A 1,153,433-nucleotide genomic window follows, 5' to 3' on the forward strand; every position below is an offset into this window, starting at 1 on the left:
ACAGAACAGGCAGACTGACTGAAATACACTGCTGAGGGGCGCAGTAGGCGAGTCAGGAGAGCTCTGCTGCCCCATGTGGGTTGCTCTCTGGCTGACCAAGGATCGAACTCATGCTGCAGAAGCTGAGGACAGTTTCATAGGTTGCATCTTAACCAGGGAGGCCCCCACCTTTTAATTTTCTAAACCTTGCCTGCTACCTCCTGCCATAGGCACACTTTTAAACACTCCTTCATAGGAAAAGAGCCAGCTAATCTTGCCTTATCTACTTACTATCCTGGAAGTCAAAATTAAACTTGTAAGCACGGTTTCTATGGTTATGTTTCCTAAAGCTAATTACAATTTTTTAGCTAGAGTTATCAACTTTGAATTTTAATTTGAAGTTTTTATTTTTACAAGTGTCAAGTGTTTGGAGGAAATGTATCTACATTTACTCTGACTACAATGTAATTTCCTAAAGACACTCTCTAATGGACAACTAAATTTTCAAGTTAAAAATAAGCTGGTAGACTTTTCATAATTTTTTAAACAAAATGAAGAAAAAATCCAGTGGTTTTTTTTTCCTTCAACCTAAACAAAATGTTTAGGGGCCACCAAATGTTTGAGAACTATTTCTCTAGTGCAAAAATACATAAAACAAATGTGGGTGCTGGTCTGTGCTATGTATGGGAAGAGAGCTACCCTGTGTTGCTCATAACTCTGCCCCACATTAGGGGACCCCCTCCCTGTTCTTAAAACAAGTTCCCCTGTGGGTGGAGGAGACAAACATTTTGAAGTCTATCAAAATAATACCAAGAAGAAGCCACAACGGAAAAAACAATTGATAGATTCAAATACACAAATATTTAAAACTTCAATACCAACTTAAATACTGTTTAAAAATAAAAATTAGATATTTGCAACATATTATCTTAACAGAAGAGATGCTTCACTACACACACGGAGGAAATGATGACCAGTGAGCTTATAGAACAAAAGCAGGTTAACCTCTCCAATGACATTTTTCATTCAGCATATGAGTAAAGATTTAAAATCACTAACAGCATTAGGAAGGGTATAAGGCATGATTCCGCTGGCAATACATACTGGTGTCATATATTGGGAAAGTAATTTGACTACATATATCAACCCTAAATGTGGATTGCCCTAATCTAGTAGTTCTTTTTTTTTTTTTTAAATAATAAATTTTATTTTTATATTCCCCCATACAACTGCACATGCCCCATTCTGACCCCAATCCCTCCCCTCCCAGCCCCCACCCCCCAAAAAGTGTCTCTGGTTCATAGTTTTTTTGTTGATTTTGATTTTCACTTTCTTATATAAACTAGTAGTTCTAATTCAAGGTGTATGTCCTCATCCAATCATTAGGTAAGTGTCCACAGGATTTTTATTGAAGGGGTTCAGTATGCACACAGAATGCACTCCAAATTTTAACTGTGAATCACTACAAAAGTAAACCCGAGGGCCTCCCTGGTGGTGCAGGGGGTTGAGCACAGAGCTGTGAAGCTGTCCGCAGCCTCTGCAGCAGGGGTTTGATCCTGGCCGGTCTGTGAGATACCCACATGGCGCAGCAGACCTTTCCTGTTTCGCCCACTGCTCCCCTCAGCAGTGTGTTTCAGGTAGTCTGCCTGTTCTGATCCCGGCTATGTCTTTGGTGAATCCTCTTACCCTCCTGCGCATCTGGCCTGTACCTTGGTTCTTGTATAAATACATAAATCTTTTTTAAAAAAACCTAAAAAATCACTAGTATTTCCTTTTAAACACTCATTGATATGTCTAAAGTTACTGTTATATATTACTTTTCTAACGATTTGTCTCATTTTTCTTCAGAAAAAACATTTTAAAAGCATAGAAATGGCAATTGCAGCTTTGGGTTCCTATCCAGACTTACCCAAAATCAATTTTTTTCCCAGGTGATAACAGGGAAGATTAAATATGGGAAGCTTAATGGCAGGCTCCTTTACACAATAGCTCTTGCTTCTTTTCTAGTTACTTCTGCCTGCATAGAGAACTGTTTAAGGGAGATGTCTACAACCCCACACATACTTTAGATAAATATGGCCATTAAGTGATAACTTTCTGTGCTTCCATGATCCTTTTTCATGAAGCCAGATATCTGAACAAAAATCTTTGGGAATGCAGGACACAGCAGCAGGCAGTGAAAGGGAAATTGATTCTCACTTTCCTGAGAGCTCCCCAAGTAAGAAAGCACCCCTTTCCACTACGTCGACTCCGAGTTACAAGGCAGAAAACAGTGGCAAGTGAGAAATGTTTTGCCCGGACACAAAACTCAGAAGATGGCTGTGGACTCTGAGGTGGCCAGGCTGGCAGCTGTAGGGCTGAAATGGCTTCATGCCACAGCAGTAAAAAGCCTGCGACAGTCACACATTTGCAGTCAGTTTGGCAGTGTTCCCTACTCAGACTGAGGGACTTTGGTTTCCCCATATGAGGCAATGACAAGGATTTCAAATGGACCAAACATTTTTATATTAGTGTAAACAGCACTGAGACAGCTTCAGCTGGCAGAAGAGCAGAAAACCAAGAGTATATGCATTATTTACTCCAGAGTAACTAGCTGAGCACCATCTGTTCTCAGCCGCCACCCCTATCCAATGTAGCCCTTTCTATACTCTACCCTCACCCTGCTTCTGTGACTCTCCCCGCCCCTTGTGCAAGGAGCTGAAGTCCTATTGGTTCCCAGAATACAGAAACTTGGAAAATTAATTTCAACCGAGCAATTGGTTAACACAGAAGCTCTCTTAATGCTTCAAAATATTACTAGTTTTCTAACTGAAAAATGTGTTCATTCTTCCAGTCTTCATCCTGAGACTGAAAGCAATGTTTCATCTATAGAATAAGGAGGGGATTGGTGCATGCCTTGTGGAAAACCACTATTTTTCCACTCTTACATTCCTTAAACTGGTTCTAGGTCATAAAAGTAGTATAGAAAAGCCTGCCAAATTAACAACAGGAAATAGGTTGCATAAAGCAGAGACAAGTTTCCAAAACACCTACGAACCACATGTGGTATCTACATTTGTGTCTAGTTGATTTTTATAGAAACAATGGCCTTTTAGGAAATTAACTGTCCTACTCTCAAACCCAGAGGAACAATATTAGTCAGTCAAAACCATAGCCAGATCCAACAGTGATTACAGTACTATATGTGATCTACTGACTGTAAAGGAGACTGTAAAAATGAAACTCCTGAGAGAGAAAAACACAACTTTTTATTAAGTACAAAAACAAACCATCTATGCAGAAGTAGTTAAAAATTTATAAGTGTGTTTGTAAGAGTATAATAGATTTATTGTTTTCTGTTGCTCACATTTGTATACCAAAATAAGAAAGTAGGAGTTAAAACTCTAAAACCATGCCCCAGCTCCCCCAACCTGATTTGAAAATTAGGTAAGATTTAGCTGTCTAGAGAGAAGAGCAGGCAGCACCCACACCTCTCACTAACCTAAATGCATCAAATGATTCCCTCCTTTTCTATCTTACTAATGTCGCTGTAATTATACTTCCAATAAGAGGCAAAAGCAATTAGAAAAATAAGATGTCACTGGCAGTAGAGATTAAATGAGTTCCGAAATCAGCTCCTGCAAACATGCAGAAATAATGACAGGGAGAAGCCAGTCACTCCCAGCTGCTTGGCCTGGTGGGTGTGCAGTTGAAGTCAAGGTAAAAACTGGGACTGAAAAAAGCGACACTTAGGAAAAACATCTCCTGAGGGTGGTCAAGGTCAGTTGACGAAGGTCAGATGCATGCAAATGTTTCTTAAAAATCCTGAAAGAAAAAAAGAAATTATTTGAAGCAGCAAAAGAAAATTCAAAGCCTTGGTAGTCCCAAACGAACTAACTTCAAAGAACACTCTTACTATGTCAGCCTAAAATGACTATTTTTTAGTGATATAAAGTCCCAGGAAAATGACACGATTTTAAAGTCTCGTTGCATTTAATTCACAATATAGTCTGTCAACAATGTAATGGCCTGTTGAGTGACGGCTCGTCAACTGTATTCTTAAACCTATGCTAACATGGGTCACACATAGTAGTGTTCACAAATATTGTCCCCGACCTCTCTGGCTACAGAAAGGACAGTAGGAACACCATGTGAGCAGAGCAATTTAAATGTAAATTTATGGAATGGAGTTGCATTGTATGCACTGGGAAGGTGACTTCTAAGGGGACCTTGAGGAAGAGAGAGACTAAATGAGTCCCTTTCCCTCTGACCACATACAAAGGGCCAAGTCATCTCCATCAAGCTTCCCAGAAAGCTAGCCCAAACTCTATTTGAGATTCAGACTATTGCTGTCCTAACACTTTGGGGAAGTAAAATCTCAGGTTCTTCACAGGTCATGCAAAGCTTAACTGTCCTTGAAGATACAGGGCTTAGATTTCCACAGCTTCTGATAACACCTAGTGTTATCAGAGAAAAGATAATTTGGAGTGATTCTTTAAATGTCCCACCCTAGATGCATCATGAAAACTAAGAGTGGTAGAAAAACAAAACATATTTTTTAAATATAAAGGCAAATTTAAATATCAGAGAATACACATTAATATGAGAATGTGATTAAAAGTTTAAAAGGTTTAAAAGTAAAGATCAAATGTGTCTAGCCAGCACACAATTAACAGAAGTCTGCTTCAGCATCTATATGACATTTTAAGAAACACTTTTTTCTTTCCTTGACTTTTGTCATGGCTTAATCATGTTTTCTAGACTTCTTCTTTGCCTTCTGTCTTTGACATTTTACTGGTTCTGTTAGGGGGGAAAAGGATGTCCTAAAGCTAATTTCATACAAGCGTGCGGGTGAGGACCCACAGGCACGCAACCCATTTTTATATCGGGGTTGCTCTGTAACAATTCCAATATTTCCTATGAGTCGCAGCTTTGAGTTGGAGCATAACACTCTTCTCTTATTCCTTGGGGACTTCAGTTATCACCTGTTTATTTCTAAAGAACTGACACCTTCTTAATAGTGTAAATACTACCCTTTTATCCCTTGATTTATAAAATGTGTCCAGGAAAAAGTTTGGTTTTTGGTTTCTCTCCTTACTTTGCAGTGTGTTCTTTGATGAACAGATGCTTTGTTTTAGCATATATTTATCATTTCTTTTTCGTTTTGGATGTTAAAAATCTTTTCTAGCTCAATTTTATAAGTGATCTATTCTAAAATTAAAATATACTTCCTATTTATAAACTTTAATTAATTGACCTGATTGTTTATAAATAGTGTTAGGAATGAACCTAATTAATTTCATGTGACTACTTAGTTGAAGTGTCCATCTTACTCATCTATCTTCTGTCATACATCAAACTCCACAAGTAGCTGGGTCAGCCTGTCCACACCATATGCAAGTTTAATCATGAGTTCACATACATATCTCTTTATCAAGTGTTAATTAGCTGTGCTTGATTCTTTGCTTTGATTAGAATTTAATTAATTCTATATATGATTGGAGAACTTATTCCTGTTCATTAACAAGGTATAACTATTTAATTATTCCTTAATATATTTCTGCAAAAATTTATATTTTTAGAAAAGGTTACACACACACACAGACACACACACACACACACACCCTCCCTTTGGTTTGATCTCTTTATTTTAAAGAACTCCCAATGTGAAGTTAGTTATTCCCAAATGAAGTTAGTTTTTATATGCTGATCCTATACTTAGCAATACTGCTGGGCCCTTAATTTAGCCTAACAATTTGAATGTACATTCTTTTGGATTTTCTATATAAATAATTGCATTAGCTCTGATTTATAACTATTTTTCTTTTTCAAATCTTGTGTCTGCTTTAAAGGAAAAGCTGACATATTTTATTAAAGATTTTGAGTCCTTTGCTAATTTCCTTTCAATCTCTAATATGCTAGAATTTGCCACGAATGAGAACTGAAATTTATAAGATGCTCTCTCAGTAAATATTGACATGGTCATAGGGAATTTCCCTTAGAGTTTGAGGTAAATTACCTGTTTTATTTTGGTTGCTCATTTGTGATAAACCACCCTTGCATTTCTGAGATAAATCTAATCACTAGGGATATATTATAGTTTTATAAAATAGATGTTATTCAATTTTGTTTGCATGAGACTGAACTATAATTTTCTTTTTCTGTATAGTCGTTATCTGATTTTGATTCCAAGTTACATTCACCTGCTAAATCCTTTTGGGGAATATTTCTTCCTTTCCATTTATCTGAATAACCTTCTAGATTATTCTAGAATAATCTGTTCCTTGAACATTTAATAGAACTTTACTGTAATATGTCTAGACCTGGTTTTTATCTTACAGGAAGACAGTAATACATTAATCTAGATAGTGCTTGCATCATCTTCAATTCCCACCAACAATGTAGGAAAGAATCTGCTTCACAGCCTTGCCAACACAGTATTTCATCAATCTTCTGGGGTTTTTTTTTGCACCTAATAGGTGACCAGTGGTATTTCTGCTTAGTTCTTAATATGTATCCCTGTTAAGATGAATTCACTGAATGCTTTCAATTTTAAAGTTTTGTTTAATTTCTAGAAGTTCTGTTTTGTTCTTTTTCAAATCTTCTTGCTTTTCCTCGATTCTTGCTTTTGCTCATTGTCTCAAATCCAATAATTACTTCATTGAATGCTTTATACAAATCTATTTTAAATTCAGTGTCTAATCATGTTAGTATATCAAAACATTTGGTTGTAAATCTGCGTTGTTTTGGTGACCCTAAATCACAGCCACCTGCTTCCTTATGCATGCAGTAAGTCCCAGTCACTGTTTTATGATTGGGATTTATCAATAAACAAAAAAGGAACTTTGGCCTGATGGGATATGGAACATGAAATAAATGGTGTTAGAAAATTATGCTTAAAGTTGTAAAGTATTATGGAACCCAGAATGGAGATGGCAAGAGACAAGGGCCAGAGCATAGGCCCCAACATTTAGTAGATGGCCACTTATAAAATCCTACTATTGTATATGCTAAAAACTTAATAAGCTCCTTCTATCCACTCCCATCTCTATCCAACTCTTTTGGCTAAGGACTATCATCATTGGTCATTTGGCTTATGCATTCACCTCTAATGGGTTACTCTACCTCTACCTCTGGTTTACTCTACCCCTTAAACCTACCTTCTATGGGACCATGCATAATTTATTTAAAACAAAAAATTCATCAGGTCCATTCCCTGCTCATAACCCTTCAAAAGGTTAAAACATTCACTAAGGTGGAATTCAAGAAAATTCTTAAAGGACAAATCATATAGATATTTTAGAGGTGAGTAGAGAGGTAGCAACTGATGCAAAGAATGCAAAGTAAGAGCAGCCAGTTCCTCAAGTTTGATTTTCTCTTTCCCACTTTGTCCCTGCTTTGGATAAGATGGCAATACACATAAGCATAATTATAGATAAGCAGATGTCCAGTGTGCATCCTCTGCATATTTAACTACATTCAATTATCTTAAACATAAACACATTTGTGAAGTTTTATCAATTTACACTACTAGTTGCCTTGCAAGGGAATAAGCATACAAGATTTCTAACAGATTGCTTTCTTAAAAATGATCTTTTGTCTACCAATTACCTATTGAAGGGTGATTATCTCCAGGGTTTCCAGATCAGCAAGCACCTGATTATTTTGTTGTCCTGTATCAGTTTAAAGATTTCTGTCTGCTCCATTTTTTTAAGCAAGTTACATATGCACTTGGGCTTCAATTAAATTTTAAAACCTAGTGTGGTTCATTTTGATTCTGTACACATTGCAAACTCCACGATCATACACATTCCAAGGCTTTGTGCTGGTTTAGTAACATACTGAGCATGCAAAACACATTAAACACATTACAACACTGCTGCAAGATCTTCACGGAAATCTTTAAAGACTGTTCATTTTCAAATAGTACCTTTTGTTGGAGAGTTTTGAAAAAATCACTTTGTAGTAAAATACTAAATACTGGTTTATTTAATGTGTAGTTTCACTGAAAGAATATATTACTGCAGAAAGCTTACTGTTTTTATAACCATATTTCACTTAAAATCTTCCTGAAAAAAAGTTCATTTGTTTTTGTTGTAGGTCTGGGCAAAGGATGATAAAAAGCCTTACAGTCCAGGCAATCACACTGAGAACAAAGGGCAGGTGTCATTTTTTATTGTGATTGGCTGGAGCTGAAATCAGGACTTTCTCCCTCTCTCTGAGGCTATTGTGGAATTTACAGTAATCACCCTGGCTGACTGCCCATCATATAGCTGAACAGCACACCAAAAAAAATAATATCTAGGGAGAAGGCCACAACATATTTTTAAAATTCTCATTGTTTTTACTCTACAACTTTGAAAGATTTTTTTTTTTTTTTTTTTGAGAAGAAAAAACTCACCCAGCTGTTACCACTATTCATATTCCAATAGCCTCAAAACTGCTCCAGGCCACCTGGTTGACTTTTGCCTTGGAGTCGGTCCAAAAAAGCATTATTTACCCTTTAAAACAATGAAAAATGTGTGTGAGTGGAAAGCTGGCTGCAGGGCTGAGAGACTTTTGAGAATCTAATGTGCTTTATGAACTGACTGTGGGGATTGCTTCCCCCCTTCAGCTTAGAAGAAATCTACAGAAAGTGCTTTTCACATTAACCATATGACATGCTGTTAACAGCCCTTTGCTGGAGCTCGTGCCAATCTTGGCATAGGCTGGAGGAGGCACAGCTCCCATTTCAGAGTTTCACGGCCCCACTTTTACTACAAGATGTGCCTTGGTCACCCAAACCACTATACCCCAAAGGCTCATGCCAGATGTGAACCCCAGAGATGGACAAAGATGGATTCTTCAGCAAGAAATAAAACATGAAGAGAAATCAAAAACAGTTGTTGCAAGACTGATATTGCTCCCATATACTCTGTACCCCATTGCCAGGTCTTGCTAAATTATATCCCATAAGAGAAAAGTAGAAGGAAAATGAGAAGAGAGAAAGGGAAAAGAAAAATAACAGAAGAAGGAAGTCCCAACTTTTAAAAAAAGAAATGGGTACATTTTTTCCCAGATGTTCAGTGAGAGGTAGAAAATACATTTGACACATAGAAGGTAAAACTATAAAGAAAGGCAAGAACATGATCATCATAAAGGTTATAGGGTTATCTGGAGGGTGATGGTTACATTCTACTTCTGGAGCTGGCTACTTGGGTGTTTACTTTATAGTTAGCCATTTAAGTATTTGTTTTGTGGATATTTCTGCATGTTATATATTATAATTTTTTGATTAAAAAATAAATTAAAAGCAACACCATGCTCTGACTTGCTCATGTATGACTGAGTAGACTTAAGAGCCCGAGGCTGGAGAGGCAGCACAAAAACAAGAACCCTTGATGGCAACAGATTATGGACGAAGAGCATCACTAATCAAATCTTGGCAGGAACACGCTGCTTGGCACATCGCTGCCACTCAACACAGTAATTTAAGGGAGGAAGGAAAGGCAGGGCCCAGCTATACTAGCCTCCTCTACAACCCTGAAGATCAGTGTGGTGTGGTCATAGAGGGTGGCTATAAGTCAATGATTGGGAGAGTTGAAACTCTGGAAAAAGATAATGCTGGGTGGCAAAGCCAGAGGCAGGGTATTGTTTGATTGTTTGTGCTTGCCTAGGGTCAGCTAAAATGTCAACTGCATGATCCCCTAGTTTGACCTCTGGGTTACTGGATTGTATCTTCTCATCAACTTCAAATCTCATCACACAGTGGTTACATCTTAGTTATTAGAAAGTTTTTTTTTCTCTTATCCTAAAATTTCTCCATGTGCCACATTCTGCTCAGTCTGATGCACTGTAGAGTTCCAGGTTTAATTGTCTTTTCTAGACTTCTCAACATATAGGTTGAAGAGTGTCTTACTGAGATGGGGACTTGACTATGAAGGAAGAGAAGAGGACCCGATCCCCGGTTAACTGCACAACCAATAGTACATGGGGCTGGGCATCCACCAGTGCTGTCCCCATCCAGTCTTTTCTTGCTGGTGACAAAGATGGGCTTTCTCTCAACCTTCCCCATTCCACTCCACATCCAAACCAACAGAAGCCTTGTTGGTTCTACCCAAAAATACATTCCAAAATCATGCATTTCTTTCCATGCCATCATTCTAATCTAAATCACTATCCTCCCCCAATTTGTTTCTGTTTCCACTCCTGTCCTCTCTAATCTATTGTCCATACAACCACCTTATTAAATTATAAAAGGAATCATGCCTTTCTCTTGCTTATAACCTCCTAGTAATTTTGAAATAAAATCACTGCCTTAAAAAATCTTATTTTCTGGCATCTACCTACACTCTACTTACCTTCTATAAATTGAATTATTTGGGACTTTAAAAGTCTAAGGGAAACAGTGAGGGAGGGGGGTGGATCAATCCAGTAAACAGGGTCAATTATATGATGAAGGCAGACTTGGTCTTTCGGTGGTCAATTTAATATAGTTTATAGAGACGTGGATGTAGAATGGTGTACACCTGAAACCTATTACATTACATAATAACATTATACATCAATAAAAATTTTTTTGAAGTTCAAGCTCATTCCAACTTTGGAGACTTTGCGTTTGCACTTTTGCCTGAGAATAGGGGACATCGAGCATATTTCAAAACTTGGTCTCATGTAACTGGCTCTTGTCCTATGTTACCTCTTTGATGAGGACCTGCTGCCTCCTGTAACTCCCTTAACTTCACCCTATAATGTGGTTCTCATGGTACATATCATTGCCTGAAAAAATCTTGCTGTTAAATTATTGACTTCTATCTATTTCCTCCAGATTGCCATTACCATATTGTCAGTAAACTTCTCTACCTTAGTTCTATAGTCCCAGTGCTCAGAATAAAGGTTTTGCCGAGTGTTCTCTGATGTGTAACTGGCTAATGAATCATCAAGGCATGTGTTCCCTACCCCTGCCTGCTTCTGTGATGGCAGCCACATCATGAAACCCCCTATGATGGTGAAGGCAGCCTGCAGAACAGCTCACTGTCAACTGCCCTCCATTTATTCAAAATCTTTGAAGACTGACAGCTTGCCATAATATACAAGATGACATGATTCACTTTTGAACATCTGTTACTAAGAGGAACCAGCAGAGGAGCTGAGCTTTCTTGGAAACTTTGGGAGTTCTCCCAGTTGGCCTAAGTCCACTACAATATGGGTCAACCAGGATCATGGGTGGCAAAGAAATTGTTTTTCTCAATTCCTATTGAGATATCAAATAGTAAAAATAAAATACCAATCTATATTTTTGTTTTCTAATTTTGGAAAGTACGTATATTTTATTGCTGTCAAACTAGCTCTGGATTTTCTTCTATGGGTTAATTTGGATAATATTATCATTCATTAATTCATATGATAATTACTGAATTATCCTTCAATAATTCAAATTTCAATTAATCAATTCAATTCATTCCAGGTTTCAGCTTGTGGCCCATCTCCTTTCAAGTCTTTGACCCTCATGCTCTGTCTTCTCTCTGGAGTTTCCACTTTCTTCTCTTACAAAAATGTCACACTGTGTTGGGTACAGGTCTACTCAAGCTCAATCAGTACAGGATTCATTGGAAAGTTTGTAAAGACCCCTACAAGTTTTCTATTATAAAACTCAGGGTTGAATTCTGCCATGTGAATTTCTAAACAATAGAAAACAGCCTGTCTTTTAATACCAATAAAATTATGTCCCTGGAGAAAACCTAACTTATATTCTCTACATACATAATTCATCACTTGTGTTGTAGCCCTTGGCAGAAACAGACATAGCGATATTATTCATTAGAGGCTACTGAGTGAGTATTTTCATAAGAAAACATGGGAGAGTTGCACTGTAAACTCTAATACAAACATAAACGCTCTTCAAAAACTGATGAGAATGTAAAATGTATGTGCAAAGTCTTGATCAGTTATTTCAAAATTGATTACTGAGTTTATTATTCAGAGATATTTCTTCATGGACTAAATATAGATTATATTTAACTGGAATTAATAGGAAGAGTAAATAAGATGTAGGGAAAAAAATTCCACCAATATTTAGGTGTTCAGCAGGGGATAGAAATAAAGAATGAGGGCCAGGATTTGTATAACCAAAAAAATAATCTTTTCCAACTCTAAATATATTTTTTTCATTGGGTGACTATTGTAGATAGTCATTTTTATGAGATATCACTGAGGCCTATTAATATGACACATAACTATCTTCAAGATGATTTAAGCCTGATCCAATTAACACTCAGAAATCCAGAAAAATAACTGGCTACCATTAAAAACCAGTGTTAAATAAATACAACATCAGGTTCTTTTAAATAGAATTTTTTGAGAGAATGAAAAAAAGACCATAAAAAGAATGAAACTAAAATATGCCCTACTTAGTAAAAGCAGTAATGGTCTCCCCTGAGCCAACAAAATAGCCTCACCAGTGTATCAGAGTTGATGTTCCCTTATAATCAGAAGAGAACACATAAATTCACATTTGGTATTTTAAACTATTTTGACTGGTATGTGAGAGCAGAATAATACTGTCCAAAGAATATGAGCATCCATCTATAGTTATGGCTTCAATAGAACTTGAAACTTCCATTAACATTTTTAAAAGTCTCTCATTTATAAAATGATAGTACCAGAATCTTAAAATACACTCCAATGATACAAGGAGGGTTAAACACATAAGAAAAGTCAATCAATTTCAAAAGAAAAATTGTTCCTTTAAATCACAAATCTTTACATTAAATACTTCTCCTGAAACACTGCAAATAATTCAAGCGCCCCCTCAGAAATATCCTAATATACTAACAGCATGTTTACTGTTCAAATGTTAACATGGTGTTTTACTGGGTACTCTTAAGATCTGATATCAGTAATAAGATAGAGTATGCTTACCCTATTAAAAATTACTAATTAACATATTAGTCAGTATAAAACAACTCTAATGTTAGTTTTGCCTGATCTTTTATATTCAAATATGAATATCTTACCATCTTGTATTAATTCAATTATCCTAAAGTAGTATACAAATGATAAAGGACTGAAACCTTTATCCCAGGGAAAATAAATGAAATATAATGTAAATAAAGACATAGCTTGAAAGCATGAGTCAGTTTTTTAGTGTGAATTTGGATAGTGTATGTTTGTGTGTGTGTGTGTATGTGTGTGTAGCAGTTGACATCCTCACACACAACAAACTCCATAATATAAAAATTAACAAGGAAATATAGATTCTAAAACTGTATTCAATGTTACTATATTATTTTCATAAGACATTACAAAAACTTTATAGGTAATTGATTTAACCAATGATGCTGATTTTATTGGCCATATATACCTCCTATGTTCTGACTGGTGAGTTCTGATTCTCTTTTCCTCTTCTTGTTGTCGCTTAAATTCCAGTAATTCACCCTAGGAAGAATAAAAGTTTTAAAATATGGTTTTTAATTAACATGACTATACAAAAGACAAGCGAATCAATTACATATTTAACTAGCTGGTGCAATAATTCATTTTTTGAACCTTTTACTTAAATACCATTTCCACGTGAAATTATCTTTTTACTTAACTATGTGTGACAAAAGTAATTCTGCCTTAGTCAACCAATAGTATTGTGAGTGTAAAATTGTGAAATTAAAAGGGCAATGGGCATGACTAAGATATTAGAATAGGTACAACATACACAGAAAAAAATCAGAATGTAAGTCAAACTTACCTGAATCTCACAAAGAAAACAAATCAATTTGTTTGTTAAGGGATGTCACACAATGCCATTTCTTGGTATTTCTCTAGCTTTCCTTTCCCGACAAATTCATAGCCACTTCCAAGTAAATACTGGACTGAATTCTGTTGTTCAATTCTATTAGTAAAACATTCTCCATCCTGGATAGTAAATGTTCACTATTATTGATTAATGACTTCTAATATTTACCCATCTCAAACTTTAGAAAGTTTCTCTCCTTTTTAAATTTTTTTTTAAACACGTTTTGTGAAGTCAACATAACCCTGATTCTGAAACCAGAATTGGGATACCAGAATAAAACTACAGGCCAGTATCTCTGATGCACATAGATAAAAAAATCCTCAACAAAATACCAGGGACCCAAAATCAACAGTACATTAAAATAATCACACCCCATGATCAAGAGGGATTTATTCCAGGGATGCAAGTGTGTTTCAACAAATACGAATTAATAAAGATGACTGACCACATCAATAAAGGGGAAAACAAAAGGTCATAATCATCTCAATAGATACATAAAAACATTTGAAAATATTTAACACCATTTAATGATTTTTTAAAAAGGATATAGAAAAAACACTTATCTACACAATAAAGCACATATACAATGGATCCATAGTCAACATCATACTCAATGGGAAAAAACTAAAAGCTGTTTCTTTAAGATTAGAAACAAGACAAGAAGGTTCACTTTCACCAGTACTATTCAGTATAGTGCTGAAAGTCCTAGCTAAAGCAATTGGATAAGAAAAAGATATAAAAGTTATCCAAGTTGGAAGGGGAGAAATACAACTGTAACTTCTTGCAGGTAACATTATAAAATACATAGACAATCCCAAAGGCTCCAGAAAAAAAGGCTATTATATTCAATAAATAATTAGTGAACAGTGAAGTGGCAGGCTACAAAGTTAATATACAAAAATTGGTTGCATTTCTATTCCCAAATAATTAACTAGCTTAAAATTGGGAAAATAATCCTATTTACTATCAAAGCAAAATGAATTAAATTATCTTAGTATACATTTGACCAAAGTGAAAGAGTTGCACACTGAAAACTGTAAGACATTGTTGAAAGAAATGGAATAAAGCATAGAGAAGTGAAAGGGTATTCTGTGCTCATGGATTGAAGGAATTAGCATCATTAAAATGACTATATTACTTAAAGCAATATGCAGATTCAGTGCAATACTGATCTTAGAACAAAAATTCATGAAATTTATTTGGAACTACAAAAGGCCCCAAATGCTCTTGTAGGGAAAAAAAACCAACCACAAATGTGGGTATCACACTCCCTCACTTCAAACTATACCACAAAGTGATAGTAATCCAAACAGAAAGTTATTGGAATAAAAACAGACACATGGGTCAGTAGAACAGAATTGAATGCACAGAAATTAAACCACACACAACTAATTCACAACATAAGAATTAAGAGCTTACAGTGGAGCAAGGAAAATCTTTTCAATAAATGGTACAAAATTAATTCAAAATGGATTAAGATTTACATGTAAGATCGGAAACCATAAAACTACACAGAAGAAAAAGGATATATACTTCTTGATATCCATCTTAGAAATGTGTGTGTGTGTGTTCTTGATTTCAATGGCAAGGAAAGGAAAAGCAAACAAATGGGATTACAGCAAACTAAAAAGTTTTTGCATGGTGAAAAAAACTTGCATTAAAATAAAAAGACATCCTAATGAACGGGAGACGATATTTGCACATCACATGTCCAAGAAGGGGTTAATATACAAAATATAGATAAAATTCAATAACAAAAAAAAAATCTGATGAAAAAATGAGCAGAAGATCTGAGTAGACACTTATCCAAAAAAGACAGCTGGCCAAAAGACAAATGAAAAAATGCTCATTATATTTATCATTAGAGAACTGTGTATCAAAACCACAATGAGACATTACCTCATACCTGTGAGAATAACTATTATACAAAAGACAAGAAACAAGATGTGTTTGGAGAGGGTGTAAAAAGACTATCATACAGCCACATGAAAAGGATGAAATCCTGCCATGCAACAACATGGACAGACCTAGAGGGAAGTATGCATAGTAAAGTAAGCCAGACAGAGGAAGACACTGTTTGAATCACTCATATGTGGTACACAGAGAAAACAAACAGATAAACTAAAGCAAAAATAAACTTTTAGACTATGGGTTCACTCAGTGGTTAACACCAAGGAAGGAGGAGGGGCAGGTAGATCAGGACAAGAGGGATAATACGGAAAATGACAGACTTGGATGTTTCACTGTGAACTCAGTGTAGAATATATATCTATGTTGATTCTCAATGATGCACACCTGAAACTCATATATTGTTACTATGCAATCTTACTTCAATTAAAAAGAAGTATTGCTTCAACTTGCTTCTTACTACTTCTTGGAAATAAGTGCTGGCTTTCCCTGCTCTACATTTTAGCTTCCAAGATGTTGCTGATACCTTTTTCTTTTTTTGCTGGAGTTCCTGGCCTGTTTTTTGGTTCTTATGGGTTGATGCCTTAAAAAAAAAAATCCTTTATTGTGAGCTTTGGGAAAAGAGGGATTAGGGATAAGCAAATAAATTATTTTGAAAGTCCAATGTTTAACCAGAAGACTTTAATATTTTCAACGAAAAATTTTACCAGAATTCTACTAGTTGCTTCTTGCAATAATTCTCAGAGGTAGGCAGGTAAATAAATATTATTTGATGACTGAATGAGCATCAGTATGCTTGTCTTACAGATGAAGAAAGAGGATCAGAGATTCCGTTGAAGTAATTTGTCAAGAGTTAAATGCTCACTGGCGGCAAAATAAAGACTGGAGCTGAGATTTTTTTCTAAGCTTCTGCAAGATGCATCCAAAATAGCCAGTAAAGATTAAGGTTAATTCATCAGCAACTCATCATACTTAAGCATAAACAACCACGTCCAGAAATATACGACCCATTTACACTCAAAAGTTCTAGCAGACCATATCCAACCTGAGTTCAAACATAAATAATTTTTATTAAAGGACACCTGTCCTTTTCAAATACATTAACCCATTTTTCCAAGAAGCAGCTTTTGGTATTCAGTTCATTCTAGATTTAATCACCTGAAGTCTGGAAAATTAAATTCTGATCACTTTGGATATGAGATAAAGATTAAAAAAACTATAAGACATGTATATTATGTATCAACATGGATATTATAACTGATTTCTTTAAAATCACTTCAAGGTAATCTTTCAGCCTTGACAAAATAATCCTGAAATTTATCTGGAAATGTTCTCATAGCCATGAAAACATTCTAAAGAAAGATGAGAACCAGCTTCATCAAATAGTAAAAGATGATGAAATTACAGTAATTAAAACAATTTGAGCCCAAGAAAGACCTAATCCATTGAAATGTACATAAACCCACATGGGGGAGATAATTTAATGAATGATGATGGACATGCCAACTATAGTGAGAAAGATTAAAACTAGACCCTTTATTTTTTAAAAAAGATTTATTTATTTATGCATATAAGAACTGGGGGCCAGAGTTGTGGGTTGGGGAGAGGTGTGAGAGGATTCACCTGAGACAGAGAGGGGAACAGAACAGGCAGACTGAGTGAAATACACTGCTGAGGGGAGCAGCAGGTGAGACAGGAGAGGTCTGCTGTGCCATTTGGGCCACCTCCCTGGCCGGGGATCAAACTTGTGCTGCAGTGGCTGCAGATAGCTACACAGTGCTGCGACTTAACCCCTTGTGCCCCCAGGGAGTCCCCTAGACCCTTTATTTTTAATGGCAAAGTAAATTTTATAGAGGTATAAGATTTGAACCTAAAAGATAGAACCACCAAGTTTTCAAAGTTGGTTAGGGTAAATTTACTTATAAAGTTGGAGTGAGGAAGTTCCAGATATCAAACAGGAAAATGTACACATCCTTTGCAGAATGTTCAAAGATACTGTATAAGGATAGGATAGCCACATTTGTGGTACTAAAACAGTAAAAGTCTAAGAAAAAAATATTAATGTCCTTCAATAAGGAACTGGCACATTAAGGTAGTTCATCCACACAATGGAGTGCTATGCAGCAGTGAAAAAGAATAAGGTAGAGGGGGGAGAGTCTATGCTGAAATCTCTAAAATGCATTAAATGTTAAAAGATAGGTTCAGAGTTCTCTTCCTGGGGCTATTCCACCTAAATAGAAATGAAAAAGAAAAATGTATACAAGCATTTGAACTTGTATAGGTTTTATATATCCCTTTTAAAACAGGTCTATGGAAAAGCATACATTAAACTGCTTTAATGTAATTATCATTAGGAAGAGTAACATCGAGGATGAATGGGCAGGAGAAGGAAACTTGACAATCACACATAGCTCTAATTTTAGCTTTTGAACCATGTATATATATATTTTTTATGTCATTGACAGGTGGATCTGTGTGGGATAACATTTATTTCCTTCATTTAAAAATCCCAAAGAATATATAGTTTTTAATGCACAAAGGAGTAAAAATGCAAGATATTATGAAGTCAAGAACAGTTAGGGAGGAGGAAAAGATTGGAAGAGAGTAGCACACATCATCCTATCACAGAAGCAAGAGCAGGAGACAGGCGAGAAAGCAAAGCAGAAGGGAAATGGTGTTGGGGAGCTGATGAGGCATCACCATGTGAGAGTATTGCTCCAGATGGTGGAAGGGGCAGTCTGGCATCGCTGTGGTCAGGATTATTGTTCTATGACCAGCAAAGCATATTTACAAGGGAGAGGCTGCTTTTCCTTTGGTGCCACGAAGGATAATTTCACCTAATTAATTTGTTCTGCTGAACTGACAGTCACTGCGGATGCATCTGCATGCCTTATAAGCATATTCTTGGTTCATTTACTGGGCTCTCACACTGGAAGATGTGCAATACCTAGCTGAACAAATACAAAATAAGTTGTTCTTGTTCCAAGAACTGAGCTTTGGACATTAAGAAAATCAAAATGCTCTAAGCAGGAGAGACATGATGTGCAGCATCCGAGACTGTCAGATCCTTTCCCATTTAACACACAGTTATTAAGCATCAACCATTTTCCAGACACCTGGATTCATGCTGAATGTACAGATGCAAAGAACTCACAGTATAATGTGAGAGAAAAACCCAGACATACAGAAACAAAGCAGAAAGAAGTGCATTGCTGAACACAACTTCCAGCAAAATAAAACGGGAATAGGAAGGAAGGAACATAAACAAGGAGCTAATGTTCCTGGGTTATCTGACATTTTAAGTGCATCCATGAAGGCTCCCAGAGGAGACAGTGTGTCTTCTCATGATTCTAATACCATTTCCTGCATTCAGAAGAGCTGGGCACAGAGAGATCCTTAAGTAATATGATAAACAAAATACTGTCTTGGAGATGCCAAAAACAGAACTTCTTCTAAACACCAGCCAAGGACAATACTGTAGATGGTGTCACGGCCTGTGTCTGCACAGCCAGGGGCAGGGCTTTTTGGCAGGGAGCTGCCTGTGGGTACCAGGTATCATTGCTGGGGGCCCAAGTTAATGGTGAGAAATAAAAGGGTCACCATATCCTGCTGCAGGTTGTAGAAATCACTTTTCTGTGTGCCAGTTTACAAAAGGGTGCAGTCTACCACAGAGAGGTGTGTGCAAGGCCAGGCACTTGAGAAACCCAATGAGGTTTGAGTGAAAGACACATTCCACAGCAAGGCAATAGTGCAGTAATTGAAGACTAGGATAGGGTCATTTAAAAATCATGTCTGATTCCAGTGAGGCATGTTCTGACATGGTTTAGCTTAACTGATTTATGTAAACATTCAAGTGCCAATGCCCTGGGAGCTTCTCCCAGGAGAAGATGCCCTCTCAACTCCACAAGAGAAGGAGGCTAGCAGGAGCAGAAGAGTGGATGCAGTGGAAGTTAAAAAACACCTTCCTCTGAATGATTTTCATTACTGGAGAAGAGCTTTTGGGGGACTGGAAACAGATCAATGAAGCCCTGGTCCTGTGGCTCCCCCACAGTAACGTCATTGCCCAAAAGAACAAAGATGGTCTTGGCTAAGAGGAAACATGGAAACTACTTCAAAAAATTAAGAGAAGACCAACCAAAGAAAAACGGACTCGAAAATAATCTACAATAACTATGCTAATTGTTGAATCGCACAGTTCAATATCTCCCACTAGGAATACTTTTTGTCAACTTTCTTGTAACTTAATTTTTTTCTCATAAAGATTATTTATTGTGGGGTCTCCCTGGTGGTGCAAGGGGTTAAGCACTGCACTATGAAGCAATCCGCAGCCTCTGCATCATGAGTTCGATCCTCGGTTGGCCAGGGAGCAACCCACATGGCGCAGCAGACCTCTCCTGACTCGCCCTCTGCTCCCCTTGGCAGTGTATTTCACTCAATCTGCCTGTTCTGTTGCCCACTTTGTCTCTGGTGAATCCACTCACCCCCCCAAATCTCCTGCCTGTACCCCAGCCCTTGTATGCATAAATAAATAAATCTTTAAAAAAAAGATTATTCATTGTGAAAAATGTAGAAAGCCCAGGAAAAAATGTACGGAAAAGTATAATAACCACATATAAAATTCTCCATCCATAGGTAAGCTCCTTAAACATACCAGAATATTGTCTTCATTTCTTGATTTATACACATAAATTATAGCTTCCTTTTACCACATTCCAGGCAATAAGATAAGCCCTCCATGTACTTTCTATCATGTAATCCTAGGAACAGTGTCATGATGTAAATAATGTCACTATTGGACACATAACAACAGATGAGACGTAGAGAGATGACGTAATTGGCACAAAGTGCAGGAAATAGTTTTCAAAACTCACCCTGATTCAATTTTATAATCTTTATTTTTTCACCTTCATATAGCTGAGCCTATACATGTCACCAAAGTATGACCATAATTGCTATACAGTATTCCAAAGTTCAAAGTCTTTGAATCCTCTATTGCTGAGAAAATTGTCTCCAACTTTCTATTAGGATTTTTGAAATAAACAATTTTGTACATATATTGTGTGTGTTTTCTCAGAAAATATGTATACCTTTTAGACATAAACCATAGTTTGTGGCAATTTTTAATAGCTAACAGCATCAAGTTCTCCATATCACAGCAAACAAATGATATATTTATTAAGTTTTTGGTTTAGTTTTGTAATTTTTCTCAGTTGAAACATGGAGTCATTTTTCAAACTACCTCAAATTCCACTGAAACTTTTATTGTAATTGCATTAAACTTACAATTAACTTGGATAAAACTGTATTTATTATAATACTGAATTTTCTACTCAGGAAAATTCAGCATCATTCATCATCATTATTCAGAATGACATTTAAGAATCATAGGAAAGTGCTGGAGCTTTGGGGGTGGCTTTTAGTGTTTTTAGAGACTTAATGATTTTTATGTGGTGTTTTCTGCTGTCTTTTTACTCTGTTAAATTTTCTAATTTAGATTTGCTAATATTTGAGAAAGCTGATTCTTACATGCATGTTTTATCAGATAACTAAGTCTCATTTAATTCAACTTTTTCTACACATTTTTCAGTTGATTCTTTTGATTTCTACAGCAAATTGATCTCATCCATAAATAACTTATTTCCAATAATCAGAAAAGCTATTTTCTTTTGTCTTAGCAAGTTGACTAAAATAATTCCAAGTCTTATTCCATCCTATAGCATTTTCTGTTTTTAAACTAAAATTTGAATAACTTTGATACGCATTAAGTTAGAATTTCCAGAACAGTACTGGTTGCAGATAACCTTATGTCATTCACTGTTCCTGTATTTCACCACTGATGATGCTAGTTATTAATAGGCTTGAACACTATGTATGTTAAAGGGAAAGACATATTTATATTTCATTTTTTTAATTGAGAGTAGAAGTTAAAAGCTATCAGTGTCTGCTTTGCACTGAAGAGGTCAAATGCTTTCTCTCTCAAGATATATCCTATTGTCATAAGATTTTTTAAAAGTTATAATATATAGCTAGTCATCTTTGTATTCCTAAAATAAACCTTTCTTGGCCTTGGCAAACTATTTACAATATTCTATTAACTAGAATTTTTCCTTCAGATCTATAAGTTTATGTGTATGTGTATGTGTGAGTGTGTATGTGTGTGCACACGTTTCCTTTATCAGGTTGTACCATCAGGAGGATGATAAAAATAACATAAATTCTAAATTTCATTTTTTTCCCTACTCTCAAACAATTTGAAAAGTGTAGGGGAAAAAAAATCTGTTCCTTATATTCCAGTGTACTTGCCTGTAGAATGGTCCACTTTTAGCTTGTTAGAGGGAAGGAATTCTCACAAAAGTTTAGAAATCACTTTTATTTCCATTTGTCTGTTTGTAATTTACCTCTTTGAGTTATTTTAGAGATCTATTGATATATTTTCCTATAAAATCATACACTTAATCCACATATTCAATTTATTAGCATAGATTTATCTATAGTAATATAAACTATCTATAATTCAGACCCTCATTTTTAATGTTGTATAATTGTATTTTTATTAATCTCATCTTGGTTAGACTTGGCAGAGATTGCTTCATTTTGTTGACCTTATCAAAGAACAAGCTGTTGGATTTTTATAAGTTATTTCTTGAAGTTTCATTATTAAATTCTGTTATTATCTTAATTACTTCCTTCAGTATCATTTATTGTTCTTGTTCTAAATTCGTGGATTAATTCATTTCTTTTTTTAGTACTGTTTGGACTTAAAAATTATGTTCTTTTTTCTGCTGAGCACAATGTCTCAGACTATAATTTTGCATGCAGTGTGCCTTCACCATGATTTTTTAATGTATTCTAGAATAATTTTCTGACACCCAATAATTTAAGTATTTTTTTTATTGTTTCGTTTGTACTTTCTAAATGACTATATAAAATCAATAACCATGCAAAAATCACTATGTGCTCCTAGCCTATCAGAAAAATATTTTAAATTTCAGAAACAGAAAGGAGACAGGATACAGTATCCACAATGGTCAGGAGCTGAGTCAGGTCTGCTTCTGAAGAAGCTCCAGAAGGGGATACTGAGGCAGTCATGGAGATGACCATTTGGAAAACTGCATTGAGGCAGCTTGGAAACAGGCTTTTTCCCCTTTCTAACCCACCCCTTCACTACACAGCAGACAGCACTGTGATAGCTCACTGGGTAAACACTGACTGGAAGAGGGGTGTGTAGCTCAGAGAAACAGGACAATGTCCCAGGTGCTTACCAATTGTGGGAGAACAACCCAGAAGGTAAGCTCCTGCATGATACTCTTTGCAGCATGCCCAAAGAAACATGAAGAGGTAACCAAAATCATCAAATATTTGAGGAAAAAAAAAAAAACCATGGGAGATAAAACAAAGTGGAAAAGAAAAAAAGTAAAATTAAAGTAGTAAAAAGAAAATTTCAGTGTTTGTATAATTACCATTTATGAAGAGATCAGAAAGACTATTACACTTACTAAGCACAACACGGCCATGAGAAAGTAAGTCAGTAATCTTAGTAAGGAAACAAATTCCACACATGTACCAAGCAAGCAGAATGGAAACTTAATGAAATAATTTAGTGAACAGATGATATAGATGCAGGTTTCTCCCAGAATGCAATGAAAATGATCTGTGAGATAATAACTCTAAAAACAATTAAGAGGCATAGAGAACAGATCTAGAATTTCTAATGCGGTTTGACGAATATTCCAGAAATGGAGAACAAAGGTAATATAGGGGTAAAAAGGTAAAAGGAAAATAGGAACTTCCCAAACTGAAGAGCGACATATTTTGAGATTAAATGGCCCACCAAAGACTATAAGATTAAAAACAAAAACACTAGAACTTCTTATGATGTGAGGATGAAAAATAAATTATACAAAGAATATTTGAAGAGTGAAGAAAATAACAGAAAACATAAGACAATTAAAAAGTAAATTGTGTGGTAAGAATATGTGCAAAGTCTCTACCATGATAAATGAGAATATATTAAATTTACTTCATAAAAGAAACTAAGAAACTGGATAAAAGAAAAATCAGCCATTTCTTCATTAGAAATCTATTTTAAACCAAGTGACACAAAGAAGTTAAAATTAAGTGATTTTAAAAAAAGAAACTGGCATATAAATTCTAACCCCAAAAAAGCTGGCAGAGAAAAATACTAGAATTAGACAAAATAAAAAAAAAAAAGAAAGTAAGCTGAAAATCAAGTGGGAAAATTAATATATTGACTAAAATCCACTCAGAAATTCAGGATTCCCATAAGTCTCCTGGTTGGAACTATTCCTATACCTGTGTCTGCATCAATCACAGTTGGGAAAACACAACTCCTATGAACAGTGAGACCCTGTGGGATTGGACCCCCAAAGATCTTGGGTGCTATCTTCTCTGAAACATAGTTCATGCATGCTAAGTAGTACAAATAACTGAAATAAAAATCAGGGCTTTAGGAGAAAGATGGGCAATCAATATTTGCTATGTCATCCTGAAATTATCAAAACACAGTTTGTTTTCCTTGCAGCACTAATTACTGTGATTAACCACTATAAATAAAATAAAAAGTACAGTGTGTCTTTGTTTCTTTTTAATCATCTGTCTCCTCCATCAAAAAGTAAGCTTCAGGGGGCAGAAACCATGTCTTTTCTATTCTTAATTGAAGCTCTTGCATCTTAACACAAGACTCAGCTTGAGCTCAATATGTGGTTGTTGATGGGATGGATAGATAGATGATAGATAGGTAGATAGATAGACTGACTGACAGAAAGATACTGGGGTAGATTTTACTGAGATAGATCAACCAGAATAATAACAATTTTTTAAAAAAGAAAGGCCCCAAAACAAAGTTTTAAAGTGATGTCAAATAGAAATTATAGAAATGCCAATGAATTGAATATTCAGCAGGTATTTTATTTTTAGAAAGCAGTTTTAGTAATAATATTTGTCTATATAAACCAGAACACAATGAATCAGGGATGAAGTGAGTAATAAAAATGTGATTACTATAAGATAACTTTTGTCTTTATTTTTTTTAAATTTGGTAGACACAGAAAATATGTGATTTCTCTGTGGATAGCAGAATCAGTTAGTTGGTTTGTTTATTTTACAATGGCAAGAGTGAGCACATAAGTTGACAAAAGCACTCAATGAGAAGAATACATACTGAAGGTAGAGGAGAAGAAAAGGGAATTATAATAGTATTTCTACAAGAGGGAAGTGAATCAACTGTAAAATGTTGAGAAGTTAACCTTAGGAAGAACTTACTGTCCCCAAGTAACCAGAATAATGGAAGAATGTAGAAGTCAGAAGTATAACAGAGCAAAATAAAAGTGCTGTTCATTTCAACTGAACCCAGATCACTTCCTTATGAATTTCTCCATAGGAGGTAGTCAGTAAACATTTTTTGAATGAATGGAATGAACAAACACATGGGTGGATGTAATGATATGTTACATGTGCTTTTTCTGTATCGTCGTCATTAAACAATACCCTCTTTTTTTTTTTTTTTTTCTTAAACAAAATCACTGAAGTGATATGGAATGACAAACTCCACCAATCAGGGAATAACTTCAGTAGACATTTTCCAACAACAGATTGCACAAAAAGGGAGAGAAACAATGATAAGTAGAATAGATGGGTAAATATTAAGTATTCTACTGAATGAAATCCCTAAGGATAGAAGTATCTATATGTCAAATTATTCATTTTACTAAACACGACAGTAGGGAAAGGGAAATAGTTAATGCAAAAGACTATATAGTCAAACATGACCAATCAATAACCAGAAAATATGTATGGATCAATATTTATCTAACACCAGGAGAAAAAAAATGATTAAGAAATAAAAAGCTTAATTTTCACTATCTAAAATAACTACTCAACCTGAAAATTAAATCCCAGATCTGATTTTCTAATCTGTTGAACATTCTCTTTGTGAAATGTTCTACTTTTAATGGCTTTCACTTTCCAAATATGTACACCAAGCTTTTTAAAACACTATTTAACAATTCACTAGAAATTATTTTAAGAGAAATATTTGCACTAACTTTATAATATTCTTCTCAGTATTGAAGTAACTTAGAACTTGATATTAAAAGTTCACAGAAATGGATTAACACTTTCATGTCATTTGGCAGGCATAAGTGAAAATACATGAGCATATATCAGATTTAGCTTCCACTTGCTATTACTAGAATCTTATATTAGCATTGCTTATTTAATAATGTATTTCAATATGAGAAATTTGTCAATGGGACATATCTTTAAAAGAAAAACACTAAGGGTGAAAAATGTTTTGTGCTTTCTTCATTGCTTATAGTAGCACAATAACTAAATTTACAACTCACATGATTTCTTTCAACAATTTAATTATTACCTACTATGCACACAACAGCTTAGTGACCCAGGTATCTGCTCTGCATGCTGGATAAAGCCATGATGGACCAAAAAGCTGCTGGGAGGAGGGGAGCACTTTAATGATAGCAACAACTAGTGTGTACAGTCCAGTTCATGACATGATTTTTACACACAAGTGCTATAACAAATTATCTTGTGTGAAAAACCTACCCCCCAAAACCCCACAAATAAAACCAAATCACAGAAACCAAAATGGCAGGTAGATTTTAAGTTAAGTGTGCAATTTAAGGAATAGATTCGATATTCTGGAAGAACCATCAGGTTTTATCAATCAGGAAGACAAGTAGAAAAGTTGGAAAATAAACATAATGGATAAGATAATGGCCTCTTAGAGCAGAATGATTTATTTTGCTTCTTTAAAAGATGTGGAATGACGTGGCACCTTGGGATGACTCACTGATTAGGTCCTCATTCCACAAGGAAGAGCTTCAGGACCTAACTGAGGCTATGGATCAAACACAGGCATGACCATCAACTCACAGCACTGAATATTTTCAGTTACCAAATCAGCTAATTCATATTCTAATGAAGATCACCCATAAGCATTTTTCTTCAGAGGCTCTGTATTTATCTCATTGATTTCTATCTCTCAAAAATTGTTTGGAATACTTCACTGGCCATACACATACAGAATATCTTTGTTTTAATTTATGTGTATCTTCTGGTGCATATATAAGCCAGTTTCATAACATTGTGTTTCTACCTTTGCTTGTTGCAGTATTCTCTAAACACTATTCATAATTTCATTTATATTTGCTTTGAAAAAGAAGTGGCAGTGACATTGGTTATGTTTTGTAGAGCAGAGGGTCACAAGTGTCTATTCCCTCCAAGAACCATTGCTGCCTGCTGCAGCAGACACGCTAGCCCTCCCATGAGGTCAAGTGCCATGAGAATTTTGAAAGGAGTCACCACACCACCATATTCACAAAACATACTCACATCTCATCATTTGTTTTTAATGCCTGAGTTACTTTTTTTTTTTTTCGAGATTTTCATGTATGTAATTTTCATGTATGTAAATATTTCTGTTCAGAAACCCTTCAAAAGTATCTAGTACCACAAGCAAATAATTAGCAATGACTAATAGGATTTTGTGAATACCTTCTGACGTTGTTCCTCCTTCATCTTTTTTAATTTTCGATTTTCTTCCTCCTTTACAGACTCCTTATAAGCTCGGCTTCTGGACTGTAAAGTGGGGGGAAATCACAGGAAAGAGCATCACCACAATATACTAGTCTGTCCCCATTGGAACTCATTCTAATAACTCAAACTCCATACTGAAGATACTGTACGTACTCCATACACACTTGCTTACTGAGTGATTTATGATTATGTCTGAGGATTTCCCTTGGGATATATTTTAAAAAGGCTGATATAAGCACAGTTATCCAGCACATTTTAAAGGATGATCTAAACGTTTGTTTAATTAAGCTTAAAAAAATCCCCTCAGAGATAATCAACATAGCTTATTCTTTAGTGAGAAGAATCTGAAATAGAGGAAAGTTAAATATATTTTCCAAGAATATTCCAAGTAGTCAATATCAGAGACAAGCAATGGTGACAATGACTTTAGAAGCACTGATGTGTCCACTGCTCATTAATGGCTTCCTATTAAATTACTTGTCAGCTGCTGACTGATAGCATATAATTCCAGAAATGCTTTTCTTTCTAAGTCTTTGCATCCCTAATCTGTACTTGAAGCTTGTTTCTAAGAGGGAAAATAAAGCCAGTTCAGGAAATAGGGATGAACATTTCAAAATGAATTTGGACCTCCAAGGAAAGCCTCAGGAGAGTCAGCACACACAGCAGGGTGCCCTTCAGCCCTCTGCACAAATTGCATAGTGATCACACATTTCAGAATTCGTGAGACTGCTAGTATTCTGTCTATTTATTTGTCATACGCTTTCTCTTCCTCACATTGATTTGTAGTTCAGTCTGCGCGAGACAGAGAAGTTGGGGTGATGAGCTAATGCGTAGGAAATTCCATTGTTCTCATAAAACCACAGCAGCAGCATGCCAAGCCAGCAGGCTACAAATTTCAGGCCTAGTTCTTTGGACTAATAATCCATAAAGCTTCTGTAGAATAGTTGCCCATTCCTTTACTATAATTTTTCTCAAGCACTTCTTAACTCATTCCCCCATTTCTGTCACCATAAAAACCCATATTCCAGCAAATAAGAAGTTCTTGTCAGAAAGAAAGGCTTTCAGAATTGTATCAGCAGCAACACTATCAATTAGAACAGTGGAGCTTCAGATGTGTTCAGAAAGCCTGGCACATATCCCAATCTGCCACACTGAACAGGTAAACTCAACCTATGACTTTTTCTTATCTATATCCTCGAGTGGTTTTCCAATGACCCCTTCCCTTCTGTGTTCAAAAAAGCTAGTCTTTAGCACAAATATTCCTTAAAAAAAACTGAAAAGGGGGGCAACAAGCAAGGTTCACATCTTCCTTTCAAGAAAGTAAAAGGAGTAAAAAATTTAAAGCAGATATGATAACTTGAGTCAGGACCTAAATTCTGTCAGTATACCTCCCTTTTAAACTCAACTACTTTGTTCTTCTTCACTAAAATACAGTTTCTAGCTTTTCCTCACAAAAAAAGGTTATTATATCCATAAAGTGTCATTCAAAAGGCCATAGAAACTGAGAAGTCACATGGCACCTTAACTAGGAAGAGTTCAAAGTCACAAACCTAATGGTCACTTACCCAGCTGTGATCATGAGGCAGAGCAGGAAGTTTCTGTTCAAAAACAATAGAACAGGAAAAAATATCTGACTATTTTTTTGCTCTAAATCCCAGAAATTTCTAAGTCATTATTATATTCACATAATTTTTCTATCATTAAACATGTACTATATTAAGACTAAATTTTTCTTACTCGGCTCAAGTACACTTTTTACTTATCCACCAGAAACTCTGCTGGTTCTATATTCATTCAATAAACAGTAGTTCAAGCCTCTGTGGTAAGGCAGGATCCAGACCAAGTGCTTGTAGTTTAGCGTGGATGTCAGACAAGAAGATGAAAGATTACAGCACAGCGTGATAGGTATTATGATAAAGGAAACTAAAGAGAAGGACATTTAATTAAACCAGATCAATGATATGTCAAACTTGGTGACATTATGTTGTGTTTTGAAGGGTGAGTAGGAACAGATTTAACAGGGATAGGGCATGAGGAACAAATTAAAATAGTCTTGTACTGGTTTGCTAGGACTGCCTTGACAAAGTTCCACAGGACGGGTAACCTAAAAAATGGAAACTTATTGTCTCATAGTGTGGGAGGCTAGGAGCCCAAAATCAAAGTCTCTGCAAGTTTGGTTCCTCCTGAGGGCTTTGAGGGAAGGCACTAGGATTTGCTACTTGGCTTGTAGATGCCTGTCTTCTCCCTGTGTCTGTTCATATCATCTTCCCTTTATAAAGGTCTGTCTCTTTCTAAATTTCTTCTTTTTATAAGGACATGTTTTATATTGGATTAGAATTTACTCTAATAATCTCTTTTAATTACCTCTATAAAGACCCAATCCCCAAATGGGACTATATTCTGAGAGAAAAGAAGTTAGAACCTTGCATATGAATAGGGCCTAGGAGGCACTTCAACTATGATAAGCATTATCACCATTATCAAGATGGTGGAGTAAAAATGTTTGGTTCCATTCTTCTCTCATAAGTTGTCCTAAACAGAGGAGAATATGAAACAAACACACAGTCTATCTTCAAAAATCCAAAGAAATCTATATTCCCAGATGGAATCTATAAAAACAATATAGATGAAGAAATACTAAAACACTTGCTTTCAGGGGATAGAGAACATCCACAAGAAACCAATGTTTTCCACAAAGCAGCATGACGCCCGAGAAATGGAGGCCTCAGCTATCGGGGAGACGAGGGATGGTAGAGAGGTATCTATACTGCTCCCACTTGAAAATTCAAGTGCTAATTCTCACAACCCTGACAGGAAATCAAAAGCTAGTCTCTGGGTAAGCTAACCAGGCACACCTCGCACAGAAGGCAGCAGGGGTCAAATCCCAGAGAGAGACTGAAAGACTTGTATAAAATCCTGCACACCGAGAAGTGAGACTTTGATGTTTTTTTCTTCTGCTCCCTGCACGGTTTCCTCTGAGAGGTAGAAGGTGATATTTTATCTATGAAACAAAAATAGATTGCTCTTTTTTGAAAAACAGAGAAAAGAAGAACTCTCGGAAAATAAAAATATCTTCTTTCCTCCCTCCCCCCAAAAGACAAACCAGCAAATAATTTAGAAGATAAAGTCATATGTGACGAGATGTGTCAGATAATTGCAAAACATGTATGCTAGTCTCTGCCATCTAGGTTCCTGGCACAGAGTTCCTAAAGCCCTTGTCATTTCCTAAGTGATAGGAGCAAAAGCAGCAGCTCTTGTCCAAATATATTGTCTCTGAGCCCCCAACACAGAGCTCCTAAAACCCTTGTAAATTCCTGAGAGATTCAAACACTAAGAGCATCTTTTGTTTTATTAAGGTGATTCTGGGTGGGCTCCTGGATGGGGACTGGCCTCCAGAAAAAGTGAGTTGTGAATAGGAAATTGGAAATTTCAAAACCACACTTATCGTGTGAGAAGGGAAGAAGCTAGAAAGAGAGTTAATCATTGATCAAGCCTATGTGAGGAAGCCTCCCCTAAAATCCCAGCAGTATGTGCCTCAGGGAGCTTCCAGGTTGGAGAACACACCCATATACCAGGCAGGTGAGTCACCCCAACCCATTGGGGTCAGAAGCTCCTATGCTGAGGATCTTTCCAGCATTCTCCCCATTTATCTTCATCTGGCTGTTCATTTGAATCCTTCATCATATCCTTTAATAAACTGGTATGCATATATGTATGTATTTCCCTAAGTTCTATAGTCACATTTGCAAATTAATCATTAACTCAAGGAGAGACTCATGGGAACCTCCAATTTGTATCTAAGTCAGACTAAAGATGTAGGTAACCTGGCAATCTATTTATTTCGATTGTCATTTAAAGTGAGGGATATGGGGGCAGTCTTCTGGAACTGAGTCCTTAACCACATCTTATCACACATAACTATCTAGGTAGATAGTGTCAGAATTGATTTAAAAGATGGGCTACCCATCTGGTGTCACAGAACTGCATGATATGGGATCAAACCCTGGCGCCAGAATTACTGAGAGTGGTTGCTGTGTGAGTCAAAGAGACACTCAGGACAGTAAAGACCAGAGATTTTCTAACTCAGTATTTCAGAAAGTAGAAGAAAACAATACCAAGATAAATTAGAGGAGTATTTTTTACAAGAAAGTTAGAAGATAAATCCAGGAGGACTGTATTTAAAAAATAAGAATTCCATTAAGAAAGAATGAAGAGAAATAAATCAAAGAAATAACACCAGAAAGGACCTCCCTGGTTGAGCGCCACACTGTGAAGCTGTTCGCAGCCTCTGCAGCATGGGTTCCAGCCGGCCAACTGCGGAGATACCCACATGGTGCAGCAGACCTCTCCTGTCTCGCCCACTGCTCCCCTCAGCAGTGTGTTTCATCAGTCTTCCTGTTCTGCTCCCCAATCTATCTCTGGTGAATCCTCTCACCCTCCCATGCATCTGGCCTGTGCCTGAGCCCTTGTATAAATAAAATAAGTTTTTTTTTTTAAAAAAAAAGAAATAACACAAGAAAATTATCTAAAAATTCACCTGTTATCTAAAAAATAGCTGAATCTATTTTTATTATCTAAAAAGAGATTCCAGATTGAAATGAATTAAAATGATCCTCAAACTAAAGTACATCATTATGAAGTTATAGAGCCAGAAAAAAAAAATAAAGAGAAGATGTTAAAATATTTCCAGGGGCAGCAAGGAAAAGGACTGAAAATTGAACAGTCTTAGATTTCTCAGGAACCAACAAAATCCTGAATGGAAATTACTTCCAATTTGGAATACTTAACAGAAAATGGCAAGCAAAATATGTGGGCTGAATAAAGATAGTTTTAGACACATAAGGGTTCAAACATGCATTTTCTCTAGGGAAGCAACTAAATAATACACTTCATCAAAACAAAGAAATCAGCACAAAAACAGAAGATATGAAACCCAGAAATAAGGGGACTCAACATGGGGAAGTAATCAAAGCAGTTCCCCAGACGACTTTAAAGCAGGATTCTCATGCTTGGCTGAACCTCACCTGAGGAGCTCGGATGGCCCCGAGGCTCAGGCCACAGTATAGCAGGATCTCTGGGGGGTGCAACCCAGACATTGGTGAATTTTAAAGCCCCCCAAGTTATTCTAAGGTGCATAGGAGGTTAAGAAACATTCTGTGAAAGGGAAGTCAGAGAACAACAGCGATGTAGGAGGCTGAGAGAACAAGCAGCCCAGGTTATCAAGAGGTCAGAGGGACACACAGGAGGGACAGCTCCAGGAGAGAAAGAAACTCAGAGCTGACAAGTTATCCATCAGGCACAAAGTGGAAAATTCCACGGAAATTTGCATTCAGGGGCACTTTGTACAGCAGTCACAGAGGCCAAATGTTCAAAGGAAACCAAGAAAATGCAAAAATAACATGAAAGTTTTTAAAAGTTGGAAGAAAAAGAAAATGTGTAGCATACTAGCTGGCTCATCACTGAGAAAACTATTTTATTTATGTAGTCATAGAGGGAAAGTTTGGAAATTGGGGAGAAGAAATTAGGAGAGTGGGGCGAAAAAATTAATGAGATCTTAAATTGATTAATCCAGAGATAGTAACATACAAGTTAACAGATATGCAGAGCCAAATAGCAAAAGAAATAGTGAGGGGGGAGTATAGTAGGATGACTAGCCCCCCAAAAGTATCCTTGGAATCCTTATCTCTGGAAGCTGTGAATGTCACCTTACATGGTAAGAGGGACCTTGCAGCAATTAAGGGTCTTGAGTTGGAATAATCCTGGATGAACCAGGTGGACCTATCCTTTAAGAGGAAAGAAACAAGATCAAGGAAGAGGAAAAAGGTGAAAGCAGAGAATGGGGATGCAGTCACGTACGAGGGAGACAAAGAATGCCACAGCCAAGAGATTCTGGATTAAACATAGAACAGATTCTCTGGTAGAACCTCCAGAAGGAACCAACCTGGTTGACACCCTGATTTTAGCCCCATCAAACTCATTTCTATGAGTTCTGACCTATAAGAACTGCAGGGGAATAGTTTTGTGTTGTATTAAGGCCCTGAATTTGCAGTGATTTATTACAGCAACAACAGGAAATTAATATAAGAAGTTTAAAGTATTGGCATGGAAATGGGTTTGAAGAGGGGCAAGGCACATGTGCCTTAAAGTGTTGACTTCTGATGAACATGTGACACATGGATAAAAATTAAAATAAACTCTACTAGTGTTCTGAGTAGTGGAAACGAGAGGATATGTATGGCCAGAAAGGCATGAGTTACAGAGTAAAGCTCCTCAAACATTACTGTGCATACGAATCACCCATGGACAGTGGGTGACACAGGCTCTGATTTAGGTGCTAAGTGGGGCACTGGAACGCCCAGTTGGTAAAGTTATCCAACTCCTGATCTCCCCACGCCCAGCCCACAATCACAGGGTACCTGGACATGTGTCAAGCATTGTCATCTACATGATTCAACTCTACTACCTATAGCTTCTCAACTCTTTCCTCCAGAGCTCTGCAATGAAAGGACAGAAATTACATCTTTGCTATGACTTGTGGAGCTCACACTGGTAAATTTAGGCTGTGGAACACCACCTTAGAAGCTGGAAAAAAATAAGGAACACTTAAGAGTTTGTCGGCAAAGTATAATAACCTACTCCCAAGGAATATTATAATGTCTTCCTGACATTTAAAAACATGGACACTATGAGAAAGGGTGGGAAAGGGGATGAATATCATCTGTAGTCACTTTTCATTTACCTGCTCAACCCCTAGAAGAACTAAGACTGAAACCCTCTCCTGGAGTCATGCTTAAGTACACTTACTTTCTTGTCCCCAATTAGCCAGTCAATAACCAAGTCCTGTTATCTCACCTTCCCAGCAGCCTGCTCACCTGCACTCCTCTCTCTCCACCTTCTCCCCTACCATGCTGGATCAAGTCTAGGTAAGGTCATTCCTCAACTAGATGAATGCAGAAACCATTGAGAGGCCTGGATTCTGCCTCTCTATTATTTTATATAGATCCATCCTTCACATGGTTACCCACATGATCCCGCTAAAAAAACATATCTGACCTTGAACCTTCCCTATTTAAACGTTTTCAGTGCCTAATACTCGCAGAAGAAAACCCAAGTTCTCCTCGGTGAAGTACAAATGCCATGGTGTCCACCAGGAGCACCACCAGATTCCTGGGGGCGGGAGGGGTGGCAGCATTTCCGGATATGCCAATGTCTGGGCGATAGTGTTGACATCTCCCTCCCAGAGGTCAGGAAAGCTGAAGCTCTCGCAGCACCCATGACAGTGCCTGCACCGAACTCTCCCTCTCAATTGCCATTACCAACAACCCCTCCTCCTGGTTCCTCCTACTTCTGCAGCCTTCTGGTTCACTCTAACCCAGCAGCTACACAAAGCACTTCTTTCCTAACACATCCTTTTTTTCTTTCCATATTGCTTAAATGCTTACTTTCTCTGTGTTGATTAATTTCTAATAGCTGAAATAATTTTACTGAGTCATCTTTTCAGTTTCAGCATTTTAAATGCTTTTTCTCTATATTAATTGGTTGCTTCACAACTATGGTTTTCTCCTACCCTCGGCTGAGGTCCTTCTGGGCAGAAATTGTATGCAGGCAGTATCCTAAGGTAGACATCATAATTTAAGGGAGGGGTGGGTAAATGGATGACCGGGTGAACTCAAGGACTTTTCAGAAGCTGGTGTTGAGTCCAGATACACATAATCTAGGCAACAAGTATAAGATGAGGCAATGAATGAGGTCAAAATTTCATGTTAGGTCATTTGCCTTTAGCTGCAATATTCTATAATGTTAGGTCACAGTATGCCCTAATCTTCATTCTTTTAAAAGTGCCAGACAGAGTGCTGTATAGGATTCCACTTACCCAAGGAGAAGGCTGCCAGTCAGGAACAGCAATTTGACAGGTATTCCTGTTTGTTAACCCAGAGTCCAGTGTGCTCAAGAACTCAGCATTTTTGCTAGCAGGAACACAAACAGGTGTTAATGCCTTCATGAAAATACAAACATTATTTATTATGCCTTAGAAAACTAGCCTAGACATATATTGGGTGTTGACTAAAATTGTCCTAGATAGAACAAAAAGGCTAGTTTAGAACAAGGCATAGCAAAAAAATCAAAATAAAATGTTAAGGAAGAACACATTCTTGAAGAACATTAGTCTGAAAAATATGAAATGTTTAAGTCATGAAATTTAGGATTTCATTTTCTTCTACTTCATGTACTTTGACTAGAGATAATATGTGCTCAGTTTGCACACATTGGGGCCCTAATTTCCTACCTGAACATCTAAAACTTAGCACCCAGATTTCGCTACACAAGTGTGGGACATTCCACATCTCATTCCACACTAGTTTTACAATCAGCCCCTTCTCTCAGCTTCTCCTCAACTTTCTCCTAGTCCTCTCATTTTCTTCATGGCTTTCCCTGCTCTGAGGACACACAGGCTCTGTAATCCAGTAACTATTAACTATTTACATACCATGTGCCCCTTTGGGATGTTGAAACTGATTGGACTCTCTCTCCAGACACACATACACACACACACACACACACACACACACACACACACCCCTTTGCATTTGATTCATGCCTTCCATGGAAGGTAAGAAGTGCTGGTAGCTCTCGTTTGCATTTGTGACATCTTTCTATCTCTGAAAGATTATGAAAGCTTGACCTAGAAAAGTCCTCAATTTTAATACAAAGTTTCTTTTCCTTCACAAATCCAAACCTTCACCCCAGTTTCTTTTCTCACCTTTGAAATTGTTTGATTCCATACTTCAAAGACTGCCCATGCTGTCTCCTAGTAATTCATTTCTAATACTTTGTCCTTTTCCCAATTAAGGGAATTTTTTTTTCTGTTCCACACTCAAAACCAAATACCTCATTGCAGCCTGATTTATGTCACACCAGATGTTTGCAGCCTGCTCCCCAGCCCCCCACCCCTTTCTTTTCCTCTGCCTAATACTTTAGGCCTAACACTAAAATCCAATTCATCAAGCACTTAAGATGTGGGGGTCAAGGGAAACACAAATGGTCTGGTGTAAACAAATGGCATTCAGTGGGGGGAAGGGGTGCAGGGAGAATCTAAACAAAGCAGAAATTAAACCGAGATGCTGACATCACTTCAAAACACTGCTCAGGTAGAACATGGCATTTGAACAAGGTCAGAGGCTCGAGCCACAAAAGAAAGAGGTAAAAGTTAAGAGATGAACATAACCCTGAGAAACAGAGGCCTCGGCGGCCGACACCAGCAGCGTCCATTTGTCTGGGATGGCTTATCTCCCCCAGCATAGACAGGAGACTAATGAAGTCACAGAGTCTGGAAGCTGCCCCACTGTCTGTGGCTTTATGAAGTCATCAGTCAAAAGTATAAAACAAAGAGAATTGCCAGAGTTTGGGGGATATTTCTGAATTTCCTAGACTGAGCGCAGACCTTAGGAGGAAGGAATGAGACAGACCATGATAAGTGAGGAAGGAACTTTAGAGCAAGATCACTGGCAGCCCTGCATTGTGCTCTTCCTGGTGCTTCTAACCTGCCAGTGCCAAGCTCAGCTTTGTGGGGGGAGCAGAAGGTGGGAAAGGGGAAGAGCCTATTCATCCTTACACTGTCTTCTTGTTGGATCTAAGAGCTACTAAACCCTTGTTACAAAAACAAGTAGTCATTGGGCCTCCCCGGTGGCGCAGTGGCTGAGCGCTGGGTTGTGAAGCTCCCCGCGGCCTCTGTGGCACCAGTTCGATCCCCGGCTGCTCCCCGGCCCCAGAGGAGGGTCCCACATGGCGCGCAGACCTTTCCTGCCACCCGCTGCTCCCCTCAGCAGTGTACTTCGGTCCTTCTGCCTGCTCTGCTCCCTGATCTGGCTCTGGTGAATTCTCTCACCCTCCCGCGCCTCTGACTGTACTCACTGCTTGTATAAATAAATAAATAAATCTTAAAAAAAAAAAAAACTCTAAAAAAAAAAAAAGTAGTCATTTATCCCAATATCACTAAGATCTTATCTAGTTTGAGGACAGGTAGGGGTTTAGAAGGAAAAACTGTGTTGTGAAAATGGAATGTGATGTGGGTTAATTATATTGTAATATGATGGACTATTCAAAATCTGTTAATGGAATTTGATCAATAAAAAGACAAAACTGGGCCTCCCTGGTGGCGCAAGAGGTTAAGACGCAACCTATGAAGCTGGCCAGAACGAGTTTGATCCCCAGCCAGCCAGGGAGCAACCCACATGGCGCAGCAGACCTCTCCTGACTCACCCGCTGCTCCCCTCAGCAGCACATTTCATTCAATCTGCCTGTTCTGTTCCCTGCTCTGTCTCTGGTGAAATCTCCTCACCTCCCACACCTTTGGCCTGTACCCCAGCTCTTGTATGCAAAAATAAATGTCTTAAAAAATTTAAAAATAAAAAATAAAAAGACAAAACTGACATTTTTAAAAACACATAATTTATAAGAAAGGCCACAAGAGAATGAAATGGTATCTGTTAGCTCATTTGAATAGCCCAGATTGCAACAATTACTATAAGGTGTATTTTTTAATGTTAGAAATGAAGACTAGGGCTTTAGCGCTCAAGAAAGTGCACTTAGGCCCGTAGGAGTTTCTGAGCCAACACCTGCCACTCATCACACCCCACGGCTACAAGGTTCTGAAAACACCTGTCTACCTGGTGGCCCATGTCTGCCAATGCAAAACCAGGACAGGACACAAAAGAACATTCTAATGAGGATGTTTACAGTACTGATTTTAAAGTTCAACTGTCATAATTAAGAAGGCACCCTCCCCAGAAAAAATACCAGTTACAAACCACTGCCCAATACTTTTTGCCTTGCTGGGAGTGGGGTAGCTTTACCTTCTCGCACCAACTGTGAGCTAAAATAAGGGCTGTGGGGTCCCTACAGGTCATATAAATGAGAGATGTGAGCCCAGAGTGAGGGCAAGAGGAACTCACACCCAGTGACAAATGACAACTGCCACTTCAACTGAAGAGCCCGGAGAGAGAGAGTGGAGGATTTCGACACACTAGAGAGTGATCCACATAAAGGGATCGACTGCTGCTCAGCTCCAGGCCATCACTGCTCCGTGGGGACACAGGCCAGATGGCCTAGTTTCTGTAGCACAACCAAAATGCTGCACATTTTTGATGTGAAACAACTTGGCAATGGATGCAGAAAATTTTGACCACTGTGGGCCAGCACTGAACTGGTCAAAAAACAAATGACCAAATAAATCAAAAAATAAAAAAAATAAATAAACCTTTGCAGGTAAATGTAGCCCCAAAGGGCACCTGATTATAACCAGGTAACTTTGTTTTTCCTGTTCAAGTCTGTGTACTTCTTAATTACATAGCCTTTGCATTCATAAAAAAAAAAAGAAGAAAAATCAGGTTGAATTCTAGTATTGAACAGGGAATTCAGAAACAGCTGCTATACTGATCTTTGAACATCAGCTAACAGTATGAAAGAGAAGATATGCCATATTCCATAATGATGCCAAACACTAAAGTGTACTATTTCTCTTATAGTTTATAAGTATATATGTGTTAATAAAAAAGCAATGGTGAGACTATTAAAAAATGAAGATAACCCACAGAAAAAATTTATAACCAAAGAGAAAAATTATAAAAGATTTAGTGTGAAAAAATAGAATTTTAATAAATCTTTTAGGGAAAAAAAAAAAGAAAAATGGGCCAAAAGCAGGAACAGGTACTTGACACACAAGGAAATCCAGCTAGCAACAATAACACAAGAACAACAATGAGCTTAGCACTCAGAGTGCTTATTCGTGTGTGAAACACTGCTGCACTCATATTACATAAATCAGCTTCATGACAAAGCTGTGAGGGATTATAATCTCCAATTTATAAAAGTGACTTGCCCAATATTACACAGCTAGTAAATGCCCAAACCAGGATGAGATTCTGCCCACCTGCTCCAGGGAACATGCATTTAGTCACTCGACTGTTTCTCAAGACCAATATCCATGTGAAAAAATGGTCAATTGGTATATTGTGATTAAAACAAGATACCATTTCACACCTATCAAACCATCAAAAAAATAAAATTAAGTATGGTAACCTTCTCATATGTCAGGGAGGGGCTAGGGTGTCTTAAGAAACCTGAACAGGGACATCAAATTCAGCACCATTTGTAAGATCCCAGAGAGAGGAAAAGAAGACAGAGGAAGAGAATGAGCAGGAAGGAGAGAAAAGGGAGGTAGGGAGAATGAAAGGGGGAAAGGAATGTGGAGACTGCCAGCTGTTTGTTCTAATTTTATTTTTTATATTTTTACATCCTTTTTCATTTTTGCACAATGTCTGCATTTTCATCTTGGTTATAATCCCCATATAATTCCCCCCCTTATTTTGACCATAATCCCCCCCATAGTGAGTCTCTGGTTTATAGTTGCCTGTTGATTTTGATTTTTACTTTATTACAATTAGTACGATGGTATCTCATGGTAGTTTTGATTTGCATTTCCCTGATTACAAGTGATGTTGAACATTTTTTTATATGCCTGTTGGCCATTTGCATTTCCTCTTCAGAGAAGTTTGTTTTTAGCTCTTCTGCCCATTTTTTGACTGGATTGTTTTCTTTGTTGTTGTTGAGTCTCATCAGCTCTTTGCAGATTTTTGTGATCAGTCCTTTATCATTAGTGTTGGGTGCAAAAATGTTCTCCCAGTTGGTGGGGTTTCTCTTTGTTTTTGTTACTGTCTCTTTTGCTGTGCAGAAGCTCTTTAATTTGATGTAGTCCCAGCTGTTTATCTTTGCCTTCACTATCACTGAAAAGCAAGACTATTTCTTGAGGACAGTACTTCCCCAAGTTCCCTAAAGGAAGCTACTTTATTTCTCACATGACTCCAGGATGCCTGCGTGGAGCAGAAGCCTCCTTGTTCTCAAGCTGCTTCCAGACTATCTCCTGCCCCACTTGACTTGCAAAAAAGATCTCTTCTTGTAGTGCTCACAACATCGATATGTGCCATCCATCTTTATCCATTTAAGGCCAGCCTTCCCCTGTGTCTTAAATACTGGTATCAGAAGCCGAAGTTGATTAATTTCATGTGATGCCAATCTACTCCCACAATGCTGCTCCTCTACTAGCCCTCACATTGTTTGCTCAACTTTTGATTTTTTTCCTTCCCAAACCACGTCCTCTCCTAACAGCTCCTCCAGCCTCTGGTGCCACTACGGGTCCACCCCCACTTCCCACCTGGACTACTGCATGTTTGTACTAGATTCCACATTTCCATTTTTGCTTCCTCAAATCCATTCTCCACACAGTAAACAAGTGATCATTTCTTAACAAGAAAGAGAAGGTTCTCCCCTGTGATTTGAATAAAATCCAGATCCTGTGCCAAAACCTGTGATTTGTCTGGCTCCTGCCTATGTTACCAACTTCCAGCTCTCTCCTCTTCTATTCACTTCAAGTCAAATACACCCACTTTCTTTCAAGTTATCAAACAAATTGCATGCTGTTCCTCCAACCCAGCACTCTCTCCCTGGGTCTCAGCATGGCTCTCCCTTCTTGTATTTCTGCCTTCAGTTCAAGTGCCATTTTCTTAGAGACTTATGCTAAGGAGATTCTTCCATCCCAGTGCCTTTGTCTAGATCCAATCTCTACCAGAACCAATCTCTACCACTTTATTCCCTCACAGGAATTATATAGTCTGTTATCCCACATATTTTTAAGATTTATTTATTTATACAAGAACTGGGGTGCAGGCCAGATGTGTGGGAGGGTGAGAGGATTCACCAGAGACAGAGTGGGGAACAGAACAGGCAGACTGATGAAATACACTGCTGAGGGGAGCAGCGGGCGGCAGGAGAGGTCTGTCGCACCATGTGGGACCCTCGCCCAGTGGCCAGGGATCGAACTGGCACTGCAGAAGCTGCAGGCATCTTCACAGCCCAGCGCTCAACCACTGCACCACCAAGGGAGGCCCCCACATATTTTTTATCAGCTTGTCATCACCTGAATCTCCACATTGGGTCAAGGTTCCATATACCCCCTATCACAGTATACACCTGACACATACCAGTATCAGGCACTAAACTAGGTGCTCATTGTTGAATTTATAAAGGATAGTAAATGGTAGATATTATCAATACATTTATTTTTTTTTACCAATGTCATAAGTTAATTTTTTATTTGTGTTCCACTGAGGTTGAATATTTTTGATTTATACTTTCTCTCTTTCAATTGCTGTTTCAAGTCTTTGGCCAAAGTTTCTAGAGTTGTCTTTTTACTATTAGTTTGTAAGAGTTCTTTGGTCAGCTTTAATTTTCTAAAGCGCAGCTTTGGTCATCTCACTCCCCCCCTCTAAATGCCTCAGTTACAAAAATGAGTTAATGTACACTAGGACATCTGCAGGAAGAATTGATAGTGGGTGGAAATTTTAATAGGGTATTAACCATCACAATGATTTCACATTCAGTAGGTAGATATTCTTTCAGATAGCTACAAATTTTTCACTCTTATTCTGAACAAAAGAGGGGATTTTTGTATGTATAAATTCAACTCCATTAGCATAAGATGAAAAGTTATGAATTGGATGACTTTCGATTCACCTTAGTAGGATTATAAAATGTGAGGTTGGATTTAAGTCTACCATATGGATAAGGGATCAATTTAGCTCTTAAGTGTCTCTTGGAAGCTCCCAGGAAGGGCATTAGAAGTTTTGTGAGCATATTATAATGAAAGCTAACTTGGGGACTAAGTGTGCACATTCAGCAGACCTGCCTGGATCCTCAGCCCTAGGAAGCTAAAATAGATGAAGATGTGCCTCATAGGAACTAATCACACTATTATTCACTTAGAAATAAAAGGGAGACATGCTCCAATGGCAGAAATGAAAACTCAACATTTCAGTAGGTAGGCTGGGCTCAATGGAGGCTTAGAAGTTGAGGGATAAAAAGGTTCAGTCTTTTTTTAAAATTTTTTAAATTTTATTTTATATATTTTTACATCATTTTTCATTTTTTGCCCAATGTATACATCTTCATCTTGGCTATAATCCCCATACACTTACCACCCCCCTGGTTTTGATTCTACTCCCTCTTCCCCCACTCATCCCCGTAGTGTGTCCCTGGTTTATTGTTGGCTGTTGATTTTGATTTTTACTTTATTATAATTAGTCTTTTTCCTGGTCCCTTACTTAGGTTTTCTGGATTCCTGCTATGAGTGAGACCATCCTCTATTTTTCTTTTTCTTTCTGGCTTATTTCGCTGAGCATGATCCCTTCCAGCACCATCTATGTTGCTGCAAGTTGCATGAGTTTATCTCTTTTGAATGCTGAGTAATATTTCATGGTGTATATGTACCACATCTTCTTGATCCAGACATCTATTTTTGGTCATTTGGATTGTTTCCAAAGCTTAGCTATTGTAAACAGTGCTGCTATAAACATAGGGGTGCAGGTGCCCTTTGGAATTGATGTTTCTGTGTCCTTTGGGTAAATACCTAGGAGTGGAATTGCTGGATCATATGGAAGCTCTATGTTTAGTAGATCAAGAAATCTCCACACAGCTCTCCATAGTGGCTGGACCACTTTGCACTCCCACCAACAGTGCAGGAGAGTTCCTTTTTCTCCACATCCTTGTCAACATTTGTTGTTGCTAGTTTTTTTAATATGTGCCATTCTCACTGGTGTAAGATGGTATCTCATGGTAGTTTTGATTTGCATTTCCCTGAGTACAAGTGATATTGAACATTCTTTCATATGCCTGTTGGCCATTTGCATTTTCTCTTTGGAGAAATTTAAGAAAATGTCCAGTCTTGAAATGAGCTTGGTTCTAAGAGCTTTCCCAACTGGGGCTTTATAAGCTGAGCCTTTCTCCCCTAGAGATTTTAGAAACTACACAGGAGTAGAGTATAGCCAGGAGAGGCCACAAAAGTCCATCTACTCTACAGTAAGTTTAATTATGGTACTAGCCCAGTGTTGAACCTTAAGATGATGTCATTCACATATGGTGAAAACCAGAGAAAGCAGATACCTACTTCCTCAGTTTTTCTTTTGTTCTCCTTTAGGTAAAATATAGGTCTTGGTAGGAAGATGGAAATCAACTTGGCCAAGTCATTCTTTCTGAATCGACCTAACCTACTCTCCAGTCTTCTCCATAGTATCACCTGTCATACAGCACTCATCATCCCCATCCTAGCCAGACATTCCTGATCTTCAAAGTTTACCATGCCTCTGAATTGCCTATTTTCCCTATTCCCCCCAATCCCTGTATCTCAAGACCAAGATTTGACTGCATCATTTATTGGCTCTGTGACTTTGCACAATTTAAATTACTCAAACCTTCCATCTGTAAAATGAGGATGATGTACTAATTGCAAAAAGGTACATAATGTGCCTAATACTCCTGACACCCCCACAGATCTCAATGATACGGCAGCTTATTATTACTTTGCTTATTTAAAAGAGCCAAGCGATTTGTATTTTTAAAAACTACACACATTAATATCTATAAAAATATACATATTGCATGAAATGGTTATTAGGTATTAACATTTTAAATGTTTTAAGTGTTTAAAAGATACCCAATTCTTATCTCACCAGCAAATCCTTAAGAGAACATTGTTTTTCCTAGTACACACAAAATACACTCAAATGTCTCCACACATCTTACCTTAGCCCTCACCCCTGGTTAAACAAGCTCAAAATTCTGTTTGAATTTTCTACAGAAAATTTTCTACCTGTTTCTACTTCCATCCAAAAAACTATTAGAAAGGTGATGGTAACTTCAAAATAAATTCTTATTTAACATTTTTAATGCTGTGAATTATTTTACTCAGTGTTTTAAATAACGTGGACCAACAGCCTCTCTTTGCTATAAAAACAAAAGCAGTTTTACTAACTTACTGCAAATCACCAAATCTACCAGCAATATTGGTGGATATACTGGCTCTTCCTGAAAAGTATTACATTTGACATTTTGTAAGTGGTAAATAACTAGAGAGTAAAAATAGAAGCTACACCTACCTTAGATGCCCATTTTGACCCTTTATGTTCATGCTCAAGAATAATAGAAATAACTCTAAATTGTGAAATTTGGGTATGTCCCCAGTCAGAGTAGCAGACTTGATGCACCATTAATCTGGTTTGCTCCCAGCCACCAATTGAAATAGTCACAGTCATTCAATTTCTAGGGAAAAGACAGTACTGCAGAAGTACATTCCAGAGGTCTTTTCATAAAAACCATCCTGTGTGCTCCATCTGCACGTGCAATCTGCTTGTGGATTTTCAGCCAGCTTGCATGGGCAGATTAATGCGTACAATTAGAAAGCAACCTCACAGGCATTCGATAAACTGCCTTCATTATTACACTCAGGAGAGTCCCTTTAGATGTCAATAAAAGCCTAGTTTTCTGCCTGTTAGCTAAATAATTGACAACACTAAAAATAATCAAACGCAAATGAACAAAGTCGGTAACAAGGTGTTAAGAAGACCACATTAAGATTCTCATGGTGGTGCCCCAAGATGCTATCATGAGCTTTCTTCTCCAACAACATGTATTTACTGTGTATTCAAGCCCATGGTTGTCCTTTTCTATAGAAAAAAAAAAAAAAAAAAGGGGGAAAAAAAAAACACCCACCATTCTTGGTCTATTTGAACCATGTTTCACAGCCTGCTGAAACTAGCAAGGGCATGAGGTATTGACTAGTTCGGAAGAATTTATTTGTGTTTCTATTCTGTTCCTAAGTTTGACAGCTGCAAGAGAATCTAATATGGGAGGAGGAGATGGGGAACAGCCTGGTTGGTCTGGAGAAATCTTTGAGTCATTAAAATTCTAACAACTCTCCTAGACAATTTTTTCACCATAAACTGATTCCAGGAAAGTGTGATAAAGGCTTCTTATACAGAGGATCCATCTTTTCTAAGAAGTCCCTTTCATATTTCTAGCTATATAATGGTCATTCATTTCATGAACTATTGCTCGTTTAATTTCAACAGTGGTCTAAAACAAAATACTCTTTAAAAAACTCACACATATACTTCTTCTTGTGTTTCTCAATAGGCTTTAAAAATCAATTTGAGATACTTCTCATTTTTAGCCAGCTTCTCTTTTTCCTAGTTAACTGGGACTTTCGCGATAAGCAGAGGAGAGAGTGAGAGTGAAATGTGCGTGTAATTGAATTCAGCTCCACTGATAGTGTGTGAGGTGGCTGAGGGTAAAACTCTTTTTTTCCCTTTACAGAAAAAGGGTGATTGATCTCTAGCATTTAGTAAAACACAAATTCAAGAAGCTGGGAGACTAGGAAAGAAGGGAGGTTGGTTACAACCTCCTACATCCTTTAAAACTACAAGAGACTCTCCTCCTTTACTGGATAATTTTTGGTTTTGTTTTGCTATTCACTAAATTTTTTTTTGTTTATTTTTTATTGAAGTAACATTATAACATTACCTGTGGTTCAGGTGTCTATCATGAGAATCAACATGTATATAAACTAAAATGTTTAAATTTAAAACTCTACAGAGAATGGACTTGTTCAACTTCCTAGCCTGTACCTAACATTACTGATTGGTTCCATTTTCTAGGGTAAAACTAGGATGCCACAGAGTAAATCCAGTTGCTCTTCTGGTGATTCTAGTCCACTAATGCCTTCATTGTTGCCTTCCCTTATCTGAACTCCTAGAAATAAACTCTCTTGCTTTCACTGCCCATAAAGTTAAGGCAATAATCCATTGACCCTGTTAATCATTTTTTTCTCTCTTACCAACTCTCTTCACTTTCTCTCATGAAGACAGCCAATATATCCTGGTATTTAGCTTCCCATCTAGTCTGTCACACTCACATGCCTGCCTTAGAAGAAGAGTAGGGTCTTGGATTCTAGGATATAAAGGAGGATAATTCCTTACAAAGGAAAACACCCCTCATTAACACTTCCACTCAACTTCATCCCATCTACCATGCATTTTGTGGCCTAACAGAGGTCAAGTACTTAACTTACCAAGGGCAAAATGAAGTACTGAAAAACTTGACATTTTCCACTAACACCTCTGAGTCTTAAAGCAAGGAAATGCTTATGACAGAGGCAGGATAATTTCAGTGCAATGAGAAAATCAAAGGACATTGTGCTCAGAAGCAGTATACTTTAGGAAGTCACATGTGTGCAACCCAACATCAAAATAACTTTAAATTCACCAGTGAGGTACAATAATAGGAAGAGGGATGAGGAAGCAGTCAGAGAACTATCCATATAAAACCAGGAGGTCAATTGCCAGTTTCGGTGAGAACAGAAATTATTATGCAGTGTATATAAAATGAAAGTTGTATGATCTTATTCGACAAGAGCCTCTGTAAAATTTCATTTCAAGTCCCAATAAAATTCAGGTACTTTTGTGACATTTATATAAGATACTTTATTTAATGCTTACAAATGGTATATAAAGAGAGATTATCATCTCTATTAAAGAAAATCAACTGATGTTTAGATGTTTGTCCAAGGTCACATCTAAAGAATGGAACTAAGATTTTTAACACATATCTGCTTAATTTTAATTGTATCACATTTGGAATTAAACTAGAACCAGAAATATGGTTCATTGGTTTTGTCTACTTTTTTAAGCAGTTTGCCAGCAATCTAGTTAGAATTAGGATATAATCTTATATTTAAAGTCTACTTCACAGACTAGATTAACTACATTGTAAACCTAAGAGTTGCCCTATACATATTGGACAATAGAAAAAATACCATGGTATATGATCAGAAATTGGGAGCTTTGCCAATAACTTAAATGATTTCTCAGTTCTTGGCTATAGATATATAAGTATGTAATAATCATCAGCCCATTAGTTAATAAGTGCCTAGTCCCTTCTTTTCAAATACTCTCCTCCTTATGTCAGTGTTTGGTAGTCAACATAACTAGAAGAACCCAGGGTCATCAAAGGATCAAACCCTCCATTATTTAGAATGGGGAATCCCTCAAATTCATTAGTATTATTTCTAATTAACTGACCAGTAAAGAATATGTTGCTGAGTATAGATGACCCCAACCTTAAAAACTCATTTATATAATGACAGAGTAATTATATAATTTAACAGCCAATAATGCATCACTAGAATTTAAGAGCAGAATGAACAACATAGGTAGAAAATTCTGAAAACACAAACTTACTATTGATGATGCACTGTAAATATTTCTTTTCTTAGGTTTTCTTGAAGTCTTTTCTCCTCTAGTTTATTGCTCTGAAATGGCAAATATCAAAACGTAATCTGTGAGGGAAGCTTCAAGTAGAACCATGATGGTAAATTTACCCAAGGTCCAAAATCCTCAGGCTAAAGTAGACTTCATAGTCCAATAGTAGTCTACCAGGGCTCCCAAGGGAACATTCCTCTTCCAACCAATGAGCACTACACTGAGAGCCAGGAGCCCAGAGTTCTTTCCATGACTTCCCCTTTCCAACTGGTTAGTATAATCACAGTCAGTATTTCACATTATTATTCTTCAGTTCAAATAATAATTTCATGTATATTTTAAGCAGTTTTTCAAAATGTTCTAAAGGAAACATGAAATTTCTGCACCAAGTATGTTAAGATAAAATAATGAATGGTTAAACAGTTCATGCAATATTTATATATACACTCACATTCCACTAAAGCATTCAGGAAAAGATTTTCAATAAGCCAACTCAACTCCCTTATGAGTGAGAAGCAGACACTTAAAAAGCTGTTGAGAGACTGAACAGCAAATGTCATTTTTAAAAAATCCGCTTGAAAAGAATGCTCTCTCTCTTTTTTTAATTAGTTTTTTACAGAGTCTAGAGACAAAGGACTTCATATTTGATATTACTGTCTCCATGATTCTGTGTATTTTAATCCAATTTCAATAGCCAAGGAACACTTGCTTTTTGTTCATTATGACACAACTGTCTTTTTTTTTTTTAAACTTGCCCATGAAAAGCAAGTAAAATTCCTAGACAACAAATTTAATGGAGAATTGAAATAATTTCCACAACATAGAGGAAACTTGAAGTTTAAAGTGAATCCAAAGGAGACACAAGCAGCTGGGTTTGCTTTAATAAAACGAATTGGATTTGCCCAGCAGGAAGACCTGTGAAAAGGGAATAATAGAAATCATCACTTCCAAATCCTGACATACATTTGGTTCTAGTTTTCCAATAAGAGGCAAACATTGTTCTTATTGTTTATTTACATGAAAGTCTTCATTCACACAGAAATTCTTACTAGTTTCATTTTGAAAGACAAAATGGATGATTTCAGTTTCAGGAAGAAAAAAAGGACATTTATTATAATCTATGGGAATCAATTATAATACAAAGTAACTAGATTATTAATGAAACACAGAACTCTGGGAAGCAAACTAATGGAAAATTGTAAAACAGAGTAAGCATGATCTGAATCTGGAAGAAAAATCCTTACACATGTAATGAGATTCACATGCCTCTGAAAAAAAATTAAAAGGGTAAATAAAAGACAGAAAGCAAACAGTAGGTATTGATTAAACCAATACTAGATATGCCACTTGAAGGAATGCTAGAGAGAAAAATCACATAAGTGCCAGGGCTGGGTTCCTTAGCAAGATCCAAAATGTGAAAAACAGGTTTAATCTCTTCATTAATAGGTTATTATTGAATTCAATTCATAAAAACAAATATATAGCCACTAAATTTTATCCAAAGATCTGTTTATCCCTCAAAAGTTGATAGAGGAGTATTCTGGCAAAATGCTAGAGTATGTGAGGAATTTTATTTATTACTACCAATGTAGTTACCTATTTTAGTGTACTATTCCAGATACTTGGATTTAGTACCTAGTATTTGTTTGTTCTTTTCCATTTAACAGTGAGTTAATGAGTCACCCAAATATGTATACATACACACACACACACATACACATATACACAAAATGTAAAATATCTAAGAACATGAAATCCTGAAGAAATTGTGGAATCAATTCTAGGTCTACTATCACTTACTGAGTGACTGTAAACAAATCCTTTAATATTACTAAGTCTCCACTGAACAACAAACATTGATCAAATGCCTATTTCATATCTAGTATTATGTTAGATGTCAAGAATAATAATATGCATAGATCAGTGCCCAGAAATTTTCAAAAGTTTACTAGGAATATAGACTCAAGAACAATGGAAGCAGTATGTAAAAAAGGTTAGGGATAGACGCTTGCAAGTAGTATAAGATAAACAGGAAAAAAGCACAGAAGTAGGCATTTGGAAAATGCTCTCAACAGTTTCACAAACATTCACAAAGTGCCTCTAAGTGCAGACTCATCAAAGACATGGTTGACAGGGAGCTGAGTAACACTCAAAACTGTTGTTTCTAACCTGGATTCACAGGTGAACTGTACATTAGGACTATGTTTTTATGGAGACTTGGGCTCATAACTTTCTTAGATTCCCCAAAAGGCAGATAACTAAATGAAGAATTTGTGTGGGACTAAGGAAAGGGAGAATTTCTACATAGAGATCAACCTTAAACAAGTAAGAATTGTTCATGGGGGAAAAGGAGATAATGGGAAGAGGGCTACCGTACTCCAGGGAGTGAGGTGCTTGCTGCCCAAGAGGTTTGAACAGAGGGCACTGAAAAGATTTTCATTTCTCAAGTTTTGGGGCATCATGAACATCTGGAAAAACAAATTTATTGCCTAATTTATTGATGTGATTAGGAAGGAAAATTAAGGTGGAGATTTACCACCACAGCACTAAATTTGGATGAATGACTTACTGTGAGGATAGAAACCTCGTCTACTTATGCAGCAAGGTCCGCAGGCAAAGCACTTTCATCTAGTATACTGCCTTTATTTTTTAGCAACTTTCTTTTTCTGTGATGCTCTAATATTTTAGAGGTATTTTCTCTGCAATATATAATTTCCAGAAAAAGAAATAAAAACATCATTATAAAACATAAGGGTTATATCTGTTTCTTATTGCGGCTGTAACAAATAACCAAATCATTAATGATAATCATACAAATTTATTAATGATTTTACAGTTCTGAAGGCTAGAAGTCCAAAATGAGTCTCAATGGGATAAAATCAAGGTGTCAGCAGGACTGTGTTCCTTCTGGAAGCGCCAAAGGAAAATTAGATTCCTTGCCATTTCAGCCTCTAGAGGTTTCACACATTCCTTGGGCTAATGACCACTGATTCCATCTTCAAAACTAGAAATACATTAAGCATTATTTAAGACCCCACTGAGGTCTCTGCCCCTCTTCTAACTTAAGGACACTTCTGGTTACATTGATCCCACCTGTATAATGCAGGCTACACCCTGTTGGAAGGCAAATTGACTAGGAATATTAATTGTACCTCCAAACCCACCTCCAAACTTAATTCCTTTTGGCCACATAACATATCCCTTGGTTCTATGGATTAGAATGAGGGGGAGGAGCGGGTGTCAGAATACTGACTACCACATGGCTTATAATCTTTTTTTAAATCTGTAAGCATCAGACACATAATACAACAAATACTTCATAGTCTTTGCCCTTCTTAGGTTTGGCTTTGGAATGCTGGTGCCAGGGGAGGGTGAGGGAGGACCCCTTTAATTCCAGGCTAAGCAGTGGTGGCCTGACAGATGTTAACAACCAGTTCTAACAGGAGGAGAGGATGTTGGTTGTCGCATTTACTTATTTCCATGGCGAAAATACTCCTTCCTTGGCCATTTCAAGCTACCAATAAAGAAGTCAATTAGTTCACAATAATTCTGAAAATGTAACAATTCACTCTGATGAGTCAGTACAAAGATGCTCCAGTAGACCCCTGGAAAAAATATATAGCATCAGCATACTCTCGTAAAGGGAATGCATGTTTGATTGAAGCATCCCAATGTCCTCTCTGAACTTACCCTTCCCCATGGGATTAACTCTTCCTGGACCCCACTGACATGATCAGATGCTACAGAGTTGGGTACCTTTTGTACATGTGTGCTTATTAAGGATCAAAGAATACCCACAAATGCTGGCAGGGAATATAGGTGATAAACAATTAGGATGAGTGTTCCCTGCTGACCCCTTTTGGGAGAGGGAAAACTGAAGGGCCAGGGAGATTAAGACCAGAGGCCAATTACAGGCTCTTGGATGCAATAGGCTTGGATTCTACTTGGCTCAGAGTCCCTGGGCAGCAGCCATTTGCCTGGGGAGGAGGGTGGTATTCTGCAGGCTGTTATCCACGTGTGTTTGCTGTGCATTTTAAAGAGTAAGTGCTCCCTAAACATGGCCATTATCACATCCCTTGGCCATTTTTACACTGGCAATGTGAAATATGCCATTTCTGGATGGTTAGTATCTGTTTTTCTTTTCTCTTACATGAAGTACTAAACAAGCTTACATTTAGTATGGAAAGTCACAGATTTATGCACAACAGAAGTGCCAGGTCGTGGTGGCAGTGTAGGCCAATTAGGCAGAAAAAATCAGGTTTGTGGAAGCACCAAGGCTGGCTGTTCTTTCTCTTCTATGGCAGTTTAGACTCGTGCTCCCAAACATTTACATGCACAAAAGTTACCTGGGGAGCTTAATAAGATGAAGATGCTGATTCAAAAGGTGTGGGGTGGGGCTCAAGATTCTGTATTACTAACAACTGATGCTGCTGGTTTGAAAACCACACTTTGATTGGGAAGGATCTACATATCAATGCTTTCCCCATCTCTCACTTTTGAGCAGATTTATAACAATGATCATTACAGTTGTCACATTAGAAAAGTCAAGCCAATTGAAATGTCTATAATTAATTTCTAATGTGAAAAGGGGAAAATTCTGCTTTAATTCAACCAGTAACATTTCTGAACAGTATGCATTATATGGTCTATCAAGAAATGAGCTATAAGTGACCCACAAACCAAACAATTATGATCATTAAATAACAATATATAAATGACTTAGGATAAGAGGTTGTAATTCAATAATTCTTCAAGATCTACAAGCCTTTTACTTCAGTTCCAGGTTGTAATTTGATGATTTTCTTAGTTCTACCTGAAATATAGACATACTATGCTCTGTAAAGGAGAAACGTCTTCTACCATCAAAGGATCAAAGTGTGAACCTACCTTTAAAGGAAGAAATGAGGGGAGGGGTAGAAAAATTTGGATGAATAAGAATGCAGAATAGAGAAGTAGAAAGCAAGGAAGACTGGTTTTAAAATATTGATGTAAAAATATTTTCAAAGAAAATGTAATAGCTGACTGATCAACTGGGAATAGATTGCTGAATTAAACTTTATGAACACTATTCATGTATTCTTTTTTATACCTCCAGCATTTCATTAGAGTTTTCACCCCCAAAGACTATTTCTCTACAGATGCATCTCTACAGATAGCCTTGGGAGAAGAGGAGGTGGAACTTACAGACTCATTTTTTTTTAATTAATTAATTTATTTATACAAGCACTGGGTACAGTCGGAAGCGCGGGAAGGTGAGATAATTCACCAGAGCCAGAGCAGGGAACAGAACAAGCAGAAGGACCGAAGTACACTGCTGAGGGGAGCAGCGGGCGGCAGAAGGGGTCTGTGCGCCATGTGGGACCCTCGTCCAGTGGCCGGGGAGCAGCCGGGGATCGAACCGGCGCTGCAGAGGCTGCGGGCAGCTTCGCAACCCAGCGCTCAACCGCTGCGCCACCGGGGAGGCCCAGCTTACAGACTCATTTTACAGGAATAGTTCAGAGAGGGCTGAGGGATTGTCCAAAATCACATAGCACAACAGAATGCTTTCTTTAGGGGAAGAAAAGTCATGCATACTCTAGTGCAGTCCATGAGCTATCTGCTTTTGACATTATTAACTCTAAGTACTAAAAATATCTTGGTAGTCAGGTGTACATTTTTAACCAACATTTAATCTTTAAAAGAAGATCTGGGGCCTCCCCGGTGGCGCCCGCAGCCTCTGCAGCACAGGTTCGATCCCCGGCCACCGGAGGAGGGTCCCACATGGCGCACAGACCTCTCCTGCCGCCCGCTGCTCCCCTCAGCAGTGTACTTCAGTCTGCCTGCTCTGCTCCCCACTCTGGCTCTGGTGAATTCTCTCACCCTCCAGCGCTTCTGACTGTACCCAGTGCTTGTATAAATAAATAAAAATAAATCTCAAAAAAAAATTTAAAAAAAAAAAGATATGAAAGAAAGGGAAGGAGGAATGGAGAGAAAGTGATGCAGACAGACAACAGACACAGGGCTTGTGTCTCCATGGCTTAAATCTGCAGTAGCTGTCAACTTGGCAGTCAGCACCAGGAGTCACCTTTCCTCCAAACCTCACGATCTAAAATCTACTGCCTAGGACATCATAGGGACCGGGAGTAGGAGCAAGGGGACTCCAGCAGATGAGCAGTTCTGAAAATATTTCTGTTCTAAGGCCCCAAATAAGGATCAAAGCCCAAAACATTGAGGTTGAGAACAGATTGCCTCACTAATACTGAAATGCAAATTCACACTTTTTCTTTTATCAGTAAGGGAGATATGTTTCTTTCATACCATGGAAATTTCAATATTTGTATGCAAATATGGAGGTATATCACTGATTGCCATTGTTATTAATTGCCTTGCCATCTAGCCAAATAGCCAGCTGCTACTTTGATCACTAGCCTGGAAGGCGAAACCATGTGGTGATAAGAACTCTAGCCCTGAAGCCAGTGCACCTGTACTTGAACCCTACTTCTGTATACTGACTCTGAACCTGGGGCCAGTAATCTACCCTTTGTGTCAGCTTCCTCATTTGCAAACTTGAGTACTAAGAATAATATATATTTCATAGGGTTATTGTGAGGATTAAATGAGTTAAAATATAGACAGCATCTAGAAGAGAATCAGGCACATAGTAAGTCCCCATTAAATGTTAGCTGATCATCCTTTTCCCTGCTTTACCTTCTCTCTTTGAATTGTCTTCATTTTATTGATTTCAGCTTCTTCAGCTTCCTTCTTGATTCTTATAGATTCCTCTCTTTTTAGCTAAATCATATTGAGATTACAGAGAACAGAATAAAGTTACTGTTTTTTACTTTGAACCTCTGGAACACAATATTATAATGAACAGCAAATTATGGTATTGTTTGTGCTCTCTCTAGCCTTGATTGTAGGTTTGTCATCAGGCTACTTTGATCATAGAGAATGGTCAGGCTACATCCCCTGCCCATGAAATTTCTTTCTTTGTATTTCTTGGTTTCTGTCTCTCTCCCCTTTCCTACCACCCTGAGGTGGGAATAAGGAAGGACAAATCATTTTTCCATATTGTAAAAGTCAGAGTCCATTTGGAAATCACTGCACATTTTAAATCTTTCTTTTTTCACTACTTTCACAAGGCAAACAATCCATGTTCTTGGAACCAAAAATTCAAAACATAGTAAAGTTAAACTCAAAAAAATTTTCTTAGACAAGGATCCTGCTAACTGATAAATCTCTTGGATAAGAATTCTGGATATTTACCTATTTATTTATCACATTCTGATTTGTTTGATGTTGAGAGTTTTCTTTTGCAATTGGTTGAAATGTTTTATGCTTTTGGTAAAGTTACTGTGTTATTTCATGGTTACATGAAAGTGCTGTTACTCAAATTCCTTGCCAAAATTAAACTAAAAGAGATGGATTCTGACCTTTTGCTGGTATTTAGATTGCGTCAGCTGTATTTGTTGTTTCTGCCTGACTTCAGCCTCTGATTGGCTTCCACCTAAGGAAAAAAAGAGTCAAAAAGGTGAAACATGAATATTAAGTTGAAATGTCAGCCATCGAGGACTAATTAACACATGATATGTCTACACTATGAATTTCTTTAGCATTTTCACACTCCTAAAAATCAGGACAAAACCAGCTTTCTTCATAAAATATTTAAAAATGGTAACTGTTTAAAAGAGAAAACAGTGGGATCGGCATGATGTGGTAACATATATCTAAAGTGTGTGATCTTATACCTCTGAATCCCACACAGGATTGTAAACCAGTACAACCTTTAAAAAATAAAAGTAAAAGAGAAAACAGCTATACAAGACCATATTCCTGAAACAAGAGGACAATCCTAAGGATTTTCAACCACGTAGGGTTTCAAGTTTTCATATAGATTGAAATCATACCTGAACATTTATGCTAAATAAGAAATAAAGCCTGTCTTGAAAATTCTAGTATTTCCTCCAGCTTGAATATGACAATTCAGTGACTCTTGCATTACTTTTCTTCTCTGACTCTTTTGCCCTATAATCAAGTAGTAAAATTCAGATGACCTTAGGGGGTTTGCTATTAGACAAATATATAATCCTTACAACCAAGTTCTTAACAGTACAATGAGAATATTCTAGTTAGTAATTGTCAATTCATACTATTCACTGTTTTCTCTTTAGGTATCCAAAGGAAAAATATGAGTGCTAGATTATATATGTACACACTAATCTGGGGCCAGAAATCCTTACAGGTTGGCAGTCATTTAACACTTGCTGTTTAGTAGGGATTTTTCAATGTTTATGTAAGGTTGGTGTTTGTATCACAAAGATTCCTTTGAAATCATTCTCTGGTGCTTTGGTCACAAAACCTGTCTGTTCTCTGAAAGATTCATGTCATAGAAGATGCATTAGAACAATTTGCTTTCACCATAGTTTTGGTAATTGAACTGATAAAGACCCCACAGAGACTTTTCTTCTGAATCTCAAAAGGTAAATAATGCCTGTTTGGCTTGGTTAACTTTGTTGCAGGTGATGGAGTTGGGGGGTGGGATAGTAAAGACTCTTGAAGCTTTTATCTAATACTACAGTTACTATCAGTATCTCCTAGAACAATTCTGATATTTTAAGGGATAGAAAGCTCAGGGAAGAGTTGAGAAAGACAAAAATGGAGAAAGATACCCAAGTATCTGCAGGTTTTGTTCAAACCTCATCTCAAAGTTTAATAGGTTCTGGGCCTCCCTAGTGGCACAAGAGGTTAAGCACAGCACTATGAAGTAATCTGCAGCCTCTGAGTTCGATCCCTGCAGCATGAGTTCGATCCCTGGCCGGCCAGGGAGCAACCCACATGGCACAGCAGACCTCTTCTGTCTTGCACACTGCTCCCCTCAGCAGTGTATTTCATCAGTCTGCCTGTTCTGTTCCCCACTCTGTCTCTGGTGAATCCTCTCACCCCCTGCACATCTGGCCTGTACCCCAGCTCTTGTATGCACAAATAAATAAATCTTTAAAAAAAAGTTTAATACATTCAACATTTTTCTTTTCAAATGTTGAGCCTCTTCCTACACACATATCAAGGATCATCCTATTACAGAAAGCTACAATGAGATTTCTGCTCACTTTTAGCTAACCTTCCAAGACAGTAGGTGCCAACTGCTCCGAATGCCAAAGTAAAGAAATGGGACTCCTAAGTAGGTTCTGCAATGGGGTAACTGAAAACTAGTTTGGGGAACTTTAAGTAGGAACTTCTTTGCCCTACAAAAGTGGCTGACTAGGTTAAACGGAGATGGGATCCTGAGGAAATATGTCTTTGTGAATTCCATTTCTATGGTCATGTTTGGGGAAGAAGGAATGTTTTTGTCAAGATGAGCAAGAAAGGTTTAATATAAATTCTTGGATAGCTCAGCCTGTATCTCTAACACTAAGGACCCTAGTGACGCCATCGCCAGGAAAGGCAAAGTCCAAAGGCCCAAGGCTGCCTTCAGATGGCAACTCAGACATTTCACCAAGAAGGTGGTTGAGTGCTAAGTAGCCTGGCTTCTGTACTCCCATTCTGGGTTGTCATGAGAGAGAATGACAATCTAAGGGATTTGCCCATGAAGCCACCCAGAGGAACAATGGAGCCCTGCAAAGACAGCCCACGAGACCCAACTGGAAAGCCTTGTGCTGCCAGGAGGAAAGTGTATCATCTCCATCAGGAAAATCCAGGAGAGAGATGGATGGCAAGCAAGGTGGGACCTGCAGAACACACAGATCCCCAGGGTGGAATGTGCAGGAAGCACACACCAAAACTTGAAGAATCTATAATCAGTGCATTAGGAAGCCCTAACTCTCTGTTTCCCTTCTCCCTTTGACCTGGGAGGGGTTAGAGTCTCAATTCTTTGTGTTTGTTTTTTTTTTTTAACCCAAAACAGTCCTGGTCAAAGCAGGGAAGAAACTTTTATCTCTATTAGTAACCAAAGGTTGACTAGTACCTAAGAATGAATATTAACTATGGAAATGGTTTATGCCTAGAATTAGCTGTATAACTATATTTGAGAAAAAACAAAATCTAATTTCAGACAAAGAATATTAGGAAAACTAGTCTAAAATAACTGGTTTGAGGGGTCAATTTGGAAGGACAGAGCTGTTTCCTGGTCATACCCCTCAAATCTGATTTTTTCAGCATAAAGATGAGATTGACACCTTTCATAAGAAAAAAGAGGGATGTGGTTGATAATGTTAATTTTTTTCATTACATGATTTTCAAGTTAGTTTATTTTCACCTGGAAAGAAGTGTTTCTCTAAAACTGTGGGACAGTGACTCCTGATTTTGTAGTAACTAAATCTGTGGAAACTATGTATCCAGTCCTTTAATTTCTCAGCTGCTGATGGAACAGAAAAGGGAAGAAAGGACATGAATGATACCAATTAGGTGGCATCCCCACTGAATGATCCAAGCACCAGGCAAAGGCTGCCCAAATGATTCACCACACAGGCAGCAGACGCGCAGAGGTCTCTACCTGTAGACTGAATACACAGGTAACGTTTCTTTTTATTCCTAACACTGAGTCCCTAGTTCACTCTCATCTGGGCTTTGGGATTGACTCTCCGTTACATTTTTCACATTATCATTTAACTGCCATGATCAATGTGCTGTGATTGCTTTTGTCCACCCCCCAACCCCCCACTCTCCCCGCCCCCCTGGCTATGACAAGGTGTATGCAGCCACCAGGTAAGTTTCTTCAGAGCTGATTTTCATCCAAGAGGTTCTGAATTATCTAGCAATTAAGCCATCGCTTGTGTGCCAGATCACCGTGGCATCACACGTCTGCTTCTTGCAAAAAATCAAACAATATAGCTGCAGATTCAATGAGTTTCAACTTTAAATTCATTCCAGGGGCCTCTCTGGTGGTGCAAGGGTTGAGACGCAACCTATGAGGCTGTCAGCAGCCTCTGCAGCATGGGTTCAATTCCTGGCCAGCCAGGAAGCAACCCACATGGGCAGCAGACCTTTCCTGGCTCGCCCGCTGTTCCCCTCAGTAGTGTTCTTTGGTCAGTCCGTTCTGTTTCCCACTCTGTCTCTGGTGAATCCTCTCACCACCACCCCCCCCACGCCTCTGGCCTGTACCCCAGCTCTTTTATGTATAAATAAATAAATCTTAAAAAAAAATTCATTCCATTTCAAGCAACAGCACCCAACAACCTATACCATCCATTCAAAGACTTCAAAGACGTGTAGGCAAGATGCTAAGAGGATCCTTGGGTGGCCCTGTGCGCACCCTTTCAGACAACAGGTCAGGCTTACCTAGCTGACTTGGAGCCAGAGAAATTGTCTTCGCTCTGTGTTGTTCCTTCCACTTCTCCAGGTCCTCCAGCTCTTTCTCAGCAACTAAGCCAGGTGAGAAATACCAAATCGTTCATTATTAGTGTGAAAAACAAACCGGTCCCTTGAAACCATAACAAACAACCATCAGAGGACAGTTAACTACACCATTTAGTCCTAACCCCTCAGGGTCCCATGCACCTCTCTAAGGATCTTGAACAAAAGGTGCAAATCTGAAGAACAGCCTGAGCTACTAAGTTAGCTTTTTCTCCTTTTCTGGCATTCTTAAAATCCTACACAAATTCATGTTCAATGAGCGTTTCCTATAGAGAACATGTGCTAAACTACTGTACTTTTATGTCAATAAGAACTTTTCACACACAGACAAACACATATACCCAGAAAATTCTGAGGGCCATACTCATTTTATTTTAAATGTTCCCCAAGATAATTATAACTACAAGGGGTGAGGGCTCTGCATTGCAGGGTTGGGGGAGGGCAGCCTCCGCTCTTGTTCCTGGAATGGAACCACTAGGCAGAGTGAGCCTTAAAGAACAGTGCTCAGTCCCTACATGTACATGTGAGTGACAACAGGGGGCGCCAGAGAGACACTAATTCTGTTCAGGTTCTGATCCTCATCCTTGCCATGAGACCTGACGGTTCCAAATGTCCACTTATGATGTTTTTTAGTTATTAGAGAAAAATACTTTATAAAATATTCAGGTATTTTGGAAGTTTTCAAGAACACAGAGCATGCTAAGTCTTACATTTCTGTTAGGTATTTAAGTCAAAATCTTGTGAGATGTCAGAACCTGTTGCAAGCAATGCCCATTGTCAGTCTCCATAACTGATCATAAGTTCTGCACTGACCTGCTTATACTACCAGGGAGCTACCTGCCTGGTGGAGACCCTTTAGAGAGTTGCCTTCCAGTTGTGCCAAGATCTGTCAACAGACAAATTTGTTCGTGGTCCATTTCACATATAATATGCTTATTTCAAAAGTAGTCATAGGCCTATAAAACTATCTGTAGCCAGCCCAACTTTACAGGAACTTTTGGCAATAGGTGTGAAATTGGGTCTTTTGGCAATAGGTGTGAAGTTGTTTAAAGCCAACAGAAATCTGTACTCTACAATCATGCTATGAGTTCTGCTATTAACACAGAGAAACAAATTTAGAAGCATTTACGATAGGGAAATTTTTTAAAGTATAATTAGCATTGCTAAAGATAAAATAAAAAAAAATCTTGATGAGATCTGGAGAGTCTATATGAGTCAGAAAATAAAAATACGTCAGATCAAAGCAAATCAATTGTACTCTATAAGAAAATGAGAGGCAATCTAAATGTTAAATGAACAGATGTACATACTTCTTTGTATCTGTTTTCTTCGATTTTCATTTGGTATTATCAAGGTGTATGCTCCTGGGCTAGAATGAGAAGAAAAGATCTGCTTATTATCATGAGAAACTACTAATGCATATAAATCACCACATATTTTTCCTGCTGATATGCTGTATTTAGACAGGTATTTTGGAAGAGGACCATCTTCCAAGACCCTGGTCTGTTGTTCAGGAGCTTACAGTCTACTTGTCAAAGTAAAACAAATACAAGCAATTGATGGAGAGTGACATGTGACAACTTCACAGTTGGCTCCTGGAGACTGAATTTATAGGAATCCAATGTTCCTGTAGGTGGCACTCATGGGCAAGTTCCTCTGAGATGCCTCTGGATAGACATTCTCTTCCCTGTGACCCACTCTGGGAGTATAGGAAACACTCAAGCATCCCCCCACAAACTTCCCCCAACTGGGGTTGTATGCTCCTTGCAAGGCAGACATCTCCCGATGACCTATCTAAAAGCCAAATGGGAGTTTCGTGCTTTGGACTTTGGCTCTTCTGGCCCTAGGTCCACTGGACTCTGTTTTCCTGGGACAAAAGTTAGGCATATCCAGGAGCTCAAAGAAGCATAGGATCACTTCAAATGGGGGGAATCAGAGAAAACTTCATTTAAGGAAAAATATTCAACACTGAGCCTCCCAGGTGGCACAAGGGGCTAAGACGCAACCTATGAAACTGTCCACAGCCACTGCAGCACGAGTTCAATCCCCAGCCCTCCAGAGAGCAACCCACATGGCGCAGCAGACCTCTCCTGACTCACCCACTGCTCCCTTCAGCAGTGTATTTCAGTCATTCTGCCTGTTCTGTTCCCCACTCTGTCTCTGGTGAATCCTCTCACCCTCCACACCTCTGGCCTATACCCCAGTTCTTGGATGCATAAATAAATAAATCTTTAAAAAATGTATCCAACACTGAGATACCAGAGAGCTACTAAGATATGGTGAGTTTTTTGAGGGCATAAATTGCCCTTAATTGATCTGTATACATCCAGCCCTGCACAGTACCGGACATAAGTAGCTACTTGATGAATGCAGACTGGATTGACATGCAATGATGCCACAGACACCATCTATGAGTCTGTCCCAGGGGTAACTCTTCTTTGAGATGATGTACATGGTCCCAAAAAAGTATGAATGTGTCATAAAGCAAAATTATAGCACAACAACAGACTGCAGCATACATGTGGATACAGTTTTAGGGGCAATACTATGGATAAACACAATCAGCTTATAAACGTAGGTTTTTAAAAATCCCAGACTCTTAGAAAGCTCTCTTTACAACACACAATGTATAATTTCAAAGGACAAATTAACAAAGATTGAATGGCAGAGGCCACAAGAGCAGATTAACAGAAGTCATTTCTTCCTTATCTCATTTTCTTAGCAGCAAACCTTCAGCCAGCTTCAAACTGGGCTTTAATTTTAGACTTATAAATGGGAGAAATGCAACCACCTTTGCATGCAAATGGGACTGCTGGATGCCCAATTATCTAATGTATATCAGCAGACACTGCATGTGTAGCATAGCATGCATGCAACGTTATGAATACAAAATTAGGAGAGTGCAGCTGGAAATTAATCCCTAGTCCATTGCATATTCTTGGTTCACCTTAAGAAAGATTTTTCATTCTTCAATTGCCAGCACTTTATAGGAACTTGAGAAGTGTAATTTTTTGGGTATCTGTAAACTTGAACATAATGCAATAGTGAACCATTCTGTTGAATCTTAAAGGTGAAACACAAGATACAGGATTTCAATACCAATCAAGAAACAACTACACAATCCTCAATGTCCAGTGACAATGTGATACAGCTTCTGTAGGATCTGACTATACTCCAGACCCACTAGTTCTCAAACTTTAGCTGCATCAGAATCACCTGGAGAATTTGTTAGTGTGCAGAGCTGATTCAGTTGGCCTCAGGTGGGGTCTAGTAACATGCAGTTGTAATGAGTTCCCAGGTCATGTTGATGTTTTTGATAAGGGGAATTTGGGACTAAGAGGGAATTTAAGGATTAATAAATCATTGATACAAATACAGAGGTAAAATCATATGCCGAAGATCACAAGATTGATGAAACAACAGTACTGAGACTCAAACCCATCACTTTTGACTTAGACAAGCTGGGTATCTGTATCTGACTTTTTCAGCTAAATATAGAAAGCATAAAATATGACTGTCTTTCAAGCTGAAAAACTAACCCTTGAAAGCTGACTACAGAACTGAAATACAAAGAATAGAAGGGAGTGTGGAGGGATAAGAACAAAGAGGGAAGAAAGCACACAATGCTGTCTGGTGGTGGAACATGAGTGAATGGGTGATGGGTATACACTATTGTGGAAATACCTGAGAGGGGTATTCCAATTCAACTACAAATAAACTATGTTAAAAATAATTAAAGACAGTTATATATTTTATTTAACATCAGCTTTTTGATTGACTTCCAAAGTAATTTGCTTAACTGAACACCTACAATGGACTTGTTGCACTAGGGGATTATGAGGATTGAGAGGATATTTTTAAGAACAGATACAGATACCAACTACTTTAACATCACTTATACTTAGGAACAATTCATGACACCAGTGGAGCACACTGCAAGGATATTCAAAAAAGTGGCAAAGTGGAATGATGTAAGAAGTGAGAAGAGCATTATAGGAACTCTAGAGGGGTAGAAAACTTCAGAGAAGATGAATAGCAAGTTAAGGCTTAAAGGACAGGATCTGAAATGGCAAAAAGTGATTTATTGCCAGGCTTTTGCTAAAAGTAGCTTCACAGAGAATTTTCCAGGTTCCACAGGTCTCTCTTACGAAAATGGTAGAAAGGTATGGAAAGAAAAAAAATCAATCTATTTGTCAAAGATTTTATTCTACAATATCTAATCTAACTTTAAGTCTGACAACATCATGCTAGAATCTTTGGTTTCAGGAACACAACAGTGATCAATCTCTCATGAATGTGAGTAACCCTATGAGTACTAGACATAGCACAGAGTCAGAAAAAGAAGGAAAGAATTATCCAGGCTTGAAATCAGAGGCTTTTAATTGAAAGCATTTAAACATAACCCCAGGCTCAAGGACAGTGTGACCAGTAATAAATGTTTTATGTTAGGGATTCCTTAGCAACCTTTTCAACAATATTTTATTGGCTAAAAAATGCCAACTCTGAATCATAATATTCAGAAGAAAGCATTGCCAAGTAATTGAGCAACATTCCTCTAACTTGCTATAGGAAAAGTGATATAAGTCTAAGGACCTGCTTTAGTTATTATTTAATAACATGTGACAGAGTGTAATGTCTTGGTAGATAGATGTATCCGTTCCTCCTCTCTCGGCTTCTCCTTGACATGAATAACAAGTATAACTTATTCATGTTTTCAGCCAATTAGCTTCCACCCACAGCAAGGACTTCTGCTGTTTTAACCTCCACGCCATCCCTTTCAACAGTTTGTCTCTCAAAGCCTCTGATCCCAACCAGCCCAATCTACCTATACTTGGTATTCTGATCATTTCCTGATTAAGCAACATTCAAGCTACTGAAATAAATGTGTATCTTGGAAAATGAGCTTCCTTAATTACCTCATTGAAATTTAATGAAATATCTCAGTTTGTAAGATTATTTTCACTTTCCAACAGCTCATCTCAATGAGCTATACAGAAACATGAAAGAATAGCATGGGTCAAAAAGAAAAAAACATGGTTTTCTGCACCATAAAAATAATATGTAAGAAAAATTCATTTAAGAAATGTTTTCCTATGAGGTCTCTTCTGAGTTACACAACTGCTTCTCTTGTGTACATTCTTGCACAATTTTTATAACGCTTCATCAATAAAAACTTAATGAAAAAATGTTATGTTGAAGTTGTGAAAAATATCTTGGCTGGCTAGGAGTATTATATAAATATATGCCCTGGTGTGTACAAACTGCAGAAGATGTAATTTAAATTTCTAATTAGGAACAACATTGGTTTTACTAGGGAAAAAAGGTAGTCAGGGACAAAATTCAGAAATATGTAGAAGATAAAGTTACAAATAGATCATTTCAAGCAGAATAGCAGACATGTAAAGTTTACCATTCAACCAAAAAATTCGTTTGAGGTTTTCATAGTCAATAAAACCTTATCCTTGGTGAAACTGAAAAAAAAAAAAAGGAAGGTAATCAAAGGCACAGGATAGAGATTTATTTTCTAGCTATGACTTTCCATATTGGATTCTGCTATATATATTCAGTGCAGGAATATGAAACTTACTGGTTTTGGCCAATATTAGTGAAAATTTCTGAAACATTCAGGTTTCCAAAAGCCTATAAAAGATCCCCGTGCAAAAGAAAAAACAAGATCAAATTGACTAATCATCCTTGACCCTTAAGTCTATTACATCAGCCCCCATCCAGCACTCCACATCTTCAATGTGGAAGCGTTTGTGAATGCTCTTTGACCTCAGAACTGCAGAGCCCAAGACACTGTCTGCATACCCATGAGTCTGATGTGAAGCTGGTTAGTTCTACAATTCACAGTTTTTGTTAGAGGACTGAACACATATGCAGAGAAGAAATATGAACAAGAGATCATCAGGTCATTAGTGTCTTTGTTCACAGAATGCCTTTATGGAAAGTAGAAAGAGGTACACACACACACACACACACACACGCACACACACACACATATCCATCCATCCCAGGATTCCCATGCAGACCCCATGACTTAGTGAAATATGGGAAATTTATGCAAATTAAAGAACAAGTATCTTTCAGGTGGAAAGGACACATGTATTTCAGCTTTATAAATACATTAGCCGGACAACTTTGTGCAATTACCAACCTGAACAAACATAGAGTAGACCTGAAAAATTCATATTTCTTCACTAAAAGAACATACACATATTATATATGATAACAACTATGAAAAGAGAATGTAATAAGGATTCATTCTAAAGATACAAAGAATATATATAAAGCACATTATTATACAGACTGTATTTAAGAAATGAACAATTAACGAGCAGAGATGAAGACCAACTGCTTCCTCAATAAAAATAACTGCAAGGAATTTAAAATATCAGAATATATAGATGTCCATTCTGGAATTTGATTTGACCCTACCTGTAAGCTAATTCACCTTTCAGCCCGTTACAGTATTTTGGATGCTGGCAGAAGACATGAGACTACTGGATCAGAGACAAAGGAATTTATTTTTCATGACACAGCACCAGCATGAGCACCAGCATGTTTACATTTGTTTTCTCTGGGCTCCAGTGTTTTGGGGGGGGGCGGTATGTGGAGGCTGTACATGCTGTGTCTGCATCCAGCTGAAGAACACTGAGTTGGGGGATCCTCAATTTTCACAGCAGGTCATACCAAGCCACATCTTTGCCCTAAAGAGAGTGTACTTCATCTCTCAAGGTTCCCAGCTACATAACAATCTGAGGAATGTTCCAGGTTAATAGGTAGTATACCTGGTAGTATACCTGGTGAGGGAGCCCAAGGAAGTCTGTCTTTACCAACATGACAATATTTAGGATTAGTAATCTTTAAAGAACGGCTGAGTAATAAAGAAATTGGCATCTGAATAGATTATCAAATGGGCTAGTCATGCTATAATCATTACTATTATTAACAGACAAATTTTTGATTAAGTCTACATCTTAAACATTGTTCCCAAAGGTTTTCTAAAACTTAAGGGGAAAAACAGAAATATAAAACATAAGGGATTTATAACCAGTTCTCCACGAAGAACACTGAAAGAAATTTTATTTCTCATTTTGAAAGTAACATATGCTCATAGAAAAAAATACAGAAAATCATTTTTAGATCAGTTAAAAATCACTTATAATCCCACCCCTTAGAGATCACTAATTACAATTTTATTTGGGTACATTTCAGTCTAATTTCTACCCTATGCATACTATTGCACTGCTGCAATCATATCATAAGTCCAATTTTAAAACACTTTCACTCATAAGTAGTTTTCCCAATTATGCATATAACAAAATTAATATTAAATGACTACATAAAATTTCAACATGGATGCCTCATAATGTAACTGCTCATTTAACCATTTAAATTGTTTGAATTGTTCACTGTTACAAACAATCCTAAACTACATATAAAACATAAAGCTTCACAGAGATTATCCAGAAGAAAACTCAACCCTGTAAAGTCAGTATGCTGAATAGGAATGTGGACTACATTTAAATTTTTCTTCCTTACATAGCCCATTTGCATTTCTAAAATCCCAGAGACAATTTGACCACATGATTCCTTCTTGTGCTTATCCTTGACTGACCCTAATTCTTTTTTTTTTTTAAGATTTATTTATTTCTACAATAAATGCGCAGGATGGGGAGAGGTTTCCCCAGAGACAGAGCGGGGAACAGAACAGGCAGACTGATGAAGTATACTGCTGAGGGGAGCAGCGGGCAAGAAAGGAGAGGTCTGCCACGACATGTGGGATTCTCGCTGGCCGGCTGGGATCAAACCTGCGCTGCAGAGGCTACGGACTACTTCACAGCACTGCACTCAACCGCCTGCGCCACCAGCAAGGCCCATGACCTTAATTCTTAAACTAGGAAAGATGCTGTTTCTACCTAACCATTCATTTTCACCTCCATATTAATAGTACTCCTATATTATTCAGATTGATGATATGGCCAAATAAAATACTATAGTCCCCAATTTTCTTTATGGCTAGGTATAACCATGTGATTAAGTTTGAAAAAATTGAATTATCAAGTTAGAGCCATTGAGAAGAATTTCTAGAAAAGCTCCTTCAAATAAAGTTTAGTAGGAAGAGCTTTTTTGCTGTCACCCCCCTTCCTGGAAGGCTGACAAGGCAGCTGGTACTCTGGTACCTATGCTCAATAAGGTAACCTGAAGATGAAGACATGCATCAGAAATAGCAAGGTGGAAAAAAAAAAAAAGAAAGAAATAGCAAAGTGGAAAGGCAGACATAATCTGCTCTCTGTGACTATAAAACCACCACACTAATGGTAATCCATTGCCAAAATTGATAGGCCTTAAACCCTAATTCTGTTACTTGCTAACTATTCTATGCATATTACTTAGTTTTTCTATTTTTCTACCTATAAAATGGGCATAACAATGGTCTACCTTTCAGAGTATAGATATAAAGTACTTAGAACAATTACTAGGAATTACAGTTGCTAGGAAATAAATGCTTTATTACAGATGCCTGTTATTTGTATTTGATCAGTCCTGGACTACCTACCTTCAGACTTTATTTTATAGCCTTCTATGCTTAAGACATTTATTCTGGGATATCTATTTTTATTATATGTAATTATATTTACACATGTTTTGTGTAATAGATGTCCTATTTTATTACATTGAATAAAACCAAGCTTTTTTTATGCTGTGACTGAATCCCTTTGCTGACTCTTCTTCTACAACAAATGTACTAGTTTTTCTGACTTTCTGTTTACATTTCTGGTTCTGGCTCTTCTTCTAACATCTATATCCCATATTACTGATTCTCTGTTCATTCTGTGTCCCAGGAGTAAAAAGAACCACTGCAGAAACAAAGTATATTGATAAACAGCATCTCATTAAAAGGTATCAGCTAGTTTTCCCCTACAAAAGATAATAGGGTTCTGCATCTAGATTTTTCCCTTAAATTATTTATTGAAATCTAATATACCTAGGGTAGGCTGAAGAAATCTTAAGTATAAGCTTTGCAACAAACTTCCTATTAACTTCTCCAGATTCCAAAAGAATAGACTCAAAATTAACTTTAGAATACTATCTAAAATTATGGATGGTTTCCCCAAACTTATATGCTAAATTTTAAGCCTACAAAGCAAAATGAAAATCTTAGTAAAATGAAAACCCATATACTATTTACCTATTTACCAACAGTTAATGTTTTGCCACATTCACTTTTTTTCTCTCTTCCCCTTTATTGTTTTTTCTGAAGCAAATGAAAACAAGCTGCAAAGTCAGAACACATCACTGCAAAATACTTCAGCAGGGATCTCCAAGGAGCAAAGGCATTCTCCTCCCTAAACATAACTATTAATATTACACTCAAGGAAACAAATATTAAAAACACCATTGGCTAATAGCCATATTCCAACTTCCAAATTGTTCCAATTTTTTTCATTTTTTAAAATTTTATATATATTTTTACATTATTTTTATTTTTTGCACAATGTATGCATTTTCATCTTGGTTATAGTCCCCATACAATTCCCACCCCCCTTATTTTCACCCTAATCCTTACTCCCCTCCCCCGCTCAGTGTGTCTCTGGTTCATAGTTGCTTGTTGACTTTGATTTTTACTTTATTATAATTAGTCTTTTTCCTGGTCCCTTATTTAGGTTTTCTAATTCCTACTATGAGTGAGACAATCCGGTATTTTTCTTTTTCTTTCTGGCTTATTTCGCTGAGCGTGATCCCTTCCAGCTTCATCCATGTTGCTGCAAATTGCATGAGTTTATCTTTTTTGATTGCTGAGTAATATTCCATTGTGTATATGTACCACATCTTCTTGATCCAGTCATCTACTTTTGGGCATTAAGGTTGTTTCCATAGCTTAGCTTGTTCCAATGTTTTAAATATTCTCCCTCCCCTTCCCTCACTCTGGATCCAGTGATACATTACACACATAGAGACTTTTAGACTCCTATAGCCTAGAACTATTCCCAAACATGTTTCTTCTTCTCATGACTGACATTTTGCAGAGCCCAGGAATGACAGTTCATGCTATGTGTCAACTTTAGGGGCCATGAGATACCCAGCTACCCAGTAAAACATTTCTGGGGTATGTTTGCATATTTCTGGAAGATACTAGCATTTGAATCAATGGGCTGAGTAAAGGAAACCTCCCTCCTGAAGTGGGTGAGCATTATTCAATTTTTTGACGGTCTGAATAGTACAAAGAGGCAGAGGAAGGTTGGAGCCATTCTCTTCCAGATGGTGAACTGAACCATTTTCTCCTGCCTTCTATGGGCCTGCACTAAGGCCCTCAGGTTTGAGTGGAATCTGCACCATCAGCTCCCTTGTTTTCGGGCCTCATGAAATACATCACCAGCTTTTCTGGGTCTCCAGTAGGCAGAGAGCAGGTCAGGGGTTTTCTCAGCCTCCACAAGCTTGTGAACCAATTCTTCACAATAGAAGTGGTGTTAGCTGGTGTTATGTAAATCACTGGTCTGTTTCTCTTCAGAACCCTGGCTAATACACGAGGTAAATTGTCTTATAGCATTTATAGAATGCCTCACAATTTGAATTTAAGGAAGTGATATTCTCATGATTATATATTCATATTAAACATTTTTGGAAAGAACATTACATGGAGATATTGTCCAAGAATCCATTATAAGAACAAAGGTTCTTTGCTTGTGCAAGTGAAATGTGAAAAACATTTTCTGCCTACAGTGTTGCTGACTCTGAAGGGTCTTTGTCTGGCTTTCACCAACTAATCCCACACAAGCTTTGAAAGAACCAATAAATAAGCAAGGGTCATTTCTTGTGGATCACACAACAGGGCAGGAGCCACATTGCTGAGTTCAGACTGGTGGGTGCCTGGATTTGATGGGACTCATCACCAGGGCAGGGTGGTGGGAAGAGGAGCACCAGCTGATTAGGGTTTTGTAAGCCTGGTATTAGCTGGACTGGGAGGTTTTCTAGCTTGGGTTTCAGGACCTTTAAGCACATGTAGGTACTTGGTCTCACATTTAATTCCCTGACTCCCAAGCACCACTATAAAGGAAAGGAGATCCCAATTGACTAGGTTTTCAACAACAGGAAGGTAACAAACAAGGACCAAGTTAAAATCCAACAACACAAGCAAAGGACCATCTTCCAGGGGTGTTGTAATACCAGCAGTGACACATTGAAATAAAGACTGAAGGAGACCTTATCTGCTTCTTCTGTCACCTTCTATTGACAGAATAGATCAAGACAGAGATCAAGGGGAAAAGTGACTCTTAAGACTTCTATTTTTGGCATAAACAATCATAGAGCAGAACCTACCCTGCTTGACATGTTTATTTCTAAGGCTTGAAATTGCAAGGGGTTTTTTCCATATTATTTTTATGTTTGAGTTTTCATAACAAATATGACTTTAATTTTATAATCAGGTGAAAAAATGTCAAATATTTTTAAATGAAGAATTTTTTTTTTAAAGAAAGCTTAAAGCAGGGGCTCCGAGTTTTACCCCCCACCCCCGCCAAGATTAGATAGCATGGGATTCTGCTCTCACTAGTCCCACAGCAAAGCAATCACCGGGCAATACTAGTCCATCAGTTTTAATGATGGTAAATGTACTCAATTTTTCTATAGGATTTTAATGGATTGCCTTTTAAGTGTTCCTCTTAGAGGGGGCTGTATTACAAACTTTACAGAACAAAGGAACCAACATCAAGTGATTCTCTGATAGAGAACAGACCCTTCAAGAGCTGTCTTCACCTTTTGATGATTTTTTTCCTGTTAAGCTTTTGTTTCAAATTCAAATACATTCGGAATAGATGCAATTAACCTTAACAATATGTATAACCTTACAGCACTCTACTGACTTTGAAGTAAGTAACCTTACTGTGTAATTGAACTAAGTTTCTTTTTTCCCCCTCATTTCTGCTATGCTTCTGCTGATTATTATAGGTATTATGAGTTTTCAAGCTTTCATCATCCTGTTGATTTATTGTTTCACTGTTTCAGCTGTCAAAGACTTTTTGAGAAATACTCATTCATTTTTGATGATATTGTATTTGAACAAAAATGATTCCTCCCCAAGACTTGGCAGGTTGCAAATGTATACCATACTGACGAGTGGAATCTCATGTAGAAAAGTTGAAAATCATTCTAAACAGAACAATAATTTCTATCCTACTGCATATACAGGAAGGTAAATTTGATCTAATCAAACCAAAATGTCTTTTCTTTCCATTCACTCCAACAACCTCTTCTGCCATGCATAGAACTATGCTTTTCATGCTGCAGGTATGGGTCATGATAATGAGTCATGAAATCAATTTAATGGATTTATTTTTAATGAATAAAAATAGAAAATGTCAGAGTACATCCCATATAATAAGGGTGAGGATTGTTGTGAAGTTTTATTCAGTTACATACAGTTTCATATGCACACACACATGTACTAGGACTAATTATTCCAGGTTATGGTCAGAAGTCTGGAAGACAGTGTGCTGTTTAGTTTGCACAAAAATGGTGACAGTGACAGAACTGCACTAATGCAAGCCCACCAAGTTGTCATTTAAGAAAAGCAGCAAAGAAAATCCAGGCTTTGGTAGACAGGATTGGGAGATCTACTGGGAGATAGGGAGCATGCCTGGGAAGGATTAAAGGGTACTCTCTGGGAAGAGCAGAGTAAGTGTACTTTAAGAGCATAGGGTGACTGGGGCTGTCAGTTAACTATGAGCCACATAGTACATTCTTTTGAAGGAGAGGTGAATAGCAAGCTTCCTGGTTGCCACAGGGGCTACTTAAATTCCTATGCTATAATACAACATAAATAGTCTTTGTTCCTGGTTATTGGCATATTGATCCTAAAATTGTAGAATTCCAAGAGATAACAATGTCATATGCTAATTTTCATTATCTCTCTAGTGTTGGGGGGGCCCCTAGATAGCTATAGGGTGAGAACTGTTTGTAGAAAAACTAAACATGAGATTAGAGGACATGTGATTAGAGGATTAGAACTTGCAGACCCACAACCCTACACTCAAACCCTATTCTGACCCCTCCACCTCTCACCTCTGGGGAGAGCATTAGAAATTATATCATTAGCCATTGGTCTCAATAAACTATGCTTCTATAATGAAGCTTGAATAAAAATTCTCAAATAAAAAGGTTCAAAAAACTTCTATATTGGTGAACACATGAAGGTGCTGGGAAAGTGGGCCACCAGAAATGGGTGGAAGCTCTGTGTAACACCCCATGCCCAAACCCCTTACTTGCTTTTATGCATCTCTTCCCTTTGGCTGTTCCAGAGCGATATCTTTTATAGTACAACAGGAATAGTACTATAAAAGATAAAATCATGGTTTTCATGAGGTCTATGAACCATTCTGATGAATTCTCAAACATGGGGTTGGGAGGAGGGATATGATCCAGGGAGGGGAGGTCATGGAAATGCCTAAATTTGCTGTCAGTCAGGCAGAAGAGTAGGTAGTCAGGGGATCCCATTTGTGGTTGGGATCAGAAACAGGGCAGACTTATGGCGCTGAGCCCTTTACTTGTAGGGCCTGTGCTCACTCTGGGTAGTGTCAGAACTGAATTGAATTGAATTGCAGTTGGTTGGTATTGGAATGATATTTGATGTCAGAAAAAACCATACAACTTTTAATTACCTGGTGACTGACGCTCAAATATCACCTCTTAGGAAAGCTTTACCTGTTCCCAAGATTAGCTTAGGGTCTGGCTTTCCTCTATATTGCACACAAAGATGTATTTGTGCAATTATTTGATAACTGTCTATCCCATCAATTAGACTGTAAGCTTTGTAAGGGCTTCTCTTTTGTTGAGCAGTTATTCATTCTTACACTTTAAGTTAAAGTCAGAGTAGAAATCTTCTCTATTATATGATTGTTTTGTGACCTTAAAGAGTTAATATATGTAATGCACTTTCTCCTACAAGGCATTTCCTAGTGTTTGCTATTGTCATTGCTCATCAGGAAGTCTATATAGTCTTCAGTACTAAGTGGGCTGCAAATATGTTAAGGTAAACCCACTTTGTGTATGAATTATGGTAAAGTTAACTGTATAGTAAAATTTCACATTATGGGTTCATTTTCAGAATGTATTTTTATTTTCTTCAAGCAGCATTAGTTAAAGGACTACTTCCAGTTATGATTATAGACAAGTGTTTGAAGTGAACCCTATGTGGCTATCACAGGCAAAAGCCTATTGACCAGAACTGGATAAAGTCTGTTCTGGGCTGAAACCATCAGAAAAATCCATACTTTAGTCGAATGTTTATTTAGATGTGATGTGAGTGAAAGTAAGATGATGACAATCAAATATTGAAAAGAGGGTCCAGACAAGATTACTTTGGACTAGATGTTTGTTTGAGCTTTTTTCTCTTTAAATCTGTATATATAGTTGATGTTATTTAGGGACAAGAGCAAATAACTAAATAAAAATTATTGGGAAAGAAAATATGAGTTAATAAATACCTGTAATTACTTAAATCTAAACATAGTCAAGAATTCAGCTTTGTTTTAGAGTTTGTTAGAGTAATCATTTAAGGAGAATTTATTAAAATCAATTTATTTACATTTACACGTGAGTAGGTGTTTTAAATTGGTGAGTTTTCACAAGACAGAAACACTTTATCTTAAGTGCATAGTACTTACCAATAAACATTTGTGAAATGAATTCGAGGTGATCAGTATCCAACATTTACTGCATATTTGCTCTTGGCCAGTCAAAAAGTTATGCTTCATGCATACATGTATACACACATGTGCACGCGCACACTAACAAAAAGACCTTGAGAGGTTGGTACCTCTTTTCAGTAATGAGGAAACTCAAGCACCAAGTAACTGAACATCTTATTGTAGTTTAGAGAGCAAGCAATGGCAGAATCAGAACTCGAACCCAGGTCTGCCTGGCCTCAACACCCATGTTTGTGTGCCCATACTGGGGCTTTCCTAAACAATTAGTGGAAGGTTGCACACACATAAACTTAGGTTTCAACCCTTAATCACAAAAATAAGCTCATAAGAGTGAGTCACTGATGGTTTATTATTAAGCACTTTTCCTCCCTTTTTCTTAATTTTCCATCAGAAAATGCTTCTAATTTCTCATACCTACCCAAATGAATAAATCTTAATAGACTATTTTTGTTGATTTTAGTTAGATGTTATTTACCATTCAACCATTTCCCTTGGTTTCCCACTTCTATTAAAGGAGATAAAGAGTAGATATAAGTGACTAATAGAGACATAAGAACTCAGAATGAACCAAACAGGATTTTAAATGCTAAACACTGTAAAAGGGAATGTATCTTATAATGCTCTGCTAATTGCAACTGGCTCATAGGGGGGAGGGGGAGAATGGAGTTCTATGAGAGATAACTGAACTTTTCCAGGTACTCTTTAATGGTGTACTTACAAACCATATGTGGGAAGGTCTGCAGGTTTTGAGAAATGAATAATTAATCAGAAAATTGCTCCTTTCTGAGCAATTTGGTCCAACAAGATTCTAGGGTAATTTACACTCAAATAAGTGAACAGATGCATCTACTAATGCTTATGAGATGATATGAACTTGCAAATAAACAATTATATCTATGTAGATGCCTTTTAATAGGAAAAAAAAAAGAAGGCACTTAAAGGATGTTTATCATCAACATGAGACCATACACCCACAACCTCTGTTACATTAAGTGCTACAGCTTAGACAGAGATGCAGGTTACTGGAAGTTAGTGACCGCCTATTGAGGCAAGACACCTCTTATTCTGAGGAGAGGAATGTAGCAATCTCTAACTGGAATCATCCAGATCATCCTCCCCATTTAAGAGTGATCCTAACCTGAATAACAGGAAAAGTCTGGTAGTTATGAATTCTTTCAAAAGTTAAGAAATGAAAGAAAATGTACTGCTTATCGGTCAAGCTTCCTTAGCAACCAGGGCTTCTTTCATGTGCTAGAAGTCGAGGAGCAAGGGTGAGTGAAAGTGAAGTGGGGTGGGGGGGAGATTAATTTTACTAGAAGGGGGAAATTGTTTTCATACTAATTATAACAGCTGTTTAGGACATAATTGAAATATTACTATGAAGTCCAGCAGTTTCTACGCGCCGATAGTTTTCCATGCTGTAACCAGCCACAAGCTCTGGCAAGCAATATTCTTGAAATGAATGGGAGTTGGTAGAGTTAGTAAAGGACTGCAGATTGGCGCGCTCAATATGGACAGTAAGTCAGGGTGATTTTGTTGAGACAAATGAGCTTTTGTTTCAAGCCCTGATATTGGGCTCCAAGAATTAAGAAAAGCTGTGAGTACGTTTGGGTTCTGGACGCCCACCCCCTACCTCTCAGGGCAGGTTTTTCAAGACTTACCATCGCAGCACCAGTCTACTCTGGGAAGGGCTCTTGGCGCGGAGCCTAGAGCCTACCACTTTGCTGTGGGAGGACATGGCTCAGGGCCCGCGGTCCCGGGTCGCTGCAGCTGCTGGAGGAAGGAGGCTGGAAGGCTTAGTGAGTCTGGAGAGGCGATCCCTCCCACAGGGACAGCGGTTTTAACAGCTGAGTTTCGATTCCTGGTTACCGGTTGCAGACTGCTCCCAACAAATTTCCATTTCAGCCTCCAAGGAGACGCCCTCTGACCTTATCACAACAAATAGCTGCAGCCCTGGCCTGGTGCTTGCCCCAGACTTTGACAAATCTATGTGAAACCCTAAGTGAGCGAGGAGCAGCAGGGAGAGTAGAACCTGAAAGATACATAAGGAATGTTAACGGGTAACTCCAATTTGAGTTACTGCTGGATATTTGAGGCTGTGAACAAGATATTTCCTTTCAAATGCCAGCGATTAGCTCAATAGTTAAAATTATCTAAACAGAAATTCCCCTTTTAGCAGCAGTGGTTGCTGCTTTGTTGCTGTGCAGATGCACTCAAGTTAAAGGAAATGAAAAGTAAAATCAAAAGCAAAGTACTGGAGAAGGAAGGTGAAGGGTAGGTAGAGGTGATTCTTTAGCAAGATTTGTTGAGTAATAAATCAGACATTTGAGAAATACTGATTAAACACCTGCTCTGTGCAAGCCAATGTGCAATGATTCAGCTAGTTGTGGAGATGATTTTTAAGATAGACATTTGCAAGATTCGATGCCTGTAGGTCTACAGGAAAGTCCCAGCACCTACATATTTTAAAAGCTCTCTGATGATCCTGTGTGAGGATCAGCGTTGCCATAGCACTGGCTAACCAAAGGTGAGAGAAGACTCTTCCCTCACCTGGCCTGTATGTATACTAGGAGACCCATGCTAATGTCACATGGGGTGAGTGAAATAACAAGGGGATGTATATGGCTACTTGTTGCTCTGGGTAACTAGCGATGAACCCTCTGACTATTTCAAGGTAAAGGGACATTTGAGAATGAGCCACAAATGACACAGAAGCTCACCAGGAAAAAGATGCAGTGGCAGAAATTTGTGGTTTAAAATGACAAGGTGTGTACCTAACTCCCTGGGGAGGGTGGTGGTAGTCCCCCAGCCCCAGATCAGGAGCTGGATTGTCTTGCTTATTTTATTAGGTGTAGAACAGAAAGACAAATGCACGATTGATAGCTAATGAAATTGAATGGCAGCAACTATGTGGGGTAAGGCAGGAGGAGGAAAGACAGGGATTTGGGAGAAAAACAAGTTAGGGCTTTTGTGCCACCCACGGGTGTTAGAGCTCTATCAAGTAAGTAGGGCAGCAGTTCCTAAACTTCAGCCAAACAGTTGATGTATTGAAGCAGACTTCTGGGCTCTAACCATCTCAAGTTTCTGATTTAGTAGATCTACAGTGGGCACCGGGTACGTACATTTTCAGGAGATAACAATGCTGCTGGGACTACCTTTGGAGACCGATGCTATAGGACAGATGGAGGTACAGAAGGGTTCTCAAAAGGGCAATTATGTAATAATATTTTTTAAAGATTTATTTATTTATGCATATAAGAACTGGGGTACAGACCAGAGGGGGCAGGGAGAGGATTCACCAGAGACAGAGTGGGGAACAGAACAGGTAGATTGAACGAAATACACTGCTGAGGGGAGTAGTGGGAGAGTTAGAAGAGGTCTGCTGCCCCACATGGGTTTCTCCCTGGCCAGGGATCGAACTCATGCTGCAGTGGTTGCAGACAGCTTCATGGGTTGTGTCTTTATCCCTTGCGCCACCAGGGAGGTCCAGTTATGTAATAATATTGATAGAGAAAGCCAGCTCCTGAGAGCCTAGTTATTAGAACCTATGTACAAAATAGAGGTTTGAGCTAAGGCAAGGCCATGGGAAATAGAATACAGGAAGCAAAATCAAGACATTTCAAAGAACAAAGTGGTTAAAAAAGCTAGATGCACAGGAGAAGTAAGCATCAGGAGGGCAGTTGTTACAGTACAAATTTCCCCCAATATCCAAAAACAGAATCTTCTCATGAAACTTTTTAGGAAATCAATGATGCAATTAGCATTCATTAATATGGAAATTCTTTGAGTGTTTAACCTACAAAATCCTGCCAAATAACGCATGAAATCTAAAATAACATTAGCAACATAAAATTAACCTAACACAACATTAACATGTAGTAAAAGCAATAATGATATAAAGCTTACACAGCCTGTACCAAGTATTGATAGTTTCCCGGGAAAAAGCTTTCGGGCCACTCTCTCTCTGGGGGATGAGCTCCCCTACATAATGGCTGCTGCAAAATAGACACTAGAAGACATTTTGCTCTTGGCTTTATTGCAAACATGTAAATTCTCTTCAGTTTTCCTTCAGCTAGCAAAAATAGGTATTCAGGACAGTCTTTCATAAAAGCAAAGTGACTTGATAAGAGCTTTTGAAAAAACTGAGGACACATGTCTTTTGAAATCCAGTTCTTCCACATATCAGTCACATGACCAAGTACAAAACTCAAAATTCCTCAGAGGCCCAGTTTTGCCATCTGCATAGTGTGGAATAAAAATACAATGCCTACCTTGTGGGGATCTGTGAGGAATAAAGAAGTAATCCTTATCAGTGTTCTCAAATGAAGTTGACTCCAACAGACTGTGGGGAACATCTGGAGACATTTTTACAATAAGCCTCTTTGGAGGTGAGGATTGGGAGAGAGGATTGGAACTACTGCTATCTAGGGGGTAGAGGCCAGGGATGCTGCTAAGCTCCCTGCAATGCACAAGAGAGCCTCCCACAACAAAGTCTCACCTATGTCAACAGTCCTGAGGTTGAAAATCCTGATGTACTTTATATGCCTAGTTTAGAGTCCCAGTAATTTAATGGCTGCTGTTTTTATGGTTTTTGAATTAGTTTTGAATTAGCATAAGTTTAATCAAGAGGAGGGGTAAGTTTTGGCGGAAGGTGAACGAGTTTGATTTGGGAACCAATGGTCTGGAAGCATCTGTAAGGTAAGAAATGCAAGTCTGGAGCTCAGTAAAAAAGTAGATCTGGATGGTCTTTCCAAAGTCATGTTGTTCAAAATCTTTTCTACTGGGAAAATACCACTGGAACTTTTATTTCAGAGGAGAAAGCAATTGTTTGTTGGTTGGATTAAGTTCAAAGTTTGAGAAAGGGAAAATCCAAATTAGGGGAAAACCAGTTCTCCTAAAGGAGCTATAATATTAGTTAACATTGACATTAGGAATATACTTACTTGACCATATTTACTTTACAACACAATCACATAAAGTTTCAAACATGAACAAGAAATAAAAGATAATAGATAAAATCAAATTGCTATTTTTGTTCACTTTACATTTTGCTATTTTCTCAAAGTGTTAAAAATAAAAGGGGAATGTGATTTATTATTGCAAATGGACACCCACAGGTCACATTAGGATACTTGAGAGTGGGTTATCTATTTGCATGTCGTCCACTCTTTTCACTTTATATGTGTATATTTATGTGAGAATATGTGGGGGGTTTCTTTGTTTGTTTGTTTTTTACTGTGTTGTTCTGGGGCATATACCTCTGCAGTGATGGGTGGTGGAGAAAAATAGTGAATGAGGAAGTTTCTGGATCTCCATATTTGCTTCAACCAAAATGCTTTAGCCCTTCTCTCTTCTCAGCATTGGACTGCTGCTTGGTTTTGTTTGAAGCAAGCATTCCATAACTTTAAAGGTTGGAACAACTACTGTACTAGACAATTACCTATATGTTTTAAGGGACGTGGAGAACACCTGAAATCTAATGAGATTGTTAAATTGCCTGAAATTTGACCAATTAGGAATTCATTTAGAAAATGGTTTTCTTTTCAAATATAACTGCCCCTGGGAAATAATCACTTATTCATTCCTTTAGGTAAATGAGTTTAATCTGAGCAAAAGACATTTTGGTTGCAAAAGAGGGAAGCTGGGTGGAAAGAAAAGGAGGATTCAAAAAGATGTGCAAATGAGTATTATAAAATGAGACATTGATGGGAAATGGTAATTCAGGTCCACAATGAATAATTTTAGCAACCCAATAAACTCAGATTAAAGATAAGTTTAAATCAAAAAGAAATTTCACCAATCTGGCCTAATGCTAACATGCCCAAGCATGTCTTTATCTTCCAAGGGAAAAAATGGAAGTATGTAGTTGATTTTTAAATTTCTTGCCTTAGAGTACTCCTTCATTAGCATGAAGATAGAGAGCTCCTCAACTTCCTTTTATCTTCAAGTATCTCAATTAAATCTTAGTTTCTGAAAATTCTAATAAGTCATGTTTCCTTAAATCTGACTCTTCATTCAGAAGTTAGATTGATCCAATAGCTTGAGTCCAATTATTATTTTTAAGCTTTTATTTTATCTCCTAATGAAGGAGCTACGTAAAATTCAATACTTGGTATCTTCTCATTGGATGTGTGTGTATATGAGTGTGTAGGAGTGGGTATGTGCATATTTGTATTGTGACAATTATATATTCTTTAGAAATTCTTCAAGTCTTATACCATAGACTCATAAAATGCTACAATTATATCACTCTAAGTTCATATAAGAAATATTTACTGAATGAGAAGCACATACATACTCTCTCTGAGTCCAGAGCTACAGTGGACCTTATTATTCTAACTCCATGTTAAAGATCATTTAGCCAGCTAATTTTATTGATTGATTTATTTGTTTATTTATTTAATTTTATATCATTCTTCATTTTTATACAATGTATGTTTTATCATCTCGGGTATAGTTCCCATGGAATTCCCACCACCCATTCACCCATGCACTATCACCATGGACCCTTGTGCTCTTCCCACCCCTGTTTTGATCCAACTCCATCTACTTCCCCTGCAGAATGTCTCTTAGCCAGCTAATTTTAGACACAAGGGAATTGAAACTTAAGTAAGTCAGATGACTTACCAGAATTCTATAACAAATTTGTGACAAAACCAGAACTTAAATTTAGGTCTTCTGAGTAACTTTTTACATTATGTAAGATGTTCATGACAAAATATCTATTGCCAAAATTCAAAATGCTTTTCATTTATTAAGATTTTCACAATGAGTAGCTGTGTATTATATTCCAAAACCAAAACAGTTATGTCAAAATTTCAAACCTATCAGAATCAGCATTAATAAAAACTTTAACACTCCAAATACTCATCCCTACAATTACATGATCAAATGTTCTATACAATGACAGTGCTTTATACAACTTGTTAAATTTTCATGAATAGCAAACATGCTAGATTTGGATCAGAATTCCTTTTCTTTAACAATATTAATGTAGTGAGCTTTGTTGTATAGCTCAAAAAATTATACCTGAGAGTGGAAAGATGTGTGCTTGTTCTGGTGACAATATATATCACTTGGGGAAATTTGGAATATAGAAATGTGCTTTCAATGATATTTCCTATCCCTGGGAAGGTAGCTGAATTTCTTTATAACTTCAGATCTGAGAAATAGCTGGTGGCTTCCATCTCCGGTTCTATCACTGGGTAGCTGTCACAGATCTTTGCGGGCTGCAGGGATAAAAGGTATTTCCCTTAACTTTGGGGAAACTTCTGAAGACTCTGCCAGTGGTATGGTAGAGAGTTCCCCCGAATGGTTTCTCTAGTTGTGATATATTAATCAAACAGAAACTCTCTACTGTGCTGCCCATTTTTTACCCAACCACTGTGACTTTTCCAAAAATGTCCCCCTTAGGTAATTCTCCAATTGTTCTGATGATTTAACTCTAGGCCAATTCATTTGTGAGCATTAATAGCCCTCTGTAAGTATCTTCAGGTACGTAAGAGAATGTGTGGTACAGGGAAAAGGTCAGGAGACTTGACCTTGAGACCTGCCAGAGTCAACGTAAAGAGTTTTGTGACCTCAGGCAACCTCTGAAACTCTCTGAGCTTTGGTTGCTTCATTTATAAGATGGAAATATTAATCATAATAACACCACCCGTCCAATCTACTTTTAGGAGTTTGTGAGAGCCAAAGGAGTTAATATATGTGAAAGTGGTTCATAAACTGCACCTTGATATCAAATAAATAGAAGTTAATTTTTTTCAGTTGTCAATGTAAGAGCTTTATATATGCTTTGTAATAGTACTTAAGTTTGTCCTTAAAGAGCTCTTTTTATTTTTTATTTATATATATTTTACATCATTGTTCATTTTTAAACAATGTTTGCATCCACCCCCCCAGGTGTAGTCCCCATAGAATTTCCTTCACCAATATACCAGTGCACCATCACTACAGTCCCCTGTGCTCCTCCCTCCCTCCCTCTGATTCCTCTCCTTCCTCATCCCCTGCAAGATGTCTCTAGTTTATATCTGTCCATTTATTTTTGTTTTGTTTTGTTGTATTTTGTATTGCTATTATTTTTTCCCCTGATGTCTTATTTGGTTCCCCTATATTTCTCCTATTAAATGAACCATCCGATATTTTTCTTTTTCCTTCTGATTTATTTGACTGAGGAAAATTCCTTCTAGCTCCATCCATGTTGCTGTGAATGCCATTAATTTATCTTTTTTGATTGCTGAATAATATTCCATTGTGTATATATGCCACATCTTCTTGATCCGGTCATCTATTTTCGGGCATTTGGGTTGTTTACAGGTTTTACCTATTATCAATAGTGCTGCAATAAATATAGGGGTACAGGTATTCTTTTGAATCAATGTTTTTGTATCCTTTGAGTAGATCCCTAGGAGTGGAATTGCTGGGTCATATGGTAGCTCCATTTTTAGTAAACTGAGGAATCTCCACACAGTTTCCTATAGTAGTTGGACCAATTTGCACACCCACCACAGTGCAGGAGAGTTCCTTTTTCACCACACACATCCTCACCAACATTTGTTGTTGATAGTTTTTTTAATATGTACCATTCTTACTGGTGTAAGGTGGTATCTCATTGTGGTTTTGATTTGCATTTCCATGATTATAAGGTAGCTGAACATTTTTTCATATGCCTCTTGTCCATTTGCATTTCCTCTTTGGAGAAATGTCTTTTAAATTCTTCTGCCCATTTGTTGACTGGATTGTTTACTTTGTTCTTATTGAGTCATGTGAGTTCTTTGAATATCTTTGTGATCAGTCCCTTATCAGTTGTATGGAGTGCCAAGATATTTTTTCCCGATCAGTCGGAGTGTCTCTTTGGTTAATGTATCTTTTGCTGTACAGAAGCTTTCCAGTTTGATGCAATCACAGGTGTTCATCTTTTTCTTAGCTTTCTTTGCTTTGGGTCATGAGTCTTTAAAGATGTTACTGAGGTGTATGTCTTAAAGTGTTTTACCTACATTTTCTTCTATATATATTTTATGGTGTCAGGTCTTATGTCCAAATCTTTTATCCATTTTGAGTTGATCTTAAAGAGTTCTTAACTTCAGTTCCAGTAGTTCTTGGCTCACTATTGCTAAAGCACTACAGAGGTATACCTTCAGTGTGTTTTATCTTGAAATCCCTTTCAGTTTAACAACAAAGCAGTGTATATAGTTTGACCTACCAACTTCTAAATGCCTGGCTCAGGAGTACACTCCTGGGGAAGCTGGAATACTGACACATTGAACACTCCATAGATATTTTGTGACATTGTTCCATCCCTACTACATTTGGGAAGCTGACAAGAGATCCACTTGTTTTGGATAAACCAAGAGTTCTTTTGATTGACTGAACTTGGAGAAGGAGTCATGTTAGAAATTTCCATGGCCTATAAGTGCTTCTAGAAGTGTGATTTGAGGTTGGGATTCCCCACCAATAGCATGACTCCTCCTCTTGAGGTACTAGTCAGAAACCCCTGAAAATGATTATGATAAAGGTTACATACAGTCCAAAAGAAGCGAATGATTCCTGCTATTTCTGAAGTGTTTGCCATTTAAACTTTACGATGCCAAGTAGTCCTGTGTCTAAATCTCAGCCCCAATTCTTACAACTGAGAAGCTTTGGGTGAAGCACTGAACATCTCAGGGCCTCAGATTCCTCAACTGTAAGATGGGAATGAGTCATAAGAACTACTGAAAAATAGTGTCGGGCCTCCCTGGTGGCGCAGTGGTTGAGCGCTGGGCTGGGAAGCTGCCCGCAGCCTCCCCAGCGCCTGCTCAATCCCCACATGGCACGCAGACCTCTCCTGCCGCCCGCAGCTCCCCTCAGCAGTGTACTTCGTCAGCCTGCCTGTTCTTCTCCCGACTCTGGCTCTGGTGAATTCTCTCACCCTCCCGCACTTCTGACTGTACCCAGTGCTTTTATAAATAAATAAATAAAATCTTTTAAAAAAAATGAAAAATAGTGTCGCTGTATGTATTATACAAGTACAAAGTGTGTAGCACCTCATTTCCAACATAATACACTCAGTAAATGTGATCATCATCATCATTATTACTATTATTATTAATTGTTATTATTTAAATTCAAAAGCATAAAGCAAGCTGGGCAAAATACTTGAGCAAGCACTTTAGGCAAAAATATATCCAAATAACTAATAAATGAAAAGGAGCTCTACTTCATTTGCATGTTGAAAATGCAAATTAAAATTATGAGATACCTCTATACATTCAACAAAAATTAAAATGAAAGAGAAAAACCTATTGTAAGCAAAGATATAAAACAACTAAAATGTGTTATGCTTTGCTGGTGGACTTTGTAAATTAGTATAACCTTTTTGAAAAACTGACTGACTATAAGAGTGACATTTTCATATCCAATAATTCTACTATACATGTGCTTACCATGTGCTATATAAAAATGTGCAAATGAATATTATCCATGGATTGTCAAACTGGAAACTACACATATGCCTATCAAAAAAAATGAATTAGGGCCCTCCCTGGTGGCACAAGGGGTTAAGTCTCAGCACTATGAATCTATTGGTAGCGACTGCAGCATGAGTTAAATCCCCCAGCCAGGGAGCTAACCCACATGGTGCAGCAGACCTCTCCTTTCTCACCCACTACTCCCCTCAGCAGTGTATCTCAGTAGACCTGCCAGTTCTGCTCCCCACTCTGTCTCCGGTGAATCCTATTACCACCACCCCACACGCACACTTCTGGCCTATACCCCAGCTCTTGTGTGCATGAATAAATAAAATAAATCTTTGAAAAAAATGAATTAAAAAAAGAAGAGAAAATAAAAGGTGTGAAAGGAAAAGCAGTATTCTCTCCCTGTTCACTCCAGGTACAAACTGGTCAGTTAGTAAGAAGGCAAGAGAGCCTCAGTGTAGAGCCAAGCCAGTGGTTCCAGTGGTGTGGGGCCAACCCCAAAAGTGTCAGAATAGGCACATCTGAACCTCCAAATCTCAAGTCCAGTTAGGGACTTGGGCACAGACAGGCAGAAATACTGCTGGCTAGCAGCTGGTAAACTGGCTGTTTATATGCTAGTTCAGTCATTCTCAATGTTGCTTATATTCTGGAATCACCTGAGCAGTTGTAGAGTCACTGAGACTTGAGTCCATTGCAGAATTCTGATTGGAATTATCTGGGGGCACAGCTTGGACACTGGAATTTTTAAAGTCTACCAGGTACTCCACTGTACAATCAGATTGAGAATCAGCACTGTAGATGAGGAACATTATCACTAATGTCATCATTACATCAACTCTTAGGAGCAGCTCTTATTTGCTTTTTGCACCAAAAGATATTACAAGTTACTAAACTGCAACAGAATGACAGTTTAGAAGGCTGAATAACAGACAAGTTAGAAGGAGAAGTCTTGAGTGTGTATTACAGATTGCTTCTAGTAGGTCATTATGTCTCAGAACATTAGGCTAAGACCATACTGCTGCAAGGAGAACAATAATTTGGTCATTTTTGTAGTACGTGACTGAGTCGGTATGGAGGTGTTGGGTAGTATAGCAGAAGCATCAGCTGGTCTCTGAGGGTAGGATAATGAAATATGCACATAGCCTGTACTAAAACATAACTATGGCAGTACATTTAATACATGACACTTTTCAGGAGAATGTGGAAAGAGGAAGGATGTAAAAATTTTTTATTGATGTAAGAAATTTCAAACCATTTAGATAGTGTTTCAGAACTCCTTCCAACCACATTCTTGGCATGTTTGCCAGGTGCATTTGGACCCTGACAGGTGACAATGTTTTGGTGGCTGGAATGCAGAGCTGTCACATCCATGACACTGACTTTGTGGCATAGTGTATGAAAAATGAAAGTATTTTAAAGAACAAACCCGCATCATCTTAAATCCCTTTTGTTCTCAATAAATTATCTTCATTATAATATAGGAAGAACAAGCAAAATGCTGGAAAATCAAGCTGTATCAATGTTAGAGGTTTTGTGCCTCAATTTAGATTAAAATAATCCAGCAGACTTTCTCTCAAAACTACTCATTCACATAGAATCTGGCCATACAAAAATAGTTGAAACCAAAAAAAAAAATACCATGTTTTCTATTTTCTAGTTGTGTTTGTCAGTAAAGGTGTTTTTTTTTTTTTGTTTTGTTTGTTTGTTTGTTTGTTTCCTTGTTTTTTAGGCAAAAGACCTTGGGTTATTCCTGTTTAGGCTGTACTTAATCCAAGTAAAACATGTTTCTGGGTTATGGAATGCAAAGGTTGAGTTTTAAAAGAAGCAATCAAATGTACCTTGTTATAAATACTAATAGGTGGATTAGTTCACAGTACCATCAATGACATTCTGTGCTTCAAGCCAGATATTTAATTCTGGCCAAATGCTCGGCTGTGTTCTAAAACAATAACTGACACCAGAATTTCAGGAATTAATACTCATATTGTCTCTTCTTCTTAAAAGCAAGATGATCTTTAGTGAATTACTCAGCCCCTGGGAACCTTGGTTTCCTCCTTTATAAATCCTGTCCTTCCCATTTGCTTTCACATTTCAGGGCCAAATGTGATCATTGCACACTGGAGATTATAAAGTGTTTTTTATAGTTATTATTTAACAAATTAACAATGGCCTAGAGATATTTTGGCTCTGCAAATGGTATTGGAGCATATATTAGTGAGATGTTAACATTTTTATTGATAATATAAATGTTCTCTACAGGAAGGTATAGATGTGAAAAAGAAATTTTATATATATTTTTTATGTATCTTAGCATTACCTGTGAAGAACATTAATTTCTCAATTTTAAAAGATAAAGCAAGTAGTTCAGAATTATTTCATAATAATCAACACACATTTACTACACATGCACGGCCTGCTATTGGGTGTCAGTGTTAGGCATTTTTCCCAGAGTTGTGTTAGTTCCAAAAGCAGGCTTTGAATCTGATTCAGCTTCCTCTTTATTGCTCTCTTCACTAACTCTATTTTATCATATTGTGCATTTTAAAGGAGATACTATCCTGCAAGGAAATGAGGGTTAAAAGTTATTTTCTTAGTCCATTTAAGCTGCTGTGGCAAAATGCCACAGACTGGATGACTCACGAACAGCCAGAAATGTATGCTCACAGTTCCAGAGGCTGGGAGTTCCAAGTCAGTATGCAGAATCATTGGTTGAGGGCCCTCTTCTGGGTCCTCGCATAGCATTGAAAAAACGAGGGAGATCTGTGAAATCCCCTAAAAATAAAAAACTAATCCCTGGGCCTCCCTGATGGTGCAGGGGTTAAAGTCTCAGTGCTATCAATCTACCATGAGCCACTGCAAAATGAATTCCATCCCCAGTCAGGGAGCTAACCCATATAGCACAGCAGACCTCTCCTGTCTTGCCTGCTGCTCCCCTCAGCAGTGTGTTTCAGTCAGTCTGTCTGTTCTGCTCCCCACTCTGTCTCTGGCGAATCCTCTCACCCCCACCTCCACTCCCCCGCACCTCTGGCCTATACCCCAATTCTTGTATGCATAAATAAATAAAAATAAATCTTAAAAAAAAACACACTAATCCCATTCATGAGCTCCCCCTCCTCCCTCATGACTTAGTCACTTCCCAAAGCCTCACCTACCAATACCATCACCTCTGGAGGTGAGGATTTCAATGGATGAATTTGGGACAGACACAAAAATTAAGCTCATAGCGAATACAGTTACATCATATGCAAGGATCCCACAGGTATATGAATGAAAGAAATGTACACAAAAAATGGAAACATTTTTCTTACATGCACATAACAATACATTCCTATATAGCCCTTTCCATCACACTTTTTAGAATATTTACACCCAAAAAAAGTCATATGCATAAGATGCTGATGTTAGTAGCAAACAAAGGGTTTACATTAGTTTCCTAGAGCTATCAGAACAAAGTGCCACAACCTGGGTGACTTAAAACAACAGAGATTTTTTCTCTCATATCTCTAGAGGCTAGAAATGAGAAGGCGAGGTGTCAGCAGAGTTCGTTATTTCTGGGGGCTCTGAGGGAGACAGTCTCATATTCATCTTCTTTCTTCTGGTGTTTTTGGAGATCCTTGGCATTTCTGGGTTTCTAGCTCATCACCCCACTCTCTGCCTCTGCCATCACGTGGTCCTTTTCCTCATGTCCATGCATCTCCAAATCACTACAGTAAGGATATTGGCCACTGTACTTGAGCCCACAAGAATGCGGTATGACCTCATGTCAACTACATGTGCCAAGGCTGAATTTCCACTAATCACAGATATGGGGTTGGGTCTTCCACATTTTTGTGGAAACATTTCAGGTTAAGTTGCAAACACACAGATCCATTATTGTTAAATACTTCAGTTCACATTTACTGAAAATAGAGACACTCTTTTACTTATGCAAATCAAGAATGAACATCAATATATACTAGCATCTAAGCCATAAATGCCACTCAAAAGCTGCTAGTTATCATGGACCTCCCTGGTGCATAGGAGAGGTCTGCTGTGCTATGCATAAGGGGTTGAGTGCAGCGCTCTGAAGCTGTCTGTAGTCTCTTCAGCACAGGTTCAATCCCTGGCCAGCCAAGGAAATACCCACATGGCACAGCAGACCTCTCTTGCTTTGCCCGCTGCTCCCCTCAGCAGTGTATTTCAGTCAGTCTGCCTGTTCTGCTCTCCACTCTGTCTCTGGTGAATCCTCTCACCCCCCGAGCCTCTGGCCTGTACCCCAGTTCTTGTATGCATAAATAAATAAATCTTTAAAAAAAATGTTGCCAGTTATCTCAAAAATTTTTCATAACAAAATAAACAAAAAAGCAAATTTCTTCCTTTTCCCCCTATTTCTTCATGATCCAGGATCCAACTGAGGGCCATTTAATTGCCCTGACTCTGATTGCTCTCACACAGGAACCGTTTCCAATTTTCCCTCATCCCACAGGATCTTGATATTTTTTGAGGCATACAAGCCAAAAACATTGCAGTGTTCTTCGCAAACATTGCCATATTTTTCCTCAAGATTTAGATAAAGTTGTGCATTGTTACAGAAATGCTGTTTTCCTCAACACATCATATCTGAAACTGTATGATGGCAGTTTGTCCCATTATCTGTAATGGTGACATCATCCCTTGGTTGTGATGGTACATAATGCTGGGTTTCCCCACTGTATAGTGAATGAGAATAATTAATAAGCAATTGACAAGTAATCTGTGGGGAGGTACTTTGAGAATATGTAAATATCCTAATCCTCATCAAACTTTTGTACACTGGATTTAACATCCATTGATGTTTTTTGCCTGAATCATTTACTAACACAAAATAATTTCTAGTTCCATCACTTCTTCAACATTGATTATAAAATATTCTGCTTGAAGGAAGAGATTTCTCTTTCATCTTATGTATTCATTTATACAAATAAGGACTTGTGGATATTTATTTTATTCAACAGATTCTACTTTATTACTATTGTTATTTGTTTTGATTGTCACCTTTGGCCAGTTAGAGCCCCTTTGTGGGAACTCCTATTGCCTTTTGAAATGTCCCAGCACTCTTTAAGCTTCTTTTTACTTTGGTACAACAAGATGCTCCAGGCTGTGGAAATAAATAAAGGGAAACTTTATTTGAAATGGAGCCTGGAGGACCAGAGGGAGAGCTCACTCACTGTTATTTAAGACTCCATCAGAAGTACCTTTTTTACATATCTCATCTTGCCTAGCTGCAGTCCAGCCAATAGGAAGCTGTCACAATCTTGAACTCTCACTTTCCTCCAATGAACTTGCATTTGAACATCCCTCTCCAGTTTTCTGCTAAGGGCCATAAAGCCAATCTTCTCTTTGTCGCTTTGGATTTGCCTATATTTCACAATAGCTTGCATCTCCTGGATTGCAATGTTTCTGCTATTCTGCAGTAGACTCACGTTGCTGGTAAACTTCTTTAAGGTTGACCAGGCTTATCTTGTACTTTCCCTGTTTCAGACATAGAATTATCATCCATTTCTCCAAGGACCTTTGTTTCCTTTTAGTGGGAAATGGTATTTGCAATCAACCTTTGAGTGGAAGTTGTATTCATTTTTACTAAGGTAAAAATGCTTCTGGGCTCTTTCAGAAGACATACATAAGAGAACTACAAAACAAACAAACAAATAAATAAAAGAAGACATACCTAGGATACCTCTTAATTGCATATGATGTTGTAAACCAATGTAACATCAATAAAAATAAATAAAATTTCTTATAAACAGTAAAAAAAATTCTTTTTGTAAAGTTTCTTACAGTCCTTTGCTCAAGCTTGATGGGATGCTGCTTCTTCATGACTTGTATAATAAAGCCAATCAGATCTTTAAAATTAACTCACTGAATTTTGGTCATTTAACAGTACCACTTCCTACTCTAACGCATTAATGCCGTCATCACCATGAATTAGCATTTTACTGAGCTCCACTGTACTCACTGCTGTGTCGGGTGTCCTGAAGCAACTCTAGATGAGAAATATGATGCCTGCCCTCAGATTACCATACAATGAGTATGGAAGCATTGCAACCCTAAATGGATAGCTGAATTGTTACTTTGCCTAATATTCATCTTCAAAATGTGATAGACTCTTATTCAGTTGTGAGATTTTTTTTTTTTTAACAAACAGTCCATGTGTTTATCAGTTTAAAGGAAGGAAAAAAAATACTCCTCTGTGTTTCTCCTTTACCACTTATGATTAACTCCTCATTTTGACACTTCCGGTCACCAAATGTGTAGTGAGTGGGATTTACCCACATTTGACAATTCTGCAACACCACCTAGATGCCCTGCAATCTAAATCAATATCCAGAAATAGTAATGAAACTCTGGTCAGAAACTGTTATGCAAAGTCCAAGCATGTGTCACCTGACAAGGTCGAAGCATTCTCACTGCTCTCTTCTTCGTGCTCATCTCCCCCTCCTCTTTCACAAACTTCTGTCAGCTTGTTTTTGCAAGATGAGCAGAACACGACCAGTAGAAACTGATCAAAGTAGATTCCACTCGGTTATCGGGCAGCTCTGTTTTAGGAGGCACACTTGGACCCCAGACGTGACCAGGAGTAACCTGATGACATCTAACCCCTCAAATCCCTCTCGGAGCACATTCTAAGCCCCCCTGGAAAGTGAACATGGGATCTTGAGAAGAGGTCTGTACAATGGAACAGCCTCCCTTTTCCCTGGCCAGTCCTGTCCTATCCCCACCTCCCAATCACCCTTTAAGTCCCCAAGGCTCTGACTGGTCAGGGAGGCAGATCTGAGCCAGCTCCTGCCTTCATACCTGACTGGTTATGTATTAAAATTTCTCTCCCTATCTTAAAAACTTTTGTTCCCCTCTGTTCACCTCAGGCAGTACTTTGACCATCTGGTTGCAGCAAAGTTAAGGGCTCAGTCCCACAAGCATGTAGCCCCTACCCTTTCAAAGCCCACTCTCAATTCAGGTTGTTTCCTACATATTGGGAATTCTCACCGCCCCTACCTCTATTTAGATTAATTTGCTAGAGCAACTCAAAGAACATTTGCTTATGTTTACCAGTTTATTGGAAAGAATAGTAGAAAGAATTTAGAAGAACAGCCAGTTAAAGAAGGCCGTAGTGTGAGATCTTGAAGAGTCCTTAGCACCGGAACTTCTGTCTCTGGGCACCAGGGTACAGCAACCTTCTGGCATGTGGATGTGATAGATCTGGAGATTCACCAAATCTCCTTGTTCCAGAATTTTTGTGACTTAAGCTGCACCCTACCCCTCTTCCCAGAAGTTGGCAAGTGGGGCTGAACAGCCCCATGAAGGCTGTCAAAGTGACCTACTCTGTCACCTCATTAGCAAAAACTCAGGTATGTTCTAGTAGGGCTCCTGATGGATACTTTTAAGTCTTATCCCTGGGGAAATTCTAAGGGTTTTAGGAACTTGTGTCAGGAACTGGAGTCAAAGATCAAATATATTTCTAATGATAACACAATTTTGAACATATCTTTCATAACTATCTCCTCTTTCAGGACAGGGAGAAAAGGGGAAGGCTAGATTTGGGAAAATGTAAAACATAAAACATTTTAATTATAATAGGTAGATAATACCCAGAACTTATTTTACTATTTAGTTAAAACAACAACAAAAAGACCTCTTCTTTCAACCATAAATCTGGCTGCGAGACACGGACAAAATAATTATATATTCACCTCAGTCTTTCAATAAAGGCAGAAAAGAGCTTTCCATTTCAAATTTGTTTTGTTTTGTACCACATGTGGGTTAATTAGATAAAACCATGTCATGTGCCAGATTCAATCAGCCTGAAAATAATCAGAAAACTGGGTTTGGCATTGTTTATGCTGTTTTGGCTCAGACAGACAAAAGCACAAAATGTAAATTGGCTCCAAAAAATAACATATGTGCACTGGTGCCAGCTTTTCTTTCACAGGATTATCTCTAGCTGGCACCTGAGCAGCAGATGCTGCACTGGGTGACCATTAGACAAATCCATGTGTTGTAGGTGCCCGTTTTTCGCAATTACACAGTGGACACTCCCACGGATGGCACTTATTTTACTGCCTTTGCCATAGGCCAAAAGCAGCATGCCAAGTTATTGGCAGTCAGTCAACTGAAAATGCATCTTGAAGTTAAAAATAAAAACATGTTTGTGTGTGCACCCCCTAGTGACTTACTTTATGCTCATTTCTTTGTTTTAAAAACCTCTTCTAAGAGATGAAGTCTTAAAACCATACCTCAGCTGTATTTCCCATTGTGGGTAGTTAAGTAAATATCATTAAGGGAAGAAGGTAGAGGTTTTCACTGACTTCCTACTCTAAGTTCCAAAGGATAAACATTTCAGCAAATATTCAAGCACCTAGCGAGAAAGTCATTTTAAAAACATCTGATTGATGATAAATACAAATTAGCTATTATTCCCTTCTCTTCATGTTATGTAAAGAAGTCTGATACCTATATAACTAGGAAAGAGAATTACCAGTGGTTCTCCTTATATTAGAATGTGGTATGGTAACCATCTCTCTGCTATGAAAAAAACCCCCCTGGCCCAAGTCACCAAAGACCATGTAGTTAGCAAATTAAACAGGTACCTTTTATCCTCGTCTTAATTGATTTATCTGTAGGTACCTGGTATTCTTCATGTTGACCTCAAAAATAAATAAATGAATAAATAGCCAATTATTTCACCAGCAAAATGGGTTTATTTGAAAACAACAACAAAATGTAATATGGAAGGTGTGATCTCACTCTCTCATTTACCCCAAAACAAAAGGAAGAAACAGTAGAAAAAAGGAATTAAGGATTGTCAACTATGGGGACTACAAGATGAACAATGCTGTAAGAAAATTTTAAAAATTAAAAATGAAAAAAGGAGGGTCAACTGGAGGAAATAGGGGGTTGGAAGCAGAGTGCTTGTCATTTGCAGGGTGGTGGTGTCCTCTCATTGGCTGAGCTGAATGATTCTGATGAACTGTCTCCACGGAGGACCCCACTATGGGAGGGATGGTTTACTAGAGTGCTTGGGCCCATTTTTAAAGAGCCCTAATTTACACAGAATGTCTCAAACTGTAAATCAAGTTTGCTATTTATGTGCCAAGAAAAAGTGAAAGTCTGACTCTCATGAAGGTACTGGGATTCAATATTGGGGCATGTGCCCTTTTGAAGACTGGCAAGTGGGTTTTATCCAAATGCCCAACCACTGGCAATTGTAAATATCTTTTGGCCTTTGTGGATAACTTCATGGAACGAGCATTCCCCACAAGACAGAAGCAGCTTTGCAGATTGCCAAATTATTACTGAAGGAATTACTTCCTTGCTGTGGCTCACCCGACTCCATTCAGAGTGACAATGGATCTGGAGCCTCCTCTCTTTTTTGGGGTCCTGTTTGCACCCTGGTCTCTACTCAGTTTATGCTGTTTTCCAGCAGGGCAGATATAAATCTGCCTTTGCGTCTTGCCCTGTATTCTATTTTTTTTTAAACATTTATTTATTTATACATACAAGAACTGGGGTATAGGCCAGAGTTGGGGGTGGGGAGTGAGAGGATTCACCAGAGACAGAATGGGGAAAAGATCAGGAGGATTGATGGAAATACACTGCTGAGGGGAGCAGCAGGTGAGTCAGGAGAGGTCTGCTGGGCCATATGTGTCAGCTCCCTGGCTGGCCAGGGATCTAACTAGTGCTATGCTACAGTGGCTGAGGATAGCTTCAATTGTCTTACCATGAATCTCTGACTCCATCTAATCAATTGACTGATGATACATACTATGCAACAAATGACTTGAGTTTGGTAACTGTTGGGTACGGTAAAAGTATCAGGATTTTCTGCCCTCCCCCCATTAGGATAGATGATGGAACCCTGTGGTCCTGAATGTATGCCTGATGGCCGGCACCTGGAGTAGAGTGTGGGCATATGTAGATAGGATTCACCTAGACTGAGACTGGGCTTTTAAGGGCGGCGTCATAGGGATGCCAGCAGAAGCAGAGAGAAACAAAGAAGCAGAAAAGCAGAAGCAGAAACCACCAGAGAACTGGAGAGCCCAGAGTGAAGCTTGCTGGGGGGCTGGGAGGCCTGCCAGCCTCCCGGCCCCCCAGCACCCTTTCCTGCCGTGTGCCTGGTAAATCCTAATAAAAGCCTACAGGAGGGCTCCAGGATTCCTTTACCTTGTCTGCTGGATCAGAAAACCTGCACTGTGGCCCTTCATGTCCCTACAGTAACAAAATCTGTTCCTTCTTATTAATTCAGCAAATCTGTATTCATCCTTCCATAATCATTTCTGACTCCTTCTTTAGTCTTTTCTCCTTTGTGCCCTCTGAATTTTGTTATATAGTGGAGCCCTCTCTTTTGACCAGAGAAGGACAGTGGTTGGTGGGTTAATTTAAAAACAAAACAAGTAAACTTAGGGTTCTTAAAATGATGTCATTATAAAATGACATCATTACATTATAAAATGTAACTTTTTTTTTAAAAACATAAGTTAACATTTACTGTTTCTCAGCCTCTTTTGCCCCCTAAAAGAACTCTTTTAGGCCTTAATTTTTCCTATTAACATATGTGAACACATTGTGAAGCTTTCTGGACTACCACCCCCCTAGTTTGGTAAGCAAAAGAGCAAAATGGCTCACTTTTTGTACCTGTATAAACTAAATTCAAACTTTTGTTTGCTAGAATAGTTCTGAAAGAGGAAAATCTATTGAATTGCTTCCTAGGTTTGAATCCTCACATTTGTTTAATAAGCTCAGTCATGCTAACCCCAATTTATATAAGTCAACACAGCTGTTAAACATAGACACAACAAACCAAAATGTAATCAATTCATGCTGATCCCACCAAAACCTAATACTCAAAAAGCTGCCAATTTCAACCTCATCCAAAAGTGTCATTTTTAACCAATCTGGAGTTTCCTGGTCAGTATTAATAAAGAAATATACACCAGACATTCCTGCCTTCTCCTAAGGGAAGATTGTATTCAAAATTACCTTTCTTTTTCTTTTTTTTTTTTTTTTTTTTGTTTTGTTAATGACCTTGTTTCACCCTCTTTCTGACTTTAAAAATATTTAACTCCTTGCAGAGCCTTTCTACTGCAATACAGGATACTTGATTCATGAATCATTTAACAAAATTAGATCTTTAAATTCATTCAGATGAATTTTTTAAACACACCCTTACCCTTCTTTCCCCAATGAAATACCACAAAGGCACACATAGTATCTTTTCATGAACTGAGTATATTTGCAAGGCAAGGCCATTTATTTGGCTCAGGTCCTCTGATTCAGAACTGCTTCAGATTTCTTCCACATTGATAATCTGTATCCTCTGTGATTCTTATTTGGAGTTTGTTTTATATGAAGTGGAAACAAGGCACTTTAAAAGTAAACTGAGTGTAAAAGTAAACAGTGTAAGAGCAAACTCAGTTTTTATGATTCTCTTCCCATGCCCACCATTTGACAGCTGTTTTGGTAACTTGCTTTTATCAAATCTATACAAAGCATTTAATTTCATTTTCATGAAAACAGCTCTCTACCCCCCACATACACTTACAGTTCATCAATATGTAATATCTAATTCAATTTTATCAAAGAGAAAACAACCATTTGGGGATCAAATACAACTGGGTGGTGGCAGTGTCAGGGAGAAAAAAATACAAGGAAACAAATAGGAGAAAGAGGTAATATAAAGAAAATAGTAACTAATGCTTTTGCATAACTTACTTCATATTGTAGGAGTATAGGGGAAAGTCTCATAGTTTTCTGGGTTTATCCAGTCTTGCAAATAATCAGCATCAGACAGATTGACAAAAGATAAAAACAAAACAAGTTTAGTAATGACATGTATACCTCCTGTATACATGGGAGAAACCCAGTAAGACTGAATAACTCACCCATGTGGGTCAGTTACCACCGTAAATATCTTCAGGTTGAGATGAAGGACATTGCAGGTGTGAGGTCAGCCATAAGGCATAGCAAGCTAGGGCTTGGCATTTATGCATATTTAAGTTCAGTCTTCTCTATTAGTAAGAGTTAAAGTGATTAGGTTTCCTATAAGTAAGGGAGATGCCCTTGCAAAGGGAGATTTTTTTTTTTTAATATAGGTAAATGTCTCACAAAACAGTAACCTCTACCTAGCCTTCACAGTCCTTCCGATGAAATAATTCTTACAGCAAAGAGAAATATCTATTGGAAATGGCAGATTTTGTTTCCCAACAATATCAAGCACTGCTCTAAGACATTTGCAGAAGTCAACTCATTTCATTCTCAAAAGGGAGGTGCTATTATTATCCCCCACTTTACTGGTAAGAAAATTGGGGCATACGTAGGTTGTTTTTGGCAAGAATCTTTTTAAACAACAAATATTTAAAATACAATTTTTTACTGAGACGTTTCTAAGCTGTATTACCAGTGTCTGCTTTTCTTTTACAAAGTCTATTGAACATAATGTAATCTGTCTTATGAGGTGTCATAACTGATAAAAATAGGCTGATGAAAATTTAATGTGGCTTTCCCTTTGGGTTTCACAAAAAATACTCTTTCTTTGTTCTCAGGGAAGCCAGAGAAGTATGTTTAGTGAAGTCAGGGAGAGGACTAAATTGCTCATTTCCATCCTTTCTTTGCTGCTGTGCGGACTTCAGCAAAGAACACAATGCTAAAAAATGAGTAGTTTTTATAGAAGATTTTTAAACTGGCTATTGAAGAAGGAGTAGATGCCTGAGGCAATAGTGGACCTGGGGGTTAAGTCTGCAGGCAATCAGGGAACTACTCTTAATAGATTGGGGTTTGAACTGAGGTCCAAAGCTGCTGAGCCCATCTTCCCCCCACCTTGCTATACGCTCCCCTTGGCCCTGTGGGTTCTTCTTTCTCCCCCTTTCCTGACCTCAGATGCCCTAAGCTGCTTCCATAGTCTTTCTTTTTTTAAAATCCTTACAACTTCCCTGAAAACTGATTGTTACTTCCCTTCCACAAATAAGCAAGACTTGGATAGATTTATGGAAATACTACAGGACATGTCTTAGAAAAAAAAAAAAAGAACATAAGTACTCAGATTTTTCTCCATTTTCCTTGTCCAGTTGTCTTTATATGGCTGATCAAGGCATGTGCTCATGTTCTGGCATGTATTATCATTCTGCCTCAGCGATATCTTCCCTACTAAATTGTGACTTCCTTTCGGAACTTAACTGCTTATTACACCTGTTAATAATGTCAACTTAATAAAAGTTAACAGCCCCTCAAAAATTTAATACAGCAAAGGAAAAAGAAGCTTTCTCTTCTTGTATGCTGCTTTTCCAATGGGTATAAAGGGGAAAAGAGCTGCCAAGTTGGCTTCATTTGTTGGTTTTGTTCCCAAAAGGGCAAGGTTTAAAAATTGTTAAAATGGGTCTTTCTATATCCATGTCAACAGAACACCCTTTATGGGGAGTAAGATTTATTTACTAACTTTGAAGCTTCTTTGTAATTTCATGTTAAACATGCAGAGCCATTTGTTTGAGAGAGAGGGAAGTAAGCAAATTCGCTCTTCTATGGCTGGAAGAATTGTGGCATTAAAAACAAACATGAATAGTAGTAGTGTTAGGGGGAAAGGGCATCCTGAGCTAATTCCACACAGGCTTTGTGGACTCCACCCCCACTCCAGACCAAAGCCATCAGGACACTGGAAATGGCAAATCCCATTACCAATGGGAGGGCTGCTGGGACCTGAGGGCAGAGTTAAACAGCCAGGTTTGGTGGAAAACCAGGCACGTGGGCTTTGGGTGGCTCTCTTGGCCTCACAGCTCTTGGCTCTTGCCAGCTCTCAGCATGCCATTGGGAATTCTAGGTTGGCAGAATGGGTAGGACACATCTAAGACCTTATCTCCCACTTTTCTCTCTGAGTTGTACAGTTCCTCATTCCCCTTCCCTTGTAAATAAACCTTTTTATTAACATTTTGTGTGCACCTGCAGTTGAGTATTAAATAAGTCCCTTTTAAGCATACAGGTGAGGACCCACAGTCAGGCAACCCGTTTTATAGCAGGGTTGCCCTGTAACAATTGTGAAGCTGCTGTGCACTGTTAATTTAGCCTTTGAAGCACCACAGGTTCTTGTCCCACAATCCAATGACCCAGGAAACACACTGTGGGTGTTGGGCCTTGGGCCTGCTAATCTGGAATAAACAAAAACCCCTCTGCTTCCCTGGGGACTTTGCCTGAATTCTGAGCCACCCTTGGCTTTAAACCAACAGTAGATCCCAGCCCCAATAAGATGTGGTACATATACACAATGGAATATTACTCAGCAATCAAAAAGATAAACTCCTGCAATTTGCAGCAACATGGATGTGTAACAGGGTGGTCCCCAGGAAAGGGGGAGGTTCCAGGTTCCCTGCCCCACCCAAGGGAGGGTGGAGGTGAGCAGGAAGAGAAGAAGCTGCAAAGGAGACTGAGGAAGGAAGGAAGCAGGATGCAGAGCCAGAAGGAGACCTGGAGGAGGCACATGGAATGGAGAGATATGTGAAGAAACTGAGCTTGCCTTTTGGTCATGGACTGGGTGACACAGATGTGGGTGAGACCCGTGGGGAGATGACAATGGCAGCTTTTATCTTGATTTTGCTCTTTTCCTTCCGGGCTTGTCTGGTTGTTTCTGACCCTTTTCTGTGGGTCTCCACTGGAACATGCTTTAGACTTGTGGCAGACTTTGGGGCCTTGCTCTGGGCTGATCCCATGTGGATGGATTTTTACCCACAAGGGGACGGGTAACTTTGGGTGCTTCATTTAGAAACTAGAGTCTTTGCCTTTCCTGTATTGCTTCCTAGTTTTATTAAAGCTTCTTCCCATTAAAGTCTCATGTTTTGTGTTGATGCGGCGGATGGAAGAACCCATTTAGAATAGGCAGGTTGCGGGGTTTGGGCTGTCCCTCTCCCTGCCCTGTAACAGATGGAGCTGGAAGGGATCATGCTCAGCAAAACAAGCCAGGAACGAAAAAGAAAAATACCAGATGGTCTCACTCATAGGAGGAATTTAGAAAACCTAAATAAGGGACCAGAAAAAAGACTAATTATAATAAAGTAAAAATCAAAATCAACAAGCAACTATAAACCAGAGACACACTATGGGGTTTGGTGTGGGGGAGGGATTAGGGCCAGGATGGGGGGGGTGAGGGTTGTGTGGGGACTATAACCAGGATGGGAAGGCATACATTGCGCAAAAATGAAAAATGATGTAAAAAATATACAAAATAAAAATAAATAAATTTAAAAAAAAGAAAAAAAAGCAAACCAACCAACCAATCAAAAAACGAATGAGACCACCGGGGCCCTGCCTTTTTACATCACCAGGCATGGAAGCCTTGGCCTAAGTCCGCGAACGAGCCCGCCCTAACTAGTTTGTCCCAGCGGCCGACCCGTAGGCGGCGCCGGGCGCACCGCGTCTCCCTTCGGCCGCATTGCCATGGCGGCCCGTGGTGGCGTCGCTCCCGCCGCTGACGGGCTGCGCTACGCCGAGTACTCGCCGCCCTCGACCAAACGACCTGACGCAGACATTGACCACGGTCAGGTGAGTCCCTCCAGCGGCTTCCGCACCTCGCCGGCTCTTAGCTGCCTCGACCCTGGCAATCCCTTGCTACTTCCCGCCTCAGCCCTCTGTGCCCGGGTGCTCTGGGCGTTCCTGCACCGTCTTTCTTCCCGGTTCGTGCGTTCGGCGGAACGTCGCTCCTGGCCACGCGTTTATGACTAGGCGTGTTCGGAGAGTCTGTTCCTCAGGGAGCTTCCAGTCTGGTCGAAGAGAGACCAGGAAAAACAGGCAGTTGCAGATACTGTGTGATAAGGCTGCGTTTATTCTATCTGCTTCAGGGGAGGAGCCCCCAGTCGGGTCTTGGGGGAGTTGGGGGGTGAGCTCAGGGAAGCTTTATAGAGAAAGCGATAGTTAAAAACTTGGGTCTGAAAAATGAGTAGCAGCTCATGAAAAGGGGAGGGCAAAATGTTTCAGGCAAACTGGGTGAGGAAAACCGGGCCCTTTTGGAAACAGCAAGGGTTTCATTCAGACGGACATGTAGAACCAGGGAAGAAAGTATCCCAACAGAAACCTAATGCGAGCCACGTGTATTTTTTAAGGTTTTGGTAGTTCTATTAAAAAAGGAGAGAAGAAATTAAGTGGGCTTAATTTTGACTGCATGTATTTAACACAATATGCCCACAATTAGACGTCAGCATTTCGTTGATGTAAAAGTTAGTGAGTAAAAGTTATTTTACATCTTTTTTTTTGGTACTAAGTCTTTAGAACACGGTATTTTATATTAACAGCACACTTCAGTTTGGACTGGTCACATATCAAGTGCTCAGCAGAGGTATGTTGTCAGTGACTGTCTTAATGGTCAGTGCAGTCCCCAGTGATGAAGGGGGAGTAGGAAAAAACCAAGCCTGTGGTAATCCAGGTGAAAGAGTTGGGGTATTCTGAAGGAGTTGGGTGGTACCAACTCTTTGGTGAGTTTTAAGTAGAGAAGTGACGGCTTGGGCCATTGTATGATTTTTTTCTCTGGCTATATATAGGAAAAATGGATTAGATGGATAAAGTCTGGAAAGGTGAGATTGAGCCTTTTATCACTCCAAATTCCATGCTTCTTCAGCCCACAGTCATATATCATGCTTTTAGATAACACTTTTATTGCCCATGTCATTTTTTTACTAGTCGTATACTGTCTAGTGGTATTTTATGTTGACCTGTCATTCTCCAGTGTTTTTCTTAGTCTCTTGAGAGCAGTGATTAGGTATTTACTTCCAGTGAGCAGGCAATTTGTGACTCAGTCTGATACACTTGTGGAGCAAACAGTTTGATGGGCTAGCCTCGATAGGTTTCAAAAAGCAAATATTTTCATACTACAGACATTTCTTGAGAACTGCTATGTGTCAGGTGCCATCGAAGGACCTTGGGATGCCTAAGTAACACGGCCTGTAGTGAACTTCGATTCATACAAACTTTGATTTTCTGAGGAAGGACTTTAATTTTCAGTTAAGAAATGGAGAAACTCAGAAAGTGATAAGTAACTTGTCCAGGCATATTCTCCAAATAAGTGGCAGATTAGGATTCTAGTTTCCACTGTCTTTATGGCTACTTGGAAAGGTTTTCTGAATGGAGTGTATAATCTGTGATGTGGGCCTGATAAGATATTAGGTTGGGAAGAAGGAATCTATTTATGGAAAGTCACAGAAATCTCAGTACTGAAATGACTGCCAAGCATTTGGGAGCTCTGTTGTGTTTTGAAGATGTAAATAAAAATGACCAATATTATTTCTATCTATAGATACTTTTGCTTGGAAGAGTAAGTGTATAGAATCCAAGTTAGCAGTTAGGAGACTTCTTTATTAGTTTAGGTATATGATGTTTAAAGTGTAAGCCAGTCCCACACTCTTTAGTCCACTGTTTCCCTCTAACAAATACTTTGTCAAGTCTATAATATCTTGAAATGAGAGTTAGAGGCAGTAAAATCTACTCATTAACTAATTTTTAAAAATCCCAATGTAATGCTGTTATTGAAATAGAGAAGTAGAATAAGTATTTTATTAGAAAATAGCATACTATTTAAATATATTAATGCTTAGACTCTTGCCTACATTAGAAGACTTTATGAAGTAAGCAATTGCCGACTTATTGCACTAATGCCAACAATCTCAGTGAATGTGACAATTATAATAACAGACAGATTTCAGATGTATTATACTGGCAATTCAAATACCATGAGGGCCAAGTCACCAACCAAACTGATTTTTCTCAAATTGTGAGTAATTTTGGTAAAAATCTGAACAAAGTAGAATCTAATTTACAGCATAGTTACATTTCTAGAAAATTCATTCTATACTAAAACATGAAATACTTTTATATATATAATAAAGTTCTAGATTAAGATGAACTGGCTTTTTACCTTAATGACCAGTGGAGTCTTCTAAAATCTTGAGGGAGGCAGTCAGTTCCTTATTGTGCATGGTTGTCTCCTTGGTTTTATTTATTTATTTATTTTGTGGGACCCTTACCAGCGGCCAGGGAACGAACCTGCGCTGCAGAGGCTGCAGGCAGCCCCACAGTCCAGCGCTCAACCCCTGCACCACCGGGGAAGGCCCTCCTTGGTTTTAATATTGACATCTAGGATCAATAGTCCCCTCCCACCAAATATTTTCTCTCCTAAATTCTGATAACCAAAAAAGTTATACATTTCAAAGTGTCCTTTAAGTCCTATTTTCCTTCAGTTGGGAATCATTGATCCAGGCCATGACTAGTGAAGAGGTAACAGAAAAGAGTTGATAATTTGGGGAACTGAAAGTGATGGGAAACTGACTGAGGGTTTTAGGAAAAGAATAAATGAGCTAAATGTGGGACATACTCGACAATCTCATTGAAAATAGGAGAAAATAAAATGTTTGCCAACAAGGTAAAACATTTTCATGCCATTTTTTTAATGCAACTTATTTTAAAGTTTTTAAAATATCTATCTACTGCTGTAAATTAAATAACTCTTCTCAGGTAAGCCCTTTGGGGATCAAGAATTGATGTTCATTAGCCTATTTAGGTTAAAAAAGTAAAAATATAGGCAAAAATATCAGTGTGGTGCCTTGAATAAAGTGTCATTTATTTTTTATGTACTTATTTGTACTTATGCACAAATGATTGTTTAATACTCAGAGATCATGGCAAAGCTTTGTGTTAGAAAAGCTGGTTTTCATAGAAAAGTACAAAATAAACTAAATGTTTCTTTTAAAGTTAAAACAGGTTATTACCAATTTTTAAAGTTTGAAAGAAACTTAGTTATATGAAGTAGTAGCCTTTTAGTTTTCAGGACTTTCCTGAAAAGTGTAACTCCTAATGTTAGTAGGATAGTGTAACATGTAAGAAAATTAGCTACACATCCAATATAGTAAAACTGATTCATAAAAGCTAAAACCTATCAACTATGTATCAGTGTTTTATAAAAATAGATCACAATCACTATTTTTCAATTATTTTTTTATTTAAAACATGTTTTAACATATCTGAAACTCTTCTTTGAAATTTCACATGGATTATATATATATCCACATATTTAAGTTTGATTCTCTCCTTACTATACTTTTTTTTAAAGATTTATTTATGCATATTAGAACTGGGGTACAAGCCAGAGGTGCAGGGCATGAGAGAATACACTAGAGACAGAGACAGAGTGGGGAACAGAACAGGTGGATCTACTGAAATACACTGCTGAGGGGAGCAGCGGGCGAGACACCAGAGGTCTGCTGTGCCCTGTGGGCCCGCTCCTTGGCTGGCCAGGGATCGAACTCGTGCTGTAGAGGCCGCAGATAGCTTCATAGTGCTGAGACTTAAAGCCCTGCGCCACCAGGGAGGCCCTTCTTATTCTTCTTTATATCATAAGAGGAAGCTAAAATTTAAGCTCCACGGATAGGAAATTGTAAAAATAAATGAAATTCCTAAATATATTGAGTTGGTGATATGCAAGCAAACAGTTAAGGAGGCTGTGAACTAATATTTAGTGAATGTCTGCTATGTACCAGACTCTGTGATTATGTTTTCTCAATTCTCATAATAACCCTGTGAAATTATTACATTATTTTTCACCATTTTACATATAAGAAAACTGAGGATCAAAAAAGTTAATTAACTGTTCTCTCTCATATAAATTATAAGTGGCTGGCCTAGGATATAAAACCAGTTTTCACTCAAAAATTTTTGACTTCTTTACTGTGCTTTATTGTTGCTTCATCATTTGAAATCAGAAATTAATGAAAAGCAACTTCAAGAAATGATATACAATCTTGGGTTTTGTGGTAATTTTCAGTCTGCAGATGCTTCAAGATATGTTTAAAAGTTCTTAAACAGTGAAGCAGAGTTCATTTCATTTCACCTTAACTCAAAAAGGAAGAAAAGAATATTGTGTTATGAAATTTAAGCTATAAGCATTACCACTCTCAGAAATTGCTGCCTTAAAATAAAATAGACTATTGTAAGGGAGTAAAAGTAGTTTTCAGAAATTGGAGTGATTGCTCAAGAAGAATGATAAACAAATCTATAAAATACTGCAAGTAAGACGTACATCAGATGTAAGCCAAAAGAGATTTTAGGTCAACTTGCCAGGGACTCCAAAGTCATTATATAAAAGCTTCTGAGTACATAATAGGGAGGAGGCTGGCTAGAGAAGTAGAGAGATGAGTTTTATGATCAGAGGGCAAAATTAAGTGCAAGGATAAAAGGGGAATACCAAAGATTAGGTGTATTTATTTTTATTAAAGAATGGAAATCAAAGCCAGTGGTGGTCATTGTATAAAAGTACAAAATCTCCAAAATATTGCGCGACTTCTGCTTGCATCCTTCAGAACAGTTAGAGATGGAAATTTTTAGAGATACCAAATACATGAATTGAGTGTGTGATTGATTGTGTAGGGGGAAAAGAGGTAGGAAGGGTCATTTGAAGATCGACTAAAATAATTTAGAACTTAATTCAAGGACAGTTTAGAACTCTTAATTCAGAAAGTCATTAGACAATAAGGAAGTCAGTACAATAATGAGTTTTGTTAAAGGGGGTAGTCTCTGGGTGAAGTCTCCTTGCAAATTTTAGAAAACAACTAAGGGTACTCCTTAAACTTGAAAGAGGTAAATTTAGGACCTGTGAATCAAATAGCAGTGATCAACAAGTTATAGAAACTAACTCCTAGATCTAACTAATATTGGAATGCTACAAGACAGCTTTGAGAACAGATACTTTTGAAGCTTCAGACCAAAGAACAAGTCTCAGAGTTTTACTTTTACACTTGACATGTCCAGCATCAAGAACTAAAACAAGGATGCAGTGTCTTCTGTACTTCTTAGATTCTAACAAATATTTTTTAAACTTTGAGTTCATTTTTCTGGCTTAATTTTCTAAGTAGAATATGACTTTGATAAGAATCTTGTCACCTTTTTTTTTGAAAGATTTATTTATTTATGCATACAATTACTGGGGTACAGGCCCGAGGAGTGGTGGGTGAGAGGATTCACCAGAGACAGAGTGGAGAGCAGAACAGGTGGATCTACTGCAATACACTGCTGAGGGGAGCTGCGGGTGAGATTGAATTCATGCCGCAGTGACTATGGATAGCTTCACAGTGCTGCGTCTCAACCCCTTGCGCCACCAGGGAGGCCCAGAATCTTGCCATTTTTTTGACCTTTCTGCTTTCCTTGTTATCTTGAGATAATTATATGTTGTTAAATAGTTGGTAGTTGGCCTTATATTTTACAAATTGTCTCATCTAATTTGTAGTTAAAATATTGTTCAGATAACTGGTATGTTAACATCCTACATAGATGACATTTTAGGGATGATTCCTTTCCCTTTTCCCCAACGTGTCTATACTGTTGCACTGAGTTAAGGGCAGAACTTGAATCATATTTCAGGTTTCCCAGTTTCTAACCTTTGTTCTCTCCCTGTACTTTACCTTTAACCTCCTTGGTCTAGCCTGGACCCTTTCCTTCAGTTTTTTCTGAACTCTTCGCAGAGTTTTTTTTATGACCCAGAGCAAAGTACTGAGCCAGCTGGCCATGTATCAGCTATCCACACATCAGGCTATCCCATCAATTATAATAATTTTTATTTAGCCCATAGTAAGTTCTGGGAATACAAAGGTAAATAAAGCCAACTTCTGGCTGTCTAAAGGCTCTTGGTTTAGTAAGGAACACAAACTGTGAAGGTGTGGTCTGGGCTTACTACGAAGAAATTACTGGGAGGTGGACAGGTGGGGGATATTGAATATGGAAAAGGGCAGCACTGGCTTTGATTTCTTTCATATTTGGAAGTTGACTTGATCCTATTGCCCTTTAGAATAAGTTCCAGTTTTCTTGTCTATTTAATAGCTGAAAAAACATATATACCAGATACCCTTCTATGTGAGAGAGAAAAATCAGTCATCTTTAAGGGCTATGTGAGAGTCATCTGAGAATAGCGACGGATGTGACTCAGGTACCAAGTTTCCATCACTGAGAGCCAGAAATAGAGAAGGGAGAGCTTATTTTGAGAAAAAAAATATGGTGGTCTAGACAAAGGTAGGGACCAGTTCACAGGGAAAATTTGTAAGGTACAAATTTCTTGGTGGTCTCTGATATTTGCTGAGATCCTCTTTCAGCCTCTCACTTCCATTACTACCTACTAGCACTGATTTTACTAAATCTTTAAGAAAATATAAAAATGGAACCTTCTTTGTTCAGGTTAAACCTAATATTAAAGTGAAAGTGTTATGCATTTTTAAAAATTTAAGTTCCACAATTATAATTTTGTGCATTTAGAAGAATATATTAGTGTAGACTTGCTTCCAATTGACTGAATGGATGTGCTAACATTAGCAAAATCTGTACACTAATTATTCTCAGCACATTGAGAATTATTTGAGTGTAATTATATAAAGCAGTGCATCTTAATGCCCCTACACGGTGATGTAGTAACATAAGAAAGGAATTAGATTGATATTGGTTGGAACTTTTGACCAGACACTAATGTGAGCAAAGAAAGATGCCTACTTTAAGTTTTTAAAAATATTTTATTTATTTATACATACCAAGAACTGGGGTACAGGCCAAAGTTGTGGGGGGTGAGAGGGTTCACCAGAGACAGAGCGAACAGAGCAGGCAGATCGACTGAAATACACTGAGGGGAGCAGCGGATGAGTTAGGAGAGGTCTGCTGCGCCATGTGGGTTGCTCCCTGGCCGGGAATCGAACTCCTGCTGCAATGGCTGTGGCGAGCTTCATAGGTTGCGTCTTAACCCCTTGCATCACCACGGATGCCCGGAAAGATGCCTACTTTTTTAGGAGAAAGTAGAGAGAAGGTTCGCATAAGCGGGTCACCAAATAACTGCAAAATCATACTTAGAAAATATTATTTTTAAGAAATCATTATAGTTAAAGTTTGGGGCATTTTTTTGTAAATTATGTTAGAGTGTAGAGAAGTACTCATTTGGTGTCAGCCTAAGATTTTTGTGTCTTTTAATGTTTGACGTTTGATTTCTTTTATTGTTGTGCTTTGATTTTATTTGCCCTTTTACTTAATTCTAGTCTTGCTATAAAAATTAATGCTTGCCTGTGCTTTAAAATTAAGTGACTTTGAAATGGAGCAAATGCAGATATAGTTAGTTTTGCCTCTTCTTTTTAATTTGAAGTTTTTACTTGAATTGGTATTTTGAGACAAGTACAGTATTTGTTTTTGGCAGTGAAACAGTAGTGGTGAGGACCAGGTAAGTTAATGTGGATTGTTCCAATTTAGATACAAACATTTGTGAAATTCATGTCAGCTTGGAGATTACAGGGAAGGATGATTGCGTAAAAATTTTCTTCATGAAGTCATCACATCCGACACTTTTTCTAGAATACAAATTCTCCTCCTGTTTTTTAATCTGTGGGTGAAGTACCTGTCCCACATCTGCTGATTTGCCAGTCTTTCTTGTTTCCTCTCTTTTCTTCTCCCTTCCACTTTATGTGGTTTACATTCAGAGAACTCTCTTTGTAGAAATTGAGCCAAATAATAAGGCAGCAAAAAATACCAAGGTCAGCAGAAAGTGACTTGCTTGAGATTAACCCCTGAGAAATAAGCAAAAAAAAAAAAAAAAAAAAGAAGAAGAACTTTTTGAGACAACTTGCTCATTTTTTTTTTCTATTAGTAGGTGAGACTCTTTTACCACTCATTGTTATGAATTCACATACTGTTTTTTGAGTTCTATCATCCTCAGCATGGCATGTTTTTAGAAAAAGTATAAAAGAGAGCTTATGACAAGCCCTTACTCTCTTCCCGCTCCTCCTGTAGTCTTTCTCAGCAAAAGTCAGTTCTACTCTTCCCATTGTAAAAGGCAATAGTAATAATATTCTTTTTATTCTTTCTAGCTTTATTGAGGTTTTAATTGACAAAATTGTGTATATTTAAGGTGTGCAATATTCGAGTACGTTGTGAAATGACTGCCACAGTGTGTGGCTAGGGAGGAAAAGATCACTTAAGAGCTATGCTGTAAGCAAACTTCAGGTATAAATTTTTCATCTCATAACTGAAAGTTGGGCTAACATCACCTGTTTCTCTTACCTCCCGCTCCTGGCAACTATAATTCTATTCTCCACGTCTGTGAGTTTGACTTTTAGATTCCAGTGTAAGAATATACAGTATTTGTCTTTCTCTGTTTTATTTAACTTTACATTATGACCTTCAGGTTCATCCATGATGTTGTAAATAAAGAATTTTTAGGGGTGTGTGTACACCACATTTTCTTTATCCATTTATTCATTGGTGGACACTGATTCTTCTCTTCCTCTCATACATTACATTCAGTCTCTCAACAGATCTTGTTGGCTTAATCTTCAGAATATATTCCACTTTTCCCCATCTGCATCACTAATCACTTTGGTCCAAGCTAACATTACCTTTCCCTAGATTATTTTAATAGGCTTCATACTCATCTCCATTCCTCTGGTTTTGACATGTCTATTCTCAACATGACAACTAGGGATCATTTTAGAATTCTAAGTAAGATAATATTAGGTCTCTGCTCAAAACAATCATGTCTCATATCACTCAGAAAAGCTAAAGTCCTTATTTTGATCCCTAAACCCTGACCTGATCTGCTGCTCAATGATCCTGCTTCCTGGTCCCGTGCTCTTTCTCCCCGTTTCACTTTCTGCTTTATGCATACTGAACTCCTGAGTATTCAGGCACACCAGGCACACCCTTACAGTTTCTTGTTTCATCTGCCCACAGCGCTTTCTTTAGATATTGGCATGACTTCCCTTTTTTTGTTTTTTTCCTTTGCAAAAGTCACCTTTTCAGTGAAGCTGTCCCTGCTTCTATGTAAATTTGCTATTCACCATACAAACACACACGTACTTCTTTACTTGCTCTGTTTTCATCCATAGTACACACTCTTTTGTATATTTTTCTTACTTTCAATGTTTATTGTGTTTCTCATGCTAAATGTAGCTTTGTGAGGATCAGGATTTTGTCTAATACATTCCCCAGGAATTAGAATTATGACTGGCACATAGTAGGCACTATTTGTTGAAGTCAGTCAACCAATTAAAGATGGGAGATATCCTCCAAATGGGATTAGTCCACATGACTGCTTGATAAGTTGGTAGTTTACTTTTCTTTATGTTTGTTTAACAAATCAGTTGTTCCTTCATGTTTTCCTATGTGAATCTGTGGATTATCTTTGTTTCATTTTCGTAATAAAATTTGTCTGACTGAAGTCCTTCTCATCGTTTTCTTTGTCTTCCGTGAAAATTTTGGATTTATTTTTCTGATCCAAAATATTTCAAGGCATGATTATGTGTTTCTTAATTAAGTTTGGCTGTCACTGTCCATTATATTTTCCTACTTCAAAACATAATCCCTGCCAGTAGCAGACACCAATACAGTATATAAGTAATAGAAGTTACAAGAAGCATCTCAGTAGTGGAGGAGATCCTGAAGATCATATTCTTCCCATTATATAAACTTTTTGAAAATACACTGTTTACCAGGTACTTTGCTAGATTTTAGAGAAATAAAGAGATAAAAAGTCCCTACTTCCAGAAGCTTGTTTTAGGAGGGACTTGAAATAGGTCATTATTAACTAATGTGCCATGTATTATAGATCTGCTAAGTACTGTGTGGGATTGGAGAATTTTACTTGAGTGAGACGGTGGGTTTGGGAAAACTTTACTGACACAGCTATTTGTTGAGGAATTACTAGGAATTTCACAGGAAAACTGAGCAGACACTAGTAAGAGTAGAGATGAAGGAGTAAAAATAAAGATGTGTGAGTGAAGAAAGAGCCTCCATAGAGTAACTGCCATGTTTCCATGCAGTGCTGGTTTATTTTTCATAATCTTATCTCTTAAATCATGAGCATCATATGATGAATGTATCCACATTACCCTTTTATAGATGAGGAAATGAGTCCAGAGCGATCAGCTTAGAATCACAACTGGTAGATAATGAGTTAGAATTGGAGCTCAGGCCTGATTAACTTTGAAACCCATAGACGTTCCATAGTATCCACCTCATGCACGCAGGGATGAAAGGGTGGCTTTTGAAGGAGTTCATGCTTGCTGCATGGATGGCAAACATTACAACTTAGGGAGAAAAGTAGAGGTTTAGAATAGTAAAGGCAAAGAGGAAGTGAGGTAGAAAAGCAATTATGGATGAGGAAGATGATGACTCTGAGCACAGTTGAAGACCTGGTAGACAGATTAGAAACCATAATTTTGTAATGATGCTATTTAGTGTGGACATAAGAATTTTTACTTCACATTACAGTCTAGGAAAAGGATTCTCTATGATAACTCTCACCATCTTGATACCAGTAAGTGATTTCACTGAGAGTTTATCATTTGTTAATTTTTATAGTGCTATTATGCATATTCCTGGAAAATTTTATATAAAAAATATTCATGCAATTTTTTAGGGTCACAGGGAATTTAGCAAAAACAATGCTTTTTGGTATTTTTGACAAATAAAGTGTAAAGTCATAAATTTTTTAAAGATAATTATCATTGGTCAATATCACATAAATTTGTTATGTTCATGCATATCATCTGACTATGTTGAGATTGTTAAAAATGGAATTTTCATATTTTGTGTAAATAGAACGTTTTCTCTTTTCCTTTGATAGACCATTCCCCCCAACACCAATCCAGACCAGTTGTAAAAGTATTTTTAAGTGACTTGTAACAGATTTGCTGCTCAGGCATATATATGTGCAGATTTATGGAAAGATGATCTTTTTCTTACTAATTTTTATATTGTATATATACACACATATTAATATATATGTGTAAATATATAGATTTATATATGTATATATAAATATGTATTTATCTCTAAGAATTTATTTAGATCTTTTACAGATCATTCACTGTCCTATGTGTGTGACACCCATGGCAGCTTTAGCTTAGGCTAGGTTCCAAGTGGTATATACATACATACCTTTCTTTTAAAAATCACTGCCTGATTTATTTTCAACACACATTCTAATTTTGCTAAGTCAGAAAAATCATGACATTTCTCTAGTTCTGTAAGATCACAGATATACCATAATGTCAATTTAGTCATTTAAAGGATTTTAAACATTTAGCCTGGTTACTACCTAGTTGGTAGAAAATGACTGTACTTAATGGTACTAATACTATGCCTGATTCATCGTTTTGCGTTTTAAATTGTCTTTTCAATGTCATTTTGTTATTCTATTACTGGCAATTTAGTTTTAAAGGATAATAATTTAAAAAAAAACTTACAAAAAATAAAAAATTGAAGTACATCTTTGTGTTGCCTAGCATCAAATATGGTGTTGCAATCATAAAAGAAATAAAATAGATCCTCTTAGCCTGAGGATACAATATTAAAGTTTAAGTAAATGTGAATAACATAGTGATACAGCATATGTGAAATTATTTCCGATCACAGTAAAATAGAAAAGACATTGATGGAATTCTCTGATATTTACAGTTATGTCAAATGCATCATGTCAAATGCATCATGGATGATTTTAAAGCCCCAGTTATTTCACTTCAAATTAAGGTCAAATGGTCAAATAAAGGTATGGTCTGAAGTTCTTACTCAGTTTTCAGATAGACTCTCTTTGCATTTCTATTTTCTATATTTGCAATTAGATAGTTTCTTTTCCCCACTTGGGTCATTCTCATATGCGGATGGTTGGGGAAGTTATTGTCTTAACCCCCCAGATCTATAAATTTGTGCCTGGAAAGAAACACCGGTGAATTTTTCAGTGAATGAATAAAAGTTAGGTAGAGGCAGATAAATATTTCTTCTCTAGAAAAAAATTGCATTCTGGAACTGTTTAAGTATTATGGTATGTACTTATATCTAAGAGTCTTAGTATTTCTATAGAAAACCTTATGAGGATCTTTATTTTTATTTCAGAATGGAAAATTTGTTTTATAGGATATTTGTATTGTAGCCATGCTTAAAAAGTAGAAGTTACTTTAACATCATATTATTTTAAAAAACATTTAAAAAGGTAAATCAAAGTTAACCCCCTTCCAACAAGGAATTTTAATTCTAGTAATGGTGTTTGATTAGCTATAGTATACTTCATCCTCTCAGTGTGGATAAGATTTGGTTGCACAAATTTTGGTCATTTATTGAACATCCTTATGTGCTCTAGTGATTACTTAATTTGGGTTTGTTTTTAAAGATTGGAAAGCCTTTCGTGTTTATTTTTAAGTTAGTCTTTAGAAATATGTTAATTCTGGCATTCTTTTTCTTACTGTGTTGAATGAAAATTGATGTGTATCTGGCAAATCTGAGGTGTTCTAGGAGCTCAGAGGTGAATGAGGCACCCTCTTTGACTTCAGTGGACTTGCTTGCTTATGTAGTTGTTTGTTTAATTTATATCAGGATTTCTTAGGTTGGATCCATAGATTTTGTCGGATTTTTAAAAGACTCTCAGTATCTCGGAAAGTTAAATGAAACAGAACACTAAACTATAATTTAGTGTAATATTGTAATAAGAATGAAAATAAAGATCTGTGGGAGATTCGCATAATTATTGGAGGCCCCAGATCCTACATAGGACTGAGGATGTAAGCCTGAGTCCAGGCTCGTTCCAGGCAACATCTCTAGTACAAAAATAGTGGCTGGTGTATAGTAATGTTTCTTTCAGTGAGGGTCCTGGTAGTGACAAATGATGATTATTTGCAAAGCTGTAGTCATGGTTTCAAGTATCCAAAAAGGGATAGTGAAGCACCTAGGGCCCAGCAACAGTTGGAAACTCTTATCCATGCAGGCAAGAGGGCAAGAGGTTGAAAATTACGTTTCGGAATCCAGTGAAAGTTATAGGCATGGAAAAGGAGTCACTCAATAGGAGCTTGGGCCAAAAAGGAAATATAGCAGGGAATAAATTGTACTGTAATTTCTGCCTTCTTCCACGCTGCTTTTCTGCTGATGTTCCCCGTTGGGAAAGGCAGTATCCTGTGCTCGGTCTTTTAACTCTGCTGTCACAGAATGGACCTTGGCTTTGGAACACTTGCTTACTGGGAGATGAGTAAGCCCGCCCTCACAGCTCCTGCTCTCCTTACCTTCTCTGTGGGACCATCTTCGCCTGTTTCTATGCTCACTGAGTACTCCTTTATTCTGCTCAACCACATGGAATGACTCTCAGACCTGCCCCCTACTTTCAGTGTTGCAAACTTAGAGGCTGGTTATAGAGGGGAAGGGTTTTGTCTGCAGCAGCACAAAATGTGTGCTCTGAACCAATTCCCCTTTGTTCACTGACTACTGAGGACACCCTGATACACACAGTTGGAGCTGATCTTACTCTTCTCTGTGTGAGTAAAATATGTTCTACTCCATGCTTGACTCTGAGGAGTTTGGGCAATTTTGATACCCACATGCAGTAGGTAGACGTGTTTAGGGAATGGTCCCCGGAGTTGACAACCTGAGCATGGTGTTCTATACTATACTTCCTCTCACTGGCAAAACCTAACCAGAAACTGGCCAGAAGTGAGGGGATAGAACATGACACAGAAGGGTAGAAAATGGATCAAGAGGAACAGCCAGACAATAATTAGCAGAATGCTCAATACTTATTTTTTTAATTACATTGAATTTTTGTTGTTAAACACAAGTTAGCCTTACATGTTATTATTGTGAAAAATTGGTTTAACGTTTCTGGTATGAATGCCTTGAAATGAAAATCTCTTTGGAATTGTAGCGGCAACTATTGGTGTCTTACATTTTGAATAATTAAAATAGTGAAAATCTTATAATTTATAAAAATGTGAAATTATAATAATTCCACTTGTTAAAACTTTTTATTTTTTAAATATGCATTACTCAAAATGTGGAATTTAGATTACTTAATATGGGGAAGACCAGTTTATTTTCTATGGCCTGTCTGAAAAATCACTACTGTGAATCTTTTATTTACAGATTTAAGGATTGTAGAACCTTATTCATACTTCTATTATACCATTATTTTTAACCACATCTAGCTATTTTTATTGATTTTTTTTAAAGATTTATTTATTTTTATACAAGAAACGGGGTACAGGCCAGATGTGCGGGAGGATAAGAGGATTCATGCCAGGGACCAGCCTCCGGCAAAATGTCGTGTCAGGGATTCCTGAAAGGATGAGACGGCCTCGGCGACCTGTAAGGGGCTGAAACTTAAGGGCTAAGGGGAAGAGGATGAGGTAGATTGAGGAGACACTGACACTTGGTGAGGTGCAAGTATCTTCTGCCGAGAGACTCAGCAGGTCTTTATTTATTTATTTTTAGTAAGCAGAAAAAAAAAAATACATTGTCATGTGTAAAGCAGAAACAATTAGTTTATTTTATTCCCATGGACTACTGGCTCCTACCGGTCCCAGCTAGACGGTAGCCTTCAAGGTTAATAGATAAAAAACCAGACCTAACACTAAAACTTATTTTTTCAGGTAGACCATTATCTAAGACAGTGGATAGTCGCCAGTGCTTCCCTATCAGCTAAAGCCTAAGCATCAAAAGACTATTTTATTCACATGGCCTTCAGTCAGAGACCAGCTGCTACTCAGCTATCAGAACTTTTTCTACCTACAAACTTTTTAACACAGTTAACTTCATTTAAAAACTTTCCTAAGAAACTTCTAAATAGAAAGGAAACTTCTAAAAAACAAAAGAAGGATTTACTATAATTGTTATGCTGGATTGTTTATCAGATATGTACAATAAATTATCTCCCATTGTTAATTGGGCCGAATTGTGTAGTAACTAATTTCTAAACAGGTAATTTTCTGTGCCAATTGCTTGCAGTCTGCTGATACATATAATTTATAGCCTAATGTACTTTTTGGGAAATTTTGTCTCTCTTTATGACCAAGAACAAAAAATGAAGGAATGTTAGATCTTCAGCCCCACGGTGTGAGGCACAAGGAATCTTCAGCCCCACGGTGTGAGGCTCTTTAGCTTCGGCCCCACGGTGTGAGGCCCTTTACCTTCGCTGTTTGCCAGTGTCTTATCTGGCTGGGGCATCAAGGCCTCCTGCAGCAGATTCACCAGAGACAGCTGGGAACAGAACAGGCAGACTGACCGAAATACACTGCTGAGGGGAGCAGCGGGCAAGACAGGAGAGGTCTGCCCCGCCATGTGGGTATCTCTGCAGCTGGCGGGGATTGATTCGGCACTGCAGAGGCTGCGGACAGCTTCACAGCACTGTGCTCAACTGCCTGCACCACCGGGGAGGCCCTTTATTGATAATATTGTGTTAGATACTTTACATAACTTACTGCAGTTTGTTCTCACAGTAACTCCAGGAGTTAATAGATACTATTGGTTAGTACTTGGCATGGTAGTCAACAGAATGAATTTCAGAATGACCAGAAAGCTTTATGTTCTGATATTAATATTTCTACACCATTATGACTTTGTTGTTGTTATAATTGGTATCCCATAGTTACTCTTCTCATATTTGTTAGCCATTTAGATTTTTTCTTATGAAGTCCCTGACCCAGTCTTTTGCCTGGTTTTTGTTATTATTTTCTTCTTTTGGGTTGTTTGTCTTACTATTAGTTTGGAGGAAATCTATAGGTATTTTTGGATCTTTGTTAATTGTTAGGTTTTACAGATTGCTTTTCCCATTCCTGTGGCAGATTCAAGTTGCAATTTCAAGAGTAGATCAGATCTCGATAGACAAAGATAATATTGCTAGTCAGTAGAGAGAATAAGCAAGATTATAAGGCACAAAAACCAACTCACATGAAATCGTTGACTTGCTTGGTTGGACGGAAGGTCCTTAAAGTGAACTAATAAAAGATAAACTTAAAATTCGTAGCACCAGGGAGGCTCTAGAAAATGTCAGAAACAGGGCCTCCCCGGTGGTGCAGTGGTTGAGCACTGGGCTACGAAGCTGCCAGCAGCCTCTGCAGCACCAGTTTGATCCCCAGCCACGAGGCGAGGGTCCCACATGGCGCGCAGACCTCTCCTGCCGCCTGCTGCTCCCCTCAGCAGTGTACTTCGTCAGTCCGGGCTCTGGTGAATTCTCTCACCCTCCCACGCTTCTGACTGTACCCCGGTGCTTGTATAAATAAATAAATAAATCTTAAAAAAAAAAAAGGAAATGTCAGAAACGTACCTCAATAATTGAGACTAGACAAACTGAAGGAAACCTTGAAGACTGTTTTACCTTTGTGGCTAGCTAGGTGTAGGCTTTTTGCCTTTTCTGCCAGGGAATGAATCTTCCTTTACTTAAATTGTCTGCCCTTGTGTCACTCCTGCTGAGAAGGTGAATTTTGGAGTTGGAAGTGAGGAGGAGCCTATATGGACTTGCTTCATCTTATCTGTGAAGAACTCTAGAATTCTAAGACAGACTTACTGGATAGTAAGCCATAAAATACCTTCATATAACTACCTTACTGACTTGATGTTTCTTTTTCTTTTCTTTTTTTAAACTTAGATGTTCTTTATTAGCAAACTTATGCAGGGTTAATCCTAAACCAGTTAACAGCAAATGGTATCTCTAATAGGTTCTAGATGGAGCAGCAGAACTAATAAAAAATGGCCTCTTAAAAAAGGGATTGATATATGTATGCATATACACACATACACATACATACATATCATATGTATAAGCATTTTTTTATAAAAGTAAAATTCTCCAGTTTTGAGGAAAACGTATATACTAAAGTGATTTCAGTTTATTAAAAAACACCATTTGGCAGTCTATGCTGCCTTTATTAAAAAACCCAACTCAGGATAAACCCAGGAGAAAACCATCTTCTCTTTTAAAAAAAAATTCTTCCTGGGCCTCCCTGGTTGCACAAGGAGTTAAGATGCAACCTACTAAGCTATCCGCAGCCACTACAGCACAGGTTCGATCCCTGGCCAGGGAACAACCCACATAGCACAGCAGGGCTCTCCTGACTTGCCCACTGCTCCCCTCAGCAGTGTATTTCAGTCAATCCACCTGTTCTGTTACCCGCTCTATCTCTGGTGAATCCTCTCACCTCACACACCTCTGGCCTGTATCCCAGCTCTTGTTTGCTTAAATAAATAAATCTTTAAAGAAAAAAAATTCCTCTTTCTTCTCCTTCTTGTTCAACTTCCACTACTTATTCCTAGAAACACCCATGGAATAACAGTGTAACAACAGCCAGCAGTCCCCTTTCAGTCTCTTCCCATCCATCCTTGAATACTCATGCCAAGAATTGATTATTATTTAGGAATGTTCACCTCTTCTACTATCAGGAAATTGATTGTAATTTCAGGGCTAGATATCTGGGAACTTGTAAAAAACCATCCTTACTCTTTCTTTCTTCAGTGAGGCTCCTGCAAGCTCTGTGAAAGACCAAGGTGGGCAGTGAAAATAACCCAACCAGAAGACTAGGGGCCCTTTCTAAATAAAGACACCCAACATCTTATAACCTAAGTCTAACCTACTAGGTAAAAATGAGTAGCTGCAGGCACCAAACTATTGACATACCAGAAGGTGCTCCTTTCTCCCCACTTTTGCTATTATGCAGGTAACAGAGGGGAGGAAGAGAGAATGAATTCAAATATATGGAAATTAAATTATTATCTTCATTGAAAATTATCTATTGTATAGTGTTCAGCAGATAAAATCTCAGACTTTGCAGGTTTTTTCAAGTTCTGTTCACAGCAAAGCTTGAAGAAAATGTAGTATTTAACATAACTGTTCTCATTATTAGAAATGATATACTTTTAAAACCTAGTGTGTAACACTAAGTGATAATCATTTTTTCCTCCATAGGCAAGAAGTTTGATAGCTGTAGGACTGGGTGTTGCAGCGCTTGCATTTGCAGGTAAGATAAATAAAGGATAAACATTAATAAATTTTACAAGAGCAATATTACCAAATAGCTCCTATAGTGATTTGTAAGCAGACTCTTAGTATCCTAAGGTGTTTGGCTTTAGGACATTATATAGTCTCATTCTTTCCACCATTTATAGTCACTGAACATTTGTCAGCAAAATCTAGATAAACTTTGTAGTAGTGAAAAAAAATTAATAATATAAAAGCTAGGAAAACTAGCCCCATAATAGTCAATCTGCCTGCAATCTGCCTGTTTGGGTTTTTTTTTTTTTTTTTTTTTTTTTTTTTTTGTAGTATGAGCAATAGTGTACTATAAAAAAAAATCTTTAATATGAAGCAATGTAGGTGATATGGGGTTCCTTCATTCTCCCATATTTATTTTTCTTGCAGGTAAGGTCACATATTTCCTGCTATGTCAGTTCTTTCTGATCAGCACAGTTGTTCCCTGTGGTGTACTTGTTGCTTCATTTTTTTCTTTTTTTCTTTTACAGCCAGAATCACCTTTTTTTTTTTTAAATCTTGGGGTACAGGCCAGAGATTCAGGGAGTGAGAGGATTCACCGGAGACAGAGTGGGGAACATAATAGGCAGACTGATAGAAATACATTGCTGAGGGGAGCAGCAGGCAGGTGAGACAGGAGAGGTCTGTTTTGCCATGTGGGTTGCTCCCTGGCAGGCCAGGGATCGAACTCTTGCTGTAGAGTCTGCGGATTGCTTCATAGTGGGGTACTTAACCCATTGCGCCACCAGGGAGGCCCCAAAATCACCTTTTAAGGAAGAATAGTTATAAAGACTTAAAGCACAATTGTTCCCTTCTAGTCATTTATTTACAGTTTTAACTGGCATAGCTGTTCTTTAATTAAATTATCTAAGAGCATTTCCTTATTGATAAATATTTATAGTTTTTGTCTTAGTATTTGTGTCTCTAAATAGATAGCTTCTTCTAAAATATCTATGTACTTGAACTTTTTGTAGAAATCTTGATTCACAAGATAAAGTTATGATGGGATATTGAATTCACTTTAATTCATATAATTCATATAAGTCCGTGTCATATAATGGTTTCGGACTTTTGGGACAAGGGACTAGTATTAGTTGACACACATTCGGATTAGGGTTCATAAGGTGAATTAGCTAGATAATTTATTCTTGTTCTGTGCTCTCAAAACAATTTCAGACCTGTTTTATATCAATTTGTAGATTATTAGGATGCCTAAGAAAGGAAAGTCTAAATAAAATAAGTTCAGAAAAGTAGTCATCCTCAGTGAGAAATTGGTAATAAAATTACTTGGTAAATATTTCTACATAATTGTTTTTTTATTTTAGAATTAACTTTATAAAAATCATGCCTCTGTTGTATAGATTTTATTTTTTTTTTAAAGATTTTTTTATGCATACAAGAGCTGGGGTATAGGCCAGAGGTGTGGGGAATAAGAGGATTCACCAGAGATAGAGCGGGGAACAGAACAGGCCTATTGACTGAAATACACTGCTGAGGGGAGCAGCGGGCAAGTCAGGAGAGGTCTGCTGCGCCATGTGGGTAGCTCCCTGGCCCTGGCCGGCCAGGGGATCGAACTCGTGCTTCAGTGGCTGCAGACAGCTTCAGAGGTTGCGTCTTAACCTCTTGAGCCACCAGGGAGGCCCTGTTGTATAGATTTTAAGTAGTGTTTGTTTTCTGTTGTTTCAAAGTGATCATCATTGAAAAGTAATACAAATAATCATTTTAGATACATGAATATCTTTATACATAAGGGATGTTATTAACAGTTTCTTGTGGAAAGAGTACTAGAATATTATTTTTTGTGACCAGTAATGTTGTATAAATTAAGGTACTATAAACATGAACACTGACATTTTGGAATTTTATAATCATGTTCTAGAACTTGATAAATTTAATAGCCATGGTAATGATGTTAAAATGAAATTCTTGTCCATTTGATAAATTAGAAGTTTGAAAAAATACAACTTTCTGGTAAATTTTGAAGTGGTTATTAAAACAATGTGTATATATGTGATATGTGTAAAGAAAATATCTAAATTATCATAAATACCAAGGTAAGCACCTATGGGTATTGACTTTGGTTATAGAAAATATATTTGCTTTCATTCCTGTTACTTTTTAGGTCGCTATGCATTTCAGATTTGGAAACCTCTACAACAAGTAATCACAGAAACTGCAAAGAAGATTTCAACTCCTGTAAGTTAAAGATGCCTTTAGTAAAAAAGTTCAATTTGATTGTTTTATGCCATATTTGATAGTAATTTATAAAATGTCTCAGATTGTCCAGTGTTTGTAGAAATTTACTTCCTTCATTATATTATCTTGGAGTTATTCTAATTTACTGATTTTATGTCTTCAAAGTTTCTTGGTCATTTTTTTTAATGCCATCTAATTCCTGTTTTTAACATATAATTGTTATATTTCTTTTAACAGTATTACATCAAGTCTGATGTAGTTTATTTTCCTTGCGTAATTAATAGTCATTTATTCATCTAGTGATAGTCCCTGTATAAGGAACTGATACAGGTCCCTGACTTGATGAGCTACATAAGCATTTATTTCATCTTACAATTTGAAAGTAGGTCCCTTGTACCATAATATCTGTGCATTCCAAATATAGAATAATAAGATTCCAAACCTGAAATCCTGGAGGGCTTGCATATTCACCTACTATACATTATAGGGACTCTGCTGAGCTAAAAGAAGAATGAATGATAGCAGCTACCTAGAAAACCTCAGTGTGGTGAACTGGTTTGTGACTACTTTAGACATTGCAAAGAAACTCACTGAAGCAGTGCAGCAGAAATATTGACTTCTGGGAAATAGAAGCAGATCAGGAATAGATCAAGTTGACTTGTAGCAATTTGAGAATGAATGACTTGTTTTAGCAAAGGCATTACAGACTTGAGAGGCTTAGTTAGCTGTGAACAATGACTACACTTTCAAAGGATGACAAACTGACAAATAATTAAACTGAGGTTCAAAAGAATAGCAAGTGATTTTGCAGACCTCAAGGTGCATGTCTGTGAATAGAGGAATCTTCTGTTTATTTTCTGTTTCTCTATTTTATTTGGCTAACGTATGGATAGCTGTTTAGCATTCATTCAGTAGATATTCCTTATGCACATGCTGCATGTCAGACAACAATGTGGGAGTGGGAATGTAGTGTCATGGATGATTATATATGTGTACATACATTTTAGTGGAGGCAACTGAAAAATGACTAAGTAAGATAAATACTATTTAGAAAATAGGGCAAGCGAAAACAGAGTGTAATCTGTTAGATTGATCAAGGAGACCTCTCAGAAAAAATGAGGGAGCAGGCTCTGTGAATATCTGAAAGAGTTTTATGGGCACTTGGAACTCCACAAAGATCCAGAGGTAATAATGAGTTTAGCAGCAAGAATAACTCCAATGGAGAATTTGAGGGAGTCCTGGTAGGTTGCTCCTAGATCATAAAAGACTTATGATAAAAATTGCAAATACTACAGTAAGTATGATGGAGCTTCTTTGAGACATTTTGAGCATGAGGGCAATATGATTTGCATTTTAGATATCACACTGCCTGCTACATAGAGTTTAAAGTAGGATGAGCCACAGTAGAAACAAACCAGCTAAGAGGGTATTGAGACAGTCTAGATAATAGATAACAGTTGTTTGAAATTGAATAATAGGAATGGAAATACTGACATAGTTTTTTAAGTGATGCTATGTATGTCTTTCCATATGTTTATAAATAATAAGTAGAGAGAGAATTTCAGAAATCATTTCTCTTCTGGTAGGGTATGTTATATAGATATATTTATATCATATGTAGATATAGTTATGCCATAAATTGAAGAACTATATTATTTAACATTGTAAATGAAGAGAGAGCAAGAAAAGGAGAAAATTTTCACTGTTCTGTGGAAGCTTGCAATAAGGCTGAGTAGTTAGTGAGATTGCTGTGTAGACTGAACCTGGGGCCTTCATTTTTCTTTCTTTTTTTGTAATAGCTTCATGAAAACTTATTTTTTTATTACTTTATTTTTTTATTTTTTATCATTGTTCATTTTTAAACAATATTTGCTTCCCCCGACCCCCTCAGGTGTAGTTCCCATAGTTTCCTTCACCTGTGTGGTTTTATTATTATTATTATTTATTTATACAAGCGCTGGGTACAGTCAGAAGCGCGGGAGGGTAAGAGAATTCACCAGAGCCAGAGCGGGAAACAGAACAGGCAGACTGACGAAATACATTGCTGAGGGGAACAGTGGGTGGCAGGAAAAGTCTGTCACGCCATGTGGGACCCTCGCCGGTGGCCAGGGATCGAACTGGCGCTGCAGAGGCTGCAGGCAGCTTCGAAGCCCAGCGCTCAACCGCTGCGCCACCAGGGGAGGCCTACCTTGTGTTTCTTAAGGAGAGGGAAATGATGTATGCCAGTTCCCTCTCCTTTGTGGGCTTCAAGTTAAAAAATAAACAAAGGCTTTTGTTAAGTCTGGTCCCCTTTTAAAGTACTACTACTCTTGCAGCTTGCAGTGACACATCTTAGGATATCTTTATTGCCATCATCATTGTACCTCAGTTGAGCTATGAGTTTGTTTACTTTTTAACAATTCTTTAAGTCTTAATTATTCTGGGGAAACTGAGAAGTGGAATCTGCATACATTCTCTTGGTTCTACAGACTCCAAAGAAGTAAAGCTTCATAAATAGCATACAGTGTTTTCATTTTGTCAGCATGATTTGTTATTGAATCAAAAGTTACTGAAAAATAGGAAGTGTAATCATGTGTTACTGTTTCTGGTACTCAAAGGAGAACTTCGAGGCTCAAGTTCCTTTGGGTTCTTTTCATTTTTCCTTAAACATTTGCTTCCTCTATTCTTTAATATCATCTCATTCTTAAATCTCATCTTTCTCTTCACCACACTTTTTTTTTTTTCATTTTGTTGGAATCTTCTCCCCCCCCCCATATGAATATGTGGGTAGTAAATAAGTTCTTTTTTCTTAAACAATTTGCTTCTAATGCTTTCACTGTTAATTAGCAACTGCTAACTCCTAAAAATGTGGTGGAGCCAGTATCAGAAGACTGCAGAAATCTCTGTGCCCTACCTAATCTCTTTACACTACATAATCTCAGCCAAATTTTCTGTTATTCCTTGGTTTGCAGTTGATTTTGATTTTCTTTTGTTGTTTGGATTTTGGTTTTTGATGATTTTTCTTTGTTGCTTAACTCTGGAAATTTGGAAGATTATCTCTTTATTACTGATGCCCTCAAATGTCAAAGGAATCCTAGTAAGCCTTATCTAACGCGAAAAGTGTCTATCTTTTGTTCTGTAATTGTCTAGTGTATTTTAAAATATTTTGTTTTTCTTTTTGTTGTTGCGCTATATCTGGAATTCTTAGTGGACAGATGCTGGATCTATGAGCCTGTTCTTCATGCCTCAACATTTAGTCTCTTTATTTTTTTCCATCTCCTTATCTTTTTGTTGTATATTCCACAGCATTTCCACAGGTTATTTCCCAGATCATCAGGGTGGCCTTTAATAGTGTTTATTCTGTTATTCAGTGCATCCATTAAATATTTTGCATTAGTAAATTTTTAATAATCCAAGAATTTTTCTTTTTTCATAGCATCTTATTCTTTGTAGAGGTATGTTATCCTTTTGAAATCTCTAAAGATACTAGAGAAAATTTTGTCAAATATTCTTCTGCTTCCTGATATATCTCCTCCCTCTAAAGTCAATTATTTTTTTATCTTGGTTCTCTTCATCCCTAAATATTGGATTTGTTCAAATATCCGATGATCTTTTGTTATTAGTTTATGTTTTTGAGGACTAAGTTGATTTCTATAAGTGACCTTCCTCAGCAGTTGTTAGGCTTGCTCTAACTATTTAATTGAATGAGAGGGTTGATGTGGACTGAAAATACATATATGGGTAATGTCAACACTCTTGTCTTCAAAATTGAGGATTCCAGAAGATACTTGGGACCTACAGTGTCCTAGAGCAACTGAGTATTGTGTATATTTTACTCCTTGATATGATTAGTTTATGTTTTTGAGGACTAAGTTGATTTCTATAAGTGACCTTCCTCAGCAGTTGTTAGGCTTGCTCTAACTATTTAATTGAATGAGAGGGTTGATGTGGACTGAAAATACATATATGGGTAATGTCAACACTCTTGTCTTCAAAATTGAGGATTCCAGAAGATACTTGGGACCTACAGTGTCCTAGAGCAACTGAGTATTGTGTATATTTTACTCCTTGATATGACTGTCCTCCCCAGCCTTCTGGATTCTGAAATGTGATATTTCCCTTTGCCTCTTATCATTCATAGTAAGATGCCTTCCAGGTTTAATGGTTCTCTTTTTTTTACCCCCAGGTCCTAAAGTGACAGGCCCTTATGGCAAGGCCCTTAAGCTGGCAAGGCCCTTATGCTGTGTATTGATAGAGAATGTGTATCTCTATTATTATGGTTTAATTATTACCCTGATGTTATTGTTTGCACTTATTGACTCTAATTTATTGTTTTCTTCTTCCTGAGTGGAGGATCTTCTTTCCTCTGGTGATAGGGGCTGTTGTGATTTTTCTGTATGTAAAATGATGTTTCTTTAACCTTTCTTATTTGTCTCTGCTACCCTTGTGGGGAACTCTGAAGCTCAGATTATGCTTGTCCCAATTTGGTCCATGAGCCATGAGACTAAAATGACATCCTCTGGGAAGAGAATATATCAATAGATAAGAAGTCCAAGGGTTGAGCCCTTGGACTCAACTCAGGCATTTATACCTGCCTGTCAACCAGTCATTAGACAGAGACTGCCCTGGGTAGGGGGATATGAACTTGGCTTTCTTCAGCTAAGGCAATTCTGTATAATAGCAGAGTGCCAGCAGCAGCCCTGGAGTTAAGGGGGAAGTCCTTCTCTCTGAAGGGGGATCTATATAGCCTTTAATAATACTACATCATCCTTAATTTTTCTTTTTCTCCTAGCCTCTATTCATTCCACTAAGCAAATGTTAGTTCTGTTTTTAAAGTATCCCCAAAATCAATTTTTACTGCCTCCTATTACCACATTGGTTCATTATACCATCATCTCTTGCTACCTTTGTTATGTCCTCTTAACTGGGTCTCCTGCTTCCTTTTTTGCACCTCTCTTTCTAGTCTCCACATAGCAACTAGAATAATCCTTTCAAAACAACATCAGATTGTTACTGCAGTGCTCCGTATGCTCCCACTGAAAATACTATCCTAAATGATTTCCTTTACCTTCTAGGCCCTCCACAATATCATCTGAATTCCCTCTCTTTAAGTCTACTCTTTTTGCTCACACTCTCCAGCCACATCGACCTTTCAATTCAGTTTTCCACTCTTTTGGCCTACCTGTCTGCTATCCTAATGTCCTCCTCACTTTTGTCAATTCCGTCTTTTCTCTATCAGCCTGTCTACCGACGAAGTTACATAGGTGTCTGTCATATAAATCTACTTTAAATTACTTGGTCTCACCAGCTTATCCAATGAGATTATTGCAGAATTTAAGAAAAGTTCCAGCCTTTGCTTCTACCAATATCTATTGTTCCTCAAGTTATATCTTAGTATAGAAAAATGAATGTATTTGAAATTGAAGAAAGTTGTTAATGTCTTCTAAGTGTTCTTCATGGTCATAATTTCTTGCAAAAAGACTCATTGTTTAGTTTGCCCACCCCCACTTCCCAATTTCAAGTTGACTCTTACTAACAGGCATTACTCTTATTGCAGCTGGGGATTGAGGTCATAACATCCCTTACATGGAACTAATTATTTCTTGCTCTTTCTTTCCTGTACAGAGCCTTTCATCCTACTATAAAGGAGGATTTGAACAGAAAATGAGTAGGCGAGAAGCTAGTCTTATTCTGGGTATAAGGTAGGTGTTTTGCATTTGTACTGTTTTGTTATGTGGCCAAGTTGTCTTATAAAATGAAAAAAAAAAAAACATTACTGTAAAGTTATCTTTATATTTTAAATTATAAATAAGAAGCAGAGGAGAAAATGACAAATTTTTACATTTCAATGATCAAATTTAAGGGACTTCCCCACTCTCTCTGAGAAAATCCGGCAAAGTTGTGATCTGCCTTTATTCAGTAACAAGGAGTTACATTTGAATACTAAAGTTCCAAAGCAATTATTGTGACATTGAATTCTTCCTGGAATCAGTTTTATAATTTGATAACTGGCATTTTTTCAGTAATTCTTTTTTAGTTCCACAATTTGACCTCTAGCATACAGTATTGTTTCACCTTCCTGCCCATTTATCTAACTTTTTTTTTTTTAAGATTTATTTTATTTTATTTTATTTTAAAGATTTATTATTTATGCATACAAGAGCTGGGGTACAGGCCAGAGGTGTGAGGGGTGAGAGGATTCACCAGAGACAGAGTGGGGAACAAAACAGACAGATTGACTGAAGTACACTGCTGAGGAGAGCAGCGGGTGAGTCAGGAGAGGTCTGCTGTACCATGTGGGTTGCTCTCTGGCTGGCCAGGAATTGAACTTGTGCTGCAGTGGCTGCAGATTGCTTCATAGGTTGCGTCTTAACCCTTGCGCCACCAGGGAGGCCCAAGATTTATTTTATTTATTTATGCATGGAAGAGCTGGGGTCCGGGGGATATTGAGAAGATTCACCAGAGACAGAGTGGGGAGCAGAACAGGAGGATTTACTGAAATACCCTGCTGAGGGGAGCAGTGGGTGAAACAGGAGAGGTCTGCTGTGCCATGTGGGTTAGCTCTCTGGCCATGAATCAAACTCCTGCTGCAGTGGCTGCAGATTGCTTCATAATGCTGAGATTTAACCCTTTGTACCACCAGGGAGGCTCCATTTGTCCAACTTTAGACAGGAGAAAGTTAATGATAGTGTGTGATTGCTATATGGTATCATTTAACACTTGACGTTTAAGAATATCCCTTACCATAGATTTACCAGGGGCTGTATTTATTTGATTACTTTGTGGTCTTCTACAGAACTGCTAAATTTTTTAGTGGGGTTTTAGTTACAGTGTGTTACTCATGATAAAAATCTTCTGGTGATTTATAAAAAAGCAAGAAATGAGAACTCTCATTTAGAGAAGAAAAAGGGAATATTTTTTAAGCAGGAAACTAAATTGGAAGATAACTATATTACTAACTATTCCTTGCTTTAATATTATTCAAAAATGGCATTGCTATTTTTCTTGAACTATTAGTGGGCCCCCATAGCATCCCTTTATAGTCTTAGAATGTGATATGAAACACGTTATAACACTAATTACAAAGGTTTTTGAAAATTTCATTTAATATCCAAGGCAGTCCGGTTGTTTGGATACTTAGGTATTGACTTAAGATACATAGAAAGTTTTGTCACAATGAACTGGACTGTACACAATTTCACAAGGGAAATTCAGTGGTTAAGAGCACAGGCTTTGAATCTGGTTACAAATACCAGTTTTTCCATCTATGACTACTCCAGTTTAATCATTGGTAAAATGGAGCTAATGCTGCTTTCTACAGCATACGGTTGTTGTGAAGATTTATATATACAAAATTCTTTGCACAAAAATGGCACTTAGTAGCTTCTCAGTAAATAACAACCAAGCAGAACGTTCTTATGAATCTGTTGCTGGGGCACTGTACTACATAATCTTGATAAAGTTATTTTTAGCCATTCTGTACTTCAATTTCTTCAGCTTTGAAAAGGAATTATTAATATTTAGCCTTGTTGTAATTCGTAAAATGATATGATGACACACCTTTTTATAAAAGTCCCCACCAAATAACAGTTGTGGAATAAATGTTGGCTCTGCTTTCTTCCCATCTCTATCATGAATGTAGAAGCTAAAGATTTTACCCTTACGACATTAAACAGAAGGTTGAAACTCCTTTGCTTTTCTCTAAACCTTTATTTCAGTTAGGCAACACTGACTTGGACAAAATTAGTCAAGATGTGAATGTATTCTTATGCTTCCAATTTCCATGATCAATGAATCTAAACTATTTTGACTATATGACAAGTAGATAGAGCCACAAATGTAGCTGACTATTGATAACCTATTTAAAAAATACTCCTTAATTCTGTATATTTATACATATTTCAAATAGCCTGAAATGGGCCTTCCAGGTGGCACAGGGGTTAAAGTCTCAGCTCTAACAAGCTATTGCCAACCACTGCAGCACAAGTTCAATTCCCAGACAGGGAGCTAACCCCACATGGCAGCAGACCTCTCCTGTCTTTCTCTCTGCTCCCCTCAACAGTGTATTTCAGTAGATCAGCCTGTTCTGCTCCCTACTCTGTTTCTAGTGAATCCTCTAATACCCCGTACCTCTGGTCTGCACCCTAGTTCTTATATGCATAAATAAATAAAAATAAATCTTTTGTTTTTAAAAAAAAATGATGTGGCATTCTAGTGGCTCTGGTGTCCAAATACCTCTATATTGCCTTCCCTCAAAATAACTTGAAGCATCAATCATTCAGTTTACAGTATGGTACTCAGACAGAGATTCATCTACCCATATATCGTGTTCTATTTTTTTTTAATTGATTAAGGACTGGTATTACAATGGTTTGAAGAAAAATACAAGCAACATTGAATTAGTGATTTTTTTGACGGTTGATGGGATTAAGTGACAAGCTGTAATTTCATAATTTATCCACAAGATGGTGAAATCCTCACTAGTTTTAATTTATTGAAACCTATATAAAGCATTAGTTTATAATCAGCATTTGACACTTTATTATACGCACTTTAATATTTTTTACAGCCCATCTGCTGGCAAGGCTAAGATTAGAACAGCTCACAAGAGAATCATGATTCTGAATCACCCAGATAAAGGTAGGTAAAATTCATGTTTTTCATGATATATACTTCTGAATATACTCTGCATTCCTTTCAATTTACTTAAACTTACTTCAAATGATACGTAGTTGAAGTGGAAGTTTATATGACGCATGTTTTGTGATTTTTTTCTTATAAATAAATGAGCCTTCAGATTACAGTTTAGTGATCCACAGAATTAGTAGCTTTATATTATCAATGTTCAAAGGGCTTAGTTACTGAATTTTGCATGTAAGTAACCTCTGTTAGTGGTTATCCTAGCATTTTGATTTAGAAGAAAACATGAATTGTGGACTCTTTGTATAAATTGATCTGGACATCATGAATTACATTCGTTTAACCTTAAACACATAAGTACAAGATTTTGAATGTAATATGTCTTAAAGAGTATGAATTTCTTATTTTTATTCTAGAAGGCTCTGAGGCTGAGCCATTTGTTTTTAACTGGCCAGGTTTTTAATGTAAATTTATCTTACAGAAAGACAATTATTATAACTTTAACTACACTACAGCTGCTTGAGAGAGAAAGCCCATATGCTCATTACTGTTTCTTCTCTAAAATAACAGATGGTAGAAAGTTGCACTGTATTTTAGAAGTCGGGGGGTGGGGGAAGGAGGATGAAGGTTTTTTTAATTCTTATTTTTAGACTTTCAATTTTCTGATTATTTTGAAATAAAATCAAATTTTGGATTCCTGCCCATCCTAACTCACACCAAAATAAGGCATTCCTTTTCATCTTTCTCACTTAATTACTTACTATAAAAATTCTTTTCCCTAAACATCATCTCTTTTGGTTTTTGAACTTGCTATTCTTTAGTATGAATAAACAAGAGAATAAATTAAAAAAAAAAGATGTTGCTTAAAATTTCTAAACAGCTTCAGTGGTTACTGAAAGCACCACTCAACTAATTTTCTCTGCATTGTGGGCTTTCAGAGTAATTGACTCAGAAAAAAATGTGTTTAAGTGCCCCCTTGAAGCCCTCCCTCTCCTAAACACCCTCTGTCCCTTCCAGGTCAAGTGTATGCCCTTCTCTCATTGATTGCAGTAAGCTCAAGCACTCATAGTTTTCAGATGATTGACAAATCGTTGATTGTGTCTATGGGCAAGGATTCAAGTTCTGAAATGTATGAAAGATAATATGTATGTTAGATGCCATTAGTACAAACAGGGAATATTTGGTATCTTAGAAATGAAGAGTTTGACAAAATACTTGATTTATTCTGAGATTGTGTATTTATCAGAGGCAGGTTGGCTGAATGCCTGTAGTGTGCGCACTGTTCTCCCCATGCCTGGTTAGGGTGGGTAGCAATGTCTGAGGGAGTAGAACTGGAAGCAGGAGGCCAGCATTTCTCTTTGGCTTCTGCCTTCTAGCTTCCAATGTGGTCTTTGACACAACCTCAGCGTCTCCAAATGTCAGCTTTGTCATCTTTAGAATGAAAGGAATGATTTTTAAAGCCCCCTTTTTTGTCATGTAATGTAGTAACTTTATGTGCCTACTCAATGAAGAACCTATACTCTGTATTTCTATTTATTTTGTATGTTTAATATAAGAGAAATGCTTTTAATTTTAGAATTAGGGTACCTTCTAAAAATGTATTAGTTGTGGATGTTTGTCCATGTCATTACTCATGAACCCCCATATTTAAAACATTTGGAGCTTCAAAGGGTTCATGTACATTCATAATTAAGAACTCTTTTGCTCTAGGAAAAGTATGGCAAATTAAGGAATATTGGAACTACTGGGTGGAAAACATTTGTATATGATGGAGTTGGGAGATGATGGCTCATAAATCTAGAAATTGTCTATTGGAAAGGATAATTCTTTTGGTTTTAGTGCGAAGAAGATAATAGGTTTTAAACAAAAAGTTCTCATTGTTGGATAGAGAAAGCCAGGAATAATAGGGGAAGTATGAGAATGGACTGCTCTTACATTTTGCTTCCTCTTGAATAATTTATTGTAAGTAAGATGCAGAATAAGAATTGAACATTAGATTTAGCAGTGTAGAAATCTTTGTTTATCTTGATAGGAGTGGGTTTGGAGGAATGGTGACACAAAGACTATTGTCTCCTCTTTTTATAATTCTTTACCATATTTACTTTGACCAGGTCACCACTGAGTGTTGTTATCTATAGGTGGTTGCAAAAACTTAAATCTTCTACCCATTGCTTGTGATATTCATGATGTTGCCTCACGTCGCCCTGCCTCCCAGTTACATTTCTGTTGATTTTGCTACCTTGATAAAATAAAGTTAGAACTCCAGAACTTCACATGTGTGATCAGCTATAATTTGTTACACATTTCATTATCAGCTTGTGCAAAGAAAGTGACACCAGAAAATTAGGTGTGAGAAATGACTAAAAGTAAAATTTTTGTAACCAGTTTTAAATGAGCATTCAAAGATGTTTTGGTAAAAATAGAATTTTGCAGTTTCAATTTAGTGAGATAAAAGGTTAATACAATAAAAAATCTGAGGTCTTTCATCTAATGCTTTTAGACTAATATCTTTTAAATTATGCTTTTGTAAATTGGAGAGAGAGGTTAGTTGTTATGAAATGAGTGGCTTGTTTTTAAGATCCAGTGAATATAGAAAAGAGAACAGCCCAGATAAATTAGGAAAACTGTAGAACCACTGCGATCTCTTACAGGCTATCTGATTCAGTCTACTCGAAGTATAGTTCACCTGTTCATGCCAGGTTACGGTTTTGTTTAAAAAAGAAGTTTAAAAAGAAATCAAAAGTAAGCATTTAGGAAACCTTATAGCAGTTTGACATTGTGTTGACATCCAAATGTGTTGCTTTTGTATTTTAAGTGTGAAAGTTTCAATCTACCACAAATTGGAAATTTTTTTTAAAGTTGTATTTTTCTAGTTTGGGAGACACTGGTTTCATCAGTGCAGCTCCTAAATCAAGATTGTTTCTGTTCCATTCCAGGAAAAAGGGCCTACTAACTTCCTTAAAGATTTTTAGTGATGGAAACCTAGTTCTGTTTTGCCAGGCAGAGTTGGTGGACTGTTCTGATTCCTGAATGTTCTTCCTTGTATTTAGTCAAAATCTGCCATCCTGCAACAGGGGGATTCTCAGAATTTTTCCATTTATGCCCCAGTAAACATACAATATCCTCTCCTTTATTATTATTTCATTCAAAATTTAGTGAAACGTTGGGATTAAAAACAAATCAAAGTAATTATACTGTTGAATGAATTTTCCCTAATAATGCTTATTGTAGAAGACGTTAAATTGACATGAAACCCCCATATTTTAAAAGATGTACTGCAAACATTTTGCAAAAGAAAGACACAATCGCAAAGAGTAATCACAGGTTCACGATGAAAAAGTGATCCCTAAGTTGCTCAATTTCCTTTTCTTTGATAGATGTACTAGACTTATTTTTTGCCAAGGGTTAATCTTTCCTCATTTCAATATTTTATTTCAATTTAAGACTTTGTATTTTTTTTTTGTTTTGTCACACATTGATTTTCTTTGATACATGGTTAGATCTTTATGACTTATTCATCTTTATAAATCATTATGACTGACACTAAAAAAATATATTTCCCCATGAGTGAATGAATAAGCAAATGAATACAGTCATATGTATAAAGTTTATAAGATAGAATTGAAAATTGTAACTAATACATAATGATCATGTTAAAATTTTGAAAGACTCCTTATATTATTAGTATGAAATGACCTGAAACTATTCTTTCATTCAGAAATTATTTATTCAACTTCTACAATGTGCTTGAGATTATGCTAAATCTTGGAACCTTAAATGTCAAACAAGAAAGGTAGATCTTTGTTCTCATAGAACATACATTCTAATGGAGGGATGTGTCTTGAGCCTTATCTGTGTACTTGAGAGTTGATAGGAATCTACTCAAGAGGAAAGAAGACCTGGGATAGGAAACAGAAAAGTTTTACAACAACCATATGTTTAATAAGAAAAAAGTCTCTTAAACAAAAGGAGAAACATAGTGATTTGGTGAATAAGAAGAGTACAGGCTCAGGAAGCAGATTTTCTGAGATCCTGATTCCACCTCACATTAATTCTGTGGCTGGTGTTGGACAAGTTACTAAACTTATTTTTGTGATTCAGTCTCTTTATGTAATGAAAATATGAATTAAGTAATTACAGGGGATGGTTGGAAGAACCATATGAAATAATATATTAGAACAGTGCCTAGTGACTATTTTTGTCATCATGGACCTGATCATAACCTTGCCACCAGTTTATGCACATATGAATTTGAAGTATAATCAAACTTCAGGGAGGCCAACATATCTCCAGTATTATTATTTTTTTTAAAGATTTATTTATTTATACAAGCACTGGGTACAGTCAGAAGCTTGGGAGGGTGAGAGGATTCACCAGAGCCAGAGTGGTGAACAGACAGGCACACTGATGAAATACACTGCTGAGGGGAGCAGCGGGCAGCAAGAGAGGTCTGTGCACCATGTGGGACCCTCGCCGGCAGCCTGGGATCGAACTGGCCCTGAGTTTCGCAGCCCAGTGCTCAACTGCTGCGCCACCGGGGAGGCCTTCCAGGATTATTTTTTAAATAAACTTTTTAAAATTGAAATATGTACTCATAAAAGTACACAGATCATAAACATGCAACCCAATGAATTGTCACTTACGTAGCCAGTTCAATGTTAAGTACTGAAACCTTATATAGAGTCTCCTCAGTAATTTTCCAGTTATCTCTATTCAAAGGTAAGCACTATTCTGGTTTTTTAGTAAGATTATCTTTGCCAGTTTTTGAACTTTATGTGTTACTGTTTGCATTTGTCTTCTCTCATTATCTTTGAGATTTATTTATGTAGCAGTGAATGCTATAGTAGTGATTCATTCATATCTATTGTTATACAATATTCCATGATATGAATAGCCTACTATTTATTTATCCTTTTTTTTTTTTTCTATTGGACTGCCTCTTTTCCTATTGACTTTTGGGCAAACGATGCATTTTAGTATCCTGGATACAGATTCTTTGTTTTGTAAATGTCTTCTTTTCATAGCTTGCCTATGCATACTCTTAATGGTACGTGTTTATTTTAATCTTATCAGTGTTAATTTTAATAGAGTCCAATTTTTAAGTTTTTTCATTTATAGTGCTTTTCTTTGTTTTAGTTTAGGAAATATTTGCCTATCTCAAGGTCTTGAAGATAATTTCTGGAACCTTTATAATCTTTCATAGTTTTATCTGTTGTAAACTGAAATCCATATTTGTGTATGATATAGGATTTTTATATGTTGAGTGTCATAGATATCCCAGTGGTTCAGCATTACTTATTAAAAAGAGTATTCTTTCCTCAGTGATACGTACTGTTACCTTTTTATAAAACAAGTAACCAGGTATTTACAGAAATGTTTCTGTATTTTCTCTCTCCTCTGTTAATGAATTGCTTTATGCTTGTGACAATAGCACACTTAATAATAATTTGTGTAACTTCATAACAGGTCTTGATTTCTGGTAGTGTAAATCCTTTAAATTCTTTAAGATTTCTTAGCTTTTTAACATAAATTAGGAATTTTCCTTTCACATGTGCACATTATAATCTCATATATCCACATTCACACCCAAATCTTTTGGGTTTATGATTAAGATTATTATGAATCTGTAGGTATTTGGGAGAACTGATGTCTTTATAATGCTGAATTTTCTCATGTATGAACAAGACCTACCCTGGTTTTTATTTAGGTACTCTGTAATTTATTTTAATGAGATTTTTTAGTTTTCTGGATTGTAGTCATATGCCTAATTTGTTAAATTTATTTCTAGGTACTGTTATTTTAAGTGCTATCTTTTTTTTTTTTTAAAGATTTATTTATTTATGCATACAGGAGCTGGGGTGTGGTGTAGGCCAGAGGTATGGGAGGGTGAGAGGATTCACCAGAGACAGAGTGGGGAGCAAAACAAGTGGATCTACTGAAATACACTGCTGAGGGGAGCAGAGGGCGAGGTCAAGAGAGGTCTGCTGTGCCATGGGGGTCAGCTCGCTGGCCAGGGTTTGCACTCATGATGCAGTGGTTGCCTGTAGCTTCATAGTACAGAGATATAACCCCTTGTGCCACCAGGGAGGCTAGCTATCTTTTTTTTTTTTTTTCTTAATTCAACAGACTAATTGAGATACAATTTGCAGAACATAAAATTTATCCATTAAACAAGTAAATCTAATAACTTTAGTAAATTTATCATTATATAGCTATCCACAGTGCTATTTTAAGTTGTATTGTTTTAAAGGTTATATTGTATAGTTGTTTTTCTAGGACATACAGATTGGCTTTTGTATATATTGCTGTTATATCCAATAACTTGTTAAATTCATCTCTTAATCCTTTTGGATCTTCTGCATGCTCAGTCATGTCATTCATGAAGAATGTCAGTTTCTTTCCAGTTCCCATTTCTTTTTTAATTGGGGATGGAAAGTTTCATTAATTAGTATCCTTTTCGTGTGACTGAGGTTTCAGTATTTTGCTACTACATTTTATGTTTGCTATATTTTTTCATAACTTCTATCACATAAGAGAAGTTTTCGCCTATTCTTAGTTTACTAAAAGTTTTTATTATCCGTGTGTATTGAGTTGTCTGAATCTGTTGAGGTGATCATATGACATTTATTCCTTATTCTGTTAATGGAATTTTTTTCACTTCCTTGTTTATAACAACTTTATTTTGAATATTAATTATAAACAACTCAAGTGTCTATTAATTGGAAAGTATGTAATAAATGTATTGTGGTGTATTTGTACAGTGGAATATTACTTAGCAATGAAAACAATTAGCTATATTTCTAAAGCTGTAACCAGATGTATCCATAAACATAGTTACATGACTGAATCTCAAAAACTTTGTTGCAAAAAGGAAGGAAGTTATAAAAGAGAACATACCATATAATTTATGTGAAATTTGAGAAAGTAAAATCTAATCTGTGGCCAAAATTCCAGAAAAGTATATGACTATAATAGTGTATGTTTGATTAGAAGAAAGCAAACTTCCCTGTTTTATGAAAATGTCCTGTATTTTCATAAGGCTGATAGTTAGATGGGATATAAATTTATCAAAACTTTTTGTGTTGTATACTTAGCTGTATATAAAGTTTATCTCATGCCAAAAAGATAATATTAACAAGTATTGAACTCTAGTCGATAAATTTACTTTTGTCATAGTATGTACTAGCAGTTGTGAAAACACTTTCTGTGTATTTTATGTGCGAGCAGTTGAGTAAATATATTGAGGATGATAGGAGTTAAGTTCCTCACAATTGGAGAAGGTTGTTACAGATGCAGATGGAGAAATTACAGTGTCAATTTAGAACTTGAGGTATCATTGTTTGTGATACTTTTCTATACCCTTATCTGTATATATATGTCAGTACATACACACACCTGTATGTCTATGTCCACATATTTAAAATAGATACAGCTATCAACATGTGTATACATGTATCTACACATACCCTTAATTAGGATTAATTATATTGCCTAATTTTCTAATGTGGAAGTCAACCTTGTATTCTTAATATAAACCTAAGTTGGCATTGATACTTGGCCTGACTTGATAAGCTAATATTTGTGGGTTTTTGCATCTTTGTTCATCCTATGATATCTTCATCAGAGTTTGTTGCCAGAGATATGCTAACCTCATTGAAAGAGTTGGAATTTTTTTATTCTTCTGGGTTGTTTTTGTTTGTTTGTTTGTTTTTTAAATACACAGATAAAACTATCTTTACCAACCTTTTTATTTGTGGGAAAGTTTTTAATTATTGGTTTAACTTTAAAAATATATATGATTCTTTTGATTTTCCATTTCTTCCTGTATCAGTTTTGATATATTGTGTTTTTCCTAGAATGTATTAAATTTTAATGCTTTGGTATGAAATTCATTCATATTTTCAGAGAACCTTTGACATTGTTAATTTTCTTGAATGTTAATTTCTATTGCGGTATTTTGTCTGATGCATGGATTATTTAAAAGCATATTGACTTATTTCCAAACACTGGGATCCCCTAGACACTATTGATTTCTACCTTAATTCTACTGTCATCAGTTAACATGTTTTATATCATTACTGCACAAACTACCTGTGATAGAGCACTTCTTTTTTCCCCCCAATATTAGGTAGACTGATAACTTTCATAAAATATAATAAAAATGAATTTATTAGAAAATTGGAATAAGAAAAGATATAGAAGACCTAGATCCTAAATTCTAGTTTTTTATTAGATTCTTCAGATGTACACTACTATAGTAAATGGCTATAATATCTTCTAAACATTCTTCATTTCTAAACCTGAACACATCCTTCATTTCTAAATCTGTCTAGTTGAAGTCTATTAACACTTGTAAGCCAGAGTTAGTCCATGGGATACACTTAAGGTAACTCTATTCATTGTGATCTTAGTCTTTAAAGTTCATTGAGACTTGATATATAGTCTAGCCCATGTTCTGTGTTGCATGTGTAATTTAAAAGAGGATATATTCCACTTGTTGGGTGGAATATTTTATATATATATATCATTTAGACAAAGTATTGATTTATCCAACTTATTATTGTCTAATTGTTCTATGGATTACTGAGAGCTATGTTAGATCTCCAGCTGAATGTGTATTTGTATGCTTGATTCTTTTCATTTTTTCCTTTTGTTTTTGAGATTATATCATTAGGTATATTCAAATTTACAATTGTTTTGTCTTACCAGTAGATTGACCCTTTTAACACTATGAAATTCCCTACTTTATCTCTAGTATTGAATTTTGCCTTAAAGTGTACACACCTGGTAACTGGTGTGGCATTACCAATTTTATTTGTGTGTGTGTGTTTTTCTCTTCTTTAAAAACTAAGTAGTCTCTTGTAACCAATATACAGTTTATGGCTTATTTATCAACTATATTGAGATATAGCTTATATACAAAAAAAAATCTATGTAAATGTTTGGTGTGATGTGTTTTGACAATTTTGTATATCCACCCATGTGACCACTGACATGATGAAGTCAAACACTCAAAATTCAAAAGTTTCCTTGGCACCCTTCCCTTTGGCAGTCCCTAACCCAACTTGGATACTCACTGTTCTGCTTTCTGCTACTGTGGAATAGATAAGTCTTTTTTGGCATTTCATGTAAGTGGACTTGCATGAGTATATGTCATTTAGTGTCTGGTTCCTTTCAGGGACAGGAAAAAGCAGTACTGGGCTTTGGACTCAACACTGTGTATTTTCCTTCCTGCCAGGACCTTGGCCTTTAAGACCTTACTGAGTTGGTAGACCTCCAGCTTTCATAGTGACGTGTATGCTTGTATTTTTATTCAGTTTCCACTGATGGTGTCAATGGGAGCTTTGGTTTAAAACATGACAGTTAATGATTGCTAAAAGCAGAAGAGTTCCAGCAGTATTTAGTGTTTGAAATACAAAGGTACTAGATCAAAGGTGAGAGTGAGAGTTCTAATTCACTGGAATCCAGATGATTCCCCCAAGAAATCTGAGCAGGATTGATAGATTTAAGAGCACATTATTTCCACTAAACACAGAGTATTGTTTTTTCAATCAGAATTCATTGCCAAAACCTAGATGATTTAAACAGCAGATCATTTAGTACAGAGAATGAATGTTACAAATTGTTGGAAGACCTGAAGTAATGAATTCTAGACTTGGCCTACAAAGAATGACTCCCCAAACAATTATGTAGAGTTGCTCTGTTAAGGAGGCTACCACTTCATGGAATGCCATTAGAACTGTAGAAAAGCACAGTTTACTATCACCTCTACCCCGTCATCTCCCTTACTGCAGTAATAAAGTGATCCAGCAAGAAAACCTTTTCCTCACTGTAGCCTTCCAAATCTCATGAGATTGGTCCTCACTGATAGATCTTAATTTGAATCAAACAAACTTGACAGGGATGTAGGAATTTCAGTTTTTGCCTTAGGAGCTTTTCTGGTTTTTTTGTTTTTAATAGAGGCATGTTTTATTTATTTATTTGTTTGTTTGTTTGTTTGTTTATACATGCACTGGGTACAGTCAGAAGCGCGGGAGGGTGAGAGAATTCACCAGAGCCAGAGAGGGGAGCAGAGCAGGCAGAAGGACCGAAGTACACTGTTGAGGGGAGCAGCGGGCGGCAGGAGAGGTCTGTGCGCCATGTGGGACCCTCCTCCAGTGGCCGGGGAGCAGCTGGGGATCGAACCGGCGCCACAGAGGCCGCGGGCAGCTTCGCAACCCAGCGCTCAACTGCTGCGCCACCGGGGAGGCCCTAGGAGCTTTTCTGCTTTAAGAAGTTAGAATAACGGTAGTATGACAGCCAATCCAAACATTTGTCCTAATCCAAGACCATTGTTCCTGTAACTTGTAGAAATAAGTGGCAATTCAGTAATCTGATAAATTGGTTTTTTTCTTCTCACATTGTCATCAGTAGAGTGTTAATAAGACTTTTGATCTCCTATCTTTGATTTTTTTTTCCTGCCTATGAAATGAGCATATTACCAATGATACAAATATCCAGAATGTATATTAATTGAAGGTTCTGTAGAAATTCAATTACTATTTTTTGAGGACATACACAATGCTGGGTATTAACTTGGTAACTCTAAAATTTAAGCACCTTATCAAGATTGTCATTATTTAATTCCTAGATCAATTTCAAAGGCAGTCATAAAATCCATCAATAACTAAGTACATATGGAAACATTCATGACCTTCCTTTGAAATTCTTATTGTACATTTGAAGACATGCTGTTTATAACATCAGATCTTGATATGAAAATGTCATTGATGTCTTCAAGGGCAAACAACTACGGCTTCCTCTGACTTGCCCTTGTAGTACCATGTTAGTTGATCTGTTTTCCTTGCTTTCTCTTTCCTTTGTAAGGTGGGTAATAGGATATCAATAAAAGGCCTGAATAAAATCAGAACAATTTACACCAATACTGTGTATGTGTCTTTTGGTCTGCTATAAACTACTGAGGCTTTAGGATGCTTTCAACAGCTATAGATGGTTTGTAATCAAGGGGAAAATAAAAATAAAAACAAACAAAACAAGACTGGTGGACTGTATTATGATTGTTAGCTTGAGTGTTAAGCAAGGAGAGTGTTCAAGACTTGAAATTAGAAGGCATATGATGTTTAAGTAGATTTAACGTTGACAGTTTGGGGCTAGTATTTTTGTATGTCAAATAGATTCTGTGATTTATAATGATTCTAAATTTGAAATTCACTACAGTTTTCTTTTTGCTATTAACATTAGAAAGAATTTTTTTTCAAAGAACTTTAAACTGACAGTTTTTTTTCAGGGCACAGTAAATCTACTATGCCCTAACTATTAAAATGGGATCTTTTAGACACAGGAAACATTTCCTTTAACATTATTATTATCACTCATTCATCTGTATTAGTGAACATGATTTTTAGAACTGTCTGGTACATAGTTGCCCTTCCTAACATGTATTTTTGTGGAAATGGGAAACTTGATAAGACTGAAAGATCCCTTGGATTTCTTTACCTCCTGCAGATATATATCCCCCTTCGTAGATGGATATTCTTTCCTTTAAAAAAAGTCTAGAAGAAAGACAATTATTTATTACCAGAAAATTCTCCGGCTAACTATTTGAATTATGATATCTAACCAGCGAAAAAGTTTGAGTGTTTTTTCAAATTATTCTTGATCATAACTTGCATTGTTTTTTCCAGAGATTATTTATCATTGTTGGGTGTCTGCAGTGCTCCATTAAACTAATTTATGCTCTTTTGATTTCTACTCAGCTTATAAAATAATTTGTCAGAGGGTGAATATATGGAAAATATCTGAGAATTGTAATTGAATGGTCTTCTGTATTTGACTTTAGAAAATGTCAATAATGAAGTGTGTTATCCATTTACCATTTATTTTTTCTTTGTCTTCTCAGGTGGCTCTCCTTACTTAGCAACCAAAATAAATGAAGCAAAAGACTTGCTAGAAGCAACCACCAAACATTGATTGATGCTTAAGAGCTACTTTGAAGGGAAAAAAGGGTAACTTGAAAAAGAAACGTCTGCGAATGAATCTAAACCACGTTCTTCTTAATTTTCATGTGTACTGACCACAATCATTTATTCCATGATTAAGCTATATAATAATAAAAGATTAATAATCTTAGTATTAGCATTTAAATGAACTCCTTAAAATTTTATGACTGCTCTTTTTCCCTTGTTTCCTTTTCTTTGTAATTTTCATACATCTCAAGATTTTCATGGTTAGTCCTAAATTCTTTCCCTACTCCCCAACTTTTCTTTGCTCCACAAACTGATGCAAAAATAAGATAATCAATAATGTAATTGGGATGTGTGACCAGTGAGTAGAAATTTTTTTCCTGCTTATTATATTTATACTTGCATCACCCCTTGTTTCGTCAGAGGAATTTAGTACTCTGCCTATAGAAGGTGCCTTAAGTGTTTTGAGACCAAATACTGACAGCCACCCCTTGGGAAAATGGTGTTTTTTTGAAGTCATAGTTAGGAGTTATTGAAGAACTCTGCTCTCTCTGAGACCCTGTAGCTGAAGCATTGGAGAGCTACTAAAATGATTATAAAGATTCACAAAATGAGCCCTATGAGGAAAGGCTGAAAAGAACTGGGAGAAATCTGAAGACTTTATATTTAATTAGTCTTCTGGTACTGTATGTTTATATAATATGTATTATATAATTTATATAATAGAAAAACATGTTTATGTATCATGTACTGTATGTTTATGTTATGTATATATATTATGTAAGTTATATAATATATATTATATTAATAAACATATATCCTACAGTTATTTACTGACTACCTATACTGTATCAGGCACTGTAGTGTGTGTCCTCTGAGAGTTTCAGGTGTGACCCAGTCATGGATCCTGATCTAAAGGCACTTACACTTAGAAGAGAGATAAATCACATGAGTACTTTAAAACTAATATCTTGGGGGGTGCTGCAGGAGACTGCATAGAATAAGTGGCCTTGCACTGGGCTTCAAACAATAAGATACCATATAACTAGTGAGTTGTTTCTCCTGAACCCATCAGAATTAGCAAAAATAGGACATAATAATTAATATGATTAAAGTGCTGGGTTTCTCAAAAGCTGAAAATGAACACATGGTCTTGAAGGGCTAGCTCTGTGATTTACACACACTGATTTTTTCAAATCAGCCCTTCGTTCGCATCACTTTATTGTTCTAAAGGTGAAAAAACAGATTGAGGTACCAAGTACTAGCATTATTTTCCAATACTCCTTTACAAGCCCTGCATTCATCCCTTAGTACATTTATGAACTAATACATTTCATATCTTAAAATACTTTTTCAATATTCTAGGTGTGTCTTTCAATCTATGGCATCTTCTAGGAATACTCAACATTGGCCGTTTTTACATATTGAGCTGAATAAGTCCTTTTTTTTTTTTTGCAGAACTCTCCTGTGTATTCTAGGATGACTAACAGCATCCCTGCCTGTACCTGAAGGTACAGCATCCCTGCCTGTACCTGAAGACCACTAGCACCCCCTCAGTTGTAACAACCCAAATGTTTACTGACATTGCCAGTTGTCCCTTGGAGGGCAAAATCACCCCTAGTTGAGAGAACCTCTGCTGTATATATTTAGTATTTTGGTTTTTTTTTTTACATAAAATAATGACCTGACTTAAAATTGATTGAATTTGAGTCAGTAAAATATGGTTCTTATTTAAGTCCCCTTGCATGCCCTATTTTTCTGCTTATTGTCCTTCTACCTCGAATGCCCTCCTAAACACCAAATCTCTCAAGTGTCCAGAGCCTAGGGATAGATCAAGACCAAGCTAGAGGGCCTCCCTAGTGGCGCAGCGGGTTGAGCTGTAAAGCTGTCTGCAGCCACTGCAGCGCGGGTTCCATTCCTGCATGGCCAGGGAGATTCCCACATGATGTGGCAGCTATCTCCTGACTCTCCCACTGCTCCCCTCAGCAGTGTCTTTCTTCCATCTTCCTGTTCTGCTTTCCGCTCTCACTGGTGAATTCTCTCTCACCTTCCCGTGCCTGTACCCCAGCTCTTGTATAAAAATAAATAAATTTTTAGGGAAAAAAAAGGGCCTCCCCTGGTGGTGCAGCGGTTGAGCGCTGGGCTGCGAAGCTGCCCACAGCCTCTGCATCGCCGGTTCCATCCCCAGCCACTGGCGAGGGACCCACATAGCACACAGACCTCTCCTGCCGCGCCCGCTGCTCCCCTCAGCAGTGTATTTCGTTAGTCTGCCTGTTCTGTTCCCTGCTCTGGCTCTGATGAATCCTCTCACCCTCCCGCGCTTCTGACTGTACCCAGTGCTTGTATAAATAAATAAATAAATCTTAAAAAAAAAAATAAAAAGACCAAGCTAAAATTTAGCCTTCCTTTGCTGGTGCTTTCAGCGAAAGTGATATGAATTGGCAGCAGGGACCAGATCTGCCTAGGTCATTGCTACATTAGCACCCAACAATTATTTCCCGAATTAATGAATGAATTCTCATTGCACTTTGTCACTTACAACATGCCTTATTTCTCCTATTAAAGTATGGGAACCTCCAGATCAACAATCTTACCATTTTTAGTTATCTCTCTTTAGTTTGAACACTTGCACTTAGTAGAAATCATGAAGTAAGTACTAAGAAAATGTTTTCTGAATACTATGCTTTAAAATATGTTATCGCTAAATTTGAAAGTTATGCTAATCAATATTGGGATACCCTCAGACACAATTTTAATTAATATCATTTTCTTATTCACACAGTGTGAGAGTTGGAGTCTCGAGCATTAGCTTGGTATTCCTTTATTCCCATTTTCCTGCTAGGCATGCGGAATGGAATCAACAGATCTGTTTTTGAATATTGCCCTCCTATTACATGATCTTAATGATTGTCCTTCTATTACATGATCTATATTTTTCTATAGTATAGAAAAATAATAATTTTTGTCTAATGAGGTTGTAGCTGTATAAAGCCTTTAGTCATAACAAATACTCAATATAATTATTGCTCTAATTATCCCATTTAATTAATTTAAAATCTATTAGAATACCTTGAATTAAGATTTGTGGTATGTTCCAGTAATCATTTATTTTACTCTTAAATCTGCAGCTGGGGTGGCACATGGTGGGAATAGCTCATCTCCATTCTGTGCAGAGTCAGTTGGGCTGGAAGAGCCACCTCCATGTGGCTGGCAGGTTAGTACTGACTTGTCTAGGAGATAACCAGGGCTGTCAGCTGAGAGCCTTGGTTTCTCTCTACATAGGCTTTTGTACAGGGTTAAGAGTGTCACCACACTGTGGTAACTGTGTTGCAAGAGATGGAGGTCTAGGAGACATGAAGGGAAGGTACAAAGTCAGATTGTCTCTGTCAGTAGGTCTCATAATTATAGAACCTGCTGGATTCCAAGGGGGAAGACAGTGGGAGGCTCTGAAATTACTGACTGTCTTTCAATATGTATCAGGGCACGGTGATTGGTGATTTGGTTTTGTTTTGTTTTAACCCCTTATTCATATCAAGTGAACTATTGCTTTAAAAAAAAATTTTAGGAATGTAGAATTTAAATACAACTAGTTGAAATAGTTCCGAAAGCATAAACTGCTGTTTTAGGTAGATATTAATTTGGAAGTCATTCTCTGAATGGCATTGTACTTATAGAACTGAATTTTAAATGGTACTGACCCTCAGCTCTTTGTTATCTGTAAAAAGCTTGTTTGAACGGTTACCTGTCTTCAGTAAAGACTGCTTTTACATATTTGCTGTCATTGCATAACTGCTTAATTAAGTTCTTTGTTGATATTGCAGTTTTTGTTTATTCTTACATCTTAGATGCAATCTGAAGAAACAAGAAAGACCTTGAAAGTAATAAAAGTTACAAAATAACAAAAGTTACTTCCAAGACTCCAGAGAAAGTGTAAGTCAAATGGACAGTTAATTAAAGAGTTCAAGTTTAGTGAACTTAGGGAATGTCATCTAGACTGTAGTTGATGGTGTCTATCTCCAGCATAAAAGTAGGGAAGTTTAATAAGGAAAAAAGTATATTGATTATGGAAAAGATTGTTTTACTTTGTTTTCAAACTGTTTCCTATATTTGGCTTGAAATGCATTTTAGACATTTAGAAAATATTGAAAACTTATCACCAGATAGTAAAGATACATAAAATAAGTTCATTCTTAAATTATGAAATAAGTTCAAACTGAATACAAAAAAAAACCCGAATTCTTAAATATAGGGAATTTTTTTTTTTTTTTTTTTTGCCTCATTCTTTCGAACAAACAAGAATTATTAAGACTTTTATTTCTGGGCATGCTTATGATTGCAAAGCAAGATCTTTAGAAATAATACATTTTATCCAAGTACAGAAACCCTTTGGTTTTCATAGAAAGACTTGAATACAGAAAAGAACTTTTATTTTTTTCAAGATTTATTTTTATTTATCCATAAAAGAACTGGGATATGCGGGGAGTGAGAGGATTCAGCAGAGACAGAGTGGGGAGCAGAACTGGCGATTCTACTGAAATATACTGCTAAGAGGAATAGCGGGTGAGACAGGAGAGGTCTGCTACACCATATGGGTTAGCTCCCTGGCCAGGGATTGAACTCAGACCACAGTGGTGATAGCATGATAGCACTGAGACTTAACCCCTAAGCCACCAGGGAGGCCCCAGCTGAAAGCTTTGAGCACAACACATTTGGCAATTGGCTTATGGTAATTTAATGACATTTGTGAAAGCAGATGAATCGCCAGGCCCTTAAATGTCAAAAATAGGAAGTTTGTCTGATCTAACTCACTTAGGATGAGCTAGAGAGACAGCAATGAGAAGTTAAATATCCAAATGGGCCAGTTCACTGTACCCAGAGGAAACCAGGCCATGCATTGGCACTCTGCCTGGTCCCTGCAGTCACCTCCTGGATAAAAAGGCCTCTGGCTATAAAGGGGATTTGATGATAGTGAGCAAATGTGTCAACATTGTCCCTCTCTCCCAATGGAGCAGCAACCTGAAGAGCACATCCTATTAACACTAGATCAGTATCATCTACTTGTCAAAAACATTCCATGAATTATGAGCAGATTTTTATTTATAGTAGAATTATGTTCAGAAATTAGAATTTTTTAGTATAATTTATTAGCTGAAAAAGTTGAGAAGGTTCTCTGGACTCATATTTTAGGTGGAATCTAAGTGATCTGGATCATTGCCCACCAGTGAAATTGCTGGGCATGGTAGACAAAGGAAATGTTCCTTCTAATGATTTTTATGAGCTGAGTAGCTATTGTTCCCAGCCAGTGCTCTTTTCCTTTCTCCTTTGTTGCTGAGCAAAAGAATTTAGAAAAAGCTTTTTTTTTTTTTTTTTTTATTAAAAACTCTGCTCAATTGTAATGCAAGTTCATTAAGCACTGTTCATTTCTCTTCCTGCCATAATAACCCTTTCCCCCTCTACTCTATTCAGCAGTGCCTCGCTGCACTGGTTAACATTTTAGGCCTGAACAGACTCTTATATAAAGACCTGCAACATCAAGGGGGACTATAATTTCACATGACCAGGATATGTTCACGTAGGCTAGATGTTGGCCATAAATTTAAAACTTAAAGGGGGGAAAATGCCCCTGTAAAATTAAACCAACAGTAGGAACCTTGATTTGATTTTGGCAAGATAAAAGTCTCATTGAAATAGAGGTCCCATATTGATATCTAAGTTAAAGACCAAGAAATTAGAATCAGCTCACTTTCATAAATTCAAAGTATTTTAATAATAACAGCTAATACCTGTTGAGTACCTTTGACCCTTGTACGTATATTATCTCTCTCACTTCTCATAGCACCCTTAGGAGGTATGTACTATTTTTACCATTTTACAGATTTAGAAAAGTGGCTCAAAGGAGTCTGGGGACATTCCCAAGATTACATAGCTAGTAAGTGGTGGGACGGGGATCCAAATCCAGCTTGACTTTACTCTTAAGTAGACATTCTTTACCTTTCCATTCTGTTGTGCTGATTCTCACTACATTGGTATCATGATAAAATGAAAGGGCTTGTATGACTCTTGGGTCTTTTTCTCATGATTGTGATCATGGGCTATAGATTAGGAAAATAGGTTTACATAAGGATACAGTGTTATTTGGCATTATATGAAAGCAGTACCTAATGTATTTAATTCTGCTCTAAAAGCTTGTGCTGCCCATCTAACTTCATATAGCAAAGCTTCAGTAGTAAATTCTACAGATAGGGGTTCTCTGACTTTGAGTCACCATAGAGGAAACTGGTGAAATTTTATTTGAATCGTTCATGGACAAGAGCTTTCTTGGAGAACATTTGGAGCAATTGAGGAGACAGTTGATGAAACTGGAAGGGTAGACCAAGGGGGAGGACTGAAGAAATCACTCAGTACAGTAAGATGAGAATAAGAAGGCTGAATTTATTGAGAGGAGCAGAGAGACAATGAAAAAAAATTAAGGTTACAAAGTGAGACCACTGAAACACAAGATGACTTACAACATTAGAAAGGGAATTGCAGTGCTGTTGTAGAATTTTTGAAAATTACTTTCCAATATTCCAGTTATGGACTAGGTTACTCATTCATTCCATGCTTTTATGCCAAACTCCAAAATTATATTTTGCCCCTTTATAAGGTTATCTAACAGAACTTTAGTCACTAAAGAATGCGTCTTTGAGATTATCACCTCTACTTTCAGCTGCTCTAATTAAATGGTGAAAAGAGTTTTAACTCCTTGGGACTATAATATTCATAGCAGACCTGTGAGTTTTTTGAATGTTAAATATACCTGTATTCAAAGAGAAATGCACAGTGTTCTTTCCATTTATTAACTCATGGATTATCTATGCTTTTGCTCTTTCTATGAATGTGAATAATCAATCATTGACTTTAGAAGTATTTACATTTTGGCTGCTGTATCTCTGGAGTAGGATAAAATTACCTAGTAATGTTTGTCCTCTGGTGGCGAGTTGCATAGTCTGCATCTCAGGCTATGTTGGAATGTTGTGTAGTGCAATGTTGTACAAAACAGTTGCATGTACACACAGAAATGCAACCTTCCCTAATTAACCCCACTCAGATCTGAATAATGCTTTGTCCCTCAACTTCTGGGTACTTAGGCATTCAGTGTGCATTCTATTCTATTGTTTTCTATTCCATTTTGTACCCCTTCATATGCCCAATACTTGTTTGGCTCTTTCCTTCCTGGTAAACAGCATCTGTTTTCTTTTAAATCTAATATGTGGAAATGTGGAAATAAATGAATACATATATACATATACACTGTTGTATTTGTTTTGCTTTAAAATTGTAAAGGGTATACTGTAAGATGCTTTATCTACTTTCTCCATGCAGTTAAAATTAAATCTGACTTGCCAAAATTGAATTTACACTCAATTGTTCTGTCATACAACTCTTGTTAAAGAAAAAGACACTAACCTTATGTGCTATATAATTTCATCTACATGGTGATCTCTCATACAGCCTCTGCTTCAATTTCTTTTACATCTTCCTCCACTTCATGAGATACTTGACCCAGTTGTCCCTCAGGATATAGTATTGATTGGTTCAAAACCATAGACGTGAATTTTCTAAGAGCCATTGGTGAAACAGATTTTTATCTCATACTAAAATAAGCAAGTGAAAAATGGAAATCATCCAGCAATACTTTAGAATTGATTGTTGTATTTATCTTACAATGTAGACATCTAAGAAAAATGCCTGATTTCTTGGTTTATTTCCTTATTTCTTGCTTTGGCACTTGTAGACATTGGTATGGAAGTGCTGACACAACCAAACTGTCATCCCAGAATATATTATTGAATATGTCTGCACACTTGCCTAGATCCCATATAGTGTAGGCGAGGAATAGGGCCAGTATTCAGTTTCTGGCAGAACGGTTAGATGTGCCTTCTGTTTCTCACATCTTACCCTGTCTTTGCCCTCTTGGAAGGTTACGCACATAGGCACACACACACTTCTGGCCCATGGAGCAGCCACATCTCAGTATCTTTAGCAAAGCCAGTTAGACCATCAGTGCATGTTCCAGTCACTGAAGTGACCTGGGAGGGTCTCATATCTCTCTCATGTCAGGGTATGATCTGTTCTCAAATCAGTAGAAGACTGACATTGTAGGGTTAACATAACAAAGAGACCATCTACCATAAAATACAAGCTTGAATTTTGTTTTGTCAGGGGAGGAATATATTTTTCACAGCGATCTGGTGAATTAAGAATAATACATAGACTCACACGATAAACATTATATTTGACTGTTGACGGGACTTATGTATAGAACATCAGTTTTCTATACAGACATAATTGAGTACCTATTACCACGATATGAAAACTCCCAGAATACGTATGCTGTGTGGGATGTTAAATTTAAGAAATGTAGTGAAGGGGAAAACCTGAAAGTATGCAATGGATGAAATTACTAATTTGAATTTTTTGTTCAAAATATATCTATGAAAGCCACTCTTCTCTACATATACTGCATATATAAATACAAATAGATAGTTTTAATGTGTTACCAACTTCCTTTTTGAAGGTTAAATTTCTTAATATAACAAGAATGCCTGAAGAGCGGTTCTTAGGGTCTTGGAGATGGCTCAGGTGTGCTTTTAGTTTGTTACAGCTTCTTCTCTCAGAGTCTAAGTCAAGTGTCTAGTGTCAGGAGATCTGAGGCTCTCTTATACTTTCAGTATCAAAGGAATAGGGGTTTACCCCAAAGCTTGGCTGGTAGTTACTTCTGAGGAAAGAAGAACTCTCTGGCTGACAGATTTGTCTCCAGTCTGGAGCCATGAACACCTAGTTAGAGGAGGTCAGATGGTAATTGGCAGCACCTCATTCACTGGCAGCAGTGGGATTAACTTATTGCTGTATAAATTGACTTCCAGAGACAACTTGATCAAGCAAAAGAGGCTTTAAGATTATAGTGTTCTGGTAACAAGGCTTCCAACTTTCTGGATTCAATGATGAAATGCATGACAGTTGACCGCTGAATTTTTGGTTTTTGCTGTCTAGGAATTACAAATCCACAATGATGGTGAAAGTTTTTCTTTTTCCTAAATATCTCTCCTATCTTGTTCTTTTAAAAACTTTTGCACCCACTTAGTTACACATACATCAGCCTGTAGCACTGGGGTGTGATTCCTGCTGGGCCCTCAGTGAGCTCTGGGTCCCCAGCTCAGCTCCCCAGCCTGCCTTGCCTTGTATTTTCCTTCTGGAATACCACCCATCTACCTACCCACTGAGTGAGATGGTGAGACTAATGAGAAAGGAATGAAAAATAACAAGAGATGCATTGAATGTTCTGGACTCCTTGAAGGGAAGAGTTTGCTCAAGGCATTATTAATATTTTTGCAAGGAATAGCAGCATTGATTTTTCATGTAAGAACCATTCTGCATTTGAACAGTCACTAGAGTGCTGAGCCTTTCTCTTGTAAATGGGGGAAGTGCATAGCCTCATAGCAAAGACTTTGAAATTGGTATTTTTATTTCTAGCTCCAGGCATGTATCTTTGCTCCATTTTGCAGGTGGCTGGGAGATCTTCTGTTTGTTTAAATCTATCTTGGGCAATACTGTATTATTTCAAGTTTTCTATCTGGGTCTGTTTTATGTGTTTGCCAACATCAAGCATATACTTCATTGTGAATAGCATGCTCTATAGGCTTCGAGCTGCAGACTTACCACAACAATGGATTTAAAATTTTCCTTTGCAACCCAGCCAATCAGATGTCTGACTGTACTAGTTTGATTATTGAAAGCAATTAGTATTTTTCACAGAGTCAGGTGTAAAACTGCCAGGCAACATCTGCAAGAGATTTGCATTGCTCTAATGGTATCTGCAAATGATCAGCTTTTTATGAAGCTGTTTCTCACTTGACAAAGAGTCATCTTTGGTGGTTGTCTCCACCACCATCATATGTTTGTTACCTACACAGATGCACCTACACACGTTACCAATTTGGCGTACTTTCAGAGTCAGTGGTGTCTTGCACTTCTCTTCGCTGATAGTATTTATGTAGATGCCTCTTTGGGAATGGGAGGGGCAACAAAACTTTGTGTAATCATCAGACATTTTCTGATAATGTTACATGTCTAAATTATCCGGTAAAAATTTGAGGATTTTGTGTTTTCTAAACATTTTAAAGATGGAGGTTTTCTCAAAAAGAATGCGTCTGAGTTCCTTTCATTCTGAGGTCTGAAAACTTGGGTTTTTGTCCCCAAGGTCTGCAGCTAATGAGTTTCATGATTCCGGGCAGGGCCTCACCTTTTCAAAACCACTTGAATTAGCCACTCACCAAAGGGCATATAGTTGTCACACATTTCGCAGTGACACAGACCTAAGTTGAAATCCTCTATCCACTTTCTTTAGCAAAGTGATCTTGTGGAAGTTGTGTAGCCTTTCTTTTGACTTCTTAGCCCATAAATGGATAGATTATGTGCCTTAGAGGGTTATTTGGGAAATTTCGTGATTTCATACATAGGGATATACCTTTTTAATGCCTGTACGTAGTAGGTTTTCTAAAAATACTCATTTTTACTGCTTATCTCTTTGACTCTACTGGCCTATTATTTCAAGTATGGTACAAATTAGGCTATACAACAAATGTGTCTTTAAAAGAATGACTAATAAATTACCAATAAGTCCGATATCCATTTCTTATTTCTGGGACCCCTTCCAGGACATCTCATAAAATCTTAAGAAACTGTCTTTATAGGAAAATACCCATGAACAAACACAGATCTTTAGATTAGAAATCAAACTATAGTATTTTATAATAACATTGTAATGAAGTTAAAATAATTTTATTAAAGTAAATAACCAAGTAGCCATATGTGTGACTAAAGTACAATACTTATATAATAGCTAAAAATTTGATCTGAGAGAATTTAGGGGAAGTAAAAAGTCCTTTGGCCAGATTTATGGCAAACCAAGGCATGAGAATAGTAATAGCGATCTGTTATGGAGGGCTGATGTTTGTGTCAAACATTATCTACATTATCTGTTTAATTCTTACAACAATCCAGTTAACAGATTACTTTTGTCCCCATTTTTTTAACCCAAGAAGAGTGGCTTCCAGAGCGTAAGCACCTTCCCCTGTCACAAATCAAGAGCGGGTAGAGTTGGATGTGGTCTTACCTGGAAGGCCTTCCCTTCAGAGTCATAGTGTGAGTTCCTAAACACTTCATTCCTAGTGTAGAGTGGAAGCTGAGAAATGTAGCAAGCCTTCTTGGGGCTGTCATTCCAATATGATCACAGTCCAGAGACATCCATACCTGTCAGGACATTTGTCCCTTGTCATGTTGCATTTTGAATGCCCAGAGAGATCCAGTAAAATGTACAGAAGGCACTTTTGTGTCAAATAGACTTAAGAATTTGGGGATGGAACTGGAAATGTCCTTGTAGATCTTTAGGCCTCTCCTAGGTTCAGCCTGATGGATTTCTAGATCTATGGCATTAAGTGCTAATCATAGCAAAGAGGTTAAACTCTGAATTAAAGGGGCATCCGATCTGGGGGCAAAAACAATTACTACTTTCATGTCATCTCTGTTGGGAAATGGCAGCATTAAGAACTCAGGCTTTGGAGGCAGATTAATATGGATTTAAATTCAGGCTCATATACTTGCATACTATGTGGCTTTGGACAAATTAATCTCTATAAGCCCTCAGTTTCCTTATCTGTAAAATGGGGATCATATTACCAGGATGAAATAGTGATAGGTGTAAAACATCAAACAGAGTTCAAGGTGTAGAGCTGGTACTCCGTAACAGTGACCATAATTGATTTCCTTTCACTAAGCCAGTGATTCACTACTATAATCACCCTTGTAGCTTTTACAAATTCCAATACTCAGACAGCATTCCAGACCATCAGATTTCCTGGGGTGAGAGTCAGGCAAGTTGTTTTTTTTTGTTTTTTTATTTTTTTAAATCCCCCTGGTATTTCTGCATCTAGTCAAACGAGGACTGTGGTCTAAATGTGGGCATCATGGAGCTCAGCAGGCAGCAGGGATTGGGGTCCTGTGCAAGGTGGGAGGGAGACTCAGCTCCTTCCAGGCCTGTGTGAGGTTAATCACCCTGGGTCTTCGGTTCCCCTGCAGCATTTTATTTAAGTGAAACCAACTTGAAATGGAATTTGAAGACAGCCTGGAGAAGAATCAAGTCCAAAGTGGGCATATTAAGAAAAAATTTAACCAAAGCAGAAGAAAATACAGCAAAAAATGGTGAGAACAAGCCTATACCGTAAGTCCTGACTACAAAGGCACTGACTTTCATACAAGACTTTTAGCATAAGATAATGCCAGGGTTATCATGCTTTCTCCCTCAGGAGTCAAGCACTGATAAACTCATTACTTTCAATAGGGTTTCCCCAAATCTTACTGGGAAGTACAGTGTGGTTGTCTAGGACTAGTAGCATTAGCATCATAGGGAAGTAATGAGAAACTCATCTCAGACCCCACTGCAAATCTGAAACACAAAATCCAGGGGCAGGCCTAGGACTATGCTTTTTACAAGGTTCCGTAGTGATTAGCATGCTCATCAAAGATTGCAAAGCCCTGCTATTATGAAACAAACAAGCTTGCTAACTTCTGAGTGTGAACCTTGACTCTTTTACTTACTGTGTGATCTCTAAAATGTTACTTAACTTCGCTGAACCCATGTTTCCTCATCTGTAGACTGAAGATAAAAACATTTATCTTAATGCACTTCCAAGGAAATAGTGGATGGAATCAGGGTCTTTGGACTTGGATAAGGGGGGAAATCATTTTTATTTTCCATTATGAATGTAGGCAACAAATCACAGTAATGTTAGCAACCCACAACTTTGTCAGCAAGAGAAATAATTTTTCATATCGCATTTCAGTTATTACAGTTATCTACATATCATTTGTATTCATCTTTCACCTTCAAAATTATAGTTTTTAGACTTGCTTCTAGATCCAGATATTTAATGTACTAATAATGAGACACATATATTATGATATCATACTTTCAGGGTTTTTTTTAGTTTAATGAGAACTATATTTTAAACTAATTGGTTTCCTGGTAAAGTATTTTTTTATTCTATGCATTTAAAAACTTTATTCTGAAATGTGGCCCAGAGGCTGAGCTCATCCATAAAAAGTTTAAGAAACCACTCTTTTGCCTTGCAAGTTGTTGTGATGATTAAACATAGAATCAAAAGTATCTTAATATTTAGCAGAGACAAAAATTACAGTGCCTTGAGTGTTCTCTTCAACATTTGGCATGGTTTTGTGGTAAACCTGGACCAGTGGATTCTTTAGCTCTTTGGGGGATGAATCGCATTACACTGTCACTCAACTTTCCCTGCAGGGACTTATCTAATTCTGGTGTTATTGAGTGAAGGTTTTTGTTTATTGCTCTGTGCCACAGAGATGAACAAAGTTATGTAGAATCATATACCTCGTGAGCGAGAAAGCTGGCACTCACCCTGCACACAGCCACATATTCGCCTACATCCAGAGAGAGGATTACAGACTAAGAGCTCCTGCATCCTCTTGGTTCGAGAATGCAACAGAGGGGATATCAGCTGGTTCCCTAACCTATATCCTCTTAGTTTTTGTACATTTAGCCAACATTTATTGAGCACTTACTATTAAATGGAACATATAAAAAGGATACAATCTGACTAACCACATCACAGACACCAAAAGGAGGCCCACCACAGCTGCTTGGATACCTACCTGTGCCCTCCCCCTCAGCTGGCCCATGGGCACCTCCAGTGGTCCTAGCACCTCATCCATGCACATCCCCACCCTGTGACTTACTCCCCTGACACATGGCTGGAGAGCAGGAACTGAAATCTGGCCTGAATCTATAGGCTTAGAAGAGACCACAAACAGGATTTTTAAGTTACCCAAGATCAACTGAAGTCTGAAAACATTAGACACAATAAGATATGTTGATAAGAGTCCACATTCATATAAATTACAGCATATTGTTATAATTGTTCCATTTTATTAGTTATTGTTAATCTCTTACTGTGTCTCACTTATAAGTTAAACTATATAAAAGGTATGTATGTATAGGAAAAAGCAATAAAGGGTTTCAGGCACCCACTGGAGATCTTAAATTGCATCTAGCCAATGATACAGGGGAACTACTGTGTAATGGACTATCATTCAGCCTGAAGAAAGAAGAAAATCTTGCCATTTGTAGCAATGTGGGTGGGCTTGAGGGCATTATGCTAAGTGAGATAAGTTAGACAGGAAAAATTAATGGTTACACTTACATGTGGAACCTAAAATCGCCAAACCCATAGAACAGAGTAGAGTGAGTAGTGGTTGCCAGAGGCAGGGGTGTGGAAGAAACAGGGAGATGTTGGTCAAAGACTACAAACTTGCAGTTACAAGATAAAGAAGCTTGGGGATCCAACAGTGACTAGTTAACAATACAGTATTATCTACTCAAACCTTGCTACGAGAGTAGAGAGTAGATCTTTAATGTTCTTATCACAAAAGTAAAAAATGATAATTATATGAGGTGATAGAAAGGTTAACCCTATTTTGGTAAACATTTCACAATGATTATATATAAGGGTATTAAATGATCACATGGTATACCTTATACAGTGTTGTATGTTAAGTATATATCAATAAAATAGAACAAAAATAAAGCTTAAAAATAAAAGACCAAAGTCCAACTGGCTATACCTATTTGCGATTACGTTGCTGGGCCTGGTCCTCTGGCCCTGAGAGATGTTTGTTTCATTAGAGATATGATGGCATATCTCGGCTAATGTCAGTAGTGCTGGGTCAATGGGCACAGGCCATTTGGGAAGCCTTGGGACCATGAGGGAAAGGAAATAACACTTATTGAGTGCCAGGCACCGTGCATTTTGCCTTTATTTTGACCTCTAGATCTTTGTTCGCACAAGGTGAATAGAATTATGCCCATTTTACAATAGGAAACTGAAGTCTGGAGAGGCGGAGTGACTGGCCTGAGATCACCCAGCTACTACGAACGATCAGAGTTATCATCCAAGCCTGAGTCTGCCTGCCCGCCTGACACTTGAGACGACCAAAGCTAAGACACAAGGTGTTGCTTCCCATAGAAGGCTCTGCACCCAGAGAAGAGGAACCCTCGCTTTGCAGAACCATGACTTCCCCAGAAAGAATTGCCCACCAACCCCTCACAGCAGAGATTTTTCTATTCCCTGCTTAAAGTCCACAAGGAAGATCACCAGATTGGCAAATAAGGAGCCCTTCTATCTTTGAAATATCCCACCTTGAGCTTGGCCCCAGAGCTTGGGCTTCCCCCCCAGATTCTGGGCCTCAGGTTTGTTGGCCGTCAAGTGCCACTTCACCTACCTCTGCGCTTCACTCCACCGTGACCCTGCCATTTTGCTCAGTCAATGAGGCTCTCCCGCCGGGCAGAGTCAAAAGCTCTCCCACAGCCCCAGGAGATTACATCTTTTGCTTGTTTCCTTATCTGTGTGCTCTTTCATTCTCTCAGACAAGGAAATTAAATTGGTCGGGCACCATTTGCTCTCCAGAAAGCTACTTAGGCTGCTAAGTCTACCAAAGTGGGTGGATTTATTTGGGTGTTTCTTTTCAAAGGGAGTGAGCAGGCTTTTTCAGAGTTGCCCACAATTAGCGGAAAGGCCTGAACTGCCTGCCAGGCCCACCTGTCATGGGGATGGCGGCCAAGTGGGGCAGATGGGATCCAAGCAGGGTCAGCAGATAGCCTCTTAATTTAGCCTCAGAGTTCTCTCCCACTCTGCTGCGGGCCCCTTAGTTAATAGGAAAAACATGGAAGGCAAGAACATGAGCCAGACAAAACCATCCAGGAGCCTGTGCAATAAAACATCACCTCCAGACTGTAGTGTTTAAACACAAAAACAAAGCTGAAAACCAAAATTAAATAATGGTTTTGCTCATGCTGCCTGGAAGGCTCTCCCTTGCCTTGTCCCTTTTAGAAATAAATGTCTACTCCATTCTTCAAAGGTTGCTCCCTCAGCAGCTTTCCCTGGCAGTTCCTTCCCTGCCCACCTCCTAGGCAGAGTCTGTTGTCTCTTCTTTCTGCGAACTTACTATTTTAAAATGAACTCGGTGTAATTGTGGACTCATAATTATATATTTTTGTTTTGATGTACTCCAAAAGGGAGGTAAAGTGATTGCATAAACAATTAAAATGTAAAATAAACCACTTACCTTAAGTAGGCAACAAAATCAGGGCAAAGGGGAGTAAGGATGAGAAAGGGAAGGAAAAAAAAACAAAAGGGCTTATGCATAATATACATACTCTGGTGTCTTCTACTCAGGCTTCAAGTAGGCCATGATTTTTGACCTTAAGGCAATTATCCAAACACAATGTGAATCACTAGCTTTCTTCACACATTGCTTCCCAGGCATGGTGGCCTCTGAAAAATTTTTCTCATAAAAACAACTCTGTAAAAGTTCATGAACAATAAACTCATCGATGTTCCCAGAACTCACACAATGCATTCACGGGGCTGTGATTTAGCATCCTGAGCTATCACACTAAGCGCCTTTCAGAGACAGCAGTTCTACAGGGCTGCCAAATATGGTAGAATTTGGCTGTGCAGTCTTCTGTTGACCTGACTAGAGTCAGATAATCTTTTCTATCAATCTCACTGGTTAAGTGTGGTGTGGTGTGGTCACATTGAATATTTATTCTTTTTACCACCAAGTGTCTGCATTCCCCTCCTAGCTTTGTGGAATTCCCTGAGCTAAGGTACAGCCTGTCTTCCACTGTAGTAACTGTATATGGCAGCTACTTGTTTCATCAGCCTCTTAATCTGCTAACGGGTGAGCTGAGGACCCAGATATCACTAACCCTCCCAGAGTCATGATGTCGATGAGGGTGCTAGCAGTTGCTGCAGAAGGATGGCCTTTCAAGGGCAATACTGGCAACCACCTGACCAGTGGCATCCAGTGTCTGATGTCAGCAGCAGCAGTGATGTAGACTGTGACTTTCCCTTGGTCCCAACCACTGTCCTGGCTGTGGGATGCTGTATCTGGTTCTTGTGTCTGTGTCTCATTTTCCTTATAATGTGTTCACTTCTGCTTAATCAGCCTGAGTTGTTGCCAATTATAAATCGAGCCTGCCTGATGCATATAATCCTTCTCTCTGCCTCCTGCCACCTACACACAAAGCCTAGGAGTCAAACTGCTGTGAAAATTAGGGCTGCAGAAGGAAAGGTAGGCCTGTCCACAGGAACCCCTGGATGCATGGATAAAAACTTGTAGGCCTGCAACATAGCCAGGGAGACAGCCCTGGTGCTGGTTCACCTAGAATTACACTGCCTACTATGATAGCTAGCAGCCACATGTGGCTGTTTAAATATGAATTTAACTTACCGAAATTCAATTAAAACTTATCTTCTCAGGTGCACTAGCCACATATCGCAAGTGTTCCCATCAAGTGCTCAGTAGCCCCATGCCCCCACCGGCTACCATTTTGTATAGTGAAGATGTCAAACATTTCCACTATTGCAGGAAGTTCCGCTGGAATGCACTGACCTAGATGCTGGACATTGCTAGTTTTGTGGCAGGATTACTGCTTTGTTTGGTTCTATCCATTGTTTCTGGTGGCTAAAGAGCTCGGGGTGCAAAGGCAGCATTTCTATACTCCCCGTCTAGGTGGAACTCGAATCCACACCAGCTGGCAGGACCAGAGAATACCGCATGTGCCCCAAGAGAAGCAGCATAGGCATGAGGAGCCCCAGGAACACTCCAGTACCCTCACACTGCTTGTTGTGGCTGCCTTAGGAAGAAATGAAGACAGGCAATGTTGAACCTGTCCTCCTCCTCGTTCTCACCACGCTGGACCTGGGCCAGGATCTGTAGTCTGGGCTGGTGCAGAGGCTGCCTCAGGGGTGCCGGGACAGGTGTTATCGGTGGGGGCTGTGAGCTTAACCAGGAAGTAGCACAGTGCTTGGCCTATCAGAGGAGCTCAGCAAATATTTTCTGGGTTTGCATATACCTAATGTAAATCCTCAAGGACCTGGCATAGATGGTTTTCATGCCCAATTTCTTTTATTTAAATCAAAGGATGATGGAGATAGCATAATGCTGATGATCATGAGATGATGGTGCATATGTGGAAAACTGGGTATACAGAGTTTTAAGTTCATTATCACTGGAATTTGACAAAATGTAGGTTACGTGTGTGCAGATGTGTAGAGTTGTAGAGTTTTTTCCTTTAAATTACTTAAAAATATTGTGTGCATGGGTGTGTAGAGTTTTTTCCTTTAAATTAAAAATATTGTGTGCATGGGTGTGTGTATGAGGCAAGTTAAGAATACATTCAGACAGATGTGATCGCCTTCTGTGAAATGGAAGCAGTAGCAGTACCTCCTTATTGGGAATAAATGAGATAATGTGTGAAAAACATTTAAGATGGCCCTTGGCACATAATTAACGCTGGGTACAAGGTGGCAATTATTGTTATTTTTGTACTAGAAATCTGGATAATTAAATATTGAGGAAACTTGGCATCCTGGTCATACAGTGGCATTAGTGGCCTTTCCTCCAGGGTGGAAAAGGGGCAGCTCTGGGCCTGGGGCAGGTTTCTGGATCCCAACAGCCCCAGTCCTCTGCCCACAGGGCAGCTGTGCCAAGTGCCAGTGTGTGCTCCCTGCATGAAAATGCAGCCAACCTTCTCATATCTTTTTATGCTTCTTAGTTTAAGCCGTAGGGGATTGGAGAGATTTAAAAAAAAAGAAAAATTGTCCAAGTCTGTCATCTTTGGAAATGAATTTGCCCTTTGCAGCAATTCCACCGGAAACAAAGATAGCCACTAGATTCTGTTCTGTTGCCTTCTTTCCTCCCTTCTGTTCAATGCTGCAGTTACTAATGAGCCCTTTGGTCAGCTCCCTGGAGCATCAGAAGGCGCTGGCTTGCTCAGGCGGCCCACACTCTCTCTCCCTCTCCCCCGCCACACACACGCTTTCTTCATCTTCCTCTGCACCTGTTTCTGTCCTTCCCTCTTCCCTGGTCTGTCACTCTTTGCCTCTTGTGTCCCTGGAAACTTCTACACCACTCCAAGGCTGTGGAATGCAGGTACTGCTAAGGATCATGCCCCTCAGCCTGCACCACATCCTCAGCAGGTGACTGTTGGTGGAGCTACCCATCTGAAAATGATTCCTTCTTCCCCAGACCACAGACAAAAATGCATCTTTCATCTCCCACAGCTTTTTCCCAAAGATAAAATACTGTGTGTGGAGCCCTGCCTGGAAGACCTTGGGGTTGAGGAAGTCAGGTGGCTATGCCTACAAAAGAATCTTTCAAATACCAAATGTCTGGCACCAAATAAAATCTTTGTAGTTATTGGATTTAGACACGCAAAATAACTGAGAATGTTATTTGTTAAAGCTTTGTTCTTGATCTTAACCCTTTCCAAATTTATTTTTTGAGATCTTACTTCTCTTTTTAATTCTCAGGATCACCTTTTTGTAGCAAGGACAGGTACTTTTTTTGTGCTCTCCAATTTTAAAGTTGCAGCCGGTGCTCAGAGAGGTACAGTGATTTGAGATTGCTGCAGTTCCTGTCATTGCCCCAGAGCTCCAGAAACTCATCTGCTGGGGGCCTTGAGGCCCCCTTTGTTCCCTCTGTCCCACCAGTAACAGCAAGAAAAACTGCAAACAACTCAGACCAAACTTTCCCAAAGAATCAATGTGGCTTTGATGCTCCTGGTGTCCTCTATGAATCCTGGTTCAGGGAGCACACACTCTCCGGGGCTCTGGCTGCATGCTGCTCAGAGATCTAGTCATGTTCTTGGTCATAGTCCACCGCAGTGAATCCTACAGTGAAGCAGCAAGTGCTAATAAAGCTTATGAAACCCTGGTGACAGAAGGAACTCTCTGAGGTTTGGTGGAATAAATGATTTGAACACTTGGTTTTCTATAAAAGCAATGAAACTTCATTCCTAGTATGATACTCGGATAAACAAAATGTAATCTACAGCATTGTCCTAGCTCATGTAAATCTTCTTTTTTTCGTGCAAGCCATTTAAAAACATTTGCAGAGACCTTCTGGAGCACCATCTTATTTGGATCCCATTTTAACCAGAATGCCTGATTTTTAATACTAAAGGCAAGTGTATAGTTGGTGTAAATGCAGGCAAGCTTCAAGGTGAAGTAGTTCCCCTGCACAATCACAAATGCAAATGTTTAAAGCTACTCTACAATTTTCCCCTTGCAGCTGCCCATTTTATCTCTTGCAAAACTAGTAATGATACAAGCAGTTGATTATGGTTTACAATAGCAATAAACCTCTCACAATTGGTTGTTTCCAAAATAAATAGCCATTCTGTTAAATGTTAAATAACAAGTCATAAACTGCTGAAAACAACCAATTTCTTGTGGATTATTGCCTGAATAAATTTCAGTAGGAAGGGCCGATCATTGAGCTGTGAACGCCATGGATCAAAACCATTGAAAAAAAATTTTAATCGATCAACTCATCTATCAAGAAGAACTCCCATTTTACAAACCAAATCACACCACACATTGTATTTTTGGATCTTTTCCATTGTGGGTCATGTTCAGCTCTATTCTTGCTCAAATCCTTTCATCCTTGCCTAGAGATTAAAGTGCGCATAGCCTGGCGGTTAAATTGGCCCATTCCAAGAGCTTGCAGTTTCATTCTGCTGTGTGCTATAGGCACTGCATTTTAACTCTACGATATTCCATCCAATGAAGCACAGGCCTGTCCACATTGGAGTCAAAGCTTGGTGGCAAATATATTCAGACTGCTCTAATAGAAGCTGTTCTCACAAGAGGAACCAACTTCATCGGAGTGATTGACAGAAATTTCCTTGCCATAGCAACCGGGGTTATCTCTCTGGAATGACAACATTAACCTCTTTCATAGTCCGTTTTTCATCCTTACGTCTCAAAGGCAGTTGTATGCATCTCGTATGATCTTTATTTTTGAATGGACGGTTGACAGTTAGATTAAAATAGGACAAGATGCAGGGAAGCCAAATTAATTTTGAAGTTCTCCTGAAAAAAAATTACAATGAGTTCTATAGGCAGAACACTTAAAGGCCAGGAAGTGTTCTAGTCTCTTCTGAGCACAGGGTGATGGCAGAGAGATTTCTATTCATTTGCTGCCTCAGATGCATTGATTTGCTTCGTGCTATCCTGGTGCTAGAGGGAAGAATTTTTTCAAATTCTTATTCCTGCCTTATTCTTTGACCTCATCACCCCTAACAGATGCACGTAAACACGCACATACACGCGCACGCACACCCCTTGCCTGTGCTCAGGTGCAAAGTAATGAATGGTCTGTGGAAAATGGTGAAAAATGCATAAATGCATACTCTTATCTGGAAAAAATGTTTATTATGTCACCTTTATAAAGAAATTGCTAAGTGGATCTCAGACCGCCTCCACTGTTTTACACCTAGTGTTCTGTGGAAGCAGAGCATCAGTGTTTGAAATGTCACTGAAGCATCTTACCAGCACCTGACAGAGACGCTGCACTCATTAGTGCTCTAGACCCAACTTCTAGTGCCAGTCCTGGAAGCAAGAAGTGTGGCACTCCAGGCCTAAGGAACACAGTCAGTGAGCAGGAAAAGACAGGTTGCAAACCTGGATGGGCCACTGCCCTGCCCAGTTGTGTTCTTTGTTCTTTTTTTTTTTAATTTATTTTCATTTATTTATGCATAGAAGAACTTGGGTGTAGGCCAGAGGTGCAGGGGTGAGAGGATTCAGCATAGACAGAGCAGGGAGCAGAAGAGGCAGATCTACTGAAATACACTGCTGAGGGGAGCAGCGGGTGAGACAGGAGAGGTCTGCTGTGCCAATTGGGTTAGCTCCTTGGCTAGGGATTGAACTCATGCCCCAGTGGCTGGCATATAGACTTAACCCCTGCACCATCGGGGAGGCCTAATTCTTTGTTCTCCCATTCCATCCCATATCCATTTCCCCTGGGGCCCATGTTATTGCAACTGCTACCTTAAGAGGTTGAGCAATGTTTCTCCAGCTTTGCGTATCATTTGAAATCACAATCTTGAAAACTAAGACCTCAGTTGTAACCTCTGGGACGTCAGTGCTTAGCAGAAGAAAAGCAGGTAGTGGGAAGGAACAAAATGCCACTTGGACTGAAGCAAGAGGAACCTGAGAAAATGGTATTTAAGAAGAGTGAAGCATAATGGGGCCTGAGAGAGCGAAGGTGAGTCTGATAGGATTTAGACTTAGGCCAACAAACTGGCCAAAGGGCATGACAAGTGAGTTTTACAAGATAGTCTGTGAAACAGCTTTGTGCAAGTTTGGAAGCAGAAAGCGGTCTTTGAGATCCCCCTAGTACTGGACACAAATGTTAAGGGCCTCCTGACCTCATTTCAGAAGAATCACCTCACCAACAACAGTGGTGTTGCCTTTGCCAAGCTCTGGAACTGCCTGGACTTCAAGTTGAGGCCTGAGCCTTTCAGACCAGGATCCTCACTTTTAGTTGGCCTCAGCTGCAGGATTTGGATACCACACACACAACCATAGGCTAGGCACCTGGTTTCCGGGCAGTTCCAGAGGGACCACCCTAAGGGAATGCTGTTTTCTCTGGGAGCAAGTCTGGATTCAGGTGGCTGGAAGCTGAGAATCCATTCTGTGTCACTTTAAGGTAAGGCTTCTCCTGGCAAATCTGCAAAAGGCCTTTGGTTGGAGGTCTTCAGAGCAACACCATTGCTCACCACTTTTGCTACTGTCTTGCTTGCCTTTCATCTCCTTTCCTTCCTCACCTTCTCTTCCTCAAGGTTTCAATTCCCAAATACAATAGCTGCATTTTAATCCTTACGTTGGGCCCTTTACTGGGAACAGGACTGAGAAAATCACCTAGGTGAGTCACATTGAGGGCTGTGGCGATGTTCTCTTTCTAGGCAAAGGAGTGGTGAAAAGCATGTCCTTTCTCTTTGAATGCCTCCAAAAATTGTCCCTTTCATTTGCTACATAATCCCTGACTTTATAACCACCTCTGGAAGCTTTGAGTTTCCTGAAGGGTAAGGTTTGAGGAAGAGTTTTTTCATCTCTAAGAAATAATACAAAGGTCTTTTTTCATTCCGCCACAAAGGGTTGAACTAGAAGAAAACCAATCCTCCTTGCACCCCGAGGTGTTTGCAATTAGTTTCTCTTATAACAAAAAAGAAATTTCTTTTAATAGTTATAAAAAGCAATAGCAACAACAGCAGCCAAACCGTGAGTCACACATGGCCTTGCTGGTGTTATCGGACTAAGGAGACCTAACGCCTACCATAAAAACACACAGGTGGCACTGCCTTTCCTGGCCAAGTGGAGAGAAAGTGGCAGGTTTTTCTTTTCCTCTTAATGCCCTCCTCTGGAAGACTTGCTAAACCCTGTGCTTCATGTATACATTTCATTATTTACGGGTGTGTTGGTTTATTCATACCCAGCCTGTGATCTTTCTATGGAGTTAACATTTGACTGGTTGGTTACACCTGGTGCTAATGAGGCCAAAGTCTGGGTTTAGCTGCCACTGGGGCCAGTTAACTTCACCCCACTCGAGGGCCAGGAGCAGGGGTTTGTGTCCCGTATATTTAATAAGGTTAAAAACTAAGCCCCCATCCAGGCCCAGCAGGAAGGTTTCAGAAGCCTGAATAGATAAAGGGAATTGAGAAGGTTGCGGGAACTAGGCCTTACGATGATCACTTTGTCCCTGAATGTGGAAGCAGGGCCAGGACACATTCTGAGTCAAAGGTCAATGCCCAAGACCGGACATTTCAGCAAATAACTGACCCAAATGACTCCCCAGTCATGAAAAACCTGCAAAAACAGATTTAAAAGGAACCCCAAATCCTTCTCACGCAGACCGCTCCTGTCTCGCCTGTTGTTTCTCTCATAGTGTATTTCAGTAAATCTGCCTTTCCTTTTCTCCACTGTCTCTGGTGAATTCTCTCACCACTAGCCTCTGGCCTCACGCTGTTATTTCTCCCCATTACTGTGTGGGTTGGGGGTAGGAGGCAAGCAACCCCTATCTTTACTGGAAAAATGGCTTCTCCCTTAGCATATTCACCTTCTACAAAGGTCATCATTTGTTCTCTCTAAGGTTCCATATTTGATTCTAGAAGATGTTTGTGCATGTGTTTTTAGAATGTTCCTTTTTCATTCAATCAGCAAGTATTTTTCTCTAGCACCTGTTATGCCTTAAAGACTGTCACGTGTCTTTGCCTGATTCCCTAGTATATTTATCCCTTTTTTAAAAAAAGATTTATTTTATTTATCTATACATACAAGAACTGGGGTATAGGCTAGAGGTATGGGGTGGGAGGTAGAGGCTTTAGCAAAGACAGAGTGAGGAGCACAACAGGCAGATCTACTGAAATACACTGCTGAGGGGAGCAGTGGGCGAGACAGGAGAGGTCTGCTGTGCCATGTGGGTAGCTCCCTGGCCAGGGATCAAACTCCTGCCGCAGTGGCTGGTTGTAAGGGGCAGGACAGGGCACAAGGCAGGTTTTCTGATCCCATGCAGATCGGGTAAAGGAGGAGTCAGAGTCCTCAGTAGTTTTGCAGGTTTTTTATTTGGGGTTCACCAGGCATATGGCAGGCAGGGGTGCTGGCTGGGGGGCTGGGAGGCTGGCAGGCCTCCCAGCCCCCAGCAAGTCCTCACTCTATCTGGGCTCTCTAGCGTTCGTTCTGCTGCTTCTCGGCTTCGGCTGCGGCTGCTGCTGGTGCTGGTGCTGCTGGCGTCCCCCCGTGACGCCGCCCTTAAAAGCACAGTCTTAGCTCAGCTGAATCCCATCTACCTATGCCCACACCCTATTCCAGGTGCCCACCATCAGGCATGCATTCAGGACAAGGATCCATCATCTATCCTGATGGCGGAAGGGCAGAAAAGCCTGATATTTTCTTTACCCTACAGTCCACCCCCTCAGGGTTTTCTGCCATACAGTCTATACATATATACACAATTTTCTAAGCAAACAAACAATGCAGCCATGGCCCACAAAAGCAAATACATCAAATAACAAAATACAACATAACAAAATACAACAGAACACAAATAAGTCCAGGCAGGGCACCAACCAAGTGCAAAAGACAATTATTGGTACCAGCAGATGAGCCACCAAATCTGCTGCCGAAGGCACTGCTCATACGAGGGAGGGGAAATCACACACGGCATCTGCTATAACACACCAGGAGCCGTCAGGCTTCCTGGCCTTCTCTGGCTGTAGTCTCAGCTACAAGGCACACACAGCATCCACCCCCAGGATGCACTAGCTCTGGGATTGGCAATTTTATTCTGTTGGGGGTAATCGCCAACCCTCAGGGTTTCTGTCTGCAGTCGCTCCAACACTCGGCCTTCATGGCCACCCATGCGACTCACAGACCCCTGCACTCAGGCCAACCCACTGCACAAGCACATGGGTTGGGGATCCAAACTTTGCATTTGGCTTGGGCTCCACCCCAAGCCACATTCCCCACCCGTCCCCCAAGGACGGGCTCCTCAGCTCCTCACCCTCACTCAAGAATGAGCAGGGCATCACCCATAGGTGATTTTACGAGACTCACAGGGCTTCAGCATACCCAGGCTGCTTAACAGCCGCTTTAGGGCTTCTCAACTTAGCATCAGTACCAGCTTTTGCCACCTTAGTTGGCTTTTCTCCTCCACCTGGCCACTGGGCATACACAGGCTGCTTTTGGCCATCTAGGCCCACTGGCCACCCCCAGATTCTCAAAAAATAAACATAACCTGCTAAGGTCCTCCGCCTTCTGGCGGGATTGTCAGTCCAAAATCATCAGTTCATCAGTCTATCAGTCCATTGGCCTCTCCCTGCTTCAGCAATGGCCTGCTGCCTCAGGGGTCATTGGCTGGTCCTTTCCGGTGTCGTTGGCTGGTCCTATCCGGTGTCGTTGGCTGGTCCTTTCGGGCGTCTCCTTCACGCCAGGTCTCATCCTGTAGTTCGTGGACGTATCCATCTTCTACCGCCATGGCGCCTCCAGCGTCGTCACAGGCAGTCTTTTACTCCTTAGTCCCTCCAGGTCTTTGGAGGGCTCCAATACCCGTCTGCATGGATCTTGCCGACATACGCCAATTGTAAGGGCAGGACTGGGCACAAGGCAGATTTTCTGATCCCATGCAGATCGGGTAAAGGAGGAGTCAGAGTCCTCAGTAGTTTTGCAGGTTTTTTATTTGGGGTTCACCAGGCATATGGCAGGCAGGGGTGCTGGCTGGGGGGCTGGGAGGCTGGCAGGCCTCCCAGCCCCCAGCAAGTCCTCACTCTATCTGGGCTCTCTAGCGTTCGTTCTGCTGCTTCTCGGCTTCGGCTGCGGCTGCTGCTGGTGCTGGTGCTGCTGGCGTCCCCCCGTGACGCCGCCCTTAAAAGCACAGTCTTAGCTCAGCTGAATCCCATCTACCTATGCCCACACCCTATTCCAGGTGCCCACCATCAGGCATGCATTCAGGACAAGGATCCATCATCTATCCTGATGGCGGAAGGGCAGAAAAGCCTGATATTTTCTTTACCCTACACTGGTGATAGCTTAATAGTGCTGAGACTTTAACCCCTGTACCACCAAGGGAGGTCCTAGTACATTTATTCTTAATTCAGCTCTGCAGTCTCCTGTGTGTGTATATGGGGGGCATATCTGTAGATATTAGAAAATAAGGTAGAGGGAGTAACAGGTTTTTGAAAAATGTTTTATAAAAATATACAAGAAAAAAAATCTCATATACTTATTCACTCAACAAATATTTATTGATTTTTATGTCTTGGGCATTAGGGCCACAACAGTAAAACAAACAGATTTTTTAATTCTTGCTGCCATGGAGTCTTTATAGTCCGGTGAGGCAGCAATCAAGTCAGGGACTAGGGGAAGACAGACAATAAATACGAAGAGTTAGAAAACAAATCTATGACACCTGATGATAAATGCCAAGGAGAAAAGTCAAATGGGGAAAGGTTGCTGGGGAGGATACTGTAGCTAAATAGGGTGCGTAGACCTTGCTGAAAAGTGACATCTTTGCTATAATGCAAGAAAGAAGGGGAGACAGTGAACCAGGTGGATAATGGTGGAGAAAATGCCAATGCTACAGCACAGGCAGCAACTAAGAGGAGGGAGTTGCAGGAGCACTTTGAGGAGCAGCAGGGAAGCCATTGTGGCTGGTGCAAAGTGAGCAAAGGGGAAGCCGTGGGTGTGCACTCAAGAGGGGAGGGGTGCCCGTAGGGTTACAGACGTGTTCAGACATTGACTTCTTTCTCCAGGAATCAGAAAAGGCTTCCTCAAAAGCATCACTTTGTTTTGGAGCTGAAGCTTATAAGACTGAGCAGCACAAATATATTCATCTGTACTCCCACAGACGCAGGTGTTGCCAAACCTACCTTGTGATTGGGGAGATGACATATGGGGTGCCCGGGTGTGTTTTCAGACTAGCAGACTGAATGGAATAAGCACCTGTTCCCTGTCTCCTCACCCTGCCCTGTCCCTAAACATACACGCCAAGGGTCTGCTGCAGTACCCCCCACCCCCAATCTGCCCCAGTGCACAGAATAGAGCTACTTGTGCCAGCAGGGCAGTTAGTTCCTTGCTGAGAATCAGTAGGTCACCCTAAGGTACGGGAACATAGCCGCCACCTGAAACAGTGTTGAGTGGGCACGTGGGCTGTGAGCACACTAAATGGGTTCCTGAAATGGGGTGTTGTGGGCAGCCTTTCCTTTGATAGGATGACTCTTCAAATATCCCTCAAAGTGTGGTAGGCTCAAAGGGGAGAACCAGCAAGCTCTTTCCTTTCACTAACACAATGACAAGGGGAGCAGCATTATTTCCCTTTTTAAATGCAAATTTAAGAGGGAAAAACCTTACAACTGTCTTCTTTCCTTTGGTAAGCTATTAAATGTGGTCCATCTCTCCACTTAAGAGCTAATGCACAAAATATACAAAGTCATAGAAGTTGCACTGAAAGCCTGGAATGTGCTGGGCACCAGAGTATTTTGCCCATGGTGTAGCATTTTATCTTTAAAATGATTTTGTGAGGTAGATATTAGTGTCCCCATTTTATAGATTCATAAAAAAACTCAACAAGGCAAAGTGATTTGCTCAGGGCCACATACACTGCTAGTAGGTCAGAGACCTGGTTCAAATCCAGGTCAGTTTGGCTTTTAACACTTCTGCAAGCTCTCGGGGCCCAATGTGCCATAGACGCTAATGGTTCATCAGGTTCTCGGCTCCTTCAATGTTCTCCTTTAAAATTTCTAAGTGATTAATATCCTCTGAGAAACTGTTCCTAGTTGTTCTGGAAAAATGAGGTGCCTCTCTTTAAGTTGTTTTTCCTCCCACCTATGTCAATCCCCACATCGTGCTGTAAAAACATTCACTTCTCTGCAAGCCCTTTTAAGCACAGTCCTCAAAGTCAGTATCAAAGTCTATTTCTATCAAGTGTGTCCCTCTCTACCTGCAGAGCCCAGACCATTGTTTAGCCCTCAGTGGACTATCAATAAACACCTGCTATTGGGTGCTAGTCTTTCTAATGCTCTTTCCCATTTGTTAAGGGGGTTCCAAGGATGCTGTCACATTGGAGAGTCTCACTGTTGCTACTGGTCTTCTGCATTCTTACAAGTTTGCCTGTCTTCACTGAGGGTCCATACCAATACTGATAGAAGGTTCTTGGCTGGCTGAATGAATGGACAGGCATGGTTGACCCGACAGCTCTATTTGCAGAAAAACGGTTCATCTTGTGATTTGATGGGAAGGGTTTGGGGAAAAGAAAATGCAACAGGAGGTTTAACTTCCTGGACTTAGGGTCTTAAGTTCAGTGTGTTTACAGGCACAGTATTAGAGGGATGGAGAATAGAGAGAAGGAAAGAGAAGTAGCCAAGGAAAAAACTATAGCAGATGGCTCTGATCGTGCCTCCTCACAAAGGTTTCTCAGAAAAGTCATCCTGTTTTTGAAAAGCACACGTGTGCCTACTAAACCTTCCAGGATAGGCAAATTTCCCCGTAATTCTGCTTTCAGAAGGAGATGTGGGTATAGATGGAAATGTGTAGTAGTACATGTGCCCTGGCCCTTTGGGGTATGAACAGGCTGTGGAGCCGAGAGTGGACACTTGGGGACAAGCAGTGACTGAGGGCACCAAAGGCCTGCATTCCCAGCCTGGCCATCCAGAGCTTAAGCACAAAGTCTATGTGTGGAGATTAAAGCACTTAAACATTTTTGATCTTTGTGTTCTTGCGCAGGCCTGAGGTCCTTCAACGGGGTTCTGTGATTAACTGTGATTGGCCTGTCACATTAATTCATCTTCCATAGACTGTTTTTCTTACAGGTCCTGTCTGGGGCAAAGAGGACAGTGTCAGAAATACGGTCTTGATTTTGCTGACAGAGTTAAATTTGGTCTGTGTTTCTTCTGCACAAGAAAAAAGCCTGAACTGCACTGAACAACTGTCTTGAGGGCACATCCAGAGCTGAGTTTGTCTCTCTCATCTTCATCCTTTTATTGGTTTTGTTACTATACATATTTCAGTGATGGCAGGATTTTTTAAGACTCCACCTTGGGGGAAGCTCAAGAAATGGTGTGCGTTAGCATTGGTGAGGCTAAGACAGTTTTATGCATATAAGCCTGGCTGTTTATTGATCCCTTGGAATGAGAAACCATTTGGAATATCCTGGCTCTGAGAAATATAACCCTTGACCAGCCAATGTCATTTGTCTGCCTTCCCTGTCGAGAGAGAAAAACACATTTAAAATTCCTCACCTGGGAGGAACTTCTTGGAAAGAATATTTCATGCAAACGAATCCTTGGACTTGAATTGCAATTTGTATTGGAAAAAATGAGCTTGTTATGCCTGGGCATACATTTTGTTAGAAGCCATTTTGAGAATGACATTGTGGATTATTCAAGGGGCTCTTGATTAGTGTATGATCTATATTTTGGTGTGGATTTTGAATGTAGTTTGTGTTACATATCACATGAGGGGTTTGAAGCTTGGGTTGCTGAGACTGTTGATTTAATGATATTTGTTGCTAAGGAGGAGGCCCCAACAAAGTTCAGAAATTTAAAATAAAATGCTAAAATATGCTGGAAGGAAATGGAGAACAGTTCTCAATTCCTATCTTTGAGGACTTTATAGAGTGTTACTGGGGTGGGGTGGAGGAAGACACTCCAAAAATTAAAGTCAGAGATTTATATTTTGCACACATTTTGAATTTTGGAGAATGTTACATTTTCCTCCAGGGATTTTGTTTGGTTTTTAAACTAGCCAGATTCTATTCTCTAAGGAATGCTGAAGAAAATTTCAATCAAGATTTTCAATTTCTACTGCTTTGGGGGCACTGATTTTCTATGCCCCAAATTTTCTCACAATCTGCCAATTCTGAAGGCCTGAGCTTGGAACACAGCTGACCAAGTGGTGTTTGTGTATCTAGCTAGAGGAGGACTTGGTTACACATCTGTTGCCAACATGCACTTTGCAAATATAGGAGAGAGAGAGAGAGAGAGAGAGAATGTGTGTGTGTGTCTCTGTGTGTGTGTGTGTGTGTGTGTGTGTGTGTGTGTGTGTAAGTCAAGGTTTAGGAGACTGGGGCTGGAGGGGCATTTGGGTCTGACCCTTCCCTGTCGGCTCCCTGTGAGGGAAGGGCTGCTTGTCTGGGTGAAGACTGTTGGCCATTGCCAAAACCTGGAGGAGGCTTCAGAGAACCACCCACAGGCATGGAGCCCAAAGCTTTGCAGATTGGCTTAATTCAGCTCTGGTGTTCATACTGCTTTCAGCTATGTATTATCAGAGCCATATGTTAATTTTATTTTGGGTTTGCCTTCTCAGTACAGCAGTTTTTTATCTATCCTTGCATCAGTCTGTTTATCAGTGTCTCATAAACAACTGGTTGCTTTCTTTTTAAATTACTACCTCCATTTTAGTTACACCCATGTCTTGATCAGTCAGGATCATTAATATCAATACACAAAGCACTATCCTACTCTCCCCATCTCTACCTATGGTCAGACAAGTGTTCAGAAGCCTGCAGGGAAGAAAGATATAAACAACTCCATCCCCTCTCCACCCACTGGGTTGCTTTGGGTTCAGGCTGGAGTGAGCATAGGGAGAGGGGCAGTAGAGGTGGGGAAAGATCCTTTCCACCTAAGCTGTTAGAATCTGTCAAGGGACCTTCTGCATGACCAGCTGCCCAACAGGAGCACTTAGTATGGATGATGACATTGTTTTAAATGATATGGGGAAATGAAGATCTCCAAATTAACCCCTATTTAGTGATTCACAGCTTGCAAAGAGCTTTTCTCTTTCTTGATCATATCAACTGTTTTCACTCAAGGAAAGCACTACAGTTGTGAGCCTAAAAGTAGGCTTCACCTAGAAGAATGGCACACAGGCCTGAGGGCACCATGGCAGCTTTACAATGGAGAAGTTCACAATGGAGACTTATTTGTCGTGTGGTTATCTGTCTGAGAAGTCTGCTCACGATAGGCTTCTCCATACAATTTTGCTCAAAAATTACAATTTGTTTTTCAAAATATACAACTGACAGCTACTAGAATTGAAAAATTTTAAGGCCCCCATGGTAAGAATTGGTTGATTAATGTCTAAAAAGTATATTCTATAGATCAGAATAAGATGCCATAGAGGAAAATAAAAGAAAGGAGAAAGCTGAGAGGCCCACGCTCCCCCGTTAGAGCTCATGGGCCCCAGATGCTTCTGGCTGGGCTGGTGTGAAGCTAAGAGGACAGATATGGGAAGCAGTGGGAAATGCTGACCCCTTCAAATGAGCTAGATTATGTTGATGCCTTGAGTCCTGCATACACACAGAGTTTAATTTTACAGTTTTGCTCTCATTCACAAGAGGACTGATTAAAGATTCCTCTGTTATGGGTTGAATTACATCCAACCCAAAAAATATGCTGACCTCCTAACTGCCATGCCTCAAGTGATTTGCAAACAGGACCATTGCAGATGGAATCAGTTAAAATGAACTGCTATTGGACTCAGGTGAGAGCACCTACTCTTAACTTGCCTGCAGCCCTTATAAGAAGACAGACTCATGGGAGGAGTTTGCGTCCTAAGGGAGGCCGAGGTGAGCGTGATGCACCCACATGCCAAGGCGCGCCAAGGATTGCTGACAACAAGCTGGAGGATCTTCCGCTAGTCTTCGGAGACAGCGTGGCCCTGCCGACAGCTTTACTTTGAACGTGTAGCCTTCAGAACTGTAAGAGAACAAATTTCTGTTGTTTTAAGCACTGGCTTCTGGTACTTTGGCACGCAGTCTAGTAAACTAAGTCTCTGCTATGGCATTTGCAACTGTGTGTGCATATCTGCTCTCGCTTAGGAGACGGTTCCAAAATTTCCTTAGGGCCAACTGCCTAACAGACCACAGTGCATGCTAGGAAATATTGGTTAAATGAACAAATTCTAGGAGTTTAGCTCTTAATGGTATAGTATATATAAACAAATATAACAGTCACCAAGGGAGAAGGGCCTGCCTAGATTGGTGTTTGTGTTTTATTCCTAACAATATATTCTCATTTATGATTTATGTAAATGAACTGTTGTGGCATAATTTGAAATCCAAATCCGTGGCTTCTTGCGACTACATGAATGAAACAGAACGAAAGATTTTATCTCTTTTCTGTATGTTAAAGGTGATTGTTGTTAGTTAAATGGCAGTCCCTGGTCTTTACCACCCCTTAACTCCTTAGTGTCTTTTCTGGCTTTTCACTGGAGCCGGAATGGCTGCTGAGGGACTCTTTCTGCCTGTGAGATTTACAGTATTGGAGATTTAAAGCAAACGCTATTTCAAAACTAGCCGTAACTTCAATAATTGACTGAAGTTAATGCCCCAAGGTGGAATCTCAGATCATCAATTTAACTCTCTTGGTTCTTAATCACTGGGAAATAGCTGGTATCTGGATGCCTGCTGTATACTTAAGAGGCAAAGACAGCAGGCACCCCATGTTGTGGAAGAGATTTGTGATGTTAATCTCATTGGGTTTGTATTTCTTCATGGACTCATTTCTGAAGAGTAACTAGACAGATATTCAATTGAGAGGAACAGGCAACTGCACCTTTGCATGTGAGTCGCTTCATGCATGAACCAGAGCCACCGGAGGTAGAGCACTAGGGAGGACCTGCTCTGCAGTCACTTATGGTTGATATATAAGAAAATATATGGGAGACAAGAGAGAAAAACCTAACCAGTTAGAGAGGTTGTAATCTCTTTAATAGTTTTGTCTCTCTTTACAAGTCTTTATTCACTTTCTGTAAGTTTTTAATAATTTTTAAATTTTTTAAAAAAAACAATTTAAAAAAAATTGTTGCGGTGACACACCATGCTGATGAATGGGAGTTGTGGAGCAAGCTGTAGGATGCAGGATGCTGCCGAAGAGCAAGATCCTGGACTTTTTATTGATAGAATAATTATACAGCATCAGTTGTGAGGGGAACAGGACAAAAAGGGAGGGGTGAAGTTAGAAAATGTGCTCTATACTATGGGGTTGTGAGTTTGCCGTCCAGGCACTTCTTAGTTGCTTGATGACTTGGTATTGTAATTGAGAGCAAGCTCTAGTTCCCCATCCATGGTTTCAATCTTAACAAGGTTTTCCACTGATGAGCTTCTGGGGTCCGTTGTCATACATCAGTCCTCAGCTCCCCAGGTGTTCCCCATCATACCTCGTGATGTATAGCCTTTCCACAGTGGTCAAGCTTTAAACTCTTGGTTGATTTGAAAGGTACCTTGTAAGGTTTGGCTCCTATGACTCATTGACTGGGCAGTTCTGATCTTGTGTAGGAATGCAGGCCGCAGGTAACAAAAAAGGTTGGCTAATCTGGTCGCTTAGGATTAGCAGACCCACAAAAATTTGCATTTTTTTATTGAAGCAACTTTCATTTACACTCTGTAAATTTAGGGGTACAGGTTCACACCTCTTCAGGAATATGTTACCTCACCATAGGCTCTCCCAAAGCACCAATCTTCCATCCATCATCCATCGTTTGGTCCCCACCCCCACCCACCCCCTCTCACAGACTCAGTCAGATTTTTACGGTTTGTTTTGCTTTGGTTTTTGCCACTTCCTTTATTTCTCTGTACTCTGCATATTAGTGAAATCATCTGGTATTTGTTTTCTCCTTCTGGCTGATTTCACTTAGCATAATCTCATCTATTGCCATTGATGTTGCAAATGGCAAGTTTTTGTTTTTCAATAGATGAGAAGTATTCCTGTGTGTATATACCACAACTATCATTGGGTACTTCGGTTGTTTCCGTAGATTTACTGTTGTAAAAAAATGTTGCAATAAATATTGGCATGCATAGATGCCTTCAAATGAATGCCTTACATTCTTTGGGTAGATACCTAGGCATGGAATTGCTGGAACATATGTTAGATCTATTTTAATTAATTAAGAAACCTCCATACTTCTTTCCATAGGGGCTGGACCAGTCTGCGTTCTCACCAATAATTCCTTTTTCTCCATACCCTCACCAAGAGGGCATGTCTCTTTGTGATATGGGCCTTTCTTAGAGATATGAGGTGGTATCTCCTTGTGGTATTGATTTGCATTTCCCTGATATGTGAGCTTTTTTTTTTTTCCAATGTGCCTGTTGACCATCTGTTTTTTAACTCTTCACCCCTTTTTCCATTGGGTTATTTGTTTTTTGTTGATTTGTAAATGTTCTTGGTAAATCTTGGATATCGTTCCTTTGTCAGATGTATGGTGTACAAATATTTTCTGCTATTCAGTAGTGTTTCTTTTAACCATAGTTTCTTTCTCTGCGCAGAAGCACTTTAGTTTGAGGTAATCCTATTTGTTTTTACTTTTGTTTTTCAAAAGTAGTTAGTCATCTGTAAAATCAATATGGAGTGTTTTACCTATGTTTCTTGGTATTTTATGGTTTCAGGTCTTACGTCCAAGTCTTTAATGCATTTTGAGTTAATTGTGTGTGTGTCTGTGTGTATGTGCATGTGCATAGTATTAGATAGTCTAGTTTTGCTCTTTTGCATGTGACTGTCCAGTTTTCCCAGCACCACATTGCTAAAGAGGCTTTCCTTTCTATACTTGATACTCTTGGCTCCTTTGTTGCAAATATAACTATATAGATGTGGGTTTATTTCTGGGCTGTCAATTCTATTCCATTGGCCTATGTGTCTTATTTCATTACCATTGCTCTTGGTTACCATTGTTCTGTAGTATTGTCTAGGAGTCTGGAAGTATACTTCAGTTCCTTTTAGGCAGGTTTGCTTTGGCTATGTGGAGGGTTTTGTGGTTCCACGTAAGATTCATTAATGTTTGCTCTTTCTTTGAAGAAGCCTCCCCCGGGGGGAGCTCATTAGGAGGTAGTTGATTCTGCTAGAGGATGAGGCTGGGGTCCTGGCCATCCAGCTGGTGCTGCAGCTGTGGGAACTAGCACCATCTCCCCTTCTATCCCTGTGCTACTGATAACCCAGGGCTGGGCCCTGCAGCTCCCAATGTGTCATGAACCAGGCTTCCTGAATAAGGGGGGCTGCTGGGGATTAGGGACAGAGCTGAGTAGCCATTTGGCTTTAAAATCCTAGATGTGTGGGCTAACTTCTTTTCATGCTTTGGTTCTTTGGCAAGTTGGGCAATCTGGCTCTGTTAGGACACTCTAGCAGTCTCATTCTGGACACTCTGCACTTGGCTTATGCGGTACATTCTGAACTTTGCTTTTCTTTTCTCCCAGCCCTCTCGGCCCTTCCCAACCTCCTGCTTCTGTCTCTGCCAGAAAGTCCTTATATTTGTTCTCATGGCTCTGCTTTGGGGCCTTGATTGCTTTTCTTTGGGCTCTGCCTGTTTGACACCATCTTGGTTCACAAGGGGCTGGGTGATTTGGAGTTTGATTGGGAATCTATATTTTGACATCCTTCTCTCTCCTGCTTTTAATTCCCTTGAATCTCTTGTTGATTAAAAATCTTTAAGCACACTAGAGTTAGATTGCTTTGCTTTTATACATGAGGGTAGCCCAAACCCTAGAATGGGCAACATGGGCTTTTTCCTATTAACAAGGTGGGGACCCTGTGATCTCTTTGGTTTTGCCCAATGTATTTTGGTGCATTGACTGGGGAACCCTCGGCTTCTCCTGGCATCACGCCTGTTGCAGAGGGTGATGTGGTATAGGCTGGTGCACTGCTTTGGAATAAATTGTTTGGATCCAGGTACTCTGGTAAAGGCCAGCAGGAAGGAGGGTCTCTAGTTTATCACAGTACAGACACATGAACTTAGGGGGAGAAGGTAAGGTTCCCATGAGGAGGGATGAGGAACATTGAAAGGTTCTAAAGACAGAAGCGCAGGGACCAGAGGATACATCCTGGAAGCAGCTGTGGGGAATGCAAGTGCAGGCAAAGGAGGTAAAAAAGGGAATCTATCACATTTGTGGAAAGTGAGGGCCACCATTGGGCTGTGCTGCCAGAAATAAGTAGGGAGGCAGGAAGACTAGAAAAGTACAGGGGCTGAAGGTCGGGTTGTGGAGCTCACACTTGATTTAGGAGCTGCATCCTGTGGCTTACAGTGATCAAAGGTGTTGGCTTTGAGTGATTTAATCAAAGCAGCATTTAGATGGGTGATCTCGCCATGGTGTGTAGGAAGGATTGAGAAACAAAGAAGGGGAACTGATTGGGATGATAATGAGCAGGAGGATGGTGGTGATGAAGATCATGGCAGGTGAGATTATAAGGACTTCACTGCTTGAAGCATTTTGCCCTCTTGCATAATCCCTACAACCCTACTGTGAGGGGAGTCTGCTGTTTTCACTCTTCAGATGATGAAACCAAGGACCAGAGAAGTTACGTAACTTGTCCAAGGTTAACAGCTAAAAAGCAAAAATCCTAGGGCGCAAAGGACTCTAGTCATCCAGCAAAACACTGAGGGCCTGAGCAAAATTGGGGAGTAGCCCTTTGTCCTCATCTTTTGTGCTTCAATCTTCCTGGCCATTCTTTCCCCCTTCCCTGTGGTGATCTCTCCTCCACCCACCACCTACCATTTTGTCTTTCTCTGTCCCCCTTCCCTCTTAATCAGAAACCTCACTTGGCTAGTTGATAGTTGCTTTGCTTTCTCAGTGCATCTGCTCAATTCTTTATTTTACTCATTTATGGGAAATTATGCAATATTTATCTTTGTTTTTCTGACATACTTTTCTACACATAATTCCCTCAAAGTCCTATTTTGCTGTAAATGGTAACATTTCATCTTCCCACGTAGCTGAATAATAATACTGTGTGGATTTATCACGTCTGCATCCAGTCCTCTATCAATGGGCACTGAAGTGGTTTCACAGTTCTAGTTACTGCAAATACTGCTGCAATCAACATTGTGGAGCATGTCCTTTTTTGAGATGATTTCCTATTCTTGGGAATGGACACCCAGAAATGGGGGTGTTGGCTTTCCAGTGCTTCTCACACCCATGGAATCCTGCCTACCCGTTCTACCTGTCTCTGTGTCAGCTGCTTTTGCTCCAGCCTCGATTGCTAAAATGCTCACTTGCAGAGAAGCCTTCCTGGTCTGCATCCTCTGAAGTGATCCCTCCAGTTAACAATTCATCGCGTCTCCCAGGTCTGATGGAATCAAGTTTCCATGCAGCACATTAGCTGACTTCTCTGACAGTAATTCAGGGCAGACATCTGAAATCAGCATCACTGGGCCAAAATGAGTGACCCTATGGGGTTGGCAGGGCCACACTCTGTCCATAGCTTTAGAGAAGAATCTGTCTTGCCTCTTGTCACTTTGGGAGCTGCGATGCAAGCATTCGTTGGCTATCTCGTCAGTCTTTTTTTTTTTTTTTAATAAAGATTTACTTATGCATACAAGATCTAGGGTGTAGACCAGAGATGTGGAGGTTGAGAGGATTCACCAGAGACAGAGTGGGCAGCAGAACAGGCAGATCTACTGAAATACACTGTTGAGGGGTGCAGCGGGCGGGATAGGAGAAGTCTGCTGTGCCATGTGAGTTGCTCCCTGGCAGGGGATCAAACTCATGCTGCAGTGGCTGGTGATAGTTGATAATGCTGAGACTTAGAGCCTCCCTGGTGGCACAGGGTTTATCTCTTCATTCTTCAAAGCAGACACGTTCCCTGTGTTCTGTTGCCTTCTCTCGTGTGTCCAAATGTCTTCACTCTTATATGAAGATGTATGATTGCATTTAGGGGTCACTCTGATAATCTAGAAATATCTCCCCATGGCAAGACCCTTAAATGAACCAGAGAATCTTCCCATGTAAGGTAACACTTGAGGCATTAGAACCTGCTTTCTCCTAGGGGCCATTTCTCTATCTCTCCACTCACTAAATAGAGAAAATCTGCTCTACCCTCCTACCTAGCACCTTGCTTGGAACATGGCAGATGTGCAGTTATTTATTAAATGAGAAAAAGGTGTGTTTTATTCTAAAAAGTGTTTGTTTTCATAATAACAATGCACCATGTTGTTCTAACTTCTATAACAAAAAATAGCTTTGATGTGACAGTCATCTTACATAAATGAAGACATGATTGAATGAAATGGCATTTTATGAGCTTTAGGCAAAGCAAACATTTGAATTATCTTGTTAAAATTAAACAGCTCTTTTGTGTTCAGGAGCAAGCACCACTCTGTGTCTATCTTGCTCATACAGCAGCATCATTATATTCTAAATTACACAATTTAATTACATGTAACTTGAAACTTAAACTGAAATATTGTTGAGGTACAAGCATGACCTTTGCAGCCACTCACTGATGTTCTTTTGAAAGGCTGTGACCCTCAGAAAAAATTCACAAAATCTCATTTTTAATGGACTAGGTAATCCTTAAGAGACAGACAATTCTGGTTGAACCCCTGCTGTGTCACTTCTCTGCATAACCCTGGACAAGATATTTTGAGCTCTGTAATATCTTAAGATTCACAGGCCCTTCTCTGTAACACCCATCTTTGAGAAGAGTGAGATGTGTTAAGATGAGGGCCTGAAATATGGCTCTCAGCTGTCACTGTAATGTGCAGGGAGGATGGTGAAACCTATTTGTGATCTGAAAAGTCCCTCCTTAAGCCCAGATACACAACACACACAGTGACCTCAACTTATACTCAGCATAGCCTGGAGCCTGACCCCACCACAGTGAGTTGTACCTGCTCTTACCACGGCACCATGCCCAGGCTGCATTCTGGGATTTGATGCTTATGCCAATGGGATGGGGTGGAGGAATAAGATGGAGTAAAGTTGAGCCCTTGCTCCCCTTTGGCATCTGGTGGTAACAGAAGCTTCACACCACCATTCAAGCCATGTGCACTGGCAGAGGAAAGGGAGGGATACACAGGAACCCAGAGAGATGGGGCTGACACATGGGGATGTCCAGGTTCTATTCTAAGGAGAAACGGGCTACAGATGAGGTGAGGTTTGTGGATCATGGAATATGGGTCAGTTGACCAAGTTGAGCCTGAGCAGGCAGTGGAGGCCAGAGTCACAGTAAATGCCAGAGCAGTGTGCAGTGTTTCCTGCATTCCCGCCTGTGGAGAGGCTACAGGCTTGCTGTATATGTCATAGAATTTGAGGTTCAGAGGAGCCGTTGGAGATAATTTGGCTCCACCTCCTTCCCCATGCAGACATTTCCTTTATGCCATTCACAACAGATGGCCGTTCCTTGTGGTATTTTTGTTATAATCTATTTTCTTTAGTAGGATTTTTATAGAATACCATCAAGTTAAGGCCTTTATTTTCCAAGACGCCATTGAAATGGCTCACTCTGTCCTGTCAGTGTGTATCAGATTAGACCCCTAGTATATGTGTCCCCTGGTGGTTTCAACTATTAGCAGCAGCAGAAAAGGGAAAGGACTTGTCTCCCGGGCAGGACTCCCGTGCCAGGAAATGAAAGAGGGATAGGAGTAATTAAAGAGAAATGTTTGGAGAAAGGTCTTTCTGACCTTTAGGGTGGTTTTGTCAAAGCCAATCAGTTTCCTCCTCATACAAGTAATCAAATTTCAAAGACAAATTTTAGAAATACAAGAAAAGCACACAAAAACAAGCATTTGAAGGTCCTGTGATTATACTCGTTCTTTAGCTTTGTATTATGCTTTCTTCATTATATTGTAGACATTCTCTATGTAGTTGTATGTTCTTCTGCAATGTAATTCCTAATACATTGCATGCTATTGTGTAGTGGTGCAATTATTAAACCAGCCCCTTCTGGCTCCTCCCACTTCTTGCCTCCTCGTGCTGGTCGGGGAAGCTGCTTCTGGCATAAGCATTTCTTAATCTGCCTTGATTTTCATCCAGAAACATAAATGCTTGTCCCAGTGCATTTGGACGGGATGATACAATTACAGTGTGTTTCCTGGGAGTAATCACGGTGGTGCTATGGAGTCCGTCTTCTGGCTTTGTGTAGCTGATGTGTTAATTACACTCTGTCAAGCCACAAACTTGTATTCCCTAAGCCTCTCTCGGTAAGCACAATCATTTGTATTTCATGCCACAAGTGAGAATAAGCCTGGATGGCCTCTTTAAATCAGTCTTGGCTGCTAACTTTGGCTCTACTGACTAGCTACAGTCAGGCTCCACCAGGGCAGGCCCAGTGGTCTCGGCCTGTATTGGTGCAAACTGGCGTGCAGTAGAACTATTTGCTTCCCATTCTGTGACAACTGGTCCAGGTCAAGAGTGGTACCAGGACTCCCACTCCAGGAGCAAACAGCACTGCTCACACCCCTCCAGTTCACCCCATCTGGCTCCTTGCTGGCTCTCATCCCAACGGCATTGTGCTGCATTATTGTTGCTGGTGCAAAGTGGCCACTGGGCCTACAAGCAGAAGCAAGCCCTTGTAAGGGGCCTTCAGGAGAATATGCATGGTTGGATTCTTTGAGAAGGACATAAAGAGCCAGTAATTCTATAAAGACTCTTGACTCTATCTAGAGCCACTGGCTTATTCACTTGGGTTATTCAGCCACCACTCCCATCCCCATATGCACACACCCATTAAAAGAAATCCTGGGCCAATAAACCTCTACCTGCTGGTTTGATCTTGAAGTTCCCAACTCTTGATGTCACCTGGTGCTAACTTAACATGTCTGTAAGGACAGCTGTGGTAGATGCTGTTTGATCTTCTTGCTTCTGATAACGTTTACCTCCTCTCATGTAGATCCACACCTCGGACATTGCATCCATCTTTCTTCCTCTCACATCCTTCAATGAAGCTGCTGAATTCATTGGAGGTCCTGGGGTATCAGATGATGAATTTTCACATAAAAAGACACCCTTCTTAGTGATGTGCTTTACAACTTGGGCTTCAGCAGTGCTGCTTATGCTGTGGGTCTTGGGGTGCATTTGCCAGTGGTGAGGTTAAACTGAATGGCTATGGAAGCTGTAGATACAGACGCACCAGACAGGATGTGTGGTGGCTGTGGAGGCTGTTGATTTTTAGCTGCCATTCTCTTTCCTTTAGTAACAGACTCTCTGCAGCTGCAGAAGTGGGCTTGTGACCCAGCCCTAGCTAACTGTCTTCGCTAGACAGTGTCAGCCCTGACATGGGCATGAGAACCACAGAGAGATCACCAGATTCTGTTCCTGGGATTGGCTCATGACACTGTTCTGTGCCATATGGGTGAGGAGAGAGAGCGAAGTTAGTATATAAAGAAGAGCAAAAACAAGTACAAATGAGATGGGAAGAAAGAGACATGGAGGATGAGTGCTGGTTCCGGTTCTTGGGGTCCTGGCTCCCCTTCTCCCCTGCCTCTTCAATTAAATGAGAATCCTTAGCCCCCTTCCTCACAGCAGGAGTCGATTATTCTCTTGTCTCATGCAGGCTCTGATGGGCTCTGACACACATGGCCAGAATGTGTCAAGGACTAATGCACTAATGCACTGATGCTAGCAGGTGCCAGTTGGGTTTGTGAATGCAGATGAGACATCTGTCTAGGGACTTCCAGAAATAACATAAGGACCTTTTGAAGAAGACCCGCTTCCTATAAGCAATCAAGATGAGGTCTCCTGCCATAATAATTGGAAGTATAAAAGGGAAGTATGGCTTTGTTTTATTATCATAGACTGGTGAAGCCAGGAATTTGTGTGTAGGTTATATCCTCAGGAATTCAAGCAAATCTCCTACCCAAACCAGCTCCCCACTGGAGCTCCCCCACCACTCCTGTATCCAGGTGCATCAGACAAGTTCAGTTACATATCTGAAAACTAGCTATGGAGAGCACTCTGGATCCAGCTGGACATGAACTCTATGGCACACCCAACACTGCAGAGAGCAGTTCCCAAGGGAGAATTGAGATTGTATTGTAATGGTCAATAAATGAAGGAAGAAGAGAAGGAAGGATAATCAAGGGTAATGCTAAGTTTGTGGAGGCAGAGGTTTCGCAATGTCAGTAACTTAGATTAAAAAATTGTTGAAGGGAAAGCAGGTATGTGGAAGAGACAAATTCAGCCTTGGCTATATTACACAGACAACGGGTGTACCGCTGTTTGAGCAGGTATCTGAAAATAAAGATCTAGAACTTGGGAGAATGCTCCAGGTTAGCAGTTGAGAACTAGAAGCAACTGAAACCAAGAAGATTGACTAAACTTACTCCAGAAGATGGTTGTATCAGCTTCCTAGGTCTATCATAGAGCTCCTGCAAACAGGGTGACATGAGCTGTGGAAAGTTACACTCTCATGGCTCAGGAGCCTGTGAGTTGTCAGGTTGTCACCAGGGCCCCAGTCTCCCTGCAGGCTCTTCCAGCTTCAGGTAGTGCTGGCTCTTGTTGGTGTCCCTTGGCTTGCAACTGCAGCCTTCCAGGGGCCACCTCTGTTGTCACGTGGTCTTCTCCCTTCTTTATCCTCAATTTTTCTTAGAAGGACACAAGTCATGTTGGGAGTTATATGACCTCATCATAACGTATTACTGCTGACAAGACCCTAAGTCCAAATAAGGTCTAACATTCTGAGGTTGGGGGTGTGGCTGGGGTAAAACACCATTCAGCCCAGCATAAAGATAAAGAGGAAAAGGGAAGGAAAGAAAACTAAGGGTGGAATCATGAGAAACACTAACCTTCTGGAGGTTACAGGGAAGTGTAGGCTGATGAATGAGAAGAGAGAGGATGGGGAAACAAAGGAAGGGGAAAGGAAGACAAGGGCATGGGGAGTATTCTCGAAGCGCAGGTTGATCAAGTGTGAGGTCTGCACGAGCATCCCTGCATGTGTCCAGGGGGACAACTGCTAGCTCTGTTTGTTTGCCCTTGGACACAGGCTTAGCGCTAAAACTGGGATAGTACCAGGTCCATCTGCACAATGAGCTCCCTGTCAAAGTATCAGCAGTTATATTAGAACTGAGGACACAGTGAGGCAGGGAGAAAGCTTAGCGGGTTGGGGAATGATTAGAAGTTGAGAAATGTACTTGCCTGGGGCATGATTGTGGCTTTGATTGTGGTTGTGTTATGTTTTTCTGACAACTCTGCTACTTCAGAATTTTCTTGATTAAGATCTAGGATTGGGTTTTTAGTCCAAAGTAAAGACTTAAGGTAAGGTTAGCTCAGTCCCTAGCTGCCAGGCATCATGGGACAGCTAAAATATTGGAGATTAAAGTGTCCCTCAAATGCTCTGAAAGCCATTGTGACCCTTGTCTGGCAGAAGTCTTTGGGGCACACTATTGGAATGAACCCAATTTTGAAAGTTCACCTGTCTCTACTGAATAGGGCAACTATCTTGCTCTGCCTTCAGCACTTATCTTCAAAGCATTCAGAACTAGGCAGATACCTTGATTTTTCCTTAAAAAGAAATGATCGGATGTCTCACTCAGGCCAGACCTTTGCGTATGTGATTTCATTATTCATGACCGGTGCTCCTTGTTTGGTTTTTGATCTGTAGTTTACAGAATATGTGCATAAGGAGACTCTTTCCCATAAACTGATCTCTTTACCCTCTCAGCCCAGAATAACTTTCCATTTATTCCTCTGATAGTGTTAATGCCGTGAGCCAGCATACATTAAATCTATCATAATACAAACACAGCACTACACTTTTATTCAGTCCATATCAGCGACCAGATCACTTTCTGTGCTACTCAAGTATCTGTTGATAATGAAAAGCAAAAAGGACTGGAGGAAATTTTCATAATCAGCAAGTATAGAGAAGGAATCTCACCTGAGAGCAGTTTGCAAAGTGTATCACCAGTCTTCCAATTCTATAATCAGCTTGCCAAGGCAGTTAAATAAATAACCCTCAGTCATCACACATTAATAAGCATTGAAAAATACACATAAAAACACCATTTAATTAAAATTCTTCTATGGCCTTCTACTTCTCTCCCATGAAAACTGATGCTATCTATCCACATGGCTTCTAAGCACCCTGTCTGCCTCTGCAGCTTCACCTTTCCCCAGACTCCCTTCCCTCTGTTGCCTGTCTTTTAATTCTGTATGTGTGATAATTCTCCTTCTGCTTCCTCAGAGTTGCATGTTTGACTTTCCCTTCACTTGGTTATCTCCTATTCATCCTTCTCTTGCCACTTCAATTATTAGTTTCCTGGGGAAGATCTTCCTAACCCACCCTGTGCCCCACCCACTTACTCATCCCCAATCCCTTGGCCAGATTAGTCTTACTTGCTTTCACAGAACCTCTACTAAGTCAAGAGAGGCTGGTTATGTGAGTAGAGCAAGCACCATCAAAATCTCAGGGATAGACAAATAAGGGTACATGGAGTTTGAGATACTTAGCCTTTAAGGCACAACACCACGTCCCTGAGCCTGCCCTTCCTTGGGACTTCCCTCTCTCCCCAACAGATGTTCTCTTTGTCTCAGAAAATATTTATTGTTAAATATTGTATATTAGCACATACAAAGGAAAAAAACTTGGGCATGTCTTGGATGGGTTGCCAGCGTGTTGATCAGAATCTATCCCCTTGACATCATTCTTTCTTTACAGTCACCGTAGGCAGAATGTTCTCACCTTTGTCTTGGGGAGAACAGATGCTCAGGATCATCCAATTCCTGTAGCTAGCACCAAGCCTGGGGTCTGGGGTGACTGGTGATCTCCATCATGGCTCATTGTGGATTGCTACAGTGCAGCAGCCTATAACTAAAAGACAATGTACCGTTTCAAAGACAGTGATGCAGAAGGAAGAAGATACCTTTAATTAAAGCCTGTGTCTGGAAAAGGAGGTAATAGGAAACACAGTAGTCACTGTGCTATAAACCAGAGCCGATTTTGTTGACCTGGAGTAATGAGAATGACAGAGGATTCAGCTCCTTAGTTAGCCTCTGGCAGGCTTTGATACTATTCTATGGATAATATTCCCTGTTCATTTCCCCGATGGCCCATTTGATATGCTCTGCTTAGAAGTTGAAACCAACAACAACAACAAAAAAAAACACCAAGAGAAGGAAATCGCATAGATTTCTAGCTCATTTCATTTTGGATCAAATATTTGGGATCCTGACATTTTTTAGGAGTTCAAAAGTTTTTTTTTTTGTTTGTTTGTTTTTTTTTTGTTTTTGTTTTTGCTTTTCTTAGGGTTCTTCTGGCAGTAAGTTACCTTTAAAATCTTAGGGGCTTTCTGATATTGATGATTCAAGTCAATTTCTACAATTCACGTATCAGTTGGGTCCCTCGGGAGGCAGAAGACTGGGGTGGAATTAGGAGTGCAAGAGATCATTTTCAGGGGTAATACTTGAAAAGGTAAAAAGTAGTAAGACAAGCCTTCCAACAACGATACAGATGTAATGTCTGTGAAAGCAAACAGTGGGGAAGTGAGATTGGGCAGGCAAAGCCTCAGACTGATGCAGATCTGACAAAGTCTTTGGTAATTGATAGGGGTTCAGAACAAAGATCTCATTAGAACAGCCCCACATTGGGCAGAAGAAGTCAGGCCTCTCTTCTCCTTCTCACAGCCCCTGTCCTCAGCCATTGACTGGAGACTTTTCAGAAAGGGCGGCTTTGGCTCTAAAGCTGAGCAGCAGCCTCAAATGGCTGTCAGCTGCAGGCTGTCAGCTAAACAGTCATTGCAAGTCCCTTCTTGAAGGGAGATTGGAGAAGGACACTTCCCATGGCTGCCACCACAGAGGGTCAGGTCTACCAGCTGTCTTTATTCATTTAATGGTGGCTGCTAGGAGGCAATTCAAAATGAGGGGTATGAGAGGAGGCCCCATTGTGATGAGAACTTTGCCAGCAGGTTGGTCTGCTTGCCTGGCAAATAATGCTGCATGAGAGGAGGTTGGGGGCCTAGGCTGTCATTTTGCCAGTCTGAGCTCCTGCTATGTCTACACTCTGCTCATGACTCCAGCAAGTTTCCAAATTATGGAATAAGTTTCCAACTTAGATTGCAGGTTACCAGCAGAGAGTAGCTCACAAGAGTTCTTTTTCTTCTCTTCCTATTGATAGATGTTCTCTAACCTATATTTATCTTTTTCTTATAGGAGCTTGCCAAAGGCTACAATAAATAGCCAACATGACCCAATCTCCTAAATGCTTCCCACTATTTCCCTTAACACTGTAGCCTCAGTAGACGGGACTTGACAAGAGAGTCTGAAACAGCTTGCAGTGCCTGGTATTACCAATATCCCTGTATTAAATGGAGGTTCATCTGCCCTGACACCTTACTTGGCCATTCTGTATTTTCAGATACATTATTTTTGCTGCTTAATTTCCTGCAACTTAATTTAAAAATGTAGAAGTGAAAGCAAACCTGAATAGCAGGGACCTAAGTGATAGATTTTATTTACTCATTAAGAAATCTGGAGATGGGTGATTCCAGTGTAAGTTTAGCATTTCTATGTCAGGACACCAGGTTATCATCTCATCCAGTTTCTAGTGTTGTCCTTATGGTTACAACAAGACTGTCACTGTACCAGGCATTAGCTCCTCACCTAGCCACATTCAAAAGGCAGAAAGGAGGGCTACATAAGTCTTATTCGTTGTGCCTTCCTCTTTAATGGAGGAGGAAAAATTCTTCCCATAGACCTCCCAGGATAGTGCTGTCTGCACTCCCTTCAGATGCAGAGGAAGTTTGGAGTAAGAATCTCTAGCATTTTCACTCTTCATTGTGGGAGGAGGGCAAAGAGGAAGTTGGATTTGGAGAATATCCAGACAGCAGTGTTTGCCATGGGATCATGCCTATTGATCTTAGTCCTTCAGCCTCCAACTTGGAAATTGAGAAACCATCTGTTTTCTCTTCCTGGGGAGTAGTGAGTTATGAATAAATTATGCTGCTAAAGTCCAGAGAGTCCTTAAGACAAAATACTGTCAATCCAAGGCTCTTACTTCATTAAACCCATATTAGTTTCTATTGCTCACTTGACGGCATCTGATAGTTCCCTACGATGGGAAATGCTGACAATATAGGAGAAAGGGAGAAAATTACCTTCAATCTACTCTATGACCCCCTTCTCCCCAGTGCTGAAAATCATGAGACCCACAGGTAATCCGGCTATTTCTTTGTAACCAGTGAGCTGAAGCTACAGATACAGGGTAGGAGGACTGATAGGTTTTAGAAACCTCTGTGCTAGAGTCTGGGAGGTCATTTGAGAAAGGATGCATTATTGTATTCTGAACATTGGACTGTGTACAGTAATGTGTGTCCAGCACCATTGGTCTAGTAGATTTAGCCACTGGTGAGGAGACTGTAGAGCACTGTGTCTTCATGGGACCCTGAAGCCACATATTTGAAAAGCTGCTGATCCACTACTCTGTCTAGAGCACTACCCTCATCTCCCTGTCCTTTCATCTCCCCAGTATGCGCAATCTCGGTATGCTCATTTCATTGGAAGCAGACCTGGCTGCTGTCTGGCTATGGAGCTATAGGTCTAAGCCAGGGGGCTGAGTGAGGCAGGGAGACTTGAAGAATCAAGGCTGCCACGTGATAATTGTCACTTCCAGGCTAAGTCCTTTAGGTGAATCCAGTCTTCCTCTGCTGAATGATGGGTTCTGGACACATGAACAGCAGCTGGGCCCTCTGCCTTCCCTACCCTGTTTCTCTCTTCTTTCTTTGGATCCTCATTACTTTGCCAGCTTCATTGTATCTCTGATGTCATTTGTTTCTCACTGCCTGGAGCTCGAGACACATGTCGATCCCCTGACCACCGCAGGACCTATGCCACTCGGGTTGGATTCCTGGAATTTGCTTTTCCAAGACAAAGGGGACCCTAGTTGTGAGCACTTCCTGGATCTTGGAGATGACTCTAAAGTTTATCTGGCTCCCCTGGGAGCTGTCTGGATTTGGCTTATGCCTTTCCTGGGCCAGGGTCAATTCCTCTGCTCCTCCCTCATAGTCTGGCCAGTGATGCATGCCCCTCATGCCCAGGCCTTCACAATAGGCTTTCACCTCTGCACTGTTTGGACTTAATCTTGCAAACCAGATGTCAAATCAGGATTCACAAGTGCCCCAGGAGTCACAGCCATCAATACTTGGCCCAGCCCTCAATCCATTAGTTTGTTTTAATCACATGAAATTTGCAACACAATTTTCAACTGGGATTCTTTTGATTTCTGAGATTCAAATTGACTTCAAAGCACAGTGAATAAAATTAGGGACCTCGGCGTCCATTTGCCCACATCTGTGTGATCTTGTACAAGTGACTTAACCCCTGTTTCTTTGTAAAATAGGCATAATATCTATAGAAATTTGGGGGAGATGAACTGGTACACTAAGAGCATGATGAATGGCACCAGACAGGCAGTGTTACCATTAGCTCTGTCCCATCAGGAGGAAAGACCTGTGGGTAAGTTTGTATTTCTTCTAGTAATCCTGCATCTGAACTTGTATAGCTAACAGTCAGTTCCAGGGATCATCTTGTCAACTCATGCTCCCTGGTTGTTTTGTATACTGCTACCCCATATTTTATGCTACCCTGATTCCTTCACTCCCTCAAATACCTCTAACCTATAAGGTTGTGTAGGTGTACAGAGAACTTCCTAAAGTTTTAGGGCAAAAAGGGGGAGTTATAAACTTAGGTTTAAACATAAATCCATTTTTTAATTTTTTACTTTTTTCAAGGTAACATTGTTTACAACACTGTATATGGTTGAGAGGTGTAGGATCACACCTCCTCAGAGGTCTGTTACACACCATACCCACTACCAAAGCACCCACAGTTCTTTACCATAAACCACTGGGCCTCCTCCTCCCGTGCTCCCTCCTTCCCTCACAATAGTCTCAGATTCTAGGGTTTGTTTTGGTTTAGTCTTATCAGTTCCTTTGTTTTGTTTCTCAATATTACACATGAATGAAATCATCCAGAATTCTTTCTCCCTTCTGGCTTACTTTGCTCACCATAATCTCTCCAGCTTCATCCATGTTGTTGCAAATGGCAAGATTTTGTCTTTTTTTGAAGCTGAGTAATAGTCCACTATGTATATATGCCACATTTTCTTATCTACTACTCTGTTGTTGGGGACTTATGTTGTTTCTGTAATTGGGCTATTGTAAATAGTGCCTAAACGAACATAGGGATGCATTTGTCCCTTTGAATTAGTGTTTGTACATTCTTCAGGCAGATACCTAGGATTGTGATTGCTGGGTCACTTGGTAGATCTATTTTTAATACTTTAAGAATCTCCAGTACAGTTTTTCATAGGGGCTGGACCATTCTACGTATGGTGGTCCTTTACTTACATTTGCTGTTTCTGGTTTTTTTTTTTTTTTTTGGATGGGCCTTTCTTCCAGAGGTGAGGAGCATCTCATTGTGGTTTTGACTTGGACTTCCTTGATAAAACATCCAGTTCTGAAAAATTCTTTGAATTCCTGCAATCCCTAGGCTCCATACCTCGTCCATCTTTCCTTTCTAATTGTTTTTTCTTTAGCTTTGTTTGTTTTGTCAACACAAATCTTTGACCCTCTGCACCAAAAATTCCAGTAAGGTGTTCTCTTGAGCGAGGGTCTCAGTTGTCTTGTCCTAAGAAGACTCTAGTTGGAATTTTTTAAATAACAAAAATTCCATTCTTTGATGTTGATGACAACTAATTATGACAAGCCAAGATTTTAAATGGGCTCTAATAATAAAAAAGGAAATAACAACTATCATTAGCAAGTGTTTTACAGTTTCCAAAGTACTTTCAAGTTCTTTATTGTCACATTTGGATGAATTCCCTTTTGTTTATGCCTGGAGGGTTTACAAATAAGGGCATTAAACCAGAGGAGGGATGCATGCAAATACACATTCTCGCATGCATTTAAGACATAGCTACCTGCTTTATGTGGGCTCTGTGATGCTCCATGAGGGCCAAGATGCCAAATCAATCCATAGACAAAGTCACTGATGCAGTTTCTATTGATTCCAAGTCCTGGCCTGGAAATCCTTGACACTGAGGGCCACTCTGAGGAGCTATGACAACCTTGCTTTCTTAGTGGATATACATATTGAGTTTCTGAAAAATTCAGAGAATGGATGGATTCATCTTCCTCTGGGATTATTGGGTCGTTATTCAGCATGACTGAAGTCTGAAAACAGTGAGGTCCTGATGAATCACACTCAGCATTCACAGCTCAAGCAAGAGAAATCTTGAATTTTTTTTTAAAGGAATTTGCTTACTTATACAAGTGCTGGGGTACAGGCCAAAGGTGTGGAAGGGTGAGAGGATTCACCAGAGACAGAGCATGGAACAGAACTGGCAGAAGGACCAAAGCACACTGCTGATGGGGGCAGTGGGGAGACAGGAGAGGTCTACTGCACCATGTGGGAATTTCTCTGGACAGCCAGGAATCGAACCAGCACTGCAGAGGCTGTGGACAGCTTCACAGCACTAAGCTCAACCCACTGAGCCACTGGGGAGGCCCCGAGAAACCTGAATTTTGAACAAAGCACACAGCCCTTATACTTACAAATTCACAATTTCTGTTTTATACATCCTTTTATTTATTTATTTTTTTTTGTGGGACCCTCGCCGGCAGCCGGGGAATGAACTGGCGCTGCAGAGGCTTCAGGCAGCCTCGCAGCCCAGCGCTCAATAGCTGCGCCACCAGGGGAGGCCCCTGTTTTATACATCTTTTAGAGGGCTATGTTGCCATTCATGGACCTTAATTTCTTATCAAATGGGGGGTGAAGTAACACTTATAAGTGTTCATTCAGTGCAAGAGTATGGCTTGATAGATATTTCGTTGGGAGAGGCTGTAAATAATTTTAGGGCAAATGTCTGTACATTTTCATGATGGTACATTTTAGAGACGATAACAACTGTCATTAGGCAGCAGAGGCTAACGTGTCCACTGGCCTAGTGGGGAAGACAAAGATCTTGTCCAATCGTAAAGTGGATTGTGCTTGGTACCAGCTCCCTGCTTGTTTCTAGGCTCCACAGGTGAAGGATTTGAATTTAACCTCTGGCTGTAATTTAGGGTGTCACCACATCAGCTAAGTACCATCTTCTTTCCACTGTCAAGGTGCTTAACTTGACTGAAGGAAAGTTGCTGCAAGCCAACAACTTGGACAGTCATTGCCCAGATCTTTCCTAAGTGTACCTGAATAACTGACAATGGAGCACATTGACAGGTCAAGCGTGTCTCCAAGGTTTTTAACACACTGCCTTGTTAAATTCTCAGGCACCATCATTAAATCAAAACTCCATGAAGACACTTTATGTGTCCTGTTTCTCTCCATATATCCAGCATCTTACACAAGTGTGGAGTAATTAATGGGGTGTTGATTAACTGAATGGTGCAATTTCTTTTTCTGAACTGAATGGTTTTCCTCTGAAAAATTTCATGTCCTCCAGTTTCCTTCAGACAACCTGGAACCTTGCATTGTATGTAGGTGATGAATTTTCAGAACATTTCATTACTCTTGCTTTGAACAGACATGAGAATCAATAATTCTATCACGTAAAAAAAAATGTGAAAGGGAGATAGAATTATTTGAGAGCATGGGGGGGCTAAGCTTGTCTTCAGCCAGGCTTGATGGGGGCACATGAACACCTTTAGCTGTGTCCTCCCAAGCACATAGCTCCTTCATCCTTAAAGATTAATTCAGTGTGTATTTCATATAGTTTATCTTCCCATTTATTGAAATATTCTTTAATGTCCCTCAATGCTTTATAGTTTTTTATGTAGAATTGTTGCATATTTTCTGTTCGATGTTTTAATAGCTATTTTATGTTTTTGGATATTATCCCCAAATGGAATTTATTTTAAAATTCTATTTGCTCTTTTTCTTGTTTCTTGGTGTAAAGAAAGATGACTGATTGGTGTATTAGAGTTATCCAGAGAAACAGAAAATAGAATATATGTATATATGGAGAGAGAACAAGATAGAAGTCTAGGCGTGTAAGAGGAGATGTACTTTAGGAATGGGCTCACTTTGTTATGGAGGCCAAGAAATTCCTTGGTCTGTTTGTAAGCTGGAGAACAGGGAAAGGTGGTGGGTATAATTCTGAGTTTGAAGATCTGAGACTAGAAATCAGAGGATAATGTCATAAGTTCCTCGTGAGTTCAAAAAAGCTAAGAACAGGGTCTACCAATGTCTGAGGACAGAAGGTAAATATTTTGAGTGAAACAGTGAATTTGAGTTCCCCTGCCTTTTTCTATTTAGAACCTCAAATGATTGAATTGGATGATGCTGCCTGTATTTGTAAAGGAGATCTGTGTGTGTGTGTGTGTGTGTGTGTGTGTGTGTGTCTTTTCTCAATATAAGATTACTCCTTTTAGGTGTGGTCACCATAATTTTTGCACCACCAAAGCACCCACCATCTTCCACCATGGTCCATTGTACTCTCTTCCCCACCGCTGTTTCCTTCATGTACACATCCCTCCTGAGTGTTTCAGATCTATGTATAGATCCCTTATCAGATGTCAGGTATGAAAATACTTTTTCCCATTCAGTTGGGTGTCTCCTTTTTTTTGGTCACTGACTGTGCTGTACAAAAGCTTATTAGTTTAATACAGTCCCGATGTTTATTTTCTCCTTTGTTTTTCTTGCTGCTGGAGATGGTAAAGGAGCTCATTATGCATTCTGATTTAGAATTCTAATCTCTTGGGAATACCTACACATACACACCCAGAAATGTTTTACCAGCTAGCTCAGTATCTCTTAGCCTATCAAGTTGACACATAAAATCAATCATCACAATTTGCATATTTATCATGAAATCTGTAACCTTATCAAAAATGTAATTATAAAATTAATAGCTTGTATTTGGACTTTTTACATACAATCTTGCCTTCTGCAAAAATAACCTTTCTAATCTTTATTTCTTATTCTGACTTTCATTGTAATGACTAGGACCTTTATTAAAATATGAATGTAAGTGGTGATAGCAAGCATATTTGATTCACTTTAAATCTCAGAGCAAAATCTTTCAACAATTTACCTTTAACTGTGATGATTGCTGTAGGTTTGGATAGTCTTTAGTAGATAAAAGATATTCCCTTCTATTCTTTGTTAACAATGAAGGTTTTTCTCATGAAAGGATGTTAAATTTCTGCATCTGTTGAGATGATCATATTTTGTCAAAATAGATTGATTTTTTTTTTTCTCCCCTCCAGGGCTAAGTCATTCATTTTCTTGGGAGAATTCCTTTAGAGAAGCAGTAATATGAGGCCTATTATATTTTTATAAGAGAAAAGCATATATTTGAAGCATACCTGTTCAAAGAATCAGTTACTATATTTTAATACTTCACAATTTAAAAATGATGGTCATCCTCATTTTGAAATGACAGTTTTTATAATAAACATTACCAGAGGTTGTAAACAGGCCAATAGGAGGGTGAATGTGGCTTAGAGTGACTTTTTTTTGGCCCACAGTGGATTTACTTTTCTTTCCCTTCTAGAGAGACAAAAGTTTTACATTTATATCTGATTTCTGGCTTCTCTTTAAAGAAAAATCTGACAATGGCTCAGCATGCAGCAATCACCTGGAGAAAACAGATTTCCTTTGACAAGGGAGGCATTTGTTATTTAATATGCCACTGATGTATATTAATACACCATATTACTAGTTCTAGATTTGTTGTACATTTTATGACAGACTCCCTACCATTTCATGAAAGGGTTGTTTAGTAATTAAACACAAAACACCTAACTATTACACTGCTATAAAACATGGAATAAAATAGATAAATCAAAGAGAAAAAGTAAATAAGAGGAAGGTTGAAACCTGGACTTAAATATTCTAAAGCAAGGTGTACAGTTTAGAATGTACTCCCTGTGTACAATGTAGGCCAGACCTTAAAGTTGACTTGAAGAATATTAGCTATTTGTAAAGAAAGCTGACAGTCTAAACAGGTGGGTTTCTTTATCTTGTTAAACTATAAAGATTTCACATTGATTTAAATTTAAAATGTATAATGGAATGACTGCTTCCCAGATACTTGAAACAATTTCCATGTGAAAATAGTTATTTCAAATAGAAATTAGACCTATCTTTTCCTTAATAGACCGCCCTTAAGTATATTATCACTGATCAATGTAAGACTGTGTTAATTACTCCTCAATTCCAGGCACATAATTAACACTTTACAGGGTTTTTTTTTTAATTGGGGTACATGGAATAAAAGCAGGATCAGTATGTGATCTGTAGTTAACCTTTTAATGTTTTTAAATTTTTTTAAATGAAGTAACATTGTTTTACATCATTGTCAATATTTTGACATTATAGGATTTCTCACAGAAAAATCCATTATAGCATTTCTCCCATCACGTGTGCTCATCTCAGCTCTCCCTCCACTAAAGTACCCACGGTTCTCCCACAGTGATCTTCTGCACCTCTAGATTCTGCACAAGAATTGTCCCTCTGAGCACCCCACCATCCATGCAGTTGGCTGCTATCTGTACTGGAGAAGTTAGAGGAAGATGCAGGGACAGCAAGATCCCCCATCACAGCAACAGGCTTGATTTGGCCCTTGAAGCAGGGTTAGCCAGCACCTATGTGTCATTAAGCAAGAGCTAAGTAAGCATGGCCTCTGGGCATTTGGCCCCCAGTTAACAGGGGCCCACCAGCTCTTGAACTGTGGCTGGCATAAGCACCTGAGTATAGGGCACATCCTGCGGACTCAGGTGAGGTGATGGCAAAAAAGAACTTGCAGTGCAGCTCAGGATGCACCTGGTTGCTCCTCTGGGCCAGGTACATAGCCATTGCCAGGCACCATGGGCTAGTGGGCACAGGTTAACAAGCATGCCTGGGGCCCAGGCGCACAGCTCTGAGCACCCCCACAGCAGGAGTAAGCTGGAGGAGCTGGTGGAACAGAGTCTCAATTGAGAGGCCTTCTGGGGACACTGCAGTTCTAAAACCAGATGTTCCCCTCCAGTTCTGGCTCTGCCAAAAAAGCCGCCACCAGCTTCTCCTGCAGGGAATTGGGCTCCACATGCTGGCCAATTTCAGCCAGCCAGGCAAGAGCCTTTTCCCTGAGAGCTCATCAAGCCTAAAGAACACTCTTCAATATTTCCTTTAATGTGAATCTGCAGTGATGAATTCTCTCAATTTTGTTTGATTGAGAAGGTCTTTATTTTAGCTTTTTTTTTTTTAACAAGGAGAATTTCTCTTCCTGCTTTTATAATTTCTTCCTTGATTGTAATTTCAGAAGTTTAAGTGTGTTGCTAGGTGAGATTTCCTTCTGGGTCTCTTTATTGTGGCTAATGGAAATTCTTGAATCTGTAGATAATGTCCTTTGTCTGTTATAGAACATTTACAGTCATTTCTTCAGATTGTTACTTTGGCTTTATTTTCGCCCTCTGAAACTCCAGTTACAGGGTATGTCAGCTTTTTATCATATCCCATGTAATTATTAGTTTTTTCTGCATTGTCCATGTTTGTTTCCTTTTGTATTCAGCCAACTCACTTTATTTTGACCTGTATTGAAATATACTTAACATCTTTTGGACTATAGCTAATTGGATTTTAAACTTAGACACTGAATTTTTAAAAACAATTTTATTGAGACATAATTCACATACCAAATAAGTCATCAGTTTTAAGTGTGCAGTTCAGTGGATTGTAGTATTCACAGCTGTACATTCATAGCCACAGTCATTTTTAGAACATCTTTATTACCTCCAAAAGGAAACCCTTACTCTGTAGCCATCGCCTCTCAGCTTCCCAGAGACTTACCTGAGGCTAGGCGGCCATTCTGGGTCTCTAGTCTTACCTGTTACAGACATTTCATATGACCGGAATCACACAATACATGGTCTTGTGTTCCTGTGTTATTTCACTTAGCATAGTGTTTTCAAGGTTACGTGTAGTAACACATATCAGTATTTCCTTATGTCTGAATAACATCACACCGTATAAATGGGCCATGTTTGTTTATTCCCGTATCTGATGAGCTGTTTGGGTTGCTTCCCTCTACTGACTTTAGTACTGAAAGAATAAAATTGGAGATCATTAATTTGATTCCTTTTTATATTTTCTAATTTTTTATCTTATTAATTTCTTGAACATATCTATATTTATATCCCCAATTTATATTTTGTTTTTACTTTGTTTTTTTTTCTTTGTAGTCTTGTACACTTATTAAGTATAAATATGTATAAGTCAGACATTTCGTATGGAAAAACAGAGCTAGGTCGTGGCTCTGAGTTAGGATCTTTTTTCAGAGCGAATTTACTTTGCTCTGGAAAGCATTTAGATTACTGAGTCAGTGACCTTAACCTAATCAAGCTGGATGTAAGTATTTGTGAGGTGAGATTTATTTTGGCTTATCTTGTGTCTTGGGCCTTCTAGGATTCCAATCAGGAAAACATAGTGTTTATCAGAGTCCCTACTTGAAAATCTCCAAGATTTTACCCTTTAGACTGATGCTGCTAAAAGCTCTGCTGTTTCTCACACTGTAGCTGCCTCTCACTTTCAACATCAGTAATAGTTAAAATTATGTAAGTGGCCTAATGCTGGTTTGCATTTTTGGTTTCTCTCCTCTTACTCCCATATCTTTGCCTTATACTTTTCATTTTTTTTTTTTTCTGGTAGGTCTCCATCTCTTTAAAAATATTTCTGTTAATATTTATCCAGTTCTGGCTTTTCTCAGCTGGAAGGTTTTTCTGAATGTAGTTAGCCAATGCTAGAGACGCAATCTGTCAAGGACCTGGTAAAGCAAATATTTTTACACATGGCTGGTCAGAGTGTAAGTAAATCTCTAAAAAGTAGCATGTCAATTACTTCATGACCTTAAAGAATACATTTTGGCACAGCAATTTAAGTTTTGTGAAAAATCAAATTATTAGAGATGCAGAAAATACATTTATATATAAGGATATCAAACACTTATTAGAGAAAAATCACAAAGTCATTATAAACTAGTGAAAAGGACAATAACTATCATAGGGACTCAATAGTATGTGATGATTCAAAGTCCTGTTTTTAAAAGTACTGATATGGGGAAAATAAAGGTACAAATAAATAAAAGATAATATTACATAAAAGATAATATTACATTTACTTATCATGTAGCATGATTCCATTAAAACTTTTTTATTGAAGTAACAATGTTTATATTGGTTTATAATATATAGGTTTTAGGAGTACATCATTATAAATATCCATCTATATGACATCAATATTCACCACTGAAAGCCTAATTCTACCCACTCTTCACCATATAATTAGCTCCTTTTACCTGGTTTACTGCCACTTACCTCCAATCCTTTTTTCCTTATGGTAACCACAAATTTGGCCTTACAGTCTAAATGTTTTATTTTAGTTCATTCATTTGTTTGGTTTTTTTAGGAACCACATATGGGAAATCAGTGTTAGTCTTTTTTCCATCTAACTTATTTCACATAGCACGCTCTCCACTCCTCCATGAGAGCCAAATGGCATCTTTTTTATATACCTGAAAAGAATTCCATCTTTATTCAGTGAATTGTTGATAAGCATTTAAATTGTTTCTAACTCTTAACTATTTTAAATAATGTTATGATGAACGTGTGAGTGCATATTTCTCATGAAATTAGTGTTTTCATATTCTGAGTAAATACCTGAAGTGGGATAACTAGAGCATATAGAATTTCTACTTGCATGTTTAATATTTTGCATAATGGCTCTACCAATTGAGATTCTCACCAACAGTGTGCATATGTTGTTTACTCTCCACACTCTCTAGCACTTTGTTTCTTTTTGATGATAGCCATTTTTTTGGGGTTTAGGGTGATATCTACTTATTGTTTTGATTTGCATTGTCTTAATAAGAGGCGATGAACAACTTTTCATGCGTCTGTCAGCCATTTGTATGTCTTCTCAGGAGAAGTGTCTGTTCAGATGTTTTTTTTTTTTAAGATTTATTTATAAAAGTACTGGGTACAGTCAGAAGCACGGGAGAGTGAGAATTCACCAGAGCGGGGAACAGAACAGGCAGACTGACAAAATACAGTGTTGAGGGGAGCAGGGGGCGGCAGGAGAGGTCCATTGCACCATGTGGGACCCTTGCTGGCAGCTGGGGATCAAACCGGCGCTGTAGAGGCTGCGGGCAGCTTCACAGCCCAGCATTCAACCGCTGTGCCACTGGGGAGGCCCCTGTTCAGATTTTCTATCCATTTGTTAATTTTTTTAAATTGTGACTTCTTTATATATTTTGGATATTAACTCCTCACCAGGCATATGATGTGTAAATATTCTCTTCCATTCAGCAGGATACCTTTTCATTTTGATAGTTTCTTTCATTGTTTGGGAGTTTTGACTTTCATGTGGTCCCTCTTTATTTTTGCTTTTGTTTTCATTGCCATTGGAGTGGAATCCCAAAACCTCTCTAAACCAATGTCCAGGAATGTATTACCTATATTTTCTTTGTATTTCATGGTTTCAGGTCGTATTGTCAAGTCTTTACTCCCTTTTGAATTAACATGAGTGTACGGTGTCTCTATGACTGGAGTATCCGGTGTCACTTTTGCATGTGGCTGTCCTGTTTCCCAACACCATTTATTGAAGAGACATTTTTTGCTTCATTATATGTTCTTTGCTCTTTTGTCATAAATAGTTGACTAGGTATGTGTAGTTTTGTATGTGTGTGGGCTCTCAATTCTGTTGCGTTGATCTGTGTGATTTTCATTCTAATACCGTGCTGCTTTGATTACTGTAGAGCAGTTTGAATTTGGGTAGTATGATGGTTCAATTTTTGTTTTTCTCAATGTTTTTGCTATTTGGGGTCTTTTTTAGTTTTAAATAAATTTCCTGACTTTGAAGAATACCATTGGGGTTTTGATAGGAATTGCTTTGAATGTATGTATAACTTTAATCAATATGACCGTTTTAATGATAATTTTTTTCCTTTTTTAAATATGAACCTGGGATTTTCTTTGGCATTGTGTGTATTGTCATCTGCAAATAGTGATGATTTTACTTCCTTTTAATTTGGCTACGTTTATTTCCTTTTCTTGCCCAATTGTGCTGACTGGACTTTCGATATTCCCAACTGAATACTAGTGCTGAGAGTGAACATCCTTGTGTTTATTGATGTCAAAGGAATGCCTTTCAGTTTTTCATCATTTTGTATAATATTTACTGGCAGTTGGCCCTATACAGCCTTTATTATGTTTAGAGACATTCCTTATATACACATTTTAAGGGTTTTTATTATAAATTAATGCTGGATCTTGTCAAATGCTTTTTATCTCTATTGAGATGACCATATGATTTTTGTCTTTGTTGATATGGTAATTATATTAATTTGTATATCTTGAATCATCTCTGCATCCATGGAATAAGTCCCATTTTATCATGGTGAATGAAGTTTGGCAGTATTTGTTGAAGATTTTTACACATTTTCTATGTTCATTGGAGAGACTAGTCTATAGTTTTTTTTGATTTTTAGAATCTAAGCAATGTTTCAGGAAAAAAATGTTTGGAATTACTCTCCTTTATATTTTTTTGAAAAATTTAGAGAAAGATAGGTATTCTTTCAAATGTTTGGAATTCACTAGTGAGCCATATGGTCCACAGCTTTTTTTTTTTTAATTGGGGGGTGTTCTTTCTATTGATAAGTTTCCTTACTTGTGAATGGTCTGTAGGCTTTTCCATTTCTTCCTGATTCAGCTACAAAATGTAGCTTTATTTCTTCTAGATTTTCCATTTTATTGTCATAGATGTTAATACTCTTATGCTCTTTTGTATTTCTGTGGTATATGTTGTATCTTCTATTTATTATCTTAAGCCATAACTATATGGCTTCTATAACTTTAATTTTGGTATCCGGAGAGTTATTCTGTCCTTGTGATGGCATAATATCTTAAACTCTCATGTTGCTTGTTGGAATATTCCTGTATGGACTTTTGACTTTTCTACTACCTTTTAAATTTTTTGTTGCTTTTGGTTGTTTGAAATCTAGATCAGTAACTTAGCATTTTGATGCTTACCTTTTTTTCCCTAGAAGGGAGTGCTATGGCTTTAATTTTTTATTACTGCCGTCTTCTACAGGTACCATAGGAAGTACAGCATCACCAAGATACTGCTATGTCAGTCAGGAGGGGGATGTAGGCAGATGGGGCCAGGCATTCTTCCAGATTTGCTGGGGAGACCTGGTTTGTGTTCATAGCCACTGTTATACCACCTCTTTGGGGTCCCAGACTAAAGAGTCAGTTGCCTATTAACTGTCAATATACTTCAAGCACCAGGACAGATCGAGTGGGGGGAGAGTAAGTTTCATTTTAGAATGCTTGCTGTTACCTTCCTTGCTGGGGTTCTGGTCAGTGTGGAGCACCTCAGTTCCTCTGCTGTGTGCTTCATCTCATCTAGAGGTGTGGAACTCTAAACTGTCTCTACTCCCGCCTCCCCAGAGCCCTTGGTTAGGCAGGGAGCTCTACCATCTCCTCCCCCATACCCTCAGAGCACAATGTGCATGCACCCTCCTCACTCACATCCTATAACACAAGTGTGTGGATCTCTCTGTATAGATGTCTGTGTTGGTCTTTGAGGTATAGGGGTGCTTCATCCTCAGCCCTCATGTTAAGGTGTTCTCCCAGTGGTATCTTGTTCTTGAATAGTTGTTAGGTATATCTTCAGAGATAAAATGCTAGAAAGATATAAAAGAATTTTTAATGTGTTTGACTCTGAATGGTGAAATTGTTTTTAATGAATTTGAGTGTTTCTTTAAGTTTTGGATATTCTCTAAAGTTCATATTGAATATGTGCCAATTTTATAATCAAGAACAAAGTCACAAATGAAGTGCTCTTAGTTTACCTTTAATTCATTAGAGCATATAAAGTGTTACTTGACTGCAATTTTTTATCAAGCTAGATTCTTTACATTTAAAGACATGTAATTCTTGGATTTCAAGCTAAGAAATTAAGACACACATGGAGGAAGCCATGGGGGAAGTTACTAGTGAGGTGACACTGAGCACCCTGTGATGCTTCAGAGCTATGTAGCTGTCTTTTCAGTAGGTGATAAAGATGTCAGTCCTTGTAGTCTTGGTGGTCTTCAGTTTTATTGATTGAATCAATAATTTCTTAAGAAAGGAGTACAGGTTTTTTAAGTCTATATCCAATCAAATTTTAGTAACTAGAAATTTTGTTTTAGAAGCATCTGAATGGTATTAGGGGAATCCTCTTCTTGACTTTTTCAATTAACTTTCATAAGTACCAATTTCCCCCCTTGTTCTTTATAAATCATAGTTTATGGTGGGATCCTGAGAAGGGACAACTTGGTGACGTGATTTTTTACACCCATAAGGCATGTTTGATTTCAAATTATTGAATTAATCTTTAACTGGTATCTCATATCTGATAATCCACTTCAACTGCTATAAAAAAAAATACCATAGACTGGGATTTAAACAACATTCATTGCTAAGACTAAGATGAAGCTATATTTTTCTGAGGGTTACTTACTGGTGCATAGTGTTCTCCCTGTGTCCTTATATGGGGTCAGGGACAGCAAACTGTCTGGAGGGCACTATTTACATTCATGAGGGCTCAACTTTATACCTTACTCATCTCCAAAGGCCCCACCTTCCAACATCACATTGGTGGTTAGATATTCAACATGAATTTTGAGGAGACATAACATCCAGAACATGACATGTGAGTTACTCTTTCACTTGTTGATAAAGTAATTTACTGTTCACCTCAATGACATTCTTTCTTAGCTTCTTTCCAGAAAATTGACAAACTTACTTTGTTCATTGCCTAAGGTGTGGATAGTTGGAGAACTTTCCAAAGTTTTTCATTGCTCATCTTGGCTAATAACTATCCTGATTTCTCCAGAATCTAGGGTCTGTTTCCATATTTAAACTTTTGCCTTCTTGATAAAACTTACGGGGTTCACTACCTTGAATTGTTGCTCAAGAACATATTTCAATTTCATTTTGAAAGCTTTTTTTGTGTATTCCCCTAAAGCACCTTAGCTGAAAATCAAATTTTAGTTTAAAGCTTTATGTAGACCAATGTCTCTTTCTTGCTTCCTGTATACCAATAAAAATTGTGTATTTCATTTTAACTTCCATCTGCCTGTGTTTAAAATATAAAACTAAGTGTTTTTATTGCTAGTAACTCTACCTGGACATCTCAAATGCTTGATAATACCTTTCAGAGAGACTGTTTCATTGACCTTGCAGCTCAACCCTACCATATATGCCAATTTACCCTATTAATCCTTAGCTGCAAAAATATTAATCATTTGAGTTAAATTTTTTTGACTTTTTAATTTTCTGAGACTTTTTGTGTTAAGTCAGCTTGGTTATTGGGGGTGTCTTTTCTCTCTCTCCTTCCCCACCCCCACCCTTGTCTGGATGGGGAAGAGTCTTAGACGGTGAGGATAAAATGGCTTTGAGACTGGCCAGCTACCATATAGCCCATCCTCTCCTGCTGGCCCCTTGGCCTACGTGGCTATCTCTTGGGAGAGAATGAGGCCACGTGGGAATGGAAGTGCCTACCTTGACTGTCTCTGTCATGGTTCCTCTTGATGGGCTTGTTGTTCTATCGTCTCTCTATAGGAGACAGCTGAATTTGTTTTGGGAGGCAAAGGTGAAACAAAATCTTCCAAGAACTAAAAGACCCCTTCCTTACACTGAAGTCAGCCTGCCTTACTGTCTTCCTATCTCATCTAGGGGGAAATCTCATGAGTGGCCTCCTGTTGCTCTAGTGAAGATGAGGAGTTGTGTCTGAATGACATTCCTTTTGGGGTGGGGAGGTGCAGGTGCAAGTTGTCACACCACTGTGTTATTCCTCAGGTGTTAAGGTCCCAAATCATTTTCTCTTCTTACTGTCCCCTTAAGAATTTTCTGTCCTTTGGTATCTCTTGTGCCATTTCCCATCTTATAGTTATGCTTAGTGTGGAGGAACCAGGAGAAGGAGTCTTATATCATCTTGTCTGGACTGTTTTTAGCTGTATAGAAGACTTCTTCTATTCACACTTCTTATCACACTGCATTCAGTGGTCATGTGTGATTTTCATGCCAGAATTCCTGGACTTTTCATATGTAGAATGCACTGATTGGGAGAAGTATTTTTATTTTTAAATTGATATGTATTTTACATTATTCCTTTTTGTATGTTTGCTTTCTCTTTTCAAGTGTAGTCCCTGTAAAATTCCCAGCACCAATTCACTAGTGCACCATTACCATAGTCCCTTGTGCTCTTCCCTCCCATTTTTAATAATTTACCTTCCCTTCCCCTGTGGAATGTCTGATTTATAGTTGCCTGTAATTTTTTTCCTGATCCCTTACTTGGTTCCCCTATATTCTTCCTATAAGTGAAACCACCTGATATTTTTTCTTTCTGGCTTATTTCACTGAGCATAATCCTTCCAGCTGCATCCAAGTTACTGTGAATGGCACAAATTTGTTTGATTGCTGAGTAGTATTCTATTGTGTATATGTACCACATATTCTTGATCCAGTCATCTGTTTTTGGTTATGGGGGTTGTTTCCATATCTTACCTGTTGTAAATTGTGCTGCAATAAACATAGGGGTGCAGGTATTATTTACTTTGTTTTTGTTGTTGTATGAGCTCTTTTGAATGAATGTTTTTGTGTCCTTGGGTAGATTCCTAGGAGTGGAATTGTTGGGTCATATGGTAGCTCCATCTTTAAGTAGTTTGAGGAAACTCCACACACAGATTTCCATAGTGGTTGGGCCAGTTGGGATTCCCAACAGCAGTGTAGGAGCTTTCCTTTTTCTCCACATCCTTGCCAACACTTGTTCTTGATTTGTTTTTTTTTTTTTAATATGTGCCATTCTCACTGGTGTGAGGTGGTATCTCATTGTGGTTTAGATTTGCATTTCCTTGATTATAAGTGATGTTGACATTTTTCATGTACCAGATGGCAATGTGCATTTCCTTCTTGAAGTGTGTTTTGAGCTCTTCTGCCCATTATTTGACTGGATTGTTGACTTTGTTTTTGTTGAGTTGTGAGCTCTGTATAGATTTTTGTGATAAATTCCTTCTTAGTTATTGGGAGAAGTATTACAGAACCTATGAAGTCTTACTTGGACCAGCTCTTGAACTGGGGCTCAACCTTTTAGGACTGGGTTCCATACTTCAGACTGAGACATCATACTCAAAAAAAAGTAGGCAAAATTGATAGTATGTTGAAGTTTGGAGCCAGCGAACCAAGGCCAGGGCATTTTCTGCCCTTTCATCTTAAATACTGAGGTAGGCTGACTGCTGTGTCAGGCAGGGATCTCTTATTTCTTGGAATATTTGGCCTCACCTTTGCTTCCCAAAAGAAAGTTAACTGTCTGTGGAATTTGATTTACTGAAACAGGGATCACATGTTAAACCTAGACAGCATAATAACTAGGCCTTAAGGCTTTCTAGCAGAGAACTGATCAAATAGAAGTCTAAAATTCTCCTTGGGAAAGAGCTTAAGGCATATTCACTCCTGAGTTCAGAGTCAGATGTTGTGTTCCTCATGACTCTATGCTTTCCTGCACATTGCGTATCTAACCATTCACAAATCTTGCCAGCACCACCTTATTCTACACCACCAGCCTCCCATCATCTGCATATCTACTTTCCTAGCAAATCACAATTGACTCACAGTGCCCTGGCCCACTAACTGCTCTTTTCTCCTGTAGTTCCTACACCATACAGTGTGGGTCTGCTACTCTTAAGTGGCCTGTTCAGCCACCATTTTGTTACCTACAGTTCTAAATCCTAAGCAAGGTCAAAATGACCCATTTAGTTGGGTATAGGAGCCCAACCCTGCAAGGTTTCTTTCAAATCAAACAAGAGCAGAAAACTGGATGACACTAGGAAGGCTATGCTTCACTAGGTATGACCAGGAATGCCCTGGGGGGTGAGGACCGATGTATAACAAGGGACCTCAGAAGCTGATCAGTGGAATGCCTTGTTAAGATTGAAACCATGGCTGGGGACTAGAGCTTGATCTCAATTATAATACCAAGTCATCAAGCAGATGAGAAGTGCCTGGAGGACAGACTCACAACCCCTCATACTATAGATGACAGAGCACCTTTTCTAGTTTCACCCCTCCCTTTTCTCTTTGTCCTCTTTCCTCTCAAGTGATGCTGTATAAGTCTTGCATCAATAAAAAGACCAGGATCTTGCTCTTCAGCAGCATCCTGCATTATGTAGCCTGCTCCACAACTCCCGTTTCTTTATCAATGTGGTTTTGCCCAATGCAACAACACAGATTAAGTATGGTCATGAAGCACCTCTGTTTAAATTCCTCCAATGTTTGTCATCTTATTTTGAATACAGTTCAAACTTCTTCAGTGAATGATGGGGCCCTGAAGGATGTCACCTCTGGCTTTACTGTTTCCATTTCCATCTTCTCTCCTTGCTTATTCCTCTTCAGTAATATCAGTCCCCAAATGTGCCAATCTCTCTCCTGACTCAGCACACTTACTTAGAATGCCCTCTGCCTGCAATGCTGCTCCCCCATACACCTGCATGCCTCACCTTAAACTGCTCAAATTCCCACCCTGTCAGACAGGTCATTGCCTGTGTCTAGGAGATACTTTCTCTACTGATGGGTTGCTCTTCAGTGCCCTTATTTTACTCTAGTTTTCCTCATAGCACTTGGTAGCCTTTGACAAAGAGATGTATCTGTTTGTCTCTACTCCTTATGAAAATGTCAGCAGGGTGAGAGAGAGGAGTTTGTAGGTTCTGGGGAAACAGAAGTAATACAACAATGCTTGGTGTGTGATAGGCATTTATTTAATAAGTGAAAGAATGAATGAATAGATGATCTTTTCCATCTCAAAGTGGAATTAGAGGTTTCCTAAAAGAACTAGTCATGAAGAAATAAGGTCTTTAAAAGTTTTAACCAAGAACTGAGGGATGTCATTCTAAATACTGAGATATGACTGTCTTTAGGTTCAATGCCCTTTAGACACATGTCTGCTCTTTGGAAGACAGTAAGATTGTAAATCAGAAGGATTCAGTTTTCTGAACTGTAAAATACGGGTCTGAAACAATACTGCTGTAGGTTGTTGAATTGAGAGAATTGTTCCTTTTCACTGTGTATTAGTTTCCTGCCTTGGTGTAAGATACTGCTAGAACATGCCAACTTGAAACAGCACCTGTTCACTCATTCCTAGTCCAGGCAGGGTGTCTGGGTTCTCTTAGGGGCTCCCAAGGCTGAAGTCAAGGTGTCTGTCAGCCTTGGCTCTTGCCTGGGTCTCTGGGGAAGAAGCATTTAAGCTCCTTGTGGTTGACAGAATTAAGTTCCTGCGATTGAAGGACAGAAATCTGTTCTCCTCCTCTCAGCTAAAGGGCACTTTTAGCTTCTAGCATTTCTCCCCATGGTGCCTCACTATCTTCAATCCAGCAATGATACTTCAAATTGTTGTGTTGCCTCTCTCTGCCATCAACTGTGAACAAATCAGTTATTAAAGGGTCTAATTAGGTTAGAGTTAGGCCCACCTGGATACTTTTCTTAGCAATATAAGGTAACATAATTACAGAAGTGGTAGCATTTTATTCACCTATGCCTCTCATTCTCAAAAAAGGAAGGGACACAAAGGGTCATGTGGATCATTTCTGGAATCCTACCTAACACTCAATTCACCGCACAGTCCAGCACAGTTTGATACTGAGATGGTTCTTGGCCTCAGAGGTGGTGCCTGATGAACCATCAGCACCCACTGCACCTAAAAGAAAAATAGTGGGACTGGAGACGATTGTTCATCCCTGGAGAATTCTGGAAGGAAACGGGATACTTCTGAGGGGGACAATACTCTGAGCCTGGTAGACCAGTGGTGCTATTAGAGATGGACTTGCTTCTATGCCCCCGAGACCTTTTAGTGGAGACCTGTAGAAAGACTTGAAACCTGAAAAGGGTGGGTGACCCTGCAGCAGCACCCGGGACCTCAGACTAATCCCATGAGTTCTTTTTCTTCAGGTGCCTCTCTGTGTGCTTTGTGGGTGAGGACTGGCACCAGTTCCGTTTGGTCAGAGATGGTAGTAACGTAATCTAAGAAGGTCTTAAAGATCTGATGTGTTCTTAGACCTTCTCCTTATTTCAAGATCATAACACCACTAATAACTAAGCCAGAATTTAACTGTGGCTTGTCAAGCTCAAAAGCCTATGAGATCTCCATCATTCCACCAAGGATGAACACGTGTGACTCACACTCACAGGCTAACCACACAGCCTTCCCTTGGAGAACTGTAACCTCAGAATCCTCAACTTAGCTCTCTGCTGCCACTGCCAGTTACACAGAGTTGAAATTCAGGGCAGCACTCACCTCTTTTCCCTGGACTGCACTATGCCTCAAATTCTAGCAATGCCAGGAGCAGAAAGATTTCTGCCTATTTCTTACTCTAGCTACAAAAGTGCATAATGTAAATGTTAGAGGAACACCTTGATTCCCTCTATTATGTCCCATTAGCTGAACCTGACAAGAGAAAGGAAAGTGAAGGGACTTAAAATCTTTTATATATTTTTAGGACTATTACTCAAACTTACATGAATTGTGGAATTCTTTCTTGGCATTTTCGTTTTCGATTAAAATGATGAAATGGCAGAAATATAGGCCAGGGAAGGAGATAGTGAAGTAATTTGTGCTGTTTCACTTTCCTAGAGGAAACCGGCATGTTACTATTAAGAGGTTGTGCTCCGTTCCCACAGAGCGGCAGGGCAGTCTTAAGAGAGCCGTGGGGAAGTTCACCCTAATGGAAGTTAGGGACAGCTCTGTTCTGTCACCAAGAGAGGTAGAGGGGCTGAAACATCTTGGGTGGTGTGGCAGCTTTGTTTGCAGATAGAGAAGAGGATCTGGGGAAGATAGAGAAGGGACTTTGGGGCCTTGTGCCACCTCCTGGTTTGAAACAACCAAGGTTAAGTACACACTGCAGTCAGCTCACATGCCAGAGATCAAGTACTGCTTTCTAGGTAGTTAAAGAAGTAGACGACAGAGACAAAGAGAAACTACAACTAAGTCTACAATGACAGTCAACTGAGGTTATGTTTACATTGCCCTTCCAGAGACAGCCTAATCCCTGCCTATGCCCTTTGCTCCTCATGGTCTGGGTGGACCCACACTGGCTACGCTTCGTTGTGGCTGTTCTCTCCTGCTCTTTTCTTCCCTGTGTGGCCAGCTCCTGTTCAGTTCTCTGATACCAATTCATGCCCTGTCCTGCAGACCTGGAACAGACACCGCAGTTACTTACTAGCCTGTACTTGGGCTCAGTTACAGGCTTGCGTTATATATGCTTGTGTTAGCCTTGTGTGACTGCTTACTAATGCTTACTACTGCTTTTAATGAAATGTGCATTTCTTTAAATGAAATTGCAGGTTCCTCGAGGGCAGGGTTTAACTCTTCCTCATTGTGTTTGCAAAGCCTGGCTCAGTATTTAATACATAGGCAGGGGCTCAGTAAACATGTGGGGGATGGTTGAAAGAACAAAAAACCTAAAATAAAAGTAGGACATGACCTTTGGAGCTCTATGATCAAAGCATGCAGCAGGTGAGGTTTATTTTTAGTGTCCCTATTCCTCTTATAGCCACTCTTTTCCCGTTAGCAGCCACAAAACACAGGGTCTTGTGCACAGGGTTTAGTGCTCAGTTGACACTTGCATATTTCCATAAACAAGAACTGAGCTGATAACAACCAGGGCTATTTGAAGCTATTTTTAGGAAATCATAACAAGATATTTCTAAATTCTGGCTTCTTGCAAGATTCTAAATTGGTAACCAGGGTATTGATCTAGGAAATATCATTTGCTCTAAGGAGGTTCTCCTCAGCCTACTAAAAGAATCTCAAAAATCAGGTCACTTGCCAGCTGGGGATAGGTGGGAGAGAAATTGTTTCTGTGGGACAGTGCATCACAAGTCCATCCTCAGAACAGGTGCGTTGGTTTTAACCATCTGAATATATTAGTTAGCAAGCCTCTCCATCACAACCGAGCACTCACTGGTCATGCAGAGACAAGTCTAATGCATCCAACTGCCTTTCCTTTTTTGCAGGTTTCATTTTTTCTTCCCTCTTTTTGTGCTTTTTATTGTCTTCCCTATTTTCCTCCTCTCCTCTCTGCCTCTTAGTTTCTCTGATTTTTTTAAAAAAGATTTTATTCTGTTTTACTGAAATATAATTGATAATCAGTTTATGATTTTACATTTGTATAAATTGCAGAATGGTCACCACATAAGTCTGTTTACCATTTTTCCCAGTAACTTCACAATGCCATATGATTGATCACATATCATTGGTGTACATTATAGTATTGATTGATTGCATATTATTGCTGCACATTATCTTAGTTTATTTTGCAACTGAAAGTTTGTTGCTCTTGAACCCTGTCACCCATTTCTCCACAGCCTTCAATCCCTTTGGCAACCACCAATCTACTTTCTGCCTGAAATAGTTGTTGTTTTTTTTTGTTTTGTTTTTTTTTTTTTAGATTTCACATAGAAGTGAAATCATATGCCATTAATCTGTCTGACTTAATTCACTTGGCATAATACCCTCAGGGTATATCCATGTTGTCACAAGTGACAAGATTTCATTCTTTTTCATGACTAAGTAGTAGTCCATTATTTTTTTTTCATCTTCATCCATTCATCCATGGTCCCCATTGTTGACAGTGTAGCGAGACTTGTCATTGTTCCACAGGAAGGGGTCTCTTTCAACACCCAGTTTCATGTTTAGAGATCATATCTCAGATAGTAGCTTTTAAACCACTATATATGGTTCTGTGTGACTATAGTCATAAAAGCTGCTGATCTTCAGACTCAGTGATGTGGAGGAGTCCCCTTGGGGACCCAGCGTAGAAACTGGGTTTCTAGACAAATGAACAATCTTTCTGGGAGTTATCAGCAAACGGTAGTTAGGCCAAGCTTAGATGCAAAGTTAGCATCCTGCAACCTAAATTCCCTGAGCACTCCTCTGGCTTCAGTGGTGGCACCATGCTCCTTGGTGGGTAGAGGCTGGTACAGTGAGTCTGTTGGCTCCATTGAGATGGGGGGAGTGCTAAAATACTCCCCTCCAGCTCTGTCTCTATCAAGGTAGAAGTTAGCACAGAAATGGCAGCCACTAGAGACTCTGTTCCCAGAGAGATCCTCTTGCTCCCCTGGTGGATGCTTTAAGATTATCTAATGAGTCTCAATTAGGTGTCATTTCGGTGCTTCTCAAGTGCTTGTTTTTGTACTAGGTCCCAGGCGAGTGACAATGCTTACCTTTTAAGAGTTCACTGTTTCTCACCTCCTCTTGACTCTCCTAGCTACAAACCTGGTTTGTTTTCAAATGTGCATATGTGGGGGACCTCCCTCTGGTGCAGATCCTGTCTTGGGCTCCCTGATGTGGGACATGAACTCGTGACTCCTCTGGGAAAAACTCCTTATTTATAACACACTTCATGATTGTGGGTCACCATGGCAGGGGTGGAATTTTTTGGTGGGACAGTGTGTTTTTCTTTGTCTTGAACCCATTTTGGTGAGGTCCTTTTGTCTCTTATTGTGAAGTTGTTCAACTCATCCACAGATCTTTTGCAGGGAGAAATGTTCACCATAGAGCTATATATTTGGATGGTTGGTGGGAGGAGGTGAGCCCAGAAACTTTCTATGCCACCATCTTGAACTACGTATTTCTTTGTCTGTTTCTCTTTTCTCCCTTGCTCTGTGCCAGGTAAGAGTTTGCAACTTGACAGTGCACAAAGACCTTGCCAAGAGGAGAAATGAGGGTAGATGATCTGCCTAACTCTCTGCTTGCTGTTGTATTAGCACTGGCGTGGGGTTCTGTCACCTAGGGGATGCATCTTTTTCTAATTTACCAAAGAGTGTTTGGGGGATAACAGCACATGTTTCCTTCACTAAAATAGTCCCTAGTTGAGGCAGACATTTGTACGTATTACTTGATCCAGACTTCATCTGAATCCCAATAGGGGCTGCCATCATCTTCCTCCACCTGCTGACCAAACCTGGACAGGTTGGAATATCAGGAACATAACACTGTAAGTGTCTTTGCAATTACTCTAATGCTTCATCTTTTGAGTAGAAGAGTCAACCTTTCAGTCATTTGTCTTAGATGTTTAACTGTAATTTTCTCTTCTCAAATGTCTGTATAACTAAACCCTCTTGAACGCTTATTGATCCGTTGGCAGTGGTGGTATTTTAACAGTGGCATTTGTTTTATAATCTCTGGCCAGAAATGTTGAACACTGCACAATCAGAACACTGTGGACTTGGAAGTTCAAGTTCTGGGAATGAACTTGAGTTTGAGGTTCATTTCCAGTTTTCATTTGTATATGTGGTATCATGTACATTGCTGAGTATTTTGTAAACATTCGTCAAGACTGAATACCTCAATGAAGAGCTGCATAAGCAAATCACCTGTAACCAGACTGCCTAGGAAACTGATCCTGGTGCTGAAAGTAGCTAGTCATTATAAATCCATGCCAAGGTGGGTGCATTGACCTCACATTCAGCTTACCCATGCAACAGTGGGATGATATGTCTGTTAGGTTTTTGTGAAATGGAAGAGACAGGGATATGTTGAGGTTAGGTTGGCAAAACAAACAAAGTACTTAGGAAAAGCCAGAGAGACTGTCAATCCTCCCAATAGTCAGATCATGGCTTCATGCTAACTCACTCAACTTGAGGTAACAGGAAAGTCTGTTCTCTATCCTCCCAATCCACCATTTTGGTGACAATGATTGTGGTTTGCTTCTATTGTTCCCACTGATTGTCTTCTTGCTCGCCCTCTACAGCAGTTACTTCTTGGTGTCTGGACTTGGAGGATCTGTCAACCTCTTGCAGTATTCTTTTTTTGGTGGCTTTCTCTGTAGGTCAGTCATCCAGCTTTTCAAGAGGGGCCCTGACTAGGTTTACTAGTCACATCTAAGAGGGTCCCACTGCAGTGTGCATATTGCTTATGCCAGGCTGCGTCAGGGACATGCCCTGTGCGTGGTGAGCCCCTCAGATGGGGACTGTGGACAAGGTATGCAGGGTTATTTGGGGCTTCCCTGCAGTGGTCATAGTGCATGTTCCATACCACTTCTAAGGATTGCTGCTCTTTCTTGAATGTCATACCAGAGTGTAATTTAAGGTTCTAGTCATATTCCATTCAGCACTGAAGCATCCTGCAGCTTGTCCCAGGAATACGTCCATGCTACATAAACAAATCCAGTCTGGTATTGAAAGACACAACGAACAAAAGGATAATGAGATAGATAAACCAGGAGAGAGAGAACCATTGACACTCTCAGCTGATAGCACTCAGTTTGTAGGGAGACCTAGCTTGCTTTGCCTCAGTCAGTTTTACTGGACTATGATTTCTCTTTATGTCATTGACACAAAATGACTGACAGTGGGTGTTAGCGGTGCCTAAAAATTACCACACTGGAGTGCTGATCTCCTTTAAGAAAATGGTTTGACTCTCCTTTAAGAGAGTCAAATGATTGACTCTCCTTTAAGTTTGACTCTCATTTAAGAAAATGTTTCAAAAACAGAACTAGGCCATTAGGATTGGCAGACATCCTTTAATATCATGAAAGAGAAACATTTGGATATTTACTGGAGCTTGGGAGGACTGACTAAAGAGTGTGTGAAATTATAAGAAATGATGGTTGGAGCTGTTAAATTTTAGGGAGAGTTGATGAGCATTGTATCATATCTTTAAGGATCATGCTAAATGATTCAGTTGGCATTCTCCTGAGGACTACATTTTCTTCATGCACCCTCTCTCCTTCCCAAGAAGTGAGCACAAGAAAATAACCCAGAGAAGTGTGAGGGTGGGAGAAAGATCAGGACTCAACTGGCACTCACTGGCATTCTCTCTACCAGTGTGGAGTAAACAGGCCTGACGATTCGCTTGTTCCACAGCAGATATCTCCATGAGTCTGGATACTGTTTCCCTTTTGGGAACTTGGCAGTTAATCCAGCTAGCACCCCAGGGCTGAGGTGGGGTAAATTGAGGAGAGGCTGCCCAGGCCATTGTCCTTGTCTGCCTTGATCTTTCTCTAAGCACAGGCTTAGTCACTGGCACCATCAACCTAGCACATTTCATAAACACTGAATTCATTTTAAAAACATGCTGCTGAGCAGCCATTTGTCTCCACTTTTGTCAATCTGCTATTACAACAATGCTACTGTGCTGTGAGGTCATCTTTCACTAAAGACTCCTCGATCTGAAGGTGAACTTGTTAAACATGGACACAAGAGCTATGAGCCAACTGACAGAATTTCCACCCACTAGCCTTTCATCACCAGAGCCTAGAATTTAAATCTTGTTTTTGACCTAAGGTGATGATATTGATGGTTCTATATTTTGCTATGCTTGATTTATCTGCTTTCAGATTAGTGTTCCAACATCCTGATTTATTACTTATTTGTATTCATCCTTCTTACCTAATATTAATACCATTTGAGTATGGCTGGTAGATAAACTGAGGCAGGAGTATCAATAGTTAAGTGCCCAAGGTCAGAGTTGAAGAGGAGATAAAGGAATGTACCTGGGGGCTGTGTTTGCATTACTGAACAAGTGAGTCATCTCCCTTTATCAGTCTTTCTTGGAAATATTTAAGCATTTCACAAAACCACTACCCATGGACATTTTTGCTCTCCAGAGGCCTCTGAACATAGCAAAAAGAATTGGAACCAGCTCTGAGATGAGTTGTAGGAAGAAGCTGACACCAGATCCCAAGCTAGTTTTTAATAACATCCTGCAATGCATTCCCCAGCAGCAGTCAGGTCCTCTATCCACTAATCATTTTTATTGGGGGAAAACATATTAAACAAAACCAAAGAACCTCAACATAAAATCTGTGAAACCAATCCAAGGATTCAGACAGCTCCAGAAGGAATGGTGGGCAGTGGAAACACCCTCTTGCACAGGAAACTTGTTAACTTATACTCAGTCTCCATATGTTTGTCTCTAGAAGAGCTCAGTTTATTTTTCTGCACTTACTGTCAATGAATACCCTTACGAACGTTGGATGATTGAAGAAGAGTTTAGGTGGGAAGCACATTTTTAGAGCTCTTGAAAATCCCATTATTTCCATGAGTGTGACACACCTTATCTGTTAACAGGGAGACTTATCTAAAACAAGTCAGATCCAGTCTTTAAGCCTGGATTTCAAGGAAGGAAGCCATCCTGTTGTGTCCATTTCTGCGGCATCCTGGATTGCCATGACAGGCATGGCTGCCTAAGCTTTTTTCAAGCAAAGTGCTGGACTTTGACACATGTTCTTGTTTTTTGTATTATAATTACATAATATATTTAGCAGCTTCCTTCCTGCTAAAATGGAAAGTACCAACCTCCCTTGGAGCAATTAGTGGGTGAAGAATAACACTTTTGGCCTTATTCTTGTTCTTCAAATGATTGTTAATTTTAACTAGCAACTTCGATAGACTGTGTCTAGTTGTTAGGGCTAACAGTATTGTAGATATTGTTGTGAAGGAAGTTAATAGATGTGATTATAATTTAAATATGAGACTGTTAATAAAGCAGATTACTCTTCATAATGTGGGTGGGCCTCATCTAATTTGTTGAAGGCCTCCAGGGCAAAAACAAGTTTCCCAAAGAAGATGCAATTTGTGTCAAGATGTAGGAACCCAGCCTGCTGACCTGGTTTGCAGGTTTCAGACTCAATGTTGTAATAGCAACTTGAATTAATAGCCTGTCAATCTGCTTGCAAATTCGGAATTTGCTAGACTCCACAATTTCATGAGTCACACCTTAACATATGCCCCCTCGACTCTCTCTTCCTCTTCCCTTCTCCATGCTTGCTTTATAGACAGATACAAATATGTAAGCCATTTAGTGTTTGTTGTTACCCCAGAAAACACCGATATATTGGTTAATACCACACTCTTACTGCATTATTTCCAAAGCACTAATAGGAAATTTAAAATACTCTGAAATTTATCTCTTACTAGTTGTGCATTTTTTGGTCAAGTTATAAATGTGTTTGTACCCTTTTTTAGTCAACCTTTAGGAATAAAGAGCTTTTCCGTACTATCTAGAGAGGTGCATGTGGCTTTGTTTTGGGTTCCAATTATGACCTAAAAGGAAACTTGAACAATATCTGTAGTTATTGGTGTCATGCAAATGGAGAATGTTCTCAAATTCTTTATAAGAGGAACCCACTTAGCTGCCACCAATCTTGACTTCGAGATGGGATGGTGCCTCTCCAAGAGGCCAAGTGGTGGCATCTGCATCAAAAATGTAAAGAGAACCTGTGAGGAGCTTCTGCTGGGAGCTCACAGTAAAAACCCTGTGAAATCAAACAAGTACTGCAGTTTATTCATTGGGAGCTGTAGCCACATAAATATTCCCATAGAGGTAGTGTGTGAGGAGGACAGAAAAGTGGGGAATGCTCTTTATGCTGTTCCCAAAGCATTCTACATAGGTTTTCTAAAGGAATGCAGTTGTGGTGTGGTGGTGAAAGAAAAGACATTAATGTTTGGAGATTGATAAACTCACCCTCACATCCTCGCTCTCCCATCTACTAGCTTTGCAATTTGAAGCAAGTGATTTATTTTGTTTGTTTTGTTTTAAAGATTGATTTATTTATGCATATAAGAACTGGGGTACAGGCCAGAGGTGTGGGGGTGTGATAGGATTCACCAGAGACAAAGTGGGAAGCAAAACAGGCAGATTGGCTGAAATACACTGCTGAGGGGAGCAGTGGGCAAGGTTGAGTCATTAGAGGTCTGCTGTGCCATGTGGGTCACCTCCCTGGCTAGGGATAGAACTTGTGCTGCAGTGGCTGTGGGTAGCTTCATAGTACTGCACCTTAACCCCTTGTGCCACCAGGGAAGCCCTTGAAGCAAAGTGATATTATGTCTTTGTGCTCAAGTCTTCAAGACTGTTTGACCCCAGCCTAATAGAGGTGGAAGTCTTGGGAAGTGTGCTTGAATGAGTGAACAGAGAGAGAATCCACCTTGAGGGGAGGACGAAGGACAGATTCCCTGGCGTTTCTGCCTTGCTGATCACCACTGGGAAGCATCACGTTTGAAGGTGACACCACTGGACTCTCCCCCAATTATGCCACTAGATTTGTCCCAAATACCACATAATGGCTATAAACATAGAGAAGAGTCTCGCCACTCAAGGCTTGATAAAGAATGTCAGTCTGGTGAATAGAGCAGCAAAAGGCATCGGGTATGGAGGACAAGTGGGAAAGAAACAGCTGCTGCTGACTGAGTGTCTTTGATGTGAACAGATGTGCGAAGTCCTGTCTGGTTATCAGGATGGGGGACTTGGAGGAAAGCTTGGCACCTCTGAGATGTTACTTGGGGTTGATAGTGGTGGTAGTATCCATTTTTAACAACAAAAAATGGGTTTTTTTCCTCATTTCTCATAGCTTATAGAAATTTTGCCCTTCTACCCTCCCTGCCGGAAGTATATTTAGCCACATTTGTAGTTTACTGACAGGCCTGCAGTGGGGAACAGTCATAATCCAGTGGGTATCTAGAGCTGCTAAATATCCCACAATACATAGAAAGTGCCGTACAGTAAATGGTGCTCAGAATGTTAGTGCTGAGGTGGAGTGCTAATCTGGAGCCTCTTCTTGCCCTCAAAAGATGGGAAACAATCTTCTGTGAAGTCATAGGAGTTTCTTTGCTTGTTTTAGGAGAATAAGAGTCAAATCTGTTTTGGGCGATTGCTCCAAGGCATAAGATCTCATTGAACATCTAGTGTGGTGCTCACAAATTTGGAAATGATTTTGAAGTCGATCATCTCACGGCCTCAGAATGATAGTTGGTAAAGCCAACTTGGATTCCATGACAGTGAAATAGATTGTGTGACAAAGTGGTCTTTTCTCCCATGTTTAGTTGGTGCTGTGTGGTCGGTCTCTTGCTGCTCTAATTTTAATCTCTCCAAAGAGAGGGCAAGTCCAGAGAGGCCAAGGGCTGTGAATTCTCTTTTTCTGGCCTTCTACCATTCCTCACAAGGACAAGGCCTTGAGAGAAATGTTTAATAAAGGAAAGTCACCACCTAACTTAATGTAGTCCAACAGGCTGACAGCCTGAAAAAAAAAAAAAAAATTAGGGCAGGAGGAAGAAAACCATCTCAGTGATGAATGTTCTAAAATTAGAGTCTGCAGTACAGGTTTTATATTTCCTCAGCATATTAATATGCCCTCCCTGGAATACATCATCGTGATTTTGCTGGAAAATTAGAAAGGCCAAGGGAAGAATTTTAGGCTAGAAGGATATTTGGAATATCTTAAGCGATTAAAATAAGCAAATTAAACAATGAACTTGTTATGTTCGGGGCCAGATAAATGGCAAGGTGCTAAGTTTTATCTCATTTTTATGGTGGCAGATGGGGGAACCTCAGAGGATGCTTACGTCCCAAAGACCTAATCAGCAAAATATTTTCCAGATTCTTTAAGTTGGAAGTGAACAAAGATGGTGTTTCAATGTACTTTAAGAGGTTATGATGTACTCAAGATCACTTAATAGCAAAGCCAGGACTAAAACCAATTTCTCAACTACAGGCTGTCACCCTGTGCTGCTTGCTGACCCTTGAATGGTGTTTGACATTCCATGGCTCTCCACAGGTGGGGAGATAAAAAGACAACAGGTGCTTGGCTCCACTGGCATGCATCTTGGCTTGGTGGCTCCTTTTCTGTGGGGCTTGTCAACTGTACTGACTCTTGGTTTTTACTTATGGGAGTTGGGAAGATAATTACCATGAGCAATTTATTTAAAAGCGCCTATTTCTCATGAAGCTCTTTATCTATAGTAATGCAATCATTATAATGAAGTTTTATAACTTAGATCAGTGTTTCTCGGACTGCGATGGGTAACACTTTGTCTATAAGATGTGTTCCATAGTTTTCTGTGATAAAGGCTTTTCATAGCTAAATAACTGTGGGAGACACCAGTTAAATGAAGGTAAACAGCCATAGGACCTTTTAGTAGATTAAGGGTACTTTCTAAGAGAATAGAGTGGCTAGCATCTCAAAAATCTGGCTGCCATAGAACCCTTTTTTAGTGAGTCAGCTCATGTCTCTAGGGACACTAGATCCCATGGAAGACAGTCGGGAATTATGCTAGATTGATTGCATTGATGGTTGCTTCCCTTGTTTCTATACTCAGCCGTGTGATGTTACAAGTGTGAGTCAAGCAGAATTTTAGAAAGTTGTTGTGTGATGAGGCTTGCCTCCTTATCCGGATCTCCGTCTTCCTCTTCTCCTAGCAGTCAGCCAACTTAGACAACATGTAAGTGAGTTGAGCCAAGAGCAGAAAAAATTCTAAGTGAAACCACAGATCTGTAGACCTGTGAATTAAATGATGATTATTATAAGCCATTCAGTGTCTGATACTGTTACGCAGCCCTATATGTGGTAATACAAAATGGACAACTGAAATGGAAACTGAAACAAATGTCCACAGTCTGGTTACAATTACTTATTTATTCCCACATGAAAAAATAACCTCCACTCTCCTCCCAGGATCCCTGAAGATTTCCTATATCACAGCTTCAGACTTGAGGGCTGGACTCTCAAGATATGTAACAGGCCTGATGTGGCTCCTTTCCGATGAAGTGTATGAATGAAAAAGACAAATTATTTGGCCCCAACCTAAAATGCTGGGGTAAAAAGGAAGAGGATAATTGGAGTAGACATTCCTATTTAATATTACTCAGCAATCAAAAAAGATAATCTCATGCCATTCACAGCAACATGGAAGGGAATATGCTCAGTGAAAGAAGCCAGAAAGAAATAGAAAAATATTGGATGGCTTCACTCATAGGAGGAATATAGAGGAACCAAATATGTGATCAGGAAAAGAAAGTAATTATAGTAAATAAAAAATCAAAATCAACAGGCAACTATTAATCAGACATTCTGCAGGGCAGGGGGAGAAAGAGGTTTTCTTCTTTCAACAGTCTGTTTCTTTTAACCTAAATTGGTGAAAATTTTTTAAAGACTTTTTTATGCATACAAAAATGGGGGTGTAAGCCAGAGGTGCAGAGGGTAAGAGGATTCACCAGAGTGGAGAGCAGAACAGGCAGATGTACTGAAACACACTGCTGAGGGGAGCAGCCGACATGTCAGGAGAGGTCTGCTGTGCCATGTGGGTTGCTCCCAGGGATCGAACATGTGTTGCAGTGGCTGGCAGTAGCTTGATAATGCTGTGTTTAACCCCTGAGCCACTAGGGAGTCCCAAATTGGTGAAAATTTTGTAAATGCAGTAGTCTGAATTTGTTTTCTGTGCATTATACATGTGATAAATCAGAACGCCTAAATTTTTTTAGTCAGATCTCTCTCTCTGTTTAGTTCTTGCTATTTGGGCACATCAGGCTGCTATGGGACAATGGTCTTGAGATTCCTAGCAGTCCTTTGTCTAGCTTAGTGGGTCTGGTAGGTTCTCCTTTCTTTCAGAGGTCATAAATGTCTTTCAAAAACATTTGATTAGATCCATACCACAGGCCTTATTTTACTTTTAGAATTTTTTTTGGTGATTGGAGAGATGAGGAATAAGAAAAAACCTTTATTTTCCATGCAAGGAGTTTGGTTCTTCTATCTTTCATCTAAATTCACATACATGCCAGGCAGGTATTTCTCTAACCTTATTTATTTTCAAAGAATCTTGTTAAATATTCAGGTAGTAAGAGCCAGTAATACTTTCAACATTCTATCTGGAAATGTAATGGCTCAAATCCCAAATTTAAAAAGGTATAGTTTCCTATCTTCTGAAATACCATTTTCCTACTTCTGTTATATAACTCATGTTTCCATTTTCCCATATTCCACATGTTTCCATCTTCAATTTTCTTATTTTCCACTGGTTGGTTTGAAAGTAAAAGCTTTTTTTTTTTTTTTTTTACAATGTTTTGTGGTATTTTTTTTTTTAAAAGATTTTTAAAATTTATGCATACAAGAGCCAGGGTACAGGCCAGAGGTGTGGGGGGTGAAAGGATTCACCAGAAACAGAGTGGGGAATAGAACAGGCAGATCGACCAAAGTATACTGCTGAGGGGAGCAGTGGGTAAGTCAGGAGAGGTCTGCTGTGCCATGTGGGTTGCTCCCTGGATGGCCAGGGGATCGAACTCATGCTGCAGGAGGCTGCAGACAGCTTCATAGGTTGCATCTTAACCCCTTCTGCCACCAGGGAGACCACTGTTTTGTGGTATTTCAATTAATCATTTGATATCCCATCCGATAAGATGAAGCACATGAGCTACCATGTTCCTTCTTACTTTTTTTCTTCCTCTCTCCTTTCCTCCTTCCCAAAAGTAGAAAATCTTCTGTAACCTCTTCTTGGAAGTAGGATATACTATAGTCTCCAGGTCTTATTACTTCTAGAGAGTTAATAATATTTAGTGAAATTTATTTGAATCTATTTTCCCTTATTTTTTAATTAATTTATATATAATTTTATACATTTTTTACATTTTTCACTTTTGCAATGTATGCATTTTCATCTTGGTTATACTTCCCAAATAATTCCTACTCCCCTCCTCCCCTCTCTCCTGCAGTGTTTTGCCTACATTTCCTTCTATGTTTTATGGATTCAGGTCTTATGTCTAGTTCTTTAATCCATTTTGAGTTGATTTTTGTGCATGGTGTGAGGTAGTAGTCAAGCTTCATTCTTTTGCATGTAGCGACCCAGTTTTCCCAGCACCATTTATTGAACAAACTTTCTTTGCTCCATTGCACATTCTTTGCTCCTTTGTCAAAGATTAGTTCACTGTAAATCTTTGGGTTTATTTCTGGATTTTCTATTTGGTTTCATTGGTCTGTGTGTCCTTGTTCCAATGCCAAGCAGTTTTGATTGTTATAAAAGCCATTTTTTTGTTTTGTTTCATAACAGGTTCTAAGTAACAACTTCTATGTCAGTTATGTATAGCCACAACTGATACTGCATAACAAGTTAATTCAAATTCAGTTACTTAAAAACATTAATTTGACCCTTGCAAGATCAAGTGACTCTCAGTTGATCTAGGTTAACCTACTTGGGTCACTTAACTCGCCTAAATAGATTGTTCACACTCCTGTGGGGTGACCCAGTGTGTTCTTAGAGCTGTGTCCCAGTTCAAGAGTATGCAAACCCAGTCATGCGAGAGGGCACACAGGTACTACTTAGACTTCCACTAGCATCTCTTTGACGAAAGCAGGGCAAATGACCAAGTCCGGAGTAGGGTCTGGGGGAAGATTATAGTTATATAAAATGGACAGAGTTAGAGGGAAAGATATGTAGATGTGGACTGACCATTAACTGGGGCTGTTAGTAATTTTATCTAATGCAGGAATTGTGTCCATGGAAATACAAGAATTTCTGAGTTATACCTTTGCTATAATGCCTCTTTGAATCTGGGCTCATCATTAGCTATCTACATTGGTTTGCCTTTCATAATCTTTCATAAATTTTGAATCATTTTCAAATCAACCTACATTTCCCATCCCTTTGAGTCTTTTCAAAATTCCGTATGTGATCTATAGAATTGAGTGGCATATTCTCTTCGTACTAATTATCCTACTCAGAAAGTAAATAATTGATAAAAACAGGAGGGTAGGGAAATACCTGACAAACATGATTGTTGAAAACCTTGATGTTTGAGCCACTGAAGTTGTGACTGTAATTGTGGTTACAGGTGTGCACATTTTCATTGTGTGGTATATGTATATGCATGCATTTTTATTAGTGTGCATAGGTGTGAACATACACATTTGCATTTCTGCATGCATGTGTATGTACTGTGTTCTACCTGAAGGTATTTAACTTCCCCTCCCATACCTCACATTCTTGGTTTATTAACAATTGTCACTGCACTTGAGCTGATGAATCAATGAATTGGAAAGATGAGTACTGACAGGACAAAGCCCTATGGGAGAAGGAAATACTAACCTCAACATGTTTATAAAGCACAGCAGGAGGAGTTGGGGGCTCCTGCACCCCAATCTACACTACTAGGTTTGACAAATTCCAAACCACAGTAATGAGTATGTCCTCATCCCCTCTTCCCTGACATCCTTACTTAAACCTGGATGCTGGGAAGAGTGGGGTAAATGATCCATGTTGCTTCTCCAGAAAGTAATATATTCTAAAGAATCTCAAGATAGGCGCGCAGACCTCTCCTGCCGCCCGCTGCTCCTCTCAGCAGTGTGCTTCGGTCCTTCTGCCTGCTCTGCTCCCCGCTCTGGTTCTAGTGAATTCTCTCACCCTCCTGTGCTTCTGACTGTACCCAGTGCTTATATAAGTAAATAAAAAATAAATCTTTAAAAAAAAATCTTGATACATACTTATTCTTTGGATTCACCACCAAAATATCCCATCCTAATTGGAGATAGAGGGTCAGGAGAAAATACTTAGTCTTTTCATTTTTCCAAGAGTATAATGCTGTCCTGTTTCCTCTGAGATATTTTATGTTTGAGAAAATACACCAGGTTTGTCTTTGCCAAGACTTTCCTTCCAAGAGGTCTGGTTTGGGTTAGAAACTTTGCTTGTTCATTGATTTCATGAGTCCCTAATCCTCCCAGTGAGGCCTTGGGAATCTAGAGTTCTTTGGAAGCCCTAGAAGTAGTCACACACAATTCACCACTCTCATTATGTCACAGTAAAGGTATTTCAGGGAGGATCAGGAAGCTGACTCCATTTGATACTCCTGATGACCTCTGAAGAAAGATACTTTTCAATAGGAAGAGGACTGTGAGGCTATGAGATGGAAACTTGCTGGAGGAGTAGTACAGTCTGAGATGAGTGAGTAAGATCAGGTAGTGGCTAAATTACTGGAAAATTGTAGGAAATAGGTGTTACTATTATCATTTCAATGATTAATCACAGGAGTATAATGACTCAACTGGGTTAATTACAGAAAAATGCTCTAGGCTACCTCACCATTCTGCCTTGGTGCCCAGGCATTCTAATCCCTCTAGAACCAGAAAGGCTGGAAGATTAATTTCCAAGTCCTTGGCAGTAAGCAGGAACACAAAATACTGGACAACAGGTTAGCTCATTGTAGATTTTTCTGTCCATCCTCTGCTACCTGCAGTTTGGCACACCTGTCACAATACCACACCACCTTCCTGGGGCATGCATTGGAACAAAGTAAACTTGATCTGGTCAGGAAATAGACAGAGAGCTGCAAAATCCTACCCAGTTGCTGAAGGGACAATTATCCTAAGAATTCATAGTGTTTTGTTTTTTGCAACTTGATTTAATGTGATTGTAAGGCATAAAAATGATGCCTGATATATTGACTAGATGTGAAGATCAATGTCTGTTCAATAAATGAACCAAAATATTTTTTTTTTTTTTCTTCTATAGAGGCATGTTTTATTTATTTATTTGTTTGTTCGTTTGTTTTTTTTGTTTGTACATGCACTGGGTACAGTCAGAAGTGCGGGAGGGTGAGAGAATTCACCAGAGCCAGAGCGGGGAGCAGAGCAGGCAGAAGGACTGAAGTACACTGCTGAGGGGAGCAGCGGGCGGCAGGAGAGGTCTGCGCGCCATGTGGGACCCTCCTCCGGTGGCCGGGGAGCAGCCGGGGATTGAACCGGCGCCGCAGAGGCAGCGGGCAGCCTCGCAACCCAGCGCTCAACCGCTGCGCCACCGGGGAGGCCCGAACCAAAATATTTTTAATACATTATCTCCTCCTGGAGACAGTGCCTGAGTTCTCAGCCCATGCTTCACATTTTATCAAAAAAAAAAACAAAAAAAAACAAAAAAAACTAAGGAAATGCATCCTCACTTAAGCACAAACATGTTCAAAGATGAAAAATTAATTTATTGATTAAATCTGAAATTGACCAATTTTGAGCTTTTTCTTCTGAAAACAAGAATGCTTTCCAAAAATTTTTACCAGATGTAGTGGATTACAAAGCACTTCTTCAGATATGAGAAGCAGATGAAATAGAATATTCTGGTGTCTGATTCATTCCTATTCTTATCTACGCATAACTCTTGCTAAGTGAACCTGACAGTGTTGTGGGCTGATATTAAGACAGACTACTTTAGCAAACAAGAAAAAGGGTGTCACTCCCCACAATAGTAGATGAGTTTTATAATAGAAATTTCTTTGTGCAGGGGAAGATATTACAATTTTCAACACACAATAAATATATTTGGTAGACAAAAAATGCATTTCATTATATACCGTGTTCTTTCTGTTGTACATTAACCACTTTTTGCTTTGTATAGAAAAGTAAGATTTTCTTTGTAAACTGTCTGCAATTTATTTTTATGAGTCTGTTTTTGCCATGAAGTAAGAACATTCCATTACACAGCCCTCTACTGAAAAATGTACGTAAGAGATGGAATGTGCAGTGCAAATGTTTGAACTATATTCCTTGGGCATCTGTTCAATTTGGAGCATAGGCAAACAGAGTTAAAATTTTGGAGAACAGCTAATTTTATTAACACAACCAGTCTGTAATTACTAGATTTACTGGAGTTCTTTACTTTGATACTCTCAGCAACTATAATAGATATGTATGTTCTCTAAAATAATACTGTTGTATTATTGCAGCTACAACTATAATTTTTCCTGACAATGTCTCAGCTGGGTTTAAAGCAACTAATTAATACTTTACTTAAATCTTGCATATTGTATACATAGTTGACCATCATTCAAAATGACAGTTACCCAGAGTCATAGAGTTCCTTCACAGTTGAATGTATTTGACCCTAATTACAGCTCGTTGGAAATTTTCCCCTTACGTGAAAAGGGATCTACAGCAAAGCATTCCCAGCAACTCTACATTTTCTCTGTGCTGAGGGTCCATGTGACAGAGACTGCCCATTTGTCTGTGTAGGAGCAATGAAGGCCTTTGCAGGTTTTAGAATTACAATTACTTTGCTCATGTCCATCTTGCACCTCAACATAATTATTTGTGGGGCTGATGTTTTTTTTTTTATACCTATTTTAGAAATATAATGTCCTTTATCTCAAGGACAGGTATTGGATGATACTAGGGGAGGGGCTTACCTACTTTGCTTGAGATGATTAGGTAGCCACTACCTGATCTTACCCACTCATCTCACTATTTTTGAAGAAACCAGTGTTTTCAGTCTGCTTTGGTCTGTTGGCTTCTCTATGCCTGCTGGTGGATTTTTTTTTTTTCCCTTGAAGGTAAGAAAAGAAATTTGCCGAGATCTTGTAACTGAGGGTTAGAAAGCTCTAGCCTGTATTATTAAATCTAGTAACTCAATGTTCTGATGGAAAAAATTCAGAAAGTTCCTGGTACAGTCTAATTTCATTCATTTAGTTCATTCATTGACAGTGGTGAATCTTTAAAAGTCATGGTATGTCACGTTACACAGTGAGGGACTGGAAGGATGATCTGCCCAGAGAACTAGGAGAGAGACAGCCACATACACAAATGATAAAAATACAGTGTTAGGTCTACAGTAAAAGGGAATGACCAATAGTGGGTACATGGGAGGAAGTAGTTGAGGGAGCTGAGCTTGCTAGAAGAGCAGATAATTGACATGGGCTTAAAGTTAGAACTGGATGACTCTTGGCATTTCAGTAATACACAGTACATTATCACCACATTTTCTTCCCTGGAATCTTGGATCAATGATATTTTCAGAAATATCTCTGTTCACTTTCTGTCCTATGTTGTAAGAAATTACCAGCAAAACCGCTTTGGGACATAACTCAAAGTATGAAAGACATGCTTTGATCCCTCAAAGAGCTTGTCATCTAAGAGGGAAATGAAGAGGCAAAGTCTGCTGGGAAGCAAGTACCATGGGGCCTGGCCACACAGAGGCAGAAGTAAATTCTGTCTTCATTCTGAGGGATGGAGCAAAGCTTCCTGGGTGAGGAGGTTGTGGGGGCATTTCATTGTTGTCTCTTAAGGCGGTGAAGTAGTGACACATCTGGTGACAACTGAATGAGAGAGGTCATTGTATTTGGATGGAATATGAGCAAAAGCAGAAAAAGGAAAATGTTGTTATTCGGGTAAATAATGAAAAAAGCAAGTCAGAAAACCTTGTCGGGGCCCGGTTATGAGTGTCTCCAAACCTTTAGTATTTTGCTGATTCTCGGAACCCAAGATTTGTTACTGGGTAGCTAGATGTTAGGATGTAAAACTTAAGTAATTGCAGTTAGATAGAATCAATACATTTGTCGACAATATGATTAGTTTCAAGTATAAATTAAAATATTACTAGCAAAATACATTTTCCTGTGTGGCTTTGCATAGGAGTCTAACATAGAAATTTAGCTCAGATGACACATGTAATCCAAAATTTTGGAAGCTGCATTAATCATTTCAGACCTGAGTTGCTATTTAGAACTCTAGAACAGTTTTAGAATATAGTGTCTTGTCATCTGATTGAATGTGAGATCCCTCCATCCCCTTTTCCTCATCAGAGCTCGATGCTAGTTTACTCCGTGCAGTGCAGCTGCGGTGCCTACTGGCAACATTTGAATGTACAAATGCACATTTAAAAATACTGCTCATGCTTTCAATTAATAAAGAATCATTGTTCATTTTAAAACAATATTTGCTCCCCCCAGGGTTAGTTCCCATAGAATTTCCTTCACCGATGCACCCGTGCACCATCACCACAGTCCCCTGTGCTCCTCCCTCTCTCTGATCCTTCTCCCTCATCTTCCCCTGCAAATATTGTTGAGAAATGAACATGATGTAAAAAATAAAAAGAATCTAGGTATGGTGCCTTTTGTGTCCTGCTAGACTGTTTTTTTTAACTAGGTATCTCACAGAATTTTGCTCTCATTGTTTTTTAAGTGAATCTCTTAATGTTATTTTCCAATGACAATATCAGTAAATGAGGTCATCTCTCCAATTACATGTGTCCATAGGGTCTCCTGATCTAAACATGTCAGGACGATGGTAGTCGTGGGCACTGACAGATGGTAATGAAATGCTACTGATATTTAGTTGAATCCCCAACACCCCTTGTCATATCATCCCTGTCAACTCATGTGGAGAAGGTTTGGGAAAATGTTTTTCCCCACTGAAGTCTGAGTTTATTAAAGAGGGTATTACTCATCTCCACATTAGCAGCATTCACACTGCGCCTGACATAAGTGGGTATTTATGGGAATTATGAATAAATACCTTAATGTATCAGGGCTCAGTGAAAAGATAGAACAGTGATGTCCAGTGGGAAATTGGGAACATCTTGTCAGAACTTCAAAGAACACTCACTGCTGAGCTATCTTTTGAAAAACTGTTTCATTTAAAAGTAACAATTTGAATAGCTATGTTTATGTGATTCTTCTTTGAGGAAGCTGGAGATACAATCTCAAGCTGTATCCTATTTCTAAGTGGAAGGAAAAAGGGCATCCCAGAAAGGAATACCAAAATCTGCCTAAATTGTTAATTTGACTGCTAATTCTTAAATTCCTGTTCTAGCTTGTATGTTACCCAAGAAATAGTAAGAACTAAACGGCTATTTGGCACCTAACCATCAAGTCTCAAAACAAAGGTAAAATTTATGTTTGTTATATTTGGATGCTGTATCTTGGTATGTTTAGCCATAGTCTACTCTAATGCTCTATAATCTTTTTCTTAGTACTATCCACTTTACAGTTATTTATGTTTGTGTTCTCTTAATGTCACTCATACACTTCGTCTTTTTAGAAATGATGGGCACTAAATAAAACTGAACTCAAATATCTCAAAGAATTTGAAAAACCAATATGGTAGAAGTCATATTTATTGAAAAAAATTAATATCTTTGCTATAAAATTTGTAACAGGAATATTTACTGTTTATTTTGATGCATAAACCTGAATATTACATACCAAGTACAAGACAGTAGCACTAATTTTTCCTTTATTTACATTTTATGAAAATTGTTATGCAGTCCATGTTAAAAGAACTTATGATGGAGAATTGTTACATTAGAAAAATAATATTCTCGATAAAGCATTCTCAAGGAGTCCAATCACATTTTCTGCCTCTTCAATAAGGCAAAGTCCCTGGAACAGCATATAACTTAATTTACAAAATACAATAAATGTTCTGACACATATTCAAGTTTTCTTTTGGTATGATTTTTTTTCCTCACTGTAAAATTACTTTTTTTTTTATTAAAACAGAAAGACTGAGGAAAATGTCATTGAATGATTTCAGCTATACATTACATACACAACTCTGTAGCCTAGCAACAAGCATTGCTACACCATCATTAACTTTAAATATTTTGCTTGGTGAGCTGTTCTCCAATGTGGCATATTTTAAGATTTTTGCCATCGTTATGAATCACTGTGGAATCACTGCTTGGTTTTCATAGGAAACAGATCTGTCACAGTATGAGCTGGGTTTTAAGGAACTGGCACACAATGACATTTCCACTCACAAGAGAATGCCACGGATGGAACGAATGTCAGGCTCTGAGGGCTCCACAAAACCCCGCACGGGGCCCCCCCAGACTTCCCGCTCTCACGCTGCACAGCCCTGGTCGGGTTCAGACGGCTTCATTCCCACAGACTTTTTGCTCTTACAGTTAGGTAGTTTTAATCCCTTCAAAGGCACACAGCTTCCACCTTTTCTCCAGCGTTGCTCCCACACCTGTGAACTCCTGTTTAAACATGCGTGGCAGCCTCATCAAAAGCATTTCAATTTCGTTTGCAGATATCTGTTAGAAAGGAAGAGAAGTCACTTTTGGAGAGAAAGAAGTCACCTTCAAGAGCCAGGGAGTTGGGTATAGATGAACTTTCCCAGTGAGAAAGAAAACATGTCGTTTTCTGCGTGGCTGTAAGTAACATCCTGATGAAGACCAGCATGCGTTCCATGCTGAGTTGACCCTCTTCCTCCTCCTCCTGCAAGCGTCTAAAGGGTGGGTCGGGAGAGTGTAATGGTTCCAGGTCAACTCTTCATAGCTTGGCTACCTCAGCAGCCACAGCAAGCCTGGACTCTCCCTCGCTACAGGAGGAGGTAGGGATGGATGTGGGGGCGCTCCAAAGCCATCACCGGCTGGAAGACACCTTGCCCTCCGCTCAGGGGGCAGGGCTTGATCTACGGCACTGAAGCCAAAGGCAGGGCCTGTGGTTGGATTTCTTGTCGCAATGACTTCTCTTCCGCTAACTTTTGCAGGGACTGAAAAGGTGTAGAAAGAGAAACAAAACCCTACATTTACAACCCTATACACACTACCCTCCACGAAATCCGCACTGAGTTGTTTGCGCAACGATTTTCTTACAGATTTTTTTTTACATAAAAATTTGAGCAATGGTTCATTGTTCATTAACAATTCAACTACAACCCTGCAGTGTAAACCCTGACTTTTTTTTTTTTTTTTTCTTTGTGTTTGCATCCTCATGCATGTCTGTACGGGCAGACCTCGTGTAACAAGGCAGAGAAGACACTGGCATTGGGCTCTGCTATATCTGGTGGAATCCTGTATTAAATGCTAAATGATCCCTATCTAGATGGTCTGTCCTAGCTAAGGGGAAACATTTAAGATGAACGTTGTGAAGATTATTGGCTTAGCGCAGAGGTGGGTACATAAATATGTTCACTGAATCAAACCTATTTTTCCTTGGTAGGATCACTATATAAGTATGGTTTTGGAACCTATGCTTTTGATTTGATAAGATTCATTGGATGGTGAGACCAAAAAGACCAGTAAGTAAAATCAACTGTTCATGGAGATTTCACACCATGTATTTGCTATTCTTGGGCCTATAATTAAAACTTAGTGCATTCCTTGGGCCTATAATAATTGAAAACTTAGTGAATTCCTTTAAAATGTGCTGAAGATTCCAGGTTAACCAACTAGTCTTTTAAAGAGAGCCTTCAGAGTCATCGTGGCTGATTGTGACAGCTACCTTCAGGTAGAACTGACTTAGATTACATATATTTAAGTTTTCAAAGTATAGAGTTGGAAAGTTTTTCACCTAAATAGGTGTAGCACAAGTTTCCATTCACGTGAGAGAGCACGATGCTGATTGCTCTGGGATGGGGGGCTGAAATGTTAACAGGGTGTCCCACTCTTTGCAAAACACAAGATTGGACCATGGTGGAAATGGGCGTGCAACACTCACTTTCTAAAGCCCAAATACCAGTGTTCAGGTAGACGCACCTTCTGTCAATAAAAAGGCCAATCTTGCTGTTCAGTGGCTTCCCATTCCCCAAGTCCCTGTCTTAGGACCTTGGTGTTGCAGCACACGACTACCAGCCATCGGGACGGAGGGACGGAGGGACGGAGGGACGGAGGGACGGAGGGACGGAGGGACGGAGGGACGGAGGGACGGAGGGACGGAGGGACGGAGGGACGGAGGGACGGAGGGACGGAGGGACGGAGGGACGGAGGGACGGAGGGACGGAGGGACGGAGGGACGGAGGGACGGAGGGACGGAGGGACGGAGGGACGGAGGGACGGAGGGACGGAGGGACGGAGGGACGGAGGAGGGACGGAGGGACGGAGGGACGGAGGGACGGAGGAGGACGGAGGGACGGAGGGACGGAGGGACGGAGGGACGAGGGACGGAGGGACGGAGGGACGGAGGGACGGAGGGACGGAGGGACGGAGGGACGGAGGGACGGAGGGACGGAGGGACGGAGGGACGGAGGGACGGAGGGACGGAGGGACGGAGGGACGGAGGGACGGAGGGACGGAGGGACGGAGGAGGACGGAGGGACGGAGGGACGGAGGGACGGAGGGACGGAGGGACGGAGGGACGGAGGGACGGAGGGACGGAGGGACGGAGGGACGGAGGGACGGAGGGACGGAGGGACGGAGGGACGGAGGGACGGAGGACGGAGGGACGGAGGGACGGAGGGACGGAGGGACGGAGGGACGGAGGGACGGAGGGACGGAGGGACGGGGACGGAGGGACGGAGGGACGGAGGACGAGGGACGGAACGGAGGGACGGAGGGACGGAGGGACGGAGGGACGGAGGGACGGAGGGACGGAGGGACGGAGGGACGGAGGGACGGAGGGACGGAGGGACGGAGGGACGGAGGGACGGAGGGACGGAGGGACGGAGGGACGGAGGGACGGAGGGACGGAGGGACGGAGGGACGGAGGGACGGAGGGACGGAGGGACGGAGGGACGGAGGGACGGAGGGACGGAGGGACGGAGGGACGGAGGGACGGAGGGACGGAGGGACGGAGGGACGGAGGGACGGAGGGACGGAGGGACGGAGGGACGGAGGGACGGAGGACGGAGGGACGGAGGGACGGAGGGACGGAGGGACGGAGGGACGGAGGGACGGAGGGACGGAGGGACGGAGGGACGGAGGGACGGAGGGACGGAGGGACGGAGGGACGGAGGGACGGAGGGACGGAGGGACGGAGGGACGGAGGGACGGAGGGACGGAGGGACGGAGGGACGGAGGGACGGAGGGACGGAGGGACGGAGGGACGGAGGGACGGAGGGACGGAGGGACGGAGGGACGGAGGGACGGAGGGACGGAGGGACGGAGGGACGGAGGGACGGAGGGACGGAGGGACGGAGGGACGGAGGGACGGAGGGACGGAGGGACGGGGACGGAGGGACGGAGGGACGGAGGGACGGAGGGACGGAGGACGGAGGGACGGAGGGACGGAGGGACGGAGGGACGGAGGGACGGAGGGACGGAGGGACGGAGGGACGGAGGGACGGAGGACGGAGGGACGGAGGGACGGAGGGACGGAGGGACGGAGGGACGGAGGGACGGAGGGACGGAGGGACGGAGGGACGGAGGGACGGAGGGACGGAGGGACGGAGGGACGGAGGGACGGAGGGACGGAGGACGGAGGGACGGAGGGACGGAGGGACGGAGGGACGGAGGACGGAGGGACGGAGGGACGGAGGGACGGAGGACGGAGGGACGGAGGGACGGAGGGACGGAGGGACGGAGGGACGGAGGGACGGAGGGACGGAGGGACGGAGGGACGGAGGGAGGGAGGGACGGAGGGACGGAGGGACGGAGGGACGGAGGGACGGAGGGACGGAGGGACGGAGGGACGGAGGGACGGAGGGACGGAGGGACGGAGGGACGGAGGGACGGAGGGACGGAGGGACGGAGGGACGGAGGGACGGAGGGACGGAGGGACGGAGGGACGGAGGGACGGAGGGACGGAGGGACGGAGGGACGGAGGGACGGAGGGACGGAGGGACGGAGGGACGGAGGACGGAGGGACGGAGGGACGGAGGGACGGAGGGACGGAGGGACGGAGGGACGGAGGGACGGAGGGACGGAGGGACGGAGGGACGGAGGGACGGAGGGACGGAGGGACGGAGGGACGGAGGGACGCGTTTTTTAAAGATTTATTTATGCATGCAAGAAGTGGGTACAGTCCTGAGGTGGGGGGGTATTTGTACCAGAGGGAGGGAGCAGAACAGGTAGACGGACAAATACACAGCTGAGTGGAGCAGGAGAGGTCTGCTGCACCATTTGGGTAGCTCCCTGGCCAGCTGCGGATTGAACTTGTGCTGCAGAGGCTGTGGATAGCTTCAGAGTGCTGTGCTTAATCCCGAGCCTCTAAAGCTCTTGCACTCATCTGGTTAGAGGGTAGCTAGATGCTAAACGCTACTTTACATTGTGTTATTGATGATGCTGGCCAAATCAACGTGACTTGTGTTCTAAATGCAAGTTTTACAGAGTCATCCTACTATAGTCAGTACCGCCCCCCACCCCTGGCCCAAGTTGGGGAGCCCACATAGAATATTTGGCCTCCATACTAAAAACTCTGTGGGGCCTTATGTCACTCAGTTCCTTCTAAATGACTGGAGGCAGTGTGTGGGCCCCTGCACCAGACAACTCAGGATCAGCCAGTGGCCATGCCTGGATTATGAACCTTTTGGCAGCTGAGGCAGGGATAAGGCTGTGGTGGCTATTTACAGGACAAACCAGTCATTACTTTGTTTTCTACTTAAAGCCCTGAGGATACAGAATTCTAGTGCATTGCTGTAAGTTGCTGTGTAGCTTATAAAGTCAAAATGTCCTCTGAACCTCTCTGGAGTAGAAGAGTATGTAGTCCAATCCGGCACCCTGGAGTTTTTAGTCAGAACATGTTTTTGATATTTTACCTTAGGCATGAGGAAAACAGCTGACACTCTACTGACCATTTCATTCAGATGAGAAGAGCACTGGGAGAGGGCCTGTCTATTTCTTCTGTGAGGGAAATACTTTCTTCATTAACTTCTAAAATAAGGGTGCCAGTTGGAGATTAAATGGAATTTTCTTTCTGAATCCCTTCTAGACAAGTCCATCACATAAAACAAGTCCATCCCTAGGGGCCAGGGATGAATTCTCTCTTCTTGGAGACTGTTCTGAAGGGAAACCAGTCTCACCTGAACTAATGGCTGACTCACTCTGTTGAGGGTAGGAGAAGTGAGCTTCCAATCATTCATCACTGATGATCCCGGGGGTCTCGTTTACACACACTCTCTCTCTCTCCACTGATATGGAGAGGAAACAAGAGTCCTGACATTCTAAGCCCACTTCTGCCTTTTTTTTTTTTTTTTTTGGAACAACTGCTTTTCAACAAAGACTTCTCAGAAAGGTTGGTACTGTCAAGAATGCCAGGGAAGGTAAAAGGAACCAAAGCAAGACCTTCCCAAGGGCTTATTCTATGCCAAGCACATTGGCTGAAGCATTTCATTCAATCCTCCCGGCAAAGGTTGTGATGAAATAAACAAACAATGACCTAATTGAAAGGAGAAAAAAATCATAAAGTTTTATGTTTCTTCTCATTTTACCTCAGTTAATAGAATTTTCTGTTATGCCCCTCTCCATGTCAGTGGAGGCTACAGAGAAGACATGATTCTGAACTTTAAGAATCTTCTCATCTCTTTCCTGTTTTGGGTCCATCCTATCACCAACTGGGAGAGGATAAAACGACATGAATCTGGGATTGGGAAAAATGCTTTCTGTGCCAGATGCTTTCTCTCAAAGGGGAAGTGCAAGACCCATAGAAAGGTCGAGCAGTTATGGAATGATGAATTGGTAAGGTAATGTGAATCAAAGAACACAGTACACTAATCAACACTGGCCACTGACAGTTTCAAATTCTACAAGTGCATTCAGGCCCCTCGAGCTGCAGCAGAGGGCCTGGTCCTACCATTCCATGACTTTGCTGTGTCCTGTGGAAGAGCTGCTCATTTCCATTCTCCTCCACAGCAGAACACTTAACAGATGCCTTACTGACAGACCTAGCTTCTTTGTCCTGTGCCCAATCCCTTCCAGAGTTTCCCCAGGCAGTACTAGTTAATGTATCTCATTATTTGGACAGAGGTCTGGCTCATTGTTCTCATATTGATACGTAAATTGAGCTCTTTCTGTCCCTTCCTTTTAACACACAAACCTGCCTCATGCTGGGAAAACAGCTGATTGGCAGATGGAGAACTGAGCCTCTGAAAAATGATGTCCTGATGTTGGTATGACCCTGGAGGATCCCAGCTGAGATTAACTTAGCAGTCATTTTTTTCCATTTAGAGAATAATGATGGAAAACACCCATTAATGTAGTTTTCTTAACAGTCACATCAGATCTTTGTTATTTGAGGTGATTTTCTCTATTGTGTGGAGGCCTTCACATCGCATCCTGTGAGAGTATGGTCTGAGGATAATGTCACATTAGCCAGCCACCCTGACCTGATTTCTCCCTTGTTTGGGGAATTTTCAGGCCAATCTGCCATTTTAAATCCCTCATATGTCTTTTAAAGCAATTTGGCATAGCCGAAAGGCTGATTTTAAATAAGTTCTTTTCTTTCTACATAGACAAAAGCAAGTAAATACAACTGCCTGCCCCACACTGAGGTCCTTGTCCAGGAGCAGCCCGTAAACATCACACACTATTGTCTCCCTTGTGTAGCTCAGGGAGGGCACGGAGGGTGAGGGGGGCACACCCACAGCCAGAAGCCATCACGGGAAATTTCAGCATCACGAGATCAGAAACTTACCTTGGAATCCAGCTGCTGCATGTATGACCAAAGGTATTCTATGTTCGCTCCAAAGGGATGGACGTGAAGAAACGTTGATATGATGCCTGGATTAAAAGGACAAACACTGTATGTTACGGAGAAACAGTAAGACTCTTCCACAACATCATTTCACCCCAATGATGGCTTCGTCAGGCTCGGTCATTACTTTCTACCAGCACGCCATCGAGGAGAGCACATTCTAGAGAGTCACAGCAACATGGCAGACAGGACACACCACCCTCCTTGAATCGTAGCTAGAAAAGCTACACTCTGAAATAATATATAGATGAATAAAGGCATTTCTAAACAAAGGCTTCTAGTAGCATTTCAACTACCAATTTTATGCTTGATTTACCCATATAAAATTGGAATTATTGGGAGAATAAAATGATTTCTTTCCTCAGGGGACTCTGCGGTAGGAAAAGGGCACATGCACCCGTCAGAAATCACGCTCCCCCCAAATTTCCTGATCGTTTCAGTTGCTAGTTATGAGATGTGTTTCGTCCATATTTCCCATCAGTGCCACTGCAGGAAGCACGAGTTCTTCCCAAACAATCCCTATTTCCCTATGATTGCTGCTTTTGTGGAAAGGAGCTGGTTCACTCTCTCCTACTCGCTACTGTACTTTAAAAGATCATTGAGGGTCTCACTGGTGGCACAAGGGGTTGAGACACAGCCTATGAAGCTGTCCTCAGCCACTGCAGCTTGAGTTCAATCCCCAGCCAGGGAGCTACCCACATGGCACAGCAGACCTCTCCTGACTCGCTCACTGCTCCCCTCAGCAGTGTGTTTAGATCAGTCTGCCTGTTCTGCTCCCCACTCTGTCTCTGGTGAATCCTCTCACCCCTTATTCCTCTGGCCTGTACCCCAGTTCTTGCATGCATAAATAAATAAATCTTTAAAAAAAAGATTATTGAAAAACTCCAAGAGTGAATAGTTAGTCTGGAATCTGATTATAAATCAAGAAGACTTCCATCAAGAAATTCAAATGTCAAAACTGTACTGACAATCTGAGAACCCGGATGTCGGTGTCGGGACTGACATCACAGCAGCACCTTCCAACCCTTGCTGCTCCTACATCCAACATCAAAAGAATGAAATGAGGTGACAGGCTCCATAGGCTATATGTTGCTATTTGTTAAGAAACTGTGTCCAGACTGCATCTTTGGTTCTCTTTTAAACAGGCTTCGAAAAGCAATCCAAGGCTATGCTCTCACTCACTACTGTGAAGTTGGATGCTTGAGCACCACAGGTCCAAGGGAAACCCCACGCTCACGTGAAATGCAGCTGAAGTGCGCACTGGAGGAGCACCTCTCTGCACCAGGTCGGTCCACGGAGTGCAGGGTGTCCGTGGGGAGATGTGGGATAGGGTCTGGGAACCCCTGACTCCTGTGTGAAGCCTGGGACACTCTGGGAAGAGTGGTCACTTTATAAAGAGTATGTCCCAGTTTACCCTTACATTGAGCACAGAGAACCCGAGGGTTTCATCAACACTTGGGGAGGGTTTCTTCCTTTAAAAGCATTTCTCTGTCCCTCCTTTCCTTCTGGGTGCTGCTTTTTTTCCCTTTGTAGTGGCTGCTCTACTCATGCAAATTTCAGGCCTACTTCTGTGTGCACCCATATCTGTTGTCAATTTGCTGTCATGTAGGTGGAGGTGAGCACATCAGCATGTATATTTTGAGTCGCACTAGCAATGGAATTATTTAAAGTGCCCAGAAGGAAAGGAGGGACAGAGAAATGCTTCTAAAGGAAGAAACCCGACCCTGTGCATTGCGAGGTACAATGGAGAAAAGATCTCTAAGGTGCAGAACTTCTCCTGAGTAGGCACCACAACCCTTTATTTCAGCACAGCGGAGATGAGCTCCCGAGCCCCTGCCTTAACAGTCAGAGGGAAGCCAAAGTAAACTAAGCAGCAGCATTTAAAGGGCCCGTGTGTCGATGCACCTGTGTACAGTCAATGTAGTAATGCTGATCAACCGTGCGTTGGCATGGCTGATGGCCAAGGCTAAACCAACACACCACAGTGCGTCCAGGCCAACAGCCCTACCCACTCTGCTGTCCTGACCCATCAGACAGGCTGTGCAGCTCACAAAGGGGACAATAATTTGGGAAGACAGGAGTGACTGGACTCCAGGAGATATCACCAGCATCAGGCCAAACCCTCAGGACTAGGACATGGAGAAGAGAAGATTTGCTAACAACACAGAAGCAAACAGAGAATTGGAAGATAGAAGAACATATCCCAAATGAAACAAGACAAAACTCCACACAAAGAATAAGGAACTGCAGATATGCAAACTACATCATGAAGAGTTCAAGATAATGATTATAAATATGCTCACCCACCTTTAGAAAAGAACGTATGAATAAGAAATATTCTTAGAGGGTGGGGCAGGCAGAGGGTATTGATTGGTTGGTGGACATGGGGTGGCTTATGTAGTTGTCCAGGTGTGAAACTGTATACCGGAAACTTAAAATATTGTTAATAAGTATTACCTTAATTTTAAAAAGCCTGAAAAGTTTTAAAAAATAGGTTCTAATGAATGCTTTATTAATAAAGTAAAAATGTTTTAAAAATAATACCTATTTGCCTTTCCTAAGTAGGAAAGAGAGGCAGAATTCTTTTGGGGAATCGCCTCCATTCTGGGTGGAGAGTGGGACTTTCCCTGATGCCCCAGGCTGATGACAAATGGTCCTATGCCCACTTCTTTCTGCAGAGGACCTCCGAGAAATGGTAGAGAGCTATCCCCCCACACCCCTTATGGAGGAAGCTGAGGGCTTCCCAGGGAGAGGAGCTACGCTCTAAGAGAGTGACTCACACAGACTTGGGGGGTTGTGAAAGGGGAAGGCAGCGTTCCTTTTCTTCATTGGACCTACAGATTTCAGCGAAAGACATACTAGACACTTAGGGTGGAGAACGCAGCCATTGCCGAACTGGTGGGCTTCCAATGGGATGGACTCAACAATTCATTTTGGCCATTTCCATGGAGAAACAAAGGTCTCTGCAGTTAAGAATGGATTTCCCAGCAGTGCAAAATACAACTTTAAGTAGATAACTTATGAAAATAAAAAGAGTAGGGGGCCTGTGAGTATTCTTGACCTTTTTGCACATCTCACAGACCTGAAAAATCTAGAGATAAAGGTACAGACCAGCTCTGTATAACTTGTGACGACACGGCCAGTTCCACCTTAGGACAGCACACAGAGGCGGCGCACAAAGGCATACTGAGCCTTTCCCATCAACATCCTAATGTATTCTCAGTTGTGGATCTGAGGCCCAAAGGACCGCTTTTAAATTAGCCCAATAGTGCTAGCTTTTCACTGCTTCCTTCGCTCTTTACATCTTTCCTTAGAAGCAATCAGGGCTGAGGTTCTAGGGATGCAGCACCACATCAGACAAGTGAGGTCCCTGTTCTTGGTAAACAATGTAAGTGATGAATACACTCATGAACAATAAAGGACATGCTTTTAAATAGTGAAGCACAGTGAGGAAAACAAACCAGGTCACAGGGTGGCTCCTTCCATTTCTGATTTTCAGTAAAGGCCATGCTCCCTTATAATTAACTGCCTTCTTTCTTACTAATGTAAGAACTTCATGAGAAAAGCAGCTCATCTTATCACCACCATTGGTAACACAGGATTTCACATATGGCAGAGAGGTGGTTCTGAAAACATGGTCCCAGAAATACCTACCTCAGGATCACCTTGGATGTTACTTTCATAATAATCACACTGTGTGTGTCAGACCAAAGGGTCTGTGTTTTATATTTTTAAAAGATTTATCCATCCATGCATACAAAAGCTGGGGCACAGGCCAGAGGTGTGGGGGTTGAGAGAATTCACCAGAGACAGAGTGGGGAACAGAACAGGCAGACTGAAATGCACTGCTGAGGGGAGCAGCGGGTGAGTCAGGAGAGGTCTGCTGCGCCATGTGGGTTGCTCCCTGGCTGGCCAGGGATGGAACCCGTGCTGCAGAGGCTATAGATTGCTTCATAGTGCAGTGCTTAACCCCTTGACCCGGGAGGCCCCGGGTCTGGGTTTTCAATAGGCTACCCAGATGATGGTTCTTCCACAAGGGAGGCTAGCAACTTTTACGTTGGATAGTAGGCTCTTCATAAAATTTTGGTAATTTATCGGTATGGGCATTTGTGCTTTGGGAACAAGACTTAGGTCAATGACTCATTCTTTACGGTCACTTGCTTGTAGAGAACAACATCCACTCCAGGTCATTTGTGTCAGGCACAGTACAGATGGCCTCATCTCTACTCACTAAAAACACACCTAACACACAGCACTCAACCTTCAGGTTTTCCTGTCCATTCCATTCATCTGCTTCCTAATGTCTATGTATTAGGGGAAACATTCTAATTCAGAGATAGATTGGACATGTGCTTGTGTGTGAGACACTGACAGTGATGGAAATGGAGGGAATTGTCAGGTGGGAGGGAGAGTTAGGCAGAAGCAGCATCTTGGTTGTCGATAATTTACATTTCCTAATCTGTAAGGGGCAGGAACAATATGTAACGAAACTGATCATTAAGAATTTGGGAATGGTTGTCAGGGGTCCGGAGAAGTTTTAAAGAAAAAGGGACCTCAGAGGTCCAGGGAAGTTTTAAAGAAAAAGGTACTTTAGACTTGTCAACAGTTTTGACTACATCCGTATGGGATTTACAATAATGACTAACACTAACAGGGTGCCAATCAGGACTGCTGGGAAGGGAAACCTACTGTGTTAGAAATGATTAGAAAGTGAGAGAAGATGGGGTGATACAGACCCAGAGTTATATTGTCGACAACTCCTTAAAACTATTAGCCCATCAATACAACCTTTTTGATTCACTCTCCATAACAGCCAGTGATTTTCAGTCAAACACAACACCAAAGCTGTGGTCCTAAATCAAAAGTATTGATTCATTTTGTCCCACACAAATTCAAAGTACGCCAAATCCAACATCTAGGCCACATGTGAAATGACTGGGGGTTGCAGCACAAACACCTGGCGATGCCAAGTTGACCTCCTGTGCAGTTACTACAGAGTTGTGAGATGTGAAATGCTGCCCTGAAATACACCATCAAAATCTTAGTTCTTTTAGGTTCAGTAATATGTCCGCCTCTCTTCAGGATTGATTGCAAAATAAATAAGCCTTAATCACACTAATAAAGTACTTTCTACGGATCTCCCTTTAGTTTAGTTTGGAACAAAGCATTCGATCCCCACTAATTGTCAAGCAGAAAGTTTGTCAGGGTTGTTGAATTCCCAAGGGACTCTAGATCAAATTCTGCACATTTCCAAATAAGGTTATCAATGAAACCCCACTGATCTTCTGTGGTACTTACTTAGCTAATATGCCTTAAAGATTCCAATTTCATTTAACTGAGCATGAGAATGTCTGGAAAGCATACGCACTTTAATCCAGAAAAATAAGTGTCATAAATAATCACAAATACCTAGGATTCCTCATTGGTTTGGAAGTTCTAATCATCACTTTATGTTTTCTATAGATGGAATTGATTTGAATAGCTTATTCCTTGATGATCCTTTTCTTCCAGGCAAATCAAGATTTTTATCACTGTGCATTTTTATGTGACATTTAAACACAGGTACATTTTTTATGAGGTTGAGTTTTCCGAATACATAGGCATACTGCATATACTGTAGACGCTCAGATATGATGAAGACTTTGTTAATAAATACTTCCATGAGAAGGGAGATATTTTTGCTGTGTTCCTGGCCTTCCAGACTGACTTAGACTAGGCCCACTGTATCCTTTATATAGGCTTAACCATTCCAAATGTTACAGGATAATTGTAAAGAGTATTCCTGACTCTTCCTGATATATCAGAGGACTGGAGGACTCCTGGAATCATTCTACTTATGAGAGTTCTTAAGAAAAGAATAGCCACAGCCTCCCCAGTCTCCAAACTCTCTTCTCTCTTTTGCCTGGTCCAGAGCAATTTTGGACCTATATTCTGCCCCCATCACAGTCCTTATAGAGATTCCAGAAGCTGTGGGAGAGATCTTATTGGTCCTAACATTCAGGTGGTATCTATGAAGTATAAATGAACATTTAATGGCAGGACATACCTGCATCCTTTGGCAGGATATTGCTAATCTTGGAAATATTTATCTACCTTACCATTCTCAGGGATATTTACTCTCCTTTTGACTGACAAAGGATTGATGGCAAAGATATAAAGAACTCATAAACTCTACGAAAACACCACCACCCAATCAAAAAACAGGCAGAAGACCTACATAGACACTCTTTAAAGGAGATATTGATACTGCAAATGGGCCCAGGTAAAAATGTTCACAGTCACTTATTATTAGAGAAATGTAAATCAAGACCACAGTGAGATCTCATCTCACACTGATGACAATGGCCTATATCACAAAGAGCAGGAACAGTGCTGGCCCAGGTGTGGAGAAAAGGGAACCCTCCTACACTTCTGGTAGGAATACTAATTTGTCCACTCCATATGTAAAGTAGTATGGAAGTGTCTCAAAACATTAAAATTTGATCTGCCACACAACCTACTAATTCCACTCATAGGCATCTACCCCCAAAATTCATAACCAGTGAATGAAAGGAAAACGGCACTCCCATGTTCACTGCAGTGCTACTTACTGTAGCTGAACTATGGAAACAACCTAAGTACCCCAGATCAATGGATCAAGATGATGAAGTATATACACACAATGGAATACTAGTCAGTGATCAAAAAAGATAACCTCATGCCATCTGTGGCTACATGGACAGAGCTGGAAGGGAAAATGTTAACTGAGATAAGTCAGAAGGAGAAAGATAAATACCACCTGGTGTCACTAATATATACAGTATAAAGTATCTAAACTAAGAGTCAGAAGTTTAAAAACTAACCCTTGAAAGCTGACTACAGAAGTGAAGCACCAAAAAGGAGGGGTAAGAACAAATTGGGAAGGAAGCCCAATAGTCTGTGGCAGTGGACTACGGGTGATTTGGTGGTAGGTGTACTATGGTGGCAATACCATATTTATATGGCAATACCATTTTTATATTTATATACAAATATAAAAATTACATAACAGATATAAAAAAATTGTAGGTTACAGGCATTGGGGGGAGAGTTTGAGCAAGAAATTATATCTGTCATTAAACTTTGAGTATGAGAAAATATTTAGGCAGACAGTTATTAGAGAAATGAGGGAAAATTAAATTTGTCCATTTATATCAAACACCTAAATCTCTAGCTTGCCCTCTATTTCAACATTCTCATGTGTTAATTCAAAACACTATTTCTCTTTTGATCAATGCCAAACTCCGAAAGCTAACAAACACAGACCAGTTCAAAAGGCCAAATTAAAAGGAAATGTCCTGGAAAATGCAGAGTTGGTTGTGCCAACATACCTACTTTTTAATGGATATCCTGACCCAAAGTATGCCAAGCGAGCATATTGTTCTTATATATTTTGAGATAGCTTACAAGAAAGTTTGTGTTTCACTTAGAAAACATTGTAAATGGACTGTGTTCTCTAATTAGAACACAAAAGGAGAAACAACCTGTCGTGAGTAGGAAATAAAGAAGATGGAGACACATTTCCATTTTTTTCAACCTTCAAGTGGTCTGTATTATTTCAACTTAAACAAAGAGGGAAAGTTTACAGCTGATCATTATGTGCTTTGCTCATACCCTGAAAGCATCATAGGGTTATTCACAACTTTGTCACACTGAGCAAAAGAGAAACAGTTGTCAGAGTTTGACACGTTTTCCAATAGAAGAAAAATCCACTTGCCAGCTACATATGGGTTCATTTTGGGTTCCCGAAACTGATAGCACATCAGCATGTCTTATGAAACTGGCGCACGGCATGTTATTATAGCTGTATATCATCGGGAGAGGAAAAGTAATTGGTTTTCCTTGGAGTATCTCTAAGTTGATGTCATATTCAATAACCCTGTAGTTGAAAAATCTATATTTGATGGATGAAGTTTGGACTATCTTTTGAGTGTAATTCCTCCTGTGCCAGCTTCCACAGGCCCTGGTGTACCTGTCATTCTGAGGTGAATGCATACGGTATTTAGAAAATGCAACCCAGTGCTACTTCTGCCAGATAACAAACTACAGAAGAAAAATTTGTCTCCCATGCACAACAGCCTCATTCCTCACTCTTAACTATGCCATGGAGGAGTCAGTCTAAACTTGGAACCTCACACTGGGGTCAGTGCCAAGGAGCAGCTTGAATCAATGCCGTGCATCAGAAAGTGAGGATGGTGGCTTCCCTGTCCAATTTGAGGGTTCTGGAGACAGGCTCAAATCTACAGGTTCCTAAGGTGGGGTCTTAGTTAGAGTACCAACACATCCTCATCAAAACTCTTTCTTGTGAGAGTAAGTACTACTGCCGGATCTGAGGATGAAAACTAGCAAAAGAGAACATGTGGAGCTTTGTCTAGACAAAGAAAAAGCCAACCTAGGTGTATTTTGTGACTAGCTTGTTTTATTTATTTTGGGACTCCTGGATCAGATGATCATGCATTAGCTTGGCACTGATAATCTGGATGCCCCCATCTTGACAGAAGTACATGTCTGACCTTGGGGCAGACCTCAGGATGTCCTCTCTAAAGCCTAGGGACTCGAATTGGTTTGGAACATTTGGACTGGACCGATCTGGCCTCTTGTTGGAAGAGATTGGGCCAAATGTTGAAATTTGGACTTGTAACATGTGGGATGCAAATTGATTTGTCTCCTTGAACTCAGTTTCATGTGTGACAACCAACTAACACACATGCTACAGAAGAGCTTCCCCCGCAACCCCACACACCAGTTTGTATGCCACTAATTTGAAATATATGTAATATAAACTTCACAGAGTGAATCTTACCTTTGACCAGAAGGCAAAGCTGCTTAAACCGTTACCCAGTTGATGGTAAATTAAATATTATTTACATGAATTACCTAAGAATTATATAAGAGAACAGATGAAGAAAATAAAACTTTCCTTACCAATTAGTAGAGCTTCTTTCTCTGATTTTAAGCCTTGGCTTCTTTTCTCAATATTGTTCTCTCGGTCTTGGTTGACCAATGCAACTGTTAACACATTGATTTCCTATAAAGTAGAAAGACAAAAACTACATAGGTATTTATGTAGATTGTGTGCATTTTAATAAAAGCCACCAGGTCTCTCAGACTCGATAAAAGAGGTCATCACTTCCATTTATAACAGAAGATGAACTTTTACAAGTAATTGATCTATCTGCTGAAGACTAGAAAGTCACACTAAAAAGTAGGCTCCTAGAAACCAAGTACCTTACTACAACAGTGGCAAGTTTGGTGCATATCAGCTTAGGTTTTTGTCCATGTTTTGATTAAACTCTTTAACAAAAAATATATTCAACTATGTTTTCTTTCAACTACGACAGGTTTTCTGGAAAAGTTGACACACTGGTTTATAACACTACGTTGGCAATTTGTGAGCGTGTGGGGGGACACGGGGCCGATTGGGAAGGTGAGATAGAATTGTTGAGATTGCCGAAGTTGGGTAAATATATATCCTGACAAAGGCAGCTAAAGCAAAGGTTGGGTAATTCTTTTCTTTGGAAATTGAAAATGAAGAATGATACAAAAGCCCAATAACACATGGATCATCAGGCTGGATTATTTTTAGTTCTTTTGATAGTTGTTTTAACTTAAAATCAGAATTAGATTTAACTTACACCCTCTTAATCCTGATATTAGGAGTCAAAATAAAGGATGCTTTAATATAAAGTTCAGTTTAATGATTAGAAGTCTGCCTATATGGTACAGTAGAATCATTAGGTTAGCTGAGTCTTGTTAGAAGGAAATTTATCACTGAGATAGTTCTTAAAGAAGGGCTAGTATGTTGAGCAGAGTGTCAAGGGCACTTTTCATCAGATGGTGGAGAATCTGCCAGGGCAAAGGGTAAGTAGAGAGGGACAGAGAACTCAGTGGTAGATATACACAATGGAATGCCGCCTCACTATAAAAAAAAAAAATCTAAAAACAGATAAAATCCTGACATTTGCAACAACATGGATGGACATAGAGGGTATTACGCTTCATGAAACAAGTCAGAGAAAGACGAACACCATATGATTTCACGCCTATGTGGTACAAAAAGAAAAAAAAAATATGAGACAACTAAATAAAATAAAAATACAGTTTTAGATTAAAACTACTGGTTACCAGGAGAGAAGATGGATGGTGGAGGGGGCCAACTGGGTAAAGGGGGTCAATTATATGGTGAAAGATGGAATTATACTTTTAGTGGTGAACTGAATAGAGTATATACAGATGCGGCTTTATAATGCGCCACACCTGAAACTCATAATGCAATAATGACTCAATTTTTTTAAAGAACACAAACCCCATCTGAAGGCATTCAAACTTTATAAAAGAAGAATCACTCCTCTGTGCATGCCAATCAAAATAGACCCACAACCTGAATTCAACCTATGAACTACTATTTTGTTAATCAGCATAATCAGAAACTTCCAGGAAAGAAAGCTCTCCTGAGAGATCATCACGGGTAATAGTTGGCATCTCCGCTAAAGGTCAGGCTTACCTGCTGAAGACTGAGTCATCAAGCCAGGGTGAGCCGTGAAGATGACAAGGTAAAGAACTGAGGCAATCACAGCGCTGCGATCACACGTCAGAGGGAAGGCCGGGGCTGACTAGAGGGTACCACCTGAGGTTTGAGGCTGATGGTAGGAGTGGGCCCGAAGACAGGCATCAGAAGGGTGGGGAAACAGTCTAAGGCAAGTCTGAAGCCAGTGGACATAAGCGCTCACTAGAGAAGATGCTACTTCACTTCCCCACAAGAGACCTCGGGGACTACAGAACACAGCCAAAGGTCTACACAGTGCAGATTAGCACACTTTGTAAAGAGTGTTTCAGGGAAGGGAACAAGCATTCCTTCCGTGATGAAATAACATATGGTGTTTTTTGATTAGACAAACTCAATTAGCGCAGAGGAAGTGGTGTGAACACTTCATCTCTGGGTGAATGAGGTCAGGGAGCTTGTCAGTTCTGCTAGCGGTACGCCCGAGGACATATAGTGCCACAGGAGCATGACCTTGGGCTGCCATGCGTGCGAGGGTGAGACTGCCGAGCACAGTACAGGCTGACACACTCTAAAGGTCTCCCAATAGCGAAAAGAGGATGGGAAATTTTTTTTTAAAATTTCATTTGTTACTTAAATCTTTTTGTCTCACATCGTTGTAGTCCCCATAGTTCTGCCACCACATAACCTGTGAGCCATCATATTCCCTGTGTTCATCCCTCTTCTATGTTGCCCCCTCCGGTCCCTTCCTTTGCTGTATGCCTTAGCTCTGGGGTCAGCTGGAGAGTTTTGACTTTTTCTTGACCTTTCATTGGGTTTCTCTATATTTCACATACAAGTGTGACCATCCGGTATTTATCTTTTTCCTTCTGACTAATTTTGGCTAACGTAATCCCTTCTGGCTCCAGAGGATGGAAAAATGTTAGCTAGGATGGAGGGAGAGAAAGAGAGAAAGAAAGAGAGAGAGAGAGAGGTGGGGGGGAGGGAGGGAGGTAGGGACGGAGAATGGGGGGGAGAGAGAGAGAGAGAGAGAGAGAGAGAGAGAGAGAGAGAGAGAATATGAATGAATGTGTGTGTGTATAATCCCAGGGCTGAGAGGAAATAGTATCTTTAAGAAAGGATCATCTGTTTACAGCCTGGATGATAACTGAAGCCAAAATGTCATTACTGAAGAGTTTAGCAAACAAGCCCACATTAGTTGCCAAAACTGAGGGGTGTCCTGGGACCATAAAACAGGTGTGGGGAGGGAAATGGATGGCAGAGAGCAGGGAGCCAGCAGGAAATACAAGGACAAAATGGAATGAACCACTCAAGAGTGCTATCAGGCACCTGTCCCCCCCTTGTCTACATTGGAAGCAAAGAAAGGGGGCTGCTGAGCAGGCCCCAAGAAATGCTATTTAATCAACTGTGTATCAGGAGACAAGGGTGGCTTACCAGTGACTGTTGTTTTAATGTTTTAGGGTTGGCCACATGAGAATAGAAAAGACAAGAAAAAGTCTAGGAATGACCACCTTTCCATGGAAAGTTTCTGTGGGAACGTGACAGCCTGCGCTCCACTGACTACAGGTGTGTGTTCCTGTGTGGTCACCAGTGATTGAGTTGGGCACACCTTTGTGCAAAGGTCCCATGCAGTCCAGTAGGCCTGGGCCCAGCAGAGCCCCAGGGCACATGCCTCTGCCTTTGCTTAATACTGTGTGTTCTGTCTAGAGAGGAGATGGAGGTGCTCTTCGGGCTCTTCCAGGGGTGCTTGGTGGGAAGTGGTACCGAACCTAGGCTCCAGGAGTGCTTCCAAATTGTGTAAGTTACCCTCCAGAATCTCCAAAATGGAAACTATCATTTATAGTACAGTCAAAGGTTTTTTCCCAAGCATATCAGCTAGTGACTTGGGTCTGAAACATTTGGTGAAGTGGATCGTCGTGTGACCACTCAAAATAGTTCTGAATGACTAAGCGCCCTAGAGCCTGCTTTGGGCAGAACATTAGGAGCTCAGATACTTGCTGACAAAGTCTCAAAGTTATTAAGATGGCTGCATGCTGGTGTCATACATTTTTCTAGAGACAAAATTTAAAGTTCATATGGATGTGTTTTAGGAACTGGAAGAAAGGATGATTTTTAGATAGCTCCAAGATGCAGTGTTCTTTTTCCATTATAATAAAAAGGGGGGTGTTTTAATGAGTCATGAGTTTCTTAGAAAAATAAAGTTAATTTGTCTTTTTATAATATGGTTGTTCAATTTAACAAGAAAATTACAGTAATTGGTAGGCTGTGAGTTTGGGGTAGTCTACAAAGTACAAAGTAGATGAAAGTAACATCCATTTCCTCTTCTATATTTGTATTCAGTGGCAGCAAATCTACATATCATCCAAGATTTGTCAAAAGCGCTCCATCATCACAACTGGCTAAGGTTAAGGCTACACACAGCGTGAACGTAGAGCTCACTAGTCCCCCACACCAAGCTTTTATTGTACTTAACCTGTGCCTGTTTTTGCTTTTACTCAATATTTATTCCACATATATCTATTTCATTATATTACATATGCCCCATTACATTACATATCTTACTCTCTGCCAAGGAATGTTAAGTTTTAAGGATACTGAGTCCAGAGTGGCAAGAAGAATGTGCTTAACCCAGGGGCCAGCAAGCAAGTCTTATAAAAGGGTCTATAGGAAAGCTTGTAGGAAATTGTATGGGGACTACATCTGAGTGTGGTGGGTGGGGAGCACACATTGTTTAAAAATGAACAATGATGTAAAATATATATGAATAAAAAAATAAAATAAAAAAAAAGCTTGTAGGAAATGTCAGCAGAGTCAAGTGAGCCTGCGCACATGGATGTCAGGTGGGACAACTGCCATTAATCTGTTCTTTACGTTTTCATGATGAGGGTCAAAATATAAAGCTATGAAGACTCGTTATCTTATCACATTGCTATCCTTTATCTTGATAAATGTGCAGAATTATTTGTCTACTAGCTGTTCTAAAAAAGGTGTTCCAGATGCCTACAGAGGCAAACTGGTTGCGAATAAATGCGGGTGTGTTTGGAGGCTAAGGGGGTTACTAAGGGAAAATTGTTACTGATGTACAAAGTACAAAGTGGGAAGAAAACATCAGGATGGGAATCAAGAGTTTCCTTTCAGTGAGATCAACAGGATTATGAAACAATATTCTGAGGGAAGTGGCAAGAACACTATTCATTTGATGCACTAAAAAGCACCCCAGATCAGAAAATGCACAATAGGAAACAATTCTGCATTTGACAGAATAGAGAAGATTATCTAATAAATCTTTTCTCATTCATTCCAATTTCTGTGATGAAAGGACTCAAAAAGGGCTGGAAGAGAACTTTTCCAAAAGTGGTGAATGCGATGCCAGACTTTCCTTTGGACGTAGAGAGTAGGTTACTAGAAGGAAGAAATTTAGCTTTTATAAGAGTCCTTATCAGTTAGTTTGAGAAAGTATTTTTTTTTTCTATTTAGAAAAACTCTTAATAAATTACTGATCTACAATTGTTCCTTGTTTTCATTTTGCTCTCCTCTACCCACCCAAATCCCTAAAAGCCAACAACATGGTGCCCTTAGCTCATAAAACCCTTTTGTTATTCCTTTCATTTTATTGTTGCTGTGGTCTCCTAAACTTTAGTGTACTTCTTTTTTCCCCTACTATAATGCTTCTTGAATATGTGGTCTACATCTGCTATGTCTGCTGTTTCACCACCTGAAATCTCAGCCTACACATCGATCACCCCAAGAAACTGTCCTCTGAAAGATTTTCAGTGACAGAATGCATTTTCTCTGTCTTGTTATCTTATGATATTTGGTATCACTGATATCAGCCTTTAAAAACAGCTGCCTCACTAGCTTCTTTTACGTAAGAGAGAACCTGGATTTTTTCCTCCTAAGTTTTTGCTAGAGACTAAAGATAGCCTCTAGTCTCTTCCTCTTCTGACCTACCTTATATGGTATTATGAGATCACTTTTGTAAAATGCCACTTTCATCTTGTCAATCTCCAATTTCAAAGCCAGGCTCTACCTGATAATTCATGGGGAAAAGTCAGGTGCTTGGTGGTAACTCAGGGGAAAATGACAGATTGAGCCGGGTGTTTCAGATTCAATCCTACTAATGTAGTCTACCCCCTTTACACACCCACATACATATGACTTTCTTAGAAAGCCCTCTTCTCCCTTGTCTTCACCACTTCCTACTGACATTTTTAAACACAGCACAAGTCCCATCTCTCTCTCAGGCTACACATGCCCTATATCATTTATGTGGTAGTTGATCACTTAGACATCTGGACAGAACTGACTTTCATCTCTGTTTATTTCTTCAAGAAAACCACCAACATCTGTATATACCACATTAAGTTCACCACTAAAAGTTTAATCCTATCCTTCACCCTGCAATTGACCCCTTTTATCTGATTTACCCACCCCCTCCTCCCTTTCCCTTTTGGTAACCATTGATACATAGGTCCTACTGTTAACATCACACTTAACAAAAACTGAGGCTCTGTAGACCATAGTCAAGATGCCAATCAGCAACTTCAACATCCTTCACTCATATTTCTTTCCCAGCATACTAAAAATCAATCCATCAAGGGATATGCCAATCTCCAGTAACCTTCAAGCTACCCCCCACACAATTAGAACCATAGTTGGGGGAGGAAGAAGAATAGAGATTCCTCTCACACTTTTCTTTATGAGTCAGTGGCTATCACACAGTAAGTGCTCATTTGTCGATAAAGGATTTTTGTAATTACTGAAAATTTTTTGTTACTGTATTTCATTAACTTCTATAATTACAAAAATGATTATAATTGTATAATGGTAACTATATCATATAATTACAAATAGAATATGATTATGTGATTGTAATTTAAGTTTTTAATATCTTATAATTTATTATTTTTTTATAATTTTTTATTGTACACCATAAACATTGGCCTGGACTAGCGAAAAAGTAATATATTTGGACACAAAAGATATTCTAGTTGCCTCTGACTTGTTTTATATCCTCTCATTTTTCCTAATTGCAGAAAAAGAAATCTGAAGCAGAGATTGACAGTGTCTTCCTGTCCAGGGCCCCATGCCTCCTTTTCCTGAGTTGGAGCTTTCATCAGAATAAGGCAGAGTCCCATGGGCATAGCGAATTGGCAACTAATATTTGTGAAAGAATAGTAGACTGCCGGCAATATTTGTTGAGTTAAAGCAAATGAATCGAGCACTTCTACATAGAGAAGATAAACTTCCTGGGTGAAACTGACTGGTAATCACAGACTTGGGCAGTACCCTAAGCCTGCAGTAATTTACCGGATGAAGAGTACATATACTTATAAAATGAAAAAAAAAAAAAAAGATTCTACTGCTATTGCTTTGGGCATTTTACATCCTTTTGGTCTCTAAATACATTTGTTGTCATGTCATTTTAAAATAATTATTATCCTAGATGAAAGGTGAAAAGTAATTTTTAGCTTGAATCTACTATTAATACTTTCTTTTTTCTCTTTTAAAGATTTTTTATTTATTTATACAAGAGCTGGGATATAGGCCAGAGGCACAGGAGGGTGAGAGAATTCACCAGAGACAGAGCGGAGAGCAGAACAGGCAGATCTACTGAAATACACTGCTGAGGGGAGCAGCGGGCGAGACAGGAGAGGTCTGCCGTGCCATGTGGGTATCTCCCTGGCTGGCCAGGAATCGAAAACGTGCTGCAAGGCTGCAGACAGCTTGCCAGCACTGCACTCAACCCGCTGCGCCACCAGGGAGGCCCCTATTAATACTTTTAATATGTTTTTAATTTAAATATTAATTTTCTTTGAGACTATAATAGAAGCTTGTAATATTTTTCCCTTCCTTTCCAAAATTTAAGACAATTCTCTACTTTATTTTACTTCTTAATAACCTTCATTTTTTAATACAAATACACACACATATATACACATGTATACACACATATATTTTTCAAGATACAAAACTTAAAAAAGAAAATAAAAACAACTGGGACTATACTACCTAGATATAACACTAGATATAAACATTCTTTGTTTGCCTTTGCTATTTTATATTTAATCTCCTCCCAAACATACACATATGTAATAATCATGTATACACATGCAGGCATGTATATACTATGCTGCTCAGTTCTTATATGAAAAGTAGGATTACCTCACATATACTTTTAATAAAAGAACAGAGACATTGATAGGGAAGAATAATTTCAATCTTGTAATGTTTCCCATTAAAGAGAAAGAGCTTCACTGCTGCCTGGACCCTAATTTAATTATGGCTCTCAAAGTTCACACCATGCTGAAACTGTGATCTCCAGTTGGCTATTAAATGGCTTTCTTTAGGCGTAGTTTTGTGACAGTCACATTAAATAAAAATGATCTAAAGAGTAGAAAAATTTCCTTGGTATTCCAGTACACCCATTCATTATTTAAAGTGTAGGTGGTAGAAGTTTTGGTTTAACTATATGCCATTGTAGATGTTATCAAAAAACACAATTGATCTAGAACACAGCGGTATGTTTCTCTCCCATATGTAAAAAATCTAACTTGTGTGCTGTATCTACACCAGCCATACCCTTCATAGCCTGAAAAAGTAGTGACATGAAAAATCTCCTCAACCAATAAAAACGGAGCAGCAAACAGAAGGAACTAAAGTGAAACACCTTTAAATGTATGTATGTGCATCCAGAATTAGTCGGTTTGATTTATCTTGTATGATACTGACTCTATTGCTGGTAAAGATTAATTGTATTATGGTGCACTTGGCATGTTATTTTCCAAGTCCATTTCTCAGTATGACATTTCTTATTTTTCTTTGCTACAAAACACCCACTATCATTTTCACCTGCTGGGTTTATGTTACTAATGATAATATTAAAATTTAGAGATTTTTGACCTTTCTAATGGTAAATTAGGTCACAAGAATAGATGGGATGCAATCTGATAAATGTGAAAGACAGACATTTAATTATTACAGTAAAAATCAAAATTCACGAGGTTTGCTGGGCACACTATATGATCTTAGTAAACATTAAATAGTCTTCCCCTTCCCAACACAAACAAATCAGTTCTTTCTCCTCACTGCCTTCTTGCATATGCCACATAAGAAATATTCCATGCTTTAAGTGATCTGGATTGCTGATGCATGGCACAGGATGGATATAGAATTTGGGGTCCTCTAAATAAAAAAGGATGAATAATGGCAATGATGATAATATAGTGCTCACTGAGTGCTGGGGAAATGCTAGGTACTGGTACTATTATCCACATTTTACCAATAAAATAAAGTAGCTTCCTAAATTCACATTTCTGCAAAGTAGTGGTGTTAATATAGCTCCAGGCAGTCAGACTCTGGAGCTATTAGTCTGTCCGGCCTTCGGGTGGGTCTCAGCTCAGAGAATTACCACAACTCATTTTGTTCAAGCCTTTGATCCAGTCCCCACACTAAGTCACTTCCCTCCTTCCTCCCAAATCCCTTCCTTCCTTACTGAAGTCAGTCTTCGGTGATTTCTCTTTTCAGTTATCTGCTTGTCCTCAGTGGGCTGTGCGCTCTTCGTGGACAGTGACTGGGCTGTGACTATGTGCGCGGCCAGGACAGAACACGGTGTCTGGAGTGCGGCGCTGCCTGCCAGGGCGTGTGCGCGTGCAGAGTCGGGCGTGGCTCGTTGTGAGTCCACCTACCTTTGGAGTATCCGCCAATGTGATTACTTATGAATGAGAGTCTGGCAATTACCATGTGAATATTTTCTTTTGGGGGTTAAACAGCAGCAAAGTCCAATTTGGACTAAAAATCTCTGGGTACCTCAATTCAATATCGTTTCACTGAAATTTATTGATCCCCCATCACTGCTCTATTCATCAAATATTTATTAAGCGTCTATTATGTGGCAGTCCTTGTGTTAGACAAGAAGATTCAAAGATGAGAAATAGTGATTCCTGGGCCTCCCCTGGTGGCGCAGCATTTGAGCACTGGCCTGTGAAGCTGCCCGCAATCTTGGCAGCGCGGTTCGATCCCCGGCCGCCTGAGAGGGTCCCTCATGTTGCGCAGACCTCTCCTGCCACCCGCTGCTCCCCTCAGCAGTGTACTTCGGTCCTTCTGCCTGCTCTGCTCCCCGCTCTGGCTCTGGTGAATTCTCCCACCCTCCTGTGCTTCTGACTGTACCCAGTGCTTGTATAAATAAATAAATAAATCTTTAAAAAAAGAAAAGAAATAGTGATTCCTACTCTCAAAGAACAAAAGAATCTAGAGGATGACAGGCATGTAGTTCATATTAAAATACAGACTGGAATGAAATATGCAGATAATATACAGATAAAGTGTTTGCATATCTCACTTAACCACGCAAAACAAATTCACAAATCCGTCAGGGGCTGCTGGCCATTCCGCGTCAATTCAACCATCAATTGATAAGTACTTTAAATATATTAACCTATGTCCCCCTCTGCATAAGCTCACCACTGTGTGAGGCTTCAGAAGGCAGACACACATCACATTGCCCGCCCTCAGGACACTTACACATGAGTTGAGGAAACAGGCCTTTCATATGGATTGTTCATAATATTTGGAATGAACACCGGGAATGGGAATAAGAAGAACATGGTAATTCATTTGGGTTGAATTTAGAATGAGGCCCCAAGAAATGGGAACTGAGCTGGGCTTAAAAACTGGAGGAATTTGCAATGCTGGCAAAAAAGGACAACATGATAGATGGAGGAAAGTTGAATTATCAATACAAAATCTAATTTAGAGTTTTTAATGAATGGTGCACCCAGCTTAACTAGACCTGTTGACTAAAGCCATTTATTCAGGATAGCAGGCCAAAAGTTATTTCCAATACCAGGTCAATAGTTACTCTGTTCTTACCAATGGAACTAATTTGGACATTATTATATAAAACAGACCAGAATCATCTTTAAGACCACAGAGGTTGAGCAATATGTTACGCCTCTGTATGTGCATAAATTCATGAGTTATGCAGGGTGAGGGGAGCAGGGAACTATACCCACATAAGACTAGGGGCTTTACATAGATTGACCTTCTAGACCTTTCTCATAGTTTCAAGTCATCTTTCTCAAAGTTGACATGGAAAGAAATTGCCTTTGCAAATGAGATTCTGAAAGTCTCATAAACATAAGTAGCTCATCAGTATACATGGAGCAGACTGGAAATCGTCCAGACAAAGAAGTCACTCTGTAATTGCACAGGGAAGCTGACATGACAATAAAAATGACAGTGATGCTGAGCATCACGGCCACAAATCTCTCCTGCAAGGGTGATTTCAGGGCCGGGATCAGCAGAAATCGGGTGGGGGGGGAACCCCACCCAAACAACAAACCTCTTGCCAGCAACAAACTACCAAGTGTTCCAAGGCTGGAGAGTCTTTTCAGGGGAACCTGGGGAGCTTTCTGAGAACAGCTGCCCCATTTCCAGCAAGGCGCTGCTCGCAGGTCTGCTGGCGACTCGGCACACCTCTAAGCAGACGGAGGACCACAAAGGCACCTGCACAGCTAAGAACACATTTCTTCAGGAAAATCCTGCCAAATTTCTCCAAAGAACATAACAGGTGAGGGTGTTTTCCTTAGGGCAACAGTTAATTTTCATAGCTCAACTTTGGCTCTACGTGCATGACAATAGCATTTTTGTAAAAGTATGATTTGGGAGTTTACATTATTTTTACTTTTTTAAATATATCATTTTTACCTGAGGTAATGTTGGTTTAGGGATCTAGGTTTACACCTCTTCAGATGTATGTTACCATACCATGTCCACCGCCACAGCACCTGCAAGCCGCCACCTTGTCCACTGGGGCCCCTCACCCCTTTCCTCCCATCATACACACCTTAACTTGTAGTGACATCTGCCTTCACCACCTGTCCCTGCCCCGGCCCCCACCCTGGTAGCCTCTATATTCTTCAGTTAGATTTCTAGGGTTTGTTTTGGTTCATTTTGTTCTTTCCATTTTTTACATTTTATATTCTACCTGTATGAGGAACACATGGAGGGATTCATGCTGAGGTGTGGTTGGCTGAAGCTCTGAAATCTTGCGATAGCCTAAGTTCAATTTAAAGCCACAGATGTAGGGGTTGCCGCCTTCTAGAAGGTTTGATTGCAATGCCCAGTTAGTTACAGGAGGCTACAAACAGGATGTCTGGCATCTGGGTGAACATCTGGTCTGGGTGACTCTCAGGAATAGAGGGCAGGCCGGGAAGGAGGGAGACATAGCTGCAGATGGCAGATGGTGAACTCACAGTGGGGGTGAGAATCCCACCTATTAAGCCCTAGAGAGGGAAGGGAGGGAAGCCTTCTCTAAGGGCTTTGCCATCAGAGCTGGGAGGACTTTTAAGGCTGATGGATTAAAACACACATCCAAAATGCTGGAACATATTTCTTTCAAAGTTGAACCTTTGTAGTTTCTTTTAGGAAGCCCACCAATATTTTATCTGCAGGCTAAGATGTATGATTTTTGCTTCAAATTCAAGAATCTTAGTTTTGGGTCAAGTTTTCACTAAGTGAGTATATTTTGCAAACACACACATAACTTTTGGTGAGTGCAGATTTCACCGTTAGTTGGCACGGGTGTGTGAGGGCGAGGGCTCTGGGCTGCTGCCTGCCAGAGTTGATTTAGAAGTGCTGGTGGGTGGGGACGCTTCCTGTCATGGTCTTTCTAGCTCGTTCCCATTTTTTCTTCTTTCCCATTTTTCTATTTCCTTTTCTTCTTTGCCATGTTCCTATACCTTTTTTCAAAGAAATGCCATAGTTGAGTGAGTTAGTTGTGGCAATATAATGCATGAGGGCTGGAGATGAGTGGTGTGTGTGGTAGTAGGGAGTGACTGCCCTTTGTAACATGACCAAAGTCTCTGAGGACAGCTCAGGGGTGTTGAGCTGCAGATCAACCTTTGAGGTAGACCAGTGTCACTCATGTGGAGTTAACCGATGGTGGTCTTGGTCTCCTGTGGTACATTTCACACCTCTCTCCTTCCTGGTCTCCATCTGATGAGCAGAAACTAAGGGTGTGGAAATTCTAAAAATCATCACCATCTAGGAAGCCCAATAGTTCCAGAATAAGTGTAGCATTGGGAAGAGGTACTGTTTTCAGATCACTAGCAATGGTGCTATGTCAGGAGGAACTAAAGTTGGACAGGGGAAGGCATCTCCTGACTCTCCCCTACTGGCCTGGTGACATGCTATAGCAACTTTGGCTTCTGTTTACCTTTTGGGTTCCTGGATTTTTTCACAAAGGTTCCCATGTGTTCTTCCTGTTCACTTCTGATCAGCCTATCAGCCAGTGCTAAGTTGCATGCATGAGAAACAGAAATACTGTAATTAAGCCCTCTAGGTTTATTCAAATTTAAATTGATATTACTTGCACTCAAGTCAATATCACTTATTGACAGGGAAATGCAAATCAAAACCATAATGATGAGAAGGACACACTGATGAGAAGGACCTCACACTGATGAGAAGGACCATATTTCAAAAATTAGAAACAACAAATACTGGTGAGGATGTGGAGATAAAGGACACTTCTTACTTTGCTGGTGGGAATGTAAAGTAGTTCAGCCACTATGGAAACCCATGTAGAGGTTACTCAAAACACTAAAAATGAATCCATGGTATGATCAGCAATGCCACTTCTAGAAATCTACCCTAAGAACACAAACACACTATTTTGAAAGGAAACCTGTACTCCTATGTTTATTGAAGCACTGTTTACAATAGCTAAGATATGGAAACAACCCAAATGTTCTCAAGCAGATGAAAGGATCAAGAATATGTTGTGTTGTGTGTGTATATATATATATACACATATATATATATATACATATACATATATATACACAATGGAATACTACTAAGCAGTCAACAACGATAAATTCATGCCATTTGTGGCAACATGAGCAGAGCTGGGAAGTATTATGCTAAGCAAAATACATCAGAAGGAAAAAAATAAATACTGGATGGTTTCACTTCTCTGTGGAATATAGAGAAACTGAAGAAAGGGTCAGGAAAAAGACAAAACTTGCAAACTGACCTTAGATCTGAGGCAAACAGTAGGGGAGGTAGAGAAAGAGGTGTCAAAACAGGGGAGGGAAAAGCATAAGGGATGATGGTGATGGATCATGGGTACTATGGGGGGGACTATACCTGAGGGGAGACTACAGAAATTAAATACTGTCCCCAAACTAACAATGATGTAAGAATATAAATAAATTTAATATAAAATAATAAAAAAGATATGAACCTATGTACCTAAATTATATCAATGTTCTAAGCCAACATTACATCAATAAAAATAGTTTAAGAGTAACAATATAGGGCCTCCCCGGTGGCGCAGCGGTTGAGCGCTGGGTTGCGAAGCTGCCCGCGGCCTCTGTGGCGCCGGTTCGATCCCCGGCTGCTCCCTGGCCACCGGAGGAGGGTCCCACATGGCGCGCAGACCTCTCCTGCCGCCCGCTGCTCCCCCCAGCAGTGTACTTCGGTCCTTCTGCCTGCTCTGCTCCCCGCTCTGGCTCTGGTGAATTCTCTCACCCTCCCGCGCTTCTGACTGTGCCCAGTGCATGTATAAACAAAACAAACAAACAAACAAATAAATAAATAAACATGCCTCTATTTAAAAAAAAGAAAAATAAGAGTAACAATATAATGCAAATGTAAAACATGGGGTAGTGTTACTGTGTAGAGTTGTTTTTAATGTGTTCAAGTTGACATTGCTATTAATGTAAAACAGACTCATACATACAACATGTTTTATGTAAATCTCCTGGTAAACACAAAGTAAAACTAATAGGAGATAAACAAAAGAGAGAGAGCACTAAAGAAAAATTTCAATTCTATAAGAAAACAAGAGGAATGAAAAATTACAAAACAGCCAAAAAAGCAACACATACAACCGATGGGTCAAAGATATCAAAAGACAATTAAAAAAAAAAATCTTCACACAAACAGCTCACACACAGAGGAACATACCATAAATAATGGAACAAAAAGCCTGGAGAAGAAAAAAGAAAAAAATGTGATTGAAAGGTGGCTCAATTAACAAATATGCTAGGAAAGAATATTCATTGCATAGTGTTTGTGACAGTAAAAACAAAGAGTATTTTGAAGTCCCACTTGGGGAGTGATTAAATAAACAACAGCATATCTGTAGTATGAAGTATCAGGCAGTCATTGAAAGTCATGCTAAAAAAATTTAATAACAGGGAAATGCTTACGATTTGCAATAAAAAATGCAGGCTTATCAAATTACCCATATAACATATTGTAAGTTTGGTAAAAATGTACATACATGTACCCAACGATGAAGGAAATGCCAAATATGAACACCAATTTCTAAGTGGTGAGATTGTTGGGGGGGGCACTTTTTATCTTTATATTTTTTACATTTTCCAAATTTTCCTCAAAAAGACCCTGGCACTTTGAGGAGAAGAGCATTTATGCATAAGCATCGTGGCTACAGAAGAGTTACCAATCTCCTAGTCTATGCATTCTGTGCTGCGGCATCAGGTGGAATTTTTTCACCTTTTCGGGAAAGTACATTCAATTTCCAAAATAAAACAAACAAACAAACAAACCTTTGTTTCAGGTCTTGGAGTTAGTTACGTCTCAGAGCAGTTCATACACAGCTAGCATTTATTTTTCCTGCTCCTGATTTTCTCTCACCTGGTCCGGGAGAAGGAGGTATTTCACTTCTCTAAACACAACAAGTCGGCTTCATTACCCAGCGCTCATATTGTCACCTGCTTCACATGTTGGAATGGCCAAGCAGGTACTACCACATCCTGTCCTGACACAAAGGACGCACGCTAGGCGCCGGCTCCCGCCGTGGGAACACACTGCTGGTGGGCACAGGGGTTTGGTAAGGAGACTGCTCTTGAGTGTTTGCTGGCAACCAAAGCTCTAACCACAAAGCCTGTTTCCCTTACGTTTGGAGGCAGCATTTTCCTCTCTGCTCCTTCCAGGGGGCTCTGCACATGCTGGAAGGTGGGCTACATTATAACGAGGGTCTCTCTGGGCAGGAGTCCCTTCCAAGGCTGCTGGGTTGGGACGTGCATGGGATTTTTCTGAGGGAATTATGGATTTCACGGCCATGGAAGGGCTTGTGGTTCATCCCCAGCAGGAAGGTAGCTTTGAGGAGGACAAGGGTAGAGGATGAGGAAAGAAGCCTCAGCAGGAGAAACACAATGTTACAGGAGCTATGAACTAGAGGAAAAGGCCCAGTTCTGGGCATGAATATGTGATATTTCACCAGAGTCATATATGACTGTGTAAAGAAAATAGTAGTCCGTGAAAAGACTCCACCTACATGAGATCAGATGTCTCCAGAGCACGGGTGACCTCAGTCAACTGCAGACTTGGGTCCAGCTCTCCATGAAGCAAGACAAAGTAGTTACTGATTTTCAGGGGTCATTTTTTATTGTAAGATTTTTTTTTTAAAAGTTCTAAACTTCACATTTATGTGGACAGTTGATCTACGACAACGGGTCAAGAGTATGTAATGGAGAAAGTCTCTTCAACAAATAGTGCTGGGAAAACTGGACAGCCCCACACAGAAAAAGAAATACCACTCTCATACCACGGTCAAAAGTTAACTCAAAATGGACTAGAGACTTGGCTGTAAGACCAGAAACTACAAAATATATAGACGAAAACACAGAACAAGCACTCCATGACACTGACGTTAGTGATGTCTTTGGGGACTTGACTCCAATGGAAACAAAAGCAAAAATAAACAAATGGGGCTATATCCAGCTAAAAAGATTCTGTACAGTGAAACAACTTTGTTAAAACAAAGATACTCTACTGAATGGGGTTGAAAGCCATGATGCAAAATAAATCATACAAGTCAACAGAAAGAAAAACACCCAACAAAAAAATTGTCAGAGCTAAATGGACACTGCCCCAAAGAAGACATGCAGATGGCCAATAGGCACAGGGAAAAAATGTTTGTCACCACATAGCAGGAATGCAAATCAAAACCTGAATGAAGTACCACCTCATTCCCATGGGAAAGGCACATAACAAAACACCAGACACAATAAATGTTGGTGAGGGTGTGAAGAAAAAGGAACCCTCATACACAGCTGGTGGGGATGTAGGCTGGTCCAGCCCCTATGGAAATCAGTATGGAGGCATTTAAAAATATTAAAAATGAGTCTTCCATATGATCTAGAAGTCCTACTCCTAGGCACTGACACAAAGAATGAGAACACATGAACACAAAACACTAACTCCCATTCCTATATTCACTGCAGCCCTATTTAGAGTAGGCCAGTTACAGGAATAACCTAAGTGTCCAGCGACAGAGGAGTGGGATAGTACTTAGTTATTTTAAAAAAAAAAAAGAACTCTTCCCATTTGGACAACATGGATGGAACTGGAGGCAATTATGCTAAGCAAAAGAAGCCAGGAGAATGGAAAATACCAGATGACTTTACTCATATGTGGAAAACAAAGAAACGAAACAAAGAAACTAGCAAAACTAAACCAAACAAAACCTAGAACATGACTGCAGAGTTGAGGCTACTAGAGGGGAGAGATGAAAGGGGTGTGCACCAAGGGGAGAGGGGCCCCAATGGACTGGGGTAAGTGACTGTGGTTGCCCTGGTGGTGGGTGTGGTGTGGTGACATACTGCTGAGAAGGATACCCTAAGGATACCTGAGAAATACCTTAGGCAGTACCCTAAGGATACCTGGACCTATTCCCCTAAATCACACACAGTGTTGTAAACCAGTGTTACCCGAGTAAAAACATTTTAATGGCATTCTCAGCTTTCTGAGGTATAATTAATAAAGTTTTAAGATATTTAAAGTGCACAACATGATGATTTGATGTACATATACATTATGACAAGATTCCCCAATCTAGTTTATTAACACAACAGTTAGCTCATTTATCATTTTTTCTTTTTGATGAGAATATGTAAGTTCTACTCTCTCAGTGATTTTCAAAAAGAATTATCCTTAATTCTGATCACTGTATGGATGTGTGCACGTTACTGTGCAGGGTAAAAGAAAGTTCCCTTTAAATCAGTAGCAAAGTCGCAGGCTGCTGACTGTGCAGCTTTGAAGAAATTCAGGCTGCCATTGTCCTTCACTTGGGCACATGACCCATCCCCATGACCTTGGCATCCATGCTTTCTCAGGTATCCTTGGGGTGCTGTCCCAACCAGATGGTCTGACCTCACTTTCTACAGTTTCCCAGGTCCCTGCTTTACCCAGGAAAATGCAGAAATACATTCCAGGCCAAAAGGCATTCCTGGGCCTCCCTTGTGGCACAGGCAGTTGTCCACAGCCTCTGCAGTGCTGGTTTGATCCCCGCCAGCTGCAGAGATGCCCACATGGCACAGCAGACCTCTCCTGTCTTGCCCGGTGCTCCCCTCAGCGATGTATTTCGGTCAGTCTGCCTGTTCTGTGCCCCACTGTCTCTGGTGAATCCTCTCACCCTCCCACACATCTGGCCTGTACCCCGGTTCTTGTATAAATAAATAAATCTTAAAAAAAAACATTAAAAAAAACAAACAAAAGGCATTCCTATGAAGGGAGAGAACATTTCATGATGGATCCTACCTAGCAAGTTGAGGTTAATATCAAGTAGGTTTCACAAGGCTGTTCATTTAGGCCAAGCCTTGAGCAGGGCCTCCTGGTCATTGTCACTTAGTGGGATGCTTGGAATGTGATACCCACATAGATGCTGCTGCTCATGAGCAGACACACCCAGTCTGGAGTTCTATTCACCCCAGTTCCCACCTGGCCTACCCATGCATCACACCCATTCTCACCAGACTTCTCTCCAAGGAGCCAATCCTCCCTATAAATATCTTCCATTATGTCCACTGAGCGAGTGACCTAAAGAATAACAGTGGGACCAAATGGAGTAAAACAGAGGACAAGCAGGTTTAATAAGGGCAGAGCAGGACAACAGGGGTCAGCTCCATGAGGGCCAGAACCATGTCTGCACTATTCACTGGAGCCTGGCACGGTGCCGGGCATGTGTAGGCTGGAGTGGGAGCGATGCCTGCATCGTACTGCTAAGTAGTGTTCACAAGGACTCTGAGATAGACACAGCTACCTTCAGTTCTACAAGGACAAAAACAGAAAACCATGGCATCGGGGTATAGGTTATCACTGTGCCTCCTGGACAGTAAGGGGCAGAGTGAACACTGACATCAGGCTGTTTGGTGCCCAGATCTGTCCTGAACCCTGCATTCTGCTGCCCCCCTCAATGACTACTTGAATTACTGAGTAAAATCGGATGGCACACTGTGTTGGAGGACAAACTGGGGTACACTGGCAGGGGGCTATGGAAGATAATAAAGCAGATCCCCAGGGGCTGGAAGAACCCCGTTTTTGTTATGCTCCTATTCCCTGGTTGAGTGCTCATGGTCCCCTTGATAGAGTCTGTGGGAGGGGAGCTTATGTTGACATGTTCCCTTCTGTGTCATCCACTACTCTTTTAGTTTCAGATTGGGGGCCCTCAGAGTAGGCAGCAGGTGGTTATGGGAGGAAAGGACAGAGCCTGAAATGTCTTTGCCTGTGAGAACAGGGTTCCATTTTCCTGAGGGGTTTTTCTTTGCCCTTCTCGCCTGCTTGCTACATCAGTGTGTGCTCTTCTCTCTCGTGCTTTCCTGCCTAAAGAAAACGAAAGCACTTTCTGAAAGTGGGCAGAAGATTCCGGCACTTGAGAGTTTCTGCTATATATGTCACGAAAAACATGGTGAACAATAGCTTTCTGGGGCAGCGTGCTACACTTAAAGAATGTTCTTCACACAGTATCTCTTCCATACATTCCTAACATCTTTACTCTGACAGATTTAAAGACAACTCCGAGGATTTATTTTCTTACGGAGGTGAGGTGAAAAATGTAAAAGTCTTTTCTCTTTTGTGTTTCTGTTTTATTGTTGGGTGGGAGAAGTGTTTTACTTGACAGCAGTAACCTTCAGTATCACAAATTAAACCTGTTTACAGATTGCAAATGATTTCTCCAAGTCCAGTGTGTGAGCCTGAAGGTGCCAACAGAGGGTGTCTGCTAGCAGGTTTCCTGCATCAGAAACAGGGATGGGAGGAGGTAAGGTTTGTGGAAAACTTTTAGTCTAAACTGTCCCATACATTGCAGGCCACTTTGATTCCTCCTGACTTTTTCTACGTTACTCACAACCTCTCCAGTCCCCTCCACTTTCTCACTAAACCTTGACATGGAAGGTGGTGATACCTCTGGGAAGAAGGTCATGAAAAAAGATAAAAGGGCCTCCCCTGGTGGCGCAGCGGTTGAGCGCTGTGCCGGTTCGATACCTGGCCACCAGGCGAGGGTCCCACATGGCACGCAGACCTCTCCTTCCATGCCCGCTGCTCTCCTCAGCAGTGTACTTCAACAGTCTGCCTGTTCTGCTCCCTGCGCTGGCTCTGGTGAATTCTCTCACTCTCCCACACTTCTGACTGTACCCAGTGCTTGTATAAATAAATAAATAAATCCATAAAAAAAAAGATAAAAGAGGAGAACAGATTATCTTTTTTCTAAATTTGAAATTTTGGTATCTGCTATACCTAATTACTAGTGATTCAACTAGTTATCCAGTAATTCCAGGGATTAGGAAGAGAGATTAAAAGAGAATTCTTAAGTTTGCTTATCAGGAGACAAAATTGGGTTTGGAATACTTGAAATCACTAGAGGAACTGTGCTAAAGGCTAGTTTTAAACTTGGGTACACTTCAAAGGTGGGACTGCTCTGCTGTCATTAATAGATCCAGTTCCAAATCAAAGAGAAACTTATTTAAAATCAGCATGTGCCACTGGAAAGCAAGGCATTTGCAGTTGATCTCAGTTTCTGGCTCTACTTGTTTTAATTTAGCCATCAGAAAATTTTTGTCAGGGACATGAGCCTGCAAATCTTGTGATATGGGGGCAGGGGTGAGCTTTGTAAAGGGAGCTCAAGTATACCAAACAGGGTGTTGCCCAGTTACTGGTGTTGTTCAATAATATGTATTAACAATAGAAAAGTCATAGTAACAGACCAAATCTTAATGTGCTTGGTATCCCATAAGCCAGATAACACTCGAGAATAAAGCAAGAGTAAATTGCAAGACTAGCCACAGCTTTTATGGATCTGTTCAGGACGACTAATGAAAACTTTAAATGCACATCCGTCACACGAACATTCTGAATGCCAACCAATTCTATAAGTCTGAAGTTCCCTGCCAGACTTCACAACACCACTATTAATATACAGAATCCCCCAGAAACAAATACAAAAGTTGAAGACCAGTATTTATGGGCATGTTAGTTATAGCATTATTTATAATAGTAAAAAATTGGGATGTTAAATTCAAACTTTTTCATTTTACTTTCATTACTAATACATGCACTTACATGATATCTTTTCAGTTGTTTAAATAGTAATACATGCCACATAATTGTCAACTGCCACAAAAACTACTATGTAATTGTTATTGATAGATGATAGCATGTAAAGTTCCTGCCCCCACATGTGACTATATAAAACCAAAAAAAAAACTTGTTTCTCAGTGGATAACCTCTGAGGTACAGGGCTTAAACCTTGTGATCTGCATTAAAATTCACCTTGTCCAAAGTACAGCCTTCTCAGACTAAAAAAATTACCATAAGAAATCTTAGTATTTCTATAAGTTAATAATGAACTATCAAAAGAGAAACAGAACGACAATCCCATTTACATTCACATGAAAAATAAATACCTAGAAATAAATTTAACCAAGGAGGTGGAAGAGCAGTATTACTGCAAATTACCAGACATTGCTGAAAGAAATAAACACACAAAGAAATGGAAAGATATTCCATGCTCATGGGTTGGAAGAATTAACATTATTAAAATGGCAATATTACTTAAAGCAATATACAGATTTGATTGCAATTGCTATCAAAATCCCAACAGCATTCTTCACAGAAATAGAACAAAACAACTTAAAATTTATTTGAAACAACAGAGGATGCTGAATAGCAAAAACGATTCTAAGAATAAAAATGTAAGTATCATTACATTTGTTCCCTGACTACAAACTACTCAATAAGGCTACAGTAAGCAAATCAGAATGGCATTAGAATTAAGAATAGGAATACAGATCATGGGAACATAATTAAGAAACCAGAGATAACCTCCACATATAAGTGTAACTAATTTATGCCCAAAGAGCCAAGAACATACAATGGAGAAAGGAACAACCCAACAAGTGCTCTTAGAAAAACTTGAGTCACATGCAAAAAAAAAAAAAAGAAAAGAAACTGGATCTCCATCTATATCATACAAAAAATTAACTCAGATATGATTAAAGATTTAGATGTAATACCTGAAACCATAATACACAGAGACAAAAACACAGGTAATATGCTCCTTGACACTGGTTTTAGGGATGCCTTTGGGGATTCATCTCCAATGGGAAGGGAAACAAAAGATAAATAGCTGGGACTATATCAAACTTAAAGGCTTCTATACAGCAAAGGAAGTTATCATCAAAATGAAAAGTCATATTGCTGAGTAGGAGAAGGTATTTGCAAATCACATATCCAACAAGGGGGTCATATCCAAAAATATAAAAACCTCATATAACTTAACAACAAAAAGACAAACCATCCAATTAAAAATGGGGTGAGGATCTGAATAGACCCTTCTCCAAAGACATACAGATGGGCAACGGACACACCTGAAAAGATGCTCAACATTTCTTATTAATATGGAAATGTAAATTAAAACAACAATGAAATAGCACCTTACACCTGAGAATGGTATTATCCAAAAGACAAGAAACAAGTGTTGGAGAAGGTGTGGAGAGAAAGGAATTCTAGTACAATATTAGTGGGCATGTAAATAGATGCAATTATGACAGCAAATAGTATTCCTCAAAAAATTAAAAATAGAAATTCCATACAATCCTGTTATTCCATTGTTAGGAATCTACCTGTAAAGTATATGCAAATACTTATTTGAGAAGATATGTGCACCCCTAATGCTCATTGTAGAATGGTTACAATACTTGAGAGCTGGAAAACACCGAAGTGTTCATTCATAAATGACTGAATAAAGATGATGTAGCATAGAGTTACACACAATGGAATACTACTTAGCTATAAAAAAGATGAAATCCTGCCATTTGTAACAACATAGATAAGCCTACATGGTATTATGCTTAGTGAAATAACTCATATGATGAAAGACAAACACTGTATGATTGCACTCACTTGTATATAAAGAAATGAAACAAATGAAATAAATAAGACAAAACTTTTAAACTATAAGGCAATTTAATGTTTACCAGAGGGAAGGGGAAAAGACTGAATTAGACTTTAATGGTAAACTTAATGTAGTATAGATGTTGATTTTTAATGATGCACACATGAAACTTCTATATTACATATAATATTATATGTAATGTCATTTCAATTAAAAAATACAAAAAATAGAGAGGTATATTTGTAAAGCTAAAAATTTCCACCTTGACTCCTTTCACTTTCTCTATGTAATAATAAATGCCTTTAGACATTTCTTGAAAGAGCCTATGGATCAGATATTGTGTTAGGCTTGTCTTAGCCTTGTCACCTGACTTAATTCAGTCAATACATGAGTTTATAATCATAACATCCTACTCAAATACAACCTCACAATTACAAAGTTCTCCCGCACCCATGATCTCATTTGTGTCACACAATGGACTTTAAGGAAGAAAAAGTAGGTAACATCATTCCCATTTTATAGACCAGGAAATTAAGGAGAAATGCCACTTTGTCTGGTTTTGTGAGTTAGATAGCAGCTTCTTGGGAAGGCAAAGGACGACAGATTTCCAAGGGAACACATATGAAATTTTGGTTGGGAATGTGAGAATACTGTGTCTCTGAGAAAGGGGTTTAGGTTAAGGATGTGATGATAAAATATTGGAGTAGGAAGATAAACTCCACATAGGGCATGGTATTGCCTAGAGAGAGTGCTGTGTGAATGATTTCCATCTCCAGCTGTTTAGTTTCAAAGTCAACACAAATCCACACATCCAGGAAGCCGTTCTTAATTACCTCGCACAAAGTGACCACAACAATAGCACGTTGAGGTTTTTGCCTGACTTAGCTCTGTACAACATCGTGATAAGTTTTTAAGGCAGGCTTTGATAACTGTTTTACAAATGAGAAAAATGAAGCTGACGTGGTTAATAAGCAGCCAAGTCAGATTTCAAACCATATCACATCATGCTGCTTCAGATCCCTATGTACACACCATATCTTATGTATCGCCCATAAGCGGACTATGAGTTCTTTGAGGGAAGACAACGAGCATTACATTTCTTAGCAGAGCTCCATGTACACAGAAGGTTCTCAATAAATACCATACGTTAAATATCTCTTTGGTAGGAACAAAATTATTAAGATGAATTTTTTTGGTGCTCTGAATGTCAGGCTCTCTGCTTCATGTAATTAAAGCAAGTGAACACAAGATGTATAATTTCCCCTAGCTCTAGCTTCATCAGGCATTCATTATAACATTTGATTCCATGTTATATGAAAAGAGGTGCTTAGTAAGCATTTTGTGTGATGAGGCCAATCAAATACATCCAGATAGCAGAGACATTTTTTAAAAGGCAAAAATAACCATTGAACATATGGGGAGACAGTGATCTATGTGGTATAACATTCTACCCTTCCAAGGCAAAGGGACTCCTTGCCTAATTTGGGACAGGTGGTTAATCAAGAACACTGAGAAAAGCCAGGTCACTAACCAGGACCTTGTACCAGTATACTGTGTTAAGATACAAGGGCACCAAGCATGCCACTGCTCTGGGTCAGAAATAGAAGAAAGGTCCACTTTCCAGGACTTTCTGGAAGAAGAGCTTTGCTCTGAGACCTTTTGTGCATAGCAGTTATTTCATTACTATTTTCATTGAGAGGCAAGAAATAAATATACGCAGTAAACAACTTATTAGCCTGATGGGTCTCATTCCATTTGCCCTTCCAACATGTATCATTAGTTTATAGTTTTGCAAATATAAAGGACTTAACAAATTCATGGAGATCAGAATTTGTATGGCAGAGATTAACTGAAGTACACTGGGTAACCTGAGCTGATGACAGCAGCTACCACATTTTATTGCCAACCACTCAGTCATCTTATAAGTCATGGAGAGGCAGGACTTATTTCCTTTTTGTTATAAATTCCCACATACCTGAGGGCATTTAACCAACATCAAGCAAGAAAAGCAAATACCAGGTGGGTGGTACTTACATTTGCATCCTCATGGCTGTGACCATTGGTCTCCACCAATTCCTTGGTGCCTTTTAACTGCAAATTTTAAGAAAGAAGAAAATTGAAATAAGAAAGCATATTTGTTCAATGTATATCATCCTGTTAACTCAGATTTATCTGAGATTGCACTTTCTAAAACTTCAATGAAAAACACAGGCAGAGGGCCTCCATGGTGGCGCTGGCAGTTGAGCGCTGCAACTGTGAAGCTGTCCGCGCAACCTCCACAGCGTGGGTTGGATCCTGGCCCACCAGTGAGAATCCCACATGGCATGGCAGACCTCTCCTGCCTTGCCTGCTGCTCCCCTGAGCAGTGTATTTTGTCAGTCTGCCTGTTCTGCTCCCTGCTCTGGTGAATCCTCTCACCCTCTCACACATCTGGCCTGTACCCCAGTTCTTGTATAAAAATAAATAAATCTTTAAAAAAAAGAAAAGAAAAACACAGGCAGAGTACATAATTCTAATGAATCTTATTGAAACCAGTTCGAAGCAATATTTTATGAAACTCGATGTCTGGCAAAAAATAAATGGGCTTCGGTCATTATTTTTTAAAATAATAAGATTAGAAAGCAGTTCCATAGGCATAAAATGCACAGTTGGTTCTTAAGAATAATAAACGACTTCATTTCCTTGTTGTATTGCTATTAATTTCAACCTTGCAATGTTTTCAAGTTGCCACCAGCTAAATGATGTTACACTAACAATATTGGAGAATGATATCTTTTCAGTTGTTTTAATATGCCATGGTACTACTGTACATGGCCGCCTTGAGAACATACTTGAATGACTGACATTGTTTCTCGAGGCCTAAAAAAAGATTATGATTTGCTTCTTTTTCGTAAAGGAAGAATTGGGAAGACATCTCCTTAGCGGCTGAGGCATTAGAAGAAAAGCTATTTCTCAAATGAGATTTTTAACAATGAACATTTGAAAGCTCCACTCCCTCTACTCTCTCTCCAAAGGCTTAGGAGTAAGCAGTTATCAGGAGATTTCTGGAAACCTTTAATTGGCATTTTATCCTAGCCAGGCTCTACGCAGACATTTGGGGGCAGAGAGGAAGGCAAAGGGGGAAGAGGGAGCAGGTCTTGCCATCTATTTGCCCATATTTTTTTATTGCTTATTATGCTCAGGAAGCAGCATCTTCTGTATCATCTTTTTTTTTTTTGGCCTAAAATAAAGTCATCATGGTGGGAAATAAATGCTGAAAGTTCGAGGGAGAGTGCATTTTTGAAAGAGAGTGAGAGAGAGAGAGGCTCAGAGCTATGTCTATTTCATCAGGAGTTAAATATTCGGACCGAATCAGTCTTTTAATAATGGATAGAAGGGCAGAACAGAGATTTCCATACCCTAGAAAGGAGGTCACTGTGAATTTAGTCAATATGTTGCAATTCAATCTAAAATATCCCAAACCATATAGATTCAGCCTCGGTCTGAATAACTGAATCTGTATTAACTATATATAAGGAAAGTAATGTGTCTCTGGTTTATGGTTGCTTAACCAAGATGACAATGCATACATTGTGCAAAAATGAAAAATGATATAAAAATATATAAAATAAAAAAAAATTAAAAAAAGTTACAAAAATATGTAAAATAAAAAAGTAATGATTAATTTTATAAAGCATTTTCCTCCAAAGTTACAAAAGCTTATAAACTATCCAATCTATTCATTTTTCCCTCACAAATCACTTATACTTTTAGGGGAAGCCTAATATCTAGATCCCAGACAATTCAAAAAAATAAATCACTATAAAGTAACAGAGTCACATTGACTAGGGTTAAAAACTCCCAACTTGGTATTTTTTTAAATATCTCAATTTGAAATTGTTTTTACTGTACAAATAACCTACTCATGAAGCTTTGTGAATGAAAAATTCAGAACTACCTAAATTTGATCACTCCCAAAGGGTTGAGGTTATCATGTGCTTTTTTTCCCTCCCAATTACCATTCAAAATGTTGGCAGCAAGTGAGGGTTAGAAGTAGCAAAGCATTTCAAGAGCTCTCCCATTTTTGCCTTTGTAGATACTGGGCTTAGACTTCACCGTGCTGCTAAGCAATCCATCTTACCTGGCTGTAAGACAATACTTTCAAATCCACTTATCAATGTCAGGCCACGCTTTAGTATCAAAGGAAACTGGGATGAAACGATTAGATTTACAAACTTCATATAAAAGGTTTGTTGCTCGCCATGGTGAGATAACTGCCCTCATGCACAGGGAAGGTTATTTTTTCTCAAATTGCTGACTCAGTCCCTCTTGTGCACATGTCTGCAGGCCTACCCCAGGTCATGCCAAATTCATTTTCATCACTGTTTGACTTAAGAGGAAACTAGCTGCTTGCTTGGAATTATATCTGCATTGCTAGCTAGCTTTTTTTTTTTTAATATTTATTTATGCATACAAGAACCGGGGTACAGGCCAGAGGTGTGGGGGGTGAGGGGATTCACCAAAGACAGAGTGGGGAGCAGAACAGGCAGACTGACTGAAATGCACTGCTGAGGGGAGCAGTGGGCGAGAAAGGAGAGGTTTGCTGCGCCATGTGGGTAGCTCCCTGGCTGGGGATCGAACTTGTGCCCCAGTGGCTGCGGATAGCTTCATAGGTTGCATCTTAACCCCTTGTGCCACCAGGGAGGCCCTGCACTGCTAGTGTTTTATAACTTTATTATAATCCATTTGTCTTCTGGAAGAAACTTTTCACACACTGCCGGCAGACCTGTGGGCTAAAGAGGGACAAGAGAACAGTGATGCTGGGAATGAGAGAAATTCCATGCAGCAAAGCTGCTCAGCGGCTCAGCAGGGCAGCTGGCTCAAGGGACTGCAGATGAACTTCAGTCTGTGCACGTACAGCACGAGGGAGGGGCTAGGTATCTGTGCTCATTCACAATTAGGACCCTTTTGCACTTACTTGTTCCTGGAGGACTTTAAGCAATGCTTGTGTGTGTGACTGCTCTTCCTTTGCTTGTTCCAATTCTGACTTTTTGTTGTTTAACTCCTCCTGGATGGTCAGCAGTTGCTGTGAAGTAAAAGAGCATTTAGGCTAAGTATGACTGAATGCTAGGTGACTGTAATCATAAAAATATTAGATGTTTCATCAGCATTATCAAGATTTATAGCAGTAAGATTAAAAAAGTTATTTCAAAGAAAAATTTTAATGCATAGAAAATCCAAACTCCACATAACATGAACATGTTCCTTTTGTGCTTCTGATACTATTGGTTATATTTTTGCATGTTGCATCTGTTTTAATAAAAATTAGCACTGTGAAAATAAGACAAGACTTTTACATCTTACAAGTTGAATCCAGATTTTGTGGACTTGTTTGTGCATCCCACCTCCTCATCCTCTCACACTGTAGCAAGTACTGTGGGTTGTGACACAGCAGGCTGTTTGTGATACCGAAGTACAGAAACTTGTTTTTTCATATTTTGTGAAAGCACCGTTCTGTTTTTGGGGAGTGTTCATAAATGACACATTGATAAGTCAAGAGATTAAAATAAAAAATGATATAATGAGTCAACGTGTGCAGGTGATGTCATTTTCCATATGCTAGGAAGCCAGCTTTAGTATAGCTCTGCATAGCTGCTTCACCAAGTGTCCAGGAACAAAAAAAGATCCTTTTACTTTCTCTGTTATGACGGTGATGTTTTATTAGATCAGCAGGACTGAAGTCCAAACCGCAATCAATACATCAGCTGAGAACTGCTGATACAAACTGTCAAAACACTAAGCTATGGCCTACACTGCTATTTTTAAGCAGGGCCACTGAGGGGATTTTTGTAAGCCTTGAGCTTGTCTTGCCCTATCAACTGTAACTCATGTGGAAGCCCACCTCGTCTGCCAAAGCCAGAGCTGCCCAGCGCTAGTTCTTTGGTACATGGTTATATGTTCGTAAGTATACCGGAGGACACAGTCAAGGGCTTCAAAACACGGCCTGCAAACAGCTATGTCTATTCAAAGCTTCTTGACCACAAAGGATTGGTTTGAAAAGACAGAAGGGTCCTTCTTGGTCGCCATCTATAACAAATGCTTCTCTAATGATATGAAGATGTTAGTGCATTCCTGCCACACGGACAGCCATCTCCAAGTCAATGCTGCTTTGTCAGGGCTTGCCAGCCTGCTGCACAGCTGCCGGGCCAGTTCTTCACTATCAAGGTCCGAATAAACACAGACACTGGATTTCTGATGCTTAAACCTACCAACTGGAAGGATTAAATCTGCACAACCACTAGTGTGGGGGTATTGTTGGGGGGGGGGGTGTAGAAGTATTCAGAAAAACACACTCTGCTTTCCCTTGGGCTTGTTTTTCTGTTCCCTATTCTGGTACTGGGTAGAAATTTAAGAAGCTACTTTGGTCCTTTAGCATCAACAAAGATTTCCTCATAATTTTCTAAAAGCTTGCCACCTATTTCACCACTTGCTCACATCATAATCACATGTGAGGTGATACATCCCACACTGGCTCCCTGAACACTTTATGTGATTTAATTGTGCATTAATTAAAGTACAGGAATCAGGGAGCCCATATTGTATTTTGGCACCATGACAACTACCTAAAATGATTATTTCCAAACAGTAGGGAGTGACTCTGTTCCTTCTTCTCTTTCATGCCTGGCCCCAGAACAGTTCCAAGGGGATCTGGTGCTCTGACTATGATGATGTAAAGTGAATCTTACATCATTAGATGATTTCCTATCCAATCTCTGAGTCTCCTTCAAAAATGAGCCAAATGAAGGGCAGGACATTGTCCTCAAAGGTAGGCAGCTAGGTTTGTTCTCTGTAGCCCTCGTGGTAGCAAAGCTAAGAAACAGTGGCTATTTAGCAGAAGGGGTTGGCCACATTCCTGAGTGCACATCTGTATAATGGCGCACTGTGCAGCCATTCACAATGAATCTGAACCAGTCTCTGTAGCCACAGAAGCAGTTCACAATACCCTGCTCCCCACACATCAAGTTCGGGTTATGAAAAGGTTTCACTGAATCCTACAATGTATTCACAGAAAAGTGCTTGGATACTGTCTTTGAGTGAATAGGTTTATGACTTAGTTTTGCTTATCAGTTTTCTGGTCTGTCTGTAAAGAGCATATACTGCTTTAGTAATGAGAAAAAGAAATTAAGATTGGGGGAGAACAAGGGTTTCCACTTTTACAAAACTTTGAGCTATTATCCCCAGCACTGTGAGTAAAGAGGGAAAGGAAGAACACCCGGGGAGTCTTCCATGTCACCTACAAATTTAGGATGCTGCTTCAATTTTTAAAACACACCCACCCAGCCTTCCCTTGACTTGTGTTTCCATTTAAGTTTCTATCTGTCTCATTCTTTCTTGGGATAACAATTTTAAATAAAACATCACTCGAGTCCCTGGCCCCTGCTTCTTTTCTCACATGTAAGCAATCACTTCAGTGGTTCAGTCTTTTTGTAAAAGTGTTTTTCCAAAATATGTATTGCTGTTGGTTTTTATAAATATGCTTTCCTTTAAGTGGCATTGTCAAATTTCTTACTGCTTATATTTTTTACTAAGTAATCCAGGTTGATATGTGTTTTCTAGTCTGTTACTTCTGTGGGCTACATGATATTCTATGGTGTGTGTCCATTCAGCTACATCTAATTCTGCCACTGAAGGCCACTCAGGTCTCTCCCCAGCTCCCACCCTGTCCATGAGTACAATGGGGCTTGCCATACATGTTCCCTTTTGGGTTGGTGGGAAATTTTCTGAGATGTGTATCCAGTTGGGGAAGTGCTGGTTCACAAAACGTGCCTCAAGAATTAACTTACCAGGGTCTTCCCTGGTGGCACAGCGGTTGAGCACCTCTGCAGCACCGGTTTGATCCCCGGCTACTGGCGAGAGTCCCACATGGCGCGACAGACCTCTCCTGCTGTGCCCACTGCTCCCCTCAGCAGTGTATTTCGTCAGTCTGCCCGTTCTGTTCCCAGCTCTGGCTCTGGTGAATCCTCTCACCCTCCTGCACTTCTGACTATACCCAGTGCTTGTATAAATAATAAATCTTTTAAAAAAATTAACTTACCAAACCTACTCTCCCGAACCAGTGGTCCAGCCCCCAAGGCCTTTAGCAGCACTTGAAACGTGCCATGTCCCTCATCTATACTAATACTTAGCATGTTTCAGCTTTCTAATTTTTGCAAGTCTACTAATGGAAAGATTCTCCATCTTTTAAAAATTGTGTACCTCTCAGACTCCCTGTGATTTGGCACATCTCATCATATGCTTTTTAGCTATTGAGGTTTATTTATGCATCTTAAAAGAATGACCAGAGACAGTGCTTCCTAAGTCTGGGGAACTTTAAAAAATATGATTCCTGGGTCCCAGTGATGACATTTATGTCAGAATATCAAGAAATGGGATGCAGGCAATGGCACCTTTTTTATTTTATTTTTTCAGCAGCTATTCTTTTCTTTTCATTACATTATTTTTTATTTTTTTTAATGACACTGTTATAGCCCCTTAGTTCTCCCTCCACATATCACCTGTGAACCATCACCATATTCCCTTGTGTTCTTCCCTTTTTTGTTTTGACCTCCTTCCATCTCCTCCCTTGCTGAAATGCCTCAGATCTGCAGTTAGCTTTCTAGTTTGGGCTGTATCTTGACCTTTCGTATGTTTCTCTACATTCCACATACAACTGAGACCATCCTATATTTTTCTTTTTCCTTCTGACTTATTTTCACTAGCATAATCCCTTCCAGCTCCATCCATATTGCTGTAAGTGGCTTGAGTTCATCTTTTTTGATAGCAAGTAATACTTCATTGTGTCAAAATATATACCACAACTTTTTGATCCATTTATCTATTTTGGGACATTTGGGTTGTTTCCATATCTTAGCTATTATAAACCTGCACAGGAGTGCAGGTCTCTTTTCAAATTAGTATTTTTGTAGATTCCTAGGAGTGGAATTGCTGGATCATATGGTAGATCATATGGTAGATCCATTTTCAATGTTTTGAGGAACCTCCACACAGCTTTCTATAGTGGCTGGAATGGTACTTTAAAAAAAAAAAAAAGTAGGTACTTAAAGAAAAAAAAGGAGGTATTTAAAAACCTTCACAAAAGTATTTTTAAAAAACCTTAAAAAAAATCACAGATAATTCCATTGAATTAGGATGGGGATGAAAATCACCCTCTCCTTTAATGCTTACTTAATCCTCATTCTATTACACTGTGACTCCCATCCCAAGTACCCTGCTTCGACTGTTCTAAGTCACCAGTGCTTTTTTTAATGTCAACCAGCATGCCAGGTTCTTATCTTCTTACTAGGTGCTCTTTCCACGTGATCCTATTCACATCCATGGCTTCAATGACACATCTTGTATGTTTTTTTTTTTTTTCAAAGTTGATTTATAGCTCTGCCTCTTTCCTACTTCCCAGTAGTCCCTGAAATTAGTTTTCAACAGTACTTATTATCACCCCCTCCACACACACATCTAAATCTATCCCCTCCTTACCAGTGTTAAAACCCTGAAGTCAACCTCAGCCCTTTCACAACCCTGATAACTTTGTGGCCTGCTTATTCCTCTGCCATCTCTCCATCCTCCCCTTCCACCCTATCCTTGCTCTGCAGCTAAGGCGGCCCTCTCCTCTCCATCTTACTCCTTCACCTTATACTCCTGAGAGAATGAGGTGCCTAAGAATGAAAGTTCTCCCATGCTTAAAAATACTGTTGGTTCTCCAAACTCTGCTGGATAAAATCCATATTTCTGGCCCTCATCTTTCTTCAGACATGCCATGTCCTTTCATGATTATATGACAACCTCACTGCCCAGAATTCTGCCTGGCAAACACCTATTCATTCTTTAAGCTTCAACTTGAATGTTGCCTTTGGGCCAACCCCAACTTGAATGATGCCTTTATGAAATAGAAAAGGGCCATGTCCTCCAGGTAGACACAGGCCCTCATGAGGCACATGCCTGGGTGGTGGAGCAGGGACTGAATTTCATCTCTACTCCATCCTTTGCCCTGGTGCCTTTGTCCAGAGCAGAACCTGCATAGTCACATGCAGTGGCCTTCGGTTTCTCCTCAGTAAAGATGTCCTCAAGTCACCCTAGCAAAGTTAGTTGTTTTGGCGTCTATGGTCCCAAAGCACTTTGTACTTAATATAGTATTTTATGTCTCATAGCTGATGCCCTGACTAGGCCACATCTTCCAATGCTAGCACCCATAATTAAGTTGTAGCTAACACATAGTAGGTGCTGAGTGAATGAATGAGAGGAGAGATGAAGCAAAGCTTGCTCTGGTTTCCCCAATCTTATGGGATTAAACGATCATCTGGTAAAAACTAAAATGAAATAAAACACCAGATATACACAGACAAAAACCCAAGTGACCATCTCCACAAAAACCACCTGAGGCTCTATCACTGGATAATTTATCACTTTAAACATATGGATATAAGAAACTTTCAGAGGAAAGTTTCCACTGAAAGACATTTTGAGTCTTACCCCGGCTGTTCCAGATGTCCTTCTTAATCTATAAGGGGAGGAGATATTACTTAAAAGGCTAAGGTAATCCAGTTGATGAATTTATAATAATCTAATGTCTTACCCAAGATCTACCAAAATACCCCCAAAAACCAAAACCCCCACCACTAGAGGAATGAAATCAACACCATAGACCATTTCCTCCATTCTTCAAAATTAATACTTCCTGTTGTTCACAAAGCATAAACTCATGAACCTGATATTTATAATTCAAAACAGTGGTGATTCAAAGCTATATTCTTTATTTGACTAGATGGCCTACACAAACAATGAGATAGTACACACAGAAGTCGAGTGGGACCTTCTGGTCCTTTTCCAGTTGAAATTTACAACACTGTATAATATTCTTTCCAGTTTGAATTTTTAAGTACCAAAGTGCCCCAATTACAAAAGCTCATAGGTACTAGTACTAATCAGAAGAATCTCTCAGTTGGACTGGCTGACTCCAGCATAATTTTAATTTAACATGGGAGAGTATGGCATTAAACAGATGCATTATTATATTTTTGGTAGTTACAACTGAGTGCATTCCAATTAGAGAATTATCCAGATGCCAATCAAGTGCAAACATGCTGGCAGACAATAACAGGTAAATAAATGCTGTATCTGACACATCTTGATATTTCCAGGCCAATGATTTAATAGGATCTTTTGTAATGCTCTTTGGGGATGTAGACTTCAGTGTATAATGGATCTTTCTCTCTGATAAATTCAAAGAGCATTACAAACGTTATTTGGAGCCCCAGAATAAGTGAAGTCACATTTCCATTTTTATAGATGGTGCGTCACAGGCACAGAGGGGTCAAGTCATAAGCAGAGGCCACGCTGTCTGGGAGAGACCTATCACTTGCACAGCTCAATTGTCCTGCTTCACACGGAGGTTTCTACCCTGGCAACCACACTGCATTGTCAATTTGAAATGGAAATCAGCATGTGGCAAACTTAGACTCCTTGTAGCAACGACTTCTGCCGAGGCACTCACCACTTCCACTGAAGTATTAGGCTGTTGGAGACAGGCTTTTGTGAGTACTCTGTTAGTGGTGTGGTGGATTTAACTGTCTTTTAAAAACTGGAACCCTTATTTGTCTTTTTTCTTCTAAAATCTCATAATTTTGTCACCAAGGTGAAGCTTTCCTCTACCTAACAGATTATATAAGGTTAAAGTCCATGAAAGTCACAAACTATAGAGCAAATTCTTTACACAAAATAACCAGCAATATCTCCTTATCTCATTATAAAGCTCAGAATTGTGATCACTCAGGGATCTTTGGCAGGATATGACCGGCAGGGGGATGGAAGTGGAGCTTGGCATAAAACAGAGAGGATCCCCTAACTGGAATAATGGATGTGCATGTTCTGTGGTGGTGGAGGAGGGCTCTTTTGTAAGTTGAGGTTGGTGGTGGGTCAGGTAAACTCATAATCAGGTAGATATGTATTGATGGTGACTGACACCTACATTACTTAAACACACACACACACACAACATATACACCACTATATGCACCCATTTTTTTCCTTATCCCCTCATTTCAGTATTTCCCCAGTGCTTAGCTTTACTTCAGTTCTTTTAAAACAGTTTTCTAATATTCACTCATTCAAATAATCATTCCTTCCTTCCTTCCTTCCTTCCATACTTATCTACTCTGTGCACAGCACTGGGCTAGATAATGTGAAGAATATGGAGGAAACAGATACTATAAATAGCCTGTCTATAAGATGCTGGGTCACAAAAATGATAGCACTGATACATGCACTACAATTGATTTAGGGAGGCACAAAATGCTCCAATGGTGCCTACCACCAGTGTCGTCACGCTAGGAGATTTTGGAGATCAATTTAGGCATTAGGATGGTTTCAGGGGAATCCACTTTGAATCAGTTTGTTTTACTAATTAGAAACAAACCACTGAATATTCATGTATAGGAGTCTAGAAATATTTGAACCCATGAACATTTAATGTGCTTTGCTCTTTTGATTGTTTTAGTAAACATTATTTCATCTTTATAATTTTACTCTAAATCTGCTTTACTAAATCATATGCCCTACTCAGAGGGATGTGCCTTTGAGGCCAGTAGAAGTCCAGGGACTTCTAAAGAGAATTCCCCATGGAAGGCAATGGTGGATGTGACTGTCTGTAAGGACTGATCCCAGCAGTCATTTTAACATCTAGTTTACTTGGCAACACCTATGAGCACCCAATATCACCCTTGTCTCCAAGCTGAATTCTCTGTATCCAGCCTGCAATCTGAAGTCCACCTGTGGCCACCTCTGCTAGATGCTTCTCACCTTGTCCTGCTATAAGGTGAGAAGGTAGATCCATTAATCTCTTCTCCCTGGGTGAAATCCTGCTACCCACAGTCAACTGCTGCTTCTCTCCCCAGTCTTCTCTAAGGCCCTCTGCCCCCTGAATCCTGTTTTGGTTCTGCCTAACTTCAGTACCACTTAAGAATGTCACCTTAGGCCCTGCTGCTGCTGCTGCTGCTGCTGTCTATCTGGGTCTGCTTTACATGTAACTGAATCCTGAGTCAATCTCCAATTTTTAGGGAAAGTGAGAGATGTTTAAAAAAAATCAAGATGCAAAAATAATCAGGGTCACATTATCCAACTTAAGGGCTAAGCTTTGCTTAAAGGCAAACACAGCTAATGGGATTTCTGACAAAGGAGAGAAACCTGGCTCAGGGGAAGGACAAGCACTTCCCACGTGGAGCCCACAACATCCACTTTTCTCCTTAGGTGAGGGGAAATAAAAAAACCAAAAACAAAACTGATGGAACTGAACCAGCTTTAATTTTTGTGTCACACAAGGTGGCAAGACAACTCAACACGGATTCTAGCGTAAAATGGCATCTGCTTCCAGCTGGGGATAAAACTGCATTTCAATTTATGGCAAGGTGTGAAGGTAACCAAGCCTGTGGCCAGTTTATCAATCTTGAGCACCTCCCTTTCTGCCTCTAGCACGGTGACCCCTGGAGGAGGAACATCTCTCAGAGAGAACTCCACCATTCAGATGACTGATAACAGGAACACTGGATCATAGAAATGAAATTGTGCTCGGAGCCTAATATCCTATTACACCAGGCTATACATATTTAATTCCTTGGGTCTTTCCTCATAAATCAATTCCTTCAGGCCCTTAATCTCGTCAATATCTTTTCTGATATTGAATTTTAAATGCCATTCTCATTGCTAGGCAGAAAGGCAATCTCCTCTCATGATGGGATCAGGCTTCATTTACAGCAGAGATGAGAGGTGCCAGGAGGGCGACCCCAGTCCCTGACCCTCCTGTTAACATCCTGATGTCAGTCTCATGTCAGCCTGAGCCCAATATCCTGGGTGCAGCCTCAGTGTCCAAAGAGAAGCACATCAACCTGGGGCATTAATAAGTAATAACATACTTATTAGTCCCCTGGGAGCCTGGGTAGCTCAGGAGACTGGTGAGAAGGAAAAGTGTTGTCAAGTGTCTGGGTCCTCAAGGGGGTACTGGGATATGAGGCATCAGCCACCCACCCAGGGCACCATACCCTGCAAGGATTCCCTTCTCTGGATTTAGGAGCTAAATGCTTGGGCCTGACACAATGACACACTAGGCACACATACATCTGAGCAAGGCTGCCCATGGTGAGGTACAGGAGGGTGTGGGTTGTGAGTACTCTAGGGACAGAGGGAGATGTGAACAACCACAGAGTGTAGGGACTTGTACAGGGCATGTCTCCAGCTGCCCTTAGACTGGCTGATAGCACCTCCTGCAAAGAAAAGGAAAACTTCCACAAATTCCATGAAGTTCATGACATTTCCAAAGGAAAGTAGGAGTGATATCTATAAGACTTCAAAAGTGATTTAGAGGTTAGGAAACAGAACCCCTGAGATGCAGCTTTGAGGGTCTAAGTCTGCAGGCAGTGGTGATACTAAGTGCAGTACCAAGGGTGAGGCCCCAGGAGCTGTCAGCCTCAGTGCAGGAAATAAGCAGGTACAATTATACAAAACAGTAAAACTAAAGCTCCATCCATTTGTTATCACTGTGCACCAGGGCACAACATCAGTGATGAAACACTGCTTCTCGATAAAAGGCTGTTGTTGGTCTTAAGCCAAAACAATTCCTGCCATTATCATTATACTGAATAATAAATATGTAATCTTCAAATTAGCACATTTTCATTACTTACCCTTTAACAAACATATGCTATGCGGAAACTAATTTGGACAATGCACAGGTTCATAGTCTTACAAATCTCCCCATATGTACACAAGAACTCAGCTGCACACCTTTTTTGGAATAGAAATATTTCAGTTTGCTTAGACACAGTGTCTCCAACCCAGCAGCACTACATATATTCCTACATTTCTACAAATTTGAAACTATGACAGTGAAGTGATTGCAAATATTGAATTAGAACTTGAGCTACTTCATTTCACAGGTCCTCTGAAAGTATTTTTATGTTTGTTACAATTCAATCTTACCCAAAGCAGAGCAAATTTAATGCAACACCAATCAAGACTCCAATGGCATTCTTCAAAGACAGAACAGAGATTACTGAAATTTATATGAACTACAAAAGACCCTGAGTAGCCAAGCAATCCTGACCAAACAAACAAACAAAAACAGAGGTGGTATCATATGCCAGATTTCAAAGTATACTACAAAGATATAATAATCAAAACAGAATGGTACTGGAACAAAAACAGACACACAGACCAATGGAACAGAATTGAGAGCACAGAGACAAAGCTGCATATCTAAGAACAGCTAAACTATGACAAAAGTAAATATTGGGACAGTCTTTTCAAAAAATGGTGCTGGGAAACCTGTACAGTCACATGCAAAAGAATGAAACTAGAACACCATCTTGCATCTTACACAAAAAACTCAAAATGTACTAAAGATGTGTGTGAGGCCAGAAACCACAGAATACATTGAAGAAAACATAGGCAGAACACTCCAAAACATTGGCTTCAGTGATATCTTTGTGAATTTGTCTTCAACACTGAGAGAAAAGAGGTTATTAACTAATGGGACTATAGCAAACAAAATACTTCTACACATGAAAGAAATTATCATGAAAAACAAAGATAGCCATTGAATGGGAGAAAATAACTCACATCATGCATCTGACAAGGTGATGATATCCAAATTATATAAAGAATACATATACCTCTACAAAAAGAAAACAGGTATCCCATTCAAACAATGGGCAGAAGAGCTAAGTAGACACTACTCCAAAGAAGATATACACATGGTCAACAGTCACATGATAGCATGTTCATCATCACTTATCAGAGAAATGCAAATCAAAACCATAATGAGATACCATCTCACATCTGTGAGAATCATGTCAAAAAACCTAGAAATGACAAGTGTTGGCAAAGATATGGACCAAAAGGAATTCTTGTCACTATTGCAAAGAATGCAAAAACACTACCTCAAAGGGATATATGCTTGATTATGTTCACTGCATATGGTCCACTCCAAATTATGGAAACAACCTACATGGCCAAGGACAGATAAGTAGATTAGTAAGGTGCAGTATACACAATGGAATATTACTCCGCTAAAAAAAAAGATGAACTCTTGCCATTTGCAACAACATGGATGGAACCGGAGAGGATTATGCTAAGCAACATAAGTCAGGAGGAAAAAGAAATACTACACAGTTTCACTTTTATGTGGAATACAGAGAAACAAAATAAAGGGACAGAAAAACTGAACCAATAAAAAATATTAGCAATTTGACTGCAGAATTGTAGAGAGCAAAGTGTGGAAGTGGCACAAAGGACTATGGTGCAGGACTATGGGTGTCTTGGCGGTGGGTGTGGAGTGTTTACATGCATCTGCGGAAGTATGTTCCTATGCCTCTAATCATATACAGTGTTGTAAGCCATTGTAACCCCAATAAAAATGTGTATTTTATAATTAGAACTTAAAATGCATTCTTTTAAAAGCTGTTAATTGCTTGCTTTAAACTATATATTTTTTTTTTTTATATATTTTTTCTTTTTTTTTTTTTTTTTTTTAAGTGACAGTCTTTTATTTATTTATTTATTTGTTTGTTTTGTTTATACAAGCACTGGGTACAGTCAGAAGCGCGGGAGGGTGAGAAAATCCACCAGAGCCAGAGCAGGGAGCAGAACAGGCAGAAGGACCGAAGTACACTGCTGAGGGGAGCAGCGGGCGGCAGGAGAGGTCTGCGCGCCATGTGGGACCCTCCTCCGGTGGCCTGGAAGCAGCCGGGGATCGAACTGGCGCCGCAGAGGCCGCGGGCAGCTTCGCAACCCAGCGCTCAACCGCTGCGCCACCGGGGAGGCCCGCTTGCTTTAAACTAAAAGACAATTTTAGAAAGTATCACATCAATGGTACATTTAGTAGTTCCTAAATTGTACTTTTTCCATTTGGTTTTATTAAAATTCACTTATTTATTGGATAATTGTTTACATACAATTGTATTATAACTTTAACCAAGGGATCAAATTTTAACTGATAGGTGACTTAAAAAAACTATTGAAGAGTTAGATTTGTTTTATTATACTATTTTAATTTTTATAGGCATAATTAAATGTAGAATTCATATAAGAAACAGTTCACTTTTCTGCATTTCTTTCTTGGCCATTATTATCACTTTTTCCCTTTCATGATTATTCCTGAAAATAATTTTGCCATTTTTGAGAACAATTATTTAAAAAAAAGGTCCTCTGAGTGTCAGATGACACTAGGCATACCACTGGCAGACAGCCCAGAGTCTGAGCAGAAGAGGGCATAGTGACCTCGACTTGTTGGTCTATAGTGAGCACCTGCATGAAGACATAGTTTTAGAGACCATTTCCTTTACTTTAATATCCTGGGGTGGGGAGAAAGAGGTATTCAAGTAAAGAGGGTATATAAAAGATTTGTGTAAAAGACAGACTTTTTTTGCATTTTGATAATCCATCGGGATTACTAGTCATAATAGATACAATAAGGTGATATTATTATAAAAACAAATACAGGCAAGAATTGGTAAAGAGGCAAAAAGCTGGGCCTCCCCAGTAGGGCAGCGGTTGAGTGCTGGGCTGCGAAGCTGCCTGCAGCCTCTGCAGCGCTGGTTCCATCCTTGGTCGCTGGCGAGTGTCCCACATGGCACTACAGACCTCCCCTGCCATGCCCGCTGCTCCCCTCAGCAGTGTATTTCATCAGTCTGCCTGTTCTGCTCTCCTCTCTGGCCCTGGTGAATTCTCACCCTCCTGTGCCTCTGATTGTGCCCAGTGCTTGTATAAATAAATAATAAATCTTTAAAAAAAAAAAAAAAGGCAGAAAGCCACAAAGGCTGGCATGGTTTGGCTCTATGCTAAATTGCTGTGTGACTTTGAACAAGTCCCTTTACTACTCTGGTCTCATGAGGAATGATTTCGCATTTGCAAAACCATACATCAATTAATTTTCTGTACACTGAACACAAGAAAAGCAGATACAAATGTGGTCTGGAAGGGGGCAAAACTTATTTTCTAATTCAACTGATGTTTACTTCTTAAAGTGAGATTTGCAGGGTCATCTCAACTTTTTTATTTTCTTGAAATGTTAAACGAAGCTAACAGTACACACTAGTGGGATTACTGTGAGACTAAGAACATCCATTAAGTATGTAAGGCATCTTGGAGGGCACAGAATAGCAGGTTAAATGAAAGTGTTATCATGAATTCTCTTTGAAAAAATGCAGAGAGTAAGACATGGCAAGGTCTCAAGATTTTCACATGAGTCAGCAGTGTTGGGGATAAACATTCAAAGAGAAAGGTCTGTGGTCCAGGCCCACCCTAACGATGCTGGTGGCTCTGCTTCAGCCAATTTTCAAAACACAGGGCCAGCCAACCTGAATTAACACCATTAATGCAATTCACATGAGGTAGTGTCAAATGGCTTGTGAGGTAGGAATATATCAGTGCTAGTCTCTTCATTGCCTTTGTTGGCAATTCCACTGCAAATGATAATCCAATTTGCTGGGATTTATTTTTATTACTTTTTTTGAAATTATATGAGGTGATCATCACCCCAGCCTCTGGGCACATGTACAGCTGTTAATGTGGAAATTTAAAATATTAACATGCTTTCTAGCCAGGTTGGCCCATTTACTTCAGGCAAGAAACTGATTGAACATCTGGGTCTTGCACTGTGCCCAAAGGGCAGTTGAGATTTGTTCTTCCCTTGGAGGGTTTATAGCCTGATCAGAATTTATAGGTAGAAAACCCTTCATAGGTGACTTGTGACCAAATATGGACCAAAGTCCATGTTTGAAGATGGCATATGCTAAGTGATCTGGGCCTTATTCAGTTTAGTTAACAGGAGATCCAAGCCATGCCGGTGCCAGCACTGTTAAAGATAAAACCATTGCCACCCATGTCCTTGATTGCAGTTTTAGGAAGCTGCTTTTGACTCAGTGGTTATGGAATAAGAACATATGTTTGGTGTCTTGAGATTTTTTTGGTTGAACTCTAAGAGTGAGAAATTGTCATGCTCTATCATGTTCTGCAGTTAAATGAAGACAAATCGGGTTGACAGTTTTATCTCTATATTAGCCATAGAAGTGTAAGGAAGGAGAATTTTTATCTCTATTGAGGGTCTACAAGGTCTTCATCATCTATGTTACCTTAATCCTGATTAACTATAACCTTTAGTGAAGCTTACCTAATGATTATAATATTCCCAGTTTTCCTTTATTAACTCATTTTCATTAGCACTTGCATCTTTAGGTGGTTCTGGAATAAGTTATGCAAATGAGTGAGCACAGTGAGAAGAGGTGTGGGGCAGAGGAAATCTCATTCCCTCCACAAATTTTCAAGTTATTTCAGCACACTTTGGTTGGTCCAAAACCCCACGTTTTAGAAGACCTAGAGTAACTAGAACCTCCTCGACATTTCCAAGTCTCATGGGCTCCCTATTCCAGAAACAGCCAGAGAGATAGGTCAAGGCTGAAATGGGTAAAAACAGTCCTCAGGGGCTTTAACTACCCACAGATGGTCTGGATGGCCGCCCCTAAACCCTAGACTAGCACAGGTTTTCCCAGTTTCTGAATTACTGATGGTCTTCAAGGAAAACAACAGAAGCAGCAAAAACAAAACCTCAGCAAATACTGCCACTGTGAAATGTGCCACATAGCCTTCTATCTGGGGACCAGAACTATCTGTTAAAATAAAAGACAGCATCATCCAACTTGCATAGATCTCAAAATGCAGACAGAAAATTACCATTTTAAGCCAATCTTTTCTGCTTCGGAAACATGAAATATTAGAAGCATTAATGAAGTGCGCTGAATTTCTCAGGCCCTTTACAATAAATGATGTTAGAATGACCATGAATGATTACAGCAAAGAAAGTCTCCCAAAGTGTAAATAAGAAATCAGAACTGTAGATATATGCGTAATCGCAGTATCAACCTACCCTGTGACGAAGCATTCTTTCAGCTTCCAAGTGGCGTCTGGCCTACCCAGGACTCCGTTATGCAAATTGCAATCACAGGTTTTGCTGACGTCACTGAAAGGCCCCCCTCTTAACAATGACGGCAAAGAAAGGATTATCCCCTGTGACATATAGCTAGTCATGTTTGCATTCCAGAAATAGGGGATCCTACTAAGCTTAGTATCAGCGACTTTAAATTTTTCAAAAGGAAAAGGCTTTTAGTATTTAGACAGGAAAAAGATGTCTGAACAAATACTTGAGGCTGTGCCCTACACACTCACCTAACCGTTTCCTGAGGCTGCTCATTCTTTCAGGACTATGCGGGTTGCTCTGGATGCGGCCGAAGACTAGTAAACTTCCCAGAACTTTCCTGCCATGACCTCTAACTACAGAATGACTTGATCATTCCTTATACTTCAACAAAGACTTCTCAGAAGCTCAATGAGATGAGATTATTATTTATTTGGGCATGAGTAGGGAAAGCAGCAGAGATTAAGAATCAGGGGGGTTGGTGTAGAGTTTTCAGTCACCTAGGATAAAATTCGTGTGGTGACTTGATAATTTGTTCTTTTCTTCATTCATTTACTCAGACAGCTGCTGGGTACACAGTAACTAAATAAGCCAGGTTTTGTTAAAGCCCAGTGTCAGAAGAAAAAAAACCTAACACTCAAACGTGTGCCTGGGGCAACCTTAGCTCCTGTGTCTCAATCATCTTTCAGGGTTCAGGAGGCAGAAATGAATGTGAAAGGAAACGATTCTCAGATGCAAGCACATATGAGGAGGCAGAGCAAGGACATGAGGGTTGGGGTTGGGAGGTAACATAGGGACTTAACCCAGCTGATAAAAACTAAGAAATAAGTGGGCTAGATTGGGGGCTTTCCTAGTTTTAATGTTCTGTCCCCTGTTGTAACAATAGTGGTAAAATTGAGCTCATATCCAGTTCAAATTTTATATCTGAAGCAGAATTTGCATTATCATTGCATTCTGTTTTTTTTTTTTTTTTTTCATAAACTGCAAGTGGGCCATGTAACCTGAACAAAGCACAGGCTTCATGTGAAAAATGACCAGCAAATTATGGACTTAAAATCATGTAAGTCAATCACCAGCTGGGCAGAAAAGCAGACTGGAAAGATCTGCCTAATCAACTCAGACCCACAGGCTCAGGAGGGAGAGGTTAGGCCTGGGAGTGTGTCTCAAGTGACTTGGCGATTCTCTGAATCCAGTCTGAGCTCATGTGATCAGATGTGTTGTGTGAAACTACAGCATGAACCCCCTATTCTTCCTTCTCCCCAAAGATAAATAGGATTACTTGGCGGGGGGGGGGGGAATGATATTGTAAAGAGAAACTCAGCATGACAGCTTTTTTTATGGACTTTACATTTAGGTGATTACCAGACCTTCCTGAAATAAATTGTGAGTTGCACTGAAGAAACACAAACCACTAGGGAAGAAATATAAACCCTGGAGAAAAGAAGACAGGGTGCACCGAGAATTAGTGAAGGACAAAATTGCAGAGTGCCACTCTGTTTAAATGACTGAAATATGTAATGCACTGCGGCTCAGAAAATGACTTACTCCGGCTAAAATGTAAATCATGTTGGGGGGGGATCTACATCTCTAATGACGCCTTGAATGAGTCCCCGAGTTTGTCAATGAATGTCTGACTGGAATACCTGAGCAATAGCTGGCTTAAAATAAAGATGGTGGTGGAGGGCATTAAAAAAAATATGTATGTGTAGGGAGACAGCAGAATAAATTAACAGAAAAAGGGAAGAAGAAAAATGATAATAGAGATTTGGAAAGACATTTTGTTTGTCTTTCATTTGTAGACAATACTTGTAAGCCCCTTCCTTGCAAACCTATCACCAGCGTTCAAAGCTTTTATCTTCTCTAGATCTTCCAGAAAATAAAAGCTGTTCTGGCTATTTCCTCAGTGATGTATGTGTGGGGTTTGTGAGTGGGTGAGGGGTGGGGAGGGGTGTACAGAAATGAAAGGAGAGCACAATAACTGGACACAGAACCACCAAATAGAGAAAGTGGCATCGAAGTAAGAACTTCGAGAGGCAGGGACTTCTTTTCAATGATCAACTGAATGAAATGGGTGGTCCATGACGTGAGGACCAGATGGGGTACTACCTTTGGTTAAGTTTCCCTTGACGACTCTTCAGGGTGCTCTGTTAAACAGAGGGGAAAACATAGTCTTTAACTAACCATCTAACTTCTTGGAACTGAATTCCCACTTCCACACTTTGGTTACAATTCCAGAAACTCTCACGGACTAAGTTTGGCTATTGCACTGGTCAAGATTTCAAAATGATTAGCACAGTATGTTTTTGTGCTTGTGGAAGAAAAGACTTCAAAAGGAGACAGAAATGTTAATCGGAGTTTCATCTGGGCAGTCACACCCTGAATGGTTTGCTTCCCTTTATTTACTCCTTTTATTCTTTGCAAGTGTTCTGCGGTGAGCACACTCTTTCATAAAAAGGAAAATAAAACAAAAATTGAAATGGCAAACCAGGATCCAGAAAAGCTGTAATTAATTCCCACCCACATTTCTCTTCCTCTCTGTTTATTCTCTTCATCAGTTAAAGAGGATTTTTTCCCCTCTGACTCATTCTTCTTTGTTTACATGTTTTCTTGTTCCCCACACTTCTCTCTGCTTTTCCGTCACAGCCTTCATTTCTGATGAGAAGGAAATTGGCTGGTCTTCCTAACCCTCATGCTTCCTCCCCACCCTTCCACATGGAGAAGCCCTGGGGCATGATCCACCCCCTCTACCCCCTCTCCCGGAAACTGCTGCCCAGTTGAGTGCTGAATAATTGCATCAGTCTGGCTGGGAGCATGATGCCTGCTATATACAGGTGACAATGTGTGAGTCAGATTTGCGGCTTGGATGTGGATGAAGCTGCTTCCTATGGAGAAATGAAGTCAAGGCCAGATCACATGGATCCTTATAGAGTCTGTGGCTGGAGGAAGAAACAACAGCGGTCAAAGAGCATGAAAGGCTGGTATGTGTCTGAAGCAGAAGTCCATTTTTGATTTACTACATTTAAGAAAAGATCCATTTCACTATAAATCTGGTACTCTGGGTGTGATATGGCCTGCAAGTCAGGAGGTAAATTCCAAACAAGGCGGTGGAGGGCAGGGTCATTCAAAGGTCATCCAAGCACCATGGCTGACAGTGTCAGGAAAAGCACAGCTCCTTTGTCCTGGGAGTGGCTGCAAGTCTACTGGAGATCTGTTTTTCCCACTTCAGACTTCGAGGAAAACAGCAAAATGCAGAAGCAGAACAATTTTAATGGTCTGCAGGGCTATGCCATTATTTCTAACCCTGGCTCCTACGTTGACTCATCTGTTAGCTTCATTATTTTTAGAAGGGATGATTAGTAATGAGGATGCATTTGATGATCAAATTAATTAATGGCAGAGCAAGATAACTAATGATGAGATGAAGCCTCCCATAGTTAAATTATATGAGGGCTCCTCTTTCCCTTCCCAGAAGTGAAGAGATTTATTTTCACAGTTCAAATTTAATAAAGAGAAGCCGCACATTGTCTTTTTGTGAGTTCTTATGCTGCTAATGTCATGAGCAAACTAAGGACTGGGACACAGTCAGAAACCAGACCATGGGTCTTTACCAGTAATTTCTCCTCAATCAAGAAGCTCAGGAGGGTGGGACAGTCTTCTGCTGCCCTTTTGAAGAGCCACTTCCAGAGTCCAAGGTAAAGTTGGGGGGTAACAGAGAGAATGTAAGGGCTGTGGTCAAACAGACCTGGTTGGAGTTGTGACTGCCAGGTGCATGCTGTACCCTGGGCAAATCCCGTGCTTTGGTCCAGGGCTCGATTTCTTACCTAAAACACTGGGATCGGCAAAGGACTCCTGAGCTGTGAGCATGGAGTGAAATAACGTGCAGGTGCTTCTGTGAGTCAATGGTGGAGAGAAACACAGACTGGGCTTGATAGATTTATTCACCAGGTCCTGAGGTTTGCCTTAAACCTCTACAATTTTTAGTATTTATACTTGGAATGTTCAGTCACAGTTTGCATTTGTACAATAAACAGCTTTTCAAACTGTGTTTGCTTACATTTTCTCTTTTTATTACAACAAACCCTGATGGAGGTTGCAGGACCCATTTTCCAGAGAGGAACCTGAGGTTCAGACAGACTGACGCTCGCTAAGTTGTACAGAAACAGCGGAGCTGGAGGTGTCTTTCACCAGTTCAGTGTTTTCATTTTCTTGTGCCTAAGCCTGCCAACCCTTTGGGGCATGGAGGCAGCTTATCACCTTTCTCACCCTACAGTCTGTCCATATAAGCAAGATGCCCAGTGGCCCCTCCTCATTTGAAACTGCAAGAAACATGGGTGGGTTTGCATTATCTTCACTTGTAGTCTTTGTATCTTATCTGGAGTCAAATGGGCTTTAAAATCCCCCACTCCCTTAGCAGAAGTCAGATTTCACCATTTCAAACAGGGCAAGAACTGGGGAAATGGTTGTTTTTATTTCTGGTTCCCAAATGTACCTGACAGTTCAAGAGTCTCACACTGGAAGTGGGGTACACTGTCTTCAGGTATGCCAGGGTATGCAAGCTGCAAATGTTAGGAAGGCACATACCACGGGCAGGGGCCTAGAGAATCGAGCCACCGAATTATGACTGAGGATTTTCATTGGCGGCAAGTGGGTCACTATTATAAAGTGCCACCCCAAAGCACTGAAGAGTGGGTACAAAATGCAATGACACACTCTGAGGGAGCAAAGGGAAAGGAAAGGGCCATGATGGACTCCAAAGTTGGCAGCTGTTGTGAACCCTGATGTTCTGACTTTGAACCTTTTGAAAGTAATGGCAGCTGAATGATGTACATGGTTTATGATTTTCATTCTAGTCCTTTAATATAAATATAGGAAGTGTCTTGTGAGTTTTTGATTCAGAAAGAAACTTCATCTGGGTAGTTTTTGAATCAAATAAAACTGGGGTTTGTCTCTGTAGGCATAGTTTGTATGATTCCAGATTTTTATGTGTGAGTGTGCATTCATGCACACACATATTGATATTTTTAACTTTTTAAGATATGTGCACATCAAACTAAAGTCAAAGCCCCTTTCTCTATACTATTTCTACCCACATGAAGAAAATGTGCTTTCCCTGTTTAATGATACTGCATTAGTTTCTGCACTGATGTATCATGTCTATGTATGTTAAAGATACTATAATGTTGTCATATGCATCTTCCATGATAAGTCAATGACCAGGAGGTCATGTTTGTGCTGCTCTTTACTTACATCTGAACATTTTTGAGGTTCATGATCCCTACCTAGACAGAAGATCCTCACAATATATTACAACTTCAATTCCAAAGTAATCGCTTTTAGTTTTCACATTCTATTTCTGTTTGTTTAACTGTGTCACAAAAGCTCTTAAAATAGAATTTGTCATTATAAAAATGTTAAACTTCTTTTCGAGAAATTTCTTTTCCCTTTCCTTGTTCTCCCCATGTTTCTGTATGACTTCTTCCCTTGTTTTTCAGGAAGCACTGTTCTTCCTACGGAGTCTTCTATGATCTCTGCACGTCCTCCTTCTCCCTGCCGCTGGAGCAGCAGCAACTTGTCTACTCTCGACACATCCATTTGATTCTTAGGTCAAGCCTGTTCCATATGATCAACTTTTCCTCAATTCCCTGACACCTTCTCTTGTCTAGGACAAACCCCAAAGACAGACTGGAAGAAACGTTAACAATTTCTCTATCATTATTACATATTTCAGCCTGTTCATGTCACCTTTTCCTATGTGTCTTCCTTTCCCTCCCCCTAAGGTACTTATAATGTGTGTCTGTTTCTTCATCTTGAAGCAACTCTTTATAATGTGCTGCCTTAGTTCCCATATTCCTTTCTCTTAGGCATTGGTACAACATGCTTGTCGTTCCCCCTTGCTCTGTATGTTCCTGGATGTCCAGAATAATCTGCAGTACTCTTTGCCTAACATTCCCCTTACTTGAATGAGGCAGGAATTCACAAAATGGCTGGATTCAAGTTAAAAGCTCCTGAAACAGGTTCCTATTAAAGATGTCAGACACAGTACACATGTATTTGCTTTTTGTTTTTCCTTTCTCCAGAGACCCAATTAAAATGACCGTCGATGAATAAGCTTAAAAAAGAACAAAGAGATTGGGAAGGGAGTTCTTAGCGTGTGACACATCTGGCATTGGCGGATCCCCAGCACTCCTTGAAATGTAGCCTGCCAGTGAGTGAGCCATTGCCTGGGACAAGGATGGCCTGAGGAAACCTGGTCTCAATGAATAAACCCACACTGCTTCCCAGGAAAGAACACCAAGTCCTTCATCCCCAAATAGAGATTTCCAAGTGCCCCCTCATTTGAGAAGAAACCTGTAGCATGGAAAAATCAAACAGAGCCATAAAACCAAGCAGCTGATCCCAGGAAAATATAAATGTTTCAGGAACAAAGGGAATTTTCAAAATTACAACTGGTATCCTCAAAAATATTTGAGTAGATACTGCAACCACAAAATACGAATAAGATTGCACGAAAGGATCATAATCAAAGAACAAAAATAAGATTTGGAAATAACACGATGATCAAATAGAAACTTCAATGGAAAGAATAAAAGATGAACTTAAAACAGATAATATAATAAAAAGGATAATGGGCATCAACTATTAGCCTAGTAGGTGGGCATGTTGGTAACAAAATAATAACAAAAAATGAAAGAGAGAAATTATCAAAAGAACAGAGAGACTCCTGTAGCAAACTTCTGTTACATTTATCTGTGTTCTCTGCTTGTAGGGCTTCTCCCAAGCTCTTTATAGCACTTTTTTGAAGTCCATGGGGAAGAGCAGAGGGCCTGCTGGGTTTGTGAAGATGTTCACAATTTTTAAGAGGCAAGCTTTTTTTGTCTTTCTTTCAGAAATGGTTGAAAAATCCTCCAATTTTTTTTTTTGGATAGGCTTGTTTTATCTGACTTTCCCTAAAATTTTCTAATGAATGGAAACAGACCATCCCTACTGCAGTCACCTTGAACTATAGCCACCTTTACCACCATCAGCACCTTTCACAACTATAGCCATCAGCACCATCAGCACCTTTCACTACCACGGCCACCTTCATCATGGCAGCCACCAGCATCAACACTTGAGGCCTCGCTCCTGCTGACCCAATGATCACCTTGATTCTGACATGTACACATCAGACAGGCTTCATTAATACGAGTTTGGGAGAGGAATTGAGCACATGTTTTTGGTATCTATTTAAAAAGTTCTTACTATGCAACTACATAAAGATTTCAGAAGACATGCTAAACTTACTAAAATGGTCAGAGGACCTCACAGATGTCCTAATTGCAACACATTTTTCTATTTATTTCTTCATATGTACACCAAAGACCAGTTCTTGACCAACATTTGGGAAAGATGGCTGGGGGTTACTTAATATTTTGGGAAAGACATTGTATTATATTTTTCTGTCCTGTTTGTAAAATTAATTTAAGTAAATGAGGTTCATAGTAAACAAACAGAAAATCACACCCATGTTCTCTTTGAGTATGTAAACTTTCAGAATGAAAAACAGTTGTTACTTAATTTCTAAAATGGTGTTGGTCATAATGGTTCTCCTTTCCCCAATTTTTTCTCCATCCCCCTTTGACGAAATTATTAAAATAGTTGACCAGCCCTGTTGCTAATGTCAAGTTGAAAGTATTGGAGATCTGCCCACCAACACAGGCTGTTGGCCTAAGACTGATGTACTTAAGGCATTTGCTAACACTATTAAAAAGCATCAGCTCGAAGTATTTATGAGTGAGTCTTTTGACATAATCATCATTAGTCACACAAAGATTTATGATCAGCAGCTTATAATGGCATCTTGTTATCTGAATATTTTTCAGTGCTGTCAATATGATTTACACAGGCATCAAAAATAATTCTGATTTTTAAATTGTTACTTAAAAATATGACATATTTTGACCTGTCCTCATGAAAGAAAATGTAAATATTGTTTAAATTTATGTGTGGCTAAAACCGTGATGACACACTTCTATGAACTTATCATGGTGGCTACAAAAGACAAATAGCCAGGCTAAAATAGCCTGACCAGAGTGCCAACTAGAGGACACAGAACAACTGGAATTCTCATGGGGTCCCATGAAAGACACAATGTTACAGACACTTTGGAAGACAGTTTGGCTGTTTCTTAAAAAGTTAAGTGCATTTACCAAATGTCCCAGAAACCTAACCCCTAGGCACTGATGCAAGGTAAATGCAAAATGAAATCCAAACAAAAAGCTTATAAGTGAATGTTCACAGCAGATTTGTTCATAGTTGCCCTAAACAGAAAACTACCCAGACGTCAATTAACTGGTGGCTAGATAAACAAGTCATGGCTTTCCTGACCATGGAATACTATTCAGCATGAAAAGGAATGAGCTGCTCATACATGCAGCAACACAGTTGAATCTCAAATTCATGAAGGTAAGTACAAGAAGTCAGACTCAGAGGTTGCAGACTGCATGATTTCATCTACATGACATTTTGAAAAAGGCAAAGCTATAAGAGTAGAAAACAAATCAGTGGTTGTTGGAGGGGTGGGGGTGACTAATAAGAGACATAGGAAATTTGGGGTACAGGATGATAGAACTATTTCACATATGGATTGCAGTAGGGATAGTTACATGACCATGTGTCAAATTCATGGAACTATACATCTAAAATGAGTATTTTTATTGTATGTAAATTTTACCTCCACAAATCTGAGAAAATCTAATTCAATGTGGTAAATAAGAGAAGATAAATAAGAATTTGAAGTATATAGATTCTGTTCCCGTATACCTAAAGATATAAGGGGAAGCCAACCACCTCACAGTCACCATGGCAAAAACAGGTTAACTTCACTGACAGCTTAAGACCAGGTAAAGGTTATGGTGTTACCATGGTTACAGGATGTTATTACCTTTTGTGTGAAACCTCTAATATTAAACTGTGATGCACATGTGATATAGGGGTAACTCAGAAGCCACCACACAAAGTCACCCAAGGGTTTTTCATTTTTAGGAACCCCGTCCAAAATGTTTTCTTCACAGACACATGGCAAGACAGTGTGGCATTAGTGAACACATCCTTAAGGGATTAAGAGAAAGTTAGAAACTCTTCGATTTAAACTTGAAGGCAATTCTAACCTTTGTATGCTGGTTCAAAGGCTGCAAAAATTATTTTGTTTGTTAGAGGAATCACTTCCCATGGATGGCTGCTGAAACGGTGACATAGGGACCTACGGTTCCTCTCTCTGTTGCCTTTCCAGGGAGATCATCATTTTCTCATGTGCAGAGTGGACAGTGAGCAAACTGAGAGCTGGTTTTAAAGGTTTTAAACATGGAAGAATTCTTTGTCCTGGGACTCAAATGTGCAAGCGGTGGTAATTCATTCAATATGGTTTTAAGGTATAAACTGACTCTTAAAAAGCACACATATTTTAAACTCATACTAAAGACATGTTGCCACAGACTGCCAGCAGCCAATCAACAAGAAGGAGAAATTAAAATCAGAGCAGCTAGTGCTGGCTGAGCGAGTGTTTCCTGTGCTGGGAGGGGCTACCCAGCCAGCTCCCACCCTTCCAGCCTCACCCCTCAGGATCCAAGAATCCCAAACAGCCCCAGGCTAGTTCTTCCCACCATATCGGTATCTCTTTCCATTCACTCCTCCATTCAGCAAGTGCATTGTGACAATCTACTGTGTGTCTTATTGAGTGAATAGTGTTACCTCCAAATTTACATGTTGAAATCTTAGCCCCAGTACCTCAGAATGTGACCTTATTTGGAAACGGAGTCATTGAAGATGTGACTTGTTAAGATGAGGTCTGGAGTGGTGTGGGCTCTTGGTCCTATGTCCATATGGCAAATAGGACTTTGAACACAACACATGGAGATAAAGGCAGAGAGGGGGTGATACCTCTCCAAGTCAAGGAATGGCAGAGGCCATCAGCCAACCACCAAAGCTAGAGACACGTGGAACAGATTCTCCCACACGGCCCACAGAGGAACCAACCCTGCTGGCACCTTGATCTTGTACTGTGGCCTCCACAATTGTGAGGAATCAATTTCTGTTGTGTAAATGAAATCAGACACCACAACTCCCCCACCTCTCAAAACAGTCAGCAAAACTATACTAAAAACACATTTCCTAACAAGGAGAGTCTGCGAATGTGAGAGACAAATACCTACTTCGAGAGGGCTGTGGTGCAGGTGGTGGTTGATGACGCTGCTCCTGGTGGATCAGGGCTGGGCCCCAGGGCCCATATTCCCAATGGAGCTCTCCTTGCTTGATGGACCTTACCCTTGCCTCCCCAGACTTCAGATTTGAATCCTGCACCCCTGTAAAGGCTTTTTTTGCCCTTAAAATAACTAGGTAATCTTTTCTGGAAGAAAAGATGGCCCTTTGCTTGAGGTGTGGCATAGCAGCCTGCAGCCCAGGTCTGGAGGCAAGAAACGACAGACTGGCCTCCATGGGGCATTGGCTCATGCCCAGTGTGGGGCACATGGACAACCCCGGGAGCCTCACAGCAGCTGTTACACCAATTTCCAAGCGCAGGGTCCTGAGCAACGGTTGTAATGACATTTTCCTGGCTGGCTCTGACCTCTGAATCTGCCAGATTTGTCTAACACACACTATGAATCTGCCCCAGTCAGGACTCAGAGCCAAGCTTCAAAAAATTGTCTTAAAATGGCAGGAGATATTTAGACAATTTCTGTGATTGGTCATTAGCTTGTTTATACCCCAGTTCCTGTACCTTTCTTATATCCCTTCCTCCCAATTATTTCTCCCTGCTTGGTTAATGTTACTGCAGCAGTTACCTCTAATCATTAAGACACTTTTGGAGGCGATTTATACTCCTGGACTCACAGAGCAGTCAGTATGGATGGGGAATTTAAAAAAGCACCTCCTACTGACCATATATTGCTTCCCATTTTTTTTTACATTTAACAAAAATTTTGCATCATTTTTACAAACAGTGAAATTTATTCTCACCATCCTACTTGTATTTCCCTTGTTTAAATAACATTTGTATATTAGATTTGTATATTCAGAGGAATAATAAGAAAATACCCATGTGTGATGATAATGTATGCTCTATCATTCTAAGATAACTCAGACGCCCAAGTACCGTAAACACATCATGTATCAATTGCTGTTGTCAGACAGGAATCTGTTTCTGTTCCTCTGCTCCCAGAGCTTGGGTCTCGCCCTCCCCTCAGGGTCTGTGCCCCTTCGCCTTCCTTCAGAGCTGTCTCTTTCTAACCATTTCCTGGAATAGGCATCTCTAGCTACAGTGTGCCAGGCTGAAGTGTGGCATTCTTCCACAAAGGCACAGAAACTGGCCTGTTGTAAAGTTGCTCATCCCCCCAGATGCCGGTGCTTCATCAATCCATCAAGAAATGTTTTTTAAATGTCTAATTTTTCCTAGAACCTGGCTAGATCCTATGTGCAATGGCGAAGAAGTGGCAGCAATTGAGTTTACCTTTACACTGACTTACCAACAGTGTCCTCTTATAACAACAGCTGGCATGTTTTTCATTTAAAAGTTCTAAGACTGCATCATAATCAGCAAGGATTTTCTGACCACTTTTCCAGGAGGCTTAATTTCATAGACAAACCTTTCCATCACCTGGACTCTCTTCCTTTATTTTCTACTGCGAGGCTGTATTTATTTAGAGTGGCTTTTCTCCAGATTATGCCCTTCCACACACTATCGTTACTTAGCACATTCTTTTCCTAGCAACTTAACTTTGGGTTGTCATTTCTTCCCTTTCCTGCTTCTTGACAAGTGGCTGCCATTTCACTTCCATTGAGATGCACATCCCTTCTTTTGAGGAAAAAAACAAAAACCTGGGCCCGGGTACCTGCTGCATGCCTTGCATGGTTTGCTGCAGGAACTGGAGCTGCTGGTCCTTGGTGAGGTTTTCTTCTGTTCGGAAAAGCTGTTCTTTCTCTTGTTTCAGCAGCTCCACCTCATTCCTGTAGGCATCCAGCTGCCAGCGGAGACTGTCGTTCTCCTCCTTGAGAGCGTAGGCCTGAGCCGCCAGGGCTGGAGAACAGACACAATGAGTGCACGTGAGTTAACTGCTGGCTCAGACTGAGGGGGCCTTCTGTGGACACGGGGCTCTCTCACCCAAATTCTCATGCCAGCTTGGAAATAAAACCAAATGCCTCATCCTGGGGCTCTTTATTTTGCACTTGGTGACTATCGCTTCTTTAGGGATTGTTCTCTTTTCTATTTGTCCTGTCTTAGGTATGAATGTTTCTTGTAGGCATAGGATTAATTCCTTCCAATTCTCATCTCTTGACCTCTCCCCCCCCAGTCCTAGTCACCTTCTCAGAAATTGATATGTGTTGCTAGGTGAGGATGGTATTTGGAATTCCAGGCAGCAATCATCTCTACCCCATTACTGTCCTGTCCCTGCCTGCAGAAGAGCTCAGCTCCTTGGAGTGCTGCTTTCGTTCAGATAATCAGCAGCTCCACAGGTTGAGGCATGTGGCAGCATCCCAGAGGAGAGGGGAATTGATATGCACACCATTCCTCCCTGCTCTATTGCTGGGACAAATTGCACAAATTGTTTTCTCTAACTCCTATCAGAATGGTAACCTAGTTCCATCTGTTTCACCAACAGATTAAAACTCTTTTTCCTTCCAAGGCTTAGTGGTTACTCTGCTTCTCCTTCCTAAAACCTAAAAATCTGTGTGTGGAGATGCAGACCTCACGCACACCTTCTACTCTCTGAGAAACCCAAACAGCTAACCCTGGGCCTCACACACCGCAAGGCTTCAGCAACAGCTGAAACGAAGCAAAGGGAAGAGTGAGTGGTACCCACCAAAACTGAGGATCAGGAACCCCTTTCTCTAGTTTCCAGCTTATTGCTCAGTGGTCTCTCCAATAATAATACAATAACAATAGCTTTCTGTGCACTCACCACGTAATAGTCATTAATAGGACCAAGAGCTTCATGGGAACTAACCCACTTCACTGCTTCCCCTGCACCCCTGACCCCCATCAAACTTATGCTGTGGAGCTGCTCTTCGCTCCCTTTTTCCAGATGAGTAAAATGAGACATAGAGAAGTTAGAGAACATGTTTTTACCTCACAAATAAATAACACAGTCCTCCACACCACGCCTCTGTTTCCAGAGTCTTTTTTTGCTCTTAGTCTCTGGGCTAATTCTTCTTTTTACCAGATTGTTCAAAACTAATCTCAAATTCAAAATGAAAGAAAAATTAAAGCTGACTATAGTGCCAGGAAGGCACAGAGTAGGATCTCTATGATCTGGGCAGATGGGTAAAGGAAAGTCCTGGAGCCCTTGGAGGCATTTCAGGCTTTTCTTGCACTTTTACCAGGTACGCAGCAGGCAGGGATGCCGGGGGGCCAGTAGGTTGGCAGACCTCCCAGCCCCTGGTGAGTCTTCACTCTTTCTGGGTTCTCTGGTGTTCTCCCGTGGTGCCTCTTGCTATCTCTGCTGCTTCTACCACTGCTACTTTTTCTCTTCTTCTGGTGTCTCCGTGACACCGCCCTTATAAGCCTGGTCTCAGCCCAGGTGTGCCCCACTATGCAGGCCCACACCCTACTCCAGGTGTCCGCCATCAGGCATGCACTTAAGACTGCAGGGATCCATTATTAACACTAATGGCAGGAGGGTGGAAAAGCCTGATAATTATTCATTTACCCTGCACTGACCATCAGAAACTGCATCAGAGATGCAACTTTAGGTCCATAAGAGCACAAAATGAAACACTTCTTGATCTACACTAATTTCCCAATCCCCTCCCCCTTCCCCCATCAATTCATAGAGCCAGAGCGAGGTCAGCAGCCCAGATGTTCCACCTGTATTACAGGGCAGTGATGATGGATCTTTACTGAGAGGGGTTCTGAGACACTGGTGAATTCTCTCCTCAAATATCGAACCTCAAATGAAGTTACTAATAGCTATACAGTTGAGTGTTTTACGGTATTCTATTTTGCAAAATGATAATCTGTGTATAGTACATGCTGTAATACCTATGAAATAAAATGTGCCATTAGCCTGAAGGGCTCAATTAGCAAATATTGATTGCATATGTTTTCTGTGTTCAGGACTGTATGGGCATTTTGGATCACAAAAGAGGAGACAGAATATATTTCATCTTTCCAGTAGCTTTAAATGCAATAGCAACTGTCAGATGTGAAAGAATAGCCTATGCCTGGACTATAGTAGGTGCTGCAGAAATGTCTGTTGAATGAATAAATAAGCAACTTTGTGTCAAAGTGTTAGACAAGGTGTCAAAGTGTTGGACTAAGTTCAACTGTTCAGAGAAGAGAAAGACAAATGTAGATGGGAATACTGAAAGAACTGAGGAAGCCCATCTCAATTCAGACTAAGCACAAACAAGAGCCCAGAGACGAGAACTGAAGGTAGACTATTTGGGGGACAGGAAGGCGAGAACTTGGCCAAGAAGGCAAATGTCTGTTTGGAAAAGTGAGAAAAGTAAGTGAGAGCAGAGCCATGTCAGGTGAGGGGAGAGGGTGCAGGCGCAGAGGTAGGCTCAATGGAGCGGCCGATGGAGAAGCAGCATGGGCGCTTGGGCAGCAAAGGACATGATGAAGTTGGAGATTTAGGAAGATGAGTTTGGCAATGGTGCGTGGAATGAAACTGGAGGCAGAAGAGAAATAATAAAAGGAAATTTTAGTTCATGTATATGTGTGTGCAACATCCAGGAGCAGCCAATTTTACAGTTTTCAGGGTCTTATTCATAAAATCAAAAATGACCTAGGGCCTACCTAGGAGGCAAGAGAGAGTAAATTTTAACACCGTGCAGTTCCACCTCAGATCATGTCCATATCCCGAGATGGCAACCCTGACAACTCAGTTTTACAGTTTATAGGAAAATGGTTATGAGGCATCATTTGAGAGAGGGATGTTGTAATAGGGCAAAATTATAGAAAATGCAAACGATGAAAAAAGTGTTGGCACTACATAAGCACATTACTACATTTAGTAGCATTCAAAGACACTTAAGTCATTTCCTTAGGAAGCTCTATTTGGCCCTTTTTCAATTCAGAGTGGCATTTTTATTATCATAACTGATAGCAGGTGTTTGTGAAGAAATCGATTAGTATGCAGGGATGGAAATTACATTTTCCAAATGAATTGCATAGTCTGCAAGATATGCAGAAATCTGTGTAGCAAAATGCAAGCAGCTATAAAGCATGTGCCGGCAACATTATTTAAATAAATTATCTGAACATAAATACATATAGGAAAGTGCACCCATCTATTATTTTAGGGCCTCTCAGAAGCCTGTGGGATGACACTACTGACAGTTCTTATTCTTGGCTAAACCAAGAGACGATTGTTCCTGCCAAGTAGGATAGGGTGCACTTTGCATTTCTGCAATAGGAAAGTGGTATCACTGTATATAGAAAAATAGCAGTTGTAACTCCACCCGATCCCCGCCCCCCCACAAAAAAAACCAGAATCAATACCATAGCCAATCCCATGAGCGTTTTTATAACTGAGGCATATAACTGATTTACGTTCCTGATTAAATGATTTCAAGCTTGATATTTGCAAAAAAAATTTTGGTGACTCATGTGGCAGCAAAGTGGTTGTCTTGTAAAGGGTGAGAAATTGTGTATTGACTCCATTTAATTTCAGGCCACCTGTTTATAAACATTATTCACAGCATGCTATGGCCTATATCTACCCCTCAGGTGGGGCTTTCTGGAAGAGGCTAAATTATGTTTCTTGAAACAGAGGTCTGAAAGAAGCAAAATCCTAATAATTTCTAAATTAATATAATCTCTCAGTGTGTCCACAGTTCAGAAACTTGAAAGGTCCCACTCTTTTATTTATTTTTTTCTCTTTAGTTTTTTCTGAGACACTGGATTAAATTGAACAGTTTTGAAAAATGTGTAATCAGGCTTCTGTGATAAAATTTACCCCTGAGAGATCATACCACAAATCCACAATTCAAATAAGCATAAAGATTAAAAATAAACTACAGCATGTGTCTTCTGGTAAGAATCCCTGAGGAGTGCACTGTTTTAATAAATGGAATATGTAGCAGAGGGTCACCTCATGTGGATTACCAATTATCAATTAAAAAAATACAATAAGACACTTTAAATGTGAACTATATCATGAACATAATTAAAGCCTCTTTGGGTGATTTTAAAGGTACTGCTGAACCTAGTGGTGCTCTGGATCATCACAGATTCATTCATCAACCAGCTGCTCATGGAGACTCTCAAAGCAAGGAGCTGAGGCTGACACAGGACAAGGCCAGGGCGGCACCCGCTTGTACTTGGTCAGGACCTTAGAAAAACTCTATTACTGGAATTTTCTGATCAGGTCAAAATAAAATAACAACATTGGAAAAACTTTTCTAAAAAGTTCAATTACATTTCAAAAATTAGCAGACTGCTAAAATCATCAATGACATTTGATCCAAGATTACACTGCATTGCTAAAGAAGAGGTTTAAAGATCCTAGTGATCAGTGCCCCCTTAACTGATTCTACTATTCTTTATAATATTCTATATAATTCTATTATTCTTTATATTAATTATGATCAAAATGACCACCTCCTCAGTCTCCTGAATTCCTTACTATGTTTCCATGGGAACAGATAGTGGCAAGCTTACTTTCTTTAAGTAAATAATCTGGCGAAAGCCTTGAAATCTCTCTCTTACCATCCTGAGCCAGCCTCGGAAAAATAATTAGCACAATATGAAAAATGTAAGTTGTTTTGGGTTATGTCCCAGTAAGCTGACAGTATGTTAATATATTTTTCATGCCCAGGCAAGATGTAACTAAATAATAAAACACTTTAACATACTGTTTCTAACAATATCTGGATTTCTCAAGAACTGTTCATCTTTGTGTCTTTGGGGAACTCTGCATTTAAGATTCTTCTTCACTTTGCCAGATATCCTCCTGGGCATGGGTGGGGACGTGGGGGAGCTTGCTCCATTGTGATTCATTCCCATGTGCAAGGAAAGTCTTTTTTTAAGGATTTCCTCAGCTGCTGCCCAGACAGGCAGGTGCAGAACACAGGTTGATGTGGATGGGTCGAAGACCTGGACCCACATTGTGTTTGCCTCCAGTCTCTCTGGCCCAGTGACATGGGCACTCTCTGGGCACCAGTGGCCCCTGCATTTTGAGTTTCCTTGCAGGGCCTCTGGGGTCCACAGTTGTTCCTCGGTGGCAAGGTTAGTGTGGTACACCCAGCCTTTGGGCTTTTCCTTGTGTAAGACAGTTTTGCTCCTGAGAGGTGACAGCCCAGGGTTGCCAAGGATGGTTATTGTGTGTGTGTTTGTAGGGGGAAGAGGTGATGTGTGTTTTCTCCCACACAATCCCTCATTCTCTTCCTGCTGCTGGGACGGACCTGGATCTCTGCATCACTGCATGGAGGAAAGATGCCTGTCTCTAGGATCATCTGCTCGGGACACTTCTGTGACCAAGCAAGAAAATTTTTTGTGGTTGTTCAGCCAATGAATACTTGCAATTTAGGGCCTCCCTGGTGGCGCAGCGGTTGAGCGCTGGGTTGCGAAGCTGCCTCTGCAGTGCCGGTTCGATCCCCGGCTGCTCCCCCCGGCCTCCAGGGGAGGGTCCCACATGGCACACAGACCTCTCCTGCCACCCTCGGCAGTGTACTTCAGTCCTTCTCCCTGTTCTGCTCCCCGCTCTGGCTCTGGTGAATTCTCTCACCCTCCCGCGCTTCTGACTGTACCCAGTGCTTGTATAAATAAATAAATAAATAAATAAATAAATAAATAAATAAATAAATAAATCTTAAAAAAAAAATGAATACTTGCAATTTGTTTATAAAACTGTTGGTGTTACCCTAATCCAGTGATTCCCAAATACTGGCGCACATCAGAACCCCTGGTGGGCATGGTAAAACACTTACTTGTGGACCCTTTCCCCAGAGTTTCCCCTTTGTATGTGGAAACCACACATTTGGTATGTCTGGGGTGCAGCCCAGATATTAGCATTCCTCAAAAGCTCCCAGGTGGGGCTGAGATGTCACTCGGAGGACTGCAGCTGAGACTGTCCCCTGGTTCTTGAATTGGGGCTGTGGTTGGGTTGCCTGGACAAATAGTTGAGGAGGAACCATGTATTTGGTTCGTCATCCTGGTTTCAGTCCTTGAACTTCAGTTCCATGCTCTGCAGCTATAAAAGCACCTGTCCTGGTTCTATCCCAGCAACCTCCAGCCAAGAGCACCTTCTTGAAGAACAAGCAGGAGATTTTGGTAAAAGACACAGTCACTGCTGTTTTCCTGCCCCTGCTTCCCCCAATAACAGTAGCAGCAGCAGCAGCAGCAGCACTGGGAACAGCAGTAACAATAGTTGACAATTTGCATGTGCCAGGCAATATGTTCTGCATTATTCACACAGTCTCCTTTTCCTCTCACACGTAGTATAGTAAATATGACTCCTATGCCTATTTCCAGAAGGTGATGGAACTGAGTTGGAGAGGCACGGAGCTGGCACAGTGGGGTTTACACTGAGTGAATGTGACTCCAGAACCTGCACGCCTCCAGGTAATGTTGCCAGGGCGGCCCAGGTGCAGGCAAGCACTGTGGCTTGAGAGAAGAAACTGGAACACTGTGTGGGGCTCCTTTGTCCCTAGCAGAGGTGAGGCACCCCACGCCGGGCTCTGCTTAGAAAGTATGCTGTTGGGGAGAGACTGCTTTGAAAACAGAGTTGACCCTATTTTACTTATTTGTTCACATTCTGTTTACTGAGGTAAAGTAGGCTTACACCATAGAATCTGCTCCAGGGGTTATAGGTTCAAACCACTCCAAATGTGTGTTTGCACACCCTACCTGCCGCTGCTGACAGGACAGCTGATGAAGCTCTCTGCCATTAACAAAGGCTCGGAGTCTAAATGAATGGGCAGCAGGGGGAGGCTGGGCAGAGCCATGGAGAGCAGCTCTGCCTTTCACTCTCCCAGCCCAAGCTTTTATTTATGAACAAAGGGACAAGAAAATAACACACAACTGTGTTTTTGCTTATACAGATTAATAAGTTACTGCTGAAAACAAGCTTTTCTGTTTGTAGGGAACATGCGCAGAAGCCAGTACTTCCTCAGAGAACAGGAGTCAACTCTGGGAAGAAGTTCTGTTTGCAGAACTTCTAACGTCCTGGAAGCCCGTATGCAGAGTAAACAGGTATTCTCCAAAAACTCCTGCTCCCTTTAGGGCAGCAGGCTCCCAACACCTGCCCACCCCCAGTGCCCCAATAATCCTGTATCATTTTCCTCCCCCACTCCCACCCAGGATGCCTCTATCTAAAAATAAACACACAGACATCTTGGGCAGGAGAAATCTGGGAATGCTTCCTATGGAAGTTCAACTGCCCCTCTGGCAGTCTTGAGGCCTGACTCATCCACTCAGGGGTCGTCCTCCTGTGTCTGACCTCTGAGATGGCCACGCTGACGGCCACTAACTGCTGAGCCGCTGAGCCCGGGGAGCTAACGGGCTCTGTCAAGAGAGCTGCATCTGACTCGGGCTGACTTCAGGACGCCTGCGGGACTACAGCAGGAGTGTCTGCCCCTATCCACCTGAACTCACCTGTTTTACTTTTCTAAGTGTCTTGTGCCTTCACCTAGAGTCAAGGGGGTGGAGACCCCTATCCCACAGAGCTCAGTCCTCAGTGTCCACCATGAATGGGCTGAGGGAGGCCTCAGGCAAGGACCAGTTCTGCCCTCAGAAAAGCCAATGAAGGCGCTGGGTCTTCCTGCTGCCGGTGCCACCCAGTGCCACCCAGTGTCCAGGCACGGAGCTGGCCAGCAAGGTGGGGCACCTGCAAACAGCCAGTCTCCTGCTGACAGCCTCTGATGGCAGCAACGGACTACAATCGATCTGTTTTTCAGTTACACCTGTATCACCACTGAAGCAGCAATCTTCTGCCAATTGCTCACAGAAATTCCTTCTGCTCCATTTTTTGCTGGATTATTATTATTATTACAAGTTAGCATTGACATAACATTTTATATTTGCAGTGTGTATTATAGTCTGCACATTAGCTATTATTAGGGAGAGCTAAACAGAAGCACAATGCAGTGTCTATTTCCATCTTTGTGTGAGACCACTGGAATAAGGGTAATTTGGGGAGAGCAGGTAACCTAGAGCCTGTTATTAAAAAGGCTTAAGTGTGAGGCTGGAGGCACAACTGGCAGCAGGTGACTCAGGGAAGAAAAGCCTCTGTCTCTCCCTCTGCGGAGCTCCTCCCCAGACAGAGTGTGCTCCAGTGGGGGCCACAGCGAGCTAACAAGGAGCTTCACACTTCAGCGAGACAAGACAGAAGCTGCTGCTCCGTGTGCTTGTTGGTGTCCTCCGACACCTCCCCACCTGGCCCTGCTGTTCTCGGAGGAGAGCTGGGGGAAGGAAGAGGCATGCTCACCTCTTCCAAGAGTAGGATGAGGCTGCCATTTAAGATGTCACTGAGGAACACTATATGGGGGAGGGTCGCTATGTTGGGGAGCCTGCTGTCACGCAGGGAGGGATGCCTTTAGTACTCAGGGAAGTACAGATGAGGTGACTGCTGCAAACGTTAGTCTGGTAGTAACTGTGGGCTAATCCAGGCCCTGCTGGACAAGGACAGAAGCTCCCTGCTCAGCAGCAGAACCACAGGCGTGGACCTGTGGAAGCCTTTTTGACCTGTACCAGGAAGACACTCCCCACAATGTGCTGTGCTGGTGTATGAAGTGAGGGGAGACTCTGGCTTGGAAGGGAGAGCTGAGGAAGGGCACTTCTGTGAAGTTGGTGGGGGAGCTTGGCCTTGAGAACAGGTTCACACTTTGATATGCTGAAAGGAAGCCAGGATGAACCTGCACAGAGGAAATCAGTTTCCCAAAGGGCCCAGAGTTTCCAGTTGGAGAAGGTGCTTGAGGCTGAAGGGGCCAGGTCTATGGGGGAGAGAGGAGGAAGTTGGGTCCTTAGGAGCCCCCAAACCAGGGAACAGGCACATTGAGAGGGGAGTTCCCCTATACCCCCCCGACCCCTGTTTTCTTTTTATTAGATTTCAGTTTTCTTTTCCATTTTCAATCCCCATTTCAATTTCCAAAGAACAAGACTAGTTTCTCTGAAGGCTTTAAAAATTCTGTCTTTAGGGCAGTTAGACTAGTATAAATCACAAACGACATGGGTTTTAAGGAACAGTAGCCCCTCCTGGTCATGGCCACGACCTTCAAAGACAGCACACCTGACCTGGGGAGAAAATGTTTTGTTCTGTGCAACTTCATAACCTAACTTGTCAAAGGAGGGAAGCTTTAACAGCATCCCTTTCCCTGAACCAATTATTTCGTGCATCTTCCTCTGTCTGCAGTGGAAGGCCTCTCACCTCTTTTCCTACCAACTTACAAGACTTCCTTTCCTCTTAACAGATGGTCACTTTTTTCTTCCAGATACTTTCTCCTCGAGAAGTGATATTTTCCAACTCTAATCCCCTACACACACTCACACATGGCCTGGTAGTTTCTATTCATCTCCTGCACATAGCCACACATCCACATCCACGCTCTGACGTGTGAAGTGAAAGTCAGTACAAACCTAAGGTATCTTTTCAGTTCTAGGCATTGCCCTTTGCAAGGAATGGCGACTTCCCCTACAGAGCTTTAATTTACACTGCGACTATAGCACTAAGGTGGAGTGATATGTGTGTGAACATCTGACTTGGCTCTAAAGAATGGACTCCTCCCTCAGTGCTAGTTTCACACACAGCTTCCACTCCCGCCACCCTCGTATCACTTTTTGAGCCCATCCCACCCTCTGAATCTGAGTTTCTAGAATGGGGTCGGGGGAATGTGCATGTCAACCAATCTCTAGAGTGAGTCTAATGCATGCCATAGTTTTGGAACAACTTCCCTGGCCTCTGGGGACCGGCTCCCCATTTCCTTAGGCATTTTTTTTTTATCACTTTCTTCCAGTCTAGTATTTCTTTCATTATTTTTCGACACCTGCTTTCTCTCAGCCTTTTCTCGCAGCTTCTCTGTTATTGAAAGAACCTTCTCCTCTCCAGCTTTTACCATCCAATGTGACCTTCTAGGGGTCTCTGCTGGCCACCTTGCCAGCTCACATTTCATTCATCGATCTACCTGCTCCTCTCTGAATGCCACTTATTGCCTCTCCTGTGATGATATTGTGACGGAATGATTTCATAAATCCTCCAGGCTATGTCTCCAAAACACATTTTTCTGATCTACTAGATGCTGTTGTGTATTACTTGTCTTTGCAGTCATATTGCTGGAGGAAGATACTGCAGCAATAGGTTTGAGGCTTACACCCAGGAGAGGCTCATGCTGTTCCCTCTGTGGGAACACATCTCCCAGGGCCAGGCCCTTGGAGCAACCTCTTTATGGAGGACTAGAGCCTCCTCATCCAGGGTCTGTGCTCTCAGGTCAGCCTTCGCGCCTCAGAGGCTTTTCACTTTGGCAAAGGTCCAGGCACCCTCCTCACCACAGACTGATGAGAAAACAGCCAGAGGTTCTTATCACATTTTCCTGCACCAGGCTACCCTCACTTTTTCTTTTCATCCGATTGGCCTTTTCTCCCTAGTTAACCAAAAGGTACTTCCCATGCATCTCACGTGAGTAGATGAGGGGGATTCTCCAGCTGTGTCTTGCATGCTATATGCAAATTAGTAATTTCTTATTTCTTCAGTCCTTTATTATTGCCTATGTCAGTCAGTTCCTTTCCACTAAAATTTTATCTTTTACTCTACTTTTATTTCCTTATTTTCACATTTTTAAACCTTATCTCAACCTATGCTTTATTCCTCCCTTCCTGACTACTACTGATAGACATTGACCCTCATGTCACACACGAGTGGCTTTCAATTCTTTGGGCATCAGAGTCACCTGAGGGGTATTTTAATGACACAGATGCTGGGGCTGCAACCCCAGGCACTGGATCCATGTGTAAAACTTCTGAGGTCTTTCTCTTGTGCAGTCAGGGTTATGCATGACTTATTTATATCTTCTCTAGTGCTCACTAGTATCAATTCTCCACATGCCACGGTAACTGGTATTTGCAAAATGCCAAGAAGTCCCTTCATTGGTTTTTTCTTACAATCTCAAGGAAACTCTCCCAGGATGAGCCTATGTCACTGCTGGGAAAGCTGAGGCTTGAGGAAGGGACCTCATTTGACAAGCCACGTGGGAAATGAAAGTAAGTTACCTCAAAGAGCTCCTGAGCTCAAATGGTTCAAAGTTATTTCCTCACTGCCTTCAATGTTTCTAAACTCCCTCTTCCTGAGGCACCAAGTCTCACTCCCCTCAGCCACCTTCTCAGAGCCTTCAAAATATGACCACCCAGTAACCCACTCTTCAAAAGAGCAATGAAGTGAGGGGGCAGTCCTCTGTCTAGGCCCAGAAAACAGGAAGGAACATGGAAGAAAATCTCCCCAAAACTTATTTTCAGAGCAGTCAGTCTTCCATCTGTTCAAATGCCTCCAGTTCACATTCCTCAACTGGAAACATCTTCTTGATCCTTCTTTCATGCCCAGAATTTGAGTGCTACAAAATCCTGCTTCAATAGACTCAGCATTCATCTCTGAGTCCTTGGGCAGGGAAAAGTGAACATATTTTAAAACTGTCTGAATGGCTAAATTATAGCAATTTTTCCCTGGGAGAGAGTTGTTCAGATATTAAAACCTTCCATATATTGAGCATGATAATCTTTCACATCCCCACAAAAAAGCAGTTTTTGCTTTGCTCATTAAAATGATTTGTTTTTCATTTCTGATGAGTATAATTTTTCAGGTAGTAATGTTTTATTCTCACTATCAACTCCTGAAAAACCCTCTGAAGCCTCTGAAGCCCTAGTTAAGCACTGTTAATCAAACACTAAATGCTTTTAAATGCGCTACCCCTTTTTCTAATTGAGAAATAGACCTGTTTGGGCAAGTTTATGAGGTGACCTTGATTGAATTAAAGAGGTCAGGGATGGAAAAGACTTCAACCTCATATTCAATGATTTTAAAGAGATGACTTCCCTCCAATTAAGCAGGAATTAGCATGAAATATTTTGTTTCTGAAAGGTTAAAAGAATTCCTCTGAGAAAGCAGCTCTCTTGTTACTAGCATTTTATAGAACACAAGAGAGAAGGCACTCTGGACAGTTTTGCAGAAAGTGCATTGTTAACATATTGCTGATGATCCAGCTTCAATTATAAGATTCCTTAGCAGCTTCACTGTTCCATACATGGGGCAAAATATGCCACTGACATTTTAATTTCTATTTCAAAAGTCCAAGGACCTAACCACTTTAAATTACTTAATAAAAAAATCAAGTAATGCAATAATTTCAATCTAGTTCTAAAGAGAAATGTTCTGAATGTTTCCTTTTTTATTTCTTTGATTTGCTTCCTTTGAGCTCTATGCTTCACGAGGCAGACGTCCCGCATCTTTCAATGACCTGAAAGAACATGAATTCTTCCTGCAATAAAGAGTAACTGATGGGCCTCCCAGGTGGCGCAGCGGGTTGAGCACAGCGCTGTGAAGCTGTCCGCAGCCTGTGCAGTGTGGGTTTGATTCCTGGTCGGCCAGGGAGATGCCCACATGGTGCGGCAGACCTCTGCTGTCTCACCCGCTGCTCCCCTCAGCAGTGTTTTCGGTCCATCTGCCTGTTCTGTTCCCCCACTCTGTCTCTGGTGAATCCTCTCACCTTCACGTGCCTCTGGCCTGTACCCCAGTTCTTGTATAAATAAAATAAATCTTTAAAATAAAAAGACTAATGGACGACAGTCTTTGCTACATGATTATGGAAGCGGGATTCCATGGTAAAGCAGATGGGAGTTGGCACCTATGGAGGCCTGGGGACCAGCCGGTGATTCTGAGGAGCAGTCCTCCTGAGGGGAGCCCCTGCTAAAGTGCTTTGAATCCCACATTCCAACTTCAGAGTCATGTCAGTGTTGATATGGACTATACACAGGAGGGAGGGAGAGGGTTAAGCTCAGGGATGCGGGAGTGGGGAGAGAAAGAGCAAGAGAGGGCTTGGAAGCCACATACCAGCTATGAGACTTGTGGCAAATTATAAAACCTCCATTAGACCTCAAGGTCCTCTTCTGAAAAACATGGTCAGTTCTATGAAGATTAAGTAGATGAGTAGGTAATACTTTTGTTTGTTTGGTTTTTGGTCTAAGCTGAAAAAGAATATTCCTCAACAGATTAGGAATTCAGTCTTCCTACTTTTTATTTCCTATCCATCTGTTTGGTTGGGTATACAAAATCACATTCTTTCCTCATTAATTTAGAACCTGATGGGGTGAGGGAAAGGACATACTACTTCTTAAGAGCCCTTCCACATCACAATTTCCCTGAGTTTGTGCATCTCATCTTCCTGTGGATGCTCTGCCTCAGGCTTTTATTTTTAAGAGTTATTGAGAGGTGCATCTCATAAAGAAATGCCTCGGGAACAGGGAAAAGGGGAGAGGCATTTCCATAAGTCGTGAGATTAGATGGAGTCAATAACTGTTATCCTTCCCAGGCCCAAAAGATGCAGAGGGAACATGGGATGATGTGGGAAGTTGAAGGGCTGATATTATAGCTCAGATCATTCCAGAACAACCGTCAGCCTTGTGTCTGTGTTTTGAGAGATCTCATAATTTTTCTTTTTCCCTTTTTGGAGAGTTAGGGAATGGAGAATATGGATGGTGACTGTATGTGATTTATCAAAGAAAATCATGACCTGGCCTGGCTTTTTCCCAGTGCACTTCCCCTGGGAAAAGCATTTCTTCTTCTTCTTGCATAAAGCCATACACCAGATTGCTTTGCAGGGAAGAAAAAAAAAATCACTCAACTGGAAAGGAAATTGGGCCAATTTCCTGAATATCTTTAAAAGCTGGCTTTTCTGTTGGAATGGGCTTAAAGACAGTTTGCTACATGCACTGCCTATGTTGAAGTCAACTTCTTTCTCTTTTAGAAATTAATGAGAAGACTAAGCAAAATCACTAATCAGCTTTGTCTGGATTTACTTTTGAAGGTAGTAAATGTCTCCAGTCTACCTTTGCCTCTAATGGTATTGTGGGCCATGCACCTGGCAGGCAAAATCCTTGATTGATTATACTTGGTTACTCTTACGATGCTACTTAAGGTGTTGGAGGGGTATCCTGCAGCTTTTCCCCCACAATGTCCCCTGGTTTCAGAGAAAGGCCATTAGGAAAAAGGGAAACTGGTACTGAGTTCTAGACTTTTAACTTGCTATCTTTCGCAAATAACATTAACTTCTGAATATGGCACTGATCATTCCTATTTAGGAACAAAGGGGAGTTTGTACAAGATCATTTCTAAGGGTTTCTTCTGCATCTAAAGAGACACATCACTGCAGGTCTCCCTGTAGGTAAGAACATAACACATCTTCCTGGATTAGAACTGATTTCTTGGATCCTTCATTTAATAGTTACACAAATAGGATTAGTCCTTAGAACAGGAAACTAAGCTGGTGTGGTCTGTGTCATAAGCATATTGTGGTAAAGGAAATGTGGAAATTCCCTAATTTGAAGTAAAAGAAGGCAAAAAACTTCCAGAATCTGATACCAGGTATTACTTGTTACTACTTTTGACTTTCTTGAATGACTGGAAATGGCCAGATGGTATTCCCTAACCAACCAATTCAACGATTCTAAGCATTTTTTCAAGTAGCATTCATTGTAGTTTAATAAGATTATACATGTACATTAAGATTGTACATGTACCTATTGTAGGATTTTTTGACAAACAAAAAAATAAAAATCACCTGTCATCATGCCATCTAGAAATAATCAGTCACTCTGAATATTTTGACCTGTATCAGGATAGGTCTCCCCTAATACGTAAATAGTGAGTACAACACATAGAAATGATCTATATATTGATTTCAAACTACTTTTATCACTCAGCAATATTTTGAGAACCTTCTCTCATGTCTTTATATAGTCTCCTGAAATGTGATTTTCTTCAAGGCTGCCTATGGATAAAGGATACCCTGGTGTTAGATATTTGTGTGTTTCTAAAGTAATTCTGATCACTGCAAATTTAGGTAATTGCTCCAAGGGCAAAAGCCCTCATGGAGAGCAAGAGCCTCTGGGACACAGCAAGTTCTAGCATGTTCTTTAAAGAACCTGCAACACCCTGCTGGAAGCACCACAATTAGTAGACTCCGTCTTGCAAGTTCTGCTCCAGAAATGTGTCTCCCTATGTCTCTGCTAGTGATGGGGAGTCTAAAGTAAAAGTTTCCTCCTCTACCTACTTCCCAGAAGGCTTCATTCATTCATTATGTCTCACAACTGGGAGAGGAGTTGCCGAGCACTTGGCAACTTGCAGGTATCAAAGGTAGCCACCCAAATGAGAGGGAAGCACCTCTAAGCCAGTTACATACAGGAAAGCTTACGACATGAATACTTAAATTTCAATTGACTTGAATTTCAATTTTGGGTCTTCTATATATACCTAGAAGCCAGGGTATGGAATATATAGAATTCCTGGATATGACTAACTGGAATTCTACAAGGTCCCTCTGTATTGCTACAGTGGACCCAGCATCTTCAGGACTGCGGTTAATGAAGCTTATGAACAACAGTGTGAGGAGTCAAGGTATAATACCTTTATGTCACCAACTGTGTTTTGATGAGCAATGTTGTATAAAAGCATAGGAGAATTAGAACACGGATGCTCATAAACAATGCATCACAGTGCTAAGAAGTTGGTAGCAGCATATGTTTTAATAGGTTTGATATTGATTCTTTTGGCCAATGTCCTATTTCAACAGTGTTACAGTCACACTTTAAGATTTTAGATGGAAAGGTATAGAAGAAAATCAATAGATACTATCTTTACACTCTCAGCTGGCTACATAACTATAGTTTCTCTGCCACGCTCACATCTAAGGGTCTTAAATAATGCTGGGGGGTGAGGTGGGCATTGGTCCAGTTGTCTGCATTTAAATAACCTCAAGTATCCACTCTGACTCCTCAAAGTATAGCTTTAACTCCCGAAGGTTCATGGAGAAGAGCCCACGATTCAGAAAGGATATACATTTATTTGCCCATATTTTCTATTTCATTAACACATGTAAAAAAGAAACTTTTAAAAAAGTGTTCAGTAGTTATGCAAGAAGGCCTGTCTGAAAACAAAATCATGTAGACTTATTGTTTCTGACCTTTTTAAAAATACATAGAAAGGTGCTTATATAGTTAAGCAGTACAGAAGGAAACAAGAAAGGGGGAACCAAATAATCTTTTGCAGTATTACTAACTATGGAAGTTTTGTTTTCTTCTTTATTATTCTTAACCCATTAGATTTCTCAAAATAACCAGGTATTATTTTTATATATAACTGGGTATTTATTACTTTACTGTTAACATGTTACATGTGCCTGGGGGACAATGTATTGAGCTATTGAAAGCATTTTCTAGAAGCATCAACTATAATCACAGAGAGGCACCTGGCAAATGACATCAGTGTTGAAAAGAAAAAAACTCTTTCATAATCAGAAATTCTGACATGTTTCTTATAAACTGCAAGGAAAAAGGAGGAACAAATACTATTAATGGACTCTTTCCTGTGTTTAGGAGAAGGAAAAAAAAAAAAACCTCACAAACTTATTCAGATTCTGTCATCTAAACTCCCTCAAAAATATTCTGATTTTTTCCAGAAGTTGTGCAAACCACACTTAAATTCCAACAACACTGTGTTAATTTTGCTCAAATGCAAGCTGAAAACATATTTTAACATCCTGTCAGAACGAGATACTAAGAGTGTCGATAAAATGACACTAAAATAAATGTAAATTTAGATTGCTGTTACAAGTGGCTGCCTGGCTCTGAGAAGATGTTGGGTTGCTATAGTATTTTCCATAGCAACTTTGCATCTTATTACATAAATATTCCCTCAGTGTCCTTAAAGCCTGCTAAGAAAACAGGGTGAAATCTACTTCCCCATGTAATGATCCTGCATCAAACCTTATGAGAATAAAATGTCCAGAAAACATAATACACTGTAATCTAGATCATGGTATCCCTGGCAGTTGAGAAATGTCAGAGCCTAGGGGCTGAGGGCAGGCAGTCAAGCTATGACCTTGGCTGCTCCCTGGCCTTTTGTCTACTCTCTTCCTAGTCCAAGGCATCTGACAGCTTCTCTCTCTGAGTGTGGTTAACCACCTCACTTTTCTCCTCTGCTTGCCAACTGCCCATCGGCTCAAGCCCTCTGCCAGGCTGCAGGACCTCACATCACTAGACAAGAACCCTGGGCTTAACAAAGCCGAAGCCCAGCATGCAAAGGCAGCTGGGAGCAGGTGCTGGGCTGTCACACAGGAAACCCTTCAGAGAACCTGCCCAGGAACAAGCTGGTATCGACCCATCAAGTGTCAACTGTTGGCATGCCTCAACTAGGGCTCCCCTGAGTTTTATGGAAGCGCTGCAGAATTGAGTGGTTAGTGTATTGGGGGAAATCTGTGGTCTTAGACACAATGCAAATTCAGCAGCAGAAATCGTTTTATATCAAACACAGGACGACGGAATATGCATGTATGAAAGAGATGTCAGAACACGGCATTGTCAGAACTGACTTAAAAATAAGATTCTGAGGATTCTAAGCTTAAAGATAGTTCAGGCTCCAAATGTGAATTCACAAAACAGATAAACACAGTCTGGTTGGCCAGAAGGAGTGTTTCCATTACAAAGGAATCCTGGACTACAGCATCTGTCTCCTGCATTTAAAAGGTAAAGCAATTTATAAAAAGAAATGATTTCTACACTTTCCAGACATAACTTTTCAGAAACATATCTATTATGAAAAGGAAACTGTGACTGTACACAAAATTAGAGAACTGAAAAACCTAGCCAAATAAGCATTTGTCTGAATTCCTTTGACCAAAAAAAAAAAAAAGGGGGGGGGTATGTGGGGAAAAACCTTAGCTTCTTATAAATGGAGTTCTGGATCAAGAGTTTAGGAATGAAGCAGGCTACTCAGCCCACCTCAGGGAGATTTATTTTATCATCTTTAAGCCGTATTAGTTTTAATTAATCACATCTCCTTGTTGGGCACTTGGGTTCCCAGAAGATATTTTCTTGAGGTTGAAAATAAAATGCTTGTCTATAATTTGTGGTTGCTGATGAAGGTGCATTGCTGCTCTATTTCTCCTTCAGTTTGTCATGATGCGTGAGAACAGAAGTCTGCACACAGCTGCTTCGTCCAGTCTATGCTTCCTCTCTCCTCTGATGCACCTGGCGGGATCTGCTGGTGTGGGAGCTCAGCCCTCACATGTGGCCTCAGACCAACCCTTCTCATCTTCCATGCCTGAATGCTCCTGTCCCTCTGCTGAGTGCTGAGCAATCCAGAACAAGGTTGCTTACCCCACATGCAAAGTTCCCTAAAAGGAAGTTGCCACCAGCTGTGAGTGCTATGGCCATCTTTGGTTGGCCTCTTCCTGCAGGATCCTCTCGGCACCATGTCATCCCTTTCTCTGTAACCAAGGAATTCAGGGGAAAGAGGGAACCTTGTCTCAGGAATGCCAGGTTGTAACCTCCTTGTTGGATATCCTTTATGACTTTTGAAAGCACTCTATGCAGGCAATAAAACTAAATCAGAAATATGAAGTCATTCCTGGTGTTTAAAAGGACAAGGGGCTTAGCCAGAAAGAACTTTATTATTCATTTTTTTTTAACATAAAGCTTTCAGTGACATATAAAAGTATTCATTAATTCCAATGGAATTAATTATGAATCCTTTATTTGACTTGGTTGGCTAAAAGACTTGGAAAATCCTTGTTTGACTTCTTATTGAAATTTTTAAAATGTACCTATGTTGTGGTAAGTTTCCATGGAAAATTGATAACCCAGAAAACACTAATTAAAAGAGTGTTTGCTCCTAAAAGAACTCAGAGTTTAAATGACGTGTAATTAAAATCCAAGAGCATTTGTGTGTGCATTATGGAATGGTTTAAGGGTTTTCTATTAAGCAAAGGATGTTTTTAGCTTCACTCTTCTAAAATTTGCCCTCAGTGTACAACGTACACTCACCAAATACTGAATGAGGTGCATACACTGGATGTTCATTTTGGTTTATACTCAACTGAAATTAATGGCTTTAGGATAAATGTACTATTAGACATTGCACTTTTATCAACTTAAAATGTTTACTGTTTCCTCTTCAGAAAGCCTCCCACACCCTGGAGGGCAGGGTAGACTGAGTCTAACCCTCTCCATTTCTCTGCGTCTACAGTGCCTCAACCACGAGAAGGTTCTTATCAAATGTTTTTTGTTAGATTAGAATGAGGCCGAATTTGAATTCTGGGCCATAACCTATTCTGTAGCTGGCATTGAATTTTGTATGTCTAAAGTCCTGAACATTGCAGAGAAGATGAATTGTCCATGTTTGAATGTGCTTCCTCACACCTGCCATTTCAATGTAAATAATGTAAATGTTCTTAGGATTACTCTCTTCTCTCTTCCTACGTACTTATGGGACAAGGGCATCAAACTCAAAGACACAGAAGAAGGGTAATCTACAATTGAAGTCCACAAACCTTCACTGAGAACTTGTTTGGTGAAAGCACCAGGGCTGAGTGCTGGAGGAAGTCTAAGATAATGTTAACAAAGAGTCAATATTTACTGATAATTTATGATGTGCTCAAACTGTAAAGGAAAGGCACAAGCGTTTTAGCTACATGAACTCATGTTAATGCTCATGATACTACAACTTATCAGGTTTGTCCATGAGAGAACTCAAAATCTAGCAGAGATGTCCTCTTTTATTTTGCCTTTTCTTCCTTATGCATTCCAGCCCCATCCCCATTGCCAACCTGGTAGGAGGTGTGTGTGTGGGGAAGGTGAGGGAGTAGAAGAGAGAAGAGAGGGGGTAAGAAAAGGAGACAAGGAGAGAGGGGGAGAAGGAGGAATAGATCTGGCTATTAAAAGTCTGGCTTGATTACAGTAGGAGGACGACTATACACAATAAATTTAGATTTTTGTCAAAAATTGTATTCACAGGCTTTGGAGTAGGATGCCAATCTTGAACTAATGCTTAGGTAACTGCCTTAATTATCAAATTTGGTAACAAAACTCATTTTCATTGTTATCAACATCTAGGTTTTGCTCCAACAAACCCCTTTTCTCCTTTAAGATTCAACGGATGAGGAAAATGAACAGTCGCCTGTGGTTGTGTTGTAGTCATGGCAGTCTCGGGGAACTTGAGTGCAAGACCCAATGGTAAATTACTCTATGTGGTGGAGAGCCAAAAGTACAATGAAAAGTCCTTTATGACCAGAAAAAAACAAAGATATGTTGCAAAACTTTGATTAAAAAGAAAAAAAGTAACATAAGGTATCATATGAGTTGTCACGTAGTAAATTGTGTCTTTTTCTAGAAACTAAACAAAGCCAATTCTCTCCATCGTCCCCTCAGAAATAAAATGCAGCTTCTGCTTCTGGGGGAGGTGGAGAGCAGAGACATGGATGGGTCTGAACGGGAGCTGGCTTTGGGAAGTGCCACCTAGACATTGTCCTGGCACAGGCAGGGGTCTCCTCCGGGGCTGGTCTCCCCTGAAATCACCTAGAATTCCTGGTTCAGCTACTGCTCAGGACATGGGAGGCAAAATCCCACTATTCAAGCAGGAACTAAAGGGGCCAGGATTCTTTAAATGACAGAGAATTTCACTTCTACTTCAGGGCTTGACAATTACCCTGTTGGTGAATTGTAGTGCTATATTTTGATAGGCCTGCTCCTCGGTGAGTGACAGATGCAAACTTGTAACTAAAAATGAGTGATGTGTCACCCAACGAGATGCCTGAAGGGCATGTTTCCCTCAGGCTGCGAGGCCTCAATCCCAGCTTTAAGCAGCAGTTTGTTCACAGGGATCCGCCTGAGGCTTGGTCAAAAGACCAGAGGAGAATTCTTGCTGTCAGGCTGTGTCCCCATATAAGCGAGACTGAAGAACAGCTGCCTGCTGTGTGGCTGGGTCTTTAGGGCCCCACAGAATAGAAAGGGTTAAATGCCTTCCCTCCTCCACTAATCAGTCCTATGTTTTCCTCATAAACCACACACCATATTCTCTGGTCCATCTCATCTTGAAAAGCATGAAGCCTTTGAACTCCTCGGGATCTGGCATTTGAACCACAGTTCTTTCATCTTCCCTCAGCATCTGGTAGAGAACACACCCTGGGTTGTCTGTTTATTCATTTTGCTAACCAGGTACAAAGCCTGGAGAAAGTTTCTAAAAGTTCAGGTTTGACCTTTCAGGCTCTTTATCAGATGCCTGGCGGGGGAAAAAACCCAGAGAGGTCAGGAAGAGGGCTCTTCAGTCAGACTTTCGGAGCCGGCCTTGAAGAGCGGTCCTGGGAATTGCTGTGGATTCTCCCGCAGCAAAGATCGGGGCTGAGGCTGCAGGTATATGCTTTCTGGCCTGCTATTAAACCTCTCCTCTGTGAGTCTTTTGTTCTGAGTCTTTATTATTCTCATCCTCTTGCAAGCATGCTATTAGTTACACACATTTCTTACTTGGGAAATTGGCAAGTTGTTGAAAAATGTCACCTCCCACCTCCAATAGAAGCCACAGGTTCAAATCAGCATTTCTGATCAACTCCATTCTTTTCTTCTACACCTACCTTACAAGGATGTCAAGGATCCATGTTTCATGGAAACTTGCCCCTCATCCAGAAGCTTCAAATGATAAAAGCTTTTTTTTAGGAAATAATTTGATTTACCAGACGATCTCATTTACTTTATAAGTGGCCAAACTAAAAATCACTCCTTTGTTTTGATAATAAAGCACTCCTGAGGAATCTGGTATCAGTCTAATAAGAGACATATGTTGACACATCACTGCTAGCTAGATTCATTTATTTTTCAGACAAAGGATGTATGGCTTCAAAATTAATGATAAGGTACCTATTTCTATGCTAAGCTTCTAAAAGACTTAAAAGAATGGAATTTGAGCACAAAGGGGACATTTTCTGAGGCAGTGGTTCTCAATTTTCAGCATGCACTTGAATACCCTGGTGGGATTAAAACACAGATTGCTTGATCTCACATCCTCAACTCCACTTCCCCCCCAGGTAGTTTGATTCAGTAGGTCCTGAGCAGGGCCTGGGAATTTAAAGTTCTAGTAAGTTCCTAGGTGATACTGATGTAGCTGCATTAGGGATCACACTTTCAAGACCCACTGTTTTTTTTTTTTTTTTTTCATTGATTTATTACTTTTATTGACACGGTTTATAGGAACAAATTATGTATTTAAAATCATAGGCCAAGTGAAACCCCAGTCTGTAGATGTCTGGAGGCATGAGCCTTCTTCTGCCCTCATCGGGGATGCCATTGGCATTATCTTCTATAGTCTGAGAAAACTCAGCATTATCACCACCTTGCAAGCTGGAAGATCTTGATTTTGGCTTCTACAAACAAACTAGCGAAGGACTGCTGTTCCTGATCACCAGAGTCTGTTAAAAAGGTGTGTGTTTTATTCCCTGGTACATATGAGGAGAAGATCAGATTAACACTTTTCCTTTAAATTTCATTCTTGGCAAGTATGGTTCTTCCCAGCCCCTCTAGAATGCTTGCCCCTTGGAGGAGTTTGTCTCTCTTGGTGTGTCCTAGGTTTGGGTGTGCATTCCCCTTGCCTACTTTTACAATACTGAGAGATTTACATATAATTCCAGAAAAGACTTTAAAACAGATTAAGCAGAGTAAGGTTCTCTTCAAACTTCTCTCTTTCTCACAACTCATGGAAGAGATGCTCCTTTTCTAGGTACCAAATGGGGCCACCCCTTTGCTTACAAGTTAGGTGGACAAAAGTTTATTGGAAAAATTTCTAAACCTCTAGCACATTGGCTCAGAAGCCAGAAGACTTCGCTACACATGAAACAATTTCTGTGTAAGCACCCTGACTGAAACCAATTTTTTTCTGTATTTCAGCATCAGTCATGGCTGCCATACTCTGGAAACGGATTTTTATGGGAACAGACAAATATCCCTGGGAAAAAAAAAAAGTATAATGGGCCCAGACCTACATATGGAGAAACAACTGGTGCATTTTAAATCACTATGTTCCTAAGAAGGAGTTTAAAGTTCTATTAATAAAAGGCAGAGTCACTCAAAGATGAAAGTTTAAGTATAACTCAAATAAAAATGAGTTATATGGCCATTTCCCAATATGTATGTCCGTCTAGGGCTTAGAAGATGATTATGAGACCTCGTGGGTATGCGGCAGTTATCAGCATTACCTGATTCATCAACTCTCATTTTTTTAGTAGGGCTGTCACAGTTCTCATCGTCTGACATTTCCATTTCTTCTTCGCGCCGGATGCCCATCAGCTGCTCGCTCTGAGCATTCCTGAGCTCCTGAAAGTAGAGGATGCCCCACGTCAGAGTCACGGACACCTGTCAACACACCTCTTTCCAATGGTCTCTGGTGTATTATGACTGGCACGTGGACATCTACAATCTGCAGCTTTTACCTCCCAAACATTGCCTCACCTAATTTAGGATGAAGCTGTGGGGGCGGGGGGTGTAAGAGGGGAAGAGGAGAGAGATTTGGTGTCAGATTTGAGTTAAACCCCTGCTCGCTGCTGACTATTCAAGGGCTCTTCACAAATGATTTCCTTTCTCTTGAGTCTCAATTTCCTCATTTGTTGAAAGAAAAAAAGGGAGGGGGGATGTAAGCATCCACCTAGCAGGGATGCTGTGTGGATTATAAGATTGCCTACCACCATGCCTGGCACATAGAAGGCACTCACTCACCGCATGGGGTTAGAAACATAAAAGGCCTGCTCCACCACTGACCCACTGGTAGCTTTGGTTACACCCACTGTGTGTCTGTCTTAGCTTCCATTCATTCACAGGAGTAGTGTGGTAATAACAGTTTTAAGGATAAAATGAGTTAATACATATTTAGCATCAGGCTAGATGCTTGATGGCTAAGTTGACACCATTGGCCATTACTATTCATGCAAAATAGGGCCCCTGCATGTGTGTATATGCCTGCACACACGCACGTACACACACACACAGAGCATTCAAAGAAATGTTGAAGGACAAAATTAAAACTCTTTTGATGTTTCATGCTATCATTTTGGGTTGTTTTCATTTTGATGGTTGTTTTAGCATCACTTCTGGGTTTCAGGATCATAACTTATTTTTTCCACTCACTGGTGGAATGACTGCAGTCAATCCATTTACTTTCTTTGAGGCTTTGTGTACTCACATATAAAGAGGGAACAGTAGTAAAACAAGGCAGTTTGAATGCAAGAATGTATATGAAAATGCATAAAAAGTGAACAATTACACAATAAATGCTTTACTACTGAGCCTAAAAATCAGAACACTATAATCATTTATGTTAAAAAATATTTATTTTGTAGCAAGCTGTGTATTATATACTTAGGAATCCTTCACCATTCTGTTCTCTTGCATGTATTGTCTTTAAAACAAAAATCTTAAAACAGAGGATGGGCTGCATTATTCTTTTGCTTTCCTCATTTAAACAAAAGTTTCTAAATAAAAGTCAAATAGCTAAGATAATGTCACTTTATAAAAAATAAACCTATGAATAATAATTAAATTACATGACAACACATAATATAGTGGTGTGACTTTAAACACAGGTCCAGAGCCTATTTGATATGATAGGTACATATCTTACTCTGTGTGATGCCTTCGCTCAATTCTCTTCTCTCTTCAGCTCACAGATTTTAACTGAGGCATTATGGAAAGGTCATTATTTATTACCAGCATTATATGTGTGGTCAACTCTGAGGCCTGGGGATCACTAGTACAGACAATAGGAAAACATGGAGGCAGAGAGGCAAGTTCCCTGGGACAAGGACACTATTGGGGGAAGTCCTAAGAGGCCACTGGGCCCAGCACTTGACCAGGCCACTAAGTAGAAAGAGAAGTTGACTTCACCTTAAATAACACTATAGCGTTTGGGAGGCGAAAGTCGTGCATGATGAGTAGGGATGCTTTTTCAGGTTGTGGACAGCTAATTTTTCTACTAACAAAGAATGCTATTCCCACAGAGGTGGACTGAAAGCACTTGAAACAAGGAAAAATCAGGTGGAAAGAATAAATGAAGCTGAAAGGACCTGTTGTTTAGTCCTTTCAATTAATGACAAACTGTCATACAGTAGCTGTTCTTGTGGGGAAGGGTGGCAAAAGGAAAATGGAAGGAAAATAAAAAAAGCTAAGGGTGTTTCCACAGGGTGCCTGCGGTTCAGCAGTAAATCACTAGTATACTCTAATAAATCTGTAAGGTGTTGCAGATAATTAACAGATGCAGTACATGGGGATGCAGAAAAAATTAAGCCAATTATCAAGCTTACAAGCAACTGAGAAATCATCTACAATGTTAAATTACCAACTGGTATTTAATCAATTAAGAACATGTAGGAGAGAAAATCAAAGGTAGCTGAGAATTCTATTTCCTAATGTATATCAAAAGAGCTGGGGGGAGTGGTGGCGGGGAAGCACATAGGACTAAAAGGAGTGCTTTGCAGGACAGCTCCTGTTTCTACCTCCTAGCACAGAGCAGAGCAAACAGACTTCCTTGGAATAAAACTCAAGATCACGCCTTATGGATATGATCCTAACCGAACTCTGGAAGCCTTCCCAGCCTCTCTGGAATGGGGAGGACGTTCCAGCACCAGGAAGCAGGGCGAAGGGAAGGGGATCAAACATGGCAGGAAGTGTGAAGTCAATCAACAAACAATGTTGGTGGACACATATGGTGGCCTTTTTATGCCCAGATTTATTCAGCATCATGCCACTTGCCTGTCTTTCAACATTTTTTTTTATTCATGTTTGGTTTTTTTGGGGAAGGAAAGAAAATAAACAATTCATGATTGATCACCCCCAAATTGGAATAAATGTTTATGGATTCCAATTTGTGTTTTCATAACCTTCCATTTGTATGTTTCATCATAAATGAGGGGAACTCTTTTCCTCCTGAGAGTCAACCTTGATTCAATCTGGATTCAGTGTCTGGGAGAGCATCAGGTAGATAAGTAGACCTTGTTTTAATGGCCCCTGAAAAATTAAAGAAAACCCCCACCTCCTCCTTACTTAGAATCTTGAACAGAGGAACAGAACTGCATCAGTCGCCAACCACCTTTGGAGGCATTTGTGAACAAAATAAAAAATGGCCTTTTTAACAATAAATTGCACTAGCATTTTAAGTGTCCCATTATTGTGAAGTCATTCAGTATTCACCATAATAACAGTGATAATAAAGAATTCATTTGGTATTCATGTGGATGTTACATCTAGTGCCATTGGTATTCAACTATAATTTTGCATTAGTTAATGGGCACTTAAAATGCTACCAAATGATTGATATCATAGTATTTTGTGGTTGCTCAAACTCTACATAAAACACTTATTTTACAAGTGTGAGCCAAAATCATTAAATAAGTAAACCTTACCTTCTATAAGTTTGGGATATTGAAAGAGGGGACTATCATTTAGAGAACTCAATATTAACATGCTAGAGATGGAGAAGCATCCAGATGAAAAACACTTACTTAAAAAGAAAAGAAGAAGCAAAGACAGTATACTTACTTTTAAATTACAGGTTCAAAGCGTACACTACACTGTGGAGTTAAAAATAACAGCTGGATGATCAATGACCAATGACACATTCTGGCCTTTCTAGGCAGCAAGGAAGGTCACATTCTGGACTCTTTCCTTAGAATAGATACTCACACTTCACACATGCATGGATGCAGAAGGGTGGATCTGGTTAGCCTGGGCATTCATTCCCCTTAGGAGTTTGCTCTGGAGAGAGGTATGACATAACCTACTGGCTACTGTAGGGGACTGAGAAGACGTGGGTGGGAAGGCATACTTGCCATTTCTAGCCCAAAGAGCAAACCGTCATCATCACACTGTAGAATGCTGGAAAAAGCCTCTGTATTTAATTAAAAGCTAGGTTTTTTTTTTTTAATTTTATGTCACATATTAGAAAAAATAACTTATTGGGCAAAGTCTCTTAGTTTGTTTCTGGCTCATTACTATGAATGGGAGAGAATCTTTTCTCCCTTGACAGGGGAGAAAAGCACTCTGTCCTCTAAGCATTTTCAGCTGCTTTTCTGGATGAGGAACAAATCTGAGCTGAATTTGGAACCAACAAAGAAACAGGACAATGGCAGGAGGACCGCCCACTCTAACAAAACCATAATGGCTGCAGCCACACTATTCTCTGCCAATCCAGCTGTGTGATGGTGGTTAAAAAGTAATAATAAAATCACCAACCTCAGAATGCTTTCGCCAAATGTCTATGTTCTTGCGCTGAGCTTTCGAGAAATGGTCCCAAGCTTTTTGTCTGGTAGAAGCGTTGAAAACGGCCACAATCTGCTCAACTTTGGTGAACAAGGAAGTCAAACAAGACAAGTAATTTATGTTGTGATCACTATAGGGAAGCAAAGCAAAGACACTAGGAGTCTATGGATGATGTCGCTACAGAAATAACATCATCAATATCCATCCAATTTGTGCCTTTTTATACTTACATGTGAGCAAGGTTGGGGATGTCTCCTTTCAAGTCTGTCTCCATAACTTTAGGTTAAAACAGATTTTAAATATGACTGAGAGAAGTTCATGGGTATCTGCTTTCAAGAATTCATTGGCTCTTGTTTACAGTGTGACTTGGTATATCTATATACCTCGATCTAAGATACACAGGAACTGGTGTTAGCACACAGAAACAGATTCATAAAGTAATGCCTGGGTTGTAGACTTAGAAGGGAAGCTGGAGGAGGGAGAGCCAAACACATTTTTTTCTCTTTTTGTCTCCCTGTCTAGGGTTCTGCAGAAGTTACCCAGTCCAATGAATAGTTGGGACAATGAATAGTTGTATCATATATCTTCTCAATGTCAAGGGCCATTTCTCCACCTTGACTACTTTTTCTACACACATTGCACTCACTGCCATAAGCCCTCCAGCCCTCTGACCAAACAGGACACCGGCTGCTACATCATGACAGACTAAGGCTCACCCAGCCAGCAGCACTGTCATGCAGATCTTATATCCACACTGTGTGGGCCCACCTTGGTTCATCATGAACACATGACATTCTCTTATATTCCATTTTCACTTTCAGAAGGCTCCCCTCCCTCTGGGGAGCCTTGCAAACCAATTGACGTTCTAACTTCATCACTTTGACTTCATTTAGCACTTCCATGGCTTCTAGCATGGAGCTAGTGGAATGATAAATGTGGAGGGGTTGTGGACAAAACTATATGGAGAAAGGATTGGGCTTTTAGTAGTGGATATGAGGGGTGGGGCCAACTGACTGCAGGTTCAATCTTGCTCAAGCAGCTAGGGAGCATGGGATTGAGGGAGCATGGGATTAAGGACATTCTAGAACTGAATTAACCATATGATTAAACTTGAACTTTTTGGTTTGGAAGGCACAGCCAAATTAGCTTCTCATGGATGCTATCACTCTAATACAGATCGAATGTAAATCTTTCTTTAGTGATTCCCAGGGCTCTATTATAAAAAAGGACATCAAATCTCTTCCAAATCATCCAGGTAGTCAGAGAATGTTGAAGAATAATACAATAATCCCCACAGATGAACAACTGGTGCCACAATTTGCAAAATTCACACCCCAAATAAACTAGTGTATGATGGAGCAAAGGAAGAAGAAAGATTCTGTGCACTTACCACAGTGTAAATATCTTATAATGCTCATAAGTGATTACTTCCCATTCTCTGGGTGATTTTCACAGGGGATTTAATATTTACCATTTTCTACTTCAAGAAAATTCCAACATTAAATCTCCTTATTTATCAAACTCTAGCCTTTAATCACATGATGAGTTTGTTGCAGCCAAATTTGCCATCAACTTAGCTCACACTTTCCTTGTATGCGTGTGGCTACGCTCCTGGACCTCCCATGGAGGAGGGAGCACTGTCAGCCCAGTCATAGGGACCTGTTCTAGGCACTGACCTTTACCTCACCATTAGTCCTGGGTGGTGCTGGCAGCAGTGTGTAGCCAGCTGCGGAGAACTGATTCAATGCCACTGCCTGGCCTTCATGCTGTTTTGTCTGTATGCAGACTAGGGTCCTTGGGGACTCTGATTTGCCTTCTGCTCTGGCAATAGAGTGGTCAGTCCAAGATGCAGTAGTGGAATCCACTGTCAGATGAGATTGTCTGAGAGGGTGGAGATCATAGGATTGTTAAAGAGTAATAGGCCCCATTGCTTTCAAGCAGAGCTCTTTGATGGGGATCAGTTTGAAGAGTAAGAACTGTGGTGTTCTGGCACCTGGTCTGAGGGAAAGAGACAATAAGGCCCAAGGCTGAGTATTTGGGTGGTGATAGTCCAATTCTGTCATCCGTCTGGTAAGGCAGTTCACAAAGGGGCAACACTAAAGAGATAGTTATGTGTTCACGTGAGTGTGTGTGTGTGTGTGTGTGTGTGTGTGTGTGTGTGGAGGGGAGGGAGGTAAGAAAGACCAGTAATGTATATGAGAAAGTACAGAAGGGGCATACTTACAAGGAAAATTCAATGGCTTCATACTGCATAGGTTCAAAGGTAAATACAGATCTCTTAATAGCTACTCAAGACATGTCCTATTATAGATAATCCCTCAGCTTGTGATTAAATGCTTCAGTTATTTAGTACATGCTATTACCATGTCCAAGCACATAAGTTCATTGATTCACTCAGAAAAATTCCAAGATCCTGCTAGTTACCAGGCACTTAACTGATTAATAGAAATAAATGACTATGATACAGTCCCTGCCCTTGATGAAATCATTCCTACAAGGGAGAAAGACAAGCAGATGGTTATCCTGTGCAGGAGAAGTAAGGGTGGCAGTTAGGGGGACACAGTAATTAGCCTGATGGGGAGAATCGGGGAACACCCCCCCCCCAAAGAAGGCAACGTTTTTGCCAGGTTTCAAATGGTGAAGAAATGCTGGCTCAGCAGAGAAGGTAGAAGAGCCCATTCAAAAACTGGCATGGATTTGTGAAAGGACTTTGTTTGAAAGTAGCTAGAAGGGATGGGGCTAATGCTGGGGAGAGTGGCTTTAGAAGGATCATGTATGTTAAGCCAGATTGTAAACTTTATACTGTAGGTCAGAAAGAGGCACATATGTGTAGGATTCATTTGAGTAAAATGATAAAGGCTAGAATTAAGGCAATGAAGTATTGTGGAAGGCAGAGCAAGAAGTCATTTGACAGGGAGAGTTGAAGGACAAGGTAACTGACTTGCTATGTGCGAGGAGAGGAGAGAGACCAGGATCACTCAAGCTTGGGAGCCATCACACCCAAGGACATGTGCAGGTGGAGATCTGAGAAAAGCGATAGTAAGGACTTTGCTTTTGGACATGTTGAATTTGAGAAACCTGGAGCTGAAATTAGGTTGGGGAATCAGAAAGAAATCAGAATTCAAAGAGATATATCTTATATTTTCCATTTCATTACCAATATCATATAGTTTTCATGAGGGTAATTAAAAGAATAACTGAATGTGATTTAATTTTGTATTTCTTTTCTTAGTCTCCCCCATATTAAACCATCAAAAATCAATCCAAAGACAGAAACTGCAATTCAGCTCATGCTTAAAAATATACTTCACAGTGTTTTTGAGTCCCACTTAACTTCTCTTATTTCTGCACAGACAGCCCCTGAACCAGCCATTTATCTCACAAATGAAAGTTTCTCAGCAACAAAAGGACTTGGAAAGTGTGCTTGGATCAGCACAAATTCATCATTAGGGAAAAACAACCTCAAAGAGTATGTCCTAATGAATGTGATTCAGAGACAGGATATTTTTAAAGTCATAAATCAGAATGACCCCAGTACTGATGTCACAGGTGAAGCTCATGCATTACTGTCTTCAGCAGGACACACCAGAGAACAAGGCCCCTGCTATTTCTGCAGGCTAGTTCTTACTACTTGTTCTATATGCAATAAAACTACAAGTAGTTACTAGCTCAGTGGGATCTGTAAAACTCTACTTCTTGGATAACAGGTATATAGTAAACAAGCTGGCACTGTCATTTGTTCAAAAATGTAGCTACAGAAGGGCTTCAGGAGAAGAAATTCAGATCAACCCCCTACCAGCACGTTCACCACTTGTAGTGTCCAGATTGCAGTTACCTAAAGGAAGGCCCTCCCCACCCCATGCTAAACCTATCAGTACACTTAAACATGGTGGCAGCATAGCTGACCCCGAACGATGAAGGTTTGTACTGAGTGGGGCCACATATATGTGGATTTTCTTGTAAACAGATGACATAAACAGGTGGTATTGTTAAATATAATGGGGAACTGTAAATGCACTTTGTCTTCCTTATGATTTCTTCACATTTTCTCTTCTCTAGCTTACTTTACTGTAAGAATACAGTATACTGTATATGACATACACATATGTTAGTCAACTATTGATGTTATCAGTAAGGCTTCTGGTTAACAGCAGGCTCTTACTAGCTACTTTCGGGGGGAGACAAAAGATACATGTGGATTTCTGACTGTGTGGGGGTCGGGGCCCTAACCTTCTTGTAGTTCAAGCCTAGCTGCATTATCAGCAGAAAGAGCTCTCAGTCAGAAAATTTTAAGCTACTCTTCACACCTTGCAAATCTTTCCCCCTCCAGCCCTATGTTTTAAGTGTTTTTGCTTAAGTTTGGCTATTGGAGGACCATGAAAAATTTAAAGTGACTGATTTGTCAAAAATGTGCTTGAGTGACCTTCCTAGATGTCATGTCACAGTAGAGTCCCTAGGACTTATCCAGCAGGTATAATGAACAGAAAGGGAGGAGCAAGAGAACTTTGATGAAATTGCTAATTACTTTATAAAACTGTTATTATTAAATATTGCTGCATTCTCTGCAGGCGTCCATGTGGTTCCCTGGAACGGCTGCTTTGCTCTGTCATCTTTATTTACTTATTGATTTTTTTTTCTTCCTTTCCCCCCTACCATCCCTTGTCTCCTTTTGTTCCTTTGCTCCTTCTGCCACCTTTTAACTTCAGAGCCCTCGGGAGGTTCGACAAGCAGTAGTTTTCATGCTGCTGGACTGCCTGTTATATGAGCCAATCACTCTTCTCAGCTGCAAACCCCTTACAAAAAGATAACTGAGGCATATTAAAAATTTTTTTTAAGTTAATTTAAGTATGTTGTCAATTGGAATTGGGCCATGCCAAACTAAATGTAGTTAGGAACACTTCACTAGCAAGAGCTGGGGATTCTCACAGAGAATAGCAAAGGTGAAGCACAGGAATTATTGACGCTTTGTAGCTGGAAGCTCAGCTGGCTGCTTGTGACTGGTTGTTCTGAGGTTTCAAGGTCATAACCTAGAGTCATTCACAGGCTTAGATTTTGGTCTGCTTACACAGGTCACCACAACATTAGAGCCACCTTAGTCTAATGGCCTAGTAATTATTTTATGTGTATATACTTAGGTGTATACGTGCACATACATATTATATACTTATGCATATACTTATGTATATACTTACGTATCATATACTTATGTATTATATACTTATTTACAATAAATATTATGTATAATGTATTATATACTTATGTATAGTAATGTACTATATACTTATGTGTAATAAGTATTATAATACTTATGTATATACTTAAGTATATAAGTATGTATATAAGTATGCATATAAGTATGTATATAAGTATGTATATAAGTATGTATATACTTATGTATGTATACGTGTACATACATATTCAGAATTTCAAAAAAATTCGTAAGACTAACTTAACATTTCTTATCCTTTCCCCAGTCCCAAAATGTCTAGACAAAGTCTATTCCTTATTTAAGAGAGAGCATTTATACCATCTTGAGAAGCATTTGTCTTTGGTTTTCTCAGGGAGGGCAAGTTCAGGGCAGGACATCCATTCACCCAGAAATGGATTGGATTAAAACAAGTTTCCAAGGAAAAGAGCATGGGGGTGACCACAAAAATGCAGCTTTGTGGGCTGCAAAGAGCTACTGAATGTTTAGCTCTGGGCAGAAAAGCTTTGGAAGCAGCAAAGGAGAAAGTGAGGCTCCTCCAAAGAACACATCCATGGCCTCCAGAACACACTCTTCCTCATAGTCCCTGCACCTCCTGCATCTCTGTGCAGCCTAGACAGCTGTGAAAGGGCCTGCAATCCTTTTGGTGACCCAAATATCTGGAGTAACTGATTAAGTCCACATAGGTGGTACGCCTACCAAAATGGAGCACCTCCACAGTTCTGTCAAGCTTAAGTTTTGTTTTTAGGTGCTATCTAGGCTTGTGAGAGAGTCTTAGCTCTGCAGGCTTCAGAGGGATTTTTTTAAGGGATACCATTTCCTTCAAAGTCTCAAAGAACGGCTCATAAGAGATTTTCAAAGGCACATAACCGTGAATAAATGACCTTCCCACCCTCACTTGCTAATGTTGTTTTTAACCACAAAGATACAAAAAGCTAGGGTGGAAGTGATGAGCCTTGGCCATGAATTGAAGAATTATAATGGAGGGAAAGTAGTAAGTGATTGGAGCCCTCGGGATAGCCAGATGAGCAAGACAAAGCCGGAGGGAGGACTAGCTGGCATCTGTTAGTGTGACGCATGGACAGGAAGGCTGCTTGGGAGATTCCCAGAGAGATTCCTGTGCACTGTCTTGGGTTCTGGTCCTGGATATGGAGAGCCTGCTGGTCAGTCTGGCAGGAAGCCCGGAGATAGAAATAATAGGGTCAAACCCATCCATTAAAGCGGCATGGACTGGAATTTCAAGTTGAGGAGGTAATGGGGCATTCTAGGGTTTTGTCTCGAGAAGAGCTTTGGTGGTAGGTGTGGGGTGCTGTCGTGCATCTGAGGAGGTGTCAGCCTATCCCCTTAAATCACATATAGTGTTGTAAAACAACATTACCTTTACCTTTAACAAAATAAAATTCACAAAATGAAAGAGCATTGTGTGACACTCTCACATCCCTGAGGCCAGATCTCCACCAGAAGGCATGGAATTTAACTTCCTGGCTGCTTGAGACCAGAGACTTGGTGCTTTGGGGGAAAGGGATGGAGACAGAAATACAGAAAAACACATTGATCAAATTATAAAAAAAAAAAAAAAAAGAAACAGGATGTGTTTAGCAAATTTCAAGCAAACAGGAAATGAAGATGTGGTTCAAATAAATGGAAAGATATTAGGTAGATGGTGACAATGTAAAATTTTCTATTAAACCTGCTATATTTTAGGAAACTGTAGATCCCATTATTAATGCATATATTCACTATATGCAAAAGACATGAAATATTTTGGAAAGTGACACCATGAGAATCTGTAACTTCAATGGTTTCTTATAATAACAGTATTTATTGGGTTTTTAAAATCCAATAAATCTCCCGGCCTAAATTATCCCTATTAACTAAAGGAAACTAACACTTGTACATGTACATGAAAGGGAAAATCATGAAAAGTTAAAAATCTACTTTCCATCCTGACTGCCCTCCCCACTTTAGTTTCTCACTTTAACCACTGTTAACAGATTCTAACATATCCATCTAGGCAAAAGTTAAGGATATGTGTACAGTGGATATTTTTCTATGTACGACCATTTATTTTTGCTTACACTAAACTGTTAACATTATACAAACTGTGCTGTTTGTATTATAAACTACTAAACATACCTTGGAAATCTACACATTTGATTGTTATTAACAAGACTGCAGCAAATACTCTGACATTCTTATTTAAATACCTTTATAATAAATTCTTAGCTAGAGAAAGGATAGAAAAGAGAGCATTTGAACTTCTAATTTTCGAAAGCTGTTGCCAAATTGCATTCTGATTTTATGCCCACTAAGCGTTTTTTCAGATTGTTTCCCTAACCCCTTGTCAACGACTGGTAATCAAACATTTAATTTTTGCATTCTTGACAGAATACTAATGGCATGAATTACATGATAACCAGTTCTCTGCAACAGAGCTGTCGACATTTGTTGTTGCCATTATGAATCAAAGGAATGAGCCTGCGGACTTATCACACCTTCCCTTTTATTAGCAGTGACTTGTTGCCAGGAGAGATCACCCAGCAGGAAGAAGAGAGACCAGGTTTCTGGGTCTGGGTGTGTGACCCTCACAATGGCCCTGCTTTCTTCTATCCATAATGACATTGTGGTGCTATTAGAATAACATATTAGAATCACACGGCGGTGGTTGGCTCTTTCTTATTATTTACTGTGCTCCATGATCTAAAAGACGGGTTTTCAAAGGTGGTTTCTGGGCCAGAATCATGGGTGTTGCTTGGGAATGTCTTAGGATGAATTGGTTAGCCTCCAGACCTTTTGAGGAGAAACTCTGGGGTGGGTCCAGTGGATTTTTTTTTTAAATACATCCCTTTTCTCTATTTTATTGAGATATAATTTGACATGTAACACTTTTATTTTAAGGTGTAGAACATAATGCTTTGATATATGCATATGTTGTGAAATGATCACCATAGTAAGTTCAGATTTTTTCTTTTTTCTTTCTATTATTTTTTATAAGTATGTTTTTATTTATTTATTTATACAAGCACTGGGTACAGTCAGAAGTGCGGGAGGGTGAGAGGATTCACCAGAGCCAGAGAGGGGAATAGAACAGGCAGACTGACAAAATACACTGCTGAGGGGAGCAGTGGGCGCTACAGGAGAGGTCTGTTGTGCCATGTGGGACCCTTGCCAGTGGCCGGGGATTGAACTGGCACTGCAGAGTCTGTGGGCAGCTTCACAGCTATACCACCAAGGAGGCCTTCTATTATTTTTATTATTGAGGTGACACTGGTTTGCAACACCACATAGGATTCAGAAGAATAGGTTCACACCTCCTCAGATGTACGTCACCACACCATACCCACCACCAGAGCACCCATATCCCTTTACCATATGCCATTGGGTCCTCTCCTCCCTTTTTCCCCACCCCATCCTATTCCTTCAGTAGCCTCAACTCTTCAGTCATATTTCTAGGATTTGTTTGGCTTAGTTTTACCTGTTCCTCTGTTTTGTTTCTTTTTATTGCACATATGAGTAAAATTGTCTTTCTCTGGCTTATTTCAGCAAGAGCTTATATTTTTTGTAGCAAAGTAATATTCCACTGTGTTAATACAACACATCTTCCTAATCTATTCATGTGTCTTTGGGCACTTAGGTTGCTTCCATAATTTGGCTATTGAAGAGAGTGCCTAAACAAATACAGGATTGCATATCTGTCTTCAAATTAGTATTTTTACATTCTTTGGATAAATGCCAAGGAGTAGAATTGTGGGATCATATGGTATATCAATTTTTGAGGAACAGTTACTTTCATAGCAACTTTCAAATAGGAATATGGTATTAATTATAGTCACCATGCTGCATATTACATCCCCACAACACACTGATCTTATAACTGGAAGTGTGAACTTTTAGATTCCTTTCAGCCACTTCTCCCCCATTCTCTTCCTCTGGCAACCATGGAATTAAAAGCTCTCTAGGTGACTCCAAAGCATGCTTAAGAACCTATGACTTTAAAATATTATCTCATTTAAATTTTCCAACAACCCTCCATGGCAGATGCTCTTATGCCCACTTCACTGATGAAAAACTCAGACTCACAGAGAGGTGTAACTTGTGTATAACAGAGGGGTTACATACTTGTGTATATACCACATGGAGGAAGTGGTAAAGTTGGGAATGGAAACTGTATTGGCCCAAGTTAAAATCAGATATGTATACCCATTTGTATAGTTATTTACACTATGGTCCAAAGTCTATATGAGCCCTGTGGAGTGGAACATATCAGACATCACCCTAAAGCTGAGGATGAAAGGATCCAAAGAAGCTACTGGTCCCAGCAGCCCCAGGGGAAGCAGCATCTACAAGACTGAAGCACAGGAGGAGAAGGAGCTTGTAGAAAGTGCCAAATGAGGCAGAAAAGGCTTCAAAGACCCCCCCACCCCCAGGCCAAACTTTAAGTTAGTTTGTAGAATTGTCCTGATACAAAGAAGGCAAACAATTGAGGCTGTTGTGGAGGTAGAAAACTCTATTTACCCCTCTCCAAAAGTATACTGAGCAATCTGAAACACAGTGAAGAAGAATCCAAGTCTCTGGAAAAAAAGGGTCCTACTTCTTATGCGTCTACCAGACTGGTAAGACTCTATCACAGGCCCTCAGCTCATACTTTGCTCTAAAATGGACTCTGTCCTGCTTTTGTTCATCCTTGTTATGAAAGGATAAGCTTCATCAGGTAAATCTTAAGAAGGTGGGACCGAGGGAAGGAAGGCTTAGAGGACTCACACACCATTTGGGGGCCCGATGGGGTGTAGGGAAGGAGAAAGGGGAAGCATGTGTCAGTCACATCTTATCTCCACCACTAAGGAGCACAGGGCCTGAGGAAACCCTTTATCTGCTTGAATCCCAAGGCCAAGGGGAATATGGACAAGACAATCTGAACATCATTTCTAGCGCTGTGATGCCACAGAGCAGGGGTTGGCAAACAGTCTGCAAAGGAACAGAATGGTATTTCTGGCTCTGGATGTCATGCAGCTTCCTTGCCAGAGGGGGTGCCAGCACACGGAGGCAGTTTGTCTCCTTAAATAGAGCCCTGTTGCTTCATCTGTGGCTGGGCTTTCATGATTCTCCCTGGGGAGAGCTTTCTTTTGTTAGTGCATCAAACACTAGATTGTACTCCTGTCTCAGTTGCACAAGGGTCAAGAACAGACCCGGCTCCCCTTCCCCCCCACCCCCACTGAAAGTAACTTTTCTGATGGACACCTCATTTTGCTTCAGATCTAGTTTGAAAGTGTCCTGCCTTTCTAAAAGTTTCTGTGAAGAAGAATTGTGCGTATGGATTCTTTCCAAAGTACCCCAGAGACTATTTCCTCACAGTTCCTTCCAACACCCCAACTTCCTCTCACACCACATGCACCCTCCCCCTCACACTTGGCAGAGGCTTCCTTCCCTACAACTGGTCTCACAGCAAGGCAGCAGGATTTGCATCATTAGTTACCATAAGTTATATCTTGCCTGAATTGCTTTTTGTCACTCAACAGGTACTCTTTGTTGGTGAAATCTAGCCTTTATAATTCTTTATTATTCCAGAGTATAAGACTTAAATTCTCTCATGTTTGCTATTGTTAGTTAGAAAATATTTTATTCTATTATCAGGATGGCATTACTTGGCTCAGTACATATATTTTCAGTGAGATTGAAAGGATACAAAAAAAAAGCTCCATCCTGACTGGAATGCTTTCAGCGCCCTCGACTATCAGTTTTGGTGAGAGAAAATTCTGTGCTCATCCTTGACTTGGAAGTTTTTATAAAACATATTTTCTCTGAACATTTATTCCCTGAGAGCAAAGAGGTATTTTTTAATGAAAATCATGTTTCCAGCACTTCAAAACATTGGCAAATACAGCCATCAGTATGAGTTTAAGGAGAAATAGAAAAATCTGTCGAGTTGCTAAAGCAGTTATGGGGAATTTTTTTCCTGTGGATGAACCAATGACGATCACAGATACAGGCAAACATTTCAACACTTCATAAAATTCTTTCTTGACAGCAGGGACATAGGAGTCAAATTTCCCAGGGTAGAAATAAAAAAAAAAAAATGTTTAGCTGAGGTGTCCTGGAGAAGTAAATGATTTTGGAAGGAGCTTTTCAGGCAGAAGAAATGTGGATGAGGACACCAATGTGCCTGAAAGGGGGTCAGGGAACAGACAGAGAGCAAAACCCCCTCACATTTCATTCCAGCATTCAGCGTACCACCTGGCACTTAATGGGAACCCAGTAAATATTTGTGGATGGATTTCATCATTCATTTGAACACCTGAGCCTTGTACATTTTTAGGCAGGAAGACAGATGAGACATGACAGAGGAGAATGGTTGATGTAAGGCATGGCCTTATATCAGAATCCTCATTCTGATTCTGACCAGTCTGTAGCACCGTGGGGTTGAAGTGTGGCTTCACATTCAGTGCTGCCTGGAGGTGTCACCCCCACAGTGAGGCAGGATGGGACAGTGCATGGAGAATATGTGACACTCTTGTTCTGTGGTCAGCTTGGGCTTCTGCCATCCTGACTGTGTCCTGTAGATTATTGCATTTAGGTGTGCAGAGATGGCAAAGGAAGTCACTGATATAAAGACTATAGAATTTTCAGAGATGGAATTGTCTGGCCAAATACTTTCACTAGAGAAAATCAGGATTCAAGGAGCTTAAAATACTCCCTAAAGTCACCTGGCTTGTTAGTGGTCCAGCTGGGATTGGAACAAGAATCTCGTCTATCTTGCCTAGACAAAGTTTCTCCACTACTTAATGATCTCAAGATCTAAGATGAAGTTAATGCCATGTTCTGCCATAAATGTATAAAGCAAATTAGTGTGACAGTTATAACCTTTCCAATCTCCAAGTTAAAATAATATAAAAATAGCACTGTAATACTACTACTGTAAGACGCTCAACTAAGTCATATTCCATGTATTCTACTTGAAGGAGAACCGTATAGTAGGGCAAGCTGAGATAGTGCTTTACTCGAAAAAGCAACAATCATTAGAATGTTTTACAGTTATTAGGTTCCAGCCCAATGTCCAATCCCAACTTCAATTCCAGCCATGATATTTAATCAACAACAGATATTTGTACTGGCGTTGTTGATATTCTTACAAGGATTATACAGACTCAGGAGTGGTGCAGTGAGGTAAGGGAAAGAGAATAGTAAATGGTCTCTGCCTATTTAGCTTAAAATCTTGCTAGAGGTAAAATCCCCAAAAACAAAAGCTGATGCACTCAAGCTAATTAGAAGATAATTAAATGCTCAACTAGATAGTGTTAACAAGTGCTGCAGAGGGTAGGAGAGAGCTCGATGGTTATGAGTTACAGTAGGTCGACAGTTTCATGGGAAAGTGGGGAGTGGCTTAGTTTTGATTCTGGCCCGGGGTGGAGGAGGAGGAGGCATCAGGTAAGGGACTTGGCCTAGGCACAAGCCTGCAGGTGGGAGAGAAGGCAGGCCCAGAGGCGGACACTCCATTTTCTAGCTAGACAGCAGGCTTTAGATTCAGTGTGATGTCAGGATCCTTCTTCAATTCCTTGTGTAAACTATACATTTATAATAAAATACCCTCCTCTGAGTACCTTCATTTTTTTAATTAAAAAAAAGAGCACACATCTGCTGGTAGAAATCAAAACTGTATAAATTGTTCTAATCTGCCCATAAATTACTATTAACAAATGACCCAGCCCCACCATGTTTGCTCTCTGAACCTGTTTCCTCCTCTGTAAAATGAGAGGGTTTTGGCCAAAGAGTCTCTGAGCGCCCCTGCAGCATCAGTGTTCTATAATCACTACTTTTCATTCTTGTTCATCCTACCTATGACGCATTCTTAAGTTAATATTAACCAACTCTTCCTCACTTGCCTATTCCCCACTTTGCTGTTTTCTCTGCCTCCTCTCTTCCCAGGAAGCATTTGGGGAAAGTACTGAAGTGGGAATATCATGGAGTGTTTATAATTTTCATTAGACGTGTGTGTGTTATGACAAGGCATGCACAATTGATCATCTGGGCGTGCATATTAATAATTAAATGCTGTGGCACATGCTTCTGAACTTGAGACACAGCTCCTCCCTCAGCTTTGGAGTGACAAGCTTTGCTCATAACTGAAAAACTGAAAGTGGACAGGTCTATGGGGATTTCTGATAAAGTGTACATTTTTTAAAAAGCAAAGCTCAAAACCCGAACATCTCCGGGAAAATTCTGCCCAATGGGCAGGTTGAGAAATGACATAAGCATGAGCCAAGGATGACATGAGGATGAGCTAATATAAGAGCGTGCCGGTTTACCTGTGCTGAACATTTCCCCCTTTCTTCTATATCCCACAAATGAGCTCTGCCCAGCTAGCCCCAGAGGGAAGAGAAAGCCTCCAGTGTCACACTGGGGTAGGCTGTGTCCTCACCCAACATTCCCGATGACTGACTGCATGCTGTTGGTCAGCAGTGAAAAATGATCCCAAATGGAAGTGATGGATGCTGTACTCCCCAAACTCTTGATTGGGTTGGGATTGGAGATTGTTGCCTTTTGTCATTTTAAGCCCAGGCTTGAATAGAAACAACGCCTACATGGCTATATTTAATAGTTGGTCCTGGGGTGAAGGCTGGAGATATGGAGCTTACATGATGGCAGAGCTGAGCACAGACAAAGCTAGAAGATAACTGTTGGGTTGTGATGCAGACCTTGAAATCAATCATGACTTGTTCTTTGAGTTATTATTGCAGGTTCTGTTTTTGCCCCTTCTGTGAACAAAGGCTATTTGCTCAAACATGAAAGTAAGGACAAATATGAAAGCAAGGTAAGAAGACAGCTGCATCTAATCCAGCTCACCAGTCTAACCCGTAATGAAATTGCCCTTCTCCTGTATAATTGATCAGCAATTTCCAACTAAATCTACATAAAGGCCCACACTTTGTGCTTGTGGATTTCCTGGAATTTGTTAAATAAGCTCTCCCTTCAGGATACCTGGTCAGCCCCACTTGCTGTAATAAACTCATTCATCAATATACCTGCCTTCGAACTGCCTCAGCACAATTTCCTGACATGTGCACTTTCTAATGGAGGAGCCGCCATGTGAAGCTGTAGAGAAGGGTGTTGCTGGGTAGGAATTTCAAGGCAATTGCTGGAAAACCAGGAGATTCTCAGCCAGTAGGAGAAAGTTGAGGTACCTGAATCTCAGTGCCTACCACTCCCTATCTATTTCTAAATGAGACAGCCAAAATGAGATTCTTAAGGTGTTTGCCAAGCATATTTAGGCAGATAAATGGAGGAATGACTGGCTCGGTTTTTGGAAAATGTACCAAATGTGTCAATTACCATGGACTTCAGCAGTGATTGCTTTAGAAGTAACCCCACGTACGCACCCAAGCCCACATCCACCATGCTGAAATGAGCTGGGAAAGCAGAAAATATGTCTGAGACAAACAAATATAACTCCCTCACACAAGCAATGAAATATACTTAAAATTCAAAGGGAGATGAAATGTGCATATACTGATCAGGTTAGCCAGGATACTGCTCAGAGTTGTCATGACAAATGTTAGGATTTGGTTCCCTTTGGATTCTGGAAGTTGTCATCTTTGTAGAAACACTGTGGCAGAACTGAGGGTTGCTGGGGGATACACCACATTCCTGTTCCACCTCATGGGCCTAATCCCAGCTCAGGCTCACAGTTAAGGTACCTCCCATCCTAAAGTTGTCCTGAAGGGTCTTGGCTCTCAAAGTCTAACACCAAGGCCCCCCAATTCTCCTACTATTCTCTAGCCTGTTACCCAATGTCTGGAAAATAGTGGTGGTATCTAGTAAAATCACAGCTAGTGAGCCCTTTTCCTGCTTTTCTTCATTAGACAAGCAAGCTGTAATCATTATATAATTATAAAATGTTCCCATTATTCATCGATAGTGCTAACAACAAGGCCAAGCTATGCTACGAGTTTCCAGAAAATAAGTGAACTCATTGCAAGTTCCCTTCCAATTTACTCATTCACTCACTCACTCATCCACCAAATATTTGTTAAACAATGTCTATGTTTCTGACACTTGACATATATTGATGTCTAAAAAAGACATGTCTTTTCCTTTGTGATACTTGTTATAATAATCAAAAGCAGATTGATGATTACATCCTTATACAGCTTGAGAAGTGCCCCAAAGGAGGCTCTAAGAAGGGGTAGTGATGTCACATAAATCTACCAGGAGATGGCAGGTTGAAAGGCCTTTCTGAAGGATGAGAAGGATTCCAGTGTGCAACCAGTGGGGCAAAGATACCAGACAGAGGGAACAGACACGCAAAGGCTCAGAGGTAGGAAGTGGCTTTGACAGCTTAGCAGGGATGAGGCCAAGGGCAATGATGTCCAATGACTCAAGGGAAAATGGATGTAGAACTGGCAGACACAGAAAGCTCTGCAGGCTAAGGGGAGACAAAATTTTAAGCCATGGGAAGTTAAGGGATTTAAGTGATCTGAACTGTATCAGACAATGTGTAAAAAGAGAGGTTGAACCAGGGCCTCCCTGGTGGCACAAGGGGTTAAGACACAACCTATGAAGCTGTCCACAGCCTCTGCAGCACGAGTTCGATCCCTGGCCAGGGAGATACCCACACGGCGTAGCAGACCTCTCCTGATTTGCCTGCTGCTCCCCTCAGCAGTGTACTTCGGTTGATCTGCCTGTTCTGTTTCCCACTCTGTCTCTGGTGAATCTTCTAACCCCCTACACCTCTGGCCTTTATTCCAGCTCTTGTATGCATAAATAAATAAATCTTTAAAAAAAAAAAAGAGAGAGAGATTGAACCAGAGAGGGAGGGATTAGGCCTGGTGGAAACTGTGAAACCCTCCCAATAACCATCCGCTCCTTTGCCCTGCTAGGAGCATTCCAATTTTATTCTGGAGAGCAATGGGCCAAATCAAAGGATATATTGCCCCCTTCCCTTGTAGCTTAGAATGGCCACATAAGATAATCCTGCACAGTGAGACATAAGTGGACGCTGATGAGCAGGTTTTGCTTTCTTGCTCTAAAGAAGCAACCCCTTCCTCTTTGTTGCTTCCTCTCCTTTTTACTATATGGTTCCAGCCTATAAAAAATATGTGATGGCAGGACAGTCACCTTTGGCTATTTAGGAAAAGTTAACTGTGTGACAGAAGCTTCAGGCTGACAACCATGAGCCACTAGCCAAGGCCAAACTCACCTAACCCTCAATTTTTCTGTATGTGAAGAGAAAAAACTTCCTTTGTAAAGGTATAATTTGGTGGCATTTTCTGTTTGTTTATGGGAAGATGCATTATTTATTATTGTAGCTCAGGCAGCCCTGACATGACAGTTAAAATAAAGAAAAGTGGGTCATTTTTGAAGGTTGAGACAACGGGACATGTGGATGACCTGCATGTGGGCTTTGCTGGTGGAAGATGGTATCTGTAAAAAATTACTTACAGGATTTTGGTTTCAGGACTATTTAAAATGAGAAGGAAAACAAACCCAGAAGAGGATCAGACTAGAAGGTTAAAAGCAAGGATTCCATGTCTGATACTTTACAGTGGAGGTGCCTAAGTGGGATGGACGAGAGTGATCTCCATGCCTGTGGTTCCCCTGAAGTGGGATCTCCCTCAAACTTCCAACCCCGGGCCTTCACTTTCTCCTTAGAGAGCTAGTGAACCAGTCTGGCAGGGGAAGCCCTCATCTCTGGCTGCTCAGCCTCTTGTGTGCACGCACAGGCAGGCTTCTGTGGAAGGGACAAGTGGTCCTCAGTGCTGCCTGCATCCAGAGGCTCAGCCCTGGGTCCAGCTTTGAGGAGCCCATTACTGCTGCATATCTCATCCTCACCTCCCAGTATAGCTTTTAGCAATAAGAAGACGCTGACATTTGCACCCCCACATGGTAGGCTTCTTGGTCTATTCTCAGTGGTTTCAAATTTAGGTTGGTTTATACCTGCATAATGTTAGGCACATTCCAGTCCTTCAGTCACATCAGTGGAACCTCAATTTAATAGATGCTTCTTTCAGTAGACATTGCCAAAGAAAAGCCAATTCCTCCCCTCTTCTAACGTATGCATGCCTCCTGCCTAAACTCACTGTTAGAACCAAGGTTTGAGCCTTCTCTACCAGGAAGGGACACTAACCCGCATAGACATGAGAATTCAGCTAAAATGGATGGCAAAAGGTAATCGGTAATCATTCTACAGTTCAGCCATTTGGCTTCTTGCTATAATGCGGCAGGAAATGCATTACTAGAATTCTGTTACCTTTCTCCCACTTCCTTCCCTCCACTACCAATCCACTCTTACCTGCCCTCGACCCACTCATCGACTCGTTGCTTTCCACCTTTAAAATACTAGTTTTCTTTATGCTGCCCCTAGTAGCCCCACTTTAGAACTTCTGGACATACACTGGGTCATGGGCAGCCATTCCTCAAGACTGGGGAATCTAGGGAAGACTGTCTGCTTGAGCTGTGGCAATTCTCTTTTTCCTATTGCCTTTTTTTTTTTTTTTTAAGATTTATTTATTTACTTACTTACACAAGCACTGGGTATAGTCAGAAGCGCGGGAGGGTGAGAGAATTCACCAGAGCCAGAGTGGGGAGCAGAGCAGGCAGAAGGACCGAAGTACACTGCTGAGGGGAGCAGCGGGCGGCAGGAGAGGTCTGCGTGCCATGTGGGACCCTCCCCCGGAGGCTGGGGGGAGCAGCCGGGGATCGAACCGGCCAGCTTCACAACCCAGCACTCAACCGCTGCGCCACCGGGGAGGCCCTCCTATTGCTTTTTGATAAAGACAGATGTCCCAGTTTGGTCTCGTACTGGGTAGCCAGTCACTTCTCAGAGTTTATGTTTGGGAGCTTCTTATATGATATTCTGTGCTGCTACAAAAAATGGTCTTTTGACCACAAGTCATAGAAAACACTCTTGCACTTCAGATCCTGCTTTTTCATGCCCCTCTCCTTCCCTCCCAACAGATATATTACCCCTTGGGTTTTGCAAGGATGAAAGAGGTGATAGGCATTCTGGCACATTAGATCATAGAAAATAATACTTCTTCTCAGAATGAGTATGTAAATTGCATGTGTTGCTGCCTGTGTGAGGCCCTGCACCTGGTATGGGATGCAGTGTGGCATTGTCACCGCATCATTCAGTGGCTTTTACCAAGCAGGGGAATGTCAGCAGCTGTGATGCATTTTGCTGCTGTGATGTTAACTACAGACACAGATAGAGTGCTCATTAAAAAAAATATATATACGCCCTTTTTTTGAATAGAGCCCTGGGTAATTACCCTGACTATTGTTCTATGAGAAAGCCCCATTTGCAACCCTTCATCAATTTAAGATCTGGACATGAAAAATCACCAGCATTAAGTAGTTAAGGCAATTTGCTTTCCAAATGAAGAAAGGCCAAAAAATAATAATGCAGAACAAAAAAAAAAAATCTCTATTCTTGTGTTGCCCATGTTGACAACCAAAGCTCACCTCAAATAAAGGCTCCTGAGCAGGAATTTTTCTGACCATACCTTCTTCCTAAATAGAGCCCAAGGGCAATGTGCTCAGGGTCTGCTTCCTACTATCAGCACTAGGAGGACCTGTGGGTCTGCAGGGACAGCCCCCCGGTGAAGGGTGGCTGCCTGGCAGGCACAGATGCTTCTGGCTGCCCTGCCCTGTGGGCTGGGCTTGGCGTTCTGAGGAAAAGCTACAGAAACATTGCTCACCTTGAGAAGTAAGCTCTCAGGGCGGGGTCCGTGTTCCTCCAAGTAGCCACAGAACATGAAATAGGTTATGAGGTGTGCCATTCAGTATGGAGTAAAATGGGAAATCATTGAACTACTTACCCCCAAATGGAAAAATAAAGTGAATACAAAAGAAAAGGCCAAAAAATATCACCACAAAACAGATGGCCCCCAAATTTTTACTTACATTGAGTGAGGATTCCGGTTAAGGCGTTTTTAAAATTCTCCTTGGCTTCCTCCATCTCCTGCTCATGGGTGGCTTTCTCATTCATGAGCCGGCGGACGTGGCTGTTGGCTGACTGCACCATGGAGTAGAACTGGTTGGCGGAACGGCGATTCACTTCCCCGCGCTCAATCCAGGAAAGGAGCACTGTGATGGCCTCTGAAAATTTGCTGTCATCTGGAAATGCAAAAACAAGTGCAGTCATGGCAAGCAGAGAAAACAAGCTTTACTTTGGGTTCCTCTCCGAAGACAGTGTGGACCGGCCAAAGGGAGACATTTTCAGAAGTTGACACAATAGCTTTCTTCAGACTGACTGCTCTATTAGCAGTTCGTTTTTCTTCTCCTTCAGGGCACCATAGAACCACCCAGAAATGGGGGAGAGGGGGTGGAGGTGGGGGGTGGGGTGGGTCACCAGGTCATCCACCAACCTGCTGAGCTCGGTTTTAGAAGATTGGTTCCGGGCATCCTTTGTAATATGGTATAACCTCGTTCTTCCCCAAACCATGATTTCTCCTTTCTAAGACTGGCTTGAAAAACTGCTATTAACCTAGGTGGTCTCCATTTGATTCTTTACCTTTCTATCTAAAATATTATATGGTGATACTAATTTTCTGCCTGAGAGTCAGCTGAGCTAGTGTCAAAATACGGATGACAGATTAAATTACTTTGAAACTACTTGTAAGAGATTATTCCAAATTCAGGTAGCGGAGATAAATCAGTTCTTACTCTATTGCTGTCCAGAACTGATTTCATTATAGGTTGAATACCACATATTTGATTAGGCTAAAAAAGAGACTATTACCTTGTTTTCGGCAAAAGAGAAGCTGTTCCCTGGGGTGGTTTGTGTTTGCTTTGGGAGGCTAGTGGAAACCTATTTGAATCTGCTATGAGTTGTGTGTGTAGGGGGTGAGGTGGGGCAGGAAAGGGCAATGAAGTTCCCCCTGTAAATAAGTGATAAAGTTAATTTCAAAGACAACAAGTACACTTGCTTGTTTGAGAATGGCTGCTGAGCAGACCTATGTTGTATGGCTTGGAGGTGGAGGAAAAGCAAGTTTGCAGGTAATTAAGTTAATTAGAAGTGGAAGCTGTATTTCGATTGTTACAACATTAATCGATGCTACTGCTGAAGGCTCACTGCATATTTCCCAGGTACACTTGAGGGGAGAAGGCTTTCATTTGTATTTTTCTAGCCCTGGAAAATGTGATTTAAGAAAAATAACTCACATGTTTCAAATAAACTAGGTAGAGTATGAATTCTAAAAATTAGAAGTAAAATTAGAGTAGATAATTCTGATTCTTATTCATCTACTTCACAAATAACTGATCGCCTCTTATGTCCCTTCCATTGCAGGAACATCAGAGAAATGGATATGGGTTGTTTCCATCTATTCTCATTCTATTTGTCTCTCTGTCTCTCTCTCTCTCTTTCTCCAGATGAATGGATAAAGGATGATTCATGTTTTACTCACCAGGTATTTCTAAATCAACACTTGCTGTTACTATTTTACAAATTAGATAAAACCTTCATTTGTGAAGCACTCTGTGAATTTTGCAGAGTGCTGTAGAAATATCATTAGTGCGGATAAAAATATGATAACAGAACCAAAATGGAGTAACTTATTCTAAGCCCCACATCACTGAACTGATATTTAATTACAGTTTCAGCTCTTCTGGAAATGGAATCTTAGTCAATCAGGAATCACTCCATCGGCACTAGTTAGGTAATCTGCTTGATAAACCCCCATCATTGTTAAAGCAAAGTAACCTTGTCATACACTAACCAACCCACTTTTTAAAAAATATATAACAGTATAATTTCCCTGTTCCCTTCTGCCTATAAACATCTTTTATTTTATACAGTTGCTCAGAGTTCCTTTCTGTCACGTAGATTAGATACTGCCTGATTCAAACAGATTTTTGCTCAAACAAGCTGAAAAAATTTACATGCTTCAGTTTATTTCTTAACAACTATTCCCCCAGAAGCCCCTCTCCCAGATCAGGATATAACTTCCTTGCTGTAGCTGTTTCTTGGCCAAGGGGTAGGTGCACAGAAGCACAATTACTTGGCCTAACTTGGTACGTGTGGGGTGTGTGGTCTGCCTGCTCCAGGAAGAACAGCAGCTGGTATCTGCCAGCTAGTACCCCTAGTATGGCGGCTCTCTCCACCAGCCTCCATTCCAGGACCTCTCCTGCAGAAGGAGCTGCAGACTGGACTTTAGGATCAAGACCTTTTTCCCTGTGCATCTCCAGACCTTGCTTTTTCACCAGAGGAGATAACCAGCAGGACAGTAACCACAGGGCGCCCTACAAGGGAAAGATTTGACTTTCCCTGAAATCACAGGCACCAAACACTTGTGCTGAGTGTCACAGCAAGCTTATGCAATTTTGTTAACTCCAGAATTTCAGTCTGAGTTCAACCCTCCGTGAACTCCAGCTGTAGTTGCTTCTTATCTCATTTCATGGACCGGAGCGGCTTGTACAAGATAAAATCCATCACACAACTTAACATTACGTTCAGCCCATGGAGAAGCCCATAATTTAGCATTATGTTTGTGAGAGGCCCACTGCGACCGTTACAGTCGGAATAAATTTTGACTCCTTAGCACTCTCTACTTCTCTCCCTGCCAATATATGTTAGGAGAATGGACCTCCAAAAAGACAGCAGAAATAAACCTAACGCCTATAAGAAATCTTATTTTTTCACTCTTAAAACCTAACAGCAAAAGAAGAACAAAGACTTCATGTTTCATTTTCCCCCTTTGCTGTGACTGACATCTCTACAGAGCAGAGAGAGACAACCCTCAATGTTTTGGTTGTTGAGCCAACAAAGAGCGAGCGAGCGAGCTCCACCTTCCCATCTTTCTCTCCATGGCACACCGGTAGTTTTCCCTTCTCTGCTTGTGGTCACTCAGTTCATAAACATCAGGAAGAACACACATAAACTTAAAAAGAAGGCATGCTTGCTCAAATGGTCTAAAAACTAAATTTTACTGTTCTTCATTTCCAGACCTACAGAGCAAGTTCACCATCAGGTGATAGTTACTTGATCGTTTTCTGAAAGAGAAACAGCATTCTCAGGATTAAGCAACTGAAAAACACAATTTAAAAGGTAAGGAGGCAGAAGACTTCCCAGTATTTTAACCAGTAGTGGGCAGAATTCCATGAGCTTAAAAGACATGATGGTTTTGCAAACTCCCAACTTCATCCTTATTTCTGAACTGTCTGGAACCGCCAGGCTTATGTATGATCCATCTACTAATATTCTAATCGAATGTAGAAACACTCATGAAGGTACGATTGGTAAGTCTGGTCACTATCTGCTGCCATGGAGGAAGTGACTTGATATTGATCAAGACAGAGACAGCAAATCTCTCTGAGTGGCTCCTGGAGTGTATAGGGAGTGGTCATCTTCAATAGTCAACTGTAACTTCAATTTTGTATTCAGTGGACAGATCACTGAAAAAACAGAAAACAATATAAACTAATTTAAATGGGGTTTAGATAGCATTATTAAAGCTATTCATGTGGAAAGAAATTAACACTGCTCATAAAAATCACATCAAAGACCCACTTACAAAAATTCTGCGTACCTTCCATGGACAATGTTAGGCATAGCTCTGAACAAGGGTGCAGTTTAGAAGTTCAAATGCACAGTGGTGTTTCTTCCACAGTCAGAATTGGGAAAACTAGTGGCACTGGACCATTCACCCATTAAAAGCTGCCCAGTGTTTTTATTTATTTATTTTATATATATTTTAAATCATTCTTCTGTTTTTACAATGCATGCTTTCTCCTTTCAGATGTAGTCCATGCAAAATTCCCATCACCAATTCACCTGTGCACCATCCATAGTCCCTTGTGTAAGAATACATTCCCTCCCCTGTTTTGATCCCTCCCCCTCCTCTGCTGAGTGTCTTTGATTAATAATTGCCTGTTAATTTTGTTTTTTTAATTTGTTATAATTTTTTCCCTGGTCCCTAACTTGGTTCCCCTGCATTCCTCCTATAAGCGAAACTATCCGATTTTTTTTTTTTTTCCCCTTCTGGCGTATTTCACTGAGCATAATCCCTTCCAGCTCCATCCATGTTGCTGTGAATGGCATAAGTTTATCTTTTTGATTGCTGAATAGTATTCCATTGTGTATATATATCAGGATCTTCCCCAAGTTGCCAGTGTTTGCTTCCAGTACTCCCTGGATTTGCATTTTCCTCTTTATCCCCCACACCCTTTGTCATTTTCCTCTTTGCTCAACATTTCTGCTTTTGCAATCATCCTAGGGCCCCTCACATCCCTGGTCCACCTCACTAGCTGTTACGCTTCCTACCTGATTCAGCCTCAGTCCCTTTCAGAAAGTAAGATTTCCTGTAATCCTGAAATGAAGTGGGTATCGCTTTTCTTTGTTTCCACAATTCCCTTCATGCCTGACCTTTAAAGGGTCAAGGGCTAGGTATAATTACTAGTTTATGGGTCTGTCTCCAGACTTGAGGAACTAACATGAAAATAAAACTTCCAAAACATATTTCAGTCTTCTGGTCATTTTGTGTTTTTCACTTTGTCTTTATATTTCGCGTCGTTCTACTTCAATAGAGTTGGAGTGATTAGTATTCAAAAGCTACAAAGTCAATTCTCCATAGTTGTGAAACATCAGTTGATATTAAGAACTCTAATTTCATATTGAGGAGTACTTTCACATTGTCTAGCAGAGATAAATGTCCCTGTGGCACTTCAGCTCGCTGGTTTTTTTATCCTTGAGGTCGTTATGGGCAAAAAAGTTAAGAGTGATGTCAGATAATCACATAGAGGCAGCCTCCTGCAGTGATTTATCAAATGACTCAAAAAACTTTTTTGAAAGCATTTTTATTCTGGGGAGGTAATAACCATTTTTAGCTTTGTGAGGAATACATTCCATGGTAATGATTATCCTAACTCAATGTCATCACCTTACTTCATGCCCATCTCATCTTGTTTCTGGTTGGTTCAGATATTGTCAACCTCCCTCCCTCTCTCACTTTGTTCCATGTTCATCGAGCACCTGGCACATATCGATAGTATGCATTAAAAGTTGTGTATGGGACAAATCTTTTGCTATTTAAAGATGGCAAGCATGAGCCTCATTTGGGTGCTTACTGAAAAGGCAGACTTGCCCTTCTCAGTTGTCCTTACTGAGAAGCTGTATCCTATTCTAGGTGATTCAACACAGGGTTAAAGTTTAAGAGGCACTGGCAGAAACCATTCAATGAAAGTCAAGGAAGCTGGTTCAAAGGTCATCTAAGAAGTAATGAAAATGTGAAATGGAAAGGAGCAGCTGAGATAGTGGCAACACTGAAAGGATCTCCTGAGATTTGTGAATCTCTGTCTTCAAACCTCCCACACCCAATTAAAGAATAGCTGCTTAAACCTCTGGCATCCCTATAGGGGTGACAGGTGGAATAAGGTGATAATTAAGAACTTGGCATAGAGATTATGGATGATCCTTTCAACGGAATGCTGGGCATGGACTCGGAGACCCCTCTCCATCCTTCTAGGAATATTTGATTCTATAGGGGTGGGAGACTATAAGCTATTTTACAGCTCACACAGAGTAAATAGTGTCTGTATATCAGTGGTTACTGATTTGACGTCAATGATAGTTGGAAATAGTTGCTAATGTACAATTTCATATTGATCCAAGAATGGGGATTCCAGGATGGCCAAAGCATTGCTGCTATCACATTCCCCACATTTCACTGTGTCCCAAACACTGGACATCATTTTATGGCTACTCAATTAATCATCAAAAGGGGTGATATCTTCCTTCCAGAGCGCAGAAAGCCTTTACAGGTGGTTAATGCTCTCTTCTCCCCCACCACGATCTCTCCAACTGTTTAGTAACTATAAAAATGTGAAAATGCCATGGTTTGGGCTCGGGCGAAATGTTTCTAAATGAAATGCCCTATCTTGCCTCTGTCAAGGTCAATTATGTCTAAGGAAGTAATTCTCAAGCAGGTTCCCGAACTTCACATTTCCCTTGCCCTAAGAAGGAAGACTGGCTTTTAGCTAATGGAACTTCCACTTGGCTCATAGCGTTATTGATTTTTACTTTCTCAGAACCATAAATATTGACAACCATCTCAGAGAAATGCTGGCACCACTTCCACCCTCTCTCCCCCTGGCAGGCTGACATTGGGCCATTCTGTATGCAAATAAGAGTCGAGTCCTCTGGAAATTATGAATGCTGATCCAAGGAAGACTGAATTCTTGATAACACATCAGGGAATCCCAAGGACATTGCTCACAAAGCTTTGTCGAAACCTCACCTGATGCAGAGAGAAATTCTTCATTTTATCACATCATGAAAGATTATGTGAAACTTTCCAAAGAGGGGCTAGAACACAAAAAACTTTCAAATGCTCTTGCCAGGAGAAATCGCCAGTGAATTTGGATATAATCTCTCCTTGCTGTCTAATCAATCTCTTCCTTCCACACTCAGTCCAAACACAGGGTTCCTCCTGGTCTGTGTTAGACACACTGAAATTCATTATCTCATCTGCCTGGTGCTACTGTTTCCAATAAAGTGTAATTATGGTGTTATTGAGCTCCTCACTTTCTCAAACCCATGCTATAAACTTTGGGTCTGTGAGAAGTTACTTCCCAGTCAGTCTTCATTAAGCTGAATTGTCTCAGAACAATGTCTATTTAATCAGCAGGGTGCCCACTAATTTTCTTTTTTAGAATTTGTATTAGCATAACAGACATGGGTGTGCCATGCCTTAGACACTGCACTATTACAACTCAATGTTTCCTGATTGAATGGGGTTACCTGATGCCAAAAGATCCTTCCTCTGTCTCTCCATCAGGGCCCAGCTGGGAGGAGGATGCAACTCTCTCCTGAGGAGAGCATCCTACACTTCCATGCAGGGTAGTGGGAAGTACAGTAGGTCCTCAAATATTGTCTTTTCATTCAATGTCATTCTATTATAAAGTTGATGAGAAAGGAAACAATCCTAGTTGTTGAAATGCTATTATTCGAGGACCAGCTTTTGTTAACCATGACTTATAGCTGCAGCTTCCAAGAACCTTATCAGTGTTGTTAAGTGGTGTTGAGGGGGGCTAATGGTATTAAGTGGGGACTTACTGTGCAGGGTGCTTTGCAACTGCCTCTATCATTTAAGAGACCTAAATTCTGTGAGGCAGGGGCTTCTGTGTTGTTTTCCTTCCCTCAGTGGGCCAAGGATATGGTCAACAACTCAACAAATAGTGTGGGATGACTGTAAAAATGACTAAGGTTATATCACTTCCCTATACTTGCGGGCATGTCTGGTAGTATTCCTGGCCAGAAGTGCAATATGGTCATAGATCCAAATAGCTAAGGAAAATTAGTGGGCACCCTGCTGAAAGGAATTAATCTAAGCAGCTACTATGTGCATAGCTTTATACTGTGCAGGATAAGGAAGGTGTTGTGGGTGATAATAAAGATTTGGCTTGTACAGATTTTCTTGGGTAAAGTTGAGTTTCAAAAAGAAAACTATTTGTCTTGCTCCTTCTGCCTTATTTCACTTAGCATAATCCCCTCCAGTTTCATCCATGTTGTCACAAATGGTAAGATACAAGATGATTTCTCTCAGTTGTGGAATATAGGGAAATAAAATAAAGGAGCAGACAACTAAACCAAAATAAACCCTAGATATCTGACTGGAGAATTGAAGCAGCAGAGGAGGAAGGAGAGTAAAGCAGGGAGGGAGCCCAGTGGGCTACAGTAGAGGATTATGGGTGCCTGGGGGTGGCTGTGGTCCAGTAACATACATCTGTAAGAGGCGTGAACCTGTACCTCTGAATCATATACAGAGTTGTAAACCACATTACTTCAGTAAAAAATTAAGAAAGAGGGGCCTCCCCGGTGGCGCAGCAGGTTGAGCGCAGCACTGTGAAGCTGTCCACAGCCTCTGTAGCATGGGTTCGATTCCCAGCCGGCCAAGGAGATACCCTCATGGCGCAGCAGACCTCTTCTGTCTCACCCACTGCTCCCCTCAGCAGTGTTTTTGGTCGTCTGCCTGTTCTGGTCCCCACTCTGCCTCTGGTGAATCCTCTCACCCTCCTGAGCCTCTGGTTATACCCCAGTTCTTTTTTTTTTTCTTTGAAGATTTATTTATTTATTTATACAAGCACTGGGTACAGCCAGAAGCACAGGAGGGTGAGAGAATTCACCAGAGCCAGAGCGGGAGCGGAGCAGGCAGACTGAAGAAGTACACTGCTGAGGGGAGCAGCGGGCGGCAGGAGAGGTCTGTGCGCCTTGTGGGACCCTCACCTGGCGGCCGGGGATCGAACTGGCACTGCAGAGGCTGTGGGCAGCTTCGCAAAGCAGCGCTCAACCGCTGCGCCACCTGGGAGGCCTATACCCCAGTTCTTGTATAAATAAATAAATCTTTAAAATAAACAAATAAAAAGAAAGAATACTGTAAGAACAAAAAAGCACAATGTAAAATGGGGGAAATGTTTGCAATAAATCTAAGATAGCAAGATTTCTCAGGGAAGAAAAAAATATCCAATTAGGTATTTTCAGATTACATTTCCATTTCCTTTCTGACCTGAGCTTCTTTACCTTTGGTCTGGACTACATTTTATATCCCCACATCAGTGAAATCATCTTCAGGAAACAGTTTCGTTGGCTCCTCCTGTCTGGCTTTGTAGTATTATAAGGAGCATGGAGTGGATTTCCTCTCCGAGGCAGCCAATTTCCTAAGCAATTAAATGCTGTTTATATTCCAAACTCTGTGCTTGGGTGGAAATTGTCAAGCTTGATATTACCTGACTGTTGCCTGAGATGTGTCCCCTGCTAGTTTATTCTACTGTAACTGCGATCTATTAAAATTTCCAATCTGTTCTCTCCTCAAGGGATCACACAGTACTTGGCAAAGGTGCTGCTTCTAAAATCTACAAATTATACTCATCTATATAAATATATACTTTTGAAATGGCAAGGCTTGCAAACTCTTCTACCAAATTGACATCCCAGTCTGCTATCCTTTAGCAGGAAAGGCAATGCCATGCTCGTCTATCACACACAGACACCTCTGTACTCATTTCTACCAGCCACATAATGGAGGTGCCAAACTTGTGAAATTCCTCCACGAGGTCATCAAACTAAGGTGCTAGTCCTTGTCACTGCCAGGTGTGGACATAACAGATTGCAATTTAGTCTATGTAGCTTAGAAACAGAAACCATACAATGCTCTGGATATCAAAAAAATTGTAATATCAAAATTAACATTTCTAGTTGAGAATGCTGCTTTTCATTGTGGCCACTCCTTACGGTTTCTAGTCTGAATGGGAAAGTGAGGTGATGGCTGTATTTCCACTTTATGTCTTTTATTTGCATTTTATTAAGCCTTTTATTCAAAGGAGAGAGATGCAGGTGTTAACATCTGTAAGCCCCCTTCTTGGGCAGCATGATGTGCACCCAGCATGTCCTTGCACTAGCAAGCAGCACTTCATGCTCCTATGGGGCATTTCTGGGGCAACTGCAGCTGACTGGGGGTTTCCCAGGCCTGAAATAGGGGAGAAGGGCTAGAAATGGAAGACTGCTTTCTCTTCCTAATGATCCCGCAGGTGTGTCCCTTGCACACCTTCTATGAAGACAGGGATCCTATTCTCCACACCCCTTCTCCAGGGCTCCACACAGTTCTGGGTGTGTTAAAACAGGGTGGTACAGGGCCTCCCTGGTGACACAAGGGGTTAAGCACCACACTATGAAGCAACCTGAAGCCTCTGCAGCATGAGTTCAATCCCCTGGCTGGCCAGGGAGCAACCCACATGGCGAGGCAGACCTCTCTTGTCTCGCCTGCTGCTCCCCTCAGCAGTGTGTTTCAGTCAGTCTGCCTGTTCTGTTCCCCACTCTGTCTCTGGTGAATCCTCTCACCCTCCGGCATCTCTGGCCTGTACCAGAGATTTATGTATGCATAAATAAATAAATCTTAAAAAAAAAAAAAAAAAAACAGGGTGGTACAGGATCAACAGCACTGGAGCAATGCTAGGGCCTGCCTCACAGGTCTGGGACTAGATGGTCCCGGCTCACTAGCCCCTTTTCACCACGGATCAGAAGACAGCACGGTGTTTTGGGTCTGGTGCTAGTGATCCTTCCGTCCCTCTTTCTACCAGTTCTGACCAGTGACAGCACACAGCATTCATGGAGAACACAGGGGAGCGCCCTGCAACAGGCTGGTTCTGTCCCAAGCACCATGATGAAGCCTAGCTGGCCATATGGAGATGTCTGCTCCCAGGTGACCCCCACTCCCTTGAAATCAGCCCTGAAGGGGCAAAGGAAACACACAGGCTTTGGGTAGGGGGACTGCAGCGCTTCTCAGCCGGCATGGCTAACACCGAAGAAGGAGCAGCAGTGCAAGGGGCCTCACCTTTCAGCTTCTCGGCCAGCAGGGTAGCTTCGTGCTCTGAGTAGTGCATGATGGCCGGCGGGGAGGGGGGCCGCAGCCGGTCCTCCTCCAGCTTGCGGCGGTGCCGCTCCTCTCGGGCGCGCATCCTCTGCTTACATTCCCACTCATAGAAGTCATCCCTGGCCTGGGCGAAGTCCACGTGCAGGCGGCCGGAATCCTTTTTGTCTGTGCTAGACCCTAATCGCATCCTGTAACCTGAAACCAATGGAAAGTCTGGTCATATCAGAGGTCACAATGGTAAAGGCAAAGTTGGGTCCAGGCCCTCTGTGTGGCCTAAGCAAGCTCTCACTTATTGCTCTGCTCTTACAAGGGACAACCTTCTCAGAGGAGGTGGGAAGCAGTTTTCTTTCTCCCCAGTAATCTGAGAGCACTGCCCAGCAATCCGCTGTTACTAAGAGGATAACACAAGAATGGGGCTCGCCTCCTACCACCTTCTTCCCTCTGCCTTCCAGGAAGCTCAGAGAGAGATATGGCAAGTAGCAGTTTTGCACTCTACCTTTCCATGGTCCTAATTTTATATTTTTAATTTACCCTAACTATTGTGTAAAAGCTCTTAAATTCTTTTCTAGAAAGAGGTGGAGTGGGGCATAAGCAAAGAGTATCTATGAACTTAGAAAGACCTACAAAGTAAATTCCACGACATCTCCCTCCCAGGCTACAGCTTTATCCCCCTGGAAAAAGCTGCTGCTCGAGTCTCTCTCAGCAGCTGCAAAAGCCACAATTACCAAGGCAATTTTGCAATGCTGTTTTATTTCCACTTATCCTCTGGGGCACATAGAATATTTTACCTTCAATCAAGAGGCCTTGCTGCTGCCTTTCTTAGAGCCCTCCGCACCTCATCTGGCACGCAGTACTGCACAAATTGTCCACACAATCTTTGAAGGCCACAGGAGCCCATGCGAGAGCCCAGAGCTAGACCAAAAAAAAAATTGGGCCTGGAATTCTTTGGGGGGTTTCCTATGAGCTACCCAACTTAAGATTATGATTGGAGACCTGACCTGAGAAATCAACACAAACAGAACTGAAACCTAACTTCAAATGAAGAAGATTGGACATTGAGGTTGCTCTTCAAGTTGGGGTACTCAGATTTTAAAAACATAAGTTCAGGTCCCAGGGGGATCAGAGCTATCAGAGGCTGCCAGAGGAGGGAGCGGAATAAACATGTGGGCTTATTTCTGTAGGGGCTTTGCAAATGAGACACCACTGTGAAATGCTGGGCTGCACCGTGCTGCTATTCAAGATCTCCTGGCAGATTTCAGTGGATTATCTTATCATTTTGGCTTGAAGCTCTGTTAAAAATCCCCGTAGGGGCTGGCTTCTCCCTGGTAGGGCACTTCACAACTTTGAAAAGTTACAAATAGGAAAGAGATTTCACATCTGATTCTCCTCATGTGCTTCTCCTTCCTAGATTTCAACAGTGCTATTGAACAATGGGAAGTCGTCATGTTATCTCAAGACACAAGTACCCAATTACTGATGAGCAGCATTAATGCTCAAGAACAGTCTGTCTTGGTTGTGGGCTGTGGAATCTTAACAAGTAGGCAGGCCAGTGGGGTATATAAATAGAGTTTCTAAGACAGATCAGCTGTCCCAACTGGCCAGGCAACTTTCGTGTCCAGAGCATTACTTTTCAGACATTTCTGGTCCCCCAAAAGCACCCTCTCTTTCAGCAGAACATCCTTAAGGCTTTAAAAGACACCTGATGAGGTTGAGTCTATAATAGCTAGGTCTTCAAATGTGAAAATGGGCCTAAAACTAGACAGGCCTCCCAGCTGGGCTCAGGCTGCTGCAGCTCACATACGGGAGGGGGAGCCTTTCTTGCTTCCTGACCTGCCCAGTAACTAGCCTTTCAGATCTTTCCAGATTGACACTACAGTCTCCCCAGGGCAGTGGATGCAGAGCCTGGAAACTCCTGTGCATGCTTTTGCTGTACAGGCCTTTGCTGTGGGCTCCTGTGGCTCCGAAGGAGCTGAACAAGAGGCCCCACTGGGAAAAGCATGGCATCAAGGTACATATACAGGATTCCTTTCATTTGACTAATTTTTGGTTGTTCATTTTGGCAATATCTTAGGGATTTTCTGATTGGATCTAAACATTGTATCATGACAGTGTTGAAAAGCACTTTTGATCTACTCTAACCCCTTGCTTTTATCAGGTGGGGTAAAATAATAGTTTAATTGGTAGAACTGTGATTAGAACCCATGTTCTCAGGGCAGGGTTCCTAGGAAACAAGAGCCAGTCTTTCTCATTGGCAGCATATTTGTGTTAAAAACAACATTGTGGGCCTCCCTGGGGGCCTAGGGATTAAGTCTTAGCGATATCACCCTTAGGGGTGAGTTTGATCCCTGGACAGGGAGCTGACCCACATAGGACACAGCAGACCTCTCCTGTCTCACCCACTGCTCCCCTCAGCAGTGTATGTCAGTGGATCTGCCTCTTCTGCTCCCCACTATCTCTCTGGTGACCTCTCACCCCCACATCTCTGGCCTACACCCCTGTTCTTCTGTGCATAAATCAATCAATCAATCTAAAAACTCCAAACAAATAGAACTATTCAGTAATGAATTGTTCCTAAGTTGCAGGTGCCCAGCTAAGTAATTAATATCCATTATTTTTATTTTTTTCCTCATAACAATCCTATAAGGTAGTCATGTTTCTATCTTGATTTTGCAGAGGAGGAGAAAGGAGGCTCAGAGAAGGTATCTTGCCCAAGGCATGTGAAGCCCAGGGCCAGGCACTCAACAGAATCCCCATCTATCTGACAGATTACCATGGTGCCTTAGCACAAGGATGCGTGAAAGCAATACATAGCTGTTTGTATGTTGCAAAATATTTGTACTCCATGTCTCGTCTTCTATTTTCATTTTGGAATGCTTTCTGATTTTTTTCTTACTTTGTCAGGTTTTACTGGAATAAGAGTTTTTAAATTCTCCTGATCACCTTCTGATGTACTGGGAGAACAACCCGAAGGTTTCTGGGGTTTGCCTGAGAATTTCATGGCAATAGGGGTTGGTAGCAGGAATTAAGCAAATCTGGCATTAATGTTCAGATTTTCTTCCTGTTCTTTACTTACCTCCTCCCTTTAGCTGGGCATCAGGTATAGAGAGGTGGGGAGAAGCATGACAAACTGAAGTATGCAGATGGAGAGTGTGAGGGGCAGGCAGAGTTGAATCTAAAAATACCTCTTTAAGTCACCTATCAACACCAGACCTCATAATTCTTAGATTTGTACAATAGATTTTGCGCCAACACTCAGAGAGCGGAAGGCAGCATTAGGTTTAATTTCAAACATTGGTAAAAAGTCTCCAGTAATAGGGGTAATGGAACAGCCTTAACTAAGTTAGTGAATTTAGTTAACTAAGTTCCATGCACAGGCGATTGGGCAGTGATGCTGGACCTTCCTCTAGGGCTCACGGACCTTTTTCTGCAAAGAACTGACCTAGATTTGGTACCCTGGAATCCAGAAAGTAAACCACTTTTGAAAAACTGAAATTATGCCTACAGAGTGTCCTTTATTCCCCCAGGGGATTTCATCGAATAGTAACATAGGTCCTCAGTATTTATAATATTGCTTTTCATCTAATAAGCACTTGACAACATTAATTAGGAATGCAGTAGAATTCCTAAAGACAGGATGGTTGGGAACGCTTTCTGGAGGGAGGTACATTCCCAGACTTAATGGCCAGCTTCTGGAGGCCCAGGAAAAAGGCAGACTTCACTCTCTTTCCAACTCAAACTGTAAGGATATCATTGTGGATTAAGGCAAAAGGAAATAAGCTCATATTAACATCACAAAACATATCAAAACACCTAGAAATCCCCTTATATAATGCAAAGTACCAGAAAGGTAAATGGCTTTATCAACCATGAACTCCTCTGCAAAACGAATGTGGCAAAAATTCTTCTTGCTTTTCCGAATTGCTGTGATATCACCACATTGCTCAAAGACTTCTTGAATGATTTCCTCAGTGGCGTTTTCTGGTAATCCTCCGACAAACACAGTTTTACACCCAGGAGGTCTTTCTCTTGTGGAGGGAGGTGGAAGATCTAATAATCACAATAAAACAAAGGATTTTACCTTTTATTTGTGATCTTTTTTCAGGCTCACCTCGCAAAAGTAAAACTTGTAGAGCAACCTTCTCCGTTCTATGTCATGATAAATTTCTCTCCCCACAAACCCTGATCTCAGGCTGCCTTGCTTTTCAGCAATTCGTTCCTTTCCTCAACCTCTCTTTACTTTTGTGTTCATTTTGCACAGTGGCTATGCTTGTCCATGAACAAAGATAAAGCAAAGGTTAGCATAATTTCATTTCTCCTTCATAATACAAAAGGCCAGAAAATGGGGGGGAGGGGCACTTCACAAAGTACAAAGCATGATGAAATAACAACATGATGAAAAGCCACAGCTTGCTATCTGCTTTGTCTTGTTGCTGAATAATGGAAGTGCAAGGCAGAACTCGAGAAGGGAACCTGGAAGCTGCCGGGCTACTTACTTGGCCAGGAAACATCAGGCCTGCAAAAAAACACCTTTTTTATTATTCACCTTTAAATAAGCAAACTATTACATTTGGAGGAGACTGTATAAAAAGATAAAATGTACACTGTCACAACATTTTGCCTAGTTTATATGTAGATTACTAAAGCAATCTCCTGAAAAGTCCACTTTAAAAAGCAACATTGATTAATATGAATTAAAGAAAAAACCAACCCAAGCTATATAAACCCATAAACTTAGTATCTGAGGCTAAATTAAAAAAAAAATTTGGTCCATTTATTTCATCAAACGTATGTTTCCTTCAAGCAAATGCAATTTGGCCCAGAAACTCTGAAATGTAGGCTCCCCCCTACAATTGTTAACTGCCAAATTAATTCATTTTTTCCATCTAGCAAAACACATTTCAGAGTTTTTCTCCCACATTTGTGAAGATGGATGGAAGTGCTCAAGTTTCACACTCTTCTGCAGAAAATGCTAGACTTCACTGCACACACATAGATTCTTAATGCTGGAAATATAGCTGCAAATCACACATGTCACTTTCCTGGTGTTGATTCAGCTCCTGGACAGAAACACAGACACATCCCCATATATTTGTCCTAATCTAGAGACAAAGGCCTCTACTCAACGTTGAAGTAGGGCTCTTCATTCTGTTTATCTCTGTGGGACAATGTTGAGTCACATCTGAAAAGGAAGGCAGCAATATCATGTACAAAAGAAAAAGAAATTTAAAATGATGGGCAAATATTTCTCACAAGTGTTACTTACTTGGATTTTGAGGGAAAAGAGTACAACTTTTGCAATGAATTATTTCTTTAACTACAGCCACTTCTGTTGGTGGTGGAGGTGGGACTAGCCCCAGACCTGGTATCATTGGGTTAATGGGGGTGATCCCAGTCATCATGTTGAGCCCTGGATCGAAGCCTGGTACACAGATTGAATCTGCAAGATATACAAGACGACATTTTGGAGGAGGAGCTTAAAGCCATTTATTGTTTTTGCTATTTTCCTACAAAGATTATTTGACTTTATGTTTTCTGTTTTTTCAGGATTTGCTCCTGGCATAAGATGTAGCATAATAGAAAGTTATTCCAGAAGTGTAAAGAGAAAATAAAAGATGAACTTAAAACTACACGAAAAGGAAATTATATTACTTAAAATATTAACATGGCAGAACAGAACACAGCATATTAAAGTGTAAAACCATACTCTGTGAAGCTATACTATTATGGTGAATGTGATTTTCTGTTTCTTAATATCAATGTGTTGTTTACACTGCCTTATGACCCAGATTGTGGGAAGAATATTACTTAACATTGAAGTGCCCTGTGAATCTAATTGTCAACCTTGCTTCATCAAAAGAACCTTCTTTTCCAAGTGACCTAGATTTAGGAAAGTTCAATTTATATGTGTGTACTCTGTAATCATGCATTCAGGTCCAATCTAACCTATTTCCCCCAGGAAATAAAAAACAAAGTGTGGTTATAATTACCATGGCTGGGTTAGATACATGCAGGCATAAAATTAGCTATATATACATTTGTGACTTTTATTGGATAATCATGCTTTTTTCCTGTAACTTAATCAACCAATAATTGGCTCACACTTCTGAAATTTTTATGCTTTGCATAAAAAAAAAAAGGGCTAAGAAATGGAAGGCGACTAAAGGATGGGTTTTCCAATATAAATACTGAATTTTTTTTGGTATGATAATGAAGCAAGTAATTTCTTTTTCTTTTTTTTTTTTAAAGATTTATTTATTTATTTATACAAGCACTAGGTACAGTCAGAAGCGCAGGAGGGTGAGAGAATTCACCAGAGACAAGGGAACAGATCAGGCAGACTGAAGAGGTACACTGCTGAGTGGAGTAGCGGGTGGCAAGAGAGGTCAGCACGCCAAGTGGGACTCTCGCAGGCGGCCAGGGATGGAACCGGCACTGCAGAGGCTGCGGGCAGCTTTACAACCCAGGGCTCAACCATTGCGCCACCGGGGAGGCCCAGTAATTTCTTATTTATTTATTTATTTTCTTACACCACTGTTCGTTTTTGACAGTGTTTGCTTTCTCCCCTCAGGCATAGTCCCTATAGTTTTCTATAGCACCCGAGATCATCACCACAGTCCCTGGTGGCTCTTCCTGTCCCTGCTTTGACACCTCTCCCTCCTCCCCTGCTGTATGCTTCAGATCTTTGGTCAGCTTAAGCAACTAATTTCAAAGGTGATATATGAAGATTTTATTTTTAAAAAGTGAGACCTATGTTAGAGCAGGGCCTGTTAAAATACTGTACCAAGTTTATACAAGTAGCTATAAGAAGAGTCCATTCCTGAGAGAGTTTTTCTGTTTGCAGAAAAGAAATATAGGTTTCCTCTGCTAGGATTTGGTAAGAAAGATTAGCAGGTTATTTTGGGGGTCTGGGAATATTATTCCCATTAATCTATATGGGAGATTATTTTGAGCATTCTCAATAACCCCCCCCAAATAGTCACTCAAAAAAGGATGTTCTATCTTCAGCTAGTGGGGGGGGGGGACCTGTACTCTCACTTTTCCTGACAGAATAACAGCACAGATGTGACCAGGAATAGTCAGGGGTGACCCTCCACTACTCCTCAGGATGACATTTCTTCTGTTTATTTCCTCTCCCATCTTACTCTTCTTCCTCTTCCTAGATCATGTCCATTCTTCCTTCCTACCCTGTCCTCTGTAAGTCTCACATACAGTCCATGCCTTAGACCCTCACATGGCCTCATTCTTTGCTAATCTGTCCAAAATGTTGGATAAGCCCAGAAGTAGATGAAATAATAACTAAATTTTTGTTCACAAAGATAATCCAGAGGGTAGAGAAGGACCTGTATAAACTTTTCCTTTCTAAATGCAAATGGCCAACAGGCATATGAAAAAATGTTCAACATCCCTTATAATCAGGGAAATGCAAATCAAAACCACACTGAGATACCACCTTACACCAGTAAGAATGGCACGAATCAAAAAAACAAGCAACAACAAATGTTGGCGGGATGCGGTGAAAAAGGAACTCTCCTACATTGCTGGTGGGAGTGCAAACTGGTCCAACCACTGTGGAAAGCTGCCCGGAGGTTCCTCGGTCTACTAAAAATGGAGCTACCATACGATCCGGCAATTCCACTACTAAGGATCTACCCAAAGGACACAAAAACAGTGATTCAAAAGAGCACCTGTACACCTATGTTTACTGCATCACTATTTACAATAGGTAAAACCTGGAAACAACCCAAATACCCAAAAGTAGATGACTGGATCAAGAAGATGTGGTACATATACACAATGGAACATTATTCAGCAATCAAAAAAGATAAACTCATGCCATTTGCAGCAATGTGGATGCAGCTAGAAGGAATTATGCTCAGTGAAATAAGCCAGAAGGAAAAAGAAAAATTTCGGATGGTTTCACTTATATTCACAGGAATATAGGGGAACCAAGTAAGACATCAGTGTAAAAACATATATAATAACAGCACAAAACACAACAAAGCAAAAACAGACAATTACAAATCAGAGACATCCTGCAGGGGAGGAGGAGGGAGAGGGATCAGAGGGAGGGAGGGAGGAGCACAGGAGACTGTGGTGATGGTGCACGGGTACCTCGGAAGGAAATTCTATGGGGACTCAATCTGAGAGGATGGGGGGAAGCAAATATTGTTTTAAAAATGTAAAAAATGATAAATGTTAAAATAAAAAATAAAAATAAAAATAAATAAACTTTTCCTTTCTGGGAAATCAAGATTATTATAACTTTCCCCCAGCTATCTTGAATATTTCCACTCCTCCTTTGGGTTGAACAGAATAAATAGCATGATCCTAATATATAGCCCCAAAAGGTGATGTCCCATTTATTAGGAAATCCCCTTAATCTGAGAGTGTAACAGGGTAACTTAAGTAAAACAAGAGTTTTTCTTTTTTTTAAATACTACATGTAAATGCAAGGTAAGTGTTGTCTTTAAAATTTTGGAAGAATATGAGTGTAGGTATTAGTTCATCTTTGGAAGTTTAGTATAACTCATTAGTGAAGCAATCTGGTCCTGACCAAAACTAACGAATGTTAATAAATACTCTGAGGGCTCTGAGGTTAAGTGGGCAGTGGGGAGGAGAAAGGGACAGGATGTAATGGTTGGTCATGGAGAAAAGTTTTTAAATATATAGAAACATATAAGTCATATATTATGAGAATACACACACACACACACACACCCATATATATATAATAAACATCTTTTTTTGACTATTTCAAAGTTTCCACCTAGAATGTCCAAGGTTGATCATTTACCTAATACAAGTCACCGCTGAACATTACGGTGCCCTTAAACAGCAAGATGTTTCCTCCCAAGTCAGATGCCAACTGTAAAGGAGAATAGTTCTCAGTATCCTCATCACTGGAATAATAAACTGGCTGCCAAGGTAAATATATTAGAACTAGAAATGCTGGCAGCGAGAATATTGGCATGCTTATTTGGTTGCTCTCATTCTGTGCATAAGATATGTCTGTTTCTTTCCTGGCCTGGCCCTCACTATTGTTTGCCAACTTGTGATTTCAGCCTGAAACCGCTCAGGACTGCAAGCCCCAAAATGAGAGGCCTGTGAATTATACTAACCAGCTGTTTCCCACAAACAGGATGAGGAGGCCCGTGCTTGCCTCTCCTTTCAGTTGTAAGAGATGTCTGTTTTCATTTTGAAGACCAAATAAATAAATACACCCTCAGAAGAGGGGGCAAAAGACAATAGTTTTGAGCAATATTTTAATATATAGCAAGAACTCTGATTTTTCTGAGCATCAATATGAAAAGACCATGAGGATTAATGAAAGCTGCATGGTGAGAGCAATAGCTTGAAAAGCGCTCAGAAGGGAATGAACACTAAATTTTGCTGGACCTCAAAAGATCTAAAATTCAGGATTTGAGAGGAGGAAGTAGGGAGGGAATTACTTTTTTTAAAATTTTTATTTATTTAATTTATTTATACAAGCACTGGGGTACAGTCAGAAGCGCGGGAGGGTGACAGAATTCACCAGAGCCAGAGCAGGGAGCAGAGCAGGCAGAAGGACCAAAGTACACTGCTGAGGGGAGCAGCAGGCGGCAGGAGAATTTTGTGCGCCATGCGGAACCCTCCTCCGGTGGCCGGGAAGCAGCCGGGGATCGAACCAGCGCTGCAGAGGCTGCGGGCAGCTTCACAACCCAGTGCTCAACCACTGCACCACCAGGGAGGCCCTAGACTTTTTTTTTTTAATTAGGATCCATTACTTTTTAAAAATATAAGAACAGATGGAAATTGTTTTCTCAAACAGCACAGGAACCTATTATGTACTAACTCATTAAGGCAAATTCACAAAATTTGAAAGTCTGAGAAAGACACATGCTCAAGAAGGCAAAGGTGGGGAAAGAGATAAGCTCTGAGACTCAGATCCTCCTCTTGCTTAGAAAACCTGCCACTACCAACTTCAGAGAAGAGTTAGAAGCTGACGCAGGGAAAAGTGGAAGATGGCTTAAATTGCAGAGAGAAAGACTTCAGTTAAGCATGTGGTAGAATTTTCTTGTAGAAACTGTACTTAAACAAATGTTTCCAGGGACGCAGCTCCCCTCCATGTTGCTGGGTTGCTGGCTACAAGTGCCAGGCAACAAGGTCAAGTCCAACAAATGTTGGCTGGACTATGGCCCAGTGCTTTGTCAATTAGACAGGCATTTCTTAGAGGAGGGCTGGGTTCTGTGTTCACATTAGAGGCATGGCCAATTCTCTCTCTCTCTCCTCTCCTTTCTATGTTTACTGAGCCTCAAAGGGCTAAAAGTGTTGTCCAGAAAGGAACCTGCCAGGGAGAACCCGATAGACCTAGGAATTCCGAATACTATCCAGGGCTGCTGGCCGGTGAGCATGTGACCGTATGGTCACAATAACTGGCCGGTGAGCATGTGACTGTGTGGTCACAATGTACTGCGGACTCAGAGCAGATCAGAAAGGGCCTTGCCATTCAACCAAGCTTTGCCCTTATTCTCAAAGAACAGTGGCCACTGAAGGTTGCGTTGCGCTCTGCCGGGCCTGGTACCTCTGCTTTCCATCACTCCTCCTCTGTGTCTTCAGCCCCTAGCAATTATTTGCCCCTTTTCTGCCCCTTCTAGCATCCGCTTCAGTAAAGAGTCTCACATTCCAGGTGAGAACTTGACCCCATTTGAAAGAAAAGCAATGGAGGACTGTCTCCAGTCGGGGCTGGACATAACAAGACAACCTGTTAAGGGTGGTATGAGTGCTAGGCTGGGCTGAGGTTGAGAGGACAGAGGTGAGCTGTCAGTGCCAGGAACATGTCTAGTCCCAAAGGCAGGACAAAGGATCCCAAGATAATGGTAAAAGGAAGGAAGTGGTGATCAGGACAGATGTGAGCATTACAGGTCCAGGCCTAAGCAGCAGTCGCCCACAGCAGACAAGACTCACATCCAGGCGGCTGTACCAGGGGGCTCCATCTGCAGATCACGGGGCCTGAATCAACCTGTTTCGGTAGACTCAGCCCAGAAGAACCCAGGATTTGGCGACAACACTGTGGAAATGCAGGCAATCAGGTAGATTACCTGAGCTGGGATGCAGGCTGGAGGTTCAGACACAAGAGCAAAGACCTGATTTTCAGGGAAGGAGGCAGGCACCCCAGTTATCAGCCCTGGGGAAAGCTTAGAGCCTGACCAGGTCAAGTGTAGCTGGATGTGGAATCCAAGAAGTAAGCTCCAATTCCTCTTTCCTCCCACCTGAGGGCTAGATGGATTTCAAGTCCCAGGCCATGCCAAGTGCTTGGGGACCAGGACCTGGGACTATAGGGAAGGAGACACAGGCTGGAGGGACTCTGAGGAACACACAGTAGCTCCTGTCTCCAGAAGAACTGCTGGGTCAAAATAGGATCTATCATTACCCAACAAAGTAAACATACCACGAGGGTGCTTTGTTGACCAAGTTGAAGGCAGAGCGAATAATTTCTCAAAATAGTTTTCCATTGCAATCGATAAACCTAGCTCTTCTTTGTCAGTTAAATTCATAAACTATTAAAGTAATGCTTTTTCCATTCCATGTCCTCCTTTTCTCAGATATTGCTAAAAATCATTTTGCGATCAACAAAGAAGGCAATTTCTAAAAAGGTGACATTGAGGTCAAAGGATCTGGGTGGCCAAAGACCAACTGGTTCTTTAACCTCTCTGGGTTGCAGCATATTCATCAGTGAGCTGGAACATAAGTACCAAACACAGCCCTCCACTCAAGGGAGCATCAGAAAGGACAATTGGTGTGAAAGAAACACAACAAAGTGTTAGGAATGCAAGTCTGCACTCACACAGACCTATGATCAGGTCCTCGGTCTCCCATGTGCTGGTAGTGGGATCTCAGGAAATTTAACTAATCTAGGCCTCATTCAAATTATCTATAAAATGGGGATGATCATATTTAATATTGAATATTCCTGTGAAGATTAAATGGAATTAAAAAATGCTTAACATAGTGTCCAGGACATAGTAAGCACACAATAAATGGTAGCAGTTATATACAACATTAATGATTAATATTTGCATGATCTTACAAAAGCATGTCACTAACACTGTCCACATACATCCGAGCATGTTGATGATGATCAAGTGTTTCCATGTCACTAACATTTGAGCGTCTACCAGCTGGAGATGCTTTGCTGGGAACTTCAGATATTCTGAGTCCTTACTTTATGCAAGTGAGTCTACTGGCAGGAACAAAATGACAGTACAGTGTGATAACTTTTATGAGACATTTAATTCAGAAGGGCATTGGAAACAGAGAACGGGGCATCTCAACCAGTTTGGGGCAGGGGGTGTCATGGGATTAAAATCTTAGCTCCCTTGATGAATGTGATCTTACTCAGAAATAGAGCCTTTGCTGATGTAATCAAGTTAAGTGATTAGGGTGAGTCTATGAACACATGACTGGTGTTCTTACAAAAGGAAGAGAGACATATACAGACACACAGAAGAAGCTACATGTAGAAGGCGTCAGCAACTGTAGTTATGCAGCTGTAAACCCCAAGGAGCACTGAGAATTGCCAAGAAAACCTGAAACTAAGAGGAAGTCAGGCAACAGAGGCTTCCCTAACTCCTTAAGGGAGCATGGCCCTGTCAACACCTTGATTTCCAATCTCTGGAACAAAAAGATACCCTACAATTTTAAGATACCAACTGTTGGTGGTAAGATACCCCAGTTGGTGGTGCTTTGTCATGGTAGCCCTAGGAGAAGCTGGGGCTAGAAGGAACCCTGGAGGTGGTGATGGCTGACCAGGGTTTTAAAAAGGATGACTTCTCTATATGCACTGGGCATGTAAAAAAATACCCTCCAAATGTACTCTTTCGGATTATAAATACAAAGGCATTTCTTTTTTTTTTTTATAATAAATTTTATTTTTATATTCCCCATACAATTGCAACCCCCCAATTCTGACCCCAATCCCTCCCCTCTAATTTCTAATTGTCCTCTTATAAGAAATGTTCACATCCAGTGAACATTGGAGGTAGAATTGCTCTTAGATTTTCCATTTGTGAAAAAAACAAACATGTAGATTGCTACATATTTGTTGAGAGCAAATCAAGCACACAGATTATAAATTAACATAGTAGTGTACTTTTTAAGATAAGTGAATGTCCACTAGCAGAATCTTAAGAAAGTAAAATGGAATGTTTTAGCAATCTTTCTAAAGAGATCCAAAGGTGGAGGAAGTATAGTTTCTGTTTCAACTCAAGATGTGTATCCAAAGTGAGCTCCTGGAACCCTGCTGTTCAACCCTTATAAACAAAGACCTCATTCCATCAGTAAAACCCTCTGTCTCCTTTGACTTGGGAGGTAGTACCCACAGAATGAAGGAATGCTGCTGTCCACAGCTATTTTAAGTACCGTTGAGCTAGCGAGGAGATTTGTGTCCATGTTTGAAAAGATGACACAGCACAGAGTGAGGAGAATTTCAAAACTTTTGACCAAAAGTGGTACAGAGAACTAACTGCTAAAAGATGTCTGTTAGATCTTTCTAGCAACCTGTGCATGGAGCATGTTCTTGAAAACAAATATGTTTTAAGCAAACAGAAAGCAAAAGCCCATCAAAGGTTCTGTGAAATTCACACCAGGGGCTGGGCAATTTGAATTTGATGTCAAAGTGTTTCTGCACAAGGCCTAAGCCATCATATTCAGAGCAAGCTGCCCTGTGCTTCCTGGGCCTGCTGACCCACACTCTTCAGACACAGATGAGCCTCAAAGCTGAGGCCTAGAGATGGAGCCAGCACATGCTGGCCAGGGGCGGAGGGGTTCACTTTGACAAGGAAGCAAAGGACGTGGGCCCATACCAAAGATCACGAAATTTCAAAGCTGAAAGTAGTGTAGGAATTTCCCAGTCCTACCTTTTGGATTCAGAGATGACAAAACTGAGGCCATGAGGGGTTAAGTGACCTGCTAAAAGCGATACAACCAGTTAAGAGTGGAGCCAGGGCCTTGCTGCTTCACCAGAGCACATTTGAGTTCTCCAACATCTCCCCTCCCTGCCTTCCTTAGCAGATGTCTAGTGACTACACATTTGATAGCTCCCAAGGTAGCACGTTTCATTTCCTAATGGTTTTCACAATGGAAAATGTATCCCTTTTATGTTGCCTCAGAACCTGACAGGCTACAGCTAAGTCATTGTCCTGAGTCTACACTCTGGGGCTACTGCAACACTTCCAAGTCTCTTTACTTGTCAAATCCATGCAGAAAGTTCTCAGAAATACGAGTCATCTCTTACCCAGCTCAGCACCCGCCTTCCCTTAGTCCCTGTCTAACACCCATCTGTACTGAGGTCTGGGGTTATCCCAAGAAAAAGACCCAAATAAAGCTGACAAATTTGATTTAGAGCACTGTTAACCTCTCTTCTTTATTTTTATAATTGTGTTATTTTTAAAAAGAGGTAACATTGGCTTACAACACTGTATATGACAAGTGGTACAGGTTCATACCTCTTCAGATGTAAGTTAGCACATCACACCTATTACCGAAGCACCCATAGTCTTCCTCCATAGTCCATTACCTTTCCAAATTCTGAACTCCTATTTTTTTTTTTTTTTACTGACTTGGTCCACTATAATTAAAAGCAATGGTCATGTCCGGATGCTGGCTCTGTGCCAGGCCTCGGCTGAAAGCATCATATCAGCTCATCGCACTAGTCTTTCTGGCAGTCCTGTCACAGGATTGACACAAGTCAAATGATCTCATTCAGCTGAAACACTTGAATACCTTGTCTCTACAGGATGTCATTATACAACTTTGCAGATAACATTTTCAAATTAAATAAAAGATTTTGCATTTTCTATCGGGTTTTCCAAAACCTGTCTTCCTAGGTTCTTCTCCGGTCTGGAATTTTCCCTTTCAGAGTCTTGAGAGCTATACCATAGCAAGACAACTCTTTCTTAAAATTCCTGCTCCTTGGAATTCACCAGCAAATTTCTCGTTACAGGTCAGACTCAGTCACAGTTTAGTATTACCTTTCAGATAAATCTACTTAGAAGCTCATGCTAAGTTATATTCTTGCTTTGTGGCCTATTGGCAACCTCTTATTTGCAAGTCTAGTCTGAACTGACTTCATGGCAAACAGTTTACAGTAAGCAGGGCATCCATCCCACTCCATCCCTACTAAACCCCCTTAAGCATTAAGTTACTTTAGGGCTTGCCTATTTGTTCTCATATAGCACTGTTGCTTCCTAGTTTAGGACTTCTGTAGACAACCATATCCAGTCATCAACCTACCTTTGAAAAATAGGTATGTCATCATCTTTTTTCCTTCCCATTGATGTTTAGCCGGTCATCAGCTCTCATCTACAGGATCGCAAAAGCCTCTTTGCATGCTTCGAAGCGTAGCTTCTCTGTCTTCTTTCCTCCTCTGCTGCTCTTCACACCCCTTCCTTCCCCCCTGCCCTTCTCACATGCCTGGACCTCGGATCGTCAGTGAAGCCCACAGGAAACCCACGAGAATAGGCCCTAATTGGGGCCTCTAAATTACTTCTTTCGAACTTCTTTTCACATCCCTATCTCATTAGGTCATGATTAATTTTCTCTCTGTACAATGTTATGTGACTCTGTACAGCAGGACTGTTACATAATGATAGAGAAAAAAAGGACTGAATAGGCTCTTGGTGTTCTCTGCTTTGTCCGAACTGACAGGCTCATAATTTGGGGGCAGAAAGTAGAGGAGAAAAGCTTTTGAATCTTGAGAAATATTTTTGAATACTTGGTCAAGTGCTTTTTAATTTTTACCTATCTATTTGTTCATATAGCTGTCTTTTTAACTTGTGGGCACACCCCAAATATATGTTGAAAGACTGCATCATTTATACCAAGACATTTCTTCCTGACATTCAATGTGTCCCTGCTCTGTAGAACTATTCCCCCTCTTTGAAGTCTGGGCAATAGCCTGGCTTTATATTGATACCAAGGCAGTGTACTCAGTGGTCATGACAGCAGAGGGGGCATTTCACAGCATGTTAATGTCTTCATAGGAATCTTCCTTTTGAAACCTGCATCTTTCCCAGGCAGTAAGCGGGGCTAACCTTTTGATTTCATTTATAAATCTTGGTTTCAGTTTACAAAGGCATCTGGGAGGTAGGCAACATCTCATAAATTTAAACAAGAACAAAAGAAAACTTATTTAATATTTAGCTTCAAAGAAAACATTCACATAATATTATTTTAAACAATTTATGTAGGTTTCAATTGAAACTGACTGTTTGAAGGTGTTGAAGCAATACCAACTTGGTTTCTTTAAATAAGATCAGCATGTAGCTGTGGACTTGCAGAGAAAATAGAGTCTATTTTAAAAGTAAACATGTTATGAGAGCTCCTAAAGGAAACTTCAAAATTTTGTGTTGTTTTTAAGGCAGAGCTGGATCTCATATTAATTTCATTTTCTACTGGACTGTGTGGACAAGGACGCAGGCTGCCTCATCATCACCTTCTGTCCTGAGTCCAACACAGTCCATGGCACACGGCTCCACCCTTCAAGAAACGTTGGTTCAGTGAATGAAAGAAATTATAAAATTCACAGAATTTGTAGAGCTCAGACTACAGGGACAAGATAACATAACATTTGGCTGTTTGAGTCACAATACCACTGTCAAAATTCATATGAGATTTTGAGCAAATGATATCTGGCCTTCTTTATATCGACCTTACTAACTGAACAATGAGAACCTGGGGGATTTTTACTAGTTGTTCCTCTTAATATCATTTGAATATGATGAGAGCTGTTATTTACATGTCATAGATAATGAGACTAATAGGCACAAGGAATGAGCATATGCTCAAGATCACAGAATGCACGACCAGAACCGGTCTTTGAGCACTTGCTAGTACCTTATTTGTACAACAGGCTCTCTGTTGCTCTCCATTCAGCTCTTGGCTGACCTGTGTTCTTAAGGAATGAGATGGAGAGGCAGGAGGCTAAGCACAGTATCATTTAAACCCATGCAAAGTCAATCAACTTGGGAGCACTTAGAAATTTCCGGACAGAAATGGGTAGCTTTTTATTACAAGTTACTCTCATGCCACAGGGGAATGCTATAAGCTAACTGTGGCATAAGTAAAATGCTCCTTAGCCAAAACAAACTTATAAGCTTACAAGAGACATAAAAATAAAATCCTGACTCGTTTACTGTCACAACTTTAAGTAGAAAGTATAAACCATATTCAATAAACACCTCTTCCATTTTATATTATGGTCAGTTAAGAAAATGATAAAGATGGAGGAAATAAAGGGAATGTAGATTACGGGCAAGAATGAAGAAGTAAGGAGTAGAAGTAAAATTGAAGATGGAAAAGAAAACAAGAAATCAAAGGGCAAGCCAGCAAGGACAAATGGACAGAGAATCTGAGTCCTAGGTTCAAGGGCGGCTCGCCCTTCTGCCTAACTGACTAGTCTCTTTACACCTCAGTACTTACTTGGTCTGCAAAAAGAGGACTGAAAACAATATTTACTTTCATAAGGTTGCTGTGAGCACTGAATGATTTAAAAACATAAAGGGTTCATCAAAAGAGGTTCTGGTATGCAGGAAGCACATGATACATGTTAGCTTTGCTTCCTTGATGAATATTATGTATATTTTTATACTGAATCCCTGTGCATGTTTTATACCGAATCCCCATGCAGTATACATGACACAGTACTGCTGTGGTGGCCCTCTTTTTAAAAAATGTGTATCTCAGTTCTTTGTTGCTTTCTAAGTTAAGGTTTTATTATCTATTCTAATTCAAGAAGTCATTCTTAATAGGTGAACATCAGGAGGGTTATAGGAAAATAACTGAGGAGGCAGTGCTGTGGATTTTCCCCACAGGAGAGATTCCCAAACAGTTTAGTATTAGGTAAAAACCTCCTCTCTGCTCCCAAGGACCTGAGCTGTTTTCCTGAGCCTGGAAACGAGAACTACAGAATTCAGAGCTGTTTCCTCTCTATTTTTCTTGCCAGGGAGATTAGGTGTTACACCCAAACACATCATTGGGCTTCTTCTCATTTGACATCACTGTTTCCCCCTTAAACTTGATTTTTCCTTATATAAACCTATTTTATTAATTTAAATGAATATGCCTGTGCTATTAAGCACCTCTCCAGACATTCACTCTAAAATTTGTTTTCATGGTATCTTCCTGCACAGTGTCAATCCCTCAGTATCAAAAACTCAGAGAACTTATTTTCTACATTAAAAAATATGCCTAAGATTTTTTTCTTGGAGAGCTCAAGATTAAAAGTAGAGATTATCACCCAGGTTTTCATTTGAAATTAATTCTTTTTCGGCTGATTGGAAATTCAAAAAATGTATTTGTTCTTTATTCAGGACCTAAATCTCTTTCTCATTTCCAGGAACATCTAGGTTTAAAGAGTTACGAAGCTTTTAAGCAACAGTTTATTTTCAAAATCCTTTATTAATCATTTACTTAATAAGTTAGTCCGCATTACAGCTCTAAGTGTTTTTTTTTCCCCCTTTACAGATGAATGAGGAAATGAGGTTTGGGAGATTAAAGACATTTGCCCACAGCATCCCTGGCATTGGAGATGAAGTTGAAGGTGGTCTACGCTTCTCTGGATATAATGAAAGTCTTATATGTCTCTGGGGACATACACAGCAAAAAGAAACAGTGGGGATGCATGATATTTGGGATTTAGTCACCTGTCTACCTCAGCTTCCTCATCTGAGATGTGAAGAGTGCCCTACCGATTTCATATTGCTATTATGGATGACAAATGATGTGTTGGGTATTTATGTTCCAGCAATTCACAAACAAGCAATCAATACACAAATGTAAATTACAGTTAGGATTCTGTATTTCAAAGTCCTCTGGGGCTTCACAATGGTACTAAGGGCTTATGTTGTGTGGAAAGAGAATTCAGTATATTATTCTGTGCAGTGTTGGACTTTGAAGATTACAAAGAAGCATGATGAGAAATAAAGGGGAAGAGAGGGAGAGGCGGAGGAACAGTAAGAGGAGGAGGTGGAACAGTAAGAGGAGTAAAAGGAGGTGGAACAGTAAGAGGAGGGGGTGGAAAAACGTGTGCGCGTGTATGCCTGTGTGCCTGCGTGGTGTGACTTCATTCTCACTCTAATTATGGTCTCAGCAGAACATCGCCATTCTCCAGATCAAGGTCAGCCACTAGGTTTCATAGCTGGAGATCCTGAGGAGCCGAGTGGCATATTACCCTAGGTCCCTCTGAGATACGTGTTCATCCAAAACGTATTCATCACCTACAAGGTTGCTAGATGTTGGGGACACAGAGAAAAGTCAGATTCCTGGCCTGATGTGCTCAGTAAAGGGACAGACACATAGGCAGAGAGCTGCAGTAGGCAGCAGAGGCAGAATTAGGGCGGCACACACAGAACTCAGGCTGTCGTCCAGCAAAGAGCCTGACAACACTCTGAATTACAAGCGGTGCTCCTCATTGACAGGCCTCATCTAACTGAACCGCCATTTCCCCAAACACAAGCACAGAGTACTTTGTAAATAAAAACTCCAGTCGGAGAGCGGTTGCCCCATGGGGCGGGAGTCACACTTTCAATAGCAGTTATTTTTATTGCATTTACCAAATGACTTTCTGAGGGCAGAGGACTGTCAGGTGTTTTATTTATCTTTCTTTGTCTCTGTTGAAAAATACCTTTCTCTCTTCTTCATACTGTGGATATTATGGACTAGCAGGCTTCCTTCAGGCTGAGTTTACATCAAAAGTGCCCCCAGTATAGAGGACTGTGGTCACAGAACATAGATTTGTCAGAGACTCAAGACCAGGGCGAGCCAATCTATATGTGCTTGTTGCAAGTGAACTAAAAATTTACATTTGCTAGAAAATCCACAAGAGAAATATTAGCACCCATACCCTTAACATCAATTTTTTCTGTAACAAAAACAGATGACTGCTTTGTTTCCCCAAATACTTGGAAAATCAGTCAAAAGTATTTGAAAACTTCACCTCAGGCATTGAACTTAATTCTATCACAGAGTGATGGCACAGTGAAGGGAAGTGAATCCTATCAGTGTAAAATATTTGCCAACCTACATTTGAGCTAAAGTGAAATAGAATAAACTGAGAGGATGTATCAAGTGTGTGTCTTGGGATCTTTTCTACTCAACATCTTTAATTGATGTCTTCAACAAAGAACTCTATAATGTCCTCATTAAATGCTGTCATCTGCCAGCACTTGTGCTTATTGTGCATTTAGGTGCCGGGGATAGCAAAAAGGCTGAGGACCAGTGTTTGGGCTTCAGGCTTCCAGAGGAAGATAGACATTTTGGATTTCTTGGATAATGAAAAGAAATTCATATGGGTGACAGGTAAATTCCAATCCCCAAGGAAAACAGTCATACTAAGTGTCCCTCACATGGCCCGCTTTGCCACCGTTTGTCAAGGGACAGAGCCGAGAAGCCTCTGAACTGTCACCACTTTGAGAAGCAGAGGGTCATGAGTCAGGAGGATGCAGGTGGACAGACACTAGCCAGATACCCTTTTAGACAGGATTCAGGTTTCTCTCCCCTTCTCCTGCCCCTCCATGTCTAGTGACCTGCCTTGGCCTGGCTCCTCCTATGAACATGGGTCCCATGACTTCATACTGGCCTGACTGGAGGTTCTTTTAGCAATGGTGACCACTACCCAACTTTTCCCTTCCCCCCGTTTCACAGTTCTAATTCTTTTTAATCTTTTTCCCTACAGACAGAGCTCCTAGGTATAGCTCCTTCTTTTTCTTGGGTGAATTGCCCTCTGAGTATAAATCAGCTGTTACCAGAACACTGCAAGTGGCCTGGGGGAATCCAAATGGATCATGGAGGAAGGTTTGGGAATGGGAAGGGTTCTTGTTACTAAGCATTCTAGTTGCCAGGCAAGATATTTGGCACCTTCACATACTTTATCCCACTTAATCTTGACTACAACAGTGCAGGGGAAATTAAGGAATGGAAGAAATGTAGGTCAAATGGTCAGCTAGAAGAGTAGAGATGAAGTGAAACCCAGGTTAGTCTTATTGAAAATCTCTTATTGTCTCACAGGACTGTCAGTGACAAAACCATGAACTGGAAAGATTATGGGGCTTGGTCACTAACCAGAACTGACCTTTAGTTGCTAAACACCAGGATGGCCACATCACTGTTTTAGGCCAGCATTTGTTGTTTGTCCAGTGCCCAAGACCTGAATATTTGGGTATTATCGTTGTCCTTATCAAAATGAAACATGTGGCAAATATAACAAATGTTTCACTTCTTCAAAGAAATAGAGCGAATAGTACTGAAATTTATTTGGAACCATACAGGAACCCAAATAGTCAAAGCATAACTGACAAAAATGAAGAATGGAGGTATCACAGTGCCAAACTTCAAACTATGCTACAAAGCAATGGTAATCACAAGAATATGGTATTAGAACAGAAAACAGACACATAGACTAATGTAATAGACTTGAGAGCTGAGAAATTAACCCACTTTTAAATGGATAGTTGATTCTACCACAAACGAGCCAAGAGTATACAATGGAGAAAGGAAAAGTCTCTTAAAAACTGGTATTGGGAAAACTGTATAGCCACATGCAAAATAATGAAACTAGAATACTACCTCATACTATACACACACAAAAAATAACTCAAAATGTATTAAAGAGGTGGATGTGAGACCAGAAACTATAAAATATATAGGAGAAAAAAAAAAAAAACAGAGGGAAAGCACTCCACCATGGTGGTTTCAGGGATGCCTTTGGGAACTTGACTCCAACAGCAAGGGAAATGAAAGTAAAAATAACCAAGCTTATGTACATTGAAAAAAAACCATCATTAAAGCAAAAAGATACCCTATCTCATGGGAGAAATTATGTTCACATCATACATTTGACAAGGGGCTTATATCCAAGAGCGACAAAGAACTCATACAACTCATCAAAGAGAAAACAAAAACCCAATTAAAGCATGTGCAGAAGACCTAAACAGATACTTTTCCAAAGAAGATAAACAAATGGCCAACACTGACATGAAGAAATGCTCATCATCAGAGAAATGCAAATCAAAACCACATTGAGATACCATCTCACACCTGTGAGAATGGCCTATACAAAAAAGACAAGAAAAAACAAGTATTGGCAACGGTGTGGAGAAAAAGGGACACTCATACACTGATGGTACAAATGTAGAACTATGTAAATGTAGAACTACGGAGTCTAGAACTAGGGAAAAACCCATGTGGATGTTTCTTAACATTAAATATAGAACTATCATATGATCTAATAATTCCGCTCTTAGGTATCTACCCAGAGAATGAAAAAGTACTCATTTAAAGGGATATGCACCCCTATGTTCCTTGAAGCACTATTTAAAAAGCTAAGTCATGAAAACAATCTAAGCACCCAATGACAGGTAAGTAAGATGATGTGATATATATACACAATGGAATGCTGATCAGTGATTAAAAAAAAAAGATGTCATTTACAACAACATGGCTGCTAAGGAGGGGATTATATTTAAGTGCAATATGTCATGGGGAGAAAGACAAATACTGGATGGATTTCACTCACAGGTGGAATATAGAAAAACAAAACAAAGAAATAGACAAAAACCAAACCCAAACAAACCCTAGATATCTCACTGAAGAAATGAGGTTATCAGAATGGGAGGGTAGGGTGGTGAGTGGGGTCGTGGGCCTGGTGGACCATGGTACAGGACTGTGGGGTGTTTGGGGTGAGTGTGGTGTGGTGCATGAATATGGGGAGTGTGAACCTATACCTTTGAATCACATGTGGTTCTGTATATCACTGTTAACTCAATGAAAAGCAATATCGCTGGAAAAAAAAAAAGAATTTCTAAAGTTTACACATGTCAACCTTTAAATATGTATCATTTACTGCATGTCATTTATATTCATTAAATCTACAAGACATTCTTTAGGTCATCTGTAAGCACCATTCAGTGAACCAAGTTGAATCTAGCCAAAATCTTGATCTGAATGAAGGAATGCCTTATAGGCTTCTTCCTGATAGCAACATAAAAATGTTAGATGTGTGTAGATAATGCTTTTGAGTCTCCCAACAAGAGATACTTCGTAGTTTCCAATTTAAAATAACACAATCTGCTATTATCCCAAGTCTATAATACTAGATGTCAACAACAAGCATATTGGGGATTATAGATGAACTGAGCCAAATTTGTCATGACACATGGGTCCAGATTGCAAAAGGTTTTGAAAATTGTGGATGATTTGGTGGGGTGGGATTAATTCTCACTTTCAGCTCAATCCAAGAGAGAAAAAGTTTCCCAAGTAACATAAAATCTTCCAAGGTTTTAGATTTCACTGTATATCTGAATTTACTCCACAGAAATTCTTCTCCCAACTTGTTAAATTTGAAGACTTCTCCTTGGAGCTATGAGCAGAATAAGAAAAACACAGATGGTTCAACCTCACTGTAATAATGATTCAAGGCAAGCAAAGCCTAAGCTGTTTGTATTTCAGATTAAAATAGAATCTAGAGAAACATAGTTATCTGGGGTGCTAAAATGAATATTAAGACAAAGCTGGTTTAGATATTGCTAATATTGTAATATTATTATTTTAGGTTTGTGACCCATGGGAAACCCATACATCTTTCTATTGCTTCACTTAGAATTAGTATTTTAAATAAATTCTACATGCTTAACAAATAACATCTATTTATTTACACAAAGGCGACAGACTCTATGGTACTCTCAACAAAGGCTTCCCTAGTGGCCTCCTGCTGCTGCTGTTTATAGGGTTGCAATTACAAAAAAGGGTTCTTGGCAAAACAAGAAATGACACCATTATCATCAACAGGAAATCTCTTGGCACTGTGGAGATTCTTTATTGGAAGAAATACAAGCCAGTTTGTTGTTAGCAGAATGTATGGATTTTATTTGACAGTGGCTTTGCTCCTTCCAGACACCACTTGTGGGTTAATGACACTCATCTCTGAGCACCGTCTTCTCTTTTTCAAGGGGTGTTTTTACCCCTTTCTGAGTTAAATGTCCCAGAATGTGCAGACTGCCACCCCAGGGAGGCAGCACTGCAGTATGCAGGAGACTGAGCGACAAGGGAACCAGATCTCCTTGTTTACATTCCGGCCATGCAACTGACTTGCTCTGTGACTCAAGGCAGATTTCCTAGCCTCTCTGTTCCTTGGTGTGTGTCTTTCTAACTCTAAGGTGATAATAGTGCCTATTTAATTGGATGAGGATTTAATGAGATAATAACTAAGATGCTTTGCAGGGTGCCTGACACAGACACATATAAGCATCAGCTATTACTGACATAGCTTTGCTGCTACAACAGCAGTTGTGGAGAATGGATGACCACAGCACCTCTAAGCACAGCAGGAATCAGAGATAGGAGCATGGGAGCACTTCCTCTGATGATGCTGCAAAATCTTCTGAGGAAGAGAACTGGATAAAACCAGTCTTTCATATAATAGTCATCCTAATACAATACCACCAATGATTGAGTGCTTTCTGCATAAAATGCGGTACATATAGGACATCACATATATTATCTTAGCAATTCCCACAACCATCCCAAGGAGAAGAAAATAGAATTCCCATTTTCCAGATGTGGAAACTGACAGCCAGAGATGGTAAATCATTTGCCACAGCTCACAAGGCTGGTAAGATCATGTCAACACAGCACCATCAGGCTCTTGGCCAAGGCTTTTCCATTACTAGGCCATGTGGCTTTTCAAGGCAAAGAGTGACTGTGTGTTCTGAGCAAAGGCATTTGGGAGGAAAATAAATCTGTCAGGAGGCAGAGTTTCCAACAGTGCACACAGTCTTCTGAAGTCATTAAAAGGACAGTTTTAAATATGGCTGGGTGAGACAGTCTCCTCCTCGTACATGTGAATGTTCAAAGAACAATCATTGCTGGGTGATCTTTGTGAGTCAGGAGAATGTACTTGAAATGAGAATCAATTTCTTCCTTGGTCTCAGCCTGGCACTGTAATTCGAATGAGGCTCTTCAGCGCTCACTTCCTCGGGGAAGGACATTATGCAGAAAGTACAGAAGAAAGAAATGTGTGGCCGATTCATCACAATCTTGACTAAGCTTTCCCAGCTTCCTGAGTGGGGAGGAAGAGTCTGGCTGATGCTTGGATGAGTGCATTTTAATGTATATTTGGAATATCTCATGAGTAAAATTAATTATGTAACTAAAAAATAATTATCGGCAGGAGAAAATAATTATCAGCAGGTATCTTACAGTACCAATAAAGTCCTAACAGTATATTCTCAAGACTAAACTTTTGAAAGAAAATATATAACGATTAATTTTCATATTTACTGACAATTCTATAAAAATAGTGTGATCAAAATTAAATTCAAACTGTAACTACTGAAAGTGTTTACACCACAACATGACAAACCAAGGGGTAAAATTCCTAATATACAAAGAGTCTTAAGTCAAAAAGAAAAAATGGGGAATGCTTCAATAGAAAACCAGAGGAATTCACAAAAGAAGAAAAAGAGGTGGTTAGTTAAGATCTGAAAATGTTCAAATAAAGGCAAGATACTTTTCACCCATCTCACTAGCAAAGATTTAAAATATATCCAAAGCATCCAAAGAATATTTACTGACAGGAGAAAACTTTTTCTCTTGTTGGAAAGAAAAAGTGATACAACTATCTATTTGGAATGACACCAAAGTTTTAGAATTAAACACATTTGTTTATTACATACATTTGTTGAAAAAGCAAGTGGAAGGAAATGCACTGATAGAAGTAATAGTAACTTCTGAGTCCTCAAACTGCATTTTTTTCTGTTTTAACTGTTGCATATTCACTTTTTTTTTTGCAATAAAAGTATGCTGTTAAAACCTGCTGCACATTCTAAATTCCTTTTATTCCTTTAACTCTAACTGTAATGGAAAATGGATGAAATTGGGATTTGAGATTGATGGGAAATTCATGTCATGCATTCTTCCATCATTACTGAGACATGCTGATGATGTAAAAAATTTCTTTGTAGCAAGATGGAGGTTGTTCCCAGAAGGATTATTTAAGATTGGATGGGGAGGCCTATTGGTAATTTTAACTTTACGTAATATAGTTTTCAGAATTAGATGTCTAGTTCAACACAGGCAGACTCTTGATAAAGAAATGAAGAGAATACAAACTGTAATAATTGCATATTAACAAATCATTATTTTTCCCAAGTAAATGATATATTTAGTAGTTGTTTCCCATTAAGTAAATCTATAAGTAGGTAAAAAGTTGTGGAAACTAATGTTTACCAGATAATAATATTAATATATCACTTTTTTTTGTGTGTGTGTCAACTACTGTTGACTTGGATATAAAAGTTAAAAGTTTTTGTTTGGGAAATTAAAAAATAAGAAATAAAATTAATTTTATGTATTATAATTTAAGTAGTTACAAGAACATGGTATCGTGGTTATTCCATTTGGGAAATTAACTTGGACACTTTATTTACTTTACTAAGTAGGAATTCTCCTTAGCTGTTCTCTTTTTTTTTTTTCCTCAAAGATTTATTTATTTATGTATACATGCACTGGGTATAGTCAGAAGCGCGGGAGGGTGAGAGAATTCACCAGAGCCAGAGCGGGGAGCAGAGCAGGCAGAAGGACCGAAGTACACTGCTGAGGGGAGCAGCGGGCAGCAGGAGAGGTCTGTGTGCCATGTGGGACCCTCCTCCGGTGGCCGGGGAGCAGCTGGGAATCCAACCAGTGCTGCAGAGGCTGCTGGCAGCTTCGCAACCCAGCGCTCAACCGCTGCGCCACTGGGGAGGCCCCTTAGCTGTTCTTTTAAAATGTTCAGTACCAATTGTAACACATTTTATTCTTTGCAGTAGCCTATGACCACAAGCTTTCAGATTTCTACCAGGAAAGAAAGTTCAAATATCAAAACTTGACCTGGTAACATTAACTACATAAAAAGCTTGTGAAACACCTTTAAAAAAATGGATTGTTAAAAAATAAACCCCGATGAATTTAGGAGCAGAAGAAAATCACGTGAAAGGTTGAGAGTCCTATAGAGCTAATGTTTTTCACTGATATATTTTTCCCCAATGAATAAGTGGGAAGAACTTCCAGTCAGAAAATAAATAAGTCAAGGAGATGTAATAAACAGCTTTGTGACAATAATAAATGTACTATAGTATTGCAAACTTAAAAGTTGTAAGAAAAAATGGTAAAATGATGTTGATCAATTTGCAATGTCTATAAATGCTGAACAGTTACATTGCACTGCTGAAACTAGAAGTTGCATGTCAATGATACTTCTTTTCTCTGCCAGACACAGTTTTAAGAATTGAGGACAAAGCTTTGGACAAGACAGATTTGTTCCCTACTCTCCTGAAGTTTATCTCCTAGTAAAGATTCATAGAACATAAACACACAATAAACAGGAAAGTACTGTCAAATAATGGTAAGTGCCAGTTGTGGGGATGTAATAGTTGCCTGGGGTGGGAGAGGAGGGAGGAAGCCATTTGGCTAGAATCTAGAAATGTGACTTTTAATTTGTGCTCCTAATAACGAGGAGCCAGACTTTGTGTAGAGAGTGGGAAGATCTGGGCCAGAGATTCTAGGCAGAGGGAATAGATGCAGCATAGGCCTGAGGGCAAGAACAAGCTTAGCAGGTTCCAGAACTAAAAGGAGGTCAGTGTGGATGGAGCCTGGTAGGCAAGGGATACAGTGAGGCAATGTGTGCTCAACAGCAGGGGACAGATCTCGGAATTCGAACAGTGCTCCCAAGAGCCTACTCATCCCCACTATTCAACTGGATAATCACTATCTTTTATGCCTATTGACTTTCTGCTTGAGTGATCATTCAAAAGTGTTTTAAAGTTAAAAGGCAACATTTGAAAGCCTCTGTAATAGTTTTAAATCTATTCTAATTGCCAGAGGATAGATATTTGTATGCATAAGCTATACTTACATATATACGATGTGTACATATCTATAAATGTGATGATAAGCACACATCTGTGTTTATGAACATATATATTATATAAACACATATACCTATATGCAAATGTATAAACATATACACAAATCAGCACACACAGGTGCTTTTTGAGCATCTGACAAGGATTCATAGCAAGGAATCCATGGCCTGGAAATGATGGTGTAAGAGGTAGAATTGAACACTCGTCATTTGGAAGTACTTTCAGCTAGAGAGGAAAAGTCAGCCATAGGCGGGTGGTGGCTTTCCCTCTGCTAGAGAAGCTCAGTGTGTCAATGAAAGCAGGATTACTAATAAAAGTCACATAGATGACATGAACAGGTAAGTTGTGAAAATAGCAGAGTTGGAAAATGCTAATATTCAAGAGTCAAGAACAATGAAAGCTGCCAGGATTAAGTGGTTGGTGTCATGGAAGAAATAGGACCTACAGTGAGGAGAAAGCCAACCCACTGTGTGAGTACTGAAGATATTTTGTTTGAGGAGAAGGCAATTTTGCTTACTGAAATAAGCCAGAAAAACTTAACCAGGAATGACCATTCAGAGAAGGTTCCTAAAACACAAATCAGAATGATATGAAAAGAGTAAGGTCTGAAAGTGAAGTCAAATAATAACTTTGGTTGGCTTGCTCAGAGGTCTAGAAATCACCTGTGAGGGAAAGGTACAGTGTTTCTTATACTCTATTACCCTTTAGAGTAAAATCTGTTTGACAAGGGACTCAGTTCAAGATGACCAATAGTATTAATTAAGCACCAATGCACAGAGTGGCTGACACTGTGCTAGGAAATCTGTTCATACAAGTAACAGCTAATATTAAAGAGGGAAGACATGACCTGACATGGGGACAGCATCCATTTTACAAAATCCTATCAGCAGAGCAAATAATGGGAACAAATTGACTGCCGCTGCATGTCAAACCATAGGGCAGGAGCACTAGTTGCCTCAGGGTAACTGGAGTTGGCCAGGAGTTGACCAGGAGCTACCTGGGAAGGCTATTTGAAAGAAATGGAATTTGAGGTGCTCTCAGAGGTGCTGGTAGAATTCGAAGAGGTGGAGAGGTAGGGAAGCTATTTCTGAATCATTAACAGCTCAGCGAGAACAGTTCAATCTGATCCAACTGTGAATCAGGAAATATTACCTACTTATTAACTAGCAGGTGAAAGAACAGAAAACAAACCTCTGGCGTCACTGTCAGGCTTCCATCTGGCTGGGGACCACTAGGAGGCCCTTAAAATTGCAGTTTCTGACATAAAAAGAAGGCTGCATCTTTTGCTTACTAAATTAGCTAAAATAATTTCAATAACATCAGAATTAGCAAGGATGCTAAAAAATAGAATATTCAGGCATTTCTGATGAGAGTATGAATTGTAAAAATCTCTGCAAAGTAATTTTGCAATGGCTTAAGAGTAAAAGAAATGACCATATCATCTGTTGACGTGGAAACTGATCTTAAACTAATATACTAGCAGTGGGGAAAAAAATAAAGATACACACTGCACTCATTTATACTACTTGAAAATTGGGAATAGCTCAAAATCTACGCCAAGATAGTCAAAGTATTGGAACTAGATGGGAGAGATCATTTTTCACCCATGAAGATAGTAAATATTAAAATGACTTCATATGTCCACTATTGGGGTGAGTGCAAAATAGGTTTAACTGTTACAGAGGGCAATTTGACAATATCAAAATCTAATATAAATTCCTCTGAGTCAGTTCTAGAAATTTAGAGTAGGGAAATTATCAGAGTTAAAATACTTACAGTATATGAAGGACTTTTCTGATCCCAAGGCGTCTCCTAATTTCCTTATTTAGATTACATCATACACAATATATTTAATTCTTGAAAGAGAGATAGCAAGATACTGATAGGCCTTTCCCTTAACGAGGAAGCTGAAGGTCGCAGATATTTATCTTCATGAGCCCTAAGAAAATATGCCTAGCAAGTAAAAGTCGAATCTTTTACTAGTGTCTCATGATGCAAATGTTGGGAATTTCATAAGGCTGAACACAGTTATCTTGTTTATGTGAAAAAAAAAAAATCTTTGTTTACACAGAGAATTCCATTTCATGGAGTCAAACCACTAAGGTATGGGGTACTAGTGACTGGTTTATTTCCTGGGGAAAACAGGTAACACTGCTCCCAATATATTTGTGGAGGCGGGAGATGAAGGAACGGATTGGGGGCAGAGGCACAGGTAGAGAGAGGGAGAGAGAAGTGATTTGTTTGTTCTCTGACCTAGCATGTGTGAAATAACAAATAAAAATAACTTACATGCAAATACAAGATGCAGTGTGAATACTTAAAAGGAGGTGAGGATTGTGGGAGATCTATTATTCACAAGTATAGCATATACTTGGAGAACAGGTTCAAGCAGGGAGGGGAGAAATTACTATTTTACAGCAGGGGTAGTTATAATTCTCATCATTTCTAAAATACTTCAATGGGTCTCACTAATCAATTAACCAAGGTAAACATTTAGAATGAGTTACAACACAAAGATTTGGAATCGAGAGTTTAGACGTAGACATTCTCTTCATAAGGAGAGGTTATTCAAAGGGGAGAAGCGGCAGTGCACCTTTGGTCGTGTTCAATAATAGCTGCAGTGAACACATATAAGGATTGTTCTCTTATTTATCAAGAAAATGTCTGCAAAAATCCAATAATCATATAAAAACTTTGGCAAGTACAAGACTGTATCAGTCAATAACGTATGTCACTTTCAATTTTAAAACCCTACCTTGTAGTGGCTCATTATTTGATTCATCTCACTTGATCCTTGTGCGACTGTTCAATCTTTAACCCTTCAGTCTGGCTTCTACTCTGACAACTCCACCAAAATAGCTTTTGTTAACATTACCAATAACCTCCCCTTTGCAGTTTTGTCACTTGATGTCTCAGCAGAAATCAATCTGTGGGCCATGACATGGCTGAGATGTGTGGCTTGGACCCTGTAATGTCACACATTTCTATTTTCCTTCTAATTTTCAGACTGCTCACTTCTTCTCAACCCCTTTACTGGCTTATTTCCTTCATCCCAAGTTTTCTTCTATTAATGTTGGCAATTTTCAAAATCGACCCTTCACCCTGTCTCCTATTCTTCTTGTGCCATTTTCCTCATATCCATGGTGTCAATTATGTTCTACATGGTAGCAAACACAGATCTTTCTGCATGTGTACAAGCCTGGCCAATGATTCTGTCACTCTAGACTCACATACTGATTTTCCTATTTCACATAACCACTAGCATTTCTGACAATTCAAATTTGAGAGGTACAAATCCAATGTGATTCTTCCCTATATTTGTCCCTCATGTGTTTCTCATTTCATGAAATGCCACCACCACTGACCCAGTTGCTCAAGCTAGACCCTTGAGATCATCTCTCCAACTTAGCTACCATGCCCCTTGTTGAAGCCTCACTCATCTCTTACCTTGTCTTGCAAGGACCTCTTATTTCCTTGCTTCCATCCCCACTGCACCCACTAAGTCCATTCTCTCTTAACTTTCAAACTCAATCATAGAATCCCTCTGTTGAGCGGATGGATGAATGAAAAAAAATGAATAAGTAACCTTGACAAATAAATATCCTAGACATAATTTTATAATTAAGTCAATTCTTTCTCAGGATCTACAGGGTCTCTACCTTTTTTTTTTTTTTTTTATCTATTTATATTCTTCTCATAACAGTCTCTACCTCATCCACTGAACTGGTTCTCGGGTAAGTCTTCCAGTAAGTCAAACTTCTTCTGCCATTAATGTCTTTTCATACATGCTTTCTTCCACTCTTTCCAGAATTGGCTCCTTCTCATCCTTTAGAATCTCAGTTTAAATTTTGTCTCTACAGAAGATTTTTTCTGATTAGATGAAGATTTATGTTAGATTAATCTCGGTATGCTCTGTTACTGTAGGATACTATTATTTCTCTCACAGTAATTAATAGTTTGTAAAATTATACTTTTAATTTGTTTATTTGTTTATGATCAGAGTATGCACTCCAGGAGAAAAGAAATAACTTTTGTTATTCATGGTGAAAGAATGTTAACAAATATGGAAAGAAAGAAGAGAAAGGTAAGAAGGAAGGGAGGAAGGAGATTGTCGAGCTATGAAATTAGAAATAGCATAAAAATTGAAGGAGAGGGATATTAATTTAAAAATTCACTTTTTTTCTTGAGAATAAAATTTTAGTTTTAATATTTTCTGCATATTTAGCTTTATTTCCATACACATTAAAATCATAGTTTTTCCTTAAAAACCATTAATTTCTTAACAATTTTTCTTCATCCAAGGCATGAAGTAAATTGCTTTTTTGAGATATACTTTAAAGAAATCCTTCCCCGGGTTCTTTTCTCCATTCTTAGCCCTCTCCCCCCAAAAAAGAACTGGTGAGAGTCTGCTGGAGTAGGATGGATCCCCTATCTTGACCATTATAAGTTGGAAGCAAGGGGTTAGAGGGAAAAACAGGCACAGCTCTGCAGGTATTTCTAAGATTTTGCATTATTCATTATAAATAATTCATATAAAGGAGGTGAACCACAAATAATAAGAGAAAATAATATAAAGTATTGTATGTTTTTGAACTGCTCCTGGAAAGAAATTCATTTTCAGCCAACGCACAATGGTACTTCACCCCTTTGACAGGCAGTTGGCTGGAAGTATAAGTAACTGGCAACAGAAACTTATGTATTCATAGAGCTACCTGCTGTGGGTACTCAGGCCTAAAACCTAATAAAAGATAATCATAAGCCTTTAAGGAAGGAACTTTTTAATTTCTTCTTTTCAAGTTAGAGAAAAGGGGGGTGAATGGTTTGTACCAATCTAATAAAGAGAGTGGGTAAAAGGAAATCACAGGCAAAAGTTTCCTTTAACACACATTTCTAATACCAATACATGACAAATACTATGATGGGAGAAATAGGAGGCATAGAGATGAATAAAGCAGAGCTCTTTCCTGTGAGGGCCTTATCGTTTAAGCAGAATATATGGACTGGATGAAAGGGGAGAAAAGTGCAGGTGGGTGAATGGATAGATGGATGGATGGATGGATACATGAACCAGATGGATATAGCATGAGGAAAGGATGAATGAGTGAGCATGGTCTCCCATGGACAAAGCAAATAACATGAATGAAACAAGGAAGAGCTAAGGAGACTCTGATTGTAAGTGTGAAGAAATGAACATGCTCCATAAATTTTATGCATCTCTCAGTTGTCTTCTGAAATATCAATAGGGTTTTCTTTTATCTTAATGTACACAAAATTCTTATAGTGAATGAATGAAAAACATAGTCTTCTCTTGATTAAGTCTTGTGTTTAGAGTTAGAGTTTTCTTGTTCCTTTGTGACCAGTTTCAGTCCATGAAAAATGCAATGGCACCCCCAAACCATCGTAGCAAGTTTGTCCTCAGTCATGGAAGGGAATGGTCAAGAACACCTAGGTAGGGTGTGACTCAGAAGTCTATCAAAAATGGAGAAACCAGTCAAGATACATCAATTCCTAGAATTTAACTAGAACCTCTGCATATTTCTTCTCCTCATCCATAAAATGAAATGGCTGAACCAGATCAGTGTTGGCAGGAAGAATTCTTCACATTTTTACTGGTGGTGGCTACCTGGTGTGTTGAGATATTAGATAATCAGGATACAGGCTACTTCAGTAGGAAGAGGGTCCTGTTAGGTCAACCGCATCTGCTTTGAGCATGGAAATAATGTAAGATTGCCATTGTGGTGCAGATCACTAGGTTTAAATGAAATAGTCTTTCTTAAATATCTCTAAAAACTTAAAGACTAGTTAGTGGTATCAGATACTATGATCTAAAGTGCTTTCTAACTCCCAAGTTGTATTTCTGTTGAGTGAATGTCATCACCTTCCAATACAATGGAAACCATATTATGGTAAATTCTTCACTATCCATATTTCAGTTGATTTTGTGCCATAGGTGTAGTTTTTAGGATCTCATTAGCATGATTGGAATAAGCATGGCCTTGTTTACTTTGCTTTCCCAAGCATTCCTCCCAACAGGAGGCCATTTTTAACAGAACATTCAGTTTACTCATTCAAAGAGGGAGCCCCTCTCACATAGGCTGTGCAAAGGCACTGTGCAAATTCTGCAACAGCTCTTTTCCCTTGGTTTGAGCATGGGCTCAGGAGCAGCAAAAGCCTCACCAAGGGAGGCAGGGAGAAAATGAACACTGCTGACTCCCTCCCAAACTTAATTTTACAAAGCTCCTAATTTAAGCAACTGTAAATTTATAAATCAGATATAGCTACCATGAAAAGTAATTACAAATGCAAACAAATAAGGCCACTAATGTATGATTTTAGATGGTCTGTACCTTAGTTCCCTTACACACATCACACAGTGAGCTACAAATCACCCTACTCACAATCTTCTCAAGATTGCTTGGATTGAGCAGCTGCATGACTGCTCACCTTCATGTCTACCCTAGGTTATTGGTTACTCAGCAGATGCCACTGCTATGTCAAAGGTCTTGACATTGACAGGAATTATGTTCTTCTGTCTTGCAACATGTTTCTTCAAATCCTAGAAAGATGGAAGTTCCTTGCCACAATTCTCCTACCTCACTCATAAGACTGTAATGTGTGATTAACTCCTCAGGTGCCCTCTGGATCCATTAAGGAGCAAATACGCTAACAAGTAAACAAAAACCCCATCACTACCAAAAAGATTACCTTAATTATAGAGAGAGTCTTCCTGTGTTTCTTTTAAGGTTACCATCTTGCTTTAGTTCCCAGATGCTAGTCACTGCAGCATTGTGCCTAGTGATGCCTTATGCTTTTGCTTTTAAGGGTTTTTCTAGATCATAAAATTGCAGAGCTTTAAGGGAGCCTGGACACCCTTCCTTGATAGGTGGGCAGAGCAAGTTCCTCGAAATCTGTGCAACTGGTCACTTAGTCACCATATGAGAGAGCGGAAGAATTCCATGTCTCCGGGGCAAGGGCCCCAGATTTGGGCATTCTGTTTCTCCATGATGTTGACCGGCTTTTCTGTGCCTTCCAGCCCCTCCCTGTCTTCTCTGGTCAGTCACAGCCTGCTTCACACTGGATTCCTTCCCTTGACTAAGAGCCTCTGGCTTGCTCCTCTTCTGGCCCATTCCCAACAAGGATGACATAGAAATCCAGACAAGGATGACATCATTGTCTTCCTCTATTATTTTCCTAAATTGCTTTTTCCCTAACCATGACTAAGCAGTATTTTCTCACAGCTGGGGATGAACAAATTCAAAAAGATGTTCTCAAATAACATAGTTTCCAAGAGAGAGGTCACTACGTTTTGAAAATATGAAATGAGCATGTAAGTGATTGCATAGCTCATAAAAATGTCTCTGGTTAGAACCCCATCAGTGATGATTCATTCTGTTTGAGGGTCCCCTGCAGAGATTTTAGTCACCTCACATTAGGGTGTTGAGGCCTATTTTTCCTGCTGAGATGGAATAAATGGCTAGGAGCATTAACTGATAGAGGTCACAAGAGTTCCAACCACTGAAGTGAGGAAAATTTCTTTCAAGATGCCCTTGTGGCTGGAAAGACTTAGAGAACTTGAAGACAACAGTATTTCTCCTTCCTCTAAGGGATGAAGTGTCTCTTTGCCCCATGGACATTGACTTTCAGAAGTGAAGCTTCAATGTCAACACTGTGTCTTCTATAATGACTAGTGAATGTCTCAGATAATGAAGCAAATAGAGCTTATTATAGTTCAAGGCTGTGTGTCCTGATGCCCAAGACATCCTCTTTTAAAGATTTTAAAAAAAAATTAATTGAGATATTATACTCAATACATTACTTTTGAAGCCAGAATGAAACTGGGGAAGGAAACCTACTGGAAAGCAAACCTACTGGAATGAGTTATTGGAAGTTCAGTTTCCTTAGAATGGAATAAGCTGCCAAAGGCGGCCGGAAGGGACAACAACATTGCGGGTAGTGTGGAGGAAGTCAGAGGTTCATTAGAGAGGAGAGAACAGCTCCCACAGGGGAAGAGGTCTCCAGCGAGGTACCTGAGGAATGCTTTTTCATGATGCTTTGTATATCTTGTTCTTCGTGGGCTTCTACTTTTGACTGCATCAGACCCTGCTGGGGTCTGTTTTCAGGCATCGGTTGGTGTCACCTGCTGGTGGAAATCTATGATCCTTATCTTACTCTCTGTCACACTTTTAAGTCATATACTGCATCTGTACCCATATATTAGGTAGTTTTTGGTTCAGATACTTTTCCCAAAAAAATTTAGTTGTAAAAGCATATTGTAGTTAAGACCACAAAAATGTTGGGGCAGAGAAGCTCCCCTACTCATTTCCAGGCCAAATGGATACTTTTTTTTTTTTTTTTTTGCTTGCCCACCAGCCCAGTTCAAAATATGCTTCCAGGAATCATTTTCTCAAGTTTACAGTTGCAGTTACCTGGGCCTCATGATTCAGAAAGTGTGAAATACGCCCTGGAATTTACTTCCCTGGGAATGCTGACAAAGGTGAATCATGGAAAATAAAGCACAGAATGACACTGCCACAGCTACAGTCATGGGTGTGCTGGGCATGCAGGTGCCTCCATGTGGCCTGCACAGGAGAATGGCTTTCATTGCTCCTAGTGTAGAACAGGAGAAAAGGCAGAACAAGAGAATCATTTTTCATAGAGGCCAATTCTTCTTCTTCTTCTTTTTTTTTTGTCCCTTAAAATAGGAAGTTATCCAAGGTCATTCCCCCCTCCTTGCTCCTGCCTACACTGCTCTCCCGCAAAGGCCAGGAAACTATTATGCTTAGATCCCTCAATACATACCAGTCCTCACAGCACCAACTCTGGAAACTGCAATCATTCTCTGATGCTGGTATTAATCTCTCTGTTATTAGACAACTAAGTTAAATAACTTGCCTGAGGTAACAGCTCAGGGAAAGAGCCTGATTCAAATCCAAGACCTTATGCTCTAAAGCCACCATCAGCCTCTTGCAGAGCTAGTTCCTCAATTTCTAAGGATGTAATAAACCTCTAAATCACATGCAAAGTTGTAAACTAATATTACTGCAAAAAAAAAAAAAAATCATTACTTTTTTTTTCCTTGGGCCTCCCTGGTGGCCTAGGGTTAAGTCTCAGCATTAGGCTCAGACTAAGGCCTGAGTTCCATGCCCTGCCAGGGAGCTAACCCACATATGGCACAGCAGACCTCTCCTGTCTCACCTGCTGCTCCCCTTGGCAGTGTGTTTCAGTAAATCCATCTGTTCTGCAACTCACTCTGTCTCTGGTGACCCCCATTACCCCTGCATCTCTGACCTATACCCTAGTCCTCCTATACGCACACAAAAAAATAAGTTAAAAAAATTTTTCTTTTTTTTTTTGGCAAATGCCATGAAAAGCCTTCTATTTATTGCTGTTCATCATCTGATGCCCCTTTCTATTTCATAGCTTCCAAAAGACCCTTCCAAACACCTGCTTACCCTCATCAGCTCCTTCAGCCAGGGGCACCTTCACTTTCCCTTACCATCAGTCCTCACCCTTGTTCACTTCTCTACCCCCAATCTTGTAGGATTGTGTGGTCCAGTGCTGTAATTATTCTTCTTTAAATGCACCTGACCTCACATGCCAGTCACCTGGTGAACCGCAGCTTAGAGAAGGCTCACACTCCTTCTCTGTGCCTGCCTGCTGGGAAAACACTGCGCTGCTGGAGGAAATCTGGGGGATTCTTGGGTTCATTACAACACTGAACTTCCAAGGTTGGCACTTCTTGCCCCCAGGGACTGCCCATAGGGTTCGCCCTTCTCCTTGACCTTTCCATTCCTCATCAGCCCACGTAACCTCAGCAGATGTCTTTGCTGTCACATACTTCTGAGAAAAGAGAATCCTTCAGCCAGAAACTCCCTTTACCTGGGTTACCAAAGTCACAAGCCCACCTGCTCTGGACCCAGTCCTTCCCAGAGAGTGAATATTTAAGCTGATCCACGTCCACCTAATTTGGGTTAATCACTAAAAAAATCAGTTTCTTTTTTCTTGGGAGAGTTTTTGTTTTAATTATTTGTAGACTGACATGTACATACTCCCCCACCCCACGTTTATTATCGTTTTTAGCTATAAACCAGAGGCCACGGCCACCCTGGTCTTATTCATAGAAGTCTGCTTTACAGCACTAAGTTATTCCTAGTTAAACTTTACTACACATTCTAGATCACTAGACTGCAAGACCCAATTCTTGAAAGGCCTAATGAAAATCTCCAGATTAAAGAATAATAAAAAAGATAAGAATACACATTAAACAATTAAAATCTTTTAATTTCAATGTATGTAAAAAATTTCTATGATTGCCAGGCCACTTTCAATGATTGCCACCCCAAATGCATTTCCACCGAAGGTGTTTTTTTTTTTTTTTTATGAAAGTGGTAATATTGGGCATGCCTGATAAAGGTTTTTGCTTTAGTCAATTTCTCTCAAATCCTGATAGAGTGGAAACACATTCAGCAGCAAATCTGGATTTCAGTTCCAGCACCGCCTCCTTCTACCTGTGTAACTTGGGGTTAATGTCAGTCAAGCTCGACCTCAATTTCCTAATTTCCTCATTAGTGTAATGGGGATAATAATAAATATGTAGCTAGCAAAACATTAAATAAAGCAAAATCTTTATAGAGTATTTGGTACATATTAGGTGCTCAATAATTGACAGAGTTCTATTCTTTTTAATATTCCTAGTAGTCTTTCACATCAGAGCCTCAGATTCATACTGGTATGTCCCCAGGAGACACACACACACAAACACACACACACAAACACACACACACACACATCTTTTAAGATTTTATCTGAAATCTTCTGCTTCCAGTCATGGGCAAGTAACAGGGATCAAATTTACCCTCGTCTCTAACAATTTAAAAATCAGGGAAAGACCTCCCCTGGTGGCGTAACGGTTGAGCGCTGGGCTGCGAAGCTGCCCGCGGCCTTTGCAGCACCAGTTCGATCTCCGGCCACCGGTGAGGGTCCCACATGGTGCGACAGACCTCTCCTGCTGCACCCGCTGCTCCCCTCAGCAGTGTATTTCATCAGTCTGCCTGTTCTGTTCCCGGCTCTGCCTCTGGTGAATTCTCTCACCCTCCTGGCCTTCTGACTGTACTCAGTGCTTATATAAATAAATAAATAATCTTTTTAAAAAATCAGGGAAAATAGTTATATATGTGTGTGTATACATATATATGTATATATGTGTGTGTGTATATATATATATATACACATACTTTTTATTTTTATTTCCCACTGGACAGAGTGCAGAATGGTGATCACTGAGAGAAGGGAGAGAGATGAAGTGAAATTTGATTGTCCCAGTCTACTGCCTAGAAAGCATCCAGGATTTAACTCAAGAAAGAAAAACCCAACCAGAGCCTGAGGTCTAACTGAGTTCAATGTTCAGATAGGACAAGGCAGCTGGAGCTGCAGGGCAGAGCACTGGAGGGGAAGGAGCTGATCAGAGAGACAGCTCTGGAGATCTTCAGAGGGTTCCTCTCAAGTCTTTGGCTGAATACTGCTCAGGATGGGCATGTGAGGGAAGCACCAAGGCTGAAGCACACGTCATAGGAAAGGAACAGATGGAACCATCTCTAGTGTTCACAAGGACCTGGTCAGAGATCACACTCCCAGCAGCCAGAGAAGGAAACGCCTGCAGGGGCCTCCCCTGTGGCGCAGCGGTTGAGCGCTGGGTTGCAAAGCTGCCCGCAGCCTCTGCAGCGTTGGTTCGATCCCCGGCTGCTCCCCGGCCACCTGAGGAGGGTCCCACATGGCGCGCAGACCTCTCCTGCCCCCCGCTGCTCCCCTCAGCAGTGTACCTCGGTCCTTCTGCCTGCTCTGCTCCCCGCTCTGGCTCTGGTGAATTCTCTCACCCTCCCGCGCTTCTGACTGTACCCAGTGCTTGTATAAATAAATAAATATATTTTAAAAAAAAGAAGAAGGAAAAGCCTGCAATGCCCTGGGCTAGAGGTCTGAGCAGTGGCTTGTCTCAAAGCAGGGATAAAATGATCTCTTGTGTAGGGCCTCCCCTGGTGGCTCAGCGGTTGAGCTCTGGGCTGCAAGGCTGCCGGTTTGATCCCCGGCCACCAGCGAGGGTCCCACATGGCACACGGACCTCTCCTGTTGCGACCCGCTGCTCCCCTTAGCGGTCTATTTCGTCGGTCTGCCTGTTCTGTTCCCCGTTCTGGCTCTGGTGGGTTCTCTCCTCCCGCGCTTCTGACTGTGTCCAGGGCTTGTATAAATAAATAAATCTTTAAAAAAATAAAGTCATTAAAAATGATCTCTTGTCTAAAGGCAGTTCTGAACTCACTTTCCAAGTTGAAGATTATGACCTGACACAATTATACTGTTTCCAAAGAACTTATATTCATTTTACAACAAATCCCCAAAAATATTTTAAGGAATGAAATAAAATCTGGCACCTAACAATGTAAAATCCACAGTGTCAGGCATCCTACAAAAATATACTAGGCAAGCAAGGAAGAAGAAGAATATGATCCATTATGAGGAGAAAAATCAATCAATCGAAAGAGACTTAGAAACATCACAGCAAATAGAATTAATAGATAAGCACACTAAAACAGCTATTATAAATATATTCCTTATGTGAAAAAAGTAGATGAAAGCATATGCATGATAAGGACAGACAGGGAAGACTATTTTTTAAAAAAGAAATAATCTGGAAAGATTATGCTCAATTATGAGGAAAATAAATCACAGATGTCAAGTAAGGGGATGTTTGTGGTTAGCCTTCATATCTAACTATGATTAAATACAAAAAAGCTCTACTTTCTAATACTCTAAGGACCAGGTATAAAAGTGACTTTTCCAAAAAATTGCACCACTTTATTTAATTATTTACATTAGTGATTCAAATCACAATTCATTGAACTATGTAGTTATTGGGCATCCAACTCTGTGTTTGATGATAATGGAAATACAAAGGTGAATTAGATATGGTTCATGTTCATATAAATGTATGGTCCCCCACAGTCTACTGGATAATTGATGGTCTCATTATATAAGTGTACAACATGATGCATCTATAACTGAAAAACAATGTGACACTTGGTAAATGCCAAGGCTGCAGAATAAAAAAGGAAATAAAAAGAAACAAGATATAGAAGAGGAAGCAGTCACAATGCAATTATTCCATATAAGCAAATAAAAGGCTTTGACATTAACTCAAAATAAACACCCAACATACAATCACATGTGGGCTTGGTTCTGTATACAAACGTATGCACATTTATACAAAGATAGGAACACACAAGCTAATTTTAATATAGAAATTTAAATGTTCGGGGCTTCCCCGGTGGCGCAGCGGTTGAGTGCTGGGTTGCGAAGCTGCCAGCAGCCTCTGCAGCCGGTTCGATTCCCGGCTGCTTCCCGGCCTCCGGAGGAGGGTCCCACACGGCGCAGACCCCTCCTGCCGCCCGCTGCTCCCCTCAGCAGTGTACTTTGATCCTTCTGCCTACTCTGCTCCCCGCTCTGGCTCTGGTGAATTCTCTCACCCTCCTGCACTTCTGACTGTACCCAGTGCTTGTATAAATAAAACATTAATTAATTAATTAATTAAAAAAAAGAAATTTAAATGTTCGGTTTTCTTCCTGTTCATAGCTGTATCAGACTGTCTATTAAGGAGCCAGCACACTGTTTTCCATTTTAAGATGCAAACATTTCCCGTCAGCCCATGGGACTGTGAAGGATGCCAAAGCTTCTTTATCCCAGGGGAAGAAAAGAAAACCAAGAAAATTAGAGTTATTGTGTTTGTGATGGAGATGCACACAGACATGTTGTATATTTGTATACATTATGCATACACTTAATATATTATAGCTATATATATGTAACTACACATTCAACTACTATAAAATATTTTCTCTAGTTTTAGTCTATGGGTAAGAATGTATCCAGCATTATTCCAAAGGCTAGCTGAGTAGTTCACCTTTCAGAATATGAACAAACAAATAAAAACTGAGCTAATCAAGAGATGGAAACTAGTATAAAATGAAAAAAAAAAGTAGTGGCATACACAGGAAAAAAAAAAGTGTTGATAAATCAGAAGTCAGCCTACAAAGCAAGTGAATGTACAAATCAGGAAAATTTATGTTCTTCATTCCATGGAAGAGAAAAATGACAATATTTCAAATGACTACATTATGTAATGCAAGCATTTGAAAAGGAGTTTCATTTTGCAATGTCTCTAGCCAACATGGGTATAGGCTTTTGTCACTGGTGGAGAATTATCTGAGGACAAGTCTTGGTTTGTTTTAAGCGACGTCAACAACCTCATACAGTATACAGTACTGGCAGAAGCAAGTATTTTTTGGCAACAATTTTCTACAAACTCTCTTAACTCTAGAAATCCTGTTGACACACACATCAGAGACACAGCACTGGGGTGAAGCTGCAGAATGCGGGTGTGTCCTCAGCACTGCCTGCGAAGTTAGTGCGTAGCAGGTGCTCAATATTCCAGGCCTGCATGGATCAGGCTATGCATCTATCTCATCCATCTCTTGGGCACCCCACAGTCCTTCAGCGGTACACCAGCGTCCTCTCTTGTCACTCTTCAATCCAGCCTCCACGAAACAACTTGGGTGATTCTATTTTTTAAAAAAACATGAGCCAGAGGTCCCTTCCCTGCTTAAAATCCTTTGATAGCTTGTATCACAAATGGAATCTTGACTCCCTACTTTGGCAGGCATATCTGGCCCAAGCCAGGCTTTCCAGAGGTGTGCAAATACCAACCTGTCAACCCCACCTCATCCTACCTCTTGCTTTTAGAATTTTTTTTAAAGATTTATTTATTTATACAAGCACTGGGGTACAGGCCAGAGGTGCCGGAGCATGAGAGAATCCATGAGAGACAGATCAGGGAGCAGAACAGGCAGAAGGACCGAAATACACTGCTGAGGGGAGCAGCGGGCGAGACAGGTGAGGTCTGCCGTGCCATGTGGGCATCTCCCTAGCTGGCTGGGAATCGAACCAGTGCCTCGGAGGCTGTTGACTGCCTCACAGTGCCACGCTTAACCCACTGCACCACCGGAGGCCCTAGAATTTTTTTCATCTCCCCAAATACCCTGTTTCTTCCTGTTTTTCCCATCTGCTCCCTGAATAACTCTAACTTATCCTGGGATAAGTTAGTCCAAGCCTAAATATTACTGCTTTGGAGGTATGTTTTCTGGGTTTCCCTCCTCTGCCTCCAGGAGAAGTTAGACTCCCCATCCCTCTTTAATAGCATCTCACAATTAGAATTAAATAATCATTTGCACAGTTACGAGGATACCATCTGCTTCTTTAGAAATATGTATACTCCACAATACCATCCTCTCTCTGTAGTGCAGATTGATGATTCTCTAGTGTCCTGTAAAAGATGCTGTATATTTTTGAACCTTCAGTAATATTGAGGTGAATGAATGAATGTACTGTCCTATTGTCCTGGGGAGAAAAGGGTAAATAACTGTGAAAAGCGTAAGAGAACTGTCAAGAATACATGAAATCAGGTACGTAAATTGTGAAATATAAGTCACGGTCCTATTTGTTTTCTGACACTTGATAATGAGAAATATTTCAACAAGATGGAAAATGAAAACAAAAGAGGACTCTAATCACTATCTTTTAGAGAGCTCAACTACTACCCACCCAAATATCTGTATCCTTTTAATCATGCCTGTGTCAGAGTGTCACCATTAATATCTCAAGTCACTGAAGAAAAGAAGTTTGCTGGTTTGAGTATTATTTCCTTTTTAAAACAAATGTGTGGAATGACTTATCAGCAGAAGGTCCACCTGAGTGTCTCTGAGAGCTGGTAAGATGTTTCAAACACAGACTGCTAGATAATATACATATTTTAAATCTCTGGCCACTTCTCCCAATTCAAAACTTGGAGCCCAGCAAGGGACAGGAATCTAGTGAGTCAAGTGGAAATAGATGGTGGAAAGAACTGGAGCTACCACTGGAGGTTAGGCTGACACAAGAGTGACTAGTTGAAGGCCTATTTCTAATTTTCTTTTCTTTTTTTTTTTTAAAGATTTATTTATTTATTTATTTATACAAACACTGGGTACAGTCAGAAGCACGGGAGGGTGAGAGAATTCACCAGAGCCAGAGCGGGGAGCAGAGCAGGCAGAAGGACCGAAGTACACTGCTGAGGGGAGCAGCAGGCGGCAGGAGAGGTCTGCGTGCCATGCGGGACCCTCCTCAGGTGGCCGGGGAGCAGCCGGGGATCGAACCGGCACTGCAGAGGCTGCAGGCAGCTTCGCAACCCAGCGCTCAACCGCTGTGCCACTGGGGAGGCCCCTATTTCTAATTTCACAGCATAACTCATGGCTGGAGCAGAAAGCCTCCGGGCAGGCGTTGGTGAGCACCCCTGTGACTGTTAAAGTGACATCTTCACCCACCCTTCCCTCGGGACCTCTGTACCCTTAAACCTGACCACTCAACACTTGTTTCCTTTCAACAGGTTCTTCAAATTCAGCATTCCCAGAAAGAAACTGCCATCTCCCCTCACCCTTCATATTTTCCAGGCTTCCGCACTTCAGTAACTGGGTGTGTACATGATTTCCCCCAGCAAGTACATGATTTCCAAAGCTAGAAACCTAGAAGTTCTTGGGACTTCTGCGCAGACTCTGTCAACACTTCCTGCTGTTTCTACAGCTAAATGTCTCCCACATCCCTTCATGCCTCACATCTCCATTGCCAGGACTGTTATGCCATCAGTATTGGGGTGTGTGGCTAACTGCTGCAGCTGCCATCTGATCTCCTTGCTGGCAACCTTTCCACACTCTCATCTGTTCTCGATTGGATTACAGAGGAGCTCTGTAAAAATACAACGCTAATCGTACTACTCCTGCTTAACACTCTTTTGTGACACACTATCGTATCCTTTATCTGCTAGTAGCAGAACCACTTATCATGTTGATTTGTATTTACTTATTTACTCTTCTCTGTCTCCCACTGGGCTCTGAACACATGAGTGTTGGGTCTATGCCTTGCATGTCCAGTATTCAGCACCACGCCTGGCTCAATAAATCCCAGTGAAAAGAGGGATGCTGCAGGAGATGAAAGAACAGGGCAGATGCCTCTTCATATCTGGGCATATTAAAGAGGATAAAGGTGTTCCTGGGAGGATTAAAGAACTCAAGAAGGAAGCTAGAGAAAAGTATTCTGAGGAAGCAGAGAAGAATTAAAATGAGTAGAAGCATCAGTGAATGGAAGAGAGGAATGAAGAGGACAGAGAGGGGACAGCAATTTGTCTTGGCCTCCCTATGGGTGGCCGCACAGATGTGCAAGAAACCATGGCTTCTGGAGACGAAGCAGCAAGGTATGAGCCAAGGGACCAGTGAGAGTGTTCACACACAACCTGGAAGGGTCAAGAGCTCTTTTACTGATTCCAAGTGAAGCCCTGATCAGGCACATAGGCTTTCACAGTTAATAGGGAGGTATAATGCTTTTTTGGGGACATGTATTTGAAATACAACAAATGCTGTGCCAAGAAATATAGGGTAGAACATATATGTCAACTTACAGTCAATAATAACTGAGGAGAGACTGCTGAAATTAGAGTAGAAAATTTCAAAAGGATTTAGAGAAAAACAAGATAGACTCTTATGGTCAGAGAATACCCAAGAAGTATTATCAGTCTTCATGTGGGCCTGGGCAAGAAACTTAAAACACAGGGACACGGCTGCTGCTTTTCAACTCTTCCAGTTGATGATTATAACTTTGGAAAAGAAACTGGCTTATATAGAAAGAGAGCAGCTGGTAACACAGATGGTGCCCAAGCACGCAATCTGATATTCTGGGTTCTGGCTAAAGGCTCCAGAGGTGGAGCTTGTGGAAAGTATCATGGAAAACTGGGAAGAAGGTTGCAGGCAGCGCCTGAGCACAAGAGAACTATTTTGAAATCTGAGACTGGGGAGTGACACTGCTCAGTGAAAATAAAACAAAATTGTGAAGTACTTCACAGGAAGGAGATAACCTAAGGCACAGAATGATGGACCATAGTGGAAAAGGATTTCCACAGTTAAAGGAGACATCTGGTTTAGATCACCACATGAGTGTCTCATGTGATGTTAATAATCATTTTAAGGTTAACTTAAGCTTGGGGAATCCTACTAGACACCACTCTTTGAGACTGAACCTTCCATATTAGCATAGGAAGTCTGAGGAAAACCACAAAGAAAGCAACTTATTAAGTTAAATTTCATGCTTGACATGGCAGTTAAGCCACATAAAAACTTACATCATATCCACCCTACTTAACAACTGTGGGACACTGATGTTCCAATGGATGGTTTAGAAAACCTGGACCTAGACCAGAGCACAACATATTGGTAATAAAAACAAATTAACAAAAACAAAATTGAAAAGTCCACAAGGTTAACAATGGGGGATAAAATAAACATGAAACAGTAACATAAGGAGGGAAATAATATCTCACAGATAAACCAAGGCGTTGGAGCATGGAACTCAAGGTCATATACCATTCAATATACCATTGAATGGTATATTTTGAACAAAAGGTCCAAGTTTAGTATTTGGATCTCAAGTTGTACTTCACATGAAGAAGGCCAACAGGAAAGCTCATGGATCGTAGGGATGGGTTGTGGTGGGGAACATCTGGGTCATGAGAAAGGGGAGGAAAATGGAAGGGGTGGAATTGTGGGAGCACATGACACACAGGAATGACCTGATAATAAGTGACCTGATTTCCTAAAAATTCTTCTGCTAAAATCAGAGGGTGTGGACAATTTGTGCCTTGTTTTATTGATATTTTTCATTTCTCAATAAATGGAAGAAGTTGTAAGGAACAGGATTTAGTGTCAGCTTAATTTTAACAAATATGAGAAGGGTAGTTGGTCATTTAAAAACACTGGAGGCCTCCCCTGGTGGCGCAGGCGGTTGAGCACGGTGCTGTGAAACTGCCCGCAGCCTCTACAGCGCCAGTTTGATCCCAGCCAGCTGGCGAGGGTCCTACATGATGCGGCAGAGCTCTCCTGTTGCGCCCGCTGCTCCCCTCAGCAGTGTATTTCGTCAGTCTGCCTGTTCTGTTTCCTGCTCTGGCTCTGGTGAATCCTCTCACCCTCCCATGCATCTGGACTATACCCTGGTTCTTGTATAAATAAATAAATAAATCTTTTAAAAAACTAAAAAAAAAAAAAATAAAAACATTGGAACTTTTAGGAGAAAGCAAAGTATCATAAAGTCCAGCCTACTCATAACCCTTTCAGAGATGTTTTAGAGGAGGTTTTTTGAAAGGAAGGTTATACTAAATAATCTTTAAGTCCCTGCTGAGACATTAAACAGTATCTCTACATTCTACAGTCACACTGAAGAATCCCAGAAGTGGTCGACATAAAAGCCGAGAGAGAAGCAACATTCTGTGGCTAGTCTGACTGTACTAAAAAGAAACAAATAGCACTACACACCGGGCACAGTAAAAAGAGCATGAGACACTGCATATGAATATAATATACACTATTACAATTAAAACAATGTGGTGCTAGAATAAAAATAGATCAGTAATTCAAAGTAGATACTTCAGATTTACAATGTACAATGTACATAAGAATTCAATTGCTAATGAGTGAAGTAAATCAATGGAGGCACTAGAAATTGGGAATAAAGGTCAACTTCTGGAGTGGGCAAAACCTTTGTGTTTTGAAATGGAACAAGAACTCAGAAAAGGTCAACAAACCCCTTTTTAAAAAAGAACATTAAAGGCAAAAAACAGCCTAGAGATTTTTTTTCATGAAATATGAACTCCAGAGATTACACTGATAAACAATAAATGACTAAATGCAAACCAAACAACAAAAAAAAAATCACCAAAGGTGATGGGTGAGGTGTGGTAACATACATCTGAAAAGTGGGAATCTATTTTCCTAAATTATATACAGTATTGTGAATCAATGTTACTTTAATAAAAATGTTAAAACAATCCTCAAGAATCCTATCTGATAAATGGATAAAGTATGAAAGGTACCTATTTATAAAAGAAGAAATATGAATAGGAAATGCAGGGGGGAGATGAAATAATTTTAAAGGAGGAGGAGGAGTAAAAAAAAATTAAGGTAAAATAAATAGGATGCCACCTTTGCATACCAAATCAGTAAATGTTAAATAGCTATGCATATTTTGGAAATTAATTGCCCAGTATTTAACAAGAAACTTCATTTCTTTCGACTTACTAATTCTACATGTAGGATACTATCCAAAGGAAATAATCCTAATTGCTAAAAAGCTATGTGCACAAAAATATCCACTGTAATCTTATTTCTTAAAAAGAATAAGAAGAAAGGATGGAATAAGGTAAATATCTGATGACTGCTTACTGTGTTCAGGTACTTTGCAGCCATTGTACATAGGTGAGCATATTTAAAAGATAACATTAAATCTCACAGCAGACTGATGAAATAGATACAATCCTCATTTTACAGAAACGGTGAAATGCTTTTACATGCATGAAGAGACTTAACTTCCCAGAAAACAAAAACTTGACTATCAAGAGTGAACAAAATGGAAAAAGCCTAAATGTAAACAACTGTAGTGGTTGAATAAACTGGGGAGGATTTATTCCTTGTATTATTTAATTTTTTAATAAAAAACTATAAAATGGAAAAATGCTTTAGGATAAGAGGTGAACAAAAATGCATACTAAAACATCTTACAGTTAATATGATTACAATATTTCCACAGAAAAAAGACTGGACTATATAAACACTAACCAAACAAAACAAACCTGACCCTTAAATAATCTCCAAAAATGAAGTCATCTGGCAGCCCTGAGAACAAAGCCAAGTGGGGATCAATTGACAGACTAGGGGCAGTATGGAGGAATGCCCAGAAAGATCCTAAAAGGCTCAAAAACAGTTTAAGCAGTTTGGCTAATACAGGAGATGGGGAATGAAATTCAGGGCAGATACGGTAAATCTTACAGAACGAGTAGAGCTGTAATTCTTTTCATGGTAAGTTGCTGGGGAAAATCATAAATTGGTCATGGTTAAAATGTCAGAAGACTCAAAATCATAAGAAAAAATAATGAATTATTGAGGTTGCGGCTTACTCAGAAAGTCACACAATATTTTCTGAGAGAAGTGGGAGGTGGAGAAAAGAGTAAAGCAATTTTTGCTCTATGAATATTTCAATTAGGCAGCTGAGAAAATTTGGGTGGAAAAATACAAATCTTTGCTCACAAGTTATTAGAAGGAAGTATCTGTCTAGATTAGCCATAGGGAAAAAGGATCTGGATAAACACATATTCAAACCTTAGAAAATGTTTATGTACACGCACGTGCACACGCGCACACACACGCACACACACAAAACCCTTGCAGCAGACTAATAGCCAGTTGTGTGGATTTAAAATTTTGGAGAATTTTAATATCCTAAATATCCTAAGTATACTGCTTTATAACTCAATCTCTTACTTTCCTTTTTCTATTTCCCACTTCTCTTGCCAGATATCTTCTCTCATAACTTCCTTGTTACATTAAAAGAGAACCATGTGCATATTTGTACATATGTTTGCATGCATATGAGGGTGCATACACAGATGTATGAATATAGGTACATGCATGCATGCATATGTGTGTGTACATATAATTACATATACATAATTACATATATTTAATTTACTGCAACTAGTTTAGTCTTACATCTATGGCCACCAGCGACAAAAATTCACAATCAAAAGAAACTAAATGCATTGTCAACTCAGCACAAAGTTTATGGGTTTGTGGGTATAGTACTTGGTAACTCTGCAAAGGCAATTGTGTTCTACTTAGTGTCTACTGACTACCTTTCTCTAATTGGATGGGTAAATGTGAATTGTTCTTCTGACATTGTAACAATGGTCTTAGTATAATAACTAACTGTCACCTCTCCAGTGCCAATTCTGAGAGAGCAGGGACCATCTGGGAATTGTTTACTGCTGGGAGCCTGCACCCAAACAGTGTCTCAATGAATATCCTTTGAATGAGAGAGTGAGTGAGCAGGTGAATATTGCCAGCCTTATGTCTCTTTCCAGAGAGCTCAAGTTTCACCTCCCCATAACACCTTCCCTCAGAGTGCCCAAGATTGACCTTTCTGGAAATTACTACATTACTAGCCTACACCACTCCTTAATACTGCTTCTACACATTACTTTTAGTGCTGTTTTTTTTTTTTTTCCCAATTTAGGAAGACAAGGACACATACATATGTAGGCATTTATTCTGTTTCCCAAAGCACTTGTTATAGGGCTCCTGGAAAGTCCTCAATAAACATGTATTACATTAAATGATGACATACTTTCAATGATATTCTACTTTGTGATATTTCAGAACACTGTCTCTATTGAATGCATTTTATTAATATTTCAATATGCGGTGGAAAGAGAATGTGGGATTTGGTATCCATTGAGCTGGGTTTCCAGCTCAGCCACTTTCATGCTGGAAAAGTAACCCAAACTCTGGGCCTTTATTTCCCTATTTGTAAAGCAAGAACATTAACAAAAATAGGAACAGTAAGTATCTACTCTTAAAGAGAAGGCTGTGGAATCAGATGGCGCAATGTATGGGGAAAGAGCTTTGCCAATTGGAGAGCAAAAATCAGCACTCCCATTTTCCAATTTTAAATAAAAAATTGATGTTGTTATGCTGCAGATGATGGGCACTGTGTGTGGCTTTTTCTAGAACAGCCATTAGGCAGAAGAGCAAGGTGGTGAGGAAAAGAATCTCAAGCACTACCTGCCAAGCATGCCCTCCTCGTAATCCCAGATCATGCTCAACACTTGCGCATGGAGAGATTACTGGGCATCTGCCACCCGCATCCTTGGGCATTGTCATGAGCCTCTTCAAACCCAGGGGAAAGCTTACCAGACACAAGCTGCTGTCCAGGCAACCCCACGGGAACCATGCCCAGGTTATTCATGGCGGTGGCCCAGGCTGTGGGATCTGTCACAGACATGTTGAGCTGGGTTGTATCTATCGCTATACTCCCCAAACCATCAGCAGCTGTGGGCAGGGAGGGGCGGGAGAGAACAGTGGCTTCAGAGTCAATGAGCAAGGGTGTTTATTTTAAAGGAAATCACATTTCTAGAAATGTGAGGCTTCATTTAGCACATTCCCAAACCACACAGAAAATAGAGCAGTATAATCTACAGCAATGTCTTTTCCAGACGTAAACATAAAGAGTTTGTGAATACATTCTGGGAGGAAACTTAATGACATGTAGTTTATACACAGTATGCCATTAAGGAAGCACCCCTGGAAAAAACTGAAGAATCACTTTCCTCTCACAGTGAAACAACATTAGTTAAGTTCCAGGGTGGAGATGTAAAACAGGAATATTCTCTTGGTAAAACAAGTCAATTGGCTTAGTAGACTAAGAATAAATAACTTAATCTGTCTCTGAGTGCACTTCTGGAGCAGGCACACCTTCGAAATACCTAGTAGAATCTCTGAAAACAATCATCAAGGAGTGAAACTGGTCTTGACTGAATTATTAAATCATCTTGTAACAAATTCCCTTCTGTACATATTTTCTCCATTATTACATTTAGGAGGGTGCCTATAATGACTTTTCCAAAATATTTCCTATAAGCACAGACTTTCACCAAAACCAAATAAAACCCAATAGCACAGACCTAAAAAACCCACAGAGATATATGTCAAATTTGACTTAATATTCTTTGATGTTCACTGGTTGTAAGATTTTATTTCCTTAAGGATCCTGGGCTCCAGGTTCACTGCATATTTTCATGGCTGAGCAAGCTTTTCCTCTAAGAACTCAAAAGGTTTTGTTTGTGTCCTGTGCTGGCCACCGACCTTTACCTGCAGCCATCATCTGAGGAAGCTGTTGGGGACACTGGGCGATGCTTTCAATGCCACCTGCATCTACTGTTGAATTACGAACATCCTGGGAGACAGGGGCGCTTTGATGGCTGAGCTCAGGGTCCCCACGGAGATCATCAGGTTCTGAAAAAGGGGAAATGAATGTGGTGAGAAACTAAAGTGGCTAACTGCCATGAGAGGAAACAAACAGAAACACACAAAGAACAACTTCTAGACACAGATGCAGAAGAGGCACTCTTCTCCTGTCTCACGGCTGTCTCCTGGCTGGGCCTCGGAGCCTTCTGCCATGAGGGTCACTCACCTGGAGCCGGGGCTGGCTGAATGAATAGCCCTGTTTGCAGAAGCATCTGGTGCTTGGCCTCCCACTGAAGAGGCTGTTCAAACAGGCCTTATCAGTCCCTGCACAGCCTCTTCCACACAGTGTACATCAATGGTGAGGGCAGACTCAGGGCTCAGTATGATTTTTTTAAGTCAAAAAATTAAGGGATGGTGTTATTTTGAAAGACAGTTGTCTGACACATTCAGAAGGGAGAAAAAGTGGGAAAAGGGAAAGGAAAAAAGCCAGAATCTGTTCACTGTGAGGTAGAAAAGGTGTGTATCTCAATTATAATGGTTAGGGAAGGCAAAAGGAGAGAATGGCAGGCTGTCCATGGAAGAAGAACTAAAGGGGGTCAGGCAGCAAAGGGTGTCAGAGAGCCTTTGTGCGCGCGTGTGTGTGTGTGTGTGTGTGTGTGTGTTCCATGAAAGAAATTTCCACAGTTTGGCCACTATTTGTTTGATCTGAATTCTTCCTAGAATTGCACCATTTATACCTATGTATTTTGATTATATTTTTCAAAGCACTTTTCTAATAAAAATGATAGAACGTTAAATAAACTTGCAAAGTCCTGCCCCCCGTATCACACTATATAAAAAGATGCCATGCCTTCTCTCCAACTTTAAAAATTCAAACCACTGCATTCTGACATACACATTTGAAGTGCACTTTTGCACTGGAAGACAAAACAAATTGCTTTAGATGGGTGACCTGAGACATTTGAATTTTGTTCTAACAACTGAATTTATTTTATTTTTTTAAACTTTTTTTAAGATTTATTTATTTATTTATACAAGCACTGGGTACAGTCAGAAGCGCAGGAGGGTGAGAGAATTCACCAGAGACAGAGCAGGAAACAGAACAGGCAGACTGACGAAATACACTGCTGAGGGGAGCAGCGGGTGTGGCAGGAGAGGTCTGTCGCGCCATGTGGGACCCTCACTGGCGTCCGGGAATTGAACCGGCGCTGCAGAGGCTGCAGGCAGCTTCGAAGCCCAGTGCTCAACCACTGCGCCATCAGGGGAGGCCCTTTAACAACTGAATTTAAAGATTTATTTTTACTTTAGTATGAAGTTAGAAATTTTACTAACCCATGTTTCTGTTAATGAATCTTTTAGAATCATGGTCTATATGTCAGTATGTCCTATGTAAAGTTTGGCCTTTTTAGGGTGTGTACTTTTATTTCTTAGATTCTTAGATACAAGAATCAGTAATCCCTCATAAGAGTATATTGTGGACGAGAACTTACTGCCAGTTGAGTATAACTTTAATGAAAATGAAATTTTGGGTTTCAGTAAATGAAGAGCAGGCAGATAATCAGAAAATTGTTTCCAAGCACTCTGCAAATTCCTGGTTCTTGGGAAAGGCAAAAGGAAAGAATGGCAGGCTGTCCACAGAAGATCTAAAAGGTGTTGGGGCAGCAAAGGAAAAACGTGTTTGTGTGTGTGTGTGTGTGTGTGTGTGTGTGTTTCCATAGGAAGGGATGTAAGATAATGGGGAATTTTTTTCTAATAGTTTGTCATGAAGATGAAACATCTCTATAATGCAGGTACTAAAGGATTCCAACTCTGGCAGCAAAAGTATTTTATACCTTGCAATTAAACTCAACTACCCAAATGAATTCTGAATTTGTATATCTATCGTTCATCAGTTACCTTGCCATCAGACAAAGAGACTCTCACCAAATAAAATAAAATAAATTCAATAGTGTAAGAAATACATAGCTAACCTAAAATCCCTGTGCTTTGTTCAGTCATATACCAGCAAAATTTCCATGATGAAACCTTGAAGAACTTTCCTTTCTCCACGACAATCATTTCAGAACACCAAAGGAGAGTGAAGCTAGAATGTGTTCATTCCTTTGCTCAGATATCCCCATAGTAGAGCCATTTCAGATCACTGCAAGGGCACTATTTGTCTTACTTATCTCCCCAAATGAAGTTTAGTGGCTAACTACCTTCTAGCTCTGGTTCTCCCAAAATGGGCATTAATCACAACTTTTTCCTGTTGAATGGCCCTGCGGTTCTGGAACACTGGGTCAGAGAACATCCCTTTACTTTGTAGGCTTTTTGACTTGTGCCAGGCTGGCCTTGTTTTACCTTGCCTTTCTGTTATAGAGTTTTAGGAATGGTGTTAACTGTCCTTGGCACTGTAACTGTCTGTTTCAGTGGTAGTTTTCACCCTAATGATTATGGTCTTGCAAAGAGGCATCAAATGTCTTGGAAGTCCAGAGCTTCTACCCACTATTTTCATACCCATCTTAGAACCCATACTGTTTCATCAAGAATGGTAACATGTGGCTAAAGTGTCATGGAAGAAAGCACAGCTTTATTTGCAAAATGTGGTTTGTAAACATGAAATTTCTTCCCTAATGGGACTACAGCATGCAATTTATTACATCTCTTCAATCTCCCCATGCAATGATTTTAAGCACATACAATTTTATTTGGCAGTCATGTACCTAGGATGGTGACTCTGAAGTTCTATAACATATAGGTATCTTCAGTAGTCAGAAGGATGCTGTAAAATTCTTTTAAAAAACCTAAACGGATTTGACCCTTTGGTTTGGAAAATGATATCTTTAATTAATTACTATCTAGTAATCTATGAATAACCATAAGAGCGATTTTTGTTCTCTACTAACATCTATTGTTTCTATTGAATACCTGCCTCTTTAAATGATTCAAGACCATAATCCCTAATTTATCATTCAAATCAATTTCTCTGCCTTAGTTTTCTTATTTCTAAACCATAAAAAAAGATTAATATTCTTAATGATGTTTATTTACACACAGAGATATGGGGAGTTAAAAATTACAGCTAATAAAGTACTTGGAATATAGAAGGTGCTAATTATTATTATTTTATTTGGAAGTGTAGTGTTTCTATTAAGGTACCCTGGGATCTCTGTGTTCTGCTGGATAATTATGTAATTAATTCTAAAACAGTGAGTAACACTTGATATTTCTAAAAGTAAGTGTTGCCCTAGCTTTCTGTGCTTCACTTAATCTGTAGTAGAATATTTCTTCATTTTCTACATTTCCTTTATAAAAATAATGTAATTTAAACTATGTATGAATTATTCTCTCTACATTTGTTTCTGCCTATGCAATGACAAAAGCTATGAAGAGATTCATGACCAATTGTGAAATTGGCAGTTTCTATTTAGAGCTTTTAGTGAGGCGAGAGCATCACAAAATAATCAGCTGTACCAAATGTTAAGAAAAATAGTATTTCTTTGTCCAGGGTTCAGTTGATAACTAACTTGTTCTTTGTGAGGGTATAATCAAGTGAAAAAGCTCATATGGGATTTTATAACTCCTTAACAAGATATATTTATGCCAGTATTTCACTGGGCTAAGTCAGTGAAGCAATCAGTTTTTGAAAACCACCAACCTCATAAAAATTTACTTGACCTAAGAAATGGTATAACCTTCTCATAACATAACTCTCAAAAACATAACTCTTCCTAACCCTGTGAAACTCTCATAGTTCTAAGGAAACTCATACTGTGAATAATAAAACCCATCTGTACTTGTCTAAACAACCATAGATTTCTACTAACAAGGGGTCAAGAAAAATCAGTTAAAAATAAGTGTTAAAACAATTATTTAGTTTGACAAGTTCATACCTACTTCTACAGAAAAATAATTATAGTGAGAAAATCAGATTTATTAATGTCTTACAAAAATTTTATACCAAAGAAAACTTATTTCATTTGCTATCTAGAACATTTTACAGGCTCTAATTACTAGTATTATCATGGTTTATATTTACAGGAAAAAGAAAAATGCATTACCATCCAAAGTTCTACTGTCCTCTTCCAGCAGTAAGAAAATACCTCTTTTTGATCTTCATCTAATCAGTAGGCTAATCTCTTGAGATTACAGAAATGCGCCATAGTTTAAAACAATGTATAATATCACTAAATACCTGTTACTTATTAACCCCCTGATTTTTAAGCAACTGTCTATAAGGGAATGAGGGAAACATTTCTGCTTCCTGTAATGGTAAACTAAGTAAACTGAAGTTGTTCCTACTGAGCAACAACTCAAAAAGCTTAATGTCTTTCATCAGTTTTATAAAATTCCTACCATTATCTCTTCAAGTATAAAAGAATCCCAAAGACCATGCTCTAATCACTGAAAGGATTACTAAATAAACTTCTAAGGAGAATGGGCTCTGTGTTTTGAGGGAAAAGAAAAAAAGTATCTTTTGTGGCTACCCATGGGAAAAAGGGGCTGCAGAGAAGAGACATGACAAGAACAGATATTCAGGGGTTCACTGATGATGATACAGTGTAAATTCCTCCATATTCCCTCTATAGCAATGTCACTAAAGCTTAATTGCTTGTGAATTCTTAGATGGGAATAATTTTGGGGTGTCTGAGGTCATTTAGATGAGAGGGCTTCAAGAACATCATGAAACAGCAGCTGATAGAAGCGATAACCTGAGATACTAGCTAATAAAGCATGATACATTTTCGAAGCCCATAAATACATAGGGTGTTGGTTATTATTATGTATTTCCTGATTAATGGGGAATAATAATATGGAGGTTTTGAAGAAGAGATTAGGTTAGGTTTTCTAGTAGAGGAACTAAGAATATTAGGGAAATTTCTGGTGAGAATAGTGGAGTAGAAACATTATACAGGATAAAATTGAAGACATCTTTCTGAGTGATCGAGTGAAAAGTTACCTCTTGGTAACTGAGCAGAGGATGGAACAGAACAGAGAATGGAACTGGCAAAGATCAATTCAGGAAGGGCTGGGCTTTATATCCTCAAAGTTATGACATTAAAAAGTCTTCTTCAGTGTCTAAACTGCTTCTTATATATTCATAAAATCACTGAACTGTTGTCCAAAGTATCATGATTTGGCATATGGCACAGCACAGGGGGGCTACAGCACACTGTACCTTTCTCTCCACCAGCACTTGTGCACTTGTAACTTCATATTCTACCAAGTTGTTTAGGTGTCTCTCCTAAAAAACAACAAACTTAATAATGAATAAGGAAACTAGTCAGCCTATACCCCTCTACTGCTGGCAAGCACAGGCCATGGAATGCGCCAAGCTACACACACATGTATAAATATGCACACACATACAGATACATATGTATACACATGTGATATTTAGAAATATGTACAATATATTTAACATTACCTATCAGTTGCATATAAATTATATAAACATATTTTTCATTTCAAGTGAATTCAGGTGTAGAAAGAAGGAAAGGAAAAATAAAAGGGTAAGAAGGAAATAATAAAGAAACCAAGGGGTAAACTTTAGTTGCTGGCTCCAGTCCCAAATCTGGGAAGTTTGAAAGGTAAAGAGCACAAAGGAGAAAATTGCTGTTGGAAACTAGAACACAGATGAATTTAAACTGTCAAAGAAAACCGATTTTAAAAAATGTTAGACCTTTCTATATAAGCTTTTGGTGCACTTAACAAGTCATCCTCCAGCATCTACGTTCCCACACTAGCAACCAGCGTCAGGTCAGAAGCAGGTTACTGCCACGTTCTTCTTTTGTGAGACTTCTTGCACTTGCTCTTGGAATGAACTAAAATCTATAAATAACTGCATCTCTAGACCCATTAAGCTGTACATTAGAGTAACAAACGCATATATGTACAGTGCTATAGAAGAGAAATCACTGGAAGAAAGAAAAAGTTTCAGTTTGGCCTGCACCTCAGAGGATAAAAAGCAGATCTGGTCATTTCTCAAACACAAAGTGCCATTATGGACCTGTGATTACAGCCTCCATTTTTCCCACTTTGTCTAGAAGCCAATTTCAAACTACAAATCATCTTTCTTCCTTCTTAGGGAGGAAAGGATTGCTGAATAGATAAGGTTTTACCCATGATACATCTGTCTTCAAAGAACTCAAATCTTGAGAGGGAGAGCGGGAAAGAGGGAGGGCAGCAGGAAGGTTGAAGGGAGGGAGCAATGGTGGAAGAGAGAGGGGGAGGGGAGGGGGGAGAGAAAAAGAGAGAGAGAGAGAGAGAGAGAGAGAGAGAGAGAGAGAGAGAGAGAGAGAGAGAGAGAGAGAGAGAGAACCAGAGTGTCCCTTGGCAATCATGAAATCAAAATGAAATCAAAGAGACTGTTCAACCAGGATGTTTGGGCAGGATAGTAGATAAAGCCTATTATCTTTGACACATAGAAAAATACCATCTGGCCTTATACATGTAAGTGTAGAAACATAATAGATAAAATTTCATATTTAGGAAAATGCTGTTTTTTAAAAAAGTAACCCTTTATATATATAGATTGACAAGAAGATGAAAGGATAAAGCTTGAGACCTTAGGGATACAGTGTTTCTCTTTGTATTAAAAACAGAAGAGAAAATGGGACTGGATGCTATTATGTATGATATCTAATTTTAACGTCTTTGCATGGACACATTTTAAATACAGACTCTTCCATGCTTAGGACTATTTCAGATTATCTGAGAAGGGCAATATTACACTTGACTGGATGTAATCCCACACTCAAACCTCTCATTCTTAGATATCCAGGAGCCATACACACAGCACTTTGTTACATGTTGTTTTCAACTTTCCAAGTACACCTATGATAGAAAAAAGTGGTCGCCTCTCACTGCTGGTGAGTGAATTATTAAAGGATGCAATCTCCTCTGTAAACCGAAGCCCAGATCCATTAAAACCAGAAAAGTCTTACTTGGAGTAAGCCTGTTTTCTGAGTCCCTGGGATTTAGGACAAACACATGACGTTTTACAAAGCATCAAGGTTCAAGCCAGAGAGTTCATCAATTCTAACAGAGACAGAAGTCCCTAAAATGTTTCTGACAGTAACTGTTTCAAAATAGACTTAACAGTTTACAAGCTTTCCCTTCAGCCAAGACCTTAGCTGGGAAATTCAAGACCTGAGCTTGTCCTTGAATCCTGCTTCCTCAGTGATGTGTGGTAGCAAAGGACCTCTTCTATGCCCTGAAGAGGGAGTTTGAGGCTTAACTCCCAAGGAAGTAATCACAGGCCAATTTGTGGAAGCAAATGAAGGCATATCAAATAATTCTTATATGCTCTCAATGGACAAGCTTTTTCTGTGTCTGTGTCTGTTCACTGCACATATCAACAGCCTTCCAAAAATTCTGTAGAATGAACTAAGTAAACAGAATGCTGTAACCACATAAAGCTGTGGCAAAGAAATGGCAAAGCTGTGGACTGCCATGAGAAAGCACTATGGAGATCAGAGGAAGATTCTTTTTGAGAAAGGGGGTGACTCCTTAAAATAAAGACTTCAGGTGGATCTCAGGCTTCGAAGACACCGTGGTCAAGAGAGATGAAGTTCAAGTGCCATGGACACAGCCACAAATCAAAGGACAAATTGTTAAGCATGCATGGAGCAGAAAGGCGTATCGGTCACATACTGGTCTTTTCAGTCACACTTAAATACAGAAAACAATTTCTGTAAACATGATTATCTTCTTGTATAAGGGAAAGCAGACAATATATATTTCTATAATTTGTGTTGTTTTGTACTCAGTTTTTTCATTATGTACTCATTTTACACCTTGACCCAACCATGGAAAACATATTAAGCTACAAAGTGGAACATTTTAATTGTAGCAGGTGAATAACTGACCCTTAAATGGCTTTAAACTCTGGTAAATGAGTTATCTATTTTCCAAAAAGCCGTGATCAGAGCTCTTTAATCGATGGAAATCTACCTGCAGTAAAACCTAGATCAGACCGTGACCGGTCTAAGCCAGTTGCTCATCCTGTTTAGCGTTTCTCCAGGTAGGGTCACAAAGAACATGTTAGTTACTCTTTAAACTAATGCACTCTTAATGATGCCATTGCAACACCACGGATAAAGCATTAGCCCTGTAGTCATGGCCCCAGGACTTGGAGACTTAGCAGGGCACCCCCTTCTTCCAATCTGTTGCTCCAGGCCAGAGACCTTGATTTTCTCTTTTCTTTAAATGATCACCCACAGTCCTTGTTTATGCCCTGGACCCAGAGAACAGGAAAGTGGGGGCCTTAGGTTCCCTAGGACTATTCATTTTACTCCACAGGGGGTCACAGGAGGCAGTTCATTCCTGGAGATGAGCCAGTTGGGGCAGGACTACTGGGACAATGGATCTTGACCAAATGCATGTGCAGCAAGACAGCCAAAGGGAAAGTTCTCAATTATTAGTGAGCATTCTGAGGAAAGCAGTCAAATCTTTGGTGTTGCTTATTATGTTCAGCATGATTCAAGTGGAATCAGACAAGAGAAAGGCATGAGTGGCCCCAAGGAGCTCTGGTTCCTGAGGCTGAGTGCAGAGAAGGGGCACAGCAGGATGGGTCGAGTCTCCCCAGAATCCATGATTCAGAAGCCAATAGAAAGATAGATGTTCTAGTTCTTTCTTGGCAAAGAAGGTCTTTATGTTCTAGCTACTTTTGCAGGTCAAGGATCACTGCAAGTAAGGATTGGCTGCAGAGATCTCAGTGAGGTTTTCCTAACCTTTCAAACCTCCATGAAGGTTCCCAGAGAGGTGTGGGGGCAGGAGAGATGTTGATGGGAAGGTGCCCACACTGAAAACAAGGTTGCAGGTCATTGTGAAAGCTGTTGCTGCAACCGTAACTCCTTTTCTATCCTCTATCTTAGGCACAGATTTCCATACAAAGCCCTAAGTGTGCAGCTCTCCACTCAACCCTCTCCAGTGCACCAGGGAACTAAGCTTATCAAATAAAATCTTTCTCTAGTCTTCCAGATCAACGACCTATCTGCCTCTGGGAAAGCAGCCTGATTTTCTAACTATGGCTGTGTTATTAATTGGGCACGAAAGGCAAAGAGGTCTACAATAATGTTGTGAGCTGAAACTGTTTTGTGTCAACATGCAGTGAAACCTGCATTATGAAAAACAGTTCCTTATTTCATGAAATGGCTAGGGATTTTGTACTATGACGAATTCTCTAATTATCAACCATAATATTCATCCAGAAGTCATTATAGTTGAAAATCATTTGCAAGGGTTTTATCACTTTGTAAGTATTTCTATGTCTGCACACTTACGGGGAAATCCGCGCCTATTGCGACTAATGAAAGGAGTCACCTGTTGGCAAATAATTTCTAAAGCAGAATTGTGAAAATCCTGTCTAAAATTCCTGAAGACAAAAGTGTACAGAGTATCAGATGTAAACACATTTCACATGTTTGATTCAATGGCGGGGCAAGACCCCCCAAAAAAAAATTCCACTACCTAGAGCCTTTCAAGGTTTTAAATGCCCGTGTTTTAGACTAATGTCTGTGTCCTTCTGGCCGCCCATGTGCGGGGTAGACAAAGTTTTATTTCCCCTCATATTCACCACATCTAATTGGGGATGAATGCCATCCCCAGTTATTTTTTCGCAGATTATACTTACGTATACAGGGGGAAGACAGGAGAGTGAGCAAAATCAAATCTGACCCTGAAGAACACAGATATCAATGTAAAACCGCTGGCCCATGGCACTGAAGGTAATTTCATGTTAGCTTATAATAATCATACTTATTTACAGTTTTATTATTTAGAAAAAGGAAATTATGCTGAATGTGCTTTGTGGGAATTACAGTATATTACTATTGCTACCATAGTTTATTATTTTCACAGCTAGATGGCTTAAACCCAACCTAAACAAATATTTTAAAAGAATTCCCACTAGCATTATCACATTTTTTCCATTTTAGTCCTAATGAAAAAAGATCTTCTGTTCTTCAAGTCCTCTGATGTCCCTAGTCTTATGCAATTCTAAATTTTTATGGTGTATCATGAAATACTGCTCATTGCAAAACAATGACTAAGAAAATAACTAGCAACTAGTGGGGGTTAAACAGTACAGTGTATGAAAAGATGGCATTTGAGAACCACAGTGGCTGTCAACTCCAAATAGCCACCAGGCCTTGACTATTATGGCAATTAAGATAATGATTTTTATCACTTGCATAATGCGGTGGACATGTGTTTGCTACTTCTCCAACACATCAACCTGACACGGTCTCTACAACACAAACAGTTTTATTAAGAAGGTAAAAGCAAGGTGGATATAACAGTGAGAAGCACAATCAACATAAAGTTAAAGGAAGTATTATTTCCAGAGCTCCACATTACAATCTCCAAACACCAAATTCTTTTTTTAATAGGAGACACAATTTTCATTCAAACACACTGCCCAAACTCTTGCTATCCAACACTCCTAACTACCAGTTAATTCAACTGTCCTTTTTCCTAGTAGTGAAATTTGTATGGACAGGCAGAGACACAGTTCTTTTCAAACTGAAAGTAAACGTCAATATGTATAATACATCTATATGTATTATATAGATGGAAATTAATGTGCTATAAGGTCATTTTTATTCTAAATATATATATATATATATTTAAAGATTTATTTATGCATACAAGAATGGGGGTACAGGCCAGAGGTGCAGAAGGGGAGTGAGAGGATTCACCAGAGACAGAGTGGGGAACAGAACAGGCAGGGGATAGAACTCAGGTCGCAGTGGCTGGTGATAGCTTGATAACACTGACTTTAACCCCTGTACCAACGGGGAGGCCCATTATTCTAAAGACATTATTATTAACACTAATATTGAATACAAGCAGGCTTAAGACTATGAAGTAAACGGGGAATATGATTCCCTTATTCTTTCCCCTAGAGACACCCATTGGGAAGTACTTTACTATGTAACAGTCCTATGTCTTTGCTGTTATAAAAAAAATCACAACAACCTACAAGATAAATGTTATTAGCAAGTTTTTACAAAAAGAAATTTTAAAAAGACAAACGAAGGTTCAGTTATCCAAGTTCACAAAGCAAATAATGGCAGGGGCCAGGGTTCAATGTGTCAGTGTGGACCTCTGCTGTTATGGATTTGGGAAATTGAGGTTTTCTCCACCAGAGTCAGACCAGGAGGTCCCTCTTGGTTTGAATGGCTCTGAAGACAGAGGAGTCTAGGGTGAAGTGTTAGTTTCAGCTCTAGGGATATATTCACTCAACAGATCTTTATGAAGTGCTTACTGCATGCAGGTCACTGTGGTCGAAATCAGGAGTGTAATGATCAAGATGCAGACTTTGTCTTCAACAAGCTTGCAATACAGTGGGGCAGATAAGCAAAGGGAAAAGCATCAGCAGATGTGTTCGCTGTGTGTGTCCAACAAGAGACTCTTAGGAGCCTGCCGATTATGAGAAAACAACAACTAGATTCTGGATATAACTACTTATTAATGTATTGCTAGGCTTGTAGGAAGAAAGCTAAGTTGCTAAGATGCCCCCCTAATCACTCCCCAAGAAAAGAAAGAAAAACAAAAGAATAGGCTGAAACCAGAGCGAGTTTCTTACTATTGCTGTACATAAACATGAAGCAAGAGTTGGTAGAAGGGAAAATGCCAGCATCAGTGTTTCACCAGGAGAGAGTCTCTGGTTGTGAGGTGAAGCCAAGGTCTGAGGTTCCCATGGAAGGGCCTGGAAGCTCTGCTGTGTGTGCATCACCCTTACCCAGTCAGCTATCTCAAAGCCTCTCTTTCAGTATAAAAGTGCGCCGGGGACATATCTGAGCAGATCAGCAGAAATCACTGCTGGAAAAAATCTCATGACCCAAGTTTTATTGAAAAGCACATTTTCTTAAATTCAGAATATTAATTGTGCACTTAGAGAAAGAAGAGCAGGGGACAAATGCATAAGTATCTATTCAGGGCTGATCTGGAACCTGAGGATTGCAACTGGTTAGATTTTATCAGAAAATCTCACAGACACCTGGGCCCAAATTGGACTGAATTTTGCCCAAATACATGTAGCTGACCTTGAACAACATGGGTCTGAATTGCACACATCCACTTAAAAGTGGATATATTTTTATCATTGGATTCCACATTCATGGATTCAGCCTCTGCAGATGTTGGTACCTGAGGACACAGAGGGCCAGCTAAAGGGAATGGAGCATCAGTGGATTTTGGTATGAGGAGGGGTACTGAAACCAATCACTTGTGCATACCAAGGTTTACTAAGTTTGGGGGGGATTCAAAAGTTATTTTCAGATTCTCATTGTTTAGTGTCAGTCCCTCTAAGTCCTGAGTGTTCAAGGGTCAACTATACATTGAATTCAAATTTGCGGTTTGTGCTGAGAGTTTGGTGTAAGCATCATCACCATCAGGACTGTCTAGGACTGTCATCCTCGTGCAGGTAGCTCCTGCATGCATTCTCCAATTCACCGACAACCTCAACATACTTATACCACCTAAAGAACTGTAACAGTGAGAGAGATAAGAAGGCAAGATGGTGAGACTGGTCTGAATGAAATGAATGGGATGGCTGGGTTACACTTTGTGCCGGAATCCTTTCCTGTCCTGCTTCTCTTACTTCTACCAAATATGGTGTGTAACGTCAGGTGTCTCATTACACAGGCAGCCATTCACAAGGCAGCCTGGGTTTGCTCTTCCTTTCTGGTGGCCACTATGATAAAGAGCTTTGAAAAGGAGGATGTGGAGGTTCTTGGGGAGCTGGGTAAAGCCACAAGCTAAATAAACCAATTTCTAATTTCTATCCCGAGGCTTCGCGGACATACTACACTGGTAGCACAGGGTCTCTGCTACTGCAATAAAGGCTGGAATCAAAGTCCAACTCGGTGCTTGTCAACCCCTTTTCTACTGTGGCAGTTACTTTGTCATCCCCAATAAAGATAAACTTAAATCCCAAAAGCTGATCTGGAGCCTCTGTTTGCCTCTCCTATAAAAAACCTGCATGGTAGTGTGGCCACACAACTTGCATATCATAGGAGAGCTCCAGTCCCAAGTTCCCCATGGGGCAGTTTCCCGAGATTTTCCACTTGATACATTCAATCCTCATCTTACAAGTTATTTGAGGGCTAATGCTTAATTCTTTCTGGAAGCACTGAAAGAAATGAAACATTACCAGCAATGCTGCCAGACATTTTGATATTTAAAATGCTGATTCTTTTAGATAGGTCCTCATAAAGGAATACCTTCAATTACAAAACAACAGCAAGCCCCCCAGCAAAGACAATTGCATAAGCACATCTTCACACCAACCAAACAGAGAGATAGAGATATAAAATATAGATAAAAATAAAAGATATAGATAAAAGGTACAGCTAGATAAGGATATACATAGATAGAGGCAGACACAGATATTTTTTGCAGCGAGTATTTTGGCTGGATCCTTTGTTGGTACACATGACAGCAAAATAATAAATGAGGTGGTTTGAGGTCTCGTGCCTGTGCGTGGTAGGAGTTTTGTAGAAGCATGACTGTTTTGGTCTGTGGTCCAGCAGATCAAACAGCAGGAAAGTCTTATAGAATAATCTTGATGTTTTAATGCAGCAAACAAATTCAGAACAATGACCAATTGCAGCGGGAACCTGTTGGCTAAGCTCTCCGCAGTTAGATGACACACTTGGGAACCAAGGGGATGAGCAGGCCATGTCAGGAAGAGCAACAAATTCAAGAAAAAATGTGAATTAATACTGAAAATGTGATCCAGAATAAAAGAGGTTATAGCTGTATTCTTCCCATTAGAGTTGTGTTGAGCACAAATTGTTTCTGAATTTGCAAGCTCCTTGGTGAGTTAAAGTGCAAAAGTTTCTATGAGGAGAAAAGAGGATTTCTGAAACATTTCAGATGTAATACAATGGTTATAAATTTAAATATGAAACCCAGAAAAGCCATCTGATCACAGTTTTGTTATATTGGTTACATATTCTTCTCTTAGTCTACTTACTTATTTTCTTTCATTTGCATATTCTTGAGCTTGTATAAAGTACAAGCAATAGGGGAGGTAACAGAAACATCTAACTGCACAGTCCTGTTTCTCCTGCCCACTGCAACACAGTGCACAGTGTTAGCAGTGGGTACGTTACTTGGGTCTTGACAATGTGGAGAGGGCTTGAACTGGGACAGATGTTAGGTGAAGATCCTGCTCTTCAGCTTCCTTTACTCAAAACACAACTAAACAAAACAACTGACCTACTATTATTTAAAAACACATCTCAAGTTTTCGGGGAGGAAGAAGCTGATAGCAGTACCAAGAGGTTAACAGAAGATCATTTATCCTTGTCAATGTTACTACAGACGCTGAAACCAAATCAGAAACAGCAGCATATTTGGGCAGAAGGACCTTTTATTTTTAATGACAATTTCCTTTCTTTCTTCCTTTTTATTTTTTGTTCTTTAGAGAACAACTTTGTAGGTATGGTTGGTTTTAAAATTCTGATCAGAATTGGCACTGGGGGAAAAAAGCTGGGGAAATAATGGAGACTCCAGTACTTATGTGACACATTCACAAACCCTATGAATTTTTAATGAAGGAACAATGTCCACAATTAGATTTGAAATGAGGTTTTCTTTGTAGGAGCTCTTATGGTAAGTGGAGTGTGAGTGGATTTTACTTTATATTCAGTAAACGATACCAAGTGCAAAAAACACCAATTTAATAGAAAATAAAAGCAAATTGTTGATTGTTCACAGTCCTTTTTTCTTCTCCTGGAATTACTGAATGTAGCAGTTCAAAAACTGTACTTCATTTTATTTAAACGCCACATATGTGCCAAGGAACTCAATGATGCAGAAAATCTTTTTCAAACAGTTGTGACCTAAAGCTGTCCCTTTGTGTTACCTGGAGAAGTTTTGATCTGTTTAATTTGTTTTAAACTGTAAAAACAATTCCCAAATGTAGAACTTTGGGGAGAATGGTGTAAATTTCTCTGTTTGCAAATAAGTCATCAAAATTGAATAGGGGCCTCCCCGGTGGCGCAGCAGTTAAGCGCTGGGTTGCGAAGCTGCCTGGAGCCTCTGCAGCTCCGGTTCAATCCCCGGCCACCGGCCCCATGGCGTGTAGACCTCTCCTGCTGCACCCACTGCTCCCCTTAGCAGTGCACTTCGTCAGTCTGCCTGCTCTGTTCCCCGCTCTGGCTCTGGTGAATTCTCTCATCCTCCATCACTTCTGACTGTACCCAGTGCTTGTATAAATAAATAAAATAAATCTTTTTTTAAAACAAAACAAAACAAAATTGAATAGAAGAGAACTGGATGGCCCAGAAGGAAACAGAGTGGGGCATGGCTACTTCATTTGCATTTTTAAAGTTTTTATTTTTAATTTTGTGCATACAAGGGCTGGGGTGCAGGCCAGAGGTATGGGGGGGTGAGAGGATTCACCAGAGACTGTGTGGGGAGCAGAAGAGGCAGAGCTACTGAAATACACTGCTGAGGGGAGCAGCGGGCGAGACAGGAGAGGCCTGTTGCGCCATGTGGGTCACCTCCCTGGTCAGGGATCCATAGCCTCATAGTGCTGCGTCTTAACCCCTTGCGCCACCAGGGAGGCCCCTTGAGACTAAAATTTAGCTCTGGCTTTGATACAGCTTAGGTGTCTATATCATAGAAACACAGAAAAACAGCTTCTCGGTCCTCATGGATGGCCTCAGTCCTCTGAGGTCCTTCAGAAAATCTGCATCTGGTAACCTCAGCACCCTCGTTTCCTGCAGTTCCCTTCCCCTGGAGGTCCTGTCAGTGACAAAGTGAAGCATGTTCACTTTCAGTGACTGCATTTGCAGTTCTTCCAGACATTTGTGCAACCACTCTGCTCTTTCCGAGTGCCCTCTTTGCTGAAATATCGCCGCTGCAGAGAGACCTCCTCTGCCCTCAATCTGAAATAGCAACTTCAGTTATCTTGTGTCTTCTACCAGCCTCACTTTTCGCCATACGATTTTCTCAGTATCTGAGGTTATACTACATAACTATTTCTTTGATAAGCTGGTCTTCCATAAAAACAGACTGACTTGAAAAAAATTTTATGTATTTTTCCTGCTTTGTCACCATCAGCCAGTTATCTGATACACATGCATCCTTCTTCCCATATGTACATTCACTGACTATGAGTATGTACATACATGCACATATACATACACATGTGCACTGTATACACTGCAGCAATCTTTCCTTCCATTTTTCTATATTTCTATTTCTATCTGAGGCCTTGATGTTTGGGGCTTTGTTATACTGGAGCGATAGTCCCTTCCAGAATAGCCAGTTCCTAAGACAGTCAAACAATTTATCTAGGAGCACACTCTTCAAATGCAAACCAACCAACTCAAATCCTCCACCATCACCTTTGTTGAGCTTATACATCAAACCACTATCTTCCTGCCCAAATCACCCCAGAGTAGGGTACCAGACACCTGGAAACAGTCTTTGGACATCAGAGCCTGCTAATTATTCAAACTAGCTAATCCTAAACCTGCTACTCTGCTTACCAGTTCCTCCCTTCCCTCCTGCCCCCCCCCAACACCACACACACCAGGAAGCCCCAATAAAGCCTTGCACACATTTTTCCTTCCCTCCCTCGGCATCCTGACTGACCCTGGTGCCTCCCTGTATGGCCCTCTGAAGTGCTCTTTATTTTATTATTTTTTTTTTTATAGAGGCATGCTTTATTTATTTGTTTGCTGGTTTGTTTGTTTGTTTTGTTTATACAAGCACTGGGTACAGTCAGAAGCGCGGGAGGGTGAGAGAATTCACCAGAGCCAGAGCAGGGAGCAGAGCAGGCAGAAGGACCGAAGTACACTGCTGAGGGGAGCAGCGGGCGGCAGGAGAGGTCTGCGCGCCATGTGGGACCCTCCTCTGGTGGCCGGGGAGCAGCCGGGGATCGAACCGGCGCCACAGAGGCCGCGGAGCAGCTTCGCAACCCAGCGCTCAACTGCTGCGCCACCGGGGAGGCCCTGAAGTGCTCTTTAACAGGGTGGTCGCCAGGAAAAGTGGAGGTTCCAGGTTCCCTGCCCCACCCAAGGGAGGGTGGAGCTGAGCAGGGAGAAAGAAGCTGCAGAGGAGACTGGAGAATAAAGGAAGCAGGATGGAGAGCCAGAAAGAGACCTGGAGGAGGTACATGGAGCAGAGACATGTGAAGAACAGCACTTGCTTCTTGGTCGTGGACTGGGTGACACAGATGTGGGTGAGAGACTCGTAAGCAGATTAACATTGTCAGCTTTTATCTTGATTTTGTTCCTTCTGTCTCAGATGTGCTGTGCCCCTTTTGCCCTTTTCCTGTGGGTCCCCACCAGAGGTGCCTTAAACTTATTGCAGGCTTTCGGGCCTCAGTGGCCCTGCTGTGAGCCAGGCTTTTTTGTCTGGGCATTTACCTACGAGGAGACAGGTAACTTTGGGTGCTTGATTTGGAAACTTTGTTTTTCCCCTTTTTTTGTTGTTGCACACTAATTGTATTAAAGTTTCTTTCCATTGAAGGCCTTACATGCTAGAGTATGTTTTCTCTTGATGCGGCAGATGGCAGTACCTATTTAGAGCAGGCAGGTTTGGGGGTTCTGGGGTGCCCCTCTCCCTGCCCTGTAACACTCTCTCCTGTCAGGAACTTAAAGTAACAGGCTTTCCAATGGCATTCTTTTCCTGATCAGCTGACTTCATCATACCAGAATAATAATAAAATATATACTCAAAAATGTATACCTACACATTTGTTGAATGACTCAAGTAAGAAAATGAAGTTTACTTTATCCTCAAGAATAATGATACAAAATCATGACCACCAGTTATGGTTTCCCTAGACTCATGAGAAATAAAATGATGATGACATTTTGAAGATTTGCATGTAATTTATACCTCATCTTTGCTCTGAAATTAATGTGCAGATTGTTTTTGTGGTTATTATTGCTGACTTACAATTTGATCCTCAAGGTTTTTTTTAGATCTAGGCACCATTCACTCCTGGGAGCAGCCCTGCCTTGTTCTTTTTGCCAGATACAAATAATTAGCAGTATTAACCAAACACTGATAAACTGTCAATAAAACATATACAGGCTTATGGGACCTCCCTGGTGGCACAACAGGTTAAGATGCAACCTATGGGGCTGTCTGCAGCCTCTGCAGCTTGAGTTTGAGTCCCAGCCGACCAGGGAGCAAACCACATGGCTCAGTAGACCTTTCCTGTCTCACCCGCTGTTCCCCTCAGCAGTGTATTTCAGTCAGTCTGCCTGTTCTATTTCCCACTCTGTTCTGGTGAATCATCTCACCCCCCACACCTCTGGCCTATACCCCAGCTCTTGTATGCATAAATAAATAAATCTTTAAAAAAAACATAGACAAGTTTATTCTCTATAAATAGAAGTAATAAATCCTATCAATAAATTCTACCAATAATTTATGAAATTATAGTGAACTCTAAGAGTAACAGGGACACATTTCCACGATTCGAAGCATTTGGTGCATTTTTTTTTCCAACACATTAGAACACAGTTGTTCTCTCTTCATTCCAAGCAAATATAGCTTATGTTGTTCCATGGCCCATTGGTCAGATGCCTGGAAGTTCTCTGCTGGAATACAGCCAGGCAGGAGGAAGCTTGGGCCTGATAGGATGGCAGCCCTAGAAACTGATCCTGGGAAGCTGCCCTTTGATTCACCCTCACAGTAAGCGCAGCGGAATGTGCCTCGTGGTTACCAGTTTTTGTACCTTGTAAGGAGGAAAGCCTCAGTATTCACTACAGTAGGGAAGTCCAGAAAGATAAAAAGGCATTCACAGGAATGGCAAAGGAAGCTTCTGGAACAAATTGGAGGCAGCCTCAACCCCATGAGGTGCTATCTTTGGCAGAAGAGACTTCCCTGGGAATTAATGGGCAGGGGAGCTTGACTCTAAAGGGGAAATTGCCACAGGGACTCCCATTCTCTGTAGCTGTCTTCATGCAGTCAAATCTGTGTCTCCTTCCTTGAAATACAGAGCTCTTTCCAACCATGTCACCCTGCTGGCAGCCACATACTCAGAAAATTCCAGAAAGGTCTTACAGCTGTACCCATATGCTTTGAAAATATGCTTTTCAAATAAATGTAAAGATGAAGAATTTATGTCAGGGAAGACAGGCTGGCCCGTCAGCTTTCCCTCCCTATTGGCAGCGTACGCGGCCTCCCACATCCCGCTGCTGCCCTGCCAGCACTGCTCTTTCTTCGTTCCTCGAGGCAGCTCTCCTTTTAGGTTCACATCAAGACCTGACTCCTCTGTGAAACCTAACAGAAGCCAATTCTTGATGACTGCGTGCTCCTGCCAATGCTGGAGCTCCTTGAAGGTGCTACGTCAGGGGATTTAATGTGAGACACAGACATTATTTTAATTTTTAATAGTTATGTTTACTTTGAATCATGTGAAATTGATATTTTTTGTGGATTTAAAAAATGTTCAAATATTGGCATTTTCATATAGTTCAACCTAATATATGTCAGGAAAAAATGTATTTGAAGAAAACCATACAATTTCATGTATATTATTCCTTAGGATGAAGCTAAAATAGATACTTTATTGAGTTGTGTATAAATAAGCAAATAAACATTCTGAGTATAGATATGGAAAAAACTGTGATGCTGGTATCTACCAACAAGCTGCAGAACAACTGCATTTTGACAGCCAGTGTTCTGTATGCCCCCCGGGTCATTTAATATGCCCCACTTTTTTGTGTGGTTAATTTTAGTGTGTATCTATGCTTTTGTGTTTCCTCTCTAACTAGTTCCCCAGATATTTAAAGGCAAGGAGAAAGCTGAATAATCAACCTCTTAGCACAGTATCTTGTACAAAGCAGACAGAGGCATGATAGGGATTTTCTGATCATTTATAAGGATGATATCGCAGCAGGAAACACCATTTATTTTCCTTTTTGGTTATTCTAATGCTGGAAACTGTTCCGGCCAGGAAGCCTCAGATCTGCAGTAATTTAAAACACAGGACTCTTTTGTAGCATTGCATGTTGGAACTGCTAAGAGGTAGGAATAGGCGGCGTGGTTTGCTGGCTAGAACATGGGTTGACCATGTGGATTTACTCTATTGGCAGCATAATGTGCACTGTTTCCTCTGTTTCCTTAACTTCCTAATCCCAGCAGACAATACCACACTCAGGTGGGAGAGAACAATGTGTGGGAAGCCAGTTCCTCCTATGATATCCCCTTGGCACCTGTCCTCTCTGCCAAGCTACTGACCAGTGCAGCCAGCATCAGATTTAATTAAAATACTGTCTTTTACAAAAAAATGATGCCTGGGTCTTTCAAAATGTGTTGGGGGGATAAATAAAATAAGCAAAAATGGAGTCTTCCTGAATCTGCTAACAACCAGAGCCCAGGAGGCAGCTGAGGGTTGGGTCCCAGGCACATCCAGGCACCCAAGTATCTTGGGTCATGCAAGCCAACCTCTGGAATTCAACCAAACCACATGAAAAACTTTTCACCAATCAAAACTACCGGGACTGAAAACTTCATTTGCATAATGCAGTCCTAGCCCTGTCCTTTTTGTCGATGTAAGCACACTTCCCGTACTGCCCTGGGGCATTCAGCTCAAGTGCTTCTGGGATCTACACCCCCTACCCCCATAAACATTTGCCTTAACATGCAGGTTGTAACACTTCTGCTGTAATACTACAATGTAAAGCAAGAACTGGAACGCTGCTGCTAAGTCGAGAGAGCTGTGACACTTCAGCTGTGACACACAAGCTGTAACCCGTTTGCTATAATTCTACCAGAATTTGGTATCACAGTGAACAGGGGATAATTATGAATCACATGTTTCAAAACATTAGCACCACTCACATCACCTATGCCTTTCATTTTTCTTTAAAAAATATATAACATATATATTTATATGCAGTTGGTATTTTGAAAGCTCTTATAGCATGTTTTAAAAAATACAGTGGTAAAGAAAAAAATTTCTGCCTACTAACCAATCTTTATTGTCATTCATAGAATGATGTATCGCCATAACATCCTGGAGGTCAGTCACTAGATATTGCAACCAATAATAATAAAGAAAAAAATTTATTGTAGAAGTGTGTGGTGAGACATTATTTTCATCTGGGGTGTCAGGAAACACCTCCGAGAAGAAAAATATGGGCTGGATCATAAAGGATAAAAAAAAAAAAACCTCAGTAGGAAGAAAGAGGATAAGTAGGCAGGCAGCTCAAGAGGGAATAGCAAAATCAAGAGTGCTGGAGGCCGTGGAGAGGACCGAGCTGCCTCTCTCCTCACCACTTTACAATTAAGTGAAGTTATTCAGATTATACTGGTCTCTGTGTCTACACATTGACAATGGTTGTTTTATTCTCTAAAATATTGCTTTGAGGAATATGTCAAGGGATTTAAATTCATGCTTCCTAAGTAAAATATTTTCTTACAATACAGATGCTAATTTATCAACTAGAGAACTAAAGTGAACTTCTTTATAAAAGACAGACTGAAAAGATTAGCAAAATCTTGACAGTATGTACAATATGCATTTACTCACCAACTCCTGAAATAACCAAAACTGGGGTTTTACTGCTCAAAGCATAAAATAGATCATTTTAGTAGAAAGAAGATAAAGCACACTTTTATACCATAGAAACTAATTTGAGAATTCATTAAGAGACAAAAAAAACACAAAATGTCATACATTTTAAGAGTTTTAAATAAAGCCATGGACAACAAGATTTATAGTGGTTTAATTAAACCATGTTAGGAATGGCAGGAGTCTGTTCACAATCTTTGAGGACAGGGCAGAATAGCATTATAACCTTATTATAGAGCAGCTACAAAAAAAAATCAATAATGACATGAAGATGATAGGACTCTTTGAAAAAAGTTACTATACCAGCCTGGAGCTCATAATAGTGAGGACAGAGAAGATTAATTCTAATCAGAGCCACACCATGACTTATGAAAAGCATTTTTAAAATTTAGAGAAAAGATAAGTATGACATGAACACAATTAGAGTTCCTTTCTCTAGCATAAAAGAAATTCTGAAAAATAAAATTTTGGCTATATAACTATGTCATCATAATCCTAGTGAAGGAAAAAGGAATGCCACTAAAGAAATTACTGTTTTTACAAAAAACTTCTCTGTTGAATTCTGATTCTATGAGGATGAGAAATAAACAGAAATAACGACACAAAAGGAAAGACAATTATAAAAATATGGGAAGGATTCTTAGAATAATTCTGGAGAAAAATCCAAATGACTGGAATTTAATATTTTGAAAAAATAACATATATTTAAAATTCTGAAGACAAGGAATAAGGAAAAAATGGAAATATTTTGGGTACGGGCATTTACAAAAGACAACCAAGATAACAGGATTGTTCAGCTCTCATTTTGTGATGTCTCTCTCTGTGAGCAAAACAACCCATAAATGGGAAGAGGTATAATAAGCAATGCAAGCGTGGAATTACAGTACGAGGTGGTAGTGGAAGTGAGGACAGGTAAAGCATAAAAGCTAGCATCAGATCCTCTTACAACAAGCAAGCGTAAGCCCCAACATGATATCTTCCTCGGCTAAATGCTACCTGCTGTCCTCTCTAGCAAATCTGAGTTTGTATCAAGTTTATAAGAATTAGGTCATTTGACCTTGAGGATGTCCTGCAACTTTGGAAACTGCATGTAACAACTACTGAATTTCAAAGACTCGGCATCAGTTCTGAAAAGACAACTCACCAGCTTTATTACTGGGGGAAAAAGATAAACGATGACCGTCATCTGAACATGTTAGAAGGAAAAGAAATATTAGCAACAGAATAGGTTAGTGAACCAAAGAATGCAATCAGGACCAATAGGTAGATGATAAGATGAACTAGTTTTAGGTTCTTTCTTTCTTCTTACCCATTCATTTCATTAATTTTCTCATTCTGTGTGTAACATCATTCTTTTAAGTTTTAGGCAAGCAAAAAAAATCACTCCAAAGAAGGGAGGTCCAGATAGCTCAGTATATAGGTAGGCATGTAGATAAGTAGGTAAATGAAAACACAGGCTAAAATAAAGAACATAGAGGAAAACTCAAACTCTGCCAGTGGAAGTGATTTTAGGTTTTCTTGAAAGATGGGTTAAAACAAACATTGGAGAGTGCAGTATTAAAAAAGAATAAAAAAAGTGTTTCAGACACTGATAACACTTTGAGCAAAGGCACTTAGGTGAAAAGCAAGTGGCATGATATTGATATACAGACAATGAGTATTTCTGTCTGGCTGGAGTTTAAGGGACAAATGGTGAAATGGTGGTGGGTGATACCAAGAATATAGGCAAGGGCCCTGTTTAGGAGTTTAATTTCCACAGGCAGTGGGGACAAACTGAGCATTTTACCTGGGCAGTGACAGGATCAAGTTTGTAATTTGGAATGATAATACTTACAGCAAAGTGGAGGGAAGGCTCCTCTGGGAGAAGAGCTGGAACTTATTCTGAGGAAATTGCCAGAGTTCAGGCAAGATGAAACAGAGGCAGGGAGATGAGGAAAGGGAATAGATTGGAGAGAGATTTGTGGAGCTAGAAAGATAGAACTCAGTGAGCAACTGGAAGGTGAAGGTGATGGACTAAGAAGGTAATATTCAGAAAGTATTCATGGGTTTCTGGCTTGGGTGGATGGGTGAGGAGTGATTAGTGGAGGAAAATTGGGAATTTGCAAGGCACAAGAACAGTTAAAGTATAATTTAATTCAGAAGGAAGATGTGAGTTTTCTACTGGACAAATAAAATGTTTCTGTTATTGAACTTACATAACAGGAAAAGGCATGTCTGTCCCCCAGGCAGGTGTCTGCTTCTCTCAGTAGCCAGTTAGTGTATGTGTCTAGCACTCGTAGTGGTTCTCAACCTTTGATGGACATTGGGTCATCTGAAGAGGTTTTTACACACACATATGCTGCTCACCATTCCTAGAGATTTTGACTCACATCTGATGTGAGTACCAGACATTTATGAAAGAAGCTCCAATGGATATTTTAATGTGCATCAAAACTTGACAGTTACATATATTTATACATATACATATATCATCTTTTACATATTATCTTATATATATACATATTATATTATATATGTATACATTATATATACATACATATATATTATACGTATATATTATATTATATATACATATATATTATATATAGACATACTATATACATCATTGTTCATTTTTGTAGGAAGTATGCTTGTATGCTTTCTCCTTTTAGGTGTATTCCCCATAAAATTCCCACCACTAATTCACCATAGTCCCTTGTGTTCTTCTCTCCCTTGTTTTGATCTTAAATGAATTCTTGATGAAGTCACTGAAAGAAGGATGAAAAGGTGAGAATGCATCCTAAAACTTTTGAAGAAGCAGGTAGTTTACCTTCCATGGCTATGATGAGAAAATATATTATTGAGCAAATGAATATAATAAAGATTGCAGCAGAACTTCCAGCCCAGGAGCAATGAACACTCCAATGCAGGCATGATTAACAAGTTTGCTTACCTACAGCTCTTTCCATTTCAAGATTCATGGCCAGGGCCTCAGCACTCTTGTCTACAAGGTCAGGCAGCCAACCAGCTGGTCTATCTCTCCAAGGCCATCCCTGAATGCCTGCATCTTTCCCCCCTTGTTTTGCCCCCTTGTCTGGGGACTTTGCCGCAAATGGTTGTGTCTGCTGAAAAATGATGCTATCAATGTAACAGATATGGAGACAGTTGTGTATGAAAGGAACCCTTGGTCTTTAAACCGGTGCTCAGACCTTACAGGGCTCCCCAGGTCTGGGATCTCATGCATGTGTAATAAAGCTTCTCCTGACCTCACTATTCCTGATATACCGCTTGTTCTTTCTCTACCTGGGTAAAAGGCTAGAATTTATTTCTACAACAGCTGTGTGTGCAGTGTTCCTGGGGAAGTTTGCTAGAATACCTTTCAGATCTTCACATGGGTTCATGAGTGTGATGTCATGGCATCCTGAGCACTTCAACTCTTGCAGGAAGCACTGGCTGAGTGATCATTGGTTTGACTTGACTCTTGCTATAGCTCTTACATAACTGATGGCCAATCTATCTTACAGATAATTGTTCTGTAACTTCACAATATTTTGCATCTCTGTAAATACATTTCCATTTACTTTTTTCTCCATGTCTAGCTCACGGAACTGCTGGACTAAAGTTCAATAGGGACAGGCATTCTGCATCTCTTGCTCACTACTGTGCACCCAGCTCCTCGCTAGCAAAACATGGGGGTTCACTGAATTAATGAGGAACAAGCCAGAGTTTTCTTTTGGAAATGTTCAGGGCACATTGCACCACTTTCAAAACACCTACAGATCTGCCCATGGGTTTATAATAGACCCACCAGAAATCAGTTTTGGAAGTGAACAAAACACACAGTTACAGTCAAGGAAAGTTTTTAGATTTTAATCTCAAGGAAACATTTTGGATTTAAGAACTTTAACGTTATAGAAGACAGTTCTTTTACAAAGTAAATCAAAATGAAAATAGGGAATTAATGTCTAAAAGGGAAATACAGGCACAGGTGTGTAACCTGAGAAATGGAATTTAAACCCTGTCCTGTTTCTCATTGAGAAACCTCAAAGTCTGATGAAACTGAAGCTTTCATATCATTTACATGTTAGTGATCAAGTCTAACAACTAGGTGCAAAACAAAAAATCACTTTAGTATCATTTGACTCCAGGTAGAAAGGTATACTTAATGAAAGCGTATTTAATTAAAATGCTAAAGATAACCTTAATCATCAGATTTGATTAACAATCATTTGGCAAACTAAGGTTACAATAATATTAAAAAAAACAGTAATTGAACATATTGACATCAGTGCCTTTTGATATAATTCACTGAAGTGAATATATCACCCTGAATCATTCTTGCCAAAACTGTATAACCTCGTTTTTGGGGAGGTTGATTTATCATTTTTTTTAAGTCTATATACTCCAAAGAAACTTCTCAGTCTTCTAAAAGTGCAGGTTCATTTAACTTTAGTTTAATCATGAAAGAAAAACAAGTAAGTCCAAATCAAGGACATCCTACAAATAACTAATCAATGCTCTTCAGTCATGGTGATAAAAGACAAACACTGAAGAACTATCTTATTCACTTCTGATATTTCTGATGTATTCATATCATCATTCTTAAGATCAGCAGGCAATATATAGCTAGATGTACAAATGTAGGCTGAAGAAATTGGAACCATTTCACATTGCATCCAGGGTATTAGGTAAATTCTATGATGCAAGCTTGATTTTGTATTACTTTCAATTTTTCTCTAACAGTTATAATAAAAAGATTCTCTATTAACTAGAACTTCCAGTTAAATGATTGAAAATTACTTTACACTGAGCTAACTTTAAATACCTCATTTCTTAGGAAGGCTATATGCCTTTCTAAATCCGTATGGATAGCAGCTCAGATTATTCTCATTGTAGCAGTTACTTCCATTGTCCAAACAGGAAAGTAAGCAGAGAACAGAAGTAAAATGAAGAGAGAGGGAGCAACCGAGCCAAGAAGATGGAAACACTCCTCCCTTAAAACACATTCATTAACCTGGGATTACTACTAGGTGCTCCAGGCTAGAAGTGAGCAGTCTCCTTCTAAACAGATTTTAATTTTTAAACCAGTGGAATAGGTCAAAGGCAGCTCTCCCACCCAGAACCTGCCTGCCCCTGGCTGCCCTGCAGGTCTGCCACTAATGGTCACCGTTGGGTAAATGCCATCTGCAAGCAGCCACTAGCCCCATGAGCTCTGATCCTGAGAAACAGTTATAAAAATTGAATGAGATCTCACAGCACGATGAGGGTTTTTGCTTTAGATATTTCTTAGTAGTGAGAAGACACAGCAAATAAAAATACGTTTAATGTGGTGGTAGGAGGGCGGGTGTCTGTATTTGAAATAAAATTCTAATAAATAAAGATCAGCTTCACTACTTAATTAAAAGTAGGTGGAGGCATATATGTTAGCCCAAATGCAATGCTCACGAGACAAATGCTCAGACACAAGAATGACCTCCTGGGAAATTAAAATGCCTGGATGCAGGGAGAACTGAACAGTGCGGGGACCCTAGAGCTTCCACACGTGGAGCTAAAACAAGCAAAGATAAACCGAGTCTGACTGATTCCCAAGCTCTTCCCCGACCTCAGATTAGTTGGGTATTAGTACAGGCAGGCCTCAGCTGTCCATGAAAATGAGAACGCGTTTTAAAAGCTGAGTTTGAATTTTAAAGGTACTCAACATTTCCGGTATTGTTTACTGACAAAGGTCAACACTGAAGTGTTTTATTTATGCAGGGCAGAGCCTCCTCTGAAAGCACTAGGCTTTCCACAAGGCATTTGCTAAGAATGTGTTAAATGCATAGTTCCAGAGCCAAGGATATTATTTTTCAACTCGGTGAATGAATTATTAAAGGACCTCTGCTGTGCCCACCAGGGGAGATGGAGGACAGAGGAGGCAGCGTGACCTGCACTTTGCAGAGGGACACAGACAAGCCAGCCTTTCATTGTACCTTCTAGTGACAATAAGGCCAAATCCACACTACCCTGTGCTTTTCTTCAATTCCCTTTTGGCCAATCTACCAGAAGGGAAAATGGAAACATTCAAAGAAAACTCATAAAACTTCAGTTCCAAGCACAACGTCCTTGGTTCTTTGGAGGATAAGTATTTCATTGAGATTTGTGTCTGGTGTCGTTTTCCATATTCTGGATCTGCAAAAGCATTCACATCAGCCCTCCCTTCTTGCAAATCAAGAGCTTAATAAACTGACTCCTTCCAATAAGATTTGTGTTAAAATCGTTAAAACGCCCACACAAGTAATTTTTCATTAGCTGAACCAGAAATAATACACAATACATCCCAACTTTATGACAGGGAGAGGAGTCATTCACGTAGTAAGCCAAGAATATCTGTTGTATAAATTAAACATCTTTTTAGGACTAGGCCCAGTGTTTAAAAAAACTACAAAATAGCATGAAATTAATAACAGGTGAATTTGGGCAGCAATACAGGAGACACTTCATCATGCAAGGAAAAGTACTTCTTTATAACAGGTAAATTCCCTAATAAGCTCAGAAAATATTTTATATGTATATTTTCAATTGGAAAAATATTTTCTTAACTTGTTCCCTTAGTGCATTTTTTCTTTCTTTTTTTGTGGAACCCTCGCCGGCGGCCGGGGAACGAACCGGCGCTGCAGAGGCTGCGGGCAGCCTCGCAGCCCAGCGCTCAACCACTGCACCACCAGGGGAGGCCCCCCTTAGTGCATTTTAACAAGCAACTTGATTTATAAATGTTAGATTTACTTGCAACATCTTTAACGTGCAGCAAGGTGAGTCTGTGACCAAAAAAAACTCTGACCCGTTCTGATGTGGGGAGCACATAAATGACCAGTGGACCCACATGCCTAGTAACATGGACCTAGTTTTATATCACTTTCCATTTACAAATAAGAATATAAAAAAACTAAAGCCTTCAGGAAGTTTCTTCAGCAGACTATGGTTTTTTAATTACACTTTTACTCAATATACTTTCCAAAACCTTAGAACACTTAAATTAAAAGAGCTGTGCTGACGTAATTTGGTTCAAACCCACAAGTACGTGCAGAGCTTGCAGTGCACACCATCCATTATGCTCTGTGCAGGTGGTGCAGAGGAGTCAGGCCCCGTGCACTGCTTCACGGTCCCTGAACTGGGGCCCGCCAGGCCTGGCAGGGCAGACACATCCATAATCAGTCATAATGTACTGGGGTTACATTTTAGGGTGTGAGCAAAGGGCTATGGTGGCAGAGAATAAAGAGCGAGGATTCTGGAAAGAGACATGGGAATGCGGAGGATGAGGATCCACAAAGGAGAGCTGGCTGTTTAAGGATGAATAAGATTGGACCAGAGAGCATTCCTAGCCAGGAAGAACCCATCAGTCCATACACATCAGGTTTCGAAAATTAAGTTAGTTCAGAAAGATTTTCTGGTGATGTCTAAAGTGAACTAAAAATCACAGTTTAGGTGGTTTCTCCCTCACTAGCCTGCTTTTCTCCCCAGCATCCTGGATGTTTAGGAAGTACATGTAATAAGAAAAAGGAGAGGGCTTGAAGTACTTCAGTGGAAACAGAGAGAGTGAGGCTGCTTCAAAAACAAATAAAAATCAGAATTAACACTGCTGTTCTATGAGTGAGAAGTGCTACTGTCTGAAAGACAACTGCCATCATCATTGCCCTTAAAACTCAAGCTACATTAATCTTTTTAGGAAGGGGATCTTTGATGAAAAATGTTTACAAAGTACTGTAAGCTTCAGAGCAATTGTAAGAGTTTTGCTTTGTGCTGAGACTTCCTAGTGAGAAGGGAGTAAAACAAGGACATTGCTTTTCCTTTGGTAATCTAGGATTCTAAAGCCCAAGTAAAGATGATTATTAAATGCAAGATAGAACAGGAGATGACAAGACTTTTCTTATCCATAGGGTCTAGAAGTTAAATAGTTAAAAGCCTATAGGAAATTTAAGGTAGGTAGACCCTTAATGTTCTAGATTACATTTTGTGTATTTACACTTTATAAAATGAAGTTCACTCATTCATATCAAGAATCATTGGTACTACCTGCATGCATGTGTAAGTGTGTGTGGGCGTGAAGTATAAAATATAAATAGAGATGGAGATAACTATGTGTCTGGATTGTGTTCATTGCTTATTCCTCTCTTCTACATGTAGAGTTAAGTTGTAGGAAGAATACATTAGGAAGACTTGCCTTGGAGAGTGAACTCTTTTACAATTCCCCATATAAGGGAAGGTGAAGGTCACTTCTGAGAGCTGAATATTTGGCTCTTTGGATCCACATGTCCCCAGAACCCTTCTGGCTGTGGCTCAGGCTCAGGACCAGGACCCTGGGGTTCTAGTCCTCAGCACTGGAGCAGACTTACTGCAAGAACGTGGCCTTGTCACAGTCTTCTCAGACAAAAATGAAAAGCCACAGTTTGGGTGTTTCCTCTGATTTGGTAGCACAGTGAGGTATTCTAAGGAAATACTTTCACCCTCTGGGTTTTATGTATTCACAATTTAGAGCCACTGTAATAATAACTATGCCCCATCTAGTGTCAAAACAGGGAATACTGATCCGTAGTGCCAGGGAGGAAGGGTTCTCTGGTCTTTCAGGGCTCCAGGGCTCTGGGACAGTCAGCATCAACACTGCCCAGGTGGTGTTTGCCACAGGCTTCCCACCCAGCTTGGTGACTTAGGACAATTTTTGAGATTGTGCTGTTATGTGTGATGTACAGCATTAGCACAACGGGACTTTCACAGAGGTTGCTGCAATCATCTTTCCTGTTATTTTGAGTGGCAGCTCTCACCACAGACATAAAAGAGCCTGAGGGGTAGGGATGGGCTGATGGAGACACGGGGCAGCCCCTGATCTGAGGAGATTCTGGGTGTGCCGCAAGCAATTCAGTTCCATTCTGGTACCTCACTGAGATTTTCACTGTTAAGATCGAAGGAGTTTGGCAGGGTTTTAACCGCTTTGCCCTTCCCTTGTCATTTCTTTCTTCCCAAATGCTTCCATAAGGAAAATGTCTCCGACACATTAACTAACAGCTAACCACACACCAGGCAATCTTAGAAGTTCTCTGGTTCCCTACCACCCTGTCCCTCTTAATGCCATCCACAAGGAAAGAAAGCTAGGGAGAATCTCTTTAATCCCGGGGCAATGCTCCTGTCACTTAAAGGAACGATCCTCCTCCTGAGGTGTTTGACTCTCCTGTTTGGTTTTTTTTTTTTTCTTCTCCCCATTAAGTGCGAGGGAAATTTAATTTTTATGTTGTGACATTAGAATGGCTTCCTTTTGGAACCCTCCTCCCCCTCAGAGCGCAGGTCAGTGGGTGGAATACTTGTGGAGAGTCTCCTGTGTGCCAGACACCATCTAAATGATGTCTGGGTTGGGAAAGCATAATGAATCCAAACTCAAAAATCTTCCATCATGCGGCCTGTCCCAAGCACAGGCTCATGACCTAGATTCCTACAAGCACGTTTCACTTCTTGTGACCTAAGCTCTCAGGCTCTCAGTGGCAGCGATTCCCCTCCCTGTTTAGTGTACGTTTCCACCCCATCCTGCTGCTGGTAGAGCTCATCCCGGGCCCCGTGTCCTTGAGAATGCTCAAATGCTGATGGCTGATGGCTCCAGCAGCTCATCTGCTTCTTAACTTGCTCTGATCTCTTCTAACCGGCTGTCTTTCCGTGACCTTCAACCCGAGTCTGTCCCCTGCCATTACCTTCTCGTCAATACTTGACAGTCTACTATTTACTAACCTAAGGCAGCTTCTGCCCAGATATCACCTTTGCCTGGCCAGTGTAATCTGCCTCTACTCTACATTCCAAAATCAATTTGGTTCTAAGTGTCCCAAATAGTCTTGACCCCCTCATCACCCAGCCTATCATTCTGGCACCAGTGATCTCTGTAATCATCCCGACGGCAAGATACCCTTTGACTCAGTATAGTGTGATGGTTTCTGCTCAGTTCCAGGTCTGGCAGCTGTGACAATCAGGTACAACTACTACCAAGTAACAGCAGCTAAATCACTCCAATAGAAAAAGGGCAAATGAGATTTGCCTTAGGGTCAATAGAACATAGCAGTCTCTGATTAATACTAAAGAAAGAAACATTCAGAATAGTTCTTGAAATATCTGAAATAGCACCTGATGCATGATGAGAGACTGGGGAAATTATAAAAAGTTATCTTTTAAATGAAAATTGAAATCTTCAGAGATATAACTCTGATAAGCTCCTTCAGGATAGAGAATCTGTACGGTACATCTATATTTACCAAGGTCCTGTCATATAGTAGGGTTGATAAGTACTTATTGGGAAAAGTATGTCAAAGACATTTTGTGGAGGACTAGCTAATGTCCCAGGGGTATAGATTAGGCAGGGTTTCTGAAGATGCTCAGACAAAATTATCAGACTGGTGGACCCCTAAATCTACCTGCTATGGTGTCCTTAAGGTGCTATCCCTGTGTTTGGACCCCCATAAGGGCACTCCAGGATAGGCTAGGGTCCAACATACACTCCCCTCCTGCTGGGCTCCTCTGGACCTTCAGGTTTGGCTGAGAGTGTGGAAATCCTTTTGGAGAGCTATTCACTCATAGACACAAGCAGGAATCTGGATTTGGCCAAGCCTACCTGATGTCTGAAATACACATGAGTACATTAACAGCCAGCTAAGGGCTCTCGAATGGAGCCCACGACTGCTGCCATGACAGTTGCATGACAATGGGCCAAGAATGTAATGCTCTTGGTGATGCTCATGTTTTGAGCCAGGCTGCCTTCCTTCCTTCCTTTCTCCCTCCCTCTCCTTCCTTTTTTTAAGTTCTTTCCTTCCTTTTTTTAAACAGTTGAAACTATCAGAAATGTAGAGAACAATGTATTTAAGTCAATCAAGCATTCATAACTTTCAACATATACTAAAATGTTAGTGCTCCTTTCATTAAGTGTACACAACAATCAATGTTTTGATTGGGCAAAAAAGTATATATGCATATAGAAATGTTTAGTCCTAGTTGTGACTCCTGATAGTCACCTTCAGAGATAAATTTCCACCATGGAAATTTCAATTAAGACAATAATATTTATTGAAAGGTAAACCATAAATGTATAGTGACTTGAGACATTATTGAACAAAAGTAATTTACACCAGAGCTGGTACACTGCATTTTAGCTCTGCTTTGATTTTATCCACATTTGTCAATTAATCAACTCGAACCTTGTAAAACATGTTCTCTTATTAGTGGAAACAAGTAATTGCCTGCACACTTTGAAGGAAAGGTCGTTTAATAATTTGCTAATTGTACAAAGATAGATATAAATATATAGAGGGGGAAAAAGGTAAATTCTCATTACCACTTTGCCTAAATAGGACTTTATTTAAATTTAACCTTGTTAAATTAGGGTAAATGGTTTTACTTTTTTAGTTTTTCACTAAATAGCAGAAAAGATAAAGACAGAAAGAAATTAGTCTAGCTTCAATTTTTAAAAATCGAACAGCATTTTTGTTGACATCCTTGCCATTTCAGGGTTGATAATTTTGCCACTATGGCTAGAGCCAAATCAGGATATTTTCTTGACAGAAAAGAGAAGAAAGAAGACAAAGCAAAAGAGCAGGAAATGGAACTGAATAAGAGTCAAGGAAGGACCATGTTCCATTTTTTTTTTAAATTTGCTTCAGCTCATCCTTCATTCTGCTAGATCAGTTGTCAGCTCTCTCTCTCTCTCTTTTTTTTTTTAAGATATATTTATTTATTTATACAAGCACTGGGTACAGTCAGAAGCGCGGGAGGGTGAGAGAATTCACCAGAGACAGAACGGAGAGCAGAACAGGCAGACTGATGAAATACACTGCTGAGGGGAGCAGCAGGGGGCAGGAGAGGTCTGCGTGCCATGTGGGACCCTCACCCGGTGGCCAGGGATCCAACCGGTGCTGCAGAGGCTGCGGGCAGCTTCACAACCCAATACTCAACCGTTGCACCACCGGGGAGGCCCAGCTTTCTATTTTCTGACTGCTGGTTCATTTTAAGTTCACTAAGTAAGGAAGAGGCTGAGCCAAGTGCTCTCTTAGGGCAATCCACACAGCAGCACACCAGCTAACTCTCCTGGCAACCACGAAAGCACATGAACTTACAGGCAGCATCAGCACCAGCAACACTCTATGGTCCTCCAAACCGGTAACATACCTTGGCGAGTAATTTCTACACTCTGGTTTGCTGGGCTGAATCGAGAAATCCGCACCATCTTAGACGTGTAAGTGGAACTTCAGATGAGGCATTTTGTTAGAGGAAGAATTTCGCATGGAGTTTACAGAGGCAGTGTTTGTTGAACGGAGGTGGGTTTCCCCAGATCCAAATGGGGCAAACTGCTTTGCTGCAGAGCTCCTTTTATAAGAATTAGGAGGCCCAGGTTGCTCCCTGCCTGCTCAAACTGGCTTATCAATCCATTCCATTCCAGTCCATTTTCTGTTCTAAGTAAGTCATTATTTGGGGCACATTTCCCTAAGCAGATGCAAACACTTTTCCTGTGTGAGACTCCCTTGGGCAAATTAGGTTTCTTGGAAAAGGGTCAAGGAGCAATGAAGCAAAATACCTACTGAGAAATGAGCATGTTGTTTCAGGGGACACTTCATTCACTCAGGTCACAAGTCAACTTTTAAACATTGCTTGGGCAGTAACACTGATATGGAAGATCCAGTTTTGGGAAGCCAAATCCTGATGTCTACAGAGTTTCTTTATCTGGTCACAAAAAAAATGGGTATTTATTTGTTTATTCCAGCTTTATTAAGCCATAATTGACACATGAAATTATGTAAGGATGCATGAGAGGTGAAGATTTGATGTACATATATATTATTAAATGCTTATAAATTAGTCAACACATCCACCACCTCACAGTTATCTTTGTGTATATGTTCCTGTGAGGGGTGTGAAGGGCTTATTTTTTGTGATAAGCTGATAGTCATAAAAAATGGAAAATTGACCCATATTCTAACCAAAATCTGCTAATCAAATTCTAATTTCTTAAAATTATAGTAAAAGAACTTTCACAAGGGAAAAGTTTCTATAAAATTGCTATCTTCTGTTCTCTTCATTTATCTATCAAATATGGAATAGTTGTGAAATAGGTACTCCATATTGTATTTTTTTTCTTTGAGTCAGAGAGGAAAGTCTCTTTTATGTTCTTTTAATGTTTGCTTTTATTAACTTCAGCTTCAGTTAGCTCACTTCCATAGATCAAGATTCTTTGCAAAACAGAAGAGACAAGAAGCAAATGCAAATGTGGGAAGGGACTCTGCTTGGGAACATAATAGTTGCTCTCTGGCAGGAGTTATTTCTACGTGAAACATATAGACCATATTAAGAAACCACGGGGAAAAATGAATGGATGTGGATGGCAGGTTTTCATTTGCTTCCTTGACATCTTAGAATACTGTAAATAAGTTTGTGTGTTTCAATTGAAATGGTTCCATTATCTTAGAGGTCTTAATCATTTGTAATTGCAGATTCTGAAGTGTTCAGAGCTTGTGCTTAAGGAACATTATTGGCATTCAACATAGTCATACTACATTAAGCAGATTTACAACCTTGTTCATGGTTATCCTTGATCATCTTTATTTAAATGTAAGTTTAGGTTGATGAGGTGGCTTAGCATCCTCCTATGTTGCAACCTGTTTGTTGGCACCACCAAAAACTCTGGCTCTGCTGGGTATCCTCAGACTTATGCAAAGGAAAGTGAAGTTGGCAAGGTGAAGTGGGAAGAGAGGCAGGTGAAGGTCAATGAAGACAAAAGCTTAAAAGGGCAGCCTGTTTGGAAATGTACCTGGGAATTTGGTTTTATTAGGGTGTGACGAGGCTAACAGATGAGGAGGTGATTGCCACTGAAGACAGTTACTTAGGATGCCCAAGAGGGAGGGGCCAAGTCAGGCCACACAGAACCACATGGGGAGGATCCAGGGTAGGGGGAAGATGTGGGCAAAAGTTTTGCCATTGTGGCTTACTCAAGAAAGCCAAAGCAAAGCCGGGGAAGAAGACTTAGGATTGGATAGTTTGAATGATTTCAGAGGGTTTTGAGGGATAGTAGTGGTTCCAAAGTTAGGGTGATTCTGAGCAAGAGGGATAGTGTTCAGGAACTCAGGAGCCTGCTGAAAGGTGGCATGGGGGTAGAGATTCAGTTATGGCTGATTTGCATATCAAAAGCTGTTCCTGGGCCTCCCTGGTGGTGCAAGGGGTTGAGCACCACACTGTGAAGCAATCCACAGTCTCTGCAGCACAAGTTCAATCCCCAGCCAGCCGAGGAGCAACCCACATGGCGCAGCAGACCTCTCCTGACTCGCCCGCTGCTCCCTTCAGCAGTGTACTTCAGTCAGTGTGCCTGTTCTGTTTCCCGCTCGGTCTCTGGTTAATTCTCTCACCACCCCCTACCCTGCACCTCTGGCCTGCACCCCAGTTCTTGTATGCATAAATAAACAGATCTTTAAAAAAATAAATGTTCCCCAAAGATGCTTGGACCCCACTTTGAGGAATCAGGTATAAGTATATAGCTAAGGCACTGGGGAAAAAGGAATAAATGAAACAGACTAAATTCCTTATGTACCCTCCACTACAATAAGATAAAAAAAAAATAAGTAAAATACATATTATGTCCAAAAAGGATAAATGTTAAAGGAGAAAATGTTGGGGGAGGGGATGGCATTTGCAAGTATAAATGCAGTGGTTAAGAAAGTACTGTCAAAGGGCCTCCCCGGTGGCGCAGCGGTTGAGCGCTGGGTTGCGAAGCTGCCCGCAGCCTCTGCAGCGCCGGTTCGATCCCCGGCTGCTCCCCGGCCACCAGAGGAGGGTCCCACATGGCGCGCAGACCTCTCCTGCCGCCCGCTGCTCCCCTCAGCAGTGTACTTCAGTCCTTCTGCCTGTTCTGCTCCCCGCTCTGGCTCTGGTGAATTCTCTCACCCTCCCGCGCTTCTGACTGTACCCAGTGCTTGTATGCATGTATGTATAAATCAATCAATCAATAAAAATAAATAAATAAATAAATTAAAAAAAAAAAAAAGAAAGTACTGTCAAAAAGAAGGCACTCAAGTAAATATGTGAAGGAGGTCATCCTACTCCATACTTATTTTTTCCTTTAGCAACATATGTTAATGCCCTCGCATATCAGAACTTAAATATTAATTTCATTCTTTCTAATGGCTCCAGGATATTCCACTGTTAGCATATATCATTATATTGATAGACATTTTGTTATTTCCATAAATGGAATGTTTTAGATGAATCCTGTTATGATTTGTTAGCTGCTCATTTGAGTGGCTTTAAAGAGAGTGAGGGACAGTGAAATAAAGTCTGGTTAGTTAGAAAGGGATTTAAGTTAAGTGTGAGAAGCAATGGGTAGAAAACCTACCTGGGTCACTTTACCTAGATCAATGTTTTTAGAAAGCTTTTTTGGTATGATTGTTCTAGACTCATAAGAGTTTTTCCCTATTCCTGCATCTTAGGCTGTGTAGTCATCTACCAGATGTAGTGTGACATCCAGGAGCTTCTCTATCTGGTGTCAGAGGTCTCATCCTGCTTATAACATTTTTTCCACGTCAGGCTACCTGTAACTCCTGCAGAAGCAATTGACAACTTCAGCCCTCCAGGTGGCAAGCTGTCCACCTCCCCACAAAGGAAGGGTATGTGAAAATGTTAGGGAGCAGTTTGCCTTCTGGGCTCTGAGCATGACCTTCCCCCAAGAGAAGGCATCTAAGTATCCTTAAAATAAAAACAAACAAAAGCCCTTACTTTCCTGTAATATTTATTTATGTGGCTGCAGATGTTTAGCACTGGGCCATATGCCTGAACAGATTTCACATTTAATGAAAGATTAATTTATTCATTTGATTATTATCGGAGGTGGTACCTGCACTGTGCCTGTGATCTGCCCGGCACTGACTGCAGCAGGAGCAACTATCAGTGCACTATGGTTCCTGCCTGTGACCCTCTAAGTTCTTAACAAACCCAGGAAATGGGGGAAAATGCTTGTGATTCAAGGCAGTGCTGGTAAGTGCTGCCAAGAACACTGTAATAGGACTAAACAGAGGGAAGAATGTTCTCATCTGAATTTCCTTCATATGTTTCAGAGGGATCTAAGCTGAGATAGAAATAGGAAAAATGGAGGTAGAACGAAGAGACACACAAGGGGATGGGGGAAGGAACGTATGTTTGTTTGCATATTGGGAACATGTGTGAAGAGAAGATAGGCAATAACTGCATTATATGCAAAGGAATAGAGGAGAAGAAATAGAGGTCCTGTAAAAAGAACAGGAGGTGACCCAGTGGACCCTAATGACTGTAGATGACAGAAGATATTGGGTGCAATGACATTGGCAGGGCCAGGATGAAGCCATGGTGGTCACGAAGGTCATTTCCTATTTCTGCTTAACTTATAAGAACAGCAGGGTGGGCTCACAACAATGGGACAAAAATGGATACCCCTACCCATTTTAAACAAGGAGAAAAAAAAATTGATATTTCATTATTTGACAAGTTGGGTTTCAGAAGCCAGTACCAGAAGCATGTTCTCTGTCCTCAAGGTGATCACTCATCACCCACACCACAAATAGCTGTGGAGGACTGAAGCAAGGTGCCTGACACACGGTTAGAAGGACAGCATTCCAGGGCAAGCGGTGCTCAGTCCACAGTTTCGGACCCAAACTGGACTCACATTATGATTTAGCAGAAAACACCAGTCAGACCCTACTAACTTGTATTTCTTGTATTTATTATTCAACTTCAGAAAATATTGCTCGAAGCTCCAAGCTTAGGGAAACTGATTTGAGAGACTTGTCTCCTGTTTCCAGCCAGGTGACCTTTCCTTTAGCTGGTGCTTTTCTCAAAAGCTGGTGGCAAGTTTTTTTGGCGTCTGTGCCACTGGGTAGTGGGCTCACATTTGGTAACACAGAGGCCCTTACTTTGTTAGTAGACACAAGATTAGAGGCAGGATAATAAGTGAGCTCAGAAAGCGATCAACTTCTTCTTCTGTTTTTGTTTTTGCTCCTTTTCTGGGGAAGAGGGAAAATGTTGTGCATTTTGCCTTCATAACCTCAGTTTCTAATCCCAGTCATTTTTTAAATTAGCTTACTTATTTTTTAGCACTTACCAAAGTTAATATATGCCTGTAGTTTATTTATTTATTTTTAAATATTTATTTATTCATTCATTCATTCATTCATTCATTCATTTATTTATACATGCACTGGGTACAGTCAGAAGCGCGGGAGGGTGAGAGAATTAACCAGAGCCAGAGCAGGGAGCAGAGCAGGCAGAAGGACCAAAGTACACTGCTGAGGGGAGCAGCGGGCGGCAGGAGAGGTCTGCGCGCCATGTGGGACCCTCCTCCGGTGGCTGGGGAGCAGCCAGGGATGGAACTGACGCTGCAGAGGCTGCGGGTAGCTTCGCAACCCAGCGCTCAACCGCTGTGCCACCGGGGAGGCCCTATGCCTGTAGTTTAAACCGGCAAATAACACTTACAGTCCAAAACAGCATCCTCTACCACCCTCGTCCCTGCCACCACCTGCTCCTCAGAGGAAACTGCTTTTTTTGTTTGTTTATTTGCTGGTATAATAGAAGATATTCATGCACCAGAATAAGGAACCTCCATACTGTTAAGACTTCTGTCCTAGTGGACTGTTCTCAGTTTGGACAGTCTAGGGACTTGTCCAGTACAGTAAGATTAACCAGCAGCTTTGACCTATCCTCTCCCCAAAAGGAAGTTAAATCCTGTCACAAAGAGGGATCCAATTTTAATTCCGACATTTGAGTCTACAGATTTCAGTCATGTGTGCACACTGATATTTCTTGTCATCTTAGAGATTATCTAATATCTTAGTGTGCAAAATGACACCATCTTAACACCATCACCATCACCACCTCCCATCAAGCTTTCCGTCTGCCATCCTTACAGTAGGTTAAGTAGCAACTCTGGTGAAAGCAGTATGTTGTGTTTACCTTGTTAGGAGCAAGTAATAGTGTTTACTACTGAGTAATAGTGAGTAATATTACTGCTACTATTAATACTACTATTATTACTACTACTATAATATTACTACTACTACTAATATCACTGTTACTACTGAGTAATAGTGTTTTACTACATAGTGTAAAAACATACCTCCTATTTTGTTCAGTATTTTGTTTTACCTGGCGCTGTCTTTCTGCATGTATGTGTGTGTGTGTGTGTGTGTGTCTATTACTGTTTCTGAACTATCCAAAGAAACTACAGAAGCCCTATTAAAACCTTTCTGACATGAGCCACCCCATCAGTTTATCTGGCAGATCTGTTTGTACCTCTGAAGCCGCTCCTTCTGCCTGCCCTAGCAGTTTCCCAGGTCAGCTGCCCACCTGTTGTCCTGGGGCTTCTTTTTAACACCATCTTGCGAAATCCCTGTGCCTCTCGCCTGTGCTGGGTCCCCCGTTTCCTGGATCCCATGGTCTCCTCTTTCTTGGTTTACATCCTCATTTCTGTAGAGCACATTCTCTAGTAGCTACCTGAGAAAAGGTACATGGGAAGTAAATTTGTTGAGACCTTCCTTGTGTGTCCAAAAAAGTCTTAATTTCACTCTCATACTTTCTTGTTAAGTTGTGATTGAATTCTAGCAAAATGTCATATCGCCCATAGCTCTGAGGGTTGAACATGACGACATAGTTTTTTAACTTTCCATGTTGTGGTTGAGAAAGGTGATGTCACTGATATCCCTGGTCTTTTACATGTGACCTGTTTTCTTTCATTGGGAGGTTGTAGAATCTTCTTTATAATCCTCTAGTGTTCGGAAATCTTAAAGACCCTTAATGAGGATCTTTTATCCATTGTCCACTTTCTCTTCCCTTAAAATCTGGGAATCTGCTGTTGTATCTTGAAATTTTTTGTGCTCTTCTTTGATACTCGCCTCCTCACCACTATTTTCTGTTTTCTTTTTTTGGAGCTTCTCTGGCAACATGCTAAACCTGAGGACCTAACTGCTACAGTCCTTACCTTCTGTCCTCCCATGGCTACTGTCCATCTTTGCCTGCTAATTTATATTTTCTAGGTTTACGTGACTTTACCCTCTATATCTCTGAATATATATATATATATATATTCCTATAAGTTTAATTTCCAAGATCTTTTTCTTATTTTGTAGAATATACTTTTTATTTCATGGACATAATACTGTCTCTCATTCTTCTGATGATATTACAGGTTTTTAAAAACTGTTCTTTTGCTTTCTTATTTATATTTTTTTTCTCTGAGCCACACTTCCTGCCCCCAACCCCTTCTCTATTTGTTTTAACCCCAGTAGTTTATATGAGGAGCTACACTCAAATATCTTGTAAACTGCTTGAATATTATTTTATATTTGGGATATTTATATATATATATTTCTCTCTATATATAAATACACATATATAAATATCTTAAATATGTGTATATATGTACATGTAGAGAAAATATAAATTTCTATTTAGGGACAATGAGTCCCTCCCTATAAGACATATTGTAGATCCTGACTGGGGGCAGGTTGTGCTTATTACCTGAAGACAGGTAGCTGTAAGGAAATTCAGTCATTTCCAAGGGGATTCTAAATGCCAGTCAGGTCATTTCTTTGGGCTGTTCTGCTCCTTTGGATAAGATGATTTCACTTATAGCAGGAATATAGGGGGACCAAATAAGATATCAGTGCTAAAAAAAACGGTAATAATATAAAATGCAACCAAGCAAAACCAGACAATTATAAATCAGAGACATCCTGCAGGGGAGGAGGAGGGAGAGGGATCAGAGGGAGGGAGGAAGGAGCACAGGGGACTGAGGTGATGGTGCACGGGTGCATTGGTGAAGGAAACTCTATGGGGACTACACCTGAGGGGGTGGGGGAAGCAAATATTGTTTAAAGATGAACAATGATGTAAAAAATAAAAAAATAAAAAAAAGAAGTCTTCAAACTCCTATATTTATCACAGCGCTATTTACTATAGATAAACTAAGGAAACAACCTAAGTGCCCCAGGACAGATGACTAGATCAAGAAGACGTGGTCTATATACAATATGGGATACTACTCAGCAATCAAAAAAGGTAAATTCATGTCATTTGAAGCAACATGAATGGAGCTGAGAGGGATTATGCTCAGTGAAATATATTAGAAAGAAAAAGAAAAATATTGGATGATTTCATTTATAGGTGAATATAGGGGAACTGAACAAAGGGTCAGGAAAAAGAAAAAACTTGCAAGATGACCATAGATCTGAGGCTACAAGAGGGGAGGGGGGAAGGAAAAGGCTTAAAACAGAGGAGACGAGCACAAGGAACTATGGTGATGGCTCGTGGCTGCTATGGTGGTGGGAGACTACGTGGGCTATACCTGAGGGGAGAAATAAAATACTGTCCAAAAATTAACAATGACATAAGAAAATAAATAAATACATTTAATTAAAAATTTTTTAAAAGGTGAAAATAAATAAAAGAAAGTAAAAGGGCAAAGGCATAGAATGAGTGTCTGAAAAGGGGCATATAGCTAAACTATTAAAAAGAACTCTTTCAAGCCAATGATAAAAAGACAAATAGACAAGTTTTAAAATAGGCAAATGAGCTTATAAGACAAATCCAAAAGTAAGAGGTAAAAATGGTCAAATAACACATGAAAAGATGCTGAAAAAAAAAAAAATCCTTCAAACAGCAGCCTAAGGAGCCTGCCCCTCGTGGGAGGTGCTGTGGCAGCTATGCTGCAGACCAGACTGGGGTGTGGGGGTGGGGCAGTTGTTTCCCTTCTCTGTGGAGTCTCACCTCTCTCCCCTGGGCCCAGTTTCCTGAGTCCATCCATCTCTGACTCATTGCAGCCCACGCCTACCCCTCAGTCCTGCAACAGGGATGGAGAATGGCGCTGGCAGTGGGAGACAGGGCAAGGAACAGGGACGAGCTTCTCCATGTGCTGTGTTCCACGACCACTGCTAACTGCTCTCTGACTTCTCTCGACCAACACCCACCTTTTCAAGTCTCACCCTCAGCCCTACTTAAGCCTCCCCAATGTCCGCTAGAAGGAAACTGTAGGCTTGTCCTGGTATACCTCAGCTAGGCCTCCTCTATCTCTGTACCATCTTCCAAAAATTGCTGGCATCTCTTTTTTAGTAGCAGCACCTCTTCTGTGCTTTCATACCCTCTCTCTCTCTCTCTTTATATTTTTTTGGATTCCTTGTTGCAATTTTAGGGGGGGTGGTTTAGAATAAGAAAATACAAATGCTTGTGCACTATGTGCTAGAACTAGAAGTTTCCAGTCTTATAAATTTCACTTTTTAGTTATATGTACTTACGATGTATTTATTCTACTCTAGTGTGTTTATCCAGAGAACATTGGGTGTTACCCCAAATCAACTCTAACTACCTAATAACTACTTTCAGGGAGGATGTTGCCAATTCACTTTAATTCTGTTATTGCCTAGGGAGTTCAGGCAAAGTGTACTGAACTCCTTCCCACAATCATCTTTTCTGCATATGACTATTACCTAGACTCCAGAAATTTGGACCAGTAATCAATTTGAGGCAACTGCCTCATCAATTTTTCAGTATAAAGGAAGGAAGGTAGGAAGGGAAGGAGGTTTAAATAAAAAGAAACAGACATCAAGAAAAGGATTTTAAAACAGAATACTAAGACTGACCAAATAATTATTTTAAGAAGAGAAAAAAGATTAATAAAAAATATGACTTCAAGGACACTTGAAGCAAAAATCACTTATTTGATAGGCAGTTGAGTAGCTTTTATGGCTACATGTCAACTGTAAAACACCATTCAGCCATTCATTTAACAACATGTACATGAACCCCAAATTCACAAAAAAACCCACCATTATCTAGAAAAAAAATCCATATAAAATATTCTCATAATTTCATGCCCAGATTCCCTTCCAATTATGTCCTTGTTCTTTACTGATTTAAAAGATATTTATTTTGGACTTAAGAATTTATGCATATAGGTATTTACTAATTTATATAACACATCTGCTAATTGTGTGTGTGTGTGTGTGTGTATGTATATGTGTATTCTTCATTTCATCTCCCAAATTTAAGTCAGCTTGTTGGTTTTCCTTTTAATATATTACTTGCATGTATTTTTATTTTCTTGAGTATATTTCTTAAAATTTGTCTATCTGAAAAAGTGTATTTCTATATATACTATGCTATACCCAAGTATGGGCCAATAACTTTAAAAATTAACTGTGCTGTCAATAACAATGCTTCTACTGTAGCTCTGACCTTGATAAGATGGAAGATTTTCTAGTTGGATTAACCTTATTTTATATCCCAACTCTTCCACCTATCAATGAGAACTAACTCTCTCCAATGGGAAAATGAACATTATATTCTCTATTTTGCAGGTTGTTATAAGGATAAAATCATATAATGCATATAAAGAACCTGACTAGTGCTAGTGCCCAATAAATAAAAGCTATTAAAATCAGAATATGAGAAGAAATTGAAAACCTTAAACTCCATGAGTACATTTTTTCTAAGTGAATATTTTTTTTCTGTTTTTAGGCGTAATGTCAGTGACAAGCTGGTCAATTAGAAGCAACTTGTCAGTCACTGAAGAGTGATTAGAAAAGTTCTCACAGGAAATTAGGAAAAGCAACATGAAAGTGGGGTGGGGAGGGGTACTGAAAAAAAATTAAGGAACGTATTGGACTCTGGATCAGTTTCTTAATCTTTTTGAGGCACAGTTTATTTAACTATAAATTTAGGAGGTAGGGTGGAGGTCCTCCAGATGCTCAGGATTAAAAGTTCTGTGGTTAGTTTTGGAAGATGCATGCCTCATCTTCTGCCCTTTCCTCCCCCACTCAAAGCACCAGTTTGTTTTGTTTTACTGGGAATATCACAAAGTAACTTGTCTACAGTTCCTTTCCACTCTCTCCTACCACTTGTTGACAGAATGTGGGAAGGATGGATTAGTTGATCTACAACTTCCCATTACACAATATGTTTCTCTGGGTTTTATCACTTCAGCTAAATCTTTTAGTTAAGGAAAAAAGGGGGGAAACACAACACATTAGAAGTTTTAATTGTTGATCCTTTGTCCCATAGCAGCATAAAACTTTCAGAATGGGAGAAAAATCTACCAGGGTTTCATAAGGCAGACAAGTAAGTATAGTTTAACATCTCATCTATGTGGTACTATCAGTATCTTGGGTAGCTGATCACCAACACACTGGCTGAATAGCTGCCAATTCAGTAGATTTGATTTGGTTATGATGATAGGCAGTTTACTGGGGCACATCTGGCAATTTTGGCCAGCAATGAATGAAATGAATCAACCATGTAGTGATTGGAAAGGCTGCTCAGTGATCAGTGTGACCTGGATGGAAAATTACTGTGGGAGAAATTAATCTTTAGGCTGTAGGACTGTACCATGATACCAAAATAAAACTCAGACATTTATGATGAGTAACCTTAATGCTACAATTAAAAATTATTAAAAATATTCCTAAATTAGTAAATTACTTTCACTTTTCCTACCAGTGTAGAAGAGATTGTGCTAAATATTGCTGGGAATGAAAAGGATATATAGTAAGAAAGAAGCCAAAGAACCTACCGGAAAAAAAATCTATGAGCCAGGTGCTCTGTCAGTAACTTTACAATTAAACTTCAAAAAGTTTTTGTTTTCTCTTTTGTAAAATTAACTGTCCTCAAGGAGCTTATGGTTTAATTGATTATATTTTTAAAAAGTGGGCTTTTCACTTGATGCCTTCTTCCCAGAAAATTCATTCTTAATTTATCTACATAGCAGAGATAAAATTGAATGAATATTTTGATGATTTTTAATTAATTACAAATAAGAAAGTCCCTTCCCTCATCTTAATTTCAGGAAGTCTATGAAATCTTATTCCAATATTTTCCTTTTGTTCTTATTCTGTCTCTTTCCCCTGAAAGCTGCCAAGACTTTGAAGTGCTCTGATTATTTCTATCTTTGCCTTAAATACTGTACTTACTCCCCCAAAATACTTTTTCCTCTTCTCAAAAGGGAAAAAATAAAACCCCAAAACTCTGTAGTATTCACAGAATGTGTTTGTTAGTTACACTGTGGCTGACTGTTCTGGTTTGTCCAGCACTGATGGTTGACCACCATGGCGGACTTTCTAGTCTAAAACTGGCCTGTCCCTGCCAGAGACAGTGGGTCACCTTGGTTGGTCACTTGAGAAAAGGACTGGATGTAGCCATGGAAATCTGCATCAGAAAGCTGCAATTTAATCCTCCTATTAGAAGAAACTGCTTTCCTTGCTAAACAGCTGTACAAAGCAATCAAACACCAGACAGATCAATGAATTTGATGACCTTTATATTTCCTTTATACCACTGGTTGTCATTCTGACTTCTTACTGGAGTCATCTGATTAGCTTTTAAAAAATGATACTATTCCCTGATTTAATTGTTCTGAAGCTAAGTCCCAGTCATCACCATAGATGTTTGAAATTCCCCAGCTGAGTGTAATGTTAGCCAGGGCTGAGAAATACTAACTTATCTACGTACATTCTGAATTCAAACCAAAGGTCTAGCAAGAACCATTCAAGGCAAAGAAATATATATCTGATCTCTGGCTTTCGAAATGTTACATGCAAGTTTTCACTTCACACTGAAAACAAAAGAAAACCCTCAGACTGACTTTAAATTTATTCACCTATGGGCCATAATGTAAGTTTTTCCCTTGTCATGTTTTTATTTTGAACATTGATCACCACCATCTATCGACATACTTTCTTGCATATACTATATTAGGCACAGTGGGGCCACAAAGATTTAAAAGTCACCGTCTCTGCCTTTAGGGAGCTCATAGTGAAATACATGACGGATGTCTACGTGATCAAGGCAAAGACCTCAAGGGGAGCACAAAGACAAAATGACTATGTCCTGGGATAGCTAAGAAATCTAAACAGAGCAGGTAGGATTTAAAGGTCTTGAGGACTGGGTAGAATTTCAATAAGAGGACTAGAAAAAACACTCCAAGTAGGGAGAAAAGTGGTTTGGGGGTGGCTAAGAAGCAATAAGACTATTAAATATAATATATATATATACAAACAGTAAATTCACATTCTGAGCAATGTGAACCAGGTCTGGGAAATGTACATGGCTTTATAAAAGGCAGCTTGCTAAGTAAGGGGACATAATTAGCTCAGTCACTTTTGGGGGGATAACCACTTATGACATTGTAAAGAAGAATTGGACTGGCAGATGAAACAGGTGATTCAGTATAATCATAAAGATAAGCTTGGTTTAAAATTTGAGAACAAACCACTGAATTGCAATAGCACAAATCCTTACTTTCTCTCGTGCTGGGCCCACTGAACAGACCTAATCACCCAGACACCAAGGCAAATGCTGCCTATATCCCTGCCAAAATCTGGGGGTGTCTACTCTATCTGACGAAATGGTTATTTAATGTTGAAGGAACAAAAATTAGGCAAAACTTATCTTAAATGTCATGTTATGTGATTATCAATTACTGATGTTTCATTATGGTTGATCTTTGAACAACATTATTTTGAAGAGCCTGGGCTCACACTTTTCTGTAAACAGATGACATTCTTATAGTATCAATACAGTGAGGAACTATAAGTGTATTTTCTCTTTCTTATGATTTTATTAACGAACTTCTCTCTTGCAGTACATAATAAATATCACATACAAAATATGTGTTAACTGACTACTTATGTTCTTGATAGGAATTTCAATTCAAATCCAGCTTTCAGTGGCAAAATTTTGGGAGAGTCAAAGTTATGCATGGATTTTCCAACTGTTTGGGGGTCAGTGCCCCTAATTCCCAAGCAATCCAAGTGTTAACTGTACTTATATTATGTAATGGTCTTTTGTCTGGATTTCAGAATTAAAACATCACTATTCCATTTGTCTTTGCCTCCTAAAATAGTTCATCTTCATATTTATTCCAATATCTGGTCTTCATGCAAGATATTAACTAAATGCCAATGAATGATCTGGGTATACATCATCTCAGGAAGTCAGTTGGCAAAATTAACATTTAGAAGTAGGCACCACTGGTTATTTCACACATTATTAACTTATATTACAATTCAAATAAGCTTACAGCTGGCAAAAAAATCTCTTCTGTAAAGTGATCTCAAACATAATAGGCTTAATCAGAGATAAATTAAATTAGGCAGCCATGCATACTGCAGCATATTAATTCTGAGTAGTTATTAAATACATTTTCTGTTATCAGTGGTGTGAACAACATTATAAGCAAACAAATTTTCAAAAGGGTAGCAAAAAAAGTTTATGTTTGGGATGCTATGTATTTGACATTTTCCCATGTCTCCTTATAATAATAAATAATCTTTTCTGCTAATAATGGCAGTAGGTTAAGTGTCCCTAAATGAGTCAACTATACTCCCAGGCAATTAAGCAAAAGACAAATCTGTCAGTGTGGTTATGGATTTTTCCAAAAGGAACTTTTCTATGGTAATTTTTAAAAGAAGGCATTAGTGAGTCAGAGAGGAAGCAAAAATATCCAAGATATATGGCAATAAACATTCTTTATGTTAAAACTGATGCATATAATCTATGTTTTGGGTTATCTGTGCTGACTGTGAATATTCAAAGAAGGAAATTATTAAGGTGGAATGCCATTTTGCAAATAAAATCCCACTATTTCCTCTTTCCTTAAATGGCAGTAATCTAAGCCATCAAACTAGCACTCACAGGTAGCACTCTACAAGTTATGAAATGTTGCTTTTATGAAAGAACATAAAGAAGATACATGTTAGCTGACATATATGTTTGTGTGTGTGGGTGAGATCACACACATACACACACTCTCACACACAATGTTATGTTACCTTACTCGATGCACTTTTACCACATTATCTTATTCTTTTTATTAATCAGACCCTTTAATTTCTTTTTTTTTTTTAAGATTTATTTATTTATTTATACAAGCACTGGGCACAGTCAGAAGCGCGGGAGGGTGAGAGAATTCACCAGAGCCAGAGCAGGGAGCAGAGCAGGCAGAAGGACCGAAGTACACTGCTGTGGGGAGCAGCGGGCGGCAGGAGAGGTCTGCGTGCCATGTGGGACCCTCCTCTGGTGGCCGGGGAGCAGCCGGGGATCGAACCAGCGCTGCAGAGGCTGCGGGCAGCTTCGCAACCCAGCGCTCAATCGCTGCACCACCGGGGAGGCCCCACACCCTTTAATTTCTGTATCCAGAGGCAATTCAAGTTGTTCTGCCCCCAAGTCTGAGAGACACATTTGACTTTTTTTGTACTTTGCACATTTAAAGCTCAATGTAAGGTGACAAGAACATTAGGTTGCCCAGCAAGTAAAATGTGAAACTAATCACAATCTGTTCTTAGCCGTAGGTACAATAATTGGCAAATTAAAGTGCCTGAGAATAGCTGGGCCACCCGCATCAAAAGGCATCACCTTGGAATAGCTAATGAAGACAAATGGACACAGCTAGCTTTACTGACAACTCTGTCAAACACCCGCGGACCGAAAAGGCAACATTACAGTACCTATTTAATTTTTGTAAAGTACATACTGTGGAGAAATATTATTTAAAGGATTCAAATCCAACCACCCTCAGTATTTTGTAGATATATGTAGTTTGAATTAAGACTATTACTTACTCCTGAAAACCAAATGCTTTTCCTCCTAAGTTGGAAAAATGGAATCCACTTGCTTATTAAAATGTTCAATTTGTAACTTTATAACAACTAGATTCAAATAAATATAAATGCCACAAAAAAAAAAGGAAATAACTTGCAACTCTTCATTCATCCATCCCTCCCATTTATTCAACGTTTACTGAACAGCTACCATGTGTTAAGCACTATGCTTAATTCTAAGCATGGAGAGATGAATGACTTCTCTTTAAGGAGCTTGTTCACTACTGGTAGAAAGATGCATAAATACAGATGATTAGGAGGGACTAGTTGTAGAAATATTTTCAGAGTACTCCTCTCCCTCTTAGAAACTTCAGAGAGGAGATGGCTCGAGTTGAACTCCAGGATAATATAAAGAGGATATAAAATGAAGAGTTTTTGAGGCTGAACAAGCTTGAGAGAAGTTTTCTGAGCTGAAAGAACAGCTTGTGCAAAATCAACAACAAGGTCATGGTCTGCCAGAAGAAAAGAAATTGCTTTTAGAATAAATGAAGGAAATAAATACAGGGGCCAAGAGGTCAACAGACGATGAAGATAAAAGAAAGGCAACTGTAAGAATATGAAGGGTTCTAGAAGACATGTCAAGGAGTCTGGATTTAACTCTATAAGGCAGTAGTTTGCAAGATACACGCCATATAACCCTGAGTCCAGAAACTGAGGGAGGAAAGGAATGAGGAAGAGACCAGATGATCAGGACGCCCTGCAACCTGACTTCACCCAAACAGTGTGGCAAACGTCTGTTTTATAATAATTCTTTTTAATATTCTTAATATTTAAATAACTTTTTACTTTGAAATTATGTTAGATATATGGAAAAGTTGTAAAAATAATGCAGAGCTCGCACAAAGCCTCCTCCTAGTTTCTCCTAATGCTAAGATCAAATATTGCCATTTGTCACAGCCTAGAAACCAACACTGATACATCCCTATTAAAGTCCAGACTTCCTACATATTTCATCAGTTTTTCCACTAATGTGCTTTCTCTGTTCCAGAAACTAATCCAAGACACCACATTCCACTTAATCATCAAGTCTCTGTGGTCTATTTTGATGTGTGACAGTTTCCCAGTTTTTCCTTATTACTCATGACCTTGACAGTCTTGAGGAATGTTAGCCAGGTATTTATACAATGTCCCTCATTTTGGGATTGTCTGATGTTTTCTTCACAACTAGACTGGGGTCATGAGTTTGAGGCAGATTACCACAGAAGTGAGGTAGACTTTTCATCATCTTATATCAGGAGCATGTTATATATCAGTAAGTCTTACTATTTTTGTGATACCCAAATTGACTACTTGGCTAAGGTGGCATTTGCCAGGTTTCCCTTACTGTAGTTCCCATCTTTCCTCCTTATGTATTCTCTTATGGAGAAGTTAGTCACTGAATCCAGGTCACATTTAAGGGTAAGGGTAAGCCTCCCTTCTAGGAGGGGACTGTATCTACTTGTATCATTTGAAATTCTTCTGCAAGGGCAATTCTATTCCATTTATTTATATATTTATTTTACACTTTGGGTTATAATCCTAAACCACATTATATATTTTGCTGCTCAAATAATTCCAGCTTTGGTCAATGGGAGCTTTTCTCAGGTTGGCTTTTATATTCCTTTGAAAAGTTCCCATCTTTTCTCTCTTTTTTACTTTTTTTTTAAAGCATTTTACTACTTTAAGTCATAGCAGATGTTCCAGGCTTATATTGCATTTTTCTGCCCCATCTTTACATCCAGTCATTTCTGAAGATTCCTAGTTCCTTTTATTGGAAGAGGCCATTTAGAAACCAACGTCTGAGCACTGGTGTGTTAGCTGCTACTGAGCTGTGACTGTCTCAGCAGAAAGAGCTACAAATTCTACACATATATTCAAGCCCAGACATGTACACACCGCGACAAATGTTCATGTACCTGTTCATCTATGTAAAAGTTAAGCTAACCATGAGTTGGTAATGACAAGTCCAACACTATGCAACACTGAAGAGTTCCTTTAAGCTTTCTTCCTCTCTTATCTGCAAAGGCACTGAGGGAGAAACCTGATTCTCAACATTCATTTACATATTTGCTCAATTCCAGCACTAGAGCTTTCTTTTTTGAAAGCAGACTTCTATTATTTTATAATAATTGAAAAAGGCTGTAAAATACACATAGCAAGGGAAGGTCATTAAATTACTTACTATAGAAAAGCAGTATGATTATGTTTTTAGAAAAAATTGGATTGAAGGGGGCTAAGAAAAAGATAATGGAGAGAGGCGATGCTGTGATCTGCACAGAGGGCACTGAGGACCAGGAAATGAAATAAACAGCAGTTGTGGAAATAGAGAAAGAGCCAATTTGATCAACATCAAGTTGATATTTTAGAAGATTAATACAGAACTTAAGTGATTAATGTGGAAAGTGGCAGAGAGAAGTTGGAGATGAATGTGGATGAATAAGGGTGACGTGTGTTTATTTGAGTATTAGAAAATATATTGGGAAGAAAGGATTTGGGAAGAATGTAATTGAGTTGAGGGCATTATAAATGAAATATCCATGTGGACATGCTTCAAAGACCTCCTGAAATGTGGTTCTGGATTTCAAGAGAGTTGTCTAAGCTGCAGCTGTGAATTTCAGGGTCTTAATCTTAAACAGGAAGACTAAAAATCTTGGGACTGGGCAAAAGTGCCAGAAATGTGTTAAGAATAACAACTAGAATATAAAGGACAATGGCCTATACAACATTAATATTTAGAGATAAATGCTGAATCATAATGCATGTAAGGTGAAAAGGTTTGAATTAGATAGTATATACTGCTATATAAATATATTTTCTATCCAGTATCATGACTGTAATTATTATTTTTTTTTACTGAATTTCATGCTTCTGGGCATTCAGAAAGATTATAATTCCTACTATCCCTTGCGTTTATTTATAAGCACATAACTAATTCTAGCAAAAGGAATGTGAGTAGAAGTAACACTTGCCACATGTGGCTGGAGTCCTGTGGGATCCTCTAATTCATTGTCTATTTCATTGATATCAGACATAGCAAAGTGGAAGATTCCAGAAGTAAAAAAATAAAAACTATATGATAGATCAATAAAGAAAAAAACTCTTTTAAAAATTAAACATTAAAAAGGCCTTCCTGGTAAAACACGAACTAGGAATGAAAGACAACTTTTCCAATCTCATTTAAAAATATCCAAAAATCCCACAGCTAAAATCTTACACAATTTTTTATATGATAACAGATTTCTCATAACATTAGGAGAAAGACAAGGGTGCCCATTCTCATTGTTTCTGTTCAGCATTGTATAGGAGTTTTGAGTCATTACAATAGAGAAAAAGAAATGAAACACAGAAATTAGAAAGAAACAAAACTGACTCTATGTGTGTGTATGTATATTTACAGATATATCAGTAAATCTACAAACAATGTTTAGAACTAGTAAGTAAATTTATAAAAGTCACATGTGTTTTATCAAGATATAGTTCACATTCCTCACACTTCATTCTTTTACAATGCATAGTTCAATAGATTTTGTTATATGCACTGATTGTATAACCACTACACTTTTCTATCCAGAACAATTTTATCACCAAAAAAGAAAGCTTGTACCTTTCAGCAGTCACTCCCCTCTCTCCTTAGTCCCTGAACCACCAATTTTTTCCTTGTCCTCATGAAGACACCTATCAGACATCTTATATAGATGGCTTCTTTTTTTTGGCATAATGTTTTCAAGGTTCATCTACACTGTAGCATGTATCAGTATTTCATGCCCTTTTTTTGGCTGAATAACATTCCATTACATGTATATACTATATTTTGTTTATTCATCAGTTGGTGGATATTTGGGTTGTTTATATTGTTGGCTATTAGGAATAATATTGCTATGGACATTTGAATGCAAGTTTTCATATGAACATATATTTTTCAATTCTCTTGGGTCTATATCTAGAAGTAGAATAGTAGAGTCAAGTGATAACTCTATGATTAATTTTTTGAAGTAATGCCAAACTGTTTTCCAAAGTGGCTGCAACATTTTCTATTCCTATAAAAATATATGGGGTTCCAACGTTGCCACATCCCTGGCAACACTATTAGTATCTGTCTTTTTCTTTTATGATAGTAATTCAAGTATGTGTGAAGTGGAATTTCACTGAGGTTTTGATTTGCATTTTCCTAATGACTAATGATGTTGAGCATCTTTTCATTTGATTATTGGTTATTTGCATATGTCCTTTGGAGAAATGTCTAATCAAATCTTTTCTCCATTTTTGAATTGGGTTTTTCTTTTTATCATTGAGCTCTTTATCTATTATAGATTCTAGACCTTACCCTATACTTTCTCCCATCACAAAGGACTGTTCTAGAATGTTTATAACTTCATTCATAATAGTCAGAACCTAGAACACTAGAATAGGAAGTGTCAGTAGAAGGAAGGGTATAACAAAAACTGTGGTATATTTCACACAGTAGAATATCATTCACCAAGAAATAGAAAATAACTACTGACACACTCAAGAAGATATTAATCACAAAAACATACAATGTGAAAGAATTACTCAAACATGTAAGCAGTGTACAATTCTATTTATATGAATTTATGTAACTAGAATTGATTTACTGTGGAGTGGATAATGGTTGGGGATTTGCTGGGAAGGAGTTTGAGATAACTTTCTGGGGTGACACAGATTTGGGTGGCACAAGTATATAATTTGTTGGAACTAATGAAAATGAACACTTAAGAACTGTGTATTTTTACATAAATGCATATACAAATTTTACATAGAAATTTTACTTAAAAATCATATAATCTCAGAAACTTTCAATTCTAGGAATGAAACATATGCCAAAGAATTTAGAGGGGAATTGCAGTAATGTCTATGACTTCCTTTGATGTATTCAAATGTATCCAAAATAAGATAGATTCATGGATGAACATACAGATAGAATGATGCATAGTGGTGGGTATCTAAATGTAATTTTCTGTAATTTTCCTTTAAATTTTCGGAATGGCTAGACATTTTCAGAACAAAAGTGTTGCAAAAGGAAACAAATCCTGACTATGGAACCTCTCATGAATGAGAAAAATTAAAAAGTTAAAAGAGGAGAACGCAATCCCAGTTTTATAAATTACTAGTCATGTGAACTTAGCAAAGTTTTTTTATGTCTAAATTTCCTTATTATAATATTTAAATAATAAATAATACCTACCACACAGGATTATTGCTAATAAATGTGAAGAACAGTTTTGTTGTAAACAGCAGAGAAAATGTTTTAGCCACTGTGGCCCACAAAAAGAAAAGGTTTTAGACACAAAAGGAGATTAATGTCTTCACATTTTGCTATAAAGTAACTGTAATTTTCTTCAAAATCAGATTCACTATGATTTTTTTTTCTATGTGTGAATGTCATATATTAGGATCCCTAAGTGAAAAAGCTAGTAGAAAGGAAATATTGTAATTTTTAAAACCCATAAAGCATATTTTTAGAAATGGTATTTCCTTGACTTTCATTCTTGGAAAATGCTAACACACGGCATGAAACACGCTGGGCCTAGAAAGGAAAGCTTGCCAGATGCCACAGCAATAAATAGAGCAGGGCCTTGGAGTGAGACATGAAGCTCAAAAATGCAGAGTCCCATCTCCAGCACCCTTCCCATCTGGCATTTAGTCCTCTGTGGTCATGGGATTTTTGAAAATTCACCTTCATAGACAACCATTAATTAATTTTCTTATTTATTTACTTAATAGGCATTTAAATCATAGCCTACTATGGGCAAAGTTCTATGTGTGTCCTTCAGTCCCTGAGAAACATGAAACTGGGTAAAGTAAGTTAAGTAAAAATAAATTCTAAAAGCAGTATAATGACAGGTTAGGACTATTTATATCCTCCTACCTTCTCTTTTTAATATTCATTTAAAAATACAAGTTTAGCATTTTCAATCAATAGAGTAAACAGCAATTTTTTTTTCATGAATGACAGGAAATCTCACTGGAAAGAAGGCAGCAGAGTTTTTTATGGGTTATGTCTCACTTTGCTGAGAAGTGTATAAATAAAAATTTGTTTTCATAAATTATGTTTCCATAGTACTTATAAATTTTATTGTTTCAAATATATTAAATACAAGTGAAATTTCTTAATGTGTTTTTTTAACCTTCAATTTAGTAATGTCTCTAATTAAAGAAAAACAACAAAACTGAGCCCTAGAATGTTGACAACTATTTCATCTTTTATGATTTTATTGTTCTTTGGGTTGTCAAATATATATACTTGTGATAATTCTAAGAAATTGTGATTAATAGATTTTACCCAGGATTGAAAAACAACAAAAAAATTCTCTTAAAGAAAAAGCACATTCCTTTCCCTTAAGTCATCCTTATTTTGGGATTATACATTTTCTACTAAAATTTAGGATGGAATTTCTAACAGCAGTGGTATTGTTCAGTAAATAGCAGTCTTTTGTGTATGTGAAACATTTCAAATGAATGGAAATGGTCTTAGACATTTTATCTGGAAAATTTTTGACTATATTATTTATTTGAATGTTGTCCATATTTTCAAGAAATAATTTAGAAAAATGTCTTTTTCACAAAAATGTCTTTCTCTTGTGTCTATTTAAAAAGGAACTCCATCTCTCACCTGCAACACACACACACACAGACACACACCCTATTTGTTATCAACAGAAGCTAAAGAAACATTGGCTGCATGCCCAATTCTGGGATCACAGGGAAGAGAAAGCTGGCCAGCAATCACCTCTCCTAACCCTTATCTTTTCTTCCCTCTTATCTCTCCCCAGCTAAAGGTGCAGGGGTGTCCATATTCCAGGACTTCTACCTTGAGGGGAGACACAAGCTGTGAGTCAGGAGGCCTGCACTTTAATGTCTCATTATTCTTCTCTTTGAGTGAAAGCATACTCAAGAGGAAATAAAATGTTATATATATATATATATATATTATTTTAACAATTTATTTATTTATTTATGCAAACATTGGGTACAGTCAGAAGCACGGGAGGGTGAGAGAATTCACCAGAGCCAGAGCAGAGAGCAGAGCAGGCAGACTGACGAAATACACTGCTGAGGGGAGCAGTGGGCGGCAGGAGAGGTCTGTGCGCCATGTGGGACCCTCACCCGGTGGCTGGGGATCGAACTAGCACTGCAGAGGCTGCAGGCAGCTTCGCAGCCCAGTGCTCAACCGCTGTGCCACCGGGGAGGCCCTAAAATGGTATATATAAATGAAAATACTGAGTTACATGGAAACCATCTTTCTGGGTTTCACCACCAATGAACCTGTACTCTTCAAACATCCTTTCAATTTAAATAGAAAGAACCTGTCAAAGAAGTCTATTAGGACACCTATATTCAAATAGTTCACCACTGACTTTTGGGTGAATTCATTTTTCCTACATTAATACTAGTTGCTACAATGGTAAAAGGTCAAAACTTAACTAATTCCATCCAGTGTACATCATCTTAGAGTAAAATTATTAGGGGGGAAATCATGGGTTCATGAAGCAGGACAGAGGATTTTTGTTGCTGTTGAGGTTTTTATTAGCCACAATCTTATATTACTGTATTTACTGAGAATACATAACTGTCCTTGAAATTAAACATACCTAATTCCTACAAGTGTGCTCTCTCTCTAGTTCACCCAAATTAGGGAGGTTTCCCTATGCTAATTTTGTCTATTTCACAAGCATCCTTGAGATCCTTTGTCCTTAATTATTTATGTGTCTGTCTTAAGTATTAAAAGCACACTTGAAACTTGCAATTTTTCTAAGTTCCTAACACTTATTAGCTTTGTTTTCTGCCTAGACCTGTTAACCTAATTTTGTCTCCAACACTTTTGGGAATAATGCATTACTTATCTCTAAATTTTGCATAGCTGTTTTTAGCACTAAAGGATTCAACAGCAGGTTTCAATTTCTCAAAATGAAATTTGCTGATTCTCTAATCTGAATTAAAAGCCACACTTATTTACTTTCCTCCATTCTGTTTCAAATGTTAACAGATAATTTCTCAAATTATAGTTGAGTTATTTGTTAGCCAACATCATGAGCAATATTCTTTCTGCCAAATCATTGATGGCCTAATTGTTTTCTCCCCCACCCACCCTATATTTTATGAACCCTGATATAAAAGAAAAGGAAAACAAAATGTAGAAGAATTACAGTAGCCTATTACTGGACACACTTTCTCATTTTCCTTTGCAGTTTCTTGGCTGGTGCGAGAACTCAGCTGCTCCTTCCAGCTCCTGAGAGAATGCGCCTGGAGGGAGGGGAAGGGTTTGCCAGAGAATCTGCAGATCTGGTGATAAATAGAGGTGAGTCCTGATGTAACAACTTGGAGGCAGATGGATGATTGGGGCAGCTATTTTATTTCTGAAATAAAAACCACCAGAAATAAAGACTGTATACTTTGGGGCCTCCCTGGTGGTGCAAGGGGTTGAGACACAGCCTATGGGGCTATCCACCACTGCAGCACGAGATCAATCCCAGCCAGGGAGCTGCCCAAATGGCACAGCAGACCTCTCCTGGCTTACCTGCTGCTCCCCTCAGCAGTGTATTTCAATCAGTCTGCCTGTTCTGTTCCCCACTCTGTCTCTGGTGAATTCTCTCACCCCCATACCTCTACCCTGTACCCCAGTTCTTATATGCATAAGTGAATAAATCTTTAAAAAAATAAAAGACTATACTTTGTTGGAATGCCATCACACTTATCAACATATATGCCAAATGAAAACTCAATGCCATCCACAGATCTAGCATTATGGTGGATCCTGATAAAAATCATAATTTATTGTCAGAAAACAGTACCAGTAATCTCATACTAGGGATTAGTAATTCCAGAACAAATTCTACTTGAAAAACAAATATGAGCTAAGAGTGAAATCATTTCCCTGAAGATTCCACACATTTATGGAAATCCAAGTGGTGTGGAGGGGCCCAGGCACTCAGCTTTAGGTCATGTGCACAAGGACAGACATAAACCCTGACAGAAACACTATTTTCTGAGGACTTATGCTCAGTTCCAAAACATCTGATGAAAACTAAACTTGGAACAAATCTTAGCTTAGTAGAACTCCATCAAAGACAGCAAAAATAAAGATCAAGGGGGGAAAAAAACCTACAAACTTGAATTACAGGAAAGACCAGACCATTTCTTGCAAGGGAAACCAAAAGAAATTCTCAGTAGTTATTAATCTCTTTAGATAGAAAATTACACTTGGCAAGTAGCGTGATCATTTACAGACTACTAATTTCCAGTATCTTGAAGGTAATAAATAATTAAACTGGACCCAGGAAAAGCTGTCAGTTCAGAAATAATTGCTTTTACTCTTTCATTTTTCTGAGTTGCATTTTTCCAATGGTGTCAACTGGCTCGGCCCACAATTGTATACAAAAATATACACCACCAAAAAAGCTCTAATCTTTAAAATAGCAAAACAAGAAAAGAATTGGGGAATAATCCAAACTGTAAGATATACAGCTTTTAAATGTTTAAGGGAATAGATACTTCTTTTAGAGCCCTCAACATCCTAGGAACCCCACAGAAATTTTAATTTTAATAACTTTTGGGAGCTGATACTCTCCATTAATTCTGATCATTAATTTGTCTTTAGACCAAGCTCAGCCTTCAGTTACAGGCGATAGAAAATGTTGAAGCTAAGTGTTCTTGTAAGTGAAAGATGATTACTGGAACTCAAATAAGCTTCAAAGTCAAATGACTGTAACCAACCTCTACAGATATTTATAACTGAAACCTCTAGAAGTGTTTATTACTTTGTTTATCCCTTTAACCAATCAACAAAGATTTATTTATCACATGCTAGTCAAAACACTCACAAAACAACCCCAAATTCTTCTTGAAAATACAAATATATATTCACTTGGGGATTTTGGGTAGCTTCCAGTTTTTAATTTTTTTTAAAAAGATTTATTTATTTATTTATACAAGTACTGGGTACAGTCAGAAGCATGGGAGGGTGAGAGAATACACCAGAACCAGAGTGGAGAGCAGAACAGGCAGACTGACTAAATACACTGCTGAGGGGAGCAGCGGGCGCGGCAGGAGAGGTCTGCAGTGCCAGATGGGATCCTAGCCAGCGGCCGTGGATCAAACCGGTGCTGCAGAGGCTGCGGGCAGCTTCGCAGCCCAGTGCTCAACCACTGCGCCACCAGGGAGGCCCAGCTTCCAGTTTTTGAAGATACTAGGCACTAAGCAACATTTAACTTTAGATTTTGAAATCTTTAACATTATACCAAAAACCGTGCACTTTGTTTTAAGTTATTATGAAACCAAGAAACAAGAGGAAATTTTTACTTAGTCCAATAGAAGAGAAAAGGTCTCCAAAACCAGTGGATCTCTGAAATAAAATAAAATAAAATAAAATATAGGAGAATGTGCAAATTTTATAAGAAATCTCTCTTCTGGACACCAGGTGAACCTCAGAGGCCACAAATCAAAAGTAGTCCCTTCTCCCTTATTTCCTTCTCTATTATTTGCTCTATTTCCTTTGTCTTTTCTTACTGTTTAGCTACAATGATACTTGATTGAGATTGAAATGGTAAAGTCACCTTAAAAACTGCTCACAGGAAAAACCAGTAGGAAATAACAGAGGTTTATAGGCCAACAGCAATAAAACAAAGTATAAAATTCTGTTGATAAGAAGACAGTAAAAGGTTTTTTAATCATAGAATTTAAAGAACAAGTATTACCAAAGTACCTATTCTATAGCAGGCAGCATATAGCAGCACCACACAGTAAACCCAAGTGTATTATGAATGATGAGATGGGTGCAGGGGGGTTATGGATAGAGAGAAAGGATGATTCCTTTTAACTTTAAAAAGGGAGACCAAAGCAAGTATGGTACTACCAAGTTTTTAAAATATGGGGGGTGGGTGCATACACTTTATTTTTTTCAGTATATAAACTACTTCATAATAAAGTAAATATGTATTTTTAAATGCCAATTTTTTAAAAGTAGCCAGCAATTAGAAGATGTTGTTCCAATAAGTCCAATTTTCCTACTTCTGAGCTAGGAATACACATGGCTAATTATTTTCCATCTTTAGCAAGAGGAACAACGAAGAGTTGATAGAGAAGAAAAGGCTGTTCTTGATAAATGATTAAGTCAGTGGCATTTGTGGCAAATGGATGGTCATTCTGGATGGAAATGAATCACTGTACATGATAATTCCAAACCCTCTGGGTTTCAGATGTGCATGATAATACTGAATCCTCAGGGTTTAAGAGAGTATTTCACCTTACATACTGTCTCTGGAGGGTACTCTCCTTCTTCCTTAAGGGGCGTGAATTTAAGGTTTAGGGGGGAATGAATGCCACATTTTCATTATTGCTAAAAATGTATAAAGTCTGGATTCTGTAATAACAGTTTGCTCATTTTAAGCACTGATTAGCTAGACAAGACTGGAACTGACTTTTTAAAACAATTCTCACAAAGATTTCCTTTTCTTTCATAATTGCATGCAACATTTTCTAATGTCATTCTAAAGAGTTGATTGAGTGCTAGGGGGATTTCGGCAGAAGAGGTCCCACAACCATTTTACTAACTTTGGATCATAAGCAATATTAAGAATTAATAGCAAGGAGCCAGAGGATGTGTGTGTGTGTGTGTGTGTGTGTGTGTGTGTGTGTGTACACGTGCATTTTCAAATCAGTGATAACTAACCTGAAACATTTCACTAGTGAAGCAAGAGTCCCTTGAGATACATTGTTTAATATAAAGGCTGGAAATAGATCACAGACACAAGGGATATGACCCAGCACACATTTTTTTTCTGCAAAGTAGTTTATATGCATGATGATTAGATATATATCCACAATAAGAGGCAAACTGGCCTATAATTTTCAATATTACATTCTTGTACTTTTTATTATATGTTATTTTTCAACCAGTAGAAGAACATGTTCTCATAAAGCTAATATTTATTCTTCCATGTTTATAGAGCTAGTGGTGCTTTTCAGGAAATGAGAAACTCTGAGAAGTCAAATATAAGTTGGTTATAACAAAAGAAGACTGGATAGGAAAATCGCCAAGTTTCAAAAATTGAACTCAGTCATAAAGCTTTACATAATTAAATAACACAATAATAAAAATAGATAAATAAAATAAAATAAATAATATTATTTAAACAATAATTTAAATAACATGAGATAAGGGAAGTCTGTGATGTTAACGATTTTTTCTATATAAATGTGGTCTTTTTATAGATGATGAATCTTATCATGTAGGATGCCTCATTTTACTAGAAAGCAGAGTGCTACTGTCAGTTCCCGTTTTCAACTCTGCACTGCACTTGTATGTTCTGTGAGCATTAGGGCTGCACTAAGTGCCATCCACTGTAACACGACACCCTTACTTAGGACTGGATCTTCATGTCATGAATTCTCACTCCTCTTCATCTCTATTAAGTAACCTCTGTACCATGGGAAATCAACAATCTCTGAAGTTACATGTAAGGAACACAGTAATGGCAGACTCCCTGGTGGTGCAGGGGTTAAGTCTCAACATTATCACCTCTGTGGCTTGAGTTCCATTCTGCCAGGGAGTTGACCCACATATGGCGCAGCAGACCTCTCCTATCTGGCCCTCTGCACCCCTCAGCAGTTTATTTTAGTATTTTGCCTGTTCTGCTCCCCACTCTGTCTCTGAATCCTCTCATTCATTGCCCCATCCCACCTCCTCGAGCCCATACTCCAGTTCTTCTACTCGAAAATAAAAAAGAAAGAAAGAACACAGTAATGAAAAAAAAAAGTTTTCCCAAGATAAGGCTGGCTCCTATATTAAAGTAAATGTCTAAAGATATGTCCTGCAAGCCACATATTTGTAGGAGAAATTTCTCCAAATGCAGTTGTTCCCACATTCTTTCCTTTAAATTTATATTTTCACTAGAGGCTTTGGAAGAATCTGGAGAAATGAGTCTTTGAGTCGTTTCCCCATTCTCTAGATGCATGAAGAATAAAGTGGGGGCTGCTGACAAGTAAATGAGAGAAGAGATAGAATCCTGCAGGAGGATAGTAGGGTAGGTGAGTCACGAGACATTGGCACCGGAGAGAGAATTTCAACTGATCTTCAAATTTCTGACTCTGTGTAATGGTATAGAGGGTTGAAACTAGGGTGAGTGGTGAAAAAAACTCCTTTGTTATTTACCTTTTTCTCAATCTTCCCTTAGGTCATATTTTGTACCCCTCCCTCTTTCAGTGACTGTTCTTAGTGTCATCAGCACTACAACTTCCTGAAGTCCAGGCCCTGTCTGGTCTGTCAGCCCTAATGGCTATCCTCTCTTAGCTATTTTCCAGCACTGACTTCTGGACTATCTTTCCCATATGCATATCATTGTAAAAAACACAGTGATCTTCCTTAAACACCAAACCAGAAATTCTGGCTCTCCAAGAGAGCATCCAAGTACACATGTTAGTGTATTTCTAGACAGCTTAAAAAAAAAAATGTAATCCCAGAATAGAAACGTGACTGAGTCAAAAAAGAAAGGCACCCAGAGTTAAACGCTGAGGTGTGGGCCAGCTCCACCCTTCACTCAGCTCTGCCAGCTCCAGCATTCTCAGCCTCATGTGAGCAGAGTGTAGTGAGGGAGTCCTCTGCAGGGAAATGTGAGGGCAGCATTGAATTTGGCTATAACCACCACCAAGAACCAGGGGTGCTAGAGGTCTTTGGTTTCTGGGAACCGGGATTATTAACTTCCAAAATCAAGAGAATAACTTTGCATCAAAAAAACTGCCCCCTTCAAATTACCAATAATGATCCCCTTAAGGTTTCTCAATAGGTGATTTTTAACATTTCTTCAAATAGTCTGGAATCTTTTTTTTTTTTTTTAAGATTTATTTATTCATACAAGCACTGGGTACAGTCATAAGCGCGGGTGGGGGGGGGGTGAGAGAATTCACCAGAGCCAGAGGGGTGAGCAGAATAGGCAGACTGATGAAGTACACTGCTGAGGGGAGCAACGGGTGCGGCAGGAGAGGTCTGCGCGCCATGTGGGACTCTTGCCTGTGGCCGGGGATCGAACTGGCGCTGCAGAGGCTGTGGTCAGCTTCGCAACCCAGCGCTCAACCAACCACTGTGCCACCCGGGAGGCCCTAGTCTGGAATCTTAAACTCAGAAAAGTACTAGGAGGATAAGTAAAATTTTGGATTATGAAATTTGTAGGAAAAGATTTTTTAAAACAGGCTTATCTCTCCTCAAGAGAAAATGGAAGACTAGAGAACTGAGTCTTTAATGATAGAACAGGACTCTGACCAATAAACCCTTTCTTCTTGGGGGAAGAGATACAACATCATAATAGGAGGTCAGGGTGTACGTAGGTTTTCTTAACAACAGGGTCTAAGACAGGAAGATATTTAATTAGGTTCCCAAAAGAAACTGAATACCTAGGTGGGGACATTTGAGAACACAGATATTCTCATTGGTTTCAGATAGTCCAGTGGGATCTTGTTCATATACTAGATAGGGGTATTTAGGTAACTTCTCAGGTCCTATCCAGCACTCATGTTTCCATAGATACACTTATTAGGTTCCAATACACAGCAGTATCCTACTAAATTGATGGCCTGAAGAGTCAAGGATGGAAACACAAGTTTCCATCCACCATCTTCCCCAATGCACATCACGTGCTTCCTACTTCAAAGTGAATCATTCATAAGGCCCAACAATGAAGGGTGCAGTGGGCAAACTGGAATCCAGGCTAGCACTGCAGCAAAATCAACTTTGATTTCTCAGTAGAAATAAAAGAAGGGGAAAAAAAACACACCCACAGTAAAGGACTATTAGGGGAGAAAACATTTGTCACAGCGGACAGAATAGAAGTCCAGCCAAATGAAATAAAAAGACATGTCATTCTAGGGAAAGTACTGCATTCCTTCTCCCTTGCTCTTCATTTAGTTTTTGTCCACTCAATGTACCAAGCAGTAGTCTCTCTCCTCTTCACTTTTCCATCTATGAAAGATGCATGGATTGAATTTAGCCTTTGGGTCGGTCTTTGTCAGAAAGTACTTTCAAAATAAAAGTGCTTCACTTGGTGCTATCTCAACAGCAAAACATCTACTTTCAAAATAAAGTGCTTCCTTCACCAGTAAAGCTTTTCCTTGAGTAAGCTCAATATTGATAGTAATTTTTCAAGCTGTTAATATACACACATTAACAACAACAACAACAACAACAACAACAACAACAACAACAATCCTGTTCTATCTTTGTAACTCACAGGGTGAGTACTACTTGGCAGAAACTAAATCAAAATACTCTGGCTAGGCCTGCCTGGTGGCTTAGGGGTTACATGTCAGTACTACAACTACTACAGTCTGAGTTCGATCCCCAGCCACGGAGCTAAATCACATATGGCACAGCAGACCTCTTCTGTCTTACCAGCTGCTCTCCTTAGCAGTGTATTTCAGCAAATCTGCCTGTTCTGCTCCCCACTCTGACTCTGTTGAAACCCTCTCCCATGCATCTCTGGCCTACACCCTATTTCTTCTCTGTAAAATAAAATAAAATAATCTGGCCATTGAGACTCTATTATCACAATGATACTAGTTGATATTGAAAAGCACATTTTTGAATTTCAATATTTCAAAATATAATTTATCCACAAGCTCTTAATTAATTGAAAGTACTTAACAAAATTTGATATATGTAGACACTCAATATAAATTTTTTGACTCTATTCAGTGAGACTTTATGAATGCAGAAATAAAATTTGTTTTTAGCCAATATGGGAGTATTTTATTTCTAATATTTTTGTAACATCCCACAGAGGATATAATAATAAGTATGAGAAGTATCATATCAAATTTATTTTAATTTATATCCCTCTCCCAATGAAATTAAAGGATTTCAATCTGTGTATAACCTACTTCCAGAGTTCTTACTGCATTAAAAAAGAATATAACTACTACTTATTTTTAAGATGTCCCTCAAAATTTAGAGTATATTCAGTGAGAGAAATGGAAAAATCAACACAAACCTTAAGACCTCCAGCAGATCAGAAGACAAATATGTTCTTTGAGGACTTGATTGAAACAGCAGCGTATTCACAAAAGTCTTTTAAATAGGAGCCATTCACAAAGGAAGTCCCGTGGAAGACAATGTGGCTTTGACATGCCAGATGCTTCTGGAAGCAAAAGTGAGCACATGATTAGGAAATATCCAGCACCATCACTGCTGCCCTGTCACTGAGTCAGAATGCTATGTTAGATACCTACTGCTGTTAGTTACACAATGGCATTCATTTCTATCAATTCTGCACCCCGAATCTTACTCCAAAATGGTAGTAAATAACATTGTGTTTAGAAATTTCTCAAGATAGGGCCTCCCCTGGTGGCACAGCGGTTGAGCGCTGGGTTGCGAAGCTGCCCGCAGCCTCTGCAGTGCCGGTTCGATCCCTGGCCACCGAGCGAGGGTCCCACATGGTGCGCAGACCTCTCCTGCCGCCTGCTGCTTCCCTCAGCAGTGTACTTCGTCAGTCTGCCTGTTCTGCTCCCTGCTCTGGCTCTGGTGAATTCTCTCACCCTCCTTCGCTTCTGACTGTACCCAGTGCTTGTAGAAATAGATAAGTAAATCTTTAAAAAAAAAAAAAAAAGAAATTTCTCAAGATAGGAGTACTTTATGAGTGAACTCTGCTTTTTCCCTTCCCTAACCAAGCTGGGACTGAAAAACTGAATGGGATGTGAGTTGGAGGCCCTAGCTCAACTAGTGACTGAGTGAGTGCCCAGCAGCTGCAGGTCAGTGTGCAGGGGACTTTGTATACATGGGCTCTTCAACAGAACCATGGCCTGAAGCTGGAGAGGAGTGGCTCCATGCTACAGATGACAAAACTAAAGCAGATTCCTGCATTCTGGCTTAAACATTGAAGGCCTCAGGGCTGGCTGTTTCCCTCATTTTCCTGGAGGCCATATGGTTTAGAAAAGTATTTCACAAAGAGGGTAGATAGGAGAACTGAAAATTCTACAATAAATGATATTAATACAAATATTACCAAATTAATTAAGAAATCTTCTCTCCAAATTCACCTTTGTTTTTTATCAAATGCCATCTTACTAATTCACAGGCCACAGACACCAGCTTTAAGCGTGGTGTTTTTTCTCCCATGCTTCTCTATGCAAACTGAGGGAATGCATCAGGATCCAGCAGTCCCCTCGTGCTATGGGGTAGATTTCCAGGTCGTGATGCATCAAGGAGCAATTCAAAAGTCTTGTCCTGCTCTGGCCACTCTGCATGACCCACAGTTCACTCACTGACCAGGTGAAGGAGAGCAGCACCTTCCCAAGGACTTTCCTGATGTGGTTAGGAACAGAGTGCATGCCTTCTGTGGACAGCACATCATCACTGTGTTCTGCGGCTCTGTCTCATTGTCTTGAACAGCTGAGTGTGACTGAGCAAAGGCTCAGCAGAGGTGCCCCTAGCTTTCTATTCTCATTTCACTCAAAATTCCACATGGTACTGGTGGTTCCTGGGCCAATACAGAGCATCCCTCAGCCCACCCTCCACCAGCTGCAGCAGCCACTATCAGTCACTGCCAGCCCAGAAAACACTTCAAAATTCTCCCCTTCAAGGTTGCAGGTTTTAGTACCCCCAGCTTCTGCCTGAGCCTCACATCCACATGGCGTTTGGAGTGCTCCTCGGAGAGGCTAGAGAATGATGGAGCAGGAAGGTCACCCAGAACCTTTGAAATTTTTATTTCATTTTATTTTTGGCAACAAAAGCTTAAGTTATGAATAAAGAAACAAGGAAAAACTGATTGCATTTTCAGAGTTCTACAGGACAGAAGCCTGGGATTATTACATGGAGAAAGAAAAAAAAAAAAAAGAGGAAAGAGAATAGAGCCAAACAGAGCTGGTTTATCTTTGCATGAAAGAAGGGAGAAGAACTGCACAGAGAATGGAGGAAGAAATGTCCTTGGACCACAGACTCTAACCTAAATTATGGAAATACAAAATAAACAGAAACTCTTCTTAAAACTTTTTATGCTAGCATTTGGTTTTTGTAGGCCACTCACAAGTCAACTTTCGGCTTATAAACCTAAACTCACAGCCTTACGAGTCAATCAATAATAGAAAATTTTGATGACTACTGAAAAAAAGCAAGACATTCTTCCCCTAAAGCATTTCATTGTCCTGTAGGGGGATACAACCAGGATGTCAAAAATTATATGTAAGAAAGCGATACTAACAAATGTTTGAAAGAAAGGGATAGGGAACCAGACTGCCTGTGGGTGTCCGTGCCTCCTTCCTCACTAGCTGCATAGCCTGGGGGAAGGAGTAAGACCTTGGTATTTAAACTCTCCAAACTCAGCATCTTCATCTGCAAAATAGAGAAGTGATATACTTCCCTCTGGATGTTGTGAGAATTAAGTAAGATAACCTATAGAAGGTGCTTGGCACAACGGATGGCACAGAGTAAGAACTCATCAAATATTAGGAAGAAGTAGGAGTAGTAGTCTCTCAGAGGATGATGACCTCATGAAGCAAAAAGTGCTCTGATGCTTTAGAAGGTTTGAGGATTCTCTTTGTCTGAGATGAAGAGAAAAAAGAAGCCTTGTGTGGAAGACAGTATTTAAGATCAACCATAATTAAACAGAAAGAAATGATTAGGCTATTATAGATCCTCTCATGATAATTAAAAAACTAGAAAATGAGCCATATTAGGAAAAAAAAAAAATCCTTGAAATTAGACATTATTTTCCAGATTTGGTATGAAAGTGAATATCTACCATAAAACACAGCCAGGGAAAGACATAGGAAGAAAAGATATGTCGTGCCATTAAGAAAGATACAGTATCCTCCTGGATTCTGTTCCATTTAACTGTAATCCAAAATGACACCATGACTTTTAAAGGAACCTGGCAAGCTCTAGACACACCATTTTTAAATTTAACCTCAAATTTAAATCACAGGGCTGGAGACTCAAATCTTCAATGTGACCTTTATAGGGTATTGTTCAACAAAACATGTCTGTCACTGTGCAGAGAGATTATACACCCTGTTATTCTGGAAAGTATAATAAGATGATGTACTATATTGTTACAAGACAGGGCCACAAAATAATTGTGGCTGTGATTTTTCTAGAAACAATGAAAATAAAGTTGATTGGTTCATTCATATAGAAATCTTGTCTTATCGAATTAATGAACATTCCTGTTTTCCTCATATTTTAGATTTCATTTAATTCAGAAGCAGCTTGGCAGGAATCTCATCATTTATGAATTTAAAATATTCTCTGAATAAAACCCTCTCTCGAGGGCTTTTTTGAGCCACACTAGTTTGTCCTTGCCAGGCTGGTACAGTACTGAGCAGGAGAGCTGGAAGACATGGTGGCTGGAGTTTGCCCACACCCTCCCTGCTTCTAGCCCTGGGAGGTCTGCTTAAGAAAGTGAACTTGCAAACACTGGTGTCATCTTTTCCTGCTCCATCTCTTCCACTGATCTGTAAAATCCTATCAATTCTTCTCCCCATTTGTCCAAGTCATAACATCACATTTCATGTACTACCATAAGAGTCTATCTGATTTTGTTTCTTGAAACACATTCTGAAAGTCATCAAAAAGATCTGTCATGCTCTCTGATTCATAGGTGGTGGTGATAAATAAATATTTAAATAAAAAGTGAATGAACAGATACAGAGAACAGACTGGTGGTTGCCAGAGACAGGGATGGGGTAGGGGAGCAGGAGAAATTGGTTAAAAGGGGGTAAAAGAAAAAGTGTCAAGTGCTTGCTCAGAATAAAAAACAAAATAAATGAAGTGGTGAATGAATGAAATAGCTTTTAAATGCAACTCTGTGTATTTTCACTACTCAAGAATCTATAAGGTCAGGATCAGATCTAAGTTCCTCATTTTGCATATCTTCCCATCACCCTCTCTAATCTTAAAACAGACTGTTTCTAATATAAAACGTTGGGTCAAACATAAGTCGTCTGCTTATCATGGTCTACTCACCTTAGAGTGAGTCACAACTTAGGAGAACATCATCATCACCCAGGTCTCTTGAATTAGAATAATTAGGGGAAAGGCCTCACCGTTATTTAAAATGCTCCACAGAACCCTTGTACACTGTTGTTGGGAATGTGGAATAATCCAGCCTCTATGAAAATCAGTATGGAGGTATCTCAAAAAATAAATACAGATCTAGCATATGATCCAGCAATTCTACTCTTAGGCATCTACCCAAAGAATGCTTCTCTAGCCCCTTACTGCTTTAATTTTGTATTGCCTTAGAGCTTTCATTATTTTATTCTTTATTAGTTTATCTCTGAAAATAGATTATAAGAACCTTGAAGGCAGAAATTGTATTTTAAAATTTAGTGTCCCCCATAGCATCTAGCATATTTGTTTGACATTAAATAATTCAAAAATTATGAAATAATTGATTTTTCCACACTGTGCATCAGTGTAAATATCTACTGTGGAGAGCTTAGGCATCTTATAGTACTTAGTGACATGGAAGTATTAATAATAATAACAACATGGAGGGTAAGTGGAACAGGTACACATATGAAAGAGCAAAAGAGTAACTCCAAATATTAAATTAAAAATTAAAAATATATATAGGGGCGGAGCAACATGGCGGCGAGGAGACGCTGCGAGTAAGATCTCCCATTAAAAAAAGTTAATAGGGAGGAAAAGCGGCAGGTCCCAGTGAGAACCGGGACACGGAAGGAAGATAAACGGGTGATGCCAGCAAACTGCCCGAAGAAGAAAGTTGCCATAAAAGAGGACCAGAAGGGAGGGAAGCGCAGAACCCTGCTCCCCTCCACCGCCCACAGAGGCGGCACTCTCAGACCAGCAGAGAGGAGGAAAACAACAAACTAAAACGACCAACAAGAACAAACGATGCAGCAAGCAGGACTGTGAGTGTGCAGCCACCACACCCCGTGAACGGGAGCTGAGGCGAACCCTGCAGGATCCGCCGCAGCGGTGAGCAATGCGCGCTTGAAAAGCAAGTGCTGACCGGGATCGCAGCTGCCCAGGTCCCCGTGCCTGCGACCTAGGATTGCGGGGAGACGCGTGGAGGCCCTCACGGGGGTGAAAGTCCCTCCCTGAGTGAGCAGGAACCAGGCGCCCAGGCACGGGAGCGGTGCAAAAGGCGCCATTCCCGCGCCACTGAACTGGGCTACAGCCCGCGTCCTGGAACTGAGGGCTTTGAACTGAGACCTGGGGCACGAAAATTCGGGGCGTGGGTTCTCCACGACGGTGGGGCACAAGGCAGACACAGCACCCCAAAGCTGTTGAGGTTTACCCTACCATTCCCGCTCTGTTCCCTGTCCCACGGGGTGGGGGGGGGCGAAAAACAGCCCCCCAAGGACAATAGGAGAGATCTCTGGCGCCACCTAGCGACCAGGAAAAAAGTCACTAACACCCCATAGAACAGGAAATTTCTTAAGACTGCTTGAAAATGGCAGAAGGCTTCTAGAGGACCCAGTGGCCAGCCGGGAAGTTAGCCCACCCCACGCCAGGCCCCTTCCGACCAGCAGTCTGAGCCCACAGAGGGAGCAGGCACCCACGTCCGGGGCAGACCGGGGGCGCAGAAGGGTGTGCCTGAAACCGGAGGCGCAGGGACTGCATCCCCCTTCGCCATTTTAGAACAGGGACATTTCTTCAGTAAAAACTGCCTAAAACCAGCAGAAAGCTCCCCCAGAAGACAGAGATGGCTCCTGGAAGAGCCAGAGGGGAGCGGAGAAGTTCACCCAAGATGCCAGTCAGTCCGAGCAACACAGTGTCCCAGCGCATACGACAAATTAGAAAACAGACGGTAGGGAGTAGAAAAACCACACGCAACCTAACAACTCCTCAGGAAAGAAGCACACCACAAAAAGAAAACCACTCCCCAGATTGCAACGACAGCAACTTGGAAGAACTTCTGAGCCTTCCAGAAAGAGAATTTAAAATTGCCATAATTAAAAAAGTGATAGATCAGAAGAAGGAAATAGAGTCCCTAAAGAGGGAAGTAAAAGAAATGCAGGAGATCAAAGAATTAATGGAGGAACTAAAGAACTCTGGGAAAAGCAATGAAAGCAGAATAGAGGAAATGGAAGAACGAATAAGTACCCTTGAAGACACAGAAATAAAAAGAACCAAAACAGAAAAGGAAAGAGAAGTACGAAGGAAAAAGAATGAAGAAAGACTTCGGGAATTATCTGACTCCATGAGGAAAGGAAATGTAAGAGTTATAGGAATTCCAGAAGGAGAGGAGAGAGATGTAGGAACAGAGAAAATATTCCAGGAGATAATTGAAGAGAACTTCCCAAATGCGAAGAACGAGCTGAAAATTGATATACAAGAAGCAAGAAGAACACCAAACTTCACGACGAAAGGAAAAACACAGCAGACACATAATAGTAAAGCTCCCAAGAATCCAGGACAAGAAAAAAATAATGAAGCTGACAAGAGGGAAGAAACAGATAACATTCAAAGGAAAACCAAACAGGCTGACATCAGACTTCTCTGAAGAAACACTACGGGCAAGGAGAGAGTGGAGGGACATAGTCAACAGACTCCCAGAAAACAGATGCCAACCAAGAATACTCTATCCCGCAAAGCTCTCTTTCCTCCATGAACAAAGAATATGGACCTTCCCAGACAAAGAGAGACTCCGGAATTTCATTACGACTAAACCCCCACTCCAAAAAATACTACAAGGAATCCTAAAGCCAGAACCTCAGAGGGACGAATAACAACGAAAGAAGACCAAAAAAAAAAAAAAAGTTATTAAAAAAAAAAATAAAATCAAAGGAAAGACAAACACAATGGCAAATACCGATGCTAACATATCAATATTAACTCTAAATGTAAATGGACTAAACTCTTCAATAAAAAGACACAGAGTTGCAGCCTGGATTAAGAAACAAAACCCAACCTTTTGCTGTCTCCAGGAAACACATTTAGCTACAAAAGATAAAAATAGGCTCAAAGTCAAAGGATGGAAAACAATCCTACAAGCAAATGGGCCAAAAAAGAAAGCAGGAACAGCTATACTCATATCAGATAAAACAGACTTCAAACTCAAAAAAATAAAAAGAGACCCCAATGGTCACTACATTATGATCAAGGGGACAATACTTCAAGAAGAAATAACACTCATTAACATATACTCACCAAACGAAAGAGCACCAAAATATATCAGACAACTGTTGTCCTCTCTGAAAACAGACATCAGAGAAAACACATACGTAGTGGGAGACTTCAACACACCACTATCAACAATGGATAGATCAACAAGACAAAAAATAAGTAAAGAAACTAAAGCTCTAAATAAGGACCTAGAGCATTTGGGCTTTTTTTTTTTTTTTTTTTTTTTTTTTTTTATAGAGGCATGCTTTTACTTATTTATTTATTTCTTTGTTTCTTTGTTTGTTTTTGTTTATACATGCACTGGGTACAGTCAGAAGCGCGGGAGGGTGAGAGAATTCACCAGAGCCAGAGCAGGGAGCAGAACAGGCAGAAGGACCGAAGTACACTGCTGAGGGGAGCAGCGGGCGGCAGGAGAGGTCTGCGCGCCATGTGGGACCCTCCTCCGGTGGCCAGGGAGCAACTGGGGGATCGAACCGGTGCCGCAGATGCTGCGGGCAGCTTCGCAACCCAGCGCTCAACCGCTGCGCCACCGGGGAGGCCCTAGAGCATTTGGGCTTAACAGACATCTATAGAACACTAAACCCCAAAAAAACGGAGTACACATTTTTCTCAAGCGCACATGGATCATTCTCCAGGATTGATCACATACTGGGGCACAAGACAAACATCAACAGATACACCAAGATTGAAATCATACCAACCATCTTTTCTGACCACGAAGGCATCAAACTAGAAATAAACCATAAAAAGAAGGCAAGGAACTATCCTACCTCATGGAGATTAAAAACCACACTACTGGAAGACCACTGGACTAACGAGGAGATCAAAGAAGAAAAATTAAATTCTTTGAATTGAATGACAGGAGGACACCAATATCCTAAATGTATGGGATGCAGCAAAAGCAGTAATAAGAGGAAAATATATAGCAATAGAAGCTCACATCAAAAAACAAGAAAGAACTCAAAGAAACAACCTAATCTCGAAGCTCAAAGATCTAGAAAAAGAAAAACAAAAAAACCCCAAAACCAGTAGAAGAAAAGAAATAATAAAAACCAAAGCAGAAATAAATGAAATTGAAACTAAAAAAACAATCCAAAAGATCAATGAAACCAAGAGCTGGTTCTTTGAAAAAATAAATAAAATAGACAAACCCCTAGCCAGGCTCACAAAGGAAAAAAGGGAGAAAGCACAAATACACAGGATCATAAATGAAAGAGGAGAAATCACAACGGACACAGCAGAAATCAAAAGAATAATCAGTAACTACTATGAACAGTTATATGGAAACAAGTTCAACAATCTAGAGGAGATGGACAAATTCCTACAACTCTACAATCACCCAAAGCTAGATAAAGAAGAAATAGAACACCTAAACAGACCAATTACAATTAGCGAAATTGAAATGGTAATCAAAAACCTCCCCAAAAACAAAAGCCCAGGACCTGATGGATTTACAAATGAATTCTACCAAACATTCAGAGACGAATTAGTGCCTATCCTTCACAAACTCTTCCAAAAAATTGAGAAGGAAGGGACAATACCAAACACGTTCTATGAAGCCAATATTATACTAATACCAAAACCGAATAAGGACAACACAAAAAAGGAAAACTACAGGCCAATCTCCCTAATGAACACTGATGCAAAAATCCTCAATAAAATTTTAGCTATCAGAATCCAACAATGTATCCATAAGATAATTCACCACGACCAAGTTGGATTCATTCCAGGGACACAAGGATGGTTTAACATCCGAAAATCAATCAACGTTATCCAACACATCAACAAAAAGAAATATAAAAACCATATGATAATATCAATAGATGCTGAGAAAGCTTTGGACAAAGTGCAACACCCATTCATGATAAAAGCCCTTGAAATTCTTGGGATACAAGGAACATACCTCAACATCATAAAGGCCATCTATGACAAGCCAACAGCCAGTATCATTCTCAATGGTGAAAAGCTGAAAGCAATACCATTAAGATCTGGAACAAGACAAGGATGTCCACTCTCACCACTGCTTTTCAATATAATACTGGAAGTCCTAGCCAGAGCAATAAGACAAGAGAAAGACATCCAAGGAATCCAAATAGGAAAAGAAGAAGTCAAACTATCACTATTTGCAGATGATATGATAATATACATAGAGAACCCCAAAATCTCCACAGAAAAACTAATTCAACTCATCAATCAATTCAGTAAAGTGGCAGGATACAAAATCAACACGCAAAAGTCAGTAGACTTCCTATACACAAACAACAAATCTGAAGAAGAAGAAATCAAAAAAACCATCCCTTTTATTATTGAAACAAAAAAATCAAATATTTGGGAATAAATCTAACAAAAGAGGTAAAGGACCTATACAAAGAAAACTATAAAACACTGTTAAAAGAAATAGAAGAAGACACAAAGAAATGGAAAGACATCCCCTGCTCATGGATTGGAAGGATAAACATTATTAAAATGGCCATCCTACCAAAAGCAATATACAGATTCAATGGTATTCCAATCAAAATTTCAATGTCATTCTTCAAAGAAATAGAACAATTATTGATGAAATTCATATGGAATCACCAAAAACCCCGAATAGCCAAAGCTCTACTGAAAAAAAAAGAAGGAAATGGAGGCATCACACTCCCAGACTTCAAACTATACTACAAAGCCATAATCATCAAAACTGCATGGTATTGGAACAAGAACAGACATACAGACCAATGGAATCAAATAGAAAATCCAGAAATAAACCCACAGATTTATGGTCAACTAATCTTTGACAAAGGAGCAAAGACTATGCATTGGAGCAAAGAAAGTTTGTTCAATAAATGGTGCTGGGAAAACTGGGTCGCTACATGCAAAAGAATGAAGCTTGACCACTACCTCACACCATACACAAAAATCAACTCAAAATGGATTAAAGAACTAGACATAAGACCTGAAACCATAAAATACATAGAAGGAAATATAGGCGAAACACTACGGGATTTGCACATCAAAGACATCTTTACAGACACATCACCCAAAGCAGTGATAGTGAAGGCAAAGATAAACAGCTGGGACTACATCAAATTAAAGAGCTTCTGCACAGCAAAAGAGACAATAACAAAAACAAAGAGAAACCCCACCAACTGGGAGAACATTTTTGCACCCAACACTAATGATAAAGGACTGATCACAAAAATCTGCAAAGAGCTGATGAGACTCAGCAACAACAAAGGAAAGAATCCAGTCAAAAAATGGGCAGAAGAGCTAAAAAGAAACTTCTCTGAAGAGGAAATGCAAATGGCCAACAGGCATATGAAAAAATGTTCAACATCACTTGTCATCAGGGAAATGCAAATCAAAACTACCATGAGTTACCATCTTACACCAGTGAGAATGGCACATATTAAAAAAACTAGCAACAACAAATGTTGGCGAGGGTGTGGAGAAAAAGGAACTCTCCTGCACTGTTGGTGGGAGTGCAAACTGGTCCAACCACTGTGGAGAGGTGTGTGGAGATTTCTGGACCTACTAAACATAGAGCTTCCATATGATCCAGCAATTCCACTCCTAGGTATTTACCCAAAGGACACAGAAACATCAATTCCAAAGAGCACCTGCACCCCTATGTTTATAGCAGCACTGTTTACAATAGCTAAGCTTTGGAAACAACCCAAATGCCCAAAAATAGATGACTGGATCAAGAAGATGTGGTACATATATACCATGGAATATTACTCAGCATTCAAAAAAGATAAACACATGCAATATGCAGCAACATGGATGGCGCTGGAAGGGATCATGCTCAGCGAAATAAGCCAAAAAGAAAAAGAAAAATACCGGATGGTCTCACTCATAGCAGGAATCTAGAAAACTTAAATAAGGGACCAGGAAAATGAATATAAGAAAGTGAAAATCAAAATCAACAAAAACTATGAACCAGAGACACTTTTTGGGGGGGGGGGCGGGAGGGGAAGGATTGGGGTCAGAATGGGGCGTTTGCAATTGTATGGGGGAATATAAAAATAAAAAAATAAATAAATAAAAAAAATTAAAAATATAAAAATTAATGTACTAATAAAATTAAATAATATATTAATAGTTTAATAATTAGCTATTTATGTAAATACATTACTGTGTAGGAACATATACTTATAGAAAATGTTATTCAGATAATATATTAAAATGATTATATATTTTATAATATAAAACTGTAATTCTTGAACTAGACAAAATGTTAATTAAGCATTTCAAACATGCAGAAATTCAGAAAATTTAACTCCTACCTGCTCTTTTAAGGGAAATTACTGAGGCTATGCTTCAGCATCACATGGGATTCAAGTGGGAAAGAGAAAGGAAGACATGGGTCCAGGGAAGATAAGTACTAGACAAGGTGTCAAAACTGTAGTTGCTTCAACATGCTTTCTCCAGAGATAGGTATCCAGGAAAAGAGGGAATTGCAAACATTTCAAATTCTATTTTTTGAGGAGAAGAAAGTATTTAAGGTTGCCTTAAAGGTAAATTATGCAAAGAAAAATAGAAACAATTAGAAACCCTACTAAAAATTAGTATTACACATACACACACACACACACACAAACACACCTAATCCAGCCAATACAGCAAATATATTTAGAACTATAAAGGTGTTAACAAAGAGTATAAGTTGAGTCCAGAGTTTTTGGCTATAAGTCTACTATATTTTTTAATTTTTAAAACACTGTTTGTATTTTGGGGCCTGGTGGCGCAGGCGGTTGAGCACAGCACTGTGAAGCTGTCCGCAGCCTCTGCAGCACTGACTCGATTCCTGGCCAGCCAGGGAGATTCCCATATGGCGCAGCAGACCTCTCCTGTTGTGCCCACTGCTCCCCTCGGCAGTGTATTTCGTCAGTCTGCCTGTTCTGCTCCCCGTTCTGTCTCTGGTGAATCCTTTCACCCTCCCGTGCATCTGGCCTATACCCAGGTTCTTGTAGAAATAAATAAAACACCATTTGTATTTTATTCATAAAAATAAATCTGGCATATTTATTAACATTGAAAACTCTATATGGAAACAATGCAACCAGGCTATATTTCATAATGCAGCCTTCAGCATTTAAATAAGGTCTTGCTGGCATTTCAGAAATTAAACAACATTTTTTTTTTAATCTCAAATTTCCTCATTCTGGATCACTCAGCCAAAAGGTCCTGTAGATTAGAAAGCCATGTTCCTGCTTTGGACTACCAATGTTCTAATCATTTTACCTTTAAACTGATTACTCCTCAAATAAGATCTTGCTTGCTTACAATGAGAAAACAAAAGAACTACACTCGCTACAGAAAGTCCTTCTTCATGAAAGATGGCAATGGCAGCAGAATGTTTGGAATTTGTGGCATTTTTTAATACTTAACACGTTAAGGATGTCTGCACAGATATGAAAATACTGCATTTTGAAGTCTCTAGTAGAAATGTCTTCTACAACTTCTACCCTGTGCAGACAGTATCACAGAAACATTTTAGAATATACCATGAAACAGACTACTTCAGAAGTATTAGGTATTAAAGAGGTAAACAAACAAAACCTGTGGTTAAAATATTTGGGAAAGATGCATAAGGTAGCTGAATCCTTCATTACTCTATGACAGTCCCTACCACAGCAGAGAGGAGGGCACCCCACGGTTGATTGCTGACTTTGGAGCCATCCTGAAATATCCTGAGCCTCTCATTTATTCCCTCTGCAACTACCAATGAGCCAGATGACAAAGAGCCCACGAGAATCAGGGCCTCTCTGTGACCCACACCCCCAACTTTCATTTCTAGGATATAGCAATCTCCACCATCAAACATAATATAGCTCAAACGACTTTAGGCGTATAGTAGGACACCATAGAATTTATCACACTTATAATTTGGAATATATCTGAGAGGGCATGAGTTAAAATTCCCTGGATATAATAATTACATTGTGATATACATTTGGAAAAAGTGAAAATGAAGTAGAAAATCTTATAAAGAGACAAATGTCAAAATAAGGAAGATCATCGAATCTGTGGGTGCTATTTTCCTTTGTTTTCAAAATTTCTTTGCTCCATGTTGAAACATTTCAAATGAAGAGTTCTCCCAATGTCATTTGATATAGGCAAACATCTGAAATTCAACAGTAGACTTTAAGTATTTCCCATCTTGTAGGAGCTTTAAAAATGAATTCTGGCCTTTCACTAAAGAAAAAAAATATATGGTCTTTTTTCTCCCTTCCTGAATGAAAATTCTCCAGCTGCTGGTACATTTCCAAAAGTATGTTCTCAAGGTCTCCAGCCCTCTATCTTTATACTCTTTTTCAGGAAAAATTAGGACTTAGGAAGGCTTGCAAATTGAAACAGACTTCAGATCTCCACTGGAAGTCATTATGGAAAGAGTTCATCTATATACAAATAGATAAAACTAGAAAAGTGACCAAAATGTTTTTGAAATAGAATAACATAAAAAAAGCCATCTATAAATACTATAAGATCATCATGCTATCTATAAAATGAGAGCGTAAATACCTTTAGATCATGCCATGTGGGCTTTCACAAGCCTTCCAGAATCAGGAAAGGACAAGATTTTCCTGCTCCTCCAGTCTGCACTGTTGTTTCTGATGCATTCATGCACAGCAATAGCTGCTACAAATACTATAATTACCATGTAATACTTTTAAGTAGATCAGTTCTATGAGAGCAAGGTGATTGTCTCAAATGCTATGGTACTTCAACACCTAGAATATCTGACATATCAGAAGTATTCTGTGACTTTTTAAATGAATACAATCTTATAATTTTATTGCAAAAAAGCAAAAGAGCAAGTATATGGAGTTAAAGTATCCTGTAAATTCTAAAGCACTCTAAGATGTTAGTTGTTGTTATGCCACACAACCCAATCCCTTGGTGGGGCCAGCTCCTAAGGGATCTACCAAAGCTCTTCCCTGCATTTTGAATCCTAATACTGGGCTATAAAATGAGACTCAACTACAGGTGACAGGCAAAATCATGCAGTTATTCAGAGTACAAACTCTGGAACCAGACTGGGTACAAATGTCTGCTTCTGCAATGGACTTTTTGGCTGGATGGTCTTAAACAAGCTGTTTAACCTCTTTTTGATAAGTTTGCTTATCTATAAATTGGGAGGTATTAATGTCTAAGTTATAGGGTAACTGTTAGAATTAAATGTTATTATCTGTAACTCACTGAAAACAGGATCTGGTAAACAGAAAGGACTAAGTACTGTTATCTGGTGCTGATATTTGTAGCACCTAGTACTACTCTTATTCTCCCATTATAATAGAGATGCAGGAAAAATATAATAAGGAAATTCAGTAATGTCCACATTGTGATCATTTTTTATTAAAGCCATTTAAGTTTGAGGGTAGATTTGATATTCCTGAATTCCTCTGAAGTTTCAACTGGATGTACTATTCTACAGATTCAACTTCTTAACGAACACAGGACTTGCACCTCCGTAAGTTACACAGTAATTGGCTGAGGCATTTAATCACAGAGGCAGTGTCAAGGTCTCTATCCACTTCACTTATTTTCAAAGCACATTGCTAACTGTGTTTTCTCTTTCATGAAACCTTTTAAGATGACTTGGGCATGACAGGCTTCTTTCAGGGTAAAAGTTTTAATTCTTATTGAGACTTGCTTTAGGGACAGTCTTAGTGTTGGTGAGCTAATGTTTCCAGAGAGTCGTTTCTCTTAGAAGAGTGCAGCCTGTGATTGCTGTACGCATGTCAGAGCCGCTGCAGTCATATTCACATTGACTCTCTGCTCCATAGTATTGAAATCCTGATGTCAGTTTACTTCCCCATAAAAATATCAGATTACCTGAATTTCTTCGAAGCCTTTAAAAGGAAAAAACAACAGCGACAACGAAACATCACACCACTTCTGAATCATACTCTGTGCTTTGAGCAAGAACTTAAAATAAAACTTAATAAATTGGGTCAAGGGGTTCTCCTGGAAGGAAGGAGGAAGGTGTTTGCCAAAAAAAAAAAAAAAATTCTAAAATTTTCAAAGTAAGGCATAAAGCAATGCACCATCTCACCAGTCCTAGTCATTCTTCCACAGTGCTTTGGGGAATGTGAGGCCACTGGTCTGCATCACTTCTCCTCCTTGTAGGGGAAATACTATCAGCGGGAACTGCTGCTTCAAATTGTAATAGTCTAGCAGGCTTGTTCTAAGAGATCTAACAGGCAATCACCAGAAATTGCTTCTCCAAGATGATCATGGCAAGACCCCAGTGAAATTCTTGGCGGTGTGTGGTGTGTGCCCATATTTGTGTGTGTGTATATATGTGTGTGTATGTGTGTGTGTGTGTATACATACATATATATATATATATATATATATATAACATACATATGTGTTTCTTTGTTTATAATATGATCAGATCAGGTTACCCTTTTCTATTACTAGTAGCTCTAAAATTATCAGACTAAAACCATTATAATTACGCACATACACACACACACACACAAACCTCCCAGAATAACAGAGCCCAGAAAGCTGATTTCAGTTTGCTTTCCTCCTGACTATACTAGACACTTCCCGTTACACAACACTATGTGAGGCTCTTGTACCACTCTGCATAGTTTCATCGAAAAATCCAAACCTATTGCATCTTGAGAACAAAAGCTGGCAAGAAGCACTCAAGTGATGAGTGAATAAAACACAACTTATAAAGGCAACATACTGACTTGGAAATGTCACGTGAGCTACCGAAAGGCACGCAGCTCCAAAGTTTATGAAAATATTTTGAGATACTTTGCCAATGAACATATCATTCACTGAAAGACATGCCAGCACTAGTCTAGAGATATCTAACAAACTACATAATAAAGAAAACCATTTACAAAAAAGTTAAATGTTAGAAATACATTTTTTGAGAGCTTTCAAAACCAATGTGTTTTCCCCCCATTTTTGGCCATGGAAATAACTGTGATATTATCAATGGTTATATAGTGACTTTCTTATCTTATTTCACTTGTTGCTTGTCACTTGTGTTTTCATATGACAGTCAAAAAAAATGTCAGTAAACTTGTATTTATTATTAAGAACATAAGAAGTACAAATTTCCTAGCTCAAATTATTATTAGTAGGATCATGCTTCATGAGACTAGCATCTGCCCTTCTTACTTTACTTCTTTCCTTCCTTTCTGCCTTCTACCATCTTTTTATTCATCCATGAATCCATCCATGTATCCATTTATACATCCATCCATCCATCCATCCATCCATCCACCCATTTTTCCAACTAGTATTAGCCAGGCGCCTAAACTGTGTCAAGCATTGTGCTGATTATCAGCAATACAATGAGGAACAAGATGAAGTCCAGACAATCAAGGAATTCCTACCTGAGAAGGCTTATAATGAAAGGAATAAACAGAATTTGTGCAAACTGCTAGGATAAAGAAAGAACAGCATGCTAGTTAGTAAGTAGAAAGGTCATAAAGGATTGCTGAAGGAAACAGAACTTATCCTGAGGTATTAAGAATTATTAGAATCAAGTCAGAAAAAAAATGAAGGGAGATGGGGCTAGAGGGAATGGCACAAACAATGTCTAGGGGAAGGAAGGGTATGAAACATTAAAAGAAAAAAAAAAGAAATGAAAAAACTTGAGAGAAGGAATGGCTGTTATGCAGAGAACAAGGAGAGATATGGCAAGAAATAACAACAGAGAATGGGCGCAGGCTGGGGATATTCTTGTTTTTCTGATTCATCCTTTGTTCTTGATCCCTCTCCTCTGATTATTATCAATTCAGTAAGTACTGAACAGTTTCCTTCAAATGATATACCCTGAATAGCAAAATAGATAAGTATCACCCCATTATTCTCAACACAAACCTCTCCTTTTGCAACCAATAAATTATCTATAACTAAACCCAAGCAACTATCCATCTACTCCACCAGAAAATTTTGGAGAGCTTTACAAATGATAGAGCAAGCATTATAATCACATTGCCATCTGTGATTTACACTGCCTTTATGAAACTTATTATAATGAAAAAAAACTACCAAAAGTAATGAGTGCATTTAAAATCAATAAACAAAAAAGAAGAAAAATCATAAGCACTCCTTTACCTGTAAATAAAAATCTTCCCTTAGCTATTGATCATTGTTTGAAGATGACAGTTTTCAAAAAAGATCTCAACACTATAATTTTCATTAATTTACTAGATAAACAATTAAATGTTTAAAAAAAATCAAAATCTTTGAGATCTATTCATTAATACTATGCTTGTTTACATTCAGACATGCCTACATTCAGACACTTATACACACATTTGTATGTGTATCTATTTCTCTTTCAACAGGCAGTGAGAGGAGCAATAATAATTAGCTTTTATCCTTTTGGGTCAAGCAGAGCAATAATATCTACTTCATATTCACCTCTAGAGACAAAAAGGCAATTTTGGATTTCAGCTCTTTTTCGTAGATTCTATTAAAATTAAACTGCAATGAAATACAGTTCAAACCCTTTTTTTTTATATTCTAAATTTCCAATTGAGGGTTTTTTTTTCATTTTTAGCCCTAAATATTTTGTTTCATCATAGTAAGTCCCTGTGGGCAGCTGCTAAATTCCTAAATCGGCAGCAAATGCATTTCAGGAAAATGTTTTCATATAGCACAAGTCTATTTTTATCTTAATAAATTATAAAATGTCTCTTCCATCCTTTATGTTTTTTTCTAAATTCACTCTTCACTTTGGTGTAGGAACTTACAGCTGTAGCCTCAGTTGAGGTATGGTTGGGGGGCGGGGTGTTAACTGATACAGCTTGGAGAGAACCACACAGGGTGTTTAGACAGACCCTTTGGTCAACCAACTTTCTTGTGGCCTCCCCACCCAAATTCTGAGTCCTTACCCTACTTAACCCAAATAGCTTGTTCTCATTAACCATTCCACACAGCTGGAGTAAAATAATAAGGCAAAATCTACCAGCAGGCATATCTCGGGTTAATCTCCCAAACTTTCTTATAACCAGAGCTATCTAGTAATGGGTCTGTTTGCCTTACAACGTAATAACTTTCTTTACCTATGTCTACTGAGCCCTGGAATATTAGCCGGATAACCAATCAAGATACTACAGAAGAGATGGGTGGTTTCTATGGAGAAAAGTGGGCAGAGGTCCTGCGCTGACTCTCCCCTCTTACCCAGTCCTAAAATAATGCTGCCATCAGGAGTGAGGCTGTAGGCTAAGGTGCCCTCATTTCCAATGACAAGCCCACTTAACAACTATCAGTTTACTGGTGCCTTTCAGATACCTGCCTTGTTCATCTTCACAGGAATGTGGTGCTATTACTCCCAGACAAACAAATGGGTGTTCAGAGCAGCAGTGCACTTGTCCAAGGTCGCACAACCAAAACTGGAAGAGCTGGGACCAGGGCACAGGCCCTTTCAGTTGCTGTAGGTCACTTGCTCCCAAAGGACAACGGCACAGGCTCTATGGCAAAAAGATTCTGGGACCTTGTGCAAAAAAATTGCTCTGGGTGATTTTTAAAATGCATATCCCTGGATCCCAGCCAAGAGCAATGAATTAAGATTCCCTGATGGTGGGACTAAGAATCTGTATTTTAATAAACTCCCTGGATAATTCTCACCCACAGTAGAAGCAGAGAACTGCCCTTCCTAGTCTCTTCTTCTATCTCCGAACTTGAGAGAGGCTTAGTTAGCTTTTCATTAGAAATATTCCTGGGATTTTTAATTCACCATTTAAATGTCTTATGAAGAAACCACTGTACTGACATTCCTGGTCTAACTTTTTTTTTTTTATTTTAGAAATATTTATACAGAATTTACCACATGCTAGATAGACCCTGTTAATTGAGTCGATTCTCCCCACCACCTTGCGTGGCCGATCATTTAACACCCACGTTACAGATGAGGAAACCAGTGTATGGAGAGACTTGCCTCAAATCACACATAGGCAGTGATCTTGGCTGGCTCCAGCCCATGTGACAACCAACACACAATGTCAGGCCTGCGGCTTCGAGCAAGGACTTAGAACTGGCAGAGGGGTGGAGAGGCATGGCTCACAGGCACCTTTGATGCCTATGACTCCAGCTCTATGAATCTGCTTAGAGCTCCCCCAAGATGTCCTCTTGTCCAAACCTCTGAGTCTTCGCATTTTCTCTTCCCTCCTTGAATATGCCCTGCAGGCCACCCTTTTTTCATATAGCTAATCTGTCCTCATCTGAGAAAACCTGGAAGCCCAGGATGTGCAGCAGTGCTGCCTCTTCGCTCCCAGGGCCTCAGCGCATTGGCCTCACATGGAGGCTTTAGTCACATGGAGTGATACCCATGGAGGGATTCCCATCTTCCACAGGAGATGTTAATCCCTAAGGGCAGGCATCAGCCTTATTTATTTCCTGCCCCAGGTGTCTAGAGGTGAGCAGGAATTCCAAGAATGCTTGTGGCATAAACAAATGGTGGCAAGTAAATTAAAGGTTGGTTACCTGCTTTATGATTGAATTTACCAAAGCTTTCTAACCCCCTGTGTTCATTTACATACTATTCATTTCTGGACAGAAAGCCTGAGGACAGAAAGCTGAAGCTGCTGCCATTTGCAGACCAATCCAAATTTCAGATAAGATAGCTCTGATGTTTTCATTTAAGTCAGTGGGAAATCTTCTATGGATCTATGAAAATGTGAATTAAACACAGGTTTTTAGGGAAACTCCTGTTGCATAAAGAGGGGGGCATACACATTAGAGCATGTTGGCTTTAGGGCTATAAATGCATAAGCATATGGGGGAAGTGAAGCTTGGCTTGTGAATTCAGTCCTTTCCCCTCCAGCTGGCAGAAGAAAGAAGAAAATTTGAGAGCTCTGCTCTCTTAGCTACTGAAGGATCAAGTTTCCCTGCTCTGCAATGACCGTTGAAGACATCTGGGAAAATAAAATTCTTTCACACAAGAACAGAGGGGGCTTTGGGGGAGTTGCACTACTTTGGGTCTTTGGCTCCTGCTTCTAGAAAAATCCAGTTGGTGTTTTATCTAACTTGTGTCACAGTAACTTAGTAAATCAGATAGTTGCAAAATGTTCTACAGTCTTAGAATAAGAATTTCTTATATGCCTAGAAAGTCACCAAGTTGTAATTAGATTCCTCAAATAAGCAAAACAACCCCAAACAGAATATTAGCTTCCCATCATGTTAAACTACTAAATTCTTGAGATTGGGTACGTGCTAAACAGACTCACTCATGTTTTTCTTCACTTAATAGAGATTTAGACTTTTCCCTCACATCAAAGAAAGTATATCAAAGCAATACAAAATGGAATTTGTGATTAGTAGAAACAGACCATATTAATTTTTCCCTCCAAACAATACCCAAAGATGAAAACAGGCTAAAGCTATTATGCTAATTCAGTGATGGAGAGTTCAGATTACCACACAAATAAACAATGTGTTTCTGATGAAAACAGATGACACTGCACCTCACAATTCTACTTTACGGTGGAAAATATGCTTATGAAGCTTTTGGCTCAGTGATGTAAGGAAAATGCCCTCAAGATTTCAGGTTCTTAGAATTTGCATGTGAAACACACAGTTTTGGGAAACCCTTATTTTGTGAAATAAAGGCTGACAGCTGAGGAAGAGTATTTTCTGCCATGGTCTCAGGTTTGATAGGCATGATTTGGGTTCTGCCCATGGTCACAAATGCACCATTATTTCCCTTAAGAATGGATCCTGTGGGTCAAGTTGGGGAGCAGAGATATATGATCAAAGAGAGAGCATCCCCCAACAAAACCAATCTATAGAATAGATTCTTCCTCAAGAGGAACTTATCAACTCTGTCAGTAACATTCTCTCTCCTTAAATGTCCCCCAGCCCCTTTCATTAAGTTCATTCTCAATAAATGTGTTGTGAGAACCAATCTAACCAAATATGATCATTTATCAATATTAGATTCCTTCTGGAAGGTGAGTCCTATAGGCAGTGCATGACTGAAGCCTCACTTCCCAAAGTCAAGATCCTGCCAAATCTGATTTTGTTTCCATAGTAAATGAACAACTATAGTCACCTAAAGAGAATATGGGTGAAGAACACATATTGGGCCTGAGTGCTGGTTCCCAATATGCAAATAACCATCTGATTCCTTTCAGTTAGGAATCTTTGAGGTAAAATTTCTCTAAAATGTATTGTCAGGGCAACGGAAATACATACATTAATTCATACTCAGACAAGCATAAAAGATTCAACTTAATTCAACAACTTCACTGAGCATATGGGTATTTCCCACAATCTCACCATCCACCCTATGTACCACTTGACCACCTGACCCATCACTGCATTCATTACATGCCAGTTTAGAAAAACCTACCTTCTACTAACAAGGAACATAATCTCTAGCCTAAGAAGAAAACTCTAACCTATCTCTATAGGCTGATTGACTACCACATTGGCCACTTTTTCTATCCTGTCTCTGTGGTTCAGCTAAGCTGTTCCCAATACCTGAAATGCCTTTCCATTATTCCCCATGACCCCCTTCTAACTAGCTCTGTGATTGGGATAAGCTCACCTCAGTGTCCCATAGCACCCAGCACAAAGCCTACACTAAGCACTTGACTGGCAGCAAGACAAACTGGAGCTGGGAAAGCAGAGACCAAGAGACACTGGACCACACCACAGACCCCAGGAGCAGGCCTTAGAGAGAAAGTTAGCCAAGAGCAGGCGGATCCAAACACAGAAGTCCAAGGAAATCATGCTTGTGTTCTTCCCTGACATGTGCCACAACCACCCTCCTCACAGCCTCATGCACAAGGCCATTGTCTCCTCCTGTTCTCCATGTGCTTGATTTAGACCAAGGAAATGGATTAAGACTTCCAGTGGGGTCATTGACTCTCCTAGACCACCAATAAGATGCCTTGTATCTCCTCTGTCAGTGCCTACTGATGTGTCTGCCTCCCCACTCAGGCTCTGAGCTTCCTGGATGAGCCTGGGCCTCATTCATCTCAGTGCTCCCAGAACCCAGGAGAGCACCTACTCCATAGCAAATGCTCTTTCAAATATTCATCCAATAACTGAATAAATAGATGGACTCTAGTTTTGAAACATGACAGTGCCTGATGACTAACTGCTCTACTGGCTCAGAGACATAGTTCACTACAGTGACCCTGCAGTGAAGCCCTTTCTCTTCCTAATTCTTCCCTGTAGGTCAGAATCAAGTCCTAGAGACCCATCTGCAGCAGCCTTTGCTGGAACGTACTTCACTGTTGTTCCTGGTTGGTTCTCATAAGTCCTTAAGTATAATACTTACCTTGTACCTTGATTTTGTGGTTCCATAATTATCTTAGAATTAATAATTTCCTTAAAGTAAAAGGTAAGATTTTTTTAATTTCATAACTATATCTTATTTAAATTCTTAAAAATTTTCTAATGTCACAGTTATGTTTGTTCTCCCAAAATTCACAAATATGGTATGAAGGCTAGACCTTAATGAGGGGGGCTGGTGCCCTATAAAAGAGACCCAAGAAAGCTCCATTGTCACTTCTGTCATGTGAGGTTACAGTGAAAAGACACCAGGAAATGGGCTCCCATTAGACATGGAATCTGTCAGTGCCTGCTCTTGAACCATTAGAAAGAAATGTCTCTTGTTTACAAGTCAGCCACTTATGGTATTTTTTGTTGCAAAAAGCCAAACAGACAAAGATAATTATGAATGAACGCTGACTTATCTCTGATTGTGTGCAAGAAACTGGGCTAGCAGGGTGTAGTCCAAAAATGCTAAGACATAATTTTTTCTTTTCACAGCACTTTTTACCTGGACAGAGCAACAGGATGCACTTCCATGAACAAATCACCAACAAATGAGCTACACACACATAGAGGACCAGGGGCTCACAGTGGTGGCCATCAGGCAGGCAAACAGGACGGTGTTTGAGGCATAATGGAAGCACAGAGGGTTGAGGAAGGTCATGCCCAAAATGCTTTGTAGCAACCCTGGCAGGGATGGGAAGGGTGAGGATCAGGCTTAACACCAAAGCTGGGATGAGGCAAGCTTTTTCACAAATGCATGATCACAGCAGCTGGGTCACCCTGAGCACCAACAGTGACCTGTTTGGCCATCATTCCTGAAAAGAGATCCTTTTGTGAACTCTCTCCATCTCTTTTGACATCAACATTAAAAAAATTACTAAACTAAAAAATTTACTAAACTGAGACAGTGAAAACTATTTAGCATGGCTTTTTTTTTATTTTTTTATTTTTTATTTGTTTATACAAGTACTGGGTATAGTCAGAAGCATGGGAGGGTGAGAGAACTCACCAGGGCCAGAGAGGAGAGCAGAGCAGGCAGATTGACGAAGTACACTGCTGAGGGGAGCAGTGGGCGGCAGGAGAAGTCTGCGCGCCATCAGCATGGCATTTTCATACTAGATTTAAAAAAAGAAGGGAAGGGAATAAAAGTGACCTGGCAAAAGTAGGGTTGTTAAAATCACCAGAGATGAACCCCAAGGGGCTAGCTGCTTCAGCAGCACCTCAGAGGATGAGCAATACAGAAGGAAAGTGGAAGGGCACGCCTGTCTGTGTAGGGTGGCAGAGCTTCAAACTGCTGCCAAGTTGATATCAAGCCATGGTTAGCGGCAAAAACCCAAGAGTCCCATTCTTTGGAGACTTAGTATTAAAGATCTTGTACAATAATTCTACATGACTAGCTTTTTCACCGACACATTATAAGATATTAACATAGCACCAGTGAATTAATCACTGTCAAGCTTTCCAATGCAGAAATCTACACCTTTTTTAATCTTTATTATCTACGAAGGGCTTTAGCATTATCTCTGTAAGCTCCACGGAAGATCACCTTCACTTTCAAAAAATTGTGATATCACTTCAGAGAGTTGAGGTGTAAAGACTGAGTCAACAAGTCACCACAGGAAGAAGGCACAGTCTCTTCCTTCCCCGAATATGTAGTCATACCAAGTAAGATGAAGGGAGGAAAAACCAGCACCTAGTAGTTACCATATTTAATTTCTACAACCCAGGTAGAACCTAAATGGAGGCAGATTTGAGAATCTTCATTTCAACAGATGAAGTCAGTGGGGCTAAAGAGTAATTTGCCCCAGGCCACAGGGCTCCAAGATGGTAGAGCTGGGACTCAGACACTGACTTGGGTCCAAAAACTTGGGTGTCCTTGTTCACAAGAGAACAGAATCAAACACCTCACTACACCCAGTAGATGACATGGGACAGTAGGCAAAGGAGGGACACAGTGAGTAAAAAGGTTGCCACATCCTTTGGCACTGCCACCAAGCTGGGGGCCTGAGATGGAAATGTGCCAACTGGGCAAGACCAGCAACACCTGAATGGGCTCCATTGAACAGGCCCTGAAGGAAAGTCACAGGCACTTGAAGCCAAATTAAGCAGAAAAGGGTGATTAATCATACAGCTATGATTACCCCTCTCACATGCTGTTTAAAAAAAATAGAATCTGACTTCAAGTATGTCACTGCAAAGAAGTAAAACTAAGTGTCTAGAGGATTTGGCTACCTGAATTACCCTGGGCTGGCGGATGTGGAGAGAAGCTTCCACTCAATTACTCTGTCACTCCCCTCACTGACCACTCCCCCCCCCCCAACAATAGTGCACTGATTAGTGCGGGAGATGTGCTCACAGAAGAGTCTTGTGCTTAGGGAGCCACCATACTAACAGACAGCACACTTTGTGATGTATAGTCAAATGAAAATTACAAATTAGTCATAACTGCCTGAGTCCAGAGAAAGGAGGACAAAGTCGCCCAGGATTCAAGGTCCTTCCTATCTCCCTCACTTGCTATGTCCCATTCAGACAAAAGTAGAAAGAAACAAGTGAGTAGGGTCACAATTTATGGGTCCATATGGAGGGTCAGCCTCCACATGCAAACAATATAGTTTCTTGGGAGGGAAGAAAGGAAAGGCAGGAGAGAGGGAGGAACCCCTTATGCAGAAATTTGGTAATACATGTATATTTGGCCAGAAACAATTTTCCTTGACATAGGGATTCTGAGAACATACCACTATTTTCCATACAAAATCCAGACGAACCTGCTCTGCCTCATTCTCTTATTTGTAGTTATATGAAAAAGGAACCAAAATTTGACTTTTGTCCAGGGCCTCTGCATAAGGTATACTGACCTCTTATGTCTGGAAACAGACTTTTTTGTATCATGAGAACAATTAAATTCTACATGCAAGACAGAAATCTATAAACACCAATATGACCAAAAAGGAATAATCAAACTCTTTAACATCAAAAGGAGGTGCTCAGATTTAGAACAATGAGCTCTCCACCACAGGAACACAGTGTTAGAACCAACTGTGGAGGATACTATAGGCTTGTGGATATGCAGTCAGGGTTACCCAGTGACTGACACCTATGGTGATGCAACTGGTCCAGGGCTGGGAATGTAGAGGCTGGGCCCCGGCCCTCCTTCCCATGAGAATAGTGACTAGTCTCACCCCAGGAGGAAGGTCTCCCTATACCTTATACACCCTGCACACAGGCCAAGCCCTTTAGTCACTTTTCAGGAGGAACTACAACAGAGAACAAGAAAGGTGTGTACAGATTCTTGAGGGGGGCTAAGTATTTCTATGATCACTGTGATGTAATGCTCTTGCCTGCACCAAAGATACTTTGCCCCAGAAGGTCACTGCTTGCAGAAAACATGAATTGACATTTGAATGTAAAGCCTGAAGATATAAATGTTCCTATACCTTTGCACTGTAATAAAATGTTTATTTGTGATACCACCTCCTGTGCTGGATTAGGAGCACTCTGAGTCTAGACTATGTCCTCAAAGCCTGGCCTGATGTTCACGGATGGTGCAGAACACTATGTGCTCATCCAACAGAAAACCAGTGAATGCTGCAAGACAGAAGAGCTGCCTCAAGTGACAATTTGAAGTTTAAAGTCAATGTGGCATGTAAGTATTTGGAGACTACCAGATGGGAAGGGGGTGGTGGGAAAGTGCAGAGGGCACCCAGCGGACCATGGGGGAGGGCTATGGTGCCTGGGTGGTGACATACATCTGAAGAAGTGTGAATCTGTACTTCTGAATCACATTCTATAAAACAATACTGTTACCTTAATAAAAATTACACAATTAAAATAAAAAGACACCATGGAAACTGACTTGTAGGGAATCATGAATAGAATTGATGCGTAAGCATCTGACAACATATTTGTAGTCAGAGAATTTGAGCAGGATTGTGGTTATCGAGGTGGGTCTGCCTATTGATAGTCAGACTTAGTATTAAGTCTGATGCTAATCGTCCATACCTCTCAGTCACATCCAATCCTGGGAGGATGTTCCATTGGAAAATAAGGAAATTGAAAAAAAATGAGCCTTGCTTTAACTAGATTCAGATAATTCAATATTTTCACTACAAAACCACAGAGATCTAGATTACTAGGGAATAGCAATTACTTTGAATTAAATACCACTCCGGGTAAGTCAGTATTGACTTAATGAGCTTTTTGTGTACTGGGTTTAATAAATAAAACTGTATTAGTTGTTTCATATAAATATGGTACACTTGATGAATTACTCATAATGAAGGAAAATAACCCTGAATCCATTTTAATAATTTCCTTATTTTGAAATATAGAAATTTCTTCTTAAGCACACAGATGCCTAGTTGATGATACAGGTCCAGAGGGATGAAGTGATATGCCAAAGTCACATAGCTAATGAGTGATGGAGCTAAGATTAGCATCCGGGTCTCACAGCTTGTCTGTACCTGTCTACACTTCCCTATACATCAGTGACTTTCGGACACTCTACAGAACTCCCCTCTCCTCTCTATGCATCAGGCACCTGGAAAAGATGAGTAGGAATGTTTGGAGGGTAGAGAATTTTTTTCGAACTGTCTTTTCAGGTGAGCCAAAGGGGGTTTAAAGCACAGGTATGCAGATTTTTGAATATTGTGCAATCAAAAAAAAAAAAAAAAGACCATATACAATTGCCAACTTATCATAAAATAAGGGCTATTTCAATATTAAAAAAAAAAAAAACCTGGAAGGACAGAATCCCAGAATAATAAAGATTCTGATTAAAAACAACAATTTCTCACATTTAAATATGGATCACGGAAACAAAACAAAACCTGGAAAGTTGCTGATCGTTAGACCTGAATTTGGGAGCCAATGGCTTTATGGAAAGAGCGCAGAATTTGGGTTTCAACCACACGGCACCAGCAGAGCATCCTCAGAAGAATCCTTTTGATATCTGTCTAGTCTTTATACATAATATTCAAGCATGATTCCTGACCCATATGCTGCAAAGGTTGTTTTTTTGCAAAAAAATTTGATTATTCTGGAAATGTGGCCTCAGGACTATCTGCATCAGAATCATCTCCAGCGTGGATTAAAAACACAAGTTCCATGGAGCCTCCCTGGTGGCACAAGGGGTTAAGATGCAACCAATGAAGCTGTCCGCATCCTCTGCAGCACGAGTTCTATCCCCGGTCAAGGAGCTACCCATATAGTGCAGCAGACCTCTCCTGACTTGCCCGCTGCTCCCCCCAGCAGTGTATTTCGTCAGTCTGCCTGTTCTGTTCCCTACTTTGTCTCTGGTGACTCCTCTCACCCCCTGCACCTCTGGCTTGTACCCCATTTCTTAAATGCATAAAATAAATAAATCTTTAAAAAAATAATAAAGACACAAGTTCCTTGGCTCCACACTGGATGAAGTTCTTGGAAATGGGGTCTAGTTCCAAGAGATGCAGGTTGGAAGTCAGGAGCCCTGGGATCTTTTCTTTTCTTTTTTTTAAAGATATATTTATTTATACAAGCACTGGGGTACAGATCGGAGGCATGGGAGGGCGAGAGAATTCACCAGAGACAGAGCGGGTTGCAGAACAGGCAGAAGGACCGAAATACACTGCTGAGGGGAGCAGCGGGCATGACAGGAGAGGTCTGCCACACCATATGGGAATCCCCCTGGCCAGCGGGGATCAAACTGGCACTGCAGAGGCTGCAGACAGCTTCACAATGCTGTGCTCAACCCACTGCACTACTGGGGAGGCCCAGGATCTTATTTCTTAAATGAAGGTTTATAATAATGGCTCTAATTATCACTGGGGTTGGTGGTGGCAGCTACAATTCTTTTGCTAATCTGCAGTAACTATAATAGTAGAAAAGAGGAGAACACGGAAAAGGAGGGCAAAAGCAAGAAGGATGGGAATAAGAGGGCATTTGAGGAAGGTAAATCACTTATTCTCACAGTCTGTTTTCTTATCTGCCAAGCGAGAATTGTGAACAAGATCAGTGATTTTTTTTTTTTTACCTCCTTAACAACTAAACTATTTTCAAGTAAAATATTTCAAAGAAAGAAATCTTTCAAAAAAAAAATGGACTTCAACAAATGCAGAGTAGCTGACAGATGCATCTGAGAGCCTGTCCCTTCAATGACACTGTACTTCCACACTACAGGGAGCCTCCGAGGTCCCCCTGATGGTAAGGCAGCAGACTACCTCATCCCTGAGGCATCATTCTGGCTCCAGATGAGGTAAGTCTAACCACCAGACACGAACCACCAACCATAGCCATGGATTTGACCACAGTCAGCACAGAAAATTTAGCTACTCAGTCACTGGCTATGACAAGGGATTCACATGAGGGCAGAGTGGCATGATGTGCTGCAAAAACAATCAGTGAAAGATAGCATCCTTAACCTCTCCTTAACCCATTACTCTTCTTCATTTAACCCTAAGATTCCAAGCAAGGATTCTGCCCCATTCCCTTCTTCACACTACCTGTCTCTTCCTTTCCATCCTCCTTGGCTACAGCCACAGGACAAGGTTTCAGTTAAACGTCAGAGCTACCCTACGCCTTCTTCATATTATCCAGCCTTCAGACCACACTAGTTAACTGCAAGTCGTCTTTCCACTTCACTGTTTTGATGATGAAGTCTGAAATTCGAACATGACTAGGTTTAAGTTCTCCCCCCAGGGTCTGCACAGAGACACTTTGAACAAATTACCCCCAACCTCCCATGTTCACCCCCTTTGTCAGCTACCTTTAGCTGGCAAACATATTTGCTTAGTGCTCTTTTTTGAATTATTAGGACCAAACATCTTGCTTTCCCTTCTGGACATGCCATCCTTCCTGGGCCACCATCATAGTGGATGACACATTCTACCATTCACCTAGGTGCTGAAGTCACATTTCTGGAGTTGTATGACACCATTACTTCCATCACATCCTATGCAGCCCAAGCCCTGTCATAACCATGACGTACGGCCTCTCCTCAGCTCTTTCCACCAAGGCAGCCCTCACACCTGCCTCGATTTCTCTGTGTCCATCTCCTGTCACTCTTCCCCCTTGCTCAGCTCATTCTGCTGTGGCTGCCTGGTCTTCTTTCTATCCTCAGACACATCAGGCAGATTTGGGTTTCTGGCCTTTGTACATGCTAGTGCCTGGGCCTGGAAGACTCATCTCCCAGATCTGCCAGATAATAGCTCGCTGTTCATTCAAGTTTCTGTTTAAATGTCACTTCTTCAGAGAGGTCTTGCCTACTTAAAATAATGCCTTTATTTTTTCTAGATTTTCCTAATTCATTTTTTTATAACACTACTCCCTGAAATTTAGTCATATATGCCTTCCATAGTGTATTTATCATCTGGTCCTGCTCTCATGAGTTATTCAGCAACATGTAGTCTGAACAGCATGCTTGTTTTCACCCAGTATCCCCAATATTTAAAACAATAGAGAGCATTGAGAAGGTATTTGTTAAATACTAGGAAGGTAGGAGGGAGAGAGAGAGAGAGAAAGAGAGAGAGAGAAGGAGCAAGGGAGCAAGGGAGGGAATGAGGGAGGAATTTGACTTTATCCTTAAAGTCTTCATTCCGTCATCCACACACACAATATACTTTTTTTTTTCCAATTTTAACTGTGGTAAATATATATATAGCTTTGAACTGGTAGCCTTGAACTATGGTATCTTTCAGTTAGTATGGGGAGGGAGGTGAAGATAAATTATATTTTAACACAAATTAATTTTAGAATCATACAGTATTTGTCTTCCTGCGACTGGCTTATTTTGCTTAGCATAATGTCCCCCAGGTTCATGCATATTGCAGCGTGTGTCAGAACTTCCTTCTTTTTCAAGACTGAGTGATGTCACCTTGCATGTGTTCCCTCACATTTGTTTTCTTACTCATTCAGCAATGACACTTGGCTGTTTTCACCTTTTGGCTATTTGTGAATAACGCTGCTATGAACATGGGTGTAGAAATATTTCTTTCAGACCTTGATTTCAATTCTTTGGGGTATATACTGAGAAGTAGACATGATGGATCATATGGTAATTCTAATTTTACTTTTTATGAACTGCCATACTGTTTTTCATAGAAATTACATCATTATATATTCCTTCCAGCAATGTGATATTCCATTCCTCACCATAACATGTAATGTTTTTTTGTTTGTTTTGATAGTAGTCATCCTAAAAAAATCTGGGAGATAACTCATTGTGATTTTAATTTTTTCTTCCTTAAGGATGACTGGTACTGAGCATCTTTTCATGTACTTGTCAGTCATTTGTATGTCTCCTTTAGAGAAATGTCTATTCAAGTCCTTTGTATGTTCTTTGTTATCAGGTTTTTTTTTTTTTTCAAGTTGTGAGTTTTTATAAATTCTAAATATTAATCTGTTATCAGATACATGGTTTGTAAATATGCTCTCCCCTTTAGTGGGTCATTAAGTAATGCATATTTTTTTTTAATTTCTTAAATTGATTTTGTCCTCTTAGTCTGCCCTTAATTTATTTTGAATGGCCTATTCCAAGAGGAAATAGACATTTCCTGTTGGTTTGATTGAAGCAATTCTTACATCCAAGCTCTGCAAGCTTGATGTCTAAGCTCTCTGAGGATACTTAGGAAACAGTATACAGCACTATTTAGTATCACTTTTCTTTCAATAGCAGATTATAAATCAAAGTACAACTGTTAATTAAAAGTATATTAAGGTTGTCTGGTTATGAAGAAAATGTTCCAGCCCACTAAAGCACAATTCCTACAGCATTAGTAGACCATTAACTAGTCTTATTAAAGATTTGGAGGACTAGTCACTTTTCTACCACCCTTCAATTAAAACTTTTATAGCTTGCATTCAAAAGCCTTTGTTTCCTATTCATTATTTTCATGTTTTATTCTTGAATTCAAAACCCAGGATGAAAAAATTTAACAGTTACAAAAGTATATAAATGAGCATGTTGTAAAAATAGAAAAGCATAGTTTTCTAAAATATTGCAAGAAAAATAGAATTTCTTTTTTTTTTTTTTTTAACTAAGGCCAAGAGAAAGAAAAGAAAAGCCAATGGTTAGGAGAACACTTTGGATTTAAAGTTCTTTTATTTTCTAAACTAAACTTGTGTTCATATATAATTTCTCTCTACCTCCCTACTTACATTAACTGAGAGATACCATAGTTCAAAGGTACTAGTTCACAGTCTTAAAGTGGAAAATCATCCAGCTATAGCATAGCTTACTTTAATTTTTCTTTAACATGAAGTAATAGTTATTTACTCTTTAGCAAATTGCATGGAGGTTATAACCTATTTCAATTGGGACCCCTTCCCCTCTAAAAGAGCCACACATGAGGGTGTCCAGCACAGTGCCTGACATAGCAGACACTCAATAATTATATATTAAATACAATGATAATATAAACCATAATATCTAGGATTTGTCAGCTGTCACATACCAGGGTACATGCTATGCATTTCATAGTCATGTCACAACTCCAGAGGTGACAATTGTCACTTGTGATCTCTAGACTAGATGACATTCAATTCCATATTTACCCCATAAACCTCCATGATGGACTTTCTCTCCTCTGAAAAGTCTACTGTATGTTTCCTAAGGGAAAGAAAACTTATTTGATTTTTTTTATATTGATTCTGGGGCCCACACTTCTAAATCCTTTTATATAAGTAGAGTTTATTACATAGCTAATTTCAGCCCAGCTGAGACTAAATCTAGATATATTATTTTGGTTTCATTTTCTGTCACTGAATTTAGTCTGATGCATCTTGCAAGAAGAATAAAATTGATGTTCCATATGTGATAAAGAGTCTTAGTGATGGAAAGCAATAAAAGAGTCAGGTAACTTTTCTATGATAGTATTATTATTTGTATGATTAAAATATAAAAGGCACATGAATTTATCTTTTCTGTTTATGCTGCTTGAGTCTCATTAAATCTATATTTCTGCTTTCTTCTAAATATTGTTTTCCACATTTCTAACATCTAATTAAGTAAACATAGTGCAAAGTGAGATGATACACTGTTTGGAAAACCATAAAATTATAGAGTAGATAGACTTCCATTATAATCCAATTTTCACTTTTTCATAATTTTCAAAAAAGGCTTTCTATGGGGTTAAAACTCTCTAGGCTTGATTTCAGCTCAAAACTACATGGTTTGATTCACTTGAATTTGGAGAAGACCCAACCTAACCTTTTTCTGTTGATCATATGCGTTTGTTCCCTACAAAGCAAATCAGGCTTCATCTTTTTGTTCATATAGCCTCTGACAGACTTCAGGACCCACACTCCTTCTGAATGCATAGGCTCTTAGAACAATTATAAGGATCATGTAAATGGTACAGAAGAGGACTGAGATGATGTGTTTTGCCCAATCCACTGCCTTAGTTTTTGCCTAAAAATATACACCTTCTGTACACAGGACTGCTGTCTGACTATAGACACCTAGAATTATTAGATCAAATGGAATGTGTATGTTAGACAATAATAACACTGCAAACTATCTTCCAAAGTGAGTGCACTAAATTATTATGTCACCTAAAATTCATATGTGAGTGTACCTCTTTCCTATACTCACCAACACTGAATATTATCAGTCCACAGGATAAACATTTATTCATTGTTATTTAAATATAAAATTCTATAACTTTTATGATTTTGTGTATTTTATTGTTGGCCTTTATTCTATTGCTCAATCTGCTTTTTGTTTTGTTTTGACAGATCTCTAAGTTCTTCTGTAATAGACAGTTTTCCATGAGAATTTGAAGTTTTAGGCTTCAGAGTACTGCAGAATCCAGGGTGGTTAAGAAGTTAACCAGTAACATAATGCTCTTTCTTAAGTAGCCCTCTTTTTCATCTTTGGAAACAAAATTTTTTCTTTATTCTAGGAATTCTGAAGCTTCATTAAGGTGCACCCATGTACAGGTTATTGTTCAAAATAGTCCAAGCCAATTCACCTCAAAACAGTCTATTTTTAATTTAGAGAAATTATCTCCTGCTATTTCTCTGATAATTTCTTTGATTATTTTCTTATCTATTTTCTCTGCTCCTTCTAGAACTCCTAATCAATAAGTGTTTGCCCTCTTAGATTGATTTTCCAAGCCCCAGTTTTCTCTCATGTTTTCATTCTTCTGTCTCATTGCTTTGTATTTTGGGAGACGTGCCCTTCACTTCCCAAATCATCATTTTGGCATTTAGCATTTTCATTTTACTATTCAGTCACTCCATTGATTTCTTCCAATTTGAGAAATGACTGGTTTATCAATATATTTTTCTTGTTTTCTGCATCTACATTTTCATTTCCTTATTTTTAAATCTAAACAATATAGTGTTCTCTTACACTTGAAATAGGCTTCAATGAGCCTGGAATATGCAAAACTCCCAACTACATGTACCCTAACAGAACATATGAAGCTAGATTGCTTAATGCCAAAAGTTGGGAGCACTGCTTAATATTATTGTGTGTTTCTGTAAATAAAGAATTACAGTATTACCAAAAACAGCAGATATATATATCTGTTTGTGTCTATATATATATATATAGACAAGTTTGTGCTTGCTTTAAGTATTTTACATGTATTAGCTCATTTAAACCTCTTGGAAACTAACAGAAATTGGTTAACTTTCCCAAATGATACTACCTGTGAGGAAGAACAGGGCTGAGTCCCAGGTATAGTATCACCAGCATTAAATTTAAAAATCCAATATTGGGCCTCCCCTGGTGGCGCAGGCAGTTGAGCACCGCACTGTGAAGCTGTCTGTAGCCTCTGCAGCATGGGTTCGATCCCGGCCGCCTGGCGAGGGTCCCGCGAGGCACAGCAGACCTCTCCTGTCGCACCCGCTGCTCCCCTCAGCAGTGTATTTCATCAGTCTGCCTGTTCTGTTCCCCACTCTGTCTCTGGTGAATCCCCTCACTCTCCCGCACCGCCTCTGGCCTGTACCCCGTTCTTGTATAAATAAATAAATCTTTAAAAAATAAATAAAAATCCAATATTCTAACAAATGTTTGCACAACTATTAAAGCAGCAAGCTATTAGTGCAGCCATCCCAGCAAGTTGTCCAATATGGAGTAGTGTCAGTTTAGATGCAAAGAATGGCTGTGACTCAGGATCTGTCAGAATCAATTATTAAAGCTGGGATATCTCTCCTGTGTCTATGTTACGTTTTAATATTCACCCAATATTTCAAATGGCATCTAAGCAAAGGCTATCTTGGAGCAGACAAGAAGTAACTAAACAAAGCATCCTATGTTCATAGTACTTCAAACAACACCTATCAGTTTTCATTAATCATCTGATACAATGGCAGCAACAAGCTTGACATAGATACTGTCAAGAATGGAAATATATAATCAGAGGAGACAAGATGTTTGGGGGATTTACTTTGTGATATACAGACAAGAGTAAATTTCTCCAAAAGCACCCAAGCTGTTACAAAGGGAAGGTGCTGCCCTTCAACCATTTCTTACTTATCATTTCTGATAGGAAGCCATTTGGGAGTGAGCCTGCAGTCTTCCTGTGTTAAAATGTACTCATCTAGAGAATCATACAACTGTCACTCCAAAATAAAAATTGGTACAATGCCAACAAGCAGAAATTTCTCCTATATAGACATAGTGCAACATCAGAATTCAAACACAGTCATCTTTCCACAGGAGTCCTAAGTTGTATATGGAATTACCCAGGCTAAGAATGATTAAAAGTCAAGAATGTAGTTATAGCAACAATAACATTAAACAAAACTGCCTAGACTAAAATACTGTTAGCTATTCATAAATCTTTATGAAAAAGCGGGAATTTACTAAATCATTAAAATCGAATTAGCATAATGTAGGGTCTAAAATTGTTAAAGAGTATTAATGTAATGATTATATTTCTTAAAACTTGGTTAATGAAAAATAACTCTTGTTTCATTTTAGGAAAAAATGACACTAATTAGTATCGTTGAGTACCATTTTAGGTCAGTCAGTTCACTTTCACATGGGCCAAAATATATACTAGTAATATAGTAATGTATCATTTATAATTAGGATAGAAACTTCATTATCCTATGTGCTAATAAAAGGAAAAATGAATTTTTTACTACTATATGAGAAGCATTATTCAAAATACAGATAAAGATAAATAAAAAAAGTAAAAATAAGTAAGTTCTAGAGATGTTATAGTGTTGCGCTTAGAGTTAACAATACTACAATACTGTACTTTACACCTAAAAAATTAAGCACGATCTTATGACTAGTGTGCCATACAATATTTTTTTTTAAAAGGAGTTTTTAAGGAGCAAAACAGTATCTTTAGAGTTGGGACTCTAGAATGTTTTGAATTTTGCTTAAAATTTCAAAACTTTTAATTTCTAACATGTTGAAGACAGAACAGGTAACTGGCCTGCTACAAAATATTTTCTGTAGGAAATTTTATAGAATAACCAAAAAGAAGAAAATGAAATGATTTAATACTCTATCCAGAGATATTGTCATGGTTTACCAGGTTAACTTAAACATCCTAGTTTTTCTTTACTGTATTTTTATCTGAAAAATAGGATGGTTCCATCTCTTTGTCACAGCAATATGCTATGGACTTTCTCCCACATTTTAAATGTTCTTCTATTGTTGTAGTTGTCAAACCATTCTCCACAGACTCCTAGGCATCTCTGAGATCCTTCCTTTTGGTCTGGGAGTTCAAATCTAATTTCATAATAATACTAAATTTTTTTTGCCATTTCACTGATTTGACATTCCCACTGATGGAGCAAAAGCAATGGTGGGTAAAACTACTGTATTCTAAAAAAAAAAAAAAAAAAAAAAAAAAAGCTCAAGGCAGTTTTTCAGTTTTGTTGCAGTATCAAAGAACAATATCCACAGTGATCCAAAATAAACTATTAAATATACTGCTTTCTTTACAGAGATACACGTTTGTGTGGTTGAATTTTCTTCATAGTCTTCAATGGAAACACATTATAACAGACTGAACAGTGAAGGTGGAAAGAGAATCTAGATGTTTTCTATTAAGTCAGTCCAGTACGATGTTAAAAGAAATTTGCAAAATACATTAAAAAATGACCTTCTCACTAATATTTTTTTGCTTTGAAAAACCTATTTTCCAAAAAGTATGTTATTTATGTTAACAAGTAACGTGTTTATTGCTGTTTTTAAATGTGTAAGTACACAAACATTTAAATTTTCTATTTGACTTCTAAGGCAGTAAATATTGATAGATACAAACCACATAAACAGGCGCTCTTGGGAGTCCTCAGAAGTTTTTATAAGTAAACAACTCTTGAGAGCAAACAGCTTGGGGAATGCTGTTTTTCATCAGGACTTATATCAAAAATATAGTTGTCTTTTTTATGAACATATCTTAGTTATTTAAAACTAGAATATACAGTTCTTGAAAACAAGGCTTACTATGTAAATACCAAATATCCCAATAAAATATTTGTACTAAGATACTAATGAACTAATTCTGGAGATAGAGTTACAGCTCTGGGCAATCTGTTCTGTCCCCCAGAAAGAGAGTGGACAGAAGAAAAGGCCCAATGGCCATGTTTCCTCCAATATCTACAACTGCATCCCTCCTTCTGCTTAGATTTTCTAATTTTTCCTAGGATTTCCACAGACTATGTTGAAAGAAATTGAAATACAAATTATTTTACAAACTCTAATAGTGTTTCCCTTGAGCTCATATTATATCTATAATAAAATTTTATTTCTGATTATTTGGTTGTCCTCAACTTTTTTTACTTACCCCCTTTTTTGCCTGATACCCCTTAGTCAAATGCCTAGGGCCCTGAATGTTCTTTATGAATTAGAAGTATTGTTTAAATCAGCATTTTTTGAAAAACAAGACTAAGAGTATATTTACAGTACTAAGAACTCATGAACCTGTTTACCTATTTTGTAAACATAAATTTTCTAAAATATAGAATTATGTATACTATTTTTTTAATGAATTGGGGGAAAAAAGTCTACCCAAGGTCCTAGAGCACACAAATTCCATAAAATGCCATTCTCTCGTGCATTAATATTACTTTTAAATGAATTAAATATATATAGAGTGAGCCTCATTTAAACTCAAATTGTCTGGGGGGGGGTGGTTATGTAAATAACTTCATACGACAGCAAACTCCCTGTAATGTGTTCTGTAGTATTTGAGTGTCTTCATTGTTACAGAGGCTCTTGAGTGCCCACCTGAGTGGACAGGTGTCCATGTCAGAATGCTGAAGAAAGAAGTAGAGCTAAATGACAGTAGAGCCATGCAAGGTTATAGAACTTTGAACACTGGTGCAGTTGATGTTGTATTTCAGTGCAAAATCAGTTTGGAAATCTTTTTCCATCATTTTCAAATGCAATAACTGAATTCCCTCTCCTAAAAGCTACACTTTTTTTTTTTTCCCAATTAAATCCCGTCAGCCTTATCAGACATATTTTTTCCATTTTACAATTTGATCACACACAGACTTTGGTCCTCCATAAACAGAGTCTCAACAAGGAGAAGAATGGAGTAGGTAATAATCCACGTGGTCCTCCCCAGCTTCCTATGGGCCTGGGATGCCTCCATCTGGCCACAGGCTTGTGTTCTCCAGACAAGGCCCAATGTTGTTGCAGCTACTGAATGAGCGAGTTCCAGCACTACAACAGCCTCCTAGCCATGACCCTACTCTAAATGTCTGCCCTTTTCCTCTCCATAGTACGAAAGTGATTTTTTGGACGATTTGGAATTTCTCATCATATCCCAAGGATAATGTTTTTACTTTCTCCTCTATAAAATGTTGGTGAGGATGTGGAGAAAAAGGAACTCTACTACACTGCTGCTGGAAATGCAAACGGGTGCAACCACTATGGAAAGCTGTGTGGAGGTTCCTCAACCTGCTAAAAATGGAGCTTCCATATGATCCAGCAATTCCACTCCTAGGTATCTATCTAAAGGACACAGAAACATTAATTCAAAAGGCCACCTGCACCCCTATGTTTATAGCAGCACTATTTACAATAACTAAGCTATGGAAACAACCCAAATGACCAAAAATAGATGAATGGATCAAGAACATGTGGTATATATACACAATGGAATATTACTCAGCAATCAAAAAGATAAACTCATGCTATTTGCAGCAACATGGATGGAACTGGAGGGGATCCTGCTCAGTGAAATAATTCAGAAAGACAAAGAAAAATATTGGATGTTCTCACTTATAGGAGGAATGTAGAGGATCCAAATAAGGGATCAGGAAAAAAAAAATTAACTATAATAAAGTAAAAATCAAAATCAACACAACTATAAACCAGAGCCATTCTGCAGGGGTTGGGAGAAGGGAATAGGATCAAAACAGGGGTGGGAAGAGCACAAAGGACCATGGTGATGGTTCACGGGTGAGTGGGTAGTGGGAATTTCATGGGGACTATAACTATAAGATGAAAATGCCTACATCATACAAAAATGAAAAATGATGTAATATATATATATATATATATATATATATATATATAATAATTTAAAAAAATCACAGGAAAAAAGACCCCAAACAAAAATCTATGCCTTACCCCACGCCATGGCCTAACTCCTGGATAAGAAGACAGTAATGCCATCACGGGAGAAGGTAAATGTACCTAAGTAAGATCTTCTAGGGGATATTGCAAATGATGCTATTAGTCTCTATGCATGCCATTCCCAGAGGACCATAGCAGGGATTGGCATTTCTGAAGTACATGCCTCTGGTGGCCATTTCAGGCCATTGCTTCTCAACTAGAAAAAATTTTGGCTCTGGAGGTATTTTTGGTAGTCACAGCCTAAGGAGTGGGGTGGTATTTCACTGGCGTCTGGTGAGCAGCGGTTGGAGTGCTGCTACACATCCTACAAGCACAGGCTGGTCCCCATAGCAAGGTATTATCTGGCCCAACCCTGTCCCTCTCAAATGCAACACACACTGCTTCTGGGTCCACAGATATAATGGAAACACCACTTATGTTACTCAGTAGTTCACTCATCGATGTGCATTTTTGTACTGTTTTGTATTAGAGAGATTGGATCCCCAGCTCTAACACTTACTAGTTGCATGACTTTGGGCAAGGACTTTAGTCTCATCTATGAGTGGAAAATATAACACCTCCACTCAATTGTTATGAAGATTATATTTGCTGATATAAAATGCTTAGTGAATAAATGTGAGTTGCTGCTATCACTATCATCATCCACAGGAGCAGTGGATGCAACAACCACTTAACTATTAAGTGCCTGGTACTGTGTCTGGAGCTGAAAATACACCAATAAATGTGAACAAAGACTCACAGACACACCAGCCAAGCAAAAATGCAATCAGAAGACAGCCCCAAGTTCTGAAAATCTGAAGAATTTTCCCAAAGCCAGAGGCATTCTCATGCACCCCTTGGCTTCTCAGCAAGACACACCTTTATATTCTCCTCCAGCATCACAATGGGCTGCATTTGTCAACTGGGTCTTCTCACACCCTGCTCCCCTGCTACCTCTCCCTCCAGCTCTCCCAGATCTCTGGTTTGGATCCTTGGGCATTTTGTAGCAGAGTTATTCTCACAACATAGATTGTAGCATGCCAGCAGAATGACTTCCCAAGGGGTCAGAAAGGGGGAGTATGGCAATGTCACACCTTCAAAATTCAGGGGTTCAAGGGGAGGAGCGTGTGGTCAGCATGTACCATCAGTCTGTCTGCTCCCTATGGAATTTTTGGTGTGGCAGCAAGAAACTCTTAATTTAGCAGAAATAAGCATCTTTCAAGGGGTGAAATTCCTGCAGTTAAAAAATTCCTCATAATTTATTTTCCTTATTGTATCAAATGACTTTTACTTATCCCTCTTATATCACCTGATAACAGCTCTGTTCCTTGCTCTGTGCAAGAGTTATAATTTGCTGGTACATATTATAATTTGCAACTGTACAAATGACTGCAGTGTCACATTCCCTAGAATAATGACCTGTAGCATAAATAAATAGGAGTATAAGGAAGGCACACACCTTATGAGAATACCCTTTAAGCTCTGCAGTTCGAAGTGAAGTTCTGTATTGAGCCATTCTACACAGTCAGCAGCAGGGAAAATTACTTGAAAGGTAAAAGCTCCATTTAGATGCTGTATATTTTTTTGTTGATTTGGATTAAGCCCAAATGATTATTTTTAAGTTAATGTAGAAACACAGTGGAAAAATGAATCATGTTTTAATTGCCATAATGCTGTATCATTTACTTACACAAAAAATGATTGGTGAATCTGGTTTGGTGGTACATCCTAAACAAGCCAATTAGTACACAGATTAACCTCTGTAATCACTCTCTAGCCAATTGCTTTCCATAATTTTTTTCATAAAATGTGTTTGCACTCATGTTTCTTAATGAGGCAGGTAACTAGCCTCGCATTTTAGGAATCTGGTCGTCTCACATAGAAAAGCTCACAGTATTTGCTTTGGAGAAATTAATTACTGATTTACTTGCATAAGATAAAAATCCCCTTTTTTGCTGAAAGGCTTCAAACCATAAGAATATATAAGATAATATCTTGCAGCACTGTTAGAAAACAGGGTTTCAATTAAAAAAAAATAACAACATAATGTTACAGGAGGTAGAGAGGGATCTGTGGGAGGGCCTTTCTCCTTCAAACATACAACTGCCACGTTCCATAACATCCGCCCCTTTATTCAGGTCAATCACCATCTCCCAAGGAATAACTTGAAGACCTAACTGCAGAAAGCACTAAGTTGTCCCCTGTCTTGTGGGTACTCCTAGGAGTGTCCTTATCTGTGTCCCACAGTGGAAGCTCCGTGTCCCAGAGTGGAAGCTCCACGGATCTGATCTTTCTGGAGGACTGAGAAATGGATTCTCTTTGGACCTATCTACATGAGGAAACAAGGGACCTCCCAGGGTGGAAATGGAAGGAAGTGTCAAGGAAACCATTTTCTCCCAGGACAAGGGACAGTAACACAAGGACAAAAAGTGATGCTGAGATCAACAAACTATCTACTCCTTCAAGGTGGAGCGACAACTCCAGCAGGCACACAGGAGTATTAGGCAGAGGAATAAATGCAGTGCTGAAAAGTAAGAGGAGTTTATCCGAAATCTCAGTGGAGTACTAGAAATGCAAGATATTAGTGGCATTTGTCCAGTTGCACTTCTCAATTCATGGGAGATGAACTCACTTCCAGGTGCACCTAAATGCCCTGGTTTTGAGGCTCTGTCACACGTGGAGGGTGCGAGTGGAAGTCACGAAAACCCCCAGCTACTGATGACACAGAGATCACACGTGGAGTGCAATGACAGGAATCCTTCCCAGGATGCATGCAGAGTGGAAGGGGGGGAAACCTGGCTGTGATTAGCAGTAATCAAGAGGACTGGCTGGAAGAATACACACGAGACTCTCACCGCAGACTCCAGAGCTATTTGGGAGGAATCTGTGAGAGTGAGCCCGAGCCAAAGAAAGGCTGTTTTGTAACTGTTCTGGTGATTTGTTTTTATTCCCAGGATGAAGTGGCTTGGGAAAAGCAGGAAATGTGCAGAAGTAATAATGATGGCTGCGATAATAGCTACTTTATTTTCTGTGTAGTTCTCAGGGTTGTTTCTATGAAGCAGGACAACTATATCAAAATATTTCACTGGAAATTAATAAGCTTTCAAGTTAAATTATAAGAGATCCTGTGATGTGAGACACAATACCCCAAAGTATTGAACCAGGTGGAGGAAACTGCTGAAAATCAACATTGCCTCTCTCTTCTCATGAGATAAACCACAGACATAAACCATTTGCTGGCCTATTCCTGATTGGAACCGAGAAGTAGAAGTAGTACTATCTCATTCACCTGGAATGAGGGGGCAGCAAGGGCCACCCCTACCACCTGCCCAATATGTTGCACAGTCAGGGTGCATCTGGCCACAGTTCACGCCAAATAGGCAGAGTTCTCACAAATACCTGAAATCACGAACCAGGCTATGGGGTACTTGGTCATTGTGCTCCCATCAGACAGAAGCCCCGTGTCTCAGTGAACTTGCATTTCCTGCACTCTGGACATGGTGGTCCTGGACCTAGGGCAGCAACTCTAAGAGGTTAGCAACAGTTGCCTTCTTTCAGCTTGTCCTTGGGCCTGATGGAGGCCTGTCTCCCTGGCCTGTCCTTCCCTGCCGTTATGCATTCCTGCAGACATTGGGTTTCCCTCAGATAAAGCTTCACTTAAAATCAAAATAACATATTTAATCTTATTTCCCCATCTGTATAGGCATTCTGTTTAGTTTCATTTCGCATTTATCTCATCAGGTTTCTGTTTCTGTTCTTGTTCTACAAAACCATAGAGCAGATGAGCACTATGTATCAGATGGCACAGCACAGGTCTGAAAGAGGCCAGAATGATGACTGACAAGACACAAGCTTTAACTGTAGATTTGGGGTACACATATATAAAATATACCATATATTTTTCAGGGATACACATTTCAGATTAAAATATTTTTTTCCCTAGGTTACTAAGAATTATCATGAACTAATGTGGAATTTTAATAATTTTCCAACAAATTATGAGGTAACCATATGATTATTCTTTGTAAAACTGGTTGGAAAACTACATGAAACCAATTTTGCTTCCTTGGTTCAAATTCAGTTTTGCTCATCCATTATTTTTATATGCTAATTGACCTAGCTTGCTAACATTTTCTTCAGAAATTTGATATGTATTAAAATTGTTGATAATGACCTTTTATTATATTTTTAATGTCTGCAAGTTACTATAATGATAGTCCCTTTTTTCATTTCTCGTGCCCAGCTATGTTAATCTCTTTTTTCTTCTTTGAGCTTGCTAACTTTAATAGACTTGTCAAAGAACAAACTTTAGGTTTTGGTGATGGTCTCCTCTGCCACATATTTGGATTTTATTTCTTGATTTTCATTATTTTGGGTTCTTTTCATTATTTCTTTCCTTTCTTCTACCTCCATTCAGTGTATTTTTCCTTTCGTTTTCTAAATTTTTGAGATGGATGTTCAGCTCACTTATTTTCAGTCTTTACTGTAACAATTGCATTTAGCTATAAATGTCCCTCAGAAATGACTTTAGTTCATTTTACACAAATTCATTATCATCTGGGTCAAAATATTTTGATTGCCATTGTGATTTTTTTAATAGTAATCAACTTTTAATCCTCTGTAAATTGTTATACTTTTCAAATGTTGAAGCAATTTTTATTTTTCAGATTTACAAAAATATAACTGACATAAGTAACCATATAAAACATACATGATTTGACTTCACATATCATGAAATGCTTATAACAGTTGTTTATTTAACATCTATCATCTCATATAGGTACTAAAGAAAAAGAAAACAGTATTTTTCTCCTGGTAATGCAAATACTTAAAATTTACTATCGTAACAACTTTCCTATTTATCATACACCAGTATTAATCATAGTCATCATACACCAGTATTAATCATAGTCATCATGTTGCACATTATTACATCCCTAGCATTTATCTTTTAACTGGAAATTTGTATCTTTTGATTACCTTCTGCCAATTCCCTTTCACCCACCTCCATATTTAGTAATCATAAGTCTAAAAGTTTTATCTCTTTTACCATAAGGTTGATTTTTTTTTTAAATATCACATATTAAGTGAGATCATACAGCATAATGCCCATGATATTCAGCCATATTGCCACAAATGGCAAGATATACTCACTTTTTATGCCAAAATAATATTCAGCTGTAAATATATACCACAAAATCTTTATCCCCCATCATTTGTCAATGGACACTTAGGTTGTTCGTAAGTCTTGGCTATCACAAAGACTGCTGCAATCAACACGAAGTACAGATATCTCTTCACAGAATTTCTGTTTCCTTCAGATATTTTCCCAGAGTGGGATTTCTGGATCATATGGTAGTTCTATTTTTAATTATTGATGTATCCTCCATACTGTTTTCCAAAGTGGCTGTACCAATTTACAATCTCAATAGCGTGAAAAGATAGAATGCTATTGCCAATGGTATGTGAGGGTTTCCTTTTCTCCAAATACACCCCACACTTGTCATCTCTTGTCTTTTGATGGCCCTTGATTTTTGACTCACTAGTTGTGATCCATGTACACTAGACAAAAATGGCTGACTGCACTTGTGTGTTCAATATTCTTTGTGTTCATAAGTAAAGTTTTTTATTATATTGTTTAAACTTGTTAAATGCTTGCTAATTTTTGTTTTCTCACTGCCAAAAGTTGTCTATCACAATCTCTTATTATGTGTGAATTTTCAATTTCTCCTCTGAATTCTGTCAAATTTTTCTTTAATTAGGTCATTTTATTACGTGGCCAAAATCTGGGACTTATTGGGACTTCAAAGGAATTAAAACTTTTAATATTATAAAATGCCCTCTTTTTATGTAATAATGTTATTTACTTTAATATCTTCTTAAGATTAGCGTAGCTATTATTATCTTTTTTGTTGGGGGAGTATTAGCATTTTCATTTTGTGTTTGTTTTACTTTTACCTTTTAATATCCTACAGTTTAGATATATCTTGCAAAAGTCGCATTAAGTTCAGCTTTAGCCAACCAGACAACCCTTGTCCTTTAATTGGAGCATTGTCGTCTATTTATAATTTATATAATTGCTAATGTATTTAGATTTAAGTCCACTATCTTGCCAGCTACTTAGCTTTTTCGAACACCAATATCAATTTCATCCATGAGTCTTATGAATGTTAAACAAAATTTAATTAAGGGATTTGTACAAATGCTTGGAAAACTACAATGTCCTGAAACAAATATGTATCACTAAATATTCTTTCTACTGAGAGTTTCCCCCCCTCAAAAAACAAAACAAAACAAAAAAACTGTGATGCAGCCTTTTAAATGCAGTTTCAGGAAGCTTTAAAAATATTGGGGCCTCCCTGGTGGCACAGGGGTCAAAGTCTCAGCACTATCAAGCTATTGCCAGCCACTGCAACATGAGTCCAATACCTGGCCAGGTAGCTAACCCACATGGTGTGGCAGGTCTCTCCTGTCTTGCCCACTGCTCCCCTCAGCAGCGTATTTCAGTAAATCCACCTATTCTGCTCCACACTCTGTCTCTGATGAATCCTCTAACCCTGCACACCTCTGGCCTATGCCCTAGTTCTTGTATGCATAAATAAATAAAAATAAAATTTTCAACGAAGTTTTAAAAATATACCAAACATCCCCTTTCAATCTTTTTGTTGTATTTACAAAAAGAATGTCATTGAGGTGTTATTAATTTTATTATATAGAATCCCCTCTGTGAGAATGCCTATATAAATCCACATCTTAAGGTCTTAGTATCCAAAAGAGGTAAACTGCTTCTATGTAGAAGGTGGTTCCTTATCATTCTAATGGAAATATAGCATGAAAACTGTCAAAAAAACAAAAACAAAAACACAGAGCTATAAAACACAAAGCAGGAAGTCCAATATAAAGTATGGACTTGAGTTTACACGTCACTACTGGCTCACCAACTGTAACCAAAGTATATCACTAATGCAAGGTGTTAATAGGGCAAACTGTTAGAAGAAAAGGAGGTATATAGGAACTCTCCTTATTTTCTGTGAACCTAAAATTGCTCTAAAAAACAAAGTCAATAAAGTCTCAAAAAACAAAATAAACAATTAAAAATGATATATCAAGCATCATTAGCATTATAAGAATATAGTCACAGTCTCCTGAGATGACTCTAGAGAGAAACCAAGTCCATGATATGTGGTGAAGAAAGGTATGTACTGATAGCTCTGAGAAGGAAAGGGGTTTGTTGAGTTCAAGGAGTGGAAAGGAGCCTGGTGTAGTGATAGTAGTAAAAGGGGCGTGAGCACGATCCTGTAGCTTTATGGGTCACTGACTGTGTTAGAGATACACTCCCCAGTGTGGAGAGCAAAGCCATGGCTGATTTATGCTTTTAATACTCAGGCACCTCCAATAAAAACTGATCAGAGGGGGCAAGAATGGAAGTAGAGAAAAATAAAATTAAAAAAAAAAAAAGAATGGAAGTAGAGTGGATGAAAAGCAGCCAATACAGTCTCCTAAGGAAGTCCCTCGTAAAATGAGGTGGCCCCTTTGACTTGATAAACAGAAGCAGGTAGATTTGCAGTATCCCAGAAGGTAGAACTGACAAGGCATACTAACAGCTCAAGTCAGGAGTGAGGGAGAAGGAGTGACACAATGATTCTGGCTCAAGCAAGATGCTAAACAAAAGCATCTGTAGCGAATTTATTTCTACAAATAAGTCTCATATTTATAAGTCATTTATCATATCCACTACTTATAATCATGTTTATATTATCTTTTTATATTACTTCCATTAATTAATAATTCCCTTTAATTTCAAGTTGTAAACCTCTCTTGTTTCCACAGACTCCAATATTTTTCCCCCAAAGTTTTTGTGCTAAAAATTATATCAGGACCTCGCTTGTGGTGCAGATAGTTGAGCACAGCACTGTGAAGCTGTCTGCAGCCTCTGCAGTGCGGGTTCAATCCCGGCTGGTCAGGGAGATACCCACTTGGCACAGCAGACCTCTCCTGTCTCTCCCTCTGCTCCCCTCAACAGTGTATTTCGTCAGTCTGCCTGTTCTGTTCCCCGCTCTGTCTCTGGTGAATCCTCTCACCCTCCCGCACATCTAGCCTGTACCCCGGTTCTTGTATGCATGAATAATTAAATCTTTAAAAAAATAAAAATAAATAAAAATTATATCAAATAAAACTGAACAGTACTACATACTATACTATATGATTGTTCCCACAAAAGACATAATTAAGGTTTGATCTGAAAACCTCACTGATTCTCACCAGGTTAACAATGACTCTAAGAAAAAAATTTGAAACACAAAAATTTTGTTCTACTGTGTTTTTCACAAGAAAATAATATTGAAATAGACTATTCTGGCAAAAGAAATTTGTTCTATTCTAATATAAAATGTCAGTACCACTACTTTCAAAAGAAGCATTTCTATTATAAAAACCATCATGTTTATAATTGAAATGATAACCCCTCAAATCATTTCCTGGGCCCGCATTTCATTTAGGTTTTCAAGTTTTGACCTCTCTAAAATAAAAAGATAAACTTCTTAATGGAATTGCAAAACTGTTAAGTAACAAAGGTTTTCTTCTTTTTTCTAGCTGTAAAAGTTACATCAAAAAGCATCCAAAAGAAAGAATGGTTTTCTGAATATTAGAGATGCTTCAAGGTGAAGGGTTTCAGTGTTTCTATTTGTTGATTGCAGAGATATTTCTCCTCAAGTTGAGGGGGAAAGATGGAAAAGTTCTGAGCGCTTAGAGACTTGCTTGCAACCATGTGGGGAGCCATTGGTGAGTGGACCATGACCACACTGTGTTTTATTACCTATGATGGAAACTATCAGAGAACACTGGTGTGTGTGTGTGTGTATGTGTATGTGTGTGTGTGTTGTGGAGATACTGTAAATGTATGAATTGATTTGTCATAGAAAATGTTCTTGGCTTTGTGGTTTGTAGTAAAAGATGAGTCCTGAAACATGACACGTAAAGTCCTCTGTCCTGTCCTTCTGACAATAAAGGCTCTGCTATGCTAAGGACCTGTTGTCCAGCACTGAGATTTTGATTTATTCCTATTTTCAGTCACGGAACACAGAAGGAAAAACTTGCTAGTCTCATTTTATGCCATGTGTTGATTCTCTTAAATAGTTCTCAAATTCCTTGACCATAGTAGGTCACTAAGCTTTTAAAAGATGATGAAAATAATCTCTCTTGTTTATCTCTTCTGTAGATGGCCTTAAACTAGTGTTTAAGGAGGAGGCTTTATTTAAAAATACATTCCGAACTAAATCATTGCCTAACTGAAAGAAAAGATACACAGTCAGAATCACTTCTTTGCTTTATAAAGTTAGAGAGTTATGTATTCTCGCCAAGTCAGCATTTCTTCAGCTATAAATTAAAGTCAATCTCTCTTTAAACAGATTGTTGTAAGAGGTGGAAATGATTCATACAAAATGCCTTAGAAAAGTTAGGCATTCAATAAATGACAATTTTGAATTATAATAAGATGAGATTCCAAGCACACACTGTTTCTCAGTCTCATCATATATGAGCAGGCAGCCTGTCTTCTACTTTCATGTAGAGGATATTTCATCACTCTGTGTCCCCTGAGTACAACACATGCCCTGACATACAGTAGTTTCTTGATAAAAGTTGACAGAATTGAATTAAGGAAAGGTGCTGTTATGTTTTAGTTCTTTCTCCTCTTTTACAAACATAAATAAGAGACACAACTATGGGGTTTTGGGGATCAGAAGAGAAACAAAATGGTCTGTAAATGGTCTCTGTCAGAGGCCTACTCTGTGGCTCCAGTCATTGTGACTGGGGATGCTGAGATCTTCTGAAAACTGCTTCTCTGCGCGCTTTCCTACCAGGTGGCAGGATTACACATTTCAGAAAGCAGAGTCAAAGACCAGAGAAGGAGAGTTGGCAAGAATCTTTCAGAGGCTTATTGATTTTCACAAATTAACATCCATGCTGTGTAACATGTGCACATCCTCTTGGGACTGGGGGGTGGAGGTGAGGAGAAGCTGACTGCTGTTTTGTGTGGGAAGGATATCTTCACCCAGCATAAAACACACATCTAATTATTAGTTTCCACTGTCTCTAAACTTTTCTACCCAATAAAACCAGTTACCTTGTTTGAGCTACAAGGGTCTCAAAGGGCCCTCTGAGAGATGTAAGGGTAGAGGGGAGGCAGTGCTATTTCACTTGGTTGAAGTTTTCCTCATAGTGGCAAAGGACAATTGACTTGTTGGTCTATGTTTGATACACATATAAAACAGACCAGCTTTCAAACTCATCTAGAAAATTATTTCATTGCTAATTGAGCCTCTGTATGATGCCAGATGATATTTAAATGCTGGGAATGCAGTGGTAAGTAAGGTCTCACCCTCATGTAACTTGCGTACTTATAGGATGAGACTGAAAATAGACAAGTTAAAGGATAATTTCAAAGTGATGAGTGCAGTGAAGAAGGTAAGATATAGTCACTGGAATAGTGATGGAATACAAAGTGAAGGAGGGAAGGTGATTTTCAGCATAACTAGAAAAGACCTCTTAGAATAGCTGGCATTCAAGTTGAAAGTGGAGGATCAAAAGGAGCTACACCTAGGTCTGTTTTTTGGTCAAGAGTATCCCAGATAGCAGGTGCAAATGCCCTGTGGTGGCTGTGGAGGATAAACTAGGCTTGTATACCCAGAGCCTGGTAAACCACGAGCAAGTGGCACCAGAAAACATCACAGGGGTAATAGAGCCAATTCTACAGGGACTGGTAGATAGTGGGAAGGAGTTGCTATGTTATCCTAAGAGCAAGGGAAACCACAGGAAGGGACCTAAATCAACATAAATACCTTTGACTCCTCACTGTATTACTTCTGCTCATACCTCCCAGGTCTCTGCAGATTTCCACAGCACAGAGATATGAACTCTGAACCCCCAATTTCTGGTTTTTTTGAAAATTATTTGTTATTCAATCAAGACTGATCTTTGATGGCAAATTGTTTATATCTAAATAAACCCACTGCTACACTCCAGCTTACCATTTTTGTTTTTCACAATGACTTGAGTGGCAAAAACGGAACCAAAAGATAGTCAGAACAGTTCAAGTTGCTCTAAAGTTTCCATTCTCACAGCATCCCTGGGATTGATTTGCCAAGTTTTGTTTTCAGATTGGATTCTCAGGAAGTGCCTTCTGCAAAGTATCTCAGACATGGAAAATGCAGGCTGGACTAAACTGATTTTCTTCCCATGAGTTGTCAACATCTCCCTTCGGACCAATAAAGGATTATGTTTCAACAAAGCATGCAGACTCATTGTTTGTTAAGTTTATTCATTCAACCATTGAATCATAGGAGAGGGAGGCCTGGCCCATCCTCTTCTCTGAAATGGATCACAATTAACACATCTAAAAACCTCAGCCTAGGTACACAAACCAACTGGGGAATAAGGTTTTTTAGCAAAGTGTGAATTTTGTCTCCATGAGGAAAGATTTCCCTAATACAATCCATTACTTTGTCAAGTAAATGTTCTTAAGCCTATATCTGTTTTGGTTTCCTTAAAGGAAAACAAGCCAGACACAAAAGTGGGGAAATGAAATGGTTTCTAACAGCCAGGGAGCCCATAGAAGAGCACATTAACTTAATTTGCACTGCCAGATAAATGATACGTGTATAAGGGAAGCAAGCTTTTAAAATATTCATTAATGATGTGTGAAGATAAAAGTTTTCTTTGATTGAAAAAGGTAACTGATAAAAACATCAAAGAGAAAATCTGTATACATGCACTTGCTAAATAATCACCAGATAAGACAAGCAGGTGCATTTTTCTTTGATTTGGTTTGTGGGTCAAAAGGAGAAGCTTTCATTTTGAAATAATGGTGAGCAAAGAACTCGAGAAATGTTAGCATCTAAATGACTAATGTGAGTGAACAATAGATGATCAGATATTAAAAATCTGTGTATACCTTCGTATCTTCAGGTGACTCACAAAAACTACAGTTAAACTAAGCAAGACATATTTTCTCAGATGCAATTCTGGAAAGTAGGGATCTCCCAGGCTGAGATATGATTCAAATCCCAGAAGAAAAAGAGGTCTGACACCCTAAGTGCTGTCAGGAACACCCTAAATCATCTTCAGGCTAAACATACCCACTGGCAGAGGCATCCATATCCAGAATCCTAAGTCTTTTCCACCAAGAGGGTGGCTGGAGAGTATATACAAACAAAACAAACATTTTACACAAAATTAATGACTTTTTATGTCTCAAATTTAGTTAAAAGATTCTTTCTCTTTAAGTATTACTGGTACTGGCTGGCCAGCCCTGAGGGCCCAGCCTCCCACTCTGAAGCTGTGGGATGACACAGGCTCCAGTCACATTCCACAGGCAAGGAAGAGACCAGATTACCAGAGGAAGAGACCAGATTGCCAGAGGAAAACTCGGGAGCTGCTAGCAGGGAAGGAATACTTGTAGCCTGACTCACCAATGGATTATTTTTACTACTACATTAAATCCAGGCTTCCCCTCTTTTTTTTCACCACATGCCTATTAAAACTGAGATCAGATATTTCCACCTAAAATCTCCCCAAATTCCATGTTTAATTTAAAATGGTTAATTGAAAAAACAAAAAACAAAAAACCCACAATTCTCTTCCCAGACACTCACTGCTCAGTTTTGGGGGTCCTTACTGGTCTCCCCACAGATTCTCATGCTATCCCCTATTACTGAATTTACTACAAATTTTGAAAGTACTTATATGATCATCTTACATACAACAAATTCCCAAAAGACCATTAATCCTGGCCATCCCTACAGTTCCTGGCACAAAATGGCAAAAATTGTGGAATGAGACCATCTTGACTAAGAGAGTTTCTCACGTATACCGATTGGTCCACTGTAACACTAGCCACACTGAATTTATTCTGAATAAGAATGAAATAGTCTCCAGTAATGCTTTCATCTTTAATGACTCTATCTTGTAAATGGAAACTTGAAAATTCAGTAGTTGAGACATGCATTTTTGCCTAGTCACTAAAAACCCACATTTGGACAAGAACAGCAAAACATTAACTGCTAAAGTTTTTTAAAACATTTCTTTTAAAAAAATTGCTAGTCCCTCTATTCAACCCAAAGCTGAGAAAAATAACATTAATTCATCTCTAACTCCATTTACATTTTCAGTGCATACTCTGACTTCATAAAAACATATGTTTTGTGTTTCACTATGATCAAAGATATTTCAAGGAAAAATAACCTACGCAACTGCCATGCACGCCTTTTCAGGTGATGCTTTTTTAAAGACTGCTTAAATCTGCCATTACCTAAAATATACTAAGTGTATCAGTGGATTCTAGAGGATGTTCCTCTGCACCTTGCAAATGTATAGAAGCTCTGAGCTTAATTCTCATGTGTCTCCTCCTCAGAATCTAATGAAAATGAAGATAATCTCACAATAACCCATTTCTAGCATCTTGGGATTCAGTACCGTTCACGTCAGTTGAACTCTAGTAGTGATTAAGGCCTTAAAAAGCAACTGAATCTCACATCCATGTTCTATTGGACCAAGAAAACTGTTACCAAGACACTAGGGGCAGTGTGGAGGGAAGTTAATACTGACGATGAAAGGTGTGCCACTAGGGATCCCACGCAAGTGGGGTCCACCATTTGTGACTTTTCATACAACATGATGTCTCCCTCCAGGGCTTATCATCAGCAGTAAGTTTCCTGCCGGTGAGAAAATAGGCTTTCCAGGACATCCAAGGAATGGTACAAATAGGCAGAGGAGGACCATGTTTGCTGTTCTTTATGGGAAATTTAGGGCATGACTTTGGCAATACAACCCTTTGCTCTCTCATCCTTTACTGGCTGCATATAAAATGATCTCTAATCCCTGCTTGAAATTAGATGCCACTCCACTGCTATAAGTGCCACCATAAAACTATGAGAAATAAATTACAACCAGTCATCTCATGAAATATTAGAAAATAGAGCCTCAAAGAGGTTAAGTAACTTTCTTACCATAATGTTTAGCTTTAAAAAGTACAATTCTTCTCCTGCTTGCCAAAACCCTAAAAGCTATTGGTCTTCAGGATACTTGAACCAAGCACAAGAATTGTACTTCATACTCTGTTACACAGAAAGAGTTCATGGTCTCAGTCTCATGAACCTTTTGAGGTATTGCAAATTATTTAAATCACCATTTCATGTTATTAAGGCAAGGTGTCACATTACAAAATATGACTCTTAATTGCTTAAAGGTTTACCACACACCATCCATATTTATAGAGTAAATCCCTAGTGTAATGGTGTTGTATCCCAGCAACATTCTTCAAATACCCTAACAACTTGAAAAACTTTTTAAATAGAAATTTCAGATAACTCTTAAAAGACACACAATCCAAAGTTTGTTTCCACTTGGCATTTTCAAATAAGATCAAAATTGCAGATATAATCTCCTCGGAAAGGCGTTCTTAAATGCTTGTCCAGGCATAACGCACCTAACATACAACATAGCTGATATTTGTCCATGGGGCGACATCAAAATGGAGCAATCAAATTAAGTTTGGAGATTATTTATCTTCTAAAAATTACATGGTATATTTCTGCTCTGGGAAGTAACTGACCTTTTAAAACTACAAAGCATTTTAATATACCAAAAATGTTTCTTTATCTTAAAAGGTCCATTACAACTTAGTCAAATTTGATAGTAACAGGTTTAATAAGCTGCAACAGTTGATGATTGCATCTGATAACAGGATGGCTGCAAAGCAAAGAAACATTTAGTATCTTAGCACCATTTAAATTGCACCTAATATCATGATGGCAATCGTCATCATCATGCCCACTGCCCCGGAGGCTGCTCCAACCCACTGCAGGCTTCTGTCTAGCTCCCCCAAAATCCAAAAGCCAACCTCTCCCAGGCAGGAAGGGAGGGGCTCAACCCACCATGCATGGGCACTGTCTCTGCTAGGGTGAGGTTATTTTGGCCGATGTGTATAAAACAGGCTTAGTATGTTTAAATTCTCTTCACAGACACTTAAAACCTGCCTTCCTCTGGCTTCTTCAGTTTATAAAACCTTTGTTTTATATGGAGTTGGGTTTTGTTCTCAGCTTCTCTGTATTTCAATACCCTGTTGGGTGTGCCCTGTCTCCACCCGATTCCTTGGTGCCTGAGTTATCTTCAGCCCTTGCCAAGAAGGAGCAGGGACCTTTAAGCCCTGCCTCCCCAAGAGATTTCTGATCTTTTACCAACTCTCTTTGAGGGTTTTGGCTTAGGAAAGCAAATGCTTAAAAAGAAAATGCTGAAGTATTTATTGACAGCCTCAGTCTCACCATGGGAGATGTTCTCTGATGTTGTGAAAGGGAGGCCACATGCTGACTGATGTTTGAAATTCCTAGAAGTCATAGAAAAGGATCGCCTCTGCTACAGGAGGTAAACAGCACATCAAAACATATTTAATGACCTGGCAGCCTTTGACTGTAGTCCCAGAGCCTTCCCCTCTCCCATCCATTCCATTTATTATTTCCCCTCTTTTTCTTTCTCATTTGCAACACAGAATCCTAGGGTCACAAGAGGACTTGAAGGCTGAATAATTCAACTCTTCTGGCTCTACTTTCTCTTCCCTTTTTCTTGCTGCATCTCCACGCCCCAGCTTTCTTCATCTCATCTCTGTAACTGTTCTTCCTCCTCCCACTTACTCTGAAATCCCTGCAACAGTGATGATTGCATTTGATCACAGGATGGCTGCAAAGCACAGGAATATTTGGTATCTTAATACGTTCAAATTGTACCCAACACTGCAATAAACAAAGGAGCTCCTGCACAGTGAAAGAAACTATCACTCAACCAAAAGGATACCTACTGAATGTGAGAAAACATTTGTACATCATACATCTTGTTTATATCCAAGATATATATATATATCCATATATATATATATATATATATATATATATATATATATATGGAACTGAAACAAATCACCCAATCAAAAAAAAAAAATCAATAGAAGAACCAAATAGACTTCTCTAAAGAAGACACAGGGATGAAAAACAGGAACATGTAAGCATACTTGTCATCACCTACTATCAGGGAAATGCAAATCAAAACCACAATGAGATACCAGCCCAGCCCTCTGAGAATGGCCCATACCAAAAAAGCCAGCGACAACAAGGGCTGGTGAGGAATATAAAATGGTCCAACCCCTATGGAAAACAATAGGGGGGTTTCTCAAAAATATTAAAAAGGATATACCATATGACCCAGCAATTCTACTCCTAGATATTTAATGAATATAGAAACACTAATACAAAAAGATATATCTTTCTTGTTCATTACAATACTCTTTATAAGAGCCAAGTTATAGAAACAAATTAAATGCCTAGGACAGATGAGTGAATGGAAGATGTGAGATATATATATATATATATATATATATATATATATGGAATACTACATAAATATAAATACACATATATACATATGTGTATATGTATATATATATAAAAGGAAATGTGTGTGTGTGTATATATATATATATATAAAAAGGAAATCTTGCCATTTGCAAACACATGCATGGGACTAGAGGGGATTTTGCTAAGTGAAATAAGTGAGAAGAAGAAAGACAAATACTTGATGATTTCACTGATATGTGGAATGTAAAAAAACAAATCAAAGGAACAGTAAAGGCCAAAACAAAACAAAGCTTTGGATTCTGACAATAGGACAAATGTTATCAGAGGGGGAGGTGTGTAGGAGCAAAGGGTGGAGGGGGTCCAGTGGACTGCAGTGGAGGGTTACTGGTACTTTGATGTGGGTGTGGTGAGGCAACATACATTTGGAGAGCTGTGAACTTACACTACTAAAACATATGGTGTTGTAAACCAGGGTTACCTCAGTGAATTAAATTGTTTAATAAATAAAGAAATTGCACCTAATATCATGATGCCTACTTGTCGGGGGGCAGTTTGCATAAGTCAAATCATGGCCAGTTTGGCTCTAAAAAGTAGAATCAAGAAATAAGTCTGATGTATGACAAGGCTATGTTATAATTTTGGATCCAGAATCAGCCCACACCCAAAGATCTTCCTTACCACATAAGCCTTTGTCTGTATTATACATGAAGGTAAGACTAGTCATTCAGTTATCTATTGAACTAATGAATGAATAAATTATTGTTTATCCAAATATATACCATATGTGAAGAATATCATCCTCATTTACAATGGAAATGCAACCACCAGTAGAATTAAGGGAAGTACTTCAATGGTCATAGCTACCTTATTGTGGATTAGATAAATTATATTACTTTCCCTCAATTTATTGTCATAAGAAGAGGAGAAAATGGGCGTTTAGAATAATACAGCATTGAAGACGGTTTTGGAGCAGGGTGTATTTTGTAAGGGAGAGGTAAAGAAGTGAGGTTGGGGGTTGGAAAAGTCCTGAAACAAACCTGGAACTGTGGGCAGTCAGAGGCAACCTGAGACACGTGGACAACTCAAGCCAGGTGAGAGGGGCACCAGGTGGGAAAGGCACGTAAAAATGAAAGATGGAAACACAATTGAACATAAATATTGTTCAATTTGCTTAGGATTACACAGCTGTCCTTATAATGTCTATATGCTGAATGCAGAAACTTGCACTGCATAATACATGAAGAAGTCAAGGCAAAAGACATTAACTTTTATGGAAGTGACTAACATGATCCAACTATTTCAATTTGCTAAAACTAAACAAAACAAACAAACAAGGAAAAATACTACCTCACAAGACAGACTGGACTTGATATTTGGCTGCTCTGATAACCAGGTCCAAAATGGCAAGTTCATACACACTTCACTAGGGTCAAAATACTCACCAACTCCTTCAAGCTGGCTCACTTAAACATATCTGCCTCCTTTCCCATTGAGGTCATTTGTATGATTCAGGTTTGTCTTGGTTTCTGGTTTTACAAATTGTAAGTTCCTGCAGATAATGACAAGTAGAGAAATTAAAGGAAGTGCAGGATAATGAACAAACAAAAAGCATGGCATAAATCAGGCAGATAAAGTTTACTCAAGGCAGATAGATTGAACTATAGGCTTACGTTGTTTCCACTGTAGCCCAGAATATTGTATGAATACACAAAGTGTCTGCCCAAGTGTTCTAATGCCACTTGGGGAAAAAACAAATAATCACAGATGGGTCCAGGATAATGAGGCATCCCAGTGTTATTTCCAAAGAGATTCCATAATATCCTTTGGCGATTCCAAAGACATTTCCTAACCCTTTCAAAATGTGTATAGGATGCAAAAAGACAGGTGTATATGATCCAGCTAACATCTAATCTGAAGGAATAAAACAGGTCTACACAGAAAACAACATTATTAATTTAATAGAATCTGACTGAAATCCTATTTCTATCTATACTTATCGCAAAAGGAAACTTATCTACCCTTTATATAATTATAAATGACAAAATAGAGTTATGCTAAAAATTGTTATAATAACTGAATTCATTGTAAAGTCACAGGATATAAATCAACATATAAAAATCAGTTGTGTGTCTACACAATAACAACAAACTACCTGACAAAAAATAAAGGAAACACCCATTTATAATATTTAAAAATAATGAAATAGATAGGAATAAATTTAAACAAATAAATGAAAGAGCTATGCTTTGAATATTATAAGATATTGATAAAAGAAACTGAAGATGACACACATAAATGGAAAGAAATCCCAAGTCCATGTAATGAAAGACTTAATATTGTAAAAATGTCAATACCATACAGAATGATACTAAACAGATTTAATGCAATCCCTGTCAAAATCCCATTGGCTTTTTTTTTCAGAAATGGAAAATTCAACCCTAAATTTTATTTTTTTAATTTTATTTTTTTTAAAGATTTATTTATTTATTTATTTATTTATTTGTTTATTTATTTGTTTGTTTGTTTGTTTGTTTGTTTATACAAGCACTGGGTACAGTCAGAAGCTCGGGAGGGTGAGAGAATTCACCAGAGCCAGAGCAGGGAGCAGAGCAGGCAGAAGGACCGCAGTACACTGCTGAGGGGAGCAGCGGGCGGCAGGAGAGGTCTGCGCGCCATGTGGGACCCTCCTCTGGTGGCCTGGGAGCAGCCGGGATCAAACCTGCGCTGCAGAGGCTGAGGGCAGCTTGGCAACCCAGCGCTCAACCACTGCGCCACTGGGGAGGCCCAAACCCTAAATTATAAAGGAACTCTGAATAGTCAAAACAATCCTGATAAACAACAAAGAAGTTTCATACTTTTTGATTTCAAAACTCATCACAGTAATTAAAGTAGTAGGGTACTGACATAAAGGCAGATATATAACCCAATGGAATAGAATAAAGAGTTCAAGAATGAATCCTTGTATATACAGCCAAATGATTTTCAATAATGGTACCTAGACTGTACAATGGAGAAAGGACAAGTTCTTCAATAAATGGTGCTTGGAAAACTAAACACTCACATGGAAAAAAAATAATAATTAAATGAAACTAGTCTCCTATACTCCCTTCCTCACAAAAATTAATTGAAAATTGATTAAAGACTTAAGTGGAAAACATGAAACTGTAAAACAGTTAGATTAAAAACATAGGGAAAAGAGAGCTTTGACATTTATCTTGGCAATGAGATTTTGGATGTGATACCAAAAGCACAAGCAACAAAAGCAAAAATCAACATCAAAAGATTTTTACATAGTAAAAGGAGCAACCAGCAAAATTAAACAGCAACCTCCAGAATGGGAGACAATATTTGCAAGCCATGTTTATGGAAGGGTTTAAAAACTATAACTTATAACAAGTTCATATAACTCAATAGCCAAAATAAATAAATAAATAAAATCCCAAGCAAACTGATGAAAAAAATGGGCAGAGGACATGAACAGACATTTTCCCAAAGACATGCAAATGGTCAACAGGGGAATGTAAGTCAAAACCACAATGGGACTTCACCTCTCATTTGTGAGAACAGCTATTCCAAAAAGGCAAGAAAGAAAAGGTGTTGGCAACTATATTGCAAAATATATTTAATTTTACTATTAAATTTAAACATTAAACATTTAAAAAATTTAATATTAATAAATATTAATATTAAACAGATATTATTCAGTCATAAATTGAAGGAAATTCTGCCTTTTATGACAACACAGATGGACCTTCAGGTCATGCTAAGTGAGGTAAGTCAAAGATAGATAAGTACTGCATGTAGTCACTTACATGAGGAATCTATAAAAGTTGATCTCATAGAAATAGAGAGTATAGTCCTGGTTGCTAGGGCAGAGATGTAGGGAAATGGAGACATGTTGGTCAAAAAGTAAAAAATTCGATCTATAATATGAATAAGCTCTGGGCATATAATATAGAGCATATTGATGACTAACAATGATGTATTATATAGTTGAAAATTGATAAGAATAGATCTTACATAATAATCATTTCACAATATATATGAGTGCATATGTGTGTGTCAAAACATCATGTTGTATGCTTTGCTTTATACATTAAACTTACAAAAGTTTATGTTAACAATGTCTCAATAAAGTGGGGGGTGCGGCGGGGAGACATGGTTATCCAGAGCACTGTACCATTTACAGAGTAATTAGACAATAATCATATTTTTTGGTAATTTTTTATATCTAATAAATAAAATACAATAATGAAATGACCAATAAAATGATGAAATTAGTATCCAAAGAACCTGGGTACACAGTGACTAGAAACTAAACTAGATCTTTTGACTCCCAGACATAATATTTAAGGGGCTTATGTAAGTCAATAGGATCAAAAAAGAAAACAATTTGATTAAAAACTTGGTAGAAGACTAGACATTTTGAATAGACATTCTTCCAAAGAAGAAATACAAATGGTTAACAGGTACACTTTGTTACACCAGCAACACTTTTCTTATTCTCAAAATTAGGACAATTATAACTTGGATAATAAAATTTGATAACCAAAGCAGCTTTATAGATAACAAAATCATACATAAATTATTACTGTGTCTTTCTACCCAAGAATCCAAATGTTAAATGATATAGTCCCATCCACAGGGATCTGGAGGTACCAACCTCTAAAAAACGAATCTAGAATAAACTTGGAAACCAGTAATATCCCAAACTTTGAAACAAGAGTGAGGATCAAGGAGAGTAGTTATAGAGGAGAAGTATTATTATTACAACATCATAACGTGTTCTACTCGCCACACAAAAGCCAGCTGCCATTAGTAGTATATGTGTACTCCACCACTTGTGTTCTCAACCTTTGCTTAAAAGGCAAAGCCTTGTACCTAGCTGCTAATTTCACAGTACTGTACAATACTTCTTCAATATTATATAAAGTACTCTACTTAGATGTGTTGACTTCACTAATTAGTCTATAAATACTTGACTTTTTCCTACTGCTTTGGTAAGTGAGATAATTGCAGAGGAAAAGGCCAAAGTATTTATGGTCAATCAGATGACGAGAAAGGGAATATAGTCTTTCAGCTGAGTAAAATGTAAAACATTATGTGGCAAGGCAGAAGCTATTAGCAGGATCAATATTTCTCCTAGTGCCTTAATAAATCATTATATCAAAGTCCCGACACAGGATGGAGGAAACCTCAGTTCACCAACATGGAAGCTCCAAAATGTAAAATAAGAGTCCATTTAAATTACAAAGACTTCATGGGCATACAAAGGAAATGACAAGTTACAAAACCAGCCTCCAAATTCTGGATATGTTAAAGAGTGTTTGAATCATTAGTGCAGGAAGAAAAGCAGGAAGACAAAGAACACTGCTTCTCTCTGGGCTGCACATTTATAATTTGCAACTGGTAAATATGTATGAATCTGCTCTCTGCAGCTAGAGATGACATACTGCTTTATAGAGATAGCACAGAGCAGAGCAATCAAAGTAGAGGAAGGTTCAGCAGTTATAACCTACCTCATCCCACATTTAACCATTTTCAATCTTCTCAAATCTCCCCCTACTTTAAGTACTTTCCTTTGGGGATGGTTTCCTAAAATGAAAAGTACTTTGATGCCAACGGACATTCAAAGCTTATCAAGTAGTGCCCCGTGGTGAGTACTCACTGTATCATGAGGCATAAATGATAGCACTTTTTCCTAATTCTTAACCTCTCCCCTTCTCTTTGATGTTTCCAGGAAAACAAGCAAGCAATTAAAAAATGTTACTAGGCTTAGTTGTCCAATTGTTACAACTCTAGAACTAATTATTTTTCATTCCAGATAAAAGAAATTATTTGTAATGATCAATTCAGAGACATAAGATTTTTCCTGAAGGACAATGCATTTCTTTACTTATAGAGATGGTACTGTAGACAGTACCCCCTGTCTATGTCCTAAAACAACTTTTACCTTGTACTTACAATGCTTAACTAAAAATATTAACTATGATAAATAGATATTAACTATAAATATTAAAATATATATATATTTATATAGGTATATAAATATTAACTACTATCAAACTACTATAACTCTCTCAACCCACATAGTAAAAACTGAAGTTCAGAACTAAGAGGTCACATCAAGAAATGTATTTATAAAAATCATATCTGCAAAATCGACAACAAAAGAAGGTAGGGCTACTTAACATCTTAAACTATGTATCTGTGATTAATTCTTTCTTTAATTCAACAAACATTCATTAGACACATACGTAGGTATGAAGTGTATACTTGGTGATAATTAAGGTTAATTCCCAGAAGGTTCTATCCTCAAAGAGCTTATCTAAGTGTGTATCTACAGGTAAACAACACTTAGAAACTTAAATAGCATTTACAAGATTAAAAATATAATACAAAATAAAAGTTGATTGTTACAAGCACTACATATAATTGTGTGCTAAAAGGGGGGTTTTACAAGTAAGATTTAAAGAAATCGCTATTGGAACAAGAATTCAGGGATGGACATGGGGGAAAGGGTAAAAGACTGAATTAGATGAAATTTGAATAGGTGAAAAAGAAAATGACAAATATTCTAATCATTAGAAAAAGTAGGGACATGGAGGCGAGAGGACAGAGTCCAAAGTGAAGCAGGTGACAATTCATATTGCATATGAGTGGTAGGGACGGGTGAAAAAGTCCTATCCCGACAACCAGGGAGGATAGTGGCCATGTTTCATTAGCCTCAAGGTAGAAAAGTACTTCCTTAAAATAGGAGAAGAAATTGAGAGTCAGGAGAATGCTCATCACATCTCCAAGTCCACAAACACTTGAGCAGTAGAATTGCAAAGGAAGGGTTTCCTTTATATCAGGTAAATTTCATGTATGGCGAGCGGGTGGTAGGGGTTGAGAACTCCATAAAGAAGTCTGCTTATTCAGACCCCTCCTGTCACGCCCGCTGCTCCCCTCAGCAGTGTATTTCAGTCAGTCTGCCTGTTCTGTTTCCCACTCTGTCTCTGGTGAATCCTCTCACCCTCCCGTGCATCTGGCCTGTACTCCGGTTCTTGTATAAATAAATAAATCTTAAAAAAAAAAAAAATGTCGCTTATTACTGAAAGTGGATTTCAGGGCCTCCCTGGTGGCACAGCGGTTGAGCGCTGGGTTGCGAAGCTGCCTGCAGCCTCTGCAGTGCCAGTTCAATCCCCGGCCACAGGGCAAGGGTCCGACATGGCGCGCAGACCTATCCTGCCGCCCGCTGCTCCCCTCAGCAGTGTACTTCATCAGTCTGCCTGTTCTGCTCTCTGCTCTGACTCTGGTGAATTCTCTCACCCTCCCGCGCTTCTGACTGTACCCAGTGCTTATATTAATAAATAAATCTTTAAAAAAATAAAATTAAAAAATAAAAAGAAAGTGGGTTTCAGAAGACATAGGAGAAAATCCCCATTTTAGGGAAGGTGCTTTGAGAGGATGTTTCCCTGGTTCTGCTAAAAGACACTCCCTGATAGGAACAGACAAGGGTGCATGAGAGAGGGATTCCAGGCTGGGAGGGGCAAAGATGGCAGAGAAGAGAAGCATAGAAAAGGTGACTGATCTAGTTCTCAACAGTATCAGGTGGCGTGCAGAAAGAGCACCCTTTGTCCAGCCTCCCCTGTTACTGGGAGCCATAATATCCTAGGACACCTTATACCTAGTGGATGTTACACCTGCCAGTTCCAACAGCTTAAGGGGTTGGGCTAAAAGAATGTGATTCATTTTGTGATTATAAGCAGAAAAAAAACAGAAATGATGAGAAACAAGATATAGAGAGATTTGTTGGTGAGGAGGTGGTCACCAATGATGGGGCCCCTACTACTGTGCTCTCCCGGAACTGATTTCTTCCCCACCGCCACACAGGCTTCCCACTTAAAGTTTAAGCAAACTGAGTCCCAGTATCCACTGTGGGAATTATAACAAAAAGAAGAGCCGGATTGGTCCTGATCCATACAGCTGCACATTGAGCCGGAGCCACTGGGAAAGCTGTGTCTGGGGTACTTTTAAGAGCTGGGAGACCTGGGCGGGGCGGGGGGGCTAAGCTGTCAGGAGGGTAGCATCTGCTGACTTAGACACCTCTGAACAGAAGAGGGGACTTCTGCGCCCCAGGCACCTGCTGGGCGGCTGCCCTCTCTGCCTTCCAGAAGAACCTTTCTGACTAGTGCCAGTCCTTCAGCAGAAAGGCCATCTGATGTTGTGCTGATGCTGGGGCTTGACTGGTTGGAAGACTTGCAGTCTCCGGTGTGGACGGCTCCTCTGGGCGTCCTTGTTCAAGCAGCAGTTAATTTGAAGACAATTAGCTGGTTGTTCACATCCTTGAGGCACAGGAAGGCTCACTAGATTGTCAGGCTGGACCAACATCCCAGCACAAGACAGAACGAGCCAGGATGCTGACAGGATAGATCTGGATTTGTCCAGCATTTTTATTACTGATCAATGAATTAGCATCTGATTTGCCTCAGTTGCTCTGGCAGGCTTCCCTTTATTTATTTTTTGCCTCTGTCACAGGAGATACTTTCACCATCCAGCACTAACTAAACTGGATGACTTATTTTTTTTTCATTACTTTTCCAGGTAAAGGGCAAATGAGTCATTATGGTGAATGACAGATGGGAAATCAACAAACAATACAAAGATTAAAGAGAAGTCGGTATTTATAAGAAAATTATTGGACTTCGTTTTTAAATATTTTCAAAGGAATAGACTTCCTTTTACTGGCTGACCGATAATACAGTCTCTGGGGCTGAGATATCTTTCTGATTAAAGAGTATTTCTTTCCTGCCACCTAATTATCTAGTTCTATCCTCTAACCACACTTCTACCCCTCAAAGAGAACAGGAGCAACATGCCCCCCTCACCCATTCCCAGTATCCCTCTCCCTTCCCCTGGCCTCTGCAAACCATTCAGCTTCCTCTGCACAAAAAGGATAAAAATATGTCACTACTAGACACTTTCTCAGTTCACTGCACTACTCGCTCAGCTGAATCCAGCAAACACACACATCTGGCCTATTGGCAACTCCCAGCAGAATGCAGCTGTGCTTGCACGGGAAGCAGCGGTTAGTGTTCCCAGTTAGACACACCCTTTGGCTTGTTGATTCCTCAAATGTACAAGGGTCACAGGCCACAAAAATAGCCCTTCCAAACACATGTTCTCTTACTTGCAGTTTTTATAGTTTTTTTCCCCTTCATTTTCAGTGTTCAGTTCTCTTCTTTAATTACAATCAGCTTTGTCCTTTGGCTCTTTATAAAGCGCACTAGAGTCTGGCTCTGTGTGCACTGTGTGCACGAGCTGACTTTCTGCACAATGTGGAGAATGTAGGATTCAGTAAGATCTAAACAATCTATGGACCCTCAAATCCACTGCAAATTCTAAAGATTCAGAACTCTCAGGCAGTTCAGACAACTTCTAAAAAGGAATACTTATTTAATCATACTTTTTTCTGTTCTTGAAGTATATAAAAATTATTCAAAACTGTAAATATCCAAAACTATGAATAGGAGAACAAGGATTATAATGGCAGAGAATACATGGAATTTCCACCTTCAAGTTGATTGCCAAAGGTAATACAGCAGGAAAGGAACCACTCAGAACAGTGGTGGGAGTCAGATTCATGGAGGAGGTTAGCAAGATATATGGAGCTTAAAATTTGTAAAAGAGAAAAAAACATTAATTTCTAACAGAAATTACAGCATGCCAGGCATACAAGAAAAAGTAATCTTGGTTTAAGTCACATTTTTAAAACATGTAAGCCTATTTTCTTTCAGTTAAAGAGCTCTAAATACTCTAGGTTTTCTTTTTTTAAAGTAATATATGATTAAAGCAAAAGTTTCTATTAGTACAAAAGACTAAGTAAGAAATGTCAGGTTCCCTGCCACCATAGTTCGACTTTTGAGAGACAATACCCATAAAGTTTCACATGGAGCCGAATGCATATGAAAGCATATATATGTATATTTACAGATGTGTATATTTGCCAGAACATAAGTTATATGGAAACACTTCATTTTGTTTTATTCAAAAGTTCTCAACTACATACAAAATTCCTGCAGCACTGGTGGGTATCATTGGCAGAAACTGACTTCCATTTTTTACTGGATCACTGTATCCCATTGAAAAGGTCTCTATAATACCTACATCCCATTGGCATGCTTTTAGGTCATTTCCAAGTTTTAACCATTACAAAAGCAGGTGCAATATGCTTTCCTGTGGTTATGATTGTGTCTCTTCTACAGATAGACATAAAACTCCTCCAAAAATATTTTGTGAATCTATACTCCTTCCAACAGTGTGACTATTTCTCACCATCACTAGAATTAACTGTTTAAATTGCTTTCAATTGACAACTGAAAACCAGTCTTATTTAAATTTGTTTTTTTCATCATTAATGAGGCCACATCTCTTGCTCATTTTATTTTTTCTTTGAACAGACCAGTCACATTCCTAAATTATTTTTTTCCACTGGATTGTTGTTCTTCCTCCTTTTTTAAATATCTATGAGAACCCTTATTTAGTAGGGAAACTAGCCTATCATCTGTTGTGTTGCAAATGCCTTTTCTAACTTTTCATTTGCCTGCTTACTTTGGTTTTGTTTTGGGGTGGGAGGAAATCTTCTAGAAAAGAAGACATTTTAAACAACACATCAGTAACTGCAAAACATAGACTGCAGGGTGTCAACTGTGATGGTCTCTCCTCAGTGTTAAGGTGTTAGGTTTAAGTAACAAGGTCACCACGACTAATTGTGGAAACTCCATCAAGTTCCACACACTCTCAGAGAACCTCTATAAAGTGTTCACTCTCACCTAAAAAATGCCTGCTCCTTACCTTTAGATAAACTCACTTGAAGGGCAAGCAAAATATCTTTGCTCTTTTCTTCGTTCCCCCTCTTTCCCTACCAAAATTACAGGAGGAGTAGGGGAGAGAGGAAAAAGTGCAACCCAAAGAAGATACAAAAAATTATTTTATTGACAAAATAATTCAGTGAATTCCTAGGATTCCTCTTGCCTCTACACACTGATTACCCCAGATCTTATTTTCTGGGCTTTTGCATCCTACTCTTGGTCATTGTCACTACATACACACTGGAGGGGGCACTGTGGGAGGGTACTGAGTGGCACTGGCATGCACAGAATGACAGGGCATGAGCCCCGTCAACACAGAGTTTGCCTCTACTGTGTGGGGAAGGCAGCTGCAAGGTGCAAATTCTGACCCCTGAACTTGATTGTTGTGTTATCCAGAGGCAGTGAACCTCCTAGGGCTCAGATTTTTTATCTGTAAGGTACAGCTATTATGGTATATCAGAGTACATCACAGGACAGCCTAGGGTCAAAGGAGTTACTACATAGAGCAGTGCCTCGCACATGGAAAGTTTTAAATAAATGTGATCCATGAGAGCAATGTAAGTGAGGGTGTGATACTGTTTTGATAGGTATGCTCGTAAGTAGTTGGAAGTTAATAATGGGGAATTCCATAAGAAATATATATTATTTTTGGTATAAGATATATATATATATAATTTTGTATTACCATTGACACAATACCTTTAAAAGAATGGTAATCCAGATGCAAAAAACTCACAATGAAAATATTTTAGGGGACCGCCCTGGGGCCTAGGGCTTAAATCTCAGTGCTATCGCTGTTGCAGCCTGAGTTCAATCCCCAGCCAGGGAGCTAACCCATATATGGCACAACAGACCTCCCTCTCCTGTCTCACCCGCTGCTCCCCTGAGCAGTGTATTTCATTAAATCTGCCTGTTCTGCTCCCCACTCTGTCTCTGGTGAATCCCCTCACACTCCCCACCCCCACCCTGTACCTCTGGCTTATACCCCCCAGCTCTTATATATCTAAATAAATAAATCTTTAAAGAAAAAAAGACTAAAGTCTACTAAAAAAAAAAAGTGATAAAATCCAATAAACCTTACTTAAGTACTGTGTGACCACAGGAGAGGGGAGCCCCAAAGGATAAGTGGAGAAATGCAGCAGGAATGGGTGGGACTCGAGCCCACGCCTAGAATAAGTAAAGACAAATGTGAACATTCCAATGGAAGGGAGAGTCTTTCAAAAACCACTAAGTTAATTCAGGGACAGTGAATAAACTTGCTTGAGTGCCAAGACGAAGTTGCATTTGGATAGAAGGAGGAATAACTTTAAAATGTAGTTTGCCAAGGAGTTAACTTCTCTAACATCTCAACTGTTTATTTAAATAAGAAAATGTTTACTTATTCTTTGCTCTCAATTAATAAGCTGAATCAGCTGTTATCACAGAAGTAGAGCTAATCCTTAACTTAAGAAAGGGAGGCTGTATTCCAGAAGTTTCTCTCTAAGACAAATATTTGGAAAGAGAAACACCTGCCCCATAGGAAGCCTGCTGTACAGGATGGGAACTTTCCAGGTTGATCCCTGAAGACCCTGACAATAAATGCTGCTAAGGCACAGTTATAATGCTGTCCTCCATCTCTTCATTCACTCGTTCACTCATTCACCCATTCATTCATTCATTCATCCACCCATTCATTCATTCATTCATCCACCCATTCATTCATTCATTCATTCATCCACCCATTCATTCATTCATTCACCCATTCATTCATTCAACATTTGACGAAGGCCTTTCAGCAGTGCATTGCTTTCCTGAGAGAGGGGTCATGATGGTTGTGCACTAAATCTCTACTCTCATGAGGCTCATATGTCACTGTGGGGAAAAAAAGTAGCAAGGGACACAGAGCTTAAAAGAAAACAGACGGACAATTTCAGACAGTAAAATGTGCTATGAAGAAAGATGTAAGAGTGAGTGCTGTCATGGGATGGAACGCTGCCGAGGAAGTAACATTTGGATGACAGAACAGTGACACAGAAGAAAAGTGGCAGGAAGTTCCTGGCAGGGAGGACAGCAAGAGTAAAGATTCTGAGGCTGGAAAATATTTGGTTTGTTCACAGAACATAAAGGCCAAGAAGTCTGGAGCAGAGCAAGGTGGGGGAAGAGCCAGGGACAATGTTTCCTAAATAAAAAAATAAATGTGAATTGCAGCTTTGAACATCAGACATATACCTCCCCGCTTCCTTCTGCCCCTGCAGTTTTGTTGACAGCACCTGACAGCCACTTGTAACTTCTCAACTGTGGACACACGTGCATGAGGTTGGGGACTTCAAAGGCTCCCCAGGCCTAGGACGCTGGCTCAGGGATCCAGAATGGAGTTTTGGGATCCTAGGAGGTGATGGGAGGAATGCTGAAAGTTAACTTGGGGGTCACAGCTCCAGTACCACAAAAGTATCCTCTGGGAAATGAAGGTGAGGGCTTTCAATCCATCCCCAGCAGAATTTTAGTATTAAGTGTTAAGTTACGGAAAGGTTTTCTACCTTTTGTTTCCTTACTCTGTACGTGAGTTTCCAAGTTAGCACTTTGGACAAAATTAATAGGGATAAACAAATTCTGAAGGTGAATTATATGCAAATGAAGATGAGGAGAGCTAAGACAGTGGTTGGTGCATCAGTAAACTTTTCAGACACAAAACACAAACAAAATTTCACCATCCCAACAAATGTCCCTTAGGATCACTCTGAAATGCAAAACAAAACCAATGATGGAAGAAAAACGAATCTCACCGATTATGACGATTTTTAAAGAGATTTTTCTTTTATTTGTTGACCTTGTTTTTGAATGTTTTTGATCTGTATAATCACCATGCATCTACCACTATCTGTGGCTGATAATCCCTAAGAATAAAAAATTTAGGAAATGTCTGTTTTTCCAAGCCAAATTTTTTTTAGAGATTTATTTATTTATGCATACAAGAGCTGGGGTACAGGCCAGAGATGCAGGGGGTGAGAGGATTCACCAGAGACAGAGTGGAGATCAGAACAGGCAGACTGACTGACATACACTGCTGAGAGGAGCAGAGGGTGAGCCAGGAGAGGTCTGCCGCACCATGTGGGTTGCTCCCTGGCCAGCCGGGGATCAAACTTGTGCTGCAGAGGCTGCGGATTGCTTCATAGTGCGGTGCTTAACCCCTTGTGCCACCAGGGAGTTCCCGCCAAGCCAAATTTAAACCAAATGTTTTTGCTCTTAAAATTAGGTAGGTTTCCTTACACAAATGTTGTTACGTTGCTCTGGAGATGTCAATGTTTACATTTTCTCATTTCTATTTTATTAACATGAGTTAATAAGCCAGCTTACATTTTACACTAGATTTCCTTATATTAAAAAGAATATTACCAAATTACTCTATAGGTTATTCTACTTTTTTGAAAAGGATGATTATTCCACAGTCATAAGATATAAAACCCAATGAATAGAGTTACAAATTCTAAGTATTTTAAACATTTCAGGTAAAATCATTTTAGAGAGCCTCCCCTGGTGGCGCAGGCGGTTGAGTGTAGCGCTGTGAAGCTATCCCCAACCTCTGCAGCGCTGGTTTGATCCTGTCAGTCTGCCTGTTCTGTTCCCAGCTCTGTCTCTGGTGAATCCTCTCACCCTCCCGCGAATCTGGCCTGTACCCCGGTTCTTGTATAAACAAATAAATAAAAATCTTAAAAAGACATCATTTTAGAGTAAATCATTAATGCATAGATAGGTCAAATAATTTTTTGCTTCTATTTTAGAACACTTATAGGGACAATGGGCATCCAGAATGAATCTATGTATTTTATCTCTAGACTTGGAATACACGAATTGTTATTCTCAAGGGTGACAGCAGATCTGTCTTACTAGAATGTTTTTGGTTTTTTTTGTTTGTTTTTCGTCTAAAACTTTTCTGCATAGCAATACAGAAGGAACACTAGTTATTTGGGAAACAAAGTATCATCTGTAAAAGACAAAGAACTATGTCTAGAAACTTGACTAAGAAATCGTTATCTCTGTTGGTATCATTTTAGTGGAGAATGATTGTAAGGCTTTTTTTCCATTCTCAGAAGAGAAGGTATAGAGCATTGAAAAGTTTAAAAACTTACCAAAATATACTCATACTCGAAGTGAAATGACTTTAAATGCTCATGTGTGTGAAAATGTTTTGTAAATTATAAACTACAGTAGAATATAAGGGTATGCGTGATTATTATTGGAATCATTTTATTATGCCAATTATGACTAAAGCTTTTTCTGTTATTATTATTTATTTCAGTGACCAAGCCCAAACCATCCCATCTAAAATAAGTATGAGTAGAACAGTCTGCCCTCCAGGAAGTAGAGACAGCCAACGGAAAATATTATCTCATCCAAGAAATCAATTTGTTTATTCATAATATGAACAAAGTACTTCCATGTCAATTCCTGATTGGTCTCTCCAAGACCTTTTTTTAAATACATCAGAACACATGGAGGGAAAATACAACTAAAATCTGATAGTGTAATTAGTGGTCTTGAAGCTTGGAGTAAAAAGCATGTAACAACCAAATCCTTAACCTGAAGGTTATTGTCAGGGCATAGCCCCTACACTTAACTCTGAAGGGGGATTATAGTGACACATTTGATTTTTTTTAAGATTTATTTATTTATGCATACAAGAACTGGGGAACAGAGGTATAGGAGTAAGAGGATTCACCAGAGACAGAGTGGGGAGCAGAACAGGCGGATTGACTGAAATACACTGCTGAGGGGAACAGCGGGCGAGACTGGAAAACGTCTGCTGTGCCATTTGGGCCAGCTCCCTGGATGGCCAGGGATTGAACTCATGCTGCAGAGGCTATGGATCACTTCACAATGCTGTATTTAACCCCTTGTGCCACCAGGGAGGCCCAGAGTGACACATTTTAATACCACGTCAGCATCAAGTATTTTTTCCTAACATCAGCACACATTTTCAATCTTCTTGCCTCTATCATTACTTATAAAATCAGATGCTTGTGGGCCTCCCCTAGTGGCGCAGCAGTTGTGCACTGGGTTGTGAAGCTGCCTGCAGCCTCTGCACGCCAGCTCGATCCCCGGCCACCGGGTGAGGGTCCCACATGGCGCGCAGACCTCTCTTGCCACCCACTGCCCCCCTCAGCAGTGTACTTCGTCAGTCTGCCTGCTCTGCTCTCCCCTCTGGCTCTGGTGAATTCTCTCACCCTTCCTCGCTTCTGACTGTACCCAGTGCTTGTATAAATAAATAAATAAATAAATCTTTAAAAAATAAAATAAAATCAGATGATTGTCAGTCCAATATATTCTATCACCTTTACCTAACCTTTCTCTAATTAATCACCTAAAACATTTAATATGCTTAAAAATGGACAAAATTATATCCAGTAAACACATGGCTTGCCAAGAGGCACTTTTCAAATTTAATTTAATTTTTTTAATTAAAAATTTTAAAATTGCCTGAAATGATAAACATAACTCCCAAAGTTAATTCCACCCCTGTCTATATGTGGCCCGACAGTGAATTAATCAATATTCACATATTTATGAAAAGTGGGGGGATGAAAATCAAAATCTCCTAATGTAGAGGAGAGAATGAGGCGGTGAGAGGTGAGTTTTTTGTAGAGGAAGGGTCAGCACTCATTGGCCAGGTCTACTCTGCCCCCTTCCCATGGGCAGAGTTGCAGGGAAGGAAAACAGAATTGGTAAAGTAAATTTGTTAATCATGATAACATGAGTCAGGGTACAAACATGTAACTTAAAACATCTCTAAATTTAACAAGCTAGAAAAGCAGAAGCAGATATTTATTGAACTGCATACATGCCTTTTGCTGGTTTCTTGTTTACAACAAATTTTATGACAGGATACTTCAATTTGTGACTCCTAGCCAGACTACTCTCTAAATGAAACCGGAGACTGTTTGGGTTTTAAAGCTTTTTGACATTTAAAAAATGTTTACTTTAGGTTCTTAAAAAGCACAGAACATGCTCCCCTCCTCTAAAAAATGCTGATCTATTGCATTTTCAAAACACAATATGAAAAATCCCTAGGTGATAGATCTTTCTTTGTGGCAGAATAACACTCTTTTTTAACATCTTTGATGATTGGCACTATTATTTATAAACTTGAGTTAAATCGGATAACATGTAGTTACAGCCACAATATTTTAATCAAAAGTGTCAGATAAATGCTTTGCCTCAAAAGGCTTATCCAGAAACCATTTCCCCCTTTCTCCGACACTCATGAAACTGTCCAGCAGAGAAGGCAGGTAACACTCTGTCCATGGAGAATGACACAAATTAAGCTCTCCTAGTACGTGACTTAGAATTTCAGCTTTTGAAAATGAGGAGTTGTCCTTGGCAAACATGCCTTTGGATGAAAGTTAGAGTTTCCTCTGCCATTTTTGTCTCTAAGAGAAAAATCATACTTTAACCAAACCCATGTCAACATAATAACCTCCTCCCAGAAACATTTTGTGCACTCTGCCTCCTCCACCTGAAGTTCTGATGGTCAGGGCAGGTCAGATCACAAGTGGAGATGGGATAGCATTACAAAGAGCAAAGAGCCAAGCTCCTCAAAGCTTCCTCACCATTCACGAACTCTGGCCTCACCCACTCTCTCACCTACAGCAGGTTCTAAAGTCTGGTTCTGCCAAACTCTAGGACCTTACATTAATTTGTTGATTTGCGTTCACTGGTATAATTATTATTTTCATTACCTCAATCATAAGCTGTTAAAACTCATTCTATTGGTGAGACTAGACAGAGAAAAAGGCAAACAGACTTGATTTCAAAAGGCAATTTTGATCCATTAGCAGTGGCTGTCCAGAAGTCCGAAGAGGGAAGGCTAGGCTGGGCATGTTGGGAAAGTGTGACCTTGTGATGTCCTGATGTCTACTATGGGTGCAGGTTGGTCAAATCCCAGGGCTTGCAGTACATGTAATAAAATATTTTTTTAAACAATGATTTTATGTACTATGGCTAAGGCCTCTTTGTAATGGAAATTTTAAATAATAGGTAATAGATAGTAAATAGCTGCATGGCCTTAAATATAAATACATTCCTTCGTTTACTCATCTACTCATAATACTTCATCTGGAATTCCTCAGTAGCTCCTCAAGGGGTCTTCCTACCTAGATTCCCACCCTTTTCTCAGTCACATTGTTATCAATGTGACCTTCTCATAATTCTTTTTTTTTAAAGATTTATTTATTTATGCATACAAGAGCTGGGGTACAGGCCAGAGGCGTGGGAAGAGAGAGGATTCACCAGAGACAGAATGGGGAGCAGAACAGGCAGAATGACTGAAGTACAGTGAGGGGAGCAGCAGGCGAGACAGGAGAGGTCTGCTGTGCCATGTGGGTTGCTCCCTGGCCAAGGATCAAACTTGTGCTGCAGTGGCTGTGGACAGCTTCATAGGTTGTGTCTTAACCCCTTGCGCCACCAGGGAGGTCCTGATCTTCCCATAATTCTATGGGGTCATAATTGTCCTCCTCTTCCCTGGTTCTTTATTTTCACTGTGCTCTCTTATAAAGCATGCCATACAAGCATATAAAAATCAGCCATGGCAGACAGATAAGTAGATTGGAGGGATCAAAGGAAGGAAGGAAGGTTGCAATGCATAGATTAGATGTATAGACAGGCAGACAAATAGACAGACAGGTAGATTCCCGATATTCACCCAAGACTCTATTGTTAATCAATTTACCAGTTATTCTGTTTTCTGTTCCCCTAAATTCTTTTTGCTTTGGTTCACAAAACTTGCTTCTGATTTTAAAAGGTTTGTATTGTAACCCATAATTTTGGGTAGAAGACCCTCCCAGTGAGACATTACCAGAGGAATCGTCCTGTAGTGTTTCTGCACGGAGGGGCAGAATGGCACAATGTCTTTCCCTTTACTGAAATCATTGAGTCTATAGAGTAAGCCCCTGGCAGTACAGAAACTGACTTTCTCCATCCGACCCCTAGTGTTCTCACTCAGCTTCACCAACCACCAATGCTTATTCTCCGAGAGTGAGCCTCTTGTAGCTCCCTGACCACATCATGATGTTTCAAAATTCATGTCTTTAACATGACCTTTCTGCTTTCTTTATTGCTTGACAAACTACAACTTGGTTTTGGAAATCCAGTTCATAAATCACCCACACCACACCCTGGAAAAAGATAATCAGTCCCTTCTCTGGGTCAGCTCCATACCTCTCCCACAAATATTTCTCGACTTGCACAGTCATGGAACTTGTTAATTAAATTAATAGCCATGAAGTGGCTGACAGTTTGAACTTTGTCTTACAGTGTTCTCTGTTTTCTTAGCAACCAACATAGTTTAGGACACATTGAATATAACTGAGTTTACCTTTGAGGTTTTCAGTTTAGAAGTCAAAAGAAATAGTGATGATGTTAACCAAGAGAGGAGATGAAAAATAGGAGCAGATTGTTTTGTGAGATGGCATTTGTTTATTTGGAGATGTTCAAATTTCAATATCCCAGTAAAATACGCCACAGAAGAAACCAGAGCCCTGGGAAATTTTGGCTAGAGCTGGAGAAAGGTGTTGGAGCTGGAGACGGACACTGGCATCCTCAGTGTGTAGGTAGCAGTGGGAGCCACAAACAGATAAAAAGGTCCTAAGGAAAATCAAGAAAAAGAGGCAAGAAATGAAGCCTGTAGATGGTCCAAGTGAAGACATGCCACGTGAGCATGTAGAGCAAGGAAAGGCACTCACTGGGGAAGAGCAAATATGAGAGAAACAAGAAGACTTCAGAGACCAAAGACATCACAAATATTAAATAAGAAGGAAAAACCAACCACGTTAATGTATCACATTGTTAAGTGGGATGAAAACTAAAGTGTGACAAAGGATTTTTACAGAAAGTGTGGGATGAAGTGCAGGGAAAAGTGAGACATCACTGAGAGCAATTTCAGTGAAGGAAAGGACAAGGAAGAACAGGCTGCAGTTGGTTACAGCGAATGGGTGTCTTTCATCCAGATTAATTACAGAGACCATGAATGTGGATGAAAAATGACTTGAACAGGAAGCCTTCAGTGGTTGCCTAGGTGGAAAGAGAGGCTTGATGAGAAAGAATTAGCAAATGAGCAAAGCAAGAAGAATTCTATTCTGCCCACTGCACCACTTGACATATTTTAGTCAAGATATTTTTAGAAAAGTGGTTCCAGAATTTCTATTCCTTTTGGTGATGAATACTTATGCCCATTTTCACATTTCCACACAGGGAAAGGAATATCAACTTCACAAGAAGATACAGTTTCAGCCACCCATTTACTTCTCCTTGAGAAAGAGTGATTTATCTGATTTCTAAATTTGGAAAAAAAGAAATTAAGCTTGCCCTGTTCATCATCTTCCTCCTTTAAACTAATAGGAGGCATAGTACCTCCTATTCTGTTATCCTTTAAAACACCTGTCACAGCTCAGGATCTTGGTGCTGTCTAACTCTGCTGAAACTTGAGGGGTCAGTTCATATCAAAGGGGCTGCATTTAAGAAGCCCATGTGGTCACAAGATGTAAGCCGTATTCTCCCATCTAATCACAGTGATGATAAAGCTTATGGTATGTGTTCATCCATCTGACTCGGGTACTTGCTCCTCAACTAGATCTGAACCTGAGGGGACAATCAATGCTTAATTATTACTGCCTTAAAACTACCTTTCAAGAAGATTGCCAAAGAAGAGATACAGAAATATAAATCTCTAACTCCTCATTTGAGATTTAAAGTGGTAAAAATGGATACTCTATAAAATCCCTTTCTTCATTTTCTTTTTAAAGATTTATTTATGCATACAATAGCTGGAGTGCAGGCCAGAGATGTGAGGGGTAAGAGGATTCACCAGAGACAGAGCGGGGAGCAGAGCAGGTAGATCTACTAAAAAACACTGCCGAAGGGAGCAGGGGATAGGACAGGAGAGGTCTGCTGTGCCATGTGGGTCACCTCCCTGGCTGGGGATTAAACTCATGCTGCAGTGGCTGCTGATAGCTTCATAGTGCTAAGACTTAACCCGCTGTGCCACCAGGGAGGCCCCTTCTTCATTTTCTAAGCACGTGTTATTGTATGTGTGCATATATGACAAGTAGGAGGAACGAGGAGTCAAAGGCATGTCAGAAGTAAAAGGAAGTGAAGATTCCAAGCAAAAGCTGCGGTCAACAGTGAAATATACAGCAGAAAGGACAAAGACAAATTAAGGGACCATAAGGCACTTTATCAAGTGCATTCTCTGGAAGAGGAAGTGATCGACAGTCTGAGGATTGCTATAAACAAAAATGTACATAGGCCAAGTCTACAAGTCTTTCCATGCTTAGTTAAGCCTCTTCCCCATTAGATTACAAGGCTTTGCACCTAAATTATATCAGAGAATAAACTCGAGCCACACAATTCTTACAAGCAAACACAAGAAATTGTTTGGTCCAAAGAACAAAACAGAGACCTCAGACCAAGATGAAGACAACAAGTATTATTTTGCTCTCTTATCCTTTGGTAGCTTTGAGACCTTTCCATTTCAACATTCCTTATACTGCAGGTTTAGGTGAGGAGGGTTTGCAGGCTACGAGCTCAATGAACATGATGGCAATCCAGGGGGTCATCACACTCGTGACTTAAGAACGAATGGATTTCCTCTTATTCATCAGTGAGCACATCCGGGAACAGAGTGGAAAAAGCAAATTTTTGCTGCCTCTGTAAACAGAAATGTTACTCAGCCTTGTCCTGAATTCTTGCACAGGAAATCTCCGCTCACCTTCCTTGGGAGACACACAGGTCTCCAGCTGGCACTCTCCAGAGACAGAAGTAAGATGTGATCTGTACAGTGAAATCAGTTGCTATGTGTTCCATTGTGGCAACCACAATTCACAAGGGCAAAGCTGATTCACCACAGCTTTCAGTTATAATCCCCTCTGGAATCTATCCCTGCTGTTGGAGGGATAATTATCTGGTTATCCCTGAGGCTGCTTCTTACAGTTTTCACATAAAAATCACCCCTCGCATAAGACATGAAATTTAAAACCATCCCTTCATAGATATCATTGAGTCACTCCATTACCTCTGGGACAGATATAAATTATGCATTCTTTGATTCTATTTAACATTTTAGAGGCACATGGGAACGGAGAAGGATCTCATTGGCACGGGAAAATATAAGGCATCCCAGAAAGAAACAATAACTGGTGTGGTATTAACTGCCACTTGTGCTCCAAAGATTCTCTGCTTGGTCAAGGAAATTTCATAAAGCATGGGAAACTAATAGCAGGCTTGCATGCTAATGGACTGCTGTGACAAGGACTCATTGAATGTCACTGGCTCATGTCCTCATGCTGCTCATTTTCCTATGTCAGTGCCATCCCCTATCACAAGACTGACATACCCCATGAATTAGCATCCTGCTGCATGTCTGCAACTAAAAAGGCCCTCAAAACACCTCCCTATGTGAACCTTATGTCCTTTCATGCCTTCCCTTCCCCCAAACTCCGAACTCCTCTGCTTAATATTGACACAGTTATTTGTCTGTACTGTGGAAATAGTGTTGTATGATCCTCTGGAGCAAGTTTGATTTTTGCCTCTAGATGCTTCCATGTCTTGCTATCAAACATGTATTCACATTTCAGACAGGGCATGACATTCTCACAATTAGCATGAATAAAATGCAATGGCTGTCACTGTATGAATCAGGAAATTCGTGTGTTCTCAGGCTCTGCGGCTATGATGACCTATTTCACACCAGCATCTGCGAGGCGCTGAGGACCTCCTCTGAATGCAGGCTGGCGACATGGTACTGCGAGCACATCCCAGACATCCCAGTGCTGAGAGCACTGCTGAGACACGAGGGCTACAGATGTTTCATTCCAGGATCCACCTTCAATGGAACCTGAGTTTTATTTCAACAAGGAAACATTCCTTAAAAATTCAAACCCATAGTATATTTTTTGCTTTGGATACATGATAACTTGAGGATAAAGAAAGAACACTTACCATCCCCCAAAATCAGTCTCGCCATGTGAGTCAATTCAATTGCTTTGTCTTTCCCGCTGTTGGCTAGAGTTGGAGGAGGTCCCTGACTTTTGGGAAAAGTGAGACAAACTTCAGTATCTTGCTTTTTAGGCTTTCCTCCAGCCAAATGCATTGTGCAAGTTTAATTTTTCCAGTTGAAAATTAGTGGTGTCTGAAAACTATCCTTCCCCCAAATCAGGAAAGAAAGTCACTATTCAGATGCTAAACTGTGTACCACTGTCATCAAAACATATGCCGATTCTGTGCAAAATGCCTCTAAGCCCTTGACCTAATGAGGTTAGTGACAGGGATATGGATGACTAGAACAGAAAAGGAAACTTAGAAAGAATTTTGTTCGTGAACTGCCATATTTCTCCTGTCACTTAACCAATTTCCCCCCTCAAAATTACAACATGGACCGCAAATCTTCAAGGCTAATGCTGCATATGACAGACTAAGTGCTATTTAAAATTTAATATTATATGTGTCGATCTGATAGGAAAAAAAACAAAAGCCTATGTTCAGAACTTGGCACATAGGTAGGGGTCTTAAAAGGCTACAAAGATGCCAATCAGGAGCAAACCACAAAACAGCTTTTCCCACCCAATTAATGAGAGTATAGTGTTGTCACTGTGTCCTGCAGAGGAAACAATCCTCAAACACCAATGTCCACTAAAACTCATGTTTTGGGTTAAAACCAGTGCTTAGAAGATAGTCATGGAAATGATGTCATGTGTGCATCAGGCAAAGCGTTTCTAAAATTTTTCATCTCTGTATTCATTAAAAAACTGAAATCATAAGAGGCAGAGCCCCTGAATTCTAAAACTCCCACTGCTGACTAAAACTTACACTTTCATTTTTAATTTTAATCCCAGTCAGGGCATCTGTGCTATTTAAATACCTCTTCTCTGAATTCTCACTGGTTTCCTACAAACATACTTCACCATAGTAGGGGACTTGCTCCCTCAAGCATCTCTGCATGGATATTTGCACAGACTCCCAGTAGAGACAGCGGGTGTGGGAAAGGCAGGTTATTTGCGATTGCCTCACGGTGAGAGGCATTCACGTTTACACACCAAGTTACACTATGTCTGTACTAAGTCGATGCTCTAGAAACTAAGCAGCAGATTGAAATGTGGTATCAAGGGAAATAGACTAGTTCAAATAGACTAGTTATTTTTCTGTCCCTCCCTGAAGTTTTGGTGAACTGTGGTCTAAAAACAGAGACAAGAATAAGGAGAAAAGCAGGGTCAGCGGATATAAATGATAAATAAGATCAAGAAGACTCAAGGGAAGCCTCTTTTAACCAGTTCCGAGGCAGGCAGAGGGGATGAGGGCAGCAGTGAAAGGAAACACAGCATTCCTGGAGAGAGGGCTCCTGGAGAAAGAGTCTCAAATGTACCTTAGGAACTTAATGCTTTAAAAGCTTTGGACTATAGTACATCTGAAATGGAGTCAAAATTTTCTTTTAAGCAACTGTAATTAAAGAACACTTCAGATTTTGAAAGAAAAGGTAAAAGTGTCAAGTATGAAGGGAACCACTGGAACCTTTGATATTTTACTTACTGAAAACAAATCACCATAAAGATCTCCATGATGGAGACAGAGAGGCCTGCATATGTTTTTCTCAAGTGATGGTGTAATGGTAACTACTAGAACTCCATCTGATGCCTGAAATCTCTAAGCGCTCCTTGGAAAAAGATGCAAGCACTACCTGCTTATCAGGTGACAGTTGAGAAGAATAGGTGCCAAATTTAGACTGTTTTCATAAAACAAGCCAGGCAGATCTCAAGAAATTACACTTTTGGGGGGCCTCCCTGGTGGCGCAAAGGGTTAAGCACTGCACTATGAAGCAATTTGCAGCTTCTGCAGCACAAGTTCAATCCCCAGCCGGCCAGTGAGCAAACCACATGGCACAGCATACCTCTCCTGTCTCAACCACTGCTCCTCTCAGCAGTGTATTTCAGTCATTCTGCCTGTTCTGTTCCCCACTCTGTCTCTGGTGAATCCTCTCACCCCCCACATCTCTGGCCTGTACCCCAGCTCTTGTATTAATAAATAAATAAATCTTAAAAAAAAAAGAAATTACACTATTTTACCCTCCATGCCCTGCCACTGACAAACAGAAAATGAATCAGCTGCTCCCTGGACAAAGAGAAATGACCAAAAATTTTAGTAGGTGGCATTTAGTTCCTATCTTCCAACCATCTAAAATTAGTCACTCTTCTTAAGAGACTCATGTTACAGGAAGCTTTGGGACCATGGATACTAAGTTTCAATCATCCCAGCAGCTCCAAACAGCAGACCTAGGATCTCACTAGAAGAAAAAGACATGTGCTCTGCAGCAATCTAGCAAAATGCCAACATCCAATAAAATCCCTGCTTAGCCATTCAGAATGTGATGCCAGTTCCTCTTTTATAAAAACCAACAGAGGAGGCATGCCTTACGATTACAAGGGATGAGGACATATACTTTCATTGTATCAAGGGGTCACTGTCTGGGTAGGGGAGAATTTAAGAAAGTGCACCCTAGGAAAGTATCGTAATATTCATGTTCCTAAAAAGATGAAAAATTTGTATTTAATTGAAATGAATTGACGTATAGTCTAATGGGAAACTCGTGAGAGAAGATAATGGAACAAAAATATTTTCTTCAATTAAAAAGACAACCTGGAGAGACATGTTAAGAATGAAAGTTGCTATCTTAAAAGTAGACAGAATAATTGTCTAAGAGCTGCAGATGTAACGCCATCACCCCACTTCAGTCCTTAGATTGGTCCTTTTGTGAGAATATGAACTTTTGTGATAAGACCTAGAAGCTATTAAAGGGGGGTAAACTGGGAGAGAAGGGGAACATAGAACTTCTTCTGCTTGTTAGGCCCAATCCACTAGTCACCAGGGTTTCTGCTTTCTCCAGGAAACATTCCCATACCTTCTCGTGAAGTTAGGTTCCCTACAGGAAACTTGCAGAACCCTGTAATTTTTCTGATGCATATCACACTTGCAATTATTTTTCAGTGTCTCTCTTACCCATTCCCTGCCCCACTCTGTGCTGCCCAATATGGTAGACACTAGCCACAGGTGGCTACTGGACAATTAAAATATGGCAAATTCAAATTGAGATGTGCTTTCCCATAAAACACACATCAGATTTGGAAGACTTAATATGGATACCTCCAAAAGGAGCACAGTTCCTGCTGAAACCCTGCTTTTAGCCCTGGGAGAACGAAGTTTGTTTTTTGACCTTCAATACAATGAGAGAATTAATTCAGGCTATTTTACACCACTAAGATGGTGATAATTGAAAAATAATAGAAGTAAAAAATACATGTGACAACTAGGACGTTTACATAGATGGATTCCATAATATTTCCAGTGTCGGCACTGGGGTCAGTTATAAAATCCACAGGGGCAGGGATGTCTATGTTGTTCACTTCTCCATGTCAAGTCGCCAGCACATTTCCTGGCTCATGCCAGTCAGTCCAAAATTGTGCGAATTAATGAAGCAATTTGAATAAATACAGTACTTCTCCTTTCAAAATTTTGTAATCCATTCCTTATTTTGATTAGCACTTACTGTAAGTGCTACTGAATTGTTTACTTTAAAATGATTAAATTTTTGTCAAGTGAATTTAACCCCAATTAAAAATAATAAACAGGGCCGCCCTGGTGGTGCAAGGGTTAAAGACTCAGCGCTACCAAGCTATTGCCAGCCACTGTGGCATGAGTTGGATCCCCAGTCAGGGAGCTAACCCACATGGTGCAGCCAAACTCCTGTTTGGCCTGCTGTGCTCCCTCAGCAGTGTATTTCAGTACATCTGCCTGTTCTGCTCCCTACTCTGTCTCTGGTGAATCCTCTCACCGCTTTCCTCCCTGGACTACACCCCTTATATGCATAAATAAAAATAAATATCTAAAATAATAATAGTAAACAAAAAGATGGTGTGGTCCCTGATCCTGACCACAAAGAGCTCAGTATAGCCCCAAGTTGTATGTCTGCAGATATGTACATGCCTTAAAACACTGAAGGCCTTAGGCCAGATAGCCATGTCCAGATCATAGATGCTTAGGAGAGAGGCCAGCTGTGAGGTGGAGGATGTGTAGTTAAAAAAATGAGTGTCAGATAAAGTTTAAAAAGATGAAATGACACTGTTTTGACTAAATCTTCAAAGATGAGCAGGATTTTTTTTAACTTTTAATGGTGTATTTCAGACAGAAAACAAACATTTATAGCCTCCCTACAAGACTTTTCAAACATTTATAGCCTCCCTACAAGTGGCATGCTTTACCACTTGACAACTTTCTGCTCCCGTGTCTCTATCCTCATTTATAGTCCTTATAGAATAAGCCTTCATCCTTAAAGTCACAGCTACTCTACCCACAAACACAGGTTACTTGGAGCACAGAACTCTTTAAAAAGGGAAACTGCAGAGAAAGGGAAATGGAAACCATAATAAGCTTGATTGATTTTATAAGCAATCCAATAAAATGTGCATATAATACATAATTTAAGATAAGAAAGAAGAAACAAATAAAAACTCGTTTTGCGTGCAGTTTATCTGACGACACTGGACAGCCATTTGAAGCCATCTGTCTCTGACATGAGCAAGTACAGACTTAAATACAATTTGGAAAGAATATCAGGAGGTTATCAAAATCACAGGACAGACATCCAGGTAGATGAGACAGACCATTTAGCATCTCTTTTGGCTGGAAAAGATTGAAATACAGCCTGGGAATATCAATAAAAGTAATCTCGACTAACAGATGGCCCAACTTAACTGGATTCTGGATAAAGAAAAAGAGGTAAATTGGGGACAATGCATTATACTCATGCTCGAGGATAATTTTATTTTGTTCCAAAATTTTGATACATATGAAAAATTTTATTTCTAATTCTTAATAATATTTGCCTTCAGTTCAAATGTTACCTCCTCAGAAAAGTCTTCCTAACAGAAGTAGAATCACTCAACAGTTAAAATCAAATCACCTTGCTTTATTTCCTCTGGTCATTATGTGATACTTTCTTGTCACTATCTGTTTACATCTTCCTCCTCTCTAGAATGTTAACTCTGTAGAGCACAGCTGGTGTATACCTTGTTCACTGCTTTACTGGCAGAATTTATAAGAAGGCCAAACCTTAGTAGGAACCTTTGTTGAATGAATGAATGAATGAATGAATGAATGAAGAAAATCAAATACTATTACCTGAGTTAATTCCACATCCCATTTCTCCATTCCCATGAGTTATTAATCTTTTTTTAGTATAAGATTCATTAATTTTTGTATCTATTCTAGAAGTCTAGATATATTGAGTATTATAGGGTTAATGAAAAGAATGAAACCAGAAAGCCTATGCCCTAGATAGGAATTCTAGTTTCTTGTTTGTTTTTTTTTTCCTTCTAGTTGTGTAGTCATTGTTACGCTACTTAAACTTTCTATGACTTGCTTTCCTCATCAGTAAAATCAAGTTATTAATATCATCAATGAAGACTAAAAGTGCACAGAAAAGTATCTGGCACCTACTAAGCACTTATTAAATACAAACTGCATTATGGGTTGAAGTCACAGAGAAAAGAATGGTGGTTTGACAAAATGCAGACTTTTCTATCCTTCAGTGATTGCAGGAGTGAGTTATCGCCACCCAGTGTTGATCAAACATACTTAATTATCCACTTGATAAAGATACTGAGAGAGAGCCTCCCTGGTAGCGCAGTGGTTGAGCGCTGGGTTGCGAAGCTGCCCGGAAGGCTCCGCAGCACCGGTTCGATCCCCGGCCACAGGCGAGGGCCCCACATGGCACACAGACCTCTCCTGCCACCCGCTGCTCCCCTCAGCAGTGTACTTCGTCATTCTGCCTGTTCTGCTCCCCGCTCTGGCTCTGGTGAATTCTCTCACCCTCCCGCACTTCTGACTGTACCCAGTGTTTGTATAAATAAATAAATAAATCTTTAAAAAAAAATAAAAATAAAGATACTGAGAGAAATTGTGTATCAAGAAAGTCATTCATTTTTAGAGAACTTTAAACACTTCCCTTTCTACTCTTTCAACCCTTAGATGGTATGTTTAGGGATAACACTGAAAACTGAAGTTAAAAGGTATAGAGCCCAATCCCAAATGCAAAAATGAAAAGTATTTTAGTCTCCAGCCTCCAACAGATGCACTCATGTTGTTTTAACAAGAAAGATGATGTCTTATCTCTGACAACTGGTGTTTGTGTCCCTAATCTCTGTTGCGACTCCAAGGGATGAAGGTTGGATGAATGTGGAACTTGAACACAGGTGTTCCTGGAGACACAAAGAGTTGGACTTTTTAGCAGATACATGATAAAGAAAACTAAGAGTGGGGAAAAGGGAACTCTCTTGCACTGCTGGTGGGTGTGCAAACTGGCCCAAACCACTATGAAGAGCTGTATGGAGATTTCTTGACTTACTAAACATAAACCTTCCATATGTTCCAGCAATTCCACTTCTATGTATTTACCCAAATGACACACAAACATTAATTCCAAAGGGCACCTGCATCCCTACATTTATAGCAGCACTATTTATAATAGCTAAGCTATGGAAACAACCCAAATGCCCAAAAATAGATGACTGCATCAAGAAGATGTGATACATATACACGATGGAATATTACTCAGCAATCAAAAAAGATATAAACACATTCAGTTTGAAGCAACACGGATGGAGCTGGAAGGGATCATGCTCAGTGAAATAAATCAGAAAGAAAAAGAAAAATACCAGATGGTCTCATCATAGCAGGAATCTAGAAAACCTAAATAAGGGACCAGGAAAAAGATTAATTAATACAAAGTAAAAATCAAAATCAACAAGTAACTATAAACCAGAGACACACTCGGGGGTGGGGAGGGAAGGGGAGAGGAAGGACTAGGGTCAAAATAAAAGGGGGGTGCAATTTTATGGGGAATATAACCAAAAGGATAATGCATACCTTGTGCAAAAATGAAAAATAATGTAAGAATTATATAAAATAAAATATTATTTTTAAAAAAAATTTAAAAAAAGGAAACTAAGAGTAAGACTAAAGAGGAGAAATTACAAAGACCCTGACATCTGCAAGTGAGTCAAACCAAAAAATAAACAGCCCAAACACTAGAGTTCTCACTGGGAAAAGAAAAGTTGGTGGATTGATTCATTCATTGGTTTATGAAACTATGTAAATTTTAGGGGTACAGGTTCACTTCTGTATGTGTGTAAGCTTAACCTCATCTACCACCAAAGTTCTAGTGCCCTTCCTACTATCAAATTGACACACTCTCCCTTTCCTTCCCACCTTTTCCCCTCCCAAATCTGGCAATAGCTGCGTGTTTCAAAGAGTGTAAGAAATGGTTTGGTTGTGATTTGGTAGTTCATTTGTTTTGGTTATTTATATTCTACACATAAGAAATCATCCAATAGTAGTCTTTCACTTTCTGACTTACTTCACTGAGCATAAGTACCTCAAGTTTCACACATGCTGCAAAAGGTAAGTTCTTATCTTTTTTAATAGTTGAACAGTATTCCACTGTTCATGTACATATGTATATATATATTCATGTATATATATATCTATATGAGTATATATATCATGACTGCTTTATCCAGGCCTCCATCAATGGGTATTTAGGTTGTTTCCATGACATAATTATTGTGACTGCCACTGCTATGAACATGGGAGATGCATAAATCATTTAGAATTAGTATTTTCAGATTCTCAGGATAAACACACGTGGGAGGTTTGCTGGGTCATAAGGATATTTCCATTTCTAGATTTTTGAGAAATCTCTTTACCATTTCCCATAAGGGCTGCACCCATTTACATAGCCACCAAGAGTGAATGAATGAGAGATCAAAGGGAAGAAGTTTTAAGTGTATCCAAATTTTCTTATTGCAGATAGATAGAGGAATCTGAAACTGGGAACAAACTGGCTTTTTTCAAAGAGGTCAAGAAATTGGGAAATAGCATCAAGGGGTTCTTTGAGATGTTCAGCAAAACAACTAACATAAGAGAGTTGGGTTGGGTGGTGAGGGCTGGGAAGAGGGGATGACCTCGATGCAAACAACTGGATATTGAGACTTTGTAAAAAGGAGACCTGAAAAACCTAAATCCAGTTCAGAGAAATAGTAATGGTGCACACCTGAAACTATACAATATTGTATGTGTGATATATTAATAAAAAAGCATTTTGAAAATTAGTTAAGGGGGGAAAAGAACAAATTGGTGGGCTTCTTCTAAATCTGTGGTATCAGGACATGGATACTCCTGTTCTTGTGATACACAAAATCTTAAATTACCTACTAGAACAGAAAAAGAAAAGCCAATAAATGGCATTCTGTACTAATCTTTGTAAGTGGATTTTTGTCATAGTCTAGTTCTCTAAAAATTGGCAATATGTGTGCTAAGTCAGCTCTTTATTTGGTTTTGATTTTGTAAACAATAATGGATGCTCTTAGCACTGACAAACAACATTAGAAGCTGTAGATTTGGAGCAGATTGTCTGTGAGGTATATCCAAGTGCAGACCAGAATAGCTGCACTAAGAACAGTTCCTCTATGCTCAGGTGAATACCTAAAAATACACACTTATTCTCCTTTCTATAGCAGTGAAAGTCATTTTCAACCACCCTACAAAAGACTTTGATGTCAATGTGTGTAAGCCTCAGCTAAGCTGTTTCAAATCCTGTATACACATTTTGGGAGATTTTTTCAAATTCTGATGAGCTAGCCAAAAGTTGCTTTGAAATTGTTATACTTCTTCTTCACTGTTTGCACACAATTTTTAGTAAGCTCACCCTGAGTTCAAAGGACTTCAGAATTTATTTTTGTAAGTAAAGTTCTAGGCTCTCTCAATGGAATTCTGATGTTTTATGTGCTGTAAGTACAGAAATTTGCTTGAGTATATAGGTATTTATTTTAGAATCTTGAGAAGTTTTAAATTTCACATATATATGTCATTTAGTATTCCACATTTATATTCAAGAACTTGTAAATTTAATATAGCTTGCCCTTTGGGAGATTAATTGGAGCAGATGGCAATAAAAGTTAGGACTCTGTGTTGAAATATGATACATGGATTTATTTAAGACTACTGCAAGAGTTAGTTTATTTGGTAGACCTTGAAGTCTCTTGTACCCAACCATAGAGCAAAATGCTGGCAGGGGAAGGGATCAGACTCAAGCCTTTTTAGTAATCTCTGATTCCTAATGGCTCCTTCTGGTATCACTATTTCATTGGGTTGATTGAACCCAAGAGGGAAAAAAACAATTTCTTTCCATACTCAATTAAAAATAATTTTTAATTGTAAATTTTCTCACAAGACATATAAAACTATCATATAAATGAGAGAAAAGAGTTTTAAACAAATATTTTCTAATCATAATGGGCTCTAAATTAAAAGTTATATCATCTCCAGTAGCCTACTGGGTAATTTGGGATATCAAAATAAATTGGAGGATGCTTTTAGCCTTTACTATATAAAACCAAGGATGCCAAAGAGTTGACAATGCACAGGGCAGTCATTTACATTGATGATTTGTGCAACTTCAAATGTCAATAGAGGACAAATGAGGAAAATATAAACAGATGAGGAAAAAAAATAGTTATTCCTTTCCATTCATGGTGAATCAAGTATACAAAAAAATATGTAATGATACTTATATCTGAATACCATAATTTAAATGGTAGATCTAGTTAGTATATATATCTTCTTTCCCAGTATCTGTCAAGCAGGTACAAAATTTGACAATATATTTTGCCACAAATAAAACATCAATAAATTTCCCAAGGTAAGAAAGTAAAGAAACATTCCCATACCACAGTGGTATAAAACTATCAATTACTAACAAGACTATAATAAAATAAGCCCTGTCTCCTGAAAATTTGAAATATCTCATAATATGAGAAGAAAAATAACTATATGAAAAAAATCCATAGGACAGATAACCACACTGAAAGAAAAATGCATAAACTATAACAGTTTATCAATCAATAAAAAAATCATAATAAAGTTAAGCATCCAAGTAAGGAAGTTAAAGAAAACAAAAATTAAAGAAAAGAGGGAAAACTATAATATACAAGTATAAATTAATTAGAAGAAAGAAGAGTAGAGAAAATGAAGAGACCAAAAATCTAGTACTTAATCAGGTAAGTATACCAAAGGGGATGAGGAGGCGTTCATGCAATTACACAAAATAAGAAACAATAAGAAGCAAATAACACCAACACAGAAGACATTCTGAAACAAAATTCAAGCAGATTCCTTTGCTCAACTCTGTGCAAATTTCGAAACCTGGATGAAAGGAGATACTTTTATAGTATATGACAAGCCATCTAGACATGAGAGAAAAGATCTAATCTAACCAATGACCACACAAATAATGGGAACTGTTAAATAGTTACCTCCTCCCAAATTGGACACACACACACAACACATATACACACACACTATACACATAAACACACATATACTAAGACCTAGTTGGCTTTATAGCACAACTTGCCAAATCTTTAAGCCTTTTTAAAAATAACAGATAATTCCATTACTATTTAAAATCTTCCACAGCATAAGGAAACAGACAAGGACATTTTCCAAGTCTATTTTACAAAGCAGTAGTAACACCGACACCAAAAGCTGACAGACTACACCAAAAGGAAATTGCACAGCAAATACACTTAGGAATATTAGCTATGCAAAATCCTCAACTAAATACTGACAAACACAACCCAGGAGCAGTTAAAATAATAATATGCATGACCAGATGGAATTAAAAAAAAAAAAAAAACAATGAAAAACTTCGGAGAAATCTATCAGAGCCACATTCCTCACCATGACATTTTAATCCTTTTAGAGTATGGTAGTTTTCCTTTCTGCACAAATCCCAACACACCAATGACAGAGTGCAGTTACTCAGTCTTTCATGTAATTATACTATTTCCTATCACTGTGAGTTTTGTGTCTGTATTTGGAATGGCATCTGTCCAAACTTCTTCCCTATTCTAAATATTCTATCCAGCCATCAAAACTAAACTATAAACTCGTAAGAAAAGTTTCCTTGATTCTGCCCATAATCAGAAAACTCTCCTTCTGAACTATTAAAATGTTCTCTGTCTCTTTCATAGCACTCATCATATTCAACGCTGTATTACAGGTTTTGCACAAAGGCACTAGCTTTTCTAGTTAGACTGGAAAGCTTTTTGAGGGTAAAACAACCACCCATGTCTAATGTTATGCCACAAAGTGAGTGTCACTCACCCCAAGCATAAATCCTTATACACTTGACTATTTGGGTGTCCAAACATACAAATCTCCAGAATAAAAAAGCAAAAGCAAGCTGAAGACTTGTGAATGGTGGTTTTGCTTAAAACATTACTGTGTGTGCATAGAATGAAAAGTTAAAACCAGAAAATCAGCAGGGCAGTAGCCACGCCTGCCCCACCATCGTCCTGTAACTCAAATCATGGCAGCATGAAATGCACTCAAGCTCCAGACTGCGAAACTCTGATTACTTTCAGCCAGCTCATAAGCTGACAGCAACCTCCACTGCAGAAGCCAAAAGCAGCCAGATCCATTAATTCAGGGCAATTGTGTGGGAATGAGTACAGAAGTTAGAATGGAATCACTGGCTTCATAGATAGTTGGTTAGGAAGCAAGTACTTCACATACAAACACACACATACAAACACACACACTATACATACTCATCCTCTTCATATTTTCATTTTCATAAAGTCCAAATTACAACCTTCTTCTAAAATTTCACTGAAAATGTCTAAGCATGCGAGACCAGTCATAATGTTGGATTAAAATGTACCTGTAAGGCCTCCCTGGTGGCACAAGGGGTTAAGTCTCAGTACTATGATGCCTTCCGCAGCCACTGTAGCATGAGTTTGAAACCTGGCCAGGGAATTAATCCACATATGGCCCAGCAGACCTCTCCTGTCTCTCCCAATGCTCCCCTCAGCAGTGTAGTTCAGTCAATCTGCCTGTTCTGTTCCCCACTCTGTCTCTGGTGAATCCTCTCCCCACCCCCCCCCCCACCCCGCACCTCTGGCCTACAGCCCAGCTCTTATATGCATAAATAAATAAACCTTTAAAAAACAAATGTACCTGTAATTTGTTATGTGCAGCAGCATGAATAGTTCTATTACAATTGTGTCAAGGTTTGTTAAGAAGGGGATATTAAGTAGAACAGACTATGGAGTTTAACAAGAGAAAATGACACTAGGTTCGAATGGCACAAAAAGGTCATATTCCAACCATTATTGACACACTCATTGAAAAGTGAACTTCAAACATAAACCTTTTAAAATCTGGGTACAATTTCAAAAAGAATGAAGTGACAAATTTCTGGTTCATTCTAAATACTAGAGTTACGGATTTTAGGAACATGTAAAACAAAGAAGTTGACATACCTAGTACTTTCTTAATAGGGATATATTTTAGTTTCTTTTTTAAAAACAAGTGAAGTAACACGTCCTCCCTGGTGATGCAGAGGGTTGGGTGCAGCACTGTGAAGCTGTCGGTGGCCTTTGCGGCCCAAGTTTGATCCCCGGCTGGCTGGGGAGATACCCACATGACGCGGCAGACCTCTCTTGACTTGTCTGCTGCTCTCCTCAGCAGTGTATTTTGGTCAGTCTGCATGTTCTGCTCCCCACTCTCTCTGGTGACTCTTCTCACCCCCCGTGACTTTGGCCTGTACCCCACTTCTAAAAAAAAGTGAAGTAACATAGAATTATGTTTCTGCTGTGCATTACTGAAAATCACTGAGTGTACATACTACATTAGACTCACTGCTGCTTTCCTTTCCCACATCACTGTTCCCTTTGTCCTGCTTTACCCAAACTCTCTCCCTCATGCCTCTCTTGTAAACAAAAACTGGGTTTATAGACTAAGTTTATTTTTGTTTTACTTAGTCTGTTTACTCTCTGTATGTACAACATGTGAGTGAAATTATATGGTGTATGTCTATCTTTGTCTACTTATTTCACTAAGCATAATACCCTCTAGGTATTTGTGTGTCTGTGTGTGCACGCACAGAAGCTTTTTATTTTGTCATAGTCCCATTTGCTTACTTTTGTTTTCCCTTGTGCTTGGAGTTCACATGTGCCCCAAACACATCTCTAATGTCAAGGAGCTGATGTCAAGGAGCATATTGCCTGTACTTTCTTCTATGCCTTTTATTGCTTCAGGTCTCACATCCAAGATTTTAATCCATTTTGAATTAATTTTTGTGGATGATGTTAATAGTGGTCTAGTTTAATTATTTTGTATGTGGTTGTCCTATTTTCCCAACATTGAAGAGACTGTTCTTGCGTCGCTGAAAGTTCATCTCCACTGTCATAAATGAGCTGTGGCATCACTGCTATTTTTTCCTCTGGTGTCCAAGATCTGAGACTTAGCAGTCTGTTGTCAGTACACTTCACTTGGTTAGTACCAGTCTCCAAAAGTGGAGAACAGAGAGTGTATTCATTGTTCTTTTTTTTTTAAGATTTATTTATTTATGCATACAAGAACTGGGGTACAGGCCAGAAGTGCAGGATGGTGAGAGGTTTTACCAGAGACAGAGCGAGTAACAGAACAGGCAGACTGACTGAAATACACTGCTGAGGGGAGCAGCAGACGAGGCAGCAGAGGTCTACTGAAATAAGTGGGTTTCTCCGTGGCTGGCAGGGATCGAACCCATGCTGCAGAGGATGTGGACAGCTTCACAGCACTGTGCTCAACCCCCTGCACCACCAGCGGGGCCCCGTTGTTGTTCTTATAATGAATATTACAGTCTGTGTGGTGCAACCCATATCCTCCATATGGGGGTGGCCTAGATCAAGTGTGTGTAAGTCTACACTGTTTCCTCTTTCACTTTCCCCAAAGTCTCTGGCGGGGCAGTCTGCTCTTGAGTGTGCATTCTCTGCCCTGGACTGTGGTATCCAGGCATTTCTCTCCATCTTCCTTCTGTCAAATGAGGCATGAATCTCTGGTATAGTCTGCATTAGTCTCCAAGTCACAAGGGGTGCTGCATACCATGGACTAGACTTGGTCTGGTGCCCCTCTGGTTAATTGCTAGTTCTAGGGCCCCTCTGGTTAATTGCTAGTTGTCTTTCTTTGGAATGAAGTATAGAACCTCTTTTACATCTTGATGTCATCCAGTAGTTACTTTTTTCCCCCTGCTACTCATGTTGAATCATCCTTGCTTTTGAATGTATCCTTCTTAGATATCTGAGATATCCACTGTTGGTTTTTCTCCCACTTCTCTAATGATCCTTCATCTTGCAGACTTCTCTTTCTGCACTCCCTTATATTTCAGTGGTCCCCCCCATACCTCCACAGTCAGCTGTCATGCTATCTCATGCAACATATTTTGTCATTTCAGAGCTCACAAGCATGTATAGCTTCAACACTAAACTGTCCTGTGTCACAAAGTTCTCTATAGATAAAAATCTTCAGCTAAAGAGCATATACTCAACCATTCTCGGGTTGTTACTAACTTTATATGTATCAATTGCTCACCTTCTCAATTCCAAATGAGAAGGACTAAATGATGGTCCTCCAAAGATGTCAACATCCAAAACCCCATAATTGTTGATTATTTTACTTTATATGGGAACATGGGTTCTACAGATGTAATGGAACTTGTGATTATCTGGATGAGGTCAATGTAGTCACAAAGGTACTTATAAGCAGGAGGAAGAAGAGTCAGTGTTAGAATTGTAACAGGATGGTCCCCAGGAAAGGGGGAAGTTCCGGGTTCCCTGCCCCACCCAAGGGAGGGTGGAGCTGAGCAGGGAGAGAAGCTGGAGAGGAGACTGAGGATGGAAAGAAGCAGGATGGAGCCAGGAGACCTGGAGGAGGCGCATGGAGCCTAGAGACACGTGAAGAAACTGCGCTTGTCTTTTGGTCGTGGACTGGGTGACACAGATGTGGGTGAGACCCGTGGGGAGGTGACAATGGCAGCTTTCATCTTGATGTTGATTTTGCTCTTTTCCTTCCGGGCTTGTCTGGTTGTTTCTGGCCCTTTTCTGTGGGTCCCCACTGGAAGGTGCTTTAGACTTGTGGCAGGCTTTGGGGCCTTTCTCTGGGCCAATCCCATTTGGATGGACTTTTACCCACGAGGGGATGGGTAACTTTGGGTTCTTGATTTAGAAACTAGACTCTTTGCCTTACCTGTATTGTTTCCTAGTTTTATTAAAGTTCCTTCCCATCAAAGTCTCATATGTTTTGTGTTGATGCGGCGGATGGCAGAACCCATTTAGAATAGGCAGGTTTGCGGGGTTTTGGGCTGCCCCTCTCCCTGTCCTATAACAGAATGATTCCATGTAGGAGAGACTTGAGTGGTTACTGCTGGTTTTGAATAGGAAAAGGGATCATGAATGCAAGGAGGGATAGTCTCAAGGAGCTGGACAAGGCAAGAAAGAATTCTCCCCTGGAGTTTTTTGAGGGGGCACAGCCATATTGTCACCTCAATGTCAGCCCAAAGAAACCCATTTTCAGGCTTGAATTCATAATTGTCAGATAACAATTTTGTGGGCCTCCCCAGTGGCGCAGCAGGTTGAGCGCCACACTGTGAAGCTGCCCACAGCCTCCGCAGCGTGGGTTTGATTCCCGGCCAGCCAGGGAGATACCCACATGGCCTGGCAGGCCTCTCCTGCCTCGCCCACTGCTCCCATCAGCAGTGTCTTCGGTCTGTCTACCTGTTCTGCTCCCCACTCTGTCTCTGGTGAATTCTTTCACTCTCCAGCGCCTCTGGCCTGTACCCCAGTTCTTACATAAACAGATAAAAGTTTAAAAAAAAGATAACAATTGAGCCTCCCCTGGTGGTGCAGAGGTTGAGCATTGGGCTGCAAGGCTGCCCACAGCCTAGGCAGCGCCAGTTCGTTCCCCGGCAGGCGGCGAGGGACCCACCAAAAAAAAAAATAAATAAATAAAATTATATTGCTTTGTACCACCAAAATTGAGGTAATTTGTTATAACCATACAATACTAATCCCACCAATTCTCTTCTCAGTCTATAGTACCACCTTGAAGTATCCCGAGACTCATAGATCACTCTGTATTACTATACCCTCCCCAAATGACTCACCAAGACCTATAGATTCTGCCTCTTAAATTCTTTGTATCCTTTTCCACCTATCTGCTTTTATTTCCAAGGATACTCCCTAAAACAGTTGTCTATTCAGTAAGTTTTTACTACTCTCCCTGTATCTATTCAAGCCTCTCCCTCCCCTAATAGTAATCTGGCAAGGTCCGTCTTCAAACTTTCTCCATAAGACACAAATTTGATAGTTTCATTCCAAATTGCTCATTATTGAAAACAGAATGACAAATAAGTTCCTTTACTGGATAAAAGAAATTTATATTTTCTCACCTACCTAAGTATCCAATTTTAATCTTTGTCCATTGTCCAAACTTGGTGCTCTACACAGCATTCCATTCATATTGAGAACATTATCTTCATCTTTCTGATGTCCTCTTGCTCCTTATTTTTAACTGATAGACTCTGATGGAGGACATGAATAGAAAAAAACTGAAAAAGGAGGTGCACCACAAGACCAGAAACCTGGCTCACACAAGGAAGTGGGGGTAGAAGAGATTAGCATAGCCATTGACACAGCTTTATGGAAACTAAGATCCTTAGGTGCAGATGACACAGTTGTGGAAACTAGTATCCTTAGGCACAGACTAGTATCCTTAGGCACCAGACACCTAACATTCAAGCAGGTTATCAGAGGGCTCATCCAAAAGTAAAGATATGGAGATTGAGCCCATTGTAGAATCTCCAGGTCCCTTTCAAATTCTACATAGTTATCCAAAATTAGCAACCAACTGAAAGCTCATAAGGAGTGAGCCCCTCCCAAACAGAAGAAGACTATATCAGTTCAGTGTCTGCACAGGCTCAGGATGGCAGTCCATCTGCCCACCTGTGACTGACTATGCAGGTCCCTCTTTTCACCAACTCTCTCCCTCTGCAGGGCAGCAGCTTCCTGTCTTCCTGCCTGCCTGCCCGTAACCTGCAACCATGCCGGGACTTCTCCTCACGGACCTCCCTCAGCGGAGGCCGCGCTCCTCAAGGCTGCCTGCCTGCATCCATGCAGGCCTGTCTCAGCAAACCTGTCCCTTCTGGGGCAGCTCTTCCTGCCCGCTTATGTCTATGCAAATGTCTTTTACTCTTTTGTCCCTTTCTCCAATAAACCCATTCTTTAAATATAACTAAAGTCTCTGTCTCCTGGAAAACTGGCCTGGGAAACTCGCCGCGTGTCGCTGAAACGGGAGCTCTGGTGAAACCTTCCCCAGAGTGAACCCAAGGACCCCGCACTCCAAACCTGCAGACTCCAAAATCCACAACAGACTCCTATTATATCTTTCAATATTGAATAACAGTGTAGACAATCTCTCAACAGTGAGCTCCTTAAAGGCTGTGAACTCTCTTCACCTCTTTCCCCACAGCAGTCTAGCCCCACCCTCAGTGTGAACAAAAGGAGAGGGAAGCCTCCCCTTTTCATGATGCGTAGAATAAGCCTGTGCTATCCTTAGTCGGGGCTCATATTTGTTTGGAGAGTTATTTTGAGAATTAACTGAGTCAGACACGCCCTCATACTCCTCCATTTTCAATAAATAGGTGCTAGAGCTAAGAAGTGGTACGTTCAACCAGCCCTGGCAACAGAAGCATCTGTCAGTCCTAACTTTACTCTAGACGGAGACGTACTCAAAAGCACTTTGATGCTACCCATTGCTTCTCCTTGATTTTAATGAATTCCATTTTCAGTTTTAGGTACAGATAAGTCTTCACATTTTCATTTTCCTTCCCTTCCTCTGGCCCATCTCCAATGTTCTAATATCGAGTTTAAAACATGGAGATGAAAATTAGACTCTAAAGTGGCCTTTATCAATGTTGAACACAGCGAGAGCATTATTTCATTATTTCTGTGTGTCACATTCTGGTTGGTGCAAGCTCAGATCAAGTCCTATATTGCTGACTCATATCCCTGAATGACAGGGTGAGAATGGCCTTTTAACTGCAGAATACTTACAACTCAATTTCTTCCTTTAAAAATGGCCGCAATAATCTATCAGTATTATTTTTCCTCTAGAATAAATAGCTCACATTTCTGCAACAAACTGTCAGATCTGCTGACAGTAGCTCAGCTTGACTTGATGTTCCACTCTATAACTGGAACCATCAGGTAAAACAGAACCTCAGAGAGTTCTTTAATAGTTTTCTTCTTTTTTTAACATATGTCATACATTTATGTGGGCAACAATTTAAATCAAAATAAGAATATATGTTCTAATTATTTAGCTAAGAGGTAATCCTTCATTTTAGAGGTCATAATCGTCATGAATTATTTAGACTAATGATGTTAGAAATAGTTTCAGGGGTTATCCTCTGATTCCATTAACCTCTGTGAATTTTATTTTTAAATCTACAATGAGAAAGGCATAGCTGAGAACAGAGAATGCATTTTAAGTTAATCTGCTTTTCTGATAAAGCAGGGGAAATGAAAGCCCAAATTATGCTTCTGAGATGAAATGGGATAAGATAACCCAAACTTCATCTTTAATAAGCTTCTGGGAAAAAAAAAATCTCAATCCAGATTAACTATGTTTCTATTAAGTTAAATTAGTTCATTTCACATTCTCAATTGACCAGGTAAAATTGAAGCTGCACAATCAACTAATTAAAAAGAGGCAAACAAGAAAACCTACTGCTTCCAAATGTCAACATGAAAAGCAGAGTACAACTTCATATATACAAACTTAAAAAAAATATAAAATAATATATTGTCTATAGATAACACATGTATAGTAAAAGCTCAAGACAGAACATCACAATCACAGAAAAGTGGCTTGGTGGGAAAATGGAGCAAACTGGGGTAGAAGACATAAGAAGCATCTGGTTTATTGTTGCTATTCTTTCTTAAGTTGAGTGGCACACGCAGATGCTTCTCACTATATCTTGTAATGTAAATACATGTTATATACTTTCTTTATGTCTAAAAATATTTCATTAAGCTATTAAAATTCAAAAAAAGAAACATGGGGAAGGAAGTGAGCAGCAAATCTTAGGCAAAACTAGGGACTGGGCCAGGTATGTCTTTGGCTGCATCCCACCTGTATCTTTCCTAGGTCTTAAAGATACATCTTACAGTTCCCACCCATATATCCTGCCAAAGGATTATGTGATAATCATGACTTTGGCTAATAAAAGTTTGAAGTAACTCTTCCCAGGGAGCCTTTGTAGTCAAAAGACCAGCTTTGTCTTTGAAGCCTGCCCATAACCCCTCTATCTGCCAGGTGTCAGTCACCTGCTCCCAGGGGAGGGGAGCAGAGCCACAATGGAGGTGACAGAGGAGCAGCCTGCAGACCACTTCAAAGAGCCTCTTCTAGACAGTTAATTACTGCTAATTATCACTTATCTAGGTGTTTGGTGGGCAAGTTTTAAATCATTCATCTTAGTGGAAAAACAGGTCATTTGAACATCTTTTCAACTAGATATGAAAGGGGAAGGGAATCCAAGAAGTGTACCAGTACAACTTCTGCAGATTAGGTTATATCTTAAATGTGTCTTCTGGATTTAAGAAATTCGTTACTGAGTGTCAGTTGATCAATGTGTCCTGAGTCAGTCCTACAAATAACTTATTAGTATACAGTACTTTAAAATCTAGGCATTCTAGGATGGGTAAAAACTTGTTGCTTATAGGAACATTCATGTGGTTTTATTCATAATTTAAAATCCCACCATTGGGCCTCCCTGGTGGTGCAAGGGGTTAGCATAACACTGTGAAGCTAGCTGCAGCCTCTGCAGCACAAGTTTGATCCCCAGCCTGCCAGGGAGCTACCCACACGGTGCAGAAGACCCCTCCTTTCTCGCCTGCTACTCCTCTCAGCAGTGTATTTCAGTCAGTCGGCCTGTTCTGTTCCCCGCTGTCTCTGGTTAACACCCCCCACCATTTTGTTGTTTAAGATAAAAAACAAATACACATAGAAAGGAAAACAAAATCCTAAGGGAAAAACTTACCAGGTCAAAGATATATGATTTACTCTTATAAATAATTAATCACCAATAGCCATTAGAATGTGATTTAAGTTAAATTCTTAATAATTAATTTGGTGGGATTTTCAATGCTTTGACATCAGTCTCTAAAATTTATCAGTATAGATTTTTCTATGTTGAAAATGCAACCTTACTGAGAGTGTAGGGGGCAGAAAGGACACAGAGCAGGATCTTTATGACCCAAGCAGACAGGTGAAGGAGGAGAGAGTCCTGGAGCCCTTGGTGGCTGTTACAAGCTTTTATTGGGATTTACCAGGTACATGGCAGGTAGGGGTGCTGGGGGGCTGGAAGGCCGGAAGGCCTGCCAGGCTCCCAGCCTCCAGAAAGTCTTCACTCTATCTGGGCTCTCCGGGGTTCTCTGGTGTTCTCTGCTGCTCTGCTCCCTTGAGCTTCTGCTTCTGCTTCTCTCCTTCTGCTGGGGTCCCCGTGACGCCGCCCTTAAAAGCACAGTCTCAGCCCAGGTGAATCCCATCTACATAGGCCCACACCCTACTCCAGGTGCCCGCCATCAGGCATGCATTCGGGACCGCAGGGTTCCGTCATCTATCCTAATGCCGGGAGGGCAGAAAAGCCTGATACTTTTACCTTACCCTACAGGGAGAAAGGGAAAAGAAGAAATATAGAGGGAAGAGAGGGAAAAAAGAAAGAAGGAATTAAGACTTTTGCTAAAGACAGCTTGCATGATTCAACTAGGTCACTTTATGTGCTTCAATATTTGCCAATTTGTTCTTCTTCCCTGCAGAAATACTAAGGTTTTTCACAAACTCTCCTAAAATCAAATTTGGATCTGATAAAGTCAACAATCCTTAAATGCTCTGGAAATCAATCTCAAGTACAAGTTGGTGATAATAATTAACCCTTTGTAAGGCACCACACAAAAGCCAGTTCAGAAATCAAAGTTGTATTAAAACTAAAATATAGTAACAACTGTCACACAAGTTACTCTTTAACAACATTTGGCTAATATTTCATGTATTAACAGAATACATGGCAATCAATCCTGAGAATTTACTAGCATATCTGGATTTCAAATGTTGCTAGTAATTAGGGAATAGCTGCTCAGGGTCTGACACAAACTGTTCCCTGAATTCCAACCTCATCTATTTGCTTTCCTATAGGTTTTGTGGGCTATTTTGCTGGCAACAAAGGGATTCTACTGTTTTGCCCAATCTGCACCCTCAGGTTTACATAATTTTAGGGACAAGGACCAAAATGAAGAATTGATTCTACAGCTTTGTCTATTGCTGGAATTAGATATAAAACTGTTTGGGGCTGGGGTGAGTGGAGAGAGTTTGAGTCTGAGAGGCCTCTGTCTGAGGATGCCCCTAGTTCTCCAGGGCAGCTGCAAATTCCTTAACTTTGTTCTCTTGGATACCTTCCCTCCCTTTAATGAAGCTCTTACAATAAAACAAAACATAAAAAAAGTCCTTCAAAGTTCTTCACCTGGGAGGTGACAGAATTAAGAAGGCACTGAAGTGTGTTGCCTGTTTAGCAGGAATTGGAGGGGGTGGGGGCAAACTCACCTTTAAGGACCAATTTGGATTGTTATTCTATTGCCTACCTTGCCTTCCCCAGCCCCACACTTCATCAGCCATTCCCCAGGGGAAAGTCCTGGGGGATTTAAAACTCACTTCAAATCTTTTTCCTTTTTCCCATTGTTTGCTTTTGGTTTGTTCTGCAGTAGTTGGTGTTTTTGCTATGTGAGTCCTCTCCCCCTAACCCTTCCCTCTTTTCTGGGTGTTTACTTACTGTTGGGTACAACTGCTGGGGTCTTGTAGGATCTGAGGTGGTGCTACATCCTCCCACAATGCTCTCCCAGCCCTTGTTCTGGTGGCTGGGAAGGAAGGGGAGCTGAGTCCAGAGGCTGAGTCAGCTCTCCCAGGAACAGTGACTCAGGGTCTTCCTCTGGTGGCCAAGAGGACAGGGGGTTGCCAAAGATTCCTGGGGGTAGCCGAGGGTCCCACGTGCTGGGCACTGCACCACAAGGCTCCATGTGTGACCTGATCCTCTGTGTGGTACTGGCAGGCTGAGTGGGATGCCCGTCCTGGTATAGCTGGGGGCGTGCAGTGAACTGCTAGACCTTCCCAGGTTGTGGCTCAGGGCTCTGTTCGCTCCCAAGGAGCTGGCGGTGGGTGCTAGGGACGGGGTGCCCAGAGTGAGGAAGCTCTGCTAATGTTAGTTTTCTAAACTCTCCTCCTTCTGAAACTGGAATTTCAGCCAGTTGACTAGTCAGTCCTCCTGTCCTCTGGGCTCTGTCAGTAGATGTGCCCCACACGAATGATTTGCTCTTACCAAGCCCGAGCAACACCAAGCCCCATTTGTGCTTGGGTGGGTGAAAGTGTGTGGAATTGCAAGACAAGAGGACAGAGGAAAGTCTCCCAAGATGCAGAGATAAATCTGCTTCTCAGATTTCCCTTCTCCCTTTGTAACCTGGAATTCAGTATCTGAGAATGTGCTATAATTCGTTGCGTAGAGGATTTTGATTGTCAGCAAGTGTGGATGGCAATGATGAAAACAGCAACTGACTCGGGTCTACAAAAGAGGTCAAGTACATCTTTCACAAGCACTGTTAGCTAGACTGTGCCCTTCTGGTGTAAGAGTGTGAATAAAAATTAGTCTGTTTACACATACACACATGTGTGCACGTGCACACACACATTATCTCTTGAAATAGCATCTTCCGATAAGGAGAGGTCTATTTGTATAAAACAGTGTGTTTGAAAATTATAGGCAATGTAGCAACAATTCCTGAACTATCCTTTTGTTTATTTAGTACTTCAGTTTAAAAGGCTAATTAGTATTTTGTTTAAGTTGTAGGAAGAGGGGGCTGGGGCTGAAGCAGATCTCATGGTGTCTAATCTTCAGCTTAGAGTAGGTGGTTAGGATGTGCCAGGTACCGTGCTGCCTTCCACTTATTTTTTCACTGAATTTTCACAATAACCCCGGGAAGCAGGTATCATTACCTCCATCTACCAAATTAAGAAACAAAGGTTGAGCGAATTTATAAAACTGTCCATAGTTCCACAGTTAACTATTAGTGGAGCCAAGATTCAAACCTAGGCCTAATTGGGAGATGGTCGTGAGGAGGCCATGCGGGAGTGCATCTCCCTTGAAGAGAACCTGCCGCAGGGAACACAGCTGATGAGCAGCTGCTCTGCCTTTGTATCCACCATGGCTTTCCTCCCAGACACGACTCTGTGGGGCTGCTCTCAGCCCATGTCTGAGCACAGTGGGGAACCAGAATTGGCCGATTCCCACCAGACCTGGGGATTGCTCTGGAGCTATGCTGTCCAATTCGGTATCCACTGCCCACATGTGGCTGCTGAGCATCTGAAACATGGCTCCCATCATTAAGGAATAGAATGCTTAATTTTATTTCATTTTAATTAGCTTAAATCTAAGTAGTCCCAAGTGGCTACCATACTGGACAGCACAGACAGAATATTTCTATCATCGCAGAAAGTGCTATTAGGCTACATTGCCCTAAAAGTTGGGTGAGGTAACGTACCCCTGAAGGGTGTAATCTTTCAGAAATCACATACAGTATTTTAAAACAATATTACCTCAATTAAAAAAAAATAATGATTTTTTAAAAAGGACTTTTGCTTTGCAGGTCATTAGGCTGAACTCTGCACAGATCCAAAAGGGAGGTTAAAAAAAAAGAATGACCTTAGAGGTGCTACTCTTTAAGACAAGTTATGTTAGGGGGAAAAGGATGTTTTAAAGCTAATTCCATACAGGCTTTGTGGACTCCACCCCCACCCCAGGCCAAAGCCTGGGAACTTTAAATCCCATCAACACCAAAGGGAAGGTGGCTGGGACCTGAGGGTGTGTTTAAGCAGCCAGGTTGTTAGGGGAAAAAGGCTGTCCCAAAGCTAATTCCATACAGGCTTTGTGGACTCCACCCCCACCCCAGGCCAAAGCCAAAGACACTGGGAACTCCAAATCCCATCACCACCAAAGGGAAGGTGGCTGGGACCTGAGGGTGGGGTTAAGCAGCCAGGTGGATACAAAAGGCAGACATGTGGGCTTTGGGGCCCTCTCCATTTTGGGGCCCTCGGCCAGCTCGCGGCGTCCGTCTAGCTCTGAGAGTGACTTTGGGTTTCCAGGTCGTCGGATCGGGTAGGACGCATTAAAGACTTTATTTCCCTATTTTCTCCCTGAGTTGTACATTTTCCTTATTTCTTTTTCTCTTGTAAATAAACCTTTTATTAACCCTTTTGCGTGTGTCTGTAGTAGAGTATTCATAAGTCCCTTTAAAGCGCGCGGGTGAGGACCCACAGCCAGGAACCCGTTTAATATCGGGGTTGCTCTATAACAAGGTTGGTATAAAGCCAGACATGTGGGCTTTGGAGGGGTCCCCCATTTTGGCTCTCCGCCAGCTCGCAGCGTCCGGCCAGCTCTGAGAGTGACTTTGGGTTTCCAGGTCGTCGGATCGGGTAGGACGCATTAAAGACTTTATTTCCCTATTTTTTCCCTGAGTTGTACATTTTACTTATTTCCTTTTCCCTTGTAAATAAACCTTTTATTAACCTTTTGTGTGTGCCTGTAGTGGAGTATTAATAAGTCCCTTTTTAAGCGCACTTGGGTGAGGACCCACAGCCAGGAACCCGTTCAATATCGGGGCTGCCCTATAACAGTTTCAGAAGGCTCTGCAGACATTAGGAAAGTTGCTGGAGGTAAAGGACTCAGGTGGTTTACCAGAGAGTTGGGGGAGACAGGTAGGTGGCTGGCCTGGAGGCCAGATGACTCACAGATGCCAGGCCTCTCTGGGAGGCAGGGCAGGGGGAGGGGGGGGAGTGGCTGAGAAAGGGGAGGGAGGCATATCTAGGTCAGAATGGGGCTGAGAAGACAGGATTTTATGTGCTTATTGAGTGAGAAGGGAAACTAGGACCCAACTGAGGTAAAGGTCTGGGAAGAATCAAGTTTTATAGAGTAAAGGTAAGTAGAAGGAGTTATTTGTATTTTCTTCTCCTTGGATTTCTCTTTTCTTCTTTTGATTATAGAATTTTAATGTTCTGATTTAAAAAAACAAACAGACCTCATTTTCCCTTTCTCTCACCCTCTAGTCATCAGAAATATATATATATACATATATATATATATATAGCTGCAATAAATATTCTATCCCATTTATATATTTAGAGTTCTATGTCATTGTTCTTCACACAGATTAACTGAACATTACAGATTTCCTTTCTCTAGAAGGGCCAACTATTCTTTTTAATATGCATTGTGGCCTTAAGTTAGCATTCTTTCATGGGGCCAAAGAGTCAGTGGTAAAAGTCAGGTTATATTTTTTTTACCTTCATCAGAGGTATTTTCACAGGAAAATATTGGCTAATATCAGCTTTCATTAAAAAAAGAAAATTAAACGCTTCTAAAAATCAAATAGAAATAAAACATGCATATCTAATTTCACTTACTGAGGAGTCAAGTCAAAGGTCCTTTCTTAAAACAATCAACATTAGGAACTACTTGCAAATCAGTGTCTGTTCTATTCTTTACCATCATTAGCCTGAATTGGTACGTAGGCCACAATGCAAGAAAATAAAAGATTAATATTCACAGTTTAAATTCTGTAGTCTCAGTTGCCAGATTGCTCTTATAAATTGGTTCTACGAATTCCTCTTCAAAATGCGTGGAATTAATATATTCATCTGGAAAGGCAACTGAGTATTCATATACAGCTTAAAAATACAAATTTCAGAAACACAGATGTTCTACCAAATTCTCACTTGCTTATTCCCAGCTAAATTCAATCTCGGCGCTTTAAAAAGATTTTCTAAACTGTTAAGGACCAAAAAAAAAAAAAATTAACGACATTATACATTTACATCTGGCTCCATCACCATTTAGGGCATGTTAATATAGACATTAAGCATCTGGGTAGGGAGGAAAGGATCTATTTGGGAGCTTTTGGCTACCATGACGACTGAAGAGTACTGTCTCTCAAACAGTCTGGTCTCTGCTCATCTACTTTTAACACCATCATGGCCCTTTTGTTTTTATTCCAAAAGCCCAGATTAAGTACCACTTTAAAACAACAATCATCATAGTAAATAATATTCACAAGTAAAACATAAGATCCTAGGGAATGTTTTTCTTGCTTCTCTCCTACCTTAATGCTATAGATAAGACAATTGCAGCAATGCAATCAAGGCATCTTGGATTTTATGGCTGTTAGACAAGGAAGCCCTCTATTTCCGAGTTAGTCAAGTCAGGGCTTTTAGTGAAAAGGTCTTAATTAAAATAGCGAAAATTAGCCACCATTATTTTTCTTATGAAGATGTCTCCCATTTGGATGTTCAGTATTTTATCAATGTTATGAATAACATGGAATGTGGATGATGATTTTTATAGTTTCCATGTATTAATGTTTTTGCATATGAAATGTACAATGAATGTGCTTTGTATACATCATTTTTCACTTTTTCTTCAAACCACCTGTAAAGCGAGACTCATTCTTTAGGTCTCACAATAATGGAAAGTAAACTGAGGGGAAAGGTACAACCATTTTGACTCAATAACTACCTCCTGAGTGCCTACTGTGTGCTAAGTGCCAGAAATATAATGCTAAAAAGCATTACCTCATTGTCCTACCTTCCTGAAGCTTACCATGGGGGAAGACTACAGTTCTCACCCAAAGAAAATCAACAGTTTGTGAGGAGCAGAAGCAAGAACAGAATCTAAGTGACCTCAGGATCATGGGTAGTGGTGGTGGCTTATTTGGTTATTATCTGAAGTGGGGGAGGTGGTGGTAATATACATAGCTGAAGAGGAATGATGTCAGTTTGCTTTCTGTTCTTTTCACATTCCTTCCATTTCATATATGAACTAAAGACCTGTTGTATGACAAGTGTGCTTTGAATAAGCCCGGAGCTGCCTGTAGTCACCATAGGTAGCAGCTCAAGACTTCAGCTGAGCATCCTGACAGCCTCCAATGCTGGCTGAGCTGTTACTTCTAATTGCTGGGCCTCTTTTGTGAAGCCACTGTCAGCTACCTACACCTCCCTTTCATCACTTGAATTTCCATACAACCCTACTCCTTAACTGCTGCCAATTACTCAGTATTCACCACTCTCTTTGTTCCTCTCAAATTACAATGTGCATAAAATGCCATAAAGGGCACAAATTCTTTCACAGGTCTTCCCAATCCAAACTTTGAGCTGATCTTCCCCAGTCTCTGAGTCTTTCACACAATCAGCTTATACAGATATTCTGCTCTTTGAGGTCAGCAAACCAACAAATGACAACCCATCACTTTTTATCTGTGAGTATATATAAATAAAATCTTTTTTTCTTTCATCTCTCATAAGACACTTATTATGCTTGTAATAACTCATTTGTAATGGTATAGCTTGACAGCTTAAATGTTCCTTATTATTTTATTATGCTAGCCAAAATTAGTCAGAATGAAAAAGATAAATACCGGATGGTCTCACTTATATGTGGAATGTAGAGAAACCAAACAAAAGGTCAAAACTCAAAACTAGCAAGCTGATTATAGAACTGAGGCATACAGCAAAGGATGAACAAGGGCAGGGGATCAAACCAGGGGAGGTCGAAACAAGGGAATATGGAGATGGTTCATGGGTGATATGGGGGCGAGAGAACTATGGGGACTCCAGAGATGTGAGAAAAAAAAATAATGAATGTATTTCCTTAATATTTTCTCATTTTTTCACCCAGTGTTTCTAATTTAATAAAATAGATATGTGCTCTGGCTATAATGAATAATTCTGGATCTGAGGTATAGATGTGTAATTTGAGTTTTCTAGGAGAGCATCACCATCATCATGATGCTGCTTCTCCCCATCTGCTGACAGACCCATAAATGAAAGCCCAGCTTTCGTGTCTAAAGAGCAGAGTGGTTGGCATGTAGGGCATGTGTTGTAGCAATTATTTCTCTCCACAGAACTTTAAACCTGCAGTTGAACAATAATGTCCTTTTCTTATTTGCAACATAAGCCAGGTGGTAGAATTCATTCATTTCAATCTCCTTGAAGGCTCTCATTAAAGCCAGCACACATATTATAATTGCACTGAAAAGTGATAACAATTACATTATTATGGCATAAGATAATGTAAGGGGTAGCAACACAAATATTTAAAAATGGCCATTACAAATGTAAGAGAAACATTAATCCACCACACTCTCAGGGACTTCATTTATGAAGAATTTCTTCCATCTTCCCTGTTCATCCAGACAAGAGCCAGATATATCACAGCCCCAGTATCCCCAGTTTTGAAATGTTGCACCTCTCATAAGAATATGAAAATATCCTAGTGTTTCCCTTGATCCATTTCAAATGTACCTGGCAGAGTTTCAAGTCTGAGAACTGCAAAGTACCCATTCTTAGCACATGATACCAGCCATCTGCCCTGGCCACCAAGATGTAGTTCAAATATTTCTCCAATGTAATACCGAAAAGTCAAAGTGCTCCCGGCATTTATGTTATAACTGTGTGAAATGGATTATAGCTTTTCCAAACTTGGACTATCTAATCTAACGCATGTGAGTATTTTTCTTGTACTGTGTGATGGAGGATAAGAAAAGTTGGAAAGGTTGCACCACAAGACCAGAAACCTGGCTACACAATGCCAGGAGCTGGAGGTGGGGACAGAAGTGATTAACATAGTCATTAAAACAGCTATAGGAACTAAACATCCTTAAGTGCCAAGGCACAGACCCAAGAAACCTATGAGACCGCTTTTAGTGTCATTGGGCACAGACCTAAGGTAAAGATATGGAGATTGAGGGCCACTTCAGAATCTCCAGTCCCTTTCAAATTCTACATACTTACCCAAAATCAACAGCAACAAACCACTCCCAAAGGGAAGACTATATCAGTGCAATCTCTGCACTGGCATGCAGCAGCAGCCTTCCTGCCTGCTGTGACCTATGACCATGGCAGGTCTTCTCTTCACTGACCTCCCTCATCAGAGGCAGCTCTCCTCCTGGGCTGCCCACTTGTGACCATGCAGGCCTTTCTCTTAGCAAACCTGTCCCTTTAGGGGCAGCTCTTTCTGCCCACTTGTGTCTATCAAGTGTCCTTTATGCTTCTCTCCTTTTTCATAATAAACTACCCATTTTAACTAACATCTCTATCTCACAGGGAAATTCGCCAGTGCCCCTGAAATGGGAGCTCTGGTAAAACATTTCCTAGAGTGAACCCAAGGACCCTGGTCTCCAAACCCAATATCTCCAATAATATATGTTCAAGTGTGTATGCTTGTGTTGGAGGACAAGAAAAGGAAAAAAAAAAAAAAACTGAAAAGGAGGTGTGCCATAAGACCAGAAACCTGGCTCACACAAGGAGGTGGGGGTAGGAGAGATTGGCATAGCCATTGACACAGCTATGGAAACCAAGATCCTTCTGCACCCACCCTAGATTACAAAGCAAACATCCAAGCAGGTATAAGAGTGCCAGAGCAGGCACCCAAAGGTAAAGATATGGAGATTGAGCCCGTTTTAGTATCTCCAGGTCCCTTTCAGATTCTACATAGTGATCCAAAATCAGCAACTAACCCAAAGGCTCACAAGGAGTGACCCCTCCCAAACAGAAGCAGACTGTATCAGAGCAGTGTCTGCACTGGCTCAGAGCACTGCTCCATCTGCCCACCTGTGACCATGCGGGTGCTTCTTTTAACCAACTCTGTCCTCTGCAGGGCAGCAGCCTTCCTGCCTGCCCATGACCTGCACCTGCAAGGATTTCTCCTCACTGACCTCCCTCAGCTGAGGCAGCTCTCCTCAAGGCCACCTGCCTGCGACCATGCAGGCCTCTCTCAGAAAACCTGTCCCTTCTGGGGCAGCTCTTCCTGCCCACTTGTGTCTTTTGTCCCTTTCCCCAATAAACCTGTTCTTTAAAATATAACTAACGTCTCTGTCTCATGGAGAAACTCTCCTGGAAACTCCCTGTGTATTGCTAAAAAGGGAGCTCTGGTGAAACCGTCCCCAGAGTGAACCCAAGACTCCAAACCCACAGACTCTAAAAAGACAACACTTGTACCTTCTCATTCCTCTCTGTCTCTCTGTCTCTCTCTCTCTCACACACACACACACAATCTCTCTCTCTCTCCTCTCTCCTCTCTCCCTCTCTCTCTCTCTTTCTCTCTCTCTCTCTCTCTCTCTCTCACACACACTAAGAGTGAATTATGTAGGTACCCCAGAAAGCTACAGGTTGGTACCTGTAGTACGAGCCCCTCCATTTTGAACAAAAAACTCCCCTAGTCTTGCTTAAAATTTTAGGAATAAGTAACATTTAACTCTGATCACTGAGGTGTATTCCCTCTTTAGGAATAACTGTTAACTTATTGAAGTGCTCACCCTATACACTATACATATTCTTCATGATTAACCAGCCACTAACTGGCTCCAACTGCATTCATGGAAACTTAAAAGACTGTTCCATCACTAACAAAATTCTCTGGCCCTGTTGCTGAGTGCTGAAGAGAACACCTGCTGGCAAAGCCAAACACCTTGACTCCTGTCACCCAAGCTGCCTGTCTCCTGGAGGAGCCAGAGGCAGTGATAGGGATGATAGAGAGGATTCACTAAAACAACTATGAAAACATCACAAGACCAGGAACCAGAGGTAGGGGTAGAAATAGTTAACAATCTTTATAGCAAAGCAAGCCAACATGAGAAATTTCTCCAACGTGAGAAATTCCACCAAGAACAAAGTGAGGAATTCTACCTAAGAACAATATCAAAGGCTACCCCTGAACTTTTAAAAATGCAGCTCTCTGCCCTCAGGGTCCTCTTTTTTCTTAACATACTCATTCAGCCTCTTAAGATGACTTTGTTGGATTCATTCCCTAAGGGATCCAAGAACCCTCACTCCTCCAACATCATTATCCATTCAAAAATGTTGATTTCAAAGCATTTACTCAACAATTTATTAAGGAAAAGTTATTTCGTATTAAGACAAGTGTGTGTTTCTTCATGGTTAATTTGCAGGGCTAGTTCGTGAATGAGCATATCACTTTCCCTAGTATCAGCCTCCTTTATATCACCTTTTTTTTTTTTTGTCTCTCATTATTAGTTACTCATACTCATTAGGACAATGGTAACACACAGTTATAGTTACAAAGTCACAAAATGGCTTTCAAATTTCCTTTTGTTTTTTTTATTTTAATGTCATTAAAATTTTTTCCATTTTTCTCTAGTCCTTTTTTCCATTCAATGTTCTTTTATGACTTACCAAACCAAGCAAATTCTTCCAAAGCACACTTTTAAATTGAGTTATTGAAAGTAATTGAACAACACAGTGACAATAGTTTATAATGCTGTACTATATATTTGAAAGTTGCTAAGAGTACATCTTGAAGGTTTTCATTGCAAGAAAATAAATTTTAAGTAGGTGTGATGGTGGATGTTAGACTATTTAGTGATAGTTTGGTAACATATATATAAATCAAATAAGTATGTTGTACACCTGAAACTAATATGATATTATACATCAATTCTATCTCAGTAAAAGAAAATAAACTTTTAAACAACTCATTTTCAATTAATAAACTGCAATAAAACACCACTCAGTATCAGAATTTCAACTGACTGTGAATTGATGAATTGAGGTGATTCTAACCCAGGATGGCAGTGAAGCTAGCTGAACAGGGTGAAAACTATTCAATAGAAATAGTTAATCAATGTTAGTGATTTTGCGTTATTGTTATGAAAATATTCACTAAAGATAGTTCAACAACAGCAACACTTATTGTTGTTTTACTCCCATCCCCTTACGGGAGTTGGGTAAATTCTGTTTTGCCATTAGCCCAAGTGTTACATGTGAAAACCTCAGCTAACAGGAGCTGTTTCCCTCTTCTACTGATGATATTTCCCTGGCATGCAATGGTGCCTGGGGAAGATGCCTTTCCTTTATTCAGCCCAGTTCACCCAGACACACACACACACACACATGCATCCATAGATCCATCTGTTAGGCATCAAGAAGTACAATACTTAGAAAAATAATCCTTCAGTCTAAATGTTTAAATGTTAAATGCTAAGTATACATTGAAGGATCTGAAGCAAGGAACTTGCAAACATGACTCAGTCACACATCTGGTTCAGCCCTGTCTAGATGTCGGAATGCATCAGTCATTTTGGATTTATTTATAATGAGAGAAATCAAGTCACGATTCATGTGGTCTCAAAGGTCTACTTAGATGATGGTGAAGACCTGTGATACTCCCCAAAGTATAGCTGACTCTCCAACCTTATTAAGAATATACATTTCTGACATTTTAAATATCTTAAGCCAGTGATTTTAACCACTTGGGAAAAACTATGTTAGAGCATGTAATTTAGGTTATTTCAACAGAGCTAGTTCAATCTTAAAATCATCATTCGAATGCATTCTAGCAATGCCTCTTTTGTAAAATCACTTTACACAATAGTGCCAGCAACCACAGAATGTGACTTAACAACCAATTACTTGTACAGTTTGCAAAACAAGTAAACCTCTCAGCAGTCGGGAGCTTTGCCCAGAGGCCTGGGCTTGTCCCTGGCATGATACCTTGCTCTTCTTCATGATTCCAGCAATGCCACACTGCTCTCCAGCCTACTAATGCACTGGCCTCATAAAAAAGGATTCCCTAAATGCTCTCCAAGATTCTGATATTACATTCAGAGTGGCCACTTTCTTTTCTGTTTTGCCAATTCCACAGAATTTTTTTTAGTCCTTCATATTCAGTCACTATCAAAAGTCATCATCACATATGAATGTTAATACTGTATGATTAAAGAATACTTGGTGATTTGTTTGGTAGGAAGATTTGATGAGGGGTGACTGCAGGAAAGAAAGCCAAAGGAAAAACTGTTTCAACTACTCTAGAAGCTGACCTCTGTGAAGCTATCAGAGAGAACAGACTAATATCCCAGGAAGGCTCATCTTGAATAGGATGGTGAATATTACAACTTGGAAGGGAGAAGTAGATCTCATAGTGACTGGCCAGGTTAACATTGAGAAAAAAAAGCTAAGAAGTCAGAAATAAAAACACAGATGTACTCTGTATATATTACAGTTATATTATTGTAAGTCGCTAGTTAGAGGGCACCATTTTTGAGTGACAACTCTTCTTGATGGTTGAGGAAGATGTAAAAGTGAATTGGATAATAATTGACAAGTGGTTCTAAATGGATAGAAAGGGCATTTTTTTGATACCCCACCTGTCATCAGCGATAAAGGATAATTATTATTATTATTTTTTTTGCTGAAGGGTTAGGAATAGAGTTATAGATGCTTTCCAAAAGAGTAAAGAGAGAGCAGAATTTATGGCTCCAGAAAGTATTAGCCAAGAATTTCCTATAAAGTAGATTTAAAAATTAATGCTTGCCTCCAGGGAAATTTGTATAAAAATATACCTGGCAACTAATTAATTATCCTAAATTCTTCTCAACATTTTTCTCCAAGACTTTCATGATCTTATTCATAATATAAATCATTAGCATTCTGATCTGTGCCTTCCACAACTCAATACTTTGTGCCATAAACACAATAAATTTCACTCTCTTATCATTTATCACCGTCTTTTATTTACCTCATCAGGAGCAGCAAAATTTCTTACATAAAGTATAGTTGTAAAGAAATATTAAGTCTCACATTTTATAACAAATATTTCTGAGTGGTAAAAGCCATTCTTAAGAAATATTTCTGAATGATAATAAAAATTTACACTAGTTAATAAAACATTTATCTTAATTTTGTTGTTAGCTAAACTATCTCCAAAAGTTCACCATAGTAATTATAGTAAAAATTGGTTATTGAGGGCCTCTCTGGTGGCACAGGTGGTTGAGCACAGTGCTGTGAAGCTGTCCACAGTCTCTGTAGTGCCAGTTCGATCCCTACTGGCCACAGAGCAACATACATAGCACAGCAGACCTCTCCTATCTTGCCTGCTGTACCCTTCAGCAGTGTATTTTGGTCATTCTGACTGTTCTGTTCCCCGCTCTGTCTTAGGTGAATCCTCTCACCCTCCCACACATCTGGCTTATACACCAGTTCTTGTATAAATAAAATAAATCTTAGAAAAATTGGTTATCTAAAGTTCATTATAACATATTACAGTCAAAATTGATTCTCTGGAGTCCATCATATTTATATAATTAAAATGGCTTAACCTGCTAATGATTATAAAGTTTCTTTCTGGGATAATGAAAGTGTTCTAAAAAAATATTATGTTCTAAAATGAGACTGTGATAAAGGCTACATAACTCTCTCTATATATATGTATAAAATCACTGAATTATATACTTTTAAAGGATGAACTTTATGTTATGCAAATTATATCTCACTAAGAGGTATTTTTAAAATGGGTAAATCAATGCAACAAAGAGTTGGTTTTCTGAAAAATTAACAAAATTTCTGAAAAATTAACAAACCTAGACTAACCAAGAAAAGACAGACTTCACAAATAAAATCATCAATGAAAGGAAATATTTCAACTAATGTTTCAGGAATAAAAATAAAAAGGATTGTGAAATTTCTATGAAAAATCATATATGAATAGCTTGAATAACCTATAAAAATGGATAAATTCCTAGAAACACACCACAAGACTGAGTGATGAAGAAATAGAAAAATTGAACTATAATGAATAAGAAGATTAAATCAGCAACCCAAAACAAACCAATAAAGCTGAGGATCAAATGACATCACTGGTGTATTCTACCAAACACCTAAATAAGAATTAATGCCAACTCTTCTTAAACTCAGAAAGAATACTTCTAAATTCATTAGATGAGACCAGTATTACCCTGATAATAGCCATATGAAGACAAACAAGAGAATTACAGGCCAACATTTCTGTTGAATGTAAAAATCTTCAGAACATGAAAAATTTCAACAAAACACTAGAAAATCAAATTCAACAGCACATTAAAAGGCTCTCATGCCATGACCAAGCTGGAATTATCAATGGAATTTAAGTATACGTTAACACAGGAAAATCAATCAATATGGCATTACATATTAACAGGACGAAGGACAAAAATCACATGATCATCTCAATAGATGTGAATAATTAGGTAAAATAAAAAAAAACACTTAACAAACTGGAAAAAGAAGAAAATTAACTCTACATAATAAAGGCCATTTATGAAATGCCCACAGCTCTCATACTTGGTTGTTAAAATAATAGCAATAATAATTAAGAAGGTAGGTATCAAGTTATATGTTTTTACTAAAATCAAAGAAAATACGGATCACCTCTTCCAGGGATGCAGAATATCAAAAGTAGGAACAGGGCATCTGGTGGTTTTCTTATTTAACCCTGATAATAAGTTCTATCACTGTTATCAATAGTGTTTATTAGAAAGGTGCCACTACAGAGTCCCACACACATGTGTTGCCCCACCGAGCATTTGCAGTTGGCTTTACAGCACAGTGCAATGTCATGGACACTACGGGAAGCCTCCTTATCATGGCACGAGGAGCCTAAGAGACACTGGGTGCAGTCAGCTCCTGATGATAATTGCTGGAGGGAGGAGGTCACAGGTGGGCCAGGCTGTCGGCTGGATGAGCTGTCACTGTACACGGCATGCCCTAGACCCTGAAGTGGAAGTACCCACATCTGCATGACCAAAGTTAAACAATTCTGTGGGGGATCAAACTCCTGCTGTAGGAAGAGAAAATATAACCAACTATTGTAAGCATAGGGCCTTGAAAACATCAGTATCTTTAAAGAACCTTCTGTAGTAAAGTTTAAATAGATAATCTTTTGCTTTGTAAGGAATTTGGGTTTTTTTAAGATTTATTTTTATGTATTTATGTATGTAAGAACTGGAATATAGGCCAGAGGTACGGAGGTGTGAGAGAAATCACCAGAGACAGAGTCGTGAGCAGAACAGGCAGATCTACTGAAATACTCTGCTGAGGGGAGCAGCAGGCAAGACAGGAGAGGTCTGCTGTACCATGTGGGTATCTCCCTGCCAGGGGATCAAACTCAGGCTGCAGTGACTGGCAATAGCTTGATAGGGCTGAGACTTGAACCCCTGCCCCACCAGGGAGGCCCCAGGAACTTGTTTTCTTAAGACATGTTTAAATCATATTAGTAACAAGTAGGTGTGTTATCATAACAATTTTTAATAGTAATTCTCCCCCCCCAAAGAGGGGACTAGGGTATAAGTAATAAAAGCCTTTGTGTCTAAACAGATGAATTTAATATGAAGTAAAGGAAACTTAAGCACCATGGCCCCTCAGCCCCATAAGCATCTTCTAAGAACCACTAACTAACATTGTATTCAAAATGTTATTTTTGCTCAAGTGGTAGTCTCAAAAAACCTGGAACCATCCCTATTTGAAAACTAGTTTTAAATCTGGAATATACATCACTTTCTAGGTTCTTGCAAAATACTAGGAAATACTTAACAATTATATCACTACCATTCAACCTACAACTGAAAATTACATAATTGAAGGAAGACCTACAAATCATTCTGCTCCTTTTTTTAAAAAAATATTTATTGCTGAGTAATATTCCATGGTATATATGTACCACATCTTCTTGATCCAGTCATCTATTTTTGGGCATTTGGGCTGTTTCCAAAGCTTAGCTATTGTAAATAGTGCTGCTATAAACATAGGGGTGCAGGTACTCTTTGGAATTGATGTTTCTGTGTCCTTTGGGTAAATACCTAGGAGTGGAATTGCTGGATCATATGGAAGCTCTATGTTTAGTAGGAAACAAAAAACAACGTATGCTTCTTCACAACCACTATACAATTGTAATTATGCATTTTTTGAAACATAAATCACTGCTTTCCTCACTAGAAATATAAACTTAATATAGTCATTGGTTGTGCTGATAATGTTCATCTTTGCTACATAGTAACTATGTCAGTGCACAGCACAAACTACTCATGGACTGTCTGAATTTTTATGGATGCAAAGGAAGCAAATTTAACATTAAACCTGTGTCTTTCTATATATCTTATTTGTTTTTTTTGTCTAGGCATCATCCCTCCTCTTCATTGGGGACATATTTCCCTAATTTTTACTCTATTTACATGGTTATTTGGGTGGGTTTTCTCATAATCTCTCTTCCTGATCAGTTAGTTGATTCAAACATAGACAGTCATACCTCTTGTTTACAAGTTTTGGAAATAAAGTTGAAAAAGCAGAAAAAGAAATTTATTTATTTAGGCATACAAGAGCTGGGCTACAGGCCAGAGATGTGGGGGGGTGGTGTGAGAGGATTCACCAGAGACAGGCTGGGGAGCAGAACAGGCAGACTGACCAAAGTACACTGCTGAGGGGAGCAGCGGGCAAGTCAGGAGAGGTCTGCTGCACCATGTGGGTTGCTTCCTGGCTGGCTGGGGGATCAAACTCCTGCTGTAGTGGCTGCAGAGAGCTTCACAGTTTGTGTCTTAAACCCTTGTGCCACCAGGGAGGCCCTCATTCTGCTCATTTTTAAGAAACTCCTGTAGTAAAAGCTTCAGCTCTTTCAGTGTTATCATCTAACATCATTAAAACAATAAAAATATGGTTTATTCATATAGGTTTACCTTTTCTCTTTTCCTATTATTTTAACTTAAAACCCTGATACCTATTGGGGAAGGAGAGCATAGATAACGGGTGGAAAACAAACAAAAATGCTTTTCAGGTGCTTTTGTTCCTTTTGTTTTATTATTTTCTTCAGGTTTTACAAAGTCAGATCTATCTGTATTTTTTTTTTCCAGAAACACTTAAGGTAAAACAGAAGAAAGCACAAAGCTGCAGAAAATCCATGATACATTCTGCTGAAATTTTAATGACTGGTGTTTCAAACCATTTAGATATGAATGTTTTTTAAAATGTGATTCTGGGTGTGTATGTGTGAGTGTGTATGTGAGTGTGTGTCTGTATTAGAGAAAGGATCTGGAAATTGCTATTAAACTCAGCAAATTACTCATATAACTTTTCATACAAACAAAAGTCGCCCTGCCTCCGTGTACCTGGCTACACAGATTGCACATCTTCAACAATGTCCCAATGTTGGGCCTGTAGTTGGTTTCTAATTTTATTGATTTTTTACAAATAAAGCTCCTATGAATATTGTTATAGATGTTCTCTCATATAGTTTTCTCACTCTAGCCTTAGGGGAAATTCTTCTAATGGGAATTGTTTTAAAAATGTTTGAAAACACAATGTCAGTCAGCATTCTGAAACCTTTTCTAATTTCTGACACCACCCAAAGACATCTTCAATTTTTAATAACTCTTTGCCAAGATGAGTCCAAAATGTTTTGTTTAAATACTTGTTCCTAAAACAGAATTACACAGAACAGTAGACAACTTAATGACTTATCACAAAGCAAACACACCCACATATTCCCACCCAAGAAACAGAACATTAGCAGCATCATGGAAGCCTCCTCGTAAACTCCATCCTGGCACATATACTTCTTGTGTCCATGTTAGCCAGCATTGTGGGGAAGGTATGTATGCAAACTGTGGTGGTTCAGAAACACCATATATGGACATTTTTTATAACTGATTCTTTCCAGAGGCAGAGGTTACCAACATATATGAGAAAATTAAGAACAGGTAACTGCAATTTTGTTAGAGGAGTATGCATTTTCACTTGTTTAGCCTTTGCCCTTAATTATACCACATCTTTATTTTCCTTTTTTTTTTCCTGCTTCATGGTCCTTTAATGCTATTTTCACACTGGTGTGGCTATAATATTCCAAGAAGAGCAGCATAGCAATAAAATGTGGAAGCCCTACCCCCTGTCATTTAAAACTGGAATATAGGGCCTCCCCAGTGGCGCAGCGGTTGAGCACTGGGTTGCGAAGCTGCCTGCAGCCTCTGCAGTGCCAGTTCGATTCCCGGCTGCTCCCCTCCACGGAGGAGGGTCCCACATGGCGCTCAGACCTCTCCTGCCTCCCGCTGCTCCCCTCAGCAGTGTACTTCGGTCCTTCTGCCTGCTCTGCTCCCTGCTCTGGCTCTGGTGAATCCTCTCACCCTCCCGCGCTTCTGACTGTACCCAGTGCTTGCATGCATAAATAAATAAATCAATCTAAAAAAAATAAAACTGGAATATAATTCATACACTCGCCCCTCAATTAAAGCATGCTGCCATGAATACATAGCTCCCCAAACGGATCTTGATTTTTTTTTTAACTTCAAAAGCTGAAACTTCCCCACTTTACAAATAAAGACACACACATGAAATAAAACAATTAACTTCTTATAGACTTCACTAATGTATATGGAGAGAACGGGAGAGAAAAAACTTATAAAATATTTACTCACAATATAAAATTTGGGGAAAATGCATAAAAATATGCATTTGGACATAACATCCACTAATATTCCACTCTAGTTTCTTCTTACATACCTACTTGTTTCTTTCTTTATGTAAAATGGACTCATACTGTAACAGGGTGGTCCCCAGGAAAGGGGGAGGTTCCAGGTTCTCTGCCCCACCCAAGGAAGGGTGGAGCTGAGCAGGAAGAGGAGAAGCTGAAGAAGAGACTGAGGAAGGAAGCAGGATGGAGCCAGGAGACCTGGAGGAGGCGCATGGAGCCTAGAGACACGTGAAGAAACTGCGCTTGTCTTTTGGTCGTGGACTGGGTGACACAGATGTGGGTGAGACCCGTGGGGAGGTGACAATGGCAGCTTTTATCTTGATGTTGATTTTGCTCTTTTCCTTCCGGGCTTGTCCAGTTGTTTGTGACCCTTTTCTGTGGGTTCCCACTGGAAGATGCTTTAGACTTGTAGCAGGCTTTGGGGCCTTGTTCTGGGCCAATCCCATTTGGATGGACTTTTACCCACGAGGGGACGGGTAACTTTGGGTGCTTCATTTAGAAACTAGATTCTTTGCCTTACCTGTATTGTTTCCTAGTTTTATTAAAGTTCCTTTTCATTAAAGTCTCCTATGTTTTGTGTTGATGCGGCGGATGGCAGAACCCATTTAGAATAGGCAGGTTTGCGGGGTTTGGGCTGACCCTTTTCCCTGTCCTATAACAATACCATAAATAGCATTCTGAATTCTGCTTTATTCATTTAACATAATAAATGTGTTTTCCCATTTGGTTAAATGGTCTTTAAAAACATGAGTCTTTAATGGCTGCAATAATATTCTACCTTATGAAGGTGACATAATTTATTTAAGTATTCCTCTATTTGTGGATGACTTTGTACATTTTTGCTGTTTTTAATAATATTGCTATGCATATCTTTTATTTAATCTTGGACTTATTTTTTATTAGGGTAAAACTATAGCTATTGGCAGCACAGGACTCCCTTCTACAGCAGAAAACACAGCTGCGGGTCAGGGCCAAGTTCAGTCTTGGCCACAGCATAGCAAAGGCTGCAAATTCTGCATCCTCCTGACAATACACTGCTGGGGTTCTCTTTCCAGTACTTAGTCCTTGAGCGAACCTGAGGCTCCTCCAGCTTGCACAGAGACATCTCTGCCTCTTCTGCTTCTTAGAAGAGCCGCTGAGGACCAGGGAATCTGAGCCTGGGTGCACTCAAGTTCTTGTCCCTACCGGAGCAGTGAGGATCGAGATGAGAGTGTGAGTCAGCAGAATGGTGGAAAAAAACTGCTTATTTATTTCAGGACAAGTAAAGGGGGAACAGTATCTTTAAAACAAAATTGAAAATACAATTTCTATATGTAAGCACCTTTTATTATTTATTTTTGGCTAAAATTAAGGCAACTTACATAGTTCCTCACACTATGTGATTGTAATGTTGTATCTATAATCACAGTCTGCTGTCAATGAGGCACTGTTGTAGCTGTCTACCTTAATAGATCTTGTAAGTTATTTAATTGTAAAAATGTGGCTTGTCATATACTCCCTTCTAATGTCATATTCTTTAAAATAAGAATGTTTTCCATTGTCATCAAGACAAAGAGCAGTATCTTTACACAAAAGCAGTACTTATCTGTCAACTTACTTTGAAACACCCAGTTTCCTTGAGTAGTTAGCCCTTCTTGGGGTGACATTAGTAGGGAAGGATTTACATTTTACTTTTTCATGCTCTTTGTTCCCTTTTCTATTGAAAATGTTAGTTTTCTTTATGAATTTAAGAAATTCCTTTAAGTATTGATATTATTTTTGTTTTATGTTTTTATTTATGCATACAAGAGCTGTATTTATTTATGCATACAAGAGCTGGGGTACAGGCCAGAGATGCAGGGGGTAAGAGGATCCAACAGAGACAGAATAGGGAACAGAACAGGCAGATTGACCGAAATACATTGCTGAAGGGAACAGCAGGCTAGACAGGAGAGGTCTGCCTTGCCATGTGGGTTTCTCCCTGGCAGCCCGGGGATCGAACTCGTGCTTCAGAAGCTGTGGATTGCTTCCAAGAGCAACGCTTAACCCCTTGCACCACCAGGCAGGCCCAAGTATTGATATTATTAACCTTATGGCTATCATATGTGTTGCAAATATTTTTTTCCAGTTTTCAGTATCATTTGATTTTGTATACGGTGCATTTTTTAATCATCCAAATGTCTAAATTTAGTACATTAAAATGTCTTTTACTTTAGCATTTCTTTGAAGTTATAGATGGATTAAGTTACATTTTCTTTTTAGCCTTACTGTAATGTTATTATTTTATTATGGTTTTCATTTTTATTTTAAATGATAAACAAAATATTTTGAGAAATTACTTGGTTTTTCATTAATTTTGATACCATTTTTATCATATACTAAATTATTTCATATACTGGATCTTTCATGTCCCTCCAAGGTTAACCATTGTCTTGTCAGTTGATTCTTAGATGGGTTATTGAGGGCATACTGGATATCTTGTAAGATAATTCTTTTTCCACTACCATTTTTTCCCCTCAAAATTTTAATTAGATTACCTATTTCTTCTGAATGAATGAATTTTAGAATCAACAATTCAAGTTTCAAGATAAAAATTCTCTTAGATCTTTTTATATATATATATATATATATATGCTTGTATATATGCTTGTATATACATATATATATATATATATATATATATAAAAAATGCTTGTATATATGTATATATACAAGGACTGGGTACAGTGTTTTTTTTTATACAAGCACGGAAGGGTGAGAGAATTCACCAGAGCCAGAGCGGGGAGCAGAGCGGGCAGACTGATGAAGTACACTGCTGAGGGGAGCAGCAGGAGGCAGGAGAGGTCTTGCGTGCCATGTGGGACCCTCTCCCAGTGTCTGGGGATCGAACCGGCGCTGCAGAAGCTGTGGGCAGCTTCGAAACCCAGCGCTCAACCGCTGTGCCACCAGGGAGGCCCTCTCTTAGATCTTAAACATGAGGTTCACATTCTATGATTCAAGAACTGCATACTAGTAAGTGAATAAAAGCGCATTTGATTTCATTCTCAACCATGCCATTGCAACTTGTTTGCCATCCAGCAAATAGATAAAAGTTTGAAGTTTGGTAATGTCTAGTGTCGCTATACATATAGGGGAATGGATGTTTTCACATAACTCTGAGGAGAAAAGAAATTGGTAGTTATTTTGGAGGAAATTTGTTGGTATCTATTAAAATGCAAAATGTGTACCACCATTCGATCTAGTAACCATTCTACTAGAAGTCTGTTCCATAGACATTCTCACACATGTCCACAAAGGTACAAGGCAGTTCATTGTGCTGTTGTTTGTTATATTCCATATGGGAATCCACATAAAATTTAACGTATAGGAGATGATAAACTCTGCAGCACCCACACAATGGAGTAATGCACAGCTAGTAAAAAGAATGAAGTAGACATAGATAGTAATCTAAAACAAAATCTCTAAGAAAAGTAATTGAAAAGATATGTTTCAGAACTACTGGCCAATACAATACTATTTACAGTTTAAAATATCTTTGTGGATGAGTTTAGGTGCATAGGAGGTATGCGTATGTACAAAAAATATTTAGAAGGTTAGACACTAAAAGGGTACTTGTATTTAATTTATGCATACAAGAGCTGGGGTACAGGCCAGAGATGCGGTGGGTGAGAGGACTCATCAGAGACAGAACAGGACACAGAACAGGCAGACTGACTGAAACACACTGATGAGGGGAGCAGCGGGCTAGACAAGAGAAGTCTGGTACACCATGTGGGTTGCTCCCTGGCTGGCCGGGAATCGAACTCGTGCTGCAGAGGCTGCAGATTGCTTCACAGTGTGGTGTTAACCCCTTGAGCAACCAGGGAAGCCCCTAACTGTATGTCTTAAATTAAAAATTTTAAAAGCAACACCTACCCACTATTAACATTACTTTTTTCTGGGCCACCACTTTGGGCATCTTTGTGCTTATTCACTCTTGAGCTGGGAGAAAGTTAGCCATATTTGGAGCTGGCCAATAAACAGTATGTGACTCCTGGCTGGCTACAACCCATGGGCAGCAGTTTATGATCCTCTTTTGGGCTTTGCCCTTTGGTTCAAGTTGGTCCAAACACTAGGCGTTCAGCTAGCATTCATGCTGTACTACATAGGGGCAAGTCATAGGGGTAAGCTTTTTTTCCCTGTTATCACATACTTCTGTACCCCAAAACCCCATTAAACCAAGGATACCAAAAAAAAAAAAAAAACCCAACAGAGGTGTGCACTCAACGCTAGTGAGCACTCCCTGCCTCCACACACACACAAGATGACTCTTGAAAAGCAGGCAGATCATGCAGCATCTGCCCAAGCTCCAGTGGAACTTGCTGTTTATTTTTCAGTATCATCCCTAACCTTCCCCTGTCTGGATTTTCTCAACCCACTTGTGACTATGGACACTCTTGAACCCATGATTTTTTTTTTCTTTATGACACTCTCATTATTTTTTAGCAAAAAAAAAAAAAAAAAAATCCTATAGTGTGACTTTCCAGTTGTTCAATAAATCTAAAGGAATAATTACACTCTGAAATGAATAATCAGAATTCTCTGCTTCCTTCTCCAAAGTCCTTTGAAGAATAGACAGGGAAACAAGCACATCTAAATCGTGGGTGGCAGAGATGCAAGAAGACATGTCAGGAAGGAATGATCCTAGTGGGAGGGAACAAGATCAGTCACTGAGGAAATACTGGGACACTGTGATCAATGACTAGTGGCTTAGAAAGTATACTAAGAGAAGGAAATCAATCAGGCAACCAGCAAGTGGATATTCTGTGTCACATGGTAAACTGGGGCAAACAGGACCATGGATGAAATCCTGCCATACTTCAATTTGAGGCCTTGATCAAGTTACTACTTCTCAAGGCTTGGGTCCCCACATATAAAAGAAATCAGGTTTGTTGAGATGACAGGCAAAGATAAATGGACTTCACACACTGACACGAAAGGAGCAGCACCACATTCTGTACGGATCAGATTTTATGGTGAAGGCATAACTCTTGTATCAGTGCTGCTTGGGGGCATCACTGCCTGTCAGCGCATCAGCCCATAGCTCCTCATCTTTCAGGGCATTCCAACCCCAGCAGGATCCTCATACCTTAACTTTATTCAGAATCAACTTCCCAGGAGTTCAAGATACTGCACTGAAGTATTTGTTTTTATCAATCTACTAAATCTTTACAAAGTTCCTTTCCCTGTGGTTAGAAATGAACAAAGCAGGGTTAATCTCCCACAGCTTTTTCAACTGCTGAAGCACGATTTAAAGGGAACAGGCAATCTACCGCAGACGATACAGAAAGTTAAGGGGTCTACTCAGAAATACTGGTCCCTAAAATAAAAACAAATCAATGGCACATCCACAAGTCTTTGCTCCCGAAGCTCTACAGCCCACAAACATCCAGCAGAGGCGAGACCTAGCCATACCCTTCTTATCCTCCAACCCTGGTGGAGCAGGAGATCAAAGCAGCACTTCTAGGCTAAGATTTTCCTGACCTCAGTGGGCAGTTACCACATTTGAATTTAAGTCCTTACACAACAGCACTAACAAATGCTCAGCGTGCCAGCTAATTTATCTACAGAGATATTCAGAACACTGTTTCAGCTCCCTTCTCTTCCCATTCTTAATAAAAGTCTCCTCCAACATTTACACTATAATGAGTCTCTCACAGTTCCTCAACAAATAAATCTTAAAATGACAGGCACATTTCACCTTTGTTCTGCCAGGATTTCACAAGGTTGAGAACATTCGTTTAGTTTGAAACCCATCATTACAAAACCATCTGCATCTGGCTCAGGGAAAAACCCCAATCATAATTCTGTCCTGAGAGGCATTAAAGCAAGTCAAAGAAAGAGCAGGAGGAAGGGTCAAAGAGCAGCTCTTTAACTTACAAAGGCATGGGCCATTTTGTTCAACTCATCAAATCACAGTCGGCTTTATTCAACTCATCCTCTAATAAGGCTGTACAGTCTAGGAGATTCTTATCACTGAGGTTTCATTCTATAAAATAGAAGTACATTGATTCATCTTTCTGGATGGCTGTGAAATAATGGTATATCTTGTAAATACAGGCTGGATATTTCAGGAGGGAGGGGGCAGGAATTAATTTCAAACCTATCACACAGTTTCAAGTTATTTCCCAGGAGATTTCATACCAGGTCACAGCACTGGAAGTCATAATTTCCATATTTATTGGAAACAGCATCTCAGCCAAAGTGGGGCATTGTGTCCCCACAGTGAGACCTCACCCAGCGAAATAGAATTAACTCAAACTATTATCCTAAGTGTCTGGGGTCTTTTTCAGAAAACTATATTTGACCCCCTACTTCAAAGAAAATTTCTTGAAATAAGGTACACTTTAGCAAAGATTCTAAAGAACTGATTTTTAACATAATACACTACTTTGATAACTAAATCAAGAAATTTAAAGCTGTGTAGCATATAGTACGTGATAATAGGACCAAATGGCTATTTTTTTTTTTAATCCCCAAATCTCCCAGCTGCATTGCTTAGCTGGGTCTTTATTTACGATTAAATATTTTATTATCCAAACCTGTTTCATAATCTTTTAAAATATATTTATATATTAAAATGTAATTTATATATTCTATATGTGTGAAAACTGTGTGTCCATGTGTTTGTTTACAAGTGTGAATGCATGTGTTTGCATGTATGCATGGGTGTAGATTTGTGTGTACATTGTGACATAAATTTAGACTATGATGAAACAACTGGTAAGAGATGCTTTGTGTTTCAGGTATAATATACCTGAAAACTGGATTTCAGAACTACTACTGATGTTTCAGAATTATGTAATAAATTTATTGAAGATTCCAGGTCAGAATAAACTCTCCATAAACTGGGATTTTAAGTTTTAGTTTTTTTTTTGTTTTGTTTTGTTTTATAGAGGCATGTTTTATTTATTCATTTATTTGTTTGTTTGTTTGTTTTGTTTTGTTTATACATGCACTGGGTACAGTCAGAAGTGCGGGAGGGTGACAGAATTCACCAGAGCCAGAGCAGGGAGCAGAGCAGGCAGAAGGACCGAAGTACACTGCTGAGGGGAGCAGCGGGCGGCAGGAGAGGTCTGCGCGCCATGTGGGACCCTCCTCCGGTGGCTGGGGAGCAGCCGGGGATCGAACCGGCCGCAGGCAGCATTGCAACCCAGTGCTCAACCACTGCACCACTGGGGAGGCCCTTAAGTTTTAGTTTTCTTTTGTTCTAGGAGTATATACACTTCTTTAGGAACTATGAGCAGTCACAGACCTGGCATGAACATTAACACATTCACCACCATCACACATACACACACACACACACACACAGAGAAATGTGATATATATATATATATATATATATATAAAACCTCTGATATTAAAAAAAATTGATAAATTAGGCAAAATTAGTTAATGAGAAGAAAGTCATCTTTATATAAAATTATTAAGAACCAAGATTTTTCTTAAGAAGATTAGCACTGATGACACTTCGCCATTAGTCTCAGATCAACTACTAGTTAGTATCTGTTTTTACTCATGTTTACTAATTAATCTAAACTGAAAATAAACAGTATCGATCAGGAGAGTCTGAATTAAAGGTAGCATTTAACCTTTGGGGTTGATAACAGTACCTCCCATGGGTAGATCGGTAGTCTGACCCAGCACGGCTTTTATGTCTGTATGTTTTCAAAGATGTCCTTTGCACCTTTTATTGTTTTCTTTAAAAATTTCTCAGTGTTGTTTTTATTAATACGTGAAGATATCTATTGTTATTTTTATGGCATTTATTGTATAAAAACACTTGGGGCAGCTTTGCAATATTAATTTTAAAATATTTCCACAAAATTATTACATTCAAAGGAAAGTATACATTATGTAAAAGGATCATCTCTGTTTTTACTTCTGAGTTGAAACCATATGTTTATTGCCTACTAACAAATGTCATTTATGGTAAAATAATTAAATTTTCAGGTTCATCACAATCATATTTACTGCCACAGCTTCTAAATTTCAGGATGGGATGCATGCTTTCCTCATATTGTAACACTTTTGAAAATGAGATACATCTTAAAACAGTATCTACATTAAATGTGGGTGTGTACTTTTTTCTAAAACATCATTATTGCATCTATCAGTCTACAGGGTATTAGACATGAGAAATACATTATCTTTTGTGGGCCTACTATTTGCCAGGTTTCACTAGATGAGTTATATAGCAGTACTTCTAGCACCGAGAAATCCCTAGAGGCAGTCTGAAATACCTGTGGTTTGACTGGCCCAATACCCACCGTCAACTTGTGGATTGTCAATCTTTTTGCTAAAAGAGAGGAAAAGGGATGGCATCAGCAACAGCTAAAAACTAATGGAAATATGAAATATTGCCTTCTCCAGTATCCTCTTCAGCAAACAGTGGTCATGTGCTTTTGACCTGGCCAATGGGGAAAAAGCAGGAAGTGGTAGTTCTAGATAAGTTTGTATTTAAACAGAAAGAGAAAAGACTTAGCTGGTGTGAATTCTCTTCCTTTCTTCTTTCTCTCTTGCTCTTTGAAGATGATGTACAAGAGAGGTTAAAAATAATACCTCCAAGTCTATGCATTTGTTAAATAATTCCTCCAAGTCTATGCATTTGGTAGAACCACAGGCAAATCAATCTCAGGGCAATAAGCTAATTCCTTAGAAGTCAATTTCTTTAGAGTGCAAAAAGGTTATTTAAGTATTATACACCAATCAACTCAAATATCATCATGCAATCCTTCGTACAGCTAGCACAATATGAAAGAAACAGCACTCTCAAGGAGCACAAAGCCAAGCATGTCTCCCTTCCCACCCGCTCATTCAATCCTGCAAAGACAACTTGTCACCTATACCTTATTGGAGTAACCTGCTGTTAACTACCTGCAAAATTCTGAAATCAAATGAACATGACTGATATTCTTGGACCGAAGCAAGTGAGATTTTTATTATCAAGATGTCAGACTTTCACTACACACCCCCCAATTACTTTCTTGATTTAGAAAACACATATATACATTTTACATTAAAATCCAGAAAAACCAAAACAGAAAAACTCTCACTATTTTACCCCCAGAATATTGATCCTGTTTTAGCCAGAGAAAATAGTGAATCTGTTAATAAATTGTATTTTTCTTACTGAAAATCAGTTTCATAATAAAACATTGTCTCTGTTAAATAAGTGTTAAAGAACTGTTTAAAGCATCTAGATTTAGAGGAATATCTAACCAGGAAACTCCACATACCTTGAACCAGAGCTGGAATTTAAATCTCAGGTCTTTCATTCTTCAAATCTGACCTTAGGATCTCAAAAATCCCGAGTCCAGAAAGGTGAATTGAGTAACCTCACAATTAGTTAGCAATAGGAACTAAAATCAGACCCTAGAGTTTAGTCCAAATGTGTTAAGCTCCTGCTCTGAATAAAGTACCATGGGTGATAAACATAAGAACAAGCTTGACTCCTGCCCTCAAGACCTCTTAGTCCCCAACTGTGTGATTTCAATCAATTCAATTGATCAGAGACTCTATTGGTCACATAAAATTTTTAAAAGAGGTCTCACGTTCCTTTTAAGACATGTTAAATTTATAAGTGTTTCATTTTACAAAGTCTCAAAATACAAATAATGCAAAAATAGTGAGCAAAAAGATAACAGCCACAATGGCATTTATTATTAAGCACTTCCTATGAACTAGGTACTATTTTAAATGTTTTTCAACTTTAATATACAACAAAAGCATTAGATATTATCCTGATTTTACATATATGTAAAGAAAAAATAGAGAATTTGACCACATCAACATATGCTAATAGTCACTATGCAATTCAGTCTACAATTTCCAAAGATCCTACCACTATTCTATAAAGATTTATTATTTCAATGGGAAAATGACTTACACACACACACACAAACACACACAATTTTATCTGTCTCAATACTTCAAATAAAAAAGCTAGGAGCTGAAAGCTGAGAGAAATACCACCCATTAAAAATCTGTCATTTGTGATAAATAAATGGATAAGGTAAAGAATAGGAAGAGTATATACAAAGTTTCCAGCATGTTATGAATTGAAGGAATTATTGGGAGGAAAAGACTATATTTTTAGAAAAGCAATTAAATTTAGCCTATGGCTATCTGTGACACTAAGGTCATTTCAACAAAAAAGATTTTCAAAGTAATAGCAACAGAACTTAGGACAGAATCACCCAAGAGAGGGCTACACTGAAATCAAAGACCAATTTGTCCCGATGTTCAAGGAGAAGAAAGTGTAGGCCTCATTTCCCTGAGATTCCACTGGGGTTGGATGCCTTTACTTAATTAACTACTCATCCATGACACTATCTTAAAAATGCTGACCCTGCAGTTTTGTGCCCATAACTTGCAGCAGCCTCAACAACTCTATTTATTGGAATATCCATTTTCCTATCTAATAGAGCCTAAAGTTTGAACGTCCTCCACTTGAGCTCATATTTTACTTCCTTATTTATGCTACAGCTGTGTTTGTATAAAAGGGAGAAGGTGTGGGACATTTGTATCTGTGATTATATGCAGGTCCAAGGGAATGAAATACATAAACAGAAAATGAGACAAAACAATCATGTCGCTGTCTTTCAAAGTAAAATGATTACAATTATGCAGGAAAAAATATTACCTGTGAAAATTAACTCCAATTTTGAATCTATCAAGAAACATTATGGATGGTCACAAGCAACCCACTTAAAACGTGTGTGTCCTACCTGCCCAATGTGCACTTTCCTACCATATTATAATGTTGCCGAGAACAAGGGTGAGATTCAAAAACTTTTATCTCTCTGCCTGTGGGTGTGCATGTACAGTTTGTGTTCCCCTGTCTACTCTCCCACTGTGAATGAGCTAAGATATGCCAGTGACCATGATCAGCCTCCTCACTACACACCCAGCACAGTGGCTGGTCATGGTAGGTGCTTATTTTATGAGAATCAGGATAAACAAAAATAATATCAGTATCAGTGTTATCCACTACCTCCATCCATTATCTCCATCAAGAATTATTTGAGACTACCTTTGAAATACTTTCCAACTCCTTTTGTTTTTCTCCCTTCAGAATAGCTACCATTTGAAAAGTTTAAAGGTTTAGGCATATGGTAACTTAGCTAGAAATAAATATTTAACCCAATCACTGCTAAGAAAAGCCTACAACATTTTACACACAATCTGAAGACATATTGACTAAATATATATGTTACATAAATAGACATTTTATACTGTATGTGTTTTATATGTATACAGATACACACATGTACACACACATACACACATACATGTACATATATACCACACATACACCTGCTATAAGAGCTGTCTCATCATATAATACTGTTCTCTGCAAGGTAGCAGCAAGTATAGAGATTTATATGGCAGGAGTAGGCAAGTCCCTGACTGTTTATCTTCCATCATCCCATCTGCTGAAGTACATCAACTCTTCCTCCCTCTCTTCAGTCATGACCGCCTTCTGATTCAGAATGGTGTAGCTGTTTAGTTGAAAAGTACAGAACTTCACTTAATATTCTTCAGCTCGCTGTGCTTTCTCCTTCCAGTCCCACTGCAAAGCTTTAAGTTGTTTGTCAAATCTAAAACCTCTTTCCTACATCGGAGAGATTGATTAAATTGATAAAAATAGAATCCCAAACCGTCATAGCTCTTTTAGTCATCTTAATTAATTGTAATTAGTTTTTGAATATTCAGTTCTTGATTTCCCATAAAACTGAGGGCATCACAGGGTGATATATATACATGTGAGGGTGTATATATACATGTATGTGTGTACATGTGTGTATCTGTATACCCATGTGTACTGTCATCATTTCTTAATAACAGCACTGGTTATAGGAAGGTAACTGGCCATTCTTCCCCATGGTCTTTCACACTTTCAACCTGATTAGTATGTGTGTGGCTGGCAAATAATTGAATTAATTTCATAGTGAGTGACATATTTTGAAATCTGCAAAGCTTCTTATTCTGGGAATTTAAGTCAACCCTTGCTTTTCCCTAGATAGCTCTGTGCACGTCTGCAATAATAAGTCAGAGCAGATTCTTGACTTTCCCATTAGCATCTAGCAATTTATGAGCTTTTGATATCCATGGGATGATTTTTAAAGGATGATTTTAATTCCCCAATGCACCTAGATAACTAGAAAAATAATAGACAATAAATGAGTACTTTAGAGAAGGAATTTAACTAAGAATTTAAGGCTTCACCCAAGCTGAAAGTAATCAAAAATACTTTGTAATGGTCCTGAACTGACTGCAATATTCGCTTTACATTATTAAAGGAATGTATCAGCTTTGAATAACTTATTTCATTTAGGCTGTACTACCATCCTATGATTCAGTAGTCATTATCCACCATTTTTAGATGAGGAAATTGAGGCTCAGATATTCTAAGTAAGTTACAGAAGGAGCAGAGTTGGCATTCAATTCAGATCCAGCTGCACCTCAGGTCACATGCACAGCTTTGCAACCAATGCCCAGGTAGAAGATCCGGATGTTTAAAGCACCATGTGGGTCCTTTTGTCATAGTTAAATCAAAAAAAACATTCAAAGTTCAGTTATCCTGTTGATAATCCAAGTCATTTGGGTTCACGCTATCATTGATTATTTACTGAGCAGGCAATAATAAGTCCAAAATTTTTAACCATGCCCATATTAAAGACAACATATTTTTGGAATTAATTTTAAAAATGAATGTGAAGAAATTTATGCATTAAAGAATAAATTTTCCAATAAAAATACACCTAGGAGTTTATCGTGGAAATAAAAACAATGTGTTCTTCCCCGGCTGGACAACGCGGTGGAGACGAGAGCGACCTGGGAGCGCAGCCACCGCCACCATGAGCCTCCTCAACAAGCCCAAGAGTGAGATGACCCCAGAGGAACTGCAGAAGCGCAAGGAGGAGGAGTTTAACACGGGTCCCCTCTCTGTGCTCACACAATCGGTCAAGAACAATACCCAAGTGCTCATCAACTGCCGAAACAACAAGAAGCTCCTGGGCCGTGTGAAGGCCTTTGACAGGCACTGCAACATGGTGCTGGAGAACGTGAAGGAGATGTGGACGGAGGTGCCCAAGAGCGGCAAGGGCAAGAAGAAGTCCAAGCCGGTCAACAAGGACCTCTACATCTCTAAGATGTTCCTGCGCAGGGACTCGGTCATCGTGGTCCTGCGGAACCCCCTCATCGCCGGCAAGTAGGGCCTCTCCCTGCCGCCAGAACGCACGCCCTCGCTCGTGAAGACCTGCCCTTTCTGATGGGAATAATAAAGTCCTGTTTGTTTGTTTTTTTCAAAAAAAAAAAAATAAAAACAATGTGTGTTGCTCTAAACAAAAATCTTTACATAAGTGTCTATCTGTATTATCCATTGTCAAAGCACAAATTCTTAACTTTTCTAACAACTTTTAATTAAAATATCATTTAATTACCAATTCCTTAAGAGTTCTGAACTCCATGGCCAATGAATATTTAAGTAACCAAAATCTAAAATATTGAGTAGAACTTTCTAAGTGAAAAGAAATGGCTTCTTTTCTCATACAGAACTCAAATTATGTCAACTCACTGGTACAATGCTGTATACTTAAAAGTAAACAGTTTTTGTAGTAATTATTAGGAATGTATCTAGTTATGTATTGGCTTCTATTAGGAGGCATTACATTCCTATGTTTCATAACAACTTTTGTCCAAGGCTCTCTTTCCAAAGATGTTTGTAAAGCAAACTGTACAAAACAGGATAATGATAGTATCACCCTCCAGGATACAAGACAGATCTGTTTCCTGACCAGGAAAATAAAAAGTGGGTAAGTTTGCCATCAGTCCTTTATGAAATTGGTGATTTCTTTAATTCTGTGTTCCTTATCTGTGATCCAGACCCACTGTGCTCTAAGCACCCACATGGGCCAGCTCTTCATTGCCATCCCCCACCCCACACTCATGAGAACTGAGAACAAAGGAGATGCATGCAAACAGGTTCATGATGCCTTGTGCCATGAGGAATAAAGTCTTCTGCGCCTAACCCAGGAGTTTCATGTATTCTGACAGCACTATGAAACTATGGCAGGTTAACTTACTAGCTTCCAGGCAGAGTAAAATCTCATCACCTTCATTGCTCTTGACAGTTGTGCAGGATTGATTATTTAAGTAAGCATTTGCAGAGGCTCACTAACTCCAAGGTAAGTTTTTGCACTTCCTCAGAAGCCTGGAACTCAGAGCTGTCATTTGTGCTCACACATTTACACAAACCCACTAGAGAATATCACTTCATGCAAGAAATCCTTGGGGCTGCTGGTAACCCTACAGCTTCTAAAATGAGGGGCATGGAGACAAGTGGAGGAGGCTTCTCTTTCTGATGACCTCTGTCAGGGTATTAGAGCTCTGGATGGATCTTTACGCCAAAGACAAGATATCCTTTCTTATGCCCTGATTGATTACATGCTTTCACAGGCCAACCTGTAAATCCCCACCATCAATCAGTCTCATAGAAGCTCTGAGAAGAAAATTTCATGTTGTGCTCACGCGCTCTGGTTTACCACCAGGGTGACACAAGCCAAACAGCCTTTCAGGGCACTGTGGGCTCACACTTGTTCCCTTTCCTCTCCTTGTCATTTAGATTTGTGGACAGTAATCAGCAGCATTTACAGAGTGCTTCTCAAAAATCATTAAGTCTTTCTCCCACCCAGTAGATACAGACCAGCTGAATTAATATTCTGTCTTCACAAAGTCTCAGTCCCAGATCTGGCAACTGATGAAGCATACATGTAAGCTCAGACTTCTGATACTTTCCTCTGTACTATTTCACTCTTTGTATTTCACAAAACCCAGAAGACCAACAGATGGTTTAGCAAGTTGTACAGCACATAATGTCTCTCTCACCGAGCAATCACAGGGAGGCTCGCGGGCTGTGTGGTCCCACGTCCTCAACACAGACGGCACCTTCTGTATCGCCCATGGAAGGAGGACACAGAGGGGTCTGCCATCTGTTACTGAGGCAGAAAACATGAGATCCAAGTAACAACCCAAGCTGCACACCTGCACAGAATCTGAGGCTCCCAGCACCCACTCTTGTCATTCCTTGTCTTCTCTGACTACTGTCTAATTAGCCCCTTGAGAGACAGGGTATACAGTTGGTTAAAGACCAGGGCCTGAAGCCAAATGGCCTGAGATTTTGACTCCTGACTCAATCATATAATAGTTGTGTGATCTTGGGTAACTTAATTAACTTCTCTGTGCCTTAGTTTCACCATCTGTAAAAAGGGGCTCATACTAGCATAGTACCTCTATTGCAAGATTTTTGTATAGATTACATGAATTATACAAACTACTCCAATAGGCTTGTACCCTGTAAATGTGATCTGTCACCACTACCACCACTACTGATGTTTCAACTCCCTTTTAACCACACCGACCCCATTTCTGACTGTCAGGCCTGGTTTTGAACTCAGGTGAAATTCTCTAGGATCCCACACCTAAGCCTATATAGCAGCAAACTACACTGATCCACTCTTCCATCAGAAATAAAATTATCAAGGAGAATGTGAGAAGCTCCACAAATATATCTTTTTCAATGAATAAATGAGCTGGAAGGACTCTCTCCTTTATAATGTATATTCTAGAAGAGAATTGATTCCCTGGGCTGGACCATCTCTCCACCTTTCCTGTGAGTAAATTCATGTCTTGCTCATGCTCTCAGAGTCAGGATTATGACCCCAAACATGGGTTCCCTAAACATGGGGTTCCCCAAAGATGGGGTTTTCCCCAAAGGTGGGGTTCCTCCTGGAGCCAATGAATTAATTATCTTATATGACACAAAAAAGGGGGGGACTTTTCAGATATGGTTAATGTTAAAGACACTGAGCTGGGAAATTTTCCTAAATTATCCAAATAAACCCAATCCAATCATTCAAGTCCTTGAAAGTAAAGAACACTAAGTTGAAGTGAACCAGAATGGTGGCTCAGAAGTACTCAAGCCACCATTGCTGACTTTCAAACTGGAAAAGGGCCCCAAACCAAAAATGGACATGACTTCTAGAAGCTGAAAGAGGAAAGAAAACAGATATTTCCTGGTCTCAAGAACAGAGCACAGCCCTGCTGACATCATGATTTTAGCCCAATGAGACTTGTGGTGGATTTATGATCTCTAGAACTTTAAGATCATAAACTTGTATTGCTTAAGTTGCCAAGTCTATGGCAACTTGTCATTACAATAGTAAAAAGCTAAGGTCCTTTCCTCATATTCTTCTACCAAGGAAAGCCCAAAACCCAGTATCTGGATTCCACACTGTGGGACTGAGCACCAGGAAAGCACACAATTACTAATTTGTTCATTCATTGTTAACACTCTGGATTCACTGAGCACCACAGGCCAGGCACTGACCTAGGAGTTACAGAACACAACAGCACACCAGAGTCATATTTGGCTTCTCCTCCTGTGGTATTTATGTACCAGAGATAAGAACTGCCGTGAAGAAAATAAAACATGGTAAGGCAGAGAAGACAGAAGCAGAACTGGGGGGTGGAGGAAACACCCAAATTGAGTGGGGGAAAGACCCCCTAATAAATGACGTTTGAGCTACACTCCTACAATCTAAAAAGTTACAAAGAGTTATCAAGTCAGAAATCCAGGTCAGCTCCTGAGCCACTATGGCTAACCTGGCCGTTTTAAAGATACCTGGAGAGACGAAATACCTCCTTTGAGAAAGTGACACTCCTTCTTGCTCTGAGGAATGTGCACTGCATGAATTGCTACACTCGTTTTCTTGTCCTCACTCTTCAAAGCATGACTTTTAAGGCTTTATTTTTTAACATACTTTATGAGCAGTGTAAAGGCAGTGATATCCCAGAGTCCCTAAATATCATTCTCAGTGAAAACACTCAGGGTTTTCCTTATATGAATATGGATGTGGCTAGATCCCAGAGAAGGCTGGATTGCTGTTCCTGTGATGGATTTCCCTGTGGGTGTACCGCATGTGTCAGTGACACTGGCTCCAGGACCAAATTCATCCTCAGGTTTAGACTGAGACTGAGGGCTGGAGCCCATGCAGAACACATCGGGCTCCCCCACACACTTACCAAGACAAAAATATCAAAGTGTGCTGGTGGAAAGTGCGTAACATCGTCTCCTATCCTATCCCGTAGGAATGACAATCTTTGACATCCACCACACACGCATGCGCACACAAAGGCCACTCTATCTGTTGCATAGCATCCTGTTCTGACATCTACAGCAAAAAACTGAAAACAGCTCCAGTTTTAACTAAGATTACCATCATGCCATGAGTTATTTCTCACAATTGCTCTTTTCATAGGTTATTTATGAAAGTCAAAATAAAATGTCCAAATCGCCTGTCCTAACTCAAGTTCGGAAATATATATAAACTACCCAGAGAGTGCAAATTACCTTTCACGCTTTGGTAAGAGTTTTTTCCACATATACCTTCCATGTGAGAAAATGACTAAGCTGAGACACACAAAATGATTCCGCTCTAACCACTTATTTTTTTTATGTGTTAACCTAATGAACTTACAAGTACATTTCAGAAGGAGTGAGAGGCTGTTGTGTTGGGGTGGGAAGCAGGACAGAGTTAACACGTGGTATTGGCCATTCATTGATTCTGAGATGGTGCTTAGGTGTTAGAGCCAGAATATCTGAGTTGTTTCTACTTCTACCATATAACTATATGACCATGAGCAGGACATGCATTAACCCTGACTAAGCATCAATCCTATTCTCACAATTATAGAATGAGCTGTACTTTGTGAGCTATAGAACATAAATGTGAAGTCCCCAGCCTCCTCACTCACAATGCTGAGCTGTGTCATGCTTAAGGCAATAGTCTAAGTCCCCACTCTCTGCACCCCTCCAGGGAATCCTTTCTTCAGTTACTCCCTTCAGGATCCCTGTGGTGGGGACAGTGGATGTCCATTGTACAGACAGACCAAAGGCCTGCTGCCTGACATCCTTCCTTTCTTCTGTTCCTCAGCTTTTCCTCTGTTTTGCTGACTTTTGCCTTCCTGCCACCCAAAAGGTACAATAAACAGACACTGCTGACAACATTCTCTGGACAAATTGCTTCCTTTAGCATAAAAAACCTCAAGTCCCAGCAACCACTTGAAAGCCTTCTTGGGCCTTGTTCTTTCAAAAAGGGCTTCTAGGAAAGAGCCCTAGGCCTTGCTGACCAGTTCATTGCAGGGGACAGCAACCTTTATCTGTTAAGGGTCAGATCATAAATATTTAGGCTTCGAAGCTTTAGATAATGTGTTTCGGTAGCACATTTGTCCTTACTTTTTTTCCCCTACACTTTAAAAATATTAAAACACTCTCAGTCTTTGGTTCTTACAATTTTAACAGGCAGGCCACAGGCAGGGTTTGACTCAAGAACTACAGAACGACAACCCCGCTTTATGTCTCAGTGCTCAATTACACTGTGACACATTTAGTGGTTCTTGTGAGGAGTCTGTTGTTCATAAGGGGAGCTGAAGAGAGGCTAGTTAGGTTGAGGAGGGTTGAGGGGTACCTGAAACCACTGCTTCCTTGGACATGCAAACTTGATATCTAGTCTGGTCTACTCTGGCAAATTTTTTTCATTTATGGCTTTCTCTCAGGGATCCTGGCACTTCCTTGGGTCCAGAGTATTTGAGGGAATCCAAAGCCATGGGAGGGATCAGTACCTATTGGACCTCCAGAAGCGAACAAGTCTCAAGTTCTTACACTCAGGGCTCCTGAGCTGTGTGTGAAACACGCATGTGGCATGCATGCCCTGAACATTCTGTGACAGTTAGAAGGCCATTCCGCCCGCAGCCCATGGGCCTGAGGGCTGGAGTTACCCATGATACAACCCAAGCCAGTAGACTGTATCTCTGAGCCAACCAGAATACTTTATACATTTATTAGCTACTGTGTTTATTACCGAAAAAGGAAGAGGTAGAGCAGTGGAAAGGGAGAAGGGAAGGAGGAGGAAGAGAATCCACAGCAGCATATTTTGTCTGATGTCATTATTATCACAAAGTTAAGTTATCCTCATCTGGTATTAATATAAAATTCATCAAACATCCATGAACTCCAAAACAAAAGTAAGATTCCCTACCATTTATGGTTTCTAAAGGAGCAGGAATAGAGTCAGTCTTCCTTTTGATGATTTCCCCTCTTTATAGAAAATTTCTCATTGATTGCTTTTGAAGTTCACATATCTAAGTCAAGGCTTCGACAAGCGGATAGGATGCCTTGCTGCAAATTCCTAAATGATGCCCCTCAGTCCACAAATGACTTGGGAAACAGTGCCCCATTAGCTCTGTGCCCACATAGTTAGGATAACCAAAGGTGACTTTGTTGGTGGGAGGTAAAAGTGGAAAGTTGTCTCTTAATCAGACAGATCCAGCTGTGCCCAAGAACACATGTGTCGGTGAGAAATACCAAGAAGGATCTGTAAGAATGCATTTCTGTTGAGTATTGTTTTGTTCTTTTCTCCTTTGTCTCTTCCCACTGCACTTCCCACCCACCTTGCATTTTTCAGGATCCAGGCTGCACAGAAACCAAGGACCAGCTGCCATATCTTAATGACCAATGCCTCACAGAAGGTATTAGCAGGAAACTAGATGGTTCCAGCACTGGTCAGAATAGCAAACTCTGCAAAGTCCTGGTGCTTTCTAAAGACCCTGACGAGGCACATTTTGCTAAGAGAAAAGCAGCCACAACCAATAGCAAGTCAGCCCTTGGGAACCCAGCTCCCATTTATCATAATCACCTCCCTGAGCCTGAGAAGGCAAGAGAGTTATTTGGGATATTTAAGCCCACCACCTTCTGGGGTGCCAGCACCTGATATAAGCTGCTTTCCATACACCCCCTGTGCCCTGTGGCTCTCCCACAACCAGCAGCCAGACCCCGTTCTCCACAACAGGCTCTCATTCCTGCTCAACTCCTTCACCTGGAGGCTCCACCACAGGCATCGGCCCTGACTTGAGTTTTGAGTAAGTGTCTAAGGTCAAGTGAATTTAGTTCATTTTGTGCAGCTACTAATACTGGGTTGACAAGAAGTTGGTGACAATGTTTATGAGGCTGGTGATAATGATGGTGCCAAAAATATATAATCTTGTCTCTGGAGATTCTTTGCTCACTATCACTTAAGGGGGGCTGATTTTGAGAGAAATGCAGACAACTTAGAGATGTAGGAGAGAAAGTAGTTTGCAGTGTTGGCCAGCTGTGGAAGGAGCCTAATGGTCATGAAGATTTGCAGCTCAGGGAGAAAGAAGGATGTTAAAAAATTGTTCTAACTAATAAGCCAGAGCAGACTGCTAACATTTAGGAGAGATGTGGAAGCCCAGGAGGTCAACAGCAAGAAGGAAGCTTTGGGGGACCTTGTTTTGGAGTGATACAAGAGGCAGCCGCTGAGAAGCCAGGAGGCCAGTAAAGAGTTTCAGTCATCCAAAAGGGTGAGAACAGAAACTGGAGGTGGCCAGGAGAAGTGCAGAGAAGAGAAGCTCCAAAGCTGCCTGGCAGAACCCAGCGACAGATTGGAAGGGGGAGGAGAAAAGGTCACAGCGGAGTCAAGGATGGCTGGACTTCCCTGCCTGAGCCAAGGACTGACGGCTGTATTTTGGTTGCCAAGACAACAGTCTAAGGCAGCCAGAGTGGCTACAGCGTCTCTCCTCTCTCTGGGATTCTCCTGTTCTTGGTAATGCAACACAGAACTGATTGTCCTCCACTTAAAAGTACAATCGGCTAACTCTGTTAAGTGAGGTGTGTTTATCACCTGAAATGACTCAGCCCCAATTGTACCCGAATGCTGTAGGTTGCAATCATGCTTCAGAAACACATATTTTTCAACCTTCTTAATGGATACAGACATCTGCAACATCTAATCCAAACTCATTCATAGAAAAGATAAATAAAAACATTCTAACCTGTGGCATTATGCATAACTTCTTTTAAGCAGAGAAAGTTCAAGCAGAGCTCTTCCTTCCCCATAGAGAATGTACCACATATTTTGGCCTAGAAATGAAAAGATACTACCTATAAATTTGAAATGTATATTTCTTCAAAGTATTAATTTTTAAAGCAGCCAAAATTGCTAACAACCAGGGAAAGTACCAATTTATAAATTATGATCTTGGCATATAGTATACATTGTGAATTTGCATGCATATTAAATGCAAATAACCAGAAGAGCATAACATTAAGGCTTCAAATTTATATGTGCAAAAGACAGTAAATCCTAACATTAAAATTCCTCACAGAAAATATTAACTCCCCACATCCCATGTGACTGTCACAGCCAGCTGAGCAGTCACTTCAGAGCCTGAGTCACCTGCATCAGCCATGTCCGCCCCACTTACTGGGCAGAGTACACAAAACCATTTGGCATCATGAGGGACAGAAGGAAGAAACCAAAGTTGTCCGACTTTTCAAACAACTTGTTTTATTTAATAATTTGATAGAAAAAAAGTGACCACTAAAACTGTTGCCATTCAATCCCTCAGATAATCTCCACTGGAAAGATGTCAACATTAATGAAATGGGACCAAAAAAAAAAAAAAAAAGAACAGCCTACTCTGTTCTTTCACTATAGTAAAAGAAATTTGTAATGGTAAAATTTTATGTGTCAACGTGGTAGGTTAGTTAGCCAGATATTTGGTTCAAGACTAGCCTAGGGCCTCCCTGGTGGCGCAGCGGTTGAGCGCTGGGCTGCGAAGCTGCCCGCAGCCTCTGCAGCGCCGGTTCGATCCCTGGCTGCTGGGCGAGGGTCCCACATGGCGCGCAGACCTCTGCTGCCGCCCACTGCTCCCCTCAGCAGTGTACTTTGTCAGTCTGCCTGTTCTGTTCCCCGCTCTGGCTCTGGTGAATTCTCTCATCCTCCTGTGCTTCTGACTGTACCCAGTGCTTGTATAAATAAATAAATAAATCTTTAAAAAAAAAAGTTAAAAAAAAAAGACTAGCCTAGATGTTACTGCAAAGGTATTTTGCAGATGCAATTAACATTATCCATCAGTTGACTACGTAAATGAGATTACTGTGGATAATTTAAGTGGACCTCATCCAGTCATTTGGAGGCCTTCAGAGCATAAACTGAGGTTCCAGGGGGAGAAATTCCACCTCCAGACTCGAATACATAAATTCTGCCTAAGTATCAGGCTTGTAACTTGTCCTGTGGACAGACTCTAGGAGTCAACATCCACTCTGCCTGAGTTTCTAGCCTGCTGGCGTGCCCTGTGAATTTAGGATTTGTCACCTTATTTGCATGATCAGTTCCTTAAAATGAATTTCTTACTACATATGTAGTACACACACACTCACACCTACACATCCACTTGTCCACGCACATAAGCGCACATGCACATATCTACTGTCTGTGCTTCTCTGGAAAACCCTGTCTATACAATATTCAAAGGTATTTCCAGTTTGGAACTAAGGAAGTGCACAGTATTATAATCCATCCTGGTCGGTGGGTAATTGCTGGCTGATTTTGATTACAATGTAAAAATTAATGCATTCTTTGTTTAAATAGCTCCACCACTATCAAGAGCAGGATTTTCTTGAATACTTTTTCCCTAATACCTGTTTAAAGAATTTTCACAGTCTACTTTTAAGTACTGTAAGTGTGAACTGTATTTGTAAAAAAGGTGGGGCTCATAAAAATCTTTCTGGTGGTTGAATATCTGCTCGGCCCTGCTAGTTTGGGGGTGGATCACTGTGTTGAGTTTATATTGTGAGCCCTCTGTGGAAGCTAAGCCTTCGGGATGGAAATATTTCTTCATTTAAGATCGAAAAGCACAAATCATACTGTCAGCTCGAATGAAGCAAATATGCACTTCGAGTTTAGATGAAACAATTTCATGGGTCTAATGTCACCTCACCACTCCTCTGGCTCCTTTCCCCACACAGCAGCTCACAGTGCTGACTTCCAGTGTCTCCCTTCCTTCTCCCTGGGACATGGAGTGCTTATCCCCGCCAGGATCCAGTTATTGTGCATGCACAGACATCCTCAGGCCTGTGCTTCCTCTCTTCACCATGGACTCTTATCACACTCCTTTATTTACTGTCATCCCTAGGATCTCCGGGAAGAGGATGGAATAATGGAAGACAGCATATTCAAACGAGATCTATCAATTTAATACATTTCCATCTTTCGCAATCTTGCACTTCCACTGTTTTGTAACTTGTTAACTAGGAACAGAACTCACTACAAGAAGACATTGGGTCATTTGCTATATAATCTGGATTCTCTGTCTTTTTGTTGTTGTTGTTGTTGTTGTTTTTCCCTGTGGTATTTCTGTGCGGGGAGGATAAGGATGGGTGGGTAGTTTCTGATTTTTCTTCAACTGGAAGGGATGGGAGTTTTTTTTTTCTCCAAAACAGCAATCAGCCTTGACTGGAAGACATCTGTAACTTCTCTTTATTTCTGTTTTCTCTATCAATCCTGTCACCAAATCCCAAGTCGATCCCTTTTCCCTCTTCCTTCCTCAGCCTCAGTCCTTATCATAAGCCAGTCTTCTGCCTCCTCTGAGTTACTTTATAACCCACAGCAAGAATCATCTCACCCAAATATCATTTTGAGCATGTCAATTGTTGCCAAATCCTCCATGTTTCTCCTGAAAATAAATTTCAACCCCAGATCTAGAAGTCTACTGGCTGACTCACTGCTTTCTGAACCTCTCCCTTCCCAGATGTGCCCCTTGTTCCCTGCCTGCCTGTATCTGCTGGAACCCCCTGCTCTGCAGTCACAGAACCTCTATGTTTCTCTCTCCTTACCTTCTTGCACGTTATTCCTTCCCATGTGTTCCTGCTTTCCTTTGAAACCCCACTCATGACATACGTCTCTTAACATTAAAAAATGACCCCTACTCATTTTCAACTGGGAAAATTCAAGAGCTAATCAGTTTCTTTGATCCTATCTCCCAAATCACTAACTTAGCATGGTTTCCCACTATTTCTGATTTAGATCATAAGGTGTAGGTTCATATCCTGGGGTAAAAATGTAGTAACTTCCTAAACAATCACTATCTTAATTTCATCTGAAAGCACCCCTATTTTTCCAACTTTCATAAAGACGCCTCAAATGAGAAACCTCCAGAAATTTAACCTTTCCTCCTGGCAAATTTTCTTAGACAAATAAGCCTGTCTATGCCAACACTGTTAGACCTGCACATCAGAATGGACTCCCCATTGTGATTTATATACATGCTACATATAGTTTTGGAAAATTGTTTTTTAAATATTTAATAGCTATTAAATGAGTGAAATATACTCTGCCCCCTGTGGAAGAGCAAGAAGTCATTTCTAGCACTTTCTGCAAGTATTTGCAATTATAATCAGTAATGTGGGCAGAAAGATTGCAAATGTTTTGTTTTGTTTCACTGGTAAAAATGTAAATTTTTTAAAAATTAAGACTCTAAAGTTCACCTGCATTAATCTACTGCTAATGCTAGCTGGTACTATTTCCTAGGACTCTGAGTGGCTTAACATCATCAAGACATGTCACAAATTCATCCAAATTATTCAGTGCAGACCATGCATTATTCTGATCCTCTCAGAAGATGAAACAGGAAGAGGTGATGAAAGTATTTGAAGAACAAAAGGAAAAATGAAGCACAGAGACCTAAAGCTAAAAGCATAACACCCTTGAGAGGGTTTTAAGGACATATTAGAGGTCTGAAAAATGAGAACAAATCAGTAGGGCCATTAACTGGGCAGCAAATTAAGCTCCATTGTTTCCAATTTCAGCCTTGAATATGGAGGGCACCAAGTGAACTGCACACTTCCCTTCTACAGGAGAGCATTCTCTGCTTTTTTTCTCAAGTGCTTATATTCTATGTTAACTAATTTCGAAAAAAAAGTTACTCTCTATTCCCTAATTCTTCTCCTAAGACATCACTGCTAACTTCCCAAGGAGCAAGTTAAAGGATAGCAGGAAAATAATTAAATGAAGACTGAAAACATAACGCAAGCTATCGGTCCCACTAATTTCAACTTCATTTTATCCTTTTATTTAAAAATGAAGTTTGTTATCTTTAGATGCATTATTTCTTTATCTTAATGCTGGAGATGGAAACAGTCAAATACACATGGAGATAATCCATAAACAGTCTCTGAATTTCAGAAGTAAACCATATTCCACAATTGTATACATTTTATCGTCTCATCTCATAAAAGCAGCTTGCTCCAATGCATGGATAAGGTAAAGGTCCAGAACATATAATACCACTACCTCAGAGATATTTTTGAAAAATCAGTTTGTACTTATATCATTTATTCATAACACAGTTTCTACAGCTAAGTATTATTAGGTCAAGAGGTTAACTGCTTTCAACATTCTCTGTAATTATTTTGGTCTCTGTTTCACATCTGGAACTCAGTGCTTCCCTGCTGGTAGGTCTTGGCATATTGCTGTGTTATAAATTGGTTCCAGGTTTGCTATGAGGTATTGATACCCCTTGGCCTCAGGGAAGTAGGTGGGGTCTGGGGCAGCTGGAACCCCAGCTCCCGGTTATAGCGGCCACCAGCTACCCCGAAGTGTGCGGGTACAGAACTCATGGCTTTCTTAGAGGCCTGAAACATGTCCACATATACCCACTTCAACAGGCTGCTGCAGAAGAGACCAGGGCCCATATGGACAAGTGGTGGTAGCTGCTAGAGGAGACAGTCTTTTAGATGCACATGGTGCAGCTGGCAGAAGGAAATTTAGGGAGTCGGGGAAGAGGATCAGGTGGACAAAGCTACAAACAGTAGCCCTGTAAACACTCTCTCTTTTTTAAAATATATTTATTTAGGCATGCATGCAAGAACTGGAGTGGAGGCCAGAGTGGGGGTAAGAAGATTCACCTGAGACAGAGCGGGGAACAGAACAGGCACATCCACTGAAACACACTGCTGAGGGGAGCAGTGAGCGAGACAGGAGAGGTCTGCTGCGCCATGTGGATTAGCTCCCCAGCAGGAATTGAACTCATGCTGCGGTGGCTTGCTATAGCTTGATAGTACTGAGACTTTAAACCCTTGTGCCACCAGGGAGGCCCCTGTAAACACTCTTTAAAGGTTTCAGTTACCTCTTTCCATATGAGGCTAGTGAGCTCTTGTATTGTCAACCAAGCTACCTAAGGGATGAGCGCTCTAACAATAAACATGCATTTTACAAATTAGGGCCTCCATCATTATTTGATCAGGAAAAAAAAACAAATCAATGGGAAGCAGAGTATTGCATTTGTCTAGCAAAAAAAAAAAAAGTGTTGAACTAGAAATATTTATTTGTACATTTCCTGTCCCTACAATATCCCCAAAAGAATGACATCAGTTTAATACATTATCAGTTTCTATGTGTGCCATAAGGAGGCAAAATTGAGAACAGACGTACATAACATGTTTATGTTATTACTTCTTGGCTTTTCATTTTAAGGACCTCCTTATAAGAAAGATGAATATGATTTTCTTTTTATTAATGTACACATATAATGTGCCATGTCTCCATCCTCTCCAAATTCTACCAGAACTTTGGTTAAATATCTAATTTTATATCATTATAGTTGTGGAGACATTATTGTAGTTGAATCATGTAATATGCTATGATTATATTTTGTTTTTACACCACTTCTTTGTCTTCCCTGGAGTTAATCAACGATGCATTTAATTTGGGCGGGTTTCATACTTATCATGAGGTTATCCCTCAATTCTCCCCGAGATTTAAAAATCTACTCTCAGCATAAACATTAGTTGCTTTATCAACTCCATCATCTTCAGGAAGTCTCATTTTAATGAAACTTTGGAAAAACTAAAGCATGTATTTATCTTTAACCTGAAAGCTCTCAGTTTTATTTATCCTTTATATTACATTAGTATAGGAATTATTATTTTTTATTTTTATTTTACTACCACTAGGAGGGCCCAATATTCAGGAGGAACCGAAAACAGAAGAAATAGCAATTTGGGGGTTTAGGAAAAACTGAATTTAAAAATTGCATGCTCTTATAAACTATCTACCTCTACCTCACCTGTATATCTCATCCTAACAATGCATAATGCATTGTGGGAAATAAAAGGATATCCTTATTTCAGAACAGCCTTTAAACAATTATTAAAAATGTTAACCATTGAAGAGGTCCTTGAATTGATCCTCAACTAAAAGAAAGTCTTTCAAGGGAAAAACTAGGCAAAAGAATGGATTGGATACAGACAAACTCAATGGAGGAAAAAAGTACTAAAACTCAATTTTGAAAGATAAACATTACAGTCTTTCCTTTCTAGAGTTTGTATAATGTGTATTAGATATAAAGTGATCAATTGGGGAATAAGATTTATTTTAAGCAGACGGAGGCTGCTGGCATAAGACAAACAAAAGCTCTTCTGCTGACAATACAGCTGCTTCAGTCTTTAGTTTCTGCTTTTCACCATAGTAGATCATTAAAATGTTGAAATGATTTTTTTTTAAATACCAGTTCAGCTCACTGTAAACTTGTGAAAAGAGATAACAAAACGTATTTTTCAGTGATGTTCAGGTTTTGAAGTTATCCTCCTATAGAGATTGGAAACACCATCATTATTAAGACCCCAGGTAAAACAACTTTGTTGCTGTGCACCTGCAACTCTCTAGTCCTAATACTCTGTACCCCAGGAAATAATTGCCTTCACAGCACAGATTTTGATCATACAGTTTTAAGGATGTAACTACTGCCTTGGGCAGAACTAACTCTAATTGGGGGACTATAGACATAAAAGAAAGGATTCCAAGGAGAATACTGTGCATGTTTTTTAAAAAGGGAGAGAGAATGATACAATGAAGACACATAGAGCAGAAGGAAGGTATTAAGAGAACAAGGTCCAAAGCTGTCTTCCCCTCTCTGCACAGGGGGTTGGTGAGAGTTAAGTGGAAGAAATCTGAATGCAGAGGCTCTTTAAAGTCATATGGTGGGGAATAAACTCAAAAGTACTATCAGTCTATATCTTTGTGGACAGAGATATTTAAAGTTTTCTGAATAGGAAGTAATATCATCAAAATGGTATTTCAAAAATGTAATCTGCCCTAGTTCTATAGGGCAGAAAGTCAAGTCACAGAAAAGAGTCAGACCATAAATGATGCAGAGAACTAAGGTCATGTGAACTGGTGTGAACTGCATGGCAGTAGAATGAGAGAACTTACTTCAGGGATCAATGAAATTGAGTAATCTACATTCACAGTACCATATATATAGTCAGTCAAGTTAAAGGAATGGGGTTGAATTAGCACTGGTAAAAAGATTTACACTTAAGTTGTTTACTGAATCTGTGGCACCCTCTGGTTTTTAATTCACGAACTATTTACTGAGTATCTACTATGTACAAGGCATACAGTCTTTTCTCATCATCTGCTTCATTATCTTATAAGCACAATGTAAAAAATTCTGGTTAATTGATTTCACAGACTGATTGATGTCCTTCTGTAAGAACAACACATTGATTTTTTTATGGACAGCAATACTAATTCTCCCATTATTCCCCTCTCTCTTCTGTGCACACAGTCCAATCGACTTTAGGACCAACTCAATACAAAGAGCAGAAGAAAGGCATTAAGAGAACAAGGTCCATTAGGCCCAATATTGCCTCAATTACTTAATTCCATTATTCCTGTTCATATTACTTCTTTAATCAATATCTCCTTTCAGTTATTCATGTTTACCCTTTTCAAAATCACAAGTAATAGGATTATGGTCTTTTGAGTTCAGTGGAACAGACTTTCATAACTATATCTCTGAATTTGTGATTGTCTCCAGATCCGCCACTGAGAAGTCTTAAATTGAATCAAGTTTCTTAGAGTCCATCTCATCTTATAAAGATGCAGAGCATATTAATGCAGCATAGGTTCTTTTACCTCTTTTGTCATTTGTTACTCACTGTCAAGACCAGTCACCATGACTTAATGGCTTTCAATGTTTCATCTTCCCATATCTAAGCCTTAGGGCAGTTTAATGGTTTTCAAACTAGACCTCCTTTCCATTACATATCCCTGCATTTGTTACACTTGACTACTTTTGTTTAATGTAATCCTTTTACCTTCACTGATAATTATTCTGCCCAACAAAAGTTTCATCTGGACTTTACATTAACCACTGCTTCCTTCATATGACAATTAATCCCTCAGTTCCACCTCTGGTACACCCTTACAAATTATAGGAACACTGTTTCACTTCATTCTTTAAGCAAGTATCAATGCAATGTCTACCAGATGCAAGAAGTTGCACTTTCAGCGTAAACAGGATACACAAGAAGGATGTAGTCCTTCCTTTTGACATGTGGTAGTCTCACTGGAGTGTTACCAGAATAACTGATTATATCAAGAGTCATGTGACAACTGTGATATGAAGAGTTCATCAAAAACTCTCCTGGAGTTCAAAAGGGGAAAAATCACTCATGAGTTGAGACAATTTTATAAAGGATATGAATTTAAGTGATGTATAGATGGATAGGAGGATTTTGAAAACAGAAACTAAGAAGGGAAAGGAACAAAACATGGGAGTAGCAAACCATGCCCATCTAGATTGAGCAAATAATCTACCAAGCAAATAAAAGAGAAAAACGGCTGAGCTCTTTGAGTGCCACAGCAGGAAGGAAGGCCTGACTCCCCTTGAGAAGCAGGGAGACCGAAGCTAGGCTCAGAAAGGGAGTTTAAGAAGCAATGAGCACTTTAACACAATGTGCATGTACTTTATGAAGACAACATCATAGGCATGAGCTAGTACAGAAAGCTCAGCAATATGTATGGGGACCTTTAAAATTTGATTCCTGCTTACCTAGAGATAGAGCCTCACCTGGCCCAATATCCTCCTTCCACTTCATGCTCCACAACACCTAAACTATACAAACTGCTCCCTCCTACCTACCCACTAAGCTATCTTTCATCTCCCTTGGAATGTTCTCCTTTCACAACATTGGTCCAACAGGCAACATTCTTCTCCTTCCAGTGTTATTCAAAGTAAATCTTCTCTATAAAGCATTTCTTAACTCACCAAACCAACTTAGTTCCTTTTTTTCCCCTAAGGTATATTGAATATATAGTTTCATCACTGCAACAATTTTTGCACAATCATCTCCCACCTAGATTATAATGTCCTTGACATTATCCTCAGAGCTATTTTTGGCACATATCGAAAAGAAGGAAGGGAGGGAGGGAGGAAGGAAGGAAGGAGAGGAAAAGATAAAGTTTAGAAAAGGAAAGGAAAAATATGAAAGAATTATGGAAACTTGACAAAGCTTATTACATGTCGGGGATGGCAAGAACAGAGGAGAATGCCAAGCTTCTGTATTCTCGGTCAGAAGTCCAGTGCTCTTCTTCATTATTTTATTGTGTCATCTAAAAGCCACTGAACATAAATTCATGAATTTGAAAGAAACAAAGGAACTATGAGGAGATAGAGACCAAATAAGAACCTAGAGAGAGAAAACACTAAGATTCGTATTTTAACTTACTCATTCACAAACATTTTCTTTGAAAGTTTGAAATCTTGATTCAAAGCATAATTTCCTTAAATTTCTTCCTATATATCATAATTACCCTCTGAAATCAGAAGTCTAAGTAAACTCACCATGTTAATTACTAAGCAAAATAATCACTTCCCCCTTTTCAAAATCAGAGCTTAACAACAAATGCATTGTTAATTCCATGAAAGTCATTACCTGAATTTTCAGAAAACTAAGATTATTGAAGTTAGAGCTACAAAATGAAAGCAGGGAAAAGACTAAACAACAATAAATTTAGATTTCAGTTTTCAGGGAACCTGAACTTTTATTTCTTGTCTATTTTCTCTTTAATAGTAGGGAAGTATTAGGTACACATAAAATAACCTAGTTATTAAAGTAGGATTTATTAGAGTGTTATAATTATAATTGTGCATACAGCTTAGGGTACCTAGCAAGATGTTTAAGAACATTTTGACCAGCTGAGTGCAATGCTCACAGAACTCTCCACTGAACTGTCACGGGCTAGCCCCCACTCCTCATCTCTCTGATTTGGTCATTGTGTGACTGAACCAAATTGCTTTAATTTTATATACATTCCAGCAAACCAAACAAGGAGATTCACATGGTACGTTATAGAGGGCTTATACCTGTGAGACAAGGTCCTGAAGAAAATGGAAAGAAAGCTGTCGGCAGTGTCACAGCAGCATGAAGTGACACCCGCTTGGCAAATGTGCTGGTCACACGGTGCACAGCACTTACGTATTGATAATTTGATTTACCAAATTTCTTAGGCCCAACATTGGTGTGAAAACTGCTAAAAGATATTTTCATTTTCCACTGCCTGTCTCCATCTTATAAATCTAGCGCTATCAAGGCCAATGCGAACCCTTGGCCGTGGGATGCCTGCAGCCCCACACCAGGGACATGAAAGCTTCATTGGGGCTGAGAAACCCCTGGCTAAGTTATTCCAACCTACTTACTGTGGAGATTCGGGGAAGTGGGGCCTAAGCCACACAGTGAAACTCTAGACCTTGATGTGCCTACATGCAGCGCTAACCCAGGGAAGAACTGAATCTGTTACAGGGCAGGGAGGGGGTACCCCAGACACCACAAACCTGCCTGCTCTAAATAGGTTCTGCCATCCGCCGCATCAACACAAAACATATGAGACTTTAATGAAAAGGGACTTCAATAAAATTAGTAAACAATACAGGAAAGGCAAAGAATATAGTTTCTAAATCAAGCACCCAAAGTTACCTGTCCCCTTGAGGGTAAAAGTCCCCCAAAACATGATGGGCCCAGACCAAGGCTCGAAAGTTTGCCACAAGTCTAAAGCATCTTACAGTAAGGACCCACAGAAAAGGGTCAGAAACAACAAGACAAGTCTGGGAAGAAAAGAGCAAAATCAAAATCAAGACAAAAATCACCATTGTCACATCTCCGCAGGTCTCTCACCCACATCTGTGTCACCCAGTCCACGACCAAAAGGCAAACACAGTTTCTTCACGTATCTCTCGGTTCCATGTGCCTCCTCCAGGTCTCCTTCTGGCTCTCCATCCTGCTTCCTTCCTTCCTCAGTCTCCTCTGCAGCTTCATCTCTCTCTGCTCAGCTCTGCCCTCCTTTTGGATGGGGTAGAAAACCTGGAACCTCCCCCTTTCCTGAGGACCACCCTCTTACAAATCCACAAGGCCCCAGAAGATGAACACTCAGAGCCCAGGAGAAGAGCCACCTCTGGCCTTTGACTGCTCTTAGGAGGAGGCTTCCTTTTGGTCTAAAAAGGTAATTCTTTACTGAGTATGACAGTAGACATGGCTAGAAAACTCTACCCACAAAGAAAACAAAGGTTTCCTTAAAAAAATGATTCTTTTAAATGCCACTTGCAAATAGAAGCCATAAATTTTATCAACACTCAAATCTTAACACTCAAAGAGAACTTCTAATGATTTTGAACTAAGGAAGCATAGAGAAAAGAAAAGACACAACTAGAGCAGATCTGTTTCGGGATAGCATTTATAGATTAGAGCGAGTGTACAGAATGTTAAATTTAATAAGTGCAAAGTGATGCAGCTGGAAAGAAAGAAGAGCTTAGCTAAGTATGATTTAAGTGGTATTGAATTAGCTGGAAATATATCTTGATGGTCTGATAGAGGCGGCATGTAAATTGGCAGTTCAGCCTGCAATGCCAACAGAGAAGACACACCCGGATCACAAAAAAAGACTATTCTTTTATAAAAACTCTACCTATAATTACTTTTAAAGGAAAATTCACCAAAATTCACCAATATCTGCCCACCTCTGGTCACAGACAGTACTTTGCTTTTTTAAATTAAAAGGTGACCATGGCTATTATGGGCTTTGCCATTCAGTTAATCAACCATATTAAGCAATAGGCATTGTGCCAGTTTCTGTAGGGTCTACCAAAAGGAATTAAGCCCTTTTTCTACAGGTAGGGCTATGGTTAAATTCAACATCCAAAAAGATGTTGAGGGCCTCTCTCATGGCGCAAGGGGTTGGGATGCAACCTATGAAGCTGTCCGCAGCCACTGCAGCACAAATTCAATGCCCAGCCAGGGAGCTACCCACATGGTGTAGCAGACCTCTCATGACTTGCCCGCTGCTCCCCTCAGCAGTGTATTTCAGTCAGTCTGCCTGTTCTGTTCCCCACTCTGTCTCTGGTGAATCCTCTCACCCTTCACACATCTGGCCTGTACCCCAGTTCTTCTATGCATAAATAAATAAATCTTTAAAATAAATAAACAAAAAGATGTTGAAATCCCAATCTCTGATACATGTAACTATGGCCTAATTTAGAAGTGGAGTATCATATCAATAGATGCCAAGAAGACAGCTGACAAGATTCAGCTCCCATGTGTGATAAAAACTCTCAATAATAAAGAGATAGAATGGGGCCTCCCTGGTGGTGCAGCAGGTTGAGTGCAGCACTGTGAAGCTGTCCACAGCCTCTGCAGCATGGGTTCAATTCTCAGCCACCCAAGGAGATTCCCATATGGCGCAGCAGACCTCTCCGGTCGCGCCTGCTACTCCCCTCAGCAGTGCTTTCGGTCCGTCTGCTTGTTCTCCTATCTACTCTGTCTCTGGTGAATCCTCTCACCCTCCCGCTCCTCTGGCCTGTACTGCAGCTATTGAATAAATGAAAGAAAAAAAAATCTTTAAAAAATAGGGTCAAAATAAGGGGGGGGGGGATTTTGTAATTGTATAGGGAATATAACCAAAATGAAAATGCATACGTTGTGCAAAAATGAAAAATGATGTAAGAATTATATAAAATAAAATAATAAAAAAGTCAACAGCCAGTAACATTTAAAAAACAATAATAATAATAAATTGTTCCTGGCAGGGTCAGAGGAAGCTCTGTCATAAAAAATAAATAAATAAATAAATAAATAAATAAATAAATAAATAAATAAATAAATAAAGGGATAGAAGGAACACACCTCAGCATGATAAAGGGTATACATTAGAAGAAAGGCATGGAACAGATTTTCTCTCACAATTCTCAGAGGTTAGCAACCCCTGACACCTTGAATTCAGACCCCTCACTTCCAGAATCATGAGTGTTTGTTGTATAAGCCACCTAGGTTGTTACTGCCACTACTCCGTTACAGCAACTAGAGGAAACTAATACAGACTGGGTCACAAAAGTAGCAAAGTCAGTGGCCAAATTGCCATAGTTAACAGAGCTCCTTGTGTGGGTCTCTCTACAGAATTTGGCTCAGTTAATGGAGTCACGTTCATTCCTGGAACACAGGTCGCCACCGTCTATGTCAGTTCCATAAGGGCCATCAAAGAAAAAGATGGTTTTATCCTATATAGAGTCTGACCCAATGGGGAACTGTTTTAATCCTCTAAAAAAGATGATTAGAAAGAAACAGAGGCAATAAAGGTTAATAGAAAATTAATCTTGGTGACCTATTTGGGCAAATCAAAGTTGTGGGACTTGCATTTATTGAAAAAGAAAATGCAAAGAATATTTACACTGGTAACTTCAGATAAGGGGACAGAGATAAGACTTTAATTAGAAGACTCTTCAGTATTCACATATTTACATAAATGTGAAGAAGATCAAAGCCTCTGATAAGGTAATAAAGATGAAGAATTGTAGTAATTCTTTGTTAACTCTGCAGATGCTGGGAAGAGATTTCAAGAGTTGTCCTGCTTCCTTACTGGTTGTTTGTAGGTACTTTGTAGATGTGCCCCAAAGGCCTGCTTGTTTGCTGAGATCATCTGTGACAGGACCTCTGTACCCCAGGCAGAAGTAAGTGAAATACCTCCAGGAAAATGATGTCCATGCAACTGCTAAGCTGAATCAGTTTGACACAGGGACAACTCATCTGCCCTTAAACCTTCTTGTCTTGGACTATATATACATCCTTTACCTGAACATGGTGAGGACTCTCTCCTCCCCATGTTATAAATATATCAAGCTGGGTGTAAAAGGACCAGTAAAATAAGGGCCACCTGTTAAAAGAAACTTCAAACAGCAACTTCAGAGAGTTGTTTAAACAGATATAAGCAGATGCAAGTTTTCATTTGCAAAGTTCAAGTTGAACATTGTCTCTTCTTATTTTCTTTCTTATTTGCCCTTGGGAAGGTCTCTGCATGGTGCTAACCTGGTAAACGACCAATAAATGTGAAGGTCTCATCTTAAACACAGCCCTTGAAGTGTCCATTTTCAAAGAATAATTCTGTTTGAAAAATAGTTCTTGTTGCTAAAGGAGCAACACCAGAGCCTGGCGAGGACCAGGGCCTCCCAAATCGAAGGAAACCTAAATAAATAAAGCTGTATGTTAATTAAGGGCAGTACAACCTAAAAGATCATTCAGAAGTCGTTTGGGGAGTTGACCAGCACCAGCTGTACTATTTTTAAGTGTGGGAAAGACTTCCTGCCAATTTCCAAGCTGAAAAAAAGGTTCGAGACTCCTACGTTTTCTCTCAGAAAATCTGTTTTTTTTTTTGTTGTTGTTGTTTTTGCAAACTACAAAAGGCATCTATTTTCTTTTCTTTTTTTTAAAAGACTTATTTATTTATGCATAGAAGAACTGGGGTGTAGTCCAGAGGTGTGGGTGCAGATTGACCAGAGACAGAGTGGGGAGCAGAACAGGTGGATCTCCATAAACACACTGCTGAGGGGAGTAGCAGGTTAGACCGGTGGGGCAGGGGGAGAGCAGGGAGTGTCTGCTGCGTCATGTGTGGGTTAGCTCTCTGGCGAGGATCGAACTCAGGCCGCAGTGGTGATAGCATGATAGTGCTGAGACTTAATGCTTGTGCCACCAGGGAGGCCCCACATCTAGATAGTTTTATTAAAAAAAAAAAAATCCCAGCTTTCCTTTGTAGAAAGTGTTTGAAGGCCATGGACCCACAACCTCAGCATCGCCAAGGAACCCGAAATGCTGAATCTGAGGACCCACTGGAGACCTACAGACACAGAATCTGCATTTTACCAAGATCCTCAGGTTATTCCTCTGCATATTAAAGCCCGAGAAGCATGGTTTGAAGTGCCTAATGTATTCACAAAGAGAATCTGCCATTACTAGGATCACAAAAAATAAGGTTGTCTGAAACTTTAAGACCATCATCTGGCAACCTGGAGTTCACAGAATCACAATTCCTTATAATTGTATGAATCTTGGAACCTCCTTAATTCCCCAGATTTCAACTTTTCAGAAGATGTAGACTAATGGTGAACTGATATCTAAAAGCATAGCTGATTCCAGAAGAAGTGTGTTTTATTCTCCAAAGACCAGCATTCTGGGCCATCCATTCATTCCACACGCAGCTATGAATACCTAGTGAGGTGCTCAGCAATGAGCAACACTGTGCAAAGAGGCCACAGTCTAGTGGAAGGAGACTGGAACCATGGCTCAGACAGGGAAAGGTCTGCACTTCACATGTGACCCAGACCTGGAATATGGGCCAACCTTCCTGAGCTGAAAAGAAGAAAGAATTCCCAAGAAGGAGCGTACCTATAGCTACAGCAAGGTTGGTGTTGGCTTAAGGCAAATACCCAGACCAACAATGAACATAGTTTAGAAAAAAACACAAAACATTCAATTTTTAGATTATGATTTTGTAGTTTTGTTTTCAGCTTTGTTGTATATCTGCATGCATGAGCTACAAACATGGCAGCCCCTAGGAACATTTTTTTTTTTTTTTTTTGCCTTTCAACTCCCCTAACTATAGACAAGGAGGAATAACAAGTATCAAAGGCAAGAAGCACTGATTCAGAAGTCTGCTGAACACTGCAAGGGGGCAGGGAGAACAGAACTGTGCCTCTACATTTGCTATTTGATCACACAGTGTCAGTAAAACTGCAACCAGCAATACAGGGACCATAAAGAGAATCGCATTAAAGTTAATACAAAAGTCAGGAAAGTGTCTTCGGCAAGGGACACTGGCTATTTGGCAGGTGCACCGCTGGGAGCAATTGAAGGCTCTCTGTGTGACCAGCACGCACCCCCTCTCAGTGCCTCTCTCTTCTTCCTGCATTTAAACAGTTCTGATCCTGTCTCCTTCCCCCTCTTATTCTTGTGATTGCTCTGACTCATTTTCCTTCTCCCTTACTACCACCAAGTGCCCTCCCCTCTCAAGTAACTCTATCTTTTCTCTTTCAATGTGCTGCTTTCTCACACATGCTTTTTGTGAGAAGGAGATAAGGGGAAGAAGCAAGGGCAACAGAACATCTTTCTACCTTTTTCTCCTAGATCTCTTTTCCCTTTTCCCCACTTGTATCTCCATGCTTCTGTTTCCTCTTCAATGTTTTCTCTCCCTCCCTATAGTTGAATCTCTGTTGTCAGTATCTAGCCAGTCCTCCCAAACACAGAGCTTAGCAATGATAGGAAAATTGCTGGGTTCCTCCACTGTTCCATCGTAATACTTGGAATTCTCAGATTTTCCTAACTTGCTGCCAGTTCAACAATTAAACAGAAAGAGAAATTCTAGTAAGCTAGAATTTCCCTTGCATTTTTTAAATGTAGAACAATCCTGGAATTTTCAGCTGTTGTACTGAAAGGGTAAGATGTAAAATAGACTAAGCAGCAAGGTTTTATTGTATGCCCTGTTTTCCCTCAGTATATTTCCTGCAACCCACCATGAGTCTAACCCTTCCTTTGGCTTATCCTTCTTTGTGCAGATCTCCAAAACCCCCCTGCAACGACTGAAATGTGCCTCATTACTAGTCCAAGGCAGATGAATGACACAGGCAGAAGTTAACACAGTGCTTCCTGACAAAGACACAATGCATCACAAAAAAGGCTCATTTCATGCCCCATCAGGAAGTCTTACAAGCTACAGCTTAATAAATATATTAAGAATATTGTAATGGAGAAAATGTCTGGTGCCACCTCCCACATGAAATGCACTTATGGAGAACTCTACAGAGTAGGTTGCGATATGGCAATCTCACACACACCCTTTCAATTTCAAGAAAGCAATTTGGTTTTCTTGAGGTATTTGACTCTTTTATTAAACCCCTATGAATGATCATCAAAACTTTATAGACAAATCTGCTTTCTTTACCCTTTTTTTCGGTCTCTAGATGTAGCATAGATCCCTGACATATGGTATATGGTCCCAAAACATTGGATGAACAAATGAGTTAAATCAAACAATCACTTGAGCGATCAATATAAGCCTCAGACACAACAGAATTAAGCAGCTTGAGGGAAATACTACCAGACACTAAGGAACTGGGTAATTTTCCTGTAGGTTTTTAGTACTCCCACCTAATTATAAGATCACTAGAGAGTTATATAGAGACAACTTGCCTCTTGAGCTAGAAAGGGAAAAGATACGCCTTTGGGTGGCCACAATAAGCAGTCAAATGTTACAACTAGCATTGTAATAAAGCATGAAAACATGGAAAAACTCTTTCAAAAGCAGACAAAATGCTCAAAAAAGTACAGTCGACTAGGATCCATCAATTCTTTCATCTAGTCCCATGATGTCATGTGTGTGCCCTATTCTGATGGGTAGGCCCATCACATTATTCCTTCAGTAGTTTCTGAGTCATAGTAGGGAGTGAGGGTCTGACTGTCTGATTGTAACTCACCAAGATTACCTAGGCAAACCAAGAAAGCTCCAGAATAGACTCATTCTACAGATCAAGAATGGGTTGTAATTTGATCTTGCCTAAGGAGAAGAGACATGGTGAGTAGAGCTATATCTGAATAGAAGCTTAACAGTCTCCCATGATTTCCAAAATAGAACTCAAGATCAAGTAGTCAAGTAGTCATAAAAAAACAAGATCTACAGAATAAAAATAGACGGTTGAAAGGGAACTCCCAACCACCACTTCACTTATCCCTGAAAGATATAATCCAGCCAATCCACGTCTCAGTCCCTAGATCCAGCAAGCCTTCCATCACACAGATCTTCCCGACAGAGGGGGCTGGGGACAGGCCTCCATAAGAGATCACCACATATTTTCATAGTTTACAAGGATAAAACAATTACTGCTTCAGCCGTTCATGAATACAGCCTCTTTAACATTTTAATGAGAACATTAAACTCAGCTTCACTTGGTTTGGCCTCCCTGGAAAGTCTGTTGGCCTTAGAGAAAGTTTCCTTTAAAAGCATTAAGGAAATCACAGGGCTCCCTGTGCCCCACAGGGCATGACTGGGCCACAAACACTGGCTGCATTATTTCTCTTCTGAACTAGCCTATATATATTGATAAGACTGCAGTTTGCTAAATGAGAGATGGCATCTGAAGGAATAGCTTCCTCTCTGCAGTATTTGTGTGCTTCTGTGTGCTCACTCATTTTATATCTGACTTGTCTCCTAATTTGCTTTTTATGTAATACACAGCTCTGAATACAATGTGTGACTCAATAAATGTTAAATCATACTTTTCTGCTTTTTTCCTCTAATCATTTTCTACTGCCTCTCTTCTCTTTTGCAGTGTGACTGATTCCCACCAAGGCTACAAACTGCCATTCGCCAGGAGACCCATTAAATTCAACAGACAACCAAGAGAGCTTCAGAAGCCAAAGGTGAACAAGAAATAATTCTCAGACTCGGTGACTTAACATGAATGTCTGCCTCTTCCTCAGAACAAACCTGGAACAGCATGAATGAAAGCATTTGTCACCTTGAAAACCACACAGGAGAAAGGAGTAAAGATAAAGAAAATTTAAATTCAGGTCATTCATGCATTCAAATCTTCAAATATTTTCTGGGCACCTACTATGCACCAAGAATTACTGGGGGGACAGCCAGAAATAAGACAGACAAGACCTCCCCTCCCACAGAGGGAGAGACAATTAATAATCAAAAAAGAAAATATGAGAGGGTAATAATAAGTCCTCTGAAGAGCATACAAGAGGGTGATGTCATGAGAGGTTAGTCAAATAGGGTGAACAGGAAATCCCGACAGAGTAAAAGGCTATTAAAAATCCTCACAGTCATGAGAAGACATGGGAAAATCATAAGTGCATATAACTAAGTGAAAGAAGCTAATTTCAAAAGGCAACAAACCCTACGATTCTAATTATATGGCATTCTGGATAACTGCAGACAGTAAAAAGATCACTGGTTGCCAGGGGCTGGCGGGGAGGTAGGGATGAATAGGCACAGCACAGTGAAACTATTCTGTATGATGTTATAATGGTGAATACATGCCATTATACATTGATCCGAACCTACTGGATATACAACAAGGAGAATGGAGCCTAAAGTAAACTGAGGACCTAGGTGGTGGTGTGAGACTGTACCTTCAACAATTGTAACAAATGCCCAATCCTGATGGGGGATGCTGGCAGCAGAGGCTGTGCTGGAGGGGAAATATGAGAACTCCCTGAACTTTGTTCTATTTTTCTATAAACCTAAAGTTATTCTAAAAAATAAAGTATTAGAAAAAATCCTTAATGCAGAAGGACCCTGGTGTGTTGAAGATCTGAAAGTAGTCCAGTTTCGCTAGAGTGGACAAGACAAGCACAGAGGAGGAGAATAACATCAGGATAAGCCGGGGGGGTCATGATCAGATTTGAATTTCATTCTAGAAGCACCAGGAGCCACTGAAAATGGATTATAGAGAGGTGATCAATAGAGGCTGACAACGGTGTTCAGCTCTCGGGGAGCAGCACAAGTGGGTGGAGCTGAGACACATTTGGAAAGAAGAGCTGGCAGGAGAGATGGATAGATTAGATGGAGGGAATGAGAGGAAAGAGAAATCAAAGGTGATTTCCTAAGAATAAGAGATTCCCTTTACTGAACTGGGGAGGATTCCTTGGAGAACCACAGATGGAGACCACACAGGTGAGCATGTCCACTGGCAGACCTGTGAGGCAGTGGGAGTGTCCAGGTCCACAGAGGAGCTCCAGTTTGGCTGGCATGATCTCTGTCTTTCTGTAAACAGTAAACGTATGTGTGGTGACACATACATTCGCACTCACACATACCCGCCCTCGTGTGCATGCGCGGATGTATGCAGATATAGATAATGGTTAGCAGATGGTTTCTGCAATTCAAAGCAAATTTGAAATCATTTCAACAATCTTTCAAGGGACAAAAGAGTTGTTTTTGCCATTCACTTGCAAGGAAACTGAAGGCAAATGAGGTGAAGCGTGTTGGCAAAGGTCACACAGCAAGTTATCAGCAGAGCTGAAGTTGGGAGCCAGCTTTCCTTGTGGGAGATGACATCATGCATCACGCAGCTCCGTACGTCATCCGGAAGGGGCAGGCGTCCTGCAAGCCCTGCTCTCAGCATGAGAACACCCGCTCCGGGTGAGGGAGGCTGGGGCACTGCTGCCACCTTTCCTTTGTTGCCTCCTTTAGCTCATCCTGTTTGGATGCTATTTAAATAATCTACAAAACATGGCTGATGAAACTGAAAGATCAAGAACCAAACGCAAACCTCACAGAGAGCACATCAAATATTAATTCATTGTGACATAGATTTTTAAATGAACATTTTAATTGTGAACATTAGGGTCTTTCATGCACCAGCTCTTCAGAAGCCCTCCTAAGCGTCACACAGAGGGAGCTGTCTCATAACTGGAAGGTACACATGTGCCCGTGACGTGCTGGCACACAGCACCCCTTTACACACCACATTTGGCATTCCCGGCCTGTTCGTTAGGTTTTTCAAAGGACACCAAAAGCACCGAACAAATTTAGGAAAAGGAGAAAACAGAAACACTACAACCAAAAGTTGACGGGTTTGTTCTTTGTAAGATGATTTAGAGGAATAAAACTCAACTGAAATAATTAAGCTCGTATTTAGAGAAGATAAACTTGAGGATGGAGGGAGCAGGACTGGGAGGCTCCAAAAGCTGTTTCATTGGTATACTACCTATAAAGTTTTAAAAATAGCTTTTTATTTTTCATCTGCCAGGCCCTCCCTCGGAAGCCATGAGGACTCCCACCTCACAACATTTTGAAGTCTGAAAGGGAAACAGTGAGGGGGTGTCTGCCTCTGTGTTTATCCCTGTGAGTCATGCATTCTCTGTTCTCACTGAATGTGGGCTGTTTGTTTTCTTGTTGGTTTGCAGATTTCCTCGCTACTGCTTTTCTCTACTAATGTTTTTCTAAAGGACCCCTGCAAGGTAAGCATAGCCCCATAAATGGACAATATGGTCACAGCTAGTGGTACCTGCAGTAAATGGACTGAAAACACCCACAAAAGGAGGCTCAGGAGAACCTGAGGGACAGGCTTGGTTAGCTGCCCTGTCCTCCATCATGAAGATATAGAAAATCACTTTTCAGAACTGAGGTTTTCTGCCACGTGTGTTAAGAAGGGAACCACTCCCTTCCACCACTGATTTTCTTACCAAACATTTTCAGAGAGGTCCATAAGTGATATGCTCTCAGCACACACACAAGGAGAGTGAAAACCGACCCCTTTGTTAGGTAAACACATGGATGGCTCACTCTCTGAAATTGCCCTGGGCTCACCCCATGGTTCCATTCACATCAACACCCATTACCCAGGGTCTGATCTCCCTGTCCATTCTGCCCTGTAGGACCCTTTTCACTGCTCAGATGTATCATTTTCCTAACTCTATTTTCTCCTATCATTCTATTTTTCTTTTTTTATAGTGTCATGATTGAGATTTGCAAAGAGAATTCAGGAAAGATAGATGGCAAGAGTAAAGGCAAACTGGTGATAATTCATAAGGGACTTGATTCAAAAAGTCTGCTCCTATGAAGATCTCCTGCAAAGTCAGTGATCGAGATGGACTGACAGTGGGAGGCATAGAGAGTAGGCGAGCATGCAGCAGGAGTGATGGAAGGAAGCAGTGGATTAGAGACCAGGCAGGCATTCTCTGATGGCACCATGAGACAGCACAGAGGTGATGTGCAGGCAGGATGCCAGGGGTGTCAGCCCTGGAGACGGCATGGACTGAGTAGGCCAAAGGAAGGCAGTGTTGCCTGAATCTCATCTCCCTTTACAATGAGAATGGCCTCTTATGTCTCTTCAAAAGCCCTATTCTTCTCACCTGACAACCTAGAAACCCTGACCTGCCATTCATCAGGTGATGATTCTATAAAGACCTTCACACAGTACATACAATAACTTTCTTTGCAAATTTTAATTCACATCTAGTGTGTCATTAAATTCTCATAACACTACTGCATAAATAAATTCAGGGTCAAAGAGATGTATAACCTTGCCTAAAGCCACAACAGTGTAAGAACTTACACTCACACCCAGACATTCTGACTTGGGAGCCTATGCTTTCTAGAACAGCTGTTGGCATATTTATTGTTCTGTAACTCTATGTGCTATAAACTTTACTCGTCTAGACTTCACTAATTCAGAATCAGTGAGGCAATGAAACATCATCTTTTAACAACTCATTTACTTGTAAATCTGGGAGGTGCTATGTAAATGTGCCTTCAGTATCAGATGGCATGTGGGATGGGGAAGGTGTCCCCCTGAAGGTGGAGAAAAAGAAAGTTTTCCTTTGTGGAGTCAGGGCCAACATCAGCAACTTAGCACAAATAAATAATTTTTAAAAAAATGGGTTTGCTGACTACAACAGATTTAATTCTTTTCATGGCTATTTTTAAATTTTAAAAAATTCTCCAAATATAAGGGATATGGTTTTGGTGTAACAGTACTGAGTCTATAAGCTAAAATAAAAAATAACCACCCTAATATGGTTTTTTCAAATATTTATCAAATTATCCTGTACTTTATTTTTTTAATTCATTCACATATAAAAATTGGTTTCCAAATATTTGCTGAGTAGATGGATGTTTAAATACTTGAATGTGTGTGTGTCCAGCCAGCTACACTCCATGTTGGTGGAGGAGTGAAATGCTACATTCTTAAGGTACAATGGATGGGTCCTGGGCTTTGGAATCACATACAGATTCAAATCCTGCTGTTTGCAAACTCTGACCTCTTGGGCAAATTACCTCACCTCTTGATTCTAAGTTTCCTAATCAGCAAAACAGGGGTAATATTGAGTAATGTGCAAAGTGAGTGTGCGAATTCAGTGAGGTCATGGACTAGACACATCGCCAAGGTTGCAAAAGCTGCTGTAGCATATTTATTCCCCCTTTTTATCCCACATTAATCTTACACACCAACCTTTATAGTGGTGCTGTGGTATGCAAAATTCTGTCATAAAGCTAACAGGTAAACAGCAATTTTATATACAGTGACTCAGTTTCCCCTCCATGAACATCAAACTCATCTATTCATAGTCTAGAGATAAGTTGTCAGGCACAGCACCTATGCCACAAATTTCTAGGACTTCTGAATAAACAATAACCACTTTGCTAAAAGAGCAGGTTGAACGAACCTCAACCTCTTCACCAAGGTGAAATTAAGACTCAGGACTGGAATAAAAAGTCATAACTATTTGGAGGCTTTCAAGACAATAGTTCTGCACACGGCAAATATTCGCAGATTTCTACACTGTGAGCATTTCTTTCATCTTTCCCGTGGTCAATAATTCCATCTCCTAGAAGGTATGAGATTTTGGAAATTAACAAAACAATTCCCTTGTCAAAAAGTTGACCAGGAATCATTCCCAGCTCTGGCTCATCTGTGGCCTCCTGATGCAAGTGCTCGGTAGGAGCTTCAAGAAAGCCGCACATCTATCCTAGCCCAAGGAGGGCTGCTCTGTCCCTATACATGCACTCAATAAATATTTATACAGTGAATTAACAGAGCACACAGCATGCAAATTTTGTAATTAGTGTTTTCTATTTGGAAACTTTATTCTAATCCATAACTAGGGCCCTTATTTGTTTAGGGCTGTACTTTTTCATCTGCAAAATGAGGCAACTGTGTTAAATTATCCCTATGATTTTTTAAAAAATTAATCTTCTATAACCCTATACTTCTGGGCACATGTATGTGTTCCAGATAATAGAGTTGCTGGAAATCTGATCACCAGATAAGTGAGGCTATATTAGAGAACACAATGAATAAACAATGCATTCTTTGCCTGATAATATAGACATACTAACAAAAAGGTATTAACCTTTTTTTTTTTGTTTGTTTGGTTTTTTTTTTGTTTATACATGCACTGGGTACAGTCAGAAGCGCGGGAGGGTGAGAGAATTCACCAGAGCCAGAGTGGGGAGCAGAGCAGGCAGAAGGACTGAAGTACACTGCTGAGGGGAGCAGCGGGCGGCAGGAGAGGTCTGCGCGCCATGTGGGATCCTCCGCCGGTGGCCGGGGAGCAGCCGGGGATCGAACCGGCGCCGCAGAGGCCGCGGGCAGCTTCGCAACCCAGCGCTCAACCGCTGCGCCACCAGGGAGGCCCAAAAAGGTATTAACCTTGTACCATGGCAACAAACAGAAAGAAAATTAGCTTTCTTAATTATTTCTATCACTCCTAATATCATATGTAAGTGTAGAAATATTGACTTTTCATTGTAAATATATTGATTCTTGTTTTTTTTTTTCTTTGTCAATTGTTCATAGTAAGCAAAAAACCAAGTATATCTCAAAAGAAGTTGACTGCATTCAGGAAAATAAAATCTTAAAGAAAAATTTTTTCTGACTACTACATCTACTACTTTCATTGACCCTCTGATCCTAGCTATTTGTTCAAATACCACTTGGTTCACATATTAACTCACCAGCTGCATTTGTCTCAATACTACAATTCATTCTGCACAGAAATTCAACTTCCTTAATCTACAGTATAAATTTCTCTATTAAAACTGAAACTTCTATGGGCCTTGAAGGGATTATATTAAGTGAAATAAGTCAGATAAAGATTTCACTCATATGTGAAAAAGAAATAAAATAAAAACAAACCCCTTGATCCTGACAACAGAATGATGATAAACACAGGGGGTGGGGGAATGCACAAAATACATATAGAGGTCAGTGATATGGCGGTGGATGAAAACTAGACTTCTGGTGGTGATCGTAATTTGGTGTACATAGATAACCAAATAAGAAGCTGTACACCTGAAACTTAGAGTGTTATAAACCAATATTTTTCAACTGAAAAAGAGAGCAATGTAAGATAGGTTAGTGACTGATCGAAAGAAATTATGGAAGCCGAAGGCTGCTTTCAAATGATAAAGAAGTAAACTCTAATGTAAAATCATAACAAAATCCTTCAAATATCAATAACTGGCTCTCTGTCAATACTACCCCAACGGGAACCCAGTCCAAAAAACATGAGGTGATGAAGCTCACTGGGCCCCAGAAAAAGGAAATGGAGGTGAAAATCTGATAAAAGAGAAATGGTGTTTAAAAAGAATGATCAAGAGTATGTGCCTGTTTGGATCAATACCTCAGACATGATATTGGTTTGTCTACAAGAGTCTCAGGATAACAAAGCTGAAGTAATTTTAAAGTACAACACAGATGAAGCTAGAAAACTGAAGGCTTATGGAGAGCTTCAGAACATGCTGAAATCAATGCAACAGATACATTTGGTTTTGGAGATGATGATGAAAGACATCTTGGTGATTTGGCAACAATGATGAAGACGATGACATCTAAATTGAACTCAAAAGTTACTAAGGACTATTCTACAATTTGGATTTTGGCCATCTCCTGTTAAGACAACGGAACTTTCATTTAGCATGAATAAAGTTAAACAACAGTGGTTTACTTTCATTGTTTTAAAATATTTATTATCTCTCCTTTTAGAAAGTAATGATGCCAAATTATCTTACATGAAATACTAACACATTGTTCTTCTGATGTGATGGAACCTAGAGGTAAAAGACCACAATGCAGCTCTTAGAAAGAAGGATGGAAGGGAGGAGGGAAGGAGAGAAGAAGGGACGAGCTCCACTGTGCCTTCCTAAATTTTATCAAAGATCTCAGGAAAACGTCAAAATAACGGGAACACACTAAAGGACTCTGCAGAGTCAATAGACTAGTTGGGACCAGGGCTTATCATGGTCCAAGATGAGAAGGCAGAAATTTGCATTTGAAGACATCTGCAAAATGAGGCAACTGTGTTAAATTATTATGATTTTTAAAAAAATTAATCTTCTATAACCCTATACTTCTGGGCACATGTATACGTTCCAGATATCAGAGTTGCTGGAAATCTGATCACCAAATAAGTGAGGCTAATATTAGAAAACACAATGAATAAACAATGCATCCTTTGCCTACTAATATGGACAATAAAGCATCATCATTTGACCACTCATTTACTTGTAAATCTGGGAGGTGCTACGTAAATGTGCACACAGTATCAGATGGCATGCGCTATGGGGAAGGTGCCCCCCACCTCGAAGGTAAAAAAAAGAAAGTTTTCCTTTCTGGAGTCATCAGAGCCAACGTGAGCACTAATAAAAATATTTTTAAAAAAAATACTGGGTTTGCTTACTACAACAGATTTAATTTTTTTCATGGCTATTTTTATTTATTTATTTTTTAAAGATTTATTTATTTATTTATACAAGCACTGGGTACAGTCAGAAGCGTGGGAAGGTGAGAGAATTCACCACAGCAGAGCAGGGAACAGAACAGGCAGACTGACGAAATACACTGCTGAGGGGAGCAGCGGGCACGGCAGGAGAAGTCTGTCGCGCCATGTGGGACCCTCCCCGGGTGCCGGGGACCAAACCAGCGCTGCAGAGGCTGCGGGCAGCTTCACAGCACAGCGCTCAACCGCTGCGCCACCAGGGGAGGCCCTTCATAGCTATTTTTAAATTTTAAAAATTCTTCAAATATAAAGGATATAGTATAGAGTAACAGTATTGAAATAGATCATAAAAAGATGTATTTCCAAATGCAGTTTTTAAAGATAGCGGTTTGAGTAGCAACTATGAATTTATTACATTAGCAGATGCAAAAATTTAATGTGAGATAATAGCCAATTATTGTAACACTGGAAGTATTAATATATTGATTGACAGTATTTTTACTTAACCTGCAAAAATGAAATTCTCAAAGAAGACAACTTTTATGGTCAATATATAGAATATTTTAATATACATACAATAGTCTATTAAAACATTTGTAAGTTGAATTTAGAGAAACCAAACAAAGAGTCAAATAAAACCAACTTATGAAATAACTTTTAGAAGCTGATTATAGAACTGAGGAATTCAGAGAGAAGGAGGAAGGGAGCAAGGTGAGGAGAGGGCAAAATTGACTAGGGTGATGGAATGTGGGTGCACCATGGTAATAACACATGAAGGGGGGACCCTTTACTCCCAAAATACAATCATGTAAATCAATATTACCTCAAAATAATAAATAAATAAAGCACATCATTTGTTGTCAAAAGTCATATACCTTGCAACCCATAGTTTTGCATTTTCTGACCAGTTAAATCATAATGTATAAATTAAAAACTGACTTTATAACAAATTCCATCAACTAAAACTTTCTTAAACTATCCCCTTCACTAGGCTAAGGGAATGCACAGAACCACAGCTAAGAAATACAATAAAATGTTTCATTGATTAAAAAAAAAATTAACTAAAATAATTGTCATAACCTTCAAAAATAACCTTCAAAAGTAGAAATGATAGTGATATGCTTAATTAAATTTGAAATACATCAAAATAGGTAGACTGGATTAATGACTGGAAAAGGTATAAATGGATAATGTGATAAAGCAAATATAGTAAAATATAGTCATATCTAGTTAGTAAATACACTTATTTTTACTATCAAAATCTGTCAACATTGCTTTTCATTATTGAGGGAAAAAAAAATGAAAGCATGAAGACTATCCTAATAAAGGAAAATTCTGAAACAAAAAGATGTTAAGTATATTTAGTCATTAGGGAAATACTTCAAAATTCCAAAAGACTACAGTTCCTCAGGAAAGACTAAAATGAGGGCCTCTCTGGTGGCGCAAGGGGTTAAGCACTGCCCTATGAAGAAATCTACAGCCCTTGCAGTACGAGCTCGATCCCCAGCCGGCCAGGGAGCAACCCACATGGCACAGCAGACCTCTCCTAACTCACCTGCTGTTCCCCTCAGCAGTGTATTTCAGTTAGTCTGCCTGTTCTGCTCCCCATTCTGTCTCTGGTGAATCCTCTCACTCCCCGCATCTCTGGCATGTACCCCAACTCTTGTATGCATAAATAAATAAATCTTCAAAAAAAGAAAAAGAAAGAAATACTAAAATGAATTGAACTCAGTAAAAGAAAACTGATGATACTAAGTGTTGGCCAGAATGCTCAGCCAGTGGGAGTCTGAACTGACACATCCAACAGCAGCATCTACTAAAGTCAAGAGTTGTGTGGGCCTCCCCAATGGTGCAGCTGGTTGAGCACAGCACTGTGAAGCTGTTCACAGCCTCTGTAGTGTGGATTAGATTCCCGGCCAGCCAGGGAGATTCCCACATGGCATGGCAGACCTCTCCTGTCTCGCCCACTGCTCCCCTCAGCAGTGCTCTTGGTCTGTCTGTCTGCCTGTTCTGTTCCCTGCTCTGTCTCTGGTGAATCCTCTCACCCTCTGGCACCCCTGGACCATACCCCAGCTCTTGTATAAATAAATAAAATCTTAAAAAAATAAAAAGTTGTGCTTATTTCAGCACCCAACACACTTCCACTTTTAGGTGCCTAAGTATTAAGAGCACTATTATTCATATTAACCAAACTGTAAACTAACCAATTGAATGGGTATGTATACTTCATTGCTGGTTGAGAGCCAATGGTCTAGGGCCATATGTTTGTCAGCTGTATTGAGTTATAACAGAGAAAACTATAAGATTTGTTTTTTTTTTTAGTGAAACTTCTAAATTAAAAGTGTTCATACATTTCATGCAAAAAGGAAGTAGATGCTTTCTAACACAAGTCCAGTATTAGTCAGCCACCAACTGTTGCGGGGGAAGGGTTATCTGAGCAACTTCTCCCCTGGACATCTGAGGGAGAAGAAGCCTGGGACAGTTTCTCTTCCAGTCAGGATTGTGTGCCTTTAATTCAATTCTACACAAATTCAGACAATGCTTTCTTCAAACGCTGCATCAAATTCTCAAGGGAATATGAAAAAGGAATAAAATCTATCATCTCTGCCTCAGAGAAAATGCAGCCAGGTCAAGTGAATAAGAGCAGCGCAAAAGGACTGCCATAATTTGTTGTACAACTTGGGCAAGTTACTTAACCCCTCTGATCCAGTGTCTTTATCTGAATAATGGTGATAATAGGACCTACCTCATAGCGTTGTTATTGGAAATAACAATTGGAGCATAGTAAGTCCCAATGGTTGGAATCATCATCATAATCACCACCCTCATTATGAACATACAACCCATGAGTTTAAAATTTTTCTTTTTTTTTAAAAGATTTATTTATTTTTTTATTTATACAAGCACTGGGTACAGTCAAAAGCACGGGAAGGTGAGAGGATTCACCAGAGCAGAGCGGGGAACAGAACAGGCAGACTGACGAAATACACTGCTGAGGGGAGCAGCAGGTGGCAGGAGAGGTCTGCGTGCCATGTAGGACCCTCCACCGGTGGCAGGGAGCAGCCAGGGATGGAACCAGCACTGCAGCTTCGCAACCCAGCACTCAACCGCTGCGCCAACGGGGAGGCCCTAAAATTTTTAATTTTTTTATAAATTGATTAAAACTGAAGCTACAACAGAAAGTAAAAGTGAAGGGGGAAAAAGACTGTAAAACTGATTTTCCAAGTTTCACTATTCTCGTGTCTTCCTAATAAATCCTAATTATACCTACCTACTCTTCAGAGATTGTACTGTTGATGGTGACTAGGGGTGCGGCGCAAAACATAAAAAACAAAAAACACAAGTACATCTACCCAAATGGAGTCTGGCTGGCCTTTATCTTGTCTGGCAGATGTATAAATTTGTATCTTGGGTATCTTGGGGGAAAGTCTTGAGAAATATTTTTAAAATGAGTAAGAATCTTATTTTTTATGAAATTAATGGATTTTTTATTAACTTCAGTGCTGCTATCTGAAATTAGTTTTTTTCTATGCTTGGGCAAGCCCTGCAGAACCAAGAACTGGACATTTAGTTTGCAATTAAACAGCTATTCCCTCTTGGGACAAACACACACACACACACACACACACACACACACACACACACGGCACTTGAGGCTATCTTTGTTGTCATCCTCTCCCTCTGGCCTGTGTTTAGGAGAAAAAGATATCAACTATTATAAGATAAGGCTCTCCTAATATAGAGCCTTCAAATCATATCTTTTCCAAACAAGGAGCACATTTCTTGTCATTCCTTCATATGCTAGTTTCTACTAGAACAACCAAAGAGCAGCCTCTCCACTGTACTCAACAGGTCTTCCTATCTGGCTGCTGAATGCCTTCAGGACACTTTGTCCAAACCAGGTCAGCTATTTCCTGAATGTTTGACTTTCCCCGTCTCCAGCCTTCAACTCCACAGACAGAGGATCTGACCTAGGCTTAAAAACCTTTTAAGATTATATTTTAAAGTAGGTTCTATATTTCCTGTTGCTCCAGTGTGAGTATCTGGCTAAAACAACATTTTGAGTAAAAAAAAAAAGCCTCACTCTCCCCTTTTCCTTCCCCTATGCTGACAGGGAGCATTCTCTCCCTCATTTGCTTCACTGTGTGGGTTTAAAAGGTAGGACCTTGGGCCTCCCTGGTGGCACAAGGGGATAAGCACTGCACTATGAAGCTATCCGCAGCCTCTGCAGCACGAGTTCGATCCCCGACTGGCCAGGGAGCAACCCACATGGCACAGCAGATCCCTCCTGTCTCTCCTGCTGCTCCCCTCAGCAGTGTACCGGTCAGTCTGGCTGTTCTGTTCCCAGCTCTGCCTCTGGTGAATCCTCTCACCCTGCCACCGCCCCCCACCCCGCATCTCTGGCCCCCGCAACTCCACCCCAGCTCTTGTATGCATAAATAAATAAATCTTTTAAAAAAAATAAAAGGTAGGACCTTGTAGTGATTAAGGAAAAGACTTCAGCAGTCTCCTCCCAGTTGTTTAAACTACAAGAACATGTAAAAGTGGGCCACTAAAAGTAATTCAGCTCTGTTGTCTAAATAGGTATTAACTCTTAGTAGACTAGACATCCATAGAGCCAGTTTGTTAGGAATGTGTATGTTGAAGATTATCCACACGGATCTAAAGTTTTCTACTACTATGGCTTTTGTTTCTCTCTCTCTTTTTTATTTTCCACAGTAGATAGAGGCTAGCCACCATGGGTGGTGGCAGTTGTGGCTATTCTCACTCATATGAAATCCAACACTAGGAAAAGTAAAAGCCAAAATTTCAAAAATAATTGCAGAAGTCAAGTACTCAAAGCTCAGGGACAGTTGAGCCAAGATTTGAAAGTTTCTAATGAAGAAAATGAAAAGTTGCTGCATCCACCTACCCTGCATGCCAACTGGCAGTGGCAGTTCAGTCTCTCCAGATGCCTCTCAAAAAAGAAACTCCACAAATGTAACAAGAGCTGAGATCCTGGGGGAGCCAATTAGATTTAAGCCACTTTCGAAATTCTGTAAAAAAAAAAAAAAAAAGGAATTAGAAAAAACTTGACACTTGAAATGATATTTTATGTGTTCTGCTTAGGATCATGGGATGCTTCTCATAGAGGGCCTAGTTATCACGTATGTAAGATAACCTTGGGTTTTTTTGTTTTTAATTTAAAAGGAAAACATTTTACTGATTGAAGGTAGGAAAATAGAAATTATAGTCTTTACAGTTTTACAATACCAATTTCAACAATCATATTTGATACTCTCTCCACAGAATATATTGCTTTTGGTAGAAATGTAGAGTCTATGACAGGGACAGAGATAAAATTTTCTCATCTATAAGTGAGAAACCAGTTGAAGCTTAGGCCAAAATATATATGTAGGAAGACTTGGAAGTCTAGAAGAGAAATCAGTAGGTAAAAACTTGAAAACATCTAGAGAGAAAACAAGAGGTTAAAAATACAGGTAAATTAAAAGATATTTCATATACATAGAAAAATGTAAACCTTGGGTTTTTAATGTAATAAAATCATTAGCTAGTAAAATCTTGGGTTTTTAATTTAGCAATAAGGAATCATTAGCTAGTAAAACAAACTTAACTCCAGAGGAAGAAAACTGCACATCTAATCTAATAGGTAGCTCATTTCTCATCTTTGGGAATATCAGCCAAAACATGACAAATTAGGCCAAGGTCAATGACAGATAACTGCAGGGAAACTCTCCTCCCAATGGCCGGCTGTGTACTCCTTTGAGGCTCCTGTGATTGCCTAGCAAAGCCAGAATGAGGGAAGATACACAAGAAGAGGAATTTTCCTATCCCTCACTCCCTGATACAAGCACCTCTGTGGCCTTTTGATGAACTGTCAGGAGAGACTCGATTGGAGAAGAGGAGAAGCTCTCAGAACAGACTGCAAGTGTTTTTGCGGAGGCAGAAGCAGCCCTGAGTATTAGCTAGTGGTGAGAACCCCAGGCTCCTGCATCTCCCCAGAGCTCACTACATGAATTCAATGGCTATTTGTGAATCAAGCACAACCTTTCTTAATTAGATGCTAAGTAGATATGTCAATGACAACAGAACCAGGCACAAAGAAAATCTTAAAGACTTAAAAATAACCAACTTCAGCTAAATTTCCAGAATGTCTTTTCTTCCCTTCCAGGATGAGCTAGCCAAAGAGCCATCTCTAAAGATGATTTAGTAAGCCTCCCAGGCCCTCATTAACTCCTCCACCTTCTCTTTAATAGGGCAGCAAAATAACTGGATCCAAGAAGGGGGAAAAAAAAACAAAACAGGTAAAAGGAAAATGCTCTCTTGGAATAACTTTCTGGGCTCCTCACAAGGTCATACTTCCGTTCCATGATGTGGTTGGCTGTTTTGGTTATATCACATCAATCCTTCTCTTCCAGGGGGGATGTTTTTTCCACCGCCTCTGGTGACAAATATGTATTAGGCACCGGCACTGTCAGTAAGGGCACTGAGGGAAGAGAACTCATATTCTGCCTCCACAAAGATCCCACTCTAAGCTAATGGAGATGTGCATGGCTATACAAGAAACAGCTCACCTGTCAAAACCTGATATCTTTGAAGCTCTACCTTAAATGTAATCTATTCCATGAGGTGGTTCCAAAATCCTCACCACAAATAACCTCTCCCTCACTTGAGTTGCTATGTCCGCCTCTATTTTGTATGTTATTTGTTTATGTTATTCTTTCATGGCCCCTTTAGCTCTTTGAATAATAGTATTTTAATGGCTGGAAAGAGCAAAATATGTCAGTAAATGTCAAGTTTTTGACTCTATGGTATAGCAATATCTCAATTAATGAGGAACCAAAGTGGTCAGGAAAGACTTCATCCAGTTACAGTTGAATTGAAATTATTAAGGGAAGGAAGAAATGCATGTAAATTTAAAGAAGAAAAGGAGCAAAAGTCTGGTGTCTCAGGATATCTCCTAACACAGATATTTAATATATTCTGATGACCTTCTAAGTGGCCATGAAGAACAATGAACAGTTCTTTTAAGATGGGTTCATCAATCCCATAATACTCCTACACCACTGATAGTAATACTGGGGGAATATTAATATCTTTGTTTTTGAGACCCTGAGGACCATCCCCTTACAGAAAGCAGATAAGCTTCAGAAACAAATAAATTTCCATGTTTGCATTTACCTCATGGAGTGGTGTGGCATTTTTTGGAGAGAAGGAAGGATTAAGAACTTAATTAAGCCAAAGCTCTGTGACAAATAGCAGCTACAGCCAATCACAGAGTGACAAGCTATGTTTTTTTGTTTGTTTGTTTTAATGAGCTGTTTGGAACAATTACAAAATGAGGGGGAAAATGTAGACACACGCGCATATATATGCGTATGTGTGTGTGTGTGTATAGATCAGCCAAAACGAGATAGATAGATAGATAGATAGATAGATAGATAGACAGCTACTTTTATAGATATATATAGTACTAGCCAAACCAAAGAATTTCATGGTCACAGCTGAATAGTATCAATAGAAATATTTCAGCTTTGCAATGGTTTTCAACAAAACAGTGTTTGGAATGCCTCTTCAGAGCTGATAGTTTTTAGAAATTACTGTTTCTTAAGCATTTACTTTCTTTTTGGCCTCATTGTGTAAATCATGCTGTTCTTTTTCAATTTCCCAGGATCCCCAAGGTCATTCTCTACGGTGTTTGCTTTAAACACCACTCGGTGCCAAAGATTCTGCCTCAGCTTTCAAGTTCACTGGGATGACATTTTCCCACTCTTCATATTTCCTTACATCCGGATCTAGTTGATCTGCATTTTCTGCAGAAAGTTTCACTTGGTAACTGCAATCTGCCTCTTGCATAGTTTCTTTCCATTCCCCTGGGTGGGGCCTGCCAGGAAGACAGAGGAGAGGAGGAGAGTTCTGATGCTAATGAGGTCTCTGTGCTAAAGGTAGGAGCTGAGTCTGGTATTTCTCTGGGGAGCGCAGGTGAGCGCATGGATAAGGGCACAGCTGAGAGTCATTCTGGCACCTTGCTGTTAGCCCAAAGCAGGTATTCCAACATCTGAGCAGTGACCTGTTAATGGCTTACATAATGAAGAAATGAGTCAGTACACCTAGCAATTCAGACCTGACTATGCTGGGCCTTAATTCAAAAGAAAATTCAGGAGAAATATTAAATAGTGACAGATCTTTTTTCTTCTTTAAGATGCTGGTGGTAGAATAAAGGTGAATAAATTATGTATATCTGTATTCTTCTGCTGCTTTCATTGTGGACTTTAGATAACTGAGCTCCATCCTGAGCTCCTAGGATTGCCTCCAGGAGTTCAGGGGAAGGAGAGCACCTTGGCCAGATGAGAGGCAGACCCACTGTTATGAGATAAGCCCTTCTCAGCAATTGAAGAAACTTGCCTCAGCCATTTAGAAGACCCAGGGGGAAAAATCGCCACATGGTCTTAATACTGGGAAATCTAATGTAAGCAAAGTCTTGGCCAATACACACCAACTATGGAGTCAAAAGTCATTTAGAGAATCTGGGATAATCTTTCAGTAGCTCTTCCTACTATCATGGTGGGCAAACGAAAGTGCCTGACATTCTAAACAGAGAAAAAAACAATAGGAGCCACTTAGATTTATGGAGCTAATAACAAAAGATAACCTTAAGGAGCTCTTAGGATGTTCTAGGACTTTATTTGTGTTGTCTTGTTGTAGGATAAGTAAAAAAGGATCAGGCTTTTTTCTGCCCTCCCGCCATTAGGATTAATGATAGATCCCTGCAGTCCTGGATGCATGCCTCGTGGCAGGCACCTGGAATAGGGTGCGAGCATGCATGGTGGGCACAACTGGCTGAGACTGGCTTATAAGGGCAATGTCACGGGGACACCATAAGGAGAAAGAGAAGCAGAAGAGAACGTAACCACCAGAGACTCCCGGAGAGCCCAGAAAGAGTGAAGATTCGCCGGGGACTGGGAGGCCTGCCAACCTCCGGTGCCCTGCACTCCTGCCTGCTGTGAACCTGGTAAAATCCCAATAAAAGCCTGAAAAAGCCACCAAGGGCTCCAGGGCTGCTCTTTACCCACCTGCTTGGATCATAGAGATCCTGCTCTGGCCATTTCTGCCGCTACACTCAGTTAATCCTCCTCACCATCTTTTGAGGTAGATGATAGAAGCAATGTTCTTATTTTCAAGTTGAGGAAACCAAGCTGTAAAGGGCTGGACTGGACACGGTACAGGTTTTCTGATCCAATGCAGACTGGGTAAAGGAGGAGTCAGAGTCCTCAGTGGTTTTTGCAGGTCTTTTATTGGGGTTCACCAGGCATATGGCAGGCAGGGGTGCTGGGGGGCCGGGAGGCTGGCAGCCTCCCAGCCCCCAGCAAATCCTCACTCTATCTGGGCTCTCTGGCGTTCGTTCTGCCGCTTCTCGGCTTCTCTTTCGGCTTCTGCTTCGGCTTCTTTCTCGGCTTCTTGGCTTCTACTGGCGTCCCTGTGACGCCACCCTTAAAAATCACAGTCATAGGCCAGGTGAAATATTTCTACATCTGCCCACACCCTATTCCAGGTGCCCGCCATCAGGCATGCATTCAGGACATGGATCCATCATCTATCCTGATGGCAGGAGAGCAGAAAAGCCTGATTTTTTACCTTACCCTACACAAGCTTTTTGAGTTTATTATGTAAATCACTTACATCTCCTCAGTAAGTAGCAGAGATAGGGTTTGAATGCATACTATCATATGGATCCATACTATCATATACTCTGAGCTACCAATGCAATTTCCTATCAGTATTAGCCTCTTCAAGAACTTTTGGAAGACGAAGGACAGGGGTGACAAAAGAAAAAACAAATTTCTTTCAAAAAAAAAAAAAAGGCTATGAATAAAAAGAAAGAAGTTGGGGAAAACATGAAAACACAGGATTTCTTCAACCACATTGTTCATGTCTTTGTTATCTGGTTAATTAATGAGGCAAAAGAACATTCTAAAGTTGAACCACATGAATGCTTGGCCACAAAGACTAGCCAAACTTTGTTCTTAGCCAAATGTTCCCATGTAACTCAAACCTCCCTCCATGGTATTACTCTTTTTCAAGTGTGATTTGTTGCCATTTGGCTATTTCAAGCGGTCAACACCCAGGAACTGAGTTTTCTACTCTCTCCTCTGGGAGGTTGGGAGGAGTGACATCATGGGAACAACGTCTGTCTTCCCGCCTATGATTCAACTGAATATGTCAAAGAAGTGCTGCTACTGCTAGTCCTGCTGCAGTGCATGAATTACTGTATCTGCCAAGTGGATTCATGTGAAAACAGCAAACACTCTCCATCCCAGGCCCAAAAAAGGGGGGAAAGGCACAATGAGAAACTGTTCAGGCAAAACCGATCCACAAGAGAGGTGACCTTTATTCACTTCCTGCACTCGTCACAAAAATAGTGTATGTACAGCATCTCCATGTATGTCTTGCCTGAAACAAGTAAAGACTGAATGTTTCCTCCTCTGTGCTCCCATACAACTTTGCACAGATTGCTAAATTACAGCACTTTCCACATTTGTCTTGTAATATTTTTTAGGTATCCAGCTTCCTGCTGTTAGGGGGAAAAGGATGTCCCAAAGCAAATTCCATATAGGCTTTGTGGACTCCACCCCCACCCCAGGTCAAAGCCAAAGACACTGGGAACTCCAAATCCCATCACCACCAAAGGGAAGGTGGCTGGGACCTGAGGGTGGGGTTAAGCAGCCAGGTGGATACAAAAGGCAGACACGTGGGCTTTGGGGGCTCTCTCTCTCTCTCTCTCCATTTTTGGGCTCTTGGCCAGCAGCAGCGTCCGGTCAGCTCTGAGAGTGACTTTGGGGTTTCCAGGTCGTCGGATCGGGTAGGACGCATTAAAGACTTTATTTCCCTATTTTCTCCCTGAGTTGTACATTTTCCTTATTTCCTTTTCTCTTGTAAATAAACCTTTTATTAACCCTTTTGCATGTGTCTGTAGTAGAGTATTCATAAGTCCCTTTAAAGCGCGCGGGTGAGGACCCACAGCCAGGAACCCGTTTAATATCGGGGTTGCTCTATAACACTGCTAGTGTATTAGTTCCTTCCCTTCCCCTTAATATTTGTATTCCATGCATCTGGTATCACGCTTAACAAATATTTGTTAAACAAACAAAAGGTAGAGATTAATAATGAATTTATGAGGACTTGCTCAAGGACACTCTCATTAACTAGGACAAAAAGAACTGTTCTGTTTCTTCTATTTTTTAGGACTGATGGTGGCTGGCACTGTCACACTGAGGTCAGGGGGTGTATCATGTCTGTGGTATGATGTGTCAGGGACATTTGGGCACCGAATGAATGAGGCTTCACATGCGGTGATAAGTGTGTGTGTCCTGCTGTTTCCTCAACTCCTGTGTCCTATAGAGTTCAGCTCTCCTTCCTTATACCCACCAAGCTTGCCTATCTCAAACTTGCTACCTTAGTTACTTATTTCTTTAGACTTAGTTAATTTGATTATTCTAAAAAAGGCATTCTTCTTATTCTGAGTTGCTGGAGGAAAGGGAGGACAGAAATGTGACTTGGTGTCACCCCACTGTGCTTCCCACACCTGACAGCCACGTGCCAAATATGATGGATGCTTAGTATTCAGTAAGACTCAACACAGAAATGGCCCCTCCTCCAGCAGAATTTATAGTCAGTGGGAGGCAGAGAGATAAATAATAAGGCAAGTGAAGTGCAGTAACTGTGAGAGGAAACACAGGGTGCTATGAGAGCACACAGGAAGGAGATCAGACCAAACGTGGAAATTCGGAAGAGCCTGCTAGAAAAAGTATCTTTTAAATTTTGACCTAAGGGGGAAGTAAAACTTTCACTGGTAAAAGGGGAGTGGGGAAGAGGAGAAAACCCAGAGACAAAAGAGAACACAAAGTAAGCACAATGTTTATGGATGACTGTCCGTTTTTTGCTTTGTTGTGTTTTGTACTGTTATTATTTTTTTACACTGATGTCTTATTTGGTTCCCCTATATTCCTGCTATACGTGAAACCATCCCGATATTTTTCTTTTTCCTTCTGGCTTATTTCACTGAGCATAACTCCTTCTAGTTCCATCCATGTTGCTGCGAATTATAAATCAGAGACATCCTGCAGGGGAGGAGGGAGAGGGATCAGAGGGAGCAAGAGAAGAGCACAGGGGACTGAGGTGATGGTGCCCAGGTGCACTGGGGAAGGAAACTCTATGGGACTACACCTGAGGGGGTGGGGGGAAGCAAATATTGTTTAAAAATGAACAATCATGTAAAAAAATACATTAAAAAAATGCTTATGAATGGCTAGGGTTTGCGTGAGGAGGCCAGCCTGAGCTTTGGCTATTTTATTCTAAGGGCAATGGGAAGCCACTGAAAGATTTTAACAGGATCAGGTTCAGTGTAATAATAGACCTACAACATAAAATTACTTTGTCATAAGTCCTTGTCATCAGATTACTTTGGCTGCCATATGGAAAATAGATTACAGAATTGTGAGGTTAACACAGATGCCATGGAGGATGACATTTCAGTGGTCCGTGTGAAGCCAGTGATGGGATAGTAGAAATGGATGGGTTCAGGAGAATAGGAAGAAGACAGAATTAACAGACTAGGTAATCAACTAGATCAGAAAGGATAGGTTTAGGTTTTGCCAGTCATATGGTTTCTGTCACAATCATTCAACTCTGCTGTTTCAGTGAGAACACAGACCTGGACAATAATGCAAGGGCCGTGTCTGTATTCCAATAAATATTTATTTACTGAAAACAGGAAAAGAGGCCAAATTTAACTTAGTAATGAAGTCTGCAGACCCCTGCATTCAATAAGAGATGTAAAAGGAAGAGCAGTCAAAAGTGTCTTGAAAGTGTGTGCTTTGGGCCTCTGGTTGGCCAGGACTACTATTTCCAGAGAGAGGGACAACAGAAAAGGAACAGGGCAGAGAAAGGGAGGTAATGGTCGGTATTTAGGTAAGTTGCATCTAAGATACCTGGGAGTTGTTATCCAAGATGCTTCCAATATTCTGTTAGATATGTGGATCTCAGTTGCAGGAAAATTAATTGGTCTACAGGTAAAGACAGACTTGGAAGTTTTCTTAATTAGGGTAGACTAAATCATATTAAAAGACCACCAAAATTCATTGGTTTTAGTACCAAGAATTTGAATTCCTTTATGACATAGGAATGAAAAGAATTCAGATGGGGGTGGAGGACAGTGATTCCCGAGCCTGTCAATAGCAGCATCCATCCCATTCTGCCAAATGGGGGAGAGCTTGTAGGAGGTTTTATGGGCCAGGTCTAAATACAGCCCACATCATGCCCATTCACATCCACCAGGGAGATCTTACTGACACGGCTGCCTAACTGTAAGAAGTGTTGGGGAATGTGTGCAGTTGATTGTTTAGGATAAGAGTAAAGTTGATTTTGCTGGAATCTACACCAAAGTAAAAAATACATGCATAAGCCAAGAAGGCATGAAGATGAATGTAAGTAACTCAGGTAACTGTGAAGATGAGACCAAGTTCAAAGCTCTGAAGAACATTAATGTTAAGAAAGGAATTGAGGAGAGAGAAGATCCAGCAAAGCAGGAGAATAACAAAATGAAAATAAGACTGGGAGATTGTGTAAGGAATTTAATAAACGTATGTAGCAATGAGCACAAATTCAGTCACTGTGTCCATCTCTAACAAGCTGACACTTATTTGGTACCTCTGATATGCAGATGAAAAATGATGTATATTGCATTTAAGAGAAATATGGCAAAACCAACTCCTCAAAAAATTCTTATTTTCATTGCCATTCAGATGAAATGCACTGCTTTAAGGTCATGTATTGCAATATTCATGTTTCCCATTCACTTTGGGGTCCATAAATTAACCTATATAGGTAAAATGTATATTCTGCACCACAAATTCTATGTGATATTCTACACATACGAACATATTAGCATAAATATGAAAATATGCCTGTCTGCGTATACACACACGGCACTCACAGGAGTCATCACCACAATGCATTTCTTCTTCACCGCCATTGTTTGTAATTCTCTATGCTGTCTGTTTTGCTCAAGGTTTCTCCATTTTCCATCCCACCAGTTGGCCAGTCTGTTCTTGGCTCTCAATGAGAAGAAGAAGAAAAATAACATTTTAAGCACTGCTTCATTATTACAAAACCTAACAGAGCTTGCAGCTTAAACAAAAATATTCAGGCCAGAACACTCATGCCCTCTTCCTTGGCAATTCTGAGCCAAGGAAAGCTCAGGCAGGAAAAGCAGAATTTGAGATATGGCAGAGCCTTGTCTATGAATCTACCTTCTTGTTGCTCTTTAGAATCCAACATCACAGGGTAAGGAAGGGTATTCTGAGGATCTGGAATTCTCTTTTTGGCAGAAGTACAGTTAGTGCCTTGCTTATAAATTAGTGGGAAAAAATCTGCCCAGGAGGTACACAGATGTTAAAAAAAAAACAGTAACCTCTCCTACTTGCCCAACATAAATGATTAGTGTAATCAACCAGACCAAGCGACTATTTATAAGCCTGACCTCGAACACCACAGTGTTCGATAAGTATAAATTGAGGCTGGTGGCACTGCTGCCCATATTTTCTAACTTAACGACACACCGTTGGCAGTTCAGTGGCACAAATCATATGCATGTTATTTTTCCTTTATTGCTCTTTATACTGCAACTTAGATCAGGTGTGAATCTAACTATTGGAAATAAACTTCCAATTAGCAAAATTAATTCTTTTGATCTGAGAAAGAACAGTCAGTATATATAAGCAAAGAAAAACTTTGCTGGGAGCATTTCTCCCTCCACTTCTGTGATAAGATTTTCTGTCAGCTGCAACAAGTCTTTCTTATTGCTACTTTTATAGGGCCCTCATTATTCAAAGTCTGCTGCCTTCAAATATCATCTGTAAAGCACATCTAGAAATTTAGCAGCTGATGGAGATAGTTTATGAAAGGAAGATACTGTAACTTGTTTCCTCTGGCTAGATTAAATATGTAGTTTGTTGTTGTTGTTGTTGTTGTTTTTAAGATTTCATGTATTTATTTATACAAGAACCGGGGTACAGGCCAGATGCGCGGGAGGGTGAGAGGATTCACCAGAGACAGAGCAGGGAACAGAACAGGCAGACTGACTGAAATACACTGCTGAGGGGAGCAGCAGCTGAGGCAGGAGAGGTCTGCGCGCCATGTGGTAACCTTGCCCGCCAGCCGGGGTGCAACCGGCGCTGCAGAGGCTAAGGACAGCTTCACAGCGCAGCGCTCAACCATTTGCACACCAGGGAGGCCCTAAATATTTAGTTAAAAAATTCTATATTCTTTCAGCCAGTCCAAGGGAGAATGTGAGAGATGGGCAGGAGTTCATCAATATGATGTGCCTGTAGCCTGTGAAAAGTCACAGGTACTTGTGCAAAAAGAATATGTGAATGTGAAATTCACAATGTGAACACTACATCCATTGTCTTCAAATGGTAACTGGGCAGGAAGCCTAGTTTGATCAGACCCTTCTCTTTGTCATTTTCCTAAAGTTGCCAAGTTAACTGTCACATCCCACTCATCACAAGACAGTCTCATCTCCTCCATGTCTAGAAAATTGGGAGCATTTTTTTACTAATGCTAGGGCAATGGAAACCACCCTTCAATCTTCCATCTGTGTTTCCTTCATTTTCCATGAGTAATCACCAAAACAGGCCTCTCATCTGCCTCTGTCCCCTTCTCTACCCCCAGGTTAGTTCAGGTTCCTTTGAACTTTTATTTTGACTAGTACAGAACCCTCTAGACATCTCCTTAGCTAGAATGGATGCTACACATTAAAAGAAAAAAAAAATCTAAAACTTACAAATCAGACGGTATCAGGGCTCTGCTTTAAAAACTAACAATATACACCATCTGAAAATAAATCTAAAGTTCTTACATGGCAGAAAGGATCCCAAACATTAGGCACTTCTCACATCATTTCTCATAACATCTGCCCCTTATTTCATAGCACACACTTTCTCTCTCTCTCTCCTTTCTCTCTCTCTCTCTCTCTCTCTCACACACACACACACACACACACACACACACACACACACACACACTCCCTCTCATATATCCTTCCAGCTCTCACTCTGAGACAGGTTCACAATCAATTCTCTGCCCAAACTGTACTTCCTCTTCACCCTGTTCCCACCCTCACTTAGCTCACTCCTAGTACATATTAACAGTTTATTCAGGGGTCACCTTCTAGAAGTCTTTGAACTATTGTAGTTTCCAATGCTTTCGAAATAAATACTCCCTACATAATTCTGTGAATATATGATAATATATTTTTGTATCTCTGGGTTAGCAACACTGTACTAGATTGAGAGAACAGAAAAGAGGAAATAGAACTAGATTGTAAGACCCTTGGGAACTTTATGATGCAAGTAAAAACACAATGAATTCTGAAATAAGGGTGGAGTAACAAGTAAAACTTGCAAAAAAAATAATTTTGAATACTTAGCAAGTTTCTTCCTCCCAAACAAATTCCAAATAGATTACATATTTAAAAGCAAATATCTTTCCCCCCAATTAATTACAGATACATTAAATATTTTTAATTACACAATTAGAAGAAAAGTTATGGGGCAAGTTTTATAATCCAAGGGGAAGAAAGTTTACCTAAGCATGATTCTAAAAGTCAGAAACTGTGAAGATTGATACATTTAACTAAAAAAAAAAAAAAGGAGTAGCTTTTTATTTGGGTAAAAATAAATCCCAATGAAAAGAACAATCCACAAATTGAGGGAAAAAATGAGCATTTGGCATATTGCCTGGCACTTAATTTATTTTGAATAAATTCATTTATACGGCAGAGGGCTAATCTAATATATAAGGAACTCTTGGGAGTCAATACTTTTGCTTTTAGGAAAAGCAAAAAAAAAAAAAATGACTAGAGTAGGTACACAAATTACCACTAAATTTATATAGTTTTCACACCCCCAAGTCAAAGAAATTCTTTTTTAAAATGACATTTTACATACTAAAATGACAAAGATTAGAAAAATAACCTGAGTTATTGAAGGGATGGGAAACAAGCAAAGTTAAATATTGCTAAGAGAGTTGTGGAAAGCAGTTTAACAGTGAGTGTTAAAAATTCTGACCCAGAATTTTCACCAGAACTTATCTGAGAGAATAGCCTAAATGTCCAACATTAGGGAGCTGCTCACTAAATTACAGTGCTCTTTATATTGAAATTTCATATAACCATCAAAATCAAAGATATATGCATATTTATTTACAAATAAAGCAATGCATATGTTGCAAAATGTCTTAAAATGGGGTTAAAAACAATGTGTAACATACCCCATTTGGATTTTGTTTAATATGCACAGGGAAAAAAACACATGGAAGGGTAGTTTCCAAAATGTAAATAAGCATTATCTCTGAAAAAAATGGAAATATGATTTCCTTCTTCATACCTTCTTTCTTTTTTTCTTTCTTTTTTTTTTTTTTTTGGTATTATATGAGTTCTTTGTCAAGAGCACAAATACTTTTAAAATTAAAAAATAGGGGGCTCCATGGTGCCACAAGGGGTTAAGATGCAGCACTATGAAGCTATCTGCAGCCACTGCAACAAGAGTTTGATGCCCAGCCAGGGAGGTGACCCACATGGCACAGCAGACCTCTCCTGTCTTGCCTGCTGCTCCCCTCAGCAGTGTATTTCAGTCAATCTGCCTGTTCTATTCCCCACTCTGTCTCTGTGAATCCTCTCACCCCCCACACCTCTGGCCTGTACCCCAGTCCTTGTATGCATAAATAAATCTTTAAAAAAAATAATTACCAACAATGTATTTCTACTGCTTAAAAACAAATGGACAAAATGGAAACAGTTGACAGATACAGTGTCCAGACTGCAAGAGCCTCACATGTCTAAAGAGAGCGGCCATTTTAAGTGAATTATACCAATCACAAACAAGGCACACTCAGTGTTTATCCTCTAGAGGTTGGCCAAGCCCAATCAAATAAACATCACAGGATCACTTAACTACTGCCTGAACAATAACTATAAATTTACTTTTCTGAATCTTGCCTAAACACAAGTCAGTGGCTATTCTGATTCCAGTGAGCATAAAAGCAAGGATGAACTGTTCATCTTTATACTAGATGAGGTAGAGCTAATTTCTTCCCTCCCTCTCTCTGACAGTTTGCCTATTTTTAGTTAAGGAAAAAAAAAAGTTGGAAGACCTTTCAGCTATAAGGATAAATCCATGAATAGGTTGCCAGGACATATTGCAAGTCTGTACATATGTTCCCTCCATTTTTTTAAGTCTATGATTAGCTAATAGTTCTCACAAAAACAGATGGATATCAGAATATTGTTAAAAAAATGCAACAAACAAAATGTCAACTAAGCTCTAAATTCTGCAGATTTTATAACCCAGTTATCCATGTAAGGCCATCATTTTCAAACAGGACTTTCAAGCATGGGGCTGAAGGAGAAGTTAGGACTTAGTGACTGGTCCTTCTGAAAACAGAAGAAGCAAAAGTTATTTATAGTGACCTTTGCATGTTTACCTTAGAGATGTCTAATCAGATGTAAATTGTCACCCCATGGATATGCATAATCAACTTTATTCCCTTTGCTAATTGAGAAAAAGAGCTGTTAATGTCAAGAAACATTTGAAAAATGTACCAGCATGCTCAATAGAGCAAGTTCTTTATAAAAGTCAGACTTTCCATATGGCAAAATTGTGGAAATTGGGCTTAGGGAAAAAAAACTAAGAAAGACTAATTTGTTATTGAGCTAGTCTGAGCTGGAACAGAATCAGTCTTAACAACCCCAAATTTGAGATATTTTTTCCACATCTTATATTCAAAAATAACTCTTTCAGCTTTAATGAAAAATCATTCCATCACCTTAACTCCAAAGTTCCTGTCCCGCTGAGTTTTATGCTTTCCAAGCAGCTGTGACTCTGGCTTCGTGGTCTCTTTGCCAGGACGCTCAGTTACCCACTGAATGTGGTTCACACAAGCCAGTTCTTCAATTCCTTTAGCTCTCCTTGGGTTTTCTTTTTAAGTGTCTTTTAAAACTGATCACCATAAGGCAAGTAAGACTTACTTCAATTGTGTGAAAAGGGGACAAGAGGTTTCTTTGAGTGACTCAAGGTTGTCTCTATTGTCTACAATACCAGAAGTGTGCAAATTTCAATTTGTTGTTGATGCCAGAGAAGACAAGGTTGAATTGGTGGCTAACTACAAAGGCCCACCCTGCCTCCCTGCCTTCCCTTTGGCTGAGACAAGACCCACTTCCGCCTATTAAATGACTCTGTTTTTATGAAACCCAAGTTTTTCCCTTCTTTGAGACAGTCATCATTAATGAACATTCTCCCCCTTGGAGAGCTTGAGTGAAATCCTTTCCCTAATGGTTTGATATATTTTGTCTTCTGCATGGTGCATTTAAGAAATTAAAGTCACTTCTAAGCATAAGTCCCAACTATACACCTCTCATAGGGGTGAGTGACAACCAGTTTCTGTTAAGGATAGAAAACAGGGCCTCCCTGGTGCCGCAAGGGGTTAAGATGCAATTATGAAGATGTCCACAGCCACTGCAGCATGAATTCGATCCCTGGCCAGGGAGGTGATCTACATGGCACAGCAGACCTCTCCTGTCTTGCCCACTGCTCCCCTCAGCAGTGTTTCTCAGCGGATTCACCTGTTCTGCTCCCCACTCTGTCTCTGGTAAATCCTCTCACCCCCTGCATCTCTGGCCTGCAACCCAGCTCTGGTATGCATGAATAATTAAATCTTTAAAAAAGAAAGGATAGAAAATAATCACTAATTGCTCACACCTACTACACCCTTCTAGGCACCAGAAGACAGACAATGGGTGGAGCTTGATCTTGAGGGTGTCCAGACTTGAAACTAGTTCAGTCATCAGACCTAGCACAGGACTAGGTTCACAAGACATCTCACATGAAGTGTTTACTCTACTGAGAAGGTAATATCATTAATGGAATAAGCTTGTGCTTTGAAGAATGGTTTCATAATCCATCCCACACATACTGCAGGATCCAAAGTCTGGTTACTTAACCTCTCTGAGCCTTGATTTTCTCATGTGAAAGTGTTTTAAGAAAGCTAACCTTTCATTTAAAAGTGTTTTAAGGGCCTCCCTGGTGGTACAAAGGGTTAAGTTATAACCTGTGAAGCTATCTGCAGCCTCTGCAGCATGAGTTCACTCCCCGGCCTCCAGGGAGCAACCCACATGGCGTAGCAGACCTCTCCTGACACGCCCGCTGCTCCCCTCAGCAGTGTATTTCAATCAATCTACTTGTTTGGTTCCCCTGTCTCTGGTGAATCCTCTCACCCCCCGCACCTCTGGCCTATAACCCCATTCTTGTATGCATAAATAAATAAATCTTCTAAAAAATAAATAAATAAATGCTGGGAAAACTGGGTTGCTACATGCAAAAAAATGAAACTTGACTACGACCTCACACCATGCACAAAAACCAACTAAAAATGGATGAAAGAACTAGACATAAGACTTGAAACCATAAAATACATAGAAGATAATATAGGCAAAACACTACGTGACATGCACCTCAAAGACATCTTCACAGACACATCACCCAAAGCAGTGATAGTAAGGCAAAGATAAACAGCTGGGACAACATCAAACTAAAGAGCTTCTGCACAGCAAAAGAGAAAATAACCAAAACAAAGAGAAACCCCACTGACTGGGAGAAAATTTTGCACACAACACTAATGATAAAGGATTGATCACAAAAATCTACAGAGAGCTGACAAGACTCAACAAAAACAAAGAAAATAATCCAGTCAAAAAATGGGCAGAAGAGGGCCTCCCTGGTGGCGCAGGCGGTTGAGCGCCTCACTGTGAAGCTGTCTGCAGCTTCTGCAGCGCGGGTTCGATTCCAGCTGGCCAGTGAGAATCCCACATGGCGAGGCAGACCTCTCCTGTCTTGCCCGCTGCTCCCCTCAGCATTGTGTTTCATCAGTCTGCCTGTTCTGTTTCCCACTCTGTCTCCGGTGAATCCTCTCACCCTCTCGCACATCTGGCCTGTACCCCAGTTCTTGTATAAAAGTAAATAAATCTTTAGAAAAAAAAAAGGGCAGAAGAGCTAAAAAGAAACTTCTCCAGAAAGGAAATACAAATGGCCAACAGGCATATGAAAAAATTTCAACATCACTTGTAATCAGGGAAATGCAAATCAAAACTACAATGAGATACCATCTTACACCAGTGAGAATGGCACATATTAAAAAAACTAGCAACAACAAATACTGGTGAGATTGTGGAGAAAAAGGAACTCTCCTGCACTGCTAGTGGGAGTGCAAACTAGTCCAACCACTATGGAGAGCTGTGTGGAGATTTCTGGACCTACTAAACATAGAGCTTCCATATGATCCAGCAATTCCACTTCTACGTATTTACCCAAATGACACAGAAACATTAATTCCAAAGAACACCTGCACCCCTATGTTTATAGCAGCACTATTTACAATAGCTAAGCTATGGACACAACCCAAATGCCCAAAAACAGATGACTGGATCAAGAAGATGTGGTACATATACACCATGGAATATTACTCAGCAATCAAAAAAGATAAACACATGCAGTTTGCAGCAACATGGATAGAGCTAGAAGCGATCATGCTCAGTGAAATAAGTCAGAAAGAAAGAAAAATACTGCATGGTCTCACTCATAGCAGGAATTTAGAAAACCTAAATAAGGGACCAGGAAAAAGACTAATTAATATAAAGTAAAAATCAAAATCAACAAGCAACTATAAACCAGAGACACACTACAGGGGGGCGGGGGAGGAGCAGGGAGAGGAAGGATTAGGGTCAAAATAAGGCGGGGTGCAATTGTATGGGGAATATAACCAAAAATGCATACATTGGGCAAAAATGAAAAATGATGTAATCATTATATAAAATATTAAAAAAAATTAAAAAATAAAAGTAATAGCTAAATAATGGTTCCAAGTAAAAGTAAAAATAAATAAAAATGTTTTAAGTAGCCACTTTCTTTTGATGTAACATATTTAAGCCCTTGCTCCTTTTATCCTTTATTTTATCTTTTCTTTGCTTTTTTCAAAAAATAATAGCTTTATTTAAGATATAACTGATATAAAATGTACCCTTTTAAAGTGTACAATTCAGAGTTTTTCAGTATAGTCACAGAATTGAACAACTACTGTAAATATCAAGTTGCAAAACATTTCATCACCCCAAAAAGAAACCCCTAACCAACAGCAGACATTTCCCACTCTTCCACTGCAACCCATAGAAACCACATTTGCTTTCTGCTTCTGTGCATTGGTCTATTGTGGACATTCTGTACAGACTCAGTGAGGAGCCTTTGTGCCTAGCATCTTGCACTTAACATAATGTCTTTAAAATTCACACATGTTGAACTTCATTTTTTCAGGCTGAATAAAATTCCATTGTATGGATATATTGTATCTCATTTATCTACTCACTAATTGCTGAGCATGTGGGTTGTTTCCACTGGTTAGCAAATATGAATAATGCTGGTCTGAACATTCACATACAAGCACACGTCTAGATATACAGTTTCAGTTAGCTTGGATTTAAACCTGCGAAAAATTGCTGGGTCATGTGGCACCTCTATGTTTAACCTTTTGAGGAACTTCCAAAGTGGTTATACGATTTTCTTTGCTTTTTGATCTCTTTCGGTTCCTTTTGCGTGTGCTTTTTGGTTGTCCGGGATTAGTTGGGAAAGTAAAAGGTTATTGTAAAGATTTTTTCTGCAGAACAGGCACTTTTTAGCCACTGTAGTTGGGCCCAAACACAAGGTGGTTGATGTGACTTTGGGAGTCACATACAGGGGTGCAGTTGAGCACACAGAGGACAGCAGGGCAGGCAGCAATGACACTTCAAATTCAGGAATCAATTTGTGACTTTCTGAGTGGGCATAATATGGTTTGAATTTCTAGGCTCTAAACTTACAACAATAAACCACACAAACATAAGCACACCCATATCTTTATTCTATCTTTATTCCAGGTGCTCATTACAACATAGCCAGGGCAATCCAACAGGAAGATAAATAATGACCAAATATGATTTTAAAGAATCAAATGTATACCAGAGAGTAATCCAGGTGGGCATATCAAGGAGGATAATGTTGGAACAGAAAGCATCATTAGTAACACTTAAAATATAATTTAATTTTTAAACAAGAAACTACGCAGAGGTATTACATTTCAGACAGAAGGTACAGTCTGATTTTTTTTTCTTTTTATGAGCAAAAGCAGAGTGAAGGGATGAGAGTGAAGATTTAGAAAAGGACAGGAAAGAAACAAGGAAGAATCGACATTTTGGCAATTGACTGGAGCTCAGATGTGCGGTGGATGTTGAATAAGGTTGACTGCATTCTTTGGCGTGGAAATCAGGATAGACACTATTAACAAAATAATGACAAAGTCTAGTAGATGAACTGGTATTAGAGAGAAGGCAATGATTACATTTCAGACATACTTTCGGTTTAAAGTGCCAGGGGAACATACACAAACTAGGTCTATTAAGCACATGAAAATACAGAACTGCAGTTTAGGAAATATTTCCACTGAGGAAGCCTTCGGAATAGGTGAAGAGGAAAAAGTAAAATGGTCTGTGTTAACTCATCCTCAAACAGTCCATTGGGGAAGCAAAGGAGGCCAGGGCCAGGCAGGGCCAGGATTTAGAAATTGACCCAACTTTAGGGCGGACCCTCGAGGAAGGCACGAGTGATTTAACTATTGTTCCAAAGGACTCAGCAAGCTTGGTCTTACTCCTGACAGCTGAAAGTTTACTCTAACAGGTCAGACACAGCAGAAATGTCACGTCAAAGAAATCAGCCATATCAGAGAAAATCTCCTGAATGTAGGGAGATGCTGAAGGACAGAGTCCAGCCTCCCAGGACCAGTAAGAGCTGGACAAAATTTCCACATTCCATCCAAAGGCACGGGGTTCATCAAAAGCTCTGGATCATACAGACAGGATAAATGGGGCAGGCTCTTTGGGGAGGGACAGAGCTTGGAGTATATATGAGTAGCCAGGACTTGCCCCTTCTCTCAATACCTGGCCTAGAGGAGCCCCTCAGGCTACCCTGCTTGGGAAAGGCTCAGATTGATTGATGCTGAGCCTACAGGTTCTCATGGTTACTCGAGTATCAGCGCTGAAGAAGGAAAGATAGAGCCATAAAGAACATTCATCTTTGGCAGGCAAAGAAGGAAGAGGGAGGGAAAAGATAAAGCAGAGAAAATATCTGAAACAACTGAACATCTGTGTTCATCTGAAGAGAAGCAGATCAGAGGAATTAAAGAAAAAGGGGACTCAGAAAAATGGGTGGGTCATCAGGGAACCCTTTTGGAAACCACTCCCAGGTTTTTACCCCAAATTTCACTTCACTGTGTCTAGTAGCCATGTGCTATCACAAATAACACTTCATCAGCCCATTTTTAAAAGCTCCATTTTGTTTCGTTTTGGCAACCAACATGTCAGAGCAGCAACTCCTACATAAATATCTTTTGGTAAACACATCAAACCTTGATCTAGAAGCTATCTTTAAAGCAAAGAAAAGATCAATAACACAAAATTGGAAATATAGACCTCTAAGGGCCCTGATTCCTAGCCAGCAAAACAATAAAAAATATTCTGTAGAATGAGAATTCACAGCAGAAATAATAAAATGTAAAATTTAGTAGTTATAAAAGTCTGTGAACTAAAATTTAAAGTATATAATAAAAAGTACCTTTTAAATTTTCAAGCATTAGAATTTTAATACAAATAAAAACTCGCAAAATAAATCATTTATTTTCCCCTCATCATCTATTGAGGCAAAAAGTTAAACAAGAATCATCTTAACACCAAGATCAAAAATAGAAAATTTCAATCAACACTGCACTTTTCACAAAATTATAACAGGCTGAAAACTGCAAGTAGCACATGTCAAGTTTTTTGCACACTTCACTAAAGATATATTTATTCAAAACAAAATGTCTCCCAGAGATCCCGCTCTAGAGGAACATGAGTCATATATGCTGAGAAATTCCTCACAGTTTTAACCTTTTGGAGAAAAAAATGCACAGCTTCCAGCCCATGCACTAGTAAAGAGGCCTGTGAAACACAATTTCACAGTTTAAACAGCAAGAATCACTTTGCCATTTTGAGGCCTGATATTCAACATTTCAGCTATAGAAGCAAAAAATTGATCCCGGTTGATTACTGCCTCATAACCCGGGAAGCAATTGCACGATGACTCATTCTGGGACCTGCGCAGATGCTGGGACAAACACCACAAACCTTGGAAAGGATAAAAGAAATCCCAGTGGATAATAAATCACCGTGGTGCTCAGGCCTTCCATGTAGTATCTTACGGAAAAGGCTGGTGAACCCTAATAGCATTCTTGGGGTATCAGTTTAGAAATGACTTGACAGAGGAATGCCACCAGCAAGCCAGACAAATCATTTCATGTGCACACACAGTGGTTTCTGGAGGAGGTTTCTGATTTGGGTCTCTACAGAGGACTAAACACCCCCACAGGAGGGAAAGGAGCAGAGAGATTTGTTTTCTCCTTCTCGGATGGAGAAAGTGTCCCAGCACTATTGTGAGTGCCAGAGGAAAAATACGGTCCGGCGCTTTCTTAAAGTTTCTCCTTTACTGAATACTAAAGAATTTTTCTCAGCCTTCTTGAATGAGATGAAAACCAGTTTTAAAAGATAAGATATTAAACCATTTCTATAGGGAATAAGAACACGAGATTATTTACTTTGCTGTAATTACTCTGGCACATAGGGAGATTAGCTTTCAAATGCTACTGCATTTGCATACAGAGATTTCAATAATGAAGAAAATTAGTTCATGTTTTGAATATTTAGGGACTTGAAGTATATACTAATGCTAAAGAGTGAACACTGGCTAATACCTGTGCAGTGAATAATAACTACCAAAACTATTGTTTCTAAGAAGTCCACACTTTTTCCCCAAAAAACAATCATTTGTTTTTAAGAAGCATCTTGATTTTTATTAGACTCAGTGATAAATGTAAATGAATTTGTACACTCACAATAAAGTCTGAGCGCCGTGGTCTTGAGTTTTAAACCAGGAAGCAAAGCACTCAACAATCACATCTAATAAGGGCAGAAATAAATTCTGCTTTTGATTTAAAAAAAAAAAAAAACTTCAGAAGATACAAATGGATTGTTAAGATTCACTATTTACTAGATTATCTTCTTGAGTTCTCAAGGTTATTTGTGTCATGACTTTAACTGGGACAAAATGTATTACTGCAAAGGCCCTCAAAGCATGTCCGGCTTTATAAGCTCCTTTGTTATCTTTTGGTTGAAGAAGAAACAGTGACAGTGTATGTACGCTTTTTAAAGCTTTGAAATAATTATCAACTTACAGAAACTTACAAAAATAGTGCAGAGTTCTATGTACCTTTAGTCCAGCTTCCCCTCAATGGCAACATCTTACATAACTATAGTACAATATCAAATGTAAGAAACTACACAAAAACCAACTCAAAATGGATTAAAGAACTAGACATAAGACCTGAAACCCTAAAATATATAGAAGGAAATACAGGCGAAACACTACATGGCATACATCTCAGTAACATCTTTAAAGACACATCACCCAAAGCAGTGATAGTGAAGGCAAAGATAAACAGCTGGGACTACATCAAATTAAAGAGCTTCTGCACAGCAAAAGAGACCATAACCAAAACAAAGAGAAACCCCATGGATTGGGAGAAAATTTTTGCAGACAACACTAATCAACACTAATGATAAAGGACTGATGACAAAAATCTACAGAGAGCTGACAAGACTCAACAAAAACAAAGTAAACAACCCAGTCAAAAAATGGGCAGAAGAGCTAAAAAGAAACTTCTCCCAAGAGGAAATGCAAATGGCCAACAGGCATATGAAAAAATGTTCAACATCACTTGTCATCAGGAAAATGCAAACCAAAACTACAATGAGAGACCATTTTACACCAGTGAGAATGGCACATATTATCAAAACTAGCAACAACAAATGTTGGCAAGAATGTGGAGAAAAAGGAACTCTCCTGCACTGCTAGTGGGAGTGCAAACTGGTCCAACTACTATGGAGTGCTGTGTGGAGATTCTTCAGTCCAGTAAAGATGGAGCTTCCATATGATCCATCAATTCCACTCCTAGGTATTTACCCAAAGGACACAGAAACATTAATTCAAAGGGGGACCTGCATCCCTATGTTTATAGCAGCACTGTTTACAATAGCTATGCTATGGAAACAACCCAAATGCCCAAAAATAGATGACTGGTTCAAGAAGACACAGTATATATACACAATGGAATACTACTCAGCAATCAAAAAAGATAAACTCATGCAATTTGCAGGAACTTGGATGGAGCTGGAAGGGATCATGCTCAGCGAAATAAGTCAGAGAGAAATAGAAAAATACCAGATGGTCTCACTCAGCAGGAATTTAGAAAACCTAAATAAGGGACCAGGAAAAAGACTAATTATAATGAAGTAAAAATCAAAATCAACAAGCAACTATAAACCAGAGACACACAACAGGGGTGGGGGGAAGGGAGAAGGGAGTAGGATCAAAACAAGGGGGGTGGGAATTGTATGGGGACTATAATCAAGATGAAAAAGCATACATTGTGCAAAAATGAAAAATTATGTAAAAAATATATAAAATAACAAAATTTAAAAAGATATTATATTGATTTAAAAAATTAAAAAACTTATATAGATTAAAAAGAAACTACATTAGTACAATACTCTTATACAGACTATGGTTTTATTCAGATTTTACCAGCTTTTACAGGGGTGGGTGTGTGTGTGTTTTAGGCAATTTTATCCCCTTAGTAGATTCATGTAACCACCACTACTATCAAGACACAGTTCTATCCCCACCAGGAACTCTCTTATGCTACCCTTCCAACCCTGTCCCCTGGCCACCACTAATGGGTTCTCCATTACCATAATTATATTATTTCAAGAATATTATGGAAATAGGTCATATACTACATAGGCAGTTAGGAGTGGCTTTTTTCCTACTCAGTATAGTGCCCTTTTATTCATCCAAGCTGTTGTAATTAATAGTTTGTTCCCTTTTTAGTGCTCTGAAATATTGCTATCATTTTGATCATCGCACAAATTAACTGGGCACAAATTATAATGCTGGATTTTAAAAGACTGATAAATAATATCCTCTTAAGTTCCAAGCAAAATAAGGCAAATCTTGCAATATTCTATTGCAAGATTAAACTTGCCCACTGGGATAACTAGGAAACTACTGGTGGGAAGATGTGAAAGTCCAGGGCTTGCAGATTTCCTAATCCCTAATTCATCTCTCAGGTAATGCCAACGCCTCAAAAGAATAGCTAAGTGAGAGTTGACGAAATGTATACTGTACTTTCCATATCATTCTTCCCTCTAGCAAATTTTCTCCCCTCTGTAGAAACACAGAGAGTATGGGATAACTGTTCCACTCAATAAATTCTCTTCTTTCTATTATCCCACGCATTTTCTGTTTGCTTTTTCTCTTCTTTTATGATTATGGACAAAGGTAGACACCAAAGGTAGTGAGGCTAGCCCACTCATCAGACCTCAAATCCAGGCAGTTTCAGCTGGTATTACTGTTACCTCTTGTAAGCATCTTTGCAGCATCACTCATCTGTCTTCAATCTATTACCAAAAGTCCCAGTGATGTTCCTATTCCTAATCTAATTCTACATACTACATCAACATTTTCTTAATGGTGAATATTTGCTTAGTAGCTAATACATTCAAGGCAATTTTTATAATAAATAGGTGATCTGTTGGTGCGCAGACCTCTCCTCAGCAGTGTACTTCGTCAGTCTGCCTGTTCTGTTCCCCGCTCTGGCTCTGGTGAATTCTCTCACCCTCCTGTGCTTCTGACTGTACTCAGTGCTTGTATAAATAAATAAATAAATAAATCTTTAAAAAAAAAAAATAGGTAATCTGCTCAGAGTTAAAATAACTTACCTTAAATTCCAAATCAGGACTCTTATTTGTTTTCCACAAATATTGGTTCAAAAAGGAATAACTGAGGGACTCCCTGGTGGCGCAGCGGTTGAGCGCTGGGTTGCGAAGCTGCCCGCAGCCTCTGTAGCACCGGTTCGATCCCCGGCTGCTCCCCGGCCACCGAAGGAGGGTCCCACATGGCGCGCAGACCTCTCCTGCCGCCCGCTGCTCCCCTCAGCAGTGTACTTCAGTCCTTCTGCCTGCTCTGCTCCCTGCTCTGGCTCTGGTGAATTCTCTCACCCTCCCGCACTTCTGACTGTACCCAGTGCTTGTAAAAATAAATAAATAAATCTTTAAAAAAAAAAAAAAGGAATAACTGATTAAAAAATATATACTGTTCATCAATTATATATTCACCTTCCTCCTGAAGTTTATTAGCTTATCTATTTTATATTAAAAAACATAAACTTGTATCTAATGGGATATATTTTATTTAAAAGACAACTATATGCAGTTAATGGAACATGGTAAACTAAAGCATACCTTCCCCATGCCCAAATATGAAGAAAATATCTTTAGTATCAAAAAAATAAATTCCAAAATACAAAAATTACAGAGAAGGGAAAGCTACAAAAGTCAGGTATACTGTTGTATTTTTCTTGATAGTCATGGTTAAAGCTAAAATTAAGAAACTGAGAGACAGAAATTATATTTTATGAAGTTAAAGAAGTGATACCTAAAGGAAAAAAAAAACTAAATGAATATATTTCAAACAAAGATAATTTGATATAGTCAAAGAAAATTAGAAAAGGAAAAGAAAAAAACAAAATGAAAAAAATAAGTATAAAATATGAATAAAATGGAAGAAACAAGGATGATATAATAGCACATAAAGTCATTTTAGATAGTTTAAACTCACCAATCAAGACCTTTAGAGTAGTTCTGACTTCTAATAATGGTAGAGGAGCTTTTATCAGACTGAGCCTCCTGATGAAAATAAATATAAATCCAACACAAAATATAAAAACAAGTCTTTGAAGGTGCTAGAGGGAAACCAAACAAAAAGGAGAGCTGACCTTTGAGAGAAGGAAACCACAATGGCTAAGATCTTTTATGTCTTTCCCCAAGAGCAATGTAGTTAGAATTCAAGCAGAAATCCATAGCCTTTTTGGCCTGGGAAGTCAGAAGACAGAATCTGAGGGTGCCAGAGCACTGTAAATGTGGCTGGAGACAGATTCAAGAAAGAAGAAATCTATAGAGGGGGAATCCAAAACCTACACTCTTCATCTAAATCCTCGACTGATTATTTAATTGTATATGCATGGGGCAAAAGTCCAAAGTGAACAAGAGAAAACTAACCAACATAAGGCTGAAGAAATCCAATAGAGGTTTTAGAAGCAGCTCAACTCAGAGGAAACAAAAGTTGCAATTCAAATGTCAGTTTAGGTGAGGTTTAGGAAACAACCAGGGCATTTTATTGATACCACAGAAAGGTCACAACTTAGAATAAAAGACTATGAAAGACTATTTATCCGATGAAGGACCATTTTTCAAAAGAAAAAAACCAAAATAGACCTATCCTTGATAAACTTGTAAGGATCAAGAACGGACACGGTGCAGGTTTTCTATGATCCAGCAGACCCGGTAAAGGAAGAATCGGAGTCTTCAGTGGTTTTGCAGGGGTTTTTTTGAATTACCAGGTATACGGCAGGAAAGGGTGCTGGGGGGCCGGGAGGCTGGCAGTCCTCCCAGCCCCCAGAAAATCCTCACTCTATCTGGGATCTCTGGTGTTCTCTCTACTTCTCTCTCGGCTTCTGCTTCTGCTTCTTTCTCAGCTTCTCTTTCAGCTTCTACTGGCATCCCCGTGACACTGCCTTAAAAGCCCAGTCTCAGCCCAGGTGAATCCCATCTACCTAATGCCCACATCCTACTCCAGGTGCCCGCCATCAGGCATGCATTCAGGACCACAAGGATCCATCATCTATCCCAATGGTGGGAGGGCAGAAAAGCCCGACATTTTTCCTTACCCTACAAAAGTCTAGGAACAAGCTTCCACAATTTTAATATGGTCATTGTGCAACAGAAGTCGCTGCTCCAACCCAACACGGGAGTGATCAAAGGAAAATAACATAAACCTGAGTATTCATAACCTATCAGCCTTGACAGCAGCATGCAATAAAAATTCATTAAATATGACAATCAGTAAAATGTGACAAGATGAAGAGAAAATTCAGGTAATAGGAACAACTCTGAATTTGGAATTATCAAAAAAACATTTAAAATAACTAAGATAAAGATGTTACAAAATCTATGAGAGAATTTGGGTGTAAAGAATGACTAGATGGGGAATTCAGGAAAGTTATAATACCTGTAATAACGGGACACATGGAAACCCTAAACTGAACAAATATAGTATCTGAAATTGAAAATTTTTTAATGATTATGATTAATAGCAGATTGGCCATAAGAAAAGACAAAAAAACTTAAGATGAGGTCAATAAAAGTAAAAGTCATGAAACACAAAGTCAGACATAAATTAAAAAAAATATATTATTATAGTCTCAATAACCTGAGCAGTATCACAAAATAGTGTTAAATACTTATAACTGAAAATCCCTCTGGAAAAAAGAGATAGATGAGAAAAGTAAACCACCTGGGAAAAAATGAAGGTTGAAAAATCTATAAACATTAAGAAAACAACAATGACATCAATAATAAATAAAAAGAAAACCACAACTTGCAAAAATCATAATCGTAATACAATAAAAAAATGAAAAATGAGGGTACTGCCCCAAAACATGCAGTATTGGTTTTTTTTTTTTTTTTTTTGGTTTTGTTTTGTTTTTGTTTTTTAAGAATTTTTTTTTAAAGATTTATTTTTATTTATTTATACAAGCACTGGGTACAGTCAGAAGCACGGGAGGGTGAGAGAATTCACCAGAGCCAGAGCAGGGAGCATAGCAGGCAGAAGGACCAAAGTACACTGCTGAGGGGAGCAGCGGGCGGCAGGAGAGGTCTGCGTGCCATGTGGGACCCTCCTCCGGTGGCCGGGGAGCGGCCGGGGAGCAGCCGTGGATTGAATCGGCGCTGCAGAGGCTGCGGGCAGCTTTGCAACCCAGTGCTCAACCACTGCGCCACCGGGGAGGCCCAAGAATTGTTAATCAATAAATTTTTATTAAGGTAGAAGAAATGCAAGACAACCTATAGAAGAGATTCAAAATAAAGAAAACATCAAATTTCCTGTTAGAAATAATGAGGGCTAGGAGATAAATGGTATGGCATCTTCAACGAATTGAAAGAAAATCATCCGGTATTTTTCTTTTTCTTTCTGGCTTATTTCGCTGAGCATGATCCCTTCCAGCGCCATCCATGTTGCTGCAAATTGCATGTGTTTATCTTTTTGGAATGCTGAGTAATATTCCATGGTATATATGTACCATATCTTCTTGATCCAGTCATCTATTTTTGGGCATTTGGGCTGTTTCCAAAGCTTAGCTATTGTAAACAGTGCTGCTATAAACATAGCGGTGCAGGTGTTCTTTGGAATTGATGTTTCTGTGTCCTCACTCATAGCAGGAATCTAGAAAACTTAAATAAGGGACCAGGAAAATGAATAACTATAAGAAAGTGAAAATCAAAATCAACAAAAATCTATGAACAAGAGACACTTTTGGGGGGGGGGTGGAGGGAGGGGAGGGATTGTGGTCAAAATGGGGGGGTTGAAATTGTATGGGGAATATAAAAATAAAATTTATTATTAAAAAAAAGAAAGAAAATCATAACTAAGATTATCTGGAAAGAGATACTTTTCAATAGATTTCATTTAAAAAACTAAGGCAACATAAAAATATTTGCAGACAAAGAACCTTTGAAATAACTATGACTACAAAGCCAAAATAATTTAAAGAATATCTTTACCCCTATGTTTATTGCAGCACTATTTATAATAGGTAAAGCCTGGAAACAACACAAATGCCCAAAAATAGATGACTAAATCAAGAAGATGTGGTACGTATATACAATGGAATATTACTCAGCAATCAAAAAGATAAACTCATGCCATTCACAGCAACATGGGCAGAGCTAGAAGGAATTACACTCAGTGAAATAAGTCAGAGGGAAAAAGAAAAATAGCAGATGGTTTCATTGGCAGTAGCAATATAGGGGAACGAACTAAGACATCAGGGGAAAAATAATCACAATACAAAACAAAACAAAACAAAACAAAACAAAAACAGACAATTACAAATCAGAGACATCCTGCAGGGGAGGAGGAGGGAGAGGAATCAGAGGGAGGAAAGAAGGAGCACAGGGGACTGAGGTGATGGTGCACAGGTGCATTGGAGAAGGAAATTCTATGGAGACTACAGCTGGGGGAGAAGGGAAGCAAACTTTGTTTAAAAATGAACAATGATGTAAAAAATATATAAATAAAAATTTAAAAAATTTTTAAAAAAGTGGTAATGCTGAGATTTTTCTGATATACTGAATATAAAAATCTGTAAAATGAATATTAAGATATTAATATATGGGCAAATTTAAAATACTATACCTTGCACTTCAATTTTTTAAAAGTCATGAATACAAAAACAATAGCAAAACATTGTTGGGTTTATAACATATGTAGAAAAAAATCAAACAAAAATAGTACAAGGGTCAAAAGAAGTGTCTTATGGTGAGGGTCTGCCATTTTATATGCATTTTATGAGGTTAATTGAAGGTTAAGTGAGATAAAGTAGAATGTTGTGATCTCCAGATAAACCATAAAAATAACAGAATACAGCTAAAATAAAATAGGATATAAAATGGGATACCAAAAATATTCAACTAGTCAAAAAAGACAAAATGAGAAAAAACAAAAACATAAAGTAGAAGGTACAAATAGAAGTCAAATGGCAAGACTGCATATGTAAATGTAAATATTGATAATTACATTAAGTATTAATAGAATAAATCATTAAATAGCATGGCATGGACTGTCAAATAAGATAAGGAAGCAAACAATTACAGGTTCCACCAAAAAAAAAAAAAATGTCTTTTATATGTATAGACATAGGTTAAAAAACAGAATGGAGAAAAACTATACATCGCATATGTGAAAGATAACAAAGCTGGTATAGTTACATAAATTTCAAAGCATATGTCAAGTCAAATATATTAACAGAGAAAAATGCAGCATTTCACAGATAATAAAAGTATTACATAGAGAACTGTTGGATTAATAATGCAATATATAGACTTTAGATGAAAATAGAAGTGTACTATGAATTTTAATATACATACAGCAAAAAAAAAAAACCTGGCAGAAATAAGGGAAGAAATCAAAAACTTCACACATAGTTGGAGATTTTTAACATCTCTCTCCCCAGAGGTGATAAAAAGAAAAAAAAAAAAAAAAACCCAGGATATATAGGATTTGAACACTATCTCCCAAATTTATCTAAAAAATCATATAGGATACCAAACTCAACCTGTAGAATTCACAATATACTCATTCATGGCAAGAATGTTGAAGAATATTCAACAGAAAAGACTATATATATTGGAACATAAAATAATTGTTAATTTTTTCAGCATCATACAAAATATATTATCTGTCCACAAAGCACTTAAATTAGAAAGTAATAATAAGAGGTAAAGAAATTCCCCCCAAAATAATATTTGGAAATTTAGCAATACCAATCTAAATAATTTATTGGTCAAAAACTCTTAAAATAGATTAAAGATATAAATGTAAGACCTGAAATCATGAAACTCCTAGAAGAAATGTAGAAATAAAGCTCCTTGACATGGGTCTTGGTAATGATTTTCTGGATATGACACCTCAAACACAAGAAACGCAACCAAAAATAAACAAGTGGGAATAAATCAAACTAAAAAGCTTCTGCTCAGCAAAAGAAACCATCAATGAAATGAAAAGATAACTATGGAATGAGGAAAAATATCTACAAAATATGTATCAGATAAGGGATTAAAATCCTATATATATTATATATATATATATATATATATAAAATTCATACAACTCAATAGGGAAAAAATAACCAAATTAAAAAATGGGAAAAGGACCTGACTAGACATTTCTCCAGAGAAGAGAAAGGAAAGGCCAACTGATATGCTCAATATCAGTACCCATTAGGGAAAGAGATGTCACTCATGCTTGTTAGAATGGCTATCATCAAAAAGGTGACAGATAAGCAATGCTGGTGTGGATGTGAAGAAAAAGAACACCTGTACAACGCTGGTGGGACTGTGAATTGGTATAGTTACTATGGAAAACAGCACAGAGAATCAAATTAAAAATAGAATTACCATATGACCCAGCAGTTCTACTTCTGGAAATAGATTCAAAGGAAACAAAAGCACTAACCCAAGAAGGTATCCACATGCCCATATTGGTTGCAGCATTATTTACTATAGCCAAGACATGGCAATAACGTAAGTGACCAATGACGCACAATGGATGAGTGGCTAAAGATATTATGAGATACATAGGTATGTAGATATTCCCCTCCATAGATAATAATGGAAGTTTATATTATTTCCTATCATTTGTGACAACATGATAAACCTTGAATGCATTATGCTAAGTGAAATAAATCAGAGAAGACAAATAAAATACTATACAATTTTATTTATATGTGGAAGCGAAAAAGAAAACAAGACAAGAAAAAAACTCAGAAGAAAAAATCAGGCTTGTGGTTATCAGAAGCAGAAGGGATAGGGAAGAAAATTGGAAGAAAGTGATCAAAAGGTAAAAATTTCCACCTTTGAGATAAGAACAAAGGATGTAATGTGCAATATGATGATCACAGCTGACACTGCTACATGACAGATACATAGGAATCTTGTTAAGAGCAAATCCTAAGAGTTACTCACAAAGGGAAATTTGTTTCTCTTTTTCATTTTTTTAAGATTTATTTATTTATTCATAAAAGAACTAGGGTACAGGCCAGAGGTGTGGGGCAGGAAAGGAGTCACCAGAGACAGAATGGGGAACAGCACAGTCAGACAGACTGAAATACATTGCTGAGGGGAGCAGCGGGCAAGACGGGAGAGGTCTGCCGCCTTGTGGGTATCTCCCTGGCTGGTAGGGGATGGAGGCTGTGGATAGCTTCACAGTGCTATGCTTAAGCCCTTGTACCACCAGGGAGGCCCTGTTTCTCTTCTTCATTTCTTTTTTCTTTCTCATATCTACACAAAAAGGAGGGTGTATTGTGGTTATCATTTCACAATATATCTAAATTAAACCATCATTCTGTGTGCCTTAAACTTCCACGATTATGTATGTCAATGATTTCTCAATAAAATTGTTATATCCTTTGTAAAAGAAAGGATATAACAAAGATGAGAGCAGAAATAAATACAATAAAAACTAAAAAGACAATAAAACAGATCTATGAAACTAAAAGCTGCTTGGTTGTTTTTTAATATACACAATAGACAAAACTTTAGCTGCACTCACAAAGAGAAAAAGAGTGAACTCAAATAAATGAAATTAGAAATGAAAGAAGAAACATTACAATGATACCACACAAACACAATAGATTATAAGAGACTACTACATACCATTGTATGGAAACAATTTGGACAATCTAGAAGGAAAAAATAAATTCTTAGGTATATGAAACCTACCAAAGCTAAATCCTAAAGAAATAGAAAATATGAACTAGGAGATTGTGTTAGTAATCAAAAAACCTCCCCTAAATCAAAAGCCCAGGACTAAATGACTCCACTGGTGAATTCCATATCATTTAAAGAGGAATGATACCAATCATTGCCAAATTCTTAAAGAAAATAAAAGAGGAGAAAGGAACATGACCATAGCCATCTTACAAGGCCAGCGCTGCCCTGACACCAAAGTCTAAGAAGGTTATAGGCCAATATCCCTGATGCACACAGAGGAAATTCTAATTAAACAGTATATTAAAAAGATTGTATACCCCACGGTCAAACAGAATTTATTCCATGGATCCTGAACTTTCCTATATCAACAAAACAATAGACGTGATGTAATACAATAATAAAATGAAGAATAAAAACCATATGATTATCTCCATAGGTTCAGAAAAAGCACTTGATAAAATTCAACATCCCATCATAATATAAACTCAACAAATTGGGTATTGGGGAAATTTGCCTCAATATAATAGAGGCAATATATGACAAGTCCATAACATTATATTCAACACTGAAAAGCCAAAAGTTTTTCCTCTAAGATCGGGTACTAGGCATGGATGCCCATTGTTACCCCTTTTATTCAACATGGGAGTGGGAGCCCTAACCAGAGCAATTAGGCAAGAAAAAGAAATAAAAGATATCTAAATTGGAAAGGAATAAGTAAAACTGTTTCTATGTGCAGATGATATGATAATATATACAGCTGATAGCCCTATCTGCAGTGAGATATTTAATATGTGGGTAAGCCTACAATCGTTTCATTTGGACTGAGCATGTATATTTTCCTCCAGTTATTATTCACTAAATAATACAATATAACAGCTATTTATATAGCATTTACATTACATTATGTATTTTAAGCAATTTGCAGATGATTTAAAAGTACACTGGAGGATCTAACATAGGTTACTTGCAAATACTGTGTCATTTATATAAGGAACTTGAACATGTGCAGATTTTGATATCTGTGGGGTTCCTGAACCCATCATCCATGGATAGAGAAGGCGAACTCTATAGGCTCCACAAAAGTACTGTTAAAACTAATAATTTCATAAAGTTACAAGGATACAACATAAAAATTAAAGGATACAAAGTCAACACACAAAAATCAGTTGCATTTCTATACACTAACAATAAATTATCAGAAAGAAAAATGAAGGGAAAAAAACATTTACAATAGCATCAAAAAGAATAAAATGCCTAGGAATCAATTTCATCAAAGAGATGAAAGATATGTACACTGGAAATTATAAGACATGGATGAAATAAACTGAGGAAAGTAAAACTTAACAACAACAAAAAAGATATTTCACGATCATGGATAGAAAGAACAATGTCAAAATGTCCATATTATCCAAAGTACTATACACATTCAATCCCTATCAAAATTGCAAGGGCATTTTTCACAGACTCTTTTTTAAATCCTAAAATTTGTGTGACAAGTGAAAATATGCTTACCCTCACTGATCACGGAGGAAAGGGAAATCAAAACTAGAATGAGATATCACCTCATACCTGGTAGGATGGCTTTATCAAAAAGACAACAGGAGTGGGGGGTGGGGGGTGAGGAGGGGAGGGATTGGGGTCAAAATAAGAGGATTGCAAATTGTATGGGGAATATAAAAATAAAATTTATTAAAAAAAAAAAGACAACAGGAGTGAAAACGTAACCTCCAAATTAAAATTAAAAAAAAAAAAAAAGTTTAAATAGGAGGGTTGGGGAACGCCTCCTTGAGAAGGTGGCATTTAAGCCAGGAGCTGAGGGGAATGAAACATTGGTTACTCCAAGGGCAATGTCCCAGCAGAGGAAACAAACTAGAGTCCAGAGGTGGGCATATCCCTGCAGTTTCCAAGGAACAGCTGGGAAGGCAGTGTGGTCTGTGTGAAGAGAGCAAGGGAGTGTGGACAGTAGCAAATAGTAGATGGAATCAGACAAGTACTCCATGGGAGGCCAGAGAGGTAGAGTATATAGGGCAGTGCTTCTCAAATCAAGCAGGCCCAATGCTCTCTAATTATAGCAAATACTTTGTATTCTTTCCCTAGTAGGCTGAAAGAAAATGCATAAATAAATAAATCTTTAAAAAAAAAAAAAGAAAATGCATAGATAATACAACCTATCTAATTCTAAAATGCATAGATAATACAACACATCTAATTCCCAAAGAGCCGATTAAATGCTAGATGTAACATGAGAAACAAAAACAACCTACAGTGGGCCTCCCGGGTGGCGCAGCGGTGGAGCACGGGATTGCTAAGCTTCCCGCAGCCTCTGTAGAGCCGGTTCGATCCCAGGCTGCTCCCCGGCCACTGGAGGAGGGTTCCACATGGCACGCAGACCTCTCCTGCCGCCCGCTGCTCCCCTCAGCAGTGTACTTCGGTCCTTCTGCCTGCTCTGCTCCCCGCTCTGGCTCTGGTGAATTCTCTCACCCTCCTGTGCTTCTGACTGTACCCAGTGCTTGTATAAATAAATCTTAAAAAAAAAAACAGTTATTGTTTAAAAAAAAAAAAAACCTATAGTAGTAATAACAAGGACAAGAGACAAGAAATGCATGAAAGTTGTGGAAGAAAGGGAACCCTTACACACATCACACATACACAAAATTCTGGAACTCAAAACTTCATATAGTTAAGGCATATGAAAATTAATACGCAGAAATCTCATTTCAATGAAGTCGGGAGGCTAGCACAGAGTTCTCCCACTCACGCTCGGCACACACTACAGAAACCAGTTGAAGAGAAGGAACTTGCCCACTCCCGGGAAGCCATACTGTGTTTGGGGTCGGGGTGCAGAAGGAGGAGGGCTCAGTTGATGAGAGAGCAACCCCACCCAGCATGAATTGTCACTATACTTCCTACAACTCCCAGCAGACACTTCATTCAAAACAGTTCCACTAAAATCTCTACACAAGATTTATTCTCTTCACTCTTTATTCTAGGAAAGTGTGTGCATGTTTCATCATGAGACCACACTTTCCAAATTGCTTTTTATTCACAGTAAACCCATTTTGTTGGTCAAATCACTGGCTGCTCATTTGCTTAAGGTAACCATTATTTGGTGGCCAGTGTGGGATCCAGAGAACACTCCCAGCAACCCCAAGGCTGTAGGTAGAAGGGGTCACATCCAAAGAGGCACAGAGCTTGCTGCATTCTCACTTTCCCTGGTACTTGAGGTACTAAGTACCTCAAGCTTTGTCACTTGATGTCTCAGAAGTCCAGGTTGTTGGGTTTTTTGGATTTTTTAAATTTTCCTTTTTGTCAAAGGCCATGACCTCTCTGAGAGTACCCGTTTGGCATTCAGCCCTGAACCCTTTGGAAATTAGGCTTTCCTATGGAACAGACTAGACTTTGGATGATTCATCTGAAACAGTCAGTCCTTACTGGGATTGTGCAGGCCTTTGGTCTGAGTTGTTTTTAGCCTGGACTGCTTCTATTGAGATTGTGTCATGTCTGTACGAGCCTTCAGTTGGCACTTGGATCTGGTTTCTTCTGGAAATGAGTTATTCCTGTTGGAATTGTGCTGATTCTGTGAGTACTCAGTTGTTCTTTGGTCAGATTTATTTCTGGAAATGTGCTGTTCCATTGGAAGTGGCTGTTTAGAAATTTTTGTCCTTGCTCCCAAAAAAATGGGTTCCTAGTTATCTAAATGTTTTAAGGACAACCCACCTCTCCAGAAGCACCTGTCTGTCGGTTCTATGTTTAAATACAGTGGACTTTCCTCATTTGCTTTTCTAGCCAAGTAGGCTGAATTAAGCAAAAGTAATTTAGAAAACCAAAAGTCACTATGGGGAATTTTTGAACTCCCCAAACTACTCTTAAAACCAATTTGGACAACCATATCTCTGAAATTGCCAAAATTGAATGGAATGCCTACTCTGACTGGAATTTTGAAGCTTCCATTACCAGGAGTCTAAAATTGCCTCTTTGCAAAATGAATTCTAAGATTAACCAAGGCAAACAAGGCAAATAATTTTTTAAAGGACAAAATGGATCCCATGGCCTTCCTTTCCCCCTCCCTAGCTTCCTTTGTCCTAGGAGGCATAGAGTCACCATGTACAGGCCCCACTTCCAGCACCATCTTGGTCCTTCCTTCTGTACCATGTAAAATGTCCTGAAAAATCTCAGATCTCTCATGTTCCCAGGACTGAGGCCAAATTACAAGCCATAGTTAGAAGTAACTGAAGATACTTACAGGTTTGCTGAAAATTTTAACAAGCAAAATGATAGAAAAGTCACTATAGCAAGTCCTCAAATAACTGTGTTTTGTTCAAGGCTGTTTCATTAAAAGGTTGATGAGAAGAAATCAATTTAAGCCAACATTGAATAAAACAACTTTATTCAAGGACCCACTCCAGGCTATGCAGTTTTGCCTAAGGTTTCAGTTTCCAAGAACTTATGCGTGTTAAGTGAGGAATTTTTGTAAATAAAAATCAACTGTATTTCTATAAGCCAACAATGAATAATTGAAAATAAAGTTTAAAATGTCATTTACAATAGCATCATAAAATATTAAGTATTCAAAGAGTAAGTAAGTATAATGAAAAATATGGAAGACCTCTATATTGAAAACCAGAAAATGTTAGAGAATAAGCTAAAGACCTATATAAATGAAGAGATATTTCAAGCTGCATGTTCATGAGCTGGAAGTCCAATACCATTAAACTGTCAACTGCTCCAAAGTTGATCTACAGATCCCAATCAAACCCTTAGCAGGATTTTTGTGACAACAGTTGATTCTAAAATTTACATGGAAATGAAAAGTCATCAAGCCAATCTCTAAAAAGAACAAAGCTGAAATATTTACAGAAACTATTATCAAAATTTACAAATATGCTACCATAATCAAGAAAATGAAGAAATACTGTAAAGACATAAATAAACCAATGAAATAGAATAAGGAATTGAGAAATATGTGTGTACATATATGAACAATTTCCAATAAAGGTATCATAGTAATTGGATAACTTATATTTTCCACAAATTATACTTAAACAACTATAAGTCTGTAATAACTAGATGAGCCTCAAAACATACAAAAAAAGTAATCCATAGCGCTAAGCATGAGGGCCTCCCCTGGTGGCACAGTGGTTGAGCGTTGGGTTGTGAGGCTGCCTGCAGCCTCTACAGCGCCAGTTTGATCCCCAGCCGCCAGCGAGGGTCCCAGAAAAAAAATAAGTAAAAAGGGAGCTAAGCATGAAATCTAAAACTATAACACTACCAGATAAAAACATAAGAAAATACTTTTTTTGCATTTAAATTATTTTATTCTATTTTATGAATTATTTTATTTTATATAATTCTTACATCGTTTTTCATTTTTGCATAATGTATGCATTTTCATTTTGGTTATATTCCCCATACAATTCCCAACCCCTTTTTCTGACCCTAATCCCTCTTCTCCTCCCCCAACCCCCACTGCAGTGTGTCTCTGGTCTATAGTTGCTTGCTGATTTTGATTTTTATTTTATTGCAATTAGTCTTTTTCCTGGTCCCTTATTTAGGTTTTCTAAATTCCTGCTATGAGTGAGACCATCCGGTATTTTTCTTTTTCTTTCTGGCTTATTTCGCTGAGCATGATCCCTTCCAACTCCATCCATGTTGCTGCAGATTGCATGAGTTTATCTTTTTTGATTGCTGAGTAATATTCCATGGTGTATATGTACCACATCTTCTTGATCCAGTTATCTATTTTTGAGCATCTGGGTTGTTTCCATAGCCTAGCTATTGTAAATAGTGCTGGGCCTCCCTGGTGGTGCAGCGGTTGAGCGCTGAGCTGCGAAGCTTCTCGTAGCCTCTGCAGCACCAGTTCCATCCCCGGCCACCGGAGAGGGTCCCACATGGTGCTCAGACCTCTCCTGCCGTGCCTGCTGCTCCCCTGAGCAGTGTATTTCGTCAATCTGCCTATTCTGTTCCCTGCTCTGGTTCTGGTGAATTCTCTCACCCTCCCATGCTTCTGACTGTACCCAGTGCTTGTATAAATAAATAAATCTTAAAAAAAAAAATAGTGCTGCTATAAACATAGGGGTGCAGGTGCCCTTTTGAATTGATGTTTCTGTGTCCTTTGGGTAAATACCTGGGAGTGGAGTTGCTGGATCATATGGAAGCTCTATGTTTAGTAGGTCAAGAAATCTCCACACAGCACTCCATAGTGGTTGGACCATTTTGCACTCCCACCAGCAGTGCAGGAGAGTTCCTTTTTCTCCACATCCTCGCCAACACCGAAAATCAATCAATATTATCCAACACATCAACAAAAAGAAATATAAAAACCATATGATAATATCAATAGATGCTAAGAAAGCTTTTGACAAAGTATAACACCCATTTATGATAAAGGCCCTTGAAATTTTTGGGATACAAGGAACATACCTCAACATCATAAAGGCCCTATATGACAAGCTCATAGCCAGTATCATTCTCAATGGTGAAAAGAAAATACTTTTATAACCTTAGGATGGCAAATATCTTTCTACACACAAGCCCATTATTGGCTAAGCAAAATATTGTTACATCAGAAACATCAAAATTAAATCTTCAACTTGCCAAAAGACATCATTAAAAAAAATGAAAAGGCAAATCACAGATAAAAAGAAAATCCTCAAAATATTCATAGCTGACAAAGCACTTATATCCAAAGCATGTTAAAATTGTACAATTCAACAATATAGTAATATACAACCCAATTAAAGTATGAGCAAAGAATTAAATAGAACATTCTTGAACAACTACTTATCACAACATTTTAATAGCCAATTAATCAAAACAACCAAAAATTCCATCAATTTTTAGAGGTGGAGACGGAGTGGTATATCCATACAATAACACCAGAGTAAAAGCAATAAATTGCTGATACTGACAACAATTGAAGGAAATCTCAACAATATACTGTTCAAAAGAAACCAGATATAAGAGTACATAATGCACAATTTCATTTATACAAATTTCTATGACATGTCATACAAAACTACATTGAAAGACCACAGGAAGTGATTTTATTTGTGCTTCAGAGCAAGTGAGGAAAGAGATGGTAAAAAAAACTGCTGACTCCTTCTGAGTGATAGAAGTGCACCATACCTTCACTGGAGTGGTTGTTATATAGGTGTATATGTTTGAGAAATTACAGAACTACACACTTAAAATCAGTGCAATTTATATGTTTTGATTATACCCTCCCCACAAAAAAAGACAAAGATTCTCAGAATGACTTTTAAAAGCAAGCAATATCTTTTCTGCACAAACCGTAATTTTCACAATTTTTAGGAAGAGCTATAGGATCATGAAAATAAAAGAAATGTATCTATGCAGAGAGAGAGAGAAAGAGAGAGAGAAAGAACCAAAAAAAAAGAAAACTATCAGCAATCTTAATATTTAACAAAAAAATAGAATCAAGGAAAAATGGTAAAGGACAAGGGAATTTCATATTAGTAAAGAAATGATAAATTGAGAACATAAATCCATCCTGTACATATGCAGATCTAACAGTTTTGCCTCAGAATATACAAAATAATAGCTGGGAAAATGTAGAGAAAAGTGCATAAACCTAAAATTATAATTGTGATATTCACTCAGTCTCATAAACTGATGGATTAAGCAGATTATACAGTAGCAAGGCAATAAGATGACTAAACAAAGAATAAATTGAAACTGAGGTTAAGATTTTACATGAAAACAGAGAAATTTCAGCTTATAAAAGCTAAAGATGTGATAGTACTCAAATAGTGATTTATTCTAAATTCTATTATATAGAATATGTTCTATGATCACAAATAATTGTCATAAAACCAGAAACTGATAGCAAAGGTGAAGCTAAAAACAAAAATATGTCTGTAAAATAAATAACACACCACTGAATAGCCATGATGAAGGACATTTTCAGGGAAATTGTAATTTTCAGTGTTTTTAAGTAAGCAAAAACACTGAAATCAAACAAGTTAAATATCCAACACAAGAAGAATATGGAAAGAGTAACAAACAAATCCAAACACACAAAAAGGAAATAAATAAAACTGATCAAGACAAAACTCCAAAAGCATTTATAAAGGAAGAAGAAAGACAAGATTAAAAAAAAAACAAGTTCTATGAGAAGTTAAGCATCTCAGGAAAATCTGAGTAAAACAAAAAACTACAATCTTTCAAATTAGCAACAAAACATGAATAAAAACACAGAAATAACTACAGACATAAATTTTCACATGAGAAAAGAATATCTCTCAAAGTATTAAATTGTCCGAGATGAAATACAAACCTTAAATAAGCATAAAAAATAGAAATTGTAATAATGATAATTTAAAAAATATCTCTTCCACAACAAAAAAGATCAAGTCCAAGTTATTTTACCAGTGAATTCTAATTACAAGGAAAAGAAAATTCACATTTTGAACTGCTAACATATACTAGAAAAGATGCAAAGCTGCCCAACATATATGATGAGAACTCACGTAACTTAATTAAAAAAACTGATAAGGACAATGCAAATATATATCGAAATAGATACAAAAATTCTAAAACAAACAGAATCACAATAGATGCAAATATTCTAAAACAAATATTAGTCTATCAAAACCAACAAAATTGTAAAGAATAATGAAGGGGGAGGATTTATGATCAGGTAATAACCTATTCTGATATCAAGACATACCCTATGTCTGGAAAATAAATATCCTGATAAGTCAAGGATAGTTCAATAGCAGAAAATATATTAAAATAAGCTATTACATGAAAAAAAATCAAATGATTATCTCAATGAACGCAGAAATAACATTAGAAAAAGTTTAGCAGTGATTCATATTAAGAATTCTTACACTACTAAGAATGAGGATAACTCCTTAACAAGATAAAGATTATATACCAAAATCTACAGCAAATGTCTTAATTCTAAAGTTTTAGACATAATGCTAGTTGCTATCACTACTTCAGGCCAACATTGTGAGACAAGAAAAAGAAATCAGAGGCATAATGATTGAAGAAGGAGCTAAAAAACTGATAGCAAAAAGCATGACCAATGACATAAACAAACTACCACTATCATAGATAATTATAAAATGTGGCTATCAACCTAAAAAATTTAAACCAGTAGATAAAAATTGACAGAATCAACACAAAATAGAAAAGTACTATGAAATTTGTGCAAGATGGTTTGATTCAAGATCAACTTATAAAAATCTACAATATTGGGGCCTCTATAATAGCACTTAAAGACACAGTGTAGTCAAGCTATTGCCAGCCACTGCAACATGAGTTCAATTCCCCACCAGTGAGCTACCCACATGGCACAGCAGACCTTTCCTGTCTTCCCACTGCTCCCCTCAGCAGTGTATTTCAGTAGATCAGCCTTTTCTGCTCCCCATCCTGTCTCTTGTGAATCCTTTCACCCCCAAACACACTTCTGGCCTATACCCCAGTTCTTGTATGCATAAATAAATCTTTTAAAAAATCTATAATAGTGTTGTACAAAAGTAGCAACTAAGTAAAAAATAAGGTTAAAAATAATATATAAGACCTCTGTGGAGAAAATGAAAAACTGTTAAGTTCAGCTATAATGGATACCATGAATTAATAGGGGAATATTTCATACATAGAAAAAAATTATAGTTAGCCCCTGATTTCTTTTTCCTACATTTCTCCACCTGTCCCTGAAGGCTCAGAGATTGATTTCAAGATTATCTAAATGTGACACAATGAGCATTTCAGTTCCCACTGGACACCATTTCATGAAAGTCTGCCTTTCACCAGGATTTCTAGATGTCTTATGCTCCACGTTAGAAGTTAGGCACCCTGAAGCACTGCCTGGCAGCATGACACAGTCACCCCCAGGTGCAAAAAACATACATACATATGAATGTGCACCAGCAGTTACGTGTTCAGGGTTAGGGGTGGGCTTTGGTTTCTACAACTTTGTCTTGCTCTAGCATGTCTCCCTGGTCTGAGAGCTGGAGATGCCCAATGCAGTTACTGAACTTTAAGGTTTCCCTGAGTTCTCCCCAAACCAGTGGTAACAACACAAGTAGCTGGGAAGTTGTAATATAAGGAGGCCATAACAGGTGAAAGGGATGGGAACTAGAAATGCATCAAGTCCCAAGACACTCATAGATAAAACACAGGATTTAAACCTTGATCTCAATACAAGGAATCCAACACAACAATGGCCAAAGAACCCAACTGCAGCCTACCCAGTACAGATAGCCTCAGTACGTGCAATGAAGTGGACAGAATTTTGAGAAGACTAGTCGGTATCCAAAAAGGGCTTCCCACCACATACTGTGGGGCTTGCCGCCTCATGGACCACACCACCACTTGTCACTTGGCCAATCCAAATTAATTAGTCCATTTTTTTTTTATTATTTTTACCTTTTATCTCAGGCTGCTGGAGAGGGGACTAGAACCCTTAAGCTATCTGAGACATGATAAGGGTAACATTTTAAACTTTACTAGAATTTTCACATGTAAAATGAAGAAACTACAGCATGTTCACTTAATCCTTTCTGTAAGCAGATATTTGAAAAAAAAATTCAAGATTTATATCTCTATCGGTAATCATTCTAAAAGCAAGACAGAATTAATAGTGTTCCATTTTGGGGGAAATTGTCTAAAGTTAATATAAATTACTTACATTACTATTGAAAAATCACATATATAAATCTGTTGTTTCTCTCAGGTTTGCAGATTTATAGACCCTATGCAATATAAATGAGAATAAGGAAGAAAGGATCTTGTTCAATTATTCTGATGCCAGATAGAGGAAGAGAATTATAAACCAACCCCATTTTCTTTTCTCTAGCTACCCTGGAACCCAGCAGCTCCCTGAACCTAACAACTCTGTTCTTCCATCTCTCCATCCCTAGCATAAAGCTTTCCTCATGTAGAAACCCCTTCAATGCTTTTCCTTGTCAACATCCTCCCTCCATGGCTACACAGGCATCACCTTCTCCTTGAAATTGTCCTGCCTTGCCAGGGTCCCAGACCCACAGAGCTGTCTCAGTTACAGCCCAGCTTCCATTTACCCTGTGTATGATTAATCTGCTTTTCCAGCAGGCAGCACTGGCATTATGGATGTGTGAATTGTGAAGTCACTTAGAATCCTGTGTTGAAGAGAGCCCACATTTGGCTTAAAGCTCTGCTCTCAGTATCTTGAAATTCTTAGTAGTTGTATTTGAACTTGTGTTTTGAAAGTGGCATCTGATGAGACAGATATGCATGAGGAGAAGTACATACCATGTGCCATGCTTCTTTTCCACCTCATTGTATAAAGCTTTCTCAATGACCGGTGAAGGCAGAATCTCAGGGACCCACAATGTGTGGCAATTTAGCAACTGCTCAAAGCAAATACAAAGAAAGCGTTTCCTTTATGAAGTCCTTATACCCCCCAAAAACCATGCTTTCCATTTGAACTGGAATTGATTTGATTGTAGAAAGAGTACAATATTCTAAATGTTAACTGATGATTTATGTTGAAACTAATGACAGAAAGAAGGGGAAAAGAGGGTATTTTCCTCCTCCTTCTTCCTTATTTATCAGTAGGCTAAAGGTAGAGAGTGTTGAATAGAATGTGCACATATCAAGAAATAAAATAAAAACAAGGGTAGTAGCTTTGCAGTGTGTTTCCCCTGTTCTGGTAAGCATAAAATGCATCTGAATTGTGTCCTGTCAAAGCTTTTGCACAAGTTCAATACCCTATGTTTACATTTAATGCTGGCATTGTACGGCATAAAGATGAATAGGAAAGTTTGTGTTAATAATTTAATTTTTCAATTATTCTTTATTTAAATGTTATTAAATAGCTAATAAAAACAATATAATCAAGAGACAACAGAAGAATGGAAAAAGCTTTATATTTTATAGCTTTAATATCCCTTTCCCTCCTGTTTTTTAAACAAAGGGTCCCCATTTTCAGTTGCACTGGACCCTGCAGCCAGCCCTGCCATGAAGACACGGCTACCTGGAGGGTAGGGTCTGCTTATTCATGGCTGTATGATCACCGCATCTGGTTCCTACTTTATAGTCATTAAATATTCAGTAAACACTGGTTAGATGTAGGATATGGTGGGTACAATAAAGAACAAAAGATCAGAGGGTCCCAAACTAGGAAAACAATAATTCAGCTCTTTACTCTGTGCTGGCGAGACAATGCCCAGGGTATTAAGCTCAGTTTTAAGAGCCACATTTGAAAAGGGCTACAGAGAAGAGCTCATCAAAAGGTACTGGGTTCAGATTATTGTGGCCACTTATCAGCTATATACCCAAATGGAAATTAACCTTTGTGAGTCTCAGTTTTCTCTTTTGCAAAATAGAGATAATAAGGTGTTTAAAAAGATAATGGAAGCAGAAAGCCTTTGCAAAGTCCAGTGCTTTATGCAAACATCAGCTATTAGGACTGAGTCTACATGAGATTGATCAGGGTGGTGAGATACACACCACCAGGTCCTTCAGAAGGAGAGATCATATCATATAGGAGGAATACAACTGCTAACTTCTGACATCTGAGTGTCTGCCACAAAGAAAATGGGAGGTTTAGGAGTGACACCTAAGAGGACAGTTGGGACCATCAGGAAGAAAGTTATAGGAAGGCAGGAAACCAACATGAGAAAGAGCTTCTGAAGAGCAAACAGGGGACTGCCTGAGGATATAGTAAGTGCCCTGCCCTCTTAGAGAGCAGAGGAGCACTTGACACAGTCATAAGAAACATGTGATATGAGCGAAAGACTGGACATAAGATAATGATGATAGTGGTGGTGGTGGTAGTTATAGATTCTTGGTGCACTGAATGTTAGCCATGGTGAGAACCACTTTGCATATACCACCTTATTAAATCAACACCACAAATCCATGAGGGGTTATAGTCCTCTTTTAACTCGTTTCATTACAATGAGGGTAAATAAAAGCAATTTATTCAACATTGAAAAGCTAGTAAGGTATGAGGTCAGTCACCCGCTGAATTATCTTCAAACTCCAAAATCCAAAAACATTGCGAACATTTACCCAAATGCTAAATTAAATAAGAATGATTACTCTTATTTAAGAATGTCTGAGTCTAAAAACTTCACAGAATGGTATCCTCAATATCACACAAACATGACACTATAACCATCTAATATCATAAGGAAACCTATAAGATCGACTGAACCCATTAAGAAGAATGACATTTTTACAAAGCAGGGCTTTTAAAAAAATCAAAAAGCCTAAAAGGCTTTTTTTCCTAGACATCAACACAAGTGCTGAGCTTCTAGCCTTCCCTCCAAACTGTTCCTCCATCTGAAGAAACACCCAAGATTCTGGAGCTCTATCACTAGGCAGAAGATCCCTAAACATAGCCCTTAGCCTCCTCCTTGGCAGAGCAAGTGAGAGCCCGGCCTGCCAGACAGCAGCTTTGTCCCGTTTTAAGACAGGTTTTGCAATTTTTTATACTTAACATCTTGAAAAATAACTGTGGGGAAGCCATACTTGAGCATTTGGAAATACAGCACATGTGAAATTACCTCTTGGTGGGACACTGTTCACTTTCCCTAGCTTGTCTCCTACCAGTAAGCCCAGAACATGATTGAAACCACTGCCTATAAAAGCAAATCTGGGAGACTCATTTAAATGCTTCTATCTTAAAAAAAAAAAAATCACTCAGGAGACATGTAAGTTCTCTGTATTCTACCTGTTAGGGTTGTTTTGAAATGATATCACCACAAATTTGACCAAAAATTAAGAATTGGAAGACATCCGACTCTAGCTGCCATACCTAAAAAACACTTCAAACTCTTAATCTTCTTATATTCATTTCAAGTAGGTAACAAAGCACTCCATGAGTGCAAATGCATTTCCAACACACTTCTGCAAAAGACAATGACAGTTACTGGAGACACGCAAAATTAGAAGGTAGGTGATAGCATCTCTATAAATAGGATGCAAGACTCTTTCATCCAGGTGTTACTCTCCTTCAAACTCGTGGTAGCACATGAAGCATCTGTACAAATGCATTGGGGGAGGGGGCGAGGAGGGGCAAAATGAAAGACGAAAAACAAAGAAATGCATATATGTGTGAAAGAAAGAAGAATTGAGCCAAACCCTTAAACTATAAGCAAGAAAATGGGAAATTAGACTCCCGAATGTTTCATTATAATAAAAATGTCTAAATATCTGCCTTGCCACTTAAAATAGTTATTCTGGGCTATCTGATCAACAGTACACCACCTTATCTCTCCACATCACTAGAATAGCTTTTATATTTGAAACTACATAATATATTACACTCTAATACCTATCTGCTTCAAACACAGTAGAAAAACACCTATACAGCATAAATCATATATGACATCACATTAGGTCTTTTAAATAATGCTGTGAACACCAGGAAATGATTCTAGGGATCCATTTTTCATGTTCTTTTTGCTACTGCCCAAATGGAAGTGCCTACTTTGCCTCTCCACCAGTGCCTTTCAATTAAATAAATCAAATGTATACAAAAGACTTTTTCATGCATGAAAGGTAACACATTTCTGCACAAATAGGAATGGCATATCTGCCCTCCCCAGAGCCCAGAGTACTGAGTTCAAACAGACTTGGTCTGTCCTCTGTGTACTCTGCCCCTTATAAATCTGGTACCTCCTTCCCCTTCCCTTTCCCCTTTGACATCTGTTTCAGCAATACCTCCAGCAAATGGAGGGGTGCTGAGAGGAGGGAATTTCCCCAGTGGCTCTTCCTCCCCTGGGAAGAGCTTCCTAATGGGCTGCTGAAATGATCATCTATGTCTGAGCGCAAGGATCCCTCTTCCCACACGTGTATTTCCCCTGGTCAGCACAATCAGAGAAATCCAATAGATTCCAAATGCATATGTAAAGATTAAACAAAAGCCCCAGTCCAGTTTGCCTTTCTACTGTAACCCAGGTAATGGTTTTTGGAGGAAATTCAATATACTTTTACACTATTTATTTCATTGCCCTGCTTCATCTTGCTATGAATGCAGCCTACAGGAGATAACTGGAAAAGACAAATTATCTGACTGTTGTTCCCAGCATGAGACACAGACCCAGGGGAGAAAGGGAAGGAGACAGCAGGATGTGTCTGACATGACCCAGGCAAGGCCTCATTCTCTTTCACATCAGGAATTCAATTGTTATTACGTGGGATGTATATCCCAACTTCCGTGATTATTAAATTGTAATTCTAAAGCATTTGATGTTGGCAGGAAAGGATAAGCTTTTTCCTGACTGGTATTTTGAAGGAGGGATGGTTTTTTAATTCTTTTTTTTTATGCATAAGCCAAATAGTCTCCTTTCCCACTGATTAAGCAACCATCTGCCAATCACTCCAAGCCAGACATAATGACTGTAAAGGATCTTATTTCCCTGAAATGCTTGAATGTAAAGGGATCAGAATCAGGCTGACTGGGCCCTCATAATCATTGCCAGTTTGAAGGGAACCAGTCTTGGGGCTCACCTAGAAATGATGTTATTCTGTTGCTGTGAGAGATCTCAAATAGGCAACTTGAAAGAGCCAACACAGTAATACCATGTTCCTCCCCCTGAGACCCGGGCAGGAATTGGACAGCATGGATTTTGTAAATAGGAGTGTATCTTTTGTCTCCTGAGTCAAATTTTTCTTCTGTAAATAAGGAACATCTGTTAGAGCTGTGACACTGCTCTCTGCCGTCGTCACGTCACAGTCACCTTCTGCTCCCCACCAGTTCCGAGCCACTTAACCATAGTATGGATGCTCCCAACTGTTTTGGTAACCAGATACGGTCCAAGGAGCTCATGAGAACCATATTATTTTTCAAAGCAAACCACATATTTACACAACAAGGGACTGAAACAAAGTGTGGTCACGCAATTGGAAAATATGTAAACCCACAGAAAAGTACACACCAAAAGATAGATTGTCAATGTTTTAAACTCTGGTTTTTGTTGCTCAATTTTTCATGTCATTCAGTGACCAGTCTTCAGTGACCAGTCTTTTATCAGCATGAGTTCATAAAATGAACTGCTTGAGAAACACCTGAATCACACAATGGAGCTACAGAAGCTTAACACAGGCGAAAACAAGAATAGGTTTGATGGGGAGAAGAATTCTCCTTCGATTAGAATTCAGACCTAGTGGAAAAGACAAACATGTTTTCATTAGGCAAAATATTTGAACTCTGGCCTCAAGACCAAATTACTGCACCAAGAAACACCCTGAACTTCTCTGTATTTTCTTCCCACTTGTGCAGGTGACATTCCAGTTTTTTCCTGGAGCACTTCTCTCCATCTCAGACTCTGGCAAAGGCAGACAGCCCCAAAATCATTTTAATGGACTCAAATTACATCCTTTTAATGGTCATCCTGTAGCTAATTCGTTATCACATTTGTTAAACTCAATGAGAACTAGAGAACATCTTCCTCTAGAACCAACAACAGGCAATTCTCAGCCCCGCCAAATCCAGCAGAGTTCTGCTTTGCCAGGACACCCAGAAATGTGTTCTCTCTCCCTCTCGGCACACAATGCAGACATAGATTAAAATGAATTCAATCCATGTTCTTTTCTACTTGACTGGCAGACAACACAACTAGGCTGTCATTATGAATTTGTTCTGGAAAGTTTGTTTTGGACATGGCATTTCGTAAGGTCAGGGGGTCACCACCAGGAGAACAGGGATGGTGAAGAACAGAGCTCAAGTCTAGGCACAGCTGCTGAGGAAGAAGAGGGAGAGAGTGGTGGCTGGGCAGAGTGTGGAGAAGGGGGTGGACTGAATTAAACTTCAGGCTGGATGGCCAAATTCAAGACAGGATTAGGCATTCTCTCTCTGCTCTCCTCCCCACCCTGCCCTCTCTGCTGCCCCTGTCTTTAACTAAATGTATAAAGCCATTGGGAAAGTATTATCAACTTTGAGGATTTTTTTTAAATGACTTTGGCTGCTATAATATTATTATTATAAGGCCTTACTGATTCTGTCATTTTAAAGAAATCAAATTTAAGGTTAATCATAGATCCAAAATGACCAAGATGAATATTAGCATATCTGGTATAAATACTAATATCTCCAATCCAGAACAGGAAATCATTCTAAATTTAAAACAAAATCTCCCCTAACACACTTTCTACTATAGAAAATGTACAATCATCCAATGTACTAAAGGACATGGCACCAGCTGATGGAATTTAATACCCTGTGGGCTTTTCTAAATTCAATTTTCCCTCCTCCCAGTTTCTTCTGCTCTTTTCTTTTCATCTTTCTTTTCTTTCTTCCCTGAAGAAGGTCGATGGGACAGTAATAAGGTGGGGATAGGGCAAATGACCTATGATTTTCACAAGCTAGAACACATTCACTGTCCTTTCCATAAAAGAAAGAAAGGGAAAAACCACAAATTCATTATATTTTATTCAATTATCTTGCTTAATGTGGAATTAAAGACAATTTAAACAAAACGGCAGCACTGGTCAGCTTAAGGACTTTGAGCAGGAAAAAGCATTTGACTTATTTCTTGCTGTATCTGTTTTCCAGCCCTCTTTAGATTGTAAGAATTCACAGGGTGGTGATGTGCATCTGAGTCTGGCATAGCACTCATCTCTCTGGCATTTAATACCCTCCCCCCTCTGCGAACATCTGGAGAGCTTGAGCAAATGCATCATTGTTTCCCATGAAGTGTACTGAAATCAAGGGCTCTGTGGGATAGTAATAGATTCTGAGTAAAATAGAAATCTAATAAATTCATTTGAGTACTGCTGGGTTAAAAAAAAAAATCACCATATTTGTTCACAGCTGAACTTCTTGGAGAATGTGCAACACACTAGAAATTTCTGAGAGAGGGGTATGGCAAGTAGTATTTCCCAAGACTTATGTGATCACAACACTAGAGTTATATGTCACTTATCAGTGTAACATAAAGCACAAATTGGAGAAAGAATGAACCACCTATTTGCAATCTAATCATGCATATCTGTAAAATATTTTGTCTAAGTTATTTTGCCAAGTGGAGATATGTGGAGCATGATCCAGAAACTGATTGACTGGGAAGGAAGGTAAAGAGAAAGTTTCTGCCCTTTCTTTGGCCAGTTAAGCTCCTAATGAGTTTCTTGGCACAGTGACCTGCCAACTCAAACCTGAGCTTCTCCCAGCTTTATGCATTCAATCAAGAATAATAATGATAACCATGAAAGTCACTGACTTAGTCCAGTGAAAACTAACATCCAGATGTCATTCAGTGAGAAAGTAGCAGAATGTGGAACAGAAAATGCAATATTCCAAATATCTATGATTACTTAAAGTTGCATTTACCCAGTATGTACTCTGGATATATCCCAAGATAAAGTAGGAAATCTAAATGAATATCTATTTAACTCAGATTAAAACACTAGTCTGATTAAATTATAGTCAAATCCTTAACGCAAATCTGTGAATTAGGCATTTGAGATAATTCAGCTGGACCTAGGTAAACCATTTTCCCCTGCATCATTTTTAAAGAAGGCACATGTCTAATGTAAATGTCATCAGCAATAGAAACACTTAATTCATATAGGATAGACAAAAAGTAATTTTCAAGCATCCTAACAGTAACCTATCACGTTTTTTCATCCAATTAATAAAGCATTTTATGACACTGTTTTTCTGTTTATATTTAGAGAAACAAGTTGGCACTAAAAATATTAATAATGCAATCTTAAATTTAACAGGTTGTCTCTCCCGATCACCCACCAGAAGTCAATGTTTTGATCAAAGTAGAATCAAATTTAAAAGTTAATATATTGAAGGCAAATAAAAGAAAGCAAGCAAATAGAAAAACAGCAGCCTGAAAATAATAACGTCGATCTGATGGAAGGAATGAATAATTCTTTTCTCAGTGGAGAAAGTGAACTCTCAAACAGGTCCCTTCTCCTGCACTGCATCCCTTCCTGAGTTACCATCCACTTTTGGGAAGTGGTGGGGGGAATCCCCCTCTGCTCCTGCTCCAGGAGATCCCCTCATTTCTGGCGGTTCTCCTCGACATGGTGTGTAGGGAGATGACTCTATTCACACTCTTGGAAGGTTCCTCTCTACCCAAGGGGCAGAAGACATCTTCTCCACTTCCACAATTTTATTTACCATCATATATGAATGATTCCCCAATCATTAGTGCAGTTGGCCACTTAAATTCTTCTACAGTAAAGCAGAGAAAAAAAGAAAGAAGGAAAAGAAAAGGAAGGAGAGGAAAGCGAGGAAGATAGCACCCCCAGGCTGGCCTTGCACCAAAGGTACTGTTCATGCATATCAAATCAGGCTGTCCTCACCTTCTCCCATAAACCTGATGCTCTACTTTTGTTCTCAGTTTTAGTTGATAGCACTAGCAATCCACTAGATAGTTAAATAAGGAATCTGGGGTCTGTTTCATGTTCCTCAATTGTTCTTAGAATCTCCAAGGTCTACTACTTTTGCCAATAAGATTCTGATTCTTCTCTTCTCTTGACTGGATAACTGAAAAAGTCTCCTAACTGGTCTTCACGTCACTGGCTTTATTCTACCCTCAAATCTATCCTACACTGAGGAAACCATTCCCCAGGGATCTTTGTAAAACACAAAACTGACTCCATCACAGTCTTCCTTAAGCCCATGAGTAGCACCTACAAGACAAAGCAAAACTCCTAATAGAAACTCTTTTGGTCTCAGTCCACTGCCAAGTCTCACTGACCATCATTGCTCCATACACTGTATGGCCCAGAAACTGATTGTGCCTGTGCTATTTCTGATTTGGTGCTTTTGATCACGCTGTCCCCTCATCCTAGTCTGAGAACTCAGCTCAGGTATTCTGCCTCAAGGAAGTTTTCCCTAACTCCTGACCTAATGCAACTCTGCATTCCCAGGGCTCCCAATGATCCCCTGCAACCTGCCCAGCTCTTCAACTTGCTTTCCAACTCTTTCTTCATGGTGAGTCGCATCCTTGAGGGTGGAGCAATATCTTACTCTTCTGTATATACTCAGCACAGTGCCAACTACAATAAGTGTTTAATAAATACCTGAATGGAAATAATGGGTCATCAGTTATGATGAGCATGGACCCACTTACCCAACTTTCCTCTGAGTTCTACCAACTGCCCAGAACCCCTGCCAAGTTGCAGGTAATGGTCTTAGGTAATCACATCAATTTTCCATACACTAGAGATTACTCTAATTTAAACTTCATTAATTAGGCTGGCCTTCCCAAGTCGGTTTCTATTAACGAGGTTTTCTCTGTTGAGATATTGCAGAGATTTTTTGGAGCAAATTATTCTGATATGAGCCTCAGTTCTCTGCCTCTTTCCATGGATAGAGTCTTCTGCAGCAAATGACAGAGTTTACAATTTTTGAAAAGTTTCTGTAGCAGAGATTTCTAAGCAGAATATTACAGTCACCTGTTTTCACTCAATCATAACTTCCTTCCTCAGCCAAACCTTCTTAAGTTTGACCCCAGTCCTATTTATTTCTTTCTTTGGATATAATTTGAGAGAAAAAAAAATCCACTTAGCCATTCTGGAGTAAGAGGAGATTGAAAATGAATAAAACATAGTTTATATTGAAGGTGTAACTGCGTTTGGCTCAGAATAACCAACGTAATTCAAAAATGCATTCAAACCTACATTTCAAGTTAGTGTCTAGCTTAGTCTTCCTTATGAAGTCACTGTCTAGCCCAGCTTAAAGCTAAATGAAAGGTATTCAAGTTAAAAAAGGACTAAAGTGATCACTTCTGAATAAATGCAATCAGCATATTTTAGCAGATCATGATTATTATAATACATAATAATAATAAACATATCTGCCACTGGGGTCCTCTGCATGCAGTGAAAAGAAAGGAGTTTGCCCCATGGGCTTGTAATCTAAATTAAACAAGCAATATGTGCCCCACAAGTTTCATAGGTGAGAGTTAATTAACATTTTATCCCAAGCAGAGAAGGAAAAGGGAAAGAAAATTAAAATCAATATTAACAGCATCAGAATTCACTTCAAACCTTATAGAAGTCATCTGTAATGTGAATGTAATTTAAGAGGTTTTCAACATCACCAAGCCCAAACTGGCACCCCTTATTCCTACAACTACTCAGTGAGCCCTTAAAGAGCATATTTGTGGGGACTGATTTGGGCACAGTCTCACTGAGCCAGTGGCAGACCTGCCCCGAGACACAGGAGGATTAGATAAACTCCAGGGATCCACTCCTGGTTTGTGACTCAATAATTCTCTCTAGTTATTGTCTCCCCCCACTCCTTAGGACTAAAAAATATATTGAAGCTGTATCTATCTTATACGGTTCATAAGTACGCGCCTTCAATCAATATGTAAACCTTGAAATCGATATATAAACAATTTAAACCTCTAGAATATACTTCCAGTCTTGTAAAATTCATTTTTTACCAAGTTATTGAAACACATATAGCAAATAAGAATGAACACCCAATCTGTCCCCTATTATTTAAAAAAAGAAGTTTTCTACCACTAAACACTGAGAGCTAAAACAGCAACCTTAAAAATCAAAAAGGCAAAATGCTATTAAGTGAAAGAAAACTAAGATGTAGTCAACTTAAATCTTGCTTCAAGATTTTCATAACTGAAAATTCCCATAAGAATTAAATTAGTAGATTCAAAAAATTAAGAGGGCAGAGTATGGGGTTCAGGCAACATTCCCTACTAATGGTTTTGATTTACTGGCCTCAGTACTCATTGGATTCTTTCTGACCTTTCAGCCCTCCCCAGGAAAGCAGAACAAAGCAAATTTGTCACCTGCGCATCAAACTGCTCTGGATGTGACAGTAAGTAACCAGTTCACACACAGTGACAGCTCCCTTCTCTGATACAAATTACATCTAATTGCACTAGGGTGTAAACACAGAGTAAAAGACAGTCCACACCTAATAGTCTGGTCCAGTCAAAAGACAGACCTCACTGTCAACTAGTCCCTTCCTGGAACTCTCCCTCCATATTGATGAGTCAAACTCTCTACAGGGTATACCTTCATAGCATTCTCCACAAAAAGTGTAGGTATTATTGGAGGTGAGGAACAAAAATAAAAGTATTTCATACATCCTAAATAATTACACTATCCACATAGCAGAAAACTAACAACAACAAATTAAAACAAACGGTACTACATAAAATATACCCCGTAGTAAGAGCAGATATCAATGCTATATGGAAGGTCCAGTGACTGTGATATTGTAAAGCACCATAAGCTCAGTTATTTTCCACACAAAGATAATAACCGCTATGCACAAATGAATCTTGGGTTTTACAAACATGTCAGAAGCATCAAATGGTATTAGAGTAAGCCACAGCCAGTGTGGTGATTTATCCTTGACTTTGTCTGAATGCTCTAAAGAAAAACACAGTCCCAGTTTTTCAATGCACCAAAAGCACTGTGCTTTAAAAAGCTTTCTCATATTTCCTTGTACCAGAGAACTGTTTTCCAAATACATTGTTCAGATTGCTGATCTTCAGGTTCAATCTCTTACCATGAGGCTCTCTGCATTTAGACATAAAAAAAAAAAAAAGCTTTGGTTATTATGGGTTGAATTAGTCCCCCAAAATGGGATATCGAAGTCCTAATGAACAGCACCTGTGAAACTGAACTTATATGGAAATAAGGTCTTTGAAGATATAACCATGTTAAGATAAAGGCATTAGAGCAGTCCCTAATTCAATGTGACTGGTAGGTAGCTTTATAGGAAAAAGAGAACAGATACAAACACACATATTCAGAAAACCAGGTATCACCAAAAGACTACAAATCTGCAGCACAGGTCAAGGATCATCAGCAAACTACCAGGGGCCACAAAGAGGCAAAGAATGATCCTCCCTTCAGGTAGCCCACCAAACTCACATTTTTTAAGTGAAAGCTTACTTTATTATTATTATTATTATTATTATTATTATTAATTTAATTTTTTATATATTTTTTACATCATTGTTCATTTTTAAACAATATTTGCTTCCCCACCCCCTTCAGGTGTAGTCACCATAGAGTTTCCTTCACCAATGCACCCGTGCACCATCACCTCAGTCCCCTGTGCTCACTCCGTTCCTCCCTCTGATTCCTCTCCCTCCTCCTCCCCTGCAGGATGTCTCTGGTTTATAATTGTCTGTTTTTGTTTTGTTTTGTTGTGTTTTATCATTTTTCCCGTCTTATTTGGGTCCCCTATATTTCTGCTATAAGTGAAACTATCTGATATTTGTCTTTTTCCTTCTGACTTATTTCACTGAGCATAATTCCTTCTATCTTCATTCATGTTTCTGCAAATGGCATGAGTTCATCTTTTTTGATTGCTGAATAATATTCCATTGTGTATATGTACCACATCTTCTTGATCCAGTCATCTATTTTTGGGCATTTGGATTATTTCCAGGTTTTACATATTATAAATAGTGCTGCAATAAACATAAGGCTACAGGAACCAACTCACATGTGAATTTCAGGCTTCTGGCCTACAGAACTGTAAGACAATGCACTTTTGTTGTTTTAAGCTACTGTTGTTTGTAGTCATGGTCCATTGTTACCATACCCTAGGAAACTAATACAAAGATCATCTCTTCCACTCCTTTACCTTGGAGAAGGACTTTCTGAAAATCCTGATGGAGAGACTATGTTGAAGCCACAGAACCACTCTGTAACCTATTATAATGGAAAAGTTCCTCTGAAATCATAAATTCTTATCTGCAACCAACAGAAACAAAACCATGCTAACTATAATTCACCACCTTCAGACATGAAGGGATCTTTGGAAACTGCTATGGTCCACCCACCTTGCTTTCCTAAGGGAATCAGCTGGGAAAAGGCAATGAGGTGAAAATCAAGAAGTGCCAGCAATCAACTTCAGACCTTTGTCATTTGCTTTTCAGAACTCCCAGAGCTAAAGAATCTGCAGTATGTTGGAGTTTTAATATCTGCAGATAGAGTACATAGATGGTAACAAATCTGTATCATTTAATGAAATCACAGCATGTAACACTATCAACTAGGAAAACTGAGCATTTCTGTTAAAAAAAAAAACCATAATAAAATGTGATGTAATGGAGATTCCAGTTTGCTCTGTTTGGAACAAAGGTATAGTTATAAGGATAAAGGATAGTTCTGGAAGCCACAGAATCAGGGAACTTATTGTTGAAGGTAATGATATTTTTGGGATCTCATATCATAATTTTACAGATGAGAAAAGTCAGCTTAAGAGATATCATTAGGACACCTTCCCATCCCACAGAGGAAAGGTTTTCTCTGGGCTGCTGTGTTTGTCTGTACTCCTGTACGCCAAAGAAGGATGACCACATTTGTTTCTAATATGTTTTTGATATTCCAGCTAGTGGGGGGTAAAAGCCTGACATTTTAAAGTGGAAATAGGTGGCACACTACAGAGACATATTCCTACCCTACAAAACAGTAATCAAAATATTCAATTTTAAATGTTTGTCAAAGCGTGACATTTAAGGAAACAATCTAATACCAGGGTCTTTAAAGACTGCAATTACAACTTGGCTTTTCTGAACACACATAAAAAAATCCTTCTTTGATATATATATTAGAACAATAAAGTAATCAATAAGCACATTACAGTATTTACTATACCGAAACAAACAATAAAATTTATTACCACTCATTTTAAACAATGCAAGACTTGTGAAATCAAGAAGTATGAAAGGAAAAGGGAAATGTGGAGCAAGAATGAAATGTGAAAGATGAAAGGCTGTGCCGAAAAATAACTCAAAACCTCTAACTTGGAAGGACAGTTAAAACACATATTATCTAATTACACAGAAGGTCGTTCAAGGTGAAGGCTAAGAACAACATAGGCTTCCATTCAGTACCAACCACATCTCGATGAGAAGAATACTTGCTTTCTCACACTTCCCGTAAAAGTGTAACATTATAGAAGCTAAAGGGAGCGATAAAGAAGGATGATCAAAACCCATTTTCAGGACAAACTCCTTCCATTTTCCTCCTTTTATTGATTTTTTTTTTAAACCCACTTTGCACTCTCTCCGTCAGCTTGGTTGCAGGGGACATCGTTTAATGTACCTTATTGATTCAATTGTACACATTTATACTTGTGTGGAAACTTTTGCTACAGTACATTTATTGATCTTTTAATTATTAATGAAGGCCAGAAAACCTAAAGAGCCTACTGTAATTTTTTTTTATTTTTCCAAATTATGGCATGAAAATTATCAAAATTTTCTGCAAATGAAGCACAGTAGTTTGCTTATTCCCTCTAAAAAAGCTACTCAACAGGTTCCAGGGGTGCTGTCAGTAAGATATTTTTTTTCAAGTCAGAATTACACATGACTAAACAACTCATTGAACAAAAACTATTTTTTTAGTTTCTAAAAATATAACTGACATGCCCTTAATTTGACCCTGGGAATAGCTGGCAACTATTCCATTTTAGGGTCTTGTGCTAACAATGGTGGACAAACTATCAAGTGGCACCTGTCTGGCGAATTACATTAGCCATTTAAGGGGACTGCCTAGGTGGGAGACTCTTCGGAACTAGCCTCAAGGCTGCAGTAAAATGTAGATTCTGGGTTCCTTAGTACAAGAGTGGGTGGATGTGATGACCCCTGATTGAAGGCATGGGGGACACCAAAGACACTAGGTTGAAAGTAGAAAAGAGATGAAATAGTGGCTTGTCACCCTTTTCCACCCAACTCCTCTCCCATCTCTCACCCCAAATCCCACTTCAGGTAGACTTCAATAAAATATAAAGCTTCAACTTAAGCTTAGATGAATTAATAAAATATAAATATAAAACCTGATTTCAGCTTGGATGAGTTAAAAAATACAGAGAAAACTAAACCAAAACAAACCCTCAAAATTCCACTCAAGAATAGAGGCTTCCAGGTGGGGGTGAGGAGCCAAGGGGGGAACTGGCCTGATGGACGGTGGTGGAGGATTGATTACTGGTGCTGTTGGTGGTGGGTGTGGTATGGTAACACACATCTGAAGAGATATGAAACCATATCCCCAAAACATAAAGTGTTGTGAATTATTGCTACCACCTCAATTAAAAAAATATATCAAATTTTACATAAATTTAAATAACAAAACATAAATACAAAGCCCCAACTTAAACTTGGATGAATTAAATGAACATGAAGACAGATTTCTTAATGTAGGGCAAGTCTAATAGATTCTGCACCAAAATTTCTGCTGGGAAACAGTTTTAAACTTTGATTATTTTTTGGTTTTTGGAATACTGAACAAATACTTTTTCCCACTGCATTTTGTACTTTCCAAAATCAAGGTAATGATATGTATAATAAAATCAAGTTAAACCTCTAGAGGATACCCACAAATCATGGTTAGAATTTGTAAAAATAATTTAAATTTTGATTGTTACACACTGCCGTACTTTAAGTTTTCCCAGTCCTACACAATAGCAGGAAGATGGGCCACTTCTGGCCAGAATGGTCCTGAATATTAAGAAAGGGGCTACTTATCCTGAAGTATTTATATTAATTACCAGGCAGCCTGCACATTGGACAAATGAGCCACACAGATTTCCTCAAGCAGGTGTTGCTCTGGATCTCTAAGAAATCTCTGTATTGCTCAGTGGCGGGAACAAATGCTTGAGTATCTGCCAGGTTCTACTCTCTTCCAAGTCGCACTGCTCCTGAGTATTTGGTACAGAATTTCACTGAACTGTTCCAGAGAGAAGAAAGTCCTCCCTCGGAACTGATCTCATAAAGACTTGTCTCACAAAGACTCTACCTGTTTGCACAAGTCAGATACATTACCTAGAACGCACATATAACATATTTATATAGCATGAGTAAAAAGTAGGATAATATATTCAACAAGGAAGGAGACCAGGTTTGACCCTCCAGGACCACGTGACAAGAGGTCTGGTATCCACAAATACAAATGTTATCAAGCAAGTCATAATTTATGAATACCATGAGTACACCTTGACTTTTATTATTTAAAATTCATGTATAGCTAATTTGCCAATTTCATAGAACACATAAGGCCCTTAATGCTGCAAATACACCTAATAATGTAGGGTCTATTCTTATTCTGCTCTATCAGCCTCACTTGAACCAATTCTAATCGGAGGACTGGGGCTATGTTAAACCATTCTTCTCTCCCTTCTATAGAATTGTTACTTTAATTTAAAACTGAATTCATCACCATAATTACTTTCCATGAAAATATGTCTTTTGGGCCTCCCCGGTGGCGCAGCGGTTGAGCGCTGGGCTGCGAAGCTGCCAGCAGCCTCTGCAGCGCTGGTTCGATCCCCTGCCACCAGCAAGGGTGCCACATGGCGCGCAACCTCTCCTGCCGCCCGCTGCTTCCCTCAGCAGTGTGTTTGGTCAGTCTGCCTGTTCTGTTCCCCACTCTGGCTCTGGTGAATTCTCTCACCCTCCCGCACTTCTGACTGTACCCAGTGCTTGTATAAATAAATAAATAAATCGTTAAAAAAAAAAAGATGTCTTTGATGTGAATATCACGTAGTGTTTCGCCTATATTTCCTTCTAAGTATTTTATAGTGAAGGCAAAGACAAACAGCTGGGACTACATCAAATTAAAGAGCTTCTGCACAGCAAAAGAGACAATAACAAAAACAAAGAGAAACCCCACCAACTGGAAGAACATTTTTGCACACAACACTAATGATAAAGGACTGATCACAAAAATCTGCAAACAGCTGATGAGACTCAACAACAACAAAGAAAATAATCCAGTCAAAAAATGGGCAGAAGAACTAAAAAGAAACTTCTCTGAAGAAGAAATGCAAATGGCCAACAGGCATATGAAAAAAATGTTCAACATCACTTGTAATCAGGGAAATGCAAATCAAAACTACCATGAGATACCATCTTACACCAGTGAGAATGGCACATATTAAAAAAACTAGCAACAACAAATGTTGGCGAGGGTGTGGAGAAAAAGGAACTCTCCTGCACTGTTGGTGGGAGTGCAAACTGGTCCAACCCTATGGAGAGCTGTGTGGAGATTTCTCGACCTACTAAACATAGAGCTTCCATATGATCCAGCAATCCCACTCCTAGGTATTTACCCAAAGGACACAGAAACATCAATTCCAAAGAACACCTGCACCCCTATGTTTATAGCAGCACTATTTACAATAGCTAAGCTTTGGAAACAGTCCAAATGCCCAAAAATAGATGACTGGATCAAGAAGATGTGGTACATATATACCATGGAATATTACTCAGCATTCAAAAAAGATAAACACATGCAATTTGCAGCAACATGGATGGCGCTGGAAGGGATCATGCTCAGCGAAATAAGCCAGAAAGAAAAAGAAAAATACCGGATGGTCTCACTCATAGCAGGAATCTAGAAAACTTAAATAAGGGACCAGGAAAATGAATAACTATAAGAAAGTGAAAATCAAAATCAACAAAAAACTATGAACCAGAGACACTTTTTGGGGGGTGGGGGGCGGGAGGGGAGGGATTGGGGTCAGAATGGGGGGGTTGCAATTGTATGGGGAATATAAAAATAAAATTTATTATTAAAAAAAGAAAGAAAGAAAGAAAATATCTCTTTTAAAATAGAGAAATGTTTTAAAAATATTATTGATAAGATGGTATTTTCCAAATATTACAAAGCACTGGGCATGACACAGGCTTTATTTCACAGTATGAATACTTTTAATAGTTCTTTCACCCCACCTCAAAGAGTACATACTATATGCTATAACCTAGAGGAAAATAATGTTAGAAATTTGGCTTTATTATTTTAAATGTAAAGGAATAAATGTAAAAGAAACTTGAATCAATTTTTCAACAAAACAATATGCAGTTTCATGGCCAAGCATATAGTCAAATTACCCAGTAATTTAAGAAAAAGCTTTGTGACATTACGTGAAAAACTATCTCACACAGAAAACATCTGTTGTATGGTGCCCTATAGAGAATTACAATGGAACTAGTTCTTAAATTATCAATTAAAAAAATAATTGTAGAGATAATATTAACCCATTCCATTTAAATGACCCATCTCTCATTCACGTTCAAACAGAAATAACATTTCCATCTACTACTTTTCAAACAGAATGTCTTCCAAAAAATACTCCTTTAATTGCATATCATTAGGAGTGTTTAAAAATAATAATAAAGCAAGTCAATATCCAACAGGAATACTAAGAGAACAAATGATTCTTTATGGATTGTGCCTACTCAGTTCCTTTTTATGACACTTGACTATAGTAAGAATACTGGTGATTTTTTACTCAATTCTTAAGAAGGTCCAATACTCACCCTAATTAAAGCTGCAAAGGAAGGGTATGGCCTTTCACCCAGCACTTTTCTGCTTTGTCGTCCTTCTACACTATTTCCTTTCTTAACCTTTTCTTCAACTAGCACTCGAGACCTTCCCCTTCCACATTCATGACGAAGGGTAGCCCCTTTGGGGCAATAACCTCTATCCTACATTTTGACCAATCTGAAAAGGCACATGAAAAATAAATTAGATTCCAACTAGTAGTTAATCAGATTAACCAGTTGTTCAGTAAAAATCTTATACCACTTCATTCAGTCAACAAATATTCATGAGAACTATTATATACTAGCACCAATCTAGGTACTGGAATATATTGGTGAGCCATATCAGAAAAAAAAAATTGCCTTTATCAGAAGTTTACAGTATAAATTAATAATATGTATGCATAGGTGTGTGTGTGCGCGCGAGCTCACATGTGCTCTGTTAGTGGGTATAAGAGGAGTAGAGGAAAATAACATGACAAGAAAGAGCTGTTGTGGTAAGGCTGATTTTAAATAAGATGACTAGATAAAAATGATAGATGGATACGGATCTGAAGAAGTTGAGAAAGAGTCATAGGACACATATGGGAGAAAGTATTCCAGGCAGATGGAACAGCAGATTCCTAAGTAGCAAGTTAGAAGTCCAACATTTCTGAGGAAGATAAAAGAGGCCAATGTGTCCACAGTAGAATAAATAAGGCAAAGTCTAGTGCATATTCAAGTTAGGGAGACAGCAAGGACCATTGTGAACACTTGGCTTTTTACTTTGAATAAGAAGTCTTTGAAGAATTTTGAGCAAAGTATACTTGTTTCTACACATGTATATTGAGAAATAATTAACATCCCAAACAACCATTTACAGACACAGTTTTTAGTATATTCACAGAATTGTGAAACCATCAACAAAATCAACATTCGAACATTTTCATCACTCCAACACCCTACAGCCTCAGCAGTCACTCCCCACCCACAAACTTCCAACCAACCAAGCACTATTATAATTTCTGTCACCACAGATTTTCCTATTCTGGACATTTGTATAAATGGCATATTACAATACAATATTATGACTTCTATCACTTAGTATGACTTCAAGGTTCATCTGTGCTGTAACATATGTCAGTACTTCATTTCTCCTTATTGCTGAGGAACATTCCATTGTGTGGCTATACCACATTTTGTTTATTCATCCGTCAATTGATGGACATTTAGGTTGTTTTCACTTGTTCACTGTTATGAATCAGGTTTTTATTAACATGGAGGTACCAGTTTTTTCTGCAGATATATATGGATATTTCTAGTTCTCCTGGGCAAATACCTAAGAGTAGAATTGCTGGGTCACATGATAACTCCATGTTTAATAGTGTGAGGAGCTGTCAAACTTATTTTCAAAATTGACCAAATCATTTTATATTTCACCAGTAACGTATGAGGGCTCTAACCTCTCCATATCCTAAACACTTGAAATTATCTGTCTTTTTGACCATAGTCACCTAAGTTGGTATTAAGAAGCATCTCATTGTGGTTTTGATTTATATTTCACCAATGGCTTAATAACAATGTCTTTATATGCTATTCATTTTATATATTCTGTAGAAAAATGTTTATTCAGATCTTTTGCTCACTTTTAAGGATTATGACTTTTTATTATTGATTTGTAAGAGTTCTTTATGTGTCCAAACACAAGTACCTCCTTAGATATATGGTTTGCAAATATTTTCTACCATTTTGTGGGTTGTTTTCACTTTTTATGGGTGTGTTTTATTACACAATAATTTCTGATTTCAATGCAAATCATATTTATCTATTATTTTCTTATGTTATTTATGCTTTTGGTGTCATATTTAAGAAGTTGCTGTATAATCCTGGTCATGAAGATTTACACCTATGTTGTTTCCTAAGAATTTTGAGTTTTAGCTCTTAAATTTAGTTATTCAATCCATTTTCATTTTGAATTAATTCTTATATACAGTGTGAGGGGATAGGATCTGATTTCATTTTTTTGCATGTAGAAATAAAGTTGTCCAGTAAAAGTAGTCGAAAATTCTAGTCTCCTCCCCTACCCTGCCCCCCACCACCACCCCTGGCACACTGTTGAACTAAATTACATTTTAATAGGATTTGTCTACCTGCTGTGTTGAGAATAGACTAAGTGGGCAAGTTAGAAGCCAAGAGACTAGTTAGGAGGCTACTCTCATAAACCTGGTAAAGGAAGATGTTGGCTCAATCAGGAGGGTGATAGTTGAAGAGGTAAAAAGTGGTTAAATACGGACTGTTATAAAAGTTGAGCTGATAAGGTATGCTTAGAGATTGTATGTGGGTGTGAAAGACAGGACTCAAAGTTGACTCCATATTTTTGGTCTCAGAGTTAGACAGACAGTAATTTGAGCTTAGGGAAGAGCGACATGATCATTAAGAATGGTGTATTAGGGCCTCCCCGGTGGCGCAGCGGTTGAGCGCTGGGTTGCGAAGCTGCCCGCAGCCTCTGCTACGCTGGTTCGATCCCTGGCTGCTCCCCGGCCACCAGAGGAGGGTCCCACATGGCGTGCAGATCTCTCCTGCTGCCCGCTGCTCCCCTCAGCAGTGTACTTCGGTCCTTCTGCCTGCTCTGCTCCCCGCTCTGGCTCTGGTGAATTCTCTCACCCTCCCGTGCTTCTGACTGTACCCAGTGCTTGTATAAATAAATAAAAATAAATCTTTAAAAAAAAAAAAGAATGGTGTATTATAAATATTTGATAGGGGGGTGGAAATGGATGCAGAGGGACTACTCTGAAGGCTACTGCAATAATACCTGATGGGGAATTTGTTTGCATTGCCACTAGTACTTCTTAGAGACATGATAACTAACCTCAAACAAATAATTGTGAGAATTACAAATCCTACCACATGTGAATAGAGGAGGTATGAGAGGCTACATGAAATTTTAGGCAACCTTCAAATCACATTCTTCAAAACATTGTCACTGAAAGACAAAAGATCCTCGTTTCTTATTAACTCAAGAAATTCTTTCAAGCAGCTTTTGTAGTAGATTTTCTAATTGGTCCATCCCAGGGGGTGCTCAGGCATAAATCCTCAAGTCCTATTAAAAGTCCTTGAGAAGATGATCAAGGCTCAACTCAAAGAGCTCACACACTGCAAAAGAAAAGGCACTGCAGTTCTAGTGTCCCTTGAAGAGATTTAATTTTCTCCTAGCCTTGGGAGGGACAGGTGAAGCAGGATAAGTAATGCAACCTGCAGAGAGGAAACAGAAGCATTAAAACTGTCCCTTTCTGCCTTACAAAAAAAAAAAAAAAAAAAAGGATCATTTTCTTCCAGATTTAGTAGCTTTCCTCTCTTTTCTATCCTAGAAAAGATTCCCATTTCAGTACAAATCTACCAAATTCACAAGGTACAAAGAGTAGCTAGTGTTTCTTCTCAAAGAGAATATGAGGTTTTGAGGATTCTCTAAAAACAATTCTGGGTAGTCTAGAACTAGTACTATAAACCTGTTAAACAAACACAAAAAGAACTTGGTTCAAAACCCTCCTAAGTCCCTCAAGTCATTTTTTCTTTCAGTGAACCAATAGCTAATGAGAAAGAGGTGCCCTTTGGCACTGGAGATAATCAGAGGTAAGGAAGTCAGGACACCATGTCAAGGATTTCCAAGGCACACAAAGGAAAATGTAAATCTGTCCCCAGGCCTACAGACAAGACAAATAACAAATGGAATCTTGGAACAGGCTGTTAAGTAGTTATCTGTAGAGGAATGGAAGACATGTGATAAACCACCACAAGAACTGATATTAAAACAAACAACCCAAATGTAAATAGGAAGACTATTTGCTTCAATTAAGTCTAAGCTACAGGAGTGTGAACTTTAATATTTCCTCAGTGTACAGCTCTGCCAGTGCTTTCACCATTATTAAAACATGTTTATACAGGGTTTGGCTTTTCATCTATTATGGAAAAATTACATCTTGCCAACAGCACTACAGAGGCCTAAACACAGTAAATCCTCCACTGACCTTGAACCCAACCTGAAGCAAATAGTCACTCTCCTTGGTGCTGAACTGCCTAAATAATGCACTGCATAAATGGCTGTGAATATAAATTACATGTACAATGTATCTTAGCATTTATGGATTATCAACAGGATACATGTTTTTCCAAGAGGAAGTGTATGTAGAAGCAGTGCACTGTGGAGAAAATTCCTAAGAAAATAACTAGGAAGGTACTCACTTGCAAATGATGATCATTTATGTATTGAACAGAGGAAAGTGTGCTGGGCACTAAGCCCCAAAACTGCAGAGGCTGCAGCAACCTCTGGTCAGAAGGCTCCACAAGGGTGGAGAGAAAAGAAGCTGTGTAATAGAAGCAACGTGAGTAGAAAGGTAGCTGTAATAGAAAGTTCAAACTGGTATCATGAGACAAGGAGAAGCAGAAGAGAGAGAAAAAGAAGAAAAATTAACCATAACATCAACATGGTAGAAAATGACAGTTCTGGTATAAAAAATGTTAAATTAAAAAAGACATAAAGTGATACATACACTATGATTAAAATCATATATAAAAAAAAGCTGAAGACTGAAAGAGAAAATAGAAAAATCAAAACTATGGGATGAGAGCAGTAGAATTACAGACCTACCTGTTTTCTTTTGATATTTCCTTTAATTTTATCATAAATATACATAAATATGCTATATTTGTATAGGCAACTAGAGTATATGTGAATAATCACTGCAGATCTGTTGTGACAGTAGAAAGAAAAAGAGAAACAACTCAAAAAAGCCATCTGTAAGAGAGATAATAAATTCTGACACATACATAAAATGACTCCCTATACTACTTTTATATTAAGGTATATCTATTGGCATTGACATGATACTATGTCTTTGAGATATAGTCAAATAAAATATTTTCCCAAATTTTATTAATTTTTCAGTCACTTACATAATTTTATAGGTTTGGGGATACTTCTTTACACCTCCTTATGTGCATATTTCACTCATCCTTCACCCAAACTCCAGTACTGATATCCAATGCCCTTTCCTTCTGCAAACCATTCTCCCTGCCCACCCCCACCTATTCCCTATGGTAACCAGATACAGTTCCCAGAGTCTAAGACATATTTTTACTGTGCTTTGCTAGTTCGTTTTCTTTGGTTATTTATTCTACAGGTAAATGAAACCATCCAATATCTGTCTTTCACTTTCTAGTTATTTCACTTAGCATAATCACCTCAAGATTCATCCATTTGTGTCCCAAAGGTTATTATTTCATCTTTTTAACAAATGAGTAGTATTCCATTGAGTACATAGTCCAAAATTTCTTTATCCAGGCACCTATCATTGGGCACTTAGGTTAGGTCCATGACTCGGCTATTGTGAATAATGCTGCTATGTAATAATATAATATATAATATTTTTGTATTAGAGTTTTCATATTTGGGGAGTAAATGACAAACATTGGCATTGCTGGATCACATAGTATTTCAATTTTTTTTTAAGTATCTCTCTACTGGTTTCCACCGAGGCTGCACCAAATTATATTTCCTCCAATAGTGGCTGAGAGTTCCTTTTTCTCCACACCCTCACCAATCTTTGTTGTTATGTCTTTTTTATATGTGCCATCTTCACAGAGGTGAGCTGATATGTCACTGTGGTTTAGATTTGCAATTCCTTTATAACAAGTGTTACTGGACATTTTTTTTGTGTGTGCCTATAGGCTACCTGAATGTTTTCTTTGGAGAATTGTCAACCTGGGCCTTGGGCCCATTTTTTTGATTAGGTTGTATGAGTTCTTTACATATTTGGGAAACTGACCTCTGGCTAAGTACATTTTTTTTATAAAGATTTATTTATTTATACAAGAGCTGGGGTACAGGCCAGAGGCGTTGGGGGTGAGAGGATTCACCAGAAACAGAATGGGGAGCAGAACAGGCAGACAGACTAAAAGCACTTCTGAGGGGAGCAGCGGGCAAGACAGAAGAGGTCTGCCATGACATGCGGGAATCTCCCTGGCCAGCTGGGAATCGAACTCATGCTGCAGAGGCTGCAGACAGCTTCACAGTGCTGCACTCAACCCACTGTAGTACCAGGGAGGCCCCCTAAGTACAGATTTTAAAAGGCAAGTTGCAGGAGAATATGCAGATTTGTCATATGTATATGGAAATAAATAACTCTGTTCTGACATACCCCCTAAGTACAGATTTTAAAAGGCAAGTTGCAGGAGAATATGCAGATTTGTCATATGTATATGGAAATAAATAACTCTGTTCTGACATATGTTTGTGTAGACACAGGAAAGAAAGAGATTGAAGAAACAGACATTAAATGGAAAGGAACTTGTGGGACTGGATATTTTCATTTTCTACAATAGTGCATTATTGTTATATATGAATTTTATATAGTCTTAGATTGTGTCACTAGAAAAACATTATAAAGAGTAAAAAATGAATTAAAATTAAAAAAACTGGTATATGACAGCTAACTTTTTAGAAGTTTATCTTAGGGTAATGGGGGTTAAAATCTAAGAGGAGCTTTGAAGGACAGAGGGTGATTAGGAATGGGGCAGGGCAGGGTTTAGACATGCAATGTTACTAAAAGAATGAAAGTGGTTGCACTGGGATCTAACCTGGGCAGTAGTTAACCCCTCATCTTAAATTAAGGGACAATAGGAATAAGAAAACCTACTGAACAAAAAGGCAGAAGGCATTTCACAGGGTTCAAAGAATCCCCATTCATGCAGAGTTCTGAGAAAAGTGATAGAGAATTTCTGAAAGGCAGAAAAAAAGGGGGGGGTCCTAGCAATGGAAAAGCAAAATTGAGGGTAAATAGGTAATGATGAATAAAACAGCATACAAGAAAACCAGGAGAGTACACAGAATTTATAGAGGCCTCATAACATATGACAGATTTACCAAAAGCCAGCCAAGCACAGAGTAATCTGACTCCAAATCCATTAACCCGAAATCTGCTTTCTTGCTTCCAAATAGCAGTCTGAACTTCAAAATGCAGTTTGTCTGCTCTTAACAAGTTCAGCCAATTTCAGCTGGAAATCTCTATTCCTTTGTATCAGTTAGTCTAATACACCATGGCTCAGATGTTCCTGGGAATCAGAGCCCCTAAATTGCTCAGTTACTGGACCCTCTCCCTCCAGTCGAGCAGGCTGACAAGAGTAAGTAGTACATCTCAGAACAAAGGAAAAATGATTGGTTCTACCAATTATAAGCACATCAATACCACCATATACTTCAGGTTGCTACTTTGAAAAATGGGTATCATTTCAAAGAATTGTGAGATTCAAATGATGGGTAAATGATAATTCAGTGCCTGGGACATGGAAGAGAGTGAGTATTTCTGAATGAACAAATGAACCAATGTTCCATGGTAACAAACATCATATTGCTTTGATGAGAAAGGAGATATGGGGTAAGGTAAAATTCTTTTTTTTTTTCTCAAAGATTTATTTATTTTTATACAAGAGTTGGGGTACAGGCCAGAGGTGCAGGAGGGTGAGAGGATTCACCAGAGACAGAGCGGGGAGCAGAACAGGCAGAAGGACCGAAATACACTGCTGAGGGGAGCAGCGGCGAGACAGGAGAGGTCTGCCACGCCATGTGGGAATCTCCCCAGCCAGGCGGGAATTGACTCATGCTGCAGAGTCTATGGACAGCTTCACAGCGCTGGGCTCAACCCACTGCACTACTGGGGAGGCCCAGTAAGGTAAAATTCTAATGGATTCCATCACTATTGTAAGGTCAAATAACTTCCCTTGAACACCTAAGTCTCCCATTAACGGCTACTCCTGTTGACAAGACCTTTCTGGGCAAAGTAATCCCCTCCTCAGCCCCATACCTCTGTGTTTTTTTGCCTTCACTCTTAGAACTATGCGATCTAAGGTGGTGAGGGTTGTGTTTTCACTTTAAGAGTTGGCAAATAATCAACTATGAGGTTAAAGTCAGGCAGGAATAGGACTTCCAAGCCTTCCTCGTTCCCAGGGGAAACCTTCTCATGCCAGCCTCTACATGGTGGAGGGAGGGAATCACAGATTCTTGTGCAATGTTGAGGCAAAAATGGTCGGAGGACCCAGATGTGAATGGTAAGTTAAAGCGGACACCTTTCACTTGATTAAGCAATACCCTCTGAAAGGGAATTGGTTAATCATTGGATTTCACAGGGGTCCATGGAAAATTCATGGAGATATAAAACTCTGATGGGGAAAAAAACAGATCTATATTCTCACCAGTACCTGACTGAAATTTAGCACCTACTTGGATGAATTTAGGTGACAAATCGTGATGGCACTAACAGTACTTACATATTTGTCACCAACAGGTCAACAGAAGTTGGTGATCTTTTCATATCTCATTGTACTTGTTGATATTTCAAAATATTATCTTTGCTCATAACCAGTTTAAAATTACAGTGGTCATTATACCCACTGCTATATGCAATGTGTTAACAAAGAAGCACGGTAGGCCCTCAAAACAGATAATTTTTCATAATTTGATAACGTTTTCAGTCTAACTGGCTCCTTGTCATTCTCTGTATTTCATGCAATCGCATACTTCACTCTGAGAAACAGGCTAGACTCCACCAGGCTGCTAAGAACTCCTGCGCAAACATCAATCTCGCTGTTTTAAACACTTTAAATGTGGAAAAATGTTTGAGAATCTGCAGCCTCTCTGATATATACAAGTCATCTATATTAACCAAAAGGTTCAAAATTAAATGGCATGAATCACATAGCAGAGCATCCTATGCATGAAAATAGTTCAATCTGAGTTCTTTTATCACCTTTTAGCATAGGGTTAAAAACACAAGTATTTGAGCCAAGGACTTGGCTTTCAATGCTATTTCAAATTTACTATCTGGCCTTGGGCAAGACAATAAACCTCTCTAGGCCTCATTTTTCTTTCTAAAAATGTGAGTGATAATACCTGCCACAAAGCATTATTAAGAGGGTTAAATAATACATGCAAAACAGTAAATAATACATGCAAAGTACTTAGCACAGTACCTTATATAGTAAGAACTCAATAAATTGTAGCAACATTACTCTTTTATTTGTTATTAATGCTATTTAGGTAATAATTTCTATTAAGTCTTTAAGATGATTTTCCCCAAAGATTACATAATTAAAAGGCAATAGAGCACACCAATTCAGAACACAGACTCAAAGCAGACTGCCTGGATATTCCTCCATAAATTGCAAGCTCTGTAACTTTGAATAAGTTACTTAATTTCTCAGAAATTCAGTTTTCAGACATGAAAAATAGGAAAAATGATAGCATCTACCTTGTAGGGTTATTCTGAGGGTTACATTAGTAACCACATGTGAAGTAATAAAAAGTATTTAGCACACAGTAATTATTACTATCATTATCAATAGTAACAGATACAACAATGATCATGGTTATCATGGAGTCATGCAGAACTCTTCTCATCTGAATTTTAGTGGATATTTATTATAAATGAAGTGTCAGTATCATGTAAAGTTACTGACATGAATATATTTTGATGTTGATGTGAAAAAGGCAGACGGCAAATTCAGTTACAGTTATTTCCAGAAAGGGTCAGAAAGATCCCGTTTCCCGTGGCTTTGTCACCTAGTCCTAAAGCCTATGCAAGAAGGACTCTAGGGTCTCCCTGGTGGCACAAGAGGTTAAGACGCAGCACTATGAAGCTATCCGCAGCCTCTGCAGGACAAGTTTGATCCCCGGCCAGGGAGATACCCACAAGGCACAGCAGACCTCTCATGTCTCACCTGCTCCCCTTAGCAGTGTATTTCAGTCAATCTGCCTGTTCTGCTCCACACTCTGTCTCTGATGAATCCTCTCACCCCCCACACCTCTGGCCTGTACTCCACTTCTTGTATGCATAAATAAATCTTTAAAAAAAAACAAAAGGACTCTAAAGTATGAAATGGTTCGTTTATGACAACAGATGTGTGCCATATAGGGGAAAACATGACTTTGTCTTTGCGCCTTTAAATAACTGCACAGGGGCCTCTGTGGCCCAAGCTGGCACTAGCTTGGAGAAAGGCACCATGGAAATGCTGGCTGGGTGACAACAGCAAAGGCCACGTCAGCATCAGCATCACGGGAGCAGAGATGCACCTGTTCCCTGCTGGTGCTCACCTGGCAATTAATAGGGTTTGACTTAATTTAAAACCTGCGTAAACCAGTGATCTCTGAGAATGTGACTGATGTTATTTTCTAAACTAAGAGTAACCGTAAAAACAGAGATAATGATAGTAATGTTCACTTCTCCCCTATTTTTAGGTAGATGAGTAGTTAATATCCAACAATTGTCATCACAGCAAAATTATGAAGCAAGTGAAACTATTCTCACCATCATTTTATTGCATTGTTGTTGCTGTTTTACTTATGAGCTTTAAGAATTCAGTGAATTTTGCTGAATATAATATTAACTCTCCCAGTAGTTAATGATTATTAAAATTAAATTGATACATACCCTAGCAAATCTACTATATTATAAAGTTAAACCTCATCACCATCCCCAGTACTCAAGCAATTATTCATGCTGGATTTTATTTTCAAAAATTAAAATTAAAATATTACTAACCCACTTGTGCTACATGTCAGAGGCAATACATCTTTAGGTTTCCCCCAGGTGCACATGGAGGTTGCCCTTGAAGATTCAGTTTTCCAACACTCATGGGTAAAGGTCCATTCCCAGGTGAAAGAAAAAAAACAAGAAAATTTTCCTACCAGGTGAACAAAATACTGGGCTAAGTGACCAAAGATCATCATCAGGCAGTGGGAATATTTACCGTGGAATCAAGGCAAACGTGGTAATTAGAGGGCTCCGGTCTTCAGTGCTCTCCCCATGCTGGTATTATTTCCAGCATCCTTTAGTGGAGTCAAAAGTATAATATTTTAGCTGAGGGGTGAACAGGTGCCCTTGAAATGTGGATCTTCAAGACCACAAGGAGCTTTTCAAAGCACTCCCAGAAGGATGGGGAGTAGTACTTGGACCCCTGGAGCTCATCACACATAGACACCTTCCAAAATCTCCAAGGCGCTGAGCTCAGTTCTCAACTCCACTCTGCTGTAACTGCACAACTTAGATGGAGGGAAGAACCCTGATTTATAAGCTGTTGTTTTAATAAACCTTGTTATAAGGTTGATGAATGTGGCCTCTGTGGCAATAGGTGGAGAAGGAGAAGACAGGAGAGAAACCAGGAATGTATACCCATGTGAATGTGTCTGCACCTCTGGCATTTGGTATCCAATTTTTCATGTAATCAAAATTCTTTTGGGTCCAATCAAAATAAAATATTTTCTTTTTTTTTTTTTATAAATTTTATTGTTATATTCCCCATACAATTGCAGCCCCCCCCATTCTGACCCCAATCCCTCCCCTCCCGCCCCCGCCCCCCAAAAAAGTGTCTCTGGTTCATAGTTTTTTGTTGATTTTGATTTTCACTTTCTTATAGTTATTCATTTTCCTGGTCCCTTATTTAAGTTTTCTAGATTCCTGCTATGAGTGAGACCATCCGGTATTTTTCTTTTTCTTTTTGGCTTACAAAATAAAATATTTTCATAGGAAGTGTTCATATTGAGTCTTTATCAATAGAAAATTCTTATTTAATAAAAATTCTACATATTTTAATTAATACAGCTAAGCATTCATTTTACAAAAGAATATTTGTAATTTGAATATTCCTCGTGGGAATGGACCTTTACCCATGTGTGTGGAATAAGTGTTACTGAGAAGATTAAACACTTTCAGCAGCTCCCTGTGCCTATGAGCTAAAATCCTGATACCTCAGTATGACAAACAAGGTCTCTCTGGTCTGGCCTCTCTCTGATTGCCTACATTCATTTACTTGCAAGGCTGCCAGGATGTTAAACCTCTTGTGAGTCCTCAAAGCTTTTGTCCTGCTCCTTTACACCTCTGTTTTCCCTGACACTGCCTCTGTGCCTGGAAAATTTTGTCTTTGTAGCAGTTTGAAGAAATAGTTATTTATCTTCCTTGGCTTAGTGAAGGTCACCTCCCCTGTCAGGGCTCACCAGCTCTCCTCTTTAAGAATTACCCACGCCTTTCTTTGTCCCCACAAAATGCCCTGGACCACTCCCATTCTCCTGCCTGCTGTAGGACTTCACTGTTTTTTTTTTAATAGCCCTATGAAGGAATAATTCAATTTCAACACAGTGAAAATTTTAAAGTATACAACTTACTAAGTTTCAACATATGGCTACCCCTATAAAAACCATCACCACAATCAAGACAATGAACACACTCACTACGTCCTGCCCTTCTGTTATCTCTGCCTCTCACTCTCCAGGCCTCCAAAGATTTATCTTATGACACAAATAGACTCATTAGCATTTTCTCTTGTTTTATGTATGGAATCATACAGTTTATACTTTTTTTGCCTTGTTTCTTTCACCCGGTATAATTATATTGAGTGTTATCTATGTTGTTGTAGGAATCAACAATTCCTTATGTATTATCCCTGTGTTGATTCAACACGGATATGAATATGCTGCAAAGAGTTTTGTCCTTTCATCTGTTGTTGAGATTTGAGTTCTTCAAGACTTTGGCTATTACAAAGTACACTGCCACAAACTTTCATCTTTGTGGAAACACATGTTTTATTTCCTTCTGGGTAAGTATCCAGGAGTGTGAATGGATGAATCATGCGGTAAGCACATGTGTAATTTTTAAGAAACTGCCAAACTTTCATCCAACACAGCTGTGTCATTTTACGTTCCCACTAAGAGTGCATGAAAGTTTCATTTCCTCTATGTCCTTGTCAACACTCGATATGGTTAGTTGCTTTAATTAGAACCATCCTGATATGTCTATTATCTCATTGGGGTTTAAATTTGCATTTCCCTAATGACTAATGATATTGAACATTTTTATGTGCTTATTTATTATTTATCGTCCATATTTCTTCTTTGGTGAAGCATCTGTTTAAATCATTTGCTCATTTTTTAGTGAATTATTTTCTTAAGTTTCGAAAGCTATTTTTATATGCTGGAAGGAACTGTTGTCAGATATATTTACAGATATTTTCTCCCAATCTGTGACTTATTTGTATTTTCTTAGGAATGATCTTTTAAATAGAAATTTTAATTTTTATGAGGACCAATTTATCAATTTGTTTCATGGATTGTGGTTTTGGTATTATATCTAGGAAATCTTCATCCATTATCACAAAAATAGTTTCATTTTTTTTTCCTATAAGACTTATAGTCTTAGGTTTTAGATGTATGTCTATGATATATTTTGTGTTCGTTTTTACATGTACTATGAGGTCTGGTTCAATGTTCAATGTGATTTTATTTATTAATTTATTTTGGTTATGGCTATCTAATTTGCCAGTCACTTGTTGAAAAACAATTCTTTCTCTACTGAATTGTCTTTGCATCTTTGTCTAAATTGTCTGTATAAGTTATCTATAGATGTGTGTGTGTATTTCTGACTGTCTCTGCTGTTCCTGTAATCTATTTGTCTACTGTGACCCTGGCACAAAGCTCTTGATTACTGAGCTTTCTAAATCTTGCACTCAGGTAGTTTTAGGCCTTCAACTTTGTTCTTATTTTCCAAAGCCATTTTGACTACTCTAGGTCCTTTGCCCATCAGTGAGTTTTCAGATTCAACATTTTGATTTCAAAAACTGCTGGCATTTTGGCTGGGATGGCCTCGATCTATAGGTCAATTTGAGGCAAACTGGCAATATAACAATATTGAGACTTCTGATCATGTTACAAGTTAGAGCTTTCCACTTAGACTTTCTTTAATTTTTGTCATTAATATTTTATGGTTTTTCAGAGTCTCAGTGTTGCACATCTTTTGTCAGACTTATTCTTAACATTTCATATTTTTTATGCTATTTTATTTATTCATTTATACAAGAATCAGGGTACAGACCAGATGCATGGGAGGGTGAGAGGATTCACCAGAGACAGAGTGGGGAACAGAACAGGCAGGCGACAGAAATACACTGCTGCGGGGAGCAGCAGGCAAGACAGGAGAGGTCTGCTCGCCATGTGGGTTGTTTTGAGGCCCGCAGCGATTGAACCCACACTGCAGAGGCTGTGGACAGCTTCACAGCACTGAGCTCAACCACCTGTGCCACCAGGGGAGGCCCTGATGCTATTTTAAATGGCACTTTTACTTCAATTTTTCATTGTTCATACCAGTGTATCAAAATACACTGGTTTTTATATATTGGTATTGTATCCTGGAATTGCCAGAGGATTCAAATTAAGATTAACAGAAAGTGATCTGGATTCATCTTTAAAAACTGAAAATGGAAATACCATACAACCCAGCAATCCCACTCTTGGGCACCCAGTGAAAGAATATGAAGCCATCAAGACACACACATACACACACACCCCTTATATGCTCTACAATGTTTATTGCAGCACTATTTACAATAGCTAGGACATGGAAGCAGCCTAAAGGCCATCAATAGATGACTAGATCCAGACGATGTGGTATAGTCAGGCTGTGGAATACTATCTAGCCATAAGGGAAGATAAAATGCAGCCATTTACAGCAAAATGGAGGGAGTTCAAGGGAAATATGTACAGCAAAGCAAGTCAGAATGACAAAAACAAATACTGGACATTTACTTACAAAAGCTAGAAGACATTAATAAAGACAGTGAGGGCTCTGATGTAGAGTGGAGAAGGGAGGGAAAAGGGACAGGGGGTATAAGGAATGGTGGTGGGAATTTAATGGTTACCAAAGGAAAGGGAGGGTGGGGAGTGAGAGGGATGGGGGAGGAAGGCAGGTGGGGGTGGGCACGGGTGGTTTGGTGGAGGGTGAGTGGAACATGTACACAAATGGAAGAGCAAAAATGTAACCCCAAAATTAAAATAACCCCCCAATTGTTTTGCTTTTCAAAAAAAGAGAAATGCATATCAGAAATAATATCTTTCTGATATATCGGAACAAAGGAAGATGATCACAGCTACAAGTAGGTAAAAGTACACTGTGGAGACAACTTAAATTTCCAAGGAGAGAAAGGAAAAGTAGCTGCATCCTCAGCATTTCTGTGTCTATCTCTTAGATTTGAGTCTTTGAGCCTATCAGCCAAGTAGTTTGGGGAAAATGCTAAGATTTAATGCTTGTGCTCCTCCCTAAAACAGCTTCTGAAATATGAAACACTGTAATCCCTCACCACAGGTGAGGAGCTCAGGGGACCCTGATTTCCTTCGTTTCCTCATCCTGTCATAGCCTGATTTCTTTAATAGCGAGATAGACTGGAGTATTTCCTCTCTGTGCTGTGTTTTGTGTCCTGGGCTCTGGACTCTAATGTTTGCATTATTAATTCACGTAGACTACTTGTTTTACTAATCTGGTTTATTCCTGTTGACCCCACAGCCATAAATAGGATGCTTACTTCACAATGCAGTACATTCACTTTGCTGCACTGATTCTTCACAATGGAAAGCTCAGAGGTCACATGTTTTGTCCATCCTTCCTGTCACCAGAATTCTATCTGCTTGGGCAATACAAGAAAGGATTCCATTGTTACAAACCTGAAAACACAAACCACTTTTCCCTTACACACTGCTTGGAAAACTCCAAAACATGTTCCTAACTGAAAGGCTTTGGGGTTGAATATGAGCCTTTGCAGCTACATCCATGCATCCAGATGACCATCACTGTCAAAAGCATCATCTTTGAGTATGAATGACATGTTTTATGAAGGGTAGAGGAAAACAGAGACCCCAGGGGGGAAACATACAGAATTCATGTCAAAGAATGAAACCTGGTGAAAATTCCTAAACCTGCTCCCTGTCTCTGCATTGATGAAAGAGACATTCAGAGGGCCTCTGCAATGTCTTTCAGCAGAGCCTTGTGTACCTGTAAAGTTTGAAGCCTCTCACTGTCACACATTCTCTGGTTATAAATTCTGTCTCTGGTCCTAAATTCTTTCCATAATTTTTATTTCTATTTTTTTTACAATCACAGTATAAAATTAGAAAACACAATTATAAAATTTTTCTACAGTATAAAATTAGAAAACAAATCATCACTAAACCCATAGCCAGGTTACTACTCCTAACACTTGGCAGGTCTTCCCTAGGCTTTTCTCATCTGTCCCAACAGTTTCTACGAAAATAAAATTATAGCTCTCAAGGACTGTTTTCTAAGTTGTCAACTAGGCAAAATGGCAGATAGACATATTGGTTACTCCTTAGATGAATCTTAGCAAAATGAATAAAACGTTACAGAGAATAATAGGCTGTCCACCAAGGCCACAAAATAATTATGGTGTTAGGGCATAGTTCATTACTAAAATGAGCAAAATTTGCCAGCAAATGAGAAAATCCTTTACTAATTAGAAAAACCATCCCCAGAACACTGGCAATTAGCAAAGTCATGTGCGATACCCGGGTGCACATACAAAGCTCATGTGTGGTTGGTAAGCAGGGGTGGGAAAGTGGAAGCAGTTGGGGCCATGTCCTCCCTGGCTAGAAGGAAAATGTAGTAAGTGCCTGAGGTACAGAGAAAAGCTGTTGTGGGAGACACACAACACAGCCCCCAGTATTTCATGTACAGCCATGTGTCCCACTGGACTGGAAACCTTAGCAGGTACCTGCTTCCTCTTTCTCATGCCAACACCTGGTACTTAGGATTCACTAAATTTAGGGACTGTCCCAGAAGCAGTTGAGTTGAAATCAGACAGACATAAACAAGTCTAGATAACACTTAACACTTTAAAAATGATGAAAATATGATCTTCTCTAATTATTACAGCCCCATTGTAATTTAGGCAGAAGTCAACCCTGCACATGTTAAAGGTAAATCTTCATAAATAAGTTAGATAATATGAGGGCTTGAGGTACCTTTAATCCAATTTCTTAACACATACACACAATTGATTTTCCAACTCACAAATACCTTTTCACTAAGGTACACTTATTCCAAGACTAATGTGTGTTATGAAGTAGGAAAAAAAATGGATGGAAGATACCAAAGATACCTGATGCTATAGATTAAATGTAAAGTGGGTCCCAACTCTCTGTTCCTCAAAGTATCATGCCCTTTGGTATCTGTCTGACTTTGCAACTTCTATCAAGAGTCTGATGAGTCTGTTTCCCTGTTCCCTAAATCTGGGTTGACCTCCTGACTTGTTTTGAGTAACAGGACACCCAGGAACCAGTTCCAATATGAGTCTCCAAAGCCCCTGAACTCAAACCCACCCGCCGGCAGCCAGCCTGCAGAGTAGTGGGGTCAGGAGGCCACATGGCATGGCCTTCTCAGAGCTCCTCGACCGTAAGTTGACCAGCCAAGCCTGAGTCAGGCTGCCACTTGAATACAGATGAAAGACACTTCATGAGAGAAGTGCAAACTAAAACCATAATATCTCTAAATGCCTATTAAGATAGCTAAGTAAAAAATGACATCAAATACTACTGAAGATGCAGAAATAGATGACTTTTGTGTGGCTGGTGGGAGTGTAAGATGGTAGAGAAAGAACTCTGTTGAAAACAGATTGGCAGTTTCTTCTAAATCAAAAGATGATCTACCTACTAATTGTACTCATGGGCTTTTATGCCAGAAAAAAATATAACCCTGGGATATGTTTAAAAAAATTGTCCATTGCAACTTTATGCATACTAGTAAAATATTGGGAACAACCCAGAAATCCTTTGACAGAAAAAAAATGTCTAAAAACCTGGGCTACTCTCTCAACAATAAAAAGGGGCAAAGTGTCACACACAACAACTTAGATGAATCTCCAGGGAATTATTCTGAGTGGGAAAAGAAAAGTCATTCTTAAAAGGTCACATACTGTATTAAATAACACTCTTGAAATGGCAAAATTATAGAGATGGAAAACAGGCTGGAGGGTGGGTGCTGGAGCACAGCCATGGCGGGGGGTGGGCAGGAAGGGAGGCAGCCTGGAGGTCCCCTGTGGGTTGTTCTGTACTTGACTCCATCAATGTCAGTCTCCTGCTGTGAGATTTCACTATGGTTTTGTAAGATTTTTATCATTTGGAGAAACCAAATAAAAGGTACAAAAGGGATCTCTCTATATTATAATTTCTTACAACTGCTTAGATATCCACAATTATCTCAAAATAAGAAAGCTTAACTTAAAACTAACATATTAAATGACTTTGGGCAAGTTACTAAAGTAACTTATTAAGCCCTAGGCTTTTTAAGTTGGTAAAAATGGAGGTCATCTAGGGCCGAGGTACCAGGAGTTAGATGAATCAATGAAATCAAGTTCATAACATCTTAGAGCATGATTATTACCCAATAAATGATGCTAGTTTGATAATATCAATACTGATAAAATACCAGCAATATCATGAATGCAAATAGTAAATATAATAAAAACACGCAGTCACAAATAAATATTTTGGGTTGTTTCAAGTCCTGCCAGGTTTGAGGGGAAGAGGGTGACAGAGAGGCAGACAGTAGCAGTAGAGCTGGCATGGTGCTGACTAGAAAACAGGCTACACCAGGCAATGGACATCCAGTTTACGCAATGATCAGGAACGTGAGAAAAATAGTTCTATTTTAGAACAAACTAGAGAAAGAAACAAAGAAAACCGGTGTATGAAAGTAAAGTAGATGAAAAACTGGGTTGGAAATTGGCCTCAAAAATATGCAAAAAATTATACAATAAACATCTATCCCCAGATTCACAGACTCTTGGAATTAAAATAGAATTCATCCAATTTAACTTTTTCTATCCACATGCTATGTTGAAATGGTCTCTACAATGCCTAATCAGAGGATATCTCATTTTTTTAAAAATGGAGATAAAAACTATGGAGAAAACACTCTCTATGAGAATAAATTATAACTGTTTAACTCTAAATCTGAGGTTGACATTCCAAACTGCACATCAGAATCATCTGATACATATTTTAAAAATAAGGATTAATGATTTCCACAGATCTGCCATTTTATATCACCTTGAAAAACAATGATGTTTGTTCAGTATACAGATACAGGGAATGCTTTCAGAGTTTACTTCTTAGATGGTGTCTGATTCCAGCCAGGGTGAAAGATAATCAGGTTGCCCTATATTTAGGTATAGCTGCCCATCCATTCATCAAGCAATGCTAAAGTCACAACTGTGAGCAGTAGTAACATGGTCTCTGCCTCCCCGAGACTCACATTCTATTGGACAGTCATGCAATTGCCTATGTATCATAAGATGTACAATGTGGGGCAATGGGAGTGCCTCACTGGATGCACAAGCATCTGCTCATTTGAGGGGTTATAATCAACAGCGAGACTCTCTTCCCTCCAGTGATATACTGTGAAATCACAGCTCAGAGTTGTTTTCTTGCCTGTTAGATAATGAAAACATAAACACTTCATTACTTGCCATCATCCAAAAGTTTCTGGGCTGGTTCAGCATATTTTGTAGAAAGCTAGAAAGTACTGCCCAGTGCTAAATGTTATTGAAAACTTCTAAAAATTAAATCCTTTCAAAATGAGATGTGCGTGTGGCCCTGTATCACTAAAACAAACCAATGATTGTAGTTGACTCTTTCAATGGCCCCTATGATCATTATGAATGTTAGGATATGTATTCACACTGAACTCTATTGAGGTTTACAGCAGTCTAGAACCCTCGCTAGAGGCTACAGCCTGCTGCCTGACCAGGTCCTCTCCACCACCCACCATCCCCCACCCCAACCCTCCACACTACCCCCACCCTGTCCTGTAACCAGGGAGTTAGCACTACAGCCTGCACTGCACTGCACAGCAGAGGCACAGATTCATTCTGAGTGTTTTGGGCCCTTTGGCTCTGCCGGCACCTGTCTACACTGCAGCCTCTGCATCCTCCCTCCCTTCTAACCTCCTCTCTGCAGTTAAGTTCTCCTATTTTATAAGCTGTATCAAAAAGGAAAATTTCCGGCCTCCCTGGTGGTGCAAGGGTTAAGACGCAACTTATGAAGCTAGCTGCAGCCACTGCAGCATGAGTTGCATTCCCGACCAGCCAGGGAGCAATCCACATGGCGCAGCAGACCTCTCCTGACTCACCCGCTGCTCCCCTCAGCAGTGTACTTCAGTCAGTCTGCCTGTTCTGTTCCCCGCTCTGTCTCTGGTGAATCCTCTCACCCCCACACACACCTCTGGCCTGTACCCCAGCTCTTGTAAGCATAAATAAATCTTCAATTAAAAAAAAAGGAAAATTTCCAAGGGAACCCAAACAATAGGCACCATATGTAAATTTTAAGTAAGAAGACCCTTTGCCTAAAACAAAGTTCAAATGCCTGTGATTTGTGGGAAATCTCTTCAGGGGCCCTGGGGAGGCACTGTGTATTCCTGTTCACTTCCAGGATCACAGATACTCCATAGTGTAAAAGTAGAAAAACATAACAAGCAGATGCTACCTGCCTGGCAGTATTATGTTAATTATGATTGTATATGATTTTTCCCTAGAAAAAGTCTACACATTATATCATTTACTTTCTTCAAAGTCCAGAAATACCGAAAAAGCAAATAAAATTATTACTGCTTTGAGAGGGAGGCTATGACTACCTGGAAGTGAGACGCCCACAGTCAGAAAAGCCTGAGGCTCTTCCTTCCTGCCTCCCTCCCTCATTTTCTTTCCAGGAAACAAAGCTTCCAAAGCAGAAATGCCCACAGGAATGCCCACTCTTAATTTTCCTCTCAGATATAGAGAAAGTAAGAGAGAAGCAAGTTCCTCAGAATGAAGTTCAGTAAATTTAACAGATATTTTCAGTCTGAAGGAAATCACCTAACTTCTTACAAAATGTATGGGAAATAACCTAAAACTTACAGGCAAATACTCACATCTCTCTACACCATCAATAGATACTGTGCCTTTCCCAACACCTTGTGCACACTTTGGGGAACTTGCAGAGCACATTCCACAGGGCGCAAAGAGGCCATAGCACACGGGGACAGTATGAGAAACTGTCTCCACCCTGTAGCAGCAATGACTTGGCATCAGCTTGATGCAAATATCAACCCCCCCCCCCCCACTAACTTTGGATGTCTTCTCCCTTAACTGCATTGGAGGGGGTTGTTTGCAGATGAATTGCACTCTGTTAGTGCTGCCTCTACTTGCTATTCACTCCAGGGACTGTGGCTCCTCGTCTTCCTCCTCATTTGTGTCTGTTGAATCACCCAGGATTCTTGCTATATAACATTTTTAAGTGTTCATAATGTTCTCCCTGCTTTAAGCCAAATCTGTGTCACTTTCCAGGCACAATTAGTAAAATACTGCAAACTTTTACAGGAGAGGAATCGGAAATGGCATTCAGAGGAGGGAGGAGAACAAGAAGAAAAAGTAGTAAAACAAAGCATGGGTCTCCACCAGTCTCCAGGTCACTCTGCCCCCTCCTACAAATGTCATGAATGCACGGCCCCTCTCCCCACTTTTTCTATAGCAAATGCCAAATAAAGCTGGAGTTATTGGTGCAAGGACAAGAAGAAGAATGTTTAATATGCCTGGGTATATCTGAAATGGATACGACTGCTGAGATTCGTCTTGAGAGAGCGCTCAATGTTGGCACAAGTCTGAGAAATTCATCTGGCAACATCTCCATTAAGTGAGAAGCTCATAAATTAAAGCAGCCCAGGGGTAATTTAAACCCAGTTACCAATCCCTTCTCTCCTACAGTGTGCTCTCTGTTCAGAGCTCCAGGAAAAACGCAAGCCACAGATGTAGCTATTTCCATTTCCTCTGCACACACCTCCCCACCAACTTTCCCTCTACTCCTTGAGCTATAAACAGCCTAACCTAGAGAAGAAAAGGGGAAAGATATGTGTGTTGGGAGCTATGATTTATTCTACAGGACAGCCAAGTCTCAGTTTTCTGGTGGGAGTGGGGGTGGGATGGAATAAGTTAGTCTCATTTTAATAGATCTGAGTTTCTTCTTTATCAACTTCTTCACCTGTTTAGTTAATCATGCGATGAAATCTGAATTTAACTCTCTATCACTGATCCTGTGTCTTTTATGAGACAGTATACTAGTAATCACGGAACAAGACAAAACAGAATACAGAAAGAAACATGGAAACACAACCTGGATCCATCCTGACTAGATGGAAGTTAATAATTTGGGTAAAGTACTCACTTGGAATCCTAGAGTCCTAAAAAGATACTGTTAGTAGCCCATTGTGGAAAATAGGTAAAATAGCAATTCTCCTACTACTCACAATGCAAATCAATACTGATTCTACCTAGTCAGATGACATCTAAGGGAGGGAAATGTCACATCATATGAAGCCTGTGAACTATTACATGAAATATTTATGGAATATTTATAATTAATGTAATTAAGAAGGTGTCTAAGTGATCAGTCAATTCTCAATTATCCCTACTAATGAAGTTGATCAATACCATGGAAAGTTTACGGTGGCAGACAACGTATGTTTACAATGACTCATAAATCCACTCTATTATTGGCAGATAGGTGCATTGAATATTCTTCAGATTTCATAGAATTCATCATTTCAGAGCAAGTAAGACTCCTAGGGAGTCATTTTGTCCAGCCTTCTTATTTTGTATTCAGGGAAATGGGGATTCAAACATTTCAAGGGACTCACCCAGTTGTTAAAGGGATGAGTTGGTCCTTAATCCGACTTCATTCCAACTGACAGCATGAAGTGGAGCCAATAGGACTGTACCCAAAATAAGTCTAGAAAACCAACTAGTTGCCTCAGTTATCTGTCTTTCCACCCCAAACCCATCCTCCACTCAACCCTCAGGCCTTCTTCACCTTCCAGAAAACCAGTGGCAAATGCCTACTGAGAACCAACTCCATGCAGTCTAAGATTGAGTCAACACTGCAACTTCAATTGGATTTAATGTCCTTTTCTCTTCCCATGACTGGTGACTGATACTTTCCTTGAGGAAGTCAGGAATTGGCAATTTTGATTTAAAGAAAACTTTTTGAAAGTTTTGCTAGCCTAGAATAAGCAGTATTGTAGGTCCAAATGCAAAGGAGATTAGACAGCAACTTAAATAAAAAATGTGAACACAATCTAGAAATACCGTTGCAGTATTATCACCAAACACGTAAGAGCTGATTCTGTTTCTGAAGAATTCCAAAGGAGAGTCCACGGCTTTTCACAACACTCCCTAGCAGCACATTTCAATGTTTACCTGTCTCACCATCCTCATAAAACACCTATTTAAAACCTGCCTACAGTAGTTTAATAGGCATAGTGTTTATTCTAATTTTGCCAAAATGAGGTGAGTGAAGATATAAACAGGGGATACAGTACCCCAAGTGCCACCCAGTGTAGATGAATTCCCAAAACTACCTCTCCTTAATTCCAGCCCACACCCTGAAATATCTATGAAAACATGTTTTAAACCTGAAAACTACAATGATTGAGAGAGCTAGAGAAATCTTTAAGATGTTTGTGGGGTGGGGGGGGGAACACTGCAGAAACAGAGGGCCTTATATTCCACAAAGAAACGTTCTCATAAACCCAGCTGAGAAATGAGCCCACTTGGAACGGCACAACCAGGAGCCAGGATAATTACAATAGAAACACTTTATTTCAAATCATGAAAAGAGTTACACTTGATCTTCTTGTTAGCAGGGGCTGTGCAGACAGCAACATTTACTGTGAAATGTAAGGGCAGATAACAGCTGATTTGAAAGGGGATTGTATAAATCTAGTTAAAGAGCAACTTTAGAAGATTATTTTCAATTACTGAGATAACATCGTGACTCCCAGAAAAAAAAAAGGAAAGGTTTATTCTTTACACCACATACAGTGTACAAAATCTGACAAAACCGCCTGCTTTCAAGCAATAATCTCAGCCAAGAGCTAATATGCCTTACCTCCACTTTACCCTCCTTCAAGTCATTTTCAATTATTTTGAGCACTTACTCAGCTCTTTGAACAAAAAGTCATTTTCAAACAATGAAACAGCTTTAAAAATCACTATCCCCTTCAGAATAATTACTAAAGCTTTCAGATTTCCAAGTGTCAAAGATACATAACCTGGATACTTCTAAACTAGGGCTAGGATTTTGCAGTAACAGTGTACCTGTTAGTGACTGACAAAATGGCACTCGCTTTGCCCACTAGAACATGAACTGAGGACACCAGGTCCTCATCCCAATCGCTGCACCTTCATTTGTACACAGGAACATAGACTCATATCTTGACCCAAATATGAGCCACACCTCTTGCTAAATGAGATAACCTTGTCAAATGAAATCCCTAGTTGTCATATGCTTTAACACGGCTTACATAGTGAGTAATAATGATGTACTGGGGTGGAGGGACTAGTAAACAATAAAGCCCCTAGAGTATAGGAGAAGCATCAATCTGGGAGAAAAGTCTGTACTTTCCTGACTCTGTCATTTACAAACTATGTGACCTTTCCAAGCCTCATCGCCACATGTTCCCGACGCCCCAGCCACTTCATACTACTCTCCTGGATACACCATGTTCCTTTGTGCCTCTGTGTCTCAACTTTGAATGATCATCTGGATCTAGAGAACCCTTCGAGAGCCCGGCTTAATTCTCATCTCTATGAAGGACTCTTCAATTACCCTGTCAGGATGAGTCACACCTTGCTCAAGACACTGCTAAAGTCATCCACACTGTACGTAATGTGTATGGCAAGGTGTTAAGAGTCTAGTCCAAAGCCACTTCCCCTGGGAGTCTATGAGCTCCTCCAGGACAGGAACCATCTCTTCTTTGTACATTGCTTCTCAAATTGTCATAACATTCAGAAGTACTTAGTAACAGTTTGTAAGATAAAGGTGAAGGAGAGAATAACAAGTTGATTTCACCAAATCCAAAAATGAATTTTAAATACTCTTAATTCAGGGATAATAATCACTACCCAGTTCATTCAAGAGTCATGATGAGCAGCATGTAGGCTGATGCTTTGCATTTTTAGGTGCTGTGTTAGTGTAAGGCAGGATGATAATAAAGGTGGGTATATTAAAAAGTCATAAAGTACAAATATATCATGTCTCCCCCTACAGTAAAAAAGTTAGTCTCTCTAGATACCATATGCCTATACTCAACTCAATTTCAATATTTTTTTTCCTCAGAGAAATTTTTAAAAAATGAGCAAGAGGACACTTCTCTGTCCAAAAAAACTGTCATCACACTAAAACTAAGTGTCTAAAAATAACAGATTCCTTTGTCACTTGCCTTGTTTCTCCTTCCAATAATTAGCCACATTTATCTGCAAGGATGTGTGACTGGATACCAAGTCCACTCAATGGCACAATGAATATTGCACATCCCACTCCCACATTGCCACCTCTAAACATTAAGAAGCAAAACTACATTTCTCTGGAAGAACAGGTCCTTGATTCACTAAGGGGTTGAGACATCTCTTTGAAGAGGAAAATGTAACTGAGGAATGTTGCAGGTGAGCAATGGTGGGATAGTCTTACATCCCAACTATGGGTAAACAAGGACTGGATGTTAAACATTACTCCTCAAATGCCTCTGCTCTTTCTAAAAAATGCTCTCCTAACAATGGTGCTGGGAAAACTGGGTCACTACATGCAAAAGAATGAAGCTTGACCACTACCTCACACCATACACAAAAATCAACTCAAAATGGATTAAAGAACTAGACATAAGACCTGAAACCATAAAATACATAGAAGGAAATACAGGCGAAACACTACGTGATATGCACATCAAAGACATCTTTACAGACACATCACCCAAAGCAATGATAGTGAAGGCAAAGATCAACAGCTGGGACTACATCACATTAAAGAGCTAACCAAAACAAAGAGAAACCCCACCAACTGGGAGAACATTTTTGCACACAACACTAATGAAAAAGAACTGATCACAAAAATCTGCAAAGAGCTGATGAAACTCAACACAAAGAAAATAATCCAGTCAAAAAATGGGCAGAAGAGCCAAAAAGAATCTTCTCTGAAGAGGAAATGCAAATGGCCAACAGGCATATGAAAAAATGTTCAACATCACTTGTAATCAGGGAAATGCACTATTGGTGGGAGTGCAAACTGGTCCAACCACTATGGAGAGCTGTGTGGAGATTTCTCGACCTACTAAACATGGAGCTTCCATATGATCCAGCAATTCCACTTCTAGGTATTTACCCAAAGGACACAGAAACATCAATTCCAAAGAGCACCTGCACCCCTATGTTTATAGCAGCACTGTTTACTATAGCCAAGCTTTGGAAACAACCCAAATGCCCAAAAACAGATGACTGGATCAAGGAGATGTGGTACATATATACCATGGAATATTACTCAGCATTCAAAAAAGGTAAACACATGCAATTTGCAGCAACATGGATGGCGCTGGAAGGGATCATGCTCAGCTAAATAAGCCAGAAAGAAAAAGAAAAATACCGGATGGTCTCACTCATAGCAGGAATCTAGAAAACTTAAATAAGAGACCAGGAAAAAGAATAAGTATAAGAAAGTGAAAATCAAAATTAACAAAAAACTATGAACCAGAGACACTCTATGGGGGGTGGGTGGCGGGGAGGGGAGGGATTGGGTTCAAAATAAGGGTATTGCAATTGTATGGGGAATATAAAAATAAAATTTATTTAAAAATAAAAAATGCTCTCCTATCGCAGAAAAAGAATTCATGTGATCAAGACCACTGCTGTGACAATAGTAAATCCTAGAGCAGTTTCTTTAGCTTGAGGAAACATAGTCTCCCAGGCAGGCACACTAGCCAAAGTAACATGTCCCCTCCGGTCCGGGACCCCTGACAGTGTTACACCTCAGCGCAACTGCAGAAAGGTTAGCTTTGCACACTGAAGTCTAAAGACCCATAAGCTCCAACTGTTCCCTATTTTCATTTCATGATTGTATTAAGGTGATAAGTAAATCTAAAATTATGTTTAAGTCCCAATGTTTCATTGCTCAAAAGAGCTAAACAGATCTAGTGACACACTTTTCAACATAGAGGAAGTGAAGCTATGGTCAATCAAAAATGCTGCAAAAGAATTATTAAGACAGTCTCTTCACTGGCTAGAGGACTGTGAACTGAGGGCTCTTGCCGAAAGGATGAAAAGGCCATGGCAGCTGCAAGTTATCTAAGCTAAATGGCCCATCAACTGCCTGGTTACAGCTGTTTCCATCTCTCAGTTCACCCAGAGATCCCTGCTCTCAAGGTGCCAAAATGAGTGTCTCTCTTAAAAAAAAAAAAAAAAAAAAGTGTCCAATTGAAAATAACTCTCTAATCTGCATCCTTTCAATAGAACTGAAGTGCACTTCACCAACACAGAGCACAGGCATCTTGAATTAGCAGAGAACTATTTTTAACACATGAAGGATAAGATATGAAATTAGTTTCACGGGGAATGAGAACCTTGGAGATTATTTACTTTGCCTTAATTACTTTGACTCACCATTAATTTAGCTTTCCTAGGGTACTAAATATTTCACGCCAAGATTTTTGAGTCTAAAGGCACATGAGCACAAATTTGGAACACTGCAGGTTTGCAGAAGCATCTTCAACACTGAGGCACGGCCATCCCCATTGGGCATCGAAGGCCTTTCATGCATGCCCAGGGACGTTTTCAGTTGCTGTTTGTGTGTTGTTTTGAACCTTAAGACGAGTAACTCTTCCCTGAAGTATGCAAGGAGCCAAGCTTTATTCAGCTTCTGTTTTACTCCTAAGCCAGTAACATCACTAGTGCTCAGGGCAACTCATAGTGACGGCCAAATAGGGCAGGCAGCAATTGCCTCGGGCCAAGGAGAAAAAAGTTTAGACTGCACATTAAAATAAGTTTCTAATGATCAGTGCAACTGAGCCATGGAGTCAATTCCCAATAAAAGTGACTAAGGAGATACGACAGCTGATACTCTGCACCAGGCTCATTAGCGCATCCATGGGAAAGAACACACTCAGCTCCCACCAAAGCAGTTGCAACGAGCAGGGTCTGCCATCCACAGCGGGTCCCTTGCCAAAGTCCCAGATTCCCTCCCCCCAACCCCATGGCTCTTAATCAGTTGTCGACTGGCAGACAGCACAACATGGACAGCACGGGGCAGCCGGCAGGAGCCGGAAGAGAACAATACACCTGTTGCCAGATGCACTAGGAGACTCACCAGGACCATCTGTCAGTGCCTGGGCTTCACCTGGAACTGGGTGGTTAGAGGGGGGTGGGGAGAAAGGCTGAGCTGGAGCCCTCCTTTTGGCCTACGCCCACAGAGAACTCTGCCTTATTCTAAATGTCAGCAGCACTAGCCTGGGGTTATATAACTCCATTCCCATGAGTTTAGGTCATTAATGTTCTCCACTAAGTACTCTCCAACCTAACATTTTCTTTTTTCGTGTAAATGTATTTTCACTCTGATGAAGTCGTGCTTTTATTTATAAATTGCCCTTTTCTTCTTCTTGATGAAGATATTGTTTGACTAAATGGAGCCATTCCTTCTAGCTTTTTGAACCCAAATAAACACAGCAGCCAAGTTCACACATCTCCAAAACTCCACCACTTCTCTACTTTGTAATAAAATTGTGCCATGGAAATATGCTTCTGTGGCAAGTATTTCTAATGCAACAATAACAATTATATTTCTTTAACTTATTAACAGCTTTAGAACATGCTCACTTTTACTGTGTCACTTTATCTATTTTTAGCATTCGGCCCCTCCCCTCATGTCTCATGCTCAGGAAACTCCAGCTTCAGAGACTCTGGCTGTTCCCTTTGTCACTGTTGGTCCAACTTCCTTATTTTCTAGGCCACACACCTCATCTGGGTCATTTATCGTTTCAGTCATTGTTAGCACTTAGAATTCTCAGGGGAATCCTTTCAATACGTATTGCTAACAGAAGAATCTCTATAAAGGGGAGGTTCTAAGTTCCTGTTAGGGGCAGGAAGGGCCACAGTGCAGGTTTTCTATGATTCCATGCAGACCGGGTAAAGGAGGAGAGAGTACTGGAGCCCTCAGTGGCTTTTACAGACTTTTATTGGGATTTACCAGGCATACAGCAGGCAGGGGTGCTGGGGGGCCGGGAGGCTGGCATGCCTCCCAGCCCCCAGCAAGTCTTCACTCTATCTGGGCTCTCTGGGCTCTCTGGCCTTCTCCTGCATTCTCTCTGCTTCTCTCCTGCTTCTGCTTCTGCTTCTCTGCATCTCTTCTCATCTGTTTGTTCCCATGACACCGTCCTTAAAAGCCCAGTCTTAGCCCAGGTGAATCCCATCTACCTATGCCTACTCCCACGCCATCAGGCATGCATTCGGGACCACAGGGTTCCATCATCTATCCTAATGGTGGGAGAGCAGAAAAGCCTGACACTTTTTACCTTAACCTACAGTTCCCAACCTCACCTAATGAGGGGCAGAGCTGAGAGGCCAGGTGAGGCCAGGTGAGGACATGGAAGACTTGGAGAAACAGAGGAAAGGAGAGACATGAAGCAGAGAGACATGACGAAGGCTGTGCTTGCTTCTCAGCTTTGGACTTGGGCCAGGGACTTGGGGGACTCGGAGGAGACACATGAAGACATGGAGAGACATGAAGAGCCAAGTGGGTGAGATCCGTGAGGAGGCTGACAACGGCGGCCTTTATCTTGATTTGTACTTTGATTTTGCTTTCAACCCAGATTTGCCTGGTCCCTTCTGCCCCTTCCCTGTGCTTTCCTGCCAAACGGTGGCTCAGACTTGTGGTAAGCTCTCGGACCTCAGTGACCCCACTTTGGGCCAACCCTGTTTGGCTGGGCATTGGGGAAACTATATCCTTTCGCTTCTTTCCTCAATGCACAATCATTCCATCAAAGATCTTACACATTAAGAGTATGCTTTGTCTTTTATGTGGCAGATGGCAGAATCCCATCAGAGCATACAAATTGGGGGGTCCTAGGGTATTCCTCAGTCTACCCACTAAACAGTATCTGAAATTCAGTGCTAGATATTATATTTTTTCTATCAGTTAAAATAAAAAAAGAGCAAGTTGCTACTGTAATTTCAATCCAGGGAGAGGAGCACCATAGAGTACAATGTGGTAGGAAAAGCATTCAAAATTCTTGCTTCAAAATTCTTGATTCTTTCACCTTCCAGCTATGACCATGTACAGTGACTTTTCGTACACTCTGAGTTTTGGCTTCCTCTTTTATCACTGACATGGGGAATAAACGGGGGCTGCCATGAGAACAAAATAGGATGCCACTGGCAAGCGTGCTTCCAAATGCTCAAAAGGCATTCACTGGCACTCTGTGAACTGCCACTAGGTTTCCATTTACATGCTCTTCTCATTCATATTAATAAAGGCTGTCCTGGTGTTAAAAAACAAACTTCATAAATTTAGATATCTAACAGCTTTATTAAACTCATGAATCAGGTAGTATCCCATACAGCAAGCCGACAGGCAGGGCAAAAGGACTTGCACAAAATGGAAGGCTTTCATAGTCAGAAAAAGGATGGAGGGAAGTTATTAGGAAAAGAAAGATGATTTCAGGCAAAGCCACCTTCCCCCAGGGGAATGATGACCTCCTGGTGCAGAGCTGGAAACTCCAGGTTGATCGATTTAAGACTCTACTTTGAGGAGAGGCTGAAACTGCAGTTAGGTTAGGTATTAAGTCTGGGTGGGGCCCAGTGTGAAAAAACTCCATTTCAGGCTTGTTTTTTTCCCTCTTTCTTTCTTTCTTTTTTTAAACAATAGCAAAGAGCATACCTCTGCCCTGGGTCCTTTTTAAAATTTATTTATTTATTTATTTATTTATGCAGACAAGAACTGAAATATAGGCCAGAGGTGGGAGAAGGGGGGGTGAAAGTATTCACCCATAGACAGAGTGGGGAGCAGAAAAGGCAGATTTAATGAAACACCGTGCGAAGTGTGGGGAGGAGCGGGCAAGACAGGAGAGGTCTGCTGCACCATGTGGGTCACCTTCCTGGCCAGGGATGGAACTTTTGCTGCGGTGGCTGCAGATAGCAGCTGTCTTAATTCCTTGCACCACCACTACCCTTTCCTCTGCCCTGGCTCCTTAAAAGTGTTATCTTCCCAGGGCCTCCCCAGTGGTGCAGCAGGTTGAGAGCCACACTATGAAGCTGTCCACAGCCTCTGCAGCGTGGGTTCTATCCTGGCAGGCTGGCGAGAATGCCAAATGGCGCAGCAGACCTCTCCTGCCGCGCCCGCTGCTCCCCTCAGCAGTGTCTTTGGTCCGTCTGCCTGTTCTGCTCCCTGCTCTGTCTCTGGTGAATTCTCTCACCCTCCCGCTCCTCTGACTATACCCCAGTTCTTGAATAATAAATAAATCTTTTTTTTTAAAAAGTGTTATCTTTCCAGTGAGTTCCCCCCCACACCTCCTCAAAAGAATGACCAGTCCTGCCATCCCATAGATTGTTGATTTCTAAGTTTTTTCTACTAGATTCAATAGCAAAAGTGCAGAAATATTGCAGATGAGCATGAAGGGTGGGTTGTGAATGGTCACCAGCTTCCAGCACTTCGAGCTGTGCCTGGTGGAACTTCATGCCACACACTGGAATGGGGAGGCAGACAGATAGTAACAGCGTCTGCAGAGCAAGGATCAGGGCAATATACAGGCACACACTCGGGCGCCCAACGGCCTACCCTGGGCCATCATCCGCCAAGCACTAGGCTTGCAACTGGAAGATTACATCTCTCTCTACCCTTTACTCTTTGCCTAACTGGTACATTTTGTACCACAGAGGCTCTGATTAGCCTCAAATCATGTCACATCAAATTTGTCTTGCTGAAAGAAATAGTGACACCTGAAATTTTGCTTTAATTCTGAAAATCTCCATTTAAAGATTCTAATGGCTAAAAAAATAAAAGCTCACAGCAGGCAGTTGAGGGATCTCAATATCTATTTGGCAAAAGTGTGGATTACAGCTCAGGTGGCTTATGACTATTAAAAAGTAAAATGGGCATACCTTTTGATCCAGCAATTCCTCTAATAAGAATTTACCCAAATGAGATTACATAAGTCTAAAGGTGTGTGCACACAAGCATGCTTAGAGCAGCAAGGATTTAGAGGAAAAACTGGAAATAACTTAATGTCTATCAGTATACCTGGAGTAGGCGCTAAATGCTAAGAGACACCATTAGCTGCCTCCTCACCAAGCTGCTTTCTTTCCTCCTTTCTAGGAGATTCCACATTTCCTAGTCATGAAGCTTGGACAGGATTAGCATAAACTTCTACCTAAATCTGAGGCCATCAGAAAATGTCATTTCCCTGGTCACTGACCTAACATGGTCCCAGTAGAAGGAGCCCAGGGCTTTAGTTTGATGGCTAAAAGAAGTTCTCTCTCTCTCTCTCTCTGGGTAGTTAATGGGCCTCAAGAGCTGCAGCAATTTTGCAACCATGATGAACATGAGAAGGATTAGGAAAGAGAAAAAGTAGGAAACATGAAAAAGCAGGAAAGAAAAAAAAAAATCCTAAATCCTGATTAAACAATACTTGAAGCATAAGACCCACTGGGTTTTTTTTCATAGTCTTTTATTTAAGTCACTTTGCCCTGGGATATGTGTTACTGATGATGAAAAGCATCCAACAGAGGTATCCGGTCATTAAAACGATAACATATTTATTGACATGGAAAGATAACCACCACATGTTATTAGAAATAATAGCAGATAACAGAGCAACACATATAGCAAATATATGTTGCATATTTATGGAAATTTTATCTAGAAGTTTATCTGTATATGGTAGATATGTGTGTGAGTATATACAGACACATATCTACCATACACAGAGAGAGATGTAGAGAGAGGCAGACTGAGACAGACAGATAAGAGGCCTGGAGGAATTTTACTAAAATGTCAACAATGGTTATCTCTAGTGTTTCTGAGGAATTTTACTTCCATTTTCACATTCTTCAATAGTTTTTGATCTTGAAAACAACATGTATTTTGTGGCACAGAAAATTTCAGCTTTAAAAAAAAGCTGGCCATTTACTGAGGCTGTTTTATCTTCAGTGTAAAATAAATGGACAGTTTTTTCTCAGAGCCCTCTCCAAATTTAATTGTTTCAGGACCAAAACTCAAGGAAGCTAGCCAGGCAATAAAAATATTATTTCATTATAAAATTCCATGATGAAGCAATGAAACCACTTTATGCTTTGAATTTGTACAAGCTGAAAAAGAAACACAGCCAGAGGTGTCTAAGTGTCTTTCTAGAAGAGTGGAAATAATATTAATCAAAATGAAATTCTTCTTACAGCGCACTTCATATTCCAAAAATGGAGAGTCTCAGTGTGGGAGGGCAGGAGCAGAGCCAGACACACAGCTGCCTGTAGACGGAGCAGATGCCATGGAGACCACTCAAAAGCTGCAAAAAGGTGGCTCCTTTGGGGTGTCATTATGTTGGGGAGAGTAGAAGGTTTAATCTTTGCTGCTGCTGCATAGCTACACCGTTTTCTCCTGGGGATAAATCTCCAAGGAGGTTACGCCACTCCTCAGTGGTGACCTTATTCCCTTCACTTGAAACTCTCCAGAGGTAATGATCTCCAGAAAACCAGATGTTCTCTGTGACCCTTTTAGTTCTAAAACTATAATTTGATAAAGCATATTATATAAGCTGTTGGGGGGAAGGGAATTATTTAAAAGACCTGAATGTCATTGGGTTAGAAATAGCTGAATGTTTCAGATTCAGGCTGCAAGTGACAGATCATGTAGGTTTGAGAAACCTACCAAAAGCAAATGGAAAACAAAAATCTTGATTTATTAGTGATTTTTACTGCAGCTTATAAGATGTTGCAACTAACAAGTTCTCAAAAACTCTGGCATCGAAATGTAAATTGGCATGAACAGCTCTATAAAAATCACAGGAATCTTGTAGATACAAGGTAACTGCAATGATACAAGGATGATATGCTTTATAAGTTAATTTCCAACAGTTATTCATGTTATTCAAATTATTACTATACTCAACCTACATGCTACCTTGTATTGCGTACCAGTGCCATTGTTCATAGTCAGTCACCATTTAACTCTGGTTGAGTCACAATACACCAGGAAAGTAAAGAATCAAAAATAAACATTAACCATAAAATTGTCTATATTACATATTTACCTTTGCAGTCAGTTAAAGATTCATCCCTCATAAAGTATCTTTGGCACTGAAAATTACAACATGCACTAGGGTAATCCATTTGTCTATGCTGTGTCTCCCTCTCATTCACATTCATTTTGTTAGAGTGCTGGCAGCCTTCAATCGCAAAGGGCATCAGAATGTGAAAGAAGACAACAGTGGTCCTTGAAACTCAGTTCCAAGCAGAATTCCTTAGGGTCCCTTTCAGTCCTTCTGCATCAATGTCTTGAGGTGGGCGTAAACAGCCGTGCTTTTAATAAGCTTCCTAGATAGGTCTGAATTACATATGGCTCACCCTTTGGAAAACAGTGATGTAGGTAATTACAAGATAACAGTCCCTTAGAGATAATCAAATCTGATTATATAACTCCAAGTTGGATTATTATCCTCCTCAAATCAATGGTCATTATTCTTGTCCCTGGTCCAGGAAGTCACCACCATCTCTCCCTGGACCTGACCATTATTTCCAAGTTGGTTGTCTTGCTTTCATTTTTGCCCTCTCCAATCCCTTCTTTAGAACTTGCCTGAAAGACTTGCATACTATAAGTCTCACCACATCACTCCCCTTAGACTTTTGAGTGACTGCTTAAATGGTTAGGGATTTCCTTTGGGGGTAATAAAAACAGTTTAGAGTACAGATCATGGTTGTACAACACCATGAACGTACCACATGTACTAAATATCACTAAATTGTTTAATTTAAAATGGTTTGTTTTGGGCCTCCCTGGTGGCGCAAGGGGTTAGACGCAACCTCTGAAGCTAGCCACAGCCACTGCAGCATGAGTTTGATCCCCGGCCAGCCAGGAAGCAACCCACATGGCACAGCAGACCTCTCCTGAATCGCCTGCTGCTCCCCTCAGCAGTGTATTTCAGTAGATTTGCCAGTTCTGCTCCCCACTCTGTCTCTGGTGATTCCTCTCACCCGCCCACATACACCTCTGGCCTATGCCCCAGCTCTTATATGCATAAATAAATAAATATTTTAAAAATAAATAAATAAAATGGTTTGTTTTATGTTATGTGAAAAGAAGAAAGACAAGACAAAAAAAAAAAAAAAAAAAAAGCCAAACAGACTCCCCCTTCCAGTTAGTAGATAAAATGCCATGGCCGAGTTGGAGCAGCACAATCAGACACTAACCTACACTACACCCCAGCGGCCTCGTTGCCAGCACTCTCTGCACTGCAGTCACACTAGGTATCTTTCAGAGATCCAAAAACCAGATTCCTTCTCATGTCTGCGCTCTACACTAGTGACTGTCACCTGGTTAACTCAGGCACCCTTCAGATCTTACTTTATAAACTACTCTCCCAATATAAGCTTCCCCTCTCCCAGTCTTCACCCTCATGATCCCTTTCCAGAAAAAACTGATTCTTCCCTAGACTTATCATGAGTCCCAATTATATAATTATTTCCATTTTCCTTGATATCCTTTCTAGTGAACTGTGCACTCCCAGGAGGACAGGAACGGTAATCATTTTTGTTCACTACTGCATTCTAGCACCTAGAGTGAACTTGGCAAAGTAAATACTCATCTGGTACAATGAATGCATGTAACACGCTTTCCCCAAAAAACATCAGATCTCTACTACAAAGTGACTTTCAAGCTTGGTCACAATATTATGTGAGATTTTTAAGTATAAATACACACATACACATGAAATAATGTTGACACATATATACGCCAACAATTCACTTAGTTGAAAAAAATCAGAAATTACGGCCAACTCATCACAATACAGAGTGTACCAGCCAAGGCATAGAAAACAACTTCTCCGCCATCTAAGGACTAGCTTTTGGGTTTCTGACAGGATCAAATCCCTAATGCCCAAGACAATTCCATTTTAAAATGCCTCTTCTTGCCACTGCACATTACTGAGTAATAAGGAAGGAAATAAGGAAAGAAAGACTAAATCTTTGCAGAAGGGGCAACTGGAATGTCTGCAGACCAGGCTTGAGACGGCACCACCTTCCTGAAGGAAAGTACACCCAATGCTATCAGGGGAATGGGAAAGAAACTCCCACAAGAGCAGCCATAATGGGTGTTTTGTTACTAACAAATTGTTCTTTAGTGGTTATAGGTATGCACGTGATTCAATCTTTTCCAATCTTGCACTCACATTAAGTAGAACCCTAATTTGTCTGTGAGGCTGAAATGTTTCTTAATTGTTTGTCATCAAAGTTTATGTCCATTTAAAGTAAGTTTATTTCTTTTCCATTGTCAGCTCACACATAGCCACCTAAATCAGGAATCTCCACCACACATTCACTTCTGATCTTAATGGAGAGCAAAGGCAAGCAAGCAGCCTTCCACACACATTCCAAAGAGATCCATCTGCTCATAACTGTGTGCACCAACCCACAAACATTCCCCAGCTCGTCCCCCTGTAAGGGCAGGAGAACATCAGGACCTGAACACATGTACTACCCATCCCACAGCCTACTTTTCAATGCTTACATTCTTCTTTAGTCAAAAGCTTTGAATTTCCCCAGGTCCAAGTCCATCAACATGATGGGGAACTGCAAGGTCATTAATCCTAAGAATACTCCCAGGTGAATGGCAAGGCCTTAAGGTACTGCTCCTGGTATCTGGATGGGGCACCTACGACTGGATTATTTGTGCAAATTTTGGAACATCTTAGTTGGAGACAGTGCTAAAGTGTTTTCCTTGCTCCAATTCTCAGCCCTCCATGCTTAGTTGGGATGCCCTTAAAAGGGGGTAAAGCTGCCTAATATGCACAATCAACATGGTAGCAGCGAGTAAGAATGCTCTCCAACAGTGGGAGGAGTCTGAGCAGCTGGTCAGCATGTTATAGGGCAGCCCCGATACAAAATGGGGTTCCTGACTGTGGGTCCTCACCCGCGCGCTTAAAAGGACTTAGCAATGCTCTACTGCTGGCACACACGAAAGGTTAATAAAAGGTTTATTTACCAGGGAAGGGAAAATGAAAAAATGTACAGCTCAGGGAAAAAAGTGGGAGACAAAGTTTTAAATGTGTCCTACCCGATCCGCCAATCTGGAATCCCAAATGGCACTCAGAGCTGGCCGCGAGCCAGGAGCCGTGAAGCCAGGAGGCGAGCGACAGAGCGAGAGAGCCCAAGGCCCACGTGTTTGGTTTTTATACCCAACCTGGCTGCTTAACTCCACCCTCAGGTCCCAGCCACCTTCCCTTTGGTGGTGACAAAATTTGTCTTTCCCAATGTCCTAATGGCTTTGGTCTGGAGTGGGGGTGGAGTCCACAAAGCCTGTATGGAATTAGCGCAGGACATCCTTTCCCCCCACCAAGCACACCGCCTAACACCCAGCACCACGCCTAAGCAAGCCCAGTTTCTCTTTTGTGTCTCCTTTCTATCACGGTAGACTCCCAACTTTGCTTCTAAAATTGCTCTTTACTTGAAGATGCTGCTTGAGTCCTGTTTCCTTCATAGAAAAGTGTTCTGATTAATATTCTTCCCATTGTTTTGCTATATAACCACATATACATCTACAGGAATTCGATAATGCATATGAAAAACATCCTTGAACAGGAAAGTGAAGTGCCAAGAAAACCAAGTCCTTATGCAGCAGAGATCTGACCTGTAAACCAGAGAGCATTCAGGAGTCACGAGACAGATATGTTAATACGGGCACAAGAATATTACACACAGAGACGAGGTCAGGAAGAAATGCTGGCAGAAAAAAAAAATAGGGAAGGCTAGTGAAAGAGGGACTCAAGGACAGGACAGCAAAGACCCTAGAGGAAACTGCCAAAATGCCAAATACATTTGCAAAGAGAAATCAGCATTTGGATATCCAGACCCCAGAGGGAATGAATAGTAAGGAAAGGCACAGAGACCCTGGGGGAAGAAAAACAATAAGGTGTTTTCTATCCTAGCTGCCGCTAGCAAGATCTTTGCAGAGGTGGAAGTCAGAATGTTCAGAAGAAAACTTCTGGAGATTTATAATCCAGGAACCAGGAAAAGTCTAACTAGAAAAATAGAAATAGCTTTGAGTATTTTGCAAGGAAAAAACTTAATACAGATTTGGCTACTCGGGTGATGTAGCAGAGTCTAAACCAGGACAGTGTGGTAATTCACAGATCAGCAAGTGCAGGAGGCTGTACCTCCCCAGGTTGGGGTCAATAGCGGGAGGTGGTGTCCCTGGAGTCCCAGGGCCACGGTCACCTGGGACATGAGTGGTGCTACAGAAGGGGGATCCCCACTACTCGGGACACTGTGAAAAGTTAGAAGATAGGGGAGAAAAAACCTGGCTTCACCCTTATCTCTGCTGTCTCCCACCAGTACCTCCCATGCATTGAACCTCGCAAGCCAGCTGCATCAAAATTCTGGAAAGCAGCTTGCAGGGTGAGTCCCAACCCACACAAAGAGGAAGAGGAGAACTGGAAGGCAAGGGTAGAAATGCTGGTACAGGAAGAAGAGTGACAATGAGCAATAATAAGCAAGTGTATTTTACAGCAAATGTATTTGTAAAGTTTTGCTTATTGCCAATATAATAGTTACAGGGGGCTAAGAAAAGTGGAAGCACTGCCTTGCAGAGGGGTCTGTTGTCCTTCCTGCGACATTCATGTGGCCCCAGATTCCACTCTGCAAAATTACAGAGTTGGAAGAGGGTTAGGGAATTGGGTCTATGTTCCTCTGTTCAGTTACACTTAAGCCAGAACTAGTTTAACCAAGTGAAGTTTTTTGTTTGTTTGTTTGTTTTTCAAAATTCTAGAAGGGGCTCTTTTTAAAATAAAAATTTAACTATTGAACAGAAGAAGATACATTCATAACCATGTGTGCACACACAATATACAAACAAATGAATACAAGTTAAAACTGGGAAATCACAAGATTTGTGGAGTCTGTCACTTACTGTCAGGTTATGATACTGTACTATAGGCTTGCAAGATGTCATCACTGGGAATGGCTAAAAATACAAAAGATCTCTCTATATTATTTCTTACAACTGCATATGCATCTACAATTATCTCCAAGTAAAAAGTTTATTTAAAAATATCACAAATATGCGTATATACTCTAAGTTAACAAGGCAACTTCCTTTCCACTGTGTTTCACCCACTGCATCTCAGCCTCTTAACACTCATGTGCGTGCTCAGTCATTACTCTGTTCTCCCTGGTAAGCTCTTTGCTGACCCATTCTACAGCGTCTCTTATTTTGGTCTTCCCTTTGTCATTTGGCTGAATACCACTTTTGCAGAACTATGACAGTGTCAGATGGCTCTGGTTTGATTATTCAGCCTTTGCATTTCTGACTACAACCAGAATCAGATCATGAGTATCCATACATGGGACAATTAGAAGGCTGCCTGATCTTGTGTCCTATCATCCAACAAGCTTTAACATTTTTTTTCTTACATCGTTGTTTACTTTTGTACAATATTTGATTGACCCCTTATAGTCTAATCCCCACGAATAAGCCACCACATCACTCGTGAACTATCACCTTAGTCCCTTGTGCTCTTCTCTTCTCATTTTGACCTCTCTCCCTCCCCTCCCCCTGCTGTATATGTCTTAGATCTATAAGATGCCCAGTAATTTTGTCCTTTTTTCTGACTTTGTTTTATATCCCTATATTCCTCCTGTAAGTGAAATCATCTGATATTTTTCTTTTTCCTGCTGATTTATTTCACTGAGCATAATCCCTTCCAGTTCTATCCATGGTACTTCAAATGGTATGAGTTTATTGTTTTGCGTCACTGAGTAGTATTTAATTGTGTCTATATACCACATCTTCTTGAGCCAGTCATCTGTTTTGGGGTATTTAGGATTGTTTCCGTATCTTAGACAAGCTTTACCCTTTAATTCAAAATGGTTCTCTTTACAGATTGATGCTTTCCTTCCCCTACTCTCTATACCCCTTGATCTCCCTTGGGAGCTAGCGAGCTAAGAATTTCCAAGAGAAACTAGTCAAAAGCCTGGCATGACAAAACAAGAAAAAAGAACCAGCCCTACTCTCAGCTACCACTCATTCACTTAGCTAAAATACAGGCTATCAGAGAAGCAGAGAAAACAATAGCTACAAGTGCATAAAGAATCATGTTAGGTCTTCAGAAATTGATGGTGGATGAAAATCACTTCTTAACCACCAGCATGGGAGAAAAAAAATCACTGTTTATCACAAACTGGATATGCATCACAGACATCTCTCTAACTTGCCTCTGTAACTCCACAAATCCTTCTGGTAAAATATAACTTTTTTCCTTTAATGATCGGGTAGTGAATTATTTATATTCTTCAATTTATCCTTCTGTCTTCTTTTATTTATGCCCAGAATTATATCTTAACTCTAGAAAGTCTGATCAAGACTACAGGCAAGGCAGAAGATGCTCAACTCCTGAGAGGGTGTCAAGTATAACACTCAGAGCAGGGGGGCAAGTAGGGAGAGGACTGAAATCTCACTTTTGGAGCACCATGAGTAAGGGCCCACAGGTCAAAGGCTATGTTATGCTGACTTTTCTAGACAGCTTTCCATCCAAATCCCTCTGCCTATCTCCATTCCCAGGTACTACCTCAGCACAGATGTGGCCTCACCTGCCCAAGCAGCGCCACCTTCTAGCTGACCTCCATGCCCCCAACTCTTCAATCCATTTCTCAGCCACCTGACAGCATGGTCTTTCTAAGCTGCAAATCAAAGTGACAATGCCCTCACCTAATTTCTTCAGTAGCTCTCTATCACCTAAGATGATCCCAAATTCACCTCATTATAAAAAACAACAGGGGCAGTAATAAAAGGTTACGTCAAGCAGATTCTTCAGTATCATATATGGGGTTACCCCAGACACAGAACTTGAGATAGAATTTAAGTGCTAGTCTCTTATTTGGGAGGGGATCCTAGGAAGTGCTGGCTGAGGAAAGGAAGACCAACAAAGAGCCAAAAAAGCAAATTCTCTAGCAGACTGCTGTTGTGGGCCCGAGGCTCAGTTTTGGTGGGGTACTCCGGACTCAGTAGAACTCGTGTCAGTTGTGGCACCCAAGGTCCAGGAGGCTAGCCCGTGATGGCCCAGCTCTCTCCTGTCATTGGATGTGGTCGACCCTGAGGTCATTAACTTCATGACACTGCCAGGCACCCTCCACCCCAGGAGAAGTCCCTTAGTTAGGGAACAGGGAAATGCTTGTAGAAGAATTCTGCACATGTGCACTGAAGCAATGAGAGCATCAGTCTTGACTTTGAATCTGACTGTGTCTATTCCACCAGGCATGGCCCTGAAGATTTTGTCCCGTGGGGCTGCAGTGGAACACAGGCAATCACTACTGTGCCAAGCACTTCATGGCTTGCCTCTGAACAGGTAGACTGTGCAACGCTGACCAAGAGCATGTAGTTCTACTAGGTGCCCCATGGTCTGCCTCCTGCCCCAAGCTCCAGATGTACTGACTCCCCTGCTCAGTCACTTTCAAACCACACTGTATGTGCACTTCTTTGCAGTCTCCCCTGCCAGTAGCCTGCTCTCTTCCATGAGCACAGTCAAATATTATACCATTCAGCTAATAAATAAATACTCAATAAAGGTTTGTTAAAGAAATAATCCTAAAAGAAAACAGTATGATTTAATCAAATGGGTTCTCTGGACAAAACTATCTTCTATCAAAATAGCAGGTGCCATTCCACTAGTGAAACTAAACAAATGCATAGGGAGAATCTAATGTATGCAAGACACTCAGGAATCCCTCCAGAAAAATACTTTAACCTTTTCTCAGTATACACCTTAGCAAAGATGTGCTGACACAAAACTGAAGGAAAGTCCACCTAGGAGTTAATCAGCCCAGCAGTGGTAGAAAGGCGAAAGGGGGCCTCGTTGGTGGTACAAGGGGTTAAGCACAGCACTATGAAGCTATCCGCAGCCTCTGCAGCACTGCTGGCCAGGGAGCTACCCACATGATGCAGAAGACCTCCCTGTCTCACCTGCTGCTCCCCTCAGCAGTGTATTTTGGTCAATCTGCCTGTTCTTCTCCCCACTCTATCTCTGGTGAATCCTCCCACCACCACCACCACCCCATCTCTGGCCTGTGCCCCAGCTCTTGTATGCATAAATAAATAAATCTTTGGGAGAAAAAAAAAGGGGGGCAAGGTGTGTAGGAGGAACGGGCTGGCCTTCCTTGCCTACCTTGTGACTCAGCCAGGGGTGTCCTTGGAGACACTGTCTCTCCCTGCCTACTTCACAAAGATGAAGCAGGATAAAGAACAAAGTCTTATTGCAATGGCACTGACTGCTTGGGATTCGGACTTGGCCACAACCAGGATGCAGGTGGCAGCCCCAGGTTCTATCCCATAGGTGCACAGGATATGCGGTTTTCATGCAATGCAACGTGCTCTCTCACAGATGAGACCAGAACAGTGGAAGGCCATTCCCACTCACTGAAGACCTCATCCATGGCTTTTCTCCCACTGTTTAGGATGTTAGCTGCAGCACCTTGGCCACTTTCCAGTCTGGATAATTACACTGAGGCCAGCAAACTTCACCCTCCAGCTCCAACTAAATAAAGTATTCCTCTGGACTTGCCACCATAACCTTTGCTATGCTGCTGAGGGCTATTAAGGAGCTATTCTGTACATAGGATGGCTGTATTTGTGAAAAATCAATACCCCCCGGTATAACTTTCTGCACTGAGAAGAAGCATATTCCAAAGTATTACTAGAGAAGTTAGCTAGTTTAACTCTTTTCCTACAGTACTAGAAACATTTAGAAAGCAACAGGAATGTCTTCTCAACTTTTTCAACTTTTGCTATTTGTAAAGAGACTGAAATACTTGCATCATCACATCAAGGAAGAGGGTACGTTGTAGGTATACTGGGCAGTATAGGGCGTGGGGTGTGTTGTGGGCATAAAGCTAAAAGTTTTCTAAAGGAAATAAATTCAATTACATTTTTCACATGCTCCTGTACTTTTGAAAACCTGAATATATTAACTCCACTTAAAAAACCACTACAAGATACTATTGTTAACCACTTTGAAGATAAAAGTCCACAGGACATTAAACTCAATGTGTATGTGGGTATGTGTGGAATATTATATGTGTCTAAGAATGAGAAAATATGCTTTCTTGGCTAACCTGCTCGGTAGCAAATGGATGCTGCTTAGATATATATTTATTTGTTTGCTTGTTTTTAGCAATCATCCTATTTGCATGGGTGAAAGCTTACCTGTTAGAATAGTGAAAGCTGGCATAAGGAAACGGAAAACATAAATATCGCTCGCTTAAAGCTTCTCTTTACACTATTAAAAAAAAATCAAGACTTTTAGTGTTGTATTATAAGGATGAAAAGAACAATATATATATATATATATATATATAGTGATTACAAATACACATTCACACATTATCTTATACATGAAGGTATGACAGAAGTTAAATTTTAAGATTCCAAAGGATTAAATTAAATGTATAAACTACAGAAGAGCTCAGAAATTTTTAAAAATAACAATAACCTTAAAATTCATATTAATCCTAGAGGATCCAAAATAAGCACTTGCCCTGGGCAAAATATAACTAGCCTGTGAAAAATGTTGTTGTTGTTGTTGTTTTTATTTCCGTGAAGTTCACTTGAAATATGCCTAGCAGGCTTCTAAATCTAGGTTAAATATGCTGTAAATAAATTTATTCCCCCTACAAATCTGCACAAGCTTTTCTGATGAAAATGGCTCTTCAATGGTATTTAATAGGTCACTACATTGTTTCTGTAGCCAGTCCACTCCAGGTTTTTCTACTTAAGGTATTAACATTAAATGCTTTCCTTTGTTATAAATAATAAACAGTGGAATGCAGGTTCTTTAAAATAGCATAAGGAATGTCAAAATTTATCCCATATGTAATACATTTCCTAAATTTAGAAGAAGGCTTATTATTCTGTATGTGATCCAAGGTCACCACCCAGCAATCCACTCAGGGTCATTTTAGAGTTAGGAAACAATCTGCACTGCTCACAGGTAGGTTACCTGTTACCAATAGGCTTCAGGTAACACCTCTGACAAGACAGCTTTGACTAAAGACTGATACAGGTATTACTCAGCAACACAGTCTGTCCCAGGTACTTCACAGAGCCCTCATCCTACACCAACAGTGTGTCTGTCACATTGCAAACAGAACCTAGAAGGAGTAAGTAATTAGCTGTAATGTTTAACCTCTTGCAGATTAACCAATACAATCTTCCATGTAAAGACTGCAAAGATATAAACAAATAAGGGGCTGGGTTTCCTCATTTTGGGGAGAGGTAAGGGTCTTAGAACTTTTAGGGACTGGAAGCAGAGTACTTAGTATAAAGGGCAACTAAAACCATAGTCAAGCCTGGTGTCCATACTGAAATTTTACTCCTAAATCTTATTGTATTTTCTAAGTATCCTTATTAGCATAAAAATCGCAGTTACAAATTTTGTGTAAATGAAGAACAAAGAATAACTCAGAGAGGACATGGAGGAGAGGGAATTTTTCAAGTGTGACAAAGGAAGAACATCGTGGAGATGGCTGTCACAGGGTCAAGCCACATTACCTCATGGAACATCAGCCTCCCTTAAAATTAAAGGGTTAGGTAAGAGCATCAACCATTAACTCCCACCTAGCAATAAAACCATGCCATCTATTTACGTATCAGAGAGAACTCAAGTTTTCATAATATCCTAAGAGCATGTGATGGCAGCAAAAAATGTGCTTGTGTGTTTAATGACTATAAAGGGAAGAATAAAAAGGGTCTAAACAATACTCCCAATCTCACCCTTTTCAGTGTATACTGGGCGTAAGAGGGCAATTGAAATTAGATGCTTCATTTCATCCCACCATAACAACATGATTCTTATTAAAATAAAATTTTTAAATATTCATTTAAAAAATATCCCAAAGAAACCCAGCTTCACCTTACTCAAAGGAAACTTAGTAGCTCTATCTCATCTGGAGGGCTGTAATGCTTGAGCTACTAGGAATATCAGGATGTGGAAGCAGCTGTCAGTGCTTTGTTTTTCATTCACAGTAGGTGGTTGCCAGGCAACAAAATACTATTGTCTGTTTCCATGATCTATTGGACAATTCTACTGGTGATAATCTTTCTACAGTTTCAAACAGGGCCACCTTTTGGACAAGAGGAAATGAGAAGAAATTCTAAAGAATGACAGTAACATATATACACATATATACAAATAAATCCACTGAATGTACCCCACATTATATGTATAAATGTGTACAGCTAAACACACACATACTTTGCATATAGGCATATGTGTGCATCTGACTATACATTCTTCACTTATCTATCCCCAAAAACTATCTAAATTTGATAGGCTCAAAACTAGAGTCTGAATCCCTGAAAGCAAAGCAAGACATGCCCAAGAGATGTGAAAACATAATAAGAATTATGTTCTCACCACTAGCAATAATTTCCAATTTGTCAGATGCACCAGATTCTGTACCTTGAATACAAAGTCCTCCAGTAGGAAAAAGCAATTCTGTGTACTTATACAAAAATAACAATAAATGGAAAACCTTTACTATCTGCTTTGAGATCTAACAGATTTAACATGTTATTTTACTTACTACCATGTGCTACCACTGCGTAAAAAGATAATTCAAATGGGAAGATACCGTTACTGTTTATACCCAAGAATCTTAAATATATACATTTTAAGAATTGCATTATTCTCCCTGGAATAGGCTCATGTGATTCCCCACTTTGTTTTGATATGGATCCCTGGGGAACGACAGTCATGCTATGTTACTCTTGCATATTTTAGTAGCTTACAAATAAAATAATACACAGTGAACTCAATATAAAGTTGTCAACATTAACTTGCATCAGTTGCTGTTTGTTTTGCATTGACAAGGCTTCTAAAGATAAAAATTACAATATTCTTAGCTGTACAGACACAACATCAAAACAGCCTGGAGGAATTAAAGCTTGAAAATGCTAGAGGCAATCATGCTTTGAAATGAAGAGAAATCAGTATCATTTATGCATATATATTTCTGTAAAGGCCCTAAATAATGCCAGAACAATCTTTGGGTTTTATGCAATGCTCATCCATCTTTCTTCATAATATTTCAAAAGCACTTTAACCATTTAGTGCATCTCTTAAGAGTCTTTGAAATATCACCTTTTGAAATTCATTGTCATTTGCAAATCTGTATGTTACAAGAAAAAGCAAAATCCATTACATGGGTTGACATTACTACAAAGTCCCCTATTTAAATTTTTTTTTTTTTAAAAAAAGCAATGCTAGCAAAACAGAAGCAAAGTGTGTTAATAATGAATGAGGCACTAGCAGAAATTTCTTCTTTGCCAGACAGAGCAGTCTTCAGCAGAACACATCCGCTTCTCCAGAGAACCCATATGGGTTTCTCCTTCACATCTCACCTCACAAATGACCCTCAGCTTCTCAAGCTCACATACCCGTGTCTCTCATTCTCTAGGAAATGATTTCCTTTCCAATGTCTCCACCCTCTTCAGATCCCTTAGGTACCCATCACTTTCTCCAAACTACTTGAACTGCAGTCCAGTTTGCCATGTCCCCCGTATGCATATGTTCCCCTCATTACCCTATATCTGCTTTAAACTTCGCTACCACCAAACATAGTAAAATTTGATAAATTTGAGTCACACATCAGTTTTTTAATGTAACAGCAGCAAAATACTGAGAAAGAAGAGGAGAAAAGCAGGAGTCACTGGATAAGGAGGGTGGGTGAGTGTCTACACGCTGCGCGCTCTGCGGAGCCTACCCAGCTCGCTTCCCCACCTGTCGACCCCACTTTCCCCCAAGTGCGCTCTGCGAGCTGACAACCACAACACTCCAGAATCACCCCCTCCAGAAAGGAGGTGGGGTTACATCTTCAACCAATCAGTACCCGCGAGCCCCGGGTGTCCAACCTATGGGGTGGCCGTGGCCGTGCAGGGGGAGGACGTGGGGTGGTCGGGGAGGGGCCGCATTCGTGGGAGGCGCGCACGTGTGGAGTCCGGAGACGCCGGGAGGCAGAGAGGCGCCGCGCGCCCGGCTCCCAGGACGCGGGCTCTGCACTCTGGCAGCCCCCGAGTCCTGCCGTCCTGCGCTTCTTCGGCTACGGCCGGGCCGGGCAGCATGTGCTCCCGCCGCGGGCGACCGGTCCAAGGCGTCTGAGCCTCGGCGTCGGGAGACAATCACAAATAACAACAACCGCGCCTAGCGCACACTCGGCGGGGACCAAAGTTTCTGACCCGCACTAGAGCGGGCCAGGGCTGGGAGGTGAAGGGGCGCAGGGCGGGAGGGTGACAACCTGCAAAGCAGAGAACAGCAGGAGGTCCGTCCCAGTCGGACGCGGTCCGGGGTGCGGTACCAGGGGCGCCGGGCTGCGGGTGCGCTGTCCAAGGTCCAGGGGAGGTGGGAGGCGCGCGATGGGCGCGGAGCCCGGAGCCAAAACTGGCTGGCGACAGCCGGGAGAGCGGGTAACAGCTGTCTGGGGCGCCTGGCACCCCGGGCTTGTAAAAGTAGCCCGGCTGGAGCTAGGGTAGGGTGAGGGAGAGCGCGGGGGGCTGAGCTGAAGCCCCCACGCTTCCGCGCACCACTCCCTACCCGCCTCACCTCTAGCTTCCGTCCCCTCCCCCCAAGCCCACTCCCCTCGGAACCTCTGGCCCGGTGCGGCGGCGGGGGCGGGACCGGAGATCGCGGGCTCGGGGTCCGGGCGCCGGGTGGATGCTGCGGGCCCGGGAGCCGCTTACCTGGGGTCGCAGTACGCGGAGCGGCGGCAGCCTGGCGCGCAGAGCCGAGAGCCGGGCGCCGGGCGCCGGGCGCGGCGCAGCCCCTCCACGCCTTGACGTTCTCCTTCTCGGTTTCTCTCCGACTCCGTCCCGGGCACCGGGCAGTGGGACCGGTCTGGGCTGCAGCTGCCGTTCCCTCGGCCGCCCGCGCCGCGGCTGCAGCAGACGGAGGACGCCCCGTGGCGGCTGGAAGCCTGTGTGAGTAGCGGCGCCCGAGAGAGTGGGATCTGCTGGAGACTCCGCGGCTCCGGGCGCACGGGCGTGCGCACGCGCGCCTGCGAGTGTGAGTGTGTGTGAGTGCGCGCGCGCCCACGAGGAGGGGGAGTCGCGAGGGGAGGGGGAGAGCCGCCGAGAGATGCTCGTAGGGACCGAGGCAAAATTCTCCGCCTCCGGAAATCCGGAGAGCCGGGGAAGGCGGCTCCGACGCGCGTGTAGCCAGGGGGAGCTACCCGCCAGGCGACCGCGGAGGGAGGCGGCGCGGCGGGGCTGGCTGGGATCCAAACCCGGCCGAGCTAAACCGAGCTCGCCGCCACCGATGCAGCAGAGACGAGGCCCGCAGCCCACGATCGCGCCGGCTTGTGCTGGCTCCTCTTGGGAGGGGCCGAGCCGCTCGCCCCAGCCCACCTCCGCCCCTGTCTGGACTTCTCGGCTAGGCGCAGAGTGGGGAACAGAGATCCGGACCCCACGGTTGCCACGGCGACCTTGGAGGCACCCGACCTGCTGGGGGCGGAGCGGGGCACCCGGCGCACGTGGCCGTCTACTGGCTGGGCCCGGCGAGTGCAAGGCTGCGGGCGTGGAGTGGGCGGTAGGACCCGAGCCAGCGCGGCCCGCGGCCTCACCTGTGTGAAGGATGCGGAGCAGGGGTGTGAGTGGCTCGGTTAAGGGCGCAGTCAGCGTTCAGGTTTGGGGGACGTTGGTGGGGGGAGGAGGAGCGGAGGAATACTTTTTACTCCAGGTGGAATGTGGTCGTCTTTTCTTTTCCGAAGCCACTTTTCCTCAAAGTTGTCCACTTCCCGGGTAAAAGTGGCGGCCTCTTCTTTGTTCACATTCAGCTGACTGCAGGCATCCACGCAGTTCCACTTGAAGTCAGCCTCCTCCCAGGAGATGTCAGTGTGGTCAACTGGTGCCTCCCTTGGCCAGTTAAACCCTCTGTTCCCTCGTTCTTCTAAACCACATTGTACACCGTAGGAATGTTTTCAGTACATTTTTATGTCTTTCCTCTAAAAAAAGACATAGTCGAACAGTATTCCTTTCCATGCTTATTTTTAATTGTGACTACATTTTTGTTCACCCAAGAATTTAAAAGGTCATAGGTCTGGGTGATACTTCAAATACCCTTACTGGAAGGACTGTCCAAGCACTGATTGTATTTTGCATCCTTTTGTGAGCCCTCTGGTACTTAGCACAATCCACATACATAGTGCTATAAATGTTGAATGAATGAATGACATTGTTTTCTAGCTTCACATATCCTGAAGGCAAAGACTTGGATGCTGGGAAAGCCATAACCACCCCTTGAGGCTTGCTGGATTTTAACTTAGGCCATTTCCCCCTGTGTGGCTATTTTCCTCTCTGGCTGCCAGAGTCCCCATACCAAAAAAAAAAAAAAAAAAAAAAACCAACAAAAAACAAAGACAATAGAGAATACTGACCCATTGTGCAACCATACTAGAGTATACAAGCAACAGAGCACTCTGTAGTGAATCCATTGGGATATCCTGGGTGCATGAGAAGACTAAAACTTGCTTTCCTTCAGCCTTAGAGGAATCTAACCTCTCATAATGTGGAAGCCACCATTCATGGAAGTTTATAATGTCTCTTCTAGAGCATAAGGACAGGAAAAGAGTTGTAAGAGAAACACATAATACTTAGAGCTTGTCAGGTACAGGTTTGTGTCTTGTAAAAAGAGCATTACTTCATGGACATTGAAGCTAATTCTGCTAATTCTGCTATAGCACCAGGCCCATATCCTACAACCTTAATATTTCTACAATTATCCTCTTAGATGCAAAAGTCCTCATTTTTGCATTCCATGCTAAATTTCAGCTCCTTTGAACTCAGGCTCTTCGTTCTCTACTCATCACAGCTTTGAAATATAACTGAAATTGGGTGAAAATTAAAATGCATTTATCTGGGTGTTGCTGAGTGTTCTCTAGTGGGGACCCCTTTAAATGATTTCTCTTCTATCACTTGATTTGCAATCTTCTTAGAAGCCATTTGTTGCGACACATAATTCATGTTTTTATTGTTGTTGTGTTGAGAGCTCAGATATTTAAAGTTTTTACTTGAAAGGAAGCTCTAAAACTTGCAGGAGGGGTAGAAAAACACTGATACTCAAAATGGACTCTTGATGGTCAACCATTAAAATGAGATGAGTTAAAAATCTTCTAAAAGTAATTGTAAAGCTATGTTTTCCTTAGAAAGTTGTCTCTAAAGTGTGGGCAGCTTCCCAAGGCTTGTCTTGCTTGGTGGTATGGAAGAATGTAACAAAGCCAGAACTTCTCTGATGCCCACCAAAGGGGGCAGTCTTGTCTTCAAAAAATAAATGAATATATAAGAAGCCAACATTAGAAAATAAGATTATAGGCTTCTAGCAATCTTAATTTGTGTTCATTTAAAAAATAAACAATAGGAAGAAAGAATGACAACATAATATATATAGTATTTCTTACCCACTTACAGTGAAAAAGTTGGGAGAAATAGCTTCAATTAAAATGCTATAAACCAAAAATAAATTTAAAAAAAAGGACAAAAAGAAAATGCTATAAACCATAGCTTCTCATGGTCCTTAAAAACTAAATAATAATATACTACTGAATGATTCATTTTTCATTTGTTATTATTAGTTGAACTCTCAGTCAATAACATAATAATAAAATTCCTATATTCTTCCTAGAAGGAAATGCTCCTTAACATAACTTTTTTTTTTCAGTTTACTGCAATACAATTAACCAGTCAAATATTAACTTCCTTAAAAACACAGGACTGTAAAAGTTGGGGTGTGTAAAGGGACACTTTAAATTGATTTGATCACAAGTAACTATTCCATATTGTCAGTCTAAATAAAAAGCAAATGCTTTGTACCACTGAAGTCTGATCAACTTAGACTGTGACATGTACCATGAATGCCAAAGTCAACTCCTCATGCTGGGAGCCGACTGCCCCAAATCTTTAGAGTGAAAAGGCAGGGACCGTTAGCTGAAGTGCTACTGTTGATTTTACTGGTTGTGACCATGCATACAGATACAGGTAATTTCCCCCATAATTAGGTCCCAGATCATTTAGTTCACTGGGGTTTTAAGTGATAAAAAACCACCTTGGCCTGCACCTGGACGCAAAGTGCCAACTCAGTACAGAGTTAGAACAGGTCAAGAAGTCTTAAGTTATCTTGTTTGTCTTTACATTTTATATATTGCTTTATTCTGTATATTATTAGGGCAACTTAATTCTGCTGGAGGTCAGTCATCTTTAGGAAAGACAAAAAAAATCAGAGAAAAAAAAGATTAGAGTTTATTCCAAGCAAATGTAGACAGATTTTCTTAGTTGTCAGTGCTGGCATTTTAGGTACAGATGGATAGATACCAGTGATTTTTAACAGCTTATGGGGTTATGGAGTCCCTGGAAACTAAAGGAAACTATAAATCCTCTCCTCAGGAAAGTGAACCTACAAAAAAATTATGGAATGAAATTTCATGGGTTTAAGGGAATCTTGGGTTAAGAAACTTTTTAACATCGGTCCTATGTACATTGACATTTATGGCTAAAAGGAAATGATAGATTTACTAGTATCCCTACTTGTGTTATTAATCTAATAATTTATTTCATTGTCAACACCAAGAATGTGCAGTAAACCAAAAAAGTATTTATTGAGTACCTACTCCATAATCAGCTGTTTCTCATGCTGTGGTTGTTAGCAATAGAGTATAAAAGTCAGTCTTTAAGGAGCCCACGATCTTGCAATCATTAATCTTGGGAATCAAATAATGAACAGAAGCAGAATTTTATCATTTTACCAGGTGCAACAAACTTCAATTTGAATTGCCAATATAACTTAATGAATCCATTTGTTAAATAAATAAACCATTCAGTTGATAATTATTAGTTACCAATGTATATATGCATATTTTCATATTCATATTAGATTATCATATGATATATAAAGTAGAAATCTAGTCTATTACTGTATTCTGAATTTTAAAGTAAAGATAAGAAGAAAATGATTAATTAGGAAAAATGGACCATGTTGGCAATGAAACCCAATGGGCCCTCAGCAGAGCAGAATAAATTAGAATGCTACAGTTTATATTCAACCAACCAAAGATTTGGTATTCACCCATGTGTTTTGAAATATCTGTATCTACAAAGACCCAGCAGTATATTCTTGGATAATGTTGATGTAATTTTTTTTTTTATTACTCTCTTCAAATGTTCTTAGTTTTTGCCTTCTCGGTTTCTTTTCACTTATTAACCCCAAATTATTTTACATTAAGATAACTTATAAAAACAACTCTCTCACTCAATTCATGACAAAATTTTAAAGAATAGAGAAGCAATAAGTGAAGGAAATAAGAAGCTTTCATGGTTAGAGGCAGTGATACCATGAACTCCTCTTCCAGTTACAGGTTGGCACTGACATTATTAGAGCTGTTGAAAGCCTCACCATCTGCAAATTGAACACTTTACATAATGTGCCACCCAAAGCCCTAGAGGCTTCACATGGGGAAAACAAAACTGCTAGTTACATCTTTTAACTTTTCCTGAGGCAATCTTGTTATAAAAAGACTGCTGGGCAGAAAGTTCAAAGATCTGAGTGCAAATCCCAGCCTCGCCAACAACTTGTGAGACTGTGAACAACTCACTTTCTGAACTTCAGTTGGCCCCTCCTGGGAAATGTAGATAACGACATGCACCTCATTGGTTAGTTAAGAAAATCACATGAAATAACTTGAGAAAAGGTCCCTCAGGTTGCAGGTTGTAGGAACTAAGAATCTGCGAAGTCTTGGATCTAAATCAAAGTGTATAACAAGAAAATTGGAACACACATATGAATGGGAAGCTCCTGTAGAAATTCTGGAAGTCTATGTTAGATTATAACTTTAAAAACATTGAACTGGTTTGATGATTCCTGGGAGTCCCTCACGAGGATATTTTAAGAAAGCCACAGACAACCAAAAGTTGGCAGAAGCAGACACATGCAGGAAATTGTGGGTTCCTTAATTCTAGAGATACTGTAATTCTATAAATTCTGTTGCTATTGCAAAACCCAAGCCTTTGTCTTCATTTGTTTTTAATTAGTCTCTGTTGTTTTTTTTTTTTTTTCTGTCACACAGATTCTGCTTCCTCAATGGTGCTTTGAGCTGATAATTTAGCTATATGAACATTTCTTTTATAGATTAACACCAATCGTAAACCTTCTTATTTTAAAAATGAAAATAATTCACTGTTTTTGCCCCTTAATTGTAAAATTATTAAGAGTGCATGCTAGTGAGAGAAAGAAAAACAGGCAATACATAAATGTATAAAGAAGAAGAAAAAATGCTATAGCATCACCTCTTGGGGACCAACCACCATTACTATTGTGGTATATATCCTTCCAGACATTTTCTTTGCATATGTTTAGTTTTTTAAAATGTCATTCATGTCAAAGTTAAGCCCTCTCGTGCTAACAGTTTAACAAAAACAAGCACTTTCACAAAAAGTTTCAAAAGTATTTTTCTTTCATACTTTTTCCAAGATGGGCTCTTTGTTCAGTAAGTCCTTTAAACAGAATTTTAACTAGTCACCCGTGAAACTTTCCCTTTTCATTCCCCCACTTTTCACTCACCACTTCTAACAATGAGTACTTTTAAACAACTCTCTAAAAACCTAATCTCACCTTGAACTGACATGTTCTGGAGTCACAAGCCCTGCTCCTTGGCCCCTGGCCATTCTCTCCACCCCCAAGATGAAGCCCAGCTCTGACCTTGGATCTGGTACTGCATTCCTTGATGGAGCAGAAAAGAGTCTTAATTTCAATAAGTAACCAGAGTGTTCATGGGAGTGACCATCTACTGGTTCTGCAGGAGGTTGGCCTAGAGGTGAATTATTTGTGTTCATGTTTTATGTCAACTGCTGCAGGCGAAATTTGGGAAAGTTACTTTTTATTTTGCTTGTAAGTTACAAAGAGAGTTTCACAATACCAATGCTGGCTGCAATTCCAATAGAATTTCCTACTTTTGCAATTGAACTTGTCCTCTTTTACCTAGGAAGCCATTATTATTAATCAAACATATGACAATGTTTATAATTTTGCCAATTTGCAAAATTACACAAAGAACTACGGCTTCCCAAAATTGGGCCTCCCCTGGTGGCACAGCGGTTGAGCGCTGGGCTGCGAGGCTGCCCGCAGCCTCTGCAGCGCTGGTTCTGTTCGTTCCCTGGCCGCCAGCGAGGGTCCCACAAAAAAAAAAAAAAAAAAAAAACTACAGCTTCCCAAAATAAAATAACCCCATTCCAGTGTATCCCACTCTGCAAATCTAAGAGAGTAGGATCACTGGTGCCATTTCCTAAAATGAAAGCTTAAGAATTGATGGTAGGAGGAAAGGGAAAAAAGAAGAAAACCGGAGTAAGAGGAATTCTCTATAGCAGTTCTCCGTAAAATATACACCCTACATTGTAAATTATGAGATTTTTAAATAAAGTGCTATCCTATATGTGCAGCTCATAGAAGAAAATAATGGCGTAATAAAACGCAACATATGAGAAAATTATACAGATAGTATAACAATGTGTATTAAAAAGTTTTGGAGAATTGATAACCTGTCTTTGCATTAATCAAAGGAGAGCATCATCATATTTAGCATATCAGAACATTTCAGCAACTAGGAAGATGTTCTCTTTGCACAAGAGTGCAAGATAGGGTCACTTGCCTTGATTCCAGAGTAAACTGCTGCAAGTTTATTTGTGTAGGTCCACCTTGGGCTGAGAAGTGACCTTGGGCAGGAAGAGATACCAAGGTCTTTATTGAAAGATATCAAGTTGAATCTGAGAGATATATTGAATCTGAAAGGCAAGTAAAGCAGAAACAGAAAATCTGAAACTGGAAGATAAGATGAAGCCAGAACAAATCCATGAGAGGTGAACACCCATACAATACCCCTCATATGTGGTAACTGGCTAAATCGAAGCTCCAAGGGGTAGTCTCGATTTCCTTTTCTTTTTACTCCATTTTCAAAAATCAGTAGTTAATAGAGTAAAAACATATTTGACCAGAATAACTAAGAAAAAATGAAAATAAATACCCAAAAATTTTAATTTAATGAACTTTCGGCACTTCTATTAAAATTAAGTGTGCTGCAGATCCTTTAAACTGAGGCTCACAAATCAGAATCACAAGAGTAAATACTACTACTTAATAGTCATAAAGCATAGAAAAGTAAAAATATTATAGGATATAAACTCAGATTAAGCTAGATTTGCATTATGGGTCTGTCAGAGGGAATTTGGGTAAGTGTCTTAATCTCTCTAAGACTCAGTTTCCTCATCCGAAAATAGGTATAACTTGATACCTACCTCTTAGGGCTATCTGTGACAATTAAATGAGATCATCTAAACATTTCCTAATTCCCTCATGATGACGTGTTCCTAGGCGATACAGAGGGTTTGTGGAGTTTATCTTCTGTCCTGGTTAATTTTATGTCAGGATACCCAGACACATGGCTAAACATTATTTCTGAGTGTGTCTGTGAGGGAGTTTTCAGATGAGATGAGCATTTGAATTTGTAGACCAAGCAAAGCAGATTGCCCTCACCAGTGTGGGTGGGTCTGTCTCATGCAATCTGCTGAGAGTTTGACTAGAACAAAAAGGCAAAGTAAAGGGGGAATTCACATTCACTGCTTGACACCAATAGTTCTTCTGGTTCTCAGGCCAATTGGACTCCAATGAGAACCTTAAAAGAAGGGATCATGCTCAGCGAAATAAGCCAGAAAGAAAAAGAAAAATACCGGATGGTCTCACTCATAGCAGGAATCTAGAAAACTTAAATAAGGGAACAGGAAAATGAATAACTATAAGAAAGTGAAAATCAAAATCAACAAAAAACTATGAACCAGAGACACTTTTTGGGGGTGGGGGGCGGGAGGGGAGGGATTGGGGTCAGAATGGGGGGTTGCAATTGTATGGGAAATATAAAAATAAAATTTATTATTTAAAAAAAAATAGGACAATAATGAACAAAGAGGTTAACTTCAAATGTTAAATAGACTGTAAGTGTCAGAGTGAGAATTTTAACCAATATAATCTAATTCTAAAACGTGAGATCTTAATCACTTTTCTTTTTTTCTTTTTTTTCACTTTAAAAAAATGCTTGAAATCTGTTCATTTTTTCAAAATTGTATTATTTTTTCCTTTTTTTCTTTACTTTTATACTTTTCTTTCTCAATATTAAATTGTGACCAATAAATTTCCTTATACACACACACAAAAAAAAATGCGTGTATATATATGTTCTGCTTTTCTGGAGAATCCTGAAGAATAAACCCACCTTCTCCACCAAATGGACCTTTGAGATTTTATGTCTGTTTTCTTCATATTTCCTCAAGATGTCAGCTATCTGTTCTTATTACTATCGTTACTGATTGTAAATTCTTCTCTGCTTGCAAGAGAATTCTATTGCATGCACTTGGGAATATCTATTTTTCCCCACAGATAGTCTTTTTTTTTTAAAGATTTATATTTATTTATTTATTTGTTTGTTTATTTATTTATTTATTTGTTAATACAGGCACTGGGTACAGTCAGAAGCGCGGGAGGGTGAGAGAATTCACCAGAGCCAGAGCGGGGAACAGAACAGGCAGACCCACAAAATACACTGCTGAGGGGAACAGCAGGCACGGCATGGCAGGAGAGGTCTGTGCGCCATGTGGGACCCTCACTGGCAGCCAGGGATTGAACCAGTGCTGCAGAGGCTGCGGGCGCCACCAGGGGAGGCCCAGATAGTCTTTTTTAACTTACTTTCCCATGTCTAACCTGTATTTTGAATATATAAAATATTTGGAATTTCTTTCTGACACATTGATACCTGAAAAAGAACAGCCCAGCAGAAAAGGCACACATCTGCCCTTCTGCCTTGCTGCGCTCATTCCCACCTTTCATAACACATTACATATGCACTCTTATAAATATCAGTTTCCTGTGCCTTTAGTTAGCACGAATCAATTTTTCAGAGGCAGGTCACTCCTCGGTTTTCTGAAACTGCAGAACTATGAACCAAGCCCCAGATCGTGAAAATCTCAGGGTTTGTATCCTGTATGACAGAGCATGACATAGCACTCATCCATTGAGATTCATGTCATAAAAATCTTAAGTTTTTTGAAAATAAATGAACTCAAGTTCTTTTTCACATTTAAGATATGCCAAGAAGCAAGTTTTCAAATGCAGATATTCGGTCTGTGCATTTATATTTCTTAATCTGTGATACATAAAGGACTTATTCAAAATATAAGGAAGAGTTTCCTGACAAAAAGTAATTATATCAAATTGAAGTAATAAAAGACATGATGGGTTTGTCCTCTCTGAAGATAGGTCTAAATAAAAGTATTTATATGTAACATGTCCTAAAGCCAGACATGGATCAAGTACTCCTTGATCGGATTATTCTCAGATAATATAGGATTGGAAACCCAGACTAGGATGTTATTTTGATACATTTTGACAGTGTTACTCCATGACAATTATAGTAGAAAAATGAAAATAAATGGAAACTAGTCATTAGCAGCTGTTTTAGTGAGACAATTTTGTTATGTGAGGAGAGAGAATACTAGGTTACTGGCTATGGACTGAATGTTTGCAACACCCCTAAATTCATATATTGAAATCATAATACCCAATGTGATGATATTGGTATTAGGAGGTGGTTTGACTTTGGGAAGTAATTGGGTCATAAGGGTGGAGCTCTCATGAGTGGAATAGTATCCTTAGAAAAAGAGACATGAGGGCTTACTCTCCACTGGTTGAGAGTACAATGAGAAGATGACCATCTTCAGCCTAGGAGACGGCTTCCTCTGATCCCAGATCTATTAGCACTGGTATCTTGGACTTCAGAACTATGAGAAATAAATATTTGTTATCTAAACCACCCAGTCCATGGTATTCTGGTATAGCAGCCTGAACTGAGCCACTATAGTAGTTGTTTTTTACCCTAACTCTCACAAAGGATGCCATGTAATAAATCTTGGATAAGGAGACTATTAGCATTTCCAGGGAATTATTAAAGTTTTGGTAATAACCATGCAAAGTTATTGACTGTCTCTATGTTTTGTGCATACAGCCTTATGATTAATACAATTAACTAACTAGAATTAAATTTTTAAAATGGAATTGTCAATTATGACTGTGTTTGACTTATATTTCTCTAAAGTCATTTCACTCTCTCTTTAGAATTCATGTTACACATGATTACCGATAGTTAGATGAAAATAAATGCTTTCAACTTTTACTGATTCTCACATTGATCTCTTTTTTTGAGCATTAATTATGTTGTGAAAGAACAATTACATTACACATACACAGAAACACTGCACTATTAAATGTTCACAGTGATATTTATTAAGTCAGTGTTTATCTAGAAAGAACATTTCACAAAACCCTCGTAATGACTGCCTCATTCTGGAAACTAATGGAATTGGCTTGTAAAATCTACAACTAGGATGATGAAGGTATAAAGGGCAATACTTCCAAATTCACCCTATGCATTGAATTTGCTTGTTAATTTTTTCCAGCACATTATGATAGTGCTTTATTTTAGACTATCGAATTATATGTATGAAATGAAGAAGGAAAACACAGTCAGAAAACTTGGGTTCAAGCCATGGGTCTTACTTCAAGTAAATTTTACTTCATCTTACTTCAAGTAAATTATTTTACCTACTTTTGTCCCAGGTTTTTCGTTTCTTACTTAGAGATAATGATGCTGCCCATCTCCAAAGTTATTACAAAGACTAGATTATATTGCTCACATAAAAATTTTTGTTAACATCTAAGGTATTGTATAAATGCTGAAATATTTGGGGGCTATTACTACAATAGTTACTTATCAAAAATAGTAATGTTTTTAAAGATAAACATACCATCCCAATCAACCATGAATAGAACTATTTGGCATAATTTCCAGAGAAAAATAAAGAATCTACTTGCAAATTGAGTTGCCGTCCATCTAATGCCAACATCACTATTTTCCACATCCAGGTTTCAGCAGTATAAAGCATATAATAAGGTGTTCAATACATATTCTTGGCCTTAACTACCCACGTGTGAATTATCCCCCCCTTTTCTTTTTTGCACAATTCCATATCATTTCAACCCTCCTATATCTTTCTTCTTGAATCACTTTATAGATTTTTTTTTCCACAATAAGCAAACTTAAGCACTATGAATAATGCCCACAGCACTTTCTATCTGCGGAATGCATAGGCTTTTTATAAACACATTAATGATCATCACACAATATTGCCTACCTGGAATGTTTTCTCATCTTTTTATCATGCATGTCTGCCTAGTTTAAAATCACAGGGCAGGAACTCTGTCTAATTCTATTTGTAAATCTGGGACAGAGCATTGTTGTTCAATAAATGCCAAGAAGTAACAGCATCCTTGTGAGGTGAATAGGTGGAAATTATTATTTCTGTCTATAGCAAAGTGAAAATAAAATGGGTACTTTACAATTTTCAAAGCATTCTCATATCGATTATCTTATTTGTCCATCACACCGGCACAGCGAGGAGCTAGGGAGGGCGGTTTTCGTGTTATCCGCCTTGGATGAAGACAGAAAGTGAGACTAGGAGGTTAAATGCTTGTCCAAAGTCCCTGGGCAAGTCAGCACAAATCTAGAAAGCATCCAGACCTGCAGGATCTGTGCCCCATGTTCTCACTGATGCTGCAGGAACTTCATAGCAATAATCCTAACAGATTTGTAAACATGTCAAGAAGTACATCTGTATTCTTTGCTTGTATCTCAGCACTTAACTCTGACACTGGCCCATAGCAAGTGCTTAGTAAATAGTTGCTTGATAAATAGTATAAATTTCTGTCAGCAGGACTCAAGAACTAATTATTGAATTCACAACCACCTTACCATCTAGGCAGCTGTTCAGCCTATGAAAACCATTATATGTTACTAATTTTCTGTTTCATTTAGTGAAACATGTGAGGTCAATTTTCAATAGCCACTTCTCTAATATACTCAACAATGACCTGCAAAATACAACAGATACAAGAGTCTTAAAAAATTCAAGCTTATGTAAAAAATACGCAGAGGAGGGATATGAACCATTATGTCAGTGATCTGGGTAACAGAAATGTAGCAATTTATGAGTAAAATTATATGCACATATATATGTATACATAAATATTTGTATTAAATCTATTTTAGTGTTGTGTGTGTAGGTAGACAGACACATAGAAAAAATTCCAGAAAGAAAATATACCAAATTGTTAAAGAAATTATCACTTGCCTATTAGGATTATTGATGATTTTTAAAATGGTTTTTTACCGTCTCAATAAATTTAGTCATATAAGGTAATCTTGTGCATGCTTAATTCTCTCTTCCCATGCACTTTCCCATACTGCTTTGTCTTTAACATATGATGTCATTCTTTTAAAATGACTGACTGCAGGCCTCCCTGGTGGTGCAAGGGATTAAGTTGCAGCACTATGAAGCTATCCACAGCCATTGCAGCGTGAGTTGGATCCCAGGCCAGAGAGGAGACCCACATAGCGCAGTAGACCTCTCCTGTCTCACCAGCTGCTCCCCTCAGCAGTATATTTCAGTGGATCTGCTGTTCTGCTCTCCACTCTGTCTCTGATGTATTCTCTTATCTCCCACACCTCTATCCTGCACCCCAGCTCTTGCATGCATAAATAAATAAATCTTTTAAAAAAATGACTGTTCACATGTGTGCATATTGTCTATTTGTTTTCCATTTGGTTATCTGAGTCTGGTTTTGAGTATACATTTTGCATCCTGAGAATGGGTATCTTGTGATTTTAATATCGGTATGTGAATTTTTTATTAAAATAAGACACCTCCATAAACAAAAAATCAAGCTTAACCTTTCATTTTGCTAAGAAAAATGTGTAATGTGTTTACTGTTACAGTCTTCTAGGTTGTTCAGAAACCCTAGAAGCCAGACACTAAAACCAGGACACACATGGTTATAATCAAGTGTCTGCTATAAATGTCCTCTATTCCTGTAAGTGGCAAGTGTTCTGAGACATATGTTTATCACATGGAGTTTTGAAGAGTGTTCAGAACACAAGCTGGATTGTTGAGTAAGAGTGGGGGAATAGTAGAGTACTGAAGAGAGGTTGTGAGAATGGCTGTGCATTTCTCAGTGACCACTTTCCTTAGACATGGCAGGAAACAGAATCTTATTAGCTACACCAGACTTCAGCTGAAGTTGTTGCTCACATGTTAGTTGCTGGGAGAGTACTACAACATTTGATGGTGGCAGAATCAAATGACGATGCCTACGTTTGAAATTTGCACTAGTTTAGGGAACAAATCAACATCCTTTTTGCAAGATGCTATCATTTTGCAGATGTATTTTAATTGTCTACTATTTAATCTTGTAGTAGCATTTTAGTAGACAAAATGCCACTAGATTAAAATATCTTTCGTTAAATATCTTTTCAAAATGGTTCATGGAGGAAGTCAGAAATTGAATTTTTAAGTGTATTTTTCAGAATCACAATCAATTCAAGATACTACAAAACCTTTTTTCACCCACACATCCTCTATTAAACACACATATGTTGAATTAGACCTAACCTCATGTCCTTAGTTCAGTTTTTCCTCTTCCAGAAGAACTGACAAACAAAACATCAATTAATTTTTTTCTCTTGGAAGAAAATCCTATTAAAAACAAAGACCTTATGATAATATATTCCAATGACATTTTGAGTAATTTTAGAATATAAAACCCTGAATCCATTAATGCATTCAGTATCAATGCATAATAGTTTGATTTTATTATTTCTTTGTGAAAACTAAGATTTTTAAATACTCCTTCCAACTTTTCATATCAAGTGGGGGATCTGAGAGGCAGAAATAAACAACAGAGTGAAGTACATCTTATATTCTTCAAGCATCTTTATGTATATTTGGCTTAATCTTTACTTTTTATATACTGATTGAGTACATGGTAACTAATATCCCTGAAAAGGGAAAAAGAATATATATACACATACATACGGACATTAACTATACTAGCAAGCCTAAATATATAAACACCAACCTGTTCTAATTAAAGTAAAACATAGAAAAGTACTTGTTAGGTATTAGTCCAGGAAAGGGGTTCATTTTCACCAATAGGCGTAAACAAATGAATGTCTTAGAATCAATGCAATGCCTTGCTCTTGGGGGTTCTATTTTTTCTGCAGCAAATTTCACTTTACTTAATAATGTTTCATACAGTGTTGTTTTGTTAAAATTTAAATGTATTAATAGATACCGTTAGTGTTTCTGCTTTTATTTCTCTTATGATGAGGTTTAAAAATTTTGTCAGCCAATTTTTTATTGTTGCAAATCCAAATTTTGTATGTGAAGTTGCTTCAGAGCTCACCTAAGTTCTGCATTAATTTTTAATAGCATATTGAGCAACTCCTACATTGTGATAAAATACACAGGCACTGTGTATAAAATACATCAATCACTTCCTGGAGGGCATGTATTATTATCCTCATTTTTTATAGATGACAAAGTCCTGCTTCAGAAAGGTTAAATAAGTTCCCAAGGTAAGAAAACTAATAAGTGCTAGTATCTATCTAGGAATTTAGCTTTTCTCCAAAGCTGTGCCCTTTTCAGTTTATCATGGGGCCTCTTAAATTTTAAAACCAGCAATGTTTATATAGATACATATACATGCGTAAGCAGAGTAAGAGTCTTTCCTTTTTAAAAATAGTATTGGCATCTAAGAAAAAACAATTACATTGGAAATATACGCTTATCAATAGTGGTCTCTTGACATTTTGATATATACCTGCCTTGGCTTTAACCTTTACAAAATCTTAATTAGCACTGGACCAACCTTGATGAATCATTCTTGCTCTGAGTAAAGTAAATGTGATTTGTGAAGAGGACAGTTTCCCATTTTCTGCACCTATATACAGTAGTGTCATCAGGTATTGAGACTAACAGTAAATTTAATAAGCTATTTATTTCTATAATGAGAGAAACCCTCATTATTCACTAGGAATAGGCGGCATTCAAAGATACTAAAATAGATGGCAGAAATAACAATTGAAATTCTGAATACATTAGAACCACAGCATGTTGCAGACCAATTAAAATTGACAACTAAGTGAAGCAAATACACATGGATAAATATAGAAAATTCAAGTTGTTGTTAGGGCAGTTTCCCCCCTCCCTTTTCTATTGACTAGTTGGTATGTTTTCCCTTCTGAATATTCCAGTTCATTTTGTTAATCTTTTTCTGCTTGGCTTCTGAATTTTCATAAAATTGAATGCCAAGAGATATCAAATTTTAATTCATAGAATACCTTAGCAGTTTGATGTATTTAGCACCCTGATGTTGGGAAACTATCACTAACTAGAAATACTAGCTTTTGTAGACAATATATAATTTTCATAATATAAAACCAAGATAAGATAAATAGATACTGCACTAAACATTTCAGCCATGTGTTCACCTCTCTGTATTAAATTAGTATTGGCAGCTGAGTAGGAGATTACAGGATACAACTGCTTTAACCTTCAGCAGTAAATGATGCTTGCTGAATCACCTCCATGTGCCTCCAAAGCCCAGGAAGCTTAAAAATACAGGTTTGATGCTCACAATGAGACAACACAGTAAGTTAGCATCGCTCAGGTTGGGGGTATGTTTGGACGAAATGTATTGCTAATAGAGATTACGGAATTTATTTTTCTGAAGCTCTTGAAGGAAGTTTTGTGTAAGGCATGCCTGACTTCAGGAGATTAAGTTTGATGCCAGGACATAAACAACAGATCCTACCACTTGTGTACCTGCTATGGATCATGCATTGCACAGGCTGCTTATACTCATTTCATTTTCATAATAACTATAAAGATTAGGTATTATGATTATGATTATATACATGATAAAAATTAATCAATGATTGTACCCAGGGTCACATGATTAGAACTGAGACTGTACCACTAAAGGTCACACCAGTGCCCTTTCTGATTTCAGTGATCTCCCTATACTTATTATATATAAGTTCTATGCCAAAAAAGCACAATGTTTGTTCACAAATGTATTATAATACTTGCAAAAAAATGATGTTAGCGAATAGCTAGATACAATCCCAATACAAACATAATTCATTTAATTACAAGAGCAGTCCTGGTCTGAAATTGATTTTTGAACCTCCAACTCTTTGAAGAGAGAGCATCTGTAGTGTGCATGGGGGATGATGGGGGAGGAGAAATACAGCTGTCTTAGCAGCATTGAAAGAAAAAGAACAAGTTAAAAGCTTTCTGCTCTTAGACAAGATTAATCATCTTTAAGTACTTTTCTATTGAATAAATTGTGACAAAGTTATTCAATATGGGTCTAGAAAGGGACATAATGATTGGACTCCTCATAAGTAATGCTTTTTAAAAATGGGGGTTGGATTTAGATTATTGCAAAAGCAAATAGGTTTGGGAGTGAGAGAATGTTTCCTCACTGAATTAACGTGTAAAAAGTAGCAAACAGTGCCATCTACTGGGCTTTAATCTTTCTTTGCTACAGATTTTGATCCTACTGTGATCCTACTGTGGTGTACGCTGTATATAAATATATATTATTAAGAGGCATAAGAAAGGCCATTTGTTTCCTACCATGAATATTGCAAGATATGTTTAGGTGGCTGTTCTTCTTTCTTTAGGGATACATTTCAAGACATTTTATTATTGCTATTAAAAGTAGTATTCAATCAAGACCAAATAATTGCCTTCAAAGAAGCTTATCTTGATATTAAAAAAAAAAAAAAAAACACCTCTCTTAAAAGAAAGTTAATTTACCGTAAATGGAAATATCACCCCAGAGGAAATAATCCATTTCCTTTACCCAACTGACAACTCTTCTTTCCAACTTCAATCTAGAGGAAATGTACTTCCTACTGAGGAGACCACGGTCTAAAGCAGTGTGTAAAAACAGTCATTCTATGCTACCCACATGTGGAGAACAGGGTGCTGAGTGTGTTGTCCTACTTCTTCCTTGGAAGAATCAGTGTTCTGGGTTATTTGGTTTTTCAACCAGTTGGTGGCACTCAAGAACGCACAGGATGGTTTATGATCCACGCTATGGCAACACGCAGCACAATGTTTTTCAAGTTATAGCACTCAAAACCACCTGCATCAGGATAACCTGGGGAGCTTGTGAAAGAGATAGCCTGGCCTGAACCTAAAACACATTGAATCATAAATTTCTGCTGCCCAGACAGCTTCACTTAATAGCTATTGTGACACACATCAGTTTGATAACCACTGTCTAGAACCTTGGGATGTCTAGTACCTGTGGTGTCTGTTGTGTCTAAGATCAAAGTTCAGGCGAGTATGCCTCCAATGATCCATTCCAGACTTTTCCTGAGATTACTGTTCTAAAGCACATGTGCTTGTACATCAGTACCATTTGTGGCACTATTAAAAGTGCATACCTGGGTTCCATCTCAGTGACTCCAATTTGGTGGGTAATGACCCAGGCCCTGCCAGTTGATAGTCTTTGCAAGCTACAGTTCTGGAGAAACTCCAGGATCATACCTAAGGGGCAACTATTGAGTGGACAGCATTTGTTAGCTATCTCTCCGCTGCCTTTGAGTGTCTCCTTCCTCTTAGCACCCTGCCTTCCCTGGGGGCCTCTTCTCTCCCTTTTACTCACCATTCTCAGATTATTCTCATTCATTCCATTCTTGATGATATTTGTTGATGGTAACTAGCCTCTTCCAGAACATGAACCTTGATGAAGTTGAGTGTCCAAAGGGTGGCCTGTAAGTCTGGAAACATAAAATATTTTGTCATATAATATTATATCAATAAGTCATTTATTCTATATCCAACTATGTTTTTAGATTTGATATTGCTCCTCTAGACAAAATTTCAGTTAACTCTGTCCTTGATTGTTATGATGATGGGCCTGTGTAATTTGCAAAGAATGCTGTAAACAGTGTAGTGGCTTAGGAGGTTTGATTATCCAGTCTTTGCCAGAAGTTGGATTATATGACTTGTCAACAATTCTGGGGATGCTGGTGTATACTATAAAAACAGTGAGGCCTCCCAATATTATTTCCATTAATAACAAATAAAATAAATTACCTTTTTTAAAAAAAACTGAGGTCTCTAGGATATCAGCAAATCAGACCTGTCTCTGTCTTCCCAACAGAAAACAGTGACACCAGGGAAAGACATCACCCAGACTCAGAAAACCCTCCTTTCTCTTAGCTATAGCCAATTCAGTCATCAAACCCAGCTCAGGTCTAAACCTCCTATATAGCATTCTCCTAGATCAGCCCTATCCATAGTGATCTCATCTTCCTCTAAAACCATAGCATTTACAGTCTTACCCACAACATGACAACTAGTTATAGACTATTTTTAAATGGTTCATAAGTTCTGTTGAATAAAAAGAGTGTGAAGAAGGATGATTTGAGACTTTGAAAATGTAAATTTGCAATGATATGTAACATGAGCATTGTTATTACGATTCTTTCCAACTCATTGGAAATATGCTCATTAGAGACAGGGAAAATGTCTTCTATTATATTCATATCTTTCCTATTATCTCACACAGATAAAGTACTTAATAAATAGTGGCTCATTTGATGTAATGGTGTCTCTCATACTTCTCCTCAGGAGTAAGACATGAATAACAATTTTTATGATGCTCAAAAGTCTTTTAATGTAGGATTTGTTGACCATAGCAAGTCCTCAAATAATGTCATTTGTTATTGCATTGATGAGAAAATCAATTTCTGACTGTGGCCACTGTCTTTGTGGATTTTTCACATACTCCCTATTTGTGCATGGGTTTTTTCCAGGTATTTTGGTTTCATCCCAAATATGTACATATTAGGTTGGTTGGCATGACTGCATTGTTCCAGTGTGTGTGTGTGTGTGTGTGTGTGTGTGTGTCTGTGATGTGCCCTGAGATGGAAGGGATCCTTTACAGAATTGGGTCTAGCCTTGTACCATGAGCTGCCAGGTTAGGCTCCTGCTACCTTGACCCTGAGCTGGAATAAGCAGGTTGAAAAATGAATGAATGAATGAATGAATGAATGAATGAATATAAAATATTGTCTCACATTAGAAGTGTTTTACATCTTTATTTAGAATTTTGGTGATATTCTGATGAATAGAAATATGCCCTAGGAACTTAATTCTTGTTTATATTAAGTACTCTAATGAGCGCCAGTGCTGCAACTGGTTAGTATGTGGTACTTATATATTAATTAGTTTATGGTAAAATTGGTTTTAGGATACATAATTTTATTAAGTTGTAGCTTCCAAGAACCCATCTATAATTAAGACAAAATGAGGAGTTACTATATTCTGCAGATTAGAGATTTCAAAGTTACAGATTCAGATGTGTCTTAGATTAAGAGATCCTTTGGACATGATGGTACTGTCATTTGGATTCAGTGCCCTCCTAGACCAAGTTCTACCTTGTATGGTGATCCTACACACCTTCCTGCTTTGTTCTGTCAAGTTTTCATTGGTTCTCTGCTTTTCCCTGTATGCAAAACTGCTCCTGAGGCAATTCCATTATTCTCTAAGCACAATTTTTGCCTGTTTCCCAGAATTGTCCACAGCCATAAGATATATCCTTTTTCACTCATTGATGGCTTATCTTTTCTAGTGGATCTCAACTTTAGTTACATATCAGAAACGTCTGGAAAAAATGCTGGTGTCCAAGCCTCCTCAGCAACTCTGATTTAATTGGTTTTGCATGGAGCCAAGGATGCAGTGTTCTAAAAACAATCTCTTGGGTAATTCTAGTATGCATCCAGAATTGAGAACATTCCATTTCACTTATGTTCAGCTAAGAAGTTTTTATTTTGCCTTTTTCCTCAAATTTAGGTCAAAATTCCTGGTTTAAGGTTTAAACTATTAAATTTCAATATATGCAAGTATAGACATTCACAAAAAGTAAGCAGACCATGACATAAACTATATAAATCCAAATACAATCATATAAATACACTATGTAGGAGTATTATATGCTATCCTACTTCCATTACCTTAGGGAGATAACTAGCATCCTTGGGTATTTTAAAGATTTCACTACTAGAGAACACCCAAATGGGTTTAAGAATGACTTAGTTAATATATGAATTATTAGTTGATAGGAAATAGAAAACTCTAGCAAGACAAGACCTTGAGAATTTTCACCAATGTCCTCTCTTGCCAAGCATTTCTGACAATTGTTAATGCTGGAGAAATCAAAATGTCAAGAGGTGTAACCTGCTTTGAGGAGAGGTTTGACATGAATGGAATTTAGAACAACTACTCCCACTCAAATGTGCTGCCCAGCAGATAATGTTGCCAGCTATCATCTCTAACCTCATTTACTGTCCACCCAGTGCACTGTTTCCAGGATTTGAGATGTTAATTACCACTGAGTACAATAGCTTGGGATATTTCTCAGCCCATCACTATGTTTTGCATAACACATAAGTGTCTAGAGGGTATGTGAATGGCTAATAAATATATGTGTGTAATAGGTTTCACTAAAATAAAATGATTCACATTAGGATAAAATGCCCTCCTCCATCCATTTAAAACTGTTTTATTTAATTGTATTCCACACTATTTGGAACCCTAATCTTTCTGTCAGTAATCAATGGAAAAGATGATGGCATAAAATTTACAAGTCTAACATCTATTTTATCAGGAAAAATTAGCTGGTTTGAAATACATAATTAGTTTATAAAATGTGTTTTTGAATATACTTAATGAATAAGAGCTTTGGGCTGCCAATTTCACTGAATAGACATTTATGGGTGTTTAGGGAACTTTGAGAACAATTGTAAAAGAACTCATAACTAATTGAGGGATGGACCTTATTTGAACAGTCTGAACTGATGACCTGAATTATTATGAAATCATGCCATCTTCCCAAAAACGTATTCTGTGCTATGAGCTGAGAACAGCCATTTCTGTTTCTGTTCCACCTCCTTTAATTTTTAAGGCTTTTTTGAGAAGTTTAACACATATTCTAGGTTTAGATTTTGTTACCTTTCTAAGAATTCAGAGATGGGTAATTGAAATATCAAAAAGATTTGACAAGAAAGTCAGAGCAAGAGGCAGAATACATAAATGTGTGATTTTTTAAAAGACCCCCCCCCACCCGCCAACCATGACACCTTTTTTAAATTCATGGACCCATTAGGTGGGCTTATTTTCTTTGTTCTCTTTTCCCCATTAATTAAGCATGTCAAAGTTGACCCAGTAGCAGTTAATAGCTCTTTAGAGATAAAATGAAATCCAGTGACATAGTAGCATCATATACTTTTAAGTATGAAATTTTGTTCCTTTAGAACTATTATTAATATGGAGTAAATACTCAGGTAACTTATTCTTTTCCCTTGCTAACTATCTTAAATATTAACAGAGAAGATCAATGGAGTAGAAAATTATCAAAATATGATGGTCCCCTGCTGGCATAGCAAGGGATAAGATAAAATCTAGGAAGTAGATGGGGAACAGAAATCAACTTTTTGCAATTAGTGACTAGCAGTGACTACAGGATTTTGAGCCACATCTGTTCAATTGACAAGAGAAGCAAAAGGGAGAGCAAGTGGGAGGAGAGAAGGAGAAGAAATTTACTTCTCCATATTTCTCTTCTAAAAAATATAACTGTTTTTAAACTAATGAATGAGAAATCAGAAGGTACTCCTCAGTGGACATCAAAATTTCCATGGTTACAAATTGGTTAGACAGTATATACTCCTTCAGCCTCCTATAGGATAATGGCGATTGACTTATGGTCCTCCACAACTATTCTGAGGAAGCCCAGGGAAATTTATTGCAATAAATAAAAACTTCTTGGCGTACAGTAATATATGATTAGGGCTATGTATTACGCAATTCCCAGGGCAACATTTATATGGAGTATTTACTGTTTTAGCAGATGTGGCTTTCAAATCACAAATGTAGAAATTTTCATTTATTTTCTAGATTGCAACTTAATTTCTGACTCTGGGATTCCTATCATACCTACTTGGAGGAAAATGTACTGTCTGCCTCTCTTGGAATCCGCCTTCGCCCCAGTCCCCAAATGTGTCATAATATTAGTGTTTTGTACATCACCAAGAGGACTCCAGAGTTTTGAGGACTGCAGGTTTGAGGCAGCTTCAGAAGTTGCCTGATGAAGTGAAAGAAGCCTGGCAGAGACTGTGGGCATATACCACTCGGGTGTGGGAACATGGGGAGGGGGTGGATGGTAAGAGGTTTTTGCAAAAACAACCCAAGAGAGGGTCTATCTTTGGTAGAATTACAAACAGCAAAAGCTAAATAAAAAGGCCTTTATTCTTTCCCCCCAGTCCTCCTCCTCCACCTCAGGGTGTTGGCACTTGGTGATGTTAGCAGTTGAACTTTAGAAGAAGACAGTAGGAGAAATAACCTGCATTCCTACTCCTGGTAGCCAAATAAGGCCAGCAGTCAGACTTCAGTCGAAAAAGAGGAGAAACTTTAATTAAAGTTAGACTTATGCTTACCTAAAATCAGATGGTAGCCAAAAGTTAAAATCACCAAAAATATGGGATCTCTCAGATGTGGAAGATGATGGGGTAGATCTAGCCACCAGAATACGGATGAAGACAGAAAAAGGTTTCCTGATTGTGTCCTACAGAATCCATACCCTTGTCTCTTTCCACATGCTTTATTCTGTCTTGTCTGGCAGCCTGTGGTGCTTCCGTGTAATCCTTCCTCACCAGTTATAGCCAGTACTTACACTGGGCTCTTATGCCTCCATGGGTATTTCCTGAAGGCTGAAGCTGACTCCTGGCCCAAAGCCTCCCTCCCTGGGAAAAGTTCTTCTCTTTTCTACTTTGTTCAAACTGTGGTTATTCCTACCAATATGTTCTCATTTTGCACCCTCTATAAGCAATGTAACTTCTGTGGGCTTAGTTTAATTTTTAAAAGAAAACCCAGAAAGGATAGAGCTTGATCTATTTCTACACTGAGGTCAACTGGGGCATAGAGTATCGGTTTGAATATAGAAAGGGGTAAGGGGAAAACTAGGTGAAGGAAAATACATAAATTATATATCAAAATATTACTTAGCTCCACTTGGATTTCTGGTGGAATTTAATATTCCTTGATCTGGTTGGATTTTGCTATTGGATGTAGAAGACAAATACATTTAAGCTAATCATGGTATACTTCATATATTTATTTTTCCCTATGCTTGGAAAGGGCTCTGTAAGAGAAGCAGCAGAGCCTAGTGGTTGAGACCAGCTGGGTCCAAATCCTGGCTCAGCTATTCTATCACTCTGTGAACATGCACAAGCTATTTAAGTGTTTCATTTTTCCCATATGTGAAAATAGGAATGATAATAAATAGTATCTATCTCATAGGAAAGTTATGAGAATAGAATTAATGTTTATAAAATGCATATGAGAATGCGTAAGACATGTGTGCAAAAGAAGTTTTATTGATAAATTCCTTGTTCTCTTATATTCTAGAGTGAGGCATGTATTTACTCCGTGCCTATCTTTTTATGTAGAATTCCAGTAGTTTGCACAGTGACTGCACCATAGGTATTTTTATTAAATGAATGAATGAATCTGTCTAAGTGTTAGGTATGGTGGGATGTGTGGGTCAGAAGGTATAAGCAAAGCCAGACTACCCATATAACTGCTTTTGAAAAGAGCTGGAATTTGGAAGAGATGAATAGAAGTAAACTAGTTTGACTCCAGAGAGCCTTTAAACTCATGCAACTGTCCAGGGTTTTCTGATTGAGGGTCAGCCTAGTGTTACATCTGGCCAGCTGTATGTTTTTGTTTGTTTTTTTTTTTAATAAAGACTTATTTATTATTTATGCATAGAAGAACTGGGGTATAGGCCAAAGGTGTCTGGGGTGGGGGATGAGAGGATACACCAGAGACAAAATCAGGAGCAGAAAAGGCAGAAATACTGAAATACACTGCTAAGGGGAGCAGCGGGCGAAACAGGAGTGGTCAATTGCACCATGTGGATTGAACTCAGTCCATCATGGTGGGTCTTCTGGGTCTTTGTGGTAGTGGTGCTGAGACTTAACCCCTAGGCCACCAGGGAGGTCCTGACCATCTATATATTTGGATAAACAAAAGGTGGTATATACTCATAGCAGAATTATTATCCAGCTTTAAAATGACAGAAATTCTGACACATACTGTATGTGTAATAACAAACATGATAATGTGTTAAGTTAAATAAGGCTGACATAAGAGGACAAATGTTATGAGATTTTACTTATGTGACATAAGTAGAATTCATAGAGAAAATAGAATGGTGGAGTAATGTCAGGAAGGACTAGTTATAGTTTAATTGATACAGAGTTTTGGATTAAGAAGATGAAAAATTTGTGGAGATGGGTGGGGGTGAGTGTTGGTAGTGGTAGCATAACAATGTGAATGTACTGAATGCTACTGAACTTAAAATGGTTAAAATAGTAATTTTTATGTTACATACATTACAACAAAAACAATAAAAATGTTGTCATTGCTTATATAAACAGTCTCTAAAAATTGAAAAGTCAAAAACTATAATTTTTAAAATTGGCAAAACACATTAAAAATTCATAGAAAAAGAAATGTATATGGCCTTTAAGTATATGAAAGATGCTCACCTTCACTTATTAGAAAAATATATATTAAAATACATTTATAGGGGCCTCCCTGGTGGTGCAGAAATTAAAGTCTCAGCACTATCAAGTTATCACCAGCCACTGAGGCCTGGGTTTGATCCCTGGCCAAGGAGCTAACCCACATGGCACAGCAGACCTCTTCTGCCTCACCTGCTGCTCCCCTCAGCAGCGTATTTCAGTAGATCTGCCTGTTCTGCTCCCCACTCTGTCTGGTGAATCCTCTCAACCCCTGCACCTCTGACCTACACCCCAGATCTTGTGTGCATAAATAAATAAAAATAATTACATTTATAAAATTCTCTCACCTATCTTTTAGGCAAAATTACAAAAGTTTAACAACTTTCTTTGATGGCAAGGTTTTGGAGAAGAAAATAGTCTTCCTACACACATTGGTAGGAATATATAATGGTACAACACCATGGGAAGAAATTTGGTAATATCTAGAAAAATTATATATCCATGTATAAGCAATTTAATCTAGCAATTCCACTTTTAGGAAGCTATGCCAGCTACTGACTAAAATAGAAAATCAAATTTACACAAGGGGGCATTTATTACAGTACTGTTTATAATAGTAAAGATTAGAAACAACCCAAATGTTCATTCAGAGTTGACAAAGCTATTGACATTTGGAATGAAAGGCTATGTAGATATAAGAAAATTATTAGAAAGACTATATAAAAATAAACCAGAAATTATCTTATAGTGAACAATGACATTGTTATGCTATTTTGAAACAACAAATATTCACTCTAAGGTGATTTAGGAATGAAGATTTTCTGCATAAGAGAAAAAATACACCTTTAAAATAGAAGGTGTTGGGCCTCCCCTGGTGACTCAGCGGTTGAGCACTGGGCTGCGAAGCTTCCCGCAGCCTCTGCAGCGCCGGCTCAATCCCGGGCCACTGGTGAGTGTCCCACATGGCGTGCAGACCTCTCCTGCTGCACCCGCTGCTCCCCTCAGCAGTGTATTTCCTCTTTCTGCCTGTTCTGCTCCCCGCTCTGGCTCTAGTGAATTCTCTCACCCTCCGGCGCTTCTGACTGTACCCAGTGCTTGTGTAAATAAATAAATAAATAAATAAATCTTAAAAAATAAAATAAAGTAAAATAGAAGGTGTTAAGTAAAACACCATGTAATCTTTAATTTGAAAAATAAAGTATAAGCGCACACACAATTCATCCTTTTACCAAAAATATGATATCCCCTACTTTCACCCACCACTCAGGACATTATTTCCCCCTAACAAAGCCAGTGCACACCCTAAGTGTTCAACTTCTTATCTCTAACTACCTCTTCCTAATAAAGAAACAAAAGCTCCAGCTTTCCAAATTGTCACTCCTAAAGTAAACTGAAAATTTGGAGCTGTGCAAAAGGATATAGATGATAACTTGAAGACTCCTTCACAAGTCAGAGATGGGACTACCTGAATATCATTAACAACAGTAACACAAATAATAATGTCATTGATCTAAACACCAAACATGTAAATTTTTTATTTCATTATGCTTTGAAAAGAACATTATTTCCTTTGAGGTTTCTCAAATATCAGTTCATTATCCTGAAAAATTGAAAATTAAAGCAAGAGAAGCTAGCACCTAAACTAACTCTCTTGCCAAAAGCCTGTATCTGCTTTACTAAAGAGGTTGTGAAGTAATCTTTGTCTTTACATAAGAATCACAGCAAATAAGTTTCTCATTTCTAAAAAGGGATCATTTGTGATTTCTTTTCATAGTGTTAACCACTGCTCACAGCAAAGACTCAGTAAATGTTGGTTCTTATAAATTCATCTTTTTGAAGAGCATAATATTTCTTTTTGAAGTTGTTATAAAGAAAATACACTTGCTATTGAGAATTTTCTTGAAATTAATTTTTCCACTTAGAACCACATTTGATTTGAACTTATAGTAATAACTCATCTAAGGCAAATTTTATTCTTAAATGTTGCGGTCCATCCTATTTCGTAAGTTCCAGCATGAACCAGTAAGAAAACTTCATTAAATTACAATAAATAATGCTTCCATAGTTTGCAAGGAATTTAACCTTTTATGTACTCACATAATCTCTAAGAATTGGGGAGTATGTATGATATGAATGAACAATATGATATCAAACCATAAAATCCCTTGAAAACTGAAGTTGCAGTAACAGAAAACAAAATCCCAAATGTGGGCTCAAGCAGGCTCTCTTATAAGAGGCTGATCAGACTATACCCTGAAAATTGTTTTCTGTTCTGCTTCTGTCATCAGACAATATCAAGCCAGTGTATATGTAGAAGAACATGATAGAATGATGAAGGGACTAGCACTTCTGCCATATTAGTTATTAAAAAAGAACTGGTAATATTTAGAGCAGAGAAAACAATACTTAGGTAGGACATGGGATAAATATCCCCAGCTGTTTGAAACTCATAGCTGCTTTTAATAAAACAGAACTAGTATATAATATTTACAATATTTTGTAATCTACTTTTTATCTTTACTCATTCAATGAATTTATACTGTTGATTATAAGCAAGTTCTTCCTTCCCATTATCTACTTGGTATATTTTGTCTTTCATTCTTTATTCACCTTTTAATAGTGCTGCACCCTTTTAATAGTGCTGCATTTTAAACTCAGATTCAAAGAATGCTTAAAATTTCAAGGACTTTGCCATCCTTTCAACTTATTTGCCTAAACTGTGTGGTGTTAGCAATTTTGATAATTAATATCACAAAATATACATTTCTCTTTGGTATATAGGATATTAAATCTTGTTACTGTGGTTGTTTTTATTAGCTACTTAGTGCTTTTCCATTTTACCGTGTAGATTATTTCTCAAATATTCCTGATTAAAACAGCCATAATTATACTAAACTGAACTGTATCTGAAAATTAAAGCATCTGGAAACATCCTAAGGAAAGCATAAAATTCTCTTCTTACAAGGAAATGAATGCTCTAGGCCTAATAAGCATGGTTAAGGGTACCTCTGATGCCAAAACCCTGAAAGATATGAAAGCCCCTGTGCCATCAGCTAATGGAATATAATTCCACAAGGGGAGAAAAGGGTAAGGAATAAATGAAGGTGATTAAAAAAAGAGGCAGTTTTCAGTGGTATAAAAATAATAGACATAGAAAGCTGGTTTCCTGAAAATGATTTTGCTACAGATGTAATTAGAAAAGACATAAACTATGCCATTGGGAAAAATTATATTAGAATTATAGTTAAACTCCATAATTATGTGTAACCCAAATAGAAACAATAAAAAGCAAGTGAAATTACCCCCAAATTATCCTAAATATGCATTAAATTTGTGATTAATGCAGAATATTCTATTCAGAAAAGTGTTATGATTTCTATTTTTAATAAAGGTTTTCTTTTTTATTCCTATACAGTCCCACTTGTTAAGTTGTATTTCCATGAAACTTATTACAGCTTTCTCTTTTAAAAGATGGAATATTTTACATATTTTTTCACCATACAAAAGTCTTAAAAGCATGTTATATCAAAGTATTTATAGTTGAAGGACAAAAAAGCATATTTCTTGTGCCTTATTAAGCATGTTTACTTTCATTGGGGCTACCTAAGAGTATCATATCTTGGAAAGCATTTATTTTAAAGCTTTGGTCTTTATACTTACACATTTTGGTTTAAAATCATAAAAGATTTTGGAAGTGGTCATCAACAACTAATTTGCATGTTTTCTAAATGCTAAATGGATTATGTGTCATTTGGTATCATCCTATGTCAAGCAAATATCCCATATTGGACTAACTTCAAAAAAGACTAATACAAAATAATCATTGACTTATTAAATTTGAAGATTACTAGTGTACTTTTATTGTCTTATTAAGTACATGGAATAAAGTTTGTGCTTTTTGGCTTGCTTCTTAAATTAAAAAAATAAATAATATCAAAATTATACTAATTGGGACAGTGGTTAGATTTCAAAAGTATTAAATTTCTTTTCTTTTTTCCCTTCCTGTTGCTACTGGAGTTAGAATGGAACTGCTATGAGGCATAGGAATAGAGTAAGAGCTCTTAAAAATGGAGATTCAATGTGTGACTTTTTGTTTTTGCCAGATGACTTAGCTTGGAATTCCCAAAAGCAGATTCTGAGTAAGTGATTTATTATTAATATCCTCCCAGGAGAAATTAGTAAGACTGGTAAGAAGAAAGAAGACAAAATAAGGCTCATATCGGACAATATTCTTTTGAAGAAAGCAAACCTACCCCAGAAAGTCTTAGGTGAGAAGTACTGAAGATAAAGCATGCCTGCACTGGGAGAGGAGTAGTCAAGAAGGATTTAAAAAAAAAAAAAACACACATCTGAGAGGCTCTAGGCAAAGCACTGGCCATGTCTACCATACAATGTGTCTGTGAACAATTTATCTGTAAAGTGTTTCAAAGTAACACAGAGATGAATTATCTTGTATAAACCAGCATTATATGAAGACATTGTTTTCAGTTCAGGATGCACCTTTAGGCTAGTGGATTAAATTTTGAATTTACAACAAAAACGAGAATTGGAATCTAAAGATGGTATGTGCGGGGGCATCAAAAAAGTAAGCTTTCATAGAGGAAGTGGCATTTAAGATGTAAAGAAATGAAAGGAAAATGAGTTACACTAATTATCAGTAAACTGGGCAGGGGTAAACTACATTGACAGATTAATTGAGAGTGAAAGGCTTGAAAGATAAATTACTGAAAGATTAGAAAAAAGAATGAGTCTTTCACTCAGAGAACTGAGGACTTTGTATAAATTTGTATGAACTACAATTAAAAATAATATCAATGTTGGGCCTCCCCTGTGGTGCAGCGGTTGAGCGCTGGGTTGCGAAGCTGCCTGCAGCCTCTGCAGCGCCAGTTCGATCCCTGGCTGCTCCCCCGGCCACTGGAAGAGGGTCCCATATGGCGCGCAGACCTCTCCTGCTGCCCGCTGCTCCCCTCAGCAGTGTACTTCGGTCCTTCTGCCTGTTCTGCTCCCCGCTCTGGCTCTGGTGAATTCTCTCATCCTCCTGTGCTTCTGACTGTACCCAGTGTTTGTATAAATAAATAAATAAATAAAAATAAATCTTAAAGAAAAAAAAATAATATCAATGTTATGCAACTGCCCAGCTAAATCAATATGACATCTAAGGGTTGGAAGTATCCTCAAAGAGATCCCCTTTAAGAAATAACAGACACATGAGAATGGCTGTAGATCTCTGTGGAAAAGGTGGATGAAGAAAAAATCTTGTGATATTTTCAGCTAAGTAGATATGATGACATCTGGTTATATCATTGTGCATGAATTAGATAACAACAGTCATTGAATACAAATCAACTCATGCAAATTGCAGGTTTGTTATTTTATTTCCATGTCATAGAAGCAAAGAAGCACTATGGATTGAAAGAAAAACTGTCTTACAAGCACCTGAGGAAGCTTCTCCAATGCAAGCACAGAAATTACATATATCTAGTCTATCTCAGAAGGCAGTGATAAGCAATATTAGATGAGATGATTTATATGTCTTGACTTAAACATTTCGGACATAAAATATTTTAAATTGTGTCTTAGACTGGCAGTGTATTGCTGCTGCCCCTAAATTACCTCATGCTATATGTGAGCAATACTAGAAAATATATGTAATTTAAGTCTTTTACACCAATTGTTTTTTTCATTAGTTTTTACTGCAATTTTGACACGATTGTTACAGCAGAGAGCTTCTTGGGTAAGAAACCTTTTAAAACTATCAAAAGATCTATGGTTTTGCTTTTGGAATATATCATCTCATTAATGAAGAGATTGAAATTTCTTTTTTTTTTTTTAAAGATTTATTTATTTATGCATACAAGAGCGGAGTACAGGCCAAAGATGCAGGGGTGTGAGAGGATTCACCAGAGACAGAGTGGGGAACAGAACAGGCAGACTGACTGAAATACACTGCAGCGGGCAATACAGGAAAGGTCTGCTGCGCCACATGGGTTGCTCCCTGGCCCGCCAGGGATCAAACTCTGCTGCAGAGGCTGTGATTTGCTTCATAGTGCAGTGCTTAACCCCTTGAGCCACCAGGGAGGCCAAAGAGATTGAAATTTCTTAATGCTTGCCCTTCACTGGGTTATGTGAACAGCAACTTTGTCATTACCAAATAATATACTCTTTTTATTTTTCTAGAGACCTAGGTCTCATAGTAATCATTTAAATGGAACACTAAAAAGAGAAAAAGCAATGTGGAACATCCCATTCTTAGCTATATATTAAATAAATCCAACCTATTAGTATCTGTTTCATTTTGTTTTTCCTGATTTTGCTCATAGTTTAGTAACATTCAGGGAAAACAGTTACATGGTTGCTAATATGATAATGAAGATCTATTTCTTATGCTGCAAAATTTACCAGAAAAGAAAAAAATCTCTTGTTTAGAGATACATTATAAATTCAAATAAACAAATATAGCACAGATTGCTTTTGTTTTACATTCTGATCATTGACTTTCATAATCATTAGCTTAACAAAAAATGAAGTATTTATAATATTGAAAATATGAACAGCTAACAAATCAAATTATTTTCTTTTTTTTTAAATTTATTTATTTATTTTTTATAGAGGCATGTTATTTATTTATTTATTTGTTTGTTTGTTTGTTTTGTTTAATACATGCACTGGGTACAGTCAGAAGCGCGGGAGGGTGAGAGAATTCACCAGAGCCAGAGCGGGGAGCAGAGCAGGCAGAAGGACCTAAGTACACTGCTGAGGGGAGCAGCGGGCGGCAGGAGAGATCTACGCGCCATGTGGGACCCTCCTCCGGTGGCCGGGGAGCAGCCGGGGATCGAACCAGCGCTGCAAAGGCTGCGGGCAGCTTCGCAACCCAGCGCTCAACCGCTGCGCCACCGGGGAGGCCCCAAATCAAATTATTTTCAAAAAAACTATAAGACCTTCCAAATCTATGGACTCCCACCACCAAAAAATAGTCCCAAATCTCCATGACATTCATATAGGCCTTAATAATTTTTATGGTGAGCAATGGAGTCCATGTTCATTGAAAATGTGTGGGAATTTTGAGTTTTAATTGCAATAGCCTATGTGAAATTTTAAAGGTTCCAAAGCAATTTTTATAAAAAGATGTTTCATTTTCCTTAGTCAAAATGTTTTACTGACACTGAACCATATGTAGTGTTAACAATGTATGCTTTTTAAAATAATTTTTTTAAAAACTTGTGCATTTACAACAAAATTGAGAGGAAGGTACAGAGATCTCTCATATACCCCCTTATCCTTATACATGCATAACCTCCGTGATTATTAATATCATTCACCAGTAGCATTTTTTGTTTGTTTGTTTGTCTGTTTTTTAGCAAGGGTGAACCTACACTGACATACCATAATCACTCAAAGTCCACAGTTTACCTTAAGGTTAACTCTTGGTGTCAATTCTACGAATTGGAGCACCTATATAGTGACATGATTATAATATCATACAGAATACTTTTCAATGTGCTAAAAATTTCCTGTGCTCTGTCTATTCATCTCTTCTCCAACACTCCTGCAGAACTTTGGCAAACACTGACCTTTTTATTATCTCCATAGATAATTCCGTACGGATACATAATCAAATATTGTTGCTATTATTATTATTTTGGGCAAACTATCTGATAGATTAATTAAGAATGAGAAAAATGAAAGTTATTTTACCTTCACTTACTCCTTTTTTGATGTTCTTCCTTACTTTATGTAAATCCAAGTTTCTGATCCATACTGTTTTTCTTCTCTCCAAAGAACTTCTTTTAACATTAAACAAGGCAGGTTTACTGGCAACAGTGTCCTTCAGTTTATCTGAAAAATCTTGTTTTCTCCTTCATTTGTGAAGGATAATTTCCTAGCATACAGAAATCTAGGTTGGTGGGATTTTTTTCTCTTAACACCTTTAAATATTTCACTCCATTCTTTCTGCTTGCATGGTTTCTGAGGAGAAGAAAAATGTAATTCATATCTGGAGGTAAATCTCAATATTGTGCCCCCCTCCATGACTGGTTTCCATGGAATTTTTTTTTTTTTTTTGATGTGGCCATACAAGTTTTAATGTTCTAAGGCTTTTTTTTTTTTTTAAATATTAAATTTTATTTTTATATTCCCCCATACAATTGCAAACGCCCCATGGAATTTTTAACTCTCAAAAATGTCCACCCAAGGGCCTCACCGGTGGTGCAGCAGTTGAGCGCTGGGCTGCGAAGCTGCCCGCAGCCTCTGCAGCACTGGTTCATCCCCGGCCACAGGCGAGGGTCCCACATGGCGTGACAGACCTCTCCTGCCTCCTGCTGCTCCCCTCAGCAGTATACTTCATCAGTCGGCCTGTTCTGCTCCCCACTCTGGCTCTGGTGAATTCTCTCACCCTCCTGCGCTTCTGACTATACCAGAGCTTGTATAAATAAATAAATAAATCTTTAAAAAAAAAAAAAAGTCCACACCAAACTTTCAAAAATTCATTAATCACAGTTCAGGTTTTCCTACCCTGGCACTGGTTCCCACGGTCATTTCTACATGAGGATCTCTGGTTATTGACGACTCCCTGTTTTTGGCTGGCTGTCTCTCTTATTCCGGGAGCAGCAGTTTGCTCCGTGTTCTCACCTTTCTAAGGGATCCAAGAAGAGTTGTCATGTGTTTGTATATTCAGCTTTTAGTTTCTTATTAGGATTTCCAAGTGTCTTACACACAGAACTTGTTTTTTAAACATTAAAATTTCTAACTTTGATTAATTTTATATTATAATCATTGATACAAAAATTATTAAATTTAGAAGTTATTAATTTATAATAAATTTGAGAATTACCCTTCTCATCATTTCTTGCAGTGCTGTTTCCAAAAGAATAGGGCTTTGAATTTCAACTCTGCCTTCCACAAGCTGTGTAACTAGATCTTAGGCAAGTTACTTAATCTGCAAAAGTTTCAGTTTTCCCATCTATAAAACAGAGATAATTATATATACCTTAAACTATTATTCTGAGAATTAAATGAAATAATATATATAAAGTGCCAAATAGGGCATAACATAGTTGTTCAGTATATTACCATTATTAGCATTGTTATTTCATATCTGTAGTGGAAAATAGCATGATCAATTGCCTGGAAGTTATTTTACCTTCACTTATTCCTTTTTTGATGCTCTTCCTTACTTTATGTAGATCCAAGTTTCTGATCTATATTATTTTTCTCCTTTCTAAAGAACTTCTTTGAACATTAAACAAGGCAGATAGCATGTAGCAGAGAGCATGTAGATCACTTCTTTTGCCATGACTGTGTCTGTGATGGTTGACTTGACTGACTTGAATGTGTGCTACCTGGTTATTTTCACAGATAAGATATGGCTTCCTTGATGGTGGACATGGGATAGTAAAACATTTTCAGAGTTATTAAGCTATACCTGTAAAACGTATGTGGTGTTACAACTTATTTTTGCCTCAATAAATAAAATTTAAATAAAAAGTAGATGCAAATGTCTTTACATTGGTCAGCATAATTTGCCCAATGATTGTACATGTAGTAATATTTTGATATATTTATACCTTTTTCTTCCCTCTGCTTCCTTACTCTACACTAGTTATCCTTTTTCCTGATCATTTAGGTAATAGAAACTAGCAGGCTGAAGTACTGCTGAGATGTAACAAAGTCCTTCATCAGCTTTAAACTTCTCATTAGGCTTTTTCAAAAGTCCACCAATATTTGAAATAATGTTCTTGAAATCATAGCTTTCCTTTGTCAAAGACTGTGCATTTTGAGAGCTAAAAATTTTCTGTGCCCCAAACTACCAAGAGTCTTGAGAACTCATCTTATGCCAGAAATGAGAGTGTGGAAGAACGACTAAATAGAAAACACAAGTCTCAATGAGGTAAAATTTGGCTAATATGTAGAAAAAGAGAATGAAATAGGACTAGAAGAGGTCTTGTGATTGGACAAATGAATTGACTACAGAAAACAACTGCAGATATAGCTTGGACAAAAGAATTTGCTCAAGAACAAGAATAATGGACTGATTACCTTTACAGAGGCTAGTGAGCTCACAGAATAGCACCCAGACCAGGGAGCTTCCCATGATGACAGAACAATTAGAGTGTCTCAGGAACTTACACCACTTCAAAGAAGAAAATGTGGAGAAGAAATGAGAATTCTGAACTGAGTGGTTACCCAAAAGAGACTGCAATGTAAACCAAAAGCATATGTGAGAAAGGCCATTAAGCAGAAGAGCTCAGAGTTAATTTAGGGTTAGTTATGGAAAGATTTTATTATTATTTCTAACTTTAGAGTTATGCTGAAGTGCCATATCCCCTAACTACATAATCAGGCTATGAATACTCAGTTGTTGTTTTTTTTTTTAAGATTTATTTATGCATACAAGAACTGGGGAACAGGCCAGAGGTGTGGGGGGGTGAGAGGATTCACCAGAGACAGAGTGGGGAGCAGAACAGGCAGAATGACTGAAATACACTGCTGAGGGGAGCAGCAGGCAAGACAGGAGAGGTCTGCTGCGCCATGTGTATAGCTCCCTGGCCAGCCTTGATCCAACTGCAGAGGCTGTGGATAGCATCACAGTGCTGTGCTTAACCCCTTGCACCATCAGGGAGGCAGGATACCTCAAGTTTTAATTCTTCTTGGTTAATCTGAAAGCCCCCATTATCTGAAATGATTTTCAAGACTAGAAAAAGGAATGAAAAATAATTTCAAATTATTCTTTCAACTGCCATGAAATTAAAAATAGGTACATGTTTTGTCATCATGGATACTTTAGAAAACTACATTGAAAATTACTCAAATGGGGCCTCCCTGGTGGCGCAGTGGTTGCGTGCTGGGTTGCGGCGAAGCTGCCCGCAGCCTCTGCAGCGCCGGTTCGATCCCCGGCCACTGGAGGAGGGTCCCACATGGCGCGCAGACCTCTCCTGCCGCCCGCTGCTCCCCTCAGCAGTGTACTTGGGTCCTTCTGCCTGCTCTGCTCCCTGCTCTGGCTCTGGTGAATTCTCTCACCCTCCCGCACTTCTGACTGTACCCAGTGCTTGTATGTATAAATCAATCAATCAATAAATCTTTAAAAAAAAAAAAAAAAAGAACTGTTTAAAAAAAAAAAAAGAAAATTACTCAAATGATGAATATTAGCTTAAGCAGATTAAACTTATTTTATTTATATCTTGATTTAAAATAAACTTCAAAAAATATAAATACAAATATTTTGAAACCTATTATACTCTATAGAAGATTTTAGAAAACTAGAACTTTCTTTTGGAAAATGTTAATGAAATTACAAAGTATAACTGTAAGTAGAATATTTTAAATACTAAAAGTACATTTAAATATTTTTATGTAATCCGCATTTGGTTCAGGCTTATTATCAGCTGAGCATAGTGGGTTCTTTCTACAATCTGAGGCTAATCTGTTTTTATTCTTAGCTGCATTTCTGAGTCATGTACCAAAGCTTATTGTGTTACAGCAAAAGCCATTTGAAGTTATTAGTCATAAGTCATAACTTGTAAGACTATTACTGTTAAACACAACAACATTATTGTCAGTTTTATATCAGCTAAACTCTTCCCAAATTTCAGATACATATAAAAGTGAGGAGAAAATGTACTTGCAATGCGTTTTTGATGTTGTTGTGCTGAAGTACTTAAATCCTAAAAGTGAATATTTTAAAATGACACCTTCCATAGTTAATATTTTATCTCTGCTTTTAAAAATTGTACTCAGTGTAGTGATGAGAAGACCTTTTTACCATAAAAGGGACAAATTAAATTTTGATTGGTTGTCGTGAACCTTTTAATTAAAAAAAAAATGCATTAGTCTATACCGGTAAACACTCTTCTTTTGAGAGTTCATATATTTTTCTTACATGATATTTTCAACTTTAGCTTCAGAATATTACTATTTTGTATTGTTCTTATCACTGAAGAATTTGCAAAAATTCTTCAAAAATTGAGCAAAAGTTTTATGCTGTACACTCTAAAAAGGTTATTTAATAACAGAGACTAATGAATGCTACCTTCTGGATAAAAGAGAAAACATTGCTGTAAAATGTCAATATTTGCAGACAACTATGAAAGTGGTGGTTAAAAAAATAAAGCTTGAAATAGACAATTTTTTTAAAAATTATTGATAATTTAAATAATTATAAATTCAAGTGTTTATTTACTGCATTTTTACTTCATGTAATACTGAAGGCAACATGTTATAAGTAGGCAGTCATGAGAAGAAATGTTACACACTCAAAAGAGTCATACAGTATCTTCCACTATTGTATTAGCACTTCTGTTATCTATCTACTGCTATTAATTGCAGGGTAGGAAGGCACTTTAACAAATATATGACTGACTCAAAAAAAGAGAAACAAATCTATCACTAAGGTAGACCTCTGATAGTTATGGTGGTTGTTAAGAATCCAAAGAATTTTCTCAACATTCTGTCCCACAATCCTTGTTGACATAGCCTGTGCTCTACGTTACTCCTTGGCCATGTTAATCTTTCATTCCAATACGTTTTCTTAGTTCAGCTGCAGTTTTTTCCAGTTGTTGAATGTTCCATTGCCACTGTCTTCTATTTGACTGAAGCTTGTTGACCTGACAATGCAAACGCTTAAGAATCGCACCATATCTCTTGTGTTGTACCTATTAAAAGAAGAGTACATGTCAACAGGGCTTGATGGTAAACAGCCATAAAGGATCTTTTGACTACTCCAAAGGGAAAAGCATTTGATTAGAAATTACTCACTATAAATAATGATGATAATAAAAACAAAACAAACAGTAATTATACTTATTTATTCAACACATTACATATCACTACTGTGCTGAGAGTTTTGTTCATATAATTAAGTTCTTATAACATCTTAGGATGTGGCTATTGTCCCTATTTTTGTATAAATAAACTTTAGGAAGTTTAATTCAGTCAAGGTTTAATTCAGCAAGTGATCATGGTGTTTGACATTTGAATCCTAGTGAAGCACCTGCAAAGGAGTGCCCTCTATTTATCAGAACAATTACCAGTTAAGAAAATGATTTCATTTCCTGTATTATGTCATTCACTAAAACATAGACCCATTGATCTAAAAAGATCTTGGGATCTCGTAGGTGATTTCCCTGCCATTAAGTAGATCAATATTTATGTTGAGCCAGAAAATGTTACATAGGGTGGCACAGTGAAAAATGCAAGGATTTTGGTGCTAGCCTGAGAAAGTAAAAAAAAAAACCAAAACTAAATTTAGAATATTTTCATAACCTCCCTCAAAACCTAGTACCTCTTAGTAGTGATTCCTCACTCTCTCACCCCCGATGTTTAGCACTAGGCTCTCACTAATCTACTGTCTTTTCATATAGATTTGCTTATTCTTCAGATTTCATGTAAGTGAAATCATACAGTAACTGGTCTTTTGCTACTGGCTTATTTCATTTAGCAGAATGTGTTGAAGAGACATCTATTGTTAGCATATATCAATACATAATTCTTTTTTATGCCAAATAAAAATGGTATGATGCACCGCATTCTATTTGATTCATCAGTTGATGGATATTTGAGTTATTTTCATTTTTTGGCCATTATGAGTAAGGCTACTATAAACACTCATGTACAAGATTTTGTGGGGATATGTTTTCATTTCTCTGGGGTATACACCTAGGAGTGGAAGTGCTGGGTGATATGGTATCTCTATTTTTAACCATTTGAGGAACTGCCTACTATTTTCCAAGGTGGTTGTACTATTTTTGCATTCCTTCATCAAGATTCAATTTCTTCATATTTGCACAAAAATTACCTGTCTTTTTGGTCATAACTATCCTAGTGGGTGTGAAACACATAGTTTTTCTTTACGTTTAGCACATAGTTTTAAATGAACTTCTAAATTAATAGGATAATAGGCCTGGGGAAGTTGCCTATTCAATTTTTTTAGTCTTCTTTTTAAATTAATTTTGTTGGGCCTCCCTGGTGGCACAGGCAGTTGAGCACTGCGCTGTGAAGCTGTCCGCAGCCTCTAAAGTGCCGGTTCAATCCCCGCCAGCTGCGGACCTTTCCTGTCTCACCCGCTGCTCCCCTCAGCAGTGTATTTCAGTCACTCTGCCTGTTCTGTTCCCCACTCTGTCTCTGGTGAATCCTCTCACCTTCCTGCACATCTGGCCTGTACCCTGGTTCTTGTATAAATAAATAAATCTTTAAAAAAAATATTTTTTTTTAAAAAGTGTTTTGTGGTAAAATATGGATAACATAAAGTTTACCGTCTTAACCATTTCTGAGCATAGGCTTCAATGGTATTAAGTACTGTCACATTGTTAGCAACCATTACCACCATTCATCCCCAGAACTCTTTTCATCTTGAAAAATTGAAACCATAATCACTAAACAATATATCCATATTCCTTACATTGCCCAACCCCTGATCACCACCATTCCACTTTTTGTCTCTTTATTTTATATAACTTTCATAAGTAGATCCACAACATTTGTATTTCTGTGACTTGGCCTCTTTCACGTAACATAATGTTTCTAAAGTTCATTCATGTTTTAGAACGCATCAGAGTTCCCTTCTCCTTCCTGAGGTAGAATAATGTTCCCTTGTACATATAAACCACACTCTGTGTATCCAGTCATCTACTGATGGACACTTGGGTTGTTTCTACTTTTTAGCCATAAAATGTGACTGATGGTACCAGGAACATTGGTATACATATATCTCTTTTAGACTTTGCTTTCAATACTTCTGGGTATATAGTCACAAGCAGAACTGCTAGATCATATGGCAATTCTATTTTTAATTTCCTGAGGAACTTCGATACTGTTTTCCACTATGGTTGCACTAATTTACATTCCCACCAGCAATGTGTGAAGATTCCACTTGCTTCACCGTACTTGCTATTATCTTTTTTTTTTAATTATTATCATCACTATCTTAGTGAGCATAAAGTATATAAACACTCCCTTTTAAACAAACTGATGGAGTAACCTGACTAGAAAATTTACCTCCTCATTCTATCTATTTAAGGAAGTGCTCTAACAAGTCAAAAAGGTGGTTCTAGTTCAGTTTGTTCTAGGATCAATTTGTCAAAACAACAATTCACAAATTTATCAAAATAACCCATTTGTCAAAAATAAGTTAATAGATATGGGGGGCACAAGGAGATAAAACTTTGGGATTTCAGGCCCTTAAAACTCTGTCCTGGGCTTCCCTGGTTGCGCAGCAGTTGAGCACTGGGTTGAGAAGCTGCCCTCGGCCTTTGCAGCACCAGTTTGATCCCCGGCTGCTCCCCGGCCACCAGAGGAGGGTCCCACATGGCGCGCAGACCTCTCCTGCCGCCCGCTGCTCCCCTCAGCAGTGTACTTCTCCTGCCGCCCATCCCTCAGCAGTATACTTGGGTCCTTCTGCCTGTTCTGCTCCCCGCTCTGGCTCTGGTGAATTCTCTCACCCTCCCGCGCTTGTGACTGTACCCAGGGCTTGTATAAATAAATAAATAAATCTTAAAAAAAAAACTGAAAAAAAAAACAAAAAACCTCTGTCCTTAGTTCTCTTTCTCTCTACCCTTCCATTTGCCTTGTACAGGACTCAAATTGTTTTATATGGTGAATCCTGTCTCTGATTTTGCCCTGCAAAGGTTTCCTCTTCCTTTTCCATCTTCTCCCTTACTTACTCAGGGTTTCTTCACCTTTATTATGCCATGGATTCTTGACAATATGGTAAAAACTATGAAGATTTTAGAATATTTTTAAGTGCATAAAATGAACAGAGTATTACAAAGGAAGTCAGTTATACTGAAACACAATTATGTAGTAGAAGCAGGGAAACTAGGGCAGAGATACTAAGCATCTCAAAGTACTGCTATAAAAACCAAATAAAAACTTTTAAAACTAACATATCACATAATTGCTATAAACATCTTTTAAGTTTTCAGTTTTTGTCGATTCTGCAAATTCAGATAATTCATTCAAGTTAGTAAAGTAGGTCTGCTAATTTGTTGACAAAATAGAAAATGACTAAAAGGATGAGAAATAAATTAATATAAATTAAAACATCATCACATTAAATGAAGCTATATTCAAAGATTTTTCATACATTGAATATATAAGGGGCTATATGCTCATTGATATATATCATATTACTATATAACCACTTATATATTCCATATACTACTTTCACATGAAAAATATGGTCACTGAATATGCTTACATACATGTTCATTGAATAATTAGTTGAAAAAAATAACTGGAATAAGTTTTTGTTAATTAATAAATTTGGTTAATTGCATATTAACCTGCTTCTAAAATTATTGAATAGATAAGCTATAAAGCTAATAAAGTATCAGATAAGAAATGTGTAGTCCCCTTAGTGGAACTCTCTCTTGATCACCAGTCACAGCTAGATGTCACAGAAGGTATTAAGGTATCTAAAGAAAAAAATATATCATCAGTTTTGTATTATGCAGCACAAAAATAGGCAAGTGAATGTCGTTGCCATTCAAGGGCTGGCTGGCTGAGAAATATAAACCTGTTATGGAGATTGGCTCCTCAGTGCCCAAAGGTAAAAAATGCTCAAACTCAGATGGCTGACTAGATTTTCATATTTACTAATCAACCTTGTGATAATTTGGCTTCCAATGTAGTTTCCTAACTGGGAGAAGCACTCAAGCCTAATGTTAAGTTCTCTTGTTTTCTTGAGGGTTTTGCTTATTATTGTAAATTAATAAACTGGCATTTGAGTTTTATATATCAATTTTCTGTAAACTCTTCTAATATCTCTCCTTGTCTGTTCAGTTCTAGTATATGAACAAGATTACGTTTCTAAACCCACAAAGCTAAAATATAGTTGGGACAAGAAGTGGCTTCATAAAGGCAAAGGTCACAACGTGAACCTTCTTGAAGGTTAGCCCTTTGTTCAACCTCTACAGGTAATATTCTAACTTTGTTGTGTGTCTTAATACTCAAATGTGAACAAATGTGTAGTCCTTCTGCAGCAAACACAGGGTTTTTTTCCCCCCCTAGGAAACTATTCTCATTTAATAATTGTTGCTAACCAGGCGGAAATAACAGCAATAATGTTGTAGAAGCTGTGCCTACAAAACACAGTGACAAAGAGACCAAGGCCTATAGAATCTGAATCTGACCCTGACCTCATCTTCTACTACTTTATTCTTCACTACCTCCACTCTAGACATTTCTTTTCTATTCTATTTGGTGATATTATAGATGTTGTAATTTTTCCAAAATTGTGTCAGTTTCCTCTCAGTATCGTCTTCATTTGCAGCAAGAGTCTAGGCAAAGATCTCAGGTAGTAGATCTAAAAAGGTGCTATGAATCTTTAATCCATTGGTTGGGTCACATAGGTAGTATGTGGCAGGAGAAACACCACTTTGACATTAGGATGAAGATGACCCCCCAAAAAAAAGAATATTAACAATAAGCAAAATCTTGAAAAGTATGTGTTATTCTCCAAACAGTACTTCTCCATTCCATTGTTGGCAGAACAATCAGGAGAGCACACTGGAAAGGGAGCTGGGTCATCTATGACATTTTACTACTCCTGCAGTATACTGGCAGTGTTTGCTTATTGATATGCTCAAAGAACTTGGGGTTCTCATTATGTCAGATCACAAAGAGTTTTAATTTGCAGCCAGCAACACTGCCCTCCAGCAAGGTTGTTATCTTCTCCTTAAAAGTCTTGAAGCCTGCCACTGATTTGGTCTCTTTGTGAATGAAAATCTTGTCAGATATCTTGTTCCAAATAGAGAGATTTTTGTCCATATTAAATATTTCTTCTCAGTTTCAAAAAAATTTTCAACTGCCTTTACATCGACACTCACAGACACACCATTCACTTTATGTAATGAATACAGATTCCTGAATCCTTTAAACAATTCAAGCTAGCAGTCAAAAAAAAAAGTAAATTCAACATTATAGTCAGATCCATTCTCTTCTTGCGAACAAACGTTTTATATTTGTCATGATTGTCATGGTGCTGAGAGGGATAACGTGTGTCTGATCTTCTATCCAGGGCACCCAGAAGTTTCTTCATCTCTGATATAGGCCCTCATCAATTGTTAGTCTCATTGCTTTCAATGAAGCAGTTACTTTGATAGCTTCTGTCACTTTGTTCTTGGTCTTCAAGATTATAGCTATGGTGGCATGCCACATGTCTGACTTGCAAACAATAACCATCACTGGTTTTCCACTTTTGTAGTCCTTAACCAATTTCAATTTTGTTTCCAGGTCAATCACTTGATGTGGGCTCTTATTGGCAGCACTGGCAGTGGATTTTATATGCTTAAGGTTCATTCTGAATAAAACAACACAGGCTAAAATCAAGTACAAGGGGAGATGATGTTACAAAGAAACAGGGTAAACATGAGATATATAAAGCTGCGACCGTGAAAGAGACTACATTACAATTGCTAAGGCTCTCAGTGGGCAATAGGAATTTTGTTTTTTGTGTTTATTTTTAAAGATTTATTTTTATTTATTTATGCATACAAGACTGGAGTGTAGGCCAGAGGTGCAGGGGGTGAGAAGATTCACCTGAGGGGAGCAGCAGGTGAATCAGGAGAGGTCTGCTGTGCCATATGGGTTAGCTCCCTTCCAGGGGATTGAACTCAGGCTGCAGTGGCTGGCAATAGCTTGATAGTGCTGAAACTTTAACCCCTGTATCTCCAGAGAGGCCCCGGCAATAGGAATTTTAAACTATTATCTGACTGACACATCACTATCCTGTGTATGGTTGTGTTTCACGTTCTTTGATCCTGTATCACGTTATAAATTGCCCTTTTCTGTTCTATTTTTTCCCTAACCTTATTCTTATCTAACATACAACATATCACATATTTTTGTTTATGTCTGTTTCTCCAACCAAAACATAAGTTCCATGAGAATTGGCATTTTTTTCCATTTATTTTGTTCACTACATTATTGTCAGAACCCCAAAGAGTAATTGGCCACAGAATGAGTTCAATAAGGGATTGAATGAATAAATAAAATGAAATATTTTTTGTGTAAAAAAAAAAGTGCTGCCTTATTTTGAGATTCTGCAAAGTATACTGTGAAATTCTTTATTGTTCAGAATTTCTGCATATAGTGATATTGTTTTACCATGGAGAAAATGCTTTATTTAAAAGGCTTGGAGCTCACTTGCTGGCATTTGAACATATCATTAATTTCTCTTTGCTTCAGTTGTTTAATCTAAAAAAGTGTTGTACCAGTGAGAATGGCACATATTAAAAAAACTAGCAACAACAGATGTTGGTGAGGATGTGGAGAAAAAGGAACTCTTCTGCACTGTTGGTGGGAGTGCAAACTGGTCCAACCACCATGGAGAGCTGTGTGGAGATTTCTGGACCTACAAAACATAGAGCTTCCATATGATCCAGCAATTCCACTCCTAGGTATTTACCCAAAGGATACAGAAACATCAATTTCAAAGAGCACCTGCACCCCTATGTTTATAGCAGCACTGTTTACAATAGCTAAGCTTTGGAAACAGCCCAAATGCCCAAAAATAGATGACTGGATCAAGAAGATGTGGTACATATACACCATGGAATATTACTCAGCATTCAAAAAAGATAAACACATGCAATTTGCAGCAACATGGATGGCGCTGGAAGGGATCATGCTCAGCAAAATAAGACAGAAAGAAAAAGAAAAATACCGGATGGTCTCACTCATAGCAGGAATCTAGAAAACTTGAATAAGGGACCAGCAAAATGAATAACTATAAGAAAGTGAAAATCAAAATCAACAAAAAACTATGAACCAGAGATACTCTATGGGGAGTGGGGGGCGGGGAGGGGAGGGATTGGGGTCAAAATAAGGGGGTTGCAATTGTATGGGGAAAATAAAAATAAAATTCATTTAAAAAAATAAAAAGTGTTGTAAAATATTTTTGTTGAATTACAACGCAAAGATTTTTAAGTGTGAAGTTCAATGACTCTGACAAATTTGTATACCCATGTTGTGTGTATCAGTACTTCATTCCTTTTATTGCTGAATATTTTCTATTATGTGACTATATACCACAATTTGTTTAATCATTCTGCTTTTGAGGGACATTTCTGATGTTTCTATTTTGGGGCTATTATGAATTAAGCTTCTATGAGCATTCATATGCAAGTATTTAAAATACATCTTTTTAAAAATTAAAAAAAATTCTTTAAATTTGGTTTTCAGTAGTATGGACATAATTTTATTAGACATGGTTTTCTCTATATTTTTCTTGCTTGTAGTTTGTGAAGTTCCTTGACTAAGAATTACGTTTTAGTCAAGTTTGGAAAGCCTGAGACTAATATTTACTCAAATATTTTCCTCCCCTCCCAAATCTTGACTCCTTCTATGATTCTAATTATCCATATGTCACATTGTTAACATTAAATCACAGGTCATTGAGGCGCTACACATTGTTTGCAATTATTTTTTCTTTCTCTGTGTAATTGCTTTGATGACTTCTACTGATTTGCCTTCAAGTTCAAAAAGATCTTGTCTTCTATTGTTTCTAACCTGCTATTATATCTACCCAATACAATTTTCTAATATTTTTGCAGTTCTAATATTTATTTATCATATATTATTAACATTCCCTCTTTATCCATTATATCTATCTTTTTCTATAGAATATTTAAGATATTTATTAAATTTTCAGTCTTTGTCTAACAACTTTTAGGTCAACTGTGATTCTGTTTTTATTGATTAGCTATTCTATTAGCTATGGACACAACTTTTCTGTTTTTTCACGTCTAAGAAGTTTTATTAATTATGTGTTGTGTAAATATTGTCAACTCTAGATTCTGTTATTTTCTATTGAAAAGTATTGAGTTTTATTCTAATAGTTAAGTGGGAAGATAGTGTAGTAGGCTGATGTTGAAATCTTAGCTCAGTTTTTAAGTGATTGTTTCCTTTTCTATGTTCCTTGGCATTTTAACACTCCCCTCACCTTCCATGCATGTACAGTTTAAGTAAAAAACAAAATTTGGAAGGAGTTTATAAGAAATTGGAGGCTCCCAATAAGGCCAAATTTAATATTTACTCAGTCTCCTGAGAATGGGGTTAAGAATGAATAAAAGAGTGAGCATAAAGTGATTTCAAATGTAAGATGCTATTAGTAGCAGTCATAGAGTAGCAGTTGTAATTATTTTTATGAGACTATACTAAGTAATAGGAAGATCATGGACCTTATATTATGATCCAGTAATTCTACTTTTTGAAGCAAGGATGTAAGTACTATGATGTTTATTACAACACTATTTTTAACAGTGAAACACTGGAAACCATTTAATGCCTATCAATTGTGGCATGCTTAAATAACTTAAGGTATAGCTATACTGTGGGATATTTTACAGCAATTAAAAAGAATGAGGTAGGGCCTCCCCGGTGGCGCAGTGGTTGAGCACTGGGTTGCAAAGCTGCCCGCAGCCTCTGCAGCACCAGTTCGATCCCTGGCCAAAGGGCAAAGGTCCCAAATGGAGCGCAGACCTCTCCTGCAGCCCTCTGCTCACCTCAGCAGTTACTTCGTCAGTCTGCCTGCTGTGCTCTCCCCTCTGGCTCTGGTGAATTCTCTCACCCTCCCGCGCTTCTGACTGTCCCCAGTGCTTGTATAAATAAATAAATAAATCTTTAAAAAAAAATAAAAAGAATGAGGTAGGTTCATCTGAAGTAGGTTCATCTGAAAAAAAAAACTATTAGACTGGTTATTGAGCAAGTAAAGCAGTTGCAAAATTATATGTATACTTCATTTATATAATCTTCTATGTGTGCACAGATGTTTGTGTGTGTAGAATCATGTGCATGTATGTAGACATATTTAAGTGCACACATGTGTAATCACCTGCTAAAAATGTCTTAACTTGTCTAGATTTTCTCCCCTGAAAACTCTTGGAATTGGTAAAGAACAATTTTTAAATCTTGAAATAAAAAGCACTGATTGTTGCCGAATGTTTTGTATTCAAAGACTTTGGTTTTTTATGCTTTGTATTTTACTTTCCCAATTTTTACATTAATAACTCACAGCTTATCTATTCTCTCATAACTTTAGTTTCCTTCTTCCAAAATATGTAAGACAAACAACAGACAGGGGGAAAAGGCATCCTAGGATAAATATTTAGAAATACTTCTTTTATTTAGCTATGGCTTAAAAATACCAAAAATATATATTTTATAAAAATGCTTGAAATTCAAAATTCACTTTCATTTTTTGAACCAAAAATGTAAAAGGGAACAATGTCGAAAGTGAAATATGCAAAGCCCAAAATGTTTGAAAACATTAAAAATTAGAACAAAAGAAAATTATAATCCAGGCAAAAGATGACCATGAACTCTACCAAGGTCCATAAGGTCATGGCTAAAGAGATATAGAAATGGTAGGGTAAAAAAACTCAGAAGAATTACTAAAAATCTGCTGCCATGTTAATATATTCTCTTTAGAAAACTTTTGAGAAAGGTATCACTCTTTTTATCAGTGATCAATTTTCATCAAGCAGTAAGAAAAATAGTTGCATGCATATATTATAAATTTAAAAAATGATCCCATAAATCATTCAAAGCCAGATGATTATGACTTACCTCTATTTCTTTTCTTAATTTTTCATGTGTCTGTTTCTCTTCCTCAAGAAAACAAGATTTTTCAATGATAGATTCTTTTACAGATTTAATTTTATCCTTTAATTTTGTAATATCTTCCTGTATGTTTAGAAAATTTAAAATATACAAGTTAAGCAATGAGTGGTCAATATAAATTCACATATCAGTGTTTCTATAACTTAAGAAAAGGTAGCCATCATATTTAATTTTGATGAATAGGATTAGAATATTACTTCTATAGGTACAAAGAGTAAAAATATGGCTATTTTTTTAACAAATCAAAATATGGCTATTTAAGCAAACAAACCTTAGATTTAAAATTTTTGAAATAAAATCCATATGAAAATAAGACATAAGGCAAAGTGGTTGTGCCCAGCAAAGTGGAAAAAATATTTTTTAAATTCTCTAGTGAAAAAATGATGGATACTTTAAGTTTGTACCTTTCACTATCTTCAAAATATAGAAGATACTTCAGGTGCAATTAATAATTCATATTGTTTGTATAACAGCATTAAGCATACTAAATTGATTTGAACTGTTCTGGATCCATTACTCGAGAAACTAGAGTTTAAACATTTTTGTTTAAACATTTACCTCCTGTAATAAATGGATTAATTGTTCACTGTGATTTTGTTTGACTCTATATTTTTATTAATCTACAGGGAACTTGGGACATTTCTTTTATGCATTTGCACATTTGGTATAGTTGTTGCATAACTTAAATACTTATCCAAGAAATTAAAAATACTTTCTCAATCTAGTTAGAGTAGTGATGGGTATATTATTAAGTTAACGGTATATTTATTAATTATGAGCATACGTGCAAAAAAGAATGACAGAAAAAGGCTTGGTAAGTGATATATCAAACCTGTACTTGTTTCATCCAATTTCCTTCTGGATTTTGGAGATCTTGCATAAGTTCTTCTTTCATTGTCTTTAGTTTTTTAACAAGATCTCGTTTTTCATGGAGTTCAGTCATGAATGGCCACTTTCTTTCTACATCCCCAAGACTATGTTTATGAACTTTTATTTTTGCATAATATTCATTGTATCTTATCATGTGTTCCTCAAGCTCTTCTTGAGCTGCTTCTATGTCAAATTTAAGCTTTACATTTACTGTATGTAAGGATCTAATTTGAGTTTCCAGGTTTCCACAGTGAAGTTTGGTATTCTCTATGGTAGCATCTTGCTGATAAATTTGCCTTTCTGTTTCTTTAGCTTCTTCAGAGACAGATGCTATTTGTTTTTCAAGCTCATGAAGTTCATTCTGTAATGTATTTCAACACTATTATTAATTCATGATATTTAACATGAGAGAAAAGTCACTGTTTTGATCCATAGTGCATGTAGAATCACTTAACAAAAATATATTTATCAAATATAGAGAAAAATGATGCATGATAGAAGGAAACATACAATAAAGAAATGAAATTATTTTATAATCTCAACGGAAGCCCAGAGTGGTATGTTTCTTACTTTAAAACATTCATTTAATTCTAAACATTAAAATTATATATTTGGTCTTAATATTTTATAGTAAAAGATATTTTAGAATATTTTAATAATACATTATGGGCATCAGAAATATACACTGAAGAAAGATAATATGATAAAAATGATAATGCTTTGGGTTAAAAATCAAAGAGATAAGTTATTTCACCTTACTGCTGTTTACTAGGAAGTATGATCATACATAACAAACTTACTCTATCTAAGCCTCACTTTCTTCATTTGCAAATGAGCTTAAACATGTTTACAAAACCTCTTTGGGGCCTTTGGCAGTTCTAACCAGCCAGGTGTTTTCACACCACCATTATTCCCTTATTCTCTTCAGATATTCTGAGCATTCCTTCTCAGCTTCAAGGGTTCCATGAAATATAGGTCTTCCACAGGTTTCAGGCACTCTTATATGGGTAATCCTATCCATATTTATTTGGATTATCCTATCTATACTTATATCTTGAGCCACAAATAGGTTAATGATTCATAGAACATAAGAGGTTTTGAGTCCTACCCTAGCTATCTCAACTTCTTCACTAGCTGTCTCAACTTCATCATGTCCAAAAATCAGGTAAATCACTCCCTAACTGCCATCCCTTCCCTTGTATCAGTCACCTACTTTCAGAACCACAACACCTCAGTGACATATGGCAATAAGTGTTCATTGATGATATCTGGGGCAGTCTGGGTTTGCTAGATAGTTCTGTTAACTTTAGTTGGATTTGCTCAAATGTCTGGGGTTTGGCAGGCTGTAGAATGATTTAGTTTGGTTAATGGAGCCAGTTGGAGCATTTTGGCTTCATTCTCCACTGGACCAAATCAGGCATGTCTTTCTCATGATGACAGTGGGTGAGGAAATTCAATTATGTGATTTTTTTTCAAGCTTCTGTTTGAATAATGCCTGCTAATTTCTCATCTGATTACATGTTGAAACTCACAGTCAAAAGGAATGAGTGTGCCTGTCCACTATGGGAGGGCATTTCAATGATAAATGGTAAAGGATGTGGATATATACAAGAATGAAGAATTGGGGGGAAATACAAATTAATATAGGCTTATATTCCCAAGCTAATCAACTCTTTTGCTTTGGGAGTTTCCCTTAATTTCTTCATTCTCTTCATTCTCTAAATAGTGGTTCATCAAATTCTGTAGTTACTCCTATCAAAAGAAATCTGAAGTCCATCTTCCATCTTTTTTTTTTCCCTATCCAGTATGGTCATCATCTTTAAATAAATTTATAATTTATAATTTGGGGAGGGAGGCACTGTACTAGAAAGGCAGGTCCATTCTATCCTTTTCCTGGCAGAGACAAGAGAAGGGAGTGCACTGAAAAATACAATATGCAAATGAACCTCAATCTTCACCTTCAGTTCTGGTATTTCAAATGCTCACATGACACTTCATTTTAGATACCTAATAAACATCTCAACTATGGTTGAGTATTCTTGATTTCAATAAGCTGCATCTCTTTGCATCTCAATACCTTAAAACCTAGAATTAATTCTTGATTATTCCCCTTATCTTAGTCCCTATAATGAATTTACCAGAAAATTCTGTGGTTGGGCATCCAAAATAAAATCCCCAAATCACTTCTGAACAATCTTTGTAGAGAGGCCTAGCTTCTAACTATTCTTTCTATTTCTATCCCCCCCATATCTCTCCCAACTAGTCCCTTCACAGCAGGAGAATCTTTTAAAAAATATAAATCATACCATGCTATTTCCCCATTTAAGAGCCTTTAATGGTTTCCTACAATCATGAAATTCCAATTTGTTTATGTGGTTTACAAGACTATATGTGCTGTAGTCCCTATCTACTAAACCATCTTTCTCATTGATTATTGTCCCTTCTTTCAATCTGTTTATTAAAGATGCCTAGTTTCTTCCTTTCTAAGGGTATATGGGATTATTTTTCCTATCTCGAAAATCTTTATTTCTTACTATTACTTGTTGAGTATTTGTCTTTCCCAATTTAGCTTTATTCTTCTTCTTCAGGACAATCTTTCCTTCTTCCCTGATTCAAAATAAAAAGTAACTATCCATCTTCCTCCCTGAGTTAGTTTCTATACGTTATCCTATTGTATTTCCTTTGGAATATGTAAACCACATGTTCTTTAGTTGTTTATTTCTTAATTGCTTGTCTCTCCTGACTAGAAAGTCATTCATGGATACAGTAATCTTGTCTATCTTATTTACCACTGTCTTCCTATAACACTGTAATCTAAAAAGGTGAGGTTCCATGTTCCCTGCCTCACCCAATGAAAGGGTGGACCTAAGAAATGGAGTGAAGCTAAAAATACTTAGAGAAGGAAGACTTGAGGCATGTGGAACAGAGAGACACGTGAAGAAGTTGCACTTGATTCTTGGCCATGAACTTGTATCAGGGGCTTGAGGGACATAAGAGGAGACATTTGAAAGAGACATTGGTTTGAGACCCATAGGAAGGCTGAAAATGGCAGCCTTTATCTTGACTTGTATTTTGGTTTTGCTTTTTTCCTTCCAGATATTCCTGGCCCCTTCTGCTCCTTTTCTATGGTTCCCCATCAGAAGGTGCCTTAGACTTGTGGTAAGCTTTCAGGTCTCAGTGGCCCCATTTGGACCCAACCCTGTTTGGCCGGACATTTACCCATGAGGGGATAGGTAATTTTAGGTGTTTCATTGGGAAACAATATCCCTTCTCTCTTCTGTCTATTGCACACTAATTCTATTAAAGTTCTTTTCTGTTGAAGGTCTTATACCCTAAGAGTATGTTTTGTCTTTATGCAGTGATGACAGAACCCATTTAGAGTGTGAAAGGTTTGAGGGTCCTTGGAGCACCTCTCAATCTGCCCACTAACATTCCCAGTGCTTAACATGGTACCTGGAACTAAGTAGGTGCACAATACTCAATATATATTTATTAAATGAGTGAACAAGTGATGCATAGTGGTACATGCCCTGCTAGCTAGATCAGGCTATTTATCAATGTGGAGAGTGTTTTTACATCACTGATTTGGCCACCATCTCTTCTCTTTCCTGGTTTTATGTAGTTATCTGTTACTTTTTCTTACTGGCTGTAGTCAATTCCTCCTTTCATCCATTTTTACCCTTTCATTACAATTACATTTCTTGTTATCTTACTCCTTCTTCATCCTCCTTTGCTCTCTTTCCTTCCCTTGTTCCCTCTCCTCTTTCTTCTTACTTGTTCATATTATTCCTTCTCTCCCTCCTCTCACTGTCCTGTTTTTGGTTTTGTTTAGTTATTTAGTGAGATATAATTGATGCACATATTTAAATGTTATAATCTGATTAGTTTAGACTAACTTTCATGCTGATAATAATAAGGGGCTAGGGAGGAAAGGACACCAATACCTAGTATAGAAATATGCACATACATACGTACCACACTGTATGATGAATGATCTGTTTTCTTTAAGCTAAAACTCTTGCATTAAATTGAGATTCCTGCCCCTATGATGCCCGAATGTGTGCTGGCTATTGACACCATCAGATATACAGAGTAAACATAACCAAGAAGCTGATAACAAAAAAGTATGAGTTCCAGGTTCCCTATGTTTGAATTATGACTATATTATCAAATACAAGGAACAGAAATATTCCTTGTCTTCTTGAAACATTCACTTGCAAGTAGTAACTCAAAAGTCAAAGCTTGAAAAATAATGGGTCAAAACTTACCTTCAATTCAGCATTTTTGGAAAAATATCAAATACAAGTGAAATTAAAATAATTCTGCTTGACACATTGGGTTTTATATCCTTATACCACAGTCATGACAACATTGTTGAATCTTTGTATAGCAGGTGCACAAAATGTTTTGTGAAACTGGAAAATTCATGTAAACTTTACTTAAGGATAATAGAACAATTAAGGAATAAATATTGAAAAATATAAAGTAAAATTATCTGTGCAGAATAAACATACCTAATAACACCTGATACTAACTTAATAGTTTTGAAAAAACATTTACAGATTGCTATGCCTTTTCTCTGGCTGGTGAAATTTAACAGTTTCCCTCTGTTTTAACTTGCCATCAAATCTAACACAATTATTTGAAAAAGACTATGAAATAGATTACCTGTAAATGCAACAGAATTTTTTTGTTTTTTTCTATTTCTGATGTTTGTGATTGTTGTTGCTTTGCAACTTGCTCTACAGCATCAGTTAATGAAGATGAGTCTTGTTTAGCCACAGCTATGAATAAAGTACAGAATAAAAATTTAAAATACAGATATTCTAAGAAAATTATGTTTCTTTATTTAAAATCATAAGAAGTTTGGTTTTCTCATAAGTTTTAGGATTGGCAATTTTTCCCTTTGATTACAAAAAAAGTCAAAATCAAAGATATAAATAATAAGCAATTCAAAATTGCTTGCAATGTTATGTATATTGGCCCTTTATAGAACAGTATCAGTATTCTTACTGTGCTAATTTTTTATCCAGACCACTTGCACATATACGATAATTATAGTGCTTTCCTAACAAATATATGCAATTATAGTTGATAAATTTTCATTATAGTCCTACATTTACAGAGTGTTATGCCTTTTCTAAACACTGTATGTTTCTCACCTCTTAAATTACTGGTGAAACTTAACAGCTTCCTTCTATTCTAACTTGCTATCACTTTTAATATGATTATTACATCACACTTTTTAAAAAATTGCTTATCTTTTGGCATTTATTTCTTAAGATTACTTTATTACCTTCTTTAAGAATTCCTTGATTCTTCCTGTCTGTGTTGCCTGACATTCTGTCTTCTTTCAGATCACCTTTTACTCTGACAAAATAATCAATGTTGTTAATCTTTCATTTTTGTTTCTTCTTGTCTATACAGTGGTGATCCTAAAAGTAAACTGTCAAACACCTCACAGGAATGTCAATAACATTTCATCATTAATTCCAAGAATCAAAATATATTGGTTGAGTGAGAAATTTTTGAGGAAAGAAGAACTGCATTTGGATTTTGAGTCTCATGTTTTTCATTTATTATGACCTTTAAAAAATTTTTCTGTTCATCAGCATCATTTGTAAACCTCACAGGGTTGCTTAATATTAAGTAGTATATGTAAATGCTTAACACAGTACCTGAAGTATATAGTGAGAAATTATTATAGATTGTATCTGGCATCTCCAGCATTATGATGAAGTAGACTCTGAAACTATAGTAAAAATATGTGAGAAACAGAGCCAAAATGGATTAGCAGTTTCTGCTGTGGGTTAGACTGCAGGGAATACAACATTCCTGTCCAGCACAATTCTGGCCAGGTATACTATGCAAATTAAAAATCATACTTCAATCTATTACACATCTAGAAGTAACTGGTAAGATGAAAAGGTCATTTTCTACTTTGAAAAGTGAAGAGAATGAGTTCCTTCCTCTACCAGCACAGCAAATGAAAGCTGAGTTGGAAAAGTTAAAGGCATAACCAGCTTTGGGAAAAAAATAGAGTATCTGAAATTACATATTAATTTCTATACAGAGGAAACTGTATAAACTTGCATGATTAATAAAAAGAATTAAATGTTGTTAGATACTTTTAAAATTATAAATCACCATATTTAGCAGTTGTACATATGGGTGTTTTCTACTTATTTTTTTAAAAAAAATACTTTGTTGTTTTACAGAATCTGTGCATTTTTCCAAATACTAAAGCCATGATAAATTTCATAAGCCAAAAGAAGACAAATATTATAACATTAAGGTGCATGTAAGGAAGTTTCCAAAGGGAAATATGTAAAATCACCTAAGTATCTTTCTTAAAGATTGATTAAATATAAAGCACCATCTACTAGTAGCATGTGTTTTCCAAAAACAAAAATTTAAAGGATTGAAACTTGATATATAAGCAAAAAGGAGAGAAAAAACCTAAATGGCTCCCTAAGTCAGGAGATTTAAATAGACCCAGAAATATCAAGCTACAAGTTCTGAGAGTTTCACTCAGCAGACTGTCATTATCACCTCTGAAATTTATGATTCTTTTCTGTCTCTTCATGTCACTTCTTTCCTTCAAATCTCACTTTAAATTGCCTCATTTATAATGTCTTCCCTGAAAAGCAACTCATCACTTTGCTCATGCCATTTCTCTATGACTTTTCTGCTTTATAGATAGTTCCAGATTAATGCTAATGAATCCACATCTGATTTTCCCTCTTGCTCTTCTATATGGGTTGTATGTCACAGACTTCATCATAAATTCTACCTTGAAAATGTGTGCCCTCGGGCCTCCCTGTGGCGCAAGAGGTTAAAACACAACCTATGAAGCTGTCCACAGCCTCTGCAGTTTGATTCTCTGGCCGGCCAGAGAGCAACCCACAGGAACAGCAGACCTCTCCTGACTCACCCGCTACTCCCCTCAGCAGTGTACTTTGGTCAGTCTGCCTGTTCTGTTCCCCACTCTTTCTCTGGTGAATCCGCTCACCCCCCCACACCTCTGGCCTATATCCCAGCTCTTGTATGTATAAATAAATAAATCTTTAAAAAAAGAAAAGAAAATGTGTGCCCTCTACATTTATACTTTGTTAGTTCTCTCGATTACAAATGATAAAATTATTTAGTACTTATTTATGCAGGCACTGTTCTAAGCACTTTAGATAAAAAACAAGTATCATATATTGATTATTATATGCTCTAAGCTTAAGATAGCCTAAGAACTTTACAAATATTAACTCATTTAACCTATGAACTAGATATGAGTTTTACTTTACAGATAAAGTAGACAAACAAATTTACCTAAAGTGGAACAGCTATTAGTGTTGAAAATTTTATTTGCATTCAGATAGTCTGACTCCAAGGATCATATTCTTAACTAGTATGGTAGACCTCCAAGATTGTAAAGTTTTTAAGGAAGAGTCATAAAGAATCTGGAGTATAAAACTCCAGAATCCAATGACTTTTGTGTTCCTGCATTGTAAAATGTCTCTCTAATCGCTCTCTTTATCATTCCCACTACCACCCACATTTCTTCTTGTGGAAACTATCTCAATAAGGTCCACTGATGGAGCTGCTGCAGTTCCTTCAGACTCCAGTGGCCTCAACACCAAAATTTGCATGACTGAAGAGAAGACTCAGTGAATTTTTCATTAACCTGGTAAATTACCTTCCTGGTGAGTCACTACATTTTTCTTTCCACCAAATCAGTCATCTCTAAAAATTTGCATAAGACATTGTGTGAATTCTTCCCATTACACCCTACACCCCTGTTAACTTCAGTCTTGAGGAGAAGTCCAAGACTTGCAGGTCATTCTTCATCATGAAAACCTATCCTTACATGGCTTAGTAAATTGCCAAACTTGATGCTATCTACTCCCCAACTCTTTTATATCTTTCCATTGTAATCTCTGGAAGTAATGATCCATTGTCAGCAAAATCTGATCTTTAACTTCTTCAGTGAACTTTTTTTTCACATTTTTGCTCTGTTTGAAATACTCCAAAGATACTGCTTCCTCATACTCAAGTCAGTAAGTCTATAGGTGAGGCATTTCATACTATTATAATTGCATCCCAAAAACAACCTAATTTCTTCATGTCATCAAATTATATTTCACTCTTCCCTGTTTTTATCAATTGACTCCCAGGTCTCTAATTCTTGATCCTAAATTAGAGCATCTGACTTCTGGCAATTCTATTATTACTTTTCTTAAATTTCTTTGAGATTTCAACATCTGCACAGATGGTACAAATACCCTGAGTACCAGTACATTGATGTCTTCTTTCATCCATCCTCCCCAGACTACTACAGATTAAACTACACCTCATCCATAATTCCAAATTAAATCTATTTTTTTAGCTAATTTCTCCTGGTATTTTGACTGTAAGCCATTTCAACCATATGCAAATATCCAATCCACTGACTTCTAGATTTTCACAATCCCTCAGTCCTTATAGTCACTTCCTTCCTTGATCACCTTACTTTCCTTTGCATTCATTCTCACTTCTTTTATTCCTTGTCCTACTTCCTCAAAAAATCCCAACAGTTGCTTTTCTTACACTTTAGTAGCAGAGTAGGTCTAAAGAAGAAAACACACCCATGCTATGTTTTATTTTAAATTCAAGACCATTTATGTTAAGTGGGCCCTTGATGGTAGGCCCTTAGAATTCACTAAATTTCAGAGATGATTATTTCACTCCTTTCCTTTGTCTTCAAACCTTCCACATCTCTTTCCTCATCCCTTCAGTTGATAATTCAGCTTAAATGATAATTGAAAAAAAAATCAGGGGATGATAAATCAGTCTACCAGTCCTTCTGCACATCTACCCATACACTATTCTTCTCTTGCAATGAATAATGTATTCTCACTCCCATCTAAGCCATTCCTCTATTGTCATACTCCTTTCTTTTGTTGTCAAGGACATTATTCCTTCAAATGTTCCACCAAGAGAATTTTTCTTTCTTTGGTCAAACATATTGTCCTGAATAACTAATCATAAAACCAACAATAACCACCCCTTGCTTTGCAGTATAATCCCCTTTTACTGTTGACCCATTTTTTGTTTTCATTTATAGCCAAGAACCTTACTGTCCATTTCTGTCATTATTTTTGAACTCACTAAAAGTAATCATTTTCCACTTTAACTTTAAAGTTCTTACCAAAGTACCTAAGACCTACACATTGCCACAGTCAGTGGATGAATTCAGTCCTCACCTTCCCTGACCTATCTGCATCATTTGACACAATCATATCCTCCTTGAGACACCATACATGCTTCTTGGTTTCCTTTGCTTATTCCTCCTCATCATTCTCATTTTCTAATTTATGTTAGAATATCCTAGAGCTCGGTCCTCAAGCCTTTTCTCTGTACTCATTCTACAAATGATGTCAATCAGTTCCATGCTTTAAAATTCACATACCACCCAAATTTATATTTGTTATATGAATATTCCCTTTGAGTTCCAGATTCATACAATTTTGCCTAGCTGATAGCTCCACGTGGAAGTCCTATAGATTTTTCAATTTAATATGTTCCAAATTAAACTATTGATTTCTCTCTCCACCCCATCACCACCAACCTTGGTCCTTCATAGTCTTTTCCATCTCAGAAAATTACAAGTTCATTTTTCTTCTCTAGACCCAAAGCCCTAAAGACATTTGCAGGTAGGTCTTTAGAAGGGAAAGTCAACCAGATTTGCCAATGATAAGCATGCATGAGAGACTATTGTTGATGTTTCATAGACCTCCTGGGAAAATCTTTAGGATACTCCTCAAGCAATTGACCCAGGGCTGAAGCTCCAATTGTTTTACCCATAGAAAAAGTCAGAATCTTGACTCTATTCTAATCTGCTTCTTTTGGCAAAACTTATTGGTTTCAATCTTTATATTGGGAATAAAGTCACTTCTTACCACTTCTGAATACTGTTTCAGCAGAGAAGCCTTTTGAAATAACTCTCTCTAAAACATGAGCTCATCTCCTTCATTTCATTATGTCTTATCTTATGAGAGTATTTGTCTCTTATGAAAATTTGTCTCCATTTGTTTCATAGACATCTTATTTATACATGTGCTTCTTTTCTATCCTCTTTTACTAATGTAAGCTCCATGAGGGTAGAGACCTAGAAGAGTTTCTGGCACATCTGTAATGTCTGCAGTCTACATCTACTACAATTCATCCTGTTTGATTATCAGACTATAACTACCATACTGCTCTGATGTCAACATCACAACCAATCTTCAACTCCAATTTAGATGGCATCTTCTTTAAGAAGTCTTTCTTGATCTTTCTGGGTAGATATAATCTCTCCCTTCTCTTTTTAGTACAGTTGTTTTAATATCTCTATTATATTATGATAGATAATAATATATACTCTAGAAAAAGACAGAGCTAGTCTTGAATCTAGATTGTGTCACTTATTAATTTATTAGGTAAATTCTTTCCAACCAGCCTCAGTTTCCTTATTAGTAAAACAAAAACGATAGTAGTACCTGCTTCATTAGGATTGTTATTAGGACTAAATGAAAAAAATTCATGTAAAACATCTAGCAAAGGACTGCCATACAACAAAATTTTACTCATCACTTCCATTATTTTACACTCTATTTCCACACTAGACTGTAAGCTCCAGGAAGGCACATACAATGTCTTATTTATTACTATATTTGCTAAAGGATTTGACAAGGTAAACTTTATCAAGTGAAGAAAATTGGATTCATATAAAAGAAAAAATAACTGGTATTTTTAAAATCTCTATTACTGATACATATATATACACATATACACACATAAATAAACTGAAGCACTCTTAAGTGATATTTAACTAAACCAACTATTCATGAAAGGATATCTGCTTTAAAATTGGTAAAGTTTTGATTTTTTTTCTAGAGCTCTAGAGTATACTGGACAAAAAATAAAAATAACATCAAACTACTGCCATCTACTGATAATTCATTATAGTTGCACAAATCAATGAAAACCAGAGTCTTGACACTAGCAATTACTTTCACTCAAACCACATACATGGGTTCATATTACACACAAGGCATGGTGGGAATGTGAATTGATTGATTTAAAAAAAATCACAGTATCTACTGTATTTGATTGTAAATATCCACATTTTACATATAAAATAAACAATCTTTTAGGAAAAAATACTTTCAACTAATAAAGTAGCTTTGGAAAAAACAATGCAATGGAAATACTACAATAAACTATAATTCTATATTAACAGTTAACATTTATTGAATACTTATAATGTAACCAGTGCTGTTTTAAGTGCTTTTATATGGATTATCTTTTTTTTTTCAGCTCAAAGCAATCCTACAAACTAGATTTTTTTTTAAAGATTTATTTATTTGTGCATATGAAAACTGGCACGTAGGCCAAAGGTGTGGGGGGTGAGAGGATTCACCAGAGTGGAGAGCAGAACAGGCTGATCTACTGAAATACACTGCTGAGGGGAGCAGTAGGAGAGGCAGGAGAGGTCTGCTGTACCATATGGGTTAGCTCTCTGGCCAGCAATAGCTTGATAGTGCTGAGACTTAACCCCTTGTACTACCAAGGAGGCTCCTAGATATTATTTTTTATGTACATTTTGTAGATAAGGAAACTAAGACTTGGAGAAATATGGAAATTCACCAAAGGTCACACATCCAATAAATGGGAAGGATGAACTTTGAAGCAATTAGGATCCAAACTAACATTTATTAGGTACTTATTATGTACTAAAACACTATGATAAGCATGATTTGTGCATGTCATCATTTGAATTCAAGAGGTAAGTCTCTGTACTAGGCCCTTGGGAGAAGATAGCTAAGTAGCCATGATTTGGGAAACACATCTAGTGTCTTCTACCAAATTATTGAGCAAAATAGAACAAGGCTATCAAACTCCACTAGAGCCTTTGAGAAATTTTGGCTTAGAAGAATTAAAAGGAGTCAATTTTATGTGTGCATCACATCACCTAAGCACCATTTTTCATTCTGAATGGAAAAAAACAATTGTGTGAGCATGCCAGGTAGTTTAAATAGTTAAATTTATAAAATAGTTAAGAGAGTAAGTATTTTATTAGAAAACAAAGAAAAAAATTTATAGCTATTTGTCATGCAAGTGTGAAAATGTTTTTGTTTTTGTTTGCTAAGTGGGAGGAGAGTTTAATATCTAAAGTTAATGTGTGAATGGGGAAGATAAAAATTAACCTGAAGAAAGATGAAATAAGAGGGTTTCCTGGAGTTAAGCAAATTTTAAATTTTGGTCTATATTTGTCAATAGCATGATAGAATCACATCTGTATAATTCAATTCCAGCAAGAAAAATTAGGAGGCACAATGGAAAAAAAAATGTGACATACAACACAAATGAGTAAGAATCAATAATGCATTGTTTAGGGGAAAAAAAAGACTGTTTTTTCAACCACATGTTTTCAAGAGAAGTAGAGTGATCCAAAAGGAATTCACTGAATTATTAAAAATGTATTGCATACCTATCACACACAGTATCTTAGGATCTGTTGCAACTAGAGATTACTCTCTTCTCAGACTAGACAATGAAATTAAAGCTTCAGGATGCTGAAAACGGAAAGAAACCAGAGAATTAGCATTTACTTTAAATTACTAAGCATGATTTCTAAACCAAGAGTATCTTTGTAGTGGGTTGAATGGTGTCTCACCCAAAATATGTGCACGTCCTAATCTCTAGAACCTGTGAATGTGATCTTATTTGGAAAACCCAGGAAATCAATGCATTTAAATAAATGCATTTTAAATAAATAACCAGCCCGGGAAGCCAGCCAGCTATCTCTAAGTCAGACTTGTAGGAAGTTACACCACTATTTCTAATAACAGTGCAGGAAGTCAAACAGAATTCCTGTAACAACTGACCCCCAAAGACCTCTGCTTGACTAATAACTGACATTGTCTCTGATTTCGATTCCCACTCTAAGTTGGACCAATCAGAGAATGTCAAATATGCCCTTTCACCAGTCACATAAGATGCCCTGCTTCTTTAGCTCTACCTACAACTTCCCCACGCTAACATCCTCCTATCAGGGCATATCTGAAGATGTACCTTTTTTCCCCACTATGAAGCTTACCCATTCCTCTGCCTGAATTTCTGCCAAAACACAGGAATGGGGGTAGGGGTCTGACTCCTTTGTAATTTGCAAATAAACAGCCTTTGCCTGTTCTCATGGGGTTGGTCTTATTTCCAAACAGGTGTCCATATACCCAAAAGATAGAGTATGATATGAGATTCAGATATACATAAACAAGAAAATATGAGGCTGAAGACAAGGGGCCTAACCCATGCAGCCCAATCAAGAAATAACTAGAGCCACTAGAAGCTATAAGAGGCAAGGAAATCTTTGAAAGCCACACAGTCCAGACAATACATTTTTGTTGTTTTTAAGCCATTCTATTTGTGGTGATTTGTTATGGCAGCCTTAGGAAATTCATGTTAAATTATTTTTTTCCAGGAGGGTCCCATAAGGCTTAGTGTAAATAGTTTAAAAACAATTGCTTACACACCAAGAAAAACCTTTTTTAAAATGCCAGTTATTCTTATTTACATGGTGACACAAGAATATATGGGACTTCCTGTTGTTCTCCTTAATAGTCACACACCACCTCTGCTCTCAAAATACTCTAAGTCTTTACCATGGAGATAGACAAATAGTCAAATTATTAAAATGCAGAGGTATAGTAAATGCTCTTTCAGCCTACCTACACTTAACTTCTAACCAATTTACTCATTCTATTTCCTTTGTTTCTAATTCCTTTATCATGCTGAATGTTCACTATTAGAAAGCTACTCTCTAGTGGATCTTTCTACTTCTACTCCTATCAGCTGAATCACATGATCTGACAATGAGTTACTTTGTGTGTATTCCTGAACCTGTTTATGCTAACTCTACTTGTCAGTTCTCTCATAATTTTCTTGATATTATGAATACCAATGAAATAATGTAGTCTTTTTCTTTGAAATGTTTACTAGTTTAGAAAGACAGTGATTTGAGTATATTGTATATTTATTACTTTAGAAAGACAATGATTTGAGAAATAATTATGAAAGATAATAAGGAAGAAATTTGTACCCAGTGACACAAATGCCTTTATTTTCCTCTTAAAGGAATGAAATCTTGGGAAATGCTAACTGATGGTTTAGAAGTAGTTATGCAAGAAATACAATGCAGATATCTAATCAGCAGATTATTTGCAAAGAAAGGGCCTTGGATTTTAGATTGGCAAATGGGATTTTAGATTGGCAAAAATGTTTAAGGTGTTTGTTTTTTCATAACTTTCTTAACTGATTTTAAAAGATTTATTTATTTATTTATACAAGAATGAGGGTATAGGCCAGATGTACGAGAGGGTGAGACGATTCACCAGAGACAGAGTGGGGAGCAGAACAGGCAGATGCACTGAAATACACTGCTAAGGGGAGGAGCAGGAGAGACAGGAGAAGTCTGCCAGGCCATGTGGGACGCTCCCTGGTGGGCCAGGATCCAACTGTGCTACAGAGGCTGTGGACCACTTCAAAGCGCTGCACTCAACCGGCTGCGCCACCAGGGGAGGCCCTCTTAACTGACTTTTTAAAGTTTTATTCCAATATAATTTATACGCCATCAAGTTCAACCTTAAAATGTGCACCCTTCAACATTTAATTGACATTTTCAATTTGTTCCTTGTTTATGGGTCCAGACTGCATCTATGAGAGCACTTGTTTCATAGGAAAAAAACACTAGAGAAATAATTATTTCTGCTTGGTAAGAAGACTGGGATTCAAGGAAAGTTATGTTTGAGCTTGAGGGTTTTAAGCAACAGTCAAGGGAAGGATCATCTAAGTAGATGGAATAACATATGCAAAAAATGAAATTATATGGCTTATCCAAGTAAGTTTTTAGTTTGAATGGCTTGGGAGTAGGGAACCTTTTGTTTGTCTCCAAATCCAACTAATTATCTGAATCATCTGCAGAGATTAGATCAAAACGAAATAAAACATCACAGCAAAACATACTCAGACCTCACTCCCACATATTCTGATCCAAATGTATGTCTGAAATGGGGTTCCTGGATTTTTTTTTTTTTTTAAGATTTATTTATATAAGCACTGGGTACAGTCAGAAGCGCAGGAGGGTGAGCAAATTCACTAGCGCCAGAGCGGGGAACAGAACAGGCAGAGTGACGAAATACACTGCTGAGGGGAGCAGTGGGCGCAGCAGGAGAGGTCTGTCACACCATGTGGGACCCTTGCCCGGTGGCCAGGGATAGAACCACCGCTGCAGAGGCTGCGGGCAGCTTTGCAGCCCAGCACTCAAGCGCTGTGCCACCAGGGAAGGCCCCCCTGGATTTATTTTTTTAAGTAAGGCATCCTTGTATTACTTAAAGTGGGATGGGGTGCTGGGGACTAGGTAAAAGACTTAGGACGTGAGGCTAGATAACAGTGGTGACAGAAGAGAATGACAAGTAAATACAATATAATGAAAAACTCTCTCCTCCCTGACAGCTTCCCTACTTTGAAGTATTTTTATAATTTTTACTGCCACTACTACTGCATGAAAGAAAATGATTTCCCACCAATGGAGGAATGGAGATACAAGGTTAAGAACCTAACTCACACAAGGAGGTAGGGGTAGAAGGGATGAACGTAATCCATTAACCCAGTTTTAGAAACCAAGACCCTAGTCATCAACGCCCAGATCAGAAGGCACAACACCCAGAAACTCTCAGACAGCTATAGGGAATGTAAGCAGCACAAACTATCCATCCACAAAGATAAGCCCCTCCCTGAAGATGATAAAAGCTAACACTGCCCCCACAACAGGGCAGCACTCTGTCTGCCCACCTGTGACTATGCAGGTGTCCCTTTTCACCAACTCTCTCCTCTGCAGGGCAGCAGCCTTCCTGCCTGCCCGTGACCCCATGCAGGGACTTCTCACTGACCTCCCTCAGTGGAGGCAGCTCTCAAGGCCACCTACCTGCAACCATACAGGCCTCTCTAAGCAAACCTGTCCCTTTCTGGGCAGCTCTTTGTGTCTGCTTGTGTCAAAACAAGTGTCCTTTATTCTTCTGTCCCTTTCCCTAATAAACCTGCCCTTTAAATATAACTGATGTCCCTGTCTCATGGAGAAACTTGCCTGTGAAATTCCCTGGCTGTCGCTGAAACAGGTGAACCCTCCCCAGAGTGAACCCAAGGACCCAGCACTCCATATCCACGGACTCCAAAAACTCCATCACCATCATTGTCCATAAAAACAGACTTTTGGACCTCCCCTGGTGGCACAGCAGTTGAGCGCTGGGCTGCAAATCTGCCCGCAGCCTCTGAAGCGCCGGTTCCACCCTCGCGGTTAGCGAGGGTTCCACATGGTGCACAGACCTCTCCTGCAGCGCCCACTGCTCCCCTCAGCAGTGTATTGCGTTGGTCTGCCTGTTTTGTTCCCCGCTCTGGCTCTGGTGAATTCTTTCATCCTCCCACGCTTCTGACTGTACCCAGTGCTTGTAAGTATGTATAAATAAATAAATAAATAAATAAATAAATAAATAAATAAATAAATAAATATTTTTAAAAGAGAGACTTTTACACCTTTGTAACAAAAGACCTCTATTTTGCTTAAAGTAATGCTTAACATAAAACAAGTTCAAGGCAGAGTGTGCAAGCTCTGAGCAGATGTACCAGCTACCACTCACAGTTCTTAATAAATATCTAACAAAAATAATAAAATCATTCTGATAAAAAAAGTCTGCCAAGGACACTGAACAGAAAATTCCTATTCTGGGTCGGTGATTCCATTCCCTAGGGAAATAGAACAGCAGTACTTGTCCACCTCCAACTGTTCTTCTAAACTACACATCTGATATCCCTCCTTATTCCCAGCAAAGATTCTTCAGCACGTAACCAAATAAGCGATAAGGAAGAAAAGTGGACCCTCTCCTTCCATCATAACCAGTTTTCCAGAAAGCACCCTTTCTCTTACTTTTTTGAAGTTTGAATGAATTTTCTCTCTACCCTAGCATCCGCCCTCCATATAGTAGCTGTTCAATATAAATAAATGAATGTCATGCATAACGAGAGTAAATAAAGTATGCCAATTTGCACTTTCATGGGAAATCCAAGATTCTTTCCTTCTACTTGTCCACTAGTAGTATATATTTTAAAAGGGCATACAGGACTACTATCTGTCAACACAAGTGAAAGAGCTGCAGAGGGCTGGTCCAGAGGGCGTTCAAAGGTACAATCAGCATCCAGACAAAGGAGGTGTCGACCAATTTGTTTCTAGAAACAAACAAAAACAGTATAAATAAATGAATACACAAGCAAAACCGCCACCACCCACCCCACTTGAACACTGGATGACACACACCGCCAAGTGCTAAAGTAATGAAGTTCGCAGGCCCTAGCTCGGGTGATTAAACCCGGTGCCCTTGTTAGGGGGAAAGGATGTCCTGAGCTAATCCCATACAGGCTTTGTGGACTCCACCCAGACTCCAGACTAAAGCCATCAAGACATCAGGAAAGACAAATCCCATCACCACCAAAGGGAGGGTGGCTGGGACCTGAGGGTGCAGTTGGGCAGCCAGGTTGGATATAAAAACCAAACACGTGGGCCTTGGGCTAGCTCGCTGTAGCTCGCCTCCTGGCTTCAAGGCTCCTGGCTGGCGGCCAGCTCTCAGAGTGCCATTTGGGGTTCCAGATCAGCGGATCAGGTAGGACGCATTTAAAACTTTGTCTCCCACTTTTCTCCCTGAGCTGTACATTTCCTCATTTCCCCTTCCCTTGTAAATAAACCTTTATTAACCTTTCGCGTGTGCCTGCAGTAGAGCATTGACAAGTCCTTTTAAGCGCGCGGGTGAGGACCCACAGTCAGGCACCCCGTTTTGTATCGGGGTTGCTCTACAACACCCTGACCTCACGGCCTAGTCAGTGGGGAAACCCAGAGCAAGTGGTTCCATTCTCAGAAGGCTGCCCAGTCACCCCGTTCTCTGGGCCGCCCCGCGCCCTCACCCCGCCCCCCCGCCCAAGCCGCCCGCCCGCCAGGCTCCTCTCACCAGCCCACCGGCCCAGCCTCCCCGACACCGACCTGCCCGGCTCCCGCCAGAAGGTCTGTCCGCAGCGGGGGTTCCCGTTCCTCTGCCCGCCACCGCCGCGGGGTGCGGGCTGGGCGGGCCCTCCCCACCCGGAACTGCTGAAGCCGCCGCGGGGCGCGAACGCGCGGCTCCTCCGGGCGTTTCCCGCTCGGCTCGGCCCACCGCGTCCTCGCGGGGCCCGCCCACCGCCCAGCTCCTGCCCCCGGCGGTCCGCTCGCCGGGCCCGGCCCTCAGCTGGCGGCCAAGGCGCAGGCGTCGGGGCCGGCAGCAGCCCAGCTGGGGATCCGTCGCGCCGCAGTGAGGCGCCTGAGGCGGGGCGAGCCGTCGGACGCGGGATCGGACTTTCGACGCCAGGTGATAGGCTCGTGGCTTCCGGTTTCTTTCAGGCTCTGGGGGCTGGTGGGGGCGGGAGGGGGCGGCAGACGGCGGCTCGCGGAACACGCCTGCACTAGGCCCCGGCGCCGCGGCGGGAGCGCTCGGGAGCGCCTGAGGAGCAACTGCCCGGGGGCGGGGCCGGGGCGGGGCGTGGGCGGGACTTCCCCGCCCGTGCCACGCCCATGCCACGCCCCGGGAGGCGTTTAGTGAAAATTCGCAAAACCGGAGCGCTGGACGTCGGTCACCCCCTCTCTGCTCTCGGTGCACTTCGGAGCTGGCGAGATGAACTCCAGCGGCAGCCCTGCACGGTAGGGAGCGGAAGTTGGGAATGGCAGCAGGAGAAAACTGGGTAAAGGGGGGCCCTCAAGAGCCCCACAGCGTGCGGGGGGAAGCCAGGGGAGAAAGTAGGTAGAAGAGCCAAATCGGATCCAACGACAGTTGTTTTTGTGACGATTGCAGTATCTGGAGGACTTTGTCAGTCCTGGAGGGAAGTCTATTAGTCATCTAAGCTTTTATTTCCTGGGGTGGGAATTGTATGGGGAGTATAACCAGAATGAAAATGCATACATTGTGCAAAAATGAAAATTGATGTAAAAAATATATAAAATAAAAAAAATTTTAAAAAATGCGATTTTTAACTGCAGCTCCGTTTAGCTATTGAACTTAATGCCCCATGGTCTTTCATATAAAAGGGTGTGGCCTGATATGCCAGTCATGTCAGAATTAATGATGTATCACCTACCGACACCCTGTAATTAAAAAACAGGACCTTGTCTAAGTCAACAAATGATTCCCTACTTAAAATGTGCTATATAGAAACCACCGCCATCATCCAGAGGATGATAACAGTATAAATAAATGAATACACAAGCTGGATAGATTACGGATACTTTCACAAAATGAATTAAAATATGACTGCTTTAATTATCATGATCTCATATGAAAAATAGTGGACTAGTAGAGAAGGGGTCCAAAATGCACTATTTTGGGTATCATTTGTTTCCATGTGTATTATCTTTAATTCAAAGATTATTTTATTAAAGTTTCTTTTTAATTTTTATGTAATTTTTTAATATATTTTACATCATTGTTCATTTTTGTGCAATGTTTGCTTTTTCCTCTCAGGTGTAGTCCCCATAAAATTCCCACCACCAGTTCACCTGTGCACCATCACCATAGTCCCTTGTGCTCTTCCTTCCCCTGTTTTGATCCTTCCCACTCCCCACCCCCTGCAGAATGTCTCTGATTTATAGTTGCCTGTTAATTTTTTTAAGTTATTATTTTTCCCTGATCCCCTTATTTAGTTTCCTTATATTCCTTCTCTAAGTGAAATCATTCAATTTTTCTTTTTCCTTTGGACTTATTTCAGTGAGCATGATCCCTTCTCGCTCCATCCATAGTGCTGCAAATGGCATGAGCTTATCGTTTTTGATTGCTGAATAATATTCCATTGTGCATATATGCCACAACTTCTTGATCCAGTCATCTATTTTGGGGGCATTTGGGTTGATTCCATAGCTTACCTCTTATAAATAGTGTAGTAATAAACATAGGGGTACAGGTATCCTTTTGAATTAATGTTTTTGTATCCTTTGGGTTGATTCCTAGCAGTGGAATTCCTGGGTCATATGGTAGCTCCATTTTCAGTAATTTTAGGAATCTCCACAGAGAAAAGGCATTTTTTAAAAAAATTTATTTAGGGCCTCCCTCATGGTGCAGCGGTTGAGTGCTGGGTTACGAAGCTGCCCGCAGCCTCTGTGGCGCCAGTTCGATCCCTGGCTGCTCCCCGGCCACCGGGGGAGGGTCCCGCATGGTGCGCAGACCTTTCCTGCTGCCCGCTGCTCCCCTCAGCAGTGTACTTCAGTCCTTCTGCCTGCTCTGCTCCCGGCTCTGGCTCTGGTGGGTTCTCTCACCTTCCTGCGCTTCTGATTGTGCCCAGTGCTTGTATAAATAAATAAACAAAATAAAAACAAACAAATAAATAAATCTTTAATAAAAATAAAAATAAAAAAATTTATTTATTTATGCGTATAAGAACTGGGGTACAGGCCAGAGGTGTGGGAGCAGTGAGAGGATTCACCAGAGACAGAGTGGGGAACAGAACAGGCAGACTGACTGAAATACACTGCTGAGGGGAGCAGCGGGCGAGATAGGAGAGGTCTGCTACGCTATGTGGGTAGCTCCCTGGCTGGGGATCAAACTCGTGCTGCAGTGGCTGCGGATTGCTTCATAGGTTGCGTCTTAACCCCTTGAGCCATGAGGAAGGCCCCCCAGAAAAGGCCTGTTTTTAAAATTGAGGTATAACACTGACTTACAGTGCTGCGTGTGATTCAGAGGCATAGGATCATACTTTCTCAGATATTCATCCCCACACCTACCACCAAAGCACACAGCCCTCCACCAGTCCCCTCCATACTTTGCTCTGTACCTACCCCATCCAGGTCTTGTAGCCTTGATAACACAGTCAGGTTTCTAGGGTTTGTTACTGGTTCAGTTTTGTCTGACTCTTTGGTTTGTTTCTCTGTATTCCACATATAAGTGAAATCAATGTTGTCTTTTTCTTTCAGACTTACCTAGCTTAATATTATCCTCTCCAGTTCCATCCATGTTACTAAAAATAGCGAGAGTTTATTTTTTATAGCTGAGTAGTATTCCATTGTGTATATATACCACATTTTCTAATCTACTCCTCTGCTATTATGCACATAGGTGGTTTCTGTAACTTGGCTGTCTTAAGTGATGCTGCCTTGAGCATGGGAGTGCCCATATCCCTTTGATTTAGAGTCTTTGCATTCTTTCGGTCGCTGCCTCGGAGTGGAATTGTTGAATCATGTAGTGGTTTTTTTTCATGGGGGGTTGGGCCAGTCTCCATTTCTACCAACAGAGTAAAAGGGTTTCTTTTCCTCCATAGCCTCGCCATTTCTTGTTATTTCTGGTCTTTTTAATAATATGCCTTTCTTACACGTATGAGATGTTATCTCTTTGTGTTTTGATTTTCATTTCCTTGATGTCTTTGTCGGAGAAGTGTCTCTTTAGTTCTTCTGAATTTGGGTACATTTTTAGATTAAATTTTTTTTATCCAGCTGGATATTTCTGTTGTAACTATAAGAAGTCTGATCATATTTTTGCATCTTTACTTATGCTAATTCTTCTTTACAGATGATTTTTCTGGGGCAGAGACATCTTCTTTGAAAAGCCTCATACTGTATTGAAGATGGCAGAAGCAGTGTTGATTGATCTCTTTGGCTTGAAATTGAACTTTGAAAAAAACTGTGACCAGACATTACTGAAGACCTTGAATACTATTAGATACAACCATGCTACCAAGGCCAAGTTCCTTTGCATAATGTGTTGCAGTAACATTAGCTGTGAAAGGGATGGTGAACATGATAATTGTGAAATAGAAACAAGAATTGAATTATCAACTCTCTTGAGAGAATTTGAGACAGTTAGCAATCCTAGCTTGGCTGCCTCTCTCTATACCATTAAACAAAAAATTGATGAAAAAAATCTGAGCACCATTAAGGTAATTGTACCCATACATCGGAAGACATTAATAAAGGCATTTATTGATCAACTCTTCACCACTGTTTACAATTTTGAGTTTGAAGACTTACAGGTGACTTTGAGAGGAGATCATTTGAAACAGTCCAGTGATATAAAAGTCATCACAACTCAAGAACTGGAAGCAGTTCAGAATGAAATAGAAACATATTTGAGAAGTTTGCCAGCTCTGAAAGGAGAATTAACCATTATCACATCTCCTTTGATCTCAGGTAGATTAAATGTCATGTATTATTTTTATGAATGCTTGAAAAATCAGTTTTTCTTCAGAGTTAATACATCTCTTTCTCCCTTTTGTAGACTATTGTGGTTTTATGTACTCATTAGCATCTCTTGCAACATGTAAGTTTCAAGGACAGCCTTGTGGTATCAATGGGTAGTCCCCTCAAAACTACCCTAAATAAATTTGCTATATGCAAATTAAGCTTTAAGAGAAATCTCGCAGCCTTCCTTTAAAATAAGGTTAATGACCTTATGCATCACATATTTAGAAATTCTCAACCTTAACTCATTGGTACCTTCAGGGAAGAGTGAAATTTAAAAGGCAGTGTCTTCTTGGTTAAACAGTATTTACTGTGAGCTGTTTGCTATTGGATATAGCGAAGAAAAATGAGACAGAAGATACTCTTTGAAGAGCAGTAATCATATAAGGAGGATTAAACAAGCACAAAGCAGAACATAATAAGGACACATAGAAGTACAAACTGCTGTAGAAATTAGAAGCCAGATAAACAAATGTAGGTCAGAGGAAGTCATACTGAATGATGGGTTTTGTGTAGCATATTTTTTTAATCTTCACTACTTATCTTTAACAGATATTTTCATACATGGATTTACAACAAGAACAGGTGGGATATCTTACATACCAACTCTTAGCTCATTCAATCTCTTCAGTAGTTCCAGACGGAGAGATCCCAAGGTGGTTGTTCAAGAAAATCTGCGTAGGTTGGGGAATGTTGCAGGATTTAATGTGGAGAAATTTTACCGAATAAAGGTACACAATTTTGCTTCTTATTTTGGAACATCTAAAGTATATTCTTGATTCTCCTAATGAGTATGTGGATTTTAATCAAGCTATTTCACTTTGGCATTTGATGATTTATCTAAAATTTTAGGGAAATGCTTGTGGTTGTTTTCTTAACTCTATATATAATAGTCTAAAGATCAGTTCTATGATATATTTCACCCGTAGCTTCTTACATCTAAAAGTATAGTTAATTCTCGAGAAATATAATACCACTTCTCTTTTTTTTCTTTAATGATTTATTTATTTATTTATGCAAGCACTGGGTACAGTCAGAAGTGCGGGAGGTTGAGAGAATTCACCAGAGCCAGAGCAGGGAGCAGAACAGGCAGAAGGACCAAAGTACACTGCTGAGGGGAGCAGCGGGCGGCAGGAGAAGTCTGCACGCCATTTGGGACCCTCTCCCGGTGGCCAGGGATCGAACTGGCGCTGCAGAGGCTATGGGCAGCTTCACAACCCAGCTCTCAACCGCTGCGCCACCAGGGAGGCCCTCACTTCTCTTTTTTATTTAGAAGAAAAGTTCCTGCAAGGGGGAAGGAAGGATATGATCACAATTAAAGTAAAGCCTGTTTCTTACAGAATACTAGTTTTATTTGCGGCCAGGGAGAGTATAAATACCACTGACTTGCTAATTCTCAACTTCTTTTACTACAGCCATACTCTGTGGAAAGTGCTGCAAGTCCAGATTTACCCATTATCTCTAGTGGGAGATGTCGTGATGGGCTATATTGAATTTTTAAATATGAATGTGTGTTCCTTTGAATAAATGTGCAGGTATAATAATACCAAAAGTTTAATGATAAATCGATCTGTTATTTTACCATAGATAGAAGTGATGTTTAATGAATGCTAATAAACCTAAACTGGTTATGTAACTGTACACTATGAGTTCTTTTAGAAACGTTTATGGTATGAGAAATCCTACTTTCAAAACATTCTTATTGCATATGTTTGGTATTAGACTGATCATGCCAATGATGTCTGGATTATGGAAAAGAGAGAGCCTGAGTCTTACGATGGAATCACCACAAATCAGAGAGGAGTCACAATAGCTGCTCTTGGTGCTGACTGTCTACCAATAGTTTTTGCAGATCCCGTCCAAAAAGCTTGTGGGGTTGCTCACTCTGGTAAGTGTACTTAATTAAGCATTTAGGATTTTACCAATTTCAAAGTACAGAAAAAGTTACAAATTCTTTCTGAATGGTAGGGCAGAAACAGTTATTATTTGACATGGTGATAAGTGTAAAGATAGGAGTGGACTAGCATACTCTTATTATAGGAGCCAGTAGATGGAGTGCCAAAATTAAATTACATGAATCAGAATGGAATTCTCAAGGAAACAGTGCCTATGCTAATTTCTGAGGACTGTGTAGGATTTGGCTAGGTGCCTGTGTTTCTCAGCTGGGGTGCTGTTAACATTTGGAGCAAAATAATCTTACACTGCAGACTAAGTTTGCTTGATTTTGAAATTCTTAATGCCAGGAGAATTCCCAGTTGTTGTAATAACCAAAAAGGAAAGGAACAAAATTAAAAAGAGAAGAAAGGCCTTCTTGTTGTCGTAACACTCCCCACAGAGTGCTACTTCCTCTGGTTGAGAACCCTTAAAGTCTAAGCAACTGGAAAGAGGAAGGTTAGACATGAAGAAATGTGTTCACCAAGATATAGCTTATAAAAGTATGAAGTAAGAAAAACAAGATATGTTTGGAAAACTGTATTTAGTTTAATATGGTATAGTCTAGTAGCTTTAACCGTAAGTTCTTTCTGGAGATAAGGACCAAGAAGAATTACACATGCTGTGTTGTGTTAAGGTTATACGTGGAATTTTGTTTTCTGGAAGTATTTAAAAATAGCATTTAGATTATCCAGTGTTTATGATTCTCTGTGAAATGAGGGGTGATCATTTGGATTTCCTTCTGTCTGTAAATCTATGATGACTTTGCTCTTTATGCCATAGTTAAATATAAAAGAGGCTTATTATTCTTGTGACTTAGCTAAAATAATGGAATTGGATGACTAGAAGTCAGATTTAGTATTTGATATTGTCAAAAGCTATTTAAAATTTGAGTCTTAATTCCTGGATATAGAAAGGGCATATTATTCGTTACTTCTTAGGTTGTGAAACCAAAGTTTTAAAATATCAAATATAAAACTGTCAAGATAAAGCAATCTCAAAAGAGAATAAAGTTATTGTCACATGCTTCCTGATTTCAAAACTTATTATAAAACTACAGTAATCAAAAACAGTATGGTAGTGGAATAGAATAGAGAGGTCAGAAATAAACCATTACATTTATGATCCAGTGATTCTTGACAAAGTACCTAGGTCATACAATGGTGAAAGGACAATCTCTTTAACAAATGACATTGGGGGGGCCTCCCTGGTGGCACAAGGGGTTAAGACGTAGACTGTGAAGCTGTCCACAGCCTCTCAGCACAAGTTCGATCCCCCAGCCTGCCAGGGAGCTATGGCACAGCAGACCTTTCCTGACTCGCTGGCTGCTCCCCTCAGCAGTGTACTTCGGTCAATCTGCCTGTTCTGTTCCCCGCTCTGTCTCCAGTGAATCCTCTCAACCACCACCCCCATACCTCTGGTCTCTACCCCAGCTCTTGTATTCATAAATAAATAAATCTTTAAAAAAAAATGACACTGGGAAAGTTGAATATCCACATCCAAAAGAGCAATGTAGAACCCTTTTCTTACGTGATATATAAAAATTAAGTCAAAATGATCAAAGAGGTAAATATTAGGGCTAAAACTATAAAACTTGTAGAGAAAATTGTGCAATTTCATTTGCATGAGGTATCTAGAGGAGTTAAATTCACAGAAGTGGAAAACAGAAGCCAGGGTCTGGGGGAAGGCAAAGCGGGGAATTCTTTTTTAATGGGTACAGAATTTCAGTTTTTTTAAGATGAAAAAGTTCTAGAGAATGATTGTATAATAATGTGAATATACTTAACACTACTGAAGTGTACACTTGAAAATATTAAGATGGTAAATTTTCTGTTTTGTGCTTTTACACACAATTTTTTAAAAATGTAATAAAAAACAAGGTGAGGGAGCTAGAAAAGACTTAGGAAGGTACAACCCCAGTAGAAACTAATAGTATGGAACATTTTTCAAAGGAAGTAAAAGGGACCTTCCATTAAATGTCTTCCATATTAGGTGCTTGGCATAGTATACTTCATTTAAAAATCATTTTTTTACTTAGTCTAATTAATTTTGTGATTTACTGTTTCTGGTCTTTGAAATATACAATAATTACTCACTTTTAATTTACTTAGAAATCAAGGTGAAATTTTGTTGTGTTTTAACTTTCCTTATCTCTTTTTCTTCCTGTTTACCAGGTTGGAAAGGTACTTTGTTAGGTGTTGCAATGGCTACAGTGAATGCTATGCTATCAGAATATGGCTGCAGTTTGGAAGACATTGTTGTTGTACTTGGACCTTCAATAGGACCTTGCTGTTTTACTCTTCCAAGGGAATCAGCAAAGGCATTTCATAATCTTGATCCCGAATGTGTACGGCTCTTTGACTCACCAAATCCCTATGTTGACATCCGTAAAGCTACAAGGTATGTTTGATTTCATTCCAGAAATGCAAGTCTGCTTTTGCCTGGTGCTTCTGCAGTGAACAATTTGTAACACTGAGAAATATTCAGGAAGCAGATAGTTAAGTAGCTTATATGTGTGCACAAAAATTCATTTAAATAAAATCTGTTCTCACTTATGTTTGAATGACAGAAATTTTATAGTCTAGTATCTCTTACTGATTTAAAAGTGAAAGAAGAGGGACACCCTGGTGGTGCAAGGGGTTAAGGCACTGCACTATGAGGCAGTCCACAGCCTCTGCAGCACAGGTTCGATCCCTGGCTGGCCAGGGAGAAACCCACATGGCGAGGCAGACCTCTCCTGCTGCCCGCTGCTCCCCTCAGCAGTGTATTTCAGCCCGTCTGCCTGTTCTGCTCCCCGCTCTGTCTCTGGTGAATCCTCTCACCTTCCCCCCGCGTGCCCCCCTCCGCATCTCTGGCCTGTGCCCCAGCTCGTGTATGAATAAATAAAAAAATAAATCTTAAAAAAATAGTGAAAGAAGAAACAGCTGACATACAGTTTAAAAGATCTCCTTAAATTTCATATACAAGAAGTTGACATATACTTCACAGCCTTTCCTCACCTAAATTCTCCTAAATAAAATAAACTATGAGGAAGCTGGTATTTTATAGTTAATTATTCTCTAATTAACTCGAGGAATATATTTCTTAGCAAAAATATTAGATAATACAAATACAAAGTTGCTTTGACGATTTTATGATCTCTTGCATTTTTGAATTTATGAAGTTTTGTTATTAATATCTGTTAGAATTTCTCATTTCTACAACAGAAAATAGATGTCTAATTGGAATCATGTTTCTATTTCATTCAGCAAAACTTTGTTCAGATTTTGATTCATTTAGTACTTAAGTAGAAGGGGCTGAAATAGATTCTTAAATGTGACTTGTAGAATTAAATATCATTCATTTATAGTCATATTTCATAGCATAAAGTATTTATGGAGAAGCAAATTGCCTGTGGAAAATCTGGTTTGTTAATATGAGGAAAGGAGATAGGAAATGTAGACATGATCTGGATACAAAATTTTATAATCAAAATCAAGTACTTATTTAGGAAGAAACTTCTGGAGTTACCAGAATATTTGTAGATCATTTAATTCAGACAGTACATTCAGGTCATGTCTGAAGGAAAATATAGTAGCTTCTAGAGCTAATATATGAACTTAGGTGATAAAACTTTGCTCTCTTTTGAAAAATATTTATCCTAAGGATTCTTCTAGAACGGGGAGGAATTCTTCCACGGAATATTCAGGACGAGTTACAAGAGCTCAACCTTTGTACAGCCTGCCATCCTGACAAATTTTTCTCCCATTTCCGAGATGGCCTTAATTTTGGTACACAAATTGGCTTCATATCAATTAGAGAATGAGGTAAAGTAAGTTCTCTCTCCCCATCACCTTTCTGTCCTCTCCTCTGTTCTTCTTCCTCTTTCCATCTTTCCCTCCCCTCATTTTAAAAAATAAGTATATTTTTTTACTTCTTTATTCCTATAGGAAGAACTATTTCTACTTTTTAGTGAATAGTGGTAGAAATTTAATATTCAGTGACATATTGTAATATAGAGAAGAGTCACTCCTTTTTCCTAGTTAATGAAGAATAATTAGGCAGGCATTATTAGAAGTATAAAACTAAAATAATTTATCTTTTACAGATCCTGTCTGTATGCTATTTATCTCTCCTATGTACTTGATATCTGTACATTTCCTACTACCTCTCTTTTTGCTAATCTTGTGATTCTTGGAAAGAAATCTCTGCATAACGATTCTAACATTCAGAATAATAAGAAACCCTCACATATACAAACTAATTTGGTTTTCAACTAGATTCCATCTGATTATAGCATGAGTTGGCCAATCTTCCTTAAGGGCCAACTCATAAATATTTGAGGCTTTGTAGGACATACAGTCACTCTCTTAATTACTCAACTCTACCATGTAGAACAAACGCAGACAAGAGCAATACAAATGAGCATAGCTATGTTTCAATAAAAGTTATTTATTAAACCACAGGTTTGGCCCACAGGCTGCAGTTTGCTGATACCTGGTCTACAGTCATAGGGCAACACTGAATGTCATTTCATTAACTGTGTGTTTATTAGAGATCGTTATGTTAGAGTCATACAAAAATATTTCATGACAGTAATTTAGCATATATCCTTTAGCATATATCTGATTTTTTCTTAAGGGTACTGTTTACCTAATTAATATTATTTTTAGCTTTCACAGTGTCTTTTACTCTTTAAGACTTAATGATCCTTTCCTTGATACTCTAATAGCACAAGTGTCTCATATTTGATTTTTTTTTCAGAAACTGGACTGGATTTTTGCCTGTTTCCTGCTTCTTTCCAAACTGACAGCGAGAGAATTTAGCTGTTTGGTTTACTTAAAGCTGAAAGGATTACAATGATAATTCGTCTTTAGGGTACACTTTCACTGTTATCCAAAGATAAATGATTTTTTTATTTGATTCTAACAATAACTGACAAAAAAAATCAGTGTGATACAGCTTATGTGTTATATAGATGAGGAATATTCTTAAAGTTTGTTGTTTATTAAATATAATAAACTATCAGGAAGCTGGTATTTTAAAGTTAATTATTCTCTAATTAACTAGAGGAATATATTTCTTAGCCAAAATATTAGATAATACTGAGGGTTTCTTGTGAGGGTTTCTTATTATTCTGAATGTTAGAATCAGGAACAGGTCTGTTTAGTTCAGTGTTTATTGTGAAGTCTCTGTTTGTCAAACATTGGAAGCATAGGTGAAAAAAATGATTAAGGCTTTTCCTCTTGAATCAAATACAGTGGAGAAAAACACTTCTAACACTTTAATAGCAGTTGAAGAATACAAGGAAATTATATCTGAAAAGCAGAATAGAGAGTGTATCATATATCATTTGCAGAGAACATGACTAATCACATAAACCCAAAAGATGTACCAGGCTTTTAACAGATGAAAACAACCTTAACAATAGAAGGAGTACCATAAACTAAGGGAAGGAACTGTTCTAGAAAGAGAAGGGTGTGGGCAGGAGTTACTAGAAAAACAGGTTGGAAAGAGAGTAGTAAGGGTCTCGGATGCCATGTCCAAGGGTTGGGAGTTTATTTTCTAGGCAAAGAGTAGGCATAAAAAGCAGGGGAGCTTTTTAATTTCCATGGTATATTTAACAGGGCTGTATTTAAATTATGAAAGACTAGAGAAACTAAGAAGCAGTCAGATTGCTTCAAAAAGTAGTAATGAAGCCGGAATTAGGGCAGCAGAAATTAAAATGGAGAAAAGGATAGATGGATTACAGGTACATTTCAGAGGTAGAATCAATAGATCCTGTTAATAAATGATAAAGGTGAGAGGGACAGAGAATGGAGAAGTCATTGAAGATGACTTGGCTGACCACCACAGTGGCAGCAAAGGAAGGGGGAGGTTTGAGGTGAGGGGAAAAGAATGAATTTGATACAGAGACTGTACTACATCCAGATGGAAATACTTAGTCAACAACTATAAATGTGAACCTGGGACTTATGAGGGAACCTGGAAAAGACACAGTATTAGAAGTTGGCAAGACAGATGATGCCAAGTGTATTGGAGTAGGTTGGATCATCTAGCAGAAATAGAGGGAGAGAAAAGAAAAAGAGATGCAAGGATAAAACCTCATGTAACACCTGCATTTGGAGAACAGAAAACGGACTAGTAAAAAGATTATTCATAGAAGAAAGGAAAAAATAAAGGATACCATTTTGAAGAAAGAGGCCAGTGTAGATGTGACAGCAATACAAAAAGAAATCTTCAGAGATAAAATGAGGACTAAGAAGAAGTTAATGGGTTAATAGCCACATTGGGATGTTCTTCAGGCAGTGGCAGTGGGGTCAGATTTCAGCATGTCCAGGAAGAGGATATATAGGTGTCAACTCTTTGACAGTATTTATGAGAGTAAGTAAAGTACTGGGGCCTGTAGCTTGAAGGAAGGGATTCTTTTTCAGATGAGTAGTTTTAATTTTATTTATAGGCTGAGTAAAGGAGTTCAGCTATTTTTCATTTGAAAAAATTGATATATGGTGGTGTATATTTTAATATATGTGAGTTATCACATTGCATTTTTAAAGGACTATTTCATATGTTTCCTAGATGAATATGCTATAGAACATTAGAAAACTACATTTTTTGGTAATTACAAAGGACCTTCAGTTTATCTTTACAGCTACTCTAAAATACATAGATCAGGTGTTACCTCTTTTATTCAGTTGAAAAAACAGCCTCATTGAGGTGGAGGTTAAAAATAACAAAATTTGTGCTAAAGTAAGTTTGAGCCCAGATCCTGTGGTTCTCTTTTCATATTTTACAGTTAATGAAAGCTAAATTAAATTTTTATCTTCAACTTTTTGTTAATATCATTTATTCATATATATATATATATATATATACACATATAGATATATATACTAGTCAAATTTTGTTGAGGTACTACAAAAAAAGCAGTCATAGCACTCAAGGTATTTAATATCCAGTAAAATAGTGAACAAGCCAGCAATTTCAATATTGTGACATGTGTTGTAAAGTTGTCACAACCTAGTTTAAGTCTATGCAACTCACCCTTCAGTGTAAAATTTAAATAAAATACCTCATTTCTTCCAATTCAGAGAAGGCATTAACATATAGGATGGTACAACTATTTCAAACTCATCAAAATACTCTTGTTTAAGGAATAACTTCACGCATTGAGAAAAGTTGATATTTTTCCAGCTTGTCACTGTGTGTGTGTATATATATATTTTTTATTATAAATGTATAGAGTATTAAGTTGGCACATTTCACTTTATGTAACAAAATATTTCAAAACTAAATAAAAATTGTGTTTAATTATCTATGATCTTGGGTTATCTCTACCCAATGCATGTAACGAAAATTTGTCTCTGTGCTGTTTTACTGAGTAAAAGTATTGATTCAGTGCCTCAGAAACAGAATGAGTAAGTTGTTAAATAATCATATCCTCTTACCTGTATAAGGTCTCTGTAATGCTTAAGCATTTTGTATATAGGTTTGGGGAGTTATAGGATGCAACCACAATGATGACTTTTGATAAATTTTGTTTTCAATCTAAGCACTGATACTAACTGTGCATAGGATATACTGGTTGTCATATTATTAGGAACAATTAAGTTTGTAAAATAAGATTGTGTCTCAATTTTTTTGGAGATACTAATTATCAAACTAAAATTTATCTAATTATATTTTTAATTATGAAAAGGAGCATAGTGATTAAATACACTATACTGCAGTGCTTTGTAAAACAAATTTTTTTAAAACAATATTTCTTCTACTAGTCAGTATTCTTACAAATAGCGCTGTTCTGTTTTTTGGTATAAAGTCAAACCAATTTTAATCCTTGTATTTACTTGTACATAATAAAGGGAGAAGGGGCATTTAAGTTAATGAGTACATTACTTTTGATGCAATCTATTATAGCTGAAGTAGATTAAGGAATTAAAGAACCCTCACCCACCTGGATCTCACTTCTACAGAATCTCTACTAACTGCTTTTCTATCAGTTGATTTGGGGTTTGTAACTCAGAAAATTACTTTGTATCACTGAACCAAAACATAAATAATATCCATGGGTTCAGAAGTTGGAAGATATGTTGATAATGACATATGAATTCCATAATTTAATATTTCAAAGTAGACTTGAATATGGTTTTACTTCTTTATGTGATCTTCTAGAGAATGCCACCAGTCTGTGGAAGTCCATCACTTTAAAGAAAGCAACAGTCAGTTATGTGTGTATTTATATGCACATATGTGTGTGAGCTAAGTGACTAACAAGAAATAAGGTTATGTATGGCATGTGACCTTTTTTGCCCAAACAAATATAAATTCACAAAAACACATAGGATGCAGTGCCATCAGAGATTTTTTTTCTCTATTTGTGTTTGTGCATTGCTCATGTTCCATAGGCTATTATATGTGTTCATGGGAACTTGGTCCTAGAGCCTAAACATTTCCATTGTCATCAGCATTTCTAAACTTGTGGTTTCAAAGATGAGGCAGCTGCTGTAAGGAATGCATTGTTCTGTAAGAGATCATTGCTTAATGAAGGAAAAAGAAATCTGCCAGTACTGCTTTTTCTGGATAAACACATCCTGAATTTGGACTCAGAATGATCACATGTCAATTCTATGGATACAAACTCTTCACACTCTTTTGATGCATTTGCTTTGGACACATTCCGTGTGTTTGTGCCAAGTGCCTGAGGTGAACTATGTAACTATGTTCTTTCTGTATCTGAAACAGGCCTTTTGTTTTATTTAATTCTCAGAAAGGTGAGGAATCCAGTTACTGTATTTGTTAAACTATTAAAATTTCCAGCAGACTCTATAATTCAAAATACTACATGCTATTTTACCAATAACAAAAGAATATCTCAATTCTTTAGGAACATTTGTAGAAATAGATATGTTCATGGTGACAACTGAGTTTGGAGTTTTTAAATATCCTAATTTTCTTAATTCTTAGTTTTTATATCACACATTGCTTCAGTTTATATCTTACCAGTACTTCTCTTTACATATATACATATTTTACATATATATATCATATATGGCATTTTTCCTTTTCATATATTTTTGTCTCCCCGCCATTATCCTTATTTCTATAATTGATGTTTCATATTCATAAGGTAACTTCATTCTGAGTTTTTTACTGTCAAATACATATTCAGACTTGGCTAAAGAATTGTTTGTTAGAAGCAACAACAAATGTTGGCAAGGATGTGAAAAGGAACTCTCCTACATTGCTGGTGGGAGTGCAAACTGGTCCAACCACTACGGAAAGCTGTCTGGAGGTTCCTCAGTCTACTAAAAAGGAGCTACCATACGCCCCAGCAATTCCACTACTAGGGATCTACCCAAAGGACACAAAAACATTGATTCAAAAGAACACCTGTACACCTATATTTATTGCAGCACGATTGACAATAGGTAAAACCTGGAAACAACCCAAATGCCCAAATATAGATGACTGGATCAAGAAGACGTGGCATATATACACAAGGGAATTTTATTCAGCAATCAAAAAAGATAAACTCATGCCATTCACAGCAATGTGGATGGAACTAGAAGGAATTATGCTCAGTGAAATAAGCCAGAAAGAAAAAGAAAAATATTGGATGGTTTTACTTATAGCAGGAATATAGGGGAACCAAATAAGACATCAGTGTAAAAAAATAATAACAGTACAAAACGCAACAAAACAAAAAGGGACAATTATAAATCAGACATACTATAGAGGAGGAGGCAGGAGAGGGATCAGAGAGAGGGAGGGAGGAGCACAGGGGACTGAGGTGATGGTGCATGGGTGCATTAGTGAAGGAAACTATGCAGACTACACCTGAGGGGGTAGGGGGAAGCAAATATTGTTTGAAAATGAACAATGATGTGAAAAATAAAAATACACACACACACACACACACAAAAGAATTGCTTGTTGGACATATTCTGTGACCCCATCAAACAACATCCTCTAAACTTAGCTCATCATTTCCCCCTCAAAACCTGTTCCCTTCTGGTGTCCAGTGAATTGAATATTTATGCAATTACCCAACCAGAAACTCCAGTATCCTTGAATGGCTTCCTTTCCTTAACCCTTTCCTTCCCAGAATATTGGTAAATCTTCCATCAATTCCTGTGTCTCTATTTCAACTGCTACAGACTTTGAGTTCATCATTTTTCATCTATACCATTAGACTAGCCTGTTAACCATCTACACCATTAGACTAGTCCATATTGAAATCCCTTCTTATACTGACATTAATTGCTCTAAAACACAAATCTGATATCACATCCTTGAAAATTATTTTATGTCTTTCCCACTGTCCTGAAAGACTTATTTAAAATTTTAAGCATTGCCACGATCTGCCTCTGCTTACTGTTTCAATTTTTCATCACCCCCCACACTCTATACTATGTTCTCCAGTCTTTTGTACTTTATCATTCTCCAGAATATGCCATTAAGCTAGATCAGATCACAGGTATTCATTTGCATTCAAAGACTGACTAGAGTCTGATTTGGTTCAAGCTTACTTTCATTTAGGCTTTTTGTTAAATTAGGAAACAAGCAGTTCCCAGGACACATAAATACAAACATTTCAGTGAATAAATATAGCACCCCAGGATCCCTAGTTCCTCATGGAGATTTAAGCAAAATTCAGTTTCCAAGGAACAGCGTATAGAATGTCAGCACATATAGGAACTCAGTAGCTTTTGTTCCATTTGACAGGGTGAGGGACCATGTTAATGTTTAAAGGCTAATTTCTACCATATAGGGAAAGGTTTGCTATATCTAAAACATGAATGATTTCATTTCTTTGTCTTTGGTTCCTGATCTTCCACAACTTTTCTTGCTTTCCTGCTTTCTTGCTTCCTGACCCTGTATCTATTGCTGTCTCTGAATGCACAGCAGTTCTCACTCACACTTCTCTTGAATAACTCATAAGTAACCTTTAACACTTATGAGTATTCTAATATTCTTTCAGAATATTCTCCCTGATGGTTCACCCCGCTGGCATCCTGTGCTAGTTTTTAGTATACTGATTTTAAATTTTAGTCTGTTTGCCTGCTGACTAAGTATAAGTTCTATCTAAGTAAGGACAGTGTCTTACTCATCTTATAGTTTTAGTATCTAGCAAGCTGCTAACATTGTAATTATCAAATATCTACAAAGAAAAGAGGAGGGAGGAAAGAGAAGGAATCTTTTAATGATCCAGTACAAAGTCTGGAAGGATAATAAACTGTTTAAGGAGTATGTGTACATTGCCAAGGTTTACCAGTGCTTTTTCTCTTCAGTATTTAATTTATTGAAATAATATGTTAAAATCACTCTAAAGGAAAGAATATTTGTAATGGAGGTTTGTTTTAAGCAAGTCAGCCATGTTTATTATCATAATTAGACTTTCCTGTTTCTAACATGTGTGGCAATATTAACTTTAAAATACTGCTTTATACCTGCACCCCTATGTTTAAGCAGCACTGTTTACAATAGCTAAGCTTTGGAAACCAACCCAAATGCCCAAAAATAGATGACTGGATCAAGAAGATGTGGTACATATACACATGGAATATTACTCAGCATTCAAAAAAGATAAACACATGCAATTTGCGCAACATGGATGGCGCTGGAAGGGACCATGCTCAGCGAAATAAGCCAGGAAGAAAAAGAAAATACCGGATGGCCTCACTCATAGCAGGAATCTAGAAAACTTAAATAAGGGACCAGGAAAAAAATAACTATAAGAAAGTAAAAATCAAAATTAATAAACAACTATGAACCAGAGGCACTCTATGGAGGGTGGGGGAGACGGGAGGGAGGGATTGGGGTCAAAATAAGGGGGTTGCAATTGTTGGGGAATATAAAAATTTTAAAAAATTATATAAAATTTTATATAAATACTGCTTTAGGATACATGCCTCCTATGGAATCACATGTTAGAGACCAATGTTTATTTGGAAAACTGTTTCTTTCCACTTCTGTATACATTTGTATGTGTTCCACTTTCTCTATGCATTATTATATATAACATGTTTTCAGTATTTATCTTATATCACACAGAGCATGGTCCCTTTCCACATGGAACTTGCTCATTTACTTGACTTTAATAAAACAAACGATTTAATCAAGTATCTATGACAGTGACCCAGAGAGAAAAGATTAAACAAATACATCTTTTCCATGAAAAGTCCAATTTATCAATATGGGAAAGTATAAGATATTTAATAGTAAAATAGATTTTCTTCTTTTTGAAGGGGGTTTACATTTTATAGAACAGCAGTTCTCAGCATTAGTTTCATAACAGATCATCACCTGGTAAGCCTTAAAAAATGCTGATGCTTAAGGGCCTCCCCTGGTGGCACAGCAGTGTGCAGCTTGGATAGATCCCTGCCACCTGCAAGGGTCCCACAAAAAAAAAAAAAAAAAAAAAAAAGCTGATGCTTAAGCTACAGGCTAGATCATTTCAATCAGAATCTGGACATAGGACTAACGGTCAGCACATTTGAAAGCTTTCCAGATGATTATAGGATTTAGCCTATTTTGAGGACTGTTTGCCAGGGACATTTTTCATATCTGTAATGTTAAGTTGAATTATTTAAATACTAATAATATATAAAAGGCACTATAAAGAAAGGATATTTGTAATGATGAGATTTCTAGCCTTGTTTCCTTACCCATTACTAGAGTTTCCTGTTCCCAGTTTGTACATTTTAGAGTATTAATAAGTTCAATCTCATCTAAATTTTAAAGCTGCTTTTCCCAGCTTGGACAAGGCAGGCATTAAGGAGTGAGGCTTGATTTGTTCCCTGTTTTCCTAACTTGCTTTTTTTTTTTACTACCTACTGATGCCAGAGCTTAGATAGCATGGAAGTAAAAGAGACATGCTGGATACTAAAGTCTTGGACTTATCCCATCACCACCTCCCACCATCCTGCCCGGACATGCGCGTAGCTAGATGAAGTGCTCTCCAGCTAATTGCTTAACCCTACTTTGATGAAACATCTAGACAGGCCCCACTGTTCTGGGCAAAGTCTTACGAATAAGTTCAAGTCCAGCTATGATCCTTTGGATTACAGAAAAGCTAACTATTTTACTTTTAAAAATTCTGGGCATGCAGACTACACCAATATAGCCCTCTCTTCTCTGCTATTCCAGGCAGCTCCAGCATGAGCCAGCACCTTTTGTTAGGCTTTAACTGGGGAGAGTTAGGTCCAGGTCACAGCGCACACAAACCCTAAACTGAGAACCACAGGTCAAACTTTGCAAAATTTCCTCAATGATCTGCTTTATTACCTATACCACCTGGCTCTGCTTGGGGGTTGGCGGTTCTATTGAGGAGAGAGGGGAATGCACAAGACTCTGACAGTACTCTTTAAATATATTCTCACTATCTTCCCCCCTCGAAGCTTAATATCTTCAGGTAGAGGATGGTTTAAGGGTCTCAAGAGTTTTCTGGGGGCTATATCTTAGATAATTTTGCTTTTTTTGTGCCTTGTTCCTCTCCAGAATATGAGGCACTGCTTTCAATATTGTTCTTCCCTCTAGTTAAAGGAAAACAAATAAATACTGTTCTGGTTTATAAAACTATCCTTATAAAAGCCTGTTTCTGACAAAGAATCCTTATAAAGGTGCCCAGATTTTAGGAATTATTAGCATGCTCTGTAGATCTTTTTAAATATCCTTAATTCTAACTGGTTATATTATATAATGTTAGGAGATCTTCTAGATCTGTGATCATAGAAGTTTTGAATCATCACTTTAAAGTTCCGCTGAAAACAACAGACCAGGGCCTCCCGGTGGCGCAACGGGTTGAGCGCTGTGTTGCGAAGCTGCCGCAGCCTCTGCAGCGCCGGTTCAATCCCTCTGCTCCCCGGCCACCGGAGGAGGGTCCCACATGGCGCGCAGACCTCTCCTGCCGCCGCTGCTGCCTCAGCAGTGTACTTCGGTCCTTCTGCTGCTGCTCCCCGCTCTGGCTCTGGTGAATTCTCTCACCCTCCCGTGCTTCTGACTGTACACAGTGCTTGTATAAATAAAATAAATTTAAAAAAAAAAAAAACAACAGACCAACAAGATAGCAAAAGGAGAAGAATACAATAGCATCTTCAACAAAAATTCCTGAAAATCCAAACAATATGGGTACATGTAGCCAATCACTGACAGGAACAGGGCCTAAAAAAGATAAGCTATGGGGCTCCCCTCGTGGCGCAGGCAGTTGAGTGCTGCACTGTGAAGCTGTTGCAGCCTCTGCAGTGCTGGTTCCATCCGGGCTGGCCGGTGAGGGTCCACATGGAGAGCAGACCTCTCCTGTGGCGCCCACTGCTCCCTCAGCAGTGTATTTTGTAAGTCTGCCTGTTCTGTTCCGCTCTGTCTTGGTGAATCCTCTCACCCTCCTGCACATCTGGCCTGTACCCGGCTTGTGTAATAAATAATAAATATCTTAAAAAAAAAAAAAAAAAAAAAAAAGATAAGCTATGTTGTAAGGCTGATGAAAGCCAAAGGAGTTACAAAATGAAACTGCAAACTGCAGAATTTCTAAAAAATAATAATCCACAGGATACAGCAGAAGCAGTGTTGTGAGGAACATTTATTGCATTAGGTACCTTTATCACACAAAGGAAAATGAATTACATTTTCAACTCAAAAAGAATACAAAAATGAAGAATGTAAACTGAAAGTAAGCAGAGGGCATTGTTAAAAAAAAAAGGTAGAAATTAATGATTGGAAATAAAAAAAATAACGTGTTAAGAAAGCAACAAAATAGACAAGTCAACCAAATTGGAGAATGTACACAAAATACAAATGACACAGGGGAATAATCTTTGAAACAGAAAATTAAAAAAACCAAAAACAACTTTGTAAAATTCTATGCAAATCCCCTGGAAAACACTGAAAACTGTCAACATATGCACTTGACTGCTTATCTCCCCCAATAATTCCTCCAGACCTCACTGATTTCACCAGGAATTCTACAAACTACTACATTGTCCCAGGGTTTAGAAAAATGAAGAAAAATACCAAATTCCTTTTATGAAGTAATATCTATCAATAGTGATACCTAATAAAGATTATTCAGTAACAAAAACAACAAGCTAAACTTGCTTCTGAATATCAATGCAAAAATCTTAAATATTAAGTCAAATTCAAATTTACTTTAAAAAATACATCTTAAGAGAGTGGCATTCACTCTGTAATGCCAGAAATGCACTAGTATAAATCCAAATTCCAATGTTCAATTATACTAATATTATAAAGAGAAAAATAATGAGATTATTTCTGTGGCTGTCTGAAAGCTTGACAAAACTCAATACATATTCTTGACAAAAAAAGAAAGAAAAGAGAGGAGCACGGGGGAGGAGTGAGGGCAGGGAGGGAGAGAGAGGAAGGAAGGAAGGGAGTAAGTCTTAATATGAGTCAATCCCTTATGTCAAGGAGAATTCCTTAAGGTGATCAGACATCATTGTTTCCCAATGTGCTGGTGTAAGAATAACCCAGAACCTCCTTGAAATATTCTTTCTGCAAATGTTGGGACTGAATTTAATCAACTCTAGAGCTAGCTATCAATTTATGAGAAATGCAAAGAAGAGAGGATTAAGTTAAAAGATACCATAAATTCAGAGAGGTAAAACAAATGATGCATTTTTTTATAACTGGTCAAGAATTTTAAAAAGAATGGGAGGAGGACTCTATATTTAAAGAGATTTATGAGGCATAATAATTCCATGCAGTGAGTGGACCTAGTTTGGATTCCAATGAAGAAAATCCAAATGTAAAAACATGTCTTTTAGATAAATGGGAAAAGTGGATGAGGTATTAAGTGCTATCAAGGGATTATTGATAATTTTTTTAGAGGTTAATGATAACAAAAGTATTGCAGAAAGTATGCATTGATATTACAGGTATGTAAAATATAGCCTTTGATGCATATTGAAACTCAGTGCCCCACGGGACTTGGGGGATAAATGAAATTAAAGTGTGATGTTAATCCTGCTTAATGAATGATGAAGTCTTCCATCTCTCACTCAAGCAGCTCATGTCTTCTGTCAATATCCACACAACAGTGTTATGCTCACTTATTAACTGATAAGGGGTTAGATCAATAAATCCCAGACCCAACAAAGGAGAAGCATATTAGTTAGTGGGTTTCTATTAGAGGTGTTCAAAAGTAGATGGAAAAACCTCTTCATGAGGCACTGTATAAATATAGCAAGAGATAAAGTGCCAGCCTAAATTTCCTTGAATTTTTCAATGTCATTCCAATTGTATAAATGTTATCATCCTTTTTAGAAAACACAGTAAATGGTTTCAACTTTTTTACAGAATGCCAGAAAATTCTTATTGAGTTACCCCAAGAGAAGAATATTGTTGTGCCCTTCCAAGTTGAACCACTAGAGAAATTTCTACATAAGCATGGCCTCAATACATATCTAAATTATACAACTTCAACCGTCTTTATATAATCCTACTCAAAAAAAATTTTATTTGATCTCAGATGAAGGGCAACTCAGAATTGTTGTGCCCAAATATAATTAATTCTAGACTTTATGGCAAAGGTCTTAATAATATTTTTCTTTCATTGCTGAAGACTTAATTGCATATCATAGTACTTTGAAAATGTACACTAAAATCTGGTGGGCCATTCTGAATGAGCGGTGTGATTCAGGTTTTGATTGCTTCTGATATCTGGCCTGCACTGAACATAAACAAAGCTTTATTTAGAACTAGCATCATGTCATAACCTCTTACTTTTGTCTTAATTACCTCTCTTTCCTTTGAAATGCTTTGTGCATCATGCACATTCATCCACTGGGTGGCAATATGTACCCAGGAATGTATATTGGTTATTGTTCCCTCAGTCTCATTGAAATGTCAAATTTTTTATCTGGAAAATAATCATTTTATCAAATTTTAAGAAACAGTATTATACCTAGAGATGATTACGGAGATTTTAATAATGTTAATACTTCCAATCATTTACCCTCAGTCACATTCTCTTTCTCACAACAAGCTGACTCCACACAATTGCAAAAATAGATTACCCCTTAAGCTCTTCTCACCCCTCAGCATTTTATAGATATTCATACCTCACTCTTTAAGCACACACGTCCCTTTTCTAAACCCCTCCCCCACGCTGTTTCCCAACCCCAATACTTGTAGTCCCCCACCTCTTATTCCTGTGGCTATTCCCTGAGGATGGACTTCCTCCCTTTTGTTTCTCAAATATCATACCTCCACCACTGAGAAATCAACAATCATACCATTTAGCTCTTTATAACTTCACGTGCATCCTCTCGTTATTGTTCTACATCCTAGGTAAGTTGAACAGTTGTGGATATTTATGTAGTCTTAAAATGTTATTTAAATAAATTCTGTCTAAAATGCAGAATGAGACCAATTAACTTGCTCTATGTATGATCTGTCTTCGATTAAGAAAAGAGAATTCCAACAACTTCAGTTGTATATCAAATGTGATTACAACATGAGAAATTCCACAAAAATATACATGGATATTTTAAATTGAAAAATAAAATAGTAATAATATTAATTATGCTATATGATTAAATTATGACAGCTTTTGTTTTTCCCTTTCTGTAATTTTTTGATAGTGTTTCCTATATTAATGAACCCTACTTTTTTCTAATTAATTGCCTAAAACATTTTCATCTTTCTCCTTCCTAGATCGAAAAATTCCTTTTATTTTTTATCTCTCCATCTTCTATTTAAATTTACAAAAGGTATTTAATTAATATTTTGACATTTCCACATGACAAATACTGTTGAGTGTGATAAGAGGTTTGGCTCATGCTTTTTATTTGTTTAACAAATTATTTTGGAATAAATTCTAGATTTATCTAGAGAACTATTAATACCCTATATACTATCCCACATGCTCTGTATTACTATATCTTACGTTAATTTTGGTATATTTTTAAAAATTATAAGCCACTATTGATACATTTCCCCCAGGATTTATTAAAAATATGGAATGCTTTATGAATTTGTGTGTCATCCTTGCACAGCGGCCATGTTAAACTTCTCTGTGATACATTATGAATAGCTGAAGTCAATACTTTATTCAGGTTTCACCTAATGCCCTTTTTCTGTTCCAGGATCCCATCCAGGATACCCTGTTACACTTAAGTCACCACATTGCCAAAGGCTTCTCTTGGCCATGATGGGTTCTCAAACTTTCCTTATATTTCATGAGCTCAGTATCTTTGAGGAGTAGTGGTCAAGTATATTGTAGTGTACTCCTCAACCAGAATGTCTCTAATGTTTTTCTAATGATTGGATATGAGTAATGGATTCTTAAGAGGAAAATGAGAGGTAAAGTCATATTAAGAGTACTAGTACTATGAACCAGCACAGTCACCTGGCTCAGGTCAAGTGTGTCAAGTTTCTCCACTGTAAAGTCACACTTTCTTTCCCCATTGCTGTGCTTACTCTTTGGTGATAAGTACTCAGCTGCATCTACAGAGTGGGGGGTTATGTGTACCTCTGCAAGGGAGGAGTAGTCACATAAATAATTTGAAATCCTTCTGCTTACATTTGTCTACTTGCCTCCATTTGTTATTTATGTAATGGCTTATTTAATATAAACACGTGGATATTATTTTATACTTTGGTTTATAACCTAATATTACTTAATTTTATTACTAAAATTGGCCATTATGAAATTTTTCAGTTGGGCTTCTGCATCAGTTTGACGTAATTACATTATTATCAGGGTGATTTTTTTAGCACCCCCTTAATTTCTGGCTGTAAAGATTCCCCAGAATTATTTTGTATAGTCCCTGTCCCAGTTCTAGAATTAGCTGATGCTTTTAAGCTCTGCACCTTAAAGATCAGTATTAAAAAGCACTGACAATCTGTTTCATAAAATCTTATGTTAGGAATACAACTTTTTAAAAAGGTCTTTTCTGCTAGATCTTGCATTTTAGCTGAGACAGACAAACATATAATGCCATAATTACATTTTTTATGTCTAATGTTTATCTAGAAGGGAAAATCCATATTTAATTCCCATCCATGAGTATGGTTCCATATGTGAGGAAGGGGTTATTACAGTAGAGGGCATCCTGGGACTGGGTCAAGCCAAGAGGAATGACATCTAAAAAGTCAATGTTGGAAATATGTAGCTGAGGAGGAGAGATGACAATGTATTCAGAAGGGAATCTAGATTCCTCCAGTTATGTGTTCAATTCAGCTGCCAAAAAACTCTATGGGGACTACACCTGAGGGGGTGAGGGGAAGCAAATATTGTTGAAGAATGAACAGTGATGTAAAAAACAAAAAAAAAATTAATATAAAAAGAAGTTTGCATGTCACAGCTAATAAATCTTTTTATGTTGTAACTCCCAAGGTCTTTTGATCTCAGCTAAATATTTTCCAGAAAAATAATATATTCATATACATATTCAAAAATCATATATTATAACTTTTAAGTCATTTTTATATACCATCAAGTTTGAATACTTTTTTTTCAGATGACGCCCCAAATTAAGTCAATATTGTCAGTTCTGGATATGACCTTAGAGATTAGAGCTTCTGCATACCAAAACTGAGACTCAGATCTTGTCACTTTCTTAGCATCACCCCAACTCATGACCTTCAGAATAACTGTCTGACTGCAGCTGAAAAAATCAGAGCTCTTTTCACCACAAAGCTTTGCTGCATTTAATCATTTATTTATACATTCAACTCATTCACTCATTCAACAAATATGTGTAAATAGACTTTTTCATGCCTGGCACAGTTCAAGAGTCTATGGGTACAAATTTGGAGAGTTTATACCACTTTAAAGAATTAAATCTAAAACTGAAAAACTGCCACCAGGTGGCCTAAATCCTGAGGTTGGCAAGGATGTTTTGTGGGTAATTTGTGGAAAACCAGTTTTTCCTCAGGCAATTTTCAAATTCAGATGGTGAAAACTGGTCTGGAAGTGTAATCCAGGCTAATCATTTTCTGATAAGGTGCTACCAATATTCCAGCCTCCCAAGCAGAGTCTTTTTTCTGTTTCATTTCATCCATGTTTTACTTACTAGGTTACTGTTTGTTCAAATGGGCTCCATCCTTCACCTTTAGCCACTTCACAAAAACCTCTAATTTAGCAATGTCAGGAAGAGAATACCTTGGCTAGTCTCAGCTTAGTGCAAGTTCATTGCTACTTCTTAGCCTGTACTCCTACTGCTCTCTTCTGAAATTCCTTTTCTTTTAAACTCTTTCAACAAAGAGTTCAGCAAACATGTGAGTGGTTATTACGGTGATGACAAATATGAAATGTCAAACTATAAACTTTCTCCCATACCAGGGTCTGCTATTTTCCTCCCTAACCCTCTGAGGATAGAGAAGATATATGTAGCAAAATAGGTATTTGAATAAATATACTGGAGCATTAACAGGCAAGAAAGAAAGAAATTGGTCCCTGGGTTAGGTCTAAAGGTCACTCAAATAGTTTAAATGGATACAGAGTCAAAGATGTTTTACACTTGAAATGCAATGGCATGGCATTTCAAAGTCTGACATGGGTAGAAGGTATGATGTTTACAGGCAAATAGTCAGAACTGTATGGAAAGGAAAAGCCTGGACTAGAAATATTATGAGGGTCCATAAAGGTTAAAATGCCTGAAGGACTTTAACAGTTAGGCAATGAGACTCATTACAATATTTAGAGGGGAAATAACAGGAACAGATTTGCATTTTAGAAAGATCATCCACACTTGTAGGTGGCTGGGGCTGGAGAGTGATGAGACTAGATACAAGGCAACCAGTTAGGAAATGATAATGGAACTTGGGCGAATATGCTAAGGCCAGAACCAAAATAAAGGCTACACATTAGGAGACACAGATGTGGATCTGAGAGATTCAAGAATTTCATGAGGAATCAAACCTCAGGGTAAGGAGAATGCTGAGCGGTCACCAAGTTCCTGGTTTGGTCACATGCCGGGTGGGGATGTCATTAACCCAGATACAGGACACAGGAAGCTCAGAAGTTTTTAGGGTGTGGTGGTGAGTGTCTTGCATTTGATTTGGTACATACTATCTGATTATTTGAACTAAACAACCTGATATAGAAACATGTAGATTAGAATGAAAAGTCTCAGTAGAGAAAAATTTCCTGATTACCATTCAGCAATCAATTTGTCAGCCAAAAATACTTTTGTGTCTCATTTATGTATTGCAAGGAGTTAAGTGCAATGGATATGGCGGGCCCTATATCCCAAATTTTCCAAAATAGTTTCACTTTCCTACAGTATTATTCTTTTCAATATTCTATTCTTTTCAAATGCAATTCATTAGTATTTTTATATAATTTATATGTAATTATATAATTTGCTCTTATATAATTGCATATAAATTATAAATCTATAACAATTTAATTTGTATATCTCACAAGACTTTTCTCATATGTAAATTCATACATTACTCAAAGGTTTAAGGTGTGAGTCCTACAAGAAAGAACCTGTAGTCTCATCTGGAAGAACTCAACACCCACTGAAGAACCATTTTGATGCTAACTGCAACATTGTAATGGTTCACAGGTATTCAGGAAGTGGCTGTCATTTGGCACAGGAAGAATTAGGGAGGGCTGCACTTAGAGAAGTTGGAAGACAGGGAGGCTCTGAAGAATGAACAGTCCCTGAAAAGCCAGGCCGTGGGTGAGGAGAGCAGCACTGAGGAAAGGTACCAGGTTGGAACTCACCTCAATGTGCTCAGGGAGCCTGGAGACCCTGGCATGTCTTGATTCTCCATCTACAGAGAGTGGCTGATGGGTTGTGTGACTCCTGTTGCTGCTTTCCTATATGTCTCTGCTCTTTTGGATGTAGTGTGTGATGTGTATTCTAAGGTATAATGAAAATTTCTAGTGGTGTGATTTCCCATTTCTATTCTTCCATTCCTTTCCTGCCTTTTAAAAAATTTGCATCTCATTCTAAATTTCAGTTTTTCTAACCCTCGTCCTAAAGGTTTTTTCTTAATTTTAGTATTCTTTAATCAAAAATTCTATTTTGGGGAATCTTCCCATCTGTACATGAGGTCCACACACAGCCTTTTGAGGCAACATAATAGAAATTCCCGTTAAACTTAACTGTATAATGAGGAGATATTCTTCTAGCATATTTTCAAAAGCTGTGAGTGAAAGAAACACACAGTATCAAAAAATCTATAATGTAACAAGGATATATAATAGTGCCTCCTGAATGTAGGTATTAGATAAATCTTTTTGAATGAATGAATTTACATAATGACCTATTAGGAAAGAAAAATACATCTTTTATGTTACATACTTTTTGCAAGCACTTTTTATTGCCAGAACAAGAAATGTAACAATGAAATGGTCAGGGGATAAATGGCTAGGCCCTGCTTCTTCTGGAGATGATTTCCTCTGGTTTCCCCTTCAGGCAAGTCAAGCTGCCTCCTGGTGATTTTCAGGGACCTGGTGTGTCAACCATTTCTCCCCAGAGAACTGAATTCTGGGAATGGTATGGTATGAAGGATATCAAAACACTAGTCCAAGTGACTGACGTCTACTTCAGCTATTTGTTTACTAATAGGAGTTCTGACCACTTTGAAAACAGTTTGTTCTTTAAAGTTGATAAGATTTCCTTTTATAGTTTGGTTATAGTGTTTGTTGAACAAACTATTAATGTCACTGATGGAGCAAAAGGAAAATTCAACAAGCCTCACTCTGACGGTGGATCATATTTTCCAAATTAGTAAAATCCAAATTATTGAGATTTTATTATCTATGTATGTATGTGTATTTATATATAATTAATGTATGTGAATTAAGAGTCACAGCAATTTAGAACTGGAAGGAAGCAGGAAAAAGAAACTTCTGTTTAAAACCTACATTTTGCAGATGAAGAGATTTGTGACTGGTAAATTGTTCCTTTTCTTGTACCCAAGAGACTATTTCTATATTTAAACACAATCCAGAAATAGCCTCCTTTACAGATATAATTTGCTGATTCCATGGCTTCACCGAGTACATTGTATGTTACGTAATGCTTTTACCTCTATTAGCTATATCTTATCATCTCCTATAAGGTTATAAGCACTATAAAGGTAGAAACTTTTTAAAATTCATTTTTGAATTCCCCATAGTACCTGTCCTACATCCAATACTGAATTGAGCATCAAGCAATGTGCAGGCAGTCATGATCCTGCACTAAAAATCAAGGAAACAGGCATTAAAGTGATAGATTTCCTTTGGGCCTTGCAAATTTCTTCTGCTCCAGGAAATCTGATCATTTTCCATATAACTGTTTGCTCTTTGGAGCCCTTCTCTGCTCTTCTCCTGATAATCACAAAGCTGTAGCCATCTTAAGGCCCTTGCATCCCGTTATTTCTCCACCCCAACACCAACAGTTGCACTGGGCAGAACTGGATTTTCCATTCCCAAGTTTGGACACAAATTAGAATTGTTGCCACTCCCCTGCCCCTTCCATTATGTCCCTCAATCCAGCCCTCCTACCCTGCATGTTGAGTGAGAAATAATTCAGGCAGTCTGTTATTATCCTACTTAGAGAGCTGAGGCTATGCTTGCCTGGCACTACTGCATGAAATAAGTGGATGTTGAACAGTTTGAGAGAATGAGTTTGGTTATTAATTATTCACTTGACAAATATTTATTGTGTTCCTAATACATGCCTTACCAGACGCTGTTCTGGGCGTTGGAAATATAGCAGGGAGCAAAGCCAAATCCCTGCCCTCATGGAGTTTCATCCTTTGAGAGGCAGACACAATAAACAAATAAATGGATAGATAATATAAAGTCAGTGCTAGAAAATGCTGTGAAGAAAAATAAAACTGGGGAAGGGAATAGAAAATGACATCACTAATCAATATCACAGATCAGGAGGGAAATGTAAGTCAAAACCACATTGAGATATCATCTCACAACTGTTAAAATGGCTATTATCAAGAAAGCAAGAGGTAAATATTGCCTAGGATGTGTGCCTTGCATACTGTTAGTGGGAAATCAAATTGGAGCAGACACTGTGGAAAACAGTATGGAGATTCCTCAAAACTTTACAAATAAAATTACCATATGATCCAGCAATTTCACTTCCATTTTATCAAAGGAAATGAAAACTCTAATTTGAAAGGATACCTGCACCTGCATGTTCACTTCAGTATTACTTACACTACCATAGCAGACACACAGATACAACCTAAGAATTCACTGATCGATGAATGGATATATATGTATGTATGCGTAAGTACATGTACACATACAATGTATACTGTAATATATATATAATATATATATATACAGAGAAATATTATTCAGTCATAAAAAGAAGGAAATCCTGGCAGTTGTGACAACATAGTTGGACTTTGAGGTCATTATGGCAAATTAAATAAGTCAGATGGAGAAAGAAAAATACCTTATAATCTTACTTTTATGTGGAATTAAAAAAACCTCAGAAATACAGAGAACAGACATGTGATTGCCAGAGGTAGTGGTGAGTGGATTGGGGGTGAGTGAAAATGACCAAAAGAGAGACATTTCCAGTTATAAAAGAAATAAGTTTTATGGATATAATGTACAGCATGCTCACTCTAATTAATAATACTATATGGTACAGTTGAAAGTTGCTAAGAGATCTTATAAGTGCTCAAAAAGTGCAGTCATTTTGGAAAGTAGTCTGGATTTACCTTAAAAACTAAAAATGAAAATTCCATGTGACCCAGTAATCCCACTCTTAACCACCTATCTGAACATAAAACTGTCAATTCAAAAAATGATATGCTCTACAATGTTTATTGCAGCATTATTTACAATGGCTAGGACATGGAAACGACGTAAGTACCACTGAGAAGATGTGGTATATCCACATATTGGAATACTATTCAGCCAAAAGAAAAGATGGAATGTTGCCATTTATAGCAAAATGGGAGGCACTGGAGGAAATTATGTATATTATGTGTGCTAAAGCACCTTGCATGATGTAGACAAGTATTGAATAATTTGACAGAGTAAAGTACTTGTAAAAAGTAGCAGACACAAATGAACAAGGCTTCCAAAGTTAAGAGAAAGAATGGGTGAAAGGAGTTTAAGGGATGGTGGTGGAAAAACGTGCTGAAAAGGAAAATAGAAAAATGACAGGTGGGTATTATTTTAGAAAGAAGAGTCAGGACGTAGAGACATTTTGGGAACATCTGTGTACAGATGATATTTAAAGTTGTAGGACAAGTGAGATCTTCCACAGAATACACGTACTTAGTGAAGAAATGTTTGAAGACTCAGCCCTGGGGCATTCCAACAACATTGAAAGTTGGAAAGTTGTAGAAGATTCAGATGAATCAACCTCTGAAGTAAAAGGATAGCAGGAGAATATGGAAATCAAACTGAAAACATATTTCCAAGAAAAGGACAATTGACTAAGACCAAGAACTGACCTTTGAGATGTAGGAGTTAATATGATCAAGGAGCTCACAGTTTCATTGAAAAGGAGGAGACCATTATGAGCATCAGAAATAGACATGTAGAGAGTGAATGTGCATTGCCTTTGAGATGCATTGCTGCTAAAGGGAGACCATGGGCAGTTCCTAGAGAGGAACTGCCAAATGAGGCTTTTATTTCTCTACAATGTTATTTATAAGAACTGCATTTTGAGTGCAGAGACAAAGACGCAGTTGAGTGGGAAACTGGTGATGCAAAAGAGAGTTGTCACATAGGCAAGAGGTAGTGAGCTTCAGTGCCCATGGAGACCATATTTCCTCCTATAAAAATGCAACTTTCAGACTAATTATAATAAAGTAAAAATCAAAATCAATAAGCAACTATAAGCCAGAGACACACTGCGGGGGGAGGGGAGGGATTATGGTCAAAATAAGGGGGGGGGATTGTATGGGAACTATAACCAAGATAAAAAAGCAAACCTTGTGCAAAAATGAAAAATGATGTAAAAAATATATAAAAAAATTCAACTTTCAAAGTTTTAGGGCATTTCAAATGAAGGCAAACAGTCAATGATAATGAACCTTCTGGCAAGTATGCATTTCATTTCTCCTCAGTTTTACTTTCTCATCATTAAATAAAGTTACTCTTCATGCTGTAAGTAAAGTTACACTGATAAGAATGTGATTATACAGAAGTTTAGACAGCAACCCTTCAGTGCAGTCAATGATAAACAAATGCAGTTCCTTGCATTGCAGTTTCTTTTTTTGTCTGTTTATATTATTTGCAGTTTCTAACCCTACAACAATTTGAAATTTCCACTCTTCGATGTAAGGTAAATTACAACATCATAGTAATTAGACCTTTATCATTAAAACAATAGCAGCTTCCTTCTGTAGCACTTCCACTAATGGGGTTTTAATTTTTTAAAATTTTTTTATAGAGGCATGTTTTACTTATTTGTTTGTTTGTTTATACAAGCACTGGGTACAGTCAGAAGTGCGGGAGGGTGACAGAATTCACCAAACCAGAGCGGGGAGTAGAACAGGCAGAAGGACCGAGGTACACTGCTGGGGGGAGCAGCGGGCGGCAGGAGAGGTCTGCGCGCCATGTGGGACCCTCTTCTGGTGGCCGTGACCGGGGAGCAGCCGGGGATCAAACCGGCACCTCAGAGGCTGCGGGCAGCTTCGCAACCCAGTTCTCAACCGCTGCACCACCGGGGAGGCCCACTAATGGGGTTTTAGTTCTTTGAGTAAAGCCTCAGAGAAAACCCAAATGGGAAAAATATGACCATAGGAACAGAAAATACCTTTCCTGTTTGGCTTTCTCTCTTTATAGTACCTTAGTTCTAAGTTCCCAGGCACTTAAATAGGGATAGAGATTGACCTAAAATCCAAGCTACTTTATATGAAGATAAATATGTTCCACAGGATAAAAAATTAGGTAAGATAAATAAGAAACAAGATTTTCAGGACACCAGAGTTGTGGAGGGAGGAGAGCACATTCAGCGCTAAAGTCTTAGACAGATGTGATCAATTTCTGTTAATACAAAATTAGAGATTTTTAAATCTAGGAAAGACCTAAAAAATTATCTATTCCAACCATTTCATTTTACAATGAATAGACACAGTGCCCAAGAAATAAAAAAACTTATACAAAAATGCAGAGGTCGGGTGTGTTGGTAGAGACAACAACTGAGATTATAACAATAACATTTCTTGAAGTTTCTGTATACTTTACAGTCATAAACTCATTTAAAACTCACAGCAACTATATGAGCTGAAAAGTAGATTTTTTTACCCAAACTATAATTTAACTGATTTACCAAGTTCACCATTCATTTTCATTTCCTTCTCTGTAAAAAACTGATGCATGCCAAATAATGTTTAATGTTTAAGACTGATGTCTTTTGAAAATTTCTTTCCACTTACCTAATCAGCAGATATAATCTATACTGGTATCAGTGTCACCTGTGAAGTTGTTAAAAATGCAAATGATCAGGCTGCACCCAGACTCCATGATTAGAAGACCTTCTCTTCCTCCACACATTTCCATGATCGCAGAGAGGCCCCCATGTTTTGTTGCCTGAGGAGAAAAGAATTTGGTACTGTTTCACAGATATTTTTCCCAAAATGCTGGTACCTGGCATTTAGGAGTGACTTGAAGCACAATGGAAAAGGAAAATCTTCTCAGGAGACGAAAATACAAACAGTGTATCTCATGGTGAACTTTACTTGGGGAAAAACATACCTTGTTTCAGGATATTGCCCCCAGGTCCCTGATTTTAATCCTTATACCACTGGAAAGATCAGAGGTAAATAACACAATTTACATTAGTAGGTAATCCAGAGTTCAATTAAACAATTCACTTAATAGTTTAAGGGTACTGTTCACTTTGAGAATACCACGGCAAAAAGAATAAAGTATAAAGCATATTAAATGAACACCATTTGTATTAGTTAACTATACTACAATAATGTTGTCTAGCAAACTATCCAAAGCTTGCTGCCATTGAGTAGTAAATATTTCTGGCTTATACATCTAAAGATCCATTCAGGTTTTAATAAGCCTAGTTTGGGGAGCACTTGGCAGCAAGTGTCTCTCATTTTCCTTGGACTACATATACATCCTTTTCTCATTGTGAAAAGGAGTTCAAGAGAGCAGGTCTAATTTTGCAAGCACAATTTAGATTTTTGCTCATGCCATGTCTGCCAAAGCAAGGCACATGGCCAAAGCCTAAATTCAATGGGGAAGGAAATATACTCCTTCTCATTGAGGAGAGAGATGAGGATGAACATTTACTAAACAAATATCTAACCTACCTTACCATTTGATTTTAAAACAGATATTTCTTTTTAAAATACTGTTCAGTATGTTGTCAAAGAGCTACAGCCTGTGCAAATACTTGATTGGATATTATTTAACAAGTGTTTATCATATTTTATTTGCTGGGATGTGTTTACCATTCAAGATATATATGAGTAAGAATCAGTCTCTTCTCTCAAGAACGGAACAAAATTCAATATGATGAATGCAACAAAAGTATTAACAACTTTCCAAGGCTGGTGATATTGTTCCCATTTTATACATAGGAAAGTGAAACTTGGAAGGATTAGATGATTTGTCCACAATATTATACACAATGCTAACCAACAGAAAAAAAACCTGAAATTCAGCTTCTTTTGAGTTAGGGAGTTAAAACCCTGAGCTCATTCTTTTGTCCCATACAACTTTCCTCAGACAATGAGCAGAAGTGATCCAGTCCAATACTTTATTTGATGCTGAATCTTTGTTTCCTTCAGGCAGCAAAATGCCAACATCTTGGTGAACTGAGCTCCATGATAAATGGATAGATAATGTATTAAACATGCTTCCTTTTACTTTATAATTCTGTCTTATGTACTAGGATTTGAATTAGATAACCCATCAAACTAGACTTTATTATATTGTAGTAAATCAGATATGCATATCTAACCTAAGTGAATAGATTTTGGAGAAGCTTTGATTTCTGGAGGATACTTTGGTTAATTATAAAAATATCTGAGTCACAGACCATACCCTTTTAGTGGATTGATTTTTTGTTAATATAAACCATTTTATGGTAAAGGGAAAAACTGAATGAACCACTGGGTTGCCTATTCTAGTGAAGGATTGTGGGCTGTAATAAGATATTGTGAGGGATGGAGTGTTTGCATAATTATAACTTCAGCTCTGTTAGCCACTGTGAAGCTATTAACATAATCCTCTATATCAACAATTTATTAGTATGTCATAACAGTTCTAATATGAAATGGTTCTTCATAGTTGTTCGAAAGACTATCTATGAGCTAATGTTTTCAGAACATTCACCAAAACCATGTAAAAGCAAATTACAGGAGCCATATTATTGTTCCCATGTTAATGAAAAGAAACAAAATTATGCACTTCTTTTGGGTAAAACATTAAATCACTATAAAAGTCCAAGAAAGGACAGGAGTCTAGTGAATATTAGCCTGGATAGCAGAATTTGGTTCTTAAAACAAAATTTTTGTGGAATATTAAAGGCACAATAACAAATCCTACCACTGAGGTTTTAATTTTGTGTGACTTGTTAGAGAGAATTTAATAAGCGCACTTAATACTCAGGCAAGAAGTAGGATAATTGTGAATATCAGAAAGGATTAGGAAACTTGGTTAATAAGATTTTTTTTTTTCTGTGCCATCATTTCACACTGGAGGATGTTTGTGTTCTGTTCACTTCTTTTTTATTTTTATTTTTTTTTTTCTTAAGGTAATATTGTTTAACAGCACTGTATATGATTTAGAGGTATAGGGTGTATGTTACACCGTACTCACCACCAAGGCACTGAAATCCACCAACATAGTCCACTGGGTCCCTTTTCTACTTTGCTCTCCCTCTGTCCCTTCCTTCACCTCCGGTAGCCTCAATCCCACAATCAGATTTCTAGTATTTGTTATCGGGTTTGGTCTTATCTGACTCCTTATTTCTCTACATTCCGCAGGAAAGTGACACCAGTGTTTACTTCTTGCAGTGAGTTGCATGTTGCTTATTTGGTGTCTAGATTTTAATTAACTTATTATGGTTAGTGTAATCTTAGATATCAGTATTTTGTAACTTCATTTTTCTTCTTCTTTCCCTGCTCTCCGGCTTGTCAGAAATAGAGGGGTCCCTATCATGGATGCATAGTACTAAAATCTGCCTCAATTTTGAGATTTCTTACACCAACAGATGCCTAGTCAAAGCTGTAGATGTTGCTTTCCTTCATTGAGATTAAACACTGGAGCTGAGTTGGACCTGTTTTTCAGGTAGTCTTCACTAGGGGGTCTGCTAGAAAACACTTTCAATAGACCTCTGATGGAATTGGGAAAATAATTATAATAGAAAACTGTGCATTGCACTTAATTGAGGTCTACATGCTCAGAGTGCCTAGTGTGAGTGACTAGCTTTAGAGAATTTCAGAAGTTGTTTCCACTTGAGTGCATTTGATATAGAAACAAGGTTTCAGGGGTTTCTACCTTCTGATATAACTGTTTATACAAAAAGGAGTGAGGTGATGGCGTGAGATTTTACAATGTCTTGTGTATGAACATGTGAGAGCAGGCCACCAGTATCAGGAACAAGATCTACTAGTAACTGATATATTTTCTTACCATTTTTTGACTTATTTTTAAAGAGATAAATGGATAAAAAAAACTTATTGAACCCTTTCCTTTGGATCAGAAGGTAAAAACTCATCATGGTATAAATTATTCTGGAAAGAGCAAAAAAAAAAAGAGAGCAATTTGAGATTGTTCTATTTCTATTTCTATACCAATAAAAGATAATACTTCATGGCTAAGTTTGAAATTTTCCTCAGTCTGCTTGTAAAGGCTGGAATTTATCAATCCAAACATTTCTATGACACCAATTTGATATTTCTCCATGTGAATGTCACACAATTGTTTTTAGCTAGAAGGTAATTTATCAAGATATTTACAAAAATTTTTAAATGGCTAAAGTTTCCAAGATTATTTCTTTTTCCTTCTTTTGGTAAAACTAAACTGGTTCAATAGTCAATTGCCAAATTAAATGATTATTCCTTAATTATTCCCATAGCTTACAGGATTATAATTATAAAAAAAATTAAGTCCTACAGAAAACTCATGTAATTTGACAACCATCTTTTGGAAGTTAGATCCTTTTTTCTTTCAAAATCCTGACAAATTTAGAAGTCACAGAAAGTAAATGCATATGAGAACTGGCATTTGAGCTAAATAGAACTGTATACTTAAATCTGTTCTGCAATTGTAGACCACAATCGAGCCTTACACTGAGTCAATGAAGAATGAATAGCAGAGGTTCCATTTCCACAAGTATGGCTAAGTAGTTTCCTGAATTTATGAAGACCCTAAATTCTCACATATAGAAAATGACATTGGGGCCTCCCTGGTGGCGCAAAGGGTTAAAACACAACCTATGAAGTTGTCCGCAGCCACTGCAGCATGAGTTCAATCCCATGGCTGGCCAGGGCACTAATCACATGGTGCAGCAGACCTCTCCTGACTCGCCTGCTGCTCCCCTCAGCAGTGTATTTCAGTACATCCTCCTGTTCTGTTCCCCACTCGTTCTCTGGTGAGTCCTCTCACCATCCACACCTCTGACCTGTACCCCAGTTCTTGTATGCATAAAAAATAAATCTTAAAAAGAAAATGACAATGGATCTCATGCCAAAAATATTATAGATAATATTATAGATAATATTATAGTGTGACTACAGAACAACAAAAATAAAGAGAGCAACTGGGGTGTGTGGGGGGGGGGATTAAAGTACATAAATCACTTTTACTTTTTTTTAATATTTTATTTTATATAATTCTTACTTCATTTTTCATTTTTGCACATTTTCTTTTTGGTATGCATTTTCATTTTGGTTATATTCCCCATACAATTGCACCCCCCCTTGTTTTGATCCTAATCCTTCCTTTCCTCACCCCCCCACCCAGTAGTGTGTCTCTGGTTATAGTTGCTTATTGATTTTGATTTTTACTTTGTATTAATTAGTCTTTTTCCTGGTCCCTTATTTAGGTTTTCTAAATTCCTGCTAAGAGTGAGACCATCCGGTATTTTCATAGATCAATTTTAAAAGATAACTCTCAAAATGTTGTATACATATGAAATTTAACTAAGAATTCAACTGCTTTAAAAACTATAGGATCAGCTAGGCTAATTAATTTCTTAGATGAGCTTTGATTAGCTGTGTATTACGAGGAATGTGTTTTAAGGTCTACAATTTATTGGCATTAATTTCTTCATAATTTTTTATTAATGACTATAGAATATTTAGCAATATACTCTGTCACTCTTGATATTGGTAATTTAGTGTGTTTTTTCTTCTTTATATACTTTAAAATAGAATTTATTAATTTTAAAGATTGTTTTTGAAAGTTTTTTTTTTTTGTTTCATCTTTCTTTCCTCTATTGCTTTTGTTTTTTATTTCACTGATTCCTATCCAGATCTAAATTCCTTTTAATACTTATTTTGGGCTTAAGTTTCTCTTCCTTTTCTAGTTTTGTGAGGGGCAAACTTAGATCATTCATTGGAAGTTATTTCACTTTCCTAATTAAATACTTGATGTTACAAGCTTTGGACACCAGTGCATTATCCCCCTAAGCAATCTTCAGCTGAATTCAATGGATTATGATATATTCTGTTTTTATTTTCATTCTGTTCACTTTGTAATTTTACTCATGATTTTTTTAAATTTTTTTTTGATATATGGGTTATTTAGAGATGTGTTTTTACTTTCCAAATATTCGGAGATTTTCTGAATATATTTTTGATACTGGCTTTGACTTTAATACCATTATGTTTATATTATTATTATTTTAATCCTTTAAGATTTATTAAGGCTGTTTTTTTTTTTATCCAAAATATGTTCTATTCTGCCATTATGGGTTGAATCGTGTCCCTCAAAAGATAGGTTCAAGTCCTAACCCTTGATACCTGTGAATGTAACCTCACTTGAAAATAGGACCCTTGTAGATCTAATCAAGCTAAAATGAAGCCATACTGGATTAGGGTGCACACTGGCCCAATTACTGTGAGAGAGCAAATTTCTGTTGTGTTGACTCACCTAGTTTGGAGTATTTGTTATGGTAGCCCTAGGAAACTAATATATCTGGTAAATATTCCATGTAAATTTATAAAAGAAAAAAATATATATCCTGCTGATATTGGATGGAGCCTTCTACATTTATTAGGTCAGGTATTTTAATAATGTTTTTCAACAATTTTCTGTCTAATTGTGTCAATTATTAAAAAAAAAAAAACTGAAATTGAGTCACAGTGAATTTGCTTATTTCTTTAATAGTACTTTCTTATGTCTTGTTTTATTGTATATTTCCAGTATCATCAGCTTTTGCTAAGAGGCACACATAGAATTATTATGTCCTCTTCATAAATTGCTTCCTATATTATTATAAAATGACTCTCCTTTCCCTGCTAAAATTATTTCCTTGAAATACACTTTGTCAGATAGTAACACAACTACCTCAGATTTAAACACATCAACATAGAAGTTCAGTATACATTGGCACACACAAAGGCAGGCCCTGAAATATTGCAAATTGGTAGTAATGGCACGTTGGGAAGACAGGTATGCCAATTGCAGGTGAAAAGATAAATAGTGTCACTGAGAATTAGGAGTAATGGCATAGGCTGAACTCCTATGTACAGACTTAACCTGAAGTGATTCTTAGGCAGACTCCCCCCAACGCTGGAGTGGGCGGGGGTGTCAAGGAAATATAGAAAACCAAGGGAATTCAGTCCATTGTTAAGGCTGGCTAGGAATCACATACAATATGAGTTAGGAAGTACCAGAATTCACAGAGCAAGAATGTTTCTGTCTTATAGGAAACTAAATATGGAATTATTGACCAACGGGAAAAAAAGAAGCAACCAGATTTCTCAAGAGGAAGGGGAGAGGTTTTGGTTTACTTTTTTTTTTCCTTACAGGTTTTTCTATGGCTAGCAACACTGTGCACATCAGTCCCTTGGTATCGACAGCAAAGTATCCCACAGTATCTGCTAGGAGGCCATTGATCTGTAAATCATCCACCTTCTCCCAGATTTAATGCATTTGGAGGGCCCCTAAGGGGCAACATCCAGCTTGAAGCTGAAAATAATTGCTTATCTTTATAGAGGCTGAGAGAGGCCCAAGGGAAGAGCTAATGGAAATGCAGACTAGGGGCAGTGGGGAAATGGGAGAGTGCTTGGGGTGGGGAGGAGAGCTTGCAGCTTAGGGACACAATGTCCAGCTTGCAAACTATCTTTTCCTCCAAAATCCAAATCTGCACACCCAGTCCTGTTGACTGTCTTCTGAAGCAACAGAGATCAGACATAATAACAAAGCTGTGTGAATCCTGAGTGGAGGAAAGACATTCAGTGGTGCGCCCCATGGGGTGTGTGGCCTTCCAGCTGACAGCATTGCCTGTTTAAGGGAAAAAAAATGATTGGGGCTCCAAACAAGGCTGAAGCTACAAATTTTCCCCATGGGGTAGAAGTTATAGCATGCCTCCCCTGTAATATTTGCTTTCTTTGTTTGGTGAAACAAAAAGTAACTATTTTACCAACAAACTGGAATGCATAGGATATTTTCCATTTCTCAGTCTTTCATACATGCATTCACTCCCCACCCACCATGAGCATGCATACACATCGACCTTGTCACTTGAATCAGTCTTTTAATATAATAAGTGCAATTAATTTCTCTTTCTCATTCTCTTTCTCTTCCCTTTCCTCCCTCTCCCATCTCTCTTCATCTCTCTTTCTGTATTATTTCCTAGATTAGTAACTAATTGTTTCACCAGATTTGGCGGTTTTAAGTGCAGGGCCATCCTAAAAAGACAAGAACATTTTATCATTTTATTTGGGGGGAAAAAGTGCCACCAGCCTAAATGTAATAGCTAAGGCTCATTCTCAACAATTTTTTCCAGTGGGGATTAATTGCTGAAATGACAATTTCCCACAATGACTAATATGAAGAGGACAAGAGGCACCTGAAAGTACAGTGTTTGGTATATTTGATAAAAATAAAAACAACCTCCTTTATAAATACAGCTATGTTATAGGTTTTCTTCCTAATGTGCAAGTGTTGCCAAGGCAATAGCTTGGCAATCTTCTACATGGGTGCTTTTCACATTAATCTACCCAGGCTTCACGGACATTAATCTTTATAACATACCTAAGCATTCCAGAAGGGAGATATATAGAGAGAGTATGTTTCATAGTATGGAAAGATCAGAAGACAAAGCTTTCAGTTTCCTCTTCCTTTCCAGAACATGCAGTTAGAGACTGGACCATAGATATTGAAATGGCCTTAGGACCTCAGCCCAGGACTGTGGGGAAAAGAAAACTGGAGAATGAGAAGGAATGAAAGCAAGAAGCCATGTCAGGAACACAGCCACAGCTAATGCTAAGTTGGAAGTTCTTCTACCGAGACAAGATGGAAACCAGGAAGCAGAAACTCAAAAAGAACCAAAGTAAGAAAAACACTGTTAGCAAAGCTTAGTGCCAAAGCACAAGAGTGGAGCCAAAGAAGCAACAATGTGCTGTGTCAATGTTCAAAAATGGCACTCATGACATGTCTTGGTGCGACAGCACTTCCTTACCCCCAACTTGGGGCAGCTCCTTTAGAAACCATCCACCATGGCTGGACTTTGGGGTGCGATCCATCTTGGAGTCACAGTGAGCTATTTTCACTAGTCTTATACCATGAGGACACAAGCTGTTCATACCCCAAATGTTACTGAAGTCACAAAGTTCACCAAAGTAGTAACCCTGAAGCAGTGAGATGACTAGGGCGCCAAACAAGGAGGCATTCACACTCAGGTCATAAAGATGCTCATTGCAAAGGCCCAAAGAAGGGGAAGACCCTCCAACCAAAGCAGAGCAGCAGGATGACCCCGATGGGTCTGCTTCTCTTTGCATTATTGATCAGAGTCTGTGAAGCTCATGGTGTTTCTTCAAACAAAATGAATAATCAATCTTTAGGCTCACCCTGGCATTTAATTATCTATGATGGATGAAAATAAAGTAAATTAATGCAGCAGAAAATTTTTGGTTAACACGGTAGTAAAGATACTTTTTCTTATCCTTTTACTGGCTAGAAAGTTCCAAATACCTTTCCCAAAGTGTATTTGCTTTAAAAAAGCAAAAACAAAAACACAACTGAGAGAGCCAGCAAGTGCTTGCTGAATTAGTAGTTAATGAATTAGAACTGAAACAGGGAGAATGGGACTCACATGAATTTCACAAAAATATTCAGTATACTTTACTTTAGCTTCACCTAGTTAGTAAAGTAACTTTTTGTTGCTGTTGACTCTTTTTGGCTTAACCTTAAATCTTTGGCTGAACCTCACCGTTCTCACTCCTTCCAATGCTGAGGAGTTCCCAAATTTTAATCTCCTCACTCTTAAGCTCAAAATCAGAAATATATATGTCTGAACCATGTCTAACTTCTTTGGACAATGTATAGTTAAAACATTAATCTAAAAGTCAATAAACTAATCCCTACCCAAAAAAAAAAAAAAAAAAAAATCACTGCTTTTGCTCACCTGAATGGCCTATTGTGAAATGAGAAAGAAGTTGAAGGAAAATAAATTTTATTTTATTCCACCATGTACTCAATTTTGTTTAAAATACCTTAAACAAGAGCCCAAGTCAGTCTTAAGCCTAATCTATTGTCCCTAGAGGTTGTGGTCTGCTTTTTTTTTTTTTTTTTTAATTTCCTCCTCCACCAAACCAACTGTGTCCATACACCATCTGTCTCCCTCCCCCATTCCCTCCACACTTTCCCCTGTTTCCTCTCATAAACATTATCTTTTTTTGGCTAAGTTCAAATTTTTATTTCTTCTGTTGTTTGTGCATAATTGATTTTTAGGAATTTATATTCCACAGATAAGTGAGACCATACTAAACCTATCTTTCACTTTTTGACTGATTTCACTCATAATCACCTCAAGATTTGTTCATTTTGTCCCAAATGCCACTGTTTCACCTTTATTCAGAGCTGTGTAATATTCCCTTGAATATAGGCTCCACAGTTTCTAGTTTCTCTAACTGCTGAAGGGAACTTGGGTTGGTTCCATGATTTAGCAATTGTAAACACTGCTGCTATGTTCATAAGTGTAGATAGATTTTTTTTGTATTCCATTTTTCATGTTTTTTTTTTTTGTTTGTTTGTTTTTTTTATAAATACTTAATGGCAGCATGGCTGGGCCAAACAGAATCCATTTTACTTTCTTGAGACCTCTCCATACCATTTTCACAAAGCTGTTTCAGCTGCATTCCTACCAACAGAAGATGAGAGTTCTTTTCCACCACAACTCACCGACATTTGTTTATTCTGTTCTATTTTAAATGGGCCATTCTAACAGGGCAAGTTGGTATCTCAGTATGATTTTAATTTGCATTTCTCTTATAATAAGTGATTATTATTTTCATGTCTATAGGCCAGCTGAATGCCTTCTTTAGAGAAGTGTCTATTGGGATCTTTTGCCCATTTTTAAATTGGGTTATTTCTTTGTTGTTGTATTGTGTCAGTGCTTTTTTAAGTTTTGAAGATTAACCCCTTGTGGATGCATAGTATGCAGATATTGTTGACTATTCTGTAGGTTGCCTTTTTGTTTTGTGATGATTTCTTTTGAGGTACAAAAGCTTTTACGTGTGGTATAAACCTACTTATTTATTTTGCTTTTGTTTCCCTAGTTTTTGGGGTTGTATTCCCAAATACATCTCTGTGGTAGATGTCCTGTAGTATATCCCTTATATTTTCTTTCAAGTATTTTATGGTTTTGGTTCTTATGCCCAAATCTTTAATCCATTTGGAGTGAATTTTCATATATGGGCTAAATATGGATCTTGTTATTTTTTTGCATGTGGTTATCCATGTTTCCCAGCACCATTTATTAAAAAGGCTGCCTTTGCGCCAATGTATGGCTCTAATTCCTCTGTTGAAAATTAGTTATTCAATTACATGGATTTATCTCTGGGCTTTTGATGCTATTCCTTTGGTCTGAGTTTCACTGTTTTTTTTTTTTTTTCTTTTTTTTCTTTCTTTTCTTTTCATTTTTTGGTCCACTACCATATTTCCAATTAAGTAACACACTTTTTTATTTTATATATTATTTTTACATCTACTTTTCAGCAGGTGAGTGGGATCTGTAGTAATTGCCCACAAACTTAAATCACTTCAGTTGACTGTGATTCCAACCAGGTAAGCTATTAAGGAAAGAAGAACAACAGAAATAATATAAGACTTCATTTAACCATTTTAAAAAAGACATTAATTTGGCTTGATTGTGATAAAATTCTAAGTAGGAGTTTTTTCCATTTTTCACTCAAGAAGTGATTTTCTTTCCTTTTTCCCTCTAGGCTCCATAGAGCAGTCTGTATTCTCTCAGCTTCAGAGGCTGTCACCACCTTCAGGATTTATAGTTGCTGACAATGCGCTTCAATAATTCACAAGGAATGGGACGCATTTTATGTTCCTCCTTTTCTGAATTGTCTCATGAGGCACACAGATTAAAATCATGCTTTTTGCCCGTGAAATAAGTTGAAAGGAATCAGAGACACACTAGGAGAAGTAATACTGAAAGGGTTGCCACTACTAACTTTTCCCCCCAACTCACACCTGGATCAAACCAGAAACATCCTGGGATCTGTAGTGAACTTGAATTTAGCCCACAGTGACTATACTGAAGTTGAACCTGCTGTCCTGCTCAGCCTCCACAATGTGGAGTTGATTTTTAATGGCAGCTGAAAGCACTGGTTTTCAAGTTTTAGGGAGAAGAAATTTAAGGACAAAATGAAATAGTAAATTTATGCACTTGCAATTTATAACTGAGGCATTTGTTTAATTATGCTGGTAAAACATATAACTAGCAACAATAATGCACTGTTTCTGAAAGTCTCTTCAAAAGAAGATGCCTTTTATTTCTAAGTAACTCAGACAACAGGGCCAGAAAGAAAAGGCTGTAGTTTCCAGTCCTCCGCAGGAGAAAGAGCTACCTGGAGACATTGTTTCATATTTTTTTAACATTAAGTGTAACAAGTTCTTTGTCAGGTTCAAATCTCCAGGTTGGCCTCCTCCCAGAGGAGGACTTGGAGGCTGACAGGGCTTACAGTGTCTTGACTTTGTTGACTGATTCTGCTCATTGAAATTCACTAGCAGAGGAAAGAGGAGTCTTTGCAGCCAGCAACTCTCCCTGAGCAAACAAATCTGCAGCTCAATGCAATTTAAGCCATGATTTCCATAGCCAATTTCAATATTGGTTTCTTTTCCAAAGCCAATAGCCAGAACAACACCAAAAGGTGGTCACACCCCTCTAGAAAAGAATATATTTATTTAGGTTCATGCAGAAACCAAAGAAGAGAGAGTAAGTATATGGTAAAATCCGAAACTGGCCCCTGAAACTGATGAAACCTGCTTCCTGGACCATGTTCCTGTCCCACTGAAGCGTGCTCCTGTGCACAAATCATGCCCTTTTAGACGTGGCAGGACTGGGGTTTTCAGTTTGATTTTGGCATTAGCTGTTTTCATAGATTTTTTTTCCTTTTTGTATTTGGTATTTTCATACCATTATAAAAAGTGTGATCTGGATACACTATTCCTAGCAATTAAGTGAAAAATTGTTATTTTCAATAGAGAATTATTTTAAATAGAATATTACAAACCTCACTCTGGAAATCAGATAGCATCTGATACATTCTTACATATCTAATATGTAAATTTATGCATATATATAGATATTAAATATATTTGTACATAGTTTTCTTTAGGTAACTATAAAATTTAACCTCAATTCAATGTTTGGCAATATCTTGGCATCTGATTTTTCTAATTGTCAAATGCATGCAATTAATAAATGAGTTTAGATAATATAATTTTCCATTTGTTCTCTTTAACATGTAATTTAAGAGCTAATTAAAAGAGTAAACTTTCTATAATTTAAAAAAATTAATTTATTTTTAACCGAGGTAATATTGGGGTACCCCCATCAGGTTACTATTACCCATAGTGTACCCACCACCAACTCACTCATATGCCACCACCACAGACCATTGTGCTTCCTTCCTTCTTTGTTCGTACCCCTCTGCCATCCCCTCTACCCCTTGATGCTTCAGTTCTGTAGACAGCCATCAAGGGTTAGTTTTTCAGCTTGTCTTTATCTGACTATCAATTTAGTGATAGTGTTTATATTCCACATATTAGTGACACTATCCGGTATTTATCTTTCTCTTTCTGACTTATTTCACTTAGCATTATCCTTTCGAGCTCCATCCATGTTGCTGCAAAAGGCATGACTTTATCTTTTTGATTGTTGAGTAGTATTCCATTATGTACCTATACCTCATTTTCTTGATCCACTCATCTGTTCTGGGGCACTTAGGTTGTTTCCGTAGTTTAGCTATAAATGGGAGTACAGGTTTCCTTTTGAATTAGTGTTTTTCAATTTTTGGATAGATGCGTACGAGTGGAATTACTGGGTCAAATGGTAGAACCATGTTAAATGTTTTGAGACACCTCCATACTGCTTTCCATAAGGGCTGGGTCAGTTTGCATTTCTACCAGTAAAGGAGGGTTCTCTTTGTTCACATCGTCACCAGTTCTTGTTTCTGGTCTTTGTGAGATGGGCCATTCTCACAGGGGTGAGATCTCATTGTGGCCTTGGGTCTTGATTTGCATTTCTTTGATAATAAGTGATTGTGAGCATTTTTTTTTATGTAATGCTGGCTGCTTGAATGTCTTCTTTGGAGAAGTGTCTGTTTAGTTCTTCTGTCCATTTTTTGATTGGGTTGTTTTGTTTGTGTAGAGTTTTATAAGTTCTTTATATATATTTGTTATCAGTCCTTTTTCAGATAAATGGTGCACAAATATTTTCTTCTATTTAGTAGGGGGTCTTTTTTTTTCCCCCCAGTTATGGTTTCTTTTGCTGGACAGAAGCTTTTTATTTTGATGTTGTCCCAACTGTTTATGCATTTCTTTGTTTTCCTTACTTCCTATATATTTTAATATGATAAGCCTTTGGTGCCTGGAACCAAAACCCTCAAAGCCCTCAAGTGAAGTCTATACTATTCCTGAAATTCCAGTCATCAAAATCTGTTTGATTTTTTTTTCTTCACTCCCCCATTATATATTGAAATTTATAGTTACCTTGAAAGAGTTGCCAGTTCACTCTTGCAATTTTATCCCAGGCTGAGGAACTTATTCTAAAGTGTATTCTCTCAGACAACAGCATTGCCCCAGTCCTCTCCTCACAAGGTGAGTTCTTTAAGTTTAAAACTACTATGGCTCCAAATTCAAGGGGTATATTCTAGACCTCACTGCAGAGGCTGCTGGTGAGACAGGAAAAGTCCAGAACATGGACAGGACAAGATTCAAGGACAAAACTGGACAAAATTTTGCTGTTCCCATGGGCTGGCAAAACAAGAGGTTAAAAACCTGATAACTAGACTGAGACATTTGCTGCCCTAAATTTCCTTGGCCCATTGTTTTTTATTACTGATATCTTCTGGCCTGGGCATTCCTGAGCTATCTTTCTATAGCTTATCAAGTTGACTCACATGGAAAAAGGGAGTTTTAGACCCAGTAGAAAAGTCACAGGCCTTGAAACCAGGCTGGTTCAAACTGGAGCTGCAGGCACACAGCCTCCATGAGATGGGCACTTTGGAGATTACCAAAAGCCTTGTGTGACCACAGGCAGCAGCTGATTGGTGCTCACAACAAGTAACAATAAAAAGACTTTAGCCAAAACCACTCTCCTGGCTTTCTCAGCCAATAAAATCTGATTACTTTGTTCTCAATCTCCGCTCCTAAAACCTTTATAAATGCCCAAACCTAGCACATCAGAGATACCCTCTCATGCCTGGAGAAGTCATGCAGAATGCTCTTTCCTCATCAATAAATGCTGACTCTTCTGCCCTCACAGACAATCTATGTAGTATACTTTTTCTATCTTGACCAGAGGTCTCAAGAGTCCTTTTCTGGCTTGGGAACAGGGCCCCTTGGCCCATCCCAATGATGGAGGGTGGAGATGGTGGGGCAGGCTCAGAAGAATAAGATAGGTTGGCAAGCTCCCAGCTTATTCCCCTGTGTTGTGGGGAATTTTTGATAGGGCCATCCCAGGCCTACTCCCTTATCCTGTGACACTGGGAGCAACTAGCTCCCTTAGCTAGTCACACACCAAGATGGTCACACACCAAGATATTCCAATTCATTTTTTTCCCATACTACTACAGCTGAATTGTCACTTCTCCAGTGGTGACAAACTTATTTCCAAGGTTATGTCCTTTTCTTCTTCCACTCACACCCCACACCCCCCCCCAAACAAACAAACTGATGTTCTCTAAATTGTATTGAAAAACAAGAATATCCTTGAGGTATCTGGTTGTGACTTTTCTGTATCTTTATATTCAGACTTTGAATTACAAAGGGAAACGAGAGAAAAGCAAAACAAACAACAATAAACACACACACACACAAGAACTCCCAATCTAACTGTGAAATGTCTCTTAAATAACACTCTATAAATTGTCTTTGGTTATTTTGATAGTAGTTATAGTGACTCTTGAACTCATTTGTTCAAAATTCAACAAATACTTGTTGAGAACTTGCCTACTACATGCCAAAAAAGGTAAGGTATATGTTCTCATAATGTTTAATTTTAGTTGGAGGAGATATTTAATAAATAAGAAACATTTTTTTTTAAAGCAACAGAATATCATATAATAACAAATGCTTGTAATGAACTCTGTAATGTTCTTCACAGGGACTTCTTTAGTTTTGATGTTCTTATTTCCCCACTACTGGGAATGCTGCCCTCCGACAGAGCTCACTTTCCAGCCCCCTATAGGAATTATCTAACGAGAAACTCCTTGCTGAAGCTCATACTCCTTTTTGGGGTATTCCACACCCCAAAACTGATCAGCATAGAGATGTAAAGGATGGGCCATCTCACCCCAGCTTACGACAACTCTGAAAGTCAATATTAGTCTTCTGTTGGGTCAGCTGAGGACTTTGTTGAGACTATATTATAGTTTCTTCCACTGCTCAGTCCTATTTCCTTCCCTTCCATAGTCAAGGACTCAGGAGAACTCCATAATTAACTTTCTGTTTTCCAATTTCTACCTCAGTTTATTTTTTCAAAGCCATTATCTGCAAAATTTACCTGAGCACGGGACTAAGAAAACAAACACTGAATTAGAATTTGTGGCCTGGCTTACCTGTTACCTAGGCAGAATAAAGACACCATCACTGGTGGCAGAGATGGATGCTATGCATGGGCCCAACAGAAATCCAATTAGCTAGAAGCAGAGACCCATGCTAAGTTCCCAACATAGCACCAACCCTTGATAATACCAACCAGCCAACTGAAAGCATGTTAATCACAGAACATATGAATATATTCTGGGTTGGGCTTGCCTTTCCTTCCTGTGGCCTTTCAGCCAGAATATTTGAAGGCCTACGGAATATGTGATCCATGGGCATAGGAGATCTCATACACTGAATCAGAGTAGAGATTCTCTCTCAAAAGAAGGGAATGCAGGAGCAGGAACATGACTATAATGCCCAGTGACCCTATGGCATACCAAACCACCCACAATTGAGGGAGCAGTTTTGAGATTAAACCTTGCAAAGTGTTGGGGTGGGGGGTTAATTACCTAAAGTGCAGTGTGTACTTGATGTAAGTGAATGTCTGTGGTGCTGCATCCACACTAGGTAGAATACACAGGGCAGGAGTCTAAGAATAGAAGGAATGGCCCTGCTTCCCATCATTCCCAGGGACATTCTTGGGTGACTTTATTTTCTTCTCCTTGCATCTCTGAGTTTTTTGGGTTTAGTGATCCTGGTTCCCCAAGGGGGAATTTCTCTATTTGGTCCACATCAAAAGTCCTATTAAACCATAAGCTATAGCTGGTTCCTGGGCACTTGGGTTCTCTGTGACAAGAGATCAATAAGCAAGAGGGGTCCCCTGTTGCCATCATGAGGAGATCAGGCAAATGTTATACAATGGGGCAAGAAAGAATATAATGGCACCCAGGTAATTTTTTACATACTTCTTGGCACTCCTTTGCCCAATTTTGATAGTATCAGATATTTTAGAACCTATAGTCAGAGAAGGATGGGGTGACTAGATACCAGGAGCCCTCAGGGATGAGGGTCTGGGTCATGCCACATGGTGAGATCCCTGTATCTGTGGAGGAGCCAGGTGAAGTTGAAAAAATATAGATTGGCTAGTAGAAGAAGGAAACAATGAGTTTTACTTGTGAGCTCCAGACACTGCAATATCCGGGCTGTATGCCATGACCTTCAGCCTCAGTAGGTTTTACTGAGAAAGAGATGCACTACCATTGACACAAAGCTCCTTCCAGAATGTATACAAAGCAGTGGACGCAAAAGGTAGATTCTGGTGATTCTTGGAGGTCTTATGTGGGCCCTCACTCAATTTAAATACAAAACCAAAAACAACACACAATGTACTACCCAGGCTGCTGGGAACACAGCAAATAGTGTTAGCTGTCAACCCTCTTTGGGAATTGTCTCAACTCAAGAGAACACAGCATGTTCTGGGGTAGCTGGCATAAGTAACTGGCTGACATGGGGATATAAAACTTGTCCCCTTTGGCTGAAACTTGGTATATCTCTAAAGGACTGTTGCAGCTTCAAAACTCCCTATGGAGTTCACTGAGGCCTTTGTTGAAACTGTAATTATAGCCCAAAATCTCCTTTACCCAATTCTTTTACCTTTCCTTCAGCAGATACTGGTCAAAAGACTCTATAATAAACTTCCTACATGCAAAATTATTTCATAGTCTCTTGCTACTGGGAAATTCAACCTGCAATAGTGCCATGGGAAAATGAAAAAAAAAAAAATCAGGTATCCGATATCTGCTCTAGTTAAGATAGTCAGGTAAGGGCCTCCCCAGTGGCGCAGCGGTTGAGCGCTGGGTTGCGAAGCTGCCCGCAGCCTCTGCAGCGCCAGTTCGATCCCCGGCTGCTCCCCGGCCACCGGAGGAGGGTCCCACATGGCGCGCAGACCTCTCCTGCCGCCCGCTGCTCCCCTCAGCAGTGTACTTCGGTCCTTCTGCCTGCTCTGCTCCCCGCTCTGGCTCTGGTGAATTCTCTCACCCTCCCGCGCTTCTGACTGTACCCAGTGCTTGTATAAATAAATAAATAAATCTTTAAAAAAAAAAAAAAAAAAAAAAAAAAGATAGTCAGGTAAGTCTCCTCCAAGGAGTTGATATTTGAGCTGATGTGTGTGAGTGATGAGAACACAGAAAAATCTGAGTGAGTAGCATTCTAGACAGAGGAAATGATAAAGACTCTGAAGTATGAATGAGTTTGACATGTTACAAAAAAAGAAAGGCCAGAGTTAACTTAAGATGGTAAGTGAGAAAGAGCTAATAGAGTAGCTGGATCATGGAGGTAGAATTTTATTCTAAATAAAATAAGGAATTGTTGGAAGCTATTGAAATTTTACTTTTAATTCTATATAGTGAAATACTTGCAGGCATTGAAGAATAGAATAAAAAAGAATAGTGAGTTATGAGAACATATGACCACCCAGAAAAGAGATGGAGTGTTAGGATTAGGATGGTGATAATGAAGTGTGGTTGACTTTTGGTATTTATTTCAGAGGTAAATCCAGAAGAAGACATAATGGGCTGCTTGCAGAATGAAAAGAGAATAATTAAAGATCACCCCAGGAAAGGTCTAAGAAATTTGGATGGTGCCACTGGCCAGGATAGGAAAGACTAGTATATTTGGAAGAGGGAATCTAAGCAACCTCTGGGTGGGGTACAAAGCTCCCAGAGAAAAGGAAGCTATTCAAAGGCCAGATCACCTAGTTAAGTAGTGAATTCAACTGTGTCAACCCTTTCAGTTCTTCTGTGGCTTAGATTCTTTAATTTTCCAATCTTTCCTAGGAAATTTGTGAAATTTGACATGCCTCAGAGATTCAGCGTTCTCAGTAGCCTCCCAGGTGTCACTAACAGTGTAGTCCAAGGACATCAAGAATAGCAAGTTCCCAGGGAAAGTAACACTGCTGTGCCAGACAACACTAAGGTAAGGCCCAGTCTGAATTATTTCTCAGACAATTGTTAGTTGTGTAACATGGGACAAGTTTAAATCTTCCCAGAGCTTTAGTTTCTTGTAAAAATAGGAATAATATACCTACCTCTTACAGTTATGGGGGAATTAAATGATGTCATGTCTCTGGCACAAAGCACATAACCCAGCTCATTACTTACTACAGGGCTCACTAATTTAAAATCTCTCTCTCTCTCTCTCTCTCTCTCTCTCTCTCTCTCTCTCTCTCTCTCTCTCCATCCCTCCCTTTCTCTCCCTCTCTCTCTCTCTTTCTCTCTCTTAGGTTATGTAGGTCAGGTATTCACAAATTATATTAGAATTATTAAAAAAATCATTCTAAGGCCTTTAACATACAGACAATTAACATGTACAGTTTTGACTATTGCTAAGTAATTCCACTGGCCCACATATTGTAAAAATTTGCATTCTGCCAAGATACATATTTGAATCCTACACACTGAGAAGAAGAAGGAAATAGAGGCTTTTGGAAGATGGAACCTATCCGAGGGTCCTTATCTCAGTCTGCATTTATGGTTCTCTAATTATCATCCCATCCGTGTACCTTCTGTGAACCAAGAAAGTCTCCATAAATGGAAAATGGCCCCTACTAAACAGGGGAAGAGAAAACAAACAATTAAAACCAACCAATGAACAGTGTTGGCATGGAAATGAAGAAAAAGTTTAAAATAATCTAATAAATTGATGCTTATACAGAAAAATGAGTCTGGGATAAATTATAGAGTGGAAATGCCACCTTGGCAGTAATTTAGATCCATGATATAAATGTTTTTGCCATGTGGATAAGGAAATAAGGAAGGGCAATTCACAAACTATTTCAATAAATTTCCCAGACAGAATATATATTATTAGTTTTATTAATGAGTCTACTCCTCTATTTATAGAATTATAAAGGTCTTAGAGGGTCAATTAAAAGATTTGAGTGGCATTAGATTGAACTTTATAGGAGAAATGTTATGCTATAAATGGTATCTGCTGTGACTTGAATTTGTAAATGCTTCAAGACATAGCTATTTAGAATGTCAGAATCTGTTGTGGTTACTTTTAATACTAGCACATAGTTTCTGTTGTACAGCAAATTGTAAAATACAACCTATCAACAATCAGGTTGGTAATCACACTGTAAGGAAAAAGAAGTTGCATCTTTAATTTTGTGTTTCACAGTAACAGTATACGCATTTGTCAATAGATCTTCAAGGCTCCCTGCTCCAAATTATGGACAAATAAGACTTGGGTTCTATCTTTTTCTCAGGAAGGGAAAATACTGGTGCCATGATGCAAATATAATCCTGAGAACTGGGAGGGTAAATTATCACGGGGAAAGGATACTGGAATGTATGACTGGCAGAAGGTCACAATATTGGTGCATTTAAATAGTTGCTAATTCCTTCTTAATCACCCAGGGAGACAAGAGGGTATATCATTTATTATGAGAGATACTAAAAGCAAAGAGCTATCACTAAGAAATCTGTCATGTCTTAGATGTGATCAGCACATCTCAGCACTTTCTTTCTCTGTTAAATCACTTAACTTTGACTGGATACTCCCTGTGGTAGGTAGGACTAAAACATCTAACAATAGATATATTTCCAGGAAAAAATTATTTTTACACTCACATCCATAAAAAACCACAGTCTCATTTTCACAAGGCTCCAAGCTGTCTCAACACCATGTTCCTTTCATTTGAATTGTTCAAATGATGATCCCACATTCCACTGTTGTTTGAAGAGTCTGACTTGAATTCTGTGGACAATCCTCAGAAGAGTTCGGCTATACTGAACAGAGACTGGTATTTCCTGGTGCAGCTTAAGAGAATGAAGCACAGATTGACTAAAATTCAGCTGGGCACTAATTCTTTCATATTATCTTCTGGAATCCTCATTTTAAAGGCAATTATTCCAGGGAAGGAATATATTAAATAGCATTAAGAAGTAAATCTATCAAGAAAACTGCCAACTTCTATTTCCATCCTACTCCTAATGACTTCCACATAATGTCACTCATTCTTGGAAATCTTTTTATGACTACTGATGAATTCACTTGGAAGTTTTATCAGAGATTTCCTGATCTCCTGAAAAGATGTTGGCTATCCATGATATTGCCCCAAAGGAGAAGGGAGGGAAAATGCAGACTGGTGTTCAAGTAGTAGTCTTAATCAGACTACTTAACGCAAGTCCTATGGGCTTGCATATGCCATCTCATCAAACTCCTTCTCTAATGCCATTATGCTGGTACTATTACCACCATTTTATGGGGAAGGGAGTTGGGAGTGAGGATAGGGGAAGTAACCGCCGTGAGGACTTTCTAATTAGCAGTTTTCAAGTCAAACTTGAAAACTTATAATTGCTCTAAGAAGTCTATCAATTAAATAAAATTATTCAAGCGTTATCTTATTCCTCATATGTCTCATAAAAGTACAGCAGGTATGGGTAGAGAGAAAAGAAAAAAATTAGAAGAATGTAAAGGAAAGGGAAAGGGAGAAAAAAATATGAAATTATAAAGAAAATGAAATTTGTGTCACCGAAAATAGAAAGATTAGATACTTAGAAACCCATCTTTTTTTCTTTTTCTTTTTCTTTTCTTTCTTTGTTCTCTTTTGGACATGGAGTAGTACTTCACTCTAGGATAATCTAGCTGAGATGTTATTTTACAAGAACCCCAGATGTCAATCATCTGTAGGTTTTTTTTTCTGGGTCAATTGTCCTAGAGGAATCTCCCAATTTCATGCCAGAGGGTTCGGAGTTCCTGTCATCTTTCTGGGATTGAGTGGGAGATGGGGCTGGGCAAAGATGGAGACCGCTCATTTCTCAGAAGTTTCACCTTTGCCGTGTTCCGTTTTCTAATACAGTTCTCCTACATGGTATGTTGCAAGGTGAGGCTAAGTCTCTCTGGTTCAGTGTCTCCAGCAACAAATCTTTTATTTTCTTTCATGGGAAAGGAAGACTTCATTTGGGTGAAGCCAGCATTAACTATACAGATTTTCCAACTAAGTTGCTGAATTTCAAACTTACTTGAACCTACCACTTTCAGAGGTGATTGCTGCCCCAGTCACAGAGGTTTTGCAACATGTTATCTGCTTATTTCTGGACTTACCTTAAATCACTTCTAGGCTTTTCCTAGCTTCCTAAGTTAGTAACAATTTATGTATCTGATTACCAACTTTCAAAATTTGGTTGTCATTTCTTTTCCTGTTATCTTTATACTCATGTATTTATGTATTTTAATGTTTATTGTCTTCTTAGTGAGGTTTCTGAAAGGAACTAGTAATTACCTGTGTTTAGTCTGCATTTTAACTGGAACTTAGCTCATCAATATTCAAGAACTTAAAGCCAGTGCTGGTCTGAAAATAGTGACCAGCTTTTGATGTCTCTGAAAAAGAATCGCTGCTCTTCTCACTGTTGTTCTAATAACTGTTAGATCAACTATGTGCACCTACTTAACAAGTCCTTTGGGGAATGTGATAGAATGAAATGAGGAGTGGATCATTGTCAAGGAGACATTTGGGGACCGACTTCTCGTCCATATTAGGGTAAATCCACACAAAAGGTGGCAACATTGTAATATAAAACTGTTGCTCAGGATTAGTTGGCTTTATTACTACAAGTACAAAAGAAATACAGGATACGTTCATTACTTAACTCATGGAATTTATTTAGAACTGATTATTTTGTTGATTTGCTGCAAAGATTAGAAATTTAATTTGGGATATCAATGGAAAGTTCATATTTTATTTACCAGACATTCTTCTAGTATGTGAGCATATTTTTCAATACTCTTATTTATACTTTTTTAGTCTTTGTAAAATTACTTCAATATTTTACAGATGTCACTTGCATTATAACCAGTCACGAGTGGTGATTCTGCATATTCCAAAAAATACACATTTGTTAGAAATGTGACTAATTAGTGATGATATTTTCTTTGCCCATTTTGCTGGGAATTTGGACTAATTTTTTTTTAAAGGAATGAAATAAATCCTGGTAGTTGAGGATGCTTAATGACATATTTCCCACTTGCTGTCATTGGTGACTTAACTTAGAAACTCCTTTATTAGGGTCCATCATTATTAATGTTGATTTATTTAGCATCAGTAACGGATAGTCAGTCACTGCCAGATTGGATACTTTTATGATCAATATTATATAGCCAGAAAAATTACAAGGTCAGAAGAATATGTGGGAAAATATGTTTGAGAAAAGCAACCTAATAGAGCAGATATAAAAGCCTCTAAGGAGACTTCAGAAATTTTGAGCTTTTTCAGACTATCCAAACACACAAAGCATTTAATGGTAAGGAATGAGACAAGTAGCTGAATAGAAGTTATTTCAATGATGTGGGGGACAGGACAGACACCTAAGAATGTTTTGAGTGTTATGTATGTATAATGATATTTTAGTGAATGGAAATTGAAGTTGAAGCAGAGAAACTGACAAAGTGCTGTAGAATTTAGAGTCTGAAGTTGATATAATGTGGTCCAGTTCCTAAGCAGTGTCATATTCACAAAGGCACAGCAAAACTAGGCAATCCAAACCTTAATATAGTTCTCAAAAATAGTTAAGGAAGCCCCAGTATGTGATCCAAAGCACTTCTTAAAGTCCTTTTCTAATCTGCAACACCCAGTTCCCTGATGGCTATGTGTTCTGGCCTACACACTCACTTGTCCTTACTTGAGCAAATTGTCTAGTAAATGAAAATAGGAACTGTTTGGGGGATATTTTTAGCACACTTTTGAGAAAAGAATTGGTATAACCACTATTGAAGGTGGCTTCTAGGATATAAAAGATTTTATGCTGGACATCTTTTTCTTTGCATCTAATCAAATTTAAGGGAAATTTGAGCCACTAATGTTTTTGGCCTTCCTACAAATAGTTCAGAATAGCCACACATATTCTGTATCTTTATAGTAGAAGTTTTTCTGGCATGCTATAGTTATGGAAAGAGACCTACGTCCTCCTCCTTTGGGTCATTATCTGCCCAAAGTACTAGATGGAAGACTTAAGAAATTTTTTTTTGAAAGAGTCACAGTCCTGGTTGTGTATACCCAAGTGAACATGAATCCAATAGGAAAAAATGATCATATTGTACCTTTTAGCAACAGGGTGTCTACATGTGCTAACTGAACCATTAAAATCTGTACTGAAAATATATGACTGGAAATATTCTTATAAAAATCAGTATATTTACAGCAAATGAATGGGTTTAATGATTCAACCTAAACAAATTTTACCCTTGATAAGTTACAATTGTGAGAAAAGCTCAAGTTTGTTTACCACAATTGACTAGAGAAAAATCCATTTCATTTTTGCATTAAAAATCCAATCCCATAAAGTCATACATGATTAGAACATATAATTTGGCTGAAAAGTCTACATCAAAAATTATCCTTTGTTTTAATATTTTACCCATGAGAAATCCTGGCATAGATTTATGAGTCTATAAGATCAAATCAAAAGAATAAATATTCATTAAGCACAACTGATGTGCCAGGCTTTGCCTTAAGTCCCATGGGAGGATTAAAAAAGGTTCTTGGCTTCTTAAAACCTAGTTCGGGAAAACTGTTAAGAACCGAAAGTTTAAATAACACCATATGACATAAGTAATACTTTAAGACAACAATGGAAAAGAGCATACAAGGCCAGTTATGAATAAAAATCAGACATTAAAATTCATTTGGAAATTAGCAGCTCAATTATTTGGCTAAAAATGGGTTTTTTGAAAAATGGCAGAGAAGACAACTGTAGAAAGATAAATTGGGTTAAAATTATGGGTCTCAGAAGCCAGGCTAGGGATTTAGAACTGGATTTTGTAGGGAAACTACTGAAAAATTTGAATTCATCCTTCAATGGAGAAATGACAAGGGCAGAGCATCATATTGGGGAGATAAATCTTTCAGCTGTGTGCAAACTAGATGGAAAAACTTGAGATAATGAAATGGTTTTAAAGGGAACTGCAACTTTTCAGACTGTGTAGGTCACTTCATGGAAATGGGATGAACTTCCCTCCAAAATCAGCTCAGGTGTCTAGATTAATGATGCTACATGTCCACAGTTACCTGTATCATGGGCTTTCTAGGGAGAACAGGGCAAACTCCCAAGCTGATCCAGAAATGACACGAGCCGGGTAACTTGGTTTTTTATGGTGGCTGGAAGACAGGGTTGAGGGGAGTGTTCCCTCACATTCCCTCACATGAACTGGGCTTGCATGATTTGAACTTTCTGTTGGTGCCAAAGGAAGGCGTACCAGGCTTTCTTACCAGTTTGTCCATATATGGGGCAAGAGGAGAATGGGAAAGATCTGGCTTGAAAGTTGTCAGCAATCAAACAGCAACAGTGGAAACATTACACAGATATAGAGAAGTTAGATATAGAGTATAGATGTCTGTATTCATTACACAGATGTAGAGTAGTTATGAAAAAGTGATAAAGTGGTGAATAAGGGTAGTTCATATTATGAATGAGTGATGGGCCTCTACTTGATAGAACCAACATTGTGGGAGGCATGTTTCTGGAAGAATAGATTTTCACAAGAGTGTGTTTATATAACATTTAATTTACAGTCCCACTGAGGACCTTTGGAATGTTAAAGAGGATTTCCTAGGGCTTTAAATATCCCAGCCCCTTGATCTTTTGTTCACTGTATTAAAAAAAATTCTAGTATGTTGCTATATTTTGGAGAAATTTTTTAAAAAGATGCAAAGCTAATGAGAGATTATTAGCAACTGGATTTAGAATTATAGTTTCTATTGTTCAATAAATAATTTTCGTTGTGAGCACCAGTTATGGGCTGTTTACTTAAATGTGCAGTAAGAATCACCTAGGAAATTTGTTTAAAGTGTCCACTCATGCCCTCAGTCCGAGGGATGCTGGATGAGAAGTCTTGGATGGATTTTAGGAATATACCTCGTGACAATGTGTCTGATGCAGGGGCTTATGTGCCTCATCTGAGAAACATTGCCTCACATGCACCAAGCACAGCACCGGGAATTGTGAAAGCTTCAGGCAGTCTAACACAGTCACAATCAGCAAAATGTTAACTGCTGTGCTGGCTTTTTCCCTGCTTAATCATTTTTTTTTTTTTTTTAAGTTCTGTACTTATGAAATTTGTAAAAGCAAAAATAAAAGCCAAGATGACAATTCTGTTTAGTTACTGCTCAGGATTTAGCAGTACTTGAGTGCTTACTATGAAAAAGGGCTTTATATGTTTTTATTTCTAATTTATTTGACTTTCATAAAGTCAAATAATTACCACATTACTGACTGGAAAATTGAAGCTCAGTAAGATTAAATGACTTGCCTAAGTAATACAGCCACTAAGTAGCAAAACCAGGTTTTAAATCTAGTTGTGTTGAAATTAGACTTGTATTACTAACCATGACATTCTATTTACTGTCAGGAGTCTGGTGCCAGCTTTGCAATCTCTCCTGAGGGATGATGCAGGGAGGGAGTGGGCCCCATGACACTCAGAATAGGGGAGAAATTAGGCAGTTATCTGCTTAGTTTTTGCATGTATTGATAGATGTTGGTCTGATGTCCTGAGGGTCTCTTTCTCTCAGATTGTAAACTTCCTCATGGACTGTCATCTAGGTCCTTCCTTCAGAGAAACCTGAGTCTTGCATGTTGCTTCCCTGGAGTCACAATTTGTCTGGGTGAGAATAACATTCTTGAATCAGGCACTTCAAGAGGCTGAGAGAAACTAGGGTAGCTGGAAACAGCGAGGGAGGGAAAGAGAGACATGATTGAGGTCTGGAGAGGCACAAAGGGATTTGGAGGTCAAAGCCAGAAACTTAGCTTTTATTGTAAATATTGTGAGACACAAATGGGAATGTTTTAGAGGAGAGTTAGTGATTGGGTTTTATGCCTTACAAGTTGCTTTTTGGTTGCTATGTGAAGAATGAATGAAAGGGAACATGAGCTGAAATGGGAGGATGAGTAAACAAAACCCTATTGTGTAAGACTATTAGTAAACAATTTAGCACTGAGGATTGTTGAGTTCGGAATGGGGAAGGATTAAAAGAAGATGAAATATGCTGAAGACCCAGAAGACAGTTTCTAATAAACAATTTCTTCTCTCTAGTCTCTTTGATCTTAATTCCTTCTTTTTGTTTCCCGCTGGTGCTTAGCCTTTTTGCCTCTTCCCTGCCCTTTCCTGGATACGTGCTTACCTCCATCCATGTCTATCTTTCCCGTCTTCTAACACAGAACAGTTTCACTCCCTTCCCACTCTATCTTCACCCAAGTTACAACCTGTGACTTGGTTTAGTACACAGGCTGGGCACTAAGCTGTCATTCAGAAATGACATTTTCTTCTCTTGCCAGTCTTTTCAAATCCTGTGCCACCTCCTCCCCTTACCTCATTGGTGACAACCACAGATTCTAACAAAGTAGTAAAAAAGTCTTGATTCTCCCAGTAATCGTACAGATCTGCCACCACTAAGAAAAACCTTCATGTGAACAGAGAAACCAACATGTTAAGGTTGAAGAAAGACACTAAAAACAAAAATAAGACACAAGTGGAGTACACAAGACAAAATTTCTTCTGTAAATGGTAATGACATGACTACTTATATGAGATATTTATGAAACTCTGTACCAGTGAAATTGCAACAGGGTGGTCCCCAGGAAAGGGGGAGGTTCCCTGCCTCACCCAAGGGAGGGTGGAGCTGAGCAGGAAGAGGAGAAGCTGCAGGAAGAGACGGAGGAAGGAAGCAGGATGGAGCAAGGAGACTTGGAGGAGGCGCATGGAGCCTAGAGACACGTGAAGAAACTGCGCTTGTCTTTTGGTCGTGGACTGGGTGACACAGATGTGGGTGAGACCCGTGGGGAGGTGACAATGGCAGCTTTTATCTTGATGTTGATTTTGCTCTTTTCCTTCCGGGCTTGTCTGGTTGTTTGTGACCCTTTGCTGTGGGTCCCCACTGGAAGATGCTTTAGACTTGTGGCAGGCTTTGGGGCCTTGTTCTGGACCAATCCCATTTGGATGGACTTTTACCCACGAGGGGACGGGTAACTTTGGGTGCGTCATTTAGAAACTAGACTCTTTGCCTTTCCTGTATGGTTTCCTAGTTTTATTAAAGTTCCTTTTCATTAAAGTCTCCTATGTTTTGTGTTGATGCGGCGGATGGCAGAACCCATGTAGAATAAGCAGGTTTGCGGGGTTTGGGCTGCCCCTCTCCCTGTCCTATAACAAAATAGTTCCAGATTCAACAGTTTAGTCTGAGATGTAGATACATCATTAACGAGGTTCTCTCTCTCTCTCTCTCTCTCTTTCTCTCTCTCTCTCTCATACACACACACACACACACACACACACACACACACACACACACACACTGATCTGATTTTTGATTTGGGGAAAACCGCTTTAGTCATTTATTCTCTTTAGGAGAGTTTAATTTCCTTCTCTTTACCAAACATCCTCTTTTCCTTCTTTCATAGGACTAATAAAGAAGGTGAGAGTTTAACAGTGAACAGGATGCCTGTACAACTCTGAGCCTCTCTGTCTGAAGGGGACTTAGAAAACAGACCAGGTAGTGATCGTGTCCATAAGCTCGCTATCTACCTGGGTCAGCAGTTCAGATGAGAAATGAGCAGATCAGATGAAAATGAGCTATGTTTTGCTCTCCTTCCATTTAATTAGCCTGACCACTCATCACATGATTCATCAGGGAAGAGGAGTCCCTGAATGACTCCTGTCTCATGAGGAGGAGAGGTCTGGGTAAGGCACAAATTCTTGTGCAATAACAATACCACACAATGTGATACTGAAGATTTAATGAAATAACTGTTAAGTGTAGAGTATTATATGAATGTCACTGGATTTAATTTTAATTTTCTGAGCTGCTGGTTTAAAAGACAGTACTATTAATATAAGTAAATAATTATATAATTGACTATATATAATTACATCTTTAGTTTCTCACTCAGAAATTTTTGAAATGTATCATTTCAAATGGATGAATACACAAAAATCAGTTGCCTCCAAATATTAGGAAGATGTGATATATATGCACTATGGAATACTACTAGCTCTGGAAAAGATAAACTTGCCATTTGTGACAACATAGTTAAATGTGGAAGCAATTAAGTGAAATAAATCAAAAATAGAAGGTGGATGGTGTCATTTATATGTGGAATATGGAGGAGCAAAACAAAGGTCAGATAAAGCTAAACCAATAACCCTAGAAATCTGATTATAGAACTGAGGCTATCAGAAGGGGAAAATGAGGGGGGACAGCAAAGTGGGGAATGAGCATAATGGACTATAGTGGAGGGCTTGGGTATCTTGATGGAAGGTATAGTGTGATAGCAACACCATAAGGGGTTGATCCTCTACCTCTAAATTATATACAATATTGTAAACTAATATTAACTCAATAAAAATTAAGTAAATGTAAAGGAAGAATTTAAACAGGATTTGAATTTTTTTTAAAAAAAACTTCAAAAACCCAGAAATTAACATTGATACAACACTATCCTCTAATTCACATACCCCAGTCACATTTCTCTATTACCATCCAAATGTTCTTTTCCCTTTCTAGTTTGGGACCCAGTCCAGAATCATGTGTTGTTTTTACTTGTCATAGCTCTTTAATTTCCTTTTATCTGGAACAATTCCTTACTTGTCTTATGACTTTCATGGTCTTGACATTTTATTTTTATGTATTCATTCTGTATACTGTCTCTTACCATGGGTATGTTCAATGATTCCTCATGCCCAGATTCATGCCATATATTCTTGGCATCAGTATCCCAGAATTGATATTGTCTTGCTTGTCTCAGGGCATCACACAGGAGATAATTTGGTGTTGACCCAGCCCACCATGGTGAGTACACCTTGACTCCCTATGAGATCGGCAGACTACTAGCCTCCAGTGATGTTCTAGCCCTAACCCTAAGAACCTGTGAATATGCTACCTTAAATGACAAAAAGGACTTTGCAGGTGGTTAAGATTAAAGATTGAGGTGGAAAGATTATTCTGGATTGTTGGGGTGGATTCAATCTAATCACACAAGTCTTTTATAAAGCAAAAAGCACACATTAATACTGTAGAGAAGACAGATGACAGTGTGAGGCTTCAATCCACCACTGCTGGCTTTGAAGCAGGAGGAAAGGAATCCTGAACAAGGGATGCAATCAGTTTCAACAAGTTGGAAATGGCAAAGAATGAATTCTCCACTGGAGTTCCCAGAAAGGGACACAGTCAAGCTGATACTTTGATTTTAGCCCAGGGAGACCAAGTCTGAATTCTGACTAATAGCCCTATAAAGAAAATAAAATAGATTTCTTTAAGGTACCACATATACGGGGATTTGTTATAGCATCAATTGAAAGCTAATACATTTGTCAAAATGGTATTAATGGTTGAAAGCCACTGAGTGGGTTTATCTGAGCATAAGAGGATGCTAAAAGAACATCATAGTTCTCACAGATCTGATGTAGAGAACAAGGGCTTTAGCAATGACCAGATGCCTAGTGAGCTCTTAAATGCCAAGAAATTAGAGAGAGAAAACACGGAAATATTTTCATTCTCCACCTTTACCCTACAAAGCCTATATGCAACAAGTAATGGCAATTCTCCAAGGAATTAGGAAGCAGGATAAGCTGGTAGATCATCAAAAAAGAACAGATATGCATGTCACCAAATGGGGTGTGATTTTTATCCTAAAGATGTCAGAGATATTTTAGAAGATCTTAATTTTTTTTTATAACTTCACTCTATAAAAATGAAATTTTCCACCCAACTTCTCCTCAAATTTGTGTTTTACAGTTTCCCAATTTTAAATTATAGTTTCTGGTTTTCCCTTGGGCTCCAACTCTGCCTACTGATCTGTTTGAAGTCCCCCTTCCTTCTGCCTTTACTTCTCCCTCTCTCCTCATTCTTTAAGAAAAATGCACATTCCTGGGAAGCTCTCCAGGTTGCATGGCTGACCTTCCTGCCCCATTTTTGCACGTACTACCTCTCCCCTTATATGCCTGGCAAGCCACCCCTCATCCTTCACCACCAAATTTAATTCTCTGTTCCTTCTCTTAGTCCCTCATGGTGAATGACTTTTTTAACAACCATTTAGTTTCCATTCTGCAATGTTTGATGCGGCTTTCATCAAAACAAATAATAGCCTTTCCCAATAATAAAGGACAGGCCTGTGAGGCACTGCTTTTTCTTCCCTATTTCTTAACTATAGCACCATGCTGGCGTTGTATCTCTCCTTTCCTCTCCTCTTTTTTTTAATCAAACCTTAAGTTCCTTTTGGATATTAACCTCAGTGTCTTAACATTCTGCCTGGCCTATGGTACATACTGACTGACTGAATGAAAGAGACTGTCAAGTCCCGTTATGAAAGCTGAAGAGGTTGGTGTCTAACAGTTGGGGGCAGGAGGGATGGTGCTGAAGCCAAAGGCTGTTACAGGTGGTGCCCTTTAAGCCCCCCACTCTCCCCCCACCAGGTGAAGATGAATGGCCCCAGGTGGAATAAACCCAGGGGATGAAGAATGGGTGGTGGTGGGGACTCTGATAGGAGATATAAGGGACTGCAGAAGTGCCCCAGGGTCAGCCATTCCTGAGTCACCCATTCCTGCTCCCACCATGTTGGTCTTCTAGAAGGCTGTTGCTGGCCTCCCAAGTATATGGAGAAGCTTCCAGCAGCCAACTTTGAAGGAGTAAAGTTGAGAGGTTTTGCAGATAGCTGAGTGATTGAAACTGTTCCCAGCTTTGCTGCTGAGCCGGAGCTCTGGCTGAGCTGGGTGAAAGTGGGCTGGTTGTCAGGGTCATTTGGCTGCTGCTATTTCCAGTATTCCTTTTCTGATACTGTGCTGCTGCCCCCGGCACATCTCAGCAGCTCTGATGAGCCTCTCCTGCTGCATCCTCTGCTGTCGTGGGAGTTGGATCTTGGTCTACTATCAGGATGCCATGTGCTCCAGGCCCTCAGTGGGAGTGTGGCCTTTTGTTCAGAGTGCGTGTTCTTTCTAGTTCTTTAGTAGCAGGAAGACTCACCTTGGACCTTTTGTCCAGAATATGTTTTCTAGTTCCTCAAACAGTGACTGGTAAACTATTTGGGCACTGTCCTTGGCCAGTTTTAGTACCCCTATTGACCAGTAACAGGTATACCCTCATACCAAGTTGCACATATGGTCATCATATGAAATGTAAGAAGTGTTTTATAAAAAAGGAAAATATTTTCATTTGTGTACACCATTCCCCAAGTGGCAGGTTTAAGCAAAGACAGAAAATTTTGAGAGAGGGCAAATTATTCTGAAGTGCACTTTAAACATACAGTCTTAGTGCTTTAGGATTCTAAAGGACATTTAATATTCTCCTCTCCACCCACTTTAGGGAGCAGAATGGCTGGTACACATGTGCTGCCAACTTCATTTTTGTTGTGATGTGGTGGCACAGTGAGTTCTCACTCCGATTTTAAAGTTGGACAGAACCTTCTGGAAGAATCTGAGCAGAAGAAACTTTTACAGATAGGCCTTTCAAAACACATAGAAAGAATATGGTTACAAGAATGTGAAAAACCTAAGAAACTAGAGTTCACTTGTAAATTTAATGACTACTCACTGAATTATAGAATAAAATTTTAGAGCTGGACCTGACTATCACAAACATTTAAAACAGACCGTAATCCTTAGTTGTTGTGAATTACTGATTATTCTTATTGATGGATTACCCTGTTCCTCTCACCTCATTTTTCTGGCACTGTCAGCAAAGGAGTTGCCTGAATCACTACTTAAAACTGGAGTAGTAGGATGACAGAAGACCAGGCAGCCAGCTCTGCCCGTGCCTGGAGGGCAGATTGCAAAGATAAAAAACACTGAGATGCAAGGACAACTCATCTCCATTCTTAAGGTCATTTATTCATACTGTTATCCTTTGTTTCAGTCCAAAAATTATTTAAGTTTGTGTCTGAAAACACACATACACACACACACAGGCCCATGCACATACTCCACTATAGGATAACTGCAGAAATCAGAGGGAAGGAAAGTAAGGCAAATAAAATAAACCCCGAGACAAGATTAAGTCACAAAATACTTGAAATACACTGCCTGATATGGTTTCCAGATTTGGTTCTGAGTTTCTAAGTGCCCAACAAAATGAAATACAATTGATTATAATGTTTAGATTATCTAAATGTGAAAACAAACTCTTTTTTTCAGATACGCATAGCTATTCCTAGTACTGAGAGCTGAGAGGAACATTTCATGTGATTTCCCATGGAGATCAACATCCTCAGCAATATTTCTGCAATAAATAAAATGGCAAGTTTAGAATGACTTCCTCTTGTTACCTTCCTGTATGCAAGTCAAAGGCACAGTGCCAAACATAGCTATATACAAAGGACCAAAGCAATGAAATCCAAAGCAATTTTCCTCTTTTTCAGCTGGCTCCTTTAAACCCAGGGGATGGCATGGATTCTGTAGACTTATTGGTAATTTTCCTTGAATGATCTTTCTTAAAACTAAGCTTTTTATTTAAAAAATACTCCACAAAGAACTTCATTGTATATTGCTTATCTAGAAGACAATCTCTAGTTTACTGATAAAGTAAATTTCCCTATATACATTTTTAGAACTGAGAAAAGGGCAGATTTAACATTTCTTTTGAAATTTTATGAGTGATAAGGGATCTAACCAGGGGTGGGGCTGACAGGGGAAGCTGGTAGTTCCACCTTAACAAAGGGGGCAGGGGGTGTAGGTAGAGCAGGTACCCTTAGCAAGGTCACGATTTTCTAGTCCATTCCAGGATTCTGGAATGGTTGATGTTCATTTGTTCTTTTTGTTGGTATTAACAGTTGTGTAGTTTGTGACACCACACCATGTCATCAATTTCCAGTTAAGATGGAATAGCTTGTGGCATACCTATGCCCCGCTGAAAAACAAAAGGATACTAAAAAAATTCCTTTTGAAGTCCTGCCAAAGCAATTAGTACTTAAGGGGATAAGATCATAAAGAAAAGGTGAATTGACTTGAGTATCTGTTTTTCCTCTCAGGCATTTGCTGTATCTTGGTCTGGTGCAAGAGCTGAAAATCTGAGCTGAGAGCTGCAGTGAAAAGGCAGATGATTAAATAACTAAAAATATTAACTCTTGGAGGAAATATAAGTGTAGAGAGACAAGTAAAGAAAAAATAAAGCAGGATTATGAGAGACATTATACATCAGTGTTCAGTCACTGATGCCTGTGCCCAGTCTAGCGTGAGGAGTCAATCTCCTCTCCCACAGGATTACTCTCCTACCCCCTAAAACTGCTACACCTTCAAGTGTGCAATCTCTGGACTGGGGGAGTGAGAGGTTCACCACCAGTCTAATATACAGTGGTACTGCCAGTCCAGGGTAGGGATAGTCACCACCATACCCTGTCCCGAGATGGTGCAAAGCACATTTAGTTCTTCTGCTGCCTAAACTCCAGCAGGGACCAGCAGGCAGTAGCAGTCACTAGAAAGGAGCAGGAAGAAGAAATTCTGTGTACCCCATGTTCAGGGCATGGAAGAGTGGATGGCAGAATCCATTTGAAGGAGAGGAGTTCAGATGGCCATTCCATGGGATGAAGCTCCAAGTTACTGCCACATGCTGTATTGTCTTATTTGACTTCCTTTTACAAACTCAGATTGAAAGATAAAATTAAAAATCTCAAAACAATAACCACAGAATGTCCAATCCCAAGCACAGAGCCCTGTGAGCATGGGGCCCTGTGAGATTGCACCAGTGTAGGCTCCTGAAGCAGGCCCTGCTTGGAAATGTTGGGTTAAAGGTTATCAAGCCCAGTCATCATCTGATGCCTTGGACCCTCTTCTTATGCCAAATTCTTTCCTGTTTCACTTTAGTTTTTGATGCATTGATGTTTAATCTTAAACACAACATTCTTTCTCTTGCTGGCAATCAGCCTGAGCAATTCCCCAAGTCTAAAATCTTCCATAGAAAAAGTGGAATTTATGTACTGCTAATGTTCAGGGAAGTGCATTGATATTCTGCATTTAAACAACAACAAAAAGTATATTTTCATTGATTTTAACTGGGTTAGGTTAAATTTTGTCTCTATGGTTCCCTATCCTTTCTTCACTTTCATCATCAAAGGCACTACTTAATTCTCCAGGGAAATCTTCTGACATACTAGTTTTCATGGTTTGTTTTGAGTGGAAAATTGGAATCTCACACTGGTTTGCAAGTCTGGATTTGATGAATGAGAATATTGTAGGTTGAACTTCTACTTGGAAAAATACATTTCAAAATCTCAAAGAGACGGACATGATTTTTTGGTTGGTTATTTTTCATTTGTTTTCAAGATTTCTGATAAACAGGGAGTCCAAAGCCAAATAATCTTACTAAAAACAGTCTAGGCTGAGATTGACTAATTCCTGTCAAGCTCCCCTTCTAGCAACTTGTTTAATATTCTCACTTGGAAAAACAAAATAGGGTCTTGCAATTACACCTCATGGCATAGCTGACACAAATTGTTTCCTGAATCCCAAGAAAAACATAATTTTAACATGTGTTCAATACCTCTTAAAATATACTCTGACTCATCTCCAAAACTCCAGGACCCATATTCCTATTTTGAATTTGATATCTAAACACACTTTGAACCTCAGGGGACGTGAGCTTGGTTTGAGTTGAGGCCGATTAATACTATGTAATACCCATATCTTTCTGACAGATTTCTGACTCAATTATCAAAGATGAGTTGGCAGTGTTAGTGAAGATCTCAGTAGTTTAGGCAATGCACTAGGGTAAAGAGGACAGTGAGGAGGGAATGCACAGCTTGAGGACTAGCGAGATTGCACATGAGACATGCACAACTGGAGAGCAGTTTTTTGCATGTTTTCTAGGTCTAGAAGTCATCTGCTAGTGTCCTCAATTGCTCAAATCTCCAAAGAACACTTTGGAGAGTACAAGGAGTATGGCCAAGCTGAAATGAAATGGAATTGGGAGGTGATGGTGACAGGAGGAGAAAGGCGGGTACAGAGTCCTTTGTTATTGTGCAGAAGGCTTGTATCGGGCTGGAGAAGGTTTGTACTGGATTAAAGAAAATAACTGTCAAATATACTGGTGGCTTGAAAATAACCATGGAAATTCATACATGCTACAAATCACCCCCACCCCTATACACTCTCCCCATGACCAGTCCAAGAGCTGACTTACAGTATATGATTTTTAAGCTTGTACTACTTTGTAGGGATATTCTCTGGCTCCCTTTGTGATATTTTATGTTCTTGTGGACCTTATCAGCATTATTTATGTACCAATTTCAATTTCTTACCACAGAGGCTATACTATCTAGCTCATAGTAGATGTTTGACAAATAACCCTTTTATCAGTAGACCCATAAAACGCATTTTTTTCAGAATCACATTAAACTAAGAAAAGACAGATTTTTACTAGCAGCATATTCACACACTTCTTTATCTCTGATGTTGTTTCAATTACATTTAGTGAACATCTATTGTGTAACAGTGTACTAGGCTCTGGAGTTTTACCAAATGGTAAAGCATGATTCCCTTTTTCAAGAAGCTCACAATTTCTGAGGAAATATAAATTATAACTCTCTGTATACATCTATATTTTAATGAAAAAATATAATGATGATAGCAATATTAAATTTTAAGAGTGAATATATTAGAATATGAAGGTGTTTTTATAAAGAGTGTAGTAAGAATTAATTGTAATAACATAAAACTTGAAAATAAAATATCAATCAGTAAAAAACTAGTTAGTAACTTTTAAAACACCAGTTAAATGGAATAGTGCATGGTCACTAGAATTAGGTAGACTACATATGCTGATATGGAAGAATCTCATGCATAAGAAAAGTACAATGGAAAAGCTGCATGTATATAATAATTCTGTTTTAGAAAAAGGGTACATGTGTGCACGCCAAATTTTTAAAGGCAACATAAGATGGTTACCTTTGGAAAAGTAGATTTTTAAACTTAATTATTATATTTATCTATTTCAAATCTCTATCATAAATTTCAGTGGTTTTGGGATATTTTTGTTTTCTTCTTTTCTATAATAAATTATTCCAAAACAGTCTTTATTTATTTATTTATTTATTTAGTTAGTTAGTTAATGCATACAAGAACTGAGGTGTAGGCCAGAGGATTCACCAGAGACAGAATGGGGAGCAGCATAGGTGGACTGACTGCAATACACTGCTGAGGGAAGCAGCAAGTGAGACAGGAGAGGTCTGCTGCGCCTGTGGGTTAGCTCCCTGGCTGGGGATTGAACTTGTGCCACAGTGGCTGATGATAGCTTGCTAGTGCTGAGACTTAACCCCTTGCACCACCAAGGAGGCCCAGTAAGTCTTTACTTTATATAACTATTTAGCTTAATTTTCTGTTCTACCTACCTTTTGTATGATTTTTTTATTTTTTATTTTTATATTTTGTGGAAAAAAATGTGTTACTTTTTGTTTCAATATTGTCACTACCAAGTAAGTATCTTACACTCCCAACATTGCCAAAAAAGTACAGGGAAGGTTTAAGTTAAAGAATACCTACCACATCACTATACTAATAAAATCCTAGAGTAAAATTTTCATCAACTGGAGAGAGGCTAAAATATTGATGGCAATTCTAAGTAATAGCATATCAGGCAGAGGTTGGGTTGTTAGAAATATAAAGATGGAAGTTCTCTTTTCCTAGCATGCCCAAGGGTGTGACACTTCTGTTTGGCAGTTGTCAGCAGTGCTGACATCCAGTCAATGGACTGGGGGCCTTTGAGTTATAATGATTTCAATTCCTTTATCTGATTACTTTCATATGGTGCTAATCTCCTGTAGGACAAGTTCAGATGCAGTCACCGTGTGATGCCAGGTCAGTAATAATTCAATGGGGGCACCAACAACTAGATTTAAAGCACCTCATATGGGAGGAAGTGACCCAGAAACTCTCCAGCAAAGGAAAGGCCAGCAGGAAGGGGAAACACCAATGATGCATGGTTTGATTCCAGAATGCTGCTTATTCTTTTGGTAAAATAGTGCACACTATCCAGGCAATGAGGTTGGGTGGAATCTGCTTTGACAGAACCACATCCTAACCTCAACAATCCTTTGAGGAAATGTCACTTCCTGTCTGTTACTTGGTTGAGATAGCTTCTGTGTGTAAGTCTTGGACCTACATTAATGCCATTTGCAGAGACTGTGTCTTTGATTATCTACTTAGTCAGTTCCTAGGACAGGCCTTCCAAAAAAGGATGGGTTCTAGTGTCATCTATCACATAGAAATTAAATAGCTATTTCTTCCTCTGTTTTTAACGCAAATCCAGGGCCAATCAACTAGCCCCATCTCTTTCCATCTTTGTGGTAATGGTATTTTCAATATTATATTACCCTGTCTGTCTACTGACCTTGATTGGTACCACCCTTAATGGATATTTCCAATTCACCCATTCATCTTTTCAACAAGTACTGTATTTATAAAGCACTAGCCTGAATCAGGCATTAGGAGGGTCATTAGCAAAGAGAGTCATGGTCCTTTCCCTAGTGTTGCTTAAAGTCTAGAGGACTGAAGTATTAGGTGAAGAGTAACAATATAAACACAAAGCCACAATTGTGATGTGGCAATGGATGGAGTGGTACAGGTGAAATTACATAAAAGGAAAATCCTCTGGTGAGGAAAATCATAGAAGACTTCCCTGGGGAAAGTGACTGCTGAACACTTCCTTCAGGGACTTCTGGACAAGCAGAGCTACTTTTGGCCACAGGATGTACTTCTTACCCAAGGTGAAGCAAAATCACCCTGAGGGATGGGGGGGGGAGGGAGAGGGAGGGAGGGGGAGGGGGGAGGGGAGGGGGAGGGGGGAGAGAGAGAGAGAGAGAGAGAGAGAGAATCCTGTTACACCATAGTACAGTAGTTCTAGATCAGTGGGGCTTATTCAGCCATACTCACTTTAAGGGTTTATCAAGCAACTCTGAAGGACAAATAAAAGTAAGCAAACAGATGTATCCTGCTGTATTTGTCAAAATGTTGCCGTTATTTATATAATATCATTGAAGGTTATAGTCCCTTCCTAACACCTGAATTGGTGGCTCCAAAAAGTCAGTCACTTTTCATTTATTTTGGAAGCTTTTTTCCCCTCAGACGTTTTATTCTGTAGCCAGCATATTAAAGCCTGTTTCCAATCAATTTCCCAATTTTCCCAAATTGGGAAGTTGTCTATAATTGCAATTGTAATTTAATATTATAAGGTTGAAGAAATTTGAGCAGTAAAGATATAAAATCGCCAGGTGACAAATGCTGCTCTCTGGAATTCCCAGGACGGCCTTTCCAGCATAAGCAATGATACTAGTTAGTATTTCTGGGTATCTTGGTATAGAGTCTGACTAACAAGCTCCCTTCTCAGGCACAGGACCACTAGCCTCTAGCACTAGTTATTAACAACTGTGGGACTGAACCCCGCCTGTGTTGCGTTACAAACTTCTCTCCAGAATTTCCCCAGCTAAGAGAAGACTTATGAGTCAGAATGACAAGAAATTCACAGACAGGCACGTGTGTCCAGCTCACAAGTCATAAAAATAAGTAAACGTTTTTCCATTTAGAAAGAGGTACAGAGATGTGGATAGATGGAAGTGGATATAAACTTACTTCACTCTTCACGAAAGAGATCCCTAAAAATGATCACTTTTAGGGCAAATGGATGAAAATGATCACGATTTGTTTGAAATATGATTGGCGCTGTTCAAGTCACAAGGCAGTGGATTCACAGATTAAGTGGTTGTTGGTGGTAAAATAACAAATTAAGCAATATAGGAAATGCTCAACTGCTGTTAAGAAATTGATCAGCTCTAGCAGATGTAATTAAAATTATTCCAAAGTAATGGAGGCTATTAATGTTGAAAACAGGAAGAGGCAGTCTAACTATATTATTTAATATATATATATACATGTGCATGTAAATTGTGCAAATATTTTTTCACATCCATTATTGCTTACGAGAATTATTACAGTCCCTTTTTTACATGTTGATATGAGATTCTCTCTTATTCCTTATTATAAGAAAAACATATTTATTTTGAAATAAAGAGCTAGAAGGAAAGATAAGGAGTTAAAAGCAAAAGGAAAGATATAAAGTTAAAAGCAAATCCACAGGGAAATTCCAACTGAGATTATTTTTGCTAAGAACTTTGTCAACATCCTCGCAGACACTTCCATGTGTATATACAGTGACTATCACTATCGGTAGAGCAGTTTTACAAGACTAAGACATTATAATACCAGTCAATATCTAATGGATAGTTAATTTCTTTTGGCCCTTCTCTCTGGGAAGGAAATTTAGTTCATTTAGCATTTTCTTTTCCCCCTATGTTATTATTCAGATTATGGTTAATAACTAAAGAAAGAACTATAGAAAGAGGAAAGATAAACAAAAAGAGAAGTGGTTGATCAATGTGGGGGTGAAGTTTGTGGCTGAGACTGGAAAAGGCTGCCTGGGGAGAACCTTAGTAACTAGTACAGTGTGAAAGAGAACAAGATGAAAAAAGATGGAATATTGGAGGATATTTTAAGATATGGTGCTGTGGGTTAGGAATTTTATGTTCTTTAATGTTTTCTGAAAGTTGAGAGCAAAGACTGAAATTCCTTTATAATGCCTCTTGGTATGTGGACTGTTTCTGTGGATGCAACACTGCTGGGCCTGGAGCACAGCAGGAAGGAGATTTGTTTGATTTACACATAAATGGAATATCAACCATGCTGATTTGTGATTCTTTTTCTCTCAAAAGTATGTCATGGAGCTTCTACTCAGTCAAAAATACAAATCCCCATGATTCTTTCCATGATGCAAAGATTCCCTTGTATGAATATATCATATATATATTTTAAACTAGTCCATAGATAGTAAATGTTAAGTTGTTCCTAATGGTGATAAACAGCTTTGTCTATCTTTGAACATGTATGAAACTCTCTCACTGGAATAGAATATTAAAAAGAAAATTTTCTATATAAAGTGGCTATTCATTTTCCATTTTACACGATGCCAACAAAAAGTCATGTTAATACATATCCCTGTCACAAAGTATAAAAGTCCCATAGTCACACAATTGTATAATCATTTTTTATTAGTTGGTGAGAGTTACCCCAAATTTGGCAACATATTTAGAGTGTAAATAAGAAGCTGAAATGCAGGGAGGCTGCAGCAGTCTCATTTAAGGTGTTAAAGCTGAGATAGTTCTAGTCTGTTGGGCTGCCTAGAAGTGTCCTGTAACTGGAACAGCCGAAGAACAATAATGTCTGTTGGGTCACACAGAAACTACTGCTGCCTGGGGGAAAGAAGATAGGCCTGGCAAATGAAAATATTTCCAGTTCAACTCCTCTGTGTAGCAGGGATGAACACACCGTGGTGATGAGCTAATGTGTGTGGAAGCACTTCGTAAGTCATCAGAGATCCAGCAACCATTTGGGAAAAGTTGTCCCTTTCATCTAGATAGTTAAGAACAGTAATTATTTCATGAATAGAAGAGAATTAGAGACACTGTGGTTTGACCTTGCATTTGAGTGTCATTTTTATCCTCTGCAACCCAATAGCCAAAACCTAGTAAATGAGGCATTTATTAAGAAAAAAAAAAAAGTGGTGACAGGGTCAGCGCCAATCTGGACCACTTTTCTTTCTGATTCCCTGAAGATTAAAATCCAGACCAACTGATTCTGTGCTGTCTTGTAGCAATTGTACTGTAGTCTCTTCTTCTGAGATCTATGGCCCTGGGTTGCCTCTGACCTTGCTCCAGGAGGCCTCTGGCCTCTATGCACTTTGCTGCTCATTTTGTCTCTACAAAAGTGGGTTCAGATAACTCTCTCTGAGTTTATTTTACAGCTCTGGTCCTGCAGGACTCCTGCAGATTTCAGGCACGGGGACAGCTATGTTTAACCTCATCTGTTAGTCCATGTCCAAGAAACCCATCCAAGTTGGCAATGCTTCTGAAAACACAAGTGAGACTAAATTACAAATGGAGAAAGCATCTGGGTTAAAATAAACTGTCACCAGACAAAAGCTATCTCCTTCCATTTTCTTTTTTTTTTTTTTTCTGTAACAAAAACAGGAAACTAGCTCTGCTCTTATTCTTTGGCAGCACAAGTTCGATCCCCAGCCAGAGAGCAACCCACATAGCGCAGCAGACCACTCCTAACTCACCTGCTGCTCCCCTCAGCAATGTATTTCTGTCACTCTGCCTGTTCTGTTCCCCATTCTGTCTCTGGTGAATCCTCTCACCCTCCCACGCATCTGGCCTGTACACTGGTTCTTGTATAAATAAATAAATCTTAAAAAAAAAAGCAGCACTGATTTCAGAATTTACGATCAGCAATAAGAGAGGTGTTTCAGTTGTCTGCTTGTAGTAATAACCCACACTAATAAAGACAGAAATCCAATTTTTCCAGCTTTGCCTTTGGTATCCTTATTTTAAATGAGAATAGCACAGTAACAATGGGTTAAGGACCTCATCATTAGAGCATGTCTTGTGTTCCCTAGTTACCAAGATCCTCTAGAGGCACTCTAGAGATTAGATTGTCAAGATATGTGGATGCACAGAAAAGCAAACAAACAAAACTCCTACCTCTGTGGTAATTCTGTGAGGACAGGTCTACCTCTAAGGTTGGAAACCTAGGTGAATGACTGGGAGAAAATAGTTTCTATTAGCAGAGGATGATGCATGATAATTATTTTCAATATTTCCTACCTTAGGAGGCAGTCTTATCATTTCATAGACATGGTCAGTGGGAAGTGGCCATACTCATTATGGGAAGTTCCAGATTGTTCCCATTCTGGGGACCCTTAGATGATTATAGACTGGCCTGCTTATCTTTAAAAGCTGCCTCTGCAGTGTGTAAAATAAGAGAATAGGGTCTTCTAATTCAGGACTTCTGGTCTCGAAAGAAGTAAAATAGAAGCAGACTTTCCAATATTCCTGGGGACGGGGACGGTGGGGGGGGGGCTCTATCGGATTTGTGTTGGAAATGGATCTGAAGCCTGAGGAGACACTAGCAGGTCAGTGATGTAGAAAGGCCCCGGTTCGCTTCCCTCAGCAAATTAAAACAGTCTAAGTTTCTGCCAAAATATGTTTTTACTCCATATCATCGTCTCTTTCTACATTCTTTCCTGCATCACAGGAGATGTATCCAAATAACCTGAATCCCTTTCTAGTAGAATTTGGGGTTAAATCTGCTAATGAGAGGGACTTAGGTACAATTTGGGAGGCATCAGAGAAGAAGGTATTTTTCTCCTGCGACAGCTACGAGGAGGGAGTGGAGATCATCACGGATGGTTTCCCTTGCTTCAGGACATTCCTTTAGAATCAATTTCCGGGCCTCCCTGGTGGCACAGAGGGTTGAACACAGCACTGTGAAGCTGTCCACAGCCTCTGCAGCACAGGTTTGAGTCCCCGCCAGCCAGGGAGATACCCATATGGCACGGCAGACCTCTCCTGCCTCACCCACCACCCTCCTCAGCAGTACTTTCGGTCTGTCTGCCTGTTCTGTTCCCCGCTCTGTCTCTGGTGAATCCTCTCACCCTCCCATGCCTCTGGCCTGTACTCCAGTTCTTGTATAAATAAAAAATAAATCTTTAAAAAAAAAAAAAAGAACCAATTTCCACTTGGATCATCAGCAGTGACTTGCAGTGATCACTGCTTCCTTGGGGCTCTTAGAGTGGCCTCTTGGCCTTTGCTCCCCCAACTTTTCCAAGAGTATATGCAACTCTAATTTTTCTATATTTCTCTACTTGTCTAACTTTTACCAATGAACTCTCCATGAATTTCCAAAAAGCCAGTGGGTTTCAAGCAAGGGGCATTTATTGTGGATCACATAATAGAAAAGGGGCAGCAAGTGCCTTGAGTCATGCTCTGGATCTGAGAGCAGTGAGGTCCTGGTTTTATAAGGCCATGGGCTGCCCAAGCGGTCCATGGGATAAAAAGGCTCATACCTTGCCCTAAAACCTGGTCTGATCTGTTTTCCTGGTGCTGGCTGTCTCATCAAATTGTGCCAGCCTTGTGGAACCAAGCATAAGTATTTTTAGCCATTGCTTTGTGTAACTGCCATTTTAGGATATTAGGTTTTGCTGGGAGAAGACTGCATTCCAGAGATAGTTTGGACCCTCACTTACCCTTACTTTCCGGTCACACCAATGAGGGCGAACTTGCTGTAATTGGAGCTGCAGGTTGGAGCTGCATCTTGGCCTGGCCAGTCAGCTTAGAATGATAGCCGGGCAAAGTTGGAGAACGCAGCCTTGTAGTCAATGAGTAAATGCCAGCATAATTTAACCTTATTAAAAGACCCCTGCTTCCTTTGTTCGGGGCTCTCGGTATCTGCCACTGCGTTGGTAGGTGCCATGAACCCGGACTCGAGTCTGAAATAAACTCCCTTTTGTGTTTGCATCAGCTGTCTTTGGGTTCTTGGAGGCTATGCTCGCCGAGTCTGTTGACCTTGGGCACAACAAGCCTCACTGGACAGAAACCCCTTGAAAGGCCCACCCAATTATCTCATTCTCATCTGACCAACTCCTCCTCCTGTTGTCCTCTGCTCATCAGCCCCTTCTCTGTGAGATGTTCCCGGCGGTCTGCCTTCCCGTGTATACCTCCAGCCCATGATGCTGTCCCTCTAAAAGTTTTATTCTGCTTTTGAGACGTTTTCTTTTCTATTTCTCTAATTTGACCACAGTTTCCTTCAGGATATAACTTTCTTCACTGTGTAGCACCAGCCTATATCTACTGTATCCAACCATACTAAGAATTTAGATTTTGTGGAATGAATAAATGGACTAGCATGTCATAAAAAGAGAAATACAAGCTAGTGGAATTCTGCAAAAATGCTAGAAATAAAACTGATATTTGAAAAGAAATTTATAAAAGTGCTTCTATTTCTGGACCATTTTTAAAATATGTGTCATTGTGCTATGTCCTAGGGCCCATCTGCCCCCCAACCCCGCTCCAGCCCTGACAAAATCAAATATGATGTAGCCTAGGATTAGAGAGGAAATTCTGTGGACTTTAATGCAAAGGGTCCTAGTTAAAGTGTCTGGGAGCCCGTCTGTGCATGACATTGGAGAAAAGGCCCAGCTTACTTCTGCAGTGTTGTTATGGCTAAGGTAAGATGCTGTCCTGAATGTATGGGGTCAACAGGGATGGGGTCATGAATATGTCTTCCCCACTGACATACAGCAAAGTGGACTCCTCCCCTTGAGATAACTGTAAGCTCTCAGAGATTCAAAGATGTGAAACAAAGAAGGATCTGGAAGTCCAAATCAAGACAGGTTAGATTTCTGAACTGAATGTTATTACCAGACAGTGAATTCTTACCCTGGGGATTATTCTCTGGGGATTAGAAAAATGTAGACTATATACACAATGGACTACTATTCAACCATTAAGAAAAATAAAATTGCCATTTGGGACAACATGGATGGAACTGCAGGGGATAACGCCAAGTGAAAATAAGTCAGAAGGAGAAAGACAAATATTTGGTAGTTTCATTATATATGGAATATAGAGTAACAAAACAAAGGGTCATACAAAAACAAACCAATAACAAGACTTAGAAATTTGACTGTGGAATTGAGGCCACAAGATGGAGGGGAGAGGCACCTTCCCAGTGGTGCAGCAGGTTGCGCACAGTGTTGTGAAGCTGTCCGCAGCCTCTGCAGTGTGGGTTGATTCCTGGCCAGCCAGGGAGCTACCCACATGGCATGGCAGACCTCTCCTGCCTTGCCCGCTGCTACCCTCAGCAATGTCTTTGGTCTAGTCCGTCTGCCTAGTCTTCTCCCCACTGTCTCTGGTGAATCCTCTCACCCTCCAACACTTCTGGCCTGTACTCCAGTTCTCGGATAAATAAAAAAAATTAAAAAAAAAAAAAGATGGAGGGAAGAAAACAATGGGGAGGGGACATGGACTATGGGTGGACTGTGGGTGACTTGGCAGTGAGTGTGGTGTGGAGATAAGCCTCTGAAGAGGGGTGATACTAAGCCTCTGAATCACTGAGTGTTGTGAAACAATGTTACCTTAAAAAAAAAAGTTAAAAATACAGTCCATCCCCCACAAAAAATAAAACCTAAAAAACAAAACACATAATTCTATGTTTAAAAAACTAATATTAAAAATAAAATGTGTTGGGCTTCCCCAGTGGTGCAGCGGTTGAACGCTGGGTTGCAAAGCTGCCTGTAGCCTCTGCAACACCAGTTCGATCCCCGGCCACTGGGCGAGGGTCCCACATGGCGCACAGACCTCTCCTGCCGCCCACTGCTCCCCTCAGCAGTGTACTTCGTCAGTCTGCCTGTTCTGCTCCCCGCTCTTGCTCTGGTGAATTCTCTCACCCTCCCGCGCTTCTGACTGTACCCAGTGCTTGTATAAATAAATAAATAAATCTTTAAAAATAAAATAAAATAAAATGTGTTACTTTGCATAAAAAAATAGGGCACCTAGGGGGTCACGCAATGGACTGTGCCTCCAATGATTAACATCTGGGTAGTACATGAGATTTTCCTGCAATCATCTCTTTAATAAACAGCCAATGTTTTTCTTCTAGCAATAAACACTGGAGGTTAGTTTGCTTTACCTCTCCTGGGATGAAAATAACTCCTACTTCCATGCAAACAAGTATACCCACTATCAATTCTTTCAATAAACCATTGAGATTTAAATTGCACATTGATCTTCTTCTTCCATGTTTCACAGAGTTTGGATGGAAGATTTTTGTGGGAATGAAAACCTGAAGCTAAAGAGTAGGAGGAAATGATGGAGAAGCAATTTCACAGGGTTTAACAAGCAAGAACTGGCCTGTCAACCCATATTTGCAGTGTTTCTTCCTATTCACTGAGATTAAACTACCAAAAAGAGCATTTCTTATGACCACTTTCATGTGGTCAGATTTCATGTGTCCAAGATTTATTCACCTGGTACTGAAAGTCTGAATCCCCACAGTAGACTTCATTTCTGTGCTGTTGATTGAAAGGACATGTGTGCTGAGTACCACTGGTACTTATACCTGAGACTGATTGCATCTTTTTTTTTCTGCTGAAAATTTAAGGAAGACAAGAGGAATAATAAAGTGAATGTTTTTAAGCCTACCTTGGGAGCTCACGTGGGCATGTAAACCCACTGCATGCACAAGCACTGTGTGCAATACGAATGAGAGCTAAACTGAAGTTAGTAAATGGGAGGCTTGGTGCATTCCGGACTTACTCTGGCAAGTGAAAGCCTAAGGATGCTGGGCAGTGGCTGGCAAATTGCAGTATGTGCTCCCTGAAATTAGCCTGGCTCCTGTGCAGAGACCCTGGGGAAGCACTGTTACATGTACTGAAGTCTAGCTCTATAAAGTCTGTTAGGCTGATGGATGGGAATGCACTGTTGAAGTCTGTCAACCCTGCCTATCAGAGGCCTGCCAACGCGCCTTCAAAGGAAAGACACGCCAGGCTGACTCAACAACAGCTGAGCATCCCTCAGTGGAAAAGACTGCTGGAGGAAGTGAAGGAAGAGAGAAGGGAGGAAATAGGGCTTGTGTTAACATGCGAAGAACCTGCTTGACTTTTATTGCTGATTTCTGTGAACAATCAAGGCGGTTTTTCTTGGTGTCATCTTAATTACCTACTGTGCAAAGAAAAATCTGGCAGTAAGTGGCAACAATTTGCATTGTCAATTATTTTTTCCTCTTTCTAAGTAATATTCGGACTTACAAGGCATATTATATAACCATCTGTTTTCCTCTACAGATGAATTCTGTTAGTAATTAATTTCTGTTTCCTCGGAAGAGGTATTAGTATCGCTGACATTGAGCATCCATGTGTGAGAGAAGGATCCCTTGAGGGAACCCTTTAGATTTCTTTTGCTTTCCGGTCCCAATGCCCAGTGGCCATTCCCACATAGGACCAGATGCCATGCAGAAATCAAGATTAAAACCTTATTTTGGGGGCTTCGATGGGAAGAGAATGTTTCTCAGGGTATTGGTGAGGAACTCATGCAAATGAAAATTTCAAAGAAGATCCAGATTCTATTCTTGTTTAGCACCATTTTTAGAAGGCATATCACCAATCCACTTAGCTTTGATTTCTTAAAAATGGAGAGCGCATTCTCCCTCTCTTACTTCAGAAAACAAAAAGAGACGTGAATAAAGAACACATGCATTTTCTGCTTTGATATTTCCTTTTTTCCTTATTTCACACTCTCTAACAAAGGGTTAGTGTCCTCACCGCCTTTATCCATGTATTCAATAGTTTCAGCTAATGTCTGAGTTGGGAAGGTATCAACAAATGTGTATTTGGAAGCAGTGGCATGCCCAGGGGGATCTGGGTTTTCAGAGGTCTCTCAGACAGTCATCTGGCGTTAGTTATATTGAGGTTAGAAGAGGGAGGGCATCTGTTTGGAAAGTGATAAAGCGCCTTGTAACTCACTTCTCCAAGTTCCCCTCTCAGTCCCTTCACCCTTTAGTTTTGACCCCTAAGCACACTGGGCCCTCTCATTTTCTACACATGCTTGAAACAATCAAATCCCAGTCTGGGACTGGTGGCAGAGGTGTTATGTGATATTGACAAGAGGGGCAACCTCGTAGTGCCCTTGTCCATATTCCCAGAGACTCCTGCCTGCCTTCCCTACCCCTGGGAAGCCCAGCATTGTGTCTAGTGCAGAGTAAGGACAGTCATTGTTGAGTCAATAAGGAAGCAAATGAAAAAACAGATTGGCAGCTTAGGATGCCTCTGCTCTACTGCTTTCAGTCCGGGTGAGCATGAGCCAGGAGATCATTCCTAACAGTGGAAAACTAGCAGGCTTCTTTTATGCCCTCAAGATTGAGCAAAAGGATCTGAGGCAAAGCCTTTATGCAAGTCCCTGAGCTTCTTGAGCCCCCAATAATGTGGTTTAGAGGTATAGTCAGTGGCCTGGACCCCAGAGAAAATAGGCTCCTTTGGCTCAGGGCTCTCTGATGCACTAGTTTAGAAATCTCGAACAGCAGGATTATTGGTAGACAGCAGTCAGAGGAGAATAAATTTTTAGTTCTACTCAGGATTTGGCAATATGCTTTACGGAAGAGACTTCTTTGATAGTTAATGCTAAAGAAGGGTTGTCACTGTATCTCTGACTGGAGAATTCTATGTGGTCAGCCTGAGAAGCAGATTTATGTTTTCACTGCATGTCTCTGCATTCCAAAAAACATGAATGCAAGTTTGCTTTCAGGCAATGTTCTTCTAATGTCTACTGCTTTGAGACTATCAGATGGATCTTTCCTGACCATATTCTCCTTGAAAGCAGGGCCTTCAGGATCATCTCTGTAGTAACTCTTTGCTTCCTTAGAAACCGCCATGAACACAAGTCATTTCTGTGGTTAAGAATATATGAGCAGCATGACAGTTAGTGACTCATAATTCTTTGGAGGTTAACAATGTGGAAGTATTAGCTTTTGTTTTTATCGTTTGAGTCAGAAGAATCAGCTGAGAATCTATAGTATGCATCACTAAATGTAACAGAACAGAAGAGCAATCAGTCTTTTGTAGGAGATATTTGCTTATCAGCTCTCTGGAGCAGCTGGGTAATGTGTATCTGTTTGGGATTTTTATTTTCTCCAGTCAAGCACACGTTTGTTTGCAGGCTCACAGATGCTTACTTCCAGATGCTTACGCCATTCTGAAGCCTTCTACCTGAACCAACCCTGCCCTTTTCTTCATTCCTATAAATTTTAACATTTAATACATGTCTTAAAGCTTCTCCCTTCTTAAAGCCCTTCCAGAAACCCCCTCTTCAAGAAATCTCTTCACTTTGCTTAGCTCAGCCAAAGCTTGTTTGAAATCATAGTAAGCCATATATATGTTATTTCTGTTCCTTATTCACACACACTGCCATGTCTTTTCATTTAGGCTAGAATTTGTATCTGTCACAGGTGGGCAAGGAAGGTCTTTGCTATTGCCATGATGAGAAACATATTCTGCACATGGCGGAATTTAACTGATCAATGAGATGAGGGGGTCAGACTTAACTTGGCAGAGAGGAAATGTGACATGAAGTTCTGAAGGATGGCTGGGTGACAAAGTGGCACAAAATTACCCGAATGGACTATATTCCAGTAAAGGTTCCTGTTCAAATGTAATAGAGGGCCTTTGTGACTCAACACACTAGCATTACCATCTGAGGGCTATTTGGCTATTTCCTCCTTTGGGCTCTCAGTTCAGTTCCCGGAAGACATATGCCCTGCAGACTTTAAATTCCAATTAGAGGGGAATTACATCTCTAAAAAAATACAGTTTCCAGAAATATAACATAACTAAATAAAATCCAGTACTGAAGGCAGGAAAAAAGACCAGTCTCCTAACGCTCATTTGAAATAGATCTTAAAACAAATGGGATGTTTTGCTCAGTTCTTTCATTGAAAACAGACTGGAGAAATGAGAAGCAGTTGAGTTTGGGAAATTAATTATTGTATTATTTTGTCAAATGCTATAATGCTTTAAATGTAGGATTAGATGAACATCATCTGGGGACTAGCTGCTGAGAGGCAGCATGAGATAGATGAGGAAAACAAAGGCAAAATGTTCTGGAGTCAAACATTTAATCATTTCTCCTGGACAAAGGATAACCCTGCATTCAAGGTCACACAGAGAAAGATGCCTTCTACAGTCTCGTGTAAATCAGGGACATAATGTGACACAGGTGTAACCCAATCCTTAAGTAAAAAAGGAGCTTCATAACAATTATTTGTACTTGTCTGGAATTTTGTTCCTCATTCCAGTTGTGATATTTAATTACTCCTTACCCAGAGGTCAGTCACTTTGAGGCAAATGCCACAGAAGGGCAAAGAATTATCTCAATGTGGTTGAGAGTTAGATGTGGCCAGCTTTCATTTTATTACTATTATCAATTGTTTAAAGAACTTTGTTGAATAATTTCATTGTACGTGTGCCTTGAGGCTTTCTAGAGCAATTTGGAAAAAGTACATTATAATAAAACTGCAAGATTATTAAAACGACTTTAAACAGTATGAGTCCAATTTCCAAAGGAGGTTAGAATACCCATATTTACTCATGTTTCACCTCCTTGTATAATTATTCACACTCCAGATTTCGAGGATAAAATTTATAAGAATGTATCCCCACAAGATTTTCTCACTCCCTTTTTACCCATCCCTGCCATTTTCTCTATGATGCAACTCTGGCTTCTAGCAAGAAATCACAGGGGAGTTTAAGACCTAGAGGCCGAGCCATCCTGATGAAAACATCAGAACCCCTCCTTAATGTCCTTTCCTTTTAACATATCTACTTTCTTCTCCCACCGAGGAATGCCTTTTGAACAAAATAGGGTGGGTTTTATATTTATTTTATGATATAAAATTATAAACATAATATTTTATAAACATAAAATGTATTTGTTCTTCCTCCTGCTCATTTATTACCTGGTTCCTACTCTTGTTTCTGTTCCCATGATCCCTGAGATGTTAGAGGTCAGGCTGTAACCCCTGCAAACTGTCACTGAGCAAGATTAGAAAGGGGGGCAGGTGAGTAACAGCTCCCCTGTGGATATCTGCTTATGGCTCTAACCCATTGCAATCCTAGGGGACTCAGGAGCAGATTTTAGCTGATTTACCTGAAGCGGTTGCCCAGTAGCCTGCTTTGGACCAAACATATTAAGTATGTAAATTGAAGGAAAAGAACATTTTATTTTTATTTTTTTTTTTTTTTTAGCCTTCCGGAAGGAGAATTTATTTATTTATTTATTTATTTTTTTAAATATTAAATTTTATTTTTATATTCCCCCATACAATTGCAAACGCCCCATTCTGACCCCAATCCTTCCCCTCCCGCCCCCCACCCCCCAAAAAGTGTCTCTGGTTCATAGTTTTTTGTTGATTTTGATTTTCACTTTCTTATATTCATTTTCCTGGTCCCTTATTTAAGTTTTCTAGATTCCTGCTATGAGTGAGACCATCCGGTATTTTTCTTTTTCTTTTTGGCTTATTTCGCTGAGCATGATCCCTTCCAGTGCCATCCATGTTGCTGCAAATTGCATGTGTTTATCTTTTTTGAATGCTGAGTAATATTCCATGGTATATATGTACCACATCTTCTTGATCCAGTCATCTATTTTTGGGCATTTTGGTTGTTTCCAAAGCTTAGCTATTGTAAACAGTGCTGCTATAAACATAGGAGTGCAGGTGCTCTTTGGAATTGATGTTTCTGTGTCCTTTGGGTAAATACCTAGGAGTGGAATTGCTGGATCATATGGAAGCTCTATGTTTAGTAGGTCCAGAAATCTCCACACAGCTCTCCATAGTGGTTGGACCAGTTTGCACTCCCACCAACAGTGCACAAGAGTTCCTTTTTCTCCACATCCTCGCCAACATTTGTTGTTGCTAGTTTTTTTAATATGTGCCATTCTCACTGGTGTGAGATGGTATCTCATGGTAGTTTTGATTTGCATTTCCCTGATTACAAGTGATGTTGAACATTTTTTCATATGTCTGTTGGCCATTTGCATTTCCTCTTCAGAGAAGTTTCTTTTTAGCTCTTCTGCCCATTTTTTGACTGGATTATTTTCTTTGTTGTTGCTGAGTCTCATCAGCTCTTTGCAGATTTTTGTGATCAGTCCTTTATCATTAGTGTTGGGTGCAAAAATGTTCTCCCAGTTGGTGGGGTTTCTCTTTGTTTTTGTTATTGTCTCTTTTGCTGTGCAGAAGCTCTTTAATTTGATGTAGTCCCAGCTGTTTATCTTTCTCTTCACTATCACTGCTTTGGGTGATGTGTCTGTAAAGATGTCTTTGATGTGCAAATCCCGTAGTGTTTCGCCTATATTTCCTTCTATGTATTTTATGGTTTCAGGTCTTATGTCTAGTTCTTTAATCCATTTTGAGTTGATTTTTGTGTATGGTGTGAGGTAGTGGTCAAGCTTCATTCTTTTGCATGTAGCGACCCAGTTTTCCCAGCACCATTTATTGAACAAACTTTCTTTGCTCCAATGCATAGTCTTTGCTCCTTTGTCAAAGATTAGTTGACCATAAATCTGTGGGTTTATTTCTGGATTTTCTATTCGATTCCATTGGTCTGTATGTCTGTTCTTGTTCCAATACCATGCAGTTTTGATGATTATGGCTTTGTAGTATAGTTTGAAGTCTGGGAGTGTGATGCCTCCATTTCCTTCTTTTTTTTTCAGTAGAGCTTTGGCTATTCGGGGTTTTTGGTGATTCCATATGAATTTCATCAATAATTGTAAAAGAACATTTTAAATAAAGCCTTCTTTTTAAACCCTTCCTAATCATATTTTCTTCTCCTTTTCTAATTCATCTTTCTTTTTAACCTGTTTGCCATACTGTCTTAGGTATATTTCAAATGAGGATCTCTATCATAACCCCTTTCTTGTATCTAAAAACAAGTTGGATATAGAAGGATGGTTTATTATAAAAATGTAATTTTCTTGGTTATGTTCCTAGAATAGAAATAGTGCTGAATACATAGTCACAACACAAGTTGTCAGGCTTCAGCTTTTCTGTTAACTATGGTAACTGACTATGGTAACTGGTGGTTTACTCATGTAATTACTTACTTACTCTTTATTATATTACTTATATATTATTACTGATATATAACCTCCATTTTACAGATGAGGAAACAAAGGCACAGAAAGGTAAAGTAAGTTGCCCAAGCCCACACAGCTGGTACTGGGTGTCTATAGTGGGTTGAATTTTATCCAACTCCTACCCCCTGGCACCTGTATAAGTGATCTTAATTTGGAAAAGATCATTGTAGATGTAATTAAGTTGAGGGTCTTAAGATGAGGTTATAGATTAGAATGGGCCATAAGGCCAATTTAAATGTCCTTATGAGATAGAACGGACACACAGACACACAGAGGTAAGATGAGCATGGGTAGAGGTAGAGATTGGAGTTATGCTGCCACAAGCCTAGAAATACCTGGAGGCCACCAGAAGCCAGTGAGAGCAAGGAGGAATTTTTACCAAGAGTCTTCAGAGGGAGCATGGCTCTACCAACACCCTGACTGAGTACTTATGACGTCCAAAACTGAGGAAATAGGGCCTCTCCGGTGGCACAGCGGTTGAGCACTGGGTTGCGAAGCTGCCCACAGCCTCTGCAGCGCCGGTTCTATCCCCGGCTGCTCCCCGGCCACCTGAGGAGGGTCCCACATGGCGCGCAGACCTCTCCTGCCACCCGCTGCTCCCCTCAGCAGTATACTTCGGTCCTTCTGCCTGCTCTGCTCCCTGCTCTGGTGAATTCTCTCACCCTCCCGCGCTTCTGACTGTACCCAGTGCTTGTATAAATAAATAAAATAAATAAATCTTAAAAAAAAAGAAAAAAAGAGTAAATACGCTTTAAAAAAAAAAACTGAGGAAATAAAATTAGCCTCCCAGTTTGTGGTAATTTATTGCAGAAGCTGTAGAAAACTACTGCAGGGCCCAAGATTTCAAGCTGAGGGAATCATTTTGCCTTATTTTACTTTTTAATTGGAAATGTAATTAAAGTTGGAAGAGATAGAAATTCATCCAAGTGAATGTGATAGGATTGTTTTGGTGAAATGAAAGGGTTAATTGTGGAAAAGTAGTCTTACACAAGCAAGATATTAAAATCACACACACAAAAAAATCACAATCATGTGGGGATAGATTATTGGAACTCCTAGTTTTCCAAAGTGCTGGGTCCTAAAGTAGTATAGAATAAACAAATGAATAATAAATAAATAATAAATATCAAAATTTCCTTTCAGAAAGAGGAAATAGTGTATTAACATTCAGCAAAGTTACTAAAAAAGTAAATTCCTAGGATCAAAATAAGAACCTTCTACCTGGTGAACTGAGATTTGTGTCATTATTATTAACAATGACAATGTCAACCTTGCCTTAATATTATTTTGTGTACTTAGAGGGGAAAATGATTTGTTTCTGAGGGATAGTGGGTTTCTTGGGCCAGACTAAAACTTCCGTGAAGAATACAGCATTTCCTACCTATGGTTAATGTATTTCACTCATGTACAAAACTTTGTTCTATAAAATATTCTATCTCCATTGTTTTATAAATAATACTGTGAAGAAAACTTTTAAAAAGATAATTCTTTGGAATTGAAATAAACCCTGAGTATAGGCCGCCTCTTCCCTTGACTTGCCTCTTGATCACTTATCTTTACACACGTCAGCCCAATTAGCTTCTTGTAAGCTACACAGTTCCCTGTGCCCAGCTCACCCTTTTCTGAGAGATATGAACTAAAGAGCCTCAGGAAATGAGTGAGTGCAATAGCCAGAATCTCAATCTACCTAGTGGAGCATCTGGAAGAGCTACAAAGTTCTGTCCTTTATATTCAGTAAAATTTAGTTGCTTTGAAATAATTATCTATTTCTAATCTCTCTCCTAACCTCTGGTCCCATGTTTATGACTGTTTGCTATCACCTATTGCCCAAACTCCTGGTATGACTCTAGTTCACTGGAATCATATGTCCTTAATGTAGCTTTTCTTTTTCCTTCCCAACCCAATATCAACCTGGGCCTTCTCTGAATTACTCATTTCCTTAAGGGCAACGCCATTCTCTCTGGTATCAAGGCTCACAGCTTTGTCATCACCTTTGATTCTGGCCTTCCTCCCCTCCCCATTATTTGTGCTTCCACTAAATTACCAAAGGGTTGTTAATTATCCACCACAGTGTCCTTCACATCCAAGCTTTCCTCTCCAGTCATCCGTCACAACACACCAAGGTCAGTCAAGTATGACACTGTGTCTCGCCCAGTCTATTGAAACAATTCTGTAATTGGCTCCGTGCTCAGATTCTTTCCTACTTAATGCATCACTATTTGCCTCTACTCTAAAATGGTCCACTTGTCCCCATCATCTACAAGAAAAAGTTCAGTTTCTTTAGCTGGTCACTGATGTCACTTCCCAGTTTAGTCTCAGAATACCTTTTCATCTCAGGATACCTTTTCAGACTCAGTCCCTGCTACTGCCCTTCCTCAATGCAGACAAATAGTATTTTCTCTTTTTGCCACAGCCCTTTACTGCTCACAGCTTACTGCCTCCCATTATTCCATTTCCACAGTATACAAAGCCAGTTCTCCTTTTCTCTGATTGTCTGAATTTTATGCTTGTGACTGAATTATATGCACGTGTCTGAATTATATGCACCCCTCAGACACTACCTCTTCCAGGATTCCAGTGCTTCTATCTAAAGTAGAAGTAAATGTTAGATGCCACAAACACACACACACACACACACACACACACACACACAAAAGACCAAGTCCTTCTCTCAAGGTTTCCATAACAGTGAGGAAGACAGACAAGTAGACCAACAACCACATTGAGGTATTATGAAATCAGATGCTTAGGGGCCTCCCTGGTGGCATAGGGCTAAGCCTCAGTGCTATCATACTATCACTGCTGAGGCATGAGTTCAATCCTGACCAGGGAGATAACTCACATATGATGCATCAGACCTCTCCTGTCTCTCCCACTGCTCCCCTAAGCAGTGCATTTCAGTAAATCTGCCTGTTCTACTCCCTGCTCTGTCTCTGGTGAATCCTCTCACCCCCAGCTCCTCTTACCTACACCTCAGTTCTTGCATGCATAAATAAATAAAATGATTTTTTTTTTCAAGAGAGAAATGAGATGCATAGGGCACTACAAGAAGGCCATGTGACTTCTGGTTGGAGGACAGGAAACAGGAAGAACAAAAACAGGGCCCCAAAAGAGGGTCTGTTAACAGGGCAGATCTTCAAATGTTTCATATGGCACAAGTGTACCAATTTGCAAACTACTGAAATAGTTCTTCCCAACTTGCTAAGCAGTTGCTCTGGTGCCCTGGCTGTCCTAGTCCTGTATCTGGATCTCCCCAGGACCCAGCCTGGCAGATTTCCTGCCCACATCCATTCTGATTGGGCAGGTCTCACCATTTCATTTATTCAATATTTTAAACATTTCTTCTACTTGTTTCATTAAAGAAGTGAAAGATTAGGAATGGCGAGATGGTAAGGGAAAGAATAAAAGACCATGTGACCAGGGCTTCCACCCAACTCTTCCTAATTTAGTTACCTGTTCAGAAATCCCAGGATTGGCTGTCTTATCTGGAGTTGGTGCTCATCACAGAAAGCTCTTGCTGTTGTCTTTGCCCTTATCTCCCATCACAATTTTGTGATTAATTTGCTCCCATAATTAATTTGCTATTTTCAATGTTATTGTAGTTTGTCTTGTTTTGTCTGCCTCTAAGACCTGGTCTAGGCTTCAAACTCTTAGATGTACAATTGACAATGGTAGTGAAGTAACTGGGAACTATAGATTTAACCTGCAACTTATGTATGTGGCAGGAATGCACTTATCCATAAGTATGCTTTTTCTTACAGAAGGGAGAATTTCTTCTGACGACACATTTTTCTCTAGTTGTCATTCCTCTTCGGTGTCCTCTGCCAAGCCTGGACTTCTGACATCCAAATAAATTACTCCAGAGAACTAGCTGGAATTGCTGAAAGAGTTACTGTTTGACTCAACAGTCTCACTATTGTCCATTGAAGTTTTACCAGTAAGTTCGAGTGACAGGGTAGAACTTAGCAGAGAAAAGGTTTCCATTATCAGAGGTCTTAGTGATTTGTGGTTATTATCATGGTTCAGAGGGGCTGGAAATTCAAATATGTTGAATCCTGATGATTCAAACATCAACTGACTTTCGGCAACATTGTCAATGCCATGGGCATGCCAAATTTCCTGTATAAGCAGTTTTGTATGCTCTCCAACAGTTTGGGTGTGCTCACAGTTTGTCTCTGTGCCTCATTTTTGGAGGGGCTTTACCTGTGCCATACACAGAAATTCGACCTGTTGAGCACAGCCCTTTTACTGATTAAAACTCTAGGTGGCCTGCTCGTTGGTCAGTTCACAAGGTCCTTGGCTGACTCGTGAGTGCTAGTAATTAGCTGTGCTATTCTTTACTTTCTACTGTCTTGTCCCCTCCCCTGTCCCATGCTGAAACAAGAACATGGAGGATGGTATAGCGGACCTCCAGCCTGTTGGCACCCTCATTTCTCAGAGCAATTTCTGCTAGCTAGACAAATAAAACAATTGCCAACACGAAAATGCAAGGAAGCCTAGGATAAAATAATGGATTCTTGTAATCAGTCTCCAAAGCTTATGGGTATTGCAGATTAAGCTTCCATCCAATTTTCTTCTTATTTTTAAAAGTTTTCTGCTCCAATATGTATTCATCTTGTTCTGTTCCTTCCTTGAGGTTGGAATTTAACCTCCCAGCTCTGACTAGTAGATGTTCTGGAGATATTTCTCCTCCATAATCTATATTTTAAAAATTCTCAATCAAGCTGGTACTGCACTGATTGCATCGCCCCTGCACACTGACTGATACATATCCAATATTTCCTATTGTGGATAATAATGTTTTCATCTGGCCAGCGCCAAAATTAGAAGCTTCAGTATTATTCCCTTCTTATTTTAACCCACTGTATTTGTAGTCAGTACTGCAAATACGCTTCTTAAAATGTTCCCATGTGGGGTCCCTCTTTTCCAAGTACAAGGATCCTGCCTCATCACCTTTCACCTGGATTGTGGAGTCACTTCCTGAGGGCATTGTCACCAAGGTCCCACCACCCCACATCACTCCTTTCTAGTCACGGTGCTCTGGTTGATTCATGCATCATTCTTCTGTGTCTTACTTGTCCTGTTTTCTCTGCCCTTAAGGCACTTCCTTAATTGGAACATTTCAACTCAAAATTGCCTTAAATCCTGCTTGGAACGCAGTAAAATATAAAAACAAAATGCAACAAACAACACAAATAACCCAAGAACAAAAGTCTACTCATTCTGGAGAATCAGATTCCAAGACCACATTTTCCAAGCCCTTGCAGGTCCCCTGGGGCAGGGCAGGTGCTTTACTTCTCATGCCTCCAAGGACTGTGGTCAGTCTTTGGCTGCTTCACAACACAGAAGTTGTCCTCTCTGAGAGGCCAGAACAGTGACCCTTGTCTTACTCTTCCTTCTTCCTTTTCCAATCAAGCTTAACAGTGTCTACTGTTCCAGGGTGGTATCCATTTGATTGGCAGCCTCCCTTCTGCTAGCTGAGGCTCAATTACACAGTGCCCAGAAGAGGAAGACTTTTCTGATGTGAGACACAGGTTCTTCCAACTGGTTATAAGCTACACACTTATGGTTTCCATTTTTTAATTATTACTGGAAATTACCACGCTTTCTCTAGAATCTCAACTGTGTTCAATATGAACACAGGTTCTTGCTCTCTATCTGGTATTGTGATTTGCAAACTTGCAAACATTTTGGGTGCACTTGTAGAAAATGTAGATTTCTGCGGTTTGTCCCCAAATATTGTATTAATACCCAGGAAACTATGAGCTATGCTTTCCTTCTCACATGTAGGATAAAGTGCATCCTTTGTTTCACCAGAGTACGCAAATCATAAGCTTTCCTCTGACTGGCACTGCTCAGTCCAAAGCAATCCCAACGACCAGAATGACTTCCAGAATATAGCATCCAAGTTGTTGATTTATCTGTAGACTGAAAACAAAGGTGTAACGCAACCAACCCATACCAGGTAGGTTCATTAACGGTTCTAGCAAGTCTGTTGTCTTCATGCTCTCCGCCTTTTGTAGTCGCCGAGCTTCGTTGCGCACTGTCACTGTCCACCGCACTCTTCCATCCTCGACACTGCACCACCCTTATAAACCCAATCTCTCAGCCCAGGTGGACCCACCTACGCATGCCCACACCTTACTCCAGGGGTCCGCCATCAGGCATGCACTCAGGGCTGCAAGGATCCACCATTAAGCCCAATGGTGGGAGGGCAGAAAAGCCTGATACTTTACCTACCCCACAAAACAATTTACCATCTTTAACCAAATTGAAAATATTTATCTTAGTGTAAGCGTGGTAGTAAAGTGATAATATCTAGACCCCCTAAACATTTAAGGAGAAAGAAAGACAAACAGGTAGCACAGTGGTTTAAGAATTGCCACAATCTATTTGTGTGGTAGTTGGAAACAGCCAGAATCAGCCTGCCAGGCCACATAACTTAGAGATCTCATGACACTATATTTTATAAGCTGAAGTACAGCCAAAATCTAAGCAGCATTTGTCAAATTGATCATTGAGGTGCTTATGAAAAATATGTGGATTCTTGGACCTCTCAGAGACTGGAATTCAGTAGATCTGATGGAACTGTATAAAAAACATAAAAATCTTTGTTTCTAATTGGAGGGTAGGTAAAAGGTATCAGGCTTGTCTGCCCTCCCATCATTAGGATAGATGACGGAAGCCTGGGGTCCTGAATACATGCCTGATGGCGGGCGCCTGGAGTGGGTACACCAGGGCTGAGACTGGACTTTTAAGGTCGGTGTCACAGGAATGCCAGCAGCAGCAGAAGCCGAGAGAGAGAGAGAGAGAGAGAGAGAGAGAGAGAGAGAGAGAGAGAGAGAGAGAGAGAGAGAGAGAGGAGACAGAGGGAGAGAGGGAGAGAGAGCAGACCGGAGAGCCCAGATAGAGTGAGGATTTGCTGGGGGCTGGGAGGCCTGCCAGCCTCCCGGCCCCCCCAGTACCCCTGCCTGCTGTGTACCTGGTAAACCCCAATAAAAGCCTGCAAAAAGCCACTGAGGGCTCTGACTCCTCCTTTACCCGGGCTGCTGAATACTAGAAAACCTGCTCAGTATCCCGCCCCTACACTAATAAACTCTCCAGGGGATGCATATGATTAGGAAAGCCTGGGAAACAGCATTCCAAAGGAAGAAATCAAATCGCTCCGTAGTAGGAAGAATAAGGACACTTCAAGCTCAGGTAGGGATTGAGCAAATACTGATAAATGGGGTGCAAAATCCTCAGAAGGCTCCAATTTACTGGTGGGTAACCTATTCTCTACCCACTCACTAACCTCAATCCAGCTGGGCCAATAATTTTAAGTGTCCTCAGGTTTAAATCAGTGCTTTGGGATAATAACACAGATTTTCTAATTTCTTCCATTTTCTCAGAACCCTCTCTAAGGCAGTATTTGGGGAATGGGGGTGTGGCTTATGTAACCTCACCCTGGAGAGAAAGGGCCCCCTGGCCTGGTGCTGCCATCTGCTGAAGGAAGCTGGGCCTATTTCATTGCTGACATTTATGACTAATGAACTCTTAATTTTTCTTTATTGACTTATTCTGGCATAGGGTCTCTCCCTGCTACCCTCCTATTCTTGGTTTTCTCTGACATGGAAATTTCTCTGAATCTTCTTACATCTGGCATGTGGCCCCTGACCCGGGCTATACACCTTAATCCTTCTACAGAATTATGTCCTACTTCCTATTCCAGCTTCAACTTATCAGGCCCTAAAATCCTCCACCTACTATACTTGCTACACAGAAGCTGTAGGAGGGATAGGAATGACAACAAACCCCTTTTTCTGATGGACCATGCTGTCTATCATCCCAACCAAACTGGGGCTCAGCCCATTAAGGAACAGGGCAACCAGCAGAAGTGACTGCCTGTGGTGTTTCTCTCAGCCTGTCCAGGGGATACCATGGCTCCGGATACCATGGTTCCTGGGTGGAAATCCCAGGTTATAACTTCCCACTGTCTCCTTCCCATATGCCTTCCTAGACTCCTACCTCTCCACAATTTCTCAGGTCACTACAGGGATGAATTGTCTGTGACTTCCTCCTGTCTTCCAAGGCCTTTCCTTATATAAAACTATGATACTATTCTCATGGCCAGCGTTATTGAGGCAAAATCATTATAAGAAATAACTTTTCTTTAACAATTCCAACCTCTTTGTAAAGGCCAGGACTGGACCACAGAGCAGGTTTTCTGATCCCACACAGACCGGGTAAAGGAGGAGTCAGAGTCCTCAGTAGTTTTGCAGGTCTTTTATTGGGGTTCAGCGGGTATGTGCAAGTCTTCACTCTATCTGAGCTCTCTGGAGTTCGTTCTGCTGCTTCTCGGCTTCTCTTTCGGCTTCATCTTCGGCTTCTGCTGCTGCTGCTGGCGTCCCCGTGATGCCGCCCTTAAAAAGCACAGTCTTAGCTCAGCTGAATCCCATCTACCTATGCCCACACCCTAGTCCAGGTGCCCGCCATCAGGCATGCATTCAGGACAAGGATCCATCATCTATCCTGATGGCTGAAGGGCAGAAAAGCCTGACATTTTCTTTACCCTACACTCTTCAACTGATTATTTTCTGCAAAATCCCCGCAGAATATCAGAGGGGGATTTGCAGACATTCCTATAATAGTTCTCACCTCCTCTCTCCCCACCAGCCCCTTCTCAACAGCCAGAGCAGCCTATTCCGACCTAAAGAGGGGAGAAGGTCATAGACTCAGGGAAATCTAGCAACAGTTTTTTTAAAATGTTAACTGATTATCCTGATAAAATGAGTAATTAGTTTTACTTTCCTGCTTGCCATCTTAAATGGGCAAATTAGTTACTTTAGTTACTCCATCTTCATTTGATAAAATTTCTGAAACACTTTGATAGCAGATTCCTTAATATTTACTTCTACCCTCTCAAATAAAATGCTTTAAATTTAAGACTATTGTGAACACTAAGTTTTCTTCAACAGGGATAGCAGTAGACAGAACACTAAGTTTAGAGTCCAATAACAGGTCCCAGTGCACATCCTTTTATTTCTGTGCTTCAGTTGCATCATCTATGACATGAGATAAGGTGAAATCTCATTGCATGGCTATGAGATTAACTGAAATGGTGGTGTGGGAATTTTTTAAAACTTTAAATCATGTTGCAGACAATTGTTAAAATCTATAAAAAATAAAGGTCTAGCACATGCATGGCTGTGAAGAAACAAGCTCTTGGGCACAAGTAGAGGATTTTGGGGAGTGTCCACACCAAGGGTTTCTACTGTGCTTGATTATCTCCCTGGTGCCAAAACACCTGTCTTTCGGAAGTCAAGTTTGTCTTGAGCTGCCTGGAATATCTGAACTGGGAGGTGCCATGTTCTGAGCTTCTCTTAACCTAGCAATATTTTAAGTAATCATTACATTTTTTATTTATATAAAAATAATTTTTATACCATTTTTGGCCTAAAAAAAGTTTCATCTGATTAGCTATTTGATGAATCTCTTGTTGCAAATGAGAAAAACTCTACTCAAATGAACTTCAGCAAAAGAACAGGAATTATTGGCACCTACAACTCCCTCCCCTCCTCACTGCATAGAACTCTCCAGGTCAAGCTCTGCTTCCCTCTATATTAGATTCAATCCAGGCCAGACACTCCCCTCATGGTTGCCCCAAGCTCCAGACTTAAAGCTACTAGGCTTGCAATCCCACATCAAAGAAAGTTTCTCACTCCGGGTAGCGATGAGGAATATCCAAATTTTGCTGACTTGTTTCTCCTACCAAATTCCAAACCAATTATTGTAGACAAAAAATTGCCTTGCGGGGCCTCCCCAGTGGCTCAGTGGATGTGCACGGCCTGTGAAGTTGTCCGCAGCCTCTGCAGTGTAGGTTCGATTCCTGGCCCGCCAGGGAGAAACCCACATGGTGCGGCAGACCTCTCCTGCCTCGCCCACTGCTCCCCTCAGCAGAGTATTTCGTCAGTCTGCCTGTTCTCTTCCCCTCTCTGTCTCTGATGAATCCTCTCACCCTCCCGCATCTCTGGCCTGTACCCCACTTCTTGTATAAATGAGTGAATCTTAAAAAAAAAAATTGCTTTGCAGATGACATTGGAAGTTTCTGAACTAACTGAGATGAAATGGGAATACATTTTCTTTTTTAGAAAATAATAGTTATTCACCATGCCCTCTTATTCATCTTTACTTCTTGCCACTAGCAGATGCTTATTTGTGAATGAATGGATAAATAAGTGGTTGTATCTTTATTATAAGTACTTGAGATGTATTATAGTAAATTTACTGGGTTGTATAGTGTGCCATTCACTTTATATTTCATAAGCTTTTGTGTTCTATTCTGTCCCAGGCTAAACTTCTTTATAATTTTATGATCATAATTCTTTCCAAGTATCTAATTTTACAGCAAAAATAAAACATTAAAATAGTTCATCTCTGGGCAATATGCAATTGAAGGAAGTAAAACTTGTCAAAGAAAACAAGATTTCCATGTTAGAAATAATATTATCATTTGAATTGACCCTTAATGCTGTGTTTCTATTATTATTTTCAATTTTAAGCATACAAGAAATGATTTAACAGAGTTGATTGCCAAACACCAACACCAAATTCATGTTTGCAGCAAGGCATCACTTCTCTTTGACAGAATCTGCTTCCTTAGATTTCAAATTGATATTGAATTAGGAAGAAATCACTTGAAATTCCCTGGGTTACCTAAACATATTTTGTGGCATGTTGATTATTTCAGTTTTATGTTACTACAAAATAATCCATTAAAAATTTAGTTGCTTTGATCATAAATTTGCAATTTTATCATCATTCAACAAGGATAACTCATCTGATCAAATGGAGGTCAGTTTAGTAGGGTGTCTGGGAGCTGATGGATCTACTTTCATGATACACATTTATATGGCTGGCAAATTGGCACTACCTGTTACCTGGGAGGTTAGTCAAAACTATGGATCACTCGCCTTTGTTCCTCTCACTATAGATCTCTTCATATGCTACTTGGGCTTCCTTACAGCATGGCGCTCAAATGTGAGCCCCCCACCAGACAGGAAGCGGAAGTCTAGTGTTTTTTAAGTCTGGATATGAAAGCTAGCATAGCTTGCTGAAAGATGTCACTTCTCTTAAACACAATCTGAATTCCTTATTTTATCAGTCATACAGCCCAGATTTATGGAAAGGAGACATTGACCCATCTTCCCATAGGAGTGTCAAAGAAATCTATGGATATGCTTACAAATATCACAGTGATCTTAATCTTGCTCATGTAAGTGAATTTTCAACAATACCTTGAATTGTAATAATATCAATTTTATAAGATTTAGTTCAACTTCCCAGAACATTAGACGTCTCCCTTTGGTTCAAGAAATCTGACCCCATTTTTTCAATGAAATGATTCCTAAGTTGCATAAATTCCCCTTAACTAACTCTCATAGGTCAAGGTGGCTTGTGCATGGTACTCAGCTGAAATTTGGCTTATTTCTATAATACCCTTCAGTGCAGCTAAAGAATTGAGAGCTAAGTTTGCTAAAAGATTTATCATGCAAGCAATGCCTACTGTTCTTCTATGAGAAATAGCCCCTAGCTTGGAACACTTCAGTTCTTGCCAGAAACTCATCCAAAAACAATTCAAATGTGAACCCTTTATAGTACATCTTTGCTTGAGTTATTTGGGGCTGTGGTTGGTTAAGCACAAAGGGAACACATAAATAGTTTCCTGAGAAAACAGTGGGGCTATTCAGTGGATCCCCAGGATACACAACTCTTTTTGTAAGGTTGGACCTCTTCCCTGGAAAAGACTTCAGAGATCAGACAATCTATTTTCCCTGTCAGGGAATTATGCCAAAGCTGAGAGTACCCCCATGGACATAATATTGGGAGTGCATTTCTTTATAACAACCAGAAGAGTTGACCATGTCTCTCTCGCATGTATATATCATCAACCATGCAATGCTGTAAAATGGGTTTAGAAAATATTGATCTAGAAAAGCATGATCTAGGATGTACCAGAAAGAAATGTACCTTTCTTTTACTCTTCTTGCTTCTTCTCTACTACTAAGATTACTTCTGGAGGCTTCCTTATGAATGTAGCACTGGTTTGGTTAACACATGACATCTAGTCCCTGGAAACACTGATGTCCTAGTGGAAAGGGGGAGGTGGGCAAAGAACAGTGTAGCTGTTGTCACTGGCTTTTGTCTACTCCAAGATTTACAAGACTTGGGAGGAATAAAATACTGGAGTCTTTTATTATCTCAAATGGAAACTTTCATTTGTTAAAGATGTGTATGTTATTCTGGACATTGAGTAGGAAAGGGTTTCTAATGTAAACGTAGAGAAGCACTCTTGGTATGTGCAAAATGTCATCTCCCAAATTTGGCCCAATAGGAGATTTTATTTCCTGTCAGCTCTTTTCTCATGGTTTGACATTTCCCAAGCATGTTTTATTCTTTGAGCAAAAATTTATGCTGACATTAGCAGAAAAAAATCTGTTTGTTCTTTGTAGGATGGTGGAGGAATGGCAGACCCTCTGAAAGGTAAAACACAACTTTGTTACAGTTCCCTTTTAAGAAAAAACCCACAGTCAATTTGTCAAGAGAACTGGAAAGAAATCCAGGTTGAAACTATTGTTAATTAGGTTTTAATTAATAACTTTGAAAAACCTATAATTACAAATAACTGGGTCTTGGAGTTAAACCAGATTTATTCAAAATCAAGAAGCAAATATTCTTGCTGCCTTCAAAATATATTGTCCCTATTTCTTCCAACTTGAATAAACTTTGAATCTACCTCCAAAGAATTCTCACATAAATGGATTTATTGTGGTAATGCACTTCTGTTTTAATGTTCTATGATTTCTTTAAATGCCAGATTTTAAAATGCAGCACATAGAGGAAAGCCATGCAGATTGCTATTTTTTAACCAAAAAAAGGGCATAATCTGCCTACAATAAAGTACTGTTATTTTGATGACTACGTTTTCTTCTTCACTGTGTTCAATACACTGTGAAGGCTCAGAAGTTGCAACTTCAGTTTTGCTGGCCATTCTTCTCACACAGAGGGGGGTGTTTCTCTTAACACTGTGACAGAAATTTCCACATTTGCATCTTGTTTCAAATATCTGTACTATGACTCAGGACTGTAGATTTTTCAATTTTCTCTAGAAGATCACTCCCAACTTTGTTTTCCAAATCTTTATTATTTTATCTGGACTGTTGAATGAGAGCTCTGTCTTTTTCACAGCTAGTCTATGCATGTCCTTTTCTTTCTTTTGTTTACCATGCTTGCTGGTTATGTTTACTTTTATTGATTTCATCTTTATTTATGAATCCTGAGTTGACTTATCTCTCTCTCATAGCAAGGAGGTGTAGAGTGAATGAGAGATTTACCATGTTTGAATTTGGGATTGGGTGGAACATGGGATAAAGGATCCAATTTTATGTTCATTTATTTGGAAGCTGACAATAGGATTGGGGACTAAGGGGATAAGCTGGAATAAACCACAGATGATATATATCAGAGAAACAAATTATTTCTAGGAAACTTGCTAGTAATGTCTACATAGCTAGAGAATGCCAATGATGAAGATGCCAGATAAACATCTACAAAAGATCAAAGATACAGGACTGCATATTTATGATTATAAATATCTGGAGGGGAAGGATAAGTCATCAAAGAAAGAACCTGAATTAGGATGGAAGTAAAGGGTTCTGATCATGAAATCCAGAAGATGGAGCAAAGTAGGTACTAATGATATAGGAAAGGATTATCATTTGACTTAAACTGAGCAGAGTGTATCTGGAGTCCCACAGAAAAAGAGTATCTCCAGAATAGGAGCAAGAAGGAGGCTGACAATGGGAAAAGCCTAACTTGGGTGTGTTTTCTGCAGACTCAGCAACTGGCTAAATACCAAGATATTCAAGTCAAAGTAAAATAACAAAGGTGTTGATGTTTGAAGTTCAGTTTTTAGACCCTGATAACCTCCTAGTGTTCCTGGATAGCTCTGGAGAAATGGGAGTTTGGGGAGCTCATTATCTCAAGTGGTCCTTGACATTTTTAAAAGTTATTCTTTAATTCTTCATTTTGTTTATTCTATACTCTAGTAACTAATTACTGCATTTTTCTTCTTTATTCTACCTTTCTTTTGATAGGAGTGAGAACACTATAAAGAGTAAATAAGACACAGCATTTAGAAACTCGATATAATCAGAGGAGCACATAAGCTGATTGTACCCCCTCTGAATAGGAATTGGTTATTTAGGAAGCCCCAATGCCTTTAGTTCTCACCTTCTACTAATATTAAGATAAGCCTTTGTTGTAATATGAGATTTTTGGATGAATATATTTTTCAGCAAGCATCACTGATATGTAGTATGCATTTAGACTTGGGCTAAACAATGGAACTACAAGATAAAGACTCACTGCCGCTGCCCAGGCCTATAGGAGAGGCAGGTGGGGGTGGGGAGGTGGCAATCCAGACTCATATGGTCTGAAAGTATGTGATTTCACTCCTTAAGCATAATGCCACGGCACAATTATAAATCCAACTACAAAAGTGAAATTTCATTTAGGGTGAGAAAAGAAATTACAATAAATTCCAAATTTTAAAAATCTGATGAATACCACAAATACCACAAAGTCCAAGAATAAAAACCCCAACATTATTACACTTTTTTCTGTATGTATTTTGACTATATGTTCTTTGATAACATTTTCACATGACAATAGTTTATGATGATTTTTCACAGAAAGATAGCCTTTCCTCTAGGATAATTCATTGAACTTTTGTATTTTATTACTCATCTTTGATTAGGGTGATTGAAGGCTGAATCAATTTACTTGCAATTTTTAAAAATTGGAAGAAAGGTTGGTTTATCTCAAACACTGTTTGAACTAACTGCTCTTACAGTCCCAGTGCCTAGCATAGCAGGCCATTCTTATCATGACACAGCCTCTAGTCACCCTGCTCCTGCCAGAGTGGTTTGATGCAGGATGAGTCAGCTCCTCGGGCAGCAGGAGGATTCCTGGAAACTATTTCTGCACTGGCACAGCTAGTATAACTTAACTGCACATGGAAGTGTTCAAGGACCACATAAATACATCTGATACATCTAAGTAATTGTCTCTTTAATACAGATCTGCATGAACTGGATTCCCAAAATACCCTCAGCCACTTTAAACTACTCAACTGAGGACACATGTGCAAAGTGGGGTGGAAATGGTCAGAGTGGAAAAAGACAGTGGACTTAACTCAATATGGTTAAAATACATTACATCTGCAAATTTTACAACGATCTGAGACCTCATAAAAACATGAGGCCCAGGACCATGGAAGCAGCCTTTGCAAACCACCTCTCTGGAGACAGGTAGATACCCTGAGTGGGTGAATAAAGGCTTCACAGTGGTATGGAATTTGGATCTGAGTCTTGAAAGATCAGTATGAATGATCAGGCCTAGTAGTAAGTGCCAGTAAAAGAGACAAAGAAGTGGTAAGAGGGGGAGAAGCAAAATCAGAAGAGAAGAATGCCTCTGAAAAGCTTTAAAGAAAATTTTAACAAGGAAAAACTCAATGTGTCTCAGACCCTAGTAGGTGTGAACATGAGAAGTCTATCGGATTCAGCAATTAGGATGTCATGGGATGACCTTCGCCACAGCAGTCTCCAAGACATGAGGGAGCGAAGCCTGATCAGTGGGTTGAGTATGAATAGATTATAAGGAATGTGACATTTTGATTCTACTCCTTTTAAGAAGTGTGCCTGAAAAGGGAAGAGACAGAGTATGTAGTTACAAAAAGCTTAGAGATGAGGGGCTTTTCGTTTTCATTAGTACTATTTTTTTTTTTTTTTTAACTAAAGAAGAGTGTGACCAAGCATGTTAAGAACACCCTTTTCAGCAGTTGGAAAGTAGAGACAAATTTCCCTGTTCTGAGCAGAGGGCATATGGTCTCTGCTCCTAATTTCACACTCTTTTTCTCAGGACTCTAAAAGTCTCCAGATTACCTTACCAATACCAACCAGTCGAACAAGTGGGTAAGTGGGGCAGTCCTTAGAAGAGTCTGTAGGTGTTCATGTCAACATTCCATGTGGTAGTCCACACCCCAAACCTGCCCTGTGACCCCATATATCTAAGACACTGCTATAGTCTATTCTCCTCCTCCAACCATCTGTTTCTCCCTCTCCACATCTTTTTTTTGTTCCTTTTTTCTAATACAGAATATTTCTCAGGCCTTCACTATTCTTTAAAGATAGAGTTTTTATGGATGTGCATGTGTATGCATGTATGTATTTATTTTTAACTGAGGTAATATTTGGATCCCCCATAAAGTATTGCCACTGCAGTATACCTACCACCAAAGGTAAAGCTTTTAAATGACAGTCTAGTGTTCTGTGATGTGGATAACCCATTGTACAACCTAAATCTCTTGTTAGACATTTGCTATGTTTCAAGATGATTGTTCAGTTTTCTAAAATTTTGTGTACAGTGGTTGTTTATTTCCTAGAGATAAATTAAAAAAAAAAGTTCAAGAAATAGAATACTTGCATAAAGATATGCATATTTTTATACTCTTTGACATAAACTGCCAGTGTGCTTTTCTGTTAGCTCAAAGATATGGTGATGATGAAGCAATGAGAGACCACAAGCATCTGCATTTGGTGGAACACATTTAAATAACACAGTAAAATGGAAAACCTGAAACAATCATCTGACACACATTTGAGCAAAAATCAGATTTGATTGTTTTTGCCCACATTTCAAATTTACTAAATAATGGACGACTGGCCTCTACATTTTCCACTTATTGTAAAAATTTATTAAGATAAATTGCTTCAGATTTGCATTTGATTTCTCTGGTTCCCAGACTGTGGTTACTGCCCTGACTGGTCAGCCTGGGGTGAAAAACACTTCCTGGTAGTCAGCAGGCATAGTATGCCGGGATCCAGAAACATGAGAACCAACAAGGGGGAGATTGTATCCACCAAATAAACAAACAGGGATGGTGGATGCATGAGAGGCAGCCAACCCAGAACAATAAGCCTAACTTCAAAGAGAGAGTCTGAGAGAACCACCTCCTGCCTAGGACCCTACCTGACCCCTTCCCGGTCATTCGCTGGTCTCTGGGTTCCAGGATCTTGGGGAACAGCCTGAGGACAAATGAAATGCTAAAAACAGACACAAGTCTTTCCAGAGGCTTCCTCTGAGAAGGTTTTGTTACATTTCTGGGAATATGTAAGAAATTCAGGCAACAGAGAGTCTGGGTGATCTATGAATATAAACACATCACTTGGGGAAATCCAGCTTTATGTTTGTAACAAAAGTCCCTTGTAAAAATGTCTTGGTTTCAAAATTCCTACCTTTTCCAAATTTTACTTATATAGTGGCATCAAACAAGAAAGCTCTTTGATAAACTCTGCCTATTTCTGCAAGGGTGGAGATGAGAAAGCTGTGGGCGGAAGCCAGGCCTGGTCACTGCTTCTTAGCTACAGAACTTTGATCATTCAGCGGAGAAGGGGCAAGAGCACACTGCCACCAATTCAGAGACTCCAACTAAAGCTAGTTAGTAAGTCATTTCTCACCCACTCCATTAATGATCAGCAAATGACTGGAACTCTGGCCAAGAGGCCCAGACATCAAGACAGGGTATCAAATAACAGCTGACACTGTCAACTAAAAATAGCACCTTGGATTTAAATGGGTGATTCAGACTCGATTTCCTATGCTTGTCTGAAATAAGACTGTACATAGGAGGGCTGTTTTAAACTTTTTTCTTTTATGTGAAAGGAGAAGTTTATTGCAACCATCTGGGCAGTGAGCTCAGACTCAACTCTGTGGGATCCTATACACCCACACTTCTACCTCCAAGGCCCTGGAGCACTTGGCACTGTTGGCCTCCTAAGCACATCTGTGCATTTGACTTTCCATTGCGGGTTATCAAAGAACATGAGCACAATTCAGGAAGTTATGTCAAAATTTTATACCATTTCCTGAAATCTCTCCCTTTGTACTCTCTTCATCATTCCCCTTCTTCATAAGATGGGGATAATTAGAAGGCTACTAGTCAATGATGAATGACGTAAGCTAATCAACCCAGGATGCTCTTTGGCAGAGATGGTTAACTGAAGAACCAATTGTAGCTTCCAGAAATTGCCCACATGCCTCATGAATTTAAACATGTTCAACAAATTGAACAGAGAAGTTTATTAAAAGTTCTACAATGAAATATATCTGCTATTCATTGTAGCTGAATATTTTTTCGTTGAATTTGTTAAATTAGTATTGACTAATCAGATAAGGCAATATGCTTTTCTTAATTCCAATCAGTATCATTGTATGTAGCAGGCAATCAATGATATTTAAGTTATACATTCTCAAGATTTTTGACATTGCTAAATGCAAACCCTTCATTGGATGAGTTTCTGTTAACTGTATAAGCTTCTGCTACCCTATGCCATGTTTCCACTTCATAGCCAATTACCAGATACCATTATACACTATCTGTCCATACCCCCTGACTGGCTGTTGGTATCATGGGCACCTTCTATTCACAAGAGCAGAGAATGAATCCTGGAGAAAATTACATTTCTGCAAGGACTGCCAACCAATTATACCTGCTCAGAATCCAATTACCAATTCCAAGAGGCACAGCATGGGAAGGGGACATCAAATTGTGAATCCTCCTAGAATCGAAGCTGAGTGGAACCAATATGTGATGAGGCTCAGAGTTCAGAATGTGAAGCTATAGGGCAATTTCCTCAACTGTGAATTCACAACAATTTTCCTATAGCTTCTTAGGCCTCAGACATAAGTGCGGAAGAACACATAGAATGAATGCAAAGTTGACATAATGGACATAATAGTGAAGATACTAAAATTGAAAGACAGAGCCCCTGAAAAAATATTACATTGCTAAGCATTTCCAACCTACAGACTGCTCTCCACATAAACTGAACTATTCACACAGATGTGTGCAGAGTGTGATGGGCCTCGGATGCATGGTAATATCAGTAATATCATTGATTTCTACTCTGAGAAACTGAGGTTAGGGAGGGAGCTATGAAAAGTCTTTTTGAGGTGACTGGGAGCTCCACAGGGAGGCGCAACACCCCCCCCCCATGATCGCATTTGTGTGCAAACTCAGTTCTCTGTCTTCTCTCACTCTACCCCTTTCTGTCCCCCTCACATCTCAGAACTGTCATCAGACTCTGCCATCCTACAGCCCAATGTTAAGACCTGTAGACATGCCCCAGGTGAGTCTGCTGAACATCCAGTCTCTTCAAATGAGCTTGACTTCTGCTTGACTGATGAAGTTCAAGCCACACTCCCCAGGCCACTCTCGCCAGTCCCATATGAAGACCTTGCTACTGATACCACCTCCTTCCGAGGTGTATTCAATCTTTATCAACATTTTAGAGCCAGGGCCTGTACAGTATGCAGTGGGTGTAGCCCCACCCTAGGGGTTACCCCCTAATCTCCCTAAGGAAGAAAAGCAGACAGTGCTACAAATAGAAATGGAGAATTTCATATGTGATCCAGGTAGGGTGGTCCCCCCTAAAAGGGAGAGATGGCACTTGTCAAGAGGGAGAAGTGGTACACAATTGTGTCACCATCTGTCTAAAAGCTGGCTGTGTCATGGTTTCTTGAGAGAAAGAGAGAGAGAGAGAGAAAGGCGAAAAGGAGAGTAGGAGAGAATGGGAGAGACAAGCAGGGAAGGGGACATCCCTTCATCTTGTTGTGAAAGAGCCCCAGAAAATAGCAAAGCCTGGAAGCAAGTAAATGAAGCATATTATACCTGGTTAAGGCAGGAATGGGGAGGAATCAGGGGTGTTTTTGTGTTTTTTTTTTTTTTTTTTTTCAATTGAACAGTGCCAACACAAACAGCATGAGTTCTGCAGTCTTATAAGCCATGCACTCTTTCAACAGGTTGGAGGGTGAATGGGTTACTTTCAATATATTACTTTTAGGGATTTTATTCTTTCATTGAATTGTTTTCTATGTGGATCTATGATAAACTTCTGACTTATGGAGGTAGGCAAGAGCTGCAAAACAGGCTAAGTGATGATAAACAAATGGGTAGGAAGACTCAGCAAAGGACAGGATCTGAATGTTCTGGCACAAAAATTAAAGCTTACAATTCAGATCCTATTATTCATCTGTTTTTTCGAAACCACAGTTCCCTTACCTTGTCTTGTTGAAACCTTGTAAATGTCCTTTATTATAAACTTTTGAATGACTTTAGCATAAAACAAAACTAATACCTAACTTGTTAAGACTCATCACAAAAAAATACTACTGATAATGTAAGTTTTCGTGGACATGGAATCCCCACAGGATATTTCCTTTCTGGGAGACAAATTTAAGAGCATTTCAACATTGATTAGATATGGAGGAGGATGGTAACTGAAATTTGAAATTCAAAGTGCCAAAAAAATAGTTTTTATTAATGGAAGTAGGAAAGACCCCAGGAATTACTGAGTTGAGAGAAAGCATATTTATTACATAGTGAGTGTAAGAGATTGGTAAAATATTGACCTTGAAAACAGGTGTAACCTAGAGGAAATTTTGGAAATTAGTCCCATGACAGAAGGCAAGGAAGTAGGTGTGATGGAAAAGGGAGAAGTAATGAAGGGATAGAGGATGAAGTAGGTGAGGGAGGAAATCAACTGAGAACAGGGCTGCTGGAAGACGAAACAAAGGAAGAAACTAAAGCGACAACCAGCACAATGTATTTATGGAGGCCAAGAGTGAGTGTGATCACAGGGCTTGCCACACCCAAGTTGGCCTGAGGTCTAGTAGTCTCTGACTTCACCCCCTACATGCCTGAAGGAAAGAATGAACAGTGCTGGACAGTGCTGAGGAGGCAGGGAGCTGAACAAGGTGAATGGACAAGTCATTAGATTGCTGTTTTAGGAAGTCCTTGGCAGCCCTATTGAGAGCAGGTGCAGGAGGGTAATTGGGGGCCAAATAAATGAGGCAGGGATGAGGAAGTGAATGCAACAAGGATTGTGATGCCTAAATGATAAAGCAAATGAATGGTTGGGCATAACATTTAAAACTTGCAAAATATCAGTAACTGTATCAGCTTTTATGATGCTTGTATTAGAAGGCCAACCTAAGGCACACACTTGTCATCTACCGTGTAGCCACGCCCATGTAATAATAATGAACTGTTCTGGAAGAGAGGTACGCAGTGTTCAATCTATTTTAAGACATCCAATTTTTGCAAAATCCAAACCTACAAATCACACTAGTCAAGGATGATGGATTTCAAAAGAGATAAGAGAGGAAGGGGAAGTGGGGAACCAGAATGAAGTTTCGGTTAAAGACAAAGCACAGGAAGAAGACAGCAGGGAGAAGACACCCCCTGCAGAGAAAAGTCGACAGTCCTGTCTGTCCCAGAGACAACAACCCTGTCCAAGGGCCACAGGGGAGGAAAGGGCGTAGGAAGGAGGTCCTTTTCGGAAGTTAAGACAGCCAGAGGAGAACAAGCTCAATTATGGAAAGGGCTGCAGGAAAATAATCTGCTGGAGGAGGGAGTAATTGGAATTTGAGACAGTGAATAAACCAGAAATCAAGGAGGCAAAGAGAACAGGGAAAGCAAAAACCCTGAGGGCAACCAAAGGAGAGGAGGTAAATCCATTTTAAGAAACCTCCTCCAAGAACAGGAGACTATGCAAGGTCACAGAGAAAACTGAAGGAGAAACTAGAAAAACAAAACACAAAAATAAAATGAAGGAAATGGAAATCTGAGCATACCTCTTTAATTTTTTTTTTTATTTAGGTAGTGTTGGTTTACAGTATTGGTTTACAACACCATATGATTTAAAAATATTTTCTGTAAGAAACTGGGAATCAGTCAAGTGCATGTGGAATTCGTTTGCTGGTGAGTCATTTAACTTCCATTATGTCATACATTTACGTATGTGAGTATCAAATACAGAGGGGGATGTCTAGAAGGGTAAAAGTATCTGAGTTAGAGCTATATGACCTTCACCGAAGGATTCAGTAGGAATCCAGTAGGATGTGATCTGAGCTAGAGCTACATGACCTCCACCGAAGGATTCAGTAGGATGTGATCCTAGGGAACCTAGAAAGTATATTCACCAGGAGGCCACTAGCTGATGAACACTGGAGGCTTTAGAAAAAATTCATAACACTTTTCCTATTTGGGATAGAAGGCTCGATCCAGAGCAATACTTAACATTTATTGGGGGTTCCATGCCCTGTACTATGCTAAGCTCTATGTAGTAGATCCCTGTTATTTACAGGTTCCATACTTGCCTGTTCACTAAAATTTATCTTGATTCCAAAATGAATACTTGTAGAGTGTTCATGGACAAGGGCAGAGCAAAGCAAAAATTGACCTAGACATGCGTGTGTGCACGCTGCTGAGATGGAACACGGTGATACCCTCTTCTTGTTTCCACACTCCTACGTAAACAAGTGTCATTTCTCTCTATGGTCTGTGTAAGCGTCATGGTTTTTTTTCCTTTTTTTTTTTTTGCATTTTTGCATATTTTGGGGGTGATTTCACTGTGCTAACATATGGTTTTGTGTTCCTAAGCACAAGAAGGACGTGATCTGCCTGAGGGAAAATATGTACGACAGATAAGCTTAAGTTATAGTGCTGTTGGCCATGGATTTAATGTTAATGAATCAATACTCTATATTAAATAAGGTGTCTTTAAACAGAAATACATAAAAAAGATTATGTATTGATTCAGTGACAAAAAAATGTAACCAGAGGCTGGCAGGAGCCTGCCCCTGAGGAGCAGATGGCTCCGGATTTACTAATTTATAGCTTGTGGTGAATTTATAGAAAAAACTTCCATGAACAATGAGAATTGAATGTTTATTATTGCAGCTAACAGTCATAACTCCAGAAAGTAGTTACAAAAAGATCACATTTTATAAAAATTTAGATCTAAAGTAATTTTCAACCTGGAAATGTTAACTATTGTATTCAAAGGCACGATACTGGCAAATTGCTAGAACCCCATTCTGTGAAATCTCTAGCTCATGATGGCTGTGCTACTGTGGCTTGAAGGTGGAGATAGAGGGAAATGGTGAATTCTACATAGTGTAGGGAGACTTTTATTCATGAATAAACATGAGAAAACCTCAGGTGACTTCTAGAAATTGTTGGCTGGGAATTTAAAGTAGAACTGGAATATATGAAGTCAGGCAAAGAATGAGGAAAAATCTATTTGTTTTTGTTGCTATGACCTTAGTTTGTATTCCTGGATGGTATGGCCTAGGGAAACTTGGGGCTACATGAGGTTATGACCATGCTTTGGAGAGAATACAGCATTATACAAATAAGTAGTACCCTAGGAAAACACTGAGCTGGGAGCAAGAAATTCTAGTTTAGTCCTAATTCTACCATTACCTTGCTGTCAAGCTTTGGGAAAGTTCCTTCCACAGCCCTATACATTTGCTGCTCTACCTGTACAATTAAAATGTGGTAGATGATGTGTATTATATGAAAACTGCTCTGAGTAGGTGATATGAAAACTGTATACCTCTTCATGTCTTCCGAGTGACTGAAAGTGAAATCCTATTTTGTCTAGAATAGGTTTTGGCTTACGCCTTTTGTTTGGCATAATTATTAACAGCATCTTTTATTTTTTAATTTTTTTAAAAGATTTATTTATTATAGGGCCTCCCCGGTGGCGCAGCAGTTGAGCGCTGGGTTGCGAAGCTGCCCGCGGCCTCTGTGGTGCTGGTTCAATCCCCTGCTGCTCCCCGGCCACTGGAGGAGGGTCCCACATGGCGCGCAGACCTCTCCTGCCGCCCGCTGCTCCCCTCAGCAGTGTACTTCGGTCCTTCTGCCTGCTCTGTTCCCCGCTCTGGCTCTGGTGAATTCTCTCACCCTCCCGCGCTTCTGACTGTACCCAGTGCTTGTATAAACAAACAAACAAACAAATAAATAAATAAAACATGCCCTCTATAAAAAAAAAAATATTTATTTATTTATACAACACTGGGTAGAGTCAGAAGCACGGGAGGGTGAGAAAACTCACCAGAGCCAGAGCGGAGAGCGGAACAGGCAGACTGACGAAGTACACTGTTGAGGGGAGCAGCGGGCGGCAGGAGAGGTCTGCGCGCCATGTGGGACCCTCGCCAGTGGCTGGGGATCGAACCGGTGCTGCAGAGGCTGCGGACAGCTTTGCAGCCCAGCGCTCAACCTCTGCGCCACCAGCGGAGGTCCAGCATCTTTTGTTTTTAAAGTGTGCTAGTTTTGACAAGAAATTAAATAGTATTCCGTGCTTAACCAATATTTGTTATTTGGGTCTTCTTGGCTATGTCAGAGGTAAGAAAACCCTCACCCTCCCCTTAGTAGTGGAGACCAGCTGGAGTTACATCTTCTAGACAGATTGGGTTGTTTGTGTCTGACTGCTGAACTACTTAGCTCCTACCTGCTGCCAGGTTTTCAGACCGTCTAACCTGGTTTTTGCCTCAAACTTGGTATCTTTGATATGAAGTGTTCTACTGCATAAACTGGGAAACAATTTCTCTTTTGCCTTCCAGTTATCCCAAAGGACAATAGATTATCTGTACTATAAAAAGAGGAAAGTCTTGGGCCTCCCCGGTGGCGCAGCGCTTGAGCGCTGGGTTGCGAAGCTGCCCGCGCCCTCTGCGACGCAGGTTCGATCCCCGGCCACCAGAGGAGGGTCCCACATGGTGCGCAGACCTCTCCTGCCGCCCGCTGCTCCCCTCAGCAGTGTACTTCGGTCCTTCTGCCTGCTCTGCTCCCCGCTCTGCCTCTGGTGAATTCTCTCACCCTCCCGCGCTTCTGACTGTACCCAGTGCATGTATAAACAAACAAACAAACAAATAAATAAATAAATAAAACATGCCTCTATTTAAAAAAAAAAAAAAAAAAAGAGGAAAGTCTTTAAAATAGAGAAAAAGTAGTTTGATATAGTCCTGATGATTCAAGTTTTTCCTAGTCACATGAGACTTGATTTTTTTCCCCATAACATTACCTATAGTCATACTTATATCAACAGAGATTGAATATAACAAAAATTAATTGAAAAGTATAGATAATACTATATTGGGAAGTAAAAGGTTGAAAAAAACTTTCGTTAGTCTTCTAAAATACTGTTTCAATCTTTTGCTATCATGTAAGAAAGTTGCATGAATCACTATATAAAAAAAATCAAGTCTTCACTAATAAACAAAACACCTTATTTTCTTTTCATTCATAAAAATTCGATAGAAATAAAGCATAATTTTTTTTATAGTTGAGTGAATTCCACTGTGAAATCTTTCCATTTGCAAGAGAGATGGTATACAACATTAAAAGAACCATGTTACATGAAATAAGTCAGAAATAAAAAGACAAATATAATGTTTTCACATATGTAGAAGATTAAGAAATAAAGCAAAACAAACAAAGCAACATGAAAACAGGGTCTTAGATTCTCATAACAGAATAGTGATTACCAGAGGAAAAGGGGGATGAGAATGGTGGATAAAACAGGCAAAGTAGGTCAATTGTTTGGTGGTGGGTGGAAATTAGACTTTTGGTGGAGATTATAATGTCATATACAGATATTGAACTATAATGCTATTGGGTTGTCAGAAAAGTCACGTATTTTATCTATGTTTTCTATGCAAAAATACATCATGACTTTTCTGACAACCCAGTATATTCCTGAAGCTTATATATAGTTGTATACCAGTAAGTCAGTAAAAATTTTTTTAAAAAATTAGTTTTACCAGGTCTCCCTGGGGCTGCAAGGAGTTATGATGCAAACTATGAGGCTGTCCACAGCCACTGCAGCACGAGTTTGATCCCTGGCCAGGTTGCTGCCCACATGGCACAGCAGACCTCTCCTGTCTCGCCTGCTGCTCTCCTCAGCAGTGTATTTCAGTTAGTCTGCCTGTTCTGCTCCCCACTCTGTCTCTGGTGAATCCTCTTATCCCCACACACACACCCCTATGGCCTGTACCCCAGTTCTGGTATGTAAAATGGATAAATCTTTTTTAAAAAAATAGTTTTGGCTATTTCTAGTCTTATTTTTTTTAAAGGAAGAAAGTATTCTTTTTTTTAAAAAAAAGATTTATTTATTTATTTATAAAAGCACTGGGTGCAGTCAGAGGCACAGGAGGGTGAGAGAATTCACCAGAACCAGAGCGGAGAGCAGAACAGGCAGAGTGATGAAGTACACTGCTGAGGGGAGCAGAGGGCGGCAGGAGAGGTCTGCACGCCATGTGGGACCCTCACCCGGCGGCCAGGGATCAAACCAGTGCTGCAGAGGCTGCAGGCAGCTTCGCAACCCAGTGCTCAACCGCTACACCACCAGGGAGGCCCATAGTCTTCTCATTCTTTTTATTAAGTTAAAATATACTATCAAATTATTCCATAATTGATTTGCCTCTTTAAGCCTTTGTTCCTTCAGATAATGAAATACAATGGACCTTTAGCACAGGTCAGATTAAATAATTCTAAACTTTCTGAATGTAGTTTGGAAAATTAAATAATTAGTCCATTTATCTAATCTGTGTTTCTGGTTCAAACTCTCCTTCCCTAACTTCCTATGTAACCTTCAGTTATTTAACACAGAAAATGTAATGTTAATGATTGAACGAACATCACCAAACTGGCATCCTGATTAAAACGCTGTTTCTGTATGCTGCTCACAGGCAAGAAATAAGCAATTTCCCATAGCTATTGCCTTCTTTCCGGAAAACCTATGATTCAGAAAGAAGTATTGGGGGAGAACTTGCTCGTGTTCCAAAACTGATCAACTAATTCATATCTGCTAATACAATCCTCTCAGACAAGATCAAGACAGGTTATTGGCTAAAATGTCATATGCTTTGGAACTTGCCAACCAGAAACTCAAATGGAAGACTGTGCCCTACTGTTGTGAAACAAAGATGTTAAAGAGCCCTGGCTGTTGTTCCCTTCATGGAGCTTGCTCAGTGGTCAGGAAATGACCTGAGGAAGGCCCAAGGCCTGGCAGAGACTTTGCTGGTCTACGACCTAAAGAGAAAGAAACCAACAATAACTTTTATCTGGTTTCAGTTCAGTTTGAAATATCATCCTGTCTTTGCCAAAAAAGGGGCAATACAATCTTATGAACAAACAACAAAAAAGTAATTTGCATTAAAACACACACATACACAGAACTGTTTGTTGTTGGCTCCTCATAGTTTCTACAGTTAATCTTAAAAATTTGAAATGCCAATGTTGTTAGGACATTTTTACTTTGTCTCTGAGACATTTTAAGTAGAAAATCTTTGATGATGGTGGGAATTTATGCTTAATATGCTTTCTGTTAATAATCCTTCTCATTTGGTTAAAAAAAAACAAACATCTCCTTTCCCTGGTGTCTAGTTCAAGATATTTGACTTTTAAATGTCAGCCTAAAGGAAAGAGAATATGGTTGTTATTTGCTGAGACAGGAACAAAGGAATTTGTTCTATGTTTGTTTTACTCATTGGTACTACATTTCAGCTACCTATTTTCCCAGACACTTCCTCATTCTTTGCTAGTTTTACCAATAGGTCCCTCACTTTGGGGAATGACTACAGCTTCATCTTCCTGCTAGAATAAATGTTATGTGGTAACCAGCTCACACCTTGAGCTATTGGCAAATATTGACCAGATCAGGCCCAGAGACATAAGCCACATTTAAGACCAAGTCACAAAATCAAGATAGGTGATAATTCAGGCATCAACCTGAGAATGTCACAGGCTTGCACTGATAACGTGAATAATCGGTAACACCCACAGACTGTATTATGAGGACAGGGAAGTTCATCCTCTCTCTTTTCATCATCTCTTGGGCTTTCCAGTGTGATCAGGTATTTTTGCACCCACCTCATGAGCACTTCTCGGAGGGGTGATGGGGGGCGGTGTGTGTGTGTGTGTGTGTGTGTGTGTGGTATTTTCTACCACTGATTGGATAGGTGCACAGGCTCTTCAGTCAGTGTTTACCTCCCTAACTTTTGATTTCTCATGGTTAGAAACAATTTAAGTTGCTATGTTTAAAAGAAAACATGGAAGAAAAAATGTTGACTATTAAGTGTTTCATACTATGCTCAGACCACAAAATTCACATAAACTTGAGAGGAGGTAATAATCAAAGCAAGTCTTCCAAAGTATTTCTGAGGATTCCAACTCTTGTATTTAAAGTAATGAAAATAAGATGACTATCCTTTTTTGAGTCACTACATTTATAGATTAAGAACTGTTTCCATGCTCACAATAAAGTGCTGCTCAAGAAAAAGTAGGGAGAGATTTCATTAAATGAGTTTAATGAGAGGACAAAGTAATTTTCCTGATTGCAAGGCAATTATCATGGATGAGAAGTCCAGAGAGAAAGAGACATATTTTGACCAGGTTTCTTTTTACTCCCACTAAGGTCTGGCTATGGATAGACAGGTCACAGAATAGAAAAAATGAAAGTTTTCAAGCTATCAAGAGCTGGGTAAATAACTCTCCTTCAGAAAAGGACAAGCTATTCAACAGATAAAAAAAAAATAAATAAACTTGGGCCTCCCTGGTGGCCCAAGGGGTTGAGACACAACCTATGAAGCTATCTGCAGCCAATGCAGCATGAGTTCAATCCCCAGCCAAGGAGCTACCCATATGGTGCAGCAGACCTCTCCTGACTAGCTGGCTGCTCCCCTCAGCAGTGTATTTCATCAATCTGCCTATTCTGTTCCCCATTCTGTCTTTGGTGAGTCCTCTCACCCCTCACACCTCTGGCCTGGGCCCCAGATCTTGTATGCATAAATAAATAAATCTTTTTTAAAAAAATGAAACCTCTAGGAGCTTTCTAGTAAGAGGAGTAGGAGGAAAAATAGTGGCGAGAACTTCACACCAGTTACTGAAGTTTCCAGATATAGAATAAGGATCTAGAACTTCTCTGTGATAAGCAGGAGCATGTGATGAATCAAAAATGCCCAGGAAGGAATAAGAAAGAAGACTTGGTCTTCTTGAAATTAGGAATCATTGATAATCATTGAAATGTGATAAAGAGAACAATAAATAGATCACATTATATTTAAATACATTCCTTCTGCATTACATTGTGCCTTATATATGTGAAATAATTTAGTATGAAAGTAGAATAGCTTTTTGATAACATGATTTTTTTTTTTACTGTAAAAAGCATAATAAGCTGTTTTCCTTTTTGTGCCAGTTTTTCCTAATTAAGAAAAGCTGTCTGCAGGCCCTTTGTCCCTGTAGGAGACAGCAGTGTGTTCAGGGCGGCATGCACTGAATTTCAGATTTAATACACAGATAATCAGTTCCCATAAGCCTGGCCTTGAACATCTGTACCTATAAAATGGTGGCAAATGATAAACCTGCTCACATCATCACAAAGGAAAGAGTATGAGCTTTGTTGCTGCGAGATCTGGGAACGATTCCCAGGTACAGAGTAAAGCTGTTATAACTATAATGTCTGTGAGTTTAGTATTCTATCTGTATTGGTTGCAATTCCTAATAAACTATACAATTGTAGAGATTAGATACAATGTATTTAAAGTGTTAACACAGTGTCACACAGAGCTTCTGGGTCTCAGTATGTGTCCATTACTGTTATGCAAGGATACTGTGAGACCATTCATATTTTTAGAAATATGGGTACTAGATATATGAGGAACTTTAAGCTTCATGATTTTAAAATCCCTTTGTCTAAATATAATACAGCATTCTGGAAAATGGTCATTAATAATTATAAAATTTCTGTTTAAAATAGAAATATTTTTTGCTTCACCAAGGTAACCAATTGTCCCAATATGCCCCAACTGAAGGAGTCCCCAGAAGTAGCAGTTTTAGTACTAAAACTGGGAAAGTTCCAGGCAAGCCAGGATGAATTAGTGACCCCTGCCTTTTCACTACAGTCACACTGGCACTTTCATTACAAACCACGATTCTCAAAATGGGGTCCTCAGACTCACAGCACCATCTTTACCTGGAAATTTGTCAGAAATGCAAATCCTTGCCTCCCAAACTAGACCTACTGAGTCTGAAACTCCATGGATGGGACACAGCAATCTCTGTTTAAGTAAATCCTCAGAGTGTTGATACCTACAGCATGCTAATGGTTGAAAACATTGGTCTGCAATATGTCACTTTTGTAAGTGGGAAGGAGAAAAAAGTAACATATTGAGCCTATCATAATTTCCTTATAATACAAAGCTGGTGGTCCCCATATAAAATTTCTCCATGTTCTCTATCATTTCATCATTCAGCTCTGATAGTCAGGAAAGCAGAATGAGAAAGAAGATAAGATACTACAGTCAACACAACAGTTCAGCTCAGGAAGGAGTGTGCATCCTGCTAGAGTTGTGAGGAAGATTGATAATGGAGAGTTATGCAGACTGAAATGCAGGCTATAGTTTCCCTACCTTTGTAAGATGTCACACAGTTAATATCCAAAATGGGGACCAGGTGAGGAAGTATGAAGGGAGGGCCGGATAATATCTCTGGAAGAAAACACCCAAAAGCCTCAAAATTCCTGCCATTTTAGTCCCTCCAATAATCACACACCTTCCTCAGTAAGGTTCAGCTTACTTTTGCAAAACAAACCAGGGCAAGTTTTTCATAATATCTTGCAACTATGTATGACTTTGAATATTCCAATGTCTAGGACACAGGACCATGCAACAATTCGTTTTATCACACAGTATTGAAATCTTCATAAGCCTCTCAGGAGCTAATAGTTTCCTCAGTAAAAGTCTACCTTTGTGTGTGGAGAAAGGAGAGGGGGTGGCACATGAGGAGGAATGAAAGAAACAAATAGTGTAGTGAGTAAAATGATTGGTGGAATAAATAGGTCATTAAATTCTAGTTATTACAACTATTGTAGTGGGAGCAATGAGAATATTAGTAAATGACCAAGATGCTAGACTCTTCTTTTTCAATGATTTCCTTGACTTTTGCGAAAACCATGACATAGAAGTATATCACCATTAGATTTTCCCAGTTTCTAGTTTTTCCTCCAATAGGTGGCCTAACCTGAGCCTTCTTCCTAAAGGACAATTTCTCTCTGACCAGGGATAAAAGCAGTAGCTCCTTCAATTAACACATCTTTCTCCTTCAACTCACCACAATGTCCTAGAAGTCAAGTACTTTTTTTGCTAAAACCAAGAAATGCAAATGCCAGGGTTGCTAGAGAAATACCACGTTATCCACTTTATACTTACTTAGGATTTGTAGATCTTTCTATCTAATTCTGATGAATTAAACTATGCTCCAGGCAGGCAACATTCAATGGTCTTATTGCTCCAGTAAAATGGTTCAATTGCAATTTCAAAAGCGGTTTTAAAAATACAGTAGATAACTTTCATACTGTATCATATCATTTTCCATTAATAAGCAATGATAGATGTTGAAGTTTCCTCACAGTAGGATAAGCTAAATCATACTCCCAATACTCTCTTCTGAAGATACTCACAGACATTGCTCTCACAAAGAACAAAGAAAGTGACATTTTTATTTGTTCAAGTCCCTAATCCTGGTGGCAGTCCAGAAGTTATAGCAGACATAAGCCCTCTGTCATTATGGGGAGGATGGGCAAACACGTGAGCTAGTGACCTTTCTAACAAGAAGCATGACTATAGATAGAATTTGGGACTCGATGAGTATGTTCAGTTCTGCATTTCCTGAACTCTAACCAATGTGAGCCAGGGAAGGGCCACAGTTTTTGACATATCCTAAAGAGTAGACTTGAGTTTGGGAAAAAAGATGAATTTCTGAGCATGTGGATGGAGAGGGACTGAGAGTACAAAAGAAAGCAGCAGTTATGCCCCTCTTCCAACTAGCAAAGTCTCCTCCACCATTGTCTCAGGACACACAATCCCCCAGAAATCAAGAAACCACCTTGAGTTTTTTCTGTCATTTTTCTTTTCCTTAATCTGATCCAAATGCAGGAAGAAATCTAAAGGCGAACCAAAAACTCAAAAAGGAGTAAGTCGGGCCTCTCTGGAGGCACAAGGTGTTAAACACCGCATTGTGAAGCAATCTGCAGCCTCTGCAGCATGAGTTTGATCCCCTGCTGGCCAGGGAGAAACTCACATGGCGCAGCAGACCTCTCCTGTCTCCCCCTGCTCCCCTCATCCGTGTATTTCAGTCAGTCTGCCTTTTCTGTTCCCCATTCTGTCTCTGGTGGATCCTCTCACCCACCCCCCCATCTCTGGCCTGTACCCCAGCTCTTGTATGCATAAATAAACAAATCTTTAAAAAAAAAAAAAAACAACAGTAAGTCCATGCTGAAGGGTCTATATTTCAGAAAAGCGACTGAAAAACCTAACTGAAGCTGAATTGAGACTATTATTACTTCATAAGGCCAGGAGTTGAGCAGAACCCTCCCTGTCTTACTGAATCTTTCCCTCTGTAAAGGTCCACTCGACAGCTTGTCACATCCTGAGCTAGAGACTTTGTAAACTCTGTGTTCAAGAGGCCCTGTAAGGAGTGTCTTCTGGTGTGGCCTAGTAACTTCTTAAGCACACAGCCTAAAGGCAGAGCTGCCAGTTTCTTTTCACTGGGATTCACAACTTATTGACTTTATGTCACACATTAATTTGTCACTTTTACTTCCAAAGGGAGAGACTCATGCTGCAATGAGAGTGGCATGGTCAATTCTTATCTGTTAGCTGCATGTTTGCTTGTTTATTTTTGTGATTTTCCTACACAGGAAGACATTTAATCATGGACCCCAACGACAAACAGCATTTTCTGATCTCTGAAAGCTGGTATTTGACCTCTCTCAGCAGAATAAATATGAAAAAAATTAAATAATGAAATTCAGAAGATGCTTAGTTGCTTTGAATCTAAATATATATCCTTTTCTCACCTTCTTTAAATAATATGATAAACTGAACTGAAGCCAAAACTTAATAACTTATAAGAGCTTGACTTATTTTACATGTTCAAATTTCTATCTTGTAACCTCTTTCAAGATCCAGTCATAATATTAAAAGTTCTATGTTGCTGAAAAGAATTATATCAGATGCTTCCAATGTGCTCAAAGATTTAAGATATGAAGACCAAATCTGCAGGAGGTACTAACTCAGTGAGACTTCTGATTTAGTGTTATTGTAAAATCTATGTGGTACTATAAAAATGAAATTAAATCTTTATAACGAAAGATTACAAGATGGAAAAGAAATATTTACCTAGTGAAAACAATTTATAAAAGTTAGATTGTGACTCAGAGAAGGAGAAAAGAGGAAAAGAAACCAACAATTTCTAAGTGCTTGCCAGATACAAGGAAATAACAGATGCATATCCCTTATCTCACTTAACTGTTGGAACAGTCCTGAGAAGTGGGTATTACTTTGATGAGGAAACTGAAAGCTGGAGAAATAAGAAGTGACACAGAAAAGACAAAGAAATGGAGGTAAAGCCATCTGTTTTCTTATTAAAAAAAATGGAAAATCTGGCTTCACATGATGGTCAGATGGGCATGCTGGAGTTTGCAAAGAAATAGAAACGCTTGTCTCCTGATTCTAGACTCATCAGAACATTACAGGGTCTCACCTCCTCAGAGACTGGGTCTTTTTGGACGAAAGTTTGCCATTAAATGAGAAAAATATGAGTGCGCAGATGGGCTGAGGAGAGGAGGAACCTAACTGTGGAACGGAGCACACTGGGTTCCCACAAGCCCTCACATCAGGTAGTTTACTCCTCTTCCTCTGAAGAGAAGAAAGCAAAGGAGGTAGACAGAAGCAGGCGTTTTCCCCTCATTTTCTTCCTCCTAGAAAGTGGAATGGAAATCTTTCATCTAAGAAAGTACAAGGAATAAAAATTATTGTTGCTTCTTCAAGCAAATCCCGTCACTATACTGCCTTCAGGGACTGAGGCTCACTTACTGCTGCTGACTTGTGCCAGGAGAGACATTCAGGTCTTTTTTACTCCATTGTGAGAATGGTAGTGTGGCTTGGTATGTAAATGCATGGGGTAGTGAGTCACTGGTTTGGGTTTGAATGCTGGTTCTATTAGCATTTAGTTTAAAAAAACTCCCTAAATCTCATTTTTCTCAATTAGAGATAAAAATACCATCTCTTAAGGTAGTTGTGAAGACAGTGACTAATACTTAGTGTGTGCTTTATATGATAGTTATTATCCTGGACATAATTTCTTCTAAGCAAAGTCTCTAGCAAGGATTGGGTGAATTAAATGTAGGGGCAGTTTTTAGTTAAGAGGTCATTGTTTATAGCATTTAATTCTGGCAAATATGAAGAAATGAGGAAAAGTTTAGACCAGGAGGGGCTTAGGAAAGGTAAACTGTGCTTGCCAAAAATCCCAAAAGGAATATTCTCTCCCACATTTTCTCTTTCCTGCATTATAATTTTTTTTTCTCCTTTCCTTCTTCTTAGTCCCTGCCCTCTCATTCCTGGCCCTACTTTTGCTTCCTCCCCCTTTCCAGAAAGTTGAGTTCCACATTTGATTGATCTCATCCAGTTCAGCAAATGTCATCAATTGTCCCTTCATTAGATAATTATTATAGAATCAGAATGTAACTTTTTCCTCTGGGAAAGGCAAAGTCCTAAAAAAAAGTTCAGGATCAGGGTTGAAACTGGTTTCATTGTTTTAAAAGAGATATAGGAGGAGGTTTGGGTAGGGGTGGCACTGGGAGGCTGTGTGGTTGGGTCTGGCAGGCACTCCAGGTGTAGGTCTCAGTCTGAATTCAGGCTAGAAACTACTACCATCTAAAATTTTTGAGAGTTGAGCCCAGAGAAAAGTCTATGTGAAGAGATGTTAGTTTGTGTGGGTTTATTTCTGGTCTATCTAGTCTAATCCATCAGTCTATGTTTCTGTTTTGTGTGTGTGTGTGTGTGTGTGTGTGTGTTATATACTCAATAGTATACTACTCAGCTATTAAAAATGATGAAGTAGTATCTTTTGAGACAAAATGGATGGCTCTTGGGATGGTTATGCTAAGTAAAAATAAGCCAAAAGGGAAAAGACAGTTACCCAATGATTTCACTCATTTGTGGATTATAAATAACCAAAGAAAACAAACTGGCAAAACATAACACAAAATAATTCTTAGACTCTGAAAACTATAGTGATTACCAGAGAGGATGGAGGAGGGGAGAGGGGCTAGGAGAGAGAGGAGGTTATGTGAGAGTATTAGCACTGGGGTTTTCATGGAAGGTGAGTGAAGCATGTTCACATAGGGAGGAGTGAAGTTGTGCTCCCCAAATTATATAGCTTTATAAATGGTTGGAATATCAATACAATTTGAAAAGAAAGGAAGATATTAATTTGGAAAAAAATCATGATTGTGCATAACCAGAGGAGTTAAGTTCCAATGTTATATTTTCTGTCCTATTGTACAATATCTTTATTCCATCTCAATTGGCCAACTGAAGCTGTGTGTAGCAGCTGACATTTCTACTTTCACTCCTCAATGGCCAGTACTTAAACCCTAGGAAAGGAACTCAAAGAAGCTGATGGAGTGTAGCTCCCTATCACAGCAGGCTTGGAGGATCACTTCTGAGTTCAAACAATGCTATCCAGAAGACCTCTTGTAAATAAACATTAAGGATGACCACTAAAATAATAATTATTAACAACTAAATTGGGAAATCATTTATCAAGTTCATGCTCATATAAGCTGAAATGACACAGCCTGCTCCTTTCTTTGGAAATCATAAGCAGCCTACCTTCTTAGGGATACAAGTGTGAAAGAGAGCAATTACATTTAATAGCCTGAATGTTAGGGGTGAAAGAACTGGAGTGACTTTAAAAGAGCACCTGCTGGATGTCAGCTGCTTTGCATATTTTATCTCAGTTGATGCTTATAACCACTTTTTAAGGTGGGTTTTTTTAATTCCCATTGTAAAGAAAGTCACCATTGGTTCACAGCATGTTGTTGAAATATTACAGCCAAAGAACCAAAAACTATCATGCTAGCACATGAACACTTATTCATTGATGCTAAAGCCCATGGACTGCCCATTATAAAATGTTCCTCAACTTCCATATGATCCAGCAATTCCACTCCTAGGTATTTACCCAACGGACACAGAAACATTAATTCCAAAGGGCACCTGCACCCCTATGTTTATAGCAGCACTGTTTACAATAGCTAAGCTATGGACAACCCAAATGCCCAAAAATAGATGACTGGATCAAGAAGATGTGGTACATATACACCATGGAATATTACTCAGAAATCAAAAAAGATAAATTCATGCAATTTGCAGCAACATGGATGGAGCTGGAAGGGATCATGCTCAGCGAAATAAGCTAGAAAGAAAAAGAAAAATACCAGATGGTCTCACTCGTAGCAGGAATTTAGAAAACCTAAATAAGGGACCAGGAAAAAGATTAATTATAATAAAGTAAAAATCAAAATCAACAAGCAACTATAGACCAGGGACACACTATGGGGGTCGGGGGAGGAGGGAGTAGGATCAAAACAAGGTGGGGGGTGGCAGTGGGAATTATATGGGGACTCTAACCAAGATGAAAAAGCATACATTGTGCAAAAATGAAAAATGATGTAAAAATATATAAAATTTTAAAAATAATAATAAAAAATAAAAAATAAATAAAATGCTCCTCAAAACAAACTATAGTCTGGGCTCCACTCCTGAGTTTGATTTTGTCAAAGCAAAGAACACCTACCCATAATTCAGTGAGATTCTCCCCACTTACTGTAGTTGAGCTATCTGTAAAATCATCAGGCTTGTTCAGTGGTCCTGATGTTTATGTACACTGGCATAACTGGGAAGATGAACAGGTTACTGAAGTTCTTTGCTCCCAGTATACTCCTGAAATCTATACTTTCATTTGAAGCTCTAACTGTGTGTTCCTAGTGTCAGACCAACCTGGGATTTTCCTCACTGTTTAGCTCCCCTTATGCTTGCAGTGAGATAATCCCATCTCTTGTCACTGTGCTACTTCCTAAGCATTCTTTTTACTTACTACCAAGAGTGCAGCCACTTAAAGTCCTATACCCAAGGCTAATAAGTGTTTGAACAGTCTGCTTTCTTTGCTCATTCCTTTTGCTGACATCATTCAGTGGTCCCTCCGTGTATTTGCTCCTGGAGCTGTGGAAGCAAATTATCCCAACATGGATATCTTACAGACAACAGAAATTCATTGTCCCAAAGTTGCTCAGGTAAGAAGTCTAAAATCAAGGTATTTAAAGCATGCTGCACCCTGTGAAGGTGCTAGAGAAGAGTACTGCATGCCCTTTCCTAATTTGTGGCAGTTTCTGGCCATTTGACTTGTAGCTGCATTGGTCTAATCCTTTCTTCTTCCCTGTTATCTCTATATTAGTGACTTTCCTCTTACAATAACCCTAGTCATTGGATTAAGGGCCCACTCTAACCTAGTACGACTTGGTTTTAACTAAATTACACCTACAAAGCATCTATTTCCAAATAAATTCACATTCTGAGGTTCCAAGTGGACATGATTTTTTTTTGGTGGGAGGGGAGACTTTATTCAACCCAGTATATTCAGGGACCTTACTGACCCTGAGCAAAGGCATTTTTTTGCCCAAATCCACCATACAGGATCACCTAGTGGTGACAGTCCTGAGAGCAACAAACAAATTCAATGACTCTTATTTGTCCTACATTCCATACTTGTCCAAAGATACCCTGCAAGTCACATGAATATAAAAATAAACATTATTCTTTACTGTGCAGATTATAGCAGAACATCCATTGGCTTTGCTACTTATAATAAAATAGGCCATAGATTTAAATAGCATTGAATGATAGAACAACTTTTACAATAATTGACATGTCATTCATTATGCTTTAAAGCAATAGGAAAAAAGTACTATAAAGATGCTGAAACTAGGCATAAAGTGTATGGCAGTCAAAGAAGAAACACATCCATTTACAAGATGATAGAAATAGCTTTTCAAAAATGGCATTGACAAAAAAAGACAATCATTGCAAATTGTGTTTGCCAAAATAAAGCTCTCATAGACCACCATGTATTTTTTCCAAGTTGAAAAATGGGTCAGGGGATTGAACTCACTTGCAAGAAAGTTAAAAAAAAAATTCTATTACATCTCAATTGTAGCAGTTCCATCCACCATCATATAAAATGGCAACCAAAAGTCTGACAAGCTCACCAACACTAAGTCAGAATCAAGATTCCATACTATGATCTATAGCTGAGTTATACTGGACAGAAAGCAAGGACACTTTGCTTATTATCCTCCACTAGTCAAACTCCATTTACAGCTCAAAATAGTAGTCACAAGGAACAGTGCAGCAGACCAGGGACTTGGATTGATGAAAATTACCTCAATTTAAATAAGCCCTAAGATGTTTGTAGGATATAAATAATAATTATAATAGCCTTAAAAAGATCACTTCACCAAATGTTTTTACCCAAAAAGAAATGAGCCAGACTGGAAACAATCTGGAAAACTCTGCTTTTGCTATATTTACCTTTTCTTGCGAGGGTGGAAGGGCTCAGGATGTACAGACTAGAGAGAATCCATTCCTCTCTGAATCTAGAAATTTGGAGAGAAGGGAAAGAAGTAAGTATTGCTAAGCAAGCAGGGGCATAAACATTTTGAAGGCTATTTCAGAGCGTTAAAGCTCTTGGACTACAGAGTGTGTCTACAAGCTACATCAATGCCTTAAACAATGGTTATCTGGAAGCATCATAGCATTAGTTAATGGCATGAATTTGAGGACCCTACAAATTTGTGAATGAGTCTCTCTTATGTCACGATGAGTAAATAAATTAACTTTCTTACATTTCATCATGTTGAAATCGGGGTTTATAAGAGTATCTATTATATAAAATTTACACATGGCTTAAATAAGAAAATACATGCAAAATGAATGGCACATAAGTGTTCAATGAATGTTAGCCATTATTAGAATGCTTTTTTTCTCATTTGCTGTTTTTGCCTTTGACGTATACAGGGAATGCTTTCTAATGACTTAGTCAACACAACAATATTTAAAAATTTACATTTTCAATGGGATTTAGACAGTGAAATATTTCAGCTGCAGAGCAATGGGAAGTATGATCAATTTGGAGTTAGCAGATCTGAATTGGAGTCCTGATATTGCCAATAACAAGTCACCCCAACTCTCTGGACTCCTTCCTCAGCTTTTACTGGGACTCTTCCAGCTCCAGAATGTTACGTCTTTAGCTATGGCTAATCTGACAATTAAGCTATAGAGACAACAGATGAAAAGTCAGAGAACTAAAATTGGGACAGATGATCAGTAGGGTAAGGATATAGGTAGATAGTGAAGTTTAAGGGAAGAGGGTAAAATGAGAGTTGACCCAAGTGTCATAGGAGAAAGAGAGGAGGAAGACAGATGAAGAGAGCATAAAAGGAAGGAAAGTGGAAAGAAGCAAAAAGAAGGTGCAGTGAGAACCCAAGCTAGGTTACAGAAATAATAAGCATATCTGGATCCTTTTGGCAGTGACTAACACTTAGTGTATGTTTTATATGATAGTTACTATCCTGGATATAATTTCTTCTAAGCAAACTCGCTTGCAAGCACTGGATAAACTAATTGCAGTTATAGCTAAGAGATCATTGGTTATAGCATTTCATTTTGGCAAATAAGAAGAAATGGGGTAAAGAGTTTATCTCAGGGCTGTTCCTAAAGTGACCAAATGACTAGTGTGAGGAATCCTCATGAAGTCAGCGTGGTTGTACATGTCCTTCCCTGGAGTTAAGGTTTGGTGACACCATGTTTCTCCAAAGAAGTGTAGATCAGACCACAAAAAGGAAGATTGCTTGAGATTTTATTTAAAAAGGAATACAAAAGAGAGGGAAGGAAATTAGAATATAGGAAGTCAAAAAAGATAAACTCAGCCATTCACAGCAACATGGATGGAATTAGAAGGAATTATGCTCAGTGAAATAAATCAGAAGGAAAAAGAAAAATATCAGATGGTTTCACTTATAAGTGAAACCAAATAAGACATCAGTGTAAAAAAATATATAAAACACAACAAAGCAAAACCAGGCAATTATAAATCAGAGACATCCGCTGGGGAGGAGAAGTAAGAGGGATCAGAGGGAGGGAGGGAGGAGCACAGGGGACTGAGGTGATGGTGCACGGGTGCCTTGGGGAAGGAAATTCTATGGGGACTACACCTGAGGGGATGGGGGAAGCAAATATAGTTTAAAATGGGATAAATATAGTTTAAAAATAAAAAAAAATTTAAAAAGAAAAAAAAATAAGTAATGCAGGAAAATTCCCTGAAGTGAAGGACATGAGAATTCAAAAGGAAGGGGCCTTCACTTGCACAGCAGCACAGTAAAATGGAAGCAACAACAAAATTCACAACATCCTGATATTTCATAACATTAATGAACAATGAAATAAATTTGTGTTCAAGAAGAAAACAACAGGCCATACACTATAAGTTAGGAATTAGAATGAAATCTGTCTTCTTGAAGATAACACTGAAAGCTAGAAAACAATAAAAAGAACATGCCTTCTTTTCTATGAGAAACTAATTTCCAGACTAGATCTCTATATTTAAGCAAACACTCAAATATTTCAGATGTAGTCAGTCTCAAACATTCACTTTCTACACACAGTTTCTCAGGGCACCGCAAGGCAATGTGGTATCCTTAAGAGAAAAAAGAAAAGAGGGGAGAGGGAAGAAGTGGGGGGGGGCACAAGGGGAGGGGAGAGAAAGGAAGGAAGGATTTAGGAAACATAGGTCTTGTGACAGGAAAGAAGAAATGGGAATTACCAATCTGTGGGAGAGGGTAAATCCTCACAAGAAGTAGAAAAAATGAAGACTGCAAGAGGAAGACAAAAGATAGTAAGGCTGTAGAAAATAGAAATTGAACTTAATAGCATGTTGAGGGACTATTTGTTGTTCAGATGGAGATCTGGGAAAGGAATTATTGAAAAGTAAATAGAAAAATGAATACAAAACAGAAAAATAATACATGAGAGGAGGGAAAGTTACCTAAGAAAGAAATGTAATCATAGTAGATTACATGGATCATCTCTGAACATTTTTATTGCCAAAATAATACAAACACTAAATTCTTATTTAATCATAAATTGTGGTAAAACTATTTTTTGAGATTGAATTAGTTTATTTATCAAAACCTTTTTAAATTAACTTTGGTTTATAACACTATATATATTTAGGAGGTATTGGATCACACTGTCTTGTGTATGTTATAATACCAAACCCACCACCAAGGCATCCATAGTCCACCATAGACCACTCTGCTCCCTACTCACTTTGCTCTTCCCTCTCGCTTTCCTTCACTGGTAACCTCAAATCTGCACCTAGATATCTAGGGTTTGTTATTGGTTTGGTTTTATCTCACCCATTGCTTTATTTCTCTATATTTCACATATAAGTAACATCATCTGGTGTGTGTCTTTCTCCTTCTGACTTATCTCAATTAGCATAAGTCCCTCCAGTTCCATCCATGTTATCACAAATAGCAAGATTTCATCTTTTCTATACCTGGTTGTGTCTATATACCACATCCTACTAATCTACTCATCTGTCTTTGAACACTTAGATTGTGTCCATAACTTGGATACTGTAAATAATGTTACAATGAACATTAAATCTTTTTCATTTAGTGTTTTTTTTTTTTTTTTTTGCATTCTTTGGGTAGATATCTAGGAATGGAATTGCTGGGGTATACGGTAGATCTATTTTTAGAATTTTGAGAAACCTACACACTGTTTTCCACAGGGGCTAGACCAGTCTATATTCCCACCAATAGTGTATATTCCTTTTTCTCCACATCTTCATCATCAACACTTGTTGCATCTGGTCTTATTGAGATGGTCTAACCTCACAGATTTGAGATGGTATCTCATTGTGGTTTTTGATTTGCTTTTCCCCGGTGATAAGTGAATATTTTTTTTTTCCATGCACTGTTTGGCCATTTATGTTTTCTTTGGAGAAATGTTTATATAGATCTGCCCATTTTTTGGTTGGGTTTTTTGTTTTCACTTTGTTGAGTTGTATGAGTTCTTTATATAACTTGGCTATCTGTCCTTTGTCAAGTGTATTATGATGTGCAAATATTTTCTTCCATTTAGTCGGTGTCTTTTTGTTTTAATGATAGATTTTTTTTTTTTGCAAAACCTTTTTCATTTAATGTAGTCCCATTTATTTATATTCACTTTTGTTTCTCTTGCAGCTGGAGATAAATTCCAAAAGATAGGTCTGAAGCCAATATCATGCAGTATTTTGCCTACATTTTCTACAATATATTCTATGTTTTGGTATCTTATATCTGTGTGTTTAATCCATTTTGAGTTAATTTTTATGTAAGGTATGAGATGATCTAGTTTTCATTCTTTGGCATGTGACTGTTGAGTTTCCCCAGTGCCATTTATTGAAAATACTCTCCTTTCTCCAATATTTACCTGGCTCCTTTGTCATAGATTAACTATTCATAAATGTTCAAGTTTATTTCTGGGATCTCAATTGTATTACATGGTCTTTGTATCTGTTTTTGTTCCAATACCATACTGTTTTGAATAGTATAGCTTTGTAGTACAATTTGAAGTCTGGCAGGGTTACACTATCACTCTTCTTTTTGTCAGAATTTCTTTGTCAATTCAGGGTCTTATGTAGTCCCTTATGAATTTCATAATATTCTATTTATTCAAAGAATGCCATTGGAGCCTTGATTGGAATTGCATTGAATCTGTATATTGCTTTGGGAAAAACGGCCATTTTAACAATGTTAATTCTTCCAAACTGTGAGCAGGGAATAACTTTCCACTTCTGGGGGTCTTCAAGTCTTTTAATAATGTCTTGTGTTTTTAATCATATGGGTCCTTTACCTCTTTTGTTAAGTTTACTCCTAGGTATTTAATTCTTTTTGATGCAATTTTAAATGGATTTAAATTATTTTCTTTATTTTCTCCTCTTCTAGTTCATTTGCATATAGGAAGGCAACAGATGCTTATACATTCATTTTGTAATCTGCACTTTATTGTATTTTTTTTTTTTTAGTTTTTTAGTGGAGTCTTTAGAATTTTCTATATATATAATCATGTCATCCACACAGTGATAGTTTTACTTCATCTTTCCTAATTATGATTCCTTTTATGTCTTTCTCTTGCCTAATTGCTCTAGTATGGACTCCCAGTACTATGTTGAACAGTAGTGGCGAAAGTGGACATCCTTATTTTAGTGGTAAAACAATTTTAGAAGGATGACTTGGGAGAAAGTGTGCATTGAGGGTAGTGTTGGAGTGGTAAATTCTCATCTTCCAATTTAGGAATTCAATATATAGTATATTAATAAGAGGACATATCCAGGAATATATACAAGCATATTATAAAAATGGACAAAAATTTTAAGGTGTATCTAGAAAAATAGAGAAAAATACACCTCACTGTAATGATTGCTGGAAAACTCAGAATATCCCTAATAAATAAGCATTCTAGCTTCACTTTACATGTGAAGAAATTGAAGCTTAGGGAGATAGTGAAAACTGACATGTTTACTAAATGACAGAGCCAGGTATCAACCCCAGTCTCTTACCTGTCATCTTTTATCTTAAATTTGTCATGTTCCTGAAATATCATTCACAGAGAAGCAACTAAAATAAGTTTGAATATATGAAGTGACACTAATCATTAGTCATGTATGAGCTAATTGAACAGAATTTAGTATTACCTCAGATCTTACCATAGTTTGGTGACACTGGAGCACAGAGAAGAACATTCAACACTCAGCAGGTGAGTGGTAGATAAGGCTTTGTCATCTAAAGACTTTCATAATGGATAAATACTTCTCATACTTCTCATTAGATGTTTCCAAGACAGAAAGTACTGATCTCATTGCTTAACAAATGTTCTCAATTTGACTAGTGAACCTGGAAAACAATAGTTATTGCAATTAATTTTAGTGATGTACCTGACATGGGACTTAGACAAGAAAATTTCATGAGTGGCAAATATACTCCTGGAATACTTTTCTAGATTTACTTTTTCAAAAATCTATAAACCTTGATAAACTCTTGATTCCCTTCTGTTAATTTGAGGTAGCAACTGATTCATATTGCTTCCCTTCTGCAAGTACAAAGCACTGTTACTCCTCTCCCTGGTAACCAGATTTTTTTTGGTGTCCTTTTACACTAGTGTCTGAAGTGTCATTATGAGATCTTCAATTTGCAGAATTCAATGTCAGCTCCAGTAAAATAAAATCTAATTATGAAAAAAATGGACCTTGCCTGAAGTAGGATAATTGGTTTTCATTCTATGTAATAAGTAAACATCTGAGAAAATTACGAATATCTAAAAGTTTCTTAGAAAACTTCATACCAAAAAAATTAGGGAAAATTTAGATTGAGTTGCTACATATCCTACAAATTGATTTTTCTAGTCTAAGTCCTTGGGTTTTATATTTATAACCCTTGGGATTTTATGCAAAATGATACAAGTATGTACATTTTGAAAATAGATGGTCTACAACTTTCACCAACATTTTAAAGAGATTTATAACCCCTCAAACATAAAGAATCATTTCTCTACATAAAGAAGTAGAGTCCATGTGGAATTCATTAACAAATTTCTCTTGGTGAAAACCTAAGGATTTTTGTTATAGGTATCAGCAAATTTCCAAGAGACAGAAAATATTAAATATACCATCTATCATTTACTATTCAATTCTTATTCTATTTCTGGAGTCATTAATCTCAAATTTCATCTGCCCTTCCACCCAAACCCACAAACTTCTTTTCCTAGCTTTTGAGGATTCATATGAGATTATAAATAGATAGAACTCTTTATTTTGGCTTCCTAATTGAATTTTCTACTTCTGTCTCTAGATGGAAAATGAATACACTTAAAAGGAAAGAGAAAATCTCAAGCAAAGATATATTATTCAGTGATGCCAATGATGTCACCCTGCTCATCTTTCTGCTGTTCTTTCATTGATAAGAAGCTTTTGTGCCATTTCTGCCAGTGTTCTCAAAATTACAAGCAATTACAGAGAAAATAGAAGTTCAACTCAGTGATAGGTGGGTGGCCTGACATTTTGAACCTTTATTTCAATATCCAAAGGATTTCATTATTGTTAAATTTAATTTCTGAAAGCATCCCATAAAGCTTTCAGAAAGGACATTTAATTGATTATTCTGGTTAATTATAATTTTCTCTAATATTTTGAAAATCAACTATAGAAAAGTTTATATTTCTAAACAATATTGCATTCTCTCAGAAACTTAATGTCTATTGAGAACTATCTATGAAGTTGAAAGAGAATGGTAAAGAGGTCAAGTCAGATTTTCAGCTATAGTGATGATAGCATTTAAGCCAACACACGGTAGAATCACTTTGTCTTTCCATATTCAGAAACTAAATTTTAGCAGTGCATCTAAGCTTATTAGTTTCCCAGAATCAACTGATGCTAACCAAATTAATACGAAACTAAATAAATAAGATATAAGAGTATTCATCGGTAGGAAGCAGACTACATCTATCAATATCTGTTATATTTGTGTTGTCTAGTTTTTTATTGGTAATAGGATGGTTTACATCACTATATCTGCTTTAGGGGCTATAGGTTCAAACCTCTACAAAAAAAATGTTTTTGCATCATGCCACCACCAGCCCCAACAATCCTCCATCATGTTTCTTTGGGATCCCTCCCCGACTCTTACCCTGTCACTCTCACCTTCTGGTTGTTTCAGTTTTGCAGTCAGATATCAAGGGTTTATTATTAGTTTGATTTTGTTTTGTTTTGCTATAGTCTATATTTGCTTTGTTTTGCTATAGTCTATATTTAAGTGAGAACATCCGGTATTTGTCCTTTTCCTTCTGACTTACTTCTTTTAGCATTATCCTCTCCCATTGGCATGAATGGCAAGGGTGTATTTTTTTAATCAACTGATTAGTGTTCCATTGTGTGTGTCACATTTTTCTGATGCCTCCTATGTTTTGGGGCACGTAGGCTGTTGCAACAACTTAGCTGTTGTAAATTGAGCTGCAATGAACAAAAAGTACATATATCCCTTAAAATTAGTGTGTTTGCTTTCTTCAGAGTCATGGGGTAGATCTATCTTTAATATGAGTTTCCATATGAGTTGGACCAATCTATATTCACACCAACAATGTACAAAGTATTCCTTTTTCTCTACATCCTTGCCAACACTAATTGCATCTGTTCACGTTAGAGATATCTCAGTTCTATAGTCAAAAGATTTAAATTTGACACAGAAATCTACTTTTTCTAGTTTTAATAGTTCTGATGAGCATTAAGGAACAGATTTTTTTGTTGTTTTTCAAATGTGATCCTGCGATTCTATAACATCATCTTTATAAGTGAAGCACTAACAATCACCCACCTGCTGATCATTTCTCTACTTTGCGTCATCTGAAATTGATTACCAGCATCCTTGGAGGATGGTGTAAAATGCCACCGAAATTGTGAACTAATTTAATGACATGCCCATTGTTTCACTCATTTAGACAAGTGGCGTTATGAATAGGGAAACCTTTCACATATTCCTTACCATATAAAATTAACTCAGAAGATAACGGATTAAAGTCTGCTGCTTACCTCTAGTTATCAGCTGTCATCAGCAGCAAAAGACCCTTGGGGTCTTTTCAATTATAAGAGGACTTATGAACATTCAGAAAAGTCTAAATTAACCCTTGTTAAGACATATGGATTTGAAGCTAAAGCATATTCAGTGGCATTTGTGCTATTGCCTCTATGGGTAGTAGATGGAGCTATGAATGAATGAATGACCTTCTAGAGTCCCTTCCCAAGTAGTCTTAGTGCAATCACAGTTCAGAGGCAATCGTTGTCTGTCAGTTCCAGGCCAGCCTGCAATGTGGGTTATCAGAATGGCGCTGGTGAGGGTTGAATGACTAACTTCTCTACACGTGAGCACAAAAAACAAGAGAGTGTTTCATTGCTTTCTAGAGTTTTAAATGCTTTGTGCTAATAGAAGTTACCATATCCTAGATTTGGCACAAGTGGCAAAGAAAGTGTACTCTGGATATCAGACACCAGAGACTGAAGTTGATGAGGTTAAGAAATAGGCCAAATCAGCAGAAAAACAAATACTGCATTATTTCACATATATGAAGTATCTAAAACAGTCAAATTTATCGAAGGAAAAAGTGGAGGGGAAAAGAATAGTTACTAACCCATGGGCACAAAATTTCAGCAAAGAATTAGGAACAAGCTCCAAAGATCTGTACAACATTGTACTTATAATCAACAACATTGTATTGTGCACTTAAAAGATATTAAGAAGTGATGTGTTCTTACGACAATAAAAAATTTAAAAAGAAAAAAACAGCAGAGCCAAATTTGTCAATACCTATTTGGCAAATCATAGGACCCAAGAATTCTTATTAATGCCAGTCTAAAGCATGATTCAGGCCAAGAGGAATACACAATAAATAAATAAAAAGACCATTCACTTCTCAAAATGTGAATTCTTGCCTTCAGAGAGTACTGGATGCCTCTTTACTGTCCAACCTTACAGCTAAAGATTTCTCTCCTACAGAACACTGTGGTTTAGCTTACTTGAAATTTGTTGTTTCTCCTCCAAATAACCCACATTTACGATTTCTTCTAGTAAAACTGCATGGATGGAGATGGAATGTAACACCTGAAATAACAGGATTTTACAGGAAATAATGTAAATGAAGCCTTTTGCCCCTAATGACCCATAATAAATGCTCTTGTTACCAAGCTCTGCAGGCAAACCCAGTTCAGTTGCCATGGTAACACCCAGCTGCACCTCCGCACTGTTGCTTAATGATCAGTGTGATGTCAGGCTCTTAAGATAACCACAAGCTTAACAAATCTTTACCACAGTGACAGTCCACTTGGGACTTCAGTTACGTCTGGGTGAGAGCTCCTGTGTCCAGTTGTAATTAAAATATACTCAGGCATATGATTGGAAATGCTTTTAGGAGAGAATTAGGTCACCTTTTAAATTCTGCATTCACTTTTGTTTCTCAGCCTGACTGCCCAATTGGAAGTGAGCCAGAAATGGGGCAGCCACTGTGCTTCACATACCTGTGACCTGGCTCACCTTTTGCATGGGTTGGATGACTGGCAGGTTAAGCCTGGCCCATGCCAAAAAAGGACACACTTAGGACCTTTTTTATTATACCAGTCTCATGTTCCCTGAGTCTACCTGCCACTGTGACTGAGCCTTAAGTACTCACTATTACACATTACTTTGATTTAGACAACAAAGTAGGGAAGTTCTATCCAGAAGGTAATTTTCAAAATTTACTTATTACCTGGAAAAAGAGAGGCCCTGGGCAATCTGTCTTCTCCTTTCCCTACTTTTATTCCTTTCTCCCTGCTCCCTCCTTGGTCTCTCTTAAAAGTATGTATTAGCTACTTATTATGTGCCAGGAAATTATCAGAAATACAAGGATGAACAAGGCTCAATCTGTGTCCTGTGGGAGTCCATGGGTTATATAGACAGGGATGTGGCATGTAAGCAAAAGAGACAGAAGTTTGCACAGGTTCCAAGTAGATAAATGCTACCAGAGGAAGAGCAGGACAGACCTATAGAGAAGTGGTGCTTGGGATTCACTCTTGAAAAGACATCAGCAGAATTAGGGGCAAGGGAGGTAGAAGAGATGGTGTAAGTAAAAACTGAAGGCAATGAAATAAATGACCTTACATGTTTGGAAACTGCAAGCAATTCAGGACAGCTTGAGCTTTGGCCATGAGAGTAGCTGAGGGAGAAATAATTCTGAGAGGTAGGTAGGGGTCAGATTCTAATGAGATTTGACTTTTCTGCAGGCAAGTAGGAGCTAATTAAGGCATTAAGGAGGGAAGGCAGAAAATTATAATTGCTATTTTGGGTGATAATTCTTCCAGAAAAGAAAAGGGTGAACTGGGGATGATATGGGATAATAGGGAAGTCACTAAAATGGAATGGCTATCGAAGATATCTATTGTTCTTTTGGTTTTTGTTCTGAATTGATTATTGATTTGTCCAGAATATGCTGTTTGGAAGAGAATTGCTCCACTGTCAACCTCTCACCCATCCACAGGAGAGGCCATATACCCAAACCCAGTCCATTATAATGCCCTATCCCTGGTTTGTTGTGATTGGTCCAGGAGGGCACATAATCCAAGCAGCACCAATCAGACTTCTTCCATAAACCTTCACATATGAACTCCTGTGCATAGGATTCCTCCCCCCCACCCCAGCCCTTTTTCAAGGTGAAAGGGTGTAGTTTTATGGCTTTCAGAGGTTATCTTTTCTGATACATGGAGAAGGCCCTCTGATCAGTAAGTCAATACTTAGTGGAAAATGCACTGGAAAGGCGAGGAAAGAATTTTACTGAGCTCCTAGAATCTAGGCCCTAGACCTTGGTGTATCTGTATTAGCTTGCCAATGAAGTTGCCAGTTAAATACACCAACACATTCCATTTAAGGTGAGCAAGCTTGATTTAGTTTATCAACTCCAAGGGAATTTTCTCTTCTAAGATACAAGATAAAAATGATGAGAACCTGCACTGAGGCTGTAGAGACTAGAGTGGATGGTTTCAGTGAAGTTAATGAAGCTACTCAGGGACTAAGAAGAGGGCTGAGTGAGAAGTGCTAACAGAGACATTGACAAAGTACTTGGGAAACAGAGAGGTTGGACTCACTAGCATGATTCTTCAACTCCTACTCAACCAGGGCTTGTGAAATTTCTGCAGTGGTATGGCACACTGGTGAACATCATGGTCCTCTCTCTCCTTCCCGATACAGACTTAAAGGAATTTTAATCTTCTGTTGAGTCAATTCTGTCTTCCTGTTGCTCATTGGCCAAGATTCTACTCATCAGGTCCTTATAGAATATGTTTAGCATTTCTTCTTCAGAAAATTTCTCATATTTTGATAAAACATTTTCCTGTCTCCTTTTTTTTCCCCTTTCCAGTCTAAATATCGTGTCTCTAGTTCGTTTCTAGTGTGTTTCAGGGGACATGGTTTGAGTGGTTTTTGAACTAGCACTTGTGCATGTAAAGTTATCTTAACTATTTGTCTTCTGTTTTCATTAAAATGTCATTTCCAGGCCTCCCCTGGTGGTGCAGGCAGTTGAGCGCTGCACTGTGAAGTTGTCCACAGCCTCTGCATTGCGGGTTCGATCCCAGCCAGCTGGCGAGGGTCCCACATGGCATGGCAGACCTCTCCTGTCTCGCCCGCTGCTCCCCTCAGCAGTGTATTTTGTCAGTCTGCCTGTTCTGTTCCCTGCTCTGTCTCTGGTGAATCCTCTCACCCTCTAGCGAATCTGGCCTGTACCCTGGTTCTTGTATAAATAAATAAATAAATAAATCTTTAAAAAAAAGTCATTTCCACTTGAACAGACATTGTGTATTTTTTCTACCATTTATCCCTAGAACCAAAGTCAGTGACTGAAACAAAGTAGGCAGTCAATAAACATTTATTGATAAACAGTTTCCAGTTTCTAGCCCATGACAATTTCAAGAGAGCTCATAAACAGTTTTGGCATTATTTCTCTCAATGTGTATTAATCCAAATTAATTTTAATTCAGCTCATTTTTCTTCTTCATTTTTGACATAAAGAAGGCCTCAGGATTTTTTGCTATCATCAAGATACACTGTACTTACATTTTAGAAATAATTTCAACCAAAAATTAGTTTAGAGTAACATACCTTGATATCAAAGAACCTATACTGGCTCCCCATGATTGCCTGTTTTTCTTCAACAAGTTCCAATTATTTTCTTGATGGACAGAACATCACATGAGCCCTCTTGTGGACACTCCGGCAGGAGAAAGAATTTATAGAAGCCAACTGGTAAAAGGCATGGACTTTTCAAGTTGCTGAGACCCCCAGGATTTATGTGGGGGGAGTTGGAATAGCAACACGGTTACAAAAACTCCTAGAAAGTATATATTTAAAACCTATTTTTGGACAACATAAATTTTCATTTTATTTAGAAAAGCATCACATATCCAATGAATATTCAATATAAAAGCACTGATGATTATAATCAGGGATGTTCAAAATGGAACCTCTGTCCCCTCTAATCCTGAAGATTATTTCTGGCAGACTCCTCATGCTGGCTTTGGCCCAAAGGGTACTGAATGTAGGAGGCAGGAAATAGGGGGCAGGTGCTTATTGTGCTCCCCAGTCCCTTCTAGGGCCCCATTTAAGTTAATTATGTTGGTTACATCACTACTACTTTTTTCCTTATGGATAATAATGATTCTGGAGCACTATGAAGATATTGGATTTCAATATCTTTTAAAGCCAAAATGCATACAACAATAGACCAACTCAATAGTCCCTTTCAACACAAAGCATAACACTTCTGTTTTGTTGCCTTTATTTAGACTCCTTTGGGATACAGAACCACATTTCCTTGAAAAGTACAGGACATTTCAAAGCAGCCACAGTATCTCCTACAAGATGTGTTGCGCCTCTTCTCTGTGAGTTTTGGTAAGGAGACTTACAGCTTTGGTTCTACATGGCCAATTCAACAGATTTGTAGCATCATTTTGTTCAAGATAATTTGAAGAGGCTGTCACCTTTCTTAAATTTGTGGCAGTTAAGATACTACCTATCACATATTAATTAGGAATGGATTAAAAGCAGTGATGTTATTTTTGTTACAAGAGATTGTTCAGGCACTCTTAAACGACTTGCTGAAAAATGTTTCCAAAACTTTACTTTCACTTTAGAAGGCATAAAAGCTTCATCCCACCCTTTCACCCCTTTCCTATCTTTCCCTTTAGAAATGCCCAGAAAAGCATGAGTATCTTGGGGTCTAAATACCATTATAAAGCAAGTTACCACTAAAATGAACTAAGTACTAAACTCAAAGACTTAGAGAAACCCTTTACTCATCCTGTATGGTGAACTGATTGCCAGAAAATAACTAACTGTAGGGGGCTTTTTAATTACAACACTACACAGCCCTTCCCAGGACAAGGACTGAATTTGGCTAATTCTGAGAGTATAGTGCTAAATGGTACCAAGTGCCTTGATGAGTACTATTTGGATAAAAATGATGAACAATAATAATAGCAACATAAACATTTGCTGATGAATGCATTTATGGACTCTGAAGAAAACTCTTGGTTCTAACTTAATTTCAATGTTTCCCAATTTCTCCACCAGATGGCAGAACAAGGGCCTGTCTATGAATGCTAGATTTTTTTTTTTTTTTTTTTTGGATATTAAATATGAGATGGTATCAAAGGTTGGAAGTAAACTCAATATATTGCTATGATTTTATTTTTATTATACTTCTAATATTGAAATATCTTGATGTAAAGGAAAGAGTGTGGAGAATTTAGGTGCTAGATTGGAGGTCAAAAGTTAAGCCAGGGATTACAAAACCAAGGGATGCACTAACATTCTTTCTAGTACCCTTATGAAGTAGACAGGGAGGACAAGGAAAATACTTATTAAAGGTTTTCCACCCATCCTCCTTTGCAGTAAAGACTTAAGTATATGAAATATGCCCTTCTACCCATGACTGTGATGTCACTAACCTTATAGAAATATTCTCTATTCCTATCTAGTGTTAGTTTTGAGTATAAACTCTTCAAATTTATCTCTCTGGATAGTTAAAGCATATGAGGAAATAAAAAGGTTAGTCAGGGACCTGAGGGCCATCAGCCAACAAAAAGAAGAGCTGAATTCCTACAGTCAGTAAATGTTTAACATCTTGGCACTGTCAAATCTTACCCAAGTTTACTTACAAAGTTCTTAAACAAACTGGGGAACATATTTTATTATTCCTATATAAATGAACTTAAAGGAAGAGTTGAAAAAGACAGTGTGCTTCAGTCAGTAAACAATTTCATTGAAGTTCATTCTTGCTGGTGTTACCATCATATCTAATAACAAAAGCATATCTCAGGAGTTACAGCCTGTCTTTTGAGGTAAATGGCCATTAGCTTACAGTTTTGAGAGAAATGGAGTGACTTGAGAGACACTGTTTTGATAATCCTTTTTTCTGTAAAAACTTGCATGCTAGGAATGGAAAATTAATTTTAATTAATTTTAATTTTTAATTAATTTTAATATTGTAATGAAAAATTAATTTTAAGACATTGATTCTAATATTTTAATCCATATTTGAGAATTTTTAAGAAGCACACCCATGTTTATATTTTATTAAACAACCACTCTTGCTTGAGGTTTTACCTTTCTAGTCACCATGGGAACGAGGACACAAATACAACATCCATACCATGAGCTGGGTCTATGAGGAAGAATTTCCAACTGTATACATAGCACGTATGTTTGACCTAAGCATTGCAAAAGGAATTTAGTGTGATTTTAAAGTAGATTATCTGAATGAGTCACACATATAGAAATAGTATGGTTAGGAAAATGTTATCCCATAAATGAATCAGAGGAAAATGGTGTTAGTTTCCCCTTCTCTTTAGAAACTCCATCTTGCCTGCCCTCATCTCCCTTCCTGATATAAAGAATACCATGAAAAAACTGAAGAAAATCACTCTATATTTTTCTTCTTTTCAAAAGTCAAAGTCTAAAATAAATGATTTATTTTTAGGCAAATCATAAACCTCTAATCTGAGACATTGGTCTTGCAAAAGCATTTTAACACTTCCAATTACTGGCTGTAAATTGCTTTCCTAAAAACCCTTGTAAATGTTCACTCTGCATTCTAAAAGAAGAAAACAGATGCTAAAAATTCATCACTAACTACTAGGCCTAACTACCACACCACTACCATTGTTCCCCTTCCTGCATCTCATGAGAGCAGAATCTCATGAGAGCAGGGCCAGGCATGTATATTCTACAGTACAATAAAGGTCAGACCCATACCCAAAGTTTATCCTGGACTTCAAGTAGTATTTCAGGAGGAATCTCAAAAGGACCCACTCTGGTTGAGGTAAGGATAACACCTGCAGTGAGATTCATGGTGGACAGTTTTCTTAGGCAGGGGTAAAGAGCCACAGAAGAGAAGCAGGAAAAGAACAAATGCCAGAGACACAAAGAGTAGGCCCTGCAGGGAGTCTTGCACAGATGCTTAATAAATACTTTTTGATTTGACTGAATGATCAAAGCACAGTGTTAGTGTTAGGGAGTTTTAGCACCGTTGCCTATGAATGCCTTTGGCGATTCTGTCTTAGTTCATTGTTGGGGTAGGGATGTTAGTTGGAAGGGATGCCGTGTCCTTGTGCTCAGTGTGAATAGTATTGAGTACTGTTTCTGTACTGAGTATTGTACTGGTATTAAGCATGTACCCTGTAACTCAATACCTCAGTTTTCTGATGCCTAATATGAGGATGAAAAACGAATTAACAATACAGCATAACATTTGTGTGCAACATCTAACTCATAACATTACATGATGCTAAAGAAAAAAAATTTAGCAGATGTTGTAAAAATGTAAGATTTTTTCCTCAGAATGTTCTTCTGCTACTAGCATCCATCAAAGAGGCAGTATAGTGAAATGGAAAAAAAAAAAAAAAAATTGGCCTGAGAGGCCAGACAAGCAAATTTATGTCCCAATTTGGTGGGAACCAGCTGCAAGACCTAGCAAATCCTCTTAACCTCTCCTGACATTGAGTTTTCTCATTGACAAAATTAAAAGTCTGATCTAGAAGATCTTCTATTTAATGTCATATTAACTCTAGAGAGAATTAAGAAAAGAATTGAGGTCCAGTGTTTCTGAGAAGGTGAGTTTTGATGCCCTGGGCTAACCCTCTAAACATCTTGAAAAAGGGGAGAAGTATTTATATTCAAATTTTCCAGCTGACTTTGGGAAAGCAGAATTAAAGCTGACACAACTTATATACCCCCAAACAGGACCCTAAGATGGGAAGGAGAGGGAGGTATTCCTATCTGACAAACACCCACCATTGACCTTCCCTGGCTACACACGCTTTTTTAGTTGAACCATGTTATACAGTAAGCAACCAAATAGTAATATGCATGAAGGCTGTGGGTATGAGGATGTGGAAGAAAAAGAAAAAGGTAAATGATTTTTCTTTGATATCGAATGGAGAAGAGGCATTGCTATGGTTCCTTGAGTCCAAATTTCAAGACTTCCAACACTCAATACTTTTTCAATGGGAAAAAAGTGTATATGTATAACATGTGCGCATGTGCATGCACACACACACGTTTCTACCTCTTTCACTTTGTCTTTCACCATAAGGCAAATTCTAGTGAAATATCAATTGAGACTTGAAATGTGCAGAATTCTTCCTAGATGTTCTTGTTGTACACAGTCCCTCCACCCTACCCCTCTGCCCTGTTGCCCCCACTATTTCAAAAAATAAGAACAGAACTTAGGAATTATCATTAGTTAGGGAAACTGCAAATACCCACACTACGTATTACATTTGCTATAGTTTCCGTGACAGATTTTCTTCTTTTCGGGAGAAAAGTACATTTCTAAAAGATCAAAATTAAATCACTTTGAAGAACCAAATAAGGATGGTGGCTCTGGGAGAGTATTAAAATGGAAAAACACTCTATGTATCTAAAACTGTTCTTAATGTTTATGAAATTTCCCAAACACTTGAAATCTGCTCTGTTTAAAATCCAGTCTTCCTTGTGTCCCGTTCTGTTGACAGGAATATAAGAGATCGATTTTTTTTCCAACTCTTTGGTAATAAAGTAAAATTGGATTCATTAATGGGGATCATTGCTGGGTGAGATATTTTATGATAAAAATCTTTTTTGGCACAGAGTGGAGAAGCTATATATGTGTATATATAGATACAACTCTATGTATAGTAATCCTCAATCAGACTAAATTTGCCCATATTATTCTATAGTTACTCACAGAAGGATTTTACTACCATCAATCTACTTGCCAATTCTTTCCATAACTTCAACATCAGTTCTGGTTCTCCTCCCAGAAACTGTTGTGAAGTAATATGTGATGGATGCTAATTTATATCCCAAAGGTTCTTCAGCCTATACAGACAGTATTGGATATTTTCAGGAAATCCACCACCCCCATCCCCCTCCCCCTCACACACATGAATATAGCCCACATTAGCAAAGGCAATAAAAATAACTCCTCTCTCTACAGTCCTTGACTTGTGGTTTGCTTCCTAATCTTTCACCAATACAACTAGAAGTAATATTCTTAAGGGATAAAATTCTGATTTTTGTCCGTATCTTTATATAAGGCAGTCCATAGCTAATTATTGACATCCATGATGAGTTTAGCATTGTTTCTAGGCTCTGACAAAACACAGATACCTTGCTATGAACCAATAAGTAGAGGAAAGGAGTGTGGGAAATGTGTGAAGTAAAAGAGTATGGACAGAAGGAAAGAGAGAGAAATGGTTGATGAAAAACTTCATAATATCATTTGGCGTCTACCAGAACTGAATCCAAATCCTGGTTCCTTCACTTAAAGCTTGTTTTGTGTACTTGAATTAACCTTAATCTCTATTACTTTTAGGCCATTCATCTATAAAAATAATAAAATACATATATTATTGGCTTATTTTAGCATTAATTATGAGATAAGAATAAGGCATTACTATAATTCCTTTAAAAATAATTGATATTTACATAATTTGCAATTTCCCAAGGGTAGTATCTCCCTATAATCTTGGGGAAAACTTTGAAGTATTTTTTGAGGGATGGTAAGTAAATAAAATTCTTATTCTAAGGAAACAAATACTCGGAGGGAAACTATACGCAAAACAATGCTTAATGTAAGCATCGGACAGTGGAGAAACGAAAGTAAAAGATGAGTTGTTTATGCTACAGGGAAAATACTTTAGGGAGATATACTATGCAAACAGTAACCTTAAAAAATTTCAAGTAAATAGAGACATGACATTACCTGACTTTAAACTATACTTAAAGCATCAGTAAAATATTATAGAATTGGAATAAAAGTAGCCATATGGATCAATGGAACAGAATCAAAATACCAGAAATAAATTCACATATGTACCAATACTTAACTCATGATAAAGAAGCCTCTACCATACAATGGAGAAAGGAGAGTCTTTTTAACAAATGGTACTGGAAAAACTATAGTCATGTGTAAAGGAATTAAATTGGATCACTTTTAACTCCATACACAAGAATAAATTCAGAGTGGATTAAAGACTTAGATATGAGACCTGTAACAAAATAATACGTAGAAGAAAACACTGGTGATATACTTCATGACATCTACAATAAAGATATTTTTGAAGATTCAACAATATGACAAGCTAAATAAAAACAAAAATTAACAACTGGGATTACTTCAATTTAAAAAAGATTCTATACAGTGAAAGAAAATATAAAAAGACATCTTACTGAATATGAAAAAAATTCTCATATTATAGAACATACAAGGGGCTAATATTCAAGATACACAAAAAATATTCAATTAACAATAAAAAAAATAAAACAAATAACCCCGTTAATAAACTGGTAACAGATCTGAACAGACAATTCACAAAAGAGAATCTCCAGAAGGCCAAAGGATACAGGAAAAAATATTCACCATCGCTTTTAATAAGTGAGGTATAGGAAAAAACCACAGTGAGATATTATCTCACATCTGTGAAAATGGTACATATTAAAAGGATTAAAGGATCCCCAACAAGAAGTGCAGGAGAGGGGTCTCCCCCATTGCACAGCGCTGTGAGGCTGTCAGCAGCCTCTGTAGCGTGGATTCAATTCTGGCCAGCCAGGGAGATTCCCACACGGCGCAGCAGACCTCTCCTGCCTTGCCCTCAGCAGTGTATTTCAGTCAGTCTGCCTGTTCTGCTTCCTTCTCTGTCTCTGGTGAATGCTCTCAACCTCCCGTGCCTTTGGCCTGTACCCCAGCTATTGTATAAATAAAGAAAGAAAGAAAGAAAGAAGTGCAGGAGAGGTTAAGAGAAAGAGGAACCCAATTACATTTTTGGTAAGAATGTAAATTGGTACAGTCATTTTGGATTGTGATTTGGATTACCTTAAAAATATAAAAGCAGAAATATCATGACTCAGCAATCCCCTTCTTGGGTATCTATCAGAGGACCCAAGTTGATGAAGCCATATAAACTCAAGAAGTTATACACTCTACATTGTTTACTACATCATTATTTACAATAGTTTGGAAATCAAAACAACCTGAGTGACCACTGGTAGAAGACTAGATTAAGATGTATCATAACCACATAATAGAATATTATTCAGCCATAAGAAAAGACAATATGTTGCCATTGACAGAAAAATGGAAGGAATTCCAGGAAATTATGTTAGTAAGGCAAGTCAAAATGACAAAGGCAAATACGGAACATTCACACAGCAGGTGATTTGACTAAGCAAAATACTTATAAAAATTAGTTAACACTAATAAATTAAGTGAATGTTCTGAGGTCACAACAGAGGGGGTAGAGAGAGGGGGATGAAAAGGGTATAAGAGATAGTAGTGGAGAATATTATTTGAGAATAAGGTACATATTATTTCCTCTGGCACTAGCAATGTGCAGTTTGGGTTGCTGTCATCATACCTACTGCTGCTCTGGGGGTGTCAGATGGTAGGTGGACAGTTCAAAACATCACAGTCTTCTAAAAAAATGAAAAGAGAAAGGAAATATGGAGTAGCTGCACTAATATCAGACAAAACAGACTTTAAGACAAAGAATATTCTTAGAGAAAAAGAAGGACATCTAATGAAAATTCAAAAGACAAGCTGGAAGAGACAATTATAAATCTATGTGGTCTGCATAAGAGAACCCAAAAACACATAATGCAAAAATTCACAAGATAGTTTAAAAAAAAAATGAACAATTACAGTTAGTGATTTAAATATTGCTCTTTAATATTTGACAGAACTACAATAGAAAGTACTGAGAGCAGAATGCACAATTTTCAACTGACTGTAGAAAACAGATCTTATGCTAAATCCATGGAACAAATAATAATAATTTAATAAGATTAAAGTCATAAAACCGAATTCTCTTACTACAATGGAACTAATTTAGAATTCAAAAACAAAAGAAATCTGGAAATCCCCAAATATTTTAAAATTAAACAGCAAATTTCTAAATAATTCATACCTCAAAAAAGAATTCACAAGAAAAAATAATATTATAAACTAATTTAAAAATGAGAGCAATTCCTGTCAAAATTTATGGGACAAGGCTAAAACAGAGCTTGGAGTGAACTTTATAACTATAAATGCTTATATTAAAAAGAAAAGTATCCTAAACCAGTAATTTAAGTTTCTACCATAACAAGCTAGGAAAAGAAGAGCAAAGCAAGGCCAAAAGGAGTAGAAAAGAAGAAATAATAATGATCTGAATCGAAATCAGTAAAATAGAAGACAGCAAACAAAAGAAAATCTCAATTACACCAAACTTTGAAAATGTCAACAAAAAATCAATAAACCTTTACAATCTAAGGAAATATGGAATACAGAAATTGTCAAAATTAGGAATGAAAGAGACTCATTAATTCAATGATGATATTAAAATAGTAGTTAAGAGAATACTGTGAACATTATGCTAACAAGTTAGACAATTTAAAAGAAATGGTCAAGTTCCTAGAAAGGCACAAGTTACTGAAACTGACTTAAAAAGAAATAGTAATTTTGTATAGATTTATGTCAAATAAAAAAACTGAATTAGAATTAAAATTGTTTCCACATAGAAAAGCTAAAATCCAACAACTTTCTTGGTAAAACTATCATGCAATATTTTTAGTCAACAGATATTTATTTAAGCATTTTTTTATTGGGTTTTAAAAATTGAGATATAATTGACATGTAACATTAGTTTCAGATACATAAAATTGTGATTTGATATTTGTATATCATGGAAAATGATCATCACAGTAAGTCTAGTCAACAGACAGCACCATGCACAGTCACAAAAATTTCATTTTCTGTGATGAGAACTTTTAAGATTTCTCTTAGCAAGTTACAAATACACAGTAATAAGCCCATACCCAGCCACTAGGGAATCTTTTTCCTCTCATTAAAAAAAAAAAAAAAACTATAGAAATGAGTACTACTATTAATACCCTGAAGTTGAAAGGTAGAAGAACTTAATGTTTTAAAATTACCATGATCATGGAGTAAACATTAGGTGAAAAAATCAAATATTTGAGTAAACACTAAGAAAATCGGAGGAGGCTGAACTAATGGTTAACAAAATAATTTGAGTTGCTTCATAGTTCACAAAAGCAACGTAAAACGTTCTCTTTAGATGTGCAAAATCTTCATCTTTAATTTTTTTACGTTTTTGTGAAATTCGTGTATTCAAATAACTAATCTTTTGTAAAAATGATAATAGTATGCCAAAGTTTTCCCTCTGTAACTTTGAATATTAGAAAAAAATCAAAAGTTATTACTGTAACCAGCTTGAGAATCAATGTTTTTTGAACCTAAGAAGAATCCAGTACAGGTCTGTCATTCTTTTTAGTAAAATGATGTCCCTGCTGGTGAGTTAAGTCGATGTGCTCCACTACCATTTTCCACAATACAGACATATGTTGCAACATGGAAACATGGTTTCTAGATGTCAGTCCTGTCTATGAAGCTGTTTGGCATGTTTTAGGTGCTCACATCACGTTTATGGAATGGAATTGAGCTAAGTATATAGGTCTTTGACTGTGTCACTTAGGATACAGGCTTAGGTAAAGAAAGTGAACCAGTTCCAATAGGGGCTAGGAATTCAGGAGAATTGCTGCTGTTTCTTACGGCAATTATTTAAATGTATCCTGCATTTCAAGGGGTACACAAATTATAATGCAAGGAATTTACAAGTAGAGCAACTCACCTGAAAGAAAAAGAAAATAAGATTTTTTTCTTTGACTTAGGAATAAAAAATTCTCAAGGTCATTATAAGCCATACATTTAAATGTCAAAATATTTTATTTCCCTAATTAATTCTTAGGTATCTTAGGGAGAACTATCAAATATTCAAGGAAGAATTAACATCAATTTTAAAAAAATTCAGAAAATAAAGGAAGTAACAACTACTTGTTTAAAGAGGCCAGTATTACCCTTGTATCAAAGCAAGGCAGGTTCCACAAAAAAAGAAAATAAATAAAACTATGGGATAATAATTTTCATGAATATAGATACAAAAATCATCAACAAAACTTGCACACTGACCACAGATCTAAGGCATACAGCAGGGGAGCAGGAGGGAGAGAGGTCAGATGAGGGGAGGAAAGAGCACAAGGGACCATGGTGATGGATCACGGTGCTGTGGTGGTGGGAAAACTATGGGGACTACACCTGAGGGGAGAAATCAAATACTGTCCAAAAATTAACAATGATGCAAAAAATTAAGTTTTTAAAACATGGTAGAATATCAACAAAAAAATCGGCAAATCAAATTTATCAATATTTAAAAGGGATTATAAATGACTGAAAAGCAGGATTTGCAAAGGTTTTTTAAAGTTCAAAAATCAAGCAATATAATAAACAATTTTAAGAGGATAAAGGGCAAAAAGGAATATGGTGGAGGACTATGGGTACCTTGATGGTTTAGGTGTAGGACGTCAACAAACATCTGAAGGGTATGATCCTATACCTCTAAATCATATTCATGGTTGTAAACTGACGTTATTTCAATAAAAAATTTAAAAGAAACTATATAATCATCTCAATAGATGCAGAAAAAGAACTGAAAAAAATCCAACAGCCATTCATGTTAAAAAAAATCTGCCAACCAAGTAGGAAAATAACATCCTTAACTTAATAAAGGGAATCTATAAAAAAATCTATAATTTATATTTAGTAGTGAAAGACTAAATTCTTTCTCTTGTAGATTGGGAAATTCATTATATCGGAAGTCCTAGCCTATGTGGTGAGGCAAGAAAAAGAAACTAAAGGCATACAGATTAGAAGGGAGCAACTAAAATGTTTTATTCACAGGTGAAATGAACTTGTGTGTAGAAAATTCAAAGGGAAAGACTAATGGATCCAATAATAGACTTAAGCAAGGTCACACAATACTAGATGAATATATTAATATAAACAAAAATGTATTGTCATATACCAGTAACAATCTGAAAATGTAATTAATAACTGAATTTCATTCACACAACAATACAAAAAATGCTTATGAATTTTTTTAAATATAAAACCTCTATATGGAAGAGGTCTCCCCTGGTGGCACAGCGGTTGAGTGCTGGGCTGTAAGGCTGCCTGCAGCCTCTGCAGTGCCGGTTCGATCCCCCCGTCCCCCGCAAGGGTCCACACACACACACACACACACAAAAATATTGCTGAGAGTAATTAAAGACCTAAGTGAGTTAAACAAACATTCATAGATTAATAAACATTTATAGATTATAAAACTTGACATTAGGATATCAATTTGATTGATATCTTAATTGATAGTTCTAAATTGATTTAGAGATCAAAACAACTGTTATCAAAATCCCATGTGGCTTCTTTTATTAGAAATCAAACTGATCTTAGGGCATAAATGTAAATGCAAAGGACATAGAATTATCAATTTTGAGAAAGAAGAACAAAATTGAAGGACTTATACTAACTGGTTTCAAAGCTTAACACAAAATAGTAGAAGGCGAGACACTATAATATTGGCATAATAATAGACAAAAAGCTCGATGATGCAGAATGGTCTAGAAATATGACCACATATATGGTAATTCAATGGGGAAAAGACAGTCTTTTCAACAAATGGTGCAATACATGGGAGTAAAATCTTTGTTATTTTGGTTTAGTAAATATTTCTTAGATATGATATCAAAAGCACATCCATTACAAATTTGATAAACTGGACTTCATCAAAATAAAGAAGATATTGACCTTTACAAGATGCAAGTAAGAAAATGAGAAGATAAAAGAGAGACCAGGAGAAAATATTACAAAACATTCTCTGATAAATGGCTTCTATAGAAAATAAATAACTTTAAACTAAACAATAAGAAAATAATCAACCCAATTAAAAGCCAGTAAATTATTTAAATACACATTTCTCAAAAAAAGATATACAAATAATAAACACATGAACATATTCTCAATGCCATTAACCATCATGGAATGCAAATTAAAAACCACAAGATACCACTACACACACATTAGAGTGGCTAAGCTGAAAATCCCCAGTCTTGGGAAAGATGTGAAGGAGCTGCAACCCTTTCATACCATTGGTAGGAATAAAATGGTCCAACACTTTGGGAAATAATACAATAGTTTCTTAAAACATTAAATATAAACTTGCTAAAAGTTCTAGAAGTTCAACTCCCAGATATCTTACCCAAGAATAATGAGAAAACATGTACACACATTTTTTGGCTATTACTCATAATAGTCAAAATACAGTGATGGCTGTCAACTAATGAATGCGAACAAAATGGAGTAAACTCTCAGAATCATACAAAGCAATAAAAAAGTAGTGGATTGCTGATCCATGCAACAACATAAACTTCAAAAATATAATGCTAAATGAAAGAAGGCAGACACGTGAGACTCTGAGGATTATATTTCAAAATATCTTTAAAATAAGGCAAAACTACCCAGGACTAGGAAGAGATCAGGGATTAACTGCAATAGTTCAAAGGAATTATTTTAGTTAATGGAAATGTGCTATAATTGGATTGTTTCTAATTGTTTACAGCACTTTTTTTCATCATCACCAAAAACTGAAAGTAACCAAGATATTCTTCAATAGGTTAATGGTAAAGCATACTTTAATACAGCCATTACATCCATATAGTAGAGTATTATGCAGTTATAAAAGAAAATGTTCTATCAAGTCACAAAACTATAAGAATGCATCTTAAATGCATACAGCTGTGTAAATAACACCAGCCTGAAAGACACTATCGGTATGATTCCAACTCTGTAACATTCTGTATGTGACAGAATTATAGAGAGAGTAAAATGATTAGTGTTTTCCAAGGGCTTAGGAGTGTGGTTCAAGGATTATTGAATATGTGAAACACAAAGAATATTTTAGGGGAAACTGTTCCTTATGATGCGGTAATTGTAGATATATAACACTAAGCATTTGTCAAAGTCCATTGAACTTCGCAATACAGAGTGAAACATGATTTTTTTTTTTTTAATTTAGGACATTAGCACATACAAGGAGAAATGCAGGCTATGGCAAGAGACTCTAGCTGTATTAGTGTATGAAACAAGCTAGTAAATTGAGGGGGAAAATGTGCAGACCTAAGTAATTTAGGGAATGAATGGAGTGTATAAAATTTAAGGGCAAAAGAAACACTAATTAAGCACTGCACCCTAGTAGGTAAAATTGTTTCTTATAGGGATTTGGGTTAACAGTTTTGAAACGACTTAACATAAAGGAATGGCAGATGGTGAAAGTCAGGTATCTTAATGTTTAAGTGGAAGTCTACATATATTCAAGGGGAGGAAGTCATGAGGATTCATGTTATAACAGGTAAGGAATCACTATGAACTCATGTTTAGCTTAATATAGACACAGATGGTTTTTTGTCAAAACATATTTAGGTATGTTAACTACATAAGTTAGCGGATGCATATTTATTTTCTTCTTGTTATCTGGAAGGTCCCAGAAGCACCTTAGTAGCAACAAGCACACCAAGTGCCCGGATCTTGGTTTTTAATACTATTGTCCAATAAAAAGAGCCAGGGCTTGCTGATTCTAGGACTGGGGCAGAAAATAGCACCAAAATAATTTAGAAAGTGTCAAAAAAAAAAAACCACAAACAAAACACCACAACGAAGGAGATATTATAGAGGGACAATATAGAGCCAACGGAAAGAAATCCCTGTGGTCAAAGCTGGACTAATTTGAGCAAAAAATATAGTATTTGGTTGTAATACAAAGTATGAAATCATCATCCATGAGCCCATACTGATATAAACAATTGAACAAAAAAATAAATCGAGTGTAAAGGACAAATTCCTTTGCAGAACAATTTCAAATAATTTATGTAGATACTGCAACTTCAAGGAGATGGGGCCTAACTCCCTACTCCTTAAGTGGGGCTCTGTGTCTTGTATATAATGCCTTCCTTCAGAAGAGTATGTAAAAAGGCGGAGGGGATATCGTTACAATGCATAAACCTCACAAATACTATCTCAACCAGGTTATCAAGGTTAACAACAGTGATAAGTTATTTTTATAGCATACACCCTTGGTAAGATGTGATGAAAATAGTATTTTACATTCATGATATTGTTCAGAATTCCAGTCTAGCTATGAGGAAAAAAATCAGATGAATTCCAACTAAAGGAGATGATACAAAGTATCAGCACTACCCAAAATTGTCAAGGTCATAAAAAATAAGGAGTATGATGACTAAATGTAATGTGATGTTCTGAATGGGCTCCTAGAACAAGAATATTAGATGAAAACTAAGGAAAACTAAATAAATTATAAACTTTAGTTAATAATAACATTTCAGTATGGCCTCATTAATTGTCAACAAATGTACCATAATGATTTAAGATGTTAATAGCAAAGGGAACTAAATGAGAGGTAGGAATATGGGAACTCCTGGACTATCTTCATAAATCTCTGTAAATCTGAAACTCGTCTAAAAAATAGTCTAATAAAAAAAGAAAATTAGCCTTTCTGTATTATTTCAATATAGCTCAAGGAAGATCTGTATAAGAATTTGGAATGAGCTGACCTTAGATCACATAGTGAAGTTCTAGAAAAAAATGTGTACCACTTAACTCTGTTCTGGCTTAGTGCTAAGGCAGAAGCCAGAAAATGTTTAGAGTTAGTGTTATCATTGTTGCCTATTTGGTAGAAATTTCCATTAGCAGCTGAAAAGACATGATATGAAACTTTTGAGCAGAACTGAATAGAAAAATACAAACTCTCTTGACTTTATTTTCTGTTTATAGTTGACATTTCATTTGAAACAAATGCTTAAATTTTTCTTTCTAGAGTATGCAAGACATTTCTTTTAGGAAATTATAGTTTTAATAACTAAAAATGTCATCCGAAGCTCAAAGCCTCTTTATATCATTGATACCTGAACAAACTCTGAAGTGGGTTTAATTTTTAGTATTGAGAGGTAGAAACAGGTACAGCAAAGATAAGTGATGTGTGCTCCAAATACATATCTAAAAAGTAGTAGAATTAGAACGTAAGCCTTTCCTTAGCTCTCATCTAATGTCCTTTTCCTGTCCCAGGGTCCCATCAGGATCTCACATCACATTTAGTCATCATGCTCCTTGGCCTAGTCTTTGCTGTGACAGATTTTCAGACCTCACTTATTTTTTATGACCTTGACAATTTTGGGTAGTACTGATTTTCTGTATCAAATTAAACCAAATTAAATTAAATTCAGTTACTATGAATATCTAATTTTCCTTATATCTACAAGTAGATGTGTTTGGAAAAAGCTTTGTCCTTTGGAATCTGTTAACAGACACCAAGCACATGGAACAAGATGTCACCTGTTGAGTGAGAGCACCAAATGTGGACTTCAGCCATCTAAATGGGCACTGTACACACAAGCCAGAAAATTCTTCTGTGCATCATTAAGTCTCAACTCCAGCATTATTTCAAATGATCCTCTGAATGCTTTCACAGTCTCTGTTTCTTGTATGAGTCTTATCAGACTTTATATCTCTGATTGCTGCTCATCTGGTGCATCACCACTCTTAACCTTATTTGATTCTACTTCCACCCTATAATTCAACATTTTAAAAATATTTTTCATTATAACATTTAAGTTCTACTCTCAGCAAATTTCAGTTATACACTTCCGTGTTATCAACTATAGTCACATTTTACGTAAGATCCTCAGACTTTACTCATCTTATAGATGAAAATTCAGCATTAAACTGTTCACTCACCTGGTTGAAGTTGAGCTCTTGTGCCTGTTTTGCGTTAGTCCTGGCCAAGAGTGACACATGACAAAAAGTATGAGATTATTAGAGACAACCCAAGTGCTATTTTAAATAAGCTGTCTGTACTATTTTTAAAGATTCATTGCAAAATGAAGTACTTGAGAATTCACAGAGTTACTATGAATATCTAATTCTACCTTATCTCTCTTCTCAGGGCGATAAGTCTTAATATGTTTCACTCCTATTGAAGGAAATGAGAAATGAGGTCATTATTTTCAATTTCACAGTAATATTTCACTGACTTCTAAAAATACCTACTATTAAGATGATATGAAACTAATTCTTTTGTTGAATCAGTGTTTAACAGAAGAGAAAAATAATACTGTACATTAGAAGAACAAGCTTTCTTTAGGATAGGACTTCAGGTATTAGAAATCTAACTGCTTAGGTACAATGGAACACAATGAGACATATTTAGCTCCTATCCATATGGGGGTATTACTGAAGAGATTCACATTTCACACAGAGGTCTGGACAAAATGAAGTTGATACTTCTGAAGTCAATCTTTTAAATCTATATATAAAATGAAATTTCATATTGGGTCACTCCAGGCCATTAAAACTCATCTCAATTTGTGTGGCCCAGAACTCTGAGTGTTTTCCTTGTTCTAGTGTTTTTTTAATGCTCATAGCCTTTGGCTAATAATTCTGAATTTGAATATATATATATATATATATATATATATATATATATATATATATATATCCTCCAAAGGGGATACAGAGCTTTATTCTTGGAAAGGTTGCCAAGTCAGTGGCTTTTTCTCCAAGCACTGAATGGCAATGTTCTCTTGCCTCAAGAGGTGGCCAGATAGCCTAGGGAAGGGCATGCTGGGAGGGACAAAGACTTAGGATATAGCTTCGGGAAGAAAGATCCAGCTACAGGGGCTGAGAAGCATAGTCTATCAGATAGACTACTGCTTCAGGAAGGAAATAAGCCACAGAATAGGGAAGGAAGGTTGATGTAGGAAGAATGTGTTATAGGATAGGGAGCTCAAAGTGAAAAAATACAGAAATTATGACAAACAAGAATAGGAAGGCAGTGGAGACTGAGTATGAAGTGATACAAGTCCACGCAGGCATAAATACAAAAATTTTGTTAGCAAGCAGCAGTGCTTCACCTCCTACATCAAAGTTCACTCTGTGGCTAAGGAACAAAAAAATCAAAGCGGTGGACAATCAAGAGCAAAGCAAAACTTTGGGTATAAGAGACAATGGTCAGAAAGTAGAGCAAGGGTGACCAGGGCTATGGGGAAGGGAGAATGAGTAGTTAGTGCTTCATGGATACAGAGTTTCAGTTTGGGATGATTAAAAATTTCTGGAGGTGGATATTAGTGATTGTTATATTAAAATGTGAATGGACTATACACTTAAATGTATAAAATGGTTAAAAATGGTAAATTTTATGTGTTTTACCACAACAAAACAAATTCTTAAGAAAAAATGAAAGAAGAGAGAGAATGATAGTATCAGGTGTCCAAGACAGAAACCAAGTTCACAGGAATAAGGGAGAAGTCTAATTTCAGACCTGGAACATGGGGTGGAGAGCAGATCTTAGGATAAGACAAAGGGCCCATGTACAAGGTTGGGGCTGGACTGGAGGTCTATATGAATTTTTCAGAGGTTCTTGGTGTGTGCTGGAACATCTTGCCGCTGTTTCAGTCTGGGAAACTGACTAAGGAGTCTAAGCTATGAAGGGAAAAGCAGCCTGAAGAGGTTGGATATTGGGCAAGATTAATCCATGTTGATGTGCTGTGATCTTATTTTCCTCAACTGAAACTCATATTGGGGATGACAAGAAACATCAGTCCTGAGGAAAACCAGCCACACTACTAAAGGAAATACTTTTTTAAAATAAATTTTATTTTTATATTCCCCATACAATTGCAACCCCCTTATTCTGACCCCAATCCTTACCCTCCCCGCTCCCCACCCCCCATAGAGTGTCTCTGGTTCATAGTTGTTTGTTGATTTTGATTTTCACTTTCTTATAGTTATTCATTTTCCTGGTCCCTTATTTAAGTTTTCTAGATTCCTGCTATGAGTGAGACCATTGGTATTTTTTAAAGGAAATAATTTTGACAGTGAACAGAGTGGAAACAGAATATCGAATTCCTAATATTTCAGACCAACTCACTAACTGGTAGACAATTCTTCCTTTTAAAGAACTCTACGTCTTTTCACTAATGAATTCCTGTCCCCATAGAGCCACAAAGGATGAGGATTTGGCCCAAATGTATGCTTAAATTAGAAATCCTTGTAAGAATGCTTAAGAAAGTAAAATGCAGCCACCTGTGACCTATTAAGACTGTTAATATACTCATTGCCATAAATACCTGAAGGATTTCTACAACAGCTGGAACATGACTCAAAGATCTTTTTGTCTGCTTTTAATGTACTTCCAAAGTGACTTCATAAAATTGCAACCACTGCCGCCAATGGTACTGAGGTTTTGTTTAACTCCCTGAGTCGTCACTACTGATGCAAGTGATTATTAATACTGTCTGCTTTAAACATCTTGAAGATAAAAATCAAACCCCAAATAAATTACCAATTAGAAGAGAGGCTTAAAACACATAGTCAACCAAAAACCACATGTCCCCAGCCACAACGACTCTCAAAATGGCAGTTTTCAGCTCCACCTTCATTTTCTCTGCAGATTCTTCAGTCCCCTCAAATTCTTCACACATGGCTCCTAGCGAGTCCCAAATTCTTCCCAAATGGCCCCATCCAAGGGTTCAAACAATTAACCAGGTTGGCCCTGATGAGATCCCACTCGGCAACGTTCCATGGTGCTATATCTACTTCTGCTGTGCCTGATGTAAAAGCTCAGTCTTCACCGCCCACCAGAGAAGCTGGTTGTCTCAGCTATGGATGGAAAAGCCTATGAAAATTATGCCATACTGAGGCTGATGGTGACCAAAGCAGAGGGAACCAATGTCTAGTTAGTGTGCAGTCAACTGTGACAGATCCTGTACTATCCTTAGAACAGCCCTTCCGCTCTATTCCCATTTGACTGTCCCTGAATTTAGTTTGTTCTTCAGTCAACAAATGTTCATTGAACATTTACTATTTGCTGAACACTAAAATAGGTGCGTGATGTAGAGTTATGTGCAAAATGAGCATCACACAGCTTATATTCCAATGTGCAGCTTGACAGTAAATAAGTGAACAAGTAAATAAATGGAAAATTAGCTACATGAAAGGCTTAGACGCAAATAGTCAAGATATAGTGAAAAGGAACAAGAGCCTTTCTACATGTAGCCTCATGTAGAAAATGACATTTAAGTTGAGACATTTAAAGTGAGAAGGAAGCAATCATTTCAGGATCTGGGTGAAGTTTTCCAGGCAAAGGGAACAGCAAAACCATAAGGAAGAAAGAAGCAAGATACATTCAATGACTAAGAGTAAACTTGGCGTGAGTTCAGCTACAGTGGAGTAAAAGAAAGGCAGAATGACAGGAATGAGGATTGGAGAAGGAATGGCTAAGAGACGTTTGGGTTTGTGGGTTGTACTAGGATAGCCACTAAAATGCAGAGTAATGGCATAATTTTCTTTACATTTTGCAAAGATTATCTAGACTACTGTGTGGAGAATTAACAGTCAGCAATCTAATCAATAGTAAGAGGAGAAAAGAGTGCCAGCAGAGAGCGGGCAAGATGAGATTGGCTGCCATTCCAGTGAGAAAGGTTGGTGGCTTAAACTAGGACAGTGACACTGGAGATGTTTTAAGTAATGGGAAATGTGATTTGGAACAGATAGGATTTGCTGTTAGATTCAATATGAAGATGTGGTAAAGGAAAAGGAGATTCAAGTTCCTAGCTTGAGTAACTGTATGAATGTTGATGCATTTACTAAGATGTGGAAGATGAACAGACAAGAGGGGAAGTCAAAAGTTTGCAACATAAGTAGTTAGATGTGCTTATGAGTCACTGAAGTGGGATATTGGGTACGTATTTGCATATACAGTATTAATTTGCTTATTTAACAAATATTTTTGAGTTCTTATTGTGCGTAAAAACTGGCTGGGCCAGATTCTGGGGGTAAAGCAAACAAAACAGAGATGGCCTCGACCTTATAAAGTTTATAAGCAAGTCAAAGAGACATCGGATAAGTAACTGAGCATGAGGTAGGTATCATGGGATTCTGGAAGGGAGGAACAGATAGTCTGGCTAGTGAAGGCTTCCTAAGGAAATGATACTTCAACTCAGCTCTGAAATATAAATGAATTAGCTCAGAAAAAAAATGCAGAGGAAGAAGTCAGGCAGAACACGTGCAGAGCATGAGTGGAGACCTGGAGGTAGAAGAGATTAGGTCTTTCCAGGAATGAGTCTTTAGCACTAATTATTTCCCCAAAGATCCTCAGTCCTCATGAATACAGCCTCTCGTGGGCTTGTGCCACCAGCCCCCCAGATATGATAGTGTAGCCACTGGGTCAACAGCTTATGCTCAAGCCAGGACTACTGCTACACTGTGTTTAAAGGATCTGAATATAATCCTTCAGTCGATAATCTCTTGAGCACCAGACGAAGAGCGGTGGAGTTCTAGATGAACTTCTTGCCTTATGAACTTGTCATTTAGTGGAGGAGTAAAAATGGTATTATATCAAAATTATGAATGGGAAGATTGGACAAAGAGTGACTGATTCTCCCCAGGGCCACCTTGAAGATATCACAGAGGAAAAAAAAAGGAGAAAGAAATGGCAACACTGACATCAGAGCAAGCGCATGAAAAACATGTGTGAAACATTATGTTCTTGGAAAACCAAACAATTCAGAGAAACACACTACTCTTATGAACTTGGTTTATGAACTTACAATAAACATTAATCACTTCCTTGTTGAATACATTATCTTCTTCCTTAGTGCTCAGAAGTCTTCTCTGCTTAGCTCTGTTTAGAAATTACTGTGATTTTATTACTGCTGTTTCTTCAAGAAGGCAGCCTAGTATCAAAGATCAAGGAAACAATCCAATGCTGTTGGTCATGAGTATAGAAGGGAGAAACCCCCAGGAGCCAAGCTCAAGACTACAAAGCTTTACTCCCATCTGCGGTGTTGCAGGTCTCTCACTGGTCATCAGGGAGCAAATAGGATTGAGAACCTCTCCTTACTAGGAAAGACAAGTCATCCACTTAACAGTCCCTCTGTCCCCATCCCCACAGAGAGACACCTGCCCAAATGGTAGTTCTCCATATCCCCACCCACCCTGACCTGACCCCAATACCCGTGTTAGAGCATCTGCCATTTGGAATGTTTCAAGCACAGCTTTCCTGCACGCCTGACTGAAAAAATCAATTTGCTATTGGCCATTTCTTAATTAAAGTGGCAATGCATAGAAGCAGATTTAGAAATCCCAATAATTCAAGACAGTTTGAAAATGAAGAGAAGAGGGGGAAAGTGGGAGTAGGGAGATTCCTAGAAAGAGGAAATGAATCTGTGAGAAACTATTTCCCAAAGAGCCCCCACATTAATCACATTTGCAGACGTCAGCCTCAGAGACCACAGCTGGGTGATAATTAGGAACTAAGCAATCTTTCTGAAAGAAGCATGGAATGGAACACTATTAGACAAAGTGGGCTTTTTCCCTCCCCCTTTTTTTAACCCAAGAAATAGATTACAGTTCCTTAACAATTTTGAAAAGCAAGAACATTAAACACAAAAGCAGTGTGTCTGGAGGAACAGAAAACTCAAACATGGGCTTTCTCAAATCTGTCCAGGGAAGAGTATAGTCACTGGTCACATGAAACTGAAATATCCAGAGGGTGCCCAGGAGTAGGAGGGCAAGGAGAGAAGAAAGGGAGAGAGGTGATCAACAGCGAAGTTTTAAGGCAGTGAAACTTTTGCATGACACTGCAATGGTAGCTACATGACATTATGCACTTATCAAAACCCAAAGGCTGGGGCCTCCCTGGTGGTGCAAGGGGTTAAGATGCAACCTGTGAAGTTGTCCGCAGCCTCTGCAGCATGAGTTTGATTCCCCCACCGGCCAGGGAGCAACCCACATGGCACAGCAGACCTCTCCTGACTCCCCGCTGCTCCCCTCAGCAGTGCATTTCAGTCAGTCTGCCTGTTCTGTTCCCCACTCTGTCTCTGGTGAATCCTCTCACCCCCCACACCTCTTCTCTGTACCCCAGCTCTTGTATGCAAAAAAAAACCATAGGCTGCACAACACAGAGCTTGAAGCCTTAAATAAACTATGGACTTTAGCTAATAATGTATTAATATCCTTTCATCAGCTGTAACAAATGTATCACCTTAATGCAAAATGTTAGTAACAGAAAAAACTGGAGCGAGCCTAGGGAGTACACGGGAACGGGAACTCTCTGTCCTTTCTGTGCGATTTTTCTTCAAACCTAAAATTGCTCTATGAAATATATTCTGTTAATTAAAAAATCAAGATACTCAAAAAGTTAGTTGTTGAGTTTAATCTTTTACTTCATTCAATATTGTAGGACATTTATTGAATTTCTACTATGTACCATTCCCTATCTTAGGCAGTCAGGAGTCAACATTTAATAACATGTAATACAAATCCTCTTAGAGTTTTATTCTGGTTTGGAGACAGATAATAAACTCACTGAAACACAAATAATGTCATGCAATAAGTGCTAGGGAGGAAAATGATTTGGCATAATGCAGGGCAGGAGGAAACAATATCATTTTAGATGTAGTGGTCATATAATTGTTCTCTTGGAAGGAGAGTTTGGAGAGAGCTCTGAGGGAAATGATGGAAGTGTCTTATGGACCACAAAGAGACAGATGCTGGCTCCCTGAAAAAAGAGCAAACAGCTTGGTGTGATGGTGGCCTGCATGCCTGGGATGTAGTGAGGAGATGTTTAATAGGCAAAGAGACCAAAGTGATGACTGGGGGGCAGAACATATGGAACCTTGTAAGAACTTCGGATTTTATCCCAAGCATGATTTATACCACAGGAGGAACAATGCCAGGGCCCCCTGACACATAATAAGCAAAATGTGGCATATATAAGATATACATTATATACAAAGTGTGGTACATACACAATGGAATATTAGTCTTAAAAGGGAAGGGCATTTTTGACACGGGCTACAACGGGGATGAAGCTTGAGGACATAATGCTGAGTGAAATAAGCCAAACAAGAAGACAAAAACAGTATGATTTCACTTATATAAGGTACATAAAGTAGTCAAATTAGAGACAGAAAGTAGAAGGATGGTTGCCTGAGGCTGGGAGGAATGAACAACGGAAACTCTTTGTTTAATGAATATACAGTTTCAGTTTCGCAAGATGGAAATTGGTTGCATAACATTGTGAATGTATTAACACTACTGAACTGTTCCAATTAGGTCGCAACTTCCACCTGGCTGAACTAAGATGCCATAATGATTAGATGCATCCTAAACTCAAATAGGTTAAAATGTAAAGAAAAATGGTATTAGTTTGCACCTGTATCCGTTTCCTATGGCTGCTAAATTGACAAAAATTTGGGTGACACATTTATTCTCTCATCACTCTGGAGGCTAGAAGTCTGATGGGTTAAAAGTAAAGCTGCATTCCCTTGAGGTCCTAAAGAATTCCTTTTTTGTCTTATTTAGCATTTAAAGCTACAGCCCTTGCATTCCTTGGCTTGTGGCTCCTTCCTCTACCTTCAAAGCCAGCAGCACAGCATCTTGCTTCAGTCATCACATTGCCTCCTGTTTCTGAGGTCAAATTTCCCTTTGCCTCCCTCTTGTAAGGGACACATGATTATATTTAGGCACAACTGAATATCCTGGGCAACGTCCCATACAAACATCCTAAATTTAATCACATTTGCAAAATCCTTTTGCCATGTAAAATAATATTAACAAATTCCAAGAATTAGGACCTGGATTTCTTTGGGAACCATTATCCCACTTATCACAGAATCTTAGACTTGATGAAATATGTAGATGTTATTTAAAGGCATATTCTAGATGAGATCACCCAGTGAATATGGATAGAGAGGGGTCTGAGGACTTGCCTCAGTACATTCCAACATTCAGAAACCAAGAAAAGGAGAGGCTGAGTAGCAGCCTCTGAAGTCTGACATGGTTATGTTCACCTGTAGCCAATAAAAGAAGGTTTTTCAAAAAAAAATGTTGGAATTATCACCTCCATCAAATGTTGTTATGAGGGCCTCCCCTGCTGGTGCAGGCGGTTCAGCACAGTGCTATGAAGCTGTCCACAGCCTCTGCAGTGCAGGTTCGATCCCTGCCGGCTGGGGAGATACCCACATGGTGCGGCAGACCTCTCCTGTCTTGCCTGCTGCTCCCCTCAGCAGTGTGTTTCGTTCAATCTGCCTGTTCTGCTCCCCACTCTTGTCTCTGGTGAATCCTCTCACCCTCCCACACATCTGGCCTATACCCCGGTTCTTGTATGCATGAATAAATAAATCTTTTTTAAAAAATGTTGTTACGAGGAGAAGCAATGTGGGCATTAGCCTGATAGGGGTGGGTTTAGGGGAAATGAATGAAAGGGAGTAGGGAGACTAGCTTTTCTAAAAAGAAAAATAGAGTTATAGTGAGAAGATTAGTGTTTTGCCAGGATTTCATAATGAAAGAAGAAAGAGTAAAGAAGTTGAATAGGAGGCAGAGTGATTATAATTATAGCCTATGGAGTCTAAACCCAGTTGAGGCAGTAAGTTGAGGACCTGAGGGGGGTGATGGACAATGCTGGTAAGGTCAGTAAAGCATTCTTGTTTATGAATAATCATTAAAGTTGTGCTCCCAGAAAGCGCACAAGGTTCAGTGTCAAGGTCATTGTGCCACAAATTAATTTGGGTTTCTAATCACTGGTGACAAAGAACTAAGCCTACAATGAAGTCTCACTGTATTCAAAGGATAAATGGAATACAAATCATAATTTCAAAGGCTACATTGCATTTGATTTCCTTTTTTCTCACCCTTATCATTTTAATTGTTTCTTTTCCCCATTAGAAATTACTAATAGCTCTTGGGATGATTATTATGAATTCTTATTGTGATTATTATGAATTATATCACCCATAGGTGATTTCACACAGCTTTTATAATAAAAAATGCAAAGTTCACTCTGAAAGCATCTCTAAGGAGGCAAATTGTCTTCCATGTAAGTGATTCTATAACAACGAGTAACTAGATATACATTATTATCCTGGAGGTTTTGAGAAAGGCATAACAAGAGTACCTATTATTTATTGAGATCTTAATGTCTGACATTTTGTTAGGAAATTTCTAATCTGTGTAGCAGTATTACAATAAATATTAATTATTATCCTCATTTAATGAATGAAGCAGAGACTCGGGCAACATGACTAAGTCCACATAATTAAGAAGTGAAGAACCTGAGAATTTGATCCCTAGTTACTATGATTCCAAGATCCCTTCCTATTTCTCCATGCTCCCTTTGGAATTTTTCCATAATCTCCCTGGAATCATTCACTTTATGAACTGTAGGTAGTAGCACTGTCTGGTAGTTAAGCATTTTTGCTATAAGAGGGTGGTAGTGGTTGGCTGTAAATTGATAACTCATGTAAAATCTAGAGGTTGTGCATGTTCTTCCCTCATTTACTTAACATAACACCCTTCCCTACAAATTGTGCATAAAGTAGCCCTTTTCCACCAATGCTACCATGTTGTGCTGTCTTTCATATAACTTATGCACCTGTGATTTTTCAATAGCTGAGGAAAAAAGGCTACTCAGGTTTGCTCATTTATTTTTAAAGATTCAACAGACACAGAATGACTAATTCACCTGGCTCTCCATCACCCTCTCCTTTTGCCAAGTTACACTTACAGATCATAGTGTTACCTGATAATCTTATTTTTAGAATGAAAAAGATATTTTCTAAAAATAAATGGGATATTAATGGTTCTCTTACTCCTACACACACCCACACTGACATTGCAGAACTTGTTTTCCAGTACCTTTCCTTTTGGTTTCAACTAACATCTTGCTGGCAACATGACATCATGGTTTATTTCTTTCTTCCTATCACTTGGTTTCCAGCATGCCTGCATTGTAGTCATCTATTAAAAATGTGGTTGTCAAGTAATAGTTGTCCTAACTTCACGTTGTTATCTTACTTGGCAGAAATATAACGATCCTTTGATATTTAAATATCCTGGAGATAGGAACAAATGACTGAAAGTCAAGAGGTAAAAATAAAATAATAGAAATGGATCATAGCCAAACCAGATATTGGAGTTATCGGAAAGAAACCTCAAATTAACTGTAAATAATGCATGTAACTCATGCAAAGTCTAGAAGTCTGAGCAAAATGATGACTAGCTAGAGAATAGGAATCTGCAGTCTTTTAATAAAGAATGCAATAGAAATTACAGAATTGAAAAATATAGTATCTTAAATTAATAGGTTAACTTAACTGAAAGTTAGAACGGAAGGGAGAATCTCTAAAATAGAAGAAAGGTACATAAAGGAAAATTCAGATTGAACTATGGAAAGAAAAGAGGATAAAAAAATACACAGCATACAGGGATATGAAATACAGGAGGAGACATTTTTAAAAATCATATTTACAGAAATAGAAATAGGAGAAGAGAAATATTTAAAGAGATAATAACTGAGTATTGCAGGTGATGAAGTGAATCACCAAAAGGAAAACAAAAATAAAATCAACAGCCTAACTAGAACAATACAGGCAGGAAAACTAGCTTTCAAAAATTAAGGAAAAATACAGACATTTTAAGCAAGTAAAAGCTGAAAAATTTCACTGCGAATAGATATACACAACAAGGAAAAAGAAGTGTTATTATTTGAAAATTTGGATCTACATTAAAGGATGAAAAGTATAAAAAATGGTTAACATGTATAAATACAAAAAATGTATAAATAAATTTTTTCATGTTTAATTTATGTAGGAAATAACTAATAATTTAAAGTAAAATTAATAGCAGTGTATTGTGGGATTTATAATATGTAGAAGAAAAATGCATCATAGCAACACAAAAGATAGGAAAAGGAAATCCTTGGTGCTAATATTCTTATACTATGTAACAGATAGATAGTACTCTATTATTTAAAGATAGACAGTAATAATTTAGAAATGAATAATTCCAAAAAAATTGCTAACAAGCATATAAACTGGTATAGTTAATACAAAAGTGGGAAGAACATGGAATCACAGAAGTATTAATTCCAAAAGGTAGCAGAAAAGGAGTAAAAGAAAACAAAGAAGCAATTGAGAAATAGAAACTAAATACCAATGTGGTATATTTAAACCCAAAAATTACATTAAATTTGTTTAAATGTTTCAAGTAAAAGGAAGAAATTGTTAGATTCAACAAAAAGAACATCTAATTACATCAACAATAGATAAAGATTATTTTAAGGAAGTGTCAGAATAAACTAGTATATTCCATAAAGATCAGCCAATTGGTAGAGAGGGTGTAAGAATTATAACTATGTGTACCTTTATAACAGAGCTTCAAAATATATAAGAAACACTGAGAACTCAAAAGAGAAATAAACTCACCCACAGTCATAGTTGAAGATTTCAACACATTTTCCTCATTAACTGGTAGAAAAACAACTAGACAAAAAGTACTTAAGAATATAGAAGATTGAATAACACTATCAAACAACTGATACAATTGACATTTGTGGAACTTCTATCCAACAACAAAATACACTCTTTTCAACTGTACATGGAACAATCACTAAGACCACATTGACTACCATAAAACAAATTTCAATAATTGCAAAATAATTTGAATCATATAAAGCATGCCCACCACAAACTAAAATAGAAATCAGTAACAGAAAGAGATCTGTAAGTTTTCCTAAAGAATTTAAGATTAGATGTTTTATAACTAATTGATAAAATCATAAAGCCTTACATTTTGGTCAGAGAATCTTTCCTTACAAGAATCAAGTGAGAAAATATTGAAGCAAACTGTCTTTGAACATAAATTACATTCCAGATTTGGAGACCTGGAAAGTGTGAAATTTGAGGCATGTTATGAGGAATATATGAAATGAAAACAACATTGCCTACAATCTATTATCTCCTAGAGCTAGATATAAGACTTCCACTGTCAAAGAGCAAGCTTCTCTGTTCAAGTAAGATGGTTCTGGACTATAAAGACTCACTCTACCTTCAAGACACTCACCAACTACTAATTTTGAGTATTAACTATTAAATATAAATTATTCTTGTCCTTTTCAGGGGCAAACTCTAGCCACATTGGCCTTGCAGTTACTCAAATAATCCATGCATGTTCTTGCCTAGAGCCTTTGCATTGGCTGTTCCCTCTGCTGAAACACTTGTCTCCCACACATATTTGGATGGTTCATTCCCTTGCCTCCTCCAGGTCCTTGCTCTGATGTCAACTTCAGTGAAATCTCTCCCTTGCCATGATCTATATCATCCCCTCTAATTGATTATTCTACCTAGCACATCTACCTAGCACCTTGAGCTCTATGATGTCAAGAATTTTATCTGATGTGTTCATGCTATATCCTAATACCTAAAATGATGCCTCCCACATAGATGAACAAGCTACATTTGCATATGCTATTCTTGCCAAATGTTCCTTCTTAACACTCAAAGTTTCAGCTTAAATACCACCACCTCAGAGATTGTCCATGACCACACTGTTTAAATTACCCCAATGCCCTCTAGTTTTTATTTCTTCTGATACCCTTTTTAAGTTTTCTTCAAATGCTCATGTATATATCTGAAATTATCCTATTATTTGTTTACTTCTTTATGGTCAACTTCTTATTGTAATGGAGAGGACAAATTATCCCAGAACTAAAACACTGCTTGCCACAAAGTAGATGGATAAGTGGGCTTCAATCTTTTGTGTTCTTCATCCCATTTGCTGCAATGCTCGTACCAACAATACCGTCAACAAAATTTAATTTTACAATTTTATCCAACTACCCTTGGGCTAATAAAGATAAGTGCCTGTTGTTAAATTTCCTGTTGTTCCAGCCACAGTTCCTACCTTTGTATCTTTTACCTTTCTGAACTGAATGTACTCAGCAGCAAAAGTGGAATCCTTTAATCATCCATTTTGGAGACTATATTTGAAATGAATTAAGGACTCAAAAAAAATTAGTTTCCAAACCTTCAGTTTTCCAGGCCCACAGGCATTCTCCTTCTCACTCAGAAATGAAGGTGGCTTTGAGCCATCTGCTAGTCCCCATGAAACAGTTCCCTTAGCTATTGCCGCTGACTGTTCTACTTCTACAGATATAATTTATATATATATATGTATATGAATGCACATATATAAATAATATATACATACATATACATATATATGTGTATATGTATACACACATACATATCTATAGAAACAGAGGAAAAGAAAGAAAAAAGGAAAAAGACAAAGGAGTGAGGGGTAGGGAGGCATCTTCTGACCACCCACATGTGTAGCTTTGTTTACTGGTCCTCTAGTTTCCTGGGGAGACCCTGCCAAGAAGAAGCTCCATTTAGCTGACAACAGCCATTTCTCATTAAATCCCCAATTTAAGCATGACACAAAGTGGAACACTGCAAACAGAAAGCTTGAAAATTGCATCAAAGCAATATTACTAGACATGGGAGTAAAAGACCCCTTATAACATTGGCTTTGGGGATGAAACTGAGAATTCCATAGAAGAATTTAGGGCTTTGTGTGCAGGGCTCCTGTGAGAACTGGCTCCCCATCTCGGAGTTGCGTGTATCCTGGAGACACAGGCACCTATTGGCAGTAATCCAAATTCTTTTGAGAGATGGAAATTATGACTAAGGTTAAGTGGTGATCAGGGACAGTATATTATGCCTGTTGTCCCACGGTAACTATGGAGTACCTCCCTCCTTTTTCAGAAAGTATCCTGCCTGAATAATCAATTATGCGGTAATCCTAACTGAAATAAGTGTGGCTAGTGAAGCCATAAAGATTCCTGTTCTTATGTGATGTACTGCAGAGTTGTTTGGATGGTAAAGAGAAATTTTGCCAATTTTTCAACTATGTACAACTAAATGCTTCCATTGATTGACTTTCAGCTGGCTGGAATCATAGAAAGCCATTCTGGACTATTTAAATCAAGGTTCCCGGCTTTGGTGTCTCAAAAACTGAAGGCAGTCAATCCCAGAGAAGTGTTTACAATTTGCCTCGAGCCAAGCCAACAACTGAATTTAAATTCTCTCCTTTCCTTACTTTCTCCCCTTGATTTATTATTGAGCCCTGTACTGTCCATATGGCTATGGAGCACTTGAAATGGGTTAGTTCAAATTGAGATGACTCTAAGTATAAAATTGATAATGACATTTGTAGACAATAGAAAGGTAAACTATCTCAATAACTTTTATATGAATTACATATTGCAATAGTGATTTTTCGATATACTGTATTAAAAAGTATGTTATTAAAAATTTATTTTACCTGTTTCATTTTCACTTTTCTAATATAGCTACTAGAAAATTTTCAATTACGTGTGTGTGTGTGTGTGTGTGTGTGCCTTACATTATTTTTCTACTAGCACTGACCTAGCTTTTTAAATTTTTATTCAGGGAGACCCGTTGAACTGAAACTAAATAAAAAATTTCAGGATGCTGTTGTATTTGAGTCTTTGCTTTCTTTGCAGGTACCTACTAACACTTTCAGAGTTAAGTAGATAACAAATAGTAATTATCTACCACAGGTAGGAACTCCATAAATACTAATGTAGTTTTTCCTTCCCTAGAACAACTGATTTAATTTCTCTTAAACAATAATATTTTTTGCCATTAAAAGCACACTCTTCCTATATAATCCATAAGGAAAAAACTAATATAAATTAATTTTGTCAATCATTCATTCATAGTCCCTTCTTGCAGTAGATATTACTAGCAGCACTTTTAGGCAATTTGTCTTATTTGCACCTATGTGTAGAATGTAAAATATACACTTGTTCTATTAGTAAAAGTTGGTTAAGCTGTGATGAAAAGATGAAAAAAGGTACATAATAAATATGAGATAAGAAAGGTATATACAATTCAGGATGGGCTGCAATTATTTTAAGTGAAACAGAATTTAAATAAAAATTAAATCTATAACTAAAAAAAACCTTTAGCTACCATTGTCTATTTGTAAATCTGTCTGATTCTAATCTGGTGTGAGAGTTAGTATGAAGTCCTTTATATGAATGACAATTCTTTTGAACTCAGTTGCCACAGCACCACTGATACCAATTTTCATCCCATTAACATCAGTATCCTTCTAGAAAACTTTATTTACATGACCCTCCCAGAAAGACATTAAATTATTAAAAAATCAATCTCTGAATAAGCACAAAGTTGATGTTAGCCCTAATCCTTCCTGTTAAGCTCTAAGCACAATCTTGCAACATTAGTTGTAAATTGCTCCAGTCTTTTCAAACAATAATGTTCATTTTCCTATTAATTTTCTAGTCTCTATGCAAGGGCTACTGGAATATTATTACTTTAATACCAATGTGTTTCATTTGGACAAATGGGCATCTATTTTCCTTATATTAATTTTATAGATGAAAATACAGGAGTGCTTTATCAATGAATATTTACTCAAGCCTCACAATGAATAGGTAGCAGATTTCTCTAATGGAATCCATATCATGTAATTTAAAATTCCACATCCTATATTTTTGAAAAAGGTATCTAACATATTGTTTAACTTAATTGTTTTTTTATTTTTTTTAGAGGCATGTTTATTTATTTATTTATTTGTTTGTTTGTTTGTTTGTTTTGTTTATACATGCACTGGGTACAGTCAGAAGCGCGGGAGGGTGAGAGAATTCACCAGAGCCAGAGCAGGGAGCAGAGCAGGCAGAAGGACCGAAGCACACTGCTGAGGGGAGCAGCGGGCGGCAGGAGAAGACTGCGCGCCATGTGGGACCCTCCTCTGGTGGCCGGGGAGCAGCCGGGGATCGAACCAGCTCCGCAGAGGCCGCGCGCAGCTTCGCAACCCAGCGCTCAACCACTGCGCCACCAGGGAGGCCCAACTTAATTGTTTTTAAATTTAATATCTTTGTAGAAGCTGAAGTGCTGGTTTAGAAAACAAGCAAAAAAAAAAAATCAGCAAAGAGTGACTGCTCTCTTATAAGCCACGGCCATTTTGATAACCTTGATTCAAGGTGTGACAAACATTATAATGAAGGTTATGCTAGGTTAATTGTATTTCATGTTTCAGGCACTGCAAATTAGATTGCTTATTTACAGTCATTTATTATAGTTAGGAAGTCCTATCAACAAATTTGATTTAGTTGGATTTTACTGAGCAGGAAGGGGCTGCTTTAATTGAAAAAGTTTCTATTTTTAAACATAGTAGAATTGGTATTCTTTGTTTTGAAGGGCTATACCTATGGTTCCTCCAATACTTCTTGTTATGTACCTGATTTAATGAATTTAAATAGGGAAACATATAACCACAACAGAAAATTCAAATTGGAAAGGTATAAAAATATCAATTATTTGAAGAGACATAATTTTAGCAGTTATGTATCAGCCTATCCTTAGACAACATAATCTCCTACAGTAAGTGATTTCATGTCTTTGAGCAAAGGTCCAGTTCTTAAGCTGTTTCAAAGGAATCAAAAGGACACATTTCTATTTAAAAAATTACTACTTTGACTTCATAAAGTGTGTCAAACCATATAGCTTCACCATACACTGAATATAGAGCTCCGTATTTCCATCAGTAACTACCTTCTCAAGACAATGTGCCTGGAAACACATGGGGTACTGTGCAAAATGTACTGCAGATTAAAATGGGAAAATTGCAGGGCCTCCCCTGGTGGCGTAGGTGGCTGAGCGCCATGCTGTGAAGCTGTCCACAGCTTCTGCAGGGCTGGTTCAGGGGTCCCACACAGCCCAGCAGACCTCTCCTGTCTCACCCACTGCTCCCCTCAGCAGTGTATTTCGTCAGTCTGCCTGTTCTGTTCCCCACTCTGCCTCTGGTGAATCCGCTCACCCTCCCGCACATCTGGCCTGTACCCCCGTTCTTGTATAAATAAATAAATCTTTTTTAAAAATCCTTTAAAATGAGAAAATTTTATCCTGAGTATCAGTTTTAAACTGATGACAATAGCTCATTTAAATTGTATCAAATAAATTAGAAACAGACAGAAATCTGATGCAAAACTACCAGCAAACACTTCATTTTTATTTTTCAAATATATTTTAATGAGATCAAATGTCTTTCTTAATTAGCATTCTACTATTCCAGTCTCCCTTCCCATAGCACCTTTACATTAAAACCTACATTAGAGCTTTCTCAGGCCATGCCATGATTTATCACACTTCTAAATCTCTACTCATAACATCTTTCAGGACTAGAATTTCTATTGTACTTTCTCGTCTAACTGCATGGTGAATGTCTACTCATCCTTCAGATAATCCATGAAGTCTTTTCTAAACATTTTCACTCATCATGCCTCAAAGAAAATCACTACTCTTTATATATGTTTGCTAGGGCTGCCATGACAAAGTATCATATAGCCAGGTGACTTAAACAATACAAATGTATATCTAATAGCTGTGAAGGCTAGAAATCAAAATTCAAGGTGCTGCCAGTGTTGGTTACCTCTGAAGACTCTGAGAGATGCATCTGTCCAGGCCTGTACTTTTCTGTAAGTGAACTTTTTCTTCCTATCTCGTGACAGTGCCTTATATTTATTTTACATGGTTTATAATGTCTGTGTCCCAATTTCCCCTTTTTATAAGTATACTTATCATACTGGATTAAAACCCACCCTTATATTTCACTTTAACTTGATTATCTCTGTAAAAACCCTATTTCCAAAGAAGTTCATGTTCAGAGGTTCCTAAGGTTAAGACTTCAACAGATGAATTAGGAGGTGGGAGATACAATTCAACCTACAATACCCTTTTTCATTGTTGAAATAATTAATGCTCTCATAATTTTATGCACTCATGCTATTTTCTTTTCTACCTGAAATCTTTCACTAGACCAGAATTTTTTACAGTTAGCACATTTGATTTTTCTTTGTATTTCTGACCTCGTATAACTTCTAGAACAAGTGACTGTTTATTAAATTCAATTGATCGGTTCAGTGATGGAATGGTGAATGAACAAAGACCCAAAATGATAGTGGAAAAGCCTGTCAACTTAATTTATATTTAAAAAAAAATCTGTAAAAAAAAATCTGTAATTCTACATTTACCAAATAGATTCTGAATAGCCAAAGCAATTTTGACAAAAAAAAAAAAGGGAAATGGTAGTATCACACTTTCAGACTTCAAACTGTATTACAAGGCCACACTAATCAAAACAGTATGATATCAGAACTAAAAAAAGACACACAGAAAAATAGACTAGAATTGAGAGTCCAGGAATAAATCCATATTTATATGGATAATTAATCTATGACAGCAGAGTCAAGAGTATAAAATGTAATTAAGAAAGTCTCTTCAGGGGCCTCCCCGGTGGTGCAGTGGGTTGAGCACAACATTGTGAAGCTGTCCACAGCCTCTGCAGCAAGGGTTCCATTCCTGGCCAGCTAGGGAGATTCCCACATGGCACAGCAGACCTCTCCCGTCTCACCTGGTGCTCCCCTCAGCAGTGTATTTCAGTCAATCTACCTGTTCTGTTCCCCGCTCTATCTCTGGTGGATCCTCTCACCCTCCTGTGCTTCTGGCCTGTAACCCAGCTCTTGAGTAAAAATAAATAAATCTTAAAAAATAAAAAAAAGAAAGTCTCTTCAACAAATGATGTTGGGAAAACTGGACAACCCCATGTAGAAAAATACAGCTAGGGCCTCCCCGGTGGCGCAGTGGTTGAGTGCTGGGTTGTGAAGCTGCCCGCAGCCTCTGCAGCACCGGTTCTCCATCCCTGGCCCCTGGCGAGAGTCCCACGGGCACACAGACCTCTCCTGGTGCCCGCTGCTCCCCTCAGCAGTGTACTTCCATCAGTTTGCCTGTTCTGCTCTCCGCTCTAACTCTGGTGAATTCTCTCACCATCCCGTGCTTCTGACTGTACCCAGTGATTGTATATATAAATAAATCTTTAAAAAAAAGAAAAAAGAAAAAGAAAGCTAGACCACTAGCTCAAGTTACACACAAAAATAAACTCAAAATAGATTAGAGACTTGGACATGGAGCCAGAGCCCATAAGATACACAGAAGAAAATATGAACACATCAGTCCACAACAATATTGATTTCACTCATGTCTTTGGGGACAAAGCTCCAACAGCAGGGAAAAGAAAAGCAAAAATAAATAAGTGGGATTATATCAAAATAAAAGCTCTGTACATGCTAAAATTTTCTATCAGTAAAGCAAAAAGACACTAAGTGGGAGAAAATATATGGACATCATACATCCAGCAAGGGCTTAATACCCAAGCTCTACAAAGAACTCATACAACTCAATAAAAACAGAACAAAGAACCCAATAAAAAATTGGGCAAAGAAGATAAATAGACATCGCCTCCAAAGAAGACATGCAAGTGACCTATAGGTACATGAAAAAAAAAAAAATCAACATTACTTATCATCAGGAAAATACAGATCAAAATCACAATAAGGTACAACTTCAGGGCCTCCCTGGTGGCGCAAGGGGTTAAGCACTATGCTATGAAGCAATTGCAGTCTCTGCAGCACAAGTTCGATCCCCAGCCAGCCAGGGAGCAACCCACATGGCGCAGCAGACTTCTCCTGTCTCACCCGCTGCTCCCCTCAGCAGTGTATTTCAGTAGATCTACCTGTTCTGCTCCCCACTCTCTCTGGTGAATCCTTCTACCCCCTGTATCTCTGGCTCACGCCCCAGTTCTTGTGTGCATAAATAAATACATCTTAAAAAAAAAAAAAAGATACAACCTCACTCCAGTGAGAATAGCCCAAATGAAAACAAAACAAAACCAGAATTAACAAATATCAGTGAGGAAGTGGAGAGCGGGAACCCTCATATACTGTTGGTGGGAAGGCCCACTACTCTAGCCCTTATGGAAAACAATATAGAGGTTCCTCAAAACATTAGAAATAGATATACCTTATGATCCAGTAGTTTCACTCCTTGGCATTTATCTATATAATGCAAAAACACTAATTTGAAGGGATATGTGTACTCCTTTGATTACTGCTAGATTATTTACAATAGTCAAATTATGGAAACAACCTAAGGGCCCAAGACAAATGACTAAAAAATGATGTAGTACATATACATGGAATACTATTCAGGTATGAAAAAGGTGAATGTCTGCCATTTGTAACAACATGGATGGAACTAGAGGGGATTATACTAAGTGAAATAAGCCAGGAGAAAAACTAGTAACAGGTGATGTCACTCATATGTGAAATAAAGATGATCAAAACAAAGGAATGGACAGAACTAAATCAAAATCAAGTTTAGCAATGACTGCAGAATTGAGGACATTTAAGGAGGGGGTAGGGTAGGAACAAAGAAGGAAGAGGGCCCCATAGTATATGATAAAAGGATATGGGTGCTCTGGGGAGGGTGGGTTGTGGTGATGTACATCTGAGAAGTTGCGATCTAATTCCTCTGAATCACATATAGTGATATAAACCAATGTTACCTCAAGTAAATAAATTACTAAATAACAAAAATATGCTGATTTATAAATCACCTATTTTACTAGCTACTTTCAGATATTAATGAAGGTTGTTCAAAAAAAGTGTTTAAAATGAAATCTGTTATCAAATGAGTCTAACTGCTGGGCTGTGCAAAATTTAACAGTTCTATTTGTTTTTTGTTTTTTTTTAAGCAGGAGTTGTCAAAGATATAAAGTTCTTACATTTGTCAATTTCAAAGAAGGAAATCTTACATGATACACTCCTCAAACTTACTGAACTCCATAGTTCTTTCTGGAGCATATCCAGGGATTTCTTTTCTGTGAAATGCCTTTTAGGAAATAACTTCATTAGATTATCATAAAGATGATAGATATCGCTATATCCATCTACAGCTCTTAACAAATTGTGAGTTTTTGCCATCAGATTGTCATTGTGCTAAAGGGAGACAATATTCTCTTTTTTCTTTAATTTTTACTAAAAAATTTCAAGTAAACACACTGACATGTTTTGTAAGGGAAGGCAAGAGATTTTCCCTGTCTATTCCTGATACTTCTTTGAGTAAACATTGATAAGTAGGTGGGAAATATGATGCATCTAGAACTGTTTCTCAACATCAAATATCTGAAAGCCAGCAACAAAGGGCAAGCATGAGAAATAAGAGGAGAGAAGGATGAGACCCCTGATGTCTTTATTCTTGTTAATGGTTACCACACAACAAAGAACCTGCTGACTGGGGAAAAAAAAATACAATGCCATCTGTAATTGGTTGAAAAAGCATTTGTTGCACATGCTTGGAACGCATAAAGGAAAACTCTGAAATTGCTTAGCTGTAAGCTATAACTAATGAATGTATACATGCTAAGTATCTCCTTCCTTCACCTTTCACATCTGCCAGTTGCACCATTTGCAGAGAACTATTGTTTGTGGCATTCTTCACCACTTTGAAAATATGCCATTTTAACTTGTAAGTTTGTTCACACATCACCAACTCACTAAAGAGCATTCATGGATAAGCAGACAGGGCAAGAACTCTGATGTCCTTGTTCCTGCTGAATGCTAACATCGTCAGATATAACCATACCCAGGGAACAAACATTTTGAAGAGAAATTATAAGCTGGAGCTGTAGAATGGGAACTTTTGGCTTAGAAGAAGGGAATTGCTTCCATTCGTAACATTGGGAGTTAGCATAGTCTTGCTTTTATAGAACATTAATTGGGGTTGACTTTGATTACTCTAGATGGTGAGAAGTAGGGAGTTCCTACCTCAGTGTTGTGAGAGACAATTTTTTTAAGGTCTTCTAGAAGATCTCTTTAATGACAATGTAAGGGCCTTCTTACTCTAATCCATAGAAAAATTTAATTCAATAGAAGCAGCATCTTCATTGCCTGAAATTACATTATGAATTTTTCCCCTATTCAATTATGTAGAAAGCAAAAAAGTGGTGGTTTGCATTTTTCAGTTCTTCCAGCAAGGAAGTGCTCACTAAATTTAATGTTTCCTGACCCTTGCCTCTAAGTAGGTATGACACAGCAAGGACACTGGTGAGAAGATATACTGTCTGTGTCCAGGAAATTCTTGATTCTGATAATGCTGAATTTCATCATTCAATCACTAAGTGACAGAACTAGTCTATGTCTCCCATTGTCCTGTGTTTGTTAAAATTGCTCATCTGTGCTCTCCAGTTAGCTCTTGTTAATCATGAAAGTGACAATGAAAAATAGCTGTCCATTAACACAAAAGTAAAATGTAATGTAGTAATGATGCTTGAAGTTTCCTACAATGCTGGAATTTTTAGAAATCATTAATAATAAATCACCAGCAATGCCATGAGAAGCTGACAGCTCTTCTCTTTGGTAGGTAAAACTCTCCATTTTTAAATAATACACTAAATCACATGTCACAGTCTGCATCAATTTTCTCTAAGTTATTTTACTTTGACACCAATGCCATCAACATTTAATTAATTTTAAATGGGAAACAGAGGCTGTTTGTCAATTAATAGTTTAGAGTGAGTCTGAATATAAGTGAGTCCAAATATTACAACTGAGATCACCAGTTTAGCTCCAAGTTTAAATTTGGGTCTCTGGCATATTCGTTAATATGATAGACACAAGTACAAATCACTGGTTAATGAGTTTGGGTTGGAGTGGAGATGGGGTTCCATTAATCACAAACTCTAGGTCATTTTTTTCATCTATCAAATTCAAGAACAAGCAATGACATGATAAATTATTAAAAGATAGACTTGGCTTTTGTTTCTCAATATGTGGTTTGGAGCACCACAGAGAGTAAGCAAGAGTTCTTAGAGGAAAGGCAACAAATGTGAAGTTTGCAAACATAAAAACAAAACATTCAAGTCTAAGACCCATGTTCATTAGCTCAAGAACTTCTTACTCAGTCATTAGTGTATAGGTGGGGTCCAAGACAAGGAGCGAGTTCAGATATGCTGAGATGGTTTCCTCCTCTCGTTTCCCTCAATTCCAAATAGCAATTACCTAAGAATCTGAGGACTTCCTCTTGTTTACAGAATATGAAGTGGAAAATGGAAATAAAAGTGGTCAAAATACATCCAAAATCCAGAAGCAATGGAAAGAGTCTTCATACATGATAGTTCTTTTCAGTGCTATCATTTGAGACCTTCTCTTTGTTATACGTCAAATCAGTGTCAGAATAAAAACTGGGTCAGATGATGACTTTCGAGATACAGAGATATTTCCCCTCTAGGACTACATTTCCCTTCTGGGATTACATTTCCTTACAGTAATGAGAAGTAAGGAAGATGATAACCAGTGTCCCAAATCAGACTCTCTACAGAGCCCTGGACTACCTATTTGATGATTTAAGTGCCTGCTTCAAAACTCTGCAGTGCTCTTATATTGAGCAGCATTGGTATTAAACAGACTCATGGGTCTTTGACCCAGTTCCAGGCCATATATATATATATATATATATATATATATAAAATATTTATTTTATAAATTCCTAATATGATGATCCTCAAACAAAGCAGAAATACAGAAACTAACAAATTTCTGAATGCCTGTCACCTTTCCTATTTTGATAATTGAATAATTGAATGATAGCTTGTAAAACAGCTATAAATCATCTGTCTCCTGTCTATGCAATCACAGAACTCATGATTCTATTTCAAGTAAGTAAACAGAGCTCCCCTCCAGTTTCTATTGAAACTGTGGGCATACTTAATAATAATGATTTGGGGCAAAATCTTAAAACTTAAGAAGCCTTAAAGAACACAATCTAAATTTCATATTATCTAGGAACCAATCAGATTCTAATCAGAAACCATAATCAAATTTCTCATCAGATATTTCTAGAAATTCACATTTTTCTTTAAAAGAATTAAAGGACCTATGGGGCAGAATGAGGAGGAAAATTGTCCCCAAAAAAGAGCCTGATACACCCTCAGGAGGACAAAAGGTCAATATCCCCCATCTTAAAAAAACAAACAAACACAGAAATAGCAATGAAAGGAGCTCATTTTCTGAATGTGCACTGCCTTTGCATAGGTTGTGATCTTCATTGTGTTCTTTCTCATGGAAGGGATTTCAAAACAATTTGCTACAGGACCTCAATCACCCAGAAGTAAGGAAAATAGCATTTCCCATCCTGAAGATCTAACAAGAAATTGCTTTGGAAGATTTGATTGGCCTCTCTTCTGCATGACATCTGATTCATACCCTTAACAGATTTCATTCTTAATGAACGGAGAGCTCATTACTGTTTCTCTGAAATAACCCTGTGTATTGAGAACCAACTGTCCTAAACTTGGCTTGATCAATCTTGTGCAGCATCTTCAAGAAAAAATGACCCTGCTTCCTTAGATGATCTTTGACAACCAGAGCCAGGAAAGGTCCTTGGACACCTTTGACTCCAACTGGGGTCAGTATCCAACATCCTGCAAGCACTCCTAGGGATCTCAGCACATGTTCCATCTTCTTTGTTTGCATTACTCCCTGGGAAGGTTCAAATTAGTCAAGTGTCAATATTTTGATGTAGTAACATGATAAATATCCAGTCAAGGCCTGCAATTGCATTTTTGAAATGTTAAACTAGAGGAGGTAAGACAAACAAATAAAACAAAGAAAATACCACAAAGAAAAATCAATTAATAGCTTGAGAATATGGCCTATAAAACAATCTCTAACAGAAAAAAATCCCAATCTTGACATGTCCAAAACTGAATTTATGACCTTCCTTCCAAAACCTGATCTTCTTCCTATGATTCTGATCTCAGAGAATGGCATCACTGTCAGGCCAATTTGCACAAGAAACTGAAAATATATCCTTGCTGTCTCCCTTCTCTTTAGTCACCATGTAGAATCCTTCACCAAGTCCCACTGATTTTACCTCTTGAATCAGATCCCTCTCAATCTGCACTGTTTCCATCATCATCTCACATTTGGTGAAAACTCCTGAGCTGCTGAACTTCCTCTGTTGACTCTGACCTTCTGCAATCCATTCTAACCATTGAACCCCTGGTTTGTAGCCTATACTAAACCTTCAGCAATTATTTTAAATGGGTGAATACATATCTGGGAGCTAAGAATTTTATGTGCACTATGTCATTTAATCCTCACCATAATCATATAAGGGAAGTATTGTTATTCCCTATTTTAGAGAAAAGATAACAGAAAATTAGATTAAGTAAGCAAATTCCTAAGGTCACCACATGTTAAATGTTCTATCAAACTTCTTAAACACAATCATTAAGTTTTTACAACCTATATATGCAGTCTTTTATTTTTCAACATGCATACCATTAAAACATCCTTCAAACCCCTTTTCTTCCTTTTTCTTGTCCTTTTTATATTCCATGTCTTACTTTTTGAGATCTTTAATGCTTATAAGCATTTCATCAGCAAATAAACTAGAAAAACAAAAGAAGAAACTCACAACAGCTAAGCAAGCTATCTATGCTCCAAAATACCAAGGGAAGGACAATCATTTAAAAACAAGTAAAAGAGTTGTTTCATTTTACTGTTTTAAGTAGATGTTACTTTTAGAGGAGTTTTAGACTCATAGGAACATTGAACAGGAAGTACAGAGCTCATATATATATATATATATATATATATCCCCTCCCCCCCAACACATATGTATATACTCACATAGAGTGGTAAATTTGATACCAATGGTGAGCCCACACTGGCTCATTCATTTTTATCCCATGTGTGAAACCACCTAGGATTGTGTTCGTCCAATTTTAGCTATCTTAAGAATCCTCTTTTGGGGCCTCCCTGGTGGTGCAGGGGGTTGGGCGCAGCACTGGGGGCTTGTCTTCAGCCTTTGCGGCATGAGTTTGAAATCTGGCCGGCTGGGGAGCATCCCACATGGCGCAGACCTCTCCTGTCTTGCCCGCTGCTCTCCTCAGCAGTGTATTTCAGAACATCTGCCTGTTCTACTCCCCATGCTCTCTGGTGAGAATTCTCACTCCCTGTGACTCTGTACTGTACCCCACTGGGAAAAAAAAAAAAGGAATTCTCTTTTGACCTACAGTTATAATTGAAAATCTCTGTTGCTTTGTCAGCATTCTTTCTGTTCTTAACAAGCTCTGGTGAAGTTCACTTATGCCTGGATTTTGACCCATCTAGCACACTTCAGTACTCACATGCTTAAAACCAGGCAATTAACTTTAATATTGCATTCTTAAAGGAAATCAGGTATAATCCCTAGAAGCTGTAAATAACACATTGTCTTGAGTCTGAAATCTTTGTCTGCTGGTCACGTTCAAGGTGTCCTCTTCCTCAGCCTACCAGACCAAAGTTTGGCTTGGATTCCACCAGATCTTTGATACGTCTCCTAAGATGAACCTGTTTGCATAAATGTTCGCAGTAACATTATCCTCTGGAGTTCTGCTGTATCTGTTGTAATTTCTCCTCTTTCTTTGCTGGTCCTACTATTTGAGTGTCCTCCCTACTTTTCTTTGTGAGCCTGGCTAGAGGTTTGTCTATTTTGTTTATTTTTTCAAAGAACCAGCATTTGGGTTTATTCATTTTTTTTTGGACTATCTTTTAGACTTCTGTTTCATTTATTTCTGCTTTAATGTTAATGATTTCCTTCCTTCCACTTGTTTGCTGTTTTTTTTTGTTTTGTTTTGTTTTGTTTTGTTTGGTTCTCATTTCTTCTGCTCCTCAACATGAGAGATTTGGTAGTTGGAGTTCTTTCTTGTTTCTTGATGTGGGCCACACATTCTTGTCCTCATTGTCAATTGTCTCAATGTATTTTTTTTAATTTCTTCTTTAATTTCCTCATTAACCCACTGGTTTTTCAGTAATGTGATGTTCCCTCACCATGTATTGGAGGATTTTCTTGCCTTCATTTTGTAGTTGATCTCTATAACTTGATACACATTTAAAAATCTTTTTAAAAGTCTAAGAGAATAAAATGGACTTGATTCTGAGGGCTTAGTGAAAAAAAAAAAAAACAAAAACAAAAACAAAGCAAAAGATGTGGTAATAGAGAAATAAAGTGACCAGATAAGAGAAATGGTTGTGGCTCGCTCAGGAGAGTAAGAGCCAGAAATGGAACTAAGAGAACTTCATGATTTGCCCTCGTTCATGAAACAATAGACAACACCCCCTCTCCCTTTTCCTCAGTATAAATTGGCTGAACGAAGGTGTGCCAATGAGCATCCAACTGAAAAGTTTGAGGAGTAATATGATAGTGTTTCAACATGCAGGAAGGAATCAAAACGTGAATCGTGAATCATCCACCTTTGGGGAAAAGAAGAAATTTTGGGGGCTAAAGGTTGGGTTACAGAACTTAGAGACCTGAAATTCTCATCTGTGGTGAGGGGACTGGAAACAAGAGAATTATATCCGGAGTGCAGGAAGTTTCCATGTGGGATCCACTCCTTAGATGTCTGTTTCTAGAAAGTTCTTTTCCTTCTGCTTTCATAGCTCAAGTAGCTAGCTTTTCCCTTTGTTTACCAATGATGGTCATATCTGTTGTCTGAAGTCACCCAGTTATAGCAAGGACAGGGGTAGGAAACTAAAACTGTCTATCTCTACTTCACAATGAGAAAGGCATGAAGTCAAGGAAGCACCCGAGAAGACCCTGAACCTGATTATAATTTATACTCTCCCATCCAGTGGGACTAAATGGGTCAAGAGGGTCATGGAGGGCCTACCTGGCAGCACAAGGGGTTAAGTACTGCACTATGAAGCTGTCCACAGACTCTGCAGCACAAGTTCAATCCCCGGGCAGCCAGGGAGAAACCCATGTGGCAAAGCAGACCTCTCCTGACTTGCTCACTGCTCCCCTCAGCAGTGTATTTCAGTTATTATGCCTGTTCTGTTCCCCACTCTGTCTCTGGTGAATCCTCTTACCCCCTGCACCTTTGGCCTGTACCCCAGCTCTTATATGTATAAATAAATCTTAAAAAAGAAAAAGTTTAAAAACAAAAGAGGGTCTTGGAAATATGGATCTTATTCTCTGCAATCATTTCTTTGAGTCTGCAATCATTCCTTTGAGTCTAGAAGCAGAGCATTGGGAGAGATATCAAGAGAACATTGACTATTGTGAATTGAATTGTGTTCCCCTGTAAGATATGTTGAAGTTCTATATCCAGATACCTATGAATAAACCTTAATTGCAAATAGATTCTTTACCGAGGTAATTTCATTAAGATGAGGTGATACGAGATTAACTAGGGCAGGCCCTAATCTAATGATGTATGTCCTTATAAGAACAGAGTAGTTCAGACAAACACACAAGAGAGTAGGCCACATGAAGACTGAAGCAGAGTTAAGAGCTGATGTATCTTTAAGACAAGGAATACTAAGGATTGTTGGTAACCTCTAGAATATAGAAAGAGGCAAAGAAAGAGCCTCTCCTAAAGTCTTCAAAGACGGTACTGCTACCAACTTGACTTTGGAACTCTAGTCTCTAGAATTGTTAAAGAACACATTTCTGTTGTTTTTAGCCACCACGTTGTAGTTAGGGTAGACACAGTGAACTGATACACTGGCATTCTACTTCTATCCCACAGCGAAAGGGACATAAAGTCAAGGAGACACCTGAGAAGACCCTGGGTCTGATTATGATTCATACTCTCCAATCCAATGAGATAAATAATTGGAGTATCTTCCATGTCCTAGGTGAGATATCAATGAGCATTTACTGCACTAATGTATAGTCTTAGGAAAACAGTATTTTTGCTGATAGAAAGATAGTGATCCTTGTATCCCTGTTCAGAACTGTTTCAAAAACTATCCCAAGATGATAATGAAATTTAAGGCATTGGTGGGAGAGGGAGGTAGAAATGTGAAACGCTGAGTGACTAGAAACCAAGCTTTCACAATTCCAATCAGACATTTAAATATGAGGAGGAAGAAAATCTCGAAAGTTAGGAATAACTGGGGACGATGCAGAGTAAGATTCTTATATTTCATGGAAGTTCCTGCCAAGGAAGAAATGATGACATTGTGATCCCAAATGGTGTCATGTTTTGGAATTATGTTGCTGAGCAGCAACCAGTATGAGGTGGCGCTCTGTTCTGAGTAGTGATAATGGGTCCATGTTGACTTACTGAGTATCTCACATCAGCTTTGAGGTAATTATAGACATTTCTGAGAAGGATGAGAAAGGTTCTACTGATTAACTGGCCCACTTGGGAACTTGGCTTCAGACATTACTTTCTCCAGATTCAAAATACTTGTTCTCAAAAGAGCCATGAAGCACAGTTCCCTTTACCTGAGACTTCTGTATTTAGCCTAAATGCTCTTCTGTAGTCATCTCACCTAATTTTTACAATCCAAGTACATTTGGGGACGCTCTCTGCCCTATTTTATTTATAAAAACAATGAAGCTCAGAGACCTTCAGTAGATCTTTCAAGATCTTATATGACAGCACCAGGAGTGAAGTCCAGGTATATTTCCCTTTAATAATCTACTTGTCTTCCTTGCTATGCCCTGTTAGGAAATTTAATACTGTGAAACATCGCCCTTAAAAAGGGAAAATGACTCCTTTATGCAGTGCCTGTGCTTGAGCAGTTTCAAACCTTCAATTGTTTCCAAAACATAGTACTCCTCCCCCATACAGCCACCTCTACCGGGGTCCATACCTTCTTGGGGAAAGCTCTATGGTGTGAATGACAGCCCTTCAGAGCTGCCTGTTTCTGTTGGAAAAAAAAAATCTTAGTGAGGAATTCGGTCACATTTTGGACTCAACCCTATGGTCTAAACATAGAAAACAAGTCCAAGTCTCTGAAACCTTGAGAGGGAAGAGTTTTTGCAGCTAAGTCAATGTGACTTTTCAATAAGAAACAACCTTTCTTTATTAAGGCAAGAGACAAAATCTCTGCTCCTCTGCTGAAGCTACCTGTTTCATTTGAGAAACCATCCCCACACTCTCCACCTGGCTAACACTGCTAGGTGTTCAGTAATTATCAAGTGAGGGATTGCATCTTCAGGAACCTACCCTCTCCACCTCCTGATGGTGCCAAAGGTCTCTCCCTGTATTCCACCATACAGTACTTTCCCCAGCTCTTGATGCCACTGTTCCCCTACTAGACTATGAGGTACCTAAGGTCAGGAATGAATCTCATTTCTTTAAGAATCCCCAACTCTAAAACCCATAGTAATTGTTGAGTAAATAAATGAAGGTGGCTATTCTAACTCCTTGTGGCATTCAGATGTGAAATATAGAGAAGGTTAGGCACCTCCCACATCAGGTTCCCTTGCTTCCTTCATTCCTCGAAGTTTAATCCTTTCTCAGACACTTCCACTAATGGTATCAGCGATACCTTTGGAGATTAACCTTCATCTATGAAGTAAGAGGTGTCAAAGGAGTTAGGCTTTAATTTATGGGCATGCTTCATTCTGGGGGCAGTGAGACCTGATATCCTAGTCCTGGTGTCTTCCCAGCAGGGAGGAAAAAAGTGCACCTTCAAGATCCTATTTGATGTTTCAGCAATTATGGTTAAGGGTGGTCATGGGAGGAAGAGTTGGCAGCTAGACAAATCCAAGGTAGATCTTACACTTAAGCAAATGCCTTGTTCTCTCTGGACCTAGTTTTCCTTATCTATAAAGTGAAGCTAAAAATTCTAATGTTTCAGGTTGTCATGATGATGAAAGTTGTGGTTTGCAACCATAACTGTACATGAAATTTCTCTAGGGAGTCTTAAAATGCCAATGACTGGGCTCTACCTACTGCTATTAAATCAGTCTTTGGAGGGTGAGCCGAGGGAACAATATTTTAAAGCTTCCCAGGTGATTCTCTTATTATTCTATATTAGAGGTAAAGTACTGATATCTGAAGTGAAAACATAGTACCCTCAGAATATACCATTAATATATAATAAAAGCATTACTATTATTACTCTTTCATTATTTCTTCCCTTAATTTTATTTGTACTAACAAAGGAAGTTTGGTTATGGGGAAGTCTATTTATATCAAATTGCAAATAACAGAGAACATACTGGTCATGATTACTAGTCTCTAAACTGCTCAATGAGACTGTGAAAATAATCTGAAACATTCAATTGGCTGTGATGACCCCAGTTCTTGAAAATATTTGCATGTGCTCACTCACATCCCCCTGATATGATCTCTAGCTGGGCATGCTTCATCCAGCCTGGGTCTGTGCCAATGTAAATTTCCAGTTGAAGCCCAGTGCCCTCATATCCGGGTACTAATGGTCTCCTGAGAGGCAGCTGTCATTTTTTGCATCCCAAGTTACCTTTGTTCTGCAGTAAACAGATGAGTCATGGTTGATCCCCAGCAAGTCGACTAACAAGCAGCTGGGGGTCATCCTGCCTGGTGACTTACGCTGTTGGGACAATGTCCTTGGTGCCTTTGCAGGAGCTATAAAATTGGGTTGACACTCTTTAAAGTTATCTTTGTTTGCTTATTGTTTGGTTGAAGGGACTGGTGTTGAGCTGTTCCTGGCTTCTTTAGGGCCCTGTGATAAGCCTCATTAGGGTGAAAGGAGGGCAAGCAGTCCTTCATTAGCTGAAGCAGCGGGTCAAGCAGATTAGCACAGATAACAGACATTGGTAGACAACGTCCAAGCTCCAATTTAGATATCACTTCCCTTCTTTTTCCAAGCTAAATATGTTCTGGGTGCTGTTGTCTAACAACAGGTTATAGATTAATATTTTTACTTGATTCCGAGCTGTGTGATAATGGGGTAGGTGGTAGAGTAAGGCTAACTTCTGTTTTAATCCAAATATTTAAATTTCTCTCAAGTCAGTCCACATACTTGCCTCCCAAACCCAAACCAGAATCAGAGATAACGCATTATTACTTATGTGATGGCCACAGCCTCCTACCATGATCGCCACAGTCTCTTGCTACACATAGCAGCCAGAGTGCTACTTCCCTATTTCAGATCATCCTTTAAAGTCTTCAGTGAATCCCCATATCTTTCTCAGGATCAAGTCCCACCCTTTGCTTTCACTTGACCTCCAAACCTACTTCAGAATCTGGCAACCATTCACCTTTCCACCTTATCTTGCTACAGACAGGTCAATATGCCACAGCTCCTCTCAGCTCCAGACTTTTTAATTCTGGGACTTGGGTTCACTTTCCTCAATCTGTTTGGAGCACTTTCTCAAGTGTAGACAACTCCCAGAATCCTTCCATTTCCAACTCAAACTTCACTTTCTTTTTTTTTTTAATTAATTTTTTTTATTTTCAACTTTTAAATTTTATTTTATATATTTTTACATCATTTTTCATTTTTGCACAATGTACGCATTTTCATCTTGGTTATAGTCCCCATACAATTTGCCCCCCTTATTTTGACTCTAATCCCTCTTCCCCTACCCCCACCCCCGTAGTGTGTCTCTGGTTTATAGTTGCTTGTATTCACAATGAAATATTACTCAGCAATCAAAAAAGATAAACTCATGCAATTTGCAGCAACATGGATGAACTGGAAGGGATCATGCTCAGCGAAATAAGCCAGAAAGAAAAAGAAAAATACCAGATGGTCTCGCTCATATTAGGAATTTAGAAAACCTAAATAAGCGACCAGGAAAAAGACTAAGTATAATAAAGTAAACTTCACTTTCTTTTTCTTTTTTTTTTAAGCTGCTATTACTTTTATTTTTTATTTTTTTATATAATTTTTTTATTTTTATATTCCCCATACAATTGCGACCCCCTTATTTTGACCCCAATCCCTCCCCTCCCTGCTCCCCACCCTCCCCATAGAGTGTCTCTGGTTCATTAAAGTAAACTTCGCTTTCTTTAAAGAAGCCTTTCCTTCCTCCCCCTACAAATTCCTGACATTGCAAACCCCTCATGCTATGAGTTCCTGAGCCTAATACTTCTCAGATTTTGTTGTTACCACTTGTCTAACCAGAATTTAAGTTCCCTAAAGGAGGGACCCCATTCACTCTCCTCTGTGCCCCCTCTCTATTCTTAGCCCCTAGCAGATGAAGGCATTTCAAGGGACTCTTGTGAAGTACTTGCCAAATGCAGATGTTTATGAGCCCTTCACCAGGTAACCAATTTTCCACTGAGGAACATCAAAACAGTGGAATTAATGAATGAGAAGCCTATTGTTCAGAAAGAAGGAATGTCACCTGTTCACAAAGCAATAGAAGAGCCAGCAGCTACTTAGATTGCATATGGCCCCTATAACATGTAAGTACAATGTTAGATTTCTTAAACAGCCTTATTTAGGTAGAATTGATACGAACACAGAGAAGATATATATAACACTTCACACCAGATACAACAGCTCTTTTAAAAATGAGAGAGAAATAACAAGTGTTGGAGAAGATGTGGAAAAATAGGAGGCCTTGTGCACCACTGGCAGGAATGTAAAATGCTACTGCTACCGTGGAAAACAGCATGAAGTCTCCTCAAAAGATTAAAAGAACAACTGTACAATGCAGCCATCCCTCTTCAAAGTATGTAAAAAAGAATGTTAGAAATATTATCTGTATGAAAACTGCATTTCTTGGTAATTGTAATTTTTCCAGGAATTCTTTGCTAGGCTGTCAAAGAGATGAAGCCACTGTTAACAGCTCTGAAAAAAGGGTATCACAGTTGAAAATTATTTAGTACCTACAGTGTGCCAGACACAACAGCTCCATGAGGTAGGTGCTGTTATTGCTCCCATTCTGTGAATGAGAAAATTGAGAGGCACAGGGAATGAATTTGCCCAGTGCCAGTGAGCTGACAGGTTAAGACCATATGTGCAATCAGACAATGCTATTCCACGGCAGAGACCCATTATTTTGTCTCCCTGTGGAACTGCCTACCATTTTCCAAAACTTAGGGTCTCCCACATTTGCAAGAAAATATCATGGCCTGATGCTGTCTAGTAGGTTTGTTCTTCCCTTTTTAAGAGTGAAATTATTGCTAACATTTCAGAATGTAAAAGGGTGGGTTTGATTTCTCACCTCTGTGAATTGTTTCTGAAGAGTTTATTATATTATCATAGACTAAGTAATTGTGACCATCAAGGGATATAAAGGTGGTTAATTACAGATAGTCTAATCATAAACTTGGTGTCTTCCCACCTGCTTTGTGGCCTAGAAATGTACAGATCTGAAAGAGCCCTGTGGTTTGGAGGAGGTTATTGCCAATTGATATATGGATCTGAGGAGGCCTATGGTGTCTGGCTGTTTCCACGTCAGCATTCTGATCTGGAGAATTCACATAACACTCTGCCTATCCATTTTAAGCCAAGAGCACAATGAGAACATTATTACAGGTATTTCTATGTTAATTACATTTTCTACAAAGGGCATCTGCTGTTTATTCTAGTTTTGCTGGTACCTCTTATATGGTTAGTACAGATTCACTGCCACTGAGCAGAATTTTTACTAATTGTTAAAAGCATGTAGATGCACCGAGAGCTCAGCTGCCAACAATATTGTGATTGTTAGTGTTTATTGGCTAGCTGTCCTTGTCCCCATGCTTTGTAAACTTCATGCCTCAGTTATTGGATCATATTGATTTTCACTAATAAAATCACTTGATCTATCTCAAAGCCTGGAAGCAATTCCTGTCATGATAAACTCTCCCAATTTCTTGAACCTGAGAAACAAATTACTCTACTCTAAGGAGTTCAAAATTACTCTTGATAAAGACCCTTTTTGACACTAGCACATTTTAATGACTTGTTGGGCACATTATATGCACCTTCTCATTTAATCCTCACAACATCCTTATGCAGTTACTGTTATTGTGTCCCTTGCATAGGTGGAATACTGAACACACAGACTTTGCTTGTTTGTTTTCATGTGACCTAGCAAATGTCACACAATATGTAGCAAAACAGGTATACAAACTCATACAACTGACTTCAAAAGCCCACATGCTTAGCAACTGTGTACTGTGCTATTCTTACTTCATTGTACTGATTTTAATTTTAGTTGTTTTACCTCGTATAGTTGTAGCCATGAATACATGATTGCTTGTTTATCAAAATTATGACCCTAATTAGGATGTATTTCTCAGCATCATTCAATTTCTGTTACATTCTCCCCCACCTCAGTTCACTCAGAACTATGAACCCCAAATTTAGGTACAAATTTAAACTTTGATGCATCTTGCTTTTCATGGGATCAAATTGTTCTCTTTCTCACATACAATCACTTTATCAATTCTTGCAAAGTGATCTAGAATCTATTACTTGTAAGCCTCTTTAGAAATTAGATTGAACTTTGAAAAGTTTTCCCTGATAAAATATGAAACTCCAGGGAAGGTATTTACAGGGGTCTGGAGAGCTGAACAGAGTGTTTGTTTTTTCAAATAGGCTTGAAATAATGTCTGAAACCCCTTAGGATTGGTTTCATTTACCTTAGTTTTGGGGCAGGAAGGCACAGAGCAGGATCTCTTTGATCTGAGCAGATGGGTAGAGGAGCATCCTGGAGCCCTTGGTGGCTTTTCAGGCTTTTATTGATCTTTTACCAGGCCGGCAGGGGTGCCAGGGGGCCGGGAGGTTGGCAGGCCTCCCAGCTCCCAGTGAGTCCTCACTCTTTCTGGACTCTCTGGCGTTCTCTCGTGGTCTCTGCTCCTCTCTCTTCTGCTACTTTCTCTTCTCATTCTGTTTTCTGCTGGTTGTGCTCTTGTTCTCGTGGTTCCGTTCCCATGACGCCACCCTTAAAAGCCCACTCTCAGCCCAGGTGAATCCCATCTACCTATGCCCACACCCTACTCCAGGTGTCTGCCATCAGGCATGCATATAGGACCCCAGGGATCCATCATTAATGCTAATGGTGGGAGGGCAGAAAAGCCTGGTAATCACTTAACCCTACACTTAGAAACTAAATACACCACAAATTGTGTTGAATGAACATAGCCTCTTCATCTCTTGTGCAGAATTTCCCCTCTAGAAATGATGGAAGCTTATAACAAAAACCAGGCAGGTGTGGGCAATACAATAAGCAGGAGCCCCATGCCAAGCCCAGCCTTGCAACCATAGGGACACTCCAATCTTTGGAATCTTGACTTTTATCTTCAACATAAGCCTGGAAGTACCTGCACTCCCTCACAGCTCTTCAAAGGGTAAAATGAAATAACATAGGACACTACCTAGCATGGTGACACACACACACAGTAGGTCCTCAATGTGAGATCTAAACTTACAATGTGTTAACCGGCTCACTTAATACTTTAAGAAGTATCAAAACCTTTTTCCTCTAAGATATGTTGTTAAAAATAGGCACATTGCTAGGTTTCATGTCCCCAAATTTTCAGTGGTGTAATGAAAATGAAGTTTCAGTCATTATGATGAAACAGCAAAGAAAAAAAAAAGAGAAAAATCAGTGATTTGAAGACTCTTATAAAAAGAGGTAATCCTGAGAATCTTTCTTCTAGATCCTTGTTGGGAGGAGGGTAGATTAGTCTTGATTTTAAAAGTTAATTTAGTGTAGGGTAAGTGAAAAAGTATCAGGCTTTTCTGCCCTCCCGCCATCAGGATAGATGATGGATCCTTGCGGTCCTGAATGCATGCCTGATGGCGGGCACCTGGAGTAGGGTGTGGGCATAGGTAGATGGGATTCACCTGGGCTAAGACTGTGCTTTTAAGGGCGGTGTCACGGAGACACCAGCAAAAGCAGAGCAAAAAGAGCGAAAGAGAGAGCCACGAGAGAAGGCTGGAGAGCCCAGACAGAGTGAAGACTTGCTGGGGGCTGAGAGGCCTGCCAGCCTCCTGGCCCCTTGGTACCTCTGACTGCCATGTACCTGGTAAATCCCAATAAAAGCCTGTAAAAGCCACCAAGGGCTCCAGGACTCTCTCCTCCTTTACCCTGTCTGCTCGAATCATAGAGATCCTGCTCTGTGTCCTCCTGCCACTACATTTAGTTAGCTTTTTTGCTAGCTAGACCATTTAAGGTTAGAAGGAATGTGGATAAAGACTCCTTTGATGACAGGACAAAAATTGTACATCATAGTAACTATTACAGAATAAAAATCCATTTTCTCTCCTTGGACAGTGACTATTAGGTGGACAAAACCCAGAGAAAACACATTAACAACATTGTTTGGGAATAGAATTCCTGTAACTAAATCAAAAATATTTTCATGGGCCATTTACCAGGACATAGATAAAATTTATTATTACTGGCTCAACTTTCTAGAGATAATTCTGTAAGTAGTTGTTTTTCTCTTTTAAAGATAAATGTTGATGAATAGACAGGAATCTACTATCAACTTCAGGGCAGGTGGGAGACTCAGCCTCTACACCTGTGTCTTCTCCCTTGCATAATGGGAAAGTCTCCTTGTGTAATGAAACAAAATTTTACATTTTGTCAAGCTGGATAGTATAGTCACCTATCCTACTTGGTCTTTCAGTCCTTTGCTTTCTTCTGCTCCTGGATGCCTTGTGGCTCCCTGTAGAAACCCATCAATAGCTTCCCTGCTCCCAGAATTGTGGACTTTCAAAGAAGTTCTTTTTGTTGCTTATGGCTTATAATTCACACTAGAAGAGGAAAGGTGATTCTGTATCATTGTGGCTATTTAGTTTCTTGAGAATTATTTGGTTATGAAATAAAAGAAGACTGTGACAGTGGAAGAAGCCCAGGGATCCATGACTTAGACTGGCAGAAGCAGTGTTGACTAGTAGTACAGTCAGCTACTTAACTTCCCTAACTGTGTTGTTGCCTATCTACATGTCATGGTAGGTGCTGGAATGTGAGTTAGGTGTCATTTTGCCTTTAGAAAGAAGAAAAACACCTAAAATATCTCTGCTGATATTCATTCACTCATTCATCAAATGTAATCAGAGCCAAGACCAGAGGGAGGGAAGTGATGACTTGCCTCAAGATAACATCTAAGAGGATACCAAAAAAAACTCAGGAATTGAGATAAATAATACTTTAATGCAATATATTTTTTAATCCATGTAAAATCTATGATGAGTAATTTATAAAAACTTTCAGTATAGACAAAATCAGTGACAGTGCTGGACCATATGGAGCCTGAGGCAAAAGGAAAAATCTGAGGAAAATGGAAAAGAAAAAGAAAAATACTGATTCTGTCTTCATTAAAAGTTTTTATATTTTGTTCATCATGAATTTTTTTCACTAATACTAATTTTTTTTAATGTTGCATTTCAATGTTATCTATTTTGACAGGCTTTTTTTAGGAGGGGGGAGGTTTTTCAATTCTGAGTCTAAGAGAGGTACCTCAATCATTTCAATAGTCTCAGTCCTATGGAAATATGAAACTCCTTCATCAGTTTAAAAAGTGATCAGTGCCCAAAGAAAGTCATGGAGAGGGGCCTCCCCTGGTGGTACAGTGGCTGAGCACTGGGCTGCGAGGCTGCCCGCAGCCTCTGCAGCACCGGTTCGAATCCGGCCGCCGGCGAGGGTCCCACATGGCGCGACAGACCTCTCCTGCAGCACCCGCTGCTCCCCTCAGCAGTGTATTTCGTCGGTCTGCCTGTTCTGTTCCCTGCTCTGGCTCTGGTGAATCCTCTCACCCTCCCGCGCTTCTGACTGTACCCAGTGCTTATATAAGTAAATAAATAAATCTTAAAAAAAAAAAAAAGTGCAACTCAATTCTTTAAAAAAGAAAGTCATGGAGAAATGTCATAGGAGCTAAAAGGAAGGAGAGTTTATTTCCACAGTGGGGGTCAGCGAAGGCTTGGCAGGGGGTTGTGTTTAAACAGGACCGTACCATGCTCTCATGTGTTAGAACATTAACAGACAGAAGATCCCAGAAGCTTAAGTGAAGAAAGAAGCACCCCTAGGTCAGGCTAAGGGAAGGGAATCCACCATCTATAAATGGAGAAAGTGTACCAGGTGCTGCTGAATGTGTGTTTATACAGTGCAGAGCATGTCCAGAGTCCTTGTGGCAAAGGAGGAGGCATTGAAGAAATGGATTCATTTTACAACTCTCTTATATAAACACTTTCCACTTCTTTCCACTTCTGTGGATGGAGACAAAAGCCAGTGTGTGAAATGGGGTAAATAAATCATGCTTGTGAATGGTGAAGGAGGTGCCTTGTACCTAAAAGATATCATTGGTCACCAAGTGATTCTTTCTTGCCTCAAGAACTGGTTTCTGCCTCAGCAAGCAGTATTTTGTGACAGTCAAGAGCCACATAAATGTTCATGCCAATGACATTTGATGTGGAAAACCAAACTGTTATAAGCCACAATTACATAAAAATGAGGAGAATGTAAGAATTCAAACTCTCATTAAAATTTATATATAAGATAGAAATCAGGGCTTAGCTACAGGGTTTGATTCTATATGCTAGAATTTATTCAGGGCCCACCATTCTTTATTCATTTCTAAACTACCTTCAATTGGTGAGGCTCAGACAGATTTCAGGAGGCTGTTTTGATCCAGCTCTTTTTTTAAATGAATTAAATCACTGTGAATCTACACCAACCAGCATGAGGAGGAGACAGATGCTCCATAAACAGAGTAAAAGGAAATGATAAAAATTAGTAGATATCACCCAATGCACAAAAAGTCTTACCTACATTGTTTTGGGTCAAACAGTGGTATGGTTACCATAAGCAATTATTTACTGAATTAATAAATGAATAGCACAAAACCTACTTTTCTAAAATAAGGTCACAGTCATATAATATCTTACAGGGAGGGAACGAATTAAACCACTTGATTATGGAATCTGTGGTATTTGATACATCCCCAATACAGAAGTTCCTACTCCTTTTCCAGGAGAAACATAGTTTTCATCTTCATCTGAAGTGATCTAACACCTACATCATTAAAGCTCTCACCTCACCAGAGGCTCTACTCTCTAAGAAAACTAAATGATCCAGTGACCAGAACTTAGAAATAATCTATTTAAGAATGAAAAAGCTATGGTCTGAAGTGTATTAATTTACTTACTTTCAACAGAGTGATAGGAATCTGATTTTCATAGACTAGAGAATGTGATTACTGAAAAGCAAAGTGGACATCACCTAGTCCAGTGACTTTTGGATGATTTACACAGGTAGAATTCTTTCTTCCCAGCATGTAAAACAGAACAAAGGAGACTTCCCTCACCAAAGTAAGGGAAGGCGCTGGAAACCCCCAATGAAACTTTTCCTCTAAACTCCAATGAAGCCATCTTAAAAAATATCCCAAGGAGGGCCTCCCCTGGTGGCATAGGCAGTTGAGCACCACACTGTGAAGCTGTCTGCAGCCTCTTCAGCGCTGGTTCAATCCCTGCCGGCCAGAGAGGGTCCCACTTGGCGTGGCAGACCTCTCCTGTCTTGCCCACTGCTCCCCTCAGCAATGTATTCATCAGTCTGCCTGTTCTGTTCCCCGCTCTGTCTCTGGTGAATCCTGTCACCTTCCCGCACATCTGGCCTGTACCCTGGTGCTTGTATAAATAAATAAATCTTAAAAAAAAAAATCCTGAGAAAATAGCAAGTTTAGATGATTTACTGAACATCACAAAAACATAAGGGACGGGTGTGGGATAAAGCTCCTGATTGCAGGTTTCTGCCTTTTCCTTCCATGCCCACAGATAGGATGCCATATTCAAAGGGAGTCCTTTTCACACAGTGTATTGGGACTCACATTTGTAGTTTTGCCCTAATTTGACTGAGGTCAGTGATCTCCAACCTCTGGAAAGTTAAAGGTGGTTCTAAGCCTGGACAAGCTACCCTGGAAGATGAGAAGAATCTCTTTCTCTATAGACCTATAACCCATGCCTGTGAGCCTTCAAAACTCCAGGCTCTGCCATGTAGCTCATTACTCCTCCAGACACAACTGAGAGAGGGAAAGACTCCAGGCTTATCATGTTCTAACTAAGCTCTCAGCGCTTATGATGTTCAGTAGCAAGATCTATGTACAAGGTATAGGATGTGTACTCCTCAAAGAAAATAGGGTCTCGCTTTGGTAAGATATGTAATCATATTATTTTCTACTCCACATGATTTTCTTCACATCAATTTGGACAAGCCCCTATTCTAAAGACTGTAGCGAAAATGACAGAGGCCATGAAATAAGTATCTGACCAATTCTATCAAAAACAGATAAACCAGGGCCTCCCCGGTGGTGCAGCGGTTGAGCGCTGGGTTGCAAAGCTGCCCGCAGCATCTGCAGTGCCGGTTCAATCCCTGGCCACCGGGCGAGGGTCCCACATGGCACGCAGACCTCTCCTGCTGCCCACTGCTCCCCTCAGCAGTGTGTTTCATCAGTCTGCCTGTTCTGTTCCCCTCTCTGGCTCTGGTGAATTCTCTCACCCTCCCATGCTTCTGACTATACCCAGTGTTTGTATAAATAAATAAATAAATCTTAAAAAAAAAAAAAAACAAAAACAGATAAACCAAATGTTACCAGATCCTGGGCTTCATGGAGAAGGGATGTTTTAATTGTCTTTTGAAAAACAAGCAGGGTTTCCACAATGAGCAGAGAAAAAGAAAAGGACCACCCTGGTGAAGCAACAGAGTGGACAGAGGGAAATCAAAATCAGAATGGGAAAATTAAAGACTTGTCAAGGGAAAGATTTCCTTTGTGGCTTGCAAAGGAAATAGTAGTGACCATGAAGAGGCATATGAAGAGATGGAGTGGGACAAGATTATGGGAGGACTGGAGAAGACTGTTCTACTCCTAAGACAAGATATTAGATACCCAATGGATACCACACACCCACTGGAAGTTAAGCACTATGTCAGGATGCAAATGTAAAATGACAATCTTGGAAGTTGGGGAGAGATAAAAAGAAATAGCATGTCATAAGTACTATGACTTAAATTGTATAAGCCATAGTGATAATAAAAATAAGTAAATAAAAAGTAAGGTGTAGTTTAAGAAAGCCTCCATGGTAATGAGGCAGGAATAGGCACTGGAGGTTTAAGCCAACAGAACTGCTGAGACAGATCCGTGATTAAGAGGTGTATTTTAGCAAGATTATCCTCACTGCATCTTATGGCAGAATTTGGAGTGGAAGCAGCTAGAGACAGGGATCCTGGCTGGGAGATCTTTGCATGGCCCACAATGAGAGTAAGGGCAGCAGTGATGGAAAGGAAGGCATCATGGATTTGGCAGCTTCAAGTGTCAAGTCAAATAATGTATTGCATAGCAACTATCTACAACTCTCTCATTCACGTAACTAATACATGAGACCAAAGTTAGTTCTATTTCTCTGCCAGTTGTATAGAATACCACCAAAGACTGATGTAATCCAGACCCTCTGACTCATGAAACTTTCCCCAGCCCTGTAATTATGAACTGCCATTTATCCATTCAGTCCTAAATAAATTACTCCTCTTTCAAAATACATCCCTTTTAAAACCATCTTCTGGCATTTTGACTAAGAATCTTTACCAATCCCTCCATTCTTTGTCTCCAAAGTGAATAAATCTTTCCAAAGAAGATTTATGGGAAATCAAGTAATAATTTCAAATATTTGAGATCCAATCATGAGCTCACATTTTTTATGTGTAACTGGAAAAACAAAACTTTCTACCTCCAACCGCTAGAGATTTGCTATACATAGTGATAATAAATCCAATAAAGCTCTCAACAACCCTCTAGCACAGAGCACACATATTATAGCTCATAGATGAGTGGAAAAGATGTTTCCAAGAAATTAACTGGATTTCAGGGGCTTGAAGTAGAGGTAAGAGAAACTTGGAGAAGTTGTAAAGAGTGGGTGGATTTAAGAGCAGCCTTTATCTTTCCCAGTGTGTGAGAAGAAGGTCTCTAAAGATGGGTGGAAGGAAGGGTGGGCATATGGCCTATATTTGGACTGGTGAATCTGATCTGTACCTAAATGGCACATTGTACACATAAGGGCTACTCAGTAAATACACAAAACTTAATTTCAACAGGGGAGACTTCAGATGAATAAAGGGAAAATTTTTCCTATAATTAGAGCTGCCCAATCGTGATGACTAGAGAAGCAGCACTTGTTACCTTTCCTTTTCTCCTCCATCCTTTCTCCTGGTTCCCCTTCTTCTTAATTAACAACAACATGATTGTGATTACTCCTTCATGAAAAAGATCAAGCTGTAATTCTGCAACTACAGGGAATACAAAGTACCAGGTGCCAAGGAAATGACAATTGAGTGCATGTGTTGGTGTGGGTGGAGGGTTAAGTTGGAGGAGGGGAAGAACAAAAGACCAGAAAGTTAGAGATAATAATAGAAATTAGAGTGAGATGTAGCAATTTCAACTCATTTTATGACAGAAAGGTTCAAAGACAGAATAGTTACACTGATTGAGAAAATCAAAAGAGAACTTTTTGGAGAAGGATGACTAGGACCTTGAAGGATAGAGATAGCATTTTAATAAAATGAAGAATGGAGAAGCAAAGAGAAACACGGCCATCGAGTATATCTTGACTGGGGCACAGTATACACATAGAAGATAAGTGTGGAAAGCTTGGGATCATACCACAAAGTTTATTAGGGGTGAGGCGTGGAGTCTGCATTCTGTATGGGTAGGTACTTAGGGTTTTGTTATAATGTTAAGATTTAAACTGTATTTTGGGGAAACTTATCTGACAGCAATAAAATGAAAGGATTATAGGGTAAACAGATAAGAGGCAGGGAACCAAATCAACAGACAATAGTCCAGAAGTGAGATCATGACTTCCTAAACAAAGGATGGGGAAAAGGGAACAGATGTGAGAGAAACATGACATTGGCCCTGAGATTGGCACTAAATTGGCCCTGAGATACTGAGTCTGAAAAACACTAGGTCAGTCAGTTCTACTGATAGAAGTAGAACACAGAAAGGATCATCACCAAAAAACAGAAAGCATGAAAAAGAGAGGAAAATGTAGACTTGCTCATTTGGAAATGCACTGAAATATAGACCCACCATGCCTGTTTCATTTAGATTTTAAACACATCTGAGCAGCATCTGTTCAGTATCCTGTGTTCAGTATCTTCTGTATAGCTCATGGATTCAAAGTTATAGCTCTAATAACCATACTGTATCGCTTGCATTCCAACTTGGAAGCGAAAGGAGCACAGATGTAGCAAATTTACCATAGCCCTGAGTACACCCAGTGGGAGTATATAATTCATTAGAACAAAACATGCCATTTATTTCACATGTAAAAAGGTAAGAAAATCACTGGTTTAAGAGATTAGGACCTATGAATTTCTCTGAATATGTCAAAAAGTGTTGAGAGAATGAGTAAGAAATCATTTGATCTTCCTTAAAGCTCTAATCAGCATGTTTAGGCCTAAGGGCCCTTTGTATTCTGTTTGTTCATCTGGCAATTATTGAAAGTACCTGAATTTCTACCTCATTCTTTAGGATTTTTATGTATTTTATTTTTTTTTTAATTTTTATATTCCCCATACAATTGCAACCCCAATTTTGACCCCAATGCCTCCTCCCCCCCGCCACCCGCCCAAAGAGTGTCTGGTTCATAGTTGTTTGTTGATTTTGATTTTTTCCTTTCTTATAGTTATTCTTTTTCCAGATCCATATTTAGGTTTTCTAGATTCCTGTTATGAGTGAGACCATCCAGCATTTTTCTTCTTCTTTCTGGCTTATTTCGCTGAGCATGATCCCTTCCAGCACCATCCATGTTGTTGCAAATTGCATGTGTTTATCTTTTTTGAATGCTGAGTAATATTCCATGGTATATATGTACCACATCTTCTTGATCCAGTCATCTATTTTTGGGCATTTGGGTTGTTTTCAAAGCTTAGCTATTGTAAATTGTGCTGCTATAAACATAGGGGTACAGGTGCTCTTTGGAATTAATGTTTCTGTGTCCTTTGGGTAAATACCTAGGAGTGGAATTGCTGGATCATATGGAAGCTATATCTTTAGTATGTTGAGGAATCTCCACACAGCTTTCCATAGTGGTTGGACCAGTTTGCACTCCCACCAGCAGTGCAGGAGAGTTCTTTTCTCTCCACATCCTCGCCAACATTTGTTGTTGCTCATTCTTATAAATATGTGAATGAATAACTAGATTGTTATAACAACTCACCCTAGCTGAGAACTTGATTTAATTTGATTTTGTCTTCAACCAAGAGAGAAAAATTATGAATAGAGTACAAATTTTGAAATTAAATAGTCTTAGGTTTGAAGATTGGTACCCCACATAGTATCAACGTTAACTATCTTCTCTGCATCAGTTTCCTGATCTCTAAAAAGATAAAAGTACCACTCTCAGAAGATGATGATGGGGGCTAGGAGTGATTGTTACAGAATGCATGTCCATAAAAGAAAGAGGAGCAGTACAGTGAATGGGCGCCATTTTCTCCACCCCCATTTACATGCAGTCACCTTGGATTACAAGCTCCAGTATGCCATGAACTGGACTTCCTAAGAGCTACTGGAAACTAGGGCCTGAGCTGAGTGGACTGACAGAAGGCAGGTGGGCCTGTCTCACTCTCACTTCTACAACCTGACTTGCACCCTGGTACTGCTGGGAAGGGACTTGGAAGAGACCTGTCAAGGAAAGGTATGTAGAGACACTTGGAAGAGATACATGGAAGTGACATGTGGGTGAGACCCATGGGGAGGTTATCCTTGGCAGAGACAATAGCAGCCTTTATCTTGATGTGTACTTTGATTTTGAATTTCCTCTCTTTCCTGTCCCAGATGTGTGGGACCTGCTTAACTCCCTTCTCGTAGTTCTAAGCCATAAGGTATCTTAGACTTGTGGCAAACTTTCAGGCTTCAGTGGTCCCCCTTCAGGCAAACCCTGTCTGGTTGAGCATTTGCCCATGAGGGGTGGGTAGTTTTAAGAGTTTTATTTGGGAAACTTTTATTAGGAATATCCTTTCTTCTCTTAACTCTTTGTATACACCAATTCTATTAAAAGCCTTTCACACTAAGAGTCTGCATCCTTTGCCTTTGTGCAGCCAAGGCTGGACCCCTTTTACAGGATGCACCTCTTAACAGTTTGGGAACTCTGGGTACTACTCAGCTGCATGCTAAATGATGACAGACCTAGCATGATGCCAACAACAGGAGGCGGTCAAAGAACATTTCTCTCCAACCTCCCAGATCACCCCCACCCCTCAAATAGTGATCAATAACAAGTTCAAAGCCACTGAAAGCTAGTGTCCAATAAATCAGATTTGCCCCACTTGCTTGATATTTTAAAAAGCGACTTTTGCTTTAGATGCAACTTTAAGGAAAAATCTTATTTCCCTTTCAACCATAATACTTGCTAAATCTACTGTTAATATTGCTCTTAAACATTCAAACTATACCAAGCAATAGCAGACCAGTACTTGAGAAAAGAAAACTTCCATATCCATACTAGTTGAGTCACACTACTTATCTGATGTACTTTCTGTTTAGAGGTTAACTATAACTGTTTCATTTTATTTCACACCTACCCATTTGAAATGGTGTATGGTTAAGCTAGTAAATTTAACATAATTATTTCCTGTTTGGATTTCCACTTATATTTAAATATTATATAAAATGTTGCACTAGTCCCTATGTAAGCAAACTATAATCAGTAAATACAGGGCCTCCCCGTTGGCGCAGCAGTTGAGCACTGGGTTGCGATGCTGCCCGCAGATTCCGCAAGGCTGGTTTGATCACTGGCCACCAGGCAAGGTTCCCACATGGCTTGCAGACCTCTCCTGCCGCCCGCTGCTCCCCTCAGCAGTGTATTTCTTCATCAGTCTGCCTTTTCCGTTCCCCTCTCTGGGTCTGGTGAATTCTCTCACCCTCCCATGCTTCCGACTGTTCCCAGTGCTTATATAAATAAATAAAATAAAATCTTAAAAAAAAAATCAGTAAATACAATTTTGTTATGTAAACTTACAAGACACACAAAGACAGTTCCACCTAACCAGTTGTGTTGTATGACCCTGGAAAACTTAGTTATCTTCTTGAGTTTTAAGTAGTTTCCTGAGGAAATAGGTTCTACAATGTTCTATTGTTATGAAAATTAATTGTTGGGAGGATTCAGATATGTACATAAATTTCCTAGCAAAACCCCCTTGCCAGTTTCCTATGATAAAGCAAAATAATTCAGATTCTGAATTTGCCAGAGCTATTCTAAGTGCTACGTGTATATGTATTCTAAGTGTATGTGAACTCAATCTTCTCAAGGACATTATGAGTTAGGAACTATGATTATTCCCATTATATAGAAATGAGGCACAGGAAAATTAAGGAACTTGCAGAAATTCACTTATATGTAAGTAGGGTCAAGTCCATGTAACTGGTACTGGAGGTTGGATTCATACCTTCTATGTTCCTTGTAAAATTTGAGTTAACTATATTAACATTTTTGTATGATTCTATTTATCTGTGATCCATAAATTTTATGAAGGAAGGCAAAGATCTCTTTTTAATAGTCAAAGTGCTAGACAGAAGTTCAAAAATTCATTAGATTTGGTTTCCTTTCCCAGGTAATACTACTAGATCCAAATCAAGTCAATAAATGACTACTCAGCCACTTTTGCTAAATGTGCTCTTAATTTAACCAAGGTGTCAGAGAAATATCTGTGTTTCTTTCGAGTCTCAAATGAATTGCTCCACATCACATTCCCACGTGAGGAGGTCTTGCACCTATTCTAGATTCTGGCAGCATAAATAGGGTGTGCCTTTTTAGACTTCTGGTCACATTCCAGTTCCCCCCATTGAAATACAGACCCTATATATCAATATGAATATTACCTAATTGCCCACTGTGGCCTTTCTGTAACATATGGATCTGGATAAAGAAAATCCAGAAGGGAAGGGTCCCTGGATTTTCACACACACACACACACACACACACACACACACTGTCTTTATATGTACTTATTCTAATTTATAAGTACTTTTTGTCCTTTACTAAAGTCTTGCCCACAACTAGAGCAAGAAATGAATGTCTGTTAACAAGCAATCGTGACAATTAGGTGGCAAATTCTAGCACTCTACCTTAAATCTTAATACCTCTTAATCTCAGAGAGTACCTGCCTGCAAATTACCTGAAGATTTTCATTTTCCCCCAATGCCTGAGGTCTTTGGCTGATGGGGAAGAAATAATAAGCGAGGTAAGTGAAGCAGTTACCCGAGTTCTTTCAGTGCCAAGGGGTGGGGAAGGGACCTCCCCTGGTGGCGCAGGCAGTTGAGCTCAGCGCTGTGAAGCTGTCTGCAGCCTCTGCAGTGCCAGTTTGATCCCGGCCAGCTGGTGAGGGTCCCACATGAAGCAGCAGACCTCTCCTGTCTCGCCCACTGCTCCCCTCAGCAGTGTATTTCATCAGTCTGCCTGTTCTGTTCCCCACTCTGTCTCTGGTGAATCCTCTCATCCTCCCGCACATCTGGCCTGTACCCCGATTCTTGTATAAATAAATAAATCTTTTAAAAAAAGGGGGGAGGTGGGGAAGGAAGGGTGCTGATGGAAGGGCAAGTGGACAGAGTACAGGCAGCACCAGTGGAAGTGAACAGAAGAGAGCACAGCACAGAAAGACCTGGAAGCTTCACTTGGCTGAGACAAGAATAACTTGGAGATAGAGGATCCAGTCCAGGGCTACTGGATGATCACCCTTATTTAGATCCTTTGCTAGTGTGGAGCAAGATGCCATTTTCTCCTCTATTTCTTCTACCTCATGGACAGCTTTTCCACCTGATATTTGTTTAACACTATGCAAGGAGTCGATGTTTGGAGAACAGACTTAAGCAGCAAAGCCCAGACCCGGCCCTAGAAAACTTTTGGGGTCTTTCCCAAAGATGCCTGCTGATTCTTCCAGAATTGCTGTGCTGTGTAACTTTAAAACAAGTATGAAATCCATTTAGCCCAAATTCAGTCCCAATCACCTTTAAACTGTAGTAATAGGAATTAGTGACATTTTCAATTATGCCAAATTCATGCATTTTTATGTACAATAGGAATGTTTTTGTAAAAGGTAAGATTGCTTCAAGAAGGTAGACACTAAGCAGAAAGCCTTTTAGCCCTGACAAGTACTGCCAGCTCCTGGAAAGGGGCAGTCTGGGCACTGAAGGCAGGTGCCTGGTTGCTGCAAAGTCTCTAGAAACACTTCAGAATCAATGTCATCAGTCAGTTTCTCTTCATGGAAACCATTTTGCCATCAAAGAAAAATTACATTTTCCCTTCATTTAATTATATGGACTTGTGCTAAACTAAATGTACTAAGAGGCTGGAAGCCAACATCTACAAGGGGGAAATCTCAGACTTCTCTGTTTTCTGCCGATTTCTGTTTCCTTGAAAACAGACACTGGGTGATGGAAAATGTGGTAAAAGTTTTAACATTCATGCTAAAAGGAAAAACACCTTTCCTTTCCTTTATGTTGGCCAGCCACACCTGGCAAGGCAGAGACCAGCTGAGTGAAAAGTCACTTGCAAAAAATCCAGCTGAGTTGTTGGTTGAGCTCAGCAAGAAAGGACTTGGAAACAAAGAAACCAGGGAAAAGAACTCCAGCATAAAACATACTGCATTTCCCTTCCTTTCCTGTCCCATGTGCTGAGAGTCCCCTCCTTCCCCCCCAGGAAACTGCTTCACTTGCCTCATTTACTCTTCCTTTCCCACCAGCCAATGGCCTCAGGAGTTGAGGGAAAACTAAAAACATTTTCCTCAGTGAATTTGAAGGTCCTCTCTGGGATTAAGAGAGAATAAGGTGGGGTGCTAGAATTTGCCACCCAATTGTCAAGGTTGGTTATTCACAGAGATCCATTCTTCACTCTTTAGGCAAGCTTAATGTAACATTAACCAATTAATTAATTAATTAATTAAGCTTAATATATAGTTACATGTATATGTACATATACAATTTCATTTGAATTGACAAGAAGGAGATCACTCACCTTCAAAGAATGCTCTTAAGAAACAATGTACACAACTTCATTTTACGTGATACTAATGCCTGGCACAAAATATGGGAAAATTAAAAGTAGTGAAAGTCATTCTCTGTAAAGTTGGAGATGTTTGCTCTAAAATCTCTAATCTGATTCTGGTCCTTTGTGAAACTGAGAAGAAAAGAAAAGAAAGAGAGACACCTAATAATTTCTATACATCTTTCCTCTAATTCAGCCAAAAAGGAGCTTATATCTTCCTTGCTTCATCCTAGAAAAAGTGTCCCTAAATGGGAAAAGAATGCTGCTTATGGGGAGAAGAGGAAATTCTACTCTGGGTGTTTCCTGTGGTTTTATTCAATTTTTTTTTTTTTTACTTTTCAGGAAAGAAGTTCTTGATTAGAAAAATAGAAAAGTAGATGCTTCCTAACAGAGACTGACTGTCAAAAGTCATGAGACTAAGTGGTAGATGAGTGAAATAGTACCTGCTCTTAGATGAGTGGAATGGTACCAACGGTCACTCTCCCAGCATGCTCACCTCCCTGTCCTAACACCAGGGCCAACCTGACAACGTTTGGAATCTGTACATAGTGTTAATGAAGGCTGCAAAAGCTTTCCCTAATGTGAAATTCCTTAGTCAACTTCTGGGCCCCTTTAAAATGTGAACAAGACAACCCTTGTTCTGGAAAATCTATCACCTCTTGCCAACACACACACATTTACAAAAACATGACTGTTGGGCAAATAAATCTTTCCAGAGAAAATAGAGATTCCTTTCCAATTCAGTCAACTGTACTGAGCTGAAAAGGGAAAAATGTTATTTTTCCAGGATAAAGGGAAAACAAGATCTCTCCTTCTTTACCCTGTCTAGCCCATTGCAAAAGGTCAGCTTAATGGCTTCATTAAAAAAAAAATTCAGTGTTGATGATCAGAAGATACTTGGTTCTTTTCAGGTTGGGGATCACACACTAGGTATATGTGATCTATGCTTTTTTCTTTAACCTAAGATACACACAACAAGGTTGAATTCCCTACAGCTCTGGAGATGTCAAAAGTGCCAGGAAGGGGAAAGACAGAGGGCAGGGACCAAGTCTGGTGATGTGGGATTCTTTGCTATTGGACAGCTTCTCTATTGCCACTCTGTGTCCCACTCAAATAACTGAGCATGAAATATTGAGCTTATGAATTGATTCCCACTTCATTCAAGGCCACACGCATTTTCTGTGCTTACTTTTACCTACAGTCCCCATTGTTTGTGGACCTGAATCATCCCCTAGAAGAGTGAGAAAACAAGGAGTAATGAAGTACCTAAGGAGAAAGGATGGAATTTAAATTGAACACTGCTATATATTTCCTTACAAATTCAGGGCTCACCAAGGTATGTTTCAAGGAAGCTGCAATCATAGCTACATTGAGACTAAAGATTCCACCTTTCTAGCTCATCAACATAAAAATAGGGTTCATGTGAATACCATAGAGCATGTAGTTGTTGCTCACTTAAGGTTTGATGAATGTCAAATACATTTTTTTTAATTCTAACTAGGATATTATTTTTTTTAATTATTATAAAAATGTTTCTAAAACAGGGCCTTCCCTGGTGGCACAGCGGTTGAGCGCTGGGCTGTGAAGCTGCCCCCAGCCTCTGCAGCACCAGTTCGATCCCCGGCCACCGGTGAGGGTCCCACATGGCGCACAGACCTCTCCTGCCATGCCCGCTGCTCCCCTTAGCAGTGTATTTCGTCAGTCTGCCTGTTCTGTTCCCCGCTCTGGGTCTGGTGAATTCTCTCACCCTCCCATGTTTCTGACTGTACCCAGTGCTTGTGTAAATAAATAAATAAATCTTTAAAAAAAAAAGTTTCTAAAACATGGATGACCTTTGAGGACATTGTACTAAGTGAAAAAAGACAATTAAAGAAAGATAAATACAAATTGTTTTCACTTAAACAAGGTATCTAAAGTTGTCCAACTCTTAGAAAGTACAATGGTGGTTATCAAAGACTGGGGAGATAGGGAAGAGAATTGTTTGTGTATAGTTTCAGATTTACATGATGGAAAAATTCTGGAAATCCACCTTATGACAAGAGGAAATCCAACTTATGACAATCCACCTTATGACACTACTAAAATGCTTAAAAATGACTAAGATGATAAATTGTATATTACGTTTTTACTATACCAAAAAGCAAAAAAACCAAAAAAATTCTTTATATTCTTACGTCAAAAACCAGAAAAAATGTAGTAGACTTACAATGGATCTTAGAGAAGTTACCTGGTCACCCTCCCACCCAAAACAAATAGCTATTGCAGAGAAGGCAATAATTTCATATATTTGCATGTTTCAAGAATTAATATTTGTCTTACCCAATTTGTGATTGCCATGTGCTTATGCAATATATATTCCTTTTTTCTCTGTTTCACTCCAAACCAATTCCAAACAGAACCAATGTTCTCCTTAGATGCACTGGAACACGAGCAAGCCTTGAATGGAAAAAGTTGCCTCCTTGTCACCATTTGTTTAACTGCTGGTGAAGTTTGGATATTCCTAGGTGCTGGAAGGGAATAGGATTTATTTTAAAATTAATATTCTAAACCCCAAGAAGAAGAATCAGAAACCCATCAGTCCCCTCAACGTGCAGCCAAAACTGTTCAAAGGATTCCTCATTCAAGAAGTCCTTCCAAAGCCCCACCAGAATGGCTCCAGTCTGTGTCCTTTATCGAATGTTAACGTTTTCTCAAAGAAGTCTTATGTTTTCTAGGTTAATTTTAAGATATTTTCAATTTTTCTTGTTATTTGAATGCTATCTTGCTTTTTTATAACTTTTTATTGTGCTGTTAGAAATACTCTCATAATTTGATCATTCAATCAAGTTCTTGTTTACTTGTTGATTCTGTTGTTTATTCTGAGTAGATGAGTATATCATCTACAAAAACTGAGTTTAATTTTTTCCTCCAATTTTCTTTTTTCTCTTTCTTTCCTCCATTGTTGCCAGGATTTCCATTATTACAGTAATGGTATAATATATACCGTTTTTTGGCAGTGAGAATATGTCTCCTGTTTATCCAGGCTTAACAGAAATGCACTTAAGGTTTTTAAATAAGTATAATATTTGCTGAAAGTTTTAGAATATAAGCATCATTCATTTAAAGGAATTAAATAAATTCTTTCTACTCTTAGTTTGCTGGAGTTTTACCATAAATAAGAACTTATAAAGTGCTTTTTCTGCATCAGTGAAATTATATTTAAAAATTTAATATACAAATGTTATGAGTTATGTTGGCAGAATTCCAAATGACAAACCTCTCATTAATCAAGCTGCATTATTTTAAAATATAGTTTGGAATCAACTAGTAGTGTAAAAGGTTTTTCTTTTATATGAATATGAGAAAGGGGATTATAGTATTTTTTATTCTATGTTGATCTGTTAACACCAATTTATGAAGTATCTCTTCTAGGATAATTTATAAGCACATAGAAGTTTATTATTACTCAAGAGTTTGATATTATTACTCAAGAGTTTATCAACTCATTGTGCCTACAGTTTTTTGAGAATTCAAGTTTTTTAGTTCATAAAACTTTTAGTAATTTAATGATCTTTGAAAATGACAGATGGTGCCAGATTTCAAACAATCAAATAAGTTTAAAGTAATTGAAAAAATCTGCCCCTAATCCTATGCCCCAGAAACAATCATAGTGTAAACATCACTCTGTGTGTGTGTGTGTGTGTGTGTGTGTGTATATATCTCCAAGTTTAATAGAAGACATTTCTATGTATAGTTATAATAACATGAATAATAGCACACACATAGTATTTACTATTATTACAGAGACAGAGAGAAAATGGAAGGCTATAAACCTAAATGATGGATAGATAACTCTGCTTATATTTCTATTAAATTACCACAACATATTTTTGTATTTATTGATTAAAAATACATCTTCTACAGAATTGTGTCCACAGTAAAAGCGAGATGCCTATTTTTTTTGCATCAAGGCAGGTAGCCTGGTTTCTAGACTCTATGCCAGCTTACTAAACATTTATCAAAATTATGAATGAGGAATGAATGAATGTGCAATGAATATTATGTGAAACACGATTTTGGAAACTTCATATGCTTTGTTTACATAATCTTCCCCAGATGCTCTGTAAGGAAGATAGACAGTATCATCCCTATTTTACAGCTGAAGAAACTGATATTGGAGGTAAGTAAACTGCCCTGGGTTTAACAAATGACACAGGACTAGTGGGATTCTGATATTAGATCAGTTTAATTCTGATATCAGCTCTCTTTCCACTGACTCAAACGGATAAACAGAACAAATATCCAGAATAAGGGAAAGACAAAAATACAAAAAAAAAAAAAGAGCAAATGAAATACCAAGACTTTGTAGTTCCTTCCCTGAACAAGTGTTTATTATTTTCCTCCTAGACACCAAGCAAGATGGGAACTGGGCTTCTGTGACTCACAAACAGGGATTGAACCTTTTGCCCCACCCTAAGCAAACAAGGAAACATATAGACTTAGGGTTAAACTCTGCTCTGGGGTGTGGGGTGGGAGGAAGAGGAGAATTACAAGGCAGTAGATGGTTTCCAAAGACTTCTTATGTAAAGAAGGCAGACAACTGGAGGATAGGGCCCACATCACAGTGATGTATCAAAAAATGGATGATATGGAGCACTGAAGCAAGGTTGCATACCAACATAGACCACTCTACAAAATTGTATCCATTTGGGACCACCTTAGGAAAAAAAAATGCCTTCTCTGAGCTGACCAATTAGAAAAATGTTCCTTTTTTTGCCTGTCAAATGTGATATACCCAGGAGCTAAGTAGGTGCAGATTTCAGTCCCTATTGTTTTAGCTTGTTTGGGTATCTGTTTCAAGAAAAAAACATACCACCACATAGCCTCCTGGGGACAGGCTCCTGGTTAAGGCCATCCTCATCATAATTCACTTCATTTAAGGTCACTTTGACAAGTCATTAGAATAGGTCACAGTTGACTTTATGATATCTGTCATTTAAGATATACAAATCTGTCAATAAAAAGTATTATAACCCCAACTAAAAGGGGGAGAGGGAGAGACAGAATGGGTTATTTTCTGGTGATTTGCATATTACCAGAAATTCCAATTAAGAATTTCAAATAGGGCCTCCCCTCATGGCACAGCGGTTGAACGCTGGGCTGCGAAGCTGCCCGCAGCCTCTGCAGCACCGGTTCGATCCCCAGCCACCGGCGAGGGTCCTATATGGTGCGCAGACCTCTCCTGCCGCGCCCGCTGCTCCCCTCAGCAGTGTGTTTCGTCAGTCTGCCTGTTCTGTTCCTCACTCTGGCTCTGGTGAATTCTCTCACCCTCCCACGCTTCTGACTGTACCCAGTGCTTGTATAAATAAATAAATAAATAAATAAATAAATAAATCTTAAAAAAAATATTTTCAGACATCTCAACATTACTTTCCAATATCACCAATTATCTAAGCAAGCATGTATGTTAGAGGATGGTGAATTAAAAAAAAAAAAAAAAAAAAACACTGGAGGATCCTGTTCATGTCTTTTGTTGAAATATAACAAATACACAGAAAAGTGCACAAGTTATAAGTTTAAAGGTCTAAAAATTTTCACAAAAGGAATATATTCAGGTGGCCAGTGTCGAAGTTAAGACATAGAACTACAATTAGCATGAGCACCCCATAAGCCCCCTCATGTCTTCCAGTAACTGTTCCACATCCAGACAACCACAGCTCTCACTTCTCATGCTCCAGGTTTGCTCTGCCTGTTTGTGAACTCCATGTAAATGCAAATCATTCAGCATGTTCTTTTTTTCTTTCTGGCTTCTTTCCCTCAACCTTATATTTGAGATTAATGTATGTTGCTGCCAATAGCATAGCTCATTCATTCTCATTGCTGTATAGTATGCCTTTGTAGAAATGTTCCACAAATTATTTAATTCATTCTACTGTTGATGGGCTTTTGGGTCATTTCCAGTTTTGAGCTAATGTGAATGGTTGCCAGTCATTTTTAACGTCTGATCACCAACGTAGTCCTGCCAAAAGCCACACCAAATATGAATGTGAAATTCAAGCGCTGATAAATTAAAGACTGTAGGATACAAAAACAACTTTAAAAAATATTTTTCCTACCTAGGAAAATTTAAAGATATGGCTTCTGTATAAGGCATCTATATGCAATTCACTGTGTAATGCTAGTAGTCCTTAGCCAAGAAGAATAAAAAAAGATTAATGAATCTGCAGGTAAAATAATGTAAGTCCTTGTAATTGCATCAAGAGCTGGTTAACATACTTTACCCTCTGCCTTCAGCAAAGCTTAGTAACTTTTTCATGATATGATAATTTGACACTCTCAGGATTTAACATATAAACCACACTTCATTAACTTAAAACTCTGTGAGGTAGGTGGCAAGTGGCATCGCTCCCATTTTCTAGAAAAAGGAGTTTAGACAAATCACTTTACCACCCTCCTGCCCTGCTCACGACAACAGCAAATCAGCATTGGCTTCTAACTGTGAGCTGGGAACTGTTTCTAGCAGGCCTCCCCACACAGTCAGCCTGGCAGGACGCCAATATGTTGTCCGGAAGTCCGTGGGAGGAGCCACATCCTAGAGGTGGGAAGATTTCTATTAATACCTTAGATTTCTATAATACTCTGCCTCTAGAGGACTTTGAGCATCCTTTCAGAAGAGCTGGCCAAAGTTGGTGACTCATATGCCACATTAGATGTCATATCAGAGATGGGCCTTCATGTGGCTCTTGCAGCAACTTCCAGGACTCCTTTCAGGGGCTGATTTCTCATCCCTGGTTATTATGCTCAGGATTTAAAATATTGATGAATTAGTCAAGGAGTAATTCTCTTCTCTTCTCTAAACATCACTCACGGCACCACCTCTTAGGCTTTCGGGGTGTCTTCAAATAGGCTACCTTTATCCCAGGGTTTCTATCTCTTTGTGTCATGGACCCCTTTGGCTGTCTGGTGAAACCCTTTAAAAATGTGCAAAATAAAATAAACCTGGGATTCCAAAGGAAACAAAGCACATCAAAATGTAATTATCCAATATTAAAAAGTAAAACAAATTTGCAATAGAGTAATATATGCTTTCTTCTTGACATACAATATAATAAGATCTAGAGGTGGGAAAACAATTAACAACTTCAAATAATGAAGAGTTACACAATATTTGAAGTTATCTGCAACAACTACAATGATATCAAAATATTTTCATTTCTGAAGTGAAATAAAATATTTCATATATACTGTTCATATCTAAAGTCACAGATAACAGTAATATTGTGGTTTGCTAGCTATTTTATTTTTTATTAACTTAGTTGACTTTCTTACATCTTTGTTAATTTTTGGAGAGCAGTTGATTTGCTGTCTATATTTATAGTTGAAAGAGAGTTAAAATTCCCATTAAAGGTTAGTAACAAATTAAGATAATATGCCTTATTTTTTTTTTTTAAGATTTATTCATGCATACAAGAACTGGATTTCAGGCCATTTGTGTGGGAGGGTGAGAGGATTCACCAGAGACAGAGTGGGGAACAGAACAGGCAGACTGACTGAAATACGTTGCTGAGGGGAGCAGCGGGAGAGACGGGAGAGGTCTGCCATGCCATGTGGGTAGCTCCCTGGCCAGCCAGATCGAATCTGCACTGCAGAGGCTGTGGACAGCTTCACAGCGCTGTGCTCAACCACCTATGCCACGAGGAAGGCCCAATATGCCTTATTTTTACATAAACACACACTTTCTGAATTCCATCACAAACCCCTGAAATCTATTCCTACTGTTAGGGGGAAAAGGATGACCTAAAGCTAATTCCATACAGGCTTTGTGGACTCCACCCCCACCCCAGGCCAAAGCCAAAGACAATGGGAACTCCAAATCCCATCACCACCAAAGGGAAGGTGGCTGGAAACTGAGGGTGGGGTTAAGCAGCCAGGTTGGTATAAAGCCAGACATGTGGGCTTTGGAGGGGTTCCCCCATTTTGGGTCTCCGCCAGCTCGCAGTGTCCGGCCAGCTCTGAGAGTGCCTTTGGATTTCCAGGTCAGCAGATCGGGTAGGACACATTAAAGACTTTATTTCCCTATTTTCTTCCTGAGTTGTACATTTTCCTTATTTCCTTTTCCCTTGTAAATAAACCTTTTATTAACCTACTGTGTATGCCTGTAGTGGAGTATTAATAAGTCTCTTTTAAGCACGCGGGTGAGGACCCACAGCCAGGCAACCCGTTCAATATCGGGGCTGCCCTATAACACTACTTCATGCACTAAAGATGGGCCCTTTGCTGGGTACACCTATGCACACTTGCAAACAGTGGTAGCTGCCAGGAAGCCAACCGCATTTTTCAGGAAGCTGGCCTCTGGGCCACTCCTGCAGTCTACAACTACAAACTTACTACTAGGATTCTAAGGCTTTCCCAGTATGACGACATAAGGTTTGACCTTGAATGTAATCACTGCTTTCTCTTTTAGTTCCCAGCATGATTCCACATGTGACAGGTTGAGTAATAGACCCTCTTTTAAATGCTATTCTTATTCTTCCAAAACTTTTGGTAATAGTCAGAAATTGATGTTAATTTTAAGTTGAATCAGGTTGATGAAAGCACTGTGGTAATGAAAGAAAAGTCCATTATTTTTAGGGAGTATGTAAGACTTAGTAATATATCTGGGATTTATGAATAAAAATTTTTAATTACTCTGGGTATAAAGGAGATGAGTGAACAGGAATGATGAAAACTTGAAAATTCTGGACTTGGGGTGATGATTATATGGAGGTTTAGTCACTCTAGTGTAGGCTTAATATTTTTTATCATAAAATAAGATTAAAAACAATTTGTGGGCCAGGAAATTAGGCAGAGAATGCTTTTTATAGTGATGATTTGCCTATTATATATATATAATTATTAGTTAATTCACTAGCATGTACAACAAAATGACAGTATTATTTGTCTCTCACAGTAAATACACAAGTTTTAAAAATTACTTTCACTCATACCTTCTGTAAGTCCATTCAACATGGTCCGCCTTCCAGTTTATATTCAAATTGGGAAGGTTGGAAAATAATATAAATGGCAAATATTGTATAAATGCCAACATGTGTCATACTATGGAAAATGTGAAATGCATTCAGGAAGAGGAAAATTCGGGAAGGACTGGAGGATGTCTGATGACTTTGAATTTGAAGTTGTTTGCTGTGTTTTGGTCTCAGAACTTTGGTTTATTGTCTCTAGCTGACTTAGGTTTCTTTCTTTAGGCTCATTTCTCTGTATTCTTGAAGCTTGGAAAGCAGCATTCTTGCTCCCAAAATCTCGCTGTCCCCTATTCCTAGGAGGCTGGATCTGACACGTGCTGATTCTCCACGGATGTGTGGCCGCATTCTGCGCAGTGCTGCTCCATGGCATCTTCCTACCCCCAGATGGTGAACTACACCCCAGATGCCAAATAGCACCAAGAACATTTTACCCAGTGTGGTCCATGGCCTGTGTGGTAGCAGTAATGCTTGCCAGGCAGGCAGCCAGGGGAATACTGTGCCTGCATCCAAGGGATTGCTTCAGGGGGGAGCCTCTTTTGTCAAGTGTAAGGGAAGGGGAGTCTGGTCTGTAATCAAGCTTCACAAAGATCTGCCATGAAGATACAGTGAAAGCAAAGGAGCGGGTGCCTAAGCACAGCTACAAAGCCCAATTGACAGCAGTCGCTAGGGGCAAATTATAGTCTTTAGAATGGGCAAGAATGATCACTCAGGATAGGAAAAAGAAACATCCCTAGAAGCCACTCAAGAAGACCTAAATCCTAGATGATCTATTTAACTGCTGAAGCCTTTTGATTCTTCCTCAGCTTCTTTCTCTCATAGCTTAAAATTACAAGTTTGAAGTGAAAGAGAAAGCATCTTAAGAGAGGTAAGATTCAAGAAATCTGTCGAGTACACACCCCTGATGCCAGATATGTAAAACTTCAACCCAATCGGTCATCCCTATCTGGGACTTGCCTGCCCTGGCCTCCAAACTAACCCCCCCACATCCCCCCCCAACACACACATTCCTTCTTGGAGTAGGGGGTTCCATAAGTCTACAAGACATAGTTTTGTTGTGCCTCTGACCTTGGAGGAAATGAAGGCCAAATTTTTTAACAACAAAATGACAGCTGCAGCTCTGTGTTTAGGGGAGAAACTGCTCAAAGGAAAAAGCAACAGGGTGTGGCTTTGCTTGATGAAAATGACCTAGTGAGTTACCAAGTATGTCCTCAAGAAGCTGGGACATAGGGCCTCCCTGGTGTCGCAAGGGGTTAAGCACCGCACTATGAAGCAATCTGCAGGCTCTGCAGCACAAGTTCATTTCCCAGCTGGCCAGAGAGAAATCTGTATGGCGAAGCAGACCTTTCCTGTCTCACCTGCTGCTCCCCTCAGCAGTGTACTTCGGTCATTCTGCCTGTTCTGTTCCCCACTCTGTCTCTGGTGACTCTTTTTACCCCCGCATCTCTGGCCTGTACCCCAGCTCTTGTATGCATAAATAAATAAATCTTTAAAAAAAAAAAAAAGAAGCTGGGACACAGACTGTTTAATAAAGTAAGCAGAATTCTGAGTTTCCTAGGGAAACAAAGAGACACCATAAGGTGTCTCCCGGAATAAACAGTGGTCTCTGGAGAGAGATGAGAGGGTCCCAGGGAAGGTAGCAGGTAAAGGGCTCAAAAAGGGTGATTAGAAATTTCTTGGGGTGAGAATGTCTAGAACATTTTAAATACCAGTGGCATCTGATTTTCTATTTTAAATTTTTTCTGTTCCTCATTATCTTGTGACACCACCCATAACCTCCAACCTTTCCATAATTCTGTTACATTTGACAGCTTTGATTGAGAAGAGCTTTGGGGAACAATAGAAATACTGACCACCGGGAGAAGGAAGGATAGATCAGCAACTGCAAGAGCTGGAAGTGGTCGTTAAGAACAGTCTACAGTAGAAAGAAGGCAGGAGCATGGGCAGCCTCTCCTCAGGACGAGAAGTGAGATGACATCCTTTCACTGAAAATATACTAGAAGAAGGTGGCCTGAAAGGGAGGCTGGAGGGAGATAGTTCGTACCAGAAACAGGATTGAACTGGAAGGAGACATCTGGATCCTCGGGCTACATATGGAAAAAAAAAGTCATGTATCTGGTTTGGATGAGAACCCCCTACATACACGAGTCTGCACATGTGGACATGCAAACACACATGCATGATCATTCCTATGTCTTGGATTCCCTAAAGTTCTATTTGGTCTTCCACCAAATAGAACTTCCACCAAATAGATAATTACCATATTATAGTTTTCTGGTATACTCAGAGTTTTATAATTATACTTGTGAACTTTTCTTTGTATCTTTTACCAGTAAAGAACCTTACTTATGTTAAGAATTGTTTGTTAAATGAATATTCAAGTCAATGGCTACTACACATATTTTGGAATTCTGATTCATGCAGCAGAATCTGGTCTCATCTGTCATCAAAGAGCTGATGCCAGTTTTGTTCCTACCTTTCTGTACATCCCTGAATCATTTAGATGAACCCTGGACTTCAGGAAGCATTAGTCCTATGATGACCCACACTGGAATCTGTAACGCTCCTCCGTGTACTGCAGCTTCTGGCTCTGGAGGAGGTGTGGTGTGGGCATATCACTGTCACTGGGCCTGGCCAAGCCGACCCAGCTGCATTACCCAAAATGGGGGTCACCTTTCTTCTAAGAGCTGCACTGGCCATGTGAGTTAAAGGAGTAGGTAGGCATGGCTTTTCAGTTATTTGGCAAATACCCTGGAAGATTATCATCCCCCAAATCTCCCACACTGAACTTCCTCTTTCCTGTAACAGTAGCCAAATTCCATCATTAGCTACTCATGTTTGGGGGGCTTTCAGAGATGATTACAAGTAAGTGGTTTCTTGACTCAGTATTTGTGTAATCCCTCATAGATAAAGATAGATGAGGACAGAGAGAAAAAGGAATATAGACAGTGGTTCTTAGAACAAGGCAATACTTCCTAGAATATACTCAGCCCTTCCGAATCTTCTCAGACGATATTAAGAAGTCTAGGGCTTAGTAACCACTATGCATATTCTCCCAGACATGCAGCACTTAAACACTCAAGTACATAAGAGAAATGAGAACAAGATCAAAATAAAGTGTGTGCTAGAGAGATACTATTAATATAATCTTGGCATGCATCAGACACAGATTGCCAAGCTTTCTTCTCCAACCAGGTAAGACGTAGGCTCTGAAGGAAGAACCCTTTTTGAGATGATGGGTAAGACTATAAAGGAAACATAACACTGTATTTTCCTAATCCAATATTGGAATGTCCATTCAGATATATATATATGTAAATCTTTATCTGTGAAGTATAAAAAATTGTCTTCACTTTACATGTAGTAAATATCCTTTACAGGTCCCCCCACAAGCTGGGGATAACTGTACTGACTAATAGGTTTAAATTTCTTGACTTCTGTTCTACGCAATCAGGTCATCAATCCTGCTGATGCCACTCCTGGAACTGCAGCTCTTAATCACTTAGGTCATCATCATATGCATAGTCTGCCCCTGGAATCTGCATTGCGCTGGCCTTCCATAACCAGTTTGAACTGGTGATTTGTGGTGCTTCCTATCATTGTAAGTAAATATTCACTTTTGTACCTAACTTTGCATCTGTGATTATGTTTATTTTCACCAAAAGGACTCCTATTTGATATGTTAAAGTCACCACAAAGTTGGATCTGTCATTTCAGACATCTACTCATACAGTGTATGTTCACAGAGTGAATAATTACATAGGAAATCTCAATTCATGAGTGTCCTGATCATTGTGATTTTTAGTGAACCAGAATGTTCTCTGCATAATACTCTTGAAGCAAATGATGAAATTAGAAGGAAAAGAGCAGAGAGTGGGGGTTTCTAACTTTAGAAATATACCAAATGTTCTACCTAGTGCTCAATCTTTTCTTCTTCTACACACACAGAAAAGCATGATAACAGCTAACACTTACATTTCATTTAGATGGGCCCCATTTACTCTTCACAGACATTCCGTGAAATGGGTACCTGAAATGTACTCATTTTACAGATAAGGAAACTGAGGTACAGAGAAGTTAAGCAAACTTCTCAAGGTTACACCTCATATACAAGGAATAGCAGGGAGCTGAGCCAAGCCACCTATGTCCTGAGTCCAGGGTCTCCATCTTCAAGCTAACTCATTTGTGTAGCATCATTGTTTAAGTTTGACAAGATGATCTAGAAATAAAATCCTTACTTTGTTTTTGATTGCCAAATACTCCCTATTCCTCTCAGAATTGGAGGAGTTGTGGTTGTTTCACCTTCAATTTCCTCTCTTCCTCAGCTACAAATGAGAGACACCCTTAGAAAACCTGGATATGCTGACATAACATAAAGGGCTGTAATGGGGCTGAGTGGCACCCCCAAAGAAATCAATCCTAATCCCCAGGACCTGTGAATGTTATTTTACACGGCAATATTTTAGCAGATGTCAGTAAATTAAGGACTTTAAGATGAGATTATCCTGAATTATCTGGGTGGGTTATAAATTATATCAAAGTCCTTAGAAGAGAACAGCAGAAGATGACAAAACACACACAGAGAAGGTGCTGTGAAGGCAGAGGCAGAAGTTGGAGTGATGCAACCACAAACCAAGAAACACCAAGGAATGCTGGCAGTCACCACGAGTTAGAAGAGACAAGGAACCAATTATTTTCCAAACCCTCAGCAGGGAATGTGGCCCTGCTGACACGTTGGCTTCAGATTTCTGGACTCCAGAACCATGAGAGAAAAAAATTCTATTGTTTGAAGTCATCAAGTTTGTGGCAGTCTGTTACATGGCAATAAGAAATAAATTCAGAGGTCAAGACAAGGCAGCCAATAGTTACAGCATATTAATATTCATAGTTACACTATGAGTTCACACTGCTACTAAGTGAAAGAGCAAGGATTTAAACCCAGATCTGTCTAATGCCAAAGGTCATGAATAGAAATACTATATATACAATATATACTATGTTGTTAATTCCAACACCTTACAGGAAGATTCACTGAGCTAAAATGAGAGCCAAAGTCCAACAGCTCTTATTTATTTCTCAGGGTTCAGGTTTATTAAACTTTCCCTCTTCACCCACACACCCTGTCATATTTGGTTCTATTGGCTCTTCTTAGTGCCAAAATGAGGGCCTCCGCGGTGTCACAGCGGTTGAGCGCTGGGTTGCAAGGCTGCCTCAGCCTCTGCAGCGCCAGTTCCATCCCCAGCAACCGGGGTGAGGATCCCACATGGCGCAGTCCTCTCCTGCAGCGCCCGCTGCTCCCCTCAGCAGTGTACTTCATCAGTCTGCCTGTTCTGCTCTCCTCTCTGGCTCTGGTGAATTCTCTCGCCCTCCCGCGCTTCTGGCTGTGCCCAGTGCTTGTATAAATGAAAAAGTAAATCTTTAAAAAAATTAAAAATGAGAGGGGGCCTCCCCTGGTGACGCAGTGGTTGAGCGCTGGGCTGCGAGTCTGCCAGCAGCCTCTGCAGCGCCGGTTCGTTCCTCGGCTGCCAGCGAGGGTTCCACAACAAATAAATAAATAAATAAATAAATAAATAAATAAATAAATAAATAAATAAATAAATAAAGCGGTACATCCACTCTCAGTCCATTTTCCAAATGAAGAAACTGAGACACAGAGAGTTTCCCTCACTTGCTGGAAATCATTCCCTAGAGTCTGGTCTGGGAAACTTTCACTCTCACCAGCCCTCTGTATCTCCTACAAAATCTTGGTCTGGGTCTGTGAGAAATAGATGGCAACTTTCATTTTTTTTTTTTAATGGCTTTTAGTTCATGGAGTAGGTGTACCAGTTCTCTGTGCACAAAGGTTAATTAAACCACTATAAAATGCAGATGCAGCCAGGTCTTTGTCTTTGAGGTAATAAAATCACAAATGACTTCTGTTCAAAATGAAGCTTGTAATAATCTGTTGCCAGTGGGTTGTGTGCATCTTTCCCATTTTAACAACATGCACTTCTCTCTTCATCAGAAACATTAGGTCACACAAGTCAATCTCATCTACATCTTTACAATGTTGTTTATCATCTTTCTGCATCCAGAAGATAGAACTGGCAATGAAGCAGCCAAATTGGATTCCAGAGAGGATTTGTTCTGACTTAGAATACTTTCAGAATCTATTCAGAATGTCTCTGATTTATCATTAAGCCCTCTGAAGCCATTTATTTTGGGCCAGCTTTGCAGGGATAGGACATCAATTATGTGCCAGTTATTGGGAATTATAATACAGCTGATGAAGTGTGACAACAGAGTCCAATGGATTTTCAGGAGATTACAGCAGGGTGTTACAGAAGTCAGCAGCTATTATGCCGAAATGTTTCTGCGTAAAGTGAACATGAAAATAAGAAAATAGATTCTATCTTGTCATCTGACCTCTCTCTGGTGCTCTCTGGGCTGAGCTTACATTAGTTCCCACTTCCATAATTCCCTTGACCTGCCTCTATACTTCTTTTTGCATCTATTCCCACCTACTCCTTCTCTTCCCCAAGCAGATGTACAAAACTGGGAGCAGGGATGGAAGTTGGATTGATGCTTGCAGCTATGCAATCTAAGTGGTAAATCCAGGCATATAAAGTACATTTATGCTCAGAAAAGGGCAGGTGGCACATTATCTAATGAGATTTCAGTTGACCCATAAAATAAAAATACTTCGTAAACTATGAATCACAGTTTTGTCATAGTCATAGTTGTATTCACTTCAAGGTCAGCCTGCCCCTTCCCACAGGTACATAATAGGTTCAGGAGAAGCTTGTGGGAGGGGTGGGGGTGCAGTATTTCACCCATCTTGGCAACAGGGTCTAAAATTACCTATATGCTTATCTTGTGATTCGACCACTCCACTTTTGTGATCCTATCATAAGAAGAAAAATAAATGCCCTCCTATATAAATACATACTAGCAAGGTGTTTACTGCAGCATAGTGCCCTGTGGTAAAACAGCTGGCAGCAGACAACCTGCATTTCCTGCAATAGAACATGGTTGAAGAAAGCATGGAAATATCAATTATCAAATATTATTCAGCTTTTAGAAAGAACTACTTAGATCTATATTTATGAACCTATAAGGATGTTCACATTGATTGAGTGAAAAAAGTCATTGCAAATTAATGCATAGAGAAAACCATCAAACTTTAAGTTACCAGGATTTAGTGTTCCCAGAAAGTATATCATCATAATAATAGCATTTGTAACATTGAGATGGGTTCATCATCATATTCATAATGTAAAAGAAGTTTGAATCTTAAGTCAGTTTGGCTTCAATATAGCTAGGATGATGGATGCATGCATAGCCTGCCCATTTATACTACTCTAATAATAATCACAAAGAAAAATAACTTTTGCCCTCCAAAGAAATCCCTTGAAGTTGGAGTTCAGGTGCTGTGTTAGGTTGATAAGTAGGATAAAAAAAAAAAAAAACATTTTAGGTTTGCATTTTCAAAATATGCCTACCTATCTATGTCTTACCCAACACCGACTGAATCTGAATTTCCAGTTGGTTGAGGATGGGAAATGGAGAGGAAGTCCAGAATGTATAAAAGCAAGGGATCTAATCACTTTTTCCTCCTTTTCTTGGACTCAGTTGAAAATAAATGTCCTAAAATAATGAAGAACTGTCCCAGCCTCAATTGTCAAGAAGCAGCTGTAATGATGACAGTGCAACATTTGAAATGTGCTAGACATTGATATAAGGATATTAATATAAATAAATTCATTTAATTCACACAACAGCCTACGGGGGGTGTTAATTACAATTTGCTCCATTTTACAGATGAGAATAGACAGACAGGCTAAAAGTTAGGCTTAAAATTATTGCGCCAGTTAGTGGTAGAACTAGGACTTAAAACCCAGGAAGTCTAGTGTCAGAGGCTATTTGAGAGACGTGCCAGAGCAAGTGAAATAGGACTGGCTTATGAAATCAATGAAACATTTTCATGCCCATGTTGCCCATTTCTTTTCTCTCTTGGATGAGATCTAAAGAGTTGTTCTACTTCCCAAAGTTCACCCACTGTCACTCTTCTGGTCACTGAATTGCCCTTGCTCTTTGAATTGTTCCATTTATCTAAAGAAACTAATCCAAGAAAATATGTGCTACTGAGTCTCCTTATTCCTTCCCCAATTACTATCTTGCCATGGAAGCAGGGCCTTCCATTAGAAGACTGTGCAAAAATGAGCTGAAATCTCATTCCATCTAGTTGTTCTTTATCATATTCCTAACACATGTCACTTTCCAGACCTGTCTGTAAAATTAGCCTGTAAATACTGGCTTGCCTCTGAAATCACTTGTTTAGAGGATGAAGATGCAGCCAAGACAGGCACATAAATGTTATTTTCTCTAAAGAAGGCTTGTTCTCAGTCTAAAAGGTGGAAATTTAGTCTTCCTTACCTTCAAGAATTACAATGTTGTGCGAAGAAAAATGTCCTATGAATTAAGGACCAGATCAGTCACTTTGTAGTAATGTTATCTTCAGTCAAGTCACTTAACTTTCTGGACCTGTTTCATGCTTACCTCACAAGTCTGTTGTGCTGATTCAAATAAGAGCTCATCTTTTGGATTCATGTCCATGGTGGCCGTCCTTTCAACCTTCCATCCATCATCCTTTCATTTCTTCTTTCATTCTTTAGGAGGCTGCGGGGAAAGGAGAGAAGCACCTCAGATTGGGGAAGGGCATTAAAGGCAGGGAAACTGAGGTGATATGGAGCACAGTATGAGGAAGGGTCTACAATAGCCCATGACCCTACATTTTAATATTTTACATACTACTCCAGTTCCTCCACAGGCAATTATTATATGTGGTATAAAAAGAATTAACTTTCGAGGTTTTCTTTAGACAGAGTCATATGTACTTCATCAGGGCAGGACTCTTTAGCCTACATCTTCTCTCATACTTTCTAAGGCCCTTTTGTTAAGTGTAATATCTGGTGAGCAGAAGTGGGCAAGTGAGGCCTGTTCCTTAGATCCTTAGATCCAGCCTTAGGAAAAGAAATCTTAATAAATCTTAATATTATATAATATATATATAACATGCAGATTTACATGAACTAGAAAAATATTTTAATGGTATGCACCTTTATATAAAGGAAACATAATACTACTACTTTGAATTGTAAAAGACTTGTCCATGTAGATTTATCTTTGAAAGTATCTTAAAATGGTAAAAGTCAAAAAGAACAGGAAACATTGCTTTATTACTTCACTGATCCTACTTTATAAATGGAGAAAGAGACTAGAAGTGACACGTAGCAGTAAATCAGCAGCTGAGCAAGAATTCTACTTCAATCAGATTTCTTGGAATCTGAGGCAGAGCTGACTTCCCCATCTTAAATGATCACTGAGCACAACAGGCGCTCATCCTCCTGTTATGTAGGGCTCCTCCGATTCTGATAATAATGCTGATAATTATAGAAATAACTCATTCAAGCATGTTTTCATCTCACTTATCCTCAATTGGGGAAAGGGAGAGGAACGTGCCTACCTTGAAAATCAAGTTCAGTGCTTAAGTCTTTACCCTTTATCTTATGGTAAATCCAGTAAGAGATTTTATATAGAGGAAATGTCCTGAGCATTCAGAGGCTAAAGATCACGCTGGGTTACAGTGGATCTGACAGCAATAAGAAAATCTTGAGGGAAATCCAGTTAGAATTAAGGTGACATGAGAGAGACAAGGGGCATGAGAGAGATAGTGGCGGTGGGGTGGTGGCAGCCCTAAGCAACAATGTGAAGGAACCACTAAAATGTATGGACCGAGGTGTGATTCTTTCCTGAATCCCACTGATTTCCTATTTCTCCTTATTGGATGACTATAAATGTGGTGCTGGTTAGGAAACAGTCCATGCTCCCTCTCCAGCATTCTCTAGTACACGTTGAGCCCCTATCCCTGAAATTTTCAAGAATGAGAGAGGAAACGTCAGGCCTGGGACTCATAATGACCACCAATTGTCTGGAAATCCTAATTTCAGAGGATGAGAGCCCCAGGATGTCACTTGCACCAGCACAGCTAGCTAAAGAGGGTTGCCAGAACTATAGACCAGAGATATTCTGTAGGGGAGAAGGAGAGAGAAGGATCAGGACAGGGGTGGGAAGAACACAAGGGGCCATGGTGATGGTGCATGGGTGAATTAGTGGTGGGAATTTCACGGGAAATCACACATTGCACAAAAATGAAGTATGATGTAATATACACACACACACACACACAAACACACACACACATATATACACACCAAAGGGGGGAATAAAAATGGACAACAACCAAAAAAAAGGGTTGCCAGACTCCTTACACTGGAACCAGGCCTCTCAAGCATGGAGGGAACCACTTTGGGGCATGAAAAGTCCCATAGGCCGCCAAACCCTGCCAGCCCACCACAGTGCTGACTGGCTAGAGCTTCCCACAAGGCCAAGTGAGGCCCACAGCCCCACCCAGCCCACAAGCCCCATTGGCCTAGGCACCTGCCACTCAGAGAACGCTTACCCTCAGGTCTGCCCCAGAGGCAGAGTCCTGAGCCTCTTCCAGCATGAACACCTGCTGGGCTTGCTCTTCCAGGTGGTTCCCTGTGCTGGAGTACTGGTTCCAGTTTTGTGGTATGTAGTGGCCTTGCAGAAACACTTTCTCCTTGAAGTCTTACTTACCCTGTGAAATAGACAAGGCAGGGATCGACCAGTTTTGCAGACGAGAGCAATAAGATCGCTGAGGTTGAGTGACTATCCGGAGAAGCACGTGCCAGGATTTTAAAAAGGGAATAAGTGCAGACAGACCAGTGTTTTCTGCTCCACGGCATTGGCACAGTCCTTAACAGGTTCTGAATTTATTTCCTGATTAATGAGATGGAGAAAACAAAGCCACCTTGCAAAACTGGTGTGAAGAATATATAAAGTAACAGAAGAATCAACTGTACAGACTGGCCCTTGGTAAGCTGTTTATGGGTCTGATACACATACTAGTATATAAAGACACATACTTCCCCAGCCTTGTGACTCCCTGTCTGGTACTCTTGCTGTTCTCTAAGAATCAGTCCACTGAATCTCACAAGTCCAGAGAAATCAGGGTATAAGGACATAGTGTTAGAGGGCAACCCCACTTTGAAATGGGTTGCCTGACTGTGGGTCCTCACCTGGATGCTTGAAAGGGACTTACAACTGCAGGCACACACAAAAGGTTAACAAAAGGTTTATTTACAAGGGAAGGGGAATGAGGAAATGAACAACTCAGGGAGAAAAGAGGGAGATAAAGTCTTAAATGCGTCCTACCCCTTCCGCCGACCTGGAATCCCAAATGACCCGCCTAGACCAAACCTGCCTGGCCAAGAGCACAAGCCAAGTGCCCGAGACCCCACTCACATGGCTGGTTTTACTTACAAACAGAGAAAATGGCTGCTTAACTCCATCCTTAGGTCCTTGCAACTTCCCTTCGGGTATCATGGATTTGTAGTTCCCAGGGTCTTGCTGGAGTGGGGGTGGAGTCCACAAAGCCTGTATGGAGTTTGCTCAGGACATCCTTTCACCGGAACAGTTCCCCCCTTTCACTTCTGGCCACCATTTCCATAGTGAGGAAGATCAAATACATGGATGCTGGGGTAGAGTCTCAAATGAAATTTTTTTCTCAGGGTTCCAGTTTGAAAGAAAACTGGACACAGTGCAAGGGTTCAAAGTTCTCACACAGGAGAAACACTGCAGGAACATATGCCTCTAAACATTATTTCTCCTTCTCCTCGTCCTCCTGTCCCATCTCCCTTCTTCTCCCACCAATAATACATAATGAGTGTGTGTGTGTGTGTGTGTGTGTGTGTGTGTAGATATATAAAAATTTTTCCAGGCATTCTTCTAAGTGCTTTATACACATGAAAGCATTTAATATTCACAGTGACCTGTGAGGCATATCCTACTGTAATTCCCATTTTATAGATGAGGAAACAGGCACAGACAGATTAAATAACCTATCCATGTTTAAAAGGCAAAATATGTCAGAGCTGAGATTTATACACAGGCTAGTTCATAAAGTCATACACATTCGTATTTGTGCTACATGCAACATTTTTGATAATGAATACCTTTGTCACTAACGATAAGATGCCTGTCCTATTTTTAACTCCCAAGGGGTAGGAGAAAAAAGCAAAAACAGACAGAAGACGCTAAAGCCCTAAATTATGGGCAGACTACATACGGGCTGATTATTAGAAACCATGTATGGGTGCCGCTTGGAATTCCATTTCAGCTGAGTGCTTTGAACTGTCACATCCCTCAGTGTCTCCAGGGAGGTGCCCACTATGGAAGAATGACTCAATGACATGATTGGAATGGAATGTGGCAGTCATCTTATCTGACTATGCAGATAGCTGCTAAGAGAGGAATGAGAATTTTGGAGACTTTCTGAGGTGATGATATTATCCAATGACTTCATAATCACAAGGCATATTGCACCATGTATGCCCTTCATGCCTCATTCAACAGGTGGTAAAAAACAGGAAGGAGAGAAGGCGAGAGAAGAGAAGAAGGGAGGGAAATGTGGGAACTGGTAGACCAGAGGAAACCAAGGACTAACATGAAGGTAAACTCTGTGAGATGGGAGCAGGGATTTCTTTGCCACTGTAGATATGGTGGCCTTGAACTACATAGCATACATACTTCCATATTCAGTTTCAGTTTGTCCAGAGCAGATCTGACTCTTGCCTGAGGAAAATACGCAGGGTTTCAGGCATTAGCTGCTTCCTTTTCTTCCTCCACCTTTTCAGGTGATCCCAGGAAACACTGGGTATGAGGAGGGAACTGAGTGGAGGCTTAGTTTTAACCAATGTTAGGTGAAATATGAACCTGACTGATAGCTAATGAAAGATTGTTAGGGGGACAAACCTGTATTGTCATCCTGCTTTCTTCCCAGATCTTTGATGGAGGGAAAATTTATCCCTGTCTCTTGGGCTAGAGAATAGCAGAAAGGCACATCAGATAAGGTAGTACTGGGGGTTGTGTCACAAGTGCTCTGTCAATACCCTAAGGTCATATTTTGAGGGGCCAGAGAAAATGCAGTCTCTATGAAGGAGGGCAATGTAGGACAATTCTAGTAGAGAAACAGTGTGAGATTTTAGTGGTGTAAATACAGATATAGACAGGAGATGAGAATTGGGAGACACTGACACCATTTGCTTGGGAAATGGAGTGAAGGCACAAGGAATAAACCCTCAGGCACAGGCTGTGGATTACAGAACAGCTTGATCCTGTGGGTGTTGGCCACATGGGACAAGAGCAGGACAGAGTTAAAGGTCCTGAGACAAATCGCCCAAAAGTTTAATTCTCATTCCAGAAATGAAAGGGCTTCACCAACCACCATCACAAAAGCTGCTCTATCCCAGCCAACTGAAGACTGTGATGTGAGCAGGAGCTGCTGTGCTGCTTAGTATTCATTCAAAGATATTCATTGTACATCTGCTTTGTGCTGGACTTTCGTTAATTATTTATAAATGCTAACTTTTAATAAATGACCCTAAAAAGTGTTATTTCTGCACAACACTCCAAGCATTTATGATCTTAGCCAGGGACAATTAAAGAAAGCAGTTAGCTTAATATGTCCTTTTGAATAGTTTTGAAGAGAGAAGTCAGGGAGGCTCAGATTGAGATAAGGAAAACTGTCCTTTCCTTTGGCACCTGGAGTGTGTGACTATAGACAATTTGATGTTCACCTTGGTAATGTCATTAATTATTAGCATATATTAATAATTATATGCTAATTATTAGGTTAAACCATGGGAAGTGCTGATAAACATCTTTGGTGCACAAAAAATAGTAACTTTATATGTTTGAATCTTACAGTATGCTTACATAAATAAGGTATACAAGGGGATTTTAACTTCATTGATTATGAGAGGAAAATCTGAGGAAGTTCCAGGGTCTAGGTCTCTGTCAGAGCGTGTATTCCTAATTATAAACAATCCATTAAAAATAGTCTTGCAGGATCATTAATTAAAAACATTGGTTTTATTCATTTATTCAAAATCATTGAACATCTTCTATGTCTTGGTCACTGTGTTAGAGAAAATAAAATGATATCCTTGCCCTGAAGCCAAATAAAAAGTAGGAGTAAAGGAATAAAGATGATGCAGCAGGCATCAGGGACAGGAGGCAATGAAGAAGGAAGTGATTGTAGTCAAAGAAGGTCTTGATGTGGGAGAAAAAAATAATATTTAACTACAGGTCAAGGCAGGAAAGAACATTCTGGATAAAACTGGCATAGATGACCATATAACTTAAAGAAACAGGTTGTTTTCAGAGTCCATATAAATGTATTAAACCTACAGTAAGGCATTTGTCAGAGGGCCTTAACTGTCTCAAAAGCATAAACCACATCCTACTTGTTCACATACCCAATGTTTATCTTGGACAGTCCCAAGCACATAGTAGACTCAGAAGATGTGGAATTAAAAAGCACCTTGGATAAAAGCCTGAAATGGAGATTAACTACATTTTTAAAAGTTATTGCTTTGAATTTTTGGGCTATATGTTTGCTCTTCCATATTTGCACATCTTCCTCTCACCTGCCACCAAACCACCTGTGCCCATGCTCCATCTCCTTTCCTCCCCTGTCTCTCCCCGCCACCCCCTCTGCTGCTCCCTCATTACCATTACATGATTTCACTGACTTCAAGATTTATTCCTACTATACTTTGCTTGTGTATGGTTTTTTTTTTTGGTTATTTATATTCCACAGTGAGTGGAACCATCCACTAATTTTTTTTTTTACTTTTTGACTTATTTCACTTAACATAAACACTTCAAGGTCCATCCATTTTGTTGTAAATGTCACTATTTCCATTGAGCATATATGCCACAATTTTTTATCCATTCCTCTGGATTAAAGGCATTTGGGTTGGTTCCAATGGTTCCATTGGGTTGGTTCCAGCAATTGTGGACAGTGCTGCTATGTACATATACATAGAGAAATCTTTTCCTATTAGAGTTTTCATGTTATTTGAAAAAATACCCAATAGAAGTATTTCCATTTTTATTTTCTTAATAAATTTCCATACCATTTCCCATAGGAGTTACACCAATTTTGCTTTCCCACCAACAGTTTCTTTGTCTGTGAGCCTCTATTCTGGTTGCCATTAGGGAAATTTACCACATATTTCCAAGAACTTTTCTTCTTCCCTACTCATATTAATCTGAATTGATGAGATTTTAGTGTATTGCTTGAAATGTTGTGCAAGAAAACCTGCACTTCAGCCTATATGTGGAAAAAGGTAGTTATGTATCCTTCTAATCTGTGTGTGTGAGTAGATAAGAAAAATATGTCTTGCCTTGGGTACTTTTTTTGTTCCTTATTTTGAATATTTATTATGTAGACACTGGAGTCAAGGCAAAATACCAGACCTGGGAACACAGTGGTTAATAACATTAATATAGCCCCTGCCTTCAAGGGGGCTAAATATCTACTAATGTTTAGCAGATAAAACAGTTCCTAAACAAATAATTACACAAATATTTTCTAATTAGAGTGGGTACAAATAAAACGTTATGGACATGGGGACATATACAGTGTGCATAACCTAGCTCTGATGAGCATTGGAAGGGTGCTCAAGAAGAGCTTCTTTCAGGAATATGTATTTTTTTTAAACCTGCACTCTTCTGTTTATTGCACCACTATTTACAATAGCCAAGCTATGGGAACAAACCCAAATGCCCCAAAATAGATGAATAGATCAAAAAGATGTGGTCTACATACACAATGGAATATTACTCAGCAATCAAAAAGATAAAGTCATGATATTGGCAGAAAACTGAAATCATACAAAAGGAAAAAAAGAGTATTCTAAGCAGAGGGAATAACACATGAGGACCATAAAGAACAGGAGGATGACATTCTAACAAGCATGACAATGTGATGGTGACCATATTCCTCCCATGCTATTCATCAATCTACTTCCACCAGACATGTGGAGGTTACAGTGTAACTATGAGGTTAGTTAGATAGTTTCTGCCTGAGGATGGACTCATTATGTGAGGCACAGGGAAAAAAAAAAAACAGAGAAAAACCTCATGAACGTCTTGAAGTTCACAGTCTTGTAAGGAAACACATGAACCAACACGCGTTATGATACAGTGTGGTGGTTTCTGTGCTGCAGAAGTACAGTGCACAGGAAGGATATAGCCATGTTTTCCTGGGTAATCCAGGGATGGCTCTCAGATGAAGCAGTCTCTGAAGAATGAGGACATTCCAGAGTGTAAGGGGCCATAGGCATAGGTACAACGAGAAAATATGATGTGCTTGAGAAATAACAAATAATGAGTCACATACAGGGCTATCCAAAATGAGGATATGTGAAAAGAGATGAAATTAGAAAGGTGGACAAGGGTAAGGTCTTGAAGTATTTTGAAAAATTTTTATTTTATTGTGTAGCCAGTGAGAATTTTGAATAAGGAATTGACATGACTGATGGATTAGAATAGTTGAGAAAAGAGGTAAAAAACCAGTAAGACAGTAGTTGTGAATCAATAGTTCATGAAGAGGTAGATGTGCATGCCCCCTACCAGGAGGGGAGGTATAATCGATGGGCTTTGAGAATGCCTGGAGGTGAGCACAGGAGAATTAAAGAGGTAGCAGAATCTAGATGGACTCCAAGGCATACGACTCAGGAAACCAAATGGCAGGAGGCATTTAGAGAGACCAGAGGCACTTCCTATCTTTCAGACCTCAGCACTTAGCCACCAACAGAGTTGACAGTGCATACAAGAAAACATGCCCTCCAGCCTATCTGTATAATAAAATCTTGACTTCCCAAACCACCGGTAATTTTAGGATTTTACATTTTTATAGCCAGAGAGAACTCCTTGCAAAGAAAAATATCTCAAGAAAAATAAAGTATTTATCAACTCCTAGTCTCTTCCAAACACCTCCTTTCTGACACCCCCCTCAACTGTATAGATGAAGCAGTAATAGCTGCCATGTATTGTGTCATTATTGTCTCTAGCCAAATAACTACATAACCACCAGAGGGCAATGAAAATGGCCATAAAGGCACAGAGTAGTAATTATTTTCCCATTAACACCCATCATACTAATATCAACATAGAACAATTAACATTCCTAACCTCAGAGTTACGCTATAACCTCCTGGTGTCTGGTAGAAGTAGATGGATGAATAGCATGGGAGGAATTAGCAACAATAAGGCAGCCATGTAGGCAGGACCTTGCATCCTGACTATGTCTGTGGGGAATGAACCATACTGTCAGGTGGAAAGACAATGGGAAAATGCCGTTTTGATAGCCACCAATCTAGTCAATCCCCAGGCAGAAACATATTCTGCCCTTTCTTTGGGCACCCAAAAATTAGGCTTTGAGTGGGAGAAAAGCTACAGCAGTAATAACACAGCAGGCAGAGTCCTTTGCATTTATCTCTTTCTTCTGTCCATCACCAGGCAACCACTCCTTGTGCTTAAAACTACACATTTTTCCACATTATAACACCTTATTCTTTGAAGTAATTGCTCTGGTCTGCAGTGTGCTAGAGGGTATCCATTCTATCTATTTCTGTTTAAGTCAACTGCAATGAAACCCAAGCCATTTCAAATTTTTAGCCTAATGTAGGAGCCTTTCCTCTGTGTTCCTGCATCATCATAATATAACACAGACCATAAACCCCATTGCAACTACCCAGTCACCCATTTCTCCCTCCAGACTGTGAGTTCCTGAAGGGTAGATACTATGTTTTATCTATGTTTATAGGCACATCTCAAGTACCTAACACAGTAGCTCCTTATATGGACAATGTTCTGTAATGGTTGGATGGATGGACGATGGACATATGGATGAGTGAGTGAATGTTCTCCTTGGAATTCAAGCGTTGGTGGTTGAAAGTGGTATTATGTGGTTAAAGAATATACCAGGCTAATTGAATAGGTTAGACTTGGCCAGGAAGAATTGGGCAAACTGCAAGATAAAGAAAACTCATTGCACCCCCCTCTCTGATTACAGAGGTCTGACATGGCTGAGCCAGGTGCCAGCTGCAGATGCAAGTCCATTTTCCTTTTCTGGCTGGGAACATCATGTGGCAGACTCACCAGGGATATGAATAGCAGAATCAAAATGAACTAAATGTCTCATTATTACACAGGCAAAGAAGGGAGCGCTCTCCAAGTCACTGTGTCTTAAGCTGGGTCCCTGAAAGGAGAGCATGAGGCAAGAACTCTTACCTAAGTGATGTATTGAGGGCAGGAGAAAGGGAATGAGGCGAACAGAATAAGATCGTGGAAAATGTCAGTATGACTGCTCAGCCAGAGACTAGCTGCAGTTTGCTCACCAAAAGTCTTGGGATTGATTGGTCCCATCTAAAGGCAAGGAGGTTAACTCTTTGTCTCTGTATAGGAGTGAGTCGTTGGCTGTGGGCTACCTCTCAGGAGCAGGGAAACATAACCACTTAGTGGACACAATTCTTATTTCGGTAGAGGGTAGTTTTCTAGAGAACAGGCAGTTGTGAGCCATTGGCACTCAACACCCAGAGCTGGGAGATGGGTGACTGGTAAAAGTGGTCTGGGCAGGGCACCAACCAGAGTTGGAAAATGTGAAATAATGTTAATTACAGTAATCACTACCATGATTGAACTACTATATGCCAAGTGTATAATAAATGTTATCTATCTATAATCATCTATCATCTATAAAATCCTTAGAACACAGCTATCACAGAGGCAATATACTACTGTCTCCTTTGGACTGATGAGGAAACTCAGAAAACACCATATTTCATACTTAGAATAATTTTTATGTGTCTGCATTCCTATGCATGGAATCAGACTACCAGCATACCTTCTTTAATTGTGCAATATTTTTTTGTGCTTCAGAAATACTGTATTTTTCACAAATTGTTTATTTGTAGAAACCCTGCTTTGAGCAAGTCTTTCCATGCTATTTTTTTCCAAATGCATGTGCTCACTTCATGTCTCTGTGTCACATGTCGGGAATTTCAGACAATATTTCAAACTTTTTCATTAACTTTATATCTGTCATGGTGATCTATAATCTGTGGTCTTTGATGTTACTATTGTAATTATTCCAGCACTCCACGAACCATGCCTTGTGAGTTCATGCCAGTATGTTCTGATTGCTCCACTGACTGGCTGTTTCTCCATCTCTGTCACTCTCCTTCAGCCTCCCTATTCCCCGAGACACAAGAAAATTGAAACTATGCCAATTAAAAACCCTAAAAAGGCCTCTGAGTGTTCAAATGAAACAAAGAGTTGCACATCTCACACTTTAAATCAAAAGCCAGGAATGATTAAACTTAGGTATGTTGAAAGTTGAGATAAGCCAAAAGCTAGTTTGCTTGTGCCAAATAGCCAAGTTTTGAATGCAAAGGAAAAATTCTTGAAGAAAATTAAAAGTGCTATTCTAGTGAATACACAAATAATAAGAAAGCAAAACACCCTTATTGCTGATATGAAGAAAGTTTTAGTGTCCTGGAGAGAAAATCAAACCACCCATAACATTCCCTAATCCCTCCTAATGCAGAGCAAGGGCCTAACTCTCTTCAGTGCTATTAAGGCTAAGAGAGGTGAGAAAATTGCAAAAGAAAAGTTTGAGGCTAGCAGGAGTTGGCTGGTGAGGTTTATTTAGGGAAAGAAGCAATCTCCAAGCATGAACATGCAAGATAGTACAGCACCTTATACCGATTTAGCTAAAGCCATTGACAAAGGTAGCTACATTCAACAACACATTTTCATTGTAGACAGAACAGCCTTATATTGGAAAAAGACACCATTTGGGACTTTCCTACCTAGAGGGAAGTCTATGCCTGGCTTCAAAGATTCAAAGAACAGGTTGTCTCTCTTATTAGGGGCTAATGCAACTGGTGACTTTTGTTCAAGACAATGTTTATTTACCATTCTGAAAATCCTGGGGCTCTTGAAAATTATACTGCCTAAGCTCTATAAATGGAGCAAAGTCTGGACAATGGCATATCAGTTTACAACATGTATTTATAACTGAATATTTCAAGTACACTGTTGATACCTCTGCTCAAAGAAATAAAAGATTTTTCAAATATCACTGCTGGTTGACAAAGCACCTGGTCATCTAAAAGCTCTGATGGAGATGCATAAGGAAATTAATATTGTTTTCATGTCTGTTAAAGCAATATTCATTCTGCAGCCCATGGATCAAGGAGTAATTTTGACTTTCCAGTCTTATTATTTAAGAAATACATTTTATAAGACTCTAGCTGCCATAGATAATGATTTAGTTGATGAATCTGGTCAAAGTAAATCAAAAACTTTCTGGAAAGTTACCATTCTAGATGATATTGAGATATTCATGGAAAGAGACCAAAATATCAATATGAACCAGAGTTTGGAAGAAGTCAAAATTCCAATCTACATGGATGACTTTGAGGGATTCAAGACTTCAGTGAAAATGTAACTGCAATTGTCGTGAAAATAGCAAAATAACTAGAATTAGACATGGAACACCCTAAAGATATGTGACTGAGTTGCTATAATCTCATGGTAAACATTAACAAATAAGGAGTTGCTTCTTATGGTTGAGCAAATAAATTAGATTTCTTGAGACAGAATCTACTGTTGGTGCAGATACTGGTAAAATCTTGAAATGATAAAGGATTTAGACTATTATATAAAATCAGTTACATAAAGCAGCATTGGGGTTGAGAAAACTGATTAAAATTATGGAAGAAGTTCTAATGTGGGTTAAAATGTTATCAAACAGCATCACATGCTAAAGAGAAATTTCTCATGAAAGGAAGAATCCATCCATCTGGCAAACTTAATTATTGTCTTATTTTAAGAAATTGCTATTACCACCCAACCTTCCACAACCATCACCCTGATCAGTCAGCAGACATCACTGTCAAGATGGGATCTTCCACCAGCAAAAAGATTATCACTTGCTGAAGGCTCAGATGATAGTTAGCATTTTTTAAACAATATTTTTAAATTGAGATATGTGCATGCCTTTTTTACACATGCTGCTATTGCACATTTAATAGATTATAGTATAGTGTGAACATAGATTTTTTATGCACTGGGAAAAATATTCATGTGACTCAATTTAATATTTGCTATACGGAATTGATTTGGAATGAATCCTGAGATATCTCTGAGGTGTACTGGTATTGTCCATCCAACTAGCCTGAATCCCATTCGTTCATTCAGTTATGAGTTCCACTGATACTGTTGAACACCTGTTACATGCCATGAGTTAAAGGAGCTTCTAGGGACATATCAGTAAATTGATAACTTGCACCCTGTTTGCAAAGACCAGGACTGAGCCTCAGGCCCAGTTACAATACCCATATGACCCAATTTTAAAATATTATTTGGATACTTACCTGGCAGGGGAGATAACATGATCACAAAGGTTTTGTTCCCAGAGTGAGGCTCATCCTTTATACTCCGGATATGCTGACCCTTACAATTCCCCCAAATGAGGGAAACTTGGGACTGCATGATTTATGGTAGTGGAAAACTGCATTTGCACTCTCCCTTATAAAAAAAAATAATAAAAAGAAGTCAAAATATTGTTTGGACACCTGTTATGAATGTTCAGGCCTTTTCAAGAGAGAATTTATATCTGGGCCTCTGAAACAATCTCTTTGAATCACTCATGTAAAATATATTTCTGGGTTGAAAAAAATCAGTTATCAAGATTTTGTACAAACTAAGCACTGTAGGCCACTTCTCTGTGCATGGAAGAGATTAAACCTGGTGATTTCCAAGTCCCTTTCAGCTCAAACATACTAGGATTCCTTCTTCTCATTATCCATCCTACTCGTGGCTACATCCTTTGTAGGATACTGTCAGTTTGATGTGCCCACTTGGCCAGGCTATTGCCGCATAATTCAAACACTAATCTAGGTGTCCTTGGAAGGTCTTTTGTAAATATGTTTAACATATACTTAAATTGATTTTAAGTGAAAAATTACCTTTGATAATTTGGTTAGTCCTCATGCAATCAGCTAAAAGACTTTGAGAGAAAAACAAGTTTCTCTGAAGAAGAATTCCATTTATGGACTGTAACATCAGCTCTTGAGTGTTTCCAACCTGTGTCTGGCTTGCTTAACCGATTTTAGACTTGCTACTGGCCCCATAATCACATCAGGCAATTCCTTGAAACAAATCTCTCTCTCTCTCTCTCTCCTCTCTCTCTCTCTCTCTCTTGCTCGCTCTCTCTCTCATACCCCCCCACACAGATAGATACAGATACAGACATGTATATATCTTTTATATATATATATATGTATATGCTATATTTGTGCATAATACATATCCTACTGCTTTGAGAATCCTGAATGACAGAGAATCACCAGTCCCTTTTTTCTTTACAATATTGTATACAGTCTTATGTCTTATGTCTATAGTTATGACCTCCAACCAGATTACAAGTACTCAGATCACATGCATGCTTAAATAACCAACAAGGACACAAAAACATGAAAAAAATCTTGTCTTCAATTCTATTTATCCAAACTTTTGCAATCAGAAAATTTAGGATTTAAAATATATGTAAATCGTTTTACACAGTAAATTTGTTATTTGTTTTTATTTTTATGTTGGTAGGAGGGACCATATCTTTTCTTGTTAGGGCCTCTAAAGGTGTTTATCCGATTTTGTAGGCCCCCAAGCAGAATGTAAGTTCCCTAAGATCAGAGGGAAGGAGGTGCTGAATCAACCTATTTCCTTTTGTTTTGTTTTTTTTAATTTTTTTCTTTTTTTATTAGTATTTTATATATTTTTCACATCATTTTTCATTTTTATAAAATGTGTGCTTTATCATCTCTGATGTAGTCCCTGTGGAATTCCCACCACCCATTCACCTGTGCACCATCACCATAGTCCCTTGTGCTCTTCCTACCCATGTTTTGATTCAATGGCCTACCCCCCACCCCCCCCACTCTCCCTCACCCCCACCCTGCAGAATGTCTCTGGTCCTTTTGTTTTCTTCTTAAAAATGTGTTACCTTTGGAAATGGAAACAGACTCAGAGAAATATATGTTTTGTTTGTTTGTTTTTAGGCAAATCGATTTGCTATCTCCAAGGGAGGGTTGCCTCCTCAGTATGTTGGAGATTTATAATATGAAAAGCATTCCAGAGATTAGCCTTGCTCTTGTTTTTTGTGCATTAGGAGGGAGCTGAAGGTTCAGATAACTGAGAAGCATCAGACTTCTAAGATTTTAAGAGATTAGTTTTCACAACAGCACATAGACAAACTGTCCCAAGCCAGCAACAAACATCATTGGCAGTGGAAGGGACTAAAAGGGACTTTGGCTGGGACTCAGAGTCTAGACTCTATCTTGGACTCAACCTGGAATAACTGTTTACACCTACTGTATAGGTGTAAACAGTAGGTGTCCATAGAAACTGTGATCATAGATTGGCTGACTCTTGACCCCAGAATTATCACCACCTTAGATAAAGAAAATAGGGAATGGTCCAGGCACAGAACAGAGCTCTCCTCAAGGCCACCCAGAAAGCACCTTCATTTATCACCTTTCACAGAACTGATTTGAAAACAATGACAATTATCACATAAGCAGCTTTTGTATGCATGAAGTCTGAGAATGTTAAATCTAAGTCATCAGTGTGACTCCAAGCAAATGGGAAATACTCCAGAGAGGGACAGGTATTCACCATTAGGCCAGGGTTAACCAAGTTCAGCCATTGGTTCATACTCGTTGGTATGAACACCCGGCCTGAACAATCCTTTGACCATTAAACAATATTCAGATTCCCTATTGAACACAACCTGGAATAACAATGTGATGTTTCAAGAGCAGATGCCCAATAAATTGTTTATAGGTTGCCTAAGACTCAACTCCTGGGTTATTAACACCTTTACAGAGAAAGCAGAGAGAGGCAAGTTCCTACACAGATTACTCCAGCCTTCAATGAGGATTTATCAACTTGAAAACGAGAAAGCATAAATTAATCATTTAGATCATAAAGGCAAGTCTTCCAGTTGAGTCCAGTCTGTGAGGTGGAACCATCCATTAATCTGAGCATGTACCCTGGAGTTTCTCAACCCCAACCAAGGACAAAAATTACTTTGCAAACTGATTTTATAGAAATTGGAGGACAGAACTTGGCATCTAAGAGAAAGATGGAGAAATGTTTGAGGTAAGCAGATAAAAAAATCAAATTATATACATACACATATATACATACACATACACATACACATACACATATGCATAAAGTAGTGACCTGAAAGCAGTGAAAAGATGAAAGAAAGAAATGTGGGTGGAACAGGTACCATCCTCTATGGCTCTATGGAAGTTTCTCCTCTAGCCTCATTAATTCTGCCCACATTCCCACTGATCATGCTGCTTCCTGACTTCCCTCCTTCTATCCAGTTCCCTCCAGACTGGTCAGAGTGAATCTCTTCATGCCCTGTCCCAAATTCAAACCTTTGGTATAAAAGCCCACATTCCTCACAGGACACTCACTGCTTTCAGAAGTCTCACCAGCTTCTCTCCAGTTGCCCCTCACTACATCTCCCTCCAGATGTTCTTCAGCCACACAGAATTGCTTCACATTCTTTTAAGTACTCCATGCTCTTCCAGCTTCCAGGCCTAAAATGTTCTCAGCAAACCTTTCAGAAATTTACCTACCCTTTCAGACCCAGTCAAATCTGGCCCCATCTCTACAGACTGAGTTCATCAGCCTTTCCTTGATGCTTTCCTAATACTCCCTCGCTCCATGCCCTGCTGAGCTCTCTATGTTATATTCATCCTTTAATTCTCACCCAGGTGTGAGCTCCTCAAATCTGTGGACAATGATTTATTCTTTTAAAAACTGCCTGTGCCTCATTTGGTATTTGCCACTTACTAGATACTCAGTAAATTAGATAAATGAACCAAGTAGTCAGTTAAGGAACTTTTCTCTCAAAGTCTGACCTCCAGATCACACTCAAGTGTTTCTCTCAAGCACTCTCCATTTGCTGCTCTGAAAATCAATGCTGTTGATAGAGCCAATTCAATACCGCTTCCTCACATTCCATATATTCCATATAGAGTGACTTCCTTGCACAATCTGTACTCATGTTGCAGGAAATAAGTTCTTAAATACTGTGCAGCATCCAGCACCAAGCTATTAATATGAGGTGTCTAATAGATGTTATTTAACTATGTTAACAATTTGAATATTTTTCTGCTATTCAATTATCTTCTTTGAAAAACACATAAGAGGGAGCCTCCCCTGGTGGTGCAGGCGGTTGAGCGCCGTGCGCTGTGAAGCTGTCTGCAGCCTCTGCAGCGCTAGTTTGATCCCAGCCGGGCAGCCGGCTGGCGGTGAAAATCCCACATGGCGAAGCAGACCTCTCCTGCTTGGCCCGCTGCTCCCCTCAGCCATGTATTTCGTCAGTCTGCCTGTTCTGTTCCCCACTCTGTCTATGAATTCTCTCACCCTCCCGCGCATCTGGACTGTACCCCGGTTCTTGTATAAATAAATAAATAAATCTTAAAAAATAAAAAATAAATTTAAAAAATAGATAAGGGCACATAAAATTAAGACTGGGCTGAATTCCAGGGACATCTTCTTGTTAGAGCACTGGGGACCTGGATCCTCTCACTGCCTTTCTGTATTTCTTCTCCATCCACTTCTGACTGGTGGCCCTCAGATACACCGGACCCCACTTCAGTGCATTATTTGGGGAGGAACTGATTACTGGCTTCACAGGGGTCAGGTGTGGCTCTCAGGACTAACAGAGAAGCAAGACACATGCTGCCACGCCCCATTTTTATCCTTTTAAGACTGCAGAGTGGAGGGGCAGGCCCTGCTCTTCAGAATAGAATTGCGTGTATAACCAAGGCATAAACTCAGCTTCATTCAATGTTCAGAACAAACAATGATAAAGAAGAGCATTTTTTCTGTCATTGTTGTAATACCATGAGCAAGATTATCTAAGCAATTAGAGGAAAATTATTGTCTACAATCAGAAGGGGGGAAGTGTCAGAATGAGGCCAGCAGAAGCAGTGACATGGGGGATTGTTTATTAGATGCTGAGTGGCTGTGGCTTTTCTCTCTCCCTAGGTCTTTGTGAGAGAAACATCCAAATGCCACAAGTACATCCCCAGGGAGTCACAGGGTGGCAGAAGCCCAGGATGTGAGAACATAATTGCCTTTTATCTGCTCTGATTCAGGCTTTATCAAATCTTTTGGCTTCCAAGGCATTTTCAGCAGAAATGTTTTCAAGGTTCCAGCACTGGGCCTGGGAGCCTGAAGGTTTGCAGAACCTCCTAGCTTTTTCTTTTCCTCCCCAGTCTCAGAGCCAGTGCTGGATGTTCTTCAGATATAGCTGTGACCTGGCTTCTGGCTAAGTTCTTTGGGGGCTCCAGCCTGGTCTCTCTTCATTCCAGGCTTATTTCTTCTGGGCTCTGTGCCTGTGGGAGAGTTTCAGGGCTAAGGATAAACAAGTACTCAGGATATATGTGAATTTTGCTCCTAGGAGAAATTGGTGGAGCTTGAAGTCTTTAGGAGGACTCTGAACATCCATCTGGCTACCTTCCATTTGTCTGTCCATCCATCCATCAATCCAACTGGCAAAGATGTTTTGCTCAGTTTACTCAAGAGCAGACATTGTCCTAAGGTAGCTCAAAGCACAGAGGAATACAGACAAGAAGCTACTTAGGAACCACAAAAATGCTTAGAAGATCCGAAATCATTCTGCTGTACCAATAGCTAGGAGGCCCTACCAAGGCATGGCAAGAATCACATAAACCCCAGTGACCCAGCAATAGCTGTACATAGGATTTCAGCTTTCCAGGAAGAATTAAATAAGTGTTTGGCCATCCAAAAGACACGCTTAAACTTTTGGTGATTAGTGGTTACAGAAGCATTCAAGGATCTCTGTCTTGTCTATGTGTTTCTCTCAAAGCCCTGCTTCACTATATCCTCGCTCTCTTACATACACACACACACACACACACACACACACACACACACACACGCTTCACATTTGCCATAACCATGCCTAGATTTTGCAGCTCTCTGTCACAACATGCTGTCTCAAGCCTTGGGGTGAGTGGAGGAAAAAAATACTATCAACTACACAAGTGATCTTTTTGTCTAGAAAGCTTTTTAAAATCCTTTGGTCAACACCTCTCATAGTTGAATAAGTAGAGTCCTGCCAGGAGACCCTGAGAGGCAACATGGTTCTAGAATTTGAGTTGTGTGTCTTCTCTGTTACAATATGCTTTTTCTCATGTTCTATGTTCCAGGGCCTGATCTGCCTGGTGAGACCTCCTCAGCAGCTTCAGAATGCACAAACCCAGAGAACTCTCCAGAATCTACTGGGCAGAGTCAATCATCTCCATCACTGTGTCTACATCTTCCTTGCACAAGCACTCATGTGCACTTGTGACTACAGGCTGACTAGTGAATATGAATCTGGAGAGCTCACTCACACTTGCTTCCTCAGGGCTTGAAATGTTTTGAAAAGAATCAGTGTTGAATATCCAGGTATCTTTTTGTTAAATGTTCTTTGTATCTTTCTCATATTCATGCACATGCCACTTCAATTCTAGGTGTCTCTTGAGTACCTACTGTGTGTCAGACATTATGTAACCTAATTATTATAGTTCCCTCCCTTACAAATTTTATAAATCAGCATCTTAAAGTTAACTTTGGAAGTTGTGCTAATAGTGTGTGTCTCAAGCCTTGGGTGAGTGGAGAAAAAAATACTGTCTACAAAGCTTTTTAAAATCCTTTGGTCACCACCTCTCATGGTTGGCCATCCATGGTTGAATAAGTCGAGTCCTGCCAGGAGACCCTGAAAGACAACATGATTTTAGAATCTGAGCTATGTGTCTTCTCTGGAGCAAATGCATGCAGCAGCTTCTGATGCCACTTTGAAGCAGGGATGGTGACAGATGGTATTGGTGCCACTCTAAGAATTGCAGGTGGCACATCAGTCACTCTGCGTTGCTATGACTTAGTGGGCTCATTTTCCTCCTTTCTCTTCCTTCTTTCTCCCATTTGCTAACTTTCCCTTCCTTTCCCTCTTTTTAATGACTTTATAGCCCCATACATACATGTACCTTAGGCATTACTTAGTATCTGACACTGGCATTAAAGCACTTGGCATTGCTTCCCCTTCATTCCCAAGCAGGATTAAATCCAAACTCCAGAATGCAGCATGGTAGGAGGTGAGGGTAAGAACTGGCCCGGCCTCTGTGTTCCTCAGCCTTTTGATGACTCCATTCTAAGATAAAAGAACTGAACAAGGAGCTCAGTCTGGGTCATCAACTAGGGAGAACCAGGAAAAGGACAGTATTGCTTTGTCTGGTTTAAGCAGAACTTGGAAAACAACCTCAACTCATGCAGGTCAGACGAGGGCCTGGAAAAGGAACCTCACCTTTCTTCTTAGCACTTCACGCTGCTGCAAAGTCAGGGAGCCAGAGCAGACAGACAACACTTGCTTTTCACCCAGTAACTACAGAGAAGCCACCTCTCCCAGCACCAACATCCCCAAACTCTTTCTGGGGACACTAAAGCTTGACTGGCCCAGATTTATTGCTGCAGAAGAGGAGAAGAAACAGCAGGCCCTAAATGTCAAGGTGAGGAGACACATGGCACAGCCAGAGAGGGTGCTGAGATTGTACTCTGGGGTGTAGCATGTGACTAAGATCCTGAGGCCAGGAGGGACCAGGAGCCAATTCAAGTGGGAGTTGTCAGGAATGCAAAATCGGCTGTATGCGCAGCACATTAAAAATGTCAAGAACAAGGCAAGGAACAACGCAAAGGAAAGATGCCTTCTGTTTCGTGGGAGGCGGGTTACGAAATGTTAGAAGCATACATTTGCTTTCATGTGTCTGCTTGGCTGCAGGTTCTGTCTGCTGTCTGCTGGAATCAGGAGACAAGATAAGAGAGTGGCATCCAGGAATCTGCCCCACCCTCGGGAACTCTGGTTCTACCTCCCCATGCTCCAGAGTCTCCTACTGCTGCTTCATGAGGAATTTATAGAGTCCATCTTGGCCTGCACAGTGAAGAGGAGAGGTACAGTATCCCTCGCCAGGCCTGAAAGGTAGTAAGGATTAGCTGAACTTGCACCTGCTTGAAGTTCATGTGGCCAGCAAAATCAAGATAAAACAACAAGGACATTCCAGGTTTACTACTGCTTGGCACTGTTTTTGAAGACATTGAGCTCAGCTTTCTATTTCTTACCCACACCCCCCCCTCGACACCCCCCCCCACCCTCGACCTGCAGATTTATAGAAGAGATCCTTCTGCTTGAAGAACTCTATAATTATTTCTACCAGAGCCATAGTCTTCATGTCCAATGACTGAGAAGGAGTCGTGCCCAGCCAGGAACTGCACTTAGCATGCTCAGCAGGGACCTGGCTATATTGAAGGAGTTGGGTCACTGTCTTAGTTTTGATTCCTGAAATGAGAATCTGATTATGCACACTTGATGTGGGAGATTATCCCATGAAATACGAGAGGGGTTGGGGAAGCAAGCCCAAGAGAAGAAAATGAATAAAGACATGGGATAAGCAAGCTGCTATGGGGAGCACTGGCGATCACGCGTACAGTCATCCCGCTCCAAGACGCAACAGAACACAACTCACTGTCCTATTGATGGGTATGGAGACCAACAGATTGCTCCAGTTCCACCCCTCATTGGTTAAGCATTGCTCCCAGTACCATTAACTCTGAGCTGGGATGCCCCATGCCAGAGCCCAGCAAATTCCTGTGGTTAAGAAATTCAGACAGGGACTTAGAAACTTGAGTAAGGAGCTATAGGATGTCTGGAAGCTTCAGGTAATCTCCAAGGGGTCCATTCATATTTGATAGTCAAAAGGCAAATAGAAATAACAGCTCTTGCATGCCTTGTACCCAAGCATTGTGTGTGTGTGTTCACAAGTGCACACAAACATAGTTGTTCCACCTCCACCCGCCACAGCCTCATTTGCACTCCACTCTCCACAACCTCAAGAATATCAAGCCAAGCCCCCAAATCTCAGCCCTGCTGAGTCGCACTCTTGCCTCTCCATGCAAGCAAGTGGAAGCAGCACTTACAGCCTCCCAGGCCCTGGCTTCCCCCATGCAAATCCATGCCAACTCCCAGCTCCTGTCCATCTGGCAGGGCTAGCACTTGCATTTGATGTTTTGCTTAAGTCCTGCTGAAGTGTAGCATGGGGTAATGGAAAAAACTAGAGCAGATGTCAAGAATTTGAGGTTTCTTGTCTCAAGTCCATCAGTAATTTACTTAGTTCACTCAGGAAATTAGTTAAACTTTCTGGATTCTACTTTCTCCATTGGTAAATTGGAGTGCTGATACCTGCCTTATTTAACTTCTAGAGTTATGGTGAGGTGTGATGGAAACAATTCACCTTCAAAGGTAAGCGGTGCTCATTGCTTGTCCTACTTACATTGGTTTTAGGCCCTGAGGCAGAGGTTTTATTGACTGACCTCTCAAAGCCTCCTTTCCCTTCACTCCCAAGTGCCACATTCTGTTCTGAGAAGGCAGAAATGTCCTCTGGCTAGAGGAAACTAGAACTTTGTTTACCATAGGCCCAGGCAGACCCAAGTGCAGACCAGGTCACTCCCAGAGGCATGCAGGATGCCCCCTGGGGATGGGCCAGGCAGGCTGGCTTCCTGCCTGGGTAGCACCCTACCCCTCCCATCTCTTCATTGGCTTTTATGTCAAATAGCAAATTCCTACATCACTATACAGAGTGGTGAATTGGGTAACACAACTTCCCCAAAACATGACTAGGGACTGGGGAGGACACCAGCTACTAGGTTTAGCGCATGTCATTAAGATCTCCCCGGAGTAAACAGAGAAGTGAATGCCAGTGGGACCCAGGAGCACACTCCGGTCATTCGGAAGAGTTGCCCTAAAGGGTGAACTTAATACCCAAGGGTTGGAAAAACAAAGTGAGTTCTGGAAGAGGACTGAAGGTTCATCACATACTCAAATGCTGGAGACAATGCATGAGATGTCAACAGTGGTAACAATAACCATTGTAATACTTGCTTGGGCCAGTCCTTGGGGAGTAATGGTGCAGGGGTGCCCAGGCCTTATAACCAGGCTCCAAGCAAAAAAACTCATTGTCCTCCAGGTAAAATCAGTGAACACAGAGTGACTCTCTGGGACAGAAACATGTTGGTGGTGGGGGAGAGACAGGAGGGACACTCCATGTATATTTCCCAGAATAAATTCCCATGTAACTCCAAAGAATGCTAGTGGAGAGAAGCCACTGCTCATTCTGTCTTTTGAGCCAAATAATATCCTCCTGCCGGAACAGAGTTGTTCTTGGCACTTGGGAGTAAATGTGAGGAGGGAATCAAAACACGATGCCTGAGAAAGGAATCCATAAGAAATCTGAAAGCAGAGACTTGGTGAGAAATAACAAAGAATGATGAGTTGGTGGCAGGAACAAAGATTAACTGTACCAGAGGAGATGGGGCACTGGCTCTTAGAGTAGGGAACAGGGAACGTCACACACTCAGAAGTGCCCCTGGGTCTGGATGCTGCAGAGACTCACGTGCTCATCACCTCTGCTCTGAGTACTCAGAGGCAAGGCCCTGCCTCACACAGCCTCACCATGGCCCCAGGTCAGGCTTTTCTGGAAGCTGAGATGCCAGCCTAACTGCCTCCTAGCAGCAATTCTGGAAGGACACTCCACAACCACATCCAAGAGAATTCATCTTGTGAACAATCAACACAGAAAGTAGTGAGACCTGGCAGAGGATTCTCTTCCCCTACCTTCAAGGCACATCAAAACTGCCTCTGGGAGATGTTGGCAGGTTTGACAAATGGCAGAAGAATTTGGAAAATTTCTTTACTGACAAGGGAAGTCAATGATTGGGCACAAACATGCTGCTGTAATTCTTTGGACAGTGAAACTCTAGACAGCAGGCAAAAATACCAGATTCCTTTCAACTCTTTTCACATTTTATCCTCGAATGCCCATGTACAAACTCTTCGCACTGATAACATTTGGATAAAGACGAAAAACTAAGCCCTCACAAACACTGGACATTCCAGTTAAAGACTTTGCTTTGTCCACATGGCTCACAGCCAGAGACAGCTGCTCTTGCCAACTTTGAAATCCTTGACTCATACAGGAGTCATATATACGAATACCACGATTTACGCAAGTATCTTTCTCCAAGTGGCCAGAAGCAGTTTACAAGCTGCTAGCTCATTCCTCATCATGTCTCTTGGAGGGAGAGCAAAAGGTGGGGATAGGTGAAAGGTAGACATCACCTGCATTTTATATGGGGAAACTGAGGCTTAACCCCGTCCTAAAGTGAAATGTAGACATTTATGAGTCTGGCACCCCCCACAAGAGGTTCTGGCTCTTTTCTGAGCTAGTCTTAATCCTCAGTGGACTCTTTCCTTGCCCGATAACTTCATAGAGCTGTTCTGACATGGTCTCAAAACAGGTAAACCAAAAGGCAAGCACACTATGTTTTAGGTTCATAGGCAACCACTTCCCCTCACTTCATTCCATCTCTGATTTGGTTGATTTTAGAGGCTGCTCCATGTTCCTCCTATCATCATGGTCACTCATTCCTAATGTTCACTGCATTCTTGACTATTATATGATTCCCGATGTTTCTCCCATTTTGGACCTCTACCACCCCTCTCCTTTACCCGTTCTGGATCCATACACCTGCCACACAGAGGCAGAACAGGACTGGGGTGAAGCTCACAGACTGGGTACAAAATGCCCATTTTACTTATCATTTACTTTTAAAAATCTGAACACTTATTGGGTGAATTCTTAGGCCAAATCAATGTATCCACATGTCAAAATATCTGCAATAAAATGGCTCTACTAAAATTGCTGCATCTAAAGAACTGAAAGTCTAGATGTCACCTGCTTCTGGCATGTGACCTCAGGCCTCATTTGCATGGCCTGGCCTCTGTTCTGCTGAATTCTGGTGTGCTCTTAACCAGATGAGGAGACAGTACCAGGGCCTCATTTAATCCTGCTGTTCCAAGTGAGGACTCTAGGTTTACACAGATGAAACTCATCCAAAGCCAAGCAGGATGCTAATGGTATGGCCACGTGTTTCCTCCTGTGAGGCAGCCTGGCTGGCATCAGCCTTCTCCCCAACTTCCTTCCCACCCCCACCCACCCGCGAGCTCTTGTTGGGTCAGAAATGCAGTTCTCTGATGCTGCCAGACAGCCAGATGATGCTGGAAGAAAGAAAGAAAAGCAAAAGCAGATATCTAAATTAAGCACAAAGCTTATTTATAATAGCCACAGCCTAGCAATGTGCTCACAGTTTAGCTTCCCTCCATGATGAAACCTCTGCGGCTACAACTAGGGATGACACAGCCTTCAGAGGGCCCCACACCCTGGTCCCTCCCCATATGTAGTACTCATCTGGAAAGTGCTGACAGTGGCCCTTTGAGGACCCAGCTCCTCACTCAAGGCCAACCAAAAGCCTGTCTCCAAAGAAGCAGAGAGGAGTCATCACTTCCCAAGCTTAATGAGGCCTCTAAATGCTGCAGCCTGTTGGCACTGACACACCTGAAGCAAAAGCAAAGCAGTTCCTCGGGCTGCTCCAGTGAAACAGAAAACCTTCCTTGAGACCATGTCTCCTGTGTTCATCACCGAATGCATAGTACCCAGCTTAGAACACAACACACACTGGGCACTCAAGAACCCTGTGAGGGAAACTGGACAGAGAGAGGGAGGGAGAAATGATGAATGCTGTCATCTCTGCACTGCTGGCCCACAAACTTTCCACCCTAAGCGAAATGAACTCCAGAATCTGGAAAGAGGAATAATATCCCAATTATGACATGTGCCAAAGAGGCAGTGTTCTCTGGGCTGAATGTTTAAATATGAACCCACAGCTGGGGGTGAGCACCTGCAAGATCCAGGCTTTACTGCCCAGGTATAGGTGGTGTGGCCAGCACACATTGGGATGGGCAGAGAGGGTGAAATATTACTCTTGGTAACAATTGTCAGGGACCCAGAAACTTCTCTCATTCTTTAGGCAGCATCAGCAACAAGGGTTAACTGTTGCTAAACAGAGAAGATACAGGACAAAATAAAACATGTTTCTGGTCTCAGTTCTATTGGGACACAAAAATTGGAGCCCAAATGCCCTTAGATTTTCAACAGGCCAAATGCATCAAAAATGAAACCTAGTGTACGGGTAGACATAAACCCATCACCAACCTTCCCCAGTCTTGATTGCAGGAGGCCAGTCCTGACATGGTCCTCAGAATACTGAAGATTAAGTAATCCTCTGGATACCATGAAGACCCTGGAGAGGTTAGAAAGGACAACCTTGACTCATGGGAGCAGCTGTTTCTGTGAGATTCCACATATGCCCCAGTAACCAGAGTAGGGTCAAAGATAACTTGTCAGAGTCATAAATCACTATCTCAAAGCAGGATCCCTGGGTTAAAAAGATCAGAAAAATTGGCCCATAGTTCAGAAAACTGTCTTCAGACATCCTTGTCTAGCCTGGACAGAAACAGCAAAACCACACCCATGTCAATGAGAAGAATGTTCTTAATTCAATTCAGATGTACAGAATTACATTACAGACTTATTTTTGGAATCATAATCTGTAAGGGACAAAAAAATTTAAACACAAGCTAAAGCGTAGAATAAAATCCAGCTTCACATAATACCACACAAGAGAGAAACAAGTCTCCATAGACTCCTAGATCATTTCAATCCCTCGGCCCCCCAGATCACCAAAGCATGGCCTTGGAACATGCTGGAAGAGGGACACTGGCAGGTCTCACCTAATGCGGGGTGGGGGGTGACCACAGGACAGCCTTACCAGCAGGTAAGCTCACAGACTGGTTGGGCTACCCTCAAATCTCTGTGACATCTCTTTGGTGACCCCAAGAGAAACTCTCTCCAGAGCAGGTCAACATGGCATTCAGAATCTCAGGCCTCTTCTTCAGCCAGCTGTGGACAGTGTGTGGTCCATGCATCCCTGACACCCTTGATTCAGGGATCCCACTTCTGAGATGGCCACTTAATGATAAAACCACACTGACCCCTTTAGTAGGCAGAGAGGTTACAGAGGTTGACGAGAATAGAGCACTCGTCTCAGCTGTGTGATCTTACCTACTTGGAAACAGTGTCCTCATCCATCAGATGGGGAGAACGGAACCCCTATTCTCTGTCTCCCAAGATTTATGAGAATCAAATGAAGCACTATCAAATGAAGTTATTCAGAACAATAACTTCTCAATCCACACGTTATTGTTCTGGATAAAATGTTTTCTAGATTGCAATGGTATCCATATGAGTTTGCTTCTGGTATGGGCAGTGACACTTCCTTTGCAGCAAACCTTGAGAGTCTGCCTGATCTCAGTACTCTCGGACTTGGTCCATCATAGTCACAGTCTTAATTTTTTAGAGATCCTTGACCTAGTCCCTTAGTTTCACAAACCTAAAACTTCTAACATTGAGTGTGTGTGTGTGTGTTTCTGTAACTGCTTCTTTCCTCTTAGAATCCCTCAAAAAGTGCTAGAATTCTTGAAGGCATGAGGGACCTAAGGGCTTGCATAGTCTCATAGATGCAGTCTCAGGCGCAGACATTCAAGTGTTTGTCCAAAGCTGTATACTGAGTTTCACTGGCTCTGTCCTGGGCTCCTCTTACAGTTTGGCAGTGTCTGCCCTCCTGTGGATATTTGATGGGCATATTCAAATTAGGTGCTTTCTTCCTTCCATGAGAGCCAGATTTCCCCCACTTTTGAGTAACAATTACCAAAACTAAGTATGTTATTTAGGCTGTGGAGGATGAGGAGCAGAAAAATGGTAGCCAGTGGAGGGCAAATGGTTTTTAAAGAATGGCAGTTGTAGGAATTGATGCCTCTAGTGGTTTTAGATGATGCCTTATCTCGATAGTTTATCTCCTTTGGATTTCCCTGTTATTTTATTTTAAAGATTTATTTATTTATACAAGAACCGGGGTAGAGGCCAGATATGAGGGAGGGTGAGAGGATTCACCAGAGACAGAGTGGGGAACAGAACAGAAAGATGGACCAAAACACACTGCTGAGAGCAGCAGGCGAGACAAGAGAGGTCTACCTCGCCATGTGAGCATCTCCACAGCCGGCAGGGATTGAACTGGCACTGCAGAGGCTGTGGACAGCTTCACAGCGCTGTGATCAACCCACTGCACCACCAGGGAAGCCCAGATCTCCCTTTTATTTTTGAAAAATAAATATTCAATCATTTCACTTTTTAGTTAGTATTAATTTGCATTCTCTGAGAAATGATAAATTCCATCCTTGCACAGCATAGGATATATGGCATAACATAAATTACTGTCATGTTGTTTCAGAAGAGCTAAGTGCAAAGGGAACTAAGACTCATTGAATACTTCCTCTGTCATCGGCTTACCTTCCTCTCACAGATAACCTTATGACCATTGGGTAAAAAAACGAGGTCATTTTCTAGGAAATCCTCTCCCCCTCCTCCCCACACCCACCTACCTATATGAAGAAAGGTGTTTCATGGGCCTCCCCGGTGGTGCAGCGGTTGAGCGCTGGGTTGCGAAGCTGCCCTCGGCCTCTGCGGCGCCGGTTCGATCCCCGGCTGCTCCCTGGCCACCGGAGGAGGGTCCCACATGGCGCGCAGACCTCTCCTTCCGCCACCCGCTGCTCCCCTCAGCAGTGTACTTCGGTCCTTCTGCCTGCTCTGCTCCCCGCTCTGGCTCTGGTGAATTCTCTCACCCTCCCGCGCTTCTGACTGTACCCAGTGCAAAAACAAACAAACAAACAAACAAATAAATAACTAAAACATGCCTCTATTAAAAATAAATAAATAAATAAATAAAAAAGAAAGGTGTTTCATTCTATCTGTAACTCCAGCAAACTGTGAGTTTGGGCGAGGGTGACCAACCATCCTGGTTTTCCCAGGACTGACAAGGTCACCAGGATGCAGGACTTTCAGTGCTAAAACTGGGAACGTGCCAGGCAGACTGGGACAAGTTGATTGCTCCCTAGAGCCGATGTCCTCTGCCCGGGGACAGATGGTACCGTATGGCTATATGAGCTTGGAGATGAAGAAGAAACTGGGAAGAAGGAAGGAAAGGAGAAAGGAAGGGAAGGAAGGAGGAAAGAAATGTAATGATTTATTATGATGATGATTAATGAGAAAATCCATGAATGGAGTGGGGGCAGGGAACCAGGAGGAGGATAGCCTACTATCCAGGTAAGCAAGAGGAAAGTCCTATAAAAATGTTCATATCAAGGGCCTCCCCGGTGGCGCAGCGGTTGAGCTCTGGGTACCGCAGCCTCTGCAGTACCGGTTCGATCCCCGGCTGCTCCCCGGCCACCGGAGGAGGGTCCCACATGGCGCGCAGACCTCTCCTGCCGCCCGCTGCTCCCCTCAGCAGTGTACTTCGGTGCTTCTGCCTGCTCTGCTCCCTGCTCTGGCTCTGGTGAATTCTCTCACCCTCCCGCGCTTCTGACTGTACCCAGTGCTTGTATAAACAAATAAATAAAACATGCCTCTGTTAAAAAAATAAAAAACCTTTTAAAAAAAATGTTCATATCAAGATATAGACTACATTCATCAAAAATAAAACAAATGTTCATGGTAAGCTAGGGCAGTCCATATTATATAAGAAGCCTCCTTCTAAGGGATGTCTGGGCCATAGAAATTTCCCTGTCCCCTAAGGACTAGAGGATTACAGTACTTTGGCCTCAACACAAATCTCAAACTCACATTTTCCCTAGGTTTCTGGTGAAACTAGCAAAGCCTTGGAGGTCCAACTCCCACTGATTAGCCAACATTTCAAAGCATCCTCAAAAGGCATTTCCTGCAGTGGGACTGGTGTGAGTTCCTGTTTATATCTCTGCTTCCTTGGTCCAGGTTTGTATCATCGGTACACGGAGTTTCAGGTTGAGCCTATGACCTAATGATTTTGGACAAGAAGGAGGTAGCCCCAGATCACATTCAGCCAACATTTATTTACTGACCTGAAATAAGTTTTCCAAAAACACTAATACACACACACACACACACACATAAATATATATATATATATATATATACACACACACATATATATTATATATATAGATCGATAGATGCACATGCCAGCTATTTATAAGTTCAGAAATTTCTCAATAAATTCAGATAAACCAAATGATTTGAAAAATGGAAAGTCTGACAACTCAGGGTCACCATCTCTCTCCACTCCCCCACCTCCCCATATTCACAGTAATCTGAGGCTGAAGTAATACAGTGGATAGCAGTGTTGGCTGCCAGGGTTCAAATCCATGCTACTTACAGGTTCACATTCATAAACTTAACCTCTACGAATCTGGGTTTTTCAACCTCGCAGACAATGTTAATTTAGCAGTATTTATTTTGTGAACAAAAAAAAAAATGCTTAAAACAATGTCTAGCACATAGCAATCATTCAATAAGCATCGATGGTTGCCCCTCGCCCTCTCTTACACAGGTAATTTTGCTATTTTTTCTTTCCTTCCTTCTTATGTTACCTTTTTTTACCTTACTATTAGTTCTAGGCAGTTCAAAAATTGACTTTGGCAATCACCGTACCTCAAGTTACTAAGCAATAACTCAAGTCTTCCTTTCCTGGATTGATTGGCCTCATTCCCAGCATAATGCATGTCCCTTCTCTCACTCCAAGCTTCCCCCTCATCCTGCTGAGCCCATAATGAAACCTGACAGCAAGGAAAGGATACACAGCCATATTGACCTCAGACTATCTAATTAGAGGTTTCTGGACAGAAACAGAGATGGTCCCCCATTGTTTCAGTGTGTCTTATCCACTTTCTAATGTCAAGTTTTCCCAGACACTTTACCTCCAGGTTCCCCCTGCACATATAAGGAGAACACCTTTGTGAATAATTCAGCTAGCAAGTCAGTCAACCAGAAGATACAAATCCATGGAAAAACAAGGGGGTGCTTTCCTCACAGAAAGTTGTTTTTAAGAAACCAATTTCTGTTGCTAAGCAACCTTGAATACCTTCTACAGGTCCAACTAAATTGAATCCTTGATTGTCTACAGTGGGTTGTTGATGCTCTCAGGAGTCAGAAGAAGGTACCAGAGAAAATTTTACTCAAGCTGTGGATGAGTGTAAAATAATGCAGAAGGAGTTAAAAAAAAAATAAAATAAAAAAGGAGAGACATGCCTGGGTTCTGTTGTATAAGTCACCTAGTTATTGTATTCACACTTTGGGGGTTTGATGCTTGCCTGGGCAGTTAGCCATAAAGAGCTGGATTGTTCATTCACAGCTGAGTGGATGGAGTCACAATGTGGGAGACAGTCTTGTGGGTTCTCTCAAGGAGACTAATAATTAAAGTTGTGGTTAGATTTTACCCCAAATTAAGGGAGGTCCAGTGGAACTCCCTGGAAGTGAGAAGGAGCCTTTGAGGCAGATTAGATGTTGCAACTGTCAAATCCACAGCACAGTCATTATGCTGAGGAGATGAGGTGAACTGTGAGCCAGCCAATAAGAACAGAGAGAGAGTGGCACCATTTCCGGTTGTTCCAGTCTCCTCACTCTGGAGAGGGAGGCAGGGCAGGGGCAAAGCCAGTGCCACAGTTGCTTTTGCAAAACTTAACACACTGGGTGGCTACTCTTCCCATTGCTGAAAGTATGGAAAATCCTTTTGCATAATTTCCTAAGCCTATAAATATGTATTTCCCCTAATAACTAAATGTGGCTATTTTAACAAAGCCAATCAGTTCACTTAACAACACTTGGGAAGAGGATGTTTGGAGAGGGGAAAGGGAGTTTCCCAGAAAATTCAATGTCTTCTTTATAACTTCTTCCTCAGTATCGCTTTTATACTGGAGAATCTAATTTAAAATGTTTGCCTTGGGAGGGGAGGGAGTGGTGGGGAAAGGAAGGACTAGAGTCAAAATAAGTGGGGGGGAGGGAGTGCAATTGTATGGGGAATATAACCAAAATGAAAATGCACACATTGTGCAAAGATGAAAAAAGATGTAAGAATTATATAAAATAAAATATTTAAATAAAAAAATAAAATGTTTGCCTTCAAGTTTAGCTATTATAATCTGCTGAAGACAAAACTGTGCAAAGTATAAGGAACTACTGTTTGCCTATGTGGGGGCCATACTTGAAGGGATGCTCTCTCTGCTCGCTCCTAGTCTCAAAAAACATTCCCAAGACCCCAGGCTTCTCACTCAAAATCTCCTGGTGTCTCTCTCTACCTCTGCATCTCCCACAGGCTGTAAGAGTTGCCTCTCAAGTAGAGAGGAGTCTCTTTAAGGAGACTCTTAAGGAGATAGCTGTCTCCTGGCCTCTACAGTACTCTACTTCTGCCAGAGGGGTGAAAAAAGCCGCAGCACAATGGGGTCATAAAATTCCAGGTGAGTGTTCTTGTCAAACTCAGTAGCCGGGAAGCCTTTTAACTTCCCTTTGTTTCGAGATTTCCATCCATAAAAACAAAACATGCACCTCCTCATGACCCAGGACTGCACTGGAAGACTTAGGAAGAAGGGCTTGGGAGCTCCTGCAAAGAGTGGAGAAATCTGACCACTGTATATGCTCGTTGTGAAGTAAGGTCATTTGAAACTATCAATAATAAATCCACAATAGACTACTGGGAAGGAAAAGAAGAAAACATAAAACAAGTCACCTTCAATCTGGTGAAAACTTACATTGAGGGTTAGCAGCGGAAAGGTGCAGTGACAGAATGGAAGCGCCAAGAAGCCATGCAGAGGAGGAGAGGGCACAGGTCCCAGGGGCCAGCAGCTAATAAGCTCCCTCTGGAAGCTGAGCACACTCACATTGTCAGACTCCTGTTCAATGCTACTCGGAATCTAAGTTTCCACACTGGATGTGTTCTACATCTTTATCAGTATGCTGGTTACCTGAGTATATACACGCTTCAATATTCATCAAATTGTACACTCTGTAAACAGTGTATGCAAATTTTAACTAAATTTAAGAATCTATCAAATCCCATCCAAATCTGAATTCCCTGCTGTGCCCATGAGCAACTATATTCCAATTATCAATTTTTATAATAACAGTCCTCATGTTTATATTCAACAAGATTAATATATGCAAATGTGCATATTTGTGTACATCATAATCATAGATCTAGTCAGATTAAAACTGGCTTTATCTGTCATTCTCCAGCAACTGTTATCTCTGCACATTTATAATATACTGACAATCATTCAAATACCAAATGCCTTTAGGATTACCAAAAACGAAGTTAAATTGTGTGCAACTGACTTTTTGTATTAAATATATTGTACTATTTTCTTTCTTTTTTTTTCAGGAGGGGTGAACACAGTTCCCCACTACCATAAATGATGCAACTGAGTGTTCTGCATCTGGGTAAGTCACAGGGGTCTGCAGACCCAGAGTGCAATGTGTGAAACTCACTCTGGGAAAACCTCCTTCCTGATTGTGGTATCTCCCATGCCAGTAAGTGTACTATACTATTTTCTAATCCATTAAAAATTGGTAAAGCATATATGGATGGAATCATGACCATTTTATCAGAGTATTGTTTCTTCCCAGTGATTACTACTAAGCCTAATAATGGAGTATACAGTATCTATAAATTAGACTTTGGGAAGAAATGGGTAACAGGAGTTATTAGTGAATTTATGAATCAGTTGTTGTCTGGTTTGCAGATAAATCTTTGTGATTCTATGACTTAATGAGGACAATCAATCTGAATCAAGACTGACTATGGGTTCTCAATAAAGAAACATTACCCTTTTGTAAATACACATATTTGTGAAATTTAAGTTTGGGTATTATTTTTCCAATAGGAAATGTCAAAAAATACCTTCTTTGAGACTAGGCAGTAAATATGTCCCAATTAATTAATTTGCCACCAGTTGAATAATCTTGTTAATATCATCTCAGGCTTGCTCTTTAAAAGGCAATGAGGTTCTACTTTGCTACAGCTTAGATAGTCTGAGACTTTGAGATTTGCATGCAAGAAATTTGTCCATCACAGCTGAGTAGCTCCTGTGAAGGGCAGAGACAGAGGAATCAGTATTAGATGGAAGAGTCCCTCTGAAATGGCAACAAAGATCTAAGTCGACATCAGTAGGACTTTGAAAGTGGAAGGAGACTCTACTGATGCCCCTATGGTGCAAAGGAAGCCAAAATGTGTGTTCCACATCAACTGGTCATTAAATATGGGCCACCCAGAAAAGGGGCATGCCTTTGGTAAGAAAGCCCCAAGAGAGCCATGCCTTGGAGGATCTGAAAGGGAATCTGGTGTTTGCTCCATAACATCCAGTACCATCTTCATAATATTGTGTCTTTGCTAACTGCCCACCATGTATTGGATTCTTTACACATATTTTCCATTCTCTCTATAGTCCTATCAAGGAAAGAAATTTTTACCTCTTAATTTTTTTAAATAGTTTTTACAGTAAAAATTTCTTATAGTTGGAGACACTGAGTCTTAGAAAAGTTAAGTAACATACCCAAGATGGCCCAGTCATTGCTCAGTAGTACAGCCTGTGTTCAAACCCATGCTATGTGTCTCCAAAATGCCTGCACACTGCATGTGGAGTCACAAGGCCCAGTCCTCTCCCAAAGACTAGCTATGAAACCTTCACCAAGACACAGCTCTGAATCTCTTCTTTACCTGCGGAGGATAGTCATCTTCCTGAGGCATGCAAGAATCCCTTTAGGCACCAGAAAGTGAAGAGGAAGGAGCCGCTGGGCCAGAGAGAGAGAGTAATAACTTTCCTTTGGATCTGCTCTCCAGGACTGGTAGTTGGTGTCCAGTCATTGCTTTGGCAGTGTCCATGAATGGTGGTAAACTTGAGCACCCTGCAGGTCAGAGTCAGTATCCAAGGAGCTTTGGGGCAGTGGTAGTGCCAACAGTCAGTTTTAAACAGGCCTCTAATCAGGGGACAGGTAGTTCAACAAGAGCAGGAAAATGTTAAGGGTCCCAGCTGGCAGGCGCTAAGAGTGAGGACCCTGGCCCAGCTGGAGTAAACCTTTTCATGGCTCACAAGTCCACGGTGATCTATACCTACAGATATGCATTTCCCACCACATCCACTGCTACTTCCAACTCTTGCCCTGCCCCCAATTACTCTGAGCTTCTTTCTCTTTCTACAACATATACAATGTGCTCTCTCAACCTCAGGCCTCTGCCTGCAAGACTGCTCTCTTGGACTCCATTTCTTTACCTGGCTAACTCCTGCTCATCTCCCAGGTGTCCAACTGGTCTCTTCCAGGAAACCTTCCTTGACCTCTCAAGACTAGGTTAAGTGACGCTCCTGTATTCTCTCAGAGCAGCATATGTTGGGAGGATTATTTAATGATTGACACATAAGAAGCACTTTTTAAAAAGTGACTTTTTATTCTTATTCTTCCTTGATAAGACCTATCATTCTGAATTAGAGCCCTTGCATGCTTTGCCTGGGCCTAGACCTTTACTCCAGCATCTGCCACATTGAAAAGCATATAATAGGTGACTGATAAATATTTGTTGAAATAATAAAAACCTCAATTACACAGCAGGGTAAACATGGACAGAATAGCATGGGGGTGAGGAAAGTGAATGGAATTGCTAGGGGTCCTCTGAAATCTCCCAGATACTGGTCATCAAAACCAATGCCAGTCTCTGCCAGGGGGTAGGGCAAGACTTCCTGCATTTGAATAGTAGTTCCTGCACTTTCTCACTGTGTGACATTGCACATGTTATGTAACCTCTCTGTGCCTTGGTGTCCTTCACTGTACAATAAGGTGATATTCCTCCTTTACAGGGTTGCTGAATTGTAAACTTCTTAGAAAAGGATTTGGCCTGTAGTTTAAAGATTTACCTATCATTCTGAACCTAAATTTCCTCTTCAAAAAAAAAAAAAAGATAGATATATGCAGAATACTTGATATAGTGCCTGAAATATGCTATGCTCTCAGTAATATTATTATTACTAATAATAATATTATTACTACTACTACTATCCTTATATGTAGAAGATACTTTCTTAAGATGAATTTAATTGAATAAATAGAAACTTTCTTCCTCTTGATACTTTTGGTCCCTCCTGATAATGTTGGTAGAAAAGCACTATTCCTGCGTGGTTCTGAACCAACTATGTGCCTGTCTTCTTTCCCAGTGCTCTGAAAATCTTCTTCATAAAGCTAAACATCCCAATGCAAATCCATCCCATGAGCATGGAAGGTCCGTGCTAGCGTTTTTGGATACCACAAACTTGATGACTTAAAGCAACGAAATTTACTCTCTCACAACTCTGGAGTCAGAAGTCTGAGACCAACGTATCTGTGGGGCCATGCTCCCTCTGCAGCCTCTGCAGGAGAAGCCGCCTGGCCTCTTCCAGCTCCTGGTGGCTGCCAGTGTTCCTTGACTTGTGGCCGCATAACTCCAGTCTCTGTTTTTGTCCTCACATGGATTTCTCCTTCTAGGTATCTGTCCCAAATCTACCATTGTTTTTCCTTTATAAGGACAAATTAGATTTTAAATCATTAGATTTGGAGTTCACCATAGATTCTGGAAAATCTCCAGATCCTTAATTATATCTGTAAAAATACATTTTTTAAAATATGTGCATATTCATAGGTATCAGAGGGTAGGGCACAGACATATCTTTTGGGGTAACTACTCAACCCATTAAAGGAATAAGAGGCCCTAATGGGGTCTAAGTAGAATCTAATCCTTTACCTTGTTGGAACCTATGTTCCACTCCTTTGCCCTTTTCCTTTCCCCTGTGCGCGTGTTCCAATCTCATCCATTCATCTCTAGTGGGCTGGTCACAGCGAGAGGTACAAGAAGGACATCTGATTGCTCGTTTCTGGGTTCCACTATGACTTATGTCTGCACCTACTTCCTGCCTCACAATTTAGCATATATTTATCAAGCATTTGCTATATGCCAGGATCTAAAGATAGAAAGACATAATGCTTTTCTCCAGGTAGACTAAAGAATAGCAGAGGACATAGCATGGAAAGAACTAGTTGTCATACTCAAAATTATTAGAGGTCCCTGGAGAGAGTAATTTTGCCTTGGATTAGAGAATGGTCATAATGGGGATATTTGAGCTGAATCTTAAAGAATTCAGTTTTCACAATAGTGAAAGCCTAGAGCTCAGGAAAGCTTATTCTGCTTGGCCCACCCAGTTGCCTAGCAGGCAGCCAGAAGAGTCAGATGTCAACCTGGGAACTTGTAGTGCCAGCTTGTCCCACCTGGCTCTTCACCAGAGTTGCTTTGGTCACACATCAGGTTTCATAGATGAGGCCAAAGCAAGAAACCCTGGTGAGCTGGATCAAGTAGAGGCAGTAGATCCAGGTCAGTGCAGGACTTATGTTTGTGCTTGGACCAGCCAAATAGGCTCAGTGAAGGAATCTGGGTCAGAAACTTGGCACACTGGTAGGAAACATAAGGCTTGGTACACAAATTAAAATGGAGATTTGCTTTCCATCTAGACAGGCCTGTTGTTGGTTCTCCAAAGTCTGATTGAGGTGTGTCTCTGACAGGTGGCATATCATGTAAGGGCCAACTAAGTTTAGCATAGATTTATCAAGCATTTGCTGTATGCCAGGGCCTAAGGATATAAAGACATCATGCTTTCCTCCAGGTAGACTAAAGTACAGCAGAGGACACAAGCATGTAAAGAACTAGTTGCCGTACTCAAAATTACTAGAGGTTGCTGGAGAGAGTAACTCATTTTGCCTTGGATTAGGGAATGAGTCATAACGGAGGCACAGACAAATAACATTTGAGTTGAATCTTAAAGAATTCAGTTAAAAAAGTATGGGAAAACCAATTTAGAAGAGTGATCTCCAGTTGGCCAATCTGGTGCCTCTTCTTTCCCTCCCTCTTTGAGTTGATCTCATTTGAAGTCTAAATCTTATATAAACATAACCAACTTTGTACGAGAACTATTTTATGATCAGTACTGTAAAGACAAATGTTAAGCAAGCCCTAGAGTGGGTCATTACCCAGTGAAACAGCCAACCAGGAAGGCCTCCAGTTGTGAGGAACTGGTTTGGTGGGTACTGGCTGAATAATAGAGGTCCCACAACCACTGCTGCTACTATACACACAGTAGTAAGCTTGCAGGTATCAGCATGTCTCCCTGATGCATCACTATTGAGGTTATAATGTGGATGTTTTCCTTATAAAATTGGTTATTTTACATATAACACCAAGTTCCCTCCAACCCCAAGAAGGCATTCATGGTCTCAACCTCTGACAAAAGGTAAGGAGACCAGTTCTCATTACTCCACATTACATATTTCTTTTCAGTATTTAATGACTATCTCTTTGAACTTTCTTAGAGATTTCTTGCAACCCAGCATCTTCATAATCAGAAGTGATATTTTTAAATTTAAAAATGTGGCATCTTCTGGAGTATTAATTTTATCTAAATATCATTAGGTCACACTTAAGTGATCTAAGTAGGTAACAGATTTAAATGTACTTTAGGGGCCTCCCGGTGGCGCAGCGGTTGAGCGCTGGGTTGTGAAGCTGCCCGCAGCCCCTTCAGTGCTGGTTGGATCCCCGGCTGCTCCCCAGCCACCGGAGGAGGATCCCACATGGCGCGCAGACCTCTCCTGCTGCCCGCTGCTCCCTTCAGCAGTGTACTTTGGTCCTTCTACCTGCTCTGCTCCTTTCTCTGACTCTGGTGAATTCTCTCACCCTCCCGCGCTTCTGACTGTACCCAGTGCTTGTATAAACAACAACAACAAAAAAATCTTATAATAAATAAATAAATAAATAAATAAATAAATAAATAAATAAATAAATAAATGTACTTTAGTGGTAAAAGCAAACATGGGTATATTTACGCATTGAATATAAAATTCAAATAAGTTTGAGAATAAGAACAGACCTCAAAAAATATGAAAGAAACCAGACTAAATGAATTCATTTATATGACATTCTGAAAACAGCAGAATAATAGGGATAAAAATCACTGATGACTGCGAAGGAATGGGAGTAGAGAAAGAAAATTGACTATAGAAAGGGAACACAAGGAATTTTTTAGATGATGGAGATATGTTGATTGTGATGATGGTTACATAATTACTTACACTTGTAAATAACCAATCAACTGTATGATTGAAAATGGTGAATTTTATTGTATATATTCTATGTACGTATTTTATGTATGCATATATTTTATTTCAATCAGTCAGATTACTTCCAGATCCCTTTTGAGCCTCACTCACTGCTACATGTGTTCTTTCTATCTGCTTTTAAGACTACGGGAAAAAAGAGCTTGAGAATTACTGGTCTAATATCTCTTCTCTCAAAAAGAGGAGGGTTTGAGTATGATTATAAACAAGATGAACCCAGAATATTGAACTATCCTTCCAGGGCACTTTCAAATGTGTACAAAGTTCCAGCATATCTACACATAATATTTTAGAGGTATAGAATCACTTATTTCAGCTGCATTATTGTGCAATGTTCTCTCACTGCTGTACCAATAGGGCATGCATGTCAGTTTCCTGTGGTACAAAGCACCACAATCTGGATGGCTTAAATAACACATTTCTTTTCTGAGAATTCAGGAGGCTAAATGTCTGAGATCCAGGTGTGAGCAGGCCCTCTGAGGCCTCTCACTTGGCTTGCAGATCGCCTCTTCTCCCCTCGTGTCTTTACATCATCTTCCTTCTGCGTGTATGTGTCCTAATCTCCTTTTCTTGTATTAAAAAAACAGCCAGCCACATTGGATTAATGCTCATCTTAATGATCTCATTTTAACAAAACTGTCTCTTTAAGGTCCCTATCTCCAAATAGAATCTAATATTAATTAATATGTATTAATTGAGGGTGGGGGGAAACACAATTCAGCCACTAATAGCCTGTGCCCCACTCCTTCCCTCCTCCACCAAGCAATCTTTAATAGTTCTAGCTACCTCACAGCCATACTGCCTCTCTCAAGATGTAATTTCTTCCCTTTCTTTTCTTATTGGTTACTAACTACATGTGTGGGTCAAACATTTGCTAAGCTACCCTAAGGATGCCATGAAACTGTGTGCAGGCCCAGATGGAAAAGTGTATCATTTAATGTTTTTATTTGTTTGTTTTGATACATTCCTGTGACTTTATTCCTTGGAAGGTTATACGGAGTGGCTTTGATACTCACACTACATTGAGAATGTACCAGGAATGTGGAGCCCAACCTGACATACTGCCAACTGAGCTCAGCTTTGTACTTGCTGCTGTCACATACATAAATGGATGAGAGGTGGTTGAATAGCAAATCTGCAGCAAGGCAAAAATAGTCTCGTTTTTAACCCTGGCTTCTGCAGCTAGCGTGGATAATTAATGGTCAGACGAAAGTCAGATTTAGGAGTAATTTATTTCTGAACAGTGTAATCATTTCAAGCTGAAAATATTTCTCTTTCCACTGAAAGGCAGAGAGACTTATTGAACTTCTGGCAGAAGGAGCATCAGCTGCTGGCTCTGTTTCCTCTATCTACACAAGATAATTTTCCCAGACAGTTCAGGGTGAATTAGAAGTCTTTCCTTAAGTATTCATAGAGCAGCAAATAGAAACATAGACTGGACTATGTATAAGAAAAAAAGTTGATGCAGATCCTGTGCTTTTGGGTTCAATTTTTGAGCAAACAAAATACTGACAATTCTTTGCAATTAATTGGACAAAGAAGAGATGAGCCTGGCAAGCTTCCATTTGAGGCATGGATCAGAACCTACGAATGACACAAGATCAGAGTGATAGAAAGCAAAGGGGCCTAGATTTAAAAAAGGAAGGCAGAAACATTCAGGCTGCAACACCATATGCCATCAGGAGCTGAGTGAGAATCACAAGGCAGGCTCTCCTTTATTGATTGTTTCTTATTGTGCAAAAATCTCTTTGGGGCACTGGGTTCTTGACATTTCCTATTCCAATCCTAGAACAGCATTGCCATTTGCCTCTATGGTCCCTAGTTTGCAGGTGAGGATTTCAAACTTTGTAACATGTTGTCAACAACAGAGTTAGAAGCCAACTTCCAAATTCCCCCTGACACCCATGCCCATTCTCTTCTGCTGGCCACTTCAACAGCCATTTACTCATTTGCCACCCATCGTCTTGAGTAACTGGAAATGACTTTGCAGCAAATTAAACACAGTTTGTTGTTATGTTTGGTTTCATTTCTCCTCAAGTTATTTTTTCAATTGTCTTTATAAGATTCAAAGAGACCATATTGCAGTAGATTCTGCTCAGAGGTTGACTCTTCAAACAGGGTAATGGAATTGGCTTTGGCATTCAAAACTCAGGTATTCAGGGTGGGTCAGATTTGTTAAAGAGTATTGCCCCTTTCTGCTCAATTCACAATAGTTGGAAAGGTGTGGTCTCCCCAGGGATGAGGCTGCCGTCCAATGGGAGACAGGACAGACTGCGTTTCTGAGCAAGAAGTGCACATGTACCTTTGATTACAATATCCCCAGAGTGATCAGGGGTTACTTTAATGAATGAGAATTGACAAGGTCAGTAGGGTGAGAATTGACAAGGTCAGTAGGGATTATTGGGATGAGCCCAGGAGGAAAAATCTTGATGAAGGAAAGGGAGCAGAAGTAAAGAAGGAACATTGAGCGATAGCAATTGTAGCAGTTTTAAGTGTGTTTAATCCAGGCACTTAACAGACTCCCTAAGCATGGACAGGTAGAGCTAAGTATACCTTTAATTATTGGGTCCAAAAATTCCAGTTAAGCCTGCCTTAACTTTGGTGCCTTGGCTTTTGAGTTCCCAAAGATTTGTACAATGACTCACCTAGTGTTTTCCTGGGTGGGGAGAAGGTAGGGCTAATGACTAGGTCAGAAGGAGAAAGAAGGATGACTGGTAGCCATTATGCCTGCACCACTGGAGAAGGGGATCCCTCCTGCCCGGCCTCGCCTCCGGCTCTGACTCACACTGTTGCTGTCGTGGTACCTCTGACTCACCCAGCCTGGAAACCAAAAAAACAGCTTGGACATCGCAACTTGTCTGGTACCCAACTGAGGGATTTTACCCTCAGGCTGTTTCTGGAACCCACCCCGTGTTCCATCCTACCACCGGTGATTTGGACCAAGACTTTACTCTCTTGCATTTGGATCTACTCCCTCCTAACTGGTCTTCCTGCCTCCCCTCTTCCTTCTACAATCCATTCTCTGAACTACCACCCATGTGTTCTTTCTGAGAAAGAAACCAATGCAGGCCTTCTCTTGCATGCTATCACCAGTGCAGTGGCTCTCAACTGAGGACTCCCCTGAACTCTAAGAACCCAAGAGCAAAATTGCCCCTTTATGCCAGGTGGCAGAGGCAATCATGAGCAGCATATAATCCACTTGCACCTCCACATGTTCCAGCCTCCTCCGCAGTTAGCTCAGGCATATAACCAGTTTGGTCCAATGTACTATAAACCAAAGTGTGAGTGTCACATCCAGTGTCCTCCAGGCTGTCTCCTCTCCAACACAATGACCTGGGAAGGAATGTTCTCAATGGTTTTTCTGTACCACAGAGTGCTGTTTCCCAGTGCACAGTGAACCTCACTGGAGGAAGAACAAAACTTAAACTACTGAGATTTGGCAGTTTGTCTAACGCAGCAGCTATGGTTATGTGCTTGACCAGCATACTACAATGTGTGGCTCACTGAATAGGAAAGTTTCTTTTCTCCTGAATGGTTATATTTTTTTAACCCAATTTGGTGACAGGCTGTATCTTGTGCGTCTCCATAGCTCTCATTAGAAGTTATGGGGGTTGGATGATCTTTTAGAAATGGGAAACAAATTAGTTATTTCTGAATAATTGCAGTATATTTGGGAAATTAAAAATAAATTTATGAAGACATGATCCACTGGAAAGAAAATATAAATAGGAGTTTTAAGAGTGAGTATTAGGGGCCTCCCCGGTGGTGCAGCGGTTGAGCGCTGGGTTGCGAAACTGCCCGCAGCTTCTACAGTGCCGGTTTGATCCCCGGCCACCGGGTGAGGGTCCCACATGGAGCGCAGACCTCTCCTGCCGCCCGCTGCTCCTCTCAGCAGTGTACTTGGTCACTCTACCTGTTCTGCTCCCCGCTCTGGCTCTGGCGAATTCTCTCACCCTCCGGCGCTTCTGACTGTACCCAGTGCTTGTATAGATAAATAAATAAATCTTTAAAAAAAAAATATTAAAAAAAAAAAAAAGAGTATTAGGATGACTTCCAAATGGCAAGTTCATGTCAAAGGAGAAGAGAATCAAAAGGTTTTAGTGAAAATAACTTCCGCTTGTTTTGTGCTTTTATTAACCTGGACCTTGACTCATTATTCCCCAGCCACACATTGCTTTTCCACGTGACCCTCCCCCAAACCAGGCCCTCAGCCTCAGCTTGTCCAACTACTGGCATGTCTCTCCTCTATTTCCCTCAGCCATAAGCTCAGTCCTCGCACCTCTTTCATAAAACTGAAGTTTTCTCTGTACAAGATTGATTCTTCAATAACAGGGCAAGTTTCTCTCTCATAGGAAGTGTTTTCTTTTCTTCTCTGGGTCCCCTGATGCATAGGATAGTGCCTCGCAAACAGTGGGTGCTCACCAACTTCTTCGGAATATCCAAGTAGGCCCTTGAATGAGTTGGCTGCATGTGGCAGTGAATAAACTGTTTATCTAAGCAGCCCCTTGCTGTTCCTTAAGCTCCTGTTCCCTCAGAGCCCTGACGTTTACACCCACTTCTGCCTGGGACTCTTCTCCTAGATCTCACACAGCTCTCTCCCTCACATCAATCAGAACAGACCCCTCTTTCTGAGAGAGAGGCTTTCCCTGGTCACGCTCTCCTTCCTCTGCTTTATTGCATCCTATCACTCACCATATGACACAATATGTTCCGCAGTTATTATTTTGCTGATGTTTTCTCTCTCCTAGTAGCCTGTGCTTTCTGTGAGGCCAGAGACTTTGTCTTGTTCACTGTGCAAGAGCAGTTCCTGACACATAGTGGGTTCTCAAAAACTACTTTTGTATGAATAAATAAGATGATGATACTTTAAGATACCAAATCTGAAACCCAGACTCATATTCTCAAGTGCTCTCTGCATTAGGCCATGAAACTTTAGAGAAAGGATTTTAAAGGGCTTAACTTAGCCCAGTCTTCTTTCACCCAAAGTGGAGACAGAGGTCTCAGACAGTGAAATGACTCGCTGGTGCAGAGCTGAAGCTACAACCCTTGTCTGAGTTCTAAGTGGTTTTTTTTTTTTTTTTTTTTTTTAATTTTTTTTTTAGATTTATTTATTTATTTGTTTGTTTGTTTATACAAGCACTGGGTACAGTCAGAAGCGCGGGAGGGCGAGAGAATTTACCAGAGCCAGAGCAGGGAGCAGAGCAGGCAGAAGGACCGAAGTACACTGCTGAGGGGAGCAGCGGGCGGCAGGAGAGGTCTGCGCGCCATGTGGGACCCTCCTCTGGTGGCCGGGGAGCGGCCGGGGATCGAACCGGTGCTGCAGAGGCTGCGGGCAGCTTCGCAACTCAGCGCTCAACCGCTGCACCACCGGGGAGGCCCTGACTTGTAAGTTTTGAGTCCTAGAATGTAGTGAGCATTAGTTAATGAACAAGCACGAAATTGAATTAAAACTAGAAAAGACCAGCGTTTGGTGTCAGTGTGCACAGCTTTCTGCCCCAACACAAACTGAGTTCAACAAACGAGGAAATCTAGAGAGGGAGCAACTTGAGTAACCTCTGGGGACCAAGACTCTCTCCCTGGATTTGTGGGCCCTGTTAGATAGTCAAACCATTAACCACACAATAGCCTGACCCTCCAGACTAGCACCCGCAGATCTGCACACACAGTCAGCACTGTTTGCTAGTCACCAAAGGATGTTAAGGGTCAAAAGAGGGAAAAAAAACACCTTTCTTTTGAACCAAACAGGCCAGATGATTGCCAGGGAAACATAGAAATACAATGTCAGCTCAGTGTGGTAGGTAGTGATTGAGAGACCTAGACTAAAGTTCATTTGCTCTTCAACACCTTACTTCGCACTCTGAGTCAGTTACTGAAATCATCTCCCTTCACTTGTAAAATAAATCCTATAGTTAGGAATAATCAGTATTTCATCACCAAGTTCTTGGCACATATTTGAAGACTCTAAGCCCTAAATTATATATGGTAGTGGTGCAAATTGCCAATCAAACAGTGCCTTCCACACGGAGGGACAAACATAATGAAACCTTAGTTTGCAAAAGCAAACCAATAGTAAAATTGCACATATTACTTCTTCATCTCTCCTTTACATGGCAAAAACATTACTTGTTGTATGTGTTCCATGCACATCTCAGCTTTGGACCCCAGACAGTGAGGAATATGAAGTGCTTTTTTACTAGACAGCCACTCTTAAACAAATTAGGACATTGCACAGCCTGATGTCCGGTTGTCTGTTAGAGACCCAGCTACCACCAGTCCCCTGGCCTGAGCTGCAGCAGACAGCCTATGTAAGCACAGAGTCCCAGCCCTGAGTCCAGAGCACACTTCACAATCCCACACCATTCAGGGAGCCTGGCACTTGAAATGAAATGATTTACTGCCCTCGGTTTTAGTTGTATAAAGCTAGGACCCATCATGTGTCTATCTCTGGGGCGTGCATTTCTGAAGGAAAGATAAGTGCCTGACTAGCAGGATTTCTCCCTTCCCCTCACTCCTCACCCCTACCCCTCATCTCCACTCCCCTTTTCTCCTCCTCCTACCACTCCTCCATTTTTTTCCCCCTAAGCACACAAAGCATAATACAGAATTCAACCATTATTTCTCAGTGAACTGAATATTAAGCTATACATTTCAAGTCCTCCAAGATCTGGAAAGTCCCTCTCTCATTTTCTATTCCACAAAGTCATCGGTGACACAGTCCCCTAAGCTGTGTCCTCCGTGTGCAGGGATGTGCAAGATGCAGTGCTTTAGTGAGTCACTAGGTGGCATCTAAAGGAGGCACTCTCCCAGAAAACGCTTTCTAGAGCACTCCACAGTTCTCCATGTTGGCTGCCATTGTCTGGTGGGTGTGTTGGAGTTAATCCATTGCCATCTGTCTTTATTTTGCTAACTTACTCAGTCGGACGCCACACAATTGAGTTCTGCAAATGTCGGCTCTCCAGTAAAGCAATTACCAAGTCTCTTTCTAAACAATATCACTGCACAGCATTCTTTCTGTCTTGCATAGAGCTTGAAGCGGTCAGGCTCATTCTGACTTGCTTTGCTTATAATATTCATCATCTTCAAAGATTAAGAAAAACCGGTCTGAACTCAAAGCCACAACAAGGCATGGTTCTCTTTCCAAACTGAGGACATGCCAATCGACATGTTCCTATTACATAAATACTCCAAGCAGCATAGCAGAGGGTGTGGGCTGTGTTCATACAGACAACATCGACACCACCGCCTCCTCCAGCCTATAGACACTCAGAGTGCATTTTATGTATTCATGACATTATATTTTAATTTTTGAGAAACCAGTGGTAGAGGTTAGGAGTGAGGCCCCTAACAGGAAAAGAAACAGAAAGAAAAGAGGAAAATGGGAGAGAGAGCTGATATTTCAATGGTGCCCTTCCTTTGCTGTTCCCAAAGAAGAATGAATTAATAATCTCAATACCTAGAAATAGTAGTTTCTAGAAACAGTTCTTCGATTGCTCACTCATTCTCTTATTTGTTCATTATATGAAGACCTCTTCTGCGTGTCAAGCTGTATACTAGATGCTTTGAATACAGGTGGGATCAATTGGCCAAAAGTCACTGTCCTCTTGGGACTTACAATTTGTAGAGTGGTAGATAGAGATCAATCAAGTAGACACCAGAGCAGGGATGGTTGTGAAAGAGACACTCATGTGATTGTGCAAGCATGTGATGGGGCACTCAGTCTGGGGACAGAGGGTCTCTGAGGTAGGTGAAAATGAAGAGTTTTATAGTATTCTTCCTTCCTATACTCCCAGGTGCTAAGTACTAGCAAAGGCAAGATTAGTGTTTGGTGACCAACTAGCAAGTTTTTATTGGGCATGGAATCAGGATGATCGAGCAAAAAGAAAGCCCCAGTGAGAACACAGCCCAGTTCTTGATGAAGAGGCAAGAACTCCTCTTATGCAAGCATAAATTTCAGCTTTCCCTGCTCTGTTTGCCAACCTCCTGGCTATGGCTTGTTTTTCCTTATAACCTATTTCCTCCATAACCATTATTACTGTCCTTATTTCTCCTCCAAAATTATGTTAAGATCTTCATTCATCTTTTATCTTTACTTAAGCTCATTTTGTTCAAAGTTTTAAGTACTAACCAAGCAAGAGTGAATTAAACATTAACATATCAGTTTATACTGCTGTCTTAAAGAGTTGTTCTTCACACTGAGATACATGGTCTAAATTTTAGAAAATTAGAGGCACTTTGGGCAGCAGACAAGAGGAGGCAAGAAAAAAAGGAAACCTCCTACCACGTTTGTCTTCTCCATTATATTACTGTACTTTGAACAGTCACATCTATTTTGTTCCACTCTACATGGTTTCAGCTATTTGTGAAACAAAGCGATCCCATGTCCTGACACAGCGGCATGTGATTCAAGCAAAGGCCTGCTGATCTGTAGTTCCTAGGAACTGTAAGCTCCTAAGTTTTTGTTATGGATTCTTGAAACATGGTCATATAGAAGTTTAATATGATCTCAATTCTTACCAGTGCATTTGTGAAAACTCAGTCTCTTAGGACTTTCTTAACAACCATAGTTATTGTCATTAAATATTTGAGGTCTGAGTCCTTTAAGATCATCTCCTGGGAGAACTGAACCAATAGGTAGTTTGAAGACTAATCCTAGCTGCAACAATAACTCCTGGAGACTTTGTTTTACTACATTTCAGTTTTATCAAATTCCTGCAGGTTGGCAGGCAACTGTCCTTTACAACAGTGGGGTTCTCTTGATTGGGCACTGTAACTGTAGAAGGTTTCAGAGAGTAGGGCATCCCGGGAAATGTGTGGGAGAGCTCAAAGGTAGAGCTGGATGCTTTCACCTCTCTGGGACCTCTCTATACAATAGAACTGGTAGATGGGGGTGCAGAAGGAAAGGGGGTGCACAGAAGAAACATTTCTGTGGTCAGACACTGGAGAGCAAGCCCTTCAGAGAGGCTGCCACTGTTGCCATGGAAACCTACGAGGAGGCTGCTGAAGGACATTAGAGGCAGCCCAGCCAGTGTTCTTCCATTTTTGATCTCTCATTACATCTGACATAGTTGATCAAACTCATTCTTGAGTTTCCTTCCTCAGCGCAGATGGATTCTGCTCTTTTACCCTGAGTGACCTTTGTCAACTTAGCTCACAGACTCTTAACCTTACTTCCTCTTTATTCACTCACTAACCATGGTCATAAACACTTGATCTTAGAATTCTTGTTTTCCTTCTCTCTTTTCTTAGGTATTTCCCAATTTTCTTAGTATAATTACAAGTTGTATAGCTGGGACTTAGCAAAGGAATAGAGAAAAACAGTGCTTTTTGCCTTGCTGCGTGTACTCTGCATCTTGAAGGCCCACAGGCCCTGCCTATGTGGTGCCTCACGCAGCTACTACAACAACCTTGCAAGGGAGGTGTCATTATCCTTTGTCCTTTTGTATATTCGTTCCTTTTGTCTGAACTTCTTTGTCCGAAGTTCCTCTCATCTTCCAAATTTCCATTCATTTTCAAAACCCAGTTCAATGACCATTTCTTTTGTGGCATCTCTCTTACCTCCCAAGCCCTGTTAGTCTTTGTCTGAATCCCATGGCACTAACATCACCCTTCTCTCAGATCATTTCCCATGTTGTATTTTATAGCACAATTTATATATTTCTCTACTGTCTCCCCTGCCCCTAAGGTGTCTTAGAGGAACTAGATGGGATCCTAATATCTATCACACTGACTAACACATAGGCAGATGCTTAAGAAATATTCATTTATCAGATGATGGCTATCCTTCATAAGCCCCATGCTTTGTTTTAAGCAATCCTTACAATGACTCTATCATGCAGGTCATTATCCCCATGTTATGGATGAGGACAGAGGATTAAGAGAAGTTAAATAAATGACCAAAAACTATGCAGGCAGGATCAGAACATGACATGAGCCAGCAAAGACTGAAGCCGGTGTCCATATTCAGCTGCATGGTTGCTGTCTGTGCTTGTGTGTGCCCTACACCCAGGGCAGAAAAGATCCCTGAGCACCCACACTGGGACAATATGATATGAATAGCCGAATATGATAGATGCATGCATGAATTTGTGAATAACTGGACAAAGGAGCAAATGAATGAATCCCACTTAAGTCTTGTATAGTCTGGCTTAATTCCTGCTCCTCCCTTCTATTTCCACAAATGCACCTGCAGCCCCTTATTGCCTTATCTCAGACTGACATCTTATAACACCTTCCTGGTGAGCCCCTCAGCCCACAGCCTCCTGCCTCCTCTTCCCACAATCTATTCATTCCCCTGGAAGGCTGGAGGGGAACCAATAAAGGGGACATGTATAGAAAATGCCCTGGGAGAGGTGAGTGGAAATGGAGTGAGGGGTGTTGGACATTTGAAAATTAATTCTTAAATCTTGAATCCACACTCAAGGACTGATTTCAGCTTCTGACTCTCTGTTAAGTAAAATTAACTGTCAGCGTATCATCCTCCCAGACAAGAGTCTTTTCCCTACATTGGTTCTTCATTTTAAACTAAATTATTATGGTACCGCTGCCTGGCCTATAATTTGCCTTTTCACTTCAAATCTTTGCCCAAACCATTCTTCTGTTTTTAACACCTATTACATATCAGGACTAGAGCTGGGATCTGGGAATATAGAGATTAAAGTTTCTGTCTCTGAGGCTCATAGGTTAGGAGAAAGAGAACTGAAAGGACAGTTGCAAGGCACTATAATTGTGGTAGGCAACTCAGAGGAAACACCAGGTTGCTAAGGAAGCATGCGGGGTGTCCTCCTCCTACAGTCCCACAGTCTAGCCATTTCATCCCTCCACTCTCTCGCCAGTTCCTCTCACCTCTCGCCAATTCCTCTCACCTCTTGCCAATTCCTCTCACCTCTTGCAAGGCACTGTCTATACCCCACCCTTCATCTGCTCCTGCAGGTCCTCCTCACATATCCAATCAAACTATTCTACATTTATGGATACATTTTGACCATTTGCCTACAAAAACAGAAACAAAAAATTCTTTTTGAACTTTGCTTCTTCAATTGGTGACCTGTAGCAGGAGAGGAGTGGATAAAAGACAACAAAGGGGAAGGAAGGATAGTGTGCCTCCCGGGGAGAATCCAGTCAAGCCCCATGACATTTCACTCAACCATGCACCATTTCTGTAACCGTGCTCCCAACATGCTATACCATACAGCCTGGGTGTAGTAGGCTAAGTGTGTGTAATAAACTCTATGACATTTGCATGATGATGAAATCACTTCACAATTCATTTCTTAGGGAAAAAAACACCTTAACAAAGCAACACATGATTGTATATCCTCGAAAAGAAAAACGAAGTGAGGGTATGAATGGCTTCGGTTAACCCCTTTGGTGACAGGGGGTTGTGCCCTGAAGAGAAAGGATTATCTATAATGCAGACCTGATCTACTAAATTTCTGTACTCCGATAACTTTGTTATCCCCTAAAAGAGCAGCTCACCGAAGACAGGCTGCTGTTTCCATACAGCTGGACTGACTGTGAAGCATGTAAAACATGGCCTCGGAACTCTGAGAAATACTTTAGGGGGCTGGGACCATGAAAGAAGGATCCAAGTCCACAGGGGAAGTAGCTAAGCAAACAAAATTTGATCCTAAGGGTTGACAGTCTCATTTGTGTCCAAGACTAACAAAGCCTGGGGAACATTTACACATATTCCAGTCACGGCTCTCTAACGATCTACTAATCGATAAGGGCAAACAGGCTCCACAAGAGATGATCCTAGGAAAAACAGAGCAGCCAGCCAGGCTCACCCTGGCCCAGCCAGTCCCACAAGCTCCCTCACCACACCGCCAGGTAAAGCCTGTCATTCCAATGTCTGAATCCTAACACTTGGTTGACATGGAAATGTGTCAACAATGTCTATGGTTTAGTTTTCTTGCTCTCAGCCCCGGCGTGACCCTCTCTGACTTCAAGGCCCTTTCGCTCCTGCTTTCCAAAATCAGTCACCTATTCTTTGAATTAGTCAGTCAGGAGGCTGAGGAAGTCTCTGTTCAGCTCACAGACCTGAGGAGTGAGTGGATGTTCCTCTTGCCTAATGCCTTCATTCTAGGGGTTCCACGACACAGGCAGTCTCCTGAGAGCTGAAACTCCCTTGCCACAAGGGCTTTCATTTTCTGTCAGCAGTTTTACAAGCTGAGGGGGTGGTAGAGAAAAGGGAAACATCAAAAGAAGAGGCCACAAATCACCAAATGCAACATAGCTTTGGGGCAGAGATGTAGAGATTTGGTAAGGTCACAAAATCTAAATGGGGGACTGTGCTGACTAAGTTTACTTACGCAGGGAGCTAAGCAGATACCCATCTCCATGACGACCAGAACACAAGCAAGCTTTACCTGCATTGCCTACTATTTGTTGAAGCCAGTGCATAATTAGTGGAGGGAAAAAAACATAGGTTCCGGGTAAGAGTCCACATCTGTTAAATAATGTTTATCTCTCATTCCTCTCTGGTCGGAGTTTACCTCCTCAACCTCGTTAACATCCCATTTGCTGAATTTATCAGCTGTGCCTTTGACTTGCTGTGGAGAGATACATAGCTTTGCCTCTCCTTGCCAGTTAGCACTATTTAGGAGATAAGAGAATTTGCTAGGAAGGTTTTCCTAGAGAGGTCTACTTATTTATAGAGACACACCTAGGTGGTCACAGACATTAACTAAAACAGCCTCCTTCATGTGGTGCATGTTGTCACCATTTTGGACAGAGAGGACTTTCCTCCTCCCACAGGACCTCACATGCATGTTTGCCCTCTCGGCATGCAAGACAAGTCACACCAGTTACAGGCTGTTTGATATGAACCAAACCCTAAGATTTACTCATCGGTTGGACCATCTTAAAGATACAGGAGGCAGTAGCCTCTAAATACTTAGGAGTTCCAGGTGCAAGTCTTCTGAGATAAGGAACAACCAAGATAAAAAAGTCAATCCTGGGAAGATGGAATCTCAGCCCTCCAGTCTGGCATGCACCTTTCCCTAGGACTGTCCTCGCACAGCCCCGAGGCTGGTGGGAGGACAGTCAGTGTGGGAGGACAGAGTTCTGACTCCCTTCTGATTGGACACAAAGGGCCTGCCAGGTTGTGTTTAGACAAGTCATCACCCACCTAGATCACAGCCCTCACACACCTGGAAACTTCCCAGGGTGAAGGAGGACAGGAAGGAGCCAAGTGGGGAGAGAGGAGGAGAAAAACATGAAGAAATTTGTTCTTCACAACAAATATAAAGCAAATATGACAAGGGGATTAAAGCAGGATCCCACCCCACCCCTTCAAACCCCACCATGCCCATTTCTTTCCCTGTGCAGTATCTTTTCAGGATAAATTTGCAAACTGTGTGAAGAGGAGGCGAGGCCTGTGAACACATGTATGTGTGCTTGTAGATCCAAATGCCTGTGCTGGTAACTTTTGGCCTGTGTGTAGAAACTCATGTGATGCTGCAAAAGTTACAAGCACTACACATGTTAGCCTAACCACAGAGCAACTGCCAACCCCATCTCATGGGAAAAGCCATTACTTTTCAAGAGTCAACAAGTACCCTGTTCTCATTCCAGATCACCCTCTGGGAATCACTTAGCATAGTTAGGGGAAACGAGGATCATAAAGTAATGAGGTAGAATGAAACAAAGGAGAATGTCTACCAACTCTAATAACACCCCGATGGGGTGGTCACTTAGTGTGGAAAAAAATATACAGGACCCATTAGGAATTAACAGGGACTGGATCCCAGGACTGGACCTTAGAAGTCACTCTGCTGTCTTGTGCTGAGAAACAGGAATTCACAGTGGTGGGGCTGGCCGTGTGCAGTGCCTCCAGCCTCGCCAGGGTAGCTTAATATGGCACAGGTAGATTTGTCGACAGGGATATATTTTTGGAACCAGTGGTAGATTTATGGCAACTGATTACACAATAATAACTGGCCTGGACAGAGCTCTTGTGCAATTACCAGAACCCTGCACTACGACTGATTTACATAACAAATATGTTGACTTACTTAATGAGACTAGCTAATATTTATTAAAATCAACTACTATGCTGAGCTCCTCCTATCTAGTAACTTAATCTGCATAAGAGCTCTATGAAGTGGGTGCTATTGTGACCACTTCCATTTTACACAAGAGGAAACAGGCATAGTGGGTTTAAGTAACATCTCCCCAAATCCCTCACTGTATGCAAGAGCCAGGATTTGAACATAGGAAGTTTTACTCCAAATTTGACCCTTTTAGTCACTAAATATATCTGTTTCCTATGTTTATTGTCTACTCTCTATGTTTCTGAAGCACTATACAAGACATCTGAAAGCAGCGAACAAAAAAATTGCATGGTCCCCATAGTCTGGGGAGAACAACATTGCCTTCTAACTTAAACAAATTTTGCCATTCAGAAAACAGATCCTATTGGTAACAATTACTAGTAACCTCTTACAGTTAGGGGTGTATAGGGAGCTATCCACGCCCTCCCACACAACCTCAATAATGTTGGATTGATCCCTGCCAAATATATAGACATGAATTGACAAGCAAGCACATAAAATAGTCATTCAACTCACTTAGTAGTTTGGGGAAGATCCACCCTGGCTCCCGCTGTCCACTGAGGGTTGTGCAAGAAAGGCTGGCTCTGGGTCAGAAATGGTGAGATTCTTAGGAGCGTTCCAGGAAGTTCTACATAAAATTAGGCCACAGGGTCCTCTGTGAAGGGAAGGAGAGGAGGCTGAGGGCTGGCAATAGGCCTCGACCTGCTACCTGATTAGGTCTTGCTCATGAAAAGGGAGTGGGGCCTGTGTGATATTCCTAATCAATCACCAATCTTGGCACAAATCATTATAGCAAAGAAATGATTTCTAAAGATATGGTGAGTGGTAGCAAACCTGCTGCAGATGCTGATTCACGATCAGGCACCTCATACCACCTGGGATATTGCTTCCTGAGGCGCTGCTCACGCCTCCTATCTCAGAGATTCCCTTAGATGACCTCAGTGTATCCAAAATTAGTCTTTCTCAAAGATAGTCCACTGTATCCTTTCCAAACGGTAATTTGAGATTCAAAAATAAAACAATTTTTAAGAGAACATACTCCATACCCTAGTATAAGCAGCATTGTAAGGCCCTAAATATAAGGCAAAGCTCCCTGTATCAAAGGGTAGTTTGGGGGAAAATATGCTTTTTACTTGTTGATATGTGATCACGAAAAAGCACCAAATTTAAGTATGACTAGAGTGAGTTCCCTTCCCTGCCTCACAATCTCACTTAATTCTCATTAAGAAAAATACTGAGGAAGTTATTATTATTATTATTTTTCAGATGAGGAAACAAAGTTTAAAGAGTTTAAGTAACATTCAAGTTCACATGACTGCAGGTGGCCGCCTGTGCTGTTCTGACATCATTATTCTCTCAAAGTGCCTGAGCTTTTCAAAAACATCTTTATATGCCCTATATCTACAGATGTCAGAACACTCTATAGTGCCTATGATATAGACACTATTAGTTTCTTCATTTAAATGGAAGAAGCACTAGAGGAATTAGAGCAATTGGCCTAGGTCTTCTAAGGTGGCAAATGAGTCATCCAAATTTGAACCTGTGCACACACTGTGACATATCAACGTGGAGTCCAGGGAGTGCCATGATGCCTACTGACCCAAGTCCCAGAGTGCCCCCTTCATGGTTAACAAGGACCCAGCTGACTCTTTGGGATTCCAGAGCTACCCTTAAATCCCATCTCAGCAGCATGGAGAGGCCACTTGTGATGAGAGTGACATTCAACACTTTCAGATCACTTGGTAGTTTATAAAGTACCTATCTCGTTTATTCAAAATTTGAATGCAGTTGGAAAAGCAAAGTGACCATATTTTTCCAGCTTGCTAGGCCCAACCCTAAGGATACTCTTAGTTCCTAGAATCAGTGGCCATATCCCGTGGAGACCCCTTTCCTAGGTGACAAGCTGCGTTTTTCTTGCTTCAGCTAATCTCCTTGGGGTTACCTTGAACTTCCAGGCCGTTTTCTCAGCAGTCTTTTAAAATAGGTTTGTTATATTATGATATACTAAAAATAGTACATAACTTTTTTAAAAAAAATAGAAAACACAGAGTAAAATCAAGAAGAAAATAATCCTTAACAGTTCTCCCACTTACCCAGATATGCTAATGTTATTATATTGTTGTATATAGTAAGTACTACATATATTGACAACATTTACATTCCTTTCCCTGTTGGCTAACAACGTTGAACATATTTTCATGTCTTATTGTGGTGAAATGTCTCTTGATAGCATCATCTTTCCAACAGGATTGTTTATTTCACAGTCCAGTTTTGAAGTTCTTTGTATATATTAGGTATTAGTCCTTTGTCCATATGTGGTTTGCAAACATTTTCTCCTGCTGCATAGTTTGTCTCTTCTCCCTTTTAATGGGGTCTTTTGCAGAGCAATTTTTTAAATGTCTAATTTATCATTTTTATCTTTAATGTCAAGCCTAGTAGCTCTTTTCTCTGGATCCTGAAAATATGTTGGGTTTTTTTTTCTGCTTTATAGTTAGGCATTACACATTTAAGTTCATTATCTATTTTGATTTAATTTTGTGTAAATGTGAGACTTAGGTTGAGCTTGATGTGTTTGCCTATGGATAGCAAGTTGCTCCAGAACAATTTCTTAAAGACTTGCTTCCTTTTTTTTTTAATCCTTTGTTAAAACCATAGGGCTTGTTTATATTTCTGTGTCTATTTCTAGGTTCTTTGTTGTGTCTCACTGAGACATGTGTCTGTCCCTCTACCTATATCACAGTTTTGTTACTATAGTTATTTAGTAAGTCTTGAAATCAAGCAGACTTATTCCTTTCATTTTGCCTTTCCTTTTCTAAATTCTTTGCCTTTCCATATATATTTTAGAATAACCTTGTCCTTATCCACAAAAAATTCTTGCTGAGATTTTGATAGCAGGTTGAATGGTCACCCCATCAAGAGATGTGTCTGCCATGATCCTTAGAATGAGTAAATGTGAATTATTTTGAAAAGGGGTCATTGCAAATGTAGTTAAGGGTTCTGAGATGAGCAGATGATACTTGGATATTCAGGTAGAATCTAAATTCAATGACAACCGTCCTGATAAGAGAAACATAGAGGAGATAGACAAGAACTAGGCAATGAGACCACAGAGGCAGAGATCAGAGTGATGTAGCCACAAGTCACAGAATGCCAATTGCCACACTCTTTACAAAATTAAATTAAAATGGATACTGAACTTAAATGTCAATTGTATAACTATGAAAAACTGTTGGGGAGGTGGGAATAAAACAGAATACTTCAGGAGCCAGGGCAAGGAGTTATTTGACTTGACATCAAAAGTACAATCTATTAAAGGAAAAATTGGTAAATGAAAACCTACATGTGGCAAAGCCTACATTTTCCTCTAAAGCCTCTAGGAGACGAGCTGTTCTGCTGGCACCCTTTTTTTCATTTGGACTCCAGGACGGTGAGAGAATACATTGCTGTTGTTTTAAGTCACCCAGTCTGGTCATTTGTTGTATCAGCAGTAGAAAGCCAATAGAAATATGTCATGAGCTTTTGGGTCTTATCCAAATCATCTGTTCCTTACTGGCTTTTTCTGAACTATTATAACAGGAGGTAAGGGGCAGTAGGGTGGGGGGTTAGTGGGGGACAGCTCGTTATCCCAGGTAGAGAGAACTCCACATTCCCCACTTGGCTTCTATTGACACTTCTGTTATTACTATGGAGTGAGAGCAAGAGTTCTGCTCCTGTGAAATATCCACTGAACCTGTGGGTTGAAGTTAGGGGAACTTGCTACAGGCCAGTGAAGATGAAAGGCTTAGCTACTTCTTTTTTTTTTAAAAAAATATTTATTTATTTATAGAAGCACTGGGTACAGTCAGAAGCGCAGGAGGCGAGAGGAGTCACCAGAGCCAGAGCAGGGAGCAGAAAAGGCAGACTGACGAAGTACATTGCTGAGGGGAGCAGCGGGCAGCAGGAGAGGTCTGCGCGCCATGTGGGACCCTCGCCCGGTGGCCGGGGATCGAACTGGCGCTGCAGAGGCTGCGGGCAGCTTCGCAACCCAACGCTCAACCGCTGCACCACCAAGGAGGCCCAAGGCTTAGCTATTTCTGATAGTACCCCAAGTCGGGGGGAGGTGTATTTACCTTGATATAGCCTCACAAGTCTCACAAGTCTAAATGTTCTCCACTTGGATCTTCACAGCTTTTTCTATGATGTTTAGCTGAAAGAAAGCAGTTGTTGAAATGTTTTCTGTCTTTGTAGATTGTCTATTCTCTTTCTTTGGCTAGAGAAAAACAGCCGTTTTCTTTTTTCCTGATCTGCTCCTGTTGGCCTTTCTGGGTCCTTCATTAGCTCTAAGTCTGGGCTATGTGAAGCAAAAGGAAAAGTCAGGAAACTGATGACTGTGTCATTCCTTAGGCCCTGAGGTGCTCAGCTGTCCTGCCTTCTTCTCTCCACTTTTCAGCATCATCTAACGTTTGTTTTGTATCTAATGTCCAGGAACTTTAGGGTTCTTAATGAGGAAATGGGGAGCAGTATATCTGCTTCATCTTCCTGGATGCAGAAGTTTATTAAAATAAATAAACAAACAAATCACAGGAACTAAACAAAACATCAAAACGCCTCACTCCTCCTGCCTTAACCTCACTCCACCCTCCATAAGTAACCTCCATAAGTAACCTCCAACTACCTGTCTTACAACAACAAAATTCAAAAACCTGCACTTTAAAATTTTAACGTATTTTTAATAGGTGCTATATTTACTCAGGTCCCTTTTAAATTTTTGTAAAAGACATAGAGTGAAAAATCTCCCTCCCATCATTTTCCCTTACACACATTTCTTCTCTCAGAACCACAACCACCTTTATCATTTTCTTGAGTGTCCTTCCAAAGCTATTTTATTCCTATATCAGAAAATATATTTTGTTTCTTGGAATCAAATGTCTTATACTTCTCAATCATGGATGCCCTCTCCCCAAGTAAGAGAATTATGCATCCCTGCCTGTGCATGGGGTTTTGTGAAGAAAGCAAACCTAGTAGCCCTATGAAAAGGCGTAACCAAGTGACTCTCTTTGATCAACAAAATGTGAGCCCTGGACATGAAAACCAATTCTACGCAGACGCTTTCAAGCTCTCGCAAGTTTCCCCTTCCCCCGGCTGGTCCCTGCCACGAGATGTTCCAGAGGCTGTTCTTTCCACAAGGCTTTCATCATGGGAATTTGTGTGGTCCTGAGTCCCAGTAAACTCAACCATTATATTGCTGATCTATTGCTATGTGACAAGCTACCCTAAAATTTACCAACTGCTTAAAAGAAACACGTTTACCATATAAATATCTCCAAGGGTCAAGAATCTAGTAGCAGCTGAGGAGGGGGGATTCCAGCGCAGGGTCTTGTGAGGCAGCAAGCAAGCAGCCTTGTCCATGGGCACGTGAAAGGCTGGAAGACCTGCTTCCAAGATGACTCAGTTGTGTGACTCTCTGCAGACGACCTCTCTTGGTTCCTCCCCAGAGGGACCGCTCCACAGGGCTGTGAAACAGCAGCTGGCTTCCTCCAAAGCATGTGATCCAAAAAGAGAGATACCACATCCCTACGATGAAAGTAACAGTGCTTTTCAAAATCTAATTTCAGAAGTGATTTATGCGATAACTTCTGTAGTATTATATTGATCACATAGATCAACTGGTACCATGAGGGGTGGAACTATACCAGGTGTTGGTAGCAAGAGGCAGGGATCACAGGTAGGCACCTTGGAAGCTTCCGGCTACAGACGTGAGATAAAAACACAAAAATAAGGCATTGTTTTAATATTCTGACATTGTTTGCTGTCTCAACATAATCTATCAAAAACTAATTGAAATATGTACATGTCTTTACTTATAAGCATTTAACAGTTTTTTTAAACTTCCCATGCTTAAAGAATGACTAAGCCCTGATAGTCTTTGACTTTCTTATACTACTGCCCATTTCTTGAGTTTCTTTAGTTTTTTTTAAGTTTTTCTATTGGTTATGTGTATAACTCTAAATGATATGCCTGGGTCTTGTTCTGTTTGCCTCTAACAGCACTGATTTACTCCCCATGTTATAGGACAGGGAGAGGGGCAGCCCAAACCCCGCAAACCTGCCTATTCTAAATGGGTTCTGCCATCCGCCGCATCAACACAAAACATAGGAGACTTTAATGGGAAGGAACTTTAATAAAACTAGGAAACAACACAGGTAAGGCAAAGAGTCTAGTTTCTAAATGAAGCACCCAAAGTTACCCATCCCCTCGTGGGTAAAAGTCCATCCATATGGGATCGGCCCAGAACAAGGCCCCAAAGCCTGCCACAAGTCTAAAGCATCTTCCAGTGGGGACCCACAGCAAAGGGTCACAAACAACCGGACAAGCCCGGAAGGAAAAGAGCAAAATCAACATCAAGATAAAAGCTGCCATTGTCTCCTCCCCACGGGTCTCACCCACATCTGTGTCACCCAGTCCACGACCAAAAGACAAGCGCAGTTTCTTTACGTGTCTCTAGGCTCCATGCGCCTCCTCCAGGTCTCCTGGCTCCATCCTGCTTCCTTCCTCAGTCTCTTCTTCAGCTTCTCCTCTTCCTGCTCAGCTCCACCCTCCCTTGGGTGGGGCAGGGAACCTCCCCCTTTCCTGGGGACCACCCTGTTGCACCCACTCTATAAAATTAAGAAATTAGTGCTTTTATATTTCTCCTAAAATCACCTCCCTCTAAATTTCTATCAATGATACCACTGTTTTTATATTTTCAAGCTTCTCTTTTCCCCTTTATATTTTTCTCTTCAGACCATGTCATTGTGCTAAGAATTTACTAAGTTCCACCTCCATCGAGCATTGAATCAATAACAGGTCCTTGTGTCTAAGCTAACAGTGTCCACTTGGGAAACATGAAAATGGTGGGTACAAAGAGGAGCAGTAGACTAGATGCTTTAAGGTTTGTCTCTGAGTCAGAGGACTGACTGGAATCTATAGAGAAATTCCTGACCTTTGGTCATGCGCAATTTCATTCAGATCCTTATCTAAGGTAGGCGCATTCACCCTCTGGGGCCAAAGTCCCAAACCTAGGATAGTCTGTGGGCATCAATCATGAGCTTATGCAGGAAGAGTCCTTAAACCAAAGAGAAGAGAGGTGGGAGCTGATACAGGCTTTTGTGGGGTTTTTTTGTGTTTTTTTCTTTTAAAGATTTATTTATTTTTATACAAGAGCTGGGGTACAGGCCAGAGGCCTGGGTGAGAGGATTTGCCAGAGACAGAGCGGGGAACAGAACAGGCAGTCGGACGAAATACACTGCTCGGGGGAGCAGCGGGCACGACAGGAGAGGTCTGCTGCACCATGTGGGACCCTCGCCGGCCGGCCGGCCGGGATCAAACCGGCACTGCAGAGGCTGCGGACAGCTTCACAGCACAGCACTCAACCCGCTGCGCCACCAGGGAGGTCCTGATACAGGCTTTTGGACAACAGAAAATTCTTTGTTTTCAGTCAGCCTCACCTTTGCTATTTCTCCTAAATCCATCCAATCACCAGGAAATAGTGAATTCTTCTTCCCAAGATGTCCCTGTGATGGATCCTGCTGAGTTCTGCTGTGGCCCTTATAAGCTAGGTTGACAGAAGTAGGGTTTCCAAATTAAATGTAATGCTCAGTTCAACTTCAATCTCAGATAAACAATGGATTTTTTTTTAAGTATAAGTACCTCTCAAATATTACATGGGGCATAATTACACTAACTAATTATTCACTATTTGAAACTTAGATTTTAACTAAGCTTTCTGTACTACTTGCTAGATCTTGTAACCTTCAGTGGGACACAGAAGCAGATTCAAAAGGCACACAGAGAAGTCCTGACCAAACGCAAACTATCATGAAGAACCCCAAAAAGCTTGACTGTGCTTAGAGGTACAGCCTGTAGAGGGGCATCAACATGGAAGCTTCCCGGGATAGCTTTATCTGCAGGCCCTGATTAGCTCCTGTCGAAACAAGTCCACCCTATGGTTCAGCCTGTATATGGTTTCAATGTAGTGTTTGTACTTGTTAATACTTTTGTACATGCAATTTTTTTCCCTAACAAACTGAGAGTCAATATTTACTGAATACCAACTATGTTGTAGTGACTCATAGTAGGTGCTTTCTCATACCCTATCTCTCTATCTGCACAATAACTCTGTGAGGTAATTATTGTTGTTCTCATTTTCCAAATGAAGACACTGAGCTTCAGAGAGGTCTTGCAGGCTGAGGGACTCTTCAAAAAGGTGTTGCCTAGGGCTCCATGAGTAATAAGTGCTATGTCAAAGATTTTAACCTGCTCCTAAAGCTGGACTACACCCTGAATGCCCTGGAGGCACTCCTACTTTCCCACCCTGAGCCACCTACCACTCACTACTTCTCTCAGGCCAGGCACCGTCTCCTGTCCCCAATAGAACCCTTAAGAAAGCAGAATCTGACCCAAAGGAGAGAGGAAGGGTATTCCCAGCAGGATAGTGATGGAGCTTCTGGGGTTTACTGTAAAGACCATGGGGATCAAAACATGAGTTCAAGAAACAAAGTTATGAAAGGTGGACAAATGCTCCTGTTGTCTGAAAAATCAAATGGGCTGTAACTTTCCAGTCTAAAAAATTTACAGTATAATTTATATTGGTTAATACAATCTGAATTCAAGTCACTGATTTAGAAATAAACTTTCAGTGCACATCTTGGTGACTGTGCCTATCTTTTGCAGGTATGTATATGTGGGCTCCTTGCTCTTGCACTTCACAAAGTTCAGTGGGGGCAGGGATCAACATCTGGGGTGACTCACTGTTTCCCTGCAGCAATGCTTTGACCAGAGTTGAACCTAATCTGTGCTTTTCACTAATGCAGAAAGCATGGGAACTCTTGATTACTTCTGTCTGTAGTGTTAGTGCAACTTTGTTAAGTGCTAGCTAACTGCAACCATTATCTTTCTTAATGCCTATTAATTTAAATTTCCCCTGTTGAGAAAACACAAAGGCTGCTTTCCATCCTCCTGATTCTCTGGAAGAATCCAGGAAGGTGTGAAAAAAAGAAAACCATTTAGGCAGATATCAGCTCAGGGCCTAAAAGTATCTGCAGGCTTGAGTCAAGTTTAGGACTTCATTGCTGCTGTGAATTACAGAGATAATGCAGGTAGCAGACCCCTCATATTGAGACAAGATTCAGTTTCAATCTGGTGATTAGAACAGTGGAGCATCTTTATCTGAAATCCTACCCAAAAGAGAAAATAAAATTAAATCTGTATTCTTTTTGCAAGTGTCATAGTCTTTTCCATTTCAGTTTGAGTCTACTCTGTTTAATGTCTTCATTTCCCACTCTAGAGGTTCTCCCATTCCACAGGTTCAGAAGAAAGCTCGTCACTGCAAGCTGAGATGCCATTTTCGAATTTGGAAGGGAAACAAATCATGTTATTGTCAAGGCTGTTTTTGAGAACATCATGCTCTCAGCATTACTGGCTTGGTCATAGTAAAAAAAAAAAAGAAAAGAAAAGAAAAATCAAACAAAGCTGTTTGCCATGAATTTCATCATTCTGACTTGTCCAGCTGGGACCTCCCCCACCCCTTCCCCAATTCTGCTCCCTATTCTAATGCCCCAGATTTTGTTCCAGAAACCTGTAAAAATTCCTGCCACATTTAAACCTTCAAACAATGTAAATCTTTTCCTTTAGTAAGAAAATAAATTCTGATTACTGGAAGATCCTGGGTGTTAAGGCCCCAAGGAGAAATGAGAGATGGAATGATCAGTTTGCAGCACTGGAGGATGTACACGAAGTGGAGGCCGCTAAGCACACACCTAATTGCCTTTCAGGACACAGAAGCCCTGGGGCCCCCTGCTTGGATCTGACACCTGTCACCATTGCCGAGTGGACCCAAGGGAGTTTGTCTACTGTTTAACAAAGGCATTAGGGCCCTTCCTATTAATTTCTTGCCTCAGGGCCTGTGCACAGGTCCCTTATCCATTATACTGTTGACTTTACACCTCTGGGGAAGAATAAGAATGCAGTGGTTGTCCTGTGGAATTAGGAAAATATAAAGAATGTTTTCCCCAAAGAATGTTATTGAAGAATTCAGTGGATGGGGTGAGGTGCACTGGCAATTTTCACTATTGTGTGCATGTGTGTGTCTCTGTGTGCGTGTGTATGTGTGGCTAGAACATTCTTTCTAGAAACCTCCGAGTTAAAATACAAGTCAGTGCAGGATAAGAGAGACAGTATAAAAAAATGATGACTTCGGAGGCAGAAATAACGAATTCTTGTGCAGACTTACCAGTCTGTGATTTAAGGCTAGGGTTTCATATCTGGGTCTTTCCACCTTCTGCACAGGGAAATGGGTATATTTGACAGCATAGACTATATACCACAGAACCTGACTCATAGTAGATACTTAAGAATAGTGACATTTATTAAATAAATACCATTTATGTACCTTTTACATATCAGTTATTTCCTTCTCTGCTTACCTAAAAGATGACATTTAATCTTCATAACTACACTGAGAGGTGGGTCCAAAAATTGTCCCTTCTATGTAAACAAGGGAAGCTTAGAAAGACTGCCTGAGGAGTCAAGGGGCAGAGGCAGGATTTGAACCCAGTCCAGCTCTTACTATGTTTTATACAGAGGCTGCAAACTTAGTCCCATGAGCCAGATGTGATCGAAGGGTGTGTTTGACTTGGCTTATCATATTTACTTAAAAAAAAATTAACTAAGTTGTCAACACTTAAAAATTGGAGAAAATTCCAAATTCCAGATCTTTGGCTTCTCTTTAAAAATCTGAAGCTTTGGCCTTTTGGCTCCTGTGTTCTCACATAACCAGGGACAGTTGTAATCTACAGTGTCTGTCACCTTTGTTGTTGTGAGCTCACAGCAGTCTTCACCACCTCTCATCCTCACACACTGAGGCCCCAAAAGCACTTGAGTGTTTCTTCTCTTGCCTCCTGCCTGTTCCATCTTATCTCCCGACTACAGTCAAAGTTATTAAGCAATGGCCTGACATCTGTATGTGGCTCCTACATGGTGTATAATGCCTCAGTTCACATTTATCTCTGTTGAACTCAAGTCATTACTGTCTGGACCTCTGCTCCTAGGACAATGTGAATGACACACTGATGCTCCTTGATTCTGCCAAGGCCCCCCGATGCATCTTCCCTGCTCTGAGAAGTCTAGAAAGACCCTGCATCATCCCTGATTCTGAGCAGATAGCAGCTCTTCGATTTGCTTTTTCTTTCCCTTAGCACTTTTATGAAATCACCTTAGCCAAGTTCTCCTCACCTGTCTTCTGAGATTACTGCAGCAGCTCCTTCCCTAGTCCCCCTGACACACCCAGGCCCTTCAACCCATTTGACACAGCAACTTCCCGTCTGTCTTCAGCAAATCTTCCTTTTAAGGTCAAGGTCCGCTGCATGTGTGTGAGACCTACATGAATAAACAAACCCCACATTTCGAAAGGCCCCACGCTTGGTTTAATACTCTGCTGTGCCATCTTAATATTCTTAATGAATTTTGACCCAGAAGCTCACGTTTTTGCTTAGCACTACAATCTACAAATTATGTAGCTGGGCGTAGTCATGTTTCAGTTCAAGTCGCTTTAATGACTTCTCACATTAGCATATTTCCCAGCCTTTTTTTGTTTGGTGCACCATGATAATATTTATATACTGTAGTGGGCTGATCTGAGTCCCAGAACCCAATCATTCCTCCTGTGGAGATTGGATGTCATGGCAAACTGGGATCCTTTCAAGGTACACAATGCTGAGTGTCCCTGGGAGAGAAGTTCTGGCCTACAGGAGAGAGCCTGCTTGTTCACCTTAGTGATCAGCCAACTTTATTTTAAGAGCCCCCTCAGGTTGATCTCTATAAGTTCATTTATTTTTTTCATTCTCAACTCCAGGCCTTCATTAACATGTTTCCAATGGTAAGAACTCACTCCTCTCCAGATTATCTACATCCTGCCCATTTTACAAGATCAGCTCAAGTCTGTGTCCTCCAGATGGTTCGTGGCTGACTTCATCTATACTAGATACCAAACCAGTGCTGGGAATATAAATGCTCCTCCCCTCACAGTGTTTACTGCAAGTTAGGAAGCAAACAAGGAAAGAGTCTAGTTTGAGGCCCTAAAATGAGAAGTGTCACAGAAGTAAGGGGATGACGTTTTGCTTCCTCGGAGTGTTTAAAAAATTACCTTACTCTTCATGGCCTAAAACAATAGGAATTTATTCTCTCATACTTCTAGAAAATAGAGGTGACAATAGGGCCATCCTTCCTTTAAAGGCTCTAGGCAAGAATCCTTCCTGGCCTCTGAAATCTTCTGGTAGTTCCAGGCATCTCTTAGCTTGTGGCTTCATCACTCCAATCCCTGTCCCCTTCTCCACATGCCCTTTTGCTCTTTTGTCTGTGTCTCTGATATGGATCTTGTCATTGTGTTTAAGGTGTATCTGAACAATCCAGGGTGATTTTACCTCAATCTTATTAATTACATCTGCAAAGGCCCTTTTTCTAATTATGGTAATATTCACAGCTCCTGAGAACCAGTATGTACATTTGTCTTTGGGGGAGTCATCAATCAACCATCTGAGTATATATGAGAGGGGCAGCTAACAATGCACTGGGAACTAGAGGGGAGCCTTCTTAAAAACTAGACTTTAGGGCTTCCCTGGTAGTGCAGGTGGTTGAGCGCAGCACTGTGAAGCTGTCCGTAGCCTCTGCAGGGAGTTCAATCCCAGCCGGCTGCAGAGATATCCACATGGTGCAGCAGACTTCTCCTGTCTCGCCTGCTGCTCCCCTCAGCAGAGTCTTCGGTCTGTCTGCCTGTTCTGTTCCCTGCTCTGTCTCTGATGAATCCTCTCACCCTACCGCACATCTGGCCTGTACCCCGGTTCTTGTATGCATGAATAAATAAATCTTCAAAACTATACATATATATAACATTTAAAGCGAATAAATCATGAAAACAAGAGAAAGAAAGGAGACAGTCATGGAAAAAATCTTCTGGAAATAGAACATGCAAAGATCCCAATGCAAAATTAGGAATAATGGGTTTCTGGAAAGGAATAAAGCAATAAAGCTAAGTATATTTGCAGAATAATGTACAAAAAAGAAAAGGTAAGAGAAGCAGCTGGAGAAGTAACCAGGGCCGAATCGAGAAGATCCTTGTAACTACCCAAAGCTATTTGGGCTAATGTGATGGGGGAGATGGATAACTAAAGGGTTTTAAGCAATGGAAGAACACTACCAGATTTTGAAGAATTGATATACCCATAGGATGCAACACGGTTTAGAGATGGAAGATGCGCAGGAGACTGGTTAGGAAATGATGACCTCATTCAGGCAGTGAATGATAAGCTAGAATAGTACAGAAGGAAAGGGAGACAAATCGATAAACCTAACAGATGACTTGGGAGGCAGAATCAACAAGACTGATGTGATTTCAGTGCTGAAGTCAGGATTTTGCCCCCGTGTCTGGTTCTGGTGTGTAGAATGTTGCCTTTATTGAGGCTCAGAAATGAGAGGCAAGTGAAGTGAATGGCACCACAGGGGTGAACTTGTAGTGTCTGTGGGGCACTAACTGAAGATTGCTAGTGGACTTTTGAATTTTGAGGTCTGAAGCATAGAAACATGAAGTCGGGGACCATCAACACGCAGGTCATGCATGGGGTCAGGGAGGGAATAGTCCTTCTTAGGGGATATTTGGAGTGAAGAGAGAACAGCAACCAGATAGCACTCTCAGGAGCAGCTGAGCTTACCTGCTCCGGGCAGAGGGCAAGGAGCTGTGGCAAATGGCAGGCAACACAGAGGGTGGCAACTGCCCATATATAGTTATGCGTGATTTCTACTATGCAATTTGAAACTGTCAATTGCCACTTTTATGTCACTCATTTAATAGTTTGCTGAGCAATTCCAGTCCACTATAGTTCTCGGTCTTGCTTAGTCACTATTTCATAAATCCAGCAGCCAAGATGGAGTTTAAAACAGGAGCCCAAGTGGAAATAAGACTAAATGATTGTCTGGGTCCTTGTCAGAGGGTGAGTGAGGAAGCAGGAGAAGGGCATATTGCCACTGGCTCTGACCCTTCCCCAAGCCCCTCACCCACCGTCGCCATCAACTGACCAGTCTAAACATCTTACTCCTCTCAGATTATAATTTTTTCCAAATTGTGGAGTATTGTGTGTGTGTGTGTGGTTCAAGGTATTTTCCTCCCCTGAATTCCTTTCCAGCTGGTTAGATCGTATATAACAGCACTACCCAATAGATCTTCCTGCAAAGATATATATCTGCATTGTATAATTTGGTAGTCACTGACAAAAGGATGACTGCTGAGCACCGGAGTGTGGATAGTATGGCTAAGGAAATGAACTTCTATTTTTATTTAATCATTTAAATTGAAATGTTCACACAAGACTAGTAGCTATCATAATAGATAGCTCTCCAATCTTTAGCATGCTCAAAATTTACTTTCTCAAGAAACATTCACTGAATACCAAAGTCAAGCCTGTCTCCCTACTATGTGCTATCTAGAAGTTTATATTTTCATAAAACTAATGAGGATTATAATTTTGAATAAATTTGTGTGTATGTAATAACTTAATGTATCTCCCTAAAGGGAGGGCAGAGACTATCTCTATCGCAGGCACTATTGTATTTCTGGCCTCTAGGAGAGTGTACAGAACTTACTACATGCTCAATAAATATTTATTCAAAGAATAAATGAGCAAGTCATTCACTAGAGTATATAATGAGACTATGTACCAAATATGTGTACACAGAACAACTGGTTATGGATTACAGTCACATCATAGATCATTCAAATCATTTAACAGATAATTCTGATTAATAGAGTCTAGAACTGTCAAGAAAGGTACAGAGTTGACATGCTCAGTCAGGGGTACATGGTGCTGAATCTTGTATTTCATATTCCCTTGATCTTATTGTCACCTAAAATCCCTGAAAGCTCTTCCATCTCATGACAGTACACCCATCTCTTCTATTTTGCTCTGTGCAAAAGAGATAAAACATTCATATGTATCATTAATATTAATATCATTCTTCTCTGAATGTGACTTCGTTGCTCAACCCCTCAAAGTCACTCTAAATTCTGAGTTTGTCACAGTGTACTGGACGCTGCTCCCAGCTTTGCGTTCTCCCAGTGTTTGACATATTCCCCAAGTTCCTAATGCAGTTAATTTTTAAACGGTGACTGTCAGGGACTAGACCAGGAAGAAGACCTTCCTCTGGACACCAAACGCTGGAATCAGCACCCTGGGACGTAGCCTTTCAATGATCAGTTAGCTTCTACCTGGGATGGAACCGGAGCCAGCTCAGAAGCTCTGGCCTCACTGGAAGATTTGGGGGCTACCTAGCAAGGGCCTTAATCACCTTCAGTTCTGGTTCCCTCTCAGTACTGCTGCATCTAACTTTGCCTAACAAATAAGTGGAATCTGGAGGGTTCTCAGGGCCCAGCTGAATCCAGTTCCTACACCCCGGGTAGGCATTCGGCCAGGGCCTTTTGCCCAAATTTCACTGCAAATCCATGAAGGGCAGTTGCAAAAATCGATGTTCTAAAGGCACTCGATGTCAGAGCCAAGGTAAACAGCCGGAGACCCAGTTGTCAGTCCAACTGGGTTAGGCAGAGCAGAGAGCCAATCTGGGAAGCCAACTGAAGCAGAGACTGAGAAAGCCAAAGTTAAAAGGGATGGTGGATAGGAAGACCTCAGTAATGCGTGATTCCTGTTTCCATTGTGGCAACCCCCAGATGCCTCCAAAGGGACAGTGCTCAGCTGAGAGCCAAGGAGGTGGCCTCAGTGGATGGATTTGATTCAGAATAGAACAGGCAAAAGTGTATTCATCTCCACTTCAAAGCCATCTCATCAAACGCACAGACTGTGCTCTGCAGAAAGCAGAAGGGAAGGGGCCTTAGTGTATACCATGGAGTCCTGGCCAGGGAAAGACAGGCTCCCTGTAGACCCCAAGGCCACTCTGCAGCAGCCACTGCCAGCTCCCCAGCAGAGACATGAACTGCACCACCAGCAGCTGCCTCCCTTCTGGGTCCCCCTCCCTGAATTATTTCCTGACTTTCAGGAGTGGCAAACAGTCCTTTCATTGCTAAGAGGTCACCAACCCCCATCCCGCCACTTAATAGAAAAACCATTCACACATTAATGTTCCTTGTTTTCGCTGCAGGTTTTATCACTGCGTCTTTTAGTTTCTTTGTCATCCTGAAAGCTACTAACAGACTGAATGTGCATTGCTTTATGTTGGATAATATGTAAGACATCTGATTTACTGTGAACTAGACAAAACCAGAAGCATGTGGTCATCTCTCAAGGGTCTTGGTAACAGATCAGGTGACTCCCAGAAGAGATCAAAGTCAGGCAGAGGGGACAGCAAGTGCAGCAACTGGTGCAGTCAGAGGCTTCGGGCTGGCTGGGGCTGAGAGGCAAAGGAGCATCTGAAGTCAGTGCCTAAATTCCTGCATGGTCCTGATGCTCTCCATGCACGTCCAGGGACGCCGCCTGTATGGTCCTGTCATTATGCATAATCCCGGGAGTCATTCAGCTTGTGGCCAGATCCCTGCAGTCTGTGCTGTCCCCCGCAGCCCAGACGCCAGGTTTACTCTACCCACTTTTACCTCCAAAACCCCCCCAAGCATTGATATAACAGATACCAAACCTCAGGCCACTGAGGGATGTAAGTACTGCAGTTCTGGAGCCTCTGGGAAGCCTCTGCAGTGCCCAGCTGCCAAATGGTCCCAAGTGCTGAGTTTTAGTAATAAGCCATTTTATCAATTATAATAAGCCATTTTATCTAGTATGCCAGGTGCTGTCATGAACTGTTCCACTTAAGCCTGGTTCCCTCCTCTCCCTCCTCTCTCATACTCACACCAAACAGCTCTCATTCAACTCTTCAGGATTTCTGACTTTAACTTCTATAATAATTTTATTTTTAAGATTTATTTATTTATTATTTATAAAAGCACTGGGTACAGTCAGAAGCACGGGAGGGTGAGAGAATTCACCAGAGCCAGAGCGGGGAGCAGAGCAGGCAGAAGGACTGAAGTACACTGCTGAGGGGAGCAGTGGGCAGCCGGAGAGGTCTGCATGCCATGTGGGACCCTCCTCCGGTGGCCGGGGAGCAGCCGGGGATTGAACCGGTGCTGCAGAGGCTGCGGGCAGCTTCGCAACCCAGCGCTCAACCGCTGCGCCACCAGGGAGGCCCTATAATAATTTTTGATCAGATTTCCCTGCCCCATCCACACAAATGCCTGAATAAACTTTTAAATGAATATATTTGATCACGTCATTCCCCTTCCTCAAGACTTTTTGTGTCCCTAATATCCTCAGAGTAAGGTTTATTCTCCTGGGCTTGGCATTCAAGGTCCTCCATTGCTGCCCCAGCCTGCCCTGGCCCTGGCCCCCCACCCCGCCCCCAGCCCTGCACCCACCCAGAGTGGACACAGTGCCTCCCTGTGCCTTTCCTAGGAACAGCCCCTCCCTGTAGCTGCCAGGCAGTTCTGATTGGTCCTTTGTAAGTGCATTGTCTTCCTTTGCTCTCTGAAGTCTCCCCACAATACCCATCTTGTTGGTCTCCCCCACCCATGGGCAATGGAGGACTAAAGTTCGTTGCTCCTCCTGTTGTACGCATGGCACTCCCCTGGGATCACATGTTTCTTTTGTTTTTAATGGAAGGGCTATCTCCCCCAAAGGAGTGAGAAGTGGTTCTTGGAAGAGGAAATTGGAAAAATCATACTCATTTTATTGTAAAGCTCAGATATAGATACAATTCATAAATATAATATATATGCATATATGCATAATGAAAATTTAACACCACAAATATACTGTATATAATCTATATTTTATATGTATTTTTATGTATGTGTATATATTTATGTGTGTGCATATATACATTTATATACATATAAAATTTCATGGGGTGGGGAAGGAGAGAGATTAGGAAAAAATGTCTAAGAAAGCTCCTTAGAGACCAATAATGAAAAATAGGTTGAGAAATACTGAACTGATTAGTTCATACATCTTTCTCATTAACTGGACTATAACCTTTTATGAGTCCCCAGAGGCAATGGAGTGGCTGACACATACAGTGCTTGAAACAAATGTTGAAAGCTGAACACGCATGTGCATAAGTGAATCCCAATAATCCTGTAAGATGACATTACATTGGGAGAAGAAAGTGCAAAGGGCACCTCCTTACCCCAAGTTCCAGACTGAGTGCTAAAGTAGAAACATTTTAAATTCAGAATACCTGATAGAATCAGGACATTTAGATTCCAAATCTAACATTCTCTCACCTCCCTTTGGTACAACTGATAGAATTTGTATAAAACAGGAGAGCCTGTTCTCCAACTTGCCTCTGACATTAAAGAATATCCTGGTTGGACTTTGCTAAACTGAGTGTCTAAGAACAAGCTCAGAAAATCATTCCTGTGGTCTCAAAGATTCAAGCAAAGATGACTTAACATTTGACAGGGTTTTGGTGGGAACAGAATCTTCTGCCTACTCACAATGTGAAAAATCCAAGACATAGGCAGATATATCCAAACCACCCACTTAGCTTGTAATCCTGAACCGTGCAGTTAATCCAATTAAATTCTTTTTTTGGGGGGGATCCATCCTTGAACCTCTCCTATAGATTGAACTGAGCAGCACAGGGCTAATTTGTACTCAGGAGGTGAGGGTGGTGGAATATGGAAAGAATACACACAATGATAATGCAAGATCCAACAAGATCACAGTCATGAGAAATATTGAGGAAATTCTATGCCAGGGGAGGAACTACAATGGGTTGATAATTAAGATGGGAATGTTATTAATGAAGATGCTGTCCTTGTTGAAAGCAAAGCAATGCGATATCTATAAAATAGTTTTATGAGTAAATTGGCTGAAGCAGGAAGTGCTGAGTAGCTTAAACCGGTGTTTTATCCTTTCCAAGGTCAAAATGAGGTTTGAAATGAGATTTATGGGTCTGTTTGTTCAATCAAACTTTGTCATTTTTCACTCCGGAGCTCATGAACAGAAGCGAAGCAATGGATAAAAATCCCTGCCGAGTGAGAATTTATCCTCCTAGGATATAACCTTTTGCTGTTAAACATAAACACATACAAACGGCAAAAATATGCACTAATCACAAGTGTATAGTTCAATGAATTTGTACAAAAAGGAGAAAATTCTTATATCCAAGCCAGATGAAGAAGTTGAACATTATTTCATTCTGAAAGTCCTCTTGGTTACTATAGTTGAGTCTTGCCTCATTCTGAACTGAAATTATGCAAAGAAATGAAATTATATAAAGCCACACACAAAGAGTATCTGATTTCTTTTGCTCACTAATGTCAGTGAGTTCATCCAGATAATTTCAGTCAGCAATCGTTTGCTCATTCTCATTGTAGGGATATGCCACATTTATATATCCATTAACTGTTGATTAACTTTTGAGTTGTTTCCACTTTTCGATCATTAAATTCAGGTTGCTATGAATATTCTTCCTACATGTCTTTTAATGAGCACATGTATCATACATACCTGCACATAGAGGTGTTAGGTGATATGATTTACATATATGCAAATATAGTAGATGCTGCCAAATAAAATTGAAAAGTAGCTGTATCAACTGTACATAACACTGTAAAACAATGTGTGCAAGAATTGAAGCAGCAGTGAGTTATGACCTCATACTTGTGAGAATGGCTATTATCAAAAGACAAGCTATAATATTGGAGAGGATATAAAGAGAAAAGAGCCCTTGTACACCGTTGGTGGCATTGTAAATTGGTAAAGTCATCAGAGAAAGCAGTATGAAGATTGCCCAAAAATTAAAAATAGAAATTCCAATATGATCCAGCTACTCCACTTCTGGGTATTTATCTGAAAAATACAAAAGCACTAATGGAAAGAGGTCTATGTAACCCCTTGTTCATTGCAGCATTCCTTACAATGGGAAAGAACTGGAAACAACCTGAGTGCCTATCAACAGATGAATGAATAAAGATGTGACAAGTGTATACAATGGAGTATTATTCATCTGTAACAGAGGATGAAATCCTGCCATTTACAAGAACGTGGATAGACTGGAAGGTATTGTCCTTAGTGAAATAAGCCAGATGGAGAAAGGACAAACATCATATGATTTCACTCATATGTGGTACTACAAAAAACAACCGTAAGATAAATAAAACAAAATCTTTTATAAGACCGATTATTGATTACCAGAAAAAAAAGGGGGAAGAGGGCCAGTAAATCTGATAAAGGAGGACAATTGTATGAGGATAGAGCTGGACTTTTAATAGGGAACTTAATGTAACACGTGCATGTGTTAATTTTCAATGATGCACAACTGAAACTTATAGTTCAGTGCTACTTCAATAAAAAATAAAATAATAAGAAGTACAAATTGGATGAGCAAAAAATAAGGTGTCCAAGAGTTCCAAATATTCCAAATCCTTTCCAAACTTGGAATTAAATGTCCTTTTCATTTTAACCACTCTCATGACTATGTTTTTGAAACTCATGATTTTCAATTTGTATTTTCTTGATGACAAAGTTAAGCAACTTGAAATATATACTTATTAGCCACCCAGATTTCCTCTCTTACAAATTACCTCTTCAAGCTGTTTTCAAATATTTCTGATGAGATGTCTATCTTTTTCTCATTAATTTGTAGATCTTTATATATTGGAGCTATAAGTCCTTGGTCAGATATATAATGTTCTAAGATTTTCCTCCAATCTATGACTTCATATTTTTATGTTTTTTGTTTTTTAATAAATAGAAGTTCTCATTTTTTTAATGTTCTCTAACTTAACAATTTTACACTTACTACCATAATATTCATACATGTTACTTGTGAAATCTTTGCTTTCTCATGCTCACGAAAATATTCTGCATTATAATCCATAAGAATGATCTAAACTTTTACTTAGCTTTTCTTTAATTTATTTCAGTAATTTTCTGTATTTGTTACTCAAAAGAACTTGCTCATATTTTGTTAGATTTACATTCAACTATGAGCAAATTCTAAGCATTTATCTTTTAAGTTTCAAGGGATATTAAAAAAGAAAGCCTAAAATATGTGCCTTGACTTAAAGAGGTTTTGGTACAGCTGTGAGACACAATTGCAGAAAAGCAAAAACTGAATAGAAGTGAAGTGTAACTGTATGATGTAAGCAATGAAAAAGAGAGGCAAGCAACCAAAATGGGCTAAAATTGTTGATGGGAATGCCTTACATAGGAGCTCTGTACATGGATTTGAAGGATGAATTGCATTTGTAGAGAAAAGTAGAAGGAAGCATTCCATAATTGACAACCACATGACTAGCTTTAATTTTCTAATTGATTGAGATCATTTTATAATATACACAAATATTTAATCATTACATTAGACATGTAAAACTAATATGTTACATTTAAACTACACCTCAATTTAAAAAATTCCTAATATAAAAACAAGGAAAAGAAAGGAGAAATATATATATGTCATATATATGTCATAAAATATATGTCATATATATGTCAGATATATATGTCATAAAAAATGCTAAGTATTCTCTATAAGTGGCATAGAGAAAATGATGAGCAAAACACAGAATGGAAATGATCCTGTGGACTAAAGGACATAAATTTAATATTTTAAATTTAAAATCTGGCCTTTTAAAGGCCAGAGAATCAGTTATGTCAAAAGAAAAGGATTTAGAGATATGTTCTTCCCTCCTTTGAGCCAAGGATTTTATGAACAGGCTGGTGACCAAGAGATTTGTTGCTAACTACAGAGCAGCCCCATGATTATGCCTGTGCGTATTTACAGTTGTGCCTATGTATTCACACTTGAAAGATCATCAGATAGTAAACTTTATAGAGTTCAAAGAGAAAAAAGAACCCTGATAAGAACCCCAATACTCTGACACTTGAACCAGACTACCTGTCCATGAAGATCTCTAATCAAGATATGAACCACCACTTACAGAATGTTATCATCCAGAGAGATTTTTCTTGGTGTCCCAGAGATTGCAGCCCAGCCAAAAACCTAGGTCCAGCACAAATGCATCTGAGAAGACTTTAGCTGTAACATCAAGTAGTTTTACTCCTGCACAAATCCAGGAGCACTTGCTAAGCTTCCTAGTAAAAATGGTGCTAGAAGTGGTGTGCAAGTACTAGATCACTGGTTGGGTTTTTGATGCTCTATTTCCATCCCGACAGAGGCAAAGTTAAAACCAGCAGGCTGAGGGCTGATCCAAAATATGCGGAGTCAAGTCCTTAGGCCTCTAGGGAGCTACTGGAATGAAAAAGGCATGGACTAGCCAGCGCTGAGTTCAAATGATAAGATTTCTAATAGGACATGAGTATGCATTTTGCTAAGATTTAGTCTAATTTTGGAACTCAATTGGAAACTTCTGAACATCATGTTCCATTTGGCTCTGACCAAACACAGCTCTGCGTTGCTTTATGTTTATTTTATCCTTCAAGATCAAGCATAATTTACTTGTAGCTAGATTTCTGTGTTTAAGACAAATCTCCATTTAGATAGAAAAACAAACTGATATTTTTTCTTTTATGCCCCTGGGGTGGAGGGGGGTATAGATGTACACAATGAAGAAATTTCCCACTAGAAAAACATACATAGCAACATGAAAAATTTATGCAAACAAATTCATGCAGAGGAGAAATATTTTATATGGCCTAAAGTATGATGGGTTTTAAACTTGACAAAAAGAATAGTGATTAGATTCCAAAACCCTCAGGACCTTCCTACATTTAGACAGGACAGCATCTTCTCTGGCACCTTCTCCTTGTGAAAATTCCTGACTACATTTAAATAAATATTTTGAGGAACAATATTATAACTACCTTTGGAACTATATCTTCTGACTTTTACTGTAAGGATGCTTCCTAGCTATCCCCATCTTTATTTCATTTTTTATTGGCTCTCAAATTAATTTTTTTTTTTGTTTTCACTGGCACAAAGTCAAATTTGCCTATAGTTAAAGACAAAAATTGAGAAAAGTTGGGTATGAGGTTATATGAATTAGGAGTCTGTCAGAAACTCAACATGAGACCTCTTTCCCCACAAAAAAAAATGTTATTTATTGATTCATGTAACACAGTCTTCTTATCACCTACCACCCTGATTGACCCAGTGAATCACATGTCCAAGTCTAAATCAATTATGTTGACTGGATCTGAGTCACATGCCCAATGACATATAATCATGTAAAGTGAAATTGTTTCCAGAAGAGGGATTCTAGGTGGGCACTTAGGGAGTATAAAGTTTGAAAGAAGCACCAAAAAATGTTTTCACAGTACAGATCTAGTACATCAGGATTTGGACAAAATGTGATTTCCTAGAAGAAGACTCAAGGGTCAACAAAGGAGAATGCCATCACCATTAATGACACATTAGTACTGTTTACCCAGGAGACCTGTTCAAAAATTAATAGCTACTTTCACTGTGGATATCTTATGGTCATCAAGAAGGTAGCACAGCATAAGGCTAAGGGTATGAACTCTGGATACTAACTAAACTCAAGTTCAGATCCTTCCAAAGTCAACTGTTAGCTTTTGTATTTAGGCAACTTACTAGTCCTATTTAAGCACAATTGGTATAATAATGAATTCACCACTTGGGAAATTGTGAGGATTAAGTGAAATAATATACATAAAGTGCTTGGTACAGTGACCAGCACTTAGTTGGCACTTAGTCCAGCACTAAATGTTTACCACAGCCATTATTAACTTCATTACAATCATCATCATTATTATTAACAATGTCCAGGAACTTCAAGATTAGAGATTTCTAGGATGGGTAATAGCGATATGCCATTCTATCATTTTTCTGGGAAGAGAAGCATCTTGCTATACATCCTTTCCACTGATATCCAATCCTGCTCTCTGCCATAGATCGTCTTAAAATCTCCCTCTTCCACATTCCATAATGTGGAATGAAGCACTGAGGCATGAAACACTAATGTATCTGGGTAAAAAGAACAAGATAATAGAGCCCTTGATACTTGTTTTAACCTTTCAGGAAAAGACTTCACAGGTAATTGAAATCCAAGAAACTGCAGTCTTCGGAAGTATCTGTGCTGTGAATAACGAAAAATAACTCCTCAGAGAGCTATTAAAGCAGTTGACCAACTTCTGGAACCAATTGGCAAAGTCATGTATAACCCCACTAGACTACACCACAAAGGAAGAAACTGGAGTTTTTAAGACTGCACTTCTCTCTTCTCATTGACTCTGTTACATCTTGTTTTTCATAAAACTCTTTCCATTGAAGGCTTCAAAAAGGGGGATTCTCAACAGAAAATGATTCCTTCCCTTCCTCTGCTGCCATCAGGAGTCCCTAGAGCCTCTAAATTTAAGACAGAATTTTTTAATAAAAGAAAAGACCTTGTGCCAGGAAGGAAAATAGGCTATTTGAGTTTGACTTCCATGCTCTATTGAATGTCCAAGTTAGCAATTACCAGAACTCAGAGTCTCATTTTTGTAAAGAAAAAGTTTCACATTTTTTTCTTTCTAATTATGAAAGGCAGACAGAATAACACCTAGTATTTATATAGAACTGGTCCTTGAAAGTGCTATAAATAATGTCATTTTCTCTCCCACTAGAATTCCTGGTGAAAGCAACATATTTTCTTCACATCACTTTTATAGATTACATAGTCTGTCAGAAGCATTGTAGAGGCCAGAACCTGGATTTTCTTTGGATTTGAAATGTCGTGTTAAGTTTCCTTTCTATTAGAAAAACAACATTTCTACACACATGCAAACTGGGTTTCATGCATAGTGCCAATGGGAAAGAGCTCAGTTAAAATGTTTTGCTTTTCAATGCAATAAAATCATCATTTTCCTATAAGCTTTTTATAGCCATGACTTTTATGGTGATGTAGCATCTTATCTTTAGCAGAAGTATTTACTCATCATGATGGTAAGTGTTGCTATATGAGACTCCCGTGTGTGACCTGGGTCACACTCTATTTCTTCCTCTGAGTTGCAGTCTTAAATCTTTAGGAACCACATGTCTAGTCCAAAATTGTCTTATTTTCAGATGAGAAAAAAAAAAACAAACTAAGGCTCAGAGGAGTTGAAGCATGTATGTAGTCACACAGCAGACAAGAGGGTTGTGACCTCAGGGGTTTGGGTGCTGAGTTTTGGTTTGTGGCAATATTGTCATACTGGACTGGTTTGAGTAGTAGCTGCTAGAATAAATAAGTCTCTAACTGGACATTAGTGACTTAACACAATAAACATTTGGGTATCGCTTATTGAAAGTACAATAAGGTTTTTCCTAGTCAGCAAAAGTCAGCAGATGATGGTTGTGCAGAGAAGGTGCAGTGATTTTAGGACCCAGGTCTCCTCCATTTTATGGGTTCAAACTCCATTCAGGGAGTGATTTTCAATGATAAGTGGCTTTGCTCCCTGCGGAAACTTTGGCAATGTTAGGAGGCATTTTGATTGTCACTGCTGGGGTGAATACTATTGGTTTTGAGTGGGAAGAAACCAGGAATGCTGCTAAACATCCTACAATGCACAAGGCCAATCCTGCAACAAAGACTTTTCTGACCCAAAATGTCAGTAGTGCCAAGGCTGAGAAATACTGCCCAAGGGACACATTCTCATCAGCATCCAGTCAACTAAACAGGAAAGAAGAAAAGGAATTAGTAACATACAATCGTTTTGTAAATGCCTGGACTTGGGAACACTAAATGCAACAAGGATGACAAAGAACTGAGTCCTGGGAGACGGCTGTTTCCAACAACATTTCTTTGGGAAAGTGAGAATTTTTGGTGAAAAATCAATTTGTCATAGGTGGAAATGGCAAGTTTTGAAATGAAGTTCTTGGACTCCGGATCTCCTGCCTAGTGTCTTACTCAACGTTTTGTTAGCTATTGAAACCATAATACAGCAAAAAGGAACTTTCATCTTCCCACCAAATCTATTTCTCCCTTACCTTTCCAATCTCAGCAAATGATGACACCATTTTCTCTTCATTTTCCTATGTCCTCATCCAACTGTTCACCAATTCTTCCCAGTTCTACCTTCAAAATACATGCTTGAAGGTTACCATGGACCACCATCTCTAGCCTGAACTAACACAATAACCTCCTGGTTGACTTTTCTATACCTCTAGCCTACCACAGCCTGGTCCACTCACAGTGCACAAAGTGGCATTTTAAAACTGTAAAGAAGATTCGGCACATTTAGTGCCAGCTCAAGCTCTTGTGTACCTCAAAGCCTGTCGCAGTGAGGATGACATGAGCCCATTGACTTCACCCCATTGTACCTCTGGGGTCTGCAGACCCCTCTCATCTCTCTCACCATTCCCTGAACCTTCTGGTTACAAGCACTGATTTGGTGGTCTTTACATTCACCATGGTCTCCTTCTATATACTTTCTAGGTATATGGGAAGGTACTACGGGAATGAGTTCATTTTTCTAAATGGAGAACTTCATTTGTCCCAATCCATGACCCTCACCAGAGTCTACCAAGCCCATCACCACCTGACCTGTGTCCCTCTGCCTCACCTCTTGCCTTTCTCTACCTTTTTACTTCACTACAGATGCACTGGCATGATTTCTGTCCCTCTAATGTGCCAGCTCCTCTTGGAACCAGGACCTTCAAGTTTGGTGAGACCTTTCCCTTTGGAATCATCTTGCCCAGATGCTTGCATACTTGCCTCTTTCTCACTTCCCAGGTGTCATCTCAAAAGTGAGCACACTCTGGAAAGTACTGCTACCTCCTCCATCTCTCCAAACCTGCATCCCATCCCCCTATTTCATTTCCCAGTGCACTTATTGAGCTAATATCGATTATTCATTTGCCTATATATTATTTGTTCCACGGAATGGAAACTCCATGAGGGCCAGGGATTTGCCAGCTTCATTCACCACTGTATCCCCAGTTTTCAGAAGAGTACTGGCTTATAGGTGTTATCCATATATGGTTAATGCACAGTAATGCAGTCATCAAATCAATGAACAAACAGGAGAATACTGGAGCCCTAGAAGATTAGGAAATGGAGACTTGAATTCTTGCTTCAGATTTGCAATAATCCCATTAGAGTCACAAATGAGTCTCATAAATCACACTCCTTTTCCTGTAAATCTGTTTTTTTGTTTGTATTGTTTTACCCAAAAAAGAACTAACTACAGAAGTTTCATAGAAACAGACAAGAAAATCCTCAGACTTATCCAGAAATTCTCTGCAGGGTCAGAAGGCCCATTACTGGTGGGTCACTTCAGAAACTTTTCTGCACCACAGTGAGCTCCGGCACATTCAGGCTGTTCTCTCACCTTTGTTGACAGGCAAGATAACACTGCTTTTGAAAAATGTCAGGATCCAAAAACTAGATCCCCAACCCTGGAAGGTTTCCAGAGCCAGCCAGCTCACAGCTTCCCAGGCCACGTCAGGGTGAGATGCTGCTTGGCACACCTGCATGGCTGGCAGCTGCATCACCTTCGATATCCTCTTTCATCGCTCTTCATTGTCTTTTACAGATTAATTTCTCCATTCTTTCACTTAACAGCTATTTATTGAGCATTGAACTGGGCTTTGAAATGAATGCAAGCTGAGACAGATTGACTATGAGGTGATAATGACAATTAAGCTGCAGGGCCTGTGGTCATAAGAGTTTTGCAAAATTTATAAAAGCAAAATATTTTAACTACAATCAGTTAAGACTATCTCTTCCACTCTGACTTGCTATCTTGGAAGAACCACAGCATTTTTGGAATTCTGTAGAGCAAAGGTGATGCATTTTGTTTGGACTTAATGGCATAGATTTATGTGGTTCACAGTCACCTTTGTAGGATACTTGTTACTGTTATTCATTGAGATGTAGGAATTGCTTCTAGAACTATTCCTAGAACCCATTGTGTCAGATCATAATATGAAAACAGGCAGCCAGATACCATGCTCTGATAGAAATGTGCTGTGCAAAAGCTGGCCTGTAAATACGTGAGGGATGTAGGATAACCAAGTTTTAAGATCATGGAGGCTGAAGCCAGGCTGTGAGAATTCCTCCAGATATCAGATGAGTAAAATTATAAGTAGAGATTCAATTCTCATGGACATCGATTCAAAAAGGAAGTTCTCTCTGGGTCTGCAGGGTACAAACTTAGAGTAGTTCTATAAATAACAAATAGATCTCTGTGGGAGTTGCATGTTTATGCATCCCAACTATTTAATATAAAACAATTTTAATTGCTTTTGATCAACCATGTTAGAAGAAAAACTGCATTATTTTTCTATCATTTTTCTATAAAACTATTGTCATATGACAAGATGATCAGAGTATGTAGCCAAATAGGCATAAAGAAACAGTATCACGGAGTTAGTTAATAAAAATAAAATACAAGCATATGTGATTTTTCAGGATTTTTACAATGTTTTTGGTGTTTGTCAGCATTTTAAATTTTGTGATTTGCTTTGATTTTTAGGTTTATTCTGAATAAACATTTAATGTTCTTAAATGAGGCCCCTGTTAAGTTGTTAAGCCTCAGGCCCCAAGGAATTGGGTCATTTCCTAGAAACAGGTACAGATGATATGCCTCTGGTTATTGAGGAGCTTGCGATAGAGATTAAATGAATCCCATGTAAAGGAAAAGGTAAACAAATGACCAGAACACATTTGATAATCCTTCTTCTGCTTCCTCATGTCCCTCATATCAACTAAAAATCCAACAAATTGGACACTAAACAATTATCCTCTTGAGGAAAATGAAGCCCCAGTGCCAAGGCTAAGTTGTGATGGTAAGTTGCAGATCAAATTTGCCCCCTCTCCTCTTTCCCCTTTGCTATCAGAATAACTAGGAAGGCCAACAAATGTGATGGGACAAAGGATGACATCCATCAAGGTGACTTCACAGGAAGAGAGCTGACAGGTCCTCAGCGGGGACCACCACTCACTCTTGAGGGCTGAGGACAGCAAGGTGGGCAGTCATGGTGTGGCATAAATGAACATTTCCTAGAAGCCCATCCTCTTTCTCCCTTACCAGCTTAGACCACAGTGATTTTGTTATAGGACAGGGAGAGGGTCAGCCCAAACCCTGCAAACCTGCCTATTCTACATGGGTTCTGCCATCCGCCGCATCAACACAAAACATAGGAGACTTTAATGGGAAGGAACTTTAATAAAACTAGGAAACAATACAGGAAAGGCAAAGAGTCTAGTTTCTAAATGAAGCATCCAGAGTTACCCGTCCCCTCGTGGGTAAAAGTCCATCCAAATGGGATTGGCCCAGAACAAGGCCCCAAAGCCTGCCACAAGTCTAAAGCATCTTCCTGTGGGGACCCACAGAAAAGGGTCACAAACAACCGGACAAGCCCGGAAGGAAAAGAGCAAAATCAACATCAAGATAAAAACTGCCATTGTCACCTCCCCACAGGTCTCACCCACATCTGTGTCACCCAGTCCACGACCAAAAGACAAGCGCAGTTTCTTTACGTGTCTCTAGGATCCATGCGTCTCCTCCAGGTCTCCTGGCTCCATCCTGCTTCCTTCCTTCCTCAGTCTCTTCTTCTGCTTCTCCTCTTGCTGCTCAGCTCCACCCTCCCTTGGGTGGGGCAGGGAACCTCCCCCTTTCCTGGGGACCACCCTGTTGCAATTTCTCAGTGAAACTAGTCTTGAGGGAGACAACTTACACCATAAATCTGTTGTTCTACAAATTGAGTAACAGGCTGCCCACCCCTGCTCTTGAGTCTTAGAGAGATATTTGCAAAAGATCCATCAAATGGATCCTATTCACCAACTGACCAGCGACTGGGGTTAACATCCATAAAACAAAACAAAGCCCATCAGGGTTTTCCTACAAAAATTAACCAGAGATGTAAATGGATTAGAATTGAAACAGTATGTGAAGCAGCCAGCAATTAATCATTTACTACAGAGTGGGTGACCTTTTCATTGAAGGTAACAGGTATAATTAAGCAGTCTCTTGCAGAGTGGGTGTTGAAAATGCAATTCTCTTGGCCTGACTCATAGCTTTTCAACCTTGTTCCTGGCTCCTCCTTACCTGGTAGGGAGAACTGGTTGCTTCTCTTAACAAACTCTGGGAAATCCCCACCTCAGGCCTGCTTTGGAACCCGTGGCCTGAGTGCTCCTTTGTCATTTAAAGTTTGTTTGTGTGCTAGGCCAGGGAAGGCTGCAGGCAGATACTTGAACTGGGTGGCAGGAAAGTCAAAGGGATCAAATAGCACCCCAGCCCCAGTGACAAGGCCAAAGGGAGAGACAGAGGCCTAATCACAGAAAGTGGCTGCAACTATACTCCAAAGCTGTCATTATTGTCTTGCTGGAGCCCCTGAAGTCTTGTTTGTTTGCTGTTTCAAACTCTGGCGGTGTACCACCCAGGACAATTAAGGGCAATGATGTCACGGGAAGGTGGACTGGCCTTTTGTTTTTGCATTTCATTTGGGCTGTACCATCTTCAACATTATAAAATCCACAGCAAGTTTGGCTTTGCAAATGCCTTTTTACCTGTAGATACCGTCTGACTTCTGCCTCAGGGACCCTCTGCCCCCACCTTTCCCCACTCCTGGGCTTCCCCTGTGAAATGAGACTTAACAATGATCCAGTTAATGATGTTGCTTAATTCAGACGCAGTGTTTCTCTTAAGTCTAAAAGCCTTTGAATCTGATGGGAGAGGAGAAGGAAGTGAAACTGGATAGGCTAAATAATTTGTAGTTAGAGCCGAGATTTATGAGGGGAATTACTGCGTACGGTTCAGTTTTGAGTGTTTTTGGACCCTGGGAACCTGTTCTCCTGCTGACTGCACATATGCGTATCTCATGGTGCTGGGGACACTGGGAGGAGACAGGCACCTCCCTCCCAGGGTGCAGGGGAAAGTGTGCAAAGGTCCCAAGAGACTGGAGCCTAGACCCCGAGAGCCAGAGGAGGGTGGGTGTGGCCAGAGGAGGTAATTACTATGTGGCTCTTCAAGAAGTAAAAGAAAGACTTTGTGGTGGCAGGGGAGGAAGTGTATGGAAGGAAAGCGAGCAGGGACCATCAATTCTGAGAAACACTCCCAGAGAGACCAGGCCTGGGGGAATCCCAGACCCTGTTTCTTGTCTGGACACTCCCTTTGCAAGGGAGGCAGGCTTTAAAGTGGAACCACTTTTGGAGGAATCAAATTCTACTTAGGTCAGACCTTGCTAAAATTCGTTTTGGAAAGTTCAAAGACTGGAGCATAAGAAAACTGAAATTCTACTGTCCTTTGCCACAACTTAAGAGGATAAAAAAGAAACTTTTTTTTTTTTTTACTTTACTATTTATGAATAAAAAGTATGAATTGTTAAAAAGAAATTAAAAATTAGAGTAAAATATAGCATATCATTGAATAAAAAATACCCCAGAATATCCTATGTCAGTTCTGATTCCCCTTGCCTCTCCCGCCATAAAAAAACTAGTCTAGAAAAAAAGGTAAACTGGGTCAGTGTTTGTCAGGTGCACAATACAACTTCTGAGGCACAGAAAATTTTAAACTCCGTTTAGGGACATAAAGCTTTCTGGGCTTGGACAACTTTTAAAAAAGAAACTTCTTTATGAAGATATTGGGCCAATTTAAAACAGTACCTGACACATAGTAAATGTAAAGAAGCTCTCTTTGATTCCCTGCTGTAACTAGAAGTGGTTATTATTACTGTCTTTGTTTTCAAAGTCCAATTTTTAGAAGTAGATAAGAAATGTACAAGCCATATTCTTGCTTTTCTGTTAGCACAAGTCAGTGGAACCACTGGTAAAGCAATAAAATCACCTGTGGTTAGACATATACCTGAGGTTAGACCCCAGGGACAGCTATAGGTAGACTGGGCAGTGGGAGGTGTTCTGAAAACAAGAATGAGCCCTGTTGAAGCTTCCTTATGAAAGCTGCTTTGTGCTTAGATTTCCTGCCATAAAAACTTGAGGGGAAAGAACTGTCCAGATCTGAACTCCTCACCTGTGAATTACCTAGCTGTCAAAATTACTAAGCACCTCTGAGCCACCATTTCCTCTTTTTACAAATGGTTATGATTATGTAAACCACCTCCCAGGGGGAGGCGAAGACTAAGTGACTGTGTGGGCTGACCAGCTGGCTCCTGCATCTCACCTTAGCAGAGGGCTCTATTAACTAGAGTTTATCAAGGGGCAAAAGAAATTAGGGAAGAAAAGCAATACACACACTATGGAATGTCATCTAATCACAACCTATTCACAGTTAATTTGACCCTCAATGAATCAGTTACAATTAACATCTATACCAAACTAGAGAGTAAATAGTTCTGGTGGTCTTTTCAATCCCTTCTCTGTAGGAGTTATCAGGAGAACTTTATCCAGACATGACTAACCTAAAAAATACCCTGTTCCTCTTAGGATCATCTTTGTCATTTGGTTGGTATGGTGTGTGGTCCGACCCCACGTGCCCACCCGTGTACAGTCCATACTGATCTGCCTGGAAATATTCCTTCCATCTAGGACAAGTTTCCAGTTTTTTTGTTTTTTTTTTAATTGCAGTAACATTGCTGTATAACACCATCTAGGTTTTAGGTGGACTGACATAGAGCAACACCTGCACCAGATTCTGCCTCCCTCTACAAGTCTGGTCTCGTATCCATCACCATGCAATTGAGCCCTTTAAACCAACTTACCCATATCTCCTCCCCCTTCCCTTCGGGTAATCCTTTTTATTCTTGTAGTCTGAGTTTTTTGGTGTTTTGTTTGTTCATTTGTTTTGTTCTTTATATACCACATATGAGTGAAGTCACTTGGTATTTGTTTTTCTTTGTCTGATTTATTTCAGTTAACTAATATCCTCTAGGTCTATCTGTAACAGGGTGGTCCCCAGGAAAGGGGGAGGTTCCCTGCCCCACCCAAGGGAGGGTGGAGCTGAGCAGGGAGAGAAGAAGCTGCAGAAGAGACTGAGGAAGGAAGCAGGATGGAGCCAGGAGACCTGGAGGAGGCGCATGGAGCCGAGAGACACGTAAAGAAACTGCGCTTGTCTTTTGGTCGTGGACTGGGTGACACAGATGTGGGTGAGACCCATGGGGAGGTGACAATGGCAGCTTTTATCTTGATGTTGATTTTGCTCTTTTCCTTCCAGGCTTGTCTGGTTGTTTCTGACTCTTTTCTGTGGGTCCCCACTGGAAGATGCTTTAGACTTGTGGCAGGCCTTGGGGCCTTGCTCTGGGCCAATCCCATATGGATGGACTTTTACCCACGAGGGGACGGGTAACTTTGGGTGCTTCATTTAGAAACTAGACTCTTTGCCTTTCCTGTATTGTTTCCTAGTTTTTATTAAAGTTCCTTTCCATTAAAGTGTCATATGTTTTGTGTTGATGCGGCGGATGGCAGAACCCATTTAGAATAGGCAGGTTTGCGGGGTTTGGGCTGCCCCTCTCCCTGTCCTATAACAGATTTGGCGTCCAACGTGATTTAGGACAGAGCCATCCATGGTTAGTCAGCCCCATGGGGAAATTGTGGCCCTAATTCTCAATGCTTTAAGTTCAGAGTGTAAAAATTGGCACCTTTATAAACATTGCTGGTTCAAAATCCATTCTTTTTATGAAATGAGGATAATCTCAGGGGTTGTTAAAAAATAGCATTGTAATTTTGTTATATCACAATGCCTGTCACTTACATAGCAAAAGTTGTTTTAAAGTCAGTGATCACCTTCATTATAATCATTATCTTTAAAATTCAATCACACTAATTTTTAATTGGTTCCCTGAAGAAGCCCCCTAAAAATCACCTCCAACAGTATGTCTTTACATCAGAAGATGGTTTTATGAATCACTCTGACTTTTGGCAAGGAGAAGACAACTTTCTAATGTAAGGTTAAAAGCAAAACTCTACTTCCCTGATGATGCAGAAGTCGTTTACTCTGCACTCCTTCCTCAGCCCCCTTGAAACCAACCCAAGCATAGTTTCTTTTTAAAATTACTAAATGCCACTAAGATAGGAGATTCTAGGAAGTTAATTTATGTCCAAGGAGCCAGCCTGGCATTTTTACCCTAAATTCATGACGGAACCAACACAATCTTATTTCAACACATGAACATTTCACTCCCTCTCAGAGGGACTTAAATGCTCAGTTTAGGCAGCACTTCAAAGCCCAGATTCAGCTCATCCTCAGAAGTAGAAACAAGTAGAAACCAACAGGCCTTTTGGGAAAGGAGCATCCTCAAAGTTACTTTGTAAATAAACTACTGTTGGGATCACAATATTTGGGATCAAATCCCAGACCAGCATGCATCAACGTCAAGAAAGGGAAAACCAGTCAGCATTAGTGTGAGCTCTGGCATGAGATAGCGAGGGTGACACCGGGCCCAGGAGAGAGATTGTGCTCAGCTGAGGTACGCTCCATCCACCTGGGAGAAGTGTGCCAAGCACAGGGAGCACAATTTCCCAGATTCTGTGTTGGTCTAGTCAACTTATCCCCTGAGATTATGCAATTAGCTCTGTTTTGATTCTGTGCTCACTGAGAAACCTTCTGATGCTTACATCAGTCACCCCAAACACCTTAATACCCAAAAGGGGTGCCCTGGGTCATGGAAATGAATGTTTCAGTTACTGGAAGGGTGGTGCCTATAGGAGGATACATTTGTCTTGTGGCACATAGATAATGAGTTTAGCACGATTCAGTCCCTCATGGGAGGGTAAGTTCCAGGTAGACTTGAAAAATAAAGATTCTGTGTCAGAAAACTGAGAACCAAACTCTAAATCAGTATTTTCTGAAATTCTGTTGTGCCTCAGTTCCTCCTCTGAAATTCAAGGGAAAGCAGTAATTCCATGGTGGTTGTGAGGATTCCGGCTTCACAGATATAAATTACTTATCTGTATGGAGATGAAATGATTTAAACTATAGCAATATTTAGGATGGTGCCTGGCATTCGTAGTGACCCCATAAGATCCAGCCCAGCAGGAGTACCCGGCTAGAGCCATCCAGCTAATGTTTCTGTCTTACGCTTTCTTATGCGGTCCTCATAGTGCTTACCTCTTCTAGTCATTCCACTCTGCAAACTAGAGATTTCAAACAAATCTACACTCGGGGTGGCTTATGGGCATGCAAAATGTGCATTTGCATAGGGCCAGAGCTTAGTTCAATATTTGACTCTTGCCACCTTGTAATTCTTAATGCTTTTTCATAAAGGGTCCCTGCGTTCTCATTTTGCATTGGGCCCCACAAATTACTAACTACATGTAACTAGTCAAATGGCCTTGGGTAAGCCACTTCCTTTCCAGATGACTCTATCCTAGTTGTATGGCCATTATGGAGACAACAATGAGAGAGGTAGGATTAACACAGCCATTCACCCAGCCTTGCCAATGAGCTTCTGGAACATGTAGCAACATGTCTGGGCTACAGGTAATAAGTTCTCCCTCAGGGGTCTCAGTAGATGGATGGAAAACTCTGGACTCGCTCCCCGCCCCCACTATTCCCCCAAATAAAAACACCGTGGGTAATTCACTGTGAAATGATTGAGTTACTCAAAAATACAGAGAAATCAGCTGGGCTTTTAGCACAGGGCACTCCCCAGGGCAACTGGTCACTGCTGGGAAACTGAGAACTCAATGAGGCTGAGAAGTTGGGGCCTCCCACAGGAGGGAAGTGACGGCTTCAGGCGAGCAGCTGCCACCAGGTGGATGCACAGGTGACTTCTGTGTCAACCACAGGTGCAACAGCCTTAGCCCAGGGAGACACAGTGAACACAGAACCTTTCCTGTCTGTCTCAGTGACCCCACAAAAGTTCCCCCATGGCTCCCCGGAACTATGTTCCTAGGTGAGAGGAACTGTGGTTAGATTTCCACTAATTCAGTAATGGGAGGGGAGAGTGATGTGTGTGTACTGTAGTAAATTGTTCCTCCTTTGAGTTTCTAAAATAGAATGGTACAGAAAAACAATGGATCCTACAATTATTTTTTCCATTTCTCTCATACGTAGATATTTTGTTCATACAATGAGTCAGTTTGACCCTGAAAAAAGGACTGGTAGCCATGAAATCACTTCTCTATTCCTACCATCTCTGGTTCCTGCACCCGTCCGTGGCCCTGAAGTGACCGTGTAATTTGCCAACATAGCCAGCAGCACAGACGTGTAGACAAGCTTTCTGAAAAGCTGCTTCAAGTCCCCGTGGAGAGCAACGCATCCAAATGTCCCTCTGTTAATGATTTCGTTTCTTTGAAGACTTTGATTTACCTTGTTTTGATTTTAGAATCTACAAATGAAATGCAAGGCATTTCTAAGCTGGGAATCCGGCATTCTGTTGCAGGAGCGCAGCAGTAGCCCCAGAGAAAATATTGTCGAGGCTGCAGGGAAAACAAGGGCTGGAAAAATGTTTGTTTATTGCCAGCTCTCCCCACAGCCACTTACATAAGAGCTCGTGCTGAGACAGGCTGTCCTGCCCAGACTCGAGATCAGGAGCTGTGCTCTGGGGATGGTGACAGAAACACTGTGGGAGCCACAGAGCTTCGGGCCCGTGTGACGCAGTCCAGGAAGGAAACCCAAGTGGTGTGTGGTGATTAGTCCTTTCACAATGGTTTCCTGGGGTGTTTTCAGACTTGCAGATGGTGGCTTAGTCTGCAGAGGGGAAAGGCTCTGAGAGCAAGATAGGGCTAAAGAATGGCCCCACGCCTTCCCATTTTGAAGATAAAACAATGCACACAACAGTGCGTGAGCTGAGGGCCAGAGTCAAAAGTTCAGGTATCTTCTGACCTTTTAGATCCGTTCTGACTTTCTGAAAACTACATAAATAAACACTACATCCAAATCTGGGAGGGTTTTAAAAGTTTGGACAAAATTGTATACATTTTGTTCCACTGTTTACTGCAGGAAAAAAAAAAAAAAAACGTGGTGAGACAGAGACAGAAAGAAAGAGGGCCCTTTTTTCACAAAACAAACATGAAAAAACTAACTCAGATCATGTTTAAGAGTCCAAAGGGACAATTTGCCTGCCCCTGTGGAGTTACTGAAAAGCAGATGTGACCAGCAGAGATGCAGGTCTGTAATCAAGCCTGGGAAGCCGCCGTGAGGCAGTCTAAACTACTCTCAACAGACTCCCTCCAAGGAGACGCCAAGACTTCTTTGTGTAGACAATTCCGGGCTTTCCATGACTATACAAAAAATCATTTTCCATGTGTTTTAACTTAACTTTTAGTTTAAACATGGGCCCCTTCATCCTTGTTCCTTCCTTAACAGTCTTCATGAGAAACTGTCCATTTATTTTGCTGCTTGCCAGTCATACCCGAGTGTGCATTTTCGCTCCACCCAACACACCTAACTCAGCACCATCACAAATAAGCTTTCCGCTTGTTGCTTTGAAATGACAAGTTGAAACTCGCGCAGTTTTACACACATAGGAGAGGTTCAATCACCATTTGTAGATGATCATGTCTTTCTTCTATTTCTCCTTCTGCTTTTCTAGCTTCCCTTTCCTTCCCCAGTTTTCCCTTTTCTCTTCCCCATCCACAGCCAGAACTTACTAGGCTTCCCAGAGAATGTACTCTTCAAGCTCTGATTTATACCAAATAAGTTGCACCTCAGCCATGAAATAGAAAAACACTCACTTTGGGACTCCACGATTATCCTGAATCTGTGTGGTTTTGAGATCCTGATTTCATTGTAGCCAAGTTGAGATCCAAAAAAGAGCAAAGGTGGTAGATCCCCAGGGTTCATCTTTTGACCCCATCTCACCGAGCTTTCCACATCAAAAATTTTTATGTTTCATATGCATCATAGCCCACCTTTTCTTCCTCCTGATTCTTTCCCCAAACCATCATGGAAGGTTGAACTCTGAGACTAACAGTTTCTGATCTGAAGTTCACGGAGTGACTAAAAAATAGGAAAACTGATAAAAGTCCTAAATTATTCAGGACTCATAGTTTACAGATAGAAGAATCACATCTTAAGCCTAACAGGGAAATTTATTTGTTCATATAACCAGATTATATAAAAGGTTGAGTGGTTTGGGGGACCTGAAAACACCCAGAGGATTCTCTCACTCTCTCTCTCTTTTGTTCCTTCCTGATGTCATTTTCACAGACCAACTCCTTCATGAGCTAGGAAGTAGTTTACCTCCTCACAGTTTTGTTCTGAGCAGACAGGAGTTTCCTTTCTTTCCCTCTATGGATTAGAGGGAAAAAAAATCCCCAAGGGATGATGCTGATTGATTCATTCCATGTGATTAAGCATAGGAGGCATGTGACTGGCTCTTCTGGGCCCCAGGTGGGTAGGGGGACAGGCTCTGTTACCATGAGAACTGGAGGGAATTGCCAAGTAAATTAAACAACAGCTAGTAAGCTTTTGAGGAAAAGAGGGTCTAGGGAAGCCACCCATTTAACTGGCAGATAACACCTCCCTAGGATCCTGCTCCCTATTCTCACAGTCCCATAAATGAGGGTGAAATACTGCATGTGATCTAGGAGGTCTCACACTTCCACATGAAGATATAATAGTAGGGCCTCTCTGGTGGTGCAAGGGGTTAAGCACAGCACTATGAAGAAATCTGCAGCCTCTGCAGCACGAGTCGATCCTGGGTGGCCAGGGAGCAACCCCCATGGTGCAGCAGACCTCTCCTGTCTCGCCCGCTGCTCCCCTCAGCAGTGTATTTTCAGTCGATCTGCCTGTTCTATTCCCCATTCTGTCTCTGGTGAGTCCTCTCACCCCTTGCATCTCTGGCCTGTACCCTAACTCTTGTATGCATAAATAAATAAAAATCTTTTTTAAAAAAGATATAATAGTAGTCAACATCCTGCCATCCTAAAAGAAAAAGATCAGCAGTTAGCCTGATTTTCCTACCAAAACCGAGAATTAATTAGAGATACAAATCTGGGGTCCATGGAAAATCACAGGTTCAGAGCATCAGAGAAGATCTAAGGGAATCTAGATGATTTCCCACTTCTCATCAGAACTCCACAAAGTGTCTTGCAATAGGTATGAGGCCAAATAAGGAAACTTTTAAGGTGCCTTGGACTCTGAGAGGCCGTTAGTCTTGAAACCATCCCAATCTGAAACTGATCAATTCCTTCCTTTAAACTGTCCGGGCATGCTCTTCCCCAATCCACTTTATTGCCTGGGTTTAATGACCAGCAGGCCTTAACTTTGGGGACTCCATCTAGATGTCTCATGTAAGATAGCCATTGTGGTAAACTAGTCTACACCTGAAGCCTGCAAATCCTCAGGACTTTACAAACTAGAGTTTTCCTTAGTCCTTATCTCATTTTAGCCAACATTTGTGAATCTCCTTTTCTATAAATTTTAGCATTTTTCTTCCTTTCTGTTGTGTCTTGGTCAATGAAACAAATCATGACTCAGAAGCCTGAGGTTGAATACAGAGGCCTTGGGCATTTAAACTAACTTTTTTCCATCCCAGAGAATTAGAGAAATCAAGAAAACAAAACAGAGGTCTAGTCTTCATTCCCACTTTCCTACCTCCCTATGGTTGGCAGAATAATTATCCTTCCTGGGCCTCCCCTGGTGGTGCAGGCAGTTGAGCGCAGTGCTGTGAAGCTGTCCACAGCCTCTGCAGCACAGGCTCAATCCCAGCCAGCCGGGGAGAATCCCACATGGCGCAGAAGATAAGATATCTCCTGTCTTGCCCGCAGCTCCCCTCAGCAGTGTATTTCAGTAGATCTGCCTATTCTGTTCCCCACTCTGTCTCTGGTGAATCCTCTCACCCTCCCACACATCTGGCCTGTACCCCAGTTCTTGTATGCATGAATAAATAAATCTTTAAAAAAAAATGACCCTTCTTCCACCTCAAGATGTTCACATCCTAGAACTTCTGCATATGTTACATTACATGGCAAAGAGGAATTAAGCTTACTATTAAGCTGACCTTAAGATAGGAAGATTATTCAGGTGGATCCAATGTAATCACTATCATGCCTAAAAGTAGAAGTGGGAGATAGGCAAGGAGGTAAAAGTGCTGACATGCCATTGCTGGCTTGGAAGAAGGAAGAGGGCCATGAGCCAAGGAACACAGGCAGAGTCTAGAAACTCAAAAAAGCAAGGAAATGGTTTGTCCTATGGAATCTCTAGAAATGAAGGAAGCCCTACAAATACTTGGATTTAGCCCCAGTAGAGCCATGTTTGACTCCTGACCTACAGAATCATAATATAATAAATTTGTGTTGTCTAAGCCACTTAACCTGTGGTCGTTACAGCCACAATGTGAAATAGTTTAATAATATAATTTTTATTTTTTTCATATGTGTGTTAAAATACGACATTGTTCACAATTCTAATTGCTGGACTTTTCAGAGACAGTATACTTTAAGAAAACAGATTGGACTCTGCTTCTACTTCTCCATGTAGCTTGGGTAAATCAGTTTCTCTGGTTTTCAGTTTCTACATCTGTAAATGAGGTAGTTTTATTAATGATCCCAAAAGCTTTCTCACTTTAAGATCAGAGATTTGATATCCTTGTCTTTCCTTCATGGTATTAAGCGCTCTGGACATACTGGGCACCTGAGCTGCTCCCGTCACCACTCAAAGTAGAGCTTTGGATAGTGAGTGAAGGCTTATCTACAGTGCGTGAGGATAGAAGCGCTGCTTTGAAATCTGTACTCAGGTAGAAAATATCCAATGCCAAGTAAGCACTCTGGGGACTGGAGTGCTGGAAAATTCTTAAAACCCAAGTGGCCACAGAAATCCTTCTAAAGAAGGAAGGACATGTGTTAGCTCTGAAGGAGGGATAGGCTTTGGATAAGGATGTTCTACACAAGAGTCAAGTTGAGAGGTAAGGTTGGGCATGCTGAACAGTCTAGGCTGGTAGAAGAGACGTTTCTATGGTGAACATAAGTGAGGAAGACATGTTAAAGCCAGCTGACAGAGATCCTCAAAAATTCCAGGGCCAAGCGACCCCCTTGAGGCACTCCTGCATTTTATGCCATGTTGTATGCACACATCTTAGAACAGTGCCAGGCACACAGTAAGTGATCAACACAATAGGTGCTCAATATTGTAGAATGAATAAATGAATGAGGCATCAGTGTTTTTGAGCAAGATTTTGCTGTTACTCAAGATGGCTTAAGGAAGATAGATAGAACCTCAATATGCAAAATGGATGAGAGGCAGTAGACAGAGAATGCCAAACTGATTCAGACACAAGGGTCAAGCCGGGCTGTTGGGCAGTGTGAACTAAAAGGAAGAGACCCACATGCCATTAAGAATTTCCCTAAACCATCCCAGCTGAGAGGATGTTATTTTCATTCATGTAAATCGCCAAGGAAGGAGACCTACCACTGCGTGAATAAGAATAATGCAATAACCGAGACAGGCCAGCACACCCTGAACAAAATCCTCAGGCTGCAATTTAAGCATCACTAACCCACATCATATTTTCAGTGGAAATGACCACTAATCTCTGCACAATTATTCTCCCTGTAATCAAAGCTGCTGCTTAGTTCAACCTTGTCTTCCCTAGACTCAACAACTCTGATTCCCCTAACTGCTTTCAGAGATCCATTCATCAAGTCTTCTAATTATACTTTTCTCCTCTGATTCCTCTCCAATTTACTTCTCCCTTAAGTTATTTACCTGAATCAGAGGACCAGTCTTGTGCCAGTTACACACATAGACTTGCTTTTCCTCTAAGTAGTTGGCAAGGAGCCTATCTCTGCTCTAGGAGGGAGAATGGCCCCATGGGAGCATCACAGTTATATCCAAGTCCAGCTAGCCAAGGATTCAGACTGTCTTTGACTAAAGGATCCCCCACAGAATCAGCAAGAAACCCACCTCCAGACAGTGTCTGGCCCCAGATCCCAGAGGAACTCACCATCCTCTTCCTCTTCATCATCCTTTCTGAACTTCTCTATCTTTGAATCGGCCAAAGTCCATGCTGGCAGGACAGAAGAGTAATTGATGGCCTTAAGGGATATCAAAGTGCTATTGAGAAAAACCACAACTCAACAGCCGCGCAGGTGCTTCCTGCATCAGGGAGGGAAAGAAGTGTCTTTAGAAAGCCCTAAATAACTCCAGGCAGGGATGTCAAGTTGACAAATGACTCTCAAGAAATAGCCCCGTTGTTCTCTGGCGTGTGATTCATCCCAGGCAGTGCTTGGGTTGGGGGCAAGGCCCAGCCACAAGTCCCACAGTTGTCACTCGGGACTGCCCTTCAACTCGCCTCTCAAGAAGGATAAGAAGTCACTTGTGTTGGTTCTTTTAGCCTCCATCATTTTGACCTTGTTTTCTGGTAGTTTTATTTAGTGAATCTTGGACATGTGCTGATTTGTTTTGAGCTGAATTCAGTGGAGAATGGGAACTATGGGGAGACACACTCTCTCTCTGTAAACATCCGGGGATCCTTCTTCCTTTGATATTAGCTCCCAGGGCTTCTTGTAATCATAGCAGCAAAGACCATGAGCTCCTTCAGACAGAGGCCCCTTTCTTTTTCCTATTTTCAATTACTCAAAGAACTGACTTAAGTGTTTGTCAGTTGTAGAATGAACAAATGAAAAGATCCCAAGACCAAGGGTCATGGTAGCTAGTTTTGACTCTCCCAAAGAGTAACTGAGACCTTGACTAGGTTCTCAAGGTTATCTGAGCTCAGTATTCTTGTCTGTACAATGAGAAAGCAGTTATTGTGTCCCTTCAAGCAGTTTTGGAGAGACTGAAAGAGGTGGATTGAGGCTTGCACTCAGCTAAGAATATTAGCAAGGTGACTCTTGCACACGAGGCAGCAGAAATAAACAATAGTGTGTTGAAAACTCAGGTAGACGGTGCATAATGATCTCAATTTAGTAGATAGGCCTGGAGGCCCTCTCCAATGACACAAGATACAGGTATTGTGAATAGCAAGAGGACAATAAGCATGGGTCCTGGGTCCACATCTCACAAATACAGAACAATCAGTCTTCCTGAACGTATTGGGTGTGCGTTACCAAGGTGTCCCAACCACCAGACTAGGACATGTACACAGATTCTTTAGCTCGTGGTGTTTCTTGTGGGAAACATCACAGCAAGTCCATTTATCCCAGGAAGGCTGCCCCTTCAGCAGAGGCAACTTTGTGCATGTGAGTGCAAGTCGGTGTGAGCTGTGCTGAAGCATCTCTAACCAAGGTGGGTGAGTGGTTTGTAATGATATCTGGACATGTCCTATGAGGACTGGCTAATGTGTCCCAACAGAGCCTGTTTCTAAAAGTAGTTGAATCTGATAAATTTCCCCATACCAGTGGATGTGGTCTGGCTTTTAATATCCTTAGTTTCCATCAATGGCACTTTTGTTGGTGTTCACAGAAAGCAAGATAACTTCATTTGAAACCAAGAACCCATGGAAGCCTGGATATGTTCTTTCCTCTAAGCTGAAGATGGATATCCCATTGAGAACAAAGATTTGAGGGGAAATGATCTTTTTTTCTGGAAAGGCATTTTAGTAGGTGGAATTAATGAACGTAGAAATTTTCAGAAACTCCAAAAACCCCAGTGTCGTCGTTGTCAATCATTTTAGGTGCTTAAATACAGCTCACTGATCCCCATCATTGAGGCCCTTAGTACTGGGGAAATGAGCTAGTTAGGATTCTGACTTTTCCCTTCCTTCATGTAAAATGTCTAGTTATTCTCACATCTTGACTTAGTTTGGGTTGGCTTAGGCAGATGCTATGGAGTGAACCTGTTGCCCAAAATTCATGTGTTTAAATCCTTACTACAAAATATGATGATATTCAAAGGCAAGACCTTTCAGGTGCTTAGGTCATGAGGGCATCAATCCCCACATGGGATTAGTGACTGATAAAAACAGACCTGCCACACTTGCGAACCTCTCCCACTTATGAGGTTATAAGGAGATGGCTATGACCCAGAGGAGGGCCCTCACTACCGTCTGACCAGACCATGCTGGCACCCTGGCCTCAGATTTCCAGCCTCTAGAGCTATGAGAAATATGTGTTTGTTGTTTATAAGTCACCCAGGCTGTAGCCTTTTGTCACAGCAGCCTAAACGAACTACGCAGGTCCAACAGGGAGGGGCTTTGCTTCAGCTGTGGTTCTTTGCTGGACTCTGCCATCCTCTGGGCAATGGATAGTCTTTTCCACAGAAGAATTGAGATAAATTAAAGGGAAAAAAAAAAAGATGCTCTCATCTTGAGACATCAAAACCCTCACACACATGTGTGTCTCTATCATGTGCTAGCTTGTGAGTCTAATGAAGTCAATTAATCCTTTGGTTGTTTATGAAATGAGGAAATTAAAGGGATCAAATATAGTGTTGTTGCAACAATGAAAAGAAATAATGTATATAAAGCACTGAGCACAAAATCTGGAATATTCTAAGTGCTCAATAAACGACAGATAATAGTAATAATAACAAAAATCTTCTCTTTCAGACAAAGACTTTCAGTCCGTCAGCACTCTGTAGAAGTAAGAGTTGATTCCATTTGGAGTTTTACACATGGTTCACTGAGGCAGCAGTCAACATCAGTTGCAGGCTATCTGTATCTGTTGCTGCAAGTAAGAATTCTTAGAAGAGAGACCATCTACAGTTTCTAATTTTGAGGGGATTTGCATTCATATTTTATTGATGAGGATATGGAGGCCCAGAGACCACAAATACCCAACCTCAGTTACTGAGTCCAGAAACTAGCTATCACGACTCTTTCACTTATCCATTCTACATTGGATCAGCATTAAATTAACCAGTTCTCTAAGAACTGGGAATGGGGAAAAGAAAGAAGTCTCTGCCCTCAGAAGCCCAAGATCTTTTTTACTATGCTTGCAAGAACAGGAGCTAAATCAAAGAGAAAGAGACCTTTGGATGCTTAGAGTGTCTTCCCACTAAATGGTGTGCACATTGAATCAGCACAAATCCCGAGAAACAACCTGGTGTGTTATCAGGACAGAACCAAGACCTCCTCACTAAGAGCTCAGCTTCAGGCCTTCATCCCTCTGAGTCCTCCTCTGTCTCTCTGATAAAAATTTGATCAGCCTTTGTTCTATTGATACCAGGCAAAAAGTCTGAATTAACTAGGGACCAATAGTTACATAATCCTTAAAAAGAGCCAATATTTTTCAAATACCCTCTCATATCTGTTTGAAGTAAAATGAGAGCTGTCAATACCTGTTACTCTGGAACTCACAGTGTAAAATCAATTTACCAAAACAAACATCTGCCTCACTGTCCCAGCATTGGCCACCACTTAGAGGCATGAATATACAAGTCCAGAGCTCAAAAGTTATGCTAAACATGGCCCTTGCAGACTGGAAGTCACCCAGTACTCAAAGGCAAGCACCATGCACAGAGAGATCTGTACTGGCCTTTGGCACCACTGCACCTTTAGTGCCAAGAATAGTGCCCAGACACCGTAGTCAATAAATATTTATTGGGCAAATAAATGAGTTAATAATTGAGCCAAGAATAAACAATATAGTCAAAGAATCATCTAGTAAATTAGTTTGGGTGAGTTACTTTACTATTTTAATCCAGATTCCTCATCTTAAAAGATGTGAGGTAAGGATTAATAGTTAAATTTTGTAAAACTGTAAAATAGTGCTTATTAATGTTAAATATTTTTGAGCACAGATCCCCCTGTTGGTTGTATACTGCTATGTTCTCACAGAAGACTGGCAGATATCCAGCAATTTAACAGATCAGAATTATTTCAGTCAAATGGTCATATTAGTAAAGTCCTAAAAGGATTTTTGGTTGTTGGCATTGGCTTGTTTTTTGTTTGGTCTCATTGTTTTGTTAAAAGGTATGTTAACCTTGCAAGAAGTGCTTAGTTTTATTCCCATTTTATATGAAGTGTGATTTTGCATTCAGACTCACCTATGATACCAAAAGAGCTAAGTTATATTTGGACACTGTACTTGATTTATTCCCTTCCTACAAAACTGGGACATGCAAACTCTTAGACACAGTGATGAGTTCCTAGAGTAGCAAACCCTTCATGGAAAGAAGACCTCAAAGATCTAGCCAGACGATGAGCAGACCATGCCAATCTCCTCATGTCACTGGTCAGCCTTTTACCCAAGCCCCTCCAAACCTTCAGCTCAATTAAAATCACAGAGTTATGGTCTGACTTTAATCCAAAAAAAAAAAAAAATCAACTAGTGTGAATACTTTGTGGTAGAGATATTGGAAGCATCTTGCAAACATGAATTCAACAAATCTTATGAAACAGGCATGAAGGGATGTAGCACCATTTTTTTTTTTTGTCAGAGAATGTTATAGAGAACCAGAAATTGAATAAAGGCTACTGGATCCACAGCTTGGGTAACTGCACAGCCACCTGAAGCTCTCTATTAAAGGCCAATACACTGAGAAAACAGTCATTCCTGTAACCTGCTGCTGAATACTGATCTGACTTGGGGCAGTGTATTAATATAAATAAATATTTTCACACAGAGGAGAACAGCAGAAGTAGCCTGGAGTTTAGAATCTGAATGACTTGAATTCAAATACCAGCTGTGTGACCTTAAGCAAGTTACTTATGCTATCTGGATACCAATTTTTTCCTCTGTAAAATGGGGTCAATGATAAAAATGTTGGTATAAAAAGTACAGGTAATATCTATAAGCTTTCAGCACTTTGCTGGTTATTAATAAAATCATTCTTAATAAAAATGATAATGATAGTGATGATGATAATAATGAGCTTCTATATTCAGTAAACACATTGCCAAATTAAGCAAACACTTTGCCTGTTCCCTAGATATGTTAGTATTTATGAAATTTCGAGGTGCTAAGATTTTATAGCCTATCAGGTCTTTTTCTGGACTAATTTGTAGAAATTAAATTTGTTACATTCCACTATTTTTTAAATGATTCAAATGGAATACTTTCATCTAAAAAAGTTTTTCTTTTCCATCATTTTAACACAAACACACACACGTACATACACACACACACAGGCAAACGTGCACACACACATGCACACAAACACACCCATGCTTACCCTAGCAATACATTTCTCATTTTGTTTTGGGATGGAGCCAGTTGGTAAAAAGGGTTCAGAGTGTGTTTATTCCTCTTTGTTCTCAAGCATTTTCTTGGGTCTCCTGGCAGCAATTTGGTCTGCAACAAGCAGCAAGCACTCCAGGATTGAAAGCCCAGACAAATTCCAGTCTCTGACCATTGCTTAGGACTGAGGTAGAATGGCAAGATACCTCTCCCCACCTGCCCCAAACTCCTGCCCAGGCTGAGCAAACACAGCCTAGGAATCAAGCATTTGGCCCCCTGGGGCTAGTTCTTACTGGTTGGTGTTGTTTTGGAGTTGGCTGTGCTGTTTCTTGCCAGACCCCACATGGGATCTTTCCCCTTGATACTGACTGTGAAAGACTGTAGCTTCTGTTGCCTGGTCTCCAACAAGCAGTTGTTTGGGGGAATGTGCGTATGTGTACATGCCTGTGCATGTCCATGTGTGCATGCGTGCATGCAAGCATGTGAAGCCCATTACATTTGGTCGTCAGCAGTGATGCTGCTGGCTGTAGATACTGCAAGATGACTTGATTCTGGGAGGCCCATGGTGACTTTCCAAATAGATTACCTGTGCATTCAGCACCTGCCCAAGCTTAACTGGCCTGATCCCACTTAGGAGTCTTACTCTAAGCCTGGGGGGAAGAAAACGTAAGCATGTTGGCCTAGGCTGAAGCACCCCCAACCAGCCCTTTCCAACTCCTGCCATCATTGCACCACTTAAACACATGCTCGGCGGGTGATTAAAAGGCAACACACCATCCAGGTAAAGGGCACCACCTTGGTCCAAATCTTTAACCTGTGACCAAATCTTGGGTTCTATGACTGTGAACCACATATATATGTAAGTTCCCTTTGCCCCAGTTTCCTCAAATGTAAAGCAAGGGTATTAACACCTACCTTGTAGTGCTTTGTAAAGGTTAAATGGATGGTGGTGGGTGGAAAGGGTCTGACACATGTTGATAGTTAAGAGTAGAACCTGAATATATGATGCTGGCAGACTCAGCAGCTTGGGTTTGTTTCAGTGAGCTCCCAGCAACTGCCTCAAGAGGTTAGACATAATGAGAGTGAATTAATATGGGTTTCTGTGGGAGTTGTTATGCCACTGGTACTTTTTCAGCTTGGAAAAGGCAGGATTGATGGAATAATTAATTAATTAAAAAACACATCTAAAGTGTCAGGCACTGTTGAGGCATAAGGTTACAGAAATACAAAGGCCCAGGTTGTATGCTCAGGACGGGGAGGGATGGAGACACCTGTGCAGGTGTTGGTAACATTCAGGGTGTTTGGAGCTATGACAGATTATGAGGTGGTTGAGGCATCAGTAAAGGTTTCCAAGAGAATGTGACCATGGCAAAAGGGCTTGAACAATTGAGCAGGGACTTACCCAGGAGAGAAATGAGGAAAGGAATTCTAGAAAGTGTGAATGTGCAGAGGTACAAAAACACAGCCAAGAAAACATCATGCTTGGAAAATGGTAAATCGTTCTCTGTGGCTGGAACACAATAAGGAGGAATTCATCTGGAAAGCTAGGACCGTGGGGATATCTCTTTGGCTTAGCCCTCGATGAAACAGAAATGAGATGATCAGCCTGGCTGCATCACCCACTCTCAGTTCCCACCACAAGGCCAGCCACAGAGGAAGGAAGACAGTAATTGGGACAATAAGAAAATGTTAAATCAATTTAAATAGCTCTCTCAGCATTTTTTTCTGCTATGTAAATAAATGTCTTCTTCAATTTTAGTTTCTCCATCTATAAAATGGGATGGGGTGGGGTGTGACTGTTCCTTTTAAAGGAACTTCAGACAAAACTCAGTTTCCCATCACCCACTGATGAAAATATCTGTGGGCATGGATTGAATAAAGGGGTTAAAGTTCAATCAAAAGTATTTTATAGAAATCATTTCATCTTTTCACACATATTGTATGTAATGATCACCTTGAAAGAATTTTTCCCACTGTCTTCATGGCCCCAAGAGGTTTTGCTATGTCGCCCACTGCTCACACCTGCAGATTGATAAACTAGAAACCTAATCTATTGCTTCCACTTCTGATTCTTCTGGGAAGGGATCTCACACAACAGCTCTGAAGGAAGAAACAGTAACACGAGTGAAAATACTTCCAGTCATTTTCCATCAACTTTCTCTCCCCATTCCCAGTAGAAAAAAAAAGGGGGGCAGTGGAAATCTATCAGGGCCTTAAAGCAGGAAGTTGACAAATCTATTAAATCATCTGACCCCTCAACTAGATTGACACAGGTGACTTATTTTCCATTCTGTTTCTAGAAAGACATTTCCTATGTTCTACCAGCAGTGAAATCCTCTCGGTGCGCAATCTCATCGCTATACCTTCCAAAATCACAGTTGACATCTGGCAGCGTTAGCCAGTCAGTGTTTCCTACAGAAGCTACCTGAAAATTGCCCATCAGAAAGTTTTCAGGGCACTGAGGGATCTTGACTAACAACAATTTCTCTCTTCATCAACAAAAACGAACCATAGCACATTCATGGGCACATTCCAAGCCCAAAGAAGTTCCCAGCTGAAAAGAGAAAACATTTAGTGCTCTTCTTCATGGCCTGAGATCGTAGAGCTTTTTTTCTCCAAGGCAACCTCAGGAATACAGGAATGCAGCACCTGACATCTGCAAAGTGGGTCGGTGCTGGGGAGAGGTAACATAAGTTGCAGGCAAATGTATACATACATAAATATATATTTGGGTGTGCAGGCATATTTGCTCACACATACATATGGAGATATATACATATATATTCAGCAAAATCTCATTGTCCCATGGGAGGTGACCAGTTTGACACTGAAATCTGTTCTTCCCACCAAGATAACAATAAGAAAAAGTTTCACTTAACAGTGAAAGAGTCAAGAAGAAAATGCATTTTTTAAACCTTAGTGAACTAAAAGAAGTTGTTCTTTTTCCCATCTCCAAACTCTCAGATATTTGAAAGATTGCTTCCTGACTCATAATTTTCCTCCCAGCTTTTATTTAAGTGATTTATTAAACACCCACCCTGCTCTGGGAACTCAGCATCACACATAAACAATGGCTCAGGCAGGTCTTTATAAAACACACTCAGCCTGCTCAAAAGGGGAAACACAATTGAAAGAATTCCTTCTGAGTACACTACTGTAGGAACAATGGGGAAACCAGTTTGTTTTCTTCCATTGCACTTTTCTTATCTTTGATGTCTGTGGACCGGACCCTAAACTCACTTCTTAGTGAAATGCACGTACCTGCAGCTGGGGGAGGTTGGTGGAAAGAAAGACTCTGTGATCCATGTCTGGGTGAATTGGGGGAAAACAGGGACCTCAGCCTGTGAGTTGGTCCTCAGTGGAATGATGCAGCTTGTGCCAGAGTTGACTATGAGAACCTGAAGACACCCTAAAGACAAGCTTACGTGTGTGAGTGTATTTTTAGGAGTACTAAGAAATGGAGATGTGAACCAATTCTACCTGGTTCTTAAGAAATGGAAACCCCCCAGATGATATCTAGATAAGAGTAGAAAATTACTTTGTATTTTAAGGACACTTGCTTTTCAGCCAAGTGTCCCAATAATTATGACCTCATTTTTTTTAATCTTCACAAAAGTCCTAAGTTGCAGTTAGAGAAAGACAATTACTGGTCTTTGGTAGTCCTAAGAAAATGAAGGCAAAGTGGGCAAGTGGGAGAAAATTCCACCACCGTTTGCAGAACTCAAGCCTGCCTCCTCTCAATATTGCTTCCAGGTGAGGCTGAGTCACAGACTGAATCCCATGCCTTTATTCCCTGAAATTCAAGGCCTGAAGGGTGGCAGATTCTGCTGACTGACCCCCATCAGCCACATCCCAACACCTTCTACCTCGCTGCCTCCCACTGCAGAGGCCATCCGCCTTCTTCCTGCCTGGAAACTACTACCAAAGGTGCAGAGTCACCTCACAACTAGGCAAGATTCCAACTTGGGGCTCACCCACCCCAAAGCCTGTGCTCCTTTCACCAGGTCCTACTGACTCCTTTTAAGCACATTGGCCACAATTCACAGGCAGCAAAAAGAACCTAAATGTCAGGCAGTGAGAGACAGAAGAAAGTGCACTGGGCCAGGAAACCTTGATGAGGTAAATACTCAAGTGGGCGCTCTCTTCAGACTGTGTGGCTTTCGGTCAGTTTGCTTGAGTTTCTAATTGCTTGACTTATAATATGAAATATATTATTTGGTTTCCAATTCCTGGCACAGAGTTCCTAAAAACCCTTGAGATTTCCTAAGTGATGAGCATATTCAAGTTGTCTTTTGTTATGTTACTGAGGTGACTTTTGGGAAGCCCTTAGGCAACCTAAGGTTGAGGGCGCTCCTCCTAGGTGCTGAAAGGGTTGTGCTCTGTAAAGGTGTAGAAGCCCCACTCCCTTTCCTCTTACTTTGCCTAAGTATCTCTTCCAGCTGACTATTCTGGAGTTATATCTTTTTTAGAGTAAGCCAGTAGTCTAGTAAGTAAAATGTTTCTCTGAGCTCTGTGAGACTCTCTAGCAAATTAATTGAACCTAACAAGGGGTCATCAGAACCTCTACTTTATAGCAGGTTGGTCAGAAACACAAAGACAACATGGACATATGATGGGCAACTGAATCACATTTTGTGACTGATGCTTTAAACTTGGGATCAGATTGCGTTCTCCAGGTTGAGTCAGAATTGAATTGAATTATAGGTCAACAAACTGATGTCTGAGAACTGCTTGGTAAGGGGTAAAAACCCAACATATTGGAATTGGGTGCAGAATTAGTCTCACTATTCTCGTTGTGAGGACTAGACTAGGAAACCTCTGATGTCCCACTGTTCAAATTCCTTGGTTACGATTCTGGCATATAGACATGTTCCAGACCTCTTGATAAGCCACTAATATCCCAATGCCCTGTTGAAATGAGCTAAAATGCTGACTTTAAGGAGAAATCAAGCTGACAACTCAAAACACCCATGATTCCATTCTGGCTTCTACTGGACAATATCTTTCTGATGCATTTTGAATACAAATCCACACTTTTCGGGGAGGTTTGGAGAGAACACCCCACTACTAAATGGGGTGGGATTTGTTTCCAAAGATGAGAAGTCAGAGTCCTTCCCCTACCACAAGTTATCTAGCTGCTTTGAGTTTGGGTTTCTTCTGTAACATGGGACAGCACTAAAAATTTCTTTATCTTAGTTCCAACCAAGTTTCTGTGAAATCATGTGAGTTAGGAGATCAGGAAATCATTTTTAAAATGCAAGTTTGTCATTGCCCAGGGTTGAATAATGTTCAGAATGACCTAAGTAAATAACTGATGCTATGCCTGGCATGGAAAAACTTTACATGTCATTAATCACATGCAATGCAGAGACTCATGGCAAGGCAGGTCTCTGTCACTTAACTACATTTTCTGCCTCATTATTATGGGTGCCCATTCTTTACTCAATGGGAAACAAGGCTTCTTGGAGACCCAGTTTTATATTATCAACTAACAAAATCCAAAAGCAACAAAACAGCAATAAAGGGTGAGGAATTTATCCCCTCAGAACAAAGTTATTAGACACCTCCACAGTCCTCATTCTACTGCTCTCCATCCAACTGCAGCATAATACCTTTTTTTTTTTTTCAATTAAAAATTTTACATCCTCAGGGGCCTCCCTGGTGGAGCAGAGGTTAAAGACACAGTGCTATCAAGCTATCCCCAGCTGATGCAACATGAGTTCAATCCCCGGCCAGGCAACTGACCCACATGGTGAAGCAGACCTCTCCTGTCTTGCCCACTGCTCCCCTCAGTAATGTATCTCATATATCTGCCTGTTCTGCTCCCCACTCTGTTTCTAGTGAATACTCTCACCCCTCAACACACACACCTCTGGCCTACACCCCAGTTCTTGTAAATAAATTAAATAAATAAATAAATCTTTTTTTAAAAATTACATCCTCATCAAAGACTTTTCCAGTATGGTTTGTGAGCCACCTATTTTTTTAATGAAGTGTACATTAATTCAGTACTGATTTTTAATCTATGGTTCCTTAGGAAATAAATATCACCAAGCAAAAATCAAATTGAAATTACTTAAATTTATGATAACCAGCAGAACAATGGTTAGGTTTTTTAATTTTGATTTCTCTCCTTTAGTATTCTGGGATCTTAGACCAGAGCTTTAGCTTCTGAGTTCTATGGGATACCTAAATTTTTGCTGCAGTTGTCTTTGTCCATCAGATGGAAACATTCAAGGCAATCTGAGCAGAGAATCAAAGAAAAGGCAGCCATTTCTCCCAGAAAATCCTGCTTTGTCGTATGTCCATTAAAAAAGCTATATTTCAGGGAAACTATCAACATGATTTCATGCTGCTGGGTTCTAATATTGCCCTTTTCACTATTTCAGTAGTTGCCACCCTGGAAAATGATCTTCCCACCCAGGGTTACTGTTGTGGGACCTGATGCAAGCAGGAGGGTTCCACCCCTTTTCTCTGAGAGAATCCCTTGTGTGGGGAGCTGGGTGCTGTAAGGCACACTGAGATTGACTAACCTGCCAATAGGTAAAAGGAACCCCTTCGGTGGGGGGGGGGGCGGGTAGTGGATAGTCTGATGTGTCTCCTGAACATTGCTTTCCCCTCCCCACTCTCACACGTTACCTTCCTCTCCTACCTACCTTTTCTGACAAAACACACCCTTGGGAGTGGCCACCATTCTTACCACCACACTGTCTATGGTGTGTTGCCTCCTGGGAAGCTATTGTCCTGGCTGGGCATGAACCCATTTCCAGGAAAGATATGTTGTGTGTGGGAAGAAGTATGCGCAATGGTTCTAGGCCAACTGCCTGGATTCTGTCTTAGTTCTCTGCCTCTCACTCTCTCTGGAATGGTGAATAAATTTACTTTTCTTTCTCATTCCCTCAGCTATTAATGGACATAGTACAGATCTCTTTGGGTTAAGTGAGTTTATTTGTATGAAACACTTAAGAGTTGTGCCAGACATAGAGTCAGCACTCAATAAATGTCAACTGTTATTTTTTAAATATAGTGAAAAAAGAAAACGACCTTTTCTGTGCACCCCTCTGGGCCAGGCACAGAGCTAGCTACGTATTTTGACTTCATTTAATCTTCATAGTAGTACAATGAGCTACACATTATTATGTGTATATTTTTACTGAGTTAAATATCTTGGCCAAGACCACAATGCCAATGAATGGCACATCTGGCACTGAATTTGAATCCATGTCTAGCTGATCTGAAATCCTATGTGGGGGCCTGCATAGAGGAAGAATGTTATTTCAAGAGAACTGAGGTTGAAGAATTCCAGAGCAACTAGCAGCAAAGCAAGTAACAGGGAAGAGCACTTATGAATGGGGCGCCTGCATCTCAACAACTGATATAAGACAGTTTTATCCTTTTACTAGAGGAAGAGTGATAGACGGTACAGGCTGGCCATTCCCAACCCCTCCCCACTTTCTCACAGAATCTCAGTTTGAATAGAGTGACAAGGCATCATCCATCCCTAAGTAATTAGCCAGGGTAAGCTACTCCCCCTTTGCTAGATATATTCCTGCCCTTCTTGACAGGTAGCCACCCAATTCAGACAATGGGGATAAAAGGAACATTTTCTTGGGGCATCAGGAAAAGTTCTTGTTTCTTAAAAAAGTGAAGACCTAAAGCCTAATAAAGAGAACATCTTTTGCCTTTTTCCCTTCCTTTAAGCTGAGGATGTTCGTGCAATGTCTAAAACTGCAGCAGCCACCTTAAGACCATGATGGGGGGAGAACAAAATTTCAGTAACTCTGATGGTAAAAAAAAAAAAATTAGTAAGAGTGGAATGATAACCAAGTGACTAAACAAACTGAGAACAAATTCTGAGAACTCCAGATTTCTTAAATAAATAAGTATAACTATGAGTTTATTCACCCATAATACTTAGACAATTATTCTGTTCCTAACTAACACAGAAGGTAGCCTAGAAAGAAAGAGGCTAATGTTTAGTTAATCAGAATTTAAGACTCATCCTTCTGCACCCTGGTGACATATGGACTGTACTTCATCCTGCCTGATGTTTCTAAGGCTCGTTGTTCATATAACTTTCCTCTAACTCTTTTCCTAGCTACCCTCCCCCATATCACCCATGAAAAACTGTTTGAAGACAGAAAGTTCATATGAATCATTTTTATAGCCACTGCTCCCTGCCTCCACTGCCTGCCTGTGATAGTGACATCTTATATCATTTCTGTCCTGACTTGTCATATCGATACAGAAAGAAAGGCCAACACACACACACCACATGCATGCACACACATCTTTACATGTATGTGCACACACATTCATACAGAGAATCACATATGCTTATTGATCTGGAAAGGGAACCAGTGGACTCTAGGTGCTGAACCCCTAGTCAAAGTCTTACTATGCCAGGAAGAAGACGAAGAGATGAGAATAAATGGAGAGAAAATGAAAGAAAGAAAATGAGAAGCAAACGAACAGGGAGAAAGAGAAAACAAACCACACAGCAGCAGCTCGAAGGCTTGACATCAGTGAGATTTACTGCACTAATATGCCAGGCTGCCTGCCATAATTAGTTTCTGTAAAAACCATATCTCCTAGCTCAGATTCAATTAAATCATACAGTGTTTATTTGAGAGCTCTCTTATTGCATGATGGGAGGGCTGGCAGGGTCCCAAGCGGAGCTAACCCACCTGTCCTTTGCCTGGCACAATTTATGTGTCAGTTACATTGTCTGCAAGTGGATCAGGCAGCGAGGCAATGAATGGGTGAGTGTTTGTGCTGACAGAGCTACAGGAAGATGCCATGTCAGGCAGCTCTGGCTCTGAATGATGCCACTTTTTTCTTGATTTTAAAAGAAAACTCACACCAGAGTGACTGATGAATTGTTTAAAGCTAACATTGGTTATTCTAAAAACCCTCTGTGTTGAAGAGGCAAAACCAGAGTGGCAGATTCTCAGAAATCATTTGTAAAACAAGCTATAGATTTGTTAGGGAAGATCCTGATGATGTCGGAAAGAAAAGCATCTTATTCAGAATTTGTGTCTAAGATTTCCTAGTCCCTGTACACAGTTCTTTTGACTGAATACACTTTAGACGCCACTCCCCCTAGCCTTAGAATGCATGAAAAGCCCTTCAAAAATGCCCTCAGTGTGAGGCATGTGCATGTGGGAGTGTGGAGAGGCCACTGGGAGGAAGGAGCATCCTGGTCAGAATGAGAGAACAGAGATTTCTGCATGACAGCTTGCTCAGCAGCAAGGGAAGCTTCTTCCTCCCGAAACTGAAATCAATATTAAATGTATGCTTCATCTCCATGGATAACTTTCTAACCTTCTTTCTTGGCCAATTGCAATTCCTTCACCCTCATCAATTCCACTTGAATGGCTTTTTTCCTGTATTTCTCTGCCGGCAAAGTGCGTGTTCCTGTAGGAGAGAAACAGCACAGTGCATCATCAGGCGCTCCTTGTTGCTAAAGAATCAGCAAGAAATTATATTTGAAAAGTAAGATCTGCAAAGAAGAAGAGTAAAAGATAATTTGTTAACTCTTAAATCATCAATTCCTGTTAAGCAGCTCTATCTATTAAGGGAATATTGACCTTAGGCAGACTCTGGCCTGAAATATGATTTTGGGATTTTTAGCATGCTTCTCTCTCTTCTTATTCTGATGGGTGATTATTTGCTAGCATCTTGATCTCCTAATTCCCCAATTTGATTTGTAGAAGACTTTCCAGGAGACAGTGATTCTTTGTTGAAGTTGTACTTGTGACATGACATAAAATAATAATTTTAAAAGTACTCCAAGATTTGATGCAATAGAATGAATTTAAATGCAATAATTTTTTCCAGGATATTCCTTTTTTTTCTTTTAAATCATTGTGACTTTTTCTGCCAATGGGTGGTCCTCATTGTTCCATGACTACCCTTAAACATCAACTTTGCTTTAGCTTCTGCTCCTTACCCAGAAGCATGAAAGCATCTCAGTTATAAAAAGATTCATGATTAAAGGCAAAAAACCCACTGAAGAAATATGATGTCAATTAAGCTGCAGCAGAAGCATTTAAGTAAAAGTGCACAATCTGCAGCATTTGAGTAAAAAATTCATATTGTCAAGCCCCTACTAGATGGCAGGAACTTTAAATTAATCCAGACAACCACGTGCACTGCAGTTATTACACATAGTAAGTGAGGAAGCTGAGTTTGAGAAGGTGAAGTCATTTGTCCAACATAACCAATGACAAGCCAAAACTGAGCCCTTGTCAATATAACTTCCAAGTCTTATATATAGTTTATGTACCAACGATAAAACATTTACCCTACCATCCATACATATCCTGACTCTTCCACACACAGACCCCATCCTTTCTATGGTGCTAAGCATAGTGCTTGGGCCATACAATCACAAGTGACAGCTGATAAGATCCCAAGAGTGACCGACACCAATCAATGTTCAAATGTAAACCTCAATCGCATTGGATCACATGTCTAAGCAACAGGACACCAGCACACTGAATCCCCTTGGTCACCATTGAATATTGCCAAGAAGAAGGAGGGGAGATTTTCACCTCGAAATGATAGATCAGCAGATACTATTTAATACAAAGTGTCATCCTGCTCCACTTTGCCCAATCCAATGGCACCAAAAGGTCTAAGGTGACTGAATAGACTTGCCTGGCCCCCTGATCCTGTGAATCTAGATCAAGAGACCTTAGACCTCTATCCAACAAGAAAATTGGAAATTGGGAATATGAGTAGTATAAGTCTGCCCACTTCATTATGTGGCAGTAGAAGCATACAAGTCTCTGCCTGTGTTCTCAGCTTGGGAAACACCCGTATTCCAATTACACTTACAGCTTTCACACAATTAGCCTAACATGCTGGCCCCAGCCCTAACTGGTGGACAGACTATTCCAGCATACTCATCTAGGGGAGAGGTTACTCTTGCCCGTATCCTGATTATGATATTTTCTAGTTTATCCATAAGGGTGGTGCTGATTAAAAGTGCAGACTCTGGAGCCAGACAGTCTGGGTTCAAGCTCCAGCAGAGCCACTTGTTGGCTGCATGAACTTGCACAATCACATAATGCCTCTGTCTCTCTATGAAATGGAGATGTGATAAGAATGACTTACCCCAGATTATCATGAGGGTTAAATGAGATACTGAATGTGGAATTCTTAGACCAATGCTGACTTTATTTTTTTTAAGATTTATTTATTTATTTATTTATATAAGCACTGGGTGCAGTCAGAAGCGCAGGAGGGTGAGAGAATTCACCAGATCCAGAGCAGGGAGCAGAACAGGCAGACTGATGAAGTACACTGCTGAGGGGAGCAACATGTAGGACCCTCACCGGTGGCCGGAGATCAAACCGTCGCTGCAGTGGCTGTGGGCAGCTTCACAGCCCAGTGCTCAACCTCTGCGTCACCGGGGAGGTTCCAATGCTCACTTTAATCAAGGCTCTATATCTGATAGCTATTTCTAATATAATTGTTAAGTGGCTCCTGATGAGTTTTGGAAAAGGTAACGTCCAGAAATCCTTCCTTAAACTTGCCTAACACTCAAAAGCTCAGAAGAGACTGAAGAGCTGAAACTTCAGGGAAGTTGCTCTGAAAATCAAGTCTGTGAGATAAAAAATAGAGAACCCTGAATTAGATGTTAAATGGGACCAAGTCCTCATCTTCCTAGGACTTCACACATCTCACAGGACCACTTAGACATAGTTTTCACACTGCTAATGACTGAATGTATTCCACCAAAATCCATATATTGAAGCCCTAACCCCCAACGTGAGGGCATTTGGAGAGGGAAACTTTGAGAGATAATTAGTGTTATATGAGGTCAGGAGGGTGGGGCCTTTGTGATGAGATTAGAGTCCTCATAAGACTAGAAACCTGTAGAGAGACAGCCATTTAGGGTTATTTAGCACTCCCAAATGATACTGGAGACAGAGTGCTCTGTCTCCGTCCATCCTCCCATGTGAGGATGCCATCAGGAGGCAGCCATGTTTAAGTCAATAAGAGAGTCTTCCCAGGAAACTGACCATGGCGGTACCTTGATCTTGCACAAGTATCCTTCAAAACTGTGATAAGCTGCTATTCTCTAAGCCACCCAGTCTACAGTATTTTGTTATGGAAGATGAGCAGATGAAGATATCTGAAACTGAAACCAGCATATAGTTTCTTGAAACCAGCATATAGTTTCTTGACCGCATACTTTCAGAAAGAGGTTTCCACATATAGGTGGAGTTGATGCCTGAGATTCCACTACAGAAAGGGTTCCAAGACTAGTAATTATCTAACAACTACCATAAAATGTGATTGCAAATTTCCCTCCCACTCTAGCAGCACCTTTGTGGAGTCCATGTATAATAGCTTAAATCCACTGGCATCATGATAAAAAGTAGTTTCACTCACATGAATATACATAGTAATAACTCACATAACTTAATTTTCCATAAAATTGATATTTTTTTCCTTTTCTTTCTTATCAGTTTGGTGGAAAATCTATATACACACACATACATACACACACACGTAGGATGGATACATGATAATTTATTTAGCTATTCTTGATAATGTGCTGGTATCATTCCAAACACTAACAGAACAAGAACTTCAGTGACTGTCCTATTAAAGGTCATTATCTGTATTTAATGCCCCCAAGTCTCAGCATAATGCTTTTTCATATAGTTTTCAGAGGTGGGGGTAGGAAGCCCTGAGAATGATTTCATGTCACTTACATGGAATAAAATAAATGGGTCCTTAAAGCTTGGCTTGTTTTCTTCAGTGACTTTCTACCTTTCCTTAGTTCTGTGCGTTCACATCCCTCCTTAACTTGGGGTATTGGTCATCTAACTCCCAGGCTGTGTGTGCTACTGTAGAAGGAAGTAGTCTGAGAAACTGAGGCACTCAGAGGTCTCACAACTGATGCCCCAGGCAGTGACTAGGAAGCTGTCTACTCACTGTCTGCAGTGCTGGAAATGGAGAAGACACAGTAGACTGTTACTGGGAAATTGCTAACCCAGCATCAGAACCCAGACACTATGGGAGGGTCCTGACTGTTGGAAAATCAGAAACATCTCAAAGGTGCACATGAAACAATTACCAAATGTATACTGAGTACAGCAAGAGATGAAAGGATGATCCTAGAAGGCTCTGGGGAGTCGTGTGACAACTCCAGCTGCAGCCACTGCCCACGCAATGACACTGGCATTCCGGACTGGGAGCCCACAGGCGCTGAAGTAGATACTTCTTTGGGTCCTACTGCTCCACTTAACAAAGTCCTGCTCAAATGAATTGTCTACATTTTGTCTCCTTGACAACAAACTGATTCCCCAAATGCCAGAATCAGGAGGCAACAACCATGCCTGAAAGGAACCTGGAATTTGCTGCTGGTGGAGCAGAAATGACTGCACTCCAGGCGGGAAAGCAGGCGAGTGGCAGGGCCCGTCCTTCAGAGAAGCTCTGTTGCCCTGCCAACCCTTTTCAAGGAAATCCTGTCACTGTATTCCTTCACACACCTCTCGGGGCTGATAGTGTTTCACTGTTGGCCTTGGGAGATGGCTTACACTTACAGTTCCAGCTTGATATTTCTTCCCTGCTGTAAACGTCAGAAAGATCACACAGCTGTGTCTCAACAGAATGAACACTCATAAAATTTCCATTGTTTCACCATCTCCTTCTCAGTCTCCAAGAAAGAATTATGGATAGGCAGCTACCTCATTTTCTTTTATTTCACTTTTGATTCCTATCCTTCTGTTTTAGGAAAGTCTTTTTTTTTTTCCAATAATTTTTGGTAGTAACAGTGAATTTGGTCTGTGAGACTGTCTCAGTTTCTCTCCTATTTTCTCTAAAATTACACACTTTGTTACCCCAGAGAGAAGATAAAATTCACAGCTCTCTCATGGCAAAACTTTTTTTCTCTCTCTGTGGGGAAAATTGCATGGGATTTTTTTTAAGTTTAAACATTGAGAAAATTACCGTTTCTTAAATCCAATATTTTGTCTTTCATCTTCTGTTTACTCAGCCCAGAGCCTCAAGGCCAGGTTAAAATTAAAATCACACTAAATTGCTCTGGTTTGTTTTCCCAGCTCCAGGAATATCTCTTTAGCCAATCCTTCACAGGGTTGTGATTTTGAAAATACAAAACTGATCATTCATGTATCGATTTATTTAGCAAATTCTATTGAGGGCCTCTACGGTGGTGTGCTGGTGCTAAATGCAAAGATGAACAAGGAGCCATCTTTTCCCCTTCAGGAATTAATAAGGTCCAAAAGAGACTGACTGAGAAAGTAATTACAAAACCAGGCCAACGCTGCTATAGGAGTACACCATGAGTTTAAACTCCTAATTGAGGACTCATAGGAAAGGGAGGCAGGGAGGTAAAAGTGAGAGAAAGTTATCAAAGCGGTCTCCAAGAGCTGGAATTGGATTCTGGGCAAGACCTCAAGGTCAAGCAGAACTCAGATCTACTTGGTACCCAGAAAGTGCCCAGCTAGTGAATGTTGATTGGATCAGGATTATGAGTAGGACTGAAATATACAAATAAGCATGAAAGAACATGGAATGTTTGAATCCTCAGGCCATAATGATGAGAAACCAATTACATGCTGCCCACACGCACATGGTTAAACCCTCCCCCTAAGTTGCCTGGGAGGAGCACCCTAATATCAGACAGGCAGAGCAAGTCACAGCCACAAGCCTGGGCCAAGAATTATCCTTGAAGTCGCCTTCATCTAAACCCTTGAAAAGCAAGCTTCAAACTGCCTAAGTTTCAAGAGGCTGCTGGCATTTGATGCATTCAAAACTAGGGCGTGAACATTGAGGGATGCCCACCAGAGAAGCTTCTGCAGTTTGTTATCTGGCAGATGGCAACCCCCTGGAGCTGATGATCATGGGGCCAAATTGCCCAGAGGCGGTGGGACAGAGATGATGTGGTGTGACAGCTGAGGCCCACACAATGGCCTCCTGTACACACAGGAAGGAATTCCTAGCTCAGGAGTTTTAGTTCAAGTTTTAATCATCAAAACAGCCACATGAATCAGAATCAATATAAGGAGGGAGGTAGTTTCTCCATGTCAAATGAAAGAGAGTACCCTGAAAGGCAAGGTCAGTGGAAGATGGGGTAAGTGTGGCCCCCCTGTATCCAGGGGTACTTTAAACTATGGCTGACTGCATTTTCCCAGTGAGTCCTTATTGCCTGGTAGGCCACAACCCAACTACCCCTAAAAGTGAGCCATGCTACCGAGATGCACTACCCCAGGAAAGGGATATGATAACTGGAAAAAGACACCGTTGGTACTGCTAGAATTTTAAGCTGTGATATTTCACTCTGAAGGCAAAAGAATTTTCTAAGACTGTTTAGGAAAAGGATTTTATCAGGACTCTCAAAACATTTTTTGTTTGACATTCTTTGAAGACCCCAAAGCTCTTTCAGCTCTCCAAGGATTCCCGCTCCACAGGAGGAAGAAAATGAAACTGACTTCCCTCCACCAGAGCCTCTCCCTGCCTCCTCCCACTCCAACCCTGTGAGTTCAGAATGGTGTCAGAAAATGTTGAGCAGCACAGTCATCCTGGAACTATATTGGACGCATGCTGGTTATGGGAAGGTCCAGGATAATGAGCCTGAGAGTGGCCTCACAGCACGCTGCGTTCTCCTGTATGGGCATAGAAGGGGCCGTGGAAGCCCCCAGGATACCCCGCTGCTAACTCTATAAAGTTATTCTGTCACATCTCCTTACTCATCTGGGTTGTGGACATAGAAGGGCTGAAGGTACAATGACTCAGTGGACCCCCAATCTGCAATAGCTTCCTAGTCTC

The 1,153,433-nt window shown here is 39.4% G+C and overlaps 6 protein-coding genes, 2 long non-coding RNA genes, 2 other non-coding genes and 1 pseudogene across 33 annotated transcripts; 6 read left to right on the forward strand and 5 right to left on the reverse strand.

Annotated features, from left to right (window-relative positions):
• Positions 1 to 3,649: 3,649 nt before the first annotated feature.
• Positions 3,650 to 75,306, reverse strand: EPSTI1 (epithelial stromal interaction 1). Of its 2 annotated transcripts, XM_037528630.2 has the most exons (12): positions 75,053 to 75,306; positions 59,994 to 60,052; positions 58,609 to 58,692; positions 54,768 to 54,841; positions 54,043 to 54,126; positions 47,335 to 47,405; positions 35,085 to 35,178; positions 28,777 to 28,809; positions 27,170 to 27,253; positions 13,301 to 13,374; positions 8,360 to 8,459; positions 3,745 to 3,783 (listed from the first exon to the last, which is right to left on the reverse strand). In XM_037528630.2, the coding sequence occupies exons 1-11, from the start codon at positions 75,127 to 75,129 to the stop codon at positions 8,393 to 8,395; spliced, it is 801 nt and encodes a 266-aa protein (XP_037384527.1). In that variant the 5' UTR covers positions 75,130 to 75,306; the 3' UTR covers positions 3,745 to 3,783; positions 8,360 to 8,392. The 2 variants fall into 2 exon arrangements, with proteins under 2 accessions (XP_037384526.1, XP_037384527.1); XM_037528629.2 differs by lacking the exon at positions 8,360 to 8,459 and having other exon boundaries at positions 3,650 to 3,783.
• On the forward strand, positions 55,783 to 68,078 carry LOC129146940 (uncharacterized). The gene is made up of 3 exons (XR_008554336.1): positions 55,783 to 55,814; positions 57,670 to 57,842; positions 67,952 to 68,078. It is a non-coding gene; the product is annotated as an uncharacterized LOC129146940 (long non-coding RNA).
• Positions 75,307 to 99,247: 23,941 nt separating the features above from the next.
• On the forward strand, positions 99,248 to 141,094 carry DNAJC15 (DnaJ heat shock protein family (Hsp40) member C15). Its single transcript, XM_037526958.2, has 6 exons — positions 99,248 to 99,376; positions 117,552 to 117,603; positions 119,737 to 119,810; positions 125,415 to 125,491; positions 128,359 to 128,429; positions 140,329 to 141,094. The coding sequence occupies exons 1-6, from the start codon at positions 99,272 to 99,274 to the stop codon at positions 140,397 to 140,399; spliced, it is 450 nt and encodes a 149-aa protein (XP_037382855.1). The 5' UTR covers positions 99,248 to 99,271; the 3' UTR covers positions 140,400 to 141,094.
• An 87,701-nt stretch (positions 141,095 to 228,795) lies between these two features.
• ENOX1 (ecto-NOX disulfide-thiol exchanger 1) lies at positions 228,796 to 751,445 on the reverse strand. 17 transcript variants are annotated; one of them, XM_054701768.1, is made up of 24 exons: positions 748,346 to 749,664; positions 746,641 to 746,713; positions 742,354 to 742,407; positions 651,679 to 651,799; positions 642,598 to 642,721; positions 611,345 to 611,432; positions 567,426 to 567,553; positions 529,666 to 529,772; positions 472,962 to 473,108; positions 447,689 to 447,835; positions 407,713 to 407,862; positions 406,762 to 406,899; positions 361,231 to 361,404; positions 359,808 to 360,014; positions 355,929 to 356,162; positions 345,505 to 345,717; positions 326,376 to 326,482; positions 322,352 to 322,469; positions 299,026 to 299,210; positions 272,126 to 272,233; positions 269,203 to 269,259; positions 244,388 to 244,490; positions 235,385 to 235,470; positions 228,796 to 229,128 (listed from the first exon to the last, which is right to left on the reverse strand). In XM_054701768.1, the coding sequence occupies exons 10-24, from the start codon at positions 447,774 to 447,776 to the stop codon at positions 228,997 to 228,999; spliced, it is 2,100 nt and encodes a 699-aa protein (XP_054557743.1). In that variant the 5' UTR covers positions 447,777 to 447,835; positions 472,962 to 473,108; positions 529,666 to 529,772; positions 567,426 to 567,553; positions 611,345 to 611,432; positions 642,598 to 642,721; positions 651,679 to 651,799; positions 742,354 to 742,407; positions 746,641 to 746,713; positions 748,346 to 749,664; the 3' UTR covers positions 228,796 to 228,996. The 17 variants fall into 17 exon arrangements, with proteins under 17 accessions (XP_054557743.1, XP_054557737.1, XP_054557748.1 ...); XM_054701762.1 differs by lacking the exon at positions 567,426 to 567,553 and having other exon boundaries at positions 748,351 to 749,664; XM_054701773.1 differs by lacking the exon at positions 567,426 to 567,553 and having other exon boundaries at positions 472,962 to 473,105.
• On the forward strand, positions 461,357 to 496,230 carry LOC119258734 (uncharacterized). Of its 2 annotated transcripts, XR_005128309.2 has the most exons (5): positions 461,357 to 461,525; positions 463,758 to 463,815; positions 465,174 to 465,283; positions 495,212 to 495,279; positions 495,809 to 496,230. It is a non-coding gene; the product is annotated as an uncharacterized LOC119258734 (long non-coding RNA). The 2 variants fall into 2 exon arrangements; XR_005128308.2 differs by lacking the exon at positions 495,212 to 495,279.
• Positions 603,248 to 603,733, forward strand: LOC119258733 (small nuclear ribonucleoprotein Sm D2-like). The gene has a single exon (XM_037526968.2). The coding sequence runs from the start codon at positions 603,292 to 603,294 to the stop codon at positions 603,646 to 603,648; it is 357 nt and encodes a 118-aa protein (XP_037382865.1). The 5' UTR covers positions 603,248 to 603,291; the 3' UTR covers positions 603,649 to 603,733.
• Positions 751,446 to 787,283: 35,838 nt separating the features above from the next.
• Positions 787,284 to 817,675, reverse strand: CCDC122 (coiled-coil domain containing 122). 4 transcript variants are annotated; one of them, XM_037526972.2, is made up of 9 exons: positions 817,594 to 817,675; positions 816,681 to 816,788; positions 812,002 to 812,086; positions 805,175 to 805,248; positions 804,793 to 804,866; positions 804,165 to 804,280; positions 799,459 to 799,857; positions 798,573 to 798,689; positions 787,284 to 788,659 (listed from the first exon to the last, which is right to left on the reverse strand). In XM_037526972.2, the coding sequence occupies exons 5-9, from the start codon at positions 804,836 to 804,838 to the stop codon at positions 788,510 to 788,512; spliced, it is 828 nt and encodes a 275-aa protein (XP_037382869.1). In that variant the 5' UTR covers positions 804,839 to 804,866; positions 805,175 to 805,248; positions 812,002 to 812,086; positions 816,681 to 816,788; positions 817,594 to 817,675; the 3' UTR covers positions 787,284 to 788,509. The 4 variants fall into 4 exon arrangements, with proteins under 4 accessions (XP_037382869.1, XP_037382870.1, XP_037382867.1 ...); XM_037526973.2 differs by lacking the exon at positions 812,002 to 812,086; XM_037526970.2 differs by lacking the exon at positions 805,175 to 805,248.
• A 192-nt stretch (positions 817,676 to 817,867) lies between these two features.
• On the forward strand, positions 817,868 to 828,514 carry LACC1 (laccase domain containing 1). Of its 3 annotated transcripts, none has more exons than XM_037526976.2 (7): positions 817,868 to 817,954; positions 821,135 to 821,751; positions 822,355 to 822,533; positions 823,525 to 823,690; positions 825,909 to 826,134; positions 827,380 to 827,540; positions 828,478 to 828,514. In XM_037526976.2, exons 2-6 carry the CDS (start codon positions 821,190 to 821,192, stop codon positions 827,537 to 827,539), a joined length of 1,293 nt encoding a protein of 430 aa, XP_037382873.1. In that variant the 5' UTR covers positions 817,868 to 817,954; positions 821,135 to 821,189; the 3' UTR covers position 827,540; positions 828,478 to 828,514. The 3 variants fall into 3 exon arrangements, with proteins under 3 accessions (XP_037382873.1, XP_037382872.1, XP_037382874.1); XM_037526975.2 differs by lacking the exon at positions 817,868 to 817,954 and adding an exon at positions 818,174 to 818,283; XM_037526977.2 differs by lacking the exons at positions 817,868 to 817,954; positions 828,478 to 828,514 and adding an exon at positions 818,174 to 818,283 and having other exon boundaries at positions 827,380 to 827,545.
• Positions 828,515 to 841,679: 13,165 nt separating this feature from the next.
• On the reverse strand, positions 841,680 to 841,778 carry LOC119260008 (U6 spliceosomal RNA; annotated as a pseudogene).
• Positions 841,779 to 1,051,008: 209,230 nt separating this feature from the next.
• LOC119260049 (U1 spliceosomal RNA) lies at positions 1,051,009 to 1,051,172 on the forward strand. The gene has a single exon (XR_005128686.1). It is a non-coding gene; the product is annotated as a U1 spliceosomal RNA (small nuclear RNA).
• Positions 1,051,173 to 1,070,915: 19,743 nt separating this feature from the next.
• On the reverse strand, positions 1,070,916 to 1,071,076 carry LOC119260051 (U1 spliceosomal RNA). The gene has a single exon (XR_005128688.1). It is a non-coding gene; the product is annotated as a U1 spliceosomal RNA (small nuclear RNA).
• Between the last annotated feature and the right edge of the window lie 82,357 nt (positions 1,071,077 to 1,153,433).

Source organism: Talpa occidentalis, unplaced genomic scaffold (assembly GCF_014898055.3).
Source record: "Talpa occidentalis isolate TD23 unplaced genomic scaffold, MPIMG_talOcc4v2.1 talOcc4.5, whole genome shotgun sequence".
Taxonomy (NCBI): Eukaryota; Metazoa; Chordata; class Mammalia; order Eulipotyphla; family Talpidae; genus Talpa; species Talpa occidentalis.

What these genes read in the sequence shown, in the direction of transcription:
- LACC1 (XM_037526976.2), top strand. Translation starts at nt 821,190, where the DNA reads ATGGCAGAAGCAGTGTTGATTGATCTCTTTGGCTTGAAATTGAACTTT. An exon ending in AGAAATTTTACCGAATAAAG is followed by an intron (nt 822,534 to 823,524) that starts GTACACAATTTT and finishes GTTTGGTATTAG; the next exon opens with ACTGATCATGCCAATGATGT. An exon ending in TTGTGGGGTTGCTCACTCTG is followed by an intron (nt 823,691 to 825,908) that starts GTAAGTGTACTT and finishes CCTGTTTACCAG; the next exon opens with GTTGGAAAGGTACTTTGTTA.
- ENOX1 (XM_054701771.1), bottom strand. Translation starts at nt 447,776, where the DNA reads ATGGGATCCAGGAAACGGGGGACCCAGCACAGGCGAGAGGCACAGGGA. An exon ending in AAGAAGCCCCAGGACAACAG is followed by an intron (nt 407,863 to 447,688) that starts GTGGGCAGCTGA and finishes CCCCTTTTTCAG; the next exon opens with AACCTGATGATCTCCGTGGG. An exon ending in TAAAGCCATTTACCTTTCTG is followed by an intron (nt 356,163 to 359,807) that starts GTACTTTGCATT and finishes CATTGGTTTCAG; the next exon opens with GTTACAGGATGCGATTAGGG.
- EPSTI1 (XM_037528629.2), bottom strand. Translation starts at nt 75,129, where the DNA reads ATGTCCTCCCACAGCAAAGTGGTAGGCTCTAGGCTCCGCGCCAAGAGC. An exon ending in ACTGGCAGCCTTCTCCTTGG is followed by an intron (nt 28,810 to 35,084) that starts GTAAGTGGAATC and finishes GTTTTTGAACAG; the next exon opens with AAACTTCCTGCTCTGCCTCA. An exon ending in TGCCTCATGATCACAGCTGG is followed by an intron (nt 27,254 to 28,776) that starts GTAAGTGACCAT and finishes CCCACTTTACAG; the next exon opens with TCCAGAAGCCGAGCTTATAA.
- DNAJC15 (XM_037526958.2), top strand. Translation starts at nt 99,272, where the DNA reads ATGGCGGCCCGTGGTGGCGTCGCTCCCGCCGCTGACGGGCTGCGCTAC. An exon ending in CAGACATTGACCACGGTCAG is followed by an intron (nt 99,377 to 117,551) that starts GTGAGTCCCTCC and finishes TTTCCTCCATAG; the next exon opens with GCAAGAAGTTTGATAGCTGT. An exon ending in TCTGAATCACCCAGATAAAG is followed by an intron (nt 128,430 to 140,328) that starts GTAGGTAAAATT and finishes TTGTCTTCTCAG; the next exon opens with GTGGCTCTCCTTACTTAGCA.
- CCDC122 (XM_037526974.2), bottom strand. Translation starts at nt 804,838, where the DNA reads ATGTCAGGCAACACAGACAGGAAGAATCAAGGAATTCTTAAAGAAG. An exon ending in TCAAGGAATTCTTAAAGAAG is followed by an intron (nt 804,281 to 804,792) that starts GTAATAAAGTAA and finishes CTTTATTCATAG; the next exon opens with CTGTGGCTAAACAAGACTCA. An exon ending in AATTAAGAAAAGAAATAGAG is followed by an intron (nt 788,660 to 798,572) that starts GTAAGTCATAAT and finishes TTCTTTTAATAG; the next exon opens with GTACAACACAAGAGATATGG.
- LOC119258733 (XM_037526968.2), top strand. Translation starts at nt 603,292, where the DNA reads ATGAGCCTCCTCAACAAGCCCAAGAGTGAGATGACCCCAGAGGAACTG.